Source organism: Dasypus novemcinctus, chromosome 1 (assembly GCF_030445035.2).
Source record: "Dasypus novemcinctus isolate mDasNov1 chromosome 1, mDasNov1.1.hap2, whole genome shotgun sequence".
NCBI classification, from domain to species: domain Eukaryota; kingdom Metazoa; phylum Chordata; class Mammalia; order Cingulata; family Dasypodidae; genus Dasypus; species Dasypus novemcinctus.
This window is the reverse complement of record NC_080673.1, coordinates 29,264,851-30,418,283: the sequence shown is the minus strand read 5'-3', so window position 1 is coordinate 30,418,283 and position 1,153,433 is coordinate 29,264,851. Positions and strand designations below refer to the sequence as shown.

The 1,153,433-nt window shown below is 34.8% G+C and overlaps 1 protein-coding gene, 3 non-coding genes and 2 pseudogenes across 7 annotated transcripts; 2 read left to right on the top strand and 4 right to left on the bottom strand.

Annotated features, from left to right (window-relative positions):
• Nucleotides 1-197,112: 197,112 nt before the first annotated feature.
• On the bottom strand, nt 197,113-197,243 carry LOC111762410 (small nucleolar RNA SNORA38). The gene has a single exon (XR_002795525.1). It is a non-coding gene; the product is annotated as a small nucleolar RNA SNORA38 (small nucleolar RNA).
• Nucleotides 197,244-201,303: 4,060 nt separating this feature from the next.
• FSTL5 (follistatin like 5) lies at nt 201,304-1,050,827 on the bottom strand. Of its 4 annotated transcripts, none has more exons than XM_058276333.2 (16): nt 1,050,092-1,050,827; nt 981,279-981,420; nt 881,125-881,158; nt 732,265-732,513; nt 584,283-584,479; nt 575,746-575,866; nt 492,077-492,243; nt 411,085-411,205; nt 362,978-363,139; nt 358,986-359,120; nt 311,455-311,481; nt 301,416-301,534; nt 283,876-284,025; nt 270,888-270,995; nt 265,490-265,614; nt 201,304-203,859 (listed from the first exon to the last, which is right to left on the bottom strand). In XM_058276333.2, the coding sequence occupies exons 2-16, from the start codon at nt 981,402-981,404 to the stop codon at nt 203,157-203,159; spliced, it is 2,544 nt and encodes an 847-aa protein (XP_058132316.1). In that variant the 5' UTR covers nt 981,405-981,420; nt 1,050,092-1,050,827; the 3' UTR covers nt 201,304-203,156. The 4 variants fall into 4 exon arrangements, with proteins under 4 accessions (XP_058132316.1, XP_058132371.1, XP_058132421.1 ...); XM_058276388.2 differs by having other exon boundaries at nt 881,125-881,155; XM_058276438.2 differs by lacking the exon at nt 311,455-311,481 and having other exon boundaries at nt 1,050,092-1,050,809.
• LOC111762402 (U6 spliceosomal RNA) lies at nt 252,866-252,972 on the top strand. The gene has a single exon (XR_002795518.2). It is a non-coding gene; the product is annotated as a U6 spliceosomal RNA (small nuclear RNA).
• Nucleotides 487,070-490,313, bottom strand: LOC139439296 (eukaryotic translation initiation factor 5 pseudogene; annotated as a pseudogene).
• On the top strand, nt 664,980-665,790 carry LOC139439247 (large ribosomal subunit protein uL18-like; annotated as a pseudogene).
• On the bottom strand, nt 727,938-728,068 carry LOC111762412 (small nucleolar RNA SNORA38). The gene has a single exon (XR_002795526.1). It is a non-coding gene; the product is annotated as a small nucleolar RNA SNORA38 (small nucleolar RNA).
• Nucleotides 1,050,828-1,153,433: the final 102,606 nt, after the last annotated feature.

The following is a 1,153,433-nucleotide window of genomic DNA, read 5'->3' as shown; positions in this document are numbered from 1 at the left end:
AAAAATCAATGGCAGTTCTATACACTACTGATGTGCGATCTAGGGAGGAACTCAGGAAAAAAATTCCTTTTTTAATAGCAAATAAAAAATAAAATATTTAGGAATAAACTTAACCAAGGACATAAAGGACCTATATTCAGAAAACTACAAAGCATTGCTAAAAGAAACTCAAGAAGACTTAAATAAATGGAAAGACATTCCATGTTCATAGATTAGAACAGTAAATATCATTAAACTGTCAATTCTACACAAACTGATTTACAGATTCAATGCAATCACAATAAAAATCTCAACCATCTTTTTTGAAGAAGTAGAAAAAATTATCAAATTTATTTGGAAGGGTAAGGGACCCTAAATAGGCAAAAAGAACTTCAAAAAGAGGAATGAACTTGGAAGACTCTCACTTCCAGACTTTAAAGCATATTACACAGATGCACTGGTAAAACAGCATGGTACTGGCATAAAGGCAGATACATTGACCAATGGAACTGAACCAAGAACTCAGAAATTGAACCTCATATCTACAGTCAAATGATTTTTGAAAAAGTGGTCAAGCCTTCCCAGCTGGACCAGAACAGTCTATTCAACAAATGGTGCTGGGAGAACTAGATATTGATATCCAAAAGAAAGAAAGAAGACCCCTAACACCATGTACAAAATTTAACTCAAAATTGATCAAAGATCTACATATAAAAGCAACAACCCTAAAACTCCTAGAAGAAAATGTAGGAAAACATCTTCAAAATCTTGTGGTATTGTTGTAAAATTTGAGAGAGGTTCAATTATTTGCCTATAGAGAGGCCAGGACTCAGGAATGATTTTGAGAAGAAAAAATGATTTATTGACAGCCGGCCAGACTCGGGAGCTTCCTGTTGCAAACCGGAGGCCGGAACAAGACTCCTGAGTCCCTTTTATACAGAGAAGAAAGGCCAAATGGTCCTTTTGTCTCAGTTCTCAATAGGCTTGAATTAGCATATCTCTTCCACATTCTAGGCAAGCTCCCAGCACGGACTTTACACATTCCAGATAAGCTTCTAGCACATATGGTTTGCATTTTTCCTGAATATTTAGAGTTTATAGACTTTGCATTGTTAAACTGTTTCCTGGGACTGGAGTCGCTGCCATGGTTAACAAGGGCAGGACTGCAGCCTCTTATCATTCCACACCCACAAGTCACAGACAGCTTAGGATATCTATTAAGAGACAAAGAGCCTCCCACCCATAGCCCACATCAGTATGTTGTAGTATCTTAAACCTTACACCCAAAGCATGAGTAAAAAAAGAAAAAATAAATAAATGATATCTCCTTAAAGTTCAACACTTTTGCACCTCAAAGGACTTTGTCAAAAGGATGAAAAGGCAGTCAACTCAATGGGAGAAAGTATTTGGCAATCACATATTTGATAAGGGTTTAATATTCAAGATATATAAGGAGCTCACACAACTCAACAAAGGAAAGATAAATAACCAAATTTAAAAATGGGCAAAAGACTTGTAAAGAAAATTATCCAAAGAAGAAATACAAATGGCAAACAAACATATGAAAAAATATTCAACATCACTAGTGATTAGGGGAATGAAAATCAAAACTACAATGAGATATTATTTCACACCTATGAGACTGGCTGCTATTAAAAAGTCATAAATTAATGTTGGAGCGGATGTGGAGAAGCAGGATCACTTATCCACTGCTGGTGGGAATGTAGAATGGTCCATTCACTGTGAGGAGGACAGTTTGGCAGTTCCTAAGGATGTTGAATACAGACTTGCCATGTGACCCAGCAATACCATTACTAGGTATATACCCAGAAGAACTGGAAGCAGAGACACAATCAGACATCTGCACACTGATATTCAAAGCAGCATTAGTCACGATTTCCAAAAGTTGGAAACAACCCAGGTGTCCAATAACTGATGAATGGATAAACAAACAGAGGTATATTCACACAATGGAATATTATGCAGCTATAAGAAGAAATGAAGCCGTGAAGCATATTACAAGATGGAGGAACCTGGAGGACGTTATGTTGAATGAAGCAAGACACACACAAAAGGACAAATACTGTATGATTCCACTACTATGAACCAAATACATTGTGTAAAGTCATGGAATTAATAATTAGAATGTAGGTCACCAGAATATAGAATGAAGTTCAAGAATGTAAAGCTGAGATTTAATCCATACAGAATTGGTAAAAAGGTTGTTTGTAAATTGTTGGAAATGAATAGAAACGGTTAAAAGCTTATCATGGTATTTGTAACTAGCAGAGCTATTGTATGGGTTTGACAGTGGTTGAAAGGGAAAGACTAAGGTCATGTATATGACTAGAATAAAAGCTAAAAACTGTAACATGGGACTGTATCTGACAGTAAAACCTCATGTAAAACATTAATATGAGTGATATTGCATATATAAGACTGGTTTTACAAAATACAAATACAAATATACTAGAGAGAAGGAAAACGAGTAGCAGCCATGTACGGCAGGGGAAGTGTACAGAGATTAAGAGGTGATGAGTTCTGTTTGCTTTTTGTTTGTTTGTTTTTTGTTTATTATTATTGGAGTAATGAAAGTACTCTAAGAATGTGATGAATGCACGAATATGTGATTATACCAAGTACCATTGATTGTACACTTTGAATGCATTTATTCTTTCCTAATATGTGCCAATAAAGTTGATTTGTTAAAAAAAAAAAAGACAAGAACAACAACAAAAACAAAATCCAACTCAGGGAAACCTCTGTGGCTCAGTGGTTGAGCACTGGCTTCCTATAATGAGGTCTCAGGTTCATTCCCTGCTCCCAATACCTCACACACAAAAAAAGATGTATAATCTCTACTCAAATATTCAGCTCTCCTTGCAATGTTCATTTAAGGCACATGAGTAGAAATGGTGTTGTTTAAAGATTTTTGATTGTTTCGGTTATTGCATACAAAAATTCTAAGTGGATATGGTAATTCCATGAGAAATTTTCTCCTTCCTGTTCCCCCTACCATAACATTTGAATAAAACATATTTTCCTCTTTTTTCTTCTTGCCCTGGTATTTCCTTTCTGGTTTTAAAATCATAATGGTTGTTTATTTGGGACGCTTCCTTCATAGAGGAATAAGTTCTATTCTTGCCAAAACAAGCACAGGGACTCAATGAGAGGCAGCTGCTGACATCCAGTTGGCTGCTTAGCATTCCCACAATTTAAAAGTAGTCTCTCATTCATATTAATTTTTATTTTTTATTTTTATAAATAAACACTGCCTCCTTCCCCATCCACCAGTAACCTCTAATCTACTTTCTATCTCTGTGAATTTGCTATTTCTAATTCTTCATATTCATATTAACTTTTGTCTTCACTAGAGTCTTTTACCTCTAAAAATTTGGGATTGTAGATTCTTTCAGGTCATGAATTACATTTGTGACTTAAATACTTTGAGATCTAAGAGGTAAAAAGTCCTAAGCTCCACTTTTTCCAAAAAGTGATAAATTCTGAAATTTCAAAGGAAAATGAAATTCTTTTTAATTATATGAAGAGATACTCATTAAATATAAGTGGAAACAAGGTTTGGAAAATAGTAAATTAAATATATTACAATTTTCTATCTCTATGTATGTATCGTGTATATACTACCTACTACATACACAATCTCTATAAATAAAAAGTAGGCAACAAAAAATGAATTAGATGTTTAACATTAAATGTTAGCAAATGGAATTCTTCTACATGAATTTACAGGCAACTCAATTTTTAATGGGAAAGAAGAGTTTTTGATTAATTGTTCTCCATGCCAAAAAAAGGCAGCCAGCACAGTTGTTGCTATTAAGTTGAAATAGACAAAGATGGGCTGAATACATTCCCTTTAGTAAGAGATTTACCAAATTTTATTTGTGTTTAACTTGGAAAGGTTTAGAAACAAGTCAATCAGAAGCCTCCAAAGTATTTTAGGAAATTTACTGTGGAAGAAACTACAAGGCTGAATTCCAAAAGCCAGCTGTAGCAGATGGTGCTGATGCCCCATCCCAGCTCAGAGTTCATGTGAAGTCACTTTCCATTAGTGCTCTCCATGCACTGTCTGCAAGCTTGGATCTCACTCTGCATTGTAGGTACAGTTGGGGAATGGGGGAAGTGAGGAGGAAAGTGGGTAAACGTCTGAACATTCGGAGTGTAATCCTCAACAAAGAAGGATCTGAATGAATAAAGGCCCTGGGTGTGGCAATTCTGTGATGTATCCCATATTGTTTCTCACAAATTCTTTCTCACCATGCTAATCTGTTCATCTATGTACCCTTTTTGACTTTTCACACTTTCCTTCTTTGGGCCCCTTGGGATTTCCTCTGCCTGGACACCTAGACTCATGTCTTCATTTTGATATCTGTTTTTGGAGAACCCAAAATATAAGTTAGCAAGAAGCATGCATTGAAACAGTGTGACCTCAAGGGGGATGCTTGGTGATACCTATTTTAGATGTCACAAATGGTCATAAATGGGTAAGAAATAGCATCCCTGAGAATAAAGGTAGAAGAAATACAAGATCATGGGCAAGAGAGTTACACTCAGAGACCAGAAATAGTGCTGGCCAAATAAGCATAACAAGAAACTTATGCTCTTTCAGGGCTGGGAGTTTTTACATTTCCTGCGAGCAGCGTTTTGAACTGCCATGAACAATTGCCTGGGTTTTCCATTCATTCAGAGAATACTGGCTGTTTAACAAGATCCATATTCCCTTTCATCTTCAGTTGCTAAGTATATGGATATCCAGATAATTTACATTTCACAGGCTCTTTTTCATTTAGGTGTAACCCTGTGCTTATGTTTTTTCTAGTGAAATATAAGCAGAAGTGATGTGTGTCTGGCACATGAAAATTTCACACAGATTTCCCATGTTCTTGCCTGCTTTTAGCTTGCTGATATGGCTCATCTCAGAATAAACTTGCAGGCCACATGCTCAACAAGGCAGGGCACCTGCGTCTGTGGAGCATAGACTGCTGCCATGCTGAAAACTTACAAAGGCAAAATGTAAGCCAAGAAAGTGTTTAGTCTTCTTATTCTGAGACCTATTATTTAGAGCAATTTTATTACTCATAACCATTTTAGAATTCTTCCTTTCTCCAAATGAGAAATTTCTGAAATTTATTCTACTCTTGATCTATCATTGTACACTAGCTGTGAAATCCACCTATGCTTCTTTTTCAATTTGAGGTTATTGGTGCAGAAGTAGCTACAGCATGACCTAATAGAAGCAGCTACAGCATGTACCTCGGACGTTGCCAAGACAGCCAGAACAATGAACTGGATACAGTGAAGAAAGGGACATGGGATTTCTTTCCTGGAGTGGATGATGAGATTGATCTACCTTGGGGTAGGGAGGGGGATGATGTACCAGGTGGGAAGAGGATGTGGCTCAAGGGATTGAGCTTCTGCTTACCACATGGGAAGTTCTGGGTTTGGTTCCCAGAATACTTAGACAACCAGAGAGCCAGATCCTTGTTGATTATTTGCTACCTATAGCTTAAGATCAGTTATTTTCTTTATTTTATATGTAAAATTCCCTGAGTTTTAGTTGAAAATGTGTCACCAAAAGAGAGACTACATTTTGAGGCCATTAGTTGTGGCATTATGAATAGCTCTAGGCCAATGGATGGTGAGGAGGGATATGGGCAAATTCTAGCTCATATCCTGTGCTCTCTCTTTCCCACATCCACTGTCTGAGACTCAAAGCTAGACACTGTGCCATATATTTAGGATGGCAGAGCCAATTCACCCACTTGGGTCTTCAGAGAAAAGCCACTCATCAACAACTAGAAGATTATGGGAGAGAGAACAATATTCCTATCTTACCTTTTTAACTGACGTGAAAAGTACAAATTTCTCTTCAAATTCCATTGGATTAAATTAACTAATATGGCCACTTCTAACCACAAGAAAGAGATTGATAGGTCAGCAGATAAGGCTCAAGTGATTGGGGCACCCATCTACAATATGGATGGTCATGGTTTCAGTTCCCGGGGCCTCCTAGTAAAAGCGAGCTGACCTGCACAGCTTGGGGTGATGATGCAACAAAAAAAGACATCGAGAGAGCCAGTCAGACTCACAACAAACCAGGGAGCTAAGGTGGTTCTAGCAATTAAGTGCCTCACTTCCACATTGGAAGGTCCTGAGATTGGTTCCTTGTTCCTCCTAAAGATAAGATGAGAAGAAAAGACAAGCAGACACAGAAGAACCTGCAACGAATAGACACAGAAAGCAGAGAGCCAGCATAAGCAGCAAGGGCAGGGGCAGGGGGGCATAAATAAATAAATTTTTAAAAAAGAAAGAAAGAGTGATAAAATCAAAGAGCTTTTGTTGCTCAATTTTAGAGATCGTCCCTAACTATGAGCCACCAGCCGTCAGCTCTATAAAGTGAAAGCTCCCTCCCCATCTTTTCATATACACCCCTTCCTCCTTCCTGGATTTAGCCTCTCTCCTAATGTTGTTTTGTGTTCTCCTCAGGCATAAAAATTTTAATCAGTCAGAGGTGAGAGAACAAAAAAGCAAGTTCATGCACTTTTTTTCTTTTATCTGTGTCGAATATGTTGAAATTTAGATTTGAAGTTGCTATACAGACATATTTTATAGGCTATATTTTTTAACTATGTTTTGTAGCTACTATCTTACATATTATTAATATTTCCAGATAAAATTATTTCCTATTTCTATATGCATTCAAATGGTAAAAATACATCTCCTGAATCCTATAAAATCCTCTAAAATATCTCAGAGAAGTATTTATATGTTTTCTTATCTGTTAATCAAAACAATGGTGATGGCTTATTTTAAAAATTAATGAAATTAGAGAATATTTACTACTACCAGATACCAATGCTAAATCTTTACTGAAAGAAAAATTGTACTTAAATGAATATATATTTAAGCTAGAAGAAACTCATAATAAATCAGCCAGAATATAGTTTTAGAACATGTATAAATGAGTAAATATGCAAATATTCTTATGTCTTTTATCTGATAAGGAATAAGAATACTGTTAAATATATTCTGTTTAATCTCAGATGACTAATAGATAAGCCTATAGAAAGAGGTTTTGTAAGGTCAGTTTTTAGCTGACAGAAAAATTGACTGAAAATTCTACATGAAGACAGAACTTACTTTATACATATTAATTGCACAGCTTAAATATAGGATGAAATTATTTTTATCCATCAAAACATTTATGGTCATAATTGAGTTGAGTTATACCATTGAAGTAAGGAAGTTTATAGTGTGATTGCTGATATAATGACTGCAAAGAAGCTTTAACACTTAGTATTAGTCAGAAAAATAATTTATTTCCTCCCACATAATAATTCCATGAAAAGAGCATATGCATGGAATATTGGTGTCATCTACATCATCATATATCTGAATAAAGCATGCATAGAGATTCCTGTCCAATTTGCTTTTCAATATTAAGTCCAATAATAGAAATAAACCAAAAATAATGAAGTGGTTTAAAGGATATCTAGATTTTATACTTTACATTAAATGAGTAAATTGAAAGGATCAGTAGACATAATGTATGCAATTTTTAGAAAGATTGATGCAAATTTTCTGGATATAAAAGAAAAAGCTATATATTATACTTTTAAACATTCAAACTCTATTTACCACATAAGGAATGTTAATTTTAATTGGGCATATTTCTCTACTACTTCATTTATAAGAGTACATAGGCAAGTATTTTGTGAAATTGTCTTGGAGAAATTTGGGTGCAAACTAGACTTATGATTCACTTTCAATATGACTTTGGCCAAATTATTAGCTTCTCTGGCAGACAGTTTTTGTTTTTGTTCTTGTTTTTGATATAAAAAGGAGGGATAGCAATCCTTGATCTGCAGGGTTTATGTAAAATTTTCTGGTATCTGCCAGGCATTGTACTAGATCCTGGTGAGACACAAATTTGAAGAAGACCTATTCTGACATAAGGAATATTATATTCCTGTTGGAGAGATATAGACAAATATATTAGAGACACAAGAATATAATGTGTATAGAGCTATAAAACTATACACTATATATTGACAGTTCAAGAAGGAAGAGAAGAATCTGTCATGAGACCGGATCAAGGTGAGTCACTGAGAAGGTAATGCTTATCCTGTGTTTTGGAAAATGGATTGGAGTTGGTTGGATGAAGAAGAGGAGAATTACATGTCCCAGTTAAAGGGAAAGAAACATATATAAAGCACTGAAAGCATACTAAGGTGTTTTTTCGGAATGGATAGAAAGAAAAGAGGGAAGGCTGGCTGGGATTAGCAAGATAAAGTGAAGTACAGAGAAGACACTGGCCAAATCATAAAAGGCTTTATCTTTTAAACTAAGCATTTTAAAATATGACGTCTTCCTAATCAAAATAGTTAAAGCAAATTTGCATTTTAGAGAAATGAAGGATGGAAAGTTTATGAAAATAAAAACAAGTACAATTAGGAGTCAGATATTGATATGCAGGAATTATAAGGAGAACCACAGAACTAGGGATGATAGAAAAGGAGAAAATACAAGGAATGTAAAAAGTAAGAAGGAGAATTTACAGGGACTAGTGTATAATCAAGATGGTGACTGACAAAGAAGAATCAAGGTTTTTAAGTTTCTAGATTGGCCAACTGCAAAAGCAGGGCAATTCACAAACATGGCAATTAATAAAAACCTTGTCTTATTAATCAAGCTAGTAAACATAGTCATATCAAGTAGTAAACACTAGTCATATCCTTACCTCAACATATGTTAAAAATTTGGCATATATACTATAATACTATTACTATAAAATATATATGGTGTGCATATTTATGGTACATGCACATACACACATGCATGTATATATCCATACAAGATATATATATATCTTGAAAATTGCTGGATAACTACAGGGCTAGGGTATAGCCAAAACAGCCTTGAATGGTCATATAATTAATATATGTATTATATATATTGTTTTCCACTTTTTAAATGGTTCTTTTTCATAATGACATGTATGAAGGAAGTAATAAAATCAAATCTCAAATGTGTACAAATTATTTATACTAGCCATTTCGTTTCTTTTGCTAGTTTTAGATTTTATTCTGTCATTATTAGCCTAGTCTCCTTTTTTTTCTTGACCCATTAGTTCCAAAAGTAGAGTCCTCCCTTTCCCCACTCTCTTTCACTTATTTCAGACATCCTTGAAATGTGCATTGTCATAAAAATCGAATTGATGAGAACAAATATCAGGCCAGATCTAATCTCATTATAGAAAAGAGAAAAATCTAGCAGAGATAGAATTTAGCATCACATACCCAGTTTGTATTTGGCTTACCTTAAAAATTTGAAACAGTCAAAGTGTTCCCCAGATATTGTAATATACAGTGATGAATTTTTATTACATTTGTAGAATGAATAGAAAAAGAAAAACTGGATTATTATATAAGTACATTTTATAAGTACTGAAGATTTACTGCATCCTAAACAATAGGTGATTTTTGTGTATGCATTTATGATATAATAACTGTGGACATATGAGAACACACCTTCAATAACAGCATGAGAAAGGCAGGCTGCCTGAAATCTTCAATTAAGGAAAAAACAGACCCTTCAGGTCATTTGGGGAGAATAGAAAACTGCATTGCAATTAGGATTTCCACTGGGAGAAATAGCTCAATCTAATCCCATTTATAAATAACAAAAGGAACTATGATAGCAATTTATCATCAATCAGCTCCAAGGAAGTACACTGAAGGAGGTGACCAGGAGATTAAAGACTGACTGAGTATGTGTCAGCGATGCCTAAACCAAAAATAAGTACAGCAAGCTTTGGGAAATTCTGGACTTATTACACATAGCTTCTTTCTCATCAAAAACAACAAGTCAAAACACTTTAATGGCACAGATACATTTGAATGACTTCATATGACTATGGTACCTTTAATTTTAAGTTCTGATTAAGAAGTTTGTGATCACATTTCATTTCCACTACTGACTTATTATTTATATTTCTTGTTTACACACTTTTAGAGTTTGCTGTAGGGTTTAAAATATATATCTTTAATTAATAACAGTCTACTTAAAAATAATATTATACCTTTTCACATTTAGTATAAGAATTTTACAACAACATACTCAAAATCCTTACCAGCCTTACTTTTTTGCTATTATTGCCATGTATCTTACTTTTATATATGCTATGAGCATACAATACACTACTACTACTTTTTGCTTTAACAGTTAATTAACTGTTAATTGTCTAAGAAAGACTTAGACAATTATAAATACTTTAAATCTTGCCATTTCCAGCTCTTTCTATTATTTTGTGTAGATGGATATGTGTTTTTTCTAGTATGCTATTCTTTACATTAGTTTTCCTGTAGTGAAGATGTGCTGATAATGAGTTTTCTCTGTTTTTCGTTGTCTGAAAAAGCCCTTTTTCTCCTATAATTTTGAAAGGTATTTTGACTTGGTAAAGAATTTGGATTGGTAGGTTTTTTTTTTTCTTTTAACATTTTAAATGTTTCAGGCTTATGAAACTATGTAGATCTTATCACTGCACTGTGTAAATGGGAAGGCCCACTTCTCTTATAAATCCTCCAAATACCACAATAAAAACTGAGAGTGATATGTGATGGCCATCTTTAATAACACAAGGTGAAGGACGAGTGCATGAAGGCTAAAGAGACAGATTTCAGAAATATCTCACAGAAAATTGCTATATAAAGCAGGCAATACATGCTGGGAAGAAAAAACAACCACACCTCATATAAAGAAATGGCAACACGGTGAAAGGGCCAGAGTGACCTTCTCTGGACCAAATTTACTGTCAAGCTGAGAGAATTAAGGTAATAAGGAATCCTTAGATATGCTATTTTGTAGGACACTGTCCACTGGTAAATAAATGTGGTGAAATGAAAAGTCTGAATTGTGAGCATCTCTGTATCTATAAATCTCTGATAGTAGGGAATAATAAACTTAAGAACACGGTTGCAGGGCTAGATACCCAGGCAGCGCGGAAAGGTGAGAGAAGCTTCATTGTTCCTGGGCAATGTGGGAAGCCTCAGGCTCCATGGATTACAGGACTGACAACATCCTGGACTCCTATCCCACGACCCAGCAAGAGATAAAGGGCAAAAAACAGATGAAAAAGAACTGAAAAAATTCAGATTGGCTAAACACAGCCACCATAAATTTCCAAATTAAGTTGAGCCAAGTGTAAAAGACAGGCTGTAACACGAAGCCAATCAAATAGAAAGACCTAAAGAGAGAAAAGTGGCCAAGAATAAATACATCTAGTAAATCAGATGCTGAGACACCAACAAAAAATTATAATCCATACCAAGAAACAGGAATATATGGCCCAGACAAAGGAACAAACTAAGCCTCCAGATGACATAAAGGAGTTGAGATGTTCAAATAAATCTTAATTAATTCGATGAGATGGCTAAGAGATTAAGGACATCAAGAAGACACTGGGCGAGCACAAAGAAGAATTTGAAGGAATACATAGAAAAATAGCAGGTCTTATGGGAATGAAAGCCACAATACATGAAATTTAAAATATGCTGGAGGGAGTTCTGGGAAAATGGCACTTAGGTGGTAGGCAGAGTCTGACCTTTTCACAGCAAAGGAGTGGAGAGAAGACAGATACCTATATGAAGGAGCAGCTTTGGGTATATATATATATAGAACTGGAAGGTGGTCTGAATCATCTAAGAGGGTTCTGGAAAGATAAGCCCAAGGATAACCATGAGTTGCTCACCTCTGTGACTGGAAGTGCCACATTTATCCTGCCCTCAGGGCAAATAGCCTAGGTAGACCCACTGTCTCCCTGCTCACAATGGAGTGTGAGGGGGCATTCTCGGGGAGGAAGTGGGTTCTGAGTGGGTGGAGAGAGGTTTCTTTGTGGTGAGTTTGCCCAGCTGAGCCCACTTTGAATCTTGGAAGGAACCTTGACCTGACAGGGAAAGGGGAAGTGGGATATCAGCAGGCAGGGTGTTATGCCCAGCTGCCAGGTAAAGAGAGGAATTAAATTAGAAAGGGAGCAAGGATAAACAAGCACCTAATCAGCAGGACTCTGACAAAGGACTAAGAATCTAACCTACCCAAGGGGAAGGGTCGGGATAGTCTTCTGAAAGGATAACTAACCTAAGGAGAGAGTTCAGCTCAATGGAGGAACACCCATCATGCAAATACTAGCTCTCTGGTTTGATTTGTGCTCATTTTAGAGAAGTGATCCACTGGGTTATCAGGCATCCAGCTGACACTTTATCATAGGGAACATATAGACAACCTTTTTATATTAGCTTTTCATGGACTTATTTTTTTATTTTAAGTTTCCTTTTTAGAACTTTCCTTATTTTACTCACTAAAACCCAGTTTAAAACATGCAGAGGAGAGGTTGCAGGGTGATTAATTGATGAATACCAGTAGGCTGAGAAGCTACTTAGGGGTCTAAGAGGGAAGGCTGTTTTTCCTTGTTTATTTTTCCTTGTTTTTTGTAATTTTTTCTCCCTCTTTCTCCTTGCTGCTGTCTCATTTCTTGTTTGCTGTGTTTCTCCTTTGTTTCCTTTTTTTCTTTTAGTGATTTCTTACACTATTTCTTTTCTTTTCTTCATCTGCCAGTCTTCTGTTTTCTGTTGTTGTTCTTTAATTTCATCTCTTTTTGTAAGGTCTTCAATTTTTCTTGCTTTTATTTCTCCTTTTTTCTCTGTTTTCTTTCTTTTTTTTACTCTTTTATCTTTTCCTCCCTTTTTCTTTTCCTCTCTTCTCATCATTCTGTTTTTTAAATTCACTTTATATATTGTTCTCTATTTTGTTTCTTTTCCCATTGTTTCTATTCCACTTTTTTATTCTTATTCCTCTTTTCTTTTTATTCATGTTAATTATTCATTGTCCTAGATCCTGTATGGTTCCCTTCTATCTTTTACTATGATTATTACTATTAGTCTTTTTTCTCTTCTTATATCTTTTCTTTTCTCTGATCCTAATTTTTTTTTCAAGAGATCATAGAAAACACCAAGGAAATAGAATAAGAGGAATGAAGTGTCAAAGTGAAAACTTACCACACACAAAAAACAGCAAGAAAATAAAACCTCAGAGTAGAAAGAAAAGCTAATCATCTGAATAAGCCCATCAAGATAAACAGATGCTATGACACCAACAAAGAATTACACACCATACTAAGAAACAAGAATACATGGCCCAGGCCAATGATAAAACTAAAAACCAGGAGGAGATGCAGAACATAGAGCAACTAATCAGAGATGTCCAAAAAAATATCAGGAATCAACTTAATAAAGTGAAGGAAGAGATTAAGGATATTTAGAAGACACTGGGAGAACATACAAGAAATTGTAAACATATGTAAAAAGTTAAAAGATATAATGGTGATGAATGGCACAATGCAAGAAATAAAAAATGCACCAGAAACATATAACAGCAGACTTGAACAGATAGAGGAAAGAATCAGCAATCTGGAAAACAATACAGATGAAATCAGACAGATAGTTGAATGGATAGATAAAAAAAGATAGAAAAAATCTAGCAGGGACTTAGGGACTTGAATGACTACATGAAGTGCACAAACATGCACATTATAGGTATCCCAGAGGAAGAAGAGAAGGAAAAGGGAACACAAGGTGATTTGGAGGAAATAATGAATGAAAATTTTCCAATCCTATTGAGGGAAATGGACATACATGTTTAGGAAGCACAGTGTACTACAAACAGCATAAATCCCAACAGTCTACACCAAGACATACACTTGTCAAATTTTCCAATGCTCAAGGCAAAGAAAAGATAGTGAAAGCATCAAGAGAAAAGAGAACCATTACATACAAGGGAAGCTTGATAAGATTAAGTCCTGATTTCTCATCTGAAACCATGGTGGCAAGAAGGCAGTGGTATGACATAGTTAAGGTGCTAAAACAAAAACACTATCAGCCAAGAATTCTTTATCCACCAAAGCTGGCACTCAAAAATGAGGAAGAGTTCAAAATATTCACAGATAAACAAAAATTATGAGACTTTGTGAATGAGAAACCTGCCCTTCAAGAAGTACTAAAGGGAGTTCTGCAGTTTAAAAGGAAAAAATAGGAGAGTAAGAGTTGGAAAAAAGAGTAAGAACAACTAAAAATATAAAAAGAGGAAGAAAAAACTGCATAAAGCATACATAAACCTAAAGAAAATTTGGCTTAAGTAGATAATTCCTTGACAGAAATAACATTGAATGTTAATGGATTAAACTCTCCAGTCAAGAGACACTGATTGGAAGAAAAGATAAGGAAATATGACCTATCTATATTCTATCTACAAGAAACTCACCTTAGACCCAGGAACGCAATGAACCTGTAAATGAATTGTTGGAAAACAATTTTACAACCAAAAGCAGTAGGGAGTGGCTATACTAATATCAGACAAAATAGAAATTAAATTCAAAAGTATTGTAAGAGACAAAAGTGGCCACAATATTTTAATAAAAGGGATAATCTATCAAGAAGTAAAAACAATCATAAACATTTATACACCTAACCAGGGCACCTCAAAATACATGAAGCAAACACTGGAAAACCTAAGTGGAGAAATAAATGCCTCTACAGTTATAGTGGGGGACTTTAATACATCATTATTACCATTAGACAGAACATTTCAACAAAGAATCAATAAAGAAACAAATACCTTAAACAATGCAACAGAGGACTGGACCTAATAGACATATACAGAACCTTACACTCAAATACAGTGGGGTATAAATTCTTCTCAAATGCACATGGATCATTCTCCAGTATAGACTACATGCTAGGCCACAGAACAACACTCAATGACTTTGGAAAGATTGAAATTATATAAAGTAATTTCTCTGACCACAGTGGAATGAAGCTGGAAATCAGAAAGGAGCAGAGAATCAGAATAGGCACAAAGATATGAAAGTTAAACAACACACTCTTAAACAATCAGTGGGTCAAGAAGGAAATCACAAATGAAATAAGTAACTACCTTGAAATATATGGAAATGACAACACAAAGTATCATAACCTATGGGATGCAGCAAAAGCTGTATTGAGAGGGAAATCCATAGCCATAAATGCCTATTTTTAAAAAGAAGAAGAGAGAAAATCAACGACCTAATTGCACACCTGAAGGAATTATAAAAAGAACAACAAACTAACCACAAAACAAGTGGAAGGAAGGAAATAGCAATGATTAGAACAAACCCAAATGAAATTGAAAATAAGAAAGCAATAGAAAAAATAAACAAAATCAAAACCTGTTTTTCAGAAGATTAATAAAATTGGCAAACCCTTAGCTAGACTAACAAGGAAAAGAAGGGATAAGATGCAAATACATAAAATAAGAAATGAGAAATGGGATATCACCACTGACCCCAGAGAAATAAAGTGTCATAACATGATACTTTGAAAAACTGCATGCCAAGAGGAAGGATAATTAAGAGGAAAGGGACAAATTCCTAGAAATACACAAGCAGCCTCCATGAAATAGAAAATAAGAAAGGACAGAAAAAATAAAACCAAAAGCTGGTTCTTTGAGAAGATCAATAAAATTGGCAAATGTTTAGCTAGACTAACACAGAAAAAAAGAGAGAGAAGATGCAAATACACAAAATAAGAAATGAAGAAGGGGATATCACCATAGGCCTCACAGAAATAAAGAGTACCATAAGAGGATGCTTTGAAAAATTATATACCAATAAGAAGGATAATTTAGAGGAAATGGACAAATTTCTAGAAACACACAAGCAGCCTACACTGACAAAAGAAGAAATTGATGAACTCAAAAGACCAATCACAAGTAACAAGATAGAATTAGTTATCAAAAGCCTCCCAACTAAGAAGAGCCCAGGACCAGACAGTTCACAGGTGAATTCTACCAAACCTTCCAAAAAGAACTAACACTAATTCTACTTAAACTCTTCCAAAAATATATAAGTGAAGGGAACATTTCTGAACTCATTCTATGATGCCAATATCACCCCAATACCAAAGCCAAATAAAGATGTCACAAGAAAAAAAAAATATAGACCAATCTCTCTAATGAACCTCAATGCCAAATCCTCAACAAAATACTTGCTAATCACATTCAGCAACACATCAAACTAATTATACACCATGCCCAAGTGGGTTTCATCCCTGGTATGAAAGGATGCTCCAATATATGTGCAGCAGTTTGGTGTTATTGATGAATTCTAAAAAGTAATATTGGGTTATGTTTGTAAACTGGTCTTTTCCTCCTCTGAGCATATGGAATTATATTGGATTCAATTGTGTCATTTGGGCATTGAGTCCCCATCCCTTGGTGGATAGGGATTTGCAGATAAAAGGCATGGCAAATGACAGAGTTGAGGGTTTTTCACTTTGGAGTTTTGATGTCGCCATTTGATGCTGAAGCTGGACCCCTATGGAGAGAGACAGAGTCACTCACTGGAGAGTCTACAGCTGACCTTGTGGAGAGAGATAAAAGTCTAGAGATCCTCAAAGTTTACAAGTGACCATGTGGAGAAAACAGAGGAACTGAGCTCAGAGGAACCGAGGAAGCCTGAACCCTCGCAGATATCAGCAACCATCTTGCTACAACATATGAAAATAGACTTTGGTGAGAGAAGTAACTTATGCTTTATGGCCTGGTATTTGTAAGCTCCTACCCCAAATAAATACCCCTTGTAAAAACCAACCAATTTCTGATATTTTGCATCAGCACCCCTTTGGCAGTTAATACAATATGGAAATCAATCAGTGTAAGATACAACATAAATAGATCAAAAGAAAAAAATCACATGATCATCTCTATACCTGCAGAATATACATTCACCATAATACAGCACCCTTTCCTGAAAAAAAAACACTGCAAAAGAAAGGTAGAAGGAAACTTCCTCAACATGATAAAGGGTATATATGAAAAACCCAAATCTAATATCATATTCAATGTTGAAATCCTAAAACTTTCCCTCTAAGATCTGGAAGAAGATAAAGATGCCCACTTCCACCTCTCTTATTTAACATTATATTAGAAATACTTGCTTGGGCACTTAGGCAAGAAAAAGGCATTCAAATTGGAAAGGAAGAACTAAAAATTTCACTATTTGCAGATGACATGATCACATATATTGAAAGCCCTGAGAAATCTACAACCAAACTTCTAGAGCTTATAAATGAATTCAGTAAAGTGACAGGGTTTAAGATCAATGTGCAAAAATCAGAAGCAATTCTCTACACCAATAATGAGCAAACTGAGGAGAATATCATGGAAAAAAAAACAACCCCATTTATAGTAACAACTAAAAGAATCAAATACCTAGGAAGAAATTTAACTAAGGATGTAAATGAGTTGTATGTAGAGATCTACACAACACTGTTAAAGGAAATCAAAGAAGACCTAAATAAATAGAAGAATATTCCCTATTCATGGATAAGAAGACTAAACATAATTAGAATGTCTATTGTACCTAAAGTGTTTTACAGATTTAACACAATCCCAATAAAAATTACAGCATGTTTTACTGAATTGGAAAAGATAACTACGAAATTATTTAGCTAGGCAAGGGGCCCCAGATAGTCAAAGATATACTGAAAAAGAAAAATGAAATTGAAGGAATTACACTACCTGATTTTAAAACATACTACAAAACTGCACAGTATTCACAGTATTGGCACAGGGATAGACATACTGAACAAAGGAACCAAAATGAGAGTTTGAATATAGATCTCCACATAAACAGTCAACTGATATCTGAGAAGGTCTCCAAACTCACTCAACTGGGAGAGAATGGCCTTTTCAACAAATGGTACTTGAAGAGTTGGATATCCATATTCAAAAGAATGAGAGAGGAATAACAGCTCACACTTTATACAAAAATTAATTCAAGAAGGATGAACCATCTCAATATATATAAGAGCCAAGACCATAAAAATCTTGGAAGATAATGTAGGGAAGCACCTATAGGATTTTGTATTAGGAAATGGTTTCATGAATTTTACATCCAAAGCACAAACAACAATAGAAAAACTAGATAAAAGGGACCTCCTCAAAATTAAAACTTTTGCACCTCAAAAGAGTCTGAAAAGTAAGTGAAAAGGCAACCTACCCAATGGGAGAAAATATTTAATAACTAAATATCTGAAAGAGGTCTAATATCCATCATATATAAAGAAATCTTACACCTCTAAAATAAAATTACAAACAACCCATTTAAAAAATGGGCATGATTTGCATAGACATTTCTCCAAAGAAGGAATACAAATGGCTAAAAAGCACATGAAAAGATGCTCAACATCACTAGTTATTAGGGAAATGCAAATCAAAACTACAATGAGATATCTTCTTACCCCCATTAGTCTGGTGGCCATTAAAAAATGGGACTACAAGTATTGGAGAGGATTTGAAGGAATGGCAGCCCTTATCTAATGCTTGTAGGAATGTAGAATGATGCAGCCATTGTGGAGGACAATTTGGCATTTCCTCAAGAATCTAACTATAGAACTGCCATATGAACCAGCAATCCCACTGCTGGATATATACCCAGAAGAATTGAAAGCAGGGACACAAACAGATATATGCACACCAATGATCAAAGTGACATTATTCACACTGCCAAAAGTTGTAAACAACAAAAATGTTTATCAACAGATGAATGGTTAAACAAATTGTGGTATATACATACAATGGAATATTACTCAGCTGTAAGAAGGAATGTAGTATTAATGCATGAGACAACATGAATGAATCTTGAAGACTTTATGCTGAGTGAAGCAAGTCAGGCACTGAAAGACAAATATTATATGATGTCACTGATATGAATCAAGCAAAATGAACAGACTCACAGAGCTAGAGTCTTCCAAGAGACAGAAAGGGAGAAGAAGGTTGTGAGTCAATGGCATTATGGGAAAAATCTATGATTAAGGTGGAAGGGTGCAATTGTTCAGTGGATGGGCATGACAGTGGTTCAGTTATGCTAATGGGTGGTGCTGGGCTGTAAGGGATGTAGGGTTGAGGAGGGTGGGTTGGACTGCCCATGGAACTGGAGGGAGGGTTGGGAAGGGAGAAGTTGAACCCTGGGGATTTGTGAGTATGTGGTTAAAATGACAGTATTGGTAGTGTTCTTTTGAATATGGCAAAAGGAGGGTTACTAGTTTAAGGTGTTGGATGTGGGGGGCATGCATAATAGGGAACACTTGAGGCAGGATTCTACGGAGTGTATAGTATTCATTTTGTCATAGTGTGTTGTATCAGTGGGTGGAGACTCACATAATAAGCAGGAAGGTGTTGGACTCCCATCCTAGGGAGTCCTGCTATGATTTCAAATAGAGGGACAGGAGTATCTTGAGAGCACAGCCAGTGCCTAATAGGAAAGGACAGGCCAGTATGTCAAGTCCTCAATGCTGTTGCAAGTAATAATGAATCTTGTCATTCAAGGAATTAATCTTGGTGGTTACCTTGGGTCCCAAGGGGAAGGGAAGGAGGAATAGAATAGATGAAACAAAGGACATTTTGGAGGCAAGATTCTACACAATCTTGCAATGATGGATACAGACCATGTCAATCTTCATCAAAATCTATAGAAGGGTACAGTTCAAAATGTAAACCATAATGTAAATCATTGACCATGCAGTGTTTTAATATTTGTCCATCAATTGTAAAAAAAAAAAAAAAAAAAAAAAAAAGTACCATCCACAGGTAAAGTGTTGTTGATGGGGGAAAGGGGAAAAGGTGGAGGATGTTGGGTATATAGGGATCACCTATATTCTGTACATGACTTTTCTGTAGCCTAAAGCTTCTTTGAGAGAAAATGAAAAGAATAAGACACTGGGGGAATAAACATAAGAAAATGTCACTGCACATATAAAATAACAGGTCTTACAATGATAAAAGATATGTCAAAAAAGTTGTTTTAAATTTAATTTTTTTATTATTTCAAGCTTTTAAAAAATTATATTTTATTAATCATTTTTAAAATTCATTGTTATGTCATTTTCCTATTACATGTATATGGCTATTTTTGTTGGCTTCATTTTGAAGAAATTTTGGATCACAGAAGGGTTACAACTGTGGTGGGGAAGGACCATTAGTGCAAGGTGTCAGAGATGGGGGATACATGGGAGGAGGTTCACCTGAGGAATGCATAAGGCATGTGAATATGTTCAGTGTTTATGGTGCATTGTCACAGTGGGTGGATAGTCACACAATAACCAAAGGAATGTTGAATTCCCATCCTGGGGAGCTCTGCCACATTCACAGGAAAAAGAATCCACTAAATACAAGGGCAGTAACTAGTGAAGGAGAATGAACCATTGATGGGCCCTTGATAGTGATGACTGTACTAATGAATCTTTACTTTTTAAATTGAAACTAAGCCTAGTAGTAGCCTAAGTGTTACCTCCTGAAAGCCTCCATGTTGCTCGAATGTGGCTCTCTCTAAGCCAAACTCAGCATATAAATGCATTACCTCCCCTCTACCCCAGTGTGGGATATAACTCCCAGGGATGAACCTCCCTGGTGTTGAGGGATTACTACCAAGCACCAACTTGCAATGCAAATGGAAAAAGACCTTGATCAGAAGGGGAAAAGGGTAAAGACAAATTAGTTTATATGGCTGGGAGACTTCAAAGTGAGTTAGGAGGTTATTCCAGAGGTTATGCTTATGCACATCTCAGCAGGAACTCATTGACTGCTAAAGTATATCCCTTCAAGTGACCAGCTCCTGAGGCTCTAGAGATGTCCAGACACTGGGCAGGGCAGACAGCTCAGGAATTGGTTTCCTGTCAGTGGACCCTACTTTGGAACTTATGCTCTTCAGTGTGATAGAGTTGGATTTAGTGGTGGTTTCCCTACACATAGCTCTTCTACCCCTTCTGTGTGAACTTATACTTAGTATAGAATTGATAGGTGTATGTCAAAGAAGCTTAAATCTTTGGATGTCTATGTACCAGTTGGATCCTGAACCTCAACAGATTTGCAACACCAACTCTCCAATTCACTGGACTCACCCAAGACAACTCAAGGAACAGAGAGTCTGCAACTGCAGGCAAGATAGTCCCATCCATTTGCCCCATGGCATCTAAGGCACCTCTCAACTAGAGTCAGAGTGGGCATCACCATCCCAGAATCTTCAGGATTGGGGAATGAATGATGGACTAGAGTTGACTTACTGCTAATCTAGTATAGACGTATTGTGGTCTTAGCAATGGAAGAACTCTTACATTGATGTGGAGGCAGTGTCACTGGAAGTTCTAGGGAAGGAGAGGGAAAAATAGGTGTAATTTGAGGGCATTTTTGGGACCTGGGAATTTTTCTGAATGACATTGCAATGATAGATACAGACCATTGTATATCTTGCAGTAACTTACAAAAAATGTGCAGGGGGAGAGTGTAAACTACAGTCAAAACTATCATCCATGCTTAGTGGCAATGCTCCAAGATGAGTTCATCAATTGTGACAAATGTACAAAATTAGCAAAGGATGTTGTTGATATGGGAAAAGTTGGGAGGGCCAGGGAGTGGGGCATATGGGAATCACCAATATATTTTATGTAACATTTTAAGTTTCTTTTAAAATTTTTAAAAAGTATTTTAAAAAATATGGTGGAGGCATATAACAGCAGATTTGAAGAGGCAGAAGAAAGGAGCTTGAAGACAGGTTTTCTGAAAGCTAACAAAGAAAGAAACAGATTTTTAAAAGAATGGAAAAATTTTAACAGAGTTTTGGGGAAGTATATGATATCAGTAGACATACAAACATATGTGTTGTCATGGTTGTCCCAGAAGGAGAAGAGAAGAAAAAAGGGGAAGAGGAATATTTGAGGAAATTATAGTAGAAAATTTCCCAACTCTACTGAAGGATATAGATATATATGTCCAAGTAGCACAATATATTTTTGTCCAAATAAACCCAAATAGACATATGCTGAGGCACATGCTAATGAGAATGTCAAATACCAAAGATAAAGAGAGAATCCTGAGAGCAGCAAGAGAAAATAAATTCATCACATACAAGGGATGCTCAATAAGGTTAAGTACTGATTTCTCATCAGAAACCATGGAGCAAAAGACACTAGTATGATATATTTAATATACAGGAAGAAAGAAATAATCAGTCATGAATCTTACATCTAGTAAGACACATTTAAAAATGAGATTAATTTAGAGTGTTCACAAAAAAGAAACAGAGTTTGTATCCAAGGAAACAGCTTTGCATGAAATACTAATGGGAGTGCTGCATTCTGAAAAGAAAAGACAGGAGAGGTAGTCTTGGAAGAGAATCTAGAAATTAATAATATATCATTAAAAGTAACTAAAAGGGAAACGGACTTTGGCCCAGTGGTTAGGGCGTCCGTCTACCACATGGGAGGTCCGCGGTTCAAATCCCGGGCCTCCTTGACCCGTGTGGAGCTGGCCATGTGCAGCGCTGATGCGCGCAAGGAGTGCTGTGCCACGCAGGGGTGTCCCCCGCGTAGGGGAGCCCCATGCGCAAGGAGTGCGCCCATGAGAAAAGCCGCCCAGCGTGAAAAGAGAGAGCAGCCTGCCCAGGAATGGCGATGCCCACACTTCCTGAGCCACTGACGACAACAGAAGCAGACAAAGAAACAAGACGCAGCAAATAGACACCAAGAACAGACAACCAGGGGAGGGGGGGAAATTAAATAAATAAATAAATCTTTAAAAAAAAAAAAAGTAACTAAAAGTGTAAAAAGTGTGGTGAAACAAGATATGACAGATAAAACCCAAAGATCAAAATAGATGATGTAAGAACTGCCTTTACAGTAATAACAATGGATGTTAGTGGGTTTAACTCCACAATGAAAAAGACACAGACTGGCAGAATGGATAAAAAAAAATATAAGCTATCTATATCCTGTCTACAAGAGACTCAACTTAGACCCAATAATACAAATAGATTGAAAATGAAAGGCTGGAAAATGATATTCCACATATACAGTAACAACAACAACACCAAAAGGCTGGAGTAGCTATGCTTATATCAGACAAAATATATTTTAAAAGCAAGGCTGCTTTTAGAGATAATGAAAGCCACTATAATACTAATAAAATAGGCAATCCAGCAAGATGAAATAAATGTAGGTGCATCCAACCAGGACACCTGAAATTACATGAGGCAAACACTGCCAAAACTGAAGGGAGAAATATTTGTCTCTACAATATGGTTGGATACTTCAATACACCACTTTCATCATTGGATATTTCATCTGCACATAGAATCAATAAAGAAATAGAGAGTTCGAAAGATATGATGATGAATTAAAACTATTTGACATATACAGAACTTTGTACCACAAAACAGCAGGATATATATTCTTCTCAAGTTTTCAAGAATCTTTCTTTAGCATAGATCATATTTTGGGTCACAAAGCACATCTCAATAAATTTACAAAGACCAAATTATACATGCACTTTCTTTTATCATAACAGAATAAAGTTGGAAATCAACAACAGGCAGAAAAAGGGAAAATTCACAAATATATGGAGAATAAACAACACACTATTAAATAATCAGTGGTTCAAAGAAGAAATTGCAAGAGAAATCAATAAATGTCTTGAGATGAATGAAAATGAGAACACAATATTTCAGAACCTATGAGATGCAGCAAAAGTTGTGCTGAAAGGGCAATTTATAGTCCTCAATGCTTACATTAAAAAAAGGAAAAAGAGCTAAATCAACAACCTAACTACATAGTTGGAGGAACTAGAAAATGAACAACAGTTTATGCCCAAAATAAGGAGAAGGAATGAAATAACAAAGATCAGGATAGAAATTGAGAACAAGAACAACAAAAAACAATGTAGAGAATTAACAAGGCCAAAGATCGTTCTTCGAGAGCAGCAAAATTGACAAACGATTAGGTAGACTGAAAAAGAAAAAAAGAAGATGCAAATAAAAACAGAAATTAAAATGTGGACATACTACTGACCCCATGAACAACTGTACACCAGCAACCTAAACAATGCAGATGAAATAGAAAAATTCCTATGAATATATGAACAGACTACGCTAAATCTAGAAGAAAGAGAAACTCTCAAAAAACCAATCACAAAAACAAAAAAGAGATCAAAACAGTCATCAAACAACTCCTCAAAATGAAAAGCCCAGGACCACATGGCTTCACAGGTGAATTCTACCAAGCATACAAAGAAGATTTAATACCAAACTTACTCAAACATTCCAAATATTGAACAGAAAGCAATGCTACAATTCTTTGTATGAAGCCAATATCATCCTAATACTAGAGCCAGATAAATATATTAGGAAACAAGAAAATTACAGACCCATTACCCTAATGAATATGAATACAAAAAATCCTCAAAAAAATACTCAGTAATCAAATCCAACAACACATTAAAATAATTAGTCGTCACGACCAAGTGGGTTTTATCCCAGTCATGCAAGGCTTGTTCAACACAAGAAAATCAATCCATGTAATACAACACACTAATAAATCAAAGAAGAAAAATCACATGATCATCTCAATTGGCATAGAAAATGCATTTGAAAAAATCCAGCATCCTTTCTTGATAAAAACACTCCAAAAGATAGGAATCTTAGGAAACTTTCTCAACATGATAAAGGACACATATGAAAAACCCACAGCTAACATTGTACTCAGGGGTGAAAGATTGAAAGCTTTCTTATTAAATAGGGAACAAGACAAGGATACCCACTGTCACCACAGTTGTTTAGTAAAGTGCTAAAATTCTAGCTAGAGCAATCAGGCAAGAAAAAGAAACAAAAGACATCCAAACTGGAAAAAAAGAAGTAAAACTTCATCTACTCATAGATGATATGAATCTATATATCTAGAAAATCCTGAAAAAATTTACAACAAAGATACCAAAGCCTCTGAACAAATTCAGCAGAGTGTCAGGATATAAGATTAATGTCAAATCAATGTCATAAAAGGTACTATATCAATGCTAAGGGTCAGTAATATGGGATATGGGACTTTTTTTGTATTAAAGAAAACATTCAACTGTTTATTGGGGTGATGACTGCAGAACTCTGTGAGGAAAGTGAGAGCCACTGAGTGTACACTTTGGATAGAATATACAAGGCATGGGATGGTATAAAACAGTGAAATCTGTGGTGGAAGATGGACTGTGGTTAAAGTACAATTTTGAGAGTGTTCTTTCATGAACTACAACAAATATACAGTACAAATACATAGTGCTAATAATAGGGAGTAGATGGGAAAATATATCAAGTTCACACTATGGACCATAGATTGTGGTACTAGTCGACGTTTTTTCATAATCTGTAGCAAATGTTCCACAAGAATGTAGGGTGTTGGCGGAGGGGTGATGGGTAGGAATTCCACACATTACACATGATTGTTTTGTAACCTCACAACTTCTGTAATAAAAAAAAATGGGAAAAAAAAGTTTGATAAGTGATAGAAATTTGGTTTACAATGACTATGTGGAAAATAGGAGAGCAAAAATGAAGAATTTTGAAAGTTACATCAAAACATCTACTCTCTCAATTAAAATGCATTCCAGCAGAATTACGACTGTCTGCAAAGGGCAATTTGTAAGAATATTCAGCTGTCTTGGACTTGGACTGGGAACTATAATTTGTAAATACATATCTACTTTTATTCATGTTTAGGCTTGAATTTACAGAACATAAGTGATCTGAGAAATTAAAGAATTTAATATAATCACATCTAATAAAAATAATTTCAATTATTAACCTTACTTTACACCATATACATAAATTAATGTAAATGGGTCATAGGCCTTAAATTGTAATCTAAAACTATAAAATGTCAGGAATAAAATATACTAGTAAATATTTGAAACTTTAGGTAAGGTAAGTGTTTCTTAGATTGGACACACAACAAACAAATCACCAAAGAAAATAAGATGGTAAATAAGACTCCAAAACTGAAAACAGCTCATCAAAACATGCTGTTAGAAAGGCATAAAACAAACCAAAGACAGCAAGAAAATATTCTCAGTACATTTTCTTAATAAAAACTGGAATTCAAAGTCTAAAAAGAACTAGTAGGACTAATTGGGAAGGCAACAAAAAAGCTCATTATTAAAAATGGGCAAACTAGGAAGGCAACAAAAAAAAGCTCATTATTAAAAATGGGCAAGCTACCTGAAGAGTTAGTTAAAAATGAAAATATTCGAATAGTCAATATATATTTGTGAAGATGTTTAAAATCATTAGTCATCAAGGAAATGTAAATTAAAACCATAATGAGAGGGTTCTGGAAAGATGGCAGACTAGAAAAACTCAAAACTCTCTTTTCCTCCAGAAAAATAACTAGAGGACAGACTGAAACAGCCTAGAAAAAGATCTTCCAGGGTTTAGGACACCAGGCAAAGATTAGACTCCACCCAGAGGAGAGGCAGACAAAGGAAGGAAATTATGATGACAGAACCATGAGTCGAAACCAGCAGCTGCTGCTGCCAGCACCATCCCCCATACTAAAGACACTTCAGAATTCTCAGGCATCTGGGCCTGCTGCTACAGACAAAGGGGCCTCCAGGAATCTACCACCTCAGGAAAGGGGAGAAAGAGGGACACACCTCAGGAAAGGGGAGAAAGAGGGACACAAGCTACTGCTGCACAAATTTGGTCTGCTTTGTCCACCAGCCCTTCTAGGCTGGGTGAGGCTATACTGTGGTTTGTCTTGGGAAATGGCAAAAGACTGGAGAAATATGACCCTCACAATTTCCCTTTCTTCTATCCCAGACTGATTATGGAGGATGCCCCAGGAAAGGGGAGAGGAGGGACACAGTCTAAGGCAGACTCAGCTTTTGACTCACAAATTTGGTCTGCTGTGTCTAAAGAGTTCTTCCAGGCTGGTTGGGGTCATGCCATTGTCTGTCTTATATACTGGCAAGGGGCTGAAATTATATGACCTACCCAATCTCCTTCTCTATTAACCTGGACTGATTGATGAGGACTCAAATAGGAGTGGAAATATTTGCTAGCTGGGAGGGAGCACGGTGCTGCCAGAGAACTGTCTCAGGGAAAGTTTGAATTACAGGGCTCATAGCTTCCAAAAAGGAAGCTCTATCACATTGATCTGGTCTGTGTTGCAACAAATACACTCCAACCGGGTATTGAACAGAGAGCTGCCAAAGATCACCATCTGCTGGCAAACCAAGGAAGTGCACGCAAAAAAATATAAAAATAAGTAGGTGAGGCTTTTTCCAGTCTCTATAGCTTCCCTCCTTAAGGACCTAGGAAGTAAGTCTACAACCAATTACTGGGTTCAGTGTCCAGTTTTGAGCACCCAGGAGGGTCAGTCCTAACAATCCTGATTGAGTCAAGAATCCAGAAACAGTAGTGACACACAGTCTCCTGCTGCTAAATCCCTGCACAAGAGAAAGAAATTGAGCATCTGAGTGAACTACATCCTAATCAGAAGCCTAGGCATCAGCAAAAACTTATGAGTCACACTTAAAAAATAGAAGATGTGGTCAAAGAAAAGGAATGTATCAAAGCCCCAGAAGAGACACAGAAATTGAGAGAACTAATCAGTGAGGGGCACAAATTTCCAAAATAAAATTAAGTTGAAAGACAATATGGTTAAAGAGATAAATGACATCAAGAAGACACTGAGTGAGTGCAAAGAAAAATTTGAAATCCTGAACAGAAATGCAACAGAGATCATGGGAATGAAAGACACCATAGGTAAGATCAAAATCACATTTGAGGCATAAAACAGCAGACTTACAATGATGGAAGAAAGAATAAGTGATATCAAAGACAGAACAGTTAAAATTAAAGAAAGAAAAGAATGGAAAAAATTGAGTAGGGGCTCAAAGAGTTGAATGACAACACAAAACACAACAATATATGTGTCATCAGAGTTCCAGAAGAAGAAGAGAAAAGAGGCAGAAAGTGTATTTTGAGGAAATAATAGCTGAAAACTTCCTAACTCTTATGAAAAAAAATAACCTTACATGTCCAAGAAGTGCACTATACACCAAACAGAAAAAATCCAAATAGACCTATTCCAAGACACATAATATTCAGAATGTCAAATGTCAAAGATAAAGAGAAAATTCTTAGAGCAGCAAGGGAGAAGCAAACCATCACATACAAGGAATGTTCAGCATGACTTAGCACAGATTTCTCTTCAGAAACCATGGAGGTTAGAAGACAGTGGTATGATACAATTAAGATACTGAAAGAGGAAAACTGCCAGCCAAGAATTCTTTATCCAGCAAAAATTTCCATCAAATATGAAGGTGAGTATAAAATATTCACAAACAGCAGAAACTCAGAGAGTTTGCAAAAAAAAAAAGGAATCCAACTTTGCAGGAAATATTAAAGAACCTGAAAGAAACCTTAGAACTTGAGCTTGGCCCTATGGATGCCCACCTACCACATGGGTGTCCATCTACCACATGGGAGGTCCATGATTCAAACCCTGGGCCTCCTTGACCTGGTAGAGCTGGCCCATGTGCAGTGCTGATGTGCACAAGAAGTGTCGTGCCACACAGGGGTGGCCCTGCCCAGGGAAGCCCCATGAGCAAGGAGTGCACCCCCTAAGGAGAGCTGCCCAGTGTGAAAGAAAGTGCAGCCTGCCCAGGAATGGAGCCACACACATGGAGAGCTGACACAACAAGATAATGCAACAAAAAGAAACACAGATTCCTGGTGCCACTGATAAGGATAGAAGAGGTCACAGAAGAACACACAGGAAATGGACATAGAGAGCAGACAACTAGGGATGGGGAGGAGGGGGGGGGAATAAATTAAAAAATAAATCTTAAAAATAAATAAATAAATAAATAAATCTTAAAAATAAAAAAAAAAAAGAACCTGAAAGAAACCTTAGAACCTGAAAGATAAAGATAGGAGAGAGAGGCTTGGAAGAGAGAATAGAAGAAATTCTAGCAGAAAGGATACTAAAAGAGTAAAAGACAGACAAAAATATGATATGACTTATGAAAACCAAAGAATAAAATGGTGGAAGAAAATAGTGCATTCATAATAATATCATTAATATGAATGGATTAAACTTCCCAATCAAAAGATACAGGCTGATAGAATGGATTAAGGAAATAAAAAACACATAAGCTATTCCTATATAGCTTACAAGAAACTCACCTTAAATCCAGGGATACAAAATGGCTCAATGTGAAAGGTTGGCAATATATACTCCACATGAATAGTAACCAAAAACAAACAAACAAACAAACAAACAAACCAGGGGTAGTTATACTACTATCAGACAAAACAGACTGTAAATGCAAAAGAGTTATAAGAGATATAGAAGGCCATTATATATTAATAAAAGGAAGAGTGCGCCAGGAAGATATAACAGTCATAAAAATATACACACCTAACCAAGGTGCCTCAAAATACATGAGACTCCAGGAAAACTGAGGGGAGAAACAGACATCTCTACAATAATCAGACACTTCAACACCCCACTCACATCATTAGATGGAACAACTAGACAGAAGATCAACAAGGAAACAATATGATAAACAAGTTAGACCTAACAGACATATACAGAACACTTCATCAAAGTTCACTGAATTATACATTCTTCTCAAGTGCCCATGGATCTTTCTCCAGGATAGATCACATGTTAGAGCGCAATGTAGCTCTCAATAAATATAAAAAGATTGAAATCAGTTCATAATGAAATGAAACTGGGCGGCGGACTTGGCCCAGTGTTTAGGGCATCCGTCTACCATATGGGAGGTCTGCAGTTCAAACCCTGGGCCTCCTTGACCCGTGTGGAGCTGGCCCATGTGCAGTGCTGATGCGCTCAAGGAATGCCATGCCATCCAGGGGTGTCCTGTTGTAGGGGAGCCCCATGCCAAAGAATACGCTCCGTAAGGAAAGCCGTCCAGCACAAAAGAAAGTGCAGCCTGCCCAGGAATGGTGCTGCACACACGGAGAACTGACACAACAAGATGACGCAAAAAAAAAAAAAAAAAGAAAGAAACTGATTCCTGTGCTGCTGACAACAGAAGTGGACAAAGAAGAAGCAGCAAAATAGACACAGAGAACAGACAACTGGGGTGGGGGGAAAGGGGAGAGAAATAAATAAATAAATAAATCTTAAAAAAAAACAAAAGAAATGAAACTGGAAATCATTAATAGACAGGAAAAAAGTAAATTCACAGATATATAGAGGCTGAAAAACACACTCCAAAATAATTCATGGGTCAAAGAAGAAATTACAAGTGAAATCAGAAAATACATGGAGAAAAATGCAAATGAGAATACAACATATAAAAACATGGGATACAGTAAAGGTGGTCTTGAGAGGGAAATTTATAGCCCTAAATGCCTACATTAAAAAAGAAGAAAGAGCTAAACTCAAAGATTTAACGGAAGAACTAGAGAAACTAGAAAAAAAACAGCAAACCAATCCCAAACCAAGAAGAAGGAAAGAAATAATAAAGATTAGAGCAGAAATAAATGAAATTGAGAAAAAAATAGAGAAGATCAACAAAACCAAAAGCTGGTTCTTTGAGAAAATTAATAAAATTGACAAACACCTAACTAGAATAACAAAGAAAAAAAGAGAGTAGATGCAAACAAATACAATCAGAAATGAAAGGGGGAATTTACAACTGACCCCACAAAAATATAAAGAATCTTAAGAGTATATTATGAGAAACTGTATGCCAACAAACTAGAAAATCTAGATGAAATTGACAAATTCTTAGAAATGCACAACCAACCTACACTGACACAACAAGAAATAAAGAACTTAACAAACCAATCACACTTAAAATGACTGAATCAATCATCAAAAATCTCCCAGCAAAGAAAAGTCCAAGAGCAGATGCCTTCACTGGTGAGTTCTGCTGAGCTTTTCAAAAAGAATTAACACCAATTCTTTTTAAACTTTTCCAAAAATTTGAAGAAAGGGAAAATTACTCAGCACATTTTATGAAGCCAACATCACCTCAATACCAAAGCCTGATAAAGATACTACAAGGAAAGAAAATTACAAACCATTCTCTCAAATGAACATAGATACAAAAATTTTCAACAAAATACTTGCAAGTTGAATCCAACAGCATATCAAAAGACTTATACATCATGACCAAGTAAGATTTATTCCTGATATGCAAGGCTGGTTCAACATAAGAAAATCAACCAATGTAATACACCACATTAACAAATTGAAGGGAAAAAAAAAACACCTGATAATCTCAATCAATGCAGAAAAAGGATTTGACAAAATGCAGCATAATTTTTTCATAAAAACATTTCAGAAGATAAGAATAGAAGGGGAATTCCTCAATATGATAAAAAGTATACATGAAAAACTCACAGCCAACATCATATTCCATGGGGAAAGGTTGAAAGCTTTCCCTCTAAGATTGGCAACAGGACAAGGATGACCACTGTCACCACTGTTATTAAGTATTATATGTACTAGGAGTTCTAGCTAGGGCAATTAGACAAGAAAAAAAATTAAAGGCATCAAAATAGGAAAAGAAGAAGTAAAACCCTCACTTTTTGTGATGACATGATCCTGTACATAGAAAATTCTGAAGTATCAATGACAAAGCTACTTGAGCTAATAAATGAGTTCAGCAAAGTGGCAGGATACAAGATCAACATGTAAAAAAGAGTAATGTTTTTGTACACTAGTACTGAACTATCTGAGGAATAATCGGGGGGGAAATCTCTATTTTCAATAGCAGCAAAAACAATAAAATCCCTAGGAATTAATTTAACCAAAGAAGTGCAGAAAACTACAAAACGATGCTAAAAGAAATCAATACAGACCTAAACAAATGGAAAGTCATTTCATGTTCATGGATTGGAAGAATAAATATTGAGAAGATGTCAATCTTACCTAAACTGATTTTTGATTAAATGCAATACCAATCAAAATCCTAAGACCTTACTTTAAAGAATTAGAAAACACAATTAACAAATCCCTTTGGAAGGGAAAGTGCACCTGAATAGCCAAAACATTCTAAAACAGTAGAGCAAAGTGGGAGGAATCTCACTGCCTGACCTTGAAACATATTACAAAGATACAGTGGTCAAAACAACATGGTACTGGCATAAAGATAGACACATCAATCAGTAGGATAGAATCAAGAATCCAGAAATAAACCCTCACCTATACAGTCTACTGGTTTTTGACAAAACTTACCAAGTTAATGTTAACAGGACAAAACAGTCTCTTTAACAAATGTTGGTGGGACAACTGGATATCTATAACCAAAAGAATGAAAGAGAACACTTACCTCACTTTCTATATAAGAATCAACTCAAAATGGATCAGAGACCCCAGTAAATAAACCAGGACCATAAAACTACTAGAAGAAAATGTAGGGTATCATCTTCAAGACCTTGTAATAGGTGGTGATTTCTTGGACCTTACACCCCAAGCATGTGCAACAAAATAAAAAATAGATAAATGGGACCTCCTCAAAATTAAATGCTTTTGCACCTCACAGGACTTTGTCAAAAAGTGAAAAGACAGCCAAATCAATGGGAGAAAATATTTGGAAATCACATATCTGATAAGAGTTTAATATACAATATATATAAAGAGATGTTATAACTCAACAATTAAAAGACAAATGACCCAATTAAAAAATGGGCAAGAGACCTGAGTAGACATTTGTCCAAAGAGGAAATACAAATGGTAAAAAACATATGAAGAATGTTCAACATCACTAATAATTAGGGAAATGCAAACAAAAACTACAATGATATATCATTTCACACCTATCAGAATGGCCACTATTTAAAAGACAGAACTACAAATGTTGGGGAGGATGTGGAGAGATAGGAACACTTATTCACTGTTGGTGGGAATGTAGAATGGTACAGCCACCGTGGAGGACTGTTTGGCAGTTCCTAAAGAAGTTGAATATATACCACCAAAGTGTGTATACCCAGAAGAACTGAGAGCAGTGACATGAACAGGCATCAGCACACAGATGTTCATAGTGACATTATTCATAATTACCAAAAGGTAGAAACAACCCAGGTGTCCATCAACAGAAGAATGGGTAAACACACTGCAGTGTAATCACACAATGGAATATTATGCAACTTTAAGAAGAAATGAAGTTGTGAAGCATATGACAACATGGATGAATCTGGAGGACATTATGTTGAGTGAAACAATCCAGATACAAAGGGACAAATATTGTATGACTGTGGTACTATGAACCAATTATATTGTGTAACATATTGTATGTTTCAAAAAAAATTTATGTGCCTCAGCACATCTATTTAAAAAATGTATATTTTTATTCAAATGTGTTTTCTTTTTAGTTTTAAATGCTTATATTTCCAATTATTAAATGTACAAAATAAAGTAAATAAAATCATAATGAGATGCAACTACACACCCACTAGAGTAGTCAAAGCTAAAAAGACCAACAGTACCAATTGTTGTTAAGAATTTGGAGCAACTGAGACACTCATGCATTGATGGCTGGAATAGAAAACAGTACTTTGCTTTGGAAAGCACTTTGACAGTTTTTCATGAAGTTAAAAATGCATTTATCATATGATCCTGTGATTCCATTCTCAAGTATTTACCCAAGATAATGAAAATATATATATTCACTTAAGACTTCTACACAAATGTACATAGCATTAGGCAACCGTACAAATGTTCATCAACTGGTGAATGGCTAAATAAATACTCATGCAATAGAATATTACCCTGTGATAAAAGAAATTGATTTGTAATACAAAATAATATAGATGAATCTCAAAAGCATCATATGAAGTAAAAAAGGTCAGACATAAAATGATACAAAGCCGTGATCCAATTTATATGAAGCTCTAGAAAAGACACATCTAATATGCAGTGTTAGAAAACAGAACAGTGATAACCCGGTGTCAGGCTGCAGAGTTGACTGGGAAGGGGCACAAGGAGAATTTGAGGTGATGGTTGTCCTGATTCTTAATTGTAATTGTAGTTATCCAAGTGTATATATTTGTCCAAAAAAATTATTTTGTTTCATTATGCCTGACTCACATTAATGTATTTTTAAAATAAATGGAAAGATGAAACAGTAGATTAACTCAATTCAAGGGAAATGAATGAGAGAAAAATTAAACAAAAAAAAAAAGAAAAGAAATTATTGACAGCAGTATCTCTACAGCAAAAATGGATATCTTGCCTTTTATCCTCTGTGTTATAATTCTAATCCTTGAAAAAGGGTATTTTTGACTTGGAAGCGTTAATGAAAACACACATGCAGAAAGAGAGAGGATCAAGATATCCAAAAGAAATTTATTATCTTCTCCCCAATCAAAGGTGTTCTGGTAAGGTTTTACAGGTAAAAACTGTATCTCTAAACTTGTGGTCACAAAATATATGTTTGAATACCTGCACTGAGGAAAAGTAAGCTGGTAACCTCCTGCATCAAATTTTGTGGGCTTCCTCTATCAAAGAAAGGAGTAGGTGGTAGGGGATTTAGAGGAATGAGTTTGAATGGCTCTACTGGTACAGGCGTCAGTCAGATTCACTATGTCAAAAACTGAATATGTTTTTCTCTCTTCTGTATCAGTCAAGAGGAACCAAGGAAAAATAGATTGAGTGTATAGAGAGAGTGAGAGACAGAGATAGAGACAGAGGCAGAGAAACAGAGATTTTAAGGAATTGACTGACACAATTGTGGCGACAGGCAAGACTGAAATCTGCAGGGGAAACTGGCAAGCTGGAAACTTGGACAAGAGGTGATGTTGTAGTCTTGAGGTAGAATGTCTTCTTCTCTGGGCAGTCTCAGATGTTTTTATTTTATTTATTGAAGCTTAAGGTTTTCAAGTGATTGAATGAGGCCCACACACATTATTGAGAGCAATCTCCTTTACTTAAAGTTAACAGGCTTTAGATGCTCATCCTATCTATCTTCACAGCAACATCTAGGGTAGAGTTTGAACAAACCACTTGACACCATAGCTTAGCCAAACTGGTACTTGAAATTAACCGTCATACTTTCCAACTCATCCTTCCACGTGATATGTTTTGCAAAACAAGACAACTATTCATTTACTTATGAAGACAGGAGTTTGTGCATCTAAGTAACTATTCCTTGCTCCTCATTTGTTATCAATTGCTGGTGTGCTACAGTTTTAATGGACCTTAGAAATGTTTTTCTCTCTCTTTCCCATTACATTGTTTCAGCTGAAGTTCTGGTGTATTCCAAGTACCTATAAATAGTTCCTCAAAATTTAATTTTCTTTCCACACACGTTCAACTTTTATTATGACTTCAGGGTGTTTTTTAAAATTAAAATTTGATCATGAAACTCACCAGCCTAAAATAAATATGGTTTTTCACTCTCTACAATAAATAATCAAAATCTGTAACATGTTTGAGCATATTCACTTCTCCTTATATTGTTTTATTTATTGATATACAGAAGTGCAGTTTATGATTTTTCCCAGTTAGGTATCTGTTCATTGTTCTTCGTAGCACTGAATTTTCTCAATGTCATTTTTATTTGAGAGAACACATTTTGTTGTTAAATTCAAAATAAGAGTCAAAACATCATAGATAATATTAATAGTAGAAAGATTCATCAGTCTTAACTGAATATAGATAAAATATCCTACTTTTTGAAGTCATGAAGAAATACTTGATTATGTGAGCACATATCTTTGGTCAGCATTTAGGAAATGCCTGTTTTGGGGATGTGCCCCATTTGGTTTTATCTTATCCATTTCTGCTGGGAAGGTAGAGAGAGGCAGGTGGGTAAAGAGCCACCTAAAAGTCGAGACAGTGTAATATAATATTTATGAGATGCTAGTGTTTGTCCTCATGATTTATTAGCTTTCTCTCATTGAGTTAACAAAGCTTTCTGTTTCTAGCAATGTATCTTTCTTAGCAGGTGTTTATTAAACACTTGTTAAATAAATGGATTAATTAATGAAAAATATAGAATAATTTCTTCTTTTAGCTTTTGAGTTGTGAAACAAAGAAAACAAGGAGAAGCTGATTCAGTGTACCTGCACTTAACGATTTCTGTCAATTCATCAGGGATGCCTATTGCAGCTACAACATTCTTGGTAGTTTGAGAATTCCACAATCCATGGGCTAGGTAGAAATCTGAACAAATTACACTTATACCTCCACGCTGCCAACACATGACATACAGGTCAATAATTTTTTAGTTTAAAGATGATATAAATCTTTCTAATCTTCAGAATATGTCTAATAAGTTATTACTTTCAATTTCCATACGATTTAAGTTCTAAACATAACCAATGTATTCACTTAACTTTTTTGCTAAGTCATCAGTAACTTTATGAAAAATCTGTATTATGCTGAAATCAGAAAATTAGAGAAGTAGAGGCACTGGATAAATGGAAATTACTTGACCTGTTTAAAGATTATTGCCCTAGGAAGGCTTTGATTGTGAGAAATGATGGAAACAAGAAAGATGTTTAATGAGTCTTATGTTAATCAGTTTTATTTAATTGTAGACACATATTATAGGTTTACCAAAATCATCATCTCAAATAAATCCAAATATTAAAATATTAAATAAATATGGTCGATATACTTTGTATATATAAGCAATTGAGTTTAATTATGGTACATGTATATTTAAAAAGTTATAATGTCAGAATATTGCATCTATTGAAAGAGTCTCTTCATATCTTGTGGATTTTTTATTTCCTTTCTTTTACCAAGAGAGTTAATAAAATGCAAGAGAAAATTCAAGGCCAGATATTTCACAGCAGCTGAGGAAAAAGCAAACAGCTGGTACATAAACATGATTGTAGATTCATTAGATCATGAATATATATTCACACTTACCTGCCATTCCAAGGTGAGAAAACCTTTAGTTATTGTCAAGGCCATAGTGTTATAATAGCTCATTGGACCCGAGGCTGCTTGAAATATTATAAACAAGACATCTAAGGTATCATTAAGAAGGAAAGAGAAACAACTGTAGCTGCAGTCAGAAAGAAAATAGAGCTATCCGTATGGCTCTGTGAAACCATTGGCAATAAAATACATTCATAGAAAATATAAATTTCCTTATTCTGGGTGTTGATCATTATTCTAAGTGCTCTGAAAATAATTCTCCTTTGTCTGGATATAGCTTAAGAAAATACTACACTTCATTTGGTCCAATGTTAAGCTCACATTCCTATAATTTATATATTATATACAGTGCTCTCCTCTGAAGAGGAGGGTGAGATAAACTTAACAGAAGACAAGAATGAAGAGATATTTACTTAAAAGCCCACAGTTTTGGAGATGGGGAGGAGAAGCACAGTGATTTTTTAAACATGTTGTTGATGTACTCCAAGAAAATTATTAGTAATTGTGAATTCATAAGCTTTCTAATCAATAGTGTCTGCTGTTTTAACCTAGAACCATGAATGACTAACTTGTCCATTTTCCTTTGGAATGTTGTAATGCTGTTATGCGGCAACCCCCTCACCTAGTAACCAAAAATGAAATGTTTAAAAGGAACAAGTTACCAGATGTGGCATTTGCACATCCTGTTTGTATCCCCTGCGAAACTAAAAGCTGAAAGGCTTCATGTTTGTGTTCAGAGTACCATGTATAGAATAGAGCATTTTGGGGTATGATGTCCCTCCTTGGGGGAACTGGCCCTTCTGGAGATGGGCATTGTTGTTTCAGAGGTTACTGAAAAATCACAAGTTGCATGACCACGCTGAGATCATAGATTTGGTCTCTTATAAAAGTGGGACACCCTTTGACTGCCGGTTGGAGTCTCACCCAGGAGGGGACGCTCTGCCTGGGACTGTTTTCCCAATTGGGACTCTGATCCTAGTTGTCCAAGGCTTCGTAAAAGAGCAGATGTTGTATTTTCCCCCAATTTGGTGAGTGTTTGTATATACTTTCATTCTTCCCCATTTCTTTAATTGACTACTTTCTTATGTGATTGCTTGATTATTATAATCATTTGATATAAACTGAAATGCATTTAATTGAATAAAGCTGCTTTTATATAGCATTTAGAGTTTCTGTCTTTTCCTTAGCAAAACAATTGTGTATATTAAAAGAAAACCTTCTTTTAAATCACTAATTTTAAAGCAGATTATACAGCTCCACTAAAAGACATTGTTTTAGATGAAAACCTGAATTATTTGCAAATGATGGCTAGGATTCTCCTTAGAGAAACTTACGTTAGACAGGAAATTTACTAGGAAATTATTTTTGCTGGCTTTTTGCTGTTTAGAAATGAACAAATCATAAAAACATATACAGAGATACTGTGTTCTCTTCCTTTTCAAAATATATTGTCCTATATTTGTTTCTAAACATTTGTGTAATAAAAATATATAATAGCTTCATGATTTCTAGAAAAAGTATATAATACCATACAATATTGTCAAATTAAACTATACTCTGCCTATAATTTTAATGTATTGATTTGGTTTCCCTTCACCCAAATCTGCAACTATTACAATTTTTCTAAATTATTTGCTTCAATACTCTTTCAGTGTTTCATTTTATTTTTTATAATATGTGAAACAGATTCAGTGCAATCTTTATTTAGTTACATTCTAACATTGATTCCTACAAGTCTCATTTTAAGTTCCTTATGGGAAAAGCAATATGATACTTTTCCTACTTTAGCACATATTTAGATTAGATGTTGGTATTCTAAACACAAATTTCAGATGATACCAAAGGTACACACTTGTATTGACCACACAAGAAAATCAGTCTCTTCCTCATAATCCAGATTGTGAAGATATGTGACATGAGGTCAAAGAGCTAAACTCAGAACCTTATAAGGACAAAATGTAATCTTCTATGATCTTTCAAGTCTGATTAATCAGAGACATGCTGTGCTCTAATCAAAAGACTTAAAAGGAATTTCCCCTTAGAGTTTGGTCAAGTAAGTGTCTTCCAGAATGATTCTTTTGCATATAGCTAATAAACTCTAAGATAAATATTAAAAATAACTCCACTCCATCCTGGCCTCCTCTATGCAGTCAGATGAAAGACTCTTCCCAGCTCCCACAATTTCTTAAACTAAACCTCAATCCTGTTAACACTGTTAGTTCTTTTTCTCTGAAGAACCCTCATAATACAGTGGATAAATTCTCAAGGGTAAACATGAAATCTCACTGACATGAAGAAGTAGAGTATAGCATTTGAGAAACCACAGTGGCTGGACAATAAGTGGTAAATTCCAGGAAGGTAGAACCCCCAAACCTGTGTATAAACACTGCCTAACTATCTGGTTAACATTTGAACCACACATCCATTGAACAAACACTAAAACCCTAGGCTAAACATTAAGGAACCGATCTTAGGTTTGAGCTGCTACCCAAGACAGTTTCCTTTTTTGAGTCCAATCAATTAATTGCATAAATAAAATCAACGCATTTGATTTTTTGATGCTGCCTACAAATTTTCTTTTCACTTTTTTTTTTTTTTTGGTAAGCTAGGATTTTTTCTTTCTGCTATGTTTTTAATTTCGTAGGATGAATGATTATGAAAAAAATATTCAGAGTTATTCTGAAATCCAGGCCAATACTGGAAGAGTTCAAAAGACTTATATTTTGCCACTATGTATTAAGCTACAAAAGTGTGTATTTAGGGAGTGAATGTGGCTCAAGTGGTTGGGTACCTGTTTTCCATATGAGATGTCCTGGGTTCAGTTCCTGTTGCCTTCTGGATTTTGTTGGTCCAACCATTTAATGCTAACCCTGTTCAGACATTATAGAGAAATATTCATTTTTGAAAATGTCTGTGCTGTTATACCGAATCTAGGATAGCACCAGATGAATGTAGTACTACTATGTCAGTGATGACGGCATTTGTGAACCGATAAGTAGCACTTTCAGGACACAAAGCACAAGGCAATATTTCATTCACATCCTACTAAAAGCAAACTTGATTTTGATCCTTTGTTTGGAATATTAGAAGAAAACATTATCTTTACATCCACAATAAGCTAGTGTTGGCCCAAGAAACAAAACTACTGTAAGACCAATTGTGAATGTAACCTGAAAAGCATTATGAAGAAAAGAAAAATTCAGCCATGTTGAAAATGTTTAAAATGTAGTCACTATAATGATGACATATATTACCAGGTATGCAATTGTTGACAGTATGAATTAACAGATGCTCATACAACTCTAAAGGAAAGCAAATTAAACACAAAGAACATTTGTCCATTTAAAACATTAAAATAAAATACATAGACTCTGTACTTTTGTATACTGTGTGTGCATTTGTGTGTGTGTGTCTTTGTATGTGTGTACATGCAGGTGAGTCTCCCCATGCATCCTTACCTAAAGCTGTGCATATTTTAATCTGTGTATTAGGGGTGACATAAAGGAACATATAACTTTGAATTAAGATTGCCTTCTAATAATGCAATCAAAACAAAAGATAGAATGAATGAGATTGGCCCTCTAAAAAAAAACTGAACATGAATAATAGCCTATGAATTGTTGACTGAAATGGATTTTGAATAGCTTCATTCTAATAAAGCTGTCTAGAATACAAATTGTCTTACATGCTCATTTTAGTAGGTATAACCTAGTCAAACATTTTATCAATATGTGCTATATATTTCTTCTCTATCCCATCAAATCTACCCTCCATTTCTCTTTCTCATGCTCTGTGCCAAGAGAAATTGTTCTTTATGGAATGCATGAAAGCTCCTCCCAGCTGTTGCTATGCAGTTGTACTAACAGGAGGTATTCCCAGGAGATTCAAGGGTGGCATCAGAGTCAGTCTGAGAATGGAAGGTCATTGCAAATTGGCTATCTCCTCTTAATGAAAGTTACAACTGGTTAGGTGCTGGTCACTTTCCAGCATAAGGGAAAATACCCCAATTGCAAGCCTAGCCTTGGTTGCCATCTATTACTGGTTTCTCTTAATCTAACTTGCAGCATTTTAAAAACAATTTTCAATTAATCTCTTCTGAATTGCAAAACTAGTATTGTTTAATTCTTGATGAATATGCTCTTTAGAAAACAACTTTATTAGTAAGAATAAGAAGATATTCACAGGACCCAAACAATGTGTTTCTGAGAAGAAAAATAATATCCTATCAATATATCTCTAGTACTCTTCAGGTGGTCTTGTTCTATAATCAACAAGCTTGAGAATCACCAGTCACATTCTCTTATCAGACGTAAACATATCATGCTTTTATTGCCGGCATTCTTAATGTTGCTAACTATTAAGATTATTATACAAAACTATTTTGATTACATCTTTGCTAATCAAGTATCCCTCAAGATAATATAAATTCTAATGTAGTAATTTTTTTCTTATAGAGATATAATTTGCAAAGCAATATTTAAAGGTTTGCCAATTCCTTGTAATCATATTCTATATTAGAGTTTGAGAATTTGCTTACCATGATGTGTTACTGCTAAGTCTGATCGCTTTTGAGTCCACAGTCCAGAGAGAGTTAGTGGACTTTAAAAAGCTGATAATCAGATGTGAAGAATGGGGAAGGTGAGACTCAGACCACTACCTTTGGGATGGGAATGTATTTTATTTATGCAAATGTGTTTTTAAGACTCCCCTTGGGCTAGGAAGAGGAGGTGGGTCGGGATCTTTTTTCAGAGGATGTGTTTTATGTGTTTCCGTGCTACTGTTGCATTTCTGTTTTCTATGAATGAGTGCACTCAATTCAAGAAACAACCAGATACACACACACATAAACACATAAAAAAGCTGATAATCAGACCTTAAAATTTAACTCTAATAAGTTATGTTACCCTACAAGAACTAGATAAAATATCAGATAAATTTATTTGGTGTCATCTCTCTTGAACTTTTCTCTCTCTTGAACTCAACATAAATTTTGAAATATTCATTATTTTGCAACTTTTGTCTGTAAGTGTACCAACCTTACTCTCATAGCAATAGGTACTTTACTGGTTTGTGCAAGTAAGTCTTCTCCTGTTATTGTGCTGATTTGAATTAAATAAATAAAGTATTTCCAATAAAGAGTATAATTTCTTTACCATAAATAATGCAATTTCCAGTAAGGACCCATTTATCAATAAATTACAATCTATGAATAATACAGAATTGACCTTGTCCTGAACTGTGGTCATCTCTGTGGATTAGATCAGGAAGTTGGCATTGATATGAATCTATTTATTCATTAATTATATTAATACTGATTAAGTAATTCCTGTGCATATATACATTTCAAATGTGTTGAAAGTACAAAGGCAAATAAGACATTTTGTTTTACCCAAGGTGAAAGAAGTCTAATCACCAACCATCACTGTAAAAAAAAGACAGTATCTTAATAGAACTACTTCCTTAATTTCTAGTGATTTTGCTAGATATCCTTTGCAATAGGATAACCCAAGCTTGGTGACATAAACAAGTCCTTTATGTCCAATTTCTTGGGAATTTCCTACATATAGGGAATATAATTGGCACTTCGAAGAAAGTAATGGAGAAAAAGGTCTGTAACATCATGGAACTTGTATTCTTCGGGGAAAAACAGATGTTAATCAGATACTTATGCATTTAATTATTTACTTTAATGTTAAAACACCCTACAAAGAAATAAGGAGTGCTATGAAAGCATATAAATGGGGAATTAGAGGTGGTATAGAAAAGACCATAAAGTTGAGATAAGAAGGATGAGTAGAGATCAAACATATAAAAGTGCACGTCTTAATTTGCCAGGGATGCTGTAAAAAATACCGTAAATTGGGAAGTGGACTTGCCTCAGTGGATAGAGCATCCACCTACCACATGAGAGGTCCAGGGTTCAAACCCAGGGCCTACTGACCCATGTGGTGAGCTGGCTGATGGGCGGTGCTGATGCGCGCAAGGAGTGCCCTGCCATGCAGGGGTGTTCCCCGTGTAGGGGACCCCCACATGCAAAGAGTGTACCTCATATGGAGAGCCACCCAACACACAAAAAAGCACAGCCTGCCCAGGAGTGGCACTTCACACGTGGAGAGCTGATGCAACAATAAAGAGACACAGATTCCCGGTGTTCCTGACAAGAATACAAGCAGACACAGAACACACAGTGTATGGACACAGAGAGCAAACAATGGGGGGGTGGGGAGGGGAAGGGGAGAGAAACAAATAAAAATAAATCTTTTAAAAAAATACCATAAATTAGCTTGCTTAAAGAACAGAAATTTATTGTCTCACAGTTCTGGATTTAGAACCTGAAATTAAGCTGTCAGCAGGACCAAAGCGGAAAATCTTTTCCATGCATCTCTCTTGACTTCTGGTTAGCCTGCCATGCAAGGTGCCCCTTGATGTGTGGAGACAGCCTGACTCAATTTCTACCTCTGTCACAGAGTTGTCTCTCTCTATCTTCCTCTCACTGTGTCTGTTTCCTCTGCTCATGAGGAGACTGCTCATATTGGATTGAGGGATGACCCTAATCCAATTTGATAGCAGCTTCACTAATAATATCTTCAAAATCCCCTGGGGTCACATTCATGGGACCAAGGAGTAAGATTTGAGCATATTTTATTAATTTTTTGTGGTACACAATGCAATAACAGTGGAGATGATAATAAAAATATTGCATTTAATAAAAACAAGATGTTTGACATGAGGAAAGATGGAGTGTAAATTGTTATGATGTGCAGGACTATTTTTATGCACCCAAAATAATGAACCCATATAATGAACCTCTTCCTATCTAATTTAGTTTTGATTGTCACTTTTACTGACCTATAGCTTTTCTTGGGATATAAGATTTTTTAAGATGTTAATCATCTTTGCAGAATTGTAATTTATCTAAGACATATCTAAGAAGGAAGAATAGTTTGTTCCCATAACTGCTCTAATAATATCAAAATATCAAATATCAAATATTTTCCTGCATTTCAAAATTCTTTCTTAGGCATTTGAGCTTATCTGCAATTGAATTTTTATAGTGGTCTCTGAGGATTCTCACTTACTACACCATTTTTTTCTTTTACAGATAAAAATCTGCAAATGCCTATGATGATTTAATTTGAGCCTTTACTATCCTTTCAAAGCAGGTGCAAAACCTAAATAGACATAATATTCATCACTCAGCAAGATTTTTATCTATGTAATATTGAAAGAAAGCTGCAAGTTTGATATGAGATTACTTTTTAAAATCCTAAGAGAACTGAGTTACCAATCAGCAACTTGTCTTACCTGAACTGCTTCATTCATAATCACATTGGTTGTTCCTTACCCAAATTCAAGGAATTTTATTAAAACTCAAACTCAAATGTACATTCTGAAACATCGCCTTACATTTATTGATAAATGAGAGAAGAAAAGCTAAAAAATAAAATAAACACCAAAAATATTTTCATGACTCTCTGAGCTAATGTGGCAATATTTTATTCATATTAAAATCATGTTTGCTCATAGAAAATGCACCACAGGAATTTGTTTCTGGAACATGACACCATTCAAGAATTATTATCATGCTCATAAATTTCTACATCATGTTTTACTAACAAGATATTATTTTTTGTAAGTGATTATTCTCTTACCATGGAATTCTAAAATTAAATACAGATTGAAACTATCCTACTCGATATAATTATACTGAAGTTTTAGATTTGGCCAATGAATCTTATTAAAGGACCTAAAAATTTGCAAAAAATAGGAATAATCCCAAACTTACTGTTGTTTCTCTTTGGATTCAAATCACAGATAACTATTTGAGAATTTCATTTGCACTACTATGTGATGCCAAATGAGATATCCAGCTCAGATTTTTCAAGGAAATTTATTAATCAGGTGTGGAGATATAGATCTAGAGAAAAATCAACATTTTTATGGTCTTAACAACTTTCTCTGAAATATTTTTTTTTAATTCTAAGACAAAGCCTAAGTCTTCCTCCATTCTCCATAGCTTTGTAGTTGACATATTAAATTATTTAATTTGCTGAGAGACAATTTTCCATGAATATTTTTATGCCTCTGCATGGTCCCAACTTTCTGATTAAAGTGCACTGGCCATGGCAAGATGAACACTCACACACTCCCTAGAGGCTGCCCCAGGTGCACCCTGTGTCAAATGCCTCCCATATCCAACACTCCAAACCAGGACACTCACTTGCCATATTGTCAAAAGAAAATTTCCAAAATTGTCATTTCAACCATGTACCCGCCAATCCCCAGTGTTCATCTGGCCCCTACCCCAGCTTCCCCCCCAAATTCTATGGATAGACCCAACCCACCCTCTCCACTCTACCCCCTGGCAAACCAGTACCACCCAACCCAACAGCATCATTACACTACTGTCATGCCCCTTCACTGTCCAACTACACACTTCCACCTTAACATCGATTTTGCCCATATCGACATTGGCTCATTATCTTCTTCCTTTTTATTTCCTGTATATTTCTCTTCCACTTAATATAGAGTGGCTAATGCACCAACCCATCCTCCCTACTAGAGAGGGAAAACTTTACTCTGGAATATAAAAAATTTTTCTCAGTATAAGAGAAATGAGGGTCTCTAGCTTCCCTATCCTGGAATGTAAGCTGACAGCTCTGGAGCTGTAAATCTCTAAACCTCTTCACAAGAAAACACTATCTCTAACTTCCGAAGCATGCTTACTATTCAATCAATCTTTAACTGGATATCCATCTCCAAAAGAATGAGAGAAGAATAACACCTCACATGTGATACAAAATTTAACTCAAGATACGAAAAATCTTAATATAAGAGCTAAGGTCATAAAGACCTTGGAAGATAATGTAGGGAGGCATCTACAGTATCTCGTATTAGGAAATTGTTTCATGAACTTTACATGTGAAGTGTGAACAAAGAAAGAAAAACTAGATAAATGGGACATCCTCAAAATTAATAACATTTGCACCTCAAAGGAGTTTGTCGAGAAAATGAAAAGGCAGCCTTATGGGAGAAAATTTTTGGTAACCTTGTATCTAATACAGGCCTAATATCCAGCATATATAAAGAAATCCTACACCTAGAAAATAAAAAGACAAGCATTTTTAAAAATGGCCAAGTGAATCTTTACTATACACTTATTGTTTATGTGTGTTCATGTATGAATAATATACTTCAATAAAAATAATTTTTTAAAAAATGGGCAAGTGATTTGAATAGATACTTCTCCATAGGAGAAATACAAATGGCTAAAAAGCACATGAAAAGATGCTCAACATCACTTGGTATTAGAGAAATGCAAATCAAAACTACAATGAGATATCATTTTGTCTCCATTAGACTGGTGGCTATTTAAAAAACAGAGGACTACAAGTGTTGGAGAGGATGTGGAGGAATGGGAATACTCATCCACTGCTGGTGGGAATGTAGAATGGTGCAGCCACTGTATGAAAGACAGTTTGTTAAGAGCCAAGCCTCATGATTTCCTTGTCCCTCTTTTGCGGTGCAATCCCACTGCATGAGCAGGAGAGCATAATGTTCTTCCCTTGTCACCCTGTAGAAATTGGAGTTAAGGGAACCTGTGTATTGCTCTGTGAGTAATATACCCATCCTAAGACCTTATGCTTCATATCGAAATATCTGAATCTAAACTTAACACTGACTTGAAAGGAAGATTCAGAAACAAAAGCACTAGGAAAAGGAAATAATTTTACTTTCTAAATACTTTGCAAGGAAGACAGACTTCAGAAGGACTGGCTGACCAAATAAACACACAGGCACTTATACACAAGAGTTATTAAGGACAAAAGAAACTGCAACATGTCCAGGTTTACCAAGTTAATAGTGCATCTATTTATGGAAGAAAATGGCCACTTTCTCATGTAATTTTTATATCCACATAGATTGTAATATATCTCCAAAATCAGCATTGCAAAATTGCAGGATAAAGGATTATTTTCTCATTTGGAAGTCAGCAACTTAAAGAAAATGCTTTATTTTCTCATTTGGAAGTCAGCAACGTAAAGAAAATGCTTAAGGTTTTATTTATTTGAAGGACTTGACCTATATGACTAGACAGTATAACTCTGTTATACTTTGTTTATTTGCTTGTTTGTTCATCCCAGGATGCGAAGTGTCCTCTTCACCACTGACTCTGAGAAATTAATTCATATTTATTCCTTTTTTTTTTTTTAGTATTTATACCTGATGGCAGCTGAGAAAAATGTCACTTTCAGTTCTTCAGTTCATCTTAGTGGTCAAATCTCTACTCCTACTTTTTTTTTTCCCCTTTTTGGTGGAACCAGGATAGTGATTGAACCCAGGACCGCGTATGTGGGAAGCCATCACTCAACCACTGAGCTACACCTATTCCCCTCTACTCGTACTTTTGAACATAGAAGTTTATATTATAATTTTCTGATTTACTACCATTAATTTGTTTTATTGTCTAGGCTTATTTGCATCATTAGAATAAGGGGTGTTAATTAATGAACCAAGACTTATCAAAAAGACAAAGCCATTCTTATTTTCTGTGAAACAACATAGAATCATTGAGGCTTATGAGTTCATTTCTGCCTGAAGGACTCCTAAATCCTCTATGGTTGTAACCTACTTTAAGATGTCAGAAGTACCTTATTTCCCATGTCAGCGCCTCTGTAAAGATCAGAAATCAAGAATTCTTGAATCTATCTCTTCCGAATTTTATGTGCATTACCTAGATTTTAAAAAGTATTCACTTTCTCTTTCTGGGATCCCAAGTTTGTCAAAATTCTTGTCCTGTCTGATAATGATATTCTTTACTCCTTGAAACCTAGGATTATATTAGCATACAGAAAAGGTAACAGGCCATTTTTGGAAAAATTGTGTAGGTATGGTTTTCAATATGAAATAAAGTACTGTACTGTACTTATCATATTTAATTCATGAGATCTGGTATATTTAGTTATACATTTCATTTATCCAATCATTCCCTATTAGGGAAGGGCATTTTTATTTTCTTTATTTTTTATTTTTATTATTTTATAATTTTTCTTCATTATTTTCTTTTAAACGTTACATTAAAAAAATGAGATCCCATATACTCCCCATACCCCTCACCCCACTCCTCCCACATCAACAACCTCTTCCATCATTGTGGCACATTCACTGCTCCTGGTGAATACATTTTGGAGCACTGCTGCACCACATGGACAGTGGTCTACCTTGTAGTCTACACTCTCACCCAGTCCACCCAATGGGCCATGGCAGGACACACAGTGTCCAGCATCTGTCCCTGCAACACCACCCAGGACAACTCCAAATGGTGAAAATGTCCCCACATCATATCTCTTCTTCCCTCTCCCTATCCTCAGCAGCTACTGTGGCCACTTTCTCCACATCAGTGTTACAATTCCTTCCATTACTAATCACAATAGTTCCCCAGCAGAACACCAGTAAGTCCACTCTAATCCATACTCTATTCCTCCATCCTGTGGACCCTGGGATGGTTATGTCCAGCCCCCTCTACATCAAGAGGGGGCTTAGATTCCATATGGATGATGGATGCAATTCTCCTGCTTGCAGCTGTAGACACTCTTGGCTCCCTGGTGTGGTGGTTGACCTTCACCCCCCTGCTAGCTGGCCAGGGTAAGTCCAATAAACCAGAGGGCAGGAGTTACAAATCTGCTGAGGCTCAGAGCCTGACTGTTGCATGGACAGTCCAGAGATTCCGGTCCCCTGAATATACACCAATCCCAAAGCCCACCATAGGTCTGGTAAAAGTAACAGAAGAGGCATGTGCAGAAAGGTCATATCTGAGTCCCACTTCATCACACTCAGGAACACAAACTCCCAAGTAAGGCCAACTGACATGGCACTGAACTCCAGAGTCATCTGCCATGACCATAGAACATTTGGGTCTGTAGCCCTCAGGAGAACCAGTAAGTGGGTTTCTATCCACTTTGGTTGTCTCTGGTACCCTGCTGAGGCATGCGTAAGCATTACTTCTCAGATGAACTTCTGACTCTTTTTTGGAGACTCATAGCTGTATAAACTCTTTTGTCCTTTCCATTTCCCACTTTCTTCAAAGTCTAAAAGCAGTTTTTAATACCTGATATTACATGTAGGCTGAGATATTCTGCTGGTCTGAGTTGACCCTTTTATTCAAGGTCTTTTTTCTAGTTATATCATCAGCTGGTGCTTGGTAGTAATCCCTTGGTGCCAAAGAGGCTCATCCACAGGGGTCATGTCCCACACTGGGGGGAAGGTAATGCATTTACATGCTGAGTTTGGCTTAGAGTGTGGCCACATTTGAGCAACATGGAGGCTCTTGGGAAATAACACTTAGGCAACCTGCAACTCTAGGCCTAGTTCATATTTCAGGCAAACAGGCTCATAATCAGAGCCATTAGTATCAAGGGTTCATTGTTGGACCATCTGTCTTTATTGGTCTTTGCCATTGCACTTGGGGGATTATTGCTGTTCCATTGCGGAATGTGATAGAGCTCCCCTGGCTAGGAACTCAGCACTCCCTCAGTTGTCATTTTTAACTGAAACCACTATGAAAATATCCAAACATTTTTATGCATCCTGTATACATGCCCTGGAGAACTCCCTCCCAACCATGTACCCCCATCAATAACACCCCACACCCGTGTTCCTTCACTGCCATAGTTGAACCTGTCTGTAGTCCAAAACTTCTTTAAAAATGAAGCCTAATATATTGCTATGTTCCATTAATAGTAAAATGGAATATAGTGATGGGTTAAAAGATTAGATATAGAATACATACTAATTTAGAAAAATTAAATAAAGGAAAAATAAATTGGGGTATCAAAAAATGAAAAAGCTTTGTTTTTGATGTTTTGCCTTTCATCACTGCTATAGGTGTTGCCCTGTATGTACAGTCAGCAAAGCAATTTCTTCATTTCTCCCTCAGTGTATACATCCTTTCTTTTTTTTTCTAATTATTGTTTGTCTTCACATAAGTTTTAGATCACAGTAATTCACATGTACAATATATGGTACTCCCACATATCCAAAATCAAACCCTTTGTCCCTTCCCAAGCAATGATTTTTTTACATGTTCATATTATATTTGCTACAGCTGATGTACAGATATTGAAACAATAGCTTTCAAACATGGTTCCATTTGGGTTTACATTATGGTTTTTATTTTAGATTATACAATTTTCTGAAATTTTAGTTTCCTTGTTTTACATTATGGTTTACATTTTAGACTATAGAATTTATACAGTTTTGGTGTACTTTAACATGTCCTATATCCATCATTGCATGATCTTTTGGAACACTTCCATTGCCCCACAGTTACACTGATTCCATCTAATTCAATATCTCTTTTCCCCTCCCCTCAGGGCCCACTGTGACAATCAATCTTCTTCACTTGAAAGACCATATTCACAGATACTTACAACAATGTTGAGAGCTTGGCATACTCAACTGCCCTAACCCATTGGGAGTCACCAATTCTGTCAAGAGATACACTTCCCTCTGTTTAAGAACATCAGTCCTCCCCAGAATGTGAGTATACCTTCACTCTCATTGTATGGCTCTCCATCCAATGATATAACCCACTATGACAAAATGAGCAGTCACACACTCCCTAGAAGCTTGCACTGTGTGAGATGTCTCCCCTTAAGCATCTTAAACAAGTCACCTTCCTTATTATATTTTCTAAAGAGTTTTCTCTACATTATAATTTCAAACACATACCTGACAATTTCTTATGTTCAAATATTCCCTCCTCAGTCCCCCCAATTTCTTGAGTCATCTGACCCATTCTCCCATCCCCTCAAGCCCACAAAGCCCCACCCAAAGGTATCCCTATGCCTCAATTTTATCCCTTCCCTGTAAAAATACTTACCTTCAGCTTATCATAGATTTCACCTGTGTAGGTGTCAGCTTGCAGCCTTCATCTACTCCCCAACTTCCTTTAAGCCTACCATCCAGCCTCTAGCTCTCTGAGACAGCTTGGTTTATTTATTTCATATCAGAGAGGTCATGTAGTATTTGTCCTTCCATGCCTCAGTTGCTTCACTCAACATAAGGTTCTCAAGATTCTTCCATGTTATCACATGTGTTTGTACCATATTTGTTCTGATAGCTGAGTAGTATTCCATTGTACGTATATACCACATTTTATTTAGCCATTCATCTGTTGATGGGTATTTGGGTTGATTCCAACTTTTGGCAATAGTGAATAGTGCTGCTATGAACATTGGTGTGGATATATCAGTTTGTGTCCAGTGGAATTGCTGGGTCATATGGCAAATCTATAGCTAGTTTTTTGAGAAACCGCCAAACTGTCCTGCAGAATGGCTGAATCCTTCCACATTCCCATCAGCAGTGGATGAGTGTTCCCATTCTTCCACAGCCTCTCCAGCACTTGTAGTCTTCTGATTTTATGATAGCTGCCAGTCTTATGGAAGTAAGATGGTATCTATTTATTGTTTTGATTTGCATTTCCCTGATAGCTAGTGATTTTGAGCACTTTTTCATGTGTTTTTTAGCCAGTTGTATATTTTCTTTGGAGAAGTGTCTGTTCAAATCTTTTTCCCATTTTTAAAATTGGCTGCTTCTCTTTTTTATTTTCAAGATATAGGAATTCTTTATAAATGCAGGCTATAAGTCTCCTATCAGATATATGATTACCAAATATTTTCTCCCGTTGTGTAGGCTCTCATTTCACTTTCTTGACAAACTCCTCTGAGGTGCAGAAGGCTTTAATTTTGAGGAAGTTCCATTTATCTATTTGTTATTTTGCTGCTTGTGTTTTGGGTGTGAAGTTCATGAAGCCGTTTCCCATTACAAGGTCTTGTGAATGCTTCTTTACATTGCTTTCCAAGTTCTTTATGGTCTTGGCTCTTATATATAGGTCTTTGATCCATCTTGAGTTGATTTTTTTGTATAAGGTGTGAGTTGGTAATCCTCTTTCATTCTTTTACGTATGGATATCCAGTTCTCCAGGCAGCATTTGTTGAAGAGGCCATTCTCTCCCAGTTGAGAAGTTCTGGTGGCCTTGTCAAATACCATGTGGCTGTATATATGAGGATCTATATCAGAACTCTCAATTTGATTCCATTGGTCAGTGTCTCTCCTTGTACCAATACCATACTGTTTTTAGTACTGTAGCTTTGTAGTATGTTTTGAAGTCAGGTAGTGTGATTCCTCCAATTTCATTTTTCTTTCTCAGTATGTCTTAAGCTATTTGGGGACTCTTTTTTTCCAAATAAATTTCATAGTTAGTTTCTCTAGTTCATTAGAGAATGCTGTGCTGATTTTTTATTGGGATTGCATTGAATCTGTAGATCAGTTTTGGTAGGATAGACATTTTAATAATATTTAATCTTCCAATCCATGAACAGGGAATATTCTTCCACTTATTTAGGTCTTCTTTGATTTCCTTGAACAATATTGTGTAGTTTTCTGCGTATAAGTCTTTTACATCTTTAGTTAACTTTATTCCTAGGTATTTGATTTTTTTATTTACTATTGTAAATGATATTTCTTGATTTCTACCTGAGATTGCTCATTATTGCTGTACAGAAATGCTACTGATTTTTGTGCATTGATCTTTTAACCTGTGACCTTACTGAACTCATTTATAAGTTCTAGAAGCTTTGTGGTAGACGTCTCAGGGTTTTCTGTGTATAGGATCATATCATCTGCAAATAGTGAAATTTTGATTTCTTCCTTTCCAATTTGGATGCCTTTTATGTCTGGTTCTTGCCTCAGTGCTCAAGAAATACTTCTAAGACTATGTTAAATAGAAGGGGTAATAGTGGACATCCTTGCTTGTTCCTGATCTTAGAGGGAAAGATTTTAAACTTCATCTTGTAAATGGTGTTAGCTGTAGGTTTTTCATAAATACTCTTTATCATGTTCAGAAAGTTTCCTTCTATTCCCTGTTGGAAACTGAGGCACAGTGGTTCTCACAAGGAGAGACATGTCGTTTCCATGGTTATGCTTGCAACCTAAGGAATGTGATAATTATGAGTTCCCAGCAAACAGGATGAAGCTGTTAAAGGCTGAAAGAAAATATGAGCACATACCTTTTGTAGTAATTAGAACACTTAGAGTTTAAGCAAGATTGGTGTTAGTTCTTTCCAGAATATTTGGGAGAATTCACCTCTGAAGCCATCTGGCCCAGGGCTCTTCTTAGTTGGGAGGTTTTTAATAATTGATTCTCTCTTTATTTGTGATTGGTTTGATCAGATCATCAATTTCTTCTTTTGTAAATGTAGATGGCTTATGTGTTTCTAGGAATTTTTCCATTTCCTCTAAATTGTCCTTCTTGTTGGAATATAGTTTTTCAAAATATCCTTTTATGATAGTCTTTATTTCTGTGGGTTCAGTGGTGATACCTCCTTTCTCTTTTCTTATTTTGTGTATTTGCATCTTCTCTCTTTTTTTCTTTGTTAGTCTAGCTAAAGTTTGTCAATTTTATTGATCTTCTCAAAGAACCAGCTCTTGATTTTGTTTATTTTTTCAAGTGCTTTCTTATTTTCTATTTCACCTAGTTCTGCTCTGATCTTTGTTATTTCTTTCTTTCTTTCTTTCTTCTTCCTTTGGGTGGTTTAGTTTGTTTTTTTTTTTTTTTTTTTTTTTGCTAATACCTCCAAGTGTGCAATTAAATCTTCAATTTTAGCTCTTTCTTCTTTTTTGATGTATGAATTTATGACTATAAATTTCCTTTTCAGTACTGCTTTTGCTGCATTCCATGAGTTTGGATATGTTGTGTTATCATTTTCATTAGTTTCAAGGTAGTTATTAATTTCTTTTGAAATTTTCTCCTTGATGCACTGTTTTTCTAAGAGTGTGTTGTTTAACTTCTAAATCTTGGTGCCAAATCTTGGTCTCTGGCCCTTGCAGATTTCCAGCTTTATTCCACTGTGGTCAAAGAAATTATTTTGTATGATTTAAATCTTTCTGAATTCATTGACACTTTTTCTGTGGCCTAGCATGTAGTCTATCTTGGAGAATGATCCAAGTGCATTTGAGAAGAATGTATATCCTACTGTATTTGGATGTAATATTCTGTATATGTATATTAGCTCCTCTAATATATTATTCAAAGTCTTTGTTTTTCCATTGATGTTCTTTTGAGATGTTCTGTCCAACGTTGATAGTGGTGTATTAAAGCCCCGCACTATAATTGTAGAGGCAATTATATTTCTTCACTTAAGTTTTTCAAGTGTTTGCCTCATGTATTTGGAGGTTCCCTTGTTAGGAGCATAAGTGTTTATGATTGTTCTTTCTTCTTGAAAGATTATCCCTTTCACTAATACATAGTGTCCATCTTTCTCTCTCACAATTGTTTTGCATTTAAAGTCTATTTTCTCTGATATTAATATAATTACTCCTGCCCTTTTTTGATTATTGTTTGCTTGTAAGATTGTTTTCCAGCCATTCATTTTCAACCTCCTTGAATCCCTGGGTCTAAGATGTGTTTCTTGCAGACAACATAAAGATGGGTCATATTTCCTTATCCAATCTTCCAGTCTGAGTTGCTTGACAGGTGAGTTTACTCCATCAATATTCAGTGTTATTACTTTCAAGGAATTACTTATATTAGCCATATTTTTTGGATTTCTGTTTATCATATTTTGTTTGATTTTTCTTTCCAATTTTATCTTTTTTTTTTACATTTTTGGTGTAATTTAATTAATTAATTATTTATTTATTTTTAAATTGATTTTGTAAAAATATTACATTAAAAAATATATATGAGGACCCCTTCAACCCCACCACCCCCACCCCACCACTCCCCCCCCAGCAACACTCATTCCCATCATCATGACACATCCATTTTGCATTTGGTAAGTACATCTCTGGGCACCTCTGCACCTCATGGTCAATGGTCCACATCATAGCCCATACTCTCCCCCATTCCATCCAGTGGACCCTGTGAGGATTTACAATGTCAGGTGATTGCCCCTGAAGGACCATCCAGGGCAGCCCCAAGTCCCTAAGACGCCTCCACATCTCATCTCTTCCTGCCATTCCCCATACCCATTAGCCACCATGTCCACATTTCCCACTCCAATGCCACCTTTTCTCTGTGGACAAAAAAAAAAAGAAAAAGAAAAAGATAGGATGTAGAATTTTTTCCAAGTCAACACGTATTCTGTATTTAACCTTTAAACCCATCGCTATATGCCATTTTGCTAGTAAGGGATCCTGACATTATATTGGGCTTCAATTTTCAGGAAGTTCTGGATCACAGAGTGGTTCAACAATGGCAACAGAGGAATACTGGTATAGGATACTATTGACAGGTGATATATGGCTGACAGGGAGCTATACAGGACATATGTCCAGGGTGCATGGTAATGTTTGGATATACTCATAGTGGCAACAATTAAAAACTACAGCTGGGGGTTACTGGGTTCCTGGCCAGTGGTGCTCTGTCGTGGTCCCTAGGGGAGCAGCGACAGTCTCCCAGGTGCAGCGGCAAGGACCGGGAAGGAATGAGGGTCCAACAGTGAGCTCCTGACGCTAATGACTATGCTTGTGAGCTAATATGCCTGAAATAAGAACAAGGCCTAGAGCAGCATTGTGCCTGGGAATTTCCTCCTGACAACCTTCATGTTACTCAAATGTGGCCAGTCTTGAAGCCAAACTCAGCATGTAAATGCAATGCCTTCCCCCCAGCGTGGGACATGACACCCGGAGATGAGCCTCCCTGGCACCGAGGGATCACTATCAACTATCAACTGATGATGCAACTGGAGAATGACCTTGAATGGAAGGTTGAATGCAGATCAGCAGAATATCCCTGTCTACATAAAATAACATGACTTTAAAATGCTGTTTGACCTAATGTAAGGGGGAAATGGAAAGGAGAAATGAGTTTATATGGCTATGAGTCTCTAAAAAAGAGTCTGGAGGCTGGCAGAAGGATTGCCCTTATGCACAACTGAGCAGAGTCTAAGAGACAGATAAAGTAGATACAACCCCCAGGTATTGGTTCCTTGGAGGGCTAAAGAGGCCCATGGGTGCTATGGTCATGGCAGATGGGGTTAACTGCCATGTCAGATGGCCCTTCTTTGGAGCTGGTGTTTATGCGTGATGAATCTGGACTCAGATGGGATCTCTCTTCATAAGACTTTCATGCTACTGTGCTGGAGTTGTAGTTGGTGTTGGGGTTTAAGATATATTTAGGGGCTCTGAATCTCTGGACTGACAATGTGATAGCCAGGCCCTGAGCCTCAACAGACTCCAGCACCTACAATCTGATTTATTGGACTCACCTCACTCAGCTAAGATGGAGTTGAAGAAGGACAACCACCACATCATTGAGCCTAGAGTGCCTACAACTGAAAGGGGGAGGATTGCATCCAGTATCCATGTGGAATCTGAGCCTCCTCTTGACATAGAGGTGCAATGGACACAACCAATCCAATTTTGTCTTTTTAGTTGCTCTTACACTCTCCTCCAACTCTGTCTCTCTTGTGTTTGATTTCTTTCTGCAGAACTCCCTTTAGTATTTCTTGAAGGGAAGGATTCTTATTGGTATACTCTCTTAGTTTCTGTTTATCTATGAATATTTTGAACTCTCCATCATTTTTGAAAGCTAACTTTGCTGGATAGAGTATTCTTGGTTGGATTTTTTTTTCTTTTAGTACCTTGACTATCATACCACTGCCTTCCTGCTTCCATGGTTTCAGATGAGAAATCAACACTTAATCTTATGGAGCATCCTTTGTATGTGATGGTCTTTTCTCTTACTGCTTTTAGTATTTTCTCTTTGTCTTGTGTACTGTACTGGATAATTTGGCAAGTATATGTCTTGGGTTAGGACTGTTGGGATTTATGCTGTTTGGGGTGTGTTGTGCTTCCTGGACATGTACATCCATCTCGCTCAATAGGTTTGGGAAGTTTTCAGCCATTATTTCCTCCAACAAACCTTCTGTACCCTTCCCCTTCTATTTCTCCTTCTGGGATGCCTATAATGTGTACATTTGTGCATTTTGTATTGTCATTCAGGTCCCTAAGTCCCTGCTGGATTTTTTCTATTTTTGTTGATCAGTTCTACTATCTGTTTTATTTCAGATGTACTGTCTGTCATCCATATCACTAATTCTTTCCTCTGCCTCTTCCAGTCTGCTGTTATTTGCTGAGAGTATATTTTTGATTTATTGAATTGTGCTGTCCATCACCATCATATCCATTATCTTTTTGTGTATGATTGCAGTTTCTTCTATATTCTCTCCAAATGTTTTCTTCATATTCTTAATCTCTTCCTTCACTTCATCAAATTGGTCCCTAATATATGTTTTGAAATCTAATTACTTGTTTGATGTTCTGCTCCTCTTCCTGGTTTTCAGTTTGTTCATTGAATTGGAGCATGTTTTTCTGATTATTGGTTTGGCTTGTGCTTTTTTGTTGCTGTCTGGCCATCATTTTATCTTGATGGGTTTATTCAGTTGCTTAGCTTCTTCGTTTAGTTTGGGGTTTAGTTGTTGTTTTGTGTGCATGTTAAGTCTTCTCTTTGTCACTTTGTTCTTCTTATTCTATTTCCTTGTTGTTAGCTAAGTTCACTTGAAGGAAAATATTAGGGCCAGAGAAAGCAAAAGGAGTAAGGAAAGAAAGTGAATAGTTTTAGTATTGATAGTAAATATTAACAGACGAACCATGTGAGATCTAGGAGAATGGATATTAGACGCAGGTAAGATATATAGATTTATAACAGTAAGAAAAGTAGAGTACATATAATGAGACATTAAACTGAATATGGGGGCAGGGATATAGTGTGAATTAAAAGGCCAGTGTGTTCAGGAGAGAGGGAAAGAGAAAAGAAAGGACAATAATATAAAGAGTGTATATAAGACAGAAAACAGAACAAAGGTATTAGAAATAAAAAGTAAGAAAAAATAGGGAGGCAAACAAAGATAGGTGTAATGAAAGAGAAACTATAAATGATGGAGGATAGAAAGGTGTAGAGGAACGGGGATAGAGTTGGTGGCCAAAATCAATACACACAGAAAAGAGGAAATGGAGGATGAGGAAATACAGCAAATGTGAAGTGCTCCCTGCAGCACCTAATTTTAAAAAGATAAAAAAGAAGAGAAAGAAAAAAAGAAAAAAAGGGAAGGGGGAAACAAGAAAAAGAGGGGAAAAAAAGGTAGGAAAAAGGGCCTCAAGGGGATAAAGAGGAAGGAAAAACAAGAAGATAAACCAACAAAATACCAGACAAAGTTTCAAGCAAGGAATCCTCTTCGCAGTTAAATAAAATGCTTAGGGATTTGATGTTCCCTGTTTCTCCCTTCCTCACTTCCCTCTCTCCCGGGGCAGCAGGAAAGCTGCCTGAGAGGTCTGGCAGGAGATTCAAGTGGGTCCTTGTTGGACCACCTCCACACAGAAAATGATGGCTCTTAATTTCCAGAGAGAGAGCACCCACATCTCACTAGGAACACCAATTATGCTATTGAAAGCTTGGAAAGCACTTCCTACAGTCCCTCTCCTTTAGGTGTGCTACTGGAGGGCTACTTGTGTTTCTGACTCCACCTTCTCCCAGACCAAGTTTCCTATCTCAGGATATTTAGGTAAATTGGACTTTCTCAGCAAATTCATCACTCCTTTCTTCCCAGGCTCTCACCAAGCCAGCTTGTACGCTCCTCCAAGGACACACACACACACACACACAAACAAACAAACAAAAAAAAGGGGGGGGCCAGAAAATTGAACCCACACTCGCCCAGCCCCCCTGCTGCACCTGTCGCCAAATCCCTCCCATTCATGGAATCAGTCCAAAACCAGAGAGCTAAGGCAATCTCAGACCTCTGGGAGCACTGGATTTGGGAAAGGGAAGTCCGGGACACTGCAGATTCAGGGTATGTAGGTCTGTGGAATGTGGGCTATAGGGGCTTAGGGGAGATGAACCTAGGGACCATACATTTGGGGATAGTGGGGCCCTGGAACACCACTACACCACCAACAGTTCTCAGGGAACAATGCGGCCACCAGCCCTAGGGGAAAGAGATTTCCCCACAGCTTCCGACCTCTGTACTTATAATCTGCAATTCTACCTTTATTCTTTTTTTTAAAGATTTATTTATTTATTCCCCGCCCTCCCCCCCAACCCCCGGTTGTCTGTTCTCTGTGTCTATTTGCTGAGTGCTTTTTTTTGTCTGCTTCTGTTGTTGTCAGCGGCACGGGAATCTGTGTTTCTTTTTCTTGTGTCTTCTTGTTGTGTCAGCTCTCCGTGTGTGCAGAACCATTCCTGGGCAGGCTGAACTTTCTTTGGAGCTGGGTGGTTCTCCTTACAGGGCACAATCCTTGCGTGTGGGGTTCCCCTACGCAGGGCACTCCTTTCGTGCATCAGCACTGCGCTTGGGCCAGCTCCAGACGGGTCAAGGAAGCCCAGGGTTTGAACCGTGGACCTCCCATGTGGTAGACAGACACCCTAACCACTGAGCCAAGTCTACCACCTGCAATTCTACCTTTAGCAAGCACTACTTCTGTCACAGTCTCTCCAAATTGATGTCCATTCACCTCCTGCCTTGCAAGCCCCCAAAACAGCCTGCTCCGGCAAGACTCCAACCTCACTCAGCTGCTTTTTTGCAAGAGAGACTGTGAGGTGCACTCACTCAGATGCCATCTTGCCCCACCTCTGGGCATTTTTAAATGTAAGCAAATAATTACAAGAGTCTTTGCATGGAAAAAGATACCATGTAAAGACCTGATTCATTCTTGTTTCTATCAGTATAATCCAATAAATTATTGACTAGAGATAGATTAGGACAATACAAAAAGGGTTTTCTTATATACTCAATAATAAAAAAATTTAAGTGCTTTCTTAGTCCTTTTAGTCCTAGATAATTAATCCTTATTTTATTGTTTCAGTGTAATTTTATGATATCTGCTTCTGGACTAAAAAGTTCTGTGGACATTAACTTTTTTTAGTACCATATGAAGGAAATCTGTTCATGGTGACAATATTTTCTTAGGTTGAGAAGACATAAGGGTGGTAGAGTGGTTACAGAGGATATATATACCTATTCTTAAGAAATACATATTGATGTTTTTGTGGGGAAATATTGTGATGTTACACCTTACTCTAAAGTGTCCAATAACATCATCTACTTTATTTCCATAGCAAATATATCAAAATATATATTGTTAGATAAAGGTGAAACTAGGTATATAAATGAATTAAAGATATTCACTCTAATACTCATTCAAATTTTCTTTATGAATGATAATATTCATAATAAAACATCAGAAAAATAATTAGAGTATACTGTCAAACTGAAAGTTGAGTATTTCACTACTTCACACATAGGTGATACCTTGAATCTTATAACTATGTATTCTGCCTTTCTGAAAGTAACCTTGTCTCCTATGCCTTATGCATGTAGAAACTGGAGACTGCTGATTTTGATTAACAGAGGACAGACAAACACAGCCTACAAATAGGCTCTAGACATTCAAATCATTCTCTCTTTAAAGAAAAACTTTCAATATTCTAGTGGGAATAGGGAATTCTAATGTGTTACATCTTGTTTCTAGTGTTCCACACCTTTCACTGTGATCTGAAGATTTTTTTTCTATTTAAATAAGTTAAGTGATTTGATTTTTTGAGGTAATAAGGACTAAAGGAAACAGGAGGCTCCATTTAAATGGGTTATAGTTATAGTGATAAGGAGAGGAGTATTTGGGGGAAACGGACTTGACCCAGTGGTAAGGGTGTCCGTCTACCACATGGGAGGTCCGCAGTTCAAACCCCGGGCCTCCTAGACCCATGTAGAGTTGGCCCATGCGCAGTGCTGATGCGCACAAGGAGTGCCCTGCCACGCAGTGGTGTCCCCTGCGTAGGGGAGCCCCGCGTGCCAGGAGTGCACCCATAAGGAGAGCCGCCCAGCGCAAAGGAGGGAGCAGCCTGCCCAGGAATGGCGCCGCCCACACTTCCTGTGCCACTGACGACAACAGAAGCGGACAAAGGAACAAGACGCAGCAAATAGACACAGAGAACAGACAACGGGGGGAAGGGGGAGGAATTAAAAATAAATAAATAACTCTTTAAAAAAAAGGAGTATTTGGCTAAAGCATCAATTTATAAATGATATCCATATGTTTTCATGTAGACATGTGTATGTATATATTTTACCTATGAGGTAAAAAGAAACACAGCTACATAGAAATACAGACAGTATGGGTTAGATGGCAGAGAAAATACAAATAATTCTAACTGGTAGCCTATCATCTAAGAAAGATCTTGAACATTGATGAAAAGAAGAGGGAAGGATTCCAAGCTGAGAAAAGAACAGAGGTGTAAGCGTGAGGGCTAAGTTTAGGCCGCTAAACAAATACCATACAATGGGTGTGCTAAAATAAGGTGAATTTTTTGACTCACAGTTTTGAGGCTAAGGGAAGTCCAAACTCGAGGCAACAGCAGGTTAATGTTTTTCCCAAGAAGACTCTGGCATTCTGGGCAGGGCTGCCAGTAATTCCTGGTCCTTGGCTTTTCTGTCTCATGGCAATGTACATGGCAGTGTCTTCTCTTTCTTCTCTGGTTTCTGTTGACTTTGCTAACTTCTTTCTTCTGGCTTTCTCCCCTTGGCTTCTCTCTCTTTGTGTCTAATTTCCTTTACTTACAAGGACTTCAGCCATATTTGATTAAGGTCCACTCTTATTCAATTTAGGCTCACCTTTACTAATAATATCTTCAAAGGTCCTATTTACAAATGGTTTGACACCAGAGGACCAGGGTTTGTGACCTGAACATGCCTTTTGTGGGGCATGTTATTCAAAACCTCATTGCAACCATATAATTTATCATCCAAACTGGGAAGCCTTTGAGAGTGAAAGGAGGTGCCATTAATAATTTTGAAAGGAAAAATGGTGTAAACCTTGATCACCTTCGGCAGATTAAGACCTATGAGAATACATCTATATTTCTAAGATTAACATTACTGTTTAAATATTATAAGTGATTATGCCAAGATAAAATAGCTTGAAAAACATCTAGGCAATGAACTTGACTGAGAAAAGAGGTACAAGGAAACAGTTACACTTATGCTATATTGTACCCAAATATTCTGTGCTTGCATGAACATTATGAACACAAAGTACAAGCTCAGGTTAGAAACGCCCTGTAAGAAAAAGAGATCTGACTAATGACAGAATGAATTAGACCTTTGAGGAGAAAATACTGAACAGAGAAATAAAGTTTTTCTTTTAGCTGAAAAACAGTTGGGTCTTGCTATCATGTATGATATAAATAAAATGTGTTTTTTTCCTGGTCTTAGAAGTTGATAGTTCTTAATAAATCTCCTTATATGAATTGATTTTTATCTTTATCTAAAATTGATGAAATGTTCATATTTCCGAACCATATGCTATGAATGTCTCAATAGTACCAGAGCAGAACTTCAAAACAAACTTGAACTCTTTTTATCCACAGGTAAGATTTTTTTTCTTTTTAACATTGCAAATACTTCTTTTCATCATGCACTACAGTTCAAATAATTTTTTCTTTCTTTTTTAAGATGAACTAGACATTATTTATTATCTTTTTTTAAAAAAAATACATAGATCACACAAAATATTACATTAAAAAATATAAGAAGTGCCCATATACCCCATTCCCCACACCTCCCACTCCTCCCACATCAACTTCTTTCATTGGTTTGGTACATTCTTTGCATTTGGTGAATACATTTTGGAGCACAGTTACACAGCATAGATTATAGTTTACATTATAGTTTACACTCTCTCCCATCTCCCAGTCCATTCAGTGGATTATGGCAGGATATATAAAGTCCTGCATCTGTCCCTGCATACCATTCAATACAATTCCAAGTACCAAAAATGCCCCCATCTCACACCTCTTTTTCCCTCTCTCTGCCTTCAGCATCTCCCATGACTACTGTATCCACATTAATGACATAATTTTTTCCACTGGTAGAGTCACAATAATTCTATAGTAGAATACTAGTAAGTCCACTCTAATCCATATTTTATTCCTCCATCCTCAGGATCCTGGGATAGGAGTGCCCACTCCACCTCTAAATTGAGGGGGGATTTAGATCCTACACGGTTGATGGATGGAATTCTCCTGCTTGCATTTGTAGACTGTCAGTTTCTTGGTCTGGTAGTAGACCATCCTCACCACCTTGTTAGCTGACCTGGGTAAGTCCAACAAACTGGAGAGTAGGTGCTGCAACTCTGCTGACCAAATATTTGGTATTTTTACATTTTAGGTTGATTCGATACAGTATCTCATTACTGTTCTCTGCTGCCTAAATGACTACCTATAGCTAAATTTTATTTATCAATTAGAATATACACAAAAAAGTTTCTAATCCTTATCTTTCACTTGCCATACAAAGGAATTAAAATATATTTTTCTCTAAATGGCATAGCTTTTATTACATTCATAGAATAATCTTATTTTTAAAAGAGTATAAAGTAAGTTAAAGAAACTTCTTTGAGCTCTCATAAAACCAATCCAATTCCCTAAGAGTTAAACTATTAACAATTTGAGGTTTATCTTACTAAAGAAAAGATTAGATTAGATTAGTTTTAGTATATTATGTTTTAGTGTATTATATTTTAAGACATTATGTTTTGTGACATATTGAATAAAACTGAATATTATTCAATATTAGGTTTTCATTTCACAATATTTCTTGTGCCTCTTTCCATATCCATGTCATTCTTTATAAAAGCTTCATGTTATTAAGTAGTATGGAGAAAGGCACAATTTCTCTTTGACATTTGTTTATAGTATTCTGGATTACTTGATTATTCACCTTCTAAATAAGCATTGCCACATAGTCTTAGAGCTGATATGTAGCATGTTGTTTATAACTTCCTTGGTGACAAGTAGTCCTACTTTAACTTAAACAGATGAATGAGAAAAGATCAGTTGTAATGTGACATACAGATAATATTTTCATATCAAGTGAAGCCTAAATAATGCTATCATGGTGTATAAATGAAAGTTCAATAATCATTTAGACAAAAAAAAAATTGTAGGAGAAATAAAGCATTACATGACATTCATAATATTCATACTTGCCAAACTACAAAGAATCACTTGTGTTGCAGATATCAGTATTATCTCCAAGCATCTATCAGGGGTTTTGTTTAAGTAAAACAGCATCACTAATCACTTGGAATTAATTAACTAATCAATTTTATTGTTTTTGTTCTGTCAGAATTAAATCTGTAAATTGGTTATAGCTACATAGAAAACAGCATAAGAGTTTTATCTGGTTTTTAAGAAGTTAATTGATATTTTAATAAAAATCTTAGACTGCAAGTCTATTATAATTTGATTATTTTCTTTAAAAGGGGCCCATAGCTTATTCAACTTTAAGAAATGTTAACATTGGAAATGACCTCAGCCAGGGCCACATGGTGTCTCCGTGCTGTGTACTGTACATTTAGCTAGAAAGAATATATGTTGCTTTTTCATTTTAAAGAGCCTCAGTCTCAAAAAAGAAAATTAAAGCATAGAAGGATGTTTTCTGGTACGAAAGAGTTAAACAAAGAAAAAAATTTTCCAACATAACTGAAGAATCACAGGGAAAAATAAAATTTAAGATACGTTAAGATAATAACTATATGGTCTAGACACAAAGATATCCCAGTGTCTAGAATATTTTGATTATTCAATAAGTGTTCATTTAAATTATTCAAATAGATGAATACATGTATAGGGGAATGGCAGATTATCTTATACAGTACAGAAATATATTGTTACTCTTGCATAAAGAATATATTTTACTAAAGATGCATTTGAGTGGAGAATTGAGGAACTAGTCTTTGAAATAAGGAATTAAATACCTGGGAAAGCCATGTCTAAGTTTTAATGTAAAAAGACTCTCTTAAAAATTTATTTGAATAAATTTATACAAATATAAATTATTAAGACTATATATGTTATAAAAGAGTCAAGAGGGAAGTGCAAATTCTGGAATGGAAGAAATTCCTCCAAACATTCACTCCTCCCTAAAAACGATAAAATGGGCAAAAAGTGTCAAAATCAAAGTTTTCCAGAAATCTTGATTTAACAAACTGCTTTCAACAATATGAAGGTGTTATTTCTAGATTATTAACAATTTTTCCATAAAAATAGGGAGTTTTGACATATTAATATGCCCTATTCCCAACACTCCTCCCATGTCCATGGTAGCTTTTCAAACAATTTAGCAACCATGAAAGCTGTTAAAACTAGCAGACTATCAACTAATATAAAGGGAAAGTTACTGTGAAGTACAGCCTGAAGCCCAATCCCCAGAGAAATTTCACATTTGACATATCTGTCATGTCTCTGTAAACATTCCATTTCGAATACTGATTGTTATTGTATCTGACTTTGAGTTCACTCAGTGGGAAAATTCCTATCCTCCAGGCAATTGCTGAAAAGAGCATAGAGGCAACTCTTTCTTTAAAAATTAATTAATTATTTTTTATTTTAAGGAAGCTTCAGATTACATAAATGTTACATGAAACACATAGCTTATTCTCACATGCCCCCTCCCTCTGCCTCTCACACTTTCCCACATTAACAACATCATTTATTAGTGTGGTACATTTGTTACAATTAGTGAACATGTATTGAAGCATTGCCACTAACTGTGGATTAAAGTTTATGTTATAGTTTTCACTCTGTCTCATGCAATTTTGTAAGTTATGACAAAATATATAACGGCCTGTATCCATCATTGCAACATCTTACAGAACAGTTCCAGTGTCCCCCAAATGCCCCCATATTACATCTATTTTCACTTTCCCTCTCCTCAGAGCCTCTGGTGGCAACAATGATTGAAGTTCTTCCATTAATAGAATAATTATGTCTATAGTAGAATAATAATAAGTCTACTTTAGTCCATTATTCATTCCCCAGTCCTGAGGATTTGGGGATGGTGATGCCCACTCTGCCTCTAGTTGAGAGGGAGCTTAGATCCCATGGGACAGATGAACGGAACTATCTTGCTTGTTGTTGCTAACTCTCTGTTCCTTGGGATGGCCATTATCCATCATCATCACCTTGTTAGTCATCCTCGGTGAGTCCAATGAACTGGAGAGTAGGTGTTGAAACTCTGCTGAGAGTTTATATAAAAATAAAGATCAAAATTTACCTTCCATCTTAAAATTAGGAAATGAAGAGTAAGTTAAACACAAAGCAAACAGAAATAAGTAAGTAATAAAGATTAGAACAGAAATAAATAAAATAGAGAATAGAAAAATAATAGGTAACATCAATGGTATAGATTGAATTGTGTCCCCTCAAATGATATGTTCAAGTCCTAAATACCAGAATCATGAATGTGATCCTTTTTGGAAAAAGGAAAGTGCGATGACATTATTAGTTAATATGTGGTCAAAATATCTAATAAATGGCAGGACATTCTGTGTTCATGGGTTGGAAGACTAAAGATAAATATTATTAAGATGTCAATTCTTCCTAAATTGATTTACAGATTCCATGCAATCCCAATAAAACTTCACACAACCTTTTTTTTTTCAAAAATGGAAAAGCCAATTGTCAAATTTATTTGGAAGGGTAAGGGGCCCTGAATAGCCAAAAATGTCTTAAGAAAAAACAATGTTGTAGGACTCTCACTTCCTAACTTTAAAGCATATTACGTAGCTACCATGGAATAAACAGTATGGTACTAACATAGTGGTAGACATATTGACAAATGGCATTGAATTGACAGTGCAGAAATAGACTCTCACATCTATGGCCAAGTGATTTTTGACAAGGCTGTCAAACCCAGCCAGCTGGAGTAGAACAGTCTATTCAAAAAATGGTGCTGGCAAAGGTGGATATCCATAGCCAAAAGAAAGAAAGAACTCTGTCTCATACTTTATACAAAAAATTAACTCTAAATGGATCAAGGACCTCAATATAAAATCTAGAACCATAAAATTCCCAGAAGAAAATGTGTGAAAACATCTTCAAGATATTATGGTAGGTTGTGGTTTCTTAAAACTTATACCCAAAGCCCCAGCAATGAACAAAAATATAGATAAATGGGATTTCCTCAAAATTAGCACTTTTACACTTCAGAAGACTTTTTGAGGAAGGTGAAAAGGCAAACTCCTCTATGCGAGAAAATATTTCAAAACCACACATCCAATAAGGGTGTGATTTCCATGTTATATAAAGAGATCAAAGGATTCAATAGCAAAAAGACAAGAAACCCAATTAAAAAATGGACAAAAGACCTGAAATCACCTTCTTCCACAGAGGAAATACAACTTTCCAAAAAGCAACATGAAAAGATGTTCACCATCAATAGCTATTAGGGAAATGTAGATCAAAACTACCATGAGATATCATTTCACACCTTATAGAATGGCCATTTTTGAAAAAGCAAAGAACTACGAACACTAAAGAGGATGTGGAGAAATAGAAATACTTTTCATTGTTGGTGGGACTATAAAATGGTGCAGCCTCTGTGGAAGACATTTAGTGCCCTCAGGAATTTAAAGATATCTAAATAAGGCGAGTAAACTCATACAGCTAAACTCTTAAGTATGGGTCACTAGGAGGTAGAATGGAGGTTAGAAGGAGAGCAGATGTTTAATGTATGTAGAATTTTTAATAAGGTTGATTATAAATGTGTGGCAATGATAGAATCGATAGTAACACATTACAGTGGGTATAACACTGCTGATTTATAAATGTGATTGTGGCTGAAAGAGGCAGTCTAGGGATGCAAATGTCATTGAAAGAATGCTGGAGGATAATCTAAGGACTGAATAACACCTTGACCGCGATGGTGGATGAGGATTATTGTTAATAGTGCAAATAAAAGAATGTTCTCTATGAACTAGAACAAATGTATGTCACTATTACAAGATGTTAAGAATATGGTGATACAAGGAAAAATACAATTAATATAACTGATGAACTACAGTTAACAGTAATATATAATATTTTTCCATCAACAGAAAAGATGGTACTATGTCAATGCTAAGGGTACTACAGAGAGTTAGGGGATTTTTCCGTTTGGAGTACTGAAAATATTCTAAAACTGATGGAGGTGATGACAACACAACTCTGTGATGAAACTTGAGAGCCACTGAGTGTACACTTTTGATGGATTGTACAAGGAATGGGACCTATAACATAGTGAACCCATGGTAGATGGTGGACTGCAGTTAAAAGTGCAAATATGAATTAGTTTCTCATGAACTATTACAAATAAACAATACTAATGCATGGTGTTCATAATAGGGAGGTTTACTGGAGAAATACACCAAATATAAGCTTTGGACCATAGTTAGAAGTAATATTTTGAAGGCTTTCTTACATCATTTGTAAGAAATGTTCCACAACAATGCAAAATGGTGGTGGGCTAATTATGGGAATCCTGTATGTTATGCAAGATTGTTTTGTAAACTCAAAACTACTCTATTAAAAAAAAAAAAAGTGGCTAAAATGGATTGGGTAGGTTGTAATCCAATATGACCAGTGTCCTTATAAGGAAAAGAAATAGACAGAGAAAGAAAGAGACAGCCAGACAACAGAGACAGAGATTGAATGATGCTGCAAAACAAAGAACTCTATGGATTGCTGTTAAGCTACTTTCAGAATCCTAAAGACTACAGAGGAAGTATGTTCCTAACAAAACTCTGGTTTGGATTTTTGACTTTCAGAACTGTGAAAAATAAAATCCCAGTTTGTGGTAATTTTTTTTCCTAGCAACTCTAAGAAACAGACAATCAAAAAATCTAAAGTTAGCCTTCAAAAAATCAACAAAATTGGCAAACTTTTAGCTTGACTGACAGATAAAAAAGAAGATATAAATTATAACACTTGGAATGTGGGAGACCACCTCTACTGACCTTATAGAAATAAAAAGCATTATAAGGACATACTCTGAACAAATGTAAAAGAAAAAAATTATGTAGCCAAGATGAAATGGACAAATTCCTAGCATGATGTAATAAAAATAGAAAATCTACTTAGACCTACAACATATAAGGCAACTGAATTAATTGTTTTAAAATTTCCCCCAAATAAAATCTCAGGTCCAGGTAGCTTCATTGATAAATTTCACCAAATATTTAAATAATAATTATCACTAATTCTTTATAAAATCATAAAAAGTATATAAGAGAACATTTCCATTAATTTTTTGAGACCAGCATTATTCTGATATCAGAACAATATAAAACATCACAAGATAAGGAAACTGCAGAAAAATATCCCTTAATAATGTCAACACAAAATCCTCCACAAAACACTAATAATTCAGTCCAGCAACATATGGAAAGAGTTATACACAAGAAAGTCTGTAGGAAACAAGATCAATATACAAATATCAATTACATTTTTATATAATAGTAATGGATAATCCAAAAATGAATATAAGAATACCATTCTACTAATAATAGAATCAAAACTAATATCATACTTAGAAATAAATTTATTAAGCTAAGTGCATTGCAAACTACCAAACATTTCTGAACAAATTTAAAGAACATCAAAATAAATGGAATGACATTCCATGTTCATGAATTGAAAGACTTAATATTGTTTGTATGGCAGCACACCCTGTATTAATCTGTAGATTCAGTGCAATCTTCATTAAATAATAAAGCACTAATAATGATAAATTTCGGGATGGAATCATCTTTGGGAGGATTCTAATGCCCTCCCCTTACTCTTCCTCATAGGTAAATTTCAGAGTCTTCTATTTTTAATACTGGAATATTGCCATATTTTAGAGATGATCTTGTAGCAGCAATTAAAGGTTCTCAAATTTGGAGTTCAAAAACAGAACTGAAGTCCCATTTCATATTTCCTCACCAGGATTTTACAAGTGTAGGCTTTATTCTATAGCAAATGAAGGGAAGATGTTCTGAATTATAAGTGAATCATTCATCTACATGCAGTAAATTTAGTTTGCCTTTGTGATGGAAACAACTTAAATTCATCAGTACTTGAAAACGACCTTTATTTTTCAGTCTTTAAATGTTACTTAAAAAGTAACAATCTATGGTAAAAGATACAAATTCTTTCAAAAACCATTTGGTAACATCAACAAATTTCCTCATGTAGGTAAATTTATACACATTTATCATTTGGTAAGTCATAACAACTAAGAAGTAAGAAGTGGTAGGTGTGGCAGTTTGAGATTATTTTATGAATTCAAAAAAGAGAATGATTATGTTTGTAAATTAATTCATTCCTGGGGGCATAAGGTCCATTTGACTGAATTATGTCAGTGGAGTATGATTCATCTTGAGTCTCTACCCTCTTGCTGGGTCTGTACAATGGAAGATGCAGAAACTCAGAGAGAGGAAAATGGGAGCCAGCATATTTTATTCTGCAATGTGAGAGAGATGATTGGTTAAGCAAAAAGCCTGAAGAGGTTGGGTTCACAGAACAACTCAAGAGGAGTCCAGCCCAGCTATATGCCTGATAGCTGACCCCTGAAATTGGGAAGACAGCAGAATAACCAAGAGTGATATAGACAAGCCCCATGCCTGGTTGCTCAGAGTTGAACTCCTAGAGGCAGAAGATTGTGGAGGGGAAGGCAGAGGCCTCTGCAGAGATTGGCAGCCATCTTGCTTCACTATGTGGCAATATGCCAGGTTCAACAGTAGCTGACTTTTTTGAGAAAGCATCTCTGATGGCACCTTGGTTTGGACTTTTCATGGCTTTGGTACCGTAAGCTTTTATCTCAAATAAATACCCTTTATAAAAGCCAACACGTCTCATACTTTTCATTGACAGCCCTTTGACAAACCAAAACGATAGGGTTATTTCATTTCTCTTTAACAAAGAGGCTGTTATTACCTTCTTCCAATTGGTAAAATTTAGTCATGAATATATCATACTGAATCTAAGGATGGTGTTATAAGAATATTTAACAAATAAATTTTATTGATACTGACTAATAAATATAAATCCATCCAAAGTGCTCAATCAATTCTATTTGGCCTAATCGCAGAGTTGTGCCTTCAACACTTCAGTCATTTTAGAGCTCTTTCAATATTCCAATAATAGTATTAATAATCAAAAAAACAAACAAAAAAAACCAACTCATCACCTCTCAGTCTCTCTATGCTTCCCCTGCTGTACATAGCTGCTCTTCTCTTTCTGCTTCTCTAGTTTACTTGTAAACGTATTTTGTAAAAACAATCTTATATATGCAATATCACCCTTATATGTATTTTACATGAGGTTTCACTGTTATACAATCCCATTTACTTTCCTTCTAGTAATATACATGACCTTAGGCTTACCCTTTCAACCACTGTCACACTCATATAATATCTCTGCTAGTTATAAACACTGTGATGAGCTTTCACCATTTCTATTAATATCCAAAGATTCACAAACAAGCTTTGTACAAATTCTGCACATATTAACCTTCAACTTTCCGTTCTCTACCCTTATTCTATTTTCTGATGACCTGCATTTTAATTATTAATTACATGAGTTTACACAATATATTTAGTTCATAAAGCACAATCATACAACATTTGTTCTTTTGTGTCTGGCTTGCTTCACTCAACATGATGTCCTCCATGTTTATCCTTGTTGTCATATGCTTCACGACTTCATTTCTTCTTATTGCTGCATAATATTCAATCCTGTGTGTACACCACAATTTGTTTATCCTTTCTTCTATGATGGACCCCTGGGTTGTTTCCAACTTTTAGCAATTATGAACAACACCACCGTGATCATTGGTGTGCAGATGTCTGTTTGTGTCACTGCTCTCATTTCTTCTGGATATATACCTAGCAGTAGTATTGCCAAGTCACATGGCAAGTCTATATTCAACTTGTTATGAGAATATTTTTTATCTTTCTTATTCAGTAATAAGAACAGAGATTCAGTAGTAAGTACACTTAGAACATCAAGGGATTCAGAGTTGAAAGGAAAAGTAATTCTGTTTCTCTAATCAGCCCCAATAGCTTCTAATAGAAGTAAGGCATGAAAACAGAGTTGCTAGGAGGGGAACCTAGAAGCCATTTACATCAGCGTGGAACACAAATTATGCCCAAAGTCTTTGCATTGTAATGACTCAAGGTAGGTTGGGAAGAGCTAATATAATCAAACTGGTGTAGAAAACCGTAATGCGATTAAAAAGATCATTTTTTAACATCAAAGAATGTTAAAATCTCACGTGACAGTGATTACATTTTTTAAAATTTGAGTATTATTTTAATAATTACTGTACCAAATTCTTTATTTGGCACATAAAACAGAGTAAGCACATTTAAAATAATAAATGCTATTAATTATTATAGATGCAAAAGTATGAATTTAATCTAGAGTCACTAGTTGTTGCACATAAAAATGTACCAAACTTCTACGATAACTTTCCTCTGTTTATAACACCTTGATTGGGAAACACTACAATCTAACATAAAGTTACGTTTTAAGATTTAGTTCAAATAAGTTCAATAAATATATGTTCAATGTCTTAATAGGAATTATAGTAAAAATTAAGGTTAGGATATTTGTCATATTATCCTTAAATTTGCAAGGAAGAAATAAATATTTACCAGAAATGGGTTGGCTTTTACAATGGGGATTTATTAGCTTATGAGCTTACTGTAAATAGTAATTAGGCCAATTAATGTATTACACTTACAATTTATCTTTAGATTTTTTTCTTACCATTCTCACTGTTTTCTTTGCTTTGGGGAATTTTTTAATGTCTAAAAGCAATTATTGACACTTTCTTGTGATCATTAGATGTATTATGAATTTGAATGCCTGTGGGGAGAGAGAGAATGTGAGCTAAAGTTAGACAGGTAAATAGGTGATAAACATATAGATAGATAGGCAGACAGACAGACAGATAGATAGATAGATAGATAGACAGATAGATGTATACATACATAGTTTCTTTCTTGAAACAGAGGTGTTCTATGTTGAAGACTAAACATGTGCACTGAAAGGAGAAAAAGCCTGAAAAATGGATGCAATTAAATCTCTCACTCATTTGGTGAAATGAGGGCTCAGACTCTGATTCATTTTGATTGAAAAGAAATGAAATAAATATTGCACATTTTTCACAACTGACTTTTTGGTGTGTAAGAGTCATACCCACTACAATTAAAGTACCATGTATATAGAATGTTAGAAGCATATCACAGAATTTATACTAATGAACAGTGTGGTACATTCATTGCATTTGATGAATACATTTTGGAGCACTGTTTCACAGCATGGATTACAGCTTACATTGTAGTTTACATTCACTCCCAGTCCATTCAGTGGGTTAGGGAAAGATACATAATGTCCTGCATTGGTCCCTGCAATATCATTGAGGACAACTCCAAGTCCCCAGAATGTCACATATCACAACTCCTTTTCCTTCTCTCTGCCTTCAGCTACTCCCATGGCCACTGTCTCCACATCAATGATATAATTTCTTCCATTGCTAGAGTCACAATAATTCCATAGTAGAATACCAGTAAGTCCACTCTAATCCATATTTTATTCTTCCATCTGAGAACCCGGGGATGGCAATGCCCACTTCACCTCTAAAATGAGAGGGGGCTTAGATCCCACATGGCTGATGGATGGGATTCTCCTGCTTGCAGTTGTAGAATTTCTCAGTTCCTTTGTGTGGTGATTGGCCATTAGGAATCTTTTTTTAAAGATTTATTTATTTATTTATCTTCCCCTCCCCCCACCCTGGTTGTCTGTTCTCTGTGTCCATTTGCAGCGTCTTCTTTGTCCGCTTCTGTTATTGTCAGCGGCACGGGAATCCGTGTTTCTTTTTGTTGCATCGTCTTGTAGTGTCAGCTCTCCGTGTGTGCGGTGCCATTCCTCGACAGGCTGCACTTTCTTTCGTGCTGGGCGGCTCTCCCTACACGGCACACTCCTTGCACGTGGGGCTCCCCTACGCAGGGGACACCCCTGCATGGCAGGGCACTCCTTGCGCACATCAGCACTGCGCATGGGCCAGCTCCACACGGGTCAAGGAGACCCGGGGTTTGAACTGCAGACCTCCCATGTGGTAGACAGACACCCTAACCCTGGGCCAAGTCCACTTCCCAAGGAATCTTTTAAAGCAAAAATAACATCTTAAAAATAGCATTTTAATAAAATTACTTTATCCTATTTATTTTATTTACAAAGCCATAATTTTTTTTGGAATTATAGTGGGAATGAGAAAATACATTTCATTTTCTCTTAGTCAACAATGTGCGGGCTTTGTGAAGCAACTTTCTATAAGGTATGATTTGGGAAAACCTGCTCGGTTACAAAAGAAATTTTGAGCAAATGATTGCTTGATTACTTACACAGCATGAAGGGTCTGAAAGAGCTGGAGAAGATATCCCATCATGGTCGGTCACTCAGAAGGCCAATTGCTAAGGCTGGTCTATGGATGGTGGTTCTGCACAGTCCACTTCACATCAGAGATATGAGATGCTGTTACTGCCTAAGAAAGGAAATCTATACACCCAGGGACAGGACCCCTGCCACTAAGAGCTGCCAGCCTAATAGCAGCTGAAATTGCTTGTTCTTAGTTTGGGATTAATAAAGTACAGTCAGGTTGTTCTGTTAAACCCACGAGGCCTCATATCTCCCCCGGGTTGTGGAGTAGAAACGTACTGAAACACCTGTACAAAGTAAAAAAGGAACAGGGTAGGTGAGAGCTGGAAGATGACCTCTCATTGTGTCCATGGCTTCCCCAGAAGTCCACCCATCAGCTTCCTAATCAGGCCCAGCCTACTCCTCCTGATTCACTTCCACAACGTAATTCCACTGTTTCTGTGTGCTAGGCTGCCAACACAATATGCCAGAAATGACTAGGCTTTTACAATGGGGATTTATTAGCTTACAAGCTTACAGTGCCATGGCTGAGAAAAATGTCCACATCAAGGCCACATGAGGTGATGCTTTTCTGTGGAATTGTCTCTGGGTTTCTCCTTGTATTCATCTCATTTATTAAGGACTCCAGTAAGGGGATGAAGACCCACCCTGGGATTCATCTTAACTGAAGTTAGAACCAAAAGTTCCCACAGACTATACGTTCCAACCCACAGGAATGGACCAGCTCTAAGAACATGATTTTCTGGGGAGCATACAGTCTCAAACCACCACACCCACTTTCCACCTCAGACACAAAGGAGGAGCTATGTCACATCCATCAAGCCATGGCTTTCAACAGTGTTGACAGTCAAGGTCTGGGAACACCGGTGGCAGCAGCACATTAGCTTCACCTGTGCCTACCATTAATTACTCCAAGCAACGTAGTGTAATGATTGCTTTAATATACCCTCAAACCCCTAGGAGCCAGCTGAAGAGATCCTACATAGATTCTGTTTATATACTTTGCAACCAATGGGCTTGCCTTGGATTTTAGTCGTCTCCTGTTTCTCTTCCCTTGAGTAGGTGTTAGCAATAGTATGTATGTTTCCTTCTTTGGCTAAGAAAGAGTCTAAGGAAATGTGATTTTGGAATGTAGGTGTAGCTGTTCACAGGCCACACTAGTGGTCCAAAGACATGGAAGTGTTTCAAGGGCTCAAATGGCAGGTCCAGCCATCAGTCAGTTTCCCTGCTCTCACAATGGCCCATGTCAGTTGGACAAGATGTTCCTGCTGGGCCAAATCTGCAGAAAACAAGAGGTAGGTGCAGTAAGTAGTCGTGAAAGGGTGGTTGTGCAGCCACTTCATGTGGGAGATGCTTTTCTCAACCTATCTGCAGTAATTTTTTTTCCCTCTAATGTCACCCAGTATGTTTGTCTTCTATGCTGAGCTATGAACCTCACCTCTTTTCTATTGATCTCAAGGTCCTGCTCATATTTTCCAGGCCATGTCCACCCTTTCCTGATAGATGGTATTTGTCAGGACTGCTCAAAGTAATCCCATGACCATTACCAAGGGGACTGTTGACCCAACCATAGGCAGGTATCATCCATTAAGCTCTAATATGTGTTTGTAAGGCCCAGTGGATCCAGTCCACTGGATTATCACCCCGTGTGTGTTAAGCACCTTTAGGACAATTTCTGTCCTCCTACCCCTCCATCTGGCAGTCCTAACCTCCTACAATCCTGGGAATTGTGTGGGGGGTTTAGGGCAATAAAAAGCAAGATGAACCCCTGTCAGTGACTGAAAAGGAAGTCCTAAGTTGTGTTTCCTTAGTCCCCCTTTCAGGATCAATCTTGATGGGCATAAATGTGCTAAAATGTGGTATAAGGCCTTGTCACCTTTTTTGGGGAACTGCTCAGTTTACCTTCCAGACACCCAGAGGAAGAAAGACAGTCCATATAGTGAAGAGAATTTTTAGGGTGTAGACACTGAAGCTCTTTTGTCAAGGGAGCATTTAAAGTTCTCCACTGCAGGTGGTGAGTGACATGAAAAGTCTATCTGACTTCATGAGTCTGAACACATCATTAAGAGAATTGTGCAGTAAAGTGAGATCCTTGGTCAGAGGATATGTCATCTGGGCATCTGAAGAGGTGATAAAGCCTCTTTTCCAAGATATTTCCTGTATATTCCATCTGTCTGTCTTGACCAAGGCATAGGACATACTTTAGGATGGTGGGAGGGGGCTGATATAGTTCATTTGTTAAGAGTGATCCAGTGCAGCCACTCTGAGAATAGACTCTTAAAGGCTTTCTTGGGCTTTTGCTTGTAGTTAACATCTTTCACTTTGGTAAATGGCAGATTGGACCTCTTTTAAGAGGAAGGGTATTCCATATTTCTGAGCCCATAATTTCATGGTGTCAAAATTCCCGTGTTCAGTTCAGTAGTGGGTCCAACAAGTGGGGGAACCAGCAATGGGGACTTCAGCTATTTTATGGATGTCACGGAAGTTAAGCTCATTGTCTTCATCCTTCAAACGGGTCTCATCCTCTGCCTCTCTCCCAGGAAGATCTCTGGCCTAATCAGTGAAAAAAGCAACATGGTGGAAGCTTTACTGACTAGCTCATTCCAGTGCTGACCCTTGCCAGGCACACCAACACGGGTCACAAAGATAGTGCCTTTTAATGCCAGCAATTGTTTCCAAAGGTCCCTTCCCAAACTGGGAAACCATAGAGAGAGCACATTTGGAGAATGTGCTCTCTCTATGAACTTGACCATAGTTGGCAATGGCCCATCAGTCAGTAAAGAGGTACACAGGGGTGCTTGTGTCCAAGTGTTCCAGGAGTAAAAGAAACTCACAGTTTGGGTCATTGGGCACTTTTTGCCAGAGATGATAGGCAAAGGAAATAGCTACTGCTGACCAAAGAATGATGGATGTCTTTGGCTTGGCCAGTCTATTAATGACCCACTGCTGAGCATCTCATGAGATAGTCTTGAATCTAGGTTTCCAGGATTTTAGTGCAGAGAGGGAAAGGACCTCAATTAGTGTTGCAACAGGATCATTATTGATGGGAATCTCAACCACCCACTCAAGAAGGGTGTCACTTCCTAGGTGCCGAGGCAAGAACAATCCTAAATATACCACTTGCATGTGTTGTTGGGCACTGCTTGGATGAGTGTTGTGGACCCATAATATGATGGAAATTTCTGGCCTCAAGAGTCTGTGAGAGCCCTTGATGATCTTGTTTGTCTCCACCAAGTCACAATTGTACATAGAAGTTGCCTTTCAAAGGGGAAGAAGTGCTGGGTTGTGTCTGGGAACTTCTTGGTACAAAAACCCAAGAGCCTGCACATTCCTTTTGCATTTTCCTTCTTCCAAAGGATCCAGTAGACATGGGTCCACGTCACAGAAACCTGTAGCTCAAACAGAGCTAGGCTCTGAAACAATCGATTTTATTTCTTACAAAAACCTATTCCTCTTCTGTTTCCCAGTGGAAAGTACCTGCTTTTCATGTCATCTGATATAGGGGTGCCGGGAGGATAGAGAGCTGAAGAATATGATGGCTTTAACATACAAATAACCCAAACAACTTCCAGGCCTCATTTTCAGAGGTAGGTAAGTTTAGGGACCATAATTGCTCCCATACTACACCAGGGATCAAGTGCTGGAATCCAGTTTTTAAACCGGTTAAGAAGGTATATAACTATCTGGTCTGGACCTTGTATCTTTTAATGATTTATGGCTCAACTATAAGCCGTGCAATCCCTGCATGGTTTGCTCCTCACTCTGGTCCACCAATAGATATCAACCTCAGGACTGATAGGTCTGGAACTGTCACAATGTCTGGAACTGCAACTGCCAAAGGGGGCATTTCTGCATTTAAGTCTCGTAGTCTATAGTTAGCTGCCATACTTGACAGTTTTAAGGGCCACACTGGGCTATTAAAGTCATAGATAGTGAAGCAGAGGATACTCATGGATAGAAGGTTCTTTACAAGTTCAGTAATGTTCTTTTTTCCATCAGGGAGGTGGTATTGCCACTAATGAACAATGTGGCAAGAGATGGAAGCACTGGGAAAGTCCTTCACTCACCCAACCACAATTGCCAGGATTTTGGAGGCCGAGGGGGAGATATCTATGCAACCTTTGCAGCTATGTGCAGTGGTGCAGGTTATCAATCCCTATAATGCATTCCCTGGTGGGAAACATGACAAAAGGGGAAATAACAGGGCCAACGGGACCAACTGTCCTCAAAACCATATGGAAAACAAAACCTGAAACTTCTCAGTGCTATTTTCCACCCATCCCCTGTGCATATCCTGGAAAGAAGATGACCTGGTAGCATACATCCAAATACCCCATAACGGTTTTCCCAAAAATGTACACACACTAGGGTCGATGGCTTTCTGTCCCAAGGTCCCAATCACAGGCCATTTTCTATTTAGTCAAGTCTAGGTAAATCCACATTTCCAGGCACTGGATTCCTCAGTTACAGCTAGAGGGAGGGGTGGGTGATTAAAAGAAGCCTCCTCCTCCTCTAATGCTGATTGTGGGGATGGGTTTGGGCAGGGACAAATTGTGCTCTCAAGCCCATGGTCATCTTTCCAATTTATATTTTTCCCAAAAGACTCCATGGGACATCCTATCTTTGTGGTACTTCAGGAACCCTTGTTGCAGTAACCACAAGAACGTAACTTGACGAGTGGGGCTCTAAGAGGAAGGGGCAGTCACTGACCCATCTTGAAGGCCTCAGGACCTGCTAGATCAGCAAGTGGGAACCTACATTTCTGCCAATCTGGCTCCTTGGTCAGTTACCATGGTAGCCACTCTCCTAAATCAGGCACCCTTACCCCAAACAGAGATGATACAATAAACCCACTCAATCACATCTCTGTACTGTGTAAACAATAAAGTGACCATTTGCTGAACGTTTCTGTTGTGTGGGCAACTGTGTTCCCGGGATGTACATGGTAGCAACTTACTCTGTACCCTCTCTTCTCTTTCTCTCTCCCTTTTGCTTTGTTTTAAGCTAAGATCTTGTTTTATTTTTTATTCTTTTTTTTTCTCACCATGATTCAGAAATTATATTTCCTACTTGTATTCTTTTGATTGTTGCACATTAAATGTAGATCAGGTGGCGTCTATGTGTAACTGTAACTTTATCCCCTCCAGAAGGATAACAATATTTCTCCATTTATTTTTCACCTTAAATAGCACCTTACATGCTATTTCTCTCCAGTATTTTAATTTGATCTCTTTCTAACCCCTAATTTAAGCATTATAATTATTATTTCTCATACTCATATCATACCTATATGTTATCCAATTTCTTTTCTCATTATTCCTTCTAGTATATTAGAACTCATTTATAAGATCTCTTGGGAAACGGACTTGGCCCAGTGGTTAGGGCGTCCGTCTACCACATGGGAGGTCTGTGGTTCAAAGCCCGGGCCTCCTTGACCTGTGTGGAGCTGGCCCATGCGCAGTGCTGATGCGCGCAAGGAGTGCCGTGCCACGCAGGGGTGTCCCCGGGTAGGGGAGCCCCATGCTCAAGGAGTGTGCCCCGTAAGGAGAGCGGCCCAGCACGAAGGAAAGTGCAGCTTGCCCAGGAATGGTGTCGCACACACGGAGAGCTGACACAACAAGATGATGCAACAAAAGAAACACAGATTCCTGTGCTGCTGACAACAACAGAAGTGGACAAAGAAGACATAGCAAATAGACACAGAGAACAGACAACCGGGATGGGAGGGGAAGGGCAGAGAAATAAATAAATAAATAAATCTTTAAAAAAAATCTCTTATTTCCAAGAAAATCTCTGAAACATAGATCTCTTTTTTTATGCTTGTTTACAGTTTTCTTTTTTTTTTTAATGTAAGGCTTTTTATTTTTATTACCTCAAAGAGAACTCTACATCACACTTTATATAAAAATTGACTTTAAATGGATCAAGGACCTAAATATAAAAGTGCCAAGCAAAAAACTTCTAAAAGAAAATGTAGGAAAACATCAAGATTTTGTGGTGGGTGGTAGTTTCTCAAGCCTTACACCTAAAGGACACGTAACAAGAAAAAAGATAAATGGGACCTCCTCAAAATTAAAACTTTTGCACCTCGAAGGACTTTCTCAAAAGGTGAAAGGAAAGCCAACTCAATGAGAGAAAACATTTGGCAATCACATATCCAGTAAGGGTTTAATGTCCATGGTATATAAAGAGATCATACAACTCACAATAAAAAGACAAACAACCCCATTTAAAAAATGGACAACAAACTGCAAGCAAGATTGTCTCATCCATCTGTCCCATGGGATCTAAACTCCCTCTCAATTAGAGGTGGAGTGGGCATCACCATCCTAAAATCCTCGCTTTGGGGAATGAATGAAGGACTACAGTAGACTTACTGGTATTCTACTATGTAGAATTATTGTGATTCTGGCAATGGAAGAATTCATATCATTGATTTGGAGGCAATGGACACTGAAGGTTCTGAGTGGAGGGAGAGGAAAAAAACAGGTGGGCATTTTTGGGATGTAGGAATTGTCCTGAATGACATTGCAATGACAGATATAGTCCATTATATATCTTGCCATAATTTAGAAAATTGTGTGGAAGAGAGTGTAAACTGCAATGTAAACCATAATCCACACTTAGTGGCAATGCTCCAAAAAGTGCTCAATTGTAACAAATGTACCACACTAATGAAGGATGTTGTTAATGTGGGAAAGTGTGGGAGAGGTAGAGAGAAAGGCATACGGGAATCCCCTATTTTTTTATGTAACATTTATGTAATCTAAGTATCTTTTAAAAAAAATAAATAAGAATATTAAAAAGGAATAGGCAAAAAAACTTGAAAAGACAATTGTCCAAAGAAGAAACACAGAGATGAAGAAACACATGAAAAATTGTTCAAACAACACTAACGATTATGGAAATGCAAATCAAAACTACAATGACTTATCATTTCACACGTATTAGGCCACTGTAAACAGTCAGAAAACTGTAAATGTTGGGGAGGAAGTGGAGAGACAGGAATGCTTATTCACTGTTGGAGGGAATGTGGAATGGTACAGCCACTGTGGAAGCTGATTGGCAGTTCCCAAGGAAGTTGAATATAGACTTCCCATGGGAGCCTGCAATACCATTTGCTAAGTACATACCCAGAAGAACTGAGAACAGTGACATGAATAGATATCTGCACACCAATGTTCCTAGCAGCATTATTCATGATCGGCAAAAGTTGAAAACAAACCAGGTGTCCATCAACTTATGAATGGATAAACAAATTGTGGGGTATACATACAATAGAATATTTTGCAGCTGTAAGAAGAAATGAAATCGTGAAACATACGACAATATGGATGAAACTGAAGGACATTATGTAGAGTGTAGCAAGCCAGACACAAAAGGACAAATACTGTATGATTGCACTGTTATGAACTAAATAAATTATGTAAGCTCATGGAATTAATAACTAGAATATAGGTCACCAGAAAATAGAATGAAATTAGAGAATGGAAATCTAACGGTTAGTCTTTTCAGAATTGGTTAAAATAGGAGTTCTTAACTTTTTGTTCCACAGACCCCTTTGTCAGTCAGGTGAAAACCACCCTTATTAAGTCCACACAACACTGTATATTATTTAATAAATAATTTACACCTGCACCAAAATGTCCCCATAAGAACAATGTGTTTTTTGAATATCAGTTCACCCTCACAGACCCCTTGATAAGAACCCTTGGGTTAAAAGATTGTTTGTAAATTTTTGGAAATGAATGGATATGATGAGAACACATCATGTTGTTTGTGATTAGCAGAGCTATTTTATGGGTAAATCAGGGGTTGAAAAGGAAAGTCTACAGATATGTGTATTACTAGAAGGAATGCTAAAATGTAACTGTATAACATACTGAAACCTGATGTAAAATCGAATATGGATGATATTGCACATATAAGACTTTTTGTAAGATATAAATACCAATAAACTAGAGAGATGGAAACAGAATAGCTGTTATTTTAGGAAGAGGAAGCATAGAGAGATTGAGAGGTGATGAGTTTTGTTTGCTTATTTGGTTTTTGTTTATTGTTATTAGTGTTATTATTACTGTTATAATAAAAATGTTCTAAAAATTATTCAAATGATAAATGCACAGCTATGTGATTGTATTGAATGCCATTTATTGTACACTTTGGATGTATTTATGCTTTATTAATATGTATCAATAGAATTGATTTGTTAAAAAAGACAAATACTATGTACGAAATTCTTTTTTTTCCTTTTATATCAAATACATATTTTCTTCTGCTTTCCATCATTACTAGTCAGAAAACTTTTGCCAATCTATGTATCATTCTACTGTAGATTTTCTTTCTTTACTATTTTTTGATGCTTTCATGATCATCTATTTGTTTTTACCATCTCTAGTTTCACTAGATATACATTTCTTTTCATTCATCTTGAATTGTATAAGTTGTGCTTTCTTTATCTGTCATTAATACATTTCATTTGGATTGAATATGTCTCTGCCATAATCTCTTCATCTTATTTTCTTTCTGTTTTCTATTTCTTGAACTCACATTAGGAAAAAAAAAGTTAGGTCTTCTCACTATGCTTACCATTTTTTCACATTGTCAATTTCATAGTGTTCCCATAGTGTATTCTAAAATAAATACTGCAGCTTCGTCTCCTCATTTAACTAAATCTATCCCCAGCTTTCTTCTAATCTGTTAACTCATTAACTACATTCAGTATCTAAATCAAATTTTAAATAAAATTCATTGGTTATTTTCCAAATTTTTCTGGCTTTATTTGGGTTATCATTTATTATATGCTAATTTTATGCTCTCTTTCTGAAAATTCATTATATTTAAACCCATTCTAAATGGTGGAGTCTAAATATATGATTTTCTTCTCTGTTATTCTCACTCATGGTGGTATGTCATTCATTCTTTGATTCTCTTTTATTATGAACTTAATGCGTTGGTCTTAGTGATAGAAATTTGGGTCCTAAATTTGGATGTTGTCCTAATGGGAATTTCCATTTCCCTATCCTCCAGGTCAGAGTCATTGTTACACCAGGTCCCCACTATTTCTTCCAATTGCCTTGGCTTTATCTGAGGGTTCAGACTTCTGCTTCTCAGTTGTTTTGGCTTTTTCTCACATTTCATTTTTCAACTCAAGTATTTTTCTCTTTTTCTGTTTCTCTCTGTCTCTATTTCTCCCATTCTCTGTCTTTGTCTCTCTCTCTTATCTTTTTCCTCCTTAGATATTTTCATTATTTCCTTTGATGTAGAGAATAGAGTGAATTTTATACTTCAAGTAATATCTAGTCCTGTGCAGCATGGATGACTATTTAGACTTTCTAGTGTAAAAATTATTTTGTCAATATTTTAAAGAAAAAAAAAAACACGATAAACCTCATTTACTTGCTTTTATATGAATGGAGGGCAAAATAATTTTAGCATATGAAATTTCAACTCTACATATTATCCCATTATAAAGGTCAGGAATAAAGTTGGATATTATAAAATTTACAACCCTGACATCATGGCTTCCTTGTTTACTCTGTATATATAATCAATTGACTTTTTTCTCAAAGCTTTAATTTCAGCTCTTTCATATAGCAAAATGAATAACAAAAATTTCAATTTTGTAAAAATAACGGAAATTTCAATTTTGTAAAAATATCCAAGAGAAAAACATTGTGTCCTCAATTTTTAAAATATTTAAGATAATGCTTTAAACTCTTAAATACAGTAGAATTAATAAATCAAAAGAATAATTGCAATTTGGTATTTCCAAAAATATTTTAGTGATATAATAATATTAACTCTGTAATATAACTTTATAACTCAAAATTCATGAAAAATGTTTGTGACAGTTTGAAGGTGGGTGGATCCCAGAAGATCATGACCTTTGAGCTAATCCATTCCTGTGCATGTAAACCCATCTTAGGTGGGACCTTTTGATTAAATTACCCCAATTAAGTGTGCTTCATTAGATTGTGTGACCCAGAGTGGGTCTTAATCCTCTTGCTGGTGTCCTTCATAAATGGAGGAATAAAAACCTACAGACACAGAAAAAAGCCATAGAGACAGAAAGAAGCCTCCAGAAGTTGACAAACCTGGGAGAAAAAAGCCACACATACTGCAATACAATGCTGAAGGCAAGGAATTCAGAGGAGAGGGAGAGAGGAGTCAGCCAGCATTGTGTCCTGCCACGTGCCTGATTGCCCACATCTGCCTCTTACTGAGAAAGGATCTCTGATGATTCCTGACTTGGACACTTCCATGGCCTCAGAACTGTAAGCTTTAACCTAATAAATCCCATCATAAAGTTAACTAATTTCTGGTATATTGCTCCCAGCAGCATTTAAAAAACAAAAACAAAAATTGGTGCCAAGAGAGTGAGTGAGTGCTGCTATGCAAATATCAAAAATGCAGAAATGTCTTGCTGATTGGTATAATGGGAAGAATTGTGAGATGCTTGTAGAAAAAATCTAGATTGCTTTGAAGAGATTGTTGTTAGCAATATGGATGCTAAAGATGTTTCTAATGGGGTCTTAGACAGAAATGGTGAATTTGTCATTGCAAACTGAAAGGCAATCCTTGCTTTCACATGACAGACAACTTGGCAAAAACTGGCTCTTGGTGTTAGATGAAAGGTAGAATTTGATAGTGACGAGTTTGGATATTTAGCTGAGGAGATTTCCAAACTAAATGTGGAAAGTGCAGTCTGACTTCTCCTTGCAACTTATAGTAAAATGTGAGAGGAAAGGGATATACTGAGAACTGAACACCTGGGCATAAATAAACCAGAAATTGATGGTTTGGGAAATTCTAAGTTTCTGGAAAATATGTCCCCAAAGAATATTGCCCCATGTGCAGTCTTAATTGAACTTGGAAACAGGCAGTCATTTCCTTGGAAGTCAGGATTAGAAATGTAGTTATCCAGGAAGGATCTGTGGATAGTCTCACTGTCTGATGAATTGGACCTCTTTTTCCTGCTGGCAAAAACCAAGTATTTTTGTGAAAGCTGTATGAATATTAGAACCACTGCCTGCCTGGATGAAAAGGGACAGAAAAATGAGAGACTGAAGGAAAAATGACTTCAAAGGCAGAACTCCGGAAGCTGAGATCTAGACTAAAAACATCTTCTACGGCCAAGAGAGAGTCCTCACTTATCTGTGTGGAAAGGGTGAGTTTGCTCAGAAACTTAGAGAGGGAGGAAACTCTACCCAGTTGTTCAGGAAAAGTGAGGCTGCTGCAGGCTTCAGAAAGACATTGGGGGAGAATGTGGCCATCACCACAGTGTTCTTGGAGAGTAGGGGCTTGAGTTTGGCTACCATCCAGCTGCTTGATGGAGGTGGAGCCAAGAACATGGTTGCTGAGCAAGCCCTTGGAAAGGGTGCGCCTGCTGCTCTGTCAGGCTTTGAGGACAAGAAAACATGGTCCTATGTGATTCTCAGACTTTGAAATCAAAAGAAATATGTGCTGCACGTTTAGGTTTGGGGAACTGTTTGAGACCCACGACCCCTGTTTTCCTTCTAATTTCTCTGTATAGCAATGGGAATGTTCATCCTGTGACTGTCCCTCCTTTGTGTATTAGAAGCAGAAGTATATAGCACCTTTCTGAAACCATGGAGTTAATATTTTTGCTTAATTTTTTTTCTCTCCCATAGGCAACACACTGCTTTTTAACAGTGGATTGATATAAGGAGTACATGAAGAAAGAATGGAAGCAAGGAAAACAGAAAATAACTTCTAAGTCAATTGGTTTTATTGCTTTAATACTGTCATAGAAGAACCTTAAATAATTAAGTTACATTTCATTATAAAAGTCAGGCATACTCATTGTAGAAAATTAGTAAAATAAACACAAAAATTAAAATAAAAAGTACTTTTAATCTTGCCACTTAAATGCACATTATGTTGTCATTGTTGTTTCTTTCTGTGTAGGCTTTATTCTAAGCATGTTTATCTTTCAGGGTCAAGTCCATACCATGTATTTCATTTCACACATTGATTTGTATATGCTATTAAAATTACTTGAGTTCAAAGTTCTTTAATATTATTAATCATAATAATCGTGAAAATATGTCATCCCAGGCTTTGGCTATATCATAATATTCTCAAGCCTTCTAAGAATGAAGAATAATTAAGTGTTTCCAATTTAAATATATGGCAAGGCTATTTCAAATATAAAACACTAGGTAAGGTGAAAACAGAGATGCTCATGACCACAGCCAAAGTTAACAGACTACTATTATCATCTGAGAGATATTCTTATTCATTCTTAACTTCAAAGAAGAGAGAATAAATTATTAAATCTGATAGCATAAATGAGGCCTAATTCCCTGTCTTGAAAGAGAAAAGTATATTTAATTTGCTTACAGTGTAAAATGGAAAAATATTTTGACAATTTGGGAGACCACAGATTTTAGGTCTGTTGGCCTGGTGAGAGATACATGCTCTGTAGTGAAAATGATAATGGAGGCTGGCATCTCCAAATGGATATTCTGTGGTGACTTCCCAAAGATTCATTACTGTCTTTATTAGTTCATATTCTAGTAGCTAATCAAGAGAGTGTCTTTGATATAAATTAAATATAAATTAAATATTTGGAAGGCAAAATGTGATTTAAGTACATTGAATGTAATGATTACTTTATCTCTTAAGCCTTGTTAATTTAAATTAGCTAATTCAGAGATAGTTTGGTATCTTTCAATAAATAGCAAGTATTTATTATTTTCATTTTAAGTTTAAATATCTCTACAATCCAAAATTACAATGTTTTGGTTTTTGGCATCTAACTGGTATAATTCTGAAGTTTCTCCAAAGACGACTTGTAACTTATTTAAAAACAGTAGCTCTACCAATGATATCCATTCACTCTCATGTATCTATGATCCATCTATTCCTTTCTTGTTACAGAGGGAAATACATTCACTACGGCGACCTTAGAGGGAGATAAGCACCACTGCAGTTCATATACCTGACTCCTCTTTATGTCTATAGATAAATTTTTGCGAAGGTGAAGTAGGAAGAAAATAAGAAAGGAAGGAAAAGCCAGTAGAGGCCCATTTATCTTATCAATTCCATTAACAAAATATAAAGATTCAGAATCTAAAGTCAGTAGAAGGTAAATCACTTTCTAGCTAACTTCATGTTCCCAGAGGCTCTAGAAAGATTAACATAGGAGAATTCCTTTAACTGCACATACACATATGAGAGATAAGGACAAGATTTCCTCTAACTCCTTGCTGAAAAATTAATAAGCATTCAGATAATAAGTTCATTTTTCCCAAGCCACATCAGGGAAGTTATTTTCTTTTACATTAGTAGTACAAAGCCAACCTAGCACCAAATATTTGGACTACAGCTAGATGATATCAATTTTGTAAGTGTTTCAATAATTGTGTATTTTCTTTTCCAGTTGGAGGATAAAAATTCTAAGAATATCTCCTTCATGTGTTGTTTGAAAGAACTTTTGAATGATACACTACAATTTTAACTGTGGTATTAACGTGTTGTTTTCGTTTCTGTTTTTGTCTTTATATATAATGAATTAAAGGAATACCATGGTGCTTAACATTGGAGAGTTAACAGGCCTCCATTTCTTCAGGAAACTAAATAAAGTATTTATGACTGATCAAGTAATATTTCATAAATTTAGGGAAATTTGAAAATGATCTTTCAAGTTTGCCTCCATAATAATTTTCTAAGGAAGTACAGAAACTCATTGTTTTGAAATAATATGTTGAGGTATTTTACAGAAACCAATTGATATCCTAATCATAAATTAAACTTGAATAGTTTTGTTAGTTTTTCTGTTACAGCAATTTCCTTTTTACTATTTTCCCCCTTGAAACATTCCTACTTTACAAATTTTAAATACTGTGTTGCCCATGATTACAGAAACACTTACATTTAAGATTTGTGAAAAATAAATAAAATATTTTAAAAGAAATTATGACCAAATTTGCCTATTCATATGGAATTTAAGTCTAGATTCTTTACAGGAAATGTTATTCTGGTGAGTAGATACATGATCTATAATGAGCCATCAAATATTATACCCTCAGTCACTGTAAGTGTTTTAAAAGTAGAAATGAGATTGATTCAAGGCACACACACACACACACACAAATTGTTCATCAGCCACTTTAGGAAAGAGGTTCATCCTCTTTGATCAAAACATGAGGAAAGAGAACAATTCAGACCTGATGCCAATTTTTTAATCTAAAATTCAGATGTACTTAAAGCGAGAAGACTTCAGTTTATATTAGTAAATATATTCTCTAGTTGTTTAAGCAAGATTGACTTGGGGTTTACTCCCTTGCAAATGAAAATTCTTGTCTAAAATAAGCTGAATTAAAATTTAAGTGTGGTATACCAGAACAATTAGCAGAGAAAGAAGTGGTTTACATGATTTTTTAATTTTAAAAGTAGATGCATCTAAATTGTGATACTTAAGCCATCTATATGCCAGAGAAGCATTTTTAAATCTTCACTTACTAATTATCAGTTCTTTTAGGTCTAACAGAAATGATACATGTATTTTGGTAACAATAGCTTCTGACTTAGAGAGAAAAGCAAGAAATTTCTTTCAAAACATAGATCACTATCTTGCACATCTTGGCCTTTGTGCAAATGTACTCTTTTTAAAAAATAGCATATAAAAAATAAGCTGTATACCTAACTCTTTGATTCCTCTGACCCAGAATCTTCCAAAGTACTCTTTTGATGGTGATAAAGATAGATGGTTAACACATATCTTCTTTAACCTCCTGTCAGTGGCTTTGCCAAGGCACATGAGATATGGCAGATTTACAGTGTACCATTAGATGAGCGTAAACAACTATCAGACTTTTCATTTTTATGATGGTTGGAGTAGTTTGCTGTAAAAATATAACACAAGTCCTTGACTGATTGCTTAATATTCACCAAGTAGTACTGTGAGCTTGGCTATGTACTTTATTACTAAACTTAAAGATGTCTATGTTACACTTGAAAAGAACATACTTTTACTGTCTTGGAAAAGAACGTAATATCTGGATCAAATGTATTCTTAGATATTGTGTATTTCAACTAAAAAAATGTAAAAGATAGCAAATTGATATTGTTGGACCAAAGTTAAAATATATATATATAGAAAATATTCTTTTAAAAAATTTTTCTTAAGCAAATCTGTGTGGAAAATCTTCAGACAGCAAAGCAGGAAAGAGTTAAATGTTTTTGTTGGCTAAACATATTTAAGCTACATCAACATCAATGGGAAGTTAAGTCATGTATATTAGAAATATAAATAGTTGGTGAAGAACTACTGTGTGCTGGTCTGTGTTCTGGGTGCTTTGATATATAAATATTATTTCTTACCCTGAAATTCTTGGAAAGGGGGATGGATTCAGGAAGAAGGGTGACAAGGAAAAAAAAAGAAGGACAGGAAAAGTGACCTAATATTTCCACACTTCCTAGAATTTCTCTTTCCATTATTACCTCTTACATCAGAAGGAACTGGCTTCTTAAAAAGGTTGAGAGAAAAGACGAAATAACCACAGGGACCTCAGTACCTATGTATGCAAGAAAGCTTACAGAACAATGGAAAGGGGGGTTTCTTAGAAAGCGATTTATAGAAGTCATGAATCTAAATTAATAAGTTTGCATGGTTTGGGTAGAAAGTTAGATATACTAAATATTAACGTGTTTTTACAGGTAAATTTTTCAATCAGGATTGAATCAATGTAGTGAATAATACTACGAGTGTTTCTGAATAAGGGATTATTAAAGGACTTTGATATTTTACAATTGTGAAAGAGCTGGGACAACAAAATTCTTGGAATGAAATTAGAGGATCAGAGAAGAAACTAACCAGTCAATCTGTAAAACTAAGCTCATCTGGACCCCAAAATGGACCTGTGAAAGGTACTCATGGCTAAATCTATGCAAAGCTACTGTCTCTGCATAGTGGCCAGCATAAAGGTCCTGATCAAGTATCTGATTGAGGACCAGGGGGACTGCTGTTGGTCAACAGTTTTAGCTGTTGGGAAGAAAAGCTTAGGAGAACATAGAGGACATGAATGCCATGGATATGAAAAACCTTCAGAGAGTGATGTTCCCTAATTCACTACTATCTGTCTTCCAAAATCTCATCCAAACTCCTCTTTTGGTCTACTCAAGCTACAGCCAGTCTGAGAAGCATATTCTGGAAAACCTAGGTCCAGTTTAAATAAATCATCAGATTATAACAAATGACCATGGTTATGACCCTTTAGAATATCAAGCAGTCTAAAACCAGCCTTTAGAGGGCAAAAGCAACAAAAGAGAGAATAGCACCCTGAGAAATACATTCAGAACAACACATGTTCAGTAAAGAGGTATGCAATACATGAGCTTGACTAACTATAACCAACTTCTTCATTTTTTTTTTAAGGAGGTACCAAGGATTGAACCCAGGACCTTTTACATGGGAAGCATGTGTTGAATCACTGAGCTACACCTGCTCCCTAATGATAGTTGTTTTTTGTTTGTTTGTTTGTTTGTTTTTAGGAGGTCTCAGGTTGGTGTTCAATCACTTGAGCTACATCAGTTCCCAAGACAATCAACTTTTGATGAAACTCTTGGTGTTTATATAGGTACAGATTTTGATTTTGACTATAAAAATATTTTCTCCCATTGAGTCAGCTGTCTTTTCACCCTTTTGACAAAGTCCTTTAAGGTACAAAAGTGTTTAATTTTGAGATGGTTCCACTCATCTATTTTCTCTTTTGTTGCTCATGCTTTGGGTGAAAGTTTCAAGAAACTACTGCATACTTGAAAGATCTCGAAAATGTTTTCTTATATTTTCTTCCAGGAGTTCTAGAGTTGTTGCTTTTATATTTAGATCCTTGATCCACTTTGAGTTCATTTTTTGAATAAGGTGTTAGATGGGGGGCCTCCTTTTTCTTTTGGATATGGATATCCAAATTCTCCCAGCAATATTGGTTGTATAGATTGTTCTGGTCCAACTGGAAGGGCTTGGCTGCCTTGTCAAAAATCACTTGACTGTAGATGTTAGGGTCTATTTGTGAGTTATTTTTTCAATAACGTCGGTCAATCTGCCTGTCTTTATGCTACTACCATGCTGTCTTTATCACTGTAGCTCAGTAATATGCTTCAATTTCTGGAAATAGAGTCCTCAGCTTTGTTCTTTTTAAAGACATTTTTGTCTATTAAGGGCCCCTTACCCCTCTAAATACATTTGATGATTGGTTTTTCCACTTCTGAAAATAAAAGGCTATTGGAATTTTTATTGGTCTTGCATTGAATCTATAAATCAATTTGGGTAGAATTGACATCTTAATAATATTTAGTCTTCCAGTCCATGAACACAGACTGTCCTTCATTTATTTAAGTCTTCTTTGGTTTCTTTTACTACTGTTTTATACAGGACCTTTATATCCTTGGTTGCATTTATTCCTAAATATTTTATTGTTTTATTTTCTATTATAAATGGAATTTTTTTTCCTGATTTCCTCCTCAGATTGCATATCAGTAATTATAGAAACACTACTGATTCTTACATATTAATCTTATATCCTGCCAATTGATTGATCTTGTCTATTAGTTCCAATAGCTTTGTTGTGGATTTTTCAAGAGACCCTAGTTATAGGACCATATTAGCAAATAGTGAAGATTTTACTTCTTCCTATCCCACTTGGGTGCCTTTATTTCTTTATCTAGGCTAATTGTTTTAGCTAGAATTTCTAGCACATAATTGAATAACAATGCTGATATTGGGCATCCTTGTCTTTATCCTTATCCTACAAGGAAAGTTTTCAGTCTTTCAACATTGAGTTAAATGCTAGCTGTAGGTTTCATGCATATGGACTTTACCATATTAAGAAAGCTCTCTTCTATTCCTATCTTTTGAAGTGTTTCTATCAAGAAAGGTTGCTGTATTTTGTTAAAAGCCTTTTCTGCACCAATCAAGAGAATTGTGATTTTTTTCTTCAATTTATTAATGTGGTTTATTGCATCAATTCATTTTATTTTGTTAAACCAGACTTTCATACCTGGGAAAAAACCTACTTGATCATGTTGTATAATTCTTTTAAATTGTTTTTGTTTTGTTTGTTTGTTTAGTTTTTTAATCTAATTTAATTTTTTAAATTATCTTTTTTTAAAGTTAATAGATCACACAAAACATTACATTAAAAATCATAAGAGGTTCCAGATACCCCACACCTCCCACACACCACTCTTCCCACATCAACAACCTCTTTCATCACTGTGGCACGTTCATTGCATTTGGTGAACGCAATTTGGAGCACTGCTGCCCCACATGGATAAGAGTTTATACTGTAGTTCACACTCTCCCCCAGGACATTCAGTGGGTTGCGGCAGGATATATAAAGTCCAGCATCTCTCCCTGCAGTATAATTTAGGACAACTCCAAGTCCCAAAATTGCCCTCACACCACATATCTTCTTCCCTTTCCTTGCCCTCAGCAACTACCATGGCAACTTTCTCCACATCAATGCTACAATTTCTTCCATTACTAGTCACAATAGTTCTATAGTAGAATATCAGTAAGTGTACTCTAATCCATATTTTATTCCTCCATCCTGTGGACCCTGGGATGGTGATGTCCACTCCACCTCTAAGTCAAGAGGGGGCTTAGATCCTACATGGCTGATGAATGTGATTTTCCTGCTTGCAGTTGTAGGCTATCTCAGTTCCCTGGTGTGGTGGTTGCCCATCTTCACCTCCATTAGCTGACCTGAGTAAGTCCAATGAACTGGAGAGTAGGAGTTTTGACCTGCTGAGGCTGAGGGCCCAGCTGGCACATGGACAGCCCAGAGATTCAAGTTTCCTGAGTATACACCAACCCTAGCACCAACCACAGGTTCAGTAAAAGTGACAGAAGAAGCATGTGTAGAAAGGTTGCATCTGGGTCCAACTCCATCACACTCAGTAGCACAAATTCCAAAGTAGGGCCCACTGGCAAGGCACCAAAATCTGGAGGCATCTGCCATGACCATGGAACCTGTGTGTCTCCATAGCACTCAGGAGAACCAGTATTTGGAGTTGTATCTTCTTTGGTTGTCTCTGGGATCCTGCTGAGATGTGCATAAGTGTGACCCCTCTGATGACCTCCCAGCTCATTTTAAAGTCTCTTAGTCATATAAACTCATTTATCTTAACCATTTTCCCCTTTTATGCAAGGCCTTTTTCTAGTTGCATCACCAGCTGGTGATTGGTACTAATCCCTCAGCACCAGGGAGGCTCATCTCCTGGAGTCATGTCCCATGCTGGGGGGAAGGTAATGCATTTATATGCTGGGTTTGGCTTAGAGAGTTGCCATATTTGAGCAACATGGAGGCTCTCAGAAAATAACTCTTAGGCACCCTGCAGCTCTAGGCCTAGTTGAAATTTCAGACAAACAGGTTCATAAGCATAGTCATCAGTATCAAGGGCTCATCAATGGACCATCCTTCTTCACTGGTCTTTGCCCTTGCACTTGTGGGATTTTTGCTATTTCCTTGGGGAATGTGACAGAGCTCCCTTGGTTAGGAACTCAACACTCCCTCAACTGTCATTTGTAACTTGATGGCTGGTAAGCAAGATCTGACTTTGATGTATTTTTGTTGTTTTTGACTTGTATGTACTTTTGAACCTAAGTTCATATTTTTGTATTTAGTCACAATTTTCATGGGTATGAGACAATCAGAGAATGCACTGGTGCTAGCCATACCAGAAGATTCCTTTCTTTCTAACATTTAAAATTTAAACTAATGGTGACCACTCACTTCTGAATCTCTAGTTCTTCAACCCATAGTGTTACTCTAAAATAAGGAAAAAATCCTTAAATTAGTTTATCTAAAATAAGTATTAAATCCTCCTGTTTAAATATCTGAAGTGAATTTTCACACTTTTATTATATTGAACTCTGACAGGTACATATGTGTCTCATCAAATCATTATGGTCACTGTTGGGACTGAGTCATGTTCCCTAGTAAGGACATGTTCAGGCCCCAAGCCCTGGTCCTGTGAGTGTGATCCCATTTGTAAAGAAGACCAGGTGAATATGTTTTAAGATGTGCCCAACTTGAATGAGGGTGGGCCTTAGTCCAATATGACTGAAGTCCTTATAAGTGAATTAAATTGAACACAGACAGAAAAAGCCATGGGAAACAATGGAAACCAGAATATAAAGGAGAAGACACTGCTATGTGCATTGCCAAGTGATGGAAAAACCAAGGACCTAACGATCACGAGCAGCCAGCCACAGAACACCACACTGTTTGGAGAGAAAGAATCACCTTGCTGATGCTTTGACTTTTGGGCTTTTCTTAGTCTTAAAATTGTGAATCAATAAATTCCTATTGTGTAATCCAACACTTTTTATGAGATTTGTCGTGCCAGCTAGGAAACTAAAGCAGACACATACATGCTAACCAGAATCCTAATGAACTACCATAGGAGTAACTGAATTATGAAATCTTTAATGTGCTTTGATTGAGTAAAGAAAATTATTGTGAGATAGTGACTGCATAGTAATACAAATAAAATTTCAAAGTAGCTTTAGAACAGAAGTCACTGTTCTTGCATGAATCCTCATGTGATCTTGCCCAGTCCTCTGCACCTGCACTTATAAGTAGGATGAGGCATGCCCAATGGTATTGGAATACTCCTAAGCATCCAGGATGAGTTACTTTCAATAATTGGAGTTATATTAAGGTAATTTCTTAGTACTTCTCTCCCACAATAATGGATATATATTTTACTCTGCAGTTTTAAACAAGTAAAATAAGAAAATGTAATAAGGTAACTCAATTATTTTATGTGAATAATTTATCTATTTCAATTTTTGTCACAATTGTAAAACTTCATTTATGTTTATTTAATAATTCACTCATTTGATACTACTGATAGCTGTACTTCCACCCAGAGTATGGTATCCACACTTGCCTTATTCCCTGATTTCTCTAAGACTAAACTTATATTATCTAACTAAAGCTGCAGCTCTTCCCATACCCTGGACCAGGTAGTCAATACATTATTAATTGCAGAAACGAATAGGCTGTGTAATTAGTCTTGCTAAATTCCTGGTATTTAGTATGCAGGAAAGCCTTGGATATGCAGAAGTCAATGTCTTCTCCTTCTCTCCCCCGTCACTGCTCCTTCTGTGATGTGGCTGTGTCATTATAACTGAACTTCGTCCTGCCTTGATTTCTTCCTCAATACTTGAATGCTAGTATTGTAGCACTGCACAACCAAAGCAAGCTGTTTGGAACCTTGACACTAAAAACTTGCTTTGCTACTGCCTGTCCCATAATTGTGTGGCACTGTTCTAAACAGGCAAACACTCTGGTCAACTACCCTCCTGTGTGATAACAAGTGTTGTTTGTTACTTATGTTCTCTCTTTATCATATCAAATCCACCTTAATGAGCCTTTTCAGTCCTCCAGGCTTGCCTGAACCAAGCTAGAGTTAAACATGACCTCCTGAAAATAGTACTGTTCTGAAGGGTCACGTTTTTCTGCCAAGTGTGGCCTCCTTCATCAGTTTAGCATCATCGTTGCTACTTAATCCCATCTGCTTTAGTGTCTCTCTCTTCCCTGCTGTTAGTGTGATCTGGAAGCCAAGCTTTCCTCTGCAGGATATGATGAAAGCATTTCAGTGTCTTTCTCTGTCACACTCTACATATTCATAAATCTTACACTCTGAGAGCAAGATAAGCAGTTTTCAAGCATTTAAAACGTACTTAGGTGTGTCTTCTGGATGTTTACTTTTTAATTCTGAACAAATGGAAGTTTATAGGAAGCTAATAATTATAAACAGATGGTATCACACCAATTCAAATGCTAGGAGGAAAACAAATATTGATTTAAAGTATCTCCAAGCTATTCTACAATGCACACACTCTTTACATCCTTTACAGAACATGTACATAAATAAAAAATACGGGCTAATAAAGGTTTAGGTATTCTGTTGTCTGTATCATCTGGCTGCTTCTCACATTTTTCTCTTGAAAGAAAAATCCCTTATGATGTAATAACTTCAAATAATCATAATGAATGTTATTTGTATTTAAGATATATTTTACATACTTGGAGTTAATTTTGCTGACACATTATTAATAAGTAAAATATTTAAAACAGAATAAATATTTAAGCAAAACATACAAAATAAACTAATACTTATTAGTTGTACTTGAAAATTCAATTACCATGTAAATAAAGGCTTAGTTTAAAAATTCTTGTAAAAGTTCTATGTTGTTTATTAGCCTTTCTTATTTTTACCATTCAATAAATTAGAAAAATATTTTATATGACTGTGTATAACCCAGAAGTTCTGGGTCCATGATATGTCCAAATCTTATATATACAATTCAGTGTATCTGGAAAGATACTGCTTGATGAAATGATAACTTGTCTTTGTTATTTTATTCAAAATAGAAATTGTCCTAACTTGGAAATTTGCACAGTAGGAAAATTTCATGGCATTTCAAAATGTCCACATAAAACATCAAAATTAGCTTTCTTTAAAGTAAAACTGAATTAAAGGTAAACATTCTTCTAAAAGTTGGAACTCATTGAATATATTTTAGCAAATCAAAGGAAATTAATGAAAAAGAATATAAAAAATAATTGATATTTACACTGGTGTGTAAAGAAAAATTGATATTCCTGAAAGTGTATATTTACCTCTAAATTCCACTCTTTTTAAAATTGAAGTTAAAATTCAGAAAGCATATTTATTCCTCAATTCTAATATTTTGCCATTATGACTAGGCCACCTATATAGTTTCTCCTTCTTTGACACATATCTAATTGTCAAATAAGGAAGTGCATGTTAACATAATGCAATTACCTATAATTTGGATTATGGAACAGCTTAAAATTCAGTTTTAAGTTTGAGGAGGATCAGGTGTGGCTGAGAGGATCTAGGAGTTGAGGTCAAAAGACAAAAATCTGGCTTGGGTTTTTACTTCTCTGGAGGGAGACCTGGAGGAAGGAAGGCATTGTGAAAGAAGAATATATATATTTGTCCCTGTGTCATAACTGGCCTGTGGGTCCCCAATCTTTGTGGCTGACATCAAAAGATTCATTTCTGTTTGTTATCTATGCCTGCTCTTTATTTTCCAAGTATGCATATATTTTCTCCTTAGGTTCAGTTTTGCCCTGCAGGCAACAGAGAATTGCTTCACAGACATGAAACCTCAGAAATACTGATTGGATCTGGCTGACAGGGAAAATCTCTTAGAGACATAATCTACCTGAGCAAAATATAAACTCATGAGACTTCTCATGGACAACCCTGAATAGTGATCCTAACTAGATCACTTTTTATTCAGTTGCCTGTGGGAGTAATTGTGGGACTTTTCCAGCTACAACTGTCCCCAATACCTCTGTTTTCTAATAATTACTGTTGCAGTAGTTTCCATTGTTAGTGAGAATATGGTGCGTCCTTCATTTAATGAAAAACAACAGTCTAAGTGGTTCAAATGTAGCATATATTTTAGGTTTCTTGATTATTTTAAAGGACCTATTACTCCAATATAGCTCTTCCCATTTTCATAATATATGACCTTGTTCAAATATATATCATAAAATTCAATGCTTTATCATTTTTTTGCTTGATTGATTTTGCTAATTACAAAACACCAAAGAGCAAATCAAATGATTTTTTAAGAAGTTTCACCATTTCCTAAATGGGTGAAATTGGGCATGTTTAATTCAAAGTGCATTAAGTAGACATGTATTGCAAGCAATTGTTATGCATGCTGAAACTTGGTTCTATGTCAGAGGTAACGATAAGCACAATTATTTAAAATCATTTGTGCCATATATTATTGCTTTCTCATCGTATGAAGGAGAAAAGAGAAATCCAACATTTGTTGTATACTTACTATATGCCAGAAACCATATTACCTCTTTAGTAGAGTAGGAAACAGAAGTTTAGAAAGCTTAGGTAACTTGAACACAGATCAAGAGCTAGGAGAAAGCAGATCTAGAATTAGAAACCAGGAAATTGGTCTCACTAAACTTACTTTCAAATAGATACTTTGCAAACATACTTCCAATGTTCAGATAGTAACAATGGTATTAGGTTGGTGCAAAAGTAATTGCAGTTTTGGTTATGTTATACATTATTTTAATGGGTATTTCTCACTTTGTTTTTTTTTTTTTTTTTTTGCTAATGACTTATTACTTGCTACTTATTTTATATTTATTTTAGGCTATGGAATGGATGTTAGACAAAAAGCAAATTCGAGTGATTTTCTTGAGTTTGAAATGGTTTATAAAGCAGTGGAGACAGTTCGCAACATCAGCAATGCATTTGGCCAGGAACTGCTAATGATTATAAAGTGCAGTGGTGGTTAAAGGAGTTTTGCAAAGGAGATGAGAGCCTTGAAGATGAGGCGCATAGTGGCCAGACATCGAAAGTTGGTAAAGACCAATTGAGAGCAATCATCAAAGCTGATCCTCTTAAACTACACAAGAAGTTGCTGAAGAGCTCAATGTCAACTCTTTTATGGTCATTCAGCATTTGAAGCAAATTGGAAAAGTGAAAAAGCTTGATAAGTAGGTGCCTCGTGAGCTGATGGAAAATAAAAAAAAATCATCATTTTGAAGTATTGTCTTCTCTTATTCTATGCAATTCTATGAACGATTTCTCAATTGGATTGTGACACATGACAAAAAGTGGATTTTATATGACAACCAGCAATGACCAGCACAGTAGTTGGACCGTGAAGAAGCTCCAAAGCTCTTCCCAAAGCCAAACTTGCACCAAAAAAAGGTCATGGTCACTGTTTGGCAGTCTGCTGCCAGTCTGATCCACTACAGTTTTCTGAATCCTGGCAAAATCATTACAATCTGAAAAGTATGATCAGCAAATCAGAGATGTACCAAAAACTGCAACACCAGCAGCCAGCACTGGTCAAAAGAAAGGACCCAATTCTTTTCCATGACAATGCCCTACTGCAGGTTGCACAAACAACACTTCAAAAGTTGAATGAAGTGGGCTATGAAGTTTTGTATAATCTGTCATATTCACCTGACCTCTTGCCAACCATCGCTTCTTCAAGCATCTTGACACTTTTTGCGGAAAACACTTCCACAACCAGCAGGATGCAGAAAATTCTTTTCAAGAGTTCATTGACTCCTGAAGCATGGATTTTTTTTTTTTTCGTATATCTCTCCATTTATTAAAGTTAACTTTTCTTAACAATGCTTCGTAATTTTCAGTGTACAGTTCTTACACTTCTTTTTTTTGTTTTGTTTTGTTTTTTTAATTAATTATTTATTTATTTAATTACATTATGGAAAATATGAGGTCCCATTCAACCCCACCGCCCCCGCCCCCCACTCCCCCCACAGCAACACTCTCTCCCATCATCATGACACATCCATTGCACCTGGTAAGTTCATCTCTGAGCATCACTGCACCCCATAGTCAATGGTCCACATCATAGCCCAGACTCTCTCACGTTCCATCCAGTGGGCCCTGGGGGGATCTATAATGTCCCGTAATTGTCCGTGAAGCACTATCCAGGACAACTCCACGTCCCGAAAACGCCTCCACATCTCATCTCTTCCTCCCGTTCCCCACACCCAGCAGCCACCATGGCTACCATTCCCACACCCATTCCACATTTTCTCTGTGGACATTGGATTGGTTGTGTCCATTGCACATCTATGTCAAGTGAGGGCTTAGATTCCATATGGGTACTGGATGCACTCCTCCCGCTTCCAGTTGTAGACACTCTAGGCTCCATGTTGTGGTGGTTGACCTTCTTCAACTCCATGTTAGCTGAGTGGAGTAAGTCCAATAAATCAAAGTGTAGGAGCTGAAGTCTGTTGAGGCTCTGGGCCTGGGTGTCATATTATCAGTCCAGAGATTCAAATCCCCTACATATATCTTAAACCCAGCACCAACTACAATTCCAATAAAGTAGCATGCAAGTCTTGTGAAAAGAGATCCCCTCTGAGTCCAATTCCATCACGCAGAAACACCAGCTCCAAAGAAGGGCTATCTGTCATGGCAGTGAACCCCTTCTGCCATGACCATAGAACCCGTGGGTCTCTTTATCCCTCAAAAGAACCAATACCTGGGGTTGTATCTACCTTATCTGTCTCTTAGACTCTGTTCAGTTGTACATAGGGGTATTCCTTCTGACAACCTCCAGACTCTTTTTTAGAGACTCACAGCCTTATAATCTCATTTCTCCTTTCCATTTCCCCCTTACATTAGGTCAAACAGCTTCCCGAAGTCATGTTATTATATGTAGACAGGTATATTCTACTGTTCCGCATTGAATCTTTAATTCAAGGTCATTTTATAGTTGCTTCTTCAGCTGGTATGTGGTAGTGATCCCTTGGTGCCAGGGAGGCTCATCCCCGGGTGTCATGTCCCACGCTGGGGGGAATGCATCGCATCTACACACTGAGTTTGGCTGTGAGAGTGGCCACATTTGAGTAACATGCAGGCTGTCAGGAGGAAACCTCCAGGCACAATGCTACTCTAGGCCTTGTTCTTATTGCAGGTGTATAGGCTCAAAAGTGTAACCATTAGTATCACGAGCCCCCTGTTGGGCCCTCCTTCCTTCCTGGTTCTTGCCGTTGCACCTGGAGGATTGCCGCTGCTCTCCCAGGGCCCACAACAGTGACCCCCCGGCCAGGAGCCCAGTACCCCCCAGCTGTTGTTTTTGTTTCCACTATGAGTATATATAGACATTACCATATACCCTGGGCATATGCCCTGTATAACTCCCTGTCAACCATATATATCCTGTCAATAACATCCCATATCAGTATTCCTCCGCTGCCATTGTTGAACCACTCTGTGATCCAAAACTTTCCGTAAAGTGAATCCCAACATAATGTCAGCTTCAGAAGAGTCTTAGATCACTGAAATTCATATATACAATATACAATATTTCCCCAGATCCACCATAAAACCTTTTCCCTTGCACAGCAATAATCTTTTAACTTATTCATATCATATTTCCTGAAACTGATGTACAGATTCCAACACTATAGTTTTCAAACAAGGTGACATTTGTGCTTACTATGTGGTCCATATTTTAGGCTGTACAGTTTTCTAAATTTTTTAGTTATCCTATGTTTTGTCTTATGGTTTTCATTATTAGTCTGTCGTCCCCTATATGTTTTTGGTGTAATATTAGCTGTTTTATATTCATCCTCGTGTACTCTCACATAACTCCTCTTTTGCCCCCTTATTTACCTTTGTTCCATCCATTCCACATCCATTTTCCCCTCCCCTTAGGGCCCACAACGCCTGCCAATCTAATACCCTGGGAGCCGTCCTTTCTCACGAGAGATACAGTTCTCTCTATTCGACGGCATTAGTCTTCCCCAGGATATGGGTCCACCCCACCCAATGGTAGAACCCACCTTGGCAAAATGAGCCTTCAGCTATTCCCTCCGGAGTCCGTCACGCATCAGACCATACCCCCTGAGCATCCTAACCAGGTAACCCTCCTACTTATACTTTGATACGTTTTACTCAACATTTAGTTCTCAACGAACTTCTGACACTCTCCCATATTCGTATGTTGCCCCTCCCTCCCACCTATTTCTTGGACAATATTACCCCTCTTCCCATCCCCAGCCCCCCTGAAACCCAGAAAACCCCACCCGAAGGTAACCCCTTGCCCCCATTTTGTCCCTTCTTTGTGCTCATACTTACAGCCAGCTCATCACAGATTCCACCCCTGCAGACATTAACTCACATCCTTCCTCCGCCCCCCGATTTCCTGTAAGCCACTTTTCCAGACTCTAGCTCTCTGAGGCAGTTAACTTATTTCATATCATTGAGGTCATATAGTATTTGTCCTTCAATGCCTGGGTTGCTTCACTCAACATAAGATTCTCAAGGTTCATCCATGTTATCACGTGCGATTGTAGTGTATTGGTTCTTACAGCTGAGTAGTATTCCATTGTGTGTATATACCACATTTTATTGATCCACTCATCTGTTGATGGACATTTGGATTGATTCCAACTTTTGGCGATAGTGAACAATGCTGCTGTGAACATTGGTGTAGATATATCAGTTTGTGTCCTTGTTTTCAGATCTGATGGGTATATACCCAGCAGTGGTATTGCTGGGTCATATGGCAAATCTATGGATAATTTTTTGAGAAACCGCCAAACTGTCCTCCAGAATGGTTGGATCCTTCTGCATTCCCACCAGCAATGGATGAGTGTTCCCCTTTCTTCACATCCTCTCCAGCATTTGTATTCTACTGTTTTTTTCATGGCTGCCAATCTTATGGGAGTAAGATGGTATCTCATTGTAGTTTTGATTTGCATTTCCCTGATAGCTAGAGATTTGGAGCATTTTTTCATGTGCTTTTTAGCCATTTGTATTTCTTCTTTGGAGAAGTGTCTGTTTAAGTCTTTTTCCCATTTTTTAAATGGGTTGTTTATCTTTTTGTTTTCAAGATATATGAGTTCTTTATATATGCAAGTTATAAGTCTCTTATCAGATATATGGTTGCCAAATATTTTCTCCCATTGTGTGGGTTCCCTTTTTACTTTCTTGACAAACTCCTTTGAGGTGCAGAAGGCTTTAATTCTGAGGTAGTCCCATTTATCTATTTGTTCTTTTGCTGCTCGTGCTTTTGGTGTGCTATTCATGAAGCCATTTCCTATTACAAGGTCCTGTAGATGTTTCCCTACACTGCTTTCTAAGGTCTTTATGGTCTTGGCTCTTATATTTAGGTCTTTGATCCATCTTGAGTTGATCTTTGTATAAGGTGTGAGATGGTAATCCTCTTTCATTCTTCTACATATGGCTATCCAGTTCTCCAGGCACCATTTGTTGAATAGGCCATTCTCTCCCAGTTGAGAGGGTTTGGTGGCTTTATCGAATATTATATGGCTATATACATGAGGTTCTAAATCTGAACTTTCAATTCGATTCCATTGGTCTGTGTGTCTCTCCTTATGCCAGTACCATGCTGTTTTCACTACTGTAGCTTTGTAGTATGTTTTGAAGTCAGGAAGTGTGATTCCTCCTATTTCGTTTTTCTTTTTCAATATGTCTTTGGCTATTCGGGGCCTCTTTCTATTCCAAATAAATTTCATAGTTTTTCTAGTTCCTTAAAGAAGGCTGTGTTGATTTTTATTGGGATTGCATTGAATGTGTAGATCAGTTTTGGTAGGATAGACATCTTAATAATATTCAGTCTTCCTATCCATGAACAGGGAATATTCTTCCATTTATTTAGGTCTTCTTTGATTTCCTTGAACAATCTTGTATAGTTCTCGATGTATAAATTCTTTACCTCTTTAGTTAAATTTATTCCTAAGTATTTGATTTTTTTATTTAGTATTGTGAATGGTATTTGTTTCTTGATTTCCTCCTGATCTTGCTCATTATTGGTGTACAGAAATGCTACTGATTTTTGCGCATTGATCTTTTAACCTGCGACTTTGCTAAACTCATTTATGAGTTCTAGGAGCTTTGTCGTAGATCTCTCAGGGTTTTCTATATATAGGATCATGTCATCTGCAAATAATGAAATTTTGACTTCTTCCCTTCCAATTTGAATGCCTTTTATATCTGGTTCTTGTCTCAGTGCTCGAGCAAGTACTTCCAAGACAATGTTAAATAGGAGCGGAGACAATGGGCATCCTTGTCTTGTTCCTGAGTTCAGAGGGAAGGATTTCAGGATTTCACCATTGTAAACAATGTTGGCTTTCGGTTTTTCATATATACTCTTTATCATGTTCAAAAAGTTTCCTTGTATTCTGATCTTTTGGAGTGTTTTTATCAGGAAGGGGTGCTGTATTTTGTCAAATGACTTTTCTGCATCTATAGATATAATCATGTGGTTTTTTTCTCTCAATCTGTTTATATGGTGTATTACATTGATTGATTTTCTTATGTTGAACCATCCTTGCATACCTGGAATAAATCCCACTTGGTCATGGTGTATAATTTGTTTAATGTGTTGTTGAATACGATTAGCAAGTATTTTGTTAAGTATTTTTGCGTCTAGGTTCATTAGAGAAATTGGTCTGTAATTTTCCTTTCTTGTGGTGTCTTTGTTTGGCTTTGGTACTAGGGTAAATGTTGGCATCATAGAAGGAATTAGGCAGTGTTCCTTCTGTTTCAATTTTTTGGAATAGTTTCAACAGGATTGGTGTTAGTTCTTTCCGGAATGTTTTGTAGAATTCACCTGTGAAGCCGTCTGGCCCTGGGCTCTTCTTAGTTGGGAGATTTTTAATGACTGATTCTATCTCTTTGCTTGTGATTGGTTTGTTAAGATCATCAATTTCTTCTTTCGTCAGTATGGGCTGCTTATGAGTTTCTAGGAATTTGTCCATTTCCTCTAAATTGTCATTTTTGTTGGAATATAGTTTTTCAAAGTATCCTCTTATGATAGTCTTTATTTCTGTGGGGTCAGTGGTGATATCACCTTTCTCATTTCTTATTTTGTGTATTTGCATCTTTTCTCTTTTTTTCTTTGTTAGTCTCGCTAAAGGTTTGTCAATTTTGTTGATCTTCTCAAAAAACCAGCTCTTGGTCTTGTTTATTTTTTCAAGTGTGAAGCATGGATTTTTACACTACAGGAATAAGCAAACTTAATTCTCATTGGAAAAAAAAAAATGTGTTGATTATAATGGTTCCTATTTTGATTAATAAAGATGTGTTTGAGCCTAGTTATAATGATTTAAAATTCATGGTTTGAAACTGCAATTCCTCTTGCACGAACTTAATAACAAACCTATATATTATTGGCCAATGGGAGAATAGCAGTAGGTTGAGGATGAAACTCTAATCATATTAGCTGGGTTAAAAACTATAAAATAGTATTTTTTTAGAAACCAAGGGAAAAATATTTAGGAAAGAAGAATCAAGAGAAAAGACGTCTTCAAGGAAAGAACTGAAATTAGCCAATGAGATTTGACAATATTGAGACCATTAATAATGTTTGACAGAGAAAAGTCAGAGGAGTATTGGACCACAAACCAGACCATACTTGATTAAGAAATAGTGATACAAATTGGAGAAACTTAATTATTTTGGGATTGCCTCAAGTCCCTTTTTAAAGAAAGTTTGACTGAGAAAATACTGGAAAACAACAGGAATTTATAAAATGTAGATATAGATATCTATTGAAAGGAAGGGTTTAATAATATGGATGACATGTAAAGGTGTTTTATAAAAGAATGAGCAGAGAAGGATATATTTAAAGCTATACAGGAGGAATGGAGCAAATTTCCATAGTAGATAGGAGGAAATTTGATTCAGAATTCAGTGGGCACATAATCATTAGCATGGAAAAGTCTCATTTGTTGTCAAAATTAACCAGATAAATCATTTAACAAACACAATGAATTTTCAACTACTGCATATTTGCGAAGTGTATGAATAAAATATATGCATAATAAAAGTGCTATGATAAATATTTCTGGCCTCTAAAGTGCTTGGGCCACAAATAAAAGGAAATTAAATGCTTTAAAGAGGAGATACCATAGATGACAAATTATTCAAAGTTGTTTAGTGTATAAAGCAAAATTCTATGACAGAAAATATATTTATGATATTTCTGCACTTAGTTATTCATAACTGATTAATAATTGGCTCACAAAAGGAAAATTCTCAAAATTCCTAAACTCAAGAGTTTTCAATCCTGTGATTTTTTTTCATTTGATATATAATCTGATGTTAACTGAATATGTCCTAAAATAAATGGCACTCTAGTCTCTAGTATGTCTAATATTTGGACAAAGTTTATTATTGTATAAGTTGTTTTTAATCACACAGTTTTTAAAAAGATAAAACTCTAATTCATGGACTAATACATGAAATAAGAATTCCTGAGGTAAACTTCAAATTGTGAACTTGTGCATATTTTAGAGTCCATTATAATTAGCTTGTTTGCTTTTTTCCTCCAACTTTCAGTGACAAGTCAATGGAAAGAAAAACCTTTTAATTTTCCAGACTTTTTTCTATTAGTTTCCTTTAGTGCAGACTGACTCAAACCCCAGCAATGATTATAAACCACAGGCCCTTAGGTTTATATCATGCACATTAAGCCACAAGAACTTAGCTCTACCATCTTGCTTTTGTTCTTCTCTGGTCAGGATGGTCCAATACAAATATAACTCCAACAACATATGTGATATTAAATTCTGGTATCCAATTTTAAGAAGTGAAAAAAAAAGGTGATATTTTAAAAATAATTTATTTTAGTTTTTTCTTCTTTTTTTAATGAGAAGTTGTAGGTCTTCAGAAAAATCATGCAGAAAATACAGAGTGCCCATATAACCTACTCTCCATTATTAACATCTTGTATTAGTGTAATGATTAAATTCATATGTCAAGAAGAAAGAACTCAAATCAGTAATCTAATTTTAAGACACTTTTCAGTGTCATACAACATGCATTTATTTAATTATGTAATATCAATATACATGGCTATCAGTATCAAAAATTAACCTGTTCTGCTATGGAAAACAATCTTTCACCCAGAAAAACGTGCTTATGTCCTGTTCCTTTTGCCTTCACTCATTTCCGAAGTTATTTAGGTCAGCACTTTTATCCACCCCTCCCCCACCCCTGCCCCACAATCCCTCCATTGAACTTGTTTCATTTATTTGTTATACAGTTAGATTTTCTTCTAACACTCTGCATTCTTTTTTCAGGTCCCCCAACCACTGAAAGTATTTTTGTAATTTGCACACATTAAGGTTCACTTTTTTTGTTATAAATTCCTATGAATTTTAATAAGTGTGTAATATCATGTATTCACTATTGGAGTATTAACTAAAAGTCCCTGTGCTTCATAGTCTCAAACCTTTCCTACCCTGAGCCTCTGGTAACCACTGATTATAAATTTGGTACTATGATTTTGCCTTTTTAAAAATTTCATATAATTGGGATCATACAATATATAGGCATTTCAAGCTGACTTCTTTCACTCAGCAATATGCTTTTAAGGACCACTCATGTCTTTTCATAGTTTGATAATAGCTAATTTCTTTTTTTTTTTAATCACTGATAAATATTCTGTTTTACGGATGTTCCATGTTTATATAAAAAGTCATCACTTGAAGGATATCTTGGTTGTTTCCATTTTTGGTGATTATAAAAGCCATTTTATGACTATTTGCTTGCAAGTTTTTGCATGGGCAAATTTTCTTCAAATCATTTAAGTAAATACCTACTAGTCCAAATGATGGATTGTGTGGTAATACTGAATTTTTATTTTGTAGGAAGCTACCAGACTATCTTTCAAAGTGTCTCTACCATTTTGTATTCCCACCCGCAATGAGTGAGAATTCCTTTGGGCCACATCCTCACCAGCAGTTAATACTGTCAGTTTTTTGTTGTTTGTTTTTGGATTTTAGCCATTCAAATCCTTGTGTAGAGATACCCTATTACTTTTTTATTTTACGGCTCCTTAATGGAAATTGATTTTAAGCATCTTTTCATATGCATATTTGCCATCTGTACATCATCTTTGGTGGTATATTGGTTCAGACCTTTTGCAGATTTACAATTAGGTTGTTCATTTTCTTACTGCTGATTTTTTAAAATTTTTGGCATATTTGGGGTGCAAATATTTTATCAAAATGATATTTATTTTCACAATATATTTTATATAACCCAATCTGTTGTTGGACATGCAGGAAAATAGTTAAAAGAATTTACCTTGACTAGAGAATTTAAAGCATTTATTATGCACAGCACAGACATTGTGAGTACTTCTAAGGGAAGAGGCAGACCCCAGGGAGAGTGAACAGGACTTATAAAAAAGTGGGTTCCGTATAGTATGTTCCTATGGTTTGCCTTGTACCCCAGACTGTTTCCTAGATAGGCTGGTCAAGGTGTTTTGCTCCTTTTGTTTTGTTCTGAAAACTAATTTTCATCATTAAAAAAAAGAATGACCTAGCCTCAGTCTTTTTGCTTGGTTGGGTAGCTGTGTGCGTTTTTTTCACCTCCTCATTCTCTTTCCTTTCCTCCTTGAGTCCCCCCCCCAACCGCCCTTCTCCCTGCCTCAAATCTATCCAAATGTCTTGTTTAAATTTCAGTCAATAGAAAAACAAGTAGAAATATTTTACATGTTTTTATGTTGCGTCTTCAACACAAGTATGCATTTTACCCTCACAACACATCTCAGTCAAACACTAAATTTTTGCCAGAAATATTTTATCCCTATTTAATACAGTCTTAGTTTGCTAAACGTTGTCAAGGCACTATATCAGAAATGGGTTGGCTTTTACCACGAGGATTTATTAACTTATAAACTTACAGTTCTGAGACTGTGAAAATGTCCTAATCAAAGCTTCCTTAGGCAATGTCTTTCTCCTGGAGAAAGCATTTTCTTCCTGGCTGCTGGCAATCCTGGACTTGGGCCACATGGTAGAACACAATGGTGGTGTCTTCAGTCTCTCCCTCCTCCTCTGTGTTGCGTTGCTTCCAGCTTCTGGCTTCCTCCAGCTTTCTCTCTGCTTCTGCAGCTTTCCCTCTCCCTGCTTCTATTGATTTCAGCTTTTGGCTTCCAGGACTTTCTCTCTCAACTTCTGGGAGTTTTTCTCTGCGTCTCTTTTTACATTTAACCTGGTTATAAAGGACTACAGTAAGAGGACTAGGACACACCTTGGGCCATGCCCTGCTGAATTAATCTAATCAGAAAGTCACATCTACAACAGGTTCCCATCCATAGGAATGGATTCACTCTCAGGACATGATTTTTTGGGGGTCCACAAAAGGTCTCAAATTACCACAGATACCATCAGATTTACAATTGAAAAAGTAAATTTACATGCCAATGTTGTTCAGTGAATAAGTAATGGTTTCCTAATAACTAAACTGAATATCACTTTAAAATTTTAAATTATATTAAGATTGAACAGCATTACAAATTCAGTACCTCAGACTGACTGGTGACATTTTAAGTGCTTCATAACCACATGTGATTATTGGACCGACTCCTGTCCTAGTAAAACTGAGCCCCAAATAGAATTTGGATTCCCTTTTATACAGAAAAGATATAAGGATGGGGAGGTAAATGGTGCTTTTATGGAAGAAAACAACTTTCCTCATTAGTTAAGTACTTGTCTGAGTACCAGATAGGTTTTTGAATTAAAGTATCCCCCACATTTCAGGTGAGCTTAAATTAGCATATCCCCCACATTTCAGGTGAACTTGAATTAAAATCTCCTCCACATCCCGTCTGCAACTTTGAAAACACATTCGGTCTTACATCCTTTCTGAATATTCAAAGAATGTAGGGCCTATATTACTTATTTGGATTTCCAGAGACTAGGTATACTTGGATACAGAATTAGACAATTTTGAATTTATGCACAGGCTATATTATAATCACATCCCTTTTCTTGTCATTAAGTATCGATTCTCAAATTTATTTTCCATCTCCACCTCGTTTCTCAACATTAGCTATATATTTATAAAAGCCTGTAAGGCATTTTCATTTTTTCCTAACACTCAATATTTTAAAAAATGCAACCTGTGCACCACTTCCAATAACTATGATCTTCATTATTAGAACCACTTTGTTTTCCTTTTTCTTTTAATCATTCTATGTTAGGGAGTAGAAAGAACCTTGGTGTGAATGTCTGTGCTAGCACTTTCTAGCCAACATAATATTTCTACTTCTGTGGAACTCAATTTCATAATCTTTACAATGGACATGATAATTCTTATGAAGATGAATTTCTATGAAAATTAGATAAGGTAAGGTATGTAAATTATTAGCAAAACAATACACATGCATTTGGAGATTCTGACTCCAGACCAAAAACCTATGTGTGATCTTTCAGTTATGATCATGAACAATTACAAGGTCTTCCCTGACAAATATGGGGAAAAAACTGCCTTCCTTGTCCATGACTTGGTGCATGGCCAGTGCGCTTCATCTCTGAAGGGAGTTGCAGCCAAGGACTCAAGTTCTCCTGGCCAGTCGTGCTCTTAAGCACACCTGCACTCCTAGCCCAGGTGCCTCTTTACAGAGGCTGCTTTATGGGATCTGCCCCAGAGACCTCAACTGAGACCTCCTTCTGGGAGAAGGGATGGGAAAGGAACTGAAACCCTTTTCTCCATTGTGACTCAGCACTCATTACATTTCCACTCCTGGCGTTTCTGGCTCTCCCTCTCCCTGGCCACCAGGTTCCTAAAACGGCAGGAGCTTTTTGTTCTGGGATCTCTCCCCAGTGCAATGAATCCCCTTATCTGTGCTGAACCATCTGTCCCTTGCCTGGTGGTGCCATTCTATAGAAGAAAATGAAACAGTGAAAGAGCCCAGCACTTTCTTCAGTTTAGCCTCTTATTACATTATCTCAATAAGTGGTTAAAGGCTTACCTGGCTTGTTTTCCTACTTAGCTACTCCAACAGCAGGCAGCTCAGCGCAGCTCCATCTCAGCTCAGATCTTGATATTAGTATCTGCTCAATAAATAGTGCTTATACACTTTCAATCTATTCATATTTTTCTCCATTTGCCATTTTAATTACTATCGAATTTATATCCCAAATAACCACTTCCCAGGTCAGTTCTCTGCTATGTTCCTATGCTACTTTTTATATCTTAAGGTCTGTATAAATACAACCATACATTTTGAGCAGAAAAATAACCTCAAAAATCTAGCTCTGATTACATGCCTCTCCTGTTAAAAATGTTCAATATCACTCTCCCAAACCCAAAACACTTGTACCTTTTGAACTGGAAATAAAACAATCATGATATTTCATAATACAACTCCTTTCCAAATTTTCCTCTTCTTATTCTGCAAATAATACCAGAGTTCTATATTTAAAAAGAATATTTAGCCTTTGCAGAAAAGTGCTACATTACCTGAAAAAATGAAACTCTTATTAGATCCTGTTTAACTTCAACTGGAATACTCTTTATATTTCTGTCTGGCCACAAATTCTCACTTCAGAAGAAGGCTTATAATACTTAGATTTGTTTATTGTAATTTCTATTCATTATACCATGAGTAAAAGTGAAAAATTCTATTCTATCATCTAGGTTAAGGTATTCCCATTTGAATGATAATTTCTAATGGAATAAATACAACAATTTTTTAAGTCTATTGGATTATTTTTTACTTTTTTCTTTGATGAAATTGACCCTCTATTGTTTATTTATTTACCTTATTTGACTATTAGTCTGTATTCAGCTGACTGGAGATTTCTTGGATCAACTAAATATGTGACTGCAAGAAAAATCTCATGCATGTATATTACAGATTGTGTATTACAGAACATTGGTAATATTAAAAAAGCATATTAACTCAGAGATAAGGTCAATGAATATTAATATAATGAATATTAAGCCTATAATATGATTAAAGTTTTTTATTGACTTGAAGTATCATGTCAAATGTCAGACTTTTTTATCATTTATTTTCTCTCCACTGTATTTATAATGTAAATGAATACGCAATGGGGTTGAGCAGAAAAGGAAGTTTGAAGGGTTACTATTGCAGTAAGGTTATATGCTGTATGCTAATTTGGTGTGCAGACTATAGTGTATCTAATAACAGTTTTGAAATTTGAAAAGCTAAAATATTTCTGTCAATATCCACAATGAAAATATGAAAAAAACTCCATTCAAAATGAATAAAATGATTATCAAATCTAGTTCCTAATACAATAAATATTTCATGTGATTCATGTATTTTCTTAAGTTTTTAACTTTAAAGATTTGAGGCAAAAGAACCTTACCTGAAAATTCAGTAATACAAAAAAATCATCCTTGAACTAAAAATTACTTTAGTGATAATTTCTTCATATTCTAAAAATTTATGTAATTGGGTCTTTCTAAATTCTATTGAAACTATATAATTTGCAATTCTCTGCGTCAATCTAAATATTAATTCTAACAATATATACATATACACTTTTAATACATATATATGGTAGATTGAGTTATGTAACCCAAAAAGGAAAACAAAAACAAAACATGTTCTTAATTTTAATCCCATTCCTGTGGGTGTGGACTCATTGCAAATAGGATCTTTTGAAGATACAATTTTTAATTAAGGTGTGACCAACTGAATCAGGATGGGCTTAATCTTATTACTGGAGACCTTATTAGGAAATGCCATCGGGGGAAGCAGATTTGGCCCAATGAATAGGGCATCCACCTATGACATGGGAGGTCCAAGGTTCAAACCCAGGACCTCCTGACCCGTGTGATGAGCTGGCCCACGCGAAGTGCTGACGCGTGCAAAGAGTGCTGTGCCACACAGGGGTGTCCCCCATGTAGGGGAGCCCCATGCACAAGGAGTACGCCTTGTAAGGAGAGCTGCTCAGCATGAAAAAGGTGCAGTCTGCCCAAGAATGGTGGCACACACACAGATATCTGACACAGCAAGATGACGCAACAAAATGAGACACAGATTCTGGGTGCCACTGACAAGAATACAAGCAGACACAGAAGATCACACAGCAAATGGACACAGAAAGCAGACAACGGTGGGGGGGAAGGGAAGAGAAATTTAAAAAATAAATCTTTAAAAGAAAAAAAAAAGAAAAGAAAAGCCATGGGGATGAGCCAGAAGTCAATGGAACCTGGACGAGAAAGGAGAGAACACAGCCATGTGATAGGAAAGCCAAGGAAGCCAAGATTTGCCAGCCAGCCTGAACAGTGCTAACCATGGGAAGAAGCCAGCCTCCCAGTCTCCAAAACTGTGAGCCAATAAATTCTTCTTCTGGTATGGCAGAAACCATTCTAGATCCATCAATTTTCTCAGGTCAATTCAGGCTAACTACAATCTAAAGTGCTAAGGAGTAAGCAAGTGACTAAAATGTATAAGTGGGTAATCGTCATAAATCCTTTAAATGGAGACCATATATTCTAAAGATTTATATTCTGGGACAAAGTCTTTTTGTTCCAGCTGTACCAAGGTCACACCCTTCATGGGCCTTATTAATTTATTCCACTTTTAAGATCTCAAACTGGCACATACCCTAAGCACAACATTTTTGTCATCTTTCTCTGCTGACCAAGGGCTCACAAATTGTCATGATTTTCTCACTGGACTTGGGATTGATCAAATTTTCATAAGGTATCTCTCCTACTTTCCTACACATGAGTCCCTAAACTTTGGCTTGTTGCAACTTTAATTAAGCATTAAAGCACTGAGGTGCATACTATTTCCTCGTAACAGCTAGTTCTGAAAATCAACCAAGCACAAGGAGAAATATTTTTTGTTAAAGTACCTCCACGGCTTGCCCTCCACAAGTTCCTATTAGTCCTGCTTATCCTACTCTATAAAAGAAAAGCCTTTTTCCATTTTGTTTTAAGATATTTACAATTTCTGAGATCAGATAATTATTCTTATTACAATAGCCTTTTGAAATAAAGTATCCTCATCAATGTCCACATTTATTTTTATTTGACACTATATCCACTGTCTTTCTCATGAAGATAGCTAATTATCAGTTAATAAAGTCTTCTACGGGAAACTCTATTCGCTGTCCTGATGTTGTTAGACCAATTCAATTGTTAGTTGATTTTTATTCTTGCTTCTAGACATTAAAGCTGGCAAACCATATTTCTAAAAAATAATGTTCTTAGATTTTCTATTAATTGATTGATTAAAAATGGTCCCATGGTGATATAGATTTAAGGAATGCTGTATTCTTAGTCATGTGCAGTATATTAAAAACTAAAATGGAGCCTAGAGTGATTACAACTGAAAATGGGAGGATTGCATCCAGCATCCAGGTGGAATCTGACCCTCCTCTTGACATAGAGGTGCAATGGACACAACCAATCCAATGTCCACATAGAAGAGGTGGCATTGGAATGGGAAAAGTGGACATAGTGGACGAAGGGTATGGGGAAAGGCAGGAAGAGATGAGAGGTGGAGGCGTCTTTGGGACATGGAGCTGCCCTGGATGGTACTTCAGAGGCAATCACCGGACATTGTAAATCCTCACAGGGCCCACTGGATGGAATGGAGGAGAGTATGGGCTATGATGTGAACCAATGTATATGAGGTGCAGAGGTGCCCAAAGATGTACTTACAAAATCCAATGGATGTGTCATGATGATGGGAACGAGTGTTGTTGGGGGGGGAGAGGGGGGGTGGGGGGATGGGGTTGAATGGGACCTCACATATATATTTTTAATGTAATATTATTACAAAGTCAATAAAAAATTAAAAAATTAAACAAACAAACAAACAAACAAACAAAAAAACTAAAAGAGCATCTGCTTGAACTTTGCTACCCTAACCACAGAAAGGTTTTACTTTGGTTTTTATTACATTTTTAAAAAACTCTTTAAACACCTAGGAAATGCTGTCTCTGAATATTTTTAGGAAAAAGAACATAATCACTCTACAGATGTTTTAAAGTTTCAAGTGACCACAACTGTGTCCAAATTGTTATTCAACACTCAAGGTATTTATCTCTAGTTTGCTCCTCACCGTTCTTCCTTATCCTTATTTTTTTCCTTAATATTAACTAGAAATCACTCTAAGAAAATAACCTAGTAAGCATATTTTCTGGTTTTCCTCATCACCAATATACAATCATTATCACATCAGATCTATATGTCTTCTAAAAGAATTCTCTCACCCATTATCTTTCACTTCCAATTTCACTGCCAGCATTAATTTTTCCTGAAATTTTAAATAGTCCCTTGATTTATCTCTATTTTCCTTTTGTTTTATTCATGTTATAGTTGCAGAACTTGATTCAGTTAACTTTATTGAAGGAATACTTTAACTATAATATGTCCTGCTTAAAACTTTCAAAACAACTACCTTTCATACTTTCTAAACTTATATCTTTTAATCCCAAATTAATGGTCACTAATATGGCTATTTTTTTTAGAAAAATGCAGGCATCACCTTTATTATTGATATTTACATTTGGTTTTGTAAACAGGATTAGCAAAAAAATACTAAAAATGTTAATACATATTTATTAATTTCCAAAATATGATCCTTATCACTTCTGAAAAATATACATTTGTTAAAGACTGAAAGCCAGTAAATGTACAAGTGGAAGAAGAGAAAAACATTGACAACAGATTATTTGAATTTTCTTCTTCCCAGATACCTACAACAACACATGTGCTGTTGGTTTCAGTATAGCTTGAGAAACCCCAAAATTCTGAGTTTTCTTCACTAGTCTGAAATAAGTCCAGTAAAGATGGTATTGGTGAATTACAAATTCTGTTTTCTCATTGTGTTAATATAGCCTGTGCAAGAATACAAATTTATCTAATTCTGTATCCAAGTGTGCCTAAAAACCAACTAAGTAATATAGGCCCTATAGGCTTTGAATGTTCAAAAAGGATGTAGACTAAATGTGTATTCAAAGTTGCATCCAGATAGAATGTGAGTGAGATGTTAATTCAAACTTTCCTGAAATGTGGGGGATATGCTAATTCAAGCTCACCTGGAATGTGGGGGATATGTTAATTCAAAACCTATCTGGTACTCAGACAAACACTTAACTAACAAAGAAAAGTCGTTTTTTGTTTGTTTTTTTTTTCAAAAAAGCACCGTTTAACTACCCACCCTTATATCAGCTGTATAAAAAGGACCCAAAATTCTATTCAGGGCTCGGATTTTGAATGAGATGCTCCAAGTCCAGCTGGTTATAAATAAATCCTTTCTCTTTCCCAAAATTATTCCTGAGTCCTGGCCTTTCTATACCAAATAATTGAAACTCTCTCAACATCTACAACATTTGGGGGTTCATCTGGGATTTGCAAAATGAAGATCAGAGAAGGTAGCTTTGCTACCCCTTCCAGATCCCCCAGGAAGCCAGGAGAACTCGGGTGAACTCCAATTTGGGTGCCCTTGGATTACATTTAATCCAGAAAAGATGTGGGCTCCACTGGAATCTTCTTGATGAAAATCAAGGGCAGTGGAAGGTCTGGAAAAAATTCTGGGAATGAAAAAGACTCCAAACATGGAAAAAAGGTAAGACTCCCCCAGGGATCATAGTGTCAGGAAAGCCCTAGCTTTAATTGCTAGGAAGGGGAGCCTGATCACCTCCCAAGAGAGACCCCATTACCTGTAGAAATTCAAGGGGAAATCATCTCCCCAAGTCTGAAAGGAAAGGGAAAAAAAAAGAGAAAAGACCTGGTGTTTGAGTTTGTCTAATTGCATGTGAGTATCTGGTTCTGGTCTTGTCTCCACTGAAGTAGTGAAGACTCGTTTATAATAAGAAAGGATGTTTATAGGTTCAAGTCCTAACATCCTGGATATTTGTCTGGATTTTAAAAACTTGGTTACAGGAAAATGAATCGACTTTCTAGTGAAGCTTGGTCTGGGTGTAAAGTTAAACTTTGAAAAGGTCTAGCTGGAATCTTTTTTTATGGTGCTGAATTGCAAATGAATTTACTTTATAGACAGCAAGCGTAAGCAGGAGCTCCTGTTCAGATGTTAATGTTAAGTGTTCTCACTTTCTAAAATTTGTAATGGCTGTGGGGGCAGCTGTGCTGAAGAAAATATATATAAAAATTTTGAGTCAGAATGATAAGTTTTGTGCTTTTGTCTGTCTGCTAAATGTTAGTGTTAGAATTGTATAATTATATAAAGTGGTAAAATTTGGTTAAGCTGGAATACTCCCTTGCCATTGGCAAAGGAGTGAATTGGCTGTAGTTTATAAAGCAAATTCATAGCTTCTGAATGTGTATGTGCAAGCTCCGCTGTCTTGCCTCTCTGGGTCCGCCCCATTTGCCAGAGCTCAGGGATTGTCTGTGTTGGTGTCCGGACTATGCACTCAAGTTTATTGGAGCTGGCCCAGTCAGGGTGCCTGTTGGAGTCAGTGACTTGAATCATAGCCCTGCCAGGGTTGGGGTCCCCAGGAAAGGTGTTGAATTTGAAAAGTTCTTTCAAGCCATTTTAGTAGCCTGGAACTTGCTACCATCACCTACTCCCCTCCTCCCTTTATGAGGACTCATAACAAAAGCAGAGAGCTGGGAAAGGGGAGTAGCTTGCCCCTTTCCAGTGAATCCATGACTTCCATTCATAAGCCACATTCCTATCAAATCACTGATCTACCTGGAAGAGGGGAGGTAAAGACAATCTCTCTCTTTGTAAGTCTATGTAGAAATGCTTTGAAATGTTTAAAGCTATGAACTGGTAAAATATCTTGGTCTAAAGGAAGGAGGCTATTGCTTGAAAATATAAACCTCTGATTGCTTGATAGCCTTTTTAATGGTTTGACTGAAAGCAGTCAGCAGCAAGGGTCATGAGATACTGCAGAAAAAAAAAAAAAGATTAATCTGAAAGCCCAGAGACCTCATGTCATGTCTCCTTATAAACTGAAAAAAAATTAATAAACCTCAGCTTCTCAATTTAAACTCAATTGTGCCTATAAAAGTTGTAAATAGTAATCAAAATGAGATCTCATGTGCTATCAATTAGGGTCAGGGAGTTCCTTAAAATGCTAAGATATGGAATTCAGTTTTAATCTGTACCTACCTTTGTATTCAGTTTTAAAATCTCTGTTTGGCTTCTGTCAGTTTGGTTGTGCCTAAAAAATTCACTGTAAAACATAACTTTAAATGAATCTTTAAATGCCAGTGCTATCTTGTTGGTGAATTAAATGCATAGACCACAGATGAAATTTGTTCAATTACTAAAAAAATAGAAGGACTACGCAGGGTTGTTATGAATAAAGTTCTAGTACCTTAATTAATAAAGGAGTCCAATTAATCGTAAGGTAAAATCATACTAAAAACTGTAGCTAAGAAATAGAATCATTGTATAAGTACATTTATATATGTGTATGTATGTATATACATATATATATATGTTGGTAGCTGGGGCTATTGCAACAGAGAAAATGTAGCCTGGATTTCAGCTATTGTGATGGTAATTGTAGACTGGATTTACTTGTGATTCCTGGAAATCTGGCCCACCCCTTAACAATTCAACTTAATAATTAAACTTGAAAAACTTATAGTTAAATTAAAAAAAAAAAGGGGGTGGTTATGCATATCACTTTTGTGTCATTCTAAATATTTTTTGTTCTTCTCATTTCCTCTTTACCCTTTTAAAGGAAAAACTGTCTTTTTCCTTGACCTTTAAAATAATATAAATTAATTCTGATTGGCCATTTCCATCAGAAATCAGAAATAACTGTTGTCAGGTTTTCCAGGACTAAAAAATACTCTTCCTAGGGTATCAGGTCCTACTAAACAACCTCCCCATTGGTCAGGTTGTCTCAAAGGAGAAAAAAAATGAGTAAAAGCTACCCGGTTTCTTCCCAGTCTAAACAAAAGCCCAAATGCTTGCCAGGTTGCCTTCAAACAGCAATGTAACTAGGAAAGTCAGTGAGGGAACTATGTTTTGAATTAATCAGCAAAGAAAAAGGGGTTTTAAATAACTAAATGGTGTTCCTGTATTAAACTATTCATGTCTGCCTATTTGCTCAATTTATTAAGGTTAAATATGCAGTTATGTAAGTAATATATATATATATTTCTAAAACCCAAATTAAACTAAATGGTATAAAATATCCTGTAAAAATCTAAATATGAAACTGTTAAAAAGCTATGAAATCCTTATTATAATTAAAACAGGTTAAATAATTGCTTTATATTCCAAAGCCTAAAAGTTGGTATGCTTTTGAAATTATGTGACAGCTTTAGAATTACCAAAACAAAAGATTTTAAGCCCCTGTACAAAAAGAAAACAGCATTCTTCTTTTAATCAATAACAATTTCAACTTTTTTAGCTTAAGTATTACCTCTTAGGTTTATAAAATACCAGGCTAATAAGTTAACATTGTATGTGTTGAATCTTTAAAATAATGGGAACTGTAAGATTGTGCTTAATGAAATTAAATTAAATATAAAACTGCTTTCCTTCTCTCTTAAATGCGTGAGGTAAATTCCATTGGTTGCTAATTGTACTCTGGAGTAAATTTGCTAGTCTATAATTGTGGTCAATTGTAAAAAAAAAAAAAAAATCTTCCATCTGAAGCATTTAAATGGTTCTAGTTCTAGAAACCATTGTTAACTAAAAACCTGAATTGGTATTGATAGCAAAGAATAACTTCGTGATAATAAAACCTGTCTGAAAGTCACCACAAGGCACATATTTAAGTAAATGGTAATGAAAAGCTACCTTAATTCTATGGGGAATCTTCCATTTTCATTTTAACAATGAAAATAGTTTTATGTTTTTTTTCCTTCTACTACTAAGGTAAAATGCCTGCTAATATCTTCATGGTAAAAGTGTAAAATAAAATAAAATAAACAGTCATTGGATATATAATGAGTTGCATTAAAAATGTTAAAAAAATATATATAAAATTAAGGAATAAACTTTAACATTATCAAACTCTCTTGTGCATTCAAACCAGACCTTGAATACATTACAGGTTGCCTCTCCTTGTGAGTTATTGGCTAGGCTGGTCACTGACCCCTCAAATAGAAATATTTGCTACATCATGCCCCTGCTTGTGCCCCTGAAGTTGACAGAAACTACGTTGCAGTTGAAACTGCAGCAGCCAATGATGGCTGGGTACAGCCAAGCGTACAGTGGACATCGCCTCCAGTCTGGCACTGTTCCATAGTGCCAGAGAGCACTGTGCATCAGGTCAGTAAAATACTGGAACCTTCCTTCTTGGCTTCTCTCTGGGATTGACAATGCTGTGACTTGCTCACTGTGTGAAGAGCACGCTAAGTGGAGCCATGATTACCAGGATACTGGAAATAAAGCTTAAACACAACTGGCATTATGGCCTGCACCCACTGAGAGATAACATGTTAAGTATTACAAACCTGAAACTTGAAACTATTAATTGCAACTCAGAATTCTTATACATTAAGCAATACATTAATTAATATTAAGTGCTGTACTTTTATTCTGCTCTAAATATATGCATAATAATTATAATGTTATCTTTTCTATTCTGGATCAGGTAAAAAAAGTACATTAAATATGCTAAATTCCTGGTAACTTCATTTTCTAAATAGTTAATAAACATGTCTATAAAATAAGGTGGTGGTATTAGATGAAAACAATGGGGCCACCAGTGGCTTGCAGGTTCTGGTTAATTGGGACCAGGCTCAGCAACCCTACTACTCTACTGTGTAGCAAAATGAGGCTTGCTTGCTAGTGATGAGTCACCTATTAAACAGTCAAAATTACCAGAAATTATTCAATTAAAGCCAAAATGTAAAAAACTTTATTCTGTAGTTCTGATCATTCCCACAGCTAAAACTAAGGGAATTTCCAACTTGGTGCACTAATCCTGAATGAAACCAACTGCCCAAAAGGTGCCAGTTCACCAGAGGCACCTGATGGAGCACATGAATGCCAATCATTAAACAGCCTGTAATGCATCTTCAAAACAAAGCTAAGTGCCTAATTCTGTTATCTATTACAATTTCTCTTTGAAAATGAATGACTTAAATATATATATATATATATATATATATATATATATATAAATACATATATATATACTGTTCCCCACCAACTTTTTAAAAGGGCATCATCTTTATAGGCATCTAACCTTGTCTACCTCTGTAGTCCAATGTCCTCTTTTAAAAAACACGTGTTCCAAAATTTTAATTAAGTTTGTTTCTTTCAGAATGAACATCTTATTAACCATATGAAAACTTCATCCAGCTTCGTTCAGAATGCCAGATCCATCATCCTCCAGTCAAAATAAAATAACAAAGTTTTTACACCTTGTTAGGTAAGGACTACAACCCATGGCCAGCAGGAAATAGTTACAGAAAAGAGATCATCTCCCTTCAGATTTTAATCCCTTTAAGATTAAAGGTGTAAACTCTCTAAGGGTAAAATAAAATTAATAGATAGATCGGGAGCTGGCAAGAAATCCACATAAACACCAATAAACCCCAGAATGACTGCTGGGGGTCATCCACCCCCAGGAGTCTACTGTCCAGGATAAAAACTTCTTTTGAAAACAGCATAAATCCTGGATGCTACCCAGGAACTTTGTCTTTAGGTCCTTACTAAGAAATTGATAAGTGGAGTAATTCAATCAAAACAACAAACAGCCGCCCACCTCATTACTCCAGCAATAATTATGCCAAAGCTTAGCAAGTTAAGCTTGCATAAGGGGGGAAATGATGTGGGCTATGGGTGGGAGGCTGTTCATCTCTTTGTAGATAACCTGAGCTGTATGTGTCCTGAGCTGTGCATGTGGGATGGTGAGACGCTGCAGCCCTGCCCTTGGTAACCATGGCAATGACTCCAGTCCTGGGAAAACAATTTAGCAATGCAAACTCTATATACATACCAGTCATTCCAGAGAGACTCTGACAATAGTGATGATCAAGCTTAAATAAACTTAAGCTTGGCCTCAAAGGGGGATATAATATAGCCTGTGCATGAATTCAAATTTTTCTAATTCTGTATCCAGGTGTGCCTAGAAACCCAATTAAGTAATATTGGCCCTATAGGCTTTGAATGTTCAATGTGTATTCAAAGTTGTATCCAGATGGAATGTGGGCAAGATGTTAATTCACACTTACCTGGAATGTGGGGGATACGCTAATTCAAAACCTATCTGGTACTCAGACAAACAACTAACAAAGAAAAGTTGTTTTCTTTGATAAAAGCACCATTTGACTCCCCACCCTTATATCAGTTGTATAAAAAGGACCCAAAATTCTATTTGGGGTTCAGATTTTGAATGAGAAGCTCCAAACCCAGCCGGTTGTAAATAAATCCTTTCTCCTTCCCAGAATTATTCCTGAGTCCTGGCCTTTCTATACTCAAATAATTGAAATTCTCTCGATGTCTACAATAGTGTAGTAATAAACTCAGCTCTTTTCTTATCTGATTCCGCATTCTTTGGTGTGTTTTAGTTGTCTTCTAAAATAACTATTACCTCAGTCCAAATAATCCATCCTTTCTTCTCTGGTCTCCTTTCTTATGATTTTTAATCATGTTTAAAGACCTTTCTTTTAAATGTAATCCAACCTAACACATGATAAAAAACAAAATACACTTGAATGGATTAAGAATTTAAATATGAAAAACAAAGTTTTCACATTCTTCCCATGAGAATATTCTTAAATTACTTTAGGCATGTTGAAGAATTTCTTATAAACTTAAATTACAAATAATAAAGGAAAAGAGTGATGAAGTTGACTACATTTTAATCAAGAATATCTTTTCTCATGAACAAAACCTACAAAAATGAATATACAGGATATAAATTGGGAAAGAATACTCACTTGACATATAATTGGAAAAGTTTTACTTTCTTAATAGATGAAGAATTCACTCATATATAAAGCACCACAATATAATATTGGTCAAAAGGCATTACTGAATATTTCACAGAAGAAAAACTATGCCTAGGGAATAAACACAGAAACATTTATACCCTTTATTAATCTGGAAAATTCAAAGTAAATCTATAAATGGATACCACTTCACATCTACCTTTTGAGAAAAAAACAATAAAAAACAAAAATTATTTGGAGAAATATCAAGTGTTAAGAAAACAACAGGTAATCAAGGTTGAGAATAAATAGATTATATTTTGAAAACAATTTGTGATTATCAAGTAAAGTGGGAGATATATAATTTTATTCCTGGAAATATTCTTACTTATCTGTGCCAGTAGATATGCACAAGATTACCCATAGCAGCGTTATTTGTAAAAACAAAACACCACAAAGAACCCTAATGTCTATGGATATTTGAATGAACAAATGATGTTTAATAAAGCCCTACAATGGATTTGTGTTACTAATCATCAGTGAAAATGAAAGAACTGTCATCAGATTTATCAATATAGATGAACTTAAGAAGGTATCATTCCATGAAAACATTCAAGCCACAGAAGAGTAAATAAAAAACGCAAAATCCTGGATAATTATTTTCATGGGTATGAAGGTGTCAGAAGAACCATTTTGAACAGAGCCAATGAGGAATTGAATAGTAATAATAATATCTATGTATTGAGTTTGGAGGTGTTGTTGGATATTAATTTTCTTTTTAAGTCTTTATTTATTAATATATGTTAATTGTTATTTTATAATGCATATTCACAAAGAAAAGGGGGAAGGAGAGGAAAGCGAAGGAAAAGAAGAAGGAGCAGGAAGACTGGAGACAGGCTAGGTTCAAATTCTGCCAATGACACTTGCAATTGTCTAATTCTGGGCAAGATATTGCGCTCCACTGTGCATTTTCCCTTATGTGTAAAATGGATAATAGTAACAGGTGTCTCACAGAGTTGTGGTGAAAAATAAATGAGTTAAAACATGGAAAATAATTTAGAACAGAATCTTGCAGATAGTGTGTACTCAATAAATGTCAGTTCCCTTTATTATTGTGGAGGAACAAAATCTCACCTACATATTTTGTATTATTCAAGTTGGAAAGCAGAGTAACTTGCATATAATAGGAACACTGGAATCAATAGATATACAATGAGTTACTTAATAAAATTATTGATTGCAAGAACAAAGTCTTTTTCACCATAGACACACAGAGTTTATAAATATCCTGAGTGCTCTGGCTCCTGTGAACTCATATCAAAATATGTTACAAGCCTCCCTGTTAATTCTTCTAATACACCTTCTGTACCCATTTATGTGCTGTTCCCTAGGTCTCAAATTCTCTTCATTTAGCTCTTCATGTATTTGATTCCTCTTTCTACTTCAATTATGGGGACCAGTGTCCTTCCTCAGGTGGGCCTGCACACCTCTCCATCCCAAGTCTCAGTCTGTATGGCTTTGTTTCTATTCCCTTCCTAACACTTGCCATAGAAACCTGTAGGCTTACACATTCATTGTCTCTTTTCTCCCAACACAGTTATCTAACTGTTATGGGGCAGGAGCACTTGAATCTTGTTCACCATTGTACCCTCAACACCAGGACACATGAATAAAGTCACACACCCTATTCTTGTAAAATCTGAGGTGTTGAATGCATTACAATTCACCTATATAATTTGTCTGCTTTCCTTTCGTTGTCTAAATTATGTTCAATGCATGGCTTTGTTTTTTGATGGTCAAAGAATTATATGACAAAATACATGGCAAAATATAGAAGTGATGGTTTTAACCACAGGGTTTCAGTAGAATAGATACAAAAGTTCATATTGGTTTGCCTAAAAAAAAACACTGAAGTATTTCATTTTAACTGAAATGTGTGATTGTTTTCCTCTTTATTTTATGAAGGATTGTTCAGACAGGTAGGAATGCTTTCCATGGTGTAGTTTGAGGATTGGTGCTCTAAACCAGTTATAAAATGGTTTATATGGAGAGGTTATTTTATATAAACAATACTAAAACTTTTCGAAAGTCATTTTTAAGATGTCCAGGAAAGGAAAACTAGCAAGGATAATCATTTAGAGAAACAGGTATTAAGCACAAAATTTACATTTCTAACAACTGTTATGATAAACTTCTGATTTTAACATATCAGTGATTTAGAAACAGGGTTAATGCCCTTAAAAGAAAGTTTTGTGTGGTTGTTATTATTGAAAATTTGAAGTTTGAGAGCTTCTTAAAGAAGTCAGGTTTGCCTTGATCCTATGAAGTAAGCGTGGGAAATGGGAAATATTTACAAGATAAGGTGAACTGTATAGTACTCACAAGTTCTGCTTTCTGTACTTTCCCTTCTCTTCCTTCTCATTTCTCAGGGAAGTTACAAATGGATTCCCCCACATTGGAGATGTCCTTGAACAATTTAGGTCGGAAGAACATGAAGCATCTCCAAACCTTGTAAAGATCTTATGCAAAATGAAAACATGATTTAATAAAGTGGGCAAATATAAATAGGTAAACTAACCTAAAAAGGTCATGCCAAAAAGAAAGAATTTAATAAGCAAAAGTAAATAAATAAATAAATAAATAAATAAACCCTGCAGCTACTTGCAAATTTAAGACTCCAATAAAAAATAAAGCTGCTCATTGATCAATTCAGTCTGTTGCTTCTTTTTCTTTCTTTTTCTTTTCCCTTTCTTTAAAGGCAGGCTTCATGGATTCTAAATAAAAATTTCTGTAGCAAACTAGTGTTTCAAGAACAAAAACGTGATAAATCAAATTCCTCCGAGTTTCAACAATCAATGTAAGAAATCTTCCACACACAGTGATCTGATTCTGTAGTTCAGTCAGCTAGTTTGAATGGTCTTCTTCGAGAACCTGACAGCAGGGCAATCAGTGGGGATCCACAAGGATTATTGGCAAATCCTCCCCATTCATTTATAGATGAGAGCTAGTAAAATGCTACATGAATCATAGAATTTAATCTTTATAAAACAATTTAATCTTTGTAAAACAAGCTTGAAAGACTATACACTTTTGAATGACTAAATATCAGTTAGAAGTATCCTTAACTATCTGAAAAATAACTTGATATCCTTGGACTTGAAATTTTCACATTTTTTATTTTTTTACCCATCATGACTGTCTAATAGAAAGAAGGTTACTGCTTCCAAATTTAAGTGAATATTTGTATTCCCCAAATGCCATGAATGTCTGATGATGGTGGAGGGGATTGTTGTTATGGGGGGACGAGTGGGGTGAGGGGGGTGGGGGATATTTGGGAACCTCATATATTTTGAATGTAATATTAAAAAAATAAAGACAAAAAAAGAAAAAAATATTTAAGTGAATATTAAAGTTTTTGTTATTCCTACATAATTATAAAAATACTTGAATTGTGCATGACAACTGTGTGGGGTGCCTATTTGATTCATATCGCATTACTTCTAAGAAGTATCATATGAGTTTTCCATTTTCCATTTTGGGCTTGGCATATGCCATGGTTAATTACATATGTGACCTTGGCTAGGTTGCTTTGTTCACTTGTTTGTTCAAGTACTGGCATAATTGTTACTGTGAGGGTGTTCTGTTGATGGAATTTGCATATATCATCAAAAAGGGAGAGAGTCTTCAATAATGTGCAGTGTCCCCTCATCTAACCCTTGGAGGTTTTAAAGCTAAAAATGAGCATTTCAGACATCAGGTACAGAATTTCTGCCTCAACTTCAACACTGGCTCTTGGAATGTCAGCTAGCCAGTTTCCCCTGGGGAATTCCAACTAAAGAAGTCCATACCCACTTACTAGAGTTTCCAACTTGTGGCTGCCCTATGGAGACTCTTGTCGGAACTCAAAGTTGCACCAGACAGTTCTTTACTGTTGGTTCTGTTTCTCTGGAGAACTTCAGTTCACCATATCACAGAAATATTCTTTCATATAAGGACTGCATTTTGTACTAAATACATTATGAATTTTAAAACTCATGGAATCATGAAATGTTTGTTAAAAATCACTGATTTTGAGAATTTAAAGGGAAACTGAAAAAATAGATAGTTTAAAAACTAATTTTATAATTCATAAAATAGTAAGCTTATGAATTTATCACCTTTTTGCTATTAATGAAATAAAGTAATCAAACAGTACTTGATTGATTCATCAATCTTGCTTATGGAGCCTGAGACCTGAGAATAAAATACATATGGTTCAATTTGTGGCCTTAAATATGTTCCAAAATGACAAAGCTGTTATGAATACATTTAGTTGAAAAAATTACTGAAATTCTAACCTTCACTTTACCTTTCCTTCCTTAAAATCTTATATGTAATATTTACAAAACATTTGACATGAAGAGGATTTATTAGAAATGATAATGTCATAGTGCTTTCAATGATAGGCAATATTGTATAGTGGATTAGAATCAAAGTATACAGACAGCATCAATTCAAGTCCTTCCTCAACACTGATATATCTATTTATATATATAGATAGACAGATGGACAGATAGTAGATAGATGACATATTAATTTTCGTTTCATATTATTTTGAACTTTTACAATTTTGATCCTACAGAAACTTTATTTTAGATGTCAAGAGCCAAACATGTAAATATCATTGTCATGATTATCTATGTCAGACTGTCCCAGAGAGTCTCCATTTAAAATACTATTTTCTGTTGCTCTCACTGTTCTCTAATTAAATTCATATCTGGGAAATTGTGAGTCTTGGCTATTACAGACACTGTTGCTATAATGAAATGAAAATTAAAATCAATTAAAGGTAATGTGTGGATAAAATCAATTTGACTATGTTCTAGCATTATGACTTTAATTTGTAAAAGGTAACACTTGTTTTCACAATCTATAGAAGCAGTCAATGCAAAGCATTTCTAGGAGCTTTAGTATAAAACAAAAAGAGATCTGTCTATCAGGACTCTGGTGTCTAAAAGAGTATTACTGGGATGAAATAAAGTTTGCTCCATTGAGTATTTAAGAATGTCTATCATAACATAGAAAGAGCGTATCATAACACCAAGTTAAATATGAGTAGGGAAAGAAAATCGCTCAGATAGCTTTTAGAATAAACAAGAAACAGCTCTCAAACTGTCATGCTGAGTGTTTTCCTAAAGGGCTTTTGCTCAGGCCCTAACTTGTCTGAAATACTTTTTTCCTGCACACATGATAAGGCAAATTCAGTATCACTCTTCTTATGAGAAATTACCCTAGAGAGGGAATTAAATAAAACACAAACAATATTTATGCTCAATTCTTTTTGGGGGGTACCAGAGATTGAACTCAGGACCTCAACAAAGCAGGCACTTAAACACTGAGCTACACTAGCTCCTATTTTCTTTTCTTTTCTTTTTTTCAGCTTTTAAAATAAGACAACAAAACAACAACTAAATTCTTTCCTGGCTCTTCTAAAACATGCAGATGAAATTTACCTTTGTATAATTACAAGAAAAAAAGTTATGATTTCAATAATTATTTTCTATAGAAGTCTGTGTGCCTCGTAGGGCACCAAATATAAGTGAACACTTAAATCCCACCATATATTATGAATGTTAGTTAACTGATACCTTGTTGTCTCATTTGTCTCTGAAGAACATGTAGGAAGGAAAATATTTATTCTCTGTAATTGAATAAAATTAGCAATTATAGTGCATTCTCATGGAAATGCATGTTCTTTTAAATATATATTACTAATTGATTTTAAAAGTATATACTAGAAAATATTTCATATTCTACTTGAGTTTTTATTTCTCATTAAGATTTAGATCTTTCCATTTCTGTTTCAAAGTACTCTATGGTTTAAAAGGAATTTTCCTACTTAGATTTGGGTCATACTTTAGCATTCTATGATAAAATAGACAGTATATCATTACTATGAACATACTTTTGATTGAAGGTTACAAAATTAAGATCAAAGGCAAACTTACACTAAATAAATAAATATTAAGCAAGGCCATAAATTAAATAGCAAATATTTTCAATATATTTTAATAGTGAAATATATAATACATGCCATGCACCTGATTTAAATGCATTTAAGTTTTTACAATATTTTATGAAATATTGTAAAACATTTACATATAATTATTGTAATTTTTTTAGAAAATTTATATAATATTCAAACTAAGATAATAAAAACAATCTTTAAACACACAACCTAGAAATTTTCTAAAATTCCCACACATATCTTCTTAGTCTTTCCTTTTTCTATATATTGAGATGACATATAAATAAATATATATATATATATATATATATATATATATATATATAAAGTAAAAGGTCAGAGTAAAATTAAGTGTATCTAAGGTTCTCTCTAAAAATAATTTGCTTTATTGGGCATTTTGTTTTTTCAAAATAGTTCTTAGTATGATAGCAAAAGAACTTCATTAAAGAACCAAGCATGAAATGATGAATAGAAGTAAATCTCAGCACATAAGGAAATCAAATGTAAATATATACTTTTTAAAGTTCTCAATTTTCATTTAGAAGACCAAGAACAGACACAGACATGATGTTCTGATTCTTCTGGCCCAATGGAATTTATAATGAGAAGATCATTATTTCCTACCTCATTCCTATGAGAAGTCTAACTTGATAAAACACAATCGAGTTTTTCTATGCCTTTAAAACTTTCCTGATAATTATTTTAGGATAGGTATTTTTAAAGAATTTGGCTTAAAATATAATTAAAATGAAGTTTTATAAATAACATAGAGCCCTAGAGAGTAATTGGTAAGATAGAATGCCCGAAGTAGAAATACAGAGTTGATATAAGATAGTTTATTATAGGTTTGACCATTGTTCCCAAATTTTTACTTCTTTTCTGTAGTATATTATACATGCACATTATTTTTCCATTTGGCTTTGCAGTGACTCCCAGTAGTTAGTAGAATATGTATTACCATTCTGTTGACTATGTGATTTTCTCAAACAATGAAATGTGAAGAAATATAATGGTAATAGAGATTTTAAAATATGTTTGCGTTGTTTCATTTAGTCACTTGGCCTTCTACTACCTGCCATTAAAGGAACATATCCTAGGTAGCCATTAGTCCTAGAATGAAAGACCTATGAAGAAAATTTAAACTTCACCTGAAGGGAAGCAGCTGTGGCTCAATCAGTTGGGCTCCTGTCTACCATATGGGAGGCCCTGGGTTCCCACCCTGGGGCATCTTTGTGAAGGCAGGCTCACCCACACGCTGTGGAGAGCCACCCAGCCCACAAGCACCACAGAGAGCCGACTCAGCAAGGTGATGCAACAACAACAAAAAGAGGGAGACAAGCAAAAAAACAAAAGAGTGTGCTGCAAATGGACACAGAGAGCAGACAGCAAGGGGGAAAAAAAGCGGCAAGGGGGAGGGATAAAAGAAAACAAAAACCTCGCCTGAAGCCTTGAGTCTGGTTGAGCCCATATGTACTGATATCAGAGAAATTGCAGGCCACCCAGAGAGAGATTAGCAAGGAAATTTTGTTGTTATAAGATATTGGCTTTTGGGGATTGTTTGTTACACAGCATGATCACAGTAATAGCTTAATAATACAAATTGTAATGCTTTAGGGAATAATTAAGGCTCTGAAGTCAGATTACCAAGGCTTTAATTCTAAGTCCACTATTTTTCATTGAACGATACTGATTAAGATGTTAATATTGTGCTGCAGAATCCCCTATAAAAAAGTCAGGGTTTGAGGAGAGGTAAATAAACTTAGAACATAAGTGTAAGAATTATGTGAATTTAGACATATGATGTGTTTACAATAATATCTGGGATGAAACCCACTCATTAAATGAAATGTGTCAATTTTAAATAGAGTCTAACATTTCATATAGTTTCATCTGGAATGGTGATCTTTGCATAAGAAAGGAAAACACATACTAATTCTCAGTGTCTAAACCATAAATTGAAAGACTAACAGTTATAGGTTATAAACGTTTTTATTTTTGGTGTGGTTCTAAATTTTAGATGTAGATGCTAAGTAACTGAATCACCTGCAATGGTTCAAAAAGTAAATGTTTTAATATTTTTCTGACATTATAATGTAAATAAAAAATTAAATTGGATGGATACAAACATTTGGTTAGAGTAGAATTTGAAAATTCTGAATGGAAAAGTATTCAAAACAGTATTAATTTCTTATTTTTGCTATAGTAAATTACTATAGACTGAATGGCTTTAACACTACAAATTTACCGTCTTGAAGTCAGAAGTGTGAAACGGATCTCACTAGGCAAAAATCAAGGTATCAGTAGGTTTGCGTTTCTTCTGGGGACTCTAGGGGAAAATGTATTTCCTTGTATCTTCCAGCTTTTAGAGACCATCCACATTCCTTGGATTGTGGTCCCATCCCCCAACATCAGAGTCAGCAATGCTTCCATCTCTCTGGTTTTTCTTCAGATTCTGTCTTCCACAAGATTTACTCTTGTGATTACATTTGGTTCACCTAGAAAAGCTTCCAGTTTTAAGAAGAGCTAATTAGCACACTTAATTCCATTCACAACTTGTATTCCTCTTTGCCATGTAAATGAATATTTTCACAGGTTCTGGGGATTGGATGTAAATATCCTTGGGGGACCATTATTCAGCCCACCACAGGGATCCAATATAATTTATAAGGATGGCATAGCATTATTTCCAATTCTACCTTTTCCTCAATAAAGGTTCAGCATGCTTACCACATACAATAACTCTGCATATTGTTCATTACTTAAATCTTTGTTGGGTAACATATTTTTATATATTCTATTTTCCATTTCTGTGTATGTGCACATGTATGTGAAAAAAAACTATGTTGATATGAAAATTTTCACATCTTATTTCTACCAAGAAAGCCCTTCAGGAAGTAGCATCCCAAATACTTTTTCTTTTTTTAACTAGAAAACTTCCCCACAAGATGGCTGTTTTAAATTTGTGTGACCTGGTATAAAATATCATCACTCATCTAATCTTTATCATAGCTCTTCTGTTATACAAATTTTTATTTTCAATATAGTATTTTTGACCAAATAGTTTCTATAGGGTGAGATTTAATCAATTGCAGCATTTATTTTAACACATATGAACTACAATTTAAATGTGAAATATATCAAGAACCTAAGTTTTTATTATTTTTATTCTCTTAAAATTAAAAATTTGTGTTTTCACAGTGCTATTATTTTCTCCTTGAAATCTATATAGTACTCTTATTTTATGGAGTAAAAATTGAAATATTTTATAATTTTGATTTAGCACATACTTAAACCTGAAAATATCACACAACTATTTTTATAGATATGTTATTTCCTGTCCATCAAAATATAATGAATTGTGAAAAAAAATCTTAATTCAGGAAGCAAGTCTTATCTCTTTCAACTTTCTTAACCTCTTTTTAGGAATATACCTTAGGGAAGAAGTTACTGAAAATTAGAGGGATTGGTTATTGTTATGCCATTATTGGAGAATGAGTTCTGGTTATTACTTGACAGTTATCAAGATAAATTTTCTTCATGTTGAAACTATTTCAAAATTTTAATGTAGAGAAAAAAATGTAGAACTAACAATATTTTACTTCCATTTGGATACTTTGGACTCACAGAGAAATAGTAAAACAGATAAATCAACTGTTTAAAATTTTTTTTAATTAAGAATTTTAAAAAAGTAAAGTACAAAGGACTCCTTTTCCACTTTTATTTGGGTATTATGCCATACAGTTTAAAAATTATTAGGTTTAAAATAGCATCAATAGTATCATTTAATTCTTAAATGCTGAGAGTATAGTTGACTGAAAGTTGTTTATTGGCATGACGATTCTAAGCAATTTAAGGATAAATCCTGCCAACAGAGGAACTTCGCTAAAGGGGATTGTTGTCAGTCATGCAACGCTCTGAAATGAGAGGCAATGATTTATTCCTGTGGACTGTGAAGAATGCCATAAAACACCAGTTATACTGAGATTCTAAAAGCCCATAAGCCTGCAAATAGCAAAAACTACATGATTTAAAGTAAACTCACAAAGAGGTATAATAGAGCACTTTTGAGGTCAATAGGGTTTTAGTGTCCAGACTGGAAAAATTGGGACCATTGTTGCAGATTTCTAAACCTTAAGGTTATTCCACTTATATATACTTTTTTAAACATAGGATACATTTTTGGGACGATGACTACCAGATAAAATCTGTGATAAAATGGCCCCTTATTCAGGATGAAAAATGATAGAACCATTTAAGAAAATATCATAGTGCCTACAATTGTTCTTAATCAAATGTTGGGAAACAGATGTGGTTTGGTGATTGAGTGCCTGCTTCCTGGGTTCAATGCCCCGTACCTCATTAAAAAAAAAAACACATGTATAATCCTTGGTGACCTTGAACACATTATTCTTATCAGTTTATACACCTCAGTTTTAAGATCATTTGAGCGAGAGTTTCCTTCTGTTCTCTAGCTTGTTCTGATCAAATGCGCCATTTTCAAGTGTTCTCAGCTCTGTAGGGTTTACAATTATGACTTTACTTTTTAGGTCCTGTTCTTTCAAATGTGAGTGAAAACATAAGAACTGAAAGCACTTGACTATCTTAATTTAATTATCCTGTTCAAAATAGAAATAAATAAGGCACTGATAATTGCTTATTTTATGACCATGAAAATAATGGGAAAGAGAAAAGTTATGTTGACAACATGTTTATTCCATATCCAAATCAAATTAAAAATATATTTTAGTTCCTAATGTGACTGAGAGAAATTTAAATTTGATAAATATTGGCTGTACACTAGCCACATTTATTCTAATTAGAAGTGCCTAAATATATCAGAATTCAAAATACAGAGTATATGAGAAAGAAATATTCAAAAGGTAAACTAATTTTCTTTTATTCCCTTGAGCAACTTGAAACTAATTATGACAAACATGGCTCTCTTTTATGTATTATTTTTAGAACCAGAAAACACAATCTCTTGCCATTTTATGTTTTTTAACCCAAAAGTTTTATTAGATTATGTGAAAATATGTTTACAAATAATAATGAGTAATAACAGTACATGGAGAAAAAACAAAATATGAAACAGTTCTCTAAATATTAAATGGGCATAATCATGACAGTGCCCAGATATAGATTTGGAAGAAGAATGTATTTTAGTGTCTTTGCCTGGTAAATATGTATAAAAATAATCCCTTCACTGCCATGTCACTTTGCATTTTGGGGAAATATGTAAGAAATAAAAGGTCAGAATTTTGGATGGCTGATGTTACCATAGCCATGCACTCTTTCCATCAGTAACTCATTTTAGCCCAAATTCAGAACACTCCATCCATCTTCCACTCAACAAAACACTACATGCATAAAGGAGTACTGGAAGTGAACATAAACCCAGAGGTGAATTTAGTCCCTCCCCCCCCCTTAAAAAATTGAGATTAATTGACACGTTTTAATGTAGAACAGTATCTGGAAGGAATTTTGTTTATGTCTTCTTCAAACATTCAAAGTATCCAATTTGTCCCAGTCATTAGTTTCTTTCCCAGTTACATCAATTGTATAGGCCATTTTCTATGACCTAAAAAGTTTTTTCAAGCTTTCAGCCTGTTTCCCTTAATATCACACAAATAGTATTGTTAGAAGTGCAGAAATCTCTGTGAAGGAAAAGGAAACTACATTATCAAACCAGAGACTGCTGTGAAAAGGATATAAAATGGTTTATTTGTCCTGTAGACACTACAATGACAGATTACACTGAAGTTAGATATGCTCACACACTGTGACTGAGCAAAAGAATGTGAAGAGATGTGTTGGCTACTACTTCTACGTTTGACTCATAAAACTTCCTCTGAAGTCTTCCATGCATGTCTTTTTTTCCTTTTCTTTGGGCTTGATCCAGTGAGCACAAAAAGCCATGGGTGGAAAACACAGAGCCTCAAGATGAAAGGTACCTGGATTTCTAAATCACTGTTAGGGAAAAATAGATCTGCCAGTCAGGACACAAGATTTGAAATTTGCCTGACAAACATCTCTCAGGTTTGAACTGTTGTACATTTATTTATTTGAATAGCTAGCATTATCTTGGCTAATGCAAACCATCCATGACTGGAATAGACTTGCTGCCTTTACAAAACATCTAAGTTATGTGATATTGCCTTTGTGACTGGACAGCAGGTGGTAAGAATATAGATATTACAAACTGCAAAGTTGAAGATGTGTGTTATTCATTGGCAAAACGGTCAGTGAAATTGTTGCCTATAAAACTGCTGAAATCTTGAAAATAGGCTATGTTCCTACTGAGCTTGACTTCAGGAGAAAGAGTTTAAAACAAATATACAATTTATAAGCTCTGTTTGGCAGTTATTAGCAAGATGTTAAAAGAGATGAGATCAGACACGATTTGGAGGATTTATAAACCTAGATATGAATACAAAGAGTCTAGAAATAAAGAAAGCTACAAGGTTGGAAAAGCCAAAAACACATTTTGGACACAACAAAAAATGATATAAAGCTGGAAAAGTTTTTAAACAATGAAAGTCCAATAAGGTTTTCAGTTGGAAAAGATTCTTAGTTTGAGACAAAGATCAAATTAAAGCTAACATCAATCCCCTTGAATCTTTTCCTTCAGTTTACTGTGAGGTAGCCAAAATTAAATAGAAAGAGAAGCCTAAGATTGATGAAGCAAATAAATAAAGTAGACGTGAGAAAAAAGCACAGAGAGAACTTTGTGTGAATTTGCTGCCACGTAGACATGCATGGAAAGCAGACAAAATAGAAAGTGACTAAATTTTTTAGTGAACTGTTTTGTCAAAAAACAACAAATCCAGAATAGAAACTCTTGACTTTTTTTTTTTAAGCTCCAATCAATCCTCAGTAGGCAGAGTTGCATAGGTAGGAAGAGCATCCAAAATTCTACATTTTCATAGAGAAGATTTTTTCCAAATTGAACCCATATCAGATATACCTATAGAGGGTAACAAACGAGGAAGAATCTCTCAGGAAAAAGGAATCAGAAGTCAATACTAAAAATGTGCAGAGAGTAGAATTAGGGTAGCTCACATTCAAGTAATTCTCCAACAGTGCAAGTAGGAATTCTTACATGTGTGGTCTGCAGGATCTTACTATTGCTTTGGAACTGTGATTTCAGTGTATCTCTCCTTCTCCACTTCTGCAAATTGGAATTTTTGTTATGATTATCCATCCTCTATGCCTCAATTACATAAACTGATACATATAAAAAAGACAGAGAAGGTGTCTTGTTTTATGGTTTGTCACACAATGAGGGACTCATCCAGATCAAATGGACTGCCTTGATATTTGAAGATTGAATTGAGTGGAGTAACTGGATGGGACTTTCGTTTGTCTTCTTTGAAGAGGGGTTGATTTTGTCCTCAATATGGCGACAAGAGTGAATCAGTTATTTTGAGACCAGAAGGGCTGACTATGGCAAAGACATGATAGATGGTACTAAACCCATTTCCTCATCTTCTTGGAGATAGAGCTATATAACATTAATAGTTTCTAGCCTCCTTTGAATTTAGATGTAGTTGAATTATAGCAGAATCAACCTCAACCACTTTTAGGACTAGCTCTATAATCCACCCTTGTACAATTCTCCATGATTGTTTTCCTCTTAATTCAGCTGATTTCTCAATTTAATTCAGTATGGCAACTGTGGAAACCACGTGTTGAAGATGGTAGGCCTAAAAATGAATTTGTTCTGGGTCCTTGGGTCATCACTTGGATGATATACCACTTTTGGATTCTTATTCAGTAAAAACTATAATTTTGCAGTTTCACCATCATACATATTTGAGTTTATTTATATTTGCTAACTTTGTTTTAACAGTGTACATATTAGGTCTTTGCCAAACATATGGAGCATAATGATACAATATATACTTTATAGGTATGTCAAAATTGCCTCTTGTGATAAAGTTATAGGTTTAATCCAATTTGCTATTCTATAAATCATCTCAGATTAATACATTCAATTCAACAAATGGTTTTGAGTTACTATTTATGTGTGACACTTGCCCATTACTGGAGATACAGCAGTGAGCAAGAGAGAAACCCTGATGCCAAGCTTAGAGTACAGTGTGATTCAGGTAAATAAATAATAAAATTGGAATGTGGTAAATGTTGCTGTGAAGTGAGGTCCAAGTTCTAGAGGAATGCACGGGAAGGACTTCTGGAACAAATGCTTATTGGTTAAAAAAAAGAAAAATCCTTAGAGAAGATAAAAGAAATTCCATGGAAGACATAATATGCCTGAACTGTGGTTACTTACTGAGTAAAAAGGGAAGCATCAGTATTCAAAGACTGTAAAGAAAATATGAACAGGACTTTGTTGTTTATTATATATTGATAAATAAGTGCAACCAGCATAGAAAGCAGTTATTCAAGACCTTCTGGTTTCTGGTATGCTGCTACTCATCAAGTTAGAAAGAACAAGAGCAAAGACAAGTTTTGGATGCATTAGGCATTATCTCTTTGTAGAATTGCTAAGTGGACTTATCTGATAGTTGCTATGGAATTCAGAAATTGATTTTGACTGGAAATAACCATAATAGTAACAAGAGCATAAAAAACAGAACAGAAATATTTGACAAAAAACATGTTATCCTGTAATATAATATTTGTGACATCTTCAAAATCAACATTAAAATTAGGAGAAAACCATAAGGTTTTCATTGCAGCAAATGATAAAATTGAGACTCTTTGATTCCAAATTTAACACTTCACTTCTCATATCTCTGATAGTGATTCCATGACCATGCCAAAGATGAACAAAGGGATTTTTAAAAAGCAGTATAAATTTGTGTATTTCTATTTGCAGTTGTACTACTTGAGACAATTCTAGGTAAACATTATTTATACTTTAAGTCCTGGAAAGTGTTGCTCTTGAAGTCCACCCTTTTGTGTCTCATCCCAATATTCCAGTTCTCTAGTTGTTGAACCTCAGTTCAAGTTAGTCTACTATGAACATGATGAAAATTTGCCTGTATTTACAGAAAATTGCATCTGGGACAAATGAATGGAAGTATAGTTTTTCTATTCTTTTTTTTTTTAATTTTTGTTTTTAAAGAAGCTTTAGATTACATAAATGTTACATCAAAAACATACTCATGTACCCACCCTCTCCCCTTCCCACACTTTTCTGCATTAATGAAATATTTCATTAGCGTTGTACATTTGTTACAATTGATGAATACATATTGAAACATTGCTGCTAACCACAGTCTATAATTTACATTATAGTTTACACTTTGCACTGCAAAATTTTATAGGTTTTGACAAAATGTATAATGGCTAGCATCCATCATTGCAATGTCATACAGAACAATTCCAATTGGTTTTCTATGCTATGTGATAATTGGCCACAGATTGGATAAATTTAATATATGTAATACAGCCACAATATCAAGTCCAGAAAATGCTCATGTTAAAAGAAATAAGGCAAAGGAGAAAACCACAAGGTTTTCATTGCAGCAAATGATAGTCAATTTTGATTTAAAACTCATTAATAGAAATAAATCTATAAGTTCAATATATATTTGAACTATGTCATGAGAGAAACTGTTCATGCACAGCAACTAAGATATTAAATAATCTTAATTTATTAAACAAATTGTCATATCATGCACAAGTCTATTTAATGTCAATGTGAATCTACTCCATAGTTTAAATAGAATTTGTCCCAGGTAATAAAATATTCCTGGCTGAATTACTCTTCTATTGTCTATTGGCTCTTCTCCTATTCACAGGGAATGTTTTAATGTTTATTATTTAATTCATTTCTACTGTTTTTCAGTGCTTTCTCTCTCTCTCTCTCTCTTTTTTTTTTTTTTTTGCTTTTGTGCACACTGCTACAGAATTTTTGCTTGGAGATCCTCCATATATACTATTTACTTAATGACGTTTCTCAATTTTATCATTAATGGCAATTTCTACAGCTCTTCCTTCCCAAATGACAAGAGATCTCTGTAAAGAAAATGGAAAAATATTTGTTTATTTATATCTCATCAGTAGAGTTATCTATTGGCTGTAATTTCTTTACGGACAGTTTAATTTTTCAAAATAATAGAATGCAAAACCTTGAACTGTATCTGTACATTTGAAAAATTCTATAAGATTCGATAAACAACTATCATACTTTTAAATTCAAGCATGAAAAATGTAAATTATAGATATTCAAACATACTTTAAAATTAAAAAGGAAAGTTGTCATACTCTCTACTTTGCTCATATCTGACTTCAATTCAAGGATTATTGATTAAAATTTATTACTTTGAGGGCTACAATAAACAGTATACTTTCTTATGATTTTTCACAGAAGCACTAGCAAGTTTCCAGTATTGTATTTAACTTAGTACAATGGTTCATACAATTTTGTATTGTAACTACAAATTTTGTATTCATAGTATGGCATAATATTCTGTTCTGATACCTAACAGAATTCACAACATTGTCCAAGTATCCCTTTTATATATTATTTTATATATTAATAAACTATTAATCAATATTCATCCAATAATTTTTACCCTTACCAATGCTGTACACTGGCATCACTCTTTTGAGTATCAAGTATTGTTTGTTATTTAAACCATAAAGTAATAGTTTTTATATGTATTCTCTCAACCTATATTCTAAAAAATAAAATTATTCAATGTGGCATCAAAAGGCACAGATACAAGTACTAATTTTGTTGGAAGATTTAGTTGATAACTTTCCTTTCTGTTGAGTTTCATTTTTCAAGTGACTGTAGTGGAGATGAGTGAACCAAAATATAACAAAGATCCCTTCGATTCTAAAGCCTCTTTTTGTGAATAAGAACACTCCTTACATTTTTTGTAAATCTACCCATTGTGGACTCCATTCATTCTTTCAAAAATTATAACTTTTGTTTTTTAAGGTGTATTTTATTTATTTCTCTCCACCCCATTGTTGTTTGCACATGCTGTGTCTCTTCATTATTTGCTTGTCTTCTTTTTAGGAGGCACTGGAAACCAAACCTGGCACCTCCCGTGTGGAAGGTAGGCACCTAATCCCTTGAGCCTCTGCTCCCTGCTTTGTTGCTTTTTTGTGTTATTTTCTTCCTGTGTCTCTTGTATCATTTTGTTGCGCCATCTTGTTGTATCATCTTGTTGCATCAGTTCATTGCGTCTACTCACTGTCTTGCTTGTCTTCTTTAGGAGGCATGAGGAACCAAACCCAGGACCTCGTGTGTGGTTGGCAAAAGCTCAGTCACTTGAGCCATATCTGTGTCCCATGACTGTTCTTTTTTTTTATGTTAGTATTGACTTTCAGGAGATAGTGTTGCCAGTATTACTTTAAATGTAGGTACATATTTGTAGCTTCTGAAGAAGAAAACTGACGTTCAATTTTGAGGTGAATACATTAATTGTATAAAAGCAATGATAGGCGGTGGACTTGGCCCAGTGGTTAGGGTGTCCGCCTACCACATGGGAGGTGCGCAGTTCAAACCCCAGGCCTCCTTGACCTGTGTGGAGCTGGTCCATGTGCAGTGCTGATAAGCGGGAGGAGTGTCAGTGCCACGCAGGGGTGTCCCCGCGTAGGGAAGCCCCACGCACAAGGAGTGTGCCCTGTAAGGAGAGCCGCCCAGCATGAAAGAAAGTGCAGCCTGCCCAGGAATGGTGCCACACACATGGAGAGCTGACACAAGATGACACAACAACAACAAAAAGAAACACAGATTCCCATGCCGCTGACAACAACAGAAGCAGACAAAGAAGACACAGCAAATAGACACAGAGAACAGATCACCGGGAGGGGGGTGGGGGAGGGGAAGGGGAAATAAATAAATAAATAAATAAATAAATCTTTGGGAAAAAAGCAACGATAATTTAATCAAAATTAAGTGCCAGAAGGAAGACCCTGGAAAACAAACAGTTTTTAAAGAGCTCTTAAGCTAAACTGATTATTTTATTCTAAAAAGCATAACTTAATGGGGGAAGAATGTTGAGGGACACAAGAGATAAGACGATAAGATATTAAAATGGTCTGAAGTTTAGGAAATGTTGATCATAGTTCCTTGGACAATTAGGATCCAGAAATACTACAGAATTAGGAAATTTGGTGAAAAGCTCTATTTTTCCTCAGATTTATGTAGCATGAAATACCTCACAGACAACTAAGATGTTATTAGTCATATAATATGCATGAGCATTATCCTATGTATATGCAAAATGTGCATACAATAAGTTTAATTTATTGATTCTTGACTGACTCAAAGGCAGTTGATTGTGGAACAAATATGGAATCTGGAGTCAGACCTTGAGGTCCTATTGTTTATTAATTCTATTGTTTTAAATAAGATATTTAAACATATTGGACCCTAATTTCCTCTATATAAAATGAAGATGATGGTATGCTTCAGAGTACATATGGAATATGTTCGAGAATAAACTCTAGTAATATAAGAAAAAGCCTAAGGCAGTTATTGACTTAAAGAAGGAACTCAATAAATGTTTATCTATCCTCAGTAGTCTTTATCAATTAGTGAGTGTAGAGTCCATAATTGATCCAACAAAGCTTGGAAGAACATAACTGAAAATGTTACCAATATGTTAATTCCCACCATATCTGAGAAAATGTATGTTGACAGACTTCTAGGAAAATACAAAGAAGATTTAGATATTTATGTCATATATAAATGATTCCCAGAGGGTTTATATCCTGGAGGAGACTCTTAATAACCACAGACCAGATGACTCATCAAATAAAGTGGCTTTGGAGGCAGGGTTGGAAGTTATATCTGAGATAAATAATAATGTTTTTCTGGCACTGAGGTTGCTTTGTTTACCATCATAGTTGAATGAATACACAATCTTCTAAGAGTAAAAGCCAACACTGAGCCACAGATATGATGCTAAAGGGTTATCGGGTGCCAGAGGATGAAAAGTATAAGTTGATTATACTGAAACCTGACTATCATAGAAGAACCTTATCATACTCTCACAGAGGTAGACAAATATTTCTGATAAGAATATGCTTCACCTTTCCATAAAATTTCTGCAAGCACCATGATCCCTTATTCTTTGCTACATTTTCTGACATAGTATTGTTTCTGATCAAAAAGTATGATTTGTGACTAAAGGATATGACAATAGTTTCTTGTTCAAGGAATTCACTAATTATAACACATTTTCCATCAGCAAGAAGCTACAACCTTGTTAGAACTTAGAACATTCGTATTTTCCTCCACAAGAAAGCTCATGGCCCACTCCTTCTTGTCAATCAGGTCTCCAATCTGTGAATATACAAATAAAAATTATTTGTGTGTGCGTATCTATCCTGAATGCCCCAATCCATTCAAATATGAATTCACAAGACACAGCAGAATCATGTGGTCAAGACAGAATCATCATCACAAGCATACTGCCTCCTTTTCTTCTTCCCTCTGTATGTCCCAGCCTCCTCTCTTTCCCTTCTGGTAGCAAACCCAGTTTAACAAACCATTATTATATGAAATGAATAGGCACATGCCTGGCTTGTGTCGCTAGACATTTTAATTCACAGGGTCTCTTCCATCTAAAAAATTAATTACCATTTCTTCTAACCAATTCAACAGCTACCTATTTTGGAAAACACTTCTCCACAAGGCTTGCAGTTTTTTACATGATCTCTGATTAAAGAGTATTTAAACTTTTCCTTGGAAGGTAGCAATAGCCTCTCCCTCCAGTCAGAGGATATTTGTTTCCTGACAAGATTATAAAGTAAAATCTCTTACACCAGACATATTCCAGAATAGTAAAGTCTCCTTCTCCTCCCAAGAAATTTGTTTCCATTACAGGGTAAAGATAGGTCTCTCTCACTGAAGTGGCGAATGGGCAGGTCACCAAAAGCCCTATGTAAAATAAGTTTTTCCTAATTTTTTATCTCCTTTCCTGTAATGCACCCCACTGTATGTACAGGTATTATTAGTCCTTCCCTGTGTCACTCTACAGGAACTGGAATTTAGAATACCAATGCAAGATATTCCTCTGGCTACTGATTTTGTTGGGAGTCAAAAACGGCCTTTGTCTCTGACCCAGAGTTTCATGTTTTCTCAGTATAGGTTTATCAAGCTGTGGCAGGCTAAGTTGTTAACTTACAAGTATGGTAAAATCACAGATCCTTCACAGTTTCTGACTAAATGCCTATCTTTAATAGACCTTCCAGATCCTTCCAGATATGATCTTTAATTTTGAAGCATTCTAGGAGTTTTGACTCTCTTCATTATTTACTTCCTTCCTTGTGTTCTTGTTATTAGCATGATCACTCATATTGAATCCCTTTCAAAATGGCAGAATTATACTGACAGCAAGAAGTACTTCCTTTCTCTAGCCCCAAGTACATTTTCTGGCACATAAGAGACATTCAATAGATACTGACTTTTATTAAATTAAATTAAAGTAGATTTTAAAATGTTACAAAAAGTCTCCAACTTTGATATATAACTCAGTCTTACTTTTCTTTGAGCTTTGAGTATTCCTATATCCTATTTCTTCATAACTAGCTACTTTTATCCTCATGCATTAAAAATTGCCAGAGCAAGGAGCTTTGTGTTTAATTAGTTGTTCTAACAACATCAATCTGCCACTTCTATTCTTGCTTTAAATCACTTAATTTTTTTATTAATATTTTCTGATGTAGAATATGAAACAGATGCCTTGACCATATTTTTTGTTTATTATCCAAACAAGTTATGTATTTCTAATTTTTACAATTTATGTGCTATATATTACAGTATTTTAGGGAATTCTGTGACTTAAAATCCTCTTATAGACAAATATGCTTCTGTGAAAGGGATTGAAAGAGGTGCCTGGAAGGATTAATAAAATGTTTATTGATTTTAAATGTTTTAGTGGTAACATTTTACCAATAGGATTTGCTTTATATTAGAAGTTATATCATCAAGCACATCATTGTACCTCTTGCTTAGATGCATAGTAGACATAATAGACTGAGAAGCCTCTGGAAAAATATGTCTCTGTACTTAAAAGTATTACTATCTCAGGACATTTTTTATTTTGTTTCCTTTTAAAAGAGATCATTCTTTGTATGTTTGACCCTGTTATTTACAACTAGCTGCTTAATCAAAAAGTTAAAGGGAGTGCTGTATATTATATATATGCATTGCTGTGGTCTAGGGCTCCTGTGAAGAGAAGCTCAATAATTAGGGGAAAAAAAAAAAGAAAAAGATAGGATGTAGAATTTTTTCCAAGTCAACACGTATTCTTTATATAACCTTTAAACCCATCGCTATATGCCATTTCCTAGTAAGGGACCCTGACATTATATTGGGCTTCAAATTCCAGGGAGTTCTGGATCACAGAGTTGTTCAACAATGGCAATGGAGGGATACTGGCATAGGATACCATTGACAGGTGATATATGGCTGACAGGGAGCTGTACAGAACATATGTCCAGGGTGCATGGTAATGTTTGGATATACTCATAGTGGCAACAATTAAAAACCACAGCAGGGGGGGTACTGGGTTCCTGGCCAGTGGTGCTCTGTCGTGGTCCCTAGGGGAGCAGCAACAGTCTCCCAGGTGCAGCGGCGGGGACCGGGAGGGAGTGAGGGTTCAACAGTGAGCCCCTGACACTAATGACTATGCTTGTGAGCTGATAAGCCTAAAATAAGAACAAGGCCTAGAGCAGCATTGTGCCTGGGAATTTCCTCCTGTCAGCCTTCATGTTACTCAAATGTGGCCAGTCTCGAAGCCAAACTCAGCATGTAAATGCAATGCCTTCCCCCCAGCGGGGGACATGACACCCAGGGATAAGCCTCCCTGGCACCGAGGGACTACTATCAACTACCAACTGATGATGCAACTGGAAAATGACCTTATACGGAAGGTTCAATGCGGATCAGCAGAATATCCCTGTCTACATAAAATAACATGACTTTAAAATGCTGTTTGACCTAATGTAAGGGGGAAATGGAAAGGAGAAATGAGTTTATATGGCTACGAGTCTCTAAAAAAGAGTCTGGAGGCTGGCAGAAGGATTGCCCTTATGCACAACTGAGCAGAGTCTGAGAGACAGATAAAGCAGATACAACCCCCAGGTATTGGTTCCTTGGAGGGCTAAAGAGACCCATGGGAGTTATGGTCATGGCTGATGGGGTTAACTACCAGGTCAGATGGCCCCTTTTTGGAAATGGTGTTTATGTGTGATGAATCTGGACTCAGATGGGATCTCTCTTCATAAGACTTTCATGCTAATGTGCTGGAGGTGCAGTTAATGTTGGGGTTTAAGATATATTTAGGGGATTTGAATCTCTGGACTGACAATGTGATAGCCAGGTCCTGAGCCTCAACAGACTCCAGCACCTACAATCTGATTCATTGGACTCACCACACTCAGCTAAGATGGAGTTGAAGAAGGACAACCACCACACCATGGAGCCTAGAGTGATTACAACTGAAAATGGGAAGATTGCATCCAGCATCCATGTGGAATCTGAGCCTCCTCTTGACATAGAGGTGCAATGGACACAACCAATCCAATGTCCACATAGAAGAGGTGGCATTGGATTGGGAAAAGTGGACATGGTGGACGATGGGTATGGGGAAAGGCAGGAAGAGATGAGAGGTGGAGGCGTCTTTGGGACATGGAGCTGCCCTGGAAGGTGCTTCAGAGGTAATCACCAGACATTGTAAATCCTCACAGGGCCCACTGGATGGAATGGAGGAGAGTATGGGCCATGATGTGAACCATTGTCTATGAGGTGCAGAGGTGCCCAAAGATGTACTTACCAAATCCAATGGATGTGTCATGACGATGGGAACGAGTGTTGTTGGGGGGGGGAGAGGGGGGTGGGGGGTGGGGTTGAATGGGACCTCACATATATATTTTTAATGTAATATTATTACAAAGTCAATAAAAAAAAAAAAACAGAAAAAAAAAAAAAAGTTAGCACATACTCTACTGGCCAATCACTAGCCCAATGCCAGAACATTGCCTTATATGGAAACAGCATTTGCCCTAGCCAATCAGAACCTGCCACACCACTCCCCAGTGGAGGCATCTTTGGGACACGGAGCTGCCCTGGATGGTGCAGATGGTGCTTCAGGGGCAATCACCGGACATTGTAAATCCTCACAGGGCCCACTGGATGGAATGGGGGAGAGTATGGGCCATGATGTGGACCATTGACCATGAGGTGCAGAGGTGCCCAAAGATGTACTTACCAAATGCAATGGATGTGTCACGATGATGGGAATGAGTGTTGCTGGCGGGGGGGGGGAGAGGTGGGGTGGAGGTGGTGGGGTTGAATGGGACCTCATATATATATATATATTTTAATGTAATATTATTACAAAGTCAATTAAAAAAAAAAGTTAAAGCCACTATAAATATATTGAAACAATTCTGTAAGAAATCTTTGAAAGAAATCTTTAAAATTCCATCCATGAAATTTTATCCATGGTATAGCTCTAGCACATCCCTGAAAATCAATATTCTCTAAATAAGCTTATTTTAAATAATAATCCAGTTTTCAATAAGCATTATTTCAGTACTACTTATTCAGAATAGTTCCACACAAGATACTCAATATAAAGGTACAGATATTTGCTTGTGCATGTATATGCAGATAACTATTTGAGTAATAAGTGATATACTTGTGAGTATGGATATGTATTTATGGGTGTATGTGAATGTGTGTGAGGGTGATGTACATGCATATGTTCATTTTATTTCTTTAACTACGAAACACTAAAGTTCCTCTAGTTTATTGTGTTTGTCATGTGGTTGGTAGTTGGCTGGTTTCTATATACAGAATACATTTCATTCTAAGGACAAGTCAAAAGAGAAAAATCCTTACATATTTTAAAAATATTTATTTTTACTAGTCCAAGAAAAATGTCACATTTACTGATCACTATTTTAATAACAATATTTATTTGGTTGCTTGTACCCCATGATCTAATAAATTCTGTTTTCTTTCTGAACTTGTTAGGTTGCTATTGTGTTGTGCAAGTGTGTCCTATAGGGAAAAATAACTTATTTTAAAGTTCAATCTAAAAACTTATCAGAGGAATTTCAATTGATTTAAAATAAGAAGATATGAATTATTTAAATGTGAGTAGGAAAATACATAGAATACAATGTAGATTACTATAGTTATAAGAATAATTTACTAAAATGTTTTTGGTATTTTGAAACTATTTTGCTTTGGTTTAGTTTACAAATTACATTGCAGATTTAAATTTCTTCTGAATTAATTTTCCCAGAGACTGACATGGTCCAGAACCATTTTCGCTCTGGCACGCTATGGTGTGTCATTCCACACTAGCATGCATTCTTTTTACCCAGCAGTCAGTATCCATTGACAAACTCGCATGGCTTTACACAAGCCCACTGTCTCCCCACCTAACTTTCCTGATTCTGTTAGTGGCTAGTCTGTTAATACTAAATCGTTTTGATATTATAAACTAACCTCATCCTTATACTTCATTTCCTTTATTGGATCTAGAATTTCCCAAAGGGCAGCCCTTAATTCTGCCTTCCTGTTCTTTAAATCACTGTCGTAAGTCGTGGATAGGCTGCTGGAATAATGTTAGTCCTCTTAATTTCTCTAGGTAATATTTTGTAGATTTCAGTACAGGCCTTGCACATTTTTTATCAAATTCACTCTGAAGTATCCTATACTTCTTTATTTCTCAAACTTCTTAAAGTGGTATTGAAATTTTTAATTTCAGATTGCTTTTTGCTATTATACAAAAATACAATTAATTTTTAAATCAATTGTCAAACTTGTTAATTCATGTATTAAAGTTTTATAGCTTCTATACAGAATCTATAGGATTTTTACATACACAATCACGTTGATTAAAGGTGAAAAAAGTTGTATTTCTCCCTTTCTAATTAAGCAACCTTTTACTTCATTGTCTTAACTGACAGCACTGGCAAGAATCTCTAGTAAAATATTAAATTGAAATGCCAAAAGCAGTCCTGGCTGCCTTGCTTCTGATATCAAGGAAAATTATTCACTTTCACCATCAAATAGGATAACCGTAGATTTCTAGATTGAGAAAGTTCCCCTTTACTTGCCCTTTTTTTCCTTATTTATTGACATAATTTTTTATTTTCAAGTTTTTAATATGGTGAAAGGTAATGACTGATATTCAGTGTGATGTTGTTAAAGCAACATTACATTGGCAAAGACTACACTTGTGCATTGAACCGCAGTTTCAACAAACGTGTTTTCTTTTGTGTGTTCGTCTACTTTTGATATCACTATAATGCAGACCTCAAAGATTGAATTAAGTAATATCTTCTCTTCAGTTTTCTGCAAAGGTTTGCATAGGATTATATCTTTGCTTTCATAATTGTTTGCTAGAATTATCAGTGAGGCCATGATGTTGTGGCATTTTCTTTGTGGTAATGTTTTACAGAAAAACAGTTTTATGGAGATTCAATTTACATATTATACCATACACTCTTTTAAAGTATACAAGTCAATGGTTTTTAAAAATGCGTTCACAAATATGTGCAACCACTACCACAGTCAATTTTAGAACATTTTCATCTTAAAAAGATCCTTTAATTAACATCCCCTATCTGCTTTTTCTCCTATCCTTAAGCAACCACTAATTTATTTCATGACTCTAGATTGGAGTGTAGAATTTTTGTTGATTTTATTGTTTAGAAGACTGCCTAGCACCATAGAGGAATTTTAAAAATTACCCATACTGGAACGAATGCAATTCAATGCCCTTTGTCTTGCTTTGGTGGCAAAATTAGATCTACATCACAGTCAGGAAGAAATGGAAGAGGCAAAATAGTTCAAAGAGGGCAATGGCTAAAATTGTCATTCTTAGGGTCAACTTTGACCCTCTTGGTTATCGTTTTAAACTCGGAAAATATCTTTACCCAGAATAAGTCAGGGTTAGGACCTTTTCCTCCAGTATAAAGTTTCTGATGTTTTATGATTTGTTAATGAAGAGAAACTGTGAGAAAGAGTTTGGCTCCCCGCGAGTCCGGGCCGGGGTGTCCAGAAGGGGACTCACAGCGCCGCGCGCAGTCTCTGCCTTCTCCACGCGTCTCGCCTGCGCTTCTGAGCCTCGGCACCCAGAGGTGCCCTGCGCCCCGCGCGGCGGCCAGGGCTCCTGGGAGGGCGGGCGGCGGCGGGGAACAGGGTTCTGTTCGCAGTGCGGAGAGCGTGGAGCGGCCTAGCCGTGGCCTGGGCGCCCACCGCCCGGGGACTTTCCCCGACTCGACCTGGGGCTCTGGCTACGAGTCCACGGTAAATAGGAAGCCTTCGGCGTCGTGGGCTGGAGACCACGGGAGGTAATACTTGCTCCGTTTTGACTGGCTTAGGAAGAGTAAAGACGCCCCCAAAATGGAGAAATTTAATACCAGACCTCTGGTTGGAGAGAAGTCGGCCAAGGATAAAATCATCAATTTAGTTGTTGGAAGCTTAACGTCTTTATGGTATCTAGTGACTCTGATCAGGGCTTTTGTTTTCCTTCAACTACCTCCAAAACCACTGAATTTATTTTTTGCTGCCTGCATCTCTTTGAGTATTACTGCCTGCATTCTTATCTATTGGTATGGACAAGGAGACTTAGAACTGAAATTTTGACATCTAATTTACGATATCTTATTTTCTATCATCATGTTAACGTATATGTGCAAACGTGTACTTCCATGATGTGGAAAAATGAGGCTGGCAAGGAGAAATACTTACCAGGACACTTCAAAGCTTTATGTTAGAACTGTGAAGAAGAGCTGGATGAGGTATGCTGAGGAATCTCCTGCAGGAGTCTGGTACATGATTTTCATGTTAATTGTAAATCTAAATTCCCTCTTGCTGGGGAGACATCATAAATCACTTCACTTTATTCGTTAAGGAGCTGATGTTGATAATGTTGTACTTAAACATTCCTAACTCTTAAAGCGCAAGAAGCACAAGTTTAAAAAAAGCAGAAGAGGCTATGCAAACAAACAAAAATCTTGCGTTTTAAGACAAAATATTCTTTTATTTCCATTAAACTGAGTATGCAATTATTGTTCCCTATGCAACCTATTTTTTTTTTAAGATTTATTTATTTATACCCCACCCCAAACCTGTTGTTTTGTTCACGTTGTCTGCTTTCTGTGTCCATTTGCTGTGTGTTCTTCTGTGTCTCTTGGTTGTCTTTAGATGGCACTGGGAACTGATCCAGGGACCTTCTGGGGTGGGAGAGAAGTACTCAGTCTCTTACATCACCTCAGCTCTCTGGTCTGCTCCATCTCTTCTTGTCTCTCCTCTGTGTCTCTTTCTGTTGCATCATCTTGCTCTGCCAGCACATCTGCGGGAGCCAATACACCCTCACCAAGAGGTCCCAGGAATTGAACCCTGGACCTCCTATATTGTAGACGAGAGCCCAATCACTTGAGCCACATCCACTTCCCTATGCAACCTATTTTTGCTTACAGTATAACTTAATTCAACATTAACAAAACACAGTGAAAAGACAATTTTGTGAAAGTCTAATTACAAGATTAAAATGATTTAAGTGATTTATACAAAATGAAAAAGAATTGGGCTTTAGCCCAAAGAGGTCTGCCCTTTGTCCTGATAGGTAACTTCCAAATGTTTGGAATTTCCTTAGTGATTAGAGTATCTGGTTATTCATGGTGAGCTTCTTGGACCCCTCTGATAATTTACCCTGTGTGACACATGGGGTGGGGGGGGGGGGTGTCCTACAGACTGTATTGAGAGTATATACCGATTAGGTGACTCATGATGTGTCTTCAGTTAATGACAACCAGGTGACTCAGTGTGGGGGCTAGACAGACCAACCATGTGAATAAAGGGTTGTAGTTACAAGCCATGGGATATTAGTCCAACTTATAGATATTGATGCCAAATATTTTTAAACATCTATTTCATATGTGTTACGTAATATAGTTTGTCTTTTTAAGTTGATTCAGGTAGGATGGTAAATTTAGTCCCTCTTAGTAATATAGTAGTAAAAGCTTGTACCAAAAATTTGATGTTCTTATTTCTTTTAGCAATCTTTTCAATATTTTTGTCCATCTTTCTGCTTATAAGATGCTTGTGAAAAGAGACAATGTCTTTTTCATCTCCATATATTTTGGAACTAGCAGAATACCAGCGAAACACTAGACACAGAATGAAGACATTTGTTTTCTTTCTGTGGATGTACTCTATATCAATGGGTGTGTATGTGGAAGAGGAAAAGAACTACTTTCCTTTGATTTCATGATTTCAAGTTGAAAACTATTTCATTAAAGTAATACACCTGTACCTCTCAGTCTCTATTGATTTGCTTGATTCTGGGTATTTCATATAAATGGAATAAAAAATATGTGGCCTTTTATTCCTGTCCTTTTTCACATAGCACAATGTTTTTAAAGGTTCATCCATGTTGAAACATGAATCAGAACTTCATTTGTTTTTATGACTGAATAATGTTCCATTGTATGGATATACTACATTTTTTTCATTCATCAGTTAATGAACATTTTAATTATTTCCACTTTTTGGCTATTATGAACAATGTGCTGTAAGCACTCACATGCAAGTTTTTACATGGACGTATGTTTTTAATTATCTTGGGTATATATCAAGGAGTTGAACAGTCAGGTCAGAGGTGAGGAGTCTGACTCCTGATCTACCCTTTGTGTGAATTTTTTAGCCTGAACCACAGGTAGTTATGAAGATTTTACCTGACAGACTTCACGGGGAAAAGCTTGAGACTTCGTACACAACTAGTACATTGCAGTCACTGAAGGGCGGGATTTCAGTTAAGGGGGTCAGCCTCATAGCTGGTGATGTTTTTTTTTGTACATATCAACATTCCTAGTTCAAGGCCCTCCATTCAGAGAGGCCTCCATTTCAGTGCCTCAAAATTGAGGCCTTCCTTAGGTGCCAGGTAAAATTCTTGGGTTCAATCGCTGGTACTTCCTTTAAAAAAAAAGAAATCGCCTACTAAGAGACTTCCTTATTGGTGGAAGGAGGAAGATTCCTTGAAGACACTTTCTCCAGTCTGACTCAGTATTCAGTACTTTTCCACTGCTAGCCCCGCTTCTCCCTCTCCCTTGTCTAAAAAACTGAAGAAAAATTCCCCACGTCTGTGCTGATCCAAATGAAACTGATTCACTCCAGCAATATTCTATGGGATATAATGGAATTGAGGGGGAATTGACACTTTCTCTGCATTAGACCCCTCCTTACACCATCACAGTAAAGGATTAAGGGCTTGACTGATAAATTTATTTTCGATTGTTGACTTAGTCAACCACTCCTGACACCTGGTACCCTAGCTAAGCTCTCCTAGCTTAGCTCAGCTCCTGAAAATATGGTATCTCTATAGTTACCCCTATGAGGAACTGCCAAACTGTTTTCAAAGTGGATACACCATTTTATATTCTCACCAGCAATATATGAGTTTTCCAAGTTCTCCACATCTTCACCAACATTTGTTACTGTTTTTATTGTATTTTTGTACAATATTGTATTTTAGTGTGTATGTGTACTGGTTTCTTGTGATTTTGATTTCAAAATTACACATTAATAAAAATGTCATTGAGCATTTTTTTCATGTGCTGATTGACCATTTGCATTTCTCCTTTGGAGAAATGGTTACTAAAATACTTTCCCCATTTAAAATTGGATTATTTATCTTTTTATTGTTGAATTGTAATGGTTTATTTATATTCTAGATACAAGTTTTTTCTGATACACATTATACAAATTCTCTCATTTTGTTGGTAGTTGTATTAATAAGCCAAAGGGATGCTGATGCAAAGTAAAAGAAACTGGTTGGTTTTTAAAAGGGTATTTATTTGGGGTAGGAGCTTACAGATACCAGGCTGTAAAGCGTAAGTTTTTTCCCTCACCAAAGTCTCTTTTCACTTGTTGGAGCAAGATGGCTGCCAACATCTGCGAGGTTTCGGGCTTCTTAGGTTCCTCTCTTCTAGGGTCTTGCTTCTCTCTGGGTCAGGGTTCCTCTCTTCCCAGGGCTTGCTTCTTCCTGGGCTCAGTGTTCATGTCTTCCTGTGGCTACTTCTCTTTCCCCTATGACAGCTTACTTCCTGGAGCTCTAGCTTAAGGCTTCAGCATCAAACTCCAACATCAAAACTCCAACATCAAAGCCCCCCAGTTTTGTCCTTTGCCATTTATTTTCTCTGTGAGTCCCTACCCTACTCTGTGGGCCCTAATGACGTGGCGCAATCAAACCCTAATCGTAACTTAATCAAGCCCAGGTACAGACCAGATTACAAACATAATCCAATATCTATTTTTGGAATTCATAACCATATCAAACTGTTACAGTAGTCTTTGCACTTTCTTGATGCTTTGAAGTACAAAGTTTTCATTTTGATGAAGTCCAATTTATCCAGTTTTGATCCTGTATCATAGGCTTTTAGTGTCATATCAAAGAAGACTTTCCTTAACATAGATACTCAAAGTTTTAATCTTATATTTCTTTGTAATTTATAGTCTTAGTTCTTATATTTAGATCTTTTATTCATTCTATATTAATTTTTTCAAATGATATAAGGTAGGTGTCCAAATACATTTGTTCTCATATGGATACAAAGTTCCCAGAACCATTTGTTAAAAAGATTATAGTTAATTCCTCATTAATTGTCATAGCACCTTAGTAAAACAATCAATGTCCAGAAATGTGATAGCTTATTTCTGGGTTCTCAATTTCATTCATTTATCTATATGCCTTTCTTTATTCTAGTACCACATTGTCTTGTTTACTTTTGTTTTGGAATACATTTTTATTCAAGAAATATAAGTCTATTCAATCTGTACCTTTTCAGGTTCATTTTGACTTTCCTGGGTCATCTGCATTTCCACATGAGTTTTGGGATTAACTTGTCAATTTTTGCAAAAGTGGTTAGCTGTCATTTTGATAGGGATCACAGTGAATTTGTAGGTAACTACATCTTAAAAAAGATTGTCTTACAGTCAATGAAAATGGGTTTCCTTTCCATTTATGTAGGTTTTCTTTAATTTCTTTCAGAAATATTTTGTAATTTTCAAGTGCACAAGTCTTTCATCTCCTTGGTTAAATTTATGTCTAGGTGTTGTATTAGGATGCTTTAGCAAAAGTAATTATCTACTTTCATTTTTGGATTCTTCAATGCTGGTGTATAAAAATACAATTGTTTTTTAAATATTGATCTTTATTCTGTAAAATTTTTAAGCTAATTTTTTAGCTTTGATAGATATGTATGTGTACGTGTATTTGCATTCTAAGGATTATCTATGCACAAAATCCGTCCTCCACACTTGGAATGTCTTTCTCTTTTTCTTGCTTAATTGCCTTGGCTAAGTCCTCCAGTACAGTGTTGAATAGAATTCTTGGAGAGAGCAGACATCTCTTTACATATGCTGAAACAACCTTTCTTTCCTGGGGTAAACTTAACTTAGTCAGAGTGCATAATCATTTTATATGTTGCTGTATTTGGTTTGTTAGTATTTTGTTAAGAATTTTTTCAATCTATATTCAGAAAGAATGATTGTACTTTTCTTTTCTCCTGATGTCTTAGTCTGGTGTGGTGTATCAGGGTAATAATGGCCTCTCAGAATAATGGGGAAGATTTCCCCCCTCTCTTATTTTTGGAAGAATTTTTGAAATATTAATACTAATTATTCATTAAACATTTTAGAATTTACCAGTGGGCCCACTGTCCCTGAACTTTTTGTGTGGTTATTTATTATTACTAATTCAATTTCCTTATTCGTTATTGGTTTACTTAGATGTTTTTATTTCTTCTGAAACACTATCAATAATTTTATCTTTCTAGGTATTTGTTCATTTAATTTAAATTATCTAATTTTGGTATAAAACTTTTCTCCTATAATCCTTTTTTTTCTATACACTTAGTATTAATTATCCCTCTATTATTCCTGATACTAATTATTTGAAACTTCTCTCCGTTTTTCTTGATCAGATCATTGAAGTTTGCCAATGTTATTGATCTTTTCATAGAAGAAACTTTTACTTTTTTTTTCTTTATCATTTATACCTCTCTAATCTTGAGTCATTTCTTCCTTCTGCTTGCATTGGGATTGCCTTGCTCTTGTTTTTCTAGTTTCTTAAAGAGTGTAATATAATCAAAATTTGAGATTTCTTTTTATATATTTATATATTTACAGTTATCAATTTTCCTCAAATCAATGCTTTAGCTGCATGTCTTGTTTGCATTCATATCTGAGTACTTTTTAATTGCTCTTATTATTTCTTATTTGTGTCATTGATTATGTAGATATATGTTGTTTAATTTCCACATTTTTGTGAATTTGCCAAATTGGGGGGGGGGGTATTTTTATTTAATTCGCCTGTAGTCAGAGAAAATACCTTCCGTTATTAAAGTCACTTTGAATTTACTGACATTTGTTTTATTGTTTTCATACAGTTTGATTACAGAATGTGTCATGTACTTGAGAAGAATATGTACTTTGCTGTGTGTGAGTGGATTGTTCAGTAAGGGTATTAATCTAGTTAATATATTTTTTAAGTCTTCTATGTAATTGTTCATTTTGTGTCCAGTTTTTCTATCAGTTACTAAAAGTAGATTACTATCTCTAGCAATTATGGTTGAATTATCTATTCCTTTTTAGTTCTGTCAGTTTTTTTTTTCTTTTTAGGACTTTATTAGATGTATATAAATTTATATTTTTTATACTTTTTTGATAAATTGAGCCTTTTGTCTTTATAAAATATCTTTCTTTGATGCCAGGAACAATTTTTTTCTTAAAGTCTATTTTGTGTGATATTAATATTACCCCTCCAGCTGTCTTAGAGTATGCATGGTATATATTTTCACTTACTTTTACTTTCAACTTTGTTTGTGTTTGGACTTATAGACAACATTAAGTTGGATCACTTTTGTTGTGTTTTTGTGTTCTATTCCACCTAATCCCTACTTGGTTAGTGGATTGTTGAATTCATTTACTTTTAGCACACTACTGAAAAATTAGGATTTATTTTGCTGTTTGTTTTCTTCATTTCTTATGTGTTTCCACGTTTCTATCCTACATTATTGTCTTCTTTTACGTTAAATAGATATTTTAGTGTGCCATTTTAATTATCTTATTTTACCTTATTATATATTTTGCCTTATTATTTTCAGTTATTTTCTTATTATTTACCATGGAGATTACAAATAACATCTTAACTTGCAACATTCAAGTTGAATTATTACCAGCTGCATCACTTTGCTCCGATATAACTTCCTTTCTTTGTCCTGGCACTATAATACAAATTACATCTTTATATGTGGTATCACTGTCAACACACATTTTTAATCATTGCTTTATGCAGTTGTCATTTATGCTTTATGCTTTATGCTTTATGCAGTTGTCACAAGCAAAAACTACCTTAATACTTCCTTTTAATTTTACCTATGGAAATTATTTACATGTTATCTTTATTTCTTGATAGGGATTTGAGTTGATGTCTACTATCTTTCATTACAGCCTTAAATTTCTTATAGGGCAGGTCTGCAAATGATGAATTCTCTCAGTTTTTGTTTATCTGGAAATTCTCAATTTCTTCTTGTTTTAGAAGGATAATTTTGCTGGATATAGAATTTTTGGCTAGTTCCTTCCTTCCTCCCTTCCTCCCTTCCTCCCTTCCTTTCTTTCTTATTGAATATGTTATCCCACTGCCTTCAGGCCTCCAAGACCTCCATTGAGAAATCAGCTATTAATATTATTGAGGTTCCCTGTACCTCATACCACTTCTCTCATCATTTTCAGGATTCTCTCTTTGTCTTTTAGAAATGTCTAGGTGTGGAATTATATGGTTTTATGATACTTTGAGTTTGCTGTATTTCTTGTATTTGTATATTAATGCTTTTTCTTCAAATTTGAAAAGTTTGGGGTCACTTTTATACAAATATTTAGAGTGTTTTTTTCCCTCTCCTTGCCTTCTGATCCTCACTTAATGTGTATCTACCTATGATTGACGGTATAACACCAATTTCTGAGATTCTTTTCATTTTTCTTTGTTCTTTTATTTGTGTTTCTCAGTCTAGAGAACCTCAATAATACATTATCAAGTTGGCTGATTCTTTCTCCTCTCAGTTCAAATTCAAATATGCTTTTGAGCCTCTCTCTTGAATTCTTTCATTTATGTACTTTTCAAATCCAGCATTTGTATTTGATTCTTTTTTTATAAATTCTGTTTCTTTATTTATTGCTATTCTTTATTTGGTGGGACAGAATTCATATTTTCCTTTATTTTTTAGACATGGTTTCCTTTATTATTTGAACAAATTTCATGGAACTGTTTTAAAGTGGTTGTCTAATGGGTTCAAAATCTATAATTTACCAGGGACAGTTAATATTAGCATATCTATTTGAATAATTCATTTTTATCAAATATTTTCTTATCTTTAATTGTATCAGATGGTTTATCTTCCCCCCAAAAAAAATTCTTTCATAGAAAGAATTAAATGTAATTTTGCAACGACTTAGCGCGTTAAATCATAAAAAATAGTCTTTCAAATAATATAGATATTCAAGTAATATTTGCTTTTTGGGGATATACTAAATATGGTTAAGTGTGATCTAGCTGAAACAAATAATAAAGTAGAACGGATTTTTTTAGATCCATTTTTAGTCATAAAATTAATTACCTGGGGATATTTTCTCAAATTCTTTTCTTGCCTATAAAATGGAAAAACACTTATTTTATAAGGTTGTTATGCTAATTAAATGCAGTAATTTATATTAAGTGTGAAACTTAATATCCGTTCTCTCCCTGCTTGTTTTAGGGACACTGAATAAATATTATTAATAAAAATAAATATGGCCTAATGTGTTTAATAAAATCATTTGACTAATGCTCAGAAGCTGTGGCTTATCATATTGTTTCCCATGTGTTCATTCCAAATATATGATAGTACAGCAGGCTTTCTTGCTCTGTTTTGTTTTGTTTTGTTTTCTCCACGATCCTAGTGTAGACCCATCAATGATGAATGTTAGGAAATATTATATTTCTAATAAGAACCCAGGAGGCTTTTGAAAACATTGAGACTAAGCATAAGATTTTTATCCAAGATAAGAGTATTTTAAAGCATAATGTCAGTCTACACATTTAAACTTTAGTAAATAGGAATATTCAGAGAGACAGACTGGTAAGTTGTCACTTGAATAGGAATGTTATGTAAGCAGTCTTTCTGTAGTTTAACAGAATCTTCAAGAGTGAGTAATACCTTAGAAATGTCAGCTCAACACATTTCATGCTTTTTATTCATCCTGCCTGCTTGGCTCACTGCTCACACATAAGGAGGTTGGCTGATTACCATTCTGTCAGCATTGTCAGTTCAAAGTTATTTTGGAGTTTTCTTAGAATTTGAATATTGATCTATTCATTTTAAGTTTTTATAAAAATGTTTTCCTTTGGCTTTCTTGACTGTCATGAATTCATATATTTTAGAAAACTTTATTGATAATTATTTTCATAGCCAGCTTATATAGAGCACTTACTATGCACCAGTCATTATTCTAAGAAGAATTATATAAATATATACTTATCTAATATTCATAAAAATGCTGTGAGGTCGACACTACTCTATTTCAAAGTTCATAAATGAGAAAAATGAATCATAAAGAGATTAAATCCATCTAGCCCATTTTCATGGTTCTTAAGCTATTTCTTTGTTATTAAACTATTATCCTATTGTACCAACTCTGCCCTCCTAATGTGTACTTGATCATGCTGAGTTTGAAACTCTGAAAACGACATTTCCATTTGTCGATTGTCTTCTTTTTATACTCTGAAAAGTGTGATGCAATGGAAATTGTAAGGCAAATGAAAGAAATAAGGGTCATCTATTTTCCTGTGTGCTTACTATTCTTGTCAGCATCACTTCCTTCCATCAGCAGCAGGGTGGTTTCAGCCTCCAGATCTTTTCTGCTTTCTTAGCACCAGCGTCACTGAAAACCCGGCTGTTACCAGCCACAATAGGCTCACAGCCCCTCCTTAGAAATCTGAGCTCCTGCTCTGCCGGACTACTATTCTGATAACCCCAACATCTTCTAGTAATTACTTCATATTTAAGGGTGATTGATTCTTCTTGCAATTCTTATCCCTGGTTTACTTCCATGTTCCTTTTTCACTCTTTCCTTCTCCTAGTACCTGTGTAATCAATTCTCTGTTAAATTCCTTCAGTTCAAATACTTATATGGTTTCTGTTTTGTTTTGTTTTGTCTGTTCCCTGATTGTTAAATCTCTTGGCAAATGTCTTTGCAATATTAAATCTCTTTATTGAGGCCCTGTGAGTGGTGAAAATGAAATTGCATAATTTATAGTATATCTGAATAATTCCTGATATAAATAAACTAATGCAATGACTCCAAATTCCTGAACGAGTGTATTGCTCTACTAAGTAAAGATAACATTTGTTCGTCACTGCCCTGAGAGCTCACAGTGTCAAAGTCATGCTAGCTGGAAGTGGTAGGTTAACTTGCTCATAATTGTGTGGTCCTTGGTTTCCTCAGTTTATTAACATTGCTTGTGTCAAGAACCTTCCAATAATTTTTAAAAAGACACTTCTGCTTCAGGACAAAACCATGGCAATATTTTTATTCCTCCATCAACCTTTCACCATTCCACTTTAACCTAATCACCCCCCCTCCCATGAGAATCCATGTCTAAGGTTCAAAAGAAATTGAGATAGTATCAAGCATATTAACTTACATAAAGAGAGAGTATGTGTCTGAATATACATATAGTTGCGTGCGTGAATGGGGAAATGGTGCTAGGGAAGCCATTGACACAGTGGGCAGCCATCTTCCAGCCATTGCCTCCTCTTTTTCTATTTTATGCTGATAGTTCAATATGTTTCAAATCCACAACCCAGGGGAGATGTTAGGGCCAGTGGAGCAAACTGATGGCAGCTTAAACTCAAAACTGGGAAGAAACAGTCCTAGCTGTTTATCAGGGCAGGATAGTTCAGTGGCAAGGCCCCACCCGCTGGATTGAATAAATATCCCTGCGCTGGGCAGCACACAGATTTTTCTGTTCTTTCCATCCTGCATCAGGGCATGTGGAGCTGCCATCCACCCACCCTGGTCAGAGTAGTTGGCTTCCCTTGGGGACCAGCCACAATGAGATATTATCTTTCAGATCCTTTTGCTGTGAAATTAATAAAGCAGTTATTTGGTAAATATGTTTTTTGTGCCTGAGCCTGTGTTCCCATGACACACCATAAAAAAATTCCACAGATTCAGAGGCAGCAAGCCGGGTAGACAGGGAAATATGGAGTGGGTTGGTATTGGCCATTCTTTTCACTGTTCAAATATTCCTTTTTTACAGGAACCTCCTGGGCAACACAGGACTCATGACTTTGTGGGCTGAAATGAAGGGTCTTCCCTGCCCAACCATCCTGAGTAGAAGAACTGACCCATGGGTGGAGGAACTAGGGAGTGCCATCCCTGTCCTCTCAGGGAAGGGGGCCAATTAAATGGGACTTTGAGAATCTCCCTATGAATGCTAGGGAGTTGGCTTGCTGGTTCCCAGCTGAGAGCAATAAAGTTAGGGCTCTACTGCCTGGCGTATACTCCCCTGCCTCATGTCCTCTTACATCAGTTCTAATTCTGGGACCAGGCTTATCCACACTCGGCTACCCAGACTGATCTTGAGGTCACTGTGAGACCAGTCATTATTCAGGAGACTATTAGAACTGAAGTTGGGGACCTGGAGGTGAAAATGAAAATATAAGCTTTTACAGAGAAGGCTATATGGGAAATTAAAAAATGGAGTGCAGAGAAGCCTGGAAAAAATCTCCTCTTGTTACTGTCCTGACTTTATAATGAGGGCACTACCACCCTGATCAATCAAGCTGAAGGGAGACATCTTAGCTATCTCAATTCCAACCCTGTCCTCCAACTAAATCTTAATCACTTGGAGTTAAGGCAGGAGGCAGTAGGTGGAGAGGGGTCAGTTGACAGTGTAGCATCAGCTATACCTCTCTTTGATTGGATCCTTTGGGAAATTAGATGAGCATGCCTCACTCTCAAGAAACTCCCAAGAGTCATGATTGGGACTTGAAATGGCGGGGAAGAGGCCATGGGCATGCTGCAACAATTAGGTATTGGCATGTGGATATTCCCTCCTTTACAGAGGGAGTTAGCCCCTGCCCAGATTCTCATTTCACAAGAGAACATTGATGATTTTATTAGGAAGGTGTTCCCTTAATTGGGAGATGGAGCTGGTTCTCCTCACCCCAGGGCTTCCTCTGTTGGATGTGGTTGAGCACATTTATCACATCCCCCAGTATTAGGAATTTGACCACAATGGTAACTGAGAGAAGACCCTGACTGGTGGGAAGTAAGTGCTGTCTCTTAATCTGGAGGGTCCTGAGACACTCAGGATAGGTTAGCAGCTGTCCCTTTCTTGCCCCCACTTGTTGAGCTATGTTCTTGTGGCTACTAGAGCAAAGGGTCCCAAAGGAAACCAGGATTTCCAATAGAGAACTTTAGGATAAATATAATCTAGAAGGAAAACATGGGATTGATAAGAACAGTATGCACCTGCCGTATACCCTCCCACAATCCCCAGATATGGAGGATACTGAAGATTTTTCATCTTTCTCTTTGGTTCTGACTGATGAGCTTAGCCTCCGGGAAGGATCTCTTTATCTAGACTTGCCTAAAGGGAAAATGACCTATGGCTAGGGTCAAGGGCTTTGGCCACCTCCAGGGACTGAAGGCCATGTGTCCTAGTACATGTACAATTTGGGGGCAGATAAACCTTTATGATGCTTAAAGATTCAGACACCCTGATCACTATTATTCTGGAAATGTGGAGGGGAGGGAGCAATGTAAAACATTGGGAGGCTTTGGGCATTCCACATGGGTATGGGGACAGGAGTTTGCCACTACCCTATGGATTGGTCCCTTTGGCTGCCCCTGTGGTCGTTCCTTATGGGAAAATTCATTATAGGACTTGATCTCCTGCACCACTACACATCTCAATGGGGACTGCAAGATACCTTCCCTTATCACAGCAAATTCTAGCCATCCTGGATGGGCAAGTGACAGACAGACCATGCACCCCTAGTGCTCCCATCTCCTTGCAGCATTCTCCAATAACAGCAATTCCACATCATCAGTGGGGAAAAGACATTACTGAACTCAGAAAGGACCTTCTATCTGCAGATGTCCTTTCCTCCACTGTCTCTGCCTGTCATAGCCTGGTGTGGCCAGTGAAAAAGGCCAGTGGAGTATGGCAGCTAAATAGACTACCAGTGTTTGAATGCAGAAGGACTTTTGGCGCCCCTTACTCCAGACATCATGACTCTCACGGAAGTCATTTTGGTCTCCACCAGAGTTTGGTATGCACATGTTGTCCTGACAAAAACCTTTGGGAGAAGAACTAGGATCAATTTGCTTCCAGTTGGCAAGCCCTAGAGTGTATCTTTATTGTACTCCCCCACTAGCTGCCTTCAGTGTGTGGGAGTAAGCCATCCCTGCCCAAAGGACTCCATATGTTCTGTTATATTGACGACATTAAGTTGGTGAGCCAGAGAATATTGCAAGCCACCCAAGAATTTCACGCATTGCCAAGTGAGCTTTGATAGTCCAGCTGGGGCATAAATCCTGATAAGATATAAGACCCAGCCCAGCAGATCACCTTCTTAAGCAGTACACTGGGCAGAATCCAGTGTGAGATTCCCTGACCTAGTATAGGACAAATTATTCTCACTAAAGTCACTTACCTCCAAAAAGGAGGACCAGCAGTTGATTGGGTTATGCCTATTGGTGCCAGCATATTCTTCATCTCAGTATCCTCCTGGCACCCTGTGATAGTTTGAGACTGTACGTTCCCAAAGAAAATCATGTTCTTAATGCTGGTTCATTCTTGTGGGTGTGAACTTATTGTAGGTGAGACCCTTTGATTAGGTTACTTCAGTTAAGGCATGGCCCAGCATGGGTCTTCCTTCTCTTACTGTAGTACTTTATATATGGGATTCAAACAGACAGAAAACAGAGGGAAAGCCACTGAAGCCAGAGGCTGAAAACAGAGGCCTGGAGGAGAGGTGAGAGACCAGAAGATTCCACCGTGTGCCTTACCATGTGACGGAGGAGCTCAGATCACTGGCAGCTAGTTTTTGGGTAGAAAGCATCACCTGATGAAACCCTGATTTGGAAATTTTCCTCAGCCTCAGAACTGTAAATTTGCAATCCAGTAAATTCCCATTGTAAAAGTTAACCCATTTATGGTATACTGCATTTTGGCAGCCTAGTAAACTAAAACACATCCTTGTATCGGGTGACACAGAAAGCAGATACTTTCTACAGGGGAAGAGAAGAGGAATAGGCCCTACAGGAGGTAAAACTGACTATTTCAGAAACCCTTCCTCTAGAACCTTTAGAGCCTAGAACTCCATTCTAGCTCCAGGTTTCTGCCACCTGGGCCCACACCAACTAATTGTTCTGGCAGAAGAAGGGGACAACAGGAATTTGCAGATCAAAGTGTTCCCAGACTCAGTCTATCAATACTTCCCCTTCAAGGGGCAACCTATGATGTGCTATTGGGCCTTGGTGGAAATGGAAATGGTTACCAAAACTTCCCAGGTCCTCCTGAGGCTAGAAATTTCATGGGTCCTAGTATATCAGAACACATACCCAGACAGTGCCATCATCAAATGGCAGTGGTACATTCAGGGCATGTTCACACACCTCAGGGTGACACACTTTATGAGCAGATGGAGGTGACCCCTTCAGCAATGATGCTGTTGCAATGCCAGATGAAGGACTATCCCTCTCTGCATGGGCATCCTGGGGACTCTGAGTCAAGAATGCTCCAACAGACAGTCAGCACTGGATCAGTGATAAATTGGCCAAGCTGAGGTCACAGTTGTCCATGGGGCAGCAGTTGCAGTTTCCCTTACATTGAGCAGAATATACACCATCTCTGACACTGGAAAATGTGGTCAATGAACTGAACTGGGAGCAATCCTCTTGTATCTGGAACTTTCTGACCCAGATCCCTGTAAAACTTTACTGGCTCATGGGCCATTACCAACATCTTAGGAGTCTGGTTACATTCATGGAGGGAATATGATTGGAGAATGAAAGTTTCCTCAGTGTGGGGAGGGGATCTTTGGGAACCATTGGAAGCATGGAAAGGCACCATCTACGATACTCATGTTAGTGCACATGGGAAGAGCCCATGCCATGATAAATGTCATTGGAATGACACAGCCAGTAAAGGACACACCGAGCTGCTTTTTGCACCTGACAAGCCTTGAGATTTTCCTTGGGAAAGAGGCAGAGGATGAGACTTGTACAAAGGATGAGGATAATGAACTTACCCTTGGTAATATCCATGAAATAACTAAATTTCCCATGAATGCTTCTGCCTCTAGGTAGATCCCTCCACCGACTGGATATGGAAATTCTGGGCCCAGCAATATGGAGTACCTCTTTCACTAAAAGAGGCCCAATCTGCCATTTACCAATGTGAGAAATGCCAACTACCAGCAAGAGTTCCAAAAGGGCTTTTACGGTCTGTTACCAGAGAATCTGCACTGGCCACCCATAGCAAGGGGACTATATCAGCCCTCTCCCACTCCCCCAAAGAATGCTGTCTGCTTTAGTCATAGTAGACACCTATTCAGCCTATGGCCTTGCCTTTCCATTTCGACATGAATACATGGTACCTATTGGGATACCTTGAATTTTCTATTACTTTGGGTACCCAGAAGACATCTTATCAAACCAAGTATCCCACTTTACTGCACAATACAGTCATTTATGAGCCAAGAAACATGGAATTAGATGGGTCTCCTATGTCACCACTACCGAAAGGAAGCAGGCCTTGTGGTGAACTTTAATGACTGCCTTAAAAAGGAACTTTGGCATCTACTCCCTGGCAACTTACTAATTGGACTGTCTGCATTACTTGGGCCCTCTGGAAGCTGAATTCAGCTGTTCCTCTGAAGGGAAACATGGGCTTACCTTACCATGCTCAGGGAAGGGATGAGGGTTGGGAAGGAACCCAGGCTTTGATACATGTCCTCCCTTGAACCCATCAAGATGAGGATTGATCCTGAAAGGGGACCAAGGACACACTATCTGAGACTCTCCTTTTCAGCCACTGTCTTGGAATTATCCCACATTTTTATGCCATTACATCCTCCATATGGATTCCCAGGAGGTGGGAAGTTAAGACCACCAGACAGAGGAGTGAGATGACAAAAGCAGACCATGAAGTGCTAAATACATATGAGGTGACAATCCAGTGGGCAGGACCAGGGGCCTGGCACACTTACTGGAGTTTAGTGAGTGAATCCTACCCCCGCTTGGTTCAACAGTTCCTTTGGGAACTGTCATGGGATAACTTTGAGGATTCCTGACAACTCCCATCTAACAGGAAAGGGTGGAAGTGGGCCGGATGATATGGATAAGGCCCTCAGATCAACAGGAAAGAAGTGAGCCTACTGTACAAGAAAAGACAGAGGGGTGGCTTTAGAAGGAAAGGTAAGTTAAAGCAAATAGGCAGAGAAAAGTATCCCCCACAGAAAGTGATTGCTAGAATACCCTGTCAGAATTATTTATTGCTCATTCTTTCCAATTTTCTACATGTTTGGCCTGCTGGCAACCTGGAGAGAAACACCTTTGTCCAACTGACCCATCGCAGCAACAGCAGCAGGAACCTAACCAACTGGATATGCTAGCCACCCTCCACTTCCCTCACCTCTTTGCCACGCCCGGAATGTGGCTCAAAGCCCTGATTTTCCCTGCATCACTTTTTTTTTAAACCAAATCAGAAGGACTTTCATTTTCCCCCTATGACAAGGAGAGGCAGTGCCCTCTTTTTCTCCACACCCAGGGATAACCTGCGAGGATGGACAGACTCCAGAGGTAATGAACCCGGCAAATGCCTCCGTTGCCTTTCCAATTTGTTATCTGTGGTAAAGCCCGGTGCGCCTGGGGTCGTTCATGTTTCTGGATTCAGCGCTTTCGGCAGATAATTATTACCCCGGGTCGGAGTAAGCACCAATGAACATACGATTCGCAGTGTGTCAGCCACTATGACTGACATTGCTGAGTTCACAGCACGGCCCTTCAGCGTCGGCAAAAATCATTAACCTCTGGCCCAAGTGCTTGATAATCACATTGCTTTAGATTTCCTCCTAGTCCAAAAAAAAGAGGCATGTGTGCCATTGCTAATACCTCCTGCTCTGGGTGGGTTAAAACCTCAGGTGAGTTGGAACAGGAGGTAACATCTAACAGCATGTTCACGGGCTGCAGAGTGTATAGAAGATTCTCCGTGGGACCTCTTTAGCTGTCTTAGGGGAGTGGGGGGCATGGATGCAACCATGCCCCCAGAGAGGCCTGCTCACCCTGCTTGGATGATGCAAAGGTGAAGTCCTTCTAAGGTGCTGCAGCCACTGGTTTCAAGAATGCCAACATTCTTATGAGCCACAGGCAGGTAGAGCAGCCTGGTTCTGCCTTTGTGTCTGAGGCGGGAGGTCTGCTTCTGATGTGGAAGCTAATGTGGAGGTGAAGGCTAGGCCTGGTGAAGAGGCTGAGGGTGGACGGCTAGGGAAGTCACAGACACACTTAGTGACCGTCTCCCAGCCCACACTACTCCCCGCCCCTTTTCTATTGTGTGTGGATGCCTCAGTGTGTTTCCATTCTGCAGCCTGGTAGAGATGTCCAGTGCAACAGAGCAGCCTGGCCTGCCTTAAATCTGAAACTGGGTGGCAGGGACTCTCCCCCTGGGTTGCATAAATAGCCCATCCTTGGGCAGCACAGATTTGTCCCTCCTGTGAGACATGAAGCAAGGTGTGTGGAGTTGCCATCCTCCAACACTGATCTAAGAAGTTGGCCTCCCCATTGGACCAGCCAAGACAGGATCGCTTCCCCTGCTTTTTTGACCCTTTGTGTTGGGTAAGTAATAAAGCAGTCATTTGCTGAAAGTCTCTGATGTAGCTGAGCCTGTGTTTCCATTATGCAACCCCCTCCACAGATGGTGATTTCTCATGTATGGTAAAGTTCCAACTTTAAGTCCAGGCGGCTAAAACACCAACTTTAAACACACTGCACAGAATAGTAATTTATAGTACAGGTGCTTAAGTTTGAAACTTGGCTTTGTCATTAACTAACTCTGAAATTTTGAATAAGTTACTCTAACTCTCTGTGTCTCAGTTTCCTTATCTCTAAAATGGGGGTTTAGAACTCAAAGTTTATTGTGAAGTGAAGTGAATTAATGAAAGTAAAATGCTTAGAATAAGGCTTTCATGGGAATTGCTAAATGAGTCTTAAGTAGTTTATTGTTATCCTTACTGTACCCCAGATAGATGTGGTTTGGGGAAATATGGAACAAAAAATATATAGTGTATTTTAAAACATATATGTGCAAAATTTCCATTAAAATATTAAAAATAGTTTGTTCAAAGATATGAAAATTACAAATTTATCAGACAATTTCTCTTCTATGTGGGGCTTATTAATTTGGTAGAACTTCATTACAATTTCACATTGTTGGAGAAAACAGATCCTCAGGGAAAAGGAAGGGTGAAAATGCTTCCTTACCTCTAACCTTAAAGGGAGATTTCAATGGCATGTAAAGTTTAAGTATCACTTCTGGAAAATCATTTCAGATTAATTAAGGTTTCTATATTTTTTGTTTCAAGTAGACATAAGTTCTCCATCCCGTATTGAGTATTCTTCCAGTTCGTTGGTTGAAAATTGAGCAGTTTCTCCCACCTCCAAAATATATGCCTTTGGGGGACGTGGATGTGGCTCAAGGGATAAGACCTCCACCTACCATATGGGAGGACCCAGGTTCGATCCCTGAGGCCTCTGGGTGAAAAAGAAGAAGAGAAAGCATGCCTGCATGGCAAGCTAGTGCCCATGTGGCAAGCCAGTGCCTGCATGGTGAGCCAAGTAGTCACTTGGTGAGCTGAGAGTGCCCATGCGGTGAGGCAATGCCCACGTAAGTGCCCACATGGTGATCCAGTGCTCACACAGTGAGCCAGTGCCCTTGTGCTGAGCTGAGTGCCCACGCAGCAAGCTGAGTGCCTGTGCAATAAGCCAGTGCCCCTGCAAGTGAATTATGCAGCAAGATGATGACACAACAAAAGAGAAATCAAGGGGAGAATCAAGGTGAAGTACAGCAGAGACCAGGAACTGAGGTGGCACAGGTGACAGGGAATCTCTCTCCACATCAGAGATCTCCAGGATTGACTCCCACTGAATCCTAGAGGAGAAAGACAAGAAGAGAAGACAAAAAAGAGAAACAGATACAGAAGATCACATAGCAAATGGACACAGACAGCAAAACATATGCCCTTGGCCAAATCTTTCCTGGAATAGATTTCTCCTGAATGGGAATTCTGATTTTTAGATTTTTCTGATATTAGGGTTTTATACATGTAAACTGATTTTTAGTTTTGAAAGTATTTTTATTCAAATTTATTTCAGTAACTTTCCCCTTCATGAGTAATAGAGTTGAAGTAGGTAAATACATAAGGTTAGTGGTTGACCCGAGTCTAAATTAGGTCTCCTGATCCTTGACCGGGCATCTTTCCATTAATGTGTAGGTTAGAGGTGTATTTTTTCCTTTTCTATGGTAAGAGTCTACAGCTTTTATACAATTTGTATATGGGCCTGTGGATACAGATTGATTATGGCTAGAATCTTAAGTATTGGTGAGAAACACAGTTTGGGACACTGAAAAATATGAGGTTCCTTACCTTTGACTCCAGTAGGGTAGGTATGGTGAGCATAGTTCATGCCCATCAAAGTATCCCTGTTCACTTCTAAGTGGGAAGGATCTAAGTGGTTGGGATTACAAAGAATTTTCCATTTTTCCCCATCTTCTGTGCTTCTGATCCTGCCTAGCTTACCCTTCTCTGAGGATGAAAAGACAATGTATATTTCAGATTAAGTGTTCCTATCATCTTTGTGTGTAATGGTGAGACATAAATTAGAGAGAGCTGATTACACAACCTCAACTGTTCCCAATCTGATTCTAATCTTAGGAAACTGTATTAATTGTTTTTTAATTAAAACATTGTTCAATTTAAAAGTGTGGAAATATTTATCTGAATATATTACATTTTCTCTAGAGTAACATATTGCCAAGAAATACAAACCTACCCACCTATCAACCTATCCATATTTGGTCACAGAGAGCCCTGCTATTTCAGAAGAAAGGCATTCCTTTGAGTTGACAGCGGAGACACAGCACGGTAGGCAGTATATGAAAGGGAAGCATTCTATACTGGCTTATCTGAATCCTAGTTTATTCTAGATAATAATATAAGTGCCAAAGAGGTGTAGAATCTACACATGGAGTTTCACAAAGTAATGCATTCACAACTGCAATACCTGCATCTTTTATCTAGTGTGAAATGCAATCATCCCTGGAGGAGTTATTATGCTTTTTCTGATTTCATGCTGAAAATAAGTTACTGTGGTCCTGGAAATTTCTTTCTCTTTCCCTCTCTCCATCTTTTATTTCCTTTATCTTTTATATATTTCCTTCCTCCTTCCTCTCTCTGTGCCTCTAAAGTTTTTCTATAATTTAAAACATTTCTATTTCTTATTTTTTTAAACTTTATTTTTAAAGAAGTTTTAGATTACAGAAAATTCACAATGAAATTATAGGAAATTCCCATATAACTATGGTCCCCCTCTCATATTTTCTCCTATAAACACCACTTAAATAAGTGGTATATTTGTTACAATTGATGAACAATTATTGAAGCAGTGCTACTAAGCAAGGTCAATAATGTAAAGAAATTTAATATTTTTAAATTGATAAAACGTCATCCTTTCTCAAAATATACATTTTTTTGTTTGCTTATTTGTCCTTTACCAATAGCAACTAATACTCGAAAGAAAAACAAACAAAAGACGTGGTGGGAGGGTGAGTTACAGGATAGCTACATTTCTTAAAGGATATTCAAATATGTTTTTGTTACTAATTACTAAATTTGCCTGAACCCATCCCTGTTAATTCCCCATTTCTATCAACATTACCGTGAAAACTTCTGCTGCTGTGAAAGCTTATATACATTAAAACCAAGGAAACTCCAAGATATGGGTTTATAAAAACAGAAGAAATTGTCCTGCTTCATTCTGGTGCATTTTCTTGTGTTTTTTAAACAAAGCTTAATTTATCAATTCGAGAGAGAGAAGAACATAAAAGTAAAGGATGTTGCAATAAAAGTTGGAAATATATCCTTTATAACAGCTTCTGGGCCTATCTGCATAGCAGGCTCGTGTTGTTTATTCAGTTTGAAAGCTAATAAATCTATTCGTGAGAACTCCTAAAAGGCAATCATTTCCAGAAAGAGTAGATTCTGGCAAAAGCTATTGTTTCGGCAAATCCAGATGACAAGTGCTTTAATATGACAACATTTGCAGTTCTGGGGGCACAGTACATTTTGGAATCATAAAAGTAGCAACACGTTCTGTGTGGCAAAACATACTGTATTTAAATCTGTCCTACTGAAATGTGCTGCTAATGGTTATGCACAATGAATTAAGAAGTTGAAGAATAACAAATTGTAAACCTGCACATATCTAGTCATTTTGCACGAAAATCTCTATTGTCTTTGTTTTTTAGCTTTTCTTCCATCTGTTTTAGTTACACAAGGTCTCCAAAGTAAGTTAGAAAATTTATCTTTGGAGAGATTTCACACTCTTTATTCTTATCTTGATAGGAGATGCATTCGATTTTCTAATAACAATAAAACCTGCTTTATTGGAAGCAGCAAACAAATATAATTATTTTAAAATTAATAAGTTAAAATAATTTGCTGTGTGTAAAATGTAATGGGTCATAATGCCTGGGAACGCAGACTTCAGTTCTCTTATAATAGTTTACCTCTTCAGTTTCTTTTTTGTTTGTTTGTCACTGGGATACAATGCACCAAAGATTATGATTGATGAAAAGTTATAGTTTTTGCCCCAAAGCTTACAGTCTAAGAATGAAAACTTGAGACAGGTAGAGTCAAAATAGGAAAGCTGTAGCAGAGCAAGGTGATCGTTGTTAAAGGTAAGGCAATGAGATGGGAAAACAGGAGTGGACAACTGTAAGTGGAGACAAAATATTGCATTTATTTATACATTGCCAATCTCTCAACCTATATGCTGTAAGAAGACCACTAAAACTTATAATAGTTTAGAATTTTTCCTGTAGATTTATAGAGATAGGTTCTTATCTGGGTTCTCTGATTCTTGCCTCAATCCATAGACAGAGCATTGTTTTCTTCAGGCATGCCTTCAAACCCTGCAACCTAAACCACCCCATTTGCTATCTCATGTAATCTAAACCCACCGTCTTCCAAAGTTTTCTATTATATTGGCTCCACCCTTCCTAGTAGACCCACACTTCCTAGTGAATATTCAGGCCAGACAACCTGTGATCCATTTACTTGACCTGAAGTTCTCATCTTTCTCTTCTCCTACTGCTCAGATCCTGTCACCCAAGACCCAGGTTACCACTCACGACGTCCGCCAGCTGGACACTTTGAACCTTGATAGCTCATTTACGGCTCTCAATTACTGTGTTAGACAAAGGTTGTTGGCCTTGTACATTGCCAGCTCCTCTTTTCAATTCTCCCTAATTAGAGAATGTGCTTCTGGAGGGAATCTATGATTTCTTACGTGCTCTGGTATCTTATAATGCCTGAACAGGCTATGCCTATGCTAACCTCTCAAAACCATTCCTGTGCGATTAAATGAGAAATGAATGTATCTATGTTTCAGAGTCAAGTTCTTCATTAATAAAACTATCGTTAGAATACTTATTATATGAAGTATATTAAATATAAGAATTGAGTTAATGCAAGTAACTGTTGCTTTTTTTAATTTTAAACCTCTAAATTTTATTCTTACTAAATATATTTGTAATATAACATTTGGCTGTTGGACCATCATATTGTTCTACCTAATTTGTGTCCACTCAATTTCCTTCTAATTATTGTCAGCAGAGGGTCTGAGGGATTTTTCTCTTAAAATGTTCAGTTTAAATAATACAGTTGGAAATATTGTACATAGACTCTGAATACATACATGGACACACACATATTAAATACACCTAAAATATTTTAATTATTATCAAGGTCTTATTGCACTACACTTAGTATAATACTTTAATAAGCTCAACAAACCTCTCTTCATATAGGGCATATCCATGCAACTAATCATATCTATTTTCTAATACCTTAAGTTATTTCAGGTAATATTTACCTTGATTTTGGCTTAAATTCAATGATCTACTTTGTAATTACTTCAATATTGTTTAATGAAAGACTCTCTGAAGGAATGATACTACTATGGCCAGTGCTCTTATTTCTGTTATATCAAAGGAAATATTTGCAAATTTCCTAAGTGTGTCTATGGTAGGAAATGTAAAATGTCAGTCTTGTTCTCACTGCCTTCAATACCCATCATCTTTCCAGTTTGTAATCCACCTTCCTGCTCTTCGGTGCTACAAAGTGGTGAGGCTATGGAAGTGAGAAGTCATGGACATTGAGGAAGTTCATACATGCAAAATTACTCAAAAGCATTTGCTAAATTAGACTTTTTTTCTTACAGTGAATCAGTGTTAAGTAATATCATTATTTACTCTTTTCTAGCTCATAAGAATGTAAAAACTATATATTAAGTTATATATAAACATACCCTAAATATATTGCCATAATAATTTTCAGAGTTCACTTGGAATAAAATTCAAACACAATTAACTTGGTCTAAAAAGATATCCATGGTTTATGTCTTGTCTTTTATAAAATTTCTCTAGTTTATTTTCATAGGCACTCTATACTGGATCTCACTTTATTTCATGCAGTTTTTCAAATTTGACGAGTTCTTTCTCATTAATCTCCTCACTTGTACTCCCCTCCTTCCCAGAAATTCTTTGCATTCAATTTTCAGAGATAGACAATTAGGAATCATCCTTTGAAGTAACTATAATAGAAATTTGTGGGAAGATAGACACTTTTAGATTTCCTAAACTGACACCTTCAAACCTATATTTTAGGGACTTACATAGGGCAAGCCCAAGAGCCGAAGCATAGACTTTATATTTGCCCAGAATCACTGCTATGCAGGTAGCAATTCTAAAAAAAACAAAAAACAAAACAGAGTCCTGTATGTATAGATAGGCAATTGTAAGCCTGGACTTTAGGATTTTTATGCCTCACTTGGTAGTTACAATATTAATTATTGATAATGCAAAATATAAATTAAAATTATCATTTTAGAGCTTGAAGCTTGAGAGGTCAGACCTTGGAAAAATATTTATCCAATCAAATCACTGGGAAGGAAAATTCAATTCAATGCAACAGTCTTCTATTACTTTATTGGTGACTAAGAAAATATAACTGGGACTAGATATATTAATACTCATTTTCTACCTTCTAACCTGCTTCTCCACTCAACAGTAGGTTTAGTTTATTTACTCTTTTTTTCCCTATAATCAATCCACATCTCAACTAGTTTATTGAAAACAAAATTACTTTACTTGCTAACTAATGACTTCTGTGACTAATGAAACTAAGAATTTCTAGCTAGAACTGGAACTGGACTTGAGTCTTTATGTATTTACTGCAACCACACTGTTTTTCCCAACATTATTTCATATTTCAATTGCCAACCCCATCACTAAGTATCATTTTTTCTTGAAATATATTAATTGCATGGAGAATATTTACATCTATGATCAGACCTTATTAAAATATTACTTAAAACTACATTTTCAATGCTTATTATATCTAAAGATGAAACCACCAAAACCTTATCCCTGATCCTATTGATTTTGATAGGTACATTACCAAGAAAATGGAAGAATTAGAAAGAAAACTTTAAAATTTCCCCATACCTTCCAGTATATTCCCTCATAGATCACCTTCCTCCCAATACTTAGCTCCTTCCACTGTTTTAAATCATTTCTCTTCTCCTCTTCTCAATGATATGCTTCTAGCAATTTTCCTTTCTATCTTATAATTGCAGCTTTCAAAATCTCTATTAGCTAACGTACATAGTGTTCTTTCCCTCAGTGAATAAAAACGCCTCCCCCTGCTCTAACCACTGTTTCATTACCTCAGTATCCCCCATTCTTTCTTACTGGGTATTCTCTTCTCATCTCTCTCAAATATACTCCAAGCAAGCTTTCAATCTTACCTCTGCACAGAACGATTCCCCTTGAGTTCACCAATATTATCAATATGGAAAAATCATATGGTCAGGTCTCAGAACACATCTTTGAAGACCTGTTAGCTGTGGTTGACATATTTAATGCCATTGTAACCATTCTACACATGGTTTTTAGGGCACAGTATTACATCAATTTTTCATCTAAATCTGTTTACCCCTTCTCAGTCTCCTTTTCTCATTCCTTCTGTTTCTTCCAAGACCAACTTAAGTTTCTTGTTCTTAATTCATAAACACTGTCTTGGTGATCCCTTTTAATATCCTGGTTTTAAATATAATTCCTATGCTGACTGTGTACACATAGCTAGTCTAGGCCTATTGCCAAACTTCATGCTAAATTATCAACTTAGGTATCAAGTGAACACCTCACACTCACCAAATCCCAAATTCATACCTGATCTTATCTTCCAAATTCTCTCCACCTCTATCCTTCCCAGTCGCTGTTGATAATTTCCATCCTTCAGAAAAAACCTCGTCACTCTTAAAATTAATCTTTTTTTCTTACATATCATATTCATTAGGAAATCTTATCATCTAGATTTTAGTCACCATTCTCAAATTCTTGAACTCTTAACCTCTTAATTCTTGTCTAGGCTACTGCCATATCAAATACAATTGCTTCAATAGTTACCAGGTCTCAGGCTGTACTTGTACCTTCTTAGCCATTTTTTCTCAAGCTAGATGCTCTAGTAATCCTCTAAAATATTAGTCAGATCTTGTCTTTTCAAATCTGGGCAATATCTCTCCATTTCACTCATAGTAAAAACAAAAAAACTTACCATGAATGGGAATGCCTTGCCTAGTTGCCTTTCTTACCTCTTTTGTTACTTCTTTACTCCATCCAGAGCCTCCTTTATCTTCTTAAAACCATGAGGCACAATCCTAAAATATTTCATCTCATTCAAGCCATTGCTCTAATCACACTTGCTCATAAATATAAATTCTTCCTGCCCTGATTTACTGTATTCAGCAATACATCACCACAACTATGCCTGCCCCATGAGTTTTAACCCCCTATTCTGATCTTTTTTTCTTTCCGTAGATTACATAATTGTCTAATCATAATATATCACTTACTTAATGTTTATGTTTACTTCTATTTATTAGTAAATGTTCTCTGCCTACTGAATGGTAAACTCCTCAAAGACAGGAAGTCTTTACTTTGTGTTCCCTTCTTTTTTTTTTTTTAGATTTATTAATTTTTTAAATTTATTTCTCTCCCTTCCTCCCCCCGCCCCCGACCCCGGTTGTCTGTTCTCTGTGTCTATTTGCTGCGTCTTCTTTGTCCGCTTCTGTTGCTGTCAGCTGCACGGGAATCTGTCTTTCTTTTTGTTGCATTATCTTGTTGTGTCAGCTCTCTGGGCAGCTTCCTGGGCAGGCTGCATTTTCTTTTGTGCTGGGCAGCTCTCCTTACGGGGAAAGTCCTTGCACGTGGGGCTCCCCTATGTGGGGGACACCCCTGCGTGGCAGGGCAATCCTTGTGCACATCAGCACTGCGCATGGGCCAGCTCCACACAGGTCAAGGAGGCCCGGGGTTTGAACAGTGGACCTCCCATGTGGCAGATGGACGCCCTAACCACTGGGCCTAGTCTGCCGCCTGTGTTCCCTTCTTGATGAATCCCAGACATTTATAAGAATTTCTGGCACATAGTAGAAGTTCATATATGCTTATCTTTAAAACTAAGCATTTCATCTTCCTAAGTTATTATAAACCTTTATTTTTTACCTTAAATATTAAACTTTAGCATGTTTTACACTCACTAGGTTTTTTTTCCCTGAGAGCTCAGAACCTTCATTCCACCTGATAATTATTTATTGAGAGAAATTCATTATAATTTCCTATTGTCCTAAAATTTTGGTAATAAGTATTATATTTATTATTAATATTCATTATTAACATAAAAACCTGTGTATATAATTAGCTTATATTTTCTTAACTTTCCTTTTGTTAACAAATAAAACATAATCTCATTTGATTTTTTTCTTTTTGGAAAACTGAATTTACCTTTTCCTAACATGCAAACTTTCTTTGCCTACATCAAAGTATTTTCTTTAAAGATCTAGAGTTATTATCTTGAATTTCTAAATTCCTTTATAGTATATCACAATTTGAGGCATTTGGTATATATCAGTGATCAAAATATAAATAATTCTATTCTCCATCTTCAAGTGATCATATTTCATGTGTACTATGCATTGCGCTTTAGCTCTTTTGAGTCCTCTTTTGACTTGCATCTAGTTCAAAAGCTTACTTCAAATCATTTCATATCACAAAGCCTGTGTAAAAATTTTTCTCAAAGCTTCTGTTTAAGCCATTTCCGTGCTACCCCAAATGTCCCCTCAAAATAAAATTTTACCTTAAATTATTGTCTTTTTGTTAAGATGTTTGCCTGAAACCCACTAATACTGTTTGCTTTATAGTCTTTTTCTTTCTTTTGATGGAAATTGTAATTTCCTTTCTCTCAAAGATATTTATATATATATAGAAGGATATTGAAAGTAATTGCAAGTTTTAAACATTCACTTCTCACTTGTCACTCCAAACATGAAGTCTTTTTACTCTGTATCACCACTTTTTAAAATTCTGTATTAAAACAAATATTGTAAAATTTTGGTTAATATATTTCACTCCTTTCATTCCCATTTTTTTGTCCTGATTCCACACACACACACACACACACACACACACATATAGTTACTCCATTAATGAAAATGAGTTTAAAAGTTTTTAGCCACATTTATTAAGTTAGTTCTTCTGTAGACTCAGGCTTTGCCAGAGAGTGAATTAGACATTTAGAGAGGAACGTTTGCATCTGCAGTGCATGTATAATGCCCTAAACAGCACCCTAATGGTTAAAAAAAGTTAATGTAAATAACACCAAATATATCTCTAAGGCTTGACTTAGGTACCAGGGAAAAATACATAATAGACAAGCCAGAGATCTTGTGTGCTCTTCTGCTCTAGGTCCTTGCCTTCAGAAAAACAAACATTGACACTCTCTGGGACACATCATTTTCTCATTATTGTTTTGGGGATTTTGTGTTGATTGTGTCTTCTCTGTAAAATTACACAAAGTAGTTATTACAATGCCTTGCACCTGGTAGTGCCTGACACTTCTTGGATTCAGCAGTTGCCTTGGATACTTTTTATTATTTTAAGTACTCAAATAGCAAAAATTAATGCATTTCACTACTCACTACTTAAAATTGAAAGAAGATTAAACATCTACTGGTTTAAATTTAGATATCAAAGTTAAACTAAGATAGGTAACATAGAGAAGAAAAAGTTATGAGGAGTCAGAATAGGTTTCTAAATCTGTTTCTGCCTGTGAAGCCTTGCTACTTTGGATGATTAAAATGTTTTTGCTTCACTTTTAAAGTTATAAAAATAATAGCTGCATTAACTACTCCATAAGATTGCTGTAAGTTTAAGTGAAGTAATGCATATGAGACTGCCAAGAAATCTGCAAGGTGCTATTCAGTTATAAGGCCTTCAATCTCTTCCTCTTCTACGCTCCTTGTAGAATTCTGTTTCGCTGTTACAACAGTCAGGACATTGTTTCTTAATATTAAATATCTCTGTTCTGTTTCAATCAACAAGGCTTTCAACTACTAGAAAGAAGAGACCCTAATTTATGTTATAGTCCCCACACGTAAACAGGTGAAATGCCATGGACACAATACACAATAAGTAAATGTCAAATAAATGAATAAATAAAATGTGTAGTTTCATTAGTTAATTTGCCAATTTAACATGAGTAATTATATGAAGTTAATAGAATAAAGGCAGATCAAAAATTTCAGGTTTTGTATTGTCAGATTTTAATAGTAAAAATCATAAGGTAAATCTATACCACAACTATTACTAATAAGTTGTTTAAAGGGGATATTCATGATTTAAAATCTACTCCCAAGAAATATGTCAGCGCTGTTGTTTTTATGTCTACTTTTAGTACCAAAATGTAGTGTACTGTGCTCTAAAGAGTGATGGACACCTGTATTCAAATAGTAACCTCAACATATTTTCTCTGTGTGATTTTGGGAAGCAAAGACTTTTAAGGTCCATCTTTCAAAGCTTCAGTAATAACTGTCCCAAACATTACTTGAATCAGTGATAATTTAAGAAATTAGTGACAGAGAATTCAACAAAGTCAGTAACAAAGAGTCTGATATAACTGAAAGAAATTATTGCATTGGTACAGTGTCTCTGGGGTGATGAAAAAGTTTTGGTAATGGGTGGTGCTGATGGTAGCACAACACAATGTAATTAACAATGTGAATGTAATTAACATCACTGAATTGTTTATCTTAAAGTGGTTAAAATGGGAAATTTTAGCTTGTATATATGTTACCAGAATAAAAATCTTAAAAACTGTAGAACTGGAGTCAACCAGCAAGATGGCGGCAGAGTAAGGAGCTCCTAGAGTTAGTTTGTATTACAGGGCAGTTAGTAATCACTCAGAGCTATCTAAACAGTTCCCTGTTTGGGGATTCCAGGAGACCAGAAGAGCATCCTGTATCATCCGTGAAAGAATGGAAGAAGATGACGGCACATCTGCAAAGAGGATGCGTATGTAGAGCACTCCATGCCCCAGCGGCTGGTGCCCATCCTCCACTGGCAACAAAAGCCACCTTGGTAGCTAATCTGAGGCTGGAATTGGAAGCTTCACTTCCAAAAATGGGGGAGGAAGAGACAGTTGGGCACCAAATTTGGCTACTGATTAGTAAATACAGTGGGCTAATGGATAATACTAAGAATAGCTAAAGTTTGCAGGTAGTCAACATTTTAACTCCATACCTGGCATGAGGGAAATTGGGGTGGACTGAAAATCAGATTCTTTCCATCCAGATCAGTTTGTAGCTCTAGCATATGCCGCAGGCCCACCTCTGTCAGGGAGGAAGCTGGGGACCTGCTCCAGCCTGTCTGGGAAAATACAGACCATGCTGCAGAGGCCAGTGCTTGTCATACTCTGGAGGTGCAAGCTGTCTCAGGAGCTATTTTGTGGCTGGAGTTAGAAACTCCATTTCCTAAAAACAGTGGAGAAAGAGACAGTTGGTCACCAATTTCAGCTACTGATTAGTAAATTCAGCTAGCTAAAGTATAACCGTAAAAGAGCTAAAGTTTGAAACTGTCCAATTTGGAGAGAAGTTGGTAGCCCCATTTTGACTCTACCCCCAACATGAGGGAAAGCCAAGCTGACTGAAAATCATAGTGATGGTAGAGACAGGTTTTTATCACTCAGATTGGCTGCAGCACTATCCTAGGCTTCAGCTCCACCTCTAGCAGGGAGGAAGCTGGTGGGCCCTGTACCACCGCCTCTCCAGGTAACTGCAGGTATATTTGACTGGCACAGATTGAATAGCTGGAAGTCTCCCAGGACAACTGTGGTCATTTTGGACACACTCGGCATAGATTGCTGCCCACACCTGCACATCCATCCCCTCCCCAGGCAGGGAGAAAGGGGCATGAAGCTTCATCAGTCTCTCTGGGAAACTACTGTCTAGGCTTGCATGACTTAGATTATTACACACAGCAGTCACTCTGTCATTACCCCTGGCAAAGGAGAAAGTTCGGAGAAGCTTCATCAGTCCCTTGGGCAATGAGGGCAATATAAGCATCCGCAGCTGATAGCAACAAGAAAGCCTTAAACTAAAGAGAGAAGCCGTACCCAGAAAAAAAATATCTAGTCAGTCAGATGCCAAGACACCAACAAAAAATTGCAATCCACACAAAGATCCAGGAAGGTATGACCCAGTTAAAGGAACAAGATAAGCCTTCAGATGACTTAATGTAAAGGATTTGAGATAACTAATCATAGATGTTCAAACAAATCTTAATAAATTCAATGAAATCACTAAAGTGATTAAGGATATTAAGAAGACATGGGAGGAGCACAAAGAAGAATTTGAAAGCATACACAGAAAAAGCAGATCTTATAAGAATGAAAGTTACAAAAAATGAAATTAAAAATACATTGGAATCATAAAATAGCAGATTTGAGGAAGCAGGAGAAAGGATTGGTGAGCTTGAAGAAATGGCCTCCGAAAGTGAACATACAAAAGAACAGATGAAGAAAAGAATGGAAAAAATTGAACAGGGTCTTAGGGAACTAAATGACAGGAAGAGACATGCAAATATATGTGTCATAGGTGTCCCAGAAGGAGAAGAGAAGGGAAAAGAGGTAGAAGGAACATTTGAAGAAATAATGGTAGAAAATTTCCCAACCCTACTGAAGGACATTGCCCAAGAAGCACAGTGTAATCCCATCCAAATAAATCTGAATAGACCAACTCTGAGAGACATACTAACCAGAACGTCCAATGCCAAAATGAAAGAAAGAATTCTGAGAGCAGCAAGATAAAAGCAAAGCATGACATATAAAGGATACCCAATAAGATGAAGTGCCAATTTCTCATCAGAAACCATAGAGGCAAGAAGACAGTGATCTGATATATTTAAGGTACTGCAAGAGAAAAATTTCCGGCCAAGAATCTTATAACCAGCAAGATTGTCTTTCAAAAATGAGGATGAGTTTAGAATATTCACAGATAAACAGAAACTGAGACAGTTTGTAACATAGAGACCAGCTTTGCAGGAAATACTGAAGGTTTTGCTGAAAAGAAAAGACAGGAGAGGCCTGGAAGAAAGTCTAGAAATGAAGATTATATCAATAAAAGTAACTAAAAGTGTCAAAAGAGTGGTGAAAATAAAATGACAGATAAACCCCAAATATTCAGGAATAACTTTAACCAATGGTATAAAGCACTTGTAGTCAGAAAACTACAACTCATTGTTCAAAGAAATCAAAATCGACCTAAATAATTGGAAGAACATTCCATGTTTATGGATTGGAAGACTAAATATCATTAAGATGTCAATTCTATACATATTGATATATAGATTCAATGCAATCCTAATAAAAATTCCACCAGCATTTCTTAAATAAATGAAAAACACAATTATCAAACTTATTTGGAAGAGTAAGGGGTCCTGAATAGCCAGAAACATCTTACAAAGGAAAAGTGAACCTTTATCTCTAGGGTTCAAATCATATTATCTAGCTACAGTGGTGAAAACAGCATTCTTGCCAGCAGCACCCAAAATCTGTGTCTCTGTTTGTTGTGTCATCTTGCTTCATCAGCTCTCCATGTGTGCAGCACCACTCTTGGGCAGACTGCTTTTTTCATGCTGGGCAGCTCTCCTGACAGGGCGCACTCCTTGCACGTGTAGGTTCACAACTTTTATTCTACGTTTATTATTTATGTATGTTCATGGAAAAAGGATATAATAATAATAATAGGGTGGTTTGGGGGAAGGATACTTTGATTAGTAGTAATATCTTGAGGATGCTTTTTAATCACTAGTTAAAAACGTTTCACCACAATGCAAAGTATTGCTGAGGTATGAGAGTCCTGTATGATGCTATGTACGTTTGTTTTGTAAGTTCACAACTATTAATATATGTTTACTGTTTATGTATGTTTATGTTGAGTGATATACTTCAATAAATTAACAAACAAGCAAAAAACAACCATAGAACTGTATAATACAAGCGATGAACCCTAATATAAACTATAGATTGCATGTAATAGTATAATTATAAAAATACTGTTTCATCATTTGTAACAAAGTTTCACAGTAATACAAAGTGTTAATAAAAGGGAAAACCATATGTGTAAAGGTATATATAAGGACTCTGAATTTTCTAGATGACTTTTCCATTAATTTACAACTACTATAATAAAAAATAAACAAGGAAAAAAAAAAGAAAACCAAGTATCACCTAAAATACTTGCATCAACACTGACTTTCTCACAATATATAGGAGGAGTATTTAAGTTTATATTTCTTTCATAATAACAAAGGGGAAAAGCTATGTTCAGAAAGCAAAGCTTGAAATAGGGGGATATTCAGATGCTGACAAAATTGTTGTACATAAAGAAAAAATGCATGAAGCGTAGTCTTCTTACAAAGAAGTGAACAAAAAGAAAAAATGCTGTCTAAGAGTATCTTTTCCTTCCTCCCCCTTTTATAATTAATTATCCCATATTTCCATTCTTCCAAGAAAAGAGAGGCAGGAGTGGAAACAACAGTGAGGAGCTTCTAACTTCTCAATCACATAGTATATAGTTCTCCTGAGATAAGGAAGCCAGTTACCCTCAATTGCATAGCATGCAAATGGTGAAGGAAAGGAAAAGAAAATAAAGGAAAAGATGGTTCATCTGTGCAAGGAGAAATAGACTGACCAATCACAACATCATTTACCCAATTTGATATTGCATCACTGGTAATAAAATTAGCAAAATTTGCTTTGTTTTCCTTTCTCTACATCTTTAAAAATGGCTGTTTTTACGGCAATTTTATAAACATTTATATTTTCAAATCAAAATATTTACAAATAGTTATTAACATTGTTTTTGGTGAAAAATATTAAGAAAATTGTGTGATTATCAGGAATGGCTTTCTCTATTCTAAAATTTGGTTCTTCAGTAAGGGACAAGGAGAGATGAAATACCATTTATAGGAAAATCTTTGACCAAAGTTAGAAGCAAGGTAAATTAATGGAAGAAAGGAAGTAAATATTCAGAAGAATAAGTGTCTACATACACATGAAAGGAATAGTAACAAGTGTAATCCTCATATATAAGGAGGGACATAAATGTGATTATATTAAGAAGTCAAATAATCTTCAAGCTAAAATAAAATTTGCAGTTTACTCTTTCAGTTTTTAAGTTAAAGTTAATTAACTTGGCCAATGTCACAAATGTGACATGAAAGTCTAAGTTTTCTGATACAGAAAATAGGATTTGCTCCACTGTTCGACCGTGGTGATCAGAAAGGCTGAGTTTCTCTGCAACCTTTGTTATGATTTGCAAAATAACATCCTGGAGAAGAATGTGGGCTCCAGAGCCAGGCTGCTTAGGTACAAACCCCATCTCTGTTCCTCAACAGCAGTTCTACTATGGGTAAATGATATACCTTCTTTATATCTTTGTTACATTATCTGTAAAATGGGTCCTAGCAATAGCGCATACTTCAGAGTAGTTGAGAGTACCTTGGTTAATGCATAAGGAGTACATAAAAGAGTACTTAACCCATAATAAAGGTGCATTTATTTTTGGTGGCTGCTGTAAGAAATTAAAACAAACCTGGTTGCTTAAAGGGATATAACTTTATCCGCTCAATTCTGGGGAGTTAGAAGCCCAAATATGGTAGGACTACACTCTTTATAAGGACCTTAGGGAAGAATCCTTTCATTGTCTCTTCCAGCTTCTGGTGGACACTGCGGTATTCCTAGGTCTGTAGACACATCACTCCAATCTCTGCATTCACATCACCTGCTCTTCTGCATGTCTTTGTGTGAAATCCCTCTGCCTCTGTCTTATAAGAATACTAGTATCACATTTATGGCCTACCTGGATAATCCAGAGTAATCTCCTCACCTCAAGATCCTTAACATACTCATTTGCAAAAATCCTTTTTCCAAATAATGTTAATATTACAATTAGCAGTCATTAGGAACTTATATCTTTGGGAAGTAATTATTCAACCTACTACTGTCTGCCCTATGGCCCCAAAAGATTCTTTTTTTTTTTTTTAAGATTTATTTTATTTATTTCTCTTCCCTCTCCCCGCAAGTTGTCTGTTGTCTGTGTCCATTTGCTGCGTGTTATTATTTTTGTCCGCTTCTGTTGTTGTCAGCGGTAGGGGATTCTGTGTTTCTTTTTTTTTTTTTTTTTGCTGCGTCAGGTCTCCGTGTGTGCAGCATCATTCCTGGGCAGGCTGCACTTTCTTTCACATTGGGTGGCTCTCCTTACAGGGCGCACTCCTTGCGGGGGCTCCCCTACGCAGGGGACACCCCTGCTTGGCAGGGCACTCCTTGCGCGCATCAGCACTGCGCATGGGCCAGCTCCACACGGGTCAGGGAGGCCCAGGGTTTGAACCGTGGACCTCCCATGTGGTAGACAGATGCCCTAAACACTGAGTCAAGTCTGCTTCCCTCCCAAAAGATTCTTATCTTTTGTAAATAATTACAGCAACTCAAGTCCAAAATCTCATCTAAATATCATCAGCTCAAAAGTCCCAAATATTATTATCTAAATCATATGAATCAGGTATGACTTACACTGGGTATAATCCATTCAGGAACAAAATCTTTTCCGTCTGTAAGACTGTAAAACTAGAAAGTTATCTGCTTTCAAAATACAATTTTGGACAGACATAAAATAATACTTATAGACATTCATATTTCAAAAGAAAGAAAATGGGAAGAGTAAAGGAGTCCTTTGTCCCAAGTAAGCTCAAAATCCAGCAGGGCAAATTCCATTAGATTTCTAGTCATGAGTAGCATCCTCTGTGGCTGAAGGGTCTGCCCTCTGGACCTCACTGGTCTACAGCATTCTATGCCTGCTTCTTCCTAGGCCTCTGCACCTGTACCCCCATCCCTTTCAGTCCAACTTGGCAGTGATCCTGCTGATATAACTTTCTCAAAAACTTTGTGGGTCTTGTCTGGGGTTTCACACCATCAGATAAGAGGATCTGCCACATAGTTTTTCTAGATAATGCCATCTATATTCCTGGTTTCTGCTGGGATGGTTGAGTGTATCCATGAGTTACACATTTAATCTTCTTAAAGAACACTATGAGAGGGAAGACTGAAGTTTTTGATCCTTTTGAGGTATGACCCCATGGTCCAAATAAATCCTTGGCTTTCTCTTCAAAGCATATTTTCCTAAGAGAGAATCCCTAATTTTAGTGTTTGTGTGTATGTGTGTATGTGTGTGTGATATCTGGATGGGCTGAGAATATCCCAAATCATCAAATCATCTGTCTCCTTTTTGCTTAACAGATTTTCCTCTTTCATTTAACATTTTGCCATAATCAGCAAGAGGAAGCCAGGCTACACCTTCAACTTTTCCTTAGAAATCACTTCAGTTAAATATCCAAGCTCATCTTATGCAAGTTCTGCTTTTCACACATTTCAGCCATGTATTCTGCCCTTCTATAACAAGGTTTGCTTTTCCTCCAGTTTCCAATAGCATGCTCACCATTTCCTTCTGAGCCCTCAACGGCACCTTTTAACTTTCATATTTCCACCAACATTCTTTTCAAAGAAATTTAGGGTCTTTATATCATGCTTCTCAAAATTCTTCCAGCCTCTACCCAAAATCCAATTCTAAAACTCTACCAACTCTTTGGGCATTTGTTTCAGCAGCTCTCCATTTCCCAGTACCAAAACCTGTGTCCGTTTTTTTTTTTCCTTAATTTATTTTCTTTTTTAAATAAAACAATTCACATAATTTGCAAGATTGAATGAGGGAGTATCTATATGACTCTGGAACATGTTCACTGATAAAATATAGACCTTAACTTCAAATGAAATCACTATCTTTGTTGCTTAAATCCAAAGTTATTAAAATGTGTGAAAATTATTGACAATTAAAATGTGTGGGAAAGCCATGTGAAGCAAGCCAGACACAAAAGGACAAATACAGTATGATTATGTTACTATGAACTAAATATATTGTGTAGCATATTGTATGATTCCATTCAAATAAAAGGTAAATATAAATCAACTTGTAAAGAGGGAAAAAAAGCATGTGGGAGTTAATCCCATCATTGTCTTTGATTCAAATGAGTAAGGATCAGAGTAAGATTGTTAAGTCAAAAGTGACAAGTAAGATATTGATCTTTACTGAGGACAAAAATACTTATTACTGCAACAGTCATATTTGTAATGTGAGAGTGTCAGTCAGTGTACTTGGTGTTTGATCCAAAAATGATGATCAGTAAAATAGTCCATAAGTGGAGTAGGTCTAGTTATGGCTTCCAAATAAGAGAAGAGAATGTGGAGAAGAGTAAAGGATATCTGTGATATCCCAAGAGGACAAGATTCCTTCTCTTCAAAGCATAAAGAAGAGAAAATCTGGAAGGCATGAAGGAGAGAGTGTGCCCTATTAGTTAAGTATTCTTGGAAAGTGTGTGCTACTTGGAAGAAATGAATACATGGATGACATGGTTTAATAAGACAAACTCAGTCTATCCAAACTGAATACTCAAAGACCACACCTGGTAGTGAACCTGGCCAGCAAGGATTTGGAGTCTTAAAATCTCTTCCTTTGTAGAATGTACGTAGAAAATGGTTATTTATTTTGAATAAAAGGACAAATTATTTCTCTGCAATATGAGTTAAAATTTGAATTTAAGTAAATGGATTATCAAATTCAGAGTATTTTCATTTTCATTTTCTTAAACCACAGACCAAAGCAGATTTATTGCTATTATAGTTATCTGTACTAGTTTTATGTGTTACTGTAATAAAGTACCACAACTTCTGCAGCTTAAAACAACAGGAATGCATCCCCTTACAGTTCTGGAGGCTCAAAATTTAAAATTTGGTAGCACCACACTTGCTCCATGGGCTTTAGTGGAGAATCTTTTCTCTCTTGCAGATTCTGGAGGCTTCCTCATCACTCCTAGATTTTCTTTTCTCTCTTGCAGATTCTGGAGGCTTCCTCATCACTCCTAGATTTTGGTTGCATCACTCCAAAGTCTGCCTCTGTGATGAAAACCCCTTCTCCTCTATTTGTCTCTGTGTGAAAACTCTGTCACTATCTTATTAGGGCAATGGTGATGACATTTAGGAACTTGGATAACCCAGGATAATCTCATCTCAAGATCCTTAGTTTAATTATATCTGCAAAATCCTTTTTATGTTCCCTTCAATTTTGGTAACATTTACAAGTTCCTACTAAATAATGACTTTAAAATAATTTTATAACTCCGAGGCTTTTGGAGGACCTTTTTTAATGATTAAGGTTATTAATGCCATTTATCAGAACAGTCCCTGTGAAGAATTAAGGACTAAACACAAGGACAAGAAAAGATCTAGAGTAAAGTGCATCATGCTTCAGGAATAGACTCAGGGCTAATATCTTGGGTGAAGAAGAATAAACGAAGACGCATATTAAAAATAAATAGTAAAACTCTAAGAAAAGATATCTCGGCACAGTATCAAACAATAAAACCAAATTGCTAAGTAGCCTTATTAGAAACAAGTTTTAGAATTCTGTGTGTAAGTACTTCAATAATATACCTAAGGAGTGAAATACCATAAAGTGAATATGATTTATCTTCTGGAAGTATCTTTATTTGTTATTTTTAGTAAAAGCAATTGTTGATAATAAAAACAACTAACATTTTATAAAGTAGCCAGTACCATTCAAGAATATCATTAGACTCATTGAGATGCAGGAAACCAAGCCCAGCGTCCCATCTGGAGTTTCTGTTTCCCCCCCCCAGCCTATTTGAGTTCCCATTGCTACAAGAGTCAGAATCATGGCAGGACACAGTGATTCCTCCATATAACTGGAGTAAATTTTGCACCTCTTAAAAAACTCCAGGCAGGGTTTAGAAATAGCAGGAAGTGTTTGGGCAGTGCTCCAAGACTAGCAACATCAGGGAGCTATTCCCATCATTGTATCTGGAGCAGGAAGGGCAGGGAAACATTTGCTAGAACATGAGAGCACACTAAATGGAGAAGGTGTTCAGCTTCCAGTTTTATTCTCAAAAGAGTAACAGAACTATCATGGTGATGCTGTGGATTGAAAGGGAAATGAGTGTTCTGAGTTTACCATCTTCCTATTTCCCATTTTTCACTTTGGTGCCTCACAGTGGATACCAGAGGTTAAAGGAGTCCGTGGATTCATCCATATGAGTGATTCTCCGAAGACACAGGGAGCAGATAGAAGGCGGGTGATGGTGGGAGATGGAAGGAGTCTTCGTCCACGCTGTGCTCTGTTTGTCATATTGCCAGTCATATTGCCAAATATATTCTTTCCATGTGAACAATCAGTTTTGTTAAGCAGTAACCTTCTTTCTTGAACACCTCTATGACATCACTCTCAACTGTACTATGGGATTTCTGTTAATATACTTATTTGATATTCTTCACTGATGAGAACTGTTTCATTCTGCATGCTGCAAGTCACATGGGAGAGGAGAGACAAATCTGTGCTGCACAAGGGAAGGGGATATTTATTCCACTCAGGGGAAGTGGTCCCTGCCACTGTGAATTCCCACTCTGATAGGCAGCTGGGGCTGCTAGTTTCTGGGTTCCTAGTTTTCTGATTTAAGGTATGGTCAGGCCTTTTCATTTGACCTAACATCTCTGGAGGCTGTGGAGCGGAAGCAAATTGAAACATCTGCACGCAGTATAAAAGGAAGAGGGGGAGGAGATGACTGGGAAATAGTTGCTACTTGTATCTGTGACTTCCCCAGCAGACTCCCAGTGTTTTAGTGGGAGTCTTTTCAGACAACCTGGATTCATAATCCAGCGCCATCTCTTTGGCTTCGGACTTGGGAAAGTTATTTAATCTATTTATCAGTAAGGTGAGTTTTTATAGTACCTACTTCATAGGGCTGTTGTGAATATTAAAGCAGTTAAATTATGTAAAGCCTATACTATAGTATTTGTACATATAAAGGGCTATAAAAGTGTTTGCCATCATTATTATACCAAATTCCTTAGTATTTACCATTTCCTTAATTAAAAGTTGTATTTCTTGCGTTCTCCTCTAGGAGCCAATATTGTTTCAAATTTCATAGAGCTCTCAGCTTTGGTGAGATCAAAGATTCCGAAGAAGCATGTCACTTTAAACTGGAGAAAGAGGCAGACAGCTCATACTTCAGCGAGGCTACCCATTTATAATTTCCACACCACTGGTATAAAGGTTATCCTAAATAGGCATAAAATTTTCCACACTAGTTTTGTGAAAGTTTATGCCTCCTCTAACTATGTTTTACCTTATACATCAGTACAGTTGTGTATGCCTGGGTCTTTCTACTTCTCTCCCTTTCCCCAGGGAGTCCTTGTGATTGTCAGCTACCATGATTAAAACCTGAGAGAGTGGTGGAATCAACACTGGAAAGTGGTATATAACAAAGCACAGAAAACAGAAAAGGGATTAGCTAAAGTGAAGCTTCTGAAACCATTATGATTAAGAGTCCGGTGGGAGAGGAGTCAAAGTGAAAGAGGAGAGGACTTTGACAGTAACTGTATCCTCATGTCCCTGCATTCCTCCTCCACTAGAAGATAAGCCCAGCTCCAGTAGGGTCTCTGACTGTTTGTTCCCTTGTGTATTACCAGCACCTAGCAAGAGATGACATTTAATAAATATTTCATAAATGAATGAAGTGAGAACAAAAGTAGCACAGAGAAAGCAGGATTTGAAGATTAGAGGACCAATGTAGCTAACAAAACAGAGAACTCTTCTGCCAAAGAAGTCAGGTTCATAATATGGGCAATGCTCAAATGTTCTTAAAGTGAATAGTTAATAAATTGGGGGGACTTATGTTACAAAATAAAGCACAGTAATATCTTCTTATCAAGTGAATAAAGTAGCAGTGCTGCAAAACAGAAATGCAAATGTTTAAATTGATAATGTTAAGAGTTTGCCTAACAATTTCAAAATATTTGCTTTATTTTATTGTTTAGTCTTCACTGAATTTAAATTTTTTAAAAGACAGCTTTAGTATGTCATTCTTATTTGTTTCCAGGTAAGACAGAATATCTAATTCAGAGTACAAATGCATTCGTTCACTTAATTGAACTAAATTCCAAGAAACTTTCTCAGCAAAGAGACACCCTGCCAGTTCAAACAAAGCCTGTCCTAATATGGGAAGGCAAAGAATGCCTGTGCTGTTACTTTGTTAAATCTTCTGTAAAACATGCAACTTTAGGGCATCATCCTCTAGTTTTAAGGAACCAAAACATTGACATTAATTTGACTTTTTAAATGTTTTCCTTTATATAATCTCATCATTTAGTATCTGCACCACAAATCAGATAGCTCGTAAACACCCACTAGCTGTCAGTCTCTCCCAGAAGTAAGAATGATGGCTTAGTGAGAGAAAGAGCATTTACACTTCTGATGATTCAATCAACTGATTCAGAAAACACCACCCTTAATAAGAGAGCACAGCTTCCTCACAATGAGAAAGTGTTGCTCTGCAGTCTCTTGGATTGCAATTTGATTTTTGTTGAAAGAATTATCTGTATGGGTCAACTGAGACTGGGGGAAATACTATATTAGGCAGTACAGGTAGACATCAAAAATTTAAATAAAATGAAAAAAGAAAAGAAGGGAAGATAATATATAGAAACATGGGGACTAAAAGTGCTAGTCTTTTCATTCCAAAGATAAATATATACTTCAAAAAGACCCTGACCAAATAGGAGTACACAGATAAGATGTGATTTTAAAAAAAGAGACTGTAAATTAGAAGTATTGCATCCTATGTGCCAGATTAAAAGGATAAGGATTATGTCCAGTAAATCAATGATTTTCAAACTAGACCCTTTAGGGGTTCAGTGTTTTCCAATATGGTAGAAATTAATTGCATGTAGCTATTGAAAAAGAAATTAAACTTAATTAAAATTAAATATAACTGAAAATTCTGTTCCATAGTCACACTAGCCACGTTTCAATTGTTCAGTAACCATTTGTAGCTAGCAGCTACATTTTAGACAGTGAAGATATAGAACTTTTCCATCTTTGAAGGTTTGGACAGCAAAGGTTTAGAGAGTCTGCTTGCAATTAGTTGCAACTTGGGTTTCTATACTCTAAGAACAAATTTCTACCTATTTTCTCCCATCTCACATAATCAACTTCCACATAGAATTTCATTTAAGGAAGAAAGGTTAAAAAGTAGTGTAAATATCACAGTAACTCCTTAATTTTCTTTCTATTCCTCTCAGTCATTCCATATTATTGATTATAAATTACCTATTTTTTTTGTCAGTTGGTACTTCATGATATACTGCTTACAAAATTGCTTAAAGCCATTTTCATACACATACACATATTAGTTTCATCATAGTGACACTCATTCCCAGGCTTGCATCACAAGATAAGAATCTGCAGGTCTGGATCATAAATCAAGGTTTCATAACTGGAAAATATGTAGTATATTCACCACATCCAACATAAATTGCCATTATAAATGTTGTGACAGTTTGATATTATTTATGAATTTCAAAAACAAATATTGATTATGTTTGTCAACTGGTTGATTCCTCTGGGCATGATAACCATTTGATTCTATTAGGTCCAACTGAGATGTCTGATTAAATTATGTTAAGATTAGAGCTTTGATTCAACCATGTCATGAGAGTGCAACTTAGGTTGAGTCCCCTTGGTAGGCTGATAAAACAGACTCTCACATGGAAGTAGATATACAGAGAAGGAGAACACAGATGAAGAAAGACAGCTCATTAGACAGGATCCTGTAGCCCCAGGAAAAGAGATGAGCTTACGCCAGCCTACAGCTGAGATCAGATGAGGTTGAGACCACAGAGCCTTAAGAGAAAGAGGAAGGCTGATTCCTTGCAGACATCACCCACCATCTTGTGTCAACCCATGGCAAATGACTTTGGGTAAACAAGTACCTCTTAAGTGACCTTGAGTTGAACTCTTTAGGGCCTTGTGACTGTAAGCTTCTACCCCAAATAAATACCCTTTCTAAAAGCCAAAAGATTTTTGGGACTTTGCATCAGCACCCTTTTGGCTGACTAACACAAATTTATTACTATTTTTAAGTAAAAACTCAATTTTGGAAAAGTTTTTATTTGGAAATGATTACAAGTTCAAGGAAATTGCAAGTATATATAAAGTTTCTGTACACCTTCACACAGCCTCCACTAGTGCTAACATCTTCCATAACATCGAGTTTATCAGATTTCATCAGTGATAAATTCACTCTTGTGCATCTGTGCATGGTAGCTCTATGCCATTTTATCACACATTTAGCTTCATGGAAACACTGTCACAATCAATATACTTAACCATATCATCACCAGAGGCTTCCCTTATACTGTCCCTTTTTAGCCATACCCACTCCACAAGCAAACACCCACACCCTGGCAACTAATTGGCTCTCCATCTCCATAATTACATTATTTCATACATGTCATAAAACACTGGCATATAGGGGAAAATCTATTTCCTTGATTTTTCTACTTAATATCTCAAGGATGCCCACTTTCCTTGCTTCATGGACCCCTTTTCCTATCCTCAAAGCCAGTAACTTAGTCTCTCTGATTCTTCTTCCATTATCACGTCTCTGAAAGCAGCCCAGAAAGGCCCTCTAATTTTAATAACTTGTGTAACGAGGTTCTGCCCATACAGATACTCTAGGATAATCTCTCCATTTCAAGTTCCTGGAACTTAATCATATCCCCAAAGTCCCTTTTGCCATATAAGGTAGCATTTTCATATGTTAAAAATGTTTTGGATGAGTAATTGGACATTTCTGGGGATCATTATTCTGCCTACCAGGTACTTTCCACCAGAAGCAGATAGCACTGAGATCTTCTCAGCAGAACTGTCCCATGGCAACAGAGAACTGAAAGCTGGGTTGCCTGTTATTCTGAACAGCAATATGCCAACAGAGTATTTAGGATTTTGTTACAACAGAAAAAGTATAGAATGAAAAGCAAATGGACAAAATCTTCTTCAACCCAAATTCAGGCTTTACCTCTTATGATTTTTATAAATTGGGAGAACTTTTTGAAAATATTACCCTTAAATAGAAATAGTACATAGAAGTAGGATATCAAAATTTTCAGAAATACGTAAAATAAGATCAATTTTTTTCTCATCTATCTTTATTCACAGTTGTCAACTCTTTCCATAAACACACAAATGTACACATAAAGAAGATTGATGACAGATGATAGATGTTGATAGATTTATAGGCAAATGATTAGGTAGACAGATAGATAGATAGATAGATAGATAGATAGATAGATAGATAGATAGATAGACAGACAGACAGACAGACAGACAGACAGACAGACAAACAGGATCTTTGTCTGCCAGGTTTGCTAGTACAAATACCACATACTGGTTGGCTTAAACAACAGGTATTTATTGTCTTGCAATTTTGGAGGCTAGAAGTCCAAATTCAAGATATCCATAGGCCATGTATTCTTCAAAGTGTACTGTGTTCTTGTGGTGACTTAATAGCAACCAATATACTCCTACCTCATATGGTGATCTAGGTCCTTTGGTCTATTCCTTTGGCTTTTGTTTCCCTGTCTAAAATTCTTTTGTTTATAAAGTGTCTAGTCATATTGGAATAAGGTTATTATTTTTTTTTAATCTTTCTACTGACATTCTTCTGCTTCCTCTATTTTCACTTAATTATATCCACAGATATCCTATATAACATTATATGGTTTTACCAAAATTTCACAACTCTTTATAGAGAAATACAACTTCTTTCCAGGGTTTGTAGTTTATTTTATTATGCTTCTTGTTTTCTTAAAATTGTTTGCTATTATAAATAATGTTTTGATGAAATTCGTTGATACATACACTGGCATACATTTTAAAGTATACTGCATATTTAGCATAAATGCTCCAAAATGCAATTTTTTGAATAAAAAGATAAATGCATTTAAATGTTTGACTGATATTTCCAAATTGCCCTTTGCATTGGGTATAACACACTCACAGGAAGCATTGAAGCAAGCTTCTCTTAATTCACCATTACCAATATGGGGTATATGGGCACTTTTATTTTATTAATTTTTTTTTGCATTGCTTAAGTTATGAGTAAGGTTGAAATTATTTTCAGTAGCCCAGAGACTGAGCTTAGGGCTTAGATTTTTATGTTACATATGAAATTACCACAGAGTTAGAGCCTTTGAACCAAATATATATCTCACAGTTTCTGTGTGTCAAAAGCCCATGGAGGTGTCCTTTGCAAGGCTGCGGTTATGGTGTCAGTCAGTTCTGGGTTCTCATCTGTAAGACTAAGGTTTGCTCCCAAACTCCCTCAGTGTTCCAGAATTCATTTTCTTGCAGGTATAGGATTCATGGAAACATGCTTACATAAAGCTTGCAAAAAAGAGAGAGAGACTTAAGGGCAAGTTTCCCAGCAAGACTGAGTCATATGTAACAACACAAACGATAGAGTGAAATGGTATTGTCTTTACTATCTTTTATTGAATAGAATCACTTCACATGACCCCACCCTTGCAAGGGAATGATATTATACAAAGGCATGTACTCCAGGAAGCAGGGATCATAGAGGGCACGGTTTGGCCCTCTGACCCTCCACGGTTCATTACCCTCCTATAGTGTAAAACACAGTGACACTCTAATATTACCGGCTAAATATCTTAAGTCTCATCATCTACTTCAGGTCCAGTTGAGGATTAGACTCTAGGGTATAATCTGTTAGTACAGCACCAGAGAGAAAATTCTTCCTCATCTACAGAGTTGTGAAACTAAAGAGACCATCTATCTGTCCACATCACATCCACCATACACAAAAGGACAGGATAGTAACAAAAACTTCCATTTGAAAAGGAGAAAATTGAAGATAACAAAGGAGTCTCTGTTCCATAATGGTTCTAAAATATAGCTGGGCAAATATGGCAAGTACCTTCCTTATGTCTTAAGGCATCAGAATAATTCCCTGTTGCTCTCCTCTTCCTTCTGGACTCTTGGTTTCACCTTGTGAGCCATTCTTTCTTTTTAAATAAAAAAAAGAATATTAAAAAAAAGAACCATAGGTCCTATCATGGATTATAATTAATAGTACAATTATTAAAATGTTCCTTCATCAATTGTAACAAATTTGCACCACACAAAGGCAAGGTGTTAATAATAGGGTTATATATGGGAACTCTGTATTTTATGCATCATTTTCCTGTAAACCTATAAATTCTCCAATAAAAAGAGAATCAAAAAAAAAAAAAAGAAATGAAGCAGCTCTTCTTATGGATAGTTTTATTAATGTTCTTCCTTCCAGCAGAATTTTGTAGATTAGATATCCCCTTTCATTTTCTAACTCTCTCTCTCACTTTCAGTCCAAGCTGACAATGACTATACTGAAATTATCTTCACAAAAACTGTGCATCTTGAGTGGATTTTACTGGTTTTCACTCCATCAGACAAAAGACATATATATATATAAATCTTTTCAAGAACATCCCTTCTCTATCTTTTTCTCCTGCTGAGATTGCTGAAGAGCAATGTCCTTCACCTTCCTAGACATATTCTAGTTTAATGGAGATGATCTGTGTGGCACAACCTCAGTCTCTTGAAAGGCATTTGGTGTGACTGAATCTCTGACTTTTCAAACTCTGAGGTTTAGCAATGATTTTTAAGTGGCGTGCTATAGAAATTTCCAAACACTTGCCTCGTTTCCATAATTATCTCATCACAACTACACAGCACACTTCAAGTAGCTTTGGTGTAAAACCCAGTGAACCTATAAAAACAGAACAAAACAAAACATCTCTCTATGCCAACTTTCAGAAGAAATTCTTAGCATTTTTTGACATCTGGGAAGAGGATTAAAAATTTTTTAAAATCATCTAGCCTTGGTTACTTTTTGTTTAACAGTTCTTCTCTCAATTCCTCTGTATCCTCTCATATTTTATTATCAGCAGTAATAAGAAACCAGGCTGCAGGTCCAGCAGGTTTTTTGGTGCTAGACTTAAATATATCCATTTCACCCCTTTATGCTTTGCATTTACCATCACTGTAGGAAACAAATTCACTAAATTTTCTGCCACTAAATAAGAACACCTTTTCCTCTAGTTTGAAATAAAACATTTTTATCATTTCTTTTTACACATTCACTGGCAGCATCCAAGTCCAGATTTTGGCTTACAATCTTTCCACAGTGATTTGGGCTTCATTTGTCAAGTTGGTCAAGTATATTTCAGCCTGTAGTCACTGCCTCGTTCTAGAGCCACTCCCACAACTGTTGCTATTTGTTCCAGCAGCAGCCCACTTCCTGATACCAAAATATGGATTAGTTTTTTTTATGTTATATAATATACTACCACTTTAGCAGTCTAGAATCATGCACATTTATTTTCTCATAGTTTCTGTGGGTCAGAAGTCCATCTTAACTGGGTCCTCTGTACAACTGCAATCAATGTTGCAGCAGAGCTCAGTTCTCATCTGGAGACTTGAATGGGGAAGGGTCTACTTCTAAGCTTGTTCTGTTTGCAGAATTCATTTTCTTGTGACTATTGTGCTTATGGCAGCTTGTTACCTCAAGTCAAGCAATGGAGTAGAAGATGCTAGAGCAAGTCTGCCAGCAATTTCAAGTTTTATATAAAGTAATGCAATCAGGGGAGTACCATCTCATCATATTTGCAATACACTCCTCACTAGAAGCAAGTCACAGTTCCTTCCTGTACTCAATAGGAGAGAATTACAGAAGGGAGTGAAAACTAGGAGATGGGGAGCAGCTTGGCCACCTTAAAGTTTTTCTTCCACACAAACCAATTGTATGTCTTTCTCTTTTATTTTTTTTTAACTTATTGTTTCTTCTCTACTACTTTCTATTGTTATTGTTTTATTATGTGTTTATAATAGATTATTTGAAATTAAGGAAATATTTCTTTGTTATGTGTTGTAAATATTTTACAAATAATTATATATCTCTTTATTTTGTTTATGATAGCTTATCCCCATGCAATTTTTAAATTTTATATGATTAAAAGCATTATTCTTTTCCTTTATGTTTTTTCTTGATTCCTTTCTTGGCTTTCTCTGAAGTATTCAGAATTAGTACAATTTAACTGCTAAAACAACCTCCAGTTTCATTCTGTTAATACAATAAAATTTTGTTGTTTACTCACATTATATTCAAATGCAGGTGGCAGTGGAGACTCTGCTCCACTGTTCAGTTTAATATCTTACTTTCGTGATGTTGCCTTCTTCATTAGGTGCCACCACATTGCTACAGAAGCATGTGTTCCTGAATGTGGTGGACATCTTCTTTTCACACATCCCAATGACAAGAAGATTTCCAGTCCATACAGCAATGCAGAGTCTTTCTTTCTACCTTCTTTTGGCAGTGATTTATTTTTAATTATTTTGGGGGTGAGAATGTTAACCCTCCCTCAGTGGCAGACGGGATTTGTTTTTACTCCCCCTGGAAACAATTCATCCCTTCCTATTCCCTGAGGGTGAGAGAGGTGACTGCCCCACCTTAGTTGCTTAAGGATTTTCCTTCCTAGGGTAGAAGAGTAAGAAGAAGGGGTCAGGGCCAATCCCCCGGCTGCAGCTCATCACCTCCTGCACCCTTCTCACCAAGGAAGATGAGGCCTCTAGCCCTGCATCCAATGTTTTGTGTGAGCACATGGTGGAGGCCCATGGATAAGATTCTGAGAATGAGTATGTTCTCCCCAAGTGTTTGAGGCCCTGTAACCTACACTTGTCCTTTAATAAATTGTGAAAATTTTATCTTACTTCCTCATTTTACCTAGGCCATTTCTCTCTTCTGCTCTGCTGCAAATGAAATAGTTACAGGTGCCTCATTGGAAATCAGTTTGCTTGGTGGGCTTGCAGCCCCAGCTCTCTGAAAGACTCAGACATGTTCATGATATTTTCTTCATACTAGGGTGGGGCTGACTTTCTTTGTAGCTTCCTACATCCTAAGCACATCTGAATATCCACATTATATGTAATTTGTTTTCATTTCTGTTTCATTATTGTATAGACAATCTTCTGTTGTGCATATTTCAATTTCCATTTTTTCTCTACATGTTTGTGAATGCTTGCTTAAATGAATATGATTTAATATTTTTTTCATTTATATGTATTACTTCTAAGTGATTGGTATTTTATTATTATTTAATTTTAATTTTATTTTCTGTGTGGGAAGGATGATCTTAAGCCTGTGGGCGGCAAGCTGGCTCCAGACTTCTCCAAGTCCACATCTCTTTGCCTCAAATTCTTAGGTGTCCAAGGACAGGAAACCACTGACATGCCTTTATAGAAGGGTTATTACTTTATTTTATTTCAATTAATTGAGAATTTTTCTGTACTATTTCTTTATTAAATTTATATTTGTAATTTATATATTTAACATAAATATAAGTTATATTTATGTAATAGATTTAAAATACACATTAGTAATTGTGTACAATTACCAGGATATTGATTTTACATATACATATTAGATTTTAGTATTATATTATTTATAGTCTATAAATATTTAACACATACTTAATTTACTTAATTTACTTAACTGAATAAAATTTCAGAGTCAAGACTCACTGCAATTGTGTTCCCTTGATTTCACCTTATCTCTCTGTGGTTTATAATCTACATATTTGGGTGTTTAGTATATGTTGAATAAATATTTTAATAATCATAACCTCATTATAGATTATAAACATTATCATTATAAAACACACATGTATATAGGGGTGTAGATGATAAAGATTCTGTAATCCAGAATCACTCTTCAATGTCTATCAGGATATCATATATGAATACTTATTTTAAAAAATCAATCTTGTGGGTCTAGATTGAATAAACATTCAAATACCTATGATATATGGTGTTTTTTGTTTGTTTGTTTTTAAGGAAGTACCAGGCATTGAACCTGGCACCTTGTATGTGGGGGTCAGTTGCTCAACCACCGAGATACATCCATGTCCTTGTATATGTCTTAATATTACAAGCCAATTCTCTAATAATCCCAGATATGATTATATTTTTATATATGCCTAAATGAAGACAAATGCAAACTCAGTGACATGATTAATTACTGAAATACCTCAAAACTGCATGGCATAGGATAGATTTGAATAAAAATAGACAATATAAAATGATGTCATATTTTTATCAACAATCCAATTTTGAAAGTTATATGTAACTAACAGACTATATGGCAGTATTCTTAGTCTAATCAATTCATTTAATTTTTCCATCTTATAGAAACTATTTTCTAAAAGAACAATTAATGTATCAAAATTATGTTTATTGGTCTTGTGAGAATGATGAATAAAACTTTATTCACAAGATCAACCATTGATTGCTTTGCTATTCTTTACCAATATTTCTTAAAGAATGACCAAAAATGGACTTAGTAGCAGCAAAACTGGTTTGAAAGCAGATAAGTAAGCATAGGTACAGAGAGGAATTCAGTGATAATCTATTTTTATTAGTTTTATATGTTCATATGTAAAGAATTTCTATCTAGATTATCATAAGAATTTTCATTCCTGAATGACCTGGGCATTTCTCAAATTGATGTACCAATACATAATTTTTATTTTGTAAATCTGGGACCTTGTATTTGGGAAGCTGGCGCTCAACCACTGAGTCACATTCATTCCTCTGAGTTGGTGTTTTCATTTGTTTGTTTGTTTTTTGGAGGCGCCAGGAACTGAACCTGAGACCTCTCATGTTGGAAGAAGCCCTCAATCACTTGAACCTTATCCATTCCCCAATATATTCTTTTGACAATGAGGTAATTTTTATTCTTCTTTAAGGAGTGACAAATGTGTATTTAGAGATAATCTTCTAAAACATATATCAAATATTGGAACATAATATGTATATTGTTTTAGTTTCTCAATTTTAGCAAAATTATATTAATTAAAACTTTTTTAGTTAGAGACTTGAAGACAAGTCTTAAAACACTGAACATTTTAACATTTAACTCTAGCAGGCAAAGAATAACTTTCAAAACTCCCTGTCAATCTCAGCAGCTGAATCTGTAAATTCTGTAAAATGGCTGTGCAGTACCATTAAATACCATAGGAACTGGTAAACTTTGCTGATTATTACTAAAAAAGCTATATGCTCTTTCATAAACAACAATGAAAAAAACAAATTTCTCACCATATGCTCTTTTTAAGACTTATTCTTTGAGAAAGGTGGGCAAAGTTACCATGACTTCAGACAGCAGACAATTTTTATAGCTTGACTGTCAGACATATTTTTGCCTATGAAGTTTCCCAGCTACAGTATATGATATTAGTAAGAGAGTGATTGGAAATAGAGTGAAAATGTTCTTTTGATAGATGCTGTTTTTTTCTTTACCCATTCATGAAAGAACAATAAATGATAGATGTGTGGACAATTGACATTAGAAGTGGCCTCTTTTGAGTTCATAAGCCTGTAATGTTGAGTTGTACATTTTCATCTTATTTTAGAGATGCACTGGTTTCTATGAATAGCAATATTGTTCTTCAAATTTTTCTCACTTAAAAGATTTGCATAATGTGATAAGTTGTCAGATATGATTGAACATGGTGCTTCAGCCTGGAAAGCCTTGACTGGTGAATGCAAAATTTTGTAAAAGGAAACTCTCTCTGAAGAACTTTTTAGTGGGAGTTTGAAAGGTAAGAAGGTTATAAGCTGGAAATTTTTTTAAAAAAAGCTTCAAGTTTACATAGGCATAATTAAATGGAAGGTGGGATGACTCCTAAGGTTGGATGCGATGCACTGTGACGTTTTTCTGGGAATATATTTCAGTTCCTTTGTTTTCACATAATCTGTCTTAACCTGAATCCTCATGTCTCTCACCCAAATATGGCTCTTCATGGCTTTCTTATTTCTATCAATGCTGCCGTATTTGACATCTATCATCTTTAGACTTGTGATGAGCCGTATCTATTTAGTTGCTATTTCATGTACAGTTCTTTAACATTTCCTAATTGTCATGTCTCAAGGACCCTAAGCTTAGATTTTAAAAATTATCTCCTAACAGAGATCTTTTCCTCCAGTTTCTCTTTTCTTCAGTCAAATCTTCATTCCATGAAAAACAGTAAAATTTTTAAGTGTCATTCTCCATAGACATTTCTTCTTTAAGAATTTGTATCAGGGAAACGGACTTTGGCCCAGTGGTTAGGGCGTCCGTCTACCATATGGGAGGTCCGCGGTTCAAACCCCGGGCCTCCTTGGCCCGTGTGGAGCTGGCCATGCGCAGTGCTGATGCGCGCAAGGAGTGCCGTGCCACGCAAGGGTGTCCCCGCGTGGGGGAGCCCCACGCGCAAGGAGTGCGCCCGTGAGGAAAGCCGCCCAGCGTGAAAAGAAAGAAGCAGCCTGCCCAAGAATGGCGCCGCCCACACTTCCCGTGCCGCTGACGACAACAGAAGCGGACAAAGAAACAAGACGCAGCAAACAGACACCAAGAACAGACAACCAGGGGAGGGGGGGAAATTAAATAAATAAATAAATCTTTAAAAAAAAAAAAAAAAAAAAAAAAAGAATTTGTATCAGGTCCCAATTATCTGGATTAAGATCAAACTCTCAGCTCATTTTAGTTTGTACTTTCCTCCCACCAAAATCTCACATAACCTACTTTTCTTGCCTTTACAGAAATCTTCTTCCTTACATGAATCTTGTACTTCTTCAAACAGCTTTACTTCTTCCAAACATGATTCTTCCAGTCATGACCCCCATGATTCCTATTTTTGCTTTTACCCACGTGTACTCATTTTCTACCCTTCTTTCCTATTCCCTCAATTGATAAGATCATTATTTTCAATACTTTTTTATTAGGTTATCCATAAAAAATGATGGTTGCACATCAGTCATTGAAAATGCTTTACATGCTAGCTCTCACTCTACCTTTGTCTCTATCACTGACTAAAAGAAATAAAATTCAAAAAATTATATGATAATGTTACATCTGCCTTTTAAAGCCATTAATGTCAGTTTTTTAACTATTACTATTTTAAGAGTAAAGCAGCTCAGTATTTGTTGGGTTAATAATGCATGAATATGGAAAGAAAATAATTTCCCTTGACTATACTGTTGATAATCTATTCCGATATATATTCCTTTAAAAGATCCTTTAAAAGACAGGATATATGCCTTGATTCAAATATTGGATAGTGAAAATATGTTACAATTTAGATTTGGTATAAAAGGCAGAACTAAATTCTCTTTCTTCAATTGATTTTCCTTTACTCTCTCTATCTCCAACCCATCCCACCATTTAAAAAATAGTACAGACCACTAGACTATATTTGAAGCACTTGAAGGGGAAAATATAAAACAAAAAAACATTGGTATGCACATTAAAAAACTGATTGAACTCTTGTGAATTAAAATGAAAGAGGTTTATTCTCCTTTTGTCAAGCAATTTCTACAGACAGAACATCCACATGGTGTAAGCTACCAAAGAAGGATGTATGAGACAGACTTACATTAAATTATTAAGTCACAGACATTTTATATGATCCATGTTCACAAGGAAAAATTTGTTAAAAAGGAAAGCAGATTCAGTAACTAGAAACATAAGCATATTTTTGTTGTTCATTAAATCTACCTTCCATAATGTTTCCTCAAGCTAAGAAGAAATCTATTGTATGACACAGCTCAGGATGCTATATACATGTAAGGTATTACACACTATAAAATTTCAGGTTTCTAAGCAGTTTTAACCAATTTAAACTTGAATAAAATTTATATTTAAAAAAGACCTTATTGGATTGCCTTCAGTAAATGGAAGTCATTTCAACAGCCATTAGGTTTATTTTTAGCAACTTAAAAATTAAAAGATAAAAGGCTCTCAAAGCATGAAAGCAGTTATTTTAAGTCTGGATAATTATCTACTTAATTCAATGAACCAGCCCTCTAGTTTTATTCTACTTCTGCTGGTGTTTTCTTTTCCTTTTAGAAAAAAAATGCAGCAATAATTTTTTCTTCTATGCTGTGTCTCAAATAGGAGGATCATTTAGGTTATAACTATAGCACACAGTGAGAAGATAGTTTAAGGATTATGCAGGAGTAAAATAGAAGTCTTAGGAAAATTGTTAAGGAATGAAATTCTTTGATAAGTCATATTCAAATAGCAAAGGTAATGAAAAAGTAAATCTTTTCTCACTACTGTGGGGCTATCCCCTTATTCCAAACTTCTATTATTAATTCTCCTAAACCACTAAGACCTTGTCAATTCTCTTGCCAGACTTTTCTCCCTGGCATCACTTTTCTTATATGTGGTTTATTCTAAGCAGGCACAAGTGATGCTTCTCTTTAGAACTGAAATTTCCTGCTGATGCAATACCAGTTATTGAAATGAAAGACTCTATTTTGCTAATAATAAAGTAAATATTTGTAAGCAGTTGACATCCCAGACAAATCTGCATTGAAAATGTAATGCACTCTAGTGAGTGAAAGCAAACTGAATAGAGAAAACTTTGCAGACATTTTTGCTATAATTCTTTTCCCTCCCATCGTCCCCATTTTCCATAACATGCTGCAGATTATACAGTAAATGTCAAATAGAGTTTGTCACCTGTATACAACCTAAGGCCAATTTATGCCTTCAAATGGCATTTCATTGAGGGTAAAACAAATAACTGAAGGCAGAATTTGGTACAAGAGATGTCAAACTTTTCTCTTTTAGTGACAAGCAATTTTTAAGTTATGAGGGTGTTCGGTATGCAGTTTCTAGCCTTTTATTTTCTCATGTGACATTCCCTTCAAGGCACAAAAGATTACAAACAGTGTATAGGACAGCATATTTAGAAGTAAGAATTTTAAGGTTCCACAACACCTTTCAGCTCTGGTTTAAGCATACCAAAAGGATGGAGGAAAAAATTAAGTAAACTACCCTCAAAATGAAATTGTGTTTAAGTCATCAGAAATTCCCTGCAGTTTAGTTATTTTTTCAGTATTTAAAATCCTATTTTATTGTTTTAAAACATAACTAAATATTTGCTTATTGTGATCAATGAAGTGTCTCATTAAATATTGTGTTTAATATTGCTAATCAATCCATATTACTAATTGTGCATGTCAGCAAAAAAAATATTTTAACTTATTTGGGCCAACCAAATAATTTATGCTTGAATAGGATATTAATGTTAAAAGTTAAGCTGTAAATTCGACCAACAGATTAAGTGCAACGTACTGTAAAACTCTTCATTCAATAATTATCTAATAGCGCTCCTAGGCATCTCCAACCCAAATGACTGTATTTCCTTTCTCAACTTCAGTGATCTCACAGTTTAACTTATTGAGTCGTCCATCTAGTATAAAGAGAGAGTTCTTGGAAGGCGTCATGAGATATTGACCAAACAAGCCACTGTTCTGGATTTGCCTGTTCTTCCGGTTCCAAGGCCACTCTTCTGCTTTGAGTGGTTCCTTAAGGCTCTTTATCATCTTCACATTCCCAGAGGAGAGCTCCACAAAAAGCACATCCGTCTGCATGCTTGAACTACCATAGATGTTATACTGGTGGGCTTCAGTAAAGGACGGCTGAAATGCCACATCGGATATGTGCAGATTTGTGTGAATATCAAAAGCCTCCTGTATTTCTCCTCTGATGGAAATGTATTGCACCCTCACCAGACCTTTGACATCATTAATGCTGACAAGATAGTGCCCGTCAGGGGAGACATACGGAGTGCCTGTTACATCACTGTTGAATCCAATGACTGAGTCGGTGACACTGTCTACTATGAGCTGGGGTGTGACTGCTCCAGTGCTGTCAGGTTTGCAGCCAATAAAGTAGTATCCTCCCAAATGCGTATATGCCAGGGATTGAGGAATGCAGTTATAGTCCTTCAAGTTAATTGTCTTGATATACGACATGGTTTCAAGGTCAATTTTTTGCAGTGCAGCTTCATCCTTATGAAGAATAAATCCAAACCTGAAAAGATGAAAACCAATATTAGATAGGAAACTACAGAATGATTACTAGAATAAAAATGCATTGTGGACAGTCGGAAAGAGTAGTAAGTCCAAGGAGCTGTTTTCAGGCTATGCCATTATATGTGGCATGAATGTGCTAGAATTAAACTTTAAATTTTGCTGCCCTCCTCTTTTCTCTAGGTCACTCTTTCATTACGTGTAAGGAATTATTACTCAAGCCGTACAAAGCAGAATAATTTTTAAAAATCTAGTTAATTAGACTGACACATTTTGTTTTTAACATAGAAGAAAAAAAAAGAATAAATATTATTTTGTATGTTTCTAAACCTTCTGATATTGAATAAACTTAATTACTGGCTACGAAACCCAGAAAGGAAGAAAGGCTTGACTACCTATTCCATTCACTTCATTTAGTTAACATTATCTGAAGACCATCAAATTTATCTGAAACTCAGTGATATTTAGATAACTCTCCAAATCTTTCTCATTTTAATTTGCTTGAAATTAATACTTTCATCATTGCAGAGTTTTTATTGACATAGAACTATTAGGCGACTTATTACATTTTAGAATCACCTTGACCTGATGCTAATGACTATGCTTGTGAGCTGATAAGCCTAAAATAAGAACAAGGCCTAGAGCAACATTGTGCCTGGGAATTTCCTCCTGTCAGCCTTCATGTTACTGAAATGTGGCCAGTCTCAAAGCCAAACTCAGCATGTAAATGCAATGCCTTCCCCCCAGCGTGGGACATGACACCCGGGGATGAGCCTCCATGGCACCGAGGGACCACTATCAACTACCAACTGATAATGCAACTGGAAAATGACCTTATACGGAAGGTTCAACGTGGATCAGCAGAATATCCCTGTCTACATAAAATAACATGACTTTAAAATGCTGTTTGACCTAAAGTAAGGGGGAAATGGAAAAGAGAAATGAGTTTATATGGCTACGAGTTTCTAAAAAAGAGTCTGGAGGCTGGCAGAAGGATTGCCCTCATGCACAACTGAGCAGAGTCAGAGAGACAGATAAAGCAGATACAACCCCCAGATTTCGGTTCCTTCGAGGGCTAAAGAGACCCATGGGAATTATGGTCATGGCCGATGGGGTTAACTACCAGGTCAGATGGCCCCCTTTTTGGAACTGGTGTTTATGTGTGATGAATCTGGACTCAGATGGGATCTTCCTTCATAAGACTTTCATGCTAATGTGCTGGAGGTGCAGTTAATGTTGGGGTTTAAGATATATTTAGGGGATTTGAATCTCTGGACTGACAATGTGATAGCCAGGTCCTGAGCCTCAACAGACTCCAGCACCTACAATATGATTTATTGGACTTACCACACTCAGCTAAGATGGAGTTGAAGAAGGACAACCACCACACCATGGAGCCTAGAGTGATTACAACTGAAAGTGGGAGGATTGCATCCAACATCCATGTGGAATCTGAGCCTCCTCTTGACATAGAGGTGCAATGGACACAACCAATCCGATGTCCACATAGAAGAGGTGGCATTGGATTGGGAAAAGTGGACATGGTGGCTGATGGGTATGGGGAAAGGCAGGAAGAGATGAGAGGTGGAGGCATCTTTGGGACATGGAGCTGCCCTGGAAGGTGCTTCAGAGGCAATCACCGGACATTGTAAATCCTCACAGGGCCCACTGGATGGAATGGAGGAGAGTATGGGCCATGATGTGGACCATTGACTATGAGGTGCAGTGGTGCCCAAAGATGTACTTACCAAATCCAATGGATGTGTCATGATGATGGGAACGAGTGTTGCTGGGGGGGGGGGGGGGAGAGGTGGGGTAGGGGGGTGGGGTTGAATGGGACCTTACATATATATTTTTAATGTAATATTATTACAAAATCAATTAAAAAAAAACCAAAAAAAACAAACAAACAAACAAAAAAAAGAATCACCTTGATAACTACTTTTATGATTTTACCTTTTAATTTATTATTAATTGTACATATAATTTACATTTTTTCAGCTAGTCATGTTTATATTGTTATTATTTTAACTCATATACTTGCACCGCCTTGGTTGCTTTATACTGAACAATGAAGAACTCTCAGAGTTGATAGTATTTTTCTATTAAAGCCAAGTGAAAAGAGAAACACTTGAGTTTTTAAATTAATTTTCTTGGACTCTAATTACTTCAGTTGCTTTTTAAAAAATATATTTTTATTTATATTTAAAAGATATATAGATTACATAAAATGTTACATTAAAAAATTACTTCAGTGGTTTTCAAAGCATTTGTCCTATATGCTGGCTGCAAATTACCAAAAGTCCCTGTAGCAAGTAAAATATATATTTTTATTCATGAAGTATAAATATATTTTGAAACTATGGCCTGTAATACCAGTGGTTTTATAGCAAAAATAAGTAATCAAATAAGAGAAAATGAGACAGGCACTTCTGAACAAAATTATCACCAAGTTTAATATTGGTCAATATAATTGTGGAGAACTTATGGTTTATATTGACAATAGTGATTAAAGTACCTCCTAATATTTCCAAAGCTCCGTAAATACAAGAATCAGAGAAAAATTAAAATTACTTCATTGTGAGTATTAAGACAAAGCAAAGCAAAACTAACAAATAACCCCTAATGAGAGCCAATTGTGTTATTCATTTGTGCAACTCATTTTTGGTATGCTTTATCACATGGTGGTTCATTTATGTAAAAAAAATGATGTACTCCATATGACAGTTATATTGTACAATCAGGGCAATATCTTCTTAAAATTTCAAATATAATCAAATGTCAAGCTGAAAATATAAATAAACTCAAAACTTTAATATCAAAGAAAAAAGGCATATGCTTTAAAAAATCAGTCTTGTGCTGTAAATGTGAAAGGCAGGGGAGTGCATAAGCACAGATATATTTCTAAAATAGACACAAATGCATTTAAGACAGATTGTCAAACATGTGTGACTTATAGTATGTTTAAAAATTGTACTGCTCATTCCTCAATCTTAAGGATTTGGGGATGGAGATGCCCACTCTGCTTCCAATTGAGAGGGGACTTATATCCCATGGGGTAGATGGATAAAACTATCTTGCTTACAGTTGTAGATACTTGCTGTTTTTTTGGAATGGCTGTTGTCCGTCATCATCCTTTCGTTAGTTGTCCTGGGTGAGCCCAATGGACTGGAGAGCAGGTGTTGGCTGCAACTCTGTGTGATTGAGAGTTCAACTGGCATATGAACAGCCCAAAGATTTAAGTCTCTGGGACATGTATTTAATGGGCATAGTACTAATCATAGGTTTAAATAAAAGGGGCAGAAGAACTATGTGTAGGAAAATTGCAAACAAGTCTAACTCTGACATATAGAGGAGATAGGTTATCATATATTCCAAGGGAAGACCCGCCAACAGTGTGCTGACTTTCTGAGGTTGTCTGCACTGCCTATAGTGTCTAGATCAAAGTGGATTGGCTTTATTATAGTGGAGCGACTTTATTATAGAAATGGAAGAACTTCTAATGTTGATAGAAAGACATGGTCACCAGAGGTTCTGACGGGAGGGAGAGGGAAGAATAGGTGTAACATGGGCAATTTTGAGACACTAAAATTATTCTGCATGATATTGCAATGATGGGTACATTTTGTCAAAATTTGTAAAATTGTGCAGGGCAAAGTGTAAGCCATAATGTAAATTACAGTGCATGAATAGTAGCAATGCTCCAAAATGTGTTCATCAATTGCAACAAATGTATCACACTAATGAAAGATGCTGTTAATGGAGGAAAGTGTGGGAAGGGGAGGGGGTGACGTACATCATATCATATCATAAACACTCAGGATTAAGTTTTACTTCTGATTATTGTAATAGATAGAAATGTTCATATAATTCACAATCACTTTTAAATATTCCAATTAAAATATAATACTTAACTCAGAAACATATCACAGCTTTTAAATCCAATTTGAACAGTAAAGAATAAAAGAAAAAATCCTTGAGCTGTCAACCTAGTCTATTGTTTTTATGCATCAGTATCAAAAGTATCATAAAAATCCCAAGTTTAACCATCAGACATTGTAATCAGTAATTAACTCCATCTAATGTAAAGGAATGTTTTCCGTCGATGGAAATCATTAGGGATACAGTAGGTTTGTGGTATGTAGATATACATATTTACATTGTGTCTGGTGTTATTTATGAAATTATGGTAACGGATATTGTCTTTTTTTCTGATATACAGTAAACATGTGCTTAGAAGGATATTTAACAATAGGCCATGTAATAAAAGCAATAGCCAATCAGTTTTTGGCATTTCAGCTCTCCTAACCTTGAGTCTCCTAGTGCCTTATTGCTTTTTAATGCTAATGAGGAAGAATGCGAAAAGCTTTTTCTAACTAATCCTGAACTATTTAAATTTAATACTAAAGACCGTATGCAAGCTTCTGCCGTACAGTTTAGCCCCTTTCAGAGGTAATTACATAAGAATAATAATAAAGATCTGGTTAAAACTGCAGATGCTCTGCATTGGGTGATAAAATTGCTAAATTACATCTATTTTGGCATCCACACAGTCTGCTCTTTAGGACTGGAGATCTAGTTACGTAAGCAGATGAAGGAGAATGCCTTCAATTTTTCACCACTGATTTATTGGGAAGGAGCTGGTGTCTCTAATTCAAAATTTCCCCCTAGACAGATTGATATTCAGAAGTCTCCCACTGTTCATTAGTCTCTGATTAATATTTACAAGGCTCTCAACTTTCACGCCTGCTTAGTATAATAAAATCCCGCAGAGTACTAAGCCTAACATAGTTTATCTAATATTTGTCAGCATGTGTATAGGATTTTGCAAACTATGAGAAATGAGAGCGTTAACACTTATTCTTGAGATAAATTATTTTATTAAGAGATTAATGCAGCTAGAAAAATGTGGCCTCTATGCATGGTATGGTGTAGGTTTCTTGGATTTGGTGAGAAGAGTCAGAGTAATTTTTTTCTTTCCCAAATTATTACCTTTTTCTGAATATTGAAGCATTCCAGCTTAATATAAAGTTAATAAAAAGGTTCAATTTCCATGGTTGTTTTTATGCTCTGTGGTGAGATCCTGAAATGATTCATACTCAGAGAACTTGTTTTGGATGATAGAAAGACTTTCAATCTAAACCAACTTAGATTCAGTTTTTCAATATAATAGTGATGTGACTTTATGGAAAGTTCTTAACGTCTCTGAATTTCAATTTCCTCATCAGCAGAAAAAGGATAAAAGTACTACCTTGCTGTGAGGATGAGAGCTAATATGGGCATATAGTCATTTAGGAGATTCCCAATAAATAATAATCGCTGCTTTACACCTTCAGCAGCAGCATTCTCCCACTATGAATTATGTAAAATATTTCCTACAAGATAACAGATTACTATTACAGTCCATGGATGGTGGGGAAAAAAATCAAATAATTTTCAATTCTTTGTTGTATGTCTACAGTGCTAAAAATAAACATATACGGCAGCATTACCCGAGTGGTGCTAGATTTTCCCATTTGCAAATGCAAGAGACTTCACATTTACAATGGAAATTCATGCTTTTTTTCTTACTTTCACCTGTACCAAGAGGATCTATGCCCACTCCATACCTTACCCAATCACTGAAACTCTACTGCTGTTAGGAATGAAGACCACTGAGCTCACTCTCCCTTTTAAAAGGCACTGCTTCATTATCTGCTGAGGGCTTGGATGAGAATGAGCATGATCTCCACACAGATGAGGAAATTCAAAAGGATTAGCTGGCTTACTCAAGAACTTTTGCTAAAAGTGACAGTGAATTTTTCCCTGATTTTAGAACCCCACTATCTAAGGATGGAGAGTTGCTGTCAGTTGCTGGCAATTCAAGAGCTTTGCTGAGGGAGTTATTTGGCAGAAACAGGAAGGGAACAGCTACTTAGAGAGAAGCATGGTTCAGATACCATGAAGCCTGATAAAAGAATAACTTCCTGCAGATCTCCGTGTCCCACAAAGCCAGGCTTGAATCTCTGACAACTGAGTAAGGCGTGGTTTCTATATGACTTTCTTTCAGATAGTCTCCAAATGGACCTCATCAAATAGTCTCACAATGCAGTTTTCCAGTCACCGTCACCCCACAGAATCTGCTAGGTTATTACTCAGCTGATATGCTTTCAAAATTCATCACCTGAGATGTCACTGTAGGAATCTCACATTTGCAATTAATGCTCCATTTATATTGACAGTGGCCAGGCCCCACATGGACACAGAAATCCCCAGAAGTTGGAGTAAATGTACTCGTTGGGTTTGGAGAATAACTAAAATAGGTACCACCACCTATCTCAGAATTCCCATAGCTTCTCACCTAAACAGTTCTTACTTCTAGCATTTAATATTTAAGCACTAAGGCTTAATCTTCATCTAGTAGCTGAGAAAAGGGCAGATGCTTCCTTTCCATGGTCTCCTTCCACATCCTATCATCTGCATCTCCCCAGACTTCAAGTCAAGTCTTTTCATACATATCAATGGATGCAAATGGAAAGTAATGAATGGAGATTGGGTGTATTTCAGCACTGGATTTACCTAGTACTGAACCTTGATATAAAAATCACAATTGCTATAATATAAATCATGTCTAAAACACAAGACTTTCCCAAAGTTTTTTTTTAAGATTTATTTATTTTTATTTATTTCTCTTCCCTTCCCCTGCCACCCACCCCGGTTGTCTGTTCTCTGTTCTCTGTGTCTGTTTGCTGCGTCTTCTTCTTTGTCCGCTTCTGTTGTCAGCAGCACGGGAATCTGTGTTTCTTTTTGTTGCATAATCTTGCTGTGTCAGCTCTCCGTGTGTGCGGCGCCATTCCTGGGCAGGCTGCACTTTCTTTCGCGCTGGGCGGCTCTCCTTAGGGGCGCACTCGTTGCGCGTGGGGCTCCCCTACGCGGGGGACACCCCTGTGTGGCAGGGCACTCCTTGCACACATCAGTGCTGCACATGGGCCAGCTGCACACAGGTCAAGGAGGCCTGGGGTTTGAACCGCGGACCTCCCATGTGGTAGACGGACGCCCTATCCACTGGGCCAAGTCCACCACCTCCCAAAGCTTTTTGATGTCCCAGTTAGTGATGCGGTATTCTTTGAAATAAATTCCCAAAACAAAAATATTTGAACAGCCCTAAGAATTAGTTGTAATGGGATTTTAATTGTGAAAAACTTATATCCAAAGCCAATGATCAAGGAGTTAGTAGTTCACAAATCATAATGGACAGGATTTTTAATATCTTGTTTTTCTAATAGAATTATAAGTACCTTGCTTTCCAACTGGAAGGTAAGAAATTCTAAACTGAGATGATACTAAAATCATAACTGTCCTCCCTACATAATAAATACATACATCTCCACATAGAATATGCTGTTGCAATGACTTCTCCTATTGTGTTACAGTGGGCACAAAATATTTCATGGATGCAAATTATACATCTGATATGAGCCATCAATCACTGGCTTATGAATTCCTTTTTTTTTAGGTGTTCTCTATTACTCCAGACTGACCCTTGTAAGAAAAGATTTGACTGCTGTTTCTACTCAAGTATAAAGCCTTTGGTTTCTATCTGAACTTGACATAAATAGCTCAGTAAAACATACTGGTTCACGAATAGTGGTCACATTCATGTTTCAGAGAGGGGAAGCACAGAGAAACAGAATTGCCACATTTAGTGAAAATTTATAACTAGAGTAAGGACAGTTTCTGAGTAGTTGTAGTGCTTAGGTGTGTTTGAGAAATGATAGGACTGTGAAGTTTTCTGTTTTCAAAGCACAGGTTTTAAAATAGCTAAAATAAAACATGGATGCCTTCCTAACCTGACTTTTTAAGTACATTATAGAAATTTTACAATAAGATTTTAGCTACATTACTTCTTTTCTTACTTCCATTTTCAGGAGTATTGCTTTTTCTGAAAACGGTAGTAGAATTTGTTTCTGAATACTAAACACTGCTTTCTTCTCTGGTTTCACACTGTGCGACAGATAGGGAGTCTGATTCTTCTAAGGAAAACTGAGAAATAAATGCATACTTTAATTACAATAATACTAAGCAAGACTAATTGTTTGACAGATGCAATACAATAGTCTTCTAGTGAGTGAACACGACGTAAGGAAAATCAGATTTAATAAGAATTCTGTGCACATCATATATTATATGACTGTGTTACAAATATTAAAGCTCTCCATCTTTCTTTGAAGAGCTGAAGTGCTTAGGATGCACAGCTGACAACTGTATCTTAAAATGGCATTTTAAAATACTGTGTTTTTTTTTTAAACTTGGTTTTGGGAATAGTTCATGAAAATCTGAAAAGAATAGACTCTCTGATCTCAACTATTTTTCTTACTGTTTTATATGTGAGCTGATTAATGGATCAGAGTTGATGTAGCAAAAATGGAGTAAGTAATTAGAAGAATGAGAAATCATTTGTGAGGACAGAGATGGAAGTAGGAGACAGAGGCAAGAGCATATTAAAACCTATTAATCAATCAAAAAGTATTATGGAACTATCCTTTTTATACCTGCAGGACAGAAATAATGGTGGGGGAGTGATCTAGTAATAGACTAGGATCTGCGAGAGTCAGGTTCTAGATACTATGTAAACAAATCCAATAATTATTCACAACCTATTAGGTGAAATATATCATGTAAAATATTAAAAAAGAAATGGTGAGGAAATAAATTATCCCAATCCTCAAGGTAACTCCAGTTAAGTAGTGGGGTATTTATAATGGTATGTTCTGATATTCAAAGAATATTTAGGTAACCTCCTCTATGATGGTTGGAAAGATGGGTATAACTGCTTCCTTACTTCTACTAAAGAAGTTAATTGTTAACATTTTCTCTATTTTAAGCTTTCATATGAATAGAGAGCTTTACTTCAGTCTGGATATCAGAAGGAAACAGACAAATTCTGATCAGGAAGGAGGGTACGATAAAGGAATTATTTACAGCAAAGTATAAATTGGCACAAGGGATAGTGCAGTAAGGAGAGTAATAAAAATTCTTTACACTGCTAGGTCCTGGAAGGAAAGTATTACGGAGAGGTGCCAGCTTTAATCCAAGCAAGAGCAATGTGGTCTTTTACAGGATAGCAGAGCAGTAAGAAGGTGTTGGGATACAGACTCTGGTCTCACTCTCCTACTCAGTCTTTCCCTTGGTCAAAGCCAACCAGAAGCCATATTAGGTAGCCTTCTGGGGCAGAGAGTAAGGTAGAGAAGGGTGGAGAATATACCCAAAGAAGCAAACGGAAAGCAGCAGATATAGATTTCCTAGGCTAAAGAATTTGAAAAATGCTTGTGAATATGTAGAACTACAAGGGTTGAAGATTGTGAATATATACATTTAGTTTCTGATTTGGATTATTTCACAATTGATAAAAAAACAAATGTGTAACTTTGCAAGTTGAAAGAAGGAATTTTGTTACAGCAGGAAAGAAAAGAAGATAACTCAAATAGGAAAGAACATCATATTCCTTTTAAAATGTTAAAACTCACTCAGAATGAGGTATCAATACTAATAGTGTTTTAACTTGATGACTCTAAAGTTTATGGAAACTAAACATGAAAAATATCCGATATATTCCAAAAGAAACTATGGGAGATTCCTCTACTTGTATATTTATGCATATTACAAAGCCTCAATAACCAAAATAGGATACAACTTATAAATAAATAGAAAGACCAATAAAATAAAATATCCACATATAGACCAAATACATATGAGCTAAAGGTGATATTTCCAAAACATGGGAAACAATGGATTATTTCATAAAAAGTAAGAACAAATGGATTGTCTCCTGAAAAAACAAAGACAGTTTTCGTTTGCATCTTATGTGGTTGATTGCAACAATAACGGTCCCCAATAAATCCTACCCCCCATATCAATGTCCCTGAGTAGTCTCCTATGACATTAATCCTGAGTTTGTGCATTTGATTTATTTTAACCAATGGGATATTGCAAATTTGGTGCAAACAGAGGCAAAGCTGACTTGACTCTTCTAATGCTGTTGTCACCACTTGAGGACGTTTTGCTTGTATTATTGAGAAAGTCATGCTGAGGAGGAGACCCACCCATTCCAGCCATCCCACTAGCTGAATGCAAACATATTTCATTAGTTACATGGAATAACATCCAGATATGAGCTGAAATGAAAATACAATTACAATGGTATTAACATATCAATATTAAATAATAGTCTAATAGTAACAAAAGCATCATTTAAATCTTGGGAAAGACGATATCTTCTTAAGACACAAAATGCTACAGATCATAAAGGTAAAACCTGAAAAACGGTGACTATATTTTAAAACATAAACAGTGTTTAAAGCATCCTAAAGAATGAAAGAAGATACGCTAGAAAAAAAGATGAATATTTTGGATACATAATGAATTCCTAAAAATTGTAAAGAAATAAAAATTGGCAAATGCTTCAATTATTCTTCCCTCACAGATTGGGTGTGTAGAAGTGGGGGAGGCATTAAATATCACATAATGCAGTATCTTTTAAATAATTAGGTGAACGTAAATTGAAATGAAAACATGACATTTATTTTTATCAGCTTCATAAGCAACACATAAAGTATATTACTTTTCAACATTGGTAAACGTGCAAGTAAATATGTTCTCTCGTGCACTGTTGGTAGAAGCATAATTGTTTTAGCTTTTGGGGGAATATTTGACACTATCTCTTAAAAAATACAATAAGACTCTGCTTAAACGAAGCAAGAATGGCTGTTAGTATTTCCTCATAATAAACGTTCATAAATGACATCTAAGTAGTATGCAAAAGGAAATTTATTTTGGCACTGGTTGCCATAAGGTAACTTAGAAATAAACTATATGACACACGATAGAAGAATGCTTAAATAAACTATGAGCCATACACCAAATGAAATTATAAACTGCAGTTATAAAAATGACAATGTATTAGACTGACAAAGAGATGCTGAAAACTTCATGTCTGAAATGAATACATGCCAGATTAGAAAGAATACTACGCAGTTTATGCACATATAAATAATGGCTTCAATAAATGTTACAAAAGATTACTCAACAATTTGTTTTTCTCTAAGAGAAAAGTGCTATGGGAGCTTATGAAAGCTAAGTTTACTTATTGCTATATATATAATTCTGTAAATAACTGACTAGAGTAGTGAGATATGGTTTTCATTCCCCAAATTATAAATATATAATATTAAATTTTTCAATGAAAATGGCACTTTCTTATATTACTAATGACAGTGTAACTTGCATTTAGAAAATAATTGGTAATTAACATCAAGGATGCTTCAAATATGTCTGCCCTTTTAGAAAGTAATTCACTTCCTGTTAAATTATACTGTGGGAAAAATAATATAGAAAAAGCTTTATGCACAATTATATTCAAAATATTAATGTGTATAACAGTTAAAATTATTAAACAACTCATGTCCAGATATAAGTGAAAATGTTGTAAACGATTATATAGGCACTTGATGCAATGGAATACCCATGTTAAAAAGATGTTTATAAAACACTTAATTAAGGTTAATGCTTATACTATAAAGTTTCCTAAAAGAGCACAAGACAAAATTGTAGGAAGTATGATTAAATCATTAAACATAAAATAAGCAAATCATATGCATAGACATACATGCCTAAAAGTTAACTAACGCATGTTTTGGAGAAAGGATTAAATTCTTTTTTGTTATTGTTTACAATCTTTATTCAAAGAGCATGGCTTGCCTCAATAATAAGAAAATATAAATAAAAAGAAACAAAATAATATCAGAAATCACTACTGATAACCGCTGATCATCATTTAAATCTTGACTATGTGTTAGTAAGATTCCAGATGTATACAAAGACTGTACTTGGGGCTTCAATAAAAGGACTCATTCACGTAAGGACTTTTCTTCAGAGAACTATGGGACCAAGATGGACATACTTACAAAGACTCTTCAAATACTAGTATATAATATGTGTCTAAAACAACTTAAATGTAAAAGATTAGTAAATACAAAGGTTAATTGTCCTATAGATGGATCAACCAAGGAGATGACAGAATCATAAATCAATGGTACAAGCAAGAAAGAATATAGTAACTGAATGTTAGACAGCAGACCAATGAAAAATATCATCTGTAGTATGAACAAAGCAATTGTGTAATACCATGAAACTAAAAATTTTCCAGAAGAAAAATGTTTACAGCTTTGTTTTCAGTAGACAGAAGGTTGCATTAGAAAGCAATTTGAGAGAAAACTGGAAGAAGTGCTTTCTGTTCTCAAAATGTCATTCCACCATATTTATCCATTATTACTTTACTTTTCTCTAAGCTATTCTCTCTTTGACAATATTCTTTGAATAGAATCTGCCATTTACTATTTTATTTCTTCACAACTTCCATACTCAAAATAGTCTTTGATAATTGCCTTCATTCTTATTTTAAACAATCTTTGAATATATGTCATTTTTAAGTTTACCATGTTGTGATTTGATGTCTCAACATCAAAATTTTAAATTAAATGTGGTTTTATTGCAGCTATATGAAAAGGCATGCTTATTTCAGAGATGAAACCAAGCACACATAGTAAAAAATTGAGGACAAACAAGGCTGAAGTAATGGAATTTGTACAACAATTTCATTAATTCCGCTTGAAAATTTAATCTTATTAAATTTAGTAGACTTTCCCTGACTTCTTTTTTAATTGGCTTTACAATGATGCTACTAGAGGTACATGATAGGAAGTATTATGAGAAGGAAAGTAGAAATGGAAAAAACAAAGTATGCTTGATACTTACTTTATGGGTCTACACAATATTGTAATTCCATTGGTTTTATTTCTGTTGATATAATGCCAGTTATAGTAGCTAATTCTTAGAAAACAATGAGAAAATATTATTTAAAAAACTCAGTATTTCTAGTTGTGAAATTCCTAGGAAGGGCAAAGCAGTTATAATTTGAAATAATGCACTGGAAATTGGTTATATCTCACTTGTATGAAAATGATACTGTTGTTACTATTTGACAATATAAGTAACACAAATTAATTGAAAATTCAATAGTAACATATTTTCTTACTTTGCTAAATTGATTTTAAGTTTCTTTTAATTACTTGACTTGTTCTTATTTGGCACACAGTCACAACAAAACTTTTAAAGTGTTTATCATATTACTATATAACTATCAGTCAATTTTCACCAATGAAAGACACGATGGAACTTGTTTCACCTGCACAACATTTCTGGAAGGTCTGGGGTATGCACAACATTTCTGGTAACAGTCTAACAAAAAAGAAATTGAAACTTACACATGCATGCATATACATACACATGTACAATTTGGAAGCAATATGTAATGTTTGCAATTAAAAGGGGTAATTTAGCAAATTATGCCCAGAAATTATATTTTAAAAATATTTCCAAATATTATTGTATAAATTATTATTTAAACCAATATTTTTTTTGGAAATAACCAATACTAAATAGAATTATTAATAATCTAAATTATCTGACTTTTTAGAATGACTCCTTCCTTAGTGGATCCAGAATGCTGAGGTTTACTGTGTATATGCCATATTGTCTTTTGTTCTTTTCTGAATGTGCTCCTAAATATCTATGGTTCATATAACTTAATTTTCTTTGGGTGATATAGGGATTCAGTAAAGACCAATATGGGGAGGACAGAACTAAGGTCTCTTCTTGCTTATTCTTTGAGTTTACTTTCTTTCTTGTTTCCTTCCTTCCTCCCTCCCTCCCTCCCTCCCTCCCTCTCTCCCTCCCTTCCTTCCTTCCTTCCTTTCTTCCTTCCTTCCTTCCTTTCGGCTTTAAATGCATTTCACCCCCTCTGCTTTTTAGGTCTTTGCACTGAATCTTTTCTGATATCACCTTCATAGGAGTCACCACCTTTTTTAGGGAACTTTGACTAGGTAGACTCAAATCCCTCGTAAGCTATCTACTGCACAACTGGAGGCATGTGATTTAGCTCTTTTTTGAACCCCATCTGTGCTTCTGAAAACTTGAAATTGAAATTACTACTTCTGAGGCAGAGGAATTAGTAATTAATGATTACCATATGAGAATCAAAACATTGAATTTATGAGACAATAGCTTTAAAAGTTATTTGACACTGTAAAATAATACTGATGTTATTTTTGATACTTCTCACAGAATGTCCTGGTTTCCAGTTTTTTGGGCATTAGGTTTTCTTAATATTCATGAAACTAACATAGAGTTTCTTCTTGAATGAAAAATGAGAAGGAATATTGATAAATGACAAACCTGAGTAAATTTAAAAATATTTAAAGGACTAGTAGCTGTCAGGTAAGGTATGATTTAATCTACTGATTTTGAAATGTTTCAGTGGCAGGCTAGCTTCCCCCCCTTTCTTCCTGGGATGTTCTCTGGGAGCACTTTTTCTACTTTTATTGTATAATTGAGCTCTGTTTGAAAGTAGAATTTCTTCCCCTTTCCTATCTAAGGTAAGCTGTCTTAGTTTGCCAGTTTTATTGGCTCACATTTTTGGATGCTAGAGTCCAAAATCAAGGTCTTGACAGGCCATGATTTTTCCCTTAAGTCTATAGAGTTTTGGTGCTGGCTTGCCACAAATCTTGGAGTTATTTGGCTCCGTCACATTGTGATCTCTCTCCTTGGTCTGCTGGGGCTTTCTCTGGCTACTGGCTTCTAGCTTCTTCTGACTGACTACATCTCAATGTCCTCTTTGTATAATGCTTCTAGTATATGGATTAAGGCCCACGCTGATTTTATTTGGTTTTCTCCAAAACAGTATCTTTGAAGATCTTATTCACAAAAAACTAATCTTAACTATTAATAGCATCGTCAAAGTTTCTTTTTACTATGGGTTCACACCCACAGGAACACAGATTAAGATTTTAACATGTCTTTTATGGAACCAGTATTCAATGCCCAACACAAGGAAAAATCAGTTTGTACAATATGGAATTACATAAATATCTTCTTCAGCAATAATTATATGTATAATCTATATTTGAACCAAAGCATTTTAATGAACTAGTTATTGGAAAATCATATGCAAATGTATGGCTAAAGCAAAACATATCACCACATCTTCCCCTTTTTAAAAATACACCTAGACTTTTCACTAGGCACTGTCAGCAAAATGGCATAATAGAAAAGTCCAGGGCCCTCCCCTTCCACAGAAATGGAGCAGTAGAGCATCAGAAGCAACTGTGTCAGTACTCCAAAAAATAGTTAAAGTTTTATAGCAACTAAGTGAATGCTGAATCAAGAAAAGGCAACGTAAACACAGGAGGAGAAATTTGTGACATTTTAACTTCACCTTTCCCGACCTTCCCTGTATGCCAGCTCTATTGAAGATGAGACCCCGCATTCTCAGAGTGCTTTGTTCAAGAGGAAGCAGAGTGAACTTTGTTCCCAAGGATGATGTTTGTGTGTTTTGACTAGCATTGTGTTTCATGAATGACTGACAGAAGGCGATTGCATTTGTTTTGCCTAACTCAGAACACGCAGCATGGAAAAGTGGCTATGCAGACATTCCTAGAAATTGCTGAAAGACGAATGAACAAACTGTTGCAAAGTATATCAAAAGATTAGATTTGGGTCAAACAATAGAGAAGCTGAAAGCTTGGAAAAAAAGCTGAGCAAAGAATTACTTTTGAGAATAAGTGCTTTTGCCCATGTATAATGGGAAGTATAGAAGATATTTGCCGGCTCTATGTGGGATACCTGTCAAAAAGACCTAAGAAGGTCCTAGTCTTTCACCTCTAACTGCTTTATGCTCAGTGCAAGCAAAATGTGAAAGCTAATGCAGAATTATAAATGGCTTGGCCAAGCACTGAAGGAGTGCTCCATCTCAGAGTCAATCTGCAAAGACCAGGGGAGTGCTCCCTATTTTTCTTCCACTTTCCCCCATTTCTCTACTCTTTTTCTTTTTTTGGTTCCAGGCTTTTAAGGAAATCTCTTTCAACCCATGTTGAACAGAAGCTTATGGAAGAGAGATTTTAACAACAAGAAATAAAAGATGACAAAGAGTAAAATCTTTGCAGAATTGTTTTGGAGATGTCACTAAACAAGAAAGAAAAGACAACTGTAACTTAGCCAGGAATAACAACAAACTCAGGATGGGAAGGAATCTGGTTTTCAGAGTCACTTCATCATAATATACAAAAAGTCCATGTTTTTGTAATAGCATGCATACAAAGAAACAGGAAAGTATGGCCCATCTACAAGAAATAAAATATTTAACAGAAACTTTCCATGAAAAGGAACAGATACTGACTTATCAGACAAAGATTTAAATAAACTCTTTTAGGTATGCACGAAGTGTGAAAAGTAACTGTCAACAAAGAACTATAATAAACTAGGAGAATGACATTATAACAAATAGAGAATACCAATAAATGATGGTGAGACACAATAAAGTGTATGAACATACACATAATGGTATTACCAGAATGTGGAAAGAGAAAAAATATTTGAGAATATTTGAAGAAATAATGGTCTAAAACACCCCAAATTTGATGAAAGATGTGAATAAATACCCAAAAAAACTCAATAAATACCAAATAGGATAAACACAAGGACATGCAAAGACAAATTAAAGTCAAACTCAAAAGCCCAAGATAAAGAGAATTTTGAAAGCAGCAAATGAGAAGCAACTGATCAAGTAGACATTATAAGCAGGGCATATAAACTCAGGAATTCAGCACCCTGTCAGTGGGCCTTACTTTGGAATTTATGCCCCCAGTGTAACAGAGTTAGAATCATTTATAGTTTCCCTACACATGGCTATTTCTGTATCTTTTATTTTATCCTATAATTAGCACTATTCTTGTTAAATATACCTCACAGAGATTTAAATCTTTGGGTTGTCTATTTGCCAGTTGAGCCGTGAATCTCAGCAGAGTTGCAACAACACTGGACTCACCCAGGACAACTAACAAGGAGATGATAATGGAAAACACCCATCCCAAGGAACAGAGAATGTCTGCAACTGCAAGCAAGATAGTTCCACCCATCTATCTCTTGGAATCGAAGCCCCCTCTCAATTAGAAAGAGAGTGAGCATCTCCATTCTAAAAAATCCACAGGATTGGGGAATGGAGAATGGACTAAAGTAGACTTACTATTATTCTAACTATAGACTTATTATTCTAGCAATGGGAGAACTTTTATCATTGATAAAACAGCAGTGGCCACCAGAGGTTCTGAGGGGAGAGAGAAGGAAGAATAGGTGTAATATGGAACATTTTTTGGACATTAGAAACGTCCTGCATGACAGTGCAATGATGGATATAGGCCACTATATATTTTTTGTCATAACCTATGAAACCGTGCAGGACAGAGTTTCAACTATTATGTAAACTATAGTCCATGGTCAGTAGCAATGTTTCAAAATGTGTTCATCAATTTTAACAAATGTACCAGACTCATGAAGGATATTGTTAATGTGGGAAAGTATGGGAGGTGGAGGGGGTGGGGCATATAGGAATCCCCTATATTATTTATGTAACAGGTAATCTAAAGTTTCTTTAAAAATAAAATAAATAACATAAACAAATGGAACATAGGACATTTTTAGGGCATTGAAATTGTTCTCCATGAGATTGCAATGGTGAATGGCAGTCTTCATACATTTTGCCAAAACCTATAAAACTATAGACCTTGGCTAGTAGTAATGATTCAATACTGGTTTATCAATTTTAACAAATGTACCACACTCATGTAAGATGTTATTAATAGTGGGAAAATGTGGGAGGGGAAAAGGGTATGTTATATGGGAATTCCCTATACTTCTATGTAACTTTCCTGTAATCTAAAATGTCTCTAAAGTTTATTAAAAAAAGGGATCCTCAATAAATAAAATTAACAGTTGATTCCTCATCAAAAACCATGGAGGTGAGAAGGCAATGGGATGACACATCTAAAGTGTTGAAAAGAAAAAAAATGTCAGCCAAGAATTCTATATCTGCCTACACTAACCTTTAAAAGTGAAGGATAAATTAAGATATCTTCAGATGAACAAAAGCTGAGAGATTGGATTGCTAGTAGCTCTGCCCTGCAAGAAATGCTAAAGGTTGTCTTTCTGGCTGAAATGAAAGGACACTGTAGTGCCTAACAAGATCACACACATGAAGCTCTAAAATGATCTAAAACACTGACTTAAAAATTAATAGGTATGTAAAAGAGTTAGCTTTATATATTTGTTTTGTAAGTTTTCCATTCTCCCTAAATATTTAAAATAAAATTTCATAAAGCAATACTTAAATGTTTTTGTTATTGGGAACACAGTGTATAAAGTTATAATTTGTGAGAACAGAATAAAAAGGGAGAGGTAGAGCAACATAGGAGCAGAGTTTTGTTTATTATTCAAGCTAAGGTGGTATTAATTGAAACTAGATTGTTTAGTTATAAGATGCTAATTGTAATCTCCACAGAAACTTAAAAATGCACAGAAAAGGAAATGAGCAGGGAATCAAAATAGTACATTAGAAACAAGGTAAAAAAAAACACAAAATAAGGCAGTAATGGAGGAAATTAGGAACAAAAACGATATATGACATTTAGAAAAGAAACAGCAAAACAGCGGAAGTCCTTCCTTATCAGTAATTCCTTTAAATGTAAATGTATTAAACAATTAAATTAAAATGCCCAAAATTGGAAGAATGTAAATTAAAAAAGAAAACATCTTTAAGCTATAGGCTGTTTACAGGAGACTCACATTATATTCAAAGACACAAATAGGTCAAAAAGTAAAGAATGGCGAAAGATATTTCAGGCAAGTCATATTTAAAAGAGACCTGGGATGGGTGTACTAATATCAGGAAAAATAGATTTTACTTTAAAAATTGCTACAAGGGACAATGATCATTAAGCATACTAAATGGTCAGGTCAATTCATTAAGTAAATATAACAATTATTAACATATAGCTAAAAGCAATATAGCCCCACAGAAATGAAGCAAATATTGACAGAATTGTATGGCGATATAGACAGTTCTATAATGGTAACTTGAGATTTCAATACTCCACTTTTGCTAATGGATAGGTAATATAGACAAAATATCAATACGGAAATAGAGGACTTGAGCAATGCGGTAAACCAAATAGATATAACAAACAAACATATCATATATAGAGCACTCCAGTCACCAAAAAGATAATACACATTCTTCTCAAGTGCACATGGAAGATTTTCCAAGATATACCATGTGTTAAACCACAAAACTCGTCTCAATATTAAAAAAAAATAATTAAGCATCTTCTTTGTATACAGTGGAATGAAACTAGAAATAAATTACTGAAGGAAAATTGGAGAAGTTACAAATACATGGAAATTAAACAACACACTCAAACAAGCAATAGGTGAAAGAATAATCACAATGAAATTTAAAAAAAACTTTGAGGTAAATGCAAACAAAAACACAATATACCAAACTCTCAGGATCCATCTAAAGCAGTGCTCATAAGGAAATTTTAAAAGTTACATTTAGGAAGAAGAAATATCTCAATTCTATAACTGAATTTTACATCTTAAAGAGTAAGAAAAAGATAACAAGCTAAAATCAAATAGAGGAAAAGAAAGGAAATAATAAAGATTATAGTAGATCTAAGAAAAATATAGAAAAGAAAAACAATAGAAATAGTGAAAAAAAAACAAAAGGTGGTTCTTTGAAACAGTGAAAAAATGAACATTTAGAAAAAAAATTTTAAAGGCTCATATTACCAGAATTACTACTGAAAGTGGAGACATTGCTACTGGGTCTTCAGAAATAAATTGTTTATAAGTAGGTATATATGGGTAATATTGAAAAATTGTACAAGAAAATATTAGGTAGCTGAATAAATGGACAAATTCCAGGGAACACACAAACTCCCAAATTTGACTTAGGAAGAAATAGAAAATCTGAACCAACTTATAACAAGATATTGAATAAGTAATCACACACTTCCCAAAAAAGAATAGTCCAGAACTCGATTTTTTGCTGGTGAATTTGCCTGACAACTTAAAGAATTGATAGTAATCCTTCTCAATCTCTTCTAAAAAAATAGAAAAGGAGCAAAAACTTCCTAATTCATTTTACCAGGCCACCAATACCCTGCTCTGAACGCCAGGTAAATATTTCAAAGAAATAATGCTACAGGACAATATCTCCTATGAATAGAGATGTGAAACTGCTTGACAAAATTCTAGCTAACTGAATCCAGCAGCATATTAAAAGAATTATACATTATGACCAAATGGAATTTATAACAGGAATGCAAAGGTGCTCAATATACCATGTTAATTGAATAAAGAAAAAAAGCACATGGCCATCTCAATTAATGGAGAAAAAGCATTTGACAAAATCCAAAAAACTTTCATGATGAAAACACTCAGCAAATTAATGAATATAAGGAAGTTCCTCATGCTGATCAAGGGCATTTATGAAAAACCTACATCTTACATCATGCTCAATTTTACTGAAAGATTTCACCTTAAGATCAGGAAAAGAAAAGAATGTCCAACTTCATCATTTCTTTTCAACACTGTCCTGGAAGCTCTAGCCAGAGCAATGAAACAAGAAAAAGGAACAGATGGTATCCAAATTGTAAAGGAAGAAGTAAAACTATCTCTGTTCACAAATGTAGCAGTTTGATATTGTTATGAATTCCAAAAATAGATATTGGCTTATGTTTGTAAACTGGTCTGTACCTCAGCATGATTAAATTAAGATTAGGGCTTTGTTTGTGCCATGTCAGTAGGGTGTTCAGTCCCCATCCACTGGTGGGTAGGACTCACAGATAAAAGACATAGCAAAGGGCAGAGGTGGAGATTTTGATGTTGGAGTTTTGCTATTGGAGTACATAAGCTGCAGCCCTGGAAGTGAACACACAGTAGAAGAACACAGAGGAAAAGAGACAGCTCTTAGACACAGCAGAAGCCCTAATAGTTTGCCTAATAGTCTACAGCTGACCTAGTGAAGAAAGGCAAAGCCTAGGGGGCCTCATAGTCTAAAGCTGACCTTGTGGGGAAAACAGAGTTGCTGATCCCAGAGAGAAATGAACCCCAGGAAGAGAGGAACCCAGGAAGCCTGAACCCTGGCAGACGCTGGCAGCCATTTTCCTCCAAAACATGGCAAGAGACTTTGGTGAGGGAAGTAACTAATCATTTACAGCTTGGTAACTGTAAACTCCTAACCCAAATAAATATCCTTTATAAAAGCCAACAGATTTCTGGTACTTTGTATCAGCACTCCTTTGGCTGACTAATACAACAGATGACATTGTCTTACAGTTAATGAGTATACTAAAGAATCCATGAAAAATTATTAGAGATAACAAATGAATGCAACAAAAATGTGGAATATACAATCAACAAGAAAAATTAGATTTACTTCTATACACTAGAATGAACAATCCAAAAAGGAAATTAAGAGAAGAATTTCATTTATAGTTGCATCTAAAAGAAAAAATGGTATTAAATTTAACCAAGGAGTGCAAGACTTATACAATTAAAACTATAAAACATAAAGGAAAGAAATTAAAGATGTACATGAAGGTACAGATAACTGATTGGAAGACTTAATATTATTAAGATGGTAATACTTACCAAAGTGACCTACAGATTCAGTGCAATCCCTATCAATATCCCAACAAATTTTTGAAGAAATAGAAAATCCAAACCTAGTATTCATCTAGAATTGGAAAATGTCCTGAATAGTCAAAACAATGTTGAAAGAGAAATAAAGAATTTTCGAAGGATTCCCATTACTGATTTCAAATTTTCCTACGAAGTTACAGTATTCAAATCAAGGTGATATTGGCATAAGAACAAACATATAGGTCAATGGAAAAGGATTTAGATTCCCGAAATAAATTCATAATTTATAGTTAATTTTCAACAAGGTTTTGCCAAGACAATTCAATGGGAAAAGAGTTATCACTTTCAAAAAATAGTGCTGGGGCAAATGAACATCCACATGAAGAAGATTAAAGTTGCACCCTTAATTCATGCCCTATTCAAAAGCAACTCAAATGGATCAAAAACCTAAATGTAAGGTCAAAAACTATAAAGGAAATTTAGGTGTAACGCTTCATGACAACAAATTTGACAATAGGTTCTAAGATATGACCCCAAGTGCAAGCAACAAAACACAAAAAGAAAAAGATATATTGGATTTCATGAAAATTAAGTGTTTTTATGCATCAAGGGGCACTATAAAGAAAGTGAACAGACAACCCTCAGCATGGGAGAAAAGTTTTTAAGATCCTATCTGTTAAGACTCTGGTATCCAGAATATGTAAAGAACTCCTACAATGCAAAATAAAAAATGGCTACAATAAAAAAATTTTTAAAAGAAAAAGTCAAGAATTGTTGGTGAGCATGTGGAGAAATTGGAACCTACAAACATTGCTGGTGGGAATGTAAAGTGGTATAGCAGTTGTGGAAAACATTTTGGTAGTTTCTGCTAAAAATTTAACATAGAGTTCTCATATGAACAGCAATTCAAATTCTAAACAAATATCCCTATATTTGAAAACACATATTCAAACAAATACTTGTATGTGAAAGTTCATAGCAGCACTATTTATAGCCAAAGGTTGTAAGCAACCCAAATCTTCACCAATGGATGAATGGATAAACAAAATGTGGTATAGCGATATAATGTAATATTCTTTATCTACAAAATGTAATGAAATACTGATACATGCTGAACATTAAACTATGTGAAAACCAGACACAAAAGGAATCATATTGCAAGAGTTCATTTAAATAAAATATCTGGAACAGGTCAATCCTCAGAGAAAATTGTGTTTGCAATCAGCTGATTTGAAGGGGAAATGGAGAGTGACTGCTTAATAATATAGTCTTCTTTGGCAGTGATGAAATAATTTGGAACTAAGTAGAGGTAGTGATTGCACAACATTGTGAATGTGTCTAATGCTACACAATTGTATGCTTTAAAATGTTTAATTTTATGTTACATGAATTTCATTTCAATAAAAATAATTATTAAAAACAAATCTAGCATTACATGCCATTTCTTGAAGCTGAAAAATGGCAGAGTAGGTGCCCAAGTAGGTGCTTTTTGTATGTCTGGGTAACATCGGTCAATCACCCAATGCAAAAGCAATTTTCAGAAAACTTATAACTGATAAAAATATTTCAGATAATTGGAGATTAGACAGTGCTGCAACATCCACATATGAGATAGAAAGCCCTCCTGATTATCAGGGCAAAATTGCATGAAGAAGTATGATATTCTTATGAATCACATTGCCTGGCAGATTACTACAGAAGACTTTGCCACATTTTATTATATACTAGGTATGGATGACAACAATCTGAGCTATTAAAATAAAAAGGGTAATCAAGTTACAAACTGCAAAGCTAAAATTGGACTCCTTGGAAGCAATGATACACAAAAACAACTTATTAGTGAAGATTCCTTTTATGGGAATGACTCTGACCTTAAAACTGTGTGCCAGCAGTGTGTTGGGTGTGGCAAAGCATTTCTGGAGAAGTCACAGTAAAGCTGCCTCCATTCATTGATGAAGGCCAACATGATTAACATCTTTACAGTGATGTTATAAATTTTTCAATCAGTGTGTTAAAATAATGCTTCATAACTCAAGGCCATATCCATTTCTTTTTCAATTGACTTACCATTTCTCATCTTAAATAATTGTGATGGAAATCAGTGTTATGTTTGACAGAGGAATTAATAAAAAGCTTTGATTCAGACAGTATAGGATGCATTAACTGTCTTTAAACCAATTAGACCTCTTCTCTTGCCCCAATTACAAAAATAATGGAAAAATCAAATAGTAGAACCACAAAATAAATGTTTCATGCATCTTGTAACACAGTAATTTCTTTCCAGGGTTTAGGTTTAAGATACCAATCCAGTGATAGCTAGCATTCTAATATGATTAGTTATGATCTTAATAAATAATCAAATAAAACATCACTATATTAAGGTCCAAGTCAATATCTGAGCCCACTGAAACTTTTAAATACTCTACCTCTTCAGTAAGTTGATATGGATTACTTGATGGACACATGTTCTCTGTTTGCCTCTGTTACCTCTCATCTTTTAGCCCAGGACCTTTTATTGAATTACATCTCCCTTGTCAAAGAAGTTCACAATCTTGATTGGAAGTATTTTAATTCGTACGCATTGTAGGTTAAAAGAATAGGAAAGAATGATTTATGGAATTAATCTTTAACACCTTTATTTTTAATTTTTGCTTTTATCTAGTGTTTCATAAGGAAGTCACCTCTTTTGCTCCCATTTGAACCACGTTACCTCTGAAAATTTAATTATATACAGAAAGGATACTGAATGCTGTATTATCTCTTGCTCAGTTTGACAAAAGGATTTGTTTTTATATGCATATATAATCCAAATGTCAAATTTATATTGGCTTAGATGGAAAAAATAGTTTATTATGTTGTAGTCCTTAAATAATGTTAGGTAAATTCTCAGTGTTTCATTTATGGGAAAATGCAAGTAATTTCTTTGTACTTTGAGATAACTGTAATCTCATTCATTTGGATATAAATAACTTGGATGTATAAAATACAACTTAAAAATTTCTACAACATCTAAATGCACAATGACAGCTAAACTAAAACCAATTAATCTGCAATAAAAATTAGAAATTTAAAGCTAAATTTAAGTAAAGATAATACTGATGATATTAAAGCTTCCTGCTTCTTCTTGTGGCAGATTTGAGTAGTAGTTTTATCAAATCCTCAGTAAGCCCTTAACTGTAATTTGTGGATAAAAATACAAAAACAAAAGCAAGCCACAATCATCACTTAGAAGAGATAGTCATTAGCTGCAAAAACAAAGAAAAACTATAATCTATACAATTGAGATCATTCACCTGAAGAAGTAAAACAAATGCATTTTTTAAAAATATACATGTTTAGATATCTTTTGAATCCACCTTAAGTTCAAGAAGCATATTCTAGAACCTCAGGTAATTTTACTATTTACTAGAGGGGTCATTTCTCTACCAAAAGGATATCAGTCAGGTGTCTCTGATCTTTTTAAAGTTCATATTTTATATAGGAAAGTTAGCATAATTCTGAGCTTGGTGGTTGTTTAATATTCACTAGTTAGAATCAGCAAGAAGATAAGATAAAAAATGCCAAAGATAGAAAATAAGCAACAAAAGCAAGAAAGAATTCAGAAAAACAGATGAAGGAGAAGATAAAACTAAACACCTGCAATCCCATAAGTATATTCAATGAAAATTCTTTTTTTTCTTGATCTGTAAAAATGGACAGACCCAAAATTATTTTTTCCTGTTAATTTTAAAAATTCTAATGTAGATGGAGACTATCCCAAATCAAATTCCAACAGTTATTTGTGTAGTGAAAAGATTTGTTGCTGAGCTAGACCAGGATTGAATCTTGGTTGTCCTATGTACTAGCCATGGCATCTTGAATAGTTACTTAATTTCTCCATTTTTTGTGCTAATAATGCATAAACAGTGAACATTAGGGAAAAGCATGTACAATGCCTGATATATTGTAGGTGCTTAGTGACTTACAGCTATTATCATTAATGATAAATGTAAGATGTCAAGAAAATACATTAAATTAAAATTTATATGCAATTATCAGTCACCAACTTATTGTTTTCATGAATTTATATCATTTTTCTTGAGAAAGGAAGATAAATAAATAAATAAATATATATTTAAAAGCTACATTTTCCTCCTTGAGCAGATTTTCTTATCAGTGCACTTGCTTTAGAGGCTTACTTAGCTATTTTGACTTTAAAATATTTTCTAATCTTTTAATTTCTCACAAAGATACATGCAGCATTATGAGAGCTGCATATCTAGTATTTCAAAGTACTGAATGTTAATTTGTTTTGGTGCTGTTCTTTAATTTATATCTACAATGGGTGGATGAGTTATGGATGGACTGCACAGGTCAATTTTTTTTTACTCAGAAAACTAGCACTGAGATATTTTAAATGCCCTACGGAGAAATACTTCCACTTAGCGCAGTCAAGTATATGAAACATGTTTACTATAATCCTGATTCTGCATCTTTATTTATTGATGAGCTTATCAATGTCAATCTGTCAACATTAAAATATGAAATATGAAATTATCTTCCCTAAAGTAATGTGATCTAGTGCAATACAAGAGTTTATTATTCTTTTTCCAAGAGAAAAAATTAAAAGGCTTATCTGTTGGAGGGGTCATCAAATCTTTTCTTTCCGTGTGATGATTATGGAAGGTCAAGTGTATTTTCAGATGGCATGGCTCATCAGAATTAACAACAATTTAGAGAATCAACAGAGCCAATGACCTTTCATCTAAGCACCGCAATATCTTTGTGTCACTAAAAATGTTCACATTATCATAATGTATACCTCATAAGCTTTTTCTGTTTATTTGTTTGTTTCTACTGAAGATTTTATTTCCCTATTATTTGGACATTTTAAGATATAATTGAAATTATTACCTATTTTCTCTCCACAGGATAGCTTCAGTTACATGCAAAGTGTTAGTTCACTGGCACTTATCTGCTGAATTAATTTTTGTAAATAATAAAAATATTCTGCATGAAACCATTATCCAGTGTTGTCGCTTCTTTCAGTATATGGAAATTACCAAAGAAATAGCATGGCTATTTTAAACATTCAGTTTGTTGTACTAAAATCTGTGCATTCAATAGCTTTCCTTTTATACTAATTATTTAAGAAGGCTACATAACAGTGACTACTTAAAATATCAACTGTAGACTAATTCTAAGGCAACATATTGAGATATTTGTTCAACTGGTTTATTTATTTATTTTGACTTTATTAAAAACGTTGCAGAATTTTTACTCAACAATCAACAATTCTTAATGGTCATGCAAATTAAGAGTGAACTTCCCTCTATTATACTAAATAGCATCAGTAAAATGATTCCCTGTGCCTTAGTTCATACAAATTTTCAAGTCACCCTACTTTCCAGCTAAATTTATATATTAACGATTTTCTCTAATATGTGTCATTATTTCTTTACTTTTCATTTCCTATGCTCATGGTGAGTTATTAAAAAATTGGACCACAGACCAGAAATACAACATTGGATATGGAACAGACACATTTTGGAGGAGTTCATAGTCTCGGCCCCAGGCTATCTGGGTTCAAATCCTACAACATACTACCTGACTGGTCCTTGGTGATCCAATTTCCTCATTTGTAAAATGGGGTTAGAGGTAGTATCTATTTATAGAGGTTTTGTAAGGATCAAATTAATGATCTCATTCAATACAAATAAAACAATACCTAGCACATATGCTTGTTAAGTAAATAAAGACAGCGACAAATGCACAAATTACTTTAGTACAATACACTGAGAGTTTTAATTAGATAGTGAATTCTACTAGAAATGAAAGTTGACATAGACTCATGGAGATTATCAAAGTCTTTCAGGAGGAAATGATGCAAGTATGGGAAAGTATTAGTCAGATGAAGAAGTGGGGAAACACGTTCCAAAGGTAGAGAAAAAATAAGCAAAAAAAATGAGTTGTAATGACAAGTAGATATAGCATTGTATTACAGAAATAAAATACATAAAGCAGAGATACTTATTTCTTCCTTGTTTCTAACCTCCTTTAGAAGCCAGACCTGGGCTAGCATATATGCAGTACTTGTCTCTAATAGAGCTTTACACATAAGAGATGCTCATCTCATGCATTATTCCTACAGTAGTTTCCTAATCTTTCTCTGGAGGTTAAAAAGTGCAGTGGGGAAAAACAGAGAAAGGACCAGTAAACAAAAGAGGAAGTACTCCTAAAGGAAAAGAGATTCTGAATACTGACCAGATCTTAGTACCGTGTCCATAAGTCACAGTACTTCACTGTCCTGAAGTTCCTGTCCTTAGATTTAGAATACTGCATTAGCCTCCTAAGTATTATCTCCCCTCTGTCTGCATAGAATTTAATCTTAACAACCACCAAATTGATCCTTTTTCAATGAGAATCAGATCTAATCACATATTTGGTCAAAATCTCCAAGGGCTTCTAACACTCAGAATTAAATGCAGCTAGCCTTACCTCTCCAAACTAATTTCCTACTCCTCAATATTTCTTCTTCAAATATTACATCATTTCTGTTCAGAGACTTTACATGTATGTTTCATTCTATCAAAAATGGATTTCCCCAGGTCTTGGCTTGATGGGTCTCTCATTTTTATTTCCAAATAATATCATGTTTTCAAAAATGCACTGCCATAGTTCTTGCTATCAATTTGTATTCTACATCTTCCTGAGGTTTTTATGCATTTAGTAGACTTGAATCAGCTGCTGTAATTCTGGTTTCCCTGAGTACTTTTAAGTATTAGACTCTAGGCCTTGAAATAAGAAAACCCAATGTTAAACCTTGTGATCTAATCCAGGACCTACTTGATAAGTTTCTGCTCAGCTCCTGCAGACTGTCCTTTAGTTTGCATTGCATAATTTTCAGATTTCATGCTCTACTAATGTCTATAAATTCCTGCTTTAAAGGATTATTAAAGACAGTGTAAGTGCTGTACATAAAGTTCCTAGTAGATTTTCTGGCAAAAAAAGTAGTAAAGAGTGTCTACTATTACTACTATTGCTCTTCAAATAAGATTCATGAGATTTCTAAATAGGAAAACTTAGTACCTCTTGAACTAATGAGAATCTCTTTAAGAGTCCAGAACCAATTTTCTTATTTAGATTGCCTTAGAATAACCCAGAAATCAGGGTGGTTTGGATTTACCCCAGAGAAAGTGAAGGTAAGGGCACAAGGGGGCTAAAGTAAAAGGGAAATACTGGTACAGCTCAAAGAACCTGAGCATCTAGGCTGGTCAATTGACCTGCTGATAATATCTGCCCTTGTTTTCCTCTAGCTGACTGTGTATGAAAAAGAAAAAAAAAAAAAAAGATTGCAAATGATTTGAGAATTCCCTGCAAAATGCCTAAATGCTACTATTCAAAGTGCCTTAGGGGGCTTGTTTCCTTTTCTGAAATAAATCATACCATAATGCAACAAGTTTCCCCCTCAGAAAAAGATAGTATGGAAGAAGCCATAGTGTAGCCTTAGAAGGGAACTATAGACTGAAAACACATTACAGCGCATTACAATTCAATCACAGCTTCACTTATTGTTTTGGAAAGGCATTTATATTGCACTTATTACCTAGTACCTGTTAAAGCTGTTTATGGAAAACACAAGGAAGAAATAATTTTTATGCTCCTTTTAGTTTGCTATAAATTCAGAAACAATTTTGCTTGAACAGCTGATCTGTGAATTAATAATGAGAGACTATAACTTTTTTTCACTACAGTATGTCAAGTACTTCCTTTGTGTTTAAAAATTGATGAGGCTCAAAACTCCATTTCTTTATATAAAACAGATTTCAAAGGCATATGGGGCAATCACCACTTCCTTCACATGGCAAGTTCCTCCCAAACTTATGCTTTGGCTAGTAAAAAACAATAAACAAACAAATATTAATAAATAAAACAGCTTGGCTTAGCTTTGAGTTTGGTGTGAAATAAAACAATCTTTCTTTAAGACCCTCCTGAATCATGGGAAGAACAATTTCTAGTAAAATACAAAAACCTTATCTCAGAAACCCTGGCTTTCTAAAGAAACACTTAACCAATTCTTTTCCTAATGTAAATAAATCACTTAATTGTTCTCATTGGGTCTATGTTTTTAGATTTTACATTGATTATTCTTGAATTGTGATACTTCTTTCTCTCCATTACATTTTCCATTCAGTGGTAGCATCAATTTATGAAGACAAAAGGCATTTATGAAATGTACATCATTGGGTGATATAATAGATGTACGCCCAGATCAAAATAAACTCTTTTCCACATATGATACATTGGCCCTGCCCATGTACATGTCCATAGCTGATCCAAAATCAATTTGTAGGTGGTCTGTGGCAGTAGACAGGGCTTTACCTATCCCAGAATTATATATTGCTTACTATCAAAGGGAAAAAGTAAAGCTTATATTGGACTTAAAAGCTTGTCTAGATAATCCATGTAGTAACAGTACTTTTTAAAGTAGTTTTGAAACAATTATTTTGCCTTTGGAAATAGATTGGTTAATTTACTTGGAATAATTGCTTTCTTTTTCCTGGAGACATAGGGGCAAAAAGTGAATATTATAAAGTTCTAAATATGACTAGACTTTCCTTTTTTTAGGGTTTTGTTTTTGAGTAGTGGGGAGAGCACTTCTGAAACAGTTTCTAGATACGATTTGCATTTCTTTTTATTTAAAGTAATACTTAAACCTCCTGTTTCCAACTAATTTTTTGTAACTATTCAGTCACTAATTGTAGGTACTGGAATTTAAGCCAGAAAGTAACAGAGCACTACTTGTGGATCTTTGCAAAACACATCCTGCAAATGAGCTTCACTTTTAATAATTTTAAAGAGAGAAAGTTGTTATATGATTCTGGAATTCTTTTAGCAGTAGACCATAGAGTTATTAATAGAAAATGAGAAGCTAGGAAAGTATACTTCTTATATGAGAACTGTCCTTCGCTTTATTTAATGTTCAAATTTTCAATATTTAAATACTAGATATCAAATACCAGATACAAAGAATATGGTTTATTTCTGCTTCTGACAGAATGTCAACAGAGTGGTGAATTGACCTGCATTATAGGTGTTATAATCTCTGAATGATTATGTATTGTGTTTTTTTAATTGTTAATATCTGTTGTGATTTATTTCTTAGTGACCAAGAGATTAATAATGAATTAACACTTTTTATTATTTTGTTCACTGTACTTTTTCATTTCTGTATTTATAAGTTCTTTTCATCTGTTTTCTGGTCTAAACATATCTTTAGCTCTATATTTCTACTTCCACCAGATTAAAAATTAACAACAGCAGTTGTAGAAGAACAATTAGAAAATTATAAATTGAGGCTCTTTTCTGCTCTCCTTTTATGCATGAATGTATTTGTAAACAGTGAAAGGAAGTTTCCTTCAGTAATGTTATATTTACAGATCAGTATCTTTAATCAGACCACCTACTTTGTGTGATTTCATTCTGTACAACAGAAATAAGAAGTATCTAAAAATGCAAGCAAAACAATTCTTTCCCTCTGTCCCATACTAAGTCCCCTCTCAGCCTGAAGAAGTCAGAGTGGACATCATCCCAAATCTCTCAAGTCTGAGAAAAGAACAAACATAAGGGGGAAGTGTAACAACAGATCAAAGTAGATTTATTGTTATTATAGTTATTATCTTGTGTTAACTGAGTAGCTTTTAACTATAGTGGTTGTCAGGAGTTCAGATGGGAGGGGGAGCAATGAATGGGTGGAACCTGGGACATTTTTAGGGCAGTGAAACTGTTCTACAGGATTTGGTAATGACTAAGACGTGGTATTATACATTTGTCCAATTTATAAAACTGTGTGTCACAAAATATAAACCATAATGTAAACTACAAAATTTGGTTAGCACCAAGGCTTCAAAATTGGTTTATCAATTGTAAAAATTAATGTAAAACTTTACATTAATGTAAAACTTTAATAATAGGGGAATTTAATAATAGGGGAAATTGAATGTGTAAGGGAGAAGTTATATGGAAAACATGTAATTTTCTTGTAAATGTGTTTTAATAACTATGCTATTCCAAAGAATGTTTGCCTCCTTTCAAAGAAGGATTAATACATTTTTAGTTCTCATAAAACCCTCCTAGCATTTTAGAAAAGACCAGCAGAGTGTCAGATGTTTTGGTCTGAGGCAATGTCAGGACCTTAGAGTTTGCTTTAGAGCTGGAGGGACTTTGGAGATGATCTGATTCAATCCTTTCATTTTACAGATGAAAATTGTGACTCCCAGCGAGATTAAAGGATATACCTGAAATCACACAGCTCATTTATTGAAGATCTTGGATTAGATCTTATGTTCCTAACTTCTATTCTGTTTCTCCTTCAGGAGTGAGGTGGTCAAGAAAGAGTTTAAAGATAACGAGAGAATTATATTACTCTTACCTTTAAAATCAGTAAATAAAGAAAATGAAAGGTAAACTATTTAAGAGCTGATTTTCTACAACAAATAGTGCTGGAAAAACATCATGTTTAAAGAAAATGTGCATCATTTTCTAGCTAGCATCTATATCTGTACTATTCGCTTAATATTATTTGCATCGTGTAAATTTTAATCATTTTTCTATCAGTATACCATTCACTATATACAATGATTAAATTCACTATATTTAATAAACTACCTATAGTAATTATTTTCAAATAATACTTAGTTAACACCCATTGTCTGTTATATAATGCAGAGTGACCAGTTCATCAAATTCTAACCCTTACCTCCAGAATCTCAATATCTAGAGTAGTACAAAGATAAATGCCAGCCTCTAGTATAAAGCCTGATATGATAAATGTTTAATAGCTCTACTTAGAGTCAATTTTGAGATTCCAGGAAATGGAAAGAATATTATAGATGCAGGTAGCAGACAATACAGGAAAAATACGAAAATACTCTTAAAGTAACAGGTGTTATTTGGGGTGGGCTTTAACAAAAGGACAAAAACTTGCAGGCATCTATGAACATGTTTATTTTCAGCACAGATTTGTTCTGAGTCTCCTCCCACCACATGTTTCTCCCCTCTCCAAGTGCCAGGAAACACATCTAATAGAAGGAAAATTTTTTTATTTCAATTACAAAGAAAAGTAAAACAATCCTACTTTCCTTCTGATTTCTATTTATAATGGACATAAAAATATTTTTATACAAATTAGTTACCTAGTGGTCTCTAGCCACACTAAAAATATTCGTCAACTGTCTCAGAGAATTCACCAGAAAACAGTCTGAAAGGAATTATGTTCCTTTTCACAGGACATGTTAAATATAACTTATATCAAGATTTTGACTACAGATTTTAATAAAATTTTAAAGGCCTATATTATTGCTGAGATGAAAGCGTAAATAAATTATTTACTCTAAATGTCAATTTTCACTGATATGCAGACATTAGGAATATTCAAAATAGGTTTCTAATACAAATTAGACAACACTAAGTTAGACACTAAATGTTCAATAGTGAAGATAACTTTAAAATTTTGCCCAAATCTCAAGCTGTTTCCTTAGGACAGTGTTTCCTTTCTTTTTCATTAACTTAACTTTTAATAGAAGTGTTCCCTGCTCTTGCTGACCTTTGTGTTACAGGCTGCATCATCCACAGAACGTACCTCTCAGATCTTCTACTGCAGAGAACCTAATTGACTGAGTGTCCCAGCTACTGAGCTCTGCAATCCATAGCTGCCTTTGTGAAATGACCATGCTCTACACAGCCTGCTCTGAGACAATAACTAAGCATATTACCAATACCAAAACAGGTCTGCTTCAGATAGGTCTGGGACTTCTCTGAAAGGGCACTTGTGGCTCCAGGACTTTCCAACAATGTTGCTAAAATATCTTTGTACTAAATGTGCCTAAGACACTGCACTAACTAATTTCCTTTCTTAACACCCTTACCTTCATTCTGGTTAGATAGTGCTCTCAATCTTGCTCATTTGCCTCGCCACTTTTTCTCACAGGCGTTCCTTCCAATAAATTATTTGCATGTCTACTTGGAGTGTGCTTCTCAAAGGACCCAGATTAACATAACACGTACACACATGTGTGTGTGTGCACATATAGCACAGAGACAATGTTTGATTACAATTCATAAATGTGACAAGCACATTTCAACAAGAGCAGTAATAACTAATGGTGAAGCTCTGTCTTTGTGGTAAGCAACCAGAACTAGACCGTCATTTAGCAACTCAAAAACTATTCAAATGGGTCAATAAATGCAGCACTATACTCTTACCATGCTGAAACAACTGGGTTTCCCAAAGGAGCTACTCTGATTATAAAAGTAACTATGCCATAACTTTTCATTTAAACATTCCTTTATACACACTACTTCTGCTATGTACAATAAATTTTCTCCTTTTTTTTCTCCTTGTTTGACGGGTAAACTATTCCTATGTAATATTTTTGTAGTGGTTACAAGGATAACAGAGAGTAATAGGCAGCAAGATAACAAGACATATTGGAATGCAACTGATTGGAAAGAAATTTTCCCAACCCTGCAGTCCCAACAAGAGCACCAAATGTCTGCTGATAACCCTTAAAATAGGATAAAGATACAGGCAGGCACTTTGCCATGCTTCTTCCAGGGGATCTATATACTCTCCTGGATTCTCTCAGCCTTTCTGGAGATTGTGGCTAGTGCCTGCTTGCTCAGTAATGTAAGAAACCAGTAAATATTATGAGTGTTTACAGGAGAAGGAATGAAATGATGTTCAATATTCTCAGCAAACTATGGCCTAACAATCTTTTTTATTGTGGTAAGATATATACAACAAAAAATTTCCCATTTTAACTACTTTTAAGTATACAATTCTGTGGCATTGATTACATGAAAATGTTATACTACTATCACCACCATCCATTATCAAAACTTTTCTATCAATCCAAAGAGAAACTCTACCCAGTAAGCATTGACTTCCCGTTATCTCCACCTCACTCCTGATAACCTGTAATTCACTCCCCATGTCTATGCATTTGCACATTTTTGTTATTTCATATAATACCTACCCTTTTGTTTCTGACTAATTTCACTCAACATGATGTTTTCAAATCCATGCATGTAGTAGCATGTTGAAAAATTCATACCTATTTACAGCTGAATAATATTCCAATATGTATAAATACCATATTTTGTTTATCCATTCATCTGTTGAGAGACACTTGAATTATGTCCACCTTTTGGCTATTGTGATTAATGCTGCTATGAACATTGGTAAACAAATATCAGTTCAAGTCCTTGCTTAGCTTTTTTGGGGGTATATAACTAGCAGTTGGATTGCAGAGCCATTTGCTCATTCTGTGTTTAACTTTTTGAAGAACTGTCAAACTTTTTCAAAGAAGCAGCACCATTTTACATTTCTATTGGTAATGTACAAGGGTTTTTCTTTTTCTGCATCTTCACCAACACTTATTTTCCATTTTTAAAAGATAATTAACATTCTAGCAATTGTGAATAGGTAACCCATTATGGTTTTAATATAACCTAATGTCTAATGATATTGAGCATGTTTTCATGTTCCTATTGGCTAATTGTACGTCATATTTGGAGAAATGTCTAAGTGTTTTGCTCGCTTTTCACATTGGGTTTTTGTCTTTTTGTGATAGGAATCCTTACATATTCTGGATATTAATGTTTAGCAAATATAAAATCTCCAAATATTTTCTCTCATTCTGTACGTTGTCTTTTTGGTTTCTTGATAATGTTCTTTCAAACCAAGTGTTTAATTTTGATGAGGTCCAATTTATCAATTTTTGCTGTGGTGGTTGCTCATGTTTTGGTGTAAAAACTGAGACTCCACTGTGTAATAAGTGGTTTTGCAGTTGCTCTGTAGTATCCTAGAAAATCTTTATGGTTTTAGTTTTTATATTTAAGTCACTGATTCATTTTGAGTTAATTTTTGTATATGATATGGGGAAGTGGTCCACTTTCATTCTTTGTGATGGGATCTCTTGTCTTCCCAGCACTATTTGTTGAAGAGACTATTTATGGATATGACATGCCTGTCAAATTCAATTGACCATAGATGTGTGGGATTATTTCTGCACTGTCATTTAGGGTGATGCTGGATTCATCAACTGAGTTTGGAAGTGTTTCTTATTCTTAACTTTTTTGAAAGAGTTTGAGAAGTTGGTGTTAATTCTTTGAATTTTTGGTATAATTCAGTAGTGAAGCAATGTGGTTCTGGATATTTCTTTTTTGGAAGTTTTTTGGCTTTTTAAAAAAAGATTTTATTTATTTATTTTCTCTCCTTCCCCTCCTCCCGCCCAGCTGTTTTTGCTGTCTGTGTTAGCTTCTCTTCTCATTTTCTCTCCTCTAAGAGTCACCGGGATTCAATTCTGATGACCTCTGATGAGAGAAGTTCCCTGTCAATTGCACCACCTCATTTCCTGGTTTCTACTGTGCTTCACCTTGATTCTCTCCTTGTCCCTTTTTTGATGCATCATCATTTTTCTGCGTGACTTATTTGCATGGGGCACTGGCTCACCATATGGGCACTCAGCGGGCACTGGCTTGCTGCACAGGCACGCTTTCTCTTCTTTTTCACCAGGAGGCCCCAAGGATCAAACTCAGGTCCTCCCACATGGCAGGTGAAAGCTCTAACACTTGAGCTATACCCATTTCTCTTTGTCAGAAGTTTGGACCACTGATTCAACCTTTTTATATTTATAGGTCTGTTGAGATCTTCTATTTCTTTTTGAGTCAGTTTGGGTAGTTTTTAAATCTAAGAATCTGTTCTTTTAATCTAAATTATCTAATTGGTTGGTGTAAATTACTTGTAGTATCCTTTTATAATATTTTTTTTAATTTCTGAAAAGTAGGTAGTAATGTCCCCTTTTGATTTCCTGTTTTAATTATTTGCCACTTTTCTTTACTCATCAGAACAGCTAAAGTTTTGTCAAATTTATTATTTAAAGAATCAGTTTTGCTTTCATTGATTTCATCTATGATTTTTGTTATCTCTATTTCATTTACCTTTGCACTAATCTTTATTTTATTCTAATTGTTCACTTTGGTTTTAGATTGCTGGCTTTTTTTACTAGTTTCTCAAGGTCCGAGGTTAGCTTACTGATACAAACTATTTCCTTTTTTTTAATGTAAGCATTTACATTTATAAATTTTTCCATGTCACTGTTTTTTCTGTATCCCATAAGATTTTGGTGTGTTTTATTTTCATTTTCTTTCATCTCAAAGTATTTTTTAAATTTTCATTTTGATTTATTAATTGGTCCATTGATTGCTTAAGTGCATATTGTTTATTTTCCAGTTCTCCTTCTATTATTGATTCCTTGTTTGATTCCCTTGTAGTTGAAGAACTTTTGTATGATTCCAATAATTTTACATTTATTGAGACTTATTTATGGTCTAACTCATGGTGCACCCTATAGAATATCCATGTGCATCTGAAAAAAATGTGTATTCTGCTGTTGTTTGAAGAGCTTTCTGTATACCTATTAGTTCTAATTGTATACAGTATTCAAAACTTGAAATTTTTTATTGACGTTCTGTCTAGATGTTCTATTCATTATTGAAAGTGGTGAATTTACATCTCCTACTATTAATGTGGAACTATATATCTCTCCCCACAAATCCATCAACATTTGCATCATCCATTTTGAGTCTCTCTTGTTAGGTCATATATGCTTATAATTGTTAGATATTCTTGGAAAATTGAACTATCTATTAATATATAATGTCGTTGTTTGTCCTTCTAATAGTTTTTTACTTAAAATCTATTTTTGTTATTATTAGTTTAGTCACACTTCTCTTTTTTTTAAAAAGATTTATTTATTTATTTATTTCTCTCCCCTTCCCCGCCCCCCCACTCCAGTTGTCTCTTCTCTGTGTCTATTTGCTGCGTCTTCTTTGTCCACTTCTGTTGTTGTGAGCGGCATGGGAATCTGTGTTTCTTTGTGTTGCATCATCTTGTTGTGTCAGCTCTCCATGTGTGCAGCAACATTCCTGGGCAGGCTGCACTTTCTTTCACGCTGGGCAGCTCTCCTTATGGGGTGCACTCCTTGTGCGTGAGGCTCCCCTATGCGGGGGACACGTGTGCGTGGCATGGCACTCCTTGGGTGCATCAGCATTGCACATGGGCCAGCTCCACACAGGTGAAGGAGGCCCAGGGTTTGAACTGCAGACCTCCCATGTGGTAGACGGACGCCCTAACCACTGGGCCAAGTCCGCCACCCACACTTCTCTTTTGATTACTATTGTCATGGAATTTTTTCCCCGTCTTTCAGTTTCAAAATACCTTGTCACTGAATTTAAGATGAGTCTCTTGTAAACAGCATATAATAGTGTCATGTTTTATCATTCATTATGCCAAATTCTTACTTTTGACTGCAGAGTTTATTCCATTTATATTTAAAGTAGTATCTGATAATACAGTATTAACTTCTGCCATTTTGATATGTTTTTATAATTTTTAAATTTTTTGTTCTTGAATTCTTCTATTGCTGCCTAAATTTGTACTTAGTTGATCTTCTGAAATGGGTCATTCATAATCTCGTCTTATATCCTTTTGTACAAACTTTTCCAGATATTTTCTTTGTGGTTAGTGTAGGGCTTAAATTTAATATCCTAACCCTATAAAAATCTCATTTAATTAAATTAAATAGCATATAAAGCCTATGTTCCTGTTCCCCTTCATACCCCCATGGTTATGTTGTTCTTGTCACAAATTGCATCTTTATATATTGTGCTTCCAAAACTTTACATTTGTCACTACTGTTTATGCATTTGGTATTTAGAGCCTGAAAGAAGTAAAACAAGGTGTTACAAACCATAAAAACAAAAATATTGGCACTTACATTTACCCATGTCTTTACCTTTTACTTGAGATCTTTATTTCTGTATGAAACTTTGTTCTATGCTCTTGTTTCCTTTCCTTTCAATCTGAAGAACTCCCTTTAACCTTTCTATTAGGGCCATTCTAGTGGCAATGAACTCCCTCAGCTGTTGTTTATCTGGGAATGTCTTAATCTCTCCCCTATTTCTGAAAGGTAGTTATGGTGGGCACTGAATTTTTGGTTGGCAATTGTATTTTTCTGTTAGCACTTTAAATATGTCATCCCGCTGTCTTTTTGCTTCCAGGACTTTTGATGGTATGCTTAATTGGTGGCCCACGGGTATCTTAGGCTCTGTTCACTTTTCTTAATACTTTTTCTTTCTGCTCCCTTGATTAATTTCAAGTGTTTCATCTTCAAGGTCACTCATTTTTGCTTTTGCCAGTTCTGCTGGTGAAACCCCTCTGGGTATTTTTAAATTTTAGTTACTGTGATTTTCAGCTCTGTTGGTTTCTTTTTCATGATTTTAATTTCTTTGTTGAAATTCTTATATTTTTCAAACATTGTTTTCCTAATTGCCTTTAATTCTTTGGCTATGTTTTACTTTAGCTTTTTGAGTATATTTAAAAGTTTTTGTAAAGACTTTCTCTGATATATTCAAAGTTGAGACAATTTTGTTGATAATCTGATGTTTAATTTTGTTCCTTTGAAGGGGCCATCATTTTGTATACCTTGTAATCATTTATTGCACACTGGATATTTTGATATGTTAATATGTTAACTCTGTACTAGTCACTTAGGTTTCAGTTCCTCAAGATTTTATCCAGCTATTATGACATATATTTCCTTGAATGTCAGTAACTAGCAACAACAACTAAAAAGATATAACAGGAAAGAAAACAAGGTACAATAGGAAAAAAGAAAGCATTTCTCATAGTCTTTGCAGAGTGCCTCTTTGCTGACTGCTGCTCACACTTCATAGCTTAAGCAGTCTAACTTAACATAATGCATTAATAGATATTTATGTTAATCTATATTATTGGATTGTTAAATTCTTGAGGGCCATTCTCCTTTGGAATATGTATGTTAATGGTTTACTATCAAAGCACTCTATCCATCTATACCAATGTTTACCTACAGATGTTTCTATTTTGACTGCCAAAAAATAGGAACTTTTAGCTCATTCAAAATAATTAGAACTATTAACACTTCCTTGAAATAGGGGAAAGTAAAATCATTTCCTAAGTAGTTTCAAGATTACATAAGAAAGATTTTGAAAGCTTTGTAAGTAACATCTAATGGTTCAGTCATCACCTTGTTTAGCATTTTGAATTTCTATGCACTGAGTAATAAGCTACATAATGGGAATAAAAATAAAGAATTGTGATTTTATTAAGGGCCTTATTTTTATGGCAAAGAAAAATATGTGAACAATTTTTTTGTGTGAATTGTGTTCTACTCTCATAGAAGCTTTTATAGAATTCCACAGAAATACAATTTGGATGGAGTGGAATAGGTGTAACAGAGGTGGCATCAAAAGGAATAGACAGAATGAAACATAAAGAGAGTTTGGCACTGTGAGTAGTTTGGACAGAGCGCAAGGTGAATATTAGGAAGCAGCAGCTGGTGAAGGAGGAAGGTACAGAAAAAGGACTAGGTTGTAAATGACCTTAAATCCTATGTAAAATACTCTGTTATCTGTTCTACAAATGATGGCTATTATTGGAATATTTGAAACAATGACTTGATCTTAAATGTCATGTGAGTAGTCAAAGAAAATTAGATTCAGAATATATTTTGGTGTTGGCATCAATAGCATTTGGTGAACTTTCGAAGGTGGGAAGTAAACTGATGGATGGGTTGTCCACCTGGAAGCAGAAGTCAATACACAGGAGTTGGCATGGAGAAGAAAGTCATAAGTAAGACTCAGTATTTTTTGAAAACTGGTAGATGACATACTGTTAAATAACAATAAATAAAGAGTTGAAAGCAATACACTTGAGATACTGGTCTGTATATGGCTAAAGAATATATGCCTTCCACTATATTGGTAGAAGACCAATGATTCATAAAAAATTGTGTGGAAACAACAGAGAAGGCAAACAACTCTCTCTCCCATTCCCACACATTTCAAAGATTTATACAGGAGAATACCAGGCACATGTTCAAAGAACTTTCATTAAAGGAAAGAAAAATGAAAAAAAAAAATGCTTGAAAAAAGCTGTAAATAAAGGGAAATTTAAGTCAAATAGCTCTTCTATAAAAAGAGATAATGCTGAGCCATCCAAAGTAATTCTGACTATGAGCTCATCTGGCCTTTTGAGGTTCACATTTATATGTAAGTGGGCCAATGTACATACTTACTCTTTTTTTCTTTTATATACATACTGTACCAGAGAGAAAATAACAAATGCTGCTGAGAAATAAGTGAGCAGCTCATTGTACTAGATGAATTGATAGTGAAAATGAATATTCCACTCAACAAAGCATTTTATCTAAAATCTTTTATACGTTGCCATTTAATTTCCCCTTTTATCTCTTGCAAATAATAAAAAATAGACCTCACAGTTAATTTCTGATATGGCTATAGAATATTGTTTTTATAACAACAATGAAGAAAATATTTGTAAAAGGCTGATGAACACCAGGGATTAATTTTCAGTTCTATAATTTTCAGTTTAGAAATCAAAATGAATAAAAGATAATTTGGCTAAATTAAAGCATATCACTACTATACAAGCATTCAAAAGTAAAATAAATTAATGAATCTAATGTAATACATTAATTACTATAATTCAGATGCTTGATTTGTTTACAGAAGGTTTAAAAATCACATGTAAAATAATGATTTGAAAGAAACAGGCAATCTTCTCTTATAGCATAGTTTAGACATGGGAATCCATTTTATAGTCATTTGTTTCCCTAATAATAGTTGAAATGGCAGTAGAAATTGAATTCTTTCTAAAGCCTAACTTGGTATTATTTGATACTGAATACAAATATTATTGGTCACAAAGAATTTTTAATGCACAAACTGTTAAGGGGGACACTCTTTCGTTTATGATGGAAATAATGAATAAGGATGTTTATTTCCTATTGGAAATAATTTAAGCTTTTAAGTGCCAGAACATTGTAATTATCCAGTCATTAGAAACATATTATAATCAAAATAAATTAATTGATTCAATGCTTTACAGTATGTGCTATTCAGTGCACATTAAAAATGAACTTTACTTTAAAAAACTGTTCATAAAATAAGTTTAAGAAGCATATCTGACCATATAATTGCTGTAACATCCCTCCAAAACAAACAAACAAAAAAACAAAACAAATATTTACCTAGAAAAAAGAAAATTTAAATGAAGGTGTGTGAGTGTGTGCATGTGTGAGTGTGCATGTGTGGTGGGGATGAGGAAGTCAGGTCATGGGGTATGGACAGTAGAGCAAGGCGGTTAAGAACATGTGTGCTCCACCAAAACTGTTGGTTTGAATCTGGCATCTAAAGTTGAATAACCACCTGAACTTGAATAAGCCACTTCCTCTCTCTTTGATTCTGTTTTCATATTCTTGATATGGTTCTTATAATTAAAATAGGTTAAAACATTACCTTGAAAAATTTAAGCATTCAATAATGCAAGTTATTTGTGAAGCGATGTTAAAAAATATTTGGTATATGTTAGGTCATAGGCACCAACCAGTTAGAATGTAGGGCACCTTATTTATATCTGCTGAATACAAGTCTTGATTATTTAATACACATACATATGTGCACATTTCCAAATACATACAAGGTGATTTGAAATTAATTAGCACTTTTATGTTTTTTTTAAACAAAACTTATTTTATATATGCCCAAGACACCTTTTTTTCATTTAAATCAGGTGTCAGGATTCAGCAAAGACTCAGGAATGGCCAAGTGAACTGACTATGAGCGAGGCATTTACTTATCCCATAGTCTGACACATTTTCTGTAATTGACTGAAGACAAATTATTGCCATTTTCAGAAACTGAATGGCCTCACATAGGAAGATAATGCCAACCTATGCAATTTCTGCCAATATTGATAGAGTCACAGAGAAGAATAAGATGACCTTGCAGATACCCTGACAATGACAAGGCTCCCTTTTTTTAAATAAGAAAGAGAATAACCATAATGTTCTAGAAGAGGCACTAAAATGAACATGTCATCATTGCACATGTAAGGGATTCACCAACATAAAGGTCTTTTTCTCATTCAATTTTGCAGAGACCACAATAAGTGGAATAATGTATCTGGACTTGCAGATGAAGTACTTATGTGTCCCCTAGAGTTACAGAAAATTTCTCAGAGTTCATTTCCCAGGAGAAAATGTTTCTGTCTTGCTTTCCTCAAGCTGTTCTAAGCTACCTAATGAACATCTACCATGCTCCTAACTTGGTCATTTTACTTCCACCTTGATCTGCCTCTGTATCTGTCAAATTTCTCAACTTGATGACTTTTATTTTAGAGATTACTGTTTTTATCATCTTCTTCTTTAAGCCTTGAACAAATGAAGGTCTCCATCATGGCCGTGACTGCAACCATTGACGATGTTTTACTTAAAAGGGTCTAAGATGACTTGTACTATAAGATTGATGGTTCCAGTATTAGATCAGAGGCTCCTATTGAGCATGAAAGATATAACTTTTAAGAGGTTATTTTCAAATTTGCTTTGTGAACACACTAATATGTAACCTAGTTAAATGAGTAACACATTTTGAGAGCTTTCAAACATTTAGTTGCCTGATACTCATTAGGTAATAAAGATACAAATTCATTGAATTAATTTGACACTGCCATTTAAAAAAATAATCCTCCAGTATTACATTTTACAGGTATTTATTTGGAATTCCCTCTGTCATCTTTGTTACATATTAAACTCTTTTCAGAAATAGTAATCATTAGGATGAAGGTGGGCCCCACATTAATTACTAAAAACTAGTTTGATACTAAATTAAAACTGAGAAGCTCAATAAAACATTTGCTCCAATATACATTGAATTGAACCAGACAATTTTCACTGAGTTAATGTCTCCAGGGCATGTTTAGAATTATGTGAGATACATAACTCTCAAACAAGCAACCTAGGAGATTTAGAATGATAGAAAAAAAATAGATTTCTTCAAGCCTTAGAAGAATTGCACAAACCCACATTTTTCTCTAAGAAGAAAAAATTCATCAGCACTTTCATTTAAAAGGGAAATTTTTTATTTCATTTAGAATTTGAAATGTGATTGCACAAAATTTTGGGTATATTGCAATTCTTCTGGTGAGATATAAGGCACTCAATGGAACTAATCCAAGACGTGTGAATCCTCAGATTTTGAACCTCTTCACATATCTTGTTTGCTGCCAAGTATAATTTGTTTTCTCAACAGTACCAATATTAAAACTCTGAATTAAAATAAATGGCTAACAAGACTTCTTAAGCTTTATAAATTATTTAATAAAATGTACCCAGTGTCCAATGCAGATGACATGCTGTTCATTGTGTTTCAATTAAATGATTTCATTTTTTAAAAGTATTAAACTCTTTTCAGAAATAGTAACCAATAGGATGAAGGTAGGCCCCACATTAATTACTGAAAACTAGTTTGATACTAAGTTAAAACTGAGAAGCTCAATAAAACATTTGCTCCAATATACATTGCATTGAACCAGACAATTTTCACTGAGTTAATATCTCCAGGGCATGTTTAGAATTATGTGAAATACGTAACTCTCAAATAAGCAACCTAGGAGATTTATAATGATAGAAAAAAAATAGATTTCTTCAAACCTTAGAAGAATTGCAATATATCCAAAGCTTTGTTCAATCACGTTTCAAATTCTAAATGAAATAAAAATTTTCCCTTTTAAATAAAAGTGCTGATGAATTTTTTCTTCTTAGAGAAAAATGTGGATTTGTGCAAAACATAAGGATGTATGTCAAGACTGAATCAACAAGTGGCCCAATCTATAACTGCTGTGATTTTAGGAACTGAGAAAATGTGTACAGGTAACAATCCTATAGGTTTGACTTTACTCTTGAGCTGATTGAAGATGCCCATATGACAGAATGAAAGAGGTTAATAATTGTCAGTTCCCTGCCTCCACAGCACCTAAGACCATAGATAAGGCTTGAGTGAGCTACAAGCAGGGAATTAGCTCACCAGACAATTTTCTTCTTCATAAATAATCATCAAACTAGCCAGATATTCAAAGAAATATCCCTAAGTGCATTCCACAAACTTTTAGTGAGAGATAACGAGTATAACCATTGTAGGAGATATTGACAAATAATTCATCGTCCCCAAGTGTAGCCGTTTGGCATTGTTTATGAATTACAAAGATAGATATTGGATTATGTTTGTAAACTGGTCTGTTCCTCTGGGTGTATTAGATTGTGTTGGGTTCAGAGGTTTCACTTTTATCTCATTAAATTAAGATGGGGCTTTTGATTCGACCATATCAGTAGGCCATTGAGTCCCCGTCCTAGTGGGCAGGGACTCACAGAGAAAACAACACAGTCAAGGAAAGAGTTTGAGTTTATGCTGAAGCCCCAAGAAGTAAACACACAAGAGAACACAGAGGAATAGAGACAGCTCCATAGACACAGCAGAGTTGATGGGAAGAGAGATGAGCCTAATAGCCTAGAACTGACATTGTGGAGCAAACAGAGCAGCTAAGTCTGGAAAGAAACAAGCCCGAGAGAGTGATAAGCATTATGCCAGCCTATATTTGAGATTGAAAGAAGCTAGGAACATGGAGCCTTAAGAGGAAGGAAGGCTGAACCCTCGCAGGCATTGCCCCCTATCTTGCTTAATACTTGGTAAATGACTTTGGTGAGAAAGTACCTCTTACTGCACATTGAGGTGGACTCTTTAGGGCCTTGTGACTGTAAGCTTCTACCCCAAATAAATACCCTTTATAAAACACAACAGATTTCAGATACTTTGCATCAGCACTCCTTTTGCTGACTAATACTCCAAGAAAAAGGAAAATAACATTTGTTAATCATCTATTGTGTTCCAGGAACTGTGCAAGATGCTGAACTAATTATTGTAGCCAGAGAGAATTCAGAGACCTATGTGCCTCATGTCTCTGTCAGGTGCTCTGCCTTTTCAGTTGGTAAATGAAAAAGGATATGCAAAAACAGGGACTTATAAATAACTCGGTGAAACCTAAACAGGAAGAAACAAGCAAACAAAATGTTCACTGCACAGTGTCAGTTGCTTAGAATCACACTGTAGTAAGTGGTGGAACCAGGACCTAAATCCATTTCCTTGCAATTCCAAAGTATAAGTTCCTATTTAAAATCTTTTATTTACTTTTATTTCATATTGAACTATAGTGATATTTATAAAGCACTATGGCAAATTAAGAAAACAAACCTATATTGAATTTTCATTGGAACATGGAATTGTGTGTAGCACATACTTAATGCTTATTTCAAGGTTTTAAAATAAATATATAAAGTATACCAATAATTGGCGTAGTGTTGAATGCCCTTAACCAGAAATACATCCTGAGGAAAGTCATCATAAATGACTAGAGGAACAGAAAAAAAAGGTTGCAAGAATTAGAGAGCTTTGCAGCTTAGTAAGGAAATTGATATAATTAAGAGGATCTAAATTATAATCAGAAAGAGCACTTGAGACAAAATGAGTAGTTAAGTTGAAGCAGGAAATTATGGGTGCTTATTCAGGTAAAAGTGAGTGGTTCGCCTTGGTTAGACCATGGGTTCTGTGCAGATCAAATTGGGAAATAAGGCTGAAGGGAGGTGTTATCATAGGAGTTAGGATTTAATCTATAAGAAAAAGAAAGTCCACTATTCTTTCCTAAGGAAATTTATACCGTCAAAACTATAACTTAGAAAAATGGATCTATTCATTCTATGTTCAGGGATTTGACGTATGAAGAAAATGAGAAGAATGGAAAAAACGGTACTAGTAAATTGCATTAACAAGGTAAGGGGTATGGAAGCTCAGTTTAGGACTATGTCCTTGAGACTGGAATTAGACCTTATTAAGTTAGACATTAGCAGACAGCAAAAATTATTGTAGGATCAGGAGACTCTGCAGATGCCTAACCATATTTTTTCTCAGATCCTTCTGAAATCATTTACCTTTGTAAGAGAAAATAACCAACTGATCTCAGAGAAATTAAATAATTAAATATGGTGTTCAAGAACCCAAAGCCATTGAAAAGTTAGTTTCCAACCCAGACCTGGTGGCCTCACATCTTCACTTCTGTCAGTATATCATACAAAGAAGAAACAACGAAAATTGAAAAAGCCAATGGTACTCCAATTAGGGAAATTATAACAGATTTTTAGAATAGGTGCCTTTGAGATCAACCTTGAAGGATTTATTAGGCAATGAAGGAGCAAGGCTTTCTGCAAATAATGCAGATGGGCAAGAAAATATGGTGTAGATCTGGGGTGAGGATTTGTTTTACTTAATATAGGTCCATAAAATGAAGAGAAGCAAAGGCCATGAGGATGGGATTAAGCTATTTGAAGAGGATATCAGTTAGAGTTTTCTCTAGAAGTGAAGAAAGGGCTTGAATTCTATAATGTACTAATTAAGAACTGAATTTTTGAAGTTAGACAGAACTGAGTTTATAGTTGGTCTCAAAACGAAAAAAAGCAAACCAAATAAAACACACAAAACACATGAAAAATAAAAAAAATCAACTCAGGGAAGCCAATGTGGCTCAGTGGTTGAGAGCTGGCTTTCTGCATACGAGGTCCTGAGTTCAATATCCAGCCCCCAGGGCCTAAAAAGAAAATCCATATAACTGCTGGTTTTAAATGAGGTGATGCCTGAAAAATGTGTAAGTCAGTTTCTGGTATAGAGTAATTGCTCAGTTTTTGCGAATTATTAACAAATTATATAATAACCGTAGTAATATGAACTAAAATAACAACTGAGCAATACAATCTGAAAGTATGTAAATGATATGGTAAAATCAGACTTTAGAAACTCCTGCTTTAAAGACTATGCTAAAATTTTTAAAAAATTAATTATAGAGAAAAACTTAAAGTGACTATTGTTTGTAGGATAGAAGGAAAGCTGTAAGTTACTGATGAAATGCTATATGCAATATGAATGAATGTATTTTCAATAAATTTCTCATTTATCTGATTCATTTTTTCCTTAATTATTACATTCATTTATTTTCTGCCAACATTCAAATTCTTGATTTATTTTTGGACCTGACTTAAGAAATACCTCTGAGTTCATTATAATAAACAAGTTAATCTTTTAAAATTATATGGTAAATTTATAATAAAAATTGAAATTGAATGTTTATATAAGGTAATGTAACCTCTAATTTCCAAAGCCTTCTAAAATGATGATTCTCCAGAGTGTATCTCTTGAAAATTCACGAAATAGCAAATGTTAAATTATCAAAATAATGTAGATCTCAAATGACTGTTGTCAAATGGTTTCAATTCTACCTTCTGTTTTTAAAGTCATTTATGTCCAAAAACAATCTTCTTGAACTAATTCCATTGTTTCTCAGTGTTGAAAAATAAATTTGACATAGGTAGAGGTATTTTTTTAAAGATTTATTTATTTATTTCTCTCCTCTTCCCCCCATCCTGGTTGTCTGTTCTCTGTGTCTATTTGCTGCGTCTTCTTTGTCCACTTCTGTTGTCGTCAGCGGCACAGGAATCTGTGTTTCTTTTTGTTGCATCATCTTGCTGCATCAGCTTTCCGTGGGGGCAGCGCCATTCCTGGGCAGGCTGCACTTTCTGTCGCACTGGGCAGCTCTCCTTGCAGGCGCACTCCTTGCGCGTGGGGTTCCCCTACCCAGGGACACCCCTGCGTGGCAGGGCACTCCTTGCGCGCATCAGCACTGCGCATGGGCCAGCTCCACACGGGTCAAGGAGGCCCGGGGTTTGAACCTCGGACCTCCCATGTGGTAGACAGACGCCCTAATCACTGGGCCAAGTCCACCGCCTAGGTAGAGATATTTTATGGAAGAAAGTTGTCTAGGAAATTAAGGCTCTGAGATCTACATATTAGGCCAATGTAAAGATGTGTATATCTTAACATCATCTTCCTCTATTTTCACATTATTCTCATTTATCAATTAAATTAATTTCAGCAAGTTTTCTTCTGAAAAATTTTTTAGAGTTTTAAAATATTCTGTCTTTTATATTTATACAGCTAAGTTTTTAATAGAGAAATGAACACATGTACTGTAACTAATTAAAAATATAAGCAATTTTTCCTTTCACTCAAAATTGAGGAATCATCTTGAAAGTGTTTGCATTTCTGTTATTAGGAAAAAATTATATCATTTTAGAATTTGTGGGGACCTCAGTTACTTAAATTATTTCTTTGTTTTCATAGCATTGCAAACTCTGGTTTTCATTTGTTTCAAAGTTGCCACATAAAAAGAGGGAATCTGAAAACTATATTTCTGCATCTAAACTGATATAAGTATAAAAATATGCTTCAACACTATGGCATAAAAATGAAATTATTGTAATTTTATAGTATTTTTCTTGAAAATCAGTTGTCAATGCACACAAAACAAATCTCCAAGTATTTCCTTACCTACGGCCCCCTGCCAAAAATAAATAAAGACAAAAAGAAAATTTGGTTAAAAAAGAAAAGAAACAGTGCTCGCTTCGGCAGCACATATACTGGAGTTGGGACGATACAGAGAAGATTAGCATGGCCCCTGCGCATGGATGACATGCAAATTCGTGAAGCGTTCCATATTTAAAAAAAAAAAAAAGAATCATTTATATATTATAGAAAAAGAAATCAACTAGCCTTGGTCTAAAACAATACAGAAAAGACCACAGGCATAACAATCCTAACTAGTAGTTTTATGAATCATTGAAGACTACTGTCATTTTTATTTCTCCTAAAGCCATCTGTTTTTATTCATTTTATGAAACATACTCCAGGCTTGTGTATACACCAAAGATTAATTACCTTGGTACTTTGATACCTGTTGTACAATGTTTTTAATATACTCATGTGCTTATGTTAAGTATTTTTATTCATGACAGAAGACAAGTTAGATTTAATAGACAGTTTCTCTACATATCTCCCAATGTGATGTGTCTCTCTGTTACAGTTAATTTTAAGGATTCCATGACATAATTTCTTGTCCTACATTTTTACTTGAACCAAATTATCAAGAACTTTAAAACATGATTTTTTCTGCAAAATTTCTTTTCTTAAAAGAAAAGCAAATGAAACTTCTAACACAAGGATTGAATGTTAAAAAGTGAATACTTAATTTAGATGAAAAAAGAATGAATGTGTTTATAAAGATGTTCTTTAATTGATTCACAATAACTAATGATTTCTTCTTCCTATGTGGATAGCAGTAATCAGACTACATCGACAGATTTACAACTAAATTAAAATGGTACAAAATATTCACTCAAATGGATTCAGAATATGTAATATTTAATTTTAACATTGTTTTAATCAAGTAACATAGTTGTTTGAAGAACAGAATATTTTTAGGACAGTTGAATTATAGAGCAAAGTGAAGGATTGTTCTACTAGGATATCCTCTGTGAATAAAATTCAGGTTGTTCAATTTTAATTTCATTGGAAGTTTGGTACCAGACTGAATGAACACTCGTCAAAGCCAGCAATATTGTTTTCTGTAGTGTTTAGAAACCCTGAAAATTTTTTCCTAAAAGAAAAGTTCTTTACAGAACCTCATTAGCTTGACCCTGTGTATTTTGAGTGCAATTGAGTTTAAGCCACCAGTATCTCCTATATAATTTCAGTTACTGCAAGTAAACTGAATTTGCCGCTAAGAATTTGAAACCTAGGTGAGATGTGAATTTGTGAAAGCTTATCTTTGGTGTGACAAAGCACATTCCCTCCAGGATTCAGCACCCACTTTAGTCTCACCAGAGTCTCCAAAAGGCAGCTGGAGACCAATTCTTATTTCTCCTGAAAGATTGCTAGGTTTCAATTCCTTAAAACATCAACAAACTATCAAGTTTTTATTCTTTCAAATGCTTATATAATTTCAATGTGAAAAATGTTTACATACTTTGTTAAGGTCTCATTAAAATCTTTGAGATGGGAAAACGGATGTGGCTCAACCAAATGGGCTCCTGTCTACCATATGGGAAGTCCAGGGTTCGATGCCCAGAGCCTCCTGGTGAGAGAAAGCTGGCCCACATGGAGTGTCGGCCCACACAGGAATGCAGCCCCACACAGGAGGGCTGCCCTGCATGGGAATTCCACCCCACATAGAAAAGCTGCCCTGCACAGGAGTGCCAGCCAATGTGGAGAGCTGGTGCAGCAAGATGCTGCAAGAGACACAGAGGAGAGAAAATAAGAAGACATAGCAGAACGGAGCTGAGGTGGTATAAGAGAGCAATTGCCTCTCTCCCACTCTGGAAGGTTCCAGGATTAGTTCCCTGAGCCACCTAATGAGAATACAAGCAGACACAGAAGAACACACAGAGAATGGACACAGAGAGCAGACGATGGGAGGATCGGGAGTAGGGGGGTTGAAATAAATAAAAGAAAATCTTTAAAAAAAAATCTGTGAGATGGGTCACAAAGGGTTGAGAGTGAAGAGAGGTACATGATAGAAACCAGTGCTCCAGACAACAAAATGAGCTCTATGGATTCTTGATTCCCACAATGCACTTTTTATGGAAAGGGACAAATGCACTAAATTTTACTTTGAAAAAGAAGATTACTAAGATATAGTCAAAACAAATATTAAATGAATTTAGTTAATTGGGGCAAAGAATTCACAAGGAAGTTATTAACAGAATAAATTACTTTTGAAGTCTCAGACCATATGAAGAAAGAAATATCAGTGCCACCAATTTTGACCATCCAAAGAGCCATACTTAACCCCACACAAATTTTATGTTTAACTTTGTTTTTGTGATTAAATAAAAGTGAAAATGCTGTATATATAAATAAGCATTTAACAACATTCACAGAAAAGTTTTCAAAACCTTCTATTGACTTTTATCATTAATCTATGTGTTCTCAAGAAAATAAATTATTTAACAGTGCTGTTTGCTGATTGACATTAGGAGTCTTTTATTCAAAAGTGAATTTTTAGGGGAGCAGATGTAGCTTAAATGGTTGAACACCTCATACCCATGTATGAGGTCCCACATATGGTCCCTGGTATCTCCTAAAAACAAGCAAACCAAAACCTATCACTGGGGAGCAGATGTATTAACAGTTCAGTGGTTGGGTGCCTACTTCCCATGTACAAGGTTCTGGGTACAATCCTCCGTACCTCCTAAAAAAGCAGAGGAATTTTTGTTATATTATGAGGTTCTTTAAAATTTTACCATTTTAATAAAATAATACATCCAAGAAAGTGTCATGAATTTGTGAAATAGGATACTATGCTAAAATATATTTTGTTCCTTCTTCCTTCAAAAGATAAATTAATATATCCACTTAATGAAATAAGGATTAGAAACCTAGTATATATTATTTTTTTCTTTATGCAAGTTTTTTGAGAATTTGTTCATGTTCTATATGTTTGATTAAAAATAGTATAGTCTACTCTATTAAATTGATATATAAAATAGACTATGCAATCTTTACATTAACTTCATGTAAGAAATTGCTTAAGTCCTCACAGCAAAGAGCACTGCCTCTCTGTTGTGTATTTCAATGTATCTAATTTCTGATATATTCCTTTACCTCTTAATTATTATCTGAGTGTGTTTTTAATACTGAGCAAACATAGCCAAGTAATCTATACAACTATATCATTTACTCATTTAAGCTAAAGTAAGTTTATCATTTGTAGCAAAACTGAATAGCACATGCAACAAAAGAAAACAAATACCTGAAAAGTAGCTTTATAGAAACACCATAGAATGGAAGTATTATTTAGGGACTTTATTAAATCCTGGACCTCAGCATCAACTAATAATTCCTGTACAAAACTTTTCCATTAAAAAAAATGAAATCCCTATATTTTAAACAAAGCTTGCTCTTTAAATTCAACCTTGTTTCCCCATACAATAAAATATTATGAAGCAAATGTAGGCTACAAATCTGACTTGGTAAACCATTGATAAAGAGAGGTGCTTATCAGTTTGGTTCAATCACCTTGAGTGCTAGATAACTTTCTTACAGCACTCTGATAGAGCAGATCCCTGGCATAAGTATATATATGATTTTCTACCTAAATATTTCATACTCAGTTTTGTGTCAGTTACACTAATGTGCTGAAGAAGGTTGAAAGTACTGCTTAAGCCAGTAATACAATGAGGAGGAAGAATGACATCTTCGATCCAAGTTTATAAGGGTATATTGTGTTTATTTCTTTAGAAAATAAGATAAAGATGATACTCAAGTGTTTTGTAGAGGAAACTGCACCCATATAACAATGCTGGCAGATTTGCCAACCGTTGCATAGACATTTAGACTTTGTTTAATGAACAATTTGTGAATATCTTCTGTGTTCCAAACAGTGGGAATATGAAGATCACATGAGATGACAGATTCTCACAATCTAGGGTTAGTTTGTGTTTGTGAGTGTGTGTTTGTGTGGTGGTGATGGGAGGCAGGTGGTCGCAGAGTAGAGTGAAATGAAGAGGAATTGGGGATATGAATGTTCATAGTTTTAGAACTTACAAATGTTTACGACATTCACTATTTGAAGGAATATAGACAGAAAGTGATATTTGAAAGTCTTCTAGTTAGTTTATTTCTCTTTGTGGGAGCCATTAACATATGAAAGTTAATGGAGTAAAACAAATGTACCTCACTGTATTGGGACTTTTGTGAGATCTTTGTCTACAAACCATTTTGTTAAGTTCAATTGTTGTTTATCATCCTGAGTTCATACTCATTTATGACTCTCACCACCCCCTTTCCATTAATTTATTTTTTATTGAAGGATTTTCTAAAATGTCATCAAGTAACTGGTATTTTCAATTTCTAACGTGCGAGGATTGTGTCAAAACACAAAAACCACCATTGAGAGTCGGCTTCTCAGGGCACACCAATTTCCAAGCTCTATGTCTCTAAGAGAAAGTTAGAAAGACAATTGGAGAATAGAAAGAAGAAATAGTAGTAACAGAAAAATGATTCCAAATCGAGGATTAGATGATAGAACTAAAACCAACAAATCATTAAAAAAAAGAAAGAAACAGAAGGTATTTAAATCAAAGACCTGATCCAAGGGGTACAGAATTTATTGCAGGGTCAGATGCAGGACCTTATATATCCTGCCATAACCCACTGAATGTCCTGGGGGAGAGTGTGAACTACAGGGTAAACTATTATCTGTATAGTGCAGCAGTGCCCCAAAATGTGTTCACTGAGTGCAATGAGGGTGCTGCAGTGATGAGGGAGGTTGTTGATGTGGGAGGAGTGGGGTGGGGGGCTGGGGGCTGTACAGGAATCTCTTATATTTTTTAGTGTAACATTTTTGTGTGATATATATATTTTCAAAAAAACACAATTTACAAAAATGATGTGGTGGGGGTGGGGAGTGGGTTATATGGGAACCTCTTATGTATCTTGTTATTTTTATGTTTTTTAATATAACATTCCTTGTGATCTATTAACTTTGATGTAAAAAATTTTTAAAAATTAAATTAATTAATATATTTTTTTAATTAAAGAAACAGAAGGTATTTGAATCAAAGATCTGATCCAAAGGGTATGGAACTTGCCCCAGGCTGCAGAGTTCAGATATGGGGAAACCCCACCTTGGGGATGTCTAGTGTGGCAATCTGACAAGTGGTCTGTCAGAGATACCTCATCTGAATTCTGGCTGGAACCCTCAGTTCCAGAGGGGCATCTTCCATAGCTCAGTGGAAACTCCGGAGTTGTCGAAAGACAAATCAGAGCCAAGTTGCAGTTTACAGCATTTTATTTAGGGCATCTAGATTGCTGCAGCAAGGAAACCAATCACGTATAAAGGAAAGCAGCTTTGAGGCCAGGAGTTTGCAGGCACTTTTATCAACAGGCAAAAGGAATTTGGCTAGGCTTTGTTGATTGGCACAGAGACCTCTCAGTCTTACAAAAGTTGGTTAGGTGTAAGTGGGGTTTTATTTTTAATTGGGCCAGATATACTTAACTAGAAGTTTAATTGGCTTTTGGGGTCCAACATCTTGGTGGGAACTTTCCGAAGAGGATGTTTGTCAAATAAGTGTTTGCTAGCCAGGGGTCCTAACTTTTGTACTGCTTTTGAGAAAACCCGGGAGCTATTTTTGATTATTTTTATCAATTACAATGTAATCACAAAATTTTAGTGCCAAGAATGTTTTTCCATATACCTGACCTGTCCATAAATCAAGTGTAGAGTTGTCTTGGTATATGCCTAGTGATATATAAGTGTGTGTGTATATATATATACAGGTTTGATAAAATATGTTGGAGAATGATATACTTTAACTTCCAAAGAATGTTTATTTCTCCCTTGGAAGAACTTTAAGGAAATATATATCAAACCCAATGCATTCTTAATCATTTCCCTGCTATAATTTATGACAGAGAAGGAGTGAGGCAAACCTCTCTCCTGCCTGCAAGAGTGGTGTCCACTGCTTGTTATATCAGTTTTCTTAATCACTTGCAGTGGGCCCATAGTCATTGACTGTGCAAGGATTACGACCGAACTGAAACAGAGTAAGTTCTTAGCTCCTCGCTCCCCTATTTGATCACAAGCATTCCTACGTTCTTAGCACTGATTCAGCTTTTCAGGGCCCAGTGGAGTCCCTTCCAGCCACCCAAACTGAAAGTAACTCTAAGGTTCCCTTCTTCCTGGGAATCCTGAATTGTTCAGTCTGAGATACTCATTTAAGGCCAGTATCACCTTGGTATATGTAGGATAAGAAGAAGTGTTAAAAGGAACCTTTTGGAATATCATCTACTTTGTTTCTTTGCTTGTTTTGATTAGCAGGACAAGTCCAGAGGTGGAGAAAAACGTGGGAACTGGTATTTTCAGGCATTTTTGTAAAGCTCTGTTACTTTCAAGGTCTCCCTGTCACTGTGAATTACAGATTTGCTCTATCTATTCATCTTATTGCTTAGCAGGTAAGCATTGATTGAAAAAAACACAAGGGCAAGTGCAAGCCCACCCACACCCTTGCAAGTTCACACGGTTTTCAGAGACTGCATAACCAATCGATCATTCCAAAACGCAAAATGGCGTTAATATAGTTCTCTGACTGATCCTTTTTGTCTCAAGAAATAAGCATACATTAAAGGTAGATTTCTAGAGAAATGTAACTTAAAGATGTGGGAAAAGTAGTTTGAAATTCTAGGCAATAGATCAAATGGTTGGGAAATTTCCAAGGGTAGACAAGGCTTTTAATGCATCTCAAACAGCATCGGTTAAGATCCTATGTTTCCTGTCTACTTAGAGGATTAGTCCTGGAAGAGAAACAGATAATTTAGAAATAATTCCTTTCTTATATTTACTACAAAATCCCTTTATGCCAATTGCTACAGGGTGTTTGAGCTGGATAGGATTAAACATGTCTCTAGGTGCACTCTAACTTGGAGAGGAAGGATGAGGTGGAAGAGGCATGCTTTATAGGTGCTATAAAGGACATATGTATATAAATACATTTTTAGTCGACCATAACATATTTTTATTTTGTTTCATTTTCCAGAAAGTAAAATCTTCTTTTAATCAAGTGGCACCTGTTTTAAGTTGCAGCAAAGGCACCATTTCAGTCAATGAAAACTCAAAAGAATTTCTGCTTCTATCGACAAATAACCTAGATGTTAACTGTACCTTTGTAAGCTTGCTGAAAATATTTTGTCTGTCATCCTCTCCCTTTCCTTATAACAAGTTCTCATTCATGAGAAGTCAGTGCTCTAAAGAAGATAGGTGGCAATTTTTGGGTTTGGTGTAGATTATGCATTCTGGCCTTCTTGGTATCTTGCACTGAGATTTATCACCTCTTCTGTTCTGCATCACATTGGTCCCCAGGTTTTTCTCACTTTCACCTCCCAACTACCAAAAAAGTCATTCTCAGGAAGAATCACTGAAGTCCTTCGAAGGGCATCTTGTTTCATCATTCATTGCTTAGAATTCTACCACCTCATTAGTTTTTCCTCGTATTTTCTCAGTCTTCCTTCTAACCTCTCCAACCCAGCTTTACCCAAACATAAAGAAAACATGACAAATCGCTGACCACAATTTTTCTTTTCATTTCTTGTGTGCAAATTCCAGTAGCACCTACACAGCAAGCTATAAAGTTTACACATACCATCGCTAGAATTTGGAATTTAATTTTGCACCTCTACAGAAATGAAATGATAAAACACAATCGATTAGGTAGATTTTCATGCTTTATGAGATTTATTTGATTTTACCATGACCATTAAAAGAACTGTTCCCTAAAAATACTTACTTTTTAATTACTTTCTAATTCCTTAGCTAATTTCAAAAAATTGATAGCGACAAAAAAATGAATCCCCCATGGGTTAGTCATACCAGAAAATATTATTTAAATATATCTATTTCCAGGTAATAATGCTGCAAATTCTATTATATCAAACAATATGTATAACTTAATTCAGAGAATACAAATTATAAACAGAAGAATGAAATATTTTTATATCTGTTGAGTACTTTTGATTAAAAAGATAATTAACATCTCATTTTTATAATATTAAATAGATGTAACTGATTCTTCTGAGGATTACATGCAATCATTTTTAAGTCTCTTAACTATCTGTATTTTTTTGTATAAAGAAGTAGGTAAAAATCCAAATTGAAATTCCTCATATTACAAATTTATATTTCTCATGTCATTTATAAAATATACTCCTCTTCCCTTGCATAATATCTTCCATATTAGAACTACACTTTATAACTTATTTCCATTGAAAATTTCTGTTAACTTCAAGTATGAAAATTGTTGTATACTAAACACATGACAGTTCAGTGAAATGTGTAATGATCATTAATGTAAAAAATATGTTTATTAAATATTCAATGTATCTGTGTGTCATTAAATTTCAAGTTTCCCCCTTGTAATGATTAGGCTAATGTGTCAACTATGCCAGGTAATGGTGCCCAGTTGTCTGCACTGGGCTAAATGTAATACAAGGGCACTTCATGGATTTTAATCATCAGTGAGTTGACTGCATAGATGGCTGTTTACACCTACAATCAACTAAGGAAGCTGCTGTCAGCAATAAGTCATGTCTAATCCAATCAGTTGAAGGCCTTAAAATGGGAAGTGATTTCAGCCTCCAGAGAGAGAATTCCCATCTTTATTTAAGACAGCCAGCATTTCCTGGGAACTTTACCAGAATCCCTGGTTTGCAGTCTGTCCTGTGGAATTTGGACTTGTGCATTCCCACGATCGTGTGTGACAATTTTATAACATCCCATACTATTTACAGATATCTCCTGTTGGTTCTGTTTCCCTAGAGAAACTTGACTAATATACCCTTCAACAACTGGGGTTAAATATAACCAACTCACATTCGTGTGTATTAAAAATTATGTACTACAGAGTTGTACTAATATTTTAATAATAATTAAATAAAATTATAAAACTTTAGTCATTACGTATTTAGTCAGTCCCATTCTGAAGCTCAGCAAAGAGCTGGACCTATTTGAGAAACACAGGTGTAAAACATCCTCCTCCACCTTCTAGCCAGGTGGTTTAGCACAATTGAGGCTCACTGACATATGTTCTAAACAATGGTTGTACACTGGCCTGGAGTTCTTCTGTATTATCTCTTGGACAAGCAGTCACCATCAACCTGGCCCCAAACCCAAACTCAAGAGTTTATAGATTGTTTTGACTTCAATATAAAGTAGTGTGGCATTGGTATATATGGCTTACTCCAGCCTAGGGCTCACATGTATTCTGATTTTTATAGTGTAAGAAACATGTAAATAAAAACCCAACAGAGATATTTCCACTAATAAGCTCTTACTCCTTAGGATAAAGTAACAATGATTTTATATGGCATAGGCTGTGTCACTCAGTGAATGGAATGTAATTCAACTCAGTAATAGGTGGGTGATACCAACCCCTCATTCTTAGAAACCTTGAAAATGAAAAATAATTCCCTGGAGTACAATATCCTAATCCAATTTTAAAAAAGTCCTAAATTGATCTCTGAAGACATTTCAAAGTACTGATATTTTCAAACTGTCTAAGTAGCTGAACATTTTCCCTAATTTTGTGAACTGATTTGATTTTTAAGCTATAGATTTTAAACTTATTGGTCTATTAATATATATTCTACAGAGATATTTTAGTATTTTTAAATTCCTATGTACCTTATAGATGAGGAAGAAACAAGAATTTTAGGCAAAGAGTCATAAAATAGGAGGCCAACATGGCAAGAGACAAGGCAAGGGAAAAGAGAGATTTTCTAACCAAGTTGTGACTATTCACAGGAGTGACGATGTACCAGTGTAGATGATGAGTTGTTTGAATGCAATTATTTTGGGGGAAATTAATTCAAAACCTTTGTTTTATTCCAAAAATCCTGAGAAAAAAAGTGTAGCAAATTAGGTAAGGTCACAATAGCCAAGGGCAAACTGTGTTGCTGGGCATTCAGGCTTAGCTCTGTATGACAGGAGATGTGAGGTATTACTACTGCTGTTTACTGCTTCCACACAATTCACGCATTCTTGATGCAGCACTTGCTGCATGCCTGGTATTGTACTAGACACTGAGAAATCCACAGGAAATGTTGTTCACCACTCTGTATTATATAATCTGGCTGAGGATATAGGGTAGCACTTTCTTCCTTTTTTACTTCCATGCCTATGAGAAACATGAAATAAGTGCCTGCCAGTTTTTAGGCAGTGAAGATATGAAATCCTGGAACTTGCCCAAGAACTTTGCAGGATTGGAACTATAAACTATTGGAACTAAGGAGTAACAATCTGAAAGAAAAGATTATTAATGTGATCTGGGGCAGAAGAAGAAAACTAATATTAATTAAGCACATATTATGCGTCAACCTCTCTGCATGGCATGGAAATATTTACTAGGCACAGCAATCAGAAGGTAGCCCACATCCTGAAAAAAATTCATAAAAATTATAAAAATATCCATTGTCAGCAATAGATATTTAAACACATGCTAAATTTGATTAGAAATTCATTACGTGAAATTGGTAGGAAAAAGACCGTAGTTTTCCCTTAAGTGTTCCTAATGTGGAGTAAATCCTCATTAGTTAAAGATCCTTCATATATTCAGCAATTTTATTTTCAGAAATGTATGTTAATTTTTATACTTGTCATTCACTGAAGTAATATGCATAGTTGTTCTGAGATTCAATTAATGAAATTTGCTGATAATTTGAATTCACTAAGATGGGAATCTATATGCTGAATTATTGCTAAAATTTAATTTATTACTTTTACAAGTACTAAGAACAAGTAAGGACAAAACATCCATGCCTTTCAGCATAAATTCCTAAAAGGAGTAAAAATGTTTAAAAATATTCACAAGCACACTTTTTAATCTTATATAGAAGTAATTAAAATGATATTTGGACTTGTATTTTTTCACATTACTTGAATGTTCTTTCAAGTATTAACTATTAGCTCTAAGTCTAGGTATGTAGGAATCACTGAGAGCCCAAAAGGATGTCATGTTATTAAAGTATTATGATATACAATTATATATGAATACAGAATTATATATAGAACATACTGCATCTGGTCAAAGTCTATGCTCTGGTTCCCGGTAATTATTTTAACATAATTATAATGTCAAAATGTTGTGAGGCAATAGAAACTATACAATTAACCCTATTAACATCTTTGACACTGGGATTTTGTCTCATGAAATAGTTTTAATGGTATGTTTTTAAAAGGAATAAAACAAAGGTAATAATAGTACATTAAACATAGTGGTAGGGAATAAGAGATTGGGAGAAATAAAATGAAAGTTTACATATTATTGATAAGTAATTTATCAGCAACTTAAAAATAATTGTTGACAATTGCAAAGCAATATTTATTAGTCACAACACATAATTCCAATTAAATGAAATATTATCCTCATCAGATAAGTATGCAAACTTTTTATATTCCTTAGGTTCCATGTCAAGTGGAAACATTCTCAATTCACACTCTGATTCTTTCAGCCTCTGAATTATTATAGGACTCAAAAATTGCTACTTTGCTATAAAAACTTTTCAGATATTCTATAGTTTCAAGCTATCTGTTTTAATAAGAACATGAAATAATTGTGACATTATTACAATCCATTACTGAGAATAATAGGCATTCCAAATATAATGGTTAATTATTTGATATATATATTAAAATCTTTGTAAAAATATACTTGACTGAACAAAGGATAGTTTATGATATCTTTGCTGCAAGCTACCATTATAGTTTATTAATCATTTTTATTATGCAAGTTTAATTTTACAAACTTTCAGAACTCTCACATCTTCAATTTCTGGATGATATAAGTTTCAATTTAGTACAAGTAAAACAAATATACAAAGGATTAAAATAATGGTTCACATTGGATCAGTGTCCACCCCTCAGAATTCACTGCAAAACAGGATAAATATTAGTTTGGTTAAAATTAATTTTTTTTCATTGCAAACCATTTTCAAATTGATTCAATGAATTATCAAGACATATGATTCTAGAGATTGTGATGTATCAAAATTGTTTTCCTTCTAAGTGTGCTTAAAAAACTTCCATGAACCTTTAGGGTAATGTCACTAGAAGATTTTGTTACTTCTTGTTAAATACATTGACAGATAGAAAACACATGTTTTCTCCAAAAACAAACAAACAAACAAACACAAACCACAAACATTTCATTTCAACTTACTATATTTCTAAATACATTTTATATTAATTTAAAATATGGGAATAAGAAGATTTCAAGAGTGTTATAAAGTTGTAATGAATAGATTTCTACAACACTGTATTTCCATCAAGCCACACTCATTAAACAGTGAAAGTTCTAGCAATTTGAGAAATGATTCCCATAAATTCAGTGTTTTGGAAGCATCCAGTGAGAAGAACCCCTATGAAAATTTGCAAAAAATAATACCTGTTAAATTTACAACAAATACAATAGTATCTTTATATATTCATTTCTTTATTAGGCATATGAAGAAATATGTGATGGGAAGTTCATCACTAAGAAAATACCAGGTTTCATCAAGCAGATAAAATAAAGTCGTGTGTACTTGGATGTGTGTTCTTATAACTAAATATTTTTTCTGATTTCATGAAGATTTAGAGACATATATAAAATTAGAGACATCTACAAAATTTGATCAATCATCTTAGCACTTACCTTATATGAGTGATGATGAGTGTTGTGCTGGGAATGAAAAAGTCATCCACTCTGTCAAATTGCTTTCCCACTGGCTGTGTATGGATTGTATGGTGAGGCACATTGTTACTGGCCAGGGTTATTACCTAAACAGAATACACTGTGTTATAGACTTCTCCAAATCATTCACCTAACTGAATAATATGAACTCTAATTTTATTCTGAGATAAAATAAATCTCCTTATGAAAGCTCTTTCCAAAGACTCTTTGTTGTCATCCTAAAACTGAATGTATTATCTAACAAATTGTCATCCTGTATTTGTTTTACTAATTAAATATAAAAATTTTTGTTTCTGTAAAGGAATAAAAAATAGAAAAAGTATTTCACTAGCATAGTATATGTCTAAAATATAAAATAATTATACATATACAGAACATGTGTATTATAAAAATGTTAAACTTGCTATAAAGGAAGAGTAAAAAGAAACCTGTAAATATATAGGCTATGTACCTTAAATATTAGTGACAAAATCCCCCTAATAGAACAGCACCTTAGACTAAAATCTCCAAAGTAAATCATACAAAGTATTTTATCATTTAAGGAATAGATAAAATCATAGTTTAAATTTTTTTGTCCTATAAATTTTAACATAACTGATTTAGATAAATAAGTTTTATTTATAGAAGTTTATTTTTTTAACTACTCAACATTAATTGGTTTTTAAGTTTTTTTGTAGTCTATTAAAGAAAAAATAACAACATTTACACTCTTCTATTTCTCACATCCCACACTTAAGTCTATGCATGCTTCCTTCTCTGTCTTGTACCTTCCTTTGCCTTTCTGTTGTTCCTGCTGCACAATCATTGTGCTTTACTGGCTTTGTAAAGGGCATTTCCATGTTCAATTTTTTCCCTTTTAAATATTATCTACATGTGGCCATCAAACTAAATTTCCTCTTGACTGATTCTAAGTTCAATAGCATCTCCTCACTGAAAACTGAGTCTCTTCCTTTGGACTTTATGACAGAAGTAAACAACTTTATTTATTTTTTAATTTGTTTTTCTGAAAGGCCCATTTTGCTTCATTCAAATGAGTATACTTTTGAATTCCATTGGAAATTGCATGGTAGTCCAAAATAGATTAATTATTGTAACAGTAAGGCTAAGGGGCATTATGCTGGAATTTAAAAAAAACAACAAAAAACAAAATATAACCTTTAAAGTCTTAATGGCTTACAAAACAAAGGTTTCACTTCCACTGGGCGTTACTTTCCCAGTGTTTTGAGAGGATCACTCTTCAGTTTTCACTCAGAAACCTAGGCTGAAGCTGTAGCCACTGATCTTGAATGTTTCTCTTCTCAACACAGCCCGTTGGCCAGCTTTAAACACAGAGCCCCACTTAACTGAAAGGGGCAAAATAAATACCCAGAAGAATGGAGAACTAAAAACATTTAATAAAAATATTAAAGACATACACTGTACATATTTTATTAATAAAGGATATCAATAACAAAACTGTCGCTAGATTTTAGCCATTGAAAATGTCGACCTGAATTTAATAATGATAAATAAGAGTAATAGGGAGTCATCTCTCTCAATTGTCTTCCCTCTTTATAGCACGGAAGTGTGTACCTCTCAAAATACATTTACTTCCATTTGTAATTTATAATAATAATTTCGAAGCAGTAGCAATAATATTATTTACTAGGAACAAACATGCCATTAAGTGTTCTAAGTAGATTACAGGTATTCCCCTGTTGATCATTCAAACAATGGAGTTATTATAATCCCAACCTTACAGATAGAATAGAGTTATGAAAAGTAAAATAATAGTGAAGATAATATGAAAATGTTTTATTTCACCCAAGGAATAGTTACAGAATACTTCTGTCTTTTATCATAATAAACATAATGTCCTAGATCTCCTGAGTATGGACATTGTTCCCTGAGGATTCTAGGCTCTACTCTGCTGCTGCAATTAAGCAGGTCATGGTGAGTTCCCAGGGTTTGGACTGACGATGCACCTGACTCAATAGACCCACTCTTGCAACAACAGTTGGTTCATTCTTAGATGCTGGTTTCTCCATAGGTGATGCCTTCTACCACTAAGAGTCACCACCTTCCATTGTCACTCCTCCTGAGTAAAGCCTACTTCCTTGTCCATAAACAACATTTAAGAACTTAATTCCATTTTGTTTCCTGGGGCTATTTTTTCTCCTATTTGTGGGACACTGCAAAAGATATGATATATCAATTTGAAAACAGTGTGAATAAAAAATTCATCATGCTTTTAGAATAGCATTTCTCAAACTTTCATACCTGTAAGACTTTGAGAAGAAAAATATATACATGATAAATTATTGAGAATTCATCTGAGAACACTAATTGGAAAATCCCTGACTTACAAACTCAAAATTATTTCAATTTATGGGCTTTTATTAATTGGTAGTAAATTAGCACAGAAAATATACCTTTTGTTTTCCTAACGGACAAATATGTAGATTAGATTGTACCCAAAGGAAAGCACAAAATAATAATTTAAGCAGAATTTGCAGATCCTACAGAAAACTATCCTTGCATCTTCAAGGTTAATGAATACCATTATAAGATATAAGCGTATAAAAAGTATACTTGGGGCAAATACCTTACTTCCTAGCCTCCACAATCTAGCATCAATCTTTCTTTCCAGCCTATTAGTATCACACTAATATGGCAGAGGGCTATTACTGCCAAAATGAAGACTTGCAAATATTTTATGGTTTAGTGTATACAATTTCTCCAAAGGAAAATATGTTTCCTTTTAAAAACATATCTTAAATTCCATATCCACATTGAGATAATTCCTGATAACCCTGTTTGAAGATAAATACCGATGAATATTTTCACATTTCTGCAGTCTGGGATTTATGAGTGAAGGGCACTGGAAAACTTGATTAACGGATGATTGCAAAGCAAAAATTCATTGAAAGCTAGAGAAGGTATATTGGAGAGATTTAGAGACTTATCTCCACAGTACTATTAGCATATATCCCAGAATTCAGACATTTCTCTCCCTCCCAGGAGAAGATTTGCACACATTCCAGAGTAACGATTTTTCTCTGAAGGATGCGCCAATGTACTAGCAGCCTATAAACATTTAGACTCATAACTAGCATCCAACTCCTGTGCTGTTACTGTCCTGGACATGCCAAGTAGCATTAAGCTCTTACCACATCATTCCCTGGGGAATGGGCACTAACCCGCTCTGTGACTACTAAATGGTTTCTTCTCTGCTCCAGAGACACTGTGCTTTATCTATCTATCTATCTATCTATCTATCTATCTATCTATCTATCTATCTATCTATCTATCTATCTATCTATCTATCTATCTATCTATCTATCTCTCTATCTATCTATCTATCTGCCTACCTATCTACCTACTTATCTATCATATATACAAACTATAGGTAAATAACACTTTATGTACTATTTTAAGGTTACTTCTTAATTCCTACACTTTATTTTATATATTCAAAAGTACCTTACCTTTTACTCCCATACGGAAAATACTTAAAAAATAACCAGGAAATTCTGTTAACGTAATTTTACATTAAACATTCAGAGAAAAAAAAAAACACTTTCGAAAGCTGGAAAATACATTAGAAGTTACTTGCCACTGCCACTATTACTTTCTCTATCATATCAAAGGAGTTTGCCTAAACTACTAAGTGGAAATATTGTCACACTGGGAAAGTTATTCATCTATCCATGTAGCATTTACTAAAAGAGTGGAGGAGAGGTGACCCAATACTGAAGAACTTGGTATATTGAAAATATACAACTTTATTTTTAAAAAGCCTTAAAAACTTTTAATTTGTGTTCTTTTCAAAGTAAAGGTATTAAAATAATTTATATAGGTTATGTTTTAATTTACACAGGTTCAACTGTTTTATTTTTCTAGTCAAGATTATACTTAAACACAACATATCAAATAACTAGTCCCAGTTATCACATTGTGTGTAGATCATTATAATAAAAGCCCACAGTGTAAGGATTCTGATTCTGCTCCTCTCATCAAGAGGTTGACCCTATTAAACCATCCTCCTGAACCTGGCAAGCAGCGTGACTTGCTTGGATCAATAGGCTGTGGTGGAAGCTACTTAGTGGTTTCTAGAATACAGACCTAATGCATTCCCACTCTCTCTCTGTGACAGGCCAGCCTAGAGTACGTACAATCACATTCAGGAGACCCAAGGCAAAGTGAGGCCATTTTATACCCTCTTGCATGTTGGAGTTATCAGATGACTACTGTCACATAAGTGGTCCTAGATGAGACTAGTCGAAAACATCCCAGCTTACCAAACCACAGAATTGTGAGTGGTAAAAAAGTCATTATTTCAATTCTTGTTTAAGACATTAAGTTTGAGTGTGGGTTGATTTGCAACAATAGATCACTGAAAATACATACTATATTATATTTTAGATGTCACAAATGACACCTATTTCTACTGAAATATAAAATGAACAATCATTTTGATACTTTGTATAAAGCATTTAATTTCAATAGACCTGCCATCTGTAAGCTAAATATTGCAATACTGAAATCACCACAGAAACATTAAAGTATTGGCAGTGGCAGCTCATTTATAATGAAATAAAAAAAAAGAAAAGGTTGCATTCAACAGACTTTATCAAAATCTGGCCAGAGTTAATGATTCAGGACTTGGAAAGCAGAGTCATAGCTAAGGAAGTCATATAATCTCAAGGTACTTTGAGTAATGCTATAAACCACTTTTACAGGAGCAAACATTTTGTCTAATTCCCTCTCCATTTCCTCTCAAACATGTCACTCCAGCAATCTACAGATGGGGCCAAAGTGTCCACGTGAAAATCTGAATACATATCAAGTTTCACTAAAACAACTTCACAGCAGAAATAAATTCCACAGAAATGATACCATGGGTTTCCCAATCAGAGATGAGCAAGTGCTCAGATAATAAAATACTATGACTTTGGAGAAAAGTAGAGATCTACTTTTATGCTAATTTTCTAACCTTGTCATCTATCTTTTTCACACGTTCACACACTCACTCCCCCAGATCCATTTTGAGAAGAGAGACAGAAACAAGAAAATTCTCATAAAAATTGCAAGGTGGAAGTAAATTATTGAAAGGTAATTTTTTTTCTTTGTCACTGCAGGTTTCTTATTGAAAATATAGCATTCTTTGTAAATAAAACATTTCACAAATATGACCTAAAATTATCCCCAATTCAATTGTTGATGATTGACATTTTTTTTTTCTGTTTCAGTACCAATACAGTTTTGACTGATGTTTCAGTCCTCATATGAAAGACTATCCTTGTTAGTTAGTCTTAAAGATCCAATAAGATAGCGAATGGTTTCAGGAGCATTAGGAATTAAGCTCAGATGTTCTTACCTGCAGTGTTGGTGAAGTCTTTTCCATGGTACCCCAGCTTAGCACCCAGACCTGATCATGTGATTTGTCATAGTGTAATTTAACTGGGACAGGGTCTGTGCTCACTGCCTGCAAGAAAGAATTGAAAGAAATATTTTCAGACTATACTATTAATTTAAAAGTAGTACAGAAAAAGGGGTGTTGTATGGGAATTTTACATATGTGCATGATTGTTTTGTAAGTTCACAACCTCTATAATAAAAACATATTTTAAAAAGTAATAGGATGGGTTTGAGAGAAAAAAAACACAAAATGTAAGACATGGACTATAGTTATTGGTAATATTTTGATGAGGCTCTTGCATACTTTGTGACAAATGTTTTGCGGCAATACAAGGTGTTGGTGGTGGGTGATATACGGGAAGACTGTTGTATGATGTTATGCAGATTTATTTTATAAGTTCACAACTTTTAGTATACATTTATTGTTTATGTATATTCATGTATGAATGATATGCTTCAATAAAATAAAATAAAACAAAATAAGTAGTCCAAAAAATATGGGTGAATCTAAGAATTTACAGGTCAGAGCTAAAATTTAAGTTGCCAATTATGTAGTTTTCTAAGCTATCATTGATTAATTTGGAAATACGATACTTTACTCAGACCCTTATTTTTGTACATCATGTGGACAATTTTATAGTATTCAGCACCTATCTAAATTAGGACCCATGAAGAAATGATTTAGAAACTCAACATATAAATGGCTAATCTGTGCGTTTTAAACAGTTGTTGAATATAGGTATGACTATATTTATACCCTTAGATTTTTCCATTTGAGTGCTGATTACAGTATTTGATCATCTAGAATGCTAAAAAGCTAACAATCTGATATGAGGTTGTAACTATTATAGCTGATTACCTAATTTAGCTTTCTTAATGAGAAACACAAAACTACAGAGAGAAGGAAAAGCAGCTTTGTATTCTTGTGTTTTTGCACCATGCTGTGTATGGTAAATGTGTTTCTCTGCTAATATTTATAATATTTAACGCTTAAAACAAAAATCTCAGAAAACAGATTTCCACCAGGAAACTCTCTCAATCACCTTAATTTCGAGCTATTTATATTACAATTTATCACCTTTTTAAAGTAATTTCCTCTACTAGTTGCTTTAATCTATTTTCTCAGTTTACAACATAAAAGAGATTTTATTCATAAAATGATCTTTACCAGTATTAAAAGCATTTTTCCCCCAAAGCACTGTTGAGCATCCTTGAAGAATTTTCCAAGCCTTAATTCCTTACATAATGTTATTCTCAGTAGATTAGTAAAAAATCAATACACTGGTGACTGGACATAAGGAAATTCATAATTTGATAAAATGTTGGGTAATTTAGTCTTTTTTTTGGTCTTTATTTTTTTAATGTTACATTCAAACAATATGAGGTCCCCATATACCCCCCACCCCCCTCACTCCACTCCTCTCATAGCAACCACCTCCTCCATCATCGTTGGACAGTCATCGCACTTGGTGAATACAGCTCTGAGCACTGCTGCACCACATGGTCAATGGTCCACATCATAGTTTACACTCTTCCCCAGTCCACCCAGTGGGCCATGGGAGGACATACAATGTCCAGTAACTGTCCCTGCAGCACCACCAGGACAACTCCAAGTCCTGAAAATACCCCCACATCACATCTCTTCTTCCCACTCCTTACCCCCAGCAGCTACCATGGCCACTTTCTTCACGTCAATGCTACTAATTTAGTCTTAATAATACAACTCTTTTCTCAAACCTTGGCAGCATTCACCTACTTAAAGTTCTCAACTTGCTTGGATTACTGAATTAATTCATTGATCTCTGAAGATTTTAAACATTTCTGTACCACTGCATTAGTGAACTCAGCTCTTTCTTCCTGCCTGAAAGAACCATGAAAGTGTTCTGGTGTTAAGCAGGAGCAATCAATGTTCTCAAGGAAGTGTGCCCCTTTGGCTAGCACTGGGAATCCAAATCAATGACTAATACCCTTTCCTTTTGGCAAATACTAAGTGCCCCAGCCTCTTTAGCAGCTTAGTCTTTAAGTAAAGACTAATTTGACAGATGATTTCTGAGAGAAATGTTGTACTGTCAAAAGAGGCAGTCACACAAGAAGCTTTCACTTTCCTTTATTCCTTCATTGAATGCTGTCAGATATGGAGTTTCCAAAGCAATTTGAGGTCAATAAACAAAAAACTTAAGGAGGAAAAACCAGTATTCTAAGAACACACAGGAGAAAAAAAGAGTCTGAATTCTTGATAATAATCTTGAGTAGCTGTAAAAACTTAGAACAACTTCCTAGATTTCCTGATTTGGGGGGTAATTAGATCATTTTATTATTTAAGGTAGTCTTCAAATGAATTTCAGGTGGTTCATTTAAATTTCTTAATGTACTGATATAGAATTCCAATGTTTATATTGAAAAAGACCTATCATTAATCATGCTTAAAGGGATGAGTTAAAAATTAAATTAAATGGAAAAAATGCTTTTAAATCTAATTTTTAATGATACATTTTGATTTCTTAATTTTAATATTAATCATTAAACTCAATAAATTTATTAAATATAAATAATATTGCAAAGTGATAAATTAGACATTATTTTTTACAATATTAACTTAATACTTTGTATTTCAGCTTTTTAAAGTTTGGTCTGAATTTCACTTTTTATTGATGCTTGGTTATTAAAGTTCACCAGAACTGAAAAAGTCATAATGATCAAAATGAAAATAAGTATGTCTGACACAATTCATGTGAAAAATTTTAACTCTTGCAAAAAGTCTATTTGAAAGTTTTCAAGTGTGCAGATGTAACACATTTTGCAGAGGGAATATTTGCATGGTTTTTAGTAACAAAATCATATAACAATGATAGAAATATTTTCAAACATTCGTTTTCAGAATAATCTCTTCATAACCAATTTTCAATAAAAAAGCAGATATTTTCTTAATCATTTTATACAACCAACTTTTTTTGGAATGTATAAATTAGATGTATAAGCCTGTACAAAATAGCTGTTTATATGCTATTGACTTCTATTTGTCCTCATCTAAAGAATCAGTAAATTTATATTATTTGCTCTTTTTAAATGAAAAAAAAGGCACTGATTTTGACATTATTTAAAAATTCTTTTCCACAAGAAAACCTGTGAATATGTTTCATAAAATAGTTCAGATATTTCTCTACATTTTATTATTAGAATTTTAAAGATCCTTGTATCCTCCACAGCTTCTTTCTCCTTTACCTCTTATTCTCAGGAAATAGGGTTTTCTCTACTTTCCAAATACTGGTTTCATTGTAGCACTTCCCAGTTGTCTGTCATCGTGAACAGAATTGCTAATCATCTTTTTTTTTTTTTTTAAGATTTATTTATTTATTTCTCTCACCTTCCCCACCCACCCAGGTTGTCTGTTCTCTGTGTCTATTTGCTGGGTCTTCTTTGTCCGCTTCTGTTGTTGTAAGCTGCACGGGAATCTGTGTTTTTCTTTGTTGTGTCATCTTGTGTCAGCTCTCCATGTGTGCGGCACCATTCTTGGGCAGGCTGCACTTTCTTTCGCGCTTCGGTGGCTCTCTTTACGGGGTGCACTCCTTGTGTGTGGGGCTCCCCTATGTGGGGACACCCCTGCATGGCAGGGCACTCCTTGCGCGCATCAGCACTGTGCATGGCCCAGCTCCACATGGGTCAGGGAGGCCCGGGTTTTGAATCGTGGACCTCCCATGTGGTAGACGGACGCCCTAACCACTGGGCCAAGTCTGCCGCCTGCTAATCATCTTTAATCTGGATTATTGAAATAGCTTCTTCACATGGTTTCTGATGTCTATACTTATAATCCTGAATCTTTCTCGACAGAGTAATCAGTGACATGTTTTAAAGCATTACACAGTCATGGCACTAATCTACTCAAAACACTACAGTATCTTCCCATTTCCTTCAAAGTACTATCCAAGGCATTTATGACGCAATGCTCAACATGGTCTGACACTTGCCAACCTGCCCTCTTTGATCCCCTCACTTACAGCTCTCCCCTGAAGGCCTCCGGTTTGGATACTCTCAGCCTCCTTGATGTTCAGATGACATGCCAGGCACCCTTCTGCCTTTGGTCTTAGGGTTTTTCTCTGGAATTTTCTTCTCCAAGATATCCAAATGGCTAGCTTGCTTAACTATTTCTTAATTCACACCTCACCTTCTCAGTGAGGCCAGTCTAATCACCCATGTAATACAAGCGATGGCCTCTCTGTGTGTAAGACTCCTCATCCTCAGCTCCCCCAATCCCACTGGCACGGCACTACCCTTTTACCTTCTCCGATAGCACTTATCACCTTACGCATTGTACAATTTACACATTGAGTATACTTATTTTGTCTTGTCTGCCTTCATCCAATAGATTGTAGGATCCAAGAAGACAGGATCTTCTTGTGTCTGTTTAGGTATTGATATAACCCATGCATTTAGAACAATGTCTAGTAATTAGTAGCACTCAATATTTAATGAATTAAATTGTTATAAATCTCAAATTGCAAAACTGTACAACATGCCAAAATTTATAATAACCATCACGATTATAATTTTATTCAACAAAAACAATTATATTATATACTGTGATGGTTAGACTATTATGTCAACTCGGCCAGGTAATTGTGCCCAGTTGTTTGGTCAAGCAAGCACTGGGTTAACTGTAATACAAGGGCAGTTATGGACTTTAGTCACCATTGACTTTACTGCAGTGGTAAATAATAGATAACTGATTACAATTACATCAATCAGAGAGATTGCCATCAGCAATGACTGATGCTTAACCCAATCAGTTGAATGCCTTAAAAGGGGAGATGATTCTAGCATTGAGAGAGAATTTCCCAGCTTGTCTTTGGACAGTCAACATTTCCCAGAACTAGTCAAGAACCTTCACCGAACTCTCACTGAAGCCCCTGCTTGCAGCCTACCTGCAGCACCTGGACTTGTGCATCCCCATGGCTGTATGAGAGAATCCTATAAATCTCATACTATTGACAAATATCTCTTGTTAATTCTGTTTCCCTGAGAACCCTGACTAATGCATATACCATGCTTATTATGCAGCAAGTTTTGTTCTAAGTATTTTATAAATAATAGTACTTTTAGTTTAATCCTCATGACAAATCCTTTTACTGAGTTATGTGCTATCATTATCTACTTTTTACAGATAAAAGTGAACAAGAGATTTGCTATACCAATGTTGACCTCTCCATATTATGCAACTTTCCACTTTCTTCAAGATAACTAGTATACACCATGTGACACATGATCGTCCAACAAATAGAAAACTCAGACCTCCAATATTGGGCAATACTTTAATTATTTATAAAATGTAATATGAGTCCTTTTTGAAGAAAAAAGAAATATAAATAAATTTCCTAGGAATCCCACCCCCACAACTAGTTATCTTGCACCTTCTAAGGATTGCCCACACTCACTCTGAACACCATCAAGGTAAATGATATTTTTTGCTTCTGCAGTATCATCCATTTAATTCAGGAAAATGAAATATGCTAAAGGACAATTTTGGGGAACAGAGAATTGGGAAAAGTGTTGGTCAGCTAATCTTTTTTTACTTTAAAATTAACCTACCTAGAGTACTCATTTGTTGCTTACTATTGATTTAAATTTCATTACTGATAGTATTGTGCAAGGAAAAAAAATTGTTTTCAAACATTTCCTAGAGAATCCTATGTAAAGAAGAATCACTTGTAGCTGGTGAATCAGAACTATGCCCTAATAGAACACTCCTTCTCAAATTTTATTAAGCTAGTTGATATATTCAGAAATGATAGCATTTAAATAACTTAATATTTTGGTATTGTGATGACTTAATAGTAGTAATCTACATGTTTAGGTCCCAGACTCCACATTTATTGATTTTCTATTTAAATGCTAGTATTAGAGTATTTCATAATGAGTGATTAACTTTTAGTATATTCCTCTGTAAATTCTAGATATTAAAAATATAACCTATTGTGGCATAATAAAAAAGGTAAATTTTTATTTGGTATAACTTTATAAAGATATTGATATAAAACATTCCCTTTATTTTTATATTTTATACATTGTTTAAAGATACAAGTTCATCATAACATGTTTTGTTTTGTTTTTTATCTTTGCTGATGTGTAAATATTAACTCCCAGATAATTGCAAAATAAATCGTGTCGCAAAAATTCATTAATATTTCTTGGAGGGGAAAACAACATCAAAACTTTTTAAATGCATGCCACAGTGGTCACAGACCAGCTGCATCATCAATTTCTGTAAAGACGGCTTATTCTATAAAGGTGGAACATGGATAATAACAACAATGATACACAAAACCCATGGTTTAGTCTTGACATTAAGGAACAGTGAAGCACAGCTTGTTTATCAGTCTGACAAGGAGAGTACCAGCTGGCTAATTAAGTGAACCTAATTTAAACTAATGATGTAGATTCTCAAGATAATGTGCTAATGGCTAAAGGAGACTGCTGATGATACTTAAGAGTACTCCCGAGGTGTTACTGGAAGCCACTTCAGCATCCAAGCAGAACCTGATTTTGTTTCATGAAAGACAAAATGAGGTCAGTTGTTTACTAGTTCATCATTCACACAGCAAAATATCAGTTGATGTCATTCTTAAAAAAAAAGAGTAAGAAAGCTGTAAGTGAAACTGATGTTTAAGGCGTCAATTCTGTTATTCATTCCATTTAAAAAAATGGTGATCTTTTATTTTTTGCTGCACATAGAAATGATTTTGATGTATCCACTGAAAAGAAATATCTCTGTGTTCCCCTAATGCTAATAATTTATCGCAAAATTTGTGAAATCTCATATTGTAAAAAAAGTCATTTTAATAATAATATGCAACAGAGCTCAAATTTTAAAAATGTTTACTCCCAAATATGCATTTAATGCCTGTCTACACAGTCAAATACATTCAAAAGAAAAGGCCAGACACTTTTTTTATTAGAAGAAGCCAGTATAAAATACCAGGGACATAGGGACCTCCTTTAATTGGATTGCAAAGACAATATTTGAGAGATTAGCTTTAAATAAGTTTAGTGTTTGTTTTCTTTTGTTTTACGTTTTTTAAAAATAAGGCATTTTGACTCTGGACTTAACCTTTCCATTTCTAAACCTACATCTATCTCTTGTATTTTATATAGTGTTTTGGAGATGAATAACTAAATTTTATATTTTTAGTTACTTCTGTTTAATATGATGAGGCTAGAAAGAAACAAGTAAACAAGGGGGGCAGCACACCGTAAGGAAGTATTACTTCATTTGGATAAAAAGAAGACTGACTTTGAATGTGGTCTCAGTTGAGAAAAGAGTTCAAATTGAGAAAGGATGTTTTATTTTTAGAAAATTAACTTTGTACTGGCAGTTCACTATGACTTTAAGAGTATCTTCTGTCCTAGGACATCAGTGAAGTTTAAATCACAAATAAAAAGGTTTTGTTTTTTTAAATTAATTTTTTGAAGTAGATAGAAATATTCTATTTTCTGTTCACAGTTTTCAAACTTCAGTTACTAGGTTTTTAAATTTATACAGAGAGCAATATCTAAATCTATAAAAGCTATCATTTGTGAGCTGCTTTAAATTAGGATAAATCTTGAAAGAATTTAAAATTGTAAGAGATGAAGTATTTTCACATATGAAATAGATTCATTAGAATATTCATAATTCACCTTTAAACATATACTTATGAGGATTTAAAATGAATTACTATGGCAATATTAAGACTACTATACAATGTGCTATTTCATTCAGCAGGTAGTAGATTTATGGAATGCATCATCAAAGAGGTGTAAAGCTGAAATTACACATAATTGCAAAAAAAGACAATTTTCCAGAACTGTGTGAGCAACCGTCATAACACACTACTGCTTCAGCCTTTCTGCTGCCAGGATTAAGTTCCTGTGCCTTCCTTACAGAAAATATCGGATATGTTGCTTTTGGTGCCTCCTATATTTCCAATAAACGGAGGGCAGCAATAGAAAGTGAGGCAATAAAGCTGATAAATAGTAGTGTGAGATAGGGTGCATCAAGAGAAAATTAAGATTTGTCTTTGATAGTGGAATGTCTAAGAATATACAGAAACTATGAGAAAAATCTCAATTATTTTGACAGGTCAAAGCTGGCTTCAGAGATTGCTGTCAGTGAGCCTTACAAGCCTTAAGATATTTAGTTATATATCAAATTCCTAAGGCTGGTAGCCGGAATAAAACAGAAAGCCAGCTACAAGTCAATAAAGATTCAGATTTTTAACTTCCTAAATCTCATTAAATTCCCTATTAAAATACTGCTTTAAAGTTTGGCAGAACATTTACCTCTAAAACTATCTGGGACAGAATTAGTTTTCAGAATGACTTCATTTAATTAGTGTTAGAACTATTCCTTTTTTATTTTTCTTCTTGACTATATGGTAATAACATATTTTCTCACTGAATTGGCCTTTTCACTTAATATTTTTCTTGGTCATTTTATGCTTTCTGTTAGGGCTGGAGTTACACCTTTTAAAGAAATTTAAATGCTGATAATAGTGACTTTTGACCCTATTCTTTGCCAAATTTCCCAAAGAATCATCTATTTTATTCATCTTTTTAAATAAATCAATGTTTAGATTTTACAGATTGATTCCATTTTTTTCTTCATGCTTTCCTTCTTCTTTTCTTTATTTTGTATTATTTTTATTTTCTTTAACTAAATTTTCAATTTGTCTGGTTAAATATTTTATTTTCAATCTTGTATTGTTTTATAAAAGGTAGCAAATCCAGTTAAAACACAGCCTTCCATGAATCTAACATATTTAGTCCAAATTACCATGATTTAAAAAAATTTACTTTGGTGTTCTTCATGAGCTTAACATTGTCAACAGAGAAAGCATGTGAAATCATTTCATTAATTTTTCTTGAGACTTGAATTATAGCCTAACACGTGATCAACTTTATTAAATGTTCCATTTTGGTAAAATTATTTCACTCTCTTCCGGTATCAAATGTTGCTACTGATAAATGTGCTGGCTTTTTAATAACAATTCACCTGTCTTTTCTCTCTGAATCATTTTGAAATCTTCAATTTGTCTTGATGTTTGGTTGTGTCATTTTAAGTGACTTACATTTGTTCAGGTGTATATTTTTAATAGATCATTTTTAGAGCAGTTTAGGCTTATAGAAAAATTATGCAGAAATTACAGCATTCATATATATATACCCTCCAAAGTTTTACCTATTTTTGACATCTTTTATTAGTGTCATACTTTTGTTACAATTGCTGAACAAATATTGTTATGTTATTAAAACTAGGATCCACCGTTTACATTAGAGCATGTATTTGTTTTTTCTGTTTAGGTTTCACTGTCCTTCCTAAATCTGATTATTCAAATCTTAAAACAATTATATGACATTCTTATTCATTTTGACCTAAATATTAACTCTCCCTTTTTTTTTTTTATTATCTACTTCTGGAATTATCATAGCAAAGTTGATAGGTTTTACCTCTACTTCTAATTTTTATTTTATTCCTCTTTACCTCTTTACACTGTACTCTGAATAATTACAGCAGATCTCTCATTTTCATTTAATATTCCTTCAAATTTAACTAATTTTTGTCTAGCACATACCTTCAATTTTAATGTCAATGGTTAACTTTTAATTTTTAGAAGATACACTTGGCTCTTTTTCAAATACAATTATTTATGCTAAGAAGTCAAGGTCAATTAAAATAATATTTTGACAATGCTCTTTAATCATTAGTTAAAAAGGTTTAAAAACAATGCAAGTTATTGGTGGTAAGGTGAGATACTATATATGTTTGTTTGATGTTATATATGTTTGTTTTGCAAGTTCACAGCTATTGTACATTTATTGTTTATGTATGAGTGACATATTTCAATAAATGAAAAAAAATAAAGCGGAAGAAAGTTTGAAAATAAAGTCACAAACAATGAGATCACCAATGTAGAAATATAGAAAAATACTCAATATTGTAAAGATGTCATGACTCCCTAATTTTATTAGTGGATTAAAAGCAATTCTAGGGAAGCGGATTTGATTCAACTGATAGAGCATCGCCTACCACATGGGAGGTCCAGGATTCAAACCCTGGACCTCCTTGACCCATGTGATGAGCTGGCCCATGCACAGTGTTGATGCGTGCAAGGAGTGCCATGCCATGCAGGGGTGATCCCCCTGTAGGGGAGCCCCACGCGCAAGGTGTGCGCCCCATAAGGGGAGCTGCCCAGCATGAAAAATGTGCAACCTGCTCAGGAGTGGTGCTGTGCACATGGAGAGCAGATGCAGCAAGATGACAGAACAAAAAACGACCCAGATTCCCGGTGCTGCCGACAAATATACAAGCGGACACAGAAGAACACACAGTGAATGGACCCAGAGAGCAGACCACTGAGGGTGGAGGGGGGGAGGGGGATAAGGGGAGAGAAATAATTAAAAAATAAATAAATCTTAAAAAAAAAAAAAGCAATCCTAAGTCAAAATTTCAGCAAGTTTTCATAGAAACTGACAACTGATACCCACACATGCTGGTTTTTGAAGTGTGAAATTATATAACCATTTAAAAATTATTGATCTAAAAAAGATAAACACACACACAAACACACCCTCAGACACTATGTTTGATTTCACATTTCTATGCCTTGACTCTTCAACACATAATCAAAGATTTGCATGAACACAGGCTCCAAAATAAAGTGTGACAACAATGTTCATGGTAGCATTTTTCATGATATTTCAAATTTAGATATAGCTTAAAAAGGCATCAACAAAAGAACGGATAAATAAAGTTTGATATAGTCAAATAATCTATATATCTACAGCAATGAAGAAAGAAAAAAACACTAGCAATTGCTGTCTACAAATAATATGATCTCTCAATCATAATGCAGAACAAAAGAAGCCAAATACAAATGGTGACTACTGCATATTCCATTTCTGTAACATTCAAATATAAGTAATTTTTTTGGTGATAGCAAGTATTGGCTAGGAAACAATAATTAGTATTTTAATAACAAGTTCATAAGAATGCATTTGGGAAGAGGCCCAATTTTCTAACTTATAAAATCTAAGTGTTAGATTCAAGACTGAAAATCTCCACAATCATGAGTGCATAATAATACAATTTTTAATATTTTACGATTATATAAATTCTTCTACAGTCTTCTGATATTTTATGGTAATGGCAGGCACAGTGAAAAATAATATAATTTATGTTATTATTACCATAGCATTTGCACATTTCATTACTGATATTTTATATTAATTTTAAATTTGACATCATTGTTGGAAGGTGGAAGTTATATTAGTAATAAGTGATGTTAGCTTCTCTCACTTTTGAATATCTATTAGGTAATATATATTCAGTGAGTGTAGTTCTCTACTTTGAAAACAGAATTTATAAACCAGCCAGATAATTCCTGATACATAATTTAATTTTAATCTGCTAGAAAAAGAGTCTTGATAACACCAAGCTGAATGCCAGAGATTTGTTGACCTATGTTGCAGCTGAAATAAAAATAAAAGCAATCTAGCTAACAGCCAACTATCTCAAAGACAGACACATACAAGATAAAATGTACACTGCAAGTCATTCTCATATTAGATACGGAGCCATTAGAGTAGGTGCCCATGGTAAATGTGTGACCCTGGAGGCACTAGAGTTTTCTAGTTGAATGGCTAACTATTCATCATTTTAGTGATGATTGTACTGTTCATTCTCATATTAGAAACTGAACCATTAGACTGATCATCCACTGTAAATTTGTTGCCTTAGAGATACCAGAGCTCTTTAATAGAAACATTTTTCTTTCTTTTATTTATGGTACCGAACACATTTCATAATAGACATTCAATAAGTGTACACAGAATGGATGAGTAGATGGATGGATTAACGAATTCAAGTGAAGTTGTTAAGGATTCTTGGAATAGGTACTACTAACTTGAGCTCTTTGGGGAGTTTTAGTTCCTTTCTATTGAAAATTAGAGAGACTAATAGCTGCTTCAAGACTATTTCAAACTTAAATTGGAACAAAAAATAAAATATTTGATCAATCTTAAGAATGGTTAGGTCCCAGTGTCTCTCAGAAATTTTGTAAGAAACATGTATATAGCACTCATATACCACACTGTTAAAAATGCTGTATTTTCATATAATCCTCATAAACTTTGTGAGATGCATGCACTAAGAAATGTCATTTAACAGATTGTATATACATCATGAAGCTATTTTAAGTTTATTTCTTCTGAGCAGAGGAACAATAAACCATAATAGGCAAGGGCTCAAACACTGGAGACAGACCATTTATGTGCATGTCCTGCTCTTCTGCTTGGTAGCTGGGAACGTAGGTTCAAATAAATGGTCCAAGTTGCCTAGACTTGAATTAAGCAGGGACGGAGACACTTGGTGGACCAAACCAGATTTATTATATCAGAGGATCATAAACACATGACCATGGCAATGTTTAGTGGAAGATTCTTTATTCTATCATTGACTTGTGTGCAATTACTTGTTTTATTACTATTAAAGCCTATTAATTTATTTTTATCTAATGAAGCCTGCTATTGCCTCTGCTTTGTTGAAAATAAAATAAGAAATGTTTAATTTTGATTCTGGGGCTATAATTTAGAAAAATTTAACTTGCCTCTTAACTGTTCCTCTTCTTGAAACTTATGTGGGTTATTAGTCTGAATTTTGTTAGTTTAATATTTGTATGTACTAATAAATCTAATTTTTGAAAACAAAAATATTTAAAATGCCTATTTAATCCATCAGACTCAAGGGAGAAAAATGAGAGTAGAGTTTACAGAAAATAAATGTTTTCCAGTTCTCCATATAATGAAATTAGCTATCAATAACAATTGAATCCCAATATACTAGTTACTGGTAAGATTATTGAGTACACTTACTTTATTTTTTAATGTTTAGTGTCAAAAATCGGATTTGTTATTACCTGAACAACTTTTTGGGACTGCACATCAACAATAAGGACTCTGTCCAGAGTCGGCTGTGCCACATATATGAACTTGTCTTTAACGTTTACAGCTGTAGCCCACACACATCTTTGAATTTCATCTCCTTCAGCTTTGGGACAGACTTCCTCCTATAATTTAGGAAATGGAAAATGAAATGAAGACCTTAAATCATAACATAAACCACAATATTATAGGTAAAAGAAATGTTTGGTATTTTACTACTTTCAGCATCAAAAGTAAAAATAAAAATTTTAAAGTTAAATGAAAGAAAATAATATATAGATTATATACTAAGCTCATTAACTGTGCATAGAAATCAATGCAAATAAGTTCACATTAAAATTCTGTCAAGTACTTACTTTTCTAGTGTAACAGAGGCCTATTATTGCTATTTGCTAATAATTATGCAACTCAGTAATACAAAAGTAACACAATGCTCTTTCTTAAATCCCCCAGTCGTTTCAGCTTCTTAAACAGAATAAATGTCACAATCAACTATATTCTGAGCTTCCTGTATCACCAGTAGCTACTTCCATGACAAATTCACTGCTAGAGCAAGAAAACATTTTGTCAAAACCCACCAAATCCTCTTGGAATGGCTGAAAAGATCTTCTAATTAGTGGTTAATCGGCTGTTTAGAGAAATTAATCTATAAAAAGGTGTTATTTGCAGGGTTTATTTACAACTTGATATCTAATCTCCTCAAGTTTTTGAGTATCAATACCAAACTTATACAAAATCTTTCACTGTGCCAAAGGCTTGTTATCCTGCTCCCTTCACCTTCTCTGTATGGTTTGTGCCAGATCACCACAAATGGGGAAAATACCCTTTGTTTCCTCCTTGTATTCCAATCAATAAATGAATGTCGAAGGAACATGTAAACCTTTAGGAGTCATGCTGGGAGACACAGCACTAGTAGAAGCAAGTTAGAAATATCATTTAACTCAATATTTTTGCTTTCGGATTTTTCTTCTGCTCACTAGCTTACCGGTTTCATAACTCACCCATTTTATTAACAGAAAAACCACTAAGAAGGAGATTTGCTGACCTGATTGTAAAAAAGACTTCTGAATTTTCATTCTTAATTTTAAAATTAATTTCAATGAGATGTTAAGAATCAAAGTGTTTTTGTTTTACTATACTTGGGAATATTTTTGTTCTTCTCCATGAAGGACCCACAAACCATTTGATGAATAAAGCATTTAATTAGTATTCTTCATGTTCTATCTTTTATTTCATGTGTAGCCACTAATAAAGAAAAAATGCCTAATGAGGTGAAGCCACCAGCTACCTAGTTTAAAGATGGATGTAAGGGTGTTTGCTGTTGTTTATCAATACTATGACAATAATAAAGTATAAGGGAATAATATTGCTACCTGGAAGAAAGACCTATGGGAAAAATGACAGCAGGAAAGTAAAAAGTACAAAAGAAAGGAATAAAACAAAACAACAGCAGCGAGAACAATAAAAAATAAGCAGTGTTTCAGTTCATCCTGGTTTATCTTCAGAGAACTGGATTTGCAGTATGAATGGGGCAATAAATAAGCTGCATATTAAATAAAAGTCAATTATAAACACTCCAGTGTTACACGTGCTTTTAATATTTAGGCATCATATTGATGATTGAAATCTAATTTCATAAATTTGCTTACTTCATTTACTATCTCAAACTAAATCAGAACACTCTTTTCTCTCTAGTTCATGTTATCTTTTTACTAATGACTCCGTTCACCATTTGCATTCAAAAAGCATTAAAATAAGAAGAACAATCCGGCCTTTATGGACATCACTAAACATTTTTTTTTCATAAAAAGATAATACCTGATAACAACAGTTGGTATTTAGTCTTTAAATGAAATTCCTCAAAAATATAGCTTTTCTGACAGCACAAATATTATTTTTCTGTTCGCCAAAAATTAGGAACATAATGTAAAAACCAGAGAACTTTGGGATGAGACGTTGACTTTGTTGTCTGAAATATATGTTCTCTAAACTTCAGGTCTAATACTGGGATGACATGGAGTGTCCGTACTTTTTTTTTTTTTTTTTAATTTTATTCTCCCTTCTCCGCAGGTTCCCTAGTTGACCGACAATGCTTCTTGGGTCTGCCTCCAGGTGGAGCGTGGGAGCTGGGCGGGAAAGCAGCCCTAGGTTCCCGGAAGGTGCAAGGACATTTTTTGGTTACTCCAAGCCTAGGCTTTTCACTCTCCCTTAGTTAACAGAAAACATAGCTCATGGGTAGCAAAGGTTCGGCGCCTATGCCCATCTCAGAGTAAGAGAGGAAGGGACAAGAACCCCTCCTGGCCTTCTGCCCACAGCCCTGCCAGTTACTTTTTCACATCCTGTCTAGTCGTTGCCAGGTTCAGCCATTCCACAGGAATGCACATGGTGGTAGAGGTTGTTCCAGGCTTCTAAGACATAGGCAAGGGAACTGAAAAGTAAATACTTAATGCATGGATGTTGTTATGGGTTGACCTGTGTCACCCAAAAAGATACTGTGAAGTCCTAATCCCCAGTCTACCACAATGTAACATTGTTAGGAAACAGGGTCCTTGCAAATCAGATTGTTTAAGACGTGGTCACGGTGGAGGAGGGTGGTTCCTTAATCCAAAATGATTGACAGCTTTATAGGAAGGGAAGAAGAGACAACCACACACAGACCCTGCGCAGAACTCCATGTGCTAACAGGCAGAAACTGAAGAGCTGCAGCTGTAGCTGCAAACCAAGAAACGCCAAGGATTGTGGCAAACACCCAAGCTAGATGCTTTCTTTGCCCCTACAGGTTTCAGATGGAGCATGGCCCTACTGAAAACACCTTAATTTTATACTTCCACGCTCCAGAACTCTGAGACAATACATTTCTGCTGTTTTAAGTCCTGGAGTTTATTCGAATTTGTTACAGCAGCCCTGTTAAACTAACACAGGTACCTTCAGGTAGTTTGTTAGTTATGAAATTCATTCTGTTACATGCAATGTAGCATAATCATTATGCACTGACGCCAATGGGGTCAATGTGTGTAGTCCTATGAAACCCCTGAGAAAGAAGCACAAAACCAAAGGCACAAGTCTCTCCTAAGCACATGCCCAGAATGTCGTGCTGTAATTGCATTCATCAATTTCTATTGAAACATTTTCTGTGTCAAACTTTTTTCCTCAGAAAAATAGTGTATGTTTTGACAAAAATCTATTTAGCTAGAAACAAACAATATATGAAATATGTATTTGAAAGGCTGGAAGAGGTGGGGGAAATATAGACCTGAGGTTGATGAAAGGCTCTGATTATAAGAAACTTGTTTACACATTTGTTGTTGCTGTGTAAAACTTACCAACACAACCTGCCAAAATAATGGAAAGAGCAAGTGACCTGACACAACTGTCAACCAAACAGCTACTGAACCAGGAACAATTTCTACACTTTTGTGTGTTACAAAACTATTCAGCCATAAAATAAACTGCTCTATTGGGAATATTTTACAGGCTCTCCCTATAAATCATCCCTGACCAGATTTTTAAAAAAAGATTTTTACAAAGCCATTAAAAGTTTCCTGACAGTCCCTTGGAATTTTCTTTGCTTCACTTTATGCCATTATTTCTGATTATAGTCTATAATGTCCCATTTTACAATAGCACTAGTATTTTTCAGATTATATATATTATTATTTATTTCCATGTATGGGAGTTGTAGAGGAATTTTTTCACATGCATTAGGCATTTAATGGGATAAAAGAGAGACAAAAATGTCAAAGATGCAAAATAAGATTACGATAATACATGTGATGAGGAAAATTGTCAGGAATTATATCAAAGTGTATCATTAACCCATTTTTTTATAGAAATATATACTAGCTTTTAGAATGAGAGGAATTAGTAAATTATCAAAACTTAAGAGAATGAGAGTCAATTTAAAAAGTTCATAATTAGAACTTATCTAATTCCCTTTATATCATTTCCATATTTATTTATATATTTCCTGCATATATGTTATCCTCTTCCAGGATTTTAAAAGAGGATTAGACATATGACTACTTGTAGTAGACGTTTTTATCTGGCAATTAAAATAGTGTTAATGGTGTCTAATTTACTAAACATAAGTCGAAAAGGTGAGTTATCTATTTGTCTTCTACTATGACTTTGCTATTTTTAGTTATTTTACTGATTACCTACGGAAAACACTTTGCCCTCCATCTTCTTCCTCTTCATAATCCCACTCTCAGTACAACCTACATCATTCATGGAGAAGTCTAATATTATTTGACATGAGTTTCTTTATTTTCCTTGCATCGGACTCAACAAACTTCTGTTTCTATTTTTCTTTCATCTTTTACTCTTTTCTTAGAAGATCTGTCCTGACATTAGAAAGGCCTGCTCTGCATTTCATTAATATATATTAATTATAACTTTATGAATTATGAATTATGTGTCCAGGCATTCAAATATGCCATTTCCCCCTAAATTTACAAACAAATTATATAAACAGCTTTAATTCAATGCATCTGTTTTCCCATCCAATCGTCCATCAAATTTTCTTTAGACTTTTGAACAAGTTGTTTAGAACTTTCCTTCTCTCTCTGGCCTTTTACTCTAAATTGGTCATGGTTTAAACCACTTTCATGAACTTACCTATCCCAAAATACATTCCCTAAAATCCATCAGTTTTCCTCAGAATTTCCAGTGATTAGTCTTCAGTCCTTGTGAGGAAGCATTTATTGGGCACTTAACTATGCAAAGGGAATTGTACGAAGTTATGTTTGGAAATAAAAATATGAATATGATAGAGCACCTGATTTCAAGTTACTTATAATTTTTGCTATATTTGGCTTGATGGTTCTAGAAACATTCTCCTTTCATTCTTCTAAGGTTAATATCATTAAAGAATGGCCGCTAGGTCAGTCGGACTCACTGCCTTTTTTAATATGGCCTAGCAGTTAGAGAATGTTTCTGCCTTTTTTAATGGCTGAAAAAATCAAAAGAAGAATATTATTTCATGAAAAGTAAACATATGAAATCTAAATTTAGACAAAGTTTTATTGCGTCACAGACATGACCATTTGCTTAAATATTGTCTATGGGTACTTTCATGCTATGATGACAGAGATCACATGGTCTACAAGGTCTAAGATATTTACCATCTGGTCCTTAATACAAAAAATTTGCTGACTCCTGCTTTGAGACCCTTCACTACTCTCATTTTCCTTTTAATTCCATTAGTTAAATTCTGTCCCTCTATGTTGTTTTCTTTTCCTTCCATTCCCTAATTGTGGTTATCTTAAAGCCAAGGCTTAGACATTACATTCCTCTGAAAGTGCATTCATTCTGATTGTCATATTATTATCATGGTCCGATGATACCCATTGATTAATCTTGGCCCTGCCATTCATAAGTCCCTCCTCCTTTCTCTTTTCAGAAAAAATTTTGAGTGGATAATTTTGAAATAGGGATATATTTTAAAAAGCATTCAAAGATATCAAAGAAAAGGTAAAATACACATGCACAAAAATAGATACATAATAGAAAGATAGAACAATTGATCAATCAATAGATATTAGACAAAGGAGACAGATATATAGGCATTATAATAAGGATTGATTTATATTAGGAAATTTATGAAAACTAAACAACTCTATAAAATAATATAAAGACTACTGGGAAAGACAATAACAAAGAGTCACTGACGATGAAAATCATTTACTATACTATATGTAAAACATAAGTATATTTGATATAGATAAATATCATATCTTTTTGAAAAAAATAGACAATTATTTAATAAATGACAAATCTAGGAGGCTAGGAAACAAAAATACTGAAAATTCAGGCTATATAAAGAAATATCTGATTATTTGCCTAGTTTGGATTGTAAAAGCATTATGCATTTTCCAGAGATGGAGATAAAAACCAACCGACTTTCCAAATTTTAAAAAACAACAAAAGTGTAGCAACTGGTATTTAGTAATGATATTATTTTGTGTTATCAGCAAAATAGAACTGCTATGAAACACACAAGGTGACCTGGAAGTATGCACCCATTATCCAAAGGTTTAGGCAGCACCCATCATGGATCCACCAAGGGCCAGTACATTGACACCCTTAGGAGAGGACTGAAAGGGAATTCTCGTTGACTCAAAGGATGGGAGGGGGACATGTAAATCCTTTAAGTCTGAGAACATCTAGAGATATTGTAGACCTAGTTATCTAACTTATCTGCACACTAGTTCCTGAGAATAAGTTGTCTTTAGTAGTTTTTCACTGTTTATCCTTCTCTACTTCCCTACCAATCAGTTTTCTAAGACCAGCGGGAAAGTGTTCTCCCTTGGCAGTATTTAGGGATAGAATTGTAATTGTTATGCTCTTTACTGCCAATTGCTCTCAGTAAACCACTCTGCATTTCTGTAAAGTCAGAAATAAAGCATAAGATTGCCTCATATGGAAGAGAAAAATTGTCAACACCACACTTTCTCTTCACTTTGGACTTTCTTTCAAATATTCTCTCCTAGAATCCCTCTTATACAAATAATAACAATAATAATAGTAAATCTTATTCAAAAGGTACAGCTGTAACCATTGTACTCCAACAAAATTCCCTGTGTTCTAGCTAGCATGTTTTCCTTAATACTTCTTTGAAAACACAGTTGTTTTCCCAGCTATTGAACTGCACACCATTTTATTAATCAAATTCTTCTCAATCTGTATTTGGCAACCACATTTCTAATACCTCCATGTAGCATTTCTAAGGTCTTACTGATTTTTCTCCATCTGAAATTTCACAGTATTTTTGTTTTGTGCCATGTAATTTATCATTTAATCATATATTGCCATACTAAACTAAAATATTAACCTTTGTTATTTTAAATTTCTACATTTTCTATCATGATAGTGAAGGAACAATATTTGCTCAGGAAATACTTGCTTAAATGTCACTTAGAATAGTTCCCTTCAAACGTCAAGAAATGTATATTCCTCAATCATGAAGTTAAATGCTATGCCATGTTATCCATATTCATTGGGAAAAGTGAAATCTAGAGCAGCACTATTCAAAATGTTGTCTGTGAATCACTTAACATTATCATACCATTTGTTACCAGCTGAAACAAGCATAGAAATAGAAAATAATCATTTAGAGACCTTAATAGCTATTTGACCTTGCCACAATATCCATGTGTATGATCACTGGACCTCTCTGCTGGAAAAGGAATTAGACATGTTTGGGTATTGTCAAACCTTGACAGGAGGATTGGATGTGATGAAAACTACCTATTAGTTAAAAAAAAATGCACAGAGATGAAAAACAAGCATATTTTTCACAGGTAGATTAAGAAGCACTGATGTCGAGCATCATTTTGTTTGGTAGCTCCCCCCACCATCACTTTTTATCCTTTCTTTCTTTCTTTTAAATAGTTTTGCTGGCACAAGCTGAGACTATTGGCACAAGCTGAGTCTATTGAGACCAATGGAATAGTGAATAATGGTACACCTGAAAAGTACTGTTCCCTTTATCTTAGGTAATTGAATGCCAATAATTGTGATTGATGAAGATTTGTGCATTTTGTCCTAAATAAAAGGAAATAAAACAAGGATGTTTAGGATGTGATTTCCAGGATATTTTTCAAAACCAAGTAGAAATACATATGATCAGACTAAGCTTTTTGTGAACACACTAGTTTTAAAGTATTTTCTTTATCTTGTTTTGCAATATTAAAAAAAATAGTTCTTACAATAATGAATTAAACAATTTAGCATCATTGAATAATTCCCTTATCTGGCCATTTTTTATTGTATTGAGGTTAAAGTATTTTCATCAATTTTTAATTGAAATGACTTATTATAATCCAAGCAACACAAATGATTTTATAAAATTAGACAGATTTGCCATTTCATTTAATGAAATGTTCATAAACAGTCGGGCTCATTGTGCTCTACACATAAGTTGTCATGACAATTTAGGAGAAGTATTTGCCTTAATTTGGGGTTATAGTGGAACACTGTCTGGAAGCATTATTTTATTTGTAGGATACCAAAGGTACAAAGGCTACCTTATAAGAAATTTCACCCTTTCTTTTAACATAAGAAGTTTGTGTTCATCTCTTTCAGTGACACAATGAAAATATGATTGATAACACTATGATTAGCATAAACTGTATACTGGTTTATCTTTTGAAACTGTATTGGAGAGGTTAAGAAAACAGGCTTTGAGGTCAAACAGACACAGATGGAATGCTCAGCTTAATGCATGTTAGCGGGGTAAATACTCCTTCTAAGACTATTTATCTTATTCGTAAAATGAGTATAATGATAATGGCTACCTCCTAGGGTTATTTTAAGGATTCAATGAGATGATAATTGAAAAAGGCAAGTAAGCAATAAATGGTACCTGTTTTTTCCACATAGAAAATTTTCTATGGACTACATTTCATGAAGGATGCAATAGTCTACGTATTTTTTATGCAAACTTCTGTTTCCAATTTTCCAAAATATTTTCAGGAAAAGCTTTCTGTGGTGATGTGAGAATTTTTAGGAATTACTTTAAGTAAAGCATGACTGTTGCGTATCTGGCCAGGGGAAATGATTTTTTCCCAGTCTTTCTGTCATTTGCCAGTTTGGTGACATTGATCAAATAACTTGACCTTTCTAGTGTTCTCATTTGGATATTGAGAGATTAAAATAGGATTTTGCCAATTAAATTTTTGAGTGTTAGATTTTGAATGACCATGGAAAAGATGAGAAAAACTCTAGACATTGCAAAATCTATATTTGCTATATTAATATGATCAGAAAACATAGACATGAAAGTCTGTAGAATTAAATTGCTAGTTTTTAAGATACTATATACGATATCTAAATGGAATAATTTATCATGATGCTTTGAATACCCAATATTATAGTTGAGTAAATTAAGGTATTTCTCATTGTCTCAGAACCAAAGCATAAAGGAAAACAAAATTAAACTTTTAAGGGTGAAAAAAATTCAAACAATTTCAATGAGCTAGAACATCAGATAAAATACAGATTTTTTAGTTTCTCCTTAAAATGCTCATCTCTCTTTTTAACTCTACTGACAGCAGAGTTCTAATAATGCACATTTTAATAATTGGTATTTTTAGGGATATAAGTTGAGAAGCAAGACAGATTATTACTTTTCCAGGTATGCATATGCAGCTCTTCCTTAAGATTATCTCTATCTTGTGACCTTTTTTAAAATGTTGACCCAGTAGCATAAGTTGGGTTAAGTTTTTTTATTATCTGCATGGGATTCAATATAGTATAATATCACCTAAGCAATTGAACTTTTTTCTACTGTACATATATCTGACAATGTCATTGGTGCCATGTCATTTTGGCCAAGTCCTTCCACCTTCCCAGAGAAATACCTGAAGTGATGACAGGCTTAAGAAGAGTTGCAAGACTTGCAAGAGTTGCAAGACTGAAGAGAATTGCTCTGAAATGTAGCATATTTATCTTCCAAAAAAATTATAAGGTTGTTACCAGAGTTAATTATATGGACTTCTATTTTTAAACTTCAATGTAATTCACACCTAAATTTCCTCCACATAAGAATGCATAAAGCAAATAATATTTAATTTAACTGTTTGGGTTACCATTCTTTAAAATTAATTTTAACATAACATAATTATTGGGTAATTATTTATTACTGTAAATAACTGAATTCAATTTGCTGCAGTTTTGTGTGAAAAGATACTGCACAAATAATTTTGTATGTAAGTATTTTTCTATGTTTTATGGATTAAATTAAAAATATGAAATAGGTCCATAGTTTTAATCATCTTTTAAAAACTTTAAATGTAAGTGTTACTTTCAAAGATTAATTTTGCTCTGTGCTTACCTTCTTCTTAGGTGGGAGGACTATACATAAAATGCATAATTTTTATCTCATTTTCCAAAAATGTATACACACCATTATACTGTACATAGATAGAATTACATTTTGTCTTGCATCATTTTTAAAATTTTTTAAAGATATATAGATCATACAAAATGTTACATTAAAAAATATAAGAGGTTCCCATATAACACACTCCCCATACCTCCCACTCCTCCCACATTAACAACCTCTTTCATTAGTGTGGTGCGTTCACTGCATTTGATAAGTACATTTTGGAGCATTGCTACACAGTATGGATTATAGTTTATGTTGTAGTTTACACTCTCTCCAGTCCATTCAGTGGGTTATGGCAGGATATATAATCTCCTGCATTTGTCCCTGCAATATCCTTGAGGACAGTTCCAAGTCCCGACAGCTAACAGGGAGGTGAGGATGGTCAACCACCATGCCAGGGAACCAAGAGGGGCTACAGCTGCAAGCAGGAGAATTCCATCCATCAGTCATGTGAGATCCAAGCCCCTTCTCGATTTAGAGGTGTAGTGGACATCACCATCCCAGGGTCCTCAGGATGGAGGAATTAAATGTGAATTACAGTGGACTTACTGGTATTCTATAGAAAATTATTGTGATGCTTACATCATTTTTACTGACAGATAAGATGGGAGTTCCACCACACTATCCAATTCAGAAAAAAATTATCCAGAATAAGAATGAAAAAACAATATTGAGTTAGAGTTCAATATTACTTTGTGATTTAGTTAAAAGCAAATCCTTAAAACTTAATATTGATTCCATAATCAGATATGCTATAATTTCATGCCATATTTAATTTTCCTAATAATTTCAGAAGTGAGCTATCAGAATTAAGGCAATTTTAAAAAAATTATTAGTAAATAGCCATATATTGAAAGTTACAGATTTAAGAGGTGCTTTTTTAGTGAAAATTACAGTAGAAATATAGATTTTTAAATATGCTAAGCTTTTTGTCCTCCATTCATATCACAGAGAGTAAATTATTCTTAACATATATGTGAGATAGGTATGCTTGCTGTTGTTTTTTCCAGGATGAAAGAACACTTAACAGAGCCAGGAACTGGATCCAACTCCTGAAATCAGAAATGCCTCTGTGTTTTCAAGAAACTTAGTTTTGCTGCCAGTAGTTGTACCACTCTGTATGTGTCCTATGATACATTTTCCTTAAGGCAGTACAGATGAGATTTAAAATGGGATGATGCATACGTGGCAATGTATCATTTTCATCTCCATTTTACCCTTGCATATCTTTAACATAGCTCAACTTCTGATCTTTTGAAAGAGATATCTTTTTTATAAAAATATTATATTATATTTTATATTAGTTTATAAAACAATCATGCATAATGTACAAGATTCCTGTACAACTCCCCAACACCAAAACCTTGCATTGTTGCAGAATATTTCTTAAAATTAATAAAAGAACATACAAATATTAATACTAACGGTTGTCCTAAATGATATTGCAGGGGCAGATGCTGGACATTATATATCCTGCCATAACCCACTGAATGTACTGGGGGAGAGTGTAAACTACAAGGCAAACTATTATTTATGCAGTGCAGCAGTGCTCCAAAATGTATTCGCCAAATGCAATGAATGTGCCACAATGATGAAAGAGGTTGTTGATGTGGGAAGAGAGGGGTGGGGGGTGAGGGGCATATGGGAACCTCTTATATTATTTAATGTATCATTTTTGTGATCTCTGTATTTTCAAAAAAAATACAATTAAAAAATAATGAGGGTGGGGGAGTGGGGAGTGAGGTGTATGGGAACATCTTATGCTTTTTAATGTAATGTTTTGCATCTTCTATTAATTTTAAAAAAGATATTAAGAAACAAAATAAAATTTAAAAAATAAAAAATAAAAGAAAAAATAGCTTACATTAGGTGTATTTTCCTATAAACCACCCTATTATTAAAACCATGTATTAGTATTGTATATTTGTTATAATGCATATAAGAATGCTCTCATATTTGTACTGTTAACCATAACCCATCATCCACTATAGGGTACCCTGTGTTGTTCAGTCACATGTCTTGTACAAGCCATCCAAAGTGTACACTTTAGCTCTCTGCTTCATCACAGAATTTTGGGTCATTACCTCAGTTCACTTTAGAATGTTTCATTACTCCAAATTGAAAAATCCTATACCTCTTTATACACCTCCCTTGTTGAACCTTAGCTTGATAGAATACCTTTTTTTGCCATTACTGCAAAAAATCACATTATTACGGCTATTTATAATCTTTAAATTACATTAGTTGTACTTTCCCCATGCATTACCATTTTCTTAACACCTTGTAATAAAGGAACATTCTTGTATTTGTACTATTAACCATGATTTCCATCTACCATGTTATACAGTTATACAGACCCTAGAATATCCTCTAGTTTTCATTCAGTTGACATAAGCCTTCCTAGACTATCCTTTTCATTAATAATCATATTTATTAAAATTTGTTAAAATGCAAATACTTTATAGCAGACCAATGAATTTTTTTAAAGATTTATTTATTTTAGTTCTCTCCCCTTCCCACCCTACCCCCATTGTCTGTTCTCTGTGTCTATTTTACTGCGTGTTCTTCTTCATCCACTTCTGTTGTTGTCAGCGGCACGGGAATCTGTGTTTCTTTTGTTGCATCATCTTGTTGTGTCAGCTCTCCATGTGTGCAGCGCCATTCCTGGACAGGCTGCACTTTCTTTCACGCTGGGCGGCTCTCCTTATGGGGTGCACTCCTTATGCGTGGGGCTCCCCTAAGCAGGAGACACCCCTGTGTGGCACGGCACTCCTTGCGTGCATCAGCACTGCGCATGGGCCAGCTCCACATGGGTCCAGGAGGCCCGGGGTTTGAACTGCAGACCTCTCCTGTGGTAGACAGATGCCCTAACCACTGGGCCACATCCGCTTCCCACCAATGAATTTTTAAAAGCACAAGAATGATGTAGAAAATGGTGAATTCACTGAGACAATTTTTTGTTTAAAATTTTAAAAGCGCATACTATACAGGAATTCACTTATAACAAAAACAAAAAGGATACAATATATGTAAAATATATTTCTTATAATTTGTTTTTAAGGAATGTTTCATAGATAAATTTAATACTGATTTGTTGTAAGGTAAATATAATCTCAAGGAACTATTAATTTAGGATCACAAACTCAAAAATACATATTCTTAGTGAGTGTACTATACAAGATAGATTGGGGTTTATTATAGAAAAAAAGCTGCTTCATAGTTTTAAAAGAGAAATCTTTTGAGTGGGGTGGTAGAAATGAGACAACAAGTATCATTTTTCCCCATGAAAAAGGTTTAAGCATAGTTATATTTTTCAAGTTCAGTGTTGACATTAAGACAGTAGCAGTGCAATTCTCAATATAACTTATTGACCAATAAAATCTTGATAAAACTTTCTTCTTTCAAACTTCTCTGAAGATGCTCATTGCTTGGTCTAAATAAAAATTCAATTTCGGTGCTATGTCAGATTACATCAGATTTCAGCTCTAGATAGTGAGTTTGGTGAGGATACTTATGGCACACTTTCAGTTATTCTTTCATCTTTTCTTTCTTCCTCATGTAGCACTACTAGATAAATTTCTTCTCATTGCACACATGATTTCATCTTGTCATCTCGAGTATGAACTTCAAGCAAATAGAATTCTATTCCAGACTTACAGATTCAGAACATAAGCTGAAGTGAGTTTGGAAAATATATAAAGAAACATCTAAGAATGACAGACTTTTCCAACATTGCTAATCTTTTCACCTATTGTATCATCCTGATCTACCACCGTTTTCATCTTAAATATTTTTAATTGAGTCACTTTCTATGCTTGTTTATTCCAGCTCTAGCTTCATACACATCACTCTGGCATATACTCCTTAATGGATCCTTAAGAAGATCTTGAAAGAAAATAGTCTTACATATGAGAAATAAAGGTCTTATTCCCGGCTTTAACACTAATTTAAATGATGTTGAACTGTAGAGGACTATACTTTCTAAGAAACTTTGATGTGAATCCTTTCTAAAATTTTTGCTTTCTAGGTTTGGAATTTTACATATCAAAGTTACTTTACCTTTACGTATAAATGCTATATAAACACTGTATTGGTACAGAGTTTATACCTAGGAACAGATTGTTCATCACGTGTGAAACACTTAGGTATCACAAATTTGAAAAGATTAAAAATGGGGAAAGGTAGGAGCTGGTACTTCTTTCTTCCCTGTCATTCACCCTTACCTTATGCAAGACAGACTTCAAGACATATATCAGTTTTCATAGTTACACTTCCAAATTTTATTCCATTTATTTCTAATCTAAATTCTATATATTTCTATTATAATCCATTAATCAACCTTTGAGTTCGGTTACCAGAGTATATTTCAGGAGGGTAATTGAATGTTCTCCCACTTAGTAATATCCTCAGTGGGTTTCTTAACTCATGAAGCGGCATAGAAGGATAAAATTTTAATATTTTGTCCCTTTGGGTTTACAATGATATCTTACAAAGTGCTTCCAAAGGAAATAATGTAAACAACCTCTAACTCTTCCTCAGAAGACTCTTCTGCAGATCTTAAAAAGAAATACATTTATGAAAATGCTTTTTGATGTCCTAGACTTAAAGAGGTCTCTGAATCTTTCATGAAAAAACAAATTGTTGGGGAGTAGCTTTGGCTTAAGTGATTGAGTGCCTGCTTTCCACATGGGATGTCCAAGTTTGGTTCCCTATGCTTTCCCAAAATAACAGAAACAAGCAACAAGCAAAGCAAACAAAAAAACGGATAGGTCTCAGTGGTTGAGTGCTAGCTTCCCACATACGAGGTACTGGATTTAATCCCCAGCCCCTGGCACCTCAAAAAAATAAAATCATATTGTTTCATAATATTCACATAATAGCTGTATAAGGCTATTCAATATATAAGCTTAGCATTGAGTGGAAAAAGACTGGGAGCTTGTGAATTTTGTGAATGCACTTTAAAAATAATTTTTACCACCACTAATGGGTCAAGATAGTTTGTTAAAAATCACATAATTTCTCTTCAAAATATTATTGATAATAATCAGTCATATTTTTCGAATGAGTATGTCCCGAATTATGTGTGTCTCAAACAATTTCTTGCCAACATTTATAAACATTTTTGTATAGTAAAAAGACTCACTTATGAATGTACATTCCATGTCCTTTAGAAAAAATGTCTCTGGTTATTTGGATTTTTCAACAGAAACTTCTTAACAGCAAATATGAAGAGTTTGATAGAAAAGTTATTGAGACAAATTTCTCTAAACATGCAAAACCTTTCATTAGAGATTTACAAAATCTATAGTGTATTTGCATTTTAACATCAAAATCCATAGCCTTGCTGATGCCTTCATTTTGGACTTTTAACCTCCCAAATCATGAGACAACCAATTCCCCTTGTTTGAGACAACCAATGTGTGGCATTTGTCAGAGCAGCCCTGGCAAACTAAGACACACTATAATTCAGGAATGTAAACTCTGTATCCTAATATTTCTTTCCATTTTTCAATATGTATTTATAACCCCTCAAGTAGGACGACTGTAATATTTCCAGGATCTATGACTTGGGAAACCTGATGCAATAAATTACTTCTTAAAAACGAGTTATCCCTGCTTCATCACTATTCATGTATGCTGAGGATAAGGGTACTCTGGGTGAGGAAAATTGAGTTAAGACTTCCTTTTTGAGTCTTCAGTTTCCATATTTTCTTCAGTTTTTAATTGTTTATAGAAAGAATACTCATATATAGTTTATACTTTATTTGTTTTAGGAGGAAATCAGAGTATTCTGAGCCTTCAATCAGAGAGCAATTCAGGTTAGTATACTTCAGATCTCTGCTACACAAGAGTGACATAAAACTGCTACTTCATAATTTTTGCCTGTATTTAAAACGTTTTGTAAGAGCACATTCTTAAAGGCTTGAGTCACACTGCATTGAACCATTTGCTGGTACCCTGGAATAGCATATATGTGGTGCAGAAGAAATATTCCTTGGCTCTGAATTTGCAAATCAAATTCCTGAGTTGAAAGTTTGTGATGAAGTGTCTGGGTTTTGTAGGCTATCTTACTAGAATTACCAACTGAAGCAACTCCTGTGATATAATCAAAAGAGTTGCATCAATAAGCTACAAAATGCTGGTCCTGCAGGAATCACTCTCCTGTAAAATGATCTCTACTCTGATTTAAATAATTATTTCAGTGCCACGTTTCCTATAGTTGTGTGTTTTGTTAGCCCCAATTTTTTGACCACAATATTTTCAGTAAAAACCTGAATATTACATACAATAAAGTGATTTGTTTTCATCAGAAGTACTTGAGTACTTACTTTTGTGTTTACTTACATACACACACATCACACACACACATACATACATGCACAACTAATTAAAAAATGGATTTGGTTAATATTGAAAATATAAGATTGTTAAAGAATACAAAATGCATATGGGATTTAAAATGTTTTTTTTTTTCTTCTGTTTAAACTGTAACTTACTAAAATGGTCATAATTTCATTTGGTAATTTAGCCTGTGACTGATATATTTTTAAATAAAAATAAAAATGATTTCAATTGTTTTAAATAATCACAGACCTATTGAATTAAATTATTTCATTTATTTAAACAAGAAGGGTTAGATTGTCTTATCTTACAGATTATCTAGGAGGAAACTCACCTATTTTATCTCATACTCATTTTTTTTTTCCCTCTGCTCATTCTAGATAATGGCTTTAAGGTATAAATTTTTGACTCCATATATCACTATATGATATAACAATACTTGCTATTGGTAGACTGTGAGGAGGAGTTGTAAGTAAAGGATCTAAACTGTGGCATTAGATATCAGTTTTACTCATATGTCATGGCTATAGCAACTTTAAAAATGAGCATCAGGAAAGAGTCTCTCATAGAGTTCTTTTTAAACATATTTTGGGTGATTGGTATATGTCTGAGATTGTGTGACATGTTTTCCTTTAGTATTATTACATATTCTGAAGTACATAGAATTATAGAGATACATATAGACATGGCTATATAAAAATGATTATTTCATAGCCTACAAAAATAAGACAATCCCTAATATGTATAATCAATGCTTATTTTTTTGCCAGAAACTTGCTGATTTGCTACATGTAGTGTATCTAAATTTTACAGATAAAAGTCTTTCTGGGAAAAGTAAGGTACAAGTAAATAAACCACTTAATTCATATTTTCCCATATAAATCAAAATTGTTCATTCTCTTGAGACCTGAGGAAAAATGAGGTGAGGAGTGAAAGGGAATCAACATTTTAAAAACATCTATTATATCCAACTTTCTACCAGATTATTTGATTCTGTTTACTTTTGTTAAAATGGTGAGCACCCTAATTAAGAAGTACATAAAGTTACTACATATTGTATCTTCTATTGCCTTCATTTTATTTACAAACATAGAATTAGGAATATATATAATTTTTTCTCCCCCAAATATAACACCTGAGTAGAGTAATAGTCAATATTATAGTGTCAATATTTTCCTTCCTACATAAGTCTCTTTTGTGGATAGGTTTCATTGCATTCCCAACTTATAATTCTACTTAATAAAATCACTGCAAAAGCTACAAAGAAAATGTTTAAATACTTGCCTGAAATCCAAGGAGCTTTTCACTAGGTTTAATGTGCCTCTGAAATTCACATTCTATGGGCTGTATCACTTTGATTCCATCTTCATAAAACACATAGAACATGTTCCCAATTCCCAAACCTTAGGAATAAAAACACATTCAAAAGTTCAGAATAAAATTATCAGAAATCTTTACAACCAAAACACAGTGCCTCTTATAGCACTGGCAGGGGACCAATTTGTTAAGTTGTGTAATGTTAATAAAGCAAACCATATGGGATCTTTTACTGTACAACCAACTCACATTGCGATATTATGCAGACATTCTCCTTTTTTCTCCCATATTGGTAATTCAGTGGTTTCTTTAATGTAAATTTATAAATATTTCATGTATTTTTAAATAAATATAAATGGATATATAAACTCTTTGATCCATAGAATATACAGGATAACTTCCACATGTACTTTAAATGTTGATTAAGAAATAAAAGCACACTTTGAAGAACCATAATTCTTCTTGGATTTTTACTATTCTATTCCCTAGGGAAAACGAAATTTCATCATAAGAGTTTTGTTAACATAAAGATTTTTAGGAACAAAAACCCGAGTCCCAGATTTGGGAGAACAGTTATTTTATTAAGGTAAACTTTTCAAATGTAATCTTATATAGAGATCTTCTATACAATAGTTTTTATATTGGCAGTTTTTAATCTTTAAAACTTCAATTAATTTATGGTTTTAGTAAACTCTTAGTGTAATGATTTAATTTAAACCAAAGACTTCACATTTTTCCAGGCTGCAGATCTGTGTATATGGCTCTGAGAAGATCACCGGCTCACTCAGTACCTCCACCTGTAATGAACGGGTGCAGGAGACTGCGGATTAGACAGTTGGAATGTCGTTCAGGGTCACCAATGTCTGCAGTCTGGGGAGCTTCAGGTGTTCATGCACTCTGTTTCTCTTTGTGCTCCTTTTCTTCGCTGTCGCAATGTACCCAGCCCGAGCACCATGTGATTCTTCCTTTCTTGATCCTCCTCTGCACAGCTCCTGACCAAGCCTTCTTTCTTTTTCTTGACCAGGCTGCCAGCCTTTCCCCTCTTAGCCATGTACCTGCTCCGTCCCTGCACTGACTGCCTGCAAATTAATTTTGCAGCTGTGGAGTTGCAGAGAAAAAACAACTCAGACTACAGAAAAATTTAAAAGTGGAGGGGCCAGACAACTTCAGATACCAGCTATTCCAAGTTTTCAACCTCACCCACCCACAGCTCCCTGTTTCCACTGCCCTGGCAGGGGCTGTAAATCTTAACCAATCCCCTGCCTTTGTGGGAGTTGAGTTTTACTGTACTGTATGTATGAATAAAGTTATCCTCCCCTGTTATACACTGTCTCATGCAGGTTTTTTCTTTGACAGCCCTTTTCTCAGTTTTTTTTTACCTACACAATCAAATTTTCTCAGTCTGCCTAAAGCTTACATAATTCAGTGATAATATATTCTTTGAAAGATATTAAATAATATTTAAATCATGATAGTTGAGAAAGCCAAAGCTTTATGACTAAAAATGTCTTAGTTCTAAATACATCTTTACAAAGCAAGAGAATTCATTTAAATAAAAAAAACCCAAGCATTCTTTTTGTTTTTTTAATTGCAAATACCTATAAAGTGTATTAGGTCTAGTCTTGGACTTTGCATAAGTGTGACTCACACAAAAGTTTATTGCTTTGCTAAAATGTATTTTTATTAAAGTTTTGTCATATTTACTTATATAAAATATGTTCCTACTGTATGCAGAAGTCCCCAGTTTTGGCCTTCTAGGCATATATATACCTTATAAATCTTTGATTTAGAAAAAATATGTTCAAACATATTCTATAAATTTATGGGTGCTAATATTGTGATTATTTCATCTTCTAGCGGAGAAAACATTTTCTACCTAATAATGTATGTACATTTAAAATGACTCTAGATGGTTTTTGCACTTAGATTATTTTTAATAAATATTTTACATTACTAACATTAATAGATGTAACCTCATCAGTTAATTGTATATTATAATTCCAAAGAGCACAAATTAAGATGGACTTAATGTAGCAGAAGTGGCAAAAACTAACGAAATTCAAGTCACATTTTTCATAAGGTAAAATTTTGAAGCTGTCAGCTGTTATTTATAATTATACTTGTGCCTCAAGGTATATAAATTCCATTCCCAGAGGATAAAGCTTAAAAGAAGAAACTTTTTTGCAAAACAAATTGATTTGTATCAGTAAAGCCTCCATGTAAGCATTAACTTAAGATTGATGCATACTATATATCAATAATTATCAATTTAAATTTATTGGTTGCTGCATATTTTGTTGAAACTTATGAACATAACCAAATCATAATGTGAGGTCTGATTATTTGTTGTGTCAGTTACATACTATCTTCAGTGTTTAAAACAAAGCTCAACATTTTTTAATGAATATTTATCTGGCCTCCTTCAGCTGCTTTGAAATTCTGCTTTAAAATCACGAATTTGAGTGTGTTTGCACCTAAATACTCTGAGTCCAGATTGTTTTCAAAGTTTCTAGAAGCCTTTTCAGACCTTACCCCTAAGGTTACTGTTAAGTTATTTTTCCATATTTTGCACACAACACAAAGTCAACGAGATTCAGCTGCTGTTTGTTTCAGTATAAAATTCCTGAGCCTTATTTTCCTATAAAAACGAATCCATCTAAATCACTTTCAAATCTGAGGGTCTATTTTCTTGCTTTTATATAATATGACTTATACAATGGTATTTGTATAAAGCAGGAAATACTTTCCAGGTTACAAGTTACAAAAGAAATACAGATCATTATTCAAGATTTAGCTTGCTCTTGTGTTTGACTTTCTTTTAAATGGTAATAGCTCCTTAGTATTTATAAAATAGTAATGCAAAATATTGTACGTAAAAATATACATGCATAAAATAATAATTGCAAAATGAACACCCATGCCTCCATCACCCTGCTTATAAAACTTTACCTATACTTTTATTGCTCTCTGAGAGTTCCTCCTTTTTTTTTTACCTTCAAGAGGTAATACCTTGCCAATTTCTGACTTGCAAGGCATATTTTATTCTTCAAGTGTTCCATTTAGATTTTCCTAGCAGAATTTATAAACTGAATATATGGTGTGAATGGGTTGTGTTTAAAATACGAAGCTCTAATATACTGGGCACAGAGTAATACAAATTACTTGTTGATAGAGATGTTAGAAATTGAAGTCATGCAAATTTTCATTTGGAACACTCATGAGCTTTATGTTAAAGAGAGTGATATATTCATATATGCTCATTGTAATGATTACGTTTTTGTGTCATAGCTTGTTTTATAAGGATTGGAGTAAGTGTGACAAAGATAGGTAAACTCCATCCTCTGCAATCAGACAGCTCTGATGCAAATCATGGCTATAGAACTTACCATGTGGAAGTTAATCACTTTGTACTTCAATTACTCATCTTGAATTTGGAGATAATAATTATGCTTCTGTCATACAGTTGTTTTAAGAATTAAATAGATGAGTAAAATGAAACAGTCAGCAGACTGACTAGAACATAGTAGATTTCAAGAATTTGTAAACATTGTTATTTTTATGGATGAGATAATCTCTTCTATGAAACATTAGTGGGAAAGCAAATGGTGAAATGGCCCATAATCACAGTTTTTCTCTGAAATCTATATTGTGTGTCATACTGCTAATTTTAAGTATTCTATTATGTCCACCTATAAGTCCTGCTTTCCCAAGTTCTATGCTCCTGCTAAAAGATCAACTTGGTATTCTAGTAGAGTAGTTCTCCAAGTGTGATCTCCTTAGGGACTCTGTAATGTCAAAACTATTTTCACAATAAAACTAAGATATTGTAGCAGTTTGATATTTATTGATGAATTCCAAAAAGAAATAGAGATTATGTTGGTAAAATGGTCTTTTTCTCTGGTATGATAACCCTTTGGTTTTATTAGATTCAGCTGAGAAGTCTGAGTAATATATGTTAGGATTAGGGCTTTGATCCAACCATGTCATTAGAATGCAACTCAGCATCGAGTCCCAGGCCCTTTGGGCTGATAACACACTCTCACATGGAAGTAGACACGCAGAAGCAGGTACTTAGGAAGAGAGAGTGCTCCATAGACATGGCCCTGGGAAGCGAGATGAGCCTGATAGTCTAGAGCTGACTTTGTGGAGAGACTGGCGCAGCCTAGTGTGGAAAGAAGGGAGCCCCTGGGAGAGTGACAAGCCTTATGCCAGTCTACAGCTGAGATTGGAAGAAGCTGTGACCAGGGAGCCTTAAGAAGAAAGGGGAAGGCTGAACACTTGCAGACATTGCCCTCCATCTTGCTTCAAAACTTGGCCAATGACTTTGGGTAAGAAAGTACCTCTTATGGTACCTTGAGTTGGATTCTTTAGGGCCTTGTGATTGCAAGCTTCTACCCCAAATAAAAACCCTGTATAAAAGCCAACAGAGTTCTGGTACTTTGCATCAGCACCCCTTTGGCTGACTGATACAGGTATCATTTGTATTTTCTCTTTCATTCTATCACAAATATAGAGTTACTTTTAAACAGGTTGCATGATATGTGATTTCACAACAATTAGAGGCAGAAAGAGATATGGGGTTCCAAGAGCTTCTATTAAACACATTAAAAGTATTTGAAAAATATAAAACAAAGTCACTCTATTTTTTTTTTTGAAAATACCACTTTTAAAATAAAGTATTATTTATGGCTAATGTAATTGATTTATTATGGTTATTTTTAATGAATTAATGTTTTAAATTTTTGTTTTAATTTCTAATATAGTAAATATTGGTACATAGAAACAAACAACATTTTAAAAAGACCTTTGATTTCTCAATAATTTTTAACAATGTAAAGTCCCAAAATGCTAGAGAGCTGCTTTTCTAATGTAAAGTTCTGTTACAATTCTCCCCCCTCTGTTGCTTTGTGTTACAATATAAAATCTTGATTTTAGTGAAAGCTTTCAACTCTCTAGCCATAGTGAAGACCGGGGATATGTGCAGGATATTTTTTCTTTTTTTAACCCCTTGGTGAATACAGACACATGTGCTTTGTCTTTTCCAGGTCGATTTTAACATAATGGAGTATAGTGGAAAGTGATCCATACTTTGTTCCTTATGCCTTCTTTTTGCTTTGCTTTTCCTTTCTACACAGAAAGAAAAATAAACAAGAGTTTCTTTCAGCCTCATGAGAGAGGAATATTTCCCACAGGATCTTCTAATCAATACTGCAACTTTAATTACCTGAAAGGGACTGAGAAAAAAATAGATGCAATGCACATTCTTGTCTCAGTCTTCTAGGGATGGGAAGTTGCTCAAGCACAATATCATATAGTGTTAATAGACTCAAACTGGATACATTCATATCAACAACAATATTTGGATTATTGGATGCTTACTCAAGTCAATCAAAAAGAGATTTTGTAGGGATGTTTTTCTTCCTCCAACTTTAAGAGTCACGAATGTTGGCATTTTTGTTGCTGCCAATGACATATTGTACTTATAGAAGGCAATGATTTGTTAACCAACGAAGGTGATTCAATAAGTATGGAGTTTAATCAAGCGCTCCCATTGGTTAACACTGTCTTTGCCATCTTCAAGTGATCCTACATTTATCTTTTTCAGAAATACAGAAGTCATTTTATTGGCTAAAGAAAAATATAGTCAAGACTAGATGACCCATGTTGCATTTTTCACTTTGAATGTCTCAGCAGGGAGAGATTTTTTATTTGTGAATTTTCCTATTCTTTGTAACTCTGTCTGTCTCTGGAGCTATAAACCTCTTCCCACTCAGAGCACATCATACCATTGCACCTTAATAAAGTCTTTATTTTTTTTGACTAAAATAAGAGATGCTTATTACTTTATTTTTGACAAAAAAAGGTTTTTTGAGAGTGATTATGTAAAGCTCTATATTAGGCATTATTAATCCAAGGAGGTGTTACTCTTTGATCAATATAAATAGTGTATGTGAGTGTGTGTAAATGTATATATGTGTATAGTTGTGTGTAGGTGTGTGAGTATGTATATATATACATATGAATATATCTATATGGACATTTTTTTTGCCAGGGAAATATTATCTAAACCTAGTACTTTTGAGTCAATATACAATCTCTTAAATTTCAAAAGTTATGACAGGAAGAGGAAATGCAAATCCGCATGATAAATTTTGCCCTTAATGATTACCATAGCAAAGAATATATATATAAAACATAGCAAATTTGTTTGCTTTATAATCAATATTGGTTAGAATTAATTGTATACATATACATGCATGTGTTCAAATATTTATGTATGCAGATGTATATATGCAAATATCTCTTGCCAGATCACTTTGTGTTTAAAAACTGAAAAATTTTAAAAGCTTAAGGTGATGTTAATTTTTGAAAAGAGAGAGAAGTGAACTGTTCACTGCAAATACTGATAGCTTGATTGTTGTTTCATTGGTATCATGTGCCAGCCATTAGAAAGTGTAGCCTCTCCACCATCCATTTCTACCGCCTCCTGAATCTCAAGTATCAAGAAGCCTTATTATCTGAATATTCTCCTACTTTCATTTGAATATTTCTTCAATATTACTGTGAGGCAGTAATCTGGTTTGGGAAACATTAGCATTTTTCTCTAAAAATGACTGTGGCAAAGGCTTTTGATACTTCCTAATTACTCAAGTATTCTATGTTTTCTTATCTGCCTGTAGGTGAATCATACTGTCCAGTGAAATGTGATAACTTCAGGGTGAAGCAGATCACAACTAGTCTGCTTTCTAATCTCTTTTTCCTGTACTTTGGTGAAATAGGAAACCACACACAGCATATCATGAGCCTAGTCAGCTAACAATGTAATAACTAAAATGTAGGATTTTTGCAATTTCTGTTTTTTTCTTTTGGTGGTTGGTGTTAATTAGTCCAATTAATACAGCAATTTACTTTAAATTTTTCTATAACATGTATTAAATGTGCTCAAAGAAAAAAAGAGGCACTCAATTTCCATAAACATGGAAAAATTTTTTTGGTTGCAAGTCATTTGGTGTCATATCAAATCTGAATTTTCCAAAGCATGTTCTCCTCAATATTAATCATATACACAGTCATCAAAATAATTCCATGTACCAATAAATTATGAAAAGTCATGGAGATTGAAACCAATTATTTAAAGTTTAGAGCAATCCTGGAGTGAATAAAATGGTTTAAACTCTTTTAATTCAGTACTGACTTGATTCAAAAAACTTATTATTAAATTAAACCTTAATAACACATTCCAAAAGTAGTGTTCCTCTACACAAACATTTGGAAATATTTTATTAAATTATATTTGATTATGAAATCTAATAATATTATTGTAGAAAACCAATCATAATAAATAAATGTGTGCTTAAAATTGTATTATAAAATTATCTTTCAATAAAATGACTTAACATTTAACCTAGTAGAGTAAAAGGATTTCTAGAGCAGATATTAAATCTTATATTAGCATTTTCAATGTTTTCCAAGTGCTTTATATTTAAAATACTCTTCAAATAGTTGTGAACAAATTAGTGCAATATTTCCCCTCTTAACATTATCTTTCAACATGACAAAAAGAACTGAGAAAAGGTGATTAGAGGACACTGAATTCCCAGTTTAAATACCAAACTGGTAAGAAAAAATAAATTCAGTGAAAACAATTTAGATTATAAACTCTTGACTAAGCTGGATACTAATGTTTATGTTTAAAAATTGTCTTTTAGTTAAACAAAACTGTAAAGTTTTACCATTGGTAGATAAATAAAAGGACATTATGATAGTTGTTATCTTGTCCAATTCTCCATTATTGACCGTACATTGCCAGAAATTCAATAGTCATTTATCTCTAGGATAAAATTATCTTGGCCATGGTAAACAGACAAGCTAGCAAGCAAACAAGCAAATCATTCCCAAAGTGTAAATAAAAATGGATCTCAAAAATTTGTAGCTCATATTTATTATTTTACTTTTAATAATGGAAGTTGAAATTTGTTTTGGAACTCTATTTAGTTACTCTTTCATTATTTTTTTCAGAAATAACTGTATGCCCTATTGGGAATCAGTGATCTCTAAACTGGTCTATTATATCTTGCCATCATTATTACTATTTTCACATGAAATTATTTTAATTGTAATTATTTCCCCCAAATTCTTGCATTATGTAAATAATTTACAGATGTCTATGAATGTAAGTGAAACATACCATTTTCTATTATTTTAAATTCATTTTTCTAAGAAGTAATAAAGGACTCTTATGATTGGTGCATACAGCAAATCTTTAAAAAAATTACCCAAAACACTTTTTATCGCTCTCTTGAAATTACCTGCAAGTATTTTAAATAGCTAGCATTTCTCAAGAACACATTCTGAATTTTAAAAAAGTCATAAAGCATATGAACATCATTGACTGATGGTGAAAAAATATTGAATGTATACATTTCCAAAAACTAACAGAAGAAATGTTTAACTAGATAAGAAAAATGGCTTCATATAATGAATCCCAAAGCATGATCTCAATTTGTAGACTTACTATACTTATGAAAGTAGTCTGAAGAATATTATATCATTATTAAGATGCATTAATAAATATAATAATCTAATAATATTGCCAAACAAAGTCAAAACATAAGCAAGAGATGTTTAACATACTGTCATGGTATTTATATGTAACAGAATTGCAAGGAGAGAGCCAACTGTATTTGAAGAATTATGTTAGAAATACATATCTCAGTGAAGTCAAACAGCTTGTTCAATTTTTCCTAGCAATTAAGCAACAAGTCCAGATATGTGGTACCTGATCTCCTTAACTCCTTAGATATTGTTCCTTCCATTGCAATGGTAAAATTAAAGCAAATTGTAAGATATTCAGAAAAATAATTACTTGATCTCACAAAGGAACACAGTATAAGGAAATATTGCCTAATGGATATGGCAATGCTAATTTCAATACAAATTATGGATAGTCAAGTATAAATAAACCAGTGGAAGTAAAGGAGTAGATATAGCTACACCAGAACCTCTTTAATAAAATCAGATTTTAAAAGAACTTTTATAAAAGATAAGGAGCGATGAATATCAAGGACCAAACAACAACAAAAAAGGTGCTGTGAATGATCATCATCACTGAGTATAGAATCGAGATGGTTAAATTTCAAAATTTCTTGAAGCTTGTGATGAAGCCTGGTGATACCTCCTGCTCCATGGTTCGGTTGGAATAAGGACTTGAGCACATGGTCCCTCATAGGGAGTAGTGGATTCAGCCCAGACAGGAAGCTATTCTTGATGACAAAAAACTTGGTCTGGGATAGATTGTGAAGACAATTGTGGTCATTACTTGCCACGAGTGTAATGATGGCTCAAAGACATTTTTCACATAAGAATTTAATTATAGCACAATTGATTGACTCTTTGAGGACCTTGGCAAACATATTCTTCTTAGTTGAGAATAACAATAACAATAACAATGAAAATGATGTGGCAGTAGATAGCATTTGTTGAGTGCTGACTATATTTAAGGAATCAATAACAACCCTATTGAGTATAACAACCATCCTTATTTTTTGAGATAAGAAAATTGTGATGTAAAGAGGCTAGATGACTTGTCTTAGTAGCAGAGGCTGAATTCAAATCCAGATTTTTCACATTTGAAACCCATTTTCTCAAATAATAGATAAGACCATAGTATGTATAGTTGTTTCCTTATTCTGAAATAAAACAGGGTTTATTATGTAAAGTATGTTTAACTGAAATCACTTTTCTTTCTTGACTTCATTGTATGCTTTTAAAAGTATTTCAGTATATTAAAACATAACTGCCTGGTTATATATTAATAATGAATCAAGCTGATTAGGAATAATAAATATTTTTAGTGATAGCAAGTTTACACAAAAATACTGGAATAGTCAAATAAAATTATTGAATCAATATAAAAACAAAGGTAATTATTAATACTATGATATTCAAGCAATCTAGTAAAATTAAGCAAGTAGTCACATTATAGAAAAATCATTAAATTTAGTACCTTCTTCTCTCCATAATATGTTAGCTACTGCAGCATGTTAAAAAGAAAGAAGAGAAAGAAGAGTGAGCAATGAGTGCTTCAACTGTATAATAACATAATTAAGTACTAAAAAATTCACAATCTTTCACCAGATTAGAATATGCACATAAAAGTAGTTACATTTGAACTCAACAAACTACATTAAATTAGCACCACAGTAAAATACTGGGAAAAGCTAATACACTGAACATATCTTGAAACAGCCAACTCTTCTTTGAAATAAAGATTTTCTTAGTAAACAAAGAACATTTTATTCATCATTGAAAAATAGAATATTTAAGTTAATTTTATTGAAATACATTTTAGAACAAGCATTAGGGGATAAAACTTCTAAATTGGCAGTATAGTTATTGATATAAAAAGTTATACACTTAAAAATTCTTAATAATGACAATATATAGTATTCCTGAACAATAACAATTCTTATAAATACAAGATTTTGAAGACTATTCAGTTTTGGAAGCAGAAATAATGTTTTTTTATTTTTTACAAAGAAGTGGCCTATTTTAAATTAGTACATGTTTTTACTGTTTTAATTTGGACAGAAGAAATATATCTTCTTTATTTTAGTGCGTTCTTAATGTTTCATATTTGAAGTGTTTCTAGACAATAGGTTTGTTAAAATTATATATAGACCAAATGATTAGTGAGCTCAAATATTCAGAAATTTTTAAATAAAAACACGAATTAGAAATATTCTCAAGGTACTGCCAGACTGTTTAATAATTTAGGTAATCCAAAGTCTATATGATATTAAAACAACATAAAGTAAATGAAAAGAAAGTGTAACTAAAGAAAAATCTCACACACCTCTAATTACTACTGTTGTAATATGACCAAATTAAAACATAATTTATTTATTTTTTAATCCACCCCCTTGTGGCTTGCTTGTTGTTTTTGCTTTCTGTGTCCACTCGCTGGGCACTCTTCTGTGTTTTTTTTTACTTGTTTTCCTTTCTTGTTGTGTCACCTTGCTGAGTTGGCTCTCCATGGTGCCTGTGGGCCGGTGGCTCTCCGTGGCGTTCAGGCGAGCCTGCCTTCACAAGGAGGCACCGGGTCACAAACCCAGGGCCTCCCATATGGTAGACGGGAGCCCAACTGATTGAGCCACAGCCGCTTCACTATTTATTTATTTTTGACTGAACCCATGTAATGGGAGTTGCAGAACTAAGCCTGAAGTCCAGCATTCAGGACTTGAAGTGAGAGATCCAACAGATGCAGTTTTCAGTGTAGCTATATTTCTTTAAAAAATGTTTTAAGAGTATTTTTTGACATTCTCAGTGGTCTTAAGTACATTTATTCAAACACGCCTATATCTGGCATACGTTCCTTCAGCTCATTTTCGGATATTATTCTTGTTTCCTACAGTGTGTTTGGGACGAATATGAAAAGGGCAATGCCTATTCTCACAGAGAGGCTGTAAAACCTGTGAGGGGAGAGAGCCATGTAAAGAAATAATTTTAACCATGTGATAAGTATCATAAAAGAACCAAATACTACATCCAGTGACTGTGGACAGGGCAGAATGACCATCTCTGTGGGGGCAGACTTTGGGCAGGAAAAGGAAACCTCCACTGGGACAGTAATGCTCAAGCCATGTAATGTTATTCAGGCATTCAAGAGGGCTGTGAGGCTCGGATGATAGAGTATCCCTTATACAAGGAAAGCCATGTTCAAGGAATGCCAATAGGACACTGTATAGCATATTCTGAGGAATTCAAATAAGTTGGTTTTGTTGGAAGACAAAACTGGTGAAAGATAAGGCTAGAGAATTTGTCCACAATGAAATCAAGGAAGTATTTGCATGTAATGCAATAGAAATTAAATTTTCCTCTGTTGTCCAGGAAAGGTTGATTCATGATTAACCTTAATTGTATTACCCTGGCTTTATAAAAATGGTAATTAGACTTATGTTTCCTCATATGTCCATCCATTCACTTAGGGGTATTGGTTGAGCACCAAGTATGTTCCAGACATTGTGACTGGTGCTGCAATATGAAGGGTGGAGAAGACCAAGTGTCTGTACTAGTATAGCTTACATCCTAGTCAGGTGATAAATAGTGTTCAAGTCATGGCAGAAGAAAATCGAAAAAGTATTATTTTGTTGTATTATGAAAGAGAAGAACATAGCAATATATGAATGCTAATAATGGGTGGATTTGCATAGTGAGACTGGTAGGAATTTCAATAAAGGTATAATTTCTGAGGAGAAATCTAAAAGAGGAGTAAGAGTGAAACAGGTGGCACAAGTTTTCCAGATATAGGAGCAAGCATGTACAAACTCCTAAAGATAGTAAAAACAGTATGATTTTAAAGGACTAAAGACATTAAAGGACTAAAAGGGGAATGGTTTTAAGATAGGCAGTATTGTATAAGTAAACACCAAAAATATACAGGGTTTGTAACATCAAATAAGGTAATATTCAAGGCACTATATGTTAAACTTACAATGATAGAAACTAAAACCATAGCATCTTAATATGAGGCAAAGAGCTGTTGGATTAGAATAAGAAATTGATAAATCTGAAAGTATATTCAGCTTCTTTGATGTATCACTCTCAATAATAGAAAAATTAAGGGAAAAAAAAGACAATGTTTCAAAAATGAAAGTACTGGGGAGCAAGTGTGATTTAAGTGGTTGAGCACCTGCTTACCACATGGGAGGTCCTGGGTTCATCCCCGGTACCTCCTAAAAACAATTAAAAAATCAAACAAATGAAAAAAAACAGCTCAGGGGAGCCCCTGTGACTCAGTGGTTGAGCACTGGCTTCTCACATACGAGGTCCTGGGTTCAATATCCAGCCCCAATACTGCAAAAAATAAAAATAAAAATAAAATAAAATTTAAAAATTAGTGCTATGCATGATGAACATTAAACTAAATAAAAAATATGAAACTTCATTTTTAAGTGATCTCAAAGATTTTACAGAGTGATCTCAAAATGAACTACAAAATAAAATGTCTATATATTAAGTAGATAGGTTCCAACAATTAAAAATTATTTAAGTTATTTTCAGAAAACAATGACGTAAATATACTAATTATGACTGTAATTTAAACCCACAAAATTGTTCAATGAATCAATATTTTAAAAAATTAAACTGTAATTATAATTAAAATAAAACACAACCACAAGATAATTTAACTCATGAAACCAAAGTGTTTCAGCCAAACGATAATACATAGACTTAAATGATGCATTACTGAGAAAAATACATAGATTAAAACAAAGAAAAAAAGGAAGGAAGGAAGGGAGGGAGGAAGGATGAAGGAATGAATTTCTGTAGTTCTGACAGTTTCAAGTGAATGGAGTTTCTGCTAGTAAATTGATTACCTGGATAAAAAAATTCCTAGGAAATGCAAATTTCCAAAGTGAACAGTAAAGAAGAACCTGGATAAAAATAACCATGCTATAGATTGAAGCTTTTTTTCAGATAACTTCCTCAAAATACTTTAAGGGCCTGATATTTTTATAATCAGTTTTTACTTTCTCTCAAGAATCTTATAATTCCACTTATATTTAATATTGTTAGAACAATGATCAATATTCTTGTTCATTTTATAAAATCAGCAAAACCGATGTCAATGCCTGATAATATAGAAGCAGAGCAAAGAGAATCATAGGTCAGTCTCTCTATTGGCAAAAATCATAAATAAAATGCAAGCAAAATTGATCAGGATATTAAAAGTTTAACTGATCATAAACTGGATCCTTCCTGGAATGAAAGAATGATTTGGTAGCAGTTTAGTTAAGAAACCAATTAATGTAATAAATCATATAAGTATTTCAAAAGAGAATAATCATTATAAATTATATAAACAAAAACGTAATATGATAAAATGCATCACATATTACTAATTGTATTATAAGTATTCGGAGCAAACCAAAAACTAAGAATAGAGACATATTTTATAACAACAAATTAACAAACAGCAAACTAAGAAATTTAATCAAAGTAGTAGAAGCAATTATTACTTGAACTTATTTTTGAAGGTCTGAACAATATGAAATGTATAAGTGGTGTAAAGTAACAGGTAAAAATTACCAAGACTTGAAGATAAAATTGCTACAAAAGATTAAATTTTAAAAATACATAAAACCATTAAGATAGTTCTATTATGTCACAAGATACAGAATAAATATCCCACAATCTACATTCTTCTTATGTAAGAAATAAATAGGGAAGTAGACTTGGCCCAGTGGTTAGGGCATCCGTCTACCACATAGGAGGTTTGCGGTTCAAACCCCGCGCCTCCTTGACCCGTGTGGAGCTGGCGCATGCACAGTGCTGATGCGCGCAAGGAGTGCCATGCCAGCAGGGGTGTCCCCCACGTAGGGGAGCCCCACATGCAATGAGTGTGCCCATAAGGAGAGCCATCCAGCATGAAAGTACAGCCTGCCCAGGAATGGCACCGCACACATGGAGAACTGAAACAACAAGATGACCCAACAAAAAGAAACACAGATTTCCGTGCGACTGACAACGACAGAAGGGGACAAAGAAGAACACGCAGCAAATAGACACAGAGAACAATGGGGGGTGGGGAGGAGGAAGGGGAGAGAAATAAATAAATCTTTAAAAAAAAGAAATATATAATACTATGGAAGATTTTGCATGATATGTCAATGATTTGCTGAAATATAAAAAGTATGAGATCAAATGTAAAATAACTAAAAATATGACAAACATAAAGTTATATTATTCCTAGTTAGGGAAAATATATAAAGGTAAAATTATTTTGAAATTAATTCATTTTGAAACTTCAGTATTTTTATTTTCTGATTAGAAATAACTCAATTTTACTTTGGAAAGTTAAAATATGCATTAATTTGAGAAGGACATACCAAGAATTCAACCATGCAGGTGAAATAAACAGTTATTCTTCTATGTTTTTATTTTTTTTATTCTTAAATAAGTGTATATGAATATGGGGATCTTTCTAATATACAAACATAAAATATAAAATAATTTTCATCCTGTTTATTCACTTATCATATGTCCAATCTAATCTTCATATGTATTTTTTAATCACTATACACTATTCATTATGTGGAGTTCTGTCTTTTAAAAATATTGCTTTTAGTGTCCTGTTTGTTAATCCAAACTTAGTACCTATATCAGAGGCTAGTATTAGTAATAGGGACTTAATAAATATTATTGACTTTAACCACTTCATACCGATATGTTCATATTTGGATGTAGGTGAGTGGGTGTGTTTTGTTATTGTTGTTTTTACTGCAATGACCTTCCTTTGTTGTTGTTAATTCTAATTAGCATATATCCCTGTGAGAAATACTGGCTCTTTTAAAGGTCTTGACACATGCCACAGGTTAATTTCTAACAGGCTATTACCAGCACCATTAACAGTCTATAAAATTATTCATCTCAACACATTCAAGATGAACTTTTACTGTGTGTGTATGTGTGCAAATACATGCATGAGCACACAAAATGTGAATTATAAAGATAGAGAAACAGACAGAGATTTTAAATTTTTTATAATTAGGGAGATTGGATATGTTTGCAAGTATTTAAAGAAAACCTTCTTTAAGCTATGACCTCATCCCAATATTTCCATTAGGTATTGCTATTTATATGTTTAAATTTAACACCAGTTTACATATTGGAATAACTTCTTTTTATCATAACAATTTAGCATTTAAACAATACATAAACAGGTACCTATGACAAATACAGATTTTATTATACTACTCAATTGCTTTAAAACCTATAATTGTTCCTCATTATTGTAAAAGAGAGCTCAAAGTCCTTAAATATAGCACGTGGCCCTCCAAGTCATGCCTAGCGTTGTCTCAAACTCAGCTTCCATGTATCAAGTCATTTTGAATCTCTTCATCTTTTCTCATATGCTAAATCTGACAGGAATATCCTTACCAGAATTCTTCGTCTGGTCATCCTTTAAGATCCAGCTTCTTTGTTTTTTTTGTTTGTTTGTTTCATTTTGTTATTAATCTTTTTCTTAGTTGTTCAAGTAAATACTGTGCAATGAGTCAGCTTAAACAATGGAATTTATTAGCTCATGGTTTTGAGGCTAAAAGTCCAAGTCAAGGCATGACCAAGACATTTTGATGCTGGCTACCTGCAATCCTTGGTCCTTGGAATGTGATGGCCTCTCCTGGCCTCTCTATTCTTTTCCAGATTGCGTTGAATTTCAACTTCTTGCTTCCAGTGACTTTTATCCCTATCTATCTGAATTTCATTCTGCTTATAAATGACTCCAGGGGTAGGATTAAGACCCATCCTGACTGCGTTGGGACACATCTTAACTGAAGTAACCTTATCAAATAGTCTTACTGACAATGTGTTCACACCCACAGAGATAGATTAAGTTTAAGAACATCTTTTTCTGTGCATACAGTTCCAGAACACCACATATGGGTAGCCAGTCTTGAATCAAGAGATTGGGTTCAATAGTTTTTTCCTTTGTTCCTTCAGATATGGAAACTGTGAAAATACCTATTATGTTCCTTAATACTTGTGATGATTATGATGCTGGATGGACACCAGAAAATCATATCTTTAGAGCTAATCCATTCTGTGTGTGTTAACCTACTGTAGGTGGGTCTTTTTATAAGATTACTTCTATATGATGTGACCCAGGGTAGATCTTGATCCTTGTACTGGAGTTCTTCATGAAAGGGATAAACACGGAGAGAAACACAGAAAGAAATCCCCCAAAACTGAAAGAGAAGGCTACTAAAGCAGGAAAAAAGCCACAGGAGCTGAGATAAAGCCAAAGGAAGCAGGAAACCGAGGCTACAAAATCCAGAGGAGAACGGAGATGCTGCCGTGTGCCTTCCCAATTGACGGAAGAATTCAGAATCACATTACCTTATGCCTTGATTTGGGTATTTTACCCTGCCTTGAAAGTGTAAGCTTACAATTTAATAAACCCCCATTGTAAAATGCAAACCATTTCTGGTATATTGCCTAGGCACCTTAGAAAACTAAAACAATATGTCATAAGGAAATTATCTATTCTTATATATTTAATTCAGAATTGGACAATAAGAATATCAAATTTAAAGGTCTCCAGTAATTTAATTTTTATTCACTACATAACTGAAATATAAAATTCTTTCTGAAGATAACATGTCTTATCATGAAAATGTGGGTCAATTGAACAGATGCCTGACTCTAGTAACTGAAATTTTTAATAATGACTTTATAAATAAATCACTTTATTTTATATATTAGGATTTTATAATTCTTTGTAAAGCAATGGATCTCATATTAAATATGTTATCTCCATCAGGAAATAAGTTTTAAGAGCTGAATGGTATTATATAAGCAACAGCTAAGCTAGTTTACCTGAGAACATGTTATACTACTGAACAGCTATTTTGCTTTACTACTCATATATAAGCTGCCTAGCTTTTCAAGTAAACAGGTTTAATTGCTTATTCTTGTCTTAAAGTGGTTTTCAGGAGTTCAAAATCTTTTTAGATAAACGGCATTTATATAAGGATAACATTTTAGGTACTTTTCTTATTGCCTGGCTCCCTTTTAGATTTAAGAAATTTACTTCAGAAGACAAAGGAGAAAGGACAAATTTAAAAGATTAAAATATAATGTATCTGAAAAGAAGATATGGTTATTATGATGGTAGTTAATTTTTTTTTGGAATGTACATATGATGAATGAAATGAGACCTTAAAAACATTATATTTTTAGGATGGAATACTGTATTAGGTATTATCAAGTACATTGCTAGCCATATGCCAAATTCAAGGCCACTTTAAGCAAAACTGTCACTATTTTCACAAGGATTAAAGTTGAGCCTTCCCTGTGTCCATATAGATTCCTAACCTAATATCTAATGTCACTTGATTTGGCCATGGTGGCCAGCATACAATACAGAAACTGGCCAGGAAATTATGGTGGGTTTCTATTAAGTGATAAAATGAGACCAGCAGATTCTTTTGGGAGTACTCAGAATCAAGAAATCCTGCTAGAAAACTGGTAGCAGAGAGAACCGGAATGATAAGAATACACAGCAAGAGGCACCCTAAGGCTATGATAAATTATGATAATGCTGACAGTACACAAGATGTGAAAGGGTGAGGAGAATTTGCAACCCAAGAGAAAGCAGGAGAATCAGTAATTTTCTGACTAGGTAATGCAGCTTTCTGGGTTCTGAAGGTGAATACATTCCTGACTGTGTCACACTGCCACTTTAAAGTTTCATTGATTTTAAAATAACCTATTAGTTAAACTAAATAAAGGTATATTACTACTGGCACCTGTATCTTAGTTTCCTAGGCTGCTGTTAAAATGTATGAGACAATGGGTGGCTTAAATATACAGAAATGTGTTGTCTCACAGTTCTGGAGGTTAGGAGTCTGAAATCAAGGTGTCTGCAGTGCCGTGCTCCCACTGAAACCAATAGTGAAGAATCCTTCCTTGTGTCTTCCTAGCTTCTAATGGTTTGCTTGGCAATTCTTGGCTTGCAGCTGTAGCACTTCAATTTCTGCCTCTGTTGTCAAAGGGCATTCCCCTCTTTGTCTAAATTTCTTTCTTCATGTAAGGGTAAAGACAGCAGTCATATTGGACAATGCCAGATCTATTTGGCTTCATCTTAACTAGCACCATCTGCACTTAGTCTATTTCCAAATACAGCTAAATTCTAAAGTACTAGGGGTTAGGACTTCAGCTTAACCTTTAGGGGACACAATTCAACCCTTAACAGAAGGGGATTCATCAGATCAATATGCTAGGTTTATATTTCCATTGCCAAGTCTTTTGCTTATTTTGTCTAAAAGAAAATCAAAAGCATATGCAATTTTCTTTAATCTACAGGGTGTAAATACTTACATCACTCATAAGATAATGTATAATTGACTTTATTGAATAATTTGCCATTTGCCTACTTAACCTAGTATTTGAGGAAGGTCATATGTAGTTGGGTCAAAGGGATAACTAATTCTAGGAGAGAATTTTTCGTCCTCAAAGTACTTTAAATAAACTTTAACTCTTGGATAAGTATATAGCGATCCCAGAAATCTGTGCTGCATAGTAAAAATCCGATGTGAAAATATTAGAAATGGTAGAACAAACACTGTCTTTCATAGAATAATTTCTTCCTAATCATGACAGAACTTGTGCTCTTGAGTTTGATGGTCCCGTGAAGGTGGTTTAATTGCACATTTCATATACAAATTGTGCATTGAGTCATTCTGTTGAAAACAGTTAACTTGCACAGGCTGCTTTACCTTTAGCCCGAGGCATCTCCTTCTGCTTTTTTCTGAGATTTCTTTTTTCCTTCATTCTGGATTAATTCTGAAGGTAATATTTACTCAAGAAACATTAGTCCCGGGAAACGGACTTGGCCCAGTGGTTAGGGTATCTGTCTACCACATGGGAGGGCTGCGGTTCAAATCCCGGGCCTCCTTGACCCGTGTAGAGCTGGCCCATGCGCAGTGCTGCTGTGTGCAAGGTGTGCCCTGCCACACAGGGGTGTCCCCCGCGTAGGGGAGCCCCACGCGCAAGGAGTGCGCCCCGTAAAGGAGAACCGCCCAGGGCGAGAGAAAGTGCAGCCTGCCCAGGAATGGCGCCCACAACACTTTGCGTGCTGCTGACAAAGAAACAAGACGCAGCAAATAGACACAGAGAACAGACAACCGGGGGAGGTGGGGGGAGTTAAATAAATAAATAAATCTTAAAAAAAAAAGAAACATTAGTCCCTGTGCTTTGCTTGCTTTAGTGGAGGGAGAAAGGCTGATTCTTCCTAAAATGATGCAAAAAGATCTTGATGTTCTGACCCCAACTCTTCATTTCACCACTTAATGAGTATATTTTCTCCTAAAAGTTTTGACGGATTTGCTTCTAGGTAATGGAATTTACCTAACTTGCTTTACAATATCAGTTAGGTAAACTAAGTGAAAATCTTGTTTTTTTTAAAATGAAAAATTAAGAATAGTTCAATAGGAACTATTCTATCTAAAGAAAGAAAAAATACTATGATGAAAATAGTATACTATAGGACAATCATCCAGTTGTCAATAGTTTTCTTTCGATTTTTGTAGTATCCTCTTAAATGCTTACATTTAACCCTTAGTCATATTGCTGATTTAAATCTCTGTCTTTCAAGAACTTCTGTATTGAGACATTGTGATTAATGCTTTTAAATACCTATGAATGAGTTTAAGACCCACATTTTTTCTCATCGCTTTTAAGGGAAAATTAAGCGATGGAGGTGTGACATCAGTGTTTAAGAGTGGGTAAAGGAAACTAAAAAGTACCCCACTACCATAAACAAAGATCATGGCTCAGGAGTTACCACCCCAATTACCTTATCATTTATCTTCTTCTTTATTTGAAACACTATTGTTACTCCTCGGAGTTTTAATTCAAAGTATTACACTGGAGAAGTGAATTCTGGAAAATGAAAAAGGGAATCAACTCCTCTTTTCATCTCCAGTCCCATCTTCCCTCCCTCCTCTTCTTTCCTATCCCCACCCCCACAAATTACAATTTCTATGTTAACAGGAGAAACAACGCCAGCTGCTCTTCTTCCTTCCATTGTCAACACTGAATAAAGTGCAGAACAAACAACAAAGAGCAGTGATGCTCTAGCAGCTGCAGTTATTGGCACACAGAAAAAGAGAATGGGGTCAAAAATGCTCAGCAGAAAACTGACAGAGAGCAAAGGAAACTAGGCCAAGTAGCAGCTGTGTAGTCAACCGTGGCTATGGGAAGAATGAATGTTAGCACTGAAATGTTAGAACGTTGAGTATCACAGTTATTCCACACACATGTACCCCTTAATTATTGCTCACTTTTGAAAATGAAGTGTGGTCAGGCATGACTTTAAGAGTAAGATATAAAAATGCTTTTCCTCCCATATATTTTTCTTGACTAATATTTCCAGTGTAACATATCTTTCCCTTTCTAACTGTACAAGAAAGAATAGCAGAAAAATTATCAGATTCAAATAAAAAGTCAGAAATCTTATGTTATAGGCACAGATTTGCAAATTTGGGTATGGACAGCTTTATGTGGATATGAGATTTAAAAAATATATAGAATTTAGCCTCACTAAAGAGTAATGGGATACCAAGATGCAAAAGTACAAAGTAAATAGTCAAATTCCATACCTGCTAAAATAAGTGTGAGCAATTTCTAAATACGTTTGAAACTCACCTTTTGATATTGGATATAATTTTGATATTTAGGTATTAGCTATAAATGTACAATATCTAATTTGTAATTCCTGTTTGAAGCATATGGTGCTTTTAAACATATAATTTTTATCCATTGGTCAACATATGTAAGAAAAATTAAGAGCTGTTTAATCACTGACCCAGAATAATGATGATAACAATCAGAGCAAACAAGTCTTGAATCCTCATTGTATGCCTGTGCTTTAGAGTACTCACTTCATTAAAAGCCTCATTTCTGCAAATATCTCTAATTGACTTAATTTCTATATTAGCTTAATCTATAGTACCAATAAAGCAAATATGTTAAAAATATGAGGCTCATCAAATAGTCTGGAGTAAGAGAATAATATTATCAGCAGAACATCTACTTCTTTAAAGTATTATAAAGTATTATACAAACTGTTTTCAGAGTTGGCTCTAAAGCTCAATTTTTTGGGGGCAACATGTAAAAATCATTTGTATATAGGCATGAAAGAGGATGCTCAAGGATGTCATATATGCATGAAAAGTTGACAGTAGATTTACATTCTATATATTATTACAATAGAATCTTTCTGGTGTCAGTTTTGATCTACAATGCTTACAAATTAAAACCTATAAGCATCCTCGGGCACAATTTTAATTCTTGATTACTTTAATACCATTATATATTATGAAAAATAATATTTTTATCAACACACTGGTTTTCTAAGAATTGCAAATAGACTGATAGTCTAAAAATGCTGTATTTTGAGAAATTCCATTATGCCAAATACTCTCCAAAAATGTTTAAAGGAGTATAATTCAACTTCAGAGTGAATGCTTACATTGAGTTCCAAAGCATTCTTCAAAGGGTTTGCAGAAGACGTATTCCAACTTGAGATCAAAGAGTCAAAATTCATGCCAGTTTGGCTTATAAACTATGTTGGGAAGTTTGGCTTACTCTTCCCCACGTGAGAAAAATAAAAATATATTCTCAAACACCTACTGTACGTTAACATAATAAAATCAAGCAAAACAAAAAATACTTATTCTGATACCTCTGGGATAAATACTAAATAACAATATAAATATGTAGGAAAGGATTTTTATCTTTGCAGAAGCATACCATCTAAGTTTTTCCTAATTAGACTTTTTTAAAAACGTCAGGCAGTTCAAGGCCTCCCTTAATCTGGTTCTACTCATCAATTCATTCTCATCTTATAGTACAATCAAAGCAATCATTTTTAAGATCACATATTACATAAAGTTAACTAAATCTGCTATGTACTTCTTGCCTTTAACTTGGGTTTGACATATTCTTGGATCCCCAGCTGTGGAAGTATCATGCAGCCATCAAAGAGCAGCTCAAATGTCACCACTTCAAAGAAGACTAGTGTACTCAACTCAGTTGGAATTAGGAGTTTTTGATACACTGTTAACTTGGGTTATTTGTCTCTTAATGCAATTATTTTATTCTACTATGTTTTATAGCTGTCTGTTATTTCCATCTGTACTGAATTGTGACCTTTCTGAAAATAGAGAATGCTTTTAATGCTAGCCATGTAATAGCAATATAATTTTTCTTAAGAAATACTTAAAAGGTGAGTGCATAAAGGAACAAGCACACTGTTCCATATAGAATTTTTATTTACCCTGCAATGAAAGCTCTTATATATCTTCTAAATTTTGTAAAGTCCCTTTTTGCTAATAGGTGATTAAGAAACTAATAGATAAGTTTGGACCAATATTGTAATGATATTGAATCACTTAGCAAAGTGACTAGTTTCAAAAATATTTACATTGAATAAATCAATTTATAGTTATTATAAAGAACCTTATGTTTAAATTAAATCAGTTTGTTTGTAATATAAATATGAAAGGAATTAAAAGATAAATCAAAAAAGACTTTAAAAATTATAGTCACTTATTAAGCATATGGTTGGTACTCCCTGAATAAGTTCTGAAAGTATGACAATGCAATGTTTCTTTAGTGTGTGAGATTGTTATGTCTCAAGATATATACAAAAGCAACACTGCTTGATAATTCTAAAATGCATTCTGGAGTGATAAAAGCTTACACACCTATCAGCAACATTTAAGGAGTCCTGTTGCTCCAAATCCTCACAAGTCTTGTTGAGTCTTTTTAATTTTTAGTATAGTTGTGGAAGAGAAATAAAATTTCCTTGAGATTTACGTTTCATTAATAACTAATGAGGATTAATATTTTCCCATAACATATATTGACATTTAAATTTTCATTGTCTCAGACATGTCCTTTCAAAGCTAAGAAACTTAAGTTTAGATTGACTGACATATTTATGTCATGCATGGGTGGTAAAAATTAATTTATATTAATAATATATTAATTAATTAATAATGCATAATGATTATTAATAAAATATTTAACAACTTAGAATACTAAGTTGCTGTCAGTTACATGTATTGAAATTACCTTTATGGCTATAATGTCTTAATTTTAACACGATTTGTCATGCTTTCCTTTATGATTTGTATTTTGTTTAAGAGATATTCTCTACCCCAATGTTATATACTCTCAAATATTGGTTTCTGCATTTGCTTGCTCAGCTGTCCAAATGCAATATACCAGAAATATGTAGGCTCTTACACTGGGGATTATTAGCTTAAAAGTTTACAGTTCTGAGGTTGTGAAAATGTCCAAAATCAAGGTGTTATGAGACAATGCTTGCTCCCTGAAGACTGGCTTCTGGTGACCCTGGATACATCTGTCACATGGCAAGGCTCATGGCAGTGTCTGTTGGTCTACCTTCATTTCTGGGTTTTATTGCTTCAGCTTCTAGCTTTTGTAGCTTCTCCTGGTTCTTTCTCTCCTTCTGTGGCTTTTTTCCCTCTCCATATTCATCCCATTTATAAAGGGCTCCCGTAAGAGGATTAAGACCCACCCTGGGTCATGCTTTGCTGAAATAGCCACATCAAAACACCCCATCCATAACAGGTTTACACCCACAGGAATGGATTAACTCTAAGAGCATAATTTTCTGGGGTCCATCCAGTTTCAAACATCTATGCTTTAAAAAGTTTTATGTTTCACTTTTCCTTATAAGATGTAATTCAATAGACTTGATTTTGTGGATCATATAAGTAAAAGATATCGTGCCATATTTTGTAGGATAACCAATTTTCCTACCATTTTTTATTTATCAGTCCTTCTACTTCCCAGATTTTCAATGTTAATTCTGTCATTTAACACAAAGCATTGATTGGTTCATTGTCTCAGACAAAGATCCACTTTGTTCTATGAATCTAATGCCAATCCTATCATCAATAACAGAGGGTCATGTTAAAATTAATAACTTGTCTATAAATTTGTTACTGGGAAAACAATGCATAGATGTGTAATTTTTTACAAGAATTACATAAAAGAAAGGGATGGGTAACTATGGGTATGCTGTATGTATAGGTTATTGAAAGCAAGTTAGAAGTAATGAACAATAAATTGCAATAGTTTCAGGATGCTAAGAGTAACCATAAATAAAATATATATTAAAGAAAAAAACTACTCACAAAGATAGGATAAGTGATTCAAAATGGCTCTTTTTAAAAGATAATCTAAACAAAAAGGAGGGCCATAACGAAAAAAGGACGGACAGAAAGGATAATTTCCTTAAATGGGTTAAACTCTCCAAAAAAAAAAAAAAAAGATTTTGCCTGAATGGAAAAAGAATCATGGTTAAACTTTAGGCTGTTTACAAAGACCCATCTTCGACTCATGGATGCAAATAGTTTGAAAGTGAAAGAATGGAAAAAAATATTTCATAAAATTGTAATCAAAAAAGTGGATGTGGCTATGTTAATATTAGACAAAATAGAATTAAATAAATTGTTATGAGAGACAAAGAAGGACATTTTATATTCATAAAAGGATTGATTCAAAAAGCGGATTTAACAATCATAAAAATATTTGAAACAAACAGAGCACCAAACTACAACAAACAAATATTGAGATAACTGAAGTTTTACAATAATAGCTGAATAATTCAATAGCAAATTTCAATACTGGATAGAATGTCTAAACACAAGATCAATAAGGAAATAAAGGACATGAACAACAGTATAAATCAACTAGATCCTATCAACATATACAGAACACTTCACACAACAGCAGAACACACATTCTTTTCAAGTATACACAGATTTTTCTTACCTATGAAAGGACATATGTTAGGATACAAGAAAAGTCTCAGTGAATTTTAAAAAAATTGAAATCATAAACAGAAATCTTTCTAACTTAAATGGAATTAAGCTTGATATCAATAACAGAATAAAAAAAGAAAAACTTACAAATATGTAGAAAAATAGCATATTCTAAAAGAATCAATTGGTTAAAAAAGAAATTACAAGTGATATCAGAAAATATTTAGAAACAAAAGAAAACTAGAAACAACACACTAAAACTTATGGGATGCAGTGAAGACAAATGTAAAGAGGGAAATTTATAACTATAATTGACAATATTAAAAAGAGAACATTCTCAAGTTAATAACTGACATTAACTTCTTGGGGAACTGAAAAAACAAGGGCAAAGTAAAAACAAAGTTAGCAAAAGAAAGGAAATAATTAAAATTAGAATAGAGATAAATGAAGTGGGAAAATAATTGAGAGAATAAACAACATAAAATTAGATTACTTGAAAAAGCAATAAAATTGACACACCTTTAGATAGACTGATAAAGAAAGAAAAAATGCTAATAACCAAATTCAGAAAGGAAAATGGTGATATGATGTTACATAAATAAAAAGGATTATAAGGGAATATTATAAACAATTGTACAACAAACTAGATAATCTGAAGGAAATGTAAAAATTGTTAGAAATGCATCACTGCCAAAATTGTTGTGAGAAAGAATAAAAAACATACTAAACCTATAATGAGGTCAGAGATTGAATTAATTATCAATAACCTACCACCTAAAAAATTCCAGGGAAAAAATAGCTCCCCCAAAGGAGTATACCAAACATTAAAAGAAAAGTTAATATAGATCTTTCTCAAATTTTCCCAAATAATTTAAGAGGGAACACTTCCTAAAATATTTGATAAAGCAAGAATTACTCCTTTACCAAAGATAAAGACATCACAAGAAAAGAAAATTAAAACTATTTTCCTTATGAATATAGATGCAAAATTTCTTATTAAATACTAGCAAACCAAATTCAATGGGATATTAAATATATTATACCCCATGACTACATGGAATTCATTCCAAGAATGCAATGGTGGCTCAACATATGAAATTCAATCAATGTAATACACTAAATGAATAGAAAGAAGAAAAAAAAAACCATGAATATCTCAGTAGATGCAGAAAAGGCACTTAACAAAAAAAATGAAAGGCATCCAAACTGCAAAGGAAGAAGTAAATCTATCTCTATTTGTAGGTGGTATAATCATATATATACACACACACACACACACACATATATAAACCTCATAGGAACCCATGAAAAAAGTTACAGGTAATAAACGATTTCAGCAAAATGCCAGGGAAGATCAATACACAAAATGAAACTCTTTCTATACACTAGCAATGAGCATAGAAATTAGCTCACACAATTGTGTAGATGGACAAGTCTGAATATTGCAAGCTGGGAATTTCTGTGAAAGATTTTTGATTTATTACCCAGGAGGAGAGGATGGCTGACTAAATACAGATGAAGATTCTTCCTTCTGACAGTTGAAATCATCAGTTCTCCTCTTCAGAGTTTCAACTAATTTGATGAGTCTTCTTTCATTATTGAAGGCAATCTACTTTGTTGAATGTGGATGTAATTAGTCATAGATGTAGTCAACTTACTCATAGTTTAAATCCATGAAATATCCTCACAGTAACAATCAAGCCAGTGCTTGCTTGGCCAAATAACTAGGCATATTAACCTAGGCAAAGTGGCTCATGAACTTAACTATTGCAACATCTAAAAGAATACATATCTAGGAAAAAATTCAACTAAAGACACACAAGACTGAAATCTAACTACAGAGAGAAATGAAAGAAGAATGATGCAAATGGCATGATAGCCCATGTTCATGGAATAGAAGACTTAATATTGTTAAGATGTCAACATTACCCAAAGCAATATACAAATTCAATGCAATCTCAATTAAAATTCCAGTGGTCTTTTTTCTGCAGAAATGGAAAGTGTGATTGTGAAATTGTTATGGAACTGCAAGAGGTCCCAAATTTCCAGAACAATCTTTAGAAAAAATGAATAAGATTGGAGGTCTCATATTTTCTTATCTTGAATCATATTACAAAGCGACAGTACTCAAAACAGTCTGTTGCTGACACAAAGGTAGACAAACAGATCATTGGAATAGAATCAAAAGTCCAGAAATAGAACCACACTTCAAAAGCCAATTAATTTATTTCATGCAATGGGGAAATAATATTCTCTTCCCCAAGTTGTATTTGGAAAACTGGATATCCATATGCAAATGAGTGAAGTTAGACCTAAACCTCACATCATATAAAAAATAAACTCAAAATGCATCAAGGGACTAAATATAAGCCCTAAAAGTACAAAACACTTTGACAGTAACATAGAGACAAAACTTCACAACTTGATATTTGGCAATAGGTTCTCATATATGACACCAAAACCAAGAGTAACAAAAGAAACAATACATAAATTTTATTTCATCAAAATTAAAAAGAAATTTTGCACCAAGGGAGTTCTCTTAGAAAGCAAAAAGAAATCTACAGAAAGGGAACAAATAGTTTCAAACCTATATAGGATAGGTATTTACTATCCAATATATAAAAAGAACTACAATAGATCAAGAAAAAGACAATCGAGCCAATTCAATATCCCTATTTTCAGAGGACATGACCCTACATATATATAATCCTGAAAAAAATCAACAACAAAGCAACTAGAGCTAATAAATTCAGCCAAATTGTGGAATACAAGAGCAACATGCAAAACCCAGTAGTGTATCTATACACTAGTAATGAATGATCTGAAGAGGAAATAAAAAAACAATTCCTTTTACAATAGGAACTAAATAAACAAATATCAAGAATAAATTTAACCAAGGATGTAAAGGCTGAATACATGAAAAACCACAAAGCATTGCTAAAAGAAAAAAAGAAAAAAAAAAGAAAACCTAAATAAATGGAAGGATATTCTGTAGTCATGGAGTTGAAAACTACATATTGTGAAGATGTCAATTCTACCCAAAGTAATTTATAGAATAATGTAATCTATAAAAATTTTAACAGTCTTCATTGCAAAAAAAGGAAATGTCAGACAAGTTTATACAGAAGGGTAAAGGTACCAGATAGCCAAAATCATCCTGAAAAAGAAGAAAGCTGGAGGACTCTCACCTCCTAACTTTGAAATTTATTAGAAGGCTACTAAAATCAAAACAACATGTGTGTTGCAAGGAGTGCCGTGCCACGCAGGGGTGTCCCTCGTGTAGGGGAGTCCCACTTGCAAGGACTGCACCCCCTAAGGAGAGCTGCCTGGTGTGAAAAAAAGTGCAGCCTACCCAGGAATGGTGCTGCACATACGGAGAGCTGATGCAGCAAGATGATGCAACAAAAAGAGATATAGATCCTGGGTGCCACTGACAAGAATGCAAGCGGACACAGAAGAACACACAGTGAATGGACACAGAGAGCAGACAACTGGGGGGTGGGGAAGGGGAGAGAAATAAATAAAAAATAAATCTTTAGAAAAAACAGCATGGACTGGCACAAGAACAGAATTGTAAACTAATGGAATTGAATTTAGAGTTCAGAATTAAAATAGCACACTTACAGTCAATTGATTTCTGGCAAGGATGCTAAGCCCATTCAGTAGGAAAATAATAGCCTCTACAACAAATAGTGATGGAACCTTATGTCACAACATTTATAAAATTTAAATCAAGGAAATAAGGATTAAAATCATCAATATGATGATGTAAGATGATACTTGGAAAAGTCTCTCCTCAGAATCAACAAATGAAAGGAAAAAACTCTGGGGGATGATTGAGCCTGGAAAAGGATTCCACAATATTGTACTGAAGAAAAAGGAAAATAATTTCCAAAATCAGGTATATTCTTATCCCAGGTCTGCCAATACAGACCTCTCCACTTCACTCCATCTCATACAACGTAGGAGTTACACAGAGACAGCATGACCAGGACTCTCCTGCTGCACATACAGATCACAGAGCCACTCAAAGCAGCAAGTTAGAACTCTATGTATAACCAGACACAGTAACCTAAGTCTGCAGAGATGCAGGGTGGCATACAAGTGGCTGAGGAGTGCCAGATACAAAAGTGATCCTAGGGGAAAAAATAAAATAAGAGAGACTTGAGAAGAATTGTTGGCAAGAGTTGTGCACACCCAATCCAGTTCTCTTTGCTGAACCACCTAAACACAAAATGGACCGTTCTGGAATGATCCCTTTTGGCTCCCTGGGACTCAGAGAAATTCATGAATTATAAACTATACTTAGAAACAGGCAGACATGGCTTAGTCAAGGGAAAAAATTAAAATTTCAGAGGAGAGGCAGAATTTGAAACAACTCAAAAAAGAAATTCAGACAAAGTTCTTGAAACAAATCAAGAAGATGAAGGAAAATATGAATATAAACTTAAAGGATATTAAGAAGACAATGCAAAAGCATACAGAAGAATTTAATAGTTTAAAAAGAAACTTAACAGAAATTATGGGATGAAAGGCACAATAATGGAGATTTAAAATATGCATACAGTAGCAGATCTGAACAAGCAGAAATAAGAATCCATGAACTTGAAGACCGGGCAATGGAAATCATAGAATCAGGAAAACAGATGGAGAAAAAAATTGAGGAGTGCCCCAGGGATTTGAAAGATAGCATGAAGTATACAAACATATGCTTAACAGGTGATATATAATAGAAGGAGAAGAGAAGGAAAAGGAAGCAGGGAAAATATTTGAGGAGATAATTGCCAAAATTTTCCCATTTCCTATGAAAGGAATAAATATACATGTCCAAGTAGTACAACATACGCCAAAGAGAGTAAACCCTAATAGACCTACATACTAATGTCGGCTGGCAAAGATAAATAAAGAATACTGAAAGCAGCAAGAGAAAGTGATTTGTCACATACAACGGATCCTCAATAAGACTAAGTGTCAATTTTATATCAGAAGCCATGGAAGCAAGAATGCAGTAGAATTATATATTTAAGGCACTGGAAGAGAAAAACTGCCAGCCAAAAATTCTTTATCCTGGGAAACTCTTCTTCAAATATGAGTGAGAGTTCAGAATATTCACAGATAAATAAAAACTGAGTGTGTTCATCAACGAAGGACTGCCCTGCAAAAATTACTAAAGGGAGGTCTGCAAGATCCAAGGAAAAGACAAGAGGGAGAGGCCTGGAGCAATGGGAAGAAATGAAGATATTCAGTAAGGTGACTAAAATACTATATGCAAAACCTAATTGGGGGAGCTGGTGTAGCTCAGTGGCTGAGCACCAGCTTACCGTATATGAGATCCTGGATTCAATCCCCAGCCCTGGTACCTCAAACAACAACAAAAACAATAAACAATTATATGGTACCCTCAATATAAAACTCTACACTTTAATTCATATATGAGTCACAATACAGTTGAATAAGAAAAAGTCATATTTCCTATGATGGACACACAAAATATAAAAAGGTAACAGGGAGGAAAAAAAATACAGAGGGAAAATAAAATGTTATTGGAGCAGAGAATGTGTAGGTTACAGAAGCTAAGTTGGCATTTTCTCAAATGAGTAAGCTATAGATGTAGATTGTATAATATAAACCACAGGAAAATCACAAAGAAAGTATTTTAAAAATATAAAGAAACAGAAATGAGAAGAGGTCAGTCAGATACATCACAAAAGCTCAACAAAAGGAGGTTGTAATAAAGGAAAAGAAGGATAAAATTATGACCTCTAAATACCAAAGGACAAAATGGCTGAAGGAAATACTGCCTTTACAGTACTAACACTGAAAGTTAATGGATTAAACTCCCCAATAAAAAGAAAGAGATTGGCAGAATGTACAAAAAGTATGATCCAACTATATGTTGCTTAGAAGAGACTCATCTTAAGCCCAAAGGCACAAATAGGTTAAAAGAGATAGTATAGAAAAAGGTGATGCATGCAAAGAGTAACCATAAAAGAGTTGAGGTAACTATACTAATAGTGTACAATAAAGACTTTAAGTCAAGGGCTGTTATAAGGTACAATGAATGGCACTATATGTTAATAAATGGATCAATTTAACAAGAGGAAAAATAATCATAAATATTTATGAACCTAACCAAGATGCCCCAAAATTCTTGAAGCAACAATGGCAGAACTGAAGGGAGAAATAAATACCTCTAGTTAATAGTTGGAGACATAGATATAACAGATTATCTAGACAAAAAATCAACAAAGAAAAAGAGAACTTGAATAATATGCTAAGTGAACTATACTTAACAGATATATACATAACACTATACCCCATAACAGCAGGTTGTACATTCTTGTTCAGTGTACTTGAATTGTTCTCTAGGATAGACCACATGTTGGGCCACAAAACAAGTCTCAAAATATTTTAAAGACTTATATTATACAAAAGTTCTTTCTGATCATAACTAAATGAATCTGGAAATCTTTAACAGGTAGAGAACTGGAAAATCCACAGTTTGTGGAAGTTAAATAGCAGATTATTAACCAAGCAATGTGTCAAAGGAAAAATTACTAGGGGAATCAGTAAATATCTTGAGATGAAAGAAAATGAGAACACAATATACCAAAACATATGGGATGCCATGAAGGTACTGCTGAGAGAGAAATGTATAGCCCCGGATGCTTAGGTTAAATAAAAAGAAAAAGCTAAAATCAAAGACCTGACTGCACTACTGGAGGAACTAGAGAAATAACAGCAAACAAATCCCAAAGAAAGCAGAGCGAAAGAAATAATAAAGAATAGAGCAGAAATAGATGAAATCCAGAATAGGAAAAAAACAACAGAGAATATTAACAAAGCCAAAAGTTAGTTCTTTGAAAAGATCAATAAAATGAATAAAACCTTAGCTACACTTACAAGCAAAAATGAGAGATAAGGCAAACAAAGTCAGAAATGAGTGTGGGGACATTACTATTGACCTCACAGAAAAAAAGGATCATAAGAGGACATGTGAACAACATTTTGCCAACAACTTTGACAACCGCGATGAAATGGACAAATTCTTAGAAACACACAAACAACCTGCACAGATTCTAGAAGTAACAGAAGATAAAAACACACTAATGACAAGAAAAGAGATTGAGTCAATAATCAAAAACCTCCCAACAAAGAAAATCCCAGGACCAAATTGCTCACAGGTGAATTCTACCAACATTCTAAGAATTAATATCTATCCTGCTCAAACTTTTTGAAAAAATTTGACCAGGATAGAATGCTATATAACTCCATCTATTCAGCCAAGACCACCCTAATATCAAAGCTGGATAAAGATAGTACAAGAAATGAAAATACAGACCAATTTCTCTTATGAATATACATACACAAGAATCCTCCACAAAATACTAGCAAATTGACTCCAACCACACACAAAAAAGAATTACACACTATAATCAAGTGGATTTTATCCAAAATATACAAGGTTGATTTAACATAAGAAAATTAATTAATGTAATACCACATCACAAAAATGAAGGGAAAAAAACACATGTTCATCTCAATTGATGCAGAAAAAGCATTTGACAAAATCCAGCACATTTTCCTGGTGAAAACCCATTAAAAAATAGGAATAGGAGGAACTTCCTCAACATGATAAAGAGCAAATAGGAAAAACGCACAACTAACACATACTTAATGGTGAAAGTCTGAAAGTTTATCCTCTAAGATTGGGCAATACAAGAATGCCCAATATCATGAATGTTGTTTAACATTGTGTTAGAGGTTCTACCCAGAGCAGTTAGGCAAGATAAAGAAATAAAAAGCTTCCAAATTGGAAAGGAAGACATACAACTTTTACTAAATGCAGATGTCATGATCTTATATAGAAAAAGTCCTGAAAAATCTACAACGAAGCTACCAGGGCTAATAAACAAATTCAGCAAAATGGTGGAGTACAAGCTCAACATGCACAAATCAGTAATGTTTCTTTACACTAGTAATGAGCAATCATTAGAGGAAATCAAGAAAATTTGCTTTTATGATAGTAATTAAAAGAATCAAATAGGATGCAAAGGATGTAAAGAATTTATACAGGAAAACTACATAGCTTTGCTAAAATACAACAAAGAGCTAAAGAAATGGAAGGACATTCCATGCTCATGGATTGAAATAAAGAATATTGTTAAGATGTCAGTTCTACCCAAAATGATTTACAGATCCATCGCAATCTCAATCAAAATTCCAATCACCTACTTTGCAGAAATGAAAAAGCCAATTATCAAATGTATTTGGAAGGGTAAGGGGCCCTAAATGGCCAAAGCATCTCGAAAAGAAGAACAAAGTTGGAAGTCTCACACTTCTTGAAATTAAAACTCATTAAAATGCTATATTGGTTAAAAAAAAAAAAAGGGGGGAAAGAAAATGGTACTGGCATAAGGATAAATGTATAGACCAATGGACTCAAACAGAGAGTTCAGAAATATACCCTATATCTATGATCAATTGATTACTGACAAGGCTGTTGTGGCAGTTTGAAATTCTTTTATGAATCCCAAAAAGAGAAAGATTATGTTTGTGAACTAATCCATTCCTGTGGGTGTGAGGCCCTGTCAACTGGACTACATCAGTGAGCTGTGACTCAGGATGAGACTCTTTCTCTTGCTGTGTCTGATAAAATGGAGACACAGGAAAACGGAGCCACCATATGTGGTCCTGCAATGTGTGAGAGAGATAGGAGTCCAGTTTCACCCACAGCTGAGCTGCAAGGAGAGAAGCCCCTGAGAGGCTCAAAGAGCTGAGGTCCAAGGATTGATAAGCCATATACCTGATAGCTTGCAGCTCAACTCATGAAGAAAGGGGAGCACTTGAGACTGATAGTGAAGGCCCAGTAAGAGACAAGCTCAATGCTTGATTGTCCACAGCTGAGCTCCAGAGATGTTTGATTTGGGAGAGGAAAGCAGAGACCTTAGCAGAGATTGATAATCACCTTGCTTCACCACATGGCAAGTGATTTTTGTCAGAAAACATCTCTTTTGATGCCCTAATTGGGACATTTCACAGTCTTGGAACTGTAGGCTTTTATGCCAGATAAATCCCCATTATAAAAGCCAACACATTTCTGGTACTCGGCATTGGCATCCGTTTGGTATACTAAAACAGCTGCCAACTCCACTCAATTGGGAAAGAATTGTCTCTTCAAATGATGCTGGGAGAACTTGATATCCATATGTAAAAGAATGAAGGAGGACCTCTAAGTCATACAAAATTAACTCAAAATGGAACGAAATCCTAAACATAAGAACCAAGACTATAAAACTTTTTGAACAAAACATAGCAAAGCATCTTCAGGACCTTTTGTTAGGCATTAGTTACTTAGACCATAACCAAAGAGCAAGCAAAAAATAATAATAGATAAATAGGACTTGATAAAAATTAAGACCTTTTATGTACCATAGGACCTCTCATTAAAGTAATTACCTACGGAATGTGGGAAAATATTTTGAAACCACTTATATTGCTTAATATCCAGAATGTGTAAAGAAATTCTACAAACTGCTGACAAAAAGACAAAAAACTTAATTAAAAATGTACAAAAAATGAAGACATTTTGTTTCAAAGAAGATAAACAAATGGCCAATAAGCACATGAAAAGATGCTAAGCATCATTAACTAGTAGGGAAATGCAAATCAAAATCACAATGGAATACCACTTCACATCCACTGAAATGGCTATTATTAAAAATCTAAAGGATCATATAATATTTGTCTTTTTGTGTCTGACATTTCACTTAACATAATGTTCTCAAGGTTCATCCATGTTGTCATATGCATTCTGATTTCTTTTCTTCTTATAGCTAAATAGTATTCCATTTTATGAATATACCACATTTTTTTTTAATTTTTTTATTTTTTATTGACTTTGTAATAATATTACATTAAAAATATATATGTGAAGTCCCATTCAACCCCACCCCCCCACCCCCCCTCTCCCCCCCCCCAACAACACTCGTTCCCATCATCATGACATATCCATTGAATATACCACATTTTGTTTATTCACTCATTGGTCAGACACATAAGGAAAAATATTGTATGGTATCACTAATATGTACTAATAGGATGAGTAAACTCATGGAGGTAAAGTCTTAAATATAGATTACTAGAAAATTGAAAGTGTGTTGAGTATGGGAACTGATGTTTATTGTATGTGGAATAATAAGGATTATTGTAAATGTGTGGAAATGAATACAGTAGACATTAATACAATATAGTGAGTATAATTAACACTTCTAATTTATAAATGTGATTGTATCTGAAAGGGTAGTCCAGGTATGTAAATCTCAATAGAAAAGAAGCTAGAGAATAATGTAGGGCCTGTATAACAGTGATTTTGGCGGTGGATAAAAATTGTGGTTAATAGTATAAGAATGTTCCTCCTTTATAAAGTGTTAAGTATATGGTGATACATGGGAAAATTAGAACTAATGTAAATTATGGACAATAGTCAACAGTAATATTGTGATATTTTTGCAGCAATGGTAAAGAAGCTGTACCAATGCAAAGGGAGAAAAATAGGGAAGTGTAAGGGGGAATGGGATTTTTCTTTTAGGAGTAATGAAAACATGCTAAAATTGACTGAGGTGATGACAGCACAACTCTGATGAATATGAAAGCCACTGAGTGTACACTCTGAATGGATTGTACAAAGTAGGGTACTATATAACACAATGAATCCTGTGGTGGGAGATGGACTGTGGTTAACAAAACAAATTATTTCATGAACTATAACAAATATATAATACTAATATAGGTTGTCATTTATATGGGTGGGTTGAGGGAAAATACATCAAATGTAAGATATCAGCTATAGTTAGTAGTAATGTTTTGATGATGTTCTTTCATAGTTTGTAACAATTGTTTTACAGCAACGCAAGGTGTTTTCAGTGGGATAATGTATGGGAGCTCTCTATGATGACACGCATGTTTCTTTCATAAGTTCACAACTTATACTATACACTTATTGTTTATGGATGTTTATGTATGAATGATAAACCACAATAAAAAGTTTTTTAAAAATCTAAGGAAAAAAATTACAGAGAGGAGGTGAGAAATTGGACACTCATTCATTTTTTGTGGGAATATAAAATATTACATCCTCTGTGGAAAACTGTTCAGTGGTTCTTCAGAAAGTTAATTATCGTACAATATGGCAATCCCTCTTTTAAGTATATACCCACAAGAATTGAACGCAGTGACTCAAGCAAATATTTGTAACCAATATTCATAGTGACATTATTTATAATTGCCAAAAAATGCAAGTGACTCATGTCCATCAGACAAAGAATGGATAAACAAAATGTGGTATATGTATATAGTGGAATATTATTCAGCTGCTATATTTGACAACATGGATAAAACTTCAAGACATTTCGTTGAGTAAAAAAAAGGGACAAATATTGTTTGATTTCACTGATATGAAATAACTAGAATAAGCAAATTTATAGTGTTAGAAACTAGAATATACATTACCAGAGAATGGGGCTGGGAAAAGGAATGGAGAGTTAATGATAAACTGGTATGAAGTTTCTCTATGCAATGATGGAAATGTTTTGGTAAGGAATGGTGGTCATGGTTACACAACATTGTGGATGGAATTAATAGAACTAAATAAACAGTTAAATGTGGTTTAAAGGAGAAATTTTAGTTTGTATGTTTACGATAATGAATATATATAAAATTTGAATCAAAATAAAAAAACAGAATTGTAAACTAACAGCAGTGAATGCTGATGAAATTGTGTATTATTGTTAATAGCATAATTACAATAATATTGCTTCACGAATTATAACAAAATAACCACACTAATGGAAATTGTTGATAATAGTGAAAACTGCTTGTGTGATGGGTATATATGTGACCTTTTTATTGTTTGTATGATTTTTCTGTTACTCTACAACTTCTGCCATAAAAGAAATGTTGGCAAAGTATGTGTACAGACACTTCTCCAAAGAAGATATACAAATGGCCAATAAGAATATGAAAAGATGCTCAACATCACTATCCATTAGGAAAATGCAAATTACATGTACAATGAGATACTACTTCATACTTACAAGCATGACTATTAGTAAAACAGAAACAAAAACAAAACAAGTATGGAGAAATGGAACTTTAGTACTTTGTTGACAAGAAGATAAAATGGTGATCTTCTGTACAATACAGTTTGACAGTTCTTCAGAATGCTAATTACTGTTTGACCAAATTATATACCAAAAGAGAGAAAAAAGGGCCATAAAAATATATAAATGCATCAACAATTATAGCAGCAATATTCACAGTAGATAAAAGTTGGAAAGAACCCCATTGTCTACTAGCTAATGAATGGATATATAAAATGTGGTTTATGCACAAAATGAAATATTATTCAACTGTAATAAAAAATGAAGTTATGAAAGAGGCTGCAATATTGCAGAATCTTAAAAATATGTTCAGTGACATAAGCAAGACATAACAAAAACTGTATGATATCATTTGAGTTGGCTAGAAATAAATTCACAGAGATAAAATCTAGAATAGAAGTTATGTGGGAGAAAGAGGGCATCGTGTTTGTAAAAATAACAAACAATTTAAATAAATAAAAATCTAAAAATATTAGTGGTTGAAACAAACATGAGTGGGAATAATCAGGAGAACAAAAAGCAAACAAAAATATGAATGAACCAGGGTGTGGCAGTTTGAATTTGGTGTATCCTAAAAAGAGAAAGATTTTTTTTTTTCTCAACTAATCCATTCTTATGGGTGTGAGACTTTTTTATTGGACTATGTCAGTGAGGCATGACTCAGGTTGAGTCTCTGCCCTCCTACTAGAGTTGATATAATCACAGACACACACAGAGAAAAAAGGTTGCTCCCAGAGTTGATGATGCAATGTGAGATAAAGAACTCCACTTTTGCTCACAATTGAGCTGCAAGGAGATAAGATCTCTGAGAGGCACAAAGATCTGAGACCCAGGGAGAAATGAGCCATATGCCTGACAGCTTGCTGCTGAATTTAGGAAGAAAGCAGAGCAGCCAAGACAGATGGATGTGGCCTGGTAAGAGACAATCTCTATGGCTAATGGCCCTCAGCTGAGCTCCAGGAGACAGTACATTCTCGAGGGGAAGGCAGAGACCTTAACAGAGATTGACAGCTATCTTGCTTCACAACATGGCAGCTGACTTTGGTGAGAAAGTATCTCTGCTGATGGCCTTAATTTGGACATTTTACAGTCTTGGAACTGTAAGAGTTGACTTCAAATAAATCTCCATTATAAAAGCCAACACACCTTTGGTACTCTGCATCAGCAGCCATTTGACAACCTAAAACAGAAATTGATACCAGAAATGGGTTGTGCTGCTTGCAATTGCCGAAAATGTTGGAACAATTTTTCAATGGTTATGGATTATTTTTTGGACAAATTGATAGAAAAGCCCTATATTGGTTTGAAGAGACCACTGGCAAAAATACAGATGGATGATAAAGATAGTTCTGATAAGGCCATAGAAGGAAATGATGAAACTATTATTGGAAACTGGCAAAAAGGTGATCCTTGTTTTAAAGTTGCAGAGAACTTGGCAAAATTGTCTCCTGATGTTACATGGAAGGCAAAATTTGAAAATTATGACATTGGGCATTTAGCTAAGGAGATTTCCAAAGTAAATGAGGAAAATGAGCTGGGCTTCTCCTTGCAGCTCATAGAAAATATGAGAGAAAATTTCTTCGTTGGGCACAAAGAAACCAGAGACTGGTGATCCGTGAAATTCCAAGCTTTCAGAAAACAAACCCCCAGAGGATAATGCCCCATGTGAGGATTTAACAAAACTTGGAACTTGTATGTCAGGCTTGGACATGCCGTTATACAGGCAAGACTTGTGGAAAGTCTTACTGCCTGATGGCTTGGACCCCTATTTCCAGATGCTAAACCAAAAAGCTTTTTGCAATATCTTTATGGAGGAAACCACTGTCAGCCTGCACTAAAAGGGACATGGAGGGAAGAGATTGAGGAAAAAAAAAGACTTTAAGAGGAAAACCATGGAAACTGAGATCTGGAATTGTGACATTACAGGCCAGGAGAGGGACTCCACCTATGTGTGCAGTAAGGGTGAGCTTTCCTTGACATTTGAAGATAGTGGATCATCCAGCCCTTTGTTCAGGGAGAGTTTGACTGCCCTAGGCTACAGAGAGGGTGAGGCACATTCCTTGGTAGTTGGCAAGAGCTAGGTGAACACCCCACTCCTCTGAGGGGGTTGGACATATTACCCATAAATGAGAATGAATTAGGTTGCCAACCCACTGATCTCAGGAACTGGGTCAGTGAGGGGGTGCACTGCAAGGAGCCCAGCAGCCTGGGTGTGGGGAAGCCAGGAGAGGCAGCAGGAAAGCTGTCAGATGCCCTACTCACCTGAGACAAAGGGAGGCAGAGAAAGGCAGTCAGCTAGCTGTCAGGTGTCTAACCAGCTCTGAAGAAAAGGGAGAAAGAGAGCTATCCAGTGGGTTGTCAGGCACCCACCCAGCCAGTTCCCTGTGTGAGGGGCAGCTGTAGGACAAACAACCTCATGACAGGAACTTAGAATGAGTATTTTTCTAGGTTTCTAATTTTCAATTTAAAAAATTTTTAAATTCTTTATTCTTTATGTTTTTCTCTACATCTAGTACTTTATATGCAGAAGACAGGCCACAGGGTGATTGATTGGTGAACACTAGCAATTTTAGATGGCTGCCAGTGATGTGAAAGGGAGGCCTGTTTTCACTATTGTTTTTTTCTTTCTTTTTTCTTTTTTCTCCTTATTTTCTTTATTTCTTCTGTTTCTTTAATTTTCCCTCTTCTTTTTCTTTTTCTTTTTCTTTTTTACATTCTACCTTCTACCTTCTCTTGTTTGTTCGTTTCTTATTCATTTCTTATCATTTTTATTGTCTTTTATTTTATTTTGTTCTGTTTCTTTTTTTTTTAACTTCCCATTTTTTTAAATTCTTATTCCTTTATATATATTTTTGTGTGATTTTTCACTCATTACTTATTTTTTTCCTGGTCCTTTTAAAGACTAGTCCATCCTTTTATATTTTTTCTGGCCCTTTTAGAAACTATTCCATCCTTTTATTATTATTATTATTATCTTCTTTCTTTCCTTTTTTATGATCTTAATATTTGGGGGGAGGGGTAGAACATGGCCAACAACAAGAATAATTGGAACTAAGTGGTAAAGAGGAACCCTTAACACAAAGCAAAATGAGATAATACCCTAGAGCTAAGCAGCTGATAAATAGATGTCTGTATACCAGCAAAAAATTACAAATCACACTAAGACACAGGAAGAAGTGGCCCAGTCTAGTGAACAATTTAAAAGGCAGGGGGAGATACAGAATATGGAAAAACTAATCAAGGATATTCAAATAAATATCATGAGTCAACTTTATGAAGTGGAGGAAGAGATAAAAGATATTAAGAAGACATTGGAGGAATATACATAAGAAATCATTAATATACATAAAAAATAACATCATATGGGGATGAGATGAAAAGCATAATGCAAGAAATCAAAAATATGCTGGAAGCACATAACAGCAGATTTGAATACACAGAGGAAAGAATTAGGGACATTAAATATAGAACATCTGAAATTGCAAAGATAGGGAACAGATAGATAAAAAATAGAAAAAAATCAGCAGGGACTCAGGAAATTGAATGATAACATGAAATACACAAACATATACATTATAGGCATCCCAGAGGGAGAAGAGAAGGGAAAGGGGCCAGAAGGATGTTGGAGGAAATAATGGCTGAAAATTTCTCAATTCTTTTGAAAGACGTGGATGTACATGTCAAGAAAACATAGCATATTACAAACAGTATAAATTCTAAGAGGCCTACCTGCAAAAACTTACTTTTCAGATTGTCAAATGTCAAAGACAGAGATTTCTGAAAACAGCAAGAGAATATAGATCCATCACATATAAGGGAAGCTTAATAAGAATAAGTGCTGATTTCTCATCTGAAACCATGAAGGTGAGAAGGCAATGGTATTAAATAGTTAAGATGCTAAAAGGAAAAAAAAACAAAAAACCTGCCAGTCAGGAATTCTGTTTCCAACAAAGTTGGCATTAAAAATGAGGATGAGTTCAAAATATTCATAAACAGAAATTGGGAGAGCTTGTCAACAAGAGTACTGCCCTGCAAGAAATAATAAAGGGAGTTCTTTGAGTTGAAAGAAAAAAACAGAGAGGAGACAGAGAGGGCTGGAGGAGAGCACAGAAGGGAAGAAAGAGTATTAGTAAGAGTAACTAAAAGGATAAAGAGAGAAATAAAAACAAAATATGACATATAAAAATCTAAAGAAAACATGGCTAATGTTAGAGCTAACTTGACAGTAATAACATTGAATGTTAATGGACTAAACCCTCCAATTAAAAGCCATAAATTGGGAAGCGGACTTGGCCCAATGGATAGGGCATCCGTTTACTACATTGGAGGTCCCCGGTTCAAACCCCGGGCCTCCTTGACCCATGTGGAGCTGGCCCATAAGCAGTGCTGATGTGCGCAAAGAGTGCCATGCCATGCAGGGGTGTCCCCCGTGTAGGGGAGCCCCACGTGCAAGGAGTGTGCCCTGTAAGGAGAGCCGCCCAGCATGAAAAAGGCTCAGCCTGCCCAAGAATGGCGCCGCACACATGGAGAGCTGACACAACAAGATGACACAACAAAAAGAAACACAGATTCCTGGTGCCACTGATAAGGATAGAAGCGGTCACAGAAGAACACTCAGTGAGTGGACACAGAGAGCAGGCAACTGGGAGGGTGGGAAGGGGAGAGAAATAAATAAAAAATTAAATCTTTAAAAAAAAAGTCATAACTTGACAGAAAGGATAAGGAAATATTACTTATCTATGGACTCTTTACAAGAAACTTACCCTAGACCCAGGAACACAGGAGTTTGCAAGTGAAAGGGTGGGAAATAAATTTACACACAAACAATAATAAAAAAAGGGGAAAGTAGCTATACTACTAAAGGACAAAATAAACTTCAAATGTAAAATTATTGTAAGAGGCAAAGAAGGACATTATGTTATTAATAAAGTGGGTAATAAATCCAGAAGAAAGGCGAATCATAAATATTTAGGCACCTGACCAGGGTGCCCCAAATACATGAGGTAAACAGTGGGAAATAGAAATCATAGTGGGGGCATTTAATATACCATTATCACCATTAGATAGAACATCTCAAATAGGGTTAATAATGAAACAGAGAACTTGAATAATACATTAGAAGAACTAGACCTAATAGACATATACAGAACATTACACCCAAATACAGCAGTATATGCATTCTTCTCATATGGACATGAATCATTCTCCAGGATAGACCACATGCTAGGTCAGAGAACAAGTCTCAATGAATTTAGAAAGATTGAAATTATGCAATGTAATTTCTCTAAATATAATGGAATGAATCTGGAAATTAATATGAGTCAGAGAACCAGAACAAGCACAAATATGTGGAAGTTAAACAATACACTCTTACAGAATCAGTGGGTAAAGGAAGACATTTCAAAAGAAATTAGTAATTACTCTGAAATGAATGAAAATGAGAACAAAACATATCAAAATATATGGGATGCAGCTCAAACAAGGATGGGAGGGGAATTTATAGCTAGAAATGCTTATATTAAAAAAGAAGAAAGAATGAAATCAAAGTCCTAACCGCACACATGGAGAAACTAGAGAAAAGAACAGCAAACTAATCCCAAAGCAAGCAGAAAGAAGGAAATGACTAGTCGAACACAACTAAATGATATTGAGAATAAAAAAAAAACTAAAAAAAAAATTAACAAAACCAAAACCTTGTTCTTTGATTTAAAAAAGGGACAAAGAGTTAGACTAGCAAAGAAAAAAAAAGACACAAAATGCAAATAAATGAGACAAAAAATGAAAGCTCGGATGTCACCACTGATCCAAAGAAATAAATAGGATCATAAGAATATACTTTGAAAAGTTGTATACAACAAGGTGGACACAAAAAAAGTCTACATACATAGATGAAAGAAGAAATAGAAGAATTCAACAGACCAGTCATGAGTAGTGAGATCGAATTAGTCAAAATATTACAGGAACATGTAAAAAGATCATTGCTGGGGAAAGGGAAAAGAGCTTGATGTTGGATATATGGAAGTTCCCTATATTGAGCATGTGAATTACTATGATTTAAAACTTTTTTGAAGACAAAATAAAAAATTAGAAAAAAATAATTAAAAAAGGATGTAGACACTGAGAAAGAAATGAAAGAAAGTGCCTTGCCAAGGTACATACAGGGCAACACCTATTACAGTGATGCAAGGCAAAATGTTTGAAACAAAGCTTCATAATATTTTTCATTATGTTAATACACCAATTTATTTTTACTTCATTTTAGTATTTCTAAATTATTATGTATTCTATTTCTAAGCCTTAAACCCATCACTATATTTCAATTTCCTATTAATTGTATTTGACAATATATTAGGTTTCATTATTGAAGAAGTTTTAGACCATGAAAACGTTCAACTGTAGCAGGGTTCGAGGAATGCTGGTGTGGGGTGTTATTGCTGGGGGGCACATGAGTGGGGGGTGTTCTCCAGGGTATGTATATAGGGGACATAAAAATGTTTTGATATATCCTGGGTATTCTTCTGTAGTTACAGTTACAAATGTCAACTCAAGGAGTGCTGAGTTCCTACCCAGGGGAGCTCTGTCACATTCCCCAATGGAACAACAATAATTCCCCAAGTGCAATGGCAAAGACCAACAAGAAAGGATGGACCAATAATGAGCCCTTGATACTGATGACTATGGCCTAAAGCTATAGGATGTCTAAGAGTTACCTCCTGAGGGCCTCCATGTTGCTCAAATGTGGCCACTCTCTAAGCCAAACTCTGCATGTAAATACATTATCTTCCTCCCAGCATTCGACGTGATTCCCAGGGATGAGCATCCCTGGTGCTCAGGAATTACTACCAGTCACTAACTGGTGATGCAGCTAGAAAGAGACCTTGAATAAAAGAGTCAACTCAGACCAGCTTAGAATATCTCAGCCTACATGTAGGATCAAGTGTTAAAACTTGCTTTTCAACCTTGAATAAAAGGGGGAAATGGCAAAGATAAATGAGTTTATATGGTTAAGAGTCTTCCCAAAAGAGTTGAGAGGTCATCAGAGGGGTCACTCTTATGCACACTTCAGCAGGATCCCAGAGAGAACCAGAGTAGATACAACCGTAGGTGCTGGTTCTCTGGAAGGCTATGAAGATCCACAGGGTATATGGTCATGGCCAATGGATTTGGAGTTCTATGCCATGTCACAAGGCCCTACTTTGGAATTTGTGCCCTTGAGTGTGGTGAAGCTGGACTTAGATGTAAGCTTCCCACACATGCCTTGTCTGTCACTTTTACTGAACCTGTGGTTGGTGCTAGGGATGGTGCATACTCAGGGGACTTGAATCTCTGGACTGCTCATGTGCCAGCTGGGCCCTGAGCCTCAGCAGAGTTGCGACTTCTACTCTCTGGTTCATTAGACTTACACAGGTCAACTAATAGGGGGTTGGGTGATCAACCACCATACCAGGGAATCAAGAGTGTCAACAACTGCAAGCAGAGGAATTGCATCCATCATGCATGTGGAATTTAAGCCCCCTCCTGATCTAGAGGTGAAGTGGACATCACCATCCCAGGGTCCACAGAATGGAGGAATAAAATATGGTTAGAATGGACTTACTGATATTCTACTATAAAACTATTTTGACTAGTAATAAAAGAAATTGTAGCATTGAGGTGGAGAAAGTGATCACAGTAGTTGCTGAGGGCAGAGAGAGGGAAGAAGAGAGTGCTGTGGGAGCATTTGGGGCCTTTAATTTGTCCTAAATGATATTGCAGGGTCAGATGCTGGGCTTTATATATCCTGCCATACCCCACTGAATGTACTGGGGCAGAATATGAACTACAGGGTAAACTATTGTCTATGCGGTACAGCAGTGTTCCAAAATGTAGTCACCCAATGTAATGAATGGGCCACAATAATGAAAGAGGTTGTTGGTGGAGGAGGAGTGCGGTAGGAGGGTGGGGTGTATATGGGAACCTCTTATATTTTTTAATGTAACTTTTTTTTGTGATGTGTATATCTTGAAAAAAAATACAATTTACAAAAATGATGGGGTGGGGGTGGGGAGTGGGGTATATGGAAACCTCTTATGTTTTCTATGTTTTTTTAAATGTTTTTTAATGTAACATTCTTTGTGATCTATTAACTTTAATAAAAAAAGTGTAAAAAAAATCTTCTGTATTAGTCTACCAAAGGACTGCTGATGCAAAGGACCAGAAATTTGTTGGCTCTTATAAAGGGTATTTATTTGGAGTAAAAGTTTACAGTTACATGGTTGTAAATCACCCAAATCAGCTGCCAAGTGTTGAAGCAAGATGGCAGGTGATCTCTATGAGGTTTTAGACATCCCCTCTGGGCTTCCTCTCTTAGGTTTAGATCCTCTGCTTATTCCTGATTTCAGATCTTTCAGCTTTTAGCTCTTACCAAGGTCTGCTGTAAGCTATCAGGCTAAATGATTCATCTCTCCCCAAGGTTTTAGCTGTTTAAGCTTTCTCCTTTATGTCACATGACAGGATAGTAAATGAAACAGTTCTTTCTTCCATGTGTCTTCTTGAGTGAATGTCCATTTACATCAGACCCAGCAAGGGGTGGGGACTCAACATGTGTCATGTCCACTGAAACAGTAAATTTTAAAAAAGCCCTAAGTCAATCTTCACAGGTAATTCAATGACACCTCAGTTGAATTTTATGAAATCAAAGGGTTTCACACCTAGAGGAATAGATTAGTTTACAGAGTCTTTCTGTTTTGGAGATTCATAATATAATCTCAAACTTCCACACCTTCCAACCAAGAAAAGGTCAGGAACCAATGATTTCATGGATGAATTCTACCAATCATTCCAGAAAGAACTAACACCAATCCTGCTTAAACTCTTCCAAAAACTAGAAGTGGAGGGAACATTACCTTACCCAATATCACCCTAATACTAAAGTCATATAAAGACACCACAGAAAAACTACAGACTTATCTCTATATTGAACTTGCATTTTACAAGATACAGGATCCTTTCTTGAAAAAAACAAAAACAACAACAACAAAAAAAAACAGTTCAAAAGATAGGAAGCCAAGGAAACTTGATAAAGGGGAAATATGAAAACACCACAGATAACATCACATTCAATGGTAAAATGCCACAGACTTTCTCTCTGAGATCTGGAGCAAGACAAGCATTTGACAAAGTACAATATCTTTTCTTGATAAAAGCACTTCAAAAGATAGAAATAGAAGGAAACTTTCCTCAACATGATAAAGAGTATCTATGAAAAACCCACAGCTAACATCACATTCAATGATGAAATGCTAAAGCCTTTTTCTCTAGAATCTGAAACAAGACAAGGATGCTCACTGTCACAACTCTTATTTAACATTGTATTAGAAGTACTTGCTTAAGCACTAAGACAAGAAAAAGAAATAAAAGGAATCCAAACTGGAAAAGAATTAAAACTTTTTCATTATTTGCAGATGACATGATCCTATATATAGAACGCCTTGAAAAATCTACAGCAAAGCTTCTAGAGCTTATAAACAAGTTCAGTAAAGTGACAGGATATAAAATCAACATGCAAAAACCAGTAACATTTCTGCATACCTAAATGAGTAATCTGAGGAGGAAATCAAGAAAAAAATTATTTGAGCAACTAAAAGAATTAAATATCTAGGACTAAGGATGTAAAGGACTTGTACACAGAAAATTATACAAAATGTTAAAGGAAATCAAGAAGACCTAAATGAATAGAAGAATATTCTGTATTTATAGATTGGAAGACTAAATATCATTAAGATGTCAATCTTATGCAAATTGATTTACAGATTAAACAAATACTAATAAAAAATACAATGGCATTTTTTGCTGAACTGAAAAAGCTTATTATGAAATTATTTGGGAGGGTAAGGGGCTGAAATACCCAAAAACATATTGAAAAAGAAAAATGAAATTGGAGGAATCATGCTACCTGACTTTAAGGCATGTTATAAAGCTATGTTGATGAAAAATGCATGGTATTGGCACAACGATAGACATACTGATCAATGGAACTGAACTGAAATATAGACCTGCACCTATATGATCACCTGATATTTGACAAGACCACCAAGCTCACTCATTTGGGACAGAATAGTCTCTTCAACAAATGGTGCTGGGAGAACTAGATATCCATATCCAAATGAATGAGAAAGGATCACTATCTCATGCCTATACAAAAAATTAACTCAAGATGGATCAAATACCTAAGTATAAGAGCCAAGACCATAAAGTTTTTAGAAGATAATTTATGGAAGCATCTACGAGAACTTGTAGTGGGAAAGTTTCATAAACTTCACACTCAAAGGACAAGCAATAAAAAAAAGAATAGATAAATGGGACCTCCTCCAAATTAAAAACTTTCATGCTTCAAAAGAATTTGTCCAAAATGTGAAAAAACAGCCTACTCAATGGGAGAAAATATTTGGAAACCACTTATCCAAAAAGCAGCCTAAAATCTAGGATACATAAAGAAGTATCCAGTATATATAAAGAAAAGTTAAAAAAAAAAAAAAAAACCACACACACACACAACATTTAAAAAATGTGTAAGAAATTTGAATAGACACTTTTGCAAAGAAGAAATACAAATGGCTAAAAAGCAGAGTGTAATCTACAGCATAAACTATAATCCATGCTGTGTAACAATGCTCCAAAATGTACTCATCAAATGCAATGAATGTACCACACTAATGAAAGAAATTGTCAATGTGAGAAGAGTAGGAGGTGTGGGGAGTGGGATATATGGAAACCTCTTATATTTTTTACTGCAACATTTTGTGTGGTTCATCTTTAAAAAAAGATAAAAATAAAAAGCACATGAAAAGATGCTCATCATCACTAGCTATTAGGGAAATGCAAATAAAAACTACAATGAGATATCATTTTACCCCTATTAGATTAGCTGCTATTTAAAAAGAAAAAGAAACCTACAAGTGTTGGAGAGGATGTGGAGGAATGGGAATACTCATCTAATGCTGGTGGGAATGTAGAATGGTGCAACCACTGTGTAGGACAGTTTACTGGTTCCTCAGGAAGCTAACTATAGAATTGTCATATAAGCCAGCAATCTCACTCCTAGGTATATACTCAGAAGAATTGAAAGCTGGGACATGAACAGATATATAAACACCAATGTTCACAGTGGCATTATTCACTGTTGCCAAATTTGGAAGCAAATTTGGAAGACCTTAGTGCAGTAAGCCACTCACTGAAGGACAAATATTAGATGACTTCACTGATATGACCTAAGTATATTCAGCAGGCTCATAGAGATAGAATCTGGAAGATAGGTTACCAAGACACAGAAAAAGAGTAGAGCGTTGTGAGCCAAAGCTCATTGTAGACAGGAGCTATAATAAAGTGGAAGGGGGTGGGCTGACAGTGGATGGGGTCATGGTGATATAGGGATTGAGTGGGGTTTACAGTGCTGGAGTGTGAGGGTGAGGAGGGTTGGTGGTGGGATAGCCTATGCATGAATCTGGTGAAAAGGATGGGAGGAAGGAACAAGTGAATTCTGGGGAAGTGAAAGTCTGTGGTGGAAAATACATTTGTGGAAATGTTCTTTGGCACATATGGCAAGGGAGGGTCAGAGGTGCAGGATGTCAGTGGTAGAGGAATGGGTGGGAAAGGGTGCATCTGGGCCATGCTTCTATGGAATATGAATGTGTTCATTCTGTCAAAGGGTATAACCTCAGTGGGTGGAGACCCACACAATAAATAAGAAAATGTTGAACTACTATCCTGGGGAGTCCTGCTACATTCTCAAATAGAGGGGTATGAATCTCTTAAGTACATAAGCAGTGCCTAAGTAAAGAAAACTGACCAACATATCAAACCCTCAATATTAATGCATGTAAATATGAACCTTATTCTTGGAAGACTGAAACTTAGCCTAATAATAACTATTGCCTAAGAGTTACCTCCTGAAAACCTTCTTGTTGCTCAAACGTGGCCTCTCTCTGAGCCAAACTCAGCAAATAAACACAGGACTTCTCCCTCGCATGGGGCATGACTCCTGGGGACTTACCCAGGACTACTAACAAAATGATGACGATAGCCAACCCCCATCCCAGAAACCAGAGAGCATGTACAGCATACAAGCAAGACAATTCTTTCCATTTGCCCCATAATATCTAAACCACTTCTCAGTCTAAAGCAGACAGGCATCATCATCCCGAAATCCTCAAGATTGAGGAATGAACAAACATAAGGGGGGAATGGATAATTGAAACTAATTATTAGTGTAATAATGGAAGAACATGTAACATTGTTATGAAGATAGTGGTTACCAGAGTTTCTGATGGGAGGAGAAGAGACTCATAAGTGGAACACAGGACTTGGAATTAAGTGTAAACCATGATGTAAACTATAGACCTTGGCTCGCAGAAATACTTCAATATTTACTCATCAATTGCAATAAATGTACGTACAATTCTAAGATGTTATTAATAGAGGAAGATATGGGAATGGGAGAGGATGGGGTATATGGGAACCCCTTATCATTTTGATATAACTTTTCTGTAATATAAAACCTCTTTAAAATTAAAGTTTATTCTTTTAAGAATAGAGGGTAATTTGAAATTCGTCTTTTACTTTTAGTATTATTTCACTTCATTTGTATCTTACTCTATACATTTTATTTAGGTTATTTTAGAAGAAAGTGTTCCAGGAAAGAAAGTAGAAGCTTGGAAAGCCTTGAGTTTTAGTTTCAGAAATGCTCTAGCGTCAATTTTGACATTCTCTAATAGCAAAACAAATTACAATTTCAGTTGTGATTCAAGACATAGGAAAAACGGTATGTCTTGTAATGGGAGAAGCTGAAGAGTTAGTCACATTTCAAAGGGAATGAATAAAGGGAGAAGTGAAAAAATAGTCTTGACATCTTTGTAACCACTTCACAAGAGGGATATTCCTCTAAATTCAATAAGAGATTACAAATCCACCTTATAGAACATATTGTTTTCTCTGTTGTTTTATTCCATTATTAAATCTAACACTGTACTACAATCTGATGTGAATGTTACTGTAATGAAAATTAGTGCGAAAATGTTTGTACAATAGAAATCATTTAACATGGCACGTTGTATCTTCATTAAGAAGTCTGAATTTAGAAAATGGTACATCCTCTTGGTTTACTCTATAACATAGTCTATGTGTTATGAATCCAAATGAAGAACTAAACTACATCCAGAAACATATTTTGACTTTCTTTTAGGATATCTTTAAGATAAAAATGGAAATATTCTATTCACTAATAATTTAGTTTCTAATAGAATTTTACTTTTCCAGAATTTGTATTTCTTTTAAATGACTATATTAGAGTTAAGTATAAAGTGATGTATTAGACAGACAATAGACGAACTTAGGAGAAATATTCAAAAGAGTAAATATCTTTATTACACGAGATGGAAAAGATTATTTTATGAAATTTCATATGTAATGACATTTCATAGGTAATATACTTCACATGTGACACAAATATGGAAATACAAAGTTAGCAAATAAAGCAGATAGGGAGGCAGATTAATAATCAAACTGTCTGACCCACTTTCTCTGGTATATTCATCCAACTTTTTGGCCTTATCAGAATTCAGATATTTGGACAAACAGAGGAAAATAGCATACATATATGTATGCCTTTTACTAATGCCTTACAGAAAATTTAGGTAATAAATAAAACTACAAAAGCTTTAAGTCTCGTTTTCTGTTGTAGGCAATAGGGATGCACAATCCTTATGATGGCTGTAAGCCTGCCAAATTAGTGACATTCAGATCACATAGCATTTTTTTAGGTAACAAAGCTTTGATATTGTACAAAATGGCAATGCATTAAAAAATGGATCTTTAAATACAGTGAAAATGATATTGTTTTAAAAATATAACCTTAAGATATGCAAATCATGATGTATTTAAATTTAGCATGGTCTGAATCAACAAATGAAAAGATTTATGTTACTTCACAGGGTATGCCAATGACATTGGCCAAAGGAGCATGCATATTATAATTTATGATAAATAATGAAAGCTTATAAAGTAATAACTGGTTATCACACATGGTTAACCTTGACATAAGTTGATCATGCTATACGCATTTTGTTTCATAAGTTTCAAAATACTTAGTTTCTTTGGCTATTCAAAGAGGAGTGTGAATTTATTTCTCTGCTTTAAAATGTATTTATTGGTATTTATTGTAGCCTCACTACTGAATAACATTCAACAAATATTAAAAATTAATTGAACTAGGGGGTGGGTATGACTCAAGTGATTGAGCACCTGCTTTTCACATGGGAAGTCCCGGGTTCAGTGCCTGGACCCAGCACCTCAGAGGGGAAAAAAAATATTGAACTAGAAAATAACTAAATTTTTCATTTAGCGATTTTTTTTTTGTCTTTCTCAAAATGTGAGTTTTTATTTTGCTCCATTTGATTCTAGCACTTATAACTTAGTTCATAACTATCATGATTAAAGTTCCACCCTGGCTACAATATTTGAACATTATTGCTAATTATGAACATTACCTATTTCTAATTCTTCTACCTGTCTCATGTTTGTTAAGTGTAGAAAATATTAGTAGGGTAACTATTGTAACTATCTCTCACTCCTTGAATATAAAAAATTATTAATCTAATTACTGTAGCATTTGTCTTCATCTATACCTGTTTGAAGATAGGATCAATTGCCTTTGTATATTATCTGCCTAACCTCAGTAGACAGAGGATTAATAAAATCCTACAAAAGTCATCTCATTAAATCTGTAACAGTCCTTGTAAAGAAAGTGGTTTCTACTTTCTTTAAAAGTCAGGAGAAAATGAGTACTAGAAGGATTATTTTACAGAATAGAATTCTGTTCTATTTCCAAAGCAATCAATGACATTTGTGAAACTGTTCTTACATGTAAATAGACTATGTTTCATCCATTTGAAGACCCTTTCCTCTACTTTTAAAATAGGCATATTCCTCTTAAACATTTAAATATCTTTGGAAATATTTGGATACAAGTGCCTACATTTTACAATATTGCTAAAGTCTTATACTATAAATCATACTTATTGCATTTTTATAATAATTATTCAATTATATGTAAGCATATTATATTTACATAATTTACTAATTCAAGTAATCTTGTTTTAGAGTTTAATCCATTTAGTTTTAAAGAATTTTGTAATTATTTAACTCATAAAGACAATCATTATTAATTTATTGATGTTAATTCTAAAGTAAGGATTGTTGTTGGGAATAATAATTTCCCCATTATTCTCAACTGTGGCACTGTGTGTGGTAATGCTAACAAGAAAAGTAAAGTATATATACTATTTTAATATATTTACACGTTCTATTATTCCAGTATTTGCAAGAAGCTAGATTAATCATATTCTTTACTAAGATCCCAGCAAGATATTATACAATTTGTGCTCAGTATTTAATGTAATTAGTTACTTAAAAGCTTTTGATAGCAGCCTACTTCCATACCACTTTTCATTTGCTTTCATCTTGAAGATGAATCATTATCACTGGGAACTGACTCCCCTTGGGAATAGAAATATATCCATTGCTTATGGTTTGTGCAACAAGTTTTCAAATAAATAACATATTACTTCTACCTAAAACCACTCTCACACATTTCATGTCATTTTCTCCTAATCTTGGTTATAAGCACCACACAACACTCTATTGCCCATTTCTACTGTTCTTTGAATTTAAATCTTCCCTTTATATCTCTCCATTAAATCTTAGCTATCAACCTCATCCCTAATGCAACTGTAGAGTATATTACTTTGAGGCATTTTTTGTGCTTCAATTTGTTACCTGTGAAAACTTCTGGTGAGCTTTGTTGACAAAGTTGGGAAATATAACTCAAGGTTTTCCAATTCAAAGATTGAAACACAAGCAAAACACAAACTCCTTAGCTATATGATGCTTTGCATGAATCACTTCTCTCAACAGAATCATATTGCTAGAAAATGTAGCATAAGAAAAGAGTGATTGATACTACTATGAGTGCTCTATTATGTAGAAAATAGCCGAATGATTACTACAAAGCTGTAACTCAACAATGCAAGTCTGTGTTGTGCCATTTAGCCCAAAAGTTGTAAATCTATCCCCTTTTTTATTGCCACCTACATGGGTTTCAAAATCTCTCTTCCGACAACTTTCAAAAAGAAAACAGAAGGAAAATACATTAAAGAAGAATGTTAAAAATAAATAGGTTTATAAGCTGACCCAATGTAAAGGAGAACTACATGGTGACTTTTGCTTTAGATTTTGTGACAAAATTAGATACTGGCAAAAGATTTTGTCCCTTACTGAAAATATCTACAATTAAGGAAAAACATTCTAATAAGCTGTCAATTATTTTTTAATTTTAAAAGAATCATGACATTTTATATTTAGGTACCTAATAACTTAGATGTCTATATACCCATATCTATCTCTATCTAGATTTAGACCCATCATGTATTTTGAAACTCTCTTGAGTTATGGAAACCCTGGTTCTACAGGACTTTTTTCCAAAGAATGATTATTGTACTTGTTTTAGTAAGGAATACGTAACTATTTGCAGGAAAAAGTGTGGGTCAGAGGAAGAATTCTCTATGTCTAAGACTGATAAGTGACTGCGCAGAAATCCCTTAGTGAGTTATTAAATACTCTACGATATATGTAAGGAAATTAAAGCTCAACAAGGTTATTCAATAGTTCCAAATAACAGAAAGATTGTTTGGTAGAAGAATGAATTAAGCACATTTCTTACTCCAAAGTTCATTCTCTCTATTATATCAAACTCACTTTGGATATATACCATAATCCATCACTACTAAAAGTAAAAGTGATCTCTGACATTGTTAGATGATTTACACAAGCCAACAATTTTGAGTATATGCAAATAAGAAGGGTAAAGTCATCACTGATAGGTCTGTGACTGGCTCTTTGGTTCTCTTGATAATATCTGGCACTCAAAATGCAAATTAGCCTTGTATACTTAATATGGGTCTCTGTTCAATAAACTAATATGAGAACCCAGAGTAATCCATATGAAAATACAAAAGGCCATAGTTTCCCCTGAAGTGCTTGCCATCTAATTTTAGCTTTATATATTTATTTTATGTATGTATGTATCTATCTAGCTATCTATACACACACACACACACACACTCACACACATATACACACAGAATCCTGACATTTTAGTCAGTAGTGGGAAACACCCCAAGGAAACTTTCTTCTACAGAGCCATGCTTACATTTTCAGTTTAAACACTCTGTACCTACCAACATATACTCAATTTAGCTTATTATTTATTATTGTCCTAACATTAATTATATGCAGAGTTCTACAGAAATGGGAACTTTCACATCAGTAGCAATATATATGATATGTTCTCAACTGCCAGGAGTGCAAATGCATAGAACATAAAATTAACAAAAATTAAAAGAGCATTTAATTAAACAGGAGTAAAGTTTGTTATTCCAGAGGAGCAGAACATACATATGCCTATAAAACAGTAGAGCATGAAATGAATAAGTAATGCTTGCAACTTTCATTTATCACTAAAACTGGTCCAGTTTTCATTTTTGATTCTTGAAATAGTTGCAACTTAAATATATAAGTAAAACCTAAATACCTTTTCCTTTTAGACTTAGGAAAAAAACAGAATCTCCTGAAACATTTCATTAGTACTGTTTTCCTATTAAAATGATTTTGGGAGGAGCAGATGCAGCTCAGTGGTTGAATGCCTGCTTCCCACATATGAGGTCCTGGATTCAATCCCTAGTACCTCTTAAAAAAACAAAGAAAAGGAAAATTAACAAAAATAAAATGATCTTTAAGTCCCATGTAGTAAAGCTTGCACTGCTATGTCAGAAAAAAATGCTACTTCTGATTTTACTGCTAACATATAACCTCCAAATAACATCTAAAATGTGTAATTTTTGACCTGTAAGAGTTTAAAGTGATAAGTAAAATAATTTATAGTAAAAGCATGATTTTCAGAAACTGTTCCTCTTTAAATAAGAAGTTACATGTAAGACTACTTATATGTATACAATTATAGTCTCTCTAAAATTTTGCTGAAATTTACATGCTGGTAAGCAGTGATTCATTGATTAAAGAAGCTAAGCCTCTGCACATTAATGTTCAAACTAGGAAAATATATTGGAAAATACATGACCAAAATTAAAAGAAAACCAGAATGTAAGAGTTGAGATTAAAATCTGCCTCACAAACCATATCATACAGGACAGACAAAACTAATTTTCAATTCTTGTCAACAAAAATTAACTTTAACAGAAAATGAATTGGGATTCAGTATTTAATAGAATTATATAAAAAGGAATAATGTAAAAAAAATTATGCTGAAACTCACCCTGGTTGCAATATCCAGCTTTCTTTTTCTAAAGAAATTAATTTTTTAAGTGTAGGTTTTTAATAATAGTTTTTCTAGTTAGGTCAAATACAGATACAAACATATTGGGAGTTGGGACCTTAGTGAAATCCCCTTTTGCCATTGGATACATGCATATCTACATGAACCCTGGATTTAAAGAGGAACACAATGGTTAGGGATTGAATCATGACCCCCACAAAAGGAATGGTCAGGTCTCAAACTTGATTCCTGGAGGTGTGAACTCAGTTTTAAAAAGGACCAGTGAAGATATATTAGTTAAGATCTGCCCAAACTGAATGACAGTGGGCCTTAATCCAATTCAGCTGAAGCCCTTATAAGCAAAGGAAATTGGATACAGAGATAAAAAAGGCATTAGAAGTGAGAAGCTGGAAGTGAATGGGCCCCAGAAGAGAAAGAAGATAATGCCATATGCACTGCCATGAGATGGAAAAGTCAAGGACCCAAGGACTTACAGTCAGCCCTATAATGCCACACTTTTTTGGGGAAGAATGCATTGCCTTAATGACACTTCAATTTTGGATTACTCTTAGCCTCAAAACTGTGAGCCAAAAAATTCCTGTCATGTAAGCCAACTTACAGTGTAGTATTTGTTCCAGCAGTTGGGAAACTAATACAGAGACTTTCTTGGAAAATGCTTTAAATATTTTTTTAAAAACTGGGGTCAGAGAAACGAACATGCCAAATAATTAGAATGTCCCAAAATAACAGGGTCTCTGAAAAGAACTTAGATTAATTGGAGGAGATACGGACATGACAGATCAGACTAAGGAGCAAAATGGAAAAGGAATACACCCAATCCCAAATCAGCCATACTGTGGCATGGATAAACTTACTGGAAGAAAATTTCCTTGTGCTGGCCTTCAGAGACTTCACTTGAGGAACACAATAGAACTTTGAGTTCTGATCAATTCAGTTGTAACTAAAATAGCATTGCTAGCATCCCAACCCATCCATATCTTTTAATCTAGTAGTGAACAAAATGAATGGCATTTTTTTCTTATCATATCAGGAGACATCAGGAGATATGCATGGGCATGACAAGGAATTTCCAGAACTAAACCTACAGTGGACTGTCAACTGAGTGGTGCTGGGGGCAGTAAGTGTCTCTCAGTGGCAGGAATCATGGAGCCTGAAACAGGCAAGCACTGGTGTACAGCTATTTGGCCAGTGGCTGTCATGTCACTTACAGAAAAAAAAGGATATTAATCTACTAACATCTGTAGGATACCCCTTGGAGATATTTTGGGAGCATATGTCTTAGGTTCCCCAAATATCATTTGAGAGGGAGACTTTGCAAGGGATGAAAGTTGGTATATGAGCAAGTAAGACAAGTTATGAAACAACTTATGTACATTATGTCCACAAGCAAAAGAAAAAAATCATTCTAGTATTGTATGGAAATTTTCACAAATCTTAAATCTACATTTAATATTTGTGGAGTCTTATCTTTCCTACATATGAAAACTCTTTTCCTCAATGCACTTTCCATTTCACAGTATTTTCTGGTGCCTTTGCTTTTTCTGAGCATCCTAATTATGAATCTAGTATAATGTGATTGTATGTGTGTGTGTGTGTGCGCGCGCGTGTGTGCGCACTTGATACATACGAGTCTTTCTAGCAGAATCTTCCACGAAAAGTGAAGAGATGTCTTCATCCACGCCTGCTTCATTTTTTGCGATACAAGTGTATGCTCCTGTATCTTCATAGCGCACATTGCTTATGTGAACTTCACTGCCATTTGCTGAAAACAGAAGGCAAATGTAACTTGTAAACTACAATTTCAGTTTCGGTACAGTGCTTTCTGATTACACACTCAAACAGTTCTCTGAGCTTGTCCTAATTAAACTTCCTACTTCCATGCTTTGGAGACATACCAAATTATTCCCAAAGCATTCAAGTGTTTCATAAACTGTGTTATCGTTCTTTACAGAGAGTCCCAATACTACATATCAAATCACACACTTATAAATATTTCCTACTTCTACTATTGTATATGAAATATTTCAGATTGATAACCATTATCTCCCTTTATATATTTCCTTAAATATTCAGAATCCATTTTTCCTAGGCTTCTATAGCAGATTGAAATAATACAAATATGGTTTATTTACAGGTATATATATAAGGAAATATATTTTCATAAAGAAATTAACTGAGCTATATCATATAAGTATAGTGCTATTGCCAATCATCAAGCTTGTTGCTGAGCTCCTATTATAATTCAGGAATTACTGAGTGAGAAGGACAGAAATATAACACATGTTTTCTGTCTGCAAAATCTTTTGCTGGAAATATACTTAAAGTAACCTATTTAAAATTGTGGAATTTGGATATCAATGTATGACAAAAGGGTTAAAGGAGAAATTAACTCAAAAATAGGTGTGATTGAGCTTAAGGAGAGAAGAGTGGACAACTAACTGGCAGGGAGACTTTTAAACTAGATTGGGAGTTGAAGGATTTTGATGAGACTCGAATGTCATCCCTGGGATAAGTGAGTTCTTTAGAGATGTGGGTGGGTGAGATATGGAGACACAGTAGGTTTTTGTGAAGGGATAATCATTTTAATTAATTGAACTCTTTTTCTCAATTTACACATTTTTACTGCACACCCCTACTTCCCATTCTTTGTTGAGAAATTATTTTAAGACAAAATAAATTTGCTTCAAAAGGCCTGATAGTAAATATTTTAGGCTTTGTGGATGTTATGGAAATGATTCCAATCTGCCACAGTAGCAGAAAAACAGTCATAGACAATATTTAAACCAATGGGTATGGTTGTGTGCAAAAAAACACTTTATTTAAAAAACAGAGAACAGGTTACTATGGGCTACAATTGTCAAAACGTTGCTCTAAAGCTGTAAAAGATAGGCAGTGAAAAATACAATAGCCCTGCCTCAGCCTTGCATTTTCCATGAAATAAGGCCCTTTCCAAAGGGCATAGTTTTTTGTTCAATACCCAAACACTTCACACTAAATTTTCTAGATTTTCTTGAAAATTCAAATCAACTTATTTCTTCTTTGAATTATATCTTCTCATGATTCTTATATTCTTTCTTAACCTAAATGTCTCACTGTATTGCTTTCCTTTCCCGCATAATCTAACATTCCTAGATGATCTCCACTCTTCTTGCCAGAACTACCAATTTCCTTGTCCATTTATCATCCTGGCATGCCTGCCTTACTAAGCTCCAAAATTAGAATAAGCTAATATATCTCTGCAACCGGTGTCCCTGCCCTAATTCTTGGTGAATTATAAGACTACTGCATAAGCAATTTTACAAATTTTCTAATTCATAGTTCTCAATTTGCTAGCTGTTCAATGCTACTTGGTGTTTCTTTCCCTTGACTATGACATATGGATTCCATATGGTACTCCACTTTTATTTAAAATCTTTACTCCCTGTTTGATGCTCCCCACTGCAAATATCATCTTCTGTACTTTATGTAAGGGGCCTTGCTCTTTAAATTATGAAGTAAACAGAAATGATCAGAAAGTAACCCCGAAGTTTCCTCTCCCCATCTACATCTTCACTTACATTTACTTCCCAAAGGATGTAGTCCCTGCTGAATGTCAAGGGAAATCTCCCCTCCTTTTTTAATGATTTCTCCCACTCCTTCTGCATTCTTCAAACTGTTCCACCATTTTCAACGTCTTTATCTCACTGATACTTGTCTAAGGCCCATACATTGTCCAGCAGAAAGAAATATCTCTTAATCCTTAACCTTTTCACCAGCAACTATTACTTCCTCTTTTTCCTTCTTTTCCAAATGTGGAAAGAGATTTTTTATATTTCTTGCTTCGTTTTCATTCTAAAATCATTGGACATCAATTGCTACTGATACTGTTCTTAATATCATAAGGACAAACTAATCACCTGACTTGTGAACACATTTCAGGGATCTTCCTGGATGGCTCTACACAGCACAGTTGAATTCTTTCCCCAGCTTTGAACATTCACTTGCTTTGCTTCGGTAGTATCACCTTTTTTATTTGCCTGTCAATAAAACTTTAGTGCTTTCACAGCTTCTTATTATGTCTAATTCCTTGTGTTTTCTCATCATTTGCCATAATTATTCAGTTAGTGTCTAAAGTTGGATCTTACCAGCAAATGCTAAAGAAGCATCTAATGAAAGAAAACATAATTAAATAGCTATAATGGGGTAATATGTAATCATAAATAAAAAAGCATGGATTTTCCTACTCCTATGCCTCCAGATTTATCTCTTTGATCTCCCTACTGTCCTTTTATTGTTATATTTTATTGAAACATTACCTATTTTCTCCTCTCCTTAAAAATGACAAGATCTATTTTTCAAGTGCTTGCAGATATTCACTGAAGTGTAAGTGTAACAATTTTCCAAATTTGCCTTCCTCTTATTCCTGGAAGCAAGAATATAGTATGCTTGTATAACATGATTTCCCATTAAATGGGAGAGAGGTAAAATCTGGAGTTACTCAGTCTTTTATTCATGCTAATTTGTGTTAATTAGATCAACCATCTTCTCTTTTTAGATTATAGACCCTAAGCAGCAATCAATAAATGTAAATTTGTACATTTGTTGAGCCAACTCATATTGATATTGGCATTTCTAGGATTTGAGATTTTAAAATCCAAGTGTACTTCCACAAGCATTTCTCTCATGACTTTTAAAAAGAAATACATAAATAAAAGTTCTGAAAAGATTTATATACAGCCTATATCAATAAAATTTATTCCATAATAAAATGAGATAATGAAATAGAAATAAAAAAGAAAATACTTTTGTTTTTAATAACATGAATTGAAAGAATTTAAAGTCACAAAATAAGGAATAAAAGGTCCATGCAATAGATACTTCAGTAAAGATGACTTGTTTTGGACTTCTCTTGACAATGGTATGGCCATTAATTCTTACTAGTATCATCAACATAGTACATGCAATTGCTTTTGCACTATTTATGACATTTGTCCCTGAAAAAGTTGTCTTTCTTTGTCATTTTCAATATATTTGTGATTATTGTCATCTGTAAAGTAATCATCTAATGATTACCCATTAACATTTTAGAATATGTGGAATGTTTATATATTAAAATATAGTAAATTCATAACTTGAAAATATACTATAAATTCCAAATATATTTAATAATTGTATAATTATTCCTTTCTTCATTTACATATATGCTTCAAAATATTATTATTAAAAGTTTTATATTATTGACATCTTCTGTAACACATATTTTGATGTTTTATTTAAACAATAAAAGTCACTTCAGGAATGTGTTTCTATGAAGATATCTAATTATTCTGCTCACTATGTCTGCTCTAATTGACGGTATTTAAAAGTTACATAATTTAGCATTTTAGGTATCATCAAAATAATGGCATAATTAATCATCATGACGAGACCATTATTGAAAAAATTAACAATTCTAAAGGACTCGATTTCAAATATAATGTATTAAATTAAACCCTATATTTTTCTTATCCATGGCATCATATTCCAATCATCCTCACTTTCTATTTTTTCCAAGTTATGTAAAATATATTATACATTTTTTTGTGAAATTTCTATAATATTTCCAGATAATCACTTGAGACAATTGCAATTAAAAGGCACCTTGAAGAGTGAGTTGTTTGGACAGCTTTGGTGTAATATCAATTCCATTCTTCAGCCAGCTCAGCTGAGGGTTTGGTATACCCTCTGCATGGCACCTAAGGCTCGCAGTTACTCCTGGTTCCCTAGCTTGACTCTCTGGATAGACCCGGATAACTGGAGGAACTAAAAGAAAAAAGAAATAAAAATGAATTTAGTAACAAGTAAGCACTATTCATTATTGCAAGAATAAACAAACCTTGCATTCTGAGTAAATCAAATATAAATGTGTGTGTTTGTGTGTGTGTATTCAGAAAGCAAGAGAGAGAGAGCTTATTTTCCAAATTCCATTAATCCCATTATCCTCAAAAATGTACCAGGGTTCCTTGAAGATAAGTCTTATTCCAGGACTGTGTCAGGAAATATAAAAATGAACCTGAAATCCCTTGCTGTTACATAATATAAGGAAGTCCACAAAGAATAATAAGTATGTATCAACAGGACAGAGAAACCAATTTAAAGGACTCTAGTTGACCAAATGTGGGCAATATGAACATTAAAATAAGTGGAAATGGTAAAGGAATTAGATGAAATAAAACTTAATAAATTTATAGTTATATAAACAAATATATATATACATATATACATATATATATAAAGCTTTTCCTTGCTGTAGATGTTAAGTAATAAATATTTAAAGAATGATGGAGTAAGAAATCAATGAATGCTCAAATAAGGGGTCAAATTTTGGTGAAGAACAGTATGTTTATCAAGACTAAAAATATCTCTCTACAAATTATTTATTCATTACAAAGGGAAGACTTGTAACTTTACAGCAAAATTTATTGTGAAGAATCATGGTGAACATCATCTTGACCAATGATCAAAGTAAACATCATTAATATTTGGACAAACCCACATCATTTGCTTCCTGTTATTATGCACTGAGGATATAATATCATTTATATTTAATCCTAATTAAAATGCATATAAATCTGATTTAATCATAAGAAATCAACATACAATCCAAAATTGAGGGATATGCTAAGAAATAACTACCCTGTAATACAGAAAAGTATCAGGTCACAAAAGACAAGGTGTGACATAAATAAAAGTGGTATAGTAGAGAATGCCAATAGACTGTCCCTCCATAAAAGCAGTGAAGAAACTGGCAAAAAAATGTCAGAATGAACTTTATTGGAGCTCTTGAAAATATCCAAAGTTTACAGGAACTAAAGAATACTTAATAAAAAAAGAAAAGAAAACTCAGCTAAACCTTTGTAAAAGAGCTTTGTAGCATTTGACCTTGCTCCATCTTCCACTCCAAAGTTCAGTGGCAACATGGAGATAGCAGCATACATTTCCAGTACATGATCTTTCTACCAGAAGGGGCAGAACAGGTATTCTCAAAGAATTGTGGTTGTTTGCTGTGACATATCTGGTGGTTCCCCGAAGGATAGGTTCAAAGGTCTTAGATGTATTTCACCTAATTAGGAGTTTTCCCAGGGGTAAGACTGTTAGCCAGAGGTCATTATCAAATACATGTATACCATATATATAAGCTGCTGCCACCCACAGCAAAGGATAATTTGAGGACCAATATGGACTGCAAAAATAATCTTAAGAGAAAAGGCTAGCAAATGAAATATTTTGGAAAGTAAAGGTATTGAAAAGCTCCTACATTTCCTGACCTGAAAGGCCAGGGATGGACACTAGCCCAGAAAAATACTTGAGAAGACCTTAAGCTTTCAATTCCATATAAGCAAGGAGTAAAGGTCAAGTCAGAGTTGTAAACTGCCTCAGTGAGTGTTGAAGGCATTCCCTAACACACACACACAGAGCCCATCTGCAGACTTGGAGATTTTTTTTTTTCATTTTATTATATTTTTGTCCTAGGAATTTAAGGAAAGCTCTGTTAAATCACTAACTGACCACCAAACTAATGGAACAGAGGATTAAGTAGCTACACAAAACAAAAAATACAGACTTTAAAAAATTAGTTCAGAAAAGGTTTTTAATAAGTCAATAAATAACTACATTAAGCAGAAACAGCAAATGTTGGGATGAGGAAGAACATGGTTTCCAGAGTTGCCACATTATAATATTGAACATATCTAGTTTTCAACAAAAATGTAGGAGGCATGCAAAGAAACAAGAAAGGATGGCCAATATATAGGAAAAAATAAAATAAAATAAAATCTGTCCCTGAAATAAGCCAAGATTTTTGACTATTAGAAAAACACTTTGTCTTTATTTAATTATACTCAAGGATTTAAAAGAAAGCATGTGAAAATAATGAAAGAAAACCATCAGAAGATGGTTCACCAAATAGAGAGTAACAACTAGAGAGAAATTATACAAAGGAATCAAACATAAATTCTGAATAATAAAAGAACAATAAATGATAGGAAGAATTCACTGAATAGGTTCAACAAGAGATTTGAGCAGGCAGAAGAAAGAATCAGTGAACTTTAAGATATATTGAGATTATAGAGTGTAAAGAACAGATAGGAAAATGAATGAGGAAATATGAACAGAACCTAAGAAAACTGTGGGCTACAGTCCAGTATGCAAACAGAAGGAAAGTAAAGAGAGAAAGTTATGAAATAATGGTTGAAAATATCCTGAATTTGATGAAAGACATGAATCTACACATCCAAGAAGCTCCACAAAGTCTGCATGTAGTAAACTCCAAGAGATCCACACTGAAACACATTACAATCAAACTGTCAAAATACAAATAAAAATCTTGAATAGAGCGTGAATGAAGTCACTCATCATATACAAGGGAATATTAGTAAGATTAAAAACTGATATCCCACCAGAAAATGTGGAGGCCACAAAGCAGTATCTGACATGTCAAAGCCCAAAAAAAGAAAGAGTGTCAATCAAGAATTCTGTATCTGAAAACATTATTATTCATAAATGAAGGAGAAGGGAACAGATGTAGCTCAAGCAGTTGGACACTCACTTCCCACATGGGAGGTTCCAAGTTTGGTTCCTGGTGCCTTCTTAAGAAGATGAGCTGATGCAATGAGCTGATGAACACAATGACCAGACACAACAATCAGAGACAATGAGCAGACACAACAAGCAGAATGATTAGACAGACAAGGGAGCCATTTCTGGGCAGGAGGGAGAATGAAGGAGAAATTACAAGATCATTAGGTAAGTAAGAACTGAGAGATTGTTGCTATTTGACATACAAAAATGTTTAAAAAAGTCCTTCCAGATGAAACAAAAGGACAATAGGCAATAACTAGAGTTCATATGAAGAAATAAAGAACACTGGCAAAAATAAATGTAATTACAAAATTCAGTATTAATACATTTTATTTGTAGCCACACATTCATTCCTATATTATTATAAAAGGTAACTACATACAACAATAACTACAAATCCATGTTGCTTATTTATACAATGTGTGAAAATCTAATTTATGAAAATAACATCATGAAGGGGAGTGAAGCTACACAGAAGAAAAAGTTTTTGGCTTTTTTAATAGTATTGGAATTAAGTTGGCACTAATTCAAAGTAAATTATTATAACTTAAGATGTCAGTTATAATCTCCAGGGCAACCACTAAGAAAATAACTAAAATATATTTAGTAAAAGACATGAAAAAGGAATCACAATGGTACACTAGAAAATATCTATCTAGCACAGAGTTGCTAGTAATGAAGGAACTGTACAATTAAAAAATATATGACATATAGAAAATAAATAGCAAAATGGGAGAAGTAAATCTTTCCTTATCAGTAACTACATTATATGTAAATGATCAAAATCTAAAAATAAGGCAGAGATTGTTAAAATGGATAAAGAAATGTGACTCAACTATATGCTGTTTCCTTAAGACTTGTCTTACATTCAAAGACACAAAAATATTGATAGTGAAAGAATAAAAACAAATATTTGCATGCAGACAGTAACCAAAAGAGGCCTCAATTGACTGTAGTAATATCAGCCAAAACTGGCTCTGACAAACAATAGTACATGAAATATTATATAATAATACTGTCAACCCATCAGGAAGACATAGTGATTATAAATATTTATGCAACTAACAGAACTGCAAAATATATGAAGTAAAGTCAGATAGAATTGAAGAGAGAAATAGATATTTCAACAATAATGGTTGGTGACTTCGATACTCCACTTTCAATAATGGCTAGACAAGTAGAAAATATAAAGATACTGGAACAAGATCATAAAACAACTATACCTAACATAAATATATTGAACATATCATCCAACAACAGCACAATACACATATTTCTTAAGTGTACATGGAACATTCTCCAGAAGAGATTTTATATTAGGTCACAAAACAAGTTTCAATAAATCTGACATAATTCTAATGGTATATACTATCTTCTTCAACCTGAAAGGAATAAAATTAGAAATAAATAACAGAATGAAATATGGGAATTCAAAAATGTGTGGAAATTATACAACATGCTCTTATCAGTGGGTAAAAGTAAATCACAAGAGAAATTAGAAAATATTTTGAATGGTAAAAATGAAAATGCAACAAGCAAGACCTTATGAGATACAAAGAAAGTAGTGCCCAAAAGGAAATTTCTACCTGTAAATGTTTAAACTAAAAATGAATAAATATCTCCAATAACCAATCTAAACTTTCAAGTTATGGGACTAATAAAAGAAGGAAAAATCAAAACCAAAGAAAGCAGAAGAATGCAGAGTCAATTAGTAAACACAGTAAAAGTTGTTGACTGTTTGGTCTGTTTATCATTGATAGCTCCCGACACTCTAAGAAATCACAGTCATATCACTCACTAGCTGAATAGAAAATTCATAAATAGAAAGCTCAGGAGTTAAATCCTAGAGTTAACACATTAAATGTTAAAATTTTCAATGTGCAACAAAAAATTATAAGACAAACAAAGAAACAGGGAATGACAGTCCAGTCAAAGGATCAAGATAAAAATTCAGAAACCATCAATGAAGAATACCAGACACCAGATATATTACACAAATACATTAAAAATGATCTTCAGTATGCTCAGGGAGATAAAGGAAAACATGGAGAAAATATTAAAGGATATCAGGAGGATTAATGAAAATATGAGAATTTCATTACAGAAATACAAATTTTAAAAAAGAATGAAACAGAAATACTGGAATTGAAGAAATCAATAACTGAATGAAAAAATTCCCTAGAGTATTTCAATAACAGATTTGAGGAGGCAGAAGAATCAGTGCCCTCAAATACAAAATTATTGAAATGATTCAGGCTGAGCATTCAAAGAGAACAAAATTTAAAAAGTGAACAGCGCATAAGAGATCTATGGAACACCATCAAGCTTACTAATATATGCATTATGGGTGTGCTAGAAAGGGAATAAAGACAGAAAGGGACAGAAAGAATATTCAAAGAAACAATAGGAAATACTTCTGTAATTTAACAAAGCACATTAATATATATAGTCAAGAAGTCCAATAAGCTTGAACAGGAAAAATGCAAAGAGTAATATGTCTGGACACATACTAATCAATCTTCTGAATGCCAAAAACAGGGAGAGAGCCTTGTAGGCTTCAAAACAAAGCAATGTGTTATGTACGCAGGAGGCCCAATAAAGCCAAATATTCATTTTTCATTAGAAACCATGGAGGCAAGAAGATAGTAGAGATGAAACACTTAAAGTACTGAAAGAAATAATTGCTAGCCAAGAATTTTATATCTGGCAAGACAATCTTTCTAAAATGACTGGGAGATTAATATAATCCTAGATGAACAAAGCTTCAGGAGTTTGTTACCCATAGACCTGCCCTATAGGACATGCTAAAGGAAGTTATTCAGATTAAAAGGAAAGAACACTAGAAAATGTAATAGTGGCATAAATAAGACTGCCAGTAAAGGTAACCACATGGACAATTATAAATGCCAGTAATATTGTATTGTATTTTGGTTATGTAACCCCACTTTTTACTTCTTACAGGTTCTAAAATGAAAAAGCATTTAAAAAGTAATGTTATATCTGTGGTTTGGAATATACAAAGTATGAAGTTATAATTTGTAACAAGTATCATAAAAATAGTGGTGGATGGAGGAGTATTGAAGTTAAGGTGCTATCAAACCAAAACCAATTCTTCTAGATTTAGAACATTAAATTTAAGTCCCATGTTAACCACAAAATATCTGAAAACTATATACAGAAGTACATGAAAATGGACTCAAAATAGTATACTAAAAAGTCAAATAAATATGAAAGTAGGAAGAATTAATGGAAAACTTAAGGATCAAAAATGTATAACACTTTCAAAAACCAAATAAAAGAATGGCAGAAGGAAGTCCTGAATTATGAGCAGTTTTTAAAATGTAAATGGATTACATTTTCCAGTCAAATGCAGACTTTTTTCATCCATTGTCAGAATGGATAATAAAAGCATGACCCAAGTATATCCTATTTACACTACTCATCTGAAATTCAAAAATACAAGTAAATTATAAGTGAAAAGATAGAAAGGAAATTACCATGCAAATAGTAAAAAAAAAAAAAAAGAGCTTGGGTAACTATACTAATATTCGACAAAATAGATTTTATAAGTCAGAAGCTTTTATGAATGACTAAGAAGGTCACTATATTCGAATAAAGTGGTCAATACAACAAAAAGGCATAACAATTAAAATATATATGCAATTAATGGTAGAACCCCCAATTACATAAAACAAATACTGACAGATTTGAAGAAACAAAGAGATGTTCTGCAATAACAGTAGGAGATTTCAGTACATCACTTTCAATGATGGGTAGAAGATCTAAACAGGAGATAAATATGGAAATATAGGACTTGAACGAATCTATTAAACAACTAGATCTTATAGAAAGAACAAAAAGAGAAAGCACATTCTCTTAAAATACACATGGGTCAATCTCCCAGATAGATTATTTGTTAGCTCACAGAACAAGACTCAAATTTAAAAACATGGAAGTCATGCAATATCTCTTCTCTGACCACAATGGAATATAGCTAGAAATCAATGACAGAGGAAGATCTGTAAAACTCACAAATACGTGGAAATTAAACATCATACACATGGAAAAAACAAACAAACAAAACCAAAACAATGGGTCAAAGAAGAAATCACAAGGGAAATTAGGAAATAACTTGAGGCAAATTATACAAAAATTCAACATATCAAAATGTAGTGGATGCAACAAATTCAGTGCTTAGAGAGAAATTCATACCTCTACATATTTACATTAAAAAAGAAGAAAGATCTCAAAGCAGAGGTTTAACATAACAGCTGGACTTTCTTGAAAAAGAAGAGCCACCTAACACACAAAGCAAGCAGAAAGAAGGAAAATAACAAAGATTAGAGCAGAGATAAGTAATGAGATAGATAATTTTAAAAGAGAATCAACAAAACCAAAGGCTGGTTCTCAGAAAATATTAGTAAATCAACAAATTTTTTAGTGAGACTGACAAAGAAAAAGAAGACAAAGGTAAAAATAACTAAAATCAGAAATGAATGTGGGCACATTACAATTGACTCTCACAGAAATAAAATGGGTTATAAGAGGATATTAAGAACAACTGCAAACCAACAAATTCCTAGAATCACTCAAACTACCTACACTGACTCAAGATGAAATAGAAGATCACAACAAATGAATAACAAGAGATTGATTCAGTAATTAAAAAGCTCCCAACAATGTAAATCCCAAGACAGATATCTTCACTGTTCAATTTTAGCAAACATTCCAATAATTAACACTAATCCTGCTCAAACGTTGACAAAAAAAATGAACAGGAGGGAACATTTCCCAATATATTCTATTAGGCCATCATAACTCTAATTCCAAAGCCAGCTAAAAATACCACAAAAAAGAAAATTACAGACCAATATCCATTATGAATAGAATGCTTCCCAGGTACCTTCTAAAACAAACAAAAAACTAATAAACAAAAAACCAACTGTCATTGGGGAGTGGATGTAGCTCATTGGTTGAGCACCCGTTTCCCAAGTATGAGATCCAGGGTTGAATCTCCCCTGGTACCTCCTAAGGAAAGAGAAAAAAAAAAAAAAAGAAAATCCTTAAAAATCTTCAAGAAATCTAATAAAGCTAGTAAATGAATTCACCAAATGATGGGGTACCACATCAACAAGCAAAAAAATCAGCCGTGTTTCTATACATTAGTAATGAATAATCTAAAGAGGAAATAAAGAAAAAAATGCATTTACAAATAAAAGAATAAAAAATCTAGGAATATATTTAACCAAGATATAAAGGATTTGTTGTGATTAACACAAAATATTAGTAAAATTAATCATAGTAGACCAAAATAAATGGAAAAACATTTCATATTAATGGACTAGAACACTCAATATTATTAGGATGTCAGTGCTACCCAAAGCAATTTACAGATGCAGTGCAATCCAAATAAAAATTCCAATAACCTTCTTTGCAGAAATGGAAAAGCCAATCATCAAATTTATAAGGAAGTTAAGGGTTCTGACTAGCAAAAACCATTTTGAAAATGAAGAATGAAGTTAAAGAACACATAAACTTTCAAAACTTAAAACTTATCTCCAAATTACAATAATCAAAACAGGATGGTACTAGCACAAATACAGACATATAGACCAATGGAACCGTGAGTTCAGAAATAGATCATCATACCTATGGTGAACTGATTTTTTACATGAGTTCCAAATCTCATGTAATTAGGAAATTAGGAAAAAATATGGTCTTCCACAAGTGGTGCTGGGAAATGGCATGCACAAATGCCACAGAATAAAAGTGGAACAACAGCTCACATCATACACAAAAATTAACTCAAAATGATCAAAGATGAAATATGAAATGAAAACTATAAAACTCCTCAAAGAAAACAAAAGCATTTTCCAGTCCTTGTAATACGCAATGGTCTCTTATAGTTTACACCAAAAGTACAAGAAAGAAAAGAAAAAAAATCAGATAAATGAAACTTTATCAAAATTAGAACCTCTTGTGCAAAGCAGGGATTCATCATGGAAGTAAAAGACAACCTACAGAATGGGAGAAAATATTTTTATATCACATATACAGTAAGAGTTCAAAATATCCAGAGTATATAAAAAATACTTAACAACTCAACAACAGAAAGACAAACAATCCATTTAAAAAGTGGACAAAAGACATTGTGGTGGCTTGAAACTGCTTGTACTCCAGAAAGTCATGTTCTTATATTTAATCCATTCTTGTGGGTGTACACCCATTGTAAGTACGATCTGGTGATAGGGCTACTTCAGTTAAGGGGTGACCCACCTCATTCAGGATGGATCCTAATCCTCTTGCTAGAGTCCATTATAGATGAAATAAATACAGAGAGGGATAGAGAAAGCCATGGAAGCAAGAAGCTGAAAACAACAAAAACTGGAAGGGAAGAATGAGAGCAGCAGACACTGCCACGTAATTTGCCGTGTGGCAGAGGAGCCATGGATTGCCTGCAGCCAGTCTTTGAGAAGGAAGCATCACCATGATGTTGCCTTAATTTGGACATTTTACCTTAGCCTCAAAACAGTAATCTAATAAATTACCATTGTTAATAGCCAACCTGTTCAAAGCTATCTGCTTTCAGCAGCCTAGCAAACTAAAACAGACATGAATAGGCATTTCTCCAAAGAATATATACAAATGGCCAGTAAGCACATGAAAAGACACCCAACATCATTAGTCATTAGGGAAATGTAAATCAAAACAACAAATCACTAGAATAGTGATAATAATAATAATGAAGAGAAAATACCAAGTATTAAAGAATGTGGAGAGATTGGAACCCCCAAACATTGCTGGTGGCAACGTGAAGTGGAGCAGTCATAGTGAAAATAATTGCAGTGTTTCTTTAAAATGTTAAACATATGGCCCAGTAATTTCACGTCTAGTTATGTGTCCAAGATAATGGAAACAACTGTTCAAGCCAAAATTTGTTTACAAATGTTTACAGCATCATTATTGATGAGTCCAAAAGGCCATTAACAAATAAATGAAAAAACAAAATGTGTATATTCATAGAATGCAGTATTAGTGAGTCATAAAAAGGAATGGAGTATGGAAACATGCTATAACATAGAAGAAGCCTGAAAATATTGTGCTAAGCTAAAGAAGACAGACACAAATGGTTATATATTGTTTGATCCCATTTATATGAAATGTCAATAATAGGCCAATTACTAGATACAGAAAGTGGATTTCTGGTTTTGTGGGAACTGGAGAACTTGTAAGAATAGTAAGTATCTGCATATAGGGTTTACTTTTACAGTGATGAACATGTTCTGGAACTAGATTTTTTGATGGTTGCATAACATGTTGAATGTACTAAAAGTCACCAAGTGGTGGAATCATTGATATTGAAAATGAGATGGACATAACTGAAAAGAGAATCAATAAACAAATTAAGAACTGAATCACTCTGGAGTTTCAAATTGCTAATAATTTTGGACAAAGTTATTCTAATCAATCATCCTCATGAATAGAACTTAACATGCTGAAAAAGTATGCAAAGAGCATTTCCAGAAACCATAAGTAATGTGAGGAATATAAAGAGAAATGGCAGAATAAAAAATAGCAGGAATAAGTGTTAAGCTCACAGAAGTGAGCTGGAGCTGATTCTGTTTAAAGAATATTTTCCAAATCAGTTGAGGATACTGACAACCAGAGTTAATTAACAAGCAATGGTTGAATTGATTCTGGTCCTGGGACTGCATCAGATGAGATTCACTAGTTTATCTCTTCTGCCCCAGCCCAACTCCAAAACTTGTGGTGGCCAGAATTTTGTATATATGCATACATGTATGTATGTGTATACTTAATTACATTTTTTTTTTCTTGCACAGGATTTGGAGACTAGAGGACCTGTGTTCTGCTCCTGGCTCTGCCTTTTATTTTTTATTTTTTTAGATTTACTTTTTATTTATTTCTCTCCCCTTCACCCCCACACCCAAGTTGTCTGCTCTCTGTGTCCATTTGCTGTGTGTTCTTCTGTGTCCGCTTGTATTCTTGACAGTGGCACTCGGAATCTGTGTCTCTTTTTGTTGTGTCATCTTGTTATGTCAGCTTTCTGTGTGTGCGGCACCATTACTGGGCAGGCTGCACTTTCTTTCGCGCTGGGCGGCTCTCCTTATGGTGCGTACTCCTTGCGCGTGGGGCTCCCCTACGCGGGGGGACATCCCTGTGCAGCAGGGCACTCCTTGCACACATCAGCACTGTGCATGAGCCAGCTTATCACATGGGTCAGGAGGCCCTGGGTTTGAACCCTGGACTTCCCATATGGTAGGCAGATGCCCTATCTGTTGGGCCAAATCCGCTTCCCTTAATTACATATTTATGGTTCATAACCACATGTCAACACCTGGGAATCATCTTAAAGACAAAGTGTTCTGGAAAACAAATGGATATTAAGGTAAGATGATTAGAATAAAGTCCAACAGAAGTTTTGGCTGGAGATCCTAAAACAATAACTACTACTCTCCACTTTATCCTTTGTAGTGACCACAACAAACCTGAAGACTCATTGCTGGACTTCTGTTAGCATTGAACACATGGAAGAAGTAAAGGAAAGTCCTCTCTGGAAGAACCTATTGAAGTTTCAAATAATTTTTAAATGATACATCAAATAAAGTTTGCAGCACAGAACAAAATATTTCAAGGCATATATCAAGAAAACATCAACTCAAATTATAAAAACAGCAGTTAACTTACACAAATACATAAGGTTCTGATACTGAATAAGATGCAGATGTTGATGTTTACCGAGTTTAATGATTTAATATTTGTTGATATCAACAAATTTGGTGAACTATAACACATAATGTTGCAGCTGAAAGGAATCATCTGAAAGTGCTGAAACTTAAAAAGACAGTAACAAATCATTAACTCAGTCTTGGGATTTAATGTTCGATTAGATATAGATGAAGAAAATAATAGTAAATATATATTTAAATCAAAAATTAAACTATCTTAAATAAAGCATAGAGTGACAGAAATATAGAAAATATGGGAGAGCAAGAGCCATAGAGTACAGATTAAGAGTAACATACATGTTTAATTGGAATCACAGGACAGATTTTAGGGACAATATATGAAGAGTAACAGTTGAGATATCCTCAAAACTAATGTAAGACATACACCCAGTGATACAAAAACCGAAGATACCCAAAGATTAACATTTATTTTAAAAAGAGATACATATAGACATACAATAGTGCATGTCTCTAGAAAAAAATCAAGAAATAATAGAAAAATCTGAAAAGCTCCCTCTAAAGAAAATTAATATCACTGACAGCTGAATTCTCTCAGAAATATTGGAATTCAAGGAGAAGACATTATAAACAATGTCATGACAATATATAATTATTCTTACAACTCAATTTATTGATACATATGAATAAAGCATAGATATATCCAAAATGTTCAATCAGTGGTACTCAATGTAATCACATATTTGTCCACTCATCACTTCAGTCATTCTTAGAGCCTACTCACTATTCTAATAACAGTAATAAGAATAAATAAAAAACAAAACTCATCACCTCTCAATCTCTCTTTTATTCACCTGCCATACAAAGCAGCTATTCTTTTTCCTTCCCTGTAGTATGTATTTTTTTATGTTTGGTTAAAATAGTCTTACACATGAAATATCACCCATATTTGTGTTTTGCTTATTGTTTTACTATCTTATGCAGTCCCATGTTCAGACCTTGGATTTTCCCTTTCAACCACTGTCATTCCCATATAATAGCACCGCTAGTTACAAACACCATGATATCCTTTCACTATCTCTATTCATTTCCAAATATTTATAAACAATATTTTTACCAGTTCTGATCAGATTCACCCTCAGTTTTCCATTCTCTACCCTCCTTCTATTTTCTAGTGACCTATATTCTACTTACTAATTTCATGAGTTTTATATAATATATTTAGCTCATAATAGCACAATCATACGGTATTTGTCCTTTTGTGTCTGGCTTGCTTCACTCAACATAACGTATCCAGGTCCATCCATGTTGTCATATGCTTCATGACTTCATTTCTAATAACTCTGCATAATAATCCATTACATGTATACACCACAATTTGTTTATCCATATATCAGTTGATGGATACCTGGATTGTTTGCAATTTTTAGCAACCATTAATAATACTGCTATGAATATCGGTGTGCAGATATCTGTTTTTATCTCTGTTCTCAGATTTTGCCTTACATGGCAAGTCTATAATCAACTCTCTTAGAAACTGCTGAACAGTCCTCCATAGTGACTGTATCATTCTAATTCCTAACAATGGTGAATAAGCATTCTTATCTCTCCACATCCTCTCCAACATTTACAATTTTCTAACTTTTTAATAGCAGCCAGTCTAATAGATGTGAAGTGATATCTCATTGTAGTTTTGATTTGCATTTCCCTAATCACTATCAATGTTTAACATTTTTCATGTATTTATTTATCATTTGTCTATCTTCTTTGGACAGTTGTCTTTTCAAGTTTGTAGTCCATTTTTTAATCAGGTGGTTTGTTCATTGTTGAGTTGTCCGATCTCTTTGCATATCATGGATATTAAACCCTTATCTGATACTTGATTCTTAATATTTTCTCCCGTTGAGTTCTGCCTTATCACCATTTTGACAAAGTCCTTTGAGGTGCAAATGTTTTAATTTTGAGAAGGTTCCATTTTTCTATGTTTGGTTGTTGTCATTGTTGCTTGTGCATTGGGTGTAAGTTTTAAAAAACTACTACTTACCACAAGATCTTGAAGATGTTTTCCTACATCTTATTCTAGGAATTTTATGGTTGTAGCCTTTAAATGCAGTCCTTGATTCATTTTGAGTTAATTTTTGTATAAGTTGTGAGACAGGGGTCTTTTTTCTTTCTTTAGATATGGACATCCAGTTCCCTTAGCACCATTTGTTGAATAAGTGTTTCTGGTCCAACTGGGAGGGCTGGACCTCCTAGTCAAAAATCATTTGACTGTAGATGCTAGGGTCCCTTTTTGAGTTCTTGATTTGGTTCCATTGGTTCTTGTGTCTGTGTTTATGCCTGCACAATGCTGTTTTTACCATTGTAGCTATGTTATATTCTAAAGTCTGGAACTGAGAAACCTCCAACTCGTTCATTTTTTTACAAAGATCTTTTTGGATATTTAGGGTCCTTTCCTTTACCCTTCCAAATAAATTTGATAATTGGTTTTTCCATTTCTGCAAAATAGGCTTTTGGGATTTTATTGCAATTGCATTGAATCTGTAAATCACTTTCGGTAGAATTGACATCATAATGATATTAGTCTTTCAATTCATGTACATGGAATATCCATCTTTTTATTTAACTCTTCTTCAGATTCTTTTAGAAATGTTTTGTAGTTTTCTGAATACAGGTCCTTTATATCCTCAGTTAAGTTTATTCCCAGATATTTGATTGTTTTAGCTGCTACTATAGATGGATTTTTTTTTTCTGATTTCCTCCTCAATTTTCCCATTAGTGTATATAGAAAAACTATTGATTTTTCATATTAATCTTGTATCCAGCCACTTTGCTGAACTCATTTTTTATTTCTAGAAGCTTTGTTGTGGATTTTTCAAGATTTTCTAGATATAAGATCTTATCCTCAGTGAACAGTGAAAGTTTTACTTCTAGCTTTCCTTTTTGGGTGCTTTTTATTTCTTTATCTAGCCGATTGCTCTAGCTAGAACTTCCAGCACAATATTGAATAACAATGGTGATAGTGGGCATCCTTTTCTTCTTCCCGATCTTAGCAGGAAAGTTTTCAGTCTCTCACTGTAGCAGTTTGATATTATTTTTAAATTCCAAAAATAGATAATTGGATTGTGTTTTTGGACTAGTCTGTTCCCCTGGGCATACTAGATTGTACTAAATTCAGAGGTTTCACTTTTACTTGATTAAATTATAATTAGGGCTTTGATTTGGCTACAATCCTAGGATGCTGAGTCCCACCCCCTTGGTGGGCAGTGGCTGACAAAGAAAACAACATGGCAGAGGGAGAGTTTGAGTTTTGATGCTGGAGCCCTAGGAAGTAAAAACACAGGAATGGAGAACACAGAAGCAGATATGCAGGAAGACAAGGCAGAGGCCCCAGGAAGAGAGAGAGTCTGATAGTCTAAAACTGACCTCGTTGAGAGAATAGAGCAGCTGAGTCCTGAAAGAATTGAGCCCTGGGGAGAGAGAGAAAAGCTTATGCCATCCTACAACTGAGATGGAAAGGAGCTGGGACCATGGAGCTTTAGGAGCAAGAGAAACATGAAACCCTCACAGAGACTGGTAGACATCTTGCTCCAGCACATGGCAACAGACCATGGCAACAGACGTAACTTAGATGCTTTATGGCCTTGTGCCTGTAAGCTTCTACCCTAAATAAATACCGTTTATAAAAGCCAACAGATTCCAGTTATTTTGCATCAGCACCCCTTTGCCGGACTAATATACTCACCAATGAGTACAATACTGGCTGTAGGATTTTTATATATGCACTTTATCACATTGAGAAAGCTTCCTTCTATTCCTATCATTTGGAGTGTTTTTATTTTTTTTTTCAAGAAAGTGTGCTGTATTTTGTCAAGTGCCTTTTCCAAATCAATTGAAAGGATCTTGTGATTTTTCTTCTTCCATTTACCAATGTGATTTATTACCCTAATTGAGTTTTTGTGTTGAACCACCCTTGACATAAGACTGGTATTAGATCATCTATAAATGTTTGATAAAATTAACCTGTGAAGCTATCTGGTCCTGGACTTTTCATCTTTGAGAGGTTTTTGATGACTATTTCAATCTTGTTACTTGTGATTGGTTTGTTGGGGTCTTCTCTTTCTTCCAGGGTCAGTGTTGGTGATTCATGTGTTTCTAGGTATTTATCCATCACCTCTACATTGTCTACTTTTTTTGGCATGCAGTTGTTCAAATATTTACTTATGATTTCTCTGTTTCTCAGAGTTAGTGGTAGTATCTCCCCTCTCATTTCTGCTTTTATTTTTTTGAATCTTCTTCCTTTATTTCTTTGTCATTCTAGCTAAAACTTTGTCCATTTTGTTGATCTCGAAGAACCAAATTTTTTTTTTATCCTCTCTATTGTTTCCTAGTTCTTGATTTCATTTATTTTTGTTCTATTCTTTACTTTTGTCTTCCTTTGACTTGGTTTGGCATTAGTTTCCTGTTCTTTTGTGGTTCCTCCAGATCATCAATTTTAGTTCTTTCTTCTTTTTTAGTGTAAGCATTGAGGGTTATAAATTTCCCTCTGAGCACTGCCTTTGCAGTGTCCTATTAATTTTGATATGCTGTGTTCTCATTTTCATTCATCTCAATATATTCACTGAATTCTCTTGCAATTTTTTTGACCTACTGATTATTTAAAAGTGTGTTTTTAATCTCCATATATTTATGAATTTCCCCCTTTTTCCATCCATTATTGATTTCCAGCTTCATTTTGTTACAATCAGAGAAAGTCAGAGAAAGTGTTTTTCATAATTTCAATCTTTTTAAATTTACTGAGACTTGTCCTATGGCCCAATATATGGTATGACATGGAGAAGGATCCATGAGCAGTTGAAAAGAAGCATATTCTGCCATATGGTGGTGCAATGCTCTACAGATGTCTGTTATGTGTAGTTCATTTATCATATCATTTAAATTCTCTGTTTCTTTCTTAATCCTCTGTCCAAATTGTCTAACCAATACCAATAATGGTGTATTGAAATCTCCAACTATTATTATAGAGACATATATTTCTCCCTTTGTTTTGCCATTGTTTGCCTCATGTATCTTGGAACACTCAGGTTATGTGCATAATTAGCATTGTTATTTTTTCTTGGTAAATTGTCCATTTTTTTAATATATAATGACATTCTTCATCCCTTATAATAGTTCGCATGTGAAATCTATTTTGTCTGGTATTAGTATCACTACTCCAGATCTTTATTTGGTAACTATTTGCATGGAATATGTAAATATTCCTTTCACTTTTAACCTGGTTGTGTCCTTATGTCTGAGGTGGGTCTTTTGCCGGCAACATATAGATGGCTCATATATTTTTTATCCATTCTATCCATCTATGTCTTTTGATTGGGAAGTTCAAGCCATTAACATTCCATGTTATTACTGTAAAGGCATTACTAACTTCATCTATTTCTTCTTTCTGCTCTCAGTTGTTTTATCATCTATTGTTTGTCTTCTTATCCTTTTTAGTTTACCTTTCCTAATAATATTCATTTCTACACTCATCTACAGATCTTTCATGCTTGTTTTTTCCTTTCAGGCTGCTGCACTCCCTTTAGTATCTTTTGTAATTCTGGCCTTTTGGTAAAAACATATTTTCCCCATTTTTGTTTGTCTTTGAAGACTTGAACTTGCCCTCATTTTAATTTTTTTAAAGATTTATTTTTTTATTTATTTCTCTCTCCTTCCCCCCAACCCCACCCCCATTGTCTGCTTTCAGTGTCCATTTGCTCTGTGTTCTTCTGTAACCACTTCTATCCTTATCAGCGGCACCAGGAATCTGTGCTTCTTTTTGTTGCATCATCTTGTTTTGCTAGCTCTCCATGTGTTTCAGTTCCACTCTTGGGCAGGCTGTGGCTCTCCTTACTGGGTGCGCTCCTTGCGCATGGTGCTCCCCTACACGGGGGACGCCCCTGCATGGCAGGATACTCCTTGCATGCATCAGCTCTGCACAGGGGCCAGCTCCACATGGGTCAAGGAGGCCCAGGGTTTGAACCACAGACATCCCATATCATAGGCAGATGCCCTACCCATTGGACCAAGTCCGCTTTCCTGCCCTCATTTTTAAAGGACAGTTTTGCTGGGTACAGAATTCTTGACTGTCAGTTTTTCTCTTTCTGTACCTTAAGTACATCATACCATTTTCTTTTGGCCTCCATGGTTTCTGATGAGAGGTCAGCACTTAATGTTCGCGTGTATGTAATATTTTGCTTTTCTCATGCTCCTTCCAGAATCTTCTCTTTATCTCTGTTATTTGTCATTCTGAAGAGTAGGTGTCTGGGTAGGTCTATTTGCATTTATTCTGTTTGGCATTCTTTGTCTTTCTTTGATATTGATATTCATGTCTTTCATAAGGATTGTGAAGATTTCAGTCATTATTCCCTAAAATATTCTTTTTGTCTCTTTTCCATTCTTTTCTCCTTCTGGAACACAGATAATGTGAATGTTTGTGTATTTCACATTAACATTCAATTCTCTGAAACTCTCTTCAATTTTTTCTGTTCTTTTCTCTTTCTATTCTTCTGTTTTTCCAGTTCAGGTGTCTGTCTTCAAAATCACTAATTCTGTCTTTGAGCAATTCAAATCTGCACTTATGTGCTTCTAATTTATTTTTTATTTCATCCATTGTGTCTTTCATTCCCATAATGTCTGTTACTTTTCCTTGAAGGCTTTAAATTGTTCTTTATGCTCACCAAATGTCTCTTAATATCCTTTATTTCTTTATTCATATTTTCTTTAAGTTTTTTGAAGTCATTATGAGACTTGGATGATTATCACTACTCGTTTTAAATTTTGCATCTCTTCAGGGTATTTGTTTAGTTCCTTTAGTTGAGTCATATATTCCTGTTTCCTAGTACAACTTGCAATTTTTTTCTGATGTTTAGGAATCTGAATAGGTTGGTAAATTTACTCTGCTGGCCAATTTCTCTCTCTTGCCTATTTTTCCCCCATGTCTTCTTTGATAATTGTTTCAACTTATTTTAAGTCTTTAAAATGCCCAGCTAAGTCATCACAATCAAGCCAGGAGTTCAGTAATGGCGCACAGATTTTTCTCCCAGGGATTAGGATACAGAGAAAACGGAAAACAGGTTCTGTGCATGCAATCTCCAGGCCAGCCAGCAGATGGCATTTGTCAATGAACCTTTACAGGGTGGTGTTTCAGTCTTGACTTTCCTGTGTTTCTGTGTTGAATCTCCAGTTTGGAAAATCAAAGCATGCTCTGCTAGCCAAAATCACTGAAGAAAAGCCCCCTGACTCCCCTCCATTTTCCCTTGAAACAGTTGACAGGGAAGAAGTTGTCTATTCCCCTTTTAGTCAGCTGCAGTGAGCCAGGTGTTTTACCCAGTTTAATATCTCCAGGGTGAGGGAGGGGATCCCTTCCCAGTTACTGCTGGTGCTTGTTAACTCACATTTTTTGTTTTGACTTCTTTGTCTTTCTGTGACTCACCCTCCTGGGAGTTGTGTAGCACTGTCTTGATCCTCTAACCCCCAAAGCATGTCCCTCAGCAGCTTTTGGCTTTTTCTCCATTGTTTTTGTGAGAGAATTGTACTCTACCATTGTCCACACTATCTTCTCACAATCCTTCCCAGCAATATATAATTTTAAATAAAATGGCCAGATTTCCAGAAGCACAAAGTTCCAGCATAATCTACATAAAATAAGCACAAAATGTAGTATCTTACAACATTAAACTAATTTCCAGTCATTATTAAAAACCTTTAAACCAAACTGTAAACTTCTTTGAAATTAAAGAATACATAGTTATTATGTAAACTCTTACAGAGACCAAATCAAGGAGAATACAAAAATTGTTATCCACCAAGGTTATTGAATTTATTATAGACATTAAAAATTATTCAATATAATTCACCTCAGAAATTAAATGAGAAAAAAATGCATGATATGCTCCATTGTTGCAGAAAAGTCATTTACAGTTAGCAAATAATATTGAGAAGGCATTTCCTTATTATGAAAATTGTAACTTAAAATATGCAGCCAACATTTTAATTACGATTCAATATCTAAAAATACAAAAATATCAGCATAAAATTATGAGAATTATAAGCAATTTTTGTATTTCAAATGAAATTATATTATAAATGTCAGTGATAGTTAAAACATTTAATGACATTTAGTATAGCACCAAACATATCAAGTATCTATGAATAAATCTAACAAAGTATTTAAAGACCTCTGTAAGAAAATTGTAAACTATTATTAAGAAAAATATAAGAAGACCAAAATCAATGGAGTAATGCTCATGGTACCTTAGCTGTTATTTCATTAGTTATTATATTGTATATATTGAATTGACTTTAGATATTTCAAGTTCTTTGTTCAATTACTTTTCCATTGTTCAAGGTCATGTCAACCCTTCTTTGTAGAAACCTTCTGAGTATTTTACCATTTACCTAAATGTTAACTGTAATTCATTTTATAAATAGTCATAGATAGATTGCCCTATACTTGTTACAACTAGGAAGTTAGGAAACAAACTTTTTAAAAAGACTCATACATGGAGTTGGAGTAGACAGCAACTCTCAATAAATATTGAATAAATGAAAGTATATCTTGCCACAGGATTCATTGTCAAATGCTTGTTCTAACGTGTTTTGGAATAGCAAAAAGTTGAAACACCTTAATACATTTGAAAATTAGTTTGAAAGGAAGCACATAAGTCAACTCAATGAGAAAATAGGTCCTCCATCATTCATATTAGAAAATAAAGATATTATTTTGGCTACCTACATTGTCACTAATACAGTACAAAGACAACTTTTCAAATACGATCATCAATTTTTCTCCTGTATGGTTAACACCTTCTACTTTAAGGGCATAGTAAGGGATAGACTGAAAGAAAAGCCATGAAAAATAATTTGTAGTCATATTGAATTTTATACATAAATAGATAATATATTTTTGAAAAAAATTACAGTAATCTTATATGATATGATTCTCCTCTAATGTATTGGTTTTCAGTTACAGTCTGAAAAACATTTCTTAACTCACATAGAATGGAAGAATAAATGATTGGCATAACAACTATTTAACCTCTGTGACAAGCTACACATTTAAAAGTAGTTTTTTTTTTCCCAAGGATACATATGATGAAATATAAATGAGGATTGATGGCAGCTTGAATTAAAAAGTCAATAATCCATCAGAGAACATTTCAAGCCATTTGTTACAGTCACTTTCAGTTAGGAAGTGTGCTATATAAACTTGTTTTATCCTTTCTATTGGCAAAGCATGAAATAAGAAACCGATGAAGACCAACAAAAGATTTTCACATCAGATTTAGACTCAATTTACATGGAAAATCATGAAAATCCTTAAATAGGCTTCTAATATTCAAGCAAAAGGAGATATTTAAGGGAAAATGTCTATACAATGAATATTTTTTCATAATATTATTCAAGTTCTTACTAAATTAATTTAGCAATTACCTTTTACTGAAACAGTTTAACTTGATTCGCTTTATTTATATTTATTTTATTATATTTTTATTATTTATCTATTCATTTGAAAAATTCATTTCACTTGTAATTAAATATTTATAAATTCATGTGTATATAAACACAGGGAAAGAGTCGAGATTACATATTATTAAGATAAATTCCATAAATTATCATCAAATAAGTTTTGTCACTTAAAATAGAAATAATTCAAGAAGATATAAACATACAAATTTTATTCAAGAATGAAATTTAAGTATAAAGTTGGATTTCTTTATTTTGAATTTGAAGATTATGTACAAATATTTATTGAGTAACTTCTAAGTGCAGCACATTATGCTAGGTTTCTCTTTCATGTCTCAAATACATTCATTTCTACACTAACATGTGGAGAGAGTACTGAATTCAGTTTTTGAAATGAGCCAACTGTGCACTGCAAAATATGCAGTTTTGACTTAAATTGGCTTATCTGGTCAAGTTAATAAAATATATGTCTCCACAAATGTATCTACCGGAGTTTTACCACTTGGAATCCAAATTTTGATTCTAAATTACACTTTTAGAAACAATTATAAGATGTGTTTGAGATTCTTGAAAAGCTTTTTAAAAATGTAAAGGTCAAATAAATCGACAGGATTTTTAAAAAGAGATTTTAATAATTCATTTCAAATACACATAACTTCTCAGGAAACTTACCTAATTCTTTTTATTGCTCAGTTAAAGAAAATTATATAACTAGCCTAATAAATTGAACAAACACAATAAAATTGTAATTAATTTATCTTTGAGTTCTTAGATGATAAAATGTAAATATTTAGATACTGTTTTTATGGAGAACTAGTTGCTTAAAAAATACATACATAAGACTAATATTTTTTAAGACATCACAGTAATTTAGAAGTGAAGGTGGGTTTCTGACGTACATAAAATACTAAAATTAGAAATTAAAAAGGTAGATAAGCTAAGAAAATGAAAAATAAATATTATATTTACATTTCTTTCGATCTTTCTTTCTGGAAACTTTGGGATCTACATGCGATCAGTTGGTAACATTTATCAATTCAGTACCAAAATAAATGTAATATTAGAGTCAGATAAACATAAATCTGTATAAAGGAAGATGGACATAATACTTAAAGGATGATAAGAACGCCATTGTTGTAGAATATGTAAGTGATTTTTTAAAAAACATATATCAGGGAGGAGAAAAATCAATCTTGCTTTTTCTATCCTTCATGTGTACGTAGTGAGATCTTTCTTTAGAAGTTGCTGCATTACTGCCAGAGAGTGTGGAGAGTATAGCCTGGATACTTTAGAAGCCTCATTTTCGTCAGAAGACGGAGATTACTGGCACAATATAGTGACTTTATTCTAGCTGAAAACAAAAATGAATTTAAATTGCATGTCAGGTCGCTGGCAAGTAAACAACTAAGCACTGGGCATTTTTTCTCTTCTTGATGCCGTTATCACGTACTCTTTTGAAGAATTCTATCACTGCTCTTCCACAAATTATTCACACAGCTGCCACTGCTAGAAAAGGTTCTAAGAAAGCTTCAGGGTAAGAATATAAATGTCTCTGAAGTAGTGCTGAGCTCACAGCGGCATCTGGATTGTTCTGTTTGTATTATGACTTCCTCTGTCATCAAAGCAACTTTTCTGTGAAAAATTACAGACTCGGCTTAATAAATATTTTAAATGTTACTGAGCTTGTCCAATGCCTTTTGTCTCTGACATTATTAAAGCCATCAATTTCTCTATAACTTTGTCCCAAAGCAGTCTTTTTATATTCATGACTTTAACACTGCTTCTTGTCAATATTATAAAATTCCCTGATCACAATATTACAGCCTTCAAGAAAGTGAAAAGGATGAAACAAATGTCCGAGGCAAAATATAAATTTAAGAGCAACATAATTCAGTCGTAAGCTTGTGTGATATATTTATTAGGTCTTTCTATTTATCCTAATGCAAGAAATTACAACTTTTTAATGTTCTTTTGAAAGGGACAGTCGTTTATCCCAGTTTAAATAAAGTTGGGTCTATCTACTAATCCTTGATGTTAGTGGCCTTCTTGATCGCCAGTTTCATTGCATTAAAAGCAATCGTTTAAAGATGCTCCCTGACACCCAGAAAGAAAATATAACAAAAGCATTTGAGATGGTACTGCATAAGATATGGTTTCTCTAAACCTATAAAGGAAAATAAGAATCAGTGAAAAAGAATTTAATGTCTAGCTCATGATGGATGCTGTTTGTTTTTGTCAGGAGAGACTTGATTTAATTTGCTTTAATATAAACGTATTTTGAAAAGTTATTCATGAGATCTCAAATTAGTCACTTGAGGCAGGAACTATGCAGTGGAGATATAATAACACCCCCTCAAAATAAAAACCCGAAAACTTAAATATATCTATAATACTTCCTTGCTGTGCTGTAAAGGATAAAATAGAGAATGTCTCTCAATATTTCCATTTTAAAAATTTGAAATCTTTCTTAGGATTAAATGGATTAAAGAATATGATTTATAGCAAGTGCTAAGCCCATTTCTAAGCAAATTCAAAATTATTTTAAATAATTACAACATGGAATCCTTTTATTTAATGCCATGGAGCAAATATTTACTTACAAATGGATTTCTTGTCCAGCTAAAGAAATATTCACCTCCTAACCACAATTATAAGAATACTTCCCTAAAGAATGTACTCTTAATATATAATTTATTTTGCATTTTATAATAATTTATTTAAAATTAGTTTACAATCTAGTTTACAATCTAATTTCAAATTAGATTTTATTTTATTTTTGAGTATAATTTACATAGTTTTCTTTTGGCAGAATTGATTTTTTTTTAATTTAATTTAATTTTACTTTACTTTATTTTATTTTATTTTATTTATTTTATTTTATATTTCTCTCCCTTTCCTCCCCCCCAGTTGTCTGGTCTCTGTGTCTGTTTTTGCTGCCTGTTCTTCTTTGTCTGCTTCTGTTGTTGTCAGCGGCACAGGAATCTGTTTCTTTTTTGTTGCATCATCTTGTTGTGTCAGTTCTCCGTGTGTGCGGCACCATTCCTGGGCAGGCTGCACTTTCTTTCACCCTGGGTGACTCTCCTTAAGGGGAGCACTCCTTGCTCATGGGGCTCCCCTACACGGGGACACCCCCACGTGGCACGGCACTCCTTGTGCTTATCAGCACTGTGCCTGGGCCAGCTCCACACGGGTCAAGGAGGCCCAGGGTTTGAACTACGAACCTCCCATATGGTAGACGGACGTCCTGACCACTGGGCCAAGTCTGCTTCCCAAATTGATTTTTTTTAAACACCAAGAATAAAACATATAATTTGATATTCTTTCTTCATTATATAAAATATATATATAATAAATTTATCAAACATTATATATGTTCTTTTTTTTAAAGATCTTATTTATTTATTCATTTCTCCCTCGCCTCCCCCCCCCCCCCCAGTTATCTCTTCTCTGCATCTATTTGCTGCGTGCTCTTCTTTGTCTGCTTCTGTTGTTGTCAGTGGCACGGGAATCTGTGTTTCTTCTTGTTCTGTCATCTTGTTGTGTCAGCTCTCCATATGTGCGGCACCATTTCTGGGCAGGCTGCACTTTCTTTCATGCTGGGCGGCTCTCCTTATGGGGCACACTCCTTGTGCATGGGTCTCCCCCACGCGGAGACACCCCTGTGTGGCACAGCACTCCTTGAGCGCATCAGCACTGCCCATGGGCCAGCTCCACCCAGGTCAAGGAGGCCCAGGGTTTGAACCATGGACCTCCCATGTGGTAGACGGACGCCCTAACCACTGGGCCAAGTCCACTTCCCTATATATGTTCTTATCACCTATTTTATATGTTATCTCTTATATATACATATTAAATACACATTTATGTTCACATCAATATTGATTTTACACATACACAGATTACATCTCTTTCTGATGTCAATTTCATCCACCTCCTTGTGGATAAATACAATATTCTTTGGTTAACATAGCTTTAAAATAAATATTAATATGTCTTAAAACACATGTAATCAACCTAGAATTATTTGATCAATTTGCCAGTGATTTTTCCATAATTATTCTTTTTATTAGTATGGGGGTACACAAAAAAATGAGAAAAAGGAGGAGGAGCAGAGAGGAAGGGAAGGAGAAAGAAAAAAAGAAGGAAAGGAAGAAAGGACAGCCCCCTCCTTTGGAATTCTGATTGAAACTGCATTAACATATAATTTAACAAGGTATACCATTATTTTAACATATAATTTAACATATAATTTAACAAGGTATACCATTATTTTACTCTTAGAAGTCTTCCCATCTAGGAACATAATATGTTATTTCCATTATTTAAGTTATTTTCCAAGTTCTTCAATAAAATGCTTTGGTGTCCTTAAATTAGGAACTGGATGTTTCCTGACAGTATATTTTTTCTTGAATTTCTTTTCACAAATAATGGGATGTTTGATTGTGATATATATATATTTATATATTTATATGTATGTATATATACCTTAATTTTCTTTTAGTTAAAGTATCTTTAGATTTGAACCTATTTAGTTTCAGAGGTAAATAATACTATCATCTGCAAATATTTTATTTTAAACAGGGTTTATTTTATACTATCTGTACTTTTAACCTCCAAAATATTTTCATTAGTAGTTGAGATGGATGATAACCCTGTCTTGCTTTGATGTTAAAGGAAAAAAAAATAATAATGGTATTAGTTAGCATTTGTGATGGTTAAGTTCAAATTGGTCAGGTAATGGTGCCTAGGTGTTCAGACACTGTGAGGACATTTTCTGGATTCAATCATTAGTAAGTTGATTACATCCATGGCTGATTACATCTACATTCACCTGAGGAGATTGCCTTCAGCACTGAGACATCTGATCCAATCAGTAAAAGGCCTTAAAAGGAGAAATGATCATTTCAGCAGTCAGAAGTGAGAATTCTCATCCCTACTTGAGCCAGCCAGCTTCTCTTGGTGAATTCACTGACACTTTCATCAGAGTTCCCAGTCTGCCGACCACCCCATGAAACTTGGACTCTTTCATCTCCACAGTTGCTTGGGACAGTTTTACAAAATTCTGTACTATTTACAGATATCTCCTGTTGGTTCTGTTTTCCTAGAGAACTCTAATACAGCATTTAAAAAATAAGCATTGTGGAGGTATACACTGACTCCTTTTATGTATAATTTGGAAATTTTGAGAATGGTGGATGACTTTTACAGATAATTTTAAATATTGATTACTATGAGAATGAAATGGAAAACAAACAAAAAACACCCTCACTGTGTTAAACCAAATATATAGTTTAAAAATATTGATACACAGGAATAAAAATACTAGGGATACAATGGTTTAAAAACATTGATACATAGGGGATGCAATTCAGCTACCCATCTGTCTGCTATTATGTAAACATATAGATAACTCAAATTTACTGATTGAGTTAATGTCTTTTTTATTCTTGTTTAGATTTTACACAGTTCATCTCTCAAATTCCTTTATTAAAAAAACATACATTTTAAACCTTCTATTATTCTTTTATGCAGAAATCTTTTTATGTTTTGCTAGATGCTATTTTATTTTACATATTTTTAAAACCTGTAGTTTATGACTTTATATGTTTTCATATGTTCTTTACTTTTGTAAAATATTTTTCTTTTCTCTTTTCTAAAAAGTTAGCATAAATAATATGTTAGCAAATACAAATGCACAACTATTGCTTGCATTGAATTTGTTTTCTGCACATTTATTGACTCATCACTTTATTACCAATACTTTCCAACATTTCTTTTTGGATGATTTTTGAAAATGACATATAGAAGGATCTTTTAAAACAAATTTTTAAATTTTGATTAGGGAATTGAACATTTTATATCAGTTGTGATAAACTGATTATTTCACATTTATACTCTTTTGTACATTGTTGCGGTTTCCCCTTTTTACTTAATTTTCCTTGATTATACTGCACTGATTAAGTCCCTTTTAATTCCTTCCCCTTAAATTCTGCTTTTGTGAAATTCCTATCTTTGTGATATTTAAATATTATTTCTCAAATTATATTTATAAATTAAATAACAGCTACTCTCCCTGGAGCTATGTGACCAGCAGCTTCCAAAATATAGAATGCAGAATTTCTTCTCTCCCTTGCTTTTTTCTGCTCTCCATCCACTCTTGGAAAACTCTGACTCAGTCATAAACCTAAATTTCTAGTTCTCTGAAAACTAGGGGCAACTCTGGTGGGTTGGAGATATGAACCCCAGAAGAACATGTTCTTTCTCTTAATTCATATTTGTGAGTGTGAACTCATTGCTTCTAGGATCTTTAGATGAGAGTACTTCAGTTAAGGTGTGGCCCAATTCAATCAGGATGGGTTTTAATCTTTCAGACAGACAGAAGGCTGCAGAAAGCAAGAAGCTGAAGGTCAGTGGAACCTGGAAGAAAAAGAAGATGCTAGCAGTGTGCTTTGTTATGTGATAGAGGAGACAAGGACCCAGGATCATAGGCCGTTAGGCCTAGAATGCCAGAGTCTTTGGGAAGAAAGTATAGCCATGATGGTGCCTGGTTTTGGATTTCTCCTAACCACAAATCTGAGACAACAACCTATTGCATGATATATGCTTAAGCAGCCAAGGAACTTAAAACAGTGACAGATCTCTCTGATGATATGTGATCTGTTTAGAAAGAAGTGCCTGCTTCCACACTGCTGTGTTTGCTGCTGCCACAGGCAACTAATAGAGGTTCTCTCTCAAGTTGATGTCATGTTCACTCAAAAGTGGCAACTCTATAAGTTTATTTTTAAATTATTTTGTACCATATATTTAGACGAAATTAGAAAACTAAGAGTCATCTGTTGTTTTTCCCCCTTAGGCATTAACAATTGTCCCCCAAAGAATTTGTAAACAAATATTTACTACAACGTATTTAAACCTGGTTTTCTCTTAATTTTATCCTTTTTTTCTATTCTAAATTTAGACTTTTACCATTTCTAGCCTTTGTTGCTGTAAAATTGGTTAACTGGCTTCCTTCTCTACTGTCCTCACAAATTCATTCTCCATGCCACTGCCAAAAATATATTTAAAATTGCAATTAAGATGTTGAAACTCATCTACATAAAGTCCATTATCACATCTCCCATTTTATTTTTCAAAATAATATCCAAACTATTTAACATAAAATGTTCTTTATTAATTGGTCTGGACTTGCCTTTCAAGATTTATATCTTGCCACCACCTCTTTAATGCTGTATTGATATTTCCAAATTATCACAGACTTTCTTTCTCCTCCTAACAATATTAAGTCCTCTAATCCATGAACACAAAATATCTTTCAATTTACTACAGTGCTTTTTTGTAGTAGTCAGTGTACATCTTGCACGTATTTTGTTAAAATGTATTCCTAAATATTTTATACTTTTCAATGCTATTGTAAATGGAATTATTTCTTAATTTCATTTTTGGAGTGTTCACTGCTAGCATATAGATAAACAATTGATTTTTATATATTGATCTTCTGCCCTGCAGTGTGGTTGAACTCATTTAATTAGTACTAATATATTTTTTATAGAATCCTTAATATTTTATGTGTAAGAGCTCATGCCTTCTGCAAATAGAGTTTTATTTCATCCTTTCCATGTGGATGTCTGTTTAGTTTGCTAATTGCTGCCTATGCAAAAACACCAGGAATAGGTTGGCTTTTATAAAGGGAATTTATTTGGCATAAATGATTCCAGTTTCAAGGTTGCAAAAATGTCCAAATCAAGGCAGCATCAGAGATGCTTTCTCACCAAAGGTTGGCTGCTAGCAGATCCTGGCTGCCATGTGATGAGGCAAGATGGTGGGTCTGCTGGTCTTTCTACTTTCTCTTTGAGCTCAACTATGGGCAACATCCTGGCTCATCCTGGGTCTAATTTCTTTGAGCCTCTTGAACCTCTCTGTCTTTCTGCAGCTGTAGGTGAACCTGGAGTCCTCTCTCTCACATGGCAGGGTCAAAATGGCAAATCTACTTTTCTCTGTGTCTCTCTCTTCCTCTTTGTGTATATAAGACCCATCAAGAAGGCAGACACCCAACCTGGCTCATGCCTCACTAATGTAGTCCAATCAATAGTCCTAAATGGATCCAATCAAGGAACCTAATCAAAGGTCCCTTAACTGAGTTTAATTCCATCAAAGGGTCCCACACCACAGGAATGTATTAGTTCAGCAACATAATCTTTTCTGGGATTCACAGTATTCAAAAGTTCACAATGTCTTTTATTTATTTTCTCACCTAAATTACCCTACCTAAAACCTTCAGAAAAATGTTGAATAGAAGTAGTGAGAGAAGATATCCTTGTTTTGTTCTTGTTCTTATGTGGGATCTTTCAATATTTCTGCATCAGGTATGATATTTGCTGTAGGTTTTTTGTTGGTACCATTTATCAGGTGGAGGAAGTTATACCTTTTATTTCTAATTTATTGAATATGATTTTTCATAAAAGAGCCTTGAATTTTGTCAAATGCTTTCCTGTGCCTATAGAGATGATCATAACTTTTTTGTCCTTTATTTTGTTCCTGCTTTCGGGGATGGGACTCTATTCCAGTCTTCAACACCTGCTAGTGCCTTGCCCCTAACTCTCCCCTCTTTCTCTACTATAATTCTGAGCCTTTGCAAGTAGTACACCCTCTGACTGAAACACCTTTGACTACACTGTTTTTTTTATTAAACCATGATTTGTGTCAGATCTTAAGCTAAATATTCCTTTTTTCTTGGGTTCTCCAGAGTCCCAAAGACTGATTAACTGCTCAGGAGCAGGGCCACCACTCTTGGTTGGACAATTTGTACACTTCACAGTCCTCTGAGTGCCATTCATATTTGTAGTCAGCATAAATTTCTATATTTATTAAAGTATCTGCTCAGTGGTAGCACTGAGGAAGAGGCAGCTTCCATTCAATATATGATAGGATGAATTAGCAGAGGGAACAACTGTAAGCTACTCAGAGTATATAACTATGATTGTTCATCATTGGAATCTTAGCTTTTAACACAGTATATAGTAAATCTCAGCCTACAGTGGTGAAATAAATGGGTTATTGAAGCATGAGTATATGAATGAATGAGAGCTTGGTATCAGTTTTGGTTGCTTATAGTCAGCATCATAAAATATCATAGTTTGCCCTCATTTCATTTCAGCCTCAATTTTAGTTGTTCTCTCTAATGTACTTGTTTTGATAATTTCTACTCTTGCCAATAACATTGCTTCTTCTACTATGTCTGTTAATGCTCTGACAAATGTCACCTGCAACATAAAAGCTGATGAAACCCATTTATTCCTTTCTTATCTTTAGTGTTTAGCCTTCAGTTAGTATGGGCTTTATTAATTATATAGACTATCTTAACTTACATAAACTATTCAGTAATACCCTGATAATTTTGCTAGATAGCACACAGATTGTTCCAGCCAGGTGTACCCGAGCAAATTTGAAGAAAAATAAAAGGTATATTTAGACTTGTTGGGAACCACTTTACTATAATATTAATTGGTTTTTATAATCCATTAATATATATAATCATAACCAAATTTAAAAAGAAACACCAAAATATTCACAGTAGGGAACCAAAAGGTAAGTATGAAATTTTTACATTTAAAAATATTATCTTCATATTGAAATTGAATGAACAAAAAGGAAAGAATGATTAATTATTCACCTCATAGGTATTTATTACTTCGTATTTTTAACAGATAATAAATATTTTATATTAAATTTTTTCATCAGAGTGATTAAACTTATTAATCATTTAAATGCATTTATACAACTTAACTAAACCTAAGCCAAAATTTATTATCTGAAGTATCACATTATTAATTAGATATAGGTATACACACAACCACAAATTATCTTTGACACAGTTCCAGTATTTGCATTGACACAACGATAATTTGCAACAATAATTTAAAATAATGATTATAACAATAAGGAATCATTATTTTTAAAGATGCATTCCTAGAAATGGAAAAGTGCTAGTCTCTCTCAGAGAGAAACTGCAGTTTTCAGTTTTATCAATAGATGGCACTACTATTTACTATATACTTTTTCAAAAATACAAATATTCGCTAAAATATATCAGTTGGTGAATAATATTATTTATTTTTTCATCCTAAAAAACATACTTGCTTTTAATAAACAATTTATTATATCCTTGGCATTCTGGTATATTACTTTAAAATATTCACTTTCAGAAATGATTCTTTTAATCTTTTATTAATACAACTTTATAATTATTGAAGACATTTTATCATCCACTAAAATTTCCCAGATATTTCCTAAGGCATATTTTTAATGGAAAACACTCTGATTCTGAGTAATATTTAAAGGGATATTGGTAGTGGTATTATCATTGGGCATTTTGCTTGCTTGTTATTTTGCTTTTGTTCCAAAGTAATTAGTGGTCTTAAATCAGAAAGTGAGTTGGAGGAAACCTTTAAAATTCAATAATATAAATTAACTAGTAATAATGATGAAGGACTACAGATAGTCACAAAGGATTTATTTTCTATTGTTAATGCCTTATGAAACTTCAGGCCAAACGCAATTATCTGTATTTTGTCAAAAAGCACACTTCCAAGTTGCTATTATAGATGCCAGTATACATTAAAACTAATCTGTGTTAGCTGGAAATGTGTAGCCTGAAGCAAAGACATTATAAGAGCTTCTCAATCCTCCTTATTAAAAGTAAAATAACCAGAGCATTCTACTGCATACTGATTTCTCATATTTTATTGGCATATTTTGTTTGTCATTATCATCATAGTCACTGTAACTAGTAATTAAACATCTTTTTTACACATAATCACTATGTTGCCTTTAATTGGTATTAAATTTCTAGGGGTATGCTTACCTAGTAATCTCAACTAAACTGCACCCCCCTTGCATTTAATATACTCTCAATAAATATGCTGATATACATACATGTAAAAAGTCTATTTGCATGACCACACCTTTCCCTTTGACAATGTTCCACAGTTATTTATCTGTATGAGTGTCAATCTTCCTTCTTAAGAGAACATTTAATCAAAACAGGGATGTCCCCTTGGACTAGTTTGAGAAAGTTCTCCATTTGTACTTTACACACCGCAGTCTGAATTGATCTGGTACTTCAAATTTGAGAAGCTATGAGAAGGATCTATCTCCTTGCTTATGCCACCGTAATATATAATATGAATGGTTCAACCCTCTTTGAAATTATATCTGAGCACATTTTTGTCCTTATGAGGGCAGGGAATCCTGACATAAAAATACCATGGTTACATAAAAAATAGAGAGTAGCCACCTTCCTTCCACCAAAACAGACACCACTAGGTTGATTATTCACTTGAGTATAATAAAAGAGCTACCAGAACAATAAACAAGATAAATCAATGAAAATGCTTTACTATTTGTAAATCATAAAATTAAGCCTTAAAGAAAAAGCAATTTATAAACCATGATCCTAGTTTTTGGATATTTAATTAGAAAGCTACATAAACAGTAAAAATCTGAAGGAAAGGTGGTATGGTTATTAAATTAATTTCTAATTTAAAAAAATATTGCTACTGCATGACTTCTGAAGTGAGAAAGATGGTTATGGGCTGCAAAATGCTATACAATTCTTGTGTAAAACATGGACTGTGAGTTTGGTCTTTAAAAAAATGCATCTGATTATGATAGGTCAGACAAAAGTAGAGGACTGTCCACATGAGCACTTGGGCCTTGATCACTTTAAGGTGTAATGTGGGAAGCAGATTTGGCTCAATGGATAGAGCATCCACTTACCATATGGGAGGTCCAGGGTTCAAACCCAGGGCCTCCTGGTCCATGTGATGAGCTGGCCCACCCTCAGTGCTGATGGGTGCAAGGAGTGCTGTGCCACGAGGGGTGTCCCAGCACAAAAAATGTGCAGCCTGCCTATGAGTGGTGCCACACACACGGACAGCTGACATAACAAGAAGATGCAACAAAAAAAGACACAGATTCTTGATACCGCTGACAAGAATACAAGTGGACATAGAAGAACACACAGCAAAATGGACACAGAGAGCAGACAACTGGGAGGGGGCATGAGGAAGGGGAGAGAAATGAATTAAAAAAACAAATCTTAAAAGAAAAAAAAGAAGTAATGTGCTACCAGAGGAAACTTAGTTGAAAAATTCCTTGGTTTTGTGAGAATATCATATAAAGGTGAATGATAAAATTGGTGTAAATGAATTGCAAATATTATTCATAAGTATATGAAAAACATAAGAAAAAACTGTCAATCTGGAAAACTCACAAAAGGCTATGACAAATTTTGAAAATATATATTTTCTAAGGGCACAGGAAGCAGCATATTATTTTCTCAATTTCTGTTACATATGATGCAGTGCTTCACCTTTAAATTAATTTTTTTAAAAGTTTTTCCATTTGGTCAACTTTAAAATTGGCATAAGTATCAAACAATGAAGTCACATTTACTGAATACAGTGTAATGAAAATGTGTGCTTAATGCTATAAAGATCAGCAGAGTTCAGTAGCTTGCCATAACTGCCTAAATTATACCAAGCTATTGTTTTGCACTTTAAAAATAATTGCATTATTGTGAACAGAACTACAATTGAAGCATATTATAGAAAAATTAAGTGTTGTACATCTTAAATGAAAAATTCAAGAAGCTGCCACCACCAATAGCAGCAAAAGGATGCAGGGAAAGAGATTAGGTAAATTCATTAATTCAAATGAAGTAAACTTTATTTTTAGAACATATGGATTAACAAGTACACATGCAAATTGTAAAAGGTGCTTAAAATCTAATTAAGTTATCTTGAGAGTACCCTCATGTTAAATCTTTAAGATCAAATAAACCTCATTATCACATTAACCTTCTTTTGACTCTCTTGTTAAATAAGTGTCATTACATTAATTAGTCATTATGCTCTTCTATAAGTGCCGGCCACCTCATAAGTGTTTTGTAACATTACCCAAGTACTTATACATACAGAAGTTATCTATGAAGTATTAGTCCTATAGATGGTGTATTTAATTAGCCCAGTAAACCATGCCATGCTAATTTAAATAAATGTCTCCAGATATAATCAGATAATTTTATGAAGAAAGCATAATTTTATAATATAAAGCAATAAGACTCTGTGCATTTACTTACTCATGGACAAGAATTCCAACAAAGATTTTTGAGTCTGAATCTATCGTAGATGAACATCAAATAGTATCTGAGAATGTGTCAGATACTTTAGTGTTTGCTCTTATTAATAAAGAAAGAGCCTCCACAAGCCGCTTTTTATTGTGCAGAGGGATTTCTTCTCTACCCAGCCCTTTCTAAGTCAATTTGTATGACAAATTAAATTTTGCAGTCCATAATTTACATATATCCCAACCAACTTCTCAAAGAAGCATTGTTTGTAGTACAGGTAACATTTTTTTCTTTATATGCCTCCCTACTATATCTTCCTTTCATTTGATTTTGAAGAGAGCATCAGGAAGAATAGAAAGTGGTATTATTTATTGATCTCCCAAATCTCTGATATCTGATATTTCGCGAAACCTTGAGAACTTGACAAACAGTGAAGTGCAGTTAACATTTAAGGAAAAGAGCTAAAGAAGGGTAAAACTGAACCTTCCAGAAATCTGGTGGAAGAGACTTTCAGGCAGAAAGAAGGGCCAAGTGCAGACTGCTTGATATGTTTAAGGAGAAAAGTATGAACAAAGTTGGAATGGAATTGGCAAGGAGAGTGGTAGGAAAGGAAGATAAAAATGGAAGTGAAAAATAAGGATGTATGGGGTTTTGTAGGACTTTCTAAAAACTAGCATTTAATCTGAGAGAAATTAGGAACCACTATAGAATTTTTAACAGAGGATGGATATGATCTGACCACATAAATGCGAAGATTCACCAATATGAGACTATTTGGAAATAATCTTAATATTTCACACATCTGTATCATGGTATTCCTAGATGTATTTGATGGTGGCAATTATGTAGATGGGCATGAAGACATCATCTGTTCCTAAGGGCACATGGCCAGGAAACCTCTGGAATTAGGATACTGAGGGAAGACACAGCAAAGATGAAATACACTAGAAGGAATCCAAGCAAGACAATGATTGATCATGTCTAGGCATAGGTTAGATGCTCTTCTAATGGAAGAATAGCCCCCGGTGGGATTATCTATATCACTAAGCAGAAGGTAGAAAGTATGTGCTTGAAATGTGAGTGCTTTTGGCAGGCCCAGAATGTAATATTTTCATATCTCTCACTATGACAGCTCCCACAGGACCAAATATAGAGAAATATATGAGAACAAAAATGTCTGGGCCAGAAAATAGGGAGTAATAAAACGAAGAAAACACTTATTTCTGGTATACTGCCATAACAAAGGAAAAATGAAAGAGTCCAAATTAAGATGGTTGAACTGTAAGAAACTGGCTGAACCCTACAGAAAGAAACGATGTAACAACTAAAAGAAATAGAGTGTTGGATTCAGGGGCAGGGTGAGTCACAGAAATAATAAAGCGTGAGGCCTAGAACTTTTATAAACTGAGGAAATGGAGCTTCTGTTGAGGTATCAATCTTCACTAGTCCCCTGAGAACACACTCTTCAGGAATATTAAACCCAATTTTAGTTGCAGAGTCAGCTAAAAGTTACATGCCAGTGAAAACAGTATGGGCTTTGTCTAAATTCCTACAGCCCCAGTTTCACAAATTTAGGTATTTCTCTTATGACACTGGCACCAAAAATGCCTGTTCCCAGAAGGTAATATGATTGTCTTAAATGTTTACTGAGAGAGAGCTGGCATTTCATATGATTTGCTTTCTCCCAGGAATCTCATGATCATTGTGTTCTTGTGGCAAAAGCAGCCTACGTGTTTGCAAAACTGATTCCCTCTTCTTTCTGTGCCCATAGGTACTTACCTTTCTCAGACTCGCTTACAATGGAACGCATTAATTATGAGTTCTGCTAAGTAGGCAAAAGTAATGTGTACTACCACAAGGCCTGCCTTATAAAACCTCCTGTGCAAACACTGTCTCTTCTCATATCTGCCAAACCCACAGGGAATGCTACAGAGGACTATGAGGCTTTAGGATTATGATTACTTATCTATTTTCAGTTAATTTTCTAGAATTAACAGAAAACAAGATCGCTTACTTGAAGGGTATGGCAATATGATAATATTATAATAATTTCTAATAATTCATAAAACGTCATGATATTTTATCACATGGCCTGGTAACAAATTGTTCATGGACTGGAACAAGGATTTCAACCACATGTGGAGGAGCTCTATCTTCTGTGATACTGTGGCCTTCAGATAGTAGAAGCCAGGATCCCTGCGTGACACAAGTCCCTCCACCAACCCACAACTTGGCTGTAATGGGAATTAGAAAGAAACCTGACTAATAAATTTAGGATGTGAATTAAACTGCAATAATAAGGAGAGTGAAAACATAGTTGCTTAGACAAGAATAAGTCCTGATAGGTGGTCACCGAGAAGCACAGTGGCTTGATGGTTGTTAGAGTTATCACAGACACCTACTAAGCAGCCATAGCCCAGACCTCACTCATCCCCACCTCGTTGTCTGAGGAAGTCACAAACACACAGCACATGCTAAGAATCCCATCCTCCTTCTACTGCCCCCACCTCCTTTCCTATTGTATGCTGTTCTCAACCTGGGGGAGAACAGGAATTCTCAGTGGCAGGGTCTCCACCCTCTAGGTGGATAAACAGCACACTCAAACAGCATAGCTTGGTCCCTCTTTTCTGGAGCAAAATGGGGTATATGAAGTTGCCATCTTTTGACCACAATCCAGAGAACTTTTCAGCCACCCCAGAGACTGGCCCTGATGGTATGTCTTACACTGCCCTTTTGGTATCTAAGTGACAAGAACATTATTTGTCCTTTCTGGACATTTTATTCTGTGCAAGAAATAAAGGGATCATTTGCCGCAAGTTTTTCTTGTGCCCTGGACCTGTGTTCTGACAACACATTGTAGTAGCAGCTCTCTCTACAATAGTGTGTATATGGACTGACTATCTACAACAACGACACCCCCAGATACACTGGTTTATACAAGATATAGTCCCTTAGAGGTGGCTACAAGACAGTTTCATATTATTGCATAATCCAGTGTATTATTTTTCTACTGTTGCTGTACTAAGTTCCACTATCTTACTAGCTTAAAACAAATTTATCCTCTTAGAGTAACAGAGGTCAGAAATTTTTAAAAAATCATTTTCAATGGGCTAAAATCAGGCATTAGTAGGGCTGGCTCCTTCTGAAACTCTAGGGGAAAATCTGTTACCTTGACTTTCTAGCTTCTCGGGGTTGCCTTGCATCCCTGACTCACAACCCCTTCCTAGAATCATTCCAAGCCTGGTTTGCATTGTCACAACTCTTTGCTTTCTCCTTTGACCATCCTTGTCTACTTTTAAAAAGACTCTTGAATTCTATTTAGGGTCTACCTGTATAACGCAGGGTAATCTCTTCATCTCAGGATCCTTCACATATGCAAATACACTTTGCAGTATAAATTAACATTCACAGATTCAGGGATTAGGACACAGATAGCCTTTGGGGAGACATTATTCAGCCTACCACAAGGTACCTCTCTTCTGTTAACTTTGTACAAGTTGAAATTGGCTCTTCCAGCTATCATTATCACACCTATGTTCCCACAAGCACAAAGTGGGGAAAGTGGAAGGAAAGTCATATATCTTCATTGTTATGGTCATAACTCAGCTGTTGAATACATTGCTTCTTCTCAAACTCCACTGGTCAAACTATCATCACAAGGCAACACCTAGTTTGCTTCAGAAGGTCTGGGAAAGGTAGACTTTACACATGTAGACATGACCCTGAATAAAACTGGATTTCTATTACTAAAAGAAAATAGGGAGAATTAAATTGGTAGATAATTAAGCAGTCTTTTGTCCTATGTAGTGATTAAAAAAAAACAAAACACCTAAAACATGATAGATTATGAGCAAGTAAGTAAAAGTTCCTTAGCTTTGAGCAACTGATAGAGAAAAACTCATATCTTTGCACAGCTGAAACCAATATTTGTTTTATTTATATATACATATTTTTTTCACACTCATCTCTTCATATACTACTCAGTACCTGCTATAGTTTTTGGCACTAGTAAGTACTGGACTCTAGGAACAAAACATGCATCTCATGCATGTAACACACTTAGTGGGTTTGGAGTGGAGACTGTCAACATTAGCTATGTCTACCAACTTTCAGAACATTTCACAAATGAGGGTCATGAGAAAACTGACCTTAAACTCATACAACTTCTAAAGCCTTTCCAAATTATATGTATTTTCGTGACAGATAGCATCACTGTGAGAAGCTTATAACAGACAAACTTTTAGATAAATAAAGAAGTGAACAAATATGAAAGATTGGAAAACCAGCAGTAGATGGTGTGGTTGCTGGATAAAGTGTAGAACAGAGGGGTGAGTTATACAATTCTCTCCTGTTTCTTTCTGGAGGAATTTCATTGACACTAATGCAGGAAGGTGGAACTGAAAGGTCTCACTAACTTAGGAAAAAGAGATTGTAATTCTGGGAAGCTTAGCAGCTAGAGTTTCTTGACAGAGTACCAGAAAGAACTACACACATAGAGAGCTACAGGGAACCGGATAGTCCCTTGAAGTTTCAGCTGAGTGCAGGGAGAAATTCCATGAAGCAGAGGAAAGACCAATAGTTGGAAAGAACTACTTCCAGGAAGCTATAATTTTAAGAGTCAAGAGTTTGTACCGGTTTACATGGCACAAGCTGTGATGACCCAGAGCAGAGAGACCATGGTGAAAAACAGAATAGATATTCCTCATGGAATACATCATAGAGATCCAATCCAGCAAAACTACATTTTAGGATGAGGGCAAAACAAATTCCAGGATAAAGGCTACCCTAAATATATGCAAATGCAGTTTTTTAAACAAAAGCCTCAAAAAATCAAACTGATTTGTAAATAAATAAATGCCAAAACAAAATTTAACACTTTCAAAGAGATCCCGCAAAGCTTTATGCTCGACAACAGCTAATAACTAATAAAAAATTAGTAGGCATGCAAAAGAACACGAAAATGTGACTCATATGCAAGAAAAGTATCAATCAATAGAAAGAGATGTTAGAGATGACAGAATTGGCAAACAAGAACTTTAAAATAGGTACCATAAATAGGAGTAATGATTTAAAGAACAACATGAACTCATGAGTATGCTTAACAGCAAATTAGACATGCAGGGGAAAATTAAAGAAAAATAAACAGCTCTGTGACATTGAAATGGAGCAATAGAAATTACTCAAACTGAAGTTCATCAGGAAATATGATTGTAAAGGGAAAAAAAGGGGGGGGGTCTTTTTAGCCTGTGGGACAATATCAAACAGTGGTACATGTCTGTAATTAGATTCCTAATGGGAGCAGAAACCCATCTAAAAGTAATTGTGGGAGGCTGCTTTTGGCGCCAGTATCAGTTGCAGCCATCTCATGAAATACGCTCAACCCAGTTAAGTTTCTATTTCCCCACCCTCGCTAAAGTAATTAAGTTTCTATCCTCAAGCCACTCCCCCAAGCCCCAATTGGGCACTCCCTAAAGAGCACGACAGTCTTTCCGTGGACGTTACTAAACAACCATCTGTGCATGCGTATGGCGCGAAATTTGAAATCTAGCCACCCAATCATTTACTGACACTGCGCTGTCGTCAGTATGTACCACCTTCTTCATCCCTGGCTATAAATACCCCTGATTGACCCTCAATAAACGAGACTTGATCAGAATCCTGTCTTGTCTCCATTCTTTGTGTCTCTTTTCCCTTTCATTCCCACTCCCTCCCTCAGGTCTCGGTTCGACTGACCCGCAGGTCCGGTCAAGTAATGGCCAAATATTTTTCCAAATTCGTTGAAAAGCATGTACCCAATGATCCCAGAAGCTCAGTGAAACTTGGCAGGATAAATCTAAAAAAAGAAAACCATCCCAAGGCAAATCATAACTAAGTTGCTGAAAACCAATAGTAAAGATAAAATCTAAATGTGACCAGAGAAATAATTTGAAAAAAAAATACTGAACTATAAAAGACTTCTCATTAGAATCCATGCAAGTCAGGAAACCACCTATTAACATCCATAAAGTGCTGTAAGAAACACCAAAAAACAAAAAGACAAAAATTGTTTACCCACAAGAAATACCCTTCAAATTTGAAGGTAAAATAAAAAGACTTTTAGAAAAAAACAAACTGAGAACACGTGTCATAAGCAGACCTGGACTACAAGAAATATTAAAGATGTTTATTAAGCTAAGGGAACATTCAGAAATTCAGATCAACTTGAAAAAATGAAGAGGACCAGGAATAGAAAATACCAAAAGTCTTGTTTTCTTGATATCTAATCTCTTGAAAGATAAATACATATTTTAGAAAAAAAAATAACAGTATATTGTGAGCTTTATAACACATGAAGAATGAAAATGTTTGACAGTATTAGGACCAAGGATGGGAAGGGTTGAAATCAACATATTATGCTTTAAGGTTCTTACTTTGTGAAGAACACTTTTCTTATGAAGTGGTAAACTAGTTTTTAAAGATAGATTGTGATAAGTTAAGGTTGCATATTGTAAACCTTAGTGCTACACCTACAAAATTAAACCAAGTGGTGTAACAAACATGCCAAGAGTGGAGATAAAATGAAACATCATAAAGCATACAATTCAACAAGAGGCAGAAGATGAAGAAATGAACATAGGTCAGATGAGATAAGTTAAAAAGGAATTGTAAGATGGTATACTTTAACACAGTGGGCATTAGCTCTAATTCAAATCCATACAATTTTCAAAGACCCTTCTCACTGAAAATGGACGAAGTAAGAAATTAAGGAGGAACATTGTTTTTTTGGACTTTACTTGTACGTAAAACTTTAGTACATTTTTTAGACTTTAAGACAGATGGGTAAAAGTTTAATTTGGATACTAATTATTTTGGACTATCATTGGAATTTTATCTTTAAAGTTTTATTACTCTCTGGATATTTAATAATTAGGGTATTTATATATTGAATCTTAAATATCTCTATGCTCTTGCTATTGCATAACTGGTTAATCTTGATATCATCATTGAATCTAATTGTAGAAGCTCTGATGAGCTTTAGCGAATAATGTAACTGGCCATACTTTAGAATGGGAACTAATACAGAGAATTTTCAGTTCTTGAAGTTAATGTACTGTTTTATCAGATTTCAGAGCCTCTAGAAACAAATATATAGTATCTACCAGTAGTTCTTAGAAGGAGTTACAAATAAGCAACAGTAATTGTTAAGGTAATGACATACCTACATTTAAATACCCCCCAAAGAAGCTCTGAGACAAGAACTTAAGTGCAGGTAGATGATTTGGGAGATTGGGGAAAATGAGATAGGAATAGGAAAAAGTAAAAACATGGAGAAAAAAGGGAAAATAAATGAGTACATTCAATATCATGTTATCACTATGGGCAAAAAGAGCCTCCATTCCAACGTGTACCCTCTGAGGAATCCCATAAAATGCGTCTAAAATATTCCCAATGAGTGAGTGGGAAGTTGTTTCTTACCCACAGATTTCCGTCTCTCTTTGCTATAGGGCTATTCCTAGCCGCAGTAAATCACTGACACATCTTTGACAAATGCCTCCCATGCCAGATAAAATCCTTAGGAAGAATGGCAGAGAGATAGGCTCTTGCCCATGAGATGTTGTCAAGGGAAGTTCATTGCTGCTGATGCTGGCAGGGGTGGATTTGGAGCAACACACCAATATTGCCTCTTGCAAGGTTACATAAGTGGGGCAGAATGATCTAACACAAAGCTGGTCTCACCCCTTAAAGGATAGTCATTCCTCTAGATCACTGTAAGTTTAAAGTTTAAAGTGAAAACTAAAAAAATATAACATTGGAGGATATGTGGAAAGCGCACATACTCTGGCTTCTCATTTATCAAGAGGATAAAATTACTAGTAAAGCTCATCTTAAACTTCATTGTTCATCAGAATCACCAGGAAATTTGTTAAAACACTGACCCCTGTTCCCCTTGCCCAGTATTTCTGGCTCAGCAGGTATTTGTGGACACTGAGATTCTACCATTTCCAAAAAGTTGCTGATGACTATCCAGACACAACCGTTTGAGAATCACTGAGCTTGACTAACACTGAGGTTTTTTCTCTCTAATCCTTTATTAACACACAGGGGGAGGAGAGAGAAGGGACTGGGTTTCTTATCTCTTCCTTTTTGGATCTTACTGCTTTCGGAAGAGTATGATGCTGATCTGCACTTTGGCCACACAGAAAGCTTAGCAACTTTGTCTTTGCACAGATTCCAGGGCTGCCTGGGACTGGATGAAGTAGTTCGATTCTGTAATGCAAGAATTAGGCCTCTTTTTAGCCCTAGACTTAAGCCACTTTTCCTCAATAGCTTTATCAATAATGAAGGTGATGCTTTAATCTCCGTATTTCTGACTCTAGTGTCTGTCTTTTAGATGTTTCCAAACTTTGAAGGAGAAAAATAAGGGTATTCTATATAGACATCCAATAAAACTAACAATTTCATGCAGAAGTTTTTGACTTGAATAGAAGAATATAAGTTCACTCAATATTATGTGAGAGGGATTAAGTAACATGAAAGAGAGAAGCAACAGCCTACATATGGGTCTATTGTGAGCGTGGACAAGATTTCGGTCCCGAGGGTAGTGTAAACACTGAATGACTTTTGAAAATTTCAGACTTTCTATATCATGCACTTAAGATCAAAAGACGTTTTGCTTTAGGAAAAAGGAAAATAAAAAGCATGAAACAAATTCTACTGGTAGTCAAGCTGCTTTGATTTATACATAATGTTTCTTCAGACAAGGACACAGAAACACTATCATATTTCAATAATCTAATTCTGCATTGTTTGAAAAGAAACAGGGCTATTGATGGACTTTAATTCAGCTTGCACCCTGGGTTATTTAAAGAGACTTTGCACTTCAAAAGCACTCTTTCATAAATTCAAATGACTTGTGATATTTTCAGAGCTTTTTATGCTGATCAATAATTTTATTTTTTATTACTAATTGGCAAATCATTAAGACAAATATTTTAAATCCACAAGAAAACTGATTTTTGAAACATTATTTAATCTTCCCGAAAATTGAAAATAAGTTAAACTAGTTTTGAAGATTTATTGGTTCTATAATGTACTATTTAGCTACCTAATTTACATTTTCTTGCATTTTCATTTTACTTTTCCTTGTCACTCCTCTTTCCGAACTAATCTTTTGTTATTGGCCTATATGACTAGCCTGAGTAATTTCAAGTTTACTAAACTTATTTATCCCCCAAATTCATGTTTTATGCTATTATGCCAAATCCAAAGCCCATAAAGCCAAAGAAAAGGAAAAAAACAGAAAAAAAAAAACCCAACAAAAAAACAGTATAACAGATGAATTGTAAGGCTGCTGTTTCATAAGTATTTGTACCATGTCTAGATATTTTACTACCAAGTTTCATGCTTCTATCACTGTTTTGCAAATGTTTTACCTATCAGACACTTTTGTGACAATGTTACCCTCCCAAAATTTATTTTCCTTTGCTTTCTAATTAATTGAAACTCAATATTGTTGTGGGAAATGATATAACAAGATAACAGAAACATGTTTTATAATGTCTTTGTATTTGTGGAGAGTGGATGGAAGTTCTTGTTGGTGGTTTCATTAAAGGTCTTAGTCAGTTGCCATTTTTCTGTACTGTCCTTTTATTTCATTAGCCATTTTAAACCATGGAATGACATGGAGAAAGGCACCCACATGCTAACCAGGGTTGGGGAACTGTAAGATATAGGTGTTTTTATGGAGTTGCCATCCTAAACTGTCTCATTTGGGCTTTTCTATGTCTAAGATAGCAAAAAGAAAACAAAACAAAATGTTATCTTCTCTGAGCCCCTTTTATTCTGAGTTTCTGTAACCACTTATTCATGCACATATAATATATTTTCTCCTCTGATTTCTGGCTTCTTCAAATAGGTTTAGACTTTTAAATGATCCTTAAATTGCATCTTTTGCATCTTTTGTCTTCCTTTATACATAAAAATGCAGTAGAGCATGTTTTATGGCTGATTTGATAAATTGGTGCTATTCTATAACTCATTTCTCCTTTTGGCTAAAGCAAGAACAGGCAACTTAGAGTTAAAAGAACTACTGTACTGACTTAAACACCAAGAAACCCTTAGTAATCAATAAGATCCCTTATATAAACTTGACCTAATTGAAAGAATTTCTTATAAATAGAAATGACCAGAAACCCTGAAAAATTAGTTGAATTAAGGTATTGTAGGGAAATGGACTTTGGCCCAGTGGTTAGGGCATCCATCTACCATATGGGAGGTCCGCGGTTCAAACCCCGGGCCTCCTTGACCCGTGTGGAGCTGGCCAGGCGCAGTGCTGATGCGCAAGGAGTGCCGTGCCACGCAAGGGTGTCCCCCGCGTGGGGGAGTCCCACGCGCAAGAGTGCACCCATAAGGAGAGCCGCCCAGCGCGAAGGAGGGAGCAGCCTGCCCAGGAATGGCGCCACCCACACTTCCCGTGCCGCTGACGACAACAGAAGCGGACAAAGAAACAAAAGCAGACAAAGAAACAAGATGCAGCAAATAGACACCAAGAACAGACAACCAGGGGAGGGGGGGGAAATTAAATAAATAAATAAATCTTTAAAAAAAAAAAAAAAAAGGTATTGTATATCTTTCCCTGTAGTGCCTCTTCTAGTAATATTTGACCACCTTGGGAACCAGTAAATTTTTCATGTCATATTACACTTCTCATGGACTCGCTTTTCTCCTAACCTAGTACTTATTATAATAAGTGGCCCATCATTATAATCATTTTCTTTCCACTCTCCTAATTACTTACCTGCTAAGCAAAGCTAGGTAAATCCATACCCCTTTTTCTTTCTGAAAATGCAATTTCACAATCTACCATCACTGAAGGAAAACACTAATATTGAATTATTTTATTGATAGTTCTTTTTAAATTCAATATCACCTCAAGAGCTCACAATGTTATGCTCAATAAACCAACTAGAATTTGCTATTTCAATTGCCCTTCTGCCCTGCAAAATTATCTTAAATCTCCTCTGTTCTTCAAACCACTAGAGCTCCAACAGACTCCTCACTTTCAGTGGTGGGCCTTCCTAATTTCACTGAAAAATCCAAGCAATGCAAAGAGGATTTCCTCATGATCCCACTCCTAGCACTTTGTCTTCCTTACTGTTACAAATACCCATATCTTCATTTGTGTATTACATCACAAAAACTATTTAAGGATTGTACTCCTGCAGTTATCCTGTTTTTTTCTCAGATGGCTTGCTTTTCATCTTTCCTAGGTTATTCATATCAGCATAAAAGATTGCTATTAAATCTGTAATTTGTATAAAATTCTTTCCCTTAACCCCACATTATTCTTTGTATACCACTCAGTTCTCCAACCACCTTTCGGCTAATATTCTCCATGAAGGAGTTTTCAGTGACAGTGTTCTTTTTTCTTTTACCCTCCATTTTCTCTTGAGCTGATGTCAATCATAAGTTTATCCCCGATACTTTACAAAAACTTATCTAGCTATGGTCAGCTATTATATCCAAGGACCAAACTCTGATGCTCAGATTGCCCTTTTCATCTTGTTTGCCCTCTCAGCAACACTAAATCTACTATCCGTTTCCCCTAAACCCATTTCTTTCCTGAAAATATTATTCCAAGGAATTCAAAGCAGTTTGGGTGAAACAGAAAGAGATTGATTTAACTTTCCATAAGATATTGGTTCAGGGATCTTAGTTCCTAGAAAAGGGAAAGAGTTAGAGCTCTACAAGGTAATCATTGCTAATATTGAGTTACCCTTGATTAATTCATAATATTAAACTTGATATAGAGAGTCTCTATTTCTGAGATAACATTATTCCTTTATTCTCATCTTCCATCTTCAACAATTCTGAGATCAGAAAGTACCCAGTCCATGCAGAGCAGAGGATGAAATGGGGAGAAGGTGCATTTCCCTAAACTGTTATGGGCACATCTTGAAACACAAAAACCTGTAGTTTAGTTCAAAGTCTTATTCCTGAGTTTCCCATTTGGAAGGAGGTAAATGAGTGAGTTATATAAAAAACCTGCACCATTCCTGAAAGAGGAGAGGACAACCATGAAGACTAGCCATTTAGAATGAGTCTTACATTTTATCATGCATCACAATACCTGGGAAGCTCGTCAAAAAACAGATTTCAATCCAATTTCCAGAGAATGCTGGTGAAGCCCACAGTGTTGCATTTCTGACGATTTTTTCATGTGATTCTGATGCAGGTAGAACATTCAGTTGATAACAGTGCAAGATACAGTATTTGTCCTTGTGTGCCTAGCCGCCATCAGGGATTGCATCCTACGCCTAGATCTGCTTCTTCTAGGTGTCATCTACAGCCAAACCATGGACTGTCAATCATTTCACCATTCTTGCAACACTCTCTTAATTGATTTGCAGGACCCTGACTCCCCATCAAAGTGTACTCATTCTCAGTCTCCTTTTGTCCTCCTTTGCTTGTTAGTTTCAGCTCCAAAGCTCATTTCTCTACCTTTATATCCATCTATAGTCATTCCTAAGGTCATCTCCTTAAGCTTAGATTCATGGCTTTAAAAGTAGAAAAATACGTTGATATTACCGAAATACATAAATTTGGGTTGCTACTCTCTTCTGACATACAGACTTACAGATTCAGTTGTGAACTTGGTCTTCCATCTGGATAATAATATTGAAACAACAGCAACATTTCAATCTCACCCATCTCCAACTTGCTCTCTCTCCATTGCACTAAATAGCACCACCCTAAACCGTACTGCTTCTTCTGAATTCCTTATGCTCATTTGTTCTTCTCTCTTTCTCTCACTCTCACATGCCACTCACCAGTGATACTGTCAGGTCTGTTTTCAAAATATATTCCAAATCTGACCAAGACCTTATCTCTCAGCCATCAATACCACATTATAAATCATCATTTCTGTCACCTATACAGCTAATATTTAACAAACCTCAGTTCTTCCACTCATTTTAAAGCAAATTAGAATGCTCGGGTCCACACACAAAACTCTTTGATGGCTTCCCATGACTCCCACAGGAGGAATCTAAATCTTTGCCTGGACCTACCGTGCTTTATCTGATCTGTGATCTGACCCAAGACTTTCTTTACAACTTCATTTTCTACGACTGTTTAATTCATGTCAATCACATAGGCTATCTTGCTGTTCTTACAGAAAGCTAAGTAAACTTCTTTCTCCTTTAAATCACAAAGTAGATTAACATATATATCAGTATAAATTATGGAAAATAAACAATTTTAATTGATGAATAATTTATGTAATATAATATCGATTTGGGTAATTAGCTTAATTTTGAATTAATCAGGAATTAAGCAAAGCTTTGAGCATAGGGATGATATCAGGCTACTTGACCCACATTCATCATCATTAAATTTACCATTAAGAGTATAAAATTAGTTTACATAATAACTGTTTTCCATATTATTGATATGATAAACTAAAGAGATGATCTGATGAAATTTTTAATGGTTAATTTGCCAGTTTATAAAATTTAAATGTTTGCCTAATTGTTGATACACTGAAACTGAAATTTATTTAAATTTTCTGTGTTTTAATTTTCCAGTTAAAATAGGTTATTATGTAATGTTATATGGTGAAAAATGGCATTTATGACTCAGCACTGGTTTTTTAATTGAAAATAGGTTTTATATTAACAGTTATTCCCAAAACTAAAAAATTAAAGCCCTGCCAAAACTCAAAAAATTGAAGCCTCACCTTCCTAGTCAATCCTGATTTTTTTTAACATCTTGGGAAGCATAAAAAATACTACGAACATCACATTTCTTACCATTCACTTGGAAGATATGAGTCTGATAGACTTCTTCATAGCCATTTGCATAGCAGGTGTAATTCCCCATGTGAGTTGTGGTAACCTTAGTAATATACAAAGACCCATCATCTCCAAAGTCCTACAGACAAAATAAAATGAAATAAATGTAATATATGCTAAAATGCATTACAACAATTCACTTTTTATTAAGGGATACTATGAGCAAGTAAAATCAGGTAAAATGATTTTATTTTTTATTTTTTTTAATTTTTATTTTTAAGATACTTAGATTACGTAAATGATATATAAAAAATTAGGGGACTCCAATATGCCCCACTCACTACCTCTCCCACACTTTTCTACATCAACAACATCCTTCATTAGTGTGACACATTTGTTAAAATTGGTGAACACATATTGACAAATTGTCACTGTGGATTATAGTTTACATTATAGTTTAAACTCTTTCTGCACAATTTTGTCAGTTATGACATGGTATATAAGGGTCTGTATCTGTCATTGCAAAGTAATAAGATTATCAAAAGATCACCATTAGGCCTAAAAATTTAGAGGACCAATGTTTTCAATGGTAATTCTTATTTAAATTGTGTACTCTAATTCATAAAAACAGCTTTTTAGTATTAATTCTAATTGTATTATTTGATAGATTGCAAATTCAAAGTCTACATATTTTCCCCAATTTGGTTTCAGGTTAATGAAGCTAAAACATGATTTTTTTTGGAGTTAAAACAAAACAAAACAAAACACAGCTCTTAATTGCATTCTTTGCACTTATAATTACCCATTAAATTAATTGTTATATTCTTTAATTTTATATTTATTTAGTTAAAATTATTAAGACAATGTTGGCTAGTGGAAAAATTCATAACCATATGAATAGAAAAGTATTTTTTAATCCAGAGACAATCAATAATTAGAATAAAATAATCATTCAACTTCCAATCTGTGGAGGCAAATGGATAACAATTTGGTAGAAAAAAGAACACATCTCACAATGTTTGTCAAAAACAAATCCAAGAAGCAACTGTGTAACAGCAGTGTAAAAACTTCAGAAAATCTACTTGTCTGTAAAGACAATGAATGAACTGTCAAAAATTTTCAAAATAAACTTTTTAAGAACTCTAAAAATTAAACAAACACACACACACACACACACACAGTTAACTCTCGATAAAAACAGTGAGCTTTGTGGCATTTTAATTTGCCCTCTCCATATTTCTATCTACAGTAATCTTGAAAATAAATAGCTTTTGAACTATGCTAGCTGTGAAAACTACTATCTGAGAAGGCAGTGAAGGAGGCAGAACAGAGCTCCCCAAAGGTCCCTACTTTAGAGAATTGCCATTATTTGACATGTCCTGCAGTTCCCTAAAAATTTCCATTCTCAGGACTTTTCTTTGTTTGTGCAAGACGTAAAGATTGCTCTGTGTGATATCGAAAAGAATCAGCTGCAATTGTCTAACATCACAGCTTCCTTAGGCAGAAAATCTAGTTAGGAAAGACAAGAGGCTGACCATACCATAAGGGACTTGGAAATGTTCCACATATTCCTGGGAATCTACAAAGACATGCGAATGTGTAGGTCTGTGTGTATGCTGAGAAAAGTCCTGAGAATCCCTAGTCTCTTACTTCTGGCTGACCTTGAGGCTCTGCACAAGCAGAAAGTGAACACTAAACTAGAGTTATAAACAGCATGATGGAGTGTTGAATGTGTGATCCCAAATAGAAACAGAGTACCTCAGAAACACAGCAAAACCTTGGATACTAACTGATTCTAGATATTTAAGGAAATCTTCATTTAATTATTACCTTACCCCTGAGCTAACTGAGCAAATATTTCAGTGACTGCATGTGAAAAAGGATACAAACTTTACTGAATTAGCCTAGGAAAGGACTTTAGTCACCATTGACTTTACTGCAGTGGTAAATCACAGATAACTGGTTATAATTACACCAACTAGGGACACTGCCATCAACAAGAGTGAAGTTTAACCCAATCAGTTGATGCCTTAAAAGGGGAAGTGATTCCAGCATTGAGAGAGAATTTCCCAGCTGGTCTTTGGACAGCCAACATCTCCAGAATGCGTCAAAACCTCTTTGGACTTTCATTGCAGTCCCCAGTTGCAGTCTTCATATGGAACCTGGACTTGTGCATTCCCATGGCTGCATGAGAGACACTTACAGAATCGCATACTATTGACAGATATCTCTTGTTGATTCTGTTTCCCTAGAGAACCCTGACTAATACACTGATCTGCACAGCTAACTCAAGAAAATCAGATACTGAGACATTAGCAAAAAATTACAAGCCATACTAAGAAACAGGAAAATATGGTGTAAGCAAGGGATCAAATTAAAACAACAGAAGAGATACAGAATTTGGAAAAACTGATCAAAGAAATTCAAACACATCTCCTAAATCAGTTCAAAGATATGAAAGAAATATGCATAAAGAGATAAAGTTATTAAAAAGACAATGTGCTTGCATAAAGAAGAATTTGGTAGTATAAAAATAAACATAAAAGAAAGTATGGGTTGAAAGGTACAATAGTAGAGGTTAATAATACACTAGAGGCAGGCAAGGCAGATTTGAACTGGCAGAACTAAGGAATCAGTGAGCTAGAAGACAGGACAATTGAAATCATACGGTCAGAAGAACAGATATTGTGCACAATAGAAAAAAAAAATTGCTGGATTTGAGTGGCAGCATGAAGTACACAAACATATATGTCATGAGTGTTCCAAAAGAGAAGAGAAGGGAAATGAAGCAGAAAGAAAGCAAATAATGGTCAAAAATTACCCAACTCTTGAAAGACATGAATATACATGTCCAAGAAACACAACAAACTCCAAACAGAATAAATCCTTATAGGCCTACGCTAAGAAACATACTAATCAGAATGTCAAATGCCAATGATCAAAAAAGAATCATGAAAGAACTGGGAGAAAAGCAATTTGCAATATATAAGGGAAATGCAAGAAGATTAATTGTCAATTTCTTAAAAGACACTGTAGAGTTGAGAAGGCAGTGATAATAATATATTTAAAGTACTGAAAGAAAAAAAATTCCTCTTGTGACCAAACTGTCCTTCAAAACTGAGGGAAGGTTGAGAATATTCACAGATAAACAGAAACTGAGAGAGTACATCAACGAAGGACATACCTTACAAGAATTACTAAAGGGACTTCTGCTAGTTGAAAGGAAAAGTCAAGACAGAACGACCTGGAGTAATGTGAAGAAATGAGATCCTCAATAAGATAACTAAAACAGTTAATGCAAAAGCAAATAGCACCATTTCCTCAGTGTACAACTCAATTCTTAATTTCTATAAAAGTTAGAATACAATAAACGAGAATAATTGACATGAAAAATGTAAAGTTGAAAAGTGTGACAAAAACAACATTAAGAGAGGAAACAGGGATATGGGAGCAGAAAATATGTAAATACTGATGCCAAGTTGGCATGTTTTCAAATTAGTAGGTTATAGATGTAGGTTGTGCAACACAAACCACACAAAAATGTAAAGAAAGTATTTTAAAACAAATACATAGAAAAAAATGAGGACAGAATAAGTCAGATAAATCACAAAATGTCAACTATATAGAAAAGGAGTTTGTAATAAAGGAAAAAGAAAAGACAATATAAGGTATATAAAACCAAAGCACAGGGGGGAGCGGACTTGGCCCAGTGGTTAGGGCATCCGTCTACCACATGGGAGGTCCATGGTTCAAACCCTGGGCTTCTTTGACGGGTGTGGAGCTGGCCCACACACAGTGCTGATGTACGCAAGGAGTGCATCCCGTGGAAAGAACCGCCCAGGGCGAAGGTAACTACAGTCTGCCCAGGAGTGGCACCGCACACAGGGAGACCTGACAGCAAGATGATGCAACAAAAAGAAACACAGATTCCCGTGCCACTGACAACAACAGAGGCGGACAAAGAAGAACACGCAGCAAATACACACAGAGAACAGACAACTGGGGTAGGGGGGAGGGGAGAGAAATAAAATAAAATAAATAAATCTTTAAAAAATAAATAAATAAAATAAAACCAAAGGACAAAGGAGCAGAGGTGGCTCAAGCAGTTAAGCACCTGCTTCCCACATGGAAGGTCCCAGGTTTGATTCCCAGTGTCCCCTAAAGCAGGCAAAGAAACAGTGAGCAGGCAACAAGCAGACACCAAGCAAAAACAAGGAGCAGACAGTGAACAAAAACAAGGAGAAGACAACAAGCAAAAAAATGAGCAGACAATGAGCAAAAACAATGAGTAAAACAAGTCAAACAACAAGCAGATAATGAGCAAAAAAAACAAACAAAAAGAAATGAGCAGGGAGCAGATGTGTCTCAAGCAGTTGTGTACCCGCATCTCACATGTGAGGTCCTGAGTTTGGTTCTGGTGCCTCCTAAAGAAAAACACGAACAAGCAAGAAGCACAAACAATGAACACAAATAATGAGAAAAACAAAAACAAGGAGCAAACAGATGAGGGAGCCAACTTAGGGGTAAAAACAAACAAACAAAAACTGAAGGACAAATGGCTGAAGTAAGTACTGCCTTTATAGTATTATAAAACAGAATGTTAATGGATTAAATACCCCAATCAAAAGACAAAGAGTGGCAGAATAGATTAAAAAAAGCATGATCTAACTATATATTGTTTACAAAAGACTCATCTTATACCCAAAGACATAACTAGGATAAAAGTAAAAGCAAGGAAAACAGTACTGCATGTACACAGTGATAAAAAATGAGCTGGGTTAGCTATACTAATATCAGACAAAAGATACTTTAAGTCAAAAGCTGTTATAAGAGACAAAGAAGGACACTATATATTAATAAGGCCAAAGGTGATGTGGCAAGCCCAGCAGACAACACAGAAAAAAATTAGAAACTCACAGATGAATAAAGTATATGTATAGTATTGTATAAGATCACCTATGACCAAATACTTAACCCAACTTCTACAATAAGGTACTGCAAACACCCCATAAAAGAAAAAAAAATCAGTCTTCAGTTCTTGTAGGAAGGGCGGTTCAAAAAATTTTATTCAGATATTCTAGATTGTGAAATACCCCTAACTCCTTCGAAGTAGAAAGGATAACTCTAAATGTTTTTATGTCCTATCAACTCTTTACAGACATATGTGCCTTGAGACAACTCTGTAATGGTGTGGAGTTTCATAAAGATTTAATCAATGATGAAATATTAATGGAGTGTTGATCTGCAACAAGATTATAAAGGTACAATGAGGGTTCAGAAAAAGGGCAAGCTTTCGACCTTGAATTCAAAGAGCATCTGTTTAAGGCCATAATGCTCAATCAGGGCTGAGAATTAAAATCACATTTAGTTTAATCTATTGAAGAATTTAAAACGTTGACAACTAAAAGATTAAAAGATAAGGAATGGGGAATCAGGATGCAGTAGAGAGTAGGTTTTGTGTATCTGCATTAAAAAATATTTATCAACAGGTAATTTGAAGCTTGGCCATAATTAATGGAGAATCTGAAAAAGGAAGATGTGCTAAGAATGTACATAAAAACAATAGTGGCTCAACTACACAGTTCGTCTCCATGGATGCTAATCTTAGCTTCCTTGCATATGTTGGTGTATTTCAGTTCTCTCAATCATAAAATGTGGTTAAAACAGTGCATGTAAAAAAGAGTGACACTCACTAATTCACATAAATTATTTAATAAAGTGCTTGATACATTTAAATACTCAATAAGCATTTTATTTCAAGTACACTGAAAGAATACATGATGTATTCAAATTGGTGAGAGAATATTAGTTAAAAGCTTGCTTATTTTAAAAAAAAGTGCTGCCTGATAAAGCAAGTATTAAGTAGTATATTGAAGGAAATTGAGGCTGGAGTGTTTTGCTTCCTCATGGAAAAAAGGGAAAAACATGAATAAGGATATATAAATCCAACAAACATGCTCTATTAATAACTTCAACTAACTGATATGTTCTCCACTTGATCAGTACTCAGAATTCTGTGTCAGTGAGGGTAAAAAATGGGAATAATCACTTTAAAACAATCAGAGAAAAGAGGGAACATCTATGAATGTTCTGAATGGTTGTTCAGTGCTGTGAAGATTAATAAATGTGGTTTGGGGAGCAAAAGTGGTTCAGGAAAAGGAAAAGGGAATTAGGAATATGCAGCTACCCTCAAAAAGATAGGAAGTAAAAGAAACCACAAGTGTTCCTCTGATCATGAAGGAAAACGGGATAGCAGAAAGCTATTGCAATTGTATTGGGTAGATATTTATGTAGTACATAGTCCCAGTGGGGGATAGGGAGAGCTGAGAGAGAGAGAGAGAGAGAGAGAGAGATGATAATGAAAGAGGATAGATTGGTAGCTAGAGATGAAGAAAGATATATTTGTTACATTCATGATATGTGACAGACCTAGCATAACAAATCAGTGGGGATAGATTGGCCTATTAAGTAAACAGGGCTGAAAGAGTTGATTAGGATTAACCATACAGAAAACTTTAAACTGGATTTCTATCTCATAGCATACCGAAAAATCAAGGCCAGAGGATAAAGTGCGTATATGGGAAAGATGAATCTTTAAACATTTTATAAGAAAATATAGGAAAATATCTTTATGACATCAGACTTATGGACACTGGATAACTTTTAAAATTAGGAGGCTAAGTGAAAAAAATTAATATTTGATAAACTATGTCAAAATTAATAATTCTTATTTATAAAAATATATTATAAAAACAATGAAAATATGTCAAAAACTAGAAAATGAAAATCATTACATATAATTGACCAAGGAAAAGATAAAAGACAAAAACTTAATAGAAAAGTAAAGAAGATTTGAACAGACATTTTTTTGGTAAAAGAAACATAAATCTTGCCTATACATGCGAAAAGTTGATTAAACTCATCATTACTTATTGAAATTCAATGTAAAACAACGAGGTTACTCTTTAAATAAATGTTAGATTTGCAAAATCTAAAACAAATGTGAAATCACAAATGTTGGCTTGTATATAGAGCAATGGAAATGCTCATAAACTAGCAGTGGAAGGAAAAAATATGTAAAACCAGCCTGTAAAAAAATAAAGTGGAATATAAACATATCGTACAACTCAGCCATTCATTACTAAATAAATACAAATATATACACATACTCCTGCACACACCCACCATGAAATCTGGTACAGTGATATTTATAGCAGCATTATTTTTCATAATCAAATTCTGGGAAAAATAGCCCCCCAAAAGAAAATATTGTCCTATAAACATATAATTGGATCATATTAAGTGATAAAAAATGAATTTTAGAAATCTAACTTTTCTATAGAACTACTCTTCTAAGGGTTTTACATATATGCAGAAGAAAACTTACCATGCAGGTGATAAAGGTTATGTTTCTGAGCCCCACATTTACAAAAGTCCTTTCCAAGAACTAAAGAGGGGTTTGACAATGTGTTTATATGGTCATATATTTTCTATAAAATCTGCAAATACATTTATAGTTTGCTGTGATTTTTCTCTCATTGTGAATAAATATTTCCTCTTTGAGGTAATTGTTATTATAATATGAAGTATTTTTCTTTAATAGAGCACTATTAAAATGTTGGTGCTCTAAAACTTCAAGATTCATATAAGCTTAATCCATGCCTGCTGTTATTTCTTTATGGCTTAACCATACCATATTTTACACATAAGGAAACAGAGGTTCATAAAGGTTAAGTAACTCCCTATATAGATTAGTAAGTGACTAATTTAATATTCAAAATTAGGCCATGGGACTCCACAGACAATATTCTGAAAGCCCATACTATCTAGCCACAGGCATCAACAAGGATAAATCTTCTGGTCACAATGGCAAATACAAAACTTGAATGTCTTCAGGAGGACTTGATTTATATAAGTTTCAAAAACAGGCAAAACAAACTATGTTTTAGGGACATATGTATGTAAGGTAAATATATGAAAAAAGGCAGAGAAAGTTTAACATAATTAATGATGGGATTTATAACTAAGGAAAATGGAAAATGTAATGGAAAGAGCCTATAAGAGACTTCAAACATGTAGATAATGTTCTATTATTTTCCAATTGGTGTTAGTTCTATAGGTATCAATTTATAATTCTTCTTTAAATTGTATACCCTTAGATATGAAAGATATTGAAATATAAAAAATATATAATAAAAATTTAACTAGACTTTATACAGTGTAATTTCAAAATATAAAGCTTTCTTTTAATATATGTGGAAAAGTCCTGTCTTTTCTTGTTACTCTAATAATTAGACTTGACATCAACTTCTTAAAATTTTAATGGAGAAAAAAAGTGCCGATTTAGATTGTACAATATGTTTTGGCATATTTTGAAAGGGAATGAATCTTAATTTTTATTTCAAAATATATTAATAATTAATGGCCAAAGGTACCTGGAAACCTGATAACTGATATAGTCAGTGAATTAATAATGTGTATCACAGAATTCAGGCTTCATCTTAGGATGGGGATAGCTGACAAGAGTGTCATTCCTACCAAACAATAAGAAGCTGGATGATATACAGGAAAACACTTCTCCTGAAACCCTCTTTCAGGTAACTGACCAGTCTCAAGTCTTAAGAGAAATAGGAGACTGTGAAGAGAAAACACACAGCCCCTGAGTCACTTATGCAAGGGCACTGGAAAAGAACAAGACTGCCATATAACAGGTAAATGAAAATCAGCTTAAATTTTTAATGAATTGCTAAAAAGGTCAACATGGACTGCTGTGAGAACATACAGTTCCTTAAAGACAGACATAAGAAGTATTCAGACTCACTCACAGCCTTTCCTCTCCCTGGACCTCATCGTTTGCTCATAAAAAAAGACCAGAAGTAGAAGAGACCAGAAAAAGCATCTTTCATAGTGTAGGCCTGATAGAGGGAAACTCATGCTTCTGAGGGAAAAAACAAGCCCTGCCTGTATCCTTTTCCCCAATGGAACAAAAACCATAAACTGCTGAGGAAAGGTACCAAATCTGGCTACTTCTAGAACACAAGAAAAATCTATGCAGTTTGAGAAAGAGGAAAGGCAAGAAAACTTCTTGGCTCCAGAAAATGAGAGATTCATTAATCTGGGGACAGGGTAGAATTACATAAAACTCTACTCCACAGGCTCAAACTGACCCTGAGCCAGGACAACAAGAATGCTGCCTTAATTCTCACCACTCGGGTTAGTAATAATCAAAAACCAAGTAACAGTAGACTACGACTAGGGGAGGGGCAGAGCATAAAGAGACGATCTTTTTAAGGCAAATGCTGACCGGTTAAGACTAAACCAGATGGTGGAGCAAGGGCAGTCAAGATAATTCTCAGATGGTCCAGCTCCCACACAAAGCAGAAGGTACCTGTGGCAGTTTGAGATTATTTATGAATCCCAAAAAGAGAAAGACTGTGTTTGTAAACTAATATATTCCTCTGGGTGTGATACCCTTTGACTGTATTGAATTCAGCTAAGGTGTTTTTTATTTAATTGCCTGTGAAGATTAGTGCATTTTTGATTGGATCACTTCAGTGGGCTTGACTCAGGTTGAGCCCCACCCCTTTGGTGGGTCTGATATAAACCGACACTCACATGGACAAACAGGCACAAGAAAATACACAAAGGAGAGTACTTTGTCATTTTGAGCCTGTCATGTAACAGAAAGGAGGGGGTTCAAATAGCTAAAGCCCCAGTGAGAGAGAGACCATTTGCCTGATCACTTACAGCTGACCTTGGGAAGAGAGCTGAGACTCATATAGGAAGCCCTGAGAGATAAGACAATGCCAGCCCGCAGCTGAGATTGGGAAGAAGCTGGGCCCACAAAGTCTCAGAGGAAAAGGAAAACCCAGATGGGAAAGCTGAAATCTGGCAGAGATCACTTGCCATCTTGCTTCAACACATGGCAGCTGACTTGGGTGAGAAAGTACCTCTTATGGTACCTTGAACTAGACTTTCCATGATTGGGGACTGTAAGCTTTTAGCCCAAGTAAATACCCTTCACAAAATTCAACAGATTTCTGGTACTTTGTATCAGCATCACTTTGGCAGACTAACACAGTAACACTAGAAGAATTTCAAGCCAGTAATACATTGAAGGTAATCAAACCAACCAACAAAACCCAAACATAGCTCAAGTCTTCAGGAAGGCACTAGCAGAAACAGTCATGCCTGTTTACAGACAAAAATACTATTTACCTTGATCTCTACCACACTATCTGTAATATCAAGGTTTCACCTAAAAAAATATGAGACACACAGCTTAAGAAGAAAAACAACCTGCTCTCAAGAGACAAAATAATCAATAGAACTAATCTCAAATATTAACCTATTTTTGAAAAAAAAAATAGGGGATTTGAAATAATCATGATTAATATGCTAAGGGCTCCAGTGTAAAAGCTTGACCAAATTCACAAACAGATGGGAAATTTCAACATTAAAAAATGGAAAAGTGTCAAAAGTAATGTGAGAAATAAATTAAATACACACACACAGTAACAAATGAAGAATGTCTTTGACAGGTTCATTAGTAGACCTAACACATCCAAGAACAGAATCAGTAAACTTGAATACAAGTCAGTAGATAGCACCCAAAATGAAACACAAAGAAAGCAGTGACAGAAAAAAACAACAAAAAAGGAGAGAGTACCCGAAAAATGATAGTTATCGGTTTAAAATACGTGTAATAGAAATCCCAAAAAGAAAAGATAGGGAAAATGGTTAGAAAAGTATTAGAAAAGTAATGGCTAATAATATTTCAAAAGTAATAGATTTTAAAAATAAGGTGGAATCATCTTATTCACACTGCTGGAAACCAAGATGAATAGAAAATGCTAAAAGTTCTCAGAAGGAAAAAACCCATAGGAACAAAGATAACAACTATGGCAGATTTCATCAGAAATTATGAAAGTCATGACAATAGAGGGATTCATTTCATCTCCTGGGGGGATGGCTGTCAACCATAAATATTATTCACACCAAATGCATCTTTTTGATGTGATAGAAAAATAAAACCTTGTCAAGGAAAGCAAAAAATGAGAATCTGTTAACAAGAGACCTACACTACAAGAAATATTAAAGGAAATTCTTTTGTCAGATGGACTATAACAACTGATAGAAACTTGGATCTACAAAATTTTAAAAATCCAGAAATGGTTAAAAATCCAGGGAAATACATCATTTTTTTGTACTTGTAATATACTATCTCAGGTAAAATTATAGCAGTGTTTTGGGTTAAAAGCATTTAAAAGTAAAGTGTATGACAACAATGACAGAAAGAATAACAGGGAGTAATTGGAAGTAAACTGTTGTACGTACTTAAGCTACATCTTAAGAAATATAATGTTATTTTAATTAAACTGTAATTATATTTGTACAAATATATACTATTGTAGCAGTTTGCCATAGTTATGAATTCCAAAAATAGATATTGGATTATGTTTGTAAACTGGTCTGAACCTGGGCATGATTAAGTTATGATTAGAGCTTTGATTTGGCCACGTCATTAGGGCGCTGAGTTCCCACAGATAAAAGGCATGACAAAGGACAGAGTTGAGGGTTTTTAAGTTGGAGTTTTGATATTGGAGGTTAAGTCTAAAGTCTTAAGCTGGAGCCCCAGGAAGTAAGCACACAGAGGAAAGAGAAGCAAGCCCAGGAAGAGAGGACCTGAGCCAGGAGAACACAGAGGAATGGAGGCAATTCCTTAGACACAGCAGAAACCCCAGGAGACAGACAGAACTGTTTGCCCGATTGTCTACAGCTGATCTTGTGGAGAGAGGTAAAGTCTAGGGAGGCTCATAGTTTACAGCTGACCTTGTGGGGAAAACAGAGGAGCTGAGCCCAGAAGGACCCAGGAAGCCTGAACCCTCATAGATGTTGGCAGTCATCTTAGTCCAACATGTGGAAATAGACTTTGGTGAGAGAAGTAACTTATGCTTTATGGCTTGGTATCTGTAAGCTCCTACCACAAATACATACCTTTTATAAAAACCAACCAATTTCTGGTATTTTGCATCAGCACCCCTTTGGCTGACTAATACAATTATAATCATAATCACAATATGAATTTTATATATATATATATATATATATATATATAGCAACAAATATAACATATATAATATATTTAGGGTGACTACTAATTGAATTTTATGTGTTATAAATAAATAAATCCAATAATCAAGATAAAATGGAATAATTAAAAATACCCAAAAAAGGCAGAAAAAAAAATGAGAGAAAAAAATTGTTGGAACAACAGTAAAATGCTGAAAGATGCAGATTCTTATGCAAAGATATTAAGTATAGCATTAAATGTAAATAATCTAAATACCCAATTTATAAAACAGAGTTATGAGATTCTATAAAAAGGGGAGATCTAACTATATGGTTTCTTCAAGAAATCTACTTTAATCAAAAGTCACTGTTGCATTAAATATTAAAAAATGGAAAATCATAAACCATGGTAAAACTAACCAAGGGAAAACCCAAATGGCTATGTTAATATGTGCTAAAATAGACTTCAGAATATATAAAGAAGGACATTATATAATGAAAAAGGATAAACTCACCAAGAAGACATGGTATTTCTAATACTAGATATATTAAGTGGCAAAATAAACAACTTTAATTCCATAAATTCAACAACTGAGATGGAATTTACATATACAGTGTGATCACTGATTTTTTTATGACCATATATATTTAAACTCAATACAATAAAAGAATGACATCTGGAAAATACCAAAGTATTTGGAAATTAAGAAAAACAGTAAAGTAATGGTTGGAGACAAAAGTATAGCATTAACGAAGAAAATGCTTATCAAATTATGGAATGGATTTTTGTATCATTGATTTTCTCCATTGTTTTTCTGTTCATTTTTATACCAATTTCATCTCTTAACTGTTATTTTTCTCCTTATGACCTTATTAAGAAAATAGTCTAAAGAAGATAATATTTAACCCAAAATCAGTAGAGAGGAAAATAATAAATTTAAGAGATGAAATCAATATGAAAATGAATAGACAAACAATAGAAAAAAAATCAGTAATGCCAAAATCCTTAAAGAAGATCCATACAAGTGGGGAATTTTAGCCAAACTTACTAAAGGAAATGAGAAAAGGCTTATATTACAAGTATCAGGAATGAAAGGGCATCACTACATATCTTAGAGATATTCCAAGGAATATAAAATGACTTTACTTCCACAAACTCAAAATGATGGATGGAATAATCCTTTTTTAAAATACATATTGGGTAAAGATTATTGTGCTAGATAAAAGAAATGTAAAAATCCACATTTCTGCTTTTGAGGAATTTATTATCTAATGCAGTAGTCTTAAAAGTTGAACATGAATCAACATCACCTAGATAACTTGCCAAAGCATAGATTCCTGATTCCAAATCCCAGTGATTTTGAGTCAGTTAGGGTCTAAGAATCTGTGTTTTGAGTAAGTCCCCTAATGATGCTTACTCTGCTGGTTTAGGGACCATTCTTTGAAAACTACTAATCTGATAGCATACAAGATCTGCCTTCATGTTAGTTCTCAAAAATAAAAAGTGAATAGAGGCAAATATCTTTTTGTCAGCTATATTTCTAAGCATACATGATGTATTTTGCCAGGTTATATAGTATCTATTGCCATTAGTGTCAAGGATTAGCTACAATATAAATATACATTTAGCTTTGAAGACTTTTAAGAGTCTTTTGGTTTTCAAGCTTTGAACAACAGCATTAGCAAGAAAATTATTATTATTACATAAAATGCATGCATGAAATTCTGGGACATTTTCTTTCTTCCTACTTAAAAAAATAATAATCTAGAGAATGATAGGAAGATTTCATTTAAATTGAAGTTGTGAAATATACACGACAAAGATCAGAACACCCGAAGTTTATAATTAACTTCAAGAAATGGAAAGTCTGCCAGGATTTTGAGAACAGACAATAACCAAAGTAAATGTGTCAAGATACCTGAAAAATTACGTATAATTTATAAGAGGGAATGGGATATCAAAGAGGTTTAGAAAAATTGGAGATGTAAGATGATGATGTCACCTCTCCAGCACAAAGTATGCTCTGCCTGGTTAAGAGAAATTGGGTCAAGCAGACATCTCTAACCTTATAGTAAAATTTTATTAAATATTAATTAGTTAGACAGCCTTACATAATAAATAAATTTTTGAAAGAAAATTATCAGAATCTGATGATTTTATATATATGGATCATAAAGCTAAATACTGCTGGATATCTGTGCTCAACTAACAATTGTTCATACCCGATAATTATGTGTTCTTTCTTTACTGTTACTTCGTATTTTCAATTATCTTTTTGGTAATTATAATTCTAGCATATTTTTGGGTTAACTTTGGTATTAAATTCACTTGATAATCTATCAATTAAATTGTCAGTATAGAATATTATACAGCAATCTAGTGTTAGCATTGTTACCATGAGTCATCAGTCTTGAATCAGAAACACTCTGGGACTTGAAGAAACCAAGAGCATAGTCTAGGAACCAATTAGAAGAAAGAAAACACACAATAATTTTAACATGAAAGTTTAATATAAAAAATAATTGATTAAAAGGGTGAATTGGAAAACTGGGAGATTGGCTACTAAAGAGTAAAGAGAGGAAAGCAGACTTGGCCCAATGGATAGGGCGTGTGCCTACCACATGGGAGATCTGCGGTTCAAACCCTGGGACTCCATGACCCATGTGGAGCTGGCCCATGTGCAGAGCTGATGCATGGCAAGGAGTGCCATGCCATGCAGGGGTGTTCCCGTGTAGGGGAGCCCCATGTGCAAGGAGTGCGCCCCATAAGGAGAGCCGCCCAGTGCAAAAGAAAGTGAAGCCTGTACAAGAATGGCACCACACACACGGTGACCTGACACAGCAAGATGACACAACAAAAGGAAACACAGATTCCTGATGCCACTGATAAGCATAGAAGCGGTCACAGAGGAACACACAGTTAATGGACACAGAGAGCAGACAACTGGCTGTGGGGGGGAGGGGAGAAATAAAAAAAAAAAGATTAAAGAGAACCCTAAAGAATATAAGAATAATAGATGTAGGAATAACCTTTACCCCTAGTGTCAGATGGTACCCTCAAAAAGGGAACATTGCCCCACCCCCTCCTGGTACAACACTGAGATTCAGACCTCAAAGGAGAGGGCATGTCTGCCACTCACTGGATAGTGTAAAAGGTTCAAATTGCTAGGCCACTCATGCTGGTAGAGGCAATTGTTCATAGCAGCTGTGTTGCTAGGGACAATTCACTGAGAGGCCAAAAGGAGTATTTCTGGGGAAAGTTGCCCATGGGGATTGATTTGTACTGCTGTACATTGGGTACATCTGAGGGATGCAGCTGAGGGAATGCAGAAGCAGTGTGCTCTGCTGGCGCACAGGCACTGAGAGAGTTGCATATACTGTGTGAACCTTTCTAAAAGAGTACACAACAATCGCATTTCAACCAGGACAAGTTCTTGTCCTTGAATGAAATTTACTAATTGGAGACATGACACTTCCCCAAACAACTGAAAATGTCAATGTCTTCACTCTTTCAATGGAATGCTATCCCCTTTCTTCAAAGATCAGTCTTTTCAACAGTTGTGAACAAAAGAATCACCTTTTGTTGTAGATTGATTTCATTGATGATCTCAATTAATTGCTGTCTCAGGCTATGACCTTTGCTCTGTAACTGTCTCTTCTTCTCCCTGAGTATGGGCTTAGCTATGTGATTTGCCATGGGCAACATGATATGAGCAGAGATGTATAAACAACAGTGTGGGGAAGCGGATTTGGCTCAACTGATAGAATGTTCACCTACCACATGGGAGGTCCAGGGTTCAAACCCATGGGTCTCCTGACCCATGTGGTGAGCTGGCTCATATGCAGTGCTGATGAGTGCAAGGAGTGCCATGACATACAGGGGTGTCCCCCATGTAAGGGGGCCCCACACACAAGGAGTGCACCCCTAAGGAGAGCCACCCCACGTGAAAAAATTGCAGCCTGGCCAGGAGTGGCACCACACACATGGAGAGCTGACACAGCAAGATGACACAACAAAAAAGAGATGCAGTTTCCCAGTGCCGCTGATGAGAAGACACAGAAGAACACACAGCGAATGGACACAGAAAGCAGACAACTGGGGGGGGGGGCGGGATTGGGGAGGAAGAGAAATTGTTTAAAAATTAAAAATAAAATAAATCTTAAAAAAAAAAAGAACAATGTGTGTTTCTACTTGTACTCTTACAAGATGTGGTCTGCTCTCTCTTGGATCCTTGCCATTGCCATGAGAATAAGCCAAGGCTAGCCTGCTGGAGGGTGAGAGAACAAGTGAGCTGTCATCATTAGTTGATGCTTAGACTATTTAGATTCATAGTTTACTCCCAGTTTATTGCATAAGAAAAGATCAGTTACATTCAACCCGGATCAGCAGAATCTGCAAGCTGACCCAAAAACTTTCAAGAAATAATGAGTGGTTAAAATATTCAGACACTAAATTTTGGAGTTACATACCTTGCAGCAATATCAGATACATCTTTTTACCTCGTGAGTAAAGTTTGTTCTTGCACTTGGTGATTTTTAAATTTAAATTATTTGTTTTGTTTTCTTAAGACATAATATTCATTGCATTTCACTGAATTTATTACATAGGAAAACTCAAGTTTAGAACCAAAAAGTAACTCTGAGGTTCTTATATGAATCTTTATTCCTCACTAACTAGAGGCCATTTTTATTTGTGCCAGCGATGAGATCATGAGTTTAAAGGGCTTTACATTCAAAATACTGGATATTATGTACCATGAACTGTTAGGATTACTTGGGAAGAGTTAGAAGCTTAAATTTCAAATCTGCTAATACTGAGTCCAACAGATGCTAGAACTGAGTTAAAAAAAGAAACATACAATACTAGTGATCTGATACTCTCATTAAAAGAGGACACAAGGTTAAATAAAATGAGTTGAAAATCATTTAAAAATGCTTTACTATAAAAAGGCAAAGATTCAATAAATGTTTAGTTACTGATAGTTTATTTCACTAAGTGTGCACGAACCCACAGATGGTTATTAAGGAATACAATAAGTTTGAGGGACACTGTCATTTAGGCAACAAAAATGAAGAGTTGCGCAAAACTGTACAGTTCCATGTTCTGTGCCATTCTGGAAATTTAAGGAAAGATTTTGTTACTTAATGACCAGTCATAATATGTCATATATGAGAACTGTATCAGTAAGTTTTAATGCTATTTTTTGCCTGTGGTGTAGCTAGATAAGACTGCTGTTGTTGGCTCAGCTGTCATTCATAAATTGAGAGGGAATTGGGAACGCTGTTGTGCTAATTGCAATCTCCCACAGCTGAAATATTTATTATTCCATAATAATGACTTTTTAAAAAATATTCATGCAGTCTGTTTTGGGGATAAAGAAAATAAGAATAAAAGAAATTCTAGAGCATTTAAAACTTTCTCCAAGATAACTTAATGAAATGTTTATTAGGCACCTCTTTTTTACAAGTCACTGTGAATTTTAGGCAAAGTTAGCATAGCTGTCTTTTTATATGTCCTGTGGGAAGGGGTAATTTCCTTTTAACTGATCACAAATAAACGACATTGTTGATGTTGAAGACCTGAATAAAGCAAGCTGATTCTTATTCTGCTCCTAATCTTAAAAATAAATTTCAACATTCAATTCAATGTATGCATATATAGAATATATACTATAGTGTTCACAGGATGCTGATTATTTCTCATCTTTAAATGTTTATTTTTCTTTCTGCTTCCTTCAGCTATGTCGCATAATATTATACATATATATGCACATAGCAGCACATCATCACTGTGCTCCTAAAAGAGATTTTGTTGCCTTAGTCAACTTTAGAGCACTTCAAATGCAGTTGTTGTTGTTGTTGTTTTTTAGGTTATCAATTCTTAAAAAGAACAATGGATTTGAAATTTGACTAGGTTTGAGAAACTAGAGAAGGCTGTTCTCTCTGAGTTACAGATTCCAAGTATACAAAATAGGAATTAAAGCATGTAAGGAATAAATGCATTTATGTTTGAGAAAGCACTTTGTAAATTATAATAAAATGTGAAGTCTACTTCTCTTAATTATAAGACATTAAAAATTTGCAAAATGACATATCTGATTTTGCATATTGGACAATTTTAATAAGCTTGTAAAAGTAACAAGGACTAAAATTTTATAATTGCTTCTGGCAGTTCATCCTAATATCAGTGATCAGTAGTTTTTTTGTTTGTTTGCTTTTGTTTTTAATTAATAAAATGAAGATATTTTGGAATTCTTTTGTAAGTGAAAGTAAATATACTTACTTTCTCAAAGAAGGACTGTTTCTCTAATGATCTCTTTATTTTAGGCTAATGGACTCCAATACTTTCATTGTTAAGATGATAGTTTCACAGTCAGAGAAAAATAGCAAAGAAAAGAGCAAGTGCTAGTAAGGTTATATTTTATAATTTGAAATATGTCTACATATTTTCAAAATCATGAAATAAGTATAAAGTAAAACCGTGAATAAGGACTTAAAAATAATCAATTAGGTTTCTTGAATGAATATATTATAATACTTTAATAATAAATATTAAACAAATATTTTCACCATATGTTAACATTTGCAGGAAAATTAAGACAAGTGGAATAATAGTTAAAATGCCATGTGAGAGTTTTAAATTTTATATATAAAAAAAGATGTCATCTGCTTCCCTAACTCATCTCTCGCCATTAGGTTTTATAGGCTCTTCTGATCCTGCAGGCCTGGCTATTTCCACTTAATGACTCTCATACCTACTGTGTGGAATACACCATATGTTATTTATACTTGAGATCTTATATTTATTCTCATGTTGGATAACATAAATTAGTTCTCTCTTGTAAATTCTATCACATTGCTTTATACTTTCTATTAATGGTTTTTTAATATGAGTATTATTAGCTTTAAGTGTTTTTGATTATTTGGTATTATTTACTTCCATAAGTTATTCATGAAAGCAGAAAATACTGAGTGGACTGTTAGCTTCAGCACAGTCCCTGGCATGTAGGAAGTATTCAACAGCCTCACTTGGGTTTAGAAATACAGAGGGCAGAGTACATATTTTGCAGCATTCCTTCAGTTACATTACATTGTATATATATATGTTTGTATCTGTAAAACTTCAGTGGGAAACTCTGCTTGTAGAATAAGAAGACTGTTAAAATGGTGTTTATGAATTGGGGGTTGGATAAAAAGATATTGAAGTAGTACTTATAATAGAAACAAGAATTGTGTGATTTAAGTCACGTAACCTTTTCTATTCTCAGAATTATCATCTATAAAATGGAGATATTAGTGATGTAATATAAACGTTATTTTAGTTATTATTTTTAAAAATCTAATAGCTATAAGTTAAGATAGCTTGAATGCTATATTTAAACAAGCTTAGAGCTACATAAAATGGTAAAAGATTTGTTAAACAAGCATGAGGAAGAAAATGCCTATCATCCCCAAAAGATAATCACAGAATTTTTTAAAAACTAGAGATAATAAATTATTCACAGTTCAGCAATTCAGCACATAATATAGTGCTCCCAACACTTAACTGGGTGTTCCACTCACACAATAGGTATTCAATAGGTAGTGAGACTGATGATGGAAAAAGAAGTCACAAGAGGAAGGGAAAAGGAAAGAGTAAGGGGAGAGAGAAGACAGGACAACAGAACAAATATGAGAACATTTTCTCATGAACTCTAACAAATATATAATTCTAACACAGGGTGTTAATAATTGGGGGAAAGTACACCAAATGTAAGATAAGGGCTATAGTGAGTATTCCTGTAACAAATGTTTCACAACAATGCAAGGTGTTTGTGGTGGGGTGATATATGGGAGTGCTGTATGATGATGTATGTGTTTGTTTTGTAAGTCCACAATTTTTACTATGTACTTATTATTTATGTATGCTTGTATATGAATGATATTCTACAATAAATTTTTAAAGAAAAGAATCCCTGATAACTTCTTCAAATATTATCCACTATAAGAAAATATATGGGGAAGTGAATGTGGGTCAAGCGATTAGGCCACTGCCTACCATATGGGATGACCAAAGTTTGATCCCTGGGGCCTCCTGCTAAAACAGAAAAAGAGAAAGCATGCCTGTATGGTGAGCTGAGTGCCTGCATGGCAAGCCGAGTGCCCACATGGGTGCCTGTGGGGCGAGCCAAGTGCTCGGGTGGTGAGCCAAGTGCCTGCATGAGTGCCCAAGTGGTGAGCCGGTGCCCACACAGTGAGCCAGTGCCCACGTGGCAAGCCGAATGCCCATGCAGCAAGCTGAGTGCCCAAACGGTAAGCCAGTGCCTGTGCAAGTAAGTCACTCAGCAAGATTATGATACCACAAAAGAGAAGCACAAGGTGAAGCACAGCAGAGACCAGGATCTGAGGTGGTACAACTGACAGGGAGCCTCTCTACATGTCAGAGGTCTCCAGGACTGAAACCCAGTAAATCCTAGAGGAGAAAGACAAAAAGAGAAATATGGGCAGAACATCACACAGCAAATGGACATGGCAAAAACAGCAGGGTGGGGAGGGGGAGGGGAAAAATTTTTTAAAAAGGAAACACTATGGAGATAGTAAAATTTATATTAAAAAAAGAAAACATATGGTGAATCGAAAAACAAAGGTTTTATTTACATTTCAAAAATATTAACCTAAGCTTTCTGTTAAAGAGAAAATTTCCTTAGCATCTTTTAAATGATTAACTGTGAATTTTGTTCCACATGTAACTTTGCCAGAACGTATCTTTTCTAAGAATTGATAAACAATGTATGTATACACAAGAGTGAAAAATACAATGATGTCTGAGGGTCATATCTGAAATACTTATTTTCTGTTAATGATTTTTGAAAACATTGAAACTCTGAAACATAATATGAAATATACAAAACCCACCACAAATTCCTAATTTAGCCTAAATAAATTTCAATATATTGACTAATTAATCAAAATATTTTATTTTTTTCTTAATTATTACAACACTAGGTATATTACATTTCCAAATTCTTCTTCTGTTTAAAGAAAGAAAATACCTGAGTATTTAAGTGGGTTTATAGTGACTTATTGCTATTTTAAATACTTTTGCTTGAAATTTATTTTCACTCCTCAAAGTGAAAGCTTCACAGTGCAGTTTTTATATTAAGTAAGTCTAAGCTATCTTGTCATATTTTGACATACTTCTTTAGTAATTATTGTATCTAAAGAGTATTTAAAAATCAAATTGATATAATTAGTGTTGCAATTAAAACATGTATATCCTATATGGATTCTGATAAACTTCTGTCTTGTTCAAATATGTAATGCATGATTTGATTTTTAATAGCCATGTGAATTTGAGAATGCTGAGCTCACTGAATCTCCATTGCACCTTTAAAATAAGTTTAACAAAACTTAAATTATTTGATTAAATACATTTAGATCAGTAACTCTACCACTATACTTCCTGGCACAAAATAGGTATTCATTAAATCAGAAGTACAAAAGTAATCCAGCAGAGTGGCAAAGAGAGGATTTTGAAAACAGAAAAACCTTGTATGGCAGTTTTGTATGGTTTATGAATTCCAAAAATAGATACTGGATTGTGTTTGAAACCTGGTCTGTTCTTCTACATATTAGATTGTATTAGACTAAGAGGTTTCACTTTTTCTTTATTAAATTAAGATTAGGACTTTTCTTTGACCACATTATTAGTATGACTCAGTTTGAGTCCATGCCTACAGTTAGTCCACAGCTGTGCGCTAGATAAATTGATGCTAAGTCAAAGACAGGGAAGTAAATACATGGAGAAGGAGAATACAGAAACAGATATGCAAGGAGAAAGAGCACTCCTTAGACACGGCCCTGGGAAGGGTGACGAGCCTGAGAGTTTACAGTTGACCTTGTAGAGAGAACAGAGAAGTTCAGTCCTGAAGAAAACAAGTCCGTGTGAGGGAGACAAACCTTATGCCAGCCTAGAGCTGAGATCGGAAGCTGGAACAATAGATCCTTAAGAGGAAGGAGGAAGGCACCTTGCAGACGGAACCAACTGCCTTCTTGAGTCATCACAGGACAGCATACTTTGGGTGAGAAAGTACCTCTTATGGTACCTTGAGTTGGACTCTTCAGGGTCTGGTAGCTGTAAGCTTCTGCCCAAGTAAATATGCTTTATAAAACCCAACAGAGTTCTGGTAGTTTGCATCAACATTTCTTTGGGTGACGAATACAATGACTGAGTCAGAGTTTTCCTTTTTAACTAGATTCCAAGAGTGGACATGGGGAGCAGAAAGAAGCAAGGGAGCAAAGAAATTCTGCATCTATATTTTGGAGGGTAATGATTGCATAGCTCCAGGGAGAGTAGCCATTAATTTAATTTATAAATATGATTTGAGAAATAATATTTAAATATCACAGTCAAAGGGAGGAATTTCACAATAGCAGAATTTAAGGGGAAGGAATTAAAAGGGATTTAATCAGTGCAGTATAATTAAGGAAAATTCTAAGAAAAAGGGGAAACAGCAACAATGTACAAAATAGTATAAACATGAAATAATTAAAATTAATCACACTTTGCTATAAAACCTTGACTTCTCTAATCAAAATTATATTTGTTTTTTAAAAAACCCTGTTATATAACATTTTCAAAAATCATCCAAGGGAAGCAGACTTGGCCCAGTGGTTAAGGCATCCATCTACCATATGGGAGGTCCCCGGTTCAAACCCCAGGCCTCCTTGACCCATGTGGAGCTGGCTCATGGGAGCTGATGTGCGCAAGGAGTGCCCTGCCATGCAGGGATGTCCCCATGTAGGGGAGCCCCACGTGCAATGAGTGTGCCCCATAAGGAGAGCCGCCCAGTGCGAAAGAAAATGCAGCCTGCCCAAGAATGGTGCCACACATGGAGAACTGGCACAACAAGATGATGCAACAAAAAGAGACACAGATTCCCGTGCTGCTGCCAACAGAAGCAGACAAAGAAGATCACGCAGCAAATAGACACAGAGAACAGACAACTGGGATGGGGGAAAGGGAGAGAAATAAAATAAATCTTAAAAAAAAAAATCCAAAAAGGTGTGATAGAAAATATTGGTAATAAAGTGATGAGTCAATATATGTGTAGAAAACAAATTAAATGAAAGAAATAGTTGTGCATTTATATTTGCTAACATATTATATATGCTAACTTGTTAGAAGAAAAGGAAAATATTTTACAAAAGTAAAGAACATGAAGAACATATAGATAAAGTCATAAACTTTGTAGTTTCTAAAAAGAATATATAAAATAATTGCATTGAGCAAAACAAAAATAAAAAAAGATTTCTACATAAAAGTATAATGATAGAGGATTTCAAATGTACAGTTTTTTAATAAAGGAATTTGAGAAATGAACTGTGTAAAATCTAAGCAAAAATAAAGAAAATATTAACTCGCTAAGTTTGCATTATATATATGTCTATATATCAGCAGACAGATAGCTGAATTGTATCCCTATGTATCAAAGTTTTTAGACCATATATTTGACCACATTGAGGGTGTTGTTTTTTTAAAATTTCAATGTTACAGTAACCAATACTTAAAAATATCTTATGAAAGTCACTCACCATTCTCAAAATTCCCAGATTATGTATAAACGAGTCTGTTTATACCTCCACAATGCTTATTTTTCAAATACTTTATTAGGATTCTCCAAGGAAACAAAACCAACTGGAGATATTTATAAATAGTATGAAATTTTGTAAAATTGTCCCAAGAAACTGTGGGAATGAGAGGTGCAAGTTCTGCTGGGAGGTCCACAAGCTGGGAACTCTACGAAGCTTTCAGTGAATTCCCCTAGAGAAGTTGGCTGGCTCAAGGAGAGATGGGGATTCTCTCTTCTGACTGTTGAAATGATCACTTCTCCTTTTAAGGCCTTTGATTGATTGGATCGGATGTCTCATAGCTGAAGGCAATCTCTCAATTGATTGTAGATATAATCAGCCATGGATGTACTCAATTTGCTAATGATTAAATCCAGGAAATGTCCTTACAATGTTTGTTTGACCATCCAGACACCCACCATTACCTGACCAACATGACACATGAGCCTACCATCACAAATGCTAATACCCCAAAAAAAGAAAAAAATGTCCTTTAACATTGAAACAAGACAGGGTGGTCATCCATCTCAACTACTAGTCAAAATATTTTGGAGATTAAGATTACAAATAATATCAAATAGACATTTTCAAAAATATTTGCAGATGATAGTATTATTTAACTCTGAAACTTAATAGATTCAAATCTAAAGGTATTTTAGCTAAAAGACAATTAGGGTATATATATATATATATATATATATATATATATATATCAAACCATGCATCCCACTGACGGTGAAAAAATTTTTCAAGATATACAATCAGGAAACATCCAGGTTTACATCCTTATTTAAGAAAACCAAAGCATTTGATTGAAGAACTTGGAAAATAATTTAAATTACTGGAGCAACATATTATGTTCCTAGATGGGAAGACTTCTAATAGTAAAATAATGGCATACCTGGTTAAATTATACATTTAATACAATTTCAACCAGAATTCCAAAGGAGGGGACTGTCTTTCCTTCTGTACCTTCTTTTTCTCGTTCTCCTTCCTTTCCTCCCTACTCCTCCTCCTTTTGCTCTTTTTTGTCCACCCCCACTAATAAAAATATAATTGTGGAAAAATCACTTGTAAATTGATCAAATAAACTCTAGGTGTATTACAAGTGATATTAATACTTATTTCATAGCTATATTAACCAAAGAACATTGTATTGATCCATGGGATGGATGAAATTGACATCAGAGAGAGATGTAATCTATGTATGTGTAAAATCAATATTGATGTGAACATTTGTGTGTATTTAGTATGGATATATAATAGAGATAAACATAAATATATGATAAAATGTATATGTTTGACAAATTTATTATACATATATATAAAGAAGAGAGAATATCAAATTATATAATGTTTTATTCATGGTGTTTAAAAAAAAAAGTCAGTACTACTGTAACAGTTTGGCATTGTTTATGAATTCCAAAAATAGATACTGGATTGTGTTTGTAAATTGGTCTGTTCCTCTGAGTGTGATTAAATTATGATTTCAGCATTGATTGGGCCATGATTTGAGTCCCTGTCCCCTTGGTGAGTGAGGACTCATAAAAAAAAAAAAAGCTGCAGAGAAGAGAGCTGAAGTTTTGACATTGGAGCCCCTGGGAGTAAACACACATGAGAAAAACACAGAGGAATAGAGATAGATCTTTAGACTCTCACAGAGGCCCTGGGAAGAGACAAGTCGTTCGCCTGATAGTTTGCAGCTGCAGAGACCAATGACCTGAGCAGCTGAGTCTGGAAAGAGATGAGATATCCCAGGCTACAACTGATACTGAAAGAAACTGGGACTACAGAGCCTTCCAAAGAGAGGGAGGTGGAACCCTTGCAGATGTTGGTAGCCATCTGGCACCAACACATAACAGCAGACCATGGTGAGGGAAGTAACTTATGCTTTATGGCCTGGTAACTGTAAGCTTCTACCCCAAATAAATACCCTTAATAAAAGCTAACTGATTTCTGGCAACAAAGGAGGGAGCAGAGGGAGCTCAAGCAACTGAGCACCACACTCCCACATGAGGTTCCCAGGTTCAATTCCCAGTGCCTCCTAAAGAGATGAGCAGACACAGAGCAGACAAGTAATGGACACAGAGGAGATAGCAAATGCAAACAATGAGGGGGAAGAATAAATAAAACGTATCTTTATAAAAGCTATTAAAAAAAGAAAACTATATACAGAGTACACCAAAATAAAATAAAAACTTATTTGAAATTAGAATGTGAACTAGATTGTAAACTAATTTTTAAAAAGTTATTATAAAATGCAAAATATATATATATATATATAAAATGAGTACATTCTTTAGGGAAATATTTTTATAATTGTGTTTAGGGGTGAATATTTCTTTAGCTAGACAAGAAATCCATTTGTGTTAAGTAAATATTTGCTCCATGACATTAGATAAATGTATTCTGTGTTGTAATTATTTTTTTTAATGTTGAATTTGCTTAGAAATAGGCTGGGAACTTGTCATAAATTATATCCTTTAATCCATTTAATCCTAGGAATGATTTCAAAATTTTAAAATGGGGATATTGAGAGACATTCTATATTTTATCCTTTATAGCACAGCAAGCAAGTATTATAGATATATTTAAATTTTCATGTTTTTATTTTGAGGAGGTGTTATAATATTTCTCCTGCACAGTTCCTCCATCAAGTGATTTTGAGACCTCCTGAATAATTTTTCAAAATATATTAAAGCAAATTAAATGAAATCTTCCTGTCAAAAAAAATAGCAACCATCATGAATGAGACATTAAATTTTTTTTTCACTGATTCTTATTTCCCATTATAGGTTTAGAGAAACCATGTCTTACGTATTGCCATCTCAAATGCTTTTGTTATATTTACTTTTTGGGTTTCAGAGAGCATTTTTTTAAATGATTGCTTTTAAGACTATGAAATTGGTGATTAAGAAGGCCACTAATTTAAGAATAGATCTTACTTTATCTAAACTGAGATAAACCATTTTCCCTTTCAAAAGAACTTAGAAAAGTTGTGATTTTTTACATTAGGATAAGTAGAAAGACATAATAAATATACCACAAAAGGTTGTGATCAAAATATGTTGCTCTTAAATTTATATTTTGCCTCAGACATTTGTTTTATCCTTCTCACTTTCATGAAGGCTATAATATTGTGATGAGAGAATTTTGTAATATTGATGAGGCAGTGTGAAAGTCATGAATATAAGACTGCTTTGGGACAAAGTTAAAGAGAAATTGATGGCTTTAATAATGTCAGAGACAAAAGGCATTGGACAACCTCAGTAGCATTTAAAGTATTTATTAAGCAGATACGTGGGGATGGAGAGAAGGCTCCATTAGACATGGCAGAGTCCCCAGGAAGAGATCAAACCATTAGCCTAATAGTCTACAGCTGGCCTTGTGGAGGGAGCAGAGCAGCTGAGCCCAGAAAGAAAGGAGCCCCGGGAGAGAGACAAGACTTATTCCAGCCCAGAGCTGAGATGGGAAGAAGCTAGGATTTTGGACCCGTAAGAGGAAGGATGAAGGCTGAACTCTCACAGACATTGCCCATGTCACTTCAAAATGTGGCAACAGACTTTGGATGAGAAAGCACCTCTTATGATTCCTTGAGTTGGACTTTTTAGTTCTGGTACTTTGCATCAGCACACCTTTGGCTGACTAATACAGAACCAATAAAATTTAATTTGGCCCATCTGCCATCTCCAGCTGTATTATCCCATACCTCAGCACTGACACAGCTAATTCTACTGTGAGCAATCTTCTTGAAATAATACTTTATACCTGTACTCACTGTGTCATACTAAATGCTTATAATTTTTGCATTTGCAATTGTGCTTTGATATTTCCCTATCATGGCTAAAGCCCATTTTCAAACTAACAACAAACCTCAGTAGTAGAAAAGTCACCATAAGAATCATTCTGGGACTCCAGAATTGTGCAGGATATGTGCACCTGGTCATAAAAGCTACTGCAAAATTTATTCTAAGCAGATAATTTGTCCAATGAAATCTCACTCCTTTGGCATGGTGACTGAACCTTGATAGTGGCAAATAAGAGAGTATAAACAAAACAATAGATAATCTCACTCATTGTTCATTCCAAACGCTTTCTCTTTTGGCATCATATATGCTACAAGCAAAAATTAAATTAAAATTTATCCAAAAGATGCAGTTCTGCCCATGGGATATTAGAGCACATTTTCTGTCTTGCTGCCTGAAATGTACGCATGGTATGTGAAGTTTACCGACCATCACAAAGGAAGGCACAGAACAAAGGATGAAAGTGCCTGGATTTTGATCAACCATTTCAATTCTAGGTTGTCTGCTTTTTACTTTTGCTATGAGAGGCAATCCAAATCTTTCTTGTTTATGCTACTGTTTGTTGGATTTTCTTCTACTTGTGGCCATGCTGAACCTCTAGTTAATTTAAAGATAATATTTAATTCTGGCTGTAAGTATGAATCAATTTTGATTGCTATGAGGGCCTCTTGCCTTCTCCATCTGTCTGCTCTGCGCTTTTATGTGTTAGTTTCATTCTCAGTTACTTTAAACAGGTGAAGAGTCCCATGATGGATATCTTCAGCCTGTGGTCCCAGGGAAATATCTTTATAAATCCAAGCAAAGCAAAAAGAGGTAGTGAATCCGACCATTTCTCCAAAAGCCTGGGGATTAAATTAAATGGTTAATTTAAGAAGGTAAAGAAATGCTCATAGGCAAAATTAAGCATACACACAAATGCAAAACTCTTTTCTGCCATTGTCTTAGTTTTTGGCACATTATCATTATCTGGAGTATTGTAATTGAAATTATTTCCTAAGAACTCTGGTTCCACTACTTTATTAATAGATTTTTATCAAGCATTGTCTGAATTACATAATTTAGACAATTGTTGTCTCTTTCTGTGTCTAAATGCCTTCAATGACTTCCATTTTGAACTATGGTTGCATAGGTCAGAACCTTATGTAAGCTTATAACCGGAAGCTCAAAAAAACTGAGAAAAGTTTTCTACTAGTGTCTAAGGCTAGACAGTTTGGAATTTGAGTTCAGATAAGTCATATGCTTATTAGAAAAAAGATGTACACCTTTCAGAGGGATAAAAGAGAATCCAGAGTATCTTTAATATATAATTTCTATTTTACAAAATCTAATTACAAATAAACTAGACATAAAACAGGAAAATGTTATCAAACTTAAGGAAAAAGAATAAAAGAGCTGCCAATAAAAACTGCTGAGATAATTAAATAAGGACTTAAAATCAAGTATTATAAAATGGTTCAAGAACTTACAGGAAAATATAAGCATAAAGAATGAGCAAAATAATTATTTCAGCAGAAAAATGAAAACATATGTAACAAAAGAACCAACACAAATTTTAGAGGTAAAAATTTAAATAAAATTAAAGTTCATTGGATGGATTCATCAGTGAGTTGGGAGATGGCATAAGAAAGTGTCAGTAAAATTGATGGTTGGTAAATAGAAATTATCCCAACTGAAGAACAAAGTAAATGAGTAATAAAGCAAAGTTAACAGGGTGCCAAAGATCTGTATAACAATATCAAGCAGGCAAATATTTACGTGGTTTTATGAAGGGAGAGGATAGAGAAAAATGGGTAAGAAAGCATTAAATTATTAGCTATAATTTCCAAAATTTGGAGAAAAACATCAATTTATGGATCCAAGAAAGTCAATTAAAATTGGATGAATTCAAATAAAACTATTTCTTGGCACATTATATTTAAATTTCTGAAATGAAAATATAAAGAGAATATTATTAAAGCAGTCAGAGAGAGAGGCATTACATACAGTAGAACTATAATGGGATTGACCACTGCCTTCCTGTCAGAAAAATGAGGCCAGAAAACAATAAAATGATATCTTTAAAGTACTGAAAGAAAAGAAAAAAAATCTGCTGCCATAGAATTGGATATCTAGTGAAAATATCCTTTATAGATGAAGGCAAAACAGAGACATGTTCAGATAAACATAAACTAAGAATTCATTGTCATTGAGTTACATTAAAAGAAGTAGTCATTAGAAGGTCCTAGAGGCGGCAGACTTGGCGCATTGGTTATGGCGTCCATCTACCACATGGGAGGTCCGCGGTTCAAACCCCGGGCCTCCTTGACCCATGTGGAGCTGGCTCATGCGCAGTGCTGATGCGTGCAAGGAGTGCCGTGCCACACAGGGGTGTCCCCCGCATAGGGGAGCCCCACGTGCAAGGAGTGCGCCCTGTAAGCAGAGCCGCCCAACGTGAAAGAGAGTGCAGCCTGCCCAGGAATGGTGCCTCCTACACGGAGAGCTGACACAGCAAGATGCCACGACCAAAAGAAACACAGATTCCTGTGCCACTGATAACAGAAGCCTACAAAGAAGACGCGCAAATAGACACAGAGAACAGACAACCAGGGGCTGGGAAGGGGAAATAAATAAATAAATCTTTAAAAGAAAAAAGAAAAAAATTGAATATTTAGATGTTTTCACAGGTGGATTCTAGAAACTCTTAGGTATAAAAAAATTCCAATTTTACACAAACTCTTTGTAAAGTACAGGAAGAAGAACCACCTTTCAAAATATTTATGAGGCCAGATACCAAATATTACCTGATACCAAAATATTACTAGATGATAACAAAAATATTACTAGGATAGGAAATTTTAGATTCTCCTTAATAACTCCATGGCCATTTCAATAACTCATGGTCAAGTTTGTTCAATTCAGGAAACCAACAATAGTTTATATTATAAGAATCAACTAACCACATTGAAATATTAAAAGAAAAAATTCATAAAATTGCCTCAATAGTTATTGTGAAAAATACCAGTTTTGAGAGAAATAGTAATATCTGTTAACATAGTTTAACACAATCAGAATGAAATACATGTCCTTTATCTTGCAACATGTATATAGAAACACTTAGACAACCATTATACTTAAGGAACAGACCTTGAAAGTTTTCCCTTTGATTTCTCTAACAAGAGCAAAACTCCCCTTATCACTTTCATTGAACACTGTACTGGATGTTCTAGGAGGTGCAATATGTCAAGGTAAGTCAATCAAAGCAAAGAGAAAGTCAAGAATCAAACAACCATGTCAGAATTCACAAATATTAATAAAGATAATGAAGTTTCAAGCATCAAGTAAGAACATATCTAAGAACACATGTGTTTACTCAACATGAGAAATATATTTATCTCAAACACTGAAGAATTTATTTTTTTTTAAAAAGTCATGAATAGATTTTGAGAAAGTCTTAGTTCTCTTCCTTGTTTTATTCCTAAAGCATCCTGATTCTCCACAGAAATTGATGTCCTCCACAGAAAGAACAAACATAAAAAAGGTGGGAAAATTAGGAAAGTTAAAACTATATTTAAATATAGACGAGCACAGTTGTGCTTTGGGTTAAAGTAAATTTTAATAATTATGCATTTTAAACTGTTCTGCAAAGAAAAATCCCATAGGCTGTCTAAATATTTACAAGGTTCATGTCACTCAATCTCAAGCAATGTCTTTTATCCCACATGTTCTTTCTATACCTGCTTTGAGTCAGGATTTGATGCTCTATCTTGCAATCATTTCAACATGACCTTAAGGGCGATTCTTAAATGAAGGAATTTTCTAGGCTTTTTGGCTGATTTTTAATTTTTATCTTATGTTGGAACAAATTATAATACTAATAAAACACCATGGTCATTTCATTCTCAAGTGCACTGAAAGATGATAAAATTATAACAATAAAGTGAACTTTGTTTTTATATGGCAATGTTTTAAGTGATCAATACTGGTAAACATATGTTTAATGCCATTTTCTTTCCAATATTCATGTGGTATTAGATTAAAAAAGGAACACCATATTTTCCTGTATTTGGAATTTTGAAATATGAAATATTATAAAATAAAATATAATTCTTGTTATTTATCAAGATTATTTACAATTTTTGTATTGATTAAATGGAGTGTCCTGTTTGTCCAAATTTTACAATGGAGTGCTTCCTTTTCAATGAAAATCTTCCTTAAGTTATTTTTTTTAATAATAGTTCACACTAAATTCACTTCACTTTCATCTTTTACCAGTACATTCTATTTTTTCCCTCTGAACATGGCTTATAAAGAAATAAAATAAAATCACAACATTCTATTTTCTAACTAATATTACTGATTTCTGGCACAATAGAAGAGTTGAAGTCAAGAGAAAATATGTTTATTTCAATTAAAGAAGACTATCACTTTTCTTCATTAACTAGCATCGATGATTAAGAGCAGAATTGTACAGCTATCTTTTTCTCAAGAGTGCTTTAATTTAATATAATTGAAACACTCGACATGGTAAAATTTCCAGGACTTGCTTATTTGAGAATTTATTATTTCTCTTTAATTACATCCATATAGACTTTTAAGCATTTTGGTTTAGAAGAGAATTTTTAAATGATGAGAGAGATTAGTAGGATGGATCTATAGAAGTGAAATCTTTCATTACTATTTACCTTATGCACTATTTTACATAAGGTAAAGACAAAGAGGAAAAGAAATAATTCTCTGTACGAGATAAAAGAGCAATTACCAATTAAGAAATTGCATTTGAAGCAATTACTGGAGGAAAAAAAGAGCACTCCTCCTTTTCTTTTTTTATGCTTTTTTTTCCAAATTTATCAGGACATATTAATAAAGCATAAATCTATCCAATGACTACAATCAATGGTATTAGAAGTAATCACGTTTGTGCATTCATCGCCCCAATTACTCCCAGAGCACTTTCATTATTCCAATAATAGTAATAAACAAAAAACAAACAAAATTCATCACTCTCAATCTCTCAATGCCTCACCTGGCATACACAGCTGCTATTCTTTTCCTTCTCTCTAATATATCTGTATTTATATTTTGTAAAAACTGTCTTATATTTGCAATATCACTCATATTTATGTTTTACATGAGGTTTTACTATCTTACACAGTTCATGTTACAATTTTTAGATTTTTTTCTAGTAATATACATGGCCTGAGACTTTCCTTTTCCAACTACTGTCCTACCCATACAATAGCACTGCTAGTTACAATCACCATGGTATACTTTAATCATTTATATTCATTTCTATGATTTACAAACAATCTTTTTAACAATCCTGTACAGATTAACCCTCAGTGCTCCATTTTCTACCCTCCTTCTATTTTTTGGTGACCTATATTCTAATTAACTCCATGAGTTTACATTATTTATTTAATTCATAATCGTGCAACCACACAGTATTTGTCCTCTTCTGTCTGTTTCACTCAACTTAATGTCTTCCAGGTTTATCCATGTTGTCATATGTTTCATAACTTAATTTCTTCTTACTGCTGCATAAAATTCCATGATGTGTAAACACCACAATTTGTTTAGCCATTCATCAGTTTATGGGCACCTGGGTTGTTTCCAACTTTCGGCACACATGAATAACACCACTATGAACATCGGTGTGCAGATGTCTGTTCGTGTCACTTCTTTCAGTTCTTCTGGGTATATGCCTGTTAATGGTATTGCTGGATCACATGGCAAGTCTATATTCAACTTCCTTAGGAACTGCCAAACTGTCCTCCACAGTGACTGTAACATTCTACATTCCCACCAACAGTGAATAAGCGTTCCTATTTCTCCACATCTTCTCCAACATTTATAGTTTTCCAATTTTTTAATAGTGGCCAGTCCCACAGGTGTGAAATGGTATCTCATTGTAGTTTTGATTTGCATTTCCCTAATTACTAGTGATGTTGAACATTTTTTGTTTTTTTCATTTTTATTTTTTCTTTAGACAGTTATCTTTTCAAGTCTTTTGCCCATTTTTAATCAGATATTTTGTCTTTTAATTGTTGAGTTGTGTGATCTCCTTATACATTATGGATATTAAACCCTTATCAGATATGTGATTGCCAGATTTTTTCTCCCATTGAGTTGGTTGCCTTTTCACTCTTCTAAAAAGTCCTTTGATGTGCAAAAGTGTTGAATTTTGAGGAGGTCCCATTCGTCTATTTTTTCCTTTGTTGCTCGTGCTTTGGGCATAAGGTTTAAGAAACTACCACCTACCACAAGATCTTGAAGATATTTTCCTACATTTTCTTCTAGGAGTTTGATGATTGTTGTTTTTATATTTAAGTCCTTGATCCATTTTTTTTATTCCCCCACACTTTGCGGCGTTTTGCTTGCTGACTGCTCTGTGTCCATTCACTGAGCGCTCTTCTGTGTTTTTGCTTGTATCACCTTTGTGTTGTTGTTGCTGCATCACATTGCTGAGTCAGCTCTCCGCAGCACTTGGGGGCTAGTAGCCCTCTGCAGTGCCCAGGTCGGCAGCTGTCCGTAGCATGTGGGTAAGTCTGCCTCCACTAGGAGGCCCCAGGATGTGAACCCAGGGCCTCCTATATGGTAGACAGGAGCCCAACTGATTGAGCCACAGCCACTTCCCTCCTTGATCCATTTTGAGTTAATTTTTGCATAAGATGTTAAATAGGGGTCTTTTTTTTTCTTTTGGATATGGCTATCCAGTTCTCCCTGCACCATTCATTGACTTGACTCTTCTGGCCAAGCTGAGTGGGCTTAACAGCCTTGTCAAAAATCGCTTGACTGTAGATGTGAGGGTCAATTTCTGAGTTCTCCATTTAGTTCCATTGGTCAATCTGTTTTCCTTATGCCAGTACCATGGTCTTTTTCACCATTATAGCTAAGTAATATGCTTCAAGTTAATTGGTTTCTGTTTTCTAGAGATTATTGAGTTCAGATTTGGTGCTGTATATAAAAACATTACTTCCAAATCCTGTGTAGAAGTCAAATGCAATCTAGTCTGGAAACAGCATAGACATAGGTGTTGTAAGGAATAACAAAAACGGTGAGTGCTACTTGTCCAGCACCACAAGCAGCTGCAGTTGGAGCATGTTAGGAAATACAAGTTTGTCATTCTAGTTCTGTCACTGTCAGTAACATGCAGTACTGTACTTCTTGCTAATGGAATGACCTAATATGGACATTTTGAAAGAATCTTTATAAATTCATTATTTTAACATATTTATCCAGTTTTATACCAACATTTCACAATAACCCTAGGAGATGTGTTTATATTCGGCAAAGTTGTACAAACTACAAAAGCTCAATAATCTTAATGGTTAATTAAGTGGAATTAATTTTTTGATAATATGCCATCATTTTATAGTCATTGCTATAGTGGTTATGGCATAAGTGGTATACAACCAGATAACTCTCCACAGGATAATGTAGTTATGATGAAATATTTTCTGGAGTACTTGAATGGAAAAATTATTAAAATAAAAGCATTTCTATTTTACACATACAAATCATATAATTTGATATTTGAAATATATAAATATTTACAGACAAATTGATTCATATCAGTATTGACATACAGATGTAGATTTTGGAATGGAAACACATGCCAAAATAACTCTATTTTCTACAATGCAGATCTAATCTGCAAGGAAAAATTATATATGAAAAGGAACTTTATCATACTGGCAACATAGTGCAACTTTCGAGTCAAACAAATCTGCCTTTTAATCCTACTTTTACCACCCTCTGCATGATCTTGATACATCAATATCTTCACCTTAGTTTTTTTATCTATAATTGGGAAAGAAGCACTCTTCCTTACAACATTTTAACATGATAGAATGAGTCAATTAATATAATGCACTAGCACTGTGCCTGAATTGTGGCAGGCACTCAACAAATGCTAAATCCCTTCTATAATTCCTAAATTTAGTAGTTTCAATTTGAAAATCTGTAGTCTCTATATTTTTTGAGCAATGTAAAAGATTTTATGTAAAGGAAATGATAAAAGAACAACCCAAAAATTGAACTTAAAATAGCAATGAGGTCCTGATGAGTCTAAAAGCCTTCTACAGTGGGAATGTCACACTCAACTAGATATATGACAGCAAGTTTTAAAACTGCTTAAAGGAAACACATAAATGGCAGTTCCATTTTAAAAATTAAGCCTAAAGGAAAATCATTATGTAAAATAATATCAGAATATAATTATTTTACTATCTTAGATTAGCCAAAGATTAATGGCAGTCATATTACTTTTAATGTACTGAGAGATGCCAAAAAGGACATTTGAAGTCACTTTAGTCCATTAAGTAATAACATTAAATCCCAATGAATTTAAGTTGCAATTTTGTAAAGCAATTTAATCTAAAAACTCCATTCCTAATTAGTAAGTTATTCCATTTAACTTCCTGTTAGGTTGTCCTTGTCAATCTTAAGTCCTGGATCATGGTTTGTCACTTTCTCATTGCTAGTGTCAAGATGCTGACGACTGATGCACAATGACAAGATTCTGCAGCTTGGATCTACCACAAAGTCACTGATCTCCAATAACAAAAGAACAGTGTATGTAATAAAGGCAACATGTATATAGCTATGTGTTAGAAAGTAATGGCATAAATGAATTATGAATTCAATCCACATTGGCTTTTGTCTTTGTTTTTGAAGGGAAATCAATAACATTTTGTTCGAATTTGGAGAATGAGAATTTGAAAAGTGGAGTAATTGGAGGGTATGGTATTCATAGAAGACATAAAGAGAGGAAATGAAGACACATTCTGGGAATACTTAATAAAACTATTTTCTTAAGCACAGATCATAATGTCCCTAAGTCATTCATTCTAAATTGTTTTCATTATTTTTTAAATGCTGATGATCATGTTCATCCCTCCAGTTCAGTCAAGAGTTATTTACTCTTCACTTCTTATTAAGCATAAGGAATCCTTTTCTCCAACATTAACAAACTCCATCTCTGTGTTATTTTACTAGATTCTTACTTTTATGTAAGATTAAGGGTAGAATTTGCCATTCTTTCAAAGGATTACATCGTGTTCCATTGATTAGGCATTGCAAGCCAGTATTTCAAACACTTTGGACTCTTCCGTTAAAATGACTTTCTCTTGTTTTACAAAAACTTTATTATAACACAATCCTTTTGTTTTTGAAGCCACATATTTTAAATAATCTATAACAGAGAAGTTTCTTCCCCATGTATCAACTCATAAATCCCAGAACAAGTTTTTTCTGATACTTCATTATTTTACAAATATCCTTATTTCCAAATCTGTCTTCTATCCGAAGTTACAATGACCATTTCCAAAGATATATTTTAATAGTAAGAAATCACAAAAATACAAAAGTATAATAAATTCAATAAAGTTATAGTGAGACAACTTACTTAAAATGTTTTTAATGAGGGAAACATCTTGAGAGAAGAAAATATAATTTTTTCGAGCCTTTCACATGTATGTTTTGACTTGAAATGTTTGTATCTAAATTCATTTACTGTCTTTGAACTTGTCTTGTCTGTAAAATAGGGATAGCATTACCTTTCTCTTCATAAGTATCATAGATGATATAGGTAGATATTCTAGGAAAAAGCAGGCACTCAGTAAAGGTAGTATCATACCAAGATTATAACTAGAAACTTGAGGATTTCCAAGCAGTTATAACATGTTAACAATTTTAAGCATTGGCTAGATATATTTCTACAAAGACGGAAAATAAAACTTCTCTTTTCAAACTACCAAATTTTCTACAAGAGTTCATTCAATCTCCTCAAAAACAATATGATTAAATCTACATTCTAACAATGAATCTACTCAACGTCCAGATTGTTTTTTCATTTCCATCTATAATATCATTCTTTCAGTCAATAGTACCCAAGCTTTTGAGCCAGATTTTATTCACACTTTTCCTCATCTGTTGAAAGAGCATTCATCAATACTTTTGTACTTTTGAAAGAAACAGAACCTCAGCTGCTACCTATACTATTTCTTTTCAGAGGAAACTGGGAAAAAAATGTTGCCCTGCTTACTCGCAACACTACCATTCCAAATTTCTTCAACCACAAATAAGCATAGCATATAAAAATGAATTCCTTACATGTCAAGGTAATAGTTCATCAGATACACACATGCATTTCCAGTATCAATTTATGTTCAAGAAAACTTCATTCCTATCTGTGCCTAACACTAAAAGCCATTATAGGAATCACTGGGTGATTCTGTGCCTTGTTTACATGATATACTCATTTCTGTCTTCATACTAGTGTACATTCAAGAAAAATTCTTCATATTCATTTTTAGTTATTCTATTTCTTCTTATCCTTCAAGGACAAAATTTGAGTTTCCCCATTATTTTTTTTTGTATCCACATAATTCATGTTTTCTCTTAACAAAAATATATGTGGACTATGACAGTAATTTGAGATTTGATATTATGTCATTATATTGATTTAACAATATAACTACTGCTCAAAATGGCACGTGGTCTCCTTTGGCAGATACAATCACAACAATATTTAAATTAAAAACACTAATGCCTAGTAATTAAATGAATAATTAAAACTTGTAAGGTATGCTTTAATATTCATTGAAAAAGTAAACTTTAAAATTCTACTGGTTATCACAATTAAATTTGGTATTTAAAGCCTATTGTGTCTGTCGTACAAGGAATTTCAACATGTTATTCACTTGGGAATTTAGTTAAAGAATTTACCTTGTGCCTTGATTGATACTATATTACTGCTTGTCATGTAAATACATTGGAAATACATTGAAGTTATATCTGGTTCATGAAAGGGTTTTTATAATGTATGACAAGATCAATTCCATCTTTCACAAACATAATCAAACATGCCAAATGACTGATATTGTCTTCCACAGTTTTCTAAAAATTATTTTTATTAGAGAAAATAGGTTACATTAGACATGGTTACAACAATATTTTAAGACTTTGGTGCATACTTTTTTTAATATAATAAACTTTATTTCAACACCAAAAAATGAAATAGACAAAAGGCAGTTTAACAAATCATGGAGGCATCATTTGAAAAAAGTCTGTCCAGGCACATTTATCTTATTTGATCCTAAATGCAAACTCATTTTTGTTTCTCTAGTGTTCAGAAAGATAAATAAATGAGCAAAGACTGCTTAAATGACATGACCAAGTTCCCCTTGTTAATGAAGAAAATGAAGGAAAAAATGTTTGATCATATAACTCATAAAACTAACACCCATATTCTATTTTTCCCTATAGTATTGATATAGTTAACTTCTTTGCTTTGGTAACAAAATATTATAATAGTACTGTTAACTTAAGTCTTTAAGTTACATTAATTTGTATTTTTCCCATATATCAGCATATGCTTAACATCTTGTAATAGAGGAACATTCTTGTATTTATGTTATTAACCACAATCCTCATCTACCACCAAAATCACTATACTATACATTTCCTAAATTATTCTCTAGCTGTCTTTCAATTAACATAAGCCTCTCTAGACTACCCCTCAGCCACAATCCCATATATAAATCAGCAGTATCATTTATGTGCTATCGATTTCCATGTATTTACAATTGACCATATTAAGCCTTCTACATATATTCAGTATCTGCTTACCCTTCCTAACCCACATTATGTCTCCTACTAATTTATACTCTGCAGTTTAACTCCATGGGTTTACACATCATATTTAATGAATATCAGTAAAAAATACAATATTCATCCTCTTGTGTCTGGTTTATTTCATTCAACGTAATACCTCAAGATTCAACCATGTTCTCACATGCTTCCCCAGTCATTTTCTCTTACCGTGGAATAGTATTCCATCATATGTATATATCACATTCATTCATCGGTTGCTGGACACTTAAGTTGCTTCCAACTTTTAGCAATTGTAACTAATACCGCTATGAAAATCAGTGTGCACATATCTATTCACATCTTTGCTTTCAGTTTTTCTGAATGTATTCCTAGTAGTGGGATTGCTGAATTATACGGCAGTTCTATATTTAGTTTCCTGAGGAACAACCAAAATGTCATCCACAGAGCCTACACCATTTTTCATTCCCAAGAATATTGAAGGAGTGTTCCTATTTCTCCACATCCTCTTCAGCTCTTGTAATTTTCTGGGTTTTTTTTTTTTTTTAAATAATGACCATTCTTAAGGCATGACATGATATCTCACTGTAGATTTGCTCTGCATTCCCCTAATAGCTAGTGATATTGAGAAAGTTTTCATGTGCTTTTTGGACATTGTTTTTGCTCATTGAAAAACTGTCTAGTCAAGTCTTGTACATGTATTTTAATTGGGTTGCATGTATTTTTGTCATTGAGTTGTGTGGCCTCTTTATATAACATGGAAATCAAACCTTTGCCAGCTCTGTGGTTTACAAAAATTTTCTCCCATTGAGTAGGTTGCATTTTTACCTTCTTACCAAAGTTATTTGAATCACAGAAGCGTTTAATTTTGAGGAGGTCTTATTTATCTACTTTTTCTTTCATTGTTTATGCTTTGAGTGTAAGGTCAAAGACACGACTACCTACCAAAAGATCTTGAAGAAGCTTCCCTATATTTTCTTGTAGCAATTTTATGGTTCTAGCTTTTATATTTAGGTCCATGGTTTGTTTGGAGTTAACTTTTGTGTAAGGTATGAGATAAAGGTTCCCTTTCTTTCTTTTGGATATGGACATCCAGTTTTCCCAGAAACTTTTGCTGAATAGACTGTTCTTCCTCAGCTGGTGTGTTTGACAGCCTTGTCAAAAACTATGTGGTTATGGATGTGAGGGTCTATTCCTGAATTCTCAATTTGATTCCAATGGTTAAGCATCTGCATTTATGCCAGTACAGCATTTTAAAAATCACTGTAGTTAAGTTAAAACATGATTTAAAGTAAAGAAGTGAGAGTCAAATTTGTTCTTTTTAAAGATATTTTTTGGCTATTCAGGGAAACTTACCTGTCCAGATTGATTTGATTATTGGATTTTCCAATTTTACAAAAAAGACTCTTAGAATTTTTAGTGGGATTGCACTAAATCTTTAAAAATGTTTGGGAAGAATTGTCATCTTAATAATATTTGCTCTTCCAATCCATGAACATGGAATATCCTTCCATTTATTTAGATTTTTTTTTCCTTTGGTTTCTTTTAATTAACAATTTGTTACAGTTTTCTGAATATAAGTCCTTTATGTCCTTGGTTAAGTTTATTCATAAATATTTGATTCTTTTAGTTGTCGTTCTGCTAAATAAGGGTTAATAATAATGGGAGCTTAATATCTAATGAATCCTGCCAACTATGCCAAAATGTTTTGCTAAGGAAAAGGCAGAAACTCTAAATGCTATATAAAAGCAGCTTTATTCAATTAAATGCATTTCAGGTTATATCAAATGATTGCAATAATTGGGTAATCACAGTAGAAAATAATTAATTAGAGATATAGGAAAGAATGAAAGTATATACAAGACACTCAGCAAATTGGGGTAAAATATAACATGTGATCTTTTACGAGGCCAGTAAATTCCTTAGGTGGTCGATCAGAGACCCAACTGGAGAAATGGTCCCAGGCAGAGCATCCCCTCCTGGATAAGATTTCCACTGGCAGCCAAAAGGGACCCACTTTTATAAGAGACCAAATCTATGTTCTCAAGGTGGTCATGCAACTCTTTATTTGTCAGCTCCCTCTGGAACAATAATGCCCATTTCAGGAGAATGGTCAATTCCCCCGAGGAAGGACATTGTCTCCCAAAATGCTCTATTCTATACATTGTACACAAACAGGAACATGAAAGTTTCCAGCTTTTAGTTTTACAGGGGATACAAAGAGGATGTGCAAATGCTACATCTGGTAACTTGGTCCTTTTAAACATTTGGTTTTTTTGGTTATTAGGTGAGAGGGTTGCCTGCATAGCAGCATTACAACATTGCAAAGGACAATGGGCAAGTTAATCATTCACAGCTCTAGGCTAAAACAGCAGATACTATTGATTAGAAAGCTTATGAATTCACAATTCTTAATAATTGTCTTATAGTACATCAGTTGTTATGGTAAATGGAATTTTTTTCTGAATTCCTTCTCAATTTGCTCATTAGTATAGAAATACTATTGATTTTTGTTTATTAATCTTGTATCCCATCACTTTGCTGAAGTCATCTATTAATGCTAGTTGCTTTGTTGTGGAATTTCAGGATTTTCTAGGTATAGGATTATAGATAGGATCAGAAAATAGTGAAAGTTAAAAGTTTTCCATTCTTTTTTGTCCATTGTTTTATTTCTTTTTCTTGCCTAAGTTCTCTAGCTAGAACTTCTAGGACAATATTGAATAACAGTGGAGATAGTTGTCTTCTTTGTTTTATTCCTGATCTCAGTGAGAAATCTTTCAGTCATTCAACATTATGTACAATGTAAGCTGTGGGTTTTTCGTATATACAATTTATCATATTAAAATTTTTTTCCTTCTATGTTTATCTTTCAAAAGGAAAGTTTCCTCCATTTCAACTTTGTCAAAATTTTCTGCATCAGTTGAAATGATCATATGTTTTTCCTAGTTCAATTTATTACTGTGGTGTATTACATTGATTTTCTAATGTTGAATCAACCTTGCATACCTGGTATAATGCACTTGACCATGGTATTTAAGTCTTTTAAGGTGCTTTTGGATTGTTTGCAAGTATTTTGCTAAAGATTTTTGCATCTATATTACTTTGCCTAATAGGTATTTAACTTTTGTATTTTGTAATATCTTTATTTAGCCTTGATATTAGAATAATTTTGGCTTCATAGAATGAGTTTGTGAGCATACCCTCCTATTCAATTTTTGGAAGACTTTCAGCAGGTTGATATTAGATCTTTAAATGATTGGTAGAATTAATCTGTAGAGCCATCTGGTCCTTGGCTTTTCCTTTAGGGAAGTTTCTTGATAATTGTTTCAATTTTTTACTTGTTAATCATTTCTTGCAGTTTTCTATTTCTTCTACTGTCAGTATAGATTGTTTGTGTGTTTCTAGGAATTTGTCCATTTCATCAATTTTGTCTATTTTGTTGGAATGTAGTTGCTCATAGTACCCTCTTATAATCTCTTTTATATCTTTTGGGTCCATGGTAATGTCCCTCTTCTCATTTCTGAATTTATTTGAATTTATCTCTATTTATTTGTTAGTCTAGCTAGGGGTTTGTTGATTTTTTAAAATTTTCTCAAAGAACCAACTTTTGTTGATTCTTTATATTGTTTTTTTATTCTCCCTTTCATTTATTTTTGTTCAGTCTTTATTATATCTTTCCTTTCCTTCTCTTTGTTTTGGCATTGGTTTTTCTAGCTCTTCCAGGTATGAAATTAGATCTTTGATTTTATCTCTTTCTTCTGAATTAATGTAAGCATTGAAGGCTATAAATTCCCCTCTCAGAACTGCATTTTCTGTATCCAATAAGTTATGAGATATTGTGTTCTCATTTTCATTCATCTTGTGATATTCATTGACTTCTCTTGAAAATTTTTCTTTGACCCATTGATTATATAAGAGTTTATTGTTTAACCTCCATATATGTGCATATTCTTTTTCTGTTATTAATTTCCAGCTTAATTCCATTATGATCAGAGAAAGTTGTTTGTATAATTACAATCTTCTTAAATTTACTAAGATTTGACTTATGACTCAACGTATGGTCTATCCTGCAGAAAGATCCATGAACTCTTGAGAAGAATATATATCCTGCTGTTTTGGGGTGTAATGTTCTATAAATGTTTATTACATCTAGCTCATTTATCATATTTTTCAAACTCTCCATTTCCATTTTGACCCTTTGTCCAGATGGAATCCTGAGAGTGGTGTGTTGAAATCCCGAACTATTATTGTAGAGATGTCTGTTTCTCCCTTCAGTTTGTCTAGTGTGGGCCTTATGTATTTTGCTTCACCTAGGATAGGTGCAAAAATATTTATTAAAGTTATTTCTTCTTGGTTAATTGTCCCTTTTATTAATAGATAGTGACCTTCATCTCTAATAGCAGTTTGACATTTAAAATTTATTTAGTCCCATATTTGTTTTGCTAGTCCAGGTCTTTTTTGGTTATTATTTGCATGGAATATATTTTTTCTAACCCTTCATTTTCAGTCTGATTGTGTTCTTGCATCTAAAGTGAGTTTTTTGTTCACAACAATAGATGGCAGAGTTTTAATCCATTTTGTCACTCTATGTCTTTTGATTTGAGAATTTAATCCATTAGCATTTGATGTTATTATTGTAAAGGCATTATTTACTTTGTCTATTTTATCCCTTGGCTTTCTATCATCATACCTTACTATTGTCTATCTTTACATCTTTTTATTTATTTTTTATGCTTGTTAATGGATGCTTAAAACCATTTTTTAATAATAAAGGGGGGGAGGGTCACAAAACAGGACAGGAATAGCTTTTAAGGAAATACAGATCTCAGAAGGGTATCTTTTCATGTTTTTAGTTATCTTAGTTTATATTCTTTATTTCTACACTCTTTCTCAAGTCTCTCTCCCTTGTCTTTTCCTTTCAGGCTACAGCACACACTTTAGTTTCTCCTTCAGTTTCTCCTGTAAATCCTGTCTCTTGGTGACAAACTCTCTCAGTTTTTGTCTGTGAAGACTTTAAACTTATCATTTCTGAAGGACATCTTTGCCAGATAAAGAATTCCTGGCTGGCATTTTTTTCACTTTCAGTGCCATATATATTTATATTTATATTTATTCATATTTGGTGTATATATATGTATGTGTATGTATATTTGTTTATAAATACATACATATCAGTGCCTTCTTGCCTCCATGGTTTCTGATGAATGATTAGCAATTATATTTTTGAGGTTCTCTTGTAAGTGGCATATTGCTTTTCTCTTGTTGCTCTCAGAATCTCTCATCTCTGGCATTTGACATTCTAAGTGGTAAGTGTCTCAAAGTAGGTCTATGCTGACATTGTCCTTCTTGAATACCAATATTCATGTCTTTCATAAAAGTTGAGAAATTTTTAGTCATTATTTCCTCAAATATTCTCTTCACATCTTTTCCTTTATCATCTTCTTCTGGTACACCTATAATGCATATGTTTGTGCAATGTGCATTATCATTCAATTCCCTGAGAACCTGCTTGAGCTACTCTGATGCCTTCTTCCCAGAACTGCTATACTTGTTTAATGTCCTGAACATTTATATCATTTAAAGGATAATAACATTTTTGTAAGTAAATTACATGACGAGGCACATCTTTTCTGCTAATGCAATTGTATTCTTTTGACTATTTCACATTGATTGCACCTTGCAACTTACTGTATATTTTACTTTATGAAATTATGTGAAGGAAAATATATTTTAAGTAATATTAAGAGAGTGAGATAATAAGAACATTTTCTTACTAATTACTTTTGTGCTGTTCAATTAGAAGTTGAACATTACATATTCCTATAAAATAGTCATTTAAGTTATATGTACTTTTAAAAATTATTTTAAAGTTATTTCTTCAGTCCTTTGACTAATAAAATATTCAAATATAATAGAATAAAATCTTATTATGAAATGAACAAGGGAATTTAATAAGGACAGAAAAGATGAAGAGCAAATGATCCTACATGAAACTGGGCTCTAAACCTTACTAATTTTTACTATTTACCTGGTGTTAGTCTAAAAACTTAACTTTGTTTTATTTAATATATTGTTTTTCACAAATATGGAAGGCAAGTTGCTGAAATGTTGTTTATTGTGTCCCATTACCAAGGAAATAATAGAACAATGATTATAATTTATTAATAGATCTTTCATGGGTGTATTTCTCTCTTAAACTGCTTGGGAAATCCCAGTAACTGCTCAGTGGCCATCTGCAAGCCCTCCCTCGTCCTCTCCTTCCACTCTTTTAGCATTGTATGCACATGTTTCAGTCTGTTTCCATTCCACAGTCTGGGACAGATGGTAGGTCCAATGAAAAGGATCAACCATATCTTGAACTTGGAGAGCTGAAACAAGCAGACCCAATTGCTTATCAGGGTGAAGCTCTCAGTGTCAGGGTTCCCTTCCCCTGGGGTTATATAAATATTCAACACTCAAGCATCACAGCGTCTCTTCTCTCTGACCCTGACCCGGACAGTAGTCATGCCCAGGTTACTGGCCATGACGGACTCTCTTCCCCTGCTCTTCTGGTTCTTTTGTTCTGTGCAAGTAATAAAGCAGTCATTTGCTGAATGTTTCTCTTGTCTTAGGTCTGTGTTACTACAACACATGGTGTAGCAACTCAATACACATAGACCTTAGATTGTATTAAAGTTTCTAAATAGTTATAAATAGTAGAAATACTTAAGCCAAAATAACAAAAACTTTTCCTAATATGTAATTTTATTTCTAAATCATATATATATATATATATATATATATATATTAGTGTCTTCTTTAATTCAGTTAAATTGCAAGAAGTAAAAAGCTAATCATTTTAAAATATACTAGCTCATTTAGAAGCTCATGATGTGTACAGCTTAAAACATTGTTGAAGTGTAATTTTAAAAAAGCTAAAACATGATTCCCATAAAAATATAAAATGAGCATGAGCAAAGATTTACTTAACTGAGTAAGCAGGGAACCAGCATTGCGATAAAGCTGGTTCAAAGAATTATCGTGGCAAGGAGATTTATCTAATTGTCAGGGAAAGGCATGATGAAATAGGTTTGCTAAGTTAGACAAGAACTGAAAGGTGTCCTTTAGGGCAATAAAACCATTATTTGAGGGTGCGGTATCTTTCCTAAAGAATGGAAACCATTTACAAATTAAAACAGATACACAAAGTCTGTGTCCACTCAGTAGTTAGTGCCCAAACAAATGTAGATGTATTCATTTGGAATTTCAAGGGGCCAGAATAGCCAAACAAGTTTGAAAAAGAAGAACAAAGTTAGAGAACTCACATTTCCTGATTTAAACTATATTACAAAGCTACGATAATGAAAACAGTGTGTTACTGGTCTAAAATATGCAAATGTATCAATGGAACAGAACTGAAAGGCCAGAAATAGACCCAACATCTATGGGCAATTTATTTTTGAGTGAAAGTAGATGCAGTCAGGAAAGAATAGTCTCTTCAATAAAAGTTGCTGGGAAAAATAGATAACCATATGCAAAAGACTGAAGATAGACACCCACTGTATACCATATAAAAACAGCAACTCAAAATGGATTGATGACCTAAATATAAGAACTAAAAGTACAGCACTCTTGGAAGGTAATCTACAGACAAATGAACACCAATTTGGCAGTGAATTCTTAAACATGACATCAAAAGCATGAGCAACAAAAGAAATACCAGATAAACTTGATTTCATCAACATTAAAAACTTTTATGCATCAAAGGAAATTATTGAGGAAGTGAAAATACAAGTTATTGAATGGGAGAAAATACTTGCAAGCCATTTATTGGATAAGGTTTAAAATTGAGAATGTATGAAGAGACCTTGCAATGCAACAAAAAAAGAAAAAAAAACAATAGAAAAATAGAAAAAGGGCTCATATAGACATTTTTCTAAAAAAGACATATAAATGGGCAGTAGGCACATGAAAAGAAGCTTAATATCATTAGTCATGAGCAAAATGAACATCAATTTTTTTCAGTGAGTCACTACTTCACACCCACAAGGATGGCTATTATTGAAAAAGAAAAAAACAGAAAATAAGAATTGGAGAGGAGGTGAGGTGGTAGAGAAGTTGAACTCTATTGCATTGTTGGAAGGAACTTAAAATGGTGTACCTACTGTAGAAAACAATATGGCAGTTCCTCAAAAAGTTAAATATAAAATTACTATATAATGCAACATTTCCATTTCTACCAAGGAAAAGGGTATCAACTAGAAATGTGTACAACAATATTTATGGCAGCATTATTCACAATAATAAAAAAGTGGAAATAAATGAAAGGGTAAACAAAATGTGGTAGAAACACAGAATGTGAATACTATTCAGCTGTAGGGAAAAATGAAGTTATACCCACAAATTACCTACTGAAAATCTCCTTGTTATCCAAATGTGGCCTCTTTCTAAGCCAAACTCAGTGAATGGACTCGCTACCTTCTGCCTGACATGGGACATGACTCCCAGGGATGAGCTTCCCTAGCACCAAGGGATTAATACCAAACACCAACCAGTGATTCATTTGGAAGAAGACCTTGACCAAAAGGGGGAAAAAATAAATACAAAAGAGTTTTTATCGCTAAAGGATTTCAAAATGAGTTGGAAAGACATTCCAGAGGTTATGCTTATGCACATCTTAGGAGGTTGGCACTAACTGCCACTGTGAACAAAACCTCAAACAAGGGTACCCCTGAGTATTCTAGGGATATCTAGACACTACAGGCAAAGCACATAGCTTTATAAAATAAGCACCCTGTCAGTGGGCCTTGCCTTGGAATATATAACAATCCATTTCTTCAGTGTAAGAGTTAGAGTCACTTATAATTTCCCTACACATGATTCTTCTATCCTTTTCATTAGAACTCATAATTAGCACTATACACATTAAACATATGCCCAGAGACTTAAAACTTCTGTCTGTTCATTTGCTGGTTGAGCCCTGAATCTCAGCAGATTTGCATCCAAAACCCACTCTCCAGTTCTTGGGACTCACCCAGGACAACCAACAAAATGATGATGACAGACAACTCCCATCCCGAAAAGCAAAGAGCATTTACAACTGCAAGCAAAACAGTTCCTTCTATCTGCACATGAGATCTAAGCCCTCTCTCAATCTAAAGAGCAGGCATCACCATCCCAAAATTCTCAAGATGAAGAATGAACAAATATAAAGGGGCAATGCAAGGAATGTAACCACAGACCAAAGTAAGCTTATTATTATTGTAGTAATGTTGATATAAAAATAATGGCTAGCAGAGCTTTTGAGAGGAGGGGGACGGAAGAACAGTTGGAATATAGGATATTTTTAGGAAATTGGAATTGTTCTGTATGATATTGCAATGATGGATACAGGCCATTATACATTTTGTCAAAATCTATAAAATTGTATGGTGTAGAGTATAGACCATAATTTAAACTATAGACCATGACAGGTAGCAGTGTTTCAATATTTGTTCATCAATTGTAAAAAGTTACCACATTAATGTAAGATGCTATTAATAGAGGAAAATGTGAAGGGGGGAGTGGGGTATATGGGAATTACCTATATTTTTGAAGTAACTTTTCTGTAATCTAAAATTTCTTTCAAAATAAAGTTTAATACATTATGCTATAACAAGGAAGAACCTTGAAAACATTAAGCTCAGTAAGATAAGAAATGTATATAAGGACAAATATTGGAAGATTATCACTTATAAGAAATTATTAAAAATGGCAAATTTAGAGAATTCACAGTTTCCAGGTTAACAGGGGAAGGGATAGGAATCAGGGAGAGTGTTTGTTTATAAAAATTAAAATAAAATTAAAATAAATTTTTAAGAATCCCCACAAGCTCTGACATTATTGGTCTGATCTTGAATGCTGCGTTTAAAGCAAAATTTAGAAATTTTAAAATAGGAATGGTTTAAGCTTTTTAAAAATGTGCATTTCCTCAAGAATTAAATAGTCCTTAAGTGGCACTGTTAAATAATCTTCCAATATGACTTGGAGAATACACAGTTGCCCTTTTGCTTAATTCTAAACTGTGATTTTTTTCTTTTTTTAGTAACTGACAATTGGACAGGAGAAATAATAACACATAACCCTCAAGTGTCAGAACTTCGTCTCCTATAGAGAAAGAGGGTCATTGTTTTAAGTAATTAACTCCAAGGTATAAAGTTGAGAACCCTCTAATTAGCTTAACCCAGAGTGTTACTGATGTCATGATATGATTATTTCAATTTGTTTCTCTCTAAAAATAAAATTTCCTTGTTCACCTCTGATCTAAAATGCCAATCAGTTGAAGATTGCTGTTTTTTTTTTTAATATTGGAGTTGTTCTTGCTACAGATTAAGGTAAATCTTATATTTTTATCCAGTTTAGGATCATAGATCACTGAATATCTCCCATGCCATAAACTCAGACATATCTGTTGACTCTATGGAAATACTCATTAATTAATAACGTTATTAAAGAATTATATTCAAGTTAAATCATTAGATTAACTATGCTACAGTGAAATAGAAAAATATTTTAAAAACCAGGAATTGAAATCTTCCTTATTGACAATATCCAATTTATTGTATTTAGACCAAATTGTAGTAGAATCACAATGCTTTATTCCCTATTTAATGAATGTTTCATGAATCATGATAATATCAGTATTAATATACCTGAACTTTTTATAAATTTTAGAATGTTTAACAGAGGTGGTTATCATAACTATAATTCATTTTCAGGAGGAAAAACAGCAATTTATAAGCAATTGCCAATTATCATGCTTCACTAACACACTTTGATTTCACACACATATGCATCAAAATGTTCCCTGAATAAGCAAAACGAAAAAAAAAACACTAAAGTTTGTCTCCATTAATTGTCTTATGATTCTCTCGTCTAATTTTATTACCCTTTACAGTTGGAAGAAAATATATGACAAGTTTCCAACCTCTGCCAAAACCCTGCTCAGTGAACAGAAAAAAAATTTTTAATCCTAAAACAGGAAAATTGGATGGTATTTTATATCTTCTTTTCTCTTTTGAGTAATTACCTCTAAAAGACTTCTTAAAGTTCTATCTCTAAAATGCTGAGTACTCAGAAGCATGATGTTGGTAATTTATAAGGAAGGATACTGTCATAGTACAGAAAGATCTGTCATACTATTTCTATATTTTGGGACAAACCATGATTTTTCTTCTTGCACAAAAGGAGCAAGATATGGGAAATAAGAATCAATAGTCAATGTTACAATTGAATGTCTTTCTATATTAAAAATTCTCCTTCATTTAATGTCTTCAATTACTAAAGAAGAATTTGAATATATGCCCTATGCTTTTTGCTGGTTGCTGAGGAATTAATCCCCTATGCTTTTCCCTTAATTTTTCTTTAAAATAAATTTTGGAGCAGACATCTCGTATGATCTGGAAATTAATAAAAAGGTTAGGGAGAAAGTTAACAGTAATTAGTAGGCAATGGGAGGTCTACTGTGAAATTAATTTTGTTCTTTAAGGTTTTGCAAAATCAATTGGCATAGCCTATGTGTACTTCAAATGGTGGCTGCTATTGTCCTGCACCATGGAACTGAAAAGTTGTTTAAAATTTATAGGCATATCATTTCTTTAAATTGGAGTTTATTCTTAAAACAACTAAAAAACCTGGAAAAAAGATATGCTATAAAAGAATCAATAATTATTATTGAAATAATGCAGTTAAAAAGTCCATTTAAATTTCATCTTGTTTTGATAAATGAATTATAAAAAAATTAGTAAGTTACATGTCTGAAAAATATTAAGTATTTATTAAATGCTATAGTTGTTATAAATGTGAATGTACAACTATGCAAACAAATGCAAAAAAATGTTTTCTTTCAAATATTCAAGCCCTTCCTTGATCCACTCTCTTTGCTAACTATCAGATTAAACAGGGATTATCTTGGTTTGCTAGGGATGCTATGATAAATATCACATGGTGCATTGGCTTAATAATTGTTTCAAGGTTTTGGAAACCAGAAGTTCAATATCAAGGTGGTGGCAGGACTTGTTTTCTCCTAGAGTCTGTAGCATTCCTCCTTCACATGGCAGGCTCTCTCTCCTTGTGATCTATTTCTCTGGTTTTCCATTGATTCTTACTTTTGCTGAATTCTGACTTTTATTTCCATGTCCAATTTCCATTAATTCTAAGGACTTCAGCCAAACTTATTCAGTTTGGTCACACTGTAATTAATAAACAGTATCTCCAAAGGTCCTCCTTACAAACGTTTTCCCACCCACAGGACCAAGTCTAGAACTTGAAGATATCTTTAATGGGGGATATGATCTAATCCTCAAAAGGGAGATTTTATTTCACTGAAAGCACCATATATTTCAGTAACTGTTTCATATTGCATCATTAAATGCAATTCAGTTTTATGTTTTGTTTTGTTGTTTTATTCCATCAGTGGGTTATATTTTGAAGACTGGAATGATGTCTCTTATGGGTAGAGCTTCAGCATTTAGCTGAGTGCCTAAAAAAGTATAGAAGAAAAATCAATATTTGTTTAATTCATGAACATTTTTTTAAATGACCAAATATGTGCTTTCTGTCATCTATTACCCATCTTATCTGAATATGATATGAAATTAAAATTGAACCTGTAGTAAAAGTAAATATGTTTCACTCAAGCTCTTCCAAAAAATTGAACAGGAAAGAATGCTCCCAAACTCATTCTATGAAGGCAAAATCACCTAACACCAAAATCAGATATAGATATTCTGAAAAAAGAAAACTGCGGATCAATATCTCTAATGAATATAGATAAAAAATCTGCAACAAAATATTTATGAAACAAATCCAGAAGCATATTAAAAGAATTATACACCATGATCAAGTCAGGTTTATCCCAGGTATGCAAGAGTGGTTCAACACAATAAATTAATTAGTGTAATAAACCACATTGATAAGTTGAAGAAGAAGAATCACATGATCCTCTCAATTGATGCAGAAAAGGTATTTAAGAAAATATGGCACCATTTTTTTTATTACAACCCTCCAAAAGATAGGAATAGAAGAAAACTTTCTCAATATGGTGAAGTGCTTATATGAAAAACCTACATCTAGCATTGTACTCAGTGGTGAAAGACTGAAAGCTTTCCCACTGAGATCAAAACAAGGATGACCAACATTGCCATTGCTATTCAATATTGAGCGAGAAGTTCTAGCTAGAGCATTTAGGCTAGATAAAGAAATAAAAGGCAACCAAATATGAAAGGAAGAAGTCAAACTTTCCCTATTCAATAATAATAGGATCTTATATGTAGAAAATCCTGATAAATCCACAACAAAGCTGCTAGAATTAATAGATTAGTTCATGAAAGTGACAGGATACAAGATTAATATGCAAATATCAATAGAATTTTATTTATTTATTTTTATTTCATTTTTTTTACACTGCGCACTCCACTTCAGTGCCGTGGCCTATGGACAGGGCCAGGCAGAGATTCGGGGCTATGGTTTTCTCTAGCATGGGGTACTATAAGGGGTCCAGGAGGGTGGGCCTCAACAGCATTGTTATACACTTCTGATGTGCAATCTGAGGAGGAATCCAGAAAATAAGATTTCCATTTATATTATTGACTAAAAGAATCAAATATTTAGATATAAACTTAACCAAGGACCAAAAGGATCTGTTTTCAGAAAATGACACAATATTGCTAAAAGAAACGGAAAGAGACTTAGTTAAATTGAAGGACAGTCCATATACATGGACTAGAAGACTAAATATCATTAAGATGTCAATTCTACCCAAACTGATTTACAGATTCAATGCAATTCCAATATAAATCTCAACAGCCTTTTTTTTTTTTTTTTTTGCAGTAATGGAAAAGCTAATAATCAAATTTATTTGGAAAGTTAAGGAGCCCCAAATAACCAAACTATTTTTAAAAAGTATGACTTTGGAGGACTCTTACTTCCAAACTTTAAGGCATATTACTTAACTACAGGGGTAAATACAGCACAGCACTGGCATATACTGACATTTTGACCAACGGAACTGAGTCGAGAACTCAAAAATATCCCCTCACACATCTACAGTCAAATGATTTTTGATAAGGCTGTCAAGTTCACCCAGCTGGGCCTGAGTAGTCTATTCAACAAATAGTGCTAGAAGAACTGGATAGCCATATCCAAAAGAAAGAAGGGATCCCTTTCTCTCATGTTATATAAAAATTAACTCAAAATGGATCACAGCCCTAAATATAAAAGCTAGAACCATAAAACTCCTAGAAGAAAATGTAGGGAAACATCTTCAAGATCTTGTGATAGGCAGTAATTTCTTAAACATTACACCTTACACCTTAACCTTAAACCTTACACCTACAAGCAAAACAGAAAACAGATAAATGGTACCTCCTCAAATTTGAACAATTTTCCACCTCAAAAGACTTTGTCAAAAGGGTGAAGGCAGCTGACTCAAAGGGAAAAGTATTTGGCACTATATATCCAATAAAAGTATAATATTCATGATATATAAATAGATCATACAATTTAACAATAAAAAGACAAACTGCCCCATCAAAAAAATGGGCAAACAACTTTTTGAAAAGACAATTTTCCAAAGAAAATTATAAATGGTGAAGAAACACATGAAAAAGTTCCATCGTCACTAATGATTAGGGAACTCCAAATCCAAACTACAAAGAGATATCGTTTCACACCTTTAAGACTGGCCACTACTAAAAAGTCGGAAATCTCTAAATGTTGGAGAAGATGTGAGGAGATGGGAACACTTTTTCTCTCTTGCTGGGAATGCAGAATGGTACAGCCACTGTGGAGCAGTGTTTGGCAGTTCCTAAAGAATTTGAATATAGAGTTGCCATGTCTTCCAGCAATACCACTGCTAGGTATATATCCTGAAAAATTGAAACAGTGACATGAACAGACATCTGCACACTGATGTTCATAGTGGTGTTATTCACAATAGCCGAAAGCTGAAAACAACCCAAGTGTCCATCAACTGATGAATGGATAAACAAATTATGGTATACATGCACGATGGAATATTATGCAGAGGTAAGAAGAAATGAAGTCCTGAAGCATATGACAACACAGATGAGTCCAGAGGACATTATGTTGAGTGAAGCAAGCCAGACACAAAACGACAAATACTTTATGAATGCATTATGAACTAATTATATTATGTAAACTCATGGAATTAATAACTAGAATATAGGTCACCAAAAAATAGAATGAGGGGAGAGAATGGAAAGCTGAGGATTGATCTGTGCAGAATAGGTTAAAAGGTTGTTTTGCAAGTCTTTGGAAATGAATGGAAATGTTGAGAGCACATCATGGTGTTTGTGAATAGCAGAGCTATTATATGGGTATGACAGGGGTTGGAAGGGAAAGCCTAAGGACATATATATTATTAGAAGGAAAGCTAAAAAACATAGTAGGGGACAGTGTAATACAGTGAGAATAAAACCTCATGCAAAATATGAATATGTGTGATATTGCATACATAAGACTTTTATTTTCAAAATATAAATGCAAATAAACTAGAGAGAAGGGAACAGAATAGCAGTTTATACAGCAGGTGATGAATAGAGAGATTGATAGGTGATGAGTTTTGTTTGTTTGGTTTTTGTTTATTATCATTATTATTGGAATAATGAAAATGCTCTAAAAATGATTGACATGATGAATGTATAACTATGTGATTATACTGAATACCATTGATTGTACACTTAAAAAATTAAACATGTTTAATTATAAATGTTATTAACGAAATTGATTCTAGAAATTGTTGAGCTGTGCTAGGCTTAAATTATTTTCTGTAATCATCAGTTTACTGATAACCCTGCATGTTGTTAAAATAAATAAATAAAATCTTTAACAGGCCTTGTGAACATACAAAGTCTACATATAAATCCAATAATACAAAACTGAGAATAAAAGAAATATCTACTACATCATTTACTATTTTCTCATTTAAAAATTATTATGTCAACTATTTGCTAGTACTGTACTAATGTTATAATAAAAAGTTGAAAAAGCAAAGTTCCTTGTGTTCAGAGTTTCTAGTCTGGGGAGTAGAAAAGCAATTACTACTTTTAATATATACAGTGCAACAGTTACTGTAGCTATTGGATACAGATTTTTTTAAAAAGTCAAGCTTAGGCATGAGGCATTTTTTTCCAAATATAGAGAAGAGTTTGTCAAGAAATAATGATAATATAAAACAACTCAGCACAGTTAGCAAACAGCTGGTGTTTGGGCAGTTTGTAGTAAAGAGTTCAAGTTCACGGGTAAATAGTAGGAAGAATGGTGAGAAAAAAGGACCTTCTGGAATAGGCTAAAATTTTTAACAATATTTTTCCTTAAAGCTATAGGAAGTCATTTATGAGTTTTAAAGAAGTAAATGAAATGTTCAGATGTAAATTTAATGACCCTTTTCCTGCTTGTATTAAGAAGTTCAGGCTGGGGGCAAAGGAGGACTCTGGGTAAGAAAAGATTGAAAAGATTGAAAACTATTTAGAAGTGAGGAATGACAAAGAGCTTAAGCTATAGTGGAAATGAGAGGATTAGATGAACTGAAGATAAAGAAGAAAAGTTAAATACAACAATGTTTAATGATAGATTAGATTTGAGGGGAAAACTGAAAGGAAAATTGAGCAGGAAGCCATTTTCTGGCTATGTCTTAGATGAATAAGACACATTTGAAATGTATTAGATTTTAGAACCATATGAGTCATTGAATTTTGTACATACAAATAAAAAATTTGGTACTCAGAAGACAAATTGAAACTGGAAGAATAACTTTAGAATTTTATGAGGTTACAAATAGTAATTGAAACCATGGTTTCAGAAAGTTAATATTGAAAGAAATGGCAGACAAATGCTTTATCATTTTAAGAATATGTGTAAGAAATTATGTAGCCAAGTTTCTTATTGATAAAAGAAAAGAGTCATAGAAAATACATGTTTCCACATTCATATTTCACATCTAAACTTATTAAAATAACATGATTTTCCATAATTTTGGAGGCTGAGTTTAAGTTATCAGGTACTTAACAAGTTGAATATGTGAATATTTCTTCCCTCATTTACACATGGACATTTTATTTTATATTTGCTAGTTACAAGAAAAAACTCCAAAAGAATATGGATGAAGGCACTGGAAAGAATATTTAAGATTTCAAATTTGAATATTTTAATTTGAGAAATGAATCTTCATATCCCTTGATGGAACATATCAGCAGGAATAAAAGTATTTTAATCTTTTAGCAATATTTATGATCACGTGCAATTTCTCCAATTTAACAGTTAGTATTGAACTTGCTTAACATATTTCGGTGGAAACAACGCATTTTGCATAGTCTACATTTGTGGAAGAAATTCAACTTCCTTGGCCAAGCCAATGCTTCCTTCATTTTTTGGCATGGAAGATTTTGAAACATAAATATTCTCTGATACCACTTGGATTTGAAGAGCCACAGTGACCTCAGGCTTTCTAAAAAATGAGTTAATGTCCCACGCTGGGGGGAAGGCAACACATTTACATGCTGAGTTTGGCTTTGAGACTGGTCACATTTGAGCAACACGGAGGCTCTCAGGAGGTAACTCTTAGGCACCCTGCAGCTCTAGGCCTTGTTCTTATTTCAGGTGCACAGGCTCACAAGCATAGTCATTAGTATCAAGGGCTCATTGTTGGACCTTCCTTCTTTTTTGGTCTTTGCCGTTGCACTTGGAGGATTGTTGCTGTTCCTTTAGGGACTGTGATAGCGCTCCCCTGGCTAGGAACTCAGCACTCCCTCAGTTGTTTTTTAATTGTATCCACTATGAAAATATCCAAACATTTTTATGTACCCTGGAGAACTCCTTGCTAACCATGTGTCCCCTGTCAATAACATCCCACACCAGCATTCCTCCCCGGCCATTGTTGCACCTCTCTGTGATCTAAAACTAATTCAAAAGTGAAGTTCAATATATTGCCAGGTTCCACTAATAGTAAAATGGAATATAGTGATGAGTTTAAAGGTTAGATATAGGATACATATTAATTTAGAAAAATTAAGGTAAAAATAAATTGGGGTATCAAAAAATTTAAAAATGCAAAAGCTTTGTTTTTGATATTTTGCCTTCCATCACTGCAATAAGTGTTGCCTGTATGCAAATTGGCAAGGCAACGACTTCCGTCTTTTCCTCAGCGTCTACGTCCTATCTTTTTCTTTTTTTATCCTAACTATTAAGCTTATCTTCACAAAAGTTTTAGATCACAGTAATTCATATATACAATATACAGTACTCCCACATATCCAACATAAAACCCTTTTCCCTTCTATAGCAATAATCTTTTTACATATTCATACTATATTTACTGAAACCGGTGTACAGATATTGAGACAATAGCTTTCAAACAAGATAATATTTGGGTTTACATTGTGGTTTATATTTTAGACTATACAATTTTCTAAAGTTTTAGTTATCTTATGTTTTACATTATGATTTACATTTTAGCCTATCAGCCCCAATATATTTTTGGTGTAATTTAACATGTCTTATATCCATCCTTGCGTACTCTTGTGGAACACTTCTATTGCCCACACAGTTACATTGGTTCCATCTATTCAATACCTCTTTCCCCCTCCCCTTAGGGCCCACAGTGACAGTCAATCTTTATTGCTTGAAGGGCCATGCTCAGAGATACTTGCAACAGTGTTGAGGGCTTGACATGCTCAACTGTCCTAATGCACTGGGAGCCACCATTTCTCTCGAGAGATACAATTCCCTCTATTTGAGGGCATCAGTCCTCCCCAGGATGTGGGTATACCTTCACTCTCATTATATGGGTCTCTATCCAATGATATAACCCACTATGGCAAAATGAGCATTCACATACTCCCTAGGAGCTTGTCCTGTGTCGGATTATCCCTTTTAAGCATCTTAAACAGGTAACCTTCCTTATTATATTTTTGAAAAAGTTTTCTCAGCATTATACTCTCAACCAAATACCTGACAACCCTGGCACCGAGGGATTACTGCCAAGTACCAGCTGATGATGTAACTAGAAAATGACCTTGAATAAAAGGGTCAACTCGGAAGAGCAGAATATCTTAATGTACATATAATACCAGGAGTTAAAAATGCTTTTTGACCTGAAGAAAAGGGGGAAATGGAAAGGACGAATGAGTTTATATGGCTATGAGTCTCCAAAAACAGCCAGGAGGTTATCAGAGGGGTTGCCCTTATGCACACTGAGCAGAGTCCCAGAGACAGATTAAGTAGACACAACCCCAGGTATTGGTTCTTCTGAGGGCTACAGATACCCACAGGTTCTATGGTCATGGCCGATGGAGTTCAGTGCCATCTCATTTGACCCTACTTTGGAGTTTATTTCTGTGTGATGCAGCTGGACTTAGATGTGATCTTTGTCCACAAGTCTCTCCTCATACTTTTACCAGATCGGTAGTTGTTGCTGGGGTTTAATGTATACTCAGTGGACCTGAATCTCTAGACTGACCATGTGATAGCCAGGCCCTGAGCCTCAACAGACTTGCAACTCCTGAACTCTGGTTTATTGGACTTACCCCACTCAGCTGACATGGAGGTGAAGAAGGTCAACCACCACACCAGGGAGCCAAGAGTACCTACAACTGAAAGCAGAATTGCATCCAGCATCCATGTGGAATCTAAGCCCCCTCTTGATATAGATGTGGAGTGGACACAACCATTCTAAGGTCCACAGGATGGAGGAATAGAGTGTAGATTAGTGTGGACTTACTGATATTCTATTCATGAACTATTGTGATTAGTAATCGAAGAAAATGTGGCATTGGTGTGGAGAAAGGGGCCATGGTGGTTGCTGGGGGTAGGGAGTGGGAGGAAGAGATGAAATGTGAGGCATTTTCAAGACTTGGAGTTGTCCTGGGTGGTGCAGCAGGGACAGTTACTGGACATTGTATGTCCTCCCATGGCCCACTGGGTGGACTGTGGGAGAGTGTGGATTATGATGTGGACCATCGACCATGAGGTGCAGCGGTGCTCAGAGATGTATTTACCAAATGCAATGAATGTCCATGATGATTGAGGAGGTTGTTGTTAAGGGGGGAGGAGTGGGGTTAGGGGGGTGGGGGAGTATATGGGGACCTCATATTTTTTGAATGTAAAATTAAAAAAATAAAGACAAAAAAATGAGTTAATGATAAAAATTACAATGGTGAATGAGGTATTCTGTTGCAAACTTTAAAAAATATCTACATTTTTAGTTAAAGGGGAAAAAAGAAATGAGTAACTTAAATTTTAGAAAAGAAAAAAGTCAATTGCTCTTTTATTTAAATAACCACTTTTGATAGGAATCTCTATGATGTGTCATATTAAAAGACATTGCTGTAGGTTTCAAAGAAATTATAATGGATACTCACTAATTAAATTATTTTTATTAGTAATATAAAATTTTGGCTCTGTTTCCAATGAATAGCCTAAAGGGTTAAAAAAAACCAGACTGTCCCCTTCATATAAATCAAAATTTTAGAAAATCTTATATTTAAGGGGAAAAATTATATTTTCATGCTGTATTAAATATTAAAATTGAGTAGGTTAATCAGAATGCTCTACTACAACTATGCTCTGGGGTCTAAATATAACTTGGGAATTTTTACTTTTAAATTTAAAGTATAGCATATATTCTGAAAACTCCTTTCTTATATTAATGTATAATCTATATTAAGCATTTAGTGTCTTAAAAATTCAGTCATATAAAGAAAATGTATGTATTGTGCTTAGACATGTTATCTCTTACTACTAGTTTTGCTTACTATGTACAAGAAAAAACTAATGTTTAAAAGTCCTAGTAATGTGGCAAGCTGTCACCCAGGCAATTGGATTCTGGTTTGAATTAAAAAGATAATCAAGTTTTTTATTACCTTTGAGTGTTTATCTTTTTCAACAGAATATTTTGCTTTAAGTAGAGATCAAATGTATATGGTGAGAATCACTTAAAATAATGGTGGGGATGATTTTGTCTTAAGAATGATCAGGAGGAAAAGTCATGAAACAAATGCAAGAAAAGAATATTTAAGAAAAGGCAAATCAAACAAGCAAGCAAAACAAATTGAAGACTGGTGTGTATATAAATGAAGGAAGAGAAAAGTGCACTAAGTTGTCCAGTTTTGTCATCAATTGCATAATCTTTTTGAATGAATACATAAAAACTAAAGGTATAAAGTAGAACATTTTAAATCCTATTAGTTGTTCTTGAACAGAGTGGTAGAGATTGCTTGTTGCCACCAAAAATCTATTCTCCTCTTCCTCTTTTGTAATCAAACCCTGAGCTGTGTGTCTAGATTTAATGTAATGATCTCCATCACAATAGGCAGCTGTTGCACATCACTGAGCTATAGAGTTTAAGACTTCCAGGAAGACTCTTTGATAAAGCAGGATGAGTTGTCCATTGGTTTTCACCTGCTTTACTGCAGCTAGCCTGGAATACAGATGCAATGGCTGAAGCCTCAGCAGCTCCGTTGAACCACGAATGATTTTGAGGGTGAAAGTCATGGTCTAGGAAAGCTAGTGAAGAAAATAGGAGCTTAAGTACAAGATGCTTCATACAGTAACCATACCAGCAGTGCACAGCCTGTTTTTCACAAGTGTGTTAATATAAAGAATAAACGTTTTTTGTTTAAACCAATTATTTTTCCCATCTCTTCCACTGGACACAATTACTAACTGGCATAGGTAGACAGATGTAGAAAACAAAAACCAGAGAACAAATGCTAAGAAGAACGAGAAAACAATAGAAATCTACATGGTCAAAAGATTAAATTCACATAAACGTTAGCAGTGTAAACTTTTAGTTCCAGTGACTTAGTCCCACAGGATTATTTGTGGGAAAGTTGCTTAGCACAGTATGCGAAGTAATTTGATTTTCATGTAGAATGTCGGATTTAGTAAATAAAGTATAGGACAAATTTGAATTTCATCTAAATAAGAAACCATGTAGGACATACATATAATTAAAATATATTTGCTGTATATCTGAAAGTCAAATTTAACTAAGAATTCTGCATCTGACAACCCTACTTGTAAAACTGTTGTAAAGCATAGTAATATAAATGACATAAAATCTTTTCAAAGAAATAATGTTTTCCCAGGGATTTATGCAAGTTAGACATGATCAACAATTTCATAGTGAATCAAATTACTGATATGGGTAAGGGAAATAAGATGTATTTTACTGAACACGTAGTATGCATCTACCAGTCACTGTAATGAATACTTACCATACACTAACTTGTTGAATTCTCTGATAACCCCTACATTACAGAAGAAGAAAGAAGAGCTTCGATTCCTTAAATAAGGTCTTCTGGTTACATTGCTGATAAGGGGTTGAACTAAAATTGGAATCTAGTTTGCTATGACATTTTGATTTAATGTGAATATAAGCTAGATTATAACATTAGAATAACTACGGTTATTATAAATAGGATACAGATAATAAATGGTTGTGGTTTTTAAGATAATATCTCCCCGCTATTAATAAAACCAAGCCAAAACAAAACAAAATAATTACAAGAATTTAAAAAGAAAGACATCAGACCAAAACAAACAAAATTCTGCTATCCAACTGCCTAATGAACACTTTCTTAGTAAATCCAACATATCCAAACAGTGCTGTGTTTTAACTCTTCCTTTTCTTCACTCCTAACAGTCAGTTGGGCCCTCATCACCTTCTCCTCCCTAACTAAGGAAACATGGAAATGAGGATCCTGCTGGAATAGGAAGATCACACAGTAGGGGTCATTGTTAGGCAAGTTATAGACACCTGATAAGCACTATCTGTGCAGAAATCATCTACCCCTAATTTTTTCTCTAGGGAAGTCACAAACACAGGCTAAATGGCCACCTACCTTTCTATTGTGTGCCATTCCACAACCTAGGGGAGATGATGAGTGTAATGAAATGGGCCAGTCACACCTAAAGTTTTGAAACCCGGAACATCAGCTGCAGATGCTTATCAGAACAGGAATTCTCAGTGGCATGGCCTCCTCCCCCCAGGTGGATCAAAACCACCCTCAAACACTATAGTTTGGTCTGTTTACTCTTGTGCAAAGTGGGGCAGGCAGAGCTGCCTTCTATGAACCCAACCTGGAACAGTTTTGGCAACCATTGAGACTGGCAGTGATGGGGCTTCTTCCCTTGTTCTTTGGCCTCTTGTGGTGTGTAAGTGAAAAGGTGATTATTTGCTTTTCCTGGGCCTTTTACTCTGTGCAAGAAATAAAGGGATCATTTGCTGAAAGTTTCTGCTGTGCCCTAAACCTGTGTTCCCACAATGCACCTTTGTAGCAACTTGCTCCACAGTCACGCTCCAACCACAGACCCATCATCTGCACCTACGATGCTGAGCTGATCTGACCAGAATTAAGATTCAGACCTAGACACAGCCAGACGAGAATGGCAGTCTGTGTGCAAAAATCCCAAAGAGAATGATCAAAATAAGAAAATTAGATCATTGTGATAACTTAGGAGGAAGAAAACAGAGAAAACATATAGACAAAGGAAAATGGATGCATATAGGGGAGCTGAGTCAAATTCATGGCTTATTATTAGACTAGGGGTCAATAAGAGATTGCTAATCAGGAGATAATATAGTATGGTTACTAAAACTGCATTGAATTGAAAAAATTCTTTATGTTTTAGTGCATATTACATGTGGCTAAAATGGGCTTTCAGCTTCTCCTGTAAGGTCCAAACTCCCTTGCTACTGTATGTATCCTAATAGCAAATCCCCATTGTTTGGGGCAGGTTGAGGGAGTCTTTGCTCCTGGAAATACATATAAGGAGGAGGAGATAATGAAGGAAAATAAGAGGGAAAAGGAAGTAGAAAGAAAAACCAAGAACCTCATTCCTAAGTACATTGTTAAGAGCTTTAAAATGCTTTTAACTCATTGATTCTCATATACATGCAAGAAAACATTGAATTAAATCTATTGTTATCCTCCTTTTACATATAAAAGCTGGGGCATGGAGAGGTTAAATGACTTGCTTGAGGTCACATCTTTCCTAAGTGGCTGAGGAGTAATTGAAATCCTGACAATGTAACTTCTCTCTGCACATTATATCATTCTGCCTCCTGTAGTTCAGTGGTGTCCTTTTTTTCATATGATACCAAACTATATTAATAAGGTAGGAGGGGGTGGTGCAAGATGGTGTCTGAGTGAGTGCACCTTATAGTCTCTCCTGCAAAGAAGCGGCTGGGCAATGTTGGAAATTCTTCAGGACCAGGCTGTTTCGGGATTTTGCAGGGCAGGAGGTGTCTGGACATAGATTTGGTGGGACAGTAACAGAGAATATTCATGTAAAAGGTAATGTTGAGGCTCTCTTACACGGAGATAGTCTCTGCGTGCAGGACGCTCCCCCCTGGGGTGTGTGGCACTGCGGCACCATGGTGGCGATTCCTGGAGGCTCTGCAGTACTGGGGAATTCATAAGCCCTGAGCGGGCTATTCAGGGGCTTGCAGGGCAGAAGGCCTTTGGAAACTGATTTGGTGAGACAGAAGGAGTTTTTTGTGAGGCGTGGGATTTTGGATTTCTGACACAAGTATCAGCGCTTCCGGCTAGAGCCCTGCACCCTAGGCCTGGCTGCCGATCTGCAGCGTCCTTAAATCGCTCCAATAAAGAGGCATCACCAGGAGGCTATTTCAGGGGGGCTTGCAGGGTGGGAGGCGTCTGGAAGCCAATTAGGTGAATCTTTTGAGAGGCGTGGGATTTTGGGTTTCTGACACTGATATCAGTGCTTCCGGCTAGAGCCCCACCCCCTAAGCCTGACTGCTGATCTGCAGCGTCCTTAAATTGGCTGCAATATAGAGGTGCCCCCAGCAGACTGTTTCAGGGGATTGCAGGGCGGGAGGTGTCCTGAAGTCGAATTGGTGATACAGCGACAGAAGAGACTCTAGTGAGAGGGGGAATTATGGGTTTCTGACACAGAGGTCAGAGTTTGTGGATGTGACCACCACCCCCATAGGGCTGGCACCCAGCTGCGGGGATCCCTGAAGGCTGTGTCGCAGGCTCCCAGTTAACTGGATTGAGGTTGCCAGGTCTGTGTCCCCTAAACCCTGGTGGCCTACACCCCAGAGACTCACACCTCTTGAGTCTGCAATATCACAGACTTTCCATCCCTGAATCCACCACGTCCTGAGGTACATATGAGGTCCTTGATTGTCCTACCCCTCAAAGTTTGCATTTTTTTTCTCTTTCCTTCTTCTCTTTTTTATTTATTATTATTTTTTTATTTTTTATTGTCCTGGTTGCTAATATTGCATTATCTCATAGTCTTTTCTCCCATTGTATCCCCCAAGGTCTTCTTTTCATTTATTTAGGGTTTTTTTGTTGTTGCTGTTGTTGCTTTTCTCTTTCTTCTTTGCTTTTCCTTACTTGTTTCCCTCCCTTTTCTTTACCCACCCCCCTTTTTCTTTCTTTCTTCTCTTTTTTTTTCCCTCTTGTCCCTCATTTTATTCTTATTTTATTTTATCTTAATTATACAATAGGTCCTGCAGGGAACACCTCATTTTTGCTGGGTTTCCTCATCCTCCACTGCCTCATCTCTGTGTGAATTGATTTTGGCTACCTACACTATCCCCTTTCCCCCACATCTTGATATCCTCCGTCATCATCTACTATATTCCACCTCCCTTTCTTTGATTCCCAAATTGTCTAACTTTTAATTTCTAATACCTTTGTTTTATTTTCTGTCTTTTATCCACTCTTGATACTATTGTCTTTCTTTTCTCTTTCCCTCTCTCATGAAAACACTGGCTTTTTAATTCATACTATATTCCTCCCATATTCAGTTGACTACCTCATTATAGGTACTCTACTTACTGCTACAACTCTACACAACTTACATGAATCTAATGTCCATCCTCCCAGTCTCATACAGTTGCTCTGTTAACATTTATTACCAATTCTACTTTACACATTTTCCTTTTTACACAATTGCCTTTCCCTGGCCCTAATATTTTCCTTCAAAGTGAACTCAGCCAGCAACAAGAAATTAGAATAAGAAGAACAAAATGACAAAGAGAAGATATAACACTTACACAAAAACAAAAGCTAATTAATCCCCAAGACTAGACAAAGAAGCTAAGGAACTGATTAAACCTGTCAAGATAAAATGATGACCAGACAGCAACAAAAAACTACAAACCAAACCATTAATCAGGAAAACAAGGCTGAATCCAATGAACAAACTAAAAACCAGGAAGGGGAGCAGAACTTTGCACAAGTAATTAAAGATCTCAGAGCATATATCAGAGACAAACTTAATGAAGTAAAGGAAGAGTTTAACAATATGAAGAAAACACGTGGAGAGGAAATTGCAGACATATGCAAAAAGATAACAGATATGATGGGAATGAACACCACAGTTTAAGAAATCAAAAATACACTCGCAGCAAATAGCAGCAGATTAGAAGAGGCAGAGGAGAGAATTAGCGATGTGGAAGACAGTACAACAGAAATCAAACAGATAGTAGAATTGATCGATAAAAAGATAGAAAAATTCAGCTAGGACTTAGGGACCTGAATGACAATGCAAAACGCACAAACATACGTATTATAGCCATCCCAGAAGGAGAAGAGAAGGGAAAGGGGTCAGAAGGAGTGTTGCAGGAAATAATGGCTGAAAACTTCCCAAATCTACTGAAAGAGACAGATGTACATATCCAAGAAGCACAGCACACCCCAAACATCATAAACCCCAACAGGCCCAGCCCAAGACATATGCTTGTCAAATTATCCAATGCTCAAGACAAAGAGAAAATTCTAAAAGCAGCAAGAGAAAAGAAAACCATCACATACAAGTGAAGCTCCATAAAATTAAGTGCTGATTTCTCATCTGAAACCATGGAGGCAAGAAGGCAGTGGTGTGATATAGTCAAGGTACTAAAAGAAAAAAATTTCCAACCAAGAATACTCTATCCAGCTAAACTAGCATTCAAAAATGATGGAGAGTTCAAAATATTCACAGATAAACAGAAATTGAAAGAGTATGCCAACAAGAAACCTCCCCTTCAAGAAATTCTAAAGGGAGTTCTGCAGGAAGAAAGGAAAAACAGGACAGGCAGACTTGTACAAGAGTGTAAGAGTAACAAAAAAGACAAAAAGAGAAGAAAAAAACAAAATATGACAAACACAAATCCAATCAAAATATGGCTAACATAATTAATTCCTTGAAAGTAATAACATTGAATGTCAACGGATTAAAGTCACCTATCAAAAGAGTCAGACTGGGACACTGGATAAGGAAATATGACCCATCAATATGTCATCTACAAGAGACACATCTTAGACCCAGAGAGTCATGGAGGCTGAAAGTGAATGGTTGGAAAACAATTTTACAAGCAAACAATAAGCAAAAAAAGGCAGAAGTAGCTATATCAATATCAGACAAAATAGACTTTAAATGTGAAACAATTGTGAGAGACAAAGAAGGATACTACATATTAGTGAAAGGGACACTCTCTCAAGAAGAACGAACAATCATAAATATTTATGCTCCTAACAAGGGTGCCTCTAAATACGTGAGGCAAACACTGGAAAAACTAAAAGTGAAAGAATAGATACATCTACAATTATAGTGGGAGATTTTAATACACCACTATCAACTCTGGACAGAACATCTCAAAAGAGAATCACTAAAGAAACAAAATATTTGAACAGTATATTAGAGGAGCTGGATCTAATAGACATATACAGATCAGTGCACCCAAACACAGCAGGATATACATTTTTCTCAAGTGCACATGGATCATTCTCCAAGATAGACCATATGCTAGGCCACAAGGAAAGGCTTAATGAATTCAGAAAGATCGAAATCATACAAAATAATATCTCTGACCACAGTGGAGTGAAGCTGGAAATCTGCAAAGGCCAGAGCCCAGATTTCACACCAAGATATGGAAATTAAACAGCACACTCTTAGAAAAACAGTGGATCAAAGAGGAAATCTCAAAAGAAATTAGTAACTACCTTGAAACAAATGATATTGATAACAAAACATACCAAAATTTATGGGATGCAGAAAAAGCAGTACTGAGAGGGAAATTTATAGCCATAAATTCATGCATCAAAAAAGAAGAAAGAGCAAAAATTGAAGAACTAACTGCACATTTGGAGGAATTAGTAAAAAAACAACAAAATAATCCCACAGGAAGAAGAAAGAAAGAAAGAACAAAGATAAGAGCAGAGCTAAATGAAATAGAAAATAAGAAAGCACTTAAAAAGATAAACAAGACCAAGAGCTGGTTTTTTGAGAAGATCAATAAAATTGACAAACCTTTAGTGAGACTAACAAAGAAAAAATGAGAGAAGATACAAATACACAAAATAAGAAATAAGAAAGGAGATATCACCACTGAACCCACAAAAATAAAGACTATCATAAGAGGATACTTTGAAAAACTATACTCCAACAAAAATGACAATTCAGAGGAAATGGACAAATTCCTAGAAACACATAAGCAGCCTATATTGATGAAAGAAGAAATTGATGATCTCAACAAACCAAACACAAGTAAAGAGATAGAAACAGTCATTAAAAACCTCCAAACCAGGAAAAGCCCAGGGCCAAACGGCTTCACAGGTGATTTCTACAAAACATTCCAGAAAGAACTAACACCAATCCTGCTGAAATTTTTCCAAAAAATAACAACAGAAGGAACATTGCCTAACTCATTCTATGATGCCAATATTACACTAGTACCAAAGCCAAACAAAGACACTGCAAGAAAGGAAAATTACAGACCAATTTCTCTAATGAAACTTGGCGCAAAAATACTTAATAAAATACTTGCTAATCATATACAACAACACATAAATGAATTATACACCACGACCAAGTGGGATTCATTCTGGGTATGCAAGGATGGTTCAACATAAGAAAATCAATCAATGTAATACACCATATAAACATATTGAAGGAAAAAAAACACATGATTATATCTATAGATGCAGAAAAAGCATCTGACAAAATACAGCACACTTTCTTGATAAAACCACCCAAAAGATCGGAATACAAGGAAATTTTTTGAACATGATAACGAGTATATATGAAAAACCCACAGCCAACATCGTTTACAATGGAGAAATCCTAAAATCCTTCCCTCTAAAGTCAGGAACAAGACAAGGATGCCCACTGTCTCCCCTTCTATTTAACATTGTCTTAGAAGTACTTGCTCGAGAACTGAGGCAAGAACCAGATATAAAAGGCATTCAAATTGGAAAGGAAGAAGTCAAAATTTCATTATTTGCAGATGACATGATCCTACACATAGAAAACCTTGAGAGGTCTACAACAAAGCTTCTAGAAGTCATAAATGAGTTTAGTAAAGTCACAGGTTATAAGATCAATGCGCAAAAATCAGTAGCATTTCTGTACACCAATAATGAGCAAGATCAGGAGGAAATCAAGAAACAAATACCATTTACAATAGTAAAATAAAAAAATCAAATATTTAGGAATAAATTTAACTAAAGATGTAAAAATCTTATATACCGAGAACTATACAAGACTGTTCAAGGAAATCAAAGAAGATCTAAAATAAATGGAAGAATATTCCCTGTTCACGGATAGGAAGACTAAATATTATTAAGATGTCTATCCTACCAAAACTAATCTACACATTCAATGCAATCCCAATAAAAATCAACACAGCCTTCTTTAAGGAACAAGAAAAACTAACTGTGAAATTTATTTGGAAAGGAAAGAGGCCCCGAATAGCCAAAGACATATTGAAAAAGAAAAATGAAATTGGAGGAATCACACTACTGGACTTCAAAACATACTACAAAGCTATAGTAGTGAAAACAGCATGGTATTGGCATAAGGAGAGACACACAGACCAATGGAAGCGAATTGAAAGTTCTGATATAGAAGCTCATATATAGAGCCATATAATATTCTAAAAAGCCACCAAACCCTCTAAACTGGGAGAGAATGGCCTATTCAACAAATGGTGCCTGGAGAACTGGATATCCATATGTAGAAGAATGAAAGAGGACTACCATCTCACACCTTAGACAAAGATCAACTCAAGATGGATCAAAGACCTAAATATAAGAGCCAAGACCATAAAGACTTTGGAAAGCAGTGTAGGGAAACATCTACAAGACCTTGTAATAGGAAATGGCTTCATGAACATCACACCAAAAGCACAAGCAGCAAAAGAACAAATAGATAAATGCGACTTCCTCAAAATTAAAGCCTTCTGCACCGCAAAGGAGTTTGTCAAGAAAGTAAAAAGGGAGCTTACACAATGGGAGAAAATATTTGGCAACCATATATCCGATTAGAGACTTATAACTTGCATATATAAAGGACTCCTATATCTTGAAAATAAAAAGATATACAACCCATTTACAAAATGGGAAAAAGATTTAAACAGACACCTCTCCAAAGAAGAAATACAAATGGCTAAAAAGCACATGAAAAAATGCTCCAAATCTTTAGCTATCAGGGAAATGCAAATCAAAACTACAATGAGATACCATCTTACTCCCATAAGATTGGCAGCTATGATAAAAACAGAAGAATACAAATGCTGGAGAGGATGTGAAGAAAGGGGAACACTCATCCACTGCTGGTGGGAATGCAGAAGGATCCAACCATCCTGGACGACAGTTTGGCGGTTTCTCAAAAAACTAACCATAGATTTGCCATATGACCCAGCAATTCCACTGCTGGGTATATACCCAGCAGAACTGAAAACAAGGACACAAACCCATATATGCACACCAATGTTCATAGCAGCATTGTTCACTATCGCCAAAAGTTGGAATCAACCCAAATGCCCATCAGCAGATGAGTGGATCAATAAAATGTGTTATAGACATACAATGGACTACTACTCGCCTTTAAGAACAATACACTATAAACACACGTGATAACATGGATGAATCTTGAGAACCTTATGTTGAGTGAAGCAACCCAGGTATTGAAGGACAAATACTACATGACCTCAATGACATGAAATAAGTAAACCAAGCTACCTCAGAGAGCTAGAGACTGGAAGATAGGCTTACAGGAAATCGGGGGGTAGAGGAAGAAGGTAAGCTGACATCTACCTGGGTGAAATCTATGATAAGCTGGAGGTAAGTATATGTACAAGGAAGTGATAAAATGGGGGCATAGGGTTACCTTTGAGTGGGGCTTTGTGGGATTGAGGGGGGTTAGGGATGGGCGGATCGGTAATATTGCCCAAGAAATTGGGGAGGGGGTGGGGCAACATACGAACATAGGAGATTGTCAGGTGTTGGTTGAGAGTATAATGCTGAGAAAACCTTTTCAAAATATAATTAGGAAAGTTACCTGTTTAAGATACTTAAAGAGGATAATCTGATGTAGGACAGACTCCTAGGGAATATGTGAATGCTCATTTTGCCAGAGTGGGTTATACCATTGGGTAGAGACCTATATAATGAGAGTGAAGGTAGACCCACATCCTGAGGAGGACTAATGCCATCAAATAGAGAGAATTGTATCTTTTAAGAGAAGTGGTGGCTCCCAGGGCATTAGGGCAGTTGAGCAAGTCAAGCCCTCAACACTGTTGCAAGTATCTCTGAACATGGCTCCTCAAGAAATGAAGATTGGGCCCCAAGGGGAGGGGAAAATAGAACCAATGAACCAGTGTAACTGTGAGGGCAATAGAAGTGTTTCACAAGGGTACACAAGGATGGATATAAAACATGTAATATTACACCAAAAACATATAGGGGCCAACAGACTAATAACGTAAACCATAATGTAAAACATAGGATAACTAAAAATTTAGAAAACTGTATAGCCTAAAGTATAAACCACAATGTAAACACAAATGTTACCTTGTTTGAAAGCTATTGTCTCAATATCTGTACATCAGTTTCAGTAAATATGATATGAATAAGTTAAAAGATTAGTGTTGTGGAAGGGAAAAGATTTTATATTGGATATGTGGGAGTACTGTATATTGTGTATATGAATTACTGTGATTTATGGCTCTTGTGAAGAGAAGCTCAATAATTAGGAAAAAAGAAAAGTAAAAGATAGGATGTAGAATTTTTCCAAATCAATATATATTCTATATCTAACCTTTAAACACATTGCTATATTCCATTATACTATTAAGGGAAACTGGCATTATATCGGGCTTCCCATTTCAGGAAGTTTTGGATCACAGAGTGGTTCAACAATGGCAGCGGAGGAATACTGTTATGGGATGTTATTGACAGGAGACATATGGTTGACAGGGAGTTATACAGGGCATGTGTACAGGGTGCATGGAAATGTTTGGATATACTCATAGTGGAAACAATTAAAAACAACAGCTGGGGGGTTACTGGGTTAATGGCTAGGGGGGCTCTGTCATGGTCCCTAGGGCAGCAGCAGCAGTCCCCCAGGTTCAACGGCAAGGACCAGGAAGAAATGAGGGTCCAACAGTGAGCCCCTGATACTAATGACTATGCTTGTGAGCCTATAAACCTGAAATAAGAACAAGGCCTAGAGCAGCACTGTGCCTAAGAGTTCCCTCCTGACGGCCTCCGTGTTACTCAAATATGGCCAGCCTCGAAGCCAAACTCAGCATGTAAATGCACAGCCTTCCACCCAGCGTGGGACATGACACCCAGTGATGAGCCTCCCTGGTGCCGAGGGATCACTACCAAGTACCAGCTGATGACGTAACTAGAAAATGACCTTGAATTAAAGATTCAACGCGGACCAGCAAAATATCCCTGTCTACATACAATAACAGGAGTTAAAAATGCTGTTTGACCTAAAGCAAGGGGAAAATGGAAAGGACAAATGAGTTTATATGGCTATGAGTCTCTAAAAAAGAGTCTGGAGGTTGTCAGAAGGATTGCTCTTATGCACACCTGAGCAGAGTCTGAGAGACAGATAAAGTAGATACAACCCCAGGTATTGGTCCTTTTGAGGGCTAAAGAGACCCACAGGTTTTATGGTCATGGCAGATGGAGTTCACTGCCATGTTAGTTGGCCCTTCTCTGGAGTTGGTGTTTCTGCATGATGGAGCTGGACTCAGATGTGATCTCTAAACAAGCCTTTCCTGTTACTTTACTGGAATTGTAGTTGGTGCTGGGGTTTAAGATATATCTAGGGGATTGATATATCCCTGACTGACAATATGATAGCCAGGCCCTGAGCCTCAACAGACTTCAGCTCCTACACTCTGGTTTATTGGACTTACTCCACTCAGCTAACATGGAGTTGAAGAATGTCAACCACCACACCATGGAGCCAAGAGTGCCTACAACTGAAAGTAGGAGGATTGCATCCAGTATCCATGTGGAATCTAAGCCCCCTCTTGACAGATGTGGAATGGACACAACCAAGCCAAGGTCCACAGGAAGGAGGAATACAGTAAGGATTAGAGTGGACTTAATGATATTCTATTCATGAACTATTGTGGTTAGTAATTGAGAAAATGTGGCATTGGTGTAAAAAAGTGGCCATGATGGCTGCTGGGTGTGGGGAATGGGAGGAGGAGATGAGATGTGGAGGCATTTTTGGGACTTGGAGTTGTCCTGGGTGGTGCTGCAGGGACAATTACCGGACATTGTATGTCCTCCCATGGCCAACTGGATGGAACGTGGGAGAGTGTGGGCTATGATGCGGACCATTGACCATGAGGTGCAGTGATGCCCAGAGATGTACTCACCAAACGCAATGGATGTGTCATGATGATGGGGGAGAGTGTTGCTGTGGGGGGAGTGGTGGGGTGGGGCAGTGGGGGTGAATGGGAACCTCATATTTTTTGAATGTAATATTTTTTTAAAAATGAATTTAAAAAATAAGGTACGAAGACAGTATCATGTCTGCATTTTTTAAATGTCTTTGTTACTTGTAAACTAAGGGAGAATGCACTTTTCTATAGTAAGATCTTCTTTGTCTTTCAATACATCTTTAAGCAGGTAAAAATTCTGGCATTTTAATTATAATTAGTGTTCTAGAGGCAAGCAACAGAACCCATTATAACTAGCTTTAAACAGGAGAGAAATTTAATAGAGAATATTAGGAAGCTCATTGTGGTGGGTTGAATTATGCGCCCCAGAAAAACATGCTCTTAATCTCATCTAATTTTGTGGGTGGGAAAACTTTGTAAATAGGACCATTTGATCATGTTCTTTCTAGTTAAGGTGTGGCTGCTTGAATCAGGTGGGTCTTAGCCCTGTTACTGGAGGCCTTACAGCGAAGGCCACAGGGAGGAATAGAAGCTGGAACTCAGCAGAACCTGGAGTGGTGGAGGAGATGGGAGACAACCTCTCCAAGTACACTGCCTTGTGACAGAAAGACAGGGAGCCCGGATCTCTGGCAGCCAGTCCTCCCACACCAGTCTTCAAGGAGAAAGCATCATCTTGCCTAAGCCTCAACTTTGGACTTCTCTGAGTCCCAAAACCGTGGGCCCATGAATTCCTCATTAATCCCACCCATTGCCTGCTATTTGTTTTAGCAGCTGGAAAATGAAAACACTCATACAATATGTGAGAAAGGATCATGTTAATCTTGGGGACTGAGAAGTCAGGAAAGATGTTCAAGTCACATGTTGACACTGGTCTATTGAAAACACTGTGCTGAAAACTGAACCAACTCCAGAGTTTCTATCACTGCTGTCCCTAAAAGTAGGATGCCTCTCTTAAAGCACCTGCTGGGAGTGAAGGGTGGCGAGAAAAAATTCTGTAAAGTGCCTACATTCTCATGTTTTCACTTATGAAATGGAGCCCTATTTATGAGGTCTGTTTATTATACATCTATATCTGCATACTGAGTGCAAGGAAAGTTAAACAAGCAAATTTATTGCTACCTTCCTTGGGGAAAGAAAATTGTGGGGTAAGAATTGCCAATACTTTTAAGGAGAACTCAAAAGTTGGTAGGTAACTAGGAAACATATATCTACTTGAGATGACACTGACAATCTATATCTAGATTGATTTTTTAAATGAAGAAGTTCTTATTTTGAGACACATAAACAGGACTAAATATTAAACAAAACATTTCAAGTGATATTTTATAACTGTTCTATTTTACATTTGCAATATATTGATAAATACTTTCAATAAATAGAATTTGATAATTTGACAGTTGATGCCATGGTAATTAAAAGAAAATACTGAGGATATTGGGAAATTTAATAAATATACTTCCTTTCAAGGGTATTTTTTTGATACTCTCTGCAGTTTTAATTTTGAAAGGCTTGCATTTCTGTGTACAGAATGAATCATGAATGTTTGTTCAACTGAACTAAATATGGTTTGATATGAAACTGAAACTTTCCAAATATTGGAAATCTTTTAAAAGTTCTCAACATCTATCTTCTGTATGAAGTTTTTTCAAAATAACTTCTTCTGATATTAATCAATTTATTTATCTCAGAACTTATTAAATATTTATATTATAGTTCAGTGACCTAAATTATCTAATAATCATCTTACTAGATATTGCAAATCTTTAGGACAGAGTCAAGAATCAGGAAGTAATCACAAGAATCGACAAGATTTATGCAGAAGAATGCGTATATTTTTGCAAGTTATCCAAAGAACATCACTCATAGTAAATTATCTATTATTCTTTAAATGATTCAAACAAACTTGTATGGGGGGTTGAAACCACACAACACAGGTATAAATGGACTTAATTAAAATAATCATGGAAAGCTTGACAATAAGGATGGAAAAAAACAAATAAAAGATGTGTAGGGAAGCAGATGTGGCTCAACTGACAGAGTGTCTGCCTACCATATAGGAGGTCCAGGGTTGAATACCCAGGGACTCCTGGCCCATGTGGTGAGCTAGCCCGCATGCAGTGCTGCCGCACTGGGGTGCCCCATGTGCAAGGATTGTGCCCCACAAGGATAATGGTCCCATGTGAAAAAAAGCACAGTCCCCCCAGGAGTGGCACCGCACACATGGAGAGCTGATGCTGGAAGATGACACAACAAAAACGAGATGCAGTTTCCCAGTGCTGCCTGATAATACAAGCAGATGCAGAAGAACACACAGCGAATGGACACAGAGAGCAGACAACAGGGAGGAAGGGGAGAGAAATAACTAAAACAACTCTTAAAAAAATAAAAATAAAAGATATGTAGACATATCAACTCATAAAGCAAAACTAAAATAATTTTTTCTAAGGCCATATTTCTCAAAGAAATTCAAATGCCTCTAGAATTATAGCTGTGTAATGTATAATGTTCCTGATATCTTAAGACGTTAAACATTATTTTCCTGTGTAATCTTCAAAGAAAGTTCCAAGATGTAAATAAATTTAGAAAAATGCTATCAAAATAAGAAAAGAATAAAATAAAAATTGGAAATAGCGTGGTATTATTTTTTTCAGTATGTCTAAACATCTTGAAATTGTAATCTAAACAAAGGTAAAAACTGAAAACTTATGCTGTTTTTGCTAGGGATTAAGCGCACCTTTTCCTACTTCCCCCAAACAAAATTACAGAGCTTGTTATTTAAGCATACCTCCAAATTTGAGAGTTTCAGTACAAAGCAATAGCTACATACACATAGAATGCTTACTGGTTAATGTAATAATTTCCCTGGCTAATCCAACGTGCAATGCACAAGACTTCCAAGACTATAAACTGGGGCAAAAGTAACAAATGGAGAAACAAAATAAAATTCAAGTTTCAAAACCTGCTCTAAAAATTATTATTATGACACTCAGGTCATTTTCACTTTTCAATAAGATAAAGATGTTGAACTTCCATCTGATTATCAGTCCACCCTGGCATAGGAAGAATGTACATTACCACAGGAACAATTTGAGGGACTAGAGAGAAAATGTAAACTAAATTTCTGAATGGCTGAATAAGGGAATTAATTACAAATTGGTTTAGCTGATAACGCAGAAAAATTTGTAGTCTTACAGTGTCAAACTTGTTTTCATCCTTCACTTTAAATGGCATTGGTATCAATGTAATCATCCTGTTGTCAAACTTCACAGTTTCAACTTTAGATATGCTGGAAATATTCAAACACACCACCTTAATATTCTCATCTTCCTCTTCCTCTTTACCACGAGAAGATTCATCTTCTGCTTCCTTCAACCATTTTATAAATGGTTCGGCAAGTTCAAGACATACTTCTTAGAGGCCTTTTCTGAGCAGCTTACGATAAACTCTTCTTCTACAAGTTCTGTGTCATACATTTCCTTCAGGATATGTGGAATCTAGGAGATGAGTTGAGCTTGATGCATGACCACCACACACTCCAATCTATGAAGAAGGTACCACTGAGCCTTTTTGTTGTTATGACAAACTTGTAGGAAATGGCACTGGTATTTCTTAATTTGTTCCCTAAACTTCTCATTAAAAACAACTTCATTCAAAATGTGGCTCAACTGATAAAGCATCTGCCTACCATATAGGAGGTCCAGGATTCAAACCCAGGGCCTCCTGGCCTATGTGATGAGCTGGCCCATGCACAGTGCTGCTGCTTGCAAGGAGTGCCATGCCACGCAGGGGTGTCCCCTGAATAGGGGAGTCCCACGCACAAGGAATGCACCTCGCAAGGAGAACCGCCCTGTGCAAAAAAAGCACAGCCTGCCCAGGAGTGGTGCCGCACACAGAGAGCTGATGCAGCAAGGTGATGCAACACAAAGAGACATAGATTCCCTGTGCGGCCAGACAAGAATGCAAACAGACACAGAAGAACACACAGCGAATGGACACAGAGAGCAGACAATGGGAGGGGGTAAGAGGGGAGAAATAAATAAAATAAATCTTTAGGGAAAAAAAAACAAACAAGAGGGGCCATGGCTTTTGCATGTAGTTTTTCTGTTTCAGATACAATTTATTTGTCAGAAGAGTCAATAATACCCTCTTTTTTCTTTTTCTTAACAAAATTAAACAGGATGTCACCTCACTCTTCAACAGTCCTTTCCAAATCATTGCTGAACATCAAAGCCTTTGCATACTCACTGTTTTCACCCATTCCCTGCCTTTGTGCTTCCTCGGTTGCATGTTTCCCCCAACCATCCTTTCCCTCCTTTTCCACAGCCCATGAAGGAGGACTGATTTCATTTGGTGGTGATGGTGGAAACAGAGTCATTTTCCTTTTTTTTGACCACCCTATTTTTCATTTCCTTTTCTTTCTTTCCTTTATGAGGGTCAATATTCTTAAGTGGGTTTTTGAGAATAATGTGCCATGTTTATGAAGTTTGGCAAGCCTGTCTCGATAGCCATAGACTTTACAAGATTTGTCAATTGTTTACTTCTTTGGGTTGACAATGCAGATCTGATTCAGGATTTTCACACTCAGGACAGAGAACAAATTTTTTTCATGAATCCATCCATGTCTTGAAGCTTACATGCCTCATGAGATTAATTGACAATGTAATGGTCACTCTTAACATTAAATTGGGTCTGTGCTTCCAGCTCACAAGCAAAATATTTGTGTGGGACACCCTGGAGAGTGATTAAGTGCCTTTGCAACATCAACGGTGTTGACTGTAACTGTCTTGTTTCCATTTCCTTTGTCCTCAACCTTGACCATCAGGTGGGGCATCTTGTTGTAATAGAACTGGTCTTTGACATTCTGCGGTTAACATTGACAGGTATATTGGCTTATTAGTTGCTTTATCAATGATCCAAAGAGAGCTTTGCACCTTTTTGGTATCTTCTGTCTGGAGAAGAAACGACATAAAAGACTGCAAGAATTCTTGGTCTCTGACATGAAAAAAATTTCACCACTGAGGCTATTGGCATCTTGCTTTATGCCATGTTTCCCCAAAGCAGGTACCAATGGCTGTACAATAGTTAGTTTTCATCACATAAAGACATAAACCCAATGCTGCTAAACTGGGATTGGGATGGACTGAGGCGCTTTATCAACCCAAGTCCTAGGAGGCAGGAGAGGAGCAGGCAGAGAAGCAGTGAAGGAGATGCTGGACCCGGTGCTGCTTCCAAGCTCGGGGCCTGTCCCAGCCACACCAGCCATCCACACCAGGCAGAGCCAGAGCTGGTGACTCCAGAATGTTCTCGCTTTGACTCAAGAATAATATGTTTTGATACATTCTATGACTTTAAAGAGGTATATTAGGAATATGAAACAAATGAGAGTGACTTTCTGGGGGCAGTGCCTTAGGGGTTATTTACAAAGCCGCAAAGGATAACGTCCCTGAATAGTACTAAAAAGTAACTGAGATTTATGTGCAGGGAGATCCTAAACCCCAAGTTAACGAAGGCAAAGGTGGGACTGCCCCTCCCACTTTTCATCGAAACCCCATAAACAAGGACATTTTACTTCTTTTCATCTTTGATACTCACTTCAAACTGACAGGATGGAAGGAATGGATGAATGCCCTAGAGTTTGTTTGTTTCTTTTCTTTTTTTTAATTTGTTTCACATCTGGATCTACACTCTATTTCTATTGATTTGGGCTTAGATTCCAAATCCTTAAGAATGAACCTAAACACGTACCTTGTACTCTTATTCTAGAAAAAATAAGCCATTTATATGTTTTGATGAATAATTTCTTGTTTCTAATAAATTATCAAGTATTTGAAACACAAAACTGCTTTTATTGTTTTCTAAAATTCCACAGGCAGGTTCTCAACCATAACAGCAACTACATGGAGTCTAACTGGTGGTAATTATGTGAATTCTTACACTTACATATGTTTAATATATAAGCATGATTTCTAAAGATCACTAATACCAGTAGTGTATAGGGCTTGGGGGTATTTTTTTCTGCATTATCAATTTTGGGGGGAGCTACCTACACCTTATTCAATAATAATCCAGAGTGCTCCATGTGATTTGAGTTGGGATGGTACCTTTTGGCCCAGTGAAACCATACCCTGGATTGGCCAATCAGAGTATACATTCTTGGACTGAGTATTTATGTCATTCAAAGTATGTGACTACAGCTGAACAAATCTGAGTCCTTCTTAGGATGTGTTCTGTAGATATCAGGACATGGCACTTCTGAGATCAAGAATTCTATTCGATATACACTTGGATTTATTAGTGATCATTTTCCCCATCACATGGAAACAACTATTCTACAAATAAGGCCAAAATGTGGGTAGGAAGGAAACATTTAACAATACATTTTCATAACCTAAATTCCAGGCATCTCTGAAGCCATCTGATCCCATGAAATTTCCAGTGTGAGTAGCCAATACAGTACTCTTCATGCTTAAGGAAGTATAACTGTATTTCTGATACTTCAAGGGAAACTATCCCAACTAAGTCATGATTTAACAACACCACAATATTATTAAAAAACAACATTTTACATATTTAAAACAACAATATATTTAAACAACAATATATTTAAAAAACAGCATGGGGTACATATAGCCTCAAACTGACTAAAGAATGGCCCTGTCCCTACTCTCCTCCACCCCTTAGACATCCCTTCCCATAACAACCTGGGAGCATCCTGAGTTTTTGCTGCTTTAACCTTGAACTCAGCCCTCTTCTCGAGTTTTGAAAAAGAAGCACATTCCGAAATGTTGTCTCAATACTTACATACAAGCCCCTGACACTTAGCTTCTTTTTCCCCTCAGTCATATATAACCTGTAGAGTGGTTGCCATGGGTGTAGACATACTCAAGTGGACTTCTTGCCATCTTTCTGTCCATTACAAGACATCTGCAGCTCTCTGTAAGTAAGCTCCCCTAGTAAATGCTTTCAAACTGATCATCCTGGAATCTGATGACTCTTTAGAACTACAACCAACCCCACTATGTGACAGTTTGGGACAGTCCTGGCAGGGTTTTCACCTATTTCTTCTTTAGGGGTGGGGGTGGGGAGTCCTGCTGCTTGATCCATGGGGCATAATATTTATTAAAATGTCTAATATGTGCACATGTTAGAAAAGAAAAAAAATATATATACGAAAGGTTTTCTCTTGAAAGTAATTCATTCCATTCCTGACCCTTTCCTCCTTGTTAACAACAAATGCTGTGAGTCATTTCATGGGAAAGGTTCTAGAAATTTCTTATACATATTCAAGATATATTTTCAATATGCAGAAATGTTCTATTAAAAATTGAGTATATTTTCATATAAACACATTTAAATATGTTTTTATGATGGCACATAAATTCCACTTATTGATGTTTGTTTGTTTGCTTGCTTTTTTAGGCAAGGGAGTAAATAGTTTAAGAAACAAGAAAAGAAAAACAGTAAACAGTAAAAACAAAGTTAAGCACAGATTAGAACAGAAGAGAGAATTTTACACACTTAGCATAGGGAAAGACCTGATAGAAGCCATCTTCTGGGAACTATATAGAAGAACCCTCTGGGTTCTGGGCTTAAAGGTTCTCGGCTTACATCTCAGAAAATAATTTAAGGACACACCTTAGGGTAGGCAAGGGAGTAAAGAGTTTATCAAGAAACAAGAAAAGAAAAAGAATAGTACACAATATGAGATATAGGTTGCAGGTGTGCTGCAGGGGGAGATGCCTACTCATTGATTTTAAATGCATGTGTAGGATTCTGTTACACAAATACGCCATCATGTGTTTCTTATTGAAAGTAATTCTAATTTTTTACTCTTATGAAGATGGTGAAGGTGAATGATTTTATATATATGTTTTTAAAGTCACATAGGAGTATATCTGTAGGAATAATCCCTAGGTATGGAATTGCTTGGGTAGGAATATATGAATTTTAAAACTTAATAGACACTGCCTCTAAAGAATTTGGATGAATTTATTCTCCCAACAGCACATTGCCATATAAACTGGTTAACAAACTGACATAAATTGATTTGGATAAATTCAAGTTGATCTCAAGTTCACTTCCCAGTCATTAGAAAAAATAGGGCTTTGGTCCAGTAATTCTCTTTTATTCTACAGTCAACATTCATTGAGCTCCCCAGACTTCAAAAGGTCTAGAATACATCAGTTAAACATAGAAATGATTAAGCAGCAAGTACGCATGTACTCACGTTGATGTCTTCCAAATCTAAATTGTTTAGAATAATATTGTTCCTCTTCCAGATGATGGGGGGCCTCAGGGCTCCCTGGACGGCACAGCTCAGTACAGCACTTTGTCCCACCGTTGCCACAGTCGTGCTTAGTTTCTGATCTTCAGGCACACTCAACTGGATAACTTCTGCAAAGATATGGTGTCAGCAATGTTGATGAGCATGTAGTTTTGTAAGGTTAATTAGTATGAAGTTTCTGAATACTAGTAATTAAGGCTTTTAATTTGAATCAAAAAGAAAAAAGCCTATGATGAAATGATGAAAGAGTAAAGTGTTTCCAATGAAAGGTCAGAATGACATTTCAATTTAATTGATTGACAAGCATCTTCATGAAACAAAACACTATTAAACATGAAATGAATAGCAAAAGAAGAGTTATAATAGGCCTGGAAGATTGTGCCCCAAAGAGAGATAAATTATTTAACTACCAAATCGACATGTAGTGTGCTCATCAGCATTGAAATAAAAATGATGCAGTTTATGCCCTGATAGATTTATACTGCAGGTGAGGTGAGATCATTGTCGGCTGGCTTGAGAAAACACTAGCACGGCTGAATGGGTCAAATGCATCATTGCGCTGGGAAATATAAATTGACTCTGAAGAATAAGATTTATTTGGGATGATAAAGGAGAAAAGGCTTAAGTCCACTGATCAAATAGTAATTAGGTGGAATTCTGTCAGCTGCCTTTATCAGAACGTGTCAGTCCAGTAGAGTCACTTCCTGAGCCTTAAATTTTTAAAAGTTAAATTGCATACGTTTAACCTAGCAATGAACACATTTCTTGTAATAATATTGCCAAACCGTGAAACTATAGTTTGAAAGGTGGTTCTGACTTTCCTTTTCTGTTTTCAGACAGTCTTTATCAACTATGGTAAGTAACAACTGTGCAATTGCCAATTTATCATGACAGATGACTGCTTTAAAGTCTACCAATTCTGCATGCATGTGAAAACTTACCTTAGGTTTTCAGCTGACATTCAAAGACACCTTCATTTTTCTACACTAAGTTTGAGTCTTATATTTTGAATCTGCTCAGCTTTAGCCATGTTAGAAATATCAAAGATGAGTATTTTAATTTAAATGTTGATGTGGAGAGAGAGAATACATAGTTGTCCTTTGTTCCTTTGTTGTGGTTGATGATATTTTTCATGGACAGGTGAAATGGGGAGAGTGGTGGCTCTAAATTTGTACTAATTGTGATTAAGCATAATCCTTGAATTACCCTCTATTTTTCTTTTTGTTAATACTGTCTTCCTTTGGAGGAGGAAAGGAAACACTAATAAAAATATATTTTACATAACAGAATTTCCAATAAAGTGTTTTTTGTGGGTTTTTTTTGGTAGCAAAATAAATTGCAATACCAAAAAGAGCACACAGTTTTGCATCAGAAGGCCAGAATTGAAAATATAATCTCCCCACATGCACAAGTTAAGTGTGAATGTTAAATGATATTTGTTCTTATTGAGCATTGGCTGACACATCATCTGATAAAAATATTCAGAAATAGACCGACATTTATATTATGCTATACAAAATCTAGTTTTTAGATCTAAAAGGAATATTTACTTATATCATCATTGTTTTGTGTTTTCAAAGAGGGCAGACACAATTTTGAAATTGAAAAATGATAAAACCCTTCTACTGAAAGGCTCAGCCAAAGTTAACCCCTGTGGTTATTACATTGCTGATATGAATGGATAACAAACATCTTGCTCAGTACTTTCTACAGTTTAATGTTTTGCTAATGACATTATTCATATATGCATTGCATTTCAATAATTCCTGAATCAATATAAACCAATGGAATATTTGCTCTTCTTTAATGTCCATTTAATCATAAATTTCTGTATGTGTGTAGACATGTATGCATGTGTGTGTATATTTCACTAAAGGAAAATTTATTTGAACAATTAAGCAGAGAAAACACTTGAAATCTGCAGTCACAGTGTTTCTTTACATCTTTTTTATATAAATATCATAAACTTCCATGAAGAGTGATAATTACATATGTAGTAACATCATGTACAGTATAATACAAAAGTATTAATTATTTCCATAAACATTCTTTATTTTCAACATCCAGGTTCCTCATAAAATCATGTAAGGAATAATGGGAAACCTGATTTTTAAAAAGCATGTTAACTTTGGTTATATTAATTGCTAATAGGCTACCCTGGACTTTCTTCAATTACCTCTCCAGACTGAATTAGTGGCTATTTATGTCGTTAGGAATTACAGTGCTATTTTGGTAATATGAACATCTTAGAACAAATGCTGACTATTGTAATAACATTATGTGGAGCATCTTTTTAGAGTTTTTTTTTTTTCTGAGAGGGTACATAATTAGAAATACGAATCAATATTCACCCAGAGAACATTAATATGCAAAGAAAAAGCTTTTTTAAATTAAAATGATACACTTTATAAAGAATTTTAAAACCATCTTGATAATATATACTATTAAATGATGGTATATATTTTTTTAATGTTAGACTTTTTTTGCATTTTTAAACTCTTCCCTGATATATTACTCTTCAAAGACTAAACAAATTATTCTCATTGACAGCTTCTCAAAGTTATGTTGTCTTTCCCTTAAATACATTTTGCAGAAACATTTATTTTAACTACAAAGTTGTTACACTTGTTTTTATTAGGCTTTCTGAAAGTTATTAATAAGCAAAGTTTTAATCTCACAAAATCACATTTAAATTTTACTTCTTAAATTTTATCTTGAATGTTAAATGATTAAAAATGTCAAATATTTATTAATTTTCATAGTCAAATGGTGATTTTTTTTCTAAAAATAAATTAATGACCTGTATATGAATATGAAAATAACTATGGATCTATCTATAATCCAATTCTAAAACTGACTTTTAAGAGTTTGTCTTTGACAAGAGCATGTTTGAGTGGCGTGATCATAGTTGTTTATTTAGAAAAAAGGGTAGTTAATCTATGTTCACTAAGTTATACATTAATGATGGAATATTTTATTATATAGCATTGTACCCAAAAGCATCCTGTACTAGTTGTATACAGATAACCCATTTGAGGTAGATAGCACAGATCATATTTAGTATCTGTCTGCTATTCAGTCCAAGTGATAACTCATGATTTAAAGGTGTTCTTTTAGTAAAATCATGTATCGCATGGTATCAACAGTCATCTCATGGCATGAAAAATGACAAAACACCTAGGTTAGGTATAGTAGATTGTGTTTTGGAACAATTCAATACTTCTTTTGACCTACAAACTTTGTTTCCTATTGAAGGTGCTTTCAAATATTCAAGAAAAGAAGTTAGAGTTCCACCTGTGGTATTTCCTACCGTCTCATATTATGAAAACTAATAGGTCATATCTAAGTCCAGTTGTTGTTGTTTTTTGTTCCCTTTAATTACTGAGGTAAGCTAAGAGACATGTAAAATAGTTTCTCACTATGAATCCCTTACTCTGTTTACCAAATTTTACAATTTGAGTCGAGCAATTTTAAGAGCATGGTTTCAAAGAAGAAAGAAGCTAAAACTTTCTTCTAGCGGAATCTAAAGTTAAAGAGACAAACATAGCCCAATTTAAACTGGTACAGATGAGTATTTATGAAACACGTATTCTAGTATTAACTAGGGAAGAGTAATAGTGATAGGAACTTGAGTAAAAAAGTACTACGTGATTGTAAAATAGTACAGAAATGTAATAAAATATTGTATTTATGAAACATCAGTTAAAAGAAGATGAAGATTTTTGTGACTTAGATTGAAATTCAATTTAAAACCACAAAATAAGAGGAGGTTATCATAGCTAGAATTCTGCTCTTCTACATACTTAGGTAATTTCAAGTTTGTAAATGCATCCTTAAATTGAATAATTAATTTTAATTTATTTAAATATCAGTTTCATAAGTCTTATTTTTCTAGTTCTTATTCACATTTTTCTACTCATAATGGGAATTAAATGTTCTAGTTTAGAGTAACTATTTCTTTTACCTGATACAACCACTACTCCCTTTAAAGAAATGAAACCTAGAGGGAATTTCATCAGTAATATTTCCAAATAACATGACTTTCCCTTCTGTAATCCATAAAAGAAATTGCTAATTAAAATCAGGCAGTACTAAAATATTATGTCAGAAATAGATCACAAAGGAAAATACTTAGGAGTCCTTAATGGAATAAATTAATTGCTCTCCAAATGAGAGAACCACAGTTACTCAATTACAAGTTCTTTGAGTAATTCAGAAATACTCATAGTATCCTTTGGCATCAACTGGCAATTTAAAAATAAATATTAATTTCCTTGCTAGTTTATATGCTAATTTATTGTGATAAACTGTCTAGAATTTTTTAGACCAATTGCTTATCTAGAAAATATTATATGCTTATACTGTAATTGCATCATAAATTTAAAACAAAATAAATTACAAGAGATTGAGAAACTTCTATTTTCCAGTAATAATAGACTAGATAATTTGGACTACCTCTTCCACTGAAGAAGTAAAACAACAAAAACAGCAAATAAATAAACAACCTTGGACTAAAGACATAAATATATTAAAGAGATAAAGAAGAGATGAGATGTGGGGGCATTTTCAGAACTTGGAGGTATCCTAAATGATATTCCAAGGACAGATGCTGCACATTATATATCCTGCCATAATCCAGTGAATGGACTGGAGAGAGTGTAAACTACAATTTAAACTTTAATCCATGTAGTGCAGCAGTGCTCCAAAATGTAGTCACCAAAAGCAATGAATGTGCCACAATGATGAAAGAGATTGTTGATGTGGGAGGAGTAGAGGGGGGGAGCTGTGTGGGAACCTCTTACATTTTTTAAGGTAACATTTTTTTTGTGATCTATGTACCTTATAAAATGTACAGTTTAATAATAATAATAAAAAAGAGACAGTGAGGAATCTCGCAGCTTAGATCTTGACAGGAAGATGAGGTAGCACTTGGAGGTCCACATTCCTTTGGGAACTTTGTTACTTTATAGAGGCACCCTTTTGTAACTTTGTCATCCTGGAGGCACAGGGATAGGTGCAACATTAGACTACAATTATCTCAGTACTAGAAATACAAGGTGCCACTCTCTGGAAGTAAATGTATGGACAGCAACATACCTTTATCATGGTGTCTCATGAAACATAAAACTTTCCTCTTTGGAGAAAGACAATATCATCCTAGTTACCTAATAATTGTTAAAAACAATTTTTAAAGTGCAATACCCAGCAAAAAATCAAAGATATCATGACACATGAAGAGAGAAGACGACATGATGAGAATGAACAAAAAGTTGATTACAACTTACTCAAATGCAAGTGGATTGTAAAATGTATTATGTTCACATAAATGAAAGCCAAGGTTAGAAATTTTGACAATAGAAAACCACACATAAGTTTCTGAAAGAGCCAAATAGAAATGATAGAACTAGAGTATATAATAACTTTTATTAAGAAATAAATTGATGTGCTTAACAGAAAATTGGACACAGTAGAAAATAGAATTGCTAAACTGGAAAAGAGATTAAAATATACTTCAAAGAATAAAAAGGAGGACAAAAATTTCAAATGTGAAAAAAGAATAAATAAAATAGATTTGTATGGTACCCAGAAGGAGAAAAGAGAGACAAGGAGGCAGAAGTAATATTTGAAGAAGTAGTAACTGAAATTTTCACATAAATATTGAAAGACATCTGACAGATTGAAGAAGCCCATCAGTTTCCAGGCAAAGTAGATGAAAAACAAATAATCTAGCCTGGACACTTAACAATAACATTGAAGAAAATCTATGGCAAAGAGAAACCTTAAAATTATTTTATTAAATATTGTCTTTACACGAAGGAGAGATAAAAAGGAACTGATTTTCATGAGGGAAAACAATAAGAACAAGGCATGATTTCTTAAAACTGAAGAAACTGGACAAAATTAAAACTAGAATTGTATACACTCATTTAAAAGTGAAAGTGAAATAAACATATTTTTAAGAACATATTTAAAAATGTCATCTCCAGCAAATACACCTTAAAGAAAATTTTGAAGAATATTCTTCAGGCAAAAGGAAGATGATTCTAGATGGTAGTTCAAAGATGCATAAAGGAAAGGAGAGCAAAGAAAGTCTTAAATGTAAAGTTCTAAAGTTATTGGAAGTTATAGTTTGGCATTAAACCTTGAAAATTCAAAAGAATCTAACACAAAATACAAGATGCTGATTTGGACTAAAAAAGGACCCCTGGAGGGTGGGGGAGAGACTGTGCCAGACTTGTTGGCAAGACGCTGGGACACTCAATCCAGTTTCTGTTGGATGAACAACCTAAACACAAAAGGGAATTTTCTTGGTTTACTGACATTTCTGGATTGACCCAATCTGGACCCCAAGGTTGAATATTCTAATGGGGAAGAAATCAGAGAGAAAAAAGTCCCACAGAAAAAAAAGAGGAATGAATGAACTGCAGGAAGACAGAAGGGAGGCCAGAACCAAAAAGTATATAGAAAAGGGAACACAGGGTGAGGGAGAAAATCCAAACAAATCATAGTAGCTGGCAGAAATTTCTGCACAAAAATGAACAAAAGACATAAAAATTCCTGAAGAAGTAAGAGAGGAAAGAAAGCTTTCTTCTGGAGGTGAAAAAAAGTGCAGTCTTAAAAACTGTACAAGCAGATCCAGAGCAAGAATGAGTTGAAAAAGAGCTGAGATAATATGAACAGGTAAATATGGACTGTTCAAAAAGGTCAGTTATAAGTTGGACAAAGTGTCAAAGAAGAGCTTTAACACAGTCAAAGATAAAACACTAGACAAGAGGAAGAAACTGACCTGTAGAGCTAACTCATCAAGATAATCAAATTCCCAGATATGAGTGAAAATATAGCTCAGTTAAAAGAACAAATTAAAACTTCTGAGCAGAGAAGACACAGACTTTGGGACAACTAATAAAAAAAGTTCAAACAGATCTCCTTAATTAATTCAAGTAAATGAAGGAAATATGGATATGGAGCTAAAGGATATTAAGAAGAAAATGTGCAAGCATAAAGAGTTTGAAAGTACAAAATGAAACATAACGGCAATTAAGGGGTTGAAATACACAATAATAAATATTAAAACATACTAGACATATACAAAAGCAGATTTGAACAGGCAGAAGAATCAGTGATCGAGACAACAAAAAATGCAATTAAAACCATGTGGTGGATGTGTGGGAGTGCTGTATATTGCATACATGAATTGCTGTGGTCTAGGGCTCTTGTGAAGAGAAGTTCAATAATTAGGGGAAAAAAAAAAAGGAAAAGAAAAAGATAGGATGTAGAAATTTTTCCAAGTCAACACGTATTCTATATCTAACCTTTAAACCCATTGCTATATCCCATTTTGCTAGTAAGAGATCCTGACATTATATTGGGGCTTCAATATTCAGGAAGTTCTGGATCCCAGAGTGGTCCAACAATGGCAGCGGAGGAATACTGGTATAGGATACTATTGACAGGGGATATATGGTTGACAGGGAGCTATACAGGGCATATGTCCAGGGTGCACGGTAATGTTTGGATATACTCATAGTGGCAACAATTAAAAACTAAAGCTGGGGGGGTACTGGGTCCCTGGCCAGGGGTGCTGTGCTGTGGTCCCTAGGGGAGCAGCGGCAGTCCCCCAAGTGCAGCAGCAAGGACCGAGAAGGAATGAGGGTCCAACAGTGAGTCCCTGATACTAATGACTATGCTTGTGAGCGAATATGCCTGAAATAAGAACAAGGCCTAGAGCAGCACTGTGCCTGGGAATTTCCTCCTGACAGCCTTCATGTTACTCAAATGTGGCCAGTCTCGAAGCCTAACTCAGCATCTAAATGCAATGCCTTCCCCCCAGCGTGGGACATGGCACCCGGGGATGAGCCTCCCTGGCACCGAGGGATCACTATCAACTAACAACTGATAATGCAACTGGAAAATGACCTTGAATTGAAGGTTCGATGCAGATCAGTAGAATATCCCTGTCTACATAGAATAATATGACTTTAAAATGCTGTTTGATCTAATGTAAGGGGGAAATAGAAAGGAGAAATGAGTTTATATGGCTATGAGTCTCTAAAAAAAAAAGAGTCTGGAGGCTGTCAGAAGGATTGCCCTTATGCACAACTGAGCAGAGCCTAAGAGACAGATAAAGTAGATACAATCCCCAGGTATTGGTTCCTTTGAGGGCTAAAGGGACCCACGGGTTCTATGGTCATGGCAGATAGTGTTCACTGCCATGTCAGATGGCCCTTCTTTGGAGCTGGTGTTTCTGCATGATGAAACTGGACCCAGAGAGGATCTCTTTTCATAAGACTATCATGCTACTTTACTGGAATTGTAGTTGGTATTGGGGTTTAAGATATATTTAGGGGATTGAATCTTTTTACTGACAATATGATAGCCAGGCCCTGAGCCTCAACAGACTCCAGCTCCTACAATCTGATTTATTGGACTCACCTCACTCAGCTAAAATGGAGTTGGAGAAGGACAACCACCACACCATGGAGCCTAGAGTGCCTACAACTGAAAGCAGGAGGATTGCATCCAGTAACCATGTGGAATCTGAGCCTCCTCTTGACATAGAGGTGCAATGGACACAACCAATCCAAGGACCACAGAGAAAAGGTGGCATTGGAGTGGGAAAAGTGGACATGGTGGCTGATGGGTAAGGGGAATGGAAGGAAGAGATGAGATGTGGAGGCGCCTTTGGGACTTGGAGTTGCCCTGGATGGTGCTTCAGGGGCAATCACCGGACATTGTAAATCCTCCCAGGGCTCACTGGATGGAATGGGGGAGAGTGTGGGTCATGATGTGGACCAATGACCATGAGGTGCAGAGATACCCAGAGATGTACTTACCAAATGCAATGGATGTGTCATGATGATGGGAGTGAGTGTTGCTGGGGGGGGCGGGGAGGGGTGCGGTGGGGGTGGTGGGGTTGAATGGGACCTCATATTTTTTTAATGTAATATTTTTACAAAATCAAAAAAAAAAATATAGTCAGAACAGAGAGAGAGAATAATTTAAAAAATTTAGCAGTGTCTCAGGGATTTGAGAGACAGCATGTAGCACACAAATATACTTGTACGGGATGTCCCAGAAGGTGAAAAGAAAGGAAAAGAGACAGAAAGAATATTTGAGGAAATAATGGCCAAAAACTTGCCAACTCTTAAGAAAGATTAAATATGCATATCCAAGAAGGGCAAGGAACTCCAAACAGAATAAATTCTTATAAATCTATTCTAAGACACATACTATTAACAGTGTCTGTGTCAGTTTGATATTATTTATGAATCCCCAAAAAAGAGAAAAAATTAGGTTTGTAAACTGGTCTGTTTCTCTGGATGTGATACCATTTGATTGTATTAAATTAGAAGTTTTAAATTCACTTGATAAAAGATTAGGGCTTTGATTTGGCATCATCAGTAGGACATGACTCAGGGATGAGTTCCCTCTTCCTCAGTAGGCTGATGTAACTGGACACTCACTTGAGAAGAAGGCATGACAAAGGAGAGAAGGTTCAAATAGCTAAAGCCTGGGGAGAGATGAGTCATTTGCCTAATTGTTTGCAGCTAAAGAAAATAGAGCAGCTGAGCAGCTGATAAGGCCTGGAAAGAAACAAGTACTGTGCCGGGAAGCCCTGAGAGCCCTATTCCTGCCTAAGATGAGGAGAAGCTGGACCCACAGAGTCCTAAGAAGAAGAAGGAAGGAAAGACCAGGCAGAGATCACCCGACAATTTGCTTCAAAACATGGCAGCTGTCTTTGGTGAGAAAGCAGCCTTGACTTGGACTCTTTAGGGCCTTATAACTGTAAGCTTTGAGCCCAAATACATACCTTTTATAATGGCAACAGATTTCTAGTACTTTGCATCAGCACCCCTTGCTGACTAACACAAAATCAAATGCCAAAGAAAAAGACAGAATTCTGACATAATGAATATAAAAGCAATTAGTCACAAACAAGGGATTCTCAATAAGACTTTGTACTGATTTCTCATCAGAACCATGGAGGGAAGAAGGCAGTGCCATGATATATTTAAGGTCAACCAAAAATTTTTTATTTGGCAAAATTAACCTTCAAAATGAGTGACAGTTTAAAATATTCACAGATAAACAGAAATTGAGAATTTGTCAACAAAAGACCTATCTTAAAATACTACTAAAAGGAGTGCTGAAGGTTGAAAGGAGAAGACAAGGGTGAATGACTTGGAATAGTATGAAGAAATGAAGATACTCAGTAAGAGTAACTAAAAGGGTTAATGAAAACTCATTAGCACTCTATCTTCAATATACAACAATGATTTTTAATTCTGATAAGAGTCAGGATACAATTAAAAGTCATATTTCTCAGAATGGGCATATAAAATATAAAGAGAAAAAGTGGGAAAAAATAACAAAGGGGAAAAACAGAAGGATATCGGAGCAGAGACTGCGTGTTATTGACATGAAGTTGGTATTTTCACATTAGTAGATTATATGTAGGTTGTGTAATACAAACACTAGGATAACTAAAAAGAAATAGAACAGTCAATTACCAAATATATTTGGAAGGGTAATGGGCTGTGAATAGAAAATAACATCTTGAAAAAAATAATTAAGTTGGAAAACTCACATTTCCTTACTTTAAAGTTTATTGCAGTGCTATATTGATCAACACAGTATAGTACTGTGTATCAGTGGAACAGAATTGACAGCTCAGAAATAGACCCTCACATCTATAGCCAATTGACTTTTGCGAAGTCCACACAATTGAGAATGAAAACTCTCTTCAACAAATGGTGCTAGGAAAATTGAATCTCCATATGCAAAGAATGAAGGAGGCTCCCATCTCACACCATATATAAAATTTAACATAAAAAAGATCAAAGACCTACAAATAAGAACCAGGATTATAAATCCTTTGAAAAAAATGTACAGAAGTATCTTTAGGATCTTGTGTTAGGCAATGGTTTGTTAGACTTTACATCCAAAGCACAAACAACAAAAGGAAAAATAGAGAAATGTGACATCATTAAAAGCTTCTGTGCATCAAAGGACTTTATTATGAAAGTGAAAAGACAATCTACAGAATAGGAGAAAATATTTGGAAATTCCATATCCTATAAGGATTTAATATCCAGAATATACAAAGAAATCTTACCCCTCAATAATAAAAAAACAAACAACTCAACTTATAAAAATGGTCAATAGACATGAACAGGCATTTCTCCAATTAAGATATATAAATGGATCAAAAGCACATGAAAAGGTGCCCAAGATCACTAGCTGTTAGGTAAATACAAATAAAAACCACAAAGACACATCATTTCATATACACTGGAATGACTAATAAAAAATCAGTAAACAAATGTTGGAGAGGATGTAGAGAAATAGGAACATTCCCTCATTGCTGGTAGGAATGTAAAATGGTGTAACCGCTGTGGAAGACAGTTTGGCAGTTCCTCAGAAAGCTAAGTATAGAATTATCATATAACCCCACAATCCCTCTACTAGGTATTTACCCAAAAGAATGAAAGCAGGAACTCAAACAGATATTTGCATACTGATAGTCATAGTGGCATTATTCACATTTTTCAAAAGATGAAATCAGTGCAAGTGTTCATCAACCAATGTATAGATAAACATAAAGTGGAATATACATAATGATAGAATGTTATTCGATCATAAAAAAGGAATGAAGTCTTCACACATATGATAACATGGTGAACCTCGAAGGCGTTTTGCTGAGTGAAATAAGCCAGATACAAAAGATCAAAGTTTGTATGATCTCACTGATATGAACTAATTATGATAAGCAAACTCACAGATTTACAATTCAGAATATAGTTTACCAGTGGCTGGGTTGGGAGTAGAGAAAAGGGAGTTAATGCTTAATTTGTACAGAATATTGATTTAGGTTGATTCTAAAGTTTTGGAAGTAGATGGTACTGAAGGTAGGACATCATTGTGAGAGTAATTAGACTGAATTATATATATGAATGTGATTAATACAGGAACATTTAGGTAATACATGTTACTAGAATAAAAAATAAAAGAAAAACATAAGAATGTGTACCACAGTGAACTCCATTTTAAACAATGGACCATAGTTAATAGTACATTTTAATATAGTTCCATTATTATAGCCAAGCTATTACACTAATGCGAAGTGTGAAAAATAGGGTGGTATATGGGGATGGTGTATTTTTAACATAATTTTTCTATAAACCTACAACTTCTTTAATTAAAAAAATATAAATATAAAGAATGCCTAACAATATAAGAAAATATCTTCATAATCTTGGACAAGAAAAGTTTTCATAAATAAGACCCAACACCACTGGTCACAAGGTAATTATTTGTAAGTTTGACTACATATAATTTAAAATACCTATTCCTCAAAAATAATATTAAGAGAATGTATTAGGTTTCTCCAGATCAACAGAGATGACAAAAGAGATAGATGATCAATAGATAGATGGATAGATAGATAGATAGATAGATAGATAGATAGATAGATAGATAGATGATATGATATAATATGGATGATATGTTATAGAAATTTGCTTATGTAACTGTGGCGATTAGCAAGTCCGAATCCCATCCCATGGGGCAGGCTGCAAGTCGGAAATTCCAAAGTAAGTGAAGTTAAATTCCCCAGGAGAAGCAGGCATTCTTGGTTCTGCCTTCTGAAACCTTCAAACTCAGCTCTGGCTTTTAACATCTCCAACTGAATGGATGAGGACACTCACATCATTGTTGAGGGCAATCTCCTTTGCTGATTTTAGATGCAATCAACCATAGATGTAGTCAACTGACTATAGATGTAAATGCATTTAATGCATTTATGATGTATATTCACAGTAACAAAAAGGCCTGTGTGTACTTAAACAAACAATTGTGTACCATAACCTAGCTAAATTGACACATGAATACAATCATCACAGAGACCAAAATCACAAGCCACCAAACAGGAAAAGATACTTGCAACCCAAAATATGAAAAAAAAGTTCTCATCTGCAGAACAAATGAAGATCTACTACAAAGTGTAAGAGAAAAACAACTCAATAGAAACATGGATAAATGACTTGAATAATGCTCCCCAAATTAGTTAACCCACATGTCCAAATAAACACCTGAAAACATGATGAAATATATTAATAAACAGGGAGATGCAAATCTGAGCCAAAACAGGTCAGACTGGCACAAATTTAAGTCTTGTGATAAAACAAAAAAGTATTGCAAAGAATGGTAAGCAATATAAACTCTTATGTACCTCTCAAGGCAATAGATAAAAATTATCATTCTCTTTTATTAGATGGGGCCTAAAATAGGCAAACTTGCCCTGCCAGTCCATTTTTCCAAGAATCAAGCAAGTTCTATGACTTGAAGAGGCCTGGAGTTTGGACATGGAGAAGAAGACTGTGTTTAGATACTATAAAGAATAGTGGAGGCAGCAATGCATAACTATTCAGGATACTTTTAATAAATTGCACAAAGTAGAAAGAAGGACAGGACTAAATAAGAGAGAAGAGTCTGGTAAGGAATAGGACTTGAAAAATCTGAAGTTTATCCTGAGAAGTAAAGAGAAGAAAAATACTCAAGAAGCCCTTGAAAACTTTCTGCCAAAATTCTGGAAGGAGCAAGACTTATAAGCACAAGCATAAATAGAAGTATTAAATAGATAAAACAAAAAGGTCATTTCTTCTTAAATCATTAGTAAGACTGAGGTTATGGGGAGATAAAAAAAAAGTCTTTCAAAAAAAGATTTTCTATAAAACAATGAAGCATAGATTCTTGTACCAAACTGGAATTTCATTTTAAATTCTCTTTATAACTCTATAATAGGATAATATAGTATTATGGATATGGCTGTATTTTTATATTAACTCAAGCAGTTTCACAAATTATAGTGACAGTTTTGTATTCTATTTTTATTCATGATTTTGATAGTACTTCTGTGGTCTTAAAAATGCAGTATAATTATCATTTCAACTTTTCTGTTCAATTTCACTTAATTTCTCTCTTTGAAATGAATTATATACAATTGAATTTTAAAGTGAAATACATGAAGAATCAGCTTTTCATTCAGTGAAATGTATGACACAAACAACTTGGGAAATAATTCTATCTTATGCATTATCCTTGCTATTTGAATCCTGACTGAACAAAAATCATATCCAACTGAGAGAATAGAATGGTCATAAGTAGTCAAGTGAATTTTTGCTTTATGATTTGGGAAAGAAAATGGAATGACCTTAAAACCACAGATATGTAGACTGAAATGATAGATAATTGATAACCCAAGGTTTAGTATGCCAAGCATAACATCTGTTTACAAGTAAGTTGCTTTTTGTAAGCTGAGGGTAAAAGAAAATAATTACCTTTGACTCAGCCCATACTATTTGTCAGACACTATTCTGAGTGTTTGACTCATTTATGCTTCATAACTACACTATGGGGTAGATGCTGTTATGATTTTGAATTTAGTTTTATTCTATTTGAGGTGCTGTCATGTGAGCAGGTGATAATTGAATCTTCACAAGCCATCTTGTGATCATGATGGGAACTTTCTACAACACAGTAAGGACGGCAAATGGAAAGAAAGATGTTTAGGTCCTTGACAGCAATTCATGAGAAGAGAATAAAAGCATGCTAGCTCTGGATGTCTTGTAAAGCAATCATTTAAAAAAGATACATGCTTCAGATAATGAAGACCAAATAACACAGCGGTTAACAACATGAACTACATTATCAAAAGGGCCTGGATTTCATATATGACTTTGAAGCCCACTGGGGTTTGATAACAAATGCAAGCTATTTGGAAGACTTTTGACAGGTTATTAAAACTGAGTCTCAATGCTCATCTTTGAAAAGGAAAGATAGTACCTAACTGTTAAGACTGTGAGGATTAGATATATTTTAAATGTTTATGACCATGCTTGGCCCTTAGTTAATCCTAAATATGCTGTTTGTTACTACAAAGGGAGAAACGTTGAAGAATATGTGGGTGAAGAAAGAAAGGCAGTTTCACCAATGTTTGTGATATAACATTATTATCAGTTTATGAAAGGTATTGTTTAAGTAAAATTTTATTGGATCCATTTTCACAGATATTAAGATTGAGACAGGAAAGCCAGGCTGACAACTACAAGGTTGTACATGTTTTGCTTGGGTTCAGCTTACAGACTAACTGTTCTGAGCTGATATTTAAATATATGTTATGTTTAATAAGAAAAATCTGTCAAAAATATTACAATTCTTCTACTTACAAAATTCATGAAAAATATCAATGACAAGTTGAAGTGATCAAGTGGCTTTTTCCTGTATGATATGTAGGCATTTTTTTCATGATTTGAGTACATTTGATGTCATATTTTAAACACCTGAAATACTGAGTTCCTGAAAAGCTGAATTGCGTTATTATCTTTAATAATTTCTTTGTAAAGTTTCGACATGATCACGTATAAGTGGGATTTAATGTAGTAAATTGAGAGGAAAAATTGCACAGACATGTATGAAGGAAAGAGTCTAACGTGAGTTGATTTCTATGAATCCTTATTTGTCAGTCAAGGTATAGTGATCGTTTAATCAATACCCTTTCCCCGTATGTTAACAATGTGTTCAGTGCCATGATAAAAGCTATTATAGATAGAGTAAAAAATATATTAACCTCTGTTCATACATTCAGTTTATCTCGAAGAAACTCCAGGATGTTAATGTTGGAGTCAATCAAATGTCATATTATTTGCTCTGCCTTTAATAAACTGAAAAAAAATCACTATTTTTTTAGATTACAGTCAGTCAAACAGAACTAAATGAATGAACTCTTCCTTCCAAACAATGTACTAGAATTTCGGCATTCAGACTGAAAAAGACCTTCCTAATTTAAATAATTCAGCTGAAAACTATTGCTATATGCCTTATAATGCACTTTTACTGATAAAAGTGATATTACCTTCAATATGAAGGTTTATAGTTAGTCACTCTAATCGTTTTCAGCAAATACATGTGAAAAATGAGAAATTTTCTGTTTTGGCAGCTCCTCACAGGGTCCAAAGACTGGGCCTCAACTATGCAAATTCAGAAACAAATTTAACATTTCATCCAGAAATAATTAGTCTATTGGGGGTTGACAGAGCAAAGGAAAATCACAGGCTACCTTTGTTTATTTTGGAATACCAATTTATTCATTTACAATGGGGAGCACATCAGCTTTAGTACCTAGTGTCAGCTGTGAGCCTGGGAATCTCCCTCCTAATGCACAGGTCAAAAGCTTCACAAGATTGATGAACAGAAAATTACAAAAAAAGAGTGCCATTCTCAAGCCAGTCAGCTCTAATCAGCTAACGAATTGCCCTTTTCAACTCTAAAGACATTTCTTTCTAGAGAGCCTTTCTTTTACTTGTCACTTCCAAGTTTATTGACAAATTCTTTGCTCTCAGTCTCCTTTTTTTTTACACCATGCATATCACCATATGTTTGCGTTCAGAGTATTAACTCAGGTAGGTGCAAAAGAATTAAATGTATTAGAATTTTCTTAACATCTGTAAATGCTCCCGTAGATCTGTGCTCAGCAAACCGCCTGTGTCAAATTTGGCTGACCACCTTTTTTTGTAAATGAAGTTGTGCTGCAACACAACCATGCCTATTCATTTTGGAGTTTTCTATGATATTGTCTATGTCCTGTGTATGTCTTGTTTATGGCTGCTTTCATGCTATTAAAACATAGTTGAGTAATTGGTACAGAGACCTTATGGTACACAAAGCCTAAAATATTTACTCTCTGTACATTTACAGAATGCTGCTGAGCCACTGAAACACTACTTTGTTGGTTTTATGTTTCTTCAGCTTGGTTAAGGCAAATGTCTATTGGATTCTTCTCATTTTTTAGATTAAAGGCACTAAATGTAAGATGGAAGAGGATGCATGAAAATTACTTCCATATATATACAGGTGGGTTTGCAAAATATCACTGTTTTTTAAAATTTTTATCTTGGTTGAGGCTTCTTTAAAGAAGAGAAAAGGATGAGTTTCTACAATAACCATGAAAGTTGCTAGTTTCAGAGTCCAACAAAAAAAAACGACAAAATTACTCAAGTTTGTCCTGTTCAAATGCAACTTCTTAGCCCTTTGCAGTAGGATAGGACAAGATCTATCTTCTCCTACTTTATCAAGACTTCTTCCTTCTTAACATCTAAACAAAATACTAATTCACAGGGCAAATTTCTCAGCCAGAAAGAAAGCAATCTGATTATCCAATATAAGTCATTCACAGTACTTATCTGTGGATAAGTTTGATTCCCCAAGAGAGTAATTATAATAGGGGACATTGATTCAGATGTGTCTTTAACCATCAAAATGCTTAGCAGAAATGCTTTTGAGAAGGAAAATCTTCCAGGCAACCCTTCTTAACATTCTTCTTCCACTTCTTTCTAAAATTCAGAAAGACCTGGATCAGAAAGCCCTTTTTACTTTCATTCATTCTTTTCATTCATGCTTAACAGAAAGTGAATTTACAAAATATTAATGAGATGACAGGTAACATTTTCTTATGGTCTATAATTCTGTGAAATTCTAGAACTAAAGAAAAACTTAGATTGCCATTACTTTTTTTCACTTTTCCCACAATAAAAAGCCATAAATTTAAGGCTTTTTAAGGCCTATGATTGTAGTCACTGATTATGTAATGTCACTTATAAAACTAGGACTGCATTTTCTTTGCATAAGAATAGAGTCCTAATTACTTCAAGTAGGTACTCAGTGTATTCAAGGCATAGTTTCAAACATTAGCACTACTTTGAAATGACATGTCTTTAAAAATCCTTTGTAAATACACTGTAATTGGAAGCTCTCCAACAAATTAAATGGTATCTAAATGCCTAAGGTCCCAAGTTGAGGGTTTATATCATCATAGTCTAAACAAAGAAAAAAAGAGTTGAACAATATATACAACTAATTCAGAAAGTATGAATAGATACTCTTTAGAGTTACTGCTAAAAGTAATGTATTGGATTTAAATTATTCAGATTGAAACTGTATTTACTAAATTGAAATTTGCACGGTTCTGGCTGAATAGATCTCAGATTTCCTACAGCATTGCTTATTTGTGAAGAGGGTTCCAGGGCAGTAAATATCAGCGCCTACATTTTGGGGTTTCCTTTTATTTTTTTAACAAATAAATTTAAAAAAACTTCAATATTTATAATAAGTTTCACAACTTTGTCAAGATTTTACTAAGAGGATGTTTCTCATGCTCATTTGAGCAAATTTTGTGACAGTATTAATAATAAAACTTAAGTATATTTATTTTTATAAATCTAAAAGGATTTTTAGCAATATTTGAAACAATAAAAGTTAATTCTTTTTATAGTATCCAAAACATAGTTATTTTTGTTTAAGTAGATAAAAGAATGGGTCAAACACATATGTAGCTGAATTGTAGTCTTTGATTCTATATCTGATACTAAATAAATGGTAAGAACATATAGTCCATGTATCAAATGCCACTATTTTTATATTTAAGTCTGAGTTTTGAATCATTAATTTTGTGATGCAATACATAATATATTTTATCAGGTAACATTTACAATTGAGTATTTTATAAAAATGTATTTTCAGTTTAATTTTAATGTTATTAAAAAGAACTATAAGTTTTTAAAAAATATTTATTCTTTATTTTTATTTATTTCTCTCCCCTTCCCTGCCCACTCCCCTGCCCCATTATCTGCTCTCTTGTGTCCATTAGCCATGTGTTCTTCTGTGTCCACTTGCATTCTCGGTGGTACTGGGAATATGTGCCTCTTTTTTGTTGTGTCATCTTGCTGCATCAGTGCTCCATGTATGTGGTGCCACTCCTGGGCAAGCTGTGCATTTTGCATGGGGTGGCTCTCCTTACGGGGCGCACTCCTTGTACATGGGGCTACCCTACATGGGAGACGGCATGGCAACACTGTGCGTGGGCCAGCTCCACCACATGGACCAGGAGGCCCTGGGTTTGAACCCTGGACCTCCCATATGGTAAGCAGATGCTCTATCAGTTGAGCCACATCTGCTTCCCAGAACTATACATTTTTGAAGCTAGAATTTAACATTTTATAGAATTGACATTCCATCATAAGGCTAGGGACAATATCTTTTGCAGAATCCTTTCATCCACTGGCTCCTTTTCTCCTTTGCTCTAAGAATCAGAGCCGGAGCTGCATAATCCAACCACATATTTTGGATGGGCCCAGGTCCCATTTAGGGTATAGTACTACTGCCATATGGGTATGTCACCTGCTAAGAGTCACCTGATAGACTTGATTTTGGCATCGTATATTAAAAGAGGCAGATACTAACCAAGTTAGGATCAAAGGTAAGCAGCTTGACAGTTTACCAGGGTACATGTAACAGAGGTAGTCAAAAAACACAGGACATAATGGGGACTACTGCCATTGACAAAGAAATTTTCAGTCAAGACATACTCAATTCAGTTAACTAAGGGGATTCATATAACCCCTGTCCCTGGGAAAACTATCCTAGGCTATAATGCCCAGTGTTGCTGCACCTCGAGGGCTCTGTAGGAGATAGAGCCCCTCTAATTCACAGCAAAAGTGCTTAATCTTACAAGACTGAGTAAATGTACCAAAGCATGGCAAGCAAGACATATCTCTCAACTTAATAACTTAACATTATTCAGCTCATTCAAACCTAAATGTCCAATGAGAAGACTTCCCACAAACTTCTGACCATTTCAGCAAATTGTCTAATTCTGATCAATGCCTAACTAGACTAAGCTTACTAAATTCCACTCTGAAAGCATGCCATCAGTAAAAATTCCTAAAGAAAGCACAATTCTTTAACTTTCCTTTGAGATACTAGAGATAATGTTCTCACTTGTTCAGCAAATTTAAGAAAATCTGCTTGCTTTGACCAACAGGTTTCCCTGGTGGACTTCATAGGGGCTTTGGTAGTCACGGTTTGGAGTCAGTTTCCAGGACAGAGTGCTGGAAAAGTCATAGACATGCTCAGAGGTCATCTCCTAGCCTTTGACTAATCCCCTTCTTTTCCACTCTTGCTTGTTTGCTCACAGATGGTTCAATATATTTCCATTTCACAGCCCAGGAGATACATTAGGTCTGTTGGTAAGCCTGAAGGTATCTTGAACACCAGCTGTTTGCCAGGGTGGGAACTCTACACAAAGATTGCACAATACATGCTTTTTACTTAGTGCCATGGCTTCCATTCCCTAGGATGTACAAATACCTAGTCCTCAGGTAACACAGATTGTCCCTCATCTCTGATGTGAAACTGGGTGTGCTGAACCACCCTCCACCAATGCTGACTTGAGCAGTTGGCCTCCAGGGAATCCATTTTGATGGGACCTCTTCCCCTGCTCTTTTGGATCCTTTGTTCTGTGAAAGTAATCAAGTGGTCATTTGTTGAGAATCTCTGTTGTGCCTCAGCCTGTGATTCCATGACACACCAAAAAGCAATTTATTCCGCACAGAGGATATTTTTTCTACACATCAAATTATTTTTTATCTATGACTCAATCATCATGAAATATCAAGTTAACTAAAAAGTTTTGTGTTTTTAAAATAAGCATCAACGATTTATTACATTATCTGTGTAAAAAACAATGAAATATACAGAATTATCATAGCAAACACTCACAAAATATAATGTGATACATACGACAGCATTAAGCAACATAACTGAAACATTATTCTATTCTTTTGAAAACTCATTTTCCAACCAGGATATATATATATCATTCAGAGAATATATATATATCATTCAGAGAAATTCAGACAACTCTTTAAAAATGGGCAAATAACTTGAATATGTCCTTCATAAAAGAGGAAACAAAATATCAAAGATTATGAAATGTTCCTCAGTAGTCTTACTAATCAGGAAAATACAAACCATCAGAACATCTGAGATGGTAATGCATACATTCTAGAAAGACTTTTATTAAGGAAAGAGGGAAGGAAGGGAGGGAGGGAGGAAAGGAGGGAGGAAGGAAGGAAAAAGAATTCAATGCCAAGTTTGGCTGAAGATGTGAAGCAACTCACCTCCCATACATTGCTGAGAGTATAAATTGGTCACCCATTTTGGAAGACTTCTTGGCATTATTGGTTAAAATTGAACATATTTGAACTCTCTAACCCAATAATTTCACTCCATGGTATATGTCAAAGAGACATGAGTAGCTGTGTGCACTAAATGAAATATTCAAAAAGGTGCTTAGCATCAGTGCTTGTCATAAGCCCAAAGTTAGAAATATAGAATGTTCATCAATACAGAATGGGTACTTAAATTGTAGTACATTTATGTTTAGAATCCTCTTCAGTAATGAAAATGTGCAAACTTTGGTTACACCAACAATATGTATGAATCTTAAAGACATAATGATCAACAAAAGAAACCTACACAAATGAATATATTATGGTTGATTCCACTTATATGAAGTTCTAAAACAAGCTTAATTAATCTCTGCTCCTAGATTTAGGATTGGGGGTTCTTTCGGTGAGAAGGGATTAGTGTTTAGGAAGAGACTTAAGGAGGAATCCTAAAATTCTAGTAATATGGGTGATATTCATCAGAATTTCTACTAGTGAAAATGTATTTTAATATACATTTATGATTAGAGTTCTTTCTGTCAATAAATAACATTTAAAATGCAATAATTAAGTACTTGATTGCTCATTAGCAATAAAATAATAGCATATAAAGTTAAAAATGATGTAGGAACATATTTCACTGATGTTATTTCCTCTATCAAAATTTGACAAACCAAGGTAGATTTTCTTTTTATTTCTGAGTTTGTGCTATAAAAAGACTCACCTCATATTCCCTATATGCATATTAACGGATATTTCATTTTACAAATAGTAATACAAATAAACACGAAGAACACAGCATATCTCTAATATTGCTTACTATCAATTTACCATTCAATAATTCAGATATTAAGCATATCGTTATGTTAACATAGCAACCCAGGAACACAATGATATACTTAACTGACTGCTCTTATCCCCATTAAAGGCAAGGCTCTGTAATTAACACAATTAAATAGAAAGTATTTTTGTGTAATCCACACATTTTTTCCATCAAATTTCTAAATTTGGTAGTTTTAAGAAGCAGGGATTTATTGTATTATCAAAAACATAAATTGTGATGCAAATTCCTCCAGAGAAGAAATATTAAAATTCTTAGACAAGAAAATATAACACAATTTTTTTTACCCTGAAGGCACATCATATAATCAGATTTTAATGCATTACTTAGAATTACTCATATGAATGTATTTTTAAGGAAAATAAAATAAAACCTGGAATTATGATTAATTCACCTTAAAGAGATGCCATCTGATAAATCTTTAAAAATGATTAACATATATGTTGCATAATGACAAAATTGATATTTTTGTAGAGAAGGAAAAATTGCAAAGGAATTACTAGCTTTCAATAGTATGCAATGTATTATTACATATGAGATATTTTCTTGTCATGTTTAATTTGAGGGATAGAATTGTAGGAAGAAAATCACGTTGGATAAGTTCAAGCTGGCTCCTGGTATGATTCTGATTATGAACCCTAACTCAAGCACTTGCTTTTTATAGGGTCATAGTTTCCCAACTGGAAAGTAAAGTTAATCATAATAGTTATATCATGGATACCTTATCAGTATTAACTCATGTAAAATACTTAGTAACCATTTCATACATGTAAGCTATTAATATGATTAAATTAGCTAAAATTACCATAGACAAATAATTATGAATCATATGGTGTGGCTTTTATATGCTTACAAATTGCAATTATTCACAACTATATTTGTTTATACATATCTATCTATCTATCTATCACACACATGCACACACACACATATGAAATAGTCCAAGGAAGGTGTTCCTTGCTTTCCTTGGGATTAGTGTAGTTTTGAAGTTATTTTAGGGTTTCCAGCAATATCAATAATCATGCATCATGTCTTTCACTTTTTATTCCACAATTTAACTTAAACATTAAACAATTAAAATATGTATTTCATTGCTTTAAAATTTATTAAGATAGCAATATTTTTCTTCTTGAATGGATCCATAAGTATAAACTTCCCTCTCTGATAAATGCCAAAAAACAACTTTTAAATTAAAATAAGAATTGGCTTTCATTTCGGTTATTGTAATACACAACCAATTTTGATTGTAAAACAAACAAACAAAAACCCCCACAGATGTTCTTTTGATTTCTATAGAACATATGTTTTGGAGGAACATTCAATTTACATATATTGCTAGGCAATAAAGAAGAAAGGAAAATCAACCATGTGGGATCAAAACTCCCTCTCAATTGAGAGGTGGAGTGGGTATCACCATTCCAGGGTCCTCAGGATTGGGGAATAAAATGTGGACTAGAGTGGATTTACTGGTATTCTACTATAGAATTATTGTGACTCTAACATTGGAAGAAACTATATCACTGATGTGGAGACAGTGGTCACTGGAGGTGCTGAAGGCAGGGAGAGGGAAAAGGAGACATGATATGAGGGCATTTTCAGGACTTGGAACTGTCCTGAATAATATAGCAAGGACAGATGCAAGACATTAGATATCCTGACATAACCCACTAAATGGACTGGCAAAGAGTGTAAACTACAATGTAAAATATAATCCGTGCGTGTAGCAGTGCTTCATTCATCAAATGCAATGAATGTACCACACTAATGAAAGAAAGTTGATATGGGAAAAGTAGGGGTATGGGAGTGGGGCAAATGGAAATATCCTATATACTTTCATGTAACATTTTGTGTGGTCTATGTATCTTTTAAAAATAAATAAATATATTTTTAAAAGATTATTTTAAAAAGGAAGAAAGTAAAGGAGGAGGGGGGAGCAAGAGAGGGAAATCACATAATCTAAGCTTGAAATTGCTATACTATACATTGCTTTTCTTTAAAATTGCCGTTCCTTAATTTAAAAAATATTTATTGAAGCTTATTATGTATTATACACTTGGAAACCTTAATTCCTTCAAGAACCTATTATCACTACCATTATTATTGGGAAAGCATAAGACAGAAATACTTATCTATGACATTTCAAGCATTTAATATTAAACTCTGATCCATATTGCTCCTATGTGACAACTGATGGCTTGTGCATACTTTTGTTAATGACTAGAGTTACAGTTTGCACTTCAATTTTCCTAAGACTAAGAAGACTAATAGCGGACAACAAACTAAAAAACAAATTATGAGTTGTTTTTTTTTTCACACTGGTAAGTGTAAATGACTGGTGATAGATTATAATGACATAAAATAAATTATATTTAGTGTCTCATCCGGGTTGGCCTAGTCTTAAATTTCCGGTCAAAACCACTACCCCACTTAACCCTGCCCTGGGCTTAAGTGCAATTGGCAAGGCTTGCTGCTCTGTATGGTTTGGGATGATACGGGCATCCCCAATGTCTCTGAAAGGCCCCTGCAGCTTCTTTTCCAAATGGTCCCCAGCTGCTTCTACCCTTTTCTTCACATAAACTACAATACTAGAAGGGTATTTCCATATGTTGGGTTTTTGTTTAATATGATTTAATAAGATGGGCTTATAATTTTTTTTTTTTTAAGGAGGGGTAGTTGTAAAGCTATTATTGGCACTTTACTTTCCTGTGGCTTCTTTTTTTTTGTTTTTTGAAAAAAACTTTAGATTACATAAATATTGCATAAAAAATATAGGGGATTCCTATATGCCCTACCTCCTCTATAATGATAACATGATAAGAAGCTTTCCTTGGCTTCTCCAAATGGCCCTAGCAGCATTTGCTTTTTATACTGTACAGTTTGAAAGCTCCAATCCCCAGGATCCACAGGAAAATCCTACCCCACCCATCTGGGTCACAATAAAGGCAAGAGGCCTAGCCGCACACGGGCTGAACCCCTGCTCTTTCACAGGCAGAGCCGACCCTTCTGCCCTCCTTCTCCCCTCTGCCTCCAGACTCTTCTCATAAAAGCTGTCCTTATGCATTCTCAGCTGACTGGCTATCTGTGTTTGTACCTCATTACCCAAGGAAATTTCATCATCTCTGAAATAAGGAAAACAAAGGCACAACATAAATACGCCTATCAATACATATCACACTTAGATATAAATCCCTCACGGTAAATCCCAGAAACCAACCTCACCCAAGACAGCCTCACAGGAATGAACTGAATGAATTATAGGTTTGAATACTGGGGATGGAATACAGGGACAAGAGGGGATAATTATAAATCTGCTCTCTTCCTTTTTTCTTAGAAAAAGAATAGTATTCTCAACATTTTTTATCACATTGTTTCAGACATTTGGGCTCAGAGAAATGTGAGAAAAGGACAGTGCAGTTTCTAAGGCCCACCTTCCTTCAGGCTTCGTTTCCTTCATTATTACCATTACTGCTAATAATATAAACTTCAAATTACATGATTGAAAATATAAAGAATTTACGATTAAATGAGTCAAGTTGGATTTCTGAAAGAGCTTCATTACCGTATTTGATCTATAGACAGAAGAGTACACATTTATCAAAGGTGCAGATATGTTTTAAAAATAAGCTGCACACTCAGTAGAAGGTAGGTAATAGTTTCAGAATGATGAAAAGTGAGAAGTAGGAAAACAGAAATGCAGGATGAGATTTAATACAGATAAATATAAGATAATACACAGAAGGAATGCCAAGAGAAAGGAACAAATTTAAGAGTATTGGTTAGAGAACACCATTTGGAGATTGGCCATAGATTATCGGGAGAGAGACGTTTGCTATATGACAGCTAAAGTGAAAAACTAAAAATAAGTGTTGCAGTATATGGAGGAAAATGTTGCTTTTTTACCCATGCAACTAGAATCTATTTGTACCAAACATCAATAACTTTAAAAATAACAATATAATAGCTAAAATTTACTGAACATGAAATAGGTATAGTACATTGTATTACATTTTTTATCTTAGTATTCTATACTCAAATAATAATGAAATGGCTACTGGTGTAACTCACCTTTTCCTGATGGGGAATGAGAAAGTCTAACTAATTGTTCTAGTTATACTGTTAGTCTAGTAGAGCAAAGATGATATGAAACATATAGAATAAAATATAGGTAAGATACATTGAAAGAAAACATACAAAAGCACTGGAGATTAATATATAGTTATAAATGATTTGAGCAAAACCTAATTTTCAAAAGTGACAATAAGAACTAAAAAGGACAGTACTTAGTATGTACTATGTATTGTTTTACATATTTTACTATTTTTGGTTTATTTAATCCTCGAAGATCAAATGAGTTCAAATTATTACAAAAATTTTAAAGTTAGGTACAATGAAGCAGAACACAATTATGTAACTTTCCTAAGGTTATACAGCTACCAAGGGGCAGAGCTGAGATTTGAATCCAGCACTCTGTAACCCCTTTCTTCCTCCCAAAGAATGCACGTTCATTATAATTGTCCTTACTACCATCATCATTGTTGCTCACTCTAGTATTGGGAAACGGGAAAAATATGGTAGAATGAACTTGTAGAAATAATTAAATGCAAAAAGGAGTACTATCATAAAAATACTGTGTCTAGAAACTAATATAATTATTAATGAATATTTATTGGGTACATGGAAAAATAACCTAAGTAAACTAATGAATATTTGGGATAAATATTATCTCATTGATAAATAAAATTAATTAAACAATATCTCTTCCTTCATCATTTGACAATATTTATCAAGTACTTACTATGTTCAGAGTATTTTCTAGTGTGGGGAATACACATTTAAACAAGAGAGAGGCAACCCTGTTCTCACAAAGTTTATATTCCAAAAAGTAGAAAACAATTGTATCCCAAGGCTCATTTATAATTTTATCCCTAAATTGATCATCCTATTAGTGTTGAATCAATTCATAAATTGATGAGATAAAGTTAAATCCATTCTTATCCTGAGGATAATTGAAAAATACCATTTTAATTTAAAAACAAGCCATTACAAAAACATTTGTTTTTGGAAGAAAATAATATGTTAAAAATAAATGCAGCAAAGATTTCACCTTTGGATTTCAGTGTTTTGAGACTCAAATTAAATAAGCTCAAACATGATACTAGCCGCAATTAGTGCCTTACAACTCATTCTAAGGTATTTCAAAAGGAATACAAAGGTGAGGCATTTTTCAAACTTGTTCCTCACACCATATTCTGAGATCTGAAACCAAGTAATTATTTCAGTGTTTGGATAACCTAGCCTTCTTGTGTGCTTATTGACCTATTTCAAAACTATTGTCTTTTCCAAATCAGGTTTCCTTGCTTCCTCAACCAATCCATGACTCTTCAGCTTTAGGTTCATTAAGGTTTACCCTAAGACTTATTTAACCTGCTTAAATAGGCTTACAATTTAAACACAGCAGTGAAGGTGAAGGGGCAGCAGCTTTAGCTGTTCTGATGTTTTATGTCTTTCTCCCTTTGCAACCTTTATTTTGGAGGACAAGATTGTTATACAAACTAGTACTATGATCTGTGTCACTTCTCCTAGAGATGTTTGTTTTCCTTTCTATTGCATAAGTAACAATTTAGGGGAAGATATTTTTACTTTTTTTTTTTAATTCTAAATTCTCCTGGAGTGAAAAGAAATAGTTGGGAAAGCAAGTACTTTGTCAAACAAAACATTTACAAAAGTTCAAGTAAAAAATTTGAGTAACACACTATCAGTGGCTTAAAGAAGTATGGAAAAATATTAAGGTTTGGAAGACAAAAACAGCAAGATTCAAAGGAACTCCATGTTTTCTAACATCGACTGTTTGTAAGCCCTCTCTGGCACTAAAGAAACACATTGTATCATTCAGTTCAGTGAAGTGTAACTCTGTAGTGGTAATGATGTGTAGAAGTAGTCCAGATCAAACTAAATTATAGAGTCGAAGTAAAAGTTACATTACATGAGAGAATAACTGTGGAAATCAATTAATGAAGTAGCTAAATTCAGTACTGGGTCATGTAAATCACATAAAAATAGCTTTCTGTGTGTGTGTGTATGTGTGTGCCTACTGGTGAGAAATGAAAATTATCATAAAATTGAAATGATTTTGCAAAAATTTTTTAATAACTGTGCTGAAAACAAATAGATGAGGGCATCATTATTCTTTTGTTTCCTTCATATAAATGAAACATTAATGAAAAAACCCTTTTCTCAGAAAATTTGAGAAATGTAAAAACTAGTTTGAAAATAAACTAGTACATATTATTAGAAATTGTCATGTATTTCTTTATAGCTATTTTCTTATGAATGGATAGATGTTTGTGAGTTGAAATATGTTTATATTATTTTCCATCATTGTAACGAGGAGTATATTAGACAAATTCACAAACAGTATGGTATTGGCACTAACCAATCAGAGCAGGATCTACAGGGGTTGCTGCTTGTGGCACCCATGCCAGCTCAATATTATTAACTGTGGTATGATCAGAATTAGTGAAAACTTCTAACTCTTAAAAATTGTATTTTATATAGTAGAAATATTACTGTTTATTTTTATGTAATAAATATAATACATTAATTGATATGTTGATAACTAGTAATTATCCCATTATTTTATCTCATGTTGACTTAAACAGAGGAACGAGAAAGTCTAAATTAAGAGCATTTTAAAAAATTCTTGATAGATATTTTTTAATTGCTTAGCAAACAAATGAGTTTTGTAAAATGTTGTGTGTGTGTGTGTGTGTATTTGATTGGGCAGTATCATTACTTAAAATCCCCAGAGGACACAGTTATAATCTAACCTATTACTGCTTTCACACTAAAATTTAAAAAATTTTAGGAAGTAAACATATTATTTACATATTTTTATAACAGTTGGAAAATACAGAAAAAAGGAAAATTGCATAGAAGAAAGGCCTCCCATAATCCTCCTACACTAAAACATTTTTATTTAATATCACATAATTATATAATAGAATCTAACATTACCAAATGTGTGCATATATGATCAAATATACACTTGATCATATATTTGTATATGAATATTATATCTTTTTACATTATATTATGTATGTATATGATACATAGTAACAATACATAAATGGGCAATGTATCTGTAGCTTTGTAACTATATTCTCAAAAATACATTATCCATATTTTTCATATAATTATGTGTACTTCTTTGAACTCCTTAACAATTGCACAGCATTTCATTCTGTGGCTATAATTTATTTTAAAAATCATTTTTTTTTGTTATTTTGGTTGTTACCATTTTTTCTCTATTAAAATGTGCTATAAAGAAATAATCAGTTGTGTCCAATAAATGACCTTTTTTACAAAGTGATTATTATTAGGATATACTACTAGAGAAGAATATGTGAGATATATTTTACAATGTTTTTAACAATTAAATTCATGTCTAAAATTCGACCTGCTGAAATGAATACCAACTTTTAATTTAGTACATACCGCAAAGAATATTTGTTACTCTGGCTCCTGCTAATGCTGTTTTATCATTAATGAAAGCACACACACAAATTTTGACAATCAAAGAAAAACTGGACCTCTTTGCCTTAATTTTCATTCACGTTAATGTTTATAATTATGAGATATTATTAAATAACTAAATATGCAATTACATGTCAGTGATTAAATAATTTATGTCACAACCACAACTTAAAGGCATGTTTAACAGCCTGTATTTATCTGCTACACATGGCTCCAATAATTTTATGGTAGTTTATGCTATGGAGTCATATTTAATGTTAGGCCATTTATTTGAACAAATATACTTCAGTATTAAATCCATTGTTTCTCTGCTCATGCAAAGCCTTCCCAACCTGTGATTAAAATGCATTTATTATTTTCTGATAGTTCGTTTTCTTTTCTTTATGTTTCAAACAAAGTCACTTCAATTTTTGCTATGATGTGTGGTAAGAAGATAAGAACAAGGTTTAAATTTTCAAAGTGTTAGCGGCCAAACCCTTTAAACAAGATTGACTTATATTCAGCTATAATAATAGATGTTATTGTCTCCTTTGCACTGGCAAGTAACAGTCCAGAGTTGGCAGCTTGACAAAGTCATCAGATACCTAAGATTCTTCTCTCTTCTTCACCTGTTCTTTTCTATCTTCAAGGACACTTCCTGATACAAAATAACTCTTGGACCAGTCTAACATTCCAGACAACAGGAAGAAAGGATTCAGGGGAAAAGAGCTTTTCTGGAAATTCCACACCGGGTTCTAAATTTATCAACCTCATGGAGAATTTTGTTTTATGTAATTACATTTGAATTTGTTTTGGAATGCATTAAATTATTTTAGTTAATTATTTAAATATGTCCTTAAAATAACTGATTAAAACCTAGTGCCTTAAAGAGAAAAACACTGTCAGTGTTTCAGTCATACTTGAGTAGCCAATTATTCTACTCCATGACATTGACTTTGTTGGACACAGCTGGTGGATGGTTGGCTGGAAGGTGCAAGAAGCTCTCCCTCAAATATCAGTGGAGATGTGTGGCATCTCGTGCCTTTGTCAGGGCCATTCTCTCTCCACTACGGACCTCTACTTGGAATTCTGCACAGCATAGTTCAGATCACAGAGTACTGGACTTATTACTTGTTAGTTAGCTTCCTGGAAGGAGGAGACCAAGAGAAATGAAGTGAAATCTATAATTCTGGAAAGTCTTGGCCAAATAAATTACACAGAATCATTTCTGGCACATTTTGTTGGTCAGAGTCAGTCACAGAGTCCTCCCTTGTTGAAGAGGAAAATAAATAGATGTCACCTCTTGAAGGGAGGATTCTCAAAGAAACCATGGCCATTTTTATTTCATCACCTCTTTCAAGAATATGTTATGGTTTCTCATTCATAGAAATATTCTTATATTCTAAAAATCCTACAGAAAAATTTCCTGTTATACAAGGTGTATTTTTATAGATAAATTAATAGAAAGATTTTAATTATATTACTGATGCAGTGAATGACATCATTTTACTGTTTTATTTTCTAAATATTTATTGCTGGAATCAGAACACCACTTTGTGTATGCTCCTTGAACTCAACAGCTGTCTCAATACTAAACATTTTAAATTAGGACTTTAGTTTTCTAGATAAACAATTACATTTTTTTCAATAATAATTGATTTTTATATCCTTTTATCCTTACTGATTTTTAGTCCAATTATGGTTAGCAAATTTCAAAATAAACAAAGCACTTGAAGTCATGAATTATCTCAATTCATGCAGCAATGGGTTTTGTTGGAGATATTTATGCTACTGAATACCATTATGTATGCTCTGTATACTACATCTATTTACCATTTTACAAGTTAAGGTTGTGGAAATAGGGACTATTTTGCACACAAAAAAGAAAATTGTTTACTTGAGAAATTCCCCTAAACTTTCCTAGAATAGAGGGATGGTGTTTTCTTTTTCCAAGAATAATAAACTATCTAAAGAATACATTTTTGTCTTTATTAATGGGTGATGTCTATTTGACTCCATGGAAAGGACTTCTAGTTTCTAATGATACTTTCGCATAAATAGATTATAGAAATATTTTCAATACTAATCACACTATCTTCAACATTTATTGAAGATTTAATATGCATTACCTAATGTTAGTCACATGGAATCATTATGTTTCTTTTTATCTCAATGTCTAGATAAAAACAGTCTGTTACTCTTCCTTCATCCTCCATCTACCACGTTTGTTAGTAAGAGAGAACCGTATTTGCCAAGTTGGAACCTGTGGGCTGGAAGTGTGAATCTCCATTCTGAGGCACAGAACTTTTTCAGGCATAACTTTTTATTATTTAAATTTTAAAATGTACTAGAAACGCATCATTAAACTCAAATATACTATATATTATATTATATATGTATTATCTAAATATAAGTAAGGTAATATACAAAATTACAGTGATATACTTTTTAACATTACGTGGGGTATTCATATCTTGGTAAAGTAAAACATAAGCTAGTTTATATAATGGGAATTAATTGTTCCAAGACATTCAGGATCCAAGTAAAGTTACCTTAAAAATTAAATAACTTTCATGACTCAACTTAAATTTTAAAACTACCTGAGATCAGCGGAAAGTGTTATAAGAACATTGCATAGTGATCTGTTTTTCTTTTTTTTTTTGAGTGATCAGGTCAATCTACTTCATTTGAAGGTAGCATTTCTAACATTCTAATGCCTCACTTCTAGGCTTAGGCACGGAGCTTTCTAGTAGACTCCAAGGCACATAGTAATTTACTGATGGACATTTATCTATGGACAGTTTTATAATCATCCTCATATAAGGAGTGCCACCCCGTATAAGGAGTGCCACCCCATATAAGGAGTGCCACCTCAGGGTGGTATTTTAGAAAAGACTCAAGATTTTATCCGTTAGGCACTCCAATTCTTGTGACATCCTAAACTGAGAAAATGAAAGCAAACCTGCTAATAATCAGATGGTGATAACAAGTACAGATATAATCAGCTCTAAAACTAACAAGTGAATGTTATCTCCCATGTCTGTCACCACAGCTGTAGAATGATGCAAAAGCCACCTTAATTTGAGTGATTTTACATTCTTACCACAGATGTCTCCAGCTCCACTTTCTGCTCTGGCTGCCAGCAAACAAAAACAAAAACACAAAAACCTACTGACTTACCTGATTGCTAAGCTTCTCTTTCTTCATGACAACAACCAATATAAAGCTGAATTCTGCTTTCCCTTATCCTTCCTCAGACCAACAACTGATACTTAGCTAACCCCTGATGCCTCAGCTTATTCTAAGAATCATTCAACACAAGACGAAGCCTTACAAACCACCTCCCTTTCCTTCTTTATATGAAGATACATAATTCTCCTGCCTTGTTTTCCCTTGTTGCAGCAAGTCAGTACACTTAAATGGTTTAACTCCATGTTTTCCCTGATGGAATTTATTGGAGAAGTTTATCACCCAATTCCTGAGATTCAAAGCTACCCTTGAGATCAGGAAACTCCCCTTGAGATAAAAAAGCCTATAAAATTTTCTATTTGGCATTTATATGTGTATATACACATACCTATATATTTTTTCTGTTTCCATTAATATAGATGTATTCCCTCCACATGTGTATATCTTTATGATAATACCCATTTTAGGGGTTTCCTTCTGGGAGAGAAATTATCATTTAACAATTGCTCTATTTTCAAAGCAAGAAATAGATTCTGAAACTCAGACCTAATGATATAGAGCAACTTACAGGATAGACATAAAACATGAATTTCCAAAACATTGTTATTTTATTGAAACATATATACCAGGAATTTCTTTTTTAGTCATTTCTTTTATTGGAAAAAATGATGACCGAATGATGGTTAAATTAGGTACAAAAATAGTATCTAATTAAGATTAGTAGGCTCATACAGACTAATGGTCACCTAAGAAGTTCAAAGATTAAGTTAATCAGTTGCTTAATTCTGTTTCCAAAAATACTACCTACTTCCCAGAAGGTGTCATTATCAGTCAATGAAGTTCCAACATACTTCATCTTTCTCAGGTTTGAAACCATTCTTTTTCTTGCTATGAACCACTATAGGTTTCATTCCTCCATGCTTTTGCTCAAGTTGTTCTTTCTAGCACTTCCTTATGTGATATACTCATTTTTATTCTTCAAACTCAGTCATCATTTCCTTGTAAAAGTCTTCTTTAAACTTCAGGATGGGTTTATATACCTGTTTACTCTAATAGTACCCTATTTGTATTATATTACTTGAAAATTTAAGTTATAGTTCTGATTTATATTATTTTAATTGGAAATAACCTTTCCCAATTGATTCTATAAACCTCAGTTAAAGGGATAATTTATTATTTAAAAGCTCAACTCTCTATATTATAATTTACTTAAATTTATATTTATATACGTATATTTATATTTGTAGCTCTACAAAGCATTATGCACAAAGTAGGCAATGAATGATGAACTAAACTTTTTCATGAAACTGATTAGAGGAGATGAAAATATTAGTTTTACAGAGGTGTCAAAACTCTTTTTCTGAAAATATGTTTATATACTTTATAATTGATTACTATCTCAAAATTCAAAACAAAAGCTAACAGGGTGAAGCAGATTTGGCTCAACTGATAGAGCATCCACCTCATATGGGAGGTCCAGGGTTCAAACCTACAGCCTCCTGGACCATGTGGTGAGCTGGCCCATGCACAGTGCTGATACACACAAGGAGTGCTATGCCACGCAGGGGCGTCCCCCACATAAGTGAGCCCCGTGCACAAGAAGCGTGCCCTGCAAAAAGAGCCAACCTAAGTGAAAAAAAAAAGGGCAGGCTGCCCAGGAATGGCACTGCACACATGGAGAGCTGACACAGCAAGATGATGCAACAAAAAGAAACACAGATTCCTGGTGCCCCTGACAAGAATGCAAGCAGACACAGAAAGCAGACAACCTGGAGTGGGTGAGGGGATAATGAATAAAATTAAAAAAAAAAAAGCTAACAGGGAGTTGACTTTGATTTTGAGAAGCCTCTTAGGAAATCATAGGAAGTATCTGTTTTTAATTGGGCTAAGCTTAAGTTGGAAAAGAGAACTAAGGATAGTATTAGGAGATCATGAAATTCATTTTTTACTTAAAATCAAAAAGCTTTGTTTTGAGTTCCAGGTCTGCTGTTTTCTACCTCTAGCTCTGTGAATTTGTTCAAATCCATTCCTTTGCATTTCCGCTGATTCATCTTTAACATACCAATGATAATATCTGTCTGCCAGCCTTCTTCAAAGGCCTACTGGAAATACCAAAAGCTAAGACGTATGTAAAAGGTTTTATTAGAAAATACTTTATAAATGACATAATCTTAATTATTATTATAATGATATTACAATAAAGGAAACGGGCAATACTTTGGTTTCTTTTCTTTTCCTTTGGATACATAAGTTTATGGCACTACCTAGCAAGACCCATTGGTGAGAAAAGTTTAATTGGAGTCAAAGCAAAAATTGACATGGAAAAAATAACCTTACTCCACTGGCACCTATTGAGACTAAACTGATAATATTATTTAAAAATTAGGTAAATACAATAGTTGAAGAACTGAACATCTATTTTGCATATGTGGATGCTTAAGATAAGAACAAAAGTGATAATTAAATCATTGTATAGGAGGAAAATAAATATTTTATTATCATTTATTTAGTAAAATTGTTTAACTTTAGAAATAGAAAAAATTACCATTTTTAAAAAGTTTTATTGAGAAAGAAGTTGAAGTCTTAAAATTCTGACTTATTCAAGGTCACAAAATTAATTAATTAAATTAATGATAATGAAAAGAGGAAACTAAATGACTATTGATCTAATGCTTTTTCCATTTGGAAGTTCTGGAGTCTAAACAAATGAGGAAAATCAGTATACTGTATTAAAGGATATTTGTTAACATTGAAGAGTAACTTTCACTTCTATTCTTCCTTTAAATGTATATATAATTTTAATTCTTTTTGGAGGCTATATAGTTTTGTAAATACGTATGCATTTTTAACAAAAGTGTTATTTCATATAGGTCATCCAATTCTAGATTCTGAACTAGACTACCAAATCAGTCTTTGCAGATTAACATTGACAACATGACCCAGATATCAGGGAAATCATTCATTGAAAATAGACAAGAGATAATAGTAAATTGGACCTGCCCAACTTCCCCCATACATGCATTATTCTTCTTACATACATACATCAACATCTAAGAAAACCATAAAGCAGTGGGAGAGCAGAGTCTAAGTGCTGGGGGAGAAATGTCAGCCAAGAGAATTATATCTGGCACAACTATATTTCAAAAATGAAGTCAAAATAAAAACTCTCCCTGGTAAACAAACCCTGAAAGAACTGGTTGCTAGCAGACCAATCTTTTCCAACTCTAAAGGCTGTTTTCCAACTAACAGTAAGCTATGTCAGAGTAATTGAGCCCATCTGAAAAACAAAACAAAACTAGAGGCTGGAAAAGTGATTATGAAGGCTGTTTAAAATACACTGCGAAACTGTATATCTCTTCTACTTTCATCTCTCAAAAATAATTAAATTAGATAAAATGGGCAAATGAGAAGAAAGGACAAGAAGAAACATGTAAAGAAGTTGAATTAATAATACAAAAACCTTAAATAATGTAAGGGTCATGCTCATATTATTTCACTGATGAATTCTATCGAACAGTTAAAGAATTAATTCTAATTATACTCAAATTCTCCCTCAAATTAGAACACATCCCCAACTTATTCTATGAATCAATATTATTACCCTAAAAGTAAAACTAGACAAAGCCATTTCGCAAACTACCGAACTTATGAGTAATGTGTGATTGATTCTGTCAAAAGATGCAGACAGAGCATTGGACATCATCCACCATGAGCCACTCAATAACTAGAAATACCAGGGCACCTACTAATCTGATAGTAATGTAGGGGCCCTTATTACCTTATGAAAAGGGCACCTACAAAACAACAAAGTTACCATTATGCTTACCCGTGACAGACTGAATGGAAGAAAAAAGACATGCAAATTAGAAGAAGCAAAACTCGTTCTGTATGCAGTCAACATGATAGTTTTAAGAAATTCCTAATGAATCTAATTTTTAAAAAATTTAGGAGTCACAGATGAGTTAAGCAAAGTTGCAAGGATGAGATCAGCATGCAAAAATCAATTGTATTTCTGTACATTAGCAATGAATATTCTGAAAATGAAACTATGAAAGCCATTCCACTTAAAATAACATAAAAAAGAATAAAATAATTAGGAAAATATTTTACCAAAGAAGTGCAAGAATCTACACTGAAAACTAAAGAGCACTATTGAAAGTAAAATAGAGAAGACTTGAATAAATGGAAAGATACTTTATGTTCATAGATCAAAAGACTTTATCATTGATATAGCAATTCTCCTAAAATTGATCTAGAGAGTCAACACAATCCCTACCAATACCTTAATTAACTTTTTTTTTTGCAGAAATAGATAAGCTTATCTTCAACTGATGAATGGATAAATAAAATGTGTTATATCCATAAAATGGAATATTGTTTGGTAGTAAAAGGGAATTAAATATTGTTATGAACTTCAACATGAATAAACTTTGCAAGCATTATGCTAAGAAACCAGTCACAAATGACTAAAAATGCATGTGTCCATTTAAATGAAATGTCCAGGCATAGGCAAATCTATAAAAAAAACTAGATTCCTGGTTGCCTGGGTCAGCTGTGTGTCCGGTGGGCAGTTGAGATGCTGTGGGGTTCATAGGTTGAGATTTGGTTTGGCGGGGGTGACTTTTAATGGGTAACGAGTTTCTTTTTGTCATGGTGGAAAAGTTCTCAAGTTGACTATAGCGATGGTTTGCACATACTGTGCATATACTAGAAGTCATTTTAAATGGGTGAATTGTCTGTTTTGTAAATTATATTTCAATAAAACTGATTTTTTAAAAAGCAGTGCATGCTGTTCAGAAAAAAAGAAAAACATAAAAATTACCTACAATCCCACAATGACAATGACATAATGATCATCGATTCAAAATCTCTCTCACACGTGTGCAAACACACACACAGACATACAATGACAAATATATTTAGAGATTTCCATTAATTAGGTCATTCTTTACATGGTGTTTCACAATGAACTTTTTCTCCTAACATCACAAAATAGGCATATATTCATGTCCAAAATCTTTTCATTTTTGCTAGTCTCAGGTTTCTATCATATTATTACTTAGATTCCTATTTATGGGATTTGGATGCCTTTACTTGACTTGTTTATCAAGGGGTAATCATATTAACATTTTTTTTTACATTTGATGCTAGATTGCTCTCCAGAAATATATTCACTTACACTTCCAGTGACTATCTTTAAACTATACCCTCATTAAATTATGTTGCCACTCATTTAAAACTATTATATTTGCAAATATTTACACAGTCTCATCATTTTTAAATGTCCTTTTCTGGTTTCTACTCAGGCTGAAAACTTGTCCTATTCATTGTCACTTACATTCCTACTTTTTAAAATTGAGTCCTTTTCCAAACATTCTTTGGGAAAAGTTGTTGGAGGAGTTTCCCATCCAAATGGATGTGGAGAAACTCATTACAGTGTGTGAAGTGTCTGAGTTCACCTCATAATATACTTTCTTACACAAAGAGGATGTAAATCAAAACCTTAAATTTTTATTCAATGTACTTAGAACCAGGTTGCACATAAGAACATTATGTTCTGAGTCCCTTTTGTTTTGTTTTGTTTTTAACTTTTTTCAGTTAAACATGAATTCCATCTGACCTCATTCCACATTCACTTCCTACTTACTAATCAGACATAAACATTCCATAAGCAATATGCACAATAAGTGCTATTGTGAGGAATATAAAAGGAAAGGGGGAAAAAAGGGATTCAGCTCTCCTAATCCTCTAACAAATCTTCTAATCCGCTAGCCTGACTCCTGTAACGAGTGTTCACTCTGTAAGTGGGATTTACTGTGCTGCTGATCCTTGTTCCCTGCTTTCAGACCAACACTATCATCAACTTAGTTTTGTGGTTTTCCCAAAGTCCCTTTCACATACTAACCAGTCTTTTCTAGAAACAAGCAAATGCAAAGAAAAAAAAAAAATTAAAAAATTATTGACTCTAATTAAGCATGTTTGTTTCAGATAAAAAGCCATGGTTTCTACACAGGAAGAGGGAAATAAAGTTGATTATGGAGACAAACAAGTTTTGTTTTGTTTGTAAAAAGCCTGAGGTTATTTTCTCTATGAAATAGAGAAAATGTAATAGGTATAAATACTAGTAATTTAAATATCAATCTTAATATACCTTTTTTTCCAAGTGTGAAGCCAATTTAATAAAGAGTCAATATAACAGTTTTACTACTTTTTAAACAACACTATTTTTGTAGTAAAACACACTGTATAGAAATTTGTACAACTATTTATTTTGGATCATTTAAAATAATCACTGGTGCATATTATGACTATAGACAAATTTGCTAAAATATGAAGAGAGTGTTTTTTCAAGAGGAAGGCAGTGAGAGAAAAGAGAAAAGAATCAAAATGCACTGAAAACTTACACTTTGGCAGACTTTTACTATACATTCAAGTTTTTTTCTTCTATTTAAAAATGGAATCCAAAGTGAAGAAAGGCCATTAGATGAACCACACAAAACTGATTACATATGCTCATTATTTCATTTACAAAAAGATCATTTAGTTCAGAAATCAAAGCTGTTTCATCTAATGTGGCAGTACTTGAAAAACATTGATCGTTCTCTTCTTAAGGAAATACTCTCTTCACTTGCCTTCTTAAATGTCATACCCTCTCATTTTGTTTACTTGCTTGTTTGTCTGTGTCTGACCTCACTGACCGCTTGATCTCAACATCACTGCTGAATGCTATTCATCTTCCTGACTTTTAGACAAGAGAGTGCCTCAGCACTCCTCAGTATATCCATTTATGTCTTCCACTGTCTCCAGTAACTCCTGCTTCATGGTTTAAAATACATTCTAAAGGCTTGCAGGTTCTACTTTACAGTCCAATGCAATTTCTCTTCTAAATTCCGACTCATATATTCAATTGCCATCTATACAGGTCCATTTGTTTTTTTTTTTGTTTTTTTTTTTTTTAATTTTTTTATTTTTTATTGACTTTGTAATAATATTACATTAAAAATATATATGTGAGGTCCCATTCAACCCCACCCCCCCACTCCCCCTCTCCCCCCCCCCCACAACACTCGTTCCCATCATCATGACACATCTATTGGATTTGGTAAGTACATCTTTGGGCACCTCTGCACCTCATATACATTGGTTCACATCATGGCCCATACTCTCCTCTATTCCATCATGTAGGCCCTGTGAGGATTTACAATGTCCGGTGATTACCTCTGAAGCACCATCCAGGGCAGCTCCATGTCCCGAAGACGCCTCCACCTCTTATCTCTTCCTGCCTTTCCCCATACCCTTTGTCCATTATGTCCACTTTTCCCAATCCAATGCCACCTCTTCTATGTGGACACTGGATTGGTTGTGTCCATTGCACCTTTATGTCAAGAGGAGGCTCAGATTCCACCTGGATGCTGGATGCAATCCTCCCATTTTCAGTTGTAAGAGCACCTAAGTAAAACACATACCCAAGCAGCTCTTCCCTCAGTCATTCCCTTCTAGGGAAGAAGCAACTGTATTCATCCAGGTGTATAATATTAGGAATACACTTCAATTTTCCTCTCTCATCTATTCTATATCCAGCCAAAACTTACATCGTACTCTGATTTATTGAATAACTTATAGCTTGAACTAGTGCCGAAACTACCATCCCAATCTATCATTTTCATGCTTGTGCTTTCCCTATTCCATAGATTATTCTCTACACAGCCACCAGAGAAATCAAACTAAAAAGTAAATATGTGGCTTCTTATCCTACTCAGAATAAAATCCAAAGTACTCACCAAGGTTTTACATAATATAATCCCTGGACTACCTCTCTATTTCTTGCTTCACTGGTCTTCACTTTATTTCTTCAATATAAGAAACACACTCCTGCTTTAGGGTTTTTTTTTACTTGCTGTTCTCTCTAACTTACAATGCTGTTCCCTCCCCACCTCACTCCAGGGGTATACATAGCATGCTCCTTTGTTGCATTTAGGTTTCTATTGTTGTCTCCACATTAAACAGGTTTTCCTCAATTACCTTATATAACATATCATTCCACCATCACTCTCTAATTCTGTGTTTCAATTTTCATCATAAAATTTCCACACAATATTGACATTATTCATTTCTCTCATTTTAGCTCTTGGTAGAATATAAGATCTTTGAGACTTTATGTATTTTATTCACTATATTATCCTCATTGAAAATATTTGTGTAGAAATTTCAGCATAGACTTCAAATGGCTTAAAAGTTTTAGGATTAGAATGAAAGAAAAGTACAAGATTAAAATTATAAAATTTATTTTTATTTATCTTAAAATGAAGATTTTTATTAACTTTTGGGTAGAATTGACATCTTAATGATTTTTAGACTCCCAATTCATGAGCACAGAATGTTCTTCTATTTATTTAGGTCTTTTTTATTTCTTTTAGCAATGTACAGTAGTTTTGTGAATACAAGTGCTTTACACCCTTGGTTAGGTTTATTCCAAATATTGTATTCTTTTAGTCACTATTGTATCCTCTGACTCTGCTGAAATAATTTATTAGCTCTAGCAACTTTGTTCTAGATTTTTGGGGACTTTCTAGGTGTAGGATCATATCATCTGTGAATAGTGAACGTATTACATCTTCCTTTCTGATTTGAATGACTTTTATTTCTTGTTCTTGTCTGATAGCTCTAGTTAGAATATCTAGCTGTATTTTGAACACCAGTGGTGACAGTGGGCATTCTTGCCTTTTTTCCAGTCTTAATGGGAAAGCTTTCAGTCTTTCACCACTGAGTACAATATTAGCTGTGGGTTTTCATATATTGCTTTTATAATGTTGAGGAAGTTTCTGTCAATTTCTATCTTTTGGAGTATTTTTATCAAGAAAGGATGCAAAAGGGTTGTGGGAAGACAGCAATGGATTAACAGGAAGAGCTGAATGTTCTCACAAAAACAATGGAGAAAGAGCCATAAGCTGTCTGAAGGACCTGTCTTGGGGGTCAGCAGTACATGACATTGCTACACAACTCTCAGGAGGGTGAGGGACAGAGAGATAAAGAAGTTGAAACAACAAATGTGAGTTACCAAGCTGCTGTGGTGGCTGGGAAGGGCTCCCCTCTACAATCCCCAAGATATTAAGCTGGGGTAAAACACCTGGGTCACTACGGTCACCTGAGAAGGGAACAGACATGTTCCTCCCTTTCAGTTGTTTCAAAGGAAAAGGGAGGAGAAGTTGGGGTGCTTTCCTTCAGTGAATTTGGCCAGCAAATCCCTATCTGGTGATTCAACATAGGAACACAGGAAAACCAAGATGGAAACACCTCTGTGGAAAGGTGTGTTGACTAGGATCACCTGCTGGCCAATCTGGAAATTGCATGGTTAAAAACTGGTCTCTGTGCTCTCTGTATACAACACTTGGGAGAAAATCTGTGTCCCATTAGTGAGACTTTAGCATGATTTGAAAACTTAAGCTGGGAAATTTTAAAGACTGCAAATAAGTTGAACTAAATAGAAAAGAAGAGTTGTGGAAAGCAAACAAACAATAGGCAAGAGAAAGAATTTAGTCATCAGAGAAAATTCACCAAAATACTCAGATGTTAGACATCAGCAAAAAAATTACAAACCATACTAGGAAATAGGAAGAGATGGCCCAGCCAAAAGAACAAACCAAATATCTTGAAGAGATGCAGGATTTAATACAATTAATCAGTAATAATGACACAACTCTCCTAAATCACTTCAAAGAATTTAAAGTATATATGACTAAAGAAATAAAGGATATTAAGAAGACACTGGGAGAGCATAAAGAACAATTTGAAAGCCTGCAAAGAAAATTAACAGACCTTATGGGAATGGAAGACATGATGTATGAGATTAAAAATACATTAGAGGCACATAAGAGCAGATGTGAATTGCTTGAAGACATAATTAGTGATTTTGAAGACAGAACATCTGAACTGGAAAAGACAGGAGAACAGAAAGGGAAGAGAACAGAAAAAAATGGAACAGTGTCTCCGGGAATTGAATGGCAATGTGAAACACAAACATTCGCATTAATGGTGTCCCAGAAGAAGAAAATGGAAAAAGGGCAGAAAGTATATTTAAGGAAATAATGACTGAAAACTTCCCAGCCCTTACATATGACAGAAATATCACTATCCAAGAAGGACAACACACTCCAAACAGAATAAATCTGAATAAACCTACCCAAAGACAGCTACTATTCAGAATGACAAATATCAGATAAAAAGAGATGATTCTGAAAGCAGCAAGAGAAAAGCAATGCCTCAAACACAAGGGAAACTCGATAAGATTAAGTGCCTACCATGGAGGAGAGAAGAGAGTTTTATGATGTATTTAAGATATTGAAAGAGAAAAACTTCCAGCCAACAATTCTGTATCTGGCAAAGCTATCCTTCAAAAATGAAGGTGAGGGAAGCAGATTTGGCTCAAGCGAGTGAGTTCCCACCTACCACATGGGAGGTCCTGGGTTCAGTTCCTAGTTCCTTTTGGAGAAGATGAACAAGAGAGGAAGCTAGCACAATGGGCAGGTGCAGCAAGCTGATGTAACAAGATGATGCAACAAGGAAAAACAAAGAGGAAAGAAAACGAGAGACATAACAAAGCAGGGAGCAGAGGTGCTTCAAGCAATTGAGCACCTCTCTTCCACATGGGAGATCCCAGGTTCTGTTCTCAGTCCCTCCTAAAGAGAAGAGGAGTAGACACAGATAACACACAGTGAATGGACACAGAGAGCAGGCAGTGAGTGCAAACAACAAGGGGTGGGAGATAAATAAATAAAATAAATCTTTAAAAGAATCAAGGGTGAGTTCAGAGTCTTCATAGACAAACAAAAGCTGATAGAATATGTTACCAAAGGACACGATTTGCAAGAGATACTAAAGGAGGTGCTGCAGCCTGAAAGGAAAAAAACAAGGGCAAGATATTTGGAAAAGGTTTAGAAATGAAGATTTTTAGGAAAGGTAAACTAAAGGATAAGAAGACAGACAATAGAATGATATGACAACAGAGAGATGAAGGACAGAATGGATGAAGTATTGCATTTACAGTAATAAAACTGAATGTTAATGGATTGAACTCCCAAATCAAAGACATAGACTGATATAATGGATAAAAAAAAATATGAACTGTCTCTATGCTGTCTACAAGAACCCCACATAACACAGATGGATACAACCAGATTAAATGTGAAAGGTTGGAAAAAGATATAGTATATGAACAATAATTACTTGGTGTAGCAGGCAAATTGTTCCTGTGATCAGTATTCTGCAGTATTTTTCATAAAAAATAAACACTTGCTTTTAATTGAGGAAGACTGGAGGTAAGATATATTTTTGAATGCTTCATTTTTCTTGAACCCTTTCTTATTCATACTCTTTAATTAAAATAATCTCTCTGTATCAATAGTGATTTAGCATGATTACTGTTAACAAAGTTTTGAGTTTTGTGTCTCTTAAAATTATGAATTCCAAATTGTTACCTGCTGTAATTCATTCTAATAAGAATTGTGAATTGTGAGGAATGTGAACGTGAATGTGAAGAATTCCTAAATAGGAATTTGATTATCTAGAAAGAATTATAGCCTAGATGTAAATTAAATAACTAAATCAACTATTTAATTCTTAGAGATTATTATATCCAATAGTGAGAGCTGTAATATAAAAATTAGAATTATGTTATAATTAAATTCTATTATATTTGAATTATTATTTATATTTATAAATGTTTCTTGCTATGCTATCTAGTTTTTGTAATTGATCATATTAAATCTAACATGGCCTTGCATGCTCATTGAAAATTTGTAATTTAATTCAATCTATTTTTCTATTTACTTTACAATTTTACAATAAAGGACTTTTTAACTGCTAAAAAGTGCCATTGATTATAAACTTTGGATAGATAATATGGCATGTGCATAAATCTCAATAAAACTGCTTAATAAACAAATAAATACTTGTGCAAGAATAGAAATAGCAGCTATATTCAGCAAGGGAAACAGAATGAGAGGTGAGGAAATTTCTTGTTTTTTGTTTACCATTATTATTATTGAAATAATGAAAATGCTTTAATAATGATTGATGTGATGAATGCACATCTATGTGATTATACCAAATACAACTGATTGTACACTTTGGTTAAATTGTGTGCTTTATTAATATATATCAATAGAAAATTAAAAAAATAAAAAATGAAAGGATGATGTATTTTGTCAAATGCTTTTTCTTTTCTCAATCATTAGGATCTTGTGATTCTTCTTCTTTGATTTATTAATTTTGTGTATTATGCTGCTTGATTTTCTTGTTTGGACCACCCTTGCATGCCTTGTATAAAACCCACTTGTTCATGATGAATATTTATTTTAATGTATTGTTGGATTCAATTATCAAATATTTTGTGAATTTTTGCATCTGTATTCATTAGAGAAATGGGTCTGTACATTTTTTCACAATATTCTTATCAGGTCTTAATATTAGGGTGATATTAGCTTCATAGAATGAGTTTGGTAGCACTCCTTTTTGTTCAATTTCTTGGAAGGGTTTGAGTAAGATTGGTATTAAATCTTCTGACTGGTAGAATTTACCAGTGAAACCATCTGGTCCTGGGCATTCATTCTGGGGAGTTGTTTGATGACTGTTGAAATCTCTTTACTGGTGATTGATTTGTTGATTTATTTGATTTCTTCTAGCATCAATGTATGTTGTTTGTTCCTAATAGTTTTTCCATTTCATTCACATTGGTGTGTGAATGTTGGTGTACAATTGTTCATAGTGTCCTCTTATGATGTTGTATTTCTGTGGGGTCATAGTAGCTGTTTTCTTGTTTTCTTTTTATTTATTTGAGTCTTATCTCTTTTTTCTTTGTTAGTCTGGCTAAAGGGTTGTCAATTTTGTTAATCTTCTCTAAGAATCAACTTTTGGTTTTATTAATTCTCTCTACTGGTTTTTCTTCTCAATTTCATTTATTTTCCTCTGATCTTTGCTGTTTCATCCCTTCTACTTGCTTTGGGAATAGTTTGCTGTTCTTTTCTTAGGTCTTTCTGCTGTGTAGTTAGATCATTGATTTTAGCTAGTCCACTTTTTTATCGTAAGCATTGGTGGCTATAAATTCCCCTTCAGCACTGCCTTCACTGCATCCCATAGATTCTTATATTTTCTGTTATCATTTTCATGAGTCTAGAGCTATTTATTGACTTCTCTCACAATTTATTCCTTGACCCACTGATTACTCAAGGATGTGCTGCTTAATCTCCATATGTTTGTAAATTTTCCCTTTTTCCATCTGTTGTTTATTTCCAACTTCATTCCATTAGGATCAGAGAAAATGCTTTGTATAATTTTCATCTTGCTGAATTTACTGAGCTCTTCTTAGTGACCCAACATATCTTAAATATATTATACCACTGACATCTTGCCTTTATTGTTTCTAATGACAAACCATTAATTTTTCTTATTGGGTGAACCTTGTATGTGATGCATTGCTTTTTACTTGTTGTTCTCAGAATTCTACCTTTGTCTTTGGCATCTGACATTTAACTTTCTGGTTAGTATGTGTCTCAGAGTAAGTCTATTCAAAATTATTCAGATGTCAGTTTGTTGTGCTTCTTGGACACAAATATTTATGTCCTTCAATAGGGCTGGGAAATTTTCTACTACTATTTCTTTATATATTCCTTCTCGCCCTTTTCCCATCTCTTCTTCTGGGACACTCATGACACCTATGTTTGCATGTGTCCTGCCCACATTTAGTTCTCTGAGACCTTGTTCAATTTTTTCCATTCTTTTCTTTATCTGTTCTTTTGTATGTTCATTTTTGGAGGCCATGTCTTTAAGCTCATCGATCCTTTCTTCTGCCTCCTCAAATCTGCAGTTATATGCTTCCAGTGTATTTTTCAGTTCATTTGTTGTGCCTTTCATTCCCTTAATATCTGCTATTTTTCTATGTATGCTTTCAACTTCTTGACTTTGTGCTCACCCAGTGTCTTCTTAAATTCTTTAAGGTTGCTATCTATTTCATTGAATTTATTAAGAAGATTTGTTTGAACATCTATAATCAATTATCTAAATCCCTTTATTCTTATCTTGTTCCTTTGACTGGGCCATATGTTCCTGTTTCTTAGTATAGATTGTTATTATTTGTTGGTGTCTTGGCATATGGCTCCCTAGATGTATTTATTCTGGGAATAGATTTCTTGCCCTCTCTCCTTGCCAGTTGTGTATTAGAAGCTGAGAATGTACTTGGTGCTATAAGCTGTGGAGGCTGAAGCTGCCTGCAGTGCTCCAGGGCTGATAAAGCTTCTCTTGTCTTTCTCTTCTGCCAGGGGTAGGAACAGAAGAATGGTTGTGTGTAATAATCCAAGATGTGCAGGTCAAGAATGTCTGTAGTTGCCTGAAGAAACTGATGAAACTCCACACCCCTTCATTCCCTACCGGGTAGGAATGAAACTGCAGGTGTGGGGAGAAAACTAAGACATGTTTGTCAAAACTGACCAAGGTTGACCAGGTAGATTATCATAACTCCAACCTCCCTTTAGTCCTGTCAGAGGTGGTGATGGAGCTTCTTGTATGTCCAACAATCTAATCCATGTGGGCCAAAAGTTCCTTCAGTTGCCCTGAAAGGCTGAGGGAGTACTGTTTCTTGTGCCCATTAAGAGGTGAGGATGGAATAACACTCACCCAATTGATTAGTCTGCATTGATTGAAAGCCCCTGCACTTGCTCAGAGAGGCTGAAGAAACACAGTTCCCCTCCTATCCTATTGGGGGGCAGGGATGAAGCTACAGGTGTCTGAGTATCCTGTCTATGCAGGCTGGAAACCTGCAGTTGCCCCAAGAGGCTGAGGAAATACCTGGCCCCTCTACCCTTTTGGGGATGGGACAGGGGTGGAGCACCAGGCACTCAACAAACTAGTCCATGCAGCCTGTAAGCCCCTGCAGTTGCCCAAAGAGGCTGAGGAAACCCAGGTCCCTTCCTACCCTATTGGTGGACAGGGATGGAGCTGTCCAGTCCAAGTATCCAGTTTGTGTGGGCTGAAAGCACCTGCATCTTCTCAGAGAGGCTGAAGAAACACCATCTCCCCCTCTTACCTATGTGTGTGTATGGGGTGGTGGAATCAAAGACACTAACAAAACAGTCCTTGTTGGCTGAAAGTGCTTGCAGTTGCTCAGAGAAGCTGAAGAAACACAGCTCTTCTTCTATTTTACTGGGGGGCAAGGATGGAGTGCCAGGTATCTGATTATCCAGTCTGCTGGCTGAAAGCACCTGCAGTTGCCTGGAGAGGCTTGTGCAGGTCCCCCTAGCTTACTCCCTGCTAAAGTTGGGGCTGGGGCTACAATCTAATCTGGGTGGCAAGAAGCCAGTCCCTACCATCACTGTGATTTTCAATCAGTCCTGCTTCTCCTCATGCCAGTGTTGGAGTTAAAATGGCCACCACCAGCCTCTTTCCAACTTGGACAGGTCCAAACTTTAGCTGTTCTTAAGATTATACTTTAGCCAGTCTAGTTTACTAGTCAGTACTAAAGTCAGTGCCCAGTCATCTTTTCATCCCCCATTTTTGGGAAATAAAGATTCCTTTGGGAATAGCTCCTGAAAAGTCTTGCACCACCAGTGGAGGATGGACACTGGCCTCATGGTATGGAGTGCTCTACATAGGAATCTTCTCTGCACATGGGCATTCTTTGAAGGATGTTGTAGGATGTTCTTCTGGTCTCTTGTATCCCAAACAGGTTTTTCAGATAGCTCTCTGTGATTACTAACTACTTTGTATGATGAGCTGACTCTTGGAGCTCCTTACTCTGCCACTATATTGCCCCAAGCTTAGACCTCTTGATTCTTGACTATTACATGAATGTAGTGATATGACTGAAAAGCCCATGATTCCAACAGAGAAGTTAAGTGGTCTTTTTAATAATGGAATTTGGCAGATCTATGTGTGTGCAGTTTTTGTTTTCTTTAGAGATCTCATTTAATAAACAAATATTTAGACTGTGTTAGCATACTTAGATGGTGGAGCTCTTAGAGCTAAATATACCAATTTGAAAGTTGATCTCTTCTCCTTCATTCTCTGAAAATATTACTAGCTTCATTGGCAGTAGTATGCCCATGTTAATATAGAGACTACCATTGTGGGAAGGCCTTAGCTACTTTGACATATACTTTTGTTGATAGGATCTAAAACTAGACAGTTGTATTCTCAAGGAAAACCCTTTCAAGCCCACCTCTAAATCCCAGGAGGCTGCCATAAACAAGATTGACCTTTTGAAACTATTAAACCCTTGGGATCTTTGGCCTTGTGTCAAGGGAGTCTACTTAAGGAGAAGAATGGATTTCTTATAAGTTAGATGGGCTTGTTAAATATAATTCCTAAGTAAAAGTAAATTTGGATGTTTTTAACCTTTTTAATCTTCATTTAACAGTAAGTTAAATGTTTTTATTATAAACCAACAAATGTTTCTTCAATTGAGCAATGTATTTAATCATTTTATGATTTGTTAAAAAAGTAATTATAAGAAAAACAATTTTACTTTATATCTCCATATAAATAAATGTTCTTTATTAAAGTTCATACAGTATTACTTTAAATTATATTGTCATATTTACATGTATAAAAATATTTTTGCTGATGAATAGGTTAAATGGTTACTAAAATTATTTTTTAAATCACATATTGCCTAATGAAATGCAAATTACATATATATATTATATCATTTTGGATTAACAATAAAAATTAGATTTTATATATGTTTTTTTATCCCCCCCCCCACCTTGTTGCTTACTTGCTGTCTGCTCTCTGTGTCCATTCACTGTGCGTTCTTCTGTGTGTCTATATTTACTTATTTTATTACCCCCCGCCTCGCAGCTTGCTTGTTGTCTGCTCTTTGTGTCGAATCACTGTGCACTCTCTGTGTTTTCACTTGTCTCCCTTTTTTGTTGTGTCACCTTGCAGAGTCAGCTCTCTGTGGCACTTGTGGGCTGGCAGCACTGCGCAGTGCTTGCAGGCCAACAGCTCTCCACGGAGTGTGGGTGACCCTGCCTTCACAAGGAGGCCCCTGGACGTGAACCCAGGGCCTCCAATATGGTAAATGGGAACCCAACTGATTGAGCCACAGCCACTTCCCGATATTTTATTATTTTTAATTTGGGAAACACTCATTCTAAAATGTGGACAGATTTTATAATGTTATGACATCTAACAGACAAAAATCTATGTTTTTTACCTATTTGAAATAATTGTATCTTATGCCTACAAATATCAACTGGCATACTTCTGTAATCATTATGTTTTATTTCCAAATGGTAATAAAAATTATAATCTAGCTGCCATATTTTAACACTTTTCTTTAAATACAGTGGATATAACTCATCTGTAATTCAGAAATTGAAAAGTGAAATTGGAAATGATCTTCAAACATTTTTAGTTTATATTCAATGCGGTTTGAAGTCCTAGAGATAACATTATATATTGTGTAAGGAATTCATGCACACCAATGTCTTTTACTCACCTATGAGCAACATTTTTTGGGTAACTTTGCCTAATTATTATCTTTTAAAAATTTCTCATTAAATTGTTTTACCTCAAAATTAATATTTGCCGTATTTCTCATCTTTAAATTATGGCACATTAAGGCATAAATTATACATGATATTCCTACAAATAAGAGGATTATAATATTTACACCAAAGCAGCTAAATTTGAAGGGAGATCAGTTATTGCCACTAACACTGACATTTACTTGATATACCCAATATTGTCCTCGAGCTTTCTTATTATAAAAGGGAGTAATATCTAAGTTAAAACTCTGCTAAATTTCTTTGGAAACCACTGGGAGTCCATGGGCACAGTTGGGAAATACTGATGAAATGACTCATTTACAATTTTTAACAATAGTGGCATCAAACAACATTTTGATATTTTAATGGTTAAAAGTCAAGTAGCTCAGTTTGTGGCAAGAAGTGGAGGTCCAAGCTCCACAGGCCAGATTTCTCTCATACTCTTCAAGACAACCTCTGAGCTCTTTCCTTGAAATGCAAGGTCTCCAGGGTCATGTTTTGTAAACCGTGACCTCCTGGGCCAGGTATTAAGATAGGCTGTGTTAGAAAAACAAGGTGAGAGAAAAAATAAAAAGCACCATTGTGTGTAGACAGCTTTTCTTTGGAATAAAGCTACTTAATAGAAATTCTTCAAATTTCTCCTTGGTAAAGATTATGCAAAAATAATGAGTGCATTTTTAAATAGTTTGCAAAGGGACAGCCTAAAGGAGCATAACCAGATATCAATGGACCATTGAGCCAGAGGTCAATACAATCTAATTCATGAAGAGACAGGGAAGATACTTGGTGAATTAAATTATAATTAGAGAGGGATAACATCTTCCTATACATAATATGGATGCAAATATAAATGAGAATGAAAAGACTTTTTAAGGTGTCTTTTTCTTGCATTTCTCTCTGGAATAACATGCTTAACTTCTGCTTCCTTGCCTTAAGGATTATGTGGGTGTCTAGGATTAGTTCCCAGAAATGTTAATATTACTTTATTTTCATCCTCTCAATGATGTGAAAACACAGCTGGGGAATTAAATGCGAATGCAAACATTTTCCTTAGCATATTCTTTTTTATTCTTGTAAAAGCCTCTTGCATCTATTTTTCTTAATGACAAAATTCTATTAAACATTTTTCATTAGGTTGTAATTAATTCACTACATGCATTCAATTAAAAATGGATAGTCGGGTCATCTAAGTCTTTTCACAATATGGTTTTCCAGATTTTTCTTGGATATAAAATAACTGAATTTCAAATACTTCCCCCCCCTATTTTACAAATGAATCTCATTTGATGTTCAGCTCACATTTTATGCATCTTCTTTTAGTTCACTTATTTCATATGATTTTTCCCTATCAGTGTTTCCAGTACCTTTAAATATTCCGATGTATGTAAATTGCAACGATGTATTTCCTTATAATGGCACTGTTGATGCATTTAAATGCAGAACTAACCCCATGGCATTTAACTCACTACTTCCTCCATCTAGACAATTTCCATTTTAATTATTCTCACAGCTTTTATTCACTTAAATTTATTGAATTATATCCTTAGCCAAACTACTTTTTAAATAGTATATCTCATAAGGCATGATTGATGGGCTTTTCAAATAAATATACTAAATGTCATTAGAAAATAATCATTGAGGTACGATCATCCTTTTGGCCACCAGAACATCACTGAGACTTCTGAGCCCCGAACAGCTATTGTTAAAGCATGTCTTTATTAAAAATACAGAGTAAGAGCTGTTCTGGCTATTTGTAAGCCACCTTTACATTTACAGGGGACCAGCTACATTGCTTTCTAGAGGAGATAAAATTTTACAAGAACAGAAATCTGAAAGGCCAAGTCATTCAAGGGGTCAGCCAGAAAGTGTATTTCAGAAATAAAAATGCATCTTTATTATAAAGATACACATTTAATGCATATATCTTTGCTGTTTGAGATACCATTCATAGAAAAAAAGGATGGAATTTGTGTGCATATGTGTGTGTATGCACCTATGCAGAAAGATTTTAGCTTAATAAAAGTCAGGTTTATAATCACACTTGATTAGCAGCCCTCCCCATCTACTAAAATATTTGTGAAAGGAAAAATATCTAAACCAAAACTTAAACTGGTAAGTAACTTGTTGGCAGAGAATGGATGTATTATCTACTAAATAAGAAACTGAATGAGATTGTCTGAGAAAAAAAAAAACTATCAGTGGAAAATTCCTAATTTTTAAAATAAAATAGGCATTTGGATCTTTTCCCATATTCTGTCCTCTAAGAATGACATTAGTAAGCACAGCCTTTACTTTCCTTTATTCTCACTCATCTTGTGAAAAGTTCCTCTGAAAGGCAAAAGCTAAGAATTAGGGGAAAAACGATTGTGCACTGCATTCTAAGAGATGATGTCATAGCAATCTTGTAAATGTAGAGCTTTTCCTGCCCTCTGGACCCCCAAAATCATGCAAAGTATATTCACTCAATTTCAGCATCCCCAAATCCTTAAGAGTTATTTCATTAACAACTCAATGCAAATTCTCACCAAAATCAATTATGAGATATCCATAATAACTGTGTTATTAGGAACAGGGATGAATATCTAAACCTTTGTGCCTAGAAATTCTTCAATTGTATTTATTTTGTGTCATGTACATAGAGTTATTAATTATTAAGGACTTCAGAAAAAAAGTTTTAATTTAGGGATATCACAATACCTAGGCTATTGAAGCCCTGTATCATATAAACATATAGTTAAATCTGTTTAATCAAAATAGCTAATATATAAAATGTTTCTAGAAGGAGAAAATGAAATATATTTAAAAAACATGAAAATATCTAGATAATATAAATAATTTATATAAAATATATTCTTGAAAATATATTTTTTCATAGCATACACTGAAAGCAAACACTTTTTGGTTATGTAAATTACTATATTTGTGAAAAGACAGCCTTCAAAATATGAATTAAAAATTTTAAATATTCAATATTTTAATGTGTGGAGCCAAAGATCAGGGGCCTATGCCAGGGAATCAAAAGAAATGCATAATAAACAATAATAGAAAAAGATGTTCCTTTTAATCTTATTCAGACTGCCAAAAAATATATAATCCATCTAGATATTCAAGGAATAATCTTAGGAAGCAATAATTATAATATATACCATGTACCAGGTACTATTCTAAGCACTTTTTACATATTAACTATTTTATTCCCATAACAACTCTACAAGGTAGGTAGTATTATAATCCTCATTTCACAGCTAATGAAAGAGGAACACAAATTGGGCAAGTAATTTACTAAAGGTAAAAAGCTAATCAGGATGTAAGCACAGGCTATCTAGCTCTACAGGAAACTCAGATATTTTGCCTCTATAATGGAATCAGATTGTACAAATTTTTTAATAATGTGATAAATTTAGTTCAATGAAAATTGATAAAAATTAGAATATAATACTGAATAAGGAGTCTTTATTAAACTCCAAAACATTAGAATACAAAACTAATTCGTGAAAATTCTGAAAAAATCTACATATACATTAAAAACGCAGAAATAATCTGGAAGAATGTATTAATGGAGACATTAATTCTTTGAGTATCACCTGTGATTATTATATAAAACACCACATATTTTGTAAAGACAAAAATGTAGTTACTACTTTAATCATCATAAATGTTAAATGTGCATCATTTGAACATAAGTAATTAGCTAACTAATGCACTAGATAACCACACAGATAAACAGTTCATCTGGGCACTAATATCTTCCCAGTGATACAGATTAAGGAAAAATTTGTGTCAGTGAAGGGACTTGAACCTACTCAGAGTCAATCCATGATCTGAAAAGAAACTAAAATATAGAAAATATGTTATCTTATCATGTCTAAGTCTGAAGAAAACAAACATTGCTGTAAAATTCAAGTATGATTGTTGTTTTTTACATTGTATTGCCAGTTTTAGTTTGAAACTTCAAGAAAAATGAGAAATTTTGAGAGACATATTTTGTTCATCAGAGTTTTTGCCAGCCAATTATAAAGCAGAACTAGGAGACAAATATAACACTTTTGTACTCAACCAAATGTGAATATTGCAATGGCTGAGTATATACCAGGTGGGGGATCCTGCTGTTGTTTGACCTTATAAATAGTTTTTGACAAATGACTTCATCAGACTTTATTTTTTGAGATAATTGTTGACTTTGGTTATTCTTTTTCTCACTACAGAATAAAATGATTCAAATTGTTCTTACCCTTTCACAAATAGTGATACATACTGAGAGAGCTATGTCTTAACATATCTTTACCTAATTTAGACCCAACCTTAATTAGATATATTTCTATCCCCAGGTAGACACATAGGAATCTGCCTAAGTAGTTGTGGAAGAGAAATAAATTACTGAATGGAGCAGAGTCGGCAGTATACAAAAAATTAATTCACCTTGGTCATTTTACTGACTCACCAGCATCCCAAATTACTAAAGAGGTTTCTCTGACTTTTCATTTCTTCCCTGCTGAGCCATGGTCCCTGACCTGGGCTTGTATTGTTGCATGAAAACGAGTTGACTATTTCTAATATAATTTATTTCTTCTATTCAAATGTGTTTGACACAAATGTCCTTACCACTTCCCACCTCAGCATTGGTCCCTATTTGCCATTAAAGCAGGGCATTAAAGTGGTAACAAATAAAAATTGTATAGCTCAGAGAAGGCTTTCTGGAAAAAGCAACTTCTTTGTGTTACAAAAAGAATTAGAGAAGGAAGGGAAAATGATATTCTAATAAAAGAGAGTATATATTTTAAAACCGTGGATTCAGATTCAAACAAAATATGGCAAAATCCTAATGTGTTGAGTCAAAATTTGTGAGGAGTCATAGAGTTGTAAAAAAAATGTCAACAGAGATTTAATTGAAAACCAAACTGAAGCAAACCAGTAGATATTTAGCAGTGAACTTTCAGCCTAGTTGAACATGCAGAAGGTTGGTTGCTGGGAATAAGAAGCCAGTTAGGAAGAAAAGATTGGAATGTCAGGCCCTTCTTGTTTGACAGTCAAGCTTATTGCATCCTTGGTAGGATTTGCATAGTACCAACTACAGTGCTGTGCTGGTTTAAGCTTTTGTGGACTCAAAAAAATTATGTTCTTAAGCTAGCCTATCCTGTGCATGTACACCTACTCTCTGTGGGACGTTTTGATTAGATTGCTAGAACCAGGGTAGGTCCTAACCCTCTTACTGGAATCTTTTATGAATGGAGGACTAAATGCTGCAGACACATACAAAAAAAGCAGCAGAGACAGAGGAACCCTGAGAAGCTGAGAGAGAGGGCTGTATTGGGAAAAAAAAGTGAGTATTGTTCAAACCTAAAAGTGAAACATTACCCAGAAAGATTTGTTAATCAACACACCAATGCCTTGCGGGTCAGCACTTTTCATATTTCAGGAGGAGTGATGAGAACTAGAAGAATGGGTACATTGGGCATGTTCTGTAACAAATAAGAAGAGATAGGATGCGTTCCAGGGAGTATTGTGGTCCTCCCTGGGAAGGCTGGCCACTTTCTAAGGAATTGATGCATAAACTTGGAATGTACTGCCCTGAGAATGTTCTATTCCTCCTGAGGAGGCCGGCCACTTGCTCGGGAACTGATGCTGTACTCACAAGGTGGCATCTATAGTATATAGTTCATTGATTATGAGTGCAGTAAAAGGGACAGTCCCTGATCAGGCCAGTGGAAGTCCACCCTGGGAGAGGATGCTTTACATAGGTGTTGTTTTCAATCAAGACTCTGGTATCAGCTGCTGATTCGGGGTTTCCTAGCCATGAGCTAAAAGTTGGTGAGTTTGTATGTAAGACTGTTCTATTTTTCTGTCATTTTGTGACTCTTTCTGATATTGATTTAATCTTTTGACTGGTTATGTTATTCTTGTTTCTCACTCTAATTGTCAGGATAGATTTATTAAACTAGATATGCATATCTATATTTATATTGCACCTAATCGGGACTCTGGCCGGAGATGGGCCATATATGTCGGTATGTCCCCGGGGTTGGTGAGCTTGTTAATGTATGCGTGCATATCCCGAGGGAATGGGATACAGCAGTTGGACACCTGTTTATAGACAATCCTTCATTTATTTTGTATTCTTTCAATTAATAAAGGTTCATTGACTAGATAAATCTCTCTCTGTATACATCTATCTATATGTATATTGCATCCAGTCAGGATTCTGGTCAGAGGTGAGCCAAGTATGTTGGTGTGTCCCCCGGTTTGTTGAGCTTATATTGATAGTATATATATTGTAAAGGATTATGATGCAGCAGTTGGACCCATTTGCAGACAATCCTTTGCTTGTTTTATATTCTCCCAATTATTAACAAATGTTTAATAAAATAAATACATCTATGTCTGTTTATTGTTTTCTTATGCTTGAGTTAACAGAGCTATTATATCAATCTTTCTCTAGATATAAATATAGCGAAGCATTAGCAAAGCATTTTATCTAGCAGAACAAGTCCCCAGAGACCAGAGGCTACAATCAGCAGAGCACAAGAACCTTGGGAAGAGATCCCCTAGAGGCACAAGAAGAGAAGGTTGGGAGCAGAGGGGAGAGGCAACCATGTGCCTGATTGCCCACAAATGAGCCCCAGGAGAAGGCATAGACCTCAACTGGCAGACCTGCCATTGTGTCCTGCCATGTGACAGTAGTTCAGGATCACCAGCAGCCGACGCTTGGTGAGACAACATCTGTTATGATACCTTGATTTGGACATTTTCATAGCCTCAGAACAGTAAGCTTTTAACCTAATAAATTCCCACAGTAAAAAGCAACCCATTTCTGATATATTGTTCCCAGCAGCCTTTAGCAAACTGAAACAGAATTTAGTTCCAAAGAGCTTTGCAAATACCAAAACATTGGAATAGTTTTATAAGTGGGTAAGAGGTAAATTCTGAAACAATTATGAGATGCTTGATAGAAAATGCCTAGATTGCTTTGAAGAGACTGTTAGTACAAATATGGATGCTCAAGTTACTTCTGATGAGGACTTAATCAGAAATGATGAATGTACCATTGTAAACTGGAAGTGTTATAATATGTGGCAAAGGTTGTAGCTCTTAAAACAGAGAGATTATTTTGGATTTTCCCTATTGTAGGTCCAATATATTCATGTCTTTTTTAATCCTTCTTTTTTCAAATTTTTACAAACAGTTCCCCTTCCCATCTCCCCCATTCCACCCTCCCCCAGTAAACTCTAATCTGCTTTATATCTTGGCAGATTTGCTATTTCTAGTCATCCCTTATAAGAGATATTAGGCAATTTTGTCCTTATGTTGCTTGCTTATTTCTCTGAGCATAAAATGTTTTCAAGGTTCTTTCATGTGGCAACATGTCTCATAACTTAATTTTTTTCTTACGGATGAATAATATTCTAGTGTGTATATGTATCACATTTTGTTTATCCACTCATTTGTTAATAAATGATTGCATTGTTTCCAACTTTTGTCTACTGTGTATAATGCTGCTATGAACATTCATGTACAAGTGTCTGTTTGTGACTCTGTTTTTACTCTTTGGGTAAATAACTAACAGTGATATTGCCAGGTAATTCCATATTTAAGTTTTTGAGGAACCACTATATTGCTTTCCACAGTGGCTGTAACATTTTATATTCCTATCATCAATGCACCAGATCACAATTTCTCCCCATACTCTCCAACACTTATTTTCTGTTTTTTTTTAAAAATAATAATATACTTGTGGGTGTGAAGTGATATCTTTTTGTGGTTTTAATTTGCATTTCCCTAATAGCTAATGTTGACTATCGTTTCATGTGTTTATCTGCCATTTGTATATCTTCCTTGGAGAAATATCTATTCTAGACCCTTGCCTAATTTATAATTGGATAGCTTATCTTTTTATTACATTATAAGAGTTCTTTATATATTCTGGATATTAAACCCTGATCCAGCAAATGGTATGCAATTTTTTTCCACATAATAGGTTGTCTTTTTACTTCCTTGATAATATCATTTGATGCACCAAAGTTTTTAATTTTGATGAAATCAAATTTACCTATTATTTCTTTTGTTGCTCAAGCTTTTGGTGTCATTTATAAGAATCCATTCCTGAATTTCAGGTAATGAGATTTACCCTTAGGTTATCCTCTCAGAGGTTTACAGTTTCACCTCTTATATTTAGGTCCTTGATCCATTTTGAGTTAATATTTGTGTATATTAGGAAGTAGGGGTCTAACTTTATTATTCTGCCTGTGGCTATCCAGTTTTCCCAACACCATTTGGTAAATAGACTATTTTTCACCCACTGCATGTACTTACTCTTGTCAAAAATCAGTTGCCCAGAGATGTGTTAGTCTGTTTTCTGGAATTTCAGCTCTGTTCTACTGATCTACTTGCATATCTTTGTGCCAATACCACATCGTTTTGATTACTCTCTCTTTGTAGTACAATTTGAAATCAGAAAGTTTGAGTTCTATAACATGTTCTTTTTAAAGATTTTTCTGCTATTTTGGGCGTCTTGTAAGTCTATATAATTTCAGATTGAATTTTCCATTTTTTTGCAAAAAAAAAAAAAAAAAGTCTGCCAGAATTTTAATAGGGGTTGTATTAAATTTTCAGATTGCTTCGGATTAAATTGACATATTCAAATCTTAACTCTGTCGATACATAGACATGAGATAGTTTGTCATTTATTTAGGTCTTTAATTTTTTTCAGCAGAATTTTTTAGTTTTTAGTATATCAGTCTTTTGCCTCAGTTTAATTTGTTACTAGATATTTTATTCTTCTAAATGCTATTGTAAATGAAATTTTCTTAAATTTCTCTTCATATTGTTCTTTCCTAGCATATAGAAATAGGTTTTTGTATATTGATCTTTTTAAATGTATTTTTAATTTATTTTTAAAAGATACAATAGATTACATAAAATGGTATATTAAAAAAATATAGGGAATTCCCATATGCTCCACTCTGCACATCTTCCAGTTTTCCCACATTAACAATTTCTTTCACTAGTGTGGTACATTCATTGCAATTGATGAGTACATTCTGAAACATTGACACACAACATGGATTATAGTTTATATTGTAGTTCACATTCTCTCCCACTCCTTTTGTAGGTTATGGTAGGATATATAAAGGCTTGTATCTGTCTTTGCCATGTCATTCAGGACAATTAGAAGTCCCAAAAATGCCCCCAATTTACATCTCATTTTCCCTCTCTCTGCCTTCAGCATCTCCAGTGGCCACTGTCTCCATTTCAATGATATAATTTCTTCCATTGCAAGAATCGCAGTAAGTCTATAGTAGAATACCAGAGTAAGTCTACTGTAGTCCATATTTTATTCCCCAGTCCTGAGGATTCTGGGACAGTGTTGTCAACACCACCTCTAATTGAGAGGGTGCTTCGATCCTATATGGCTGATGGATGGGACTCTCTTGCTTGTAGTTGTAGACTCTCTCGGTTCCTTGGTTTGGCGGTTGTCCATTCTCACCTCCTTGTTGGTTGTCCTGGGTGAATCCATTGAACTGGAGATATTGATCTTGTACTCTACCATTTTGACGAATTCATTTATTAGCTCTAAAGTTTTCTTGTGGATTCCTTTGGATTTTGTATATTAAAGATCATGTCATTTGCAAATAGACTTAGTTTTACTTCTTTTCCAATTTGTATAACTTTTATTTATTTATTTTTCTTGACTAACTAATTTGGCAAGGATTTCTAGTACACTATTAAATAGTAGTTGGGAAAGTTAGCATCCTTTTCTCATTCTTGAGCTTAACTGGAAAACTTTAATCTCATTAGTGAATATGATGTTAGCTGTGGGTTTTTCAAAAATGGCCTTTATGATGCTGAGGTTTCCTTCCAGTCCTACTCTTCTGAGTGTCTTTAGCAAGAAAGTGTGCAGGATTTGTTGGATGTCTTTTCAACATCTATTAAGCTAATCATGTTTTTTTTTCCTTCTGTCATTCTAGTGTATAATATTGATTGATTCTTATATGTTGAAACACTGTTGCATTCCTGGGATGAATCTCACTTGGTCATGGTGTGTAATTTTTATAATATGCTATTGGATTCTGTGTTCTAGTACTTTGTCAAGAATTTTGCATCTATACTTATATGGAAAATGGGTCTGCAATTTTACTTTTTGTGTGATTTCTTTTCTAGGCTTCGATATCAGAGCAATGCTGGCTTCATAGAATGAATTTTCAAGTATTCTTTCCTCTTGAATTCTTTGAAAACATTTGAGAAGGACTGGTATTAATTCTTCTTTAAATGTTTTATAAAATTCACCAGTAAAACTACCTTGTCATGAACTTTCCATTTTGGAGGGATTTTGATTATTGATTCAATCTCTGTATTTGGTTTGATTTGCTGATGCTTTCTATTTTTTCTTAAGTCAATTTACGTAATTGGTATATTTCTAGGAATATATCCATTTCCTATAGATTATCTAGTTTGTTGTCACACAAGTGCTCATGGTATCCTCGTCTGATAATTTTTATTTCTATAAGATCAATAAGGTTAGTAGTGATATCACCATTTTCCTTAATGATTATAATAAGTCTCTGAAGGCAGAGGACTTTATCCAGTTGGAGTCAGAGAAATATAGCAGAAAGAGAAGTTGAAGAACTAGAAACATGGGAGGGCCTTGACCTACTGTTGCTTAAGGAGGTAAAATGGAAAGCATAAGAAGGAATGCTGACAGTTTCTAAGAAAAAAAACTGACCCAGCAAGGAAACAAAGATCTCTGTCTTAAAACTGCCAGGGATAGAATTTGATAAACAATCTGACTGAACTTGGAAATGCCTTCTGATAGCTAGTTCAGCCTTGTGAGATTCTAAGTAAAGGACTTAACTGAACCATATTGCACCTCGACTTAGAAACTAAAGCACTGTGAGATTATAATTGATAGGGGCTGTTTTAAGCTGCTAAATACATGGTAATTTGTTATAGCAATGACAGAATATTATTAAATAAATATATATATATATATTTACTAACTTGTGATATTGCTTATAACTTAGATTACATTAATAAAATTATATTCAAGATAATAAAATAGAAAATATTTATTACTCTCAAAGGACAAATAATGTGTAATGTATTTTATTTCATCTGTGTGCTCCACTCTAAAAAAGGTTGAAAAAGATGATGAATATAAAATTTCAGATGACAAAGAAGACAAATTGCCACCCACATTTATATACATGATTTATATACATGATTATGTACATGATTTATATACATGATTCAGTAACATATACCAAGCAAACTATTTAAAGGAGAAATAAATAATAAAATTAAAGATTTAGGTATAATTAAAGATGTGAAACATGGTAAAGATTTGGAGAACTTCCCCAGAAGTGGTAGTACATGATACATATGTGATGGTACATGATATTGTTTCAGATCTATAAATAACCTTTTAAAATTAATAGTATTTTAAAATTCTTTTTCTAATGTGTACAACTAAATATGTTACTATCCTCAGTTAACATTGCCACTGCTTCAACTCATTCTTATCTACCTATGTAGTTACACAATCACGAATCTGAGAAGGTTGCAGAAACCTCAGAAGTCACAAGAGCACAGTAAACCATGATTGCTTTTCAAAACATGCCACTGAAACCAACATGTTAGAAGGCCAGCAGAATATGGCTCTATCTCTTAGCTCTCAAATCAGAGGTTAGCATATATAGTCCACTGTGATTTCTTGTTGTATTACGCTAAATAAAACCCATATTTCCTTCCTTCTCATCCAGATATCCTGGCCAGGAGTGTGATGAGAATAACAAAACGTTATCATGCCATGTAGGTTTAAGAGCCTAGTCTAGCCCACCCTTTCCATTTTTATAATCCCAATTATTCTTGTAAAATAAGTTGTAAATTATTTTACTGTCCTCTACCCTTGATTTTCAGTAAGTGAAAATTTGGAAGCACACAGTGCTACGTTGCATAGGCAGTTGAGAATATTTTATGATGTTGAACATGTCATATTTTAAGCTTCATGGGTTTTAAACACATGCTCTGTCCTCTCACCTGATCTTTCCAGCCCAGTAGCCTTAAAAAAAAGGAAGGTAATTACTACTTCATCATGTTCAGTGATATATGATTTCTACCTCCCTTTTATTCTTTTCAGGGATTTAAAGATTGGAAAAAAAGAACAAAAAAGATAATTTAAGTAAAAGCAATTCTGAATTACGAAAATCTATTGAAAAATATAAAAATGAGTTCCTCAGCTTTGAATTAAAACCAAGCACAATTTTACTCTTCATTTTACAACTGTTCATTTATTTTCACAGACATTTGTGATGAAATTGAGCTGTAGTGGTTGATCAATGATGAAAATTGAACTCCAGTGAATTTCAGGTAGAGGCAAATGCCCAGGATAAAGGGAGTATCATATGTTTTTTTGCACTACATAGAATATTCGGAGAGATAAACTGACTACAGGCTCCTTGAGTCATTTCATTCCTTCTATGTGTAAATGAAAAGTTGCAGGTACCCCTGACTTGGTATATGGTTATTGTTTCTGAGTACTTATGAGTAAGTACAACTTTAAATTTTATCAATCTGCCTTTGTTAAAATAGTGTTCATTTTTTCCTTCTGATTTCAAGATGAAAACTTTGTTGATTTATGCAATCCCTTTCATGTCACAGGTTCTGTATTCCATAGCTTCAATTCTTTCATTTGGTTTGTTCATTTTTTTGTTTTTGAGTCTGCCTATATTGAATCATATGACAGTGGAAGGGACTGTATGAAACTATGATTTCTTTGAAAATTATGAAGGTTCTATATTAGAGTGGAAACTTTGGTTTTAGTATACAATGCTGAAGAAAATATAGATAAGAGTTATTGTGAGGCATTTTTTAGGTATATGGTGCTCTTCTGAACTCATTTACAACACATGTGAAAGAGAAAGTCTTAAGTATCTAAATACAAACCAATCTATATACATATAGTTTTCATTACATATTAATAAAATTCATTATATTATTTTAAAATGAAGTTAAGTTCATAAAGAATGTATCATACAAATCAATATTTTCCTATGATAATGTACTTAATAAATCATCACTTATTGTGCCTTGATAAGAACGCAGTTCTTCAAATAAAATTTGAGGTGAATAACTTAAATATATAGTTTAAGAAGAGAGGTGGATTTTTTTGCCTTCTATTATCATCAGTTTCTTCTAAGATCAATTATCTGAAGTCTAATTGTACAAGTTAGTAATAAAATTTTTTAAGTGAAAAAGTTTTTCTATTCAGCATAATGCTCAGGAGAATAATTTTAAATTTCTGATATGTGAATACTTAATATGAAATTGAAATTGTGTTTATGTTTATCTAAATGTACAAACCTCTCAGTATCTTTCATATTAATATGAGGATTGATATTGTATATTCATTTGAATAAAGGGTATAGGTCAGAAAACATATATTTTCCTTTGCCTAAAACCCATCTTTTTTCTAATAAAATAGTTTAACCTATACTTTACTTTATATTTCTAACTTCATATGCAGGAAAACCAAGAAGGCAAACTTCTAAAACTGGGAGAGTACTTTCAGCAATCTTATCATTTGAATGTTTGTATGTGAATTCTTTAAAAAATTTAACATATTGGAATTCTCAAAAAGGAATCAAATAATTTAGCAATAGTACTTTTGGTTATAGTATGTAATTTTCTTGCACTGACCAAAACAATAAAATTATGTAGAATATAGTTTACCTGTGTCATGTAACTATTTCCTTTACCAATTTTGGTAGTAATAAAATACAAATTATTAAATAAAGTTCTAGCTTTTAAAAGCAGTAATATTAAATAAATGTACTATGTAGTTAAATCTCTTAGTACACAGAAAAGCTACCTATTTAATGAACTGAATCTACCACTTAATAAGTGTTTTTGACTTTTTTAATACCACCTAATATATTTTTAATATGTACATTACATGTATTTTATTCCCTTCCCAGACCTTCTGGATGATAATCTAATATCTAATACTAATGACTTAGGAGACAACTAGAGAGAATACGAATGATAATGAAAAATAATTTTCAATTTTTCCCTATTATGTAGCCAAAGGGAAACCATTAAGAAAGTTCTTTTCCTGTTTCTCGAGTGCCAAGGGACATGTGGCGTAATCTGAAGGGAGATTGTCAGAGAATGTGTCCTACCAATTAGTGTCAGTTAGGAGCATATTGTTCTGTTGGGTTTATAATGTTCTGGGCAGGATATGTTCGTGTACATGTGTTTGGTCATGCACTTGCGTATGTGTGTGTGTGTTGTGTGCAAGAATACTTTTGCTTAAAATGCTACTACCAGAAAATCTAAAGATGAAAGTCATATCAGTACTACAAACAAATTAAGAGTACTCAAGTACTCTAAGGAACCTGGGCTTGTACTGTACTTATCCACTCAGACGAGCCTGTGAAATTTAGATTGCAGAAAGTAGAGTGAAGATTTAAAAAGTGAACGTAGAAGAAGGAGAAAATTTCCTAGAGATACACAACTTATAGAATAGGAAAAGCAAGGAAGGTTAGTATCTAGGAATATCCACCAAGGAATCCACTATGAACTTCATGAGTGTGTTGGCTTTGGCTTTGGCTTAAGGGAAATGTCAAATTTAAAGCTCAGGCTTTGCTTTTATTGTGTGTGTGTATTGTTTTTGTTTCTATTTCAACTTATAATTCCTTTTAGAGAATCTAACCATTTGTTAATATCTGGCATGTCCACAAACATATGTGTATTAGCTTTGTGAAAAATAACGGAAAAAGAAAGGGAGATGAGGTCTGCCTTAAAATCACCCCTAATGGTCGCATACTAAAGGCAATTCATGCAGTTATGGTGAAGAGCAGAAAGAGGAAATGGATCCTACAGTTCTGCAGAGAATGGCAGGAAGAAGGACATATGTGTATGTGGAGTGGAGGGTGGAGGGGCATCTAACTGAAGAGCAGCTGTAGCACATATGGCTAGATGTTCTCCAAATATTAGGCTTGCTTTTTACATAGTATTTCTATTATTGAGTAGTAGCCACCAAGTAATTATATTTTCCACTTTAACCTTGTACCTATGTAGGTAGTAATAATAAATTCTGGCTTCTGAACTGCAGATGGGAATAATGTGTAACACTTCTAGTTTTAACCAATGTAACAATTTGATATTGTTTATGAACTCTAAAAATAAATATTGGATTATACTTGTGAACTGGTCTGTTCCTCTGGGCATATTAGATTGGATTCAGAGGTTTCACTTTTACTTGATTAATGCTTAAGACTTTGATTGGGCCACTTCAGTAGAGGGTGGGGACTCACAGAGAAAACGACATGGCAGAAGAGAAAGTGGGAATTTTGAACTGGAGCTCCAGGAAGTGAAAACACAGGAGAAGAACACAGAGGAATAGAGAGGGCTTGATAGACATGGCAGAGGCTCCGGGAAGAAAGAGAGGCTGATGGTCTACAGCTGACCTTGTGGAGAGAACAGAACAGCTGATCTGGAAAGGAGCAAGCCCCAGGAGAAAGACGAGACTTATCCCAGCCTACAGCTGATACTGGAAGAAACTAGGATCATGGAGCCTTAAAAGGAATAGGAAGGCTGGACCCTTGCAGATGTCACCAACTGTCTTGCTTCAACATGTGGCAACAGACTTTGGTATGAGAAGTAACTTACGCTATATGGCATGGTAACTGTAAGCTTCTGCCACCAAATAAATATCCTTTATAAAACCTAACAGATTTCTGGTATTTTGCATCAGCATCCCTTTGGCTGACTGATACAACCAATAAAAAAATTTCTGTATAAACCTCGAGCAAACAAAATTGTTTTGAAAGCGCATGCTGAAGACAGTAGAGCCTAAATTTCCATGGATTCCTAAACTTGACATGGGGTTCAAATCCTGCACCATCTTCACTTTTTATTGGCCTTTTCTTGATTGAAAATGAATTGATACATTGGTCTAGAGATTTGGGCATTAATCCACTACAATAACTTGTAGTACCTTTGCTAAAACAAAACCGGAAAAAAAAAATATTATGAAAGCTTTTCCTTCTCAATTTATACCAGACACTTAAAAGCTGAAGAGGGAATAATTTTTGCATTATATATAGTTTTTAGTTGCTTAATCAATGCATGAATTATGTTATATAAACAAATAACAATTTTAAATGCAGGAATTAAAGTTCTGATATATCAAACAGCATTCCATGAAAGATGAGTGAGTACAAACATTTCAATGATATCTCTGGATCCACGAATTTCATTGAAATTTTGTTTTTCCAAATCACATTTTTTAGACTAAACTAATTCTCCTCTATTCAACTTTGTAAGCTCATTTCACAAAAATACTATGAAAAAGACAAAAAAAATGTGGGAGTGGGTAGAGACAGTGCTGGGCCAAACAGGGAAGAGTGGGAGCCTTCCTCTAAAGAGATGAGATCCCAGGGGTAGAAGGCCAGGTTAGCCTGTGCAAAGGAGGGATGCAGAGACAGATTCATGATCCACGTAGGAAACTTAAGAAAAAGAGAGGAGGAGCAAAGTAGAAGAGAACTTTGGAAAACTAGGGAGGGCCAGGAAAAAAAGAAATATTCTTACTACCTTTCAGGGTCTTTTTATCATCAATTAAGACACACATTTGAAGTTGCTCTCAAACATTACTTTTGGCCTATTGGATATTAACTTAAAAGGAACATAGGAAGATCAAGAATTAGAGATGGGCAAACTTCCAGTTATGCAAGAACTCATATTTATATCACTTACATGGTGAAAAACATCATTAACTTTTTTTATGATTGATCATAGATATATCTGGCCTCTATTCATTCATCATTTTTTAAGGAAAAAATAGAAAATGAGGGAGTAGAATTTTCAGTCTCATAATATGATAAACCCTATTCAGAATTTTGATGCTTCTGATGCGCTTTTGAATATATAAATGATCATATAGACTGTCTATAAATAAAGAGAGAGTAAACACATTTGTATTGGTTTTCTAAATGACTGTGGATCTGTTTTAGAGAAAGACAGTATTTATCTGAAAAATACTTGGTTACAAATTTCCAGTCATTGCTCCTTCAGAGGAATAAATTCTAAACTATATTCTCTGGATAATACTTAGTTTTCATCAGAGTGTCAATATTACCTAAGAAAAATAAAGGGAGAAGACTCATTAAACAAAGTTCCTGTGCTTGGAAGTAATCATTGACCTATAAATAACCCCAACATTGCATCATTATCTGTGCTGACTTTGGAAGTCTAGAAGGCCTTTATAATGCATGCTATTTTGCTCAATAATTGTGGAATTATAGTTCACTTAGTAATGATTTTTCTCAGTGACAAAATAAGAAGAATCAAGAATGAATACAGAGGAGATATTCCTTCACTCTGCCAGATACCATGTACTGAAAAAGTGTTGCAACAAATAATGATTAAAAAAAATTGTAACATATAAGGATAAAATGAAAATCAGAAAAAGCTAGAAAGGTGTTCTATGTATTTAGAAATCATGCTTTCTTGAATTAGGAACAATGTGAAGATATAGAGAAGAAATCACATGTCAGATGTATTTAGGGGAAAGATTTAACAGGAATTTCTTGATTCTTCAAAGAAATAGTGCAAAAGGGAGGATATATTTTTATTGCTCTAGCAACTGAGTAAATGGTGATGTTGTGTTCTCAGTTACAAACAAAAAGGAAATAGTAGTCTTTGATACCAAATAAACAGTTTAGTGTTTTGAGCAACTTGTGATGAGATGCCCTAAAAGAATCCAAGTGACAGTGACCAGTGGAACACTGGATAGGCTGTAATGCCAGGAAGCTGGAGGTTTCCATTGAAACGTTACATCATCTGTATTATAGCTGCTTAAGAAGAGAAAATGAGTGAGTTGAAGGGAAGGAAAAATCACAGAGCAGAACTCTGCAGACTAAATGAACTAATAGATGAAGTTAAGAAGTGACCAGAAAAATAGGTAGATTTCCAGGATATGTGGTGAGTGAAAATCTATGGAAATCAACCATTTTGTTGTATGGAATAGTAAGTAATTCTACATATCAAGGAGACATCAAGTAAAATAAATATTTGAAATACTTCAGTCATCTCAGTTACAAGAGGCTTATAATGAAATTGGCGAGAGCAGCTTCTTGGAAGGTAGAATGAGAATCAGTGTAAGTCACGGAGCAGTGAGTTCCACTGAACAGTTCCATCCAACTGTAAATGTTTGGATGAGAATAGAATACAAAGGGGATGACAGTTGGAAGGACACATGGTGTTTAATCTGACAAGACTTGAAGTTCTTAAAATTATTAATGCAAAGTAGCCATGATGATGTGAGAAACAAAGGTAGAGCATGGAGATGGAATGATATTTTAGACTCAAGTCTTGAAGGATGCAGGACAACACTGTACCCAGAGAACATTAATACTCTGAGAATTCTATTCAACTAACTTAAGATATATATGTGTACCACACACTTTTGACTGTTATTTAATCATTCATTCAACTCTTAATAGATGAATATCAGGTCCAATGAATTTGTAGAGTCAAATCTGAGAACTTTAGGGCCCCACTTTAGTCCTTAGAATGGTGGGTTGTGTTTTCTGTAACTTATTTTAAGATGGTTTAAGCAAAAGTATTGATATATCTCTATTCTTAAATATATCTCTATCTATTTATGAAAGTGGGATTGAAAATGAAAACAAGTCTCCAATTAAATTCCTTCATATATAACAACAAAGGTAAGCCATTTCTTTTCATGAAGAGAGGTAAGGCACTCATCAAGCTTTCTAACAAGTGAAGGTTTCTCATAGTCTCTAAAATTAATCTAATTGCTTTTAATGACCAAATTAACCAAATCTGACAAAATTCTTCAGAATACTCTTTCCAGTCCAACACACCAGCACTTTAGAAATACATTATCTTCCAAATAATGACAACTTTCTTAACTGATAACCCTGTTTCTGTAGTGAGTATTACATATTATTGGATCAAATTTTCCTGCCTTTTGTGTGTCACTATATTTTGGATAGCTGTCCATACATTGAAAAATAGTAAAAGGCAAAGCAACACAAATTATACAATGAGCTTTAGGTATACGATATATCAGAGATTCAATTTATTCTGCTTTATTGCTTCCTGTATCTAATAGCAAGAGTAATTTCTGGAGGCAAAGATAAAAAGAAGCAATATTTTGCTTAAAATTAAAAACAGGTGACCATATAGCCTGGTTTTAGGGAAATAATCCAGATTGAAATTTACATACCCTAATATCTCCATTGAGATAAACAATCTCCATAAACACAGAAATCACAATATTTCAGCACATAATGTGCTGAGTTATATTTGAAGTCAATATAAGAAAATTTTCATAGATCTTAGAATCAAAAACACAAACTAAAGATGCAGTGTAATCCATGTGAAAACCTTTATGGCACCTGTATTTTGTATATCTATAGCTATATATTAAATGTGAACTTTTTCTAGGTATAAAAGCCATGGATACAATGCTAATATAAGTTTTTTCAAATATGTTATCAAGATAAAGTTTAATTACAATATGGAAAAATAACAACAGTGAATAATTATAGGCACAAATGTCTACAGCACTTTCTGCTATTGTTTAAACATAGTTGAAAGGTGTTAAAATATTTAATTACACATTTTAGTTGAGTGTCAAAATTGTCTACAAAGGGCAGGAAAAGAAACTGCACTTTTAATAAGGCCTCTGAAAGTAATATCCTTTATATCAGAAATTAGTCAACCCAAAGGTAAAAAAATCTCACTCAATAAAGCTTGATAAATGCTTGATCTCAAAATGAAATCTGTTACTTCATATAGTTTAGCAAAGATGTATTCTTTTAAAATAATGAAGTGTCACCTATATGACTTTCAGTATGTTAATGTAGACAGTTCTCATAAAAGATTATTCTAATAAAATGAACTGTGACGATGGAGATATGAATTGTACATACACCATAAAACACAACCACTGGTTCAAATCTTAACTTTGCTCAGTTTAATTAGTTCAATATTGTTTGATACAGTTTTTATCAGCAGGGAAAACATTTAAATATTTTTACTTGAGTATCTGTAAAATTTTGCAACAGGTTGGTCAAAACTTATTATCAAAAATCCATCTCATCATATACATATATATTATTCTTTATGAATAATAAAATGCTACATATAAAGTTTTAGAGATAATGAGAATAGTTTTGAATTTGACAAAGTAAGAAATGTGGCCAATTAGCTTATTTAGATATTTCCTTTGTAAAGTCACAGGAAACTTGATAACATTATTACTAAAAGTAACTTTGTATTGCAAAATAGAGATGTTCTAAGAACATTTTTTAGAAATTTTTGGCCTTATCCTTGACCAAGTTCTGGGTCGCCTCTCTCTATGCTTACTGAACAGACTCTTATCTTCCCCATTAGTCTATTGCAAGCCCTCAAAATTTCTAGCCTAGAAGATTGTAGTCAATGTATCCTGGTGATTGTTTAAAAACCGCCTCTCTGAGGAAGGAGGTGGGGAGCTGTGATTCCTAACATTTGCCAATATCAGTAGTGTAAAACCCCCAACATCGGCTAGCTTTAACATATCAATATGGCATCTACTTGAATATAAAATTTTTGAAAGTTTAGTCATTGAATCTAGCATACCACTGAAGGCAGCTGTTTCTTCTCGTTTTGGTTTTTCAACTGCTTCTTCCACTCAGTTTCACGAAGGATCTTTTGAAATAAATCCGACAATTCTCTGTCTCTACTGATGTTCTGCATTTCACTACGTGGATTATCGCAGTTTCTCAAGTTGGCTTCCACTAATTCCATCCTTCACGAATTTACACTTTGCACTCCCATCTCCCTCAACTCTAAAACTGCTTGCAATCTCCCACATCTCTGTCTTACTCTTAATTCAGAAATCATCTTCTCTCAACATCCATCCCTGAGAGTGATCCTGCTTTGGTTGCTGCATATGTGACTTGTGCCTTTTTTATTCCATGCCATGCTGCTTTACAATTGCCTCTTCCTTTTTCATTCCCTACACTGTGACTAAGTTGAGGACAGAGAATGTTCTTATCCTTCTTTATATTTGTTGTGACTAGCCTTGACAATGTCACAAAGAATAAAGTAAATGTTTCTTGTTCAGTATGGAGTTAATAATTGTGATTTGAAATATAAATTTAAATCTGTGAAAATTTGAAATTGGATCATTCCCCAGGAGAGAAATTTTAAACTACACAATACTTACATGAACTATATCACTTTTAGTTTTCTTTTCCTGGCTTTCTTTTCTCCCACCACTCCTCCTTCCACAATCCTTTCTTCCTAATTTTGACTTTTTGTTGAATATGTTAATACTTATAGCATAGATAGAGGAACAACATACAATATTTGGAGATATCTAATTTATTTACTTAAGTATTATTAGAAGTAATTATCGAAGTTCTGATCAGAAGAGGGACATCTTTTGATGTCCCCAAACAGTCTGTAAAAATGTGTGTATTCTCTCAATTTAATTTGTAACCTCCAAATCCTTGGTCACTTCTAGTCAGTAACAGCACGAGTGTCTTTACATCATTTGATTGAAAGATAATAAATTTACTTCAGTTTCCTTCCTTTTTATAGAAACAATTTTTGTTAGGATGAAATCACTTTAGTACATTTTAGCTTAGCAAAACTCCAAGCAGGCAGCTAAACAGGCAACTAAACAGAACTTAGTATAGATGTCTCATTTCCATTTTCTTTAATTTAAAACTTATTAAATTGTCACCTAAATATATAACAAATATTTACTAGAAACTTAAGATAAATACACTGATTTATCACATATTATAGGAAATTAGCATCGAACAATTTACAAAGATTGATAAAAATGAACATTTATGCTAAAAATTCACTCAGCAAATAAAACTACAAAGATAGAAAATCATTATACATTTGGGGAGAAAATGCCTAATAAAACTTTCTTAAAGAATACACTAAACTTCAGTAGTCCATCTCAGTCCTCCTCTTATCTCCTTTAAGAATCCACCGCCTACCATTATGCTCGAAGATTTTTCCCTACAATTTCTTCTAAGAGCTTTATGGTTCTTGCTTTTACTTTTAGGTTTTTGATCCATTTTGAGTTAATTTTGGGGTAAGGTGTGAGATAAGGGTCCTCTTTCCTTCTTTTGGCTGTGGATTTCCAGTTATTTCAGCACCATCTGTTATGGACTGTTCTGCCCGAGCTGTGTGGGTTTGACAGGCTAGTCAAAAATCACTTGACCATACATGTGAGCATCTGTTTCTGAACCATCAGTTCAGTTCCATTGGTCTATGTGCATGTCTTTATGCAGTATTATGCTGTTTTACCACTATAGTTAGGTAATATGATTTAAAGTCTAGAAATGAGAGTTCACTTTTCCTTTTTAAGATGTTTCTGGCTATTTAGAACCCCTTACCCTTCCAAATAAATTTTATAATCATGTTTTCAATTAAAAAAAATGCTGGTGGACTTTTTTATCAGGACTGCTTTGAATCTGTATATTAATTTGAGTAGAATTCGCACCTTAATGATATTTAGTCTTCCAAACCATGAGCATGGAATGTTCTTCCAGTTATTTAGGACTTTCTTGATTTCTTTTAACATTGAGTTTCAGTTTTCTGAATACAAGTGCTTTATATCATTGGTTAAGTTTATTCTTGCCTATTTGAGTTTTGTCTGTCATATTTTATTTTCACACTCTTTTGACACTTTACTTTTATTGATATAATCTTCATTTCTAGACTCTCTTCCAGGCCTCTCTCTCCTGTCTTTTCTTCTCAGGCTCTAGAACAGCCCTTAGTATTTCCTGAAAATCTGGTCTCTTGGTTACAAATTCTCCGTTTGTCTGTATCTATGAATATTCTAAACTCGCCCTCATTTTTGAATGACAATCTTGCTGGATATATCTTGCCGGATTTTCTCTTGTGGTATCTTAAATATATCAGACCACTCTCTTCTTGCTTCTATGGTTTTAGGTGAGAAATCAACACTTAATCTTATTGGATATTCTTAAATGTTATGCATTGTTTTTCTCTTGCAGTTCTCAGAAGTCTCTCTTTGTCTTTGGCCTTTGACATTCTGATGAGTATGTGTCTTGGAGTTGGCCTATTTGAATTTTTTTGGATGGGTGTATGTTGTATTTCTTGGACTTGGATATTTGTGTCTTTCAATAGGGTTGGGGAATTTTCTACCCTTATTTCTTCAAATATTCCTTCTGCCCCTTTTTCCTTCTCAACTCCTTCTGGGACACCCATGACATGTATGTTTGCATGCCTTTTGCTGTCATTTAGTTCCCTGAGACCTTGTTTAATTTATACCATTCTTTTCTTCATCTGTTCTTTTGTATGTTCACTTTCAGAGGCCATTTCTTCAAGCTCATTAATCCTTTCTCTGCCTACTGAAATCTATTTATTATATTATTTCAATGATTTTTATTTCATTTATTGTACTTTTCATTTCCATAAGATCTGTTATTTTTATTTGTATGCTTTCAAATTCTTCTTTGTATTCACCCAATGTCTTAATATACTTAATCTCTTTCCCATCTTATTGAATTTATTTAGGGGATTTCTTTGAACATGTATGATTAGTTTCTCTCAACTCCTTTACATCATCTGGAGGCTTATCTTGTTCCTTTAACTGGGCCATATCTTCCTGTTTCTTATTATGGATTGCAGTTTTTTTGTTGGTGTCTTGGCAACTGGCTTACTAGAGTATTTATTCTGGCTGCAATTCTTCTCTTTATTTTAGGGCTTGCTGGTTGTGCAGTAGGAGCCAAGGATGCAGTTGGTGCTAAGAGCTGCGGAGGCTCAAGCTGCCCTCATTGCCCAGGGACTGATAAAGCTTCTCCCAACTTTCTCCTTTACCAGGGATAGGGGCAGAGTCACAACTGTGTGAAATAATCCAAGTCGTGCAGGCCTAGACTTTCATTGCCCAGAGAGACTAATGAAGCTCCCCACCCCTCTATCCCCTACCTGGGGCAGGGATGGAGCCGCAGGTGTGGGCAGGAGTCTATGCCATGCAGTTCTAAGATGGCTGCTTATTATTCAGTTTGTGCCAGCCAAAGGTACATGCAGTTACCTGGGTAGGCTGGTGCAGGGCCTGCCCGCCTCCTCTTTGCCAGAGGTGGGGCTGAATCCCAGGCCAGGGGTGCAGGCCGATCTGTGTGAAAGAAACCGGTCCCTACCATCACTGTGATTTTCAGTCTGCCTGGCATCCCCTCAAACTGAGGACAGAGTCAACATGGTGGCTACTGGTCTCTCTCCAACCTGGACAGATTCATACTCTAGCTGTTCCTAGGGCTATATATACTCTAGCTAGCCTAATTCACCAATCAGTAGCTGAAATCAGTGGCCAACTGTCTCTTTCTCTCCCATTTTTGGAAAATGGAGCTTCTGATTCCAGCCACAGTATAGCCCCTGGGGCCTTTTGCTCTGCCAGTGTAGGATAATCACTGGCCTCTGTGGCTTGGCCAATAATTTTCTGGAGAGGCTAGCACAGGTGTCCCAGCTTCTTGCCTGCTGGAGGTGGGGCTGGGACTTAGGCTAGAGCTGTAATCTGACCTGAATGGAAAGCAGTTGGTCCCCACCAGCGCTGTGATTTTCAGTCCACCCCACTTCCCCTTATGCCAGGCAAGGAGTTAAGATGGCAGCTCCTGGCCTTGTTCTGACTTGGACAGGCTCAAACTTTAGCTGTTCTCAGGATTTTACTCTATCCCCCTGAATTTATTCATCAATAGCTAAGGTTTGTGCCCAACTCTTTCTTCCTTCTCCTTTTTTGGGAAGTAGAGCTTTCAATTCCAGCCGAACAGCTCCAGAAAGCAGCTTGTGCCTCCAGTGAACAATGGGCTACAGTGTCTAGGGCGTGGAGCAGCCTACTCATGAATCTTCTCTGCAGATGTGCAGTCTCCTCCTTCCATTCCTTCAAGCATATTGTAAGATGCTCTTCTGGTCTCCCAGAGCCCCCACACAGGTGCTTCAGCTAGCTCCAGATAGCTCTGGGTGTTTGCTAACTGTCCTGTAGCAGGAGATGACTCTAGAAGCACCTCACTCTGCAGCCATCTTGCTGGTTGTTACAATAACAACTATATTTTAAAGTAAATTTAACAAAAATGCATCTGTTAAGTACTATCCTCCAAATCCTTACATTTAAAAATATTTCAAATGATGAATTGTTAAAAGTGCATGCATATCTGATTTTTAAAATTTAAACCAGGATATTATGTTGAAATCAGGGGGATGACATTTAAATAAGGTGCACTAATTCATGACTAACAAGATACAGTGCTTGTTGAAAATAATGGTAGAACAATGTCGATTCCCATTTTATTGTGTTTGATTTCAAATGAACTTTGTATCACAATAGGGCTTACTCCATCAATATTTGCTTGATACCCACCAACACACACACAAGTATACTGAGATAAATAATATGTGTTTCACCTGAAATAAAAGAGAAGCTGAAATACCTAATTATGCCTTTTAGTTTCAAATTACAAATAGGTCAGACAGCAAAATTTACAGAGGCTACAGATTAAAATGAAAGTTAAGATACAGTAACTACAAGAGATTAATGTAATCTTAACAGCAGGGAATAGAGGAGAATGTGGAAGGCAGTGCCATCTTAAAATGGCAAGTATCCAAGACTTTTTAAAGATGATATTTTAAATTGATAATTGGCTTTCCTGTTTCTTTTCTATTAGCAGTTGTTCTTATAAAAATAATTTAATTTTAGTAGCAAAAGAATGTGCTTTGGAAGTGTATAGGTTGGGTTGTAGCCATCATTTTGGACAGTCCCTTTCCTATAAGGTCTAAAGAACCCACTTATAGCAAGAAAATAGGACCATTAATAGGAAACAACCTGCAGGACAATGATACTGCGGAATATTTAGCAAAACTGCCAGATGGTATCTATGATCTCTAGCATAAAAAGTTACAATCATACTAACAACAATGTGCATTATTAATTTTATAATCAATATATGTAATAAGGTTTATCCTCCAAAGTTTATGCCAGGCAAGAGAAGTTGCTGCACAATTATATATCACAAGGACCTAAGTATGGGGTTACCTTACAGTAGCTATATTAGTGTCTAACTCCATCATACATGGTTTTTCCCATAACCCTTCCAGTTCTTTCTCCTTTTATTGGGATTTCATTTCTTAATAATTATACAGCAAGCTTGGAAATAACTGTGAGCTAGTGACTGAAAAGTAAAAACTTGTGTGCTTAGATTTCTCTCCCAGGAAGCTCTAAGAATAATATTTCCTGTGAACTATTTGATTGCCTTCCTAGCAATAGAAAGTTGTATCTTCTTCCTTCCTGACAAAACATTGTAAATTTTCATTTTACTTGTTTACTGTCAAAGTGTAACTTTCTGCACTGCTGGAAATATCTGCTCCCTGATTATCTACAGGGTTTTATTTTGTTTGTTGTTTGTTTTTATTTATTTATTTGAAGTGTATCATTCCTACCTGAACACACATAAACAATAAGTGTATAATAAAGATTGTGAGCTTACAAAATAAACATACATTAGACTTTTTAGTCATGCTCTCCCTTCACATGCCCTCCTCATCCATACTTAGACTTGTAGCATAAAAAAACTCCTCTTGCTTTGTGGCAAGTGCTTCTGGAGCCTCCGAAGTGCCATGGTCTCTGATGAGCTCTACCACAGATGAGCCATGACAGGCTCGGACTCTCCCAGAGAGAGGACCTCCGCTCTGAGGGCCCACACAAGGCCCCTATTAAGTTCTTTTTGTTCTCCAAGCTGGCCTTGTGCAGGCCCTTCTCTGGTCTGGTGTCTCTCTCTCAATTTGGTGGGAACCTTCATTTTACACGATCTCTGCTATACGCGAAACACTAACACAGTGTTTCCCTAATGAGCTTGGAATTACGAGGGCATTTTGTTTGTATGTGTAGTTTGATCTTTAAGAGATGATTCCTGAGCCCCAACCCAAGAGATTGAGTTTTCCTGATACACTTTTTAAAAATACAATGTAGATACACAGGGGGCAGATCATGAGGTATAGATGAACAAATAACTACAAAGTGAAGACACCTGTGACGTCTCCATGAGGGTGAAAAAATAGAATGTTCCCAGCACCACAGAAGCCCCTCTACATTGAATCTTCCCGCCATCTCCTCCCTCCCCAACAAAGGCAACTACCATACTAACTTCTAATCATTAATGAGTTTTATCTGTTTGGACATAACATATTCATACATTATGCATGCTTGTGCATTGGGCTTTTTTTGCTTAACATTATTATTTCCCGATTTTCTTATGTCCAACCTCTCAAACACCAGCACTTTTCCTTCTATCTCTTAGACAACGTTGGTCAAGTTTTCCTATTAAAATGTCCTTTATTTTTTAAGATTTATTTATTTAATCCCCCTCTTGCGGCTTGTTTTTCACTGTTCTCTGTGTCTGTTCGCTGTGTGTATTTTCTATGTCTGCTTGTCTCCCTTTGTTGTGTCATCTTGCTGTGTCAGCTCTCCACGGTGCACAAGCTGTCAGCTCTCTGCGGCGTGCGGGCCAGCTTGCCTTCACAAGGCGGCCCAGGGACGTGAACCCAGGGCCTCCCCTGTAGTAGATGGGAGCTCAACCGATTGAGCCACAGCCACCTCCCTTAAAATGTTCTTGATTTCATTACTATACTCTCCTTTGGGTGTCCTTCTACCTCTCTAGGTACTTATTAGTTTTAGCTCCCAGTTCTTCCTCTTTTACTTGCCCCTTCTTACTTTATAAAATCACCTTGTGTAATCCCATCCCCTGTCAGAGATTTACATTCTACCTAAATACTCCATATCTCCATCTTTGGCTCAAATCTCCCACCTGACTCCTGTATACAGTATTCTCCTACCAAATGTTTGTATTTGAATATGTCAACATACTCAAAATTGAACACAATATCTTTCTCCAAAGTTACTTCTCTTCCCATTTGCCCTGATTTATGGAACAGCATCACTGCTCAGCTTTGCATGCAAGCTAGAAAATTGGACACTGTCCTTGACCCTATTCTCTCTCTCATCATGCATATATTTAATCACTCACCAAATCCAGATTATTCTCCTTACAACATATTTTCCAAACATGACCACCTCCTTGAATAACTACCACTCCTTTGGTTCAGACAAGCATCACTTTTAACCTAAATTGTTGCAATTTCTCATAACTAAATTCTTCTATTTTCTCAAAAAAAGGGCATTCATACACTCATGATCTAATATCTGTTAATGTTCATAAATATTCATATTTTTATTGTTCTGGTTATTCAGTATTCTTAGAGGTAATACTTTAGTACAGTGATTGTGATTTCCTAGAAAAACTAAATTTCTCTTTATAGTGTCATTATAAAATCTATATTCCATTAAGATGTGTTTCACATACAGAGAGATGACTTTGAATACAATTATGAATAGTTCGGTCATTTAAAATTTCTGTTTTGTGTTTTTCAAATATTTTAAAATTTTGGAATCCTAGTTGCCTATTCTTTTTAAGAAAGGAAGGAATATAGAGCTATTACACAATAGTTTCAAGACAAATGTTCACATTTATTTGTAAATAAATTGTAAATCCTAATTATTTTTATACCTAGTAGCAGCACATATTTCTTGGGATCTTTCCACAAATAAAGATACTTATGAATTAATAGATTTTTATTTAAGTGTGACATTAGAACTTGTACTGTGTCAAAGTGGATATATGCAGTTTTGGGAACTTCAACTTGTAACAGTTTAATAGGACTTTAAGATCTGTTAAAATTACACATACACCTCATTTCATACGACCTTAAGTTTTACTGTAGTTAAAGCACTTTATATTTTAACTCAGGAAACAGGTTACATAAAAAGCATATTCCACTCAATATGCTTTCTTTGGACAGTCAATTACATATATCTTGATTATCTTGAAAATCCAAATGAAAAGAATTCGTTCCTAAAATCAGTAGTTATATAACACCATTTATAATCTCAATTGAGTTTAATTTCAAACCTAAGTAAGTAGAGACATTAAGTGAAAATCACTTCTGAAATTGAATGCTTTATTTCCATGTGGGATCATCCTATTTTTGTGGCAAATCACTTTTATATAAAATGTTGTAACTACTGTTTTGAAGTTATTCTCTCATCCAACCAGTTGAAGACCTAAAAAGGAGAGGTGATGATTTGAACAGTCAGAAGGAATAATTTCCAACTCTACTTCAGCTTCTTCTGGGGAATTTATTGGAAACCTTCGCTGCTGTTCCCAGTTTCTGGCCTGCACTATGGAATTTGGGTTTGCCCATCCCAACAATTGCATAAAATAATTCCTAAAATAAAACTCATAATATTTACATTATATATATATATATAATATATATCCTATTGGTTCTGTTACCCTCGATAGCTCTGACTAATACTTTCATAACTCTATTGATAATGTGTTGTTCTTTACAATTAACATTGTATTGTGTTCAAGATACCCTTTATTTTGCCTTCCTCCATTTTACACTGTGGAGAAAGAATAATACACTAGAATTCAAGAAATCTGTACCCCCTTGTGTCTATCAGAAAAAAAAAAAAGTGAATTTAAACAAGTTTCTTAACTACCCTGGAAGTTAAGACTGGATATTCAGTTAGGGTTCCTCTAGATTCCTGAGTTTTCTTCTTATGCACTATATGGGGAACACATTCTGGATGTGGAAAATGATTACTTTTACAGTTAATATATCCATCATTTTTATCATTGTCTGTGATTACATATTCCTAGGGGAAAAGAAACAAATCTCATGAACATGCTTTGAATATCACAGCATTCTGTACATACGAGTAATTCCTCCTATGTGATTTTTTAAAATTGTTTTTCCCAATTTCATTGTATTTTTTTAATCCTGGTACTTCCTTAGTACTTCATAGTTGGTTGTCTTTAAAATCATGTCATTTTACAAAGGCTGTCACTAAATTTTACAAAACCCCAGTAGAATTAGTTATAAAAGTATTATTAAAAACAGAGCAAAATAAATAGACATGTGTTTGTAATTCACATTTCAGTATAAATACCTTCTTGCTAAGATAGATACAGCAGATACAATCAGGTTTTGTTATCTCTCTGAGGGTCATTTTATAGGTCAATGCCCTGTGTAAATGAGGTTGCAAGACTGAAAGCCTAATGCTTTGCAGAAGACTGCTTGGTAAGATCACAAGGCACATTAAAACATTCCATAATGTATAGCATTACTAAGAAACATTATTTTCTTTAAATGATTATGTGAAAATTATGGTACAATTGTTATGGCATAATCTGTGATTACCCCACCAAAAAACAAACCTAAAATGATTGCTGATTGCCAAGTTCTCTAATTACCTACATCTCTTCATGACTAGAAATTTTTAAAATGTAAACCTTATGTGCTATACACAACTTTAAATTAATGGCAGAATCATTATTCATTTAACCCATGGATTTACTATAAAAAATTTTATAAAACTTGCTGGTCACCAAATTACTTTATTCATGAAATTGTCCAGATTTTCTTCTACCCAAATTCAATAGTTCCTAATACAGTCTAGTTCCTTTTGAGATAATATTTTACTGTTTCTCTATTGAATCCTTGTATTAATGATTCAGATTTATGAATTGCAAAATTTTATTTATTAGAACAATGCACTGATCTATGTTGCCTTTCTTAGCAACATCAAATCATATCCTAAAACACAGCATCATTTTTCCCCATGATAAGTGCAAGTAACATTATTCTAGGCAAGAATCTTATTTACTGATATGTCAGGAATCATTATTCAGGATCTTTACTGTGTTGTCATAAAAACAGCACATTATTCACACTTTGCAATGGTTTTTCTTAGTTTCTAACTTCAGCAATGTGTCATGAACACTAACTATATGGAATAAGACCTCTGCACAAACATAACCATGTGATACTCTTATTAATGCTTGATAAACAACATACTATAACTGAGAGTTCAGAATTAACAAATAATTATGATTGCTAAATCATTATCTAAATTCCTTTATATTATAAAATAGCAAAAGGTTAATACCTGAAAACTCTGAAGCTGGCTACCGTGGTCCTACCCCTCCAGCCAGCTCCCTCTAGACTTAACCTCACTCTTGTGCATGCTCACTAATGAGATGATAACCACCCCACCTTCCTCTTTAATATCCACATGGAAAACCTTATGACTGACCTCGACTCTGTACTTTCCTATCTCAGAACGTTGGCCTCTGAAATGATCGTAATTTTGTAACTCCCCCTTGTTTGCGGTTCACCTCCAGCTTGTTCAACCCCTTACTATTTATTAATGAAGGAAACTGTGTTCAGCTCCACCCCAGCCCTGCTAACCCCCTGAAAGTTTATTAGTGAAGGGACTTGTGTCCAGTTAGACCCCAATTATTCATTAGCACCCTGATGTTATAAAATATTAGAATCTGCAGATCAAAGAGGGAGTTTGGGCCAGGAGCCCACTCTGCTCCATTGCTTGCACAATCGATAAAACTCTCTCTTTGAAACCCCAGTGTCTTGGGAATTGGTTTTAAGGGAGGAAAGAAATTTCTTTTGGTTGGTATCAATATCATTAAAAATATATCCTGCTATTGTTATAAATTCCAACTACTTTTATTTAGTCAAATCCATATATCCTCCTGGCATACTGGGAGATTAGATTGTTTGCATAATAAAAGGTTAGTGAAATACTAGTAATATATTTTCTTAGAATTATAAACTTGGAACAGATTTTATAAAGTTAGTTCATCTAAATGCCCTGGAATATCATGCACCTGAGTCTTTATTCACACCTTTGCTCACCTTGGGAACTCCAAATTCCCTCATCCTGAAGACTAATTCAATTGCTACCATCTTTATAAGGTCTCCTTCACTCCCCAAACTAGAGATTATACTCTCGTCTCTCTTGATATTTTATGTAAGCTTTAGTTTTGACATCTGTCCCCTCTATCTCTCACAATATAGTTATATAAATTACGTAGGTGTGTAATTCTTCCCTGATAAGATACAATATCTTCTGCCCACCCCTGACACCCTGAGTACAAAACAAATGCCTACTACAGAATGATGTATAGTGGAAAACTTTAGAGTTAGATTGACTTAGGTTTGATTATAAAAGCCACATATTTCTTAACATCTCTGTACTTTAGTTTCTTCTTATAAAATTAGAAAAATAATGCTGCTGTTTGTTATTTTGTTTAAAAAAAAAACACCTTAGAATACCATTTTGAAAAATCAGTTGTCTACAGTCATCCTGTTTGTAATCCACCTTGTAATTTAAAGATGCAATTTAAATTATATCCGAAGAGCTTGCTACTATCTTTCCTTAAAGTTTTGTCACCAGCAACTATTATATATATAAAATATATAAAATTTTTTGGCCAAATATTACTTACAAATATATATAATACAAGATTTTCAGTAGATGAGAAAGTTAGTAGCCTCATTTATATGGATTTGTAAAAGAATAAGAGATTTTAAGTAAATTGCCCAATAATGGCTAATAAATAGCAGAGGCAGAATTCAAAGTAAGATCTTTTCTCACCAAGTACTTATGCAGCTTCCTCTCTTTTTGTTATGTAAAAAATTACATTTGTGTATAGGTAGATGATAGAAAAACAGATAGATATAAATCTGTATTTATGTATCAATATATATTTATTACAACATAAAAAAATTCTAAGTTTAACATAAAACATTGGAATTTGGTGCCAAGTTAAAACTTGTTTATATTTGCTTCTTCTTTTGGTAATTTTCAAACAACAAGTAGTTAATTTTTTTTCTTTTCCTCTTCCCCTGCACACAAATATTAAATCTTTGTGTTTCTGAAAATTTTCTCCTTAGACTTTTCTCTTTGGATTACTTTTAAAGAATAATCTAGCATGCATTTTTTAACCAAGAATTCATCACCATAACTTTGCTTTATATAACACAATTAGTCCATTTTAAATAGTCCTTAAGCAATTTAAACACATTTAAATTATGCAAAAGTGCCTTAATATAAATATAACTTTCCATTTATATGCTAATTTCTGCTCTTCTGACACATGCATATTTTATCTATCAATACAGTTTGGTTTTCCAAAGAAGTAAAAAGAGTCATTGTGTAAAAATTTAAATTGTTTTTTATATATGGTAACAAATGGTCAAGCACTGCTACATACTCCAAAGTAACTTTGGGAGGATCATTGTGAAACTAATGTCTTAAACTGTGATCAATAAAAATAGAAAGAGAGAATATTTTCCAGGGATACAAATATTTCCAACTGTTCATTTTAGAACTACTAAATCCCTTACTTCTACCTACATTTTCATACAGCTGAATACTCAAAATTCTTTCAATTATACCTTTTCTCTTAAGATACAGCTTGTACTCTAGATCAAGCAAATATGTCAAATTCTGTAAAGAAACAGCAAAAAGAACAGTAGAATTTAGAGAGTGAATCTCATACTCACGGAATGCTCTATAAAATTCCTCAAGAGCCAGGTGCTTGTCAGAATTAAAATCATCGTTTTTCAATAGATCATACAAAGTACAATCAGATAGATCCTTGCCAAGTTCTTCCTGTTTTATCATCTGAGAAGAAAATTATGATCATGAAATTATATCTGTGCCTTAACACATATATGGTATAATTAATTCTTTGTAATAATTACTTTGTAGATCATTTCAAGTCTGCTGTGAAGCAGTGAACTGAACTTATGTAACATCAAATATTTCCAGTTACTGGACCATAAGTAACCATTTCAGAGTTATAAAGTTAAGATAGGTACATAGAATTTAGTCCAAACTTTCTAATACAAAAGTTTCACAGTAGGACCCAGAAAATTCGAACATCAAAAGAACATTCTGTATTTCACTCAGTTATATTTCTCCATTTATGCTCATGAAAATACCTCTACATGAAAAGTGCCTCAGATGTCTCAGTGACCTGCATCAAAATTGAACAGTGGTCTTTCCCAACAAAAATAAAAAATATTGAAGTACTTTATTTCAACTTTCTTCCTCACATTATTTAGAAAAAATTGAGTTAGATCTTTTTTCCTCCTCAGCCTTAACACATCCCCAGCTGGAAGTTAAGCCATTAGGGATTGTGTATTAATTCCTTTGGTCACAAAAGAGTTATTAAGCAAATGATTTTTTCCAGGAACCTGATAGAATTAATGCACTGATTGTTGATGAAAGTCTATCCGGGCATATGTGAAGAAAATCATCAAACTGCTTTTCTGCTCTGAATTCTTTGCTATGGGCCGAGTCTATAGTTTTTTTATATTCCTCAGTTTTTGACTCTTGCCTGTCATATAAAAGCGCTCCCAAGATTTTTGACACATGTGTATTCATTGTGGATAGCTACATACTCGTGTTCACTATCTTTCATATTGTCCCACATAAAGAGGCAGTAATTCACATTACTTGGAGTTATATCAAATAGTGCTTTTTTAACAAAGTTAGTACAGTGTAATCAGAAAATACAGGCTCTGAAATCTGCCAGCTCTCAGTCAAGGTGCTGCTGATATCACTTGGAAGCACTGCAGTTTTGGACACATCACTTAACTTTTTCTCAATTACAAAATTAAATTAATAACATTCATCTCTCATGGTTGTTGTAAAGCTTATATTCAGTAGTATATACACTTAAAATCAGGTGCAAGTCCTGACATATAGTATACACTCAAATGTGATCATTTAAAGTTGAGAGCAATTATTGTTTATATAATCTTCTCATTCAAATAATTCATTGTACATTTCTAGACACCAGCCTGTTCATGTTACAGCTGTACATTCAAAATGGGAATTGTTTCTCTTTTAGAACAGTGTGTTTCAGGCTGTCTTTATTATATCAATGGCAGATTGGTGATGGTAGTTTCTAAAGATCCCCAGATAATTTTAAGCTATTTAACTTTGAACATGTCTATGTTGCAAATAGGAATGTGTATGAGCTGTAGAGATGGCTCTGAGGTGAAGCTTAGCATATGGGTCACTTGAGCCTGCAGGCTCATTCTCTAGCCAGAGCAGTAATATGTAATGATGGCATTTGCACTGCTAAATAGTATTTCTACATTACAATGGGTTGTCTGTGGTGTGTATATCTTGAAATTTCATTGGTTAAGCTGACATTTGCTGCCTTAGAGGGAATAAAATGGCAAAAGGCTTATCTGCTTTAACTGATCCGTATAAATAGTTATTGTAGATGGTGGGTTATTAAGCCCTATACTTTCGCAGAGTCCAGCTGGAGAGATTAACAAACTAGTTAATGGCTGAAGGCATTTCCCCTATAAGCCTAATGGGAAACCAAACTACTGCTTTTCTATTTAGAAAGCAACACAGCTCTCTGTCATTCTTCATCTGTTATTGTTAGCTCATGGAAAATGACTTATCACAGAGTTAGCGGAGCAATGTATTTGATCCAACCTCATGACACTCTCCTTAAAGATTTGCAGTGCCAGTAGATGAAGGTAGAACAAAATGTTGTGGGGGGATGAGTTCATTATTTTCTCTTTCACATATTTCTCGGTTCTAACATTTTGTTCAAATCAATATTATGTATTAGTTCAAGTGAAGACGTAAGAGAATCTCTTCTGTCTCTTTCTGAGATGCCCGCTTTTGTATAAGACTAATGGAAAAATCAGCTTGATCTTGGTTTGTTCGTGATTAAGCAACTTAAATTGCACAGGTTGTTCTTATAACTGTGCCCTATAGAAGCTCAGTTATAACTGTGCCCTATAGAAGCTCATGGTCCTGATCAGTAGGTATTCTAAAAGAAAAAAAACAACAACAAAAAAAACATGCTTGTTCACTTCTAACTGGGCCATACCTGTGCAAAGGGGGGAGAAATTCATTAATATTTCAAATACATGTTCTACTCATTTTTTATCCTCTCTTTGGCTAATGAGTAACCATTTAACCCAGGTTTCTTAGTAAATGCATTTCTCTATTTTAGGTTTTCTTGGTAGAAATTTTTAACACAGTTTTCAATGAGTTAATGGAGGAAGGTGCTTTCCCATGGCCTTTCATGCAGCATGAACAAATTTCTTCAGCAGGCCAAAGCCATGGAGCAATCCCACCTTGTGAAGATTCCTCTTGATACATCACAGTGAGAATTACGGGGCCAGGTCATGGTAAGCAAAATGTGACATGAAGAAACACACAGGGTGGTTAGAATCTGAAGTGTAGGATAGTTAGTATCAGAAGGATTATAACTCATACTCAAAAAATGGCCCTAATTAAAGCCCTTAAAATGATGAACAAACATTTGACTGTCTGGGGAAAAAAAAGGTTGAATTGGGAAGTAGATTTTCTTCTCCAAGATGCAGTATAAATATTAACCATACTTTGGCACAGGAATGCCAAACCTGAAGGATTCTGATCATTCTTTGAACTTCTTCCATTTATTGTGTGGCACTGGTTCCAAAAACTTCCCACAGTGAGCTCTTCAACACAGATGTGCTACATCTGGATTAGTGATTCACAACAAGAGCAGACTCACAGAGAATATGCTTTCATTTTAGTGTCCTATGATGGCTATTCAATCAAGGAAGACACTTTTGGAGATTAATTTGTTATTTACTGTAAACTTGTGAGGCTGTTTCCCAACTTAACCAAAGTTTTAATGAACCCGAACTCCCTAAGTCTACATAAAAATAAAAATCTTCATACTTTTTTTCTGATCAGAGGTCCAGATATATGAATCTTGGTCTCCACAGAGGTAAAAGTCAGTGTGATGAGTAAAAATTATTAGCAGACTGCATGGCATGAGGGCAGTTGTGACACACAGCCACCCAGCCATAGTACCTATTTATTTACCAATGTAATAAAACAGTCAAATTTCTGAGGAATATACTAATAAAAAAAGATTCAGTTTTGGTACTGCATTATTTTGTGTTTTTTTCCTAAAATATAGCATGAAAATAAAAATCCCTTTCCCAAATAAACTATTTTCCTAATAGTTTTCCTTCCTTCACTTATTTATTCTATCCTCTATTCAGGAAATCATTTTTGACTATTGTGTGCCAGGCCCTGTCCTAGGCACGAAACAGACAAGAGAGATTAAAATTCTGCCTAAGTAGAATTTATATTTTAATGAGGCGGACTCAAGGAGATATATGTAAGTGAAATAGTCAGTAGTTCATCTGATGACAAGTGATATGAAATATATAAAACTGGGAAGAGAAATAGAAAGTACCAGCTGGAGGAATAGAGGGTTATTCTCTGGCCATAGAGACATAAGATATTATGTTTCTGGTGTAGTGGGATAAATTGGAAATACAAGGATTTGTATGCTGACTCTCATAAATCAATAAAAACATAAGATTGCTTTTGGTGGTCTCAAAGCAGACCATGGTGAGGAGGTTATATAGAGGAGGGTGAAGAACAGGGCAGAGGAGTCAGATTTTCCAGTTCTGTGTTCTTTTCTTGACTCTTGTTGATAGACAGCAAAAAGATAGCAACTGTGAACTCAGGGAAAGATGCACCACTAGTGTGTTCAAGTTATCTGAGCTTTTCCCCATCTCTTCACAAACTATCTTTCACAAATTAATAATGATCATATCAGAGTCCCAATGCACATTTTAGAGCTAGAGTGCAGGAATCCTCTATTTCAAAGTAAACCCATCAGAGTTTTTTGTGAAATTGAGCAGAGTCAGATATATCCCCATCTTGATTTGGCGTATAGATTGCACCAAAGCCTAAGTGTCAGAAATTAAATATACCCATTTAGTAGGAATACACATCTTAAAGAACTAGATTTGTTCTTTAGGCACATACTCAATATGAGTTGGCTTCTCTACTACTAAGTGTGAACACCTTCTCGCCTCCTTCCTTCCTCCCTCCCTTTTTTTCTCTCTTTATTGCAACCAGCATGTTACTAAGAACTGTGCTAAGTGCTGGAGGTAATTTAGTGAAGAAAAAAAAAAAAAAAAAAAAAGACACAGTTCTTGCCCTCATAGCGTTTATGTACTTTAGAGAAGATGTGATAATTTCAGATTTCAAAAGTTCTCTTATAAATATAAAAAATATGAATAAAAAGTAAAATTATAAATTATAATTTTTGAATCATATGTACAATTGATGCTATTATGTAATAAGTGCATTAAACTTTTTAAAAATTAGATCTTCTAAGTTCCCTTTTTTTTTCTACTGTGCCTTGCATAACAGTTAAAGGAAATCTAATGTACCAATATTAATTCTTTTGAATGACTGACTGCAGAGATAATATTATTAAACCACTGGTGGAAAGAAAAGCACTTTATTTTTAAGCATTCTCTATGGCTCACAGGAACTTTCTGAACATTAATGCAACTGTTGAAATGCACCTTGGCATTCAAAAAGAAAGACTTTACCAATAAAATATTTAAATATTTAAAAAGCTAAATTTTAATATTTAAGTTGTCATATTAATATTATGAGCAGAACTTAAAAACAAAAAAGAATACCTGAAACAAGCTACTAATGCATCTAGACACAATGGAAGGTGCTATTCTTTTTAATTACAGAGTTACATCTAAACCAACAGAGATCTTGGCCTTGCTTTCTCACTGTTAAGTGCCGGTATTATTATTATTCTGAAATCTTTATCACTTGCAAAAAAATTCCCAGTATGACTGATGTGGGCTATGGGTGGAAGGCTCTTTGTCTCTTCAGAGATAACTAAGTTGTTTGACTTGTGGGTGTGGAACGGTGGGGGGCTGCAGTCCTGCCCTTGGGGACTAGCAGCAGCTCCAGTCCCAGGAAATGTTTAACAATGCGGGGGCTATAAACTTTAAGTATTTAGGGGAAATGCAAAAACCAAATATGCTAAAGGCTTATCTAGAATGTCTGGAGTCCATGCTAAAAGCTTACCTAAGATGTGGAAGATATATGCTAATTGAAGCCTATTGAGAACTGAAACAAAGGGACCATTTGGCCTTTCCTCTCTGTATAAAAGACGTTTGAAAATCTTGTTCGGGGCTCGGGATTCAAACTGAAAGCTCCCGAGTCCGGCCGGCCGTCAATAAACCATTTTTCCTTCTCAAAATCATTCCTGAGTCCTGGCCTCTCTATACTCAAATAATTGAACTTCTCTTAAATTCCACAACATGACTAGGATTAACCTGCTAACATTGGCAATGCCATTCTAAGGTAAACATCTGGTTTCTGCAGCCTTACTCTGTATACCTGATAGGTTTATGGGCTTTTAAAATGTTAAATAGGATTAGTTAGTATGACACTCTTTACAAGTCCCACATATCTCACTTTTCTATCCATAAAAGTGTTTATTTTTGTTTAGTGTGTTCTTGCTAAGAGAATTTTAAAAATATATATATACTATAAAATAATTCTCACCGATCTCAAAGTAAATAGATATTTTGACTATATTTGAGAATCATTTTAAAATCATTAAAATTGCAATTTGCTTCATCAAGTCAAAATAAAGATTGACTATCCATTTCCCATGTAGCAAGCCGTTCTAATAATTTGAATGGGAAAATATCGGATTGTACAAATGTTGCAACAAAATCACTACCATGCCCATCTAGTTAGCTTAAAAATATCTACTTTTATTTATTCCTTCTTTTTATTTAATTTTGTAAATGTATTCACATATGGTAGTCATTGAGCAAATGACATTTTAAGTCAAATATGTATAACACAATAATCTAAGTCCTGTGAACAAGTAATTCTTTTTATTATTTTAATAAAGAGTTGGCGTGTGTGCACATTAGGAAAATATTTTATTCTAATAAGCATTCCTAAGTGACTCAGCTGATTGAAATGACATAGAATGTAAATGGAGTAAAACCTAAATCAATATACTCAACACAGCTGCTTATTTAAACTCAGAACCACAAGGGAATGACATTGCTTACTTAAGTTGTGGAGTGGTTATTTTATTAAATGGAGACAGGCCTCAGAAGCAAATTTTCCAATACTTGGCACCATTTCACATGAACCTTATGCTGTCCATCAGCAAACTTAAGTCTCCAATTTCATGGAGTGAAACCTTCTGTTACCTACCCCTGGGCATCAAATATACAAGACCACAATGCTAGAAACAATTGTCTCTTCCCCTCTGAGAGGTGATTTGGACAAATTGCATTGTGCTTCATACACTGGTTTGCCTCCAGGACCTTATAAAATCCAAGTCTCCTCATATTGTTTTGTACATTTTCCATTCAGACCTAATCCCCATTCCTCTCTACCCAAAATCTATTATTGTGCCTTTAGGAAATCCTTCACTCTCATCAGCAAACACCTTTTATCTTCTACCTCTCACAGAAAGTCTCTTCTTCACACCTGGCCTTTACAAAAATCTGGCAGCCTCTTAAGAAAACTGTTTGCACAGTAAGCTTAACAATAGGAGTCTATTTTTTTCCCTCACATCCATTATACCTCAGTGCCGGGAGGGTGGTTGGTAACTAAATGGTTCCCTATAGCCACTTTCAGGTTATTACCTTTCCACCAAGCCAGTTTTTTTCCAGATACATAAATAGAAAGAGAATGATATAAAAAGACAGATGATAGATAGGTGATAGATGATAGACAGACAGACAGACATAATGAAGAGATTCTACTCTTTTGAATCTCAGGCCTATGGGTCTCTCTTATTCTCTCCCCATAATTTACTAATGCAAGTAGCTTTTGTTCACAAAATTTCTTTTTACTCAAACTCTTTGAATATTCTGAGAACTTAAAGAGCTTTCTGTGCTCCTTTTCATAATAAAGAATCATTGACTTTCCTCCAACCCCTCCAATGACCTTTTCAGTCATGTTGCCAAGTTTTCACAATTGCCCATTTCTTACCCTCTGCATTGTCCTCTCCAGAGGTCCCTGAACTTTTGTTTTCTCGCAAGCATGAGCAAGCACTAAAATACAGAATACCCCCTTGTCAGTTTATCCCAAGAATCTGCTGACCACAGCACCAGTCTGCACCAGTCATTCGGGTGGGCTCACTCTTCCTTGTCTGCCTAAACTTCTGCTAGCTGTGCTTACCAATCCATTTAAATGTAAAGTCTTTCTCTGTTTGATTTTTGAGACGCTGTCAGATTTCTGAGATTGGTATGTTTTCTCTACTGCAGTAATTTTTTTGAATAAAATCTCTCCTTATCTGAGTCTGGATTTGCATTTTATTTGATGTTACTCTGACAAAAGGAGCAGAGGCATACTTTTGGTCATTTCATCCTGAAATCCCATATCCAGTCAGTTTTCAAAATAACGTATATCTTCAAGGGAGCTAATGTGGAACAATGTAGCCTGACCACTAGTCATATACACAACATTTAATGGAGATACCAAGAGATCTTCGTCCAGTTTGTTGCTATGTTGTAAAAACAGATAAATTTCATCCACATATGTTATAAGGATTTTGCTTAAACTATTTTACTACGAGCCATACATATTAAGCCAAGTTGGAGCAGGTTGCAACAAGGAAAATTTTCATTGAAACATTACTTAAACTCAGACTTAACAATAGACCCAAAGAGAACACTGAACTCTTACTGTTGGAAAAGGCAATTTAAGAGAAGGAAGAGTGAAATCTAGATAACTGGGATCAACTTCAGATACCTCTTTAGATTTGGGGAGAAGACCTAAGGTGGAACACCAAACTATTGAATTTTCACACGTTATCAGAATAATCTTTCAGAAATTCCAGAAAATTTGTTTCTCCACTCATGTACAGAATGGGTTACTGGCAGAGTGAGTATGACTAATCAGAGTTCTACTTCCTCATTCTGAATGGAATTCAGGCAATGGAACAAAGAGTCAGGAAAAAATAGAGGATCACCAAGAACTAAATCAAACAGAAATGTCCATTGACTCATTTTCAATAAAAGGTGATAGATATTTAAAAACAAAAACATAGAAACAAACAAAAACTTTAAAATGCTGTTATTCCATACTCTTTAATAATACTGACTAAATGTTTATTTTAGTATCTTAGACTACATTCACATAAATGTACATACATTTTGTATGCGCAATTAAGTAACACTGTTACTTTAATCTTTAATCATACCTGAGTGAGTTCATTAATATCTACAAGTCCATTGCTGTCAGCATCAAAATACTTAAACATTTGATCCACCAAAAGCTTCTTCCGAGATATGTCATCACCATTAGGACTTTCATTTTCTTGTGTAATATATTTCTGGTTTTGCATATCTAAAAGCATGTTTTTCATCATTTTGTATTCAGTGGTTTTGCAGTTATCTCCTGTAAAAGAAAAAAAGAACTAGGTTATTCTCAAAACAAAATTATTGAAAAGGAACCATTCATTTCAATATTTAGAAGATAATCATAAGATACTTTGTACAGCATTTTTGAGTTTGCATTCTTGTATATTACAGAACTTGAAAGAGGAAAAAGGCATGTGCTATTTAAAGGGTAGGATAGAAAACTTTCATTTGTATCAAATCCAATAACAACAATTCACTTTGAGTTTACTTTGTGCCAAAGGCACCGATACTATGAAAGGCATAGAAAAACATAGTTCAATTGGCCCCAGTGTCTAAATGCATTATCTTAGTTCTCATACTCCCAATACATCCCATTTTGATAGTTTTACAGGTTCAGAAAATTAGGTGCAGGGAAGTAAAATGAATTGCCCAAGGCAAAATGTCAAATTGTGCTGAATTTTGCACTTAAACTCATATCTATGTAGCTCCAAAACATTTTACCAGACGTTTATTTTTCATTTTTTTATTTTAAGAGAAGCTTTAGATTACATAAATATTACATTAAAAATATAGGGAATTCCCATATATATCACCGTCTCCCTTTCCCACAATTTTCCCAATTAATAACATCTTTCGTTAATTTTACCAGAATTTTTTTTTTTTTTAGTTTTACCAGAATTTTAATCTCGTTTGTTGTAGACATTTGGAATTGTTTTGAAGAAATCCTGTATTAAAAAAAATTTTTTTAAACCAATAATGTTCATTTTTGTTCTTAATTTTGACTATTCTTATGAAGTTAAATTCATATTTGTATTCTTCAAAATATCTTTTAGTATTGCCCTGATATTCACTATCTCTCCTTTTTGGGCACTCATGTAAAACATGATATATTTTTGCATTTTGCATCTTGAAGTTTTAATTTTGCAACTTTAATATCCACAACTAAAGAATAAGCTTATTGAAGTAGGTTCATACAGATTTTCAGTATCCCCCCTATACTAACAGCACAATGCTAGAGACATCATCATTAATAAAAATAATTGTTTGCTTAATGTCGCTCAAAATAACTGAAATTGCATCAATGCCTTCTCATAATTATTTTTCGAAGGATTGTATTATAATGCCCCAATGATGTTGTCTTCACAGTGCATTGAAATTAAATGAATAGTGCAGATAGAAAATATGATATAAAATATGTTACATGAAACACAATGTATAACATAATTTGCCCTTCAAAGAGTTACACCATTTTTTTTTACCAAAAAAGCTAACTTTACAACTGTGTTCAATTGTGATAATTAGGCTTTGACAGCATCTATGATTTTAAAAGATTTCTGAAGATTTTTAAATCTATGTGTATGAGAAGCATGAGGTTGAAAACAATATTTGAAGTCTCATTCTCTCTCAAGACAAGAAGTCTCTTGTCTTTCAACACAATATGGAAAACAATTTTCTCTACAGAAATAAGAAAGAAGATTACATTACTTTCCAAAGACAGTGAAATACCTACTATTGCTCAGCAATTTTAGTGTTTAGCAATACTCTCAAGAAGTTTTTTTTTATACCAAAATGGCAACTTTGTACTACAGTGTAAGTCAATTTTGCATTATTCTGTTCTTAGTAAAGACTAATAAGAAGAATATGTTTTTTAATAGTAGAGAACTATTAGACATGTTCTCCTGGCAAATGAGAGAAGTGATCAAATTGAGAGCCATAGCTAGAAATTTTGGTGTCTGAGCAGTACAAAAGGAGACTTCTCTGTTTGTGTGTGTGCATGTGCATCATCATGAAGAGAAATGTGTGATGAAAGGAAAATAATCCATTCCAATAGTTTTACATGGAATTTCTGCATATGATATGCAGATATGAATACCAATATATTTCTACTGACTGCTTGGGCAGACCTGGGACCATAGGAAATGAAGGCAATGATAATGTCAGTGAGAGACGGATGGGAAATGGATTTAGACTATTCAAGCATCCTAATATTTATTTTCACCATTAAGAGAGGAGGGACAGAGTTTGGGCTGTAACCCTCTAATTTTTATAGGAGCAAATCAATATGATTATCATAATACTCTCTATTAATGACTTCATTTGACAAATTGTTTTATTTTTCTTCTTAAGTCCAGGCATCAGAAAGAGAATAACAATAAAAGGAAAGCTGTGGTGGCATTCATATTTTAGGAAGATGGACAATATACAATCATAAAACTATGTGACACTTTGTCAGAGAATTTTTAGTAATAAATTGGTATAGCTGTTATTAATAAGAGATAGCATGTATTTCTGGGAAGGTGGAGGATTTGAGAGGCATAGGGCTCACTTCTCTCCCAGAAAAATAGATATAGAACAGATAGAAACTGTCCAGAAATCTGTTCTAGGCTTAAGACACCATGGGAATAAGGGTAGACCAAACCAGAAGAAAGAGGGATGAAGTAAAAGATACTCAGCAGGAAAGATTTGGGGGTAAAGCTGCAATCACAGCTGCTGGCATCCATCACCCACCCCTGAAGCAGATAACAGTATGTTCTAGGGTTCTACAACAGCTTTGGACTGATGGTATCACAGGAAAGATGAGAAATAAAGACTCAACCTACAGCCAATCCATCTTTTGGTCTAGAAACTTAGTCTGTAGCATTCCACAGGTCATTCCCTTACAGGCTGGGTGAGGCCATGACATAGTTTTCCTTGCAAGACAACAGAGAACTAAAGAGAACCTGTTAACTCAAAAACCCTCCCTACTGATCTGGTCTTGGTCCTGAGTTGAAATTGAATTTCCTCTGGGAAAAGGAAGGGTATGGCTGGCTGAGGAAGGAGAGCATCTTCTGAGCAAGTTTGATTTGCAAGGCTTGGCTCTAAAGAGCCCACCCTGAACAGGAATTCACCAGAACATTGATTCTACACTGCCAGTCCAGGCAGGGTTTCAATAAACACATTGCCCCAAGGGTTTGAGAGGACAGGTCTGCTGAAGAGTGTCTTCTGCTGGCAGAACAGGAAAGTGCAGGTAAAGAAGGAAATAGTAAATAAATAAGAATGGCTTTTTGGTAACTTTACTGTTATCCTCCATAAGTCTCCTGGAAATTTACTTTTTACTTGTGCCCCATTATTTGATCAATGGCCCTGGTTTTAGCAGTTACAGAGTGTCAAGTAAATACTCAGAACAAGTTGTACCAAGAATCAAAGAACAGAGGTAACACACACGGATGCAACACTAAATCCCAAGGTAAGAGAGACAAACTGACCATCAAGGTAAATTAACCATGATAATCATATGCCTAGACATCAGCAAAAAAAAAAAAAAAAAAAAATTACAAGCCATACTAAGAAAAAGGAGGATGTAGCGCAATGTTTCAGATGGACACAGAATTTGAAACAACTCATCAATGATATTCAAATAAATCTCCTAAATCAAATCAAGAAGTTGAGGAGAAAATGGCTAAAGAGATATTTTTTTTTTAATTAAGAAGACACTGGGAAAACACAAAGAAGAATTTGACAGCTTGAATAAAAATATAACCAAGCTTATGGGAATGAAAGACATCATAGGTAAGATTAAAGATATACTAGAGGCATTCAAGAGAAGATTTGAAATCATGAAAGAAAGAATCTGTGATGTAGAAGACAGAAAAGAAAGACTAGAGAGAAAAAAATGAACAGGCGCTCAGGTAGTTGAATGATATCTCTAAGCACAACACCAATCATGTCATGGGAGTTCCAGAAGAAAAAAGAGAAGGGAAAAGGGGCAGAATGATTATTTGAGGAAATAATGGCTGAAAATTTCCCAACTCTCATGAAAGACGAGAATTAACATATCCAAGAAGTATAGCAGACTCAGTAAGAATAAATCCAAAAAGAACAACTTCAGAACACATACTGTTCAAAATGTCAAATGCCAAAGATAAAAAGAAAATTCTGAAAGCAGCAAGAGAGAAGAAGGCAGCACATATGAGGGATGCCCAGTAATATTTAGTGCAGATATCGCACCAGAAACCATGGAGGTAAGAAAACAGAAATATGATATAATTAAGATATTAAGATACATTGAAAAATTATACACTATGATCAAATGAGTTTTATTCCTGATATGCACATGTGGTACAAAACAAAACAATAAAATAATTTAATATTCCACAATAAAGAATTGAAGGGAAAAGACACACAATCATCTTGATTAATGCAGAAAAGGTATTTGACAAAATCCAGCATCCTTTCCTGATAAAAACATTGTGAAAGATAGAAATAAAAGGAAAATTCTTCAACATGATAAAGGGCATATATGAAAAACCCACAGCCAAAACTGTACTCAGTTTGGAGAGGTTGAAAGATTTCCTTCTATGATTGGGAATAAGACAAGATTGTCCACTGTCAACACTGATTTTTAACATTGTTCTAGAAGTTTTAGCTAGAGTATTTAGGCAAGAAAAAAATAAAAATAAAAGACTTCCAAATTGGAAAAAAAAAAAAAAAGTAAAACTCACTATTTGCTGATGACCTAACCTTATGTATAAAATATTGTGAAACATCTATGGCAAAGCTACTAGAGTTAACAAATGAGATCCAAAAAGTAGCAGGATACAAGATGAACAGGCAAAAATCAGTGGTATTTCTACACACCAGTAATGAACCATCTGAGAAGGAAATCAAGAAAAAAATCCATTTACAATAACAACAGAAAGATTTAAATATCTAGGAATTAATTTAACCAGAGGTTAAAGAACTTGTATTCAGAAAACTAAAAAACACTACAAAATGAAACCAGAGAATATCCAAACAAATGGAAGGGCATTCCATGTTCATGGATTGGAAGACTAAATATTATAAAGATGTCAATTCTACCCAAACTAATTTATAGATTCAAAGCATTTCCAAAAAGCTTACTTTACAGAAATAGAAAGTTAATAACCTAATTTAATTGGAAGAGTAAGGATCCCCAAATAGCAAAAAAATATCCTAAAAAAGAAGTGGAAGATAGAAAGAATTATGCTTCCTGACCTTAATGCATATTACAAAGCTACAATAATCAAAACAACATGGTATTGGCATAAAAAGAGACATATAGATCAATGGGATCTAACTGAATCTTCAGAAATAGACCTTCACCTCTACAGCCAATTAATTTTTGACAAGACTTCCAGCCTACTCAACTGGAACAGAAGATTCTCTTCAACAAATGGTGCTGGAAGAGAACTGGATACTCATAGCCACAAGAATGAAACAGGACTCCTATCCCACTCTCTATACAAGAACCAACTAAAAATGGATAAACAAGACCTAAACATAAAAACTAGGACCATAAAACTCCTAGAAGATAATGTAGGGAAACATCTATAAGAACTTATAGTAGGTGGGGGTCTCTTAAACCTTACACCCAAAGCACAAGCAACAACAGAAAAATTACACTAATTGAACTTCCTTAAAATTAAACTCTTTGCACCTCAAAGGACTTTGTGAGCAGGGTGAAAAGGCAGCTTACTCAATAGGAGAAAATTTTTGGAAATCAGACATCCAATGAGAGTTTAATATCCATGCTATATAAAGAGATCCTACAAATCAACAATAAAAAGACAAACACTTTTTAAAAATGGGGGAAAAAAACTTGAGTAGACATTTTTCTAAAGAATAAATATAAATGGTGAAATAAACACATGAAAAATGTTCAAAATCAATAGCTATTAGGGAAATGCAAATCAATTCTACAAGATACCATTTCATACCTACTAGAAGGTCACTATTTCATAAAACAGAAAACTACAAGTATATGGAGAGGATGTGGAAAGATAGGAATGCTTATTCACCCTGGTGGGAATGTAGTATGGTACAGCCACTATAGAAGTCTGTTTGGTGGCTCCTAAGGAAGTTAGGCATAGATCTGCCATGTGACCCAGAAATGTCACTATTAGTTTTACAACCAGAAAAACTAAGAGCAGGGACACAAAGAAACAACTGCCCACCGATGTTCATAGTGGCATTACTCACAACTCCCAAAAGATGGAAACATCCCATGAATCCACCAACTGACAAATGGATAAAGAAATTGTGGTATATACCCAAGATGGAATATTATTCAGCTGTAAAAAGAAATGAAGTCAGAGGCATATGAAACCATAATAGGATGAACCTGGGGGGCATTATTTTGATTGAATCAAGCCAGATGCAAAAGGACAAACATTGTATGATTTCACTATTTTGAACTGAATATGATGAGCAAACTCATTGACTTAAGAGCTAGAATATAAGTCACCAGAAAATAGAATGTGGTTAGAGAATGGAAAGCTGAGGTTTAACCTGTGCAGAATTGGTAAAAGGGGTTGTTTGGAAATGTTTGTGAATGAATACAAATGGTCAAAGTGAATCACAGTATTTGTAATTAGCAGCACTAATATATGGATATGTTAGTGGTTGAAAGGGAGTCTTGAAAAAATAAATAAAAGAAACAAAAAAAAAAGAAAGGGAGTCTAAGGTCATGTGTAGCCCAAGGAAAAAAGGTTAAAAATGAACCATGAAACTGCATAGCATAGTGGACTGTCTTGTGAAAAAATGAGCTTGGTAATAGTGTAAATATAGGAATGTTTTCTCTGAAACAGAATAATGTTACAAGATGCTAATATCAGGATGATATTCAGGCAAAAAACAACCAAAGCAAACTATGGACAGTAATGTATAATAATATACTAATCACTTTCCATCAGTGATAAAAAAAGAAGTAGGCTAAGTAAAAAAACTAGACAAAAGGTACTATAAATTATTAGACTACATCTATACAAAATATAAATACAAATAAATTATACAGACAGAAAGAGATTAGCAGTTAGATATGTATGGCAGGGGAATGATAGAGGGATTGAGAGGTGATTACTAAGGGTAGGATTTTTGTTATGTTTTGTTGTTTTTCTTCTTTTATCTTTTTATTTTTTGAATAATAAAAACATTTTAATGTTTATTGAAGTGATGGAAGTACAACTCTGTAATTATACAAATTCCATTGATTGCACACTCTAGGTGGATTTAGGGTTTAAGAATAGGTTTCAATAAAATTGATCAAAAAGAGATTATATGTAATGCAGGCTTTCAATGTTCCCGTAACTTAATACATATTAAATCACTTATTCCTCACTAAAGCACAGAGAGATTAAACAAATTGTACAAGGTCACAGAGCTAGAAAGTATTAGAAGGATTTTTATACATGGGCAATCTCTTTATTTTATCCATTTTTCTCATCTTCTGAACTGAACTTCTCATGATCATGTAATAACTAAAATCAACTTTAAAGTACATTCAGGATATATGTCCACAGATTATTTGTAAAGTGAGAGATAAACATAGCAATAAACCAAGGCAATATGCTTAACTACAGATGGGTAAAGAAGAAATTGCAAAGAAAACAAAGAATGAAGTACCTGAAAAGTAGCAAAAGTATAAGAAAGTATTGCAGAAGAAACCAAAGTAAAAATAACTTTTCAAGAAAGAGGGTGCAATGAAATAGCAATTGTTTTATAATAAAAGTGGGGTAAACAACAAAACGTGTCCTTTAGATTTCTTAACTTGGAGATAATTTGCGACTTTAAAAGAAAATTTGAATGGGTAAATGGAGCAGAATTTAGATGGCAATTGTTTAATAAGTAAAGAAAAAGTAAGGATTTGATACTACACTTATAATCAGTATCAACATGAAGGGAATAGAACTAGCTTGACTATGAAAAATAGGTATTTAGAAATTAATCTCAAACAAAACTGTGGCCCATGGGAGAATAGCATCAAACTGAAAAATGAAAGATTTTTGTTTATTTCGTTACTTTTGGGAGACTTTCTCAAAACTTAATCCACAAGTAGTCCCATCCATACTGGTACAGACAGGAGAAAGAAATCGTTTCCTGGATAAATTGCCTCTGACAGTCAAGTCTGAAATCTCTGATTCCATTTTGCTAGACATTGAGAATGTACTGGTGAACAGGTCAAAGAAGATCCCTATTTGGTGACGTCTATACCAACTTTTTTCCCAAGTCTGCATTGCCACTGGGGCTTGGCTGATTCTTCACTCAGTCATTGTAAGAGTATAGAAAAACCATCTGGTTTGTTCAGGTCCGATGGAACCATGTAGACTCTCATACTCAGATGGCTGCATGCATGCAGCTGCTGTTGCCTTTCCAAGACTCCACAAAACTGAGGACAATCACATTTTATGTATCTGAGAGTACAACCATAGGATTGTAGCACACAATAAGTAATGAAATTATAGCTTACACCAATTAAGCTTAGTATGATGTTTTTGCAAAGGTTGTAATATGTTCTTTTCTCTTTGAAATTACACTTTAATCCTTCCCTCCCATTCACCAGGAAAAAAAAAAAGAAAACTGAAAGTGATCATTTTCAATAGAAAAATATTCAAATCAAAGTATATAAAAATATAATTTTTATCTTTTTAATTATATATCGTTGTAATTTGATTAATTGATTTATTATAAGTGGACATCTTAGAAATTGAAGGAATGAAAATGTTTTAATTATAGTGTTAAAGCTATTAATTTCTTAGAATGCCATACTGGAATTGTTCTGATCTCTATTCAACAATTACTAATAGTTCAGTTATATATATATTGAGAACAATATTTTGTATTTTATACAAAAGAAATGTCCAAAGTTTTAGATAACTGATTTAATTTGCTTATATAAACTAAACTCATCATTCCTTATTTATATTAATTGCAAATTATTAGACTGTACATAAGAATTAAAATCCTTTTAGTTTAAAGCAGTCTTAACAGAGTTTAAAAAAACTTTAATTTTATCTTTAATATCTAGTTAAATGTCAAAAAGATAAGGATTTCAATGGTATTGTATTACATGAACTTTACTTGAATTTACTTGGTAAGAAATGTGCTATAATTATTCATAAAATTCATGTTAAGCTAGTATATGTCAGGTACAATTCTAGGTCTAGAAATTCACCAGCAGATACAAGCTCACACACACACAAACACACAGACCACATCACATCATATACATATGAAGAGTCATGGTTTTCTAATAGACATGGAATTTTGTATAAGTTAATGAGTGACTATATTTACAAGAGATTCCTTACCTTACCCCACCCACACATTCAAAATTGGATTGAGTTTAATTTAGTATCTCTTAAGCATTAATGGATTGTTATAAAGGATAATGACTCAAACTCAACTAATTCAATTGGCTTGTTTAATGATTAATTTTAGGAATTAAGCTTACTCTAAATAAAGAGAAGGGAAATGTGAGTTAAAAACCCATTCTCCAATTACTTTGATTCTTATGAAGTAATTTTTTTTCAATTTTATACCATGTTGTCATTGATAACTGACTACAAATTTGTCCATGCATTAGTAAAAAAGGGATTGATTTTCCAGTTTGGCAAATTAGAAGTTAGTAATTTAAAAAGGTAATCTAATAACCAGGTCACCCTGAGAGAACATTAAAAGAATTTTGTGGAGCAAGATTAGGTACTCCACCCTCTGCCTTCAATTATAGTCTTCAAATGTGACATATGCTTTGGAAAAAGTGCCCAGTTTAGCTGTAAATTACTTCGTTTTCACTAAATCTTCCTACCACCACCAATATACACTGATAAAGTATAGATGCATAGATTGGTGGCACAAAACATACAAAAAAAACAAAATATAAAGGTGAAATTGATAAATTAGAATGTGTGGGACACTAAATAAAATGTTTTTTTTTAATCTTACCATAAATAAATAGTGCATATTACTTTACATATAATAACTAATGAAAAGTTTTATTTTTGTGCTCAGTGAATTAATAGTTATTTAAATAACAATCCTTAGACTAAACACCAGGAAATTATAACATGCTTCATATGAAAAGACACTTCTCCTATAAAAAACTAATACTGGTAAGCAGTTTGTGAATCACATTTTTTTCTAACTGATCAGTGTTCCCTGACAAGACATGTATTAATAATATGCACATGATTGAAAGGCTGTCCATTTTCTCACAATCTTATAGTTGCTGTAGAATGTGAGTGCATGATGCCTTATACTGTACTGCATGCATCTTATAATTCTGATTATTTCAATCTGTGTTTCATAGAGGTTGTTAATTTTGATTTATGTTTTCTTGGATTTTTATTACTTCTGGGAACAAAGACATATAAAAGATCTATAACTTTGTTAAGAACCTGAACAAAACTTAAAATTTAACTGCATTGCAAAAAAATAAATCTAATCACAGCATCAAATATATTCAAAAGTAAGACACATGTAATTCTATTAAGAATGATGGACAGATACTATACCAAAGAACCAGAGAGACTATAACTGCAAGCAAGAGAGTCCCATTCATCAGCCCTATGGGATCACAGCCCCCTCTCAATTAGAGGTGGGGTGGACATCACTATCCCAGAATCCTCAGGATTGGGCAGTGAATGAAGGACTAAAGTAGACTTACTGGTATTCTACTATAGACTTATTGGCATTCTAACAATGGAAGCAATTATGTCATTGATATGGAGACATTGACCTCCGGAGGTTCTGAAGGCAGGGAGTGGGAAAAACAGATATAATGAGGGGGCGTTTTGGGGATTTGGGAATTGTCCTGAATGACATTCAAACAACAGATACAGGCAATTATGCAATTATATGAATTGTCATAGCTTACAAAAATGTGTGGGAGAGAGTTTAAACTATAATGTAAACCATAATCCACACTTAGTGGCAATGCTCCAATATGTGTTTATGAATTGTAATGAATTTACCACATTAACGAAGGATGTTAATGTGGGGAGGAAGCAGGGCATATGGGAATCCCCTACACTCTTCATGTAACATTTTATGTAATCTAAGAATCTTTTCTTTTTATATTTTTTATTTTTAAAAGATACTTAGATTACATAAAATGTTACAAAAAATATAATTTTTTATTATACCTCCCGCTTTTTCTCACATTATTAACTTTCCTCACCAGTGTGTCACCTTCATTGCAACTGATGAACACATTTTGGAGCATTGCCATTGAGCAATGATTATAGTTTACATTTTAGTTTATACTCTCTCCCACTCAATTCTGTAGATTATGGTAGGACATATAATGACCTGTATCTGTCATTGCAATGTCATTCAGGTCAATTCCAAGTCCTGAAAATGCCCCCATATTAAATCTCGTTTTGTCTGAAATATCTGTTAAAATTTTTTAAAAATTTAAAACATGTTAAAAAAGAATAGCTCTCTTATTACTCTTGTACACAACATAATCTTCTCCAGTGATTTCATCATATCACTCAAATATTTAACTGTCATTTAATATTTTACATTTATATTGATGTTATAGAACATATGCTATCCACACCTATGGAATAAATTGGCATATAAAATTTTTTCAATAAAGTATTTGTACAGTACTTATCATACTGTTCTAAGTGTCCTTTATGTTCCATATGTTTAGAACATTTAATCTTTATAATCATCTTATGAAGTATGTATTGTTGCCATTCCCATTCTACAGGTAAAAAAATTATACACCAGAGAAGAAAATGAGTAACTAGCCCAATGTAACACAACTAATAAATGGCAGTCAAGACTCCATTTCTTTATCTTTCCAGGTGTTGTACAGTACAAAATTCAGAAACAGATGATAAATTTACAGTCCTTTAAAAAGAGAAAAAAGGGGAGTGGGTGTGACTCAAACAGCTGTGCACCAGTCTCCCACATGGGAGGCCCCGGGTTTGGATCCCCGTGTCTCCTAAAGAAGACAAACAACAAGCAGACAATGAGATAAGAAAAGAGAATATGGACTTAATTCTGAACAACAAGGAGAGGTTGGTTGGTGAATCATAGTTGCCAGAATAATCAGTCCAGGGAAGTGGAGCCAACTGCCTATATAAAAAGTATTTATCAACAGAAGAACAATGTGGAGACCACTTTAAAGTCACCTATCAGGAAGGGTGAGTGGAAAGAGAAAGAAAATGAGCTTAAAAGAAAAAAAAATCTATTAATCAATATTAGCATACTTAAAAGTTAAAGCACATTAAAAAATGAAGTTAAATACAGGTAGCTTATAATCAGCAACTGTAGGGACCCGCCCGGAGCTACGTGCATTTGCGGTCTCCAGCAACATGGCGGTTTTCATAAGTACGCCTACCCCACCCCTCTGCTTCCACCTTCTTCTTCCCCTTTCCCCAGTTTCCCGGGCAAAAAGTGTCGCGCCTGCACAACGAGTTGTTGAAGCCATGACCAGCATTGAAGACTCGCAACCTATAGCAAGTGGTGTAACAGCATTTTATTGCCTTAAATGGAAGAGCCGCTTCATCAGCCTATCACCCCCTGCTAATACCCTCCCCTTAGTATATATTCTGATGCTCTACCCTCAATAAACGGAGACTTGATCAGAATCCTGTCTTGTCTCCGTTTCTCTCGCCTCTTGTCCCCCAATTCCCACTCCCTCTTTCAGGTGCCGGTTCGTTTGACCTGCGAGCCAGGTCAAGCAACTGGGAAATAGTTTCACTCTACAGGAAGTGAGAATAATGCAAAACAGAAATTTCTTTAAAATAAATGTGAAAAAGAACCCATTACATGTCTTGAAAATAAAATGCATAATAATTAAAATAATAGTAAAAAAATCTAATACATAAATTAATCCAGATATGAAGTGAAAATTAAAAAACTGGAAAAAAGCATAGAGGAAATTGCCGAAAAAAGCTGCAAACAGCAGCAAGGACTGAGTAATAGCAAAAATGGGGACAAAAGGAGAGACTGCAACATATATGAGCTAGGGGCTCTATGAAAACAGAATATAAGGAATGGTCTGGAGACAATATTTTGAAAAATACTGGCAAAGAATTTCCCATAATTATACACAGAAAAATTATGGATTTGACTGTGAACTTCAAGAGCAGGATAAAAAATATATATATTTACATTTAGCTATTAGCAATGAAATGGTAGAATACTAAGGATAGAGAGAAAATTTGCAGAGATATGTGAGAATACTGGTAAAGGAACAAGGATTGGAATGACTGCAGAGGTAGTCTTAGAAAATTATATGTAAGAAAACAGTGGAATATATACACACAGTGTTGAAGAAAAAGAAATAATAAATTTAGAATTCCATACCCATCTAAGCTAGCATTCATGAATAAAGAGAAAATTAAAATAGTTTCAAACATGCACAGACTAAGAAATAATCCTCCATATAGAAGCACTGGAACTATTTAAAAATTATAGTTCAGTAACAAAAATGGTGAATTCAGAGGGCGAATGGAGTTAAATGAAACAATGTGAGCATAGCTAGAGCGAAAATATGTTAGTAAATTTGATATTGGCTATAAAGCAATTAATAACATGTTTAGATGATAAATGGGAAAAATTAAAACTCCAGGCATCAATCACAGTATGGGAATTAAAAGTATAGTAAGTAAGATCAAATTCCTCATATACTTTGATACCTCAGAGACTACAAAGAATACTAAATTAAAATTACTAAGACCACCAAATATAAGACATGGGCTATGTAATATTTTTACAATACTCTTTCACAGCTTGTAACAAATGTTTCACAACAATGTAAGTATCAGTGGTGGGAAGATTCATGGGAGCATTTTAAGATGATATGCATGTTTGTTTTGTAAATTCACAGCTCTTACTATATACTTATTATTTATATATTTTCATTTATGTATGACATGCTTCAATAAAATTTTATTTTAAAAATTACTAGGGAAGCGGACTTGGCCCAGGGGTTAGGGCATCTGTCCACCACATGGGAGGTCCGCAAGTCAAACCCGGGGCCTCCTTGACCTGTGTGGAGCTGGTCCACACCCACACGCAGTGCTGATGTGCACAAGGAGTGCCCTGCCACGCAGGGGTGTCCCCCACGTAGGGGAGCCCCACGCTCAAGGAGTGCACCCCGTAAGGAGAGCCACCCAGTGCAAAAGAAAGTGCAGCCTGCCCAGGAATGGCGCTGCACACACGGAGAGCTGACGCAGCAAGATGATACAACAAAGAGACACAGATTCCTGTGCCACTGACAGCAACAGAAGCAGACAAAGATGATGTAGCAAATAGACACAGAGAACAGACAACCGGGGTGGGGGAAGGGGAGAGAAATAAGTAAATAAATCTTTTTAAAAAATTACTAGTTAAATATTTATGATAAAATTTTATGTATAAACACTAAAATAATAGAAAACTATATATAATATCCAAACTGGAAAAAAAAAACAAAAAAAATGGAGATAAAAAAGGAGAAAAAAAGAGGAGCAAATGAAAATATGAACACATCTGTAATCACAATAGATGCAAACAAGTTAAAATGTATATCAAAAATAGAGACTGTCAGGTTGGAATAAAACAATGACCCCAACCATATTCTACTTCCAACTGCTTAAAAGGAACAAACAAAAATATATTTGAAATATAGAAAATAATGTAATAAAAATATCTCTGCCATATTGAGAAAAAGAAAGTAATGTCAAATTTCAGGCAGAAAATAAGGGTAAAATAATGAAATTTTTATGTTTACTAAAATGGAAGGATGTGATCCTCTCCCCCACCCCCCGCCCCCTGTTCCTTAGAGTATCATCTTGAGAACATAATAGGTCTAATAATAGGCCTAACATTTGATTTTACAATACAAGTTTGAGGACCTTCTGTCCCTTAGAGTGATAAAGACATCAGAATTTACCTCAGAGTTCTTTCATGAGGTATTCAGAATAGCTCACAAGGTACACTATTTGTCTCTCAAGGAGACAGGAAAGCTTTAATTGTTCTTCATTACGTCTGTATGTTTGCATGAAATTCTGTCCAGACTGCCTATAATCTGATATGAATATTCAGTCATAAAATGTTTCCTCTCTCTTCTCTATTGGTCCAGAAAGATCTTTAAATGGCAGGAATTTTTAATTTTCTCAACAATTTTTAAAGAGAGGACACATTAAGACTGTATAAATGTCATGATTTTGTCTGAAATTAAAAGCACAACTTTTAAAAATGTAAACAAAACAGTGACACAATTATAAGGCTAACTTGATATACCACAGTCATAGAAAAAATTGTTATGTACCTACATGAAGAATATAAATCAAGCAGCCATAAGGCTTAGAGCATTGGTCTGGACCAAACCCTGAAATGAATTTTACAGGAATACATACTCTTCCCAAGCATGAAGTTTAATGTGAAATTTATATATATCTGGAAGTGGAGGCTGAGGTTAATTTTCTCCTGGAGTTTATTTATGAGTTGTTAGGCTAACTTGTTGTTAAAAAACTTGTAGTTATGAGCTCTATCATATTTTTAATTGTAACTGAATTTCTTAGTCAAAAGTTTTTATATATCTTACCTCCTAATATTCCAGCCACTCTTTATCTATCTAATTTAGTACAAAGATATAAATGCAAAAAATACAGGGCTCCTTCTCTGGTTCTATCTCTGTAGTCCTTGCCATTTATCTTTTTTAACAAGCAAATTATGTGTCTACAAAATATTATGGGTTTTCTGGCCATATGTTTTTCCTATCAGATTTAAAGTCGACAATATTATTTGCATAGCACATTTAATTTTAATCAAATGTAAATCTTTAGATGTCATCATATCATAATGAATAGAACTGAGCTTCACCTGCTCCCCACGCAGTTACTTTTCACTAGATGCTTTGATACAGACCCAATCTAAGAGTGGACTTATATGTATATCAACGTAAAGGCTGAATTTCTCAAGGTAAGTAGGAAATTCTGCCTTATTAGATTTTCTTATCTCAATACAAGGATCAAGTGTATGAGTTACGTGGATACAACCTGCACATAGTTGTAACTGAGGGTTAAGAATTAACATATAATTATGATTATTGAATCATTACATGGATGCCTTTTCACTTCCAATATATTATAAAATAGCCAAAGGTTAATATCTGAAATTACTGAAACTGGCTAGATCGACCTCACCCTTTGTTATATGGTCGTTTTCAACTGAAAACCTGTCATTATGATGATTATTTCAGATGGATCTTCCTTTGCATATAGTCATTTCTAACTAAGACCCACTATTATGATGATTACTCCAGACTGATCTTACCATTGTATAAGAGCATTTCTATTGAAATGGTACCTACTCCAACGTCCCCTTTGAAATCCATAAGAAAAACCTTAACTGACTTCATTTCTGTCCCCTATAACCCCAGACGCCTTGATTTCTGATGATGGTCTTGTGATTGTAATAACCCTGTGAGTCACCCTCATTTTGTATCCACACACCATCCTGTTGGTCCCTTAATGTTTATTAATGAAGGAACCTGAGCCAGCCCCACCACAACCCCAATTACTCATTAGCATAAGCTGGATATCTTAAAACGATCAAGAATACTGTAGTTCCAGGAGGAAGATTTTGGGGTTCTTCGGACCACTGACCTTTGTTATGAACAAGCAAATAAACATTTTCTCCCTTTGAAACCTCAGTGTCTCAGGAATTAGTTAATTAAGTGCTTTGGGCAGAAGACCCACTTGTTGCTCGGTATCATAGTCATGCCCCTGTGGTAGACATAACTATTCATGAACAGCAATTACCTCTTTCAAGCACAAATGGTCTTGAGAAGACATTGCTCTGTTAAGAATCCTATAAGGTTTCATATTTTGATTGGTTATACCCTCGCTGCCAGCATTAATTATCTTCTCATTGCCCCCATCCCAAAAAAAAAACACACACAAATGATTTAACCAAATTATTTCATTCCAAAAAAAGGGATTACTCAATCTTCATGAATGAGTCCTGGCTCTAGCAGTTAAATATTTAAATGGTCTAAACAAGATGTTCAGTTAAAGAGGTATCTATCACTCTTGTCTATATAACAATTATTTGTAACATTTTCAAAGATTCACCCATATAACCTTCTGAAATGTCAAATCCCACCTATTCATAAAATACCATATGTTAAGAACAATTGATTATTTATAATCCATATGCCACTGTCCTTTGCTTTGTTTTTGAAAGATTAGAAATGATAATTTGTAAGAACTTACAGTAGAAATAAGAGACTACTTGACATTATATTTTTATTCATTCACTCTTACTGATGGAGTACTCTAAAAGTGATACTATTTTTTTTTTAAAGATTTATTTATTTATTTAATTTCCCCCCCCTCCCCTGGTTGTCTGTTCTTGGTGTCTATTTGCTACTTCTTGTTTCTTTGTCCGCTTCTGTTGTCGTCAGCGGCACGGGAAGTGTGGGCGGCGCCATTCCTGGGCAGGCTGCTCGTTCTTTTCATGCTGGGCGGCTCTCCTTATGGGTGCACTCCTTGCGCGTGGGACTCGCCCACGCAGGGGACACCCTTGCGTGGCACGGCACTCCTTGCGAGCATCAGCACTGCGCATGGCCAGCTCCACACGGGTCAAGGAGGCCCGGGGTTTGAACCGCGGACCTCCCATATGGTAGACGGACGCCCTAACCACTGGGCCAAAGTTCGTTTCCCTAAAAGTGATACTATTTAACCATGCATGGTTACGCATCATGTTTTAACAATAGTGCTGATGACCTTTGCTAAAGTCATTGAGAAGTAGGAAAGGTAGAGGACAACCACCACTATGTGGGAGATAAATAGCAGGAAGTGGAGTAACTGATAGATATGAAGCTTTCTACTTTAAGTTATGAAATAGAATATGACACCATGAACAGAATTTGAGTTTATGAGAGTGAGAAATAAACATAAAAGAAATGAGAAATTAATTTTACTGAGGTGAGTTTGAGGTAACTGTGGAACACCATGGTAAAAACATCAAAATAAGAACAAGGAACATGGCTTGGTAGTTAACAAGAAAGGTCTAGGTTTAATGAAGTGAGTTTGTGATTCATTGGTGCATTTATGGCAGTGAAGCCGTAGTTGAAAATGAGTTATAAAGGAGTGCATGTGTAAAGTGTTTGCGATGGTACTCATGGTCAACCATGGCCATGTTCCTTGTAAAGGAGAAATAAAATGCAGAATTCTGAAGAATATTTTGCTAAACCATTGATTAGTGTGGCGGAAAAAGAACTAAATGACGATAATTTTACTATAGAAATTTACATGCTAAAATCTTCTCGAAAAGGGAGAAAAGCATCAAACTACTAAAAATTAGTCAAAAGCATGAGGAAAAAGAGATGCTGCCTTTCCTTTAAATGTAAGTTTTCTATAAAAACTCAGCTGACACTTTGATTTTCACTTTATGCGAGGGTGTGTGTGTATGCGTGTATGTGCGTACATAGTAAAATTATGTGATAATATAATAAGAGTAATAACAGTGCATGTAAAGCTATATTCCTTTGATATGGTATTGCAATATGTTCAAAGAAAGACTTTGAATTTCATTATCAAAGGTAAGTTCAAGATAACTTTCTACCATGAAAAGTTGCTTTTTCATTAATGTGAATTTTCCCTAGCCAATTTTGCAACAACCTAAAAGCATCAGCTATGAAGATATTTAATTAAGGGAAAATATCATTGCAAAATGTGTGAAACTTCTAAAGTGAAGAGAGACTTTAGAGATGTAAAATTCCTAATTTTCACCTTAAGAAAAAAATAGCAGAAGAGAATTACTCCTTAAGTAATTGTCCTTTTCATGTTTGTTTTTGGATGAAAATGAATCACAAATTCTTTGTTTTTAGAGTCATTCATTTTCACAGGTTATTTGCAGATTTATTTAATATATATAGTTTAAAACAAAGCCTGGCTTGCAAATTATGAAATTTTCTTCTTTCTAAGGAAAAGACAACAAATATTTTGAATTTAGATACACTCTAAAATCTTTATTTTTTAAAATTTCTCTATTTAGTTACCAGTTAGAGTAATGGAAACAAAAACATCCTCTCTTTGAAGATAACATATGTCAATGTTTGTTTGCCTAAATTTATATATGTGCAGCAATATAAGGCAATCATCATTTAGCAATATTTTCTTTTTTTCCATTACGTTTGTTTCTTTTTAGTCTCCATAATTAAAATAATCACAGAGTAGCTTATATAATTTATTTGTAATGACTGCCACTTTGTACAATTTGAATGTTGTTTAGGTCATGTGCAGATTTCTAGTTAGTTTTGTAAATACATTTGGAATAAGCAAAAAAGATACAGATGTCTCCAATGGGAAATTATTCATAGTTTATAGCATGGCCTTCTGGGTCATCTGTTTCTAGAATTTATTGCATTTGAAATATTTTAGTAGCTCTAAATTGTAGATAACATAGTGATGAAAATAATTCTTGTTTATGGATGCATAAATTAATTCTGATAGGAAGAGATTCAATTGACTTCCCTCTCCCACTACATGGGAAAAGCCAGTTTCATGGCTATTTATAAGTTCATTTCCATATTCCTTTGTATCCTGTAAACTTAAGGTTCTTTGAATTCTTTGAACTGATTTTAACAACAGTTAAAATAAATAATGAGCTTATTAAATATTTAACATGTTCATTTTATACCTGTATTGCAGTATTCTTTAATACTTTATACATTATTTTATTCTTAAAGAAAGAATCAAAAGGCATAATGTAGGCTCAAACTATGTATGATTGCTTCAAACATACTTACATCAGGTGAATTTGAACATACCTCTAGCAATTTGAATAAAAGACGTAACAACAAAAAAAGGATGTTCTAAATAGCAAACCTATAAAACATCTTTCAGTTTGATTTTTCCATCCTATATTACTATTGGAATAGCTTTAAAAAGTTGAACTCACTACCTGAATTAACTCTTCATCTTTCTAATGTATATTCTATACTTACATTACCAATTTATTTTTAATATGTTATACACACAGTGTGGCAGATTGAAGCTTTTGTGGATCCCAGAAAATCATGTCCTTAGTGCTAATCCATTTTTGTGTGTGTAAATCTATTGTAGGTGGGACTGCTTGATTAAATTACTTATTTAAGTGCCTATGGCCTTTGGAGAGATTGTGCGACCTAGAGTGGGTCTTAATCCTCTTACTGGAGTCCTTCATAAATGGAGCAATAAAAAGCCACAGATGCGGGGGGAAAGCTGCAAAGACAGAGAGGAATCCAGAAATTCAGAGAGAAGGTCCTGTGAGCCAGAACCGAAAATCAATGGGACACAGAAGTTAAGAGGAAGCCACTTTAGCCAGAAGCTGAAAGCACTGAGGAGAGAGGAGAGAGGTGAGTGGAAGAGAGGAGAGAGGTGAGTGGATGCCACCAAATGGCCCATCAACCACAGCTGTAGCTCAGGAGAAGGCCCCTCCTGATGATGCCTCAATTTCAACATTTCACAGTCTTAGAACTGCAAGTTTTTCACTGACTAAATCTCCATCGTAAAAGCCAACACATCTGGTATATTGCTCCCAGCAACTTTTAGCAAATTAAAACAAGAGTTATTTTATTACTTTTAATCATTGCAACATCCTTCCAAGGAGCAGATACTGTAACTTCTTTGTTTTAGCAAATTAAAATAGTTATTTTATTACTTTTAATCATTGCAACATCCTTCCAAGGAGCAGATACTGTAACTTCTTTGTTTAGTGGAGAAATAAGCAAAAGAGTGGTTTTTTTTGCAAGATCCTATAGTAAACAAAACTTCCATTATTTCCTGAAGATAGAAAATTTTGATTAGGCAGATTCAAAAGACTTTTCAAATTATTGTGCAATCCATAAACCCATTTAGAATCTAGAGCATCTTCCTGAATTTCAAAAAAAAAAAAAAAAAATACATCTACCCGAGGGAATACAACTCTGTGCATACAGTGCTTTATAATTTAGTATTGTCATTGTGGAAAGAAGAAAGCACTCCAACTTCCAGGAGAATAGAATCCCATTCACCTGGCTTGACAAGTGAGGAGCAGACTGGACTGCAGCCCCCCTATTGGCTTGACCATGTGCCTTTTTTAGCGTAGATCTTTATAGCAACCCTGCTTTCAGGGTTTTTGTATTAGGCAGAAAGCTTACCACTGTGACTACTAACCTTTTATTTTTTTATGAGGAAACATCTAATTTTTTACACTATCATACTTATCTGTTTATCATTGTGTTTCATATCTCACATAAATATATAAGCCAATAATATTTTTTAAATGACAAAAGTACTCTGAAAATATTTCATCTAAATAGATATTTTATTAAAGAAAAAATCCGATGGACAAGAAAACCAGATATAAAGCTTAAAAAGGAAATAATTTCGCTATTTAGTCAATATCATACCCAGTTAAGAAGGTGCTCTTTTCTTATGTTTTACAGTTTTCCCCATTGTTTCATGCGCTTTTTACTAATATGCTGGAAACAGTAACACATGACCCCATCGTACAATTCTTAAGCTTTCCTGACACTATCTACTGATGGCACCTTGAAGAACAGATAGGAGTATGGCAGATACCTAACATTTTATCACAAATTTATCCCTTTAGAATTCTGTCTGAACTAGAGACTAAATAAAAGGATATGAGATACATGATTTGCATTTATATCTTTTTTAAAATGACCCTTCAAATCATCCATAAATGTTTTTTCTCAGATGCGATCTGAGAGATTAGTTTTGATGAGAGTAAAAAAAAAAAAAGGTGACACTTGATTTGTGAAAAGATAGCAAGCATTTGAAAAGTCCAGAGAAGCTGGAAGATAGGAAAATTATAACCACAAAAGGAAAAAAAGCAAAAAAACAAAAATGAAAGGAGGAGAGGTGAAAAGAAGGAGGGAGATAAGGGGAAGGAAAGAAAGTGGGAGAAAAAGGGGAGAAAGAGAGAAAGACAAATTTATTTCTCTCCCCTCGTTTATGAGGTAAAATTGCCAAAAAGCAATTTGATAGAATTATCTCAAATTATCTTAATTTAAATAGCAGCTTTTTAAACATTGGTTTATAATAGGGTTTTGCAAACATTTTCTATAATGGGTCAGAAAATAAATATTTTAGACTTTCTCACCTATGTGGTCTATGTCACAACTATTTATCTTTGCAATTTGTAGAACAAAAGCAGGATTGGCAATATTTAAACTAATGGGCATAAATATGTTCCAATAAATCTTTATTTGCAAAAGCAGACTGTAGGCCATAATCTGGCACCTCCTGATCTATAGTAGGAAGTCATAGCTTAGATAAATATAGGTATAAAATTCAGCATAGATAGATATCAGTATAAAATTCATTGACATTATCCCTGTTTTTCTCCTGCTTTCTGAACATTTAAGTATAGCTTATTTGGGAAAAAAAAAGTTATGCATTTTTGTATGTGTGTGTATAAACATACATTCAATGCTAAACTGGAAAAATAGCAATTTTCCTGTTACCTGGATTTAAAAGATCATCTAATATTTTATGTAAATATATTTCAAATATGGTGTGAGAAATTAATATTTTTATTATTTTAATTTAATTTTATTTATTTATTATTATTTATTTCTCTCCCCTTTCCCCCATTGTCTGCTCTCCGTGTCCATTCACTGTGTGATCTTCTGTGTCCACTTGTATTCTTGTCAGCGGCACTGGGAATCTGTGTCTCTTTTTGTTGCATCATCTTGCTGTGTCAGCTCTTCGTGTGTGCTGCGCCACTCCTGGGCGGGCTGCACTTTTTTCGCACGGGGCAGGGGCGGCTCTCCTTACGCGGCACACTCTTTGCGTGTGGGGCTCCCCTATGCAGGGGACACCTGCGTGGCATGGAACTCCTTGCGCACATCAGCACTGTGCGTGGCCAGTTGGATGCAATTAGCAGCAGCAGCTGTTTGTTGGGAAAACATTGGTTCTGGAAGGCACGGAGGAGGAGCTGGGGCCTGCTGGATACCTTCTGACTGGCAGAGGGAAGACTCTAACCTGGAGTCATTGGTAGACGCCCTGTCCTCCTCCCCAGCCTCTAAGAACACCCCTCCCAAGTCCCTTGCAGGCCTGCCCTCAGCAGCCAGGCCTGGGATGGTGGCCTCTTGGTCTTGCTCCATTTAGGGGCAGCACTCAGACTTTTCCCTGCCCTTCCTCCTTCCCAGCATAACAATAAACATTTTCATCATTCCAAATAGGAACCCTGTACATTAATTTTATTTTTTTAATTTCAAAATGGCTTTAACTTATGTAAATGTTACCAAAAAATATCAGGATGCTCATATGCCCCACTCACTCCCCCTCCTACACTTTCCCACATTAACAACATCTTTTATTACTGTGGTACTTCTAATACAATTGATAAACACATATTAAAACACTGCTATTAACTGTGGACTATAGTTTACATTGTTGTTTACACTCTGCCCTGCACAATTTCATAGGTTATGACAAAATGTATAATGGCCTGTATCCATCATTGGAATATCATTCCAGACAATTCCAATTCCCAAAAATGCCTGTTCTTCTCTCTCCCTCCTCTCAGAATCCCTGGTGGCTACTTCATTATATCAATGATAAAAATTCTTCCATTGCTAGAATAATAATGTCTATAATAGAATAATAATAAGTCTATTTTAGTCCATTATTCAGTCCCCAATCTTGAGGATTTGGGGATGGTGATGCTCACTCTGCTTCTAACTGAGAAGGGACTTAGTTCCCATGCAGCAGATGGACGGACTATCTCGTTTGTGGTTGTAGACACTCTCTGTTCTTTGGGATGGGCATTGTCCATTATCATCTACTTGTTAGTTGTCTGGGTCAGTCCAGTGAACTGGAGAGTAGGTGTAGAAACTCTTTTGAGATTCAGAGCTCAACCGGCACATGAATAGACCAAAGATATAAGTCTCTGTGACATACATTTAACAAGTATAGTGCTAATTATAGGCTCAAGTTAATGGGCAGAGGAGCCATGTGTAGGGAAAACATAAATGATTTCAAGTCCTTTACACTGGGTAGCATAAATTCCAAAGTAAGGCCCGCTGACAGTCGGCCAAATTCCTGAGCTTGTCTGCCCTGTTTAAAGTGTCTGGATGTCTCTAGAGATCTAAAGAGCCCTGCTATTTGAGGCCCAGCTTACTGTGGCAGTCAATGAGATCCTGCTGAGAAGTGCCTAAGTATAATCTCTGGAATGACCTCCCGATTCACTTTTAAATCTTTTAGCCATAAAAACTCATTTGTATTTAATATATTTCCCCCTTTTGGTCAAGGTCTGTTTCCAGATGCACTGCTAATTGAAGCTTGGTAATAATGCCTTAGTGCCAGAAAAGCTCATCTGGGGAATCATGTCCCATGCCAGGGGTGGGGGCTAGGGCAGACAGTGCATTTATATATGCAGAGTTTGGCTTAGAAAGAAACCACATTTGAGCCACAAGGAGGCTTTTAGGAAGTAACTCTTAGAACCCTGTACTTTTTATTTTTATAAAGGGTATTTATTTCGGATAGGAGCTTACAGATACCAGGCCATAAAGAATAAGTTACTTCCCTGAGAGGGTTCAGGCTTCCTGGAGGAGCCCTTTACATTTTAAGTCTTAACTTTCCATTCCTCATTCACATCCAGTTACCTGGTAATCTTTCTTCTAGATTCTTTTTTTTTTTTTAATATTTATTTATTTCTCTCCCCTCCCCCCCCACTCCAGTTGTCTGTTCTCTGTGTCTATTGGCTGCGTGTTCTTCTTTGTCTGCTTTTGTTGTCAGTGGCACTTTTTGTGGCGTCATCTTGTTGTGTCAGCTCTCTATGTGTGCGGCACCATTCCTGGGCAGGCTGAACTTTCTTTCACGCTGGGCAGCTCTCTTTATGGGGCGCACTCCTTGTGCGAGGGACTCCCCTATGCTGGGACACCCCTGCGTGGCACGGCACTCCTTGCGCGCATCAGCACTGCACGTGGGCCAGCTGCACACGGGTCAAGGAGGCCCGGGGTTTGAACCGTGGACCTCATGTAGTAGACAGATGCCTAACCACTGGGCCAAGTCCGCTTCCTTATGTTCTAGATTCTGACTTTATGAGTTTGCTTATTCTAATTATTTCGAATCAGTGAGATCACACAATATTTGTCTTTTTTGTGTCTGCCTTATTTCACTCTACAAGATGTCTTCAATGTTCATCCATGCTCCTTTTTACAGCTGAATAATATTTAATTGTATGTATATACCCCATTTTATTTATCTAGTGATTGGTTCACTGAGACTTGGGTTGTTGGGGCCATCTTTCGGCAATTGTGAAAAACTCCACTATGAACATCGGTGTGTAAATATCTGCTTGAGTCCCTGCTTTCAGTTCTTTTGGGTATATATTGAGTAGTGGGATTGATGGGTCATAGGGTATTTCTATACTTAGCTTTCTAAGGAACTGCCAAACTGTCTTCCACAGGAGCTGCGCCATTTTACATTCCCACCAGCAATGAAAGAGTGTTCCTTTTCTCCACATCCTCACCAACACTTGTTACTTTCCATTTTTTATAGCAGACATTTTAATGTGTGTGAAATGGTATCTCATTGTGGCTTTGATTTTCATTTCCCTGCTGACTAATGATGTTGAGCACATTTTCATGTGTTTCCTGGCCGCTTGTATATATTCTATTGTGTGATGTGTTTGCAAGTCTTTTGCTCACTTTTTAATTGGGCTATTTTTTTTTTAAACTGAAAGATTTCTTTGTAGATTCTGGATATTAAGCATTTATTGGATATGTAGTATCCAAATATTTCTCCTTTTGTGTAGGTTGTCATTTTACTTTCATTTTAAAGTCCTTTGAGGCACAGTAGGTAGAGAAGGAAACTTCCTCAATATGATAAAGGGTACACATGAAAAGCCCACAGTTAACAATCTACTTAATGGTGAAAGAATGAAAGCTTTACCCTCTTATATCAGGAACAAGTTTAGGATGCTTACTGTCACCACAGTTATTCAACATTGTATTGGAAATTCTTGCCAGAGCAATTAGGGAGGAAGGATGGAAGGAAGGTAGGATGGAAGGGAGGAAGGGAGGAAGGAAGAGAGGGGTGGGAGAGGAAGGGAGGGGGAGGGAGGGAAGGGAAGGAAGATCATTCAAATTGGGAAGGAAGAAATGAAACTTTTCCTATTTCAGATGACATAATCCTATATACAGAAAATCCTGAAAATTTCACAAACAAAGCTCCTAGAGCTATAAATGAATTCAGCAAAATGGATGGGTACATGATCAACACCCAAAAATCATAGTAGTTATATACACAAGAAATGAACAAGTGGATGAAGAAACCAAGGAACAATTTCCATTCACAATAGCAACTAAGTTTCAAATATCTAAGAATAAACCCAACCAAGATGTAAAGCATTTGTACACAGAACAGTATAAAACATTTCTGAAAAAATCAAAGAAGACCTAAATAAGTGGAAGGACATTTCATGTTAATGGACTGGAAGACTAAGTATCATTAAAATGTGCATTCTACCTAAATCAATGTACAGATTCAAAGCAATCTCAATAAAAAATCAAACTATCTTCTTTACACAAATGAAGAAACGAATCATCAAATTTATATGGGAAGTTAGGAGGCCCCGGGTAGCTAAAAAGCATTTTTAAAAAAGGAATGATGTTGGAGGACTCACGTTTCCCAATCTTAAAACCTATTGCAAAGCCACAGTTTCTACATAGCATGGTACAGCCACAAGGGTAGACATATAAACCAATGGAATGGAATTGAGAACTCAGAAGTCAACCCTCATATTTATGGCCAACTGATTTTGATAAGAAGACAAAAACCACTCAAATGGAAAGGAATAGTCTCTTTAACAAATGGTACTGAGAAAACGGAATTCCCATTTGCAAGAAAAAAGGAAGGACCCCTGAATCATACCTCACACAAAAATCAACTCAAAATGGATTCAGAATCTAAATCTAAGAACCATACATATCAATTCCCTAGAAGAAAATGTAAGGAAGCATCTTCATGACATTTTATTAGGCATTAGTTTCCTATACTTTACACCCAATGAACAAGTAACAAAAGAAAAAAAGAGATAAATGAGACTTCAGATCATTTTTTAAATATAGAATTAAATATGTGTATCTATTTTATTTTTAAAATGAAGACAATACTGTCATTTGTTTACATGTATTTACTCAATTTTCTTTCTTTTCTTTTTCTTATTTTTGTCTATTTTTCCCCAAAATCATGCTTTAACTTCATAATTATAGTGGATGTATATCTCTTTGATTAAAACTATAATACTGAAGATTAAATGTTTTCCCATTTTCAAATTAAAAATCCACAAACTCATCCCCTTTCTTGAGCTTTAATTCATAATACATGTTAAATTATCACAATACAATTCGTGATAGCAGAGTCTTCATCATGTCTTCTCATCCACAATTATCCCTCAAATTGTACCTGCCTTCATTAATATATAGGCCTCAAACTACAATCAACATGGAAAAGATTTCAAAAGGAATTTGAGAATTATTCCATACTTCAAGAAAATTATTTTATTTTCTGTTTTAAGATTGTGAATTTGTGCTGACCAAGGAGTGTGGGTAGGGAGCAACCTTCAACTATCTTAATAGGAATTTAAAAATATATAATTTTTCATTTTACTGCAAGTATATTGAGTTCCATTCCATATTTTACTTAATATTGATTGTAAAGTTCTTTTTTGCTTTTACTTTACAAAGTTAAAAAGTAAATATTTCTTTTCTTTGGAAGGCAGACTCAAGTGGATGAGACATCCAGTGCTTCTCATAAGCAAAGTCATACAAATTCATGTATGGAATAATTAAATGTCCCTTGGGCATCAACTTCTACTCAATCTCCAAGAGAATATATGGGAACCTGACTTAGAAATTCAATTCAGTTATTTATTAGATATCTCACTTTAATGTCCAAACTTCTCTCACACACACACAAAAACTTAAAAATATATTCTGTTGCCTGCCAGCCATAAATATCTGAAATTCTTATGTTCTTATTTAAATAAAAACATGTATAATTTCTCTTTCCTAACAACGAAAGTGAAATATTATGATAAATTATTTCCTCTACAAAATAATATTTTGGATAAGATAAACTTCATCAAAGATTGCATTATGCTGAATTAAGTTAAATTAAGTTGGCATTGAAATAGAAATATATCATTTTTTCAAGCTATCAGTTCTCAAGATTAGCAATAACTTGCACTGCCTCATAAAATAATTTCATCCTAAAACATTAAAGAGATCAGGAGAATTAAACTTTCTCATTGTATTTATACTGCCTTCAAATTCCTATAAAGAAATAATAAAAGATCAGATAGAAATAACAGGTATATCCCATTATATTCTGATTAACTATCAAAAAATTGAATATCTGAATATGCACATAAACTATTCTGTGGAGTTTATTATGTGTATTAGTTAGCCAAAGGGGTACTGATGCAAAGTGCCAGAAATATGTTGGCTTTTATAAAGGATATTTATTTGGAGTAAAAGTGTACAGTCACAAGGCCCTAAAAAGTCCCAACTTAAGGTACCATAAGAGGTACTTTCTCACCCAAAGTCATTGGCCATATGTTGAAACAAGATGGCAGGTGATGTCTGCAAGGTTCAGCCTTCCTTCTACTTCTTAAGGCTCTATGGTTCCAGCTTCTTCTGATCTCAGCTGTAGCATGGCATAAGGCTCATCTATCTCCCTGGAGCTCATTTCTTTCTGGGCTCAACTTCTCTGTTCTCTCAGCAAGATCAGGTATCGACTACCAGGTTCTGCTGTGTCTAATGAGCTGTGTCACTTCCTCTGTGTTCTTCTTCTCTTTTTATCTCCTTCCATGTGAGAGTCTGTTTTATCAGCCAACCAAGTGTGCTGGGACACAATGCAGAGTCTCACTTCAGTTATGTGTTTGAATCAAAGCCCTAATCTTCACATAATTTAATCAGACTTCTCGGATGAATCAAGGGGTTATAAGACCCAGAGGAACAGAGAAGTTTACAAACATATCTATTTATTTTTGGAATTCATATATAGTATTAAACTGTTTTATGAATAGTAAGCCAACATTATTTTAATCATACAAAAATATAATTAAATAATAATATGCTAATTTTTTAATTTACTTGATCCTTAACTTAGAGTTCATTATATATGTTAAAGATTTATATAATAAGACCTAGTGATAAGATGAACACCATCCTACTTAAAAAATTAGAACACCTAAAACAGTAACAATATTGTTTGATGCACTTTGAATGCCACCCACAAACCACATCATGCCATCCTGAATTTTATGTTTATCTTTCTTGTTTTTCCTAAAAATAGTATTCCATATGCACATTTATCCCTAAACAATACATTATTCAATGTTGCTTACTTTTTTCTTAATCAAAAAAGTTTCCTACTGTATATATTCCTCAGAAACTTGCTTGTTTTCCATAAAAATATTTTGTTTTTTAACTTTCATCCATGCTAATGCATGTAGTCTTATTTCCCTCATATTTATTCGTGTGAATATAATATCAAAACTTATTTATTCATTATAGTGCTATAGACATTTCAGCAGTATTCAGATATTGCTGTTAAAAAACACTCTTGTGAAGATATCAGCATATTTCTGTAACAAATGTTCCACAATGGTGTGGTGTGTTGGTGAAGGGTTACTGAATGAGAATTCTGCACACATGCATGACTGTTTTGTAAGTTCACAACTTCTGTAATTAAACATATACTAAAAAAGCCACTCTTGTGAATATATATTTTTTACATATCTCCTGGAGATTTTGTACAAGAGTATCTTAGTATACCTACCTAAGAGTAGAATTGCTCTGGTAGATTTTTGCTCTTATGCAATGTTTAAAAAAATGCCAAGTTGCTTATCAACACAGCTATATCAGTTTATACATCCACCATAGGAATGTTAAGGTTTAATTTTCTCTGCTTTCTCCCTCAAAACTATTGCATCCTGGGATTGGCTATCAATCACCCTTGGACCTTGGCTTTTTTGTCTCATGGAAATGCATACAATAGCCTCTCCAACCCTCTCCCTTCTCTTCTTCACCTTTTGGCTACTCACAATATGGCAGTCCTTATAAAGGACTTATAAAGGACTTCAGAATTAGGATTAGGACCCATCTTGATTAGGTTGGGCCATAGCACACCTGAAGTAACCTCATCCAAAGGTCTTATTTGCAATGAGTTCACCCTTACAGGAGTGGATTAAGACTAGAAGCATGTTTTCCTGGGGTACATAGTTCCAAGCAACCACATCACCCTTTAGACCCTTAGGCCCTCCCAATCTACAGAGGATTTAACATCTGTGAATCTCTGATTTCTAATAAGGCATGTGATACATTTGTAATCCATAATAAAACTGTTTGAGCATCTTCATGAGATTATACATAATTTTTAATGTCCTTTGCATTATGTCTCACACAGTTTATCTATAGTTTTATTGTTTCTTTTTTCCTTTATTGATGAGAGTTCCTAATATATTCTACATAATATTTCTTTTCTCTTCATAAGTGTGTTGAATATTTTTCCTACATTATATCTTTATTTGAACTCTTGTGTCTATTTTGAATAAAATTTCTTAATTTAATGAAGTCAAATGAATCAGCCATTCTGTAATGGCAGAGCTTTTAACATTCATTTAATAAATTATTTTGTGCTCTAACATAAAAATATCCAGCCTCTTTTTTTTTTTTTTTTACCTAAAACAACAGAAATTTATTCTTGCACAGTTCTAAAAGGACAGAAGTATGAAATTAAAGTGTTGGCAAGGCCCCACTACTTCTGAAGTTTCTAGAAAAGAATCCTTTCTTGTCTCTTCCAACTTCTGGTGGTTGCAGCAGTTTTTGGCAGTTTTTGGACTTGTGTATACATCCCTCTAATCTCTGCCTGTCTTTACATAGCATTCTCCCTTGCACGTCTCTGTGCCTCTTTTTATAAGGCTAACCAGTCTTATTGGATTTAGGGTTCATTCTAATCCAGTATTACTACATCCTAACTTAACTAATTACATATGTTAAGGTCCTGTGTCCATATAAGATCACATTCGCAGGTATCTGGGGGCTAGGCTTCAACATATCTGTCTTCAGGGACATGATTCAATTTGGTTTTCATGATTTTCAGTTTACAAAGGGTATCCTTAAAACTATACTCACTTAATTTTCAATTCACTCTATTGTAAGCTCTAGCAGAAAAGAAGCTGTGCCTGTCTTCTGAGAGTTTCCAGGACATAAGACATTCCTTAGAGATTTGCTGAATGAGTGAATTAAGTAATTCATAGATATTTTTCCATATCTATTCTTGTTCCATCTTTTATACTTTGTACCAGGAATTGGCAAACTACAGCTTATAGGTTAAGTACAGTTCATAGTCTAAATACTGATCACTTTCTATTTTTGTAAATAAAGTTTTATTGAAACACAGCCATGAGCATCCATTGCGTATTACCTATGGCTACCTTTGCTCTACAACAGCAGAGTAGGTATTGTAACTGAGACTCTATGGACCACCAAACTAAAATATTTACAATCTGGCCCTTTCCCAAAAAAGTCTGCTGACCTTTGCCTTTTGCTGAAGTTAGGTTTTTTTCAAAGTACAGACCTGATCATTTTACGATCACCACTTAAAAACCCTTCAGTGACTCCCGATTGTCCTTATAGAAGTCTAAGCTTCTGCTGCAATTAACTTCATGAACTGTAATCTGTCATTCTCTACAGACTCATCTCTTGCTTGTCTCCTCTCAACTAATCAATTCTTTCAATTCGTCCAAGGCACTAGAACTTATAAAAACTACTACTTGCAACAGCAACACTATTCCCTGCCATTTCAGTTTGGTAACCCCCACTTACCCTTTTTTTTTTTTAATTAACAACTTCTTTCAGTGTAGTATACTCATTGCAATTGATGAACACGTTTTGGAGCATTGCCACACAACATGAATTATAGTTTACATTGTAATTTTCACTCTCTCCCACTCCTTTCCACAAGTCATGGCAGGATATATAATGTCCTGTATCTGTCTTTGCAATGTCATTCAGAACAATGGCCAAGTCTCAAAAATGCCTCCTTTTTACACCTCTTTTTCCCCTCTCCCTGCCTTCAGCAACTCCAGTTTTTATTTAAATTTTAACCTTTCATCTTTGATGTATAAGTCATGTTATCCATCATATATCAACTTCTTAGTAAAGAAAAGGAACACAATGTCCTTATTCAATAGAAATTATTAATTATTTGACCCTATTTATTAAAGAATTTCTTCATTATGATTAATCTTCAGTGACATCTTTGTCATCTATCATGCTTTACATTTTAAATGGTACATTCTGGTACCTCTTACCTTCAATTAAGCATTGCACATCCCTATGACAACACCACACTCTTATTTATTTAAACTTGCCATGTCAAATTAAGTCATTTGTATGTAATTTTAGGTATTAATTGGAACACAAATTTTCATCTTATATAAATGGAATTTTTAATTGACTGTCTCAGTCTTTTAATTGGTAAGATTAGTCCATTTATATTCACTATGATGACTGATATATTTGGACTTGCTTCAATCACTATATTTTGTACTTCCTAATCTTGTGCCTCATTTTCGTATGTTCTGGTTTTGGATAGATTTTGTTTGTTTATTTTACTTTTGCATTTTTTTTTTTTTATTTCTTTTTCCCAGTATTACTTTGTAAGTTACATGCTTTTTGTTGTTATTTTAGTGCTTGCCCTTGGACATCTTGCCATAGCACATTTATTAATGAAATATATATTTTTTCTTTTCTTTGTCTTTGAGTAATTTATTTAAAATTCCATTCACTAATGGTCTAACTGCATATGGAATTATTATTTTATTCAATAATATTTTATTCAGTGCTCATTCTTGGCTTTCATCCATACTGTCTTCTTGATAACTATTGTGTCATTTCTCCTCTCCACTACTAATAACTCAGGACACTTCATCACTTACTTGATTCTGCTATTAATTTCCTAACTGCCCAACTCAATTCTCTTTGCTTTCAATTTTATCAATCTCAATCCAACTTCCATATTTATCTTAATTTTTCCATAAATTAATATTTTCACATTTGTTTTTCTTGCACAAAACTTTAAGTGACTCACCATTCCTTTCTGAATTGTCTAAACAGAAACACATGATGCATTCTGTCTTTTCATTAGTCCACTAACTCTTCACTTCTAATGTACTTACTTCAGATACTTTAAAATTTCTAAGAGTTAGACTTGGTTTTTTGGTTCCTATTCTAAACAAAGATGTTTTCCTGTCTATTCAGCAGGGTCATGGTACAAAAAGCATATTGAAGATGTGCACTAAGCATTATGTTTCACTCAAATTGTTTAAATGTCCATATCCATAATAAAATTATTATAAATTGGTACTGTAATATTCTGGGAACTACTTAATGATATTCACTACAGGACTTAATTTTCCTAGAATACTTTGATTATGGTAATTTGTTTTTAATCATTTAAAACACTTCTCTTTGCCACACTGACACTATTAGCTATTCTTGCATGAAAACGATAAGCTTATTTCAAAAATAAGTATTGAAATACTTGGCCAAACTTGTAATTTGCTTTAATGGTTATATTTCAATTATAAAGTACATGGAATGCTATTATAAAAAAATGGATTTTAAAACAAAAAGATGAATTCTGTATGCTATAAGTACTGTGTTTATTAAAGGATTTCAAATAGATTTTAATGATCATGAAAAATAAATTACTTTTCTCATAAGTAGCCAAACCTATTTGATGCTTCATTAATATGGCAATTTTTGAATGTTTTACTTTGGGAAGTATTTCAATTATAAAACAGCCAGGAATATGACACTTGAAATAAAAAACATGAAAGCAATGCACTAAGTATGTTAAGCTGAGATTTGAATTCCATCTTGATCCTTGATGGTTATGTCCATCATATCTAATCAGTTAATATACGTCAATGCAAAATATTTTCCATTGTGTAAAGTATAATGTCCATCATAAGAAAAAAGTTAAACTCATAAATTCCATACTGTAAAATATATATTTTTCTATGTGCTTTATATATATTAACCTATATAATCTAAAACTTCCTAAGGAGGTAGATGCTATTATCATTTCTTGACAAGGAAATTGAGGCACAGGGAGGTTTAAGTAAGTTCTGGCATTTGAATTCAGGTAGCTTGCCTAAGGGTCTCTACCATTTAATATCTTGTCAAAGAATAGCGATCAATGTTAGGAAATTTTAGCTTATGAATTCTACTTAGCCTCCTGTTCCACAAAAACTTTATTTCTAGAAGCATATTGAATTCACAAGTGGTTTATTTTAATATTCTAGCATAATAAAGAAACAATTAAAAGATTTGAGCATCCATTAATAACTGTGCAAAATGGAAAAACAAATGGAGTTGGGGGGGGGGGGTGTTAGGCAGACCTAAGAACCGAAGGAAATTATGCTGTGCTTTGAAATCTCTAGGTAAAATTCCAATAAAAGGCCAAATGATGAACCTTAGCTTAGTACTGGTATTGAGTCCATAAGTTATTAAATGAGGGAAACAGATGTGGCTCAACTGAGAGAGTGTCTGCCTACCATATGGAGGGCCCAAGGTTCGATCCCAAGGTCTCCTGACCCATGTGGTAAACTGGCCCATGTGCAGTGCAGTCGTGTGCAGGGAGTGCCATGCCATGCAGGGGTGCTGCTATGCAGGGGCGACCCCACATACGGGTGCCCCATGTGCAAGGAGTACACCCTGCAAGGAGAGCTGCCCCATGTGAAAAAAGCACAGCCCACCCAGGAGAGGTGCCGCACACACAGAGAGCTGATGCAGCAAGATGACACAACAAAAAAGAGACACAGTTTCCCAGTGCTGTCAGATAATGCAAAGCGGACACAGAAGCAACACAGTGAATGGACACAGAAAGCAGACAATGGGGGCAAAGGGAGAGAAATAAATAAAAATAAATTTTAAAAAATTATTAAATGACTCTTTTCAATACTAAAAGTTCTGTAGTCTATTCAGAGTTAAAAGTACCTCAGTGTAGAACCTAATTCTAATACACACTACCTGTGTAAATGTGGGTAAGTCACCAAATCTTTCTGTGGCTCAGTATTCTTATTTGATATAGTGATACCAAAACCTGGGTGAGGCATGTTTTAAAATGATTAAAATATAGTATATATGATGAACTCACCAGAGATTATGGCACAAAGTTGATCTAACAAATGTTAGATTAGCCTTTTAATGTAAACAGAATTAATCTCTATAAATAGTGAAGAATGAAGTATTAGATATCTAATAAAATATTGACACTCTACTTGAGAATATTTTGAGTTATATATTAATGATATTTAAGTTCAATGATATTCCCGTATGATGTTTTAATGATGGTCCTACTTACAAAGGCAAAATATACGAAAAAACTTGCCTGAACTATTTTGATAGTAGAAGCAAAGAGATTTTGGACTCAAATTACTTTAATAATTATTCCAAATCTCCAGTTAACATCTTGTTCACATAATTTATATATTTAGTACAATGCATGAATTCTCTGACCCACAAAAGGAAACAGAAAATCAATTCCTAATGTAAGTTTTAATAACAACCAATAGAATTGGTGATTTCTGTGTTTAGGGCCCAAACTAAGAATTAACACTTTTAATTATCCTCATAACTCTGTGAGGTTACTATGGTCTTTTTTTTCATGGATGAGTAAAGTGTGACGATGGGCTGGGTATTTCCAAAGCAATTTGGTGGATTCTGGATACAGAAATCAGGCAGTTAAACTACAGAGTGTATTTTACCACTGTTTCATCATTAAAGCCAATTGAAATAAGAATTTACAAAGTAATAGTAACTCATACCCATAAAAGCAATTCAAATATCGATATAACATTCAGATCATCAGTTCAAATTTAGATTACCATTGCATGCAGATGTAGGATAGAATGCCAGAGATAAGCTAAGGTTAGACTTGGCTAATTAATTTTTTAAAATAGTGATGTTATGTCTTAAAGCACTAATTATACTTTTTTTTGCATATTAAGATAAAACCCCTCTCATATTGTATTAGTCAGCCAAAGGGTTGCTGAAGCAAAATACCAGAAATTGGTTGCTTTTATAAAGGGCATTTATTTGGGGTAGGAGCTTACAGATATCAGGCCATAAAGCACAAGTTACTTCCCTCACCAAAGTCTATTTTCACGCGTTGGAGCAAGATGGCTGCTGATGTCTGAAAGGGTTAAGGCTTCCTGGGTTCCTCTCTTCCCAGGTCATCTTCTCTCTGGGTTTAGGGTTCCTCTTTTCCCAGGGCTCCAGCTTCTGCATCAAACTCCAACATCAAAACTCCAACATTAAGAACCTTCCAACTCTGTCCTTTGCCATGTCTTTTATCTATGAGTCCCCACGCACCAAGGGGTGGGGAGTGAAAGTCCTACTGGCACAAGAGGATTACCTGATTACTTTATCAAGTAAACCTCTGAAGCTAATATAATCTAATATGCCCAGAGGAAAGGATCAGTTTATAAACATAATCCAATATTTCTTTTTGGAATTCATCAATAATATTAAACTGCTACATATATCTTCACTCTTCTTGTTTGATTCTAAGCCTAATTTCCAGATGTTGTTGGAGATTTACAAAAATTTTACCTGATATTTTTAAGTAAATGGTTCAAAAACCCATATAATGTTTTTTCTCTAGTGATGAATTTTATTAAGTATATTATCCATAAAATTAGCCCAAACCAGAGAGAAGCACCTCAAAAGAGTGGGGATAAGAAAACTTTTCAATATGACATTTATTTTTTCCATTAAGAGGGTAAGAATTACAGCAAATGCAACTGTCATCAGCTTTTCCCACATGGCCTGGTCAATTTTCACCTTTCAAAATTTATGTCAAAGAACATTTCAGAACCTTCAGGTAGACTAAATTTAAATTTTAAAGGAATCTTTAAAAAGAGAAAATCTTCCTCAAGCTGGCAGATGGGAATGAATATACAAAGACCATCTTTTTATTTTCTCAAGTGAGGCAGAATTGCCCTCATTTCTCTGCTTTATAAGTAATGCCAACTCTTAATTTAGATTATGATGGGCTGCAACCTTGATGAATGAATCAACTGAAACAGTATTTGGAAATTTAAGAATTTCATTTCTATTAAGTTCAATGATATGTTAATGTTACAAAAATTATTACTTTAAAAATATTGTATATTTTACCACAATTAAAAATAAATAAATTAATTCTTTAAAAACTGTAAACAATAAATGATATTAATCCTGACTATAATAGCTTGTTTTGTAGGTAGTATACTCATCTTTCATATAAACAAACATTTCATTTGATTCTTTTAAGAACTCCATATAATTCCTGAAAATATAGCATAATGGGTCAGCATTGAAAAATATATTTGAGGCATATTTAAGAAGTTAACAAGTTTATAATAGTCTATGTGAATATATTAATTTTTGTTTTCTTAGGTAGGTGTTGGGAAATATTGAAAACTTTTAGAAAACAATGATACATGACAGTGCAGCTGCAGGAATTGGTATTAGGTAGTGAAAAGTGCTAGACTTGCCAGATTACCAAGATGAAAAATAAAGCAAGTAGCATTTTTGCAGTCTCAGGTTAAAGAAACTGCTATTAATATCTTAATGCTTATATTTATGTTGTTCATGCACTTTGAAGGTGGGTGTGTTCTAGAAGGGCAGAAATGATGCACAAATTAAAGTATATATTTCCATTATGAACTACATTATTCCTCTTTTTTAACATTTTTATCCATAATATCCAATATAATTTTTGGCAAATTGTAGGGGTCTTCACTGAGTTCATTTATTCACTCCACAAAACTTTAATTCATGTAGAAATGAATGAGAGCTGACAAATCTTTCTCGGCTTCATGTTTACCTGGGGTTTGACATTTTCTTTCGAAGAAAATCTCGTTGGAGAAATATAGAAATAATAATTTCTGCAATATCAAGAGATCCTTCTATTTTATCACAATAAATTCCCAATAGAAAAGCAAAATCTTCTCCTCTTTCCAGACATTCTAGATCCCAGAATTAAAACCTCTTATCCAGCAGAGTATTCAGCTTTAAAGATATAATCAGAATTTTCAATGTCTAATATAATCTTGTGAAACTCTGGTTGAATATACCATTTTTTTACTGTTATATATAAATATTTACAAACCATCTTAGTTAATGCAGTATGTATAATAGAAAAAAAAAGGTGTTTGCGAAAAATGGCTCCACAGAACAGGTACTCCATCAAGATTTTTGAACACCTGATGAACTGTGATCAAAATGTATGAAGGGCAGATTAAAAAGAGATTCCCATTGTGCCTCTAGTACTAACATGCTTCCTTTTCCTCAGGAAATAAAATGCAGGATATAATATTCTTTACAGATGTATTTCTCCTTGTTTGCACAGTATTGAACAATAGAATCTTATATTATGATGATACTCAATACCAGCAGTGGAGTAAAATTCTGCAGTCATCAGTAAGTCTCACATCTATTTATACTTTAAAAACATTGTGAAGATATACTATTCTTTACATGCAAAGAAGACTGTTTGGGTTCATTCTCAGTATGTCTTCTCTGTTTCTCTCTGTTTCTCTGTTTCTCTGTGTGTATATGTATATATGTATGTATATATATAATATGCAAACATATCATGACTATATTGCCTCTATAATGTGGCTAAGAGCAATGTAGTTTTTGTCATGAAATGGAAGAAAGTTAACTGTTCCCCAGAAGAATCATTACTGGGACTTTCATTACAATTACTCTAGTCTAAGCAATTTAAAAGTACTTTGTGTGCGTAGTTATAGCCATGTCAATAATATAAGTCTCAATCTAACACAGTTAGCACACTTACAATTTTCCAATCCAGAGAACACTATTGAATGATGAAATAAGCAACTTGCTCAAGATAAATGATACGGAACTTACACTTTGCTTTAATCCCATATCCATTCTTCTGGGTGGGCAAAAAGACATAATATGAGAAGTTTCACTATTTCTGTATGTCCCATCGAATAAAATGCAAGGTATGAATTATCTGTATTATTAGGTTAATAGCCAAGGTACTCTGCTGTGTTTAATGTAAAATTTAAAGGTTGGCAGGTATTATATCTCATGTATCTACCAAAGTGACTTCAATTATTGTGTATAACATCTGCTAGAAATAGGAGAAAAAGAATAGAAAGTCTACAGTTGAAGAGAGGCACCAGTCATATTCAGATGGGAAGATAAAAAACAATCATTCTGTGCCATCACTAATGATGTTAATGGTATTATTGAATAGAAAGATTCTGCCTGTTCTTTAAACACCTGCAGATAGCTGAGCTGAATATATTTTGTGACAAAATCTTGAAAACATATATTTTTTTACATAAGACCTTACTTGAGGGATATAATTTCCCTCTCCTATAGTTTTACTTTGCATAGGGATCATTTCCTGACCTTGATTAAGAGCTGAAAATAATTTTTAATCTTAATAACTCACTGTCTTTCTAAAGTTATTTCCCATATTGTTATGTTAAGAATTTACATTGCAGAAGAGAAACGTAAGGTATAAACCACGTATATGAAGCTCTGAGCTTTCTTGATATACTAGAAGCCAGTATACTTGAAAATTTTTAGTTTACAAATCCAAATAATTCACTGTAGTGTTCAAAAGATTACCACATGATTTCTCTCTAAGACGTTCTAAAAATTACTTGAATTTCTATTTCTGTATATGGTAGTGTTCAGTGTTTATCACTAGCTTCTTGATTAACTGAGAGTAAAATCAAACTTTTCACATAATGTATTTCAGATTCATACTTGAAATTCATTTTAAAAGATTTTATATAATAAACATTGCCACTACTTGTAGGTAAATATATATAATTAGTATGATCTTTTAATATCTATGAGTATACAAAGTATTGATGTCAAAATTCTGTTATTAGCTCATCATAATAGTCAAATTTCAAATAATAAGCTCTCATGGTAATGAAGAGGACGGTTTTCCATTTCTTTATTTAAGTACACATAAGCAGATATTTCTGCTATATGTGAAGAAGTTAATAATTTACATAGGAACTGAAGTAATAATATGATTACTAGTTTCCAATTGCTGACAAATTACCACTAACAGTGGTTTTCAACTCAAATTTCACTCAATTTTATAATCACAGCTTCTCTAAGTCAGAAGTCAGAGTCCTCTGCTTGGCATTTTACAAGGCTGACGTCAAGGTGTTGGCAGCGCCGTGTTGCCTTTCAGAGGCCCTGGATGTAAATCCAATTCCAAGTTCATTCAGGTTGTTGGCCAAATTCAGTTTCCGTGGTAGTAGGATGAAGTCCCTGTTTCCTTGATGACTGTCAGCTGGGGGCCTCCTCTTAGTGCTTAGAGGCCCCTGTCTAGTTCTCGCATGTGGCCCCTTACGTATCAGAAGGAGTAATGAGGGCTGAATCCTTCTCACACTCCCTCTCTGACTTCCCCTCCTTCCCTCTCTGCTTCAGCCAGGTAAGTTTGCTCCTTTTAAGGACTCTTATGATTACATTGACCTCACCGGTATAATGCAGGACATTCTCCCTGGCTGAGGTCTCTAACATGTTTCCAGATTCCACGGATTGCGATGTGGACATCTTTGCAGGGGGACATTTTTTTTGCCTACTACAGATGTCTTCTGAATTATTTACATATTCTCAGTTTTTTCAGTATTGAATTATTTCAAATCCATTGTATTTTCAAGCTTTTCAAAAAATTATGCATGAAAATGTGTTCTGAGCAGTCTCCCAAATGATAAAATATTTTCTGAATAATCCTTTTGCTTCAAGTAAAAAAATAATTGTCATACCTTTCCTATTTATTAGTACTTCTAAAATGTATGAGCGGGTTTTCAGCAATCTTTTAAATAAGAATTAAAGGTAATTTAATGAGGATTTATTGACTAGTGCAGATGGAGGATTTGGGGAAGGTATGGCTAATGTAAATTTCAAAACTTGAATTCAGTTTCATAATAGAGTGAAAAGTTACTTGTGCACTGAGGAAAGGAGAAGATCAAACTAGAGAAGTGTAGGCAAATGTAAAGGGACTTCCAAGACATTTAATATTTTGGACAGTACCTAAATGGCAATTGTAGGGAATGATATAGTGAGAAAAGGTCCCCATTCAGGCCTAGGGCATGCATTGTTTCAGCTCTTGGGAGAATTGATAACTGATTTCTCAGCTGATTCCAACTTTACAAATGACCTGTAGGCCAAGAGACACCTCATCCTTTGGACAGTTCCTCCCTGTGGGCAACCAGCATTTAACGGCTAATAGGAGCAATATATTGATATAAAAAGTCCAACCCTTGCCTAAAGGCAAGACAGTTCTGGCTGTCCTATGTCAGAATCTTCCTATAGGTTTACCTGAAACCTTTGATTCACAGTTCAAATCATTTGGCCTTCAACTCCTACTCCTTTAACTTTAAGAGCACCTCCAATAAATTGTGTGCACCGTCTTAAAGAATATATTCCAATGACTTTGAACTAGGAAAGCAATAGTTCACCTTTTAGAGGTCTTAAACAAAAAAAATGTTCTAATTAGATTTGTGTTTTGGAAAAATCACTTCAGTGAGGCAAGATTACAAGACTGGAGACAGAAAATTTAGTTAGAAAGCTGCTGAATCATTTGTCATGGAGAGACTATTGGTTGTAGGACTGTATAAAAAGGTATGCATCTTAGAGATATTTAGTGTGCAAAAGTTCCAGGATTTGGTGATACTATGGCTATGAAAAAAACAAATTCAAGAATGACACTCAGGTCCTGACCTGGGCAATTAGGAGATTGATAGAATCGTGGATCAGGTTTCTAGAGGCAAATGATAAATTCAAGCTTGGACAAGCTAAGTTTGAGGCACTAAGCAAACATTCTCAGAATTCTACTGAAGGTGAGTTAATTCATTTAGGTAGTAAACATGGGCTAAAAATTTACATAAGGGTGAGATCACTATAAAATAGGAATTTGAAGATTCATTGACCCAGAGGTGGTGAAAGGTAGCTTCAGAGACCATGCACATATATCTCGTATAGTTTGTAAAATTACTTTGTGCCAAGCACTGTTGTAGCACCTTATGCACATTAACTCATTTAAGCACATAATACCCTAAAAGGTAAGTGTAATTAAATGTCATCTTACAGACAAGAAAAGCAGTCAAAAAAAGTTAAGAGAGTTACTAATGTCATACACTAAACATTAGTAGAGCTTAGAGTCTCTGTCTGATCGTTTAGTTATGGACAATTCTTGCATGGAGTATGTTTGTATATGTGCCCCTGACCCAACCCCTGTTCTACTTCTACAGATATCATCCATCAAGCACTCAAAGAAGGGCCAAAAGGGCTGGAAAGAAATAAGAAATTAAGTATGTGGTGTGTGGCAATTCAAAGGATGAGTGCTTCAAAAAGAAAAATGTTCAACAGTGAAGGACAGATATTATAAGTAAGAAGAAGACAGAAATTGGTTGTCAGACATAACAACAAGCGTCAATGACCTTAGAAATGTTTTGAGAAGGTAGAAATAGGGACCAAAGTGTAATTGGGTAATGTCTGAATTGGACAGAGGCAGTGGAGACAATAGAACATGGCTGTGAGTGGGGGGAAGTTTAGTAGTCAAAGGAGACATGACCTCAAGGGAGGGCTACTTTTTAAATATAAACCATATTAGACACAATACGTTTGATTTTTAAGGGGTATTAGAATGGAAGGGGTTAAAGTTAATGAATGAGTAGGCTTTTGAATAAAATATATAAAAACCTAAAAGGAATGTCAGCCTGCACATAGGTAGAAAAAGTATGCTTAGGTTAGAGGATATATTATAAGAGGAGCTGATTAGAAACAATGGGAATGAATATAGGCTGATCAGTTGGTTTGAATACATGAAGTTAATGATGACAGATTTTGCTTTGCACGTTGAATTAAGACCAATTTCTTAGAGTGTCTGAGGAACAAGAAGAACATTTGAAATGTTCACTGTGGAGGATGAAGATAGAGATGACCAGAGAAAGGTAAAGCATTGCCAGGCATAACTGAGGTTCAGGCTGTCAGGTTCAGGCTGTGGCTGAAATTATGATGGCATTGTTTTGTAACATTTATGATACTTTACATGCAGGAGTCAGCCACATTTCCTATAAAGGCAATATAATAAATATTTTAGGATTTGCAGGTAATAATCTCTTAAGATCTATGCAATTCTGCTTTTTATATGTGAAAGCAGCCATAGCTCTACATAAATGAATGGATGTAGCTAAGTTCTAACAACAATTTACTTACAAAAATAGATAGTGAGCTGGATTTAGCTCACAGGTCAGAGTCTGCAGACACTTGCTCTGACTGTACATTTATTTGGCCGTAGACAGAGGTAGCAGAAACTTGCATTGCCTTGGGTAGTGTTTGCTATTGGTGAGCAGTATGAGCAATAAGATAGGAGATTTGAGAATATAATCAAATGAGCACTTGAAGTGTTCAACCATGCTGAATAAATTATGCTGGGAATGAGAGGTAGTTAAATCAGAAGCCTAATTTTAGGGAGGAGTAAAAGAAATCAAAATGCAAAAAGGAAAAAGAAAAGATCCCAAGTGATACTACTTTTAAAGAAAGATTTAACAGGAAATTTAAATGATTGAATGTGAGCAGGAAACAATAATAATAATAATGATAGTATACTAACGAAGTGTAAACATTAGATAAAGTCAGGTAAACTCTAAAGTCAGTATACCTGGGATTGAGACAAGACTTCATTGTTTACAACTGAGTGAACTTGGTCACGTTAATTACGTTATGTAAATCTCAGTAAGCAAATTCATAAATGGGGTTAATATTAAAACCTAAATCATGTTGGTTTTGCAAGAAAAATGAGATAATACATATGAATAATTTGGCACAAAGAAAGTAATCAATAAAATTAATAATTACTATTGCTGGTGTTATGGTATTATGGATATTCCAAGCTTTTGTATCTAAGATGAGTAGGATTATCATAAAACTATCAGATAATTCAAGAACTCTAGTGTTGAACAAAGAATGTTGTAAAAAAAGATGAACAAATGTCAGAGATACTCACTTTGCATTGCTGAGAATGAAAACTATAGAGATGTCTAAAAGGAATATGGAAATTTGGGACTAGGATGTGAGAGAAAGTTCCTGACCAGAAGCATAAATTTGGTAGTGTGTGTGGTAAATATTTTCATTTTCTACAAAGCTAGGCTTTGTCACTAGACAGAAATATGATATATCATGACTTCTAACTCTGCACCTTACTAAAATGTGATGCTGGGTATCGTTCTTTAAGTGCTAGAGAAAGACAATATTTACTTCAAAACTTTGTATCTGAAATTGATTTATATAATCACTTATAATAATGTGTACTCAATAAGTAATTTATATACCATAACAATAAAATAAGAATTTATACAAAGTCCTTGATATAAAAAGGTGATTAAGATACTGTAATCAACAAAAACAACATTAGCAAATAAAGGAAACACAATTTCGATGATTTGGAACATTTACTACCTGTTAGTCCTTGTCCTGACCATTTCATATAAATTTTCTCTAATCATCAAAGCCCTCTTGGCACTCCTATGACCACTACCCCCACCCTCATTTTTACAGATAGCATAACGGGAATAAAAACACGAAGAGTGAGAATTGTGTGCAATATCTTGGAGAAATTTTCATTCATGGGAAAGAATAGAAAGAGGAATAAGCATGTTCAAAGAAGGAGCAACCACAGTGCCCAAAGGAGGATTGAATAAAACATTCTCACCGAAGCCAAAGGAGAAGAGACTTAAAATAAACAAATAATATAAGGCTCTTTTTTTTTCACAAGATAATCAAACCATAACATTATTTTATAATGAGGTTTTAAATATGTTTTCCTTTCGTGTAAATGCTAAGCATTTGAATTATTGAATGACTTGTATATGGTGACAGCATTTTAATGAACTTTCTACATACACTACAATTGAATCTAAATTTTCCTCACTCAGCTTTCATTGAAACAACCTACAGAATTAATCTTCGAATGACTGTACTGTGAAAGGAGTGGATTTTGCATAGTGAACAATATGTCTGAAAGCATAGAAATGAAATGACAAGTGAAATATTTACCAAAAATTCGACTTGCTGTTCAAATCAAGACAGGGCTTGCACAAAATAAAAATATGTCATTAATCATAATGAAATTTATCAAACCATTGAAAACACAATACTGCATAGTTCTGTGGTAAATCAGCAGATTTCATATACAACAATTCATCTAAAGATTTAATGTTATGAACAAAGTATTAGCATCAATAAGACAAATATTAGTGTCAAATAATTATATTAGGAATTATAAACACAAAATTTATATAAAATAAATATTCGTAATTGGTTCTCAGATGTACATCACTGAAAAAAAGTCAAGTGCTTTGTGACTCACTGTTCCTAAAACTACTACTACTACTCCAAGAATTTTTCTAACTAGTAGGTTAAGTATTGAAGTTGTACTTGACAATGATTTCAGGAATTTATTTGAAGATAATATAATATTTATAAAGAATATTTCCCTCCCAGAATCCCAGAGCCTCTTATTTTATATTACGTACATAAAATGGCATTGTAGCTGGAAATTCAATAGATGTCATAGAGATTTTTTTTTCCAAATGTTGTTTTTAGGCCACATTAGTTCTATGAAATAGTAATAGATGTTTTATTTTAAAAATGTGAGACAAATATATTGGAAAATATTGATGTAAACATCCTTAGAGTGATTTTCCAGAACTTTTAAAAAGGTACTGTGATTTTTCAAGAGAGAATCACATAGATGCAGCATTCCATAATATATTTAATCACAGAGCCACTGTACAAGTACTACAGAGGAGTGAATAATATCTCAAGTCTAGAGGGATGCTGACTGGTGACACAACCCAGGTCAGCTATTATTTAGATATGTGACATTGTGCAAACTGTTTAATGTTTATGTTTGTCAATGTTTCCATCTATCATTAAGGGAAAGAAAGAAAAAAAACAGATAAAACTGAAACACAGAAACAAATTACCTGATAGGGTCTAATGAAAACTAAAAATGAATTAGTGTGCTCATGATTTAAAATAGTATTTGGTACATAGGAAACTCCCAATAAAAGTAAACTATTAATAGCTATGACTCTTGGGAGCTTCACTCAGAACAGGGTTCCAAAGATGATCTTTGGGAAATGCTTTTTTAGGGGGTTTCACCACTATTGTATTTTACAATAAGTTAAATAATATTAGACCAGCATTGATCATTTCTCACCACATTGCTCTTCCTGGATACTTGGGAGAGAGTAAACGTGACTACATGTGGAAGGAAACAATTTCATGCAAACAAAATATTAAATCCTGTCCCCTCCTCGAATCTGTTTAGAAGTAGTAAGAGCCTAAGAGCGTTTCTTTCAGGGTAATGATATATTATTTAGATCAGAAGTAGATTCTTATGAAGATTTTGACAGGGTTAGGAGGGAAATGAGATGACTGAAGAGTCTTTAGAATCACATAAGTCCAACTCTAAGATGATATGAAAGTCTGATTAAACAATTAATCATAAAAATTTGAGACCCAGGTTAAGCTTATATATAAAAAGTCTATACTCCTACAATTTGTGGGCTAATTCAAGGGAAGGGCTCAAACTAGTCTAAAATGGAGATTCTTTAGTTCAGTTTTCAACACATTATAGCTTTGACAGGTTTTTAAATATTTGGACTGATTAATTTGGCATCTTGTACGTATTCTTGTAAATGTGTATAAGGTGCTAGGTGATCAGATGAAACCTTAGCTGCAGGTGTTATTTAGACAAGCCACTTGGAAATAGGAAAACATTTCTCAGCACTCACTTTATATTGTCATGGGCTCATGTAAGTGAAATAGAATCATTTACATTTTATAAAGAAATTTACTGGTGTAAATAGCATTGGTTTCTTGCTAAAATGTTTCCAACCTCTGACTTAAGATGTGTTGAAATGTTTTCCAACTCAAAAGCTTTTCTATATCTTCTATTTAGTGCAATCGTGCATGGCCTACTGACAAAAAAATGCAGACGTTTGAACCAATTATACATTTTATATTTTACCCATTTATAAAAGAGACTTTTACTAATTCTATAAAATATTTCAATATTTCCCTAATACTAAGGGAGCTATCAAAACAAAAAGAAGGCCTTCCTTCTGTGTTCATATTTGTCTTGCATATAATTAGTATCTGACATGGCACACATGCCAACTATACATACATATGAGAATGCAGTACTGTTTGAATTTTATTCTGTAAATTTAAGGAATACTGATGCAGACAATCATAACCATAAAGCAATAAATAAATCAAAACAACATTTTACAATTTGATTGTCTGAGCAAGTATAAATTATATCTGATGAATTTTTAAAAAATATTTTATTAACCTTCAAAATTAGCATGCCCATATGCATTTTCTAAGTACTCAAAATGTACTTTAAATTGGATTTTAAAATGTATGATTACATATGTTTATATTTTTCTTAAATTATTAAACCCACCATGATATTATGAATAATGGATATCATAAATACATTTAAACAGAACACTATTGACTCTATCATGTGATAGATAAGAATAATCTCAGATGATGTTTATTTATAAATATGTGGAAATTATTATGTTGTTACCTATCATTCCTGATATAACAAAATGGAAATAAAGATAATATTTAATTATGTAATTAATTATATATTAAGAATAAATATAACCATCTCATTAAATATCAAAATATACAGGAAATTTTAGTCTAAATATTAAGCCTATTAATACAGAGAACCATAATTTTTTGTTGCTTTTTTGTTTTGTAACTTCAGTAATTTCATTGTTCCTAAAAAAGATCTAGTTATTATTTTTTTCATCCTAATCCAAGTGACATTTTATGCCAAGTGGCATAAATGAGATTATTTATGAATTCCCCCCAAAAAGAGAAAAATTATGTTTTCAAACTGGCCTGTTCCTCTGGGTATGGTACCCTTTGACTGTATTCAATTCAAAGGTTTTAAGTTTACTTGCTAAAAGATTAGGGCTTTGATTTGGCCACATCACTAGGGCATGACTCAGGGTTGAGTCCCTCCTCCTCGGTGGACTGATATAAAGGGAAACTTACTCAAGAAGACACACATGACCTCCATAGACACAGAAGAAGAGAAAACTTTGTCAGTTTTGATCCTGGAGCCCTGGGGAGAGATAAGCCATTTGCCTGATAGTTTGTAGCTGAGCAGCCAAGCAGCCAAGAAAGCCAGGAAAGAAATGAGTCCTAATCCAGACAGTTAGAAACCCTGAGAGAGGAGCCCTCTGCCAGCCCGCAGCTGAGATCAGAAGAGGCTGGACCCAGGAGCCTTAAGAGGAAGAAGGAAGCAGAGACCAGGCAGGCATCACCCATCATCTTGCTTCCACACATGGCAGTTGACTTTGGCAAGAAATTAACTCTCATGGTACCTTGAGTCGGACTTCTTAAGGGCTGGTAACAAGTTTCTACCCCCCAACAATACCCTTTATAAAAGCCAACAGATTTTTGGTTCTTTGCATCAGCACCCCTTTGGTTGACTCACACAATTGTGAGTAGTCATCCAATTCGAATTTTAAAAAATTAATTTTCTAACTAGGAGTTATTTTATAGTACAATATTGCTTTCAAATTTTAATAATTTTGACAGCGAGAAAAGCTGATAAATGTAACGGATAATTTAGTATATGCTTCAACAATTAATTTCTTTTCTGTAGTTTTAGAAAATTACTGAATTTCATTATTGTGGTTTTTGTCATAATTACTTCACGTACTATTGAATGCTAACTTGTTAAATGTATTAATTTAAATAATAGAAAATAAATAAAGTGAGAGTCCACGCTCCACCACCATTAAGGACTTGGAAACAAGGGAAAACACGGTCGTCTTCCACAGTTTGACTAGTTGGAAGCTGAGGCTCTACCTGAAGCTTATATTGAATGCACGGTTAATCAAATGCGATATTAAAAAACTGGCATGGGCCTTTGGATTAGAATAATGTGAATCATTTTCTTATAGATGAACCCACAGAGTATAGAGCTAAATCAGGCAAATGAACTTTCAGTTCGGGCTCAGACACTGGACCTTGGCAAATGAACTGAGGCATTGGCACACTGTGGGGTCATCACTCCCTACTCCACTCACACAAAAATATGTTAACATGCAGTTTGAGATGAGTACCTATTTGGCATTTTTCATATGCTTAGGACTTCTAGGATGATTTAATTTTAACAGAACACTATGCATTTAATTATCTCCTTTCTTCATTGGGTAGAAACATGAGTTTAAAGTCTTTGGTATTACTGCTTTGAAACTTAATTTCCTAGGCTTTATATTATAAAAATTCAAATAAGTATCCATCCTTCAATCTTTTGTACATGTAAGAGCATCTATCCATCATAATAGAAAGACTTACTTGAAATTTATGTTTTGGTCTACAATTCTGCCAGTTCTCCTAAAGATGATATCATTAGCATACTTGGTGCTATTTAATAAAGGGACAAAAGCCCTAAAAGCTGTATTTGAACAATGAAAGTAGATAAGTCCAAAAAAAAAAATGAGCACTGACAAAAAGATAGTATTAAAAATTAAAGAAATAATCCAATTTTAATTGAATCATTCTATCCAAACTAGATAGAAGGGTGATAGAGAAGTGAAACATGGGATAAAATTCAAAAGGTGGAAAGCATATGTGGCTCAAGCAGTTGGGCGCCCGCCTACCACATAAGAGGTCCTGGGTTCCATTCCCAGTTCCTGATAAAGGAGAAAAGCAAGACAGTGCACTGATGTGATGGCTGGCACAGCAAGTTGACACAATGAGATGATACAATGAGAGACACAACAAGCAGGGAGCAGAAGTAGCTCAAGTCATTGGGTGCCTCCCTCCCACACAGGAAGTCCTGGGTTTGTTTCCCAGTTCCTCCTAAAATAAAAAAATAAAAAAGAAGGCAAGCACAATGAACGGACACAGAGAGCAGACAGTGAGCGTAAAACAATGGGGGGGCAGGGTGGAAATAAATATAAAACAAATCTTTAAAAAATAATCAAAAGGCAATAGCTAGGCTTCCTCTGTCAATAGACTCTAAAATATTCTTTGGGATTTTATTAAAAAGAGGCAGATGAGAAGAGAAAATTGTTGAGAATAGCAATTTATATATCAAATAATGCCTATAAATACTCATCTCCCTGACTTCATTTTCTGAGACAGTAAATACCTGTTGACTGATGACTTTTTCACTGAGATGAACAATATTAAAATAAATGATTTCACATGTCACATATATTTGAAATAGTTAATTTTGAAATATTGAAAATATTTAGGATGATACTGTAACTTAGTTGGCACCCAAATATAAGCAGTCATGTAAGAAAACAGGTCGCCACAGAAGCAGTATCTAGTCAATGGGAATAGAAGGAACTGAAATAAGGATGTCCCATTGTTTATAACCAAGTTCAAAACCCAAATACATGGAGCATGCTTAAGAGTTAGCTCAAAGGCCGAGATCACAATGAGGAAGACAAAATATATTCAGAGTCAAAGCCAAAGGTGAAATTGGAAAACAAGAAAAGGAAGACTAAGCTGAAAGCCAAGAAAAATTTGCAATCCATAGCTAATTAGATAAGGCATCTCTTGAGCTCTTTTTTAAAAGTCTTTCAATAACACTGGTGAAGAGTGCTAGACAAGTGTTACAGCGTTTTGACAACAGTAGGAAAATAAAATTTATAGCTTAACAAGGTCATTGAAAAGTTCTGCCCAATAATTAGACATGAGATAAAAAATGACAATCCAGATTGTAGCTTATGTGAAAAAAAAAGAGACAATAACAACAAAAAAGCTTTTAGAAAAAGAGGCATTAGGAAAGTAAATGTGGCCTAATGTAATTTGGGAAGCAATGGAAGCCAGTATGAAATTTCTAAAGGAATATTATTGGCATTATCATTTTTGCAAAACTACAATCAACACTTCTCAGTTTTACTTTTTTAAATATTTAATACAATTTTTCTGACATAATGTTTACGTTTTTTAAAGATGTAAATGTTGATAGTTCACAGATGCCTGAGAACTGATTGTGAAGCTGCATGTGTTTATTCTCAATGGAAGAGGCTCATAAATATTTTGTAATTATTTCAAAACTTTCAGAAATGTAGATCTTAGTTTACTCTACAAATCTTAGAGTACCCCTTTTGATTAGTTTACTGGTCAAGGAACAATCTATTTTCCTCTGATGGTCTTCTAAAAATTCAGTGTATTTTGAGCTAATGGGAAGTACTCCAATACTTAAAAAATCTCTGTTCAATAATTATAAAACCAACCTTTGCATTATCGTTTTTGTTTTTCCCCACAGGTGACTTTTTGTCTATTTGCACATTATTTTTGCTGGATATATTTAGTTTTCTAGAAAGATTATAACTTTCTTAAATGCTGGGATTTTATTTTCCTTTTAAAACCTCATTGAGTTATTACTTTGTTCTTTCTACTCTAAAAACTTAATAAATGCTTAATTCAGTGATTAGAAATAAAAAAAACAAATGTATACGATGAAAAAGATCGAAGTAGTACACTGGAGACCAAGAGGTCGGCATAAGATGCTCTATGGTACAACTTCCCCACAGAATCATTGGGCAACTAGCAAAACCTGGCAGAGCTATCTTCCTCAGAACTCCAAAAAACAGTTACAGGGTCGCAGTAACTGGGCCATGGCTGAATCAAGAAAACACAGCTTTAAAAATGGTAAGAGAAGCTTCTGGTGCTCTAGCTGGCCCAAGCCCACCCTCTCATCAGCCCCATGGGGAGTTGGCCTGCACTTCCATTGTGGACTCCTGGGAGTAGGAGAAAGCAGAGTAACCATGATGTGGATACTCAGGAGTCTTTATGTAGGTGCTAAGTTATCTGGTGCAGCCTGAAAGACTGGACTAGACCACTTGCCTCAGGCACATCCTTGTGGAATGTGAGACAGAATCGGCTTGTAGACAAGTGTCAAAAAAATAAAAATAAATCAAAGTGGCCTGGGGTAAAGGATTACCCGCTTTATGTCATACAATATAGCACCCTGAGGGGAGAAAGGAGGCATTAGAGTGACTGTAAACAGGGGAGCTCCTAAGGCCACGAGCAAGCACAAGTCCAGGACCAGAAAAGCTCAGAAAAGACAGAGGAGCCTGCACTTCACATTTGCCTCAGGCTGATCTTAACAGGAGGGCTGAACTCTGAAGGACAGCACTAGCCAAGGCAGCGCCCATTTGTAAAGACAGTTAAAGGTTTTTAATTTTTATTTTTTGGGTTGTTGTTGTTATTTTTGCATTGGCTTGTTTTTCTTAGCTCCTGGCACTCAGAAAAATCTCTGTCTTAATATTACCAGGATACAAAATTAAGTACAGATAGTACCAAATTAACACTTTAAAATATTAAAATGCACAGTGTGCGACAAAAGATTAAAAAACAAAGAAGCAGGAAATGATGTCCCATCCAAAGCGATAAAAATCCAGACACCACTAATGAATAAGGCCAGACTCTGAACATAGCAGACAAATATTTTATTAAAATTGATCAGCAATATGCTGAAGGAAATTAAAAACCAGAGCAAGAACTAAAGGATATCAGGAAAACAATGAGGAATGATATGTGAATCTCAATAAAGAGAAAATTTAAAAAGAACTGAAGCAGATATATTGGAGTTGAAGAACACAGTAACTGAAATGAAAAATATCCTACAGGATTTCAGCAGCAGATTGGAGCTGGCAAAATAAAGAATCAGTGAACTCAAAGAACCCAAACAGATACCACAAAGGGATCCTCAATGCTCATTTCCTTCATGAATCACAAGATAAGAGTATGAGTCCCTGTGCTGCCCCTTGGAAAACTACTCTCCTTGTATATATCATAGTGAGCAAGAAATAAACTTCTAAGATATATCAGAGACCATATTCTGTTTTGTTCTTTACTTCACCTAGTATTGTTTAATTAATAAAGCAATATCCCAAACGTTTTAAAATTTTGGAATTCAAAGAGTAATTTACAAAATATCCTAAGCCTTTAAAAGTACCCATAGGAAATGGATTCATCTGTAATTTTTTTTTTTTTGGATGATATTTGTTTTAGTTTCCTAGGCTGCCCAAAGTAGATACCATGAAATGTGTCATTTTAAACAATGGGAATTTATTAGATTACAATTTGAGGGCATGAGAATGTCCAAATCAAGACGTTACCAAGGTGATACTTTTTTTTCCCAAAGACCAGTTGCTACAAGATCCTTGGGTCCTCTGTCACATGGGAAGGCATGCAATGGCATCTGCAGGTCTCTCCCTTCTCTGCAGTGTTTTGTTGATTTCAGCTTCTAGCGTCCATGATTTTCTTTCTCTCCAACACACCCTCTGTATTAATACTGTTTATAAATGCCTCCAGTAAAAGGATTAAGACCCATCCTGAATAAACTGGGCCACACTTTAACTGAAGTCATTACAGCCAAAGGTCCTACTCATAATGGGTTTACAGCCTCAGGAATAGATTAGATTAAAGAGCATATCTTTCCAGGGTACATATATCTTGAAGCCATTGCAGTATTTTTTGTTGAAAACAGGTTTAAGTAAAAGAAAATGGACAGATAGATGACGAAGATTTCAAGGGATCCTTTGTATCCTATTAAAATTATTGTATTAAGTAATTTAGCTTTTATAATTTTAATTATAAAAATTTAATTACAAAAATAACATTTTAAAAAGTTATTTCACAGGAAGTGGAGGTGGCTCAAGCAACTGAGGGCCTCTCTCTCACATGGGAGGTGCCAGGTTTGGTTCCTGGTGCCTCCTAAAGAGAAGATGATCAGACACAGAGAGCACACAGCAAATGGACACAGAGAGCAGACAGCGAGTGCAAGTAATGAGGGTGGGGAATAAGTAAAATAAATCTTAAAAGAAAAGTTATCTCCGAGTTTTAGAATCTGTTATTGCTTCTACTAGTCTGAATTTTCTCTAATACATTCCAAGAAACTTTGTAGCACAGTTCATGTCTAGTAAGTAGATTCTTAATACATTTTTATTGAGTGAATAAATGTATTTATTTTTGTCTAATTTTACTTTTAATGTTATGCTACTTGTACATTATTAGTGTGACCAATGTTTATTAGGTTTTAGAGCATTTTATAAATATTATATGCATGGAACAAAAGAGGGAATGCTTTGGGCCTACCTATGAACAGAAGCCATTTCCAGTTAACTCAAGCGTAAGTCAAAACTGTGGGGGTGAAGCAAACAATGAAATGTAGTCCTTGATAGATCTCAAGTAAAGAACCAAGTAGCGAGGAACAAACTTTTAGGAATAGAATTGTAGACCTCAAGAGTGTTGAATTTAGGATATATGAGAAATATTTTCTTCAAAGATTAAGAAGTGGAATAGGATTTTAAAAAGCTGCAATCACACTAACCATGATGAGAGGGTAAATGCATATGCTCCATATGCTTCAGCATATGATCCTGTGAATTTTAATTATATCTTTAATTATAAAATTGCTGGCCAAAATATATTTGTACATTTATGACAAATACCTTGTAATTACATAGATATCATGTAGATGTACATTTATGCATATAAAATATTTATGTGTACATATATTTGTATAACTTCTAGTGTTTAAGGTCACAAGTCCATTTTTAAAATGTTAATTTTAATTAGGAAACAAAATTTGGAAAATACTAACTTTTCATTTTATAGATGAAAGCCAAGAATACAAAGAATCAAGTTATTTTTTTTTTTCAGGATTGTCAGTGAATCAAAGGAATTCTGCCTAAACAATAGCAAATCAAAAGATAAACTAAAGGAGAAGTAGATTTTTAAGCTGAAAATCAACATGAAACACTATGGTGTATGCATACAACTATGGTAGTATATGATGCAAATTTATACAGGTTTTTCTTCAAAATTAATGTGTTCTAAGGTCTCTATGAATGAAAAATAATTTCCAGTTTTGTTTTGAGCCATCAAATAGCAAACACCTTGTAAATGAGAAGGAAATAAGAATCTATTTGGCAACCGTGCCATGAGGGGCCCTAACAGCAGGTGATTACAATAAAAACCACCTTGCTATTATATAGTTAACATCTGCGCTGTCTAAATGGTAAAGTAAATGAACATAATGGATATAGTTTTGGATTCACATTTTGCCACCTGCCTTTACACAATAGTATACAGAGTATCTTCAAACCACAGTGTCAAAATTTCAGATACATCCTGCCAATTTTCCTTAAATGATTGTATGCCATCTATGGCAAGGGAAATTACATTTTGCAGGTTTGCTTCACAAGGGAAAAAATACCTAAGATTATTACACTTAAAGTCTAGAATCAGAAGCATTTGTTTTTTTGAGATGTCAAGGCTAGAATGGAAGGTCTAGTAGAATTCCAGAATCATTCTTTTCTTTTGAAAGTTTTCACAAAAATATATGACAAAAATATAAAATAAAATACATCTATTTCAAAGAGGATTTATTTTGAAAGCAAACATTGGCCAACTAATTCCAGAGATTTCGTTGTCTGTTATGATTTTCCAAGTACTTTAGTAAATAATGAGAATTAACAATAAAGACATCTAGAATTGGAGGACTTTCTAAAAAATTAGTGGAGTGTTTTTTTTTTAACATTTAATTTTGCCAAACTTACTTTACTTTGATTAAATTAAAGAATAAAAAAAAATGGAATTGTGTTTGCAGGCATGATTTTGGAGGGCAGAATATTCAATTATGAATGAGAAGATATTTCCCCTCCCTCCCTCCCTCCCTCCCTTCCTTCCTTCCTTCCTTCCCTCCTTCCTTCCTTCCTTCCTTCCTTCCTTCCTTCCTGCCCCCCCCCTCCTTCTTTTTAACTAGTTTTATGGCCCAGGGAAGGTACTTAAAGTATCTGGACTGAGATTCCCTATCTATAAAATAAACGAATTAGATTTGATTAGGAGCTTTGCAAACACAAGCTGCTCCCATCTTTTTAATAAAACGTAAAATTAAATGAAAAGTATCTAATGAAGAAACATTTGGGAAATAGTTGTTCCAGGGCATCTCATAGAAGAGGCACCACAGACCTCAGAATATTAAGGACTCCAAGAAATCTTGCAGAAGGCATCCGCTTCACCACCCCCAGAATTAAAAATTAAACCAGCATTTCCTCAAACTGATCAGAATAATTTCAAATTTTGAGTGATAGGCATATGTCTTAGTTTGCCAGGGCAAACTAATACTGTAGACTGCTTTGCTTACAGAACGGGAATGTATTGTCTCACAGTTTGGAATGCAAATGTCCCAAGTCAAAGTATTAGCAGACCAGGCTTTCTCTGAAATCTGTAGCGTTTAGAACTGACTGGCTGGCAATGAGTCTTAGTCTCCATCACTTGGCCATTTGTTTCCTCGTCTCTTCCTCTGGCATCTCTGACTTCTGTGTCCAAATGTCCCTGCTTGGAAGAACTTCATTAATATTTGATTAAGGGCCACTTTGCTTCAATTTGGTTTTATAGAAATTCTTTTACAAATGAGTTCACACCATCAGGATGGAGTATGGGAGGGTGGTTTAAGACTTGAAGATGATTTGTATAGGACATGATTTAACAAGGCATTACAATATTAACATCTATCTAACCCTAAGATTCTGCATTGGTATTTTAAGAGGAAATGTGGTATTAGATGACATATGAGTCTGTTTCAAAGTATGGTAAATTTTGGTTGATATCTAAATTTTTTAAAATGCCCCTTTGAAACGTACCTCACTTCATGTCTCTAGTAGGATGAACTAAAATCACCTGCCTGGTTTTTAAATGGACATTTTCACCACCTGAATGCATTTTTGTGGCATTTAAAAGGAGATAATACTAAATTTGGAAATGAATTCAAGAGGTTTAAATTTCCAAGATTACTCTCTGTCATGTTGGGAAGTACGTGTCATATAAAAATGTAAACATACAAATTTTATGTTTAATTCTCAATTTATAAAGTTACTTTACAATATATTTGAAAATATAATATATTTGAATATATGTTAATTAAATATTAAGTTCAATTTATTTCTCATAGTTTGAACTCCTACAGAGCTTCGTATTCTAATGTGCCTTTCAGTATAACAATTTAGTTTTGAAAAAATGTAAGAGATGTTTAGGGATATCTCTTAATGGAGTTCATTCAGTAACTTCTATTGTATATGTAAGTATGTTATTATACTTATGAATAGCATAATAAAAAGCATATTATACTGGCAAATAGCATAATAATAAAGAGTATTATATAATGTATGTGTATATATATCAAGGCATATATATACCTATATATTTAATATGTCTTTATGAGAATGAAAAAATATGGTTTTAGGTTTAGAATCACATTGCTTTAAAAAAAAAAAAGGGCCTGGTAAAGAAATGGCATATGACTTTATTAACCTTATAAATGATTTGGACTGTAGTAAGGGATGGTATCCATGTGATTGTAATTGCTCCCTGCTTACTATGTCCCAGGAAAGGTAAGATCCATATTAAAAATCTATCATATTAAAAAGTCTACCAAAAAATTCCTACAATTAAACAAACCACTGAAATGAAATATGATAAATGTTATGACAGTTTTATGCATGGTGTGCATTTACAAGGCTTGAGTGTCTTTCAGATGACGGTTGGAGAACCAAGCTCTCTGAACAAGGAGAGGGGAATTCATAGATGGCATGAAAAAATAAATTGAAAAAAATGAGCTGCAGAATAGGGTAGTATTGTGGTGTGTTTTTGAGGAGACATGATCATCTCAGATGAAAACAATTACCAAAAGAAAAGCATGTGGTTGAACGCTAGTAAGATACGTTCTGAAGCCTGCATGTAATTCCCTATCCTTCAGGGAGACGCCACTGAGCAGATCCAGTGGGAGATGATGTAGACACGAAGGCCCTTGCCTCTTTCCGAAGGCACTGGGAATATATCACATGGAGGCTATTTTATAAATCTAATTGGCATGTTAAAAAATATGCTCCTGGACAGCAAATGCTGCGTGAGATCGTAGGCCTTAAACCTTTTTTTTTTAAGAAAGAAAAGTAAAATTAACAAGCCTCTTTTGTAAATGGTTTTCCTTTCTATGTATAAAATCCTGGCAGTTTCTTGCTTTTACATGTTCTTGCTACGTAATTCTGAGATGTTACTGAGGTCCTGAACATAGTGTGCATTTTTTTTTCCGTACAGATGGAATGGGAAAATTTAATAAAATAAAATTGAGTTTGCCAGTTAAAATAAATTCTGCCAGCAGTATTGAGAATTGGCTGTTGAGGAAAAATTTTGAGATACTGTGAAATTCAGGGTTTAATTTTTTTCAGATCCTAAAATAAAGAGTGAGAGTAAAGAATTAAAGAAGAGTATAATTAATATAATTTATTATAATTAATAAATTATAATTAAAGAAGAACATAGTAAAGTGACATTTAAGAAGTAAAAAAAATTAAAATCTGGGGTAAATTTTTTTATTTCTGATTTGAACAAGTCAGTAGATTTTTATTCCATTCTTTCCTTTAGGAAATAAAAGAGGAGGTGCAGTTTTTTGTAAAAAGATAATGAGTCAGTTCTGGCTCTACTGAGTTTGAGACATCTGTATGACATCCACTTAAAGATACTGTTTACGTACTTAGACCTATGAATCTGAAATTTAGGACAGAAATTCAAGGTGAATCCATAGGGATGAGTAATATTTATGGAAATAGTATTCAAAATGAATAGAAAATACTTAGGATCGTCAACAGAGGTGATGTTGAGGGTATCTGGAGTGAACAGTAAAGAGAGAGCACGAGGATGGGCTCTTGCAATGAGTTCTTAAGGTCAAAGGAGGAGAAATGGAAGCCTGTGAAAAAGACTAAGATTCAAAGAAGTGTTGTGGAAAATTTAGAAATAAATACTGTTGAGAATTTCAAAATATATAAAGTGTTCAAAAATATCAAATACTATTAAAAATATGTCAACCAACTCCTGAAACATACCTATGATATATGGCAAGTAAGTAGAATGCCTTTGAAATCAGGGGAAGAAGTTTCATGAATTTTGGGGAGCAAGAGGCCTGGCATTTGTCTGAAGTGAAGATACAGCAAAGAATTTGAAATAAGAAAATTAGACAAGGTAAGTAAACTAGATAAAGCACTTTAATATATCCTAAGGATTTCACTACCTAACCTGGAAGTTCCGTTCTATCTCAGTATATCTATGACCTGTAAAGAGAGGAATCTAATTAAACAACAAACCCAAATCCTAGAAATGCCATAAAGAAAAACAAAACCAAAGAAAATGCTTCTATAAATGTTCTTTCATTCTGGCTTCGAATAAGTTTAAAAATAGATTCTATGGAGCATTAAGTGAATGCTTTTTCTCCATTATGCATTTAATACCAATGTTGACTCATCTGATTTTATGACGATCTCAATTTATAAAATATCTATATTTTTGACTTTCAGGGACAATGATGTAATTCTAATATACCATTATGAAAGTCATAGAATGTTAACCATTTAAACTGATAGTTTTATATGCTTATAGTCTTGTCTTGATTACATGATTTTAATAACGTATTTGTTATTTTTTCATTGGCTATATGGGCAATAGACAGAGTCAACAAAATATACCCAGGGTTTATGCAAATAGATAGTAATGGTAGCTAATTACAGAGAGGAAAAAGTCCAACTAAAACTAAAGCAAAACCAACCAGCAAGCAAACAAGCAAACATAAACCATACTAAAATAATACTGCCTCACTATTAATACCAAATAATAATAAAGATGGGTAGCTGTATATGTTCCCACTATGTAACTATAACTATGTATGCAAAAATAAAGTCTCTATATTGGAATTCCTCTTGTTACTAAATTTCTTCTATATAGGAGAAGAGTATCAACAGATGGCATTGATGAACATGATCTTTCTTTGTGATGGCGGTCACCTATATTCAAAAACAGAGTCACTAAATAAGGAGAAAGGAATGTGAATGTGAATTATAAAATATTATTTTGTCTAAAATAAATATCTGTATATGAAAATTTAGTTATAAATATAGATACATTTTTAAAAACAGAATAGTAGAGCAGATATGGGGTGATACAGAGATGTTAAGGAAATGTTACTATGAAAATTAAAAGGAATGATAAATTTATCTAGGAAGATGATTATAGGGAAAGACAGGGAATGGCTGTTAATGATATAAAGGCAACATTGTTTCATAATACAGTGATAATTATTAGCCACATGTATGAGGAAGATATTTGCTAAGGGGTGCTATTGTATCCTTTTGCCATGCTAACATGTCATTGCTGCTCAAATGACTCTTCATGATGACTTGTCCTAAATACAGAAAAAACTTGCTCTTAACTCTTTTGAAGGAACAGGAGGAATGCCTTTGGGTCTTTCCCAAGAGTTAATAGATAGGTCCTATGGGAATTTTCTGTTTAGCTTTACAAGAAAATGCCAAACAGTTTTCTACAGTGGTTGTAAAATTTTACATTTCCACAAGCAATGCATGACTGACTGGCTTCTCTTTATACTCACCAGAATTTGGTATTGTCAATATTTTTTTTCTTTTGTCATTCTGATACAAGTGTAGTGATATCTTATTGTGGTTATAATTTACATTTCCCTGATGACAGTAAAGTGAAACATATTTACAAGTGTTTGTTACCTGTATAACTTCCTTTGTGAAATGTATATTCCTGTCCTCCATATTTTCTACTTGGGTTGGATTGCTTATTTCTTTTACTTTTGAGTTTTGAGTATTCTTTATATGTTCTAAATACTGGTCCTCTGTGGAATATGGTATTCAGATATATTTTTCAACTCTCTAGCTTGTCTTTCCATGCTCTTCAGATGGGCTTTCACAGAGCATATTTTTTATTTTGATGAGGCTCAATTTAACAAATTTTCCATTAATGGATTATACTATTAGTGTCAGGTGTAGGAAATCTTCACCAATCCATAAATCCTAAAAGTTTTCTTCTATGTTTTTTCCTAAAAGTTTTATAGTTTTACATCTTTTATTTAGGTAATTTTTATGTAAAGTATGAGGTTTCACTGGAAGTTCTTTTAATTTTGTCTAGGGATGTCCAATTCTCAGCACCACTTGTTGAAGAGGCTATCCTTTCTCCATTTCTCCACTGAATTGCCTTTGCCTTTATGTGAAACTATTTATGGGCCTTCTATTCTGTTCCATTGCTCTATACATCTCTTTCTCTGACAATACCACGCTGTCCTAAAATCAGGTAAGAGTATCTTTCCACTTTATTATTCTTTAAAAAACTGTTTTAACCACAATAAGACCTATGACTTGAAATACTACATATTCTTGGTGAATTGATAATGTTATCATTTTGTAATATCCCTCCTTGTCTCTAAAATGTATTTTCTTAGATATTAATACAGTGACAATGCTTTTTTGGATTAACATTTTCATAGTGTATGCTTTTCCTTCCTTTTACTTTCAATCATGTTTATCCTTGAATTTGTGGTGAGTTTCTTATAAACACTTGGGTAATGTTTTTTAACTGACTCTGACAATCTCTACATATTTAGACCAAATACAAGTGATGTAATTATTTAATATGTCAGTGCTTACATAAGCCATTTTACTACTTGATAAAATAATTTATAATAGTAATTTTACAAATTATTTGATGAAATTGAGACTGGGACTTCGTTGTTACTAGACACTGCCCACATTGCCGTGCATAGTCCCTTAATTAAATTATCCTCAAATTGCTCAAGTTGTATGTTGTATGTTGTAGCAGTTTGATATAATTGATGAATTCCAAAAAGAAATATTGGATTATGCTTGTAATCCTGGGCATGATTGAGTTATGATTAGAGTGTGGAGTCCCCACCCCTCTAGGTGGGTAGGGACTCACAGATAAAAGGCGTGACAAAAAACAGAGTTGGGGGCTTTTAATGTTGGAGTTTTGATTTCGGAGTTTGATGCTGAAGACTTAAACTAGAGCCATGGGAAGTCAGCATGCAGAGGAAAGAGAAGACAGCCCCAAGAAGGAAGGAACCTTGAAGCCAGAGTAAAGCAAGACCCAGAAACATGGGAACCCAGGAAGCCTGAATCTTTGCAGACTTCAACAACCATCTTGCTCCAAATAGACTTTGGTGAGGGAAGTCACTTATGCTTTATGGCCTGGTATCTGTAAGCTGCTACCCCAAATAAATACCCTTTATAAAAACCAACCAATTTTTGGTATTTTGCATCAGCACTCCTTTGGCTGACTAATACATATGTACTGTTCATTTCCTGCCAAACCCTGATTGAGTCACTTCTTTTATTAATAAAAAGAATCTAAAAGGAATTTTGCAAAGGGGCAAATGGCAGGTTATTTTAGGGAAGAGAGATGATAACACTACTATTACAATTTCTTAGACATTTCTTATAAAAAGTTTGTACAAAAATGTATTGATGATATATATTCAAAGGCCAAAGTGGCCCAGGTATTTGAGGTGGGCATAAATACATTACACACTGACCATAAACAAATTGTGAAGGCAGGAAACTTCTCTATGGGTTCTTGTCTTCTATGAATTAAAACTTCCTAGGTCTTATGTAGCACACAATCACCTAATTACTTTAAAATAAATGAGGAAATGTGTTAGGATATATATATATATATATCTTTACTAACTTATATTTAAAATATTCTTTAAAATCACTTCCATTTTATGTGTAAGACACATTCTTAAATTCTATTTTCTAATATTTAGGATGAAAGTCCCATACTTGAGCATGTGCAATGCTTTTTTTTCCCCAAAAAATATTTTATTGAGCAGCATTCTGGAAGATGGTGATATATTGTTAAATAGAAAATAACAGAAAATATAAATTTATGGCTATCACAGGGATTATTACACTGAGGTAAGGGGAGACAGGCAATAAATAAACAACTAAATAAATACTTAAAACCGGAGGGAGTATTAATGCAAGATGTGAAAACAGGAGAAATTATATGTGGGAGAGTATATGGGAACTCTGTACTTTTCATGCAATATTTCAGTAAGCCTCAAACATTTCTGAAAATAAAATTTATTTGAAAAATTCTTAGGTAGTATTAAATGCCTGACTAGGTAGCATTCATTACTGTTCCTAACTCTTTCAGGGAGCTATTTTAAGAGTAGAATGGAGTTGAGTGAAGAGGAAGTGTAGTAAATAAGAGCACATTTAATTCTTCATTAAGATTGTTGGCTATTCAATAACTGTCTTTGACGCTGATGAGGCTTTGGCATATACTCTATGAAAGTGAAGATCTGTTCCCGGATGTTTGTGCTGGGTTGCTTGTATGCTAGCACTAAAGGATTTCAGGCTGCTTTTACAGTCAGCTTCAGGGAAAACAGTAAGGGTTTCTACAGAGTGTCAACTGAAGGACTCCAGCTGAGCTAGGACACCTTGTGACATCAATATAAATAACTGCAAATTGACAGCTGGTGCCACATAATCAGAAACAGGTGGCTAAATTTGAACTGAAATGTGATGGTGATTATTGTATTTTTGAAAGTACAGCCTGTGAGCCTATTCTGTTTGTAATCATGAAAGCTGTTTGCATTTTAAAGCTATAGGTTTATACAAACCTTTGTCTATAACTTCACCAAACCTACCTTCATGTTTTCTTATATATTTTCAAGATTCTTTTTTTCTATACAGTTCGCTTACACAGTTATGGAGAACTAACTAAGATCTCAAAAGTGCTCTTCTAAAAATCAATACCAGTATAAGCATTCTCTTAGGTTACTTCTCAAATTACCAATGATACAAAATAAAACAAAAGCTTCCTTACCTAAAATAAAATTTTGCATCTCTTTACGTTTGTTCAATGTGCTATTTAATGCTACTTGATAATTGCTACCTGTTTTATTTCAAGTTCATAGAGTCTGTTCTCAAGTCTAACTTTAACTTACCCATAATTAGTATTTATAAATTTAGCAATTATACATTCCTTTCACAGTAACTTATGTCCCTCATATCATAAAGGTATTCTAATTCCTTTTTTTGGCAAATGTAATTCTATCAAAGTAAATCAACAAGCAAACAGCTCTTATGGATTTTTAATAAATCCAATGGCTTCTTAGTATTATTTCTTCTTCTCCTAAACAATTACACATAGCCATTTTATTAATTCTTCCAATAACTGTTTTTCTTTGAAGTTCAATCTTTTCACACATCATTGTAATAAAACATAGGAACATGTTATATACCATGACAATCCTTTGAGACCTTAATCTCTTTGATCTATCATGAATTCTCCAACAGAATAACTATTACTCTCAATAATTCTTTAATACCTAAGACATCAGAGTGATCAGAATGCAAATGTCCTATCTTCCTTTGATTTTTAAGTTACTGCAATATAAGTCTGATTCTTTATTATTTGCTGAGCAGTGCCAGTTTTCCAGAAACCTCCTGTATATTTGGTGGATATACACTTACAGGACTGAATAACTATCATCTTATTCAGACAAATTCTGTTACAATACTTATTATCCTTGTGACAATTATTAATGATAATAATGTTACCTAAAAGTTGTTGCTTGACTTAATATTACAGATTAGAATTGAAAAAAACAAATAAAGAGAAGACAACAATAGCAACAATATTCTTATGAGTTCAACTAAGCTACCCAGCTCTTTCCTGAGTTTAAATGTTCAGATCTCCAGCTTACGTGAGTGAGAAAATCTAATGTATTTTACTATCATTTACTTGGAAATGAATGTGCCTTTTAAAATCATAATGATTGATTGCTAAATATGCTTAAACCTTCGTAAAAGCATTTCTTTTTCCTTCAAATTTTGTTTTAGCTAGGACTGTTTCTCTTTAATCGTGCTGTCTTTTCTGCTATGGGAAGGTAATGTACTCTTTAAAAAGGCATGACTATTGCACATCTTTTCAGGCTTCAGAGTACTTAGGAGCGGCCTTCCAAAGCAGTTTACAAGTCACACTGGAAAATCAATCTCATTCTTTAATAGACAATTGCATTTGTGACTGCAAATGGTATTATCAAGGTGATCATTCACCTTATTCACCAAGCAGGAGAGTTCTACTTAAAGGAAAACATGATACCCACTGGATATATTATAAAATTGTGACTTAGGATCCAAATGAACAAATTAAGACATGTTTCCAACAGTGGCCACATCTTCAGCTTAGTTATATTGGTTTAAAAAATGGCCCATTATTTATTTACCTTCATAAATTTATTTGTCCTTTGGAGAAATCTTTACATGTTTTATCTGAAGTCAAGAACAGTGTCATGTTGGTGTATGGGTATGGCTGTGTTTGTGTGTGTAGGTGTGAAATGGGCAGAAGGACATAAATTTTGTGGACCACAATATAACATAAATTTTGTGGACCACAATATAATTATCATTGGAGTAATCTTCAAACTACTTTACATAATCAAGTAAAAATTTTTCAAAAATTCACTTTAAATTAGTCTCTATTTCCAATATTTTATACCTACATGTTTCCTTTGTTGAAATTTGTGAAGTTTTACCATATATTTAAATCTATAATCATAAAAGGAGTAATGCCAAGTAGATTTTGTAATATTGGTATTTGACAGATAAGGAAACTAAAGTAATTAAAGTTTGAGTATTTACCTAGGTCACTCACTCTAGTCAAACCTGAGTGGAAAATTAGAACCCAAGCATTCTCTCATTTTTCCACTGCCAACACCTCACTATAAATCCATGCCATCAAGTATTTCTAATTTAGGAGATTACTGTGATCCTGTTTTCTTTTATTTTTGTCCCTGATTAAAAAAATGATTTTCATAAAAATAAGTTAGTGTTCACTTGTGTCATTTGAATATTGCTTCATATATACATTTAATGCTCAATCCTGATAGCATAAATGATGTCTGAGTGTTTTAATAGTCTATATTAGACTTCATAATATGTCAAATAACTTTAAAAGCTTTTTTATAGCATTACAGTATTATCTCTTTAATATCATGCAATCTTTAAAACTGGGGGAAATAAATAATATTTAATATCTGAATAGTTATTTTACTTAATTTTGATATTTAACTCACAAAATATTCTACTGAATATAATTTTTAGAAATAAAAATATCAAGGGTGAAATGAAACCTCTGTACAATGTTGGATCGATCCAAATTTTTATTTTTAGAGAATGTTGAATTGGTAATGTTTCTTGTGCTTAGAATAAATAACTTCTGTTGAATGCATCCAATATATAGACTATTGTCCAAAGCACTTTTCATGGATTAACTCAGTTAATACAACAATTTTCTGAGAGATATTACCATTATTATCCTCATCATACTGATGAGGATGTACATATAGGGTAGTCTATAACATAGAGGGTGTTTAAGTAAGTTGCTTAAAATTCATTTTTTACTTAAAAATAATCCAAGATATATCAGAAAGCTTGTAAAATTTTATTTTTTATTGACTTGTTAAAAAGAAGCAGTAATGGCAGTATTGCAAAAATTAAAATTTCAATTTAGGATAATTAAATGACTTACTGTTTATCAGAAATGTATCCTTTTCTAAGAATAATCCACAGAGCTGATTTCATGTATAATTATGCTTTTTAATAAATATAATAACAACAATGAAAAGATCATTAGGCTTATAATTTGCAGAATCCTGCTTTCTTGATTATTTTAGTTTTGACTTCAGGAGATAAAGAGTTACTACTTTTGAAATTAAATTTCCACTATTTCAATCTTTCATCTTACTTCTAAACAAATACTTTGTCTTTTCCATTTTCTGTAGTGGAAATTGCAAAAGAAGAGGAAATTTCCATCATCTTTTTTAAAGTGCTGCAGTAAATAATGTTTGAAGAATTCTCAGTGTTAAAAATTCTCATTCACTGTGAATTTTCAAGAAATTAATCTAACATGAAGCCTATTTGCATATTGCATTTAATATTTTATTATTACTTTATTTACTAGTCAGGATAGGATATACTTTTTTGCAGTGACAATCATAAAAGTCCTTGCTGCCTCTTCATTTTGTATTGACTGAAGCTTTGTTCCATAGCATCATCATTTTGAACTCAAGCTATAGGTGCTATCTCTACCTGGAAATTCCCTGGTCCTCATGGCAGAGGGAAAGAGTTCTGGCAAATCATTAGTAGGTCCTGAAAGCTTGTACTCAAAGTGACATGTGATCACTTTTGCTTCTGTTGTTATATTGGCCTAAGTCAGTCACAATGCCATTCTGAGCTCATAAAGATGTATAGCCTTCTGCAGTTGAAGAGTGTGTCAGTTATGTCGTTAAAACCTGATATTAGTCGGGTAGGGATATATATTACTCCTTTGAGAAATGGATAAGAAAAATGGGGAAAATAATACAATCTACCTCAACCTCTATGAAGGAATTATGGCAAACATATATCTGACTGATACACAGTACTTTTTCAATAAATATTTTTGAATAAATGTAAAATAGAATAAAATGCCTTATACATTAAAGAAAATTTCTTGACCACACTTGAAAAAAAAAAAAGCCCATTCATCTTTAAATCTGAAGAAACTAGAAATAAACCAGAATATTTCCTCAGAAGGGAGCACTATAACCATCAGGAGCATGATTCTATTTCTTGGTTTAGAAACCACTATTAAACCTATAAAACACTCATCCATCCAAACACACACACACACACACACACACACACACACTTCTCAGTCTATTGGATATTTCCCTCTGTTATTCTCTCTACTTTCTCTCTTACCTGCTAATCAAGAATGGCACTATTTAATCATTCAAAGTACTAATAAATTTATGTAAGTTCTTTGTATAAAATAGAGGACTAGTTGTTACAAGCAGAGAATTGTATAGGAGAAACATTAAACAAGTTTTTGTAATGCAAATACTCTTGGTTGTACTGAATTTTTTTTTATTTTTTATTTTTTATTGACTTTGTAATAATATTACATTAAAAATATATGTGTGAGGTCCCATTCAACCCCACCCCCCCACCCCCCCCTCTCCCCCCCCCCCCAACAACACTCGTTCCCATCATCATGACACATCCATTGGATTTGGTAAGTACATCTTTGGGCACCTCTGCACCTCATATACATTGGTTCACATCATGGCCCATACTCTCCTCTATTCCATCAAGTAGGCCCTGTGAGGATTTACAATGTCCGGTGATTACCTCTGAAGCACCATCCAGGGCAGCTCCATGTCCCGAAGACGCCTCCACCTCTCATCTCTTCCTGCCTTTCCCCATACCCTTTGTCCATTATGTCCACTTTTCCCAATCCAATGCCACCTCTTCTATGTGGACACTGGATTGGTTGTGTCCATTGCACCTTTATGTCAAGAGGAGGCTCAGATTCCACCTGGATGCTGGATGCAATCCTCCCATTTTCAGTTGTAATCACTCTAGGCTCCATGGTGTGGTGGTTGTCCTTCTTCACCTCCATCTTAGCTGAGTGTGGTAAGTCCAATAAATCAGATTGTAGGTGCTGGAGTCTGTTGAGGCTCAGGATCTGGCTATCACATTGTCAGTCCAGAGATTCAAATCCCCTAAATATATCTTAAACCCCAACATTAACTGCACCTCCAGCACATTAGCATGAAAGTCTTATGAAGGGAGATCCCATCTGAGTCCAGATTCATCACACATAAACACCATTTCCAAAGAGGGGCCATCTGCCCTGGTAGTTAAGCCCATCGGCCATGACCATAACTCCCATGGGTCTCTTTAGCCCTCAAAGGAGCCAATATCTGGGGGTTGTATCTGCTTTATCTGTCTCTCTGACTCTGCTCAGTTGTGCATGAGGGCAAACCTTCTGCCAGCCTCCAGACTCTTTTTTAGAAACTCGTAGCCATATAAACTCATTTCTCCTTTCCATTTCCCCCTTACTTTAGGTCAAACAGCATTTTAAAGTCATGGTATTTTATGTAGACATGGATATTCTGCTGATCCGCATTGAACCTTCCGTATAAGGTCATTTTCCAGTTGCATCATCAGTTGGTAGTTGATAGTGGTCCCTCGTTGCCAGGGAGGCTCATCCCCGGGTGTCATGTCCCACGCTGGGGGGAAGGCATTGCATTTACATGCTGAGTTTGGCTTCGAGACTGGCCATATTTGAGTAACATGAAGGCTGACAGAAGGAAATTCCCAGGCACAAAGTTGCTCTAGGCCTTGTTCTTATTTTGGGTTTATCAGCTCACAAGCATAGTCATTAGTATCAGGGGCTCACTGTTGAACCCTCACTCCCTCCCGGTCCCCACCACTGTACCTGGGAGACTGTCGCTGCTCCCCTAGGGACCACGACAGAGCACCACTGGCCAGGAACCCAGTAACCCCCCTACTGTGGTTTTTAATTGTTGCCACTATGAGTATATCCAAACATTACCATGCACCCTGGACATATGTTCTGTACAGCTCCCTGTCAGTCATATATCACCTGTCATTGGTATCCCATACCAGTATCCCTCCATTGCCATTGTTGAAACACTCTGTGATCCAGAACTCCCCGAAATTTGAAGCCCAATATAATGTCATGGTCCCTTACTAGGGAATGGCATATAGCGATGAGTTTAAAGGATAGATAAAGAACTTGGATAAAGTTAGATAAAGAACTTAGATAAAGAATGTTGACTTGAAAAAATTCCACATCCTATTTTTTTTCTTTTTTTTTCTTCCCCCCCCCCCCTAATTATTCAGCTTTTCTTCACAGGAGTCCTAGACCACAGCAATGTATATATATAATATACAGCACTCCCACACATCCACCAGAAAACCTTTTCCCTTCCACAGTGATACTCTTACGCCCTATTCATATCATATTTACTTAAAGTGATGGTTGTACTGAATTTAGTGACATTATCAACCTACTAACATCTACCCTATAAACATCTAGGACTTTTCTCTTTTAATCATCATGAAATGTCATCTCTACTGTTCTTTTTTATCACCACTATTGCCATAGGTGATCCCAGGCAAAGGCAACTCCTCTAGATCTCCACACAACAAAATCAAAGAAATCAATGTCTGTGTCAAAAATATGTACTATTTATTCATTAGAATTGAATTGTTCTGTCTCACTAAGATCACAAAGTAAAGGTTAATTTTATATGAAAAGTTTCACAGTATTTATACCCTGCAATGACTGGTAAAAATACAAGTAGGAGAAAATTAAGGCCATGATAATCAGTATCTCTCAGCACATAAACTCTTAGTTCCAACAATGTTACATATATTTTGTCACCCTTTTCAAAAACAGAATTACAAAGTAGTCTGTAACTTAGGGATAGGGGTGATAAGGTTTTGGAAAATGGTAGAATCTTCTGGTAATTATTTATATCTAATTAATAATATGTTTTAGGATCAGCACTAATGAATAAAGATTCGCAATGTCTGGAAGGAAGATAAACTAAAACACACAGGTGTGCTACTACATAGCATTTTGAATTCTTTTTAAATAATACCATTTTTTAAAGTAACCGTTCAATGTGATATAGCAAAATGGAGATTTTTTTCCTGACACAGCTGAATTTTTCTTGCAAAACGTGTGTGTGTGCATTTATATGTGTGTGTGTGCTTATTAAGGGGCAAGAGTATAAGGCCATAACATGCTTTCCAGTGGAGGAGAGTTGTGTCTGAACTAAGGACATTGAGATGTTTGTGGAGTATGAGGTAACTGGCACCAGATGACAAAAGTAAGTGATGTCCAAGCCTGAGATGGGAAAGACCATGTAACGTATCAAGCAACTTCCCTATCTATTAGTCTACAAATCTTCATGGGTAAATCTGTTAAAGGGAAGTTAAGACCTGTGAATACAAAGGAGATGTGTCAAGGAGGATCACAGACAAATAAAGACAGAAGTCTGTGTAAATTTGGAAAAGGTAAAGGACATGAACTTTGGCATTTGAGTTAGGTTTAACCATACCTCCAAGGGCAAAAATGATTCAATAAAGTCTGGTGTACTATAGAAATTATTTTTCCGATTAATTTAACTTTAGAAATCAAAGTTCAGAAAACTAAAATACCTTGCTCAAGAAAATTTACCCAATGGAACAGCAACAAACACCGAAGCACAAGGGCAAGTATCAGTGAAAGATGGTAACAATGATGGACCGTTGATACTGATGACTATGCTTATAAGCCTGTTGTGCTTGAAATTTCAACTTGGTCTTAAGTGTTGCAGAGTGCCTAAGAGTTATCTCCTGAGAGCCTCCAAGTTGCTCAAATGTGGCCACTCTCTAAGTCAAACTCAGCCTATAAATGCATTATTTTCCCCCCAGCAAAGAACATGACTCCAGGGGATGAGCCTCCCTGGCTCCAAGGGATTACTACCACGTACCAGCTGGTGACACAACTAGAAAGGGGGAAATGGTAAAGACAAATGAGTTGCCAAATATGACCAAGAGACTTCCAAATGAATTGGGAGGTCTTGAGAGGGGTCATGTTTATGCACATCTCAGTAGGATCTCAGAGACAGCCAAAGTATATATAACCTTAGGTAGTGATGCTCCTGAGGACTACAGAGACACCTAGGTCCTACAGTTTTGGCAGATGACTCCAGAGTTTGGTGGCCTGCCATTGGGCCTTACTTTTGAATTTTTGCTCCTGAGTGTGATGGAGTTGGATTCAGATGTGACTTCTCTATGAATGCCTCTGTCCCTTTTATTGAAACCTGTGGTTGGTGCTGGGGTTAATGTATGCCCAGGAGACTTAAATCTCTGGACTGTCCATGTGCCAGCTGGGCCCTGAGCCTCAGCAGTGTTGCAGTACCTACTCTACAGTTTGTTGGACTTAACAAGGTCGGCTGACAGGGATGTGAGAATGGATAACCACCACACCAAGGAATTGAGAGGGTCTATAGCTGTGGGCATGAGAGCCCCATCCACCAGCTAGGTGGGATCAAAGCCCACTCTTAATTTAGAGGTGGAGTGGGCATCACCATCCCAAAGGAGGAATAAAATATGGATTAGAGTGGACTTACTAGTATTCTACTATATAATTATTGTGACTCTAGCAATGGAAGAAATTATATTACTGATGTGGAGACAGTGGCCATAGGGGTTGCTGAAGGAAGAGAGAAGGAAAAGAAGATGTAATGTGGGGGCATTTTCAGGACTTGGAGTTGTCCTGAATGATATTACAGGGACAGATGCAGGACATTATTTATCCCCTAACCCACTGAATGGACTGGGAGAGAGTGCAAACTACAATGTAAAGTATAATCCATACTGTGTAGCAGTGCTCCAAAATGTATTCATCAGATTCAATGAATGTACCACACTAATGAAAGAGGTTGATGATGTGGGAAAAGTGGAAATTGTGGATAGTGAAGCATATAGAAACCTCCTATATTTTTTAATGTAACATTTTCTGTGATCTTTGTATCTTTTAAAAATAAATTATATATATATATATATAAAGAAAATCCATATGTAGTTTTTGTCCTCAATGGGCATGCAACACAATTAGATAGGTCAGGCATGAATAAATAAAAGTTGACTAAAATGCAGAAAAAAGAAAAAAGAAAGAAAGTTTAGCTAAGAGCCAGAATTTGGGAGTTTTTCATCTTGACTTCACAGTTCTTGTTCACATGAAAGATACAGAAATATAAAATGTGCTTTTTTTCATAAACTTCCTACAATATACATTCAGACAAGGGTTTCTCAATAATCTGTGCTGTTACTGTCATGCCACTGTTGAACTAATCAGGAAAAGGATCTACAAGTAGTGTGGTGATTTGAAGCTTAGTATATTCCAGAAAAATGAGTTTTTAAATTTTATCCATTCTTGGGTGTGGAAGCCTATTGTAAGTAGAACCTTTAAATGCAGCTATTTCATTAAAGTGTGATCATAATCATTCAGAATGGGTCTTAATCCTTTTACTGGAATATTTTACAAGTATATGAATACAGAGGGGGGTGGGGGAGAGAAAACTATGAAAGCAAGTAGCTGAAATCACTGAAAACCAAGGAGGGAAGGACCAGCAGATGCCTCCATTTTGCCTTAACATGTGACAGAAAAGTCAAGGATCGCTGGCAGCTGGAATTCAGGAAGAAAGCATCGTCTTGATGATACACTGATTAGAAACTTTTCCTCAAACTGAAAGCTAATAAATTCTCATTGTCAAACCCAACCCATTTCATGGTATTTGATTGAGCAGCCTAGGAAAGTAACAGATTTCAGTAACAGGAGAGTGTGGGTGCCTTAGAAGAAAATGATGAATGAGTTATATAAAACAAGAGCCAAGATAATCTGTCTTTTAATGTGGCAGAGAACCTGGCAAAATTGAGTTTTGGTGTCAGATAGAAGGTAGACTTTGCAAGTGACAAACATACATTTAGCTGAGGAGATTTCCAAGATAAGTGTGGAAGGGGCAATCATGCTTCTCCTCTCACACTACTAGAGTGTGAGAGCAAAGGGATAAGCTAAGAACTGAACTCTGGGAACAAAAAATAAAAATTGAAGTTTTAAAAATTCTGAGTTTCTGGAGAATGACTTCCCAGAGATTCATGTGGATTTAATAAACATGGAAAAAGTCAATCATTTCAATGTAAGTCAGGATTGGCAATGCAGTTATCCAAGAAGGATCTTTGGAAAGTACTTTTTTCTGATGGTTTGGACCCCTGTGTACTACATGCAAAACTGACAAGTTTTCTGTGAGACCTTTATGAACAGAATCACTGCCAGTCTAGACTAAAGGATAAAAAAGGGACAAATTATAGGAAAAGCACTTCAAGAAACATGGAAGCTGAAGTCTGGACTGAGAACATCTTCTCGGACAATGAGAGCAGGTCACCAATGTGTGTGAACAATATGTGTGAAGAAGATGATTCTGCCTCAGGGCTTAGAGTGGGTGGGCCTTCTGCCCTGTTGTTCAGGAAGAGTGCTGACACTCCAGCCTGCAGACAGGGTGGCACATATTCCCTGGGAAATGTGGAGAGTCTGACTGCCACCCCACTATTCTGAGAGAGTTAAGCCTGTGCCCCAGAGATTGCAGAGTCTACCCACCACCTTAATGAAAGAGGGTAGAGCCTTCACCCCAGTGTTTGGGGAGAGCACAGCCACCGTGCAAGCACTTGGAAAGAATGAACCTGTCTCTCCATCAGGCCTGGAGGACAAAACATCATTCCAGAGATGACTTTCAGACCTTGAACTCAAACGGAGTATGCCCTGCAGTGTTCTGAAATCATTTCAGAACTGTGACCCTCTTTTCCTTTCAATTTCCTTCTATGGGAAGGAAGTGTTTATCCTATGCCTGTCCTCCTTCTGTTTACTGGAAGCAGATAACTTGTTTTCTAGGTTTCACAGGTCCACAGGTCCACAGATGGAGGGGAATTGCGCCCCAGGACAGACCGCACCTATACACCTATAATCATTTTTTTGTTTATTTCTTTGTTTGAATATTTGTTCTCTGTTGTGGACTACTGGGGAGTCCATACATGATAATTCTTTGGGACAACAGTTTTGATGATGAACATTCACATTCAATGGTAAGGCTTATATGATTCTTAACTAGACTGTGATATCAAAAGACATGCTTTCATAGAGAGTGATGGGAGTTGTAATTCTCGGTGATTATTGCTGTTATTCCAACAAAAACTCAGATTTCTAGATGAGCATGTGCTTCTTGAGTCAAAGGATCTGATTCATACTATGAATACCAAGAAAAACTGAACTGTCTAAAACTAGCTGCCTTTTATGTAATTAAAAGGGTCAAGAGATATATTATGCAGAATATATAATAAATGAACTATATAAAATGTAATATTCAGAATGAATATTTCTTCAAAATATATATGGCATATTTTTAATAAAAATATACATATATGCGTCATATGGATGTACACACAAATATTTTATCAAAACTCAGTCTATTTTAATAATACTTAAAACCAAAATAATGTCGACTCATTTTCCTAAATCCAAACCAGATAACTGACATGTAAATAACAGTATAGGCTAAGCCAACCTTCCTGTATTTTTGAGGAATGCACTTGATGTTTATTTTTGTATTTTGTTTTTCATTCCAGTCTTGCTACCACTAAATTCTACCAACTGGAAGCAAAGATTGAGAATGTTCTCAGAACTCTCAGTCAAGGTGAAAGTATTAAAAAAACAAAGTTTGATTAAGCTCTAATTGTGCTATTTGGGGAAAATTAATTATATTGCCGTGAATATAAAGCTTTTATGCTCTGGGCTTTGTAAGCAGGGCAGCATATTCAAAGGGTGTCTTTGGAGACCTTTCTTACTTGTATGTTCCGGTTACACTGTATTCCCTTGAAATTTCACAACTGAAGAAATTTGTATTTCATGTCCATAAGGAATACAAGAAAATAAAACAAACCTCTCCTTCGAGCATAAAACAGACTCATTTATTTCAATATAATGGCGGCGTGTTTGTTTGCAATCAGAATACTGAATCATATTTGTTATAGAATTTATAGCTAGATTAGAAATTCACACAAAGACAGAAATCTGCTTCTAGTTATTCATTATATCAGTGGCAAAAATATGAGAAGTGCAGGAAAAAGATAAAAAGGTACACTGTTTTCACCAAGCACTATATTTGACATTTATGGAAAAGGTAAAATATCTAATTACTCTGAATAATGTTTAATAGTTTGATTTTTTGGTCACAGAGCAATGCATTTTTTCGTAGGGAATTTTCTAGAGTGTTATTAGAGACAATAACTTATGGCACTTAAGTTAATTTAGTAGAATATTTTACTTTCTCATTTAAATTATTAAAGTGGATACCTCAACATTAAATGCAATCCCAGTTCAATGAATATTTTTCCAACTTGTAAATATAAAAATGGGATGATTTTGATTGTGTTAGAGAAAGTGGTAGAACAAAGGATTGTGAAGGTACTAAAGAAACAACATCTAGGTCTGAGTGAAAAATAAGGCTCAACAGAAAAATAAATACCAAGATATATAAAACCTTGTTATTTGTGTTTTCATTGTTTTCTTTAAAATGCTTATATGCCTCACACCACCTAGAAGCTGACAGTCTTATAGAAACACAATATGAACCACAATAAGCAATATAATAAAGAATACTAATTATTAATGAAATTAATATTAATGAATATTAATGAAACCATAAGGCAAACTATTTTGAAGTGAGGAAATAGCATTTACTTCCATTTGGACAATGGGAAAAGTATCACAGATACCTGGAATATAACTTTTCCTTGTAAGGTAATTCAGGGCTAATTTGTTGATATGGGAAGTAGAAGGAACAGCAGGGAAAAAAGCATGGAAGTGGACAAGATGATGTGTGCCTAGGGTAGGGAGTATCAAAATCAAATAGTTTGTGGTTTTCAAAAATATAGTTCAAGCAAACCACTGTTGATATATTAATTTAAAATTAATGTAATAATTTTAGGGAAGTCCAATCTCCAAAGTATAGTAATTTTGAAACAAGTCATTTTAAAACAAACTTATGGCTTATTTATTTGCAATCACCAAACATTTGTTAAGTGTATATTGGATTAAATACTGCTCTAGACAGACCTGGATATACAAGACTGAACAAGTCAACCCAATGCCTATCTCTCTTTATTGGATTTATATTCCTATGAGGAATAAAGAGTATTTATATTTATATTTGTGCATATAATATTTATTTGTATACTTATATATGTATCTACATATGCATGTGTCTACAAAGAAAATAAATAATGTAAATTCAAATAGCAATAAGTATAATGGAAAAAGTAAAGCCAAGAAGGAGGTAGAAATTTTGGGTATGAAGTAAATAGGGAAGATCTTAAAGAGTACGGAAACCAGAATAATGAAAAGCAGCGAGCATTGCAAAGACATAGAGGAAGACGATGTAATCAGAGTACTCAAGACCCTAGGATCAGAATGAGATAGGCATGCTCAAGGAACAGAAAGTCAGTCCAGTTTGACTAAAGCAAATTAAATTTGGAGGGTGAGAATAGTAAGAGATGAGGGCCAAGAGAGATGTGGAAACCAGATTTTATAGTCTTTTTAAGCTTTGTGTGAAGTCTGTAATTTACTCTATGAGCAATAGGGTAGTCATTGATCAGGTTGTTCAAATTTGGCAGTGACATGATCTGACTCACCTTTTTGTAAGTTCAATTTGATTGCAAACGTGGCAGCAGGGAATTGTTCTAGCAATGGAAGAAATTATATCATTGATGTGGAGACAGTGGCCGCTGGAGTTGCTGAGGGCAGGGAGAGGGAAAAAGGGGTGTAATATGGGGGCATTTTTGGTACTGGAAATTGTGCTGAATGACAGTACAAAGACAGATACAGGCCATTATATACATTCTGCCATAACCTACAGAATGGAGTGGGAGAGAGCGTAGACTACAAGATAAACTATAATTCATGCAAGGCTCCAAAATGTATTCATCAACTGCAATGGATGTACCACACTAATGAAAGAAGTTATTAATGTGGGAAAAGGGGGAAGTGTGGGGAGTGAGGAATATGGGAATACTTCAATTTTTTAAATGTAACATATTATGTAATCTATATATCTTTTTAAAATAAATGAAAAAATATTTTTTTAAAAAAGAGACTATTGCTGGGGGGGGTGTGTGTGGGAAGGAACAAAGAAGACTATAGCTATAGTACAGGTGAGAGATAAACTGGTTCAGACTAGGTACTAGTGGAGGAAGGGGATTATAATTAATGAATTCTCAAATCAGAGATGTATTTAAAGATGATGACTATGGAAACTGCTGATGGATTATAAATGTGAGATAGGAGGGAAAAAGAAGAGCAAACAATATTTTGTATGTTTGGTCTGAGCACCTGGGTGAAGATATATTTCAAACCATTTAGAATTATTTTCTAACATCTCCAAAAGGCAATTCTTGATGATCAATTATTTTTAACATTTATATCTTCTATTTTATTCTCATTTGCCTGCAATGCTAATCCTCATTCCAGATCCTATTCTTATACCTAGCTGCTACTAATTCTTCATTCCTCAGTGCAGACATTTTCCCATAAGATATTTCTCTGCAAGCCTACATATGTATATTTTATCACACTATCTCAATTTAAATTAACTATTTAAAATTTAAATTTATAATTTAATGTTTGCATACTCATTGTGCAAGCTCAGAAAGGCAGGGACTATGTCTGTTATATTTACAGATTATTCACTAAACCCAGACTTCCCAGACAGTGGACAGTTAATAAATACTTATTGAGTGAGTATTTTCTCTTTCCTCTCCCTCTCTCTTTTTTTTTTTCCCAGAGTTCTTCTTTAGATGAGGGATTGTGGCAGTTTGAGATTATTTTATGAATCCCCAAAAGAGAAAGATTCTGTTTGCAAACTAATCTATTCCTATGGGTGCAATATCTTTGATTGCATTGAATTCATCTAAGGTGTCTTTGATTAGATTACCTGTTAAGATTAGGGTTTTTGATTTGATTATGCCAATGGTGAAACTCAGGTTGAGTCTTGGCCCCTCTGGTGAGTCTGATAGAAACACACTCACACAGGCATAAAGACAGGAAGAGTGAGCTCTGGCAATTTTTTTTTCTCTCTCTATTTTTTAAAAAATATTACATTAGAAAAATATGAGGGCCTCATATACCCCCCACCCCCCTCACCCCACTCCTCCCACATCAACAACCTCTTTCATCATTGTGGGACATTCCTTGCATTTGGTGAATACATTTTGGAGCACTGCTGCACCACATGGATAGTGGTTTACATTGTAGTTTATACTCTCCCTCAATCCAGCCAGTGGGCCATGGCAGGACGTAAAATGTAGCTCTGGCATTTTTGATCCCACCATGTGATAGAAAGGAGAAGCTTAAACAGTTAAAACCTTGGGGAAAGACGATAAATTTTGCCTGATAGCTTACAGCTGAGATTCAGAAGAAAGCCGAACAACAGAGATTGACAGAGGAATGCTGGGAAAGAAACAAGCCCTATGCTTGGAGAAAGAAGACTTCACTTAAGCATGAAACCTCAAGAGGCTGGGTCCATGGAGCCTTCAGAGGAAGAGGAAGCCCAGAGGGGAAGGCAGAGGTGAGCCAGAGATCAGTGACCATCTTGCTTCAACATGTGGCAAATGACTTTGATGAGAAAACAACCTGGAGCTGGATTTTCTACGTCCTTGTAGCCATTAAGCTCTTACTCAAAATAAATACCCTTTATAAAAGCCATCAGATTTCTGGTACTTTGTATTGACAGCCCTTTTGCAGACTAATACAGAGCTAATGTCATTTATTTTTATTACATTGTGCATTTCTCTATTTTTCTACTGTAGTCAATTACCAGTAAGGTAAATGGTCAGGGGAGGAGTCTTTTAGCCTTACTCTTCACCCCAACTACAGAATTCAAAGTCCTTCTGGGCAACCCACCAATGCTCTGAAAGACCTTCATTTACTTTATTTCACTTTCATATTTAGGAAACTATTCTATTGCAGGCACAATTTAAGCAGGGAATATAACCTAGTATTCAGAAGCAGATATGGTCCCCGCTCTAAAGCAAATCAAGTTCTAGTAGAGGAGGCAGATATTAATCAAATAATCCCATAAACTATCCTTACCTCCAGATCACCCTAGCTACCTGCTTCTATAGACATTATTTTGAAGTGCTTTACCTCAGAAATTATGATTCTTATTCTCATTCTCTTTCTTTTACCACAGATCTTATCTTACCACTGTTCCAACTAACTGGTCTGCACTGTGACTACATTGAGAGATCCAGAATGTAACTTTATTCTGCCAGTTAATAAATTACTCTAGCTTTTACTGCCCTCTCCTCTCTAGACTTTCTATGAAGCCTAAGACGCCTAGTGATTTATCTCCTTCAACTCTCTTTCAGGCACAAATTCTTGGTAAATCCCCAGTCTGTAATATTTTTACGTATCCTTCATTTCTCTACTTCCCTGGGAGCAATTGAGCATTACTAGAGAAAATCACATCAAAATACCTAATAGTGCCTTTGCAAATTGTGGATTCCCACTACCTTTGAATTTATAATTACTCAGGAAACTTTTTTATATTGTCCTGGTCAAGGCTCCTCTCCCATTTGCACACTCCCTAGACAGTTCTCCTAAATCTGGTTCCTAGTCTCTTAGCAAGTAACAGTACTTGCACTTTTCAGAAACATTTGGTCTACTGAAAGTGAAATGCCTAACATACAGGTTGGGCACCAGCTAAATTATCTACATTCATACGCTCCTATTGTCTTCATCCTATCTCAGGGAAATAGATGGAAATTTCTCTTCTCACCCTTATCATATAGCTCTGTTTCTGCTTTACACAAATGCTGATTTACAAAACTACAAAAGCTTTTTCAGCTCTTGATCTTTTGTCTTTTATTCATCATATACTGCACCTCCTGAATAGCCTTAATAAAACAAATTTCACTGGGTTACTTCTATGTCCAAAAACTTGCAAGAGTTTCTTTATGACTTTAGTATACTTTCCAGTTTCTCCATTTGGTCATTTAAAACTATGACATAACTCAATGGTAACCCTAAAAAGTTATCTTCTGCAATTCTTTAAAATACAAAATTGTATTTCACAAAATTTTATTTTCCTAACCTTCTGTATTTTTTAATCTTAGAAAGTGTACTTGTTCATTTTCAAGAATTTGGGAAATGAATTTTAATCAAGAAGTCAACTATGGACCAGACTACAGTCTCCTTCCCTCCTGCCGCCCCCACCCCTCATAGTGTGCTCCTCGGTAAGTCTGTGGGGAGCAAAGGATGCTGTTCTCAGTTCTGCAGAATGGGGTTTGTTAAAGTTTTCAAAAGTAAAGACTATTTCAACAAATTCCAAGTGAAATTTAGAAGACGGAGTAAAACTGATGACTATGCTAAAAAACACTTGTAATACAGAATAAAAGTAAGTACAACACACCCAAATACAGGATGATAGTTCATGTAACCAACAGAATTATCATTTTTCAGATTGCTTATGCCCATGAAGAAGGGGATATAATAGTCTGTGCAGCTTATGCTCACAAACTCCCAAAGTACGTTGTGAAGGTTGACCTGACAAATTACGCCGCAGCATGTTGTACTGGCCTACCGTGGGTCCACAGGCTTCTCAACAGGTTTGGCATGGATAAGACCTATGAAGGCCAAATGGAAGTAGCTAGAGATGAATACAATGTGGAAAGTGATAATCAAACCAGAGCCTTCACCTGCTATTTGGATGTAGGACTTGCCAGAACTACCAGTGAAGATAAAGTTTTGGGGTCTTTGAAGGGAGCAATGGATGGAGGCTTGTCTATCCCTCACAGTACCAAACAATTTCCTGGTTATGATTTAGAAAGCAAGGAATTCAATGTAGAAGTGCATCAGAAGCACATCATGGGTCAGAACATTGCAGATGATATACATTACCTAATGGAAGAAGATGACGATGCATAGAAGATATAGTTATCTCAATACATAAAAACACTGTACTCCAGACATCGTAGAGGAGATATATAAGAAAGCCCACACTGCTATAGAAGAGGATCCAGCCTACGAAAAAAAGTCTAAAAGAAGTTAAAAAGAAGAGGAGGAAATGTCCCAAAAAGTCAGCTCTGTAAGTGGTGTGGCACTGACGGCTCCAAGTCAGGCTTGTTCCTTGTCCTCAGTAGGCTGATAGTCTATTGGAAGAATCAAGAACTTACATACCATTAATAATGCACTGTTACAGTAAGGTGCAAAGGGATACATTATAGAACAACATGGAAACCAGAGTGAGTGGGGAAGGTGAGGTGTCAAGAAAGACTTTATAGTTTAAATAACAATTAAATTAAAGGCTACAGTATGTGAAGGATTTGAGTAATTAAACAATTGGCAAGGAGCAGAAAAGAATGTGTATAATGTTTTATGAGAGGTTAAAGAGACTAGGGGAATTAAATGTAGTTTGGCTGAAATGTAGAGGTATAGGTAGAAATGGGTGAGAGATGAATTTCAGCTGGTAATACTCTTATTGTATGCAATGGAAAGGAAGTTGGTTATTTTAAGGAACACATGAGAAAGCTTTGAAGAATTCAGCGAAAATAAGCAGGGTGAGGTTTGCCATTTTGCACCTCTCAATCAGCCTCAAGGTAGAGAAAGTTTTCAGAGCTTATAAATGAGGCTAGAAGTTCAAACAGGAGGAATCAATGTAATATTAAAAATGATGATAGAGCGGAGTAGAGACAAAAACATTCTCCTAGTTTTGTTGTTGTTGTTTGCATTTATACTTTTCCTGGTGAATCTCCAAGAAGGGAATAAGGTATATAGCATTTCTTACATGTATTCACTTTCACTGTTTTTTTTCACAGGCTATCTCATTACACTATATTTATGTGGCTCGAACTGCAGAAAATGATGGTTTAGAGAGTTATTTATCAATTGATAAGGATACCAATAGCTACACAAGACTTGTTTTGCAACTTGAGAGCTCTTGGATAGATAGTCTACATTTATGTTTACCTATAGAAATGCATGAGCATGATATTTCACAAAATGAAATTCTAAGTCAAGATTATATCCAAATCTTCTAAATAGAATTCTCCTAGCTTTCTTCAGTGAATTGTGTGTTATAATTGTCAATATTAACCTTGATATTGTCCCTTTTACTGTTTCTAGTAAGAGTATTATAGTTTCTTGTCTTTTCTGAAATCCTGAATGATAGTTGGGAAATATCACTCAAATTAGAAGAATCACTCTGGTGTTGATCCTCATACAAACATGTTACAAAAATACCCAGCAGACAATTTTAAAAAATAAATTCAGGTAGCATTATGTTTTTGATTGAATAACACCAACTCTACCCTTTGAACTACACTGTAAGATAAGCAGTTGATAGGCTTAGTGGGAAAACTTCAACTTATTTAAGGCAGAGTCATTGGAAGTTGGTTTCTTACTTTAACACTTCGATGATAAATTTTGTATAATAATAGTTGACATTAAGATGAAAAAAAGAGATATAAATACATAGAATAAACTACTCGCAGACAATCTGATCAATTCATGTGTCTGTAGCTAAGAAATCATTTCTCCCTTGATGCAAATTTAGTTCACTCCATTCCACTGAAAAGTAATCTAACATCATTAGTCTTTTCTCACCTGGTAAAACTGACACTGAACAGTCAGGAGAATTCAATTTCCTTCTTTAGGAGAGTCTGTAACACTGAGACCAAATTAATTCTCAATGGGAGCTGAATATTTATGCAAATAATACCAATTTGATAAACTTTAGAAACATTTAAATAGCTCATCATAATTATATTTTTAATAAAATAAGTGTCTCTGATAACCCTAATAATGCATTATTTTAAAAAAGAGGTGGTATTTTCACCTTGCTTTTGTACAAATATGAAAGATAGAATATTTGCCTATAATTTTTCAACAATAGTTTTGGTATAGCCAAAGATGTTCAGTATTTTCTATTGCAATTTTCAATTTCTAAGCAGTTTTGACATCATTACTAAAATCAGGCATGTAATATTTTGATATTGGAGAAAATGCCATATTCAATATATGCAGGTATAAACTAAAAGAAATAACCATTAAAAAAAAGAACAAAATGTAAAGAACCTGGAAATGCTGAGTGGTTGTCCCTTCTCTCTTTTCTGAAAGATGGTGGAGAATTTACAAAAGCAATTTTATTTTAATTCAAACTATCTGCAAGAATACAAATACTATGGCTGTGGATAAGTGAAGAAAGTATGTGTCATTAATTCCCCACTGTGTATAAAATATTCCCCATACCACGTGTCAGAAATAAAACTACATTTTTCATTAAATTGCCTGTCATATTTAATAATTCCTAAATACACATAAAGACCATTTTCACAGAAAAAAACCCTATTCCTCATCTGTAACAAGGCAGTCTCTCAGTTTTTCTGTTACATTTAATTCCTATTTCAATGTAAATATAAATTCTTTATATTGTTATATTTATTATAGGTGTAAAGAAAAAACAATCAATGGCACAGCATTAGGAAATATCCAGTCATTTTTTGGGATAGCTAAATGTTTTTGTTAGATATGCAGTGGATAATAATGGTACAAAATTGTACATTTAGGTCAGAGGATAAAAGAATATGGATTGCAGTTTGCAGACTCATTTTAGTAATAACAGATCAGTATTTTTTGTTTTTAAACCAGACAGTATCATCATCTCTGCTGGGCATTAGGATACGTACTTAGTATTTATATTCAGATCAGGGGAAATCAAAGAAAAAAGAAAATTAAGAGGCAGGAGATTAAGATAGAGGTTGTTGTAACAGATATGGTATCAAAAATAGAGGACACGAGAAGCTGAAAGCTCTGTGAAAGGTTTGTTGGCAGTAGAATTGACAGTTTGGATATGATATGTGGTAATAACAGGTGCCTGAGAAATTCAACCTGGGTAAGAGGGAGAGGGCAGTCAGGGAAGAAATTCACCTTACTCAGTGACTCGCTTCTACCAGACCCACTCTTTTTTTTTTCTATTTTTTAAAAATGTTACATTAAAAAAATATAAGTGGTCCCCATATACTTCCCAGCCCCCTCACCCGACTCCTCCCACATCAACAACCTCTTTCATCATCGTGGAACATTCCTTGCATTTGAACACATTTTGGAGCATTGCTGCACCACATGGATAATGGTTTACATTGTAGTTTACACTCTTCCCCCATTGCACCCAGTGGGCCCTGGCAGGACACACAATGTCCAGCATCTGTCCCTGCAACACTACCCAGGACAACTCCAAGTCCTGAAAATGCCCCCACATCATATCTCTTCTTCCTCTCCCTCCCCTCAGCAGCTACCGTGGCCACTTTCTCCACGTCAATGCTATGATTTCTTCCATTACTAATCACAGTAGTTCCATAGTGCTTACTTTGTTTGTAAATCTATAAAGAATAATAATTCAACAAGAGTGCCACAGCTCCATCCATTTTTCATTTGTGATTTATAGCAACTCCCCCAGGAACTCCACCCTCTTCATTCCTACATAGCATCAAACAACATAAAGTTTTTACCGAGAATATGTGCCTTTAATCTGACTACTTCTCTCCATCTCTGTCTTAAGTTTGCAAAAGGGGTGCTGATGCAAAGCACCAGAAATCTTCTGGCTTTTAAAAAGGGGATTTATTTAGGGTAAGAACTTAAAGTTCCAAGGCCATGAAAAGTCCAACCTCAAGCACCATCAGAGAAGCCTTCTCACCAACATCAGCTACTGTTGATCCTGGTGTGTTGCCACCATGTGGCAGAGCAAGATAGCTGCCGATTTCTGCCTAGGTTTCTACTTTCCCCTCTAGGTTCGCCACCCTTTTGAGTGCTCCATGGACCCAGCCTCTTGGGACTTTGTACTTATGTGATCCTGTAGTCTCTCTCTACTGGCATAGGGCTTGTCTCTTGGGGTTTCTGTTCTTGCGGCTCAGCTGTGGACAAAACTGGAGTCTTTTCTCTCAAATGGCAGTTCCTTTATCTCCTCTTTGGTCTGTGTGAGTCTGTTTATAGCAGATGCAGCAAGAGGTAAGGGACTTGGTCAGAATCACACCTCACTAATATAGTCCCATAACAAGCCCTACAGCAATGTAAACAAGTAATCTAATCAAAGGGCACTCAACTGAATTTAATGCAGTCAAAGGGTATCACACACAGAGGAACAGATTACTTTCCAAACATGGTCTTTCTGGTTCAGGGATTCATAAAATAACTCAAACTATCACAGTCTCCAATGCTAATATCCTGGTCAAGCCACTACAATCTCTTAACTAGCCCTCAGTAGGCTTCTGACTGATCTGTCCAACTTCCTTTTATTCTCTATTATATTCTCCCAACCTGCTTTGCAACCTAATATGAGAGCTATCTTTGGGAAAAAACAAAACAAAACACTTCATCTCACTTCTCTTTTTGAAAATATTTTTAGAGTTGCTTATTGCACTTAGAAAATATATCTTAAGTGGTTTACCTGAGCTAGGAGGCTATCTATGATTTTGCCCTTGACCAGTTCTCCAACTTTGTCTTCTGTACAGTTCTCCTTGGTTCACTTCAGCAGGGCTGGATTTTTGTTAAGATTCTTCAATCTTACAACCTTAAGTTCTTCTATAGCATAGTACTAACTAAAGAACACTGAGAATGGGTCTATTGCTCAATATTTTAGCACACAGTACATATTACCTAATCAGTGAATAAATTATTCAGGGTAGCTCTAACATCAGTATAATTTAAATGAAATTATAAATTATACTGACAAAATTTAGTAAGCACATTAAAATATGAAACATACTAAGTTACATAAAGTTTTTTCTTCCTATATTCTAAATTAAATTTATCCAATAACTTTCTAAATCCTGTTTCAAATTTTCTGGCATATAATGCATATAGAATATCAAACCATTTCACAATGTGTAATGCTGGGGAAATAAAGGAAAAATGAAGGGGGGATTTTATTAATAATGTATTAATTTGCATCATGCAACTGAATAGTAACTTTTGCTCTATCTTTAAGCTCCTTCACGAAGAGAAGACCACAGCAGAAAGCATCATATATGATTTGTTCTTGTTAGTAAAATGACTCCTTTTCCTCCCTACCTTGCTTGTGGAAATATTTAAGTTTATAGTTTATTGATGAGGAGGAATAAAAAAATAGATTGAGATACTTGGGGCTTCAGTTCAAATCCAAAATCTCAGCTCTATACTGGCTTTATGAAAAAATAAAAACAAATAAATAAACACCAAACATTTCTTTCTAAAGTATTAAAAAATATATTGGTCATTTCTCTTCTACGGAGGCTTTTATCTTTTTAAAAATAGAGAAATACAAGTAGATAGCATATGTGGGAATTACATTCAACTCAGAATTTAATGATATTGATATCAACTTAAAAATAAATAGCATTATTAAACTATGATTATACAATGAAAAATATTTCCTAGTACTTGACAGAGTAAAAAAAAAGGGGTATACTTATTATGGAAAAATAAATGTGTTTTTGCATTTGTGGCATATTGTACAATTCATTTATACATTTTCAAATGCTTACTTTTGCTGTTTGAAATTTCTTTTTAATTATAGTCTGCTTCCTTTATAGACCATTGTTTTATTTTGCTAAATGCTTCCATGCAATACACCAGTAATGGGTTGACTTTTATAATGGGAAATTATTAGATTAAAATCTTATAGTTCCGGAGCTACAAAGTGTCCAGATCAAGACATTATCAAGAGAAGCTGTCTCATTGATTTGTAGCTGTGGGCCATCAGGCACATAGTGGTGTCTGCTTATCTCTCCCCTCTCCTCCAGGGCTCATTGAATTGCTGCTCCTTCTGTGGCTCTTCTCACTCCCAGGTTTGTTGATTTCAACTTCTGGATGCTTTTCTCTGTCTGAGGCTTTTTTTCTGTATTGTAGTTTTTATCCTTTGTTTTATTCCTTGTTTATAAAGGACTCCAGGGAGAGGATTAAGACCCACCCTGGCCTGCCAACTATGGCAATTGTGAAATAGATGTTCAAGCCTAGTCAACTAACTTGATATTCCAGAGAAACCACACTGGAGCCCAGCGGCAGTCATGCCTTTATTCCTTCCTCATACACAGAACCCTGTGGCAGCAGGCCAGGGGATGCTCAGCCTACTCACAGGACACAAAGGAGGCAGGCCAGGAGAAAAGCACTGTGCCTTACTCCACATCCGGCTTCTCACCCTGCCTAACAGACATGGTCAGCTTTCATAAGGTTACAAACAGTGGGACACAAGGGTTACCAGTTAACAGTTACCAGGCTTCATGATTATCATCGCAGGTGTTCCTTTGATCCTGCATCCAAACGCCCTGTTTATGAGGGCCAGGTGGCTACTGGCAAAGCTGGACTCCTCTGTGATATGGAAAGGCACACGGCTGTCTTTTGGTCTCTCTCTTCTCTTCCAGGTTTCATTATGTAGCAGTTTAATACAGTTATGAATTCCAAAAATAGACATTGGATTTTGTTTGTAAACTTTTTTGTATCTAGGCATGATTGAATTAGGATTGGGGCTTTGATTCACCACATCAGTGGGTGGTTACACACAGATAAAAAATGGCAAAGGACAGAGTTGGAGGTTTTGATGTTGGAGTTTTAATGTTAAAATTTCATGCTGAAGTCTTAAGCTGGAGCCCCAGAAAGTAAGCAAACAGAGGAAAAAGAAGCAAAACCTGGGAAGAGAGGAATCCAGGAAGCCTAAACTCTGGCAGATATCGGCAAACATCTTGCTCCAACACATGAAAATAGACTTTGGTGAGGGAAATAACTTATGCTTTATGGCCTGGTATCCATAAGTTCCTACCCCAAATAAATATCTTTTATAAAAATCAACCAATTTCTGGTATTTTGCATCTGCACCCCTTTTGGATGACAATACAGAATTTGGTACAGGAGTGGGGTAGTGCTTTTGCAATTACTGGACTGCTGGAATGGTTTCATAAATGGGTAAGAGGTATTTTTTGAAAGAATTATGAATTGCTTGATGGAAGAGGTCTAGAAGGCTTTGAAGCCTTTTGTTGATAGCAATATGGATGCTGAAAAGACTTTTTATGATGCCTTAGAAGTAAATGAGGAAACTATTATTTAAAACTGGAGGAAAGGTGATCCATGTTTCAGAGTTGCAGAAAATTTAGCAAGATTGACTCTTGAAGTTTTATGGAAGGCAGAATTTGAAAATGGTGAGCCTGGGCATTTAGCTGAAGAACTTTCCAAAGTAAACTTGGAGAGCATGTGGCTTGGCTTCTCCTTGCAGCTTATAGCAAAATGCTAGACAAGAGAAATACTCTGAGGACTGAAATGTTGGACACACAAAAAACAAAAACTGATTCCAGAAATTCCAAGCCTCTGGAATCAAGCTCCCAAATGCTAGTGCCTCATTTGAGGACTTAACTAAATTTAGAAATTGTAAATCAGGATTGAAGAGGCAGTTACATTGGAGAGACTTATGGAAAGTCTTACTGTCTGATTGATTGGACCCCTCCTTCCTACATGCTAAACCAACAGACTTTTTGAGAGAGTTGCATAAACAAAGCCGCTGTGAGCCTGGAATAAAAGGGACATGGAAAGAAGAGATTGAAGAGGAAACAACTTCAAGAGGAAAACCATAGAAGCTGAAATCTGGAATTAAAACATTGGGCCAAGAGAGGAACCCCAGAGGGTGAGTACAGAGAGGGTGCATTTGCCCAAGCAGTTGAAGAGGGTGTGTGTTTCCACCTAATATTTGGGAAGAGTTTTGCCACTCCAGGGTACAGACAGGGTGAAGCATATTTACCCTCAAGGATTAGGGTGGCTGAGGTTGATGCTCCACAGTTCTGAGAAGGATGGGCCTGTTCCCATGGATTGGAGAAGGCCAGGTAGTCAAATCATTGTTCAAGAAGGTTGAGCCTATATGCCAAAGGTTAGGGAGGATGTTGCCTTCACCTCACTGTACTAGGGGGGTTACACCTCTAACCCAAAGATTGGGGAAGGTGTGGCAATCACCCCAGCACTCTCGGAGGGTGAGGTCTGGAGCTTGGTTGACACCCAGATGCTTGATGAGGGTGGAACCAAGAAAATGGCCATTGGGAAAGCATGTGGAAAGGGTGGGTTCCCATAAGGCACTAAGGAGAAGAAAACATCATCTTAAGAATAACTCTCAAACTTTGACATCTAATGAAGCATGCCCTGCAAGTTTATTGAAATGTAGAGGACCTGTGACTCATTTCTCCCTCCCAAATTCTCCTTATTGTAATGAAAATGTTTTTTCTCTATCTGTCCATTTGTGTATTGGAAACAGATGAAGTTTTGTAAGTTTCAGAGATCTCCAGCAGAAGGAACTTTGCCCCAAGACAAACTGTATTTCTTTAAATTAATTGTGATATGATTTAGTATTTGCATTGTTACTGATTTAAGATTTTTAAAAAATATTATAATGTCTTTTTGGAGTTCAGAGGGTGGAGCGTAGCAGTTTAATATAGTTTTGAATTCCAAAAAAAAATTTTTGGATTATATTTGTAAACTGGTCTGTACCTGGGCATGATTAAATTATGATTAGGGCTTTGATTGGACCACATCAGTTGGGTGTTGAGTGGTGGGGACTCACAGATAAAAAACATTGTAATGGACAGAGTTGCAAGTTTTGATATTGGAGTTTTAACATTAGAGTCTGATGCTGAAGTCTTAAGCTGGAGCCCTGGGAAGTAAGCACACAGAGGAAAAAGAAGCAAGCCCTGGGAAAAGAGGAACCCAGGAAGCCTAAACCCTGGCAGACATCAGCAGACATCTTTCTCCAACATGTGAAAATAGACTTTGAAGAGGAAAGTAATGTATGCTTTATGGCCTTGTATCTGTAAACTCCTACCCCAAATAAATACCCTTTATAAAAATCAACTGATTTCTGGTATTTTGCATCAGCACCCCTTTTGGCTAACTAATACACATGACTTTTAGCTTCTTGATTCCATGGCTTTCTCTCTCTCTCTCTCTTTTCATATTCATCCTGTTTAGGACTAGAATGAGCAGATCAAGGTCCACCTTAGGCCATGCTTTAACTGGAGTAACCTAATCAAAAGACCCACTTGAAATAGGCTTATACCCACAGGAAGAGATCAACTTTAAGAACATGCATAGTTTTCTGGGGTACATACAGTCTCAAACCACCACAGAGGCAGTGTTGCTGGTTTCTCCCTTCTCTTCCAGGTATCACTGCCTTCAGCTTCTTGCTTCATTGGCTTTCTTTCTTGGAATCTAAATTTTATTCTTTTATTAAGTACTCCAGTAAGAGGATAAAGATCCACTCTAGGTCAATTCTTAATAGAAATAATCTTATCAAAATATCCTACTTAATGTAGGTTTACATCTATTGAAAATGATTATCTTTAAGAACATGATTTTCTGGGATGCATACAGTTTCAAACCACCACATATATTATGCTACCAACTTTATTAGATAAATAAAAAAAAAGCTGTATCAAAAACAATGACAGTAAACAAAACAAAATTTAGTCAACTATGCCCTTTCTTATAGAATAGCATACTTTTAAATTATAATATGCTTTTTTAAGATTTAGGAAAACATAGTTAAACAATTTTTGAAGGAAAAAAGAAAACCTTGGTTAGTCCTTCATAACTCTCATTGTATTTATCATCTTCAATCCCTATCTACACTCCTTGTAAACCTCCCCTGCTATCCCACTCCCCCTTCCTTGGTCTTCCATTTATTAGTACATTGTACCAATTACATGGGCAAATCAAAAATCTTGGTGTCACCTTCCATTTCTTTCTATACTTTAAATCAGTGAATACTTCTGGTAGGTGCTACTTTCTAATTCTCTCTGGAGCTTGACTTTCTCATCAAAACCACTGATATCCTTTTACTTTCAGGGCTCATCATCTTTCACCCAGTCTTGTTTAAGAACACCCTTATTTTTCCTTCTGTCTCAGGTAATCCTACCTCCCTTTGTCCATGTAATATTAACATTATGTCAGAGCAATTTGTTAGCAACTCACTATTGTTATTCTTCTTTTGGTAAGCCTTTCCTTGGTTCCTTATCATTGACTAGATAGTATCTATTCCCAAAAGCATGATGTAAGAAGCTGAATATCCTGCTTTTCCAGGGACTTTATTCCCAGAAATCACTATAATTTCTTAATGGACCACTTGCTTCCAATTTTTTTCATCTGTAAATGCTTGACCCACTACTTAGTGTGTCTGCCTTGGATATGTTCCAAACCATATTTATTCCTCTCATCTTATAAGCTGTCACCTCCTTAAGGCATCTTCAGTTCCCTGGGCAGATTTTGACAGCCCTCCCTACCCTTGTATTCTAAGTCATCTCGTAGCAATGATCTCCCTGTGAAAAGATAATTAATGATGCATGTTTCATGTGTAAATGTTTTGGCACAAAAAACATACTTAGAGAGCAATGATAATTATTGTATAGGACAGGAAGTACATACAAATGTTTAGACTATTAGCTTTCTTTCAGGAAAATCACAGATTAATAGATATATACAATAAATGAGTTTCTTAATCCATCTCGGTCTCGGTTTTTTCCTCAGCAAACGTAGGAATGTCACTGTGGTCGGTATAATGGCTAAATCACCACAGCGCGGGTTCCACCTTCTCTGGCTCCATGCCCTGACATTCAAACAGAAGTAGATAAATTTGTTCTTATCCAAGGATGATTTTGTCCTCAGGGAATATTAAGAGTGACTAAAAACATTTCTGGTTGTCACATTTGGGGGTGGAATTGGTATATAGTAGGAATAATTTAGGGATGCTGCTAAATATCCCACAATACAGAGGGCAGTCAATATAATAGAGAATTATCTGACCCAAAATGTGAATAGTGACTAGGATGAGAAATTTTGTTTGAGAGTCAATCACGCATATCCCTCTGATTGTACCATTCTTATACTAATCAGCATGTGACATTCTCCTGGAGATAGGTATTTGTCCAAAGGATATATGTCTTAAGTTGATATAATTGGACTGAAATGCAGAAATTATTTTCAACATTAGGGTCTCCTTCTCACCTTCATCACCCCTCACTTCATACCTCCCTCTTCCTTCACTTCCTCTCCCTCTTCTTTTTCCCTTTTCTACCCTCCCAATGAAAGTGAACAATATAGCTCTGATTAATAGCAAGAGCCATGTTAAGATTACAAAAGGAAGCATGTATAATGGAGACAAAAGAGAAAATTGGTGGAAATAATGTGGGATTTTGATGATCTTATTAACATATATGATCTATTTCCCTTACAGAATATAAAATCCACTTAAAAGAGTTTATGTATACTTTGGTCCCCTTACAGTGCATAGCATATTACCTGGCAAATATTGAATGATATACAAATAGAGATTGATATTTCTATTGCATTACTTTTATGACAGTCTTTTCCTATAAGAGTAAAAGGTTTAGGAGTTAACCTTTTTCCATCACAAAGATTAATGAAGTGGTAATATTATTCATATATATCTAAATACAGCCAGAGGGTAGAAAGGGAGGGAGGAAGAATATCAGGTAGCATGGTATAGTGGAAATTCAGAATACTTTGGGTTTTAACCTTGGCCCTCCATTTTTATATCGAATCATAGCATCCTTCATACTTGCAGGAATTTTCTTCTATTCATTTTTGTGATCCAAGTGTCTGGCTTAATGAATGGAATATTCTTGGCACTCAATAAATTCTTAATGACTGAATGAACATTACTTAATCTTTTGGAGTCTCAACTGTTGCTATAAAATAGGGCTAATAATACTTACCTAAAGGTTTTATTAGGATTCGATTAAATGAAGTAAGGTAATGTTTGACACATTACAGGTGCTCAATGCATATTAATGTCTTTTCTGTCTTTATTTTTCCAAGCAATTTTCTGCTTGAGAAACATCTCAGAAAGCTGGATACTAATCAAGGGCACTAAATGGATGAAATTGTTCACATATTGAAAATAATGACAGGCATTAGCAAAAGTAAAGGCCATCTATATACAAAGACGCCTTAGGAATAAGTAGATATGCTTTAAACAAAAGATTTTGTTTAAAATAAATTATTTATATGTTTAAAGAAATGACCATCTCTTTGAAAATCATAGACTTAGAAACTATCAATAATACTTTTTCCAAGTAAAAATAATTGAATATGTGATATGTAAATATCTGACTATTCTTTCAACCTCCTAATCCATAACTGTTCAATTCATAAAACCAAATAATCTTCCAATGCATTTAGTAGTTTTGATATTGTCAACAATTTTGATAATAGTATTCATTAGCATAGACTACAGAAGATAGTGCAGATTAACCTTATATAAAGAACATACAACATAGAACATAACATAGGTGATAGTCAAAAATTCTGCACATATTGGCCTTCTTAGCAAGGGAAATGTTCCATAGACTTATTAATATACTTTCAATCTCCAAAATCAAGAATAGTTTCTGAGTTTCTTTTTTATGTAACTGAATTCTTAATATGTGGAAAATCTGATAATTTGAATTTTTATTTATGGCATTTTAAATTTATTAGAAGAATCACCGCAATCATCTGGCCTTCACCCTTAGCTCCTGGGAGGTGATTTCCAGGTCTCTGACATGTCCTGACTGATGAGTACATCTTTGTTTAACTGGGTGCTTTGGCCACTGGACAGTCTAACCATGTGACTTTGTGTTGCACAGTGTCAGTCAACCTGGAGACTGAGATGAACCAAGTGGTTATCAATCGATCAATCAATCAATCAAGCCTACATAGCAGTCCAAATAAAAACTTTCAACACTAAAGCTTAGGTGAACTTCCCTGGTTGGGAGTACTCTGCTTATTGTCATTGATTCCAGGAATGTAAACCATCCACAATTCCAAAGGGAGAGGACAGTGACAGCTCCACATCTGGTTCCTCCCCTGGACTCTATCTTAAGTGCTTCTTGCCTTGGGTGATTTTAATCTGTATCCATTCTCTTTTTTAATACATCAAACCTGAAGGTGTTTGGGGAATCCCTGAAACTTGAAAGAAAAAAAAAACAAAACAAAGAATCACTGCAATCAAGATGTTATTAAGAGGGAAAATTATGAGAAGGGGAGAGGGTGGGGTATATGGGAATCACCTGTATTTTATGTAACTCTTCCATAATCTAAAACTTCTTTAAAAATAAGGTTAGAAAAGAAAAAAATATTACAAATTTGCTACAACTTTCAAAAAGCATATAGGGCATCCAACAATTATCTAATATTATGTAGTGTATAACAAAATCCTACCTGTATTTCCATATCTAATTTTATTGGCAATTCATAACATATTATGAGGTACAAAGAAATAGTCTCAATGTACAATCAAAAGGACCAGTTACCAAAGATTTAACAAATGCCTGTTAAAAGTTTATCTCACCATCTGCAGGCAGATTGCCCACTTTCCAAAATAATTAATTTGTTAATATAATGGATGACGTACAAATTAAAATTATGATTAAGCAACAAGCTTGAGTCATGGCTGTTATTATACTTCAATGCCCCAATCTAAAAAGTGGGGATAATAATAAACTTGGTCTCACAAAGAGCCCAGATGAATCCAATTATTTGATCATGAAAAGCACATGGAAAAGTTTCTGACACATCATACATATATAATCATACTAGCTGTTATTAATATTATAATATTACTATTTGAAAAACATAATAAAATTACCTTTCTAACCACTAACATATTATTGCTCTGCATTTTACATCTATTTATTTCATTCATGCTAAAGTACATATTGAAGTTCATTGAGTCTCAGAAGAGCCTTTCACAGCCTAGCACAGGGGCTTTCAAGTTTTAGAAGACAAGAGAACACTATGGAGACCTTGCTAAAATTTCCAAAAAGTTTTTATTTAAAAAGTACTGTGCAAATCTCAGGAATCGATATTACCCAGTTTGTTCACTCATAACTCAGTAAATATGGAATACTTACTGTGTGTCAGGTACTCCTCTGAGCACTGGTGAGAATAGAAAAGAATAAGAATAATGTGTAGTAACGAGTGACAGCAAAAGAGTGATGAGATTGAAATTAGGTATGAGATGAAGGGCTGAGAGCAATGCCATAGCAGTGGAAATGGAGAGAGTAGATAGATTCTGATTATTCTTAAGAGGTAGTGATGAAGTAAAGCCTGAGAGTTTGAGGGAAACTGAAGAAAAAGAAGGAGTTACTATCAGGATTTTTACAATGCTATTTTATTTATTATTTTTATTTATTTATTAAAGAAGACTGAGTGGGGAAATGGGTTTGAATGGCATGGGAAGTCAAGGACTCTGCTTTAGACATACTATATTTGAAATATGTGTTAAAAGAAATCTTAAGAACACAGAAAGAGGAATCTGGAACTCCAGATTATTTTTTGTAATAAGGGTCTATCTTTAAGTTAATGTATTTTCTCTTCAGTTGAGTTTAATCTGTTATTTAATCTTTCCATTAAATTTTTGGAATTTTAATTATAGTATGATACCATATTTAATATAAACAAATTAATTGAAGTATTTCAGGCACAAATTCCCTAGAATACACACAATTATGTGAAGCCAGCTACTGAACATATTCGATATTCAAGACAGAAATAATTGTTTATTCTTCCTATTTTGTTATGTTTTAGATAGATATACGTATCTAAATCTAAATCTGTATCTGTATCTATATTTATAATTATATCTATAGCCACCTATATCTACATAGATATCTAAATTCTAGCATTTATATTTAATAAATATTTATTTTTATAGTTTTGTTCTTCATATATTTAATAATCAAATTTTTCTTTATACATCTGAAAAGTATTTATTTGATATCTTATATCTGCAGATATGATTATATGTTTTTTCTTGTTTCTGCTAGTTTCCATTCAGCTTACTTTGTTACATTACATCCACAGTGAATTTTTTATTTGGAGCTTTATTTGATGCAACCTTTTTTCTGAAGAACAACATAGAGCCCTAGGTTTCATAAAGAGAAAATTTGTATTTGCTGCCGGGGGGTGGTATCATTCCAAATCGCATTAAAATAAAATCACAGTAAGATTTTCCATAGTGCAGGATATCATAAAAATTATAGGTGAAATATCAGTGGAGAGACAGTTTGCAATTATAATAGTTAAGAGCATTTTTGTCTCACTATACCTGCAGCCAAGATTGAGAGAGACAGTTTGCTTGCTGCTTTCTCAGACAAGTGGATTTATTTCTAGTTGACTGAAAGTATGGTTCTTGTAAATCTCAACACTAGGTAAGGGTGTTCTTTTATGCCTGGGCCTTTTAACATATGTAAAATTTTTCTAAAAAGCAAAAAAAAAAAAAAAAAAAGTCATATTTGGCCAATGCTTTCCAAGTAGCAGGAGGTTCCAGATATTGTTGATATTTTTGAATTTCCTTTTCAACAAGGAAGAATACATTTACATTTACATTTTTGCCATTTCTTTGGTAGATTTACAAAGATGTTTTCAGTCTTATGTAACATTATGCTTTCTGCTAGAATATTGCTATTATTATTCACCATACAAGCAGTATTGGAAGTCATTCTTTTTCTATTTCAGAATATATTCTATTCATGTGTATATTTTTCTCATCTGTAGTGGAACATTACTCATAAAACTGCAAAAATATGAACTTTGTGTAAATTAAATATTTTAATAAAATATACAAATTAGCCAAACCAAAAAAAAAATCTGTATTGTTTGAATGACCTATTAAAATGCAAAAAGTGAACCTTGAATTACTAAATTGTCAAAATATTCTTAAAGCTATTTCAGTAGGTAAACATCCCAATTCTTTTATAAATATTGCATAGAATATGAATATATCATTCACATATATTTTTGAACACATTTTCTACATTATCATCAAAAGAAAGTATCTAGGTATAATGCTTAATCAATGAAGAAACATTAAATAGAGAGGAATATTTCAAGTGATGATTAGGGTAGCTCTCTATCCCTTTGTATTACATTTACTTAAACTGGGTCAGTAATTATTACTGTTTGAAAAGCACTCTAGAGCAGTGTAGCAGTTTGGCATTATTTATGAATTCCAAAAATAGATATTGGATTATATTTGTAAACTGATTGCTTTGGGCATATTGGATTATATTGGATTCTGAGATTTCACTTTTACTTGATTAAATAATGATTAAGGCTTTGATTGGACCATGCCAGTAGGATATTGAATCTCTGCCTCACAGAGAAACTGTGCTGCAGATAAGAGAGGTTGGAGTTTTGATATTGGAGGCCAGGATGTAAACACACAGGGAAACAGATACATGAGGAAGGAGACAAGTCTCCCTTAGAGGCTGAGGCCCTGGGAAAAGAGACCAGCCATTTGCCTGATAGTCTACAGCTTGCCTTGTGGAGAGAACAGAGCAACTGAGCCCAGAGTGAAATGAGCCTAGGGAGAGAGGAACTCAGGAAGCCTGAACCTTTGCAGACTTTGACAGCCATCTTGCTCCAAAATGTGGCAATACTGGTGAGGGAAGTAATTTATGTTTTATGGCCTGGTAACTGTAAGCTTCTACCCCACATAAATATCCTTCATAAAAGTCAACAGATTTCTGATATTTTGCATCAGCACACCTTTTGCTGACTAATACAGGCAGTTAAAATATTCATGTCTTGAAACAATTCCCCATTAAAAAACAAAAACAAAACAAAACAAAAACTAGGCACCTGCTACAGTTGAGTGTTTAAAGCTTTTTTAAGTGCATAATAAAACATTTACTTTAAGTAATTTGAATATTTTTAAATTAAGATGGTTATTTTATTTAAATTCTGTGTAATAAAAACTGTCACTTTGTAATATGTATCACTGAAAAAACTGTATAATACTTTTAAAATAAGAATCACTTTTAATAGCGTATCTACATTTATTTTAACAAGTAATTACAGTGTTAATATATTAGAGAAATATAGTTTTAGCCAGCAAATGAAAAAATATTTTGACCTTTTTTAAAATAAATATTTAGACTTTGTCTGCCTCAGTAGTTTTTAAAATCTTAGTAATATTCTTGTCCTATGTAGGTTATTAAAATTTCATTGAACATTCAAGGTATATTTGTGTCTAATTATGAAATGTGTATTATGTCTATGCCTTAAAGCACAAATAAAAATGTGGCACAGAACTTGGATTTTTCACATTAAATGCATTACTAGGTGATGGCAGGATATATAATGTCCTGCATCTGTCCTTGCAATATCATTCAGGACAACTCTAAGTCCCAAAATTGCCCCCATATTACACTTCTTTTTCCCTCTCCCTGCCTTCAGCAATTCCAGTGTTCATTGTCTCCACATCAATGATTTAATTTCTCCCATTGCTAGAATCACAATAATTATATAGTAGAATACCAGAAAGTCCACTCTAGTCCATATACTATTGCCCGTGGCAGAGAGTGTAAACTACAATGTAAACTATAATCCATGCTGTGTAGCAGTGTTCCAAAATGTATTTATCAATGGCAATGAATGTACGACACTAATGAAAGAAATTGTTGATGTGGGAAAAGTGGGGGGTGTGGGGAGCGGGGCATATGGGAATCGCCTATGTTTTTTAATGTAACATTTTATGTGATCTATTTGTCTTTTAAAAATAAATAAAAAATATATTTTAAAAATGCATTATAAATATTTCATGAAAGGAAATAAACTGGGACATATTCAAAGTACTGGATTAAAGAACATATAGAAAAATACTACTCAGATATTTGAATAATAAATGTCAATAGTAGATGGATTATATTTCTTAAATTATATTGTTTAAACAAGGATTTCTGAGTCATAGTCTATTTAGATTTCTAATCAAGAGTAATGAGTTATTTTTTTCTTCTCTTTTCTAATTTGGTTTTAGTTCTGCAAATGAGTTTATACATGCATGTGGTCTGATAAAAACGAGAAGCTCAAATCTAAGTAGTAATCGTGACTTTACAAACATCATTGGGAATTTGGTTTAACAGACTATGTAATTTCCTCAATTATTTATATGATGGTTAATAAAAAAGAAATACTACAGAGTAGGAGAGTATAGGACTTGATGAATTTGATCAATGTATATAACCCCACCCACATAATGAACCCATCCTTCTGTTTACATTTTACATCTTCCTAAAACAAACTAGGGGACCTAGCAAATAAGAATGTTATAAAAAAAATAAAGGAAAATAGAAAACAGATGTTGTGAAATTTAAGAGAATTTTAAAAGACAGTTTAATAGGTAATGTGTTTCAAAATATGAGATGTAAAATAAACTACCCAAGCAGCCATAGCCAAAAGTGAAAAACCAAGTTTTCTGAAATAGAAGTGCTCCTGAAAACATAGTTTTGATCAATATAAATGCCCATTCCTATGGTGATTAAATAAAATGAATGATAACAATAGCAAATATTTATATTTTTACCATTCTCTATAAACTATTCTAGAGACTTTCTCTCTATATAAAATCTCATTTAATTTTTCCATCCATTATTTAACATGGCTATTAGCACCCTCAGCTTAAATATGATGCAGTTGAGCTCAGAAATTTATATTTCCTGGTGATTCTCAAAATCTCCACTTAACTATCCCTCAAAAAACAAAATATAGTATTCCCCTTTTCCAGAATTATCTTTCTTCAGTCTTCCTTATTTCAATATATAACCAGTTTACGAAGTTTGCAACCTTTGCATTATCATTGACCTCTTCATTGCCCTGTCATAACTATCAAAAATTTTTGCGTGCTTCCTCAGCATCCACATAATTACCCCCACCAGCAACCATAAGGGAAGAGACAACAGGTTAAACATACTTTGTCTAAACATCTTGCCTCAACACTGACTTTGGCCTAGTTAATAAGCAGCTTTCCAGCCTAGGGGCATAAACTCTCCCAGAGCCCAAACTTGAACAACACCTACCAGCCTCACTCAGAAGCCTCAGATGGTCTCAAATGATAAGAATCAGTCCCACCCTCCTCAGACCCCTGGGCCGTTTACTCTTCCAAGCTCATTTGCTTTCAGTCAATCAATGTTTGACTCCCGAGAGAAATCTACTAACCCCTGGACCACAATAAAGGCACAAGTCTAAAGTTGCTTGTTCTTCCGCTGAGGTCCCCACACCACTGGCTGAGGTACTGAAGCTCATCACTTCCCATCGACCCCTCAGGGCTCCCCTCACTCTCTTGGTCCTGGGAATAATACACTATTTTTCCTCGTGCATTACAGCCTCGGTTTCCATGGTGTCATACCTCACTTCTACCGGACCCAAATTTAAAATCCAATTTAACTAATTTGAAGTATCCCCCATGTTAGACAAGTAGGAAATCCTGCTAGATTTACCTTTGTATACTGCATGTAAGAAATTCCCGGGGCCCCTACTGACATCCCAGTGCCTAGACTCTGTAATACTCTACCTGGGCCCTTTTCTTTCACTCTAGCCCACCTGCAGATTACTATCACTATCAACCATTGCTTCAAAATACAGATCTGTTCATTGTACTTCCTCAGGCAAAACCTTCCAGCGACTTTGCCTCACATGGAGGGATCAAAACGTGTTAGTCTCTGCAAGAACTCATCTCAGTCTACTCTCCAACGACGTCTCCATTCAGCCTTCCCTTCCTCGCTGTCTCAAGCCACACAGATCACCAAGTTACTCTCTGAAAACACCTGGTGTTTCCGTATATAGTACCCTTCTGCCTCGGCTCCTTTTCAACCCTTTTCCCTTCTGCTTTGAACTTTCTTTTCCTGTACTGTCACATGACGACTATCCCTTGCCCATTCATTCTCTGCTAAAATGTCATTTATGTGAAGGTACACCCAAGAACTTCTATTAATATAAAATTATATCCTTCTCCCACCCTGGTAGACTTTCCTATATTTTTTTCTTGTATACACTTCTCACTGTCTAAAACCATATTTTATATTTACTTACTTTTAATCTACTATCACCTTTTACAACATTAAGTTTATAAGGACAGGAGTTTGCTTATTTTGTTTACTCCTATATCTGTGACTGACTCTATAAATATGTATTGAATAGATGAATGAATTTGGCCAGGTACATACTACAAAGTACAATAGCTTAGATATGAAAATACTGTGAAACTGTTTGATAAAAAAACCTTAAGAGAATTAACTATATGGCTAAGAGTAGTTTTATTTACACATTTATATTTTCTTCTAAACAGTTTTTTTTTCCCCTTAAGGAACTACATTATTTTAAAATTATTTTGGAGCATTTGCATCCCTCATAAGAAAATCAGTTTCATTTAGTATGTTTCCTTTTCTTAGTTCTTTCTTACCATATTCCTTTGTAAGAATGGGACCATTTTTAAACAATTTTTCTAAGATATGTTGAGAGACTTTGATTAAGAGCTGTAACTATGATTTAATTGTCATCAATTTACATGCTTGGTTTGTTCCTCTCAATTAGTCCTTCCCCTGCTACACTCTTTATATTCTCAGACTCTCAATTCCTCCTGTCTTACCTAATAATTTACATGGAATAGTATAAATTTTACTTATTTATTATTTATCATTTACTGGGTGCCTGCTCTCATTACAGTTTAAGCCTCATGAGCACAGGGAATTACCTGTTCACTGTTATATCTCCAGTGCTAAATAAATATTTACTAAAATAATGAATTATTCTCTATAAAGTTGTGCCTATAAAGTCCCAGCAACTCTCAGTAAGTAAACAAAAGTTCTCTCTTCATGACCTCCTGTACCAGCAGTTTCATTTGGGATGGTTCATTTCTCATTTGTAATACTCTTATAAAACGTGCACAAAAATAGTTTTATCGGGACTGAATAGAATAGTTCATAGCATAGTGCCAAAACACAATGAGTATTCAATAAATGTAACTACTTCTTCCTCTTCTTCTCCATCTCCTTCTCTCTCCTCTTCTTTTCCTCTCCTCTCCTCCTCTTGCTTCTTCCTCTCATCATTCAGTTTTGCTAGTTTCTGATTGTATTAGTTTCTTATCATTGCTGTAAGAAATTACCTCAAACACGGTAGCTTAAAGCAACACACATTTACTATTTTCCAGCGCTGGAGGATAAAAGTTCAAAATTAGTTTTACTGAACATAAATCAAGGTGTCAGCAGGGCTGTGCTCCCTCCAGATCCTCTAGGGGAGAAACTCTTCCTTGCCTCTTCTAGCTTCTGGGCACTGCTGGCATTCCTTGGTTTGTGAACTCCTCCCTTCAATCTCTACTTCCATGGTCACACTGCCTTATTTGTCTCCTATGTGAAATCTCCCTCTACCTCCTTTTTGTAGGAGACATGTGATTGCATTTAGTACCCACCCAGATAATCCAGGATAATCTCCCAATCTCATCAGCCTTTACACATCTGCAAAGACCATTTCTCCATATAATATAAAATTCACAGGTTCCATGCATTAACCTCTGGATATCTTTGGAGGGCAATTATTCAGCCTACCACACTGAATGAATGCAACACATGATTATCAAATATGATAGATCCTTGACACCTGCATACTTACTACTTGTCTTTTAAAATTCTTAAACTAACCCTCATATATTATTGATGAAAGTGAAAAATGGTACAGCCACTCCAGGAAATAGTTTGGCTTTTCCTTAATAAGTTAAATATACACTTACTACATGATCTGCAATCCTACTCCTAATATTTACCTTGGAAATAAAAATATATGTTCACAAAAAATAGACCTGTATACAAATGTATACATGCACTCTTAGGCTGATTTGTAAAAGCAATCGATTTGGCCATTTAGTAAATTTGATAATTTGATAGCTGTACTTTAACTCCGTGTTTTGTTTTTTTCTTTTCACACACACACATATATTTTGGAAGAGGGTTAAATTACATACTATAGTTGTGTTAGTAAATGTGGTGATTTGGGGATTCAAGAGTATTTAGGAAATATTCTTTAGGATGTTAAGAACACACTACACTAATTACTTTAGAGACAGCATGTGAAATGGTTTTAAATGAAAAACAAAAACATACAAATAACTATCTCTCATTCATATTTAAATTTTAGAAATCACTGCCTTACCTAACACAGATTTTTCTGATTGTGAATTATTTGATAATCATTGGTTTTTGCTTACTTATTAAGTGTCAGTGTGAAGGGGGTCCAGCAGCTCCAAAGTATTTCTTGCTGATTTTTTTTTTTCTTACTGACAGAATTGTTCTGCTGCTCTAAATATCCTACTGAAAAAATGGAAAAAGCCCTGGCACTCTACTAATAGCAAGAAAGAACTTAGGTCACTGTACTCTTTTCTGGGACTTTATAAATGAAAACTATTTTCCCTCACACAGACTTCTCTTGGGGCTCCTGACTCTGTTACAATACAAGAAGGATTGACTATGCAACATGGTACTCAATGATCATTTATAAACAGAGTCAGAAAAAGAATTTTTCTCTCTCTTTAAAATGTCTCTCCTGCATGGGTCCCTGATTCTGAATCCAACAATTTCTTCAATGTCCATTTGCATTAACCCTCAAAGATAATCTATTAACCATATCAGCAGGCTTCCAGTGGAGTATGTAGAATGGTTTCAAATTACTATCTGATGTTATAGTTCTAAGGTAGGTCAGGCTGTTTTTCTTTTTTTTCTTCTGATCTTTTAAAAGTCCTATTTGATCAGGCAGTTTTAAGGCAGAAATATACAATGGCAATACAAAGGATCAAAAGATTATTTCAATATATATTATATTTGATTGAATAATGCTCAACCACATTAAAGACTTTCTCTTCCAATTTCTCTCTCCTCTCACTCTCTTGCCAACCCCTTTTATAAACGCTGTGCACATCAATAATGTTTCTTCTTCTTAGAAGCCTAAGCCAAAGTAATGGACTTTAAGCCGATCACCTGTCTTAATCTTAAATTGTTCCTCTCTAATTCAGGATTTTCTCAAATCACTACTGACCTACTATTTGAAAGCCACAAATCCTCAACTAATTCCTGACCCAGTGCATTATTTGGAAACTTCATCAGTTGTGCCAAGTCAAAAATAATATCTGGAAAATTGAAAACATTCAAATAGTTTTTGGATTTCTCTTAACTAAGAGGTATTCTTTACTTATCAGTTTGTTATTTTATGCTGATTTTCCCAATGGTATTATTTAAAATTTCAGAATAACTATCTCAACCCAATGGTATTAGCCAAAATTTAAACTAAACATGGCAAATTCTTTTTGAAGGCAAAATAAAAAATTTAACAATGATTCCTAAGAATAATACATCAAGAAGGTTTTCAATTTATAATAAAAATAATAAAATTACTTTTAAAATATGTTTGGCTTTCATTTTCTCTTTCTACACTACATTTTCAATATCAATTTACAGTGGAAGAATCTTTTTACAAAACCCGAATTATCTTTACATTTGACATTTGAGAAGGCGCTATCTGTGGAATTCTATGGTCATCAGTTATGAGCTTATCATTAAGTGATTTGTTGAAATGTATAGTTTGGATTTATTTTGCCTCCAAAATAAACCCCTTCAATTATACCCCTTCATTATCCATTGGGGTTGAGAGGAAATTATTGATTTTCAGTGAGTTAATTTTTCAAGAATATTTATCTCATTTAATTGTGTGTAAAATTGGTTACAGATGTGTTTTGGATGTATGGAAAGCATACAGTATTCAGGGTGGCATGACTGTTTTCCCCCCCTAGAAAGCAAAATTACTGTTTCAAAATGTGTTAAAATAATAAATTTTTGAACAGCTTAAGTGTTGACCCCTGTAGAACCTTTATCTCTAAACCATTAAATTCTTCAAATCTCTGTTGAGACTGTCAGTAAAGACTTGTTTTCATCTGAAGTGAATCAAGGACACTCAACTGAAAAACCTTCATTCACCTACCAGCAATCAGTAACAAAACATTCTCCAAATGCCTAACTTGTCAATATTTTATTTTTTTGCATAAGAATGTATAAACTGTGTTCTTTACCTGTTATACTTCTGAGTGTCACATGAACTCTATCCCAGTGATCAGTACTATTATTACCCTCATGCAGTTGTTGCTCAGTAATTAAAAGATAGAATAAAAATTAAAATGAAATGTGAAAAAGAAGCAATGTCTAATATTCCCTTTAATGAAATGTGAAAAAGAAGCAATGTCAGTGCCATGATAATGAAAATGTTACAAGATGATTAATCTCTGATTTAATATTCATTAGCTGTGCTACCATGCCATTGAAATCAGACTTTTCTGGAACCTTTTACTGATCAATTGAAGTAAATGATGTAAAAGTTAATTTGTAGGTTGAATACAAGTGCTTACAATTGAAGGAAAATATTAAGCTCCCTGAGGACAGAGACTAGATTTTCATGTATATGCTGCTAGTAGAGTGGGTGACTTCCTCATATAGTTAGAATTTTCAGCAGTCCATAATGCATTATTCTATGTCATAATCAAAATTGTTTCCTCACCTCTTTGAACAGTTTTTGCAAAAGCTTTTTCAATAGTTTTAAAACTAATTTTTACATATTTCAGAATGCACCCCATAATTTTTCCTGTGAAATTATGTTCAGGCTTCAGAATGTTAAAATTTCTTGAACTTTTGATTGTCTTTAAACCTACTCTAATAGCTCTGTTCAGTAATAATTCTATCTCTGTTAGAGATAGTATGATATAAAATACAAGGGAAATATGGAAGGAAAGAATGTTGAATGAGAGGCTACACACAAAGATTTTAGTTCAAACTTGACTTTTGTGATTCTCAGCATCTCCATCTGTCCCATTCACATTGGAGAGATATTATGAGAACTAGATGAGATAACAGATGTGAAATGCAGAGGTGTGAGGCCCACACTATGTACCAACTATTAATTTAAGAACTGGGTCTTCCTTTCTTTGCTCTTCATCTTCCTGTTGCCTAAGAAACAAATTTCAATGAGCTATGTAGTAGAAGCAAAATAAAACGGAACTCACTTTCTATTGAAACCAAAAGAGCATTGCAATTTAAATTAAACAAGATAATCCAAATATTTGCTTTGCTTAAACTCATAAAATATCATTTAATTAAATTGGGATTTCAATATATATAAAAACTAATGTTTAAAAAGATAAAAATCTATAATAAATTACATTTTAAATAAAATTACCATTTATTTAGGAAGTGTAGAGATTGAACCCAGGACCTCGTACATGTGAAGCATGCACTCAACCACTGAGCTATACCTGCTCCACATAATTACTGTTTTTAGATATTCAGAAAATACTGCATTTTTTCAAACCTATTTTTTACCTTTTCAATTAAAAATTCCTAGAGGGCACTTTATGCCAATTAAAAGAACCCACAGGGAAGTAGATGTGGCTCAACCAATTGGGCTCCCGTCTACTGTATGGGAGGCCCTGGGTTTGCTTCCCAGGGCCTCCTTGTGAAGACAGGCTGACCTGCGCCTGCAAAGGGCTGAAGCAGCAAGATTACATAGCAAAGGGAGACAAGCAGACACAGAAGAACGTGCAGCGAATGGACAAAGAGAGCAGACAGCGAGCAAGTGACAAAGGGGTGAGGAGATAAATAAATAAAATAAACCTTAAAAAAATAAGTCCCTACAGTGCACTAATAGATAAATTTAAGAGTTATAGCCTCAAAAATGGTAAAAACAATAGTAAAAAAGATGTTATAAAAGGACTCATTTAAAAAAAACTCTGCAACTTATATTTGTCATGATTTGAGATTCCAATAATGCAGCCCAAAATTTATTTATACAAATGAAAATTGAGGATACTCATGAGAAACTTTAGATGAATTATTTTTGTCATAGTCTTTGTCACGCTCATATTAATTTAAAATATTGGAATAATTTTTGTGATTGAAGGAGGGCTATTAGTGAGAATGACTGAAGTATCTTTAGGGGAGTATTCCCTATTTGGCAGCTAGTGCTCAAAATATCCAATGTGAAAAAGCAAAGATGCTCAAAAATATTACTGAATATTAGATCTTTAAGGGTGAAGAGTACTCTAAAAAACATGCTTAAACATGTAAAAATGATTTTTATAAATTTTTTCATTTAATTGTCACGAACTGGAAATAAAATCATACAGTAGAACATTTTCTTCACATTTATATAAATACAAACTGAGTGAAAATAAACAAGGAGAAATATTTTAGACATTTTTCCTCAATAAATTTTTAAAAATTTATTGAAATATATCACTCATATGTAAATATACATAAACAATAAGTGTATAGTAATAGTTGTGAACTTACAAAATAAAGATACATAACATCAAACAGTGCTCTCATACCTCACCCTACCACCAATACCTTGCATTGTGGTGAAACATTTTTAACTAATGATTAAAGAGTACCCTCAAAATATTGCTACTAACCAAAGTATCTTACATTTGGTGTATTTTCCCCTAACCCTCTCTATTATTATTATTTTTATATCATTTAACATGAACATACATAAACAATAAGTGTACAGTAAAAGTTGTGAACTTAGAAAGTAAACATGCATAACGTCATACAGGAGATCCATATATCACTCCACCACCAACACCTTGCATTGTCATGAGGCATTTTTTACAAATTATGAAAGAATATTGTCAAAATCTTACTACTAACTATAATTCTTGTCTTACTTTTGGTGTATTTTTCTCCCAACCCACCCACTTATTATTTATTACATACATTTGTATGATAAAGGTTGTAAACTTACAATCATACACATGTGCAAAATTCCCATTCAACACCCCTTTATCAACCCACCACTCTGTGGTGGAACATTTGTTACAGATTATGAGATATCATCAAACTATTCCCAAGTCCAAGGATTCATTTGGCACACTTTTTCTGTATTCCCCCATTATCAACACAGTGTATCTTTGGCATAGATGTTTAAATATTACATTACTGTTAACCACAGCCCATAAGTCATTCCAGGTGTATTTTCCCAATGCTTCTCCACATTCTCACCCTGCAATAGTGACGTACATCTGCTCTACCTCACAAAGGACACTCTAGAATCTGTACCGTAAGCCACAATTCTCATCCACCTTTAAGTTTACCATTATTCAGTCCCTAGATTATTTTCTAGCTTTCTTTCAATTGACATTTACCTCCCTAACTACCCTTTTCAGCCACATTCCTATTTATAAAACAGCTGTTATTCACTGTAATGTGTTACCATCAACTCTGTACATTTCCACACTATTAAAGTTAGGTAAAACTTCTACATATATTAAACATCAGTAGTCCATCTCAGTCTTCCTATCTCCTTTAAGAATCCAACATCTACCACCAGGTCTTAAAGATGTTTTCCTACATTTTCTTCTAGAAGTTTTATGGTTCTTGCTTTTATATTTAGGTTTTTGATCCACTTTGAATTAATTTTTATATAAGGTGTGAGATAGAAATCCTCTTTCCTTCTTTTGGCTATGGATATCCAGTTCTCCTAGCACCATTTGTTGAGTGGACTGTTCTGCCTGAAAAGTTTGGTTTTGACAAGCTTTCAAAAATCAAGTCACCGTTGATGTGAGGGTCTGTTTCTGAGCCATCAGTTTGGTTCCATTGATCAATGTATCTGTGTTTATGCCAGTACCATGCTCTTTTTACCACTGTAGCTAGGTAATATGATTTGAAGTCCAGAAGTGAGAATCTTCCAACTTCACTTTCCTTTTTAAGATGTTTCTGACTACTCAGGAACCACTTCCCTTTGAAATAAATTTGATAATCATGTTTTCCATTTATTTTTTTAAAATGCTGGTGGAATTTTTATCAGGATTGCATTGCATCTGTATATCAATTTGGATAGAATTGGCATCTTAATTATATTTAGTTTTCCAATCAGTAAGCATGGAATGGTCTTCCAATGATTTAGGGCTTTTAAAAAAATTTTTTTTAAACAATGATTTGTCGTTTTCTGAATACAAGTACTTTACATCATTGGTTAAGTTTATTTCTAAATATTGGATTCTTTTAGTCACTATTGTAGGTGCAATTCTTTCCCGACTTCCTCCTTAGATTGTTAATTGCTAGAGTCTTTTGAAGCCTATTTCATCTGATATAAGTATAGCTACTCTGGCTTTTTGTTTTGTTTTGTTTTGTTTGATTTTGTTTTGTTACTACAAGTGTGAAATGCCTTTTTCGAGCCTTTCACTTTCAATCTATTGGTATCCCTGTGTCTAAGATGAGTCTCTTTCAGACAGTATATAGGTGGCTCATATTTTCTTATCCATTCTACCAGTCTATGACTTTAGATCAGGGTGTCTAATCTATTAACATTCTATGTTATTACTGTAAAGGCAGTTCTTACTTCATCCATTTTGACTTTGGGTTTTACCACTTTTATTTTCAACACTTTTTTAGACTTTTAGTTACTTTTACTGGTATAATCTTCATTTCTAGACCTTCTTTCAAGCCTCTCTCATGTCTTTTCTTCTCAGATTGTAGCACACTATTTATTATTTCCTGCAAAGCTGCTCTCTTGGTTACAAACTCTCTAGTTTCTGTTTATCTGTGAATATTCTAAACTCACCATCATTTTTGAAAGACAATCTTGCCAGATATAAGATTCTTGGCTGGAAATTTTTTCTCTTGCACGTTCTTAAATATATCATGCCATTGTATTACTGTCTCCATGGTTTCTAATGAGAAATTGGCACTTAATCTTATTGGGTATCCCTTATATGTTATATGTTTTCTCTTGCTACACTCAGAATTCTCTCTTTGTCTTTGGCATTTGACATTCTGATTGGTATGTGCCTCAGAGTTGGTCTAATAGGGTTTATTCAGTAGGGAGTACATTGTGCTTCTTGGGCATGGATATCTATGTCCTTCAATAGGATTTAGAAATTTTCTCCCATGATTTCTTCAAATATTCCTTCTGCCCCCTTTTCATTCTCTTCTCCTTCTGGGACATCCATGACATGTATTTTTGCAAGTCTCTTGCTGTTGTTTAGTTCCCTGAGACTCTGTTCAATTTTTTCCATTCTTTTCTTCATCTGTTCTTGTGTATGTTTGCTTTTGGAGGTCATTTTTTCAAGATCACCAATCCTTTTATCTGCCTCCTCAAATCTGCTATTATATGATCCCATGTATTTTTAGTTACATTTATTGCAACTATCATTCCCATAAGATCTGTTGATTTTCTATGTGTGCCTTCAAATTCTTCTTTGTGCTTATCCAGTATCTTCTTACTATCCTTAATCCCTTTAGCCATCTCATTGAATTAATTAAGGAGATTTGTTCGAACATCTATGATTAGTTGTCTAAACTCCTTTATGTTGTCTGGAGGCTTATCTTGTTCCTTTAACTGGGCCATATTTCCCTGTTTCTTGGTGTGGATTGTAATTATTTGTTGGTGTCTTGGTGTGGATTGTAATTATTTGTTGGTGTCTAGTTTTTCTGGGCACAGTTTCTCTCTTTAGTTTAGAGCTTTCTTGCCCTTTCTTCCTTGTTGGTTGTATAGTAGGAGCAAAGGAAGTAGTTGGTGCTATAAGCTGTGGAACCTCAAACTGTTCTCATTGCCCCAGGGACCAATGAATCTTCCCCCAACTTTCTCCTTTGCCAGGTGTCAGGACAGAGCCACTACCCTGTGTAAAAATTCAAGTCGTGCAGGCCTATACTATACTTGCCCAAGGAGACTGATGAAGTTCATGCCCCTTTCTCCCTTGTCTGGGCGGGAATGGAGCTGCAGGTGTGGGCAGGAATCTTTGTCATGTGGGTCCAAAATAACCAGTTTCCCCAATAGACTTTTGACTATTCAGTCTGTGCCAGCTGAATGTAACTGCAGATACCTGGAGAGGCTGTGTAGGGTCCACCAGCTTTCTCCTTGCTAGAGGTGACACTGAAGCCTAGGCTAGGGCTTTAAGTCAATCTGGGTGAAAGAATCAGGCCTCTATCATCACTGTGATTTTCAGTCCATCTGTCCCGCCTCCCCTCATGCCAGCTGAGGCAGAGTCAAGATGGTAGCTACAGACCTCTTTCTGATTTCAAAGTTTAGTTTTTCTTAGGACTATATTTTAGCCACCGAATTTGTTAATCAGTAGGTGAAGACAGTGGCAAACCGTCTCTTCCTCCCCCGTTTTGGGGAAGTGGAACTTCCAATTCCAGCCATGAAACAGCTCCCGAGGTGGCTCATGCCTCCAGTGGAGGATGGGTACCAGCCTCCACAGTGTGGAGTGCTCTTCTTATGAATCTTCTCTGCAAATAGGCAGTCTCCTCTTTCTGTACCTTCACGGATATTGCAGGATGCTCTTCTGGTTCCCTGGAGCCCCCAAATAGGTGCCAAGATAGCTCTGGGTGATTACTAACGACCCTGTAGCTCGAGCTGAATCAAGGAGTTCCTTACTTTGCCACCAACTTGCTGGTTGTCCCTCCATAAAATTTTGATTATGTAAATTTTATTGTTTGTTTGTTTTGGAGATACCTGGGATTGAACTGGGACTTTGTACATCTGAAGCAAGTGTTCAACCCCTGCTTCATGGCAGCTATGTTGTTGTTTTTTTTAAATTTAACTGTGCATTTTGACCTCTGTGAAGAATTAATCCCCCAAAGAAGTACATTGTTTTAGTTTGCTAAAGGCCACCATGCAATATTTCTGAAATGGGTTGGTTTTTATATGGCAATTTATAGATTAAAAGTTTATAGTACTGAACATGCAAGGATCCAAATCAAGCCATCATCAAGAGATGCTGCCTCACCACACTGCGCTGTGAGTGATCAGGCACATGCCTGGCAGGACACCATGCCAGCACTACCTGTCTCTTCCTTCTCTCCAGGCTTACTTTCCCCAAGCTCAGCTGTGTGCAGTCAGGTATACAGCTCCTCTCTTGCTTCTCCTCTGGGACTTCATCTCTTTCATCCTCCCAGGGGCATCTTTCTGTGCCTCTGTGCCCCACTGATTCCAGCCTCCAACTTCCAGGTCCTCACTTTCAGCCTGTCAGGGCTTCTCTGTCTCTACAGCTTTTTCCTGTGCCCACTGTTTTTAGTTCTCCATTTATAAAGGACTCTTGTAAGAAGATTAACAAACACCGTGGGGCATGCATCTAATCTAAGGCCCTTAACAGAAATAATTTAATCAAGTGTTCCTACCTACAACAGGTTGACATAGAGGAATGGATTAGCTCTAAGGGCATGATCATTTCTGGGATCCAAATAAAGTTTCAAACTGTCACATATACATACACAGTGGCTTAAAAAGCACTGTGTTGCTTTTATTTCCTTTTGCTTTTTTATTCTGTGTGTGTCACATGTGTACATGCACTGAGAAGAGATATTTCTTGGTTTTTGTTTTATTTGTTTTTTGTTTTTTGTTTTTGGATTGGCACCCTTTCTTCAGGAACCATTAGCTTAGGTTAGTCAGCATAACAAGAATCAATTGGCATAAGAGTGTGAAGAGCATCACAAAAATATGATAAATTATTGAATGAAACTAAGCATAATATAACTGATTAGCTAGAATACTTAATCTGTTCTTATTGTTTTTCCTTAATCAACAATTATTTCTAAAAAAATATACTATAAGCAACTCTTGGGCTGGAAACTATTTAAGTGACTGCTATTACTTTAAAATCCCTCTCTTAAAGAGACTATGCTTTAATTTGGGGAGATACACAAGTAACTAGGTTGTTATAATATACGTAAAATGTGCTAGAGAGCAGTACCCAGGGCCATTGCCATCCACAGAAAGAAATGTTAACTTAATCCTGGGTGACAGTGAAATTTTCCTTGAATGACTAACCCCTTGTGTAACATGAGTAAGAGTTGCTTAGGAAAAGATGCCAGTAGACAGAGAGGTCAAGATTGAAGTTGCCAAACATATATACACAACTTAAAGTACAGTTCTTCATACCATATCATAACTCTCCAAAAGGTAATTCAATCCAGAGCCTTTCTCAAATTTGCAAAGACAAGAAGTCCAGTACAGTAAAGCCCTCCCCATACTAACTCATGAAATAAAATATCTTCCATATTCTTGTCATATTTGGTTACAAAAGGGGTCCGTATTTTAAGAGGTGTGAAAAAAACTGCAAAATAGACAACACCAAATGTGTTCCTCACCAGAACATCATTATATTTTTCTGTGTCAAACATTTGTCAATTCTAAAACTTACTCATCATATGTCTCAGGATATTCTAAAGACTAACTACCTTTGTGATATATTCTAGTGTTATATTCCTAATACAGAAAAGCAGAGACCACATCTTATGTTTTAGGACACGAGTGTGCTAAATCTGATTTTGAAGCACATCATCAGTATTTATAGAGCATGTCAAGGATCCCTGACTTAGCAATACAAGGAATCTGAGATAAGCTATTATCTGCCAAATAATTGTACACCTTGATTAAAAACTTTAGTGTTTTAATACATTTTTCAAGGTTGGTCAATTTAAGCTTTAAAATAGCTAAATTTATGGATGTTAGCATTTTATTGGTTTGGTAATTCACAGGTAATGCAATATTTAATGGTTTTGCAGAAAGTGTGTGTAGCAAATTCTCAAACTCCAAATCCCAACACAGCATTAAAAGAGAAGACTGATATTTAACCTAAATTAATGCTGCATCTTTTCAAGGGTATCAGACAGCTGTTTAAGCATAAATAAATTAAATTAAGCATTCAGACTTTCAACTAAAAACAAAAACAGCAAGGAAAACCACAGCAATGAGCATGATGTTATTATATCCATTATTGCCAAACTTTTCTCATGAAATTGATAAACATTTTTGGACTGCTTATGATTTGGTCCATAAATTGTTTATTGTTCCAGAAACCAGTTTTTCCTTCTATATTTGAGCCTCTGTGTTCTATCTATCTATTTATCTATCTATCTATCTGTCTGTCTATCATCTATCTATCTATGTACTCTCTCTGTCAATTTGTCTCATTAGCTACTCTACTGGATCTGTTTGCCTTTCAAATTTGAAATGTCTCTCAGATGTTTTCATCTTTTGCCCAATATCCTTAATGGTGTATATAAAATCTTTTTATTCTTTGGATTCATTTATCTTCATATTTTCTAAGTTTTGGTTCTGAATTTTTCCATTTGCAGGCACAGATGATTCAAATTCATACATGAGCAATTTCATTTGTTGATCAAATCTTCACTTCCCTTCAATTGTCACTATCGCAATATATTTAACTTTTCCTTAAACTAGTCTTCATAAGATTGATTACCTGTGGTTATTCTTCCAATATGATAATATTCAATAGGGGCCACAACTAGTATAATTCATTCATTTTAGAGTTGAGGACATTGAAGTCCCAAGATATATCCATGACATGCAATCAAGACTCAAAAATGAACTCAAGCTTATTTTTCCCTTAGTTTTCCCCCATTAACCCACCTGACTTTACAGAAGCACAACTGAAAGTTGTCAGAAAAGATATCTAATGAAAGAGATAAAAGTGCATGTCTGTTATGGTACAGTTTGCTATTACCAAACCCATTTCTATTCCTCTAGGAACACAAATAGACTGCATTTCCCGGATTCACTTGAAATTAGGTATAGCCATGCAACTGAATTCTGTCCAATCTGACACATTAAAACCCCCAAAGAGTGATCAGAACTCTTGTTCTTATTCACAGAATAAATGGAGAGAACTCATTGGACTTGGTGGAGGGCAGCACCCCAACATGGAAGAAGCCTGAGTCACTGAATTACAACACGGAACTAAAACCATCCCAGCCTGGAAAACGTATTGGACTAATTGGACTATAACAAGAGCAAGAAATAACATTTTTTTATGTTAAGCCATACTGATTTAAGAATTGTTTGTTACAGCAAGTAACTGGCTTTTTACTTGTATCCAATGCTGGTATTGAATTACAAGTAAAAAATTATTTTATATTCATACTGCTTATAATTACAATTGCATTAGCTATATACTAATGTCCAATTGGTCCAGTTGGGGATTTCATTATGTCCAACACTTAACACACTCTTTAGATAATGTTAGAGAAATCAGAATAAGATGGCTCTTCACAGATTACTACAGGCATTTGTATGGCCCGTTGAGAAGAAAACAGGAACATAGTCCTTCTCCTACTTTCTTATTAACCACATAATTATTTCCTTCACAACTATTAAGACTAAAGCTATTAGCCTTTCTCTTCAGGACACATTTCTTCCATCAGAGAAACCCATGAGCAGCTTTCAACTGGTATTTAGCTTTAATTTTACTTGACTTTCTCAAATCTGGGAAGCTGTCTTTACTTTTCACATTAGCTATTCATATTCATGGGTGAATCCAGATTTTGTTACCCTACTGAATGTTTGTTCTCAAATGCCTTACACTCTGTACCGTCTTATTATAAATCACTGTGCTTTTACTTCATTTATGTTATTGTTCTAACAACTATCACTTTAGGCTTTATTTGACCAATAACTTTCTCATTTTCTACTAACGCTTCACTTTAAATCTACTTTAATATGCTTCCCTTTCCAATGACATATAGTGCTATACAAATGAATGTTCATTTTGTTATGAGGGGTAAAAATCACCAGTCACATTATTTTAGTTATTAAAATAATCCAAGCTGTATTTTTTTTTCTGGACATACTATACTTTGATTTACCCTGGCATTGACAAATAGGGCTGAAAGTTTGCAAGTCCAATATTTCGTAATTCTTCTTCATTCACACTCCTTATTAAAGGAACACTTTCAATGTTTCTTCTTTGCCAAGAAATTTGAATTCTGGATGTGTCCAAATGCTGAGACATTGGAGAAGTCTGTTGGTTCAAATATATATTAGCAGATCTATCCACATATTCTCCATAGCTTTTCAAATTTAATGAAATAATCCCAAAATTTACTCAAAATATTTCATATTAACTATTAATAATTGTCACATAATTACTATATGCTAAGTTATACTAATTTTAATATATGTGAAGTAAACATTAATTTTATAGCATATTAAAATATCTCTAAATATCATGATTGCCATATCTATTATTATAAGAATAGTAAGAATATAAGCTGATAGTTGAAGGAAAATATGGTAAGTGAAAATTCTTTAGGTTTTCTTTTGAAGAGCTTATCACAATTTGCATAAAATTCCATAGCTATATTTTATGCTTTACTTATCTTTTAAATGAAAATGTTACTAAAATATTTAAATACTCATTGCAAAAATATATGCCATGTAGCTGTATTCTCTTGGTGCATACGTACATATCTGTTTCATTCAATATCAACAGCAAAAAAACCACAACTATTTTTAGGATGATACAAGTCTGTGTTTTACCACCATAGCTAAAATTTTGGTTCTAACACTTAGCCATTCAGAACAAAAGACGGATGTATTCCCTATACAGCCATTTACCATCTGGTTAAGCAAATACACTTAAAAATACTTCTGCAATTGTGATCAAGTAACAGCAGACCTAAGAGCATCCAGAGCATGGACTTTAAAATGATGATTGTACAGCTGTAGTTGGCATCATTAGGGACCAATAAAATCTTTATGTTCCATTCGAATGGCAAAGACCTTTATCAAAGAGAAGCTCAAATGGGTAAATAACAAAGAAATGACCCATTTAGCAGTTGTTTTAAATTTAAGATAGATAATGGAACTTCTAAGTCATAATTAGCTTTTAACACCAGAAAGATTGTTTTCAAGTTCTGTGTTCCATTCTAATACTTTAAACTCATCATTTTACCATAACTCTTTGATCATGATTTTGCTCTCTTATCTAATATGCCATCCTTATACGCTAAAGCCATTACATTATCCTAAACAGCTAAGGCATTGGAATTATCACAATGTTTTCATACTATTTTCCATAACATAGACTGGTGGAAAGAAAAATCACTAAATGTCTTTTGCCTAGAAAAAAATGAGGAGACGAAGGCTTTTTTTTTTATTGGGTAATTCAAAATTGTTGCTACATGTTGGGTATTTATTGCAGTCTTTATTAAAATGATACTTCTTTAGGGGTTATATAAGATCTTTTAAAACAGAATAGATGAGCACTGCACACTGATGACTGATTTGCAGTTATCAGCAGTAATCTCAGAATTCATTCTTAACAATTCTCCATGCCAAAACCTGACAAGAGCAATTTTTAATTAATTGGTGTATTTTTTCTTTGTCTAAAGATTTAATAGTACCAGAGACTAAATTTTTTATCATGTTCCAAACTGGAGGGTAAAAACAAAATTTCACCTCCCCAAACTTAATATAGTAGGTATTACCAAGGCAATAACTGCAGAGCTTAAATTCTACCCATTGTAAATTATATATATATGTTTTTATTCTATTCCTATAGATTGCGTTATAAAATTATTGGAGTTGGGCGCTTGTATACACATCTCAGTGTTAGAATTTTACATGTGATAAATAATACCATTCATCTAATTCACTGCTACCTCTATGGATGAGGAAATTTAAGTCTGAGGTGAGTGTTAATTTATTAAAGTCATGCAATAAGAGGGAGATTATAGATAACTGGCAGGTATCTCTGAGTCCAAAGTCCTGTTCAGTCTCAATTTCACTATAGTGCTTTAGTCCAGGCTTCAGAAAAAGAGAAACAAATCTTTGCAAATTCACTGCTTTGTAATCATTTCAGTTCAAGTTCATGTTACTATAAGACCAACAATAATGTCTCTTGTTGTGCCACATTCGAAGGACTCAAAAAATATTTGGCCATTTCTACATGTCTGCCTGTTGCCAAAGGTACAGATGCTTCTTTCAAAATGTATGTATGTGGACACACACACACACACAGAGATTGCCCATTTTATATGTGAAGCTCCTATAAGACAGAAAATTCTTTTCTTCAAGAATGTGTACATTGTATAGTAAAGCTCTCTCAGCTGAACCAGTACTTGTAGAAAGCAAACCAATGCTTAGAGAAACAAATTGTAATAGCAGCTAAAATACACTGGGTACTTACCATGTGACAGGCACTATACTTTATGCATTGTATTATTTAGAATGTTCAATCATCACAACAACCCTATGGAGTAGGTATTATTATACCATTTTGCAGTTAACAAAAGTAAGTCTTAAAAGTTTGAGTAATTTGCCCAAAGTTACATAACTAATAAAAAGCTAGAGCACAATATCCAGAAGTGACCTAACTCTAGGGTTTCTTCTCTTGGCCACTTAGCTTGACTGCTTTCCATTATTGCATTTCAAAATTATGTTAGAAATGTTCAATTTTCTGCATAAATAAGAAAAACAATCTATTGGTACAGTTCTTTCCACTTTTCAAAACATTATTAAGTGTCATGTCCGTTTCTTTTGGAATTCAATTTTAAATGAGGTTTATTATTTACATCTAATTGATGAGGAATATGAAGTTCAAATAAGTTCAAAACTTATGTGAACTTGGTCATAGGAGCAGGGACAGAAATTGAGCCCAATCTTCTGATTCTAAGTTCAGAATTATTTCCACTGTAGAGAAATACAGCTGCATTAATATTTAGATTCCTTGGAGGTGATTGAGATGCTATCCATAGCAGTTGTGGTTACTTATGATGCTTTGAGTGACAGGTCAGGACAGAAATATCATAGCATGTCTCAGAAAATAAAATAGTAATATTAAATATATAATTGATTTTAGAGAGCAATTTAATCTATGTCAGGAATTGTGTTAAAGCTTTGTTGTTATGCTTTTGTTTGTTTTTTTTTTATGTTTTTTAAAAAATATGTGATGGTTTTTAATTCCCAACTGTCCCCTCCCTCCCAAAAGAAAAAAACTGTTAGGATTATTTTTTTAAATGTCACAATTCTTATGGATGTCACATTCATTGACCAAAGACCTTGGCTTCTAAGTGACAGTGTTTGAATTTACAACCACTATTGTAGACACCAAAGACTGCAATTTCTATTACACCACATTCAAAAAATTTAGGGAGCATATCTGATGCTTTCTTTCCCATGCGTATTTTTTGCTCTAAATATCTGACCATACTGGGCTTTGTCATTGGCATAAAACTCATCTGAATCAGAAGAGAGTGAGAGTGTCCTCCTTATTTACATGGTCATGGAAACATACAGTAATACCTAGGATCAATACATTTGTATGTGATTAATCTATCAAATATCAGCTGATCCTTAATATTTTTACGTTTTCATTAACTCTAAATTCTACTGCCAAGAATTCCATTGACATTTTATTTGTATCTCAGTTGTTTACCTGAACTATTTCCTTCCTTAATTTTTGGAAAACAATGATAGATCATGTTAGATTGAAACACAAAATTGTTATTTGATAGGTCAAAATGGTTGAATATTGGCAGTGTGCATGATTCCAAGTAATAGTAAAATCTTCATTCTTAAAATTTTCATTCTATACTTAGTTATCAGGTAATGCTATCATTAGTTGCATCTCAACCAGTATATTAATGTTTCAGATGAAAGTTTTACTATAAATGCTGGAGATATATTCCTCGAAACTCAGCACCACCCAAATTAGAGACAGAATTAAGCAACTAATGCAACTAGGTAAAGTTCATGTTTTCAAATATTTTATATGATGTTAAGGATTAGTTTTTACTTATCACTAAATATTATTGATTTTTAAATAGAAAATGGAATTTGTAACAAATAAGGATATAGCAGCAGAAGCTAATAACACGAGAAAATTTTAATGTCTTCAACCTGAAAGAATTATGAAATTTTTCTAATTATACCATCAGGAATTTGTGTAATTCCATTGGAAGAATTCTTATAAACATCTAAAAGATTGTGTTTCTAGTCCATTAAAACCTTTTGGGAAAATGATAATTTTTTTACTATAGTTAAATGTTATATTTTTAATTCCTAAAAGAAGCCTTATACCTTCAATGAAGTAGTTAAGGATTCCACTGGCACATATAATATGCATATATCAAAATAGTAAATCTGCCTCAAAGTAACTAGTATTTAATATTGAACAGTATCATACTGTTTATGATATAAATAATATTAGAATAAAGTATTCAGTCAATTTAAATTATTTTAATAAGTAATTGGAAGATAGTAATTCATATATTCTAATGGTACATGTTAATGGTGATTTATTGCTTTTTAAAATATATCTTTCAAGTCACTAAAATTCTTGTTTGTTTTCAGCCATTTTCCTGAAAATTGCTATAGCAAACACTCCTGTTTAAAAAAAAAAGTAATCAATAAACACTATTTTTAGGACAGTTTAGATTTACAAAAAATTTGAGAAGATAGTCCAGATAGTTCCCTTATCAGTGCCCCACCCCAGTGTTTGCTGAAGTTTCCCCTATTATTGACTTCTTGCTCTAGTGTGATATATTTGTTAAAATTAATGAACCAATATTGACACATTATTACATTAAAGTGAAAAAAAGTTCATACTTTACATTAAGGATCACTCTTTGTATTGTACAGTTCTACGGGTTTTGGCAAATGCATAATCTCAGGTAGCCACCATTATAGTACCACATAGAATAGTTTCAACATCCTAAAAATCCCCCATGCTTCACCTATGCCTCCCCCTACCATCCCTGAAACACTGACAACCGTTCATCTTTTTTTACTACCTAGGTTTGTCAATTCTAGAGTGTCATATAATTGGAATTATATAGTATGTAACCTTTTTGGACTTCCTTCTTTCACTTAATAACATCACTTAATGTTCCTCCATGTCTTTTCCTGGCTTGATAGCTCATTTGTGTTTAATATTGAATAACACTCCATTTTATGTATGTACCTGTGGCAGTTTGAGGTTATTTTATGAATCCCAAAAAGAGAAAGATCCATTCCTGTGGGTATGAGAACATTTCAATTGGACTACCTCAATGAGGTGTGACTCAGGTTGACTCTCAACCCTCTTCCTGAGTCTGATAAAAATGAAGACACAAACACAGGAAAATGAAGCCTCTGTTATTTATCCTGCCATGTGAAAGAGGACTAGAGAATCACTTAAGCATGAATCCCCCAAAAGGCTGGGTTCATGGAGCACCTCAAGGAGAGACAAGACCTGCTATATGTCTGATAGGTTACAGCAGAAGCCAGGAAGAAAGCAGAGCCACAGAGACTGACAGGGGAGGTTCAGAAAGAGACAAGTCCTATACCTGCTTGCTCTCAGCTGAGCTCATGGAACTGAATGGATTCCAAGAGACAATAAGATAATCAGATGATATTATTTTATCTGTAGCAAATGACACACCATATTGTGGTGTGTTGATGGAGGGGTGTTGTTTGGGAATCCTGCAAACATGCATGATTATTTTATAAGTTTACAACTTCCATCATAAAAAATATATTTAAAGAATAATAATAAGGTGCACTGGGGGAAAAACACACCAAATGTAAGATAAGAACTATGATTGGTAGTAAGATTTTGACAGTGTTCTTTCATAGTTTGTAACAAACATCTCATGACAATGCAAGGTGTTGGTGGAAGGTTGATGTATGGGACCCCTGTATGATGTTATGCACGTTTGCTTTGTAAGTTCACAACTTATACTATACACTTAATTATGTACGTTCATATATAAATGATATAAAGATAATAATCAAATTGGTCAGGGAAAATACTTTGTTTAGTAGTAATATTTTGACAATACTCTTTAATCATTAGTTAAAAAGGTTTAAAAACAATGCAGGGAGGTATATGGGGACCTCATATTTTTTAAATGTAACATTAAAAAAAAATAAAGAGGAAAAAAATTAAAAAAAAACAAAAAAGTAGAATAAAAAATAAATAAAAAATAAAAACAATGCAAGTTATTGGTGGTAGGGTGAGATGTTATATATGTTTGATGTTATATATGTTTGTTTTGTAAGTTCACAACTATTTTACATTTATTGTTTATGTATATGTATGAGTGATATATTTCAATAAATTGAAAAATAAAAGAGACAATAAGACTGGAGGGGAAGACTGAGACCTTGGTTGAGATCAGTGGCCATCTTGCTTTGCCAAGTGCCTGGACAACAGGATCAACAGTAGCTGACTTTGTTTAGAAGTACTTCTTATGGTGCCTTGATATGGACTTTTTAGGGCCTTGGGACTGTTAGCTTTTACCCCAGATAAATCCCCTTTACGAAAGCAAATCCATTTCTGATACTTTGCATTGGCAGCCCTTTGGCAAACTTAAAAAATACCATAGTGTGTTTATCCATTTTCCTATTGAAGGACCTCAAGGTTGATTCTAGTTTGGGGCAATTATGGATAAAGCTGCTATAAGCATTAGAGTCCAATATTTTGTATGTATATATTTTCAACACATTTGATTGCTAGATTATATGGTAACACTATGCTTAGCTTTGTAAGAACTGGCAAACTCTATTCCAAATGTGCTGTACCAAATTGCAATCCTACCAGCGATGGATAAGAGTTATTATTACTCCACATCCTCACCAGTATTTGGTTTTTTTTTTTTTAATTTTAGTAATTTTAATAGGTATGCAGTGGTATCTCATTGTTGTTTTAATCGGCAATTCCTTAGTGGCAAAGAATGACGAGCATCTTTTCATAAACTCAGTTGCTATTTGTATAATTGGTAACATATATGTCACTGTTCAGTACCTATTCTCTTCTGCTGGTAATAACACTACATTTTTCCTGTAGGAAGTCACTTTTCCCTCATCCTCTGTCCTCTTGGATGAGTAGCTCCACCTTCAATACTTGATGCAGCTCCGTGGGGCAAAGGATTGGAGACATGCTTATAATCCAAATGAGTCAATCCAAGTATGCTAAATGTGATTTGTGGGAGAGGAAATTTGCCTTTTCACTTGGTAGGAAGCTGGGAAGAAGATACAGGGCACAAGATACTGGGGCCACAAGAACAAAGGTCTGTGTGAAGGTAGATTTGGCTCAGAAAAGAACAGAGGCAGAAAATTGACAGGGTACGTATACATAGCACATTATTTGAGCCCCTGTATCCATCTGTGCTCTTTAATTATATTTGCACTTTTGTAATTGCAGTTTTAGTTATATACACCATTAAATTTCCTTCTTTTTGCTTAACCCAATTCCTTGGGTTTTCTTTCACCTGTCATCTCAAATCTGCTGACAGACACATTCACAAATAGGTGTCAATAGAAGAACAACCATAGTAGAACTTCCAGGAAGCTGTTCTCTTTCCACCTATTCTGTCATTTATTAAGCTAGTATTTATTTATGTGCTAGATACTGTTGTAGAATTTAAGGACTCTGTGATAATTAAAAAATGTCCCTGATCTCATGTGACATACAAGTGGGTGGAACAGAGAAACACAAACAATATGTGTTGAGAAGTAAATAAATCAAGGACAAGTAAACCCCTTTATTCCAGTGCACTAGACATTTGTAAAGAAAATGCCAGAGCTATTCCCATATAACAAATAATGTATTTCATGAACATGTTATCAGGAGAACCACTGAAGCTCTGATGCCAGGACTGGAAAAAGCAATGCTCCAGACTGAGCTCAGAAAAAGCTTAAGTTTAAACGATAGGGAACCAGCATATAATGTTAAAAATAGTAGGTGCATTCAGAGAGTTAGAGCAGAAAACCACATTATAAATCAAGCACAAATGAATGACAAAGAGAATGGCTAATAATCAGTTTTCCCCAAAAGAACAGAAAACACTTAAAAATTTCAATGTGTGAAGACTAAATCTTTGTGGAAGGTGTCTGTGTGCACTTGAAACCTCACCAACTGTTAATTGTTAGGAGATTGTAGCAACAGTCAAACACAACTGAAGAATGTGTTGTGAATATGTGCAGTGATTAATTTAACTCTTTAGTACACTTAGTAAAATATTCACAATCTGTAATTATTTTCTAAACCACATTTATTGTAGTCCTTTAAGGCATTTGGAGGGATAGTTTTGAATATTCATTCATTCATTCATTCACTCACTCATCATATATTTATGGAGCTACTACCTCAACTCTATATTCTAAGCATAGACGGTCTACAAGAAAGACTTCCGCCTTAATGGAGCTTACTCTTTTAGAGAAAGCCTTCGCAAAACAGAAGAATTAAATTATTCATAAAATGTCTGGTAAGGATAGGGAATTCCACAGACAAGTTTCTATAACAATAAGCCTGATCCTAACTATCTTTCTGTTTGCTACAGTATATACAAGTATATACAAAGGTTTTATTTATTTTTTTTAATACATCATGTTTTAAATTGTCAAGCAAGGGTAACATGGCCAAATTCAAATAACAGATAACGGTAATAACTGAACTTAAATATAGTAGTGATTTTCTTTTTTCCCCCATCTTTTTAAAATTTAGGTCTTTTTGATATGGGAATTAAGAGCTAAAGCTGTATATATATTTTCTTTTCTATTTACTAATTTCCCAATGAATCATTTCACAGACAGACTTAGTCCTTCCCTACTCTTATGCCTGCTATCTTACATTTTATTAACTTTCTTATCACTATTAAGGTTTTGAATAATTGCTTTGATATGTTTGAAGGGTGAAGTTAATCAGTGAAATCAAGCACTTCCTTCTAGTAGGTAAACTTGAAGACCAGTATATGAAACACCTTTTCACTTTATTTTTTCGTGTGTCTGATATTTCTTTACCGGACAGTTTTCACACAGAGTTTCAAATATCAAGCTTTAACACTTTTTTTCATGTAGTTCATTCACTTTTTTTCTTCTGTCAGTCAGGTTATTAATCTTTCACAAATTACTGTCTTCATTTCATGTGCCATCACTTTTAACAAAATTTAAAAGACACTATTGATATGACTGGCCCCAAGTGTTCTATTCAAATATGATTTTCATTTCCTTCTGGCATAAAGAGATAATTTAAAGATCTTCCTTCTCTAGACCTCAAAAACTATTATGCCTTTGTCCCACAAAAAAAGAAAAATGAGAAACTCTTTCTTCATTAATTTCTACAGGTTTTATATGAAACCACCCTTTCAAATTTTTCCTCTACTTCTGCTCCAGTTTAGGTATAACTTATTAAAACAGCTTTATTTTAACTGTATTCACATTTTATGCCATTTTTAAAGGATTGCATTCATCCTTTAAAGCAGGAATATTATGCATATTATGCCAAGATTTTGTTTTCTAAATTCTTACTAGAGTGAAATGGCTCAATTGTAGAAGTCACATTTTATTTTTCCCAAAATAAGGTATCAGTCTTTTTACTGAGGCCAACAGAACATTTGGTTTCAAGTTTAGCTGTAAGAAATAAGCCCCTTCTAGAGAAATAACATATGGATTTTCCCAAAATAGATTTGTTAAATGCTATTCCAAAGTATAAGATGCAGAGATCAAGCAGTACTTAACTGAAAACCAGATACTATGTGTTATCACACACCCAAAACCTTACTGTGTTACCCTGGGCCTCTCATGTATCATCTAAGTACTGAGTCCTTGCTTCAATCATGTAAAGATAGCAGACATAAAACTCAATGTTATGACAGTGATAGAAACAGTATTATTAGTAGAACTGAATCCAAACTAGTGGGCAAAAAATACTATCAGTGATGAGAAAATTTTAGCTTCTTAGGTTAATATGAAATACCTTAAAGTAGCCCTAAATACAACACAAAGATGAACACAATTTCTACAGTCTCAAATTCCAAAATTTAAAGAATAAACTTTCTTTAACTTCATTAGGATTTCCAGATTTGATAACTTAGAAATTCACAAGAAAAAAAAATGTTGTCACTCACAAATTTATAGAACTTAATTAGACCTTAAAAATTACCTTAGCATGAATTGCAGATGCAAAACATGAATGTGATCATTTTGCATCTTAAAACACAGTTAATGAATAAGGGTTCATTATTTGGTTCAAAATTTAACTTATCCAAAAGTTTCACGATTTGATAATTAGAAAGTGGAGTTTTATTTTCTCAAACCCAAGCCATCATTGATTGATTGTGCAGACAGCTATTATTTAAATTATTTCATTCATTTTTCTCTCAGAATAAGAAAAGTTCTTATTGCAGTTTTACTTTATTCTAAATAATTGCAAATCAACGGTTATAGTTTTTAATTTGTTAACGTTCCTTTAATTATTGTTTAAAGGCATAAGAGTGGGGTTGATACTCAGCAGGAACTCAAGCCATAAAGCATCTTATATTTTAATCTTAACAAAACAAAATAGAACCAAAAAGCAATATTACACAGAAACAAAATACATACAATGTTTTAGTGAATAAAGGAAACATGCTAAATCCTTATAAATGTATCTGTTCATTTAATTTTTATGTAACATTAAAATAAGTGAACCATCAGCTGGTCAGATAGTGAGGCATGTCAGTTCAGAAACATGAATGGGAGTATTAAATAGTCATTGTTTTAATGAAATAATATTTGAGGCAATAAAGAACAGTACTGATACTGTAAATGATTCATATATATACAACAAATATAAATGAATTACTAATATTGATTTAGTATTTATGAATTACTTAATCCTTGCCTACTGTCATGAATTTATTATTATGTGCCTATAATAAGAAAAGGCAGTCTGGAGATTATGTGATTTAACAAGCTTGATAATAAAAAATATCACTATATAATAAACTAGGAAGAAAATATTATTTCACCAAATAATTTTCATTTTATAAAAAAATTTGATATCAATGCTCTTTCCCATTACGATTCCATTAAAATTGTAAAGACTGATTTAATTTTAATAAAATTGGCATGGCCATAACCTTGGTGGATAATAAGAGATATCTGCAATGTCACTTCATATGAAATGTGTGGTTCTCAGAGATAACTGAACATGTTATTATGCTACTACCACTTTGAAGACTTTCTATGTTTAGGGAAGAGACCCTTGAATAATGTTGTGTAATTGTATAATCATAAAGCAACTGAGCTACCTTTATTTTGGAAGATGATTATGAGCAAAATGTATCAGTATGTCTGGCTTAGAAATAGCAAAACACTAAGAAACAAAATTGTTAAGGGACTTACGGGTGAGTGACAATAAAGATGATAAATTCTGCCACTGGTATTAAAGTGAGAGAAACCTGATACATTCAATCAGTGGAGTATCACAAGATTTGTTCACAGTAAGGGACACAGAACATTCCAAAGAGGCAGGAACCAAGCAGAAAGGAACGAGGGCAATAAAAATGTGTGAGAGGGTATTTCTTTGGAACCATTATGTGGCTGAGCCTGGAAGCCTCTTGGGAACCCAGCTTCAGATAACAATATTTTAACCTATTATTTTGAGAGAAGTGCTTCCATCCCCGGTGCCCCGTGCACCTAGGGCCTGTTTCTCTTGCAGCAACCCTGGCCATCTAGCCAGAGATTGTCATCGCCGCCCCCCTGCTAGCCAAAAGCCACCCCCCCTTCCCAACTCCTGCCCCCGTTGCCCCAGGGGCAGACACTGGGCTAATGAATGCAAATCAATAACCAATTCTTCAGGTCGCCCACTCCATCCTTATCAGGGAAACGGGAGGAGGGGCCAGCCCCAGGCCCCGACAAACAATCAGACTTACGGAGCAATCAGCTTTGTTCCCGCCAGTGGCAATCTATTTCCGACCTCTGTAGAGCCACCTCAGGGAGCGCAGGATTGGACCTCTGCACCTCCTTCCACACAGTGCTAACACCACCTGTGGGAGTTCAAGCCCTGCCTACAGGCATGTTTGGCCCACTACCAAAAGGCACTATTGGCGTCATCATTGGGCGAGGCAGCTCCCTTATTAGTGGCCTCCACATTTCCCCTGGAGTTGTGGATAGTGATTTCACCGGAGAAATAAAAATTATGGCTTCTGCTCCAAAAAGCATTATTTCCTTCCCTGCCGGACAGAGGGTCGCTCAACTACTAATACTCCCCCTAATACTCACCAACAACACTGCCATTGATAGTGACCGCAGGGACAGAGCATTTGGCTCCTCTGATGCATACTGGGTACACCCCATCACCACCCACAAAATTACTATGTCTCTTTGGCTTGACGGTAAACAATTCAAAGGCCTAATAGATACAGGGGCAGACGTTACCATCTTAAAAAAGGCTGCTTGGCCATCCACCTGGCCCCTTTCTCCCCCCTAAACCAACTTACAGGGCATTGGGCAAACCCCGAAACCCCAAAAGAAGTTCCAAGCTCTTGACTTGGAAAGATAGGGAGGGAAATCAAGGAACTATACAGCCCTATGTCCTCCAAGGGCTCCCTGTCAATCTGTGGGGACGAGACTTACTTGCCCAAATGGGACTCTGTATATGGGGAGCCCCAGCGATATAGTCACAGCTCAAATGCTTTCCCAGGGATTTAAGCCAGGAAAAGGCTTAGGAAAGCTTGAGACAGGCATTACTCAACCCATACCGGCCACAGGACACACCCACAAAAAAGGCATGGGAAATTAGCCTAGGGGTCGTTGATCTTCCTGTACCCCATGCAGACCAAATCACCTGACTTTCAGATAAGCCTGTATGGGTCGATCAATGGCCTTTATCCTCAGACAAGCTACAGGCCGCCCAGCGGTTAGTGCAGGAACAGCTAGCAGCAGGACATATTACAGAAAGTGACTCTCCCTGGAACACTCCTATTTTTGTCATTAAAAAGAAATCTGGAAAATGGCGATTATTGCAAGACTTAAGAGCAGTAAACAAAACAATGATACATATGGGAGCCTTGCAGCCTGGTCTTCCAACCCCTGTAGCCATCCCCTTTGGATATTATAAAATTATCATAGCTCTAAAAGATTGTTTCTTTACTATCCCATTACACCCGGCTGATCAAAAATGCTTAGCATTTAGCCTCCCCTCTGTGAGTTTCGAAGAACCCATGAGGAGATATCACTGGAAGGTTTTACCCCAAGGCATGACAAACAGCCCTACCTTATGTCAAAAATTTGTGGCTGCCGCCATAAGAGAAGTAAGGGCAATGTGGAAAGACCTTTAATATCACTACATGGATGACATTTTAATGGCTGGTAAAAAGGAACAAGATGTCCTAACATGTTACCATGATATGAAAACAGCCTTAAAGGCACACGGGTTTCAAATTGCCCCTGATAAGGTATAATTACAAGACCCTTATACCTACCTGGGGTTTCATTCCAATCTTCCCAGTCCCCTTACCCTAGGAAACCATTTAGCCGATCAAGCCACTCGGCTACTGTGCTATGTTAACCAGGGCATGCATAACAACTCGGATAACCTTAACAAGGCTGTTAAAGCTCACCAATTACATCATATTAATGCACATACTTTAAGGCTTATGTTCAAAATTACCAGAGAACAGGCTCGTCAGATTGTTAAAGGATGCCCTTCCAGTGTAACCCTTTTACCTACACCTCATTTAGGAGTGAATCCTCGAGGTCTCATACCCAATGCCCTCTGGCAAATGGATGTAACTCATATTCCTGAATTCGGTAATCTAAAATATGTGCATGTTACTGTTGATACCTTTAGCAGTTTTATTTTCGCCACCCCACAAACAGGGGAAGCAGGAAAAAAGTTATTGCACATGTGTTAACTGCCATGTCAGTATTAGGAATCCCACAACAAATAAAAACAGATAATGGCCCTGGTTATACCAGTCACATGTTTGCCACCTTCTGCCAACATTTGGGCATAAAACACATCACAGGCATGCCATATAACCCCCAAGGCCAAGGTATAGTCGAAAGAGCGCATCTGTCTCTAAAAAACATCATAGAAAAAATAAAAAAGTGGGAGTGGTACCCCATCAAAGGATCCCCCAAAAATCTATTATCCCACTCTCTCTTTATTCTAAATTTTTTAAGCTTAGATCAGAAAGGACATTCAGGGGCTGACCGCTTCTGGCACCCTAATACCAGCACAAACCATGCCACCATTCTATGGAAAGACCCAATGGATAATACCTGGCATGGACCCGATCCCGTCCTAATATGGGGCAGAGGATTAGTTTGCGTCTATTCCAAACAACTAGATGCAGCCAGGTGGCTGCTGGAACGATTGGTAAAACAAATAGATAATGACAACCTATCCAGGGTAGAGAACGCTCCCTGAGATGAACTCTGCTTTCTTGCAGGAGAGCAACCAATGCTAAAACCCATGCGGCTGTACAGCCCCCCTGGAATCCTTCTGTGACGCCGGCACTCCGAGACTTTAGTACAACCTAAGAGTGTATCGGCCAACGCCGCACACCACATCTGCCAGTGCCAGCTGCTTGCGACTGAAGAGCCCATCCTTGCTACAGCCCCCTCATATTTTCCTCTCCCCCTCTTGCTTTCACCTCCCCAAACCTCCATTATGAAACTGCAGTAAGAGAATGCGGTGCGTACCGCACCTCCCTCTGGCCTCCACACATTATAACCAAAATGTGAGCACCCTGACTGCTGGCAGCGGTTCTCAAATACATATGAACCCTGTCAGGTTCTGAGGTGATGAACTGGATAGCCAATGATGGGCAACTGGGCATGATCGGTTCCATGGCAGAGCCACCTAAGACAGAGACACAGCCTTTCGCCGCTGTTGCATTCTCATGACGGGTAAGGCAATCCGCCTAACCGTTTGCACGCCCCGACCTAAGACAGGCACAGTTCCCCCCTGAACTCAGGGTGCTTCATAAAATATAATAAAGAAGGGGGACCTGTGGGGAGCCGCCCGGAGCTACGTGCATTTGTGGTCTCCAGCAACATGGCAGTTTTTATAAGTATGCCTACTCCACCCTTGTGCTTCCGCCTTCTTCCCCTTTCCCCAGTTTCCCGGGCAAAAAGTGTCGTGCCTGCGCAACGAGATGTTGAAGCCATGACCAGCATTGAAGACTCGCAACCTATAGCAAGTGGTGTAACAGCATTTTATTGCCTTAAATGGAAGAGCCGCTTCATCAGCCTATCACCCCCTGCTAATACCCTCCCCTTAGTATATATTCTGATGCTCTACCCTCAATAAACGGAGACTTGATCAGAATCCTGTCTTGTCTCCGTTTCTCTCGCCTCTTGTCCCCCAATTCCCACTCCCTCTTTCAGGTGCTGGTTCGTTTGACCTGCGGGCCGGGTCAATAAATCACTCCCCCTTCCAAAATGAGACTATATAGAAATGAAGTTAGAAGAGCAATTTCTAATGTCTGTATAAAACCACATCTTACATGATTTTAAAAGCAGTTAAGGAATAATTGTCCTGCTTTGGTTTACAGACCTCATGAACATACATGAGTATAGCATGCAGATTATAAGAAGTTGTTACCTTTTAGGCTCTGAGTTAAAACTTCTAAACACCTGAGCTCTTTTAGGCTCTGAGTTAAAACTCCAAATACCTGAGTTAACATAAAAGACATCGAGGGAAGCAGATTTGGCTCAACTGACAGAGCGTCCACCTACCACATGCGAGGTCCAGGGTTCAAACTCAGGGCCTCCTTGACCTGTGTGGAGCTGGCCCACACACAGTGCTGATGTGTGCATGGAGTGCCGTGCCACTTAGGAGTGTCCCCCGTGTAGGGGGAGCCCCACACGCAAAGAGTGTGCCGCATAAGGAGAGCAGCTCCGTGCAAAAAAAAAAAAAAAAAAAAAGACATAGATTTTGTGATAGAAGTTAAAAAGAGACTTAAAAGTGCTGAGGAAAATTAATATATCTAAGCCCATTAATAAAATTACAAGGAAAAGAGTCACTGTGAAATCCTATGAATGCTCACTGATATCATTATTAATAATCATCCTTTCTTTCTTTACCAGTAGTTGTACATGAAGTAAAGAAATTGCCCCAATAGCCAGCAGTGGGTAAAGTGGTAGCAGTAAAATTACAAGGACAAGGGAATTCAGGTTAGGAAGTATGGTGTAAAGAAAATAAGTGAAAGATTCAGCTAGAAGCTCTAGGTCACAATGATATATTTACTCTAATTTGATTGGCAATAAAATTGGAATGGAGGCTGATTTTGTGCACTTGTGCTGTGTTTTTCTTATGAAACAGGGTCAGGAGAATGGCTTGTGAATGGGGTCTATATTTAGGCCTCTTCCAAAAGTAAAATTGCAGTGATCTACTTCTGTCAGGGGCATATCTATCAAGTCTTGCATGTGTGTGTGTGTAGCAGGATGGGGGAAGCAGAAATAGGGTGAAAACAGAGACTTTGCTTCTGAGTAACAAATCATTTTCTGAATCTGCCTGTTTCCTATGTATTTAGGATGACCTAGAGTGAAAAACAGTAACCTTCTGCTCACCATTACTTGTAAGATTCTTTCTGGATGCCTAGATAAGGTATTTATTTATATTTATTTTATTAGTGTTCTTATGTTGAAATAATTAAAATTAGATGGAAAGTGCACAGCATAAGCTTTCTTTCATATATTTTTAGAGACACTGAATTGAAACTCATACCCATGCTTGCTACTTCCAGTAGATGTAGATGCAGATATGACACATTTATACAAGAGTCAGTGTGCATGTTTTCTATGGAATTAATGAAAAAAGCTGTTGCTGTGTCATCACATAAGAGCTATTTATGAGCTATGGAGATTGTGCCAATGTGTCATGTAAATGTTTCCACTTGTTAAAATCTTTAAAGGCTAAAACATGTGCTATATTATTCAGGCATATTTTCCTCCAGAATTTTGAAGTAATTTTGACATAAATTTAATTAAACCCCAAAGTCACACCCTTATGTTTTGTAGACTGTCATCAGAGCCAAATGCCAAAGTTATTATTCTGAATACTGAAAAGCACATCTCATACAAATCCACACATTCTTAAATAGTTCAGTAAATGTGTAATTGATGAGGGCCCATGTAGTTCTTTTTAAGTAAAATTTAAATAATCAGATTTATTGTTTATGTATTTAATTTATACAGATATATCTCTTTTGAATATAAAAATATTTAGGGCCAAATAAGAACTTGTTTGAGGGTAGATGAATATGCAAAGACAAGATAGAAACAGCACAAATAAGCAGTTCCAAGCCATTCTTCTCACTTATATGAAAGTTGACATGAACGACCAGTATCCACATAGATTGTAGTAGTGAATTTAATAGTTTAGATGTGAATTATGATAAAGGAACGCTACCTGCTTATTAAAGCACTATTAAATATTAAAACACTGTGCAATACCTTCCAATACATGCATGATGTGAAGGTATAGTCACGCGACTGATTCTCAGCAAAATCTTTATAAGTTTTAACCTCCCTCTTGTTTATTCAAATAGATCCTCTCATTTCTTGCTGTATATGGTTTTCAGAGACAGCTTGTCCCCTCCTTTAAATTGGGACTAATATTCAGTAATAATCTATATTAAATGGAAAAAAAACTAAATGTCCATAAATAGTGACTAGATGTGCTGTGGCACATGCATACCATGAGAAAAAATGAGTCACTTAAACAAAAGTTTTGTACGGACATAGAATGATTTCAGTGCCCCTGAAAATATCAGGTACAGATGTCAATCTAATCTATTACAGGAGATTTTCGTGGTTGTTAATTGATTGCTCTAGCCACCTAGCCTACCCAACTGATAAAAGTAAGAGCTGTGTAACTTCTACTTTTGGATACAGCCTTAAGCAAGGGTCTTTCACATGATTAATGGTCAACAAATGACCATTGGTGAACTATTCATGGTATACATATGCATATGTTGATTTCTACAGAATCCTTACATGAAGGCTTCTTGACAAGCATGTAGCATTTGAGCATTTATAAATTGAATCAGGCATATGTACTGTTGCTACTTTCGATTAATTACACTAAAGTTTAATTAGATTAATCAAAATACTCATTGTGAATTTTTAAATAAAACATTCTTTCCTATTTAGGAAAAATATGTTCAAAAATGTAAAGACCAATATCCTTGGAAACTCCCAGATTGTCTAAATCAGTATATTTTCCAACAGGATTAGGAGCCAGATAATTAAATTATACAGCCAAAAAAATGAAATATATTTAAATGTGTAAATAGTAGATAAAAGTGTTCGAGGTCTCTCAATATTGCAAATGATTTACTTAACCAAAGAAAGCAGTTTAATTTTCAAAAGTGCAACTTCAGGATAATTGCTATTCTCAATATTGTTGAATTATAGCTTGCCTATACAATTATTAATAAAGGGATATTGCATTAGATATGTTTCAAAATAATTGTCTGTCCATACCTTGTTTTAGAGAGTTATCTATAAATAGTCCATATTAGGCCTAAATAGACAAATTCCTATAATTGGTGCCCTTGCAGAATTTAGTGACTTCTAACTGAGCCGAAAGATGAAAATTTGAAATTACTTAGAAATTATTAGCAATTATAAACAAATTCACTTTCCAAACACCTTTGAGAGGCTTGACCTTGTTATGTAGTATAAACCGGATTCTTTACCGGGAATTTTAACTAAAAGACACACATGTAAACTAAGCGTTAGCAGCAGGAAGTGAAATCAAAATATGTATTATAATTTCCTGGGTGTAGAGATAGCTGGAGTTTCCACTTTGGTCTGTATGCAAGCTGAGGCACAGGATGCCTGCCAGGCGATCTCTGAATATTGGAGAAGACGAATACAATAAAGCAGAAATAAAATGATCACATTGTTCTTGAAGGAAATGGAGAATATGGCTTAGACCCTAACGCCATCTATAATTCCTTTCTGAAAAAATAAAAACCCTGTTTAAGACCAATTATTCCCCTACTTAATGCTTTCATCTAAGTATTAAGATGACTATATTTGGAGAAGAATATACAGCCATGAATGACAATTCGCCGTTTAAATTTATGAACAGATATATCATACGATTCGTCGGCAATACTGGAAGTCCTACTATAATCCCCATTTATCGATTCTCAAATTTTTTTCCACACCTCAAATCTCCAAAACTTTCACCTATGTTACTTTCGATCAAAGCATCATTTATTTTTCATTGAAAAAATGTAAGCAATTAAATGATAGTACACTTTAATACCACGAAATATACCAGTCTACTTGCACCTGGAAACACTTTTTCCTTTCCTATCTTTTAGGATGAAGAATGCATGATCTCATTTAAAAATCCACCACATGCCCATTGATTGTACCCACTCTAACCTATCCAAAAGCCCCCAGTTTCTCTTGCTTTATGGATTATTTCTTCTCCTTTTCATCATTTCTGTCTGCATGACTCCTTCCTGATAACTACCCACGTATCCACATATATCCACACCTCTTTATGGTAAATTCACCAAGCACTTCCTTGTGTTGGCTATCTTACTTCCTCAGCTCCCGCTCTCTCTCTAATATTTTCTCACTAAAGTTATCAGTAGCCTTCATCTTCCCAAATCAAAGGCAATTTCCCAATTCTCATCACATTTGAATTGAAAAATATTTAATTCAGCTCATCTCTCAGACTTCCATGAAAATTTTTCTAATTTAGCCTCTATTAGTCCCTTGGCCTTGTCCCTTTATTAATATACTTATGACTCCTAAATAATGTCTCCTGTCCTAAATTTGCCCTTGATTTTGAGACCCATACTTCTTAAATATTTCCCTTGTTTGTTTAAAAAAGAATTCAAATGTAACTAATCCTAAATAAGTGTGTTTATATTCTCCCAACATACACTTCAAAACGTGTATTTCAGTAAATGGCCCCCCCAAATCACCTGGAGAGTTAGCTGGTTTTTAAAAATTCTTATTAATGCCAGATCTAATCCATTAGTAAGTACTGTCACATCACCATCAGCCTGACCACATTTTAGCATCTGCTCTTCTGTCACCAAGACTGAAGTCACCGTCTCTCTTTAGGCAATTGCATAGGCTCCAAACTGATCTCCCTGCTTCTACCTTTGCTTCTCTGCACTACTCGATTTAATCTCCCCAAGACAGACTCGTTTTTATTAAAATACAAATAAACCCAGACACTTCTCTGTTCAAAACCCCTTCGTTTCCGTCATTAAAATCTTCAATATCTTTCCATTGCCCTCAAATAAAATCCAGACTCTTTCATCACAACGTACTTGATTCGATGTGATCCTTCCCTCGCTTGCATGGCCTTCCTCAATTCTAATCATTTTCGCCCTCGATTTCTCTGCCTGCATGCTGTTCCTCAAATATGTCAAGTTCAGTATTCTTCAGGAGTTTCATTCTTCCTATTTTCTCTGTCTGGAATGGTTTCCCAGGTACCTGTTTACACTCTCTTCCTCTTCAGATATCGCTTCAAAAATTCCCATCTCTAAGCAGGCATTTTCTGTCTATCCCTTTTAAAATACCTTTCTGATTCCTTTACTCTGTAATTCCTGGCCTTGATTATTTTTATAAAATTTATCCCATTAAAATGTCTAATTTAATGATTTGTTTACTTGCTTGATGTCTGTCTGTTCCACCATAATGGAAGTTCCAAGTTGGCAAGGACCAAACCTTATTCACTCTCCTTTTCCCAAATAAAGTGTTGAGAATGGAGCTTGTCACAAAGATTTGCTCAATTACTATGTCTGAGTGAAAGAATGCATGAGCATTGCTTTTTGTTATTGTTCCTATACTGTTCCCATGAAGACAGAACATTCCTGATTTTATCCTTGTGGTTTTCTCTTGAACCGCACGTGGATGAGCGGCATTGAATTTTTATTTGCAAACAAATAGTACTAAATCCTAACTAAGATTTAAAAAAAAAAAAAAGAGATGTTGACAGGTGCCAGACTGCTTATAATTCTACATCTCTTTGACAAAATTTTATCAATGGAGGGGGCTTAATCATAATTAACTTGGCAGAAGACTTTCCAGTTTTCTTTAAATATTTTATCTGTACAACTGATAGTTAGCTAATAGTGTTCACAGTGCACAAATAACAAAACAAAATAATCATAGTCTTTGGGGAAAAAAGAGTATATTGTAATTAATACAAGATAAAAAAAGTGTAGTATGTTGTAAATTTTTAAACTAAACATTATTTTAAGGATAAAATAATATTTACAAATAACAATTTCCTAGCCCAATATTAGGTCACCTAAAAAATCAGAACAATTTTATCTCCAGTCTTGACAAATGTTTATACTTAACTGGCCTACAGGTGAAACCCTCTTACTTATTTTTCCATGAATTGCCAAAGTTCTTAATGTGTTAGTAAATTATGGCTTGGCTATCTGTCACTTTTAATTTTCCTTCAAGCTTGGTCCCCTAGTGATTATCAATTTCTTATTCCCATGCTTCAAGTGCTACACACAGATATATTACAAAATGTTTTCTGCCTATGGACTTCTGAATCACATTACTATGACTGAAAGGAATGGCACTCATTGAGAAAGACCTCTTTGGGCCTTAACTTATTCTGTATCATTATGAAGGAAACAGTATACATTATTTGAATTACCATGTTATCACTATTTAAATTATAATTTCTCTATAATATTTGTATGGTAGTTCATATCTAGATTCCAGGGGGACCTTTAGAAAAACATGCAATCCCCTTGAAAATCATATATTGATTATGGGAACATATAGAAACACACCCTTAAAATGATCATCACAAAGAAGATAAGAAATGTGAAACATCTACTGAAACACTCCAGTAGACTGAAGCTCTATTATAACTACAGGGCCAATAAATAATGCAGTATTGTCTTGATATAAAATCAAACTGATAGCATATTACTGCAGTAAATTAAATTTTTTATTAATTAACTTGAAGCTCTTTATAGTTATCTTAACCAGCATCTAAAGAGCAAAATGTCTAATTACCTGTGCCTTTTTCATTGTGTTGGAAAGTGCTGAATCTCCTTCATTTAACGGGATTCTTCTCAAATAGCTTTTCCCATTACTATTTTAATGCTGAACAATGTGAAAAATATTTTGTTTTTCCCATTTGGTTTAAAATTTCTATCATTAATAAATATTCAAATGTTCTCTGAAATATCTTTGAGAGCTGTTCAGAAAGTTTGAAAAGTGAATTATAAATCAATCTAATAGAGAAAAAATTTCAACTGTATTTTCTAGAAAATTTTATCCCCAATTACATATACTGAATGTAACCAGTTGAAATATTTTCATCCCACTTTTCTGAAAAGAAGTATGAGAAGGGGAGATATCAACTACATTTAAAAGTGATCATTGTAAAATATGCTCTATAATTTTCAATATTTTGAACCTTATGGAAGTATCACATCCAGCATTTGAAAAATAGGATACTCAGTAAAGGAAAATGATAAGTAAAGTGTCACTGAAAGATAATAGCATGCAATTTTTCAATTTATTCAATGTAGAAGAAAAATTATTTAATTTAATAAAATGCTCTTGATTTTCCTGCAACTATTGAATATTTTGTGCATAACTATTAATGGGATATTCATGCATCAATAGAAAGCATGATAAACTTTCAAAGCTAAATACTTAATCAAACTTGAAACTGAAAAATTTGACATAGCATGAAAATATATAAAAATAAGAGGAGGAGATGTGGCTCAAGTGGTTGTGTGCCTGTTTCCCACATGGGAGGTCCCGGGTTGGGTTCACATTGCCTTCTAAAAACAAACAAACAACAACAAAAATAAACAAACAAAAAACCCAGCTCATTGGAGCTGATGTGGTTCAGTGGTTGAGCTTCCCATATTTGAGGTCCTGGGTTCAATCCCTGGCCCTGGTACCTCAAAAAAGAAAAAGAAAAAAGATAAGATCATCAAATTTTAGATGAAAAATTTAGCTCACATGTGTCACAAACAGGTAAAAGCTTGACAAAAAATATTAAATGCAGTAAGAAACTCACTTCACAGTCTCTACAGTTCATTTTTTCCCTAGAGTAAAATGATATTAAGGTGTAGCTTTAATAGATATTGCATTTATAGTATAAGAAGATAAGCAAAATATCCTATAAGAAATCAATGAGAAAGGTGACTACAAGAAATTTTTTTCAAGTATTAATCAAGAAATTAACAGCAAATATTTCTATATTCAATTTAGTTATTTTTTTCTTAACATTTCTCTACAGTTGACATTTACTCCCATAGATTAGCCTTTTATAATCTGGCAAATTCAGTTCTGTAATAATTTGACCAGAATCTTTGATCAAAGATTATAACATAATGCAATCTTCAGATAAAACATGTGTGGTGTCACAAACTTAAGTCCAAAACTGTATTACAATCAAATATACACAGTTATAGAATTTCCAGATACAATCACAATAATGGTATGTTATAATTGGCCAAGAGCTGTGCTAAAAGCAGTCTTTAATCATCAACAAATTCTATATAGCAAGACAGTTTCTAATCAATGTCAAATACATACATGTCAAGTGCATGCAATGGAATATTACTCAGCTGTAAGAAGGAATGCATGGGATAACATGGATGAACCTTGAAGACTTTATGTTGAACGAAGCAAGCCAGGCACTGAAGGACAAATATTACATGACTTCATGGATATGAATTAAGCAAACTGAGCAGACTCACAGAGCCAGAACTTAGAAGATAGGTTTACAGGAGACATAGAGGAGAAGAAGTTTGTGAGCCAATGCACAAATGGACAAAATCTATGATAAGGTGGAAGGATGTAGTTGTGCAGTGGATGGGCTTGACAGTGGTGCATTGATGGTATTGGGTTGGGCGGTGCTGGACTGAGAGGTATGGTGGGAGGGTTGCACTGTCCATGGAACTGGGTGGGAGGGAGCAGATGAATTCTAGGGATTTGAGAGTATGTGGTTGAAACTACAATGCTGGGGATGTTTTTCTGGCAAACAAGTCAAGGGAGGGTTACTGATTAAGGTGATGGACATGGGGGACATGTGGGACAGGGGCAGGCTTCTAGGGAGTACGTGAGTGTTCATCCTGTCATAGTGCATTGTATCAGTGGGTGGAAACCCACACAATGAACAGAAGGTGTTGTACTTCCAACCTGGGGAGTTCTGCTATGTTCTCAAATAGAGGGTCAAGAGTCTTTAGAGAGCATGGGCAGTGCCTAATAGAGAAGGCCAGGCCAGTATGTCAAATCCTCAAGGTTGTTGCAAGTAACTATGAATCTTGTTCTTCAAGGAGTAAAACTTGGTGGTTGATGTGGGTCCTGAGGGGAGACAGGGAGGAATAGAATAGATGGAACATGGGGCTTTCTGGGGGTGATGGAATTGTTCTACATGATCTTGCAATGATGGATACGGGCCATCGTTAAATTTCATCAAAATTTATGAAAGCTTATAGTCCAAAAATGTAAACTATAATGTAAATCATTGACCATGGTTAATAGCAATGCTTCAGTATTTGTACATCAATTGTAACAAATGTAAAACCCACATGTAAAATGTTATTAATAGGAGAAAGGGGAAAGAGGGGGATATGTTGGTTATATGGGAATTCCCTGTATTCTCTACATGACTTTTTTGTAACCTAAAGCTTCTTTGAAGATAAAATGAAAAAAAAATAAGACACTGGGGGAATAAATGGAAGAAAATGTCACTGTACATACAAGACAACAGATCTTATAATAATGAAAGACATAATGCCAATTTTTTTTTTTTTAAGATTTATTTATTTATTTAATTCCCCCCCTTCCCCCGGTTGTCTGTTCTCTGTGTCTATTTGCTGTGTCTTGTTTCTTTGTCCGCTTCTGTTGTCATCAGCAGCACGGGAAGTGAGGGTGGTGCCATTCCTGGGCAGGCTGCACCTTCTTTCACGCTGGGCAGCTCTCCTTAGGGGCGCACTCCCTGCGCGTTGGTCTCCCCTACACAGGGGACGCCCCTGTGTGGCAGGGCACTCCTTGCGCGCATCAGCACTACACATGGGCCAGCTCCACACGGGTCAAGGAGGCCTGGGGTTTGAACCGCGGACCTCCCATGTGGTAGACGGACGCCCTAACCACTGGGCCAAGTCCGTTTCCCATTGCCAATTTTTTAAAATTAGTTTTTTTGGTTTTTTATTATTTCTAATTCTTTTTAATATTTTATATTTTATTTGTCACTTTTAGCACTATCGTTTTTTTTTCTTATTAACTTTATTTGGTTATTTTGTGGGCTTCTTTTCTGAAGAAGTTTTGGATCACAGAAGGTTTATAACTGTGGCAGGGGAAGATCATTGGTGTGGGTTATCAGTGATGGGGTATGCATGGGAGGGTGTTCACCTGGGGCATGCTTATAAAGCATATAAAAGAGTTCAAGTGTTCATTGTGTGTTTTCACAGTGGGTGGACAGGATGTCCACACAATAACTGAAAGAATATCCAATTCCCATCCTGAGGAGTTTTGTCACATTCTCTAATGGGACAGCAAGAATCCCCTAATTACAGGGGCAGTGACTAGTGAAGGAGGATGGAACATTAAAAGGCTTTTGATATTGATGACTGTATTTAAGAAGATTTTCTTTTGAAATTGAAACGTGGGCTAGTATTACAGTTTGCCTAAGAGTTACCTCCTGAAAGCCTCATTGTTGCTCACTTGTGACCTCTCTCTAAGCCAAACACAGCATACAAATGCATTACCTTTCCCCCCACTGTGGGATATAACTCCCAGGGATGAGCTTCCCTGGCATGGATTACTACCAAGCACCAACTATCAGTGCAACTAGAAAAAGACATTGACCCAAAGGGGGAAATGGTAAAGGCAAAGGACTTTATATGGCTAAGAGATATCAAAGTGAGGCAGGCGGTCATTCCAGAGGTTATGCTTAGGTGCATCTCAGCAGGATCTCATTGTCTGTCACCATAAATATTAATACTGCCTCAAATAGTAGGGTTCCTGAAGGCTCTGGAGACAGCCAGACACTATAGGCAAGGCTGACAGCTCAGGAGTTTGGCACCCAGTCAGTGGGCCCTTCTTCAGAATTTATGCTCCCCAGTATAACAGAGTTGGACTCAGTTGTAGTTTTCCTACACATGACTCTTCTGTGCCCTCTATTTGAACCTATAGTTGATACTAGAGTTGATAGATTTATATTCAAGGGACTTAACTCTTTGAACTGTACATGTGCCAGTCAGGCCCTAAATCTAAACAGAGTTGCAACACCAACTCTCCAGTTCATTGCACTCACCCAGGACAGCTAACAAGGAAATGATGATGCCCAACAATAATTTCAAGGAACAGAGAGAGTCTAGAACTGCAAGCAAGATAGTCTCATCCATCTGTCCCATGGTATCTAAGCCCCCTCTAAATTAGAAGTGGAGTGGGCATCACCAACTCAGAATCTTCAGGACTGGGGAATGGACAATGGACTAGAGTATAGTTACTGTTATTTCACCATAGACCTACTGTGATTCTAGCAATAGAAGAAATTTTATCACTGATGTGGAGGCAGTGGTCACCAGAGCTTCTGAGGGGAGGGAAAGGGGGAAAATAGGTCTAATATGGGAGCATTTTCAGGACATTGGAATTGTCCTGAATGACATTGAAATGACCGATATAGGCCATTATATCTTGTCATAATTTACAAAATTGTGCAGGAGAGAGTTTAAACTATAATATAAACTATAATCCACACTGAGTGGCAATGTTCCCATATGTGTTCATCAGTTTTAACAAATGTACCACATTAATGAAGGATGTTGTTAATGTGAGAAAGTTAAGGGGGTGAGGGATTCCCCTACATTTTTTATGTATCACTTAGGTAATCTAAGTATCTTTTTAAAAAATTCACCTGGTAATTACTATTTTTAAAGCAAAAACAAAGTAAAAGAACTGAAAGAACCAATTAAAAAACGGAACATAAATGTCTTTCTAGATTATATCAATGAAAAAGAAAATGATATCAGACCTCATTCAAATAGCACATATCCAGCTGTAACAACCACATTTTCCAAGTTGTTACTGTTTGTCATACACATTTAAGTGCACAGAACATTTACCTTTATGACAGTTTTATTTTCAGCACAGTAAATAGCAAAAAAGGTTTCTGTTCAATTGACTTTCTCATAAAGTTTAATTTCCTATTCATGTTGGCATAGATTACATCATGAGTTTCTAACTCAAGCTTACATCTACATTTTGAGTAAATAAATTCTGTTATGTATGACAAGCTGTTATGTATGACATAACAGAATAAATTCTGTTATGTATGACCGGTGTCATATTTAAAAGAAATTGCACTTGTTATAACTGATGATGTGAATAGCAGCAGGTCTATAACCCTTGGGGCAAGGCAGGGGGATACTTTTTAAAGCAAAAGTATCATGTCACAAAAATGAATAGATAGGCCTTAGATAGAAAGAGAAATTTTGTATTACGTTAAGCATCATCACAAAGTATCTGGTCCTAAGGAAAAAATTTCTGTATTTTATTGTAACAGGTATTTCATAATCAAATAAATGTGAATAGAAATAAATTTGGAAAATATTATATCCATAGATGCATCATGAGCTTAGAGTTCCACAAATCATAAGTCACTAAAAAGATTAGTAAATTTCAGCAAGCATTTGAGTAAGAAATATTAGTTGCTGGCATACCACAGAGATACTGAAATTTTTAAAACACAAATAATGGAGAAGTGTTATAGATGAGACCTATACAGGTAGGTAAATACAGATACAGATGTTTTTTAATCTGAACTCTAAATTTATTTTAAAAATGAATTGATAGACATGATTGTACAGATATAATTTATGTTGTGTGTGCATGTGTGTGTAGAAAGGGTGATCTTGAGTCTCCGGAGAGCAAGTGGGCCCCACACTTTTCCAAGTCCACATGTTGTTGCCTCCAATTCTTATGGGTCCAAAGACAGGGAACTACAGACATGCCTTTGTAGGAGGGTAGATATAATCTATTTTAATAATGTCAAAATAAATCCGATAAATTCCATATGCAAATAATAGGATTTACCTTTAAATAAAAAATAAGTAATGAGCAACGTATGTGCTACTTTGTTTAAAATTGCTTTTTAGGGAAGCAGACTTGGCCCAGTGGTTAGGGCATCTGACTACTACATGGGAGGTCTGTGGTCCAAACCCCGGGCCTCCTTGACCCGTGTGGAGCTGGCCCATGCGCAGTGCTGATGTGTGCAAGGAGTGCCCTGCCATGCAGGAGTATCCCCCACGTAGGGGAGCCCCACGCGCAAGGAGCGTGCCCCATAAGGAGAGCCGTCCAGCACGAAAGAAAGTGCAGCCTGCCCAGAAATGGCACCACACACACAGAGAGCTGACGCAAGATGACGCAACAAAAACAAACACAGATTCCCATTCCGCAGACAACAACAGAAACAGACAAAGAAGAAGATGCAGCAAATAGACACAGAAAACAGACAATTGGGGCAGGTGGGGAGAAAGGGAAAAAAATAAAATAAATAAACCTTTAAAAAAATGTGTTTTTTAAGATCTGCACGTTTCCAATACTTTTTTATTTAAAATTTTTGAGATAATTGTACATTCACAGGTAGTTGCAAGAAATAATAGAGCAAGATCTCATGTACTCATTACCCAGTTTTTTCCAATGGTAACTTTTCACAATACTATTGTACAATATAATAACCAGGAGGTAGACATTGATACAACCCATGATCTTACTCAGATTTCCCCAGTTTTATGTGTACTTCTCTCTATATGTATATGTGTATATGCTTATTCTACACAAATTTATCACATGTATATCCATAACCATAGTCAAGAATATATAGAACACTAAAGATCACTAATATTTTTAAAACTGAATTTTAAGACACAGTAAACTAAAGCAGGTATAAACAAACTCTTCTGTAAAGAGCCAGGAAAAGAAAATTTAAAAAAATAAATAAAATTTTATGATTTGGGGCCATAAGATCTCTACTGTGACTACTCAAATATGCTTTTGCCTGAATAATTGGGTATGGCTATGTCCCAATAATCTTTATTTTAAAAAGATCTTGGGCTGGATTTGGCTTTTGGGTCTTAATTTGCTGACCTTTAAGGTTTTCATAATCATTTTTGTTAGATCTATCAGTAGCAAATATGTTTTCTAAGGAGGAAAACTCATTCCCTCATTCCATTTATTTGCTTGTTTTTTGATACTTTTGTATTTTAAGACTTAAATATCTAATTAAACATAAGTTATTTCGAGTTCTTCATTTTCATATTTTCCTTTGCTTCTTCCTGTGGGTCATTATTGGAAACATAATAACTTTTCCAAAGAAAATGTAATTCAAAAGCACAAGAATGAATTTTATCATAGCAACTATTTCAGACCATCAGCTTCACAGAACCTTCTTCCTCTGCAACACTTGGCAAAATACACATTAATAAGAAAGACAATTTCTTATTTTGGCCTATATTGTTTACTCTCCTTCTGTCAAAATGAAGTCATTTTTGTGTTAGCAATATATTAGGTATAACATCTAATTTAACAAACTAACTAACTGAAAACCCATACATTCTAAGACCTGGAAAACTTGCTAACCCTTGTAAATAAAACAGTTAATATAATTTAAATATTAATAATATGTATAATGAGAAAGTCTGTTGAAGAAATCATAGTTCTAATAATTCCGCTTGTGTGGTGGATTGAATTGTATACCCCATTTGGATACATTCTTGGTGGCATTAGGGTCATTCTCTTCAAGATGTTACATCAGTTAGGTGTGTCCACACTGAATCAGGTTGGGTCTTAACCCCAATTACTAGAGTCCTTTAAAGGCAGAGTAAATACCCAGGGAGAGAGAAGCCAGGAGATGCCACCATGTACATTGCCATGTGACACAAAAGCCAAGGACCTGGCAGCGGACTTGGCCCAGTGGTTAGGGCATCCCCCTACCACATGGGAGGTCCACGGTTCAAACCCCGGGGCCTCCTTGACCCGTGTGGAGCTGGCCCATGCACAGTGCTGATCCGCGCAAGGAGTGCCCTGCCACGCAGGGGTGTCCCCCATGTAGGGGAGCCCCACATGCGAGGAGTGCGCCCCGTAAGAAGAGCTGCCCAGTGTGAAAGAAAGTGCAGCCTGCCCAGGAATGGCGCCGCCCAGACAGAGAGCTGACACAACAAGATGACACAACAAAAAGAAAACACAGATTCCCATGCCGCTGACAACAACAGAAGCGGACAAAGAAGACGCAGCAAATAGACACAGAGAGCAGACAACTGGGGTGGGGGGGAAGGGGAGAGAAATAAATACATTAAAAAAAAAATAAAAGCCAAGGACCAAGGATGCCTGACAACCAACCCCAGAATGTCAGTCTTCAGGAATAAAATATTGCTTTTCTGACACATCAACTTTGAACTTCTAGCTTCAAAATCATGACCCAATAACTTCCCGTTGTTTAAGCCAACCCCCTATGGTATTTGTTTTATCAGCTAGGAGACTAAAACAGCTTGCTATAAGTCTGAAAGAAAAAATGTTTTTCAAACAATTGTTTTATGACAAACTAGTAGAGAAGATAACGTTCCTGGCTATGTACTGTTATCTATCTCCATGCTGATTTATATACCGAACCTGCAGTACCTAAGCATCTGCTATAAAGTAGAAAATTAAATACACCAGATTTTTTACATGAATTCAGTATTATGCTTCCTATAAAATCAATTGCTTGATGTTGGATGGACAAAGCTTCAGCTTAAGAATATGATTCTAGGCTGACTTAGTAGCTTATTATTTACATGGTTTTATGATGTCATGCATCAGTAGAATACTATCATTTCCACAGAACCATCTCAGTTTAAAATGGGAGAAAAATACTCCTCTGTGAGCTTCAAAGCACAGTGTTAATAGAATCAATTTTACCTATTGTAAAATATATTTGATAGAAGAGGGGAATAAACAGAACTTGAAAGTGGCTATATTATTTCTTTAAAGAGAGACTCTAATCTCATAACATTTTTTGCACGTGCATTTAGTATGCACATTGTACTTTCCAGTAAGGAAAATATATTCATAACTTTACTTACATTATGTCAAAGATCTTCTAATATCAATGATGATTACCAAGCTTTATATCTAACATCATTTGAAATGTTCCATAAACACCATTTTTCTTATAACCTTGCAAATAATATGTTATTCTACAAGTTGAGAAACAGAATTTTTAAATCTCAATTTATCTTACTAGGTAGGAGAGTGAAGTGAAATAACATTATATTTCAGCCATAAATTTAAGGTAACAGTAAAAATGTCAAATATACTTTTAAGTATAACCATACTTTAGGAACATTCAGAGAAATTTGTGTTAGTGTTAGAAAGCTAGTGTTAGAAAGCTAGTGCTGATCATTGACCTTTTAGAATGATGGAAGTTCTCTACGTTTAACTCTTCAGAATTTCATTCTTGGTCATATCCATTAACAAGCAAATAGTCTGTTCAGCATACACAAGCAAACAATAACAACATTTATAACAAATGAAGTTAAAGCTGTTTGAGGGTTCATTTATACAGCATGTAAAAATAATTATGAAATTAGTATTATTATGATAATAAATGATTTTAAATCTTTTTTTTCAACAGAAGTACTTTTAGTTTCTAGGACTACTGTCATCTCGGATTTACTAATTATGTTTAGCATGAGTTCTTCACAGTTAATTATTCTAACAGGTATTTACAGATTGCATATAATTTGAATTATGTGTTGCAAACTAAAACCACCACTTTTAATCTGGAAGAAATGAGATGTTATCACAGCACGAACTGGCATCCACTATTCCTTCAACTCCACTCCAGGTGCTTTTCACTGGGTGGATTGGCCAGGTGAATTGGCCACTCTCTGTCCCTAAGATAACTGCCATGATTGGGATGCCATATGGTACAATGCTGTAAGCTATATTAAATTTTGAGTCATATTTTGGCAAGCTGAATCTGCAAGTGAGTATCAGAATTTTACCCATGTAAATTACTATATACTTGTTGTTTATTGGTGTAATTATACTTACAATTTTTCCTTCCCCTTTTTAGACACCAGCAGATATAAAATTATCCTAGAGTTTAAACATAAAGGCACAATCTGAGAAGAAGGAAGAAATAGAGAAGAGTGGCACCATTAGGTTCATCCTGCATTTACCTTTGAAGAAACAGTCTTCATTGTGGACAATGGTAATCTTTTGTTTTTTCAGGCACGCAGCTCTGTGCACTTCACAGTGGTTCTCATAAAATTCTCCATCAGATCCACACACAGGCTTGTAGTGCCGTTTGCAGATCTCCATGCAGGCACATTCTGCTTGCCCTGTCTCCCTGTTGAGAACACAGTGTCTTCCCAGACCACAGTACTTATTTTCACAAGATCCAAAAGGACCATCCTGGATCAGGGATCCTGAAGATAAAGAATAAAATATCATTAGGATTCATATATCCAAATAACACATGACTTCTAAAGTATGATTTAAAAAAATGTTTTATAAGAATTATACAAAAAATCATTTATTGTTTTCTCATACAAGGAAGAACTTGTATGAGAAACCTCAGATGTACTTTTTCATATTCACCCTCATTGTTCCACCCTACTTTTTCTCACCTTGTCGAAGTATGGTATTTAAGGGCAAGGGCTCTACAGGTAAGTAACTTGAATTCAGACTCTGATTTTGCCACTTAGTAGCTTAATTATAGCCTTGGATAAATTACTTTCCTGTGCCAAGTTGCCCCATTTGTAATAATGTTCTTACCCATCTTCAAGAATTGTACTAATTATTACATGTAGTAATCCACAGAAATCAGAGTTATCTTTGGCACATTGTGAATGCTTAATAAATGTTAACTCTTACAATAACAGAACTCTGGATAGAATATTTGTATATAAGACATGAAATGGAGGTAGGGGGCAAGCATATTTTCAAGTGGGCCTTGAAAATTTCTTTGTAAGTTATTATAGCTGACTTTCTTGTTTTGACCCTTGTCCCTTGACAAATACTGATGAATTTCATAACTAAGAGAACAAATCAGCAAGATCTCAATTTTCTTGTTACTTGTTCATTATAAATATCTTCATTGTCATCTGAAAAACATAGGTGGATCCCAGGGTCTTATACAAATGCAGGACTAAGAAACTTCAATCACTTTTGCTTTTCTAGTCAGTTTGGTAATGTCTCCCTTGAGAATATTATTTAACTATTTGTGAAAAATTATAGTAAAAGTACACTAAAGTGAACCTCTTTCATTTGGGAATGAGTATAAAAATATATAAATGCTAACCTTTATTTTTCAGAGCACATTAACTACTGATCAAAAATGATTCCTTCAGCTTTTAAAACCATAATTCCCAGAAGCAGACATGGCTCAACTGATAGAGCATCTGCCTACCATATGGTCCAGTGTTCAATACCCAGGGCCTCCTGGACCATGTGGTGAGTTGACCCATGCACAGAGCTGCTGCATGCAAGGAGTGCCATGCCACGCAGGGGCGTGGAGGTGCCCCACATGCAAGAAGGGCGCCCTGCAAGGAGAGCTGCCCCATGTTGGAAAAAAAGTGCAGCCTGCCCAGGAGTGGCACTGCACACATGGAGAACTGACACAGCAAGATGATGCAACAAAAAAGAGACAGTTTCCCGGTGCCACTGAGGGTACAAGCATACACAGAAGAGCACACAGTGAGTGGACAGAGAGCAGACAATGCGGGGGAGGAAGGGGGAAAGGGAAGAGAAATAAATAACATAAATCTTAAAAAAAAAAGAAGAAGCCATATTTCCTTTTAAGAAGGAACATAGAAGAAATATATATATATACATATCTCAGTAGTGGCACCTATATATTGCAAAAAGAAAGTTTGAGAGATCATAAACCTAAACAGTAATTTTCTTTATTTAGTGTTTGTTTTCAGGTCTTCATTGTAAACCATCTTTCTAGCATCATAATGATTAAGAATGTGGATTCTGACTCAGAGTTGAAATCACAGCTCCACCATTTGCAAGTGTCAGTATTTTGAACAGATACCTAACACTTTTATAATGATATTTCCTCATCTGTAAAATAGGGAAATAATAGTATATCCTCATAGGGTTATGAAGATTAAAGGACTTGATATATATATATATATATATATATATATATATATATATATATATATGCCAAATTATTTATGTCAATTATTATTACAATGTCTTCAAAAAATAATTTTCAGAAGGATGCAAATATGTAAAATGAAAAGCATTTAAATAATCAATTTACTTGTTTTTTAAAATGAAACACATGCACTTCTTTTAATTTTATGCACTTATTTTCAAATAAAATTTAAATTAGAAAATAAGCAGTAAAATTAATATTAGTAACAAAATGAACACTATCAATGATGTAGTCTAAAAAGCTAATTTAAATTTTTTGATAGTTTATATTGAAACAAATCTTAAAAACAATTTAAAAATATTTGAACTCTTGTGAGAGAGCATACTATAAAATGTAAAAAAAAGAAAAAGAAAATACAATTATTGAACAAAGCTTTCCAATACAGTGTTATTTAAATGTTTGGTAATAAATAATTGAAATAACTTAGTCAATTGTGAAAAAATTTGTTCAATGCATTTGTTCTTAAACTTTAGCATGCACTAGAATGACCTAGAAGTGCTTATTAAAGCAGATCTCAGAACCCCACCCTTACAGTTTCTGTTTACTAGGTTTAAGATGCACCTGAAAATTTATAGTACCAACAGGTTCCCAGATGAAGTTGATATTGTTGCTTCAGGGTAAACACATTGGAAACCACTAACATAATAAGCTACTAATTTACAATTAAAAATAATTAATATGTCATGAAACAGGCTAGGTAAATAATTCTTAAATTTCCTGAATAGAAAAGAGGAAAAGCTTAAGCTAGGATTAAAACTGTGTAAACTTGTACAAGCATTTGGAAAACACTAGAGGAATGAAGAAAAATGAAACAGTTGAATAGGTAGGGTAATATGTCATAGTATTGTACTTTTTGTACTTTTATATTATGCTTTTGAATGTTTAATGGAATACATTAAAAAGGAAATACAAAAGCACCTTAATTATGACTATAAAATAGAAAGAGGGATTTCATTGTTGAGCATTTCCCCCTCATCTTTAAATGAGAACTCCAAATCGTTGAACTATTGTTTAGAGGTTCATCACAGAGCTGCCATTGTAACTCAGGAATTTGATTCAAATTTTATATTTTTCTCATTTTATGACCTAAATATATATATATACACACACATATATATATGTATGTATAATTTTCTTTATTGTAAGAGTAACTATCATGCGAGATTTACCATTTTACATTTTAGTGGACAAAATGAGGCATCTTTTGTACTTTATGAATTTTCCCTTTTCATTGTGGGGAACACCTTACTCTAAGATGTGGTTATAGCTTATATTTCTAGCCAGGTGAAGATCTTTCCCAGATTCTTTCCTTTTAAATTCTTCCCCTTAAAACCTGTGCTACCATTTGGAGATTTGCATTATGATACTGGCCATTTTCTAGAAGTTAATGAACTATTATACACTAGCTGCTTATTGCATGTAGCTGCAACACCTGAAGAAAATTTAATCAATTCATACGCAATCCAAAAGGAAGCTTATATTATGTAAATGAATAGCTGGTACATATCCTTTCTGACACTAATTATCCATGACTAATGCTGAACTTAAATTTCAACTGAGATTATATCAATTTAATCTGATCAACATGTCAAAGATTTCGTTTAAGTACATTCAATCTGATAACGCAGTAAATGAGTTTTAATCAAGATTTTATATATCCTGTTATGGCATTGCTTGATATGATAACATTTGTTCACAGAAAGACATATATTTATATCGATTTTTAATTTCTGTATCTTTAAGGCATTACAAAAATCCCTTGGATTTTAAAAACCAATATAGCTGAAACATTAAACAATCAAGGATACCAATTCATAAAGCAAAATAAAGGTTTTAAAGAAGGTGTTTTCAAATTCTTCAATCCTGATCCAGTGCTCTTCAAGGAATTTATGTAAAATACACTTTATCAGACAGTAGCTCTAAATTGAATTAAATGTTAGTAAACATTTTTTATATACAAGGTGCTAATACAGCTGCCATAGGATATATAAGAAGAAAAGTCATTGACACCTCAAGCAGATTAATAAAAGCAAAAGGAAGAACTTGAGCATGCTCAAGGAGATTTGCAAAAATTTAGGGACATAAAGGAGAGTGAGATGGATAATATCAGTTAAGAACTCAAAATATTGTACCATGTCACAGTTGGAGAGAATATAGGATAGTCAAGGTTTTGGGCAAAGAATGATGCTAGGTATAAAACAATAATGACAGAGGGAGAGAAAAAATGGGTTTTCATTAGCTAACTGCCTCTAAAGATTATAGTATAACACAAACATATGAATTAACTTAAAATGCAAGTACTATGTTAACTTTGATTTGGTAAAAAGAGCAGCAATTTTGTTTTTAGCATAGATTGGGATTCTAGTCTTTGCTTTTACATGAAATATTTGTATGACTTTAGCAAGGATGCAATCTCTTTGGGCCTGATTTTCCAATGGTAAAATAAGAGGGAACTAATCAATTATCTCTAGATTTGCTCTCATCCTTTTGTGTAATAATGTCTGATAAAACACAGTTTCTAATAATGTTTATGTCTGGAAAAAATTATCTAGCAAGTTTTTCCTAGGGTGCCTAATATTTATACTTTGTCTACTTTACACATTCATGCATTCACAATTATCAAATTTCAATAATATTTACATTTTATAGAAAGTCTTAATTATGCAAAATTATTCTGACATAGATTTTCTTAATTTCTCTTTTTTTAAGTCTTTTGCCATTATTTATTTATTGTTAATATCATTTTAGTAGTTTAAAAATGGGCTTTGGAAATCAGAGTTCTTTTTTTTACATTTCCACTATCACTACAAATGTGATTTTAAGAAAGTTAATTACAATTGCTGTACTTCAGTTTCCTCATCTAACTAGAGGAACTCAATAAATATTACTTGAAGGAATACATAAAGTAGAAATAATAATACTTATTCTTAAATAGTATTTTAAACTGTATGTGGTTGCTGAGAGGATTTCATGAGAAGATGCAATGAAAGGTCTTAGCATTAGTATATGCCTAAGAATGGTACTGATTATTATTGAGAATCATCATTCACTACAGATTTGGCACATAGAATATATTGACTTAAAATCATTGAAATAAATTAAAAAATGACTTTAGTAATTCTAGTTTTTATTACAGCCTCTGCAAATGTATATAGAATAGTGTTGAAATTTATGCATTCCCAAGTAAAATTCCTAAAATATTTGAGAGTATCCTCTCTATAAAAATATCATTAGCGGAAAAAAAACTGCTTGTACTTATATAATTTCACATTTTGATTAAGAAGGAAGCAAAATATTTTCTTGACAGTTTGTTACCAACATCTGGGTACTTTTCAATAAATCAATCACAAATATGATTTCTCATTGTACACTGTAGAGACCAGCAAGGCACATTCAGTCCTCACAAACTTCATGGCAATGACCGTTCAAATAAATACTCCAAACTCTACGAAAAATTGAGTACAGTGTGATCTTTTCAGAACTTTTAATGATTTGGGTATGTGTTTCCTGCTGCTGGTTGGTGAAGTCAGTCAAAACAAGCTGTCCAAATAGTTTTCTCAGTGTGCCATTATTAAAAGAAAGTTTGAACGGTGTCGTAGCTGTAGTTCTGTGGATTTGGAAACTTCTTCTCTACCTTATTTTATACAATTCATTAGAACTTTATAAGAATTTTCTTATGAATTTTTTTTTTTTACAAAGAGATAAATATGAAAAAAGGTATGTACTGAAAAGGCTAGGGATTTAGTTAAATTTCATCCATCCAAATTACAGTTTCTGCTTAATGCAAATTAGTTTTTGCCAAAGTAGCTGAAGGAAAGTTTAAGTGCTTCTTGAGGTATCATTTCAAGAAGTTAGATGATTTGAGATCGATAACTAATATGGCAACAGAGTCATTTCTTTTTTGATATTTTCAACTGAAATATGATAATTCTAATTATGACTGCAGAACACTGAAATAGCCTAATACATACATTAAAATAGCTTTCCAACCTCAAAAGCTGACCTTGAAAACAACATCTGAAAAGGTTTTCCAAACCATAAATTTTATCTTTTCTAAGGCTCATTAATAGGAGCTATGATTTCTTTTAATTTAAAATCCCACTGGGAACTTAGAATAATACGTAGAGTTATACACTTTGCCTAGTAATAGTTCATTCATATGGTCTATTTAGATGATGAAAAAGGTTTAGAAGCTAAAGACATATCATTTTATAATTATCTCATTTAATAGCTAGAAATATCAAACATTACAGTTAGGGAAAGAGAGAAAGAGGGTTTATATATGAATTTATAGTGTTTAAGGCCTTGTTCCTTCAGATGACTAAGATAATTACTAAAAGGAACTTTTTTTCTGAAGTGTTTTAATTCAGATAATATTTTGCACATTACTAAGAAAAATAAAGTTGTTTTTACTTTTGCTCAATAGTTAGTGGCTACTAACCATGTTGATCCATATAATAATTAAGAAAACAAGCAGAAATAGAAGAACAGTATTTTATTTTATTTAAGTCTGTGAAATAAAACATTTCAGGCTTTGGGATAAACCTAAAAGATTAAAAATATCTTATTTGTTATTAAAAACTTAAACTAGGAGAAATATTTGTCTCAGGTATTATCAGCATTTTTAGAAAATAATATAAATATTAAATTTCAGGTTAAAAATTTTTAAATGTGAAGGTAAAACATTGAAATAGGTAGATTTGGTTAGCTAAGCTTCAGATTCATTATAATGCTGATTGTTAAAATTTAAATAGTCATATGGTTAATAGAGAATCTAGAGGAAAATGAAGACATAAAATTTCTCCTATAATTAAGAAATAAATGACATTACTACAACAATACTGCCTTTCATATTTTAAAGGTGTTAAGAAACCATTTCGGCAAGTATTATTTTTTAAAATATGCTTAATTAATTCATTTTGAAAATCTTTTTTCTTCATGAAAAGCAGGTTGCTTTTAATACTTTGACATTTACTTTCTTTGAAATTTTAAGCAGAATGTTGGTAAACTAGCAGTGAATTTCAGAATCGCCAATGTTCTTAGTTAATGGCAAAATACATTCAACTACAGTCTTAACTACTGCTTGGGCCCAAGCAATATTTATACACAAGTTATTTTCATTGTCTGGGTCTTATGTGTTAAATAAAGGGATGTGTCTTCTTCATAATTGATTTTTAAACCTATTTTAACCTTGGAGATTAATGTTTAGAGGAAATCTTATGCAAAAGCAAAATATATAAAATAAATCAAAGTGCTGCACTTCTGGTTGCAGCAAGGTGAAAGACCCAGAAGATGAATTTTCTTACTCCCCTGGAATCCTCGAAGGAGAAAGAGAGACTCTGGAGTGTCATAGTGTGCTGGACTAAATGATTCCTCAATTTCCCCTCAAAATTTTATAAGTTTTAATATAACATCCTAGCTATACGTAGGTTCCCCCATCTTCATACCTAATTCTAATTCATGGAAATGAACATTCATTTTCAGAGCCATTCTTCTGAGTCATATCTGTGATAATTGTCATCAGATCAGTTTAATAGAAAGGTCCTTTAAGTATCTTAAGTCTCCTGGATTTGAGTTCTCGCCATTGACCAGTTTAAAGTAAAATGTACTGGCTGTAGAATTTGCCAATGTCCATGTTTTACAATACCCCCACAATATCTAATTTCAAGCAACAAATACGATATTAATGAGCCTGAATTTAGGAAGAGATATGTAAGCCAATACAAGCCAGCTCTAGCCCAAATAAATTCTTAGCCTTGGCATAAATCTATACAGCCAATGATCAATAAATTCTATGAAGGAAAATCCTCTGTGTTTGAATTAAAGCACAGATCATTCCATCAGTTTCTTCAACAACTCTTGATCGTCTGCTGTTTGCACAAAAGAGGGTTTTATTTCCTAAAAATCATCTTCCATTACCATGTCTGAGACACTGGAAGACACTGTTCTTGCAAGTAAAGGGTATACAATTTTTGAAGCTTTTCACACTTTTGTGGGATCTTGCCAATTTTAGGTAGGGTTTTCAGACACAGCAAATGATGGGAGGGTGGGGGTAAATACCATGTCCTCAGATTCAGACTACCCAAGTAATAACAGAGAATCCTGCTTCCTATTCCAATGGTCACTCAGATCCTACAGCCCGTCTCTACAAGGATGCTGTTCTCCTGGATTCTTTTGGATGTGCAGGTCATTAGAGATTTTTTAGTTGTTTTTAGAAGGCAAAATGCTCTCTCTATTCCTCATCATTTCATCTTCTTCAGCCTCCTCCCCATTGCCCCTTCCACAAGCTGTTGTTTATTTCAAAAATAATTTCTCCAAAAACTCTGTTTATCCCCTAAATCCTCTCAATTCTTCTAGCTTAGTAGTTTGGAATAGTTGCAGGCTTTTTTGATATTCTAGGCTGTTATATTCTTTCCCTGACATAACAGACACAGCACCAATCCACTGCCTGAATTGAACAAAGGACAAGGGAAGAATAAAAGAATACTGTGCAAAAAGTACTATGGCACCACCACAGAGGAAGGCCACATTACCCACCTTGTAGCATTCACAGAAGGCATTTTAGAGGAGAAAATGCCTGAACTGTGTGTGAGTTAGTTAGGTAGAGGAGGCAAGCAGAAAAATGTATATGGAACAAAGGCATGGACATATGAGCAGGGAAGTCCAGGTGATTCAATGCTACCAAAGTGTAATGATTGTGATTAAGATTGTTAAATGTTTTTAGCGAATTTGGGAAAGGGTGATAATAGACAGCCTTGAATGTTACATTAAGATATGGCACTAGGGCAGTGAGAGCTGGTATTTAATAGTTTCAGGAAGGAGCATATGTGGAGATAGAAAATAAACAAAATAGATTAAGAAGCAGCTACAGTTAAGATTGTAATGAAAGCCAGGACAAGGAAAACCATAAGAAAGCAATTTTTCAAGCAATATAGTCCAAGTTGGAAAGAGAGCAAGTAAAAGGGGTTACTTTGAGAAAACAGAAAAGAGTTATGAATCATTATAAATTAAGGTAACTTTGTGAAAACCATTTTGGGAAGCTGAGAAATATTTTTACCAATAGTCTCTATTTTCCTGAATATTAATAAAACAATGATAATGTTTTAACTTGAACATTTTTATGTGATTTACATACATTAGCTCAGTTAATTTAAAATGGCAGTTATAGAGATCTTATTTTCAAAATTGTAAATGAATCAGCCGATGCCCACCAATTTTACTTATGTAATTGAAACCTATAGAAAGTAGGCCCTGGATTTCAGCCTAAAATCATATGTCTGACTTAAAAGTGCATGCTTTTAAGCACCATTTATACACCTTTCCTTGAAACAGTAGGAGTTAAGAATCTCTGTTCACAGCATGGAAGACAGAGGCTATTAGTTAAGCATAGTGACATTTTAAAATAGCCATTTTTAAACCAAGGATGATAAATAAATGGCTGTGGATTAAGATGACACAGTTGAAGATGGAGCCCATACATCTTTAATAAGCTAAAGCTTATTTCAAATAATTTAAAAGATTATATTAATAGTTTTACTGTTTAACTGAATTGCTTTCTTAGACTTCTCAATATTTTGGTAACAGTCTTTCCATCACTAGCTTTTTGTAACATTCAACCCACTGATAAATTCTCTACTAGTTTATAAAACAAAACAACAATAATACAAATGCATTCTCTACTAGTTTATAAAATAAAATAACGCAATACAATGCATGAAGAAATACATCTTCATAAAGATCTTAATTTGCATATTATGATGTTCTCCATGTATCCCTTTATATCGTGTATAATTTGCTTTGATAAAAATGTTGTTTATCTATTTCACATTGTTGGCAGACACATATGGCAGGCTAGGTGTAATTTAGAAGTAGGTCTTCTATGGCCTGGCTCCTCACTCTCCTTCTGCAGCCAACAGAGCTGGCATCTTTCTTCACTAGAGCTTCAGGCCCACAGGATCCTACAGGACTGCAATTTCCTAGAATTTCCCCCTTGGTCATCATTCTTGCCTCCTTTCTTTCCTCTGTCTGGTGTCTCCTTCTTGGAACATGTAGATGTTATGTAACAGAACTCAAAATATGAAGGAAATCACCAAAGCACTGAAAATGATACTATGATACATGTCATGTGCTCAGGATCAGAAAGGTCTCCTATTTTAGGAGGAGTATAGGATGACTAAAACATAAACATTTTATAAGGTAAAAAGAAGAAATAGTCACATGAGAATTACAAAGTGAAGTGACAATTTTGGAAAAGAGAAACATTTTATTTTAAGAAAAGTAAGAAAATCTTCCTAATGGAAGTCAGACTTGATCAGAGATTTTTTTAAAAATGATTAGGATTTTTTGACACATAGAAATTGGTTGGAAAAGAAAAGCATTGAGTAGACAGAAAAGAAAATCTCTATGTCCCCTGAAATCCAACTTTTCTGTCACTTCTATATTACCCTTATAAATGCTTTTAGAGTAATAATTCCCTAAGTTGATAAGCCAATCCTTACACTTGTCCTAATAAAGGAAAGCTAGCAGAATGTACAATATCTCTTCCTAAATACGCATTGAATTGACCACATATTTTTTTAAAGTATATAAAAAGAACCCTAATGTAGATTTTTCTGTGTAGTGTCTTGAGAAATAGTTCTAAAATAGGGAGGAAAAGCAAAATATACCTCCAAACCAAGTCTCCCTTCTAATAATGTAATAATATTAATAATATGAATTCCCATTTATATATACTGACTAAAGTATGTTCCTAAATAGTTTACCTCATTTGCTCTTCATAATGTTCCTAAGTATTATTTGCTTCCAATTTTACAAATAAAGAAACAAGTGTAGGATATGTGTGTGGTGTGTGTGTGTGCATCTCACATCCTAGGTCACACAATTGGAAAACAATGGAGCCAGGCTAAAAACTCAGATCTGTTTGAATTATTGATCATGACATTTTCTGACAGGTTTTTGTTCCTGATGATTTTTATGGTTTGGTGGAATATATAGAAGATAGACATGATAGGTAATTGGAAATGTAAAATTTGAGCTGAGTAGAATATGGAGGAATTTGAATGTGACAATCATCTCTATAGAATGGTAAGTTAAGATATGTTAGTGGCACATAAGGAAATACAATGTATATAGAGGCAATTTGAATTTTGGAAATGTTTACTAAGGGGAATAAGAGTACCTTCACCTTTAGACAGTTGCTTCTTCTTTCAGCTTTTTTGCCCTCTATTAGTTGTACTTAATTTAACTTTTATCCAATCAGTTCTAATCAACAAATTTTCTTCCTATTTTCTCAGTGGTCCTAATGGCAACCAATTAAGTGAATACACATCTCTTTAACAGATAGTTTTATGAGAAATTCACAGACTTAAAGACCCACCCAAATTAAGAGAAGTATAATTATTCTTTAGCATATATTTTTACATACACCTATACAACACAAGTTTATGTAGGTGCATGTATATATTCATTAATATTATGTTTTTGCTTTTAGCTGCATTTCCATTTACAAAGGTATATTGAATGCCTGTACATTAATTTCCCCCTTCTTAAATCCTTCAAAAAGTACTAAAAAAAGGAAATTATTTTAAAAGACTTTTACAAGGATGGAATGACTTGGAAAGGAGAAAACAGCAACAAAGTTTTGGAAGCTGGAAAGCAGATGGTGGAGTGAGAAATGACTTAGCTGCTCTGAGAAAGTTAATCCCACATTTGTGGTTAAGAACACTGATAACCTTATTTACCACAGAGATTCTTCAAAATTACATGAGCTCTCAATACCAGGTTTCTCTGGAAATGAGAGGGACAGTGATTACTAAAATAGATAGGACTGATAAAAACTGTTTCTGAAGTCACTATATCCCTATAGCCTACCCTAACATAACTCTGATAGAAGTCTGAAGATTTATTCACTTTGGAAATAAACCATGGCACATCGGGAGGGTATGGATACGGAACACTAAATGCAGTGGACAGCAGTTATCTTCCTCAAAGTTTTCCACTACAGAAGCCTTCCAGGATGTTGACAGCCATAGTCTTCACCTTCAGGCAGGTGATTCAAAGACCTTTCCCTGGGGAATCTGAAGCCTGATATTTGAAGATTGTTAAAAATGAAACACCCAGATCACTTTCTGCAAAGCACACAGTTTTCACCAGGGGCTGAGAATTTTGAAGTCAATTTTTAGTGTCCTTTTAATAATGAGAAGAAAATAAAAAACTTAGCGGATAGCTCCATAAAATCTTGAGCATAGAAGACACGAACCAAAGAAACAAAGATTAAAAGTATTGAAGAAAGGAGGAATATGCAGGGAGAAAAAAAAATGCAAGAAATGTAACTGATTTTCTCACAGAGATAAAAATAGTTAATCCCGAAATAAGAACAAGAAGAAATGTTGTAAAAAACGAAAAAAGAGCCTTTATAATTTAACATCTTGATGCTTAAATGGACACTTCAATATGACAAAGTTAAGAACTCTCAAAGAAAATAGACAAAAAGACAAAATGATAACACATAAGAGAAAAAATATAAAACAAAATAGAAATCAATCCCAGAATTCCAAGATCAAAACAATAGAAGGTCCAGATGGAGAGAGGAGAAAAACCGATGGTAGGAAATAATTAATGAAATTATTAAAATATTTCCCAGAAATGAAGAACATGAATTGCCAAACTGAGAGTTGATCAGGAGCCCAGTAAAATGAGTTAAAATAGATCCATAACAAAAAAAGTGTCTGAAATATAAAAAAGTATTGAAGACAAGAAAATTTCTGCAACCCCTCAGAAAGAAAAATAAAATGATCAGCCATACAAAATGGACTAGGAATCAGAATTGCTTCTGACTTACAAACAGTAAGAGGTAAAGCAAAAGGGCCATGAAGCAGTGCAGATTCTGAAGGAAAAGGACCTTGTGTTGATGATGCCTTTTCCCCTGCTGTCCTTTCCATGCCCTGAACACTCCCAAGTCAGTTAAGAATACTTCTTTCAGAACCATGTGTAGGAAAATTATAAACGTGTCTAACTCTGATACATTGGGAGAGATGGTTTATCCTATATTCCAGGTAAGGCCCACTGTCATGGTGCCGATTTCCTGGGGTAGTCTGCCTGGTCTATAGTTTCTAGATGTCTCTATAGCGCCCAGGAGCATCCCAATTTGAGGCACTGTTTACTGCGGCAGACAGTGAGATCCTCCTGAGACATGCATGAACATAATCTCTGGAATGACCTCCCAAATCCCTTTGAAATCTCTTACCCATAAAAAGTCATTTGCATTTGATGCCCCCCCATTTTGGTTAAGGTCTTTTTCCAAATGCATCATTGGTTGTTGCTTGGTATTAATCCTTTGGTGCCAGAAAAGTTTACCTTGGGAGTCATGCTCCACGTGCAGTTGGGGGAGAGGGAAGACAGTGAATTTATATGCTGAGTTTGGCTTAGAGAAAGGCCGTGTTTGAGCAAAAAGGAGGTAACTCTTAGGCAATACATAGCACTTGGCCAAGTTTTGATTTCACAAGAACAAGGTTCCTAAGTACAAGTATCAATATCAAGGACCTGGCACATCGGTTCACCCTCCTTTGCTAGGCACTGCTCATGTACTCCAGGGATTTTCACCACTCTGGGAGAATGAAGCTGGACTCACCAGGGTGGGAATTCAATACCCCACTGGTTATTTTGTGTGCCTCCACCCACCAAGCAACACCCCATGACCACATGAACAGAGTCACATTCCATAGAGGAATTCTCCAGGTGCACGCCCACAAATATTCCCCCACCACCAACATCCCAGGCCAGTGATCCTCCCCTACCACAGCTGCAAAACCTCCCCCCCCAAAAAATAAACCCAACAAAAAATTAAAACAGTAAAATAAAATATTAAACAACTCAAAAAAAAGTTTTTGTATTGTCCATCTCATCTCCATAAATTTTTCATGAATATGGATAGTTTCTTCTGTGTTTTCCCCCAATGTCTTACTTTGATTTTCACTTTACCTTCCAGGAATCTTTAGGTTACAGCAGAAAAATCATATAGAAAAGATGGGATTCCCATACAGTCACTCCCCCGGAAAAATCCTCCCTTACCAATAACACTCTACATGAGACTTGCACATTTGTAACAATCAATAAACAAATATTGAAGCATTGCTGCAACCATGGTCAGTAGTTTACATTATGGTTTACCTTTTGCACCATATACTTTTATAGGTTCAGACAAAATGTATAATGGTCTGTGTCTATCATTGCAAAATCAAGCAGGACAACTCTAATGCCCCAAAAGTACCCCATGTTCCACCTACTCCTACCTCACCCTTCCCACAGAACCTATGGCAACCATTAAGTTACAATTTTTGAACAATAAGGTTCATAACTATATGTATTTAAATTGAGGGCTTGACATATTGGTCTGTTTTCTTTTATTAGACACCGCCTAAGTACTCAAGATGTTTTTGCCCCTCTATTTGAGAATGTAGCAGTACTCCTCAGGATGGGAATTTAATATTTTTTCATTTCTATAGAAACATGCTGCAGGTGCACCCTTTCTCACATATTCCACCACCCCTAGCACCCTGCACCAATAACCCTCCCCTGCTATATTTGCCATAAGAACAATCCCATCATGGTAGTTTCACCATAGTCCTACAAATCCCCAGCATTCACCTGTTTCTTCCTCCAGTCCTCCCCCCCCAGGCCCACGGATAGTCCATCCCGACCCCCCCCATTCTGCTCACCCTCACATTTCAGCACAACTGACCCATCTCACATCACTGCACCACTGTGCATCCACTCCCAAACCACTCCCCTTCCACCTCATCATAGGTTTTGTCTATAGTGACATGATCCCACCACTACTCGATTTCCTTTCTGTCTCCTGTAAACCTATCTTATAGACTCTAATTCTGTAAGTCTGCTCAATTTGCTTAGGTCTTATCAGTGAGGTCATGTAATACTTGTCCTTTGGTGACTGGCTTCCTTCGCCCTGCATGGGGTCTTCAGGATTCACCCATGTTGTCCTGTGTGTCAGTACTTTATTCCTTCTTACAGCTCAGTAATGTTCCATTGTGTGTATATACCACAATTCTCTTGTCCATTCACCTGTTGGTGAACAGTTGGGTTGCTTTCAACTTTTGGCAGTGGTGAGTGATGCCACTGTGAACATTGGTGTGTATGTCTGTTCACGTCCTTGCTTTCAATTTGCCTTCTTAAAATTCTCATAAGATCTCTCCTTTGATTGATTAATGCACTAACATATGAGTAAACAATAGAGACCATCTTAAATATGGATGTGATTATATTGGTGACCCTCTGGGAAGCATAACTGAGACTGAAAACAGGGGATAGAAGGAAACTTTTCCTTGGAAATTTAAAATTTTAAGCCATTTATCTTTGCTACTTATTAAAAATTAAATACATTTAAAATAAACTTGAAAGCCAAACATAATTAGTGAAATGTAATAGAATTCTGGATTTGTTTGTTTTTTTAAAAAAGCATTTTGGTGATAGCTGGGTGAATTTGAATAAAGATGTATATTTGATTATATTACAGAATTATCATCTTCAATTTTCTCATGTGTTATAACAGTATTTTGTTTTTAAGGATAATTTCTTATCCCCGAGATATGAACTATTTGTAAGTGAAGTGTGATAATCTGAAGCTTATTTTCAAAATATTTAACTAAATATTCTATCCATCCATCCATCCATCCACATCCATCCACACCCATCCATCTATCCACACACACACGCAGGCACCACACATAGTTATATACATACAAATAGCACATACATATAATTTATATACATACATCCATACACACATATATGATATATAATATTCCCATATGTTGCCGAATATTATGTGTTTATATACACACATATGCATGAGAGTCACAAATGTATTATATATGCATTTATTTAATTCACATATGTTGCAAAATATTAACAATTGTTGAATCTGGGTGAATGTTTTATGCATATTTTTTATGTTCCTGAAATAAATTCTATATAGTCATGGTGAAAAAAAAAGAAAAAGAAAGAACACTTCTTTCTCTCCATCATGGCATTTCTGCTTTGGCTTACTCCTTTGAACTGGAGGTAGGCAATGGTGAACTCTGAAGGAAGAATGTCAAAGCCTTCTTCCTCTGGCCATAGGTCTGCCATAATTTGGCACTTGGTCCACACGCAGCACTGACAGTTCCCCCTCTTGTGGTAAGACTTTGAGATATTCTAGTATCGTGGTCCCCCTGAAATCATCTCACCTCCACAGTGATATGTACCACTATCTATCTCTAATTCTTGCTCACCTTCTCTTCTTCTTAGATGTCTTCTTTAAAACCAGCTTAAAATAGATGCCCCCTTCCTGCCTTTGTCAATGTACTCTTTTTAGACCCCTATATTTTTTCTGAATAAAACGTAATAAAATGATGATTATAGAACTACTTGTTTTAATATTTGTTTGATTTTTTTTTAGCTTTTCTCATCTTTATTTTATTTATTTATCTTTTTAGCTTTGTTTGATATTTATGACTCAAAAAAAATCTGTGTTCCAAAAGAGCAAACGTTTTATCTATTTGGTCAATAAGTATATTCTCAGGGCTTAACAAAGTCCCTGGTGACTTTGGATAAGTGAATTATTAAATATGAATGCTTGATATACTCATTGATATTGTATGCTAAATAATTTAAAAATATCATTAAAGTAATAGATAGAAAGATAGATAGATGATAGTTAAATAAAGATAAAGTTACCACCTAGTTAAAAACAATTGTTTGAAAACCCCAAACACTGGGCATAAAATTTGTACTTATGAAAAATAGTATGTGTAAAAAATTTAACAAAAGGTGCACAGGTGCAAATCTTCATCCTTTATGAAAAATGGTTGATTGAAATGTGATACACAGGAGGAAGCAATGGTACTAGCAGTGCCTGGACTAAATAGGTCACCTACAGGTATTTTAAGAATGAGATTGTTAAGGAAGGAGGTAACTGTTGCTGCTTGTATGACCTCTCTGACAGTCCATATGATCTAATGTGCAAGTATTTTCAGCAAGGGTACAGTATTTACAAAGACTGCTGCAGATAAGAACATAGTAAGCCATGAAACAGGAAGGAGCAACTACTGCAGATCTAACTGCAAAATCATCCCTTTTTGTTTACCAAGTGTGGCAGTTTGACATTACTGATGATTTCCAAAAATAAATACTGATTATTTTTGTAAACTTCTCTGTTCCTCTGGGCTAGTGATACCCTTAGATTGTATTAAATTCAGAGGTTTCACTCTTACTTGATTAAATTATAATTAAGGCTTTGATTGGGGTACTTCAGTAGGACATTAAGTCCCTGCCCCCTTGGTGCGTAGGGACTCACAGAAATGACATGGCAGAGGAGACCGTAGAGTTTTGGATACTGGAGCCCTGGGAAGTAAACACACAAGACAAGAACACAGAAGAATAGCGACAGCTCCATAGACACAGCAGAGGCCCCAGGAAGAGAGGGAGCCTGATAGTCTATAGCTGACCTTGTGGGGAGAACAGAGCAGCTGAGGCTGGAGAGGAATGAGCCCCTGGAAGAGAAATGAGACTTATCTCAGCCTACAGCTGATATTGGAAAAAGCTGGGATCATGGAAACTTAAGGAAGAGGAAGGCTGGACCCTTGCAAATGTCATTAGCCATCTTGCTCCAACACATGGCAACAGACTTTGATGAGGGAAGTAATGTATGCTTTATGGCCTGGTAACTGTAAGTTTCTACCCCAAATAAATACCCATAATAAAAGCCAACAGATTTCTGGTACTTTGCATCAGCACCCCTTTGACTGACTAATACACCAAGTCTCTCATCAGTAGTTGGACAGCTTGTAGGAATGAGTGAGGGTGAAACTAATCGAAGTCAAGTAATTCAAACTTTGCAACTGTAGGAAAAAGCACAAAAGACTGGGTGAATGCCACTAATTTTGTACCTGGGAAACCCTACTGTGGTTGTACTATCCCTTCCTGCACTGAAGCACTCCTGCAGAGTTCTTGCACTGAGGCTCATGGGAAGGACATGGAGCTCTCATTTGCTGCACAGTGCAATAAGTACAAGTGTAGTAAGAAGTGGAGGAGTGCTAAGCAATTTGAGAACAAGGTCATACAGTGAGACTCCTCTCCAATCTTTGTGCTTTCTGTTTTGGTGGAAAATTTGGTATCTTTTACCAACTTCTAACCAGACGGACTACATTTAAATGCTCGTATTTTATCTTGAAACTGAGGTATTCTAATTGGGATTTCTTTCTTATATTTCAGCTGGTTTCTAGCTTAGCTTCTATATCTACTTTTATTTGAATGAGGAACCCTATTTACCAGTTAATAGAATCTTCTTTCATTTTCTGAAGACATTGTGTTTAATTGATTAGCCAGTTTAAGCTCAGCGAACAAACTTACCCTGCTCTGACTGCGTGTTTCCTGATGTTTTACATTTTCCACTTTCTTATTCCATCCATTAAGCTGAACAATGATCCACCATCCTTTAAAAATTATTCTCATAAGTGAACAAACTACATAATCTAAACAGAGCAAACTTACAAGAAATACATTTATTTAAACAAATATGTATATATACACACACACAAATATGCACAAGAGAATTTTGGGGAAGTTGATAGAGTAGGGATCTACAGAACACACTTCTCCCCCCAAAATAGTTAGTGGACCGGCAGAAACTGCCGGAAACAACTATTCTGGGGCTCCAGGGGCTAAGGAAGCAATTTACAGCATCTAAGGAAGAATGAGAAAAAAATACCAATAAACTGCAGTAAATAGCTGTGAGTAACTTGTTCCATGACAGGAGCCAGAACCCATCCTCCATCCTTGAGGCCAACCTCCTTGGGTCTATGCTATGGATGAAGAAAGATGTGGAAACTCTCCTCCCCAAGAACACGGGAGGGGCATGGTCAAGTACTGGTCATGGCTTTTGATCAGCAAATATAGATTGCTGGGTCTCAGCTCTGAACTATAGTTTAATTTACTCCCAACAGGGACCACTCAGCCATTGTTTCAACCCTGTCCCCCATTGATGTGGGGACAGAGGAGAATTAAAGAATCAATGCTGGAAGGCAGATGTGGATCAAACAGATGAGCACCTGTCTACAACATAGGAGGTCCCAGATTCAGGTCCTGATACTTCTTAAAGAAGACAAGAAGATGCCCACACCTGCTGCAGTGAGTTAGATGCACACCCCCACACACATCTCCGTGAGCTGGATGCCATGCCCCACCACAACAAGCTGGAAACTACACCCTGCACCAAGGAGCTAGATGGCACACCCACCACATGGCACTGCACCCTGCCGCAAGGAGATAGATGCCACACCCATCACAGGGAGCAGATACTTAGGCAAGCAGGTGCTTCAAGCCAGCACATGCCACAGCCCATGGGGAGAAGATGTGGCTCAGGCCGTTTGGCACTCACCTCCCTTGTGGGAGGTTCCACATTGTGTTCCCGGTGCTTCTAGAATTTGAGTAAACAATGAGCAGGCAGACAAGAGAGCCATCTGGGGGAGGAGGATAAATAAAATAAATAAATAGAGTAAAAATTTTAAAAAAAGAGGGCAGCAGACTTGGCCCAGTGGTTAGGGCATCTGTCTACCACATGGGAGGTCTGAGGTTCAAACCCCGGGCCTCCTTGACCCGTGTGGAGCTGGCCCATGTGCAGTGCTGATGGGTGCAAGGAGTCCCCTGCCACGCAGGGGTGTCCCCACGTAGGGGAGCCCCACGCGCAAGAAGTGCGCCCCGTAAGGAGAGCCGCCCAGCGCTAAAGAAAGTGCAGCCTGCCCAGGAATGGTGCTGCACACATGGAGAGCTGACACAGCAAGATGATGCAACAAAAAGAAACACAGATTCCTGTGCCTCTGACGACAACAGAAGCAGACAAAGAAGACACAGCAAATAGACACAGAGAACAGACAACCGGGGTGAGGTGGGGGGGAGGGGAGAAATAAATAAATAAAATCTTAAAAAAAAAAAAGAATCATTGCCTGCCCTCTTAGGGCTGTGCAGAACAATTTACCAAAGAGCACCATCTGCTGGGAAGGTAGGGAAAACACAGCCTTGAAGAGTCAATGGAAAAGCTTTTTGGAATTTTTCCTGACCCTCCCAGGGTCCTCTGGAACTGTTCTGTGGCTCCATAATTTGTCCATGTCACTGTTTTGACTGGGAAGTAGTGATTTGGGAAAGTTTTCTCCAATGACCCTTTTGTAAGAATTTGCACTATGCACTCCAGGCAAAAACAGCTGGCATCAATGGCATCAAGGAAAGGAGTGTAAAAGAAAAAAAAAAAAATGTATATATGTATATATATATATATACTATAGAAGAAAAACAAATACAAAAAGAAAAGATCAAGATTCCCTGAGAAGGAACAGAGGAAAGACAATTTCTCCTGGAAGTGAAACAATTGGACAAGTAGAGTAACCTCAAAAATTAGACCACATAGCCAAGGCAAGAATCAGATGAAGGAAAGTTGAATACATGTAATCTGTTAAACATGGACAATGCTAATTATGTAGAATGAGTTGAACCAAGGGTCAAATAGCCTTAACACAAAGCCAATCAATAAGAAAACCCTATACAAAAGAGAGAAACTGACATTCAGAGTAAATTTATCAAGATAATCAGATACCTAGACTTCAGCAAAAGGTTGCAAACCATACTAAGAAACAAGAAGGTATTCCCTAGTCAAAGGAACAAAATAAATCAGAGGATACACAGAACTTAAAGCAAATAATCAAAAATGTTCAAACAAATCTCCTAAATCAATTCAAGAACATTAAGTAAAATATGGCTAAACAGATAAAGGATATTAAGAAGACATTGAGCACAAAGAATTTGAAAGTATGAAAACAAACATAACAGAAATAGTGGGAATTAAAGTCACAGTAGAATAGATTAAAAATACACTTGAAAAATGCAACATATTTGAACAGACAAAAGAAAGAATCACAGACCTAGAAGACAGGATATTTAATTCTCACAGACAAAAGATCAGAGAGAGAAAATCATGGGGGAAAAAATGAACAGGTTCTCAGGGAATTGAATGGCAGCACAAAGTGCACAAACATATGTGCCATGTATGTACAAAAAGGAGAAGAGTAGGGAAAAGAGGCAGAAAGAATAGTTGAGATAATAATGGCTAGAAATTTCCCAATGCTTATGATAGATATAAATATACAAGTCCAAGAAAGAACAACATACTCCAAAAAGAATAAATCCTAACAGAGCAGGTGTTCTTAACCTTTTTTATTTCACAAACCCCTTAGCCAATCAAGTGAAAAAATGGACCCCTTATGAAGTCCACACTATACTGTGTATTATTTAATAAATATGCCATACCTGCACCAACAACACATCCCCACAAGAATAAATTTTTGAATTTCAAGTCAAGCTCCTGGGCAATGTGTTAAGAAAACCCTGTAATAGAGCTAATCTGAGGCACATATAAACCACTGTATCAAAGGCCAAAAATAGAAACTGCAGAAAGCAGTAAGAGAAAAGAGATTTTGAGGTACTGGGACTGGGGAATACACATGGCACCTCATATGTGGGAGGCCAGCATTCAACCCCTGAGTCACATCAGCTCCCCTGAATTGGCTACCTCATCTGTTTTGCTCATTGTTTGTGCGTTGTCTGCTCATTATTTGCTCATTGCCTGCTGATTGTTTTTGCCGTTGTGTTTTGTTTTCTCTAGGAGGCACTGGGAACCAAACCCAGGAACTCCCATGTGGGAGGTGAGCACGTAACTGCTTGAGCCACTTCCACTCCCTGCTCATTGTTTTTGTTCATGGTTTACTTCATTTGTGCATTCTCCACTCATGGATTTTTGTTTGTTTGTTTGTCTGTTTGTTGTTTGTTTGCTTTCTTTAGGATGCATCAGGACCCTAATCTGGGAACTCCCATGTGGGAAGCAGGTATTCAAATATTTGAGGCACATCTGTTCCTCTCAATTTATTTTTGACAAGGCTGCCACATCACTCAAATGGAACTGAATGGTCTCTTCAACCAGTGGTGCTGACGAACTGGATATTCACATGAAAAAGAGTGGAAGAAGACCGCTATCTCATATCTTATATTAAAATTAATTTGAAATGGATCAAAGGCCTAAACATAAGAACCATGACCACAACATTACAAATAGAAAATGTAAGGAATCATTTTCAATATCTTCTTGTAGGTAATAGTTTCTTAGTCTTTACACCCAAAGCATAAGCAACGAAAGAAATTAAAAAAAAAAAAAGGGGCCTCCTCAAAATTAAATACTTTTGTGATTCAAAGGACTTCGTCAACAAAATGAAAATGCAGCCTACTCAATGGGAGAAAATATTTGGAAACTACGTATCTATATACATAAAGAAATCCTACAACTTAAAAATAAAAAGACAAAAAAACCCAATTTTAAAAATTGGCAAAAGACTTGAATAGAAATTTTTCCAAGGAAGAAATGCAAATTGCTAAAAACTACATGAAAATATGCTCAAGTCAGTAGTTATTAGGGAAATGCAAATCAAACCCACAGGGAGACATCATTTCACATTCACTAGAAAGGCCTTTATTAAAAAGAAACAACAAAAACCTACAAGTATCAGAGAGGATGTGGAAAAACAGGAACACTCTCACAGCTGGTGAAAAGTACATTTTACAATGGTACTTGTACTTTGGAAGGCAGTTTGGCAGTTCCTCAGGAAGCTAAGTATGACTTGCCATTTTATCTGGCAATCCCCGTACTACGTATGTACACAAAAGAACCAAAAGCAGGGGTGTGAAGAGACATTTGTACACTGATATTCACAGCTTCATTATTCACAGTTGCCAAAAGGTGGAAGCAATCCAAGTGTCCATCAAACAATGAATGGATAAACAACATGTGGTGTGTGTATATATATATATATATATATAATATTCCATTGTGTGTGTGTATATATATATATGGAATACAATGGAATATTATTCACCTGTAAGAAGGAATGAAGTCCTGATGCATGCAAAGACAAAGATGAACCTTGAGGACATTATATTGAGTGAAATAAACCAGGCAAAAAAGGACAAATATTTTACGGTCTCCCTAATATGAACCAATTATAATAAGCAAACTCATAGCTAGATTCTAGAATACAGGTTACCAGGATACAAAACAAGGATAGAGAATAGAGAGCTGATGTTCAATTTGTGCAGAATTTCTAATTAGGTTGATTGTAAATGTTTGGAAATGGATAGAGGTAATGATTACACATTATTGTGATTGTAATTAACAGTGCTGAATTATGTATGTGAATTTGGTTTAATGGGGAAGTTTAGGGCCCTGTATATCACTAGAATGAAAGCCAGAGGAAAAAAACATACGTCTGTATAAAACACTGAACTTTGTTGTGGACGATCACTGTGGTTATCAATATACCAATATAAGAATGTTCTTTCATCAACTATAAAAATGTATGTCATTACGAGGTATTAATAATAGGGTCATATAGGGGAAAAACACACCTAAAGCAAACTAAGGACTATAGACAGTAATATTTTAAGGTATTTTTAATCATTTAAAACAAAGGTACCACGCCAATGCTAAATGTCAACAATAGGGGGATATAAGGAGTATAGGGTTCATCTTTTTGGAGCAAGGAAAATGTTCTAAAATTGACTGTGATAATGAATGCACAGCTCTGTCATTATACTGAGAGCCATGATTGTACACTTTGGATTGACTTATGGTATATGAATATTGCTCAATAAAACTACTAAAAAATCTGATACAGTTAGAAAAATGGAACAGTAAAATGTCCAACATTGAAAATAATAAATAGATTAAATAAAATATAGTTTACAAAAATATGACATAACTAAATATTTCAATATATACTACATATCAAAATCTTTATTCTTGATTTTTGTTTTATTTGAGCACTTATATTCAATTACATTTAAATTATAAAATATATAATATATGTAAAATGTAACACAATATATAATGTATATTATTTATATTTTAATTATATTTCCACCCATGAATAGACATTGTCTTTTTTCAAAAAGTCTCTAAGTAGAATAGGTAATCATTTGAGTTAAGATACCTTTTGTGATAATGTCAATCCTAGGAAAAATTTTCCATTACTTAATTATAAGAAACTTAGTAATCAATCATTTACAAAATGTATTTGTTGTTTCAATATTCTACTAAGGGAACAGCTAGTAACACAAAAATATATTAGAGGACATAGTTACAGGAAAAAAAGAATTGCCATGACCATATATGTCACTTTCCTAGTTTCAGCAGATAACTCTTAACTAATTACATTATCTAAAATATGCAAAAGATATTTAGGATATAACTTAATCATTATATTGTATAATGTGTTACTATTTTCTAAATTAGTAGAGGAAACTGTTTAAATATCAATAAGGATGCATTTAAAATATGTTTCTCTTATTTGTTGTAATTAATATGCCGAAATTATATCTCCATGTTCTCAATTGGAACAGAGTTGCTGGGATCAAAATGAAATCTTCCAGGTCCAAAAGGTCATCAGAAGGAATATATGAAAAAACTGGAATATATACTGTAGGCTTTAATGAATGTTAAATTTCTTGACCTTCAAAACTGCATTTACGGTGATTGTATAAGTGAATATCCTAGTCCTTAGGAAATGTACACCAGTATTATTAAGTTTTCAGGGAGCATGATATATGCAGTGTATGCTCAAGTGTTCATAAAATGTATCGATAAATGGATAGACAGATGGACAGACAGATGGATAAATAGAATGATATCGCAAATGCGACAAAATGTTAAAATGGTAGATTGGATATCTCAGAAGAAAGGGGTATGTTGGAGTGTTCCATATTGGATTTGTATTATTTTTCTAAATGTCATGTAAATTTGAAAGTATTTCAAGTCCATCCATGCCATTGCTGGGGAAGTTATCCCCTGATGCATGTATTTTGAGTCTATAAATATAGAAAATATATGTTTCTTTTTCCAACTTATTAAACACTAGGTTTATTAAAGTATGAAATGAAAGATTGCATATCATGCATTCAGATTCTTTTTTAGTTGTTTTTTTTTTTTTTTCTGACAGTGCATGTCTTTGAAAGCATGCATAAACAAGATTAACACAGAAGTAAAAGACAGAAATATATTTGTAGATGTACAGCTTTTGGTGGTTGCATTTTATACCCAGGTATTGCTTCTAGCCCTGTGAGCCCCTACCTCCATCCTCCATCCGGCCCTAGTTTTGTCATCAAGGTAATGAGTACATACATATTCTGGTGATGAAACTCACAAAAGTTAATTTTCATGTACTGATAGTATTCCTCACATGTACTGCAAAAATGGCTACAAAACTGTTGTTCTTAAAATTACATTTTCTTTAACTTAAAGAAAGTTCTAAAAAGAAGTGTAAATTGACTTCCATTTTGCAATTTTTTACTTCATTATCCTAATTTTCTTTGTCATTCATAAAAAGGAAGACTTACTTGAGTTGTAAATTAGACAATAAGGAAACACTTGAGGCTTCTGCTGTATGTTTTTTTTGTTATTGTTATTGTTGTTACCCAGTAATCTGAATATTGTTTAGTGTGTTGTAAGACATTGTTGCGTTTACCTCAAGCTGTTAAAAATGATAATGTACAAATGTGAACAGACAATAATATTATGAGTACGTTTTGTTTCACCTATAATAGATGTTTGTAAACAAACAAACAAACAAAAAAAGAAATCTTCCAATGTATATATTTCATTGGATGTTAGAGAACTTAAAATATATTGGAAAGATTTTTGAATATGAGAAGTTTTCATTTTACCATAGATACATTTCTTTATATTTTCCCTTAATTTAAAACCTAAAAAAGGATAATGAGACTCAATTCAGTTTTTAAGGTCATTCAGTCTATGGTCTCAGTAACTTCTTCCTTATAACTTTAGCTGATTCTCATCTAGTTTGTGCTCAGGGTCATTAGCTAACTGACACACTTCATAACTCAGGCATGGGTATGATCATGTAAAGTGAAGAACTGTACAGGGAGAGTTGGTTTGTGTTAGTCACAAAAGATATGCCCAAGTATAGCAATTCTTATTGCCAGGCTGAAATCTGGTTTCAGTCTGGATTACTGAACAAAGGATTGCATAATGAAAATAGAGGATGAGAAAGATTAATTTAAAAAATTAGATGCAGTGCTAAGAGACTGAAAATGATTGAATGATTTGGGGAAACTTCCATAACAGAGGAGTTGCTAAGGGCAGGTATTATCAAGGAGGCATTAGAAAAAGGGGAAAGGAGTTTAAAGGACAGAATTAAAGAGAAAACTGAGAAAGAGATTAAGTCAGATAGGGAAAAAGGGATTGATTTAAAATGCTTTAAAGAGAAATAAGCAAATTAGGAGTAATTATAATATATATGAGTTTAATATGAATTTAGAAAATAAATTCTATGGCATCTTCTGAAATTTTGACTTTCACATTTCATGAGCAATAGCCTAAGAATAAATATTTGTTGGAATTAGGAGCTTCCCTCTTCTACTGTAAGAAACACTGAAAATTAGAAATGGTTAAAATTGGATGCATTGGAAGAAGGAAAATTTCAGTTCTAGGAAGGAAAGAGTGAACAAGACTTTATTAAAGATGTAATTTTCATGAATATGGCAGTGTTTCTCTGGGATGAGGGAATGGATATCCTCACAGATTTTCTTAATACTTGTTTTAATACATGTATTTCTTTTGATGATTATACTTAGAAATTTTGCAAGAATATTTTAAAACACCTATATTATACTTTATAACCAATAATACCATAAGACTGTAGTGCTGAGATTTTATTTGCATTTACAATTACATGAAATTACAGTACCAATTTCATTGTATCTGCAAGTTACTTAAAATGACAGCATTTTTTTCCTTTGTATTTTACAGCATTTCAAACAAACAGGGAAGTTTAGAGTATAATATAATTATCATCCAAATACCTACAAATAGTATTTCAAAAATAATACATATGGACACACATGTGTATATAAACATTTATATAATTACATATATACATAAACTTCAGAATTTTTGTTCTTACTAAGAACTTATAGATATAACTGAAGCCCCTTTTGAAGCAACTTTTAGTCCCATTTATTTCATTCTCTTCCACTGTTCAATTGATATTATATGCCACTAATGCCTAAACAATATAGAATATTCTTTTCTGTTTTACAATAGACATGAATGGGTTCATATGGCATGTGTCCTTCCACAACTAATTCTGGGAACTAATGTTCTACTTTTTAAATGTATCCACCTCGATACATGTGATATATCCAGTACTTGCAAATAGGCCACAATTGTTTCATTAATTTCCCTATGGGTGAATATTTCCTCACTCTAACAATTCTCCATTGACAATCCTTATGAACATATTTCAGATCTGTGCATGAATTTCTCTAAATTTTATACCTAGAGGGACAATGACTAAATTCTATACAATATTGTTTAAATGTGAGCCAACACAGTTGTCAGCACAGTTGTCAATTTATTCTCACAGTATATTGGGAGTTTGTATTTTTCCATATCCTCACACCTCCCACATTTTCCCACATTAACAACATCCTTCATTAGTGAGATACATTCATTGCTATTGATGTACACATTTTGGAGCATTGCCAGTAAGCATGGATTAAAGTTTACATTGTAGTTTACTCTCTCTCCCACTCAATTCTGTAGGCTATGGCAAGATATATAACGGCCTGCATCTGTTATTATAATGTCACTCAGGACAATCCCCAGGTCCCTAAAATACCTCCGTATTACATATGTTTTTCCCTCTCCCTGCCCTCAGAACATCCAGTGGCCACTGTCTCCACATCAGTGATATAATTTCTTCCATTGGTAGAATCGCAGTAAGTCTACAGTAGAATTCCAGCAAGTCTACTTTAGTCCATAGTTCATTCTCCTATCCTGAGGATTCTGGTATGGTGATGTCCATTTCACCTCTAATTGAGAGGGGGCTGTGATCCCATAGGGCATTGATGAAACTCTCTTGCTTGCATTTGCAGCCTCTCTTGGTTTCTTGGTATGGTAGTTATCCATCATCACTTCCTTGTTGTCCTGGGTGAGTCCAAACCAATTCTCGATATTGTCAATCTCTGAAGTTTTACAATCTGATGTGAGTGAACTGGCATTTAATTGTATTTAATTTGCATATCCTAGGTTACTAGTGATTCTGAGCATTTTTCATATTTTATTGGTTGTGTACTCTATTCAGAGAATTGCTGTTCAGATTCTTCTCAATATTGGTACTAATTTTATTTGTCTTATTGCTTGGTCAGAGTTCTCTCTATTCTTGCTTATAATCCTTGGCATTTGCATCGTAATTTAATATCCCAGTTTGTAGTGTGCTTTTTTAGTTGTTTATGAAGACTTTTAACATAGTTTTTTTATATCAAACTTTCTTATATGATTAGTGCTCTTTAGTTTGTATTTAAATTACATTTCTCTCCAAATTAATTAAGATCATCTGATATTTGCTCCTAAAACTTCCGTTTGCTTTTCACACAGAAGCTTATAGAACATATGAAATTTGGTTTTGTAACTGGTATGAAGTAGGGATCAGATCTTATTTCATTTTTCCATATAAATATTCCAAACAGCACTTGGTCTAGTACTTTCACATTTGTTAGATCATAGAATTACTTGTAGTACTTATTTTAAAATCAAATTTCTTAGCCCATCCATTAATCTAATAAGTTATTATTTATAATAATACAGGGAAATATATATATTCAGTAAATTCCTTGAGTGATTGTGTTAAGTTTGGCTTGATTTATTGAATAGTTCATGTTTTTCCCCTGACTTGTCTTTTCACCTCTGTCGTATATCTAATTTCCATATATGTTTTTGTTAGGTTCTGAGTCTTTCTTCTGTTATATTAGTTGATTTATAATTCTCATACCAATTTTGTTGCATAATTACTGTAGGTTTATAATATATTTTCATGCTATATTGGCTTTTTTGATGCTTAAAAGAAATCTGCTTACAGTATAGTCATATTTTCATGTGTTCTGGTTTTTGTTTCTGGTTATTTTCATAGTTTTGTAGTTTAACACGGTATGATTAAGTCTCAAATTGTTTTCATTTATTCTTCTCTAATTTGATTATGATTCTTCAAATGGATGCCGTTTTTATTTTAATTTTGGAAAATTGTTGACCAGTATTTCTTAGGGATATTGCTTCTATTCTATTTACAGAGGTCCTACAAGTTGCCTGTTGGACCTTCCGATGGTAAATTCTGTATATTAAGCACTTTTTATTTTCTTTTAATTAAGTCCCCGTATAAATGGCTGGACTGTTTTTTTGTTTTGTTTTCTGTTTAACACTTTCCTTTGATGGATGAACGTTTTCTGCGCATATCTATCTTCTAATTTCCAATGTCCTAAGTGTAAGTTAATGAGTCCTTTCCCTGCACTAGTCTTTATAAAGCCAATGCTCTGCCTCTAATGCCTCTAAAGTTTATCTGGATTTGAAACTCTGTTGGGTTTGCTATCAACTTGTATTTGCCACTCTAACGTTAAATTTTCCTTCATCTGTCACCTGGAAATTGTCTTTCTTTTATTTTCTTTGGGCTTATCCATTTTTTAAAATTTTTCATTATATTTAATTCTGAAATTTTATATATGTATATCTAGAAGTTGCTGTGGATAACAACACAGTCTACTATATTGCAAAAGATACTAGCCTTTAATAATTGTTATCATGATAACGACAAATACTAGCATCCACTGCCAACAATCTTTTCTGTTGACTTTGGAAATCATCTTGAAATATTTTGTGAGTAGAAGGCACTCTTCTATTTTACATTTATAATTAAAAATTGAAAGACAATTTCATAAGTAAAAATTTACTGTCTTATGTTATTTCACAAAATAAGACAGATTTGACATCATGAAAATAACATAATGGGGAACTATATTTTAACTAACAGATGTGAGCTAATGATTATATAACAGAAGCAGTAAAAAAGAATATATTTTATATTTTAGCCAAGCAAGGTCAAATGAAATCACAGCAAGCTTTAAGAACAATCATACAGTTGTTTAAATAGACAAACTGGGTAAAAAACCTGCTTTGCAAAGAGTAGGTATACATATTTTAAACTCAGTACCTTCATTATAGCATAATGTATCCTATTTGCGTTGAAAATAAATGTTTGATTTTATGAAATATCACTTGTTAAATTAATTGTATAAATTTGGATATTGTTGTTTTTACAGTTAGCGTAGTATTTAACTTATACTTTAGGTTAGGTTTTATAAATTTAGAATTTATAAATGTTTATTTGTAGAATAGCTATTGATAAATCAAATGTATTACTAGTTACATGTTGATAAATAATTATAAGTGTTATTATCAAATACTTAAGTGCATATTTTTAATTTGCAAAGATCTCCCATTAAATTAGTTTAAATTAAAGTAATATTCATATTTTTAATTAATTTGGGAAACACCTATCTAGAGAATTTTAGAATTATATAATCCCAGATAATTTGAGAATAGAAGGATTCATACACTAAATATCATCTCAGGTGGCAGTAAATAATAAATGAATTCTACATGGAGTTCACCTTTCACAATTCCATTTGTTTTAGTTTTTTGGCACTGGCCATGCTATATAAGGAGAGGGAATTTTCCCCATCTCTCTTGTGCCCTCCTTTTAGTATTTAGCCTAATCTTATTTATACTGTACATCACATCAATTAATTGTGAATTATGTTCCACAAGGATTTTAAAGATACTTTTTTGGAATACATGTGTATAGGGGATTTTTTGGTTTTATTTGTTTTTTTGTTTGTTTTTGTTTTTGTCTGTTTTGTATTGTTTTTTTTGGGGGTACTGGGAGCTGGAAGTTGAACCCAGGTGCTTGTATGTGGGAAGCCAGCACTCAGCCACATCAGCTTTCCTGAGTTGGTTTTCCCATCTGTTCTGCTTGTTTGCTTTGTTTATTCAGGAGACACCAGGTACTGAACCCAGGCACCCCCATGTGGGAGGCTGGTGCTCAAATGCTTGAGCCATATCCACTCCCCATGTGTATTGTTTTGCATTAAATTTTATAACGCAATTTATATATGAAGTATTGACTGATATAAAGAATTAATAATATTACCTTTGATCCTTATATAAGGGTGGCATGAAAGAGAATGCATGCTTAAAATGTCAGTTAAACAGAAAATGTGACAAAACATTAAAACTTGTGGTTTTATGTATCAGGCAGGGTATGCTTGTGTTTGCTCTATGGAATTTTTTGCAGTTTCTTAATATCCTGTATGTTTTCAATCATTTCAAAATAAAAAAGTTTTAAATAAGCCCTTGAGCAAACCAAAAAAAGGAATATGCCCATGTAAATATGAGTACTAGAAGACTGAGTAAAATGATAAAAAGTCGGAAAGGAAGATCCATCAAACCCCATGGGTCTTCATATTCTTACCAGTTTAAAGTGTTGTGAGATGAGAAACTTTATAACCACATACACAAAAAATACTGCAGGTAGAATTATTTTTCGATGTTTGGAAAATACAAATAAATGGCAGGCAGCAATTTGAGATTCTGCAAAAGTTAACATAATTGAAAATTTTCCTCATAATAGATAAAATCGAGGCCTCCAAATGATTACTGCAGTCCAGGCAATCCCCACACTAAAACACAAAACACAGTAGAGGAGACCTAGAATGCAGAAAAGTTGGTTCAGTGACAGTGGAAAAGCAAGTTTTCTTTTGAGTTTTTCCCTGACAAAGAGTAAATAGCAATAACAAAAAGATACCTGGTATGGAAAGCTAATGGACAGACAAAAGACTGAATAACAACAACAACAAAGCTCTTGAATTTCCAAGTGCTGATTTCTATATGCAGAATGTATAGGAAGAATAAACCACTTTTTATTTTATATTTTATAATATTCATTTTTAAATATATCATACATATATTTTACTTTATACAATGTTTTGTATAATTTCCTTCTCCAACTCCTCTTCCCCAAATTTATCAAGTTAGAGTTGAGTACTACTGTATTTTAGTAGTAGTTACCCTAGATGACATTTTTTCAGCTCTGGGAAAACTTCTATTTCAATAATATTTTCGTTATTAAAATAAGCTGGTAATGGCTGAAAGCTTCTGACTGCTGATTGAATGATCATTATTCTACTCCTTTTCAAACCGAAATGCTATACAGCATCTTAGGTATTATAGGTGCATCCTGGTAGAATCTACCCATGGAAAGCAACAGAATTACAAAATTTTTAGAGCTTCTTTATATGAGGGAGTCTGGTGAACACATCTCTTTCCTCTTCCCTCAATCCTTAAACTACCATGAGAAATAAAGAAATCCTGGAGCAGGAAGGCATGAAATTCTTAGTTTTTAAAGTCAGAGAAAACTAAGGGGGAAAAAATCATAGAAAATCTGAAAAAGACATAAAGAGAAACAACACAGAAAGAGAGCTTTAAAGACATTTTATAGAATCTTTCACATTATAACTTTAATTTAAAATTTTGCTGCACAACGATCTTTTCTTGTTCTCACAAATATACTATATTACACATTAATTTTGATGACATAATTTATCACACATATTGCTGCAAAAAAGTTATATCCCAGGCTGTCTATGGTTTCCTTATAGAGTCATTTTTTTTTTTCTGGTACGCTATAAAATAAACCATATTTCAACTGCCTTTGTCATAACTGGTTATAAGCTAGTATCATTTGTTCATTCATTTTTTTAATGGCTTCTAAATTTTATGGTCTCTAACTTTGACTAATAACTTCTTAACTTTGAACCGTAAGTGACTAATTTTATACCCTTTAACTGATGTGCTTCTCGTACCTTCTTCTGATAATACAACATCAGAAGACCCAATGCTTTAATAAAAATAACTAAATAATATAGAATGTCAGTGATCAAATCCAAATTATATATATTTTCCATTTGTTATGAAACACTAATACAATCTTTTTATACTATTCTTGTAAAAGCTGCCGTGTTCTTAAATACTGAACTATTTAATCTAGAGTATTTATTAAATTTTGAATGTTTAAACAAAAGCAGATTTGAGTTCATATTAGTCAACTATGCATAATTTTAAAATATTGAAATTATAACTGATTATTGACTTTTAATAAATTTGGTAATTTTAAAGAGTACTTGAGAAAATAGAGCAATATAAATAACTTAATTCTTATTCTTTAACCTGTGATTCTGTTTAATTCTAAACTTAAGAACTCTTAGTTGAAAAATCTTCAGTGAGTGAAAAAATATTCTCAGCGCTTACTGTTGATCTTGTCAGTATGCCTTCTGTAGGACCCCGGAACAAATCTTTAAAATATCACCAAGTAGACCGTACTGACTCATTTCGTTTGATTGCTTGTAGTTAGTGTTTTAGCATGCACATCTGGAAGAGGCAGTGATTGGACCGCAATGTTTACAAACAGTTTTTACTAATCATTATATTTTGAACTCTAGTTTGATGGAGCTTTTGAGTAGAAGCAGTTTTCAGACGTTAGCATTATTATTTACAGATGGCAATGAGATTTATTTTGTTGTTGTTTCTGGTTTTTTGTTTTTAATGCAGTATAATCTTATCTGCAGAATGTAATTAAGAACAGTGGATATGAGAGGTTGCCCAAAGTACTTCAAATAAGAATGAACACGTGTTGACTATAGCCAATTTAATGAAGAAAGTGGATAACTATTTCAAGCCATGGGTCTCTGTATGTGGTTCAGGAACTCTAACATGCAGACTTGGAGAATGTCGGAGAGTCAGTGCTTTCATGCAGAGCACAAACAACTTTCAAATGAAGGAGGGGAAGTGGGAAAGAAAATACTGTCTGGATATCCGATGAAATTATAGATCCTCATTCAACTCACTACTTGAAGATCAGGTAGGGTCTGAAATGATGCCTTTGGTTGATTTCATGAGACAAGCTCAATTCTAAAATCGCTTTTTCTTGCTATTGCTTAAAACAACTTGAGTTGTTTTTTGTTCTTGCAAGGAAAAGTTTAAATGAGCAAAATTATATTAATACAACTATGGAGAAAACAGTTTTTGATGCTAAGTTTAGATTGTGAAATGTTCCTAAATTCAGCAGAGTAACAGAAAGTACAGAATTAAGGGAAGAGAAATGGTTCATGCACTATTCTCTAAGAAACATAATGGGTCTGGAATTACTAAGCACATGCAAAAAGGTCTCAAGGATTAATGGATTACTGTTTAGCCCTCCAGATATGCCAAAAAGCCACAAATTTTAATTTCTGTTGATATACCCATAAGGCTTCTTAGCCCAGTTTTATATTGTTTTAAAGATTTACAAGCAAACGTTCATAAAAGACACCATAGTAATTTAGCTTCGACTGAAAAATTAAAGTGAATTTTTTTTTTCTATCCAAGGAAAGGCTGACACCATTTTATAAACAATATATGAAGGACAAAAGTTTTGGGACATCTTAGCCATAGATTTATTTATACCCACATGAATATGTCTATGTATACAGAAAAAATATAGCAAGATAAATGATTTTATACTAGCAGATTTTAGTTTTTTACTCAAAATAAAAATTTAACATGGAATATTTTTTATTTCAATGCAGAACTTATTGTAATTAGCTAATGATAATTATGACTGCAAACAAGATTATATTTCAATTCTTTTAAGAAAATAATTGAGTGACAGTTAAAAAAATCACTAATGGGGAAACATTCATGGCCTTTCCTACTTTCTCCTTACCAATTCCCACCTCCTTTCTCTTTCTTCTCTTCCTTACAGGACAAAGGTTTGTATTTGAAAGGGTGTGGGGAAGAGAAGTTTGATTTATCTAGTAATTAAAGAATCAAGAGTAGTGGGAGAGAGGAGAAAAAAGCTACATGGACAAGGTGTTTGAGAGAACTTGGCATACAAAATTTTCCAGGGATGTTGGTAGTTTCCAGATAATTAGGGGATAGATATAAAGACTTTTGAGAAGAATCGGGGTGGTTATGAATAAAGCCTATATTAATCAGGGGGATTTAACTTGTAAACTCACACAAGCTGTGCACACAAGAGATATTGGGCACTTGTACCTCAAAGCCCAGGACTTGATTCTAGTTTCAGGCATGGCTGATTCCAGGTGCTCATCAATGTTATTCTTGAACTGTCTGTCTTTACTCTCAATGCTGTTTTCTTTATTGTTGCCTTCATTTTCTGGTACAGTCTTTCTACCCAGTAACAATGATAGTCCAGGTTTCAGATTTTCCTGAGGGTAGGGAACATTTTATCTCTGTAGAGAAGATAATCTCTGGGAGTAACTGTCTCCTCAAAAGCATTCTGAATAGCCCTCCTGGAGCCATGTGCCCCTCCCTGAATTAATTCCATGTCCCGAAGGAAGACGTATGCTGATGGGTGTTTGGGTCAAACACCCCTTCTTGTTACCAGAAAACATGAACAACTTGCTTGGTAGCCTCATAATTTTGACAAGGGTAAATCCTGAAAAGAAATTATATGATGCAGAGTAAAGGGGGTTAGATTTTCCTTCAATGGTATGGAGAGACAGGAATAAAGAAGGGAATTCCTTTTTAATTACTTAGTTTTACTGATTCACAGAGATTGAGCCATGAGATATCTCACTCTGAGAATGATTGTTTTGCATATATGTAAAGTCAATACTAAGCTAGAACAAAAGGACATAGTTTTGTGATGCATGGGCATTTCTTGGGAGACATGGGAAAGAATGCAGAAAGGGATAAAATGTTATTTTAAGAAGGTAAAGATTGAATCTCTAATCTCACCAGATATTTTATTTTTCTCCAGATTTATGCTTGGGAATATAATAAATTTGGATTTGGATATTTTGATTTAATATTTGTAGCTTGTTTTGAGGTATAATTTATGTATGATTAAATACTCATATATAAAATCTTAAGTGTTCAGGTTTGTTGAGGTTGGCTTTTATTTAGACCACATATAATCACTACCCAAACCAAGATATAGAACATTCCTATCAAGGACCTTTAAGCCCTTTCCTAAAAATTTCCAAGTCTAAGCTTCCTCCCACCCAAAAGATAAGTGTTGTGCTGATTTCTATATAAGGCAGGGCATGGGGCCTACTGCCAACCAGACATTTTAGGGTACATGGAAATGTTTTAACCCTGTGGTGGCTTGGAGTTATATACCCCATTAAAAACAGGTTCTTAATCTTCATTTATTCCTGTGGGGATGAACCAATTGTAAATAAGATGTGTTTATAAGATTACTTCAGTTAAGGCATGGTCTAACAGAATCAGAATGTGTCTTAACCCTATTACTGAAGACGTTATAGGGGAGGCCACAGAGAGGAAAGCCACTTGGAGCAGCCAGATTCTGGAAATCACCAGAACACAGGAGAGCCAGGGAATCCACCACGTACACTGCCATGTGGCAGAAAAGCCAAGCACCAAGGATTTGCCTGCAGCCAGTCCTAGAACACCACTGGCTTGTGGGAGAAAGCATTGCTTTGATGACATCTTGATTTTGGATTTCTCCCAGCTTCAAAACTGAGAGCCAATAAGTTCCCATTATTTAAGCCAACCCATTGTATGATATTTGTTTTAGCACCCAAGAAGCAAAACAGTTTTTAGAATCAGAAGAAAAAAATGAATTTAGGTAAAAGAAAATGTTCCCTATGTAATATTAATATACTTGCCTTTATACTAACACAGTCATAAAGTTTAATTTTTCATTTGTGTGTGTGTATGTGAAGGTGTCCAAGAAGGCAGAAGTGCCTAAGACCCATTAAGGTCATAATGTAGACCTGGTTTCAGCCAAAATAGAAAAGCTTTCCTTGATTTTGGACTTTATAGAAATGCACTCAATTATATGGTACTGTTTTATGTCTGGTATCTTTCATTCAATATAATGTTTTTAAAATTATCCATGTTACTACGTATATTAGCAGTTATTTCATTTTTATCAGTGAGCTGAATTTATCATATGACTCTACAGACAAACCTCATTTCATTGCTCTGCCCTTCATTGCACTTCACCGGTTATTATGCTTTTTACAAATTGGAGTTTTGTGACAACCCTGAATCAAACAAGTTTATCATTACCATTTTTCTGACCTCATGTGCTTACTTTGCATCTCTGGGTCACATTTTGGTAATTTGCCCAATATTTCAAATTTTTCATTATTATATTTGTTATTGTGATCTGTGAACAGTGATCTTTGGTGTTATTACTATAATTTGGGAGGGAACCACAAACTTCGTTTACATATGACAACAAACTTAATTGATAAATTTTGTGGATGTTGACCGCTCCACATTCTCTCTCCCTCTCATCTGGCCTCCATATGACAAATATTGAAATATGACAATATTGAAATTAAGCCAATTAATAAACCTACAATGGTCTACAAGTGCTCAAATGAAAAAAAGTCCCACATCTCTCACTTCAAATAAAAACAGTAGACATAATTTAGCTTAATGAAGAATGTGTGTCAAAATCCGAGACTGCTTCTAACAGTTAAACCAAGTCATGAATGCAAAGAAAAAGTTTTTGAAAGAAATTGAAAGTGCTACTTCAGTGAACACACAAATGGTAAGAAAGGGAAACAGCCTTATTGCTGACACAGAGAAAATTTTAGTTGTCTGAATAGAACCTTAAACCTGGCTGAAAAACAAAACCTGAATGACAGCATACTGTTGACAACATGGTTTACTGAATATTTAAGTACATTCTTAACACCTACCACTCAGAAAAATAGATTATTTCAAAATATGACTACACATTGACAATGCACCTGGTAGCTCAAGAGTTCTGATGGAGATGAACAACTAGATGAATGTTCTTCTCATGTCTGCTAACACAATATCCATTCCACAGTCCATGGTAAAGGAGTCAGTTCAACTTTCAAGTCTTATCATTTAAGAAATATAGCTTTTAAAGCTATGGCTGTCATAGATAGCAATTCCTGTGATGGATCTGGGCAAACTTAATGGAAAACCTTCTGCAAATGATTCAGCATTCTAGATGCCATTAAGAACATTTGTGATTAATAAGAGGAGATAAAAATATCAAAATTCACAAGAGTTTGAAAGAAGTTGATTCCAACGCTCATGGATGACTTTGAGGGTTTTAAGACTACATGACCTCTCTGATATGAAATAAGTAAACCAAGCTGTCTCAGAGAGGTAGAAACTGGATGATAGGCTTAAAAAAAGCTGGGGGGTAGAGGAAGGTTACAAGCTGACACCTACATGGGTGAAATCTATGATAACCTGGACGTAAGTATTTGTATAGGGAAAGGATAAAATGGGGGCATAGGGAAACTTTTGGGTGGGGTTTTGTGGGCTTGAGGGGAGCTAGGGATGGGAGGAAGGATCAGATAGCCCAAGAAATTGAGGGGAGGGTGGGGGAAACATAGGAGATTGTCATGTATGTGGTTGAAATTATAATGGAGAGAAAACTCTTTAGAAAATATAATAAAGGAGGTTACCTGTTTCCGATGCTTAAGGGGGAACATCTGACACAGGACAAGCTTCTAGGGAGTGTGTGAGTGCTCATTTTGCCATAGTGGGTTATATCATTGGGTGGAGACCCATACAATGAGAGTGAAGGTATACCCACATCCTGGGGAGGACTGATGTTCTCAAATAGAGGGAATTGTATCTCTCAAAAGAATTGGTGGCCCCCAATAGGTTAGGGCAGTGGAGTATGTCAAGTCCTCAACATTGTTGTAAGTATCTCTGAATATGGTCCTTTACGTAATGAAGATTGATTGCCACTGTGGGCCCTGAGGGAAGGGGGAAAGAGGTATTGTATAGATGGAATCAGTGTAACGGTGGGGCAATGGAAGTGTTCCACAAGATCATGCAATGATGGATATAGGACATGTTAAATTACATCAAAAATGTATAAAAGTCTATAGGTTAAAATGTAAACCATAATGTAAAACATAAGATAACTAAAAATTTAGAAAATTGTATAGTCTAAACTATAAACCATAATGTAAACCCAAATGGAACCATGTTTGAAAGCTATTGTTTCAATATCTATACATCAGTTGCAGCAAATATAATACGAACATGTAAAAAGATCATGGCTGGGGAAGGGACAAAGGGTTTGATGTTGGATATGTGGGAGTACTGTATATTGTATATGTGAATTACTGTGATCTAAAACTTTTATGAAGACAAACTTAATAAGTAGGAAAAAAAAAGCAAAGAGTGTAGACACGCAGGAATAAATAGAAGAAATTGCTGTGTCACTGTACATACAGGGCAACACCTATAGCAGTGATGAAAGGCAAAACATCAAAAAAAAAGCTTTTTCATTTTTCATTTTTTGATACCCCAATTTATTTTTACTTTATTTAATTTTTCTAAATTAGTATGTATTCTATATCTAACCTTTAAACCCATCACTATATTCCATTTTACTATTAATGGAAACTGGCAATATATTAGGCTTCATTTTTAAAGAAGTTTCAGACCACAGAGAGGTTCAGCTATGGCAGGGGAGGAACACTGGTGTGGGGTGTTATTGATAGGTGGCACATAGTTGTGAGGGAGTTCTCCAGGGCACGTATACAGGGTACATAAAAATGTTTGTATATTCTCATAGTGGTTTCAGTTAAAAATGACAACTGAGGGAGTGCTGAGTTCCTACCCAGGGAAGCTCTGTCACATTCCCTAATGGAACAGCAACAATCTCCCAAGTGCAATGGCAAAGACCAATAAAGACAGATGGTCCAGCAATGAGCCCTGGATACTGATGGCTCTGATTAAGAGCCTGTGTACCTGAAATATGAATGAGGCCTAGAGCTACAGAGTGCCTTAGAGTTACCTCCTGAGAGCCTCCATGTTGCTCAAATGTGGCTACTCTCTAAGTCAAACTCAGCATGTAAATGCATTACCTTCCCCCACCCAGTGTTGGGCATGACTCCCGGACATGAGCCTCCCTGGTGCTGAGGGATTACTACCAAGCACCAGCTGATGATGTAACTAGAAAAAGACCTTGAATAAAAGGTCAACTCAGACCAGCAAAATATCTCAGCCTACATGTAATATAAGGAGTTAAAAACTGTTTTATGACTTTGGATAAAAGAAGGAAATGGAAAGGACAAGTGAGTTTATATGGCTGTGAGTCTCCAAAAAAGAGTGAGGAGGTCATCAGATGGATAATGCTTACGAAAACCTCAGCAGGATCCCAGAGAGAGCCAAAGTAGATAGAAGCCCAGCTACAGAGACCCACAGGTTCTATGGTCATGGCAGATGGCTCTGGAGTTCAGTGCCATGTTGTTGGCCCTACTTTGGAATTTGTGTTCCTGAGTGTGATGGAGCTGGGCTCAGATATGACCTTTCTACACATGCCTCTTCTGTTACTTTTACCGGATCTGTGGTTGGCACTGGGGTTGGTGTATACTTGGGAGACCTGAATCTCTGGACTGTCCATGTGACAGCCAGGCCCTGAGCCTCAACAGACTTGCAACTCCTTCTATCTGGTTTATTGGACTTACCCTGGCCAGCTAACAGGGAGGTGAAAAAAGTTAATAACCACACCAGGGATCCAAGAGTGCCTACATCTGCAAGCAGGAGAATTTCATCCATCATCCATGTGGAATCTAAGCCTCCTCTTAATATAGAGGAGGAGTGGACAAACCATCCCAGGGTCTACAGGATGGAGGACTAGAGTATGGATTAGGTTGGACTTAATGATATTCTACTATGGAACTATTGTGATTAGTAATGGAAGAAATTGTAGCATTGATGTAGAGAAAGTACCATGGTAGCTACTGAGGGTAGGGAGAGAGAAGAAGAGATATGATGTGGGGGCATTTTCAGGACTTGGAGTTGTGGTACTGCAGGGATAGATGCTGCACATTGTATGTCCTGCCATGGTCCACTGGGTGGACTGGCGGAGAATGTAAACTACAATGTAAACCACTATCTATGTGGTGCAGCAGTGCTCCAAAATGTATTCACCAAATGCAATGAATGTGCCATGATGATGAGAGAGGTTGTTGATGTGGGAGGAGTGGGGTGAGGGAGGGTGGGTGTATATGGGGACCTCATATTTTTTTTAATGTAACATTAAAAAAAATAAAAAAGCAGGAAAAAAAAAAGATAAGTGTAGGAAGTAACTGCATATGTGATGGAAATAGCAAGAGAAGTAGAATTAGAAGTATATCCTGAAGATGTGGTTGAATTGCTGCAAACTATGATAAAACATCAAGCTGCTTCTTATATAAGGGCAAAGAAAGTAGTTTCTCATCTCCTGCTGAAGATTCTGTGAGCACTGATGAAATAATAATAAAGGATTTAGAATATGACATCAATTACTTGATAAGTGACAGAGTTTGAGAGAATTAACTTCAAATTTGAAAGGTTTTACTGTGGGTAATGTGCTATCACACAGCATTGCATGCTCCAGAGAAATCCTTTGGGAAATGAAGTCAATTGATGTGGTAAACTTTGTTGTTTTCTTGTTTTAGGAATTGCCATAGCCATCCCAACCTTCCGTTAACACCAATCTGATCACTCAGCAGCCATCACCATTGAGGCAAGACCTTTGACCAACAAAAAGATTAGGATTTATTGAAGGCTCAAATGATGGTTAGGCATTTTTTAGCAATAAAGTATTTTTTCATTGAGGTAAATGCATTTTTAGACATGATGATACTACACTCTCAAGACACTACAGTATAGTATAAACGTACATTTTTTATACACCAGGAAAGCCAAAAATTGTGTGACTTGCTTTATTGCTGTATTTCCTTTATTGTGATACTTGATTTTGCTGTGGTCAGGAATCTAACCCACAATATCTTCCAGGTATGCTTGTATCAATAATTGCTTACCCATTCTCTTTTGATGGTTCCTTGAGTTCCTTCTTGTTTATGGCTCTTATGAAGAAAGCTGCTATGAACATTTTTGGACAAATATTTTTTGAGAACATATTTTTATTTATTTTTTCTCTTAGGTAAACAATATGGAATGTAATTGCTGGACCATAAGGCAGATCTATATTTAACTTTTCAAAATACTGCCAAACTGTTATTAAAGTGGTGTATTATATTACATCACTTTCAAAAATACATGATAGTTATATATTTGCAAAATCTTTGCTAAATCTCCCCATCTAAATATCATTAACTTAATCACATCTTTAAAGTTCTTTATACCACATAAAGCATCATATTCACAGATTTGGGAGTTTAGGAGTGGGCATCTTTAGAGAGACATTATTCATTCTACCATAGTTTTTACAAATTGTCTTTTTATCTTTAATTTTTTTCAATTTGTTTCTAATATGCTTGGACACAATATTTTCATTTTCTTTTTTTTCTTAATTTCTTTTCCTGAATAGAGTTGATGCTAAGCCCTTGATTACATGGGTTTATATATATATATATATATATATATATATATATATATATATTTTTTTTTTTTTTTTTTTTTTTTTTTTACCAGTTTTGGAAAACTGTTGACCATTATCTCATCTTTCTGTCTGTTTCTGCTCCTATCTTTATCTTCTCACCTTTTTGGATTTAAATTTACACATACTAGAGCATTTTATACTATTTATTATTATTTTTATTTATTTTGGTAGAGCTCATTTTTATTGACTTGTATGTATATAATTCATAACTGTTTATTATTATTTTTATCTATTTCAGTATAGCTTATTTTTATTTACTTGTATTCAAGTTCACCAATTCTTTCCTCTCTTATGCCCACTCTTCTGACAAACCCAAGCTGAAATGGTTTTTCCAACACTTATATTTGGCATTTTTCATTTTTCTGATTCTCTCCTTCAATTCTCTGCCTTCTCATTCATCATATTTTCTTTTATTCCAGATCCTTTAACATATTTAAAGGAGATGTTTTAAAGTATCTGTTTCATAATTCTAACATCTAAACTATCTCTGGATTCACTTCTATTAATGGTTTCAACTCTTCATGAAGGATCACATTTTATGGCTTCTTTTGCGTCACATAATTTAAAAAATATTTTTAAGTAAAGAATGAGCTAAATAATATTTCCCACAGAAGAGGAATGGTACACCTATTCTTCTATCAGTACAATAATGTGAGTCACTCAGTAAATGAATGTGTTCTTGATCTAGTTCTACAGAAGCCTATAGATTTGGCTAGAAAGAGTTCAGTACGGATGATGTTTCCTTCAACTACGATTGGGATCTTAACATCAAAGATGATCTAAAGATTGGTCTTTTTGTTTGTTTGTTTATTTTCACAGCACAGCTGCTAATCATGTAGATCTATCTACTAGTTTTTTCCATCACTGGGGAATTTTCTTTGCTGTCCACTCCTGTATCTGGCTTTCTACATTCAGGCATCTCGACCTTGATATTCTGAGCCTATCTTTTGAAGGGATGTAGCCAAACATTCAGTGAAAACCTGGAAAGTCTTGGAAAAATTCCTCTCAATTCTCCTATCCTGTATCTATACTTAGATTACAGTGCTTCATATTCTGGAAAAACCCAATGTGCCTCAAGGGACTTAATTCTTAGCTTGCTGTGTGACAGACATTAGGAAACATGCTTGATATTTCTGAGGGATGAGAATATTTAGAGCAGTTTTATCTTGAATCTTTCTGCCATGCCCTTAGTGTGCAGTAGTCATTGCCTCAAGTGGTATTTCTCTCAATTCTACTGCTCTGCCTTCAGCTTTCAAAGGGATCCACATGCCCCAGGAAAGTTCCTCTCTACTTTCCTGCTCTATCCCTTAGTCTTCTAGTTATAAACCCCAGCTGTCAGTCAAGAATGTAGTAAGAATTGGTAGGTGAGAGCTGACTTGCTATGACCTGGGCCCTTTCAGGATTCTAAAACATCATGCAAGACAATATCTGGCCATTATTGTCATTATTATTACTTTAATTTTGGCTTGTTTTTCTTTACCTCCTTCTCTAGGGAAAAAAGAAAACAGGTGTCCTCCTTCCCAGGAGGGGCTTGTCACTTCATGGAATTTGGTTCATTGAAATGATTTCTTTGCAACCTCAACTCTCTGATGAGATTTTAAAACTATGATTTTCTTGGTTATCTGGCTTTTTTTCAATATTAAGGTAAAAGTGATGTTCTTTTGAAATGTTCTACATCTTTTTCAGAAGAATCTGTCTGCAATGTTTGATGGTAAATGTTGGCTAATTCTGGATTGAAGGTACAGTTTCAAAATCAATCGTTACTAATATTTATTATATAGGTTAGATATATTGACAAGAGTTGTGTAAATAAATTTAAAAGATCAAATATTGTAAGTATTAAGATCCATAACTTTTGAATAAAGAACCTTGTATCATATACTTCTTTGGAACTATCAGATTACTTTTTAAAATTTTAAATTTACCTATTTAGTATATGTGAATTTTCGTATATTATGTCAATTCATGGAAAGCCAACTTTAATTTTAAAATAAAATTATTTTGTTGTAGTATAATAGCAGTGGAAAAATAATATATTTTCATAGGAATGTTTTTAAGATATTCACTCTTAGTAATACAGATAGAAGAGCTATGTTTTATAAGAAAGATTTGGATTTATCTATAACTAACTCCCAGATTGCTAATTCAATTAAAATATGTAGGCTTCAAAATATAATGTATTACTCATTTAAGGTGATGGAAATATAAGCCCCTATATGGCACACTAAATTGAAAGTAATATCTGAGAAAAGAAAGTTTTATAGAAGTATAATACAGCTTGACAAACAACAAAGGATTTTTAAGAGTTCTAAGTGGTGAAATAATGGATCTTCCTTTTTAATATGACACCACCAGCTTTGATAAGACTTTTAGGTGTTCTCTTCTCTTCCTTTATGATAGAAAAGACTTTTGAGACTTGCCAGACACAATCAATAATTCCATTTTTGACCTTATTGAAAAATGTGCCTAAGGGGAACTAGAGATGGAAAGTGAGAGAAGATAAAAATCTGTACAGGGTAAAGTAAGTAGAACAAGATACAGTATTGTGTAAGTGATTACTGCAGACTTCTTTGAGCCCAGTAGAAAATATTTTAACTTATTAGAAGGAGACAAAGAAAACTGCATAGCACTTTTAGCCAAAAGTCTTAAGAAATAACTGAAACTTCTAGTTAAACTTTATCTTAGGAAACAAAACCAGTTAATATCACAAGCAAGCATCTCTTCTCAGGATTTACAACATTGTTATGCAGTGAAGTGATGCCACCTGCCTTTGAAAATAAATATGGTTATTTTCTTAGTTTTTTTTAAATTAATGCATAAATAAAACTTATTATTAAATAGATATGTCAGGAAAGCCTGCACATAGTCCTAGACTGAGGAATAAATTCATGATCAGGATATTCATCAATACCTTTAAGTTTTTCTATCATTCCAAGTAAATGAAATGTCACTGTTAATTGCATCTGAAAATATCTTTCTGTAACTCAAGTTTAGCCATTACAATCATTATTTCAGGCTATCATTTTATTACTAAAAGCATAACCATGTGCAAAAATATGATGTGTAGAGAACTAAGCATATATTAAATTGTATGACCATTTACAGTTGGCTCAAGGCAAGTTTCCTTATCTTCATAAAATTCAAGACACAATTTTCAGAAATGTTTTAGACATTTACCTGACTGAAGGCCCTAGAGACAGATAGCTGGATCAAAGGATTACTTTAGTTCCCTTTCTCCCCTCAAGAGTAAGGGTTTAATCACAGGTATGCCAAGTAGGTTGCTTGTAGTATACTTTAAAAATATGGCTGTTGTTCCCTATTTTAGAAGATTTTACCCTAATCTATAATTCAGTACAAGTATACAGATTCAAGAATAGAACTTTAAGTCTTTAGGCTCACTTTACAATTAATTCATCTGAATCCTAAAAGATTAATAAAAGTATTATAAATTTTGTGAAAAGTTTTGTGAGTGAGTTTATATGGAGAACCCTGACTAAAAGAGTCCTTAAATATTAATTCTATACTTAATTAAGTTTTGAAAAGTAATGCTTCTATATCTTGAAGAATATTGTCATATTTGGAAAAATTAACTTCGTCACAACAATTTTTTCACACAAATTGGAAATACAGACACAGTTGCATATGTCTAAAAGTGAGTTAAATTCATACAGTCCTTTATTTCACAGAATTTATATACTTCTTTTAAGCAAATAGGTTATGTTGCATTGCTAGAGTCAAAGAGCAATAATTTTATTTCCTTTTTATGAAATAGCATAATTTTAGGTCACAGAATATTTAGGTCACAGAATTCATCTCTATTAGAATTGTGAAAAAAAACTTTTAAATACAAAGGGAATTACAATAATTTCTTCACTTTTGAGTATCTTAACCTGTAATTTTTCCCCAGACACCACTTTCCTAGTAAGTTTTAAGGGCTTTCTGTAAAACTATAAGATGTACAAATTGGTAGGTTTTGGTAAAACTTTTAAAAATTACATTTAAATGTGACTTTGCCAAAATATAAGCAGTATTTCCATTGTTTAAAAACTAACACAATTGACACAATAGTATTTGGTTGACTCTCCAAGATAATTTCCTGAGATTATATGCTAGACTGGCCATTGAATAGCAATGATCATTATTCAGTAGTGCTGCATGTAGGAAGATGACCGTGTAATATGAATACATTCCAGATTTCAGCTATTCCTCCAGTTATAACTGAATTCTAAAACATTTGAATAGCATTTAATGAATTAAATAAGAGGACATATCAAATGAAGTCATTTTTTATTGAATTTGAATGACTCGTAGGAAAGCCATGATATGCATTAATAGAGTTAAATGCACTTAGCCATAGAGATTGAACAGAATAAACTGAGTTATATTATTCTTAATCTAGATAGTTTTAGTAATTGAATCTTTAAAGTGCAAGTAAGACAATTATACATGAGAAGACAAAATAGATATAAAATCATTTAAACATTTTTGAGTGACTATTTCAAAATGTTCAAAAAATCACGAAATACCTCCAGTATTTTGTTATATATAAATAGCACAAATAATATTTTTATAACAATTGAAATTTTATACTTTAAATTTTGCTTCCTTTCTCCTCATCCTTTCAAATATAATATAAAATAAAATAGACGTGTGTATGAGTTTGCAAGTAATGTGATTCTCTGTGTTCATGTATGTTTGCACAGAAACATGCCTGAATATATGTACCTCTCTATCAATTATCTATTAATCATTATCATCATCATCATTATCTATTATCACCACATACTAGACCTGGGCTTTATATCTAGTAAGGCAAGTTTATCCTTTCTTCCTTACATCTGTTCCACTCTTTTATTTAACCAAAGCACACAAATTATATATGCCTCCTGGAACCAAAATCAATAAGCACAGAGAATAACACTGTACTTTAAAATATGGCTCAAATGAATGCCAAATGCCATTTAAAAATAAATAACTGTATGCATAAGTGAAATTGGGGATGGCAATATTAAAGTCAGAAAATATGGAATTTAAGGCCAGTTACAGTAAATAGAAGAATAGGCAAAATTTCATGATGATGAAAGCTTTAATATGTAAAGAAAATATAATAGTGATATATATTTCTGCACTAAAAAACTGCAGTAAAATACATCAGCAAATTTACTGTGAAATAAAACCATTTAACAAAAATAACATTACACTCAAAAATTATAACATTTCATTCCCATAATTTTAATGCTGTGATGATATAAAATAAAACAATGTCTTCAATAATGTGAAAAATACAATTCAGAAGTCAAATTGAGAACATATCATTTTTATACAATAATATTATATTTAGAGAAAGAGAAACAGAAACAAAATAACTGAAAAAGTGAGGGGTTATGTAACACGTACAGAAGACAAATTATCTTATGTCCAGGTAACAGTTGCAAGAATTATGTTCCTAAACACAGAGTACACCTTAATACATTCCAAAAAGTAGAACTCCTCCAGACCACATGCACTAATCAAAGGCAATAAAAAGATAAATGAATAATAAAAAAACTTCCAAATAAGTAATGTAAATAAAGAAAATAAATCTAATATTCAATAAACACTAAAATTAGAATTTTTAAGAAAACAATGAAAACAATATCATTCTAAAATTGATAAGACATGGCAGCTAAAGACAAAAGAATATATGTATTTTATATGCTTTAACATTAATGAAAATCTTGAAATAAATTAATCTAAGGGAATGGGGAGTAAATGCTTAACTGGTGCAGAGTTTCTGATAGGGGTGATAGAAAAGCTTTGGTAATGGATCATGGTGATAGTAACACAACATCATGAATGTAATTTACACTATTGAATTGCATGTGGTTAATTTTAGGTGGTATATATGCTGCTCGAATAAGAATTAAAAAAAAAAAACATAAAACCGTACAATACAAACAGTAAACCATAAGATATATTATGGATTATAGTTAATAGTGTAATTATAATAATATTCTTTCATCAGTTGAAGCAAAGGTACCATACTAATTCAAAATGATAAAAATGGTGGAAGATAAATGGAAACTGTATGTTTTACATGATCTTTCTCTAAACCTACAACCATTTTAATAAAAAAAATTAAACAACAATATAAATCAAAAGAGAATACCATAAAAAACATACCGCTGCCTGGTTCTGATTGATTTACTTGTTCTTTGCAAACAGAACATTCATTTGGAGTGCTCAAGTCAATTCAGCTTAGTATTTACTCAGATTCCATAACCCTTGCAGCTAGGGTGGCATATAACAAAGTTCTGACTAATAATATGTAAGAGAAACATTAGAGGGTTAAAAGTTTTGGCCGATAAAATAGAAGGAAAATTTTTTTCACAGAGGTAGTTTCTATTTTTATCTTTTTTGCTTTTGACCTTGATTTTTTGCCCTTCTTCATTTGTGGAAACTGAAAGATGCCTGGGGGTTGTAGGAGCCTTGATAGTAAGAAAAAGAGGCACTTGTTAAGGATGACAGATAAGGAGAAAACAGGAATACAGAAGATAAATATCATAGTGAATCTCTTGTACCAGTCATCTTCTGTTTTAATTTCCTAGGCTGCTCCAAGTAAGTACCATGTAATGGGTTGCCTTAAAGAATGGAAATTTATATGCCCACAGATGAGGCTGGGAACATGTCCAATCAAGGCATCGTCAAGGTGATACTTTCTTCCTAGATCCTTGGCCTCTCCCATATGTCAAGGCATCTGCCAGTCTCTCCTTTCCCTTCCAGGTTTTGTTTCTTTCAGCTTCTTGTTCATGCCTTTTTCTCTCTGTGTCTAAAATTCATTCTCTTTATAAAAGAACTCCAGTAATAAGATTAAGACCCATCCTGAAAGAAGTGAGTCATACCTCCCCTGAAGTAGCCTCGTCGAAAGGTCTTATATCCAGAAACTATAAGCTGGGCAGACAGCTCAGGAATTCCGTACACTGTCAGTGGGTCTTACTTTGGAATTTATGTTCCCTGGTGTATCAGATTCAGACTCATTTAAAGGTTCTCTACATCTGACTCTTCTGCCCCTTTTCCTTGAACCTATAATTAACACAATACTTAATAATATGTCCCAGACTTAAATTTCTGATTCATCCGTATGCCAGTTGAGCCCTAAATTTCAGCAGAGTTGCAACACCTACTCTCCAATTCCTTAGACTCACCAGGGACAACTAACAAGGTGATAGTGATAGATAATGCCCATCCCTAGGAACAGAGAGTATGTGACTTCAAGCAAGATAGTTCCATCTATCTGCCCCGTGGAATTTAAGCCCCTTCTCAATTAGAAGCAGAGTGGGCATTATCATCCCAAAATCCTCAAGATGGACTAAAGTAGACATTATTATTATACTATAGACTTATAATTATTCTAGCAATGGAAGAGCTCTTATCATTGATATAAAGACAATGGTCTGCAGAGGTTCTGAGGGATGGGAGAGGGAAGAATAAGTGTGAGATGGGGGCTTTTTCACAACACTGGAATTGTCCTGCATGAATTGGAGTAACGGATGCATGCCAGTGTATATTTTGTCATGACATACAAAATTGTGCAGGACTGAGTGTAAATTATAATGTAAACTGTAATCCATACTTAGCAGCAATGCTTCAATATGTGCTCATCAATTGTAACAAATGTGCAACACAAATGATAGATGTTGTTGATGTGGGAAAGAGTAGGAGGGGAAAGAGTGGGCATATGCGAATCCCTTATATTTTTTATGGGAGATTTATGTAATCTAAAGTTTCTTTAAAATAAAAATAGTAATTTTTTAAAAAATTAAAGCTATCAGATGACTGTGTTTAAAAAAATAAATAAAAGACAAACCTGATAGGAATGTAAAAAAAAAAGATGCCCATGGAATTTTATAAAAGAAGAATCCAAGGAAGCTAAAAAGCTTGTTCATCAAACTTTTAAAATTAATTTTAGTAAAATTACTCAAAAACTGAAAAAAAAAAGGTCTTACAATGGGTTTACACCCACAGGAATGGATTAAATTTAAGAACATGTTTTTCTGGGGTACGTAGAGCTTCAAACCACCACAACTTTATTGTTTGTTTTGATAACATTCAAAATTAAAACTTCTTATTCACTTAAGTCCTTGTATTGTTATATATGGCCAATTGAATGAAGTAAAACCCAAGAGACACTGAAAACTAAATAGAAATTGTTTCAAAAAGTAAGTAGAACTACTCCAATAAAGTTCAGTTCTAAAAATTGTAAATAGATTTCCTAATTTAAAAATAGTAAAAATCAATGAAACATATAATAAAGAAAAAGGGAATTAGTCACACCTAAATGACTTCAGATTTGTTATAAGAAAATATTAAAAAGCAATTTTATTGAATTTACGAAGGGCATACCTAATCTTCCAAAATTACAAAGGAAGAAATTGCCATATTTAAATACCCCAAATTCCAATTAATTTAAAAAAAATATGCAGACAAAGAAAATTCTTGCAACACTTGAAACTCAAACATAATAACTATACTAAATAAAGTATACCTATAAACATATAATGGTACATAATTTAGTGGAAAATATGCAAATAATACTGGTAAGCAATTCATAGAGAAAGAAACAAAAGTTAATGTGAAAAATTGTTTACATTTACTGATAAAGGCATTCTGAAATAATGCACAGTGATTTCATGATAGCTAAATTTTTTTAAAAATTAACATTAAATGTTGTAGAGAATGTAAATAAAAAAGACACTCTCAAAACATTTTTTTAAAAGATTTATTTTATTTATTTCTCTCTCCTTCCCCCCACTCCTAGTTGTCTGTTCTCTGTGTCCATTTGCTGCATGTTCTTCTTTTTGTCCGCTTCTGTTGTCAGTGGCACAGGAATCTGTGTCTCTTTGTTGTTGCATCATTTTGCTGTGCCAGCACTCCATGTGTGCGGCGCCATTCCTGGGCAGGCTGCACTTTCTTTCACGCTGGGCAGCTCTCCTTACAGGGCGCGCTCCTTGCACGTGGGGCCCCCCTATGCAGGGACACCCCTGCGTGGCATGGCATTTCTTGCACGCATCAGCGCTGCACATGGGTCAGCTCCACATGGGTCAAGGAGGCCTGGGGTTTGAACCACAGACTTCCCATATGGTAGACAGACGCCCTAACCACTGGGCCAAGTCTGCTTCCCTCAAACATTTTAAATGCATATTTAAGTTTATACTATTTATTAGTTTCAGGGGATTACCTAGAAATGTCTTAAATGAATAAACGCTTTAACTAAGCAATCTTATTTATTTTAATATATTGTCAGAAAAAACAACTCAGATATATTAGCATTGGCACAAGGATACTTATCACACTAATGTACTTAACAGTGAAAAATACCCATCAGAAACAGACTGATTATAACGTATGCAACACTAACAAAAATAAATTTGGTTTTTATATAATGATATGTAAGATATCTTTGGAACATTAAAGAAAAGTTTTAAATTTATATATAATGTGTATACATGTATGTATATCTGGTCTTCAGTTCCACATTATATGATTATTGCCACCCCCAATTTCATTGGATTGTGAAATATTCCACTCTGGATGGTGGGAATAGAATCTGCTCCTTATGTAAATTCTTAGTATTATTCTCCCCAATCCATTTGGGTTGACATTTCCCCGACCTTAGATAATTATCTCACATGTTTGTACTTCTCTAAAGTCAGCTGAAGACTCAAGAAGCAACTTCTGCAGATATCCAGATTTCTTTCCCTGAGCATCTCTCCTTTCCAGTAGTCTTACCTTTGAACTTTAGCTGCCTTAGACCCCCAAGACTCCCAGCTCTAATATTTTCAATTCATGAAGACTGCCAGATTCTATCTGAGATTCTCTGCCTGTGCCATGATCTGGAAACTCTTGCTAGGCAATGAGATTGGGTGGGAATGGTTATCACATCATTGGATTTCCCTCAGGGATCACTATTCTTTGTACCCCAAAATCCAATTTCTTAAAAATAATTGATTAATATATTTTGTCCTGATATTTAGCTGTTTCAGGTAGGATGGTAAACCCTTTCCCTGTTCCTCCATTTTTGCTGGAAGCACAAGTCTTGCTAGAGAGCTTGACATTTTATTATTTTAGTCCTTTAATTTTATGCAGCCAAATTTCTTGTGTTACAGGATGACAAAGAAAATTCTTATAGTATATGATAAAAAAAGCTTTATAACACTAAAAGAAATACACCCATTTAATTGACTCTAAAATGCATGTTTCTCCCACATTTTAACACAGATGTAATAATTTAATTTGCAGAATTTAATATTTTCATTTTTTGTAGAATAAAACAAAGTCTTAAATTAATGGCATTCTACCTCCAGTGAAATATGGTACTTCAAATAATTATTTACACTTTAAGTAAATAGCTCCTAACTACATTGATGATAGCTATATTTTAATGTTAAAATGTGTAGACTCCTCATATAACAGAAGTTGATATGGTAGAACCTTCACGCAATACTTGATTGAGCTAATCATAACAACTTATAAGAAATTCAGTAGTGATTTAAAGTAACAAACTTTAATAATAGCAGTTTCTTACTGCATTAGAATTTCTAACTACATTAACAAAAATTATCATGTGTGGAAATATTGAACATTTAGACTAGAGATGCTGCTTGTTACATAGACTGCTTTGCAGAGGTTTTTCAATAATGTTTCTGCCCTCCAAAGATCTGTCCTTTACAATTTATTGGGTGAGAATTGGCTGTCTGAGAAAGCTTATTCAGAAGTGTGCTATTGAATTAGTCTTTAACACAAACAGTAATTCACTAAGTGGTGTCTTGGTTGCCTAGAAGAATGAACTATGCTTTAAATTTACATCCAGAGAGCCATTTACACAGAAGACCAATTCTAGTCTCTTGTATGCTCAGAAAATAGCTAGTATTTAGAAGTAATCCCAGACCCCAAACTAAGTACATGCTGAAACACCAAATCAAATAAAGTAAGGCAGATATATACTTATTGAGTATCTACACTGTAATTAAATAAAAGTAAGTTTAGACACTTATATGCTCCATTAGTTTATCTGGTTTTAGATATTTATTTTCGTTCTAAAACAGACAGATTGAGAAATACAGAATTTTAATATAATTCTAATCATTGAATTGTATATATATGTTCACCATATAATATCAAGATATATTTAGCTAATGTTTAAGTATATAACTGTTAAAATAGTATTACAATCCATTAAATTTACTATATTTTATTATAATATTTAAATCATCTTTCCCAAATTATTCACTATAATTCTGACTTTGTACAGCTCAGTATTTGCTATTTATTTCAAGAAGAGTTCAATTTCTATGAAACTAAAAGCTTTCTACCAAACACAATACCATTAAAATAATAAAATGATCCAAAGAAGTCATATTAGGGTAAAAATAGTGGTGTAAGTTCCAAAATATGAAGGGGAAAACTAAATTAACAATTCAAAATTTAGAAGGCATGAGCTACAATGAAAATTTATCAAGGAATACAATGAATAAGTGAATATGAAATATTTTTAACTTAAAATATTATTCTTTAAAAATTTAACTAATATAACTACTTGGTTAAGATTTTAATTTATAGTCTATGCTTATATATGCTTTTATATGTTATTTAGGCTTTTTATTTTCAAAAGAACAGAGAATTTCAATAGGTAACTTTGGTATAAAGGTATCTTTTTTTTTAAATGGTTTTTTTTTAAAGATTGATTGATTGATTTCTCTCTCCTTCTACCCCCACCCCGGTTGTCTGTTCTCTGTGTCTATTTGTTGTGTCTTCTTTGTCCACTTCTGTTGTTGTCAATGGCACGGGAATCTGTGTTTCTTTTTGTTGCGTCATCTTGCTGTGTCAGCTCTCCGTGTGTGTGGCATCATTCCTGGGCAGGCTGCACTTTCTTTCGTGCTGGACGGTTCTCCTTACAGGGCGCACTCCTTGCGCATGGGGCTCCCCTACGCGGGGGACACCCCTGCGTGGCAGGGCACCCCTTGAGCGCATCAACCCTGCGCATGGGCCAGCTCCACACGGGTCAAGGAGGCCCGGGGTTTGAACCGCGGACCTCCCATCTGGTAGGCGAACGCCCTAACCACTGGGCCAAATCCACTGCCACAAAGGTATCTTAACAATGACACCATTGCCCAGAGACTTAATTGCTAAATGTGGCCCTGAAGAAGGTAGTTAACAGTCAAATAATGGTTATATACTTCACATTACCTTATAAGGAAAAATAAATAAATTGATAATTGAGATCTGATAATCATACTCACTTCATTTAGGTACACATTACTTGATAGTAAATGGAAATTCTCTTAACCTTAGAACCTGTCCTATTCCTAAGACTGATTATGACAACAGACTTATCAATAAAAGAACAGAACGATGTTGATGATTACAAAGTGAAAAATTTTGAGGTTAAATACCTTTTGTATTATAAAACTCAGCAAGTACCTAAATATTAATAAAAGCCTAAAGTCTCTCTTAACAAACTCGAATGAGCAACTACATTCTTATCTTCATCTTTTCTACATGACTTAATTCCTCCATAAATTTTTTAAAAATATATTAAGCAGACATTGTAATGATGAAATCTGTTTTGTTGTCCAAAAGATTAAGCTTTTTAAGCAAAATCATTATTTTGAAAAAATGACCGTTATACTAAATCTCACGATTTTGTAGTTCAGGAATGTGAGCAAGTTTTATTCTTCTGCTCAATCTGGCATAAAGTGAAGTGATTCCATGGTATTAAGTTGGCAGATGGGCAGACCTAGAGGGTTCAAGATGTTTAGTTTTGTTTTCTGATTATAGAATTTGTGAATTTATAAAAAAATCATGCATAAAATACAGGATTTGCATATACCACACTACTATTACCACCCTGCATTGGTGTGATACATTGTGTTATAATTGATAAAAGCACATTTTTATAATTGTATTATTAATTCATGCTGACTAATTTGGCATATATTTTAATTATGCTAATTATATGTTAGTATTCATTGATTTTAGTATTATAAATATAGTAATGTCGCATAATTTTGTATATTTATTACAATAGAATATTTTCCTTATTTCATGAAAATTGAATCCAAAACACTGACAAAGTCAAATACAAGTAAAATACAACTTAAATACAAATATTTAAATATTTTTATCCTATTCTCAAATTTAAAAATCTTTGTAATAGTGTCCAAAATAATAATATAAATGAAATCTGTTTATTTATATAAACATTCCCAAATAAATAGTGAGGTCCAAGAGAAAAGAGTCCCAATTTTCTTGTTAAATATTTTGTTTCACAACACATACTTTTTTATATGTAAATTAGAAAATCTTCTCTACTTGCTACTCTAACCAAGCTTGTTCCTTTTTTGAGATTAAATAAATCTCTTTTCTCCTATTATAACTTTCTAAACCTCACCAATATGTACTTTCCTCTGAACACAGAGAAATAATTGCCTATGCTGCTATTTGAAAATGGCAATAGAGGCATCACATGGTAGTATCATATTTTATTACCATTAGTACTGATAATCTGTCAATTAATTTTTATAGGTTGATGTCCTGTCTTTAAAGTTCTTTCTGTGCAGGGACCATGAATTTAATTTGGTCACTGAGATAGCTTATTAGCTTGTCCTTAATAATCTTTAAACTACAATTTAGAAAATCACTAACTGCAGTTTCAGGCATGTTCATGGAACCAAAGACCTTTTTTTTCCACGCACTTTGAATTCTATCATTTAAATGCACTCATTTTTCAGACGAAGACAATTGATGTAAAAATTTTCAATGCCAGATTTGTGATATTCAGACCAGAACCCATTTTTCCTATTTTTCGACCAGCCTCCTATTCCTATAATTCACTTAGCATTTGCACACCACATGTCTTTTTATCTAAAATGCAAATTGAAAAAATGAAATTTTAGTGAAATGCATTTTCTTCATTTAGAAAAATATTATGAATAAAATGTGCATTTCTCTAAAAAGTGAATTTTACCAAGAACTTTAACATGTATTTCCATAAGCTTATTTATGAAATTATTATACTTTAAGTCCTAAATTTAAATTCTATTAAATTCTATTACAACCCTGAAATATGCTGCTTATTAAATAAAGACCCTCAGTTGAAGGTAGTGCCTATGAAATCTGAAAAACTTCTCAGAGATTATGTTCTGGATTAGCAGTCATATGATTGAGGTGGGAAATCTCAAGTCAGAAAAGGACATCTCTGGCAGAAAATGACATCTTCACACAAAAGGACATCACTGATATTGGTTTTGAATTATTTAATTAGCAACAAAATTATCAAATTCTCTATAAGATTCCATAGCGCTTTGCAGTAGATCCCTAAATTTAGTTCACAAGTAACATTTAGATTGTTAGAATTTTCTTCTCCAAACTGCATAGTACTATGAAGCTGCATTATGTTGAATTAAAGAATAAAATATTGTCTCTAAAATTCCAAGGAGTAGCTGTTTATTATTTGTGTTAGGTAGACTCAGTTTCCTGCAGGTGGTCAAGTGGGAGATGAAATAATATTAAAGGTTAACTATTTTAAAGACCCCCTGTGGTTTTTCTTTCTCTGTTACCATTGGAAATCATCAGCCAGATTTTTGGTCAGTTCACTGTGCTTTTCTATGAAAAGAGGTGATATTTAATTTATAATGTTTGCTTCATTCTTAGTCTATAAATATTAATAGTTTCCTGTGTTTGCCTTCTAGGACACAGCATGATAGTAATAGAAATTTGTGAAGTATTATTTTCACTTTGGTTTGTGACACCTACATTTTGGAATAAAACACTTGCTAATTTTACAGAACATAGGGCCACAATTCCTTAGATGATTTTTCCCTGTGCTCCCAGGAAAGTAAAATTTTTGCGTAACCAATAAGACGCTCCTTATTTGTTGGTTCCTCATTCTATTGCATTATTTTATTTGAATAGTAGTCCCTCTCTAATTAACAAGAAATCAGAGTTAATATAAAATTATTATGGTTTCTCTTAAAGCAACATTGCAACTAAAAGAGAACTAATTATTTTAAATATTTTTCTCAAGCATAGATGTATGCATGTGAATATTAAACTCTTTATTAAACATAAAACTTACATATCTCTAACATATCCACTACCTTTGTTAATTGGCCTTAACATTTTTCCTTAGAGAATTGTGGGTTTACAGAACAATCATGTATAAAATACAGGATTCTGATAGCCCACCCCAACACTACCAACACCTTGCATTGTATGGAACATTTGTTGAAATTGACAATAGCACTTCTTTATAATTGTATTATATTTAACAGTAGTTACTCTTGTTAAAATAGATGAAAGATTATTAAAATAATACTATTAAGTATCACCCATATTTTGCACTAGATGTATTTTTCCTATATATCACCCTATTATAAATACTTTGTATTAGTGTTCTATATTTGCTATAATTAATGAAAGCAGATCGTTATACTTGTACTGTTAATTATAGTCCTTCATCTACAAGGGTTCACTGCATCATACAGTCCTATGTTTAATCCTTCAATTTTTATTCTAGCAACATACACCTCATAAAGTTTCCCCTTTACCAAATTCACGTATACAGTCCAGCACCATTAACTACATGCACAAGTGTGCTACCATCACCACCGTCTTTTCCAAACTATTACTATCAACCTATATAGAAACTCTAGAAGTTAAGCAGAGTTTCAACTACTCATTCCCTAACTCCAATCTGTACTCTGGTAACCTATATTCTAGACTCTAATTCCATGGGTTTTCTTATCATAATTTGTGCACAACGGTGAAATCATACAATATTTGTTCTTTTGTGTCTGCCTTATTTCATACAACATGATGCACACAAGGTTCATCCATGTTATTGCATGCATCAGGACTTCAATACTTCTTTAATAGCTGAATAATATTCCATAGTAGGTATATACCACATTGTTTTTATCCATTCACTGGTTGATGGACACTGGAGTTACTTCTCTCCTTTGGCACTTGCAAATTACGCTGCTCTGAACATCAGTGGGCAAATGTCTGTTCGAGTCCCAGCTTTCAGTCCTTTTGTGTATATACTTAGTAGCCAGATGGTTGGTTAATACTGTAATTCTATACTTAGCTTCCTGAAGACCTGCTAAACTGTAGTTCACAATAGCCACACCATTTTCACACTTACAGCCGCAATGAATGTGTGTTGCTATTTCTCCACATTCTTGCTAACACTTATAGTTTTCCAATTTTTCAATAGTGGTCATTCCAGTGTGTATAAAATGATATCTCATTGTGGTTTTGGTTGAGCATCATTTTGTGTGCCTTTTAGTCATTTGTATATCGTCTTTGCAGAAATATTTACTAAATTTCTGTGCCCATTTTTTATTTGAGATGACTGTTCTTCTGTTGAGATGTAGGATTTCTTTACATATTTTTGATGTTAAACTATTATTGGATATATTGTTTCCAAAAATTTTCTCCCATTATGTAGGTTGGGTTTTCTCTATCTTGATAAAGTCTTTTTTTTTTAATATTTTTTTTTTGTTGTTTTTGTTTTAAAGATCTATTTATTTATTTAATTCCACCCCTCCCCCGGTTGTCTGCTCTCTGTGTCTATTTGCTGCGTCTTGTTTCTTTGTCCGCTTCTGTTGTCGTGAGCAGCACGGGAAGTGTGGGCGGCGCCATTCCTGGGCAGGCTGCATTTTCTTTCACCCTGGGCAGCTCTCCTTACGGGGCGCACTCCTTGTGCATGGGGCTCCCCTTCGCGGGGGAACACCCCTGCGTGGCAGGGCACTCCTTGCGCGCATCAGCACTGCACATGGGCCAGCTCCACATGGGTCAAGGAGGCCCGGGGTTTGAACCATGGACCTCCCATGAGGTAGACAGATGCCCTAACCACTGGGCCAAGTCCGTTTCCCTTGATAAAGTCTTTTGATGCACAAAAGTGCATCAAATTTTGAGGCAGTCCCATTTATCCATTTTTTCTTTTGTTCTTTGTACTTTGGGAGTAAAGGCTAAAAAACAATTGCCTACCACAAGATCATGAAGATGCTTCCCTATATTTTCTTTTAGGAGTTTTATAGTTTTGGTTCCTCTATTTAGGTCTCTTTGATCCTTTCTGAGTTAATTTATGAAATGGTGTGAGATAGAGGCCCTCTTTTCATTCTTTTGCATATGAATATCCAGTTCTCACAGCACCATTTGTTAGAGACTATTCCTCCCAGCTGAGTAGACTTGGCAACCTTGTCGAATATCAATTGACTGTAGACATGAGGTTATATTTTTGAACTCTCAATTGGATCCATTGCCCAATATATCTATCCTTATGCCAGTATCAGACTCTTTTAACCACTGTAGCTTTGTAATGTGATTTAATGTCAGGAAGCATTAGTCTTCCAACTTCACTATTATTTTAAAGACATTTTTGGCTATGTGGGCCCTGTACCCTTCTAAATAAATTTGTTAATTGACTTTTCCATTTCTGCAAACAAGGTTGTTGGAATTTTGATTGAGATTACATTGAATCTCTAAATCATTTTTTTGGGTAGAACTGGCATCTTAATGATATTTAGTCTTCCAACCAATGAACATGGAATGCCTTTCCATTTATTTAAGTCTTCTTTGATTTATTTTAGCAATGTTTTGGAATTTTCTGTGTACAAGTCCTTTACATCCTTTGTTAAATTTATTTCTAGAAAATTGTTTCAATTGCTATTATAAATGGAATTTTTCTTATTTCCTCCTCATATTGATCATTATTAGAGTGTAGAAACACTACTGATGTTTCTGTGCTGATTTGTACCATACAACTTTGTTAAATTCAATTATTAGCTCTAGGAGATTTATAGTAGGTTTTTCAGGACTTTCTCTACATAGGATCATGTCATCTTCAAACAGTAGAAGTTTTACTTCTTCCTTTCCAACTTGGATGCCTTTTATTTCTTTCTTTCTTTTTTTTTTTTTTTTTTTGCCTCACAGATCTGGCTAGAACTTCTAGTATAATGTTGAATAGCAGTGGTGACTTGGGCATCCTTGTCTTATTTTCGGCCTTAGAAGGAAAGCTTTCATTATTTTACCACTGAATACAATATTACTTATGGAATTTTTATATAAACACTTTATCCTGTTGAGGAAGTTTCCTTCTATTCCTATCTTTTGAAGTTGCCTTTATCAAGAAAGGATGCTGAATTTTGTCAAATGCCTTTTCCATATCAATTAACATAATCATGTGATTTTTTCCCTCATTGCTAATGTGGTTTATTACATTAATTGATTTTTTCATGTTGAACCACGCTTCCATACCTGGAATAGAACAAACTTGATCATGGAGTACAATTCTTCAATTTTCTATTGTATTATATTTGCAAGCATCAATGGATGCAAATAATTCATCTATATTCATATATAAATTTGTCTGTAATTTTCTTTTCTTGTTATATCTTTATCCAACTTTAGTATTGGGGTGATGTTCACTCCAATTCCTTTTTTTGGAAGATTCTGAGCAAGATTGTTATTAATTCTTATTGGAATGGCATACAATTCAACTGTGAAACCATCTGGTCCTGGGCATTTTTTTATTGGGAGGTTTTTGATGACTGATTCAATCTATTTATTTGTGATTAGTCAGTTGTGGTTTTCTATTAATTCTAAAGTCGGTATAATCTGTTCATGTATTTGTAGGAATTTGTCCATTTCATCTAGGTTTTCTAATTTGTTGGCCTACAGTTATTCAAAGACTTCTCTTACGATCCTTTTTACTTCTGTGGTGTTACCAGTAATGCCATATTTCTTATTTCTGATTTTATTTTTTTGCATCTTCTCTCCTTTTTTTATCTGTTTAGTTAAGGGTTTGTAGATTTCACTGAACTTCTCAAAGAAGCAACTTTTGGTTTTATTAATATTGAATTTTTTATTCTGAATATCATTTATTTCTGCTTTAATCTTTGTTATTTCTTTTCTTTTGCTTACTTGGGATTAGTTTGCTATTCTTTCCTTAGTTCCTCCAGTTTTGCAGTTAAGCCTTTGATTTTAACTCTTCCTTCTTTTTTAATATAGCCATTTAAAGTCATCAGCTTTCTTCTTAGCACTACCTTTGCTGCATTCCATAAGTTTTCAGATGTTGTGTTTCTGTTTTCATTTGTCTCAAGATATTTACTGATTTCTCTCGTAATTTCTTTGATCTGCTGATTATTAAAAAGTCTACATATTTGTGAATTTTCCAGTTCTTTGCCTGTTATTTGTTTACAGTTAAATTCCATTATTGTCAGATAAAGTTTTTTTGTATAATTTCACTCCTTTTAAATTTTTTGAGATTGTTTGTTTTTTGTGTGTTTGTGACCCAATATGTGGTTTATCTTGGAGAAAGATCCATGCACATTTAAGAAGAATGTGTATCCTGCTGCTTTGGGGTGCTGTCTTCTGTATATTTCTGTTAGGTCTAGTTCATTTTTCATATTATTCAAGTTCTCTGTTTCCTTATTGATCTTCTATCTAGATGCTCTATATATTGATGAGACTGGTGTATTGAAGTCTCCTAACTATTATTGTAGAAATCTCTATTTCTCCTTTCACTTTTGCCAGTGTCTGTGTCATGTATTTTGGGTCACTGCAGTCAGGTGCATAAGTATATATGAATATTTTTCATCTTGGTGGTTTGCTCTTTTTGTTAATATGCAGTGTCCTTTATTGTGTCTTATAACAGTTTTGCATTTAAAGTTCTCATTTTAGCTACCTTAGCTCTTTTTTTGTTACTGTTTGCATGGAATATTATTTTCTAACCTTTCACGTTCACCCTATTTTTACTTTGAGTCTAAGGTGAGTCTTTTGTAAACAGTATATAGTTGGATCATACTTTTATACTTCTTTATCCATTCTGCTATTCTTTGTCTTTTGATTGGGGAGTTTAATCCATTAACATTCAATATAGCACTATAAAAACAGTACTTACTTCAGTGATTTTATTGTTCATTTTTTATATGTCATATATATATATTTTTTTTTTTTGGTCTTTCTAGTTACCCTTGTACTTACTCTTACTGATAATTTTCATTTCTACATTCTTTTCCTTTCAGTCTGCAGAACACCCTTTATTATTTCTTGCAGTGCAGGTCTGTTGTTGACAAACTCCATCTGTTTGTGTGTATTTGTGAATATTTTAATCTTCACCCTCATATTTAAAGAAGTTTTGCTGGATAAAGGATTCTTGGCTGACAGTTTAACTCTTTCACTAACTTAATTATATCACACCACTACCTTCTTGCCTCCATGATTTCAGATGAGAAATTGGCACTTAATCTTATAATGGTTCCCTTGTATGTGTCAAATCGCTTTTCTCTTGCTGCTTTTAGGATTATCTTTATCTCTGGTATTTCATATTTTGGTTAGTATGTGTTGTGCCTTGGAGTAGATATATTAGAATTTATTCTGTTTGGCAAATGTTGAGCTTCTTGGAAATGTTTATTTATGTCTTTCATAAGCATTGGGAAATTTTAGGAAATTATTTCCTGAAATTTTCTTTCTGTCCCTTTTCACTTCTCTTCATCTTCTGGGACAAGCATGTTGCATATGTTTCAGTTCTTCATGCTGTCATTCAAATACCTGGATCTCTGCTCAATTTTTTCAATGTTTTTCTATCTGTTCTCTTTTATGTAAGATGTCATTTTTTCGTCTTCTACTTTAAAGATCCTTCTGTCTGTTCATCTCTGCTGCTGATTGCTTTTTGGGTATTTTTAACCTATTCTATTGTGTCTTTCATCCCCATCATTTCTATTATGCTTCTTTTAATACTGTCAAATTTTTTTAATTCTCCCTCATTGTCTTAATATTATTTCTTTAACCATATTTTTCCTTCATCTCCTTGAATTCATTTGGGAGATTTCTTTGAACATCCTTGATTAGTTCTTCCAAATTATTTGTTTTCTCTGGAGTTTGAATTTGTTCCTTTCCCTGAGCCATATCTTCCTGTTTCCTCATACATGTTGTAATTTTTGCTGTTGTCCAGGAATCTGATTATCTTGATGAGTTTATGCTGAAGGTCATTATCTCTCTCTTTCTTAGGCTTTTATTGTTGATTGGCTTTGACTTAAGGCTCTTCTTTCACACCTGGTTCAACTTTTTCTAGACATTTAGGATAATGTGTTTAACTAATCAGATTTGTTCAGCTTTTCTTCTGATTCTTGCCCTGAATATGCAGCACAACTTTTAAGTTTGCTCAATTTGTGCAATTGTTTCAACCTCAGGAGAAAATTTCATTTCCTTTGTTCCTTCTTTGTTAATCTTGATTTATCATTTTTGTTTTTGTTTTGCCTCTATATTTTTTTAACACTTCATTCATTTTTCTCTAGCTGTTTTGCCTTGAGGGCAAATTTTGGAAGAAGAGTCACCCCAAAGGGGACATTCCCAAGTCAGTGTTCTGCAACCAAATCAATGCTTGGGACCCACAAAGGGAGCATAGACCGATTCCAAAGTGTCCTGGGGAGGGAACCAGGAATGATGCCAAAAATCTCTCTAATGGTTTTTGAATGCTGTGATTTTCTGGCCTGCCCAGAGATGGCACCTTTCAGCAAACTTCTCTGCAGCCCTAAGTAGGCATTGTAACTTTAAGTCTCTGTTGCCTCTGTCCCTGTCAGGGGCAGGGTTGAAACTGGCTGCTTCTACATTTGTCCCAGTCACTCAGTGCCGGTATACAACACCCCAAATTCACTAATCAAAAGCCATGATCACTGCTCCACCATGCCAAACTCCCTCCCCATTCTCATGGAAGGGCTGCTATTCAGCAAACTGTTCTCTTCACCATAAGATGATAATGTGTCTTTAATTCACCACTGCTTCCAACCCTGTCAGGGATATGGTTGAAACAGTGGCCGCTGCGGCTTTCCAACAGCTCAGAGCCAGGACACAGTGATCCAAGTTCCCTAATCAAAAGTTGCTAACTGCTCTGTCATGCCAAACCTTGGGGAAGAGGATTTTTAATTTTCTTTCTATCTGCAGTAGCTAGCCAGGAACTACCCCAAAGCAGTACACTCTGTGAGTGTGGGATGAGTTCAAGAAGCCTTGACATGGAGAGTGCAGCTCACGAACAGGAGTTTATCAGACTTTTCCTCCAGCTTTTTCCTGGAAACTAAAAACTGTTCTGGCCTCTGAAGCTCGAGAACAATTGTTTCAAAGAGTTCCTGCTTGTTTACTAGCTGATTTGGAGGATGGACCCAGTCTTGGAGGTACTTACTCAGCCATCCTCCCCAGAAGTACCTAAATGTGTACTTTTTATTTTTTTAACTGCCAGGTTTATTTTTTATTTATTGAAGTATATCACTCATACATAAACACATATAAACAATAAGTGTATAGCAATAGTTACAAACCTAAAAAATAAACATATATAACATCATCATACAGGACTCTCTTAACTCACCCTACCATCAATATGTTGCATTGTTGTTAAACATTTTTATCTAATGATTAAAGAATATTATCAAAATATTACTACTAACAAGAGTACTTTTTCCCCAACCCACCCTATTATTATTATGTTTAAATCATTTATATATGAATATACATAACTAATAAGTGTATAGTAAAAGTTGTGAACTTACAAAGCAAACATAAATAATATCACACAGGGGTCACATACATTAAACCTCTAACAACACTTTGCCTTGTTGTGAGATGTTTGCTAAAAATTATGAAGGAATATTGTCAAAATCTTGCTAACAATTACAGTCTTTATCTTACATTTGGTGTATTTTCCCCACACTCTCCCTATTTTTTTAATATATTTTTTTAAGTAAAAAGTCGTAAACTTATAAAACAATTAGGCACATGTGCAGAATTCCCAAACAACACCCCTCTATCAACACATGACACTGTGGTGGGACATTTGTTACAAATAAGATAATATAATCTCATTGTTAGCACATTCATAGAGTACATTTGGCTTACATTTTCCGTACTGTCTCATTATCAACACAGTACATATCTTTGGCATAGATGCAAGAATATTACATTGTTACTGCTACACAGAGCCCATAGGTCACTCCAGTTGTATTTTCCCCATGCTTCTACACATTCTGACCACCCTGAAGCAGTGATGTACATTTGCTCTAGTTCACAAAGGACACTCTTGTATCTGTACCACCAACCACAATTCTCATGCTTTTGGTTTACTGTACTATTCAGTTCCTACATTATTCTCTAGCATTCTATCCAATTGGGATTTGCATCCTTAGACTACCATTTTCAGTCACATCCCCATTTATAAACTAGCTGTTACTATTTGTTACCATCCACTCTATACATTTCCACACCTTTACAGTAAAGCTAATTAAAACTTCTACATACATTAAACATCAGTAGTCCATCTCAGTCCTTCTCTTATCTCTTTTAAGAATCCACCAAGTACCACCAGGGCTTGAAGATATTTTCCAACAAATTCTTCTAGAAGTTTTATGGTCCTTGATTTTATTTTTGGGTTTTCAATCCATTTTGAGTTAATTTTCCTTTTCTTCTTTTGGCTATGGATATCCAGTTCTTTCAGCACCATTTGCTGAATGGACAGCTCTGCCCAAGCTGTGTGGGTTTGACAGGCTAGTCCCAAATCACTTGACGATCCCTGTGGGGGTCAGTTTCAGAACCATCCGTTTGGTTCCATTGGTCTATGTGTCTGTCTTTATGCCAGTACTGTGCTATTTTTTACCACTATAGCTAGGTAATATGATTTAACATTTGGAGATGAGGGTTCACTTTTCCTTTTATGGTGTTTCTGGCCATTTAGGACCCCTTACCTTTCCAAATAAATTTGATAATAGTGTTTTTGATATAATTTCTTAATGCTGGTAGAATTTTTATCAGGATTGCATTGAATCTGTATATCAGTTTGAGTAGAATTGACATCTTAATGATATTTAGTCTTCTAATCCAGGAGCATGGAATGTTCTTCCAGTTATTTAGGCCTTTTTTAACTTCTTTTAACATTGAGTTGCAGTTCTCTGAACACAAGTGCCTTACAAAGTTGGTGAAGTTTATTCCAGACTATTTGAGTCTTATCTGTCATATTTTATTATCACCACTATTTTGACACTTTTAGTTACTTTTATTGATATAATCTTTATTTCCAGACTCTCTTCCAAGCTTCTCTTTCCTGTCTTTTCTTTTCAGATTCTAGCACACCCTTTAGTATTTCTGAAAATCTCATCTGTTACTTAGAAATTATCTCAGTTTCTGTCTGTCTGTGAATATCTAAGACTGTTCTCATTTTTGTTTATTTTATTTTATTTTTAAATTTCTCTCCCTTTACCATCCCCCCCAGTTGTCTGCTCTCTGTGTCCATTTGCTTTGTTTTCTTCTGTGTCCACTTGTATTCCTGTCAGCAGCATTGGGAATCTGTGTCTCTTTTTGTTGTGTCATCTTGCTGTGTTAGCTCTCCAAGTGTGCGGCGCCACTCCTGGGCAGGTTGCACTTTTTTCACACTGGGCGACTCTTCTTACAGAGTGCACTCCTTGCGCATGGGACCCCCCCTACATGGGTGACACCTCTGCATGGCACTCCTTATGCGCATCAGCACTGCACGTGGGCCAGCTCATCACATGGGTCAGGATGCCTTGGGTTGAACTATTGACCTCCCATGTGGTAGGCAAACACTCTATCTGTTGAGCCAAATCCACTTCCCTTGCCCTTATTTTTGAAAGACAGTCTTGCCAGATATAAGATTCTTCGCTGTAAGTTTTTCTCTCCTAGTATCTTAAATATATCACACCACTGTCTTCTTGCCTCCATGGTTTCTGGTGAGAAATCAGCACTTAATCTTATTGGGTATCCCTTATACGTTATGTATTGCTTTCTCTTGCTAATCTCAGAATTCTTGCTTTGTCTTTGGCATTTGACATTCTGATTAGTATGTGTCTATTCAGATTTTTTTCAGATAAGAGTATGTTGTGCTTCTTGGACATGGATATCAATGTCCTTCAACAGGGCTGGGAAAAATTCTACCATGATTCTTTCATATATTCCTTCTGACCCTTTTCCCTTCCCTTCTCCTTCTGGGATACTGATGACACATTTTTTTTCACATATTTTGCTGTCATTTAGTTCCATGAGACCTTGTTCAATTTTTTCCATTCTTTCCTTCATCTGTTCTTTTTCTACGTTCATTTTCAGAAGGCATTTCTTCAAGCTCACCCATCCTTTCTCTGCCACCTCAGATCTATTCTATATTCCAATTTTTTAAAAATTTCATTTATTGTGCCTTTCATTCTTGAAGATCTGCTATTTTTCTATGGATGACTTCAAATTCTCCTTTGTACTTATCCAATGTCTTTTTAATATCCTTAATCTCTTTAGCCATCTCATTGAATTTACTAAGGAGATTTGTTTCAATATCTATGATTAGTTGTCTCAACTCCTTTATGTCATCTGGAGGCTTATCTTGTTCCTTTAACTGGTTCATATTTTCCTGTTTCTTGGTGTGGATTGTAATTTTTGGTTGGTGTCTTGGTATCTGGCTTACTAGACTATTTTTTCTGGGTGCAGTTTTTCTCTTTAGTTTATGGCTTCCTGACATTTCTCCCTGGTTAGTTGTGCAGTTGGAGCAAAGGATGTAGTTGGTGCTATAAGCTGTGGAGCCTCAAACTGCCCTCATTGCCCCAGAGACAAATGAAACTTCTCCCAACTTTCTCCTTCCCAGGCATAGGGACAGAGTCACAGCTGTGTGGAAATATCCAAATTGGGCAGGCCTAGACCCTAGTTGCTCAGAGATACTAATGAAACTTCATGCCCTTTACTCCCTTGCCTGTGGTAGGGATGGAGCTGCAGGTGTGGGCAGCAATCTATGCAGTGCAGATACAAGATGACCACAGTGACCCCAGAAGACTTCCAATTATTCAGTCTTTGCCAGCCAAAGGTACCTGCAGGTATCTGTAAAGGCTGGTGCAGGGCCTGCCAGCCTCCTCCCTGCCAAAGGTGGGACTGCAGGCTGATCTGGGTGAAAGAAACTGGTTTCTACAGTCACTATGATTTTTGGTGCTGGTTTCCCCTTAAGCTGGGGGCAGAGTCAAAATGGCAGCCACCATCCTCTTTCTGACTTGGACAGATTCACAGCCTAACTCTTGCTAGGGTTATACCTTCCCCAGCCGAGTCTAACAATCAGGAGCCCAAATTGGTTACTGTCTCTGCATCCTCTGTTTCCGGGAAATGAATTTTCCAATTCCAGCCACGGAATAGCTCCCGGGGTGGCTTGCACTGCCAAAGTGGGATAATCACTGGCTTGGCCAGTAATTTCCCAGAAAGGCTGGCACAGGTCCCCTTAGCTTCCTTCCTGCCAGAGGTGGGCCTGGGGTTTAGGCTAGAGCTGCAATCTGATCTGGATGGAAAGAAGCTGGTCCCTACCTACACTGTGATTTTCAGTCCGCCCTGCTTACCTTCATGCCAGGTGTGGATTTAAGATGGTGGGCTACCAACCTCTTTTTTTTTTCATTTAAAAAAAATTTATTGAAGTATATCACTCATACATAAACATACATAAACAATAAGTGTACAGTAATAGTTGTGAACTTACGAAACAAACATATGTAACATCATACAAGATGTTCACACCTCTCCCTACCACTAATACCTTGCATTGTTGTTAAACTTTTTAACTAGTGATTAAAGAGCTTTGTCAAAATATTACTAGTAACCAAAGTATTTTCCCCCAACCCCCCATTAATATTATCTTTATATCATTTATATATGAACATACATGAGCAATAAGTGTATAGTAAAAGTTGTGAACTTACAAAGCAGGTTCAAATTTTAGCTGTTCTTAGGATTATACTTTAGCTCACTGAATTTACTCATTAGTAGCTGAAGTTGGTGCCCAACCATCTCTTTCTCCCCCATTTTTGGGAAGTTGAGTTTTCAATTCCAGCTGCAGAACAGCTCCCAAGATGCCTCCAGTGGAGGATGGGCACTGGCCTCCATGGCATGGAGCGTTCTACTCATGATCTTCTCTGCAGATGGGCAGTCTTCTCCTTCCATTCCTTCAGGAATATTGCAGGATCCTCTTCTGGTCTCCTGGGGTCCCCAAACAGGTGCTTCAGCTAGCTTCAGAGAGTTCTGGGTGTTTACTAACTGCCCTGTAGCAGGAGCTGACTGTAGGAATTCTTTACTCTGCCTCCATCTTGCTGGTTTTCTAAATGTGTACTTTTTGATATTAACTTTTGTTCAACATCATTGTTCCCTCTTAAAATTATTTTTGGAATCTCATGCACCTGAGCACCTTTTAGACATTTTTCTAAATGCCCTGAATTCTGAAACTAGAGAATGTTTACATTCCTTATATATAAAGTACTCAGATTATCTAGCAACCTCACTTTAGAAAAAGTCCAAGAAAGGTGCAGAGTTTAGGTAAAATCACCTGGAGTAGTAAATGGTGTTTGTGTCGGGACAAGACAGGGAATGACTATTAATCTATGCCTCTCTTATTTTATTTTTCATATAATTCATTATTAATTTAAAATATTTATTTTTAGTCAGTTATGTGTTGGCACAGATTCTATAGGAAGATTAGATAAGATTTCTCTTAACATGTTGAAATAGAAATAAATATGGAAGGATTGTGACCCACATCTATCTTTAGAGGAAAAGGAAGAGGAAGCCTGAATCCTCACAGACATCAGCAACCATCTTGCTCCAACATGTGGCAATGGACTTTGGTGAGGGCAATAACTTACACTTTATGGCCCAGTAACTATAAGTTCCTACCCCAAATAAATATCCTTTATAAAAGCTAACAGATTTCTGGTATTTTGCATCAGCACCCCTTTGGCTAACTAATCCAGAAAAGATATTTAAGTTTACTGAAAAATAATAATTCACAACTTGTTAATGTTGAGGCTAATGTTTTGGACCCTTGTTCATGCAGCACTGGCTGAGGACTTTATGGGATGAAAGAGTGACAGATATTGTCATCTTCTACTGGTGTCTCAGTTTGAGTAAATTTAGAACTTCACTTAGGATGCCTCAACCATAATGGTTCCCTTTCACCAATTATCACTAGATTGAGGATATCTATCACAGTTAAAGATATTCCCACAAACTTAATTTAGGGACTGTTGAATAGCCATGTTATGCAAAAGATAAAGAAAACACCTAGGGTTTATAATTGTTAGTATGTATGATTGCATAAATAATTTTCATATTTTGTATTTGTTCATGAGCATGTGTCTGTGTATAATTTTCTCATTGCCACAGAAAATGGAAGGATTTTTAATGTTTAGTTTAACTGTGTCTACTAGTTACATCCAGCTAGTTTCACAGCTGTTGATAAAACTTTGACACATCCATGGCATGAGAAACACCACTTTACAGAAATTCCTTTTGACTTATCCAAAAGGTTTGTGAGCTAGGGAAAAAGACAAGTAGCTGTCTCCATTACTCTCAACAAAGCCACTACTTCAAAAACCAATCAAGAACAAACAAACTAAAAATATAATACAAAATGAATCAAAAAAGAAGAAGAAAAAAAAGAAAGAAGAGAAAGAAAAAAAATAAGCAAAAGAAAAGAGAAGAAAAAGACCTTTAGCAGAAATAAAATTAAAAACAAGTTGGTGTTTAGCTCTAAGGAAAAGTGATGACTATCCAATTATAAAGCAACTTCTTAAGTTGTTCATTTAATAATGTAAATATAAACATGAACAAAAATAACACATTTTTAACTCAAAAGTATTTAAAATTAAGACCAGATGATAAAAAAAATCCTCAGAAATTATTAATTAGAAGGCACAGTTTTGTGTAGCATAAGTTAATTTTTATTTTTTCAAAATTATTAATCATTGGAAGCAGATGGTTACAAGAACCTTCTGGTCCAATTGGCTATTTTGAAAAAAATGATATTTTTTTCTGTTTCATTCAAGATTATAAGAATGACTGAAAGTGTTAACTGGGGAATCTCATAGCTCATACTTAAAGAAACTTGTTAATATTTCTTTCTGACAAATTTTAGTAAAGAGAATTATTTAACACTGAAAATAAACTAGGGGTTTTTCCAAAGGAAAATGCTTATGGATATTTAAAGAAGAAAATACATACTTGTTTATTTGTGGTGGTGGTTTTTCATTTTGTTTGTTTTGTTTCAAATATATGGCAGTTGTTAAGAGCTTGGCTTTAGTGTAATTCTGATTGTATAAAAGGTCTGACCCTTCTCTTATTAATTATGTTACAATTGGTAGTCAGTTTGTTACTCTGCCCATTGGTTTCCTCATCTGTAAAATTTATTGTTCTGAAAATTAAATGAGATGATACAAGCAAAGTTTTGTGTCTGGCAAAAAATGTTAGAAAAACTTGTGGAGGGGTAAAGTATCTTCATTTTTAGCCAAGCACATAGGTAAATTAAATACAAGTGTAAAATATAAATCCAGTTGCATTGAAAAAGTGTCATCTTCACTGTCAGATAAGTGATATAAGTCTATAAAAGAGAAGAATACATGTAACTAAAAACAGTACATTTATAAATCAAATAAGCACATCACTGCAAATGTGCAATACTGTACATTACTTATGTGGAGAAATATAAAAGAGAATATAATTTTTCTCATAGTAGAAGTTTAAGACAGAAAAAAATACCTAGGTATTATTTAAACCAGACTTTCATGACTAGGTTAGTGACATAATTAGGAAATCAGGGTTTAAAAGGGACCTCAGAGACATTCTGAAAAAAAACAATTTATTTGGTATTTGTATTTCCTTTTCAGCATCCTAGTCAAGCAATCATTCCATCTATGTTTGAACACTGTCATGACAAGCAACACCATGTATTGCCCAATAAGAATCTCACTAGCATCCTGATCGCTCAAAGCTAATATTTCGTTTATATTGAATCCGATGTATTTACTTTAGTATCTACTTATTAATCCTTTTATTTTATACTGAATCAAATGTATTTACTTTAATGTCTACTTATTAATCCATTGGGACATTAAAGAGAGGAAAAGTCCCCAGTGTAATAACAGGCTTTGAATAGTCTTAAACAATTATTATGCCTCCAGTCCCACCCATAACACACTCATGTGCGCGCACACACACCACACACTTTTCTTCAAGGCAAAGGTACAAAGGCCATGGATTTATGAACTGATTATATAGCTTTTTTCAAACATGTTCCTAGAGCAACTTTATTTTTTGGAAGTATAGGACCTAATTCATAGGGATAAAAAACAAAACAAACAAAATACCTCCTCCTCAATTTAATATTGTAGATTCAGTCTTCAGCTCTTCTATTCCCTCACATGATCTATTACCATGGACATGTTTATTTCAGAATTTCTCTTTCTACTTTACCATTTCCTTTTCCTACATTTCTTAAATTATTCTGTCCACTCAAGAATTGGCACCAACATATTTTATCTGGTTATGCTGAAATCACTTTGCCAGCATTTGACATGTTTACAGTACATCTAATTTATCTCGTATCAGAATTTCATGATATGCTCAAATTTGATGAGTATTTCGTCTCTAATCTAAAATATACTACATGACACAAAGTCACTAGTCCAAATACCCTTTATTTTACTTTTATTCTGAAAGGGAAAATTTTGAATAAAAAAATATTGCCTATATTTAGGCATTATTTACCTTTGGGAGTAATGATCTATAACTGTTGAAGATATATAATTGAAAACATTACTCAGTTCTTTCAAGAAATCTAGCCTCTAATAAATAAGAGAATAGTATATAAACAGGAACATATTTTAAATCAAAAACAATGGTCTAAGACATAAAAGAGGAGCACCCTGTCATAGGAACACTGTCAATAGGAATGATAGTGTAGTGGAACACATGAAAACTTGAGAAAAAGATAAATATATCTTCTCTGTAAAAACCAGAGCTTACCTTAGAGAAATGATAAATTAACCAACAAGAATGTATAGTCAAATGATGACTATATTCATAGTGTGTCAGTTTGAAATTCTTTTATGAATCCCAAAAAGAAACCAATGATGTTTTTAAATTAACCCATTCCTGTGATTGTGTTTTTAAACAAACCATTCCTTTTGATTGGAGATGCAAAGAGAGAATCACAGGAAAATAAAGCCACCATATTGATCCTGCCATGTAAGAGAGAGGACTGTAGAGAAACAGAGAAAACCTGAAGGCTGAGAGATGTCCCAGAGTCTGGAAACAGCAAAGCACAGAGGCACAGAAAGAGGCCCCAGAGAGGCTGGGTCCATGGAGCAGCCCACAGCTGAGGAGACAAGTCCTACGCTTGGGTGCCCACAACTAAACTCCAGGAGACTGTAGATTCTGGAGAGGAAGCAGAGTTCAGCAGCCATCTTTGCCACAGCAGGATGCTATGATCAACAGTAACAGACTTTGGTGAGAAGACATCTCTGATGGTCCCTTGATCTCACGACCTTGGAACTGCAAGCTTTTACCCTAAATACAATCCCCATTATATAAGCCAACCCATTTCTTGTACTTAGCATCAGTAGCCTCTGGCAAATAAAAACACATAGCTTGTAAGGATCATTGTTCAAAAAGGTAGCAGATAATATCAAAGAATAAATTTCCTTCCCAAAAGAAAGAAACAAAAAAACAAACAGTAAAAAAAAAAAAGGTAACCAAAATACTTAATTGAGATTTTCAGCATTTTGAGGAAGTTAAAAATGAAAAAGTAAGACTAGATAGGTGAGGGCAGCAGTTTGTCTATAGGATCATGTAAAATAATTAGAATATAGAAGGACACACACCAGAATTAGTTAGGAAGCATATGCAGATCCAAATGTCAATTTAGGTTATTTTGTTTTGGAGGAAACCAAATTAGTATATGTCCCACTGTTAATGCGAGGTTACATATAAGGGAAGGAAAATGCAGTGCTACAAAATATTCATTAAAATATAAAACAGTCACTTCCCGCCTTTCACTGATTTCAAAATACAACCAATTGTATAACATAACATTATTTTCTGTGCAACTAAGTAAGATAACATCTCCTAATACAGATGTATTTGTAAGATGTTATTGTTGAGAAATAAAAAGCATAACCTTACAAAACTACCTAACAAGGCTCTCCTGCCCCCCGCTTCTATAATCAGCCCATGAGAACATGGCCTTGCAGACTATCAGACAAACCACTCCTGACCCCTGCTTCTGTACTGTAATGAACCACTCCTGACCCCTGCTTCTGTACTGTAATGAACCACTCCTGACCCCTGCTTCTGTAAGTCAGCCTGCGAAAGCATGACTTTGCACCTGCCTTCTGCTTCTGTAACCTCACTTGGAAAATTTTGACTAACAACAGATTAGCCAATGAGCAAAAGCCATGCTGGTCCCACATAAAATCCTATATAAACCTATGAAAACTGAAAAAATGGGACTCAGAATTTGGAGATTGACTCTCCTCTGGGCCTGAGCATAATAAATCTGTTCTCCGAATGCCATTTGGGTTTTTCTGCCACTCAGAACTCCTGGTTTTGCTGCATTATGAGAAAACAAATGAAGAACTTTGTCTCAGAATGTAGAGGAGTTTATTTTAGAGGCCACTCTTCAAAAAAAAAAAAAAGGTAAAATCAATAAAAAATGGGACATAAAGATAATGTAGACCAAAGAAATGAGGAAAAATTAGAGGTTATAGAGGACATCACATGTGTTTGGGGAAAATACTACTAGTTTACTATTATTATGTGTAAAATTCAATTCAGAGATTGAAAGAAAATGACTCAAGTGTCAGGTGGATCCAAACTCCTGTGTGCTGAGCTAATAAATTTGATTGGATTTGTTGGGAAGAAACTGAGTTTCTCATTCAGGGAAATGATATAAAATATTTAACTTAAGTTAAAATCACCAAACACTGTATATTTAGCAAGTTTATCTTTAATATACAGATAATAATATTTTTCAGGATTGTGAATGACCAACTGCAAATGGAAACACAATATAATACATTCTGAATATCAATGTGAGTTAGATTTAGGAAGAAAAAAGCAATGGGGAAAATACATATCTGTAAACTATATTTAAGGTATTAAAATGCATTACTCTTGGGAGGAAGAGATATGATGTGGGGGCATTTTCGGGGGTTGGAGTTGTCCTGGGTGGTGCTGCAGGGACATTACTGGACATTGTATGTCCTCCCATGGCCCACTGGGTGGACTGTGGGAGAGTGTGGGCTATGGTGTGGACCATTGACCATGAGTTGCAGTGGTGCTCAGAGATGTATTCACCAAGTGCAACGAATGTCTCATTATGATGGAGGAGGTCGTTGTTATGGGGGGAGGACTGGGATGAGGGGGAGGGTATATGGGGGCCTCATATTTTTTTAAATGTAACATTAAAAAATAAAGACCAAAAAAAAGATACCTAATGGAAAAAAAATAAAATAAAATGCATTACTCTGTTGATAGCTGTAGTTTCATCAGGGTATATTATGTCCCCCTGAAAAACAAAAGACTTACCTGTCACAAAATTCTGATTTAATTTCTAAGGAATCTAGTGTTCAGCTTGAACAAAAAACAAAAACATATGAACGTGTCTTAGGGAGAAAGTCCCTTTACAAGGGGAAACAGAAATTTCTGTCCTGCACAAAAATTCTCTAACACTGTAATATTGAACAGAGTTCTCTAAATGATGCTGAATTTTAATCTTGGTTTAAGAAAAAGTCCATTAAAATTGAATATTAGAAATAAAATCCCCACGGTAAAGCAAAGAAGCATTCAGAATATAGTCTCTGAAATGCAAAAAGAATAATATTATTTAAATAGGTGATTGGAAATTAATTTGTATTCAAACCAACTGTGATTGTAATGGTTGTATTTGCACAATGAAATTCAAGTGAATTATGTAGAAATTAGACTTAATACCAAGTATGAATTGTATTTCATTTGTGTACTCTTTGTAAGCAATGTAATTGCATGAAAGGAGAGATGGTTCATCAGTAAGAAATGACTTTTCCATCTGAGTCTATGAATTGTTTTACTAGGAAACAATTATAACTTCCTACTAATGCATTTGTCAATTACTGACATCATATCATAATAGGAATGGTAAATATTCAATGATTATTTTTTATATTTTATTCATATACAAGAACACACACTAGAAATTTCCTAAGATACATAGAAAAAAGTTTTCAAATCAGACTTCTGAAAACTGTCGATCACCTTTGATAGTACAATATTACATTGACCCATATAAAATTGCTTTTTAGTAGGGTACAAAGTGTGAAATGTCAGAAATTTCATATAATTCAACTTCAAGATAGCAGAAATTAATTTTACAAATACTGCTTTAAAATACTGCATGCTATCCATGCCATTTCTTAAAAATCTGAACACATTTCATACAATTCCCCTTTAATGCACCCAGAGAAACTATTTTTATACATAACATTCTTCCACTTCAAGATGTAGGTTTGTTGCAAAGGCATTACCATTATTTGGGGGATTGGAACATTAAGATTTGAAAACACCTCAATATTTTTGGGAAAATGTTCAAATAAACAATATGGGGATCCATTTTGAAAGCTATATATTTCCTAGGTTTAAATGTCAGAAAAAAAAAGGACTAGTCATGATCTATCAAATGATTTAAAGGATTTTAGTTAGAGACTGTTTTGACACCTTCATTTCAATGTGTTGCAAACAAACAAAATTCAAACAAATAATAATATTGCCTGATCTTTATATCAGTGAATACGAATACCTTTCTTCCAATTGACTAAGCTGGATATTCTTGTAAATGTTCTCCTGCCCCTTCCTTATCCAGTCCCTTATGATATTGATAGTACTTTCTAACTATCTCAAAATTCCATCTACTATTTTCCATCATCAATAACTACACCCAGTCAAAGTTACTGTGGCAGAGTAAACAGTGCCTCAGATGGCGGGGCTCTTGAGGGCTCTAGAGAAATCCAGAAACTATAGGCAGGGCAGACAGTTCAAAAGGCCTTGCTTTGGCATTTACGTGCCCCAGTGTAACACAGTTAGACTCATTTATAGGTTCTTTATAGATGGTTCTTCTGCCCCTCTTATTTGAACCCATAATTACTACCCTTGATAAATATATGTCCCAGAGACTTAAATCTTTGATCTGTTCATATGCCACTTGAGACTTGAATTTCAGCAGATATACAATACCTACTCTCTAGTTCTTTGGATTCACCCAGGACAACTAACTAAGAGATGAAAGACAAGGTCCATCCCAAGAAACAGAGTGTCTGCAACTCCAAGCAAGATAGCTTCATCCATCTGCCACATGGTATCTAAGCTATCCTCTCAGTTAGAAGCAAAGTGGGCATCACCATCCCAAAATCCTCAAGACTGAGGAATGAACAATGGACAAATGTAGACTTATTATTCTACTATAGACTTATAATTATTTTAGCAATGGAAGAACTCTTATCAATGATGTAATGGCAGTGGCCACCAGAGGTTCTGAGTGATGGGAGAGGGAAGAATAGGTGTAATAAGGGGGCATTTTGGGGACATTGGTTTTGTCCTGAATATCATTGCAGTGATGGATACAGGCCATTGTATATTTTGTCATAACTTACAAAATTGTGTGGGATACAGTGTAAGCTATAATCTGAATAGTCCATGGTTAGTAACAATGCTTCAGTTGGGTTCATCAATTGTAACAAATATACCCACTAATGTGGGAAAGTGTGGGAGGGAGAAGGACTGGGACATATGAGAATCCCTAATATTTCTCTGCATCAGAGAACCCACTTAAATTGTGCCCAGTATTTCGACTTACAGAATCTGTGGGTAATAAATGTGTGCTGTTTTTGCTCTGTAAATTTGTTGTAATTTGTATTGAGAAATATATAACCAGCACTGTTTCCATCACTCCTACATGGACTATTACTATTCTAGCATCTCCTACAGTACCATCCAAATTGTTCTCCACAACTCAGCCACAGTAGTTTATACATAATGCAAATGTAATCCTATTACCATCTCTCTTCCTCCAACCACCTATACTTCTTAAACTTCTTTGAATTGCTCTCATTGATCTTAAGAACTGATAATTTCTTAATATGAAATAAAAACTTGCCTACGGGGCCTTTTACTTTTTCTCCAGTTTCATCTCATTCTTCCAAACTGGAATTTCTTTAGATCCTCTTATTATCCACACACCCCTATTATCCTGAGCCTTTCTTTATCCAAACTGTTTCCTTTGCCAGACTGCCCCCCCGCCCCCCACCGTAATGTACGTATCTCTCAGCTATTAATTAAAGTATCACTTTCTCAGGAAAGAATTCCCTGATCACTCTGACAATAACCAGCTCTTTTTTTAAGGTAGGAGAAAAGTTTGCAAATTCACTCCACATGAGATTATTTAATGTCTCTTTCTACCACTAGCATGTAAACTACGTAAAAACAAAAATAAACTACATGAAAACAAAAAATCACACCAGTCTTTAATGATCATTTATCCACAGAGCAAAGAATCATACTAAAAAGTTAGTTCACAGTAACTGATAAACAATTTTTTGAATTAATAAATGAAACATGCCCAAATAGACTGTTAATGTGAGTACTAAAAGGATTTTTTTTTTTTTTTGACAACATTACGTACATTACTAGAAGAAAACCATCCCTTGGAAAGAACAAGTCCAATCAAATCAACTTATTTTTTTCTTCATTTGAATATAACTCGTGGTAAAAGAATAATAGACATAACCAAAGTCAGAAAATCTTTTGATAAAGTTTCTTACATCTTTTGTAAAACATATTGTAAGTTATGTTTCATTACCACTCGAACTGCACAAATATAGTTAGATGAAAGAAAGGTGACTGCAACATACGGTTTCAAATGAAGCTATGGAATCTGTAAAAATATTACTGGGCTCTATGATTGGTCCTATTCCATTTAACATATTGATCACAAGTGAAGAGAAATTAGAAGAAATATATATTTAATTTGTAGAAAACCCAAAATTAAGAGGAATAACTAATATATCAAGCATCTCAAAATATTGGAAAGTTGAAATCAACAAAACTGAGCTTCAGTTTCCTCATTGGCAACCATAATTTACCCATTAGGCTACTTCGATGATTAAATGAGATAACATGTGGAAAGCACTTAGTTTATGTGTATTACAGAGTAACTGTTCAAAATGTTATTACTGTAATTCAATTCAGTGAGCAGTACCCTCACTGTGATATTTTTAGGGAAAATGAGTACAGTGGGGGGGAATCTTAGCCCTATGTGTTGTATATTCTGCTCCTTTGCCTGATGAATTGAGGCAGAACTTGTACATTTCAACAATAGGGATGAGGCCAGAGTCATTTAATAATCACCTCTATACATTTCATCTCCACCCATGTTCATCTCAAGTGGGAAGCCTAAGATTATAAGCATATTCTGTTTTGGGATTAAAGATGGGTGTTTATTAGGAAAGCAGAATGTTACTACTAATTTTTTCTTTATTCACTACATCCAATCATAAATGATGCCCTTGATGATCTTTGTATTAACCTGACTAACTCAATATATGCATAAGGGCTGGCTAATAAGGAAAGAATGGGATAAACTGTTTCTCCCAATCCTGCCCAATCAGAATTTCTCAGGGCAGAACCCAGGCATCGATATTTTAAAAACATGTATCAGGTGATATAAAATAAAAATTATGTTTAAGGACATTTTCAGGAATCTAGTAACAGATAATTTCAGGGGATCTGAAGAATAATGTCTTCTAGATATGTAAGAATTACAACCCAGCATTTAGCCTTTGTTTCTATCAAGACAACCAACTTCCTCTGGAGAAGGACACCATTTTTTCTATTTTCTGTGGTGATTTATTGCTATGTTCATTTTATTAAGTTTAGAGAAGGGCAGTTAGAAAGTAAATGGTAGACAACTCATTCATATGACAGGTATTTGATGACATTTTATTATTAAAAACTTGGAAAATAGATGATATTCAGGAAAAAATGGGGCACGGTAACTCAAATTTTGCAACTATTTCAACACTTTGTGACTGAAAATTTTCTGCATCATGATTGTACACTTTAGAAAGAAAAGATGATTTTAAATTAATGAAACTTTTAACTAAAACTGATGAATTGCATCAAGTTATTTTGAGCCCATGTTTGCACTGTAGGAAATAAGAATTTTAATTCTAATTTTCAGTAGTCCCATAATGTCTTGTAATATCCCCAACCCACCAAAGCAAAATTAGGCAGATCAGAAGGTTCCACTGATACAATATACCATGTGAATCTATATGCCAATCCTGGAATTGACAATCAATAATGTTTATATAGCTGTTTACATCGCCACAAGGAATTACCGTACCGAATCTGTAAGTTATTTTGATAATGTCATAACAAAGCAAAATCAATTTTTTCATATCATTGTCCTGACACTTTCAAAATCATACTAATGATATTGACATTTCCACCATCATTATACTGTAAGCACCATTGGCAAGACACCATGCTTATTTAATGTAGCTTGTATATAATAAGCATTGAATATATCAGATAATAGTTCTTTTAATGATATACAAATTATGATTATTTCTAGACATGAATTACTTATATTTCATTTAAATAAATAGCAAATAAAATATCAAAATGTGTATTTATTCTAAAACTATTTTGTTAATTTATTGTTTATAAAAGTAATGTTTAATATTTTGTACAAGATAACTCTCAACATAAAAAAGACCAAATTTTATTGAGCATGTAAGGATATTTTTCTCTTGTGCTATTATTCATATTAGGCTGACTGATATGTTTTACTTTCATTCAAAATGTGTCATCCTGATGTCTTGTATATTATTCAAAATCTAAATTCAATTTTATATTTTGCCACAATTGTACAATCTATTTACTCATCTTTGTAGATGCAGATGACCCTTTACCCTAAATAATAAATAAATAATAAGTAAGTATTTATAAGAAATAGGGTACAAGAATGGTATTAATTTAATAACATCTTGTAATATACATAGTTAATATTTAAATTTTCCAGTTTATCCATTATTTTTCCATCTACAGTCTAATCAAACTTTATAAATTGCATTTGGTTATTTTTGTTTCATAGTTTATTTTGCTCTAGAATATTTATTTATTTTTCCGCCTTCCCTTACTCCCGCTGTTTTTGCTGTCTATGTTGTCTTCTCTTCTCATTTTCTCTCCTCCAGGATTCACCAGGATTCGATCCTGGAGAACCCTGATGTGGAGAGGTTCCCTGACAATTGCGCCACCTCAGTTCCTGGTTTCTGTTGCACTTCACCTTCACTCTTCCTTTGTTTCTCTTTTGATGTGTCATCATCTTGCTGCGTGACTCATTTGCATGGGCACAGAATCACCATGCAGGCACTTGTGCTTACCACAAAGTCCTTTGCACAGGCACTGGCTTGCTGCATGGGCACACTTTCTCTTCTTGTTTTTCACCAGGAGGCCCCAGGGATCGAACCCCAGTCATCCCATATGGTAGGTGGAAGTGCTATCACTTGAGCCACATCCACTTCCCTCTCATGTCTTTTTGTGTGTGTTTTGAAAAGTATTGGCCCCTCACCTTGTAGGATAGTCTACCTTCCAGAGTTGTCTTATTATTTCTTCTTGAAATAATAAATTTAAATTAAAGTTAAGTACTTTTTTGACTAGAATAACCTGTTGGTGATATTGTGTACTTATTGCACCACCTCAAGGGATAAATAATGGCATTATGTCAGGATATTTTATTACTGATAAATCTAAGTTTTATCACTTAATTTATATGATAGCTGCCCCTAGATCTCTTCATTGAGTAGGTGCATTATATTCTTCTCTATACCAAATTAATCATTTCATGGTGTGAAAGCTGATGCCCTGCAAGATTTGAAATTATTAGTTACATAGATGAGATTTATCTAATCTGAAACAGATTCAATCATGGAAGAATGATTGATTCCTGCTTTTTGGATCTGGACTTTGTCATGTGGCTTGCTTTGGCCAATGGGGTGTCAGTGAATGCGATGAAAACAGAGGGTGCCAATATCCTTGCTCATTTGGACTCCTGCTTTCATCAGAGAAGAAAATGGCTTGGTTAAACACTGGTCCACAAGATATAGATTGAACCCATCCTGCAGTTTGGACGAAAGTCCAGAAGAGCCTGGACTAGTCAGAATTCTACCTGACCCACATACGTACTAAGGAGAGAGAAATGTTCTTTGTATATTTCACAACATAAGACCATATAAGATCAGAATAAAACATACACTGATGATCTATACTCGATTTAGTTATTATTTTGGGTGTTACAGAATGATGGTCTTCTAATTTTTCTTTCCATTTAAATGTATTAGCTTAACTTTTTTTTTAAAAGAGTGATCTCAACTTCTGTCTCTCTTTTCTATTTCTTTTTCTTTGCATGTAAGATCAGTGGATTGTTTTTATTGTGTATAATCCATTTGCATCTTTATTATTTTTGAAATTTAAATTATGTCACATTGCACAAGAGGAAACTATTCACACTGATTATTATATTCTTTAAGGTATTAACACATGACCTCATTTGTCTCTGAGCATTTCTTTGTTTTTTAGGAAAACAGCATATTCAAAACTGCCCAAGTTTGGAATCACTCATTTCACCATGGAGCTCTCATCAATTCTGGGGGGGAATGGTACTTGAAAATCAAGATATGGGCTCTATGTATGTTCAGTTCCACTAGAGGTGATTGTTTCAAAGTCCTCTTGGAAGACAGAGCTAAGGAATTTATATTTTTAAAATTAATGATTTCAAATTCAAAAACAGCTCTGTACCTTTTTTCACCTAAAGGCCAAAAAAAAAAAAAATGTGACTCTCTACCACCAAAAAAAGCAAGACAGTATAAGCAAATTGAATAAATTATCAAGAGACAGATGGATTTGAAGTGAAACAGTGGGAAAGAAGAAGCAGCTGCTTAAGACCAAAGAACAAATGACAAGTTACATGTCTGGCACCTGTTCTTTTGTTTCCTTTAATCCTAAACATGGCAGTTTGCATATTTCTCCCAGTTGTCTTTTTCTTTGCTTTTTGTAATTTCCTCTCTACATTTTCATCTTCTCTTTCTTCCTTTATTTTTCATGTAATCTGCAATTCAGGCTTTTGTCTCTCATTTGTTATCTGTATCACGTAGAGATTGTAGGAAAGTGAGAGGTATTTTTTCTTGTCTAATGTATTATAAATTTACATATTAAATGCATCAATCCCTTCTTTAGAGAGCAAAAACATAATAGGAATTTAATAATAATCATAACTCAGTTGTACTTTCCTCAAATAATTTTTGCACAACTTAGTACCTATAAAATCTATGCTCTTCTTTTCTGCCAAAAGTAAAAGAACTTTTTTTATAGTTCTCAGATACATATTTTCTTAAAATTCCACATAGGACAAGATTTGATGAGACAACCAACTAAATCATGTAAGCTACCTCCTCACTAAAATACAGATACAATATCCTAGCTTCCTCAATTGAAATTCACTATCATGCACAGCACGCATTCTATACCAGAAGTTAGATCCATTAAAAGATAATGAAAATGCTTTGCTGTTATAATGAAGATCTTGCATTTCATGGAAACTTTCTAGTCAGAAATCATAGCAGTGAAAAGACTTCCAGAGAGTATCTAGCAGAGCTCTTTGCCTTTTCATATGCAGCAAACAAAAATTCAAAGATTTCAAATTTTTGTGACATTGTTTAATTCAAAATTATCTATTTCACTCTGGATTTATGGTTAACTTGTATAAAGTGCCACTTGCACTTTTAGAATTACATATACATATATATATATATATATATATCATATTTTTTCCAATTTTTTCCTCTTTTACCCTACTGATATGCCATTATATTTCCTTTTCTTTCCATATCATTATATGTTCTGGTTTGCTAAAGGTTGCCAATGCAAAAATCCAGAAATAGGTTGGATTTTATAAAGGGAATTTATTTGAGGTAAAAGCTTACAGTTGCGGGGCTACAAAAATGTCCAAATCAAGACATCATCAGAGAGGCTTCACCACCAAGGGATGACTGCTAGCAGATCCTGGAGTTCTGCGACACGGTGAAGCAATATGGAGGGTCTGCCTGTCTCTCTCTGCTTTCTCCTTGAGCTTAGTATGGGCAATCAGGCATCTCTCCCCAGGACTCCTCTCCTTGAACCTCTCAGGGCTTCGCTGCTTTTTTGCAACTGTAGGCAAACCTGAAATCCTCTCTCTTACAAGGCAGGGTCAAAATAGCAGAGCTCCCTTTCTCTGTGTCTCTTCTCTCCTTCTGGTATTCTCAGTTTATATAAGACTCAGCAAAAGAGCAGATACTTAACCTGGTGCAGTCCATACAAAAGCCCTAGAGCAATCTAATTGAAATGATCTAATCAAAGGGTCCCTTAATTGAATCCAATGCAATCAAATGCCCAGTTCCCACAGGAATGGATTAGAGCATAAATCTTTTCAGGGATTCACAAAATTCAAACTGTCACAATGTATGATTACATTCTCACTTCATAACCCCTACTGTCCCTCAGCCGACCTGTGCCCTGTCCTCCCCAACTCATGACCCACTTAGGAAACAGCCAATGAAGGTAGAGTATGGCTTATAGCTGTGGTCAGTAGCTGGCTGCAGAACTTAGTCAACAACAAACAGGGAACGTCCAGCTTTTATCACAAACTTAGTACCATAGTTAGGTGACCTTAGCTCATCACAATAGTAAATTCCCTGGGCAGGATTTAGACAAGATTTTCTGTACATCCAATGTATGACCAAGTATGTTAGAGCACGTTAGAGCATAGCACATGCACAATTAGGGACCCACATGAAAAACCCCTCCCTGTCAATCTTTCCTCCAAAACTACAAAAACCTCCCAAACACAAGACAATACAACTTCGCTACTCCCATTGCTCAGGGATACAAGTGAGAGACTTTCTCCCTGGCCTCTGCTGGCTTACGTAAAGCTCTTTCTCTTGATTGATCAACCTTGCTTTTGACTTCTAATCCCTGCACCAGGCAAAAGAACCAGGGAATCTACAAGGGTCCCCTACAAACAGTTCATTTTGATGGTATTTTGTAACAAATATATGTTTGAGTTTTGCACCTTACTTCCTTTGAACTGGTCTTCACATTAATGCTTTATGTTTGAACACAACTTTTACCTTTTATGTTTTTCATCCTTTATTCTCACATATGTATACATGTGCATATATAGTAAATATCATCAAGTTAAACACTATAATTAGCTGAAAACAAATCATTATATCCTTTAGGCCTTTATATATCGAATCTGTATTTTAATCATGAACACAAATGCTTTATATAAAAATCTATAAATATCTTAAAGTTGCTCCTAGTTTTGAAATAAATTATGTTGACATAATAAAACCTTCAAAACTTATGTTCCTAAATTCTGATTTATCTCTATTTAATTTATTAATTTTAGAGGTGTGTTGCTTATGTTTATTTGAGCTACAGCAATCCAATTGAGATAAGTTATTTTCAAGTAGTACCCCTGTCCTTCATAAAGAACAACAGAAATAACAACACCAAACAGAGACCTGATCTCAGTTAATTAAAAAAAAAACAAAAAAAACTGAGTTAGGAGGTAACTTTGTGAGACTAAGAAGCACAGCAGGAATCTGATCAACTGTTTGTTTATTTGGAATTAAGACCTGTTTCAAGAATTGTTGTGAGACCTCCTCCTGCCAACAGTATTCATAGAAAGTTGAGACCAAAATTATACAAAAAGTTTGCTATAAGGAAAAAAAGGCATTTGATAATTATAAAATAGAATGCTTCTCCATATATAATTGCCATATTCTTAACACACAGTTGTTGACAAGGGAAACAAAGTTGTATTTAGAAAACTGAGAGCTCTCTCACTCTTGCCTTTTGCCATCTTCTATAAACCTCTTTGTATATTCATGGCCAATTTGTATTATATATTCTTTTGTTTAGAATAACTATTCACATACCTTTTAAAGATTTCACCTCTCATATATTCTTGGAATACAAGAGGAATATTTGAATAATCTAACAACATATATGACATGGTAATATAGTTTCCATTTACATACACTGTAGTTAGGTTCTTTTATATTCTTCTATGGTCCATTTTGATAAATTAAGAAAAGTTTAGAAACAATCTTCCAGCTTCTTCATTCATTGATTCATTTAAAATATTTATGTACTACTTATTAGGTTTATGTAGTGTGTACTTCTTAAGCATTTGAACATATTTATACTACTTTATAACTAAATTATAATGAAAATAATAAGAATAAAATATACTTAATTATAAAATACAATTTCTTAGGTTTGGGAAACTTACACCATGTTATCTTTTTTTTTAATTTTTAATTTATTTCTCTCCCTTCCCCCCCCCCCCCGTCTGCTCTCTGTTCTACTCACTATGTGTTCTTCTGTGTCCCCTTGTATTTTTGTCAGCAGCACCGGGAATCTGTGTCTCTTTTTGTTTCATCATCTTGCTGCGTCAGTTCTCCATGTGTGCAGCACCACTCCTGGGCAGGCTGCGCTTTTTTCAGGCAAGGTGGCTCTCCTTACAGGGCCCACTGTTTGCATGTGGGGTTCCCCTACACTGGGGACACCCCTACATGGCAGGGCACTCCTTGTGCGCATCAGCACTGCACATGGGTCAGCTCACCACGTGGGTCAGGAAGCCCTGGGTTTAAATCTGGACCTCCCATGTGCTAGGTGGATGCTCTATCAGGTGAGCCAAATCTGCTTTCCCACCATGTTATCTTATTTGAACTCAACTCAAATATTCCATGCTGTTATTTTAACCACCAACCCCCACACCACAGCAAGGTTTTCTTAGAATGACTGATAAAATAATCAAGAGAATTAAGAAACAATCTATTGTTTGTAGGCATTATACTGACAAATTACAATGCAACAGGAGAAAAATATTTTTTTGAAGATTTTTACAGCATGAAGAAGGATGGATTTCTAAGAAATCATTCATCCTTTATATCAATTACAAAGGGTACAATAGAGAGTAATAGAATAATTTTCTACCAAAGTCTGTGTGCATTTTTGTGTGTGAGTAAGCTAATTCTGTCTTTTCCACCCTTAAAATCTTCTGTTTAAACAGGTAGCAAAGTAAACCTACATATTCCAAAGTACTTTTGAAGCAGGTCAGAGAGCAGAAGTTGCCTGCAAATCCCTCCCTTCCTGACTTTTACTTCCAAGGGCTTAAAACACTTGAAATAGTAGTTAGGTACCCCTGAGAGTGGCAGGGGAAATAAAGATCCCTATAGGAAAACAAGAAGGACTCGTGTGGAGATTCCTTTTAATTCAGTGTAATAGTGACTTTTAGGGTGAAACAAGTTTAATTAGAAACTAAAATAAGAACACATTTTTGAACACCTGTGTCTGTGGTTTGAGATTCATACCTACTATTTTAACATTAATGTGCAATATATATCTTCTCTTAGAGAGTTTCAAAGACCTGTACATTTAATGAAATTGGCAAAGGGAGGATTACATTTAGAATCCAGGAAACCCGTACTTTATATCATAGAAATATGATTCAAATTTTATTATTATTTTTTTCTTTTCCAGTATTGTGTCTTTCACCAAATAGACTCCAGCATGGTAAAAAAAAAATTCTTAAAGCCAGAGTATAACATTATATTATTTGAATTAAAATATGATATCATGATTTTGTGTCTTATAAATATGATCAATATATCTCTGTTTCCAATCGGACATATACTGAAGTCTTAATAATGTCCTGAAACAGACTCCATCCCTGCCACAGTATATTTTAGAACTGAAAATATCTGTAGAAAACTTTTCTACAAAATGAGTCCCTATGTAATCCTTATATGAAGAGTCTCTTCTACCATATTTTCTTTTTTTTTCAAGATAACATCTCAACCCTAAAAATTTTTAGTTCACCTAATAGCTTAACAAAAATGTGGAAGAATAATACTGACTTTCTAATATTATCATAGTTGCCAAAGAAACCTATGGACGTTTAACTTCTATTATATATTTGCTGTATATAAGTAACTTTATAAAAGGTGTGATCTTTTTGAAAGTAACTTTTTACAGCATGCTAACTTTTTAAAAAATTAGATATCTACATACATTTTTAAAATTTCTAAAATAAAAACTATCAAGAAAAATTTTCTAGCCAAGTAATAGGTAAAATGTTAGTGATTAATAGTTAATTAGGTAATTAGGTATACATCAACCTATTATATGCTCAAACTCATATAACATTTGTAAAAATACACTGACTCACAAAAAGATAAACGTTTTAGTTATAGAGGTGAATTTAGTTTTGAAATGCCCATACCTTAAAAGCCCCTATGCCACCGTATAAGCTATTAATACTTCTTAGTTTGAATGGCACATAATATGTTCGTTTTTCTAAACTAAGCATATTATAAAAATGATTCGATGAAAGTATATTTTCATTAACATTTACATAATAAATATTTTCATTACTCAGTTATCTACTTCCCATGTATATCTAATAATTTGAGTAATATGTACTTATTCATATAAAACAAATGTTTTTACTCTTCATCCCCTTGTGCTGCAATGCCTTCCACGGGACTTCTTTCCCTGAGCACCAAGCATAATCACATGCAGCCATCACAATGCATTTAAGCTTCATTTCTCTCTAAAGCACCTCTTGTTTTCCCCTGCAAAGTGACTGTGCTCTTCCCATGCTCTCACTGACTCTATACTAAAGTAATTAAATTACATTGTTACTTTTGCACAGTTCTTTCACCTAGATCATAAGGTCTTTGAGGGCATGGAATGGAACCCTTGATAACTGTACCTGCAGTGTTTACCAAACTATATGGTGTTTACTAAACAGAATAAATATTTTAAAAAGAAAGAACAATAAAAGCAATTAGAGAAATAAATGTACTGATTATATATGAGTTTTGAAAATTGATTCTTGAGGTATCTAACAATTTCTTCAAATACAGGAACCTTTTTGTTTAAACAAAAATTTCCAAAATGGAATAACTGAATGGAGAATGCAGACCAATGGCTATTTATTCCACCTCATCAATCAAAAGCTTTCTGAAAACTAGAAGGCAGGCGGCTTTGGAGACAGAGATTCTAGGAAGAAAAGTGGCAGCAGGCCACCATTTATCACTTTGATCTTTGCGTTAGTAATTCCTTTTCAGCTAATCGGTAAAGACAAGTATGAGATTTAATTAGTAATTTAGGTTTGGGGAAAACTGCCACAGATGGATCATAAACCTTGAAAGATAAACACTAAAAAATACGGTATTTGAGGACTAAAATTTGTGAAGTTGACTTTGATACAGTTTGGAAAGCGTGACCAATTTTTCCTTCCTTCTGAAATTTTCACACTATGCCTGGAATAATAAGATGATGATGATGATGATGATGATGATGATAATGCTTTTCCTTACACCTGCAAGAGTTACAAAAGAGAAAAGCTTTCAGTCCCTGAAACTGTTCCTGCCCCAACCTATCCCTTTTCTTACCTCCAATTTTGCCTGGTAATCTACTTACATTTCTAAAGAAGAGATATGATGGAAAAACCCCATAGTATTATTGTTTGATATTTCTGTGCATTAGTGTTCACAGAGGTTTCTGTTGTGTCAATGTGGTTGTTTTTGTTTATTTATTTTGTTTTTAGCAAAAGCATTCTGAAAACCAAAGAAATTAATCTCCTCTACTGGGATATCAGAAATAGTTTATAAGGCAACAAGGAAGATATTTTTAAGTGGTGGGGAAAGGAGAAGAAACTTTCTATAAATAAAGGCAAGCTTAAAATTTCTTAACCATATATCGAACAGTATAAAAAGAGAATCCAGTGCGTTTACCAAGCTTAATAAAGGAAATCATATTTGGGAGATAGGTTTCTAAGTGAATGGCTCAGCTCTAACAAATTCTAATTTAAAGACTCAAAGTTTTCAAGGAAGGACAGCATATCTAAGCATATCTGTATGTGTGCTAGCGACCTATTGACTTTTGCTTGACTGGTGGAGATGACAAAGACTCAGACTACCAAATCTTAAGAGTTTACCTAGTCTCACTTCCTCATTTTAAGTGCTTAGAAAATTCGTCACAGAGAAGTAAAATACCTTACTGAAGGTTTCAAACTGAAGCTACAAAGAGAATAATACCAGTTTTACTATGAGTGAAGAGAAATGTTTAGATTCATTTGCTAATAAAGCAACAATGGTGAGCGGTGAAAGATATGTGTAGTGTCAAGAAAGCCATAGGATGCCTATTGATATTTCAAAGTTTGAAGATCCAAAGGAATCTGAGAAGTGTGAGCTCCTCAGGTAATTAGTAAGATTTCTTTTTCCTTTTTTTATCATGGCCTGCAAACTCCAACACATAAGGGTTACAGAGAGCCAAGCATAACTAAGGTGTTTCCTTGTACTTGAGCTATCAGAATCCATAAACCGGAGAAGTATCACTAAAAAAAATAAAGTAATACAGGGCAAAAAAAATTAAAACAGAACATATGTAAATATATGTTATATATATATAAACACATATATAAAAAAATAGCATAGCAACAGTCAGTACTTTTCAAAGAGATGCCAAAATCTCAAAAGAAGAAAATTCTGTAAGAAATAAAGTTTGGAGATATTTTATCAGTTTAAAAACTTCCATGTTTCAATTTTCAACGGAAACAAGTTAGATTCTAATCAAATGAAAGAATTTCCCAGGAAAAATAAATTCCTTCAATGCATACAATTACGAGATTAAATAAATCAGGGATTTGGTGAAAATTTTAAAACATCTTTATATGCACATTCAACATTTTATGAAGATATAAGTTATATCTTATATCTTATGTTATTTAGCTATCTTTAAGGTTCATCCTCTTTTCATGTGACTTGTTCTAAATTAAGAAACAAAAACTAAAAAAAAAAAAGTTGCAGGAAGACTTACTCTAATAATGAAACAATGCTTTACAGCAAATCTTTAAATCATTAGAGGATTTTCAGATAATTTCTTGTGAATGCAAAGAGGATAATCATAGAGGTGCATATATCAAGTAGCCCTTTCTTCAAACACTAGTGGTCATGCATATTCAACAACATGCAAATATTGACTTTTCTGATAGCAAGTAAGTCAGACTAAAAAAAGTGTCTGATGCAAAACTAATTATTTTGTAAGATGTGGCAATGACCTTCAAGTCCTCTATGCCAAGGGTGTGTTCCACTTGAATCTCTGATTCTGCTAACCTTTAAACAGTTTCTACAACTTGGGGAATAAAACACACATCTGAAAGAGGGCAATCTCTGCCAGCACAATAAAGGCTTAGAACCAATAAATAGGTCTTGTGTCTCCTAATATTTCTCAGGGGATCCAAAACAAGAGAGCAAGCATCTGATTGCAATTGACTTTTCAAAAAGACAAACTAGCACATGAAAAGCTTCTTCTCTCTGAATATACTGAGGGGAGAAAAGAAAAAGCTATCTAGATGTATAACAATCAATATGCTCAGGAAATATAGCACATATAATTAGATTTAACTTTGCAAAATTTTAAGGAAGAAAATACCAAATTATCCTTTAAACAAGATAATGTTTAAAAAATATTACAGGATGTTTTACACTTCATGAACTTTGATTTACCATGTTACCAACACAAGCCCCAAAGTAAAGCTATAGAATTAAAGCCCAATAAAAGGTGGCTAACAATAAATTGACTTTTATGCATATACCCTAATAAATTAAAACAAATGATGCTTTATTGAAGTATTAAATATAAATAGAGTGAAAAAAGTCAGATTCAACAAGATGCATCCTCTACGATTCCCTTTATGTGATATTCTGGGAAAGCATACAAGTATTGAGACAGAGAACAAATCAGTGGTAGCTAGAGTTTGAGTCTTGGAGATGAGGGAATTGGGCTATAAAGGGTCAGTCTTAGGGAGTATTTTTAAGTGATGGATCTGTTCATTATTCTGATTATGGTGGTGATTACAGGATGCTTAACAGGTCTTAAAAATCATAGAACTTTACACCAATACAAACGAAAATAATAATAAACTTAAGTTACGTACATATAATTTGATTATGATGGTACTAGTTGCATATGCTTGTCAAAACACATAGAACACTTACAGTTTCCTATACCACAAATCATTGTTTTAAACATTATATAAAATAAATTTAGAAATAAAGGAAATAGCTATGATGAAGCTATTCCTAGCACTTTAAATTAAATTCAAGTTTAAACACTGAAAATAACATAATAGGATGAAATTCATGTACTAAACCATCTACTGACTTCTATATAAACTGATGATGCTAGGTACTTGTTTAATCAACTCAGTTTTAAGAAATAGAATATATATAAACAGTTTTTGATTGGCACCCTAATATCATAATAAGAGTTTAAAATACCCTGGAATTTTAGCAAGAAAAATATATTATACTATATACCAAATGCCATCTTCATCTAAACTAAACACCCCTTGAGACAAAAAGAACCTAAATTTGAAAGAATTTTTTGATGAATTTTCAAATGAAATGATAAATGTTATAATATTGTGATCAATAAAATTCAATTAAACTTTAATCACTTTTAAATACAAGTAAACTATTAAATAGCACTACCTTATTTAAAAATGTATAATAAAACTGTGGTAAGAGATGAAATGAAAGCATAGTAAAATACAGTAATTATTTCTCTTCTTGTAAAGTTACAGTAGTTTATGTATATAAAATTACATTACTATTATATAAGTTTCTTTTCATTAAAAACCATTAAGAAGATAGAGTGGGAAATGTAATTATATATGCATATTCATAGGATGATAAGAACATAGATACAATACTAAGAGGCATTTGACATTTGTCTTAAGATATAATCTTGTTCTTAATCTATGTAAACACTTTCAGCTTACCCCCCTTAGAAGCAACAAACCTTGATGAGAAATGAATCAAATCAACAGCTCATTTCTGGACTTTCCCAGTAAATAAAATATGTGACATATAAGGCACACAATTTAAAATTGAGTCATGGGTACTGAATTATTACTATGTCTAGTAAGGTGTTAGATGTGCACGCCCAAACTTGCTGTCTCCTCTCACCTGGAGATCAAAAGATAGCAGCTGCTAGCAAAATGTTAACAATTTGAAAATTATATTGAGATATAAAATAAATTGTATGTATTATACAATATGCAATAGAATAAAATTTTTGAGTGGAAATTCATTTCTTCAAAATTATGAATTGAATTTTACCTTCACAAGAGTTTTCATCATAGTGTAAACTGCTCAAAAGTAATGAAAAATATTGCACTTCTATGTTTGGGCTATGCATTGAAACCAAAGATTTTATATCTGTTGATAATAGTACTTCGTCACACTTTATTAAAGGCTCTCCAAAGAAAGACTTTTTAAAGTCTTATAAACCTGACTTTAAAAACCTGGCTTTTGAATTAAGGATAACTTTATGGACTACCTTTTTGTGAAGATTTGGGTGAGGATGTGTCTGTGGAGGGAAAATAAAACTAACATTAACGTTACTTTTTATCTGAGTTTTTCCGTGTGTGTGTATGGGTGTGTGTATGGAGGCACATGTGTATCGATAATTGTTTTATTTGGAAGTTAAGATTGAATCAAATTATCAAATGCCTGTGTGATAAGATCGCAGGTTATTGAAAGGGGTCTGCTCTGATAGAATGCAATATTAGGAAGAGAATTCTTTAGATAAAAGTAATGATAGAGATAAAACAATAGTATTTTGGATGGCCTATGCCAGGCAAAGGTTGTAAGTAATTTTGCATGTGCAGCATTATTTACTCAAAGCAACTATATTAGATAAACCTGGCATTATTCCCTTTTACAATTAGGAAAAGTGAGGAGTGAAGTGACCTGCCCAAGGTCAGATAGTGAGAAAGCAATTAAGTCAGGATTCCAAATCAGGCAATTTGACACAAGGGCCTATATGTGGCTTACTATTAATGTGTCAAATCACGGTGTATCACCAAAATTCTTTGGGTGACCAATCTTCTCAGAATGAATGCTCTCTTAATGCATCCAGGGAAGATTGTTCCTAGTAACCCTAAAGCAAATTGATCAGAATTATGTGTCAGCACCTTGGAAGTAATAATTAGCATTCAGCATGAATACTTTTCTATGAAAGTAATGTATCATACCTAAATTTAAATTAATTTAAATTAGGATACAGACCCATAAGTAAATTAATAAATTATGAATTTCTATTCTAAATATTTCCCTAAATAAATTAACAGTTCCCCAAACTAGCAATTTAAGTGTAATGAGCTTTTTGGGGGGTTTTCATTAATGTTCCCTTTGATATCTAAAGAAAACACACAGCTTCTCTGAATTAGCCAAAAGAAAAACTCTCAGGTGATTGACTTCACTCACTATTCAGACCACCTATCAAAACTCTAAGGTCTGTAGCTCTCTTAAAAGTACTGTCTGGTACTCTTAGCTAGCAGTTAACTTACATTGATACAAAATCACTTTATTAGCAGGCTAGAAGTACAATGAAGTTAATGCAGTAACAATTAATAAAAGAAAGGAAAAAGCTATTTACTACCTAAAGCTAAAAATGTCGAAGGGTAAGGACTGGTGCCTAGGAAAAGATGACTTTTGCTAATGGATTAAATCCTGAAAATAATTGTATAAATTAGCTATTGCAATCTCCATTTACATTAGTGGAACAGAGAGCCAAAGATACAAAGTAAATTGTCCAAAGTAATATAACCTGCACATGGTAAGGCCATATTTTAACTTTTAAAATTCACTTCAGTGGGTGGACTGCAGTGAAAGAGTTTTACTTGAAAACTTTCTTTTGTGTGGGGATTCACCTGCACAATGCATGGCAAATATCCCAGGCACTTGTAATCATCTCTGGCATCTGTTTCTTTCCTTTCACATGAATGCTCACTGTAGATTCTGACTGTTCCATTTATCTTAGATCTGTCCCCTCCTCTTAAACTTTATTGCCATTGCCATGATTCAGGCAGTCATATTTCTCTCTCATCCCCTCCATCTTCTGATCCCTTCCTCCAAACCATGCTCCGTGTAGCTGCCAGTGTTTTCTTTCTAAAATATAAACCTGATCATGTTTAAAGTCACTCAAAAGTCTTTGCCTACAGCATACAATATTTTCTTCCTGCATCATCTTGTGTACCACCTGCTATGCATGCTTCCCACTTTGGAACCATTGGCCCAGATAATTGCTTGATAAAACAGCCAACTTTATTTGCATCTTACAATTATTGCGCTACATGACTATATTTTTGCGTGTCTGGAAGGTTTGATTATAAATAAAGACTCCGTCTGCACTTTGAGAGGAGTATCCATTGCTAATTAGAAAGTATTTTTAAAGGTGCAAAAATCATTCTTTTGAGATAGATGTTATGACAGTGGAATCTTATTTTTATAGTTAAAAATATGTACCACATTTTAGTGGGCAATTATGTCTAAAGTGTGAAAGCACCACTCCAATAAAATTGATGTGAGTACAGTCAAAACACATGCTAATTAGATCTTTCATGGGATGAATCAGATGGATGTATATTGTTTTCATTTTATATCTTTTACAATGTTTTATTTAAATTTTAATTAGTACCTTGATGTGTAATAAATGAAGACGCTTAATTAAAAATTTTAGAATTGATTTGAATAAGGTCTTCAAAAATCAGGAAAAGAAATATTTAGAAACTTAATTTTCACCATGCAGCTGTTTAATTAATTAAACAATTTAATATTTCATATAAAAGTACTGTTTTAATAGAATTTTTCTTATTGTTTTCAGAATACATATTTAGGCATACAATATAAACGTACACAATTGACAAAATAATAATTTACATAGATGATTGAGGAAGAAATCTGGGACAAACATACATCCAATATTTATCTATGAGGAACTTTTGTATATGTTATGACTGTAAAACCCCTAAATATCCCATGTATGCTACAATACTGTATGTAATCCATTTACTACATATTACTTCTTAAAAAGATATTTCCTTCCATTGAAGACAAGTCAAAATAAAATTGCAATTAATGGCAAAACCTTTTTCATTCTCTTCATTTAACACAGATATGCATATTTGTGTTTGAGTGTGTGTTTGTGTGCATGTGCATATATAGATCACAGATTTGAGTTTCTATATCACCTTTTAATAATCAAGACTGAAAGAACATTGACCTCAGAGATCTTCAGTTAGGACCATCCAAAAGACTTGGTTGGATGCCTGAATAATTGTGTCATCTAAAGTTCCTCAAGGAAGGGATTCTGTCTACTCTTTAGTATTTGCACAGTGCTCTGTGCATGAAAAGGTATAAAATAAATGTAGTCGAATGAGTGCTTGGTTGAATTATTTTTGGGTCAAACAACAGTCAATTCAGTCAAACAATTTATGCAGACAGAGCCTTAAGTAGTTACATCATTGACTTCGACTGTTGAAAAGAAAACTGCATGAAGTCTTTCGTAATAAATTTGCTTTTCTAGAGTGATCTAGTCAAGTAATATATATTTACTCTCTGCTGGGACAAAAAGAAATACGTATCTTTGGATTTATGTTTTAAGGAAAATTTAATTTTCTTTCAAATGAATAAAAAATAAAGCTATGAATTTTCAAATGTTTATGTAATAAAAACTAATAAAAGTGCACCCATCCTAAAATATACCCATTGCTTTGAAAGCTCTAAACATATTTTATACAAAATTAAAATTTGGACTTCAACTAAGAAAGTAAATGATGATAAACAAGACTGTACTGCAAATGGAGTGACAAACTGGAAGACAATTTTATGTAGTCAAATGTTACCAATGTAAGAAAAACAAGTACATTTTAGGTATACTATCATAATAAATCAAATAGTCTAACTGTAAGGAGAATTGTGTACCATAAAATTTAGACTCTATATTTATATTTATATAGGATCTTTTATGCAGATATTCTTCAAAATAAATATAGTACTGTTTTATATTGTGGAAAATTTTCTTTCCAGGATATACTTAAAATGTTTTCAACACCACATCTCAAGTGTACTATCTACAATAATTACCTAGAGAAAGTGGTAGATGGCCTATGGTTCTCTGAATCCTGACCCTGATTCTACTTATAATTTGTGTTCTTTCTTAGGACAAATATCTCCAAGTCACATTTTTCTGTGAATCGCACTATTTTTAAGTGTTCCATGAGCATTAAAATCATATGATCTCTAATCTTGTGTACACAATTATTTATAACATGTCCTATAACAGGTAAAAAAGCAGCCAATTCAATGGGAGAAATATTTGACAATCACATATCTGATAAGGGTTTAATACCCTTGAAATACAAACAGATCATACAACTCAAAAAAATAAAAATAAAAATGATAAGGTACCTGATTATAACATGTGCAAAAGACAGTTGTCCAAAGAAGAAATACAAATGGTGAAGAAACACATGAAAAAATGTTAAAAAAAATAAGAGGCAATGAGTTTTATTTTGTTTATTATTATTATTATTGGAATAATGAAAGTGCTCTAAGAATGAATGAAATGAAGAATACACAAATTAGTAATTACACCGAATACCATTGATTGTAAACTTTGGATGGATTTATGCTTTCTAGCATGTATCAAAAAATTGGTATGTTACAAAAAAGTCCTACAATAATAATCGTTTTCCAACAGGATACATTATCTAGGATAGACATTTGAAAATCACTTAAATGTGAAAAGCTTTTAAAAAATATTCTATTTCTTTTAGCCATCCTCTTTTTAGGACTGTTTTCAATTTTAAAAATAGTGTTGAAGATAAAATAGCACATGCTGTCTTAAAGCAAAAGCAAAGAAGTACTTGAGAGAAATCTTTAAAGAACAATATAAGAAAATAAATGAGGTTACAGTGAGATTGAAAATGACAAGCACTTATAACTGAAAACTTCTCACCTCTCAAATAATTCTAGTTATCTCTGATATAACCCTACCAGTAATCAGCTACCATACTGAACGATGCTACCTGTGACGATTGTGGTTCTTTTCACTATCTTTGTTAAAGGAATCAGCCCAGCCTTCTTGCATGGGTGAACTATTCCATATCTTAGGGTAGGAAATAAACATGGGTTAAAAACTTTGTTTATGTGAGAAACATGTTTTCAGAGATGTCAGTGATAGTGTCAAGAATTTCATAAGACTTTCATGCTAATGTGCTGGAGGTGCAGTTAATGTTGGGGTTTAAGATATATTTAGGGGATTTGAATCTCTGGACTGACAATGTGATAGCCAGGTCCTGAGCCTCAACAGACTCAAGCACCTACAATCTGATTTATTGGACTTACCACACTCAGCTAAGATGGAGTTGAAGAAGGACAACCACCACACCATGGAGCCTAGAGTGATTACAACTGAAAGTGGGAGGATTGCATCCAGCATCCATGTGGAATCTCAGCCTCCTCTTGACATAGAGGTGCAATGGACACAACCAATCTAATGTCCACATAGAAGAGGTGGCATTGGATTGGGAAAAGTGGACATGGTGGCTGATGGGTATGGGGAAAGGCAGGAAGAGATGAGAGGTGGAGGCGTCTTTGGGACATGGAGCTGCCCTGGATGGTGCTTCAGAGGCAATCACCGGACATTGTAAATCCTCACAGGGCCCACTGGATGGAATGGAGGAGAGTATGGGCCATGATGTGGACCATTGACTATGAGGTGCAGAGGTGCCCAAAGATGTACTTACCAAATCCAATGGATGTGTCATGATGATGGGAACGAGTGTTGCTGGGGGGGGGAGAGGTGGGGTAAGGGGGTGGGGTTGAATGGGACCTCACATATACATTTTTAATGTAATATTATTACAAAGTCAATAAAAAAAAAAAAGAATGGACAACATTTATTATGACACCAAAAAGAATGAGAATCAATATAAAATGCTAAAAGAAAGTTTAAATAAACACATATTTAAAATAGGGCTATCAAAAAATAGATGATGAAAGTTATCAAAATGACTTATGAGAATTCTATTAAAATTTTAGCCAATATTTGACTTATCAGTAACAGATTGTTGCTTTTCATGTCTAGACTTGTTCATGTTTTAATGAACACTATTTGTGAAAACATCAATTTATTTTACTTCTACATTGAAAAAAACAGTTACATAAGAGATACTAACAGAAAATGAACAATAAACAATCCCCCAAAACAAAATTAAACAATTGAAAATAGAATAGTAACTTTAATCCATATATGTCAATTTATATTAAGAAAACAAATTCACTTTGAAATTATCTTCCTTTGTGTATAGTAAGTCCATTTCTAAATAACTATGTATAGTAAACATTTCTTAGTGTCATTAAGGTGTTAGTATTCATCAACAAATAAATAGTCAAAGAAGTCTAATAAGAGAATCACCCTATTTTGGGAAAATTACAACACATTATATATCGCACTCCCCACCATGCTTCCTTGGACAATTCACATGAAAAACAACAGAGTCTTCTCTACTTCAGTCAAAATTTGGAAAAGTTTTCAAGGTCAAATTCATCTCAGATTTCCCAGGTAAAACGCAAGTAAATTTTAAAATGCCAGTAACAGTTTTTGCTGAATACTGCAAGCATCATAAGGTCAGTCCTCATTAAGTGAATGAAGGTTGAAATTGATTCTGATGAACTGATCTGATATATTGGATTTTTAAATTCTTTTGCTTAAGGGCTGTCAGGAGAACATATATCAAGAGGTTCGCCTTCTACCAGCATTAGCCAAAAATCTCTGTGCTTATACACATGTCTTCAGGATACAAAGACACAGGCCACTTTGCAGGTCAAAGATATCCATATAGTTGCATAGTTCATGCTGTAAAATTGAAGGATGAATGTTTCATTTTTATTGTACCACCTAGTCTTAAATTAACCAAAAACACTGGATTTCCTACATACATGATTTTTTATTTAAACCTCTGTGGATAAAATAGCAAAGCCAAGATAATAGACTTTGATAATTGTGGAAAATCACCCTTGTATAATGATCTTTCTAACCTAAGGGGATTTAGAGTTTGTGCAATTAAAATATATAGTATTATTTTCCACAGAGAAGGTTATAATGATAAACTATCTTAAGATGTTAGAAAAGAAGCAGCAAAACAGGAATAATAGCCATTGGCACAAAATAAGGAAAAACAGGGAAAAAACAAGAAAGAGAGAGAAAGAAAAAGAAAATATTCTTGGCAATGTTTTCCAATGCGTCAAAGTTTTTTGTTGGAAATGAATCACTAAAGGTAGCAAACCATTATGTCTAAAGAATGAATACTGATATCCCATTGATTCAGTTCTATTGAAACTATGCTTGCTAAGTTAAATGTACCAACAGGCACAGTTTTTATTTTGGTTTCAAAAGTCCAAGCCCAATGACGACAACACTGTTAACAAAAAAATGTCAAGATTTCATAAATCTGATAGCATTTATTTTCATAATCAGAAACACATATAAATAGCAGCTACCAATTATTATCTTTTTGCTAGGTGCCTAGAACTGAATTATGTGTTTTAAATCTTCATGTAATTTAATTTTTATAATACGCTTCTAAGGCAATTGCTGTTATGCCCTATGGTATAGATGAAGCACTTCATCTACATGGAATAGTATTATGATATCTAGCAACCAGGGAAGTGTGAAAAGGAGGCATCCTTGAATAGTGTTAACCATCAGAGTCATGAGTGTGAATTACAACTCAATCATTTACTGGCCATTAGATCTTGGACACTTCACATGGCTTCTATGAGACTTCACTTTCTTTACTGTAAAATGAAGGGTCTGGGTTTAAGCATATTTATTTGTTGTGAGCTATCAATTGAATAACAATAGATAAACCAGGGGTTCTTAACCTTTTTTGTTCCATGGACCCCTTTGCCAGTCAGGTGAAAATCATAGACCCCTTACTAATTCACACTCTACTGTGTATTATTTAATAAATACATCACACTTGCATCAACATGACCCATAAGAATATTTTTTTGGATTTCAATTCAAGCTTATGGACCCCTTGTTAAGAACCCCTCATATACACTCTTTCTAATAAGGATACCTGGCTTGTGTGTGTACTTGTTTATGAAGGCACATATACATACAACATTCAATAAGTGTGCATACACATGCTTAATATTTCAACAAATGATAGTGCTATCACTAAGTGTTAGTGCCAGAATTCAAGCCCAGGTTTGTTTAACACCAAAACCAGTGTTCTTGCAGCATTAGTGCCAAGACACAACCTTTTCATTCTCTTGCAGCTTTGATACAGAGAAAAGGTACCTTCAATTTTAATTTTACTTTTATTTAAACATTATATATTTAATTAGGGATTACATTTCAGGCACTGTGAGGGTTCAAAAAAAGTATAAGGAGAAACTGATTATTCACTGGGGCATTTTTTTAGATTATCAAAGTATTCCTTTTATAAGGTTGCAAGAGAGAGATGAAATTGCCCGCTCTCATCTCAAAAATTATGTCATTATTTTGTTCTATCAATTGAGTTTGAAATTTATTATTTTATATAGCAACATTGTACCAAAATTTATAATATGAAAAAAATTCCAAATAAGGACCAACCCTACTAGAAACTCAGAGTCTGACGTTTTATGTGCAACTTTTTTTTTTTTAAGATTTATTTATTTCTCCCCTCTCCCTCCATTGTTTGCTATCTGTGTCCATTCACTGTGGTTCTTCTGTGTTTGCTTGTATTCTCATTAGGCAGCTCCAGGAACTGATCCTGGGACCTTCCAGAGTGAGAGAGAGGCAATCATTCTCTTGTGCCACCTCAGCTCCCTGGTTTGCTAAGTCTCTTATTGACTTTCCCTGTGTCTCTTTTTGTTGTGTCATCTTGCTTCATCAACTCTCTGCATTGGCCAGCACTCCTGCGTGGGGAGGCACTCCTGCACGGGATAGCATCCTACGTGGGCTGCCACTCCGTGTGGGCCAGCTCCCAGCGTGGGCCAGCTTGCCTTCATCGAACCCTGGACCTCCCATATGGTAGGCAGGAGTCCAATTGCTTGAGCCACATCTGCTTCCCTTATGTGCAACTTTTAAAACTAATGGGAATATTTGCACCATTGTATAGCTGTAACTAGCCCACAGATACACACAAAAAAGTATTTCAAAATATTTTCAGAGAGAGAGATTTATTTTGAAATCAGTTAAGTTTTTCCCCAAGACAACTCCTCTGGTTAACTCCTGCTCATTTTTCAGGTATCAGATTAAGGATTACTTCCTCTCAGAAAACGTCCTTGAATCCAATTCAAGCATAGGAGCTCAGGAGGAAAGGTGTTCCTGTTAAGTATGTCCATATCTTGTCCTTTCACAATTCTCATCACACCATGGTGTTTGCCTTTTCAATTAGAGTTGTTATTTTTAATTTGCTAACTCTGGGATTATATGCTTCTTGTTGACAATCCTATTAACTGAACAAATGTCTATGAATGCAAAACTGCTTTTTGGTTTCAGGCTCTGATCCATGGTAGTCAGGGGAATACGAGTTGCTAGCTCCATAGTTATACAGACACTAGTAGAATCTGAGGAAACAAGAGCTGCAATCTGCCACATACTCACAGCATATTTATTTTATGTGAAGTTTTCCCCTATTCTATCAGTCTCTCCACTGCTATAGTATTTTGTCACATTGGTAATCAAATCCTTACTGCATTTATTATCATTACTTGCTTTCATTTCTGACCTTGAGTTATTAGAAATGGACTATTTGTTATTTTATTCATCTCTGCTTAAATTATCTTTCACTGTATGTTGAGGAATAATATTATATGATACTTGCATAGTGTTTACCATGTGCCATATGCTATTCTGTGTGAGTTACTCATTCCATTCCTCAACAATACCATGAGAAAATATTATTATTCCCACTTAAGAGATGGGAAATTGAAGTACAGTGACCAAAATCACTCAGGATTTTACCCCAGGCAGCTGGCTTTGAAATTTGGTCTCTCAATGATTGTGTTATTTTGAATCTGCCAAATTGGTGCTGTATAAATTAATTCTTACATGAATAATGGAAGAGAAAGCAAGCAGGAAGGAAGATAGTAAAGAAAAAAGGAAAAAAAGAATGAAGATAGGAGGGCACACAGGCTGGTAGGTAGGAAGGAAGGAAAGAAGTGAGAGAAAATTAGAATTTTACTGACAGTGAATGAAATCCTGAAGCTAGAATAAATGATATAATTGTCATCCAGAGAAATAACTTAATAATGCTGAATATATATTTAGGTAATAGATTACAAAATGTAATAACTTTAAGCATCCAAAGTAGTAAAAATATTATTGAATTTAATAATGATATACATGTCAATTAAGTAAAATATTTTATTCATTTTGTGCTTTTATTTGAATAAAGTGCTTTTTCACATATTGCTTCATTTGATCACTTTTGTCCCTAAAAGTCTGTTTTCTAGGTATTTAATGTATTATTGTAACCATTTTGCAAATGAGAACATTCTTGAATAAGTGAAGTAAACCCTCTGAAAATAGCTAAATGGCAAAAAGAAAAAAATAATTGTATTAGACCTAAGAGAAAAGTCAAAAAAACATCCATTTGTATCCTTTCTCTACCACTTAATGATTGCATTCCTGGGCAAGATAATTAACCTCTCTAAGTCTTGTATTCTTCATATTATAAGTCGGTTCTTATTTTTTTTTCCTGAGCTCTAGACTCGTATCAAATTTTCCCTTTTTATTCACAGATATAACAACAGCACAAGTGCCTAAATACAAAACTGAGCACATGTTCTTGCCTTTAAATTTGCTTATCCATTTCTTTTACCCATCAAGAAAATGGCCACCTAGATTCTCTAGTCAGAAACCTGGGTCCATCTTGACATGTTTCTCTGCATGACCTATGGCAAGAACATTGCTAAGTCCCATTGAATCAGTTTCCACAATTCTCTCAGATTTGACCACTGTCATAACCACTGCCACGACTCAAGCACAGTCATCTCTGTTTACTTCTTAGACCTCATGCTAACCTCCACCTCACTATGATCCAGTCAGATGTGTCTTCCCAGTTTTTGAACACTAAGTTAATTCCTATCTCAGAATTTTTGCTCTTGCCATTTCATTTGACAGGACTTTCTAGAGGTCTTTAATGTTTAAATCACAACTCATATATCTTGTCAGATAGACATTCTCTGACCACCTTCTTAATACATACATCGTCCTTTTTCCCTCAATTCTTTCTTCTAAATGACAATACATATATATTTTTTAGTTTTCTGCATGGGTTCTGAATTAGATTTATTTTTTGGGTGTTTAATTATTGACTTGTTTTATTCCATTATAAAATAATCCTTTTAAGAGTGGTTATGGTCAATATATATCTTCAGTGACAAAACAAGGTCTGGCATATAATTGGGCATTGGCAAATATTTATTGAGAGAATGAATGAATGAGCCCCGACTTCCATACTATCCTGCAAGTTGGACTCCAAATGAATCCTATGATGCTGCTCTTGTCCCACTCTAATCCCCAAATAAGGGTGGTCTTTCAAACTGCATTCTTCTCTTCATCTTAAAATCATTAATTTTTTTATTCCCTTTAAACTCATTTCAAATCCCTTAATGTAACCTACAAGGTCCTACGCCTGACACTCTAAGCTAAAATACCGTATCCCTGATAAAACTCTCCCTTCCAATTACCTGGACTATTGAAGTTCCCCAAATGTGACCCATTTTTCCCACATATACATTTTTACATAAGTTGTTTCCTCTGCTTCTTCAGGTAATCAATCACTCATCATTTAGGACACATTGTCTGTTTAATGTTCCAATAGCATTCTGTACTTATATGCTTATTTTCTGTGTTTATTGCTAAACCATAATTTCAGTGACTTATGTCTTATCCACTACTGTGATCGTGTTGTCTGGGACACAGTGATGTCTCACTCACTCTGTCCTCTCTCTCTCATGCACACACACATCTCTACCTCTGATGTGGGCTATGGATGGGAGGCTCTTTGTCTCTTCAGAGATAACCTAAACTATCTGTGACTTGTGGGTGTAGGGTGATAAAAGGCAGCAGTCCTGCCCTTGGTGACCATGGCAAGGACTCCAGTCCCAGGAAACAGTTTAACAATGTAAGATCTATAAACTTTAAGTATTCAGGGGAAATGCAAACAAAATATGCTAAAAGCTTATCTAGAACACCTGAGGTCCATGCTAAAAGCTTACCTAAGATGTGGAAGATATATATGCTAATTCAAGCCTATTGAGAACTGAAAGAAAAGGACCATTTGGCCTTTGCTTTCTGTATAAAAGGGACTCAAAAATCTTGTTCCGGGCTCGGCTGGGGATTAAAACAGAAAGCTCCTGAGTCCGGCCAGCCGTCAATAAACCATTTTTCCTTCTCAAAATCATTCCTGAGTCCTAGCCTCTCTACATGCAAATAATTGAACCTCTCTCAAATTTTACAACACCTCTACCACTACTTCTATCCATCCACCATCCCTCTATCTAATAATTTGTCTACCTTTCTTTCTTCTTTTGTATCATCTGTCACATCAATCTGTCTAAATCATCTATCTATATGTAGATACATGCAATTACTACATTATTGAATAGATATAGATAAAATCATATGAGTGAACAAATTTGCCAAAGAGAGTGAGTTAAACAGGAAAGACAGTGAGATGTGGATGAGATCTCAAGAAACTTCAGATTTATTGAGTAATGAAAACCAAGGAAAAAGACTACAGGGAAATGGAGAAAATAAAAGGATTGGGGAAGAGAATATAAAACAAAAACAGAAAAAAAAAACCAAACCCGTTCTTTCCTCTTTCCATTCTTTATCTCATCTCTTTTGCTAAGTTCAAGTATATTACTAACAAGGGCCAGGCACAGAACTAACCCTTCTCTGTATACTCTGGCATTTCATCCTCAGTATGATACTAAGAAATTTATTCAAGGAAACTCTTTATTAATTGTTTGAAATAGAATTTATATATATAGTCCTACTCTGTTACTACTTTGCTTGTGGCCTCCTCTATGCAACTGTTTAAAATTTCGTACTCTACCAGTTGTGATGATGTGTTTTAATTTTTAATTTTAAAGAAATTTTAGATTACATAAATGTCACATTAAAAATATAGGGGATTCCCATATGCCCTCTCTTTTTCCCCTCCCACACTTTCCCACATTAACATCTTTCATTTGTGTGGTACATTTGTTACAATTGATAAACACATATTGAAGCATTGCTACTAACCATGGGCTATAGTTTAAAATTATAGTTTACACTCTGCCCTGCACAATTTTTTAGGACAAAATGTATAATGGCTTGTATCCATCATTGCAATGCATGCACAACAATTCCAATGTACTGAGAATGTCCCCATGTTACACCTATTCTTCCCTCCCTTCCCTCAGAACCTCTTGTGGCCACTGCCTTTATATCAATGATAAAATTTCTTCCATTGCTAGAATAATAATAAGTTTATAACAGTATAATATTAAATCTACTTTAGTCCACTGTTCATTCCCTAATCTTGAGAATTTGGGGATGGTGATGTCCACTCTGTTTCTAATTGAGAGGGGGCTTAGATCCTATGAGGAAGATGGATGGAACTATTTTGTTTGCAGTTGCATAATCTCTGTTCCTTGGGATGGGTGTTGTCCATTATCATCTCCTTGTTGGTTGTCCTGGGTGAGTCCAATGAACTGAAGCATAGAAGTTGCAGCTCTTCTGAGATTTGGGTCTCAACCATCATATGAACAGACCAAAGATTTAAGTCTCTGGAACATATATTTATCAAGTATAGTGCTAATTATAGTTACAGATAAAGGGTGCAGAAGAGCCATGCATTGTCTGCCCTGCTTATAGTATCTAGATGTCCCTAGAACCCTCAGGAACCCCACTGTTTGAGACACTGTTTACATGCAGTGCTGAAACGTGCATAAGTGTAACCTCTGGAATGACCTCCTGACTCACTTTGAAATATCTTAGCCATAAAATCTCATGGATATGAACATTTCCCTCTTTTGGTCAAGGTGTGTTTCCAGAAACATTGTAGTTGGTGCTTGGTAATAATCCCTTGGTGCAAGAGAAGTTCATCCCCAGGAGTCATGTCCCACATTTTCATGCTAACATAGCAAATTGTGTATATGCACTCAGGCACACGAAGTGCACACATAATTAACACATGAATAATAATCTGCATTTAAGCATTACCATTTTTCATTACATAACTCACATTATAGCATGCACATTTGTCAATGAATTCTGTAAAAGCAATGTCAAAGATAATGAGATGCTATAGTGTCCTAATATATGTGTTAGAATAATAAATGTATGTACTTTATGTTTGTATGGATAGATTTCTACAATCTTTCATCACAACACATTTTATTTTTTTTAATTAGAAAAGGTTTGAGTTTACAGAACAATGAATAAAATACAGGATTCCTATATACCACCCTAATAATAACGCCTTGCATTGGTATGATACATTTGGTACAATTGAGGAAAGCACATTCCTATAACTGTACTAATTATTATAGTACATGGTTTCCATTATGGTCTGTTATTGTCTTGTCCAGTATCATAGATTTCCTTTTAGTTTTTATTCTAGTAAAAACTAAAATTTCCCTTTGTAATCATATTCAAATATCTAATTCAGTGTTATTAATCACATTCATAATGTTATGTTACATTATCACTATCGATTAGCAATTTTTTTCCATCATTCCAAATAGAAACTCTGTACATTTTAAGTCTTAATTCAATATTTTCTAAAACCACCTGTAGCAGTTTGATATTATTGATGAATGCCAAAAAGAAATATTGGCTTATGTTTGTAAACATATCTTTTCCTCTGGACATATTAGATTATATTGGACTCAGAGATTTACTTGAATAAGTAATTATGTAAACCTCTTATGCCAGTAGGGCGTTAAGTCCCCACCCTTTGGTGGGTGAGGTCTAACAGATAAAAGCCATGGCAAAGGACAGAGTTAGGGGTTTTTGATGTTGGAGTTTTGATGTTGGACTTTGATGGTGAAACCTAAGCTGTCACTCCAGGAAGAGAGGAACCCTGAACCCAGAGAAAAGCAAGACCTTGGAAGGGAGGAACACAGGAAGCCTGAACCCTTGCAGACATCGGCAGCCATCTTGCTACAACACATAAAAATAGACTTTTCTGAGGGAAGTAACTTATACTCTACGGCCTGGTTTCTGTAAGCCCCTACCCCAAATAAATACCCTTTATAAAAGCCAACCAATTTCTGGTATTTTGCATCAACACGCCTTTGGTTGAATAATACAGAATGTGCTACGGAGGAGTGGGGAAGTGCTTTTGCAATTACCAAAATGCTAGAATGGTTTTATAAATGCATAAGGGGTATTTTTTGGAGGAATTGTGAGAGTCTTGGAAGAAAAGACCTACAGTGCTTTGGAGAGACTGTTGATAGCAATATGGATGCTAAAGAGATGTTTTATGATGCCTTAGAAGTTAATGATGAAACTATTATTGGAAACTGGAGGAAAGATGTTTTAAAGTTGCAGAAAACTTAGCAAGATTAACTCCTGGTGTTTTTTGGAAGACAGAATTTGAAAATGGTGAGCCTGGGCATTTAACTAAAGACATTTCCAAAGAAAATCCAGAGAATGCAGTCTGGCTTCTGTTCGCAGCTTATAGCAAATGCTAGATGAGCAAGATAAGCTTAATATTGAACTGTCGGACACAAAGAAACCAGAAACTGATTCTGGAAATTCCAAACCTCTGGTAATCAAGCTCCCAAAAGAAAGTGCCCCAATGGAGGATTTACCTAAACTTGGAACTTGTAAATCAGTATTGAAGATGCAGATACTGTTAGAAAAACTTGTGGATAGTCTTACTCTCTAATGGCTTGGTCCTCTGCTTCCTGCATACTAAACTAACACGCTTTTTGAGAAAGCTGTATAAAAAAAAAAACACCATCAGCCTGGAATAAAAGAGACATGGAAAGGAGAGGTTGAAGAGGAAGTGACTCCAAGGGGAAAATCATGGAAGCTGAGATCTGGAATTAGGACATCACCTTGGGCCAAGAGAAGAACCCTACCCATGTGTACAGAGAGGGTGAGTTTGCCCCAGCAGTTGAAGAGCATGGCTGTTCCTGCCCAATGTTCTGGGAGAGTTTTGCCATCCCAGGGTACAGAGAGGGTGGAGCACATTCCTCAAGGATCAGGGTGGTTAAGGTCAGCACCCCACAGGTCTGAGAAGGATGGACCTGTCCCCCAAAGGTTTGGGAAGACCAAGTGGTGAAATCGTTGATCTGAGAGGGTTGAGCCTGTATGCCAAAGGTTAGGGGGAATATTGTCTTCACATTGCTGTACTAGGGGCTTTAAGACTAACCCGAAGATTGGATAAGGTGTGACAATCATCCCAACACTCTTGGAGGGAAAAGTCTGGAGCTTAGTCAACACCCAGATGCTTGATGAGGGTAGAACCAAGAAAATCACCAATGGGCAAGCCTGTGGAAAGGGTGGGTTCTCATAAGGCTTCAAGAAGAAAAAACAAACTTCTTAGGAATGACTCTCTGACTTTGAAATTAAACACAGGATTCCCTGCAGGTCTACTGAACTGTAGAGAAACTGTGACTCATGTTTCCCTCCCAATTCTATTATTGTAATGAAAATGTTTATCCTTTGTCTGTCCATTTGTGTATTGGAAGTAGATAAATTGTTTTGTAAGTTTCAGAGGTCTATAGCACATGGAACTTTGCCCCAAGACAAACTGTATTTCTTTAAAATGATTGTGATTTGCTTTAGTACTTGCATTGTAACTGATTTAAGGTTTTTGGTTTTTTTGAATATTGTAATGTCATTTTGGAATTCAGAGAGTGGAGTGTAGGAGTTTGATATTATTGATGAATACACCACCTGTTCCCTGGAAACCTATATTCCATATACTAAGGATATTTTTTGCTTATTCTAATTATATAATATCAGTGAGAGCATACAATATTTGTCCTTTTATGTCTAGTTTATTTCATTCAACATATGTCTTCAACGTTCATCTATGCTGTAAGGGGTATCAGGGCTTCATTCATTTCCACAAGTCAATAATATGCCATTAAATTGGGAAGCAGATGTGGCTCAATTGATTGGGCTCCTGTCTAACATCTCAGAGGCCCTGGGTTTGCATCCTGGGGCCTCCTTGTGAAGTCAAGCTGACTGGTGTCCATGGAGAACTGACAGCCTGCGCCCGTGGAGAGCTGACGGCCTGTGCCCATGGAGAACTGGTGCAACAAGATGACGCAACAAAGGGAGACAAGCAGACACAGAAGAATGAGCAGCAAATGGACACAGAGAGCATACAGCAAGCAAGCAGCTGGGGGCGGGGGTGGTAATAAGAAAAATGAAATAAATCTTTAAAAAAAATATGCCATTATATGTTATACTACATTTTGCTTATCCATTCCTTAATCAGTACTTGGGTTGTTTCTGTCTTTTGGCAGTTGTGAATAATGTCTCTTTAAGCATAAGTGGGAAAATGTCTTTCAAGTCCAGGCTTTCAATTCTTTGGGGTATATACTTAGAAGGGGGATTTCTGGGTCATATGTTAGCTCAATACTTAACTTTCAGAGGAACCACCAAATGGTATTCCACAGTGGCTGCATTATTTTACATTCCCAACAGCAATAAATGAATGCTCCAATTTTCCACATCCTATCCAACACTTGCTATTTTCAGTTTTTCTTTAAATAAGAGACATTTCTGTAACATTTAAAAAATAAAAAACACACACAAAAAAGAGACATTTCTAAGGGATATAACATGGTATCTTGTTGTGGCTTTGATTTGCATTTACCTAATGGCTAATGATGTTGACCTAGTTTTCTCAGCACATGGTTGAAGACACAGTACTATACTATTTTGATTGCTGTGGTTTTGCAATAAGGTTTAAGATATGAACTATGAGTCCTCCAACTTTGATGCTCTTTTACAAGATGCTTTTGGATTTTAGGGGACTCTTATTCTCCCAAATAAATGTGATGATTAATTTTTCTATTTCTGTGAAGAAGGTTGTTGTAATTTTAATTGGAATTGTGTTGAATCACTAAATCATTCTGGATGGATTTGACATCTTAATGATAATTAGCCTTCCAATCCATGAATATGGAAAACATTTCCCCTTATTTAGATATTCTTTTATTTCTTTTAACAATGTTTTGTAGTTTTCTTCATAAAGTCCTTCATATCCTTGGTTAGATTTATCCCTATATATTCAATTTTCTTAGTTGCAATTGTAAATGGATTTTTTTTCTTTATTTCTTCTTCAGGTTTCTCATTACTAATGTATAGAAAAACTTCTACTTTTTTAGGTATTGCGAATATACACCACCAACTTGCTGAATATGTTAGCTCTAGGAGCTTTGTTGTGGAATTCAAGATATTCTATAGTAATATGTCATCCACAAAGAGTGAAAGTTGTATTTCCTTCTTTCCAATCTGAATACCTTTTATTTCTTTTTCTTGCCTACTTGTTCTGGCTAGAACGTCCAGTAAAATGCTGAATAACAGTGGTGACAGTGGGCATCCTAGTCTTGTTCCAAATTTTAGGGGGAAAGATTTCAGTCTCTCAAATTTTAGTATAAAGTTAGCTGTGGGTTTTTCATATTTGCTTTTTATCATATTGAGGAATTTCCCTTCATTTCCTAATTTTCTAAATGTTTTTATCAAGAAGCAATAAACAGTCAAATGATCAATTAAAAAATGGGCAAAAGACTTGAAGAGACATTTGTCCAAAGAGAAAACACAAATGGCAAAAGAACACATGAAAAAATGTTCAACATCATTAGTGATTAGGGAAATGCAAATCAAAATATCAAAGAGATGCCATTTCATATCTATAAGAATGGCAACTACTATTAAGACAGAGAACTACAAGTGTTGGAATGGCTATGGAGAGAAAGGAACACTTATTCACTGTTGTGGGAATGTAGAATGGTACAGCCACTGTGGAGGACTATTTGGTAGTTCCTAAAGAAGTTGAATATAGATTTGCTGCACGACCCAGCAATACCACTACTGTGTATATACCCAGAAAACTGAAAGCAGTGACATGAAGAGACATTTGCACACCTATGTTCATAGCAGCATTATTCACAATTGTCAAAAGTTGAAAACAACCCAGGTATTCATCCATTAATGAATAGATAAAAAATTATGGTATATATGCATGAGGCAATATTATGCAGCTATAAGATGAAATGAAGTCATAAAGCATATTACAACATGGGTGAACCTGGAAGATATTATACTAAGTGCAGCAAGCCAGACACAAAAGGACAAAAACTGTATGACTGCACTACTATGAACTAAATAAATTTTGTAACCTATTAATATGATTCCATTTATATAAAATGTAAATATAAATCAATTTATAGAGATAAAATTAGATTAGTGGTTATGTAGGGCTGGGGAAGGAATTCTAAGAGGTGCGGAGGTTTTTTCTTTTGATAAATGAAATTGTTCTAAAATTTTTTGTGGTATTGAATGCACAACACTATGATTATACTAAAAGCCAATGATTATACACTTAGCCTAGATCATATGGTATATGAATATATCTCAATAAAACTGCTTAAAAATAAATCAATAATTGTGCAAAAATAGCCAGAAGTAGCGGCTATGTACAGCGGGGGAAACATAGATTGAGAAATGAAGAATTTTCTTGTTTCCTTGGTTTTTGTTTATTATTATTATTGAAATAATAAAAATGCTCTAATACTGATTGAAGTAATGAATGCATAAGTTGAAGTTCAAAACCACTGATTGTGTACTTTGGATGACTTGTATGTTTTATTAATATGTATCAATAAAATTGATTTGTTTAAAAAAAAACAGTACTATATTTTGTCAGACATATTTCCTGTGTCAATTGAGGTGATAATGAGTCCTTTCATTTTTTTTTTTTAAGTCTCATTCTGTTAACATTGTGTATTATAGTAATTTATTTTTCTTATGTTAAACACCCTTGCATACCTGGAATAAAACCCAAATTGCTCATGATGTATGATTCTATTAATGCACTGTTGGGTTGGGTTTGCTAATTTTCTGGGGTACATATAGCTTCAAACTACCACACCATGAAATGGGAATGGCTTAAGCCATGGGAATTAATTAGCTTACAGTTTGAGGCCAGGAATATGTCCAAATCAAGGCACTATAAGCAATGCTTTCTTCTCAAAGACCAGCTGCTGGTGCTCATTGGTTGCGCTTTCATGGCAAGGCACATGGTGGCATTTGCTGGTCTCTCCCTTCTCTCCTGGGTTTTGTTGCTCTCAGCTTTTTGTTTCTGTGGCTTGCTTTCTGTGTGTGTATGTATTCTAAATTTCTAAAAGACTCCAGTAATAGGATTAAGACCCATACTGAAAGAGGTGGGTGACACCTTAAATGAAGCACTCATCAAAACGTCCTACTTACAATAAGTTTGCACTAACAGGAATGGATTAACTCTAATAACATGTTTTCTAGGGTGCATTGAGCTTCAAAACATCGCACTCCACTCTCCAGATCCCCAAAAGACGTATTCTTTCTCTAAGCAAAAGAGTTAATTCCAACACACTATCCCAAAAGCCTTATGTCATTTCAGTAGTAATAGGAAGAATAAAGTCTCATCAAAATCAGTTATAAGTGTAGTCTGTCTTGCGGTAAAATGCCCCTTCAGCTGTGGATCTGTGAAATCAGTGAACAATTTATCTGTATCCAACATATTAATACAGTGGAGCAGCAGGCTTAAGATATATATTATCACTCCCGTAGGAGGAAATAAGAAGGAAAGCATGGTTCCCAAACAATTCCAAACCCTACATATGTCACCAGGTATCTTGCCATAGCCATGTGACAGAACAGCCAGTGAGCATCAGCAGCTGTTCTTTGGGAAGAAAGAATTGTTTTATGATACATTGATTTGGATATAATCCCAGCCTTAAACTGTAAGCTTTAAATTTCCATTATATAAGCCAACCCATTTCTGGTATATTGCTTTCAGCAGCCTGGCAGACTAAAACACGTGGTATCTGCTTTCAGTAACCTAGGAAACCAAATCTTATGTAATTTTTTGTTGTATACTGTACATTTCAATATTTTAAAATGTTAACTCTTGGATTTACTCCCCAAGATGTCCGTTTCTTGAGTTTGTATCCAGATGGTGATAGGACAGAGATTTTCTTAAGTGTTAACTCTCCTATCGGGAAGGGCCACCCCAAGCAAATTCAAAGTACAGAATCCTCCATCTTTTCTTGGTCTGTGTCTTGTCCTGCACTTGCTCTTGATAGTAGCCTTTTTAGTTATTCTGTTTACAGGTGTTTCAATTTTACCTCTGCATTTCCCTCCCTCTGGTTGTTCCATTGCCAGGTAAGGTAAATCTTTGCCCCAGGTCATTTATCTCAATTGTCTCTTACACTGCTTTCTTAGTCTCCAACTGCTTTTGCCTGGACGGTAAACTGGGCGGAGCAAGTCAGTCTTGAACAAGCCAGGGACCCACAAAGGGTGTTCCAACTGGCTCGAAATTGCCCTGGGGGGGGGGGGGGGGCGAGGAGAGTGCCAGAAGCGTCTACCATGTCTCCCCAAAGCTACATTTTCTTGACCTGCACAGCAAAAACAGTCCTTCAACTACCTTCCACAGTTCTGAGGAAGTGGATCATCTCTGAGATTTCTCTGCCGCCTTTGTATGGAGGAAGTTGGAGCATGGCAGCCTTTTAAGCTGGCCTCCCAGTGATGTGAAATAACTAATCAAAATCCATGATCAGTGTTGGCCCATGCCCACTCCAGATCTTGGGGAAGTCAATTTATATGTTCATTTTTGGTGCTGGAATGCTACACCAGGGGCCAGACCCCACTGTTGTGTGCTGCAAGAGTTGAGGATGGCCAATAGTAACCACCGTGTGGAGAGAACAATTTGCTGATATTTACCATAATTTACTAGCTTCTTTCTTCTGTTCTTCCTGGGATGATGTACAGTGTTCTAGTGTACTCTGTATTTTTTAAATATTAAATAGTTGATTCAGGCAGTTTCTGCTTATTTAACAGCTATTCTAGTGGAGGGACTGGTTTCTGGAGCTTCCTTCTCCAACATCTTCCCTCAATCCCACAATACATTTTATTTTACAACTGATAACATTTATAACCTTAATAAACTTTTAAAAAGTTTTATTTGAAACATAATTTATGACCTATATTACTAGCCAGCTCAAGGCACAACAGATGAAATTACAGTAATAATAAATCTTTTACAATGGTTTTCTGATCTTCATTTAGAAATATAAACTGTAAATTGCAAGGAACTGTGATGCTTAAGAAATAAGAACCAGATAAATAAATAAATGATACTGAAATAATAGATAATACATGTCCCATATATTTCTTTGTAAGGAAATTTTATATGCTGATATTATGCAAGTAATACAAATTTGTGATTAGTGATCATCTTGTCTTCATTTCTACAATGGAATGAGTATTCAAGAATTAGAACTGTTATTCTTCTGATAAGAAAGAAATCATATTCTCCATGTCCTTATTCATTGCTTTTTATTGCTCTAAGTGGCTTATAACAAGCCAATACAATTTCTTTTATTTTGCCATGCTTGTATTGCTTTCAAAGTAGGATTTTTCTGCCTTGAAAGTCAATCAATTCCTAAGAATTCTATTCACTATCACAATGAGAATATAAATAATTTCTGAATTTTCCATTTTTGTGATAGATTTTTCAAAAGCATAGTGGCAAAACAATGAGCTGGTCTAATAACTTTGGGTAGGGGATGCCCAAGTCCTATATGGGATCATTTGGTATTATTTTCTTTTTAAAGGTTTATTTTTTATTTATTTTTCTCTCTCCCAACCACCGCCTCCTCCCCCAGTTGTCTTCTCTCTATGTCCATTCACTTTGTGTTCTTCTGTGTCTGCTTATATTCTTGTAGGCAGCACTGGGAATCTATGTCTCTTTTTTCTTGTGTCATCTTGCTGTATCAGGTCTCCGCATGTGTGGCGCCACTCCTGGGCAGGCTGCACTTTTTTCGCACAGGGCAGCTCTCATGGGACACATTCCTTGCATGTGGGGATCCCCTACATGGGGGACACCCCTGTATGGCATGGCACTCCTTGCTCACATCAGCACTGTGCACAGGCCAGCTCACCACACAGGTCAGGAGACCCTGGATTTGAACCCTGGACCTCCTATGTGGTAGACAGATGCTCTATCAGTTGAGCCAAATCAGCTTTCCTCTTGGTATTATTTTTTAAATTAAAAATATGGTTGCATAAATTATGTGTTAATATCCCATGCTAGTCCTTGGTTTACTTAGACTTCCTTTTAAATAATCAGAGGTTTTTTATTAGATGATTAGGCAATAAGGAATTTAAGGACATGAACACATTCATCTGGGGCTTGTTGTCAGGCTCACAATGAGCAACAGAAATTCATAATGATGATAATATATAAATTATTTTAAAGGAAATGAAAGATATAAGATAAATATCCCACTCAACTTTGGTAAGTTATTGACATAAAGGAGTTACAAAAAAGTATAGTTTATATAAACATTGTATATACCAAAATATTTTAAAATCAAGAAAATGTATTTGACAAAAAATTTTATAACATAGAGAAAATGCAATAGAATGTGTATGAACACCAGAGTACTAAATACTTGTAATTTCTGGAAAAATATTAGGCCTGAAACATTTTATGCAGTTTGGCCAATTTGAATTGTCCTGATATAACTTTGCAATGTGAGGCACCGAATATTTCAGCATTCCTAGCTTTTTCAAAAAATAAGAGTATAGTTGTAAAAGTACAGGACCAAGTATCAGGCAAACTTGGGTTTCAGTTTCTGCTCAGCAATAGCTACATATTGGTTGACATTAGAATGTGTGAGTACATTGCAGTAAACTCATACAGCAGAACACTGTACAGCAATAAAATTGAACAAACTACAATTTCAAGCAACAAATGCAGAAGATTTTCAAATGAGCTAGGAACAAAAAAATCCATGTAACTGAATTTCATTTATATAAACTTAGAAAACAAGTAAAACTTACTTGTCAGAAGTCATGAAAATAGTTAACTTTTGGGGTTGAGTGACTTGGTAGGTGGTATGAAATGAACTTCATTTTTTTCCATAATATTCTTTTGATTGATCTGGTAATGGAATACATCAAGTTGTATGCCTATAATTTGATTATTTTATTTTCTAGTGTATACTATATTATAATACATTAAAATAAAAAATAAACCATAAGAATTTCATGTAAATGGGTATTTATTTTAAGTGTATTTTTAGACATTCTAAAATGCAAACTCTGATTGCCTGGATTCATGTGATGACCATGTATGAGAGAACAACTCTTGTCAACATGCCTGCACCCTGACCTTCACAAAGCTAAAGTATTTAGCATACAATGTAGCAAATACAGTGGCCATATATAAGGACAGTGATAGTTAAATGAACATCACAGAAATAGAATTTATAGTGTTGTAACAAGGCTTAGACTCAATTCAAGAAGTTAGCACCTAATGTTAAGAACCATTATTTGTTTTCCAACATTATCTTTTAATGCTCTAGAATATTGTGCTCATTTAAATTTGATTTTAAAAAGTGTTATTTGAAAAAGAAGGATGGTTATTTGATTAAGGATGCCTCTGTAGGAAAGTCAACTTTTATTTTTTTTAATCTAGACATGGTTTACAACTCATTCATCTTTCCCCTGAGGCAGCAGGCAGAAAAAACTGATCTGATGAACCTGCTCTCTGGAAACAATGACATAATCACTGTGATGTCTGCTTGTATTATGCAGGTATAAACAATGAATTCTTAAATGCAATTTTTATATGTGTTCCAGAAAATAAACACCATTACCAAGCAGAATGAACTTGATCGAAAAATGCTATACTCTGATTTCCTTTAGTGTGAATGCTCTTGGTCATCCTATTTTTAATATTTAATATGGGGAAAGTGAATTGTCTAAACTTGGTCTTGATTTAAACAGTTCTCCTCTAGGATAGTAATCTGCAATATAATGTTTTAAATTAAACAGGTGTAGTAACTCAAGAAACTATTGAAATGCAAGTTTTCTCCCCTTTGACCTATTTATCTTACGGAAAGAAATTTAATTCTTTAGAGAAAAATTGTAAAAGAGAACAAGAGAGGGCAATAAAATTGACCTTTGATTGACAGATGTTTCTAACAAAGTATTTTCTACAAAAAGTGCCCAATAATTACATATTTGTAAACTATTAGTTAGGGATAGATGTGTTCTTTTTTAGCAAAACCTTCTTAAAAATACCATTGCTTTAACAATAATCAAAACTGACAGCTGGATCCACCTTTATAATGTGGCATGCAGCCTTGTTAATCTGACCCACTGAAATAAATGAAAAATGTACTAGTGTCCCAGTATAATTGTTGGTGGCAGCATTTTAGCAAGCTTTAATTTGCACTTCACTGAAAGATCTCCTTTCAATTCTGATGTAAACATTAAGCAGAGCTGGAACTATAAATAGCATGCTAGGCTCTTGGGTAGGGACAAAGGAGTGTACTAGGAGTGAACCAGAACATGACCTTGATGATTAATGAAATGCATCAGCTCTATGAGAAGGCAAAAACACAAACGAATACAGTAATTGTTGCAGTAGAAACCTGCATAATGCAAAAGGCTACAATAATAAAACATACCACCCAAAAAAGCACTTGTTGGAATTATATTTCAAGGTTATAATAATATAAGCCTTGATTGCCCTTTAAATTGCCGATAGACAATATAAGAGAAAATAATACATCTTAATATATAATTAATAACATTTAAAAATATTAACTCATAGACTTGAAACTGATAGGTGACATAAAAGTAAAAATAATAAAACTGCTATACACAAACAATAAGTATTATTATTTGTATTCCTACATTATTATTTGCATGAATAAAATATTAAATTGCCTAGTTTTTTTGCGTATCTTTCCAGCCATGTAAAATAAATAATATTTCAACTCAATGTATTTCTGACAACATTCCTACAAATTAGGTATGTAGAAGGCTACAAAGATAAAAAAATAGCATGCAATTGTTTTTTGATTTTCAATATCCAATTTTCAGCAAATTTCCTTGGTATATTTTTTGTATGCTCTACTTTTGTTTTGTAAGAAATAAAGCCTATTACATTTTTCTACAATTTTTATAACCTTATCTTTTACAGAATGTAAGCATAAATGATGATTTTGAACCATTTCTTGATGTGCTGTTCTTACGTATAGGTTAATTTCCTTTTTATGGAGTTCAACACATGGAATTTAAGAGTTCAGTAGACAATATTATTTCAAAACAGCAAGGTTGTGTCATGCAATATTTCTCAAACCCCTTTCCAATTTTCTAATGCTTTGGTATACCTATAAAACTATAAATTTGTTAAAGGACTCTGAAGGGGAAAGAAAGAACTATAGGGAGAAGAAAAAAATTCATAATTACTTATGAAAGTAAAGAAATGATACATAGGTATGCATTATAGTTAAAGATCATAGATGAGTAAAATAGGATGTATACTTGTACATAATAGTCATTATTACGCTAAAGAGTAAAATTGATTGAAGAGTATAAATTGACTGGAAAAGATATGAACTATCCAAAGCAATAAGACAAGTATAAAATAAGGGAAGACCAATGGAATTAGACTTACTAATGAGAATTTTAAAAAAAAAAGCTTTAATGGTACAATCACTGGTTGGACAAGAAGACCTGGCATACCACCCTTATAATAAGAGTAAAAAATGGTCACCAGAGTTGCAAAGAACAGAGTGTAGACACTTCAACAAGGCAAAGGAGGTGAAGAGAAAGTGCCCTTTGGTTTGCCTCTTTCTTTTTCTTGCATCTCTGTGTGCCTTTTTATGAGGAGGGTAGATATTTGAAGGAGTGTTCCCTTGAAGGATCTTAATTTGTGTCTTTGCTGATTGATTTGGCCTTAATACCCCATAATCGTCAATCTTCTTTTTATTAACCGCTTTATTGAGATGTAATTCACTATACTGTACAATTCACCCATTTAAGCTTCAAAATTCAATGCTTTTAGAGCAATCACAGAGTTGTGCAACTATCACTGTAATCTAATTTTAGAGCATTTCATCACTCAGAAAAAAAACCACATACTCATGATTAATCACTTATCCTATCCTTCACCCCATTAATCCTTCGGAAACCACTAATATACTTTTTTTCTAGGGAGTTGCCTGTTTTAGACATGTTATATACAAGGATTCAAACAATAGGTAGACTTTTGTATCTAGTATCATTCACTTAGCATGTTGTTTCCAAAGTTCATCCACATTTTAGCATGTATCCAGGACATCATTCTTTTTTACGTCTGAAAAATTCCTTTGTATAGACATACCAAATTTTATTTATACATTTATCCCTTGATGGACATTTGGGCTGTTTCTATTTTATGCTATTATAATAATGCTGCTATGAGTATTCAGCACAAGTTTTTGAAGGGATATGTGTTTTAATTTATCTTGGACATATATGTAAGAATGGCTATATGGTAACCCACATTTAAGCTATTTAGATTTTGAGGAATTCTCTACAACAATAGAAAACCTAAGAACACCAAAACTGTTTAAAGATACCACCTGGAAGGCACCACATGTGCTTCAATGTCTTCTATATTTTGCAATAATGTTGTGAGGAAGTGTGCATGGTAATGACACAAGGGACAATGAGCCTGGAGGATTGATGATTCAGCATGAGGGAGCTCTCATCGAGATACCCAATACCACTCTTGTGTTGAGAAATAACTTTTTTTTATCCCCAAATGATTAATTTCAATCACCAGGCTCATACTGGGATATATGCCAAAATACCTTACTTGGATTTCTAGAACAAAAAGCTCTCCACAAATTGGCACCTAATTCCAGAGACCAGATTTTCCAAAGTAAATACAAGAACACATGGTTTGACATATGGGCTGTGAGACAGAAGATTTTAAATAAAAAATTTCCTAAATAATCAGGGTCTTAACTCTTCTTGCATGTCCAGTTTAATATTTGCCCAGCACACTCTATTGGCCTATGCTTGTCATTTTACTCTCTTCACTCCTAGACTTAGTTTAAGTTGTGCCATTTGCTTGGAAGATTTGTCCCTTTTGTAAAATATTCACATTCTTTAAACCCCACATCAAATCTCATTCATCCAACAAGTTTCTCAAAATCTGCAGTTTAAGCTTCTCTCTAGGGTATTGTTTATGCGATTGTTACAATAACCCTCCCAGGCTATTTCTGAATAACTCAGTAGATCACAAGCTTCATGACATCAGATGATTTATTTTATCATTTTGCATCCTTTGTAAGTGTAGATGGGCACCTTGCACTTAAGTTGACATTAAGTAAATGTGCAGAGCTCACGTCTCTCTGATATGCATTATGTTCTTAGGGATAAACCAGGGACCTAGTCTCTAATTCATATCTGATTTTGAAACATGACTTGCACAGATCCATCATATGAGAATCCATGGAAAACAGAGTATTGGATTAAGCCATAAATCAATTATCACCTTTCAGGTTAGGGTCAGGAAAATAAGATGTTTTATCCTGAGTAATATGCTAGCAAGAGAAATCTTGTTGATTTCCCAGAAGCAAAGATACTGAATTATAACACATTAGTCCAAGTCTTCAGATTATCAAAACTTGAAACTCTTGCCTTAATGCAATCTTAGATATCTGAAAAGAATATATAAATTCTTCAAGTGAACATGGATTATTAATAAAAACATTTAACCATAGTTATAAGTGAAACAATGTGGTCCAAATTTCAGTTCAGTCATACTTCAAAATATTCTAATTATTTCCTTAATAAGAAAATGTGTAGCAAAATTTAAAATAAGAAAAACTAATTAAAACCAAATCCTCTTAAAGAATAAGAATTTAACTAACAGACTATTTTAGTACAGATTTAGATTTATAAAAATTTGAGCAGAAAGTACAAGGAGTTCTCATATAGCCACAAACACGGTTTCTCAAAATACTAACATCAATATTGACAAACCAATATTGATACAATATTATGAACTAAACTTCATAATTTACATTAGGGTTCATTTTTTGTGTTGCACAATTCTATGAGTTTTGGCAAATGCAGTGTTATGTATCCACAATTACAGTATCAGAAAGAAGAATTTCACTTCCTTAAATATCACCTGTTCACCTACTTATCTCTCCCTGTCTTATACAAACCTCTGACAACATTTGACCTTTTTACTGTCTTTAGATTTGCTTGTTCAAGAATGCCACATAATGTAATCATGCAGCATGTGGTCTTTTCTGACAGGTTTCTTTCATTCAGCAATATGCATTTATAGCTTTTTGTGGTATAATAGGACATTTCTTCTTATTTCTGATTAATATTCCTTTGCATGGATGTACCACACTTTGTTTATCCATTCACCAATTGAAGAACATCTTGGTTGCTTATGGTTTTGGAAATTATGAATACATTTACTATAAACATTTATGTGCAGGTTTCTATGTGGGCATAAATTTTCAACCCTTTTGGATAAATACCCAGGAACATGATTGCTGGATTGAATAGTAATCTTATACCCTATGTTTAGCTTTTTAAGAAACTGTCAAATTGTCTTCCAAAATGGTTGTAATATTTTGCTTTCCCACCATCAATGGATGAAATTTCCTGCTGTTCCACATACTTGGTACCTTTTGTTACTATCGGTATTTTTTCCAGCCATTCTAATGGGTATGGAGCAGAATCTCAGCCTAACCACAGGATTATGCAATATGTCCCCACCCTCTATACTTTATCATGACACAAATTAGTCCTCTGCAAAATAATAGTGAATAACAGGTAAAAGAACTGCAGGATTCAGCTGCTTTTTAAGAAGTTTCTAGGGAAACCCAAGGATAACTGAGGAGACACAAACTAAAGAATCAGAGGAAATTTTAGCCTCTGACAACTATACCTACAGCAAAGAGTAAACAACCCAACTCCTGGTTAGATAAACATAAAATCTCACACTAATAGCCTATTTATTTCAGTTCCTTTTACATGAGATGTCATATCTGACATTCAACAAAAATTCCAAGTCTTGCTGAAAAGCAAAAATCAGAGTTTGAAGAGAGGAAGCAAGCATTAGCCTCAGTTTCAGGTATGACAGAGAAGTAGAAAATATTATCCCAGAAATTTAAAATAACTATGGTTAACATACTAAGGGACTTAATGCAAAAAGCGGACATTATTCAGGTAACATATTAAGAAAGATGGAAAGTCTAAGAAAGAGTCAAAGAGAAATATCAAAAACAAAACACTGTAACAGAAACAAATAAAGCCTTTGATAGATTCATTAGTAGACTGGGCATGGCCAAAGAAACAATCAGTGAACTTGAAGCTATGCCAAAAGAAACTTCCAAAATTGAAATGCGAAGAGAAAAGAGAATGAAAAAGATGGAACAAAATAACTCCTGGACAATTATAACATGTATAACATCCCTATAATGGGAATACCAAAAGGAGAAGAAAGACATAAAGGAGCAGAAGAGATATTTGAAATAACGATGCCTAGAATTTTCCAAAATTAATGGCAAAAAACAAAACACACCACAGAGCCTTCTCAGAGAACACCAAGCAGTTATGTGCAAAAAAATCTATAACTAGGCATGTCATAGTACAACTGCAAAAAATAAAAACTATAAAGAAAAATCTGAAAGAAGCCAGAGGAAAGAATAAAACTCCTTGTCTACAGAAAGACAAAGGTAATAATTACATAAGACTTCAATTCAGGAACCAAGCAAGCAAGAAGATAATGCAGTGAAATGGTTAAAGTGTTGAAAGAAAAAAAATCACCAACCTAGAAATTTGTATGTAATATGAAATCATTTTTCAAAAGCAAACAAGAAATAAAGTTTTTCACACACACACACAAAAATAAGGGAGTTTGTCAACAATAGATCTACCTTCTAAGAAATGTTAAAAGAAGATCTTCAGAGATAAGGGAAATTATGTAAGTCAGAAACTTGAATCTTCATAAAGGAAGGAAAAACATGAAAGAAGGAATAAATTAAAATGAAATAAAATCTTTAAATTTTCTTATTTTTAATTGATCTATCAGGTAACAATTTGTTTAAAACAGCAATAGCAATAATATATTTGGTGATTATAACTTATTAGTAAGTGAAACAATTAACAGTAAGATTATAAGAATTAATTAATTCTTATAATTAAGAATACTCTGTTATAAATCACCTATACAGACTGAGAGTTAAGTTTTTTAGTCTTTTTTTCTAGAGGCTTATAGTAGATCATGTAAATGGTTGTGGGAAGTTTTAAATCAATTCCATGTTTTTTATTGTTTTTTTGTTTTGTTTTGTTTTGTTTTTCATGTTTGCTTATGATTGCAAATAATGGAGGACTTGTCTGCAGTTTGGATTTTTTATTTTTAAGAGAAATAAAGACATGCTTGTTCAAACCAGGTCTTAAGCAAAGGTACTTGATTCTTGACAAAGATATTGGCCACCTAGATTTTATGCCAAAAGGGAGTCACATGGATTTCAGAAACCAAAATCCACTGTTTGTAAACTGAAAATGCTATACCACCCTCAGAATGTCTTCCTGGAACTCAGGAAAGGAGAAGGGCTGGAAAGCCTGGGGAATCATGGCCATTATGGCACAAACTCTGGCAACTTGACATACATTTCACTTACTGTTGACTGGTCCTCCATTTAGTGGCCCTTGTGGAAGCAGCAAAGGCCTCAGTAGATGCCATCAATGGGCAGCAGAGAAACCACAGTTATTAAGTTTACCTGAATCAAGGGTTCAATTGTAAGGAAAAGAGAATCTCCTTATGTATGCATACCATCTAGACACTAAAGAGGAAACAGTTGCCATTTGCATTGTTTTTAGACTTGTCTATAGGGTATGATTTTTAGACTGCAAAGGAGTTAGATTCTAATTATGCTACATACAACTAAATGATTGAATGTCAATAGATTGCAGGTAGATGGATTGTAAGTATGGAGATGGGAATCTATGGGTAAATTTGGATAAATACTCCACCCTTCTTTCCCATGGATGGATAATGTGCAGATGGAGCAGCATCCTATGTTTCCACTACAGATGTTCTCTGAGATCAAACTGGAGAGCACTACATTTATCTTCTCTCTCACATTCTCTTTCTCCCCAATTTTTATTTACCCTCAGTCCCTGGGGTTGCACTCACCATAATATTTTAGCATATAAGCTTTTCCAAAGATGCGGTTTCCTATGGAAACACAGATGTGACAGGAAATTAAAAGATGTTTAAAATGTTGGATGAAACTACCTTATTAGTAGCAGGTTGGTTTTTTTTGTTTTTGTTTTTTTTTCATTTTATATCTCTAAAACTCAAATGAATGTGGTCATGTCTCAAAAGTCACTATTCAAGAAAGGAAACAGTATCCGTAAGTGATTACTATTCTCTAATATATGGTCAACATAGCACCACAATTAACCTCTTTATAGAAGTCTTCTAGTTGAAATCAGTTGCAAGGCTTATATGCATGGATAATCAACATAAGCTAACTGCTCTCCTGGAGTGACTTGAACCAAACGTATTTTCATTCTCTAGCCTCATTTCCTCAGCACTGAATTTCAGTTACTGTTTTTGCCAAAATGAATTTCTGGTTCTGAAAACAAAGACTGGCAAAACTTCTAGGTCCTGAAGATGAGTTTCTTTTCAAAACTTGGTGGACATAGAGCCAGACTGTGATCATCTTTGAACTCGCTAAGAGAAAGGTAAGTCTGATTTGATTAGATTTTGATCTAATTCAAATTCCAAGATTTGAGGGAATCAGTTCCACCCTGTGGAAAACAGGGGCCCAGACTGTAGCTACTGAAGGAAGTCACATTACAGGCAAGCGCAGACATCACCTAGTGCTCACGATGAGCAGGATAAGATGTGGAAACATTTTTATTTCTTTGGACTTTTAACTCAAAGGGGTCAGATAATTGATTCTCTAGATTTTAAACACTTTGGACTTCAGGGTCTTTGGGTTGTAACTTACATGAAGATTTACTCTTCTAATTAAATTTCTTTGTTTCCCCACACTTCAAAATAAAATGAGATTTATAGCTATATTTTAGTTCTCTGCATATTCTTGGAGTATCTTTATCAAGTTCTATAATATCGGTGCAGAACTTTGGATAAGATATATTTGACAACATGGCTAGATATCATTTGGGAAGTGAAAGAGAATGAATGTTCAGATTTGTAGAGACTAGACATGGAATTAAAACTATTTTTATGACGCTTTTTCAACATTTTGGGGGACAAAAACCAAGACGATCCATCAATAGTCCCAGGTGATATCAGGTTTGTGACTTCAGGAAGCCTATATCTGCTCTGATAAATTATAAGGAGGATGATCACGAGGCAGAACGAACTTTGGCTTACTAGTTTAGTTAAAAGACTTAAAAGTAAAGTTAAAACAAAACAAACAATACCTGGGTGCAGAGGGTGGCAGATCTTTCTGCTCCCATTCTCTAGCAATTTTCCCTCTTGCAGTTACTCGACAAAAGCTTGTGCAGTTACCCCTGAACTGGTTCCTCCTGCTCTAATTGAGATCACAGGACCTGAGGTGTGCAGAAACCACAGAACAGATGGCCTCTGTGCTGTCAACAGGGTCTTTCCAGAATGGCCGGGCAATAAACAAACTCTTTTCAACTTCTCTACTGATCTGCTTTTGTTTTTGTTTTGTTTTGTTTTCCAACTCAATTCTCTGAAGAGTCAAAGTCACAAAATGAAAGTAGAAACATTTTATTTCTGTGACAAAAGAGAATACTGGTATTTTGAAAGGATTATAAATTTTATCTGTCACTTAAGAGATCATCATGGAAAAGGGAAGTTGAGTTAAGTATGGGAGAGAGATCCTATAATTTCTTTGTCCTTTTGAAGAACAATTTAAAAATAGGACAATCAGAAAAACAACTGGAATTTGTCAGCTGGAAGGCTTAAGCTTTTCTGCTCTTTGTTTTTTTGTTTGTTTATGGTTTGCTTGTTTTAATACTTCCAGAAGAACACTTATTAAGTCAGCAGAACAAGAATAGCATAAGATAAGGTTAGGAAGTCCTGTAATATGTGTAAGAAAAGGGATGACCCTTTTTCTTAATTATATAAAGATCTGATAACAAATTCTTAAGTTTTTCAAATTGGGCTTTTATCTCATGCAATTGTTCTTCCAAAGTTAGCCTCCCCCCTCCCCCCTTTTTTAAACTTCACCCTAATGCAAATTTCCCTACTCCTGATACCTAAGTAGTATTTCTCAGCTCTTCACACCTTCAGAAGCAGTATTGACTGAGACCTAGGCTGCTGGGTTCTTGCCCCAAGCCCCTTGCTTTAGAGGACCTCTTCTAACCCTCCCTTGGTTGTGCATCTTCTGTAAGACAAGCAGTTCACAGGGAGGATACATCTAAGCCTGTGCCCTGCCCTCTTGAAGATCTTGCTCATAGCCTTTAAAAACTGAATTCCTACCAACGAAGCAAAGCCTTTTCTAGAACTTGAGCAGGTCTCTCCGCAGGAGAGTTTCTCTCCACCTTTCCAAATGGGTGAAGAGTGAAGGAGTGGAAAGAGCATGTGGTTATGCAGAAGCGGAGAGAATGAGGTCAAACGAAGAAGTCTGGGGAGGGGGCGCTGGCAGTAGGGTGGTGGTCTATTAGTACTCTTGGTCCGAGTACCACACGTTTTAGTGCTGGGTTGTTTAAAACATGCATCAGGCATGACTGTAAGTATAGATGGAACCAAATGTTAGTTGAGCTGAACTTCATAGGTTATACATTGGTAGAATACTGTGTTCTATTTAATTTCCAATAATCTTATTGATGCAACATTGTAACTAATGGATGATAGTTATTAGATAATTTTTATGTTTGTTGATAATTGCTTTCTTATTTTTGCAGTACATTAGGCAAAGAGAAAGTCTTTAATAAATATAAAGTGCTCTTGCTGGTACTATTCTAGCACATCATGAAAATCGTAAGTACAGTTTAGATTATTTTTCCCTTCAATATTATGGACACTAAAGCCTATTTGCCATATATATATTTTTTTGTTTTCCTATGTGATATTTTTTCTATTTTTTGTGGCCAGCACTTTTACATTTCTTTACTTGAAAAAAAAAAAAAAAAAAAAAGGAAAAAGATCAGTGACATCTGCTCAGTGTTCCCTTCCAGAAAACTTGAGAAAACTCTGCAACCAAACAAGATCAAACCCAACTCCACTTCTTCTGGTACTCCTTACATAAAATATCTATTTTAAGGTAGCTACATATTTTCTTTCTTTCATTTCAGTCTAGACGGATGAGTCTACTTCATTGGCTATTCCCTTCAATTCATATTATTCAATATTTTAATTATAAAACATGGAAAAGAGTAAGAAATCTCTTAAAAGTCTAAATTTTTTTACATATTATTTATTGCATGTCTTCAGTAATTATTCCCCTGATATTTAAATATCTTTATTATAACCAAAGTATTAAAGAAATTTCTGTTGTTGGCTCTGCAAACTTTTGATGATATTATTAAAATTACTTGTGACCTATAAATTTGACTTAGTTAGCCATGAATAAAGTTGCTGTCTGTATTGAAAATATGATATTTTTTGCAATATGGCACATATTTTTCCTCAGCTTGAGAAAATGTAATTCGGGGAAAACATGTATAATCCATAAAGTTGTTTATGTTATAAAAGATTTGCAAGGATTGTAATTTATGTGTGCTACTCATTAAAAATAAAGCTAAGCATAGCATATACTTAGATATCAATTCATAATTTTAACTCATAATGAAAATATATGCTACTACATTTGCAAACCTTACCTCTTGAAGTTAAATGAACTTTTTATGTACAGTAATAAATGTAAAAAGTTAATAACAGACTATGCTACATTGTTTCTCTAGACCTGACATTATAAAAAAATGATGAAAGAGAATGACCTTGCTAGTATTTAAACATAGAACATTGAGTAATTAATTTTGAGAAAAAAATAATGTTTGACATTTCTATTTAAAAGTAATCTAGACAACCAGCAAGATGGCAGCTGAGTAAGGATCTCCTAGAGTCAGCTCCTGCTACCGGGCAGTTAGTAACAATCAGAGCTCTCTGGAGCTAGCTGAAGCACCTGTTTGGGGACTCCAGGAGACCAGAAGAGCATCCTGCCACATCCATGAAGGAATGGAAGGAGGAGACTGCCCATCTGCAGAGAAGATTCATAAGTAGAGTGCTCCATGCCAAAGAGGCTGGTACCCATTCTCCACTGGAGGCATAAGTCACCTTGGGAGCAGTTATGCAGCTGGAATTGAAAGTTCCATTTCCCAAAAACAGGGGAGGAAGAGATGACTGGGCACCAACTTTAGCTACTGATGAATAAACTGAGCAAGCTAAAGTGTAATCCTGAGACTAGCTAAAGTTTGAGGATCTCCAAGTCAGAAAGAGGCCAAAAACCACCATCTTAACTTCATGTCTGGCACAAGGAGAAGCAGGGCTGACTAAAAATCACAGTGCTGGTAGGGACTGGCTTCTTTCCATTAGGATCAGACTGCAGGTCTAGCCTAAGACCCTGCCCCACCTCTGGGAGGAAGGAAGCTGGGGTGACATGTGCCAGCCTCACTGGGAAATTACTGGCCAATCTGTGGAGGTCAGTGATTATACTACTTGGGCAGTGCAAGCCACCCCAGGAGCAAATCTGTGGCTGGAATTGGAAGCTCCATTTTGCAAAAACAGGAGAGGAGGAGATGGTTAAACACCAATTTTGGCTACTGATTGGCCAAGTAGCCAAAATGTGCAAGTTGGAAAGAGGCTAGTTGGCACCATTTTGACACTGCCCCCAACCTAAGGAGAAGCCAAGATTGAAAATCACAATGATGGTAGAAACCAGTTTCTTTCACTCAGATTGGCCTATAGCCCTAGGTTAGACTTTAGTCCCACCTCTGGCAGGGAGGAGGCAGGCAGGTCCTACACCAGCCTTTCCAGGTAACTGCAGGTATCTTTGGTTGGCAAAGCTTGAAAAATGGGAAGTCTACTGGGACAGCTGTAGTCATTTTTGGACCCAAACTGCATAGATCACTACCCACACCAGCAGCTTCATCTCTGCCCCAGGCAGTGGAGAAAGGGTGTGCAACCTCATCATTCTTCTGTGCAGCTACAGTCTAGGATGGCACAACTTGGATTCTTCCACACAGCTGTGACTCTGTCCTACCCCTAGCAAAGGAGAAAGTTGGGAGAAGCTTCATTGGTCCCTGAAGCAATGAGGGTATATCGAGCCTCCACAACTTATAGCAGCAACTACTCCCTTATCTCCTACTGTACAACCAGCAAGGAAGCCCTAAACAGCACCCAGAAAAAACACTCTAGTAATCCAGATGCCAAGACACCAACAAAAAATTAAAATCCACACCAAGAAACAGGAAGATATGGTACAGTTTAAGGAAAAAGCTAAGCCTCCAGATGATATAAAGGAGTTGAGACAACTAATCATAGATGTTCAAACAAATCTCCTTAATAAATTCAATGAGATGGCTAAAGAGAACAAGGATATTTAGATGACACTGGAGGAGCACAAAGAAGAATTTGAAGACATACATAGAAAAATAGCAGATCCTATGAGGATGAAAGTCACAATAAATGAAATTAGAAAAACATTTGAATCATATAATACCAAATTTGAGGAGACAGAAGAAAGGATTGGTGAACTTGAAGAAATGGTGACTGAAAGTGAACATACAAAAGAACAGAAGAAGAAAAGAATGGAAAAAGTTGAACAAGGTGTCAGAGAAATAAATGACAGCAAAAGACGTGCAAACATACATGTCATGGGTGTTCCAGAAGGAGAAGAGAAAGGAAAAGGGGCAGAAGGAATATTTGAACAAATAATCATAGAAAATTTCCCAAACCCTACTGAAAGACATAGATATCTGTGTCCAAGAAGCACAACATACACTCATCCAAAAAAAAATCCAAATAGACCAACTCTGACACATGTACTAATCACAATATCAAAAGCTAAAGACCAAGAGGGAATTCTGAGACCAGCAAGAGAAAAGCAATGCATAACATACAAAGGATACCCAATACAATTAAGTGGTGATTTCTCACCAGAAACCCTGGAGGTAAGAAGAGAAAAAGAAGAGTGGTCTAATATATTTAAGATACTATAGGAGAAAAACTTCCAGCCAAGAATCTTATACCCAGCAAGACTTCTTTCAGAAATGAGGATGAGATTAGAATATTCACAGATAAACAGAAACTGAGAGAATTTCTAAGCAAGAGACCAGATTTTCAGGAAATACTAAAGGGTGTGCTAGAGCCTGAAAAGAAAAGACAGGAGAGAAAGGCTTGGAAGAGAGTCAGGAAATGAAGATTATATCAATACAAGTAACTTAAAGTGTCAAAAGACTGGTGACAATAAAATAGGACAGATAAAACTCAAAAAGACAGCAATAAACTTAACCAATGATGTAAAGCACTTGTATTCAGAAAACTGCAACACAATGTTAAAGAAATCAAAAAAGGAACCAAATAGTTGGAAGAACATGCCATGCTCATGGATTAGATGACTAAATATCATTAAGATGTCAATTCTACTCAAATTGATATACAGATTTAATGCAATCCTGAGAAAAATTCCACCAGCCATTTTTTAAAAATTGCAAACATGATTACCTAATTTATTTGGAAGGGTAAGAGGTCCTGAATAGCCAGAAACATCATAAAAAGGAAAAGTGAACCCTTATCTCCAGACTTTATATCATATTACCTAGCTATAGTGGTAAAAACAGCATGGTACTGGTATAAAGACAGACACATAGACCAATGGAACCAAATTAATGGTTCAGAAACAGATCCTCACATGTATGGTCAAGTGATTTTTGACTAGCCTTCAAACCCACACAGCTAGGACAGACAGTCCAATCAACAAAATGGTATTGAAAGAATTAGATGTACATAGCCAAAAGAAGGAAAGAGGACCCCTATCTCATACCTTATGCAAAAATTAACTCAAAATGGATCAAAAACCTAAAAACAGAAGCAAAAACCATAAAGTTTCTAGAAGAATTTGTAGGAAAATATCTTCAAGACCTGGTGGTAGGTAGTGGATTCTTAAAGGAGATAAAAGGAGGACTGAGATGGACTACTAATGTTTAATGTATGTAGATGTTTTCACTAGTTTCACTGTAAAAGTGTGGAAATGTATGGAATGAATTGTAAAAAATAGTGAGTAACAACTAGTTTATAAATAGAGATGTGGCTGACAATGGTAGTCTAGGAATGAAAATGCCAATTGACAGAATGCTAGAGAATAATCTAGGAACTGAATAGCACAGTAAACCAAGAGGTGGATGAGAAGTGTGGTTGATGGTACAGATGCAAGAGTGTCCTTTGTAATTAGAGCAAATGTACATCACTACTGTAGGGTGTTGGGAATGTGAAGAAACATGGGAAAAATACAAGTGGAGTAACCTATGGACTGTAGTTGGCAGTAACAATGTAATATGTTTGCATCCATGCCAAAGATATAATGTGTTGATAATGGGGCAGTATAGAGAATGTCTGCCAAATGTACATACACTATGGACGTTGTAACAAGCAGATGTTTGTGTAACATCTGTAACAAATGTTCCACCACACTGTGGTGTATTGATAGAGGAGTGTTGTTTAGGAATTCTATACATGTGCATGATTGTTTTATAAGTTTACAACTTCTATCATAAAAAAATATATTTAAAAAAAAATAATAAGGTGGGTTGGGGGGAAAATACAGCAAATGTATGATAAGGACTATAATTAGTAGTAAGATTTTGACAATATTCTTTCATAATCTATAACAAATGTCTCATGACAATGCAAGGTGTTGGTGGAGTGATATATGGGACCCCTGTATAATGTTATGCATGTTTGTTTTGTAAGTCTACAACTTGTACTATGCATTTATTGTTTATGTATGTTCATGTATAAATGATATAAAGATAATAATAATAGAGTGGTTTGGGGAAAAATACTTAGGTTAGTAGTAATATTTTGACAATGCTCTTTAATCATTAGTTTAAAACGTTTTGGGACACGGACTTGGCCCAGTGGTTAGGGCGTTTGTCTACCACATGGGAGGTCCGCGGTTCAAACACCCCTGGGCCTCCTCGACCCGTGTGGAGCTGGCCCATGCGCAGTGCTGATGCGCGCAAGGAGTGCCGTGCCACGCAGGGGTGTCCCCCGCATAGGGGAGCCCCATGCGCAAGGAGTGCGCCCGTGAGGAAAGCCGCCCAGTGTGGAAGAAAGTGCAGCCTGCCCAGGAATGGCGCCGCCCACACTTCCCGTGCCGCTGACGACAACAGAAGTGGACAAAGAAACAAGACGCAGCAAATAGACACAGAGAACAGACAACCGGGGGAGGGAGGGGATTAAATAAATAAATAAATCTTAAAAAAAAAATAAAATGTTTTAACAACGATGCAAGGTACTGGTGGTAGGGTGAGTTATGAGAGTCCTGTATGGTGCTATGTATGTTTATTTTGTAAGTTCACAGCTATTACTATACACTTATTGTTTATGTATGTTTATATATGACTGATATACTTCAATAAATTCTTTTAAAAATGAAAAAAGTGAAAAAAATACAAATGAATGATAACTTCGATATGCTAAAAGAAAACAACTGCCAATCTCAAATTCTTCAATAAATGAAAATATTTTTAAAAAATATCTAAATAATTTGTGGTGAATTGCATTTAATATCATATGAAATAATGCTGTCATTTTGTGCCTAAACATTTCTTCCTAGTTTATTTATCATTTATTCACAAATATTTTGAATATCTTTATGAAAAAGGCAGTTGCCAATGTGCTGGGAGGGATACAAAGGTTCCTAAATCCTCAACTTTGCCATAAAAAAAATTGTTTTTTTATATATTTGTGTGCATGTGTGTGTTTTATACATAATAGATTTTCAAAGGTAGAAAATATTTAATTTTATATCCTTACATATTTAAAAAAATATTTTCATTAAAGTATATCAACATACAAATATATTTTTAAACTTACATGATCTATTGTGAATTATATACAATATACAATATAAAGTATATAAATATGCACATATAGAAATAGCTACATATTTTCATAAGCTGAAAGTTGATTCAGATTTAATTAATATTCACAGGGTTGCTATTAGAAATCAGGTAGTGTGCTAAATATTGCATCATATATTATCACTCTCACTAACTTATTTAACCCTCACAAGAAAAAAAAATTTTAATCCCTAAATTACGAGAAAATTTATATACTTTCTCTGTATTAATATTAACTAGGGTCATGGTGCATAGGTCCTATTTATAACCTCAGAATGTGGATAAAACTAAACTACTTAAGTTATGGAACAAAACGGATTTTAGGTAAATTTTTTGAGTCAAAATTAGTGCTAATATTTAGAAAGATTAGGTGAATAATTTCAGGGCTATCAATGATATTGATGTTGAAATGTAACCTCCTTCTTACCAGGATTATCTCTGTGCTCCCATAGAAGGGAACTTAAAATGTAGTGATTTAATGATTCTCGAAACCTAGTTCACATGTCTAATTGGTCTGGAAATTATAACAGTAAGAAAGCTAGCAATTACTAAGTGTTATATGTGTTCTGTTCTAACCACTGCTGAGCATAATCATAGTTAATTCTTTTTTTTTTTAAGATTTATTTATTTATTTCTCTTCCCTTCTCGCCCACCCGCCCCACCCTAGTTGTCTGTTCTCTGTGTCTATTTGCTGCGTCTTCTTCTTTGTTCACTTCTGTTGTTGTCAGCGGCACGGGAATCTGTGTCTCTTTTAGTTGCGTCATCTTGCTGTGTCAGCTCTCCATGTGTGTAGCACCATTCCTGGGCAGGCTGCACTTTCTTTCTCACTGGGCAGCTCTCCTTACAGGGCGCACTCCTTGTGCGTGGGGCTCCCCCACGCAGGGACAGCCCTGCGTGGCACAGCACTCCTTTGCGGGCATCAGCACTGCGCATGGGCCAGCTCCACACATGTCAAGGAGGCCCGGGGTTTGAACCGCGGACCTCTCATGTGGTAGATGGACACCCTATTCACTGCACCAAGTCCGCTTCCCAATCATAGTTAATTCTAACGAAAAACCTATTAGAAAAGTACTATCCCCTAAATAGTTATCCCTTATTTAGAATAGAGAAAATCGAGGGTCAAAGAATTAGGTGACTAGAGTCACATGTCCAGTAACTGGCTATTGAAGATTCTAACCCAGGTGATAAGATTCTCCATTATAAACCACAGGCCATTATAATCTAACTCTGCTTAACCAAACAGAAGAGAATGAAACCACTTTCTATTTATTAAAAAAAAAAAAAACAGAATAGTAATTTTTAAAAATGTGCTTTTTCAGCAAATATTTACCATGTGCCCTTTGTTGACTGAACCAAATAGTTATTGCCTTATCAGGCTTTTCATAAGAGGTCATCCACCTTTTAACAATTTATGCTTTATGTTATGATTTGATTTATATATCATTTTTTCATTTTTTCCAGTCACAAAGCAATCATATTCCACATTTTATGTCAGAAGTTTAAGTTTTCCCACCCTTTTTATATTGCTCCACCTGCACACATTTTTATTGGCTGTGAAACCTGAATTTTTCATTCGGTGTCTGGCATTTGAATTACAAATCTATTCAATTTCTGAAGGGACAGATTTTCTGTCTCGCAATGGACACAATGCAGTTTTTACTGGTTATTCCATGGTGCAAACAATGAACATATTCTTGTATTCAGAGTTAATATAGTCTCATACTTAGTTTTATTCAAGAATAGTAAGATTTGACTGTATTACATATGCAGTAGGTTGCTTAGGGATAATTTTGAGAACCATAATCTAAAGTAAAAGCAGAGGTGATTTTGAATTAAGCTTCAAGCATTTGTTAGTCATATGTCTTGGGGAAGTTATTTAACCTCAGAGATTCATTTTTCTTATGAATAAAACCATGCTTCCTTCTCAGAACTTTAGTAACGATTTAATGAGCTGAAGAATATAAAGCAAATAAATAGGTGTGTGGTACCTGGTAACAGAAAGTGTACCACATTTACTACTACTTATCTTCTATAAAATGTTTTAAAATTTATTGCATATTGTTTACATAGCATCCTCCATACCTAGGTTTTGAGGAGCAATTTAAAGCACTATTTATTAAAAATTATAGAGATAATTATGTCTACCCTGTGATGAAAGGATAGCAATTTGTTTAATAAAGCAGAAGGATTACCATATTTTAAAAAAGGGTTCCTTTGGAAGTAACCGATAAGCCAGACCACTATGTGTTCTTAGTCATCCAACTCTAAGATTTGTTGCTCCATATCTGAGAAAGCTTATGAAGACAGAAAGGTGACATGTAGCACTTTCATAGTGTGAATTTATTAGTCTTGCAGTATGAAAATGCACATCTAATTCTTGTGACTCTGAAGAGATTAGAAGGCACAATAAGAGACAGATTTTGCAGAATCAGAGACTAATTCTTGCATGAAGCTTGAAGACTTGGGGAGTAATTTATAGGTAGCAGCAGTTTGGCCTCTCAAGAATGGGATGTATTCTTTTCTCATGTTGACTCTAATTTAACAATTTCTGTCTACTTGCCTGCCTCCATAACTCTCTGGTCCGGTTTTCTTACTTCGAGTTTCAGTACGGAATGGAGGTTACATGGAGAAAGGGGATGGTTAGCGGAGGAAGAGGTTAGAAAAGCTGCCTGCTCTTTTGATGTCATTTTAACTACTTTTTGGAACCTAGCCACTCTCTGGGGGGTATGAGATTTCCCAGGACCCACATTTAATCTCCCAAAAAGCAGAACATTTTGTCTGCTTTGTTCACTATTGTATTCCCCAAGCCCAGAACTGTATTTGACAAATAATTATTTCTTAGCACTTAAGTGTTAATAAATGATTGTATAAACCATCCTGCTGTCTGACTTAAGAATTTCGTACTGCTTTATTTGAGAGCTAGATTAACCACCCAGTTTCAATATGAACATGAACAAAGCATGAGTTGGCTCTACTTTTGCAGCTTAATATCTTGTATCTCCTGGCTGTCATTCCCTGCATGAGCTTTACAGATAGGTTTACTTACTAGATGATTTCCCAAAGATCTGACAAATGGAGCTCTGGTAATCCCTTGCTACTTTTTCCAAAGCAGATCCATACATGTCATAGTCCTAGAAGGGACTGAGGCTTTGATCCTTGTTCTTTGTTACAGAAAATAGAATCTTCTCTACTTAATAAGTAAAGGAGATTTATTACAGATACACGAAATAGCTCACCAGATTGCAAATTAAAAAAAAAAAAAGGCTGTATTCTAAGCTCTTAAAAACAACTTCTAAAATCCAACTGCAGAACTGGGACATCAAAGGATTTGCCGCATCTGCTATTATCAGAACTATCTAAATAAAGAAGTCATCACCCCAGCTGCTGGTTTCAGAAATGCACTGCCTTTTCCATTATCTGTGGATGGAAAATTAATGTGCTACATCCTCCCTGTTTTCCCATAAGTCATCTCATATAAGGTCTTGATTGCCTGAATCTGATAGGAAAACCTAAAGAACATCGAGAGCACTAACTGCAGGGCAATCTCAAAATGTTACTTTAATTTACTAAGCGCTGTAAAAATCCTGTTAAAAAGAAGGCTATTAGTTGGCGTTTGAAATGGTTGTTGAGTAAATCAATTCATAGTAGCTGCCACAATGATAGGCATTAAAATTTCCAAAAGAAAAATCATACTGAATTTTTTGCAAATATATGTACATATAAAAACTCTTTAATACACATATACCAAATGGTAGCAATGATCAGCATCAGACAGATTGCCAGTAAAATTTGCTTTCTCTTTATTAAAGAATTTTCCTGAGGATAATATAACACATTGAAATATATATATCAAGATAAAGCAATTGAAGAACACAAAAGCGGGCCTGGCACTTATTAATTACCTAGTTATTGTGAACTACGGACATTATTCTCCAGAATTGTTTTATTTTTTTTTTAAAATGACCAAGAATTAAGCTCACATAGAGAAAATTTTATCATATATATCTTTCCCTGTTCATCTATTTATATGCTTTATGTTTGTATAGTTCTTGTTTTCGCCTTAGAAACAAAGTCAGATGAGATTTACCTTCCACGAAAACTCAAGGGAAAGGCTGTAAACAAGAAAGTCCTACCAGGACTTCATTCCACATCCACTTGTACCCTAGAGGACAACCCCCACAACACCCTCCCTTACCCGCCCCCGCCCAAAAGAAAAGAAAACCCCAGAGGATAACCAAAACATTGAACTACTTTTTTGGATGAGGATGGAGATGGGTAATTATAAATGTTTACGTAGTAGTTTTTGTTCCTTTGTTCCTGCCTTATTCTAAGTGTTGTTAGACAATTCTCCATGGGTCTCCTGCATTTCAGCATGTCCTGAGAGTGAAAACACTGACTGAAGTTTCGTTTCAGACTTTCTTTTCGAGAATATTGCATAGGGAATAGCCTTGAAAAATACAAATAGCATCTGTCTCTGGAACAATGGGCAGCATATTTACTGTCAAATGCAATAAAAATAATGTCTCCTTCAGGGCAAATGTCAAGCCTGCACCCTGCCATTTTATAAAAGATTTGGATTCCCTAAGCTGGGGAAGCGGTCCTTTTTCTGTAATGTAAACCCCAACATGTGCAAGCATCACCTGGCTCCCTTCTCATCGCTCAGTGGGAGCCTGAACAAATGCTGTTACTCTAGGTACTGCTGACGCTATGAGTAATAAATTTTCTTTTTTTTTTCTGATACAGGAGCCTCGGTCAGCTGCCAACATGCATGAAACTGTGGCAAACCAGTTTGTTTTCTGTAGAAAGCAAAATCTCAGACCCTTCTCAGGCCTTCACAAATACTCTGGATTTATTAATTCATTTAATCTTCAAAACAACCCTAGCAAGAAGGAACTGCCATCATCCCATTTCACGGATGTGATTATTATTTACACTGAATTCAAATAATTTGTTCATTGTCACCCAGATGTTTAGTGGTAGACCCAGGATTGAAATATAGTCTGGTTTTAGAGTCTGAGCTCTGAACCATCAAGCAAAACTAATTTCATGATCATCATTTAGTTCTTAGTTTTCACTTTGTTGTAAGGGAAAAATGGAATGACAGTGTCAGAGGAAGGAAGGGAGCAAGAAAAAATCTAGTCAATTTGTCAAATTCGAAAACTGTTTAGCTCGTTCCCAATACTTCTCAGTGTTAATCCTATTTTTTTTTTAATTTTTTAATTTTTTATTGACTTTGTAATAATATTACATTAAAAATATATATGTGAGGTCCCATTCAACCCCACCCCCCCACCCCCCCTCTCCCCCCCCCCCCCCAACAACACTCGTTCCCATCATCATGACACATCCATTGGATTTGGTAAGTACATCTTTGGGCACCTCTGCACCTCATATACATTGGTTCACATCATGGCCCATACTCTCCTCTATTCCATCATGTAGGCCCTGTGAGGATTTACAATGTCCGGTGATTACCTCTGAAGCACCATCCAGGGCAGCTCCATGTCCCGAAGACGCCTCCACCTCTCATCTCTTCCTGCCTTTCCCCATACCCTTTGTCCATTATGTCCACTTTTCCCAATCCACTGCCACCTCTTCTATGTGGACACTGGATTGGTTGTGTCCATTGCACCTTTATGTCAAGAGGAGGCTCAGATTCCACCTGGATGCTGGATGCAATCCTCCCATTTTCAGTTGTTCAGTGTTAATCCTATTAATCAATCAGTATCAACCTACTAAAGCATAGCAATCTCTTTACCCTAGAACTATTTCTACTCTAATTCCTCCTTTAAGTCTCATTGGTCAAACGTCAATATTTAAACATTTGCAGTTATCCAAGTGTCCCAAGACAATGACTACTTCCCTCTTTACCATAACTTTCCCTTTTTCCCCATCCTTCTAGATATCAAGAAAAGACTGATCTCTCTTCCCTACCTCACTATACCACGACATTCTGTGCTTTTCTCTACCAAAGTATTTATAACAGTTATTGTTACATTATTTGTTTTTCCTAGTTCCGTCTTCCAAACATACAAGAGTACTACTTGCCTCCCTGGAACAGAAACTGTCACCCAACCTAGTTTCTAATATTTAAATTAATAAATATTGTCAAATTATGCCTTGTTTTCTGATTCAGCTGAGCTTACCTTAATCTTCTCGTTTCCTGATATAGTCTGGCAGGCTAATATTATACAGTACGTCTGGCATAAAACAGTACTTTCTAAATGTAGCAGTCATTAACTTACAATCTATGGGTTAAATTAAGCTTAGATTTCTACTAGAGTTCTCAAAATTTCTTCAAATTTAAATATAAGCTATTACCGCATCTAGTACAAAAATTTTGAAGAAAAACTCTCCCTCCCCCAAAGAATAATGAAAACATCTATACAAAATATTCAAAGCCCTTTCCACTTCATTGGATTGTATTTTTCTAATATGGGCTCTCCATGTATACTGGTAGAGTTATGGCAAAAGTATAATGTTAGTCTGAGAATAAGTATGATAAGAGACTTAGTGAATAATTGCTATTAGGAGATCAGATGCCTCTAAGTTTGGAATAAATATTAATTATACCTTACAATTATATAAAAGAATGAGAAAAAATAAAAGCCTTAATCTCTAATTTTAACATTCATGAAAATGAAGTTTACCTTTTCATAAATGTTTCTACAATGAATGTCTTAAAAAATGATAATAGAACAAACGAAAAATTCACATAGACCTAAGGTTTTATATTTCATCCAAAAGGATCATGTACTTCATATCATTTAATCATTAAAACAATACTTTGTAGTATATTATAATTATATCACAGGTAAAAAAAGAGATGAAGGGACCTTAAGTACAAGTTAAATAAATGCTGAGCACAAACCCCAAAATATCTTTAAACAAAGTGTTTTATAAATCAGTGTTTCTCAGAATGTGGTTCTTGTAAATCTAGTTTTTTTTAGTTGTTCCCTGGGAGGTTGGTGATGGAGGGAAGGAATCCGTAATCAAATACATTGGAAATGCTTGAGGTAGCAATGTGAGCCAGTACAAAGGATTGATGGGGTATTTTGCAACATTATTGTACATATTTAACCAGCGTGTCCATTAATTTTCAAATATCCAATGGATAAGGATTCCATATGCCAAGTATTTAATGGATGGTGGTGATGGTAGGAAAACCTTGGGAACATAATTAACAGCACTGAAATATATATTTGAATTTATTTAAAAGTAGGAAGGTTGGTTGTATACCTGGTAATAGAACACATTTTTTAAAAAATCCATAAAACTGCACTACACAGTGGCCCCTAAGTTAAACCATGGTCTATGGTTAATAGTACAATTATATAAATGTGCTTTCATCAATTGTATCAAATGTCCCACACCAATGCAAGATGTTAATAATAGGAGGGAATTTGAAAATCCTTTATACTGTGCATAACTGTTTTGTAATCCCACAACTTCTCTGATAAAGGAAAAAAAAGGAATAATATTTATCAATTTTACTAGGATGACACCCATTTTTAGTAAATGCATTTGCATCTTATTATGTAAAATATTACAAAACATTGTTACTCATATGAGTTAAAGCTATGAAATGTATTTTGTAACTACTTCAAAGGGAAAAGTATTTGGCAGAATAAAATTCCAAATTAACTAATCCATCACATTTAGGCAAAGAAATATATGACTATATTAGGTTCATAGAGGTCATTGGTTATAATATCACCTAAAGAGTTAAACATATTTGTAATATAAAATTTATATTCTTCACTCTTGTAAAAACGTTGACTAATTTGCAAAATACCTAAAAATCATTATATTAAATGCTAATATTTCGGGTAATAAAGAAGAAATATTTTCTAAAAACCTAAGTAAGTAATTTCTTGAATAATGTCAACTTTCACATTTAAAGTACCTGGGGAAATTTAGCAAAAAAGGAAAGTTGATAGGCCATCAAGTTTTTCATTAGCAGATAAAGCAGCAAGTTTCGCAAAATACTAAATGACCATTTCAAAATATATTCTTTCATTAAGTCTAACCACAAGTAAGTGATTTCTTTAGGATAAATAAATGAAACTATCAAAGAAATTTTGGTGACTATTACTTAACATTTCTTCAAATATAACATTCAATAATTTCAGGAGACCGTTTGCATGATTTAAAAAAAAATACTTTTGTGTAAAACCATTTAGCTCTCTGTTAAAAATCTAGAAAAAATTTTTTGTATTGGTGATTGAAGGGAAGAACAATGTTGACAGTGGATAGGTGAAAAAAGTTTTATAAATTGACTTATGCAAAGAAAACCCTGTTTAAATGAGCAAGTGTTCATTTGGTATAGCATACAGCATCATATAATTACTTGTTAGAAAAATTTAAGCGCAGTTACTGTGGGTTGTTTTTCCCCAACATCACTAAACTTCAGTTACAACTTGAATTCTCTTAGATAGCACTGCCTCCTGGTGTGCAAAGTGAGCTACAAAATAAACCCCGTGAAACCGAAATAAATGACCCACTGGATGAGATGACGTATTGTTATGTGTTTGAAAACTAGAGAATGAATGCAAAATGGAAGAAAAATGATGTTTGGCATAATATAAATTGAGCCCTTCTTGACAAAAATGAGAAACAGTATCAGTTACTTCTCGAAACCCATTCTGGTTGATGATAATAGAATCATTAGATAGAGAAGGATGTTTGTCTTTTTGTTTGCTGTCGCAAGGAGACACGCATAAATATTATCTAAAATTGCACTAACTTATTTAAATGGATTTTGTAAAGAATGGAGGATAAATATTGTCGTAATTCCCAGAGAAAAGTTATTGCTTACACTGAAACTATTCTGCCTGAAAAAAATTTAGTGAGGTATTTGAGGATATAATTTAGGTTACGTATAGTGAATAAATTTCAATTAATTTCTTTTTCTTTTGTGAGCTTTATATTGGAACTTAAAGTGTCAAGGTTCTGAAAGTTTGTGAAAGTAGCAAGTATCTCATGTAAGTAATGACCTCCAGAATTCGCATTTGACATTTTATCTTTTTGTTTTTAAATGCACTCACTTCCATATGACAATTTTTAATAGTAAAAATCATAAACTGAACAGATGTCTATTAATGAAATCAGAAAAGTCTAGCAATATGTTCATAGTAGTTAAGAATTACATTTTTAATTGATCTCTAACTCACTAACCTATTTATATTCCATATTGCTAAGTTAGGTGTAAAGGGAAGTAGATTTACATATTTGAGATGTTCATATTGATAATTAAAGAACTGCCAGTCAAATAGACACTATTAGATTATCCACATGTAGCACTGAAATTCACTGCAAGGTAATCAATACTCACTAATGAGAATATATTCCTCCCCTATTTACTTTTAAAAGTGCTTTTTAAAATAAAACAAGTATGCCAAAAATAAAATTGTTCAAACATAATACAATTGCTTTAGCAAGACAGTGTGTAAAATATTGTTCCTTCATGCCACTTTGCCACATGTAGTTAATTTTTAATAGTTATCACAAGTCTGCTATATACTCATCTGGCATTTCTCCAGCATTGTTGTCTAGTAAAAATAAACAATCAAGCAAATAAAATTACTAGTCCTTGGGTTGATCTCTCTAGGAATAAGTTTTCTTGGATTTTAGGCATTTGGTTTTCTGAGGATTACAATTATTATGATAGACAAAAAGCATAGGTTTCATAAATCCTACAAATGTTTATTTGTTTCAGCAATAGATTTCTAAACCGAAAAGCAAAGAACCTAAAGATTCATAATGTACAATACTGCAATCCATCAAAATTATAGCAACTCTGCATTTCCTATAATGGTAACAATCTCCATTTAAAGTATTACTTATGGTACAGGCTACACTGTATTTCATAAACATAAAGACAAACAACAATTAGACAAGAAAGCTCATAAAGGACCCATATATAGGATTTACCATGTTGCAGATTTTTATGATATGTTAATTTGTTCATGTAATATATTTAATGTTTTTATTAAGAAGAATTTGAGGGCATATTCCTATCCAATCATCACTCCTGACTAACTATCTGACATTGAAGGAGTAGTGAACCTTGGAGGTAGTGAAATAACCTCAAAAATTCTAAGAGGTTATTCTAATGAAAAGAAATCTGAATATTCAGGCAACCTGATTTGTGAGATTAGATTTCCAACCTTCATGGGAACTCCTTCTCTCCCTAAACTCCTGTGTTCCTGTTGATATGTATTTCTGGACATGTCACATTCTTTTCAGTGTCCTCAGTTGTAAATTTGCAACACAGTAAGGAAAGGAGAACCTGAATACGTTGTTTAAGATGAGAGAGAAAATTGTTTGTATGTGTGTAAAGACCTTAGGCTCCATAGTTATTTAATAGCACTTATTACCCTAAACACACTACTTGATTTGATCAGGTACAGTCTTGACATAGTATTTTCCTAGATTGTTTGATATAAGTAGGAAAGCATGCTCCAGCAGGAAAACAATTGTACTACTTATTTTTTTTAGTCTGTACCAAAGTTTATGGCATAACATATATCACATGGAACCCAGAAAACTGCAGAGTTCTGAAGGATACATGTCTGTAATAACAGCATTGCTCAATGTGCTTACAGAATTATAATGAATTAGAATGTCAAAAAGTGAAAGACTTTTGATATCCCAGGATACATTATGCTAATATTTACCATAAGTGGAATTAGATACTGAGGGGTTGAATCACATGTCTAAGATCACAAGGATTTAGTTAACAAGCTGTCACAAGACCAAGATATGTCACTTAAAATATTACTATGCCACATTTACCATTGACTATTTTGTTCTTCAAGTTACAAAGCAATGACCAATATTTATATAAGTTGGCAGGTGGGAAAATAACCATAATCATTCCATTAAAGGAATAAAAATTGAGATAATAGCATTTATATCTAGCAGATCCATGAAAGAAACAGTGTTAATAAAATATGCTAAGTTCACCTAGTATACAAGTAATAATTGGTTAAATAAAATATTAACCATTTTAAAATAGAACAAAATTATGATATTGATCTGTGGTATTTATTTTGCATGTGGTTTTTAAAATATGGGAGGGTATACCTCTAACTATACCTAATAATATTTGTTTGAGGATAAAATGAGATAATATATTTTAAAAGTTTGGTGCAATGTTTGGCATCTATTATATATTTAACAAAATTTAGGTATTAATGACAGATTATTCATGTTCAGTAGTGAAATAGTTTTAGTCTTCAGTGTTTCTATTTTTAGACATTGACTATATCTACCTTTATAAATGGTCTGAAAAAACTTAAATATAAATGGCAAAGCAAGGAAGGCACACTTTTAAAAAAATCACTTCAGAATGAAAAGAACTGAGAGTGTTCACTTGAAAGCAAGAAAGAGGAAATTGTATTAAGAGCAACATAAGGTTTCAAGTGAACAAGACTATATGGAACATTGTTTTATTTACAGAGACAGGGTAAAGCTGATTCTCAGCTTTATGGGTGAGTATCAGTGGTGCTTTGCTAGAGCATCACCATATGCAGATGTTTCACAAATGATATTATCCTTCTGAGTATAGTGAATATTTAAAATTACTTTATAAATTTACAAAATCTACTAAGCTGACTGAATTTTTAAACTATTTGAAAACCAAGAATGACTTAAATCTTCACAAATTGATATTCTTTCAGAACTGACAACTCTAGAGAGATGCTCTTACATAGAAATGCATATACACCAATCATTTAAAGACTTCCTTGAGAAATATTGGAAGAGACTAACCGATTTATTGTTCTCCTTATTTTAAAATATTCCTCTAAAGAAGTTATATCCTAATATTTATAATATTCTCAATGGATTTAAACACCTGATACATAATATTTTGCAATGTTGTATTTGTCATGTCAACTGAAGAAAAATATTAAGGATGACTGCCTTGATATTTGACCCTTTCTTTCAAACATGGGAACTGTCTTCATTCCCCTGCTCTAATCTTCAATACAAATTTTAGGAACAATATCTTTAACAATTGCAGATTCCAAAATTGTGTACTAGAGATTAGGTCCCCTTAATTTAAAAATAGACAATCTAGGCATTACAGTCAATTGAGAATGCAACAGCTTAGAAATCGTCAGTTGAAGCCCGTATAAAAATACGTTTTGGACATGTATAAAACATGGACTATTAATATTTAAAATATATTAGAATAAAACATATGGGAGGGTCAACTAATCATTTAGAGATAGAGTTGCACATTCACAAACATTTCAATATATATCTTTATGTCATGGAGGAAACAGGAATCAATTTTTATTGGAGTACTTTGTGCCCATTTGTAATTTCAAATCATTAATATCATTTATTTGGGATTGCTGTCTAAAGGAGAAATAGCAAAGGATACAGGAATTTAGAAGATTACAGACTATTCTAAAGACATTCCTGATGATGTCATGAAAGTATTCTGGTAAATGAGATTACCAATTAGTCAAGAAGTGAACAGAATTACTGATTGAGAATTGGTTACAGATATTAAGTAAGAATATAGATCATATTTCAATAATTATTTGCCAAGATACGTAAAATATTTGATTTTCAGAATTTTTGCCACCTACCCATGGGTAAACTATTGCTTTCTTGCTTCATAATGTTTTCTTTTAATATTTATACCAAAAACATTTTTGATATTCATTAATAATTTCCAGAAGACACTTCATGAGGAGTCCAATAATTACGCAAGAAAAATGCAGAATTATTCTACATAGAGAAAGCCAACAAATCCTTCAGAAACCATATATCTATGATTTATTTACAACCCAAAGTCTAGAAGCCAGCACGTGAATTTGATTTCTTAACTGTGTATCAACTCATAACTGTGAAAGAAGTGAAGAGCATCATCTTGAATTTTTATATTACAAAAGAAAAAATGTTACTACACAGTAGTTGGGAAAACACAATTTCTATTACTTTAAATGATATGATTTATGTAGCTCGTTCAATAAGGCATCAAGAAAGAAGCTACATGAAACGTACTTCTACTATAATAGAGTTGCAAACATGATTTAAGATTAGCCTGAGACACTGGGACCCTTTATAAGAAGGAAAGTGTACACTCAGAATGCTTTAAAATTCATATATCATTTAAATGCACATCATACAGAATATCTTAGAATTGAAGTTCTCTTTTACAGCACAAAATAAAAAACTTTGAATTAATATGAGTGTTTTGGGAATAAATAAGTCTAATAATTTCACATATAACATAACAAGTCATACTTCAGTTTGTTGAAAATGAACATATATAGTTTGGGAATTCTAGAAGAACAGTCTTACATAATTCATTTGAATAAAATATATGCAGAAAAAATGCATATCTTTTCTCATTTGTCAGTAGTACAACACACACAGAGATGACTGAACATGAAAATTTTATTGTGGAACTCATTTGTTTATGGAGAGATATGCAGAAAGGATTATACTTGGACTTTCTATAAGTGAACAAAAGTGGACTTTTTAATAAAATTTACCAACACAGAGAACCTCAGAAACTGTCCTTTCAGAATTGAAGGGGTACATGTAAGCAAAGTAATTTCTATGCAATTTTTAAATTTTTATGGAACTCTGAAAAGAAATCCAATAATTTCTTCCTATGCAAAAAGAAAGGAAGGAAACAGGACAGTTGTGTTTCATTCCATACTCAGGTTTGGGGCTGGAATGCCTTCAAGAAGGGGTAGAGGAGAAAAGATGGACAAAATAAATAGTAAGAAGGGCTCACACGTGTGTGGAGAAGCCAGGAGTCTGAGATCAAGGAAAATCTGTGTGAAATTCCAGGATTGCAATCAGCAGCAGCACATGTTAATGGAAAACTTCATTGCAAGGATATAAACTACCTAGAGTAATTTATTATTTCAATGACTAAACTTCAAAATGTAAGAATGCCTCTACAGGAAAAACAGTCTCCCTATATCTAGCTAGAGTTGACTTAGCAATTCTAAGAGCTATCCCCCAACTTTCAATATATGCATAAATATTATCTAGATTATTCATAGAATATATAATGAGATAAGACGTGACTAAATTGTGACTTTTCCATGAACATATTTTGAAAATTTCCGTATTCAAATATAGTTGTGACAGAATACCACAGTGTAAGGACAATGCTTGTAGGAAGAATTTCACCAGAACAAATTAGGGATTAGACATTAATTTCTTTTGGAATTTTCAAAAGCATTGTGTGAAGAAGGGATATCTTAAATGAGAAGCTGCAATGGCCCTGGAACATTCCCAAAGGGCTGTCAATGGCTATAAAATCACAGTAAAAATTTGGAATTATCATTGTTTTCTCATTTTAAAATTTATTTACAAAACTGTGCCAAATCATTTTTTTCTTCCAGCCCTATACGTATATTCATTTATGTAACTATGATGTCAAAACATTCATTCCTTACCTTTGATTCTTGAACCGTCTTGACTTTTTTCCTGCTGGAATTAAAACATAGAAACAGGTCAAAATATGCAAGTAAATATTTGCTCAACAGTCTGATATAAATCTTCACTATATAAATAACTGTCAACATGTTCTGATATATATATGCTGGAGACAGTGTAAGGCAATTCTCACCTTAAAAAACACTTACCTAAGATTTTTTTAGGAGAAGTAAGCACACTTGGTAGATAAATATTTCCCTAAGAAATCAATACATTATAAGAATGATTTATAAATAAATAAATAATCATGTCTTTTAAATGTCTTGGGTCTTCCCATATAATTCCAACACATGTTTTTAAAACTGCCTCCAGAATTTGCTTTTAATGGCCCTGCTTTAATCATAAAGTATTGTTGAGGAAAAAATTTAAGGAAAATATATAGGGGAGAATTCATTAAAAATTAAAAAATCACAAATGATTTTTTTCAAGTCTTTCTTTTGATTTAACTTAGAATTGGACCCTATCTCACTTCTCTAAGGCTAAGGTTGACAAAAATTCTGTTATTTATTTACAGGCTGTTTCAGTCAAACCTGTCTCTCCAGTTGACATAGCTCTTTATTAGTTGCCAGGCGACCCCCAAAGAATCAGCTTGCTTTCAAGTTTTAAGTAGGAATAGTATATTCTATAACTTCTCAATTAATATTCAAGCACTGTTTATTCTGTCTAAAAGTATTAAGATACCACACTAAAAATAATTTTGAAATATGTGTCTAATAAAAATGAAAATTACAAATATAATGAACTACAAAATTGTGTGAATGCCAATAAATTTGGTACATAATAAAATTATGAAAAACTTATTTTTTGAAAATACTAATTCCTGAGTCAGATTGTGGGAATAAACATGCTTATTGACAAATGTATACTTATTGAGTTAGCTAACCCAATGATACGATTCACTTCGATATTAACACTCTGCAGGATATTTCTCTCATTACAACTCACCTAACCTCTGAGTTTGAATATGTTCTTTCCTTAATTGGTTAATTGATTTTTTTCCAGTTCCAATTTATTTTTATTATTATTTGGGGATCTTTAAAACTAAAATTTAAATGTAATTTAGGACAAGAAAGATTAAGTTATCCAAACGAGAACTTGGTAGTAAAATAAAATCAATCTCCTTTCTTTCCTTTCTCTCTCATCTCCTCTTTCACCATTCATTCACTCATTTAGTAATTCATTCTTTCAACAAATATATATGGAGCACTTTCTATGTGCAATGCACTGCTAAGGTGATAAGACTATAGGAGTATACAAAACAGTCCAGAGTCATGTTCTTATGGAACATAACACATAGATCCCACTAAATTATATTAATAAAAAAGATACACCATAGACACAAGCAGTATTGGGATGGAGTGCAATTTTACATAGGCCCTCACTGAGAACTTGATTTTGAATAAAATTCTGAATTAGGGAAGGGAATAATTGATGTAGACAACTGGGTAAAATATGTTTCAAGAGAGAAAAACATTTTCAAATGCCTTCAGGTACAGGACTTCTTAGCATTGTCAAGAAGTATCAAGATCAGTGTAACTGGACTGAACTGTGAAAAGGGGCTTTATTAGGAAATGAAATCATTATGGTATTAGGGACCACATATGCTAGTGCTTGAAGCATTTGTTAGGACTTTGGTTTTTACTCTGAGAGTGCTAAGAAAATATTGAAACGTGTTCTCAGAGGGTTAACATGTTAGAAATTAATTTAAATAAAATCATTCTGTCTATTGAGAAAAGTTTGGAAAGGATAAATACAAAATCAGAGAGGCAATTACAATAAATCATTTGAAAAAAACATAATGGCATGGAACAGTGTGGCAGTAGCAGAGGTGGGATGCCAGTGTATTAGTCAGCCAAAGGGATGCTGTGGCAAAATACCAGAAATTGGTTGTTTTTTTTTAAAGGTATTTATTTAGGGTAGGACCTTACAGATACTAGGCCATAAAGCATAAGGTACATCCCTCTCCAAAGTTTATTTTCACATGTTGGAGCAAGATGGCTGCCAACTGCTGAGAGGGTTCAGGCTTTCTGGGTTCCCTTTAATGGTTTTGCTTTTCTTTGGGTTCAAGGTTCCTTTCTTCCCAGGGCTTGCTTCTTCCTGGACTCAGGGTTCCTCTCTTCCTGGGGCTGGCTTTTCTTTCCCCTATGAGCTTACTTCCTAGGCTCAAGACTTCGGTATCAACTCCAACATCAAAACTCCAACATTAGAAACCCTCAACTCTGTCCTTTGCCATGCCTTTTATCCATGAGTCCCCACCCACCAAGGGGTAAGTCAATGCCTTAATGATGTGGCCCAATCAAAGCCGTAATCATAACTTAATCAGACCAGATTACAAACATAATCCAATATTTATTTTTGGAATTTATAACCATATCAAATTGCTATACTTCATTTTCTGAATTCCTAAAAGACATTACAATATTTTAAAAAAACTTAAATCAGTAACAATGCAAGTACTAAATTATATCACAATTATTTAAAGAAATACAGTTTGTCTTGGGGCAAAGTCCTGTCTTTGAAACTTACAAAACAATTTATTTGTTTCCAATACACAAATGGGCAGACAAAGGCTAAACATTTTTGTTATAATAAGGAGAAACTGGGAGGGAAACATGAGTCATGGGTTCTCTATAGTTCAGTAAACTTGCAGGGTATCTTTCATTTGATTTCAGTCTGAGTCTTATTTTTAAGATAATGGTTTCTTCTCTTTGATTCCTTCTCTTTTTACATCCTTGCCCAGTGGCCATTTTTTCGGTTCCACCCTCATTAAGCATCTGGGTGTTGACCAAGTTCCAGAACTCACCCTCCAAGAGTGTTGGGGTGATTGCCACACCTTGTTCAATCTTTGGGTTAGAGTCTTAACCCCCTAGTACAGTGACATGAAGACAACATTTCCCTTAACCTTTGGCAAACAGGCTCAACGCACTCAGAGCAACGAGTTGATGACCTGGCCTTTCCTAACCTTTGGCAGATAAGCTCAACCTTCTCAGAGCAACAAGTGACCACCTGGCCTTCCCTAATCCGTGGAGACAGGTCCATCCCTCTCAGAACAATGGGGTGCTGACCTTAACTTCCCTAATCCTTGGGGAATGTGCTCACCGTCTCTGTACACATGGGTGGGGTTCTTTTCTTGTCCCAAGGTGATGTCTTAATTTCAGATTTCGGCTTCCATGGTTTTCCTCTTAAAGCTGTTTTTCCTTCAATTTCTCCTTTCCATGTTTCTTTTAGTCCAAACCGACAGAGGTTTTGTTCATACAGCTCTCCCCAAAACCTTGTTGGTTTAGCACAGAAGAAGCAGGGGTCTAAGCCATCAGACAATATGGCTTTCCACAAGTCTTTCTGAGATAACTGCATTTTTAATCTTGATTTATAAATACCAAGCTTAGTTAAGTCCTCCAGTGGGGCACTTTCTTCAGGGTGCTTAATTTTCAGAGGCTTGGGATTTCCAGAATTGTTTGTTTTCTTCATGCCCGACAATTTAGATTTTAGTATATCCCTCTCATCTACCATTTTGCTTTAAGCTGCAAGCAGAAACCAAGCCACATTCTCTGGGTTTACTTTGGAAATTTTTTTAGCTAAATGCCCAGGCTTACCATTTTCAAATTTTGCCTTTCATAAAACACCAGGAGTTAATCTTGCTATGTTTTCTGCAACTTTAAAACAAGGATCACCTTTCCTCCAGTTTTCAATTATAATTTCATCATTTACTTCTCAGGCTTCATAAAAAGATTTTTAGCAGTCATGTTGCTATCAACAGTCTCTTCAAAGAACTGTAGGTCTTTTCTTCCATGCATCTCACAATTACTCCAAAAAATACCCCTTACCCATTTATAAAACCGTTCCAGCATTTTGGTAATTGCATATGCACTATGGTATGATATGGTATCAAATTCTGTATTAGTCAGTCAAAGGGGTCCTGAAGTAAAATACCAGAAACTGGTTGGTTTTTATAAAGGGTATTTATTTGGTGAAGGACCTTACAGTTATTAGGTCTTAAACCTTAAATTACTTCCCTCACCAAAGTCTATTGCCATATGTTGGAGCAAGATAGCTGCCGATGGCTATGAGGGTTCAGGCTTCCTGGGTTCCTTCCTTCCAGGGTCTTGCTTCTCTCTGGGTTCAAGGTTCCTTTCTTCCCAGGGCTTGCTTCTTCCTGGGCTCAGGGTTCCTCTCTTCCTGGGGCTGGCTTCTCTCTCCTCTGTGAGCTTACTTTCCCAGGCTCCAGGACCCAATGAAAGTCCTAATTATAACTTAGTCATGTCCATGTACAGACCAGATTACACACATAGTCCAGTATCTATTTTTATAATTCATAACCATATCAAACTGCTAAATTCAGTTAGAGCGAGCAAGATTTGTTGGTAGAGTAAAAGTTAGGTGTGAGAGGCAGAGCAGACAAGAATAAGTCCAGGTTTGGGCCTGAGTAACTAGAAGGCTAGAGTAATCTCCTACTAGGATGAGGGAGATGGACAAAGAAGAAAGGGAAGATCAGAAGTTCAGTTCTGTACATGTCAATTGACTATGTTATTATACATCCAAGTAGAGATGTCAAATACACAGTTGCAAATATTAGGTTTTGGTTACAGTTATAAACATTAGACTTCTCAGCAAAAGGATGTTATCTAAAGTCCAAAGACTAGATAACTCTTCAAACCAATGAGGACCATGGAAATAAAAATTAGAGCTCCAAACCTAAGAAACTACTGGATTAAGAAATCAACCAGATAAGGAAGAATCAGAGAAGGAGATGAAACAGATGTAGCTGAAGAACTAGGAGAAAATCTAAGTGTAAAATTCTAGTAGTCAAGTGAAGAAGTAATATAAGTGTTTATAGGAGAACTGATTAACTGCCTCAAATGCTGTTGAAATATCAGGAAAGATGAGAACTCGGAATTGGCTGATTAGGAGTTTTAGCAACTGTCATTCTTCATCTGTCATCTGTCATCTGTCTGTCTATCTATCTATCTATCTAGTCTATCTATCTTTCCATCTTCTATCTGATGTTTTGAAGGGACTTGACTCTTTATCATGCCTAATCTCATTTTTCTCTATCATACTCCATCTATGTTGGGCCACATCCTTTGCACCCCTCACCAGGTATAGAGTCTCATCAATGGGATTGGTAAGTGAAATCCAGCAAATACTTTGCACAAAATGGCTCCACATGCAGAAGGCAGATAACAAAAACATAACATATAGCATGCACCTTTGAAAAAGACTTAAGACAGATACAGTCTCAAATATTCATGGGTTTGTGTTTTTGACATGGTACCTTTTAAATGACTTTGAATATCCACCTGGGGATGCAGAGCAGGCAAATGACTGTAACATCTGGAAATGATAGGAAATATTTGACAGGACATATAAATTTGGAAGTCACCAGTATATGTGTAAATCATCGGGGATTGAATATGAACAAAATTTAGCAGATTTGAATGATCTAGAACTGAACGTTGGGGGTAGATACAGGAAAAATAGAAAGTTGAATTAGTCAACAAAAGAGCATTAGAAAGAAAGAAAAATTGTAGGAGAAAAATCAGGAGTGCATGTAAATTGTGGAATTCCAGGAGATAAATTATTGAAGAAGAAAAATTTTAATAGTGCAGTGAGGTCTAAGAAAACGTCTGCTAGTTTTATTGATATGGATGGAATAATTGACTTCAGAGAAAGGATTTTTTTCATGGTGTGATGGGCTTAGAAGTCAAATTTAAGTCAAATTTAAGTTATTCAAGGAAGAAGAGACTGAGAAATGTAGCAAGTGATAAAATTTGAATTTGAGAAACATCACTGAAAAATGACTTGGGATCGTATGTAGCTGGAAAGTAAATTTAAATCCTAGAAGGTATTTTGATTTGTTTTTTGTTCATTTGGCTTTTTGTTTTGTTTAGTCTAGCTTTATAATATTATTTTTATTAGTGATATTATGAGCATGTCTAAATGATAGGTGGTATGTAAAAGAAGTGCAGAGGACTGAGATAAACTGGGAAGATAATATTGACTTTATAAAGTTACTGAAAGAAGGGTATAATACAGAATACAAATATCGACTTAATTTATATAAGAGGAGATCCAGTTCCTCTGATGTGAAAGGTGGTGACAGGAAAAGTTGATCAAAGATGCAGGAGGTGTGTAGGTTTGATATGAGGAATTAAATTTGTTCACTCTGTTGTGATTTATTTTCTTTATGTAATAGAAGAAAAGGTCAGCTCTTGAGGTAGTAGGGGCTGATAGGTCTGTCAGAAATTTGAAGAGCTGGATATATTCCAAAATGAAAGTTTACTAAAGACAAAATAGTGTGACTTGGTATTGCCAAAGTGAGAATTTGTCCTTGTAAGTTTTTGGTAATACTAACTTTGGTCTTATTTTAACAATAGTCAAATAGTATTAAGTCATTGATATTATATTTTATTACAATTGTTTATTAAAACCAATTCTCTGTATACTTGTATGTAATTATAAATTACCAATGAGAACACCCTTAAATATTTCACAAACTGGAAAAGCTTAAAGAAGGTAAATTAGCGATTCTTTTATTTGACTTGGGGAGAATAGAGTAAGAACTGTAGACTGAGCAGGAAGGTTAGAGAGTTTTCCATTTATTGCTAAACTTATATTGGGACCAAGTCAGTAGTGACTTATATAACTAAATGGGGAGGTTCAAAGTAATGACTGTGCACATTTGCTTCTTTGATTGAAATGTTGCATTTTTCTATCTGGAAATACATATTTTTCAAAATTTTATTTTTCAAACTAATCCTTTAGGCTTGCAATGTCAGTTTTGTTGTTTATTCTGGAAAGAGGTAAGGAAAAAATTGTGAAAAAAGAAATGAATTTTGACCATGTATTAAAACTAAATAATAGAAAAACATCCTTGCTTTATTTTGTAGTGCACTATGTCCTGGAAGAATCCCAAAGACCTCCATTAACTACATAAGTAGACTCCATGAAATTCAGCCTGAGGTGGAAGACAACTAATAGACCCTTAAAGACAGTATGCTAAAGATTAGCAAAAGCAGTCAGGCAGTAGTATAGATTCAGAAGAAAACACATTAGTCTCCAGCATGATCTCTTAAAATTTAAGGAATTAGCATAGTAGATGTAACTAAACTATGTACAATGTACAATTGAGTCAAGTTGGAGTACGCACACAGTTGTTGTAGTATATATATATGCTTTATTAGAGAAGTTATGAGCTTACAAAACAATCATTTATAACATGTAAAATTCCCATACCGCAACCCTCCACTAACACCTTGCATTGTTGTGGAACATTTGTTACAGATTATGAAAGAGTATCATCAAAATAATATTACTAATTATGGCCCGCAGTGCTTACATTTGGTATATTTAAAAAAGAGTGAGTATCTTACAGCATCTAAGCAAACTGCAGTACAGCTAAACTAGGAGGTATTATCAAAAATGTTTCTCACCTAGTATATAGATTTATAACATAATAATTATTAACATTTGATAATAGCTGTGCCGTATGTGTGTGTGTGTGTGTGTGTATGAGCTCTAAAACTAAAGATCTGGCCAAAATATACTCAGACATAATTTAACCAGATCATGGAATTTGAGTCAGATTCCTGATCCAATATCAGCTCTTCAAAGAAGACTTCTCCAACTATTCTACCTAAAACAGCACTTCTGTTACTTTCTAATCCTTTTAACTGCTTTGCTTTTCAGCGTTGTTTCCTGAAACAAATATACACTTTCTCCTTTGTTTGCATATTGCCCTTCTCCTTCACTAGAATGTCTCTTTGCTGGTATAACCACAAGTGTCTAAGTAAGCAGTTGTAAGCCATTGATCAATATTTAACAGGTGGAGGAACAAGCACTTAGACAACAAAATAATTCTAATAAAATGTGACATTCATGATTGGGATTATGTATGAAACTCTAGAGAACACAGTCCCAGGAAGCAATGTATTTTTTTAGTTTTGGCAAACAAAAGAAAGTTATAAGAATGCATGGAACTGGTAAATCTACAGAGGAAGGAGATTCTGTAAGAATTAGCAGTCTATCTGCACAGCAAAGAGAAAGATGGTGTTTTATGCAGAAGACATAATGTGAACGAAGTTGGGGATCCATAAGAATACTTGGTAAGACTGTTAAGCAACAAGTAGTGTGCTGTGATAGTAGAGAATTATAACTGTAAAGGTATTAAATAAATTTGGAAAACTGGTATGTTTCCTTAATTCATGAGTAAGAGAAAGTAATTTTCTTAAGAAATGTCATCAGATGCACTCATAAAATTTGAAAAATACTTGCTGGTAGTCATCAATAGTATTTTTCATAGCATAATGTGCTGATGGAGGTCCATCTAGAAAAAATGTTATACATACACATGCACAAACACAAGGATACAAATGCAGGCTTACCTTTTTCTATTGTGCTTCACTTTAATGCACAATGTATATGTTGCATATTTTACAAAAAGAGGGTTTGTGGCAACCCTACATTAAGCAAGTCTTTCGTCACCATTTTTCTAACAGCATATGCTCACTTCGTGATTCTGTGTAACATTTTGGTAAACATTTCATTATCATTATATTTGATATGATGATCCTTGATCAGTCATCTTTTAAGTTACTATTTTAATTGTTTTTAGGCATCATGAACTGTTCCCATAAAAGACAGAGAATTTAATCAATAAATGTCTTGTGTATTGACTATTTCACTATCTCTCTCCCTATCTCCAGCTCTCCTTATTTCCTGAGAAATAACAGTGCTGAAATTAGGGCAGTTAATAACCCTACAGAGGCCTTAATGTGTTCAAGAGAAAGGAAGAGATGCACATTTCTCACATTAAATAAAAAGCTGGAGAATATTAAGCACAATGAGGAAGGCATGTCAAAAGCCAGAATACCCTGAAAGCTAAGCCCCTTCAGCCAAGTTGTGAATGCAAAGGAAAAGATCTTGAAGGAAATTAAAAGTGTTATTCCAATGAACACATGAATGATAAGAAAGGGAATCAAGCTTATTGCTAGTATGGAGAAAGTTTTAGTGGTCTGAATAGAAGAGCAAACCAGCCACAACTTTCACTTACCTCAAAGCTTAATCCAGCCCAACACTCTAACTCCCTTCAATTCCATGAGGACTGGGAGGTGAAGAAGTTGCAGAAGACAATGTTGAAGCTAGCAGAGGTTGTTGCAAAAGGTTTAAAGAAAGAAGCCATCTCCATGACATAAAAGGGCAAGGGGAAGAAGCAAACCCTGATGAAGAAGGTGCAACAAGTTATTCTTAAGATCTAGCTAAGGTAATTGATGAAGATGGTTACACTGAACAACAGATATTCAATGCCAACAAAACAACCTTCTATTAAAAGGAGGAATTTTCTAGCAAGAGAGGAGAAGTAAATATCTGGCTTCACAGCTTCAAAGGACAGGCTGACTCTCTTGTTAGGGGCTAATGCAGCTAGTGATTTTAAGTTCAAGCTGATGCTCATTTGCCATTTAGAAAATTCTAGGACCCATAAGAATAATGCTAAATATGCTCTGCCTGTGCTCTATAAATGAAACAACAAAACCTGGATGACAGCACATCTGTTTATAACACGGGTTGTGACTATTATAAGCCCACTAATGACATCTATTGCTCAAAAAAGGATTCCTTTTAAAATATTACTAGTCACTGACAATGCACCTGATAACACAAGAGCTCTATTGAAGATGTACAATGAGATAAATGTTGCTTTGATGTCTTCAAACATAACATCCATGGATCAAGAAGTCATTTCAACTTTCAAGTACTAAGAAGTACATTTCACAAGGCTACAGCTGCCATAGATATTGATTCCTCTGATGGGCCAGGACAAAGTCATATGAAAACCTCCTGGAAAGAAGTCACTCTTCTGGACACCGTTAAGAACATTTGTCTTTTATGAGAGGAGATCAAAATATCACATAAACAAGAGTTTGGAAGAAGTTGATTCCAACCCTCATGGATAACTTTCAGTAGTGGAAGCAACAGATGTGATGGAAATAGTGAGAGAGTTAGAATTAGAAGGGCAGCCCTGAAGATATGAGTGAATTGCTGCAATCTTATGATAAAACACGGAAGAGTATGAAGTTGCTTCTTATCGATGGGCAAAGAAAGTGGTTTCTTGAGATGGAATCATCTCCTCATGAAGATGCTGTGATGAAATGACAGCAAATTATTTATAGTGTGGTATCAACTTAATTGCTAAAGTAGTAGTGGGGTTTGAGAAGATTGACTCCAATTTTGAAAGAAATTCTAGTGGTTAAAATGCTATAAAACAACATCACATGCTGCAGAGAAATTTTTGGGAAAGGAAGAATCATTTGAACTTGTCTTAGTTAGGAAAGAACAGTTTCTTCGACAACTGCAACTTTGAGAACTGGCTACCCATAGCAAAAAATGAGGGGGAGCCCCTATCACATGCCATATTCACAAATTAATTCAACATGGATCAAAGGCTTAAATAAAAGAACCATGAGTTTTAAAACTCCTAGAACAAAAAACAGGGAAGTATCTTTAGAATCTTATGTTAGGCAATGATTTCTTAGACTCAACACATAAAGCACAAGCAACCAAAGAAAATATAGATAAATAGAACTTCATAAAAGTTAAAAAAATTGTGTTATCAAAGGTCTTTATCATGGAAGTATAAAGACAACCTACACAATGGGAGAAAATATCTGGAAACTGCCTATCTGATAAGGGTTTAAGATTCAGAATATTTAAAGAAATCTTACAAAAAACAATAAAAAGACAAACATCCCAATTAAAATGGGCAAATGGCCAAAGCAGTTGGATAAACATTTCTCCAAAGAGCATATACAAATGGCTAAAAAGTACATGAAAAGATGCTTAACATCATTACCCATTAGGAAACAAATCAAAACCACAATAAGATACCATTCCACACAAGCTAGATTGGTCACTATTAAAAAGACAAAACTACAATTGTTGGAGAGGATGTGGAGGACCACTAATTCATTGCTGGTGGGAATATAAAATGGTATTAGCTGCTGTGGAAGACAGTTTGATGGTTACTTGGAAAGTCAGGCTAGAATTACCATATGACCCAGCAATACCATTTTTGGAAATTTATCCAAAAGATTTCAAAGCAGGGACTCAAGTAAATACTTGCATACCAATGTTCAGGGTGGCATTATTCACCATTACCAAAAGGTGGAAGCAATTCAAGTGTCCATCAACCGATTAATGCATAAATAAAGTGTGGTATATACATAGAATGCAATATTACTCAGCTATAAATAAGAATGAAGTTTTGATACATGTGGCAACGTGATGACCCTTGAATACATTGAATGAAAAAAAAGTACACGAAATGACAAATATTGTATGATCTCATTGATATGAAATACTTAGAATGAGCAAACTCTTAGTGTCAGAATCTGGAGTACAGGTTCCAAGAACAGAGATGGGGTAGGGAGTGGGGAGTTAATCTTAAATTGTGTAGAGTTTCTATTCGATTGATTGTAAAGTTTTGGTAATTGGTGGTTGTGATGGTAGCAGAATATTGTGAGTATAACTAATAGCACTGAAGTATATATGTGAATGTAATTAGAAGGAGAAATTTTAGATTGTATACAAGCAAGTAAAGTAAAAATTAAAAATCAAACCAGGATTGTACAATACAGTGAACCTTGACCTTTCTTTCATGAACCTTCTTTTATGAACTGTATCAAATGACCACACTAATGCAAGATGTTAATAACAGGCTGGTATATGGAAACTCTGTATTTTATGGATGACTTTTCTGTAAACCCACAACTTCTGCATTACAAAAAAGATGTCAAAATAATTTGCTGGAGGAAAAGAGCATTAGGCTGAGTATAAGCCCAATTTTAAAAAAAATTCAAACATTTAAGATGAACTGTGAACACTTCAGCATGGCTCAACTACGTATTCCTTTAGGAACAAGGATTAAATAAAATATATTAAAAACAGTAATACTTTCTCATTTATGGAAGAAAATGTATGAGCAGTTAATTATTAGAGCAGAAATTATTTGGTTAACAAACACATCAATTAAGTAAGCACGTCAATTATTTTAAGAGATTTTACAGTGTATTTTTGGAGTGTGAAAAATGATGATTTTTCTAGCACAAATCACTAATGAAAGGATTTAGAATAAATAGAAATATAAATTGCTAATTAATTAATGATTTCAATCATGAGATTGTCAAGTACTATGACCTAAAATGCAGAAATTGAATTAGCATTATTACCATTTTATTTTTATTCATCAATAAAATTGGGTATATTGCTTATTAAGTCTATAAATGACCCATAGCAATAACTGTTACATAAATCTAGTGATCTGTTGTTTTTTTTTTTAATTTCCAGTGATCTGGAATATAGTATGCCTCATATAGTAACATAAATTTACAGAGACTACCAATAAATAACATTTGTTATTGAAAATATACTATTGGGAAAACACTCCCCTCTGCAATGTAGAAAATATATTGACAGGTGTAGACAGGTACACAATGGACACCGGCAACAAAGGGGTTTAATGGGGATAATAACCATAAGTAGTTAATACCAGAGGGTCTGCACAAATGCAGTCCACGCCCATCCTAGTAGAATGTGGGTCTGATTTTGAAAGCTGAGATTTGAGGAGGAAAAAGATGAAAAGGAAGATTAAGAAGAGGAACAGGGAGAGGGAGGGGAAGGGAGAAAGAGAGAGAATAAAAACAATACATGTCATAATTACTATGTGGCAGGAAGTCTTCTGAGGTATTCAGACATATTAACTCAATTTAGATAACCAAAAGACTGTTTCCCTTCTTTTTGTTACATCCTCACAACCTGAGGATTCATGGAGACTTTGAGGGGATGATGACCACAGCAGGTGCAGAACATTGTCGTGTAAATGTGATTAGATGATGGTTTGTGGTTTCTCTCGACTTAGCCTCACCCTTGCATTGATGGTTATTCTAAATTTAACTAACCTTTGTTTATGGTTACTTCACTATTAAGCTCACCCTTGTGTCTGCTTGCCACTGTGGTGGTAACCACTCTTCCTTCCCTTATTTGAATCTATAAAAAATTCCTGCTCCCCTAGTTTGGGGGAGGCAAATTTGAGACATCCCCATCTCCTGTTCTTCCACAGGCAGTAGTAAACCTGCTTTCTTTCACGACCATCCCTGTGTGGACTCCAGTTCATTTTCTTTGTGCAAGAACCCAGAGAGACCCCTGAGGGGTTTCCTTCATTGGGATCCACCAGAAGTTAGGAAAAGGCAAGGAAGGAGTCTCCCCTACAGCCTGCAGAAGGAACAAGGCCCTGCTTATCATGTGACTTGGGACTTCAAGCCTTCAGAATTGTGACAGAATAAATTCCTGTTGTTTTAAGGAGAAAAAATATGATTAGATGAGATGAGAGTGAAAAACATAAATTAAATTGTCTTCGAAAAAAAATAGATTCCTTATTTGGAATCTCCTTACAATAAGTAGAAATAATTTTTAATGGGTTTTCATTACTGATTAAGCAGGTAAGTACTAAGAGCCATCACAATTTTAGCTTAATTTTTATCAAAAGATGATGGAGGTCTAGGGCATTATTTTGAAGTCAAAAAACTAGCAATCTAGTTTGGGGAGTAAAGCTTATTCAAGATATAGAAAAAAGAAAACACAGAATGCGTTGCAAGGTTGACATTCAGGAGCATGCTATAGCCAAAGACAATTTAAGTAGTTAATAATTAATCTTAGTTAACCACTAATTATATTACCTTCTTCCCCTTTAAAAAATACACACACTTCACAAGTATATGCAATATTGTATTTTTAATTTAAATACATATTTTTTTACATCTGAAAATTAAACTTTATTGAAATTGTAAGCATATCATTCTTGCTGCAGCTTTTATGGGTTTCAAGTAGTACTTTAAAGTCAGCAAGTAACGAATTAACACATGTAAGTAGGAAAATGACAATAATGAATATTTCAAAAATGTTCATTTATGGTGATATTGTAAACTAGAAATTCTGAAAAAGACACCCTCTCAGTGTCATGGGGTCCAAAACCAGAATAAGTAGCTTGTAATTAAAGTTGTCAACTGATGCTGAAACTGTGAACATTCGTCCCACTCGGTAAAACCTATGTAGGGAGCAGACAATAGGTTTTTAAACAGTGCAAAGTGAAGTGATGAAACTAAGACATTGGCATAATTCTGAAATCCTTAAAGTGAACAGGAAAAAAATGCTAAAGCAACCTGGCCTGCTGAGTCCTTGGAATATCCACAAAAGCAAGAGGGAAGCATTCAAGTGAGAAACTATCATAAAAACTGTGATAAACTCCTAGGAAGAGCAAAGATAGTCATGCACTATAGTGGGTGGCAGATGGGAAGTGGGTTGGATACAAATTGATACAAAGCTTTGGTGTTCTACCCTTGCCTTCACACCCCCTCATCTACAAACACTTTACTAATGTCCTGTACCATTGAGGCTGCAACACATATGTTTGTAACAATAACCCCATAGCTCACTGTCAGGAAGGTAATTTCAGTACATCCCAAACCCTGGGTTGGGATGAGCGGTCTGATAACATGCTTTTCCTCATTTATTCCTCCATCTCTTCTACCTCTACATAACAAGTGTTTATGGATTATAACCTAAGGACATCTTTACAATGTTGCTTCTTGCAAATAACTGAAAGATAAACTTGTCAGTAGAGAGTCTCTTAGTAAATTTTGCAGTAAGTGGGAGACTCAGAGGTGATATTTGGCGCCTAAGGATCTGAAATCAATCCTATGTTCTCCTATATCTCATCAAGATTTACCAGGAGCATAACAGATCTACCTATTGGAAAAGATATTTCAGATAAAAGTAAAAAGACACCAGAGGAAAATAACCTTTATAGAAAGAAAGCAAAGACAGATGAGCAAAATAAACTCTGTGAAATACAATTATTTTAACATAAAGCAGGATGAGTATACTTAAGAAAATATTTTAGCAATATGAAATAAGTACAAGAAATCATTAAAGAAAATTAAGTGGAAATACTAGGCATGACAAATATAATAGTTGAAATAAAGTATATGTAAAATGACTTATATAGCCGAAAGTGTGAACTTGAATGACTAGCAAACTAGAAGCTGGAATTGAAGCAAAGATTTTTGAAATGATGAGGGTTAGAACATATAAAAGAGAAGGTAAGCAATATGGGAGTTGTTAAGTAGCAGTGCCATGAACTGTAATAAGAATCCCAGAAAAAAGAACTTTTAAAAATGGGAAATAGGAACAAGTTAAAGAATTAGTGAAGAAAAAATTTTCACAAGTAAATGAAGTCTCAGAGAAGAATGACAAAAATAGAAATATAAATTTCCAGCAAAACAGAGTAAATACACATAAAGGGGAAAATATATTAATATTAATATCAGGCTTCCTAATAGCAACATGCCAATAACTCAGCTGAGTTCTCCACTATTGTCAAATATGACTTCTTTCCTCTTTCACTTCAAAAATAACTCATGAAGGAAATGCCTTATTAAGAAGAAAAATTCCTGGAGAATTTGGAAAGGAAGATCAATCAAGTAACTTCAAGAAGTGTACTGTTGCCTAAACAACCAGGACAAATACAGAAAAAGAAAAGGAAACTGTATAAAAAGTAAGGTAAAGTACAGATGTAGGTAATATCAACATGATTGTATGGGTGTGGGTTGGAGAAACTAAATTTATTATAAAATGTGATCATTATCATAAGATATGAATGTTTATAGAATTAATACATTAAGAGAATTTAAGCCTGTTTGTCTTAATAAATGTTCCACTTGATGAAAAAAAACTTTATAATTTTTAGACCAAAGGAAATCTGATTTATACAAAAACAGGAAAAGAGAAAAACTGAGAACTAGTTACAGTTTAAAAATTATATGAAATAAAATGACAAAACCAAACCTAATGCAATAATAATTATGATCCTTATAAATGGGTTATATTTACTAATTAAAACTCTTAAATCGGTCACAAAATAAGGTCCAACAATGTGTTGTCTGCAACAGAAACAAAATTAAAAATATATATGTATGAATATATATGTGTATAAGTGTATATAAAAGTATATATTGTATATATAAAGTATATCCAAGTATATGTCACGTATTATAACTATATATGTGTATATATATCACAAACATGGGCCAAAAGAACTTTGGTATAGCAATATGAAAATCTAATACGAAATGCAGATAAAAGATATGGTAAGGGGATTAGGGAAAAAATATACCATAAAAAAGAATTATAGAAAAAGATATACCTATCATCAATATCTATTTCCTTAACAAGTGACTTAATCCTGACCAAAAAAAAAGTTAATTAATAGATAAGTAGCTAGCTAGCTAGATGGATAGAACTATAAATAGTGTTGGAGTTTTGACCATACCTCCCAGATATTGCAAATTCAAGGAAAGAAGAATCTGAGAAATAAAAGTCCTGAAAAAGAATTAGCTCAAACTATTAGAAACATAAAGAGCTCTGGGCCCAACAAAGAAAAAAATACCATTCTTTTAAAGCATATATGCAAATTTACAAAAACAATTATAAAAGAATCTTCATAAACACCCATGGAAAAATTATACACATAATTTTATCAAAGTATTTAAATCAAATTAGAATATATAACTAAAATCTAAATAAAATATTACAAATAATCTTTTGATTAGAAAAGAAACCATGAAGTAATTATGTGATGTTCAAATCAAACCAAATGAAAGTACCACATGACAAAACTCATAGCACTCTGAAAAGCAACATTTGTGGAATATTTATAGCTTTAATTAACAGGAAAAGAGAAAGGTTATAAAATACAAACTATGCATTCAACTCAATAAGTTTAATAATATAGTGGCATAAACAAAAAGAAACAAGATAGACATCAATGAAATAAAGAACAATAAGAAAAATAAATAAATAAAATGTGAATTGGTATGTTTTGTGTTATTATTAATAAGATTACCTAGCCAAACCTTTTATAAGACTGAATTAAAGAAATAGTATAATGTAAAAAACTAAAATAATATATGGGATTAAAAAAAGGAAAAATATACAGATATCAGAGAATAAACATGAAGGGTATAAAAATATTATATTCCAATTGCTTTCATCTAATAATCCTAGATGAAAAGAATGTATTTCTGGAAAAACATAAAATGCCAAATGGTACAAGAAGAAAAAGAAAGCTTAAATAGGTCAATTAAATTAAAACAAAGCAAAGCAAAAGCTGAAAAGGGGACAAAAAGCCTCTCTTCAAAATCCTCGGGACCAAATGCTTTTGCATATGTAATCTGCTAGACATTCAGGAAATAAATAGTTTCTGAGTTGTACATTTTTTTGAGAAGTATAAAAATAGAAAAAGATGTTTTCTTGAGTCTAGAACAATCAAGGAGTAACTGCCTAAAAAATAATTGTTATACAACTTTAGAAATTCTCTTAAATTCCATAAGGGATTGGGTGAACAGATCACCATCGCAGCATTGTTTATGGCAACAGGGCATTGGTGGTAATTGAAGAGGTTGTCACTGAGGGGACTGATTTGTAAATATGGAATCATCAAATGATATAAGCAACAATCAAGTAATATGGAAAGATTTTAAAAACAAAGCACAGAATGAAAAATTAAGCAATCTAATGAGAACAAAAATAATGCTGTCAAGGTAAATTCAAGACAGGGGAACACACAAAAATACATGCTTCATAAGTTTATATTCAAATAAAAATTAATCACCAAAAATTAAAATGATTGCTCAAGGGAGGAAAAGAGCATAGAATGCTAATTTAGAAAAAAGGAATAAATAAATGGAGAGGTCATGAAATGGTAGCTAGATAGATGATTAAGTAGATCATCAGATGGAGATATAAATAGATTAGATAGATGATAGATGATATTTAGATAGTTGTAGTTATATAAAATAAACTAGATAAGTCATTTCACAGGCTGATGATAACAGATAGAAAAGAGATATGCTATGTCTGGGATTCAAAGAGGAGCAACAAAGGCAGGCACAAACACAAATACACACATATTCCTGGACAAATATACAAAAAAGGGGGTGGGGGGCTTGTGTCCCTTTTAGCTTGGGCTCTAGGAAGTTGAAAAATTAATATATCCCTGAGAATTTGCAAACTTGGCAGGTCCTGTTAGGGTTTGGAAAGAAAATTTATACTAATGTCATCACCATGAAAATTCAAGTAATAAAATTAAAAGTATCTAATTTTGTTAAATGAAATTAAATTCAGATTTCACAACTGAAACCATGACATGAGAAGGCAGTATGGTAAGACATAGGTGCTAAAAGAAAAAAACTGCCATCCAAGATTACTGTGTGCAGCAAAGCAGGCATTCAAAAATGAGGGAAAGGAAAGCAGCTGTGGCTCAATCATTTGGGCTCCCATCTACCATATGGAAGGCCCTGGGTTCGCATCCCAGGGCTTCCTTGTGAAGGCAGGCTTGCCTGCATGCTGTGGAGAGCCATCAGCCTGCAAGCACTTTGGAGTGCTGCCACCCTCAAGTGCCGCAGAGAGCCAACTCAACAAGGTGATGCAACAAAAAGGAAGAAAAGCAAAAAAACAACAACACACACAGAACACAGAGGAGAGCATGCAGCAAATGAACACAGAGAGCAGACAGCAAGCAAAAGCCACAAGGGGGCAGGGAATAAAAGATAGATAGATAGATAGATAGATAGATAGATAGATAGATAGATAGATAGATAGATAGATAGATAGATAGAAAAACATTTAAAAAAAATACAGACAAAGAAGAATGCACAGCGAATGGATAGAAAACAAGACAGCAAGCCCCCCGCCCCAAAAAAAAGCCACAAGGAGAGGATAAAAAAATAAAGGGGAGTTCAAAATATTCACAGATGATAAAAAGAAATTAAGAGCATTTGTGAACAAGAAATGTGCCCTTCTTGAACACTAAATGGGATTTTGCAGGTTGAAAGGAAAAAAATAGGAGAGGGTTGGAGAAGAGTATAGAAAGGAAGATCATTAGTAAGAATTACTAAAAAGAGAAAAAGATAAATAAAAACAAAATATGACATATATAAACCTAAAGGAAAAATGGCTACATGTAAGCAAACCTTAACAGTAATAACACTGAATGTTAATGAATTGAACCCTCCAAAATCAAAAGACACAGATTGGCAGAATAGCTAAGGAATATGATCCATCTATATGCTGTCTACAAGAAACTCACCTCAGACCAGGAATGGAAAGAGGCTGCATGTGAATGGTTGGAAAATAATACATGCAAATAAAAAAACAAACAAAAAGGACTGGAGTAGATATACTAATATCCAAGAAAATAGACTTTAAATGAAAAACTATTGTAAGAGACAAGAAGAACACTATATATTAGTAAAAGAGTTAATCTTCAAGAAAAAAGAAAAATAATAAACATTTATGCACCAAATCAGGTTGCCCCAAAATACATGAGGCAAACATTGGAAAAAATAAGTGAAGAAATAAATGTCTCTACAATTACAGTGGAGGAATTTAATGCACCATTATCAACATTACACAGAACATCTCAACAGAGGGTAAATTAAGAAAGAGACCTTGAATAATATGTTAGAGGATTTTGACCTAGTAGATAAATACAGAACATTGCACCTATATACAGCAGGATATATGTACTTCTTGAGTGCACATGAATCATTCTCCAGGATGGACTGCATGCTAGGTCACAGAACAATTATCAACAAAATCAGAAAGATTGAAATTATACAAAGTAATTTCTCTGACCACAATGGAATGAGCCTGGAAATTATTAAGGGACAGAGAAACAGAATAGTCACAAAGATATGCAAGTTAAACCACACATTCTCAATCAGTGGATCAAGGAGGAAATTGCAAAAGATAACAGTAACTACCTTTCTCAAGCACTTAAGTTCAAAAAAAAAAAATTAAGACATCCAAATTAGAAAGGAGGAAATAAAAATTTTACTATTTGCAGAAGACCTCATCTTATAGATAGAAAGTCCTGGAAAATCTACAACAAAGCTTCTAGAAATGACAAATGGGTTCAGAAAAGTGGCAGGATATAAGACCAAAATGAAAAAATTAGTTGCATTTCTGCACACCAATAACGAGATATCTGAGGAGAAAATCAAGGGAAAAAATCCATTTAAATAGCAACTAAAAGAATCAAATTCTAGGAATAAACTTACTTAACTAAAGATGTAAAGGACATGTACACAGAAAACTATTAATCATTTTTAAAGGAAATTAAAGAAGACCTCAATAAATGGAAGAATATTCCATGTTCATGGATCAGAAGACTACCCAAATTGATCTACACATTAAACACAATCCCAAGAAAAATTACAGCGGCATTTTTACTGAATTGGATAAGATAATTATAAAATTTATTTTGAAGGGCAAGGGGCCTGAATAGCTAAAAACATATTTAAAAAGAAAAACAAAATTAGAGGAATCATGCTACCTGACTTTAATGCATACTAGAAAGCTACAGTGGTCAAAATTGCATGGTATTGGCACAAGGGTAGACTTACTAACCAATGGAACCGAAAGAGAGTTCTGATATAGCCCTCACATATACAGTAAACATATTTGACAATGCCACCAAGTCCCCTCAAAAGGAACAGAATTACCTCTTCAACAAATGGTGTTGGGAGAACTGGATATCCATATCTTAAAAAATGAGGCAGGATCACCCTCTCATATCCTATGCAAAAATTAACTCAATGTGGATCAAAGACCTAAATATAAGAGCAAAGACCATAAAACTCCTAAAAGAAAATGTAGGGGCGGATCTATGATATCTTAAAGTAGGAAATGGTTTCATAAACTTTACACCCAAAGCATAAGCAGTGAAAGAAAAAAATGATAAATGGGACCTCATGAAAATCAAAACTTTTGTACTTCAAAGGATTTTGTCAAGAAAGTGAAAAAGCAGCCTACTCAATGGGAGAAAATGTTTGTAACTATTTATCTGATAAGGGCTTAATATCCAGGATATAAAAAGAAACCCTGCATTTTGAAAATAAAAAGACAAAACACCCATTTAAAAAGAGTTTGAATTGATACTTTTCCAAAGAAGAAATACAAATGACTAAAAAGTACATAAAAAGATGCTCAACATCACTATCTATTCAGGAAATGCAAGTTGAAACTACAATGAGATATTGTCTTGCACCTATTCAACTGTTGGCTATTAAAAAAACAGAAAGTAGAAGTATTGGAGAGGATGTGGAGGATATGGAATCCTTATCCACTACTGGTGGGAATGTAGAATGATTCTTCCATTGTGAAGGATGGTTTGGCAGTTCCTCAGAAAACTACAGAGTTTCTACATGATCCAGTAATCCTACTGTTGGGTATCTACCTGGAAGAATTAGAAGCAGGGACACAAACATATACCTGCACACCGATGTTCATAGCAGCATTATTCACAATTGCCAAAAGCTGGAAGCAACCCAGGTGTCCATCAACAGATGAATGGATAAGCAAATTGTGGTATGTGCAAACAATGAAATATTACTCTGTTCTAAGAAGGAATGAAGTATTGACACACAGAACAACATGGATGATTCTTGAAGACCTTATGCTGAGTGAAGTCAGTCAGTTACTTAATGACAATTATTACCTGGTCTCACTGATATGACCTAAGCAAATTGAGCAGACTCACAGAGTTAGAGTCTGGAAGATAGGTTATCAGGAGATGGAAAGGAATTAGAGTGTGTTGAGCCAATGCTCAATATGGGTGAAACCTATGCTAAGGAGGAAATGGGTGGTTTAGCAGTGGATGTGGGTGATAGTGGTGCAGGAACGTGAGTGGGGTTGGCAGTGCTGGAATGTGAGGGTGAGTAGGGTGGGAGGGTTGGCTTGGACTATCCATGGAAAGGGAGGAGTACTAGAAGAAGGAGCAGGTGAACACTGGGGATTTTTAGGCCTGTGGTTAAAACTACAGTGGTGGGAATCTTCTTTTGGCAAATATGACAAGGGATGGTTACTGGTGCAGGGAATCAGGAGTGGGGGAATCGATGGGATAGGGCACACCTGGGCATGATTCTGTTAAATATGAAAGTATTCATCTTGTTATAGGGTATTATCTCAGTAGGTGGAGACCCACACAATAAACATGAAAATATTAAACTCCCATCCTGGTGAGTCCTGCTATGTCTCAATTAGAGGGACAAGAATATCTTGAGAATACAGGCATTGTCTAACAAAAGAAAACAGACCAATATGTTAAGCATTATATGCATTACATATTAATGTATGTTACTATGGGCCTTATTCTTTAAAAATTGAAACTTAGTGGTTTACCATAGGTTCCTAGGAAAGGGAGAAAGAAGAATAGATGAAGTATGGGGAATTTTGGGACATTAGAATTGTTTTGCATGACATTGCAATTAGCAGATACAAGTCATTATACATTTTGCCAAAACCTATAAAAAGTATATCATACAAAATAGAAAGCATAATGTAAACCACCAACCACGGTTAGTAACAATGCTTCAATAATTTTTCATGAATTGTAACAAATGTATCCCACCCATGTAAGATGTTATTAATAGGCAAAAATATGAGGGGGGAGGAGGTGGGATACATCTGAATACCCTATATTTGTGATGTGACTTTTCTGTAACCTAAAACTTCTCTGAAAATAAAATGAAAAAAATAAGACACTAGGCTGGCACACAGAAGAAATTGTCACTGTACATAAAAGATAACAGATCTTATGATGATGAAAGACACAATGCAAAAAAATTTTTTCCTTTGTATTTCATTTCTTTTTTATTATCATTTGTTTATTTTTATTATTTTTATTTATTTTTTTTAATTTGTTTTTGAGGAGATGTTTGTATTGCAAAGGGTTGCAACTGTGGAAGGGGAGGATCATTGGTGTGGGGTGTCAATGGTGGGGGCTGTGTGGGGAGTGATGCACCTGGGGCCTACCTCTGTGGAGTATGAATGTGTTCAAGTGGTCATGGGGTATTGTCTCAGTGGGTGGAGACCAACACAATAAACTAAAGAATATTGAATTCCCATCCTGGGGAGTCCTGCTACATTCTCTAATAGAGTAGCAAGAATCTCTAGAGTACTTGGGCAGTGCCTAGTGGTGGAGGACAGAACAATACATCATGTCCTTGATATTGATATGTACACTTATGTACTTCATTCTTGTGAAATTGAAAAGTAGCCTAGCATTATATATTGCCTAAGAAGGCTCTTGAAAGCCTCCTTGTTGCTTAAACATGGCCTGTCTCTAGGCCAAACTCAGCATTTAAACTTACTACCTTCCCCACTGCAAGGGACATGACTCCTAGGGATAAGACTCCCTGGCACTGAAGGATTATTACCAAGCACCAATTAGCAATGCATTTGGAAAAAGACCTGGACCAAAAGTGGGACACATTAAATACAAATGAGTTTTTATGACTAAGAGATTTCAATGGAGTCAGGAGGTCATTCCAGATATTACACTTATGCACTTCTCAAGAGGATCTCACTCACTGCCACGGTAAACAGTGCTTCCGGCAGGGGTACTTCTGAGGGCTCTAGAGACATCTAGACACTATAGGCAGGGCAGACAATACCTGGAATTCGGCATCCTGTCAGAGGGCCTTACTTTGGAATATATGATAACCTATCCTCCCAATGTATTGGAGTTAGACTCATTTATAATTTTCCTACACATGGCTCTTATGCCCCTTTTATTTGAACCTATAATTAGCACTACACCCAGTAAATATGTGTCCTAGAGATTTAAATCTGCTAGAAAGTTGTTCCTATGCCAATTGAGCCCCTAATCTCAGGAGAGTTGCAGCCAATACCTGTTCTCCAGTTCATCAGACTTGCCCAGGACAACAAACAAAAGGATAATGATGATGGACAGTACACATTTAAAAAAAAAAAAAAAAAAAAACACAGAGCATCTACAAATGCAAGCAAGACAGTTCCACCCATCTACCCATGGTATCTAAGTCCCTTCTCAACCAGAAGCAAAGTGGGTACCACCATCCCAAAATTCTCAAGATTGAGAAATGGGCAAACATAAGGAAGAATGCAACTATGGACAAAAGTAGACTTATTATTCAAGTAACAGAAGAACATGTAACATTGATATAAAGGCAGTGGTCATCAAAAATTCTATGAGAAGGGAGAGGGAAAAATAAGTATAACATGGGGCATTTTTGGGACATTGGATTTGTTCTGCATGACATTGCCATGACAGATAAAGGTCGTTAAACATTTTTTCAAACTTATAAAAAGGTGCAGTGCAAGTGTAAATCATAATGTAAACTGTAGACCATGTTTACTAACAAAGTTTCAATATGTACTCATCAATTGTAACAAATGTACCACAATAATAAAAGATGTTAATGGGGAAAATTGTGTGTGTGGGTGGAGTATATGGAAATTTCCTATATTATGTAACATTTATGTTATCTAAAGCTTCTTTAATAAACAAATATTTTTTAAAAGTATCCCTGCACCATTAATGCTTTAAGATCATGTGAAGCACATAAACACTTCCACTCTAGAAATAAGTGCCTTTGATTTAAGCTTCACATTTCCTAAAGTCAAAAATAAATAGAACATAGTCTCAGAATCGAAACTTATAAAACTCAGGGATATCTAAGAAGCTACTAGAGTGACTGCTATTGGAAGCAATAATGAGTTGTTTATGCTCCCCAGTATAACAGACATTGTAATTATTGGATATAAAATATAAATCAAGGAGATTAAAAATGTTTAAGAAGGTGCAGAGAAATATGAAACCATGAGTAAAGTGTGGGGTTCTTTAAAGTATATGAATAAGATAATTCAAAAATAACCTAACCAGTTGATGGGTTAAGCAATGCAGAGATGATGAAAATTAGAAAAATACCAGACAACTTGAATATAGCATAGAAACATATAAAAGTGCAAATGATGAAAGAGATTTTTAAATCCACATAGAAAGAGAAAAATTAAATATGTATATTTTTTGTGTATGTATATTTGTATGTATATATATACACACAGAATAAAATATATTTTAAAAATAAATGATAAGCCCAAGAAATTTAAAATGGACAGAACTACAAATTTGTCATTTTTTGAGGAATTTTAACACATCATTTTATGTAGTGGATATATAAAACAAAACACAGGAAAGCAAAACCAAAAAATTTGATATAACAGATTAAGATGAAATTCTGATCAAAAAAAACTTAGTATCAATCTATAAAATAGCATTGGTATGTGAGGTGGTTTAAAGTTGTATGTAGCCCAGAAAAGCATGTCCTTAAATTTAACCCACTCCTGTGGATATAGACCCATTGTAAGAAAGAACTTTGGATGAGACTACTTTAGTTAAGGTGTGACCCACCTCATTTAGTCCTTTATAAAGGACTTGTATTGGAGTCTTTTATAAAAGTAATAAATACAGAGAGAGAGGGAAAGAAAGAAAGTCATGAAAACAAGAAGCTGAAACAAAATCTGGAAGACAAGAGGGTGAACAAGCATATGCCACGATTGTCCCTTCCAATGAGGCTGAGGAGTAAAGGATTACTGGCAGCCAGTCTTCGGGAAGAAAACATTGCCTTGATGATACCTAAGCTAATAAATTCCTAGTATTAAGTTAACCCATTTCATGGTATCTGCTTTCAGCAGCCTAGTAAACTAAAACAGTATATAAAATAGAGGTCACAGGAACACGCATTTCAAATATGTTCTGAGAATACATCAGAAGTTTTCAGCCAACAGTTATAAAATTAGCATTCTTCTCAGCTACATGGGAAACATTTTTGAATATATTCAGTGTTGTAGGCTAAAAACAATTTCAATTGATATCAAAGAACAAGAGTCACATAGAATATAATATGTGAATGTAATACAATTAAGTTAGAAATCAATGACAACTTTAAACAAAGTTGGATATTTCTAAAACTCACTTCTAATTACCTCATTGACAGGAGAAACATTTTTTTAAATAAAAATTGGGGGTAAAAACATAGAACTGAATAATAATAAAATGGCCTTGATTATTGATATCACATAAAAAGAAATACTTGTAATGAGTAATCTTAGCATCCAACAAAAGAAGTTAAGTAAAGATAAAGCTGATTAGTTCCCCCAAAAAATAGAAAGCAGGGGAAAAAACAATAATTAAATAAGAAAGTAGTGAAAAAATAAACAAAAAAAAAACAGTTAAATAAAAGGAATAAAAATAGAAGACAAAATGATAGATATTATAAATGAAAAAGTTAACCTAAATATAAATAAGATTTAAATTTAACATGAGAATACTGTAAACAACTATATGCAAATAATTGTAAAATTCAGATAAAGTTTATTTTTGAGAAAAAAATATAATTTATCCAAATTGATTTCAAAAGATATTAATTACTTGAAGAATAATATGATTAATAAGGAAATTTAAACAGTCATTTAAAATTTTACCCTGAAACACAGTAATTACATAACAGAGCCCAGAAAATTTTACAGGAGACTTAGGCAAAAATTTACAGAGGAAAGTACAGGAAGGTCCCTCTTCTCATATGATGAAACTAGTAGTAACTAAATAACAAAACTAAGCATGAAAAACTGTGGACTAAATTTGCCTATAGAAATACATATAAAATTGATAAAATATTAGCAAAATCAATTGACAAAATTTACTTTTAATATGCATGTATTTACACATACATACATACATACACACTTTTCTTAGGCTAATTGCAAGGACAAGTTTACAAAAGATAATTTAGTAAAAAATGCAATAAATTAAAGGAGAAATTGATTATATCAATAAATGCCAAAACATATGTATAAGTAAATAGCTTCTTATTATAAAATTAAAAGGAAATAATTAACAAAATAGTAATACTGTATAAGAGAACATTTTTAAACTAATGAAGAAAATTCTGCAAAAATTAAAAATAAAAACTTTTTACTTCCTGGGTGAAACATTAGAAGCATTCCATTTAAATATCAAGAATTTGACAGTGATACAATTCTTATTTCTATTCAGCAATTTACTAGCAGTTCTAGAAATTACAGTGGGAAAAAGTGATAAATGTTTAATGTAAACAAAAAATGATTAACACTTTAATTATTTAGGAAAGAATATATTTATCAGTATAGAAAACAGAAATGAATTATCAGAATTAAGAGAATCCAAAAAACAATTTGATCAATTTATGAAAATAAATTATATTCTTGCACACAAGTAATATACAACTATAAACATAATACCTTTGTAAAAACATTGTAATACATATGAATAAATTTATGAAATTATCTATAGTATCTTTATAAAATATTCTTTTTGGAAAGAATGGTAATACTATTGAAAGAGATTTGAGATACTTAAATAAATTGATATATAACATGCTAATTCATAGGAAGAATAAATATCTTAAAAATTTTAATTTTCCTTAAATCTAATTCAATTCTATCCCAACCAAAATGTTAATGAAATTGCTTTTTTAATTGAAACATTTGGAAGTATGCAAATGAAGATTAACACAGAAAACTTTGAAGAAACAAGATATGGAGAACTACTTTACTAAATATCAAGACATAGATTTTTAAGGCTAGATTTAAATAGGGATAGACAGATTAAGGAAACAAAATACAAGTAAGGAACATTGTTGTTGAATTAAATTAGTTACCCATTTCTAGAGTAATTTGTGAATATCCTCTACATTTGGATATTCAGATATTCTAAGATATAGCATATGCACATTTGGGTCCATATTGTAAGGTAGTTTTTGCTTATGTGCACATGGAAAAATGTTTTAGAATGCTCTTAGCAGCACTGTTTTATAACAACAAAAATTTCATAAGCAACCTAAATATCCATCACCTGGATAACATAATTTAAATGAACTAAAGCTACTGGAATTAATATGGATAAATAATGTATGTTCCAACTTTTTAAAGAATTGTAAAAAGAAAAATCACTATTAATTGCTTATCAACATATCTTTTTATAATAAACTTCTGAAGAATATAATGGGAATGTTAATTTTTTTAGAGAGGTAGGCTAGTAAAGAGTATAATTGTAGAGTGGCTGGGGATGGGGGGCTTGCTTGAGCAATACTGGTGATATTTAATTTCTTCTTTTGGCTTTGTTTCCACAGGAGATTGTTAAATTATTTTGTTATATTTTTGCATATCTAAACTATTTGCTAACAAATTGAAAAGGAAATTTAGCTAAAAGCCAATTCAAACTCTCAAACTAGTAAAAAATACTATTAGTTAAAATATATTTTGTTAATTTTGTTATCATAGAGAAAAAAATGTTGCTACATGGAGATACTGGATTTTGTGTGTCTGCACAGGAGTATGATTTAAGCTGCTCCTTAATGTAAAAAGACCTGTGTGCAGCAGGTTGCAAATGCATCCTGAGGGGGTGCAACACCCCAGCTGGGATATATGGGTCATCTGCCCTATTAGCGGGGTTCCTGGAAGGTGATGGAAAGTGGTTTCTATTTTTCTCTAATCTTTAAATTATAAGAACTTCATTTCACTTAATCATAGCTTTCTAGTAGAATTGCAAAAGCTTTCCCTCTGCTTTTCCTTTTTCAATCTAGATCTCTCTATGAGATAGCTATTTTTCTGACAAACTCCTTATCCCTTGCCATTACATCATTGAAAAAAATCTCGAGCTTTTTTTTTTTAAGTATTTAGGGATAATCTGGCAATGTTTACAGTTGCTGTCAGCTGTCTTTTATGGATTAAAGCACTTGATATTTTCTATTATTTATAATGTTTTGCATTATTCATAATACTGCCTTAAATACATGTACAATTTTGACTGCTTTTCTTAGAGACCTAACATGCACCTATGGATTTATTAAACATTCTTACTATTGCCCTTTAAAAAGTGACTTTACTATCATTATCTATCCAATACATTTTTCTATCTAAATGATACAATACTGGAATGTTGGGGATGTAATATTGGGGCATTTTCCAGACCTGGGAATTAACCTGAATGACATTGCAACGACAGCTACAGGTCATTGTATCTCTCGCCATAATCTACAAGATTGGGCAAGAGAGAGCATAAACTACAATATAAACTATAATCCATGCTTAGTGGCAATGTTCCAGAATGTGTTCATCAATTGTAATGAATATACCACACTGATGAAGGATGTTATTGCTGTGGGAAACTGTGGGAGGTATAGGGTTTGGGGCATATGGGAATCCCCTATATTTTTTATGTAACAATTATGTAATATAAGTTTCTTTGAAAAGAAAAAAAGGAACGCTTATAATCTGTTTTTTGGATGTTTTCCTTAGTGATGAGGAAGCAGTTTCATTTTCAACAGTAAGGAAGCAGGATTAGATTGGACATATGGAGGTTCATCAGAAACATTGACCTTAAAGGAAAGCAAAGATGTCAAATGACAGGGAAAGAGATAGGACCTTGCTCTGAGTTGTCCAAAAGTAAGAATATATCTAACTAACTTTAGATTTTCAACTTGTTTTCTACTCATTTAGAATATTTAAGTTCATATTTTTAAAAATTAAACCAATACAACAAGGATATGCCATACTTGCTTTGAGTAAAACAACAAAAGCAAAAGAGGTGCAGTGTATTCACACTATCCATACATTAGAGGGGCTAAAAAATCACTGAGCCTACACACTCTCACTGGTACAATTCCTTCGCACATCCAAAACAATGACAAAGTTTGCATTAGCAAATATAATTTCACTAATTCTTTCCTATTTGAACATGTGTGATTCAGTCAATTTCAAATTAAGAAACATTTCAAAATAATGCAGGGAAACTTTTTACCAATAAGCTAGAAATGCAACAGAGTTTAAAGCCATTACTTGTTGTATGATTATTTGTGGATCTTTTGAGTAATACTCAGAATTTCTAAAATCTGAGAATAAAACTCAAAACTATTTGATATTTAAATTCCAATAGGTGTTGAATGGCTAATACTTTTGATGAAACAGAAATGAAAGAGAAAAATGTGGCAGGCTTTATTAAATTTTTATACTTGCTGATTTCTTAGTCAAAATTTTTTTCAGTTCTCAAAACTAAAATATTAGCCATCAAACACCTGCCTAGAAGTCATAATTTCTTATATACTAATGCTGCAATGATATCAAAGCATTCAAAATCAAAACTGATTACAGTTAAAGAAAAGCCTTTAATAGAATACTTTTTTAAAAGCTCTAATTTATAGCATCATATTGGAAATTAAGAAGGAAATTGAAATAAAATAATAATTATTATCATTTATTTATCAGCCCTATGTAATATCATCTATATTTTCCAGTACAGTGTGAAAACGACATTCCATGTCAGATTACTTCAATATCAGATTAATCTGCTACATCAATGCACAAACAATGACAAATGTCAAAAAGACAAGAATCAAAGTGAAATGGAAATGCTAATAATACTCTGTAAATATCATCCCCTATAATGCAGACAAATGAGAAACAGCTCTTCTATAAATGTGAGGAAGATATGGAAGGGAAATGTTCAAAATGTAAGTGGCTTGTGGGGTAAAATGGATTGCAAAGAACCAGAGAACAAGGTTAAGAGATATGAAACGCATACACAAATATCTCACTCCTGGTCACAGGTCTGGAAAAAGTCAACCAGTATTTCCCAAATTTAAGTGTGCATAAGAATCACTGGGGAGCTTGTTAAAATGCAGTCTCCATGGATTTGATTCCAAAAGCAGTGAACTGAGTCACTAAGTCACTTCATAAAATCCTTTCAAATAAATTCTGCTTGTGAATTTCTTTCTTATAATTTCATTCAAAATTATATTGAAATATGGAAGAAAATCACATCTTAATTGAGGGTTACAATCAGTTGGATTATATTTAACTGAGGTCAAACTAATTGTTTATTTCAGTTTTATTTTTATGACTCAAAAACTTTTCCATTCTATAAATTGGTCTAATAGCTCTCTTAAAAGATTTTCATTGAAATTTTTATAGTAAACCCTTAGAAATAATAACAGCCTCATGTTAGATATATACTCAGATCAGTGGATCAAAGTATGAAACAATAAACATAACAACATAGCAGAGCCTCTTAATACAGAGTATATTGTTTAAGTTGTGGAACAGTGATTGGACTTCTTTAATATAATTTCAGAATTTTCTGCTCATCTTTTGATAAACAGAAAGCTGTGAAAATGTGTACAAGTCTACACAATTTTCTTAATGCATTATTAACTTTTTTTTTTTTTTTTTAATGAAAACTCTCCTTTCCTTCTATCTCTGCATTCTGCTATTGTCATTTTCTGGTCTGAGTTACATCTGGTTCATCAGTTCAGGTTTTAATAATCATTGTTCACATAAGTCACTCTCCTACTTATGTATGTAAAGACAGGATAGCAGAGCTAGATAACTCTATGATATTCTATATCAGAAAATGACTGAGATCATCTGCTCTCGTGAAATAAATAACTATGGATATAGCATGGCATCTTCAAACAGAAAACAAGTTTCCAACCATTCGCAACCCCATGTGTCACTACAACTAGGTATTGAACTCTAAAAATCTCATAACCCAATGTGAATATCTATTCTGGCCATTTGTACCTAAAATATTGTGGATCAAAATCCTGCTTAATATAAAAAATTATAATAATTAGTAATGATTTTTCTTCTCCAGACTTTTTCTGGCCCTTTCTAAAGTAAAGTTTCTTAAAAGCTATGGTTTAGCCATCTGTATTTCTATTAATCTTGGTTAACATGTTCTTGGAATAACAGGCTACAACACAATCAGAGAATAAAAGATATTATATACTTCTATTTTTTCCTCCCTAAGTAAGACTATTAATCTTACTATTTTGAAATTTAATATTGGTTTCAGTCACCTTTCCATTATGTTAAAGCTTCACATGGCAATGTTCTTATAAATTCCACCTTATGTTTTATAAATTTGAAATTTTTAACTAGGTTGGAATCCCCATTTTCAAGCCCACCAACTTGTATTTTTAAGTGTTTATCACCATTTATAATGATGCTCATTCTTTTTTTAACCCATCTGCAATTGAATATAGTGTTAGAGTTGCCCACTTTAAATTAAGGAAATAAGAAAATTCATTGCATAATGATTAAGACACATTGTCAGGAATGTTTTTCTCCATCAATAAGTGCTTTATGATTCTGTTTACTCCATGAAGAAGAGACATCCACCATTTCTGTTTTGATTTGCCTTTGAACATGGACTTTTCTTTCTCTACATCAGGGTTTAGAAACTATGATTTAAAAATCCAGGTAAATAGAGTGGACGTGTAGTAATAAAAATGTTTCTTGAATTATGTAGTCCTTTCAGTCTATTTTTACTTGTCCAATATCCATAGAACCATGGGTATAAGAAATGATACACTTCACACTGAATTTTAGTAAAGCTAAAGCAAAGAGGGCATTAATAATCACTCAGGTTCAACATCTTAAAGATTATAGTGAAAAATGAGAAAAGGTGTGTGTAGAGAGAATTTATGGTCTCAGCCAGGTATTGCTATATCTTCCATTATTTCAAGAAAAGTTAAAGTTCTAGATATTCATGTGAAATTGCTTTATTTTTTTAATGTTAGCAGTAAATTCATTGTTTTAAGGCATTGGTTTGTCAACATGCAAGACAAAAAACAAAGCAAAATCTGTGGTCAGAAGCTATACAAGTTCACAATGTCTACCCTGTTCCATATTGATATGCTTGCCTTTGAAAAGAATTTCTCCCTAAACTGGAGTTTCTTGGTTGGTACAGATTCTAACAGTCCTGTTTTATTTCTTAAGTTTACTTTTGCCCTATATTCTCTAATCAGATTATGAAGTGTATGGCTACTACTTTTGTTCTTTTTTGGTCTAGGCTTCTTCCTACTGCATTCTTTTAACTTTCTTCATATTATAATTTGATCTTTCTTATTTTTGCTCTCTCTTTTTATTACTTTATTGTCAATTTTTGCAGTTTTTGAGATACTTCATCAGGAGTTAATACCAAGGACAATGTTAAATTTTTTGAATTATTTTTAAAATACATTTTCAAATTATCCCATCACAGTTTCACATCATGAAAGAGAAGACATTCTCTTGTTTTTATAATTTTCATGTAATGAAATTTCTGAAAGGTATCCTTGCCTCTGCATAGCCATGGCCAACTTCTCAGATCCTGAATAATTAATCTATCAAATTATGAATCAGGTGTAGCAGTTTGATATAATTGATGAATTCCAAAAAGAAATATTGGATTATGTTTGTGATCTGATCTGTACCTGGGTATAATAGAGTTATGATTAGGGCTTGGAGTCCCCACCCAGTCCCCACCCCTTGGTGGGTGGGGACTCACAGATAAAAGGCATGGCAAAGGACAGAATTGGTGCTTTTGATGCGGTGATTTCTGATGTTAGAGTTTGATGCTGAAGACCCAGCAAGTCAGCACTCAGAGGAAAGAGAAGACAGCCTCAGAAAAGAAGGAACCTTGAAGCCAGAGAAAAACAAGCCCCAAGAACATAGGAACCCAGGAAGCCTGTAACCTCGCAGATGTCAGCAGCCATCTTGTTCCAAATAGACTTTGGTGAGGGAAGTAACTTATGTTTTATGGCCTGGTATCTGTAAGCTCCTACCCCAAATAAATATCCATTATAAAAAACAGCCAATATCTGGTATTTTGCATCAGCACCCCTTTGGCTGACTATTACATCAGGTATCAGAAAAGACAAAATATTTCACTTCATATTTGTAAACCTCTATGTTTTCCTACTAGTGCTGTCTGTTAAGTAAGAACCACTAAACATCATAATGTGATAAGGTATTGAAAAGTCTTTTCTAGTTTTATTCTGTTCCAAGTTTCCTTTCCCTTTTTTCTATGTTGGCATGTGACCATACCATTTTTATCAAGCATTACATAAGTTTACCTAAGTAACATTTTTTTCTTAGTACCAATATATTATGATATAAAACTCTAACATTGTTTGTGGCGTAAATGTATAAATACTAATCATTGAGAGCAGAAACATTTCCCTTTTAATATTCACAAGATAACTGGTTCATATTTATGTAGGTAATTACTTAAAATTTCTGCTAAATATCTCTGTAACACAGTGACTGTTGTGTCTGAACTCCTTGAACATTTTCAGAGATTGGAGATGAACAAAGTTCCTCTAGCTCTAAGCATTTATTACACATGAGTTCATAGGGTTCAGTAGTTTTAGTTCGCTTGGCTGAATATTTATTTGCTGGATGGAAAACAAAGGGTTCTGTTTCAGATAAAAGGCAAGAAGATGCTAGGGGAACAAAAGAGAAGAATTAAAAATAAATAAATAAATAAAACACAAGAAGAGAACAAAGAAAGGATAAGGAAGAGAAGTGGGAGAGATAAGAAGAGACAAAAGAACAGTCACCAAGGTGATGGAGAGTAAATTGGGCCACTTCCTTGCCTGACCTCCACATTGGAGGCAAGGGGAATGATGAATCCTAAGGAGCTGTTTTGATGTAGGATTTTCTGTAACTCTAATTCTTTTGAAATATAGGTGACAAGCACAAGTCATTCTCTCTTCCAGTCTAGGAGAAAACAAACCGCAGTCACCCAGAGTGTTGAGACCTGATGTTAGAAACACCAAGAGCCAGTACATTTCTTATTGCCTTGCTGTTTTCATGGAAATGACAAAGTAGAAAAGACAGCAACCAGGTGGCATTGCCACCTGGGGATGCCTAGAAATAGTTGAGGGAAATAACTGTGACTTGGAGACAAGACCAAGTACACAATTGTGAGGGACCTAATGCAAAATAAAACACAGAACCTCTTGTTCAAAAATTATTAAGAATTTCAAGATGGTGACAGCAGAACTTTAATCCAAGCTCACAGCCCTGCTAAATGGGAGCCTTTGTTTGACTGCACAGGTCCCATGCTCATGAAGCAGGCCCTGCCTGGAGATGAATCACGGATCAGCAAAGGAGCTGGGAACTAACTGATGTACTTATTACTAACACAAGAAGATTATGATTAAACATGTAATACATTTCCAGTAAATCCTCAACTGACTTAGTATCATCTCTATTTGAAAAATTTTTTTAAATTATTTCCCTGGGCTTTTTCTTAACTGCCCCTTTGTTTGAAAACTTTAAATTGTTGATGTGCTAAGAGCAAATGTTTACAAATTTGATGAAAAACAATTTACCTTTTTTTTCTTTTAAGAATGAGAAGTTTGCAAAGATATCTTCTGTTTTCTTCTAGAATTTTAGAGTTTTATATTTTACATTAAAGGACTATGATACATTGTATGATTTCCAAATACTAAACTAACCCTGTATTTTTTTTTTTTGGTAAACACTACTTGGTCATAATGTATTATCCTTTTTTTGGTTTATTGTTGGATATGATTTTACATTGTGTTTAGAAATTTTGAATCTACATTCATGAGAGTTTTGATCTATGTGTTGCTTTTCTTCCAATAGTTTTCAAAGAGTTTTTGTATGAGGGAAATCACAGCCTTCACAAAATGAGTTTGAAGTATTCTCATGAAATTTCTGAACAATTTTGCGTAGAATTTATATTAACTCTTCCTTAAAAATTTCATAGTACTCACCAGCAAAATTATTTGGGCTATGATTTTTCCTTGTGTGAAGGTTTTTATTTTTAAATTCTTTAGTTGATTTATTGGTACTTTTTTTTTTAAAGGTGGTATTAGGTCTTTTTTTTTTATTTTTATTTTATTTATTTCTCTCCCCTTCCCCCTGTTGTCTGCTCTCTGTGTCCGTTTGCTGTGTGTTGTTCTGCATCCACTTGCATTATCTGGTGGCACTGGGAAATTGCATCTCTTTTTTGTTGCATCATCTTGCTGCATCAGCTCTGTGTGTGGCACCATTCCTGGGTGGGCTGTGCTTTTTTTTTTCATGTGGGGTGGCTCTCCTTGAGGGGCACACTCCTTGTGCATGGGGCACCCTTACAAGGAGTCCTCCCTGCATGGCACTACACTCCTTGAGCATAGTAGCACTGCACTTGGGCCAGCCTACCACCAGCTCAGGAGGCCCTGGGGATTGAACCCTGGGCCCTCCATATGGTAGACAGATGCTCTACCAGTTGAGCCATGTCTGTCCTCTTCCCTCTTGCTACTTTTGATCAGCCTCTCATCACATGAGTGTTTTTACTTGACGTCTTTCTAGGAAATTGCCCATTCCACCTAAGTTGTCTAACTTATTGGTATAAAGTTGCTTCTAATATTTCATTACTATACTATTACCTAGTATTGGTAATTTGCTTTATCTCTCTTTTTGACCTTTCACTCTGGCTAGAGGTTTGTGATAGTTAATTTTATGTCTCAACTTGACCATTTTATAGTGTTCAGCTGTTTGTTCAAACACTGAGGTATTTCATAGATGGGATTAGGATCAATAATCAGGCAATTTCATGTAAAGGAGATTACCCTCATTTATGTGAGGTAGCCTTTTTCAGTCAGTGGAAAGTATTAAGAACAAGAACTAAGGATTCAAAGATCAGAAAGAATTCTGCCTCAAGGAGTGTATATCCTCCACTCCTCTCTGAGTTTCCAGCCTAAGGAATTCAGAATTAAGATTTCAATTTGACTCTTACAATTTCCAGCCTCTGGCCTGTCCGACAGACTTTAGACTTACCGCTGATACAATTGTATAAGCTAATTCATTATAATAAATCTCTTTATACATATATATAAACTTAAGGCCAAGAAATATCTCAAGAAGCAAGAAAATATAGGACTTAAGCAGTTGTATTTTGAAAATATGCTTCCAATTAAAGAGTATATAGATCAGATTCGGCTACCAAAAGAAGTATAAAATTTAAATATTTGCTGGTACGATAACTGTAATTCCCTTTACTGAGTCAATTTATGTAGAAAGAATATGTAATGGGCACATTTTCAGGATAATAAAAGGTGATAAATCCAAACTTATTCTGGCATCCCTTTTCGTAGAATTTCACACTTCTTCCTGTATTCCTTCTTTACAAGCATTAGGTACAATTGATCAGAAAATATTTATTGCATACAAAAATTTTTCAAAAGTAATGTAGATGCTATCTACTGGGAATTTGGGAATTCTGGAGCTAATGAATTTTTTTAAAAAAACACTTTTAAAAAAATTATTTTTCAGCTTGTCAATGAGAAACCACATATGCCAGGATCAAACCATTTTACTTGCATGTCTAAATCTCAGTTGTCCTCTGTTTATAAAAATTCTTATTCTTCCAGAAAAGGAAATCAGATTAGTTCAGCACAATTAGACCTTCACAGAGTCAGTCCACTTTCCAATTTTAGTTGGTTCTAAAATACAACTTTAGTTACTTCAAGTAATTTCCCAGGTACAATTATTTTGCTCAACACTTTGTAATTTATAGAATTATCCTTTCTACTTTTCCTAAGGAGAATTTTATGACCTGGTAGCAGTGTGATATTATTGATGAATTCTAAGAAGAAATATTGGGTTATGTTTGTAAACTGATCTTTTCCTCTGGGCATATTAGATTATATTGGATTTATAGGTTTACTTGATTAAGTAATTATGTAAACCTCTTGTACCCAGTAGGGCATGACAAAGGACAGAGTTAAGGTTTTTTTGATGTTGAAGTTTCTTGCTGAAGCCTTAAGCTGGAGCCCATGGGGAGAAAGGAACCCTAAACCTGGAAAGAAGCAAGTCCTGGGAGGAGAGGAACCCAGGAAGCCTGAACCCTCACAAACGTCAGTAGCCATCTTGCTCCCACATGTGGAAACAGACTTTGGTGAGGGAAGTAACTTTTATACTTTATGGCCTGGTATCTGAAAGCTCCTACCCCAAATAAATACCTTTTATAAAAACCAACCAATTTCTGGCATTTTTCATCAGCACCCCTTTGGCTGCCTAAAACAAACCTTTTAACTGTCAACCATGCTTATTATCTTTCATAATCATGGTTTTTCAGTTTACTTTGAATATTTATTATTTCCTGAGTAGAAGTAGTCTTAGTAATGCTTGCTAATTAGTAATGCTTGCATATTTTCAATATGAGATTTTGCTCCTTCCTAACTTTATTAGAATTGATTTTCAAACAGTGACTAAAGAATTTATTTTCTGCAAAACCTGTTTAAATATGGAATATGAATTACACTTTGTACCAAGTGATTAATGAATATTTGTTGAATTAAAAATAATAATATATCATGACAATTAGAATATTAAATTCAACAAAATATGACAGATTAATTGTTCCTTCTACTATACACTTGATGCATAATTGTTCGACCTATTGTTCTAGTTCACCATTCTATGAACTTCTTGTAAACATATTCCTTATCTTTTCTTCTTTTATTTTTTTATTCATTGCAAAATGACCAATGCAGAAAGTAAACAAAAATATTTCTTTGGGGAAGGAAGCCATTATTTTCATATTCAGCTATCTGGGAAATAGTTCACCAGAACATTTCCAAGGAGTCTGTCTCATAAGCAAGATTTTTCAGAGTTTGAATCACAGCACTCCTTGCTTCATTACATAGCCACATAAAAATGATCCAGAGATGACTAGTAGAGCTGTTTGTTAATGGAGTTTACCTTCAAACAATGCAGTAATAAAATTAAGAAAATATTTTAAAAGAGAAAGATGGGGAGGAGGATCTACCAAGTTCCCCCGAGACAAAATTAAGTGCCTATAATTAGAGAAATATAAATTAAAATGAGGAAAATATTATACCAGGGAAAGCCTAGCAGAGTGAAATATCTAAGTTAAGGATGATTTGGTTCCTAGATTTTGTAATCTGTTAGAAAAAAACAACAACATGAAAACTCTCCCCCTATGTACATCTACAAATTCTGGAAAAAAATTATAGTATATATATTTTTAAATATGTAACTAAGCTTGTAAATAAAAAAGAAGGAAATTTGCAAGAAACAAAAAGGAAAGTTGCAAGGGTAACCATTAATACTGTGTATGCCATATGTTTCTGGTACAGCAATCCTTGGTTTTGAGATATGTTGGCCACATAAGCAGGAAAGTATGTGAGCTTCTAAAAACTTGGTTTATATCTTAGATGTTCAAATAAAATCTGCAATAACACAATAAAAAAGTATTCATTGGAGTAGATAGGAAACAAGATGTGTGTTTACTTCAGTTCTGGGGCATTGGGAAACTTTCTGACAATATATAGCCATAAGTTTGAACTCAGAAGGGTATGTTTTAAAAATTTACTGTATCTGTGCCATTGGAAAACCAAGGGCTAAATTTTGGCCATGACTGGACATACTGATGAAGCCCCAGGCAGAATCAAAACAAAAGCAGTCTAGGATGTATCCCAGAGATTGTATCTCTCAATCTCCTCTCCACTCTGTTTGTTGGAGGAACTGAAAAGATAAAACTCATATTTCCTAAATTGTTTTTGGTGAGGGTTTGAATGTGAGTTGGGTTTTCCCAATTAGAAGCATTTTTGTGAGGTTTGGAAAAAAGTCTTTGAGGTAGAGAAAATCCTCCTGATATTACAGTTGCTGGAAATCAAGGTTGTGATACTGTTGTTGAGAGTTGAGGTGACCAGAATTAGCATTTCAGTGTCCAGATGTCAGCCTCATGAGAACTAGAGGAGGGCCAAAAGACAGACTCCATGGATGTGGTGACAACAGTATGAATGTCCTAACAGCAAGAACTGTGAAGGATCTGAAACTCTACCCTACTTTCAACCCAACAAGTTCATCTGCAAGTTTCTTTTCATAGAAAAGAAAACACCTGTTTCCAGGATCATGGGCAAAGAACTTTAGTACTCATGGCATAGCAGAAAGCATGAGCTTCATGTTCATGCCAGATCTTCTAGCCCCTCAAATCCCACCTGGGCAACAAGGAGACATTCACCTGGATGCTGCACATCTTCCTGAGAAGAAATCACAAATGAGTCTGGTCAATAAAAGAGTTACAAAGCCTGGTCTCTTGCCTCAAATTGGACCATCCCTCAAAGGCTGTTTCATATCCAGACCTCCCAGTGGGATTGGCTTGGTTCTCTGTTGCAACCAAATTGCAATTTAACTTCTTCCTCTGTGTAATTCTGATTACTTCATTCTTTACAGGTGGTTTTCACATGAGAAAACTCTACTAGGATTGCTGCACACAAGTCTCTATCCAAGATTTTGCTTCCCAGGGAAACATTTAAGACATACTGTAGTAGATAAAAAACAAACAAACTGTTCTTGGTATTTAAAGCACATATACCTAAATACAGGCATTAAGGGCTTAAAAATTATTGGAATTGTTGGAGGAAGAAAAGTCTACGGCCACCACTGGTTTGATTGCTTTGCAATATAATAATGATAGTGTTTCCTTCTGAGGTAAATCTTCACCAAATTGACTGTAGACCATTATAAAAGATTTTGGATCTCTAAGCTATGTTCTCCTAGCTGGATTCCTCACCTATGAGGCAAGCCCATATGTATGCAAGTGGTGAATGGTCATTTAAATATCACCTGAGATCACATGGAATAAAGTGACTTTGAAGGCAAGACTTCACAGGATGAAGTGACTACTATGAAGCAACATCGTGATAAGAATGAGGCTCAAAAATATGGAGTGGAATAACATCTGCTCCAGCTTTATATGTTCAGCTCAGAACACCAAAGAAGTTATAGGACTGCCCTAAGCGAATATGGCAACATTTATAGATACAGGGCTGATGTAGCCAGAAATGAGTTGGAGAGTTTAATCCTACAGGTTCCTTAATTACAACATTAATTGAATTTATAACTTCCACATGTCTCTTATATAAAAGGTAGGCTACTAATTGGGAAGAAGTAGGACTCTGAAAATTAGAATAGATACATTTAAAGCCATCAGATACACCCTACAGAGCCTCTAGTGCCAACAGAATCAGTCCTATCTAAATATCTAAGCAATTACTTCTGACTTGCTTAGAAACATTGCAATAAATTGACTTGAAGTGGTTACCTCACAATGACACGCCAATTTTTGTGTGTACTCAATCCTTTCTCACTCACTGTCAGATCCAGCATGTCCCAGAAGGACAAATACAAAATCTGACTAAGAGATAAGTATGATTCAAAAGAATTACAAGATGTCGCTCATTTCTATCATGGAGAAACATGGAGAATATGTGTGGGAATGGACTCTAAGAGTAATGGATCAGAGAGAAAATAAAATAGTCTTATATCAGGCCATATTTATCAAAATGGGTATACCTTACAGTATTCTAGTTTTATTAGGCTAGTTTCAGTATATGACAGTTGATTTCTTGTTTGGTTTATTGACTGAAAGTAGCACACTCAGAAGTGCCCTATAGTAAATAAATTTGAGAGTCCTAAACTTTCCTGACAGAATACAAATGATGGAATAAAATATACAACGTGATGGTAGAATTAAAGTGGCTTTATCTTAAGCTATATATGCAAGATCTTTAATAGTAACCCTTTAACGACCAGAATAAAAAATCATTGTAAAGGCATTGGTGAGCTGATCACTAGCATCCTCAAAAAGTACTATGATTGCTGCCAACAGCAGAGATCAAATCCAACAGGGACCAGCTTGTTATCTGGGATAGGTCGATAGCATCATTCTCTTTCAGTCACGGAGTTTGTAGCAATTTGGCATTGTTTGCAAATTCCAAAAATAGTTATTGTATTATGTTTGTAAGCTGGTCTGTCAGAGATACTACTTTTAATTGATCATGTCAGTAGGGTCTTGACTCCCTACCTTGATGGGTGAAGACTCACAGAGAAAAGACGTTGCAAAGGACAAAGTTGGGAATTTTGTGCTAGAGCCTGGGAAATGAACACTCAGGAGAAGAACACAGAAGAATAGAGGCAGCTCCTTAGACATCGCAGAAGCCCCAGGGAGAGAGACAAAACTCTTCACGAGATAGTCTATAGCTGGCCTTGTGAAGAGGGCAAAGTAGCTGAGCCTGGAAAGGAACAAGCCCCAGAAAGAGAGAAACCGTGAGCCCAGAGGAAAGCAAACCCCAGGAAGAGAGGATCCCAGGAAGCGGAACCCTTGCAGACATCAGCAGACATCTTTCCCCATCACATGGCACTAGGCTTTGGTGAGGGAAAAAACTTATGCTTTATGGCCTGGTAACTGCAAGCTTCTACCCCAAATAAATACCCCTTATAAAAACCAACAGACATAAGGTATTTTGCATCAACACCCCTTTGGCTGACTAATGCAGAGTTGATAGTCATTTTTCACACCAGAATAGACCTGGCTATGTGTTTACCTTTCTTATCAGCAACATTTCTGGATTTGTCACTTCCTTTGAACTCACCAAACGCTTATTTATAGCTATATTTCACACACACTTTCTTCTCACCAAATAGCTCAATTTCATGTAAGAGAAGTGATCAATGTGACTATGAAATTCCCTGGTTTTACCATGAGCTCCAATGCCCAGAAGCTAATGGTTGTACAGATCAGTGTAATGGTTCGTTTTATTGAGTACTCAGTTATATTGCCAGCTAGAAGTAAATAGCAACTTGTGAGCTAATGGTGCTATACTACAAAATATGATAGATTTCTAAATTGGCCACCAATATATGATGTTATTCTCATATCCTAGAACATCAGGGAACTAGGGGCAGAAGTGTGAGAAGCACTTCTCTCTATTACACTTAATTACATATTCCCAAAACTTTCCTCACTCTTCCTGCAACTTTGAGTTCTACTACTTTAGTATTCAAGGGAGGAATGTTCCCACTAGGGCACAAAAAAAATGCCTTCACTGAACTGGATGTTTAAATTGTCACTTGAACTCTTCATGAAATTGAAACAAGATGCAAATAGGGGACTGATTATGGTTATCAAGAGACTGGGTTTACAGGAAGGAAGATGTATATCTGGACTTAGGAAAGTCTCTGGACTACATAATAATTTGCAAATATTGATAGAAGAAAATATAAAATCTAATAATTCAGGCAAAAGCATAGTGTCTCAGAATCTTCAGGATGAAATTGGGGCTGACCTTACTGAGAACTGAACTCAAATAGTTAGGTGTTGTCTAGGAATCTAGAAAATATTAAATGATGTTTTAATTCCATACCTTCTAAGAAAAATATCATACAATGGTTTGGCTTAACAATACGGATTTATTTGCCCATGGTTTGAGGCTAGAAGACTTGCTTCCTCCTGAAGTCATTATCTTCTGGATGCTGACTCTCTTTGGGTTTCCTTGACTTTTCTGTCACATAGCAATGCACATGGCAGAATCTTCTCTTTTCTCTTCTGGGTTCCATCAACTTCCAGCTTCTGACTAGGCCTGGTAGCTTCTCTCTCCCTCTGACTTTCACTACTTATAAAAGTAATCCACATTAAAATCTACCATAATCCACACTTTAACTGAAGAAACACATTGAAGAGCTCTAATTTGCAATGGGTCCACATACACAGGACAAAGGTTTAGAACCTGAATATGCTCGTAGGGAACATGAGTCAGTGCCCAACAAATGACTACTGGAGGGAGGATGTTACAAATACCAACTATGTCATTGTAATCAGTTCAGAGTTACAGATTGCAGAAGCAACCTGTGCTTTCTTACTCTATTCTGTACCTATCATAAATTTTCATTAATGTGTCTTTCTCCAATGAAATTACATTAGGTGTCTAGGTGGTGGCTAATTTTCTAATTTAGGTTTCAAGTTAGAATATATTCAGTTGGAATTGTGACTGAATTAGTTGTGCAAATACTATCATACTAATTTCAATCAAGAAAACTAGGTGTCTCACCTTGGAATGATATTTTGTGCCACTCCAAATGAAACCTTAAGTATTCTGTCCTATTCATCACTCACTGAGGAACATCTCTTGAAAGAAACATGGTTCTGAGACGATTTTCTATTTCATGGGTTCCCAGTATTCCCTCAGATATGACTTTATTTCAATCACATTCAGGAATTATTTTTTCTTACATTGTAATAATATTTATCTATGATAAGTTGTATAAGCATTTATTCTGACTTAATATATTTAATGGGTGTCCTAATATTGGCATGAATAATTAAATCTCAAGCTGCAGGACATAAGCTGATTGCTGGAGGGTTTTTGAGAATGTAAATTTCCTCTGTGCACAAGACTGTGTAATGTCAAGTTAAAGAGAGAGAAAGAAAAAGAGAAAAAAGAAGCAATCTGCTGTTCATAACTCCATAGGTATTGAAATGAGGCACTAATATGGCCTGTGCATGAATTCAAACTTATCGTATTCTATACCCAAGTATGCCTAGTTCCCAGAAAGACAATGAAGTGATATAAGCTCTTTAGGCTTTAGATATTCAGGGAAGATGCAGACTGAATGTGTATTCAAACTTACATCCAGATGGAATGTGGGGGATATGTTAATTCAAGTTTACCTGGAATGTGGGGGATATGTTATTTCAAAACCTATCTGGTGCTCAAGCACTTAAAACTCTAAGAAACTAACAAAGAAAGTCCTTTTTGCATAAAAGCACAATTTGACTCCAAAGCTCCTACATCCTCTGTTTAAAAGGATCCCAGAAATCCTATTCCAGGCCTGGTTTTTTGGACAGAAGTCTGATGGACCTGACTGCCTGTTTATAAATCTTTCTTCTCAGAGATGTCTCATGTCCTGGCCTCCAATACTGTGATCACCTGACCTCTCTGCCACAACATCTCTGGGGGCTCATCTGGAATTGCTGAGGAGGCCAGAGGTGCCAACAGTTGATTGCCTCTCTTGGATGTCTCCAAGAAGGCCGAGAGGGCCTAGGTGAACCCCAGCCCTGGGAATCCCTGGAGTACTTTTGATCCAGAAAGGGGTTGTGGACTCTGCTGGAACACTCCCGCAGAAACTGGAATCACCGGAGGTTTGAAAAAGACCCTGAGAATGAAACAAGCATCTCTGAACACCAGATATGTAAGACTCCCAGGGGTTTAGCCCAGGAAAAGCCTAATTCTGAAAAGCAAAGAGGGGAGCCTGATCAGCTCTCAAAGAAGATCCTAGTACTTCTGAGAAGAAGGGAAGAAGTCATCTTCTCTAGGTCTCGGGAAGGAAAGGAAGGAGGATGGTCCTGTGTATGTGATTGTGGAGACTGAGTGAGACGCAGACACATACTTCTGTGGGGCAAGTGTGGAGTTCTGACCTCTGGTTCCATGGCAACCTCATCTGGTCAAGGGCAGTCTAGAGGCCCTCCCTGCGAAGGGATCCTCTTCTGAGTCCAGGGCTTATACCGACCGGCTAAGGTCAAGTGGTGCCATAAGTTCCCTCGAGGGATGTGTGTGGACACAGATGAAGCAAAAGGCTGAGTGAGGGTAGTGCAGCATTGACACAGGATGGAAACATGGGAAACATACAAAGTAGGATACCATTAGATAGTATGCTAAAAAACATTCCCCAAGCATTTCATGGAGATGTATATGACATAAAGTTCTAGCCAGAAAAGCTTAGAATGCTTTGTGAATTAGAACAGCCAACTTTTGGCATGGTCTGGTTCCAGGAGGGCACCTTTGACCCACCTTTGGATCATCCATAAAGTCCACATCATGGTAACCAGAAAACCAGGACATCCTGACCAGTTCCCCTACATTGATGCCTGGCAGGACACTGAGTCAAAGTCCACCCTAGTTAAGGAAATGTATGACTAAAAAGCCAGAGTTTGCCTGGTAAAAAGCCCAGAGGTCCTGTCCCACAAACCAGGCCAAACAAGCACCTTGCAATGGGTCCAGAGGAATTGAGTCCCAAATCTCAGGCCAACCCCACATTCTAGAAGGGCCAGAAGAAAATGACCTCCCTCTGCTTTATGCAATTGCTCCTACCATGCCAGTACCCAGGAGTGGGGATGAGCCAGTTTTCCCAAGCAGTGCAATCTCACCACCCCCGCAGCAGTCTCCACCGCCATCCTCCCTAAGCAGCATGACCTCGCTGCCCCCACAGCCTTCTCCACCACTGTCCTCCCTGAGCAGCTCTCCCTTGCAGCCATTCCCACAGCCGCTGCTGCAGCCACTCCCACAGCCATTCCTGAAGCCAGTTTCACAGCTGCTTTCTCCAAGCAACATGGCCCAGCTGCTCCCACAGCCGCTGCTGCAACTGCTTTCTCCAAACAATGTAACCTTGTCACCTTCACAACTGCTGTCTCTGCCAATCTTGGGCCCTGGCAGTGTAGTGCCAACCATCGGTCAGGAAGGAGTCCCTGAAAGATGACAACTCAGACCATGGGAAGCCCTGGGGACAGGTGGAGCAGGGAGAAGGGCCACCCTTCAGCTACCTTTCCATGAAGGCTGAGCTCCAATTTATTATGACGCTGACGGCCAGATTCAAGGTGGAAATTGAACATTCATGTACCACTCCTTCACTACCATCAACCTCTTTAACTGGAAAAGTCACACCCTACCATACTCAGAGAAGCCTCAGGCCATGATGGACCTCTTCCAGTTAATCATACAGACCCGCAAACCCCCCTGGGCTGACTATAAACAACTCCTCATCACCTCACTCAACTTTGAGGAGAGAACGCAAGTCACACAAGGGGCTCTAACCTGGCTCAAAGATCACCCACCTGAGGGAACCCTGGACAGTGGCCAATATGCCCACACACAGTTCCCAGATGAGGATCCCAAAGAGGATCCCAATGAGACGACCAGGCTCAACCAACTAGAAACTTTCCATGGGGCCTTAGTTGAAGAATTCAGAGCTGGGAGCTGAAAGGCAGTAAAATCATGGCAAAGACCACCCGAGTCCTTCACACTCTTGATGAAAATCCAGCTCAATTCTACAAGCGACTGTGCGAGGCATTTCGTGTATGCATGCCCTGTAACCTGGACCCTCCAGAAAGCCAAACAATGGTCAATTCAACATTCTTTGCCCAAGCACAGGTTGATATCTGAAGAAAGTTACAGAAGTTAGATGGGTTTGCTGGTATAAATATTTCCCAGCTCATGGAAGCAACTGCCAAGGTTTATGTCAACTGTGCTGTAGAAACCAGGAGAGAGGGACGCCGGAAAATGAAAAGGAAAGCAGACCTTCTCACAGCAATGATAATCAAAAGAAGCGATCCTGTGTCAAAAAAAGTACATTGGGATGCCCCTTCCCCAAGGTACTGCAAGAAAAATGGGCACTGGTAGCAGGAGTACCCCAACAGGCCATTCGACCCAGTTGCCCCCAAGAAAGCAACCAAAGCATTAGCCAGGAGAGCAAACAGAGCATCACCAACTAAACCCTGGGTTTGCAAAAATTCAGAAGGAAAACCTGCAAATAAGCTCATTGAATTTGTGGGAATAAAGGGCTCTGATGAGGATTATTAGGACAGACCGGGCTCATATTCCTTTGGCCCTGAGAAGCCTATGGTCGGAGTCCAAATTGGGGGCCACAGCATACATATGATGGTCAACACTGGGGCTCAACACTCTGTAATGACCAGGCCAGTTGGGTCATTATCAGAAAGACAAGCCACTATTGTAGGGGCAACTGGTAAAAGCACCCAGAGGCCCTTCCTCCAAGCCAGGACCTGTAATATTGGGGGTAAAGAAGTCAGTCAGGAGTTCCTATATCTCCCAGAATGCCCAGCTCCCTCCTGGGTTAGGACCTGCTGTCTAAACTACAAGCTCAGATTACCTTTGATGCCACAGGGCAATCCACTGGGACCTCCAAATCCTCCGAAAATAATGCTAACCCTCCCTCTGCAGGAGGGATGGACACTGTTCTGCCTCAGCAAAGCCAGCCAACCTACGGCTGCACAACTCCCCTTCAAAGATGTACCCAAAGTATGGGCAGAAGGCAACCCAACGGGGATGGCACATGACACTCCTCCAATTATTGTTGAAATAAAGCCCACAGTCAGCCGAGTGAGCATAAAGCAATATCCAGTTTCATGTGAAGTACGAGAAAAAGTTCATTCAGAGATTGCTGAATGAAGGCATACTAAAGCCATGCCAGTCTCCATGGAATACCCCACTCTTCCCAGTTAAAAAGGCTGATGGGGTTTACCACATGATCCAGGACTTGCGAGCAGTCAACTCATGAGTAGTGACCCTACCCCCAGTGGTCCCCAACCCTTACGCTCTCCTCAGCTGGATACCCTCATTGGCAATTTACTTTTCATGCCTGGATCTTAAAGGTGCCTTCTTCTGCATTCTGATAATACCCTGGAGCCAACTGATTTTCACCTTTACGTGGGACAATACGAGCTCTGGGGATAAGCAACAGACAACCTGGACACGGTTCCCTCAGGGAATCAAAAATGCACCCACTATTTTTGGACAAGCCCTGGCCAGTGATCTCAAAGCCTTTAAACCAGAAAGCCATAATTGTATACTCCTCCAGTTTGTAGATGACCTCATCCTTGGAAGTCCCACCTACCAAGACTGTGCTAACAGAACCCATGCCCTCTTAAAATATCTGCAAAAAAAAAGGTTATTGGGTGTCTAAAAGGAAATACCAAATCTGCCTACCTCAGGTCAAATATCTACATTATAAAATAGCACAGGGGCTTCATGAACTAGGATCTGAAAGGAAAAAAAAATCTATAGCCTCCCTGAGACCAACACTCACTGAAATTTGTGAGAATTCCTCGGAAGAGGTGGATCCTGCAGCATTTGGATTCCCAATTTTGGGGTCCTCACACGCCCTTTGTATGAAACCACAAAGGAGGAAGATCATGATCCCCTATTCTGGGAAAGCCCAGAGAAAGATGCTTTCACTGCTCTCAAGCAGGCTCTGATGAAAGTTCTGAGTCTCGGGCTTCCAAATCTCAGTAAACTGTTCTGTCTCTATGTCCATAATCAAGAAGGCATCACAGTAGGAGTACTCACTTAGTACCTGGGTTCCTGGCAAAAACCTGCAGCCAATCTATCAAAACAACTAGACACTGTAGCCCAGGGATGGCCCTCATGCCTGCAAGCTGTAGCAGCTGCAGCAATGCTAACACTAGAAGCCATAAAATAAACTCTTGTGCAACCCATGATTATTCAGGTTCCACATGCAGTGGTCACAATCTTAGAAGCCAAAGGAACACACTGGCTTACTAATAGCTGCCTGGTTAAATATCAAACCCTATTATGTGAAAATGCATCCATCCAATTGGAACTCATTAAAACCCTGAATCCTGCTACCCTGCTACACATTGAGCTGGAGGTTCCAACCCATAACTGCCTGGAGACATTGCAAGAGGTATATTCCAGCAGGTCAGACCTCCAAGACCAACCACTACCAAATCCCAACATGGAGTTCTTCACAGATGGAAGCAGCTTTGTTCAGGGCAATGACTGGTAAGTGGGATACACTGTGGTGACCTCCAAAATCACAGTGGAGGCCCAGTGTCTCCTGCATAACACATCAGCACAAAAAGCTGAACTTATTGCCCTCACCTGAGCCCTACAACTTGTAGCTGGGGCCAAGGTTAACATCTACACAGACTCCAAATATGCCTTCCTTACCCTGCACATGCATGGAGCCTTATACACAAAAAGGACTCATTAACTCAGGAAGGAAGAGCATTAAATATGGCACACAGATTCTGGAACTACTAGAAAGGAGTCCATCAAAGTGGCCGTGATGCATTGCAAGGGACACCAGACGAGCCACTGCACCATCACTCAAGGAAATGGGAGAGCAGACACTGAAGCAAAAAGAGCAGTATGGGAGGGATCCTTATCTGAGGACCTGGCCTCTGCCCTCACTCCCCAACTGCTTAATTATCAGAGACTCCATTATACACTGTCTGCTCTCATCCTACAGCCTCTGAATCACTGGTAGCCACAATATACTCAAGCAGAGAGAGAGTGGATATTGAGAGCAGGACATAAAGAGCAAATGGGTGGTGGACACTGCCCAATCACAGAATAGTCTTGTCTCTAATATTAGCTGCAACCATAATTCAGGACTACCACTAAAACACACACTTGGGAAAAACCCGTCTTAAAGAAGTGTTAGAAAGATTCATCTACATCCCATCACCTACATCCCACTATCACCCATGCCATATGCCAGTGGTGCACATATGCAAAGAATAACATTTGCCAGTGACCAATGGGAACCCCAGGAATCCAATGAAATGGCTATATACCTCTCAAATACCTAGTAGTTGATTTCATGAAATGCCACAATCTGGAGGCTACAAATACCTCCTAGTCCTCATTTGTAATTTTTCCAGCTGGATGGAAGCCTTCCCTGCTCAGACCAAAAAGACTGAAAAAGTGGCCAAAGTTCTGCTCAGGGAAATCATTCCTCCATATGGACTACCCCTCTCAATTGACGCTGACACTGACAGGCCTTCGTCTCTGAAATCACTCAAAAGATTGCCAAAGCATTGCTCATCCGATGGAAACTACACACCACTTACCATCCTCAAAGCTCAGGGAAAGTACAGTGAATGAACCATATGATAAAGACATATTGCCAAGAAACTGGGCTAACATAGGTACAAGTACTCCCGCGTGCGCTCCTCCAAGTTCGAGCCAGTCCAAGCCGAAAGCTAAGCCTAATCCCTTATGAAATCCTCTTCAGGAGCCCTCCCCTTAATCCGAAAGGTAGAAGGGGGGAGCAGAGAAAGAGGAAACTTATCAGTAGCTTAGCAAATGATCAATTTAGGATAAACCCTACATAATCTGTCCCACTGGGTCCAAGAAAGGACCCCCATTAGCTTAAGCAGCTCCATACACCTGTACAAACTGGGAGATGCAGTCTGGGTCAAGACTGGGAATTAGCTCCACTAACCCATCAGTGGCAAGGACCCTACTTTTTCATTTTATCCACCCCCACTGCAGTTAAAGTAGCTGAAATCACCCCATGGATACACCATAACTGGGTCCAGCGAGCTGTCCCAGAGTCCTGGACCTGTATTCCAGATACCCACAACTCAACCAAACTCATCTTGCAAAATAACAAAATGCCCAGCCCTATTCCAGTCACACCCTGGAAGCTGATAGGTCCACAAACAGCCAAAGGTTGAGGACAGAACACCGAGCTCTGCTCCAATCACACCCTGGAAGCTGATTGGTCTATGCATAGCTGAAGGATAGGAATCCAGTTTAATCCTAGTTAAAATGCCCCTTTGGTTATTTTCCGTACTCCTAGCCCTGACCCTCCCCTGGTCCCAGGTGGGCCCCACAGATTGTAAGCCATGTATCCAAGAAGGACTAACGGGGGCCCATATCAATACCACATTAATATATCATAGCCATTACACCTGCAAGGGACAGATAACCACCTGCCAGTTTCAGGGAATCTCCTAGAGTGTCTGTAATGTATCTGGCCAAATAACCTGCTATGACCCCAAGCCCCTGTACAGTCTCCTGTAAATGGGAATTAAGAGCATTTAATCAAGACGGGGAGCTACTTAACTTCATCTCAGTCACTATCTGGAACCAATGAGTTTCCTTCCTATTTGACGAATGTCAGGTTATAGACTCCAGGATACCATGGAACACTGACTGTGGAGAGATCAGTTGGGAGCAGGAATACAGTCATAACAATAAATATTTGTGTGCTCCAGAAATGAAAAGTACAGCCTAAGACAGGGGGACCTTCTGGTGCAGATACGTAGGTGCATACTATTGCCCCTACTGGTCCTGTGCCACCTGGGCCACCTGCAACACAGACACAACTAGACAAACAGCCATCCTCACCATAGGAATAGCCCTGACTAACTGCCCATGCAGTCAGTGTAACCTCTTAAACCTCACCACCCTTAACTTTGAGTCCTGGCAGACTCAGGAGTCCAAACGAGCCTCTGCATTGATGGTCAAGGTGTAGACCCAGGAGCCTACATCTGGGTTGGGTATCACGAATACCCACTCACAAATAAGCCTCTGTGTTCCACTCCTATGAAGAAATGGAAAGACCCTTTACCATTCCTCAAATAATAAAAAACCTCTTTAGAAAACTTGCTGAAGGAGTAGGGGCAGCCTTAAATGTCTCCTCATGCTATGTATGTGGAGATACTAACATGGGAGACCAACGGGACTGGGAAACTAAAGAATACAATTATAGCCAACGATATAATGAAACTGGCCTCCCAGTGTCCTCCAAGATGGTGTGTGGCCCTTACAAACCTCTGTCATAGGAAAATATTGTGCTTCAAGGTCCTGCCTAAACTCTTCTATATCTGCTGGAAACCTAACGTGTATGGGGGGAAGATTCCAAAAATCACACCACCAATACAACGGAGGCTTGGGGAACATGGAATGAATTTGACCTCATTCTCATAAACTGTACTTTCCCCAAAGTAACCACAGTGTGGAACTCTACCACAAAGGGCCCCTTTACTGCCCCAAATGGTCTGTACTGGATTTGTGGAAAGGTTGCATTCCGAGAACTTCTCTGAAACCGGTGTGGTACTTGTATGTTCGGTACAATAAAACCCTCCTTCTTCCACATTCCCTTAACAGAAGGGAAAGAGCTAAGCCAGCCAGTATATCAAAACATATGAGAAAAAGGGCTGTCATTACCTGGGGAGGTGAAGAATGGCTGCCTGAGTGCATAATCCAGCACTACGGACCAGCAACTTGAGCGGAGGATGGGGTTATCGAACCCCTATCTATATGCTAAACTGAATCCTTCACTTACAAGCCATGGTAGGAATAATAACTAATGAAACCTCCCATGCTCTAAACTCACTGGCCCAACAGCAAACTAAATTCAGAAGTGCTATCTATCAAAACCATCTTGCCCTAGACTATCTCCTGGAAGCTAAAGGGGGCGTTTGAGGAAAGTTTAATCTCTCTAATTGCTGCCTCGAACTAGACAGCACTGGGAAGGTTATCGATGAAATTATAAACACAATGGTAAAAATTGCTCATGTTCCAGGGCAAACCTGGAATGGTCGGAATTTAAGTAATCCCTTTGGAAATTGGCAGTCAATAGCAGACTAGTTCAAGCCTCTGGTGGAAATAATTGACTTCCTCATAGGAGGATGCACCATACTTCCTTGCCTCTTTCCTTTTGTCATAAGCAGGATACACGTCCTATAAATGGTATAGTAAAGACACGGACAGCTGCCCATCTCATGGCTCTATGTACATACCAGTCAGTCCAGAAAGACTCTGACCATAGTGATGCTGAAGCTTAACAACCTTAAACAGGCATCATAAGGGGGAAGTAATATGGCCTGTGCATGAATTCAAACTTATTTTATATCCAAGACTGCCTGGTTCCCGGAAAGACAACTAAGTGATACAGGCTCTATAGGCTTTGGATATTCAGGGAAGATGCAGACTGAATGTGTATTCAAACTTACATCCAGATGGAATGTGGGGAATATTTTAATTCAAGCTTACCTGGAACATGGGGGATATGTTAATTCAAAATTATCTGGTACTCAAACAAACACTTAAAACTCTAAGAAACTAACAAAGAAAGTCTTTTTGCATAAAAGCACCATTTGACTCCCGGCTCCTACATCCTCTATGTAAAAGGGACCCAGAAACCCTATTCCAGACTCAGTTTTTTGGACAGAAGTCTGCCAGACCCAGCCGGCTGTTAATAAATCTTCCTTCTCAGAGATTTCTCACATCCTGGCCTTCAATACCATGATAACATGACTTCTCTCTGCCACAACAGCACCACTCTAAAATTCTACAGATGTTCATTCTAGATATTTTGTAAATTATTACCCAATATATTCTATATAAATGTACCATAGATGGTGATTTTTCATTAAAATTAGTTATACAAGCATCCATTATTTGTGTTTCACTATTATTTTCTTAAGCTATATGGCTCATTTCATCATCTTGCCTCTAAAATATTACTTTTTAGTTAAAGCTACATATCAAGAAATTGAATTTGAACAAAATCCTTCAGAAATACAAATTTGCTTATGTTCTCTATTCCTTATTTAAAGTTTTTAATGTGCTTTTAAAAATTTGTGTAATAAATTAAATATAGGACCCTTGAAGTCATAATTTTTTAACTGAGGTATACAAATTGGCTTAAATGACCTTGGTGTATTTAAATTGCCACAATTTGAAAACTTTGTGTGAAATAATCATTAGCAAGATTCATTGTTTTAGACAGTATTATTTCCATCTGATTTGTCTTTTTCTTAAAATAAGAAAAGCATTTTTCTTAGGTGATACATAACATTAGGTTGATTAAGCTGGAAAGTTAATTTTAGAGTTTATATTTAGCCCTGTCCTCCAAATAAACTTTACCTTAGGATGTATCCTTGTTTTTTAATGATGAATACTTAATCACTCCTCTCAAATGCCAGCATTTCAAGGACTAGCAATGTTGGGGTTTATACATCAAAGTACCACGGAAGTACTCTTAACAAGCAAAGCCTACATTAGAGTAGATCAGAACTGACACAACATAATGGATGACAATGAAACCAGGAGTTCAAAGGGCTGCTGGGGGGAGGACCCTTTGCTAATGAAGCAGAACAGAAGCAGATATTCAAACAGTACAATTTAGTTCTCATTTATATTTGGCCTGCATTTGGTTCATCAAAGGGGCAATTTGAAAAGTGATTCTCTCCTTCAGTGAACAGAACCCAGATAAATCGAACAATATATAGAAAATGAAACTCAGTCAGTCTTTGTTTTTGCCCCCACAAAGGCACAATACCACTAGTTGGGAAACAGGAGCTCTTGCTTTTGCCCAGGGAGTCAGGCAATAGAAAAGTGGTTACACCCTTTCTTTATTTCAAATGAGGGCACTTAAAAAGCATTCCATTTATTATTTAACAAACCATAAGATTGTTAGTAACAATTTGGTAAACAAGAGTTTGTTTATAGTAGAGCTACTTAATGTCCATAGCTATTATAAAATTTTTAAAAAGGTAGATGGTATGAAAATAGAAAGAGAAATTAAATTATTTAAGATTTTCTCTATATCTATCTATATGTATATTCTTGGGTAGAAAATTTTACAAGGATATATACTTCAACAATTTCTAAACAGAACTCAGTAATCAATTTGAGGGGCTCAAAATTCAGTCCATAATCACTACTTAAAACTAATGACATGTGACCTTTCAAATATGTGACCAATATGTGCAGCAAAATCATTTTTGATACCAGGGTATTTTATAAAATTCAAATTAATTGTGATTTTTTAAATTGGGGTTTTCATAGTAAGATGAAGATTTTTCACTTCTCTTAAAAACCTGGAATTATTGGAATACTAGTGTCCTTTTCTGTTTTTTGAATGTTAGATAACTGTCAGGTGTGGAACCATCTAGTTCTGGTGCCTTTATCAGTGTTACTCTCTAATCTCCTTTCCAATCTTAAGTATGGTATTTGGGGGGGAATGTTTTCTATTTTCATTTGAGTTGATTGGGGAATTTGCATTCTTCTAGGAAATCATCCATTATGTTCAAATTTTCAATTTACCCCAATAAAATTGCTATAAGAATTGCTTATGATTCGTTTAATCTGTCCTGGTATTTGCTATTATGTTCACATATTTCATTTGTCAGGCTTATAAAAGGATTGCATGTTTAGCAGTCATTTAAATAAAGAAATTCTGGATTCATTTTCTGTGCCTCAAATATTTATTGTCTATATATTAACTTATGATTTTACTTTTTAAATTCCTAATTCCTGATTTTATTAATTTATTTATTTTACAATTTTTAGGATAAATAAGTATGACCTTGACTTTTCAACTTCTTTCACAATGAGAGTTGTTTTCTTTCTGTTTGCTCATTTGTTTGCGTGTTTGTTTTTTTAGGAGGTACCAGGGATTAAGAGTTTTTTTAAGGCTATAATTCTTCTTAGTGTTCCAGTTTCCCGTAATACCAGCCAGGATCAATGTATTCTTTTATGTTACTTATTTGGTTCTCATAGTTATTTTAATTCACGAAAGCTGGACATCAACTTGATACAACTCACGGGCCCAGCATTATTAAATATAGAAATATGCATCTTTTTTCAAATTTTTATTTCTCTCCCCTTCCCCCCTGTTGTCTGTTCTCTGTGTCTATTTGCTGCATCTTTTTCTTTTGTCGCTTCTGTTGTTGTCAGTGGCATGGGAATCTGCATTCTTTTTGTTGCATCATCTTGTTGTGTCATCTTTCTGTGTATGCAGCACCATTCCTGGGCAGGCTGCACTTTCTTTCCGGCTGGGCAGTTCTCCTTATGGGGTACACTCTGTGCGCGTGGGGCTCCCCTAAGCAGGGGCCACCCCTGCGGGGCACAGCACTCCTTGCGCACATCAGCACTGTGCATGGGCCAGCGGCACATGTGTCAAGGAGGCCCAGGGTTTGAACCGCGGACCTCCCATGTGGTAGACAGATGCCCTAACCCCTGAGCCAAGTCCACTTCCCATAGAAATATGCATCTTTAGATCTCAGGATCACATTAAATAACCCATAACTCTTCAAGCACAGGGCACAGAAAATGTTCTTTTCTTCTTTTGTTCTTTTCTCTTTTGAGAAAAGGAAAATTGTAAATATTGTGACCTTCCTACCTACAGCATCATTGAAACACTCTCAGGAACTAACCACTGAAGATATGCTGCAGTATATGCTACAAAGTAAATCAGTATCCAACACAAAGTTAAATAGCAATTCTGAGAGCAACTCAAAGTGAGATTTTCTTAAACTTGTTTAATGGACAATACTAGTAAATACAGCTACCAGTATTTAGAGCTTATTCAATGATGAGTGCTTTGAGCTGATATTTGTGAACAGCTTACAATAAAGATATTCATGTAAGACCCAATATGCTATTTTAGCCCTTTTACACTTTGAACAAAATGACTGTGTATGATTTGTTACAATATCGATTTCATGTAGATCTATTAGAAACATGCAGAGAACATATGAACACTTTATACAATGATCATTCTGTGTTTAACGACTAAACTGGAATGAAAGACTTCAAAATGTGGAAGTGATAAAAACCAATGACCAATCATAGCCATTACCACATCATATATGCACTGAGTGTAAATACATTACATTCAAAGCACAATAAAAACTGAGATAGGTCAGCTTTAGGATGTAAACTATTGCCTTTCTTTAAGATCACAGAGTTTGGTATCAAATAAACATGTGTTGTCATTCATAGGTCTCGTACAACATCGCAGAGTTTTGTTGAAAGGGATTAATGGAATAGTATAGAAAAATCATGTCTTTTGCAAGAGGTTTTCTCCCTGGAAAAACTCACCAACTGAGAAAACATAATGATCTGATCAACTGAAAGTATTTGAGAATATTTGAGAACCAATTAAAAAAATCCATGTGGGTAGTTAGTTACAAAATTATTACAAAAAAATGAAAATAATTACAAATATCAAAAAAGATTTATTTACAGTATCAGAACCTGTAAAACTCTTAGAAATCAACTTAAAAATGTATAGCACCAATTTCAGGAGAAATATGAATCAATATAAAGGTATATAAAGGGGAAGATAACTGAGAGACATTTTGTTTCTTTGGGAAGAGTGAAATTCATTATTATGAGATGATTCCTCTCAAATTAAAAAAAAATCATGATTTCAACAAATCATAATTTTAATGTTGTATCACAATAAGCTATGTCATGATTTACCCAAATTACTTCAATGTGCATGTGGAAGAAAAAGAATGTCAATAGCTAAAAATAATTCTGAAAAATGGATATGACAAGGAAGCTCACTCAGGTATTAAAAGGTATCATAAAACTGCAAGTTAAACTATAACACTCATGCCTGAATGAATAGAGCATTGTGCAGGGCTGCATTTTAGCTGATGAACAGATATAACAGTAAAATGGTCTGTACAATGGTCAAAATCCATACCTTGATAATTGTTAAATATTTAGAATATTACTTCCTGGATTGGTATTTATCCAGTAACTTGATTTATGACTAAATGGCATTTCAAGATGTTGGAAAACATGAGCCATAAATATATAATATGTGGAATAATGGCAAATAATTTGGAAAAAAGAAATAGAGATTCCTGGCATAGAAATAAATATGAAAATAGCAAAATATATTATAAATAGATTAAACTTTTAAAAGTAAAACATGAAAGACAAATAAGTTTATATGGCTAAGAATCTTCCAAAAAGAGCAGGAAAGTCATCAGAGGGGTTGCACTTATGCACACCTCAGCAGGATCCCAGAGAGAGCCAAAGTAGATACAACTCTAGGTGATGGTTCTCCTGAAGACTACAGAGATCCACAGGGTATATGGTCATGGCAGATGTATTTGGAATTCTGTGCCATGTCAGAGGGCCCTGATTTGAAATTTGTGCTCCTGAATGTGATGGAGCTGGACTCAGATATGACCTTTCTACACATGCCTCTTCTAGAACTTACTGAACCTGTGGTTGGCACTATGGATAGTGCATATTCAGGGGACTTGACTCTCTGGACTGCCCATGTGCCAGCTGGGCCCTGAGCCTCAGCAGAGTTGCAACTCCAACTCTCTGGTTTGTGGGACTTACCCAGGTCAGCTAACAGGGAGGTGAAGATAGTAAATCACCACACCAGGGAATCAAGAGTGCCTACAACTGCAAGCAGAGGAATTGCATCCATCATCCATGTGTAATCTAAGCCCCCTCTTGATCTAGAGGTGGAGTGGACATCACCATCCCAGGCTCCACAGAATGGAGGAGTAGAATATGGGTTAGAGTGGACTTCCTGATATTCTACTATAAAACTACTGGCTAGTAATGGAGGAAATTGTAGCATTAATGTAGAGAAAGTGCTCACAGTAGTTGCTGAGGGCAGGGAGAGGGAAGAAGAGAAGTGATGTGGGGGCATTTTGGGGACTTTGGGTTGTCCTGAGTGATACTGTAGAGATAGATGCTGGACTTTGTATATCCTGCCATAACCCACTGAATGTACTGGGGAGAGTGTGAACTACAGGGTAAACTATTACCCATGTAGTGTAGCAGTGCTCCAAAATGTGTTCACCAAGTGCGATGAGCGTGCCATAATGATGGGGGAGGTTGTTGGTATGGGAGGAGTGGTGTGGGGAGTATACGGGAACCTCGTATGGTTTTTTAATGCTACATTTTTTGTGTGTGATGTATGTATCTTCAAAAAAATACTGTTTACAAAAATGATGGAGTGGGGAGTGGGTTATATGGGAACCTCTTATATTCTTTATGTTTTTTAATGTAGCATTCTTTGTGATCTATTAACTTTAATTTAAAAAGTGTAAAAAGAGAATAAAATTAAAAATTAAGAAAAAAAAGCAAAGCATGAAGCCACATAAATATTCTATAATGCCAGCATAGAAAAAAATATCTCTTAATAAATGATAGTTGTGATCACTATAATATTGGGAAATGGCCTATACAAATATGAGAAAATATTTTTTAAAACTGAAAAGGAATAAATTCTGACAGAACAATTATAGTAAATTACCACCACTGAAAGTACTATTCATTAAAAACCTTTGAAGCTATTAGAAAACAGGGAGAAAATTGTAATAGAAAACGGAGAAAATTGTAATAGGACCAAATAAGTGCTCTTATGTACTTACAAAAGGCAGAATACCTAAAATAAAAAGAAACAAAGTTAATTCTAGTGTCCAATAAGTATAAAAATTATTCTTAATGTTATTAAAAATAATAATAACAAGGAGATAGACCAGCTGCAGTACAAGTAAATGCGAGCAAAATATTGTTTGTTTATGGTAATTTTGAAAAAAATCTAACACTATTTCTCAGTACAAAATGAATCATTAGCCAAGCACTGATATACCAAGTTCATTTACAAGAAATGTAATTAGCAGGCGTAGGTGTGGGAAAGAGAGTTAATGGTACATGTTGCAGTATGGAGAGGGGCATTCAGAGTTTCTGCTTTGTCATGCTGACCTTGCCATTGAATAGTTCTCTCACTTCGGTGGTCATTCACTACACTCCTCCGAGTTCCCTTCCAATTATCAAGCTTTGTGATTTTGTTTTTCAGAAATTCATGAATTAATTCACATCACAAACTGCCATAGTTACACTAAGAGAGGTTCTTGCAGCAAGGTTAAATAAATGTAAATGTAATCAGTGTTTAAAAAAATATGTAGAGCATGTTAAGCAGGTAGTCTCCAAAGTTTGAATCTGTTATTAGCCACGGGGCATTGTCAATGTTAAGAGCCTGATACACTATTTAATATTCTTTCCCTCCTCTCGCTTAATATTTAATAAACTTAATGTATTTTGAACTCAATCATTATCAAAATGCATGCTTTAAGTTCCTAATTTTTCAGGCACTAGGATGAATCCAAAGCTTCTGTAACATAAATTAGGGGAAATAAACTTCTAGAATTATTTTCTTTACATAATTTACACCTCACATAATATTATGGGTTGGATTGTTTCCTCAAAAACGGTATGTTGAAGTTCTAACTGCAGTACTTCAGAATGGGATCTTCTTTGGAAATAGGCTCACTGGGAATGGAGTATGTGGGGGTTCAGTGGGTCCCGGGCCTGCTACCCCTCCCTAAGGGAAACAGCCCGCAGCAAGCAGCTGCTCGCATGCCCCAGGACACAGGTTAACACGTAACAGACCTCCCTACCTCTCTGGGGAATGTTTTTGAAAATTGACACGATCTAAAATGTGGGTCCTTTTTATTACATTTTAAATTATGAAACAATGTATGGATGGTATCATAGACTGTAATTTTCTCCAGGTTGTTCAGTTCCTTCTGACAATAATACCACCCGGCCCCATTCATAGGTTTCATGTGACCATAGCAGAAACTCTGTAATGGAACATCTTTTTTCTGAGACCTCATAAATTACCCCTCATTTTCCCACCTCTTTGCAGAGTGCTATCTTCATTCTCCGGACCGCTGCTACCAGAGAGAATCTCTTCTGTCCATAAGTCCCAATAAATAAAGTTAAGTCTGATTATGTGCCGAGTGTGTTGTTGGGTCTTGTGGCTGCCCTGATCCCTCTCAGGAACTGAGTTGGAACAGAATAGCTAAATTAAATTAGGCCATACTGGAGTAGGGTGGGACCTTGATCATATAAGGCTGGTGTCCTTAAAAGAAGAGAAGACAGGTGGTAGGTGGTGGATTCTTAAAAGAGATAAGAGGAGGACTGAGAAGGATTACTGATGTTTAATGTATGTAGAAGTTTTAATTAGCTTTATGGTAGAAGTGTAGAAATGTATAGAATGGATGTCACAGTGAGTAACAGCTAGTTTATAAATGGGGATGTGACTGGAAATTGTAGTCTAGATATGTAAACGCCAGTTAACGAATGCTAGAGAATAATCTAGGAACTGAATAGCACAGTAAACCAAAGGTGGATGATGATTGTGACTGATGGTATAGATGCAAGAGTGTCCTTTGTGAGCTAGAGCAAATGAAGATCACTACTTCAGGGTGTTGGGAATGTGGAGAGGCATGGGGAAAATATAGCTGGAGTGACCTACGGACTGTGGTAGTAGTAATAATATAACATCCTTGCATCTATGTGAAAGATGTACTGTGTTGATAATGAGGCAGTATGGAAAATGTGAGGCTAATGTGCACTATGGACATGGTAAAATCAGATTATATTATCTTATCTGTAGCAAATGTTCCACCACAGTGTGGGGTGTTGATGGAAGGGTGTTGTTTGGGAATTCTGTACAAGAGCATGATTGTTTTATAAGTTTACAAATTCTGTCATAAAAAAATATATTTAAAAAATATTAATAGGGTGGGTTGGAGGAAAAAACACATCAAATGTAAGATAAGGACTATGATTAGTAGTAAGACTTTGACAATATTCTTTGATAATTTGTAACAAATGTCTCACAACGATGCAAGGTGTTGGTGAAGGGTTGATGTATGGGACCCCTGGATGATGTTATGCATCTTTGCTTTGTACATTCACAACTTTTACTATACACTTAATTGTTTACGTATGCTCATATATAAATGATATAAAGATAATAATAATAGGATTGGTTGGGGGAAAATACTTTGGTTAGTAGTAACACTTTGACAATGCTCTTTAATCATTAGTTAAAAAGGTTTAACAACAATGCAAGTTATTGGTGGTAGGGTGAGTTATGAGAGTCCTGTATGATGTTATACATGTTCGTTTTGTAAGTTCAAAACTATTACTATACACTAATTGTTTATGTCTGAGTGATATACTTCAATAAATTTTTTTTTTAACAAAAGAAGGTAAGAGAACACATGGCAGTGTGAAAACAGAGGAGGAAGAGATGGAATTGCTGCATTTGCATGCCAACAAACACCAAAGATTGCTGGCGAACACCAGACACTACAAGAAGCAAGGGAGGATTCTCCCCCACGGGCTTCAGGAACATGTTTCTGTTGGCAAAGTGAGTTTGGCCTCCTAGCTGCCAGAATTTGTGGAACAATGATTTTCTGTTGTTTGGAGCTACCTAGTTTGTGGTACTTTGAAACTGAGATGCATAATATTGCCTTTATTTTTATATACTCTAATTGATAGTATGTTTAAGATTTTATTTCAAAATGTGCAGGTTAATAGTAAAATTCAAGAGTTAATGTCAACTTACTAGCAAACACTTCTATTGAACAATTTTAGAGTCCTAAAATTCTCCTAATAGTGCCCTTGGGGAGTCTTGAAATTTTTGCATCAATAAATATCTGGCCATTGCACTTTCAAATGAGTTCCCTGAATCTAATTCTCTCCCTCTCTCTCTCTCATTCTCTCATTTTTCTCTTTATATTTGCTGTTCTTTCTCAAACTTCAATTTTTATAATGGGTGTTATTTACCCAATTATATCCTGACCTCCTATTGCCTCCATTGGTAACCTTAACAATATACAAGGTGTTTATAAAACTTTTAGTTCTCTCATAATGAATATGTGGTACATTATTTTTTTTAAGCATTAAGACAGTCTCTGTGAAATGTTTTTGAAAATTTACACAATCTAAGATACACATCCTATTTATTACATTTTAAATTCTGAATTTGTGAAAATATTTTTAGTTTATTCTAAATATCCCTTCCCTGGGGTGGGGGGGGGGTGGTATTTTTCCATTTCTGGCTTCCCTATATTTTGCAAAATGTTTATTGATCTAAGACTTAAACTTTTAAAAATATTTCTTCAAAGATACAAAGACTTCATAGTTTTGTACTTAACAAATGCTTCCTTTAATTAAAAAAGAATAAAATTCAATATTTATTTACTTTGGAAGTCAATGAGATTCTGCTGAGATGTGCATAAGTGTAAACTCTGAAATGACCTCCTGACTCACCTTGAAGTCTCTTAGCCATAAAAACTCATTTGTCTTTACTTTTCACCCTTTTGTTCTAGGCCTTTTTCCAGTTGCATTGCTAACTGGTGCTTGGTAATAATCTCTTGGGGTCAGGGAGGCTTATCCCTGGGAGTCATGTCCAATGCTGGGGAAGGGGCAGGTGGTAGTACATTTATATGCTGAGTTTGGCTGAGAAAGAGATCACATTTGAGCAACAAGGACGCTCTCAGGCATCTTAAGCACCCTATAATCCTAGGCTAAGTTTCAATTTCAAAAGTAAATCAAATAATGGAGTTCCCTGAGGGCTCTGGAGAGATTCAGACACTATAGACAGGGCAGACAGCTCAGGAGTTTGGTGACCTGTCAGTGGGCCCTACTTTGGAATTTATGAGTTGGATTCAGTTGTGGTTTCCCTACACAGGGCTCTTCTGCCCCTTCTATTTGAACCTATAGTTAGTACTAAAGTTGATAGGTGTATGTCCAAGAGACTTGAATCCTTGGGCTTTCCATGTGCAAGTCAGGCCCTACGTCTCAACAACATTACAGCACCTACGCTCCAGTTCATTGGACTCACTCAGGACAAATAACAAGGAGATGAGAATGGATAATGACCATCCCAAGGAACAGAGCAAGTCTTCAACTGCAAGCAAAATAGTCCCATTATCTGCACCATGGGATCTAAGCCCTCTCTCAAATAGAGGTAGAGTGGGCATCACGATCCCAAAATCCTCAGGATTGGGGAATGACCAATGGGCTACAGTAGACTTACTGTTATTCTTCTCTAGACTTATTGTGATGCTAGCAATGGAAGAACTTATATCATTGATGTGGAGGCAATGATTACTGGAAGTTCTGAGGGCAGGGAGAGGGAAAAACAGGTGTAATGTGGGAACATTTTCAGGACTTGGGAATCATCTTGAAAGGCATTGCAATGGCAGATACAGATCATTATAGATTGCCATAACTTACAAAATTGTGTGGGAAAGAGTGCCATGCTTAGTGGCAAAGCTCCAAAATGTGTTCGTCAATTTTAACAAATGTACCACACTAAAGAAGGGTGATGTTAATGTGGGAGGGGTACAGAGCAGGATATATGGGAATCTACTCTATTTTTTATGTAATATTTAAGTAATTTAAGTATACTTTTAAAGAGTGTATTAAAAATTAATTAATTAAAGAAGAAGAAGTAAAAATATCATGTTTAGAAAGATAAAGTTAATGTTCCAACTATGATGACTAGCTAAGGGAAATGGAATCAAGTATAAATGCATATCTGGTTAAATCCAAGTATATTAAAAAATGTATATTAACATTAAAAACAGTACACTTGGAGATTCAGCTTGTTTTTGATAGAAAATTTATTTTGCTTATGTCCACACAGATCTAATTTTTTGAGGTATCATATTTGGAATTATATCTCAAATTTTCTGTGTTCTTCACCATCATGGCCAACTTCTCTCTGAGCAGATGATATTAACCAAACATTTAGTCTCTTTGAAGGAGATAATTAAAAAATATATAATTCAAATTCTACCCAAATGGATGACAGCAATAATTTGTTGCAGTGGTTTTATGTCAGATAACTCCAAATAATGAAAGTTAAATTGAACAAAAAGCCTGTTTGACTATTTAATTGGTTAATAATATTCTGCATCAGTCTATAAAGCACAGAAACCTTTATTATGTTTACTTAATAGGATATAAATGTTCTTAATTCTTTTAATGGCAGAAGGAAAAGGGGGAAAATGTGCAAGAATGGGTATATATAACTTAAGGAGTAAAAAAATAGATTGTAGTTGATGGCAGAAGAATGATGGGTGTAAGTATACCCACAAAGGCTCCCTAATATTCCGATTAAACTTAATTAATCAGATCACCTTCTATCCTTCAAATATTTTAGAAGTCAAGTGAACTACTAGAAATCTGGGGCACTTCTGTATAGGTATAAATTAAAAGTTGCATTATCATTCTTCATAGAGTTAGTTACTTAAGCATGCTTTACTGAAGCCTTTCAGAGTTGCTAATCTATCTTCCTGATAGACTGATGCATTATGGATGACAAAAGACCATTTCACTATTCAACCCCATAATCCCATAGTTCTCATTAAATCTCAATCAAAATGTATGCACATAACAATCACAATTGATATTTTTAATCAATGGTATATATTCAGTTGAGGCCTTAGTCACTCAGATTATTGAGAAATTACTGGGTTTTCTTGTTCATGTTATAATTATATAACCTATCCCTGTGAAGACTGAAGTTTCTTCCCTGTGAATGGTGTAGAGAAAGGTTCACACCAAGATAACATCTATTTTTTTAAGTCTTTAGGACATGAAGAATAGTTCTTCTAGATTAACGTTGTTCTCTCCTAACCCCCACATCATCTTCCATGAATGGTTCAACTATCATTTAAGGCCAGTTCAAGTTCAGCAACAATGTTATTATCTAAAAACAACTCAAATTTGAAGAACTATGAATGAATATATATATATTTAAATCTCAGGTTTCTGGGGTGCCTCATAGAAGGCCAACTCACCGCTTATGCCACAACTCATCTCAATTATAGGGAATTTCATAGGATTTTAATCTAACTGTTCACTTTTCAAGATTTTAAAATTACTCAACCAAACGTTCCACACCAACGTAAGGTACTGGTGATAGGTAGTCTATGGGAATCCTGTATTTTATGCATGAGTGTTCTGTAAGCCAACTTCTCTAATAAAAAAAAAGGTTAGGAACATGTAAGAGCTACTTGTGTACCTGATAGAAACCAGAATGGGTTCTTTAATCCATTTTCCCTCTTGAATGCTATCACAGAGACAATAGAGTAAATCTTAACTTTGGCAAGATATTGGATACATTTTGTAAAATCTTCATGAAAGGCTGGATTACAGAGATTGATTCTATAACAAGTGTGCAAGCATCTATTTGAATGATCATTCATATTTTCAATATTCATCTAATTATTGCCTTTGACATCATCTAAATTATTGCCTTTACCTTACATATATAAAGACTATAATTTACTGATTTAAGAATAGCTTGAATCAAAGAGGAAAAAGTGAATAAAAGTAAAAGTGAACTTCAACAGAAATAAAAGATACTGGTTTAAGATCTCAAATCACAGATTCCATGAAATTAACAATTAAAAAGTCTGCTTTGGGAAGTGGCTGTGGTTGAGTCAGATGAGCTCCTGTCCACCATATGGGAGGCCCTCTGTTCATGTCCTGGGGCTTCCTTGTGAAGGCAGACTTGCCTGCATGCTGTGGAGCACTGCCTCGCCCACAGATGCCATGGAGAGCTGACTCAGAAAAGGTGACACAACAAAAAGGAAGGGAAACAAGCAAGAACACAGAAGAGTCAGCAGCAAATGAACACAGACAGCAGACAGCAAGCAAGCTGCAAGGGAGGAGGGGAAAATAAATAAATGCAGACATAGAAGAACATACAGTGAAATGGACACAGAGCAGACAGCATGCAAAATGCCACAAAGTGTGTGTGTGGGAGGGGGAATAAAAAAAAAAAGCTTAATTTAAAAAAAAAATTTAGTCTGCCCTAACAACACCAAAGGAAAAACACACCCTGCCCCCTGTGGGGGAAAAATCCAGAAGGAAAAAGGAAAACAAAGAGAAAATATTTTCTGGAATATGTAGAGTGACTTTAAAAGAAAAAGGAAAAAGAATGACCTAATGCATTATTAAGAAATTAAGTACTTTAAAACAAGTGTCATATTTAAAAGGAAACTTGAGTTTGGTTAGTGTTAAAATTACCACCCAGACTGGATTGTATTCCAGGCACCACACTTCACAGGGAAGAGATAAAATGGACCAAAATCAGCAAAGTAAACAGGAAGGCAGAGGAACTTGGAGCCAACTCAGATGAAAAATGGTTAATAAAGCTACAGATTTTAGCTTAAGGAATAGAGCATTTCAGGGAATATGACAGACGTTCAAATATGTTCAAATATTTCAGGGGCATCTATGCATAAAATATATTAGATGTTATGAATAATTCTCAGGAATGAATTAGAGCCAGTAATTTAAAAAGCTACAGGGAGATGTATTGCACAAAATGGTAGATATTTTCAAAGTTGGAATGAGAAGTTTCACTTGCATATAGGTTGTTATAAGTTTGTCAGAGTTGTCTGGTTTAAGATAAATGATTGTTTTCCAGACATATTTGAGACAATTCAATCAAAGAAAGAAAGAAAGAGTAAACATCTGATTGACCAGATAACTTTCACCATAATCTGTAACATTCTCTAAATCAGCTATTTTATGTTAGGGAAGAAAGAATAACTATGATTTAGATACTAAGATCCTTATTTTTATTAACTTTGATTTAATTTTGGAAAAAGAAGAACTGTTTTATGTAAAAATTCTCGAATAAAGAAAACAAACATTTTGGCATGTATTTTTTTTCTTAAGACAGTAGTTCTCAAAATCAGGCTCTTAGATTAGATTTTGCATGCCAATCCAAAATTTCTGATTCAGTAGGTCTGGATGGGGTCTAATTATTTGCATTTCTAACAATTTCCCACAAGAAGCTGATGGGACTGGTTTTGGGGACCACAATTTCTGAACCCCTGCCTTAAAAAATTGGGCTTGAAGCATCATTGCTGTTTTCAAGCAAATTAAGCTTCCATCTTGGAAACAGTGTAATCTGAGCTCCAGATTACTGCTGAGAATGTTTAACCTTCCCAAGGTATGATTAACTGAAGCATGATAAAAATTTGCCTCTCTACAAAAGTATTCTTAAAAAATTGCCAGTATATTTCATTAACTAATAAGGTATGTAATATTTACAGATTTTCTATCCCTCTTAAATCCTTTCCATTGGCTCGTCAATCCTAGACTAATGTCCAAAAAATTTAATTGTTTAAAGGATTCTCCAATATCTTTCTGCTCTTAGCCTCTTTAAACTAAGTCCCTGTCTCTCCTTCCTTCTTGAAATTTACTTGAAATCCTTAAAAATATTGAAATTGTGTTAGTCTTTTGAAAAAAAGTCTTTTCCTCTTGTTCAGAACACTTTTACCCCTTTTTATTAACTCCAACTTTTTTCTTTCATGTCTCAGCTACATTTTCTCTTCACTTATCTCTCCAACTAAGACCAGATTGAATGGCCCTCCCGTGCACTTCTATTGCACCTTTAACATCAATCTCTTGCTTGATAAATACCTATCTCCTTGACAGACTGTGTAATTACTATATACTATTGAAACCTCTGCTCCAGCACATATTTAAATAAAAGCATACAAAAACAAATATTAAAGATTTAAAGGCATTTGCTTCATAATTTTCAACTGTTATTAGTCATTGTTTAAACCAAATATACTTTCTTTTATATATGAGCAGAAAAAATCTAATGTGAAAAAGAGTGTTGAATGGCTCCTTTGGGGATCCTTTACTGTAAGTTGTCATTAAAAGTCTCCAAAACTCTTTTCCCAAGCCACCCTGGCAGACAGTCATGCTAATTAAAGTGATTTCCTCAGGAGGTTCTGTTCCTATTTCTTGTTCAATCTCCCAGGCCTTGTTTGTGATCTGACAGGTTGTGGGTTTGATGGTCCTCTGCTAATGTGATATGCCTATTATAGTTACCCACATGCACTGCAAATTAATGCTCTAACTGCTCAATGCTGCTTCATTATTTTCTTTGGTAATCCAGCAACTACGGCAGTAAGATAATATTTGTAATCAACACCAAGTTTCCACCAAATTGTGTTTCCTTTAATATTGAATTATTTTTCTTCATTAGCTATTTTGGATATGGAATGTGTGATATTGTAAGTTTAAACACTACTAAATATTGAATTTCAAACACAAATCAGTAGTCTTAAAGTTTTGGTATTCAATCTTTGTTGCAGAATTCTTGCCATTAGTATAATAGTTAACTGCTTTGATTGCAGTTTAGACTCAAACAATCTTTCAATAATATCCATGCCTGTGCCACAGAAACTCAGAAACTTATTTAATTGGCTGAAGGATGAGACCAGGTCTCTGAATTTTTAAAATTTTTCCTGGTGCTTTTAATGTGCAGTCAAGATTGATGCCACTGCTTTTAGAGGTCCTTGAAGTCAGATTACATCTAGAATTCCATTCCTGGAATATTCATAAATATATATATTTTAATCAACAGACATACAAAATCTTTACTAGCAGTTTTAAATAATGTGCATGATGATGGTAGCACAATGCATTTTTTGTTGAGAGTCAGTAGATTTCATTTATAACTGCTAAGAGGTAAATTCCCAACAGATGATTATTTTGCTGCCGGAAAGCATTTTATCTCACCTGGCTTACTTTCCTGAAAACAGCAATAACCTAACAAAAGAAGTAATTTTGAGATTGTTTTCCTTCGGTATGATAAGGAAAAAAAGAAACAAGCTACATTAGCTTCGTTTAAAAACTAGGTAATTCTAACAATTGAAACCTTACTCCAAAGGTAACTGAATCTATCTCTTCTGGTGATACCCAACCCTAAATCTCATAAATTTCGGTAATTTCAATAAACTGTTAAGCTCAGAAAGTCTCCATAACTAATAGTTACAAAATTATGGAAATATTAATGGCAAAGTAAATATAAAGTGATACTAAACTTTGGAATGAACTAGAACAGGTGCGAGAATATGACAATAACATAAGATTTTGGTTTACCAGTTAATACAAATGTAAACTACCAAAGCACAGCATTGTTCATTGTTTTCTTTATTTTGCATATTTTGTTTTTGCAATTGTTATGTTATTCAGATTCTTGGATAATCTTTCACTTTTGGAAAGTTTGGACCAGTCTAAGGACTATCAAGTAACAGGCCAGGTGTCTTTTGAGAAAATTCCAATGCTTCTTTCAAATAATGTGCCTTGTGTTCCAGTTGCAAGTACTTTGTCAGAAGGAATTAATCTTCCACAGTAAAATTCTAGTTTGTTCATTATCATTAAATATTGCAAAACCAAAATGTTGGACCCAACACTAGTAGAGATTGAGAAGAAATGAAAGGTGCTTCACATTCCTTTTATTAAATCTAGAAACATTAAATTCCATACCTGAGAGGCTATTTCATAATTATATTAAAAAATTAAGTGGTAGTGCAAGAGAAACTTTGGTGTTTGTATTACACAAAAACTATAATAAGTTTAAATTAACAATCACTGAGCTTCCTCATACGACAAAAGAAGGAATTAATCTATATTTTAAATTTTTAAAATTTTATGTTCTATGATGTGTTTATCATTTAGGATAATTTCACAATTAAAGAATAATTATTTTTCTGTGTCAGATGTTGCATACTTAGTTCATACCGTATGAAAATCTCAGGAAGGGACTAAAAGAGTATGGAGGGTCAATTTTAGAATTTTTCACTTGAATGATGAATACTTAGTGATTTAATCATCCTGTAATTTGCTTGCTCAACATTCAGCAGCACCAGAATATATTATCTCTTCCCATCTAATTCTGTGCATTTTGGTACACAAAAGAAAGAGCTTAAACCAAAGTAATCCCTAAGATATTCTTAAATATCTTGCAAAAGCACATATGCTGAAACAAACATTTTGGAACATTCTTTGCACTATCTTTTAAGGCTAAACATATGTTTAGTTTATGACCTAGCAATTATACTCTAAGTGAAGTGAGTACACAAGTCCTAGAAGAATAATCAAGAATGTTTCTATAATAGCCTTAAACTTCGAACAACCCAAATGTCCATCAACAGCAGAATGGATAATAAATGGTGAATTTTCATATAATGGAATATTCTAATATAATGAAACAATACACTTCTTTTACATTCAACAAAATGGATAAAAGTCATAGACATAATGGTTAGCAAAAAAAAAGTCAGATATAAAAGACTACTTTTCCATTTATGTGAAATTCAAAATTAATTTATGGTAAAAAGTTATTAGATGATTCTGACTAGAAATGGCAAGAGAAACCTTCTGGCCTGCTGGGAATATTTTATATCATAATCTGAATGGGGAGATTTTACATATGGAAAAATGTGTTGAAATGTGCAATTAAGATCTTTGTTTTTTATCTGATTTGCCCCAATTAAAAATTTTAAAATCGATGTACTTCAATATTCTTCTTTAGTCATCCAGCATGGCTACTTATAGCAATATCTTGAGGAATAGTGTCTCATACATGGCCAGCATATAAACTAAATCCTGTGCATAATTCATAAAATATAAAATCTTAATAGTTTTCATAAAAAAATATTCTGAAATAGATTTTGACCAAAATAGATTAAAAATAAATTCATTACACTTTACTATGCACAACTATAAAATGATATTTAGACATTTGTAACACTGAATTTTTTTAAAAAGCCAAAGTCTGCTGACAAGTATAGCAGCACTTAATTCTAAAGCTGTTAGAGCAGAAATTCCCAAATTGTGTTTCCCAGGATAACAGAAAGTGTTCAAAATTTTCTATAGTCCATGTAGTTGGGAAATTCCAGATCAAGCAAAGTTTGGAACGTTTCTCAAATTTAATATGCTCTTGTGTATTATGTATTTTCACAGTAGCATAATATGCCGTTTTCTCCAAATGACTTGGCCATTAGAATCCTTTCTCAACAGAGCATTTTGTAGGAATAATGTTCTCTGGGACAATGAATGTAAACTTTGGGGAAGTGAATAAGGGGCTTCATTATATTAATCAAAAGAAAAAATCTTAAGATCTTGAGAACAGCTCCCCAAGGAAAGGGCTACTAAGTACAGTAACAGGTTTTGAACTATAGCACATAAACCAATTCTACTTGTTTTAAAATAGTGGTTTTTTTTATTATAATGATGAACATATAAAATGGGCTAAAATTTATCAGAGATTTAAAAGGTATTGCATTTATCTTTTTAGAATATGTAGTTATTTGGAATATTAAGTTTTGAAGAAAAAAATCTTCATTTAAGAGCTGAAAATCTAGTGAATTAGTAAAAAGAAAATGCATATGGTAGAAATATTTGTGCATAAAATGTACACATATGTTACATATGTATAAGTACTATGAGTGTCTTAAAACAAAATACCAGAAAAAATATTGCTAATTTGTGAAGTCTCCACTCTTTGTTAGGCAGCCAGAATTTTATGTCTACATCTACCACTATTTTACTCTGGCATCTTGGACAATGACAAATAGGGCATAAATTTTCCATCAGTAAAATGAAGACAATAGACTTGTGGATCAATTAAAATCTCAAGTATAATTTCATTGATGCTTTTGTGAAGGATTTATAAATACATGCAATGATGCTTCCAAATATTTAGTTTATCTCTCCTGGAAAGACTTTCAGGATCTTCCTTAATTTTTAAAAACATATTTAGCTGTGGCAAGTGTTCATCCATTAGGAATATAGTTAACTTTGGAACTAGTCAAAAGTCATTTGAAACCATAACTCAAAAAATCAGCCATGTATGGGGGTGTTATCTTAAGACCACCCGTAACAATGACTGAATTTTTCTTAAGCAATAGAAATATTGTCTTCAAACAAAACCTTTGAGGAATCTCCACCAGGTAAAATCTAGGCAAAGTAGAAGTATTGAGTCAAGAGAGCTTTCTGCGTGACCTTATGCTTCCCTTCTTTTCTCATGCAATCATTTCTTGGTCACATCCAAGTAATTTTAGAGCTAAGCGTAAAACAGAATGAAAATTAGTAATCTGGTTCAGTTGCTTGTAGATGTCTCCATACTTTTGCTAATGTTCCTCAACTTTGATTCATGTATATTCTTACACAAAGAAAAGAAATAATTTTTGTTGTCAAACAGTGGAGACATATTATTTTCATTATAAAATAATGTGAAATGAACATTAATATGAGATGAGATATATTATTTATTCCCATATATCTCAAAAGATTATAAACCCAAAATGAATTTCTAGCCTAAATACAAACAAAAGTATAAAGTCCAATATTCAATTGATAAAAGTAAATTGATGTAATGAGCGATATACTACTGAAGTTATATTTACATTTTCCAGGAATGTGGAACTTGATATGCTGAAAGTACTTTTTACTTTCTTGTTCTTCAAGTATGAAATAGTGGTTTATCTTTAAGAACTGTTAAAACTCTAAGATGTTATGTGGTAAAATAAGAGAAATGTTCTCATTAAAATAGTTACATGTTCTTTAATTAGGTCTTTTCCTAATTGGAGTTTTTCTTTTTTATTTTGTTTTTAATTAAAGAAATTGTATATTTACAGCCAAATCATGCAGAAAATAGAGTCCCCATACTGCCCCACATACAGTTTTTCCTATTATTAACACATTGCATTAGAGTGGTACCTTTTCGCAATTGATGAAACAATATTATTATAATTATACAATTAACTATTTTCGGTACTTTACATAGGTTTCACTGTGTTTTACTCCGTGTTTTTATAAAAACATTTACTTAAATACCATATATACAGGTTAACATTTCCACATACAAATATATCCACATACAAATATACAATTCATTGATTGTTAAGTGCATTTACAGTGTTGTGCTACCATTCCAACCATCCAGTACCAAAATTTTTCTACCACCCCAAACATAAACTCTCTACCAATGAAGAATTAACTTCTCATTCCCTATTACCCTCCTAGCCCCTGGTAAACTGTATTTTAGTTTCTGACTCCATGAACTTACTTACACTAATTATTTCATATCACTGAGATCATACTCTTTTTCTTCTTTTGTGCCTGGTTTATTTCAACAATAATATAACATCTTCAAGGCTCATCTATGTTGTCAAATGTATCAGGACTTCACTACTTTCTATGGCTAAATAATACTCCATTGCCTGTATATCCATTCATCTCTTGATGGACACTTGGGTTGTTACCATCTTTTGACAATCGTGAATAATACTGTTATGAACATTGATATGCAAATATCTGTTTGACTCTCTGCTTTCAATTCTTTTGAGTATATACATGGAAATGGGGTTGCCAGTTTATATGGTAATTATATATTTAACTTTCTGAGAAACTGCCAAACTGTCTTCCACAGTGGCTGTACTACTTTACATTTCCACAATGAATAACAGTGAAAAAGTGTTCCTATAATTTCACATCCTCTCCAACATTTGGTAGTCTCTGTTTTTTATAGTAAACATTCTAGTGGGTATGAAATAATATCTCATCATGTCTTTGATTTGCATTTCCCCAATGTCTAATGATACTGAGCACATTTCATGTGCTTTTTGATCATTTGTATATCATCCTTGAAGAAATGTCCATTCAAATTTTAGCCCAGTTTTTAATTGGGTTGTTTGCCTTTTTGTTGAGTTATCAAAAACTGTAGTTTTCAAATAGTTTCTCCTATTTTGTAGGATTTTTTTTTTTTTTACTTTGAGGCTGAAGTCCTTTGATGCACAAAAGTTTTTAATTTTGCTCAAGTTCCATTTATCTATTTTTTCTTTTGTTGCTCATGCTTTTGTTGTAAAATCTAAGAAACCATTGCCTAACACAAGGAACTGGAGATGCTTCCATATGTTTTCTTCTAGGAGTTACATAGTTTGGGTTCTTATATATAGCTCTTGATAGATTTTTAACTAATTTTTCTATGTGGTGTGAAGTTGGAGTTCACGTTCCTTTTTATTTTGCAAATGACTATTCTGTTTTCCCAGTATGATTTGTTGAAGAGCTTATTCTTTCCCCATTAAGTGGATTTGGTACCCTTGTCAAAAATCAGTTGACCATAGATGTGAGGGTTGTATCTGAATTCTTTTTTCAATTTCATTGGTCCATATGTCTGTCCTTGTGCAAGTAACATGCTGTTTTGATTACTGTAGCTTTGTAATAAGTTTTAAAATCAGAAAATGTGAGTCTTCCGACTTGGTTCATTTACAAGATGGCTTTGGATATTCAAGGTCCCATACCTTTCCATATAAATTTCTATGAAGAAGGCTATTTGAATTTTGCTTGAGATTCCACTTGATGGTTTCACACAGATCTCTTAGTTTTTGTTCTCTTCTCATTCTTTTATCTTTCTGTTCCTTAGCCTTAAACATTTCAAATGCCTTGCTGTCTAATTCAGTTATTCTTTCTTCTGCCATTTCCAATCTGCTGATGAAATCCTCTAGTGAATTTTTCATTTCAGTTATTGTGGACTTCAACTCCAGGTTTTATATTTGGTTCCTTCTAAAAAAACATTTCTTTATGGGATTCTCATATTGTTCATTAATGTTTTTCTGTTCCTTCTGAAAAAAAATATCTCTTCATGGGATTCTCATATTGTTCATTAATGTTTTTCTGATATGTGTTACTTCTCCATGATCTTTTTGTATCTCTTTGAGTATATTATGCATATTAAAAATGCTATTTTTAAAGTCTTTGTCTTGCATGTCCAAAGTTTTGTATTTTTTGTTGATGGTTTTTCTGTATTTTTATCTTGTTGCCCTGGGTAGGCCACAACCCACAATTTCCTGTTACTTTGTATGTCTTGTAATATTTTGGCACACTGTACATTTTAATATTTTAATGTATTAACTCTGGAATTTAGGTCCTGACCTTCTGATTCTTAAGTTTATATCCAGCTAATGATATGATTTAAAGGGCCAAGAGTTAACAAAAATAAGTAAACCAAGGAAAAAAGCATGTTTCACAGTCTAAACAAAATGTACTCACTCTCAGAGTTTAGCATCTTGTCTTTTTTGAGAACTTTTTGATATATATTTATATACTGTATAATTAATCCAAAGTGTACATTCAATGGGTTTTGGTATAATCACAGAGTTTTGGTTTCATCACTATAATCAATATTAGAGCATTTTCCTTACCCCAATAAGAAAAGTCCTCACCCTTTAGCAGTTAGCTTTCAATCCCTCTGTCTACCCACTGCTAATCTACTTCCAGCTCTATAAATTTATTCATATTTAAATTTTATAAAATTGGAGCTAAACAATATGAAGTACTTTGTGCCTGCTTTCTGTTACTTATGATAACCCTCTCTCTTTTTTCATAATTGATGGAAAATATTAATATATTATTTACACTACAGGCCAAAATTTGCTTAAGTTGCATTTTAGTTCAGATTCCACCCTATTATTAACATCTTATAATATAAACATACAGTTATTCTGCTTTGTTGTAGAACATTTTGAAATTTGTACTATTAATCATACAGATCATCAGCAACAGGGTTCCCTATGCTATATAGTCCCAACTTTCATCCTTTAGCTTTTCTTCTAGTGACATATATAACTTAAACTTACCCTTTCAACTACAATCATACCCCCATATTGGCACTGCTAATTACATCCACTCTAATATTCTATAATCACCTCTATCCAGTTTCAAACATTTACAATCAACCTTATTACCAATTTGGCACAAATTAAGCCACTGCTCTTCATTTCCTGTCATCATTCTGTCTCCTGGTGACCAATCTTCCAGCTATTAACTCCATGACTTTGCTCACATATTTAGTTCATATTAGAGAGATCATACAATATTTGTCCTATTGTATCTGGGTTGTTTTACACAAAAATCATTAATGTCATGTGCATCACAACTTAATTTCTTTTTATAGGTGAACAATATTCCATCATATACATATATCACATATGCTGCCTTTTCATCTTCTTGACAAAGTCCTTGTAAGTACAAAAACATTTAATTTTAAGAAGATCTTACTTATCTATGTTTTCTCTAATTGCTTGTGCATTGAGTGTAAGGTCTAAGAAACCACTTCCTACCCCAAGATCTTGAAGATGCTTTCTTATATTTTCTTCTACAAATTTTATGGCCCTGGCTTTCATATTTAGGTCTTCGATCCATTTTGAATTAATTTTTGTATAAGGTGGGAAAAATAGGGGTCCTCTTTCATTATGCTGGAAAAGTAAAACCAATTTTCCCAACACCATTTGTTGAAGACACTGCACTGTCTCAATTGAGTGGGTTTAGCCACCTTGTTTTGACAATTGACTGTAGAAAAGAGAGTTTATTTCTGAATTCTCAATTTGATTCCATTGTTCTATATGTCTTTCTGCCAATGCCATACTGTTTGATCACTGTAGCTTTGCAATGTGCTTTTAAGTCAGGAAGTGTGAGTCCACTGACTTCATTCTTCTTTATTGAGTTATTTTCTTGATTGCATTTCTTTCAACTCTAGTGTTTGCTATTTCTTTCCTTCTGCTTGCTTTGGGATTAGTTTGCTGTTCTTTTTCTAGTTCTTCCAGGTGTGCAGTTAGGTTTTTGATTTTAGGTCTTTCTTCTTTTTTAATGTAAGCATTTAGGTATATAAATTTCCCTCATAGCACTGTCTTTGATGTATCCATACGTTTGTGTTTTTTTTAAGATTTATTTTATTTATTTATTTCTCCCCACCCCCTTGTTGTTTTTCACTTGCCATGTCTTTTCATCTTCCTTGTTTCTTTAGGAGGCACTGGGAGCCAAAACAGGGACCTCTGATGAGGGAGGGAGGTGTCTAATTGCTTGAGCCACCTCCGCTCCCTGCTTTGTTTGTGTTTCTCATCCTGTTTTTCTTCTCCATGTCTCTTGTTGCATTATTTTGTTTTAGCCCACCATGCCTGACCAGTGTACTACTTCCCTGTTTTCTTTAGGAGGCACTGGGATCCAAACCAGAGACCTCCCATGTGGTAGGCAGAAGTCCAGTCACCTGAGCCACATCTGTTTCCCATCCCATAAGTTTTGATATGCTGTGTTCTCATTTTCATTTGTCTCAACATATTTACTTGTTTCTTTTGCAATTTATGCTTTGAACCACTGATTGTTTAAATATGTATCCCTTAACCTCCATATATTTGTGAACTTTCCTGTTCTCTGCCTGTTATTGATCCAGCTTTGTTCCATTATGATCAGAGAAAATGCTTTGTATAATTTCAATCTCTATAGATTTACTGAGACCGTCTTTATTACCCAAATATGGTCTGTCCTGGAGAAAGATCCATAGGCACTTCAGATAAATGTATATCCTGCTGTTTGGGGATGCAGTGTTCTCTATATGTCAGTTAGGGCTGGTTCACTTATTATATTATTCAAGCTTTCTGTCTCCTTATTTATCCTCTGTCCAGATGTCCTATCCATTAATGACAGTGGTATACTGAAATCTGCAAATATTATTATAGAGATGTCTATTTCTCCCTTCAGGTTTGCCAGTGTTTGCCTCATGTATTTTGTGACGCTCTGGTTAGGTATATAAATATTTATGTTATAGCATAAGGTTTTGGATTTTGTGCTGATATTCAAGTCCCTGAGTCCCTGTTCAATTTTTCCATTCTTTTATCTGTTTTTCTACTTTTCAAATTCAAATGCTCTGTATTCTAATTCATTTAGCCATTCTTCTTCCATTTCAAATCTGCTGTTGTATGCCTCTAATGTATTTATTTATTTGTTTGTTTGTTTATTTTTAGAGTGTGCCAGGGATTAAATCCAGGACCTCGTACATGGGAAACAGGGGCTCAACCTTTGCGCTACATGTAGTTCCCTCTAATATATTTTTAATCTCATCCGTTATATCTTTCATTCCCAAAAGATCTGTTAGTTTTCTTTGAAAGTTTTAAATTATTCATAAATTTCACTCAGTATCTTAATATCCTCTATTTCTTTAGCCATATTTTCCTTCAAATCCTTTTATTGGTTTAGGAGAGTTGAGTGACATCATTGATTAGTTGTTATAAATCTTGCATCTCATCATGATTTTAATTTGCTCTTTAAGCTGGGCAATGCCTTCGTTTCTTAGAATAGATTGTAATTTTTTGCTAATGTCTATCATCTGATGATGTTGGTGAGTTTACTCTGATGATCAATTTCTCTAGCCTAGTATTTTACTTTTGAGTTTTGTTATATGACTCTTCTTTGATTTTTGTTCATCTTATTCTAAGTCTTTAAAAGGTTCCTGTTTAAGTTATCAGAACACAGCCAGGGACTCACCAATGGGTCACAGACCAGATCCAAGGGGACCTGGGGATAGGGTCAGGAAGAGACTCAGAAAGGCTTTTTTTCTTTCACTTTTCCAGCTTACCAGTAGATGGTGCCATTTGGTGTCTCTTCCAACCTCCTCAAGTTGCTTCTGTGCCAGTTAGGGCTGTTTAAACTCACTGAAGGAAAAACACACTCAGCTCTTTGCCACACCCTCCATCTTTCCAGGGAGGAAATCATCTGTTCCCCTCTCTTTTGCCACTGTCAGCAATGGGTACTACAGGGGCTGTACACTATGAGGGTGGGGGATAGGATCTTTCCCGCTGTAGCTAGTAACTCAGAGTTTTTGTTTTGCCTCTTTATCTCTCTGTCCCACTTCCTCCTGGACAATGGACAGCCTTCCCCTTGCCTACAGATCCCCAAACCAGCTACTTCTGTCAGCTTCTGCCTTCTCCACTGTTGTTTTTTTGTTTTTTTTCTTTTCAAGAGAGCTGAGCCTTGATGACCTACTCTGTCTGCATCTTCCTGGAAATCCCTCCTATCTTTTCTGAGCCTGCATCTTGTCTTGGACTCATGCTTCCTTGTGGAGAGAGGAATTACTCAGTTTGCAGGAATTGGAATGCTCCCTCAACTTTCTATGAAATAAACTGCCCTCTTATCTCCAGGTGCTCTATTGTGTGTTTGACTTAATTGTTCCTTACACTGTTTTAGTTGTCTGCAAGTTACTTTTATCTTCAGGACTAGTCCTGGTAGGGCAAGCAGGGATGAATTTCCTAGTCCAATCTTCAGACTGCCACCTGATAGACTGGCACCAATATGCAGGCACCCTAGTATATGATTTGGGGTTACTTTGCTCCCCCAGGAACAGGGAGAGGGGAACAGAGTGGGAGCACTGTTTGAATCCACACAGCACCAGGGAGGGTTTGGGAAAGGCAAACAAAGAAGCCACAAGTTTTTCCTACATTTTTGAAATTGCATTTTCCTGATTCAACTCCCACACAATTATTGCACACAACTATTTTCTGGAGGAAAATGACAACCAGTTTTTCTAGTGTTTCAAAAATTCTGTGGGAGACTGGTATCTTAGATTGTCTTACCCTGCCATCTTGGTCAAATGGACTAATTAATGTTTTGATAACTTCTGCCATACTTCTGTAATTTCTGCCTTATCTCATTTGCATATCTTTAATCTTCTTAAATAAATGAGTCATACAGATGCTATATGTGGGGACCCACGCCCCCACTCCAAGTCCTCAGCATGTAGCCATCTCTGTGACCTAGGTATAAGTTAAAGGTTAACAACCCTCCCTGGGGAGAGACAATGCATAGATGGTATCATAAACTATAATCTTCCCAAAGCAGTAAACACCCCTGTTGAATGTCCTTCTTAGGAGCATAGTAAAAACATCAGCACACCCATGCATACACTTCATGTGACCCTGAAGGAACTCTGTTCTCACACCTTACAGAATGGCCTTGCTCTAAAATCCTTTATACATCACCCTTCATTTTCTCATTTCTTTGAGGAGTGCTAACTTCATTCATTCTTTGACAAGCAACCATCAAACATTCTCCCTGTCCCTAAGTCCCAATAAAGCTTATGCTTGACTAAATGCTAGGTGTGTTCTTTGGTCTTGCAACCACATCAACTTGTGCCGTTCAGAAGTTGGATTGTAACAACTGGCAAGTTATGAGCCTGGAAACTTAAGGACCACTGACAGTAGCAGGCATGAGCTCAGGGAAAGGAGAATCCATGAGGGAAATCCCAGGTTGGCTTGTAATGTCCATGTGGGGAGGGGTGGCTGCCCTCCTTGAGGTGTGGTGACCACTGAGAGAATATGGGTTCATCCATTTGCTTGAACATTGTGGAACTCTGCCTGAGTAGAGGATGCCCTCAAAACACTGATGAGAGTAGCACTTACTAAGATAGGGAAAACATTCTGGAAGATACTCTGCAAACACCCTGATGCTTGGATGGTGTGATTGTGGGCTGGTGGGGGCTGATAGAATTACTGGAGAAGTAGAGAAAACTTAGCAACATTAATATTCTCTGTTCTGTTTCCATGTTTATTCTTTTTTTTAAAAGGTTTATTTATTTATTTCTCCACATACCTCCCCCCCACCTCAGTTGTCTGTTCTCTGTGTGTATTTGCTGTGTCTTCTTCTTTGTCCCCTTCTGTTGTTGGCAGCACGAGAATCTGTTTTTCTTTTTGTTGCATCATCTTGCTGTGTCAGCTCTCCGTGTGTGCCGTGCCATTCTTAGGCAGGCTGCACTTTCTTTCGCGCTGGGCGGCTCTCCTTATGGGGTGCACTCCTTGAGTGTGGGGCTCCCCTACGCGGGGGACACCCCTGCATGGCAGGGCACTCCTTGCACGCATCAGCACTGCGCATGAGCCAGCTCCACATGGGTCAAGGAGGTCCAGGGCCATGGTGACTGCTGGGGGTAGGGAGTGGGAGGAAGAGATGTGATGTGGGGGCGTTTTGGGGACATGGAGTTGTCCTGGGTGGTGCTGCAGGTACAGTTACTGGACATTTTATGTCCTCCCATGGCCCACTGGGTGGACTGTGGGAGAGTGTGGGCTATGATGTGGACCATTGACAATGAGGTGTAGTAGTGCTCAGAGATGTATTCACCAAATGCAATGAATGTCTCATGATGATTGAGGAGGTTGTTGTTATGGGGGGAGGAGTGGGGGGAGAGGGGTATATGGGGACCTCATTTTTTAAAATGTAACATTAAAAAAATAAAGACAAAAAAAAAAAAAATGAGGAGGCCCGGGGTTTGAACCACAGACCTCCCATGTAGTAGACGGACACCCTAACCACTGGACCAAGTCCACTTCCCTGTTAATTCTAATTATATCTGGATAGCCACGTTAACAAAACTGGTGCTATTAAAGTTTAATAACTTTGAACTGGACAACTCTATAAAAAAAAAAAAGAAAAAAAATGCTCGTAGCTTTTGTAAGTCTGCAAAGCTCAATAATTCTTGTGTAAACTGAAGAGATTAAATGGGATGCTATTTTGACAATGTTTTAAGATTTAGTCACATTTTATTTTGATCAGAATTTTTATCAAGGAGTTAAAATCAACTTTCAGTTTTGAATCAATAGTTTACTCCTGAATTTTGAATGTGTCTAAGTGTATTCCTGAAGAGTAATCCAAAATATATGAATTAACAGAGTTAAATGTCTGTCTGAATTGCTAAATTAGTGCTTAACTGCATTTATACTGTTCAAGTATTCTTAACTGGTTGCTGGTTAACAATAAAAGTGTTTCCAAGAATTAGTTAGCTTATTACAGGGAACACTAATTCCAGAAGAGATCTTCAAAGTTTAGATAAAAATCAGAGATGTGAAATGATGGAGAGCTTGGAGACAGTCATACCAAAGGAGTGAGAATTATGAGTCAAATCAGTGAACTTTATGTTTCTTTTGGGATATCTTAAATCTTTTTGTGTTTGTCTGTTTGTTCAGTGTATATTTTCATATTTCCAGATGGTAATATTAAATTAACAAAAGAAAATTTTTAAAAGAGCTCTATTAAAATGACCAAAATTTAAATAAGTGCTCATAATGGTAATTGAGTACTCCTGAACCCAAATTAGAAAAGCCAAACAGGATAAAAAGTCATATAAAATCTGACTAAAGAAACTATATAAAAGAAACTAAAGAGTTTGTTCTGAATTCCTCCATAATCTTTCCATAGCCTATCCTTCCCCGAGAGTTTTCTCCTAATCTTGTATGAATTCCAATAAAATCAGTTGAAGAAATAAAGAGGATGGACTGGACATGAGTTTAACCTAGAATTCTGTCTACTAGGCCTGGAAATTAAAATGATAGGGACACAGGGGGTATTACAGAATAAACCTTGTTTTGTATAGTCTGTCCTGTAATTTTCCAATTAAATTTTAACAGCTTTTGAGATGACAGTAATAATCACATGGCCAAATTTCAGTACATAAAGAGAATGTCCTTGAAAGCTATGGTAAGATTTTTCTAAATTATGGTTAAAACAAATTAAATGATTATAATATATTCCAGAATATGGCAGTCATGTCTTAAGGTTACTCACAATTTTAGAAATTTATAAAAGAAAAGACATTTTAGCCTCCTATGGAGGAGGCATAACTATAATTATTCCAATTTTATTCAGCTGGGGTATAATCTCCCTAGGTTTATAAAGACATTAATAAAATAATTTAGCATTATATGTGTTAAATATTTAAGATAAGGAATGTTGTTGGTTTTTGGCTAACGAAATTATTAAAAACCTCTTTAAATTTTTTTTGCCTTAATTGAAATGACTAGGTTTTTTTTTTGTTTGTTTGTTTTTTGTTTGTTTTTTTGCACAGAATAGAATGAGGGATATGAGACAAATGGATATAGAAAGAAAAGATTTGTGGAAGCAAATTCATAGTCAAATTATTAAAATTTGATAAGTTTCCTTAAGGGAATGTGCTTTGTCCTAAGATAGGATGGCTGGTTTTCATAAAATCAGGGAGGAAATATGTAAGACAAGGCTTGAATGAATATAGAAAGTTGTAGACAGTATTGAAGAAGGTGGCATTAAGTAAGGGAATGTGTTTTGTTAAGGTGAAATTTGTCTTGAGATGAAGTAACGGTCGTCTTTGTGGTTATGGATAGTCACAGGAAGCTTGTAAAAGCATTTACTAAACTGAAATATTTAAATGGATAATTCCAGGAAGGCATTATTAAATAGAAACCTGAATTGAAGCTGACAGCAAAAAGTAACTTCATGACAGGGAAACTTGCCAGGGGGCAACTCAATCTGCATATTAAAATGGTAGTAGGAGGTAGGTAATTTTGATTTCTTTGGGAATCTTAGATATTCATAAAATAATCGAGAAAGTAGTTTTTCTTGTACTGCTAAAGTAAAATACCCGTTATTTAATGTAATCGTGGTAAAGGAGTAAAGGTAAAAAATAAAGTGCTAAAATAGTTAAGTTTATTTGATATGTTATAAACTGCATTGGAACTACTTTAGAAAATGTATGAAAATTTAAAATGATAGACCAGTATTGTCAAATGCTCTTGTGCATTCATATCAGGCCTTGGTGCCTCCCCATTTGATTTATTGGCTGGCTTGGTCACTGACCCCTAAAATAAGAAAAGCATCTAGCACATCTCTGGACATGGCTTCTGACATGGATGGAAATAATGTTGCAGTTTTAGACTTTAGCAGCTGGCAATGGCATGATATGGCCAAATTCACTTTGCCTCCAAACTGGCTGTTTCATACTGTCAAAGGGCACTACGCACCAGGCCAGTGAAACACTGGAGCCTCCCTCAAAGGACTGATGGTGCTGCAGCATGCTGGCTGTGTGAAGGATATAACAAGTGGAGCGATAATTACCAGAGTATGTGAGTAGAACCTAAACAGACACATTTTTCATTATGGCCGGATCCCATGGAGAGATAACATGTCGGTATTGCAAACCTGGAACTTAGATCTATTAACTGCAGCTCAAAGAGGAACTTGTGAATTTATTTGTATTAAGTACTGTCCCTATATACTAGATGAATATGATAATATAATATCTCTTCCATTCTAGATCATATACAGAGGGATAATGAACATGTTAAAAGTGTTTGTAAACTTAATTCACTTTCTAAGTAATTAATGAATATGCCCTTAAGATAAATGAATGGCTTTCTTAAGTATTGTCTTTATTTTGCTTGCCATATGCTTATTTTATTGTTGCCTATATCATCTCTGTGAGTTTATGTCTCCTCCTACCTCTCCTAGCTGTCCTAGGCACAACCTCCACTGTGGGGACTGGGGATGGCAGTTTCCTAGACAGCATATGAAACTTACATGATCAAACCCATCAGCTTCAGAAGGATGAAGCCTCTGGAGGCCCCTGGTCTTTCTCATTTCCATGCTCTAGTATGTCACAGTTGGATCCCCTTTGGGGACCACTTACCAACATTTTCTCTATTCTTTCAGTAACTAAGTTTATTTCCTCCAGAATCAGTGCCTTCCAGAATAAGGTATTAGTCATGCAGGGATTTTATCCAGTTCCAACTAGGGTGCCAGACCCACCTTCCCTCAGTCTCGATAGAATAGCCAGAGAGATTCGAAAGTTGTCAAGCAGGGTCTTCTGCCCCTAACCAGTAGGAAACAAGTAACTACAGAAGAATAACCATTGCCTTTCAGCTCCCCCTTAAGAATACGTGTGTGAACTCTCTGAGGGGGGAGATGAGGCAGGTTAGTATAGGAACAGGAAAAGAGATTGGTCAGAATAAAGTCTATCAAAGACCTTGGCCACAAGGTCCAGTTTAAAGTCCTGGACTGCTTTTTAACTACTAGTGTAAATGTTTTTTGCATACAGTTAGACCAGCACAATCTGCCCCTTATTGTTCCTGCAAATTGGAAAGTGTGAAACACCTTGCTGGTATACAGAATAGGACCCATCAGCAAGTGTGGAACAAGGCCTTTTCATTTAAGACTGAGATTCACCTGCCATCTTTTAATGAGACTCATGATTATATATATATTTCCCTTGTAAATAAGCCTAGGTCTTTAATAGAATATGCAGTATATAATGGTTTATGAAGATTAACAACTGAACTTGTCACCCTAGATCACATCACCCCTGTCTGCTTGAAATGACGACAGAATTTGTGAGGTGGGGTCGTTACCCCTGACATGTGTAATTTTACTATCAAGGCTAGATATGAAGTGCGCCCCCTGGTAATTTGTCTATTTGTCATTTTTCTGCCAGGTGGAACTACAATTGTTCCTGGAAAACATGTAACAGCATTGCTCTTTTCTTTCATCCTGTTGTGGAATGTGGATGCAATGCTTGTCCTATGGTCCACATAGGCTGCCACATGTGAGGACCCACAAGCCCCCCCAAGTCCTCAGCACATAATCACCTGTGTGAGCTAGGCTAAGTTAAAGGCCAACAGCCCTCCCTAAAGGGAGAGAATGCATATGCGGTGTCATAAACTATAATCTTCCCAAAGCAGTAAAGGCTCCTGTTCAATATCTTTCCTATGAGCATAGTGAAACCATCACCCGACCCCATGTGTACTCTTCGTGTGGCCCTAGCAGGAACTCTGTTCTCCCTATAGAATGTCCTTGTTCTGAAATGCCTTATACACTACCCCTCATTTTCTCATCTTTTTGCGGAGCATTTCCTGCACTGCTGACATCAGAGATTCTCTCCTGTCTGAAAGTCCCAATAAAGCTTATGCTTGACTAAATGCCAGGTGTGTTCTTTGGTCTTATAGCCTCACCTATTTGTGTCCTTCAGAAATTGGGTTGTAACAATACACTAGGGAACCTTAAGTTGGTTATATCTGATTTTCTTTATTAAGTAATAAAGTGACTTTAACAGAGGAATCCGTAATACTTTTTAACAAGGAAGCATCAGTTAAATAATATATATTGTAAAATGCAATATAGATTCAGATACTTTCACATACCATATAATAAAATATGCAATTATTTGGTCATATCTAATCTATATTAATTGTTACAAATAGTTTTTAATTATTGTTATAGTTAATGTTTTCTAAACTTCTGCCCAAATGTGGAACATCTTTTTTGTCTAATCAGAATTATTTTCAATGAATTCTTATGAAAGAGAATAACAGTATCTTTATTTAGGTAAAATTTTAATGATAGAAAATAATTTTACAAAATAAATCTATATATTTTGAAATATCAGTCTTGTAATGAAATATTCTATTTTCTCCTTTTTTAAATTAACATGTGCAAACAATATAATTTCAGAGTACTGTTAGAAAATTTATAAAATATAAATGTTAGGCTAAGAACTAAGTACTAGCTAACATTACTCACTAAAAAATTTAAATGATTTCAATGAATTCTCTAATTACTTTCAAGAGAAAGCATAAAGTAAATATTAGAATAAAAACACTTTAAAATCAATGAGCACTAGAATAATTGTCATTATTTAAAGAAAACTTAAAAATAATTTAGCAAGTAGCATATTACCTAATTTTCAAATAGATTTACTTTTCAACATTTAATATTATGGATTATGAAATTTTATAGGTGTTTTAGCAACAAAATATAGTGAACAACTTGAAGGTACTGAATTAGTTTAATGAAGGATTGAATTTGCTTACCAAATCAACATACTTGACTATGGGATTACTTAAAAAAAGAGCTTTTGATCAAATGTTCTTATTGTAAAATAAGCAACAGGATGGCTGCAATATTAAAATAAAGTTTGTAGATATTTAGGATAGCAAGATATGTATAACTTTTCATGAAGTGCTATATTAGTATTTCCTAAACTTATTGTGAATATTTAAGGATTTATTTTGTAAGCGATATATAAAGTGAAGAACAAGCACAAAATTAATGAACTGGCTATAATAGAAGACAAGGAAACTTCAAGATAAACAATATTGCTATAAATAAAGTGGAAAAATTCATAGTATAAAAGTTTCATAACACTTACAAATTTGGAAATACCTAATAACATATATTCAAGTGATTTGTAGCAAAGATTGAAAGAATTAAAAGAGAAATAGAAAAATAACAATCATTGGAGATATTTAACACCCATATTCTAAAAATTGATAGAAAGCCTAGACAGAATTACAGTATGGGCATCGATGTTCTGAACACTTGACCTACTTGAAATTTATAGACTCACAACACAACAACTGCATAATACACATTCTTTTCAAGTGCACATGGTATGTTCACTAAATGAGAATATAGGCTGAGCCATATCACATTTCTTAATCAGTTAATGCTACTGATATCATGAAGTCATTTTATAAGAACAATGGAATTAAAGTAGAAATCAGTAATAAGATATGTAGAAAAAGTAAAAATATTTTAAACTTAACCCACTTGTAAATAATTCATGGAGCGAAGAAGAAATCTCAAGAAAAACTAATAGATATATATTTAGAGGTCCATATATATACACACACACACACATATATATATATAGCAAACCAAATAACACTGAAGATACAACATAACAAAATATGTAGGATGCAGTTAAAAGCAAGGTTGAAGGAAAATGTATACCTTCCAATATTTGTATTAGGAAAGAATAAAGGTCTAAATGCAATAAGCAAAATATTTGAATAGATGAAGTAAAATTTGCGAATTTCCAGTCAGCAAATGAAAATGTACATAATATCACTAGTCATCAAGAAAATTCAAATTAAAACTAAAATGGTATATGCCTGCACACTCTTGAGATAGGTTAAAATTAAAGGTAACAGGACCAAATGTTGCTGAAAGTGTGGTACAACTAAACATTTCGTACTTTGCTGCTGGGAATGTCAAATTTTATGATCACTTTAGATAAATTTCTAGAAGCTTCCTGTTTGAAAAATAAGCTCACCAATACTATCAATGAGCAATCTACTCCTTGGAATTTATCCATCCGAAATAAATATATATATTCACAAAAAGACTTATGCAAAAATGTTCATAAATGCTTTATTCATAAAGATACTAAACTGAAATAAACTAAACAAAAATCTGTCTTATATTCTTATAATGGAATAGTATACAGCAATAAATAGGAAAGAATTACTGATAAGCAAAATAATGGTTGCATCTCAACATTATTCTGAGTGAAAGAAGTATTACACAAATATGCACATATGGTATGCTCCTATTTACATGCAATTTTAGAACAAAGCTACACTATTGTGAAAAATATCAGAACCATAGTGACCTCTGAGTGAGTCAGGCCAAAGAATGACAAAGATGAGACTTAAGGGAACTTTCTCAGGGGATGATAATATTCTATATCTTGATACCTACCAATACATAGGGAAGCAGCTGTGGCCCAAGCAGTTGAGCACCTGCTTCCCACAATGGAGGTACTGGGTTCAGATCCCAGTGTCTCCTAAAAAAAAAGAAACAAACAAAAACAACACCAACAAAAAACAAGCCAAGCAAATAAAAACACCAAATCAGCAGGGGAGCCAATGTGGCTTAGAAGTTGAGCACTGACTTCCCATATTTGAGTTCCAGGCTCAATACCCAGCTTCCAGTATTAAAAAAAAAAGTGGCAGAATATTATCATATTTTTAAAATAATATGATATCATATTTGCTGACACAATGTATGCATTTGTAAAAACTGGGAGAATATACATTTAAAATCTGGGCCTTCTTTTATATATAAAATATATCTCAAAAGAATTATCTCTAAATAAGCATTTAACCTTACTCAACTTATATGTTGAAATATTTAAGGGAGAAGAGTTTGATGTGTACAAAATAATTTGAAGTGGATTAAAAATAAGGTGCTTTAATGCATGAAAAGAAGGATGGATAGATAAGTGGAAAAACTGCAATAAATATTTATCTAGGGTACAGTTCTAGGGATGGTCATTGTAATTTTTTTCTTCTTAGCTCCATGTTTTAAAATTTCACAATAAATTGTGGGTAAAAGAAGAGATTAAAAGTGCATAAAATCTCCTTCTGGAATTTCCCAAACTTTCACATAATGATAGAGAATTTTATGGGATAAGGTTTATATTACTTAGAAACATAATTCTGTCATTTATTTGACTAGATATTGTGGAATATTTACATCAGGTTTTTATAGAAGATTTGTATAAATCTAACTGCATAAATGCCCTATGAACTGTATAAATTGGCAAGTAATGGAATCATATTCCTCTTTTTATTTTTTTTATTAGGAGGTACCGGGGATTGAACCTAGGACCTCATACATGGGAAGCAGGTGCTCAACCACTGAGCTACATCTGCTCCCCAATGAGAGCTGGCTTTTTCATTTGTTTGTTTGCTTGTTTATCTTTAGGAGGTACTGGGGATCAAACTCTGGACCTTGCACATGGGAAGCAGGCACCTAACCACTTGAGCTACATCTAACCCCTGAACTATTATCTTTTGAAATATATCATTTGAACCTTCTAATCACTGCCCTTCCTTTAAGTACTCTGAACCGTGGGAATATTTCTGTAATTGAGATCCTTAAAACATCCACGATAAGGAACATTGTTTTTAAATCATGAAAGAGAAGAGTAACCCTAGCTTAAGAAAAAAACAAAGCCAAACAAAACCAAACTACCCAGTCTTTTTGATAGCATATTCAAACAAATTTATGACAGCTTGTTTGAAAAATATCTCTGTTTCTTGAAGTTTCTACCCATTAGTAGTATGATGATTGGCAGTTCCTTCTTTGGAAGATCTGTATGTTTAACCCACTCAGCTGATAAAGGCACAATCACTTTCAGACTACCTGGTGGCAAGCTCACCATTTTAAACTAAGCTTTCTTTTCTTGTGTCTAGCCCAACAAATAGAATTTGTCACCCTATTTATTTTCCTGTAGACTCCCTCCTATAAAGTAATCTCTGCACTGACTCTCCCTGAAGAACTGTCAACTTGCTGTAAGTTTAAATAAGGTTTTGAATTGTGTTTTCAGGCAATTTATTTGAGAAGTTTGCTTCACCAGCAATCACAATGCATATAAGGCTGCATATTTAAAAAGAACTCAATTCAAATTTGATTTGTTCAGTACCATGTATGCATGTATATAGTATGCACTTTAGTGAAATATTTTTTGAAATAATAGGTGAAAGCACTTTTCTTGTTGGTGAAAACTGGACTTGAAGAGAAGTGTTATTTTAGGGAGACATAGTATTAAATGAAAACATATCTTTTCTGGAAAACAGGAAATCTGGGTGCTAAGCGTAGCTGAACAGCACCTACCTGTATCACCCTCAACTAAAAACCTTTGCCTCTGGCCTCAGTTTTCCCATGTTCATTATTAAAAAATAAATAAATAAATAACAGATCGAAAATTTTTACTGTCTTCTAGCAGCTGAGAGTATTTTAAACCATAGTTTGTTTTTCTTTTAAACATGCATAATGTCAAGTATAAATCACAATATTTTCCTTTATAATGCAGAGGTTTGCTAACTGAAATCATAATAGAATTTTAGTAGTGAAAAATGTACAAAACAGTTTAAAATCAATTTACCCATTGAAGCAGTAAGTGCAAAGGATAGTTTGCCAATATATTAAAGTTAATGGTTAGATGAATACCACTTTTACCTGTTCTTAACTCATAATCTTTCTTCTTACTCCTATATTTTTGTAGTAACCACACTGAAAATAGTTAAAAAAACAATTGCAGATATAATTTATATTTTGAATAGGAAGCAGCATAATACTCTTAATTAATTTAGATTTGGGCTAATAGTTTTGGTTTCTTTAGCAAACTTATATGATCTCAGCACTACCCACTGAGAACAACGGTGACAAAGGACAACTGAATTGAAAGATTTGAAAGTCAATTAAGAAAAATGAGCAGAAATAACAAACTTATTTAACTCACCTAGATCCTAATATTCTGGTACTTCTTTATTAGTAAAATAATCAATGATTACACTTGGAAACAAGGGTAAAACCATGTTTTATAACTAATTATTATTGTTATTGTGTAGATAATAGAAGAGGTTGTGACTGAAGTCACTTGAATATTCAGATGGTAGAAAACATCACCAGTGCTTAGGCTGGCAAGTTAGGAGAGTTCTCTGGAATCCTAGACAAGTCTGACTCTAACATATTATATGGATTTGACATTATTTGATTATTTGGGCACATTTGCATTAAGTAGATGCAAATTGAATGCTAATGCATCATTCTTAATATTTTTAAACTTCAAATGTTCAAAGGAACACAAGTTTACTTTTTCAAAGTATAACAACTTTTAAAGCTTTAAGCAAAATTTCTTAATGTAGGATCATAGAGGTTGAAAGAAGCACCTGTTTTGCATACCCTCCTACAGATCTGTAATAATCGTGCTGCTTTGAGAATTCTTTCTCAAAGGGATCAAAAGACACTTTCTTGTAGTAGTTCCTTATCTTGAGAATTTTAGAATTCAAATATTTCTCCTTATTTACTTGCTTTTGCTAAGCAAAGTGATTCATTCCACTGTATGCCAATTTTCCCCAGCATATCAAAAATACCTTGAAGGAATAAACAAGTAAGGTCAATAAAATAGGTTTTCCCTTAGAATTCTTAAAAGGACAAAGTGAACTACTTTTAAAAAGTAGGATGAAGCTACAAGCATGTAGCTAGTCTTCAAATCAACTTTGACTACACAGTATTCAATTCTGACTTTAGGCAGATTTCCTTAATTGCAATTCTCCTTTCCTGTGTGTTACAAGTGGTACTCCCAATGCCTATTGCTTCTATACATCTTGAGAACAGAAACACTGACATCCCCTTGCTCTGGACTATTTATTCAAGGATACTTGCATAGCAAATGGCCTTGGAAAACAGAGATGTCTCCTTCTGGATCAGAGGGCAAAAGGCAAGTGTGTTAGCCTTGAAAGACAGAGATATGAACCATCATTTTCTGGTTTCTTTGTGCCAAGGAGTTCAGTTCTCAGCTTACGCCTTGCCTCTTGCATTTTACTACTAAGTACAATGAGAAACCAAGTGCACTTTCCACACATAGCTTGGAAATCTCCTCAGCTAAATATCTAAGTTCATCACTTTCAAGTTCTACCTTCCAACTGGCATCAGAAGTCAATTTCACCAAGTTCTCTGCCACTTTAAAACAAGGATCACCTATACCCCAGTTTCCAATTACATATTGATAATTTTCTTCTAAGACCTCATTGAAAGTACTTTTAGAATGCGTATTCCTACCAAAAGTTTCTTCAAAGCAATCAAACCTTTTCCAGTCTAGAACCTCAACATTTTTCCAGCCTCTACCTATTACCCAATTCTATAGCAATGTGCACATTTTTGGTATTTGTAATAGCAGCTCCTCACTCTTCTGGTACTGTTTTCATATGGTTGGCTGCTCAAGCCATTGCCATGAAAAGAGAACTTTTTCACTCATGGTTTTGAGACAAAAAGAAACTCCAAATCAAGGCATAATCAAGGTGATGCTTTCTTCTCAAAAACCAATGTTCCAGGTTGTGGATGTGGCTCAAGTGGTTGAGAATCTGCTTATCACATGGGAGGTCCCAGATTTGGTCCCCAGTGCCTCCTAAAAATAAAACAAAACAAAACAACAACAACAACAAAAAAAACAAACAACAAGCAAACAAATGAAAAAACCCACTCAGGAGAGCTGATGTGGCTCGGTGGGTGAGCACTGGCTTCCCAGATACAAGGTCCAGGATTCACTCCCGGGCCCCAGTATCCCCCCCCCAAAAAAACCCCAAACCAAACAATGATCTGGGTCTGCCCACCAACGATCCTTTGGCACATGGCAAGACACAAGACAGCATCTCTTGTTCTCTCACTTCTAATCCAGATTCTGTTGATGTCCAACTTCTGGCTGCATTCTCAGTGGCTTTCTCTTCATGTCTGAAATTCACTCCACTTATAAATGATTCCCATAATATGATTAAGACCCATCCCGGATGATGTGCACCACACATTCTTAACTGAAGTGGCCTCATGAAGAGGTCCTACTTAGAATAGGTTCACACCCAGAGGAATGAATTAAATTTAAGAACATGTTTTATTGGGGTACATGCAGCTTCACATCACTACAGCAAGCATACTTAGTTTCCAATATAATAAAAATGGCATCCTCTGGAATAAAGATCAGGCACACTTACCATCCATAAAAGAGATCTGGTTTCCTTGTACTCATGGGTTTTCTCCTGTAACATACCCGATGGCTCCTGCAGGTGTAATCTGGCTCTTTGCACACTGCACTTTGAAAACTTGGTTTAGGGAACTAATGATTCTCTGGCTACTGCTATTACTCTGAGTAATAAAATATACTTTGTCTCTAACCCCGGAGTCTCATGTCTTCTATCAGTGAAGACATGATAGAAACTGTGACAGGTAATTTATTAGCTTTCAAAGAAGGAAAATCTCAGACCCTTCATAGTTCTTTGAACTACTGAAACAAAATTTACTCATAGTTTTCCCTGCTTTACTGGTGTTTATAAATTGAAAAGTGGGCAGAAGAGCTCCTCCTCCAAACCATCAGCATCATAATAGACTCTTTTTCAGACATTGAGGATGAGAATTATAAAGTCAAGAGAGCATCTATCCTATCAGTAACTAAAGGAGGGCATCTCTAATGAAAAGGGTTTTACAAAATGCTTGTGGGTTTTTTCAGTGTTTTTTTTTAAATATATTTTTTATTTTTTTTAAAGATACTTGGATTACATAAAAAGTTATACAAAAAAATATTAGGGAGTCCCATATGCCCCACTCCCCACACCTCCACCCTTCCCCAAATTCACAACTTCTTTCATTAGTGTGGTACATTCATTGCAATTGAAGAACACATTTGGAGCATTGCCACTAAGCATGAATTATAGTTTACATTGTAGTTTACCCTCTCTCCCATTCAGTTCTGTGGGTTATGGCAGGATATCATCCTTGTGTTTTGATTTCTTCCTAGGCCTCTTAAGTGAGTAAGCAAGCAATTTTGTTAAACTCATGTGATTTCTTGGATTGCATTTCTCTCAGTTATAAAGACCATGAACCTATTACATGTGCTTAGATTTTATTAATCTAGGACCCCATTTTAAAAATTATTTAATTTTCAATAATGCTTGCATAGCTACAATAAGGATGGGAAATGGGTTTCATTTCTAAGATAAAATATTTCAAAGTGTTTATTATTTTCCAAACATTTTATTTGACTAGAAAATATTCTCAAGAGTATTAACAATATTTTCAGCCATTAGGATATATATGGAATGAATTTATATATGGGTTATATAAAATATCATGAATTATAAATTATTATATAAATCATATCTATGATTTAGTATATCCCTTAACCATTAATTACTTAATTATTTAAACTTTACTCCTTTTGACTTGCCATTCTCCCCATATCTGCTCTCCCATGGTCCAAATTGCTTCCTAACCTCTGCAAAATACATTAGCATTTTAAAGGGATTTCCCTCAAACTTGCTGCAAGCAGTCAGCTATTTCAGATAGGATGGCATAATTTTTCCTCAACCAGGCAATAATGCTCCTGGGTTTGCCTGAAGGTTTACAGCCTCTAAGCAGTTGCAGTTTTGATGTTTTGTTTAATGTTTGTCTCCTTCCCTAGAGTTCTATCCTGCCACTCTCCACCAATCCACATCTATCATTCTTTTCAAACCAGAAAAACAAACAATAAACCCAATGCCTCCCAAAAATACCTTCTTTGAATTGTACCATACCACAGTTCATAGCAACACTCTCCAGAATTACTATAATGTACAAATTATTTGTCCCTCTTAGCACAATAACCACCCTTACTGACGAAAACTTTTATTTAGAAAGTAAATGAATCATAAGGCAACTTCAATTTGCAAGGGTGGATCTGAATTGGAAAGCTAGCCATATCCTCTGGTCATTTGGAGATACATGTATTTTAAGGACTCTTAAATGTCCCACTAGATATATTTAGGAAACACTCCTACTCCCCTCATACCATCTTCCTTCAAATCTCACTTTGGTTATCTTAATCAACAAACAATGCAACACTGTGATAAGTGTTACAGGTAAGATAAAGAGATGTAAAGTATGGTACTGACCCTCACAGGATTTACAATCAGGTAATATAGGGTACATAGTAATATACTGAAATATAATACATACATATAACAGAGTTTTATGGACAATAGGAGGTTAAATTGTGATGGGAAATCACCATCCAGCAAGGTTTAGGAAGTAGAAAGAGAGTAAAGGAAGTAAGACAAGGCCAAGAGTGGAAATAAAACTGGGAGCTAAAATGGTACAGAAAAGAGAATTTGTGGGTAAATTAAATTCTAATCCGCAGTCTTTATTGGTGAGGATATAGGTTAGGGTTACACATGAGTAAACAACTCCCAAATCACAGCAGTTTAAATCTACAAAATTTTGTAGCTCATGTCTCATTACAAGAAAATCAGGGATTTTCAGGATGCTTTACTATCATTGTCATTTACACACATGGGGTGATTAACCTGCCACAACCCTGAACAGATGCTCTTTGCCATGGCAGAGGAAAAAGAGAATCCTGGAAGATTTTACAATTGTAAGCAGATGTTCAGCCCAGATGTGAAGCTTGGTGCTTCAGCTCACAAGTTGGTGGCCGCAACTAGACACATGTCCCCATCCAACTAGAAATGATCAAGACATGTAATTTTTATCTTATTATCATATGACTAGAATGAGGAGAGATGAGGAAATCTGTGGTACACAGGTCGAATCACTACAAATGCTCATTGTGTAGCTTATATTAAGTTATTTAACTTCTATATATTAAATCTTAAATCCTGCAACTTTCTAGCTTTGTGACATTAAATAATTATTAAATATCTGTCAACCCCAGGTTCCTTGTCTATAAAATATCTATAAGATAGAGATAAAAACCCCTACCACACCAGTATATTATATAATGAAATGACCTAAAGTACTGAATGAAGTTAACTGGGGACCTGGTAGACAGTAAATGCCAGGTAACCAAGTTAAGTCTAGCTTTGTGTGGGCTGCCCAGAGTATAGCCATTCTCCAACTTTGGGAGAGTTCTCATAAATGTGGATGCCAATTAATAGTTACTATGCTTTGATCAATACCCAGATTCCTGGCCACAGATCAGCAATAGGGGTGGTAACTATTGCTTCCCAGCAAGTCTTCACTGGGAGGCTGACATAAACTATAAACTAGTTCTACAGCAACCTCAGGAGAAGACATTTATTTCAGTCAGACCCAGAAATGGATATGGTGATACTGTGTGGTTGTGCTTATAGTGGGGCCAGAGGAGCAATCTAGAAGTACCTTAGAAGTTGCTCCTTGAGGTCAGTGTCATGTTGCTTTACTCAGTCATCATCTTAATTTTTCCCCAGTTCCTGTCTTCCTTTGTTTTTATCTACCTCCTACTGATCTTACTGATTTTGTCTGTTGCCCACTTCACCTCTCTGAGTTTTAACAATGCCATTTGAATAAATGGAAAAAAAAAATTCATCACGTCATCCGAGATAGGTGAAGGATTAAATTACAACAGTTAATATATATGAAAGTGCTGAGTACGATATAGTATGCAATGTTAAAATTAAAATAGTAAATAAAAGATATAATTTTAGAATTTGGATTTGGTAATTATATTTTTACAATCCTAGAGTGCTAATGAATTCCTATATTTGATTTTCCATAAGTGTTTGCTGGGTAAACATATTGGGGAAGCACGTGATCAGCTCCCACAGACACATAAAAACATTTGTAATTAAGATTTCTATAATTAGCATGATGCATTTATTCATTATTCATTTTATATTAAGGTATAGATAAATGCATTTTCAATTTTGTTTATGAATACATATAGTTGCAAATGATATAAATATGTACTTAAATGTTTATATTTATAGCTACAACATTTCTACGTAACATGACAAATAAGTATCACATTTCATGTCTTGTTCCCAAAATGGAATTCATTATACAGTTGGCATATAAATATTTTGTAAAAATGACTTCCACACATATATTTGTTCAGATTCAAAGAACTGACACTTTTTTGAGAAAACTGTGTAAATTCACTAACCAGAACTCAAGATCTATTGTACCTATTATTTATTTATTTTTATAACTCCTTTGGCGATAACTAATGTAATATTAGTAAAGCTAAATCCTAATAGCAACCCCCCTTACATATTCTCTAGTCTTACAAATATATATACATTTCTATTCTTTGCAATACAAATAAAACCACATGGATTAAAAAAGAGCAAATTAGAAAAATTTAATTTATATAATGCCATTAAGGTAATTCAATTTCTAATTGTATTAAGTATTATATTGACTTTATTCTGATAAAATAACAAAAGAAAAAACATTTGGATATTCTATTTGCCATGGAAATTCAGATAATTACATGTCTTTCATCTTGTTTTTAGCCATGTACTAGGTAACAGGTGGAGTCATTCAATACACATATATTTACTGAGAGCTTACAATGTGCCAGACATTACTTTAGGTACTGGGATATCTGAAGATGATTAGGAGTCTCAGAACCTAATGGAAGGAAATAGCTAATAAATAAGTGAAATATATATCTTGTCAGATGGTGATACATTATGTGGATGAAAATAAAGCAAGGAAGAAGAAAGAAAAAGAAGAAAGGCCTGTGGGTATTCAATTTTCAATCATGGTTTGGTAAGGTCTCACCACTAAAGTGGTGAGACCAATAGGAGACTAATGGGGATGGGAATAATTTCTGGCATTCTAATTGTGACAACAAATAATTCCTAGGATTCTAATAGTGACTGACATAACAAATATAAAAACCAAAATGAGGTTATTCTTTAGGGTATCAGGGCAGGTAGTTCTGGGGAGAGAGGAAGAGATGGGTGAATGATGGTGAGTGGAAATGACTTGCCTAATTAAGAGGCTCTCTGCTATCATTCTGACAAAGACACACTCTGATACACACACATACTCCCACAAACTCAGCAAATGCCTTTTTTATCCTAATCTCACCATTGTTTCAAGCAGTTTGAAAGTTTATTATTACCATAGCATTCTCTGCTTCTATGCTTTTAAATACCAACAATTAGGCATTATTTCTAATTCTTTAGAGGTCAAGAATCAGAAATGGAGAAGATTGGGAGGTGACAGATCATTTTTGGGGGTAATAGTGTTAATTTTATAAAGTTTAACTCCTTCTGTTGTTTCTCTAATTTAATGGTTTATTAAAACTCGTATCAATGTATCATATTTTTACTGTATCTATCTAGCAGGGGAATAATTAGAAAAGACTAATGCTTTCTAACTGACATTTTTCTGCCATTAATCCCTTAAACAGTATCTAAAATTTTCATGGCACTTGAGAATAAAAGGATGAGAAAGGCATCATTTCTGACTGCAAAGTACTTCTAACTTAGGTCAGAGAAACTTCATAACTGAATATTCACTGCATATGTAATATTAATCATGTGTTATGAGAACATTTACAAAGGAGTCATTATTTCTAAGTTTCGGGTGGGGATAAAGTGTTGATTAAGTGATAAGATACAGGATATTACTGATAATTGAAAGACAAGTGAACAAGGCCAATTTTCCAACTGCATTTATCCAGACTAGAAATTTTAAAAACTTTTTTAAAAATCACCAAATTTTTACAATGATTTTTGTCATAGAAGTCTATTTTTACATTTTACTTTTTTTCTTTTTTCTGCTTATCAAATCTATCTTGCATCTTATCCTACCCTAACAAATATATTTAATAAATGTGTACATTGGGAAAATCCCTTAACCTTTCTAAGACTTTTGTTTTCTCACTTATGAAATGAAAATAAAGATGTCTTAAGAAGACAGTTTTGAAGATCAAATAAAATAATATATTAAAAACTTAGCCTACTTTATGACACATAAAAAGCTAGCTATTTTATCAACATATTATGCTTTGAAAGGATATCAGCAAAAATATATATATGCAATGCAAATGCATGTATTGAGTTCATGTGAGAAAATCTGTATACTTATGTTTATTTCAAAAGTGATTGTTAAAATGAACCAGCTTAAGAACTTTTACAATATATAAAATTTTCTCCCATAATTAGAATTTTTGTGCTTTTTCTACTTTCTATGAAACTAAAATGTGTTATAAACTTTTACATTATCTAATAAAAATTTTGCTTAATATTTATTTGCAGTATCATGGAGTTATTAAAATAAAAGCTTGGCTTAATTCATTATAAGTGTTTAGTCTTCATAATTTATATTGTTTTAATGTCAGTACACTTCATATTTGAAAATACTAATAAAGAAGTGAAGTATTTGCCCATCAGACAAGCCAAAATTATGAGTTTTGATGAATCAAAATTGTCAATGATTTCTATAGAAATGAATCCTTTCTCTATCCCCACATGGCACAGACTTCTATTTTTGTTAATCTTCATGGCAAGTAGTAGAATATAATGCTGTTTTTTAAATTTTATTTTAAAAGTTCTAAACTTAAAATTATTATGGAAGTAATTTAAAAATTTGGTCTATTAAATCTTAACATATGTACTTATTTTTGTAGATACATTATTATTCATGTAAACTTTAATGGCAGACATTTAAATGAGCATCACTATTATTTGTCAAGAATTATATAATTCCCCAAGTTGTACATTTCCAAAATTACTACCATTTCCTGTTGTTAATGAGCATTTTTTCATAATATTGACTGAAAGCATGTTAGTGCTCCTAAGTGAATAATAGAGCAGATAATGAAAAGTTTACTTCATAATTTCAAGGTAATAGGAGTGGGTTCAGAATGTTGTCTGTACCTTGTGCCGCAATCTTAATAGAGGTTGATAAGATTTAAGTCCATATCCTCCTTCTTTAGTAGGCCTTCCTTCTGATTCCAAAAAAATGGATCCAAGAACCAAAACAACAGTCCAGCACTTAAACATTCTTATTGCTCTTCACCTGTTAAAAGGAAAATTGCACATGATCAGGGAAAACATATTATTATTAAAGAAATTTATCAAGAAATACTCAAAAGCACATAGAAATCTCCATATATCTAATAAAAATTTGCTTGCAATTGCCAGATGAATCTACAATAGGTAAACATGTCCCAAGAAAGAGTATCTCCTTGATCATACCAAATATTGTTCATTTTCATTGAGACAGTCTTATAAAATATGAAATAAGAAATATAAGTCTATAAAATGTATGGAAGAAAAAAATATAAAAACAAGGAGAAAGACAAAAAATATTTAAACATACCTAATTTTTAAAGAAATCCATGCAGAACATAATTAACTTACTTTTGAAACTTGAACTTCTCTTCAAATGAGTTTAATAAATAAAATTATAACTATTATAGTTCATTGGTAAAGACTGGTAAGAGGTTATCAAGAAAGTCTTCTCTATTAAATACTTAATACACTAATTGGGATCAACAGAAGTTATGCAGATGGGTTATATTACGTCTTTGGTGCATTTTGCCAGGAATATCTCAAAACAAAATTGCTTTAAAAGTGATTTATAGTGAAAGTTCTTTGACTTTTCTGGCTGCTTTGTCTTTGGTTATACCAGAGAAGAGGTAAAATGATATACACTTATATAAAGAACATGTCCTTTCAAAGCAAACAAATCTATGCTTTTAGTTCACTATAATCCAACTGACCATTTTCTCCAATACAGCTCCTTCTTTACTGTAACAATAGAGGGTCTCTCATTCCGTCTAAGCTAATCTCAATATGAGACTTTGTGAGAAATTAAAACAATTGATTTACCCTGCTCTTAACCATGTTTTTAAACTCCTTCTTTCAATTATTTTCTTCCATCTTTTAATGTGCTCAAATAGTCCGTATATTCAGATAAAAGGTCTCCTATTTACTCTCTGAACTTGCTGAAAGAGTTGCATTTCTCATATCCATTTTCTTACAGTTGTGCACTTCAGTCATGCTTCTGCCTTCATGACTCTACCAAAGTAAGTTTTAACTCTCTCATAGATAACCACTGTCTCCTTGGCAAAATATTCCTATGGACATTTCTAATCTCATTAACAGATTTCTATTAGCCATTCATCTACTTCAAGAAATCCTCACTTTGCTCAGTGACTATGAAGCATTCTCTCTTCTCCCTTTATAAAACTTCTGACAATTCCTCCTCAGTCCTATAACAGGATCATCCTCCTCTTCTATTTTGCCAGTAAATGGTGTAGTTTATCAAATCTCATTGCTATCCACTTCTTACCTGATTCCATATAATCATTCTAGGTTTCTGAACATAGACTATATTTTTAACTATATATTCTTCTCACTCTCCAGAAGAGTTTAGCTCGGCTACTCAACAGCTCCACCATGATGTTTCAAAAGCATACCCTCAAAAAAAGTCATGCTCTCCCAAATTTTTGCCCAAGACAGAAACAAAGGAAACATTCTTGACATCTTCCTTTCTTTTACCCTTCACATTAAATCCATTAATAAGTTCTATTAATTCAGTATTCAAACTATATCTCCAACATATTTATTTCTCTACAAGTCTACTGTCAACACCCTAGTTCAAGCCATCAGCACCACTTCACAACTGAACGGTGCCAATAACCTCCTTACTGTTTTCACATTTGCTATACACTTGCACCCTTAGTTTATTCTCCACAGGAGAGAGATTGTCTTAAATTCAGACATCATGCTATTATTGCCCTTTTTAGTAACCTTTACCTCTTCTCATTTACAATTAAGATAAAAGCCAATAGACCTGATGTGGCCCGAAAACTCTCAGAGTCTGGGCTCTGCAAGTCTCTCTCTCCCTCTGGTTACCTGCTTTCCATCCACACTAGCCTTTGTTCAGTTCTTTGAACTTGTTTTGTTCATTCCCACCATACGTTCTTTGTAAGCTATTTCTGCTGCTTTAAATATGTTCCTTTCCCCCTATTTATCACCCAAGAACATTCACTTATCAAAAGTCTCCCTTAAGAATTCCTTCCCTCGACATCAAGCCTGAGTTACATTTCTTAGTTTTCTGATCCCATAGATCAGTTTTCCTTCATTGTGGAGCAACACTATGAAAGGATGTATCCTGAATATAAGTCTTTGAATAATGTTGGCCTTTTCCTCCAGATTAATATCTTCCTGAATACAGAGATCTTTTTTTTTTTATTTCAATATTATATCAACTAGGCTTAGCAAATCATCTGGCACCTACTAAACACAAAAAAAATGCATTCATAAATGAATGACATTCCACATACAAGGTTAAAGAAAGATCTTGTTTCTCAGCATTCTGATAATGTTGAATGCAATTCCAATTTCCACTATGGCTACAAGGAATCTGAAAACCAACCTGAGAAAACAAAATCATTTTCATTTGCAATCCATCCCTTTCTGTCATTTTGATATACATTCTAATTCTTCTCTCAGAGGTAAATATCTGTTTTTAAGATAGCTGGAAGGAATATTTAAAATACAAGGTAAAGCCCCAATAAAACCCCAGGTACAGGGATAGTGTCCATAAGGCTCTGAATACTTAGGTTCCCTATATTGTCTACCAGTAAAGGAAGGCAAGAAGTTTAAAAAGGACCCTGTCCCACTGTACCTTTGAGTAAATATAGGGTCATAAATTTATTAAAGTGCTCATTATAAGGAGTTCTCTCCCTCTCCTTGTTTTCTCTTTCCTCCCTCTCTCTTCTTCTCTATATGTGTGTGTTTGTGCATGAATGCATGTGCCTACATATATATTACCCAGGGCTACCAGTACCTCATCTATTACAAGAAATAGTGAATGCATAATAAATTCAGTAATTTTAATAGGTAACTGAATAGCTCAGAAACCGGGGATTGATAATTAGATCAACGTTCGTGAAATATTTTCTCTGCCAAAATGCAGTGAGCTAGAAATAATAATATGTGCCTTAAAAAAGTTGATTAAAATAAATCCATTTATAAATCTTTAGTGCTGAAGTGCAACCTAATTGTCCTAGTTTAACACACTTCTCTATTATAAACCATGATTAAATTTTTCATGGGTAGTCTTATGATTTTCAATTCTAAAATTCCTTAGCAATGCTAAGTTACAGAAAAACAAATATGTGTGTGTGTGTGTGCGTATATATATATATATATCCATTTCCTATTACTGATAGGCATTTGAAATCAGCACTGTAGTGTTAACAAGTGAAAGAAAAGACAAAGAACAAACACTGGTTTCTGTGTTTATCTTTTGTGAATGGCTGTTTTGTAAGATTTTTTCCACTCAAATATTACTAAGAAAAATAATTGCTTCCAACTATATAATTATATAATTATCAAACAACCTCCTACACTAAAAGGTGGACATTCTCAAGGGATGCCAGAAGAAAGCTGTCATCTAATTTCTCTTTAGCTACAAGATCCAAAGATGTCATGCGTCTATCTTTAAAAGTTCACTCATCCAAGAAGGTATTCTAAAGCTTGTTGGTAAATCAGCAGTAATCGATCCCAAGATATTCTGATTTGTGATCTCACTTTTTTCAGTATAGTAACCTGTGACAACCTGTTAGGTTTTCATAATTAATTGGCAGTTTGTTGACAGCTCAGTAAGAACACTGAAAAGCATGTGACTAAAACAAACCAGCTGGAACAGATGGTGCAATAACGATCCTGCCACTTTTCCTTGCAACCTCTACATTTGGGTGGAAACATCAGAAAACAACCTTATTATTAACGTAGAGGAAACAAAATGCATATGTATGTAAAAAGTATCTGCCTAACATTAGCTTTAACAAAGCTAAATTTAAGAAAGTGTGAGAACGATGAACAGAGGTTTCTCTTCTTCCAAAAACATTATTTTTCTCTGAAGCAAAGTAACTTTTTTTTAAACCATATGGTATAACATTCCATGCTGCTCATGGTGGTAGATAGAGAGTAGTTGCATTATTAAGTAGATTCAAATTAGAAAGATTTTAACTTGTTTACACATTCTCTAGAATCTCACTTCTAATCAATTAGGAAAACAAACTAAGAGTATTGCCTTAAGAGCAAAATGCGGCCTTTGAGGTGGGGACAAAAACAATAGTCTCACATCTATGAATGAAAAGATGTCAAGGTGAAGCAAATCTCCAACATTTATCAAATGGTGCTGGGAAGTCAAGTACCCTGAGGGATTCCTCTGGAGTACTCTCACTGCCTCTCAATCAGTCCTGTTAAACTAACTCTAGGTTTTTTAGAGACCGCTCCTATCTCTTCCTATCTCTTCCCTGACATTCTCACAAAGGCTTTGCTGCTCGCTGCTGCAATTTTTACATATCTCCCTTTCTTTTTTTACGTGAAAAGTAGAACTATTTATTAAATAAACATTATTAAAATTTTACTACATTTATTTTCTTTAATAAGTGAAATCAATCTTAGAGTTGTCATTTTACAATAGACCATGAGGAAAGGAAGGGAAGGGATTATATATCTGTCTTCATTATAAACCATTAACTATTTGACCAGAAAGTATCAGGGGGAAAATGTGTTCTGACAAAGCAATATTAGGAAAAATGAAGGACCATTAAATAAAGGAAGCAATTTAATCCTGAGTGGAAGAACAAGAATGGAACTTGTCACCTTGCACTGTGGAAATTGATTCAAGAAGGACTACCACCAAAGAAAACATGGTAGAGAAGACAGCACCTAAAGTGGTTCTGCCACAAGCTAGCAAGTTTCTTAACTTCCAAAAACCTCTCTTTCCTCTGTTCTATAAAAATGGGAGGGCTTAAGTGATCATTAGTGCCCTTTTATTTTCTAGCACCCTCTAATTCTATGAGAACAGGAAACTGCCTTCTGGACTATGTTTTACCATACTTTTTGACATAAGAAATCATTTACCTTCTCTGGGTTCCATCTGTAAGAAGGGATTGATAAGTCTGTATATTTGAGCAACTGTATCCAGGTTATTCTCTCTACCTGGATTTATGCAGCTGAAGATGTGGGGGGAAACAAGTTCAGGAAAGGATAATAATATTTTGTTTTAAAATGTCCTCTGGTGGTTCAAATGGAGATGTTAATTAAGCATTGAGATATGGGAACCCATATTTCAACAGAAAAGTATGGACTGTAGATACCTGTTTGGACACTTTAGCAATTATAAACCATCATATCTAGGTAAAATTTGGGAACACAGTGTGGTTAAAGAGGAGAAAAGAGCCAATGACTAAAACCCTTAGGCAGGTTTAGTGGATAATGAATGTTAAATGCTGCTGCGAAGTAGAGAAGATGATTAGCATGAAATGGAATGTTGGGGAAAATGATAAATGACAATATTCATTGGAATGGAAAGGTTGGAAATCAAAACTCTTATTATCATCTGACATACTATATGTTTAATGAACTAGTGTTTTATTCTCTGTCTCTATCCAGAAAGTTAACTCCATGAAGACGGGGTCTCCTTTTTCCTCTGTGTGCATTAGAGCAGCACCAGACACACAGCATGAGCTTGATAAATATATGTTGTAAATAATATATTCATGAATAAATGACTATGTGATGACAAGAAATCAATTTAACATATTAGATATACATTTATTGATTCTTAATATCCTTCATGTAATTGAAAATATTCAAACTGACTATAAAATCCATCTAGAAATTAAGCTGCAGTTATCATACATACAAAAAAAAGCTTTTCTTTTACACCCCGGATCAAAATTGGCCTATCAGTGTATAGCTTCTTTGGAAAAGCTTCTGCTGGCTATCTTTTCATTCTTTAACTCAACTGTAATTGAGAGCCTTTCCTTACATCCATCAGATAAGCTTTGTTGCAACAACTATTTTCACCTTTTGACCCATTTTCACTCCACACACATTGCTTTGAACTCTGTGGTTGAGTTCTAATTTAACATGTCTCTGAAGAAAAATCTTCCTCCAAATAATCCATTCTTTTTATACACAGTGTATTTTCTGTAGCCTATTAGACATACTGGGATGCATATTGTGGTTTGTAATCTCCCCCAAATATTTACGAGTTAGTATTATTCCTAATATGGTAATTACATATAAAGAAAGAAAACTTTCTGCAGATGAAATGTTCAAGTTTTTGTCACAGATGGTTTCTGAACCCAAGGCTGACTTCAATAAAATTCAAACCATGGTTTTGTCATATAATCCTACTTTTAAGATATGCATACTGTGGTAGTTTGAGATTATTTATGAATCCCAAAAACAGAGATTATGTTTATAAACTAATCTATGTCTCTGGGTATGATACCCTTTGATTTTATTAGATTTAGCTAAGATGTCTTTGATTAAATTATGTTAAGATTAGGGCTTTGATTGGACTAGGGCAGGTGGATATAACTCAGGTTGAGTATTTACTCCCTTGGCGGGCCTTTATAAGTGGACACTCACTCAAGAAGACACATGGATTAGGGGAGAGCTCTGTCATGTTTGATCCTGGGACCCAGAAGAGGGCTAAGCCATTAGCCTGAGAGTTTGCAGTTAAGCAGCTGAGCACCTGAGAAAACCTGGAAGGAAATAAGCCCTATGCCAGATTGATATAGGATGCCCTGAGAGAGAAGCCCTGTGCTAGCCTAGGGCTGAGATCAGAAGAAGCTGGGTCCACAGAGCCTTAAGAGGCAGAAGGAAGGAAAGACCAAGCAGAGATCACCCACTATCTTGCTTCAACACATGGCAGCTGACTTTGGTGAGAAAGCAACCTTGAGTTGGTCTCTTTAGGGCCTTGTAAATGTAAGCTTTTACCCCAGATAAATACTTTTTATAAAAGCCAGTAGATTTCTGGTACTTTGCATCATACCCCTTTGGCTGTCTAATATACACATTGATGCAAATATAGAGAAATTCCCACACAATAGGAAGCCACAGAGAAAAATAAGACTAATGGTTCCTACTGAATATTAGTAGGAAAGAGTCTTTCTCTTACATACACTGAAGACCCAGGCCAGTGAGAATAAAGGACAAATAAGTTCTGCAGTAATAAGAGCAATAACTATGTGACTTCTGTGTTCAGTCACTATAGGTAAGGATCATTCAAATACATGGAAATACTGGAAATCTGGTAATTTCTTTAGTTCTGAACTCTATGCCTTTTTGGTTCATATTGTGAAAGTGTCTAAAACTTTTAAATCCAATGTTCTATATGGAAAGTTTACTACCTATTCAGTGTTCTTAGTATGCAGGGTATTTTTGACCGCAGAAAAGATAATGGTTAAATAAAGAGAATTATAACCACTAATTTAATATCACTCATTCCAAGAAGAAAGCACTTTTATTTCAATGACACATCAGTCATTAATTTGGGTGAACAAAACTGTCTAGATTCTAATCACTTATACTTTTCAATAGTCAGCTTAACTTGAACCTGAAAGAAGCAGTTAAATATGTAAAAATACATTCATTGCCATTTTAGAAGGTCTGCAATATAAAATGCATAATAATTAAGGCTTGCACTAGAAGAAAGTATTCATGCTGAATTACATTTTAAAAATTTAAGTGTATGTACTCTTCTTTTAACAAAACCAATATGAAAATGACAAATTATTAGAAGGCTGTTAGGGGGTAGGTATTTTGTTTCCCATAAGTATCTTAGCTTTACAAAACTATTTATGTTAGAAATATATTAACTCTTCTGTGCACAAAAACAATATTTTTAGAGTATAATATTTAAGAACAATATTGAACCTAGACAACAGAATTGAAATACACATTAGAGACCTAGTGTAACCCCTTCTTTTTATATATGAGGAAAATGAGATACAGAAAGGTTAAGAGGTATAATCATGGTAAAAAAAAAAGTGGGTCCGGAATTCAGCTGAACTGATTTCCAGTCCAGTATGTTTGTTTTTATTTTTTACTACAATATACCTGACTAGAATCTATTCACTACAGATAAAAAGGACACACATGTATAAATACAGGATGCAATAGTATCTAAGGAACTGTTTTTAAGCATGTTGATGTGAGCCCAAATTACCTCATCTTCACTTTTCACTCAATTCCGAAAGCCTACTGACAGGACACCAGCATCATCAATTTTAGAGATCCTACTGTTTAAGTAGTATGTTTGGAAAATTGTGTTTATCCATTCTTTCCATCACAATAACCTTCACTGAGAAAATGGTAATGTATAGCACAGGATTTTCTTTTTTTTAGGGGGTACTGGGGATTGAACCTAGGACCTCATACGTGTGGAGCTTATCCACTGAGCTACACTTGTCCCCATCACAGGATATTTTTAAAGCATTGTTAAAACTGTAAAAAAAGGAATAAAACTTCGGGTATATCTAACTTATCCAAGGAATTTCTTAATTTTTACAAATTTACAAATAGTTCACAGTTGTGCTTAGAATTTAGGCAGAAAGAACAATATAGCATATAGCTACTCATTTTTCATCTCTCAAAGTAAATGACTGGTTAGCTAAAATGGCTAAAACTCTGTCCTAATGAGGCCAAGATAATGTGATATAAATTAGTATGTTGCACTCAGCTAATCTCATCTATAATATGTGTCTACCTGGCCTATGTGTAATAGTTTCAAAAAAACAAGTGACTTAAATATTGTTATTATGTTTTACATGCAAATTATTCCACATGATGAATTTCTATGTTTTAGTTTATTTTCACAGAAATCTGACATCAAATAAACACTGTCTTCTTGTAGATGAGAAACTGAAAAATTTCATTCTGAAAATGTACCAAATAAGGAAACATACTTTTAATATTTGAACAACAGCATGCTATAGTAGAAAGAGTAAGAGGTTAAAAGTCAGAAGTTATCGATTCTACTTGTGTCTGTGCTTATAAACTAACTTTCTTAACACTTGCCTTACAGTTCTTAACCTACTGCAACTCAGCTTCCACCACCAAATAATCCATTGAAACTGCTCTCGTTGAAGCCATGACATTATTTGAGATTTTCTCCCTTGGGCTTCAATCACACAATATTCTTATGTTTTCATTTTTCTTTTCTAGCTATCATTTAAAACTCTCCTTTTCTTCTTTCATTTATCCCAATTCTTAAAGCTAATATATTTTGTAAATGAAAAATTAAATCAGAATGACAAAAATTATAGCTTTTTGTCTCTTTAGTTTTATTTTCAATCACACATTTAAAGAAAAGTTTGAGGGAAAAATCCTTATTTCTTTTCAGGGTTATATTAGTGAAAGTTAAGAAAAAAATCCTACTTATTTTTAAGTACCAATGAGAATTTATCATGCAAGCTAAGATTATGCAATCACATTGTTCCTAGGTTGTTGATTTTTTTCCTTCTAAATATGATAAGTTATCTTACTGCTAACTAGAAAATGTTAGCTAAAGATTAGTTATTTCTTATAGATTAGATAGGCAAGAGCCTGCTACAGTACTTCATATTAAAGCTGCACCCAAAATTTTGTATGATATGTTGTGAAAGATAGATTCCTTAAAAGTTTAAAAACAAGAATACATTATATAACCTTGAAAATCTTGCCCTGGGTCAAGACAAGAGAAAACCATTATAGGCTCTGTCTTTGAAATTCATTGCCATCTACCTTGATAAGCACTTAAAATGGAAATTAAGGAAGAATACAGCACTTAAGACTGACTTTGCCTAAACTCCCTAAGGTACAATGTTACAGATTTTATTTGCTATTAAAAAAAAAAATCATTGCAATTTTGTCAATGTCAGATAGATTTTTAATTCAGTCTACTCCATACTTAGGTTTTTAGCAGTCTGTGTTCTTTAAATCTGGGACTACATTTATTAGGCAAGAAAAAAAACCCTGTCACAGTTTAACAATGAAATGCTGCACAGGGAAAAACTTAATTTCCTCTGTATTTAAAGCTGCAATACCATGGGGGAAACTTGCCCATTCATTCAAGTCATCTGAGTCTCATAGGTATTCTAGTTCATATTCAGAAAACTGTGTGGAGAGTCCAAGATGAGTCCACAGTTAAGTAGTAGGAATCATCTGGACAAAGTGTATTTATCAGAACTACCCCATGCCTCCCCAAAGAAGGGAGCTGGTCATTCTGGCAGGAAGGAAGATAAGTTAATGTTACTTAGTTTTACCATAAGAATTGTCACCAAGTTTCTCATAATAAAAAACCTACATGGTTTCCTGGAAGTTATGGAAATTATAAAGAAAACTGGATGAATACATAAATTTCAACTGACTTAACTGAAGACTTGAGCACATTCCTAGAGGTAGGAATCAAAGCCGACAAGAGTGGCTGAAACTTCTACAGAAAAGTTCTTAAAGATTTTTTAACTGTCCCATCAAGTTATGCAGTCCATTGTGGACAGTAGTCAAACACACAGGTCAGGGAAGAGTAAATAACACAGCTACAGTGGCATTAGTTTTCAACTTGAGACGTGAGAATTTATATTTTATGTTCTACTAGTGTCTCAAATTTGAAAAATAGGCCAAGGATAAAAGGTCTTGTTATTGTTTTTAACTAAATATTATCAAATTTTGAAAGAAAGACAATCGAATTGATATAGGCTATGGGTGGGGGCTGTTCATCTCTTGGTAGATAACCTAAGCTGTGTGTGTCCAACAGTGAGAGCTGCAGCCCTGCCCTTGGTAACCATGGCAACAACTCCAGTCCCGGAAGAACAATTAAGCAATGTAAACTCTATAAACTTTAAATATTCAGGAAAAATGCAAACCAAATGTGTTGAAAGCTTACCTAGAATGTGGGGGCTATGTGTCAATTCAAACTTATTGAGCACTGAAACTAAGGACCATTTAACTCTTCCTCTGTATAAAAAGAACTCAAAAATCTTATTTGGGGCTCGGGTTTTGAACAAAAAGGTCCCAAGCCCACTGGTGGTAAATAAATCTCTTTTCCTTCCCAAAATTGTTACTGAGTCTTGACCTTTCCATACGCAAATAATTGAACCTCTAAGGATGTCTACAACAGAATAAAGAGGAAAACCAATAAATAAATAAATGGAAAAAAATAGAATAATGTTTTATAACATAATAATAAAAAGGTATTTATCAGATATTTACTATATTCCAAGCACAGGTATACCAAATACTTCCATATTCTTGATAAGAAGCTATCAAATCAAAATCTACTAACTTAAAACAGACTAGATGTCCATATAATATGTCCGTAACAATGTTATAGATCATTTCTCTTCTGAAGAAAATGCTTCTAAAACAACAAAGACAAGGCACAGGTACCAGTCTGATCTCTCAGAATACAATATACCAGATCTTTTGGGATGCTGCATTTAATTAAATTAAATGTAGGACCAATACTGCACTGAATTTAATCACACAGAATTGAGATTGACATGCAACTCCTACAATATGTTGTCACTAGACTGAAGACAGATAACACAAATTTAGTAGCATTATGCTACCCACAATTGGCTTACTTCAAGACCCATGTAACTGCAAAATCCACACTAACCCTGACAACATCAATATGATTTAGCGACTTTGGTCCTCTGGAATATAAAACCATCAAGGGAATTTTATTGGGACCCAGGATAGCTCATAAAATTTATCTCCCTTACTCTATTCTTATGGAACTAGAACCAGAAACTACCATAATGAATTCCTAGAGCTAGTAGCTGAGAGAAAGACCTATAGGGTTTCTTTGATAAAGGAATCTATTGTAAAATGGGTCCTTGAACAACCAGAGAGCAGACAAGACAACACTGAATACTATCTGGAAAATCGATCAAAATTTCCCTCAAGCACACTCAAATGTGTCTTTTATTTGGTTAGGCTTCCTGAAAAGGCAAGCTACAAATTTAACTCAGCCCAGTGATTGTCCAGTAAACAGAAAAAGAGCTAAATCCAATCCCAAGGGGATAGAGTTGCGGAATAAGCATTTAGGAAACTAATTCAGAGTACACATACAGTCTCCCTTCAACTTTGCCTTCTGATCTGATTCAGAACTTTTAAACTGTATTGTACATAATGTTTTGAATTGTTTAATGGTTTTGATAAAACTATAATGTTTAAGTAAAATAAATTCCCCATTACAAACATGTTCTCATATTTTCCCCTTAAGTTTATCTATTAAGTTTTAAATAAATTTGAAATTCATTTTAGTGTATGGTAGCATGAAAGTATTTTATTTTTTGTACTGTGAGAAGTCAGCTATGGTTTTGAAAACTTTATCTGATTTATAATTCTTCCTTGTTCTAATATTGTGTTCCCCATATCTGTGGATCTGTTCTTGAATTCTTCATTTGGTTCTATTTTCTGATTAACACTTGAGTTGCATTAAGCACATAAATTTAGAGTACTGTCATTTTACAATACTGTTTTCCAATATTTAAGAATGTTATGTATAGCAGTACATTTATTTAGGGCTATACTTATATTTTTTGTTAAAATTTTATGATAATATTTACCATGAATATTATCCACATTTTTGTTAGATTTATTTCCATGAATTCAACTTGTTGCTGTTTATATTTTTATTATTGTTCGATTGCTTGGACATACTTGCAATAATTTTCTTCCTTCCTGAATTAGAATGGGTTTACATGTTTATCTTGAAAACCTTTTGCTTTTTAATGAATGAATTTAAATATTTATCTTTACTCTAAATACTACTTAATTTTTAAATTGTATTATTATATTTTACTGTCATTTACTCATTGTTTATACATATTTATACATCTTAGTGATTTCTCCTCTAATCTGTGGGTTATTTAATAATGCATTTTTAGCTTTTAAAACATCCTTTTTTTACATTTTTATTATTTATGATTTAATTGCCTTATGTCTTAAGAAGGTTTCTGTGTGAAGCCTTTTTTAAACCTTGAAACTTCCTTTTAGACGTTGTAGTAATTTGAGTCTTTGTGAACCCCAGAAAATAATGTTCTTAAATTAGTTGATTCCTTTGGGTGTGAACCTATTGTAGATATATATATTTTTTCATTTCTCTCACTCCCCCCTGCCCAGTTATCTGCTCTCTGTGTCCATTCGCTATGTGTTCTTCTGTGACTGCTTCTGTCTTTATCAGCAGTACTGGGAATCTGTGTTTCTTTCTTTCTTTTTTTTTTTTTTGCATCATCTTCTTGCTGTGTCAGCTCTCCGTGTGTGCAACACCATTCTTGGGCAGGCTGCACTTTCTTTCGTGCTGGGTGGCTCTCCTTATGGGGCACACTCCTTGTGCATGGGGCTACCCTACATGGGGGACACCCCTGCGTAGCACAGCACTCCTTGTGTGCATCAGCACTGCACATGGGCCAGCTCCACATGGGTCAAGGAGGCCTGGGGTTTGAACTGCAGACCTCCCATGTGGTTGGTGGATGCCCTAACCACTGGGCCAAGTCCGCTTCGCTTCCCTGAACCTATTGTAGGTGGGACCCTTTGATTACATTATTTCAGTCAAGTCAAGGGGCATTTGATTATATTACTTCAGTAGGACATAGCTCAGAGTAGGTCTTCATCCTCTTACTGGAATCCTTTATAAAATAAACAGGATGAATATATAGAGAAGAAAGCCTACAGCTGTGGAGAGAAAGACACAGGAGCAGAGAGAACACTATGAGCACAAGAAGCTGAAATCAAGGAACCTGGGAAAGAAGTCAGAAGCTGAAGCAACAAGACCCAAAGGAAAAGGGAGACACCACGGTGTACTGATCTTTAGGGAGAAAGTATCACCTGATGATTCTTTGATTTGGACACCATTTAACCTTATACAGCCCCATTGTAAAAGCCAACCCATTTCTGGCATATTGCCTTGGAAGCCATTAGCATACTAAAACAGATATAAATCATATTCACTTTGGTTCAATTCTTGTCATAATTAGCTAAATTATGACAATTTTGCTGATGCAAAATTAGCAGAAATAGATTGGCTTTTATATAGGGAATTTATTTGGGGTAAAGCTTACAGTTCCAAGGCTGAGAAAACATCTAATTCAAGGCATCATGAGAGATGCTTTCTCACCAAAGGTTGGCTGCTACCAGATCCTGGAGCATTGCCATGTGGTGAGGAAAGATGGCATGTCTGCTGGTTTCTCTCTACTTTCTCCTCAGCTCAGCTGTGAGCAATCAGGCTTCTGTCCCTGGACCTGATCTTGTCGAGCATCTCAGAGCTTCTGTCTTTCTGCAGCTGTAGGCAAACCTGAAGTTCTCTCTCTCAATGGCATTGTCAAAATGACAGAGCTCTCTTTCTTTGTATCTCTTCTTTTTCTTTCTATGTGTTTTCATTTTATAGAAGACCCAGCAAGAGGGCAGAGACCCAACCAGGATCACACTTCACTGATGTAGTCCAGGAAAAAGCACTAAAGTGATCTAAAGTGATTTAATAAGAGGGTCCCTTAATTGAATCTAATGCAATCAGAGGGCCCCACACTCACAGAAATGGACAAGTTCAAGAACATTATCTTTTCTGTGATTCACAAAATTCAAACCCTCACAGTTCTCAAAGTGTGTGTTTGCATGTGTGTGTGTGTATATGCACGCACTTTATTTACTTCTTGGACATAGACTTCCATAAGCATGTTAAATCAATCTTTTTTATCGCTTTGTTCTTCTACCCCATAACCAACTATATGTCATCCTAATATGTCAATTTCTTATTAAGCTATGCTGCAATCTCCCACTAAAATTCAGTATTTGTCAATTTCTCCTTGCATTTTTTAAATTTATATTTTGTAAGGTTTAAGTCAGTTTGTTATATTTAAGCAATATAATTATTAAATCATTCTAGTGGACTTTTCCTCTAACACTTATGTAATTCTCCTTATATATTTTATCTTTTGCTTTAAAATCTACTCATATTAATAATTTTATATGCCATGTTACATTTTATTGTTGCTTGCCTATTGTGTTTTTTCCGATAGTGTTTTAAGTCCATCAGTATAATTTACTTTAGCTGTTTATTACCTTAGCAGTATATGGAACTGTCTTTATTAAGTGAACTTAATCTTTTTCCATGTATTAGAATTGTGGCTATATTTGAAATTATTTCAAAAATCAATTTAGGGGATTTTCTTTTGATCAGTGTATATCGACACTTTGGTCTTCTTTCATACTTGCTTTTGCACTGATATGCTTTTAAAAACATTCACTTTTTTCCTTTATTTAGAAACTAAAGGTGGAATTTAACTAATCACACGTACACAAAATCTAAATTATTCAATATATTTTCCTTGTGATCAAGAAAAGCTTTTTTACATGCTTTAAAACTCTTTTGGAAATCAACATCCCACATGAAAGTAGCAAGAATATTAGCTCCAACTTTAAAAAAGAAACAGTTAATACATTCAAAGTCAGTAGTTATTTAACATCTTATTTACCATTTTCCTTGAATACCATGCATGCATAATGGTTTACACTTTTATTGCTGAAGTCAGCCTTTCCAAAGTTTTTCAGTGTGCTTCAATGAGAGTCAAATTCTCTTCTTCTTTGTGCCTTAAAATATTTTTGTCTTAGTCTTTATATTGAATCATATTTTAGTAACTAAGTAACTCTAAGTTTAGTACTTTGTCCCCAACAGTTTCAAATGTCTTCTAGCATTTAATATTAATATCTGATGAGAAGTATCTTGTCAATCTAATTTTCATTCCCTTCTAACCAGTGTTCTTTTTCCTTGGTAACCTTTAACCTCCATCTTGTTAAATTTATTATTTCTCTTTGTTGCTCATCACTTTATTCTTGGTGATTTTCTCAGTATTGCCTTACAATTCAACATTTTTCTTTTATGTATAATCTAATGTGTAACCTCTCCATTCAATTTTTATTTAAATATCTACAAGTATTTTGGAAAAATTTAAAATAGTTCTGTCTTTTAAAAATATCAACTTATTCTTATTTATTATATCTTAATTTAATTTTTAATAATTTTTTTGTGCATTATAACAATTTTTTTTTTCTGGACCACGTTCATCTTTCACTTATGTATGCATGTATTTATTTTCTCTGTGTGTGTGTGTGTGTGTGTGTGTGTGTCTAGGACTATAGGTAGTGTTTGATCTGTCTCCCAGATCTTATATTGGAATCTTTGGACTTCTGTATATATTGAGAACATTACAGATTCAGTCATGAGCCTAGTGATTAACTTGTCTGATGATCAGGTTTTGTTTAAATTTTTATTTATTTTTATTTTTTTAGGTATCAGGGCCAGGTGTTGAACCCGGGACCTCTTACACTGGAAGCCAGCACTCAAGCATTGAGCCACATCAGCTTCCCTGGAATATTATTTTTGGAGATGCTGGATATTGAACCCAGGACCTCATATATGGGAAGCAGGTGCTCAACCACTTAGCTACATCCACTCCCCAAGCTACATCCACTACCTGGTTTAAATGTATCCACCTTGTTTAGCATAAAAGTTCATTTAAGCAGCTGTACTCACTAGTATTTTTTTCTGTACGTCAAATCAATTCTATCCCAGTCCCCAAAGTCAACAGTTTGATTCTCACACTTTCAAAAACTTTCATGAAAGTGTTCTTTCCCTTGATTCCACAAGATCTAAATCTCCAGACTGCCTTATCTGCTCCCCTAGACACCTTAAGCTTTTGCCACTCACTTCTCCTAGCTCTCCACAAAGTTATGCCTCTTGATTTCCACACTTATCCATATTTTTATGTGTTTTATGATTAGGAATAATCTCAGAACATAAGTAGGGTAACAGGAATTTTGTTATTCTGAGCATGCCTGAGTAGTACTTATACTGTAATCCATTAGTATCACTTGGACTTGAAAGGATGGACCCAATATTATATTATTAATTGAGGAGTTTGAAAACTTAAAAAGTTGTCAAAATTCAAAAACAAATGAGTCTCACAGAAATACCATTTTAGAGCCATAGATTGAGGAATATATTTTGCAAACATTTGTTCCTTTGAATTTACCTTAGATAAATTAATTGCATTTTCACTCATTTTTTCATAATTTAAGTTAAGGCAATAGTATTTTTCTCTGCTTCATGAGATTTCTAAAGACAGTGATAAGATTTGAGTACAAATTTGAATACAAAATAATAATGAATATACTATGAGACAAGAAAGGTCTTAGCTGTGAAAAATCTTGAAGAGAGAACAGAAGTAAATGCCAACCAGAATGAGGTTTTATATAATTATAAGGCAACAGTTAACATATTATTATTATTCAATTTATACACTTACAGAAATGCTCCAGTGGAGAAAATTGATTATAACATTTAAAAGTATTAATTTATTGGATCTACAATTCTGAAATAATTAAAATGATGCACAAGGGGATTCTCATAAAAGAAATTTCATTTTAAAGATATCCCTCTAGTTGTTCTGAATTGCAAAACTACAGTGTAGGTAATTAATGTGCAAATTTAACTGGAGTCACAATAAATTCAATCTCATGAAACAAGCAAAACAAGAATTTTTTACTTGAAAGGCATCCAAGAATTTGCATAGCTGAATGTCTTTTTACAGATGAGAAAGAAGAGCCTTAAATGAACTGAAATCTGATAGTACTTAACTAATTACTTCTATTAACGTGTCTAGACACAAAATTTCCTAATACCCAGAAATATTTCTAATATTTTACTTGAAGATTCTAATTGAACAACTCCGGATTATCCTAGAATTATAGAAGATGTAGTAGAAAGATATCTGGATTGAGAAAACAGGAAAAGCTACTGATTTAACTTTGTCTTAGTCTACCTGACTACAATTTTGAGAGGACTGTTAAAACTTGAGATATGCTTTCTGTGTAAGGATGTGTTAATTATTTAGAAGGCATATTGCTGAACTGTTTATAAATTGCATCATTTTCTTAAAATGACTCTCCCTATGGAAATGTACTTATGCATCTAGTCAAATTGTTATAGTATGTTATCTTCAGATTAGCTTTTATACATCATAGCTCAAGAATTTTCTTTATAAACAAAGTATTTGTTGTGTTCAAATCCACATTTTACAGGAAAGGATGTATTATCCTTTAAAAATAGTAGTGTAATCACTAAATATCATTAGCATTTTAAGTTTGAAGAAAATGTTTCCCAGATATCTCATCTAGCATTTAATATTTCCAAATAAACTTCTGCAAGTTTGACATATCCTTTACAAAAATAAGTTAAAAAAAATTTAATAATGTTTTACAAAAAAAATTAACTAAAGCACAGTTATTTGCAAGTATATAATTATCAAAACTATCAAGAGGACATTGTTTAGTCTGTCCCAGAGAAGACACTGTGTACTTGTGAAGCATTTTTAATAGGCAATGCAAAGTCTCATAACAGTATAAGGAAGGCATTGCACAGCTCTTTAATGAAAAACAAAACAAAAAGAAAAATATAATACCCTGGTATTTTTGGCCTACATAATAATTGGATGTAAATTAATTAATCCATTTTGTTTTATAAATGTTTTATTCAAATGCTTAGTTTAAATAAAGAATCAAAAGTAATTTTCAAAATTATGTAAGTTTAGAGATAATACTGAGAGGTAGAGGTATGTTTGATATGGAGATAGCCAAGAAAAGGCTTAATCAAACAAAACCATCTTTCTTCTTAGATATACTCATAACAGATTTTAACTAAGTCTTTTTTAAGAGGCAAAATTCTAGCCCTATAAATATCTTTTAGGAAAAAAACAGTGAGTGAGAATACAAACATAAAGCAATAGAATTCTGTAGAACCTACAGGGATAAAGTCTATACAGATATTGAGTATTTTTCATTTTCTGAAATCACTTGCCATTTTAAGCAGCAATCTGAAGGTCTTGTAAAATGATTGTATGCTGCTGTTCCTGAGCACTTGACAAAGAGTTAAAAAAAAAAACTCTGTCTAGTTTTTGAAAAACTGTCACTTTGCTTTCTGTTTTCACTGTCTAAATGAGTCTTTTTTTTAAGAGGCAAAATGCTAGCCCTATAAATATCTTTTAGGAAGAGAACAGTAAGTGAGAATACAAACATAAAGCAATAGAATTCTATGGAACCTAGAGGGATAAAGTCCACACAGATATTGAGTATTTTTCATTTTCTGAAATCACTTGCCATTTTAAGCAACAATCTGAAGGTCTTGTAAAATGATTGTATGCTGCTGTTCCTGAGCACCTGACAAAGAGTTTAGAAAAAAAAATCTCTGTCTAGTTTTTGAAAAACTTTCACTTTGTTTTCTGTTTTCACTGTCTACATGAGTCCATTTTTAGGAAGGAGGACTATTTCTAAATCCATAAGTTTAGTATTATCTGTATGTAATGTTTCATCACAACTATGAATTCATCCTTCATCAAATGCATAATAACTAGGTCCGTAGGTTTGAAAATTATACTCTTCTAAAACAAGCTCAATCAAGCTATAACATTGTAAGCATTTTCTATGCAGCTGATTAGGAAAGCACATGAACTAAATGTTTATGGCCTATGTAAACAGAAGCTTATAATCCTTACAACCATATTTTTCTCAAATGACTGATAGTTCATATAAATAAGAAAAGGATCCTTTTCTTTTTTTTGCTTCCTAGCTTTTTGCATTTTATAGGCTGCATCAGCCCAACAGAATTATTTAAAAAGTCCTTCATATATGTCGAACCCTATGTATTGTACGGTTAAGACAATATACTAATAATAGCAAACATTTGCACAGAGCTTATTGCAGGCTCTATGTTAAGTAGGTTATTTATAGGTATGATTTCATTTAATCATATGGCAAAAAAAGCTGAGTCTCAGAGAAGTACAGAGACTTGTTTAAATTGACTACAATGATGAATTTAGATCCTGTTCTTTACATCCATATCATGTCTTCATCACTCTACCCTCAAAAACAATTTCAACATTCCATGCATAACCTATGTTTAGTCGAAAAATCATCAGGATAGTTGGTGACCTTTATATTTCAATTAAAATTTTGAATATTAAATGTAAACAAATATTCTTAACGTTAATAGATGAAAAAAAGTCTCATTTTAAGAAGACCAGCTTATTTAATAGGAAGATAAGAAGTATATAATAAATTAAGATTTGTCAAAATGCCAACAATATGTGACACTCCTTGTTACACACAACTACCACTAATTAAGATAGTCTAATTAATTATCAATTCAGCGTAAAAGAGGTATTGGCTTTACACTTTTTACATTTTCATTTATTAAGACTTTTATAACACAGATATAGTTATAGATATAAAATGCCCAGTAATTGTGCACTCATCACATTTTCATGGTTGCTTAAATGATCTTTTCCCTCAGACATGCATGTTCCTCATTGTTAATATGTACATGCCAATTCTAACGGTAAGACCTTTAAGCCGGATTGCTCATTAGTTATATGAATAATATGAAATTGAAAAGTTACTTCTAACCATTAATTATTATATGCAGCCACATTTTCTAGCCCAAAGACAGGTAGCCTAAGCAGATCATTTGAATTAAAATAAAAATTATTTTATGCTCTTTGCAAAGATGGTGGTCTAGTGGTTTATATATCATTGTCTGCTGTGTTAGCTGTACCATAACATAATCTCATGAGAAGACTTAAGAATGTACTAAAACAAGTAAAAGCACATAACAAACCAGTCCACTCTTAAATCGAATAGAATTAGAATCTCATAAATAATCTGGGTGATTTGGGTGTCATGGGACAGAAATCCTCATTGGAAAGAGGTAATCCAATGCCTCATTGGAAAGAGGTAATTTGTGCGTTACTAATAAAGTTCTATGGATAGTGCATATTAAACGAATGAACCCACTACATTACATAGTGAAAAATTAGGATTGTGGGTTTAACAAGGTTGCAATGGTTTACTATGACAAACAACTAAATTTTAAATAAAATGTGGGTCCCTCTGGCCAGTTAGGAAAAAATTCATTGATCTTCTCTAAATGTGGCCATCTGGTGGCATCGTTTCACATAGCAGTCACATTCCAAAAGATATTCTTGTTCTCCAGGTAATGTGACTGACTCAACTCTATTTACAAAGATTATAGTAATCTAATGCCACAAATACATAAACTTACTCTGTACATTGCAGAGTGCCTATGGCAGCAGGGGCTGTTTGCTGAGATAAGATTCCCTGGGCTAGAAGTACACAAGCAGCAGCAGAATGAAAGTCAAAAGCTTCAGACAAAACAGGAGATCTGGGTGGTATCTGCAGGGACAATAATTTACCTCAGTTTCTGCCTCACTGCTTTTTCTGTCGTTTGCAACCCTTTCATCTGCATTCTTATACCAGTAGACCTTACACCATGCCAAGAGCTGTACGATTTGGGAAGGCAAAAAAATTGTTAAAAATTCCTAGGCCTAACCAAAGAAATTCTGATTCAGGGGGACAGAACAAGAATTAAGATTTTAAACAGTCATCTAAGGTAAATCCAACACTGGTGGCACAAGCCCCATACTGGTAAAAGAGCCATCTACTAGATGACCTTAAGCAGATTAGCCTCAAAGCGTATGAATTAAAACTTGCTCAAGAAGGTCGAGCAGAATATATGAGGGTTATTATGTTGTTTTCTTGATGAAATTGAAGGTGGGGTTTCAGTGCTAGAATACTGTAGGGGCAGCCAGAATTGTATCTGTGTATATACCACATTCACAAGGTTAGAGGTCAGAAAAAGAGTTTGGCACTATTGTGCTATCAGAGGAAAAACATGGCACATTTTAGAAAAGTAAAAATCCAATCTCTCCAATATGAGATTAAATATTTTGTGGCAAATTGTTTCTCAGGATTTTGCATTAGGACAACTTTGTTACATATAAGATTTGAAATATTCTTCAGAACATGAAGGAAAAGCTGCAATCAAGAAAATTGCAGGTATTTATATTTCTCTTTAGGATTTTGCCATCCACTAGGAGGGAGAACTAACTCCATCTTAATCTTTTAGAGCTGGAAGTTATTTGGATGCCAGAGATTGCCTACCTCTATACTCTTGCATGCTATTAAGAGATTGTAACTAATTTTTTGTTTGACCTTTTTTTAATCAGAAATATACCAAAACTGTTTCAACATGTAACAGAGAAGTGGTAACAATGTCATTGCAATAACTGTTTAGATGCTTATAGAATTGAACTTAATTTAAGTATTTTCATATGCATTAGATCTCTTCACAATATTTGTGTGTCTCAATAATACTGAAAGTTATGTAGGAATGGAAGTCTCATTTGCAGTATATAATTGAGCAACTGAGCTTGAAGCAAGTAAGTACCTTCTCCAAAGTCACAGTGAAAGCTAATTTTAAAGTTTACCCTAAAACTCAGCTCATAAGTTTATTCAGGTTTTCTACAGCACACCAAGCAGAAGAGGTAGACATGTGCCATTATCTACTGATGGGTTTTTCTGCAACTGCTTCTGCATCCCTTAATCTTCTTCTCACCCCTATCAGTCTTGTTTTGTTCTGTTTTTTAATGCATTCTATGTAACATCTTATTTTAATATAAGGTGTGGTAATATCCACACTCTTTAATATGTAGCATTTATCTAAGATTGGGTCAGTGTTTAAACTGTCACCAGGCATATGTTAGAATCTTGATAAGCATTTGATAAATGAATGAATAAAGCCCTAACATAGATAGTTCCCTAGAAATTAAGAGCCTTCCTAAATACATGATAATTTGGTGCCATGAAAAAATGTTTCATTACTTCTGTTACTACTGTTAAAGACCATTCCCAAAACGAAAAGAGACAGAGGGCACATTGTACCTTTATTGAAATTCTTTCCCTCTTCTTCTGTCAGAATTTAAGCTTACCAAAGTACCCAGGAGTTCTCTGAGCTTCTCTGACCACCTTGCATCCCTCTACAGGGAATGGACTTATTGAACTTGCATTAGAAGGGCAATCAATTCTCAGACCTGGGGAACTTGCAACCTGGCCCTGACTTTGTGCCACTGAAATTGATTTGCTGTTTACCTGTCAACCAATGGATCTGGAATGGATGTCTTTCTGGTTTCTTAAAGCTTGAAATTCTCATCCCTCTTTCCTCCATCCAGGTTGTTTTCTCTCATGGCCATCTCTGGGCCACTGCATTGTAAAATGTTGAGGAGTAAGACTAAAACTCAAAATTTTAAGCTCAATGGTATCTTGAGCCATAGGGGTTGGTGGATGTATGCTAGGGGAGAATAAGTTTGGTCAAAAGGACCTAGAAGAATACACAGTAATATGATATAATCGATTTAAAAATGCATAATTTCAACCTCCCTAAAGTGTCACATTTTAAAAATGTGTATTTTATTGAGAAATTAGTTGACAGACTTCAGACTAAGAATTCCTTACCATTTTTTTTTTTAAGTCACATGATAAGGGAGAACTCCAGGGAAAAAAAGAAAGAAAAAGAACTTAGTGGCCTACTGGTATCCAAAGTATATTTTTTAACAAGGCAATCAAAGTGGAAGAAAATAACAACTTAACCCCCTGTCATTAGCTCCTGGAGATTGTAATTCCATAGCCCCTTTCACATGCTGGAGGGAAGGGAAAACAACAAAGGCATTATCCTACAAAGCCTCAGAGGACTCATTTTAATAGAATGGAATCATGGCTGTTGATCTCATTTTCCCATAAATGTTCACAGCTCAATCTCATGGAATGGCTGTGTTTACCACCACTGATGTTTATAATCAGTGTTAACATTGGAAACTTGTATAGTCAGCCAGGCAGTTCTTTTCTTCCCTTGTTAACTAGGCATGTTATTACTGTTTCCTTAATTTCCTAAAGGATTCATGTACATAATCATGTCAGCTGCTAAACTGGTGGGAATTGAACCTATTTTACATTTGGAAAGTATTAGCATGTGCCAACTTAGAAGCTCCATAAGTTAATGCACTGCACTCTACTTTTTAAAAACTTCTAGCAGCTCTTAGCTTAGTGGATATGTGTTGCCAGCATAGAACAAGTGGAGATTTGGCAATTATCTCCTTAATTAGATTTTATACAGCCAATCAGAATAATGAAGTCTTCAAAGTGGTTTGACTCAGATTTTGTTAGAGTTATTATTTGTTTGAATCATTCTCTAAAGCTCTTTATGTTTATCATATTATTAGTCAGATAAATGCTATATTCAATTTCATTTTTATTTAAAATGTAATAAGTAACTCTTGTGCACAGAGTAGTTTTGTTAGAGGTTTGCAATGATTACCAGGTCTTAAGGCTGTGGCTCCATTCTGACTGACTGAGCAAGCTGCCTGCAAGGGTGAAAGACAGCATATCCCCCCCCATCAATGAACAGTAGCACGGTGGGAATGGAGCAGATGAGGACCCTCATATCCCTTCTGGGCCATCAAACCCTTCTGCATTCCAAGAAAGCCCTACCTCCTTATTGCAACATAGTTCCTCTATTGCCCACAAAATGTGGTATCTAGCTAAGGTCATTTATGTCCCCATTGTTGTTATGCCTAATGAATCTCTCTAAATACCACCTTGTCTATCATTATAAATTTCAAGATCCACGAGGTCAGGAAGATTACACATTGTTACACTTTGAATGTTGTGAATATCAGAAAGGAATTGTGTTCTCAGACTAGTCCATTGCTGTGTCTATGGGGCTCTTTGATTTATAAAATTCAGTTAAGGGGCCTTTGATTAGATTTCTTGATAAGACCACGTTAGAGCTTTTAATTGGACTATGTCAGTGAGGTGTGAGGCAGCTTCCTCTTGCTGGGTCTGATAAAAAAGGAGACACAGAGAGAGAAAGAGACAGAGAAAGGAAGCTGCCATTTTTAACCTTGCAATGTGAGAGAGGACTTGAGGAATGCTGGCAGTCAAAACTGAAGCACAAAACCCCCAAAAGGCTGGGCCTATGGAGCAGCTCAAGGCTGAAGAGATAAGCCCTGTGCCTGGGAAGCCACAGCTGAGCTCCCAGAGACCCTAGATTCTGACGGAGAAAGCAGGGACATTGGCAGAGACCAGCAGCCATCTTCGCCACATGGCAGGAGTCCAGGATCACCAGCAGCTACCTTTGGTGAGAAAGCATCTCTGCTGATGCCTTGATTTGGACATTTTATGGCCTCAAAACTGTAAGTTTTACCCTAAATAAAATCCCCATTGTAAAAGCTAACCTGTTTCGTGTGTGTTTGTTTTTGTGGTAAGCAAGGGAGTAAAGAGTTTTATTAAAAAACAAGAAGAGAGAGTTAGTATACAACCTCGGACACGGGTACAGGTGAATTACAGGGTGAGAAGCACATGGGGTCCCAGGTAGGCCTTTTTAAGACCGATCCACCTCCTCTTTCCTAATGTTGGGGAGGAACTCTGGCTGTTTGCTATTCTGATTAGTTGCCTTTCAATCCCTGCCTGTTACCTCTCAGGGGACCAATGAAGAGGTCTTTTGTTTGGAGTAATCCTGGACCAATGGGGAGCCAGTTTGGAGTTATCCAGGACTTCTTTCAGGTACTTAGCATTGACAATCCTGTGACAAACTAACACCTTCATCTTATTTACCTTTGTTATTTACCTAATCCAGTGCTAGGACCAGTGCCTGGCACATAATATAGATCCATGGCTATTATGTTGAATAAATGATTATGTCCTCTATTCTTGAAATTTACCTATATTTTTTCTATGGCAATATACTTTTTTTTGGATTTTCTTCTCCCATCTAGCACAGCCTTCTAACTCTTTCATCTTCTTTGATTCCCTTATATAACCTTTCAATGCTAGTGGTTTTCTGCTCTAGAGCTTCATCTCTCTCATGCTATCTAGTATTCTATGTACTCTTGGGACATCAATTACCATCTAGTTGATCATTACCAAATCAAAGTTGACCACAGATCTTTTCTTACCAGATTCAAAATGTGACTGTAGTTTTCCACTCTCATACTCACAAGTATCTCAGAAATAACATGTTCTAAAACAAAACTGTCACTCTCTGGAAAAGTTTATTTTTATAAGATGTTTAGAAATAGTCAAAACTGAAATAGGCTTGACTGTGAATGATAACAAGACCCCAGTTGTGTGTGGAAAAGGAGAGAAATAAGAGGTCATGAAGCTTATTTTTGAGTGTGTCAGATTTAGGTCTTGCATCTCTGCAGTTGGGGGAGTTGTGGATATACAAACTTCTGCCAAAAGTTTGGGATTGTTACAGGAACTTAAATATGGGACTAATGAAGAAACCTAGACAAAACTCCACAGCAGTAGACTGGATTAATGAGGCAATCAAGTTGGTACAAGGCTGTAACTCTGTTAGCCTGGAGTTATTCTGAGAAAAAGCCCTGGTCACTGCCTGAGAAGAGATCAAGTGTAACTCCCCTAAACACCCACCACTTCAGTGGAGACTCAGCAACACTAACCAGAAGCAGTATAGGAGAATAGAGCTGAGCACAGCTAGAGAAAAGTACACTAAATTATGAACTCCTCAGAAAGAGAAACTGCCTCATTCACATCTCTATGCTGGTATCTGACCACCATGGTCAGAACACAGACCTGGATATAATCCTAATAAGTAAATGAAAGGAAATTAAATAAATATTGAGTAGATGCACAAATTATGGTATATAGGTTCTCAGAGAATAGGATAATGAATTCTGACTGGGAAGATCATGAAAGCTTTCACAAAGGGATGGAGTTTGAACTAAGCTTCGAAAAATAAGTTTTAAAGAAACAGAGAATGGAAGTTGAAGAGGAAAGACATCTTATAGTAAGTAGCCACAAGAGTGAAAATATCACATAGTCAGAAAAGATGTCAAGAACTTAGCATAAGTAAAAATACCTATTTAACAAACCTATACCCCATTACCATCTGCTCTTGTCAGCCTGATCAGTATTTCAGATAGATTCACTGTAGGGCGAAAGAAGAAAGAGTACGGGCAGAATGCATTCATGATATAGTCAATCAAATGCAAAAGATAAGTAAGCTAATTATAGGTTCAAATAAATGGGGCAGAAAAAACATGTGCAGTAAAATTATAAATGAGTCTAACTCTGATACATTGGGGAGATGGATTATCATATAGTCCAAGGTAAGGTCCACTGACAGGGTGCTGATTTCCTGGGATAGTCTGCCCTGCCTATACTGTCTAGATGTCTCTAGAGCCCTCAGGAGCACCCCTGCTTGAGGCACCATTTACTGTAGCAGTCAATGAAATCCTGCTTAGACGCACCTAAGGGTAATCTCTGGAATGACCTCCCGAATCACTTTGAAATCTCTTACTCATAAAAACTCATTTGTATTAATATTTTCTGCTTTGGATATAGATCTTTTTCCAAATGCATCACTAGTTGGTATTTGATAATAATCCCTCAGTGCCAGGGAGGCTTATGCCCAGAAGTCATCTCCCGTACCAGGGGGAAGGCAGTGAATTTATATGCTCAGTTTGGCTTACAGAGAGGCTACATTTGAGCAATAAGGAGGATTTCAGGATAACTCTTAGGCAATATATGTTACTAGGCTAAGTTTTGAGAGTATCTACAATTGCAAACAAGACAGTTTCATCCATCTGCTCCATGGGATCTAAGCCCCTTCTTAATTGGAAGCTGAGTGGGCATCACCATCCAAAAGTCCCCAAGAATGAGGAACAAACAAACATAAAGGGGGGAATGCAACTACGGACTAAAGTAGACTTATTATTATTCTAGTAATGGAAGAACGTGTAACATAGTTATAAAGACATTGGTCACCAGAGGTTCTGAGGGGAAAGAGAAGGAAGAATCAGTATAACATGACGCATTTTGGGGACATTGGAATGGTTCTGCATGATATTGCAATGGTGGCTACAAGCTGTTAGGCATTTTGTCAAAAGCTATAAAATTGTGCAGTGCAAAGTGTAAACCACAGACCATGTTTAGTAACAATGCTACTAATAATTGTTCATCAGTTGTAACAAATGCAACACACAAATGAAAGATTTTTTTAATGGGTGCAAGTGTGGGAGGGTGAGGGATGGGGTACATGGGCATATCCTGTATTTTTTATGTAATATTTATGTAAGCTAAATCTCCTTTAAAAATAAGGGAAAATAAAAAATAAAATATTTATAATTTTAAAAAAGTAATTAAGCATTTACACCTTTACTAGAAGTGGGGGAGAACAAACACCATGGCACCCACTTCAGGGTCTAGGATTTTGAAAATACTGCCAGAATCCTAGTGTAGCCTATATACCCAGGTCAAGAATTAAAATTATGTTAGGATTATAACCTAAGATAATTAATTGGATTTTACTGCCAGTGTAAGTGTACTTTAAATATACAAAAATTCCAGCCTATAAAAATAGTCATTTATAAAACAAAGGGAAGAAATCTAATTTATGGTATTATTGCAAAATGAAATAATTATAGCCTAAAACAATATTTTCCAATGTGTGTCCCTCAGAGCATTAGTGATATATCAGTTGGTTTTAGGTGGGGAAGAAAAGGACTTAGAAGGTCAAATAAATTTTAGGGGTAGTTGAGTTGAAATAAAAAGATTACTGAATGACTTATCAGATAGTTTAAATATGATAATTCGTGCTTTTACTTAAAATCTTTAGCCTTGATTCTTATTTTCTAAAAGAAGAACATATAATATTTAGAAATAAATAGAACTATGAGTTAATTTATGTTGTTATAAATAAATAAATACAGGCAACCAAGTTGTATATAGTAGATACTAAGTAAAAGAAGTTTGGAAAAAAGAGGATTTTACAAAACAATGAAAAAACCATGTTTAAAATATACTTTTACTATTTTTCAACTACTTTCCTATATACCTTAGAACAATAGTTATCATCATAATTCTCTTGGCAAGAAATAAATAAATGCTAGTAAATATTTTCTACACCATGAGTAATTATAATCTTTGCCAGAAAGTGTTCTTAACATACCTATTTAATTGTTTATGAATGCCAAATATCTATCAGGAATAGTCCGGATCATAAACTATCAATATTCATTATATAAAATATGAAGACTACCTAGGCTTTCAATGTGGAAGAATCTGGAGGCTTGTTCACAGAAATTACAGTGAGAATATAATTTCTGCTTTAGGAAAAAGGAATTTAGCTAAACATGGACAGATAAAACAGCTAATGGCCATAGTTACATATACCTACACCTTTCTTAAGATCTGGAATTTGTGTCCTCACTAAACTGGGAACTCTTCGAAAATGCCTGAGTTCTGTGCCTTTTTTTTTGCCCTGATAACTGGTTCAGAATTTGTCACAAAAAGCATGTATTCAGTACTAAGGTAAGTGTTTAAAGACAACTCACAAATATGCAACAAATTACCTTGAACAAATTTAACATTTCCACCAGTAGGTTCACAACTTAAAGAAAGAGAGTTGCTTTTTTCATTTTTCAGAAGTGTTGCTAATTTTAACTAGATTAAAGTAGTACATTATTGTACAAAAGTATCCTAACGTCTGAATTATCATAAACTAATAAATATGTTAGCCAAATACACTCACCATAAGCTTTCAAGAAGGATAAAAAAGTACATCAAGAAAAAAAGGCATTCTGAGCTTATTTCCAGTGACCACAGTGTTCTGGACAGCAGGTTATCTCCATGCTCCTGTGAGCACTTAGAAAGATAACTAGAAAAATTAAGTATGAGAATGAGAAGCAAAAGACAAGACGTAATGCAGATTTTCAAAGTATTGCTTCTGTCTATGACAGCCAATAAGCAGCATTAATAAAAACAGTAATCAAGAGAACGTACACTTTATTCTATGTGTCGGTATATATAATTATATATGCATTATATATTCTACATTACATATATTATTACTACACTTGTGTTCACCATATTATACTTAAATACTATAACATCTAATCATATTATATATATATATGCACAAGTAACCCTCCTTGCTCATAAATATACTGTCATAATGTAGTTCAGTAACCCAGCTTTAATATGAATTTGAGCAGTTTTCTAAGAAAGCATAGTGTTATAAATACTTCAGAGTTACAAAAATGTCAATTAATTAATTGATTTAATTTGTATTTGTAATACAAATTAATTAAATAATTATTTAACTAAATTTTTATTTAATGTAATTTATTACACTAACAGATTTAAAGGACAATGATACTTAAAAGGGAGCACATCTCAGAATATGCAGTACAATTCATTTGATGAAATTTTAAAATAATATATGATAAAAACTCTTAGCAAACTGAGCCTAGAAGGAAACTCTTTAACCTAAAACAGGGCATACATATTTTTTTCAATCAAAAGAAAAAATATCCATGTGCAAATATCTGCATTCTTGCTTTCAGTTCTTCTGAATATATTCCTTGCAGAGGGATTGCTGGCTCATATGGCAGTTCTATATTTATTTTCCTGAGGTACTGCCAGTCTCTTTTCCTTAGAGGTTGCACCATTTCACAGTCCTACCAACAGTGAAGGAGTGTTCCTATTTCTCCACATCCTCTCCAGCAGTTGAAGTTTTCTGTTCTTTTAATAATGGCCATTCTGTATGGTGTGAGCTGAAATCACCTTGTAGTTTTGATCTGCATTTACCTAATAGCTGGTGGTGTTGAACATCTTTTCATGTGTCTTTTGTCATTTGTAGGTCAACTTTGGAAAAATGCCTGTTCAATTCTTTTACCCATTTTTAAAAGGGGTTGCTTGTCATTTTGTCCTTAAGTTGTGTGATCTCTTTATATAACATGGAGATAAATCCTTTATTAACATGTATGGTTTCTGAAGATGTTTTCACATTGAGTACACTACCTTTTTCACTTTCTTGACAAAGTCTTCTGAAAAACAAAAGTATTTAATTTTGAGACAGTCCCATTTATCTATTTTTTCTTCTGTTGCTCATACTTTTAGTGTAAGGTTCAAGAATCCACCACCAACCACAAGATTTTAAAGAGGTTTCCCTACATTTTTTCTAAAAGTTTTATGATTCTAGTTTTTATATCTAGATCCTTGATCCATTCTGAATTAATTTTTATAAGGTATGTGATAAGGGTCATCTTTTTTTCTTTTTGATATGGATATCCAGTTTTCCCAGCACCATTTGTTGAATAGGCTATTCTGACTCAGATGTGTTGGTTTGACAGCCTTGTCAAAAATCACTCGACCATAGATGTGAGGGTCTATATTCGAATTCTTGGTTCAATTCCATAGGTCAAGCTGTCTATTTTTATGCCAGTACCATACTGTTTTTACTACTGTAAATAGATAATATGTTTTAAAGACTGGAAGTGAGAGTCCTCAAACTTCATTCTTCTCCTTCTCCTTCTCCTTCTTCTCCTTCTTCTCCTTCTTCTCCTTCTTCTTCTTCTTCTCCTTCTTCTTCTTCTTCATTTTCTTTTAAATGTTACATTAAAAAAATATGAGGTCCCCATATAACCCCCACACCCCCTACCCCACTCCTCCCTCATTAACAACCTCTTCCATCATCGTGGCACATCCACTGCACCTGGTAAATATATTTTGGTGCACTGCTGCACCACATGGATAGTGGTCTACATTGTAGTCTACACTCTCCCCCATTCCTTCCACTGGGCCATGGCAGGACACACAATGTCCAACATCTGTCCCTGCAGCACAATCCAGGACAACCCCAAATCCTGAAAATGCACCCACATCATATCTCTTCTTCTCTCTCCCTACCATCAGCAGCTACCATGGCCACTTTCTCCATATCAATATTACAATTTCTTCCCTTACTAATCACAGTAGTTCTGCAGCAGAACAACAGTAAGTCCATTCTAATCTATACTCTATTCCTCCATCCTGTGGACCCTGGGAAGGTTATGTCCAGTCTCCCTCTACATCAAGAGGGGACTTAGATTCCACATGGATGACTGATGCAATTCTCCTGCTTGCAGTTGTAGGCACGCTTGGCTCCCTGGTGTGGTGGTTGATCTTCTTCACCTCCCTATTAGCTGGCCAGGGTAAGTCCAATAAACCAGAGGGAAGGAGTTCCAAGTCTGTTGAGGCTCAGGGCCTGGCTGTCACATGGACAGTCCATATATTGTATATATGGATTACTGTGATCTAAAACTTATGTGAAGACAAACTTAATAATTAGAAAAAAAAAAAAAGAAAGGATGTAGACGCTGAGGAAAAAATGGAAGAAATTGCCTTGCCACTGTACATACAGGGCAACACCTGCAGCAATGATGAAAAGCAAAGTGTCAAAAACAAAGCGTTTTCATTTTTTCATTTTTTGATACCCCAATTTAATTTTCCTCTATTTAATTTTTCTAAATTACTATATATTCTATATCTAACCTTTAAATCCATCACTATATTCCATTTTCCTATTAATGGAACCTGGCAATATATTAGGTGTCCTTTTTAAGGAAGTTTTGGACTATAGAGAGGTTCAACTGTGGCAGGAACACTGGTGTGGGGTGTTTTTGATAGGGAGCACATGGTTGGGAAGGAGTTCTCCAGGACATGTATACAGGATACATAAAAATGTTTGGATATTTTCATAGTAGTTTCAGTTAAAACTGACAACTGAGAGAGTGCTAAGTTCCTAGCCAGGGGAGCTCTATCACATTCTCCAATGGAACAGCAACAATCCCCCAAGAGCAACGGCAAAGTCCAATAAAGATGGATGGTCCAACAATGAACCCTTGATAGTGAAGGCTCTGATTGAGAGCCTGTGTGCCTGAAATATGAACTAGGCCTAGAGCTGCAGGGTGCCTAAGAGGTACCTCATGTGAGCCTCTGTGTTGCTCAAATGTGGCTACTCTCTAAGCCAAACTCAGCATAAAAATGCATTACCTTCCCCCTGGCATGGGACACGACTCCCAGGAATGAGCCTCCCTGGTGCTGAGGGATTACTACCAAGCACCAGCTGATGATGTAACTAGAAAAAGACCTTGAATAAAAGGGTCAACTCAGACCAGCAGAATATCTCATCCTACATGTAATATCAGGTGTTAAAAACTACTTTTTTATTTTGGATAAAAAGGGGAAATAGAAAGGACAAATGAGTTTATATGGCTATGAGTCTCCAAAAAAGAGTCAGGCAATCATCAGAGGGGTAATGCTTATGCATGCCTCAGCAGGGTCCCAGAGACAGCCAAAGTAGCTACAACCCCAGGTACTGGTTCTCCTGAGGGCTATGGAGACCCACAGGTTCTATGGTCATGGCAGATGGCTCTGGAGTTCAGGGCCATGTCAGTTGGTCCTACTTTGGAATTTGTGTATACTCAGGAAACTTCATTCTTTTTAAAGATTTTGGCTCTTCAGGGGTCCCTTACCCTTGCAGATAAACTTGGTCATTGGCTTTTCCAATCCAAAAAGAAGGATATTAGAATTTTCAACAGGATTGCATTTAATCTGTAGGTCAGTTTGAGTAGCCTTGACATCTTAGTGATATTTAGTTGTTCAACCCATGAACATAGATATTCTTCCACTTACTTAGATTCATTGGTTACTTTTAGCAATGTTTTATAGTTTTCTTAATACAGGTCTTTTATGTCCTTGGTTAAATTTATTCTTAAATATTTGATTCCTTTAGTCACTATGGTAAAGGGAATTTTTTTTCTGACTTCCTCTTCAGATTGCTCATTAGTAGTGTATAAAAATGTTATTGATTTTTGCATATTATTCTTGAATCCTGGCACAATGCTGAAATTGTAAGTTCTAATCATTTTGCTGCTGATTTTTCAGCATTTTCTAAGTATAGAATCATATCATCAGTGAATAATGAAAACTTTACTTCTTCCTTTCTTATTCAGGTGCCTTTTATTTCTTTTTCTTGCCTAATTGCTCTGGCCTGAACTTCTGCACAATACTGAATTATAGTGGAGAGATTGGGCATTCTTGAGTTCTTCCTGATCTCATTGGGAACGATTTCAGTCTTTTACCATTAAGTACAATGTTTGCTGTGGGTTTTTCATATATACACTGTATCATATTGAGAAAATTTCCTTTTATTCCTATCTTTCAGAGTGTTTTTATCAAGAAAGTATGTTGTATTTTGTCAAATAACTTTCCTGCATGAATTGAAATGATCATGAGATTTTTCTTCTTCAATGTATAAATGTGATATATTACCCCGAGTGATTTTCTTCTGTTGAACCACCCTTGCCTACCTGGTATAAGACCCACTTGATCAAGACTTTTAATTTTTTTAATGTGTTTTTGGATTCGGTTGGCAAGTATTTTGTTAAGGATTTTTACATTCATATTCATTAAAGAAATTGGTCTGTAATTTTCTTTTTTTGTAATATATAAGTTTTGGAATAAGAGTGATATTGGCTTCATAGAATGATTGTGGTAGCATTCCCTCTTGTTCAATTTTTTGGAAGATTTTTTGAGCAAAATTGTTATTAGGTTTTCTTTAAATGGTTGGTAGAATTTACCTGTACAGCCTTCTGGTCCTGGGTTTTTCATTTTGGGGAGGTTTTTTATGACTGTTTCAATTTCTTTACTTGTGATTGGTTTGTTAATGTTCATAGTGGCATTATTCTTAATTGCTAAAAGATGGAAACAACCTAAATGTTTGTTAACTGATAAATGGAGAAATGACATGTGGTATATTCATACAATGGAATATTATTCAGCTGTGGGAAGAAATCTATTGGGGAAGTACATGACAACATGGAGGAACTTTGAGGATTTTATGTTGAGTGAAATAAGCCAAACACAAAAGGATGAATACCATAGAGTCTCACTGATAAAAACTAAATACAATGAGTAGACTTATGGAGTTGGACTATGAAGTGTAGGTTGGTGGAAGATAGAATGTGGTATGTGAGGGTGGAGAAGATGCTGGATGTATGTAAAATGTATAATAAGGTCAAATATGAATGCATGGTAATGGTTGGACTTGATGGTAACACATTATTATGAATGTAACAAATACTGCTGATTTATGGATGTGATTGGGGCTGAAATGAGTAGTCTAGGAAGACTGATGTTATTTGGAGGACAGCTGGAAGATAATACTGGGAACGTATAACAACGATTTTGGAAATAGACAAGGATTGTGGTTAACAATATAAATACAAGAATGTTCTGCAGAGTGTTGGGAATGTGGTGATACATAGAAAAAATATAATGTGTAATTTATAGTCTGTAGTTAAAATAACATTGCAGTATTTTTGCAGCAGAGCAAAGTTGGTGCTATATTAATTCTAGGGGTAAAAAAAAAGAATATGGAATTTTAGTTTGTGAGATGAGACTATAATTAAGCATTTTTTCTCTTCCTCCTTTTTTTATTAATAACGAGACCTTGATTGTGTTCCTTAACTATTCTGTGTTCATCTGTGTATTTTTCTGAACACTAGAAGAACAACTGAGTTAGCAGGTGGAATAAGATAAGAGTGCATAAAAAAGAACTTTTTAGGAGTAATATTTTCATAACTTGCTGAGCTGTCTTTTCCTGTCCTTTCATTTTTGAGAATTTGAAATAAAGTTGTTAACAAAAAACAAAAACTGTCAAAAGTATAATTATTGTTAAAATAGTCCTTATTAGGACCAAGAATAAGAAAAAAAAGTTTGTCATGATCACTTATATTCAATACTGTACTGGTCAGTATGGTTACCCAGGAAAAATAAAATGATATTTGGAAGTCTGATGCTAGACTGTTTATTTTTATAGATATGATTGTCTATATAAACTACCTCAATGCATTTTGAAATTAGAGTAAGATTTACTCAGCCATAAAACAGGGAAGGGTAGGGGAAGGGAGGGAAGGGAAGGGAAGGGAAAAGAAAAATCCAATACACAAAACTCAACTGCACTTACTTAGGTAAAACTATTCAGTTCAAAAATGTATTTTTTAAAAAATTAGCATTTAGAGTAGCAACAAAAAGTATATGAAAGACTTTTAGGGGGGAAATAAAATATTTTATTGTAAAGAATATTTAAATAAGTTGATTTTGGAATAAAGAACTATTTCATAAAGATATCAATAATACTCAAACTGAGCTATAGAATAAGTGCAATAACAATCAAAATCTCATTGGGGTTCTCTATAGAACTTGATAACCTGGTGATCAGTTCAAATGGAAAAAAGAAGGGCCCAAGAGATTTCTGAAGTACTATATGGAGAATTTGCCCAACCAGATATCAAGACATATTGTGATAGTATAGTATTGGCACAGAGACAAATAGGTAGACCTTTGGGCAAAAGATGAACACAGTGTACATAAAACTTTATGTCATTCAGAATATACTTTGTGCACAAGAGGTGAAAGATGAACTACTTAATAAAATGTAGTAGGAAAATTTAATATCCTTATAGAAGATATTAATTTGTCTCACACAATACACAATCATTTATATAAAAATCCATGTAAAGTAAATGTAAAAACAATACTTTTATTGGTTTTACATTTTAAATTCTTTATTAATTTTATAAGTAAGAAATGCTTAAGATACAAAACATACACATTATAAAGGAAAAACTGAGTACAAAATATACTGTTGCACAAATAAGAATTTCATTAAATCAAAGGACGCTACTAAAAGAGTGAAAAAATACAAGTTACATCAGGAAAATTCTTTGTCTTACTTGTCATTAGCAAGTATTTGTATCTAGAGCACATAAGGTCAAAAGCCCAATAGAGAAATGGGCAACAGACATGTGTATGATTTTCATAGAAAGCATTATATAAATGTTCCATTCATATTAAAAAATATGCTCACCTTCATTACTTTTAAGCTAAATACAAATAAAAGTTCCATGAATATATCATTTCACTCTTGAGTACTTAGCAAATTATTTTTAAAATCTGATAATATAATATCAAACATTAGTGAGAATACAAAGCAAACAGAAAGCCAAACACTATTTTGGGGAATGTAGATTGGCACAAACATTTAGGAAAATATTTAGCAATTCAGTAGGTTGAATATGCACATATCTAGTAATTCCACTCCTAGAAAAAAACCTAGAGAAATTCTCACACAGGTCTATTAAGTATGTACAAGAATATTTATAAGCCTCAATGTTTTTCAGAGTAAAATGCCAGATAAGTAAATTGTGATGTCTTTTTTTATTGTGAAACGCTTACCACAATAAAAAAAATTAAAGTGTAAGAGCTATCAACATTATCATGAGGAGAGAAATGAATGAGGCCTGATAGTTAACATGGGTCGGGAGTGGTTTGTGCAATCTACTGAAGACCATTTAAAGGCATTGGCTTTTATTCTCAATAGTTTAAGAAGTCACTGGAGGAACTTGAGCAGAGGATTGGCATTGCCTGATTTAGGTTTCCAGAAATAAATTCAAATTTTATTTTCAATAGACTTAAAAGAAGGATGAAAGCAGGAAGACTAGTTATAAGAGTAATGTCATCCAGGGGAGAAGTAATGATGATATGCATAAGGGTGACAGCAGTGTAGGTGATAAAAATGTTCAAACTCTGCACTTATTTTGAAGTTAACCTGAAATGACTGCTGATAATCTGATAGGAGGAGTAAGACAAAGATAGGAGGCTAAAATGACCCTAGGATTTTGACCTAAACATGTCAGAATAGAGAAGTCCACAGAATAAGCAGGGTTTTAGTGGTGGGGATGAGAAGGGGTAGATGAGCAGCTCAGTTTGTGATACATTAAGTTTAATACAAGTTCAATATGTATTCAGCTATAGATGTCGAGAAGGCGGGTGGGTCTGCAAGTCTGAAAGTGAATAAAAGGATCCATCCCCGAGTGTTTAGCAGATATTTAAAGTTATGAGGTTTGATAGGAGTACCAAGGAAATGTGTATAAATACAAAGAAAAGAGGCTACAAGATTTGCTTAAGAGTACTCTTATCACTTAGGGGAGTGGCTCTCCAGTATAAATGATTTTGTCCCACAGGAGCCATTTAACAACATCTGGAGACAATTTGGTTGTTAGCAGTTGGGAGAAGGTGCTGCTAATATTTCCTAAGTAGAGGCCACTGATGCTGCTAAATATTCTAAAATGCAGAGGACGAAGTCCAGCAATAAATAATTATTGGCCCAATATGTCAATAAATCTGAAATTGAGAAATTCTAATTTAGAGTAAGGGGGAAAGAAGAAGAATCTGCAAACAAAATTAAGGAGCTGTGTCCTGAGAAGTAGGAGGAAAATCAGAGGGTGGTATCCTGAAAAGCAAGTGAAGAAACTGTTTGAAGGTCGAGGAAGTGATCATTTGTGGCAAATTATTTAACCGTTTAAACTAACTGAGAACTGAAAATTGACCCATGAATTTAGTAGCGTGGAGGTCATTACCAACCTTGATAAGATTAGATTCCAGGGAATAATAGGGTAGATTCCAGAGAAAATGTGTGGAGAGAAATTTGATACACTAGGTACAGACACACCTTTTCAAGGAATATTGCTCTAAATTAAAGGAGAGAAGTAGATTGATAGCTGGAGGATAATTTTTGTCAAAGAATTGTCCTTGTTTATCTGGTGTAAAGAAATGGAATACAACACACAGCATGATTTTATGCTGATGAAAATGATACAGCAGAGGAGAACAAATTGATGAGGCAGAAAAAAGAGGCAAGAACTGTTAGAGCCATGTCTGTAAGGAAAAAATGATATAATTGATATATTCCAAATTGTTGAAAGGCATAATAAAGAGCAAGTATTATACATGCATGAACTTGATTTTGACTTCCGTGACTATTATCTATGAGTCTTTAGCCAAATTATTTAAACGCTCTCTAAATCAGTTTGCACCTGTGTAATCATTCCTTCACATGGGGCCGTTAAAAGAATTAAATAAGATAATGTATGCATAATATCTAAAACATTGCTTTGACAATATTAGGCCCCCAATAAATAAGGACTATTAGTTTTATGATTTTCTAATGAGAAATGCAACCATTTCATCCCTGAAAAATTTATTTGATTGGTATCATCATTTAAAGTCTCTAAAGGAATGTCTATAGCTGTTAAGCAATTTGTTAAAATAGCATATGTTCTGCTAAAAATGCTGAAAAACATTAGAAAAGTACCTCAAACAACACCTCCACTTTTCTTCATTAACCATCTGCAATTTTTTATTTAATTCTGTGTCATTTTGTTTCTAATGCAAGATATTAAATTACAATGATTTAAAAAGTAACACTTTTAAAAGTTATTGACTTTTGCTTGGTTTATATTTAAGGCATTTCTATGTGCTTTCTAATTTTTGAAGAGAGGTTATATAATTATTAAATTAAATGTTAGTTTTATTTTATTCTAATATATTATTACTTTAGATTAACATTTACCAATGTTTTCTATATAATTTAAATCCGAGAGTAAATTATCATTTTTTCAAGATCAGAATTTGTAGCAAAAATAATATTACAAATGTTTTGTGGTTAACAATCTCTAATCGATGATAATTCCATATATAATTTTCATTTCTACTGATATTATTACTATTTTAAGTGTCCAAAGCATATTATTTCCTTTCCACTTTCTCTTTCCATTGCTAAGTTTCTTGGCCACCATGCTTGTTATAAGTTGCAATTTTAGGAATCTTTGACTTTAAAATCAACACTGACAGTTTAAAAGATGAAGGATTAGACTCTCAAACTCCTACAGCTAAGAGGGTTTTATAACACACACACACATATCAGAAGCCATATGATTTTGCAGAGTTCCTAGCAAATTTTTTTCCTAAGGCATTTTTGTTTTCCCTAAAAATCTCACAATGGCATATGAACATTACCATTCTCATGATATTTCATATTTTGGAGTCAAAATTATTCATTGAGAAAACCGAAGACTTTGAACCTGCCAGGGTGATGCCCCCAATTTCAGAGCTTTCGTAATTATGTCTAAAACAAAATCTACTGCCAGAGTTTAAAGCTCTAACCGTAGTGTGGAGAATGCAATGAAGAGGCTTCGTTGGCCTCAGTGGGGAAAATGCCTTGCCTAGTGACTGGTCTGCGGGAGATAAACAAAACGCATTCTAATGTGATCCAAAGTTAATGAACTTTCAAGCATGCACGAAATGAACAAAATTCAAACGCACACATCAGTGATTTATATAGCTATAACTTAATTATTTGGGAAGAATTTCCATTTGTGTTATATGTTCTATTATCGATGTAACTCAATTGGATTGCTTTCTTATATTTGCATTTTAATGCACTAAGAGGATTTAATTTGAACTTTTCTCCCACAAGGCTATTCCAAATGGAATTTTTACTAGGTTACTATTTGATCTATATTCCATTAATTACAATAAAACATGTCAGAGTATGTTATGTGGCTTACATTCACTCAGGGTATGTTTAGTATATAATCAAACTCAATTTTTTTAAACAACCTTATCTGTTGTGGAATGTGACATCAAATACAAACACAATGTGAAGTTATTTCATCATAAATAGTCACTCAATATTATTACCAGAGGTTGTCAATTAAGGAAGGAAAATCCTCAAAATAATTTTAAAAATAATTTTCCATGTTATAAACAGCATGCAGAACAAGCACATACACACATTACACACACAAAAATAAGAATCTTGCATGCATGCATACTTAATATAAAGATAGATAGAAATATATAAAATTGACCATTTATTTTCTAATAAAACATAAAAGGAAAATATTAATATTATCTTAATTTCTTATAAGGGACCTTAAGAAATAATCAAAACGCACATGTGAAAGCATTTAGGACAAAATGCCTATAGAATATTATTAATAGGTATGTAAAAAATCTTTTTTTTTAAACTTTGTTTTTAAAATATCTATAAAAATGAAATTCGATGAGACACCTACATAACACGTGTCAGTCAATACTGGCTAGTTTACGTTGGGGTAAGAAGTAATTCCAAAACTCACGAATCTAGTTTAAAAATAATACAAGTGCATTTCTTGTTCATGCTACATATCCACTGATGGTTGGCAATGGAAAACTGTTCATGGTAGTGACTGAAAAACATAAGATGATGAAGGCTATTCCATCCTAACTACCTTAATTTTAACATGGAACTTCAGGGTATGCCAAAGCAAGGGAAGAAATCATTTAGAATCATGCACCAGCACTTAAATTCTTCCACTTATCTTCCGTTATAGGATAGGTGACCCTATCATGTTTATTATTTCATTGGCCAAGAAAGTCACATTACCATACTTAACTGAAATAGCAGGAGAACACATAATCTTACTCTGTGCTTCAACTAAGAGGAATACCAAACCTTACTGAGCACTAATAATTCAGGACTTGTCATATTGTAAATTGTATAGTATCCTAAAGTGCCTTATTCTTCTTCAAGGTCAGTTTTAAGAATATTTTAATTTCCTAATCTTTTTGAACAAGTGATTTTTTTGAAAGTGGATCTTCTGCACTAAATTTCTGTGAAAATACTTTGAGAAATGGTAGTTTATACAGGGTATTTACTTAGGAGCAGATAAATATTTCACAGTTTCACTACAGTCACTAAGATTTCGATGTTCTTGTATTACTATTGGATATCTAATTATAATAATTTCTCATTTATATAACATATAGTTGTGATGGTAAAGTTTATGTGTTAACTTGGCCAGGTTACAGTATCTGGTTATTTGGTCAAGCAAGCACTGACCTGATTGTTACTTTGTGAGGATATTTCTTGGATTTAAATCATCAGTAAATTGATTGCAATCAGTTAGGGAGATTGCCTTCAGTAATGAAAGAGATCTTATCCAATCATTTGTAGGCCTTTTTGGGAGAACTGATGATTTCAGCAGTCAGAAAGAAAAATTTCCAACTCTTCTTCAGCCAGCTTCTCCTGGGGAGTTTATTGAAAATCACCTTAAGAGTTACCAATGTGGAGGGGGCAAGATGGCGGCTGAGTGAACATACCTGTTAGAGTCTTCTGCAGGGAATCGGCTGGGTGGCGTTGGAGACTCTTTGGGACCGGATTGTTTCGGGATTTTTGCTGGTCCGGAGGTGTTTGGACATCGATTTGGAGGGAAGGTAACAGAGAGGATTCGTCTGTGAAATATACACGGAGATCCCAGCTACCTGCAGAGGATTCCCTTCTTGGGTAGGCGGAGACGAGGCATCTAGCCCCGCTCGGTGGGGCTGAGCCAGGCCGGGCCGGGCCGCGGTAGCGCTTGGAGCCGGGCGGGGCCGGTGCAGGCCCCGGCGGCGGGCCGCGGTAGCGCTTGGAGCCGGGCGGGGCCGGTGGAGGCCCCGGCGGCGGGCCGCGGTAGCGCTTGGAGCCGGGCGGGGCCGGTGCAGGCCCCGGCGGCCGGCCGCGGTAGCGCTTGGAGCCGGGCGGGGCCGGAGCAGGCCCCGGCGGCGGGCCGCGGTAGCGCTTGGAGCCGGGCGGGGCCGGTGCAGGCCCCGGCGGCGGGCCGCGGTAGCGCTTGGAGCCGGGCGGGGCCGGTGCAGGCCCCGGCGGCGGGCCGCGGTAGCGCTTGGAGCCGGGCGGGGCCGGTGCAGGCCCCGGCGGCGGGCCGCGGTAGCGCTTGGAGCCGGGCGGGGCCGGTGCAGGCCCCGGCGGCGGGACGCGGTAGCGCTTGGAGCCGGGCGGGGCCGGTGCAGGCCCCGGCGGCGGGCCGCGGTAGCGCTTGGAGCCGGGCGGGGCCGGTGCAGGCCCCGGCGGCGGGCCGCGGTAGCGCTTGGAGCCGGGCGGGGCCGGTGCAGGCCCCGGCGGCGGGCCGCGGTAGCGCTTGGAGCCGGGCGGGGCCGGTGCAGGCCCCGGCTGCGGGCCGCGGTAGCGCTTGGAGCCGGGCGGGGCCGGTTCAGGCCCCGGCTGCGGGCGCGGTAGCGTTTGGAGCCGGGCGGGCCTGGGTCAGGCCGCGGCGGGTACGGAGCCGGGCAGGGCCGGTCCAGGCCGCGGTGGCGGGAGGTGGATGCCGGAGCCGGCTGGGCCGCTGTAGCGAGCGGAGCTGGGCGGAGCCAGGCCAGGCCAAGGCGGCGTGAGGAGCCGGGCAGAGCCGGTCCAAGCCTCCGCGGCGGGCGGAGCCGGGCCTGCGGAGGGGTTTCTGTTTTGTTTTGTTTTTTTTTTGTTTGTTTGTTTGTTTGTTTGTTTGTTTGTTTGTTTAATTTTACTTAAATTTTTTTTTTTTTTTTTTTTTTTTTTAGCATCTGCAGTACTGGGGAGTTCGTGGGCCCTGAGCGGCCTATTGGGGGTTTGTGGGAAGGGAGGTGCTTGCAGACCCATTTGGGCAGACAGACGGGGGGGTTTTAGGGCAAAGCGGGGGGAAGTTGTTGTTTTAGATAGTGTTGCAATTGTGACACGTGTGTACCTGTATCTCTCTTCTCCCTATCCGTTCCCCACCGTTTGCCCATCCTCTTTTTCTTTCTTCATTTCTTCTTGCCTTTCTTTTTTCTCTATTATAATTAGTTTGTTTTTTTTTTTTTTTTGTTTTTTTTCGGTTTTCTCTTTCCCTCTTGTCCCTCATCTTCCACTTATTTTTACTTTAATTCAAGTATACAATAGGTGCTACAGGGAACACCTCACATTTGCTGGGTTTTCCCATCCTCCACTGCCTCATTTCTGTGTGAACTGATTTAGGCTACCTACACTATCCCCCTTCCCCTGCATCTTGATATCCACTATCATCTACAGTCTCTCCTATATTCCACCCCCCACCTCCCGTTCTTTGATCCACAAAGTGTCTAACTCTTAATTTCTAATACCTTTGTTCTGTTTTCTGTCTATTATCCACTCTTGAAACTATTACCTTTCTTTTCTTTTTCCCTCTCTCATGAAAACAATAGCTGTGTAGTTCATACCATATTCCTCCCAAATTCAGTCATCAACTTCATAAAAGGTACTCTACCTACAGCTATAACTCTATACAATCTACATGAATCTAACCTCCATCCTTCCAGATCTCATATTCCTGCTTTATTAACATACATCACCAATACAACTTTACACTTTTCCCTTGCTTACACAATTGCCTTTCCCCAACACTAATACTTTCCTCTAAAGTGAACTTAACCAACAACAAGTAACTAGAATAAGAAGATAAAAGTGACAAAGAGAAGATATAACACCTGTGCAAAAATAACAACTAATTAACCTCCAAGAGCAGACAAAGAAGCTAAGGAACTGATTAAATTCGTCAAAATAAAGAGATGACCAGAAAGCAACAAAAATCTACGAACCAAACCAATAATCAGGAAAACATGGCTGAATCCAATCAACAAACCAATAATCACGAAGGGGAGCAAAACTTGGCACAAGCAATGAAAGATCTCAGAACATTTATCACCGACAAAATTGATGCAGTAATGAAAGAGGTTAACAACATGAAGACATCACTTGGAGGGGAAATTGCAGACATACGCAAAAACATAACAGATATGATGGGAATGAACACCACAGTTCAAGAAATCAAAAATACACTTGCAGCAAATATCAGCAGACTAGAAGAGACAGAGCAGAGAATTAGTGATGTGGAAGACAGTACATCAGAAATCAAACAGATAGTAGAAGGGGTCAATAAGAAGATAGAAAAAATCCAATTAGGATTTAGGGACCTGAATGACAATGCAAAACGCTCAAACATACGTATTATAGGCATTCCAGAAGGTGAAGAGAAGGGAAAGGGGTCAGAAAGAGTGTTGCAGGAAATAATGACTGAAAACTTCCCAAATCTACTGAAAGAGACAGATGTACATATCCAAGAAGCACAGCGCACTCCACAAGTCATAAACCCCAACAGGCCCACCCCAAGACATATACTTGTCAAATTATCCAATGCTCAAGACAAAGAGAAGATCCTAAAAGCAGCAAGAGAAAAGAAAACCATCACATACAAGGGAAGCTCAATTAGATTAAGTGCTGATTTTTCTTCTGAAACCATGGAGGCAAGAAGACAGTGGTATGATATAGTCAAGGTACTAAAGGAAAAAAATTTCCAACCAAGAATACTCTATCCAGCTAAACTAGCATTCAAACATGATGGAGAGTTCAAAATATTCGCAGACAAACAGAAACTGAAAGAGTATACCAACAAGAAACCTCCCCTTCAAGAAATTCTAAAGGGAGTTCTGCAGGAAGAAAGGAAAAAACAGGAAAGGCAAAGATGGAGGAGAGTATAAGACCAACAACAACAACAAAAAAGACAAAAAAAAATATACAAACAAAATATGACAAACACAAATCCAATCAAAATATGGCTAACACAAATAATTCCTTGATAGTAATAACACTGAATGTCAATGGATTAAACTCACCTATCAAAAGATTCAGACTGGGACACTGGATAAGGAAATATGACCCATCCATATGCTGTCTACAAGAGACACATCTTAGACCCAGAGACGCATGGAGATTGAAAGTGAAAGGCTGGAAAACAATCATACAAGCTAACAATAACCAAAAAAAGGCAGGAGTAGCTATATTAATATCAGACAAAATAGACTTTAAATGTGAAACAATTGTGAGAGACAAAGAAGGATACTACATTTTAGTCAAAGGGAAAATCTGTCAAGAAGATCGAACAATCATAAATATCTATGCCCCTAACAAGGGTGCCTCTAAATACGTCAGGCAAACGCTGGAAAAACTAAGTGAAAGAATAGATACATCTACAATTATAGTGGGGGATTTTAATACACCACTATCAATTCTGGACAGAACATCTCAAAAGAGAATCACCAAAGACACAAAACATCTGAATAGTATATTAGAGGAGCTCGATCTAATAGACATATATAGATCGCTACACCCAAACACAGCAGGATATACATTTTTCTCAAGCGCACATGGATCATTCTCCAAGATAGATCATATGCTAGGCCACAAAGAAAGGCGGAACGAATTCAGAAAGATTGAAATCATACAAAACATTATCTCTGACCACAGTGGAGTCAAGCTGGAGATTTGCAAGGGAAAGAAGCCCAGATTTCACACCACGATTTGGAAATTAAACAACACACTCTTAGAAAAACAGTGGGTCAAAGAGGAAATCTCAAAAGAAATCAATGACTACCTTGAAACAAATGATAATGATAACACAACATACCAAAATTTATGGGATGCAGCAAAAGCAGTACTGAGAGGGAAGTTTATAGCCATAAATTCATATATCAAAAAAGAAGAAAAAGCAAAAATTGAAGAACTAACTGCACATTTGAAGGAATTAGAAAAACAACAACAAAGTAACCCAACAGGAAGAAGAAGGAAGGAAATAACAAAGATAAGAGCAGAACTAAATGAAATAGAAAATAAGAAAGCACTTGAACAGATAAACAAGACCAAGAGCTGGTTTTTTGAGAAGATTAACAAAATTGACAAACCTTTAGCAACACTAACAAAGAAAAAAAGAGAGAAGATGCAAATTCACAAAATAAGAAATGAGAAAGGCGATATCACCACTGACCCCACAGAAATAAAGACTATCATAAGAGGATATTTTGAAAAACTATATTCCAACAAAAATGACAATCTAGAGGAAATGGACAAATTCCTAGAAACACATAAACAGCCCATATTGACAAAAGAAGAAATTGATGAGCTTAACAAACCAATCACAAGCAGAGAGATAGAATCAGTTATTAAAAATCTCCCAACTAAGAAGAGCCCAGGGCCAGATGGCTTCACAGGTGAATTCTATAAAACATTCCGGAAAGAACTGACACCAATCCTGCTGAAACTATTCCAAACCATCGAAACAGAAAGAACACTACCCAACTCCTTCTATGATGCCAACATTACCCTAGTACCAAAGCCAAACAAAGACATCACAAGAAAGGAAAATTACAGACCAATTTCTCTAATGAACCTAGACGCAAAAATACTTAACAAAATACTTGCTAATCGTATTCAACAACACATTAAACGAATTATACACCACGACCAAGTGGGATTCATCCCAGGTATGCAAGGATGGTTCAACATAAGAAAATCAATCAACGTAATACACCATATAAACAGATTGAAGGAAAAAAATCACATGATTATATCTATTGATGCAGAAAAAGCATTTGACAAAATACAGCACCCTTTCTTGATAAAAACACTCCAAATGATTGGAATACAAGGAAATTTTTTGAACATGATAAAGAGTATATATGAAAAACCTAAAGCCAATATTATTTACAATGGAGAAATCCTAGACTCCTTCCCTCTAAACTCAGGAACAAGACAAGGATGCCCACTGTCGCCGCTCCTATTTAACATTGTCTTAGAAGTACTTGCTCGAGCACTGAGGCAAGAACCAGAAATAAAAGGCATTCAAATTGGAAAGGAAGAAGTCAAAATTTCATTATTTGCAGATGACATGATCCTATACATAGAAAACCCTGAGAGATCTACAACGAAGATTCTAGAACTCATAAATGAGTTTAGTAAAGTCGCAGGTTATAAGATCAATGCGCAAAAATCAGTAGCATTTCTGTACACCAATAATGAGCAAGATCAGGAGGAAATCAAGAAACAAATACCATTCACAATAGTAAATAAAAAAATCAAATACTTAGGAATAAATTTAACTAAAGAGGTAAAGAACTTATACACTGAGAACTATACAAGATTGTTCAAGGAAATCAAAGAAGACCTAAATAAATGGAAGACTATTCCTTGTTCATGGATAGGAAGACTGAACATTATTAAGATGTCTATCCTACCAAAATTGATCTACACATTCAATGCAATCCCAATAAAAATCAATGCAGCCTTCTTTAAGGAACTAGAAAAACTAACTATGAAATTTATTTGGAAAGGAAAGAGACCCCGAATAGCCAAAGACATACTGAAAAAGAAAAACGAAATTGGAGGAATCACACTCCCTGACTTCAAAACATACTATAAAGCTACGGTGGTGAAAACAGCATGGTATTGGCATAAGGAGAGACATATAGACCAATGGAATCGAATTGAAAGCTCTGATATAGAACCTCACATATACAACCACATAATATTCGATAAAGCCACCAAACCCTCTCAACTGGGAGAGAGTGGCCTATTCAACAAATGGTGTCTGGAGAACTGGATAGCCATATGTAGAAGAATGAAAGAGGATTACCATCTCACACCTTATACAAAGATCAACTCAAGATGGATCAAAGACCTAAATATAAGAGCCAAGACCATAAAAACCTTAGAAAGCAGTGTAGGGAAACATCTACAGGACCTTGTAATAGGTAATGGATTTATGAATATCTCACCAAAAGCACGAGCAGCAAAAGAACTAATAGATAAATGGGACTTCCTCAAAATTAAAGCCTTCTGCACCTCAAAGGAGTTTGTCAAGAAAGTAAAAAGGGAGCCCACACAGTGGGAGAAAATATTTGGCAATCATATATCTGATAAGAAACTTATAACTTGCATATATAAAGAACTCCTACATCTTGAAAATAAAAAGATAAACAATCCATTTAAAAAATGGGAAAAAGACTTAAACAGACACTTCTCCGAAGAAGAAATACAAATGGCAAGAAAGCACATGAAAAAATGCTCCAAATCTCTAGCTATCAGGGAAATGCAAATCAAAACCACAATGAGATACCATCTTACACCCATAAGATTGGCAGCTATGAAAAAAACAGAAGAATACAAGTGCTGGAGAGGATGTGAAGGAAGGGGAACACTCATCCACTGCTGGTGGGAATGCAGAAGGATCCAACCATTCTGGAGAACAGTATGGCGGTTTCTCAAACAACTAGCCATAGATTTGCCATATGACCCAGCAATACCACTGCTGGGAATATACCCAGCAGAACTGAAAACAAGAACACAAACCAATATATGTACACCAATGTTCATAGCAGCATTGTTCACTATTGCCAAAAGTTGGAATCAACCCAAATGCCCATCAACAGACGAGTGGATCAATAAAATGTGGTATATACACACAATGGAATACTACTCGGCTGTAAGAACAAACACACTACAAACACATGTGATAACATGGATGAATCTTGAGAACCTTATGTTGAGTGAAGCAACCCAGACATTGAAGGACAAATACTACATGACCTCAATGATATGAAATAAACAAGCTGCCCTAGATAGCAAGAGACTGAACGATAGGCTTGCAGGAAATCGGAGGGTGGAGGAAGGATATGAGCCGATGTCTGCAGGGGTGGAATTTAAGACGAGATGGTGGTAAGTATGAACACAAAGAAGAGATAAAAGGGGGGCAAGGGGTTGCCTTTGCTTGGGGCTTTGCGGGTTTGAGGGTGGCTGGGGAGGGACGGGTGGGTAACGTTGCCCAAAAGTGGGGGGAGGGAGGGGTAGCATACGAACCAGGAGAGGGTCAGGTGTTGGTGGAGAGTAAAATGCCGAGAAAATCATATCAAAATATAATAAAGAGGGTTACCTGTTTAGAATGCTCGGAGGGGAGGGTCTGGTGCAGGACGGGCTCCTGGGGAATGTCTAAATGCTCATTCTGCCAGAGTGGGTGACACCATGGGGTAGAAACCCAAGTAGTGAGAGTGGGGGTGGACCCACATCCTGGGGAGGACTAATGCCATCCAATAGAGGGAACTGTATCCCTCGAGAGAAAGGGTGGATCCCAGGGCATTGGGGCAGTTGAGCAAGTTAGGCCCTGAACACTATTCCATCTATCTCTGGAAGTGGCTCCTCAGGAAACGGAGGTTGGCTATCACTGAGGGCACTAAGGTGGAAGGGAAAATGGACGTTAAATGTGTGGAACCAAAGTAAATGGGGGTAAGAGAGGAGTTTCTTGAGAGTACACAAGGATGGATATAAAACATGTAATATTACACCATAACATATAGATGACAGACTGATAATGTAAACCATAATGTAAAACATAGGATAACTAAAAATGTAAAGAACTGTGTATCCTAAAGTATGCACCATAATGTAAATACAGATGTCACCTTGTTAGAAAGCTAATGTCTCAGACTCTGTACATCACTTTAAGTAAATATGATATAAATAGGGCGTAAGAGTATCACTGTGGAAGGGAAAAGGTTTTCTGGTGGATGTGTGGGAGTGCTGTATATTATATATATACATTGCTGTGGTCTAGGACTCCTGTGAAGAAAAGCTGAATAATTAGGGGGGGGGGGGGAAATAGGATGTGGAATTTTTTCAAGTCAACATTCTTTATCTAAGTTCTTTATCTAACTTTATCCAAGTTCTTTATCTATCCTTTAAACTCATCGCTATATGCCATTCCCTAGTAAGGGACCATGACATTATATTGGGCTTCAAATTTCGGGGAGTTCTGGATCACAGAGTGTTTCAACAATGGCAATGGAGGGATACTGGTATGGGATACCAATGACAGATGATATATGACTGACAGGGAGCTGTACAGAACATATGTCCAGGGTGCATGGTAATGTTTGGATATACTCATAGTGGCAACAATTAAAAACCACAGTAGGGGGGGTACTGGGTTCCCGGCCAGTGGTGCTCTGTCGTGGTCCCTAGGGGAGCAGCGACAGTCTCCCAGGTACAGTGGTGGGGACCGGGAGGGAGTGAGGGTTCAACAGTGAGCCCCTGATACTAATGACTATGCTTGTGAGCTGATAAACCCAAAATAATAACAAGGCCTAGAGCAACTTTGTGCCTGGGAATTCCCTTCTGTCAGCCTTCATGTTACTCAAATGTGGCCAGTCTCGAAGCCAAACTCAGCATGTAAATGCAATGCCTTCCCCCCAGCGTGGGACATGACACCCGGGGATGAGCCTCCCTGGCAACGAGGGACCACTATCAACTACCAACTGATGATGCAACTGGAAAATGACCTTATATGGAAGGTTCAATGCGGATCAGCAGAATATCCATGTCTACATAAAATACCATGACTTTAAAATGCTGTTTGACCTAAAGTAAGGGGGAAATGGAAAGGAGAAATGAGTTTATATGGCTACGAGTTTCTAAAAAAGAGTCTGGAGGCTGGCAGAAGGTTTGCCCTCATGCACAACTGAGCAGAGTCAGAGAGACAGATAAAGCAGATACAACCCCCAGATATTGGTTCCTTTGAGGGCTAAAGAGACCCATGGGAGTTATGGTCATGGCCGATGGGGTTAACTACCAGGGCAGATGGCCCCTCTTTGGAAATGGTGTTTATGTGTGATGAATCTGGACTCAGATGGGATCTCCCTTCATAAGACTTTCATGCTAATGTGCTGGAGGTGCAGTTAATGTTGGGGTTTAAGATATATTTAGGGGATTTGAATCTCTGGACTGACAATGTGATAGCCAGATCCTGAGCCTCAACAGACTCCAGCACCTACAATCTGATTTATTGGACTTACCACACTCAGCTAAGATGGAGGTGAAGAAGGACAACCACCACACCATGGAGCCTAGAGTGATTACAACTGAAAATGGGAGGATGGCATCCAGCATCCAGGTGGAATCTGAGCCTCCTCTTGACATAAAGGTGCAATGGACACAACCAATCCAGTGTCCACATAGAAGAGGTGGCATTGGATTGGGAAAAGTGGACATAATGGACAAAGGGTATGGGGAAAGGCAGGAAGAGATGAGAGGTGGAGGCGTCTTAGGGACATGGAGCTGCCCTGGATGGTGCTTCAGAGGTAATCACCGGACATTGTAAATCCTCACAGGGCCTACATGATGGAATAGAGGAGAGTATGGGCCATGATGTGAACCAATGTATATGAGGTGCAGAGGTGCCCAAAGATGTACTTACCAAATCCAATGGATGTGTCATGATGATGGGAACGAGTGTTGTTGGGGGGGGGGGAGAGGGGGGGTGGGGGGGTGGGGTTGAATGGGACCTCACATATATATTTTTAATGTAATATTATTACAAATTCAATAAAAAATAAAAAAATTTAAAAAAAAAAAAAAAAAAAAAAAAAAAAAAAAAGAGTTACCAATGTGTAGCCTGCCCTACAGATTTCAGACTTGCCCATCCCCACAGTTGCATGGGTCAATTCCCATAATCACTTAATACTTGCATTACATATCAAATAATACATCATATTTACATATATGTTATATTTATACATTTTGTCAGTTCTGTTTCCCTGGAGAACCCTAATATAGTAGTAGAGGAAATAATAATGATTTCCTAGGACCGGTACCTTAATCCACTGAGCATCAAATGTTATTTTCTTTCTAACACTAAATGGAGTATCTATAACTAGCTATGTCTATATCTACCTTTCATCTCTTATCTATCTATACCCATATCTATCTATCTCAGGATAATTAATATTTCTCCTTCAATTGAAAGCATTTGTAAATCTTTGGGGTGAAGGTATTGTAATTGCAGAATGAAATATAGAATTTCTTGGGTAAATTTCTAATTTGGACTTTCTTTCAAATATTTTCTATGCCCCTTAAAGAGAAGTAAAACCTAAGTTCAACACCATGATGTTTTGTATGGAATAGCATGACTTATTATCTTTAAAAGAAATAACTATATCTATAGCTAAATCAGTCTTCTCACATGTTTTCTTTCACTCTCATTTTTAAATAAAGTTTTATTTTAAAATAGTTTTATATTTACAGAAATTTTACACAAAGATAATACTGGGGATTACCAGAACACTACTTAATTTCCCCTTGTTAACATTGTACATTAGTGTGATGCATTAGTCACAACTTATGAACCAATACTGAAACATTATTATTAACTAAAGTCCATTCTTTATTCTGATTTCTTTGGTTTTATCTAATGTTCTTTCTCTGTCCCAATATCTCATCCAGGATATCACATTTCATCTAGACATTGTGTTTCCTCAGGATCTTCCTGACTGTAATTCCACTTTGTACTCTAATTTTTTATTTTTTCAAAATGTTATAAACATTTTTTCCTGGGAAATAGTTTATAAATTTAGCTCTTACTTCTCTTTAGATCTACCTTAGGTCATTCTTTCCATAGTCGCATAGGTTTATTGCTCTTCAAATAGTGCCAATGAAGGTCAATATCAAGAAGCATTTTACAAAAAGCTGTTAAACAGGAAACATCTGCAATAGTTCTTTGATGCTTGGTTTTTCCAACAATATTCTGTATTTAAAGGTGTAAGTTTTTTTTGTAGTATAGAGATATACATTCACATTATTAAATCAGAAAACTGAATTTTATTTACATTTTATACACTATTTAAATTACAGTTTTACTTGATATCAATATGTTATGCTTTCTAAAAGCAATTTTATTGTTTATATATTCATTTTCTCTATAAAATTAATGTTCTAAGTATGTGAACTATAAGAAATACTACTTTTAGTTGATACCTAAAGTCTGACAGATTACTGGTGAATATTTAGTCAAATTTGATATTTAAAACTAATAAATACTGCAACCTTGAGCTATCAGAACCTTTCTATAGGAGGTGGGTTTGAAAAAAATTATACTCTTCCTTATTGGTCCACCAATTCTTCTCTCTATTGGATTAAAAAAAAATTCTCAAGCCAAAACAATTAGAAATAAAATGAGATAAAATGCATCATTTGCATTTTTATGTCATGAATTTGAGGCTCATTTTTGCATCATTCAATTGACATTGCTATTATTAATATATAAATAATTTAGAAGATTCTCAACTTTTAATATGTCAACATAATACTCTATCAAAAATGTACATGTCTGGGGATTTAAAAGTATGAAAATACCAACTGACTCTAAAGTTTAAGAGAAAAAATATATAATATATATAAAGTTATAACCTATAATATGAAATATATTTTATATTTTATAATAATATTATAAAATGTAATATTACCTACTTCAGAGTAAATATGATTAAGTCTAGGGTATCCACTGCTATGAATAAATTATCCTCTAGTTCACACCCCAAAATGCAATTGTATTTGCCTTAAAGATACATGCAATAGTACTCTACGAGTTCTTGCAAATTATGGTATGTTACGTTTTAGAGTGCACGAAAATGATTTATTAACTTACTTTTGTTTTCTGAGTCAGGCATTATTAACTTGCATTTCAGAAAGGAATGATTTGCCAAAGCATTTTGCAAATGAATACAGCTTAAATTACTTGAAATGAATTTTAAGTGCTATAATGATTACAAGGAGTGAACTCTTGAGAAGTATCACATTTAGCAGAGAGCCTGAAAAGAATGTACCTAAAAAAAAAGAAGCAAACCAGTCCAAGGAAAAATATGGCAAACTCAGAAACAAAACCTTTGGTTTGTATCATTAACCATGTAATCATAGCGTTGTGGTTCAGAAACAGAGAGCTAGTATTCAAAAGCATCAACATCAACTCCTCCCAAAAGTAAAATGGCAGACTATATTGTGTTCAGGATTATCCACAAATCAGGAATGTGGGAGTAACTGAAATGAGAACCATACGCAGTTGAGTTTAATCCCAGGTAAAATGAAATGGCTCAATCTAAGGTTTTTAAATTATTGAATTGGATGCTAACAAAGTTTCTTCCTATTTAGAAGTCAACTGTGGAGTCAGTCAATTTGCCTATACAGTATATTTAGATCTACACTGGTATAGATATAAATATATCTAAATATTTACTAGTAAATCAAAATGATAGTTAAAGATTTTTGTTCCTTGTAAAAATGCTTAGCTCATGGTTATACTTAATTTGTAAGTTAGTTTCAATATGTTCAGTTTAGCATCTGTTTCTAAGATAAAATATTTGTTGTGTGCTGGAAATGAGTCTTCTAAACTGATATCCCACCATTTAGATATAAGATTTGAATGAAAATCAAAGATACAATTGCATTAATAAAATTACTTTGTCCTTCCACATTAAAGAAAAATTCAGTTCATGGTGCTTTTGATTTTTGCTTACAAATTAGACATCTTAATTAAAGAATAATAGATGATCTGATTGCATTAGAATACTCTGTTTAGACTCGTAGACATTCAAGAGATGAGTTACTTTGAGGAAATATATTTGAGAACACAAAATTCTTTCTAGAAAAACATTGGGCTTAATGTATTTTTGGTAAAGATTTTAGACACTGAGAAAAAGTTTACATGGAAAATATGATTCTAAAACTATAGGACTCCTAATGCATTGTGACACAGCTTCATTGGGAATTTTTGTGCCCATGAGGTCCATGTGTGATTCCAGTTACTAGCAGTGTGGACTTAAACCTCCCTGTAAGTCTTCGTCTTATCCTTACTCCAACATCAAAACTCTTCTAAGAATTTAGTGAAGTAATTAATACAGTGCCTAGAATTGTACCCATGGCAATAATTGTTCAATAAACAATAAATACTATTATTGTTTCATTGAGTTTTTATTTTATTAGTTCTGTAAAATAAGATTCTTAAGATTCTCTTAGATTAATAGTCAAAGGATATACAGAAAAAAATTTACAGCAGAAGTGTATTATTTCTAAGAAAAAATGTTAAAAATTCACAATCACTAATAAGTAAATGCAAATAAAGATTAAGAAAGTACAACTTTCACTGTTAAATCAACAAAATTATAGTACAAAACATTGTGGTAAAATAACGTCTCACATATTGTTTGCTTAAATATATTGATGTAATCATACAAAAAGAAAAAAATCACTGGTTTTAACCTTAAATGTGAGAGTGTGTTTTTAACTAGTACTTCAACTTCAGGGGAAATTTTAGAATAGCAATAAAAGTTAAAATTAATTTCAAATACATAAAAAGTTAAAATGAATTTGCAAGGACTGTAGATCACCAGGCATTTGCATAAGGACCACATGCCAAAAAAGCTAATAATATATAAATTTTACTAAAACTCTGAACTTTAATATGATTTCAGTAAATCACATGTGCTATTATTAAATTTAATCATCATGTAGACAAAGACAATTAATTCAAAAAATGTCATTATGCCAGGAGAAAATCTATTGATTTAGTACCAGACCATGAGTAACTGCTACTATTACACTGAAGCAATGTTGAGAAGTCATTAGTATTAAAATTTCCCTTCCCTTTCTAGAATGCTGATATATAATAGAGCATTCAATTCAAACAGCACTGTAGATTTGCAAGTGATACCCTAAGACATATTCCTTTCCAACTCACAGAAAAGTGATATGAAATTTTCAATTCATTTTTCTTAATTAGCTTTTTTTATATTTTGATCAAGACTTTCAAAGTTTATGTAGCAGCATGCCATTGCCAATTCCAAATTTATGTGATATGTAAGTATGAGGAAGGGCTCTTGAGTATGAAGTAGCTGAATGAACCCTGAGGTGTAGTTAATGGTTTGGGACAAACCACATGCTTTTATTCTGCTTTAGTTCTAAAGGTTTAGAAAGGTAGTGTTGCTACAAATGCTTGAGCAGAACAAAGGTATATCTAACTGGAGTGTATTTAAGTTAATCACTTCGGCTATATCTTGCCATAGTCTGATGGCCATCACATATCTCATGTATGCATACTGATGTTTTGTTTTGTTTTTTTCCTCTATATATATTCTTTTTTTTAATTGACTTTGTAATAATATTACATTAAAAATATATATATATATGAGGTCCCATTCAACCCCACCACCCCCACCCCACCTCTCCCCCCCCCCCAGCAACACTCATTCCCATCATCATGACACATCCATTGCATTTGGTAAGTACATCTTTGGGCACCTCTGCACCTCATGGTCAATGGTCCACATCATGGCCCATACTCTCCCCCATTCCATCCAGTGGGCCCTGTGAGGATTTACAATGTCCGGTGATTGCCCCTGAAGCACCATCCAGGGCAGCTCCATGTCCCAAAGACGCCTCCACCTCTCATCTCTTCCTGCCTTTCCCCATACCCATCAGCCACCATGTCCACTTTTCCCAATCCAATGCCACCTTTTCTATGTGGACATTGGATTGGTTGTGTCCATTGCACCTCTATGTCAAGAGGAGGCTCAGATTCCACATGGATGCTGGATGCAATCCTCCCACTTTCAGTTGTAATCACTCTAGGCTCCATGGTGTGGTGGTTGTCCCATACTGATGTTTTATAGATGTCTCTTCAATACTAGATATCGTGTTTTCATGTTCTATTTTCTGGATCAAGAGCTCTGTATCAGGATCTAAAAACTCAGTAATATGGAGAAGCGCAGGACAATAAAATCCTGGATATCACACAAGGGCTTCTTCATGGCACTCAAAAAACCTATAAATCAAGTCTAATTCCCTTAATAAACAGGACACTGAAATTCAGACGAAGGCTGAAGCTTCTTCAACTATTAAAATAACTGAATTTCACAACTTCAAAAAAGGCAATCTTGCCCTTAAAATATATCTTTATTTCCTAAATCCAAAGACTGTTTTTGCAAAAATAACAAAGTGACATTAGAAAGCTGGTGTCAACATATCTTTAATTCCTTCTTGAGCTCCCTCTACCGATTTTTCGACTGTTAAGTTAACAGACATGTTCAGCAAAACATATATAATTAACGAGATGTCCAGTAGAGTGCTAGCATCAAGAGCAATTTTCACAGCTGGGCACACAGTCCTACTCCAGACATTATCAATTAAGTCATACTATTTGTGCACAGACAGGGAAACAAACTCAACCAACACTTTCACCTTCCTCAGGCCTCAGGAAACATAGGAAAAGTGGTCACTTGCCAAAAGAAAATAAACAGTTGCAGCAGGTGTTTTTAAAAAACCTTTGTTGACATGAATTGAAAATATGCAGACTTAAAATATGAAGATTTTCTAGGAAAGTTTTCCTTCACTTTTTAATCTCTTAGCTAAATAAATTATGGATTTATGAGAAACTTCACCAAAGGAAATAATTCAAAGAAAGTATTAGTCCAATTTGGGCAAATTCTTTCAAGACTTTCTTTTTTTTTTCTAAATACACACGTTTATAGATTCTGCCAAAAGTCTGTGATATTGTGTATTCAATTGTTTCATTTATTTTATAAAGCAGTGAATTTTTTTTTACAATTATTTTCATGAACTTTTTCCTTAGGGTCCCTTGATATCATACTCACAGCGGGAAAAAAGTACCCTAGGGTCTGGAATAATGGGTTATTTGTTACAAATATGAGCTTATTGAATCCATGCTTTAAAAGAATGTAGATGTTAGAGCACTTATGTTTTCTATAAAAGAATGTGAAATTCTGAACAAATACACTGCAGAGTTCAGGAGCAAAGCTCATTCTAAGAAATTAGTTTTTATGTCCTAGAATCTAGTTTCCAAAAATGCTCTGTATAATGTGTTTAAAGTGGAAAGAAAATTCATCTAATTAAACTATTTTAAATATGTTTTAGTAACAAAGGTGGAAGCTAACTTTCATTAATGACAAAACCGCAAATATAAAGATTTACATTTTCATGATGTGAATTTTCTGGATTGTGTCAACAGTTTAGTTCTTCTCCATGAGGTAATGTTCAATATCCAATATTTTTTTCCATCTTAAATTTATTGAGTTCTTACATGATAATAAGGTCTTTATTAGAGGCCCTGGTAATTACCAATGTCATTTTTCTCAACCTTTGAATTATGAATAATCACTTAATATCTTTTTAAAATAGAATTTTAAAATGTTCATTTTTACCAGAAGCCTGGTAAAGGGTACCTCAGAATGACAAATAGTTGGCACTTAGTATGATCACTACCTTAGGATTCTTATCCTTACATAATCTTTTATCCTGTTTCACTTTGCCTCTTACCACTTAGCAATGCCAGTTATTATCCTCTTTATTACTGGTTTGTTTATTGGCTGTCTTTTCACAGAGAGAGCAGAGCAAGAACTTTGACTCTCTCATTTCTTGTGGAGCACTCCACAGTACCAAAAAAAGCACCTGATACACAGTAGGTACATAAAAAATACTTATTATAGCACCACTTAATTCTATAACAAAATATAATATTTTTATAATTGTTTATATAAAGACAAAAAGTTGAATTTATAAATTATTTTTTCAGCTGTTGTCAAATTAAAATTGCCTTAGTTCTTTATATATTTTATAAAAGGAAATTTTTCTGTAAACTTAGTGTTAAAAGTGCTTATCCATTTCCTTACTAAACTTTCAACTAAATAAAAAACAACAATACTATTAGTGTCATATATAACATTCTTTTAAAGGTGACATTCTTTTAAAATGTGAATTTTTAAGTAAATATATAATATATTTTTTACAGTTTTCCTAAATAGCCAATATAAAATATCATTTTCACCTGCCATTTAATTCCTATATCATCTTCAAAGAATAATATTAAACATAAATTTCTGATTTGCAGGGAAGGATTCCATGCTGTATAGAAAAATATAATAATCAAAAACTCTTTGTGTCATTTTTCCAATAGCCAGTGACCAAAGACAGGAAAATGTAAACAGGGTAGATTTCAAAATCTAAAAATATGAACCAAATCAATCCACATCATAATCCATATGTGATAGCTGTACATGCACAAAATGCTACACCACATAATGAAAGCAATCATAAAGTCAGAAGAAACTCCAATAGCAATTAAATAAAATATTATTTGAAGCAATTTTAGACTGCAAAGAATTTTATATGAAGGAATTTGACATGGTAAGACTAGGTTCCTTCCCATCTAGAGAGTTTAAGATCAATTAGGAAACCTCCTAAAATGCACTACAAAGTCCAAAAGCAACGCCAGACTGTCCACTGTCCACAGCATAGTTCAGATCATGATTGCTATGGGTGAGAAAGAAGGGCTAAGTTTCATCAGAGCAGTGAAGAAAGACTCAAAGATTCAGATGGAACTTTAACCAGGTATGGTAGGCAGTAGTATAAAATGGATCTCTACGGTCTAGCATCTGCTATAATTCCCTCCCCTAGAGAGTTGGCAGGACTTCTAACTTGTCTCTATTCAATAAAATATGGCAGACGTGATGAAATATCACCCCTGAAATTATGGTATGTTATAAGGAAAAGTCCAAGGGATTTTGAAGATGTAATCAAGGTCCCAAATCAGTTGATTTTAAGTATATCAAAAGGCTGATTACCATAGCTGGGCCTGATTTAATAAAGTGGGCTCTTCAAATAAAGTTATAGAAGTCAGAAACTGCAGAAGTCTGAGAGGATTTCCCTACTGGTCTTGAAGAAGTAAGCCAACAATGAGTTTTCAACTGCAAGGAAATGAATCCTGCCAACAAACCAAAAGCTTGGAAGAGGATCTTAAGCTTCACAGAAGACCCCAGCCCCAGCTGAAGCCTTCAAGGTGAGACCCTGAGAAAACAAACCGGCTTACTGTACCCAGATTTATGATCTATAGAAACTGAGAAAATAAATGTTCAATCCATTCTGTTTATGATTATTTTTTGCTACAAATGAAAGAAAAAAAGTACACCAGGCCTTGAAAGATGGACATCTTGGTGTTAGAAGAACGATGATAGGACAACTGTTGCAAAAGAAACTGTTTAGACACTGAAAAACACAGATGAGAACAATCTGCTCTTAAGTTGTAGGATAATTTGACTACTATGCTTGAAATACAACAGTTCATCCAGTGCTATGAGGTTATATAGATATACAGTGCCATGCTTTATACTCTGTTCATCTATCTGTTTCACCTATGTGGACTGCACATGTAAGAATACCGAAAATCAGGTTGACAAATCTCATTACTTCAAGCCAGTGAGAAGGCTCTGAAAAGGAAGAAGCAAATTTCAGATTTACCCAGTAAGATATAGAGAACCGCTGATGACTTCTGAACGCAGTGGCATTAGAACGCTTATATTAATCAGGAGAAATCTAGAAGGTTTATGAGGTGTAAATTGGAAGAGTACAGTGATTATGATCATGCAGGTGATGTCAAACAGAATTTGGTCTTAGTCCTGGTTCTGAGATTTTATTTGTATTACTCTGGGCAACATGTGTCTTAAAGCTCTGGTTTCTATATTAATCTCATAAATTGTTTGCATATTAAATAAAATGATATTTGTAAATAGTTAAAATATTGTATGGCATAAGATGAATCATCAAAAAATTTAGCTGCTAGTATTATCATTAAATATCATCGCAGCAGGTAGAAATAAGCATCAGAGAGACCAAATAAGGATGCTAAAATAATCCTGGTTGAGCTGAGAGAGTCTGGATCAAATTGGAATTGACAGAACAAAGAACAGAGAAGTAGATATAAAGCTACATTGCAAAGGAAGGGATGTCAAGACTTAGGGATTTACTGGATATCATACAGGAACAATAGTGCAAGTTTACCAAAACTATACATTTTCAGATCTAGGTCAATGGAAAAACAGTGTATCTTTAATGGACAGGCAGAAAAATAAAGATGGGGGATGATGTCACCATGAAATCAAAGTTCAAGTGTACGGCAGACCTTTGTAAATACATTAATGAAGTTCAAATCAGGATCAGAGCTAAAGATTTAGAAGATATCTATAAAAAAATGAAAATTATAGATGTTGGAGTGAATGAACTTCCTGTAGTTTTCCACAGGCAATAAGGAATAGTACATCAAATGACTAATACACACAATGGTGCAGAAACTCCATGGTTAAAAGCTTTTCCATTAGACATCATTTCAAAAATAAAACACTGGGTATTGCCAACCAATATGTAAAATACTGAATAAAAGTCCCTCTAATCTTTCCACTTTAAAGTTAAATTTTCTCCACAAATCAAACTTTTCTATTTCCTATGGGTTCCACTTAATAAGGGCAAACTAAAGCTTGGATAATGGGCATTCTCTAAGGAACGTGATGCAACTCTGTGGCTCGCCTGGGAGCTGTGATATAATTACTGTCACCAGTTCTTGCTCCTGTTCTTCTTAGTCAGCCTAAATGTCATATGAAAACTAAGAGCATCAACCAGTGGCCAATATTTCCCTTTGTGCCTCAAACAAAATAAGAACCAACAGAATAGAGTATTTAATATTTCCTAAGAGTTCAAGATCCCACTGTAGACTAGTAGGCCACTCTGCTTCCTGAAAGGGGAACATGGAGTGAGGGAGGGAAAAGGCAAATGACAGTGCGAACTTCAAAATAATGAAGTTTGCGAAGTGTTGAATCCAATTTCTGGATTCAAGCAATAAAGAAATTTGTTCACATTTGGAAAATACATACACATACATGCCATATAATACACAACCAGATAATAAGAAATGCCTAATTATCATAGTACACCAAATGAAAATTATTCAAGATTAAGGGTTTAAAATTTTTGTGAATAATTTTGCCTTGTAATTCTTGAGTAAAATAGTTTGTCCTGAATATAACTTTTGCCTTTTGATAGCACATATAAGTGGTGAGATTTCCCATTTTCAAGTAAAGTTTATTAGTAGAAAATCAATGTGTCAAGAATAAAATGGAAATATACTACACTAGCAGATTTAGTTGAAATGCCCGAACTAGAATACCTAAACTGAATACATTGGTAGTTTAATATAAAAACCTTTGTTTCAACAATCCTGGGGTGGGTGCATGAAATCTGGATGTTCCATTGGCCTCAAGAGTGCAAGGTGAGCTTCCTGCCAGTATGGAATTGATTTTCTCTAACATTTTCTCCTATCTCAATATTCTTCTCTAGACATATCTCACATTGTATCACTCTCTTCATATCTTTCAAAACAGTTTGGAAATTCACCTTCTTAGAACACTCCAATTGGGTTTATTTATATGTTTGTATATCGCCTTTGGTTCTATTTGTCTGGTGAACCTGGAATGCCCTTATCCCTGTTACCAACATTCGGAGCATCTATGCATCCTAGTTTTTACTTTTCTCTGAAGTCTTCTCTTTTACTCCTTGTCAAAACAAAGCACTACTCTGTTTTATAGTTGCTCAGCAGCTGGTTTGTGGTTTTTGTGCACTTGTTTCATTAGGACTTGTTCTAAAACTTACTGTTTACATGCCAATCTCACCCCAAAACTCTTAACTTCCTATTTCTTCATTGTGACAGTGGATTGTTTAGTGAGGACTTACAGCATGCATTTAAATGTGATTGTTGACTGCATGAATGGATGATTTTAGAATCAAGTTTTTAAAAGAGTGATTTAATGTAGCTTTCTTAGGTGATTCTTATAAATAATAATAATGCTTATAATAACATTCATTTTATCGCATGCCCTATTCAAAGCATTGGTATTCATTACCTAATTTAACCAGCACAATCTACTTAAGGAGGTCAGTATAATTATTATCCCTAGCTTACAGATGAGGAAATTATGACAAAAAGAGATTAAGTAACTTGCCCAAAATTAGAGAGTAGAAAGTGACTGAGCTCAGATGTATACCCAGGATGGGCAGCAAAAGTTATGCTCCTATCCCAAATGTTATATGCTCCTCTAACCACATAGAAGACCTGAGGATTTGAAGAAGTTAGAGAGGTGATGAGGAGACTTGATTCTCAGAGATGTTGTTTTCAGCTGCAAAATATATTAATGATGCCATAATTCTGGAAAACACTGCACGTTTTTAAGCTGAGACTTTTTCAATTCCCAAATTTCTTTAATCATCTGATTGAAATGATACAGTGATGATACAGTGATGATAAGATAAAGAGGATTAAACATCTAACAAATCTTTCCTTTCATTATAAAATAGAGATAATTATAATTGACAACTTCTGATTTGTTTTATTTTCTTACAAAATAAGTTCTCTATAGGAATATTTCACTCAGTTCTTAACAGCAGAATAATTTTGAAACCTTTAAAATAACTTTAAGGAGTAAATTGTACATATTATTCAACAAAGTATGATCCATGCTAAAACTCTTATTGGAGGGATGACAAAAACAAAGCAAAATAAAGCAAATAAGCAATAACAATATCGTTTGATAATAGGCTTCAAAGCTACTTCCTAGCATGTTCAACTCAGTAATAGTTTTTTTAAAATATGCCTTAAGAATTTTTCAACTATTTTTTCCCTAAAATGTCTTACTGAACAACGAACTCAAATGCAAACACAAGGAAAACTTCAGCCCACCTCAAGCAATCAACACTTGTGTTACCAAATGCTTCTCACAGAAGCATTCAGACTAAGGAACTGCTAATATTTTGAAATCTATGAGATCAAATAGCATAGAGCTTTATAACATTAATTACAGAAGAAAAACCTCCTTAAGACCTTTGGTACCATGGATTCTAAAATATGTATCCTAAGAAATAAGCTACAAAATCATCTCAAGAAACTTAATAAAAAACGATAGGGAAATAAATAAGCCTCGTTTTGAATGACATACCAAAGTGAGTCATTGAAGTACATGGAGGTACTAGTAGTGTGTAGTGTAGCAGCAAAAGAAATGAACTTGGTTTGGTTATAGCTTAATATACCTATTTTTAGTTGAGTGACCATGGAGTGGAGGGAAGGAGTTGCTTGATCTGAGTTTCTGCTTTCTCTTATCTAAAATGAAGATATTATCTACTTTTACACAATTATGTGAATGTTAAATGAGATAATATGCATAAATTGTCTAATATGAATAAAATATATATGTGCAAATACTAACACTTTGAATGGCAACTATTTCCATCTCCTTTGGCTTCCTGGATGAGCAAGTCAACCCAGGTTCAAAGGTTTAATGTTCAAATATCAATAGTAGTCTAGTACGAGACAACAAACATTTTTATTACTAGCAACTCACTGGTACGCCTTCTTAAAAAAAGTGAGTGGTCTCACTTCCTTAATCCTAATGGAAGCATTTCAGAGTCTGAGAGACACGAGGGTCAAAACAATTGCTGTGGCTTAAAGAAGAAAAGACAGCCATAACCACAGTGGGCAAGTGGGCATTGGTCTGATGTAAGAATCTTTACTTGTAACTTATCAGGAGTTATAAGGCCTTGATGGTCATTAATTCACTACCCAATGTATTTGGTGGAAGTGACCCAACCATGGAAAAGTAAAGTATTTCCATTTCATCATCACCTTTGGGGAACATAGCTCTGACGCGTATGCTTTAATTGCTACTGTATGCACACTTTAATTGCTACTTTGGTACTACTGGCACAAAAAAACATATCGCTAAAATAAGTTTCCTTTAACTGTCAATTACAGTGAATATATTTAAATAAAACAGTGGAAAAAAAGTATTTGCAAATATTTTGGGTTATGTTTTAGGATTGCTAGCAGTGCATCAACAGGCTTTGAGTTGGAATAATATGCTCTGAGTTGACATGCAAAGGAGCTCACTAAACATCACTTTGCTTTAGTGATTTACTTAATATGATACCAAAAGTCACATTAAATTATTTTAATTATTTGTTTTTAAAGCAAGAAAGTTCAGAATTTATCTGTTCTTCCCACAGTTTATCAGTCAATGCAAAGAAACTTTGATTCACAGGAACAAAAATATTTTACATGCAGGATAGCCACGCTCAGTTCCATAAAGATGCATGGCTTATTACCCAAACATGTCTAAGCAGCAAACTTGATACGTCTCTTTTATAGGCAGTGGCTTTCCTTTCATATCCTTTACCAGAACTCATATTTCCTCAAAATCCCAAATGTACATTCATACATTTTGTTATTTATCCCTAGCAAAGTTTCTTTCCAATGTCCTTCCCTTGCTAAACAGCATGAGAGTTTCTGACACTTTCACGTCAAAAAATTGGTGTTGGCTCAAGCACACAAGCCTAAATAAAAAATAATAATAATTAGAAGACACAGTGGCCACAAAAAATTACAAATTATATTCCAGCTTTTTGTGTAAATTATTTTTCCACTAAGTATAATTTCTGGAACTGATGTGGTCCAGATAATTCCCGATGTGGGTTTATTGTAGAACAGAATGGCAGAATTAAATATATGTGTGTTTACATATGCACAAACATATACATATGCACTTACAAGCACTGGTACTATTGTTTAATTATTCATTGTTCAGAAAAGCCATATTATGACTCATTGGAATCCTGAGTTTATCAAAACAATAGCTCACCAATCTTAATAATACTTTACTTTCTCAATACCAAGGTGATAAAGCACAAGGGGACCAATTGGTCTATTGTTTGGTGACCACTGTAATTGGAAAATTGGGATTTTCCACAAGGGGCCCTATAACCCACCTTAAGTATACTATGCCCAAAGGACATTGGAGGTGTTGAAGCAGAAGGTGATTAAATCTGTTTGGTAAAGGAAAATTGGTTGCATGGCTGATACAAATGATGCTAATAACAGGAAGTATTTTTTATAGCCTATAAGTTTGTAAGCCTCTTTACAACTTTAAAATATATTAAGGAACAAAAAGTACTAGAGTTCATATGTCACTTTGGGTAAATTCTAAGTATTAATAGGAATATATTAATCAAAGTCTTTGGATCTAATAATAAGTGAGCATTGAACATTATAAAATTGCCATTATCCAAAGAAAATTCTCAATAAACTCTAAGTACATGCAATCTATTAAATATTACTATCTAAAGTATTTTTAGAGTCAAGATCCTCTCAAACTGTTTTTTACATTTCAGATTTATTATTATCTGCTCTATTTCCCTACTGTGTATGTTAGTAAAATAGAAAAAGGTAAAACAAAACAATATATAGCTTGGAAAGTACAAAACCCAAATTATTACAACTTATCTTAAATTTCATAAAGCATACGTAGGATTTCATATCATTCGTAAGTCAAAAGAGGTAGCCAGGTGACTATTTTTAGCTCAATGTGTCTTAAGGAATTGATAATAACAAAGACAATAGTTTGAGCATGTTATGTAACATATTAAATTATTTCAATACTTTTCAGTGTACTTTGTCAAAGTTCATCATCCTGAAGCAAAAAGGGCTATATACATGTCCATTGCCTCTATTATGCAATGAATTAATGATTTAGCAAGCTTTCCAGTGTTGTGGTATTGAATATTCCTCTTTATTTCACATGAACAAGTTCTAACTCCAAAGTACAGTAATTTATTTATAGAACTAAGTAGAACAGTGAATTAATGAATCACCACCACATCTGAAAATCTCTCATAGATGTCTTCAGACTTGGCAATTTTATTAGTTTACATTGGGAATCTCATTCTGAATCCAAATAGTAGTCATTAAAATGCTAAGTTGGGTTTAAAATGGGAAGCTAATTTTACTCTTCTTCAGTATTTTGATATAAAAACTGAATGTGTAGGTAAATCAGTGGAAAACAGTTCTAGTATTTTAAATCTGCAAGCCTACTTTATCAGCCTTTGACTTGTTTCATTACTGCCAATCATATAATTTGATTTTAGTGTTTAACCATCTCACTGTGACATTAAACTTCATCTGCAAAAATTTGAGATATTGATAGTTAAAGTACCTGTTTATACGAGAACAAGGAAACGTATCTTGGAAAACTTTGGGCCAAAAGAAGTCAATAAGATAATCACTCTGATACATTTGGGCCAATATAGTGATAAATCTTATTGCCTTTCAAGTAAGTTGTAGAAATTAAGATATACATTAATGTTTTAAGATAATAAATAAAAAATGAATAAAACTGAAATTGAAGGAAGCCATAATTCTATTTGTTTGAGATTTCAAAAACAGTCTGAATATTTACACCAATATAATCCATTTAAAAAAGAAAATGCATATATATATGCACACATATATATATAAAACTAAGGAATGATTTTATACCCTTATTTTCTTCTCTACCTATTCAGCCTTGAAACATTTGTATGACTAGTTAACCTAAGATCACGTGACTAAGAGGAATCCTATGGAGAGCATTTGCTTAAGGTAAAACATGGAAACAACTTAAGAGGATTTACATCTGACCTCTAGTTTTTGCAAAAATGTCCATTTTTGTAATAACCACTCTCATGTAATAAGGTGGGACTGTAAATAAAATGAAAAATCTCTTTGAAATGGATTATTTTAAATCAAAAACACTAAAGCTAAAGTTCATCCTAGTAACTCTAATATAACTGCAGTAGAAAATTTTAGACAATTTAAAATATAAAAAATATTTATATCTTTAACTCAGTATACTATTTAGTTACTAAAACATAGCCCTGCTCAGCTGAATTTTTATTGTATATGAAACAGCTTTATATTTTACCCATTACTGTTAATAGTTTTAAAAACCTACATCTATTTGAAACCTGAACTCCCTGTAATGTGAATAAAAGCCCCCTTACCCGCCTTTTTCCAGCCAGTATTTAATCTAATGTTACTGAATAGTAAGTAGGCTAAAGGAAAGAGCACAATTCTGTTTGTCAGACAAACCATCATACCTGTCAAATAAAGTCATAAATAGAAATAAGAAATGCAAGAAGCATCAGCTAACTTCTCTCTTTTGATAATTGCTCAATAAGAGAAGTGCTGTTCAGTGGTTTTCTGCCCTGAGTTCTTCCTCCATACACACTCAGAACACACTACCAATTGACAAAAGGAATACAGCTTCAAAAGAAAATCTCCTAAGTAGAGAAAAGCTCTCTGTTAAGCATGCAAGAGGTTAAACATTGCTGAAATAGCGAGACATTTTCTCAACCCACGCTTCCCAGTTCCATTCAATTACCAACAGCAGCAGGGACTATAATACAAGCTAATACTGTATTATTAAATCTGTGCTTCCCATTTACATCCACCTCTAACCTACGGGGGTGGGGAGGGGATGACATTTACTAGTCAGTAGCAGAACAAACAGCCCCCAACTTAGAAATACACATGACCTTGGGTCAAGGAATTCTCAGAGAATGAGTTTTGCAAGTTTTATTTGAATCAACTGCATGCCAGCAGGTCTAAATGAACCCAGTATGGTACAAATGCTCCTACACCTGCCACCTCCCTCCCAAATGTTAAAGAGCTCTGCACTTTGTAGTCTATGCTTTAGATACCAGAGGTTCTACTGATAACCAGAGATTAATCCATTTTGATATATTTAAAACTACATTTTTAAACAACTTGTTGGTTGATTTATTTAATGTCATTTCCTAATATAATCGGGGGCTTGCTTTGAATTGTTCCTGTCCCTTGAGCCAATGCTGGAAGTGTTGCTCTGTAAATATTTGTTTATAAAGCAAGATGTAGCATGATGGCATTAACTTCACAAAAACAAAGCCCTCAGTTTCCCCTACAAAATTCAGTTCATAATCAATCATGTTCTTGTAATAATAATAATAATAGTATTAAAATAATTATTGCAATCATTGCCAAAAGCCCCATTTAAATGATAAAAAAGAAGCATAACTTGTTCTTCAATTTTTGTATGGCAGTTTGCATTGCCCCCCCACTTGTAATAATTTATAACAATATTGTTTTTCTTACCTTATTTTAACAGTCAAAAAAGTCTCCCAGAAAGATTCTTAAAGGATGTGTACCTATAAATCACGAAAAATAAAAAAATAAAAAAAAAAATAAAAAGAACGTCTTAGCTGGGAGATCAAAATAGTTTGGTCTAAAACTATAGAATAATCTCCAAAGTCACGCCTGAACGGGCGTCCAGGTGGCAATGAGAGGACTCTCCCACATCTGACACCACACTCCTTTGTCAAGTTGATAAGGGTCCTGCTGTTGAAGTGGGTCCCGCAGGGCACAGAGGGTGCAAGAGGGCGTTGCCTTGAGGTGCTGGAGCACCCGGTCTGCTCACGTCCCAGCTTCGGCACCGAGAGCTCAGGGCACAGCACCAGCTCCTCTCACCTCCAGTTTGTCTCAGTCACTGAACCAGGCTGATTCTCGCGCCTCCTCCCTAGGCAAGAGCGACTGCCACTCAACCCGGGAGTGCCCCGCCCCCACCATCTGACGTAACTATTTTGCATATCAACTCCCTGAGACGTGCCCGGCAGTCGCCTTAACTGGGCTTCTCCTAGGGTCAGCTGCGACACACGCGGCGACAAAATCCAGGCTCCTGATCGGCGTGGGCATCATTAGATCTCAGGATCCACTCGCAACCTGTGCTGGAGGAACTAACTGCTTTCGGCGTTGCTTGAGCCTTGCTGGGACCGCGGTTTCTGTGCACTCTCATGATCTCTGCTGGCTTAGCTCTGGCACAGCTCTCAGGGGCGGAGGGAGGGGGCACAGGAGCTCTGAGACAAGAGGGTGACGAGACGGGGAGGGAGGGGACTGGAGAGGGGAATGAATAAAATCCCCGATCGTCTGGTCTACCTAACTAAACTTTCCTCTTTCTCTTTGCATTTGTTATTTGCAAAGGATGTGTTTTTTGTGTCTCTCTGTTCCCTTACTTCGGTTCACCGAGCTGCTGGAGGGGTCGCTGCAGCAGAAAACTTGTTCTGTATCAAAACTGCTTTTGAGCACTGGGAGAAAATGTAAAAGCTTGCAATGCTTAACATCCGTACACAGAACCTTTTTTAAAAAAATGTAGATGAGTGCCGCGTATCAGACTTCATATGGCTTCTTGTAAAATCTGCACCTCTTCTTGTATTTCTCATTATTGAAATATATCGTCAAGCTGAATGGAGTTTGGAGATTCCAGGGTTAAAAATCATTTAATAATGAAAAAAATAAAAGTGAAAGTCTTCAACTTCCACTGCCAAAATTCTGAAGGTTATGCAATATTTATTACGTCTAATATATCAAGTGTTCTATGAAAGATGGGGTATGCTGGAAGCATTTCATAGCCTTTAGCAATTCTCACAGTCTGTGTGATGTTTCTTGTCCCAGTGAAGCACTAAGGAGCTTGACAGCAGGAACAAGGTGGCCTGTCATGCCAAATTCCACAGACTGCTTAAACTTGTAAACAAACATCTTAAATGAACTGAAACATCAACCATTTAAAAGGTCACTGTTCATGTTACCCACACTTGCCACCTACTACCATCACTGCTAATTCTACTAATTACTTGTACAAAGAAATGGGCGTATACAACTAAGCCTAGATTTTCATAAGTTTGATCAAACATTTGTCATAAAAGTCATTTATTCAAGAAATTTTGTAGCATCATGTTATTTTCCATCAAAATGTGCGCATGTTGTTATGTGCTATTTTCACAGAGTCTGATATAATTTTGAATTGGATCACTTATGTGTGTTCTCTGGGATTTTGATCAAATTAATAAACTTGCTTTTTCCTCATCAGGGAAAATTATTAATGAATTTGATTTCATACAGTATTATTTGTGGAGACATATGTACTTTGTAGGTACATATACCAAATTTCTTCTTTTTAGTTACTTAAGCAGAAGAAGGAAATTGTGTAAAACTTGACCTTTTTCTTCTAAAGGAACTTTCTTTTTTCCTATGTATCCATACAAATCTTTCTTTGCAGCTTGACTCCAGAATTTGTCAATTTCATTCCCAGATACAGAATTCCCTGGGACTTATTCTCCAATACACCTAGACCATAATTCTTGCATTCCAAATATTCTACGGTGCTTTTTATCTTCACAGTTATTTTTCACTCCCCATTGCACACACATACTCACATATAAGCACACATTTATTAAGAGTGCCTTAACTGATGGTTTCAGACACCTTGGTAAGGCATGAAAGGTGATATTTAGGGACAGATGGGCATTGTACAATACAGCTACAGAAGAGCCAACTGAATGATCTGTATTTATTATGCATCTTTTGGAAATATTTATGTCAACATTCCATAGTGTCAGAGATGACTTCAAAATTTACTGTGGAAGCTTAGAGAGTAAGTTACATATCCTTAAAGAATTTCACCAAAACCTTTGCGCACAGATACCATTTTTTGTTTTACTTCAGTGATCATGTGGTTCTGAGCTATGAATTCGATTAGGGCAGGCACCAGAGTATTCAAATCTTAAATGAGTGGAACCAGAAAACAAGCCCAAGTTTTAAATATGGAATGGAAAACCAGACCATTTCCTCAGTCTCTTATAGATAAAAAAGAAAATGAGGAGGAGGCAAGGCAGGGAAAGAGAAGAGCAAGGAGAAGAAGGAGAGAACGAAGAAGGAGTAAAGAAAAGGAATAAAGTTGTTATATGGCATGCATTCATAGAGTGTGATGTCACCAAAAAAGTATGTAGAGTGCTGCACTCACTTAGGTGTTCTAGGTTTTGTTCTGTCCTAATCGGCTCTATGACTGAAGGCAAGTTATTTAAACTCTTTCATCGTAAGATTTGATCATTTGTAAAATGTGTGACATACTAAATTATCTCCACGGTTGATTACGTATCTGCCATGCTGTGATTCTACTTTACAACTCAAAAAACTGCAGAACCTTCTAATTTTGAATTTAAGACTTGGAGTACTGTCTGCTTAGTTGGGCTAATTTGGCATTTGGTTACTAAGACTGTGCAAACCTCACCTTAGGGTAATTAGGTTGGAAGGTGTGAAAAGGAGGAGCATCTAGGACCAAGAGAGTTCGAAAAATAAATTTCACCTATCTAGGGTGACACTGAGAAAACTAAATGGACCTGTCAAAGCAATCTTTTTTTAAATAAAAATATATAGGCAATATTCCAATATCCGTATATATTGTCACACATACAATTACTGTTAGGTGTATTTAATTGGAAAGCCACTATAAAATATAAAGCATCTGAAAAGTGATTAGATGGTTTTCTAGTTGTCACTGGAAAGGTGACTAAAAATAGTAAGTAAATAAGGTAAAGAAAAATACCTTTAGAACTGAATGACCATCTTCTACCTAAGACTTTTTAGATGATTTACATAAATATATTAGCATACAATACACAGAAATTATAAAGTTCATTGTGTTGTTCTCTTGTGAGCTTGTATTTATTTTTATAAGATTTATCTTTTAATCATACTGATTTGAGATGGTCTATTTTCAGACTCCTGTAGTGTCATCGAATTTCACAAGTTCCTTTCCAAATTCAAATTATTCTAATTTATTTATAGGGCATTAGAATTATAAATGCTTTAAAGATAATCACAGTGTATGCATTGTTAAATTTTTCATTTTGTATCAATTATGAAAAGGCTTGTTCATAATTAAAAACATACTTTATTTGATAAGCAAAGATTAACTGTTTTATTCTAAGTGTTTTTTACTCAATTTTTAGGGTTTGAAATAAAGAAGGGGCAGGTAAAGCAAATCATAGCCCAAAATGACCAAGACTTCCTTAATTAGCATAAGTAATCAGATTGCAACTTCAGTACACATGGCTAAATTGCAGTTCAAGAATCTCCTGCAATTTGATTTTCTACGTGATTATTTGTGCTTTATTCTGATTTATGTAAATGATGTTTCCAAAAAGGGGCTGCTGCATTTAACAATTAGTTCTTATGAAGAAAAAGTTGCTGAAATTAATTTATGTCTTTGATTTCTGTATGTAGAAATTCCAATTATCTAACTAAATATGCAATGAATTTAACATACTTTACATATTGACACATGAAAATATATTTTCATTTTCTTACTTTCTCTTTTTTTTCTTCCTTACTTCTCCTACCTTCCCCTCCTCCTTTAAATATCTTGCACCCTCCAGGCCCATTGACATTCCCTATACACATCTATTTTTATTATTTTTTTTAATATTTAAAATGTTCATTACTTGTATGCCAGTTTTACTGTAGGATATTAAAAATGGTATTGTATTATTGAGTGAAATATTGATACAATATGTTTATACTTAAATTTTTTAGCTAATCCACCATTGCAATTTTAAATGAATCTTAAAAAAATAGAGAGCTTAGGTTGGAAAGGATTTTCAAATCAATTTATAAATACACACATACACACACATCAACATTTGACTAAAGTGATATTTGCGATCAGCTATATATTTTTCATGAGATAATATTAAGTTAGTTTTTAAAACTCTCAATATATGTTGAACATTCAGATTATGTATATATATTTTGTCTCCACTGATTATCTTAGCAGAGCAATTCTTAGTGCAAGAATTCTATTTTTGTTTTGTTTTGTTTTGTTTTTAATGAGAGATTGCTAAATTTAATCCTGAGTACTCTGAAAGATCTTCTCTTACTAATATTTGCTTTAACATAAAGAAAGACACACTATTTTATTTTTTTATTATTCATAATCATGAATCCACTAACAAAATGGAATATTTCTTGAAGGATTGAAAGTCTTAAACAGAAGCACCATGCAAAAGTTGGTTATAACGCTTTATACTATTCCTTAAATTCCCATATTACTGTACGTATAAACTCCATAATTCATATGTGTAAAGGAAAATTTAAAACTTCACAAGAACCTGGACAAGTATATAGTATCAACAAAGTTATAGATTCACAAAGTTTAATGTACTCTTAAATAAAGGATGAATTTTTCCACCAATGGTGATTAACAGGAGAGCTAAAATTTATGCATTTAACTGAGCAATCTAGATAGCGATTTAAGGAATAAAATATTCTTTATCTTAATAATTTAGGATGAAGTTGGATTCAGATTTAGAGTTAAATTTAGAATGGTAGTGTAGATGTTTCCTATAACTACAATCAAAGGTATATACCATGTAAGCTGAATATGAAAAAACCTATAAATTTAATATTTTCTTTATGATAAGCATATAACCCTATGCTTGGTTTATATTCTTAATTGAAGGGCAAAATAAAACTTGTTCTTTATCTAAGCAATTCATGGGAAATGTACATTAAACAGACAAATCTACTCTAGTTTTCATGTGCTTTATCTTCCTCATTTAATCAGCTCCTTCATAGACATACTCCCCCAGTCTTCCAAGTAATATTGCTGAGTTTTTCCCTAGAGAGATATTTTACTTTTCTTTTTGGCTAGGAAAAGAACATTTTCTTTTTATGCTTTAGTCTAAAAACAATGAGAATACGCCCCCAATGAGAGCTGGCCTCTACCAATATGTCCATGCAGAGAATTCTCAGGCTGGTATGAAAAGTTTTAAAATATGTTGCTCTGTAATAGTCATACACATTGAAATGATGAATTAAGGAAGTCTTTCCATAGTAAGTTTAATTATGTAAGAGTTAAAAATTGTTTTAATACATTCATGTAGCATTACAATTTGATACAGCCTGTTTAAGGGTATGTCAAACATGGACATAAGCTTAGAAGTAAATTATTAATCCTTGGCTTAGTAGAGAAGACCATCCGGGAGTAATTTTTTTAATGTATACCAAAGATGGAAAAAACAAAACAGTTCCATTTTGCTATATTTACATAACAAATTTATTTGGGTAATCTTTTTTTTTCTATGAATTAACTTCAACATTAGAAAATAAATCTAGAAGCAGAGAAGTATAATTAAAATAGCAGACCTCTATGCACACTTTGCTAAAGACATGTTATAGAAAATGATAGAAATTCTAGTAAAACCAGGAAAATACAAATATATCAGTTAATTCTCTCAAATACTTTACAACTCAAACTTGATCTCCTTCTTTGGTTGTATTAACCCAAGAGTTTTACTTTCAAGTATGGTAATTTTAAGAGTCTTTGGAATCTAAAAACACTGTGCCATTTCACAAACTTAATTGAACTAAGGAAAATAGAACACAAGAATTTACTTATGCTTAGACAGTAGATTTTCATTATTGGAGTTCTTGCGTTTTAGAGATCTCTTAGGGCATCTATTGGCCAAAGTTAGTACTGCATATGAGAATATGAGCACAGCAGGCATTAAGCAGTGTAAACCCCGGAGTTTTGCATTTCATTGCAATGATTAAAATGCAGGGTGATGAAGAGATTTACAATGTAATTCTCTCATGTTTATTGTTGTATTTAAAATATCAATAAAATATATGAAAACAAATATGATGTGGGAGTTGGTATAAAATATTTGCAGTGTATTTGCCATTTAAATCTTTTCAAAAGTTATGTTCATTTTCTTTTAGAATCTAGTATGTCAGTGTTCAGTTTAGTTGCCTTCCACATTTTATTTTTGTAGGTGGAAAAAGGTAGTTTTTCTTTCCATTAGTGAAAGAAACACACACTGTAACATGTATTTCCTTAACATCTCTGAAAACATAATGTAAAAGGGCAGACTATGAAATCTTGAGTTCTGAAAGATTAAAATTTGAAAGGAAATAAGATGTTAAAAATGGAAAGAATCTGTATGTTTAGTCAGATAAGGAAGTAATTTTCTACAGCTATATACTAGAAATAATCAACAATTAGAAAGTTCTAATATTAAGTACTAACATTTATATGAGCATAATATATAAGTATATTATATAATACATAACAGAAAATTAAAAAACTAAATCTATAATGTAAGATGTGATAAGAATATACCTGAAAACTACTAGAAATATAGATAAAATATTACAGGTAAAAATTCTCATTGTCGCTAAGTGATAAGTCCTTAAGAGAAATAAGGAGTTTAGGAAAGTAAGCAATTGCTATTGATTTTCCCTTGTCCTTCTTAGCCTTTCTTGTATAGAAGATCCTAACAAATCACGTGGCCCAAAGAATGGAGCTAAGACTGTCTGAAGGGAAAAGGCTAGGTATCAAAAGGAGATGGTATAATACTTTCTGTGAAGCCTTACTCCATTCATGTCTATTTCTATTGTCCATTGATATTATAAAGAAAATTTTTTAACTTAAAGAGCAAAAACTGTCAACAAGGAAGCTTGAAAAGAATTCTGAGTGTAATGCATTAGGATTTCTTAAAATTCTCTATTCATCATTAATGGCACTTCTGTGCACATATTAGAAACACACTTTGTTGTCTCTCATTGTCGAGTGGGGCCATGTGCCCACTTCTGCAGAAAGAATTATGAAGAGACATGATACATGCCACTTCTGGCTTGCGAATTTAAAGGGGCAACATTTGTGATAGTGGCTACTCAGTCAGCATGGGTTCCTGGGGGACCACCGTGAACCAAGAATCCTTTGCTGACCCATGATAAACATGAAGCACGAGCAAGAAATAAGCATTGGCTGTTATAGGCCACTGAGATTTGAGGTTGGTTGGTTTGACACCACAGCAGAACAGAGTTTAATCTAACCGTTAAAACTCAGCAATTGATTGATTGTTGACAGAGACATAAATGGGTAAGTGCCTCACAAAAATCATACCTTCCCATGTAACACTAATCTCCTCAGATATAAATTTATTCCACGTGTACATTTCATATTTATCTGAAATTGAAAAAATGTAAGCCTTTCTCAGTTTGCTTCCAGAAATAAGATTGTTAGGATGACCAAAAAAAGCTCCCCTGTACTGAGCTGCACTAAGTCAATTTTTCTGTCAGCTATGGTACTCTAGAGCTAATTATTTGCCTTACATACAAAAGTTTTAGTATGGAACTTCAAGAATAAATAATACCATAATTAAGACCCATCAAAGCCATTACAATACAATGGTTTAAGTACCAAAATACTGTAATTTCCTAAAACAATACTGTTGTTTCTGCTAGGACTAAAGATCTGCCTTTAAAATTTATTCTGAAACTCTGGCTAGTACTTTCCAAGGAGGCTGCTCCCACATTAAAAGGCTTGATCTTTGGATTTCAGAGAATGCGTTCTCTATTTCCATTTCCACCCACTTGCTTGAACAACAGCATAATAAAACACAGATTTCCCAACACTAGCTATTTATCTAAAAATGACTGTAAATAAGGTGGGTGATTTCTTGGGAAAAAAATTTAGGCCAAAACCTTCTGACTTGTTCCACAATTTTATATATAACTTCAATTAAGATAGAATAAATCTTATTAAAACTCCCTATGGCCAAAGATGAAAGAGAGATAAGAAAATAATACGTCTTTTCAACTTGCAAAAGAGTTCCTGAAAATTTATTAATTGAGTAAATTAAATTTATTGTTGATAAACATAAGCTTCTTTATATTGGATAAAAGCATCTACACATGTATAGCACTAAGAAATAGTTTACCAGAATTTTCTTAAAAAATACTTTCATCTTAATTTGATAGAGTGTTTGGTTGAAGGTCCACACACCCCAGAAATACATGTTCTTTAATTTAATCCATTCCTGTGGAGTGTAAACCCATTTTAAGTAGGAGTATAAACCATGTCAATCAGGATGGGCCTTAATCCTATTACTAGGGTCCTTTATAAGCAGAGTGAAATCCAGAGAGACAGAGAGAGAAAACCATACTGAGCAAGCGGCTGGATACGGACAGAACCTGGAAGAGAAGGGAGAGACCAGGAGATGCTGCCATGTTACAGAGGAGCCAACGATTGCCAGCAGCCAACCCCAGAACATCACAGTCGTTGGGGAAAAATCATCACCTTGTGGATGTCTTCATTTTCTCTTAGCCTCAAAACCTTAATCTAATAAATTCCCATTACTTAAGCCATCCCATTTCCTAGTATTTGCTAGAACAGCTTAGGAAACTAAAATAAATAGCAAAATAACAAAATAAATAACCCACATTTATATAAGGTATTTAAAATGAATTTTTAAAAGTCTTCATAATATAGATTATTTAACAATTCTATTATTTATCTGTAGAGGTTTTTGCTTAATAATAGGAAACACACTCTAAGGAAGAAATTGAGAACTAGAGAAAGACATACAAAATATGTCTATGAAATGAAAACAGTATAATAAAAAGTATAGAAACCATGAAACATATTTTTCTTGAAAAGAAAATTTTTATATCAGAAAGGGCAGGAGTTTTTAATAAGTAATCTTAGATGTAATAGTAAATGTAGTTTGAGGCTAGGCTTGAACTAATGTCATACATTGCAGAACCAGGATTTATAACGAGTGATTTTATAATAAAGTTTTCAGTTCAATATAAGGAAAATTTTTCAAGTGCTGAGAGTTTCCTTAATATGGAACAGATAAGTAGATGGGAAATTTTATATCACTTGATGCTTTCAAAACCATGTAAGGCTTTCTGACTCCAGACTTTTTTATAACCATGCAATTGATAGAGTTAATTTTTTAAAGAACGTTGTCTAGTCATGGTTAGAAGAAGGAGAACTGGAAAGAGAAAGAGAGGAAGAGTGAAGGAAGGAAGAGGAAGAGTGACAAGTTGTTGGTGAGGGAGGAGGAGTCAGAAAAGGAGGAACGGGGATGAGGAGCAGAAGAAGAGGACATACAGCACCACTTCCATTAAGAACACACACACACACACAAACATTTAAGGAATTACTATTATCTTTTAATTTGGGTGAAAATTCCTGGCTTGCTTCATTTCTCACCAATTTCTTAAACATTAGAAATTGGGCAGTACAATTTTTGCTGAACACTTTAATTTTCTTGTGTCACTGCTACACACCTTAGTTCAACCTACGATCATGTATGGCCTTGTTTATTATGGTAGTTTCTTAACTGCTTTCCTTATTTCCCCTTTTATCTCCAGCAAAATGATTTTCCCACTCAGCAGCTTTAGGTTTTTTTTTCCCCCAAAAAAATGCTTTGCAATATTAAGATTACCTGGTTTGTTCTGAAAAATCAAATGATGAAAAAAGATGTTAAGTAGCAAAACGTGGGATATTAACATAGATTCCATGTCCAAGGTTGATGCAATTGGTCTATCCTTCTGACCCTTTTATTTTCTTGCTACATTTGTTTTTATTAGGGAAATTTTGGTATATAGAGAAATCATGCACAAAATACAGAGCTCCCTTTTATGACCCTAACTATTGAGACTTTCACTAGTGTGATACCTTTGTTATAACTGATGAAAGACTTATTATAATTGTAGTGTTAACTATAGTCCATAGTTTATTTCAGGGCTTAATGTTATTGTTGTACATTCCTATGTTGTTGTGGTTTTTAAAATTTTTATTCTAGTAACACATATACAACTGAAATTTTCTCCCTTTTAGCCGCATTCAAATATATAATACAGTGGAGTTAGTTACACTTGTGGTATTGTGCTACCATCATAACCATTCATTAACAAAACTTTTCCATAACCCCAAAAGAAGCTCCTTGTCCCTCATAATAGTTTTTTACTTAAAGTTTATTCAATCTAATACTACTATAGCTAGCCCAGCTCTCTTTCGTTTCCTATTTGTATGATTTTTTTTCCCCAATTCATTTAATTTCAGCCTACTTGTCTCTTTGAATTTAAAATGTGTCTCTTGTAAACAGCATATAGTTGGATCATGCTCTTTTATCCACTCTGCCAATCTCTGTCTTTTGACTGGAGAGTTTAATCAATTTGCATTTAAAGTAATCATCGATAATTCAGGGCTTTATTCTGCCATTTTGCTGCATGGTCTTTGAAAGTCTCAGATCTTTTTTTAGTCCCTTAATTCTTCTCTTAATGTCTACATTCATATTTATTTGATTTTTCTGTTGTAACATTTTAAGACTTGTCTCATTTCTTTCTGTATATATATTTTTTTCTTTTTTCTTTTTTATTGACTTTGTAATAATATTACATTAAAAATATATATGTGAGGTCCCATTCAACCCCACCCCCCCACCCCACCTCTCCACCCCCCCCAGCAACACTCGTTCCCATCATCATGACACATCCATTGGATTTGGTAAGTAAATCTTTGGGCACCTCTGCACCTCATAGTCAATGGTCCACATCATGGCCCATATGTATATATTTTTTATAAACTTTCTTTGTGTTCCTATGGGCCTAACATGTTAAATCTATAACAATCATGTATGATTTGCCAAGTTAACTACAACAACATACACATACTCTGTTCCTGTACCCCTCCATCCTCCACCCCTTTATTGTACTTATTACAAATATTTTCTTTATGTACTATATATCCACAACCATACATATATCATTACATTTATGCATTTTTCATTTTAGAAACTATAAGAAATAAGAAGTGAAGTTACATACCAAGAAATATAACGTAATAGTAGTGGCACTCATAATCACCTATATGGTTAGCTTTACTGGAGTCCTTTATTTTTTTATGCCACTTTGGTCCTTTGCTAGTTTATTGTCCTTTCAGTCTGAATATCTACCTTTAGAATTACTTGTGTGGCAAATCTAATAGTAAAGAACTTCCTCAGCTTTTTAAAATCTGGGAATGTCTTACTTTCCCTGTCATTATTGAAATAAGATTATGCCAGGTAGAACACTCTTGCTTGACAATTATTTTCCTTTGGCATTTCATGATTTTGTTCCCCTGCCTTCTTGCCTAGTGGTTGGTGATGTGAAATTGTGATTTAATCTTATCTGGATATCTTGAACACAGTACAGGGATTTTCTCTTGTAACTTTAAGGGCTCCTAATGTTCTCTCATGCCCTTGGTACTCAAAAGAGTTTTACTTCTGTGTCTAGATATGTTTCTCTTTGAAATTATCTGTTTGGCATTTTTTGGACTTCTTTTTTTCCCCCCATTATTAGAGAAATTATGGGTTTACAGAACAATTGTCCATAAAATACAAAATTCCAGTATACTACCCTATTATTTACATATTGGTGTAGAATATTTATTGCACATGATGATAGCACATTTTATAATTGTACTATTAACTACAGTCCATGTTTTAACTTAGGGTTCACTGTTTGTGTGCTGTACTTCCATGGATTTTTTAAAAAATTTTATTCTTTTACCATATAAACAACTCAACATGCCCCATTTTATATATTATCCAGTGCTGTTAATTACATTTACAATGCTGTTCCCCTATCACTACCATCTATTACTAAAACAATGCTATCACTCCAAATAGGAATGCTGTACATTTTAAGCATCAACTTTTTGTTTTCTGTCTCCATCCCATCCCTTGTGAACCTATAATCTAGATTCTGACTCCATGTGCTTGTTCTAATCATTTTGATAAGTGAGATCATATGATATATATCCTTTTGTGTCTGGCTTATGTCACTAAACAAGATGTCTTCAAGATTCATTCATGTTGTCACATTCATCAGGGCTTCATTCCTTTTTATTTTTTTAAGATTTATTTTATTCATTTATTTCTCCCTCTACCCCTTGTTGCTCTATGTGTCTGTTATTTGCTCATCTTCTTTTTAGGAGGCACCAGGAACCAAACCTGGGATATCCCATGTGGGAGGGAGGTGCCCAATGGCTTGAGCCACCTCTGCTCCTGCTTGTTAAGTCTCTCATTGTGTTTCCTTGTTGTGTCTCTTCATTGTGTCATCTTGTTGTATCATCTTGTTGCATCAGCTTGCTGACTTGCTGACTTGCTGATTTTCTTTAGGAGGCACCAGAAACTGAACCTGGGACTTCCCATGTGTTAGGCAGGTACCCAATTGCTTAAGCCACACCCACTTCCAAGGACTTCAATCCTTTTTATGGCTCAATAATATTCCATTGTAGGTACATACCACATTTTTAATCCATTAATTAGTTAATGGACATTTGGGTTGTTTCCATTTTTGGCAATTATGATTAATGCTGCTATAAATATCAGCTTGCAAATTTCTGTTTGATTCCTACTTTCGGTTTTTTTGAGTATATAACTAGTAGTGAGATTTCTGGGTCATATGGTAGTTTTATTCTAGCTTCCTGAGGAACCACAGACCTCTCTTCCACTGTGGCTACACCATTTTACAGTGCCACCAAGAATGAATGAATATTCTATTTCTCCACATCCTCTCCAACACTTGTAGTTTTCTGATTTTTAATATTAACCATTTTAGTGGGTATGAAGTCATATCTCGTTGTGGTTTTGATTTGCATTTCCCAAATGACTCAAGATGTTGAACATCTTTTCATGTGCTTTATGGCCTTTTGTATATCATTTTGGGAGAGATGTCTATGCAAATCTTTTGCCCAGTTTTTAAATGGGTTATTTTTCTTTTTGTTGTTGTTGTTAAGTTGAAGGATTTCTTTATATATTCTGGATATTAAACCTTTATCATATATGCAGTTTCAATTATTTTTTCCCATTTGTCATTTTAATTTTATGATAAAGTAGTTTGAGGAACAATTTTTTTTTTAATTTTGAGGAGATCCCATTCATCTATTTTTTCTTTTGTTACTTATGCCTTAGATGTAAAATATAAGAAATCATTGCTTGAATTTTTCATTCCTCCCTTGGCTATTGATTTCTACCTTCATTCTGTTGTGATCCAAGAACACACATTGTGTGATTTCAATACATTTAAATTTGAGCCTGTTTTGTGACCCAACATATGGCCTGCCTTGGAGAATGATCCATGTGTAAATGAGGAAAATATGTTTTGCTTTTTTGGGGAGAAGTGTTCTACATAATTCTTTAGTTCTAGCTGGTTTAGATTATGGTTTATATCTTCTATTCCCTTATTGATCTTCTGACTAGATGTTCTATGCATTGTTGGGAGTGGTGTATTAAAGTCTCCTACAAATAATATAGAACCATAAAATTATCTCTTCAAATCTGTCAGTATTTGCTTCATTTTGAGGCTGTTCTGTTAAGTGCATATTTTTGATATATTTTTTCTAGCCTTTCTCTTTCAGTATACTCATATCTTTCAATTTAGTGTAAATCTCTTGCAGACAGCATTTGGTTGGGTAACGTTTTTTTATCCATTCTGCACATTCTTATTTTTGACTGAAGAATCTATTCCATTTACATTTAAAGTCACTACTGACAATGAAGAACTTTCTGTTGTCATTTTGCTCTTTACAGTTTATATGTCTCACTTTTTTTCCCCTCAATTCTTCAATGAATACCAACTTTTATATTTATTTGATTTTCATGTTTTACTATATTGAGTGCCTTCTCTTTTCTATCTGTATGAATTTTTCATCTCTATTCCTTGTGTTTAAAAATGGAGTTGAAATTTAATATCCTAAATAAATAGCAGTCATATTTAGTTTGATACCAACTTTACTTCAGTAGTATACATGTATACTTTTCCTACATTCATCTGTCCCTTACCATTTTTTAATACATTTTACCATTCATATCTTTGTACATTGTATGTCCAAAATAATAGATGGATCACTACTTTCATGCATTGGCATTTCTGTGCCCTTAGGTGGTAAGAAGTACAGGTGCATACCAAACAAAATACTATATTAATGCTGACATTTATAATTATCCAAGTGGTTACCTTTGTTGGAGGTCATTATTTCTTTATGTCACTTTGAAGCATTGTCTAGTGTCTCTTCCTTTCAGTCTGAATAACACCCTTTAACATTGCTTATAGGGCAGGTCCAGTTGTGATGAACTTGCTCAGCTTTTGTTTATCTTTGAATGTCTTAATCTCTCCCTCATTTTTGAAAAGAATGGTTAGCTATTGTTTTCTTTCAACACTTTAAGTATTTCAACCCCCGTCGTCTTCTCTCCATGGTTTCTAATGAGAAATTGGCACTCAGTCTAACTGGGGATCCCTTGTACATAACAGGTTACTTTTGTCTTGCAGCTTTCAGAACTCTCTCCTTGTCCTTTGCATTTGAAATGTGATTAATACATGATTAAGTGTATTTTTCTTCATGTTTAACCTGTTTAGTGTTCTCTGGGTTTCCTGGATGAACATGTTCATGTCTTTTCTATGTTTGGGAAAGTCTCTGTCATTGCTCCTTTGAATATTCCTTCTGTCTTTTTTCTCTTCCTTCTCCTTCTGGGACTTCCATACCATAATGCACATATTGGTACACTTGATGTTTTCCCAATGATGTCGTAGGCTATTTTCAGATTTTATATTTCTTTTTTCTTATTGCTCCTCAGCCTGACTTATCTCGTGTCTTCTCTTCAAGTTTATTGATTCTTTCCTCTGCTAATTCCAATCTGATCTTGAAACCAATCAGGACATTTTTCATTTTAGTTATTGTGGTCTTCAAAACCAGTAGTTGTGTAGTTTACAATTTTAATTTCTTTACTAAGATTCTTATATTGCTCATTCATTGTTTTCCTTATGTCTTTTAATTCTTTCTCTGTATTTTCCTTCATCTCCTTAAGCATATTTAAAATCATATTTTTTTAAAGGTTTGTTCAAAATGAGCAAATTCTGTTCTTCTTCATTGATGTTGTTTGTATTCTTATCCTCTTCCTTGGGTGACCACGATTTCCTGTATCATTGTTTGTCTTGCATTCCTTTGTTGCACAATGTACATTTTAATTTTTAAAATGTTAACTCTGGGGTTTATTCACTGAGATGTCTGTTTCTTGGCTTTGTAACCAGCAGGGTATGAGACAAAGATTTTCTTGAGCTTCAGTCCTCCTATCAGGAAGGTCTACCCAAGGCAAATGCAGAGTGCAGGGTTTTCCCTGTCTTTCTGGGCCTGTGTATTGTCCTGGGTTTTTGCTTGTTAGTTGTTTTACAGTTCCCCTCTTACCAGAGTTTGGTTTCCCCTTTATTTCTCAGTAGACACACTTCCTCTTCCTGGGAGCTTGAAGCTGACAAACCTTTACCCCAGATTGTCTGCCTCTATAGTTTCTTACACTCCATCCATTGTCTCAAGCTGCTTTTGCCTAGAGGGCAAATGCTAGGAGTAGGGGCATGCCAGAGAGAACTTTACCAAGTCAGTCTTTCCCAGTTGAAACAGGACCAGGCTCCAAAGTTCCATGAGGAATGCGTAGATGGGGGTGCCAAAAGCTTCTTCCATGGTTCCCCAAAGCTGAGCTTCCTTGGCCTGCCCAGAAAGTGTCCCCTTCAACTAACTATTCCCCACAGAAATGAGGAAACATGGGGGCTTTACATCTCATCCACTGCAGTCTTTGTTTGGGGCAGGTTGAAACCATGGCCACCATTGGAGCCAGACCCCCAGCAGTCCAACATTGTTACTCAAAATCCTTGATCAGGGATCAGCTATGCCCCCCCCTTGGTCTTGAGGAGGGGGGTTTTGTATCTCCCTTTCTCTCAGCAGTGAGCTAGCAAGGGGCAAGACTCCACAGCAGCCCACCTCAAAAGTGGAGGATAGGCACAAGTAGTCACCACGTGAAAAGAGCAATTTACTGAGTTTCTTCCTCCTGCTCTTCCTTGGACTATAGTTCTTTGACCTCTGGAGTTTCAAAAGAGTTGTGTCTAGCAGTTTCTGCCTGTTTAATGGCTGTTCTGTTGGTAGGAACATGTCCTGGATTTCCCTACTCTGCCATCTTCTTACAGTCCTCATTGAACTCCTTGAACATGCATTTCCATGTCTTTTCTTGAATTTGGAATGTTTTCTGCAATAATTTCTTTGAAATTATTTCTTCTGTTCCTTTTTTCTCCATATAGGGCTCTCATAACATGTATTTCTGTATTCTTAATGGTGTCTCACAAGTCTCTTAGAGTCTGTTCACTTTCCTAAATACTTTTTTTCTTTTTCTCCTCAGCCTTAAACATCTCAATTGAAGGCCTTTGGATTCACTGATTCTTTCTTCTACATGGTCCAAACTGCTGTTGAAACCCTTTAAATAATTTTTCCTTTCAAGCACTTCAGTTCCTTTAAAAAATTCTTATTGAGATTCTCATATTGTTTGTTCATTGTTTTCCTGATTTACTTTACTTTTTTAATGTGTTTCCCTTTATCTCCTTGACCGTACTGCTGTTTATTTTTTTTTTAACCTCTTTGTCTGGTGTAGCAGTTTGATATTATTGATGAATTCCAAAAAGAAATATTGGATTATGTTTGTAAACTGATTTTTATCCTCTGAGCCTATTAGATTTTATTGGATTCACAGATTTACTTGATTAAGTAATTATGTAAACCTCTTGTGCCAGTAGGGTTTTGAGTCCCCACCCTTTGGTGGATAGGGACTCACAGATAAAAGGCATGGAAAAGGACAGAGTTGAGAGTTCTTAACGTTGGAGTTTTGATGTTGGAGTTTGATGCTGAAGTCTTAAGCTGGAGCCCCGGAAAGTAAGCACACAGGGGAAAGAGACTCAAGCCCTGGGAAGAGAGTAACCCTGAACCCAGCGAGGCAAGACCCTGGAAGAGAGGAACCCAGGAAGCCTGATCCCTCACAGATGTCAGCAGCCATCTTGCTCCAACACGTGGAAATACTTTAGTGAGAGAAGTAACTTACGCTTTATGGCCTGGTATTTGTAAGTTCTTACCCCAAATAAATACCCTTTATAAAAACCAACCAATTTCTGGTATTTTGCATTAGCACCCCTTTGGCTGACTAATATATCTGGTATGTCAAAGTTAGGTTTTCTTTGTAGATAGTTTCTCAATTCTTATACTGTTCCTTTGGTTCTGCCATCATTTCTTACTTATTTGTTTGTCTTGTCACCTTTTGTTGCACAGTCTACATTTTAATATTTTAAAGTGTTATTCTGGGATTTAGTCCCTGTACTTTCTCCTCCTTAAGTTTGTATATAGCTAGTGATATGACACATATTTCCTTGAGTGCTAGGAGTGAAAGAAAGAGGGAGAAAAAACAAAGCAAAGAGCACTTTCCTCAGTCTTTGAAAATTGACCCCACATTGGCCTTCAGTGTTTAGAACTCCTTGAAAGAAGATCGGCCTGAAGCAAATGTGAAGGTCATTGTTCTCCCTGCCTTGCCTGAACCTGTGAATTTCCCCGAGGCTTGTGCTTGCTCATGACTGTAGTAACCACATCCCCCTCCCCACCCCGTCCCTCCCCCCACCCCGCCTTCCATTTACATAAATTTGAATGTCCCCTCTATTTCCTATAAAATTGATTTTCTTTCAGTCCAGGCTTCTGTATTGAATGACTTAAAGCAGGTAATCTTTTGCCTCAAGGGTTTTTGGAGTAATTGTTTCTTATACTTCCTTAGCTGTCTATAAGCTGATTCTGCCTGCAGGGCAAGTTCTTGGAGGTTGAGCTGAGATGAGTTTCCTAGGTCATTCTTCCAAGCTGCCACCCAAATGATGGGCACTGACATACAGACACGCCAGTATATGCTAGATATTACTCTTCTCCTGCAAGAACAGGGCCAAAGCCCCACAACGAGAATACATATTGCTCCTATATTGTTGAGGGGATAGGGAAAGGGCCAGCAAGGGTGCCATGTGCTCTTGCTACTACTTTTAAAGCTGAGTTTTCTTGACCTGACTCTTTCCCAGTTACTGCTACTATTTGATTGTTTTCTGGTGTTTTGAGGAAGATGGTTCGCTCAGATTTTGCTAGTTATTTAAAGATTTTGTGACAATCTTTGTGCCACCATCTAGGTTGACCAATTCTCTCTTCTTTTTTAAACATAAATCATCTTATTTCCTTTCTTTACTTAAAATTCTCTAATGCATTTAGTATTTTAATGTAGTACAGGCCAGTCCTAGTGTGACCCACCACCTTTCTCTGAGAACCACAAAATGTCCTGTGCTCAGGACCAAATGTGTCAGCCTGACAGGATAAACCACAATCCCCAAGTAGATAAGGGGACTGCCAGTACATTTCTTCCCTTATTGTCCTTAACATATGTGAACAACCTTGGCTAGAGACAGTCTGACTCTGGTGAGCCTGTTTTATGGCATCCATCCAGTTTATATTCCTGTGGTATATCTTTCCCTTGATGGAAGGAATAGGCTTCCTCCGCTATGGTACACAAACACAAGAGAAGAGTGCTGGACACAGATCACCTCCCTGCATATGCCATGGATTGAGACCCACGGGGTATGAGGAACCAGTGTCCACTCGTGGAGCTGAACTTATTCTTTCTTTTCTCTATGTAAATAAATTGTCTTTTCATCAGAGCCTATGAGAGTTGTGTTTTTACTGGTGACCCTAACCCCTTTCTTGGAGTAGGATGACATCTCTTTAGGTGTCTCACCTCTGTATGACATTTAACATTCTAAATCCCTTACCATGGCTCACAGATTCTTCTTCCCTCAAGGTCCCTATTTTTTTTTTTCTCAGAATCTATTCCTTTCCTTCTTGCCAAGTTTTAATCACTGTTATCGTCTCTTCTCGTTTTGTTTTATTTTATTTTTTTAACACATGAGGCTCACACCCACCTTAGTACCTTTATCCTTGATGCTTCATCTTTCTGAGTATTGTTTTCCAGATTTGCCAAGGACGACTCTTCAACATTTAGTTCTCTGGAATGCTTTTGTTCATCTACAAGTGTTTCATACCACCCACTCTTCACTATATACTTTTTTTCATAGGATATATCAATGTTTGACAGTATTTATTAAAATTTATTTATTTAGTCACCAACATGGTATCTTCTCCCACTAGAATGTTAGCTCCTTGCCAGTAGAATCCAATTTGTTTGTACATGTTTTCTGGATGCTTAGAAAACTGCCCAGAATATAACTATTCAATACTTATTTACTGATTGAATGCACTATTGTATTTGAAAATGCATGAATTTACTCCAAATTTTAAATTTCTTTTTTAATTCCTGTAAATCTAATCCCTAGATTGTGATCACCTCAAGGGGATAAAAAAACAACATAAAAACAGGATTTGAAGTTTGACATCCATAATAGGATGTACATTTCTAGCTTACAGCAAACACACAATTTAGAATCATGTATATTTATTTAGTAATTTGTTTATTGTCTCTCCCTGAATGAAAGTTTGAATTTCTTTGTCTCCTCATTGTTATATTGCTATCTCCTATATTTTAACTAGCAAGTAGGAAAAGCCAAATAATTAGTTGTTGAAAGAATAAGTGATTGAAATTTGTTGCACTGAATTCAGTATTCCCTGAAATATTGTTTTATCTTGTAGGTGAGAGTATTCGTATCATCAACTGCTAAATTTATTTCAAGGCTGCTACATTTTAACTTATCATCAAAATACTTAAGTAATTTCTTCAGATTACTAGAATTTTATTTATCTGACAAATAGTTAATTTAATAGTGTGTGAATTGCTAAGGAATCAAAACTGATAGATCTTATTCTAGCTCTGTGGGTAGAACACATTATCTGAGAATGAGCAATATACCTTTTGAGTCAAAAACTTTAAAATTCTGATACTGACGACTTAGGTGTTTCAGATTACTCTGTAAAAAATGTTTGTTGGTTCTTAGGCAATACTTATATTTGGTAAAGGTAAGAGGATAGGATGTAACTCATAGTAACTTAGATATTGGTAATAAACTTTGGCTGAAGTGTAGGATCTTAAAATACATTTACATTTAAAACATTGGCATAATAACACTTGTTTGCATTACTTAGACACAGATTCAGTCTCCTTTAGCACTATTTTGTTTATGGTACAAATGTGTACCAAGGGAAGTGGATTAGGCTCAAGGGTGGAGCATCCGCCTATCATATGGGAGGTCCAAGGTTCAAACCCCGGGCCTCCTGACCCATGTGATGAGCTGGCCCATGTGCAGTGTTGACGCGTGCAAGGAGTGCCCTGCCACGCAGGGGTGACCCCTGAATAGGGAAGCCCCACTTGTAAGGAGTGTACCCAGTAAGGAGAGCCGCCCAGCACGAAAGAAAGTGCAGCCTGCCCAGGAATGGCACCACACACATGGAGAACTGATGCAGCAAGATGACACAACAAAAGAAGAGACACAGATTGCTGGTGCTGCTGACAAGAATACAAGTGGACACAGAAAAACACACAGTGAATGGACACAGAGAACAGACAACTGGGGGAGGGGGAGTGAGTGGGGAAGGGGAAAGAAATTTAAAAAAATGAATCTAAAAAAAAAAAGTTTACTGATGTGTAAGATTTTTTAAAACAAGGAAAATTACCCCCAGTGTTTCAGACTGATGAACAAAATAAGGCTATTAGATATAGGCTGTTTATAAGTTTGAGGTTGAATTAATTCGCCTAACATAATCAAAAACAATTACTTTTTAATGGTTTTGCTTTCAAATAATGGAAAAGTTGCTAAACTTTAGTTGCTACCAAAGTAATAGTCCCTCCTGTCAGTTAAAAGAATAAAAAAGAACTGTCTTGTCTTTAAGAAGGCACTAGTCAACAAATATTATACACATGTTTAAGGAATCTGTAATGATAAGAGAAACTTTGCAGCAAATTGAATAAATGTTTCTATACTAAAGATTTGTAATGTCATGCACAAATTTCAGTTATGTTAAGTAATAATGATTAAACTAATATAATTATTGTAGAAATAGGAATTTAGAACAGATATAATATAGGTGTTATACAAAAAAACAATTTTACTTAAAGTATCCTCAATTGTGCTTAGCAATTATGAATAACAATACAATTGCTTCCTAAAACCTTAAGCCAAAGAGTTTTATAGCATTGCTTATTTAACAGAATACTGCATAAATTACTAAAAATAGTTTTACAAGGACATTTTATACTGACTGAATTAGAGTGCTCAGTTAGCCAGTGAAATATAAGACAGAAATTAAAAGGTATTAACAAAAAGAAATAGCCCATTTTAAAATGAGTCTTAAAGAAAGATTAATATGTTCTATTTTCTATATATTTTTAATTTGAGCATAAAATATCATGACAAGTTAATAAAGACAATTTATGAAAAAACATTACAATAATCAGATGGTTTAAACTTGAGCAACAACTCAGTGCACATATAATGCAATGTTTTTTTGTGCTAGTATTACTAATAATTTTTTTGTTTCAATGAAGGCCACTCTAACTGGCACATATTTTATACACTGACTCTGGACAAGTGGTAATATTCATTTAGCTGGATAATATATATATCCCAGAATAACCTTAGACAGTTTAACAGAGCTTTTGCAGTTTCAGTTCACAGACAACCTGCCTTATTACCTATCTTCATGTTCAATTAATGGTTCCAGTTCCCCTGTTACATTATCATTTTAGGATTTAATCAATCCTAATTAAACCAGAGCTGAGATTCTCAATGTTCTCCAGTTCATTCATTACAGAACTTCATAATTTTTCCTACAAATGTTCAATTCATTTGCTCCAACTTAACACTTTCATAAAATGCTTTGACAAAGATGGATTACTAGATAGTGATTCAACTTTAACCATGCTTCAAATCCATTTTCAAAATATTGGAACAAATACCTTGCAAATTACAGGATTTGCTTCCAAGTTATCTTTGCAGTTATATCTGCTTGTAATATACACAGGATTTAGAGTAATGAATATTGCCAAATAAGTGAAACTAAAATAAGCAAACAGTAGGTTTTAGAGGAAGAGGTTTGTATAGAATGTAAAGGAAGGATTTTATTATGTGATTCTTTATCAATTTACTCACTTTGGAAATACTTGTTGAACACTTCCTTTGGGCCAGGTGCCATGATAGGAACAGCCATGACAAAAGAGGGAGAAAGAAGATTCTTGCTTTATGGAACTTAATTTAGGGTAGGAGAGAAATTTAATTTAAAGATACATACTATTATAAGATGACTCCATAGGTATAAGAACTATGAAAAAATAAAATTGATATAACTCTAAAGATAAACATATGGCCAATCTTAATTGGTGTCCCAAATGTCCAGAGAGATACTGTTTGAATCTTTAAAAAGGGAAAAAAAGAGTCATATAAATATCTAGAGAAATCATTTCAAGGCATAAGGAATATCAAGGACAAAGGACCCAAACCAGTTTGGAATATATAAGGGACAACAAAACAGTTGGTGTGGCTGGACTGGAATGAGCTCAGTGAGGTAGGTGGGGTCCAGCCAATAGAGCCTTGTGGTCCTCATTAATGTCATAAAGGATTTACTGCTTTTGATGGAAAGTCATTGAAGGTCTTTGATCAGGGAAATTATTTAAGTAATGTTTTTAAAAAATGATTCTGCTAGTTGTAAAGAGATTTGCCTTTCAAAGAGCAAGATTGCATGTGGAGAAAACAGGAGGCTACTAATTCTTCAGGCAAGAAGTGGTTGCAATTTTGAGCACAGTGGTAGAAACTGACTCTTTGAGTGTTTGCTTTTGTAGTGGGTTTGGATTGTTAAAGGATGAGATCAAGGATAACACCAAGTTTTTGCTACTGATACTTAGAGAAGTTACTGCAATGAGGACCACTGAGGCAGGAGCAGGAGTGACTGAGAACAGGAGATGGAGGTAGATCAGATATCAGTTTTAGCCATGTTGTGTTTGGAAAGTTTATGAGCAGGAATCAGTTGACTTATCAATGTCTGAAACTGAAAGAAGTGTTAGGGTTGAAAATATAAACCATGGAGTTATGGAAAAATAAGAGGAGTTGTACTTCTTGTGATTGAAAGGATGATTCTTCACTTCTCTTACTTAACATTGTTCAATTATTTTATTGGTTGTAATTGAAGAACTATGGAATGAATTGCAACTTAGAGCAAATTAGGGATTTAGAAAATGACAACGAAAAGCACAAAGCAAAGAAGAATGACAAGAAGAGCAGGTTTGGTATGTGTCTGTGTCATTAACTGGCTTTGAAAATGTGATAAAGTCCATGATCACGTCAGAGCTTGACCCTGTTTCTACCAATTAAGCCAAGATCCATTGATTTTGAACTGAACTTCTATGTATTATCTCTAAATTCTAGAAAGAACAAAGTGAAAATCTCCCACCAATGTGAAAATTTAACCTGAAAATCAGGGATTATTGTGACCTAGGAGTAAAGTGAAGAGAAAGGATGCCAGTGGTGGATGGGGAGAAGGTCATTGTGTTTCAGCTTGGGATAAAGGATACACTGATTGGACTGCTGAACTTTATCTACCAGGCTTAGGAACCTGAGTTGATTTTCATAACCAATGGTCTCAAAACACCAATCTTGTGAAGGGAGTACCACTCTCAGAGATGTTAGATGCCATACTAATGGTTGCTAGTGGGAAATCTCGGGAGGTCTGCCACTATGTGGCAGTCCTACGGGCAGAATTCCAGGATGCACACTAAGAGAGATAAAAACTGATTACTGGGAAATGAAGTTATGACAGACCTGGTAGTAAGAACAGGGCCCAAATATCTACAGAAATTCAGTTCTAGAGAACAGAAGGAGTGGGTTAATAAAATATAGCTACCATTTATTGAGCATCTTATTTATGCCAGATATTTTGTTATATCCCTTACATTCACTTTATAATAATTCATCCTCAAAAGTATCCTCATTTTAAAGAGGAGGTATATAGTGAAATTTTGTTGTTGTTTTTTTAAAACTTAAGACATTTATTATATATATATATATATATATATATATATATATATATATATAAAGTATACATTAAAACTGGGCCACTATTCTTTACCTATAATACTGAAATCCATATAGCTATAACAACTATGTTTGTGTGTGTGTGTGTGTGGTACATGTATTGCATTTGATGAATACATTTTGGAGCACTGCTACACAGCATGGATTATAGTTTACGTTGTATTTTGCACTCTCTCCAGTCCATTCAGTGGATCATGGCAGGATATACAATGCCCTACATCTGTCCCCTGCAATATCCTTCAGGACAACTCCAATCCCAAAAACGCCCCCATATCATATAGTGAAGTTTTAACCTTAACGAAAGAATTCTGGGCTTTGGCCTCAGCCACTGGGAGGAAATTTCTCTCCCCTTGGAATGTCATGTCTGATTGAGTGTCTTTATTTGCCTCGGGACTTTGGCCACTTGGCAATATAAAATATGATTTATGATGAGGGTTTTGGGCCGGGGAGTACCACTTCTGTATCCACAGGATTGGAGACTAAAGGTCAGCCATGCTGGCAGCGAGTGATTGAATTCCAATAAAAAATCTGGACACCAAAGCTCAGATGAGCATTCCTGGCTGGAAATACTCCAAGTGTATTGTCACACTTAAATTCCAGGAAAGTAACCTTGTCTATGAGTCCACAGGGAGAGGATAATGAAGTTCTCCATTTGGTCCCTTTTCTGGACTCTGCCTTATGTTCTTCCTTTTGTTGACTTCAATCTGTGTCCATTTCCTGTAAAAAATCATAACCATAAGTGTAACAGCTGTCAGAGATTTCTGTGAGTCCTTGTAATGAATCATTGACACCAAGGGTGGTTTGGGGAATCTTCCAAACTTGAAATTCGTGTCAAAATTGAGAGTGTGTTTTGTAGACTGGGATCTCTCTAAATTCACACATGGCTAGAACTCTCCCAGTAGGAAACCATTATTTTAAGGTCTAGTATCCAGGAAGTGACAATTTTGGCACTTACACCTGTCTGCCATTACCTCACAACCATCCTTTTCCCACTATCCATACTGATAGAACCAAGTTGTCTCTTAAAGGTAAAACTTGAGTTTATAGACTATACTAATTCAGTATTTATGTGTGTGTGTGTGTTTAGTTTTGTTTTCAGGAGTGAGAATGGGAACAGGACAACATAATAGTCATCAGACTCTAGGGGTTGGAGGTACCACTGTTAGAGAATTTCCAGAGCCCAATTCTATGTGATACATGTCTCAGCAGTAATGGATCACCACAGTATAGATTTGTGGAACACAAGTGATTTTTAATCTTGTTAAATGGAAGACATTGATGTCATTTTATATTCTTTGCCCTGGTGAAAATTGATTCCAGAATAGAAGTAGGCTGACTCCTGTAGACACAGATGCCAATGGATATAGGTGTAAAGACTTAAGGACTACAGTGGCAACTAAGAAAAGGGCACATGTAACTACGGCATGTTGTCCACCTTAGTTCCAGTTTTATTGCCTAGATTTAGTAATCTCAGTGGTTATGACCTAAATGAATAAATGCTTCCCTTATTGATCTTGTTTCCTTTCGGCAGCATGGAAACCAGACAGCCACAAAGATAAGATCAGGGCGTTTCCTGTTTCTATTTCTTTATCTTAGATTCAATTCATTTCTTCTGTTTATGTTCATTCTTTTCATTGATTTTTTTCCTCAGTCTAATGTACAATTCTCTTACTCCCCGGTTTTCCTCTCGTTACTTTCTCTCCTCTTTTCTTCATAACTTTAATTTTATATTTTCTTTTTGCTATACCATTACAATGTTCTCTGTTTCTCCTGATTCAGCCAAGAAATTCATGAACTTCTGGCCCTCATTACATTATCCTTCTCACTTTTACCCAGACTTGCTATCTGGAATATTCACCCTCTGTTTTCACACATGCTCATTTTCCTGTTTTCTAGAAGCTTGGCATTTAAACAAGCATGTGGAGGAAATGGCAGAATAATCATTGGCATCCTCTAGGAATTAGGTCACTCTTATTATTACTATAAATATTTAGACTGCATATGCCCTTCATTCTGCCTGACTCCAGATGCATAGCACCAAAGTTCTTGACAAAGCAGAACCTAGGTTAGTAAATTCCTCTTTTTTCTTTCTTATTTTTATTATTCCCAAATATACATTATATTGCAAATTAGCATTTGTTTTTAAAATAAAATTTTTGTAAGAATTATTTTGACATGAACCTCCAAGAAATCTTAGCCCTAAAAAATGGGGAAGGATATTTTAAAAAAGGATATTTAAAAAAAGATTTTTTTTTCATGTGAATTTTACAGTGTAATGATTCTCATTTCCATTTCTATGCCCAGTTTCCATCTGTAGCTTTGCCATTCCTACTCAGTGATGCATTTGCCCTGTTCATAATTCAACCTGAATGATGCCTCACCATGTAAGAGATATCATATCAAATCCTAACTCTTGGCATTATCACTCTTCTCATAATCATTTGGCTATTGTAGTGTTGGCACTGTGCTATTTCCACAGTCAACCCTTGCTTCATATTTACTAATTGAATTTCTGATTCTTTAATTTTTAGCAATAAATGTCTCAATGATTTGAATGGTGATGGGAACTATAACACTGATGTGCAAGAATACCTCACATTAATCAGAGTATATGGTTATGCAAACTAACTGAAAATTAGTTTACTAAATTACCATATTTTCAGAATTCTCTTAAAATCATTTCTTGTTAAACCTCGAATTTCAGTACTATTTGCCTGTTAATATTGTTTTCCTCATTTTTACAGAAAGGTAAGACTTATCAGCACAGTGTATGTTGAATAGGTTTGATCATACTAGCCTAAGACTTCTAGCTTCCATTTTTACATTATATTGATTCTGTGGGAAAATATTATAAATGCCATAATAATCAAATTTTCAAACATTGTAAAAATTGCTTAGATTGAAGCTGTGGACTATGCAGGAGGATATGAATCAAGAGGATAAATAAATTGTAAAAAATATTGGAGAATATAAGTTTTATATTAATACAATTTTTAAAGTCAGCTGTGTATATGTGAGTGATCCACATAACTAAAAATTCTGCAAACATAAATTGGCATCTTAATACTTGAAATAGAATAATTTACAGAAACACATTGCTAACTAAGATCATTACAGTATTGAAGCTGCTTTCTTAGGGAAAAAATACCATGCTTCCAGGCCAAAGCATGATGGCAATGCCTTGCACATTGTGGTGGCACCATTGCATTCACAGTTACTCAGGATGTAAACCCTGTCCTTGTTAATTCCTCACTCTCCCTCACTTAAGTATTTAGCAGCTGAGTCCTTTTATTCCATCTTTGCAACATTGTACTGATCAGCTGGTAAGATATTGTCTCATTTGAGATATTCAACAAATTTTGGGGCTGATTAAAGTAGACACCTAATTGGTTTGTCTCTGCTTTGGGTTTTCCTTATCTTCATTCCTTTCTACACATTTCTTTAATGTCAATCCTTCTAAAGAACTTCCATATCATGTCATTATCCCCCTGAAAAATGTGTCATCCTCCTGCCCCATAGCTTAAGAGATCATATAATTTATCGTCCAAATTGAGAGACATTTGAGAGTGAAAGAGGCATGATTCATCATTACCCTCAGATAACAGAGTCAACCAGAACTGTCTAGAGGAGATAGAGAAGTAAAGACATTCTAGCATTTGCCCACATGCTTTCTTTGATTTTCTCCAAGCTATTTTTCTATTTACAATTTCTACTAATCTTTTTCAGGCAAACTAAACTGCTTTACATCCTGACTACACATTTCAGTTTCCACATCAATAGAATATGCATTGTTAGCCTCCATGTTTTGTGAGGTTAAGGTGAGTAAGTGCATAAATGCATGGAACATAATGGGCACTTAAATAATTTTACTGTCTACCTTATCCAGTACAGGTCATTGGAATATTTGCAAGACATCTTTTCTCAACACAGAACACTGGCAATCAATGTCATTTAGTTAACTTTACTCCTCTGACACTATTCAACAATAATTAATATTTTGTTTAAAATTGTTTGAATTAAGTTCTATGGAAATTTTCATATTTGCATTTACCTTTTAATGATGATAAATGTAAATTTGGATCAATGAAACAGTAATTTTTTTGATGGATGTGTATTAATGGCATACATTAGGGCTCTTTTTTGCTACAACTTTGGAATGCACACACCACATACACAGAATACTATTTTTAGCAGTGTTGTGTATGCAAGGAAAAATGCAAATTTTTTAAAGATTTATTTTATTTATTTCTCTCCCTTCCACTCCTCCCCGCCATTGTCTGCTCCCTGTCCATTCACTGTGTGTTCTGCGTCTGCTTGCATTGTCAGGCAGCACCAGGAAACTGGGTTTCTTTTTTGTTGCATCATCTTGCAGCGTCAGCTCTCTATGTGTGCAGCACCACTCCTGGGTGGGCTGTGCTTTTATCATGCGGGGCGATTCTCCTTGCAGGGCACACTCCTTGCACATGGGGCACTCCTAAGTGGGGGTGTCCCTCCATGGCACGGCACTCCTTGCACAAAAGCAGCACTGCTCATGGGCCAGCTTACCACATGAGTCAAGAGGCCCTGGGTACTGAACCCTGGACCCTCCATATGGTAGGCAGATGCTCTGTCAGTTGAGCCATGTCCATTTCCCAAAAAATACAATTTTTCATTTAATTTAAAGTATGTCATTGTGCTTTTCTTAAGAATTTAGAATTTAGGTTTGTTGAAGATTTAACTTGAAATTGTTGAATTTGGTGTTCCCTTTGTCCAATTACAGACATAGTAAATTAGATATTGATTAGAAAGCAAGAAGTGAATTCTTGCCTATAGGAATATCTCTGAATTATGACAAAAGGGTCCTTATCCTGTAACTAATTATTTCATAAATAGATTTATTAAAAATAGTCTCCAATGAATTAAATTTGATCTAATTTAAATAATATTCAGTTATCATTCTCTACCGGTTAAATCAAATTAGCAAGAGTCGGTTTCTTCTTTTAATTTATCAAGTTATTTTAATTTATCAAATTAAATTTTGTGGTGGTAATGATTTTTTTCATGTTTGTTTGTTTCCTTAGACTTTTGATATAGTAAAATAAAAGTAACTTTGAATATCTTATCTTTCCCTTTTTAATTTTGACCTTTTTATGTACATATTAGTGGACCATCAAGTCATGACAATGTTACAATTTTATATAATTTTGTTCATTATTAGTGAAGTTGTGGGTTTACATAAAAATCAAGCACAAAATACAAGAGTCCTGTATACTACGCCACCAACAACACCTTTCATTTATTACAATTGATATAGCATATACTTATAATGGTAACATTAACTGAAGTCTATGGTATAACTTAGGGTTACCGTACTATACAATCTAACATTTCCGCCTTTCATCACACTCAGATATATGTATTTCAGTGCTGTTCATTGTGTTCACAATTGTGCTGTCATTGCCAACATCCATTACCAAAACATTTACATTATTCCAAATAGGAACCACGCACTTTTTAAGACTTAGCTTCTCCTTCCTTATCCCCACCCGATCCCCTAGTAACCTGTATTCTACTTTCTACTGAAAGAATTTGGTTTTCCTAATTTTTCAAATCACTGAGATCATACAATATTTGTCCTTTTGTGTCTTATTTCACTCAACATGATGTCTTCAAGTTCATTCCTGTTGTTGCATGTATCAAGACTTCATGCCTTTCTATGGCTGAGTGATATTCCATTGTAGGTATAGATTACATTTTATTCATCCATGCATCGTGAAATTATTTTGTATTTGTTATTTTTATTGAATTGTCTTTTATTTTTTGGTTAGTCAATTGGGCAAAATTACCTTTAATTTAGTGGGATTTATCACTATTCATCTCATGATAGATATTCTCCCTCAAATATTCAGTCATAACTATAAATGAAATATATTTTATTCAAACTGTGCTAAGCTTTAGAACATGCTTAAGAAAATGTGTTTTGCCTCTCTAAAGAAAAGCACAATTTATTATAAATTCTTTGCAAACTCTACTACATATAGTATAGAATTTTTTAATATTATTATTCCTATGACTGATATTTTAAAATGCTGGAAGATGTTTAGTAATAGCGTATAGTCAAGCCATTTTAACACTACAGCCTTTCCTTTTTAAATACTATCTGTTTGTTTCAAATCTTCTCTTACAATCAAAATAAATTTAAACCACATCTCTCCACAACATCATAAGTTCAAAATTAATGATTCTTGGCATGTTGAGGTGTTCTTTAACATCTTACAGAAAATTCAAAATCTCTTTGGTTAAGCTGTTTCATGAAACCTCACATTCACTTAGTAAGGTTCTAATTTAGCAAATTTAGCACAAAAATTGAAATCATACAGTAAAAATATCAATTATATGGAAATATAGGGCAGAATTTTCTACCATCATATTTACATCTTTATAGCGTAAGGTTATTGAGGCTTATGATGTACTTTCTAAGCTAAAATTTATAATAATACCTAAGTATACATATACATACACACACACATACATACGTAGCTATTTCCTGGCCAAAATATAATTGTGAATTTTAGTTCGAATGCATTTTAATTTCATGGAACAATAGAAATTGGTAGGTACATTAGAGAGAAATTGGTAGGTACATGGTAGGTACATTAGAGATCCGATGTAGAAGAAATTTATCTTAGTTACTATATCTTTGATGGATGGCCATCTGTTTAAACAATGGTCAAGGAGAAAAGTCACATAGAAGAGTTTAATTTTGGATAATTCCAAATGTATTTAACAAAGTAATAATGAAAAATAATGAAAATGACTTGTAACTCAAAAGTAATATATGACTTGACTGCTTGGAATTTTAAACAATATGAGCATACTTCGCTAGTGAAGAAATACGTAGTTTATACACTAGTCTCTTGTCTATCTTTTCAGTTACTTAAGTAAGCCAAATCCTCATTGTCATTCTAATCAAGAATTTCAAATTAATTTACTGTATCAGTTACATGATATCAACAAAAATCTATTAAATCTGTGGAAACCTGGTCTCATTTGGATTGTTTCTTTTTGCCGTGCTTCAGTCCTCAATCCCCTTTAGGTTTTGTTCCCTGTCCACTGATAACTCTTCAGAGTTTGCACCACAGCTTGGAAGACAATTTGGATCCACTATTATGCTAAACCACAACATTTTTCTCACAAGTAATTTTTGTATTGGATCCTCAGCTCCATAGAGTCCAGTATTTGATGAGTAGCAATTCAGAATTCTGAAAAGATCTGTACTAGCCAGAGCCATTTTACCTGGCTTTTTTTGGTAAAGGGCATCAAAAAGCCTCCTTGGAGTTCTGTAATCTAGTATGTGATATATTAGTAACTTCATAAATTTGAAACAGTAGTACTTTCTAGGCAACACTTTCCTAGAAATACTTTTTATAGGGAGAATGGCAATGTTATTTTTGGTACTTTTGTTCATAAAATGTATGTGATGGTAATTTACACAGGAAGTGAAGTCAAACGCAGTTCCAATATTGTGGAGAGAATAATTCTGCAGACAGAGGTGGGAGTTTGTGGGTATTACTTACTATTTTATTCATCAAAGTGATATGAACATTCCTAATGATAATACTATACATTTTTTGGCATTAACAGTTAAAGTTATTCATTAAGGATACTATGTTGATTGGGTTTTCCTATATTGATACATTAATCACAGCAATAGATAAATAGTAACTGCTCAAAATCTTCAAATTTGAAAAGACCTGAGGCCATATAAAACCCATTGTTAAGGTTACTTCCAAAATTAACATGTACTGAATCTCCATTGTGAAATACTGCAAAATGCCACATTTAATTTTATTTCTTTCATTCTCAATTTTTATACCTTGAACAGTGCCCACCACTCAAAACATATGTAGAGTACTGAATTGTAATTCAGGCTATTGGATATTTTATTGAATCATATGTTGATGACCTGAGAAGAAATTAACATCTTTAAATGGATCAATAAAATCTGAGTAGCAATTAGCAATATGTTGATTGTCATTACACCCATTTTATCACTGATTTTATTATTATAACTTGCCTTTTTCTCTCAAATGTCAAAAATATTGATATTTCCATTTGTACCTATTTATTTTAGGATCCTTTTTTTCTGTTTGGAGTTCTTTTGGCATCTTATGGAAATATTTAGAAATCTTTGTGATTTATCTAGCAAGGTTATTTAAATTTTTGAATTGTAAACACAAATGACCTATATCGGCATTTAACAGAATTTAGAATATTCCTATTTGACTTAGTGTTTACTTACAGAGGAAATGTGTCAGTACAGATATGCATTGGTTTGCGCATGGAATCACAACTCTGATTCCATGAGTAGGAAGGTCACAGCTTGCAGTCAATTATGAGCTTTAGGCTAATTCACAATTTCCTGAGGGTTGGTGAGATATTTTTTAATATCTAATATTCAGAACCCAACTTGACATCTTCTATGTGGTGAGGACTAATATACACAATAGATCTGATGAAAGATTTATTAAGCAAATATTAATGCTTTTCCAAGCATTGTACAAGCAGACTTTACACATATGAAGAAGATATTGTTTTTCCCCTCAGTCTCATGGAAGAAGTTGGCAAGGAACAGTACTAATGCAATAGTTTATGAAACAATACAGGCGTGCATTTAAACCTAAAATGAAGCAATATTTACTTCTGCATTCTTTGTTGGAAGTGATAACTATCAATTATACAGATAATGTAGCTGAGATTAGAGAGTCTATTTTACTTGTCCAAGATCAAACATGTGGAGCTGGGATTTGATCCCATAGTCCATGCACTGTACTACTTACATTTCACAAAAATGTCACAGAAAAACATAGGTTAATAGATCCATTGTGATGAACAGAATATGGGTCCATGGATTTTCAAAGAATTCCACTTATGTATGATCATGAATTCAACCTAAATGAAACACAGATAAATGCTAACTCCACAAAATATTCTGACCTCTAAAGTTAGCATGAAAAATTTAATTTCCATTTCTCCAGATCTGAGCATTTTAAAATGATTCCTGTACACAAATTGGCATTGGCAGCAAAAGCATCTTGAATTACACCTTCCAGAAATGTGGATAATTAAAGTTAATTCTAAATTGCAAAAACTAAAATATTCTCCTTAGGTTTGTGGACATTTTGAATTTAATTGTTCATTATTTTGTACTTATGCCCACAGTTGTTTCTTTAAAAAAATTAAAAAATTAGTTTGCAATGTACTGGTAAAACTTTCAAGAAACATAAGTGTTCTGTATAATAAATTATTTATTTTTCTGTATGCTTTGTGCTGTAGCTGTATGTATTAGGCATGTTTTATTCAGTTTCTCTACCAGCAGTGTTGCAATACTCTAAAAATATGATATAAATAGTATTAATGTTGCCATCTTCTTGAAAATGATTACATTAAAATTGTATAATTTATAGGAAAGTTCAATATGGTGATTTTTAAAGGTATAAAAGTTATATTAACCATGATAATGATAAGTTATGACCTGTTATATTTCATTGTTTCTTTTTTAATTTGTGAGTAACTTTCTTTAATTACCAATGAGTGTCTTTATCAATGGAAACTGGCAGATTCATTGTTCAAAATTAATATGCCTGTGCCTGCTTGTTCTGGCTTTTGATTTGAATTGTTTTTTTCTTTTAATGTGGAACATCAAATAGCTTTTTTAAGGCTTCTATTCAATGAATTCCAATTTTATTTAATTCACATGTTAGGTGGCATGTGTGCTCTGGGCATATTTTTAAAATGTGCTAAGTTATGTAACTATTTTCAAGAAGGTGCTATCCTTTAGAAAAATAAGTTAAAACATAAAGTAATTTGTTCCATTTTCACTTCAATACTTGAGAGCTCTAGATAAATGTAACTTATAATGTTGTAAATGCTGATAACATTACACTAAAGGAATAAACATAAAAGGTAAATATATTCCCTCTGCTTCTCTAGAAGCTAAACAAAACCTGAGCTTATTAATTTGTTTATTCAGTCAAATGATTATTGAAGACCTATTATGTGACAGCCAGGGCACTTCTACTCTCAAAAAGCTTAAAAGCGTTAACATATGTATATATATATAAAACTTATGTTAGTTAGGTACTCAGGAGTATTATGAAAAACAATAATGCAGGGATTAAGATTGATGAAAATTGTCATTTTAGACAGAGCGATGAGGGAAGACCTTTTAAAAATGAAACGTTTCGGTAAGATCTGAAAATTGGGAGGGAAAAAGAGTTTCTGGAAGAGAGTTCCAGAGAGACCTCGGTTAATTGTTTCATCTTTTGGGGCTACTAAGAATAAAGCTGACATAAAAGTTCTTGTACAAGTCTGTTCGTGGGCATTTTTTTTTTTTCTTGTTTAAACATTTAGGAGTGGAATTCCTGGGTAATTTGGTAAGAGTGTATTCTATGTGTTTAACTTTATAGGAATAACCAACTTGTACCATTTTATAATCCCACTAGAAATGAATGAGAGGTCCAAATTCACATAGCTGTTCTATCAAGTATAAAGTGATATCTAATTTTGGTTACTCCCCATTTACTGATGTATCCTTTAATTTTTTACAGCAAACTTTCTAGTTTTACATATAGAAATAATCCATATATTATACTAATTTTAGCTAAGCAGGAATAAATTTTAGTATTGCTGGTTGATGCTTTTGTAAACAGAACATTTTAAATTTAATTTTTCATTTGTTTATTGCTATCATATAGACATTGTAACCTGGGAACTTGGTAAATTTACTTATTAGTTCTAGCAGGTTTGTGTACATATTTTTAAAATTTCTTTATAAAAACCATATCATGTTCAACTTTTTTACACCCTACATTTTTTAGTTGTTTCTTGTAAGTCACTGATAGAAGATATGAAGATGAATGTCATGACTTTTCTCAGACTTTTTTTCCAGATCTGATTGGGAAAGTGTTCAATATTGCATCATCAGCCATGATGTTAGTTGTAGAATTTTTGAAAACACTCTTTGAAAAATTGAGGAAGTTCTCATTTATTCTCATGTTGTTGGAAGGGCTTCTTAAATAAAAAAATAGATGTGAAATTTTGTGAAATGATTTTTCTGCCTCTGTTGAGAGGATTATTTGGCTTTTAATGTTTTATTCTGTAAATGTTTTAAATAATTTAAAATTTACTTGTTAAAATAACAATCAATCCCTGGATAAACCCCATTTTTCTGTGCTGCATCATACTTTTCTATATTGCTGAATTTGATTTGTTATTATTTGGTGAAAACTTTTGCATCAATGTTCACAAACAATCTTTGTATGTGCTTCTCTTTCTTTGTAATGCCCTTCCCAGCTTTGAAATGAGGATAATGCTGCCTTTGTTATATGAGTTTGGTGTATTCTTTTTCTCTCTACTTAATAGTTTGTACAAGGATTATGTTATGTCATTTTAAAATATTAGCCAGAAATCAATAGTGGAACCAACTTGGCATAGTGTTTTCTCTGTGGGAAATACTTGAACAAATTCAGTTATTAAACAGTTATCATTCTAATCTTATTTTTTTATTCTTATGCAAAATTATATTCATCTACCCTTCCATTGTTACCTTCATTTACAATGTCCCCCCCATTATGATAACATCTTTAAAAATGGTCTTATTGTTCCAGTTTCAAATTAAATACGGCAATAAAGTCCCAATGAAGCAAGATGTTTATGACCCATGCTGGTGATTTTTATTCCTTTAGCATCTTTAGGAATGGCAGTATACTTTGCAGTGATGTTGAAGTACTAAGGTTTTATCAGCATTTCCAAATTAGCTAACTTATCATTTTATTTTTTCCTTCACATTACTCACATGTTGGTGGAACTTAGGAACAGTTTCTGTTCAAAACAAGCAGGAAATTTCAAGCAAAATACTATTTCTTGCCTTGACAATAGCCATGTATAACTCATAAATTGATCAAATCAGTCTCTCAATGATTGAAATTTATTTTCATCTATCCCCAGGGATTGACCATTTTTCCTGCCTCTAGTTGTACCACATGGCTTGTGATAGGAAAATTTTGCTCATATATAAGAAAGCAAAATATAACATAACTTCAGGTACTTGTGTGTCTCTTCTTTTCTCAGATAACCATAGATCACTGTTTTTTCCTCACAAGAAAATATAAGATTGCAGACATTCTTCAAACAATCAAAAAAAAAAAGTTTCGATATATCAAATGCATAGCCTATTATTGTTTCCAAGCATTTTTGTGCAAAAAATAATTTTGTTATCAATGCCAAATCATGCTATAATTTTTTAAAGGATTTTAAGTGACAAACTCATTACAAGGCAACATATCAGTTTTAGCTACGATTTTGCATGCAGAAGTTTTTGTTCTTATATCATGATTTCTGTTTTGTAGAGTACAACTTGAGGGTCTATTGACTGTAACAGTCAACCTGATTTTTATCTATTTTTTCATAAGACATTATTTTTCTCTACTTTCTAGTCTTACTATATGTATTAGTCAGCCAAAGGGATGCTGATGCAAAATATCAGAAATCATTTGGATTTTATAAAGGGTATTTATTTGGGGTAGAAGCTTACAGCTACCAGGTCATAAAGCATAAGTTACTTCTCTCACCAAAGTCTTTTGCCTTGTGCTGGAGCAGGTGGCTGCCAACGTCTGTCAGGATTCAGGTTTCCTGGGTTCCTCTCTTCCTGGGGCTTGCTTCTCTTTCCCCACAACCAAGCTCCTCTGTGTGCTTACTTCCCAGGGCTCCAGCTCATAACTCCAACCTCCCTTCTCTGTGGTGCAATTTCTCTGAGTTCCCACCCACCAAGGGGGCAGGGTCTGAATTCCCTAATGACGTGGCCCAATCAAAGCCTTAAACATTATGTAATCAAGTAAAAGTAAAACCTCAGAATCCAATACACTTTAATATGCCCAGAGGAAAAAAACAGTTTACAGACATTATCTAATATTTCTTCCTGGAATTCATCAATAATAGCAAACTGCTACACTGTATTAGCTAAATCCTCCAAAATAGTGCTCAAATATTGCTAAGAGCTGTTATCAGTATTTTCTCTTGAATTTAATGGAAATGTCTTCAGGGTTATAATATTTGATATCATTTTCCCTGTTGGTCTTCAGTAGTCGGACTTTAATTAAATATAATTTTGCAGAGGATTAGTTTACAAAAATTGATATTTTCGGTTAGTTTTTATTTTAATTAATGTGTAACATGCTTCTACTTTAAAGAATCTAATAATTCAATAAGTTTTTTGTTTTTAGTGATTTCAATTAAATTATGTGTGTGTTAGTACCTCCATTTATGCAGATCTTTATTTCTTTATATTTACCACAAATTGCTGATTAAAAAGAAGCCTGAATACCATAATCTTAGTTATCTAAAATTGCATATAGTGTATGCATGTGTGTGTATATATATGTGTGTATATATATACACACACACACATACGCATACAGACACACATACATGCAAATAAATACACACACACACACACATACACATACATAATATACTCCAGAAAGATGGTCACAGTAATTCTCTCTGGGTTGTGGTATTTGGGTTATTTTGTCCTCACCTATTAAAGTAAGGTATCCAAGCTGAAGTGGATTTTCTGGGCATACCCAATGAGAAGTGAGGCTTGGGTAGTCTGTTTAAAGGAATGCACTGGAAATTTTGGCCTATTGAAAAGATAGTTACTAATGTGGATTCTCTCTCTCTCTTCCTCTCTCTCCAAACATATATATTTATATATTTTCTGAAGCACTTATTCCTACTCCCTCCCCTTATATTGTGCAGGACTTTTTTTCTGTTGAGAATGGAAGCTTTACATTCACAACCCAGCCAGCCCACAGTAGGCTCCCTACCAGATGGTGTCCTCCTATCCCGCCACCTTGAACATCCCAGGAGCAGATGGGTGAGGTGGACTGGTGTATGTAAAAGGTACTTGAGCACCTAAGGGGGAGGGGTCCTCAAATTTTCATTCTGTCTTCTTGGAAACATTGGGATTAGTGAAGTTGTGTCTGGATGGAAATTGTTACTATGAACAAAAATGAGAATTTCTTTAGAACATCAGCTTAGGTTTTATTCTCCATGGACCCATAGTCACCACAAGGGGAAGAAGGAAAAGAAAAAATAAACCCTGTGTCTTCTCTGGAGAAGGTGACAGTTGATATTTCCACAGCCCTTTCTTCCTCTCAGGGGATAAAGACACCAAAGCTGGTGAGGTGGGAGAGCACCCTCTTCAAAGGGGCAGACTTGGATGCAGATCCAGGGGTGTTGCCTAATATTCTGGTTTTTAAAGGAAAGCGGATATTGGATTTTTATGTTAAAGTTCCCAGTAAGTAAATATGGGTAACTAATTGCACCATGTAACGAGATCCTGTATGAACCAAATAACACGGAGTTGGAGTCACGCTACAGATGGTGTTGAATCTGTTGTTTTGGAGAAAGCAGTCTGAGGTCCAGGGGAAGAAATGACTTGCCAACCTGGTACCAGAAGTGGGACTGGAATCCACATTTGCTGACTCATAGTGATTGTATTAGTTGGCATTTAACTGATAGTCTTTCAAACAACCAGAAACAATTTAATTTGTTAATTCTCCTTCTTTCTCTCTCTTCCTTTCTCTCTTTGTCTCCTTTATTTCACCCATTCATCCTTCTAGGTTAATCTCCTTTTTATTATTTTATAGATAATTTAAATTTTGAATTTCTCTGATGCAGGAGTTATTTAGGCAAGTGTTACTAAATTCTAGGTAGTTAAGAATTTTTAAGTATACTTTTATGATATATTTTTAATGTATTTTAATAGTTTATGTTCTGGAAATTTGGCTAGTAAAAATCTGCTTTGTATATAGTTCATTGATTTTTTGGAACCAAACACATGATCAATTTGTATAAGCCTTTCAAGTGCAAAATTAAGATTCTTATTTTCCATTGGTAAGATATTTAATTCTATGCATGTACTAAATCGAGCTTGTTGATTGTGATATTTAGATTCTCTATGCCAATTATTTTTGTTTAACTGTTGTATTCAGAAGTAAGTGTATTCCACTATATCATTATTATGGTATTTCACTACGTTGTATATGTGTGTGTTAAATCCTTCTTATATTTCTAGTAGTTTTTGTTTTATGCATCTCATGACCAAACTGTTTAGAATGTCAAAATAACATCAAAATCATGGCTGTTATATTTTCTTCAAAATATACTTTTCAGGAAGTGGATGTGACTCAAGCAGTTGGGCATCTGCCTACCATATGGGATGTCCCAGGTTTGGTTCCAGTGCCTCCTAAAGAAGACGAGCTGACATGATAGCCTGGAATGGCCAGCCAATACAACTAGATGATGCAATGAAGAGGCACAACGAGACACACAAGAAGCGGGGAGCAGAGATCGCTCAAACCATTGGGCACCTCCCTCCCACATGGGAGGTCCTAGAGTGAGTTCCCTGTGCATTCTAAAAAGAAGACAGCTGAGTACACAATGAAAGGACACAGAGAGCAGACAGCCAGTGCAAACAGAGAGGGGGGCTGAGAAATAAATAAATCAAAAAAAAAAAAAAATGTCCCCAGTCACCTTTCCATTATAATTTACCAAAGCAATGCGGTAAAAGTTTTTTAGCTGATGATTTTGGCATTAATTTCTATTTCTCTAACCATGCTGATATTGCCACTGATTGATTTTTTTCTGTTTTAGAGTTTTTTAATTTGTCACTTTGGAAGTTGAAGATTTAGCTCACTATTACCCAAACCCCAATTTACACATTCACACACACAAAATATTCTATCCTTTCAATACAGTATGAATAGAGTATTGATCGAATATATATCCAGTGACTAAATACATCTTCGGGTAAATGACACAAAGAAGAAGCCCCTCAGTGCTGCGACTCAGGCCTCTGAGAAGGGAGCACTATGCACCTGTTACTGGTGCCTCTGAAAAGTAGTGTAAAGCTGGATGCTGGGACGAACTGATGGTGCATGGGAGATAAAATCCCACCAAAACAAACCTACTGCATGTCCAACTGCAGTTCCTCACTTCAGCACATGCCTCCATGAGATTATGGGATATTTGCATTCTCTTCTTGCTGTTTAGTTTGTTTGTTCAATAAATATTATCCATGAACATAGATCTTGTTAAATTTAACCAGAGTCCTGCTGCATAATGACTTGCACATGCATGATCTTCCTGCATTAAAATGATGCAGCTGTTTGCATTGAATTACATTTCTGTGTTGTTTTATAACTGACATATAAATAAGCCTTTTTTATACCAAATATATATATTTTGTAAAGTGAGGAATTATTATTATGCCAATGTTCTTCATGATTAGGTAGATTGTTGAGAAGGAAAGACAACAAAATGCAATTAGGAATACATACCAGCTGTCATATACTTAAAAATTATCTGGTCAATGTCTTAAATTGAATTTTTCAGTATGAGCAATATGATTTATTTAATAGTGTATATCAGATTGAAGGAAGAGTTAAGATTTCAATATACCAATGCTTTCTCATTCATGGTATTAGCATATACTAGAGCTGTCATCAGTCTTATTAAAATCGTCCATTTAATTCATTAGTAGTTGGAAGTTATAGACTTATTCATAACTCATTTAAAAAATTCAGATTGTGTTGGTTTTTATGGGTTGAGTGCATGGTCTGTTTAATAATATCTGAATTCTATAAATCGTAGTAATCCTATTAAGTCAATTGTTGGGCAATCAAAATCTTAATATTAATCATATTTAACCTTTGAAATCACTATTCTGAGCTCTGAAGATACATAGAATATATATTTTATAGGTATTGCACCAAGGTTATGTGTAAATCAATCTTGTTTATTACTCCATTCTGAAAAATATTCATGTAAAATGTCCTTATTTATGTATCTCACATACATTTCTGCTGTAGGAAATACTGACAGCACATATCTTGAATGGTTCTGACATGCATGGCTATCATCATTTATTTAAATAATACCCAGTCCCACAACAATTTTCAATTTTCTATTCAATTTTCAGTTAACATGGTCTGCTAACAGTAAACAATTGCATGAAATACAAAATTTGCTGTTAGCTCTTCAGTTCACAAATCATTAAGTAAATAACAGATTCACATAATGATCTGTGACCAATTATGTCACTTTCTTCAAAGTCTAACATTGATTGATCACTGTGTACCTGTTTTTCAGTTCATGCACAGACAGCAAAATGTTCAGTTGTGTTGCCTCTTTGTCTCCCAATGATAAATTAATTAGCCAATAAAGATGAAAGTGCAGCAAAGCAATGAAAAGGGATATTGTTGAAAGTGAAATTCAAATCCAATATAAATGGGTTTATAGAAGAAAGAGTTGAGTGTGAGAATGTTGACACTGACCTCCTTTGACAGACTAGATATGCAGCCAGAGCAACTTAACAAAGGAGAATTTGCAGACAAAAGTGAAGAAAGTAGCTGTTATGGTAAATGTCAAATGTTAACTTGGCTAGGACAAGTGGTCCTGTGTTTGGTCAGGCAAGCAGTGACCTGATTGTTACTGTGAGGGTATTTCATGGATTTAAACCATTAGTTAGGGGATTGCACCTATGATTACATCTTTTATCAACAAAGGAGTTTTCCTTTAGCAATGAAAGATGTCTCCTCATCCAATAATTTGGAGGCCTTAAAGCAAAAATTGAGGGTTTCAGCAGTCAGAAAAGAATAATTTCTAATTACTTCAGCCAGCCTGCTTCTCCTGGGGAATCCAACATTATTTTCATCAGAGTTTCCAATCTGTGGCCTCCCCTATGGAAAATGGACTCATCAATCCTCACAGTTACACAGTCATGTGAGCCAGTTCCTCTAACACACCTCATAATATTTACCCATACACATATGTCCTGCCAGCTCTGTTTCTCTGGTAAACCCCGACCACTGTGCTAATTGTGATAAAAGCATGGAGATGTTGAAAAGGACATGACTGGCAAAAAAGTCGTATTAATGGAGCTCTAGAAGATACTTCAAGACATTGAAAGTACCACAGATAAAATGTTGTAAGGTAATCCAAATTTAAAAAGACATAGTACCATTTATCAAGGCATAGTAAATATTGTATCTTCACATCATGCTATACACTGAAAAAAAGTCAAGTGCTGTTGAGCAACTCTTGGTAAGTTTTATTACAAAGAAACAAAACACTAGTTGTCAATGTTCCCAAAGACTTTAAATTACATAATAGTAAATATATACTATTTTAATATTTTTTCATTTTCCTATACATTCATAACTAATGGTTAAGAGAAATTTGTACAATGTTTTTGCTTGTTGCATTCTTTTAATTTTTAATTAATCTTTAATTAATTTTAGTAAACTATGAAATAATATTTTTAAGACGTTTAAAACCAAATAAACAGGAAAACTGCATTTTATTGAGTCAGTTATGGACTATTTTATAACTCCAAAATAACTTTTTTAACTTGATAAAATTTTTAAAGGTTATGGAAGTCATCATTTTTTCCATTGATTATTAAGACTTATGCGCACAGTTTTATCTTGCATGTTTATTCTTACAGTTCCTCACTGCTATGTAGAGAGAAGACTGCCTGTAATAAATATATTTCATATATTAATTTATTTTAAATTTTGAAAATAGTGTGTTTAAAGAAAATTCAGATTTCAGAAATCTAAAATTACAATTGGCTTAGTCTCTAAAAAATGCCCCTGCCTTCATATCATCAGTTTATAATGCTTATGATTTTTATATTAAATAAAATCTTGATTCTTCAAATTACTGGGTAAAAGTAGTAATGAGTGTGTTGCAAGAATATTTGACATAAAATGCCTATTTCAAATATTATTTTGTAATATGAAAGAAAGCACAAATTTTAGTTGTTTATAATAAATTTTATCAAAATGACTCTTTATTAAAATTGCTGTCAGAGAAATGCATAGAAATGGCTTTGTCGAAATTTCTGAAGCACAAATGCTAAGTGCCTTTTCCAAGATAAAATAATTGGTAATTGAAAGTGAGAAAACTCAATCCATGTTTTTTGGTGTTCCTTAAATTTTATAGTTGTCAATGTTATTAATTATCTATACAACGTTTAAGCAACCTGAAACAAAGTGACCTTGAACAGAAAAATAAATAAGTTGTGGAGTGTTCATGCATGAAAGAAACAGTGAAGACAAAAATACCAGTGCTACCCAAATCAATAAGGTTGCATTCTAAAGATATAAAAAGGAAAAAAAAAAAAAGATAGAATATGAGTACTAGGCCATTTATATAAGCTAAAAGCTTGCAAAATAATGCTATATAATATTTACTACATGGGAAGCGGACTTGGCCCAGTGATTAGGGTGTCCGTCTACCACATGTGAGGTCCCCAGTTCAAACCCCAGGCCTCCTTGACCCGTGTGGAGCTGGCCCACACGCAGTGCTGATGCCCGTAAAGGAGTGCCCTGCCACGCAGGGGTGTCCCCTGCATAGGGAAGCCCCACGCACAAGGAGTGCACCCCATAAGGAGAGGCGCCCAGCATGAAACAAGGTGCACCCTGCCCAGGAGTGGCGCCTCACACACGGAGAGCTGACACACAAGATGACGCAACAAAAAGAAACACAGATTCCCGTGCCACTGACAACAACAGACGTGGACAAAGAAGATGATGCAGCAAATAGACACAGAGACAACCAGGACGGGGGTGGGGTGGGGGGGGAGGGGTGGAATAAATAAATAAATCTTAAAAAAATATTCACTACATATATAAAGCAAACAAATGCATCAAGAATTAACAAAACAATTTATAACAGTGGTTACTTTTGTTGTAGAGGCTAATGATTAGCATGATTGTCTTTGTAATATATTACTTACAGTTGATTGGTTTCAACAGACATGTTATTTTTCTATAAATTTTTTCCTGTCTAAATTATTTCTTTATAAAGTTCGATCTGAAATTTTCTAGCTTGCAAAGACATATTGAATGCCATTCAATTCTTGAATGAATGTCTTTGAAACACCTACAACCACATGAAATTTCTAGGTCAGTGACATGATCAGAGCCTATCAATAAGAAGATCCATAAGAAATACATGACAAATCACATTGTAGGCTTAGTCTTTTGCTAATTTTACACATTATTGTGTTTTGCGGTTTTAACTTTTTATTTGTGCTCCTTTGTCGTTTCATTGTCTGAGGTCTTTAGGGATGGATTGATCCCTAGCAGCTAGACCAGTACTTGACCACTAGTAACCTACCTATACAGAGCATGGCAGATAAAAATAGGCATATTTGATAAATATTTTGGAAATACAGAAAAAAGGTATATCTAGAAAGCTCGTTCTATTTAATAACATTTAAAGTATCAATTGTTGAAAGATTAAAAAAGAATGCATTAAATAAAGTGCCTTCCAACCTCAGGGAGCACAATATGCTCAATGTTTCTGAAGTAATTTACTGTAGTATAAACGGTGACTGCTCCTGGATAAGACAACAAGGCTAGCCTGGGACCTGGTTGTGAGTGGTCATGATGAGGCTGTCATATATTAACTCTCTGACAAATGTAACCATTTAATTTTTTTCTTAAATGGAAACCTTAGAAAATTTGTTATTCCGAAGCTCATAAGTTGTTCTCTAATGTATTTTAGATTTGAAATTACATTCAAGTTGTTGAATTATGCTTAACATTTCTGTCCATGAAGATTTATTTTTTGGTGTAGACTTATAGTAAATTGATCTGTCAATTTATAGAATTGCTAGAAAGGCAATATCGTGTCATAACAAGGTATAGCTTTTTTGATAGAGTGTTTTAAATTCTAGTTTTGCAATTCTACTTGTGTAATATTAGGGAGTTATGTAAGTTCCATAAACCAAGTTTGGTTGAAAGTGACTTCCAACTATTACTTTCCATTGCCGTAAAAAAGGCAGTCAATGTATAAGACTTACTAATGAAGAAACACTTGTTGATAGATTTACAGAAACTGATTTTTACACTTACTTTTGTTTATAAATAGGGCTTTGCTTCATCTCATCAATGAAGAACTAAAACTTATTTTCAAACCGTTTTTCAAACAGGGTCAACCAGAGAACTTTGTGCAACTAAAATGTGTTAGTGCAGTTCATTCATGTGTATGTATTTTAATGGTTGAAATGTTTCAACTTCTCTTGTTGAATGTGCGATTTTCCTATTTCTGGCAACATTATCAAAATTATGTATGCATCCTGGAAATGCTGTTGAGTCTGGATTAAATGACATAGTATCTGCATTTTAACAAGACAATCATATCAAATCAATCTACCTGTAGTCTTAAGTAGTTGGTTGATAAAACATAATCCAATGTGATTTAAAATATTTTGATTTCTAAAAGTGTCCACCAATTTTTCTAATGTCTATAATACAAATAAACAATCAGGAAAAGTGCTACAAAACATGCTTAATAAACTATAGGTAATATTGTGTCATTTTCAAAATGGCTTTTGCATTCTTTCCATGCGTCCCATCTCTGTTGCCGCTACCTTAAAATCTGCCTTCATGAACTCACCTTTAGGTTTTTGTAGTGGATCACAGAAACAGAATTCATTTCCATATTTTCACCTTCCAATACAACCACATGCTACTGATACACTAGATTTTATTAAACATTTCCCTCATATCATGCAAAAATTTTGGTGGCCTTGTTAAAATCTATATATTTTTATATGTATAAACGACGTCACCTTTCTTTCTCTGTAATTTCTTATGTGCTCTCTTCCATTCACTAATTATCTCTTCTTTCTTTATCTAATCCGCTAGTTAACCCATTCATTGAGTTTCTAATTTCAAGTACTATTTTTTCCCCCATATCCATTAAGGTTTAATATCCATTGGAATTAAATATAGCAGTGTTTGGTTATTTTTCAAATTTGCTTCATCATTTTTGATACCCACTTCTTCCTTCATAACTCTTTTCATACTGTCTTTCTTGTTTTAAACATATCAAGTACATTTTTTCTAATATGCTATAAATGAATCTGTTGGTTTTCATTTTAGATGGCTCATTTCCAAGTACATATGTGATTTTTAATTTGTTTTTGCTATTAGTGTGGTCTCATTGCCTTTGGATCTTTGTGACAATTTTTGAGGCCTATATTTAAAGGACATTTGCTTACCCTAAGAGGTAAGGTACTATCAAGCTGAAGTCATTTTAAATTTGTTCCTTGGTATTTTTCTGTTAGTTGTAAGGGTTGTTAGGATGGTGGAAACTCTCAGGGGAGAACTTCTGCACATTTTCTTCTTTGTTTCTTTCTTTTTCCTTTTTTGTTTCTGCTTGACTCTAAACCAAGGCAAAGGCAGATCAATATTAAAAGCATTCTTTTATGCACTGTGGAAATTTTTCTGGTACTCCCACTAAAGGTGGTTAGTCTGCGCAGTTTTATTTATGATAAAACGTTTGATCCTTCTTCTTCTTTGGAAGCTTAACCAGGCTATTTCCTGTTCTTTAAGTGACATCTCATTAAGACAGTTTAGGACACCAAGAAATAGCAAATAATACCATGACAGATGGTAGTTTCCTTCCTAGATTTTGTGTTCTTCCTTTCTAGCCTCCACAGATTCCCATATTTACTCATTTGTTTAGCCATGTAATTTAACCTGATTTATTTTTTTTCACTTTAATATTTTGAATGAATTTTTTGACTGACAGGAAAGTTGCAAAGAGAGTGCAACGTTTTCATACACCTCACCCAGCTTCCCCTAGTACTAAAATCTTAAATAACTATAGTACAATGATCAGAAACAGAAAATTAGCATTAGTATAATGCTTTTAGGAAAACTAACGACTGTTCTTCGTATTCCACCAGTTAATCCACTACTGTCCTTTACCTGATCTAGGATCCTATCAAGACTCCACATTCCTTTGTTTTTGCAGTCTTTGTTTCTTCATTTTTTTCTTGTCTTTAATGACCTTGACACTTTTAAAGAGTATTTTGTTTGGTTATTTTATGTCCTGAATTTGGTTTTGCATGATGTAGGTTAATATCTGTATTCTTGTCACAAATTCCCTCCCTTCCTCCCTCCTCTCTCTCTCTCTTTCTTGCTCTCCCTTCCCCTCCCTTTCTTCCTTCCTTCCTTCCTTTCTTCTTTCCTTCCTTCCTTTTACTTCCTTCTTTCCTTCTTTCTCTTTAGTATTTCCTTTCTTTTTGTCACCCAAAGATATCCCAGGTTGCTCTTTTTATTCCAGTCCCAATCCTCAAATAACCACTTCTCCAAGGTGCCCACTTTTTCTTTTTGAAGAATAATATTCAGAAACCATGCTTGAGCCCTAGTATGAGTTTTGCTATGAGAATTCATTACTCACAGGTCCTCTTAGGGCTCACAGTTGGGACATATCTGTATTTATACTAACCCACACATACACACACATTTGTATTTTTGTATTTGTGTGTGTCTGCGTCCATATCTATGCCTATCCTATATGTATCTTTGTGTCTTACTATTTATCTTATCTATGTTTACCTATGTAAAACCTAGAAAATAACCCATTCATAGTGATATCTTGAGCTCCAAGCCAACGCTATAAATTTCTTTTTTTCTCCCCCTTTTCCTTATTTGTAACTTATTTCCCTAACATTGTAAAGTTCAGTTCATATTATCTACAATATATTTATTCATTTGTTCAATTCTAATATACACTTACGATAGTTTCAGAATTGTGAGAAACATATCTACAAGTGAAATTGCAGTACATAGAGTTTTTGTCTTTAGCCTTGCAGTATACATACAAAGTAAGACTTTCTAAAGTTATATAGGTTCCCCCTCCTTTGGTATGGATATTTTATTTATTTATGATAGACTTGGACTCATTTTTAGGGATTGCTTTCAATTTTGGAATTTTCCTGCATCCTGGTTGATTATTATTATTAATATTATTATTGGTGTGTGTGAAGTGTATATAAAATATTACTGTGGTCCCAACAGGCAGAACTGTACAAAAGGATATACTCAGAAAAGTCTCACTTTCTCTTCATCCCTGCTACACTGTCCCCATTGCCCACTGCCTCCTAGCCCTTACCTCCTAGTGGTAAAAGTTCTCTTTACAGTCTGGCTTATACTCCCATTTAACAAGTGTTCACAAATGAGTGGTCACATGCATTTTTTCATATTCTAATTTTTCTTACAGAAAGCATAAGTTACTATAGATACCTGTTTATGCTTTGCTATTTTCACTTAAAAGTTATCTTGGGAGAGCTGATACAGTTTAGTGGTTGAGCACTGGCTTCCCATCATACAAAGTTCCAGGTTCAGTCACGGCCCTGGTATCTCAAAAAACAAAACAATACAAAAAAAAAAAATGTATCTTGGAAATCACTCTATATTAGTTCACAGCAATCTGCTTCATTCTTTTTTTTTAAATAAAATTTTATTGAAATATATCATTCATATATGAACATATATAAACAATAATAAGTGTGTAGCAAAATTTGTGAATTTACAAAGCAAATATGCATCTAACTATACAAGTCCCCCATATATCTCCCCACCTTAGCACCTTGCATTGTTCTGAAACATTTGTTACAAAATATTGCTACTAATTATAGCCCATATCTTACATTTTGTTCCATTCTTTTTCACAGTTACATAGTACTCCATCCTGTGAATATAACATAGTTTTCAACTGTTCTTCTATGAGTGAATATTTATATTGCTTCCAATATTTTGGAATTCTAAACTATGCTGTAAAGGATAACATTGTGCATATTAAATTTTGTATATATTGAGTAGTATATTCTTGGAATCAGGATTAAGAGTTTGAAAAGTGAATATAAAATTTTGTCAGATATTTCTATGAGCTTATTTTTATTTCTTGGTAGAATAATGAAGCTTTTCCTCTTTCTCCTGCAATTTCTCATTGAAAATATTTCCAGCAAGTTGACTGCAAGGAAAAACTGTAAGGAAACACATTTTCAATTTTCTCAATGATTCTACTATTTCTACTCCTCAACTCCAATTCTAAGACATTATTCTCAATCAAAAAGAATCATGAACATACCCTTAAAAAGAAGATATGAGTGATATCCATCATTGAATTTGTGTTTGCCATTTCTGAGGACTTGTAAAGAGGCAGAAGACTAATGATGGCTAGTAAATACAATTCAAATTTTGAAAATGACATGAAGCGAATCAGTATGTATATAAATATAAAAGTTTGGAGTTAGAATCACTTCTGTGTGAACTGAGAAAAGTTGCTGCATTAGTAAAGTAAAAGTATTATTGAGTAACAAATGAAGGCTAGCAGATATTAGGAAAAATAACTTAATTTTAAGCCAACATAGTTATAATTTTTAAGGTCTTTTGCTTATATAATAGCCTAGTTGAGAAAAATAGTTATTTTTTTTTTCTGGGAACTTAGTTTATATTACTTATGATGTAGAGATTTTTATATTTAGGGTATTAAAAAGAGGTGAGCATAGAGTTGATATGATAATACATATTTGATGCTAGTCAGAGGATTTCTTCTTAAAGTTACTTATTCATGCAGAAGAAGAATAGCAATACCCTGGTGTTTATGATTACATAATCTCCTAATCCATTGTTATTATTATCTTTTAGTTTTGGCATTATTGAAGGGAGAAATACAAAATGAAATAATAAAAGCTAGAGACTTCAAAATGCCACTTTCAATAATGGACAAAATAACGACTTAGGAAATCAGTAACAAACCTGACGATTTGAACAACATCATAAAACAACTACATTTTGTACACATTTGTAGAACATTCAATCTAACAACAGAAGAAGAAAAATTCTTTTCTGTGAATGATTCTTCAGGATAGACCATATGTTAAGCCTTAAAAATGTCACATTAAATTGAAAGAATTTAGATCATACAAGACTGTGCTTTCTGAAAATAATGGAATTAAATTAGAAATCAATAACAGTAACAGAAGGAAATTTTGGAAATTCAAATTAAGTAGAAATTAAAGAAGGAACTCATAAGTAACCGTATTGGGAATCATTTTTGAGAGTATTGTTCAAACCTAAAAGGAAACATCATGCAGTATGCTTGGTTAATCAGCAAATCAATACCTTACTGATCAGTACTTTCCATATTTGAGGAAAAATGACGAAACCTAAAACAGTGGGCCTATTGGACATGTTTTGTGACAAATAAGAACAGGTAATGTACATTCCAGGGAGTACTGTGGTCCTCCCTGGGAAGGCTGGCCACTTTCTCAAGAATTGATGCTTAACCTTGGCATGTACTGTCCAGAGAATGTTCTATTCCTTCCTGAGGAGACTGGCCACTTCCTCAGAACAGAGGCAGTGCTAGCAAGATGGCATCTGTAGTATGAAGTTCATTGATTATGAGCGAAAAAGGGACAGTCCTGGTCAGGCAGTTGAAGTCCCAGCCTGGGAGAGGGTGCTCTGCCCAGGTGTTGTTTTCCCGTAAGGTTCTGGTATTGGCTCCTGATTCGGGGCTTCCCAGCTGTGAGCTAGATGTTGGTGCGTTTTTATGTAAGACTGTCCTATTTTCCTGTTATTTTGTGACTCTGATCAATATTGATTTAATCTTTTGACTGATTATGTTCTTCTTGTTTCTCATTCTAATTGTCAGGATTGACTTATCAAACTAGGTATGCATATCTATATTTATATTGCGTCCAGTCGGGACTCTGGCTGGAGGTGGGCCAGGTATGTCGGTGTTTCCCCCAGTTTGGTGAGTTCATACCTATAGTTTATATATTGTAAAGGATTATGATGCAGTAGTTGGATCCCTGTTTGTAGACAATCCTTTGCCTATTTTATATCTCCCAATTATTAACAGAAGTTTAATAAAATAAATAAATATATGTCTATTTTTTTCTTATGCTTGAGTTAATTGGGTTATTATATCAATTTCTCTCTCTAGCATTTTATCTAGCCGAACAGTAGTTAATAAATTAAAAAAACAAATTAGAAAACACTTTGATATGAATGAAAAAGGGAATTTAATATACTAAAACTTATGAGATATAACAAAAGCAGTGATTAGTAAGCAATATTTAGCTGTAAACACTTACATTAAAAAAAAAGAAAGATCACAAATCAATAACCTTATCTTCAACCTAAAAAGCTAGAAAAACAGGAGTAAACTAAAGTCAGAGCAAACTTAAGGAAACAAATGAGAAATACTAGAATGGAAATGAATAAAATTGGCAAAAGAAAAACAATAGTGAAAATCAATAGTGTTTTCTTTGAAAAGAACAATAAAATCAACAAATCTTTACCTCAAATACCATAAAAATAGAGGACTCAAACTACTATAACCCAGGAATGAAAAAGGGATCATTACTATTGTCTTTACAGATATTTTTAAAAATAAAAAGAAGAATACAGTGCTGTGAATAATTGTATGACACACATTTGGTAAACTCAATGAAATGAAAATTAAAACAAACAAAAAGACACAAACTACAAAAATTGATTTAAGAAAATATACAAGAATTCTGATAGAACTATAACAAGTAAAGAGACTGAGTTAGCAGGTGTAACCCAAGTGTTTGAGCTTCTGCCACCCATGTATGAGGTTTGGGGTTCAATCCCTGGCTCTGATACCTCAAAAAAAAAAAAAAAAACAAAAAAAAAACGCAGCCGGACTGTTCATTAATACCTAAAGTTTAAAGAATTAACACAAATCCTTCACATACACATCAAAAAATATTAAACAATAGAAGAGGAGGGAACAATTTTTACCATATTCTATGTGGTCAGTGTTACCCTGATACCAAAACTAGACAAAGACATCACAAAAGTAAACAGGCAATATGAACCCAATATAAGAGACTGAATACCTTTCCCAAAGATCAGAAACAAGACAAGAATTTCTTCTCTCATCATTTCTATTCACCATTTTACTGGAGGGTCTAGTCTGGGTAATTAGGTAAGAAAAAAAGTTAAGGGCAGTCATATGGAAAAGGAATAAGTAAAACTATCTCTATTCACAGATGACATGATGTTCTATGTAGAAAATCCTCAAAAACAACCCCCCACCTTATTATTAGAAGTAATAAATGAGTTCAGCAAGTTTGTGGGGTACAAGAGCAAATTACAACTATTACTTTATTTCTATCAATTAGCAATTAATAATGCAAAAACAAAATTAAGAAAACAACTCCATTTAAAGAAGCACCAAGAGTTAAATATTTAGTTATTCATTTCACATGAGAAGTGCAAAATCTTTAACTGAAAATCTCAAAACATCATTAAAAGAAATCAAAGAAAATCTAAATAAAAGGAAAAACACCCCATGTTCATGGTTATGATTACTTAATAATATTAGGATGATAATATTTCCCAAATTGATTACAGATTCAATGCAATACCTGTTAAAATACAGCTGCCTATTTTGCAGAAATTAATAAGTTGATTCTAAAACATCAAAATGTGAAGGATCTAGAATAGTCCAAACAATCTTTAAAAATATCAAAATTGGTAGACTCACAGTTCTCAATATTCAAACTTAGTATAAAGTTCCAGTAAAAAAAACAGTTTGGTTCTGGAATAAGGGTAGATATAATATCAATGGAATGACATTATGGGTCTAGAAATAAACCCTTACCCTTATTAGTATTGTCAATTAACTTTTCAACTAGGGAGCCAAAACAATTCAAAGTAGAAAGACAATGTTTTCAACAAATGATGCTGAACAAATAGATATTCACAGGCAAAATAAGGTAGGTGAGCCTATACGTCAGACTGTATGCAAGAATTAACTCAAAATGCATTATGCACCTATATGTAGGAACTAAAATACAAAAGTCATAAAAGAAAAGTAAATCTTGGGAAGCTGATGTGGCTCAACAGATAGACAGTCCACCTACCATATAGAAGGTCCAAGGGTTCAATTCCCAGGGCCTCCTGGCTCATGTGATGAGCTGGCCCAGGTGTAGTACTGCTGCACACAAGGAGTATTGGCCCACACAGGGATGCCCCTTTGTAAGGGTGTCCTCCATGCAATGAGTGGCCCCTGCACAAGGAGAGCTGCACTGTGAAACTACAGCCTGCCCAGGAGTGGTGCCACACACATGGAGAGCTAACGCAGGAAGATGACACAATAAAAGGAGACAGATCCCCACTGCCTCCTGATGAGAATGCAAGTGGCCACAGAAGAACACACAGCGAATCGACAGAGAGCAGATGGGAGGAGGGGGAAGAAATAAATAAGTAAATCTTTAAAAAAAAAAGAAATAAATCTTCATGACCTTGGATTAAACAATGGTTTCTTAGATACAGCAATGAAAACACAACTGAAATCAAATATGTCAATTCAACTCCATAAAATTTAAAAACTTTTGTGCATCAAAAGACAAAAGAAAGCAAAAATGTAACCCAAAGAATGCTAGAAAATATATACAAATCGTATATCTTATAAGGCTCCAGTATCCAGAAGATATTTTTAAAAGTCCACAACTCAATAATAAAAAGGCAAACACAATTGAAAAATGGGCAAATGATTTAAATAGATATTTCTCTAAAGAAGATATACAAATGACAAATAAGTACATGAAAAAATGCTCAATATCATTAATCATTAGTGAAAAGGAAATAAAAACCACAATAAAAAACCACTAAAATCCATTAGTGTATTGGTCAAGGTTCTGTAGGGAAAACAGAACCTACAGGCAATATCTCTAAATAGCATGTGATTTTATAAAATTGTCTCATGTGAACGTGGGGATGCACAAGTCCAAATTCTATAGGGCAGGCTGTAAGCCAGGGAATCCAATGAAGGTCCTTATTGAGTTCCCCAAGAGATACTGTCTGTCTGAAGTAAACATGGAAATTCTCTCTCTGAATGCTGAAATCATTTCTCCTTTTAAGTCCTTCAACTGATGGGATGAGCCCTCACTCATTGCTGATAGCAATCTCATCAGTTGATTGTAGCTGTAATTAATCAGTTATCTATGCAATCAACTCACTGAAGATTAAAGTCCATTAAATAGCCTTGTATTACAATTAGCCCAGAGTTTGCTTGACCAAAAACTGGGCACATTACCTGACCAGGTTGACACATTAGCCTAGCCATCACAGATATGATGGATTTTTTTTTTTAAAGACAGTAACAAGTGTTCTTGAGAATGTAGAAAAATGGTGACCTTTGTACTTTGCTGGTGAGAAAGTACAGCCACTTTGGAAAGCAGTTTGACAGTTCCTTAAAAAGCCTACCTAAAAGTAAAATCAACCCAAATACCCATCAACTAAAGAATGAATAAAAATGTGGTATATCCATACAACTGAGTGATAAGAATTAAGGAATGAAATATTGATACGTACTATAGAAAGGATGAACTTTGGAAACATTATACGAAGTTAAAGAAATCAGTCACAAAAGGTCACATATTGTATGACTCCATTTATAAGATATGTTTAGAATAGGAAAATCCGTGGAGATAGAAAGTAGAATAGTAGTTGTCAGGCTGGGGGAGGGTGAAGGAAGGGGAATGTGGACAGCCTGCTCATGTGCTCCAGGTTTCTTTTTGAAGTTTTAAAATGTTCTAAAATTAGATAGTGATGATGGTTGCACAACTTTGTGAATGTACTAAAACACCCTGAATTGTGTGATTTAAAAGGATGTATTTCTTTCTTTTTTTTTTTCCAAATTCTACTCAATTTATTCATTTCTTTAAAAATATTACATTAAAAAAATATGAGGTCCCCATTCACCCCTACCGCCCCCACCCCACCACTCCCCCCACAGTAACACTCTCCCCCATCATCATGTCACATCCATTGCATCCAGTGAGTACATCTCTGGGCATCGCTGCACCCCATGTCCTGTGGTCCACACCATAGCCCACACTCTCCCACGTTCCATCCAGTGGGCCATGGGAGGACATACAATGTCTGACAATGGTCCCTGGAGCACCACCCAGGACAACTCCGAGTCCCGAAAATGCCTCCACATCTCATCTCTTCCTCCCATTCCCCGCACCCAGCAGCCACCATGGCCACTTTTTCCACACCAATTCCACATTTTCTCGATTATTAACCACAATAGTTCATGAATAGGATATCATTAAGTCCACTCTGATCCTTACTGTATTCCTCCTTCCTGTGGACCTTGGCTTGGTTGTGTCCATTCCACATCTATGTCAAGAGGGGGTTTAGATTCCACATGGATACTGGATGCAATCCTCCTGCTTTCAGTTGTAGGCACTCTAGGCTCCATGGTGTGGTGGTTGACATTCTTCAACTCCATGTTAGCTGAGTGGGGTAAGTCCAATAAATCAGAGTGTAGGAGCTGAAGTCTGTTGAGGCTCAGGCCCTGGCTATCATATTGTTAGTTCAGAGATTCAAATCCCCTAGATATATCTTAAACCCCAGCACCAACTACAATTCCAGTAAAGTAGCATGAAAGGCTTGTGAAAAGAGATCCCATCTGAGTCCAGCTCCATCACGCAGAAACACCAGCTCCAAAGAAGGGCTAATTGGCATGGCAGTGAACCCCATCTACCATGACCATAGAACCTGTGGGTCCTTTTAGCCCTCAAAAGGACCAATACCTGGGGTTGTATCTACTTTATCTGTCTCTGAGACTCTGCTCAGGTGTGCATTAAGGGCAATCCTTCTGACAACCTCCAGACTCTTTTTTAGAGACTCATAGCCATATAAACTCATTTGTCCTTTCCATTTCCCCCTTACTTTAGGTCAAACAGCATTTTTAACTCCTGTTATTATATGTAGACGGGGATATTCTGCTGGTCTGCGTTGAACCTTTAATTCAAAAGGATGTATTTCATGGCATGTAAATTCTATCTCAATAAAGCTGTTAGGAAGAAAAAAACTCTAGTCAAAGAACTGCTGGCTTTGGGAAATGAAGTGCCTTTAGAAAACTAAGCTTTTTTAACTGCTGAAGTGAATAAATTTTTCAAAGATTGGAAATTAGAAAGATACAAAGTTAAGATCAATTTCCTCAAATTTGCATCATACTGATTTATGTAAGACGGTTATAGAAATTTTATCTCCTTGTATTCTGATGCCCTTGTCTGTTTTATTTAAAGCTCTTTACACTAGGATTGTGTTACACCTAATGAGTATTTTGCTCATATTGATCTTTCTGAGATGATATTTTATTTTACTTATTAAAGGCTTTATTCTGGGTCTTATGCTCCCAGGGTTATATTATAAGCTTAGAAGCCCAAGGCATCTTTTATGAATCTTTTCTCCCTTCTGTCTACTATAATGTGACTTATGCTTATATACATATACACTTATTAGACTATAAATTTTGGTATGATTTGAGATTTATTAAAGATAAGCAGACATTTATTTAATAATTTTAAAAGAATAAAATCAGTGGTACAAGTGGCATGAAATATTTTTAAATATTTTGTAAATTAAAATCTTTTTTCTTTCTGGTTTTTAAAATGTAATACATTGCAATGGATGATTCAATGCTTGTATGGAGATATTTTTCCTCAACTCAAAGCAGAAATTGTAAATTTTTTGAAAAGACTATATGGTTAAGTTAAACAATAAAATGAATGTTCATAAAATGCTGTATTCTATAGGGAATAAAAAATGATCCAGGGGAGCAGATATAGCTCAGTGGTTGAGCACCTGCTTCCTATGCATGAGGTCCTCGGTTCAACCCCAGATACCTCCTGAAAAAAAAAAAATCAAAGTACATCAATTGTAGCCAACTTTTAATCTTCATTATGCCCTTCATGTGCATAACACCAATATTTACTCTTGACTAATAGACATGTCTGCAAAATAGTTGTCCTATAGGAAATTCAAACCCTTATACTTATGAGTGGCAATCATCTCTGCCTACCTTTTCCCTATCCCACCCTCCCATCTCAAACAACATATATATTTTCTCATTCCTCCTGAAATCATGCCTCCTGCAGGTTGCTGCAATGATTCTTAGCCTTTTTTGGGTCTTAATTTCATTTTCAAAATGAAGACACTTATGGAAACTTCTCCAGAAATAATTTAAAAAATTACCTGTGCAAGTATATACACACATACACACGCACACACCAGAGTGGCTCTATGAGGCCTTTATTAAGATCCATGACCTATTTGTCTAGAACTTCTCCCTTCCTTATTGCTGATATCTATTTTCCTATGAATCTGATCAATTATGCCTCATAAATCTCTCAAATCCCTCTATTTCACTGCTGTTTTAGATCACATCTACTTTATCCCTTCACTTTTTATTATCTTGACTTATTATAAAACTTCTAACTTATTTTTCTGCCTCCTATCTCATTTTCTTTCAATTTATTTTCCATATTACTATAAATTCATATTGCTAATCTGCATATCAATTTCTGCACTTAAATCCTCCAAAGGTTCCTCATTGCCCTGTGTACCAGGTAAAAGCCAAAAACCAATCAAGATGTTCTTCAGTCTTCTTATGCACTATCATCTCCTACTAACACTTCCACAAATTTTATTAAACTCCTCTAGCCACTTTGCAGATGAAATTTCATCTAACTGAAAGTTCTTTTCTCAATTTCAGATTAAAGATTTTCATCATCTTTAGTTTAAACATCCCCTCTCTTTAGAAATACCCTTAGATTTTCCACACACAGCTCTCCTCCCATGGTCTCTTTTCATCTCAGTAGAAATGTCATTTCCTATTTTATGTTTAAAAAGGACATAAAATATTTGAAATTGATATTGCAATCATTTGTTTACGGTAGTTGCTGTTCTAATTTTTTTGAGTCATTGAATGATGAGCTCTTTAAAAGCAATTATCATGACTACATTTATCTTGATATCCCCCTTTAGTGCCTACTGTATTTTCTGATTCATGGTGGGTATTAAATGTTAATTGAATGAATAATTAATGTAAAATTATGGATATTTAAAATACTAATTATTCCCTGTACTTAGTAAATAATCACTATAATGATTAAATTGTTAAGCTCTTATGATAAAATTTCCAAAGTTAAAGCTGTGAATCTATATTTATTTCTATTTTTTTAAGTCAGGATTTTTATGGTGTAAATTTTCCTTCATATACCTGCATGAACACTACCTTATTTTTGTAACCAGATTTTGTCTAGGTTCTTGACTGTGCTGCAGAAATGAATTTCAAAAGCATGTTGGGTTAGTTAGCCAGTAATTTATTACAGTAGGGAGAGAAGAGAAATTGGAGAAAATAACAGACCATGGGTCCCAGGTAGAGAGAAAGGGGCTGAAGAGTGATAAAGTGGGCTGATTTATAGACTATGATTTCCCATTATAGATTATAAATACCCAGGTTTTCCTTATGTGGCCATTGTGGCAGGGAAAAAACAGAGAGAGCAGGGCCCAGAAGGCAGGGACAGGCTCACCAACTGGCCCAGGACAGGCACCAGGACAGGGTGAAGGCAAGAGGGGAAGAGAGCAAAAAGTCTTCCAGCTTGCTTTTTAAATCATTAATTATCCTGTCTCTTTGCTAATGGCATGGGGAGCCCCAGCTGTTTGCTGTTTTGATTGATTATCCCATTCATCACTCCCCTGGGAGGTCCCAATGATAAAGTCCTTGGGGAATATCTGGGGCTTCTCCTGGCTTGGGAGGAAATCTCATTCCAGATGGTAGAATCTTGAGAGGGTCTTCCAGCAGCCATCTTGGGGATATTGATGTCCATGTGGACTCTGCCAAATTCCAGCTCCATCTGTTGATTCCCTATCTAGCCTGTTTCATTTTCATTCATTATTTGAGGAAATAGCCTCAAAATAATTTTACAAAACTGTGAGAAACAAAGGAATGGCATAATCCATAACAACTTTTTACTTCTGTAATTACCCATAAATAGGTTATAAATTTTTTTTGAATTCTAATATCAGGATTAATATAATGGTGAAAAAAGCCTATCATCCCTTAAATGATAACAGAAAATAGTATAAACTAGAATTTTCATAATCTTAACTTGCTTCAGTTTACCTTTATGATTAAGTCTCAAAGAAAATAAATAGGCAGTTTACCATTTTCTTTCAACATATCTTTATTGAATATTTACTTTCATGCTAGTTTTTTTTCAAGGTTCATCAATAAAGAAAACAAAAAGTCCCTCCTTTTATTGAACTTAGATTCTAAAACAAGTAAGAAAGCCATAAAAATCAGAAATTCGTAAAGTAGAATAATCTGCTAGATTGTAAAATAGGTTATTGAGAAAACAATGGCAGGAAAAGAGGATAGAAAATATGTGTGGCATGGAGTTTGCAGTATTAAAATAATGTAGCTATGAAAGCAATCCTGAAAACTTTACATGTGAGTGAAAAGATGAAAAAGAGCAAGTGAGCTATTAAGTCATCTTGAGGAGAAATGTTTAAGTATATATGTACATCCTGAGGTGAAACATGTCTGGTTGTTGCAAAAAAAAAAGAGCAGAGTAAATTTGTATAAAAAAAGAGTGAATGAAGGGGTGGTAAGAACAGATGAGGTCAAGGGGTGTGGTAGAATCTAAGGAGACCCAGTGGTTCACTGTGATAATGTTGATTATTGCCTAAAATAAGAGGATGATATCCAAGGGTTTGGAGTAAGTGAAAATCAGCCCTGCATAATCATGCTGTTTTCTCCTATCACAATCAACAAAATTTCTAAAAGTACATAGCCAATGGCACATCATAGCTGCAAAATAACTTAGTTTTTCTTAGATATGATAACTGCTTTCTTGCCAGCCCTGCAGAATTCCTCTTGCCTTCTGAGCAGAGATTACCAAAATACTAGTTGCTGGACTACTTTTTAACACCAGGAAAAGAAAAACGGACTCTTGCTTTTCCAGTTCCTTCTTAGACTCTCCAGTACAAATCAAAATCTTTTAAGAGGGACCTCCCTCTATGTCCTATGTAAACTCTCCAAGCTTCCTGTGATGTGCATTTTCTCTTGCTGCAGCAAGCAAAATAAATCTAACTTTAACTGCAAATGCTTTACTGGGGTTTTAAGGCAGTTCTGAGCAGAGAATTCATAAGATTGTTATTAATAACTTCAGTTTTACAGAATCATCAAGACTTTTGTGTTCAGAATACTGCTACAGTCATGCAAGACAGAGGAAGGAAAACCAATGAGAAAGCTAGTGCAATAATACAGAAGAGAAATAATAGAGCTTTGACCATCACGTTAGTACTCCCTTCTCTTCCAGGTTTCATTGGTTTTAGTTTCTGGCTTCCTTGGTGTTCTTTCTCTCATTCTCTGTATTCATTCCATTTATAAAAGACTTCATGAAAAGGATTCAGAAGCATCCTGAATGAAGTGGGTCACCCCTTAACTGAAATAAACTTATCAAATGGTTATATCCACAATGGGTTCATACCCTCAGGAACGGAGTAACTTTAGGAAAATGTTTTTCTGGGGTACATACAGTTTCAAACCACCAAACATGGTAAATAATTTTTAAATGAAAGTTTTATTTCTTTTTTCCCCCCACTGATTTCTATATTATTTGTTTCTAAAGAGCCACGTAGCATGTATATGCATTTATGGGTGTGACTAGAGGGATAGAGAATGTCAGCCCTGGTGTTAATGGAAAACCATTTCATACTAACATTAGAGGATTCATTAGAGCACTTCTAAACCAAAGAGACTATTAAATGAAGAAATGGAGAAATGGAGAAATAAAAAGTTCAGCGGAAAGCTCAAGGCTATAAGTAAATTAGGAACAAGATGGCTCAAAATCAAAGTCTGCATCTATTTATCTATATCTAAATCTATCTATATCTATTTATTGAATGATAAAACAAACATGACAACTGTTAATAGTTGCATCTTGGCTGTAGTTTGAAAGCATTTCAAAGTAAATACTTAGCTAAATGAAAAAAAATTGGAACAAATACAGATCTGGGACACAGAGCTTTTCAGTTTCAGCTTAATGGTTTCCTGATATCTTTGTTTGATTCCTGGGTATCTTACCTTAAATATTGTTCTTCAAGAAAGGGGTGTTATTTCAACAGACTCATATTTCAAAGATGGACATTGATGAGGAGGAATTTTGTACTACTAAAATTTAAAAAATCTCAGTAAGCTTAAATACCTAGATTTCTATTTATTCTTGACTTTTAAGTATTCTTATTAAAAAGGCACTTGAAAGATATTATGAAATAATAGAGTATGCAATTTTTTCTTCTAAAATAGGACTATGTTAACAGTTCATTAAGACAGATTTTTTTCCACATATAAGACTGTTATTTTATTAAATTTGGTAGTGCAATCTCAGAGAGTCAGAGTTTATTTCATTCATCCAAAATGGTGACTGGTAACCTAAAAAAGAATATAAGAAATTTGCCTGGAGACATCACTAATTGGGTTGTTTTTCTCAAGGTAGTTGGGATTTCATTTTTAATTGTATAGAACATTTTATAAATACAGTTGTATATAAATTTGACATAAATACTCAATCCCTATATAATGTTGCCTTCTTCACATTTAAAAAATAATTTCAATAAATTCTAATTAATTAAAATAATTAGAAAAATTATTATTTTCATCTTGCCAAAGACAATTTGAAAATAATACTAAATGAACATTTTATAGGGATAGTTAAAAAATGTCTTTTGATTTTGAAAAGAGCTTCATTTTGTGATTGCATTTATTGAAACTGATTTATGATGAATTTGTATTTTCTTTTGGTGAAAATACAAATCCTTTGTAATTGGATTTAAGATATTGTTTTAAAATCATTTTTGTTAAAATATTATAGTCTTTATAAATATATAACTTCACCCTGAAGGTGGTATGGAATAAGGGTGCTAACCAAGGTATCTTTGGGTATGAGTAGAGCCTGTAAGATTAAAGATGAAAGGGGAAAACATTAAATACAAAAGACTTTTCATGGTTAAGAGATTTCAGAATGAGTCAGGAGGTCATTCCAAAGGTTACACTTACGCATGTCTCAGGCAGATCTCACTGTACTACCACTGACACAGATATTTTCCACAGGGGTTTTGGTTACCAATTCTGATATCACTATATATGTATATAGGAACTGGACAATCAGGTAAATGAGGGTAGGATGGCGGGAGCCAGATTGCTCGCTGTTTGATAAGTAGGTTACAGAAAAGCAAGTGGAGAAGGCTGGAATATTCATGTGGTAATGGATTAGAGTTGAAGACATCAGAATATACTCATGTTTTGATTAATATATATAGAAAAATCTGTAGTTCAGGATACATATATACATCCTTGCTCTGTCAGCTGAGAAGTCTAGAAGCCATGATTTCCCAAGAGCAATGAGAATATCTAGCACTGGGAACTTGTTTTCTAACACTTATCTCCAATTAAAGGAACCAAACAGGGTTGGTTGGAATGCGGCTAATATGAGGACTAGGGAAAGACCTAAACAAGAAGACCCTGGAAAATTTTAATAAACAAAGATGACTATGAGCCTGGAGTATATTGTATTGCCAGAAAGCATGGGAGGACACAAGACTGTAAAATTATAAATCTACACTGATACAATGAATTAATTAATACATAAATATAAGTGAAGAGACAAATCTCTCATGTGGAAAAATTCCAAATAATTTATGTAGTTACTTCTCCATCAAGAGGGGTAGCATAACTCCCTACTCTTCAAGTGTGGGCTACACACGGTGACTTCTTTTCAAAGATTTTAGTACAGAAAAGGGGGAAAATGATAATTTTACAGTGGAGAAATCCTAGAAACACTACACAGCCAGGTGATCAAGGTCAACACCAACAGTGATAAAGCATGTTGATAGCATATACTCTTGATGATAGGAAAATGTCACTTTATTTCTGGTATCTCCGGCCTAATCATGACAAATACACCGACAAATTCCAACCGAGGGACAATCTACAAATTATCTGACCAGCACACCTCAAGATGAGCAAAGCCTTGAAAAGCAAGGAAAATTTGAGAAAACCTAACAGACAAAGTAGCTGTGGAGCTTTAGAAGACATTGCTACTAAATAGAATGTGCTATCCTGGATGTGATCCTGAAACAGAGAAAGGATATTAGAGGAAATTAGGAAATCTGAATAAAGTATGAATTTTAAAATTAATAATGAGTTATCAATTGGGTTTCATTATCTGTGACCAGTGAACCATACTAGTATAACATTTTAATAAAAATGAAACTGAGTATAGAGTATATGGGAAACTGTTGTACTATCTTTTCTGTAAACCTAAAATTATTCTAAAATAAAATATTTATTAAAATAATATTATTGTCTAGCAGCCAAAAACCCTATTGAAAACAGAGAACATAAGTGTACTTTGCCTGAACAATAATGATGATGATGATGATATTAACAGAAAACATTTGATGAACCATTTTTATGTTCTAGTCACAGTTCTGTTTTAAATACATTAATTCATCTTTAACTCTGTAACATATCTTAAATAGTTTTATATATGATATTGATGATCTCTTACATTGATATCGAGTTGAGTTTTTAGTTTTTCTTTACCTCTCTTGTCTTTTCCCGTGCCTTTGTGAGCAAAACTGAGCAACCGCCATCTGTGCCCAAGGCTTCAACCATTATTTACATTTGATAACATCAGCACAGCCTAAACCCTCTCCAGAACTCCACACTGGTATTTCCAACTGCCTGTGGAACGTTTTCTTATTAACATCTTCCCACAACCCCAAGGTGTACTTGTAGAAATCAGAAAGGAAACTACATTTTGTTTTCCCTTATTTCCTGCCCCAAACCTACTCTTGTTTATTTTCTCTTGCTTGTGTGGAAAAAAATGCCTCTCACCTAACCACCCAAGCCACAAACCTTTACATTAAGTTTGCTCCTTTGACTATTTTCCTCCACATAAACCACATACAATTTGCCACCAAAGCCCATGTCTTCATTTTTTATTCCTCTAGACCGTCTTTGGCCTGTTTTCCTTAGCTCAAGTTTATGCAACACCCTCTTCCAACTCATCTGCCACAAGCTCTGGCAGAGTTAGCTTTTAAAACAAAAATTACCATTTTCACAGATAACTGGTTTCAAATCTTCGCTATTTCTCTTTGATATTCCTCAAACCCCAACTCCTTAGTGTGTCATATCAGCTGCTTTAAATCAAGTCCCAAATTACCATTTTCTGTAATTCCTACCTGCTCCCAAGGCAAATATGCTTCACAATGTCTGTATATTTGGCCCCGTTCCAAAAAAATCACCATTCACATAGGTAGAATTATTTACTCACATATGTATGTTTTTGGAAATATTTATAACCATTTACTAATACAATCAAACAATCCTTTGTCATTTTATTTTATCTACTTCATTGTTAAACTGTAATCTTCTGGAGGAAATATCTTATTTCTAGCATTATATAAGTATCTGGCACAAAATGACTATTTAACATTCTTTATTAGATAACTAAATGAACAACAGCATTTCCCAATTCTCCATATGTTTTCATATGCATTATAGTAACTGGCCATACATACAGATACTTAGCATTTGAAGTACATACTCAGACAATTTTAGTGAAACATCAATTTAACTTATATTCTCAAATATCGTATGCTAATTGTATGATGCAGTATTATATTCTTGTGTAACTTTTGTAAAATACTGAAAGTATCTTCAATTCAATAGAGGATTAACTATAGCTATCTCATTAAAATTAATGGGTCTTGTATAGTAAAATCCTCATTATTTTTTTCAGCTTAAACATGAAATAACATATGTTTATATAAATAATCTTGAACTTATTGGTATTGTCAAGTGAAACAAGAGCTTTCTAATCTAAATAGGATGCATTAACATATAACTGTAAACAGAAGTTAAGAGAAGCCTCAGAAAGATAATTACATTTTGTTACCAATTTAACGATTTTTCCTTCTCTAATTAAAGGAGGAACTAAAGGATCCCATAAGGGTATTACAAAAATATTAATAGATTGTTTAAATGCTTAATTTAAATTATTTTCATGTACACTTTATTCCATAACACATTAAATAATCATCACATATTTAGACAGAGTCTAAATGTATTTAGGATAATCCCACCCACAAAAAGGGAAATATTGCTTACTATTAATTTTAAGGAAAAACAAGCAAGAGGAGTAAATTATATGAAAGTGTTTAAGTTATCTCCTGTTCCTAATATAAATAATAATGAGAAAAAGAATTAAACAAATAGAACAGGAAGAGAAATGTCAAATATTTCATCAACAAGAATAGAGAGTGATACAAGGACATTCTTGAGATAATCAACTGAATGTCAGATATGGGAGGAGACGAGAGGTCTCTCTGCTGCTGTGTACAATTGATTGTTCAGGACTCAGAAGGGAATTGCTCAGCACAGGAAGAATACAAATTAGATCTCCCCATAGTTCAGGCATGTCCAATTCCTTCTCTCGCATGAAGGAAGGAGACGTGAATTTGAAAGTATCTTTTAAGTTTGTCACTTCATTCTGTACCCAACAAAGCAAAAGGGTGAAAAAATCCCCAGCACCCGAACTAGGCAAAATAAAATGATAAGAGCAGGTAGTAGGCAGAGGATAAATTAGGATGATGAGAGAGACACGGGTAAACAGTGCATAATAGGGATATGAATCACCAGAATTTTAGGAAAATAAACTGTAATTGGAAGGAAATGGAGAACTCTAATGTGGGTTTGATATTTACAGATTCAATTGTTTTCTCCCTAGTCTAAAAGCTGGTTGCATGAAGATTAATACAATAAAAAATAATTGGCATTCTCCTGCATGACTGTTCTAACATGAGTAAATTATTGGAAAAAAATATCAGAGAAAGTTTGTCCTGAGCTGACTCTATTATGGAATCAATGCTGTGACAAAAACCCATAAGGGAAAGTGATTTGGGTTTTTAAAAAAAAAAGCCCTGTCTCTCCAGTGAGGCAGGTGGGTTCACAAGTGCCACCAACAGTGTCCTGCACATACTTGGGAAAAGTTTTCTTTCTGTCAAAGCTATTAATACTGGAGAAATTGAGGGAAGATTTAAAATCTTTAAATCTACACACTGATTTGACTCCCTCTATAAACAATATAGAATGGTAGCAGAAAAAATTGTATCAAACCAGAATTTGAAAATTGATTCCATTATTAACTGGGCTGTGACCCCAGTCAAGCCTTCTAACTTAGTGAAACTCAGACTCTTCATTTATAGAACAAGGATGTTAAAATACTGTCTTATGCCTGCATTAGCTTAAATGAGGTGATTTTTCTGACTATCTCACACCATGTCTGGCTTATTGCCAGCATTCAACAAATTCAAGATATTTTTATATCTCTGTCTTGACCATATGGATACACATAGGCATCTTGCAGACAACAGGATTTTCTGATGTCCAGAAGCTGTTTAAAATGTATTGGGTATGTTTTGTTATATTGCAACATCATTATATAATACAGTAGATAAAAGGGAAAAAAACACAGTGTTTTAGAAAGAAGGCTAACAAGTGTCTGGAGCTGAATCCCTGAGGCTGTGAAATTGCTCTTTGGGTGCTGGCCTGGTTTTACAAATACGATATTTATCTCATCTTATCTATTTATCTGTTTCTCTCATTCTCTGCAGTTGATTTGGATAAAAGGTTTGCTTCAGTTATCACTACTTATAAACAATCCGTCATTTAGTATAGAGTCAGGTACTTACCATGAAAATAGAGGAAAGCAATTAAAAGTAGGAGAGCAAGTCAAAATTCTATGGTGGTTTTAAGACTACGGGTTTTAGAGACAGACAGATACGGGTTTGAGTACAATCTCTGACACATATATGATGTTGGGCAGATTAATTCTCTTGCCTGTGACATAGTCTTACAATCTATAAAATGTGAATATTAATAGTACTGATCTAAGCATTAATTTAAGAACTAAATGTGGAAAAGATAAAATTAAAAACAATAACGCAAGTAATATTTACCTCATATAATTGTATTAGTATATTGCCTGTAATATTTTGAGCCTCAATATTTGTAATTATGCTATTCTTATATTTTAGTAATACTGATTTTAATTCATAGAAGGTATTTACCTTTATTAATGGCAAGAAGAGATATAAAACTTTTCATATCAAATAATAATGTATATTATGTATATTTCAAGAAGCAGATATGGATGAAATATAATGTTTAAATATGCAGTATATAAATAAGAGAAAATTTAGAAAATAACATAATGGAAAGACTACAAAACAGCTAATAATACCCACTTAAATTAGTGAAATTCCTAGATGCATCATGTTATTTTTTGTTTAAAGGTAATGCATTAAATAAAGCAGTCAACCCTACATCATGAACTTGGCATATAAGCAACAACACAAGAGGAAAATATAAGTAGTTTTATTTTTTATCTTTCATTTTTCTTTTCTATAAATTTGATAACAATAAAATACTTTTATACTTTCTGTATATTCACTTTAGGTGTCTTTATACAATATATTAATATTATTCTTTGTTTCATATCTTAACAAAATATGAAATTTTAATTACCGCAAATTATGTAATAGTCCCAGAGATACATGCTCTATTATTAGGTCCTTGACAGAAAATATTTGTTGAAATTCTTGTGCTTATGTGAGTCAACCCAATGAAAACACAATGATATAGTTCATTTACACACCCACCAATAATGTAAGGTATATATAATGGACGACTTATATTAGAACCTAGACTAGCATGTTGTCCTCCGTTTCTTCCTACAGCATCCTTGCATAAATTTGAGTTTCTCAAATTTGTGACTAATTCATCCTACAAAACTATTAAGTGCATTTTCATATTTTTGAATAGCACTTTTCCTCAGCTTCCTTTATCTCAAATAATATGTTGTTGGCAAGTTGCATTCACCCTTGAAGCCATCTTGAGTTTTCTTTTAAGAAATTATGGATTATGTGTTCATGTGTATGTATGTGTGTGTGTGTGTGTGTTCAGACTCTAATTACTTTTTTGTGTCAGTTTTGGTTATTTTTAAAATTTGTCCAACTGCACATTTAGAGGTGCCTATTCCATGAAAGACATTTTTCACGTCTGACACCAACTGTGAGTTTAAGGAGGTTCCCAAAATCCTCCTTAGTTTCAATAATTGACTAGAAGTCCTCACAGACCTCACTGAAAGCTGTTATACTCATCATCATTGTTTATCACAGGGAATGGATGGAGATTAAAATCAGCAGATGGAAGAGAAACATAGGACAGAGTCCATGAGGTGTCCAAATGCAGATATTCCAGTGTTCCCTCCATGTGGAGTCATGCACGGCATTCCTTTCCCCAACAGATGTGAACATACACACAAAATATTGCCAACCAGGGAAGCTTGCCTGAGCTTTTATGCCAGAGATTTGTTGTTGTTTTAATGTTGTGACTATAGGACGCTTGTACACGTAACAAAATAGCTTACATTCTGTTGTGGTGTTTTCCACATAACTTACTGGGTTTTGCAGATTCAGTTCAATTTCATTGACCACTTATTGTGAGCCAAACATTATGTTAAGTGCTTCCCGTACATTACCATTCATCATCACAGCCTTGTGAGGACGATATGAAATAAAATTATCCAAATCATTTTTTTCCACTTCTTTTCCAGTGTCATACTTTTTTTTCATTTTGTCTTTAAAGAAGTTTTAGGTCACAGTAAAGTCACATGCAGAATATAGGGGAAGAAATGGAAGAAATTGCCACTGTACATACAGGACAACAGATATAACAGTGATGAAAAGCAAAACATCAAAATATTTTTAATTAAAAAATACTTTTAATTTTTTTAGTACCCCAATTTTTATTTTACTTTTACATTTTCTAAATTATTATGTGTTTTATTTCTTGTGTTTAAACCTATCATTATTATTTCATTTTCCTATTAATTGAATTGGGTGACATTCTTGGCTTCATTTTTGAATTTGGATCACAGAAGAGTTACAGCTATGACAGGGGAGGATCATTGGTGTGGGGTGTCAGTGGTGGGAGATACATGGGAGGAAGATCACCTGGGCATTCATATAAGGTATATAAATGTGTTCGAATATTCATGGGGCATTGCCACAGTGGGTAGGCATGCACCCAACAACTGAAAGAACACTGAATTCCCATCCTCAGAGGCTGTGCCACATTCTCCAATGGAACAGCAACAACCCCCCAAGTACAGAGGCAATGATTAGTGAAGAAGGATGATTGATTGATGGGCCCTTGATATTGATGACTATTCTTATAATATTTTGCTCTTGAAGTTGGAACTTAGCCTAGTGTTGTAGGGTGCCTAAAGTTACATCCTGAGAGCCTCCATGTTGCTCAAATGTGGCCTCTCTCTAAGCCAAACTCAGCATATAAATGCATTACCTTCCCCCCAGGGTGGGACATGAATCCTGGGGATGAGCCTCCCTGGCACCGCGGGATTATTACCAAGCAACAGCTGATGATACAACTTGAAAAAGACCTTGAACAAGAGGAGGAAAAGGTAAAGACAAATGAGTTTATATGACTAAGAGACTTCAAAGTGAATCAGGAGTTCATCAGAGAGGTAACATTTATGCACATCTCAGCAGGATCACATACACTGCCAAAATAGATACTACCACAAATAGTAGGGCTCCTAAGGGCTCTGGAGATGCCCAGGTCATGTTCAGATAGCTCTGGAGTTTTGTGCCTTGCCAGTGGGCCCTGCATTGGAGTTTGTGTTCCCTAGTGTGACAGAGTTGGACTCAGATATGACTTCTCTACACATGTCTCTTCTGGCCCTTTTATTTGAACCTATAGGTGGTGCTGGAGTTGGTAGGTGTGTGTCCAAGAGATCTGAATCTCTGGACTGTCCAGGTACCAGTTGTGCCTTGAGTTTCAGTGGAGTTTCAACATCTGCTCTGGAGTTCATTGGACTCACTCAGGACAACTAACAAGGAGGTGAGGATGGTCAACTACCACACCAAGGAACCAAGACAGTTTACAATAGCAAGCAAGAGAGTCCCATCCATCAGCCACATGAGATTGTAGCCCCCTCTCAGTTAGAAGTGGAGTAGGCATCACCATCCTAGAATCCTCAGGATAAGGGAATAAAATATGGACTAGAGTGGACTTACTGGTATTCTACTATAACTTATTGTGGTTCTAGCAATGGAAGAAATGGTATCATTAATGTGAAGACAGGGGCCACTGAAAGTGCTGAAGTCATGGAGAGGGGAAAAAGAGGTGTAATATGGGAGCATTTTCAGGACTTGGAATTTTCCTGAATGACATTGCAATGACAGATACAGGTCATTATATATCCTGCCATGACCTATACAATTGAGTGGGAAAAAGTGTAAAATATAATCCATGGTATGTGGCAATTAAAATGAATATACCACACTAATTGAAGAAGTTATTAACTTGGGGAAAAGTGGGAGGTGTGGGGAATGAGGCATATGCGAATCCCTTATTTTATGTAACATTTTATGTAATCTAAGTATCTTTTGAAAATAAATAAAAAATAAATTTTAAAAAGTTATCCAAATCAGATCCTTAGAAATGCTTACCAGGAATGCATAGCACTGAAACAAGTGAAAAAGGGGTCCCTTCATTACACAGTCAACTTCCTGGTGTTTGGCTGAGGTTCCCCTGGAGTAAAACAATCTTATTGGTTTGGGCATCTACATTCAATATACCATTTATATGACAGACACAGCAATAATAAATGACTAGTTCATTCTACAAAACCATTGCATACATTTTCATATTTTTGTATTAATTTGATTACTTCTTTCTCCCCTTGATCTATGGCTATTTATACCTTGAGATAAACTTTTGACGTTATAATTATTTTTCTAAGAAATATGTCCATTGTATTTATATTTTTCAAATTTCCTCCTCAAAGTTGTTCATAAAACTATTTTTGAAAATTGTACTATCAACAGGTTCTATTGTGATGTTTACACTTTAAACCCTAATATCAATTATTTATATGTTCTCTGCACAATTATTCATTTGTTACTGTGGATTAATCAATTTTGTTAGATTTTTTAGAAAACTGTTTTTGGTCTAAGAGCTCTTTCTGTACTATGTTTTTAAATTTTAAAACAATTTTACTATTGTATTTATTTTATTCTCCTTTTCATACTGGTGCTTTAATATTTTTTTAATTCTTAAGAAAGCTTAAACCATGACTTCAAGTCTTGCTTTCTGTTATATGTATTTAAAGAGATCACCTTTTCATTAAGCATTATTTAACTACATCACCAAGTTTTTATATGATGTATTTTTTTAATATTCACTTCTTAGTATTATTTAATATCCTTTGTCATTTATCTTTGACCCATTAATTTTGTGGGATTGCATTGCTTAATTTGTAAATGTTGAATATTTTCTAGTCATTTTTTTGGTATTGGCATTAGCTTAATTCTACTTCAACCGAAAACTTACTCTGAGGCTTCACCCTTTGAAATATGCTGAGAAATTTAATTTGGAAAAGTTCAATAGCAGCAATCAGCCTGAATCTGACGTTTTATCTGAAGAAAACAAAGAATAACACTTTCAAAATGATGAAAGAAAATAAGCTATCATCCACAATTTTTTTAATCCAGTGAAAATATCTTCAAAAATATAAAACAAAAAAGACATTTTTAGACAAATTAAAACTTATACACTTTGTCAACAATATACCCATTCTTAAAAAAAAAAACCACGAAAGTAAATTTCAGGCAAAATTGTTCCTCAATGCCTAGTAGAGTGCCTGATGCATTGTAAGTCAACTATTTCTTATGATCATATTTCTGGGCATATGGTAGTATGGTAGTTTGAGTCTTTTGTGGAACACAGAAAACCATGTTCTTAAATTGGTCGGTTCTTGTTGGCATGAACCTATTGTGAACCTTTGATTAAATTATATTCAGTTAAGGGCCATTTGGTTAGATTGCTCCAGGAAGGGGCTGGAGTCCTTTATAAACAGAATGAATATACAAAGGAAAAGGCAGCCATCACAATGAAAAATCTCCTAGAAGCTGAGAGAGGAAGCCAGAAGCTGAAATTGAAGGAACCCAGGGGAGAGAAAGCCACAGGGGCAGAGAGAAAGCCAGAGGCAACCAGAAGTTGAAAGCAAAAGAGCCTTGAGGAGAAGATGTAGACCAGCAGATGCTGCCATTGTGCCCTGCCATGTGCCTGATAGTCCACAGGAGCAGCTTGGACTCCTGAGGATACCTTGATTTGGGTATTTTATTCAGCCTAGGAACTGTTAGCTTATAAGTTAATAAACCCTCATTGTAAAAAGCAACTCATTTCTGGAATATTGCCTTGGGAGCCCTTAGCGAACTAAAAGAACACAGGTAAGCTAGGAACTGAGAAACCCCCTATAGTTAGTTCTAGACAATGAGTATGCACAGAAATAATGTAGGTCACTTACTAGTCTGAGCATTTATTTACTAGTATAACATAGGCCATTTATAGCTTACAAGGAAGAGTAAATGCATGCTGAGCACTAAGTAAATATATCTAACATAATCAAAATGTTTCAGTTGTAGTGGGAAATTCTTTTCATGGAATATAAAACAATTGGAAAAAATTGAGATGGTTGCTGGTTAGTCTACTAGGTTCTGAATGACTGTTGAGCAGAGCTTTATATTATGTTATTCTTTCAAAAGCTTAATGAGTTTTTTCCTGAAAATTCATGATTTGTTCTTAAGTTAACAAAAATCCAGGTAAGGAATATAATCAGTTTTTCCTTGTGTCCTTTAAAAATATCATCAGTGATTCCTTTTTTTTTTTTTTCTGTTTTCTTTCTTTTTTACTTAAGTGTGGAATGCTTTATTGAAACTTACTTAATAACCTCTTATCTGTAGTTATTTTAATGTCACATTCTTTTATTTTGCTGATCTTAGAAAATGAACCTCATGTGAAGTGATGTTGAAGGTACAGTTCCACTATTAACTTTATGACTGAATAAAGAACCTTCAGATTTAATGTTCACTTATTGGATGCATCATCTTAAACTACGTATTTGAAAAATGATGAGACCAGAAAGAAAGACTTTCTCATCTGTGTTTTAATTGTTTGGTACCTCTGTTTTTTCCACAGGTAAAGATAGCTTGTTATGCAGAACATTTCTGATTGTTTAAAGATAAGAAGCAAGTTAACTTGATTGAGTTATTTATTCCCCATCTCCTACCCTTTATTTCTATATTAGTAAGACATTGGTCCAAGATTCAAGACCATTCTAGGCATTTTAAACAGAAAGACATTTAATCTAGGAATTTTATAAAATCATTGGATAGGCTAGATGAATAAGAATCAGGTGATCTTCTGGTCTGAAAGCCAGAATCAGGAAATTGAAACTGAATCCATAATTGATTTACTACTGGAGACTGAAATTGGCTGGCATTTATGTCCCCAAAACTTTTTCCTTCCAGATTAAAGACCAAATTACCAGTAAGATAATTTTGGTTTCTCTTCTGTTTGCAAATCTTTTAAGTTAATATATTTGGTAAAACTTAATTTTCATCCCAAACCTAAGCAGCAAGAATTCTGGAAAATGTAATTTTTAGCTTTACAGTTTCCACAATAGAACAAGAGACATAGAAGGAAGAGTGAATGCATGCTGGGCACTAAGTAAAGATATCTGACATAATCAAAATGTCTCAATGGAAGTGGGAAATTCTTTCCTTTTCATGTTAAAATGGTTATCCTATTAGGGTAAGGCTAAAAACAAAGAATTGTCAGGTTTACCTTCATCCCCAATTTTGGAGGAATAAAGCTTATCGAGTGTGATGATTTCTTTATTTTGTTAATTTATATGGTTAATTGTCAAAGATATTGGCAAACCTTAATCTTGGATTCACACTGGGCTTTGGTCAGATTGTCACGAATGACCTTACAAAATCTAAGTTGCATTACTGACTGTGTGCCCTTCTCAAATTGAGCTACTGATTAATTTTGTTTTGAACTATAAATAGTACTGCCACAGTCTCCATGCAACAACAACAACAAAAAGATTATTCTAAAGAACAATGCTTGAAAGTCTATAATATAATTGAGAAAATTCAAAATTCAATCTTTTTCCTATTCGGTATGTGTCCCTCTTATTCATGGTACAATTGGTGCTTTATTTTGTTGTGATAATCCAATGGGTATTTTGGTAAACAACAAGGAGAAGGCCTTTGGATTTTAAGGAAAAAAGTGAAGTAACAGAATAAATCACATTTTTTTTTTGTTTTGCATCAGATTTTAAGACAACTTCATGGATTAGAAAGCTAAAGAAATGGGAAGACTGAGTACCTCATTTGGAGGATACAATGGATCATTGTGTTTGATGATAATATAGACTACTCCCAAGAGTCTGCACAGTTAAGCCAGTTCTATGATATTTCTAGATAGTTAGACTATCTTTCTGCACATCAGTCTTTCAAGGATTAGCTTTAACCAAGGTAGAAAGCTTTATGAACTAAAAGGAGTGACTCTTGGGATAATGGGCCTCCCCAATGGACAGTGGCCTTAGGTCAAGATGAAATGGCCTGTAACATAACCTCACCAAAATCATTAACCACAGTTCATTACTTTTTGCCATCTACACTAATTATGAGAAGGGTACTGGGCTAAATTTTAATTGACTTTACTAATTTATAAATTGCTACATGAACAAACATCGTTTAAGAATATTGCATTAGCATGTTTCCCAGAAGGAAATAAATGAAGAATTAACATTCTTCATATAAATTATAATATATAAGAATATGCAAGGAGTATTACTGGGAACTCTTCATTTTATTTGCTATATTCTTTTTATATATTCCTTTGCACGTTAAATTTCATCTATGCTTTCTGTTCTCTACTAAATGACAGGGGAAGGTAGTAATAAAAGTCTGGCAATGACTGTTAATGCACATATCAACTTAAGCAAAAAATAATGTGAAGTGGCAGACCTAGGATTCTAATAAGGATGATATAATTTAATCCTATATTCTAGCCTTGTTAAAAGAGATGGATTTTGTACCATACTTAGCTTATTATAATTTTGTCATAAAAATGATTTACCACATAGTTGTGTCTAGAAACATACTTCACTTGAATTATTCTTCTATTGAATGTTTTTTAATATTCAAGTTTAAAATAAACTACATTTGATTTGCAAATAATTCTATATCCTTCAGATAATTGAGAATAAATTTCCTGAGCACACAGTTTCAGTGTAAATATTTGGTTTAAGAAAATTTCATGGTTTTCAAATATTAAATTCAATTAATATGACCTGAAGTATAATTTTCCAGATCTATTTTAAAAAATACATTTCTAGGTGAGTATAATTTTTCTCAGAGTTAGGATATATGATGTATTTTTGTATTTATAATTTGCCATTGTTACGCTTGACAGAGGATGTCTTGTAATGCTTAATATTTGGAAAAAAGACACACTTTATTAATGTACTCATTAAAATATAACAGTGAAGAATTACTCAGTATTATGCTATGAAGAAGGTACTAGCAGGGCTACAGAGATGATTTTAACACATATCCTGTCATAAAGAAGTTCACTGTTCAGAAAAGAACTTACAACTGAATAAAATGTCTTAATAAGCTCATTGTAAATAGAATGAAATATAAAAGAATCTTTGCAAGGAATATTGATGACAAACATATTTCAAAATTATTTTAAATTTAATTCAGGTGTGTCATAAATGTAAATTTAAAAATATAAATTCATAAAATAGTCATGATTTTCTCACATAAGAGATCATTTTTTTTTCTGAAGCAATTCAATTCACTGTCATACAATTTCAGGCTCAGACATCATTTTCTTTTCACCTTTCAAACAAATGAATTGCAATTTATTATAATAATGTTTTTCATCCTAACTCTCAAAATGACAAAAGGCATACCCAATAAAAAGTAAGAGATTCTTTTGAAATTTAAACTACCTTGACCTGAAATCCCTTTCTCCTCTAGCCCTTATTATGGGAATGCTATAGTGTGCCACCATATGCTCGTTCAGTACCAAGGTCTTGATTCTTCCAGCAGGTGAGAATGTTGATGGTTGAGCCTCACATTCCTGTCCTCTCTGTTAATTTCTTTTTATAAAAAGGAGCTGACTCACTCAAAGTGATATTTATCCCTGGAGGAAGCACAAATCAGTTGCAGATACAAAGGTTAAAAGGCTTTCTTGATTCAGATAATCTGTGGAGGGCCAGCCAGCTCCAGAGCACCCTCTGGGATTGACTGAGGTTTCCATTTTGACTGGCTTCCAAATATGCTTTTGCTCTAACTGTTCTGCTTTTCTCAATCCCTTGCGGGTATTTTTCCTAACAGAACTTTTCTGCAGCAAATTTCTGCTTCATAATGTTTTCTGGAAAACACAACCAAAGTCATTTGTATCAAAACAGGTCCTAAGAAGCACTCTAAAATGGGTCTTGAAGCTAGCATCCACTGGTCATATGACAATGAAAATCCCATCTCTGGTGGAAGTACTGATAACGTACTATTCTCCTGAAGGAATGAACCTAGATGCTTTTTAAAAACTTTCACTGGAGGTATACTGGAATGTCATAGAGTTGGAAGGGAATGCATTTTAAGGTACAATATCTCAAGTGTTTCAGAGGCTTATGAAATCAAATGCTTTTAATGGGGTGTTGATGCACTCGAGAAAGTCAATTAAAAGTTGAAGGTGATTAAACATTAATCTAATGTGATTTGAAACCAGAGTGTCTTAAATGCTATGTAAAGAGACTCTTTTTTCCTGCATTTGGAGAGCAAAAGCTGTGGATCAGGCTTAGGATTTAATTATTGGAATAGGATTTCTCCAGAAAAGATTTAATTCTCAACCCTAATGTTCTGCTTTTTCTACGTCAAGTTCCTGTTTGGTAAAAAGTGAGAACCTAAACTTTGGTGAACACATATGAGTCAATGCACTTAAAGCTCTTAAATCCTAACATTTCCCTTAATATGCTGGATATCTGGATGTTGCCTACTTATCCCTTTCAAAGATTAGCACATTCCATTACATGAGAAGAAGACACATCGTAAGAAAACATGTGACCCCTCAATATCTGCCCCCAACCCTCAGTCTGGCTACCAGACCAATGACTTGAGAGAAGTCACAATATAATCTGGTCAAGAATTGCTGAATCTACTAAGGAAGAAGAGTGTAATACAATGAAGGAGCTGTAAGACCTAGCTAACATATATGAACAGGAGCCAGGAGAATATATTCATGGATTCTGAGAACCCTGGATAGAAGGAAATGTGACACAAAAGTGCACCTATTTGAAAGAAAACTCCAATGATACAAGATTAAATACCATGATAAATCACCTGAGAGTAGGTGCCAACATGCTTCCAGGATGGTTCTTGGAAGCATAAGAAGAAGCAATGCCTCATTAAAAGTGGTGTAGAAATGCCAGAACTGCTTTGGCAGATGGTAGAGGGGAGCATCAGAAGATTCAGATAAGTAGACTGAAGTAGGCTGAAAATATACCCTATATTTATAAATATATTCTGTATTTATATACTAATCCTTACATACATAAAGTCAGGAAAATCTATCAACTGACTATGTTCCATGGGATATCTTGGAGGACATCCTGTTTTTTAAAGCAATAAGGAATGTGTTAGCGAGAGAGACACTGGCATCATTAAGAAAATCAATGTTAACAGTCCTAAAGAAGTGACAAGAGACGTGTTGTTACAGGACTAGGCTCCATTATAACAGTACAACAGTGGGAATGAAAGGGCCCTGAAATAATAGAGGCCAGAAGGCAAGCCAAAAGCAAGGAGGACCTGACTTTCACAAAATGTAGTAAGGCCAGACTAAGAGCCAAGAAGGCCCATTCCACAGAAAGATACGGATTTGGTATTCCTAGATACATGGTAGATATGTAATCAGCAAGGGTGTTGTTAAATTTATATAACAAACTCAAAGAAGTTATACCAATAAAAAAATTCTTTTTTTTCCCAGTGTTTGGATCTAAGCCAGTTCTCAGATGTAAAACCTATTTACTGAAGGAAAGGGTGGGTTTTCATGAAGAATCCTGCAATACCACAGCAATAGTATGTGGTATTTGTTGCCCAGACCTATTACAGAGATCTAAATGACTATTTTGTCTCATTATATTGTATTGTTTCATAATTAGTAAACCATAGCATTCCAAAGGTCTTCACTGAACTAGGCTCCACAAACATATTAGTTAATCTAGGAGCATCAGCAGCATTTTTCATAGACGATATCTATTTTGTATTATCAGACATTTCCACAATATTACTTTATATTGCATGTAAAGCATATTGATGAACCTTTTTCTTCTGAAGGCTATCTTCACATGTGCTTAATATTTAATTCCACATTTATTATTAGAATATTAATATGAGTGCTAGCTGTGGGGGTGAAAATATTAAGATAATAAGGGTTCTTGTTAATTTTATTTCATATGAACTACTGCAACTTAGTTTCACACTTCAGACGTGAAAGAACTATCCTTGTCAAAATGCAATTTATGGGCACCTTGAGTAATGCATAGCTGGTTGTAATTACTGCACATACCTCTGTGTTTCACACAGACTGTTTGTTCAAATTGGAATCCTTCTTTGCTTCCACACACAATCCTCTCTTCTTCTTGTGCTTGCCAACTCCTTCAAGGTGACAACTTGTGCAGGAAGCTTTTCCTGATAACTTATTTTTTTTCATGCTGGGTCAATTGTTTTACTCTCTGATTATCATAATTGTAGCACATTTCATGCTATATAGAAATCATATGTTATTGTCTGTGCTTCTATTGCAACACAGGGGTTTTGTTTTGGTTCATTTATTCATGCCCATTCCTTCCCACTGAAGTTTAGCTCCATGGTCCACATACAATAGATGGTAATGTAGCTTAGAAAGGAATGGACCTGGTCCAATCCTGGCTTAAGAGGCATCAAGTTACCATGGACTGGGCTTATAAAATGCTCCTATAAATACTTCTTCCCCACTGGTTTCCTATATTGTATAACATTATACCTGTCAGGAAACTTGGACTTTTAAACTAATAAACAGACACAGCTCGTGAAAAACTGCACCTTAATTATCTTAGGGTATTTTTCATTTTTTCTTAGGTGCTAAAGTGGTTTGTGTTCATGAGAATTTGTCTGAGCTATTGATCTTGAACTCAAGGGGAAAAAAATAAGTGCTAAGCTGTTGAGGTGAATTTACGAGATGCCTACAAAGAGAAAAAATAAAATAAAATAAAGAAAGACCATCTAGAAAATATATTTCAATGTACAGGCAAAAGTTTACAGATGGTTAACCTTCTCCTTGGTTGTTATGGTGATAAAAATGTGTGGAATTTTTTAAGGTTTATAAATTATTATATTGGGATAAGGTTACTTTCTAACTCATATAAAGTTATAAAAAGATATATTTTAAAGTGAAGCTAAGTACTTTGAATAACTGCTATTATGTACTAAGGAAGATATCCCAGTCAAAATTAGATATTACACAAGTAATAATAAGGTCCTCCTAAGGTGTGGTATTAAGAACATATTGTACATATTGTAAAGTATTTAATGGGCCAGAAAACCCAGGAATGCTTAAATTTAAGTTGGTCCAGTCATTTCCCAACCCAGTGTTGCCCTGAAGAGAATGTGAGTAAACAGTGGAAAATTAAAGAGTTATTTGTTAACTGAGGCTCAAGCACCAAACTTTAGTACCAAAAGAATTGAGTCATATATATGGTTTAGTCAATTCCTTTTGCATCTAAAACCCACCATAGGCACTGATACATAAATTCAAATAAGAGAAATGAACACTTTAGTGGCTTGAAAAGATAGGCCAATAGTTGGGGAAAAAAGCCACTTCTGTCCCTGATGCCTACCACAGAGTAGGCTGAAGCTGCTTCATTCTAGGCCTTCCCAGACACATATCCTGTGTCATGGTGTTAAGAGTCAGAACGAAATACTTCCTCATGGAGAAAACATTCTGGTCTGTTAAGTAAGGAAGTCTGGGTTTTACTATTTTGACCTTAAAAAAGCAAAAGAGTGAATAGGGAATAATTTCATGAACACTAACATCTAGCACTGTTAAAAGTTTCAATACTCAAAAGTTTAGCTCTGTAAGTTGTTTTTCAAGCTGATCAATCTATAGTAACCACTCTTCTTTGGTGATGGAGGAAAATATGGCAGGAGATATATAGGATCTCCTTTTCCTGGGGGCAAATATTCAGCACTCAATGTTTGTTAGCTAAACACAACCCATATATTAGGTTCTTTAAATTGAGTGAGAACATGAAAAGGCACATTAAAGTGATTGCTGCAGTATAAATTCTGTTGAAACAGTGCTGTGTTTTCCATCTAGTTCAAAATTATTTCGCCGTTTGTCATATGATTGCATACTAATACTTCAGTAGAGTTGCATCTGCTGAAGGTAATGACAGTGACCTTATGATCAAAATTAGATTTTCTGTTAATGATACTCTTCCAACAGTTTAACACTCAAAGAGTTTTATTTAGAAGTGGTCACTTGTCAGAAGTCTAAGATACTTTATTTGCCTGCTGTCAAAATATGACTGTCCATACCAGTACTCCTCTCCAAACACCATTTATTTTGTGACCTTCACCAGTTTTAAGCTTGTTGAGTACATCACACATTGGCATTGAAGGCAGAAATCAGAAAGATGAATGGTAGGTAGAAACTCACTGAAGCTGAAGGAATCGTTTATCTTAACAGCATGATAGCATAATCACATCTTGATAGGGCATATGAGATTCTACAGGATGACTTTAAGGACAGCCAAAGTTCAGGAAGATTTATAATTTCCAAACCCTTGGTCCCTTTCAAACTTGAACATACTTTCCCCAAATAGTTGGTGTTCCTTATTTGGAAAAACATAAACAGTCCTATGTGATGAACATTGTCAGGTCAAGGAGTATTACACAGTAATTAGATAACTATAATATGACAATATGAAATGCAATAGTTTTCCAAGATTTGCAATATGCAATATAATGTCTTTTTATATATGCATGTTTATAGTGGTATTTTATGCCCAGTCCACTTTATTTTTCCCTCCCTCCCTTCCTTCCTGTGTTCCTCCCTCCCTCCCTTCCTTCTTCCTTCCTTACAGCTACTTTGTCTATAGAACCTTATAACTCATGTTTAAAAATGTTTATTGTGGTAAGAATAACCATATTGGTGAATATTTAGGTATACTTTGCCATGTTATTTCCAATATGTTTCTTTTGTAGCTTTCTTACATTCAAATTATTTGGTTTAATTTATTTAAAGTTATAGAAGGATATCACCATCCCATTTAAAACAAACAGCAAAATTTGTTTGGGCAAATAAATATTTTGAGAAATAGGTAAACATTTATATTTGAACTTCAATTAAGTCAGAAATAAACACTCATAAAATTTATATATTAGAAATGTTTCACACATTCTCTCACAAATTAACAGAATGTATGTGGGAAAGGATTCATAAATGAAGCATTTTTTTTTTCCTTTTTTCAATTTTTCTTGAGAGAGCTTTGATTTCCCATCTCTTTCCTGTTTTTTTTTTTTTTGAGGGGGGGAGGTATCTGAGTTACATTGAACAGTTATAAATTACATTACCTGTCATCATGGATTCTGAGATTTTTAATATCCTTATTTAAATTTATATCTATACATATATATTTGAAGAAATCTTTCTCTTTAATTTTTTTTTTAAGATTTATTTTTTTAAAATTTTTCCATCCCTCTCCATCTAGGGATGGTTTGTTCATCTTCTCTAGGCAGCACCAGGAACAGAACCCAGGACCTCCCACATGAGACGGGAGTGCCCAATGGTCTGAACCACATCTGCTCCTGCAGGCTGTGGCATCTGCTGCCTTGTGACCTGTTTGTTATGGTGGGAGGTAGTGTTTACTTGTCTTCTTGGGAGGTAATGTCTACTCGTCTTCTTTAGGAAGCACTGGCTGAACTGGGACCTCACATGTGGTAGGCGGGTGCCCAAGTGATTGAGCCAATTTTGCTTCCCTACATATATGTTATTTTACTTTATTTTTTATTTTTTTGGTTCTATGATCTCTCTTATTTTTTAATGTTACATTAAAAAAATATAAGAGGTTCCTATATACCCCTCACTCCCCCTCCCCCTACTGCTCCAACATCAACAACCTCTTTCATCATTGTGGCACATTCATTGCATTTGGTGAACACATTTTGGAGCACTGCTGCACCACATGGATAATAGCTTACAGTGTAGTTTACACTCTCCTCCCTCCACCCCCCCCACCAAGTGGGTTATGGCAGGATATACAATGTCCAGCATCTGTCCCTGCAATATCATTTAGTAAAACTCCAAGACCTGAAAATCCCCCACATCACATCTCTTCTTCCCTCTCCCTGTCCTCAGCTACATATATTTTAAACAAATAAAATCCATATTATATAATCTGAATATATATACTCTAACTTTAAAATTAGTGAAATGGAATAAGTTCTTCCTTTTCTCCTTGGTGAAGACTCATGACTTTTCTGATCATTCTTGCATAATGAAAAATGCTTTATGATCCCTTTAAGACATAGTTATGGTTCTAATTTGGTACTTAGGGTCCAGTTGCACTTAATAGTCAAGGATATCAACTTCATTTGGGTTGCAGCTATTCTCCCTCACTCAACTAGAGCTCTTATATATTCTAGAAAATTGTTTTGGCTCATCTAGTCTTTACTGACTCATTTCCACCCCTTCTCCAGCATATGGCTTCCTTTAATCTCTGATCCTTCTGAGACTGAGCAAGGAAAAGATAGGATGGTAGGAGATTAGGAGAGTTCTTAATTAAATGGCTCTTTCATAAATTTACTGCTCATTCTCTGGGTCGAAAAGGAGATTAAAACTGATACTTTCTCTCATGGAACTCTCCCAAATCATATCAAGAATATCATTTCTGCTGGCTTGCTGCTCCACTTCAGTCCGTGCTTCTTTGCTAGATCATGCCATCTATAAATCAGGCTAAACCCCATGGTTGCTCCAGATCTATGAGTGCAATTTTAAATAGTTCTAAATAGTCTTGCTCTCACAGGACGTCCTTCTCTCCTTTTGTCTGGAAAATACTCATTTTCCCACACTCTGACCATGAACAAACTCTGGAAGTGCAAATTGCCCAGCAAGTGTACTTTCCTTCATAACTGCTGAAAGAATAGCCATCGGTCTTTATTTTACTTTAAGCTTTTCTTGGCTGGAGTTTGATACAGATCTCAATGGGAAATTCATAAGATTCATATTCATAACTCTATATTTCCTAATTTCATATCGTATTCTCCAAATAATCCCAAGAATCCCCTCTTTTTTGACTAGAGGGCCAGGGAAAGCTACCTTACCTCCCACCAATTTCTCCCAATTGTGGAAACCTTCCAGATGCAACTTTAACCAGAAGAAGGTACTTTCAAAAATCTTTCTCTTGTTGGTGGTGTTGAGTTCATGCTTTCAGTTTTATAACTTCTCCTGGGTTATCTGCCTCACTTGATAATTGATATTTGATTGTATTTTATTTTGATTGAATTGCTTAGTATTTTGTTCTGTTTCTTCAGGTGGAACTTAAAATTTCTGCTACATTCATAATTTACTATCTTAATTTTTGAACTTATCTGACTTGTAGCCCTAAATACTTGAATAAAAATGCTTGTAAAATCTGTTTTTTGAGAATAATTTTGATTTTGGTTATTATCTCAGTTCACAAGGTAACTTCAGTAACCAAAAATACATGGTAATAATTCTTATTTGATGGCAACTTATTTAAAGGAAATATAATTAAAGGGACTAGAAAGGAAAAATATCCTCATAATCTAGTATCTTAATACTAAGTATGATATCGTACTTGTTTTTCTTCTCTTTTAATAGTTTTTTATTTTTAAAAAAGCTTTAGATTACATAAATGTTACATAAAAAATATAAGGAACTCCCATATGCCCCACTCCCTCTCTTCCCACATTTCCCACATTAACAAATTTCAATAATGTGGTATTATTACATATTGTATAATACATTTGTTACAATTGATGAACCCATATTGAAGCACTGCTACTAACCATGAACTACAGTTTACATTATAGTTTGCACTTTGTCCCACACAGGTTTATATGTTATGAGTAAATATGCAATGGCCTATATTCATTACTACAGTGTCATTCAGGACAAATCCAATGTCCCCAAAATGCCTCATATCACACCTATTTTTCCCTCTCTCTTCCCTCGGAACTTCTGGATGCCACTGCCTTTATATCAATGATAAGAGTTCTTCCATTACTAAAAAAATAATAAACCTATAGTAGATTCATAGTAAGTCTATTTTAATCCATTGTTCATTCCTTAATCCTGAGGCTCTTGAGATGGTGATGCCCACTCTGTTTCTAATTCATTCCATGTTTTTCAGCCCCACATCAGGAATAAAGCTATATTTCACATCCATACACCAACATTTGAGTTTGCCAGCCTGAGATGTGTGCGCTACTCTTGTCAGGGAAAGAGTTCTGTGTTCCCCAGGCAGATAAAAGGAGACAAAGTGACTTATGCTACTATATAAGGACTAACCAGTGTTGTATTGAATCCAGCTCTATCAGCAACTCAAAGCAGATAGTCAAACATTTTCAGGAATTTTTCAAGCTGGTTATTAAATACAATTATTAAAAATTAAATTATATAAATGCATAATTAAAAATTATACCAAATGCAAGGATTATAAATACTCTAGACTCATCACTTCCTATTTTTTAAATATTTTACTATTATGATGCTATTGGGGTTATTTGAGTTAATTATATTTGTAAAGTTGAGTTGATATGTAATGAAGTATACCGAGTTTAATCTCCTCACAATTCCTCCTTGGGTAGCTTGAAATCAGTTATGGGGGAAGTACGTGTACCATAGATATTGGCACAAAAGTAAGCTTCTTCATGTGCATGGTGGGGTAATTTTTAAATATTTACCAACATAACATGGCCCAGTCTGCTGCTTGTCTTTTATAGCTTGTTTATGTTGTTTTTCTTTTCCCCCTCTAATCTCAGGTGAACTCAGATTTCCCAATCTGCATAAACCAATTGGCATAGGAGCCATTTATGATCCTGTACTGGTTTCTAAGTCAACTTTAGCCTACCACAAATTCAGAGTAGCCTTCTGTAAATTTTCTTCTGAAATAGCTTTGATAATTCAGAGGCAAGGTTGTATTCATAGTCACTTACACGCACAGTCTCTATAAATCACAACCAAAACTATCTGCCATCAATGTGCCAGAATGAATTCAATTCATTCCTCACTCAATATATAGGGAATAATTTATTTAATTACTTAAGCATGGAGCTCATCATATTTTATAAAAGGATTACATTTTTAATTTCCATTCATCCAATGTAAAACTAGTTAATCCTTGTTCTTTTACTGTACAGTGGTTGACTACAGCCTAATTTTATATGCTGAATTCTAAAAAGGATATATAATTGTTTTAAATTATAGTCAATGCTAGTTTAATAAACATGTAACATTTCTAACCCATATCCAACCCACATTTAGTTTTTTACATCTTCATATCCTGAATATTTAAAATTTTATCTAGAAATTTATTCATTATGCTCACATATTAAAATGTATTTTTGAAGAAATACCTAGTTTGTATAAATACATAAGTAGAGGTCTTCAATTATATTTAAGTTCTTGGTTTGGTATAATTATATTTGTTTTAAAATAAAACAAATTCAAGAACAAGATACTGTGTAGAATATAGGGATCTGTTGAGGTTAGTCAAATCTGAGTTTTAATTCTACCTTCCCCTCATGTATAGTAGTTTGATATTGTTTATGAATTCCAAAAATATATATTGGATTACATTTGTAAACTGGTCTGCTCCTCTGGGCATATTAGATTGTATTAGATTCAGAGGTTTCACTTTTACTTGATTTAATTATGATTAAGACTTTGATTTGGCAATGTTAGCAGGCTGAATGACACAGCAAAGCAAAGAGTTGGAGTGTTGATGCCTGGAGCCCCAGGAAGTAAATACAAAGGAGAAGAATACAGAGGAATAGAGACAACTCCATAGACATGGCAGAGTCTCCAGGAAGAGAGAACCTGATAGTCTATAGATGACCTTGTGGAGAGAACAGAATAGCTGAACCCAAGAAGAAACAAGTCCATGGAGAGAGATGAGCCATATACCAGCCTACAGCTGAGACCAGAAGAAGCTGGGACCATGGAGCCTGAAGAGGAAGGCTAAACCCTTGCAGAGACCAGCAGCCATCTTGCTGCAACATGTGGCAACAGACTTTGGTTAGGGAATAAATTTACTCTTAATGGCCTTGTGACTGTAAGCGTCTATCTCAAATAAATGCCCTTTATAAAAACCAACCATTTTCTGGTATTTTGCATCAGCACCTCTTTGGCTGACTAATACATGGTTGCCATCTGGCAATCTGCATAACTTCCCTAGCCCTCAGTTTCTTCAACTAAAAATGGATAGATTATACATCCTGGAGATACTGTGATAATTGAAAGTGATAATGGGAGTAAATATTTTTTATAGTTCTTTTTTTTTATTTAGTGCTTAATTTCTTTTTTAAAATATATCTTTATTAGAGAAGTTGTGAACTCACAAAATAATAATGCACATGTGTGGAATTCCCACCCAACATCCTCCACCAACACACCATATTGTTGTGGAATATTGGTTACAAATTATAAAATAATATTATCAGCCTACGACTGATGTGGGCTATGGGTGGGAGGCTCTTTGTCTCTTCAGAGATAACCTAAGCTGTCTGACTTGTGGGTGTGAGATGGTAAGAGGCTGCAGTCCTGCCCTTGGTGACAATGGCAACGACTCCAGTCCCAGGAAACAGTTTAACAATGCAAGGTCTATAAACTTTAAGTATTTAAGGGAAATGCAAACAAAATATGCTAAAAGCTTATCTAGAATGTATGAAGTCCATGTTAAAAGCTTACCTAAGATGTGGAAGATATATATGCTAATTCAAGCCTATTGAGAACTGAAACAAAGGGACCATTTAACCTTTCCTCTCCGTATAAAAGAAATTTGAAAATCTTGTTCAGGGCTCAGGATTGAAACAGAAAGCTCCCGAGTCCGCTGGCTGTCAATAAACCAATTTTCCTTCTCAAAATCATTCCTGAGTCCTGGCCTCTCTATATGCAAATAATTGAACCTCTCTCAAATTCTACAACATGACCACTAACTATGGTCTATAATATAGATTTGGTATATTTTTTTCCATACCCCCCTTTATGATTAATATAGTACATCTGTGGCATTGATGCAAGAATATTACAGTATTGCTGTTGACTATAGTCCATAGGTTACATGAATTGTTTTCAAATGATCACAGTCCTTTTATTAACAAGAACTAAATCATCATTGTTATAACTAAAATTGGGGCACAAGTATACAGCCCATAAAGGTAAAAAAATAAGATTTTTAGAGTGCAGGTGTTCAGAAAACTGCTCATGGTAGGATAAATTTAAAGTATATGTTGGTTATTTTTTAGGTAATGGTCTTCAGTCTTAAGTGTTCAAAGCCATGGAGGACCATACTTTCCAAGATGTATATAGGCACAAATAATTTTAAGGGAATCAGTGGCCATATTTTTAAATCTTAAATGTATCCTTTCCTGAATTTGATCTGCCTTAGAATATGCCCATAGTTTATGTTCTCTTTTCCCCCTTCCCTTTATTCAACACCACTTTTTACTTTTCAGAAGAGTAGCATATTTCTCAACCATCCAGGAGTTTGCTAGGGTGCATTGCCTCACACTGAGAGCTTGACTAATTTCATACAAATACAAACTCAAGGTAAGGCTTACATTAGAATAGAATTCAGAGTGAGATGGTTGTCTAGGGGATGACTATTAGCAAGCTTGTGTGAATTGAATGAATTAAAATGAGTTCATTTTCTTTTCTTTGACAGGAAATAAGTCTGATTTGGCTGATTTGTTTGTCAGTGAGAACTGATTTTGCCAGTTAGGTTATATTATGACTTTATCTAGAAATTGACTAAAATCTGCAGCTTCAGAGTTTTAAGGAAAACATATTAATGCATATATATCTGATATGAAATATGCTAGGAATTATCCTTTACACCTTTTAAAATTTATGATGAGAAATGATAAGTATCAATCTAAAAATGTGTGAGGGGTTTCATAGTTTTCAAATTAGTTTAAGGTGTTTGTACAAAAAATATTTAAAGACAAACATAATGCATAAGTATTATAATACATAGATGGTTGAAGACTAGATGGAGAATAATTTTTTGGTGGATGATGAAACAGTGTCTAACCATAAAAGTTTTATTATTGATCTCAGACAAAAATTTATGAATTTAATATAACTGCCATAGTTATAATTATTTATGACACTTTTCAGGGAATTAGCTGAAAGAACCAATACTGTCTTCTGTAAAATTGTAATAATAATATTCTTTAAATGACAAAGAATGCATTGAGAGTTATTATTTTGCAAGGCTTTATTTTGTTTTTGCAACTTTTGATTAGAGGAACTGTATTTTATAAAACCAAAAACACAGAAACAAATCCATTTTGAGGTTTCTTTAAGTGCCAGAAATCATTATAGCTTTCGGGAGCCAAGTGAATAATATTTTTTTAAAGTTTCTGCTCCAAGTTAGTTCCAATTCCAGTGGAATTGAGGCAAGTTAGTAGATGGAAAGATGGAAGGCACCTGGGACCTGGCAGAGAACATGGCAGTGAAAACTTGCTACCAAGAGCAAAACCAGAAAGACCTTGTCTAGATGCTGGGTCCCATTTGGAACTCTTTCTGGTCAAGGGGAAGCCCCAGAGAACTCCAAACAATAGGCCTACCCATTGGCCGCCTGAAAACAAGCAGGCGGGGCAGCCAACCAGAACAGCAAAGAGCTGGGGCCCCAATCCAACATTAGGAAAGGGCAGGAGGAAAGGTTTTTAAAAGGCCTAACCTGGAGCCCTGCATGCGCGTCTCACCCTGCAGCACACCTGCACCCATGTTTAGTGTTGTGTACCGTTTTCCTTTTCTTTTTTCTTAATAAACTCTTACTCCCTTGCCTACCCCATGGCATGCCCTTAAATCTTTTTTATGTGACATATAGCCAAGATCAGGTTACAAGCCATCTTAATTTGTTAGGAATCAGGTCAGTTAAGTACAAGAATATTTACATGGTCTCCTTGATGTGGGCTATGGGTGGAAGGCTCTTTGTCTCTTCAGAGATAACTAAGTTGTTTGACTTGTGGGTGTGAAATGGTAAGAGGCTGCAGTCCTGCTCTTAGGGACCAGCAGGCTCCAGTCCCAGGAAATGTTTAACAAAGCAAGGGCTATAAACTTTAAGTATTTAGGGGAAATGCAAAAACCAAGGCTTATCTAAAATGTCTGGAGTCCTTGCTAAAAGCTTACCTAAGATGTGGAAGAGATATATGCTAATTGAAGCCTATTGAGAACTGAAACAAAGGGACGATTTGGCCTTTCCTCTCTGTATAAAAGACGTTTGAAAATCTTGTTCCGGGCTCGGGATTCAAACAGAAAGCTCCCGAGTCCGGCCGGCCGTCAATAAACCATTTTCCTTCTCAAAATCATTCCTGAGTCCTGGCCTCTCTATACTCAAATAATTGAACTTCTCTTAAATTCCACAACATCCTCATGCTTGGAGATCAGTGTAGAGTTTCCCACTCCTGGTAAGGTCTCATGGTGCCAGAAAGACCCCAGCACCATTACCTAAAGCTGTTCCAGTTGGTGCATATTTTTCACTGTGGAGTCTTGCCCTCAAAGAACATGGGCATGGTGCCTCCCAGAGTTGAAGTATGGATGTGGTAATTAACAAATATGATATAAAAGGCATCCAAATACAGTAAGTATTGGGTCATTTACTTAGGAAATAAAAGGAGTAGAAGGGGAGTTTGTCATCATCTGTTATCATGCAGGATATAGGGGGGGGGGAATTAAATGTATAATTTATCTAATAACCAAACTTGGAATTTTAATATAAAGAAGCTTTGGTTCCTCCTTGGTATGCATCCATCCTACCTGTTCAGCATGTTGTGTAGTAATTTGAGTTTTGGTTATTCAAATTTGACTTGCAAGTCTTCCTGAAATGCATTCTGCCTTATTATAATACCTTATGTGATTCAAGTTATCTTTGTGTCTTCTGCAATTTGTTTCCTTTGGCAAGACTGTTTGAAATCAGTTGTTTGTATGGTCTTAAAGCCTCCTTATTCCCTACCGTAGGTTTTATAGAATACTCCCTGATGACTGAACTATCACTAGGAGGAAAATGTGTGGTTTTAGGTGAGATTAACATTATATTGTTTAATACTTTTATCTTATTGTTTATTTGTTAAATCATGTTTTGATGAAACACACAGGTAATGTTCTTAAATAGTATTGTTGATAGCATTATAGATAGTAGCTACTCTAGATATCTTTTATCTATTGAAAATATATAATGGCAAATAAAACTTTTCTTATTGGTATCAGACAACCAATCAAAACAGAACTTGAAAACCTGTATAAGTTAAATGAGTCCTTTACCAGAAATCTCCTTATAAAAATACTGAGGGAGATTTTTCCCATAAAGTTTTAGAATTTATCCTTTTTGTAAAAATAAAATGTCTAGAGTGAATTATTTTGATGTAATCCTAAAACCATACTTATTTCAATATAAACAATGAAAATAAACATAGAAAATGTGATTAAAAAATAAATATTTTCCTTAATAGCTTCCAAACCTGTTTCCCACTTTGGGAATCTCTTATACTTTCAATGTAAATTTTCTGTAATTCAAAATCTTTTTAAAATAAAAGTTATTACATGAAAAAAAAAAGGGCATAATCAACACAAACATACATATTTTATACTACCTTGCTTATATGGTTACCAGTACACCTAAAAACATTAATTATTCTTAAAATTGAGAAATGAAAGCTGTCAAATATCATACTCCTTAATTAATCAGGCACTCTGAGCATTTCTTGGAGAGATGAGGAAGATAAAGAAGAAGAGAAACTACTAGTGAGTGATATGTTACCAGATAACCTTAGTCAGTCTTTACAACAGAAAACTTTATAAAATTTTTCAAACTTGCTATTTTATTCTGGGTGACTTCACAGCAATAGGTCACACTCAATTTTATAATGCTTCCCAGAAAATGTCTTTACTTAGATTGAGTGCTATAGATTTCTTTTGCAGATATGCATTTAATATCCCATTTAAGATATAAATGGGATAAAGTATGCCCTGGAACAGAGAATTTGGGATTTGCGAACATTTTGTTTAATTTTATTTTTTGAAGTGCAGTAACTCTAATTTGTATTATACTAGGCTGTCATTTTAAGAGAGTTGTTTTGTGGGAGATTTTGATATTATATACCTACAAGAACTTTTGCTGTTAAAGGTTGGCTCTTTAGCTTATTAATAGCTCATTTTGAAATGTAATGAAAGAGACTTATCATGTCAGTATCATGAAAAATTACCTCTGAATAGTAATTTTTAAAAATAAGTCTTATAACCAGTCCAGTGGAAAACTACACTGATAGCAAGCAAAATATACTGGTTTTGTTCTTGAAGTAGGAAGAGATAATTTAAATAAAAATTGATGTGAAAAAATTATTGTATTGCTATTTTGTCTGATTCATTGGCTCTCTTAAATAATAATGCAGCTCCTTTTTTTGAGCTAAAATCTGACATTTTACTACTTTATGCACAGAAATGTGCTCTTATTCATGTCATTATATAACACTTTAAATTGCTGCAATATTACCAAGGCGAATATATCCATTATCCATTTTGTTATGTTTTATGATATACCTGGATGCACTGGAGTATATTAATCATTGGGATAATGAGTAGATGTTTTCCAGTGTAGAATTTTAACGCATAAATGGCATTTGCATTTGTTATTTATCTACTTTTTTATTTAAGAGAAGTTTTACTTAAGGAAAGCTGGCAATAGTTACTGAAAACCAATGCTGTATCACTTTAGGCTGATACAGTGAAGGCATTGGCATGTTAACACCACTAATCAAAACTCTTACATCAGTCACTGTATTTCACCCCTAAAAGATATAAAAGAATAAAGATGCTGCTGCTGCATTTGTGGGCAAGCCAAAGAAAGATGGGTTATACGCACATATTTTCAGTCCAGTGCTAAACTACCTTGGTTCAAAAGCTGACTCTAACTTTAACAGCTAAGAGTTCTTGGGCAAGTTACTTCCTCTCACAGTATTTCTGTTTTCTCCTCTGAAAAATGTGAATAACAGGGAAAGCTGTATAGTAGGGCTGCTATGAGGATTAAAGGAATTAATGTGTATATGAAGCACATAGAAAGTATCTGACCTATGGTATGTGCCTTATAGGGGGTTGTTGTTATTATTATTACTACTTGGATTAAAGAGTGGAACATAATTTGAAGAAAACCCCATATTTTCCATTGTCCTGCTTTTGCATGCACATCACTCCATCAAATGGTTCCAGATGGGCCAAGGTAAAACTATGAAACAGATTAAGATTACTTTCTGCACCCCTTAATTGCCTTGTCAGAGCAGTTTTCCTCCTGTGGTGCCTCTTTGATTCCTATCACCTATTACACTGCTGTTATTGCCTGTTTTTTCTCTGTCCCTCTTTGGACAGCAAAGGTAAATCTTGAGAAAAGTTCTGAAGGTAAGTGAGCTAAGAACCTAATGCACATATTACCTCAGTGATTATGAGGAAAGAGCAACTCAAGTAAAATAAAAGTATATGCTAGCATGCAAACACCTTATGAACTAAGGGTGAATTTAAAGAAAAAACTAATTTATATTACAGGGGAGCAAATGGCAAGCATGAGTGAGAGAAAGAGAGACAGGAGCTCTAATGAACTTAGAAAAAGGAAAATAGAAGTAAGGAAAATGGCTTTTGTGAAGGACAATAGCATGAGAGGGAGATAATCTAGTTTATATGGAATAAAGTCATCAGTGGGCTTGTTTATTTTCCCAAATATGTATATCTCACTGATTACTTGTTATGCACTTTTGTAAGTAATTTGTGATAATAAATTAATTCATTTTTTAAGCAATAACCAAGAGAATGTGGATGTGACTAAATTAATATGAGACAAAGTAGACTTTAGGACAAGAAATATTACTGAGAATAAAAGGGGAACATAGTTATGACATTAAACACATGAAGTCATTGGGAAGAGATAACAATCCTCAGTTAACTCAAAAATTAAAAGGAAGAAAATGAAGAGTTGAAGTCAATGAAATGTAAAAGAAGAAAAAAATAGAAAACTTGATAAAGCAAAAATTTGATTCTTTGTAAAGACAAAAATATTGATTAACCACTAAAAAGACTTCTCAAGAAATAAAAAAGATCATTTTCCAAAATCAAGAAAGAAATTAAAAATATCTTTCTATAGACACTAAATGCAGCAGAACACTAACAAGAGAACTTAAGGACAATTTTATGCCAAAGCATTTAATAACTTAAATGAAATAGGTATTTATCTTGAAAAACAAACTTATCAAAATTAAACACAATGTTCACAAATAGTCTTATTTATTCAAAGTCAAAGATTTTGTCAAAGACTAAAGGGACATTCAACAAAGAAATGGAAATCTTAAATAAAAACAATGTTGGGGAAATTGGATAAAAACATATGAAACAGTTACTGTAATTTCTACTTCATTACATACACAAAAATTATTCAAGATGAATTATAAAAATAAATATAAAATCTAAAACTACATAGATTCTAGTCAATAACTTACAAAATTACTTTCACATTTAGGAGTAGGCCCTGGCTTCTTAGAAGGAGCATGAAAAGCACAAATAAAAAATTTACAAATTTTACTTTATCTTAATTAAAAACTTGTCATCAAAAATCATTAAGCAATAATAGGCAAAGCACAGACTGAGAGAAAGCATTTATGATACATTTATCTTACAAAGGGCTTGTATCCAAAATATATAAATTATATCTGATAAATCAATAATAAAAATGGCAAATAGCTAATTTTAAAAATTGGGAAAAATATTTGAACTAACACTTTAAAAGATAGCCCAAAGACCAATATACATACTAAATGTGATAAACATCATAATTTAATAGCAACTATTAAAATGATACACACAAAGTGACTCCCAATAGCATGGTAAAAATTAAAACGACAGACAACCTTATATTGGCAAGGATGCCAAGATCTTGAAGTCTCATACATTATAGCTGATAATGTCAAATGGTTCAGTTACTTTGGAGAAACTATTTGGCAGATAATTCTATAGTGAAACATATATCTGCCCTAAGTTCTAGCAATTTTACTCCTAGGTTTTTACCCAAAAAAGAATGAAAATTTATGTCACAAAAATGCTTATGGAAAAAAAATTATAGAACCTTTATATTCAAGAGCACCACTCTGGAAATAAACAAAGGTTTTTAACAGGAGAATGAATAAACAAATTTTGGATATTCAGACAAACATTACATAGCAGTCAAAAAGAAAGAATTCCTAATGAACAAAATATACAGATAAATATTAAAAATAATATGCAGAATGAAAGAAGTTAGACCCAAATAATACATATTATATAAAGTAATTTTTATGAAGATTAGGAACAGGCAAAAGTAATCTATAGTGATAGAAATCTCAATTGGGATTTTCTATAGGAGTTGGAAACGGGCCTGTGCATGAATTCAAACTTATCTTATTCTATATCCAAGTATGCCTAGTTCCTGGAAAGCCAATTAAGTGATATAGGCTTGATAAGCTTTGGATATTTAGGGAGGATGGAGACCAAATGTATATTCAAACTTATATCCAGATGAAATGTGGGGGATATGTTAATTCAAGCTTACCTGGAATGTGGGGGATATGTTAATTCAAAACCTGTCTGGTACTCAAACAACACTTAAAACTCTAAGAAACTAACAAAGAAAGTCCTTTTTGCATAAAAGCACCATTTGACTCCCTGTTCCCATATCCTCTTTATAAAAGGGATGCAGAAATTCTATTCCGGGCACTATTATTTTGGACAGAAGTCCACTAGGCCTGGCTGGCTGTTAATAAATATCCCTTCTCAGATACTTCTTCTGTCCTGGCCTTCAATACCATGATCACCTGACTTCTCTCTGCTGCAACATCTCTGGGGGCTCATTCAGGATCGCTGAGAAGGCCAGAGGCAGCAACAGTTGATTGCCCCTCTTGGACACCTCTGAGAAGGCCTGAAGGGCCCAGGAAAATCCCAGCCCTGGGTGCCCCTGGACCCCTAATAGTCCAGAAAGAGGTTGTGGACTTTGCCAGAACCCTTCTGGAGGAACTGGAGGCACTGGAGTGTTCGAAAAAGACCCTGAGAATGAAGCAAGGAGCTCTGCACACCAGATGGGTAAGATCGCCAGGGGCATAGTGCAGGAAAAGTGTAATTCTGAAAAGCAAGGAGGGGAGCCTGATCATTTCTCAAAGAAGACTCCACTAACCCCAGGAGAAAGGGAGGAAGCCATCTTCTCATAGTGCAAGAAAGGAAAGGAAGGAGGGTGGATCTGTGCGTGGGACTGTGGAGACTGAGTGAGATGTAGAGACACACTTCTGCGGGGTGAGTGCAGTGTCCCAATCTTTGGTTCCGTAGTGACCTCATCTGGTCAAGGGCAGTCTGGGGGCCTCCCAGCAAAGGAATTCTCTTCTGAGACAGGGGCTTATACCGACCCACTAAGGCTAAGAGGTACCTGAAGTTCCCACAAGGGATGCAGCCAGAGATGGATGAAGTGAAAGGCTGAGTGAGTGTTGTGCAGCATTGAAACAGGGTGGCAACATGAAAAACACACAAAGTAGGATCCTGTTAGGTTGTATGCTGAAAAACTTTCCCCAAGCATTCCATGGAGATTTATATAGCATAAAGTTCCAGCCAGGAAAGTTTAGAATGCTATGTGAATTAGAATGGCTTGCTTTTGGTGTAGGCTGGACCCAAGAGGGCACCTTTAACTCCCAGATCATCTGTAAAGTCTACAACATGGTAACTGGAAAATCAGGCCACCCTGACTAGTTCCCCTACATCGATACCTGGCAGGACAATGTGAGTCAAAGACCACCCTGTTTAAGGAAATGTACAACTAAAGAAGCCAGGATTTGTCTGATACAAAAGCCCAGAGGTGCTGTCCCAGGAACCAGGCCAAACAAGCTCTTGCAAAGGGTCCAGAGGAAGTGAGCCCCCAATTTTGTGCTGACTCACCCATTCTAGAAGGGCCAGATGAAAATGATGTCCTGCCACCTTATGTGATTGCTCCTTCCATGCCATTGCCAAGGAGTGGAGATGAGCCAATTTTCCTGAGCAATGCAATCTTGCTGCTGCCACAGCCATTTCTGCCACCGTCCTCCCTAAGCAGCATGACCTTGCAACCAATCTCGCAGCCACTTCTGCAGCCACTTTCTCCAAGCAACATGGTCCAGCTGCTCCTACAGCCAACCTGCAGCCATTTACACAGCTGGTTCTGCAGCCCCTTTCTCCAAATAACACAGTGCGGCCGCTGCAGCAGCTGCAACTGCAGTCATTCCCATAGCCACTCCCACAGCCATTTTCTCCAAACAATGTCTTCTTCACCTCCATGACAGCTGTCTCCATCAGTCTTGTTTCCTGGCAGCGTTGTGCTGCCAGTCAGGAAGGAGTCCCTGAAAGATGACAACTCTGACCACAGGGAGCCACAGGGACAGGTGGAGCAGGGAGAAGGGCTGCCCTACATCTACCTTTCCCTGAAACCTGAGCTCCAATTTATTATAATGCCAATGGTCATATTCAAGGAGGAAACTGAACGTTCGTGTACCAACCTTTCACTACCACTGACCTCTTTAACTGGAAAAGTCACACCCCACCATATACTCAGAGAAGCCTCAGGCCATGACAGTCCTCTTCCAGTCCATCATACAGACCCACACCCCCCCCCCCCAGGCTGACTGTAAACACCTCCTCATGACCTCACTCAACTTCAAGGAGAGAACGGGAGTCACACAAGGGGCTTTAACCTGGCTCAAAGAGCACCCACCTGAGGGAACCATGGACAGTGACCAATATGCCTGCACACATTTCCCAGGTACGACCCCCAAAGGGATCCCAATGACATTACTGGGGTCAACTGACTAGAAACTTTCCATAGGGTCTTAGTTGAAGGGTTCAGAGCTGGGAGCCAAAAGGCAGTAACATGGAAAAGACCACCCAAGTCCTACAGACTCCTGAAGAAAGTCCAGCTCAGTTTACTGTGTGGGGCATTTTGTGTATACACGCCCTTTATCCTGGACGTTCCTGAAAGTCAAACAATGGTCGATGCACCATTCATTGCCCAATCACAGGCTGACATCCAAAGAAAGCTACAGAAGTTACATGGGTTCGCTGGTGTGAATATTTCCCAGCTTATGTTGGTAACCACCAAGGTTTATGTCAACCTCAATGTAGAAGCCAGGAACGAGGAAAACTGGAAAATGAAAAAGAAAGCAGACCTTCTTGTAGCAGCAATAGTCAAAAGAAGCAATCCTGTGTCAAGGAAAGTAAACTGGGACACCCCTGCCCCAAGGAGGGGGGTCCACCCCTAGGGTGAAATCAGTGTGCATACTACAAGGAGGAAGAGCATTGAAAGCAGGAGTCCTCCAACAGGCCACTTGACCTTGTCACCCCCAAGAAAGCGGACAAAGCATTAGCCAGGAGAGGAAGTGGAATGTCAGAAACTAAACCCTGGGTTCACAAAAATTCAGAAGGAAAACCTGCAAATCAACCCATCGGACTTGCAGGAATAGAGGGCTCTGATGAGGATTACTAAAATAGACCAGGCTCGTATTCTCTCGGCCCTGCAGAGCCTATGGTCAGATTCCAAACTGGGGGCTACACCATACATATGATGGTCGACACTGGGTCTCAACACTCTGTAATGACCAGGCCAGTTGGGCCATTATCAAAAAGACAAGCCGCTATTGTAGGGGCAACTGGTAAAAGCACCCAGCAGCCCTTCCTCCAAGCCAAGACCTGTAACATTGGAGGTAAAGAAGTCACTCACAAGTTCCTGTATCTCCCAGAATGCCCAGCCCCCTCCTGGATCAGGACCTGCTGTCTAAACTACAAGTTCAGATTACCATTGATGCCAAGGGGCAATCCACATTAACACTGGGACCACCAAAGCTTCTGAAAACCTTGCTAACCATTCCTCTGCAGAAGGAATTGAGACTGTTCTACCTCAATGAAGCCCACCAATCTATGGCCTCACAGCTTCCCTTCGAAAATGTACCTGAAGTATGGGCAAAGGGCAACCTAAGGGGATTGCACAAAACATTCTTTCAATTATTGTTGAAATAAAGCCCACAGTCAGCCCAGTGAGCCTAAAGCAATATCCAGTTCCATGTGAATCACAAGAAAAAGTCCAGTTACATATTCAGAAATTGCTGAATGAAGGATACTAAAGTCAGGCCAGTCTCCATGGAATACCCCACTATTCCCAGGTAAAAAAGCTGATGGGGATTACCACCCATTCCAGGACTTGCGAGAAGTCAACTCAACAGTAGTGACCCTACACCCAGTGGTCCCCAACCCTTACACTCTCCTCAGCTTGATACCTTCATCAGCAGTCTACTTTTCATGCCTGGATCTTAAAGATGCCTTCTTAAGATCTGATAATTCTGACAATACCCTGGAGTCAACCAATTTTCGCCTTTACGCGGGACAATCCGAGCTCTGGCAGAAAGCAACAGCTAACTGGACACGGCTCCCTCAGGGATTCAAAAATACACCCACTATTTTTGGACAAGCCCTGGCCAGTGATCTCAAATCCTTTAAACCAGAAAGCCATAATTGTTTTCTCCTCCAATATGTAGATGACCTCATCCTTGGAAGTCCCACCTACCAAGACTGTACTAACGGAACTCATGCCCTCTTAAAAAATCTTCAGTGAAAGTGTTATTGGGTGTCTACAAGGAAAGCCCAAATCTGCCTACCTCAGATCAAATATCTAGGTTATAAAATAGCACAGGCACTCCATGAATTAGGACCTGAAAGAAAAGAAGCAACCTGTAGCCTCCTTGAGCCCAGTACTCACCAAAAGTTGCAAGAATTTCTCAGAGTGGCTGGATCCTGCCACATTTGGATCCCCAATTTTGGGGTCCTCACACTCCCTTTGTATGAAGCCACAAAAGGGGAAGATCATGATCCTCTGCTCCGGGAAAGCCCACAGAAAGGTACTTTCACCACTCTCACTCAAAACTTTGCCAAAGCACTACACATCCAGTGGAAATTGCACACCACTTACCATCCTCAAAGCTCAGGGAAAGTACAGTAAATGAACAATACAATAAAGACATATTGCCAAGATTTTCTAAGAAACTGGACTAACATAGGTGCAAGAACTCCCGAGTGCCCTCATTCAAATTTGAGCCAGTCCAAACCAAAAGCTAAGCCTAACCCTTTATGAAATCCTCTTCAGGAGCCTTTTCCTTAAACTGAGATACAGATGGGAGGGCAGAGAAAGAAGAAATTTATCAGTAGCTCAGCAAATGATCATTATAAGAAAAACCCTACAAAATCTGCCCCACTGCCTCCAAGAAAGGGCCCCCATTAGCTTAAGCAGCTCCATACACCCATACAAACTGGGACATGCAGTCTGGGTCAAAGACTGGAAATTAGCTCCACTAACTCCTCAATGGTGAGGACTCTATCTTGTCATTTTATCCACCCCTACTGCAGTTAAAGTAGCTGAAATCACCCCATGGGTACACCATAACTGGGTCAAGCGAGCTGCCTCAGAGTCCTGGACCTATATTCCAGGTACCCACAACTCAACCAAACTCATCTTGCAAAAGAACAAAATGTCCAATCCTGATCCAATCACACCCTGGAAGCTGATAGGTCCACGCACAGTCAAAGGTTGAGGACAGAACACTGAGCTCCACTCCAATCACATCCCAGAAACTGATTGGTCTATGCATAGCCAATGGGCTGGAATCTGGTTAAATCCCACTTACAAGGCCTCTTCTGTTATTTTCCTTACTCCTAGCCCTGACCCTCTCCTAGTTCCAGATCATCACCACAGAGTGTGAGCCATGTATCCAAGAAGGGCAAATGGGGGCCCATGTCAATACCATGTTAATATATCATAGCCATTACACCTGCAAGGGCCTTATAACCACCTGTCAGTTTCAGATTATAGTGTCTGTAACATATGTGGCTAAATAACCAAGTCCCCAACAATCTTCTGTAAATGGGAAATAAGAGAATTTAATCAAGACAGGGAGCAACTTAACTCCATCCCAGTCACTAGCTGGAACCAAAAAGTGTCTCCCCTATTTGACACATGTCAGGTTATAGATTCTGGGATACTATGGAATACCAACTGTGGATGGCTCAGCTGGGAGCAGGAATATACTCATAACAGTAAGTATTTATGTGCTCCAGAAATGAAAAGTGAAGCCCAAGGAGGGGCTTCTGGTGCAAATACATAGATGTATACTACTGCCCCTACCGTTCCTGTGCCAACTAGGCTACCAGGGACATAGTCTCAACTAGATAAACAGCCTTTCTCACCAAAGGAATGGCCCCAACTAACTGTCCATGCAGTCAATGTAACCCCTTAAACCTCACTGTCCTTTACCCTGAATCCTGTCAGACCCAGGGAGTCCAAATGGGCCTCTGCATTGATAATAAAATAGTAGACCCAGGAGCTTACATCTGGGTTGGGTATCAGGAACACTCACTCACAAGTAAAGCCCACTCTGTGTTCCACTCCTAATTAGAAGTGAAAAGACACTTTTTCCATTCCACAAGTAGCAAAAAACCTCTTTATAAACCTAACTGAGGTAGCAGGGACAGCTTTAAATGTCACCTCACACTATGTATGTGGAGGTACTAATATGGGAGACCAGCAGCCCTGGGAAACTAAAGAGTACAATTATAGCCAACCACATAATGAAACTGGCCTCCTAGCCATCCCCCCAAGATGGTATGTGGCCCTGCAAACTTCAGTCATAGGAAAATATCATGCTTCAAGTATATGCCTAAACTCCTCTATGTCTATTGGAAAGCTAACACGAATTCCAAAATCACACCACCAATACAACGGAGCCTTGAGGAACATGGACTGAATCTGACCTCATTCTCATAAATTGTACTTTCCCCAAATTGATCACGGTTTGGAACTCCACCAAAAAAGGCCCCTTTATTGCCCCAAATGGTCTGTACTGGATTTGTGGGAAAGTTGCATTCTGAGAAATTCTCCAAAATTGGTGTGGTACTTGTATCCATCGTACAGTAAAACCCTCCTTCTTCCTCATTCCCTTAGCAGAAGGGAAAGAGCTTAACCAACCAGTATATCAAAACATAAGGGAAAAAGGGCAGTCATTACCTTGGGAGATGAAGAATGGCCCCCTGAGTGTATAATCGAGTACTATGGGCCAGCAACTTGGGCAGAGGATGGCATGTGGGGTTATAGAACCCTATTTATGTGCTAAACTGAATCATCCACTTACAAGCCATGGTCGAAATAATAACTAATGAAACTGCCCATGCTCTAAACTTAATAGCCCAATAGCAAACTAAATTCAGAAATACTATCTATCAAAACCATCTTGCCCTAGACTATCTCCTGCAGTCAGTTGAAGGGGGAGTTTGAGGAACATTCCATCTCTCTAATTGCTGCTTTTAATTAGACAGCACTGGAAAGGTTTCCAATGAAATTACAAACAAAATTGCTCATGTTTCAGTGCAAACCTTGAATGGTTGGAATTTAAGTAATCCTTTTGGAAACTGGCAGTCAATAGCAGACAATTTCAAGCTTCTGGTGGGAATAATTGCCTCCTCATAGGAGACTGCACCATACTTCCTTGCCTCTTCTCTTTCGTTGTAAGCGGGGTGTGCAGCCTGATAAATGGTACAGTAAAGACACAGACAGCTGCCCATCTCCTGGCTCTATATACGTACCAGTCAGTCCAGAGAGACTCTGACAATAGTGATGCTGAAGCTTAACATCCTTAGGCATGCATCAAAGGGGGGAAGTAATATGGCCTGTGCATGAATTCGAACTTATTCTATATCCAAGTGTGCCTAGTTCCTGGAAAGCCAATTGAGTGATATAGGGTCTATAGGCTTTGGATATTCAGATAAGATGCAGATTGAATGTGTATTCAAACTTATACCCAGATGGAATGTGGGGGATATGTTAATTCAAGCTTAGCAGGACTGTGGGGGATATGTTAATTCAAAACCTATCTGGTACTCAAACACTTAAATCTCTAAGAAACTAAGAAAGAAAGTCCTTTTTGCATAAAAGCACCATTTGACTCCCTGCTCCTACATCCTCTGCATAAAAGGGACCCAGAAATCCTATTCTGAGCTCAGATTTTTTGACAGAAGTCCACCAGATATGGCCAGCTATTAATAAATCTTCCTTCTCTGAGATTTCTTGCATCCTGACCTTCAATACCACAATCACCCAACTTCTCTCTGGTGCAACAAAGGCACTTTCTGAGTTGATAGATATTTTATACATTTTCACTGGAATGATGTTTATACATGAGCCTGAACTCACTGAGCTGTTCACGTAAGATCTTTGCCTTTCATTATATATTAAATTACATCTCAATAAAAAAGGGCTAGAGATCAAGCAACAGATGATAAAGGCTAGCATGAGTTGTGCCATTGCCCAAATTTAAAATTGTTTCCTACCAAATGGATAAATTGCAATAAGCATCCCCTTCCAAGTTATCAGATAAAGATGCTCCCTTCATGTAGACCAAGTTAAAAAATGTCCTTCTTCTTCTCAGGTGATCTAACACCAAACTGTAGTTTTAACCCCTTTGTGGTTAAGTATATGTTTATGCATGTACCCCAGAGAGACATGTTATTCAATTTACTCCATTTCTGTGGGTGTGGAGCCATTGTAAGTAGGGTCTTTTCATGAAACTACTTCATGTAAGGTGTGACCCACCTCATTCAGGATGGGTCTTAATCTTCCTATTGGAGTTCTTTATAAATGTATTGAGTACAGAGAAAGAAAGAGAAAGTCACCAAAGCAAGAAGCTGAAGTCAACAAAAACTGGAAGAGAAGGGAGAGACTAGCAGATGCCACCATGTATCTTGCTGTGTGGCAGAGGAGCCAACTGGTCTTCAGCAAGAAATCATTGTGATG

Excerpts from the sequence above, each read along its gene's own strand:
- FSTL5 (XM_058276333.2), bottom strand. The coding sequence starts at position 981,404 with ATGTTTAAGTGCTGGACTGTTGTTTTGGTTCTTGGATCCATTTTTTTG. Across the intron at positions 363,140-411,084 it reads TCATATCTTCCAAGTGAATG|TTCCTCCAGTTATCCGGGTC; the intron begins GTAAGAAATGTG and ends TTTTTCTTTTAG. Across the intron at positions 265,615-270,887 it reads AGACTTCACCAACACTGCAG|GTAATAACCCTGGCCAGTAA; the intron begins GTAAGAACATCT and ends TATTCTGTTTAG.